The sequence below is a fragment of the Myotis yumanensis genome, unplaced genomic scaffold, assembly GCF_028538775.1.
Source record: "Myotis yumanensis isolate MYYU_CA2020_CCGP unplaced genomic scaffold, mMyoYum1.0.hap1 SCAF_6, whole genome shotgun sequence".
NCBI classification, from domain to species: Eukaryota; Metazoa; Chordata; class Mammalia; order Chiroptera; family Vespertilionidae; genus Myotis; species Myotis yumanensis.
The window spans coordinates 66,109,015-67,262,447 of record NW_027223757.1 but is presented as its reverse complement, the minus strand read 5'-3'; the positions used below and the strand labels follow the sequence as shown (position 1 = coordinate 67,262,447).

Sequence of the window (1,153,433 nt, the reverse complement as noted above, 5' to 3'; positions counted from 1 at the left end):
TTTCCTCCGTTAGGATTCTAAGGCTGGATAAAATTAATATTTTGTACATATTTTAAAATAGTAAATAGTAATTTTGAACATTGTTCATCTGGGTCCCAGTCTTTTATTTCATTAATCAATATAATATGCTTTGATAAACAAAAATGCATTGGTTAAAAAAATTGAAAATTATGCCATTCAGTCTCATATTCAAATATAAAAGTTGTCAGGAAAAAATATTAGTGGGTTTATTTTTATTTTTAACTAACTAGGAAAAGCCTACAATTAAAGATAAACCAGCCTCCCTACCAGATACATGTGGTATAGTTGGCAATTATCTTGTTTGTTATCAACACCCCACAGACTTACTTTTCATTTACAAAAATGTGCTCAACGCCTCTGGGTATATCTACAAAACAGCAAACAAAGAGAAATAAATGTTTATTTTTAGTCAAAGAAATATGTGACAAATTTTAGCTTTTTTTTACTTATGATTAAAAATAAGCCATCTTAATGTAAGCTGTGGAGGAAGAAATCTCCTTTCATACCACAGGATAGAGTAGAAAAGTTTAACTCAATGCCTAGAAATTAGTTGGCATTTGATATAAATAGCTTGAAAGAATGAATGAGTAAAACATATAAATGAATGATAATGAACACCTAGTATAAGAAATTGTTTGTAGGTCAATGGGAAGAAAGGAGACATATGTAATACTTTAAACAATAAAGAATTTTTTTTAAAAAAAGAAGTTGTTTGTTATAAACAAAGTAAAACCTCACATTCTAATAGCAAATAATCTCACAATTTTTTATATGACCTGATAAACAATTTATCTTTCAAATCCTGGGGTCAGAAAAGAGAATTGACAACATCTAGACTTAATTATCATCAACAGAAAGAAACCATTTAAGGAGTTAAAGTAGTATAGGGCTCAAGTGCCTATAGCCTCTTGGAATAAATAATAAGGAAAGAGTGTTAGCATGTAAGAGAAAAATGATTTTGGAGAGAGAAAGAGAGAAGCACATTTGTAACTAGACAACCAAGAGGCCCAGGCTGCCTGTCGCTACTTGAGCCAATTAAGCAGAGACAGGGTGGAATCATACACTAGTATGAGCGTTTATTCCAATAATACCGACAGTATGGGAGAGCAGCAGGTCATCCACAAAAATCCACTCTGCCTCTCCTCATAAACCAGCTGTTATATTGGGTAAAAGGACAAAGATTACATGGGAAAGTAAGAATTACAGACATGAGAAAGTAGGCAAAGTGTAATCATTACAGGTTACAGGCAATGGGGGCTAGAGGGAAGGGTTTGCAGAGGGTGGATGCTTCCAGGTGCCCCTGGGACCAGGTTATAGGTAATAGGGGCTGGGAGTTGCAAAGAACGTTCACCTCAGAGACTACATTATTTCAGCGACCAGGTTGTAAATCTTTCCATAATGATAGGCAGTTCTCAGAAAAGGAGGACAGATTGCATTCAGATGGTAACTCCCAAGTCCCATGGCGTACAACTCTCAGCCAGGCTAGAATGTGCTTTCTCTAATCAGAGAAGAACAATCATGGTTAACAGAGCAGGATTAATATTTCTTATCATTATAGCTAGTACCCAATATTCTTTTTCTGCCCCTAACACACTGACAGAATGTATGAACAAATTCTGCTCAAGAGGGCTGATGATCTCAAAAAGTATTATTCCTGGAAAACAATAGTGAAGAAGTGGAGAGGCATGCGCAGAATATAGTGTGGATGATAAGGAAAATCTCTGGGGAGTGGAGAGCAGCAGCAGAGTTAACTGATTCTCATGCCTCTTTGAATGTCCAGAGCCTAGTACGGCCTGAACGATGTAGGTGCCCAATAGATATATTTGCAGGAAGTAGTAGGGGGACAATGAGTCTTACCACGAAACATGGTTCACCTGTCTCTCAGGTGTGGTGGCTGATTTTCTACTTGGACTTTGCCATTCTATGATTGTTTTGCAATTCAGCAGTCACTCTACTAGAGGGAAAAATAGGAAAAGTGAATCAGGTGAATCTTAAATCAGTCATTATGGCCAACAGTAAGCACTTATCCTAACATGCAACCGGAGAGAGGATTTTAGGAGCAACTAAATATCAGAATGTACAATGTCACACTGACTCTAATTTATCTGATTCATGCAATTCCTGTTGCTCATTACTGTATGACAAGGTTTATGTTCATTATAATCGCAAAAACAAGAATCACAATACCAGTAACCAAAGAAACACAATAAAGATATATTTTAAGAGCTCCTCAACTTATTCCTAATAACCAATTACCAATCCATTTTTCAGTTTTAAATTCTATTTTTATATATAGTAATTTCGTTTACCTACTACTATCAGGTGTAACATGTAAGCTAATAAAAGAAGAGCAAAACTGTGTCCTTTTTACTGTATGTTGGGAGATCCAAAACAGTATCAATGTCGCCTGTCTCTGCCTATGAAGCTAAGTCCTATCTATATGATAGAAAAAGAATTGTGAGACTGTAAATAAAACAATAAAGCCAACTAAGTACTGAAAGTACTAGAGAGGTAAAAAACAAACAGAGTATCTGTTTGGGTGTAAAAGGGGAATATTTAATGCATTATAAAAGTATTTTATAAATTGATAGGCAATATTCATATGAGCAGTAAGACATCAAAGTATCTAAAAATGGACTGATATTTTTGTACAGAATTTCACGTGTCAAAATAAAAATGATCACACATCTGCTTTGTTGATAAAATTCCACTACTAAAAGTAGAAACTTTTAGTCATGGACGAATGTTTTTGAAAATGGAAGTAAGCAACTTTCACTGAGTAACCTCATACAGGTTAATTTATAGCTGAATATTAATTTGCCAATTTTCCTCTAGGAACAGAATTGTATGTATTGTCCATCCAGGTTACCCTTTCTGAGAAAAGTTATATGGGACATTAAATTAGCCATTAAAAGGATGTGTGTGTGTGTGTGTGTGTGTCTGTGAACAGATAATGGAATAGAAAGATAGATGGAAGGAAGAATGGGCAGAAGGCAAGGAAAAGAGAAGACAATGGAAATGAAGGGGAGAGAAGAGAAGAGAAGAGAAGAGAAGAGAGGAGAGGAGAGGAGAGGAGAGGAGAGGAGAGGAGAGGAGAGGAGAGGAGAGGAGAGGAGAGGAGAGGAGAGGAGGGGAGGGGAGGGGAGGAGAGGGGAGGGAAGGAGAGGAAAGAGAAGTGAAAGGAAAAGTGGAAAAAATACTCTTAAATGGTACTTTCTATAGTCTTGACAAATTCTTGGACTATCCCTTGAAAGAAAAAGCATCTCTTTAGTGCCTGGATTGCACATGCTTTCAGATTAAACTTCACTCTCTTCCTCAGAATATGTGCTATACATTGGCAACTTTTCTTTCCCTGGTCCCTACTTTAGTAGTATGCCTATTTACTGTGTTAGTTTTCTGTTGCTGCTGTTAGAAATTATCACAAACTTTGTAGTATAAAATAATACAAACTTATTATTTCACACTTCTCTAAACTAGAAGTTTGAAATGTGTCTTACTGAGCTCAAATCAAGGTATCTGCAAGGACACATTCCTGTCTAGAGGTTCTAGGGGAGAATATACTTTTTGCCTTTCCAGAGGCTGCTGCATTTTTTGGCTCATAGCTCCACTCCTCCATCTTAAAAATCAGCAAGTCAAATCCTTCTCCTCTTGCATCACTCTGACCTCCTCTTCTGCCTCCATCTTCCATTTTTAAGGACCCTTGTGCTTACACTAGGTGCTCTCAAATGATCCAGGATAATCTTTGTATTATAAAGTCAGGTGATCATCAGCCTTAATCTACCTGCAATTTTAACACCCTTTCATCATGTAAAGCCACATATTCAGAGGTTCAATGTATAGTGCTTTGACATTTTGAGGGATAGGGGGCTATTCTGTTTACCTTACTTCCATTCTGTGGTATGCTCTGTTTTGTTAATATTACTCATCAAGTTTCCGTCTAGAAGCTCTTCCTATTGATTTAAAAGACATTTTTCTTTTCAAAGTATGTTACTTAATTAGTCAAATTCAGGTAGATGTTTGTGTTCTCTGCTGTGAGGATCCACGGAAAGGTATGCCCAAATACTGTAGCAATAAACATAAAATCAATCTTTCATGAGAATAGTCATTCTTTACCTTATATTTTTATTACATAAAAATAAACCACATTGCATAATATTAATTCCTACTATCAAAGCATTTAATTGGTTTTCAAAGCTAGCAGCATATTAAAATTACTGAGGTAGATGTTCTGGCTCCATCCAAAAATAAGTGAGTCAGGATATTTGCAGGTGGAACCTGGGTAATAAAGTGCTCAAAATGTAATCCTAATATGCAGCAAGCGCTATAACCCTGTATTATTTGTGCAGATATATCTTCAAATTAGATTTTCTCTCTTCCATACATTTGATTTTACTAAAGGTTAGTGATTTTAGATATTTTCCTTCCTCATAATATGTGGTTTCTACATATTTCCAAATACGTGGTTTCACATTAAGACTCAACAGTAAATGAACCTTATTTTTATAATAGCACTCTTAAGTCAACATTCAAAAAATGTAAAGAATAATGAATAAAAAAATCCAATAGACAAAGAAGTCTTAAAAGTCCACAAACAACTATACAATTTGGTATAAGATAAGGCGGGTATATATTGACAATAAAACATGGATCAGGCATGCTTTCATTATATGTGTGCCAAATAGATTTTCTATACAATATGGCAGGTTCTGGATGTAGCAGTTAGGATAACATCAAAAATGGTCATTGTAAAAAAATGACCTAATCCTAATGAAGCTTTTCATTGGACAAAATTGAAGAATACTTTTTCTTTAGGCTGTGTTTCTAAAACATGTGTGTCCAGATTACATCTAATCTACATTTTACAGGGGTGCTGAGCGTCAAAGCTGGACTACTTAAATGTACTTTTATTTGCAATTATAAAATACATGATTCGTGGAGTACAGCTTATTTTTAAAAGGTCAGTCACACAATATTTTAATTCAGATACAATTGTAAGTTCCTAAGGATTGTCTTTCTTAACTAATTTCATAACCGTAATTGTTAATATGATATGATAAAAAAGCAGCAACAGAAATTGTATTCCCCACACATGTAACATATAATAAAGTGCCTACATTTTCTTCTTGAATTTGTCAACTAAACGCATTGCAGATTTTTACCATGCTAACAGAAAAAAATACCATTGATGAGTGAGCAGACCTTTCTGAGGGCGTAGTTACATCTGAAAATGTCTAAGTAGAATGAAGAAATAAACACAAAATACACTGATTTTTTTATGAAAGGGCAAACACGGTCTTCTTCATATGAAATGTATGATGTTCCAGTGACTGTCACAAAGAAAATTAGAATTGAGAAAGCTCAAGGGATAGAATAGCAAATAAAAGGGGAGATATACAAATAGTCTGGATGTTGGTTATGAAATGCCACCAGCTCTGAAGAGATTATTCAGTAATGTGGAGCACTTTGAGGATTTTCTTTTAAAAGCAAGTAATAACCATTTGAATTCACCTGTTAACATTTTCTGGAAAAATAGAGAGAGCACTTTTGGTTTCAGAGCTTGTTTTTCACAATAGCTTCACACTGCTTTCAGAAACGTGAAAGATAAAATTTACGTTTATAGATAAATAGATTAAGTGGAAATACGTTTTGTTATAGTAGACTATTGCAAGTTTTTATAAGTAGATACTCCACTAGTCTCGTTAAGTGTTTATGTATAAATCAATATCTACTTGAATGAGAGTCTGAGCCTGAGGGGCAGAAGAGCTTAAGCTGGCAATGTTTTAAATCCCCACTTACTGAAAATGATTTGAAAGTAAAGAAAGTTTAAAATATTAGAATTCAGTGGGAAATATTTAAATGTATACCTCCTGGCAAAAATCTAATACTTCTATACATGGACTCGGATTATTTTATGAATATTCCTGATGTTGATAATGTGCAATAAGAAAAATAAACAAGAGGGGAAAAATGAAACATTGTTGTTAATAAGACTTAATAATTTCCTCTTGTCATATATATATATATATATATATATATATATATATATATATATAATTTGACTTACCTAACCGTGCAAGTACTCAAGTGTGCTATTATAATTTGGAGAGTAATAATAATTGAGAATTATATTTGGCTTTAAAATGTAGGTGGAAATCCTTTGTATTAGTAAAAGATTAACTTAGATTGATCACCATATTTAATCCAGAATCATCTCCTTAGTATTAAAAATTAGTGTTTAAAATAAGAAATATGTTTTTCTTTAAAAAAAAATTGTTCCAAATAATTAATTTGGGGAGACTAAATAATGCAGGAAAAATATCCTCATCTGAGAGTTAAAATATCAAAAATTATATATTATACCTAATAATAGATAGAAGTAAAAATCAACATATTGTGATTGCTCAGATGAAAACTTGATTATAATCTGATCAATAGTCTAAATATTCCAAAAAGACCTGTTTATTAGATGTGTGTTTGCTAGAAATAGAGGTTTGAAATGGAGAACCATATAGCCAAATGTTTGCAAAGGGCTCTAGCATTGTAGAGGGCAGAAGCTGCTTTGAACTATTGACATAACTGGGAGAATGGGCTCTGATATCAGAATACTTGGATTCAAATCCCGACTCTTGCAATTAATTGCAGTATGGTAGGCTGGCTTGTAAAATACTAGTAGTTTCTAAAGATCTCCATAGCCTTGGTTAATACCGTTCTCTGGGCTAGACCTAGTAACTTGGATCTAACCAATGCAATACAGCAAAGGTGATGAGATACTATTTTCATTATTTGGTTGCAAAAGTTAATATTTTCCATCTTACTATCAAACCCAGTTTAACTTACATTCTTTTATGAAGCAAGCTGCCATGTGGGAGAGGCCCAGGTGGCAAGTAAGTGAGGTTGACTTCCAGCCTTCAAGGATCTGAATATTGCCAGTAACGACTGAGTTTAGAAGCAGATACTTCTTCAGTGGAGCCTTCAAATTGATTGTTGTCCTTGAGCCAACACCTTCACTGAGACACCCTAAAGCTAAGGCTTTCTTCCTGACCCACAGAAACTGTGCAATACTAAATTGGTGTTATATAGGCCACTAAATCTTGGAACAATTTGTCATACACATGTGTAGATAATGCAGTGTGACCATTAACGAATTTCTTATTTTCTCAAGACCTCAGTATTCACATCTGTAAAATAGTGATAATAAGAGTAGTTTTCCCACCAATGGGAAGCACTTTAGTGTTTAGTAAATAACCTAACAATGGTTGCAAGTATTAGGAAATATAGCAGGGATTAATAAATAATAGGTATATTTTCTGAATGAATCTGAAACAATTTAGAAATAAGGTAGAGTAAAGCAGATATAGGGGAAAAAATCCTTGGTACGGGTAAAGATGAATCAAAAGCATTATGGCTTCTATCTACATGCAAGTAGAATTAAAAATAGTGAATCTCAGATTTAGGCAGAATTTTGTAGCCAATAATACCAAGCCCTCCCCATATGAGAGGTCTACTTCTGCAAGATTTATAGCATCGAGAAACAAAGCAGTATTTGTGTCGTCTGTGCACAGAATTCCCAAGAAAAACAGAGAAAAGAGCATGGGGTTTCTCTAGGCATGTTAAATTTTTCCTTCTAAACCCACCAATCAGATGAGGTCACCCTAGCATAGCAATAGAGTGCATAAAAAGACTGAAGACAAAAAGGGGCCTGAGAGGTTATACTAATAAACGTACTTCATGGAAAGGTCAAGATTAGCTAGTAGAAGTGGTGGGGTTGAGATACTGTAGTAGTTGTGGTGATAGGAGTAGTAGCAGATGGCAATAGTAGTATCATCACTAAATATCTAGTTGATGCAGGTTGGTAAAATCTGTCAGTGAGAATGGGCATTTCAGTGTTTTTGTAGATAAAAATATACTAAACATGAATAGCATTTCACGGTTTACCTTGACAAACTCTACACATATTAAGAAACCTTATGATTGTAATTTGAATTAATATGTAGATCTATCTATAAAAAAGGTCAATCCAATAAACAGTTATTATAAAATATTTATTAAAATAAAATTAATATTCTGACTTTTATGCATGTCTTGTATACCACTGAGTTTGTTGCCCCTGGCTACACTAATGGAATCAACTTTTGAAGATTAACAGACACACTTTACCGAATTAGATTGTGCTATAAAATAATAATGCCAATTTACTGCCATCCTGTGGAGACCTATCTAAGTAGCCAGGTAGGTTTTCCCCTGAAATACATTCTTCAAATTGTTATAAATGTTATAAGTCACCTGCATTAGTTTGAGAGTACTTAACAGTAATATTGTCATCTTTACTTATATATTACATTCAACTTTACTGGTCTTAGATTTAAAGGGTAGCTCTGGTGACACAATATAATAGAAATTTCTAGGCAATGGATATATTAAATATATCAGAGCATAGAATATTAATGTAATTGAAATATTAGAAATTATTGAAGAATCATTCTCAGACAAAATTTATTAACTAGCACCAGTAAGATAGTAATATTGTTATGTTCCACAGAAGTCAGTCTCATGTTCACAGATGTTTAAATATTTTTTTCATTCATTATAGGTGTAATCATTGATTTAAATATTATTTAGTTTTTGAATAAAGTTATATAAATGCTACAATTTTATGGATTATAAAAAGGAAATTCATTACTAACAGTGATAGCAAAGATGCAAACAAATTCCTCAATCTGTTAGGTTTGAAAAAGGCAGAAATAACCGAATGTATAGATAAAAATACAGCAGTCTAAATAATATGTAATAATGCACAAGGAAGACTAGCATTTGGTTATGCCATTTATTGTATTTATTTCTTGTAATGACATTTTAAAAATATCTAAGCATCTTGAATGTAAGCATTGTGTTTTTCCTCTTCCTATCTCTCATCATCTTTAGAATTATGTGATTTAAGATTATAGGTGATAAAAGATATGTGTTTTCTTAATGTGAGTTTAGCATTGTGAAATTATTTTATTTTTCTTTTCAGTCATCTTTTTCTCAGTTATTTGTGGCCATATAAAAGCTCCAAAATACATAAGAAATATGCATTTGTTCATTTTTCAAAATTCCTTTTTAAATTGTTTTGAAGTAACTTACAAAACAGCAATAAGGTCAATACAGCTGAGGTAGAAATAGAGAATTCAGACATAGGACAAGAAGTTTGAAAAACTTGAAAGGTTTGGCAGGAAGCTGCAAAAATAAATAACTTTTAGAAAATAAAGCTGATGGAAAAAAGTTCAAAGAACTGAGACTTTTAATCAGCCTGAGACAAAAAGAAAAAAAAAGCACAGTTCCCAAGTCCAACTTATATCTTCAACTACCTCACTAGTTCCCATTCTTAAAGACTTAATTGAAAAAAAAAAAATACACCAAGAGAAAAACAAGAGGAACATGTTTACAATGCAGCATAAAGGACTTAAATTTATCTGAACAACAACAAAAAAAGTCAACTCATTGTTGAGGAAAGGGTAGTAAGGAAAAGATGAATGTAATCTATCAGGAGAGTAAGACTAGTCCCTTTAGAAAATTGGCATGACACTCAGGCATGAGGCTGAACACTGCCTTTTCGAAAGAGGTTTAAGGACAGAAAAGTCTCTATTAAAATAGCCTAGTAAGTTCCAATACTGAAGAAAGCTTTGAATGTCAACTCTGCCCATATTGATACAAGAACTCAGTTTGTACAATTAGTACAGATTGAAACTTAGGGGAGGGAAGAGAAGGGTGTTTTAGTTGCTTTCCAGGAGATTGAATGAAATACTAAAGTTGAAGGATGAAAATAGTCTTCAGAATGCTCAGATGCATTAAGCTGATTAAGATAAAGAAGAGAGAGATGGCTGCTATTCAGATGGGATGGAGGCTCATCATTACAGAATGTCACAGGTCCAGCTTATTAATAAAGGATTCCTAAATTTGCCTCCACTGGGTTTCCAGTGATTTGTGGACCTGGCAGGGCTGCACATAAAGAAAGTAGCTCTTAAGCATTAGTAAGGGGAGGCACAATCTGACAGATTCACATTAGGAAATTCATCTTAAATATCCTCATTAATTCTCTGAATACTGCATCCCAGTACTTAAAAGTCAGACTAATTCCTCATATCCTCCTTCTACAGTTTAATATGATTGGCACCAGTGCTGAGAATCATGGTAGCATAACAAGAGAAATAATTATATCTTTTTTATTTCCTTTTTTAATATGTCCTTTTTTAAGGCAAACTAGGGGATTTCTAAAGGATATATCCAAAAACAGTTAATCATAGTTTACTACAGGGATCCTCAAATTACGGGCCGTGGGCCACATGCAAATAAAAATATTGTATTTGTTCCCGTTTTGTTTTTTTTTACTTCAAAATAAGATATGTGCAGTGTGCATAGAAATTTGTTCATAGCTTTTTTTAAAACTATAGTCCAGCCCTCCAACGGTCTGAGGGACAGTGAACTGGCCCCCTGTTTAAAAAGTTTGAAGACCCCTGGTTTACTGGAAACTATATTAACTATTTCATTACATTTAAGTTGGTGGAGAGTTGACAATGAAAGTTGTTAGTGTTGTTCAGTATTTAAAAAAGAATTGTGGAATCTTTCTGACAGACATTATAGTAGATACTTCATTTAAAATGCAAAAATAAACTGAATATATTATGATTTTCAACCTTATTTTTGTGATTTAATATAGAATATAATTCATTATAGTTTAAATAATGTAATCTATGTTATGGAGAACATAAACCGTTATTTTTTTCTTTATCAGTGAAAAGGATTTTCTCATATAGCCTACAGAAATTTTATTTATGTATAGAGTTGATAAATATATGACTATATTTTCCCAATGAAATAAAATGAAATTCTTTTTTCAAATGTAAATTATAAAATGCAAAATTTCTTCATTTTAATGGATGTATATACCTGAGATGAAAAATATATGGAATAAAACATTCATTAAAATTCAATGGACTAACCTGATTTAAGAACTAAAGTACAGGCTGCACTTCATTCTGTTATAATGTTTACAAAGTGTTTCTTTAAAACTCAGTAGCATCTGTTGAGTGATTATGAGGCTTTTCAGATTTTTCCTAAGACTTATTGCAAAAAAATCCACAAATTTATATATATATATATATATATATATATATATATATATATATAATATGCTTTTATTGACTTTAGAGAGAGAAAGAGAGAGGCAGAGAGAGGAAAAAAAAAAACACAAAAGAGCATTGATCAGCTGCTTCCTGCACACCCCTTACTGGGGATGGAGCCTGCAAACCAGGGCATGTGTCCTGACCAGGAATCAAACCAGTAACATTTTGGTGCTCGGAATGAAGCTCAATCAACTGAACCACACTGGCCAAGGCTCCAAACAACATATTTTAATATTGTAGATATTTTCTGGCAGGATTCACCAAGATTTCTAAGGCATGAATGTGGCTACTATTGTAATAAATTTTAATCTATGCCTTAAGTTATTGTGTCATTAAACTAGAGTTAAGGTTCCAGGTGGTAGCACTGATTGGGCTCAGTTTGGCCAACTAGCCAGCATGCTCAGTGCCAGGCAGTAGAGAAATTCAGCCTGTAGTAGAAGAGAGAGTCTTGCATATTACCAAACCGACAGAATGGCTTACTGCTCCAGATGTGACGCTGCCCCCAAAAGAAATATGGCAACTGAAGTACATAATGTTGGAACTGTTAAGGAATGTGAATGACAAATATGTATACTAAATAGTTAGAAAGAAAAATTAATGTTACTCTTCAATGGTATCTACTAATAAGGCTGTTTTTGCAAATCATTTTTTGCAGCTTATGCATAGTTTTATAATAAAGTGTATAAAACATATTTGGCCCTGTATCTTTCTATATTTTATATTTTATTGGCTGTAGGTCAAGTAGATACTTTTGTTCCTGGGTCACTTATTGGATACATTGAAACGTCTCTTTGGGGGCTCATTACCATTTGTTTTATTTTAATAGCTATATGATAATTAAGTTGGAAGAATGTACTATAAATTGTTTTTAAATACACTCTATACCATGATTTTAATTTTGACAGCGTTAAGTAGTTAAAGTATCTATCTATCTATCTATCTATGTATTGCTGCAAAAAATTTTTATTGTTTCCATTTGGTCCAATGCATGGGAGAGGGCTTCAGGGTGATTAAAGGGACAGCTAGTGGTTTCGGGGAGAGGGTCAGGCAAAAGCCAGACACCAGGGGAATGCAGAGTCTCCCCAAAGGCCTCTGGGCTCCAAAGGCTCCCAGTCATGCTTTAGGGTGAGCCTTTCAAAGAGATACTCGCCCAGCCCAGCCTGGGGGTGGGCCAGCCTGCGGGGGTGAGCCAGGTGTCGCCCATCTTCTTGATGAGTTTCACCTACTCACCCAGGAAGTGGTTCTCCTGGAAGTTGTCGAGAGGGGAGTCTGCATGAGTAGAACACAGGGCCTGCAGCTCTAAAGGGGCCTGGTTCAGGCTCCTCTCCAAGGCCAGGGCGGCTGCCATGGCTTCCTGAGTTTTGCCCACTCATCTTCGGGAGGCTCAGTGCCCTCAGCTTCTTCTCTGCCAACTTGAGAAGGAAGTGGCCCACGCCCTTGAGAGCCACATCGTCATGGTGGAAACCGAAGCCCAGAGAGAGGTAGGTGTGGGAGGCCTGCAGGTGCAGGTTGGCCAGGCGGTTGACAGCAGCCTCCACCTCGGTGGAATAATTCTGATGAATTTGGGAGCTCATGGTTGTTTGTCAACAAGAAGATAAGGTAAGAAAAACAAAACAGTGTTGGCTGGCCTCAGAGGCTGAGGATGGCTGAGGTGGTTCTGAAGGTGGTGACCGGGTAAGAAGCAGGAGAGTAGGGGGGAGGTTGGAAGAAGGGTTGTTCCTGGGTCTGTTCTGCCCAAACATTGTTGAAGCAAGAGACAGACCCGGGACTGCTGAGGGCACTGCCAAGTGGTTAAGGCATTTAAATTCTGAAAATACCAAGTATTTTCTAAAATGAACTAATTAAATAAATAACATTATCTTTGGAGCTTTTTTTATGATTTCAGAATACCATCAGAATGATGTTCTTTCTACAGAAGAACTGATTTCTGAGTGAGAAATTATATGCAGTGTTATGATAAAAGGACAATATTAGTCTTAAAATAGATGTGTAATAAAGGTTTTTCATCTTAAATTCGCATTGGTATTGTATTTACTAATATAGGCACTGTTATATTGCACTAAGAATTTAACCCCCAGAATTAATGTGGCTTATCAAAACAAATGTTTATTTTTGCTTACACTGCAATGCTAATGCAATGATTGTGTGGGATTGCAGGGGAGGTGTGTGTTTCCTACACATTCTCCAGGGTTCAGACAGACAGAAGTACCATCATCTATGGCTGGGTATCTTGGACTATGTTAACCTCTTTAGCTGCCACAAAAGAGGAAAATGGACAGGAGAATTGTGCATAGGCTTGCATTGTTTCAGCCTGGGAATGACATAGGTCATTCATCAATCTCATTGGTCAACAGTCATGTGGCTCTGCAAGGAGGGATGGGAAACACAGAGGAGTAAATAGATCCTTTGGTGAATATTTTTATCTCTGTCACACACAAGATTATATTGTCTTTATCATGTGATGTTATCATTTTTAAAGTCAATAAATTGGATTTTCCCTCAATTGGAGGTATTTAAGGCATATTGTTAGTTCCATTAAAAGGAAGCATTTTGTAGCATGGATTTTAGTTCTCAATTTATTATTTCATCCTGTATCTGGATAAGTTTTTTTCAACCTACCATTAGAGTGTAAAGAAATTGTGTATAACATCACATACAAAAAAGCTACATAGCACTAAAGAAAGAACTTTAAAATCTGTTTTCAGATAATAACAATTCCACAAATTAAATGTTTTTACAAGTGGTACTAAATATCAGATTATCTTAATAATTCATTTTAACTCCTTAGTATGTGCAATTATGTACATCTATTTATAGATGAATACACCAGGAAAAAAACAGACAATGAGAAAAGAAAGATACTTTCAGGATACTTACACACAATAAATCAAGAAACAATATTTTAAAACAGAAGACCTTTGCTTAATGGTTCTTGTTACATCCCCCTCATTTTCACACTGTCTGTTCTTTCTAATTATATGTAGTATTTATAAAAACTTGGATGTACAGAAAAAGCATGATTTTTCATGGAGAACATAAGCGCTTGCTGAAAAATGATCAAGATGCATAAAAAATGGGAAAAGGCATTAGAAAAATAAGTCAATTAGATGTAAATAAAGTGAACTTAGTTTTAAGAATACACCCAAATCCAAAGTCATGCTTAGCTAATTGTATTTTACATTACACATCTACATATGTATGTATGTGTGTTTATATATATATCTACATATGTGTATTTGCACCACATATTCTGCATATTTGTGTTTGTGTGTGTGGGTGGGTGTGTGTGTGTAAAGAGAGATTTTCTACTAACTAATATCCCAAACTTCCATTTATTTTTTAGAAAATATATAGTTCAAAAAATAACATTTTGAAAATAAAAGATGACTAGTGTTTTTAAAACAAATATGCACTGTGGAATAATACATAGATAGATGATGATAGATAGATGATAGATGATAGATAGATGGATAAAGATATAGATATAGATGATATAGGTATAGATATCTATGTGAGTATACACACACAACACCATAGTATATAATCAACAAGTAAGCTTTATAAAAAGATATATAGAAGAAAATTAACTTTGTCTGCTAAAAGCACAAAGGTATATAAATGAGTATTCTAGTACCTTTAATTCTCTTTGACTTGAATACAGATTACTTATGGGGTTTTGACTGTATTAAAGACATCGGTGCCCCATGAAGGAAGGAACTATTTGTATGACTTAAGAGTTAAGTAGAATCTTATGGAGCTTCATGAGCAAGGAAATGCTATGAATGAAGACACATGTTAAGAAGATTTATTTGACATTGTGTTCAAATCTCATAATGATCTTGTAATGAGCTATTGGTGAAGCCTAGGCAAAAACAATTACCTATTTTATATCATTATCAATGGAAAGGAGATGTTGGTTAGGAAAAATAATAATAAAATAGAATTAACAACAGGACAACTAAGGTGTGGGGGGGAATCAGAACGCATTATTTTCAGGACTAATTAGCTGACAGTGTTTAGCATAACTGGCGGTAAAACAGTGAAGCTCTTGGGGAGGAGATATGTGCACAGGAGGAGGGAAGGGTGTAGGAAGTATGCAATGGAGTTCAGATTTCAGTTAGTCTATCTGGTGAAGACAGTTGGCATAGAGGATGACGTTTTCAGAGAAAAGAACCTAATGAAGAGAGAGAAGTGACTGTCTTGAAATCACAGAAAATGCCATAATTAATGGACTATAAGAAAGTCAGTAAAGATGGCACTTTCAAAGGAAGGAATTATGGGATCGCATTCAGATGTTCCCTATTACAGTGTTACCTTGGGGAACTTACATAGGCTCTATGAGCCTCATTTTCTTGATCTGTAATAATGAATAATTTGTAGCCTGAAGGATCCACTTTAGGATTAATTGTAATAAAGATATAGAGACCCTAGCAGGTCACTAGCACACAATATATCATAGTTATTATTATCATTAAAACCCCCCACAAATTATGTTGTACTGGAAATCAAAAAATAAGAATGCTTCTAGGAAATACAAGGAAGCATTTACATATATAAATATGAGACAATTGATGACCTTGTGAAGAATATTTCATAAACAAAATGGAAGTGGAAGCCAGATAGCAAGGGATTAATAAGAAAGTTAGGTTCTGAGACAGGGAAGTCATAGTACAAATTATTCTTTCTAATAGATAAACAGTGAAGGAAGGACAGGTTTGGATTGTGGTACAAACATAGCAGGTTTGAAGGAAGATATTATTTGTTTGCTATGTTTTCCATTACACGAGGCAAGAACAAGTATACCTTTAAAATAGTTAAGGGTTTTAAATGTAGTTAGCGATTGTTGAAACTGGAGGAAGTAGACCCTACATAGGGCAGGCCTAGATCACACAAGCAGAAAGATGCTTAGCCACGGCAAAAAGGATGTGTGCTTCTTGCAAAGGAGCATGGACACTGGCATCAGACAGCCTGGGTTCGAATTCATACTCGTCATTAGCTAAACGTGTATGATATTCAGCAAGCCACTTGCTTTCTCTGGGCCAGATATTCTCACCCATAGGTGAGGAAATGATACTAACATCCGAGGCCGTTTTGAGCACCAGATTAGAGTAGGCTTTCAAAAAGTGTTCATTTCTTCCTTTCCTCCTCTATTCCTCCAGAGAAGTCAAGCATTCACAATTAAGGAAGTTGATAAATGTCCTTGATGGGTGAGTAAAAGTACCTGTGGGTGTATAAGGTAAATGGAGAGGCCTCTGGACAACTTTCATGGGGACTGTGGTAGGGAAGGCAAAAAAAAGATAAGAAAAATGAATACATTGGCCAGATTTTATGAGAGTTTAGGAAATATGTGAAGTCACTGAGACAATTGCTTGCTAAACACAGCCCTGGATACTGTCTCATGAATGCCATCTTTACTACTTCCAAAAGATACCTGCTTCCCAGAAGAGTTACTAACACATAAAACCCAAGAGTAGACTAGACCTGGAAACATGCCTGCTCAAGGAGTGCATAACCAGCAGTATGTGGCTTTCTATGAGCTGTTACAGATAACAGCTCTTCAGTAAACCTCCAGGAAGCCATTTTTATCTCAGATCATGAATTTTAAATCATTCATCATTTCTCAAAAGAGCATGTGGTACCTCCCTGACCGGTGAGTCACTTACACACTCACAGCTGGTAGACAGCACTTTGTGTCTGAGAGTGATAATGGAATGCTATTTGAAAACAAAAGATGACTTTTATTTTCCCTCCTTACTGCTTAAAAACCTTGGATGGCCAGGAGGGAAAAATGTTATTTAAGCATCTGTAATTGAATGTGAGAGGAAGACTCTCCATGTTTAATGAGGAGATGTAGCACAACCCATGAAGACCAAGTTTGTTCGCTGGGCTGCGTATGCCCCAGATTGTTTCATTAATATTAATATTATCCAAGGTTTTCAAACCTCCTCAGGCCAGCGTAACTCAAAGAAGAAAAGCACATAATAACTCACATAGTCCACAAACTTATCTTTAGAAGCGAGAGGAATAATGGGGGCAGAGAAGTAGTGTTTTGCAGGTAAGGGAAAGGCTTTCTGCCACTGGGGAAATGTTGCCTCTCTTCAGAGGAAAATGTGGATGTATTTACAATTGTGTAACATTGACACAGAATTAAATCTGTAGCTACATTTCTTGCCCTGGGGGCTTATTTTCTGCAGGTAAGCAATGCAACATATGGCATTAGAAATTAGGCAAAATGAAAATTTTTATTTTATATAATGTGTTCTCTTTTAATGTGCATGATTTTAAAATGAAAGCAATGTTTAGCTATATGCTGCTAATAGTAATATCTAGCATTTATTGCGCTAAGCATTTAATATGTTATATCATTTAGTCCTCATAACAACCTTATGGGGTAGAGAAAATTAGTTTCTGTATTTTAAAGATGAAGGAAGGGATTGAGGGTTAGTAAGGCACATTAACTTTGTCATAGTAAAAAATTAGTGGAGGCCAGGGCAGACTGCAAATTCATGCCCTCAAAATATATTGTAGAGCAGATATATATTTAATATTTATAGCAAATATATGCATTAAATACATTGAAACAAATGTATATCAATCTTTCATAATACTGTTCATTTGTTAATCCCAAAATTTCACCTTCTCTACCATGATCATATGTGTTAAAGTTGTGGGGATATAGCAAACATACTATCAAAGGAACATCTTGCATTTTTTGGCAAAGTAGGTGTGAAAGCTATTTTAAAGAACAGAATTGAAGGTATTTGGTTGTACAGTTTTAAAGCTTTGGGTATGTTTCATTCAATTTGAGGAAAGGTAAAAGGTAAGCTTGCATTGCTTAAAAATAGCTTATTTTTTTTAAATATTCAATTTAGCTCCATGCTTGTCTTTTCTCCAAACAAAAGTTGATCTCTCTTCACCATTGTGCTGCTGTAAATAAACTGGTAGATGTTTAAATTGCTTGATTATGAAATGTTTATATAATTACATGTTTATGTTGTACATGTTTATGTTTATAAACATGCCTTTTTCTTTCTATAGTTAAAAGAGTTTTAAAATGCCTCCAAAATGAATGAAGCAAGTTTATCAAGATTTGAGTGCATAACAAGGCCTGCTTTATGTATTGGTATATAGAATATAGTTTTGACCTCATGATCTTTGAGAAAATCTATTTACAATTTATGTCTCAGAAATGTGATCATCAGGAAATTTGTTATAGAGAAGAATAATTATGAAGTCTCTGCAGCTCTGCATTGGGTGATCTTTAATATTTAAACATTTTATTCTAAACTGTTACATGTTTTATGAATAGACAAGAGGCCCAGTGCACAACATTTGTGCACTTGGGGGTATCCCTGAGTCCGGCCTGTGCCTTCTCACAGTCTGGGAGCCCTGAGGGGATGTCCGCCTACTGCGGAGGCAGGAGAGGCTCACACCACTGCCACTGTGCTCTCAGCCATGAGCCCAGCTTCTGTGAAAGTGCACTGACCACCAGGGGGCAGCTCCGGCATTGAGAGTCTGCCTCCTGATAGTCAGTGCGCAGCATAGCAACCGGTTGTTGGGCTGTTAGGTCGATTTCATATTAGCCTTTTATTATATAGGATGTCCTGCTAATTAATGCCAATTTTATCTTGCCTTTATATACAGTAATTTGTTATATGGATAATTATGGATATTATAAACCAAACAATTACACTGGAAAAGGTTCCAACAAAGGTCAATTATGTCAGTGGGATGTACAAGCCAGTTGATTGAAATTGTGTAGATATAAACTACACTTTCAGAAGAATGACATTGAGTGTGGCACCTCCAAGCAAAGTTCCATGGATATAGTGGAACTCAGTACAAACAGAGAGATAACCATCTCTTGGGGGTGGGGTCACCTAATAAATAAGTTTTCAAATAACTTAATTTTAAATATATCAGGACAATGAATAAAAGACAGTATAATATGTATAGAGAATGACTTAGCTGATTTGGGATGATAGGACTTAGTGTAGTTGGATTAATGTGATGAGTACACAAGTTTAATGTTTTAGGATTGAAAGACAGAAAGTTCTCTGTTGGGGTCCAACCCCAGCAGGTCCAGGGGTCCCCAAAGGTGTGGATGGAGTCGGCGAAGAAGGAATGACATGGAGACAGCCTTCAGTTGATCAGCAGCCTAGCCAGGATCTCTAGCCAGGATCACCAGCGAAGTTCTGGTCAGGATCTTCAGCGAAGTTCTGGTGTTTATTGTCTTGTTACATCTGTATTTATACCAGTTGATTTTAATCCTGTCAATTTCTATTGCAAAGGTTAGGGCGTTTCTTATCTCCATTCCAGAGAGTAAAGATTATGTCGCTTAAGCGTGATTGTTTGTAGTTAAAGTGATTAACTACCCACCTGGCACTTAGTTAAGGGGTTTTATCACCTCCCTAACTTCAGGGAAAAATCCCTACCTGGGGAAACAACCTTTCTCAGAGAGGTGACCTTGGTTAAAACACATAGCGCTAAGGGGAGCAAACATGTTAAGAACAGTATGCCATATATGCCAGGTCCCTTGAAACATATGCTGTGCAGATGTTTCTTTCCTGCAGCAACTGTGTCAAGCAGCAAGGATGGACCAGCTTCCGGCAGTTCTCTATGTAACATAACACATTATCATAAATTTACTGTACTGAAAATATATACACTTATTAGCTCATAGGTTCCATGAATTGGGAGCTCTCAAAATGCTTATCTGGATCCTCTTTGAGACTGCAATAATGATTTGAACTAAGATGAAGTTCTTATCTGAAAACTCAATTGGAGAAGAGCCTACTAAACAGTTCACTCAGGTTTTTGGCAGAATTCATTTTCTTGCAGCTGTAGGATTTGTTGCAGCTTCACTTGGCATAACATATTCAAAGGAGTGATATACCATCACTCCTTTTAATCATATTCTATTGGTTAGCAATAAGTCACCAACACTGAAGGACAGGCAATTATATAAGATGGGGATGTGCAGATTAGGGGGCCACCCAATGTCTGTTTGCCACAGAGAGGATACAAAATGTGATGATTTTGAAGAAATTATTAGAGGATAGACATGGTAAGCTATGTTACTGATAGTAAAACATTTTGTCTCTTTTTAAATAAGATTTGAAAGGTTTTTGTCAGGTTACTGACATTATCTGATCTTTTAAAAAAACTTTTGTATATATAAAACTAATTATTAGACAGCTAACTATATCTCCTTTCCCCTATATGTTGAGAGGTAGCGATTTCTATTTCAATTATTAGAGTACTTATACAACGAGAAGTAGGAAGGAATCTCATGAGTTAATCCTTAATATGAGTCAGGTCCTAAGCACACTCTTTTTTTATTTAGTCCTCACAATAGCCTATATACTAAATACAATTATATCCTATTAAATGTAAGAAAATTGGAGAAGAAAAAATATTGTTTTGCCTGGTATCATAGAGATAGTAACTAGATATGCCTAGATCTGAATATAAATTTATATTCTCTCTTCAACCATGCTATTTGCAGGAAATCAAGTTTATTTTTTAGCAAATAGTGTATATATTGTTTAGGTGTACAACAATGATTATATATATATATATATATATATATATATATATATATTATTTACATATTATATATATATATATAATGCAAAATGATTGCAACAGTCAGCTAATCATCATATCAACCCACAGTTACCATTTTGTGGGATAAAAAACACCTGAAATCTACTTTCAGTATTCAACATAAATTTATTAACTATAGTAATCATGAAAATTTCCAGTATTCAATATAGATTTGTTAACTGTAGTCATCATGCTGTGTGTTATATCTCTGGACTTATTGATCCTAAATAAGTGCAACTTTGTACCCTTTGACCAACATCTCTTCTTCCACCTCCCTGCCTATGGTAATAACCATTTTACTCTCTGATTCTACGTATTTAACTTTTTTAGATTCTAAAAGTGAAACCATGTAGTGTGTGTTTTTTCTTTCTTTGTCAGCTTATTTCAATAAGTATAACTTCTTCCAGGTTCATCCATGTTGTTGCAAATGGAAGGATCTTTTCAATGCTGAATAATATCTGTGTGTGTGTGTGTGTGTGTGTGTGTGTGTGTGTGTGTGTGTGTAAAACATTTTGTTCATCTATTAAACCATCCACGGACACTTAGATTGTTTCCATACTTGGCTGTTGTAAATAACACTGCGATAAACGTGAGAATGTAGATAACTCTTTGAAATACTGATTTTATTTTCTTTGGGAGATTGCTATAGTTCCCATGTTAGTTTTTCTAGGGACCCCCACAGTTTTTCATAGTGGCTGCACCAATTTACACTCCCACCAACACCGTACAACAAAGAAGATATGTGTACTTTGAAAAGGCAAGCTGCAATAAAATCTACACCTATAATAGAATCAAATTTTATTGCTAATTAACCTTCTACACTTCCTTAATTCGATATTTCTACCTTCCCAAAAGCTGAGAAAGAGACATTTTTAAATAATACCAGGCAGTCTTAAATTCATAATTATATACTTATATCCAGGCTTTCTTCAAAATATATTAGAATAAAATAAAAACTTGACCATTTGTAAACATCTATGAGCTTGTGCCTATTTCAGTTACAACAACTTTCTAACTGAAGATATTCAATAAACATTTAATGATAGCTACTTATTGAAATTCTACTTTTAATAATTTTAGCAACATTCAGTTACTTGTTGGGTCACATATTATATTGCACTGTTTTTTTAACAAAAACATGTATGAAAATATTATTCTCATTTTGTAACAATTAGCTTAATATAAATCATGGAATCATGAAAAAGGAAGACAATTTAGGATCTTTTTTTTAGGACACTGTTTAGAAGTAATGCCATTATATATATATAACAGAATTATGAGAATACTTATCTTCCACACACAAAAAAATTATTGGTATATAATCAGAATAAAGGGAATTATAATTACTAATATTTATTGAGGCCTTATCATGTTAGATAATGTGCTAATCATGGTTCATGTATTATATTATTAAGTCTTCATAACCATCACAGGAGCAAGTTACTATCATTATTATATTGTTTAAGTAAATTAGCCTAGGACATTTATCTAGTAAGGGGTGGAGTTAAAATATCATTGCTGAGTTTCATGTGTACTATGTATACAGCATCTACGGAGTTCAAGATGCATCAAAAATAGTATTATCAAACGTTTCTCTAACCTTTGTTTTACTTAGGGCTCTGTCCTATCTAAGAAAAGTATAGTATCTCTGAGGAGTATAGTACATAGAAAAGACCAAGGATAGCCTGCTAGTATCCCTTTGCATAGCTGCCCAGGGTAGATACCACTGATTAATCAAAACTTATTCACACTAAGCCAGGATGGGGTCTTAAACTTATTTTGAATATAGTGATAAAGAGTTTCAATCACTACAATAGATCAGTGCTAGCAAATGCAAGATATTACATTGACTATCTTTGGACTAAATTGTAACTAAGCATGCTTTTTCCCCCATTAGAACAAAAGCTATTGAAATCAGAAGAATTGTTGAAATTTAAAGAAACACCCTAGAATCTCTGTATGGAAATGATAGATCTCAGGAAGAATTATCTTCTCAAGTCTCTCATTCTAATTTTCTCTCATAGATGTGGAAATTATTAGATATAGAAGATGCAACTGATGGAAGTCAATAGATTTGTTTTCAGTTGTAGGTCAGAAGCAAAGTCACTTAAACACTTTTGTAAAATAACTAAAGACAACCATTGCAATATAACCCACATTTTTACCCTTGGGGAAAGTGACATTTTAAATATCCAATTGATAATTAAACTATTTATAGATCCTTCCTAAGCCTATATTTTGTGAAGCAAAATGCAGGGATCTCTTTTGTATGTGTACATCTTTTCACTTTTTTCATGATTTAAATATTTTTGATGTAAAAGTTGCCAGCACTCATTCAATATGTTTATAAAAATTTACAGTTTATAACTTGGACATCACCCTTATTTTTATTTTTAGAACGTGAATGTCATAGCTCAACATTTTAAAAAATCAAGTGCCAAATAATTTTTAACTAATGTGATTTAATTGTTTTTGATTCAACAAATATTTATTGAACTTTTACTATATTCAAAATTTCTGACATTAGACAGCTTGAAATGGTAGAATTCAAGTGAATCATTAAAATGTGTTAATTAATTCTTCTACCATTTATGTGAACCCAATAACTGAATTTAGGTGGGGTTTTTTTTCCCAATTCAGCAACATGTCAGGAAGGCATAGGGTTTCTGTCTAATACTAAGCTATAACAATCTGAAAATACATAAATATATGTATAGATGAGACCTCTGAAAATGTGTTCCTTCTATCCAACAGAGTGATGATAAATACCAGTAAGTTTTAATCAACAAAACAGATTTTTTTCTTTGTACTGCAATTTTCTATCTGCAGAAATAATCTTATTTCCAATATTTAATTTCATGTTTAGTCTTTCAGCTCATGCAATCTCTCTTGTCAAAGAACTTGCCACAAAACATCACCATTGCTTAGTGCCATGTGCCCTCATGTGCCTGGCTTATGAAATGCAAGGCTTGGAGACCTCCAACCAAATACATGTCATGAGGTCACATTCTAACACAAAACACTAAAAGTCATAGTCCAATTATATTTGCTATAATACTTTCAATGGTTCAAATAACATAAAGCACATCCAAACATTAAAAAATAATATTTGAACAATTTTGAAAGTTTTTGTAATTGAGAACCACCAGCTAGATGGAGGTAGGTCACACCCCACTGGTTTGTTTCTATGGACATGTGTAATTAATACACTCAGTACAGTGCAGAAATGGCTTATGGGAACTTTAAGAACACTTTTGATTTTACTGATTCAATCTTTTCAAACATGATGTTTACCAATATGAAAAGCTTGATAATGAGTTATTAAAATCACTATACAGTCGCTCTAGTTTGATCAATAAGGCTATAAACCCAAAAGTACAACAATATTTATTTTCTTCCCTCAGGGAATAGGAAACTCTTTAGAATAGTTCATTATGTTTGTGATTTTCAATATCTATCTTATATTAAAATTGTACTTAAGAATCTAATAACTATATTACAGTTGTGTTTTCCATTTTGCTACTTATTTAGATCAAGAAAAATCTCTTAGTCACTCTCTGTAATCAAGCTAGCTTAGAATGAGAAACCTGTTAATAGTTAGCCTGCATTGGTGCATCAAACATATATAATAGTTATTTGCCTGAAAAGATGGTTTTACATAATTCTAAATGAAAAATACTATAGTGATAATGATGATGATGAAAAGAACAGTTGTATTCTAGTCACTTTATAAATCATTTCTTATGCATTATCTCACTGAATCTTTACAACAATGATATATAAATATATGTATATATATTTATATGTTTATATTTATATATAATATTTCCATTTTATAAACAAAAATAAGATTCAGGGAGGTTAACTGCACTGAGATAAAAATCCTACTGAGAGCAATATTCCAGTTATAATTCCAGAAGTTTAAAATTACTCTATATTTAAACTGGTTTTTCATCATTAGTTTTACTACATCTTATGGAACAGAAAACGATCATTATCAGAGAATGCTTCTTTATGACAAATATTGTTTCATAATGGGAATATCTACAAGCAATTTGCATATGTGGGGGCTGGAGTATGAGGATAATGTGTTTTTGTTTTTCAATCCGAATCTCATAAAGTGAAAAAGTTAGTATGTTGTTTCTAAGAGTGTATACTCAGTTGGAGGCAAATCTTGCTTTTGTAACTTTTTAACTGAAGTCTGAGATCAGTCACCTACTGTGATTCTCAGTATCCTGATCTATAAATTAAAGCATTGCATAAAACTTGGTTTATAACATGTCTTTATTAATTGAAAAGTGTTTAGCAGAGTACCTGACATATTATAAGTGTTCAAGTGTTAGTTATCGTTGTTGATCTTGCTGTTGCCTTTGTTAGTAATTTTCCCATCAGTAAACCTTGGGTGGACATTTATTCATAGTCAGCTTCCTTTTTTCCCCCTTCTACATCCAAATACTTTGCTGACACCAATCAATAGTAGAGGCTAGCATTAGAATAATGAAATAAAGAAACAAATCAATATTACTTGATATCAAACAGAAAAATAACCAATTGCTTGCCATGACTGGGACACATGAGAGGACAATGATATAAGAGGAAGGCTGATATCTGAATCAGTTGTGTTTTCTATTTAATAAATTATTAATAGTGACAGCTAATGGTTGAAGAAAAAGATTGGGAATACACCTACTATTTAGAAAATGCAGGCAATCGAACACTTCTATTCCTAAATGTAATGAAAAGAGGAAAACTCAATCAAAGACTAATCACACAAGTATCCTAAATTAAAACTAATTATACTACTTCCCCAGAGTCATCTATTCTTTCAGCAGCTAAACTGCTAAAGTTTTCAATAAAAATGGGAGGCTTAATTTATTTTAATGAACAAAACTAATATTAAAAATCCTCTCCCCCATATTTAAGTGACATTCTCAAATAGACTTATTACTTACATCTTAGTGACAAAAAATTATATTTCCCTATAACAGTGATGTGTTATGTTCTACTATAACTAACTTACATTTCTCTATAGTTCACTCTTAACTTCTCCAGATATTCTGCATTTCTTCAGCTCTTTTATTTACTTCCTTTGACAAGCATACATAAATCTAAAGTGTACAACATGATAACACGATATATGTATACATTGTGAAATGATTCCCACAATCAAGTTCATGGATATATTCATTACCTTCCATAGTTACCTTTGTGGGTGTAAGAATGCTTATGATATACTAGAGGCCCAGTGCACGAAATCGTGCACCAGTGGGGTCCCTCAGCCTGGCCTGCAGGATCGGGCCAAAACCGGCTCTCCAACATCCCCCGAGGGGTCCTGGATTGCAAGAGGGCACAGGCCAGGCCGAGGGACCTCACGGGTGCACAATCAGGGCCAGGGAGGGATGCAGGAGGTTGGCCAGCTGGGGAGGGACCTTGGGAGGCCTCCAAGGTGTGTCCGGCCTGTCTTGCTCAGTCCGGATTGGCCAGACCCCAGCAGCAAGCTAACCTAAAGGTCGGACTGTCTGCTCCCTGGTGGTCAGTGCATGTGATAGTGGGCAGTTGAGCGGCCTTAGCATATCATTAGCATATTATGCTTTGATTAGTTGAATGGACAACTGGACACTTAACATATTAGGCTTTATATGTAGGATAACTGATAGCTTGTACACTGTAACCAACCTTCCCCATTCCCCTGCCCACTGGGCCCCAGCAACCATAATTCTACTCTCTGTTTTAAAGAGTTCCACTTTATTTTTTAAGATTCCACATATAGGTGATACTATATATTTTGTCTTTGTCTGGCTATTTTAGTAACATAATACCATGAAGCTTCAGCCACATTGTTGCAAATGACAGGGTTTTCATTTTTAAGGCTGAATAATATTTTATTCTATATATCTACAACTTTTTCTTTATCCATTTATCTATCCATGGACACATAGATTGTTTCAATGACTTGGCTATTGTGAATAATGCTGCTGTGAACATGGAAGTACAGATACCTCTTTGAGATAGTGATTTTGTTTCCTTTGGATATATACCTAGAAGTGGGATTTCTGGGTCACATACAGTTCTATTTTTGACATTTTTTATTTTATGTGTTTGAAATATTGTTTTTAATTTTTCAATTTCTGTTGACATACCACATTATAGTAATTTCAGGTGTACAAGCCTGTGGTTAAACATTTACTTAATTTACAAAGTGATCACCCCAATAAATCTAGCACCTATGTGATACCATAAATACTTATTACAATATTATTGACTATATTCCTTATCCTGTACATTACATCCCCATGAATGTTCTGTAACTACCAATTTGTACTTCTTAATCCCTTCAGCTTTCACCCATTCTCCACCCCCCTCCCATCTGGCAACTATCAAAATTTTCTCTGAATCTATGAGTCTGTTTCCGTTCCCCTTGTTTGTTTATTTTGCTTTTTGTTTTTCATTCAACATATAAGTGAAATCACCAGGCATTTGTCTTTCTTTCAGTGTCTTATTCCACTCAGCACAATATCCTCTAGGACAGCAGTTCTCAACCTATGGGTCGCGACCCCTTTGGGGGTCGAACGACCTTTTCACAGGGGTCGCCTAAGACCATCGGAAAACACATATATAATTACATATTGTTTTTGTGATTAATCACTATGCTTTAATTATGTTCAATTTGTAACAGTGAAATTGGGGGTCACCACAACATGAGGAACTGTATTAAAGGGTCGCGGCATTAGGAAGGTTGAGAACCACTGCTCTAGGACCATCCATGTTGCTGATGGCAAGATTTCGTTCTCCTTTAAGGCTGGTTCATATTCCATTGTATATATACACCATTTCTTTATCAATTCATCTATTGATGGACAATTAGGTCCCTTCCATATCTTGGAAATTGTAAATAATGCTACAATAAACATATGGATGTATATGCCTTTCTGATTTACAGTTTTGGGGTTCTTTAAATAATTAGCCAGAGTGGAATTGCTGGGTCCATGTTTGTCTCTTGTTATGGAGCCTTTATTTCAAAGTCTATTTAATCTGGTAAAAGTATTGCTACCACAGCTTTTTTTTTCCATTTCCATCTTGATGAAATATCATTTTCTCTCCTTTTACATTCAGTGTGAGTGTGTCTTTCTAATGAAGTGAGTCTCTTGTGAACAGCATATGGAAGGGTCTTGTTTTATTATCAATTCAACTACTGTATCTCTTTTGACTGAAGCATTTAATCCATTTCCATTTTAACTAATTTTTGGTACATATTATTTTATTGCCATTTTATTATCCACATTTTTAATCTTTTTTTCCTTTTTTTTATATATTTTATTGATTTTTTACAGAGAGGAAGGGAGAGGGATAGAGAGTTAGAAACATCGATGAGAGAGAAACATCAATCAGCTGCCTCCTGCACACTCCCTACTGGGGATGCGCCCCCAACCAAGGTACATGCCCTTGACCGTAATCGAACCAGGGACCCTTCAGTCCACAGGCTGATGCTCTATCCACTGAGCCAAACCGGCCAGGGCAATCTTTTTTTTTTCTTATTCTTCTTAAAGAAGACCCTTTAACAATTCTTATAATACTGGTATGGTGATGATGAACTTATTTAGCTTTTACTTGTCTGGGAAGCTTTTTATCTGTCCTTCAATTTTATATTTATTTATTTATTAAATATTTTTATTGCTTTTTAGAGACAGAGGAAGGGAGAGGGAGAGAGAGAGAAACATCCATGTGAGAGTGAAATATTGATTGGTTGCTTCCTGAATGCCCCCAGTGGGGATTGAGCCTATAACCCAAATATGTGTCCTGACCAGGAATCAAACCAGCAACCTTTTGGTGCCTGGGACAATGCCCAATCAACTGAGCTATAGTAGCCAGGGATACCAAACCTTCAATTCTAAAAAAAAAAAAAAAAAAAAAAAAAAATGGCTTTGCTTGCTTTTTATCACTTTGAATATTTCATGATAATCCCTCTGACCTACAAATTTTCTATTGAGAAATCAGCTGATAGTCTACAGGGAGCTCCATGTAGGTATCTAAATATCTTTAAGATTCTTAATTTGTCTCAACTTTGGGTATTTTAATTATAATATGTGTTGATGTGGGCCTTTTTGGGTACATCTTGTTTGGGACTATGTGCTTCCTGAACTTGCATGTCTACTTTATTTATTAAGTTAGGGAAGTTTTCCATCATTATTTTTTCCAAATAGGTTTTCAACTGCTTCATCTACTCTACTATTGATACCCTGTAAGTATTCTTTATTTTAGTTAGTGTATTCTTCATTTATAACTGTTTCTTTTTTATGTTTTTTTTAATCTCCAGTTTTATGTTTCCTATCTCTTTGATGAAATTCTCCCTGAAATCATATAACCAGTGTTTTGAAGTATCAGGGTGGGGCCAACAGTGTTAGTCAAGTTGATGGAGACAGATACGGCACCCATCTGTCTGCTCAGTGTGGGAGGACTCAGAAAGGGAACAGTGGCCTCTGCCAGCAGTTCTGTCTTGGAAAAAGCTGCCTTTCCAGCCCTCCCTGGACAATTCTGCTCCTCTCAGTATGTTCCTGGTGTCTTTTGAGTTGCTGTCCCAGGGCTGGAACTCAGAGCAAGTGACTCTGAGTAAATCCAAGCAGACCCTTTACGAGGAAAACCTGGAACTCTACAAGTCCTCTGTCTCACTCAGCCACGAACCTTGCTGGTTTCCACAGACAGAAGCTATGGGGATTTCTCTTCCAGGCACTGCAACCCTAGACTGATTAGCCTGTCCTCCTCATCAATACATCCCTCCTGATGTTTGACCGCTATATGGGGATGAGGGACCAACCCATTCCACAACTCTGACCCTCCTACTAGTCTCGTTGTGGCCTAGTCTCGTCGTGGCTACTTCTTTATATCCTTAACTGTAGGATTTCTGTTCAGCTAGATTTCATGTAGGTCTTAATAATGGCTGTTCTGTACTTTAGTTGTAATTTCGATGTAGTTGATGGATAGGGTGAGTAGAGGATTTACCTACTCCCCCATCTTGACTGGAAGACCGTTTTTTATTATTTTGGGAAATGCTATATTGTTTCCCAAAATGGCTGTACCAATTTACTTTCCCACTGATAGTGTACATGAGTTCCTTTTTCTCCACATCCTCACCAACACTAGTTATCTGTTATCATTTTGATCATTGATATTTTTAGCAGGTGGGAGATGATATTTTGTAGTTTTGATTTTTTGTTTTCTTGATGATTAGTGATGTTGAGCATCATTTTGTATACCTATTGACCATTTGTATGTCTTCTTTGGGAGAAAAAAAAAAGTCTATTCTATTCAGGTTATTACCCAATTTTTAAATTGGGTTATTAATTTATTTTTGCTATTGAGGTGAACACATAATTTATATGTTTTGGATATTAACCCTTTATCAGATATATGGTTTGCAAAGCTTTTCACCCATTCCACAGGTTGCCTTTTCATTTTGTTGCTGGTTTTCTTTGCTGTGCAAAAGCTTTTTGGTTTTTTGGAGAACCACTTATTTAGTTTTCTTTGTATGTTTTGCTTTTGTTTCCTTTGCTTTTGGTGTGAAATGAAACAATTCATTACCAAGACCAATGTTAAAAAGTTACCCCTTAAGTGTTATTTTAGAGTTTTATGGTTTGGGATTATGTTTAAGTCTTTAGACCTTTTTCAGTTGAATTTTTGTGTATTGTGTAAGATAGAAATACCTTTTTTTCTTTTGCATGGTGCTGTCCAGTTTTACCAATAGCATTAAAGAAACTATCCTTCCCCCACTGTCTACTCTTGGTGCCTTTGTCAAAAATTAGTTGTCTATATAAACATTTGTTTATTTCCGGCCTCTCTAATTCTGTTCTATTAATCAATGTGTCTGTTTTTATGCCAATGCCATACCTTTTAAATTTCTATAGCTTTGAAATATAGTTTGAAATCAGAAAGTGTTATGCCTCCAGCCTTTTTTTTCTTTCTCAAAATGCTTTAATTATTCAGGATCTTTTATGGTTCCCACAAATTTTAGGTTTGTTCAGTTTTGTGGAAAATGCCACTGGAATTTCGACTGGTATTTCATTAAATCTGTAGATTCCTTTGTGTAGTATGAACACATTAATAATACTAATTCTTCCAATCTATGATTATGGGCTATCTTTCAATTAATTTGTCTTCAATTTTTTATCAATGTCTTATAGTTTTATGTATATACACCTTTTACCTCCTTGGTTAAAGTATTTCTAGTTATTTTACTTTTTTGATATTGTAAATGGGATAGTTTTCTTAATTTATTTTTCAGATAGGTCATTGTTAGTATACAGAAACACAATTGATTTATTATATTAATTTTTGTAACCTGTAACTTTATTGAATCTGTTTCTCAGTTCTAACCTTTAAGCTCATGAAATCCTTAGTAAAGAACTTAATACATACGAAGGCCAAGAGACATATGAAAACATGCTCAAAGTCACTAATCATCCAAGATATGCAAATCAAATGACAATGAGGTACCATTTCACACTTGTCAGTATGACTATCATCAACAAATGACAAGTGCTGGCGAGGATGTGGAGAAAAAGGAACTCTTGTGCAATGCTGGTGGGAATGCAGACTGGTGCAGCCACTGTGGAGAACAGTATGGAGTTTCCTAAAAAAAAAAATTAAAAATGGAACTCCCATTTGACCCAGTGATCCCACTTCTAGGAATATATTCCAAGAAACTAGAAACACCAATCAGAAAGGATATATGCACCCCTATGTTCATAGCAGCACAATTTACCGTAGCTAAGATTGGGAATCAGCCTAAGTGCCCATCAGCAGATGAGTAGATTAAAAAACTGTGGTACATCTACACAATGGAATACTACGCTGCGGTAAAAAAAGAAGGAATTCTTACCCTTTGCAACAGCATGGATGGAACTGGAGAGCATTATGCTAAGCGAAATAAGCCAGTCAGAGAAAGAGAAATATCACAAAATCTCACTCATTTGTGGACTATAATGAACAACATAAACTGATGAACAAAAACAGATCCAAAGACAGAGAAGCATCGATCAGACCGTCAAACCTCAGAGGGAAGGTAAGGGAGGGTGGGATAAGAGGGAGAGATCAGCCAAAGGACTTGTATGCATGCATATAAGCCTAAGCAATGGACACAGACACCAGGGGGGTGAGGGCATGAGTGTGGGGGGGGGGTGGCAATGGGGGGATAAGGACACATATGTAATACTTTAATCAATAAAGAAAAAAGAAAAAAAAGAACTTAATACAAAAGATTGACATTGCTTGATGACCTTCTTCAGCCATTGTCTCACCTAGGCTACTACCTAAATTTAATCAAATAACAAACTAAAGGGCAAGAGAAAAATATTTTTAGGTTGACTACTTCATAAGCGATTTTATTACTATACACTTTATAATTTTTCTGTTTGTTAATCCTCACCCATGGATATTTTTTCATTGATTTTTAGAGAGAATGGAAGGGAGAGGGAGTGACACAAAGAGAGAAACAACATTGGTTGCCTCCTGCACATGCACTTGGCTGGAATTGAACTTGGGTCTCTTAGACCCTTCAGTCCGTGGGCCAACACTTTATTCACTGAGCCAAACTGGCTAGGGCTACAGTATAATTAATTTTCCAAATGAAACTCTTCCTAAATCAAGTTTTTATTTAATTTATTTTTATTTTAATATATTTAATGTATTACTATTTAACTTGGGTGTACAATATGATACCTCATCTCCTGAGTAATCATATTTGCCAATTTAAATGAGCTACATTTCTGTTATATAAATGTGTGCTATGTGTTGTGTTTATTATACAAGTTGTATGTAGATGTTCATTCTTCCCTCTTGCTATTTTTTTTTTTTAATCCTCACACAAGGATACTTTTCCAATGATTTCTGGAGAGAGAATGGGAGGGAGTGAGAATGAGGGGGAGAGAGAGAGAGAAACATTAATTGATTGCTTCCCGCACATGTCCCTACTAGGGCTGGTGAACCTGCAACCGAAGTACGTGCCCTTAACCAGGAATTGAATCCGATACCCTTTGGTCTGCAGGCCATAGTCCTAACCACTGAGCTAAACCAGTCAAGATTTTCTTAGCTTTTGATCTTGCTTTCTAAAATTACACTGAGTAAATTTAGCCTATGCAATGTTAATACCCTTAACTTCTTATCCTTAAATCAAGAAATTATCTTTGTGTACTCATAACTTCCTCAATTTTCTTATAAATTTATTTTTTTTGTTTTGTTTTATCATTCTTTCACCTGTACTTCCTTTAATGTCCTGAGAATTTCCTGCATCTTTTACCTCTGGCTTGTACTTATTTTAATCTCTGCTTTTTGCTGCACCTTTAAGGCTCTCTTATCTTTCTTCATTAATCCCCTTTTCATCCTTCTCTTGATAGGAATTTATTCAGAATACTATCTGTTACCTGATGATTAATGCTTCACCTAATTTTCATAAATACTATGAAAATACTCTTTCCAAATATAAAATTAGGCACTCACCTTGTTATTCCTGTTAGTCAGGAATCAGTGATTTTTGTCTGATTTCTAATGTTTTAAAATCCATTGTTTCATATATGTGCTCTATTTTCATTAATTTCTTCAATTCTGACCAAAGCCCAAGCACTGCTTGATATCTTATATACCCTTTTTCTTTTTAATATATGTAGACTAATATAATTTTATTCTCTGTAACCGGAGTCCCTGATTACATTTTCATGCTGCCAATCAATTCTTCCCCTCAGACCAAAAATTTTCTTGTGAAACAAATCTTGGTAATGTTTCTCTCCTAAAAAGTCATATGCTTTTTATAAACATAGAGTCTATGCTCAGTCTTTTGGCAATCAAATCCTTCCATGACCTCCTCCCTTTCTATCTTTCAGGCTTCCTTTCTTACCATTTTTTTTTTTAATGCCATGATCCTGCTATGCTAAATCTCACTTCCCTTCTTGAAGATAAATACTTCTGAGGATTTGTACACGTTGTTTCTTATGCCTGAAACAATTATCCATCCAATTTTATTTTTCCTGATGAACTCTTATGTTTTAAGACACATATCAATTATATCCCTCTTTCTAAAATCTTTCCACACTCATCAAAGAAGAATTTATCATGCTTTTCTTTGTGTAACCACTGCACTATTATTACAGACATTTCAGTGGTGGAGTGTAATTTTTGTTTACCACTATAAAGACACAGGATATGTAATTTTTATGTTTGTGTTATCAAGAAACCCGAATGTATCTACAGCATAGTACAAATTATCATTACTTTTTCTAGTCAGATATTCCAGCTCTTTACCTTAAAGCCATATTGTAAGTGTGCATGTCATGGCTCTCTTTTGCTTGGGAGGGGTCATGTTACTAGTTATAGTCAATGGTTTATGAACAAAAAGGCTTCTGTATGTCTTAGATGGATCATCTGAAGAGAATGGGAATTGAATCCAATACCTTTTGATCTGCAGGCCATAGTCCTAACCACTGAGAAAAACCAGCCAGGATTCTCTTAGCTTTTGATCTTGCTTTCTAGCATTACACTGAGTAAATTTAGCCTATGTGATGTGAATTCCCTTAATTTCTTAGTTATAGACTGATCCTTCAGCTTGTATTCAGAATGAGAAAAACATGGGTCAGAGACAGGAACTCACTTGAGATGGATATACAGCATGAGGAAAAAGTAACTTAGATGTTTTAAACTAGTAAAAGGGTAGAGATGTTATTTCTTTTATGAAACATCATTCAGCCTATGCTGACTAATATTAATTAGATTCCCAATAAGTGTTCATTGAATGTACAAATAATTAACACATATCTTATGGATTCATAAATGTTATATATTAAAATATTTGAAAAATATAACTCTGTAAAATGACAATACTTCATGTTGGAATTTTTCATAGTACACATGGCGACAGTCCATGTGTGAATTGATGTGCTCTGGGACACATGGTTTAAAGTGGTGGTTCCCAAATGAGAACCATAAGACTACTGTGAAATTTAAAACATGAAATTGATCTGATGAATAAAGGGATTTCTTTCAAATTATTAATATTAGAATATCTATGGACTGATAAAGTATCCTGATTTATTAATTTGTTTATTACTTCTGTGAGATGAACATTGTCATGGCATAAGTTTGGGCCCATTAAAGCTATTGTGCCTATGACAGGAAAATCACATAGTTCTCTTTATTATTATCTTTTACTTGTGTTGTGCTTTGCAGCTTGCAAAGAAATTTTACCATCATCTATCTTGTTTCATTTTGAAATCCAGTCCAGAAAAAATATATTATTATTTTCTTTGTCTCTATTCTATAATGAGGAAATAGAAGCAAGGAGATATTAACTATCTCACCTATGGTAATGCCATACATAAGAATCCAGGGAACAAAATAGGTCTTGGACTCCAAATGCTTATTACTTTATGAAGATAGCTTTTGGAATATTTAATTGTAAGGGAAGGCATATAGAAATTGCTGTTTACACCAATCATAATGCTAAAAATGTAATGCATTGGTCTATTTTCAAATTAAATAAATAATGTTTATAAACATAAACCATTAAGAGATTTTTTTTAAAAAAAGGAAATCCAAAGGGTGGAAAAACAACATTTGCAATACATACATCTAAAAAAATGATAAAGAGTTTCTACAAATCTATATGAAAAAGAAATTAAAGCTAATAAAAAAAATGGACATAAGACCTGAATAGACATGTCTTAGAAAAAAATACTTAAATGGCCAGCAAACATATAAAAGGAACCTCTATTAACTTTATTAGTCATTAGAGAAATGCAAATTAGAACAATAAAGTACCCCTATTATACAACACTCTGAAGTATGGCTGAAGTTTAAATGATAATAATAACAATGATAATAGTAATAATAATGTAATAACAAGTTTGGAGAAACCAGAACTCTCTTACACTGCTTTTAGTGGAACATTTGGTAAGACCTCTTTGGAAATTGTTTGACTGTACAACTAAGATTAAATATATTGTATCCAGAAATTTCACTGGGGTTATACATCTAGCAGAAATACATGTATGTCTGTAATAGAATTTCTTATAATTGCAAATACTTAGAAACTTTCCAAATGTCTAACAACAGTAGAATGTAAAAATAAAGTATACTATATGCAAATAATGGAATTCTGCACAGCAATTGCAATAATCTACAAGCACATCCAACAATATGGATGTCTCATTAATATAACATTGAGTGTAATAAAACATGGAGACAAAAGAGTATATACCATATGATTGCATTTATGTAAAGTTCAAAAACAAGCAAAATTAACCTATTGTGTTTAAAGTCAAGGGAGTGATTAATGTTGGGGGAGGGGCTTAGTGACTAGGACAAGCCATGGGGAGATGTGTCTTATGGTATGATGGTAATGTTCTGTTTTGTGATCTCGATGCCTTTTAAGCAGTGATGTGACGTCTGTGAAATTCAATTGTGAATGTTAGTTAAACCCAATTTATATGTATATGTATATGTGTATTATACTTAAACTGAAATCAATCATCAAGAGATGTCTTCTTTCCTGGTATTATGTGTTCAATTTATATTTCCCTTTTTCAGAAGATTGGTAAAGGCAATGATTGTCATCATTCTACTTCATAATTATTTTCCCATATATAACATAAAGAAAAGCAAATAACTTAGCATCTGAAATTTCAGGAAGCTACATTTAAGAATAAGGAAAATCCAATGCAGTGGTACATGATGTCAAAATATGGCAAAAATATATACTTAATATGTGAAAATACTGACATTGTTTTCACAATTCTAAAATGTAAAGTCTATTTGGGCAATAGCATTTATTTAATAGACACTTGATACTGTAATTGTCTGCTAGAGTAAAGCATGACACCACTTATAAAATTACATTATACTTTGTACAGTCCATTTGTTCTCGTAGTAAAAATATGGATCTCAGAATAACAGACACCTAGAGCTTCCAAGTATAACATCACTGAACAAAAAAACCTGTATTCTTAAAAATTATTTAAGAATATTGTTTGTAGAGGTGCACTAATTCTTATGTTCCTAATAATGAGTTCATGGAGAAAATGTGCCAACACTAAAGACAGATTTGTCCAAATAACACATCATATGTTTTCAACATATAATAGTGAGTCCAGCAGTTTTATGTTCTGAAGCACACTGACAAGTTAATATATGAAAATCACAGTCTCAACCAATCTTATGGTAGCAGGAGAATGAAAGATATATTTTACTTAACCTTCAGCATATTTACAATTGCATAGAAATATAGAACATGGGAAGTTTAATTTTACTTCAACAAATGTTATTGAGCCAGCCCGTTTTTTGTTTGTTTCTATGAGGTTCAGGTTCTATGTTGTTTTTGACAATGCTAAATAAGAAATACATGGTCTCTCTCTCTCTCTCTCTCTCTCTCTCTCTCTCTCCCCCCCCCGCCCCCCGTGTGTATGTGTGTGTGTGTGTGGAGTGAGTGAGTGAGAGGGAAGAGAAAAGGCAAAATCTAAGGTGGAAGTTCCTGTGTAATCACCCCAAATACAAAAGGGAAGAGAGGACAACTTCTTTCTGAAGTCTAATTGTTCTCTTCCATGGTTGCATATCCTTTATGACCACCTTCAATTTCTCCTTCATCTTTCTGTTCTGGATTTATTATTTTTTCAGCCTTTATTTTCATTTTCCTGCAGACTTAACACAGAGTGTAATCTATAATAACCTGCTTTTCTCCTGCGATTTGTTTATTTCTTCTTTAATTCATTATGTTACTCTGCTTACTTCCAGAGAATCCTTGAAATGAAACAGATAAATCCTTTTATTTGCTGCCACCATCTGTTCAGTCTGCTTCCTACTGAGCCCCTGATGCTTGATACCTGAGCACCTCCGTCAGTCCTCTCACCCTCCCCTGCCCAGGCTTGGGAAATGCTTACCCTCTCTGGGATGTACCAGGGTCTGCAGACCCCACACTCTTTTCAGATCTATCTGTTCAGTCTGTTCCCAGGTGCTGCATGACTCCTGGATATAGAGGGATGTATTAATCCTCTATCTTTCAGAAAGTCCCAGCATTTGGGAAAGGAAAAGAATGAAAGAACTGTCACCTAGAGTATAGTTCCTCCTAGATATCAACTGCAAGTCTCGTCTCTTGTAACTACTACATGGGAGGACATCACTGCAGAGGCTGCCCACCACTAGTCTCCTACATGGATTCTGCATGCTTATTACAGTGCACCTTTGAAATCTCAATTTTTTCTATGGTTTGTGTTCTTACATAGCTTTCAGTTTGGTAAAGACAAATAAGCATTGGCATTATGGTATATGCCAGTTAATCCCCACACATGGGAATAGGGGAGCCATCAGAATCCAGAGAAGAGGCACTTGATGAAGACTTAAGAAAGGGAACATGGATGGCTTCCTAAACGATGTGAACCCCGAGTGGAAACCTGGAAGATGAGTAGGAACAAGCCCAGGTGAGGCAGGAATAGGGTGGAGAGAAGTGAAAATATGTCTTTCAAATAGAGGACAGAGTCTCACAGGCTGGAGGGAGCCTGTCACAGTTGAAGAGAGTAAATGTTTGGTGTGTCAGGGAGTTAAAAGTCTGAAGTGGGAAATACCGAAGTAAGAGAGGACTTTGGACTCCTTCCAAGGTGCAAGAAAGCCATTGAAGTCTTGGGAGCATAGAATATTATCATTGGATATGTATTCTAGAAAGATCATATTAGCATCAATGTAAAGGACTGGATACTAGTAGATAAAGTAGGGGAATATGAGCATTCAGAAGCTGTGCTAAGGCCAGAGAGGCCAGCAACCTAAATCAGGGTACAGGGGCAATAGCGTGCCGATGTGAATAAATTAGAAAAATAAAAGAAATGGAATATATAGGACACAATGATTAAATAGATAATTGTGCTCTAAAAGAAGAGGCAAGGATTAAGATAAAGTTTCTCTCTCCAGAACTGGGCAGATGTTAATGATTTCCACCAGGAGTGGGATCATAGAAGGATGTATACTTTGGCAGTGATGTTGGAAATGGGATGAACTTGGTTTTTGTGATGGGTGAATTCAGTGATACCTAAAAAATTCTAGCATTCCACATGGTCAAGATTTCCTACTGAATTGCTTTCATAGATGCACAGGTGTGAAACCATGAGTAATTAGAAAGGAGTTTCTATCTTTTTTCAATACCTCTTGGATAATTATAGAGAAGATTATTTAACTGATTACTAGAAGTAACATTTCTCAAATCACCTTCCCATGTCTCTCCAATTTCATTTATCTGATGGTGGTTCTGGAGGTTTCCATTGAACACTTCCCTACATCCAATCTGCAAAGTAGTTCTCACTTTTTCTCTCACTGGGCCTGCCCTTAAATTCACTATTATCTAGATAAATTCCTCTCTTCGTTTTCTTTTGCAGTTTTCTTACCTCTTTATATTTTATTTTTTACATGATTCTTCACTGAAAGGAGAATGTGGGATTGGCATTACTCTCTAAAAATCTTTTCACCTGTTTTCATCTCTTGCCAACAATCATCTGATAGTAGGGTTGAGTTAAGAGCAGAAGCCCTAACAAGAGACACCAAGATAAAACTGTTTAGTCAGACTATCTTATTGCCTTTATGTAAATTTCCATTCATGTGAAGCTTATAAGAAAAAAATGAATCTAAGTGAGTCTCACAGGCTGGAATTCTGGTGACTTCTATGTAATATCAAATTATGCTTGCAATGTAGTTCATAGCATTCTGCCAATAGCAACTTCCTGGTTTTGAAAATTTACTAGTTTTATGTTATCATTAGGGAAATCAGGATGATGGACACAGAGAACCTCTCTGTAGTATTTTTTTAAACTGTTTGTTGATAATACTTTCAAAATAGTAAGAGTGAAAAAAGGATGAAGTTAGATCAGGTCAGTGTTTATTATGTGATTATCTTGATTGCATTGATGGTTTTAAAGGTCTATACAGAAGCCAAAATGTATCAAATTTTGTAATGTCAGTATGTGCAGTTTATTGTATATCAATTTTACATCAGTAAAACTATTTTTAAATTGCATTTATAATATACATATATAAAAAGCGAGCGACCTGAACACTGAAATGACTGGAATTACCAGAATGACTGGTCACTATGACACCCACTGTGGCCAGCCAACAGGCCCAATCAGGGGTGGAGCCAGCCAGCCAGCCTCCCACAGCCCCTCCCCTAAGCCAGCCCTGCCCCTGATTAGGCCCCTCCCACCCTGATTGGGGGTGGGGCTGGCTGGCCTACCTCCCATGGCCCCTCTCCCCCGATCAACACCCCTAACCCTAATCAGCTCACGGCCCCTCCCCCAGCCAGCCCCTCCCCCGATTGTCTCCCTCCCCAAGCCCGACCAGGGGTAGGCTAGCTGGCCAACCTCCTGTGGCCCCTCCCCATGGCCGGGCTGGCCCCAGGGCAGGCCAACTGGACCCCACCCATGCGTAATTCATGCACTAGGCCTCTAGACAATGATAGGAAGCATGTGTACAGGATGATTTGGAGCATAAAGCAAGAGAAGAACTGAAGGTAGTTTTGGAATAGAGAGAGGGAGAGAGAGACAGGCAGACAGAGAGAGAGAGAGAGAGAGAGAGAGAGTGATGATACCTGCAAACTTCAGGGATAACTCAGGCGAAGACAGGAAGGAGGGAAGAATGTCAAAAGAGCATACACAGCAAACAGGCAAAGAAAGAGACTGAGGGATATAGGAGTTTGTTTCTCTTGTTGAAACATTAAAGAAATTGAAAGACTATCTGTATCTATAGTACCATGAATTCAGAGATAAAGCAAAAATCCTGAGACTGAAAAAAGTAGTCAGTAGCAAGAGTTGAGACCATTTGGATTTTGTCCCAAAAAGAAATTAAAATCTAAAAAGTTAAGTTCTTACAATCTCTGAAGTTTCTAAGAATCTTTATTTTTCAGTGGAATGAAAGACACCATCAAGATAGCATGTCAAATTCTTAAAATGTCTGTCATATTTGTTATATATCAAATTAGGTGAAAATATCTAAAGGAAAGGGTTTTAATTCTCTTCTAATTCTCTCCTTTCCCTCTCTCTTTCTGATGACTTTTCAGCTATCTCACTGTGACTTCCTTTTTGAAATTAATGTAATCAACAAAGCCACAGCTATTCTGGGCCATTTCCTTTTGAATGGGTGGACCCTGAAGAACATTTGCCAAGAGCCACTCCAGCAGAAGCTGAGGAGAGCCAGAAGGGAGAACCTAGAGATACTGTTTCTGCAAATATGCAAATGTTTCAGAAAATAAGGCAGGTTTCCAGTTCCCAGACTCATGTCAGCAGTCCAAGCTGTTCTTTTGGAGCAGGCCAAGTAGAGGTTATCTTCAACTTTGTCACTTTAGCTGACACTTCTTTACTGTCCATGACCCATTCCCTATCCTTCATGACAATAACACCCTGAATCTCTTTTGAGGAACCACTCCCCTCCACTCATAACCATGTAGATTGGATAGGATTGGGGCTCCCTTATGACCAGGAACAACTTTGTATAGTTTAAGACTGTCTACAACAAACTTTCCCTGGGCCACTGCAATTGGTTCAGAAGTAGGCATGTCACATGATCTGTGCCAAGGATCCTTAATATAGATACACGTACAGAAAGTTCAGGGAATGGTCAGTGATGATCCAAATGAGTGTTCCTCTGTCTCCATTGTCAGGCAGGTGTGGAGGATATTGGAAAGTAGGTTAAGATCAGGCTGGCAGGGCAGGGGTAGCAGAAAGTTAGGCTGCACATACAACATGCTGGTAGGAAACTAAGTTTCTAATTTAATGGATACTCAAGTAAACTGAGTTTTGTTTAAAAAAAAAAAAGAATATACAACAACCCAAACTTTCTTGAAATTTTCCATTTCTAACACTGGCTGAGAAAGAATCATTGATGTTTAGTAAAGATCAATGATAGAGAAATTAAAAAACTGCAGCATTTCATATTTCAGTCACTTTGTGTTTCCAGTCTATGCCTTTATATGAAACAGACTGTCTGGCTTTACTGAGAATCTGCGTGCTTTATATATCTGCTCTATGAGCTAATTAAAAACTCCTAGACCAGAACTAGGGAGCCAAATCATTTAACATCAGGGTTACAATCTCATAAGAGGAAGAAAGTGTAGGGCAAATATAAGATAATCAGCAGGTAGAAGAAAGGAAAAGCATGGAAGATACTTTATGGCTAGCAATAGCACCCAAGATCACAATACATTTATATTAAAAGCTTAGGAAATTATATATGTGCTAGAGGTCTGGTGCATGAAATTTGTGCATTGGGGTGGGGGTCCCTCAGCCCTGCCTGCACCCTCTCCAATATGAAATCCCTCTCACAATCCAGAACCACTGGCTCCTAACCACTGGCTCCTAACTGCCTGCCTCATCCCCCTAACTGCTCTCCCCTGCCAGCCTGATCCCCCTAACTGCCTAACAGCTCTCCCATCCTGGCCTGATTGCCTAACTGCCTAACTACTCGCCTCTGCCAGCCTGATCCCCCTAACTGCCTAACTGCTCTCCCCTGTTGGCCCAATCCCCCTAACTGCATAACTGCCACCTTCTCCCTTCTCCCGCTGCTCCGGCCTTTTCTCTTCTCCTATGCTGGCTTCTCCCTTCTCCCTTCTCCCACGGTGCCTTCCCCCTTCTGCCTTCTCCTGCAGCGCCTTCTCCAGCGGCCTCTGCAAAACGAACCGCAGCGTTGGACCAACCCTCCATAGCTACCACAGCTGCAGGCCCTCGGCCCTTGAAGCTGCTGTGGCTTTGTCTGGAAGGACATCCAGAAGACGTCTGTCTGGTCTAATTAGCATATTACCCTTTTATTAGTACACACACACACACACACACACACACACACGTATGCATGCATATATATACTTTTTTTCACAAAGTTAGGATACTCCATACATTTGGGTCAGAAAGGAAACCCGCTGAGAGTGCTAAAGCTAAGACTAGCTTGAGATCCTGGGATTTAAGTGACAGGTGTCATGCTAGCCTCATGAATATTTAGGGTTTACCAGCACTATTTCCCCTAAGTCTAGAGACTGGAATATGATGGAAGTGGCAGTACAAATTAATAAGGAATATATATTATAATAAGGGGTATATATTATTAATAAAGGTGGTCTATTTTGAGATATTTTTCAAATATGTTAATTAAATAGAGCATTCATTATTTTATATAAATTGAAGCCAGTTTAAGTGCTATGGAGATAATAACACAGCATAAGTGATGGTCTGCCTCTATGGTATGTAGATGATTCCATCAGAAATTGTGTTTGAGAAGTTGATATTTGAACTGAGACTTGAGTGATTTAAAAAAAAAAAAAGTGTCCAGCCAAGTGAAAAGGTGGGTAGAGCATTTTAGGCAGAGAAGATAGTAAATATAGTTTTTAAGTGAGGAATTAGCCTGGCTGGTTGAATTGCACAAAAAGGCTGGTGTACATGTGATATTCTTTACTTGAGTAAAAGTAATATAAGTTTGAGGACATAGGCAATATCAGATCATGGATGGCTTTTTAAACCATTGTGTATGCACACTCATGTTTATAAGTCTACATACACGCTTGTTATAGCTTTATTTTTTCTCCTAAAATTATCTCCAGCTGCTATGTGGGAAAGTCTTGGATGGAGGAGTAAATTAGTTCCTAAGAAGCTATTGAAGTTAACTGGAACTGCTAGTAAAATACTAGACTTGAAGATAATTTAATCTAAGCACATTTTATATATATATAGTGAAAGTATGACCAACAGGCTGTGTCAATGGATTTGATATATGAGAAATAAGGAATAACTTCCAGGATTTGGACTGGCAACTTGGTAGATAGTTTTCCCATCAGCTAAAACTGGAGAAACTGGTAAGAATTATGCTCTAACTATGCTCAGTTTGGGATCCTCAAGGAAAGGTTGCATGGCAACTATATAAGTGAATCTGAAGCTTAGAAGACATGCTATCGCTAAATATAGGACTTCATTTAAGGAGAAAATGTTGATGGTTTAAAGAAGTGGACCAAAAAATAACCTTGCATTCTTCCAATACTTAGAGGTCAATCAATGGAGGAGGGGCCAGCAAAGTAAACTAAGAATTAACCACCACTGAGGATAGATGAAACAATAATGAGAAAGTTCTTTAAGAAAATAAAAAAAGATAATAAAAGTAAAAATTGTTTCTAAGAAATATTGAGTAATATGAGAGCAGACAATTTCTTAGAGCCAGGAAAGAGATGCCGATGATACCTGAACACTTACATTTATTTAAAAATCAGAGGCCCGGTGCACAGATTCGTGCACATTGAAAGGAAATTAATTAGAAGGTGGCCAGCAGGGTAGGAATGGGTGAGATGGGCTGGACACGCCCTAGAGCCAACCTCTCATGGTCCCTCCCCGGCTGGGGCTCAAAGCACATCTATGGAGTGAACGGGGGTCCCTCGGCAGGTGGGGAACCTCAGCCTGGCCTGCAGGGTTCAGGCCGAAACCAGCAGTCTGATATCCCCTGAGGGGTCCCGGAGTGCAAGAGTGCACTCTGCAAAATTGCTGTTGCTCAGCAGCTCCTGCGTTGAGTGTCTGCCCCATGATGGTCAGTGCGTGTCATACATACCTGCCGGCCAGTTGGCTGGTCGCTTAGCCTTTTATATATATAGATATTTGCACAGGATTTGGTGAAACTTCCATTTCTAGAAACTACATTTGGGAAGTTTCCAAGGTTGAACAATGTAGTTGAAAAATTGCTTGGCAGTTTTGTGGAGAGCTTTAAGTGAGTAAATACTGTTTAACCCTATCTTTTGGCCCCTTAGAAGTAAACCTAAGAATATAATCTGAAATGTAACAAGCTTTCTATAAAAGTGTGATCATTATTTGTAAGAGTGAAAAGCTAGCCCAGTCAAAGCGGCTCAGTAGGTGAGCATCAACCTTTGATGCAGGAAGTCACAGGTCAATTTCTGGTCTGGACACATGCCCCAGTTACAGGCTCGATTCCCAGTGTGAGGTGTGCAGGAGGCAGCTGATCAATGATTGCCTCTCATCATTGATGTTTCTATCTCTCTCTCCCTCTCCCTTCTTCTTTAAATCATATTTTTCAAAAGAGTGAAAAGCTATAAATAATTCTAGTGTCAATCATTATGAGACTGGATCAGCAAACTGATCTACTTAATAGAACATTAAATATGTTATTGAAAAACTTATAATGACATAAAAATACATATATTTATAGTCAAATAAAAACATACTTATATAACTACTGCATAGGATTGATCTACAAGTATTGCACGTTTTTCCCCCCCCAGGGAGAAAATATACCAAAATGTAAAGAGTGTTTTTTTTTTAGGTACTTTAGGTAGTAAAATTATAGCCAATTTTACTTTTTAACATATTTTATATTTTTAAAAAATTCTTAAAAGAACAAGTATTACTTTGTAATTGTAAAAAATATGAAATATATAATATTTAAATATTTAAATACATTATATCATGTTCATTTTTAAAATTAATTCTATATTATTTTCTAGAATTTTTTTGAAAGTTCCCCCTGTTTACCATACCAAATGTGACACAGATTTCTATAGGTCTGGCTTTAGTAGAATTAAAATTTATATGATTTCTGGATACAGAGAACAAACTGATGTTTGTCAAATAGGAGGATGGTTAAAGGACTGGGTGAAAAAGTTGAAGTGATTGAGAAGTACAGATTGTTAGTTGCAAAATAGTAATGGGAATGTATGATACAGCATAGGGAATATAGGCAATAATATTGCAATAACTATGTATGGTGCCTGGTGGGTACTGGAAATATCAGGAGAAACACTTTGTAACGTTCATGAATGTTCAACCACTATGCTGTACACCTGAAACTAATACAAAATAATATTGAATGTAAATTGTAATTGAAAAAAATTATAAAAAGATGAAGGGATTAATATGTACAAATTGGCAATTAAAAACAGTCTCAGGGATATAAAATACAGTATAGGGAATATAGTCAAAAGTATTATAATAAATATTTATGGTGCCAGATGGGTACTGGAATTATGGAGAGAATCACTTAGTAATTTATATCAGTGTCTAACCACTATACTGTATACCTGAAACTAAATATTATTGAATGTCAAATGTAATTAAAAATATAAAAATTTTAACTTTTATGATTTCAATCGGAAAATGACTTTCAGATGTCTGAATTATAAATCAACTCAGGAAATTAAAATGAACCTATTCTTTTAACAAACTACACCTCGATTTCAAAAGATAATTCTGAAAGAAATAATTATATGAGCATGTAAAGCCATCTATATAAAAATAGTCTTTCAGCATTTTTATAGTAGAATATTTGGAAATAAACTCAATGTTCATCAAAACAGATTAGCTGAATATAATGGAATGGGATCTAATTATTAAACAAAAGGAGAATCTATACATGCCAGCAGAGCAAGCAGTCAGCAATATATTGTTGAACTGAATAATAATAGATCATAAGTACATTTTTTTCATTGAATCTTATGTGCTAAGCATTTCCCAGGTAATTAGTGACCTTTGAAAATATTTTAATAAGTCTATAAATATTTTCTATTCTATCAATGCACAGCAATTTATTTAACTCTTCTCCAATTGTAGGATAGTTAGAAGAAAATAAGCATACTGAAAAGTCTCTATAAATGTAGTCTCCATTAACTCTAGTGTAGAGTTGAGTGGATTAAAAATGTATTATGTAATTTTTTATTACCAAAAGAAACCCTATACTTTTTGGTACAGAAAAAAAGCACCAACTTGTCACTGGGAATATAAAAGGTCTGCAACATTATACTTTAACGTAAGACAGCTTCTTAATTATGGAGATGGCCCTAAGAGCTAAAATTGTTTCTTCATGAAATTGACTGTCTTGAATACCACTTTTTATCATTATCAGAGTATTATGACATTGCTCAAATGAAGAAAAGTAGAATTAAGATTTTTACAAAGCCACTTTAAATATTAAAAGAAGCCATAGGTATGAGTCTACAGAAGCTGAGCAGAGCTTTTAAGGACAGAAATTGTGGACACTGCTCATCCATAGGGTCGCCAGGAATTGGAACCGACTTAACGGCACATAACACACACACACACACACACACACACACACACACACACTTTAAGACAAGTGTTGGGGATATAATGATTTGCATGTTGACTATAAAAAAGCAAATATATTTTATGAATGCATAAATTATATATATATATATAACTTATTCATTATTCACTAAATATACCATTCAAAAAAGTGATTTTTGAAGTGTGTGAAATTTTTGGTGAATAGTCATACACCAAGTATGAAATAAGTATAAGTAAATAACTTAAATTCTATTTAATTATGTATTTTGACATTAAAGCAGATATATGGTTTTTATTCATAGTTACATATCAGAGACTTTAGAGTTTTTTATTTATTAGTAAAAATTGTTATTTAAAAGTATATTTTGTCCCCACAAAGGTAGAAATCTGAATCTGAAAATTGATATTTTTTTAACCCAAGAATACTAAAAATACAACTTTTTTCTTTTTAAATTAATTTATAAATAATACAATGTTTTAGTTGTCAAATGAAAATGTGTTACATCTGAAAAACATAGTTCATCTTATTTGTAAATATTAGTTAGGAATGGGACCTTAAGATAGAGATAAAATAAGGATGTAATTAATATTTCAAGAATACAGGTTAGACATTTTTTATCACTTTTCCTGCCAATTTTTAAATCCACTATGGGATTTAAGTATTAGTAAGATTCAAGATGTAAATGAATAAATTTTAATATTGAAGAGACATCTAACAGTCTCAAATTCATGAAAAAGTTTATAAATATGAGATTAATTACTGATGCACTTTATATGAAACAGACTGTCTGGCTTTACTAAATCCTTTTAGTTTTAAAGATGCATCTTCTAAACAAATGTTATCTGATGCTGTCTCATAGCTTATACTTTATTACCCGATAAATGTTTAATTTATTTTTTAGTAGGACTTAGAAATAAAGTGGAGGGAAAGGCAGTAAATAAAGAATGAAAACTCGATTTGCATAATTTCTGCCTAAAATCAACTGGAATATATTTATTGGATTACCTATCTGTATCTCAGGAATTTCCATTTCCTAACTGTGGTCCATGAAGAATGTTGTAAGCATATCAGTTTCTATAAATTATCTTAACATAGGGCACCATTGGCCTCAAAGTAAGCTCCATATTTTGAGACCTGACGTAGCCTAGCAATGCCTCGATATCAATATACATACATGTTCTCTTGCTTTAAGCTGCTCAATGCTCTTTCAGAAGCTAAAGTACTGATGAGGTAGACTCCAAAGTTATCACAGAGATTGAATATTCATGTTGGCATGTCACTTGGCAATCTAGAACTTTCTACTAGAACAGAAGTACTTACTAGCTACCCTTCTAAAAAATCTTCATGGTGACTCATAGACCAGGAGTTTGTAGGCCCCAGGACACTCCCTGGAATAGCCACAAAACAGAAAGCCATGTCTTAAGCCCATCATAGTCTTAACTCAAAATATAACTAAAAGTGTACAGAAACACAGGGAGATAGCTCAGAGCTCAGAAAATAGAATATAGACAATTCCAAGCCACAAGGAGCTCCTATTTTATTTATCAATCAAATAAATTAAACCAAGTAACCTATACTCATTCTTTTTTTTCCTCTGCAAATAAGAATGTTTGATTTCAGTATAAGATGCTATAGAAATACATAGATTTTGATCATGTGTTTTGCATATCACATAAAAGAATATGTAATATGCAATACCAAAAAATCTATGAAAATTAAAATAGATTAAAATTCAGAATCAATAAAATGCAGTTTTAGGTAAGAAAAAAATTGTCAATATTATATAAAGATATTTTCAGAGTTGGGGGAAATCATACAATGCTTATATATGTACTAGTGGCCCGGTGCACAAAATTTGTGCACATTAAAAGGGAATTAATTAGAGGAAATATGCAGACAGCGTCATGTCCCTGGCCAGGGACGCAGGCAGGCAGCTTCACCTCAGCACTGGGCGGAAACACACACAGGCAGCATGACATTAGCACGGGGCAGGCCTGCACGTGCCTCTGCTGGGAGTGGAAGTCCCCACCCCTGTCCCCACCCACCAGTTCCTGCCTGTGTGTGCCTCTGTGGAGAGCAGCCTCCACCTCCCTCTGTTGGGGGCAGGCCTGCGCGCTCCTGCACTGGGGGCAAAAGTCCCCGCCCTCGTACCCCCCAGCTCCTGTGCACAGTCTGTTGACTGGTCATGACTGGGACATTGTTAGGACCAATTAGCATATTACCTCTTTATTATATAGATATCCCCAGACTTGGGTGTAGTGGAAATGTCACAGGTGTGAAGTGAGATAAGGAGTACACTAGATTCCACCAGTGAGAATTTGAAGCTTTTTAAAGTGTGTGGTTTACCTTAAAAAAAAATCTGAGGGCATTGCATTAATTGTTACTGACACTTTCGATTTTTCTTATCAGAGTCCCTATTAAAGTGGGAGGCAGCTGAAAGTCTTTGGAATTCAAAATTGAATATGTTCAAGCCATATCACTTTGTGGAATTTAACCTCTCTGAACCTTGGTTTCCTAAACTGTACAAATAAAATAGCAATACCTACTCTGTTCGATTATGAAAAATAACATAATGTGGTTTTACTATGGTTATATCCAGGTGTTTACTTCTTTGAATACAAAAATGAAGATATTCTTAATTAAGCCTTTCAATTAAATATATTGATTTACATTTTATTGTATACTCCCCTCTCAAAAACAGTTCTAGGGCAATGTGCTCTTCCTCGATTAGGTGGCTATCTTTCAATATTCTCCTGTGTCCCTAGAGATTCAAATTGCTTTACAAAATTGAGGATTGCTGTTTAAAATATGTATTTTTCATATAATAACATTCACTATATTATAGAAATTGTGCTATATCTTGTCATTGGTAGAATAATGTGGGGCATTTTAACTTCCACGTTTGCCATTCTGAAATAAATTTCTCATAATTTGAGGTGTATAAAGGAGCCAAGAACCAACTAATGCCCTAAGGTTTACAATGGTATTTGTATTTAGCTGCAGTTTGGTCCTAAAGGCCAAAATCTAATTTTCTAAGCATAAATTAAGGGCATGAACAGGTACCAGAGAATATAATTTGCTTTGGCTTTACTCCATTTTTGTATCCTGGACCTTAAGAAACTCAGTCCTAGTTGATGTTCCCAAGCCCACGAGGGTTTAAGAATGAAGCCAAGAAAATGAATGTGTATCTAAAATATTGGAGTGCAGGGAGAGAGGGATTGTGTGTGTGTGTGATAGGATCTTCAGTCCACCTGTGTGTCTAGATACCAGAAGGCACGAAGGCCAGAAGAAATAGTTTCTGTCCTCACCAGGTTCAGCAAATGATTGCTCAGCAGGGCTTTTCAGGTTGTAGAAAAGTCTAGTGCATCCTCCATAAAACAGCCACATCATTTCAGTGTTCTGGGAAAACCTAGAGGCATGATCTTTCTTTTCTAAAATACCCTTTTCTAGCAGCAGCCCTTCATATCCAAGGGAAAGAAAGCTGCATTTTTCAGTCCCAGGAGAAATGATAGCACATGCTAGAAGCATCAAATAGACTCTACCTCTCAAATTGATAACATATACTTCACCCTCCAAGCTTTGTATATTTAATACTATATAGAGGGGGAAATCATATAAAAAGCATTTACAATCTCATTTATCCTCATAAAGTTTACAATAGGTATGCAGCCTCTTGGGAGGAGTTAAGCCTAAATATCAGGGAAAGATAAAACAACATATTTCAAAAATGTTGCTTTGATAGAGTGACTACAATCTGTCATTGCTATGAGCTACTGGGATTTATTCAACTATCCATAGTGAGACAAAAATTTACTGACAATTAATATGTGAGAATATTTTTTCACTTCTTATATACAAATAAAAACCTTTTTGATCTTTATGAATTACTAGTTACATTCAAGATATCATAACAACTGTTTCTATTACCTTAACCATATTTTATTAATTTTCTTTGACTATTATGTGGATATTTCTCCACCAGTAGGCCAGGTTATGTTGAAAGAAGACCAGGGAAACCATTATCAATGCTCCTGGGACTTGTCTGCATTGAACAATTACTTATAATGTGTCACATGCCTTTAGGTTCAGGAGTAAAAAGACTGGACATGAGGATTAGATCTTATATTTAGGAGTAAGAATTCAAACTCACAAAACTAAAATTGTGTTGTTAATATATTTATTTTCACAAAACCCTCAAATGCCAACATGCTTAATTCTTATAAAACCCAAAATTGTGTCATTCTTCTACTGATAAAATGTAGGAAAGCAGAAATTGGAGAAATGTTTCTCATTATCAGGTGAAAGTCACCATTTGTGGCCAACTTAAGAAATATCCCTGGCCAGAACACCTTCAGAGGGATGAAAGTTGCTTAGGAAGGTAGTTATCCTGCTCTCAGAATATATAAGAAGCTCTAGTGTCCAGTGCAATATTACACACACACACACACACACACACACACACACACACAAGCATAAGAGTGCCACATGTACTGTAACTCATTTCACAAATGTGAAGCTTCAGAGGAGGAACAGAGGCATCAGCGGTGAGTAAACCTCAATATGAGCCCTACAGTGTGCTTGTGAGGCTTCCCACACAGTTCTCTGTAACGATCTGCTTGGAGCTTGCTGGGAAGGACGGGGTACCAAGTACATGCCATTCTGATGATTGACATTGAACCTTCACAAACCCATGTATGTCGTAGCATTCACTCCATTAGACAAGAGCAGGTAAGGAGGAGAGATCTCCACAGATCTTTCCTAGATAATCCCATCTCCAGTTTTGGCGTATTCTGGGATGGCTGAGGGGATCTGAGTTACCCACGTCATGTTTTCAGAGACTTCTGTGTGAAAGCACACTTAAAACTTTTGGTTGCCCAGCCACATGCTTGGTTTCTGTCCTACTGTCCACTTTCCCAATAATGAATCTCTTAATTTTAGCATCATTTACAATCTGGATATGCTGATGTTTCCCCAAATCATCCAATATGGTTCCTTTTTGTTTAACAGTTCTTCCCCAATTTATATTTTTTATTTTGTATTTTGTAGTAAACATCAAAAGAAACTAAGATACACCTTCAATACTTTACTTGGAAATCTCAGTTAATGACCAGTTTCATCATTTATAAATTCTACTTTTCCCATGACTGCAGGGCACAGTTGTGCTAAGATTTGGCCACTGTATAACAAGGATCGCCTTTCTTCCAGTTTCAATAACATGTTCTTTATTTCCTTTTTTTTTTAAAAAAAATATTTTTTCTTTATTGATTAAAGTATTACATATGTATCCTTATTTCCCCTTCCCCCCCCCACTCATGCCCTTACCCCCCTGGTGTCTGTGTCCATTGGTTAGGCTTATAAGCATGCATATACTAGTAAGTCCTTTGGTTGATCTCTCCTCCTTACCCCCACGCTCCCCTACCTTCCCTCTGAGGTGTGACCATTTGATCCTTTTGAGACTTCACCAGCAGCACCTTCAACAGTGTTTACCAACAGTCTATTAATGACAATTTAGCTAGTCTCTAAGGCAATACATATTTTATCTCCCATACTTTACACTTCCTCCTGGAGTCTTCCCTTGCAGAATTTATTAACCTCCATATTTCTACGATCAGTCTGTTCAAAATAACCGGGCATTTTTTATCCTGTCCTCCCAAATTGTTCTAGCCTCTGCCCATTACCCAATTATAAGACCACTTCCACATTTTTTGGTGTTTATAACAGCAGCACCCCAGGTTCAGGCACTAAAATATGTATAGTTTCAAATTGCTGCCATACAACTTATCATAAATGTACTACTTTACAGTTTTGAAGGTCAGAACTCTCCCATGGTCACTAGCCTAATAGGAAAAAGTATGCACATTACTGTGCTCTTTTCCATGGCTTCTGGGTGGGAACAGTTTCATTCCTTTTCAAGCTTCAAACTGCTACCAGTGTCCTTAGCTGGCTTCCATCTTCGAAGCCGGTAACATCAGGCCAAATCATCCTCATGTTAATATCTCTTTGGTTCTCTCTTCAAAATCTCCTTTCCACTTGTAAGGACTCTTGATTATATTGCACCTAGCTAGAAAATCCAGAATACTTTCCTAATGATAAGGTAAAATGATTAACAACTTTACTTTAAACTGCAACCTGAATTCAATTTTTCCATGTAATACTATATTTCCAGGTTCTTTGGATTAGAACGGAGACATCTGCATGGGAGGCCATTATTCCATGAGCCACATCTAGTGCCATCAGTTCAAAAACATTCAAAACACAAGGAATTTCAGAATCCACCAGTGCTCTCCAGGCATGGCACAGATTTCGTCCCACCTAAGGCTGTATGGAAATTGGTGGACACATGGCACTTTTTTATGATCCTTCAATGAACTTGAGCTTGGGCAGCTTTTTGAAGGAAAGCCAATCATTTCTCTGGATGCTTATCATGTCGAGAGTATTCAGCCCATTCTAGCCAACTTTTCACCATTGCAGAATACACCACAGGAAGATATCAATCAGATAATGCATACATGGTTTATAACTATTTTTATAAATTGCTCTAAATCTTAAAATATGCTTTGAAACATGAGCTATTATAATAAGAAATAGTTTTTATTGGTCTGTTTTCCTGGTATTTGTGACTAAAATTAACACAGACCCTTCTTAATTGAGAGAGTGCCAATTGCTTTATCTGCCAAGGGGCCAAATATGTAGACATTAGCACCATGAACACCTAGCAAAACCCTACCTGGTAATATATCAGTAAATTCGGTAAGTAATATCATAATCCACATAGTTCATGGTTAATTCCTTTGTTTGAATATATCCACTAATGCTAACTTCTGGGAATACCAGAATAATAAGACAAATAAATCACTACCTAGTTATAATAAGAAGTTTCATGACCAGGGAACACATGTCCTTCAAATAATATTAGAAACATGAAGCATGAAGACACTGAGAATCTCTGAAAGGTTTAGAATGCAAAGCCTTTCCACCTAACCGTATCAAAAATCTGCAGAAATATTGTGCCTACAGTTCAAGCTTTGTTTTCCCTCACTCATTCTCACACAACTCTATTGAACTCAAATGTATTTCCTCTTCACGAGTTTCTTCTGCACTGCATGTTTCCCATGCCATTCCCCAACATGAATCAACTCATGGAGCTGGGCAGAAAACTTTCCTGAGAGTTGTAGATGACAGGGGCCAGTGATTACAGGTGCTTACCTTGAAAGTATTACAGCCCTCACAGTTTGTGATGCTATAAATCATGGAAAGATTTTACCTGTAGCCCTCCATTCAGTTAATGGAGTAGTAAGAAGATGAGGTCTGCTGATTATTTCATTTCTGTTTTCCTTTGCTGAACTAAACAGAGTGATTAAAATATATTTTACAGGTAGCTTCTCCTATAGATTTTCTCCAACCTCAGATGAAAGGGATGCACTTAAATACTGTAATCTGTGAAGCTGACAAGCAGTATGTGACAGGGAAAAAAAATGCTTCTCCATTTTGTTTATGTCAATTATAACTGTCCATTTGAACATATTTAACTAAAGCTCTTAAACATAATTAGTAAATTAATAATAGAAAATGTAGTGGTTTTTTTCTTGACAACCTTATTCCTCAGAATAAAGTACATTAATGTAATTCCTTTTTATCAGTGCATATAATTTTATTCCTGAATAATCAGTAGATTAAGAAAAAATAAAAGAATATGAATATATAAATAGATGACTTTATAATTGGGGTTATATGGAATTTATTCATAGATGATAGCAATGCTTATTTGGAGGGAAAATGGAGTTCATGACATTACTAAGAAATCCAAAGAAAGAGATGAAATTTAGTGGTATATTGACCTCAGAATATATGAATTTTGTCCTTATCTGCTATATTCTATTGTATTTATGATGATGAAAAGCTTTAAGCTAATATAAATTTCTGTTGGAAGAAAAACAAATTAATGATGCAACATTAAATAGTTTATCAAAAATAAATAAGTTGAGATCAGGATGTTTAGAAGTCTTCTTTGGTGCCAAGTTTAAAAATTGAAGTTCTTTTAGCTCAGCTTTATAAATGGTCTGAAAATTAGTTTAAAACTTTCAAGCATAAAAAGAATCAAAATGAGAAGCAGATGGGCCTATACTTCTTTAGAGAAGAACTGTCTGTTTCTCCTTATGATCAACAGAAATGCAAGAAGGAAGAAATGGAATAGAACACTTGAGATTTCACACACATTGCTACACACTGCCTTGTATTCTTTAGGTAGCCAAATATATTCAAATGAGAACATTCATTCTTATTCAATATGTTCATAGCAACATTTTTGAGTGCTTACATTTTTTAAATGATTAAAGTTGGATATTTTACATTTAAATTATTTAGAGCAGATATTAATCTAAATTTTGTATTAGTCCAAGGCTTATGATATTCTTATCGTATTTGGAGAGATTGGAAATCTCCTTAAGTTTAATCTAAATCTTCTTAACATTTAATTTAATCTTCTTACATATTTCAGCTGTGACATAAAAACTCTTACAGTCTATATTGTAATAAATATAAGAATAGTTCAAAGGCATACTCACCATGTCTAAATGGTTAGTTTTTCTTTATTATGTTCCTTATTAAAAATGTGAAACTCTGTATGTTTAATAATAATTACTAATCCCCCAAATTCTTAACTCATCAGTGTGGTAGAAACATCTAGTTGTTAAGACTGATTAAAAACTTTTGGTAATGGAACCAGACAGAGAGAATTTGCTATTAAGAGATAGAGAAATAATAAAAAGAAATGGGAGAATAACCAAAAATGAAATTTTAAGATTTATAAATCCTATGTCCTTCAAATAAATACTTTAAGATTAGACTAAAGATAGTCTGTTAAGGTACTAAAAAGAGAGCCGACCAATAAAAACTTGCTTCTCCACTCTCTATCACACATGTTGCAGAAATACATCTCACTATCATGTCCCGGTCCCCAGTACATCTCAGCATGTTATTTCTCAGATCTCATTTCTGCTGTAACTTCTTTGTTCAGGCTGACAGTTTACATGATTTTCTCCATCTCATCATGGTGTATTACTCCAATGACAAAATACATCTGTTCCTGAGACATTTATAAAACACATTTATTTCCAAAATTGTACTTTTCTTACTGAATTCTATTACAATCAAATGTTCTTATAATAGAAATGATTTTATTTTATTTTATTATTTTTTTAAATATATTTTATTAATTTTTTACAGAGAGGAAGGGAGAGAGATAGAGAGCCAGAAACATCGATGAGATAGAAACATCTATCAGCTGCCTCCTGCACATCTCCCACTGGGGATGTGCCCGCAACCCGGGTACATGCCCCTGACCGGAATCGAACCCGGGACCCTTGAGTCCGCAGGCCAACGCTCTATCCACTGAGCCAAACCGTTTTCGGCATATATTTTATTGATTTTTTTTTTTTTTTTTTACAGAGAGAAAGGGAGAGGGATAGAGTGTTAGAAACATCAATGAGAGAGAAACATCCATCAGCTGCCTCCTGCACATCTCCTACTGGGGATGTGCCTGCAACCAAGGTATATGCCATTGGCCGAAATCGAACCTGGGACCTTTCAGTCCGCAGACTGACGCTCTATCCACTGAGCCAAACCGGTTAGGGCGAAATGATTTGATTTTAAGCTAAAATATTTGCTTTACATTTTCACTATTTCATGTCAGGAGATTTTGATCACTGCTAATAGACATTTATCTTCTCCATTTCAAAATCAAGCATCTTTCACAAGGCTGTAATGATCTCATTTGTATGTGTAAGTTTTCCCATGTAAATATCCCCCATTCCCTCCTGCAGTGATCTGGACTTTATTACCTGTACACGAATAACTCCTATTTCATTATCCATAAATCCTCTAATTCTGTCTTAAATACCTCTCAAATTCACTATTTTCTCTTTTCCTCCACTAATAGTGCTTCTTCAGGAACTCGTGACCCCCCTTTCAGACTAGTACAATAGCCTGATAATTGCTTTCAGGCCTCCAGTCCTGCCAAGTGTTCAACTTAATGTAACTACTAAAATGAACTTTTGAAATACACAGAGCACATTGCGTTGGTGCCATATCCAAAGCTTTCTACATAGCCCGGAACAGTGTCGTCCATATTATGTGCCATGAAATTTCAATTGAAATCCAAATGGGGATGGGGGAAAAAACACACACAAGTGTTTTTTGAAAAAGTAAGCTTAGTCCTGGATGGTATGGCTCAATTGGCTGGGCATCATCCTGCACCCCAAAAGGGTGCCTGCTTGATTCCTGTCAAGGGCACATGCCTGGGTTTCAGACTTGAGCCTGGTAGGGGGTGTGCAGAGGCAGCCGATCTGTTTCTCTCTCCCCCTCTCTTTTCCTCTTTGTCTAAAAGTCAACTTAAAAAATCTTTAAAACAAATAAGCTTAGGAAATCATGGATGTCACTGTTCTTATTACAGTAGAGTTCTCGGATTATTTTTATGCTATTGGCATTTTTAAATATCCAAGAAGATGGGATGGTCTTCAGCATTTCCAAAACCTATTTGTCCATAAAATCTGTGGCAGAGAGGGAAGGGGCATAAATGCTTAGGAACACAATTTATAAATGCTGCTTTATGGAATAATTTCAAACCCTCCTGTGAGGCAACATAAGAGTGCTTTTAATCCAGCCCACTCTCCAAACCTGTTCATATCAACTATTTTCTGGGATTCCTGTTACAACAAAACATTTATACTACCTCCACTGGTGCTCACATCTGCTATTATATTTGCCCAATTGACTCTCTTCGGGGAAAACCCCTGACCCACTTTCAAAACTCAGCACAAATATATTTTTTCGTTAATCCAATACTTTCCCCACCTATGTCTTCATTAGAATTCCTTTAGAAATCTCAAGGAGTCCTGACTTCTAAATTTTTTTATCTCTGAATTAGATTCTGAGGGAGTGTGAGTATTGAGTACCATCGCTTTGAGTTGTCCAAATAGAGATCATTCTGGCATTGCACAATCGATTCAGCTGATGCCCCTGTTACAACACTCATCATACTGCCTCGGGTTTATTTGCTTACATGTTTTGTCATTAAATCAGGATTATTAATACTGATGTTTGTATGTCGATGCAATATTACTACTCAGATGCCAGAGCAGGTATTCAGTAAGTATACATTAGTAACTGTTTTTTTTGTTTTGTTTTGTTTTTTAAATATATTTTATTGATTTTTTACAGAGAGAAAGGGAGAGAGATAGAGAGTCAGAAACATCGATGAGAGAGAAACATCGATCAGCCGCCTCCTGCACATCCCCTACTGGGGATGTGCCCGCAACCCAGGTACATGCCCTTGACCGGAATCGAACCTGGGACCCCTCAGTCCGCAGGCCGACGCTCTATCCACTGAGCCAAACCGGTTTCGGCATTAGTAACTGTTTTTTTAAAGTTGGTCTAAATTTTAAGTTTCTATAGTGATATTTTTATAGATGTTTATTATTTGGCCTTAACATAATAGAAAAGCAAAAAACAATATTCTCATAGAAGTGCTGTCACCATAAACATAAGACTATCTAAAACAAGAAAATTGAAAAGAAAAGATCATTTTGAGAAATGTATAAGTAGAAATTTATCTTCTCATGTTCGGAAAAACATCATAAAGCAAACAAACCTGGAAGGGCCAAATTAATAATCATAAGTGTTGACATATTATAAATCATTTGAGTTTTGGAAAGATAGATTACACAGAAACTCAAAAAATTTATTGTAGTAATAGTCTTTAGCATAATGAGATGAAAATCACTTTATGGAAGACTGCATGTGAAATAAATGATTTATTTTGCCAGAAGCACTGTATAAGTTTAGAGGAATAACTATTAACAGAATAGGCCTGGAAAAATAATTGTCAAAGCAATAATGAAGAGAATCAACTCTAAGTGCAAAGAGAGTGTCTGACGATTACCTTCCAATACTAGGAGCAACACTTAGGCATCCAAGTAAAGATAACAATAGCAGAAACCAGCCAGAAACATTTAAGTAAAAATAAACTCTCAGGCATAAAAACATTGAAGCAAAATGAAGGAATTTATACATATATTATCAGATTTTTTTTTTTTAAAGTTCATTTATAACCCAGTCCAACTGTGAAAAGAAAGTTTATGGTCCATCCCAAATTCATTGTTTTCTTTTTCTTTATTAACAAAACTCTGATTTTACTGGAGTGCCATGGTGTCCATCTATAAAACCCTGTTTACAGCTTTTTTAACAGAAACAAATTTTGGTCAGTGAGATGTGAGTGAGAGTTTGGGTGAGGCTTCTGGGAGGCTGGATTGGGCAGGCAGGATTCTAAGGTCCCTCTACCTTTCTAGGAGACATACCTGGTGCTGCATGAACTACCCTTCGCAATGAGATAGCCTTGAGGATAGAAGTCACTTGCAAAGATTAAATGATGGAGCAAGAAGGTAAATAGTCTGCGGTGTGTTGGCCTCATGGAGTCACATTGACCTCAGACTTTTGGACTTACTTTTTTACAAAGCCCTTTTTTTTTCCATGTCTGTGGCTGGTAACCGAATACAATGCTAGATTAACAGATGATGCTACTTCTTGGATGACTATCATTTAAAAGGTGCCATTCGGTGCTTTCCCAAGAGCATATGTCTAAAGATTTGCTGTACACATGTAACAGGAGAGGCTGGAGTGATGGAAATTATAAACCTCTGGCTTTTCTGAAGGTTCTGTCTGTTTCCTGAATGATTAACATCCAAAAAGGCCATACTTTTGAAGAATTCAGCCACTACCCATGAATAGTACCTGAGGTATACACAGTTTCTCCAGTACTGTAGTAAAAGTTACCCTGCGATAAATTAACTAAGAATCCTCAGGGTGAAGAATAAACATAATCATCACCACATTTGTCTAAATCTTTTATCATTTGATTTAAGACATTCTTTATGCACCTGCAATCTGATTAAAGTGACCTAAAAATGCACATAGGGAGGCATCACTGGATTTGACAGTAACTAAGGAAACGCATATTAAAATAATTACATTTAACTATGTTCAAAGAGCTTGATGAATATAGGAAGAGAAGGGAGATAAACTTTAAAAAATAAGAAACTAAAATGTGGTAATGTCTAGCATTAGTCAGAAGAGAATGTGCCTTATTTAAATAAATAAATGTGTATTCACTGTGAGCTTCTTTAGCATGAATTCAATTATGACAGTTAAGTAGTAATAAATTCACTAAAATAGTGCCACCCTGTTGGGATGTATTTGATTGGCCAGCTGGCATTCCTCAAGTGATTTCTCTGAGGGGGGTCACTAGCATGCAGTTTCCTCAAACTCACCATCCCTACAGGAGTGTGACTTTGTCCAACACCCTCCATTAAACAGTTATATTCAGACTATAACCTATTTATTCCAAAACCCCTACATGGAATAATAATATATAGAAAAAAAGAGTATTTGGCCAGTCTTATTCTTGACTTCTATAAAATCTCCCCCTGGTTATTCTTTTCCCTACTGTATGTCCTCTATCACAAAATGCAGCCATTCCCCGTTTTCCTGAGATTCAGTTTTGCTCCTCACTCTTCAGTTTCCACTTTAGTGGATGATGTTCTTCATCTCACAACCTTTTTTATGGCTTCTCATGGCTTACAAAAGAGTTTTACCTGCTTCAGGCCCTTGTTTCCTCTCTAATCTCATCTCCAATCACACTGGGCTTCTCCCCACATTATTCCAAACACAGTAGGCTTCTTGCTGTACCTTGAACACACCAAACAACTCTTCCTTCATAGAGAGATTTATACTTGTTGCCTGCCTTTTACCCCAAATATCTACATATCTTTCTTAAAGTTTTTACTCAACTATCAGCTTTTCAAGCAAATCTACTCTAAGGACTCCATATAAATTGCAACTACAGTTCCTCCTCAAATCCTTCCAAATCCCAATGGCCCATTTTTTTCCTATTCAACAGAGAACTTATCACTTTGTAATAATATATAAATTATACCTATGTGTTACCTTTTTTTAGTCTGTGAGTGTCTTTTTCCACTATGATATAAACTCCATCAATAGAAATAATCTTTGTCACTTTGTTCACTCCAGTAGCCAATGCCTACAGCTGATTATGGTGTAAAAGAGCTGCCAAGTAGCCTTGGCCAGTGTGGCTCAGTTGGTTGGAGTGTCATCCCATACACCAAAGGGTGGCGGGTTCGATTCTTGGACAGGGAGGTACCCAGTTTTTAGGTTTGATGCCCCCTCCATCTGGGTGGTGCAGGAGGCAACCAATTGATGCTTCTCTCTAACATCTATGTCTCTGTCTCTGTCTCTGTCTCTCTCTCTCTCTCTCTCTCTCTCTTTGTCTCTCCTTCTCTCTCTCCTTCTCTTTAAAAATCAATTTAAAATTGTTTTAAAGAAAGAGATGTTGAATAAGTATTTGCTGAATAAATGGTATTGTTCATGCCTCTAATTTAGTTGTCATATCTGTGATAATGATTGCTAAATAATACCTGTGATAATGATTTTTAAATATTTGTAACTACTAAGTCTAGTTTATCCAAGTGAATCATAATCTCTTAAAAAAATAATGTCCATGGTACATACTTATTTTGAGCCTCATTGCAAGCTTATATTCCTGGACAAAGGATGCCTTTAGTATTTATTTTTCACACACATTTTACATTCTCCAAAAATGATTTTTTGTTCTTGTTGTTCTAAGCCAAGGCATAAGTATATTTCAGCAATATATATTAAGAGCCAAAGAATGTTTCAAAAAGGATGTGAGCAGAGATGATTGTGGAAATTAAATGTTAATGTATATAAAGTAATTTAGCTTGGCACATAGGAGGCACTCTATCCATACTAGTATGTTAGCTCTTCAGGTGTGGCCTAAAGTTTCACAGCCATTTATCTGAGATTTCGTTCTTGCTTCTTCCCTGAATAATCTCTGTGAACTTGAGTGACTTACTCAATTAAGTGATCTGGGGTGAGTTTCCTTACCAGTAAAATGAAAGATTGATCTAGATAACTCCCAGATCCCTAACATCCTAAAGATTTCTATTTCTCTGAATGGTCAGGATTGAGGCAAACTTTTCCACACCAAATTCAGCCCTTGCCCATTGGTTATAACAACTCTAGGATAATATGTCTTTTCACATTGATGTTAATGGTTATGTTCAGAGAAAGGATGAGATGTGTAGTTCTACATTGATTAGATGGAAATGTAGTGATGTCTACTCTTACCCCCCGGCCTTGCCTTTATGTTCCATCCAGAACTTTCTGGATGGTGAGAATTCTTGAAAATAGGAGGACCACCAGTGAGTAAGACATGGAAAATGGTAGTGACATAAGCAGGGATGATAATCAATATAATTAACAACAGAAATGGCACGGTCACTGGCGGTGAGAATAGCTGTCAGGTATGCAGGTGCATTCCTACTGTTTGGCAGTCCTGAGTGGAAGAAATGTTGAGAAGATCAAGAAAGGTCAAAAGAGATGAGATACAGGAAGAACTAAGGAGAAATTAATATTAAATCACTCTGAAAATATTAAAAAATAAAAGCTAAATAAAGTCTGGAAAGGAGAAATACCAAGTTCTCTGGCTGATTAGTCCTTTAAAAAATACTTTGTGATTCACAAAACAGCCCATCTTACTCTGTTCAGGTTGCTAAATGTAAATGCTACAGACCGAGTAGCTTGTAAACAACAAAACTTTTCTCAAAGTTCTGGCGGTTGCAGGTCTAAGATGAGGGTGCCAGCCTGCCTGGGCAGGGGCCCTCTTCCAGTCATAAATTTCTCAGTGTCCTCGCTTCGGGGCAAGGGGTCTCTCTGGAGCCTCTTTTATGAGCCACTAATCCTGTTTATGTTGATGATGGTTCCACCTCCCAGGGCCCCACCTACCAAAGCAACCACATCAGGCATTAGAATTTTAACATAAGAATTTTGAGGGGACACAAACATTCAGACTGTGGCACAATACATCACATAGTCTAGCAGTTTGAGCCACCGAATTAATGAACTAACTTTTAAAAAGATGACTGTAACTTGAAAATATCCTCTAACAGGAAACAGTGAAGATAAGAAGAAGGTTTTGTTAAATTAAAAAAAAAAAACAAAAAACACTTTTTGATTTCAGGAGAAATAAGTTTACTCCGGCAGCTTCATTAATTCCGGTGCATTTATTTTTTGGTATTATAACTCCAGTGAAGCAGAGGCCTCTTAGCTCTGCTCCTGGCTCTCATTCTGACTCCCTTCCACTAGACAGTAGTGGCAGCTTGAGTGCTCTGAGCCCCTCAACAGCTGATGCTCCCACACTCTCTCTGCCACTTGGCTCCTGGCTTCTGGCATGTCACCCTGGCGAGCATGGTCCCCACTGTTTCTAGGCTCAGAGAAGCAAATGCACATAGCACAGTGGTTAAGAATGCAGGTTCTATGCCAGATTGCTGGCATTTAAATCCTTTCTATGACACTTACCAGGTTTATGACGTTGGGCAAGATACTTACATCTCTGTGCCTCAGTTTGCTTCTCTGTATAATCAGGATAATAATAGTACCTCACTTTTACAATTGCTGTGAGGATCAAATGAAATAACACATGTAAAGTGTGAGATCAGTCCATGACACTTAGCAGGTAGGTGCTCAGTGAGTACACTGTGATTTATTAAGGTTCAATTAATTTCTTAATGCTAAGAACTGTTTCATAGAAATGAGTTTGCTTTTGAAGACTTATTTTTTATTCTAGAAACAAAACTCTTTTTAAAGTCAGCAATATACCATGAATAAAGATGAGAGCAGCAATTGAAAAATACATATAGTATAATTTCATAATAAGCAATGTACCCCTCTTTTAACTAGCAGCCTCCGCATTTTCATGATTCTTATGATTTTGCAATATGTTGGTTGCAAACACACACATGCACAATTGAAATTTTATTCCCAATATTTCACCTTTAAAATTGTAAAACTGCTCAGAATATAATACCATCTTTTTCTATATACATTTTAAAAATAAACCTGCTCTCAATGATTGGCGTTAATAATATTCAAATGCAACTGTTGTACTAATGCTTAGGAAGTAGTTAAAAATGGATTTCAGGCATGCATCAATTACTGTGGAAGTATACCAAAGTGGATCAAACAAATTTTTGGTTACACAGAGGCAATTTTTGACCCTGGGCCTGTGATGAACTGAAAAAGAAGGCCCACTGACTTTGACACTATTTGGGATATTCATCATCATTTCAATAAGGGAGGAAGGACAAGGTGGTCACCCTAAAAGCTCAATATCTTCTGCTAGCCATTATGTCTATAATTCCAGTGGCTGCCAATCCAAAGCCAGTGTAAAAACATATATACCTGAAACCTATATAATTTCACTGACCAATGTCACCCCAATAAATTCAATTAAAAATTAAAAAAAATTAAAAACATAAACAATATTTCTTAAAGTCCTGTGTTTTATAAGCCCCTCTTAGGAGTTTAAATAATAAAGAAGTGAGACAATTTTATGGTCAGAATATCAGTACGGCTTTTTTTCTCTTTGAAAATTGAAGTGAAGTTTAGAATGAGACTGTGAATATGTCTAGCCCAAAATGTATTATGAAATTAAGCTTATTTTATTCTGGTCAGCAAAACCAAGAGGCCAGAGAAATATTTTAATCTAATATATTAGGTGCAGTTCTCTAAATAAGGTAAAGTAGGTACATTTAAAGTAGTGAATCAGGATTAAATAACCCTCTCCACCACTCATACAGATCTTTGGCTGAGGCTAAGGAGGAAAGAGACCAATGAGATGTAAGCTCTGCTTTGATACCGCTGCCTTGGGAAATAAAAGAAATAGTGAAAGTTGATCTACTATGATTGGTAGGGGATGGGGAGATATTTTTAAAAGTCTGAGCCCTGGTCACACCAAGGATGACTGAAGTTAAATCATCCCTGTAATAGGCCAAACAGAAGATCCAATCTTTTTTTTTCCTAGTTAAAATAAGCAATATTATAATCATCAATTTTATTATGACAAATATTAATTTAATGCTCAAGATTAGCCAATTATTACACTAAGGACATCCCCATCTATTATACTATTTAATCCTCAAAATAACATTACAATGCAGATAAATCTTAAGCCTATAGGTCCCCCTGGGCTTTAGAGAGGTAGGGACCTGGGTCGGTGAGACATCTCCCAGACAGAGCCATTAACCCATCTCTCACCAGAGGGCACAATCCTCCTAAAACTAAGGAAGGCAGAACACACTCCCCCTCTAGAACCAGTGACAAGAATGAAGGAGAAGGAGCTATACAATTCATGCCACAGATATCTTTTCCTTTACGTTCATGAACCCAACAAATGGCTTCTACCCCTTGATTACATGTTAAAATATGCTTAATTTACGTGAACATGAACAGGTCCGGATGATTTTAAATTCAATATTATAAACTGAGATAGTCCAAAAGTCAATCCAGAAAATGATTACTTGTTTCCAGGACATAGACCTTCTCCAGGTAGGACAACTGATGTAATATGGACAAAAAGTAGGTATCTATTTTTTTTTGTCAATTACATTATGTTTATTAAAATAACTTCAAGATTTCCACTTCCAGTGTCTTAGTAAAGGTCTTATTTCTTCTGATTGCAATACGGTTGCAATTGGCTTGTTTATTTTTTGTGAGGTTTTTTTGTTTGTTTTTTTGCTGGGTCTCCAGTCTTTACATCAGAGTGCATCAGAGTGACATCCATGACAGTCCTCTCTGTTACCTCTGGAATCTGACACAGTGACTGGAACAGAAGAGACCCTCAGAAATCAGGTACTAAAGTAATGAATGACCCCCAAATCAGAGCTTTGAAAATGTTGATTCTCTGCACAAATATTTTAGTGGATTCTCATTAAATATAACATATAATTTATACTTCTTAGCATAATATTGATATCCTCTACAACCCAATCCTCCATTTTTATTCAAAAATATCTAATTCAATACCTGAAAATATATACATTTTCATTAGACTACACTCTCAACCCAGTTAAAATGAATAGTCCTCACAGGACACCTAGCCCTTGGATGTCATTACATTATACTGCCACCCAGACTAGAATCCATTTTCTTCCTTTTTATCCTTTCAAATTATATTTGTACCTCTAATACCAGTTCAAGTTTCATCTAATCCATGAGTGATTCTCCAGGTGAAAGAAATCACTCTGAGTTTACAAAAATCTTTGGCTATAAGGTTCTCAGAAAGTATGTATTCTTCGAATTATGAAGTAGATTTTGCAAATTTGTATGCACAGCGGATTGAACAGTGTTGAAGAGTTAAGAGTCAGTGAAACGTGGTAACTGCCCATGAAGCATCGAAGCTAGTAGGGAATCCAGACATGCAAGCAGATCACTATGCTAGAGATTCTTTAGGGGTGATAAGTACAGGGTTCCAGGCAACTACAAGTGATGCATTCAACCCAGCCCCTTAGGGTGTCTGGAAGAAGTAAAGCCTATTGTACCTGGGAGGGAGTAAGTAATTGTTTGAAATAACAAATGAGCTAGAAATTTAAAATGTGATTATACCAATTCCCTCCTCAAAAACTTGTGAAGTCTCATTATTGACTACAAAATAGAGCTCATGCTGCTAGGTTATAGCGGAGGAGTTGGCTACGTGAATGGAGCCCCAGAGCGGGGAAGAAAAGCATCTGCAGCATGTAAGAAGGCCTGACAGGGAGAGAACATGGCACCTACTTTCCCACCTTTCTGATCTCCATACCTTTCCTCAGTCAAGGAATGACAAAACAGGCTTATTTCCTTTTGTGTGAAAATATGGGAACAACTTTTTATTTAATTTTCTCTATCCAATTGTAGGTCCTTTATTTGAGAGCACTTGTTATATTATCCGCAATGTTATACACACAATCTAGGACACTAATCAACTAATTGTGTTGAATGCAATTAAATATGATAGTAATATTCAAAGGAGAAAGGATCAGTGTAGAGGGAAATTAGGTGTTTTTTCTTTATCTACTCTCCATTGCTATCAATTATTAATTAACATTGAACTTGGCTTCTCTCTTCTCCAGAAATTATTTTAACTTACTCTCCACTCTGATGCCTCCAATTTATTAACAGCCAACGGCAAATGTATCTCCTTCTGTCAGAGGTCTCCACTTAGGATGTTAGAATGTGATGTATGTTTTGTGCTTCAAGCATCAAAAATCTTTCATCTTTGACTATATATACGGAGCTAGAGCTTCATCTCTTCTTTTTTCCTTTGGGTTCTATTTTGTTTATCTGCCTGGATACCTTTCGCAGTTAGTGCAGAAATGTGATTCCATCTGTATTCACTTTTCCTACAGTTTGCAACATGAATTAAAACTAAAAAATCATGTGATAGTCACAGTAAGTATTGCCACTACCTTACCCCTTTTCCTCAGAATGACATGGATGCCTCTTCCATAATGCCACTCAAAATATAATCTTTCTTATTAGTTCTACTTAGGTACAGAATAGCACAAAAACTTGTTTTTTTCCTGAACAAGTGAGAGGAAGCTAAGAACTTGATGTCTTCTCACTGCCAAATTCCTTAGTGTGCAATTCCTAAAAACAAGAATATTCTCAAAATTAACAACAATATAACCATAAAACTTAGGAAATGAACACTGATTTGTTACTACCATTTGTTATGGGCTGAATTTTGTCTCCCTGACTGCCGGGAGCCGGTCCATCCTTGCTGCTTGGCACAGTCGCTGCAGAGAAGAAACATCTGCACAGCGTATGTTTCGGGGGACCTGGCGTATGTGGCATACTGTTCTTGATATGTTTGCTCCCCTTAGCACTATGTGTTTTAACCAAGGTCACCTCTCCAAGAAAGATTGTTTCCCCAGGTAGGGATTTTTCCCTGAGGTTAGGGAGGGGATACAACCCCTTAATTAAGTGCCAGGTGGGTAGTTAATCATGCTTAAGCTACATAATCTTTACTCCCTGGGAGGGAGATAAGAAACACCCTAACCTTTGGAATAGAAGTTGATAGGATTAAAGTCAACTGGTATAAATACAGATGTAACAAGACAACAAAACACAGAACCTAGAGAGAGAACCTAGGGAGAGAACATGGCAAAAGATCCTGGACAGAACCTGGCTACAGAACTTGGCTGGAGAACCTAGACAGAACATGGCGACAGAACCTGGATAGAACATGGCAAGAGAACCTGACTAGAACCTGGCGACAGAACCTGACTGGAGAACCTAGCGAGAGAACATGGACACAGAACCTGGCACCAGAACTTGGTTGGAGATCCTGACCAGAACTTCACTGGAGGTCCTGACTAGAACTTCGCTGGAGATCCTAACCAGAACTTCGCTAGAGATCCTGACCAGAACTTGGCTGGAGTTCCTGGCTAGAGATCCTGGCTAGGCTGCTGATCAACTGAACGCTGTCTCCGTGTCATTCCTTCTTCGCTGACTCCGTCCACACCTTTGGGGACCCCTGGACCTGCTGGGGCTGGACCCCAGCACCTGACATTCATAAATTGAAGTCCTTCACCCTAGTACCTTGGAATATGACTGGGTTTGGAGATAGATAGGGCCTTTAAAGAGATGATTAAGTTAAAATCAGGCCTTTGGGGAGAGATTTCAATCCAATGTGGATGGCATCCTTATAAGAGATACTGTGGACACACAAAGAGACACCAGGGCATGTGTACACTGAGGGACAACCATGTGAAGAGGCAGCAAGAGGGCAAGCTTCTTCCCGCCAAGAGAGAGGCCTTAGAAAAAACCCAAACCTGCCATCACCTTTATCTTAGATTTCTAACCTCCAGAACTGTGAGAAAATAAATCTCTGTTGTTTAAGCCACCTGGTCTGTGAATTTTGTTATGGCAGCCCTAGCAAACTAATTCACTATCTCACCCACAAACCCCATTCAAATGTTTACAATTTCCTAACAATAAAATGTGCAGTGAAATATCCAAGCAAAGACTGTCCATTTTATTTAGTTGCCATGTCTCTATTCTTCTTAATCTGGAATAGTTTCTTATTTTTTCATTGACTTTCATGATCTTGATGCTTGATCATACACTTCTGCAAGCTATCTGTATATATAAAAGGCTGATATGCAAAGTGTTCCCATTCCTAGAATTAGTCGCTTCTTCAAGAACCCACAGCTCCTCTTAGTGTTAGTGGCATTTAGAAGCTTACATGTAGGCACTAAATGAGCTATTGCTATTGGGATATCACTGTTCCCAGGCTCTTTCAGTAGACAGAGTTAGACACACACACACACACACACACACACACACACACGTGAGTTCACATGGAGAATCATTCCAATCATCATGGTAAGATGACTTTTCTTTTTCTTTTTTTCTTTTCTTTTTCCTTTTTTTCTTTAATTCTCACCTGATGTTATTTTCCCACTGACTTTTAGAAAGAGTGGAAGAGAGGGAAAGACAGAGAGAACATCGATGTGAGAGAAACACAGGCAGCCCTAACCAGGGCTTGGGCCAGGGAGAAGTCTGCAACCAAAGTACATGCCCTTGACCGGAATTGAAACTGGGGCTCTTCCACTGAGCCAAATTGGCTAGAGCAAATAATTTTTCTTTGTGAACTTCTACATCCATTCTCTGACTGTGAGAAATCTTGGTCCTCAACATATTGATCAGTGTAAATAGGCTCAGTCCTCACTTATGTCACAATCTCCTGCTGATACCAGCCCAATACAGACGCCTTCCTCAGCTTTCTCACCCTTAGGCTCCATGCTTGGCCACTGCTATCAGCTGCATTCAATCATGCTCTTCCCCAGCCCAGGGCAACAACCCCACGCCCACCAGGCATGCCTAAATTGCTCTCTGCACCAGCTGAATTTTTCAAAAAGGAATGAGGCAAGTGAACTATTTTTTTTCCAAGTTAAAAGTTGTATCCAACTAAAGAATTAAAACCTGGATATCCCAGGTCTCACAAAAATGTGAATAAAAAGGATTCCCAAATTACAATAGCCCCCTCTCCTGCAGGTGTTCAATTAAACAATGTTATCTCTTTCAGTCTTCAAATGAGATTACAAAGAGGTACGCTGTTGAATAAACACTTTAGTTCTTTCATCGATTTCTGAAAGCACTTGAGTCCACCTAATGGAACAAAGAATCACCTCGGAGCATTTAAAAACACTGGTCCTACTCCAAAACAATGAAATCCTCAACTCGGTGAGGCCCAGACACAAGCATATGCTAAAATTCTCCAGGTGTTTCTCCCTTCCATTTAACCGCTGATTTCTCCCCCTTACAGATTTACTTGTCATTAAAATAACATGTGACCTAAACTTATTGTGAGAGGCCAGTACTGGGATGGAATCTCTCTGATCTCTAGCCTAGAGTCTCCTCCCCCTGAGTGTGGGTGGGACATGTTTAGAGGCAAGGTAAAGCAGCAGAGGTGAAAGGTTTCTGAAGATGTAAAATAGGTTCCAAAACAGTTGCTTTTTGAATTAATAGAAAAGGGAATCATCTGGGTTAGGCCTGACTTAATGAGTTAAAAATTCTTTTAAAAAGAACTGGGGCCTAGCTAATGAGAAGGACTCTTTTTTTTTTTTTTTCTGGCTCAGAAAAGGTAAGCTGCCGCCTTGTGAGAAAACCATGGGGAGGGTAATGGAGCAAGGAACTGAGCAGCTTCTAGGAGGTAAGGGTGGCTCTGACTAACAGCCAAGAAGAAAACTATGACCTCAGCCTCTCAGCCACAGGAAAATGAATTCTTCCAACAACCGCGGGGATCTTGGAAGATGATCTATCCCCAACTCGCCATCTACTTGAGAGTGCGATCTGACCAACACCTACGCTGCAGCCTGTGAGGTCCCAGCAGAGAGAGGGTGCAGGTAAGTTGTGTCCAGATTCCTGACCCCCAGAAATGTGAAGTAGTCCGTGTGCTGTTTTAAACTGCTATATGTGTGACAATTTGTTATGAAGAAATACAAGACCAATACAGTTATGAACCTTTTTGGCTGCCAGATAACATTTCCATTCATTAGAAATTACGGACCTTATTTGGATCCGAGGATGGAAAAGGAAGAGCCTTGGACACAAAGTAAGTGACTGATAAATATTTTTGAATGATTACAATATCGGGGGAAAAAAACCCATGCATGATGACCATGTCTGTTCTATTTTATGCACCCAAAGAATATTTTCACTTCCAAGGATCACTTTTAATGTCACTTGCCTTCTTTATGCTGGAAGAAAAGTCTGTCATTTGGCATCATTTCCCTAAAGGATCGAATTTCCCTACATTGAGACATTGGTGGGTAAATGCTAAAAACAAGTCAGTGGGGTTAGAATATAACACTAAGGTAATTTTGAATTGATTGTGATTATCTTTAAAGAAAATACATGTATTAAATTCAGCTGGACATTACCCCACCTGTTCATACTTATTCGAACCCTCAATACATGCTAGTACTTAACCTTCAATCTGAAAATCTATAAAAACTCTTTTTTTTTCTTTCAACTGACTTAATTATGTCTCTCTTACAATGTCTATTAAAAACCTCCGTATAACTACATTCCTAGGATAAAAACAATTTTTTCCTTGAAAGAAATTTGACCTGGTATTGGTGAAATCACCTATAGGAGGCCAGAGCTAGAAATTTTAACAACTTTTGAACAACCTTGGAAGCTTTCTGAAAGGACTAGAGAGCACTTTGAAATGGACCCACAATGACTAAGTTCAAGAGGCTGATTTGGTCTGATATTTGTCACTTCATCCATCCTAGATAACCCCATGCTTAGGGCAAACATTTCCTTATGTTTTATGCTCTCTGAACCTGTTTTTCTCATTTGAAGTGACCCAGTTGCCTTCACACTCATTTCTTACTACTATTCTTTTAAAAAAAAATTCTACCTTGTCTGTGAGGAAGACTAGGACCCCTTGGACTTTATATAATACAGCAAAATATCTTCTTGGTAAAAAGGAGGAAGAGGAAAAAAATGTGAGCATTGCAGTTCCTCAAGACAGCATGCTATGAGGTTTTCAAAGTCAAGTTCTAAGAGAGGAATTTTCTAAACTCTATTTTAGGAAATATCCAAGTAGATGTTAAGTATCCATCACATAAACAGTTTGGATCAAATAATATAGAGAAATACTGAGTAAAAGAAAATTAAACAAAAAAAATTTCTTACTTTTGGGACTTCTTAGAACCTCTTATGTAAATAGGATCATATAGTCTGCAGGATTTCATAGTTTTTTAAGTTACTGAACACTTTTTAACCTAGGAAGAAAATTGGATACACTTTACTCAATAACAGTGGTTCTTACAGTATGCTTCCCAACCCAGCAACTTCAGCAGCAATATCTCTTGGATATTTGTTAGAAAGGCAAATTTTTGGACCTCTCCCCAGACCTACTGAATCAGAAACTCTGGGGTTGGGGCCCAGGAGTCCACATGCCCACATGCCAGTTGATTCTAACACACACTGAAGTTTGAGGTCTGTTATTCTATTCCACATATAACTCAAATAATCCCAACCCACTCATCTTTCAGAACAGATATTTATTGTAAGAGATGCTTTTGAAGAGTAAGAGAATTAACACTGGGAACTGTGCAACCACTGACATTAGGAGCACAATTTCTCCCTGTAGAGTTTTTAAATGCTCAGTGAGAGTAATTGAAGAGACATGAGCAATGTTTAACAGCTCTGAAAGGCCTCACTGAAGACATTGACTCCAAAATCAAAGGTGTTTAATTGATAGGAAAAATATAGGTATTTTTCCTCACTCCAGTCTGTCAGTCTGATAATTTACAGCCTAAGAGATTTCTTTTCAAATGAACATCCAAGAAGCAAATGTGTTAAACGCTAACATCTGTTCTGAAGTAATTTGTCTGCATTGCCATACACAGATGAGGTGAAACTTTCTTAAAGGCCCATTTAAGCTACTCAAGGTTGCATGTTACTAAAGAATGTTAGGTATTTAATTGCTAAAATCCCAGGAAATATGGTATATGTCACAGCTTTATCATTATTGATAAAAATAATTATGTAATAACAAGAAGCAATAAATTTGGAGGGGGCAGGGATTAGTTTCTTTTTTTAATTAGTTTATTTTATTGTTTAAAGTATTACAAATAGTAGTACATATGTCTCCTTTTTTTTCCCCAATTGACCCCTCCACCTTCCCTACTCCCCAGCACTTGTCCCCCCCACACCCACCCCCCTCCAGTGTCTTGCGTCCATTGGTTATGCTTATTCTGTCTGTACTGCACGGAAAGAAACATTGAAAAGTTTGGGCTGACTGACTGTTGCCTGAAGAACAGAGTGGCTATTTGCTGTCACTCAAGTTCTATGTCAAGAAAATAGGCCCGATTGAATTAATCAACTGATCTACTGGACCTATCAATAAGAGATTTAGCCAGGGCTAAATAAACCAAGACCAGCTCTCCAGTTAACTATATTACCAAGTTATAAAGCTGATTCTGTGTGCTTATTGTTTCATCTATATTGAAATATGAACTCATTCTCGTCTCAAAGAAGATCTGCTACCAGGCATACCAGTCTTATATCTCTAGTAGTCTTTTACCAAAATTGTCCCCCACATAATTCAGTCAGATTACAGCAGATAAAACAATGGGCCTGTGGATTCAAGTAGCATGTAAGTTCAGGAACCTCTCTTGTATCTTAAAAAATAATGCTGTCCATGTCAAAAAAAAAACTAGCAATTCTCTTTTAATTACTCTTATTTTAATATGGAAGTATACAGAAAGTGAGCTAAATTCTTACTAACCATTCACGTATGGTCTGTTAATCGCTATTATACTTTCTTGAACATTATTTACTAGTTTCTACTTTTCAACTTCAGGCTAGCCATGTCCAGAAACACTGTTAGTTATTTTACTAATTGTTTGCCTAACTCCATAATAAAAGGGCTCACACACATTTTCAGGTGACAGATACAATAGAGCATTTATAAACTCTCAGAAATGTCCAGCATGACTATTTTCAGTGGAGGGACTGATGGTTAGCTACCACACACTGCTCACTGGAAACATGAGAATCTGAGGATATTAATTAGCGTCAGCAAAACTGGGGGAAAATTCACTCATAACTTCATGTGCATGATTAAAGAATTTTCTTTAGCCATTGATCTTTTGATGGCAAGATTGAAAGAGAATTGAAAACGATGACTTCAATTGTAATTCACCTCTGATAACTAAATACAATCACTATTTGATGAATGTTTAATAATTGTAAATTATTAATAAATCCACATTTTCCTCCAATAGATAACATAGCAAATAGACTGTTATAGAAGTTTTAAAAAAAAATGACTTAAATTCTAGATTGACTTTCTCCCTTCACTCTTAAACTTAAAAAAATTATTGAATTTATTGGGGTGACATTGATTAATAAAATTACATAGGTTTCAAATGTACAATTCTATTATACATCATCAATATATTGTATTGTGTGTTCACCACCCAAAGTCAAGTCTCCTTTGGTCATTATTTATCTCCCCTTTACCCTCTTCTATCTCCCTTCTTTCCCCTCTCCCTCTGGTAATCACCATACTGTTATCTGTGTCTATGTCCATTTGATTTTGTTTGTTTATTTGTTCATTTTGCTTGATTTTTTCGCCTATTTTACCCAGCCACCACCACCCCTGCCTGACAGCTGTCAGTCCTCTGTATATATGAATCTGTTTATATTTTTTATTTTGTTCATTAGACACCACATATAAGTGAAATTATAAGGTATTTGTCTTTCTCTAACTGGCTTAATTCACTTAGCATAATACCCTCTAGGTCTATCCATGCTGTTGCAAAAGATAAGATTTCCTTCTGTACCACAGATTTTTTTTTATCCACTCACCTACTGATGGACAGACCCTTGGGCTGCTTCCAAATCTTGTCTATTATAGAGTTGCAATGAACATAGGAGTGCATATATTCTTTCTAATCAGTGTGTCAGGTTTCTTCGGATATATTCTCAGAAGTGGAAACCCTGTGCCATAAGGAAATCCCATTTTTAATTTTTTTGTGAAAACTTTATACTGTTTTCCATAGTGGCTGCTCCAATCTGTATTCCTACCAACAGTGCATGAGGGTTCCCTTTTCTCTGCATCCTCAACAACATTTGTTGTCTGGTGATTTACTGATGATAGCAATTCTGACAGATGTAAGGTGATATCATATTGTGGTTTTAATTTGCATTTCTCTGATGATTAGTGACATTGAGCTTCTTTTCATATGTATGGCCATCTGCACGTCCTCTTTGGACAAGTACCTATTCTATATTTCAGTTGTAATCCAGTGAGGTCTTGGGAGGAGTTGAATGTAACTTCTACTTCTTCTGCCATCATCTTAGATCTCCACTCTAAACCTCTTTTAGCCTAAATTTCACTTCACAATAAAATGAATACCTGAAGGTCTTCCTGAATTGAAACCAACTGTATGTGAAGCACTTAAACCAGTCCTTGACACATAATTAAAACCTAATAAATTATTATTTTATGATAGTAATTCTTATTCAGCTGATGGCTTAAGCAGTGGCATAATTTATTTGTTATTGTACCATATTGATTCCAGAGTTGTCTTTTTCATTGGTTTATTTATTTTGAAAGCATGTATAAAAAACATACACCAGAGATCAATTATCAAAGGGAGTAGGAATAAACACTCATGGGGCAGAGGAAAGATGGTTTAATTCAGTGGTCCCTGGGACAACTGACTTTATATTCCCAAGGCAAAGGCAACTTGAGCTGCTGGCTCTTCCCTGCCTTCTCACTCTCCCTGAGAGATTCCATCTCCTCCATGGTCTCACTAACCACCTAAAGGACTCAAGTCTTTATTTCTAATCTAACTATTCCTAAGATTAGGTTCATATATCTTGATACTTAGTAGATATCATTTGTGTTGTTTATTTCACAGGTGTTTCAAATTGAAGACAACCAAGCCAAATCCCCTGCCTCAATTAAACAGAAATAATACCTACTGTACTTCTCTTTCAGTGTTAAATACTTAAATGAATGATACCATCAATGACCCAAGGGACCAAACTGAAACTTGAGAATCATCCTTCATTCCTCTATTCACTAAAACCTTTGTATCTAACACATGAACAGACTCTGCCCAGGGCTTCCTCCCTGTCTCCCACAGCTCCGGGCTCCACTGCTATCACTGCATAAAAGCCTACCTCTTTTTGCCTTTGTCTCAGAGGCTCTTTCCAAGTGCTGCCTCTGATTTGGCCGGATCATCTCTACTATTGCCAAAACTTAGATGATTCATTAGGAACTATGGTTTGCTCACTGGCTTCTGCTTCGGAGGTGGCATTTTTAAAATTTCCCTTATGTAATAATATAATTTGTATATAATATTTTCTCACAGCTGAAGGCATTTTAACCTCTACTGTCTCCTGGGAGTCATTTTAGTTCTCATTTCAGCTCTTCCCTTAGGGCAGTGGCTCTCAACCTTGGCTGCACATTAGAATCACCTGGGAATCTTTTTAAAATCCCGATTTCTGGGCCTCATCCTCTGGAAATTGTTTCTTTGTAATGGGGTGGGGCCACAACATTAGTAACAAAAAAACAGAATTTCCGGAGGATGAGGCCCCGAAATCAGGATTTTAAAAAGATTCCCAGGTGATTCTAATGTGCAGCCAAGGTTGAGAACCACTGCTCTAAGGCCCGCAGTGGTCGGCAAACTCATTAGTCAACAGAGCCAAATATCAACAGTACAACGATTGAAATTTCTTTTGAGAACCAAATTTTTTAAACTTAAACTATATAGGTAGGTACATTGTTATTAACTTAATTAGGGTACTCCTAAGGCTTAGGAAGAGCCACACTCAAGGGGCCAAAGAGCCACATGTGGCTCACGAGCCACAGTTTGCCAACCACGGCTTTAGGGTATTGGGTCAGGTGGAGAGTGTGGGTGATAGTTAAGGGCTTGAGCTTTTTTAAAGTCAGGGCTTGTAAGCAGAAATTACAGACTAGAAGTTATCTTCTTCAGGACCTTGGCTGGGCAAAGAGAGCTTAAGAGGGAGAAGCAGAAGTGGACCATTCAAGGAAGGTTGAGGTTCCTCAGGGTGGTAGTTTCAGGGAAATTCTCCCTGCATAATGGAGACAAAACCCCATTAGCCAGCGATGTCTTAGAGATTGCTGTTAAAAAAATCAGTGGATACTGTACACTACACTTTCCAGATTAGACAACTGATTGGATAAGGTCACTCTGGGCAACTTTGTGGGCAGTGGAGTGTGACAGGCATTTGTGATAGGCATTATTTGCCAAATATATTTGTTTCTCTTTTAGGGTATATGGTGGGATTTTATTTTGCTGCCCTTTAGGCTTTGGATGTGCCCTTATGATGTGCTTTGGCAAGTGTTAAATATGAAAGGAAGTAGCATGCCCCTTTCTGGTGGAAACTTGAAGAGTCAGTGATGCTTCTTCTTTCCCTCTGCCATGATGCCTGGAAACACCCCATTATCCTGGGTCCCAGTGTCCACAAAGCAGAGCGGAGCCCTCCAGCTGTCCTGAAAGGAACATGTAGCATGAGCAAGAAAAGAAAGTGATAAAGTTTCTGGGGTTTGTTACTACCACAGCATAATCTGACCAATAAAATAGTCTTGAGTTTACTGTGAGCAATGTACTGAAGATGAACGGATTTGAAGACCAGCTCTTACCATTGTCCTGGGTAGTAGAAGAATCCAGGGAAATAATGGCATCACCATGGATTAAGGAACTGGCCCTTCCGTGAGATTTTTAGTAACCTATGTGACCTTTTGAGAGAGAGGGAACCCCAATGATAACTTGAAGTTGAAACTCTTGTATCAGAAGAGGCCTTGATGCTGTGTTAATATGAAATATATCTCAGGTTTGTGCACTGCCATCTGTTACATATGCTTCGTGTCTAGAAATCTTTGCAGCCCAGTGTACTGGGCCTGATCCATCAAGTGCACCATTTAATCCTGACTTCTAAGACCAAAGCTTGAGCTAATACTTCATGTCTTGCTTCTCGAGAAGGCTGTTAGCATCGATTTTGCAAGTAAATATAACATTAGTGATAATAACATCACTAATTTGTTGAATACTTAAATGTGCCAAGTAATATGTTAAGCAATTTACATGGATTATCACATTTAGTCTTCTCAATAAATCTTTGAAGGTGTTGTTACCCTCATTTACCACGTTAGGAACTTGGAAATTATAAAGGTTAAAAACTATCCGTGAGTCACACAGCTGGTAGGTGGCAGAGCCAGAATGACAGCACAGGCCTGCTTGATGCCAATGTCATTGCTCTGCAGAGCCCTCATTAATCACTTCTCACCTGGATTATTGGAACCATTGTCTAACTTCTGTCTCTGCTTCTTGTCTTGTTTTCTTCTTTAATCCTCCCCAATTCTAGGTAGAGTGAAGAATAAGTGCATAATGCAAATATAACCTTTGAAGTTATTTTATTAAAATTTTACTGGCTCCCAGTTGTTTCTTACATAAAATCTAAACACCTCCTGTGTCATAAGAGGCTCTCCAGGACAAGATCCTAGCCTACTTCCCAGAATAGTCTCCCACCACCCCTACCTTCCAACTTTATGCTCTTCTAATTCTAGACTGCTTTTGTCCTATCGATACTACTCATAGCAAAATGGCTATGTGTAGTCTCTCCTATAAGCAATGTTCAGGGGAAGACGCATGTACTCTTTCATCTAAATCCAACCATCACCCAGTAAGACAATTTGATCCATGGAGAGTTTTGTGCTATTTCAAGCTGGGGTAGGTATTTTTATTCTCCTATAGTATTTTATGCAGCTCATTTTCATTATATAAATGTGATACTTTAAGTGCATGAGCCTTGGAATCACAAAGTCAAAAGTTTGAATATAAAGTCTGCCACTCTCTAGTTGAATATGCTCTAGGTTATTTAGCCTCTAAAAACTCATTTTCATAGTTGGTAAAAATAATATAAGCATAGAACCTCCATGGACAGATTTTTTATCATATTTTGTTTCAGAATTATATTAAATATTGAGTTTAACACAATGTTTGACTAAAGGTAAAGTTCAATACAATATTTATTACTATTCTTATTTTATTGAACACATTTTAGAATAATTATCTAAATATGAACTTGTAAACTCCTTAATGTCAACACTCTTTTCTTCTTTCTACATAATGCCAGATATAGTAAGCCCTGAGTAAATATTTGCTAGTTGAATGAATAGATGATAAAAAATTAGGAAGATGTCATTAAAATTACTTAAAATCAAAGGGATTAACATGCATTTAGGGTTCTCAGAATGCCAAAATATTGGTATCAAAAATACAGTTCTGCATTTTGAACAGTTCCACCCCATTCTACTGTATAGGAGAATGAAGAAAAAAATGAGAAATGCTGAGTTAACAAAAATACTCCTTTCGAATTGTGTGTAAATGTCCAGTGAAGTAAAAGATCTGCTCTGAGATTAAGGAGGAAAAATTGGAAGCTTATAGGCTAAAGAGATTTGGAACATTTCTGAGAATAATGAGCCAAGGAGTCAATGAGGGAGAAATATCAGCCTGCTGAGAAGTGGTCAGGGCCAGGCTGCAGCTGGTTGGTATAAACATTGAGAAGCCCAGTCTACTTGGCTATCGCTCTTTCTCCAGCATGGATGCAAGCATAAAAAAGTGTGCCTCCCTCATGGCGGATCCCATGAAGGAGATCACCAAGGGCAATGCAAAGATTAAGTAGGCAGAGTATAGAATTTTCCTATAAACCTTTGCAGCGAACTAATTAGGTCCAAAAAAGTTAGCACATATAGTCAGAACAAGATTAATAGAAATAAGTGAATGACTCTACCCTTGCTTGATAATATTTACAGAGGATTGAATTTAGAGGGTTGAGAATGGTTTATGATAAAATGAATCATCACTTGAATTTTTCTTTAGAATCACAATAACCACAATAGAGATAACGAATTCAAGTCAATTTAGAGAATTAACCTATCTAAACATAATCTACTTTGATATGATTAAAACTGACAGGCCCTATAATAAATTAATATAGATGTAATTTTTCCTGACTTCACTTTTGTATATGCTTTTAATGACATAATGGGGAAGAAATATGAAAAGAAGGTAATAAAGAAGAGGGATCAAGGGAGGGAGGCAGTTTTAGCGAAACCTAGAATTTGAGGCATTATTTTTAGGTATAAAAGAAAAAAGCTTTTCCTTATGCATCAAAAAATATTACACAGCTCATTGTTTTCAATAACAGAACTGTAAACATAAATCACACAATATGTGTTTTGGGTATTTTGTGGGATTTTGTGGTGCCCATGAAATATATCTCTTTTCATATTCATGCAAATTATACATAAGTGAGGTCTTATTTTCTCTTATAATAAGAAAAGTTCTCAGGGGCAGAGGGTGTCCCCACCCTCCTAGACAGCCTCTCTAGTGGACCAAGAAGCAAGTACAACCACTCTTCTAAGTACTGTTACACCCACCTTCTTATCCCAGAAAAGAAAATCGTGAGGAACACACTGGAGGATTCAGCACTTTTTTTAAGCAAAAAGTCATCTAGCTTCCCAGAGGAATAAAAAATAAGAAATCAAACAATCCCATCTAAGTCATTTATTTGTGTTAAATAAGGGACTGGTGGATTAAGTTTCTTCTATTAAGTCTGGAAGGGTATCTCATACAGATCTTTCCTGCCTCCACATCTCCATTCCTCTCGGTTCTTCTTTCCATAGTCCTCTCACCCTGCCCACTTGGTATACTTTCAGTACCCACGTGATAAACCACCCTCCTCCTCCAATGTAGAATACATGTGATTCTTGGTGGTTTGCACTTTGGTACCTGTGGACTCAGGCAGATGTTAATAAGCATTTTTTCTTTTCCCAGGAAAAAGATTGGGTTGGGCTCTGGCATAAAAACTATTTTTAAATTTTTCTAAAGGCAAAGGAGTTGCATTTACAGCACACATGAGAAAGACTATTCTATTCTGAGGTGCCAGAGATACTTTAGTGAAGACATTTTTTTTTTTTTTAGCTGAGATGTGAGAATAATGCTTACAACTACAGTAGAAAATGGGGACAAAGAGGGGAGAGAGGGGATATATTGAAATAGAGCTTTGCCTTCTTGATAGTGTTTAAATATCATATCTCTGTAATTAAAATATACAGGAAGCATTACTAATTGTATTTGCTGAAATTAATGTGTATTGGCAGAGAAAATGGATATCCTGAAAATTTTCATATCATTATTACCTTTCAACAAATATTGCATGTCTTCATAATCTATACTAAAATTTGGCTTTGCCTTTCTTCAAAACTAATCTGGTAACAATTTATAAAGGATAAATAGGTATCAAAGAAATATGAAATGTTCTAAAGTAAAATAGCAAAAAATTCCTTATATATATTGAGGATTAATTGAATCATAATAATAATGTAGTAATAAAAAATTGGCATTGAATCACAACATATTTCCCAAATGGCATGATTATATAGTAGATGTAATCACATTGGCATTTGATAATACAATACATGTTATATTTGTATTTGGCTGAGAGATGATAGGATATGTTCTAAAATTTATGTAACCTGTCCACAATGAGAGAGGGGAGTGCTGATGTCAATCCTTTCCTATAACTATTTGGCCAGCTGGAATGTGGCACACCATCACATTTCTCTCTTTTCATATTATATCTGAACTGTGTCCATATGCTAGAGTAGTAGGAAGTGCCCAAAGGGGAGGACTCACAGTTCCTTCACCTTAAATATCAGACGTACACAGAATCCTATATAATAAAAGCCTAATATGCAAATTGACTAAACAGCAGAACGACTGGTCACTATGATGCGCACTGACCACCAGGGGGCAGATGCTCAATGCAGGAGCTTCCCCCAGTCTACAGGCCCCAGGCTGGACAAGGCAGGTGCCAGGGGGGGTTCCTCGCTTACCCTGCTGGTTGCCCTGCAGAGGGAGGCGACTGGCAGCGGCAGCGGGGGCCAGGGCTGGCAAGCAGGCAGTGCCAGGCTGGCCAAGATGAGTGCCAGCAGGGGCCCCACGATCTCCCCACAGATTGGCCCTGATCTCTGGTTAGGCCTAGGGACCCTACCCATGCATGAATTTCATGCACTGGGCCTCTAGTTATTTAATAATCCTATGGCCTTTCTCATTGAAAAGGAACAATTTATACATTAATTGCATGATAAAAAGAAAACTAGAAAATCTAGTCAGATAACATGCCTCTGCTTTGGACTGCCATTGTTTTTGGTTTGGTGAGAAAAGATTGTTTTTGATACTAGTCCCTTGTGTTTTGCTGCAAACTGTATTCATTTCTGTGAACATGTACTTGATCATCTAGATGCTGAGCCAGGCTGCAGTGTTTGTTCATGAGAAGTCAGCCCTGTTTTTCTTTCTCCGACTCCAATCACTGAGCTCTGCATAACATGGTCTATTGAAAAGGCAAGCCACCAAGACATATGTATATATTACAGGGTGTGTTTATTATATTATCTACTTCAAGTAATCAGTAAATTATACACTAATGGGAACTACACAACTTGGGTAAAACTCACATGGACTTACAGTTAAGCAAATAAGTTAGATGGACACATAAAGAATTTTGTATGCCATATGTATGCTCATGTTATCTGGAACATTTTTTTTGTTGTTGTTTAGCTAATTCACATGTCAAATTTTTCAAACTGTTGGGTCCTGTTTTCCCCATCTTTTCCTACCCCTATCAATTGAAAATATGTATCAACATTAAAATCTGCTTTAAACTATTTCTCAGTAATTTATAAAAATATACAATCAGCATCACATTGCTAATAATCTCAGTAATTATGTCTTTTTAAAATGAAGGTGATGCTAGAGATAAAAATAAATCAAATGGAGGTGCTCATGTTCTTTTTCTGGTAGTGTTTCATTAATTCTTAAAACTTCTAATAATACTCATGTGATTACTGTATCAATCAATTTTCTAGATTCTGGAGGAACAATAACAACAAAAAAGCCATTAATATGATGCAAACTTGAAAAGACTTCATCTGGTAGGGCAGACAAGTATATTAACCACGTAAACTTTTTAGGTGCCTTATAAAAACAATAGTAAATTATCAAAGGAGCACAGAGACCAAAGCAACTAACTCATAAAGTCTACCTGGTAGTCTTCCACCAAAAGATACCATTTCAAGTGTACAAAAAATCATAACAGTAACGAAGTCGGGAGAAAATATTCTGAGGATTTGGCCTGTGCTATAACAAGACCTTCATCCAGAAAATAGGAAACTTATGGAAGTTATTTTAATAGTAGAAGTAAATAGAAATTAATCAAGTACATTGGAGGAGTTAGGAGGACAAATAAGTCTGAGTATTCTCAGGAATTCTACATTGTAAATATTGATATGTAAAGAGTCAGTTTTTAAAACACCCATGTAATGTTCTTCTTTTCCTTCTTCTAGTTAATGACTCTTGATGTAGTCCATCATAGATATCTGTACGTGGATTTGTTGCTGAAGGAGTGCAATAAGAATTACTGTTCAGATTATGCATGCTGAGCTATTTTAGTAGGAAATTTTTCCAAATTTGTTTCCAGATATATCCAATCTGATAATTTGAATTATTCATTTGGGTAACATTCTGTGTCATTTTGATAAAAATGTGTTGTTTACTACTGGTTTTCTATGATCTGGTTAGTGCATGGCACAGGGTGGGCATTTAATAATTTTTTTTTAATTAATAAAGAAAGAATGTGCCATGAAAAGAAAATATTAAGTCAAAGTCTCTCATGGCAGGACCAACGTTGGTAAGAAAGACCTTTGGACTAAAGTGGAATGAGTTCCCAGGAAGTGTAAGAAGATGAGGAGAAAGAGGTTATCAGTGGTCAGATCTTGAGGGCTCTTGCAGAACAAGATTAAAAAATTGAATTATATTTTAAAAGGGATATAATGCTTTTGTAGGATTTTGCACTGAGTGTGGGTGTATGGGTGTGCCACGGGCTCTCATGCTTTTTAAAAGATCATTCTGTCTTGGGCGGAGATCATACTATAAGTGTAAAAAAGTAGAAATAAGGAGAAGAATCAGAAGCCTTTAATTGTCCTGGTTTATTTGAAGGTGGTTATGGTAGAAGTAATGAGCAGTGGTTATGTTTTAAAGGTAAACCCAATAGGAATTGTGGGTGAATCGGTTGTGGCATGTCAAGGACAAATCAAGATTGGCTCCTAGGAAATAAATTACTGTAAACCTAGTGGCTGAAAACAACACACATTTATCATCCCCTAGTTCCTGTGGATCAGGTGTCAGGACACAGCTTTCTGGGGCCCTCGCATAGGATCTCCCACAATTATGATCAAGGCGTCAGATGGGTCCTCATCTGGAGACTCTGCTGGAGAAGAATTCGCTGCCAATGTCACTCAAGTTGCAGGCAGAAATCATCTCCTGGTGGTGGTGGAACTGAAGACACCAAATTCTTTCTGCCCTTTGGCTGGAGTTGTCCATCAGCTCCTAGAGACCACCCTCAGCTTCTTGCCATGGGGGCCTTCAAACATGGCTACTTGCTTCTTCAAAGCTGGCAAGATGGGTTTCTAAAATAAGTCCATTAGCAAGATTGTTTACCATAATCAATGAATTGACATCTTGTCACCTGTGCCATATTCTATCAGTAGAACTAAGTCAATGTCTTATCTAGACAGGAAAGGGGGTTATACTAGAAGTTAGGAATCATGAGGGTTCGTGTTTAAATTTGCCCATCACAGATGGAAAATGGCCAAGTCTCTAGTGACATAATGATGCAGCTGAACTAACCATGGAATCACTTCAGAGCTACTGTTTTTAAGTGAGACAATAAAAGTCCTTATTCTCTATAGCCACTTTTGGTGAGAAGTTGTGCTACTTCCAGCAAGAAAAATTTTAAAAAAATTGCTTTTCTGACATAGGGACAAGAAATATTAAGACCTTTTATTTGAGGGCCTCTATTTTCTCTTTGAATTAGAGGCAGATGATTTATTTGTGCTTTATCATGAATGAAGGGTGAACATAGCAGCTGTAGTGAGTAGGAAAGGGAGCTGATTTAGGATCACATACAAGAAATTTCAGGTAGTGTTTATGGCCCAAATGAGATTAGAAATAGCTAAGACGAGATTAGTTGCAACAATGTGGAAACTGAATTTTTCCTCACTGCTCAACAGCCTAGGTCTGGATGGAGAAAGTAGACAGTTAATTGGCTAAATGAGAGCTGGTAAACAAAGAAGGCTTGGGAGAACAAACTATGGGCAAGAGAATCGATAAATTGATGAGTTACATGATCTATCTTGATGGAATAAGAAACCAAAAAAAGAATTGTCCTGGTGAGCTGGAAAAAATAGTCAAAGATATGCTCTCTAAATGTAGTTAGAAATCAGATGAAAAAAGAATAAAGGAGTGAGCAACTTGAAGAAATAGGCAGGGAGTGCAATATAAGACTCAAGAAGTAAAAAAAAAAAAAATATATATATATATATATATATATATATATATATATATATAGTTACAGAAAACCTACTCCAGACTGTGAAAAATGTGGGAGTAACCAATATGGAATGGGAAAAAGAGTCTTAGAAATTGAAGGCAAAGAAATGGGAAGTCAGAATGCTCAGCCTTTTCTGTCTCATAGCACACACAAACTAACTACTAAAATTCTGTGGCACACCAAAAATATATTTTTTGCCAATCTGACAATAATAGGTATAATTTTCATTGATTTACCAAAAAGTAATAATGGTAATTACCTACCATTTTTTGCTCCAAAAATGACCTTTTAAAAAATTAAGTGCCTATCTTTATATGTAAGGATTTCTGTTACTAAGAATTAACCAATCACACGCAACCTTAATATGTGATGTGACCAATAAGATACCACTCTATTATATGAAGTGTGTGTATGTGTTTCAAGACAGGACCTTTACACCAGACAGCTATTGTTATGTTGGCTGTTGTCACTTTTTATTTGAAAGTCTAAGGGAAAAGATGTCAGTGCCCCTGACTAAATTGTCAGGTATTGCCTGTTTTAGAAAGTCTTGTGGCACTCCGGTGTGCTTCTCTAAGGATTGCTGGTATTGACCCCAGGATAATGGCAAGACTTAAGGCATATGGTAAAACTGTTCATCAAGGCCAGACACTTTAAGGAGGGTGGTTATGGGAGTGGGATGTTGGCAAGTAGTGAATAGATAGCAGAGATGAGAAAAGGATCCAGGTAATAAAATCAGACAGCATGAGCATCAAAGCAGATTATGTCTATTTACATGAACTTTGTGTCCTAATGGTTTAGAAACACAAGGATGAAGCAAGAGACTGTAACTTCCACACCCTGCATTACATGAGCTTTAGGAAACCCCCGTTAAGAAAATAAAGTATGCCTATCTGGTATTCTCAGCGATTGAGCATTGACCCACAAACCAAGAGGTCACTGGCTCAATTCCAGCCCTGGTTTGAGTCCCAGTAGGGGGTGTGCAGGAGGCAGCGGATTGATGATGTTTCTATTTCTCTAACCCTCTCCCTTCCTCTCTCTCTAAAAATAAATAAAAATACATATTTTAAAAAAGAAAATAAAGTAAGCCATTCTCTTAAGAAAGAACCAGGTATTGCCCTAACCCAGTGGTTGGCAAACTGCAGCTCGAGAGCTCTTTGGCCCCTTGAGTGTGGCTCTTCCACAAAATACTGACTTATGCGCATGGACCACGAATTTTCAATAGCACTGTACATGTGCGCCCGCATGTGGTATTTTGTGAAAGAGCCACACTCAAGGGGCCAAAGAGCCGCATGTGGCTTGCGAGCCGCAGTTTGCCGACCACTGCAACCGGTTTGGCTCAGTGAATAGAGTGTTGGCCTGTGGACTGAAAGGTCCCAGGTTCGATTCTGGTCAAGGGCATGTACCTGGGTTGCGGGCACATCCCCAGTAGGAGGTGTGCAGGAGGCAGCTGATCGACGTTTCTCTCTCATCGATGTTTCTAACTCTCTATCCCTCTCCCTTCCTCTCTGTAAAATATCAATGAAATATATTTTTTAAAAAAGAAAGAACCAGTTATTAGTAAAAGCAAACAGAAGAGAGAGAACATTCTGTTGCATGGAAAGGGTTTTAAGTACATGGCACTGGGATTCCTGGATGGAGTGCAAAGGTCTGAGTGTGGTTGGAGAATGGGTCCGTATGGGAGAATGCTGAGACATATGGGGATGACATTATTAAAGAGAGCACGTCATCCAGCACTATGGAAATGATCAGATTTGTTGCTTTTAGCAAAACAAGACTTCCAGCAGATGTCCAGACATTTGAAGTCCCACATTACGACTATATCTTGCTTCTGTGGCAGTTTCATGGTCTGTATTAGGGAAGCATCTGCTGGGCTGAGTAAACTGGCATCTACTTCCACAGCAATATCAGTTATGATTTCCTTTCCTTTTATCCTCACCCGAATGTTCTCTGCTGTGATCCACCCTCAGATCCCTGGATTCCCTCGCAGTTGCACACCTCCCTGACATCCAGGACACTTTTCCACCACTTCTGTTCTATATATTTTTATTAAGAAAACAATTTAGATAATCCAGTCCTGGCTCCTTCCTTGAAAAGTTTCTATAATACTTGTGAAGTGATAGCTGGCATGAGTTTTTCTTTTGTATTATATATTATCTCTTCTCAATATTTTTAAAAATATATTTTTATTGATTTCAGAGAGGAAGGGAGAGAGAGAAAGATAGAAACATCAATGATGAGAGAGAATTATTGATCTGCCTCCTGCACGCCCCCTACTGGGGATCGAGGCTGCAACCTGGGCATGTGCTCATAGGTCAGTGTTCAACCATTGAACCACACCAGCTGGGCATCTGTTCTCAGTATTTTTATATTTCTAAGGCCATTTGTATGTTTATTAAATATATTTTTCAACTATTTTCTATGACATACTAGAATTTCACTCTTAATACCATTCTTTACTTTGTTTTGAACATCTCACCTTTTATTTTCTACTAGAGGCTTGGTGCACAACTTTGTGCACAGGTGGGGCCCCCAGGGGGATGATGGGGGGTCAAGACATGATCGGGCGGGTGGTGGGATGCCCTTGCCAGCCTGGGATCTGCATCTGTCCCACTGACATTAGTGCTGGTTGTCAGGAGCCACCTGGCAGCTGCTTTTATATTGTTTCTACCTTGTGAAGCGTCTAGTAAGGGGAAGTGGCCACAGTGCCTGAGGCCAACTTCCAGGAGGCCAACAGCACTGTCAGGATCATGTCAGCGACACTGGTCCATTGGTGGTTGGCCAGTTCTCTGGAGATTGGACCTGTAGGACTACTGAGGGAGTGAGTGGCTGCAGCTGAGCTGGTGGGCTGCAGGGACAGCTTGGTCAGCTGAGTGGTGCTCCCACTGTGGGAGCACACTGACCACCAGGGGGCAGCTCCTGCATTGAGTTTCTGCCCCCTGGTGGTCAGTGCATGTTATAGCAACCAGTCCTTAGGTTGTTCAGTCACTTAGGCTTTTATATATATAGATTTTATATATATATATATATATGACTGGAGGTCTGGTGCACAAATTTGTGCATAGGTGGGGTTCCTCAGTGTGGCGTGCAGGGAAGGGATCGGGCCAAAATCTGCAGTCCAACACCACCTGCAGCTCCAACCTGCTGCTCCCGCTCATCCTGGCCCCACTGTGCCTGCCGTGTGCTTTCACCCAATCCATCCCGATCGGGAGAGGCTCACGCCGCTGCAGCAGCACTCGCCATCCATGAGCCCTGCTCCTGGCGCCCTCCCAAGGGGAGTGGCCTGCGGGATTGGGCCAAAACTGGCTCTCTAACATCCCCTGAGGGGTCCCAGATTGTAAGAGGGTGCAGGCCAGGCTGAGGGGCCCCACCGGTGCATGATTGGGCCCGGGAGTGACAGCAGGAGGGCTCCAGAGCATGTCTGATTCATCTTGCTCAATCCCAATTGGCTAGACCCCAGCAGCAAGCTAACCTACTGGTTGGAGCATCTGCCCCCTGGTGGTAAGTGCACATCATAGCAAGCGGTTGAGCAGCCTTAGCATATCATTAGCATATTACACTTTGGTTGAACAGTAGACTGGACACTTAGCATATTAGACTTTTATTATATAGGATATATAGGAATATATTCCACTTTTTAAATCCTTTTTAAGAGCAACTATTCACTTTTTTAAAAAATCCTCACCTGAGGATATGTTATTATTAATTTTAGAGAGAGAGGAAGTGGGAGAGAGAGAGAGAGAGAGAATTGGTTGTTTCCCATACACTCCCCTACCAGAGATCAAACAGGCAACTTAGGTTAGTACCTTGACCGGGAATTGAACCTGCAACCATTTTTTTTTTTTTTGTGTGTGTGTGCGTGTATGGGATGATGCTCCAACAAACTGAGGCACCTGGCCTGGGCCCATTCAAATTTTTAAGTGACTTTGAAAAATGGGTTTAACTCCTAACAAATTATTTGTCCTAATTCTCAGGCGATGCCCTTTATTATGCTTCTAACAACACTTACTGTTAATAAAAATGTTTTTATTCAAATTGCCTTTAGCATATCCTAGAGAAGAGTTTATATAGAAGATTCAAAAATGTCTTTAATCATGAGAACTCTAATAGTCAACAAGCGTGGTGGGTCTTAGGTAGCCAACACATTTTCCTGCTCTGGATACAGTCACGGCATACCTGAACTTACTCTTTTTGCACATGACTAAGCCAAAACATTATGGGGTATATTCAAGGCGGGCTGATCAGATCCACCCTTTGCCTAATCATAAACAGAGAGATACAGACTGGAATCTCAGCAGAGAGGGGGCAATACTTTGGTTATAACATCTAGGAATTCCTCATCCCTCGAGCTGTTCTGGTACCTGCCCTTGCAGGGGCTCTGCTACTCTGCCCTTTCATTGCTTTTTGAGTACCATGCAGCCTTATAATAAATTTCCTTTGCACTTGAGTAGGCCAAGGTCCATTGCTTTCCATAGCATGTGTCCAAAATAACCTTATCAGATACAATAAACTCGTTAGTGTTACATGGAGGACTGTACTATGTCCAAGGATACCTCCTTTAAACTTAGCCAGACATTTTTTAAAAAATCTGTGTCATAAAGAAAGGTAGAATCTGAACCAAACATGTAAGTGAATCAATGAGAGTTCATTATTTATTCTTTTTTTAAAAATATATTTTATTGATTTTCCACAGAGAGGAAGGGAGAGAGATAGAGAGTCAGAAACATCGATGAGAGAGAAACATCGATCAGCTGCCCCCTGCACATCTCCCACTGGGGATGTGCCCGCAACCCAGGTACATGCCCTTGACTGGAATTGAACCCAGGACCCTTCAGTCCGCAGGCCGACGCTCTATCCACTGAGCCAAACCGGTTTCGGCCATTATTTATTCTTAAAAATAGCAAAGGAACATGCATGGAGCATTCTAAAGGTAGATTATACACAAAAGCATACTTCAGGTATGTTATATATTTTAATTATAAAGATTTATGCCTCCATTCTTAAATATATCATAGAAGTGATTTCAATGCTAGTTATATCATGTGTCTATTATTTATGAACAAAAATTTTCTATGTTACATTTCTGTAATAATTCCTTTTTTGTGTGTGTGCAATTTACCAAGAAAAAAAATTGAAGGTAGATAAGATTAATCCATCTCTTATGTGTACTCTTGTTCACTCTATAAAATAAAAGAAAGGTGGTTGAATATGGCAATTATAAGATTTAGTTTTCTCTCTGAGAAGCTCCAAGTACTTATCTGTCATTATCCAATTGATTTTGTAGGATCCCCTTGAGAGTTGTGGGAAACAGCTATTTTATAACCAGAGAAATTAATGCAGAGAGGCCACATGCTGTATTAACTGTAAGAGTAGGATTAAGACTCACGACCTCTGAGTTTATGAAATGTTAGTCCATTAATTTATGCTGGGTCTGTCCCAGTGCTTTATTCAGTCTCCCCTCCTAACTGTGAACTAAATGGCTAACCATTTTATGAACCTTCTGGTTTAAGGTGAAAGAAATCATTTAGTAGTGTCAATTAACTGCATTCATGGAACAACCCCTGTCCTTATCATTCTTGATGAAAGCATGTGGATCACTGTTAAAATGTCACATGCACAGTGATTAGACAAACCACTTTAGAAGTTAGTCACTGTTTAAAAATCTTCTTAAATGTTTTAGCCTGGTACTCTATGTACATCTATATTGTCTTTCAACATTGTCTGCCTTTGATTTCCTACATTTACCATTCACTTCAGCCAAACTGTTTTATTTTCCATTGTTTTTCCTCACTTCCTTTCTTTACTTTTTGTACTATATATATTTTTAAGTCATGCTGTTTGTCCTGATGTAATGCCATCTCCTTCCAATGACTTTACCTAAATCCTGCTTATCCTACCTTCTCCATACACTCTTCCCCGGAATTTTAAATTAAGCTATCCTTCTCACTTTTAAATCCGGGTCATATTTCTGTCTCTGTTGTTAGGGATGTTAGTACTGTTTACTTCACTGCTTCCTCTTCCCTTGAACATTTATTTAACCCTTATTTTGTTACTTTCTGTACTTATATTTCTTCCCAGAGATTAAAATCTTCTAAGGACAGCAACAATGACTTATCTTATTCTAGCTAAGATAACATCTAGTGCAGTATTTTGCACTTACAATGTGTTTAATAAACAGACAGTGCAGCGTTGATTGATTAAGCATGCATAAGTGAGTTGGAGGGTACTCTGATAGCCTAAAAAATAGAGGAAATAGTCTGAAAAACAGAGGAAATTTTTAAATGCTTGATTTGTACCTATTCATGATATAAGGTGGGAGAATTAAATACTTCTATCTTTATGAGTTGAAGAATGTTTCACAAAAACATTTTAGTTTTTAATTTCCTTACACTAAATAATATGCCATTACACAGCAGTTTAGTTTACACATAGTTGGTAAATAACACAACCAGGAGAAACCCCTTTAGGTTAATCTTCATAGTTTTATAATCTAAAGTAAGATACCATTTTTGTTTATTGTGCATTTTATTCTGTTGTCTATTTAGGCAGTCATTAGCTTTTGTATAAATGCCCAAGGCTATCAACAAACCTACTTTAAAACCTTATTTTCTACTTGCTGTTTGACCATTCATCCACAATTGTACAATCTATTGCCCTCTACCCACACATACTTATTGTGTAATCAATCTCTGATCAAGTTCATGGTTTTTAATATTTATATACAAATGATTACTCCAGAGTGCCCTAAATACTTCATTTCTCTGAGCTCCTTCTACATTTCATCCTATTCCTTTGCTCAAAAACCTACACATTTAAGTAAACAAATATCTCTTGGGTTCTTATTAACAGCATGGTACTGAAGTAGCAATTGCCACTGAATCTACTGCTGTGTCAAAATATTTAAGAAGTCATATTATGTTAACCATTTGAACAAGATACTTAATTCTAGGGCTTTATCTTAAGGATACCATCAAAATTAAGCAATAACATTCATGTACAGAGATGTTTATTATGTACAGAGATGATTATTTGAAATGTCAAAATATTTTAAAATAAAGATAGAAAAATGTTGAATTTTCCTAAACAGAAAATAACTAGCAATGTTAAAGAATATTACAAAATATATTTTAGGACAAGCATAAATGGGAAACACACAGTGTGATATGACATAACATTAAACCAGTTATTCCAGCATATTTATGATCACGTGCAATATGTCACATGTAATTCAAGGCACCGGCTACATGGCTATAAACAACTAAACAAGCCCTACTCATGCGAAGCTTATGTTCTTATGGTGAAATATATACTAAAAAGATAAGCAAATAAGCATCATAAAGTATCTGGTAATGACAAACAGAATATGGGGAGCTGATTCAGATACTATTTTTTAGGATGGTCAAGGAAGATAAAATCAGTCAAGTGAATATCTGGGAAAGGGCATCTCAGAGATAGCTATTCTTGGATTTGTTGCTGAATGGGTGCAATATGAATTAGTGTTCAGTTTATTTTGTTGGTTGTGCTTTAGGCACCATATCCAAAATATAATTACCAAGATCCATGTCAAGGAGTTTTTTCCCCTATGTTTTCTTCTAAGAGTTTCATGGTTTCAGTCCTTATATTTAAATCTTTAATCCATGTTGAGTTAATTTTCATGAGTTGTATAAGATAAGGGTGTAATGCATTCTTATACATGTGAGTATCCGATTTTCACAGCATCATTAATTGAGGAGACTCTCTTTTTCTCCATTGAGTATTCTTGGCTCCATTGTCAAATGTTAGTTGACCATATATGCTTGGGTTTATTTCTGTGCTCTAGATTCTGATCCATTGATCTATTTGTCTGTGTTTTTGTTGTTGTTGTTTTATGCCAGTACCACAGTTTTGATAACTATAGCCTGGTAGTATAGCTTGAATTCTCCTTTCCCAAGATTACTTTGGCTATTCGGGGTCTTTTGTGGTTCCATATAAATTTAAAGATTTTTTTTCTACTTCTGAAAAAATGCCATTGTAATCTTCTATTGAATCTGTAGATTGCTTTGGGTAGTATAGACATTTTAACAATATTAATACTTCTAATCCATGAGTATGGGGAATTTTTATTTATTCATTTTCTTCAATTTATGTCATCACTGTCTTGTGCTTTTCAGAATAGAGCACTTTTACCTCCTTGATTAAATTTATTCCCAAGTATTTTATTGTTTTTGATGCTATTGTAAATGGGATTGTTTTTTGATTTCTTTCTCAGGAAATTTGTTGTTATTGTATAGGAACACTACTGAGTTTTGTATGTTAATTTTGTATCATGCTATTTTACTAAATTTTTTCATTAAATCTATTATTTGTTTTGTTAAGTCTTTAGAATTTTCTCTATATAAAATCATGTCATCTGCAAATACAGTTTTACTTCTCCATTTCTAATTCTGCTGCCATTATTATTATTTTTTATTTGCCTGATTGCTCTGGAAAAGATTTTCAATAGTATGTTGAATAGTAGGTGATCACCCTTGTCTTTTTCCTCATCTTAGGGGAAAAGCTTTCAGCCTTTCAACACTGAATGTGATGTTAGCTGTGGTCTGAACATCTGTGTTCTTTATTATGTTCAGGTATGTTTGTTGCATACCCAGTTTGTTAGGAACTATTATCATGAATGGATGATGAATTTTGTCCAAGACTTTCTCTGCATCTATCAATACAGGGTGAGGCAAAAGTAGGTTTATAGTTGTGAATATGCAAAACACAAAGTTCATTCTTATTATTTATTAATTATTATTATTTTCCATATGAACAATTGCACACCTACTTTTACCCCAACCTGTATAATCATATACATTTTTTTCTTTTATTCTATTTATGTGATGTATCACATTGATTGTTGTATGTTGAACTACTCTTGCACTCCAGGTATAAATCCCACTTGATCATGGTGAATATTTTTAGTGTTCTGCTAAATTTGGTGTGTTGTATTTAAATTTAGATTTTTTGCATCTATATTCATAAAGGATATTGGCCTGTAGTTTTCTTTCTAGTAATACCCTTTTCTGGTTTGGGGACAAAGGCAATGCTGGCATCACATATGAGTTTGGGAGTGGTGCCTACTCTTCTGTTTTTTGGCAGATTTTTTGAAAGATTAATGTTAGTTCATCTTTAAGTGTGTGTAAAATTCACCAGCATAGCCATCTGGTCCTGGGCTTTTCTTTTAAAAAATATACTTTTATTGATTTCAGAGAGGAAGGGAGAGGGAGAGAGAAATAGAAACACCTATAATGAGAGAGAATCATCAATTGGCTACCTCCTGCATACCCCACACTGGGGATTGAGGCCACACCCTAGGCATATGCCCTGACTGGGAATCCAACCAGTGACCTCTTGGTTCCTGGGTTGATGCTCAACTGCTGAGCCACACGCTGCTGGGCAATTTTGGGCTTTTCTTCATTAGAGATTTTTGTTTTCTAATCAATCTCTTAGAAGTAATTTATCTATTCAAACTTTCTATTTATTTCTAATTTAGTCTTGGTAGTTTGTACATTTATAAGAATATTTCCATTTATTATAAGTTGTCCAGTGTCTTGGCATATACATAATCATAATCATAGTATATCCTTTCTTGGTTAATCTTTTCTATTGTCTTCGTGTTCTCTATTTCATTTATATCTGCCCCAATATTTATTATTTTCTTCCTTCTGCTCACTTTGGGCTTATTTTATTCTTTTTATTGTTGTCCATGAAGGTGTAGAGTTAGGCTGTTCAGTTATAATCTTTCGTGCTTCTTAATGCAGACATTTATTACTATGAACTTCCCTCTTGGAACTGTTTTTGCTGCATCCTACAAGTTTGATAATACCCAGAGGCTCAGAGAGATTTAATTCAAAGTTAAAAAAAAAACTTTATATGGATTCTATGAAAACTGAAATGATTTAAAGGAAGCTAAATGGGTGGAGGAAAAAGCATTGTGACTTTCTCTTTACTGATTATCTTCTGTGACCACGAACTGTGCAATATTCTCAGCTGATTAAGGTATTCTTTAATATGTCTTGTACCTATAATAGAGAAAAGAGAATTATCAAAACATGACATAAACATGTTTTAGTTATGTTTAGCTCATCAATTTTCTCCACTATAATTTTATGTTAGAGTTGTTTATTCATTAATTCAACAAATATTTACTCAATGCCTGCTGTATACCCGCAGTTTACTGGGTATGGGGGCACTGTAGGGAATAAAACAGGAAGTTTTCAATTTGTTGGAGCACAGACTAGAAAAGAATATTGATGACTGTTATGGATTGAATGTTTATGTTTTTCCAAAATTCATATGTTGAAGTTCTAATCCTCAATGTGACTGTTTTTAGTCATAGTTCCTTAATGGAGGTAATTAAGGTTAATTGAGCTTATAATGGTGGGGCCTTAGTCCAGTAGGATTAATGCCCTTCCTTACAAGAAAAGACAGGAGAATGAGCTTTCTCTCCGTGTCATTTAAGAAAACAATGAGAAGGCAGCTTTCTGAAAGTGCAGGAATCTTCTCACTAAAAACCTACCCTGTTGGACATTGATCCTGGACCTCTAGCTTCCAGAACTGTGAGAAAATGCATGCCTGTTGTTTAAGCCACCTGACCTATGCTCTTTAGTTATGGTTTCTCAAGCACACCAACACAATGAGATAAAGGATATGAAAGGGGACCTATGAAATCATTTTAGACAAGAGTGCCAATATAATTCAATGAAAAAAAAAAAAGTCTTCAAAAGATAATGCTGGATATCCACATGCAAAAGAATGAAGGTGAACCCTTGTCTCACAATATATACAAATAATAACTCAAAACGGACCACATCCTAGTAATGTATAAAAGGCCAGGGTTGTAACTACAGAAGGCTAGCCAACCTGGAAGTCCTTCAGTCAGTGCTGGGTTGCTGTGGTGACCCAGCGCTGACTGCCCAGGGGGCTGAGACCCAGAGACAGAGGCAGGGTCTGATCCGCAACTTCAGTGGCAGCTGTTGATCAGTACTTGCCTCTCTCTTTCTCTCCCTCTTTCTTTCTGAGCTTGTCAGAGCCAGGCTTTTCTTTCTCTCCCAGCCTCCAGGGGGCTGCTGTACAGCCCCGCCTCTCTGATCAGGCCCAGAGATAGGCCTGGAGATGCTGACTGGCATAGGAGCTGACCAATCAGAACCAAATGAGGGTGCTGTGAAGAACCAATGGTTGCCTAGGAGTGGAGCTTCTGACACTTACTGGCATAGAAACCGACCAATCAGATCCAAATCTGGGTGCTGTGAGGAGCCAACAGCTGCCTAGGAGGTGCAGCTTTGGATTCTGGCATAGAAACCGACCAATCAGAACCAAATTGGCCAGCAGGGGAGGGCAGTTGGGGGCAACCAGGCCAAGAGGGGAGTGCAGTTAGGGGTGATCAGGCTGGCAGGCAGAGTCAGGGGTAATCAGGCAGGCAGGCAGATGAGCATTTAGGAGCAAGGCAGTCCCAGATTGTGAGAGAGATGTCCCCAATTGGAAAGGGTGCAGGCTGGGCTGAGGGTATCCCTCCTCTGTGCACAAATTTCATGCACTGGGCCTCTAGTATAAGTATAAGAGATAACTATAAAACTCTTAGAATAAAAAATAGATTTTTAAAACTACATTTTATAAGTATTATCTTGGATAAGGCAATGGTTTCTTAGATATAGCATCAAATGCAAAAGCAAAAAAGAAAAATAAATAAATCAGACTTAATGAAAATTTTAAATATTTAAGCTTCAAAGGACATTATAGAGAAAGTGAATAGACCATTACAGAATGGGAGAAAGTGTTTGCAAATTATATATATAATATGGGTCTAGTATCCATAATATATTAAGAACTCTTACCACTCATCAATTATAAAGACAAATAATCTGATTAAAAGGTGAATAAAGGATTTCAATACACATTTTTTCAAAGATATACGGTTAACAAATCAGCTAATGTAAAGATTTTTCAATATCATTAATCATGAAGGAATGCAAATGAAAACTAGAATGAGATATCACTTCACACTCACTCGAATATAAACAAAAGCAGCAACAATCACACATGTTGGCAAAAATGTGGAGAAATTGAAAAGCTTATACCTTGCTGATCAAATAATAAAGTAATTAAGCAGTTTTGGAAAATAGTTTGATAGTTCATCAAAAAGTTAAACATAGAGTTACTACACAGTCCAGAAAATCTACTCCTAGGTATATAAACAAGAGAACTGAAAATGTATGCCCACACAAAAACCTACGTACAAATAAATGTTCATAGCGGTGTTATTCATAGCTAGAGGTCCAGTGCACGAATTTGTGCACCTTAAAAAGAACTGTGGACCACAAGGTTGTGGTGGGCACAGGGGTGGGTCTCGGCCCATCCTCCGCGCCCCTGCCTGGCCCCTCCCACCACAGCCCCTGATCCCCTGTCTGCCAGCAGCCTCTCTCCCACCACCACCGCTCCCACGCACTGACAGTGCTGGCCCCGCTTGCACCCGCTGCTGGTGCCGGCCCCAATCACTCTGTGCTGTCAGCAGGTGCGAGTGGTGGCTACTGCCCCGATCGCCTCTCAGGAGCAGGAGGAGGTGGAGAAGCCCTGAGGGGCGATTGGGGCCAGCAGCCGCCGCTCACACCTGCTGATGTTGCTGAGCAATTGTGGCCGGCGCCGGCCACCAGCAGCATGTTTGAGCAATGGCTGTATTGCTGGCAGTGGGTGCGAGCGCCGGGCAGGACTGTGGCATGTGGGAGCAAAGAATTTTCAGTAACCACAAGAGACTCTCCCTGTTGACAGTGACCAGTGCCTCGCCTTGGTCTGGCACCCCCATCACCTGCTCCACCATCCCACTGTGGCCGACGCCTGCCATGTTCCACACGAACCCCCTGGTGGTCAGCACACATCATAGTGACTGGTTCGGTTGTTCTGCCGTTTGGTCTATTTGCATAGTAGCCTTTTATTATATAGGACTAGAGGCCCGGTGCACAAAAATTTGTGCACTCAGGGCGGGGAGAGGGGGTCCCTCAGCCCGGCCTGTGCCCTCTCACAGTCTGGGACCCCTCGGGAGATAACGACCTGCTGGCTTAGGCCTGCTCCTGAGTGGCAGAGGGCAAGCCCAATCCCTAGGTGCAGCCCCTGGTTGGGCTCAGAGCAGGGCTGATTGGGGAGTTGGGGCGCCGCCCCCTGTCATGCACAGAGCAGGGTGGATTGGGAGGTTGCGATGTCACCCTCAGTCAGGCTCAGGGTAGGGCTGATTGGGGGGTTGGGGCACCGCCCCCTGTCACACTCAAGGCAGGTTCAATGGGGAGGTTGCAGCTCCACCCCCTGTGATGCACAGAGCAGGGCCAATCAGGGGGTTGAGGCGCTGCCCCCTGTCATTCACAGAGCAGGGCCCATCAGGGGGTTGGGGCACTGCCCCCTGTCACTCACAGAGCAGGGCCAATCAGGGGGTTGGGGCACTGCCCCCCCCCCATCACGCACAGAGCAGGGCCCATCAGGGGGTTGGGGAGCTCCCCCTCTCATGCACAGAGCAGGGCCCACCAGGGGGTTGGGGAGCTCCCCCCTGTCACGCACAGAGCAGGGCCCATCAGGGGGTTGGGGAGCTCCCCCCTGTCATGCACAGAGTAGGGCGAGTAGGGCCGATAGGGGAGTTAGGGCACCGCCCCCTGTCACCCACAGAGCAGGGCCAATCAGGGGGTTGGGGCGCCACCACTGTCACACTCAGGGCAGGGCCGATGGGGAGGTTATGGCTCTACCCCATCACACACAGAGCAGGGCCCGTGGGGGGCGGGGGGAGGTTGGGGCGCCACCCCCTGTCACACACAGAGCTGCAGGGAGATCAGGGGGTTTGGGCGCTGCCCCCTGTCATGCTGATCTGGTGCCAGGAGGCCTCGCGGCTCCGCTGATCCCGGTGCTGGGAGGCATATTACCCTTTTACTATATAGGATAGAGGCCTGGGGGCCGGCTGGTTTGCCCTGAAGGGTGTCCTGGATCAGGGTGGGGGTCCCCACTGGGGTGCCTGGCCAGCCTGGATGAGGGGATGATGGCTGTTTGCAGCTGGTCACACACCCTTCAGGGTGGGGGTCCCCACTGGGGTGCCTGGCCAGTCTGGGTGAGGGGCTGAGGACTGCTTTCAGGCTAGGGGTTTTGACTGAAGCTCCCAACCACTCCTTTTTTTCTTTTTTTTTTTCTTCTGGGCCAGCTTTAGCTCTGGCTCTAGCTCTGAGGCTTCCGCTGCTGGTTTGTTTGCCGTTCTATAATCGAAACAATGTATAACTTCAGCTCTGAGATCCCAGCCGGCTATATTTGTTAGAATGTTTCAAACTGCCAGTTCAGAGTCCGGCAAGGCAGGCGGGGAACGTTGGAGTCTGTAGTCACTGGAGCAAGCAAGCCTCATGTTCGCTTCCAGCTGCCTGGCTGCCGGCCGCCATCTTGGCTGACAGTTAATTTGCATAAGGATACGCTGATTAGCCAATCGGAAGGGTAGCGGTCGTACGCCAATTACCATTTTTCTCTTTTATTAGTGTAGATAGCCAAAAAAGTAAACATGCCCTTCAACAGATGAACAGGTAACAAATATGTAAACTGATAGACAAAATATGATGTTTCCATACATTAGAATGTTATTGGCAATAAAAGGAATGATGTACTAATACAGTCTACAACATGAATTATTCTTTTTTTCCCATTACCATGTATTATTTTTTAAAATATTATTCTAAGTTAAAGAATCCAGGCACAAAAAAACACATGTTGAATGATTTCATTTATATGAAATGTCCTGAATAAGGCTATAGAGACAGAAAGTGAGATTAATATTTGACAAGAGCTAAAGGAGGTGGAGAATGAAGAGTAATAGCTAATGGATATTGGGGTTCGGGGGGGGAGCATGACGAAAATTTACTAGAATTAGATAATGGTGATGGTAGCACAACCTTATACAATATACTATAATGAATATACTAAAAACCACTGAAGTGTATACTTTAAAGTAGTGAATTTTATGGTGTGTTTATAATAGCTCAATATTTTTTATTGCAAAAAATAATAAAAGATGCTATGTGATCACAAATGAGAGTCACTGACCAGATTTCAGTGGCCCAGGAACATTTCCAGATTTATACACTACAATTAGGAAGTATATTAGATGTAGCAGTATGGCGTGTGCATGCATGTGAGTGTGTGTGTGTGTGTGTGTGTGAGAGAGAGAGAGAGAGAGAGAGAGAGAGAGAGAGAGAGAGAGAGGAGAGAATTGTGTAAGAATTTTTTAAACAAAATTAGTCTACATATTTACAGGGGCCATTAAATGGTATTAAGCCAATAGTGACCTCATTAGATCTGAAAAGAGTAACTCTAGTGATAAGAATACTGAATCATTTAGAATGACAGTGCCAAAATTTAGGTGGGAGAGCACAGAAGCTTGTGCTAGGAAAACAGCACTGGTACTAGAAAAAAATACTTCAGAGAGTATTAAGAAGGCAGAATGTAAAGAATACTAGTTCTGCCCTAACTGGTTTGGCTCAGTTGATAGAGCATTGGCCTGCGGACTCAAGGGTCCCAGGTTCAATTCCGGTCAAGGGCATTATCTTGGTTGCAGGAACATAGCCAGTGGGGAGTGTGCAGGAGGCAGCTGATCAATGTTTCTCTTTCATCGATGTTTCTAGCTCTCTATCCCTCTCCCTTCCTCTCTGTAAAAAATCAATAAAAAATATTTTTTTTAAAAAAAGAAAGAATACTAGTTACTAGAGAAAATTTCAAAGTTTACACTAGGAAGGAAAACTGTGCATTCTACTTCTAGACTTCAGATTTAAACATTATTCCCCAAAGATTCTTATAATTGTCTTTAAATTTAATTATGAAAAATAATTTTATATACATTCCTTCCTTGCTACCTCCTATAATCCTATAAGTCTTTAAAACTCCTGAAGTTCAGTCTTAAATGCTTTCAATTTTTACTAATGAAAGGAAGAATATGTTATTTTTTAAAGAAAAAGAAAGGAATCTACATACACACGTATATAAAAGCATACTCATAAATGTCACAGCAATTTTATTTAAAAACAATGCAAATAAAACTAATATACTATAAATTAATAATTTAGCCTGGCTGGCGTGGCTCAGTGGTTGAGCATCGACCTATGAACCTGGAGGTCACGGGTTCAATTCCCCATCAGGGCATATGCCTGGGTTGCAGGCTCGATTCTCAGTGTGGGACATGCAGGAGGCAGCCAATCAGTGATTCTCTCTCATCGTTGATATTTTTATCTCTCTCTCCCTCTCCCTTCCTGTCTGAAACAAACTCAATAAAAATATTAAAAAATGAATGAATTAATTAATAATTTAATTCTATTGATGATAAGACATGAATGTCTTTTATAGTGATTTTTTAAAAAAATGTAAGAAATTGATTCAAAAAGGTAAATTTTAATATCAAATGACTCTTAAATATTATTAATTAACTTTGAAGGCTTATAATGTACATTAACGGCTGATTTTTCTTTCCCAAAATTTATATGTTGAAGTTTTAATCCCTACTACCTCAGAATGTGACTATATTTAAAGAAAGGGTTAGTAAAGTGGTTATTAAATTTAAAATGAGGTCATTAAGGCTGGCCCTATTCCAATATGGCAGGTGTCCTTATAAGGAGAGGAGGTTAGGACATAGACACACACATACTGAAGATTATGTAGAGACACATGGAGAAGTTGGCTATCTACAAGCCAAGGAGAAAGACCATAGGAAAACCTACAGCGCCAACTCCTTAATCTTAGACTTCTAGCCTCAATAATTGTGAGAAAATAATTTTTTGTTGTTTAAACTATCCAGTTCATGGTATTTTGTTATAGCAGCCGTAGAAAATGAATAAAATCTGTTTTATGTTTGTGCATTTTTTTGTTTGCAAATTATTTCACACTCATATAAAAATTCAAACAATACAAATAATCCCCATTTACCATTGATTCAGATTTCCCAATTGTAAATATTTTAATACGTTTGTTTTATCACGAATACCTCTGCATATTTGTACATATTTTTATTATTTTCTGAAACCATTTGAAAGTAAGTTGCAGACATGATGCTTTAATTCTAAATACTTCACTGTTTATTTTCTAAAACAAGATAAAATTTTTACTTAAATACAGGGTAATCAACAAAATCAATAATTAAAGTTAAAGAAAACTAGTAGCTATTCTACAGACTTAGTCATATTTGCCTAAATATCACAGTTTAGAGCAAAAAATATTTTAAAATTATATAAAACATAAATGTATATAAATGTGTTATGGATTTGTTCCACTGTTGGTGATGCTAGCTTTGCTCACTTGGTTAAGCTGATGTCAGATTTTTTTCATTGTAAAATTAGTAGTTTTATTTTTAATAGGTACTTTTGAGGGGACATACTTTAATAAATGAAAGGGCGAGGGCTAGGTTGCCCCAGGGTAGGGGCTACGTCCTACTCTGCTAGCCACACCCAGGCGGCAGAGCACAGTCCTTTCTCCTCCCCTTACTCCAACCCCCCCTATATAACCGGTCTCCAGGCGGGGTTCGCTCGCTCAGCCACTTGGTTTGCCTTGGTGTCGGTGAGCCTGGTGGATGGGGAGCCCAAGCTAGCTTGAAATACAGATTCTTATGCTTTTGCATCGAATTGGCTCCCTGATGTGGTTTCTTGGGAATCTTGAAATCTGGGCACAACATTTGGGGGCTCATCCGGGATTCCCAAGACCATGTAGGGACTCCCCAATTCGTAGAATCTGCGTGGCCGCAGTAAGTGTCTGTGTGTTGTGTTTGTCTGTTCTGTGTGCTTTATCTGTTCTGTGTGAGCTCACTTCTGAAATCTGTATTCGCCCACATTGACCGTGGACGCACATGGGGGTCAAAGGGCAGGAGGAGTCGGAGGATGCCTCTATCCTCCATCTGTATCTGTAGGGGTGTAATTTTGCTTCCGCCGAGTCGGAAGGTCTGTAGAAACCCCAATCTGAGACGAGGTGGGCAGCTCCCACCGGGTTGGCATAACGCCATCTGCTTCCATAGAGTTGGAAGGCTGTATTTTCGGGCCGATTTAGTTTTCTGTGTTTGTATGTTTCTTTCTGTGAACTTACTGGACGGACATTATGGAATGGACTCAGACTGCTCTTTTGGGTATTGTGATTGATCAGTTCAAGGAGATTGCGGGAGGCTTTAGAGCTCCCTCAGGAATTGGGAAGTTGTTAGGAATTGAATGGATTGTTTAAACTCTGAATGAATGTCTGGTAAAAGTATGTGAATGTAAAGGCAGGGGAGGGGTCCCCGCCCGCCCGCACGCATACCAGGCAGGGAAGGTGAGCGGGGAATCACTGTGCCTCGGGCCACAGGAGAGGAAAGATGCGCCTGGATGCAGAGGCTGAAGCCGGCGCGCAGAGGCTGAGGCCAGCGCACCAAGGCTGCTTGCCGCGCAGTAGGGGCGGGCGCCCGGGGGCAGGTGTGCAGGAGCGCGGCGAGCGCAGCCCTCGCCCCGGAGTCCGGCCGCGCCGCGGGCCCAGGCGGCTTGGCGGCAGTGGCGGGCGGGCAGCGGCCCCCGGGCGTGTGGCAAGCGAGTGGAGCCCGGTGGAGCGCGGGAGGGGGGGGCGGTCCCGGCGCGTCGCTCACGGGAGGCGGGAGCGGCGAGGCCCCCGGCGGCGTCGGGTCTGGGGGGGAGGTCGCCCCAGCTAGATCATAAAAGTTAAATATAAAAGTTTTAAAATGCATCCCGGATTTCTGTGCACGTGTAAAGGGGAAAGGCCAGTTTAAAAACGAGTGCGAATAGTTTTGAGCTGAACCTGATCTTTTGCTGTGTACAGAATAAAAACCCAAGACTGTTTTGGCCTTAAAAAGTGGCGGAGATGAACCTAACAAAGAAATGCAGGCTGGTTTAAAATAGCTCTTTTGAAATTTCCCGCCCTGAGGCAAATACCACCAGGAAGTTGAACAGTTTTTCCAAGGGAAAAAAAGATGGTCCTAAAGAATGTGGTCAATTTACATCTGAAAAGACCAGGAAGGCCAGAATCTGTTTGTAGGGCTCAAATGTGGTTTTCCAGAGCCCATTGGAAGTAAAAAAAAAAAAAAGCAAGCAGTTTACTCTAATTTGCCTCATGAGAAATCTAAAGAACAGGTTTAAAGTAAAAAAAACTGCTAATATTTGACTTGTGGGCTCTGAAGGTCAAAATATGTTACCCATTGGTCTGATTAATAAAAAGAAGGGAATTAATTTTAAGATCTCAACTGAATTTTTAATACAAAAACCAGTTTAAATTTACAATTATAAAAGGTATAAACAGTTAATAAGATTTCTGTTTGTCTACAATATAATGTTGGCCATCTATCTTTTAGGGATTTTGGTTTGCTCTTCCCTTGTTTATTGTGAGAATAAAGAAATCATCTTTTCTATCAGAGAACAGTTTAGACAGCCACAATGCTGAGCTGCGTGACTTGGCAGCCGCCACGTTGGCCGCATGGTTTGCCACTCCCCTGGGGGCCGCCATCTTGAAACAGCAAAGGCCCTCCCTCTGATTTAGTCAGGGGTGGAGTTTTAAGGCGGAGTTTTATGGGGCTGCAAGCGTGCTTGCTTCACGGATTTATTTTTAAACTAATCTCTTAAATCTAGAAAACCCTGCTTTCCTTAAACTAAAGACAATTAAAGGTTATAGCCAAGTCTTTAAAAGGAACTGATAGCAGTAATCCAATTTCTAAAGTACGATTATTTCAGGTAGAAACTGGTTTCTGTAAATTGATCTGTCCTTATTGCTTAAATATATATAACTAGTGAAATTTCCGTGTCTCTTAAAAATTTTGAATGTATTACTAATCTGAGAAATGTTCATTATTTACATGACACCTAAAAATTAAGGCCAAGATTTCTAACTGGAAGGCATGGCTTTGGTATGATGGAAAAAATAAAATAAAATGTTGAATAAATGATAGGCCAGTGAGCTGGGACTGGTCACTGGTGGATTGTGAGAAGGACTGGACGTGGCCTAACTTCTCCTCCCTTGGTACCCCTGAAACGTCAGAGGGTACTTCTGGCCTTGGTTTTCTTGGGTTTTGGTTTTGGATTTGTTTGTTTATTTATTTGTGATGAATGCCGTTTCTATCTGGATAAAACATAGGTCAAGAACTTGTTCACTGAAAGAATGTAAATATAAATATTTATTTAATATTTGTATATCTACTTGGATATAATTGTTTGTTCATATACATATGAAAGTCTGAAAAAAAAAAAAGAAAGGCACACGCTTGACTTCTTAAGGCTGAGTGCTCTGACCGATAGCAAAGCACCCTGAGCGGCCGCTGGGATCTTTCCCCAAGGGCGCTTGCTCTCTGCCAGAGGTGGAATCGGCCCGCCTAACTAGTAAACATCTCTATCTGTTTGTTTGCTGGGAACTTTGATTTGCTATGTGATATTCTGTGCTGGGTTGGGATTTTAGAATTCTAGGATAAATTTAAAAGGTATTTCTGATTGGGACATTTAAGGATGGGGCTCACAGTTCCTCAAGGCAAAGATTTAATGGGCCCTTCCCCCTGCCTGTGCTGAATTAGAAAATACAGGCCAGTACTAAGACAATGGGCCTTGGAATCTGTAAAGATAGGCGGGAATGAAGCTGGTCTAATGTACTGAAAGGATTTGGTACTGTCTGCTACTAGCAAAGGAGGGGCTGATACCCCCTCCTAGCGCACTCCCTTGAAACAAACCATGGAACCTGGTGGGGGCCATGGAGTGAGACCCTCTCGAGGTCTGAGAGTCACTGGAGCAGTCGGCCACCATGGAGCCCTGGGGAGAACCAGAGCTCCTGGTGTGGCACCCAGAGGCAGTAGCCTCGGCTCCCCGACTGCCTGTGGGCCTGGAGGTGAAGTTGGGGACCCTGGTGCTCCTGCTGGTGCTCACGCTCATCTGCAGTCTGGTGCCCATCTGTGTGCTACGCCGACCGGGAGCCAGCCCCGAAGCCTCAGCCTTCTGCCAGAAAGTCCTGAGCCTGACGAGGCCCTGGCAGCCCTGCACGTACGACCTGGGTCCATCACACCCACGTCCGGTCAGCGGACCCATCCATGGTCCAAAAAGACTTCATCACCAAATGGAGCGTCGATCGAGATCAACGCAACCCGCTCAAGCTCAAGCTACGGCGTGCTCCACCTGCCTGATGCTGGTAACATGACTCGTGATCACCCCTGTCGCCAGGAGCCCCCATAGTAGACTCAGATGATGCCTGCATCTTCATGGACATGGCTCCAAAGAGACAGGGACAATTTATAGGAAGATCAGGAATAGACTTTAGTATCACATGTTTAGTAGCAGAAGATTTGGCTGCCTGAAGCGGCCATAATGCCAATATTATGTTTCATTATATTGATATGTTATATTGACCTTTAATTCTCTTGCAGGTTTGAATGTATATTGGTTATCCTGAAAGAGAACTGTGTGGGGTGACCCCCAAAAGTAAAGGGTGCCTAGCTGCCAAGAGGGCAGGTGCTCAACTGAGCAGGGAACGGTGCCCATCAGGTTTTGGTCTCTGTTGAGAGACAGCTAACAGTTGGCAGCCTGTAATACTGTCTTGCAGGCCTTTGTGATGATGCCCATGTCAGGGGTAGTAAGCTGGGAAAGGCCTGTTTAGAATAGAAGGTCTGAGGCATGGTTATGCATAAAAGAAAAGTCAGAAAATCTTAGAGTAAATCAGTATATTTTTCTTCTTGTGTAATTCCTCCAAAATTTGGCAATGCTAACATGGCAATACGTTTCTTTGCATAGATTCAATAAGACCGGTTCCTAATGGTGGTTTTATTAACGGAAAACTTTGACTGGAGTATCATGTTTTAAAGAGCCCTGTCTGAGCTCTAAAGACTTGAAGCCAGTAAAAATGCCACGAAGAAAGCCTGGTATCCTGCTTGGAAGCCCTGAAGATGGCTGGCGCTGGAGCGTCAGGCCGATGCCCTACCATCACTGGCGGTTGGTAAGAGTAAAAGGGGAGCAGTAGGGATGCCTCTGCGTTCCTGCGGAGCCCCCACACGCTCTGGGCCACAACAAGTAGGAGGGCTACTGAGATGGGCTTAAAGCCTGGAGCGTGGGCTCAGGTGGAATTGCTACAGGTGAAGGATTCACCTAACTCAGCAGATACTGCAGGCGGGCCTGATGGCAGCTGGGTGGCGTGGCTTCCTGGCCCTACAGGGCACATTAAGATTCAACCATGAGATTCAAGCAAAGGTAGTCAGTTACCATTCTTGTTGTGTTTATGCAAACATCAGGACAGTAGATAAATTAATCTTGATTTGGCTTTTTGATAGCCATGGAGGAATTTTAAGAAGAAAAATCCTATTTCAATAGAAATTGTTAAAGCTAAAATGGTTTCTTTCCCCTCCACCAGACCATTTGTTAAAATATGCCCAGTACGGGCCTCTAGCAACGGTGGAATCAGTCCGTCTCATGATTGAGCCGGAAGTTCCAAGACAAATGGGGGAATGAAAGGGCGAGGGCTAGGTTGCCCCAGGGTAGGGGCTACGTCCTACTCTGCTAGCCACACCCAGGTGGCAGAGCACAGTCCTTTCTCCTCCCCTTACTCCAACCCCCCCTATATAACCGGTCTCCAGGCGGGGTTCGCTCGCTCAGCCACTTGGTTTGCCTTGGTGTCGGTGAGCCTGGTGGATGGGGAGCCCAAGCTAGCTTGAAATACAGATTCTTATGCTTTTGCATCGAATTGGCTCCCTGATGTGGTTTCTTGGGAATCTTGAAATCTGGGCACAACAATAATATGTAGATAGCCTATACTTAATTAAATTATGACCACTACTTTTATTTGTCCATTGGTGATTCTTGCCTAATCAAGTATTAATATAATGTTATTCAAATGGTAATTATCTTAATTTCATCATTCTTTTTTTTTCCTTTGTGACTGTCTTTTTATTTAGCATATGTTTTCAAGGTACAAAATAGCATGTATTTTGTTGTATGTATCATCAGTACTTTTGTATTATGAAATTTATTGGGGTTACATTGGATAAAAAGATGATATAGGTTTCAGATGTACAGTTCTATGGCATATCATCTGCATACGACATTGTATGCCCAAAGTAAAATCTTCTTCCCTCGCATTATATTTCACCCCTTTTAGTAACCCCCACCCTCTTCCCCTCTGGTAACCACCATGCTCTTGCCTGAGTCTATGCATTTTTTGTTTGTTCATTTGTTGCTTTCAGTTTTCCATCTCACATGAGTGAACTCATTCTTTATTCAACATTTGTCAATTTATTTTTAGAGCTTGCAGTTCTTTATTTATTTGTATCATTACTAACTGTAGATTGTTATTTTTATTTAGTAGCTTATAATCTGTTGTTATTATTATATTGTCCTAGACTAAACTAGTAGGGGCCACTTTAAGCTGCTTATGTGTTGTTTTGTTTTATGTACCCATCATTCTTTGAGTTTCAGACCCAATACAATTTTGAGCTCACTTTTTACATTCTATTCCTAGATGTGGAGACACTCATTTTTACAGAAACAGTTTCTTATCATGGAGAAAAGGCAGGGCCTGTACCTGAATGATCTTTCTCTTCAGGATGTGGAGCAGGGGTCCTCAAACTTTTTAAACAGGGGGCCAGTTCACTGTCCCTCAGACCGTTGGAGGGCCAGACTATAGTTTAAAAAAAAACTATGAACAAATTCCTATGCACACTGCACATATCTTATTTTGAAGTAAAAAAACAAAACGGGAACAAATACAATATTTGTATTTGCATGTGGCCCGTGGGCTGTAGTTTGAGGACCCCTGGTGTGGAGACAAAAGGCACAGCTGGAAGAGGATTGCCCTGACTCTAAAGCTACAGCTGTGTGACTCAAATTCCAGGTTTAAGAAGCACCCAAGGTTCTTGTCATATACACCAGCGATGCTAGTGTAAAACCTGGTTAATATGTGGAAGGTAGGTAAGGGGTGTTATAATTTTTCAGTCATAGGTAAAATGTTAAAGTGGAAGAGGCCTGCTATGGGGAGTTATACATTTTTAAAAGTATAAGAAATTCTCCATGCTGAGGAAACCCCTAAACTTGGATGTGAGTTTGACACTAAAACCTTTAGGAGGTAAAATAAGGGGTTTTCGCATTAAATATCATTTTTAATGTTACTATCATTCACTACTCAAGAATATTTCACAAGAACCACTTTTTTTTTACAAGAACCATAAAAGGGAAAATTTTGTATAATTTTAACAAATGATGTCTCAATTGTCTTTAAGTTTGGGAAGTTTAGGTGTAGCTGGAATGTAAAAGGTATTGTGAGCCATGACAAAATGTTGACCAAGGATGGTTTTGACTTGAAGAACTTTAAAATTTGAGAAATATAAAGAAGAATTTATAAATAGCTTGATAGATAGGCAATATTAGTAATATTGAAAGCATCAAGGCAATGTACTTAGAAAATTATCCCATTGTGATATCATTTAAATACAAATTAGATTTACACAGAGCCAATGTTCCCACCTCCTTCTTATCTACATGCACATTTGAAATCACATGGTCTAAATCATAGAAGACTAGGAGAGATTGAACAGCACTGCTTTGAACTCAGGGAGACCCCCGTAAGAGAAATGATGATTCTATAAGTCAGGACTTCCTGTCTGAGATTGTGAATGAAAAATGGCAATGCTCTACCAGTCATCTGCTGTATTATAGATGCTGTTTGATGGCAGCCAAGGCTGATTGAGAACAAAAAGAAAAAAACTACCATGGTTAAAACTTCAAATAATAAAATGTCCCAGTGAGATATGATGTCACAGTGGCTCAAGTAAGCCAGATGCAGCCAATATGACATGGGCAGTGGGTTAGGGATTGAGGCCCTAGCACCAATGAAAGGCAAAGATAATACATCATTTATATTAGTCAGGATTCCAAAAAGAAACAGATTACTCATTTACATTAGGATAAATTGAGGATACTTTGATAGAGAAATGTGTGAAAGTGTGGAATCCATAAATAATGTGCTGGGAATAGAAAACACACACACACACACATTAGCCTAATGAGAAAAAGTGTTTTTCATAGAATATTTACTAAAGCAGAAAATTTAACATATACCATAGCCCCCTGGTTTCTGTCACATGGTTTATTACCCTTGGTCAACTGTAGTCTGAAATTAAATGGAAAATTCCAGAAATAAACAATTCATAAGATTTACATTTTGCACCACTCTGAATAACATGATGAAATCTTGCACCTTCCTTGTCCATCCAGCCTCAATATGAATCATTCCTCTGTCTAATGTATCCATTCTATGAACTCAGGCACTGCTCCCACCCATTAGTCACTTGGTGGTCCTCTCAGTTATCAGATTGACTGTCACAGTATCAGCGTGCTTGTGTTCAAATAACTCTTATCCTATCTAATAAAAGGGTGATATGCAAATTACCTGTCACTCTATCACAGAGATGGCAGCACCCATAGCCACAAGATGGTGGTGCCCAGTCCTCTCAGCCCCACCGGAGTCTCCCAGTCCCAGGGGAGGGGGAGGCAGCCGCTGAGAGCGGGCAGCGTGAGCGGCCTGGCAGAATGCTTGCTTTGTCACCATGGTGATGAGACAAGCATTCCACCCCGGCCGTGGAGGGCCTCTGGGCATCGGGCACAAAGCAGTTGGGGGGCGGGGTGGGGAAACACTTGCGTCGTCGCCCTGGTGATGAATCAAGCATTCCACGCCTGGCCGCAGAGGGCCTCTGGCCAGGCCGGGTCTACAACGATGCTTGCGTCGTTGCAGGCTGGGCTGAGGGACCCCCACCCCTGTGCACGAATTTCATGCACAGGGCCTCTAGTTTTACTAATAATAATCCAAAAGTGCAAGAGAACTTTATCATAGGTATGTATGTATAGGAAAACAGTAGGTACAGTTTCAGGCATCCACTTGGGGTCTTGGAACATAATCCCCACAGATAAAAAGGGAATACTGTATGTCTTATTTGTGTTGTAATGGTGAATACCACAGACAATATTTTCAGGATTATTTTCTCAAATATGAAAAAATGTTATTCAAATAGGTAGTTTTACAAAGAGATTTTGTGAGGATTAATTTAATGCATGCAAAGATCTTTGATCTATACTAGGTACACAGTGAATATCCTTTAATGATAAGTATGAAAACTAAGGAGATAACTTTAATAATTTAATTGAAACACTGCTTTAATTACTTGAGAAAATATATCTAATTACTTGATTTCTGGTTATCTATCTTAGTACTGGGATGGGACCTACAGACATAACAGGAACAGATAGTTAATACATATGTTGAATTTCCTTTCTGTTTGAAATTTTATACAACTTGAGCAAACCCATGGAAGCTTTTAAATTTTAGCCAATTAGTACTGAGATTTTAAAAGAGGAATACTAATGTAAAACTTCTCTGTTGTTGGTTAAACCAAGACCCATATGCTTTAAATACTAAATTTGAGACAGGAAAGTTATATGTTTGGAAATTGAGTTGTACTTGAGTCTTATTCACATGGCATGCTAATATATTTCAGTACGGAATGACAATGGGGCTACCTAAAGATATAGTTCATATTCTCCTCAAAAATGTTTCAGTTTAATTTGATTTGATTATCTTTTTTTATACCATCATATATGGGCTAACTGGCTCCCAACCGAGTAGAATATCAAAGTTTCCAAATTAAGAAATACTTGATAAAGCATATCATTGAATAAAATTACTTGTGAATTAATCATGGGAATTTGAACATTTATAATTTTCATATAGAGTATGAAAGTTCAACTCTCCTGAGAAGCCTGGCCCCTTGAGAGTGCCTGTCAGGAGATTCCTTTGTCCTTTGACTTTCAGTTGTATTTAGCCAATAGAAACACAAGGAAACTCCAGAGGAAGGAAGTGAATGTAGGATGTTGATTTCTCTGCTCCCTCCTTCACATGGTTTGGATTAGCTGGCTGCCTCTCTCAATGAAAATCAACTTTATTGTCTAGTCTAGCTGCCTTCTGCACACAGCTGTTTCTCACTGTAGGTTCGAATCCTGCTCTCTTCCCTGATGTAGTCTCATTACACTTGCTCTAATAACCATCAGATGTAGTATGGATTGGAGTACAAATAGAGGAAAATATTGGAATATCTGGTAGATTTTGCACTTAGTCATCATGATGAGAAATATGATTATACAGTAATGGGAATGGCTCACTTGTTCCATGATCCTTGACAGCTTAAATAAGGAAAAGAAGAAACTAAACTCTGTATATGGCCAAATTTGAGTGTGAATGAACAATCAGACAGCCTTGAGAGCAGCTAAAAAAGTCTCCATCACCTGTACTTTCAGTGCAGAGATCCAGGCCTAGGGGACAAAATTTTACATAGCAGTGCCAAATAAATATTCAATCTAGTTGCTATCTAGCTGAATCAATGGCACTGGAGCAAAGTATTAAGATTCAGAAATGTGGACTGACATTTAGGAGAAAGACGACAAATCTGACAAAGTAGAATAACATATCTAATTTCCCTTTCCACAAAAGGTAAAGCTCTCTTTTTTCTTCACTTCTCCAACCACTAAGAGCTTTCCTAAAATAATAATAAAACATTTCACTTGAGGAAGCTGCTTCACGAGCAATTTATTGAACATACCCTACACCTTTTTCTGCCCCAAGGTTCTTAATGAGAATTAGATATCAACTTAACTTTTTTGGAAAGTATTTTTTCCATGTATAAATGGACTATATAATTTGAAATCACCTGTGTATATCAGTAGAAATCTGGGGATCATAAATGGAAATAGATTATTTTTTAACAGTGAAGAGATATTTGAATAAGAATGGTATGACATTTCTGAGTTATGATTCAGCAAACATATCATTAAGTGAAAATAAAGTTTAACAATGGCTTATTCTAAGTATGTTAGATGTAGATGCAAATAGGTAATTAGTCTCTAATGCCTCCAACTTCTAAATTTCCTTGAGCTACTCTCTGTACTCTCCCATACAAATGTACCTGGATTGAATGCAATACTAGTGGAAATTATTTTTTTCCTGTCTTAGATCCTAGGTACTACAGTTAAATCCCTTGACATAAGTATTATTACATTGTTAAAATATTAACCATAAAACATATTCTATAGTAAGTAAAATATGATTAATTAACTGTACTGAAGGAATTTTTGTTCTTCAGCATATTAACCTTTTAGTCCTGAAATTATAGATCATAGGTTAAAATATTATGTAAATATCATGTATATGTAAATATATAAACAACATTTCATTATATAGATAGATGATAGGTAGGTAGATAGATAGATTTCACATTTTCTTTATCTTTCATGATCAGTTGACACATATGTTGTTCCCATAAATCTTGGCTATTGCAAATAATGCTGCATTGATATCGTGGTTCATATAACATTTGAGTCTTTATATTTGTTGGCTTTTTTGGATATACACTCAGAAATGAGATTTCTGGATTTATAATAGTTATATTTTTAATTTTTTGAAAAATATTCATACTATTTTCCACAATGGTTATACCAAAGTACATGTCCACCAACTGTACACAAGGGATCTGTTTTCTCTACATTCTCATTAACACATTTATCTTTTTTTAATAACAGCAATTATAACAGGTATGAGGTGATACCTCATTATAATTTTATTTCCCTAATGATTAGTGATGATGAGCATCTTTCTTGTACCTGTTGGAAATCTGTATGATGTCTTAGGAAAAATGTCTCCAGTTATTTTTATCATTTTTTTCATCAATTTATTTTGTTCTTTTGCTTTTGAGTTGTATGAGTTCTTTATATATTTTGGGTATTAAGCCCTCATCAGATATATGGATTCAAATCTTTTCTCCCTATCAGTAGGTCACCTTTTCATTTTGTTGATGGTATCCTTTTCTGTGCAGATCTTTCCAGTTTGATGTAGCCATAATGGTTTATTTTTGTTTTTGTTGCTTTGGTCAGAACCAAAAAATTATTGCCAAGAGCAATGTCAAGAAGCTTTACACCCATATTTTCAACTAGGTATTTTATGGTTTCAGGTTATACCAGCTTTATAACTGATTGACCCTCTGCTATTAACAAGTGTTTATCTTTTTCAGTGAGAATATTTTCTTTCTATACTTTTGTATTTATATTTTTGACCTTTTATTTTCTCATTAAAGTTCCTTTAACATTTCTTATCATATTGTTTTAGTGGTGATAACTCCTTTAGCTTTTTCTTGTCTGGGAAACTCTCTATCTTTCCTTTGATTCTAAATTATAGCCTTGCTGGATAGAGCAATCTTGATTGTAGGTCCTTGATTTTCATCACTCTGAGTATTCGTGCCAATGTTTTCTGGCCTGCAAGATTTCTGTTGAGAAATGAGTTGACAGCCTTTTGGGAACTCTCTTGTAAGTAATTAAGAATAACTGTTTTACTCTTGCTACTTTTAAGATTCTATCTGTGCCATTAACCTTTTACATTTAAAATATGTTGTAGCTTGGTGTAGACCTTTTTGAGTTCATCTTCTTTGGGACTCTTTGTGATTACTGAACTTGTATGTCTTTTTAGCTTCACCAGGTTATGGAAATTTTCTGTCATTATTTTTTCAAATAGGATTCCATTCTTTTTTCTCTTTCTTCTTCTTCTATTACCCCTATGATGAGAATGTTGATATTCTTGAAGTTGTACAAGAGGTCTCCAAAACAATTATCATTTTTTAATTTTTCAAAAATATTGTTTATTCAATTCAGAGAGGAAGGGAGAGATAGAAACATCAATGATGAAAGAGTGTCATTGAATGGCTGCCTCCTGCATGTCCCTCCTGAGGATCAAGGCCACAACTCAGGCATGTATCCTGACCAGGAATTGAACCATGAATCTCCTGGTTCATAGGTTGGATGTTCAACCATTGGGCAACACAGGTCAGGCTATCCTCATTTTCTAATTCTTTTTTTGTTTCCTGTTCTGATTGGGTGTTTTCTGTTACTGTGATTTAATCCCCTTCTTCATCTAATATGTTATTGATTCCCTCTAATGTTTTTTTTATTTCTGCTATTCTTCTTTTCTGAGTCATTCTTTTTTATGATTTCAATCTCTTTTATGTTTTCTACCTCTTCATTGAAATTCTGACTGAGTTCATCTATTCTTTCCTTAATTTCATTAAGCATCCTTATAATCAGTGTTTTGAACTCTTTATCTTGTCTCCATTTCATTTACCTTGTGTTCTGAGGTTTATGCTGTTTTTTCATTTGGGGAAAGTGCTTCAATACCAGCCAAGGTCAGCTGCGACTGTGCCAGGTTTTGGGCCATGAGGAAGGAGCTACGAAGTGATCTGAGGTTGGTTGTCACTTGTGCTGGGCTTGCAGATGCCTCAGAGAAGTTACACTACAAACTGAGGCCAGCTGCCACTTGTACCAGGTCTCAGCCTCTCTGGCAGGCACCACAAGGTGAGCTGAGGCCAGCCATTACTTGTGCCAGGATGGTGGCAGCTTAACTAAAACTACTTTCCAGGCCCAGACTAGCTGCTGTTTATGCCAGGCTTGGAGTCACCTGATGGGAGTTAATGCAAGTTGAGACAGTTTGCCAATTGTGCTGGCTTAGGGCTGCTTCACAAGAGCTACAAGCCATGCCAAAGTTGGCTGATGCTTACTGGGTAATGGTGGGTTTTTGAGAGATTTGGGGAAATTCAACAGCAGGAGCCAAGGCAGGCCGCTGTGTGGAGGAGCTCTTGGAAGAGGCATGGGCAGGTGGGCATGTTGGGTGAGTTGGGGCCTCAGGGAATCACAAGGGTGGGCCAAATGGTGTTAACCAGGTTAATGGAGGCACAGACTTGGCTTCTGCCTGAATAGTGCCAGCTGGGTGGGAGGAGAGCTACACAAAGGAGCAGTGGCACGTGCCAGCACTTCTGTCCCTGCAGAGAGATGCTCCAACCCTGCCCCTCAAGCCCTTGCACTGAAGTTAGTCAATTTAGTTCCACCCTGTGGGCCCTGGAACTTTTTGAGCTGCTGCCCCTGAGATGGAGCTTAGAGCATATGAGGTGGTGAGTGAGTGAGTCAGTGTGTAGACCCCTTAAGAGGCTATTGTCATTCTCCAGCAGGACACAGTTCTCATAGGTTTTCCCAACCAGGTGTGTGTTATGCAGACTCCTCTTTTTGGTTCTGGTACTCCAGATTGGAGAGCCTGGTGTGGGTCTGGAGTGTTTTGCTCCTCCAAGGAGACCTCCACAGCTGAGATATCCCTCTGGATTTTTAATTGCTATGGGTGTGGGATCTGCCTAGTCAGCATTTCCACCTCTCAGTCTCTACATGGCTTTTTGTTTATATCCTTAGTTATAGGAATTCTGTTCAGCTTTCTTCAGGTGGTTCTCAATGATGATTGTTCTATAATCCATAATAATAAAAGTGTAATATGCTAATTAGACTGGACAGCCAAATGACCTTCCAGACGTCTTTTCAGACAAAGCCACATGGCGGGGCCAAGGCAGAGGCGGTTAGGGGTGATCAGGCAAGCAGTCAGAGTGGTTAGGGATGATCAGGCAGGTGAGTGGTTAGGGGTGATCAGGCAGGCAGGCAGGCAGAGTGGTTAAAGGTGATCAGGCAGGCAGACAAGAGGCTGGGGCAATCAGGCAGGCAGGCAAGCAGTTAGTGGCAATCAGGCAGGCATGCAGAGTGTTTAGGAGAAATCAGGAAGGCAGGCAGAAGTGGTCAGGGGTGATCAGTCAGGCAGGCGAGAAGTTAAGGATGATCAGGCAAGCAGGTGAGCAATTAGGGGCATCAGGCAGGCAGGCAAGTGTTTAGGGGCGATGAGGCAGGTGGGTGATCAGTTAGGAGCATCAGGCAGGGAGGCAAGTGGTTAGGAGCCAGTGGTCCTGGATTGTGAGAGGGATGTCCCGGATTATGAGAGGGTGCAGGCTGGGCTGAGGGACCCCACCCCCTCACCCATGCACAATTTTTGCACACTGGGCCTCTAGTCTATATATATAAAAGGCTAAGTGACCGACCGCACGTCCGTCTGACCATCCAACCAACCGGCCAGTACATATGATGCACACTGGCAATTTAAAAATAAACGTTGATTCATGCATATATGATACATATAAAGTTCTAGCTCAGGGGTGGGCAAACTTTTTGACTCGAGGGCCACAATGGGTTCTTAAACTGGACCGGAGGGCCGGAACAAAAGCATGGATGGAGTCTTTGTGTGAACTAATATAAATTCAAAGTAAACATTATTACATAAAAGGGTACGGTCTTTTTTTTTTTTTTTTTTTAGTTTTATTCATTTCAAATGGGCTGGATCCGGCGTAGTTTGCCCATGGCTGTTCTAGCTGGTACCAATTGCATGCATGTGTTTCAATCTGTCATTGTCTATTGTGAATTTGGTTGTTTTTGTTGACATTTCTATTATAGAGAAAGGGTGAATAACGATATTAAAATGTTTCTTCTAATAAATTTCCTTTCAGTGTGCATGAGTCCATGCACCGGGCCACAAGTTTAGTTATAATTTTGATGTGTTCATGGGAAGAGGCCAGCACAGAGTTTAATTACTGTACTATTTGACCAAAAGATCTCCACACCCATTTGTTTTTTTTTGACAGTCTGAAAAGGTGCTAATCCTTTCCTAGGTAAAGAAGAGGAGCTATATGTTTTAGAATGACTTGAACTTCTCAAATCTCCTATGATTTTAATCTATGACCTATAATTTCAGGACTAAAATATTAATATGTTGAAGAACAAAAATTCCTTCAGTATATTAAGTAGGTCACTTTTTACCTACTATAGAATATGTTTTATGGTCAATATTTTAACAACATCATAATACCTTTGTCAAGGGATTTAACTGTAGTACCTAGATTCCAAGACAGGAAGAAAATTAATTTCCCCCAGTATTACATTCAATCCAGATAAATTTGTATGGGAGAGAAGAGAAAATAGTTCAAGGAACTTTAGAAGTTAGAGGCATTAGAGACTCATTTAGCTTTTTGACATACTTTATTTTATTTTTTAATTTTTTAATTTTATTATTTTCTTTATTGATTAAGGTATTACATATGTATCCTTATCCCCCAATTGTCCCTCCCAACACCCCCACTCATGTCCTCGCCCCGCTGGTGTCTGTGTCCATTGGTTAGGCTTATATGTATGCATACAAGTCCTTTGGTTGATCTCTCCCCCTTACCCCCACCCTCCCCTACCTTCCCTCTGAGGTTTGACGAACTGATTGATGCTTTTCTATCTTTGGATCTGTTTTTGTTCATCAGTTTATGTTGTTCATTATATTCCACAAATGAGTGACATCATGTGATATTTCTCTTTCTCTGACTTGCTTATTTCGCTTAGCATAATGCTCTCCAATTCCATCCATGCTGTTGCAAAGGGTAAGAATTCCTTCTTTTTTTTTTTTAACACAGCATAGTATTCTATTGTGTAGATGTACCACCATTTTTTAATCTACTCAGCTGCTGATGGGCACTTAGGCTGTCTCCAAATCTTAGCTATTGTAAATTGTGCCGTTATGAACATAGGGGTGCATATATCCTTTCTGATTGGTGTTTCTAATTTCTTGGGATATATTCCTAGAAGGGGGATCACTAGGTCAAATGGGAGTTCCATTTTTAGTTTTTTGAGGAAACTCCATACTGTTCTCCAAAGCGGCTGCAACAGTCTGCATTCCCACCAGCAGTGCACGAAGGTTCCTTTTTCTCCACATCCTCACCAGTACTTTTCCTTTGTTGATTTGTTGATGATAGCCATTCTGACAGGTGTGAGATGGTACCGCATTGTCGTCTTGATTTGAATCTCTTGAATGATTAGTGACTTTGAACCAGTTTTCATGTATCTTGGCCTTCCTTATGTCCTCTTTGGAAAAGTATCTCTGTAGGTCCATTGCCCATTTTTTGATTGGGTTTTTTTTATCTTCCTTTTCTTAGTTGTATGAATTCCCTGTAAACGTTGGAGATTAAAACCTTATCGGTGATAACATTGGCAAATATGTTCTCCCATGCAGTGGGCTTTCTTGTTGTTTTGTTGATGGTTTCTTTTGCTGTACAGAAGCTTTTTATTTTGATGTAGCCCCATTTGTTTATTTTCTCTTTAGTTTCCAATGCCCTAGGAGCTGTATCAGTGAAGATATTGCTTTGGCATATGTCTGAGATTTTGCTGCATGTGGATTCCTCTAAGATTTTTATGGTTTCCCATCTTATGTTTAAGTCCTTTATCCATTTTGGGTTTATTTTGTGTATGGTGTAAGTTGGTGGGTCTAGTTTCATTTTTTTGCATGTATCAGTCCAATTTTCCTAACACCATTTATTGAAGAGACTGTCTTGACTCCATTATATGTTCTTGACTCCTTTGTCAAATATTAATTGAGCATAGTGGTTTCGGTCAATTTCTGGGTTCTCTATCCTATTCCATTGATCTATGTTGACATACTTTTTAAAAACACTTTATCTTCTCTTCAATATGAGATTATCAATATCTTACAAATAAAGGAAAAGAATGAAATAGAAAGACTAACATATTTGTTTTTAAAAGAGAATCAAAGAAACATTAAAAATACTTGTAGCAAATTAAATATAAACAATAATTATTATATCATAAATGTTTTCTAATTATTATATTTTAAATTTGTGATTTGTGTGAGAGCTTCATTTTTTAATATATAAATTTTACATGCAATCATATTAGTTTCCTTTCTTTCATTTAGGTGACAATATTTTAACAGAAAATGGCATCACCTTTAAAGAAGTAATTATATTAATGGATGTACTATTTTAATTATTTATCATTCATTGTAATTACCCCCCTACATGGTTTAGTGCCCAAGTTTACGTAGTTTTATTATCTCATTATACAAGCATATATTAAGGACCAACAACATGCCATGCACTGTATTAGACAATACAGCTACAGCCACAAATATGGTCATCTGTGTCATTAAGAGTTTTTCAAAGTAATGAAAAAAAAATCTTTCTGATTGGTCATATTTACCCCGTAATATTATCTGATTATATATGCACCCTCCAATGATGGTCCCTTAGGAATAACTATGTGATAAATATTCAGAGAACCTGTAAAAAAATTACTGCTTTTCTTAACTGCCATATCATAAATTAGGTGCTGTTTAATTAAGTATAATAAACTTATGCAGGGAAGCTTTAATATATAGTATAAATATGAATGAGACCCAGAATATGACTCCCCAAACTGAATAACACATAATAAATTAGAGTTCTTGTGACTGGATGCTCCCCAGTGGCAGCTGTGCTATTAGGGATCTGACTTGAATGTGATAGTGGGTAAGAACTGAGGGCAATAAAAGATGTTACTACATTGGCACGGAGCTATGGAGTCACGTGCCTGGTTTTCTAAAACAGTATTGAAATATTTTTTATTTGTTTTTTACTTTTGTTGGAGAATTTCAAATACTATCCAAAAGTTTGATAAAATTTTTATTGAGAGATCAATTTAGATAGTGAACTATTTGGTAAAATAATTTTTTTTTTTTTACAAATACCAGTATGTATAAATGTACTTTTCTTTTGCAATCTTGGAGGCTCTATTTTTGGATAGCTTGAGAATCGATTTTAAAAATGAAATATTAAACTGCAAATTTAAGTGTATATTTGTGAATGGAAAAGTGAAATAAAGAAGTATAATATCAAGAAGAATTATGATTAACTTGTTGATATTCAAAATGGCTCTTAAAATTTCTAATGGTGCATGTAGTATATTTATAAACTATATGTAATATATTAGAGAAAGCTATATCATCTTAAATTTCCCCTATAAAAATTTCTCCCATTATAAAAGTCAGTATTTAAAGGTGTAGTTGTAATATCTTTTTTTATTTTAAAGGAATAAAGCCTTAGAATAAGCATGTACATATGTATATGTGCAAAACAAAAAATATAAAACTATGAACAGAAAGAATAAAAAGTACCTGTATGTTTATCATGAATAAAATAGGCACTTTCTACATTAAAATTAAAACAGAGGAAACTATGATAGTTTACCTCTTAGAAGATATCTTAAGTGTTTCACTTCATGGGTGAGAATCACACTGAATTCTCATCATTTAGCAAAAAGGTTGTAGGTTGATTCTTGGTTGCTTAGAAAATTGTTAATTACACAAGGTTATGGAACTAATTGTATGAAACAATTAGCTTTGCATAAAAAAATCAACACCAACAACAGCAAAGCCGTTCTACCAACACAATTTGCACCATTAAATTCAGTCAGCCATCCCAGGAAAGGATGCCAATGGTCCCAATGGGATGGGTGCAACATGTTTTCTCTCCTGGATAAACAATTAAATACACATTTCCAGCTGTTGGCAGTTCAGCAGTGGCATCTTAATTTAGGAAGACATTTTTGAAAGAGAGGTAGCTAGGGGGGAATTATCTGTGATGAACCAGCAGGCACAGAAGCCAAATTGAACATAACTCAAAGGTACGGCGGTATAACTGAACACCTCAGAACTGTCCAAAATCTCATGCCCGGTGAAAGTTTGTTGAATCTCAGTAGCCTTTTGGAATTCAGAAAGCAGTGGATCCGTTCAGTCCTGTAGCTTATAGCAAGCAAGCAAAGTAAACATACCAAGCAATGTAACTGTATTTATTTGTAATAGTTATACCAGTAGCCTTAGCAACAGGGTATTTCACAGATTTTCTAATTGCCTCCTGTGATATTTTTATTTGCCCACCCAGATCTATTCTCTGCCTTTGCTTTTTACCTGAAAGGCAGACCCCTTAAGCACTGCATCATTCAAGCTCCTTTTGCAACTCTCTTCTTATTGTGTATGGCAAATGGGTGACACAGGAGATGAGAGGGCAGAAAGAGAGACAGGTTTTAGTATTTCTGTTCTTCCCTTTGTGGCACATTATGCCACAAAATATGCGTAAGTAACATTGCTCTCTTTCTGGATATCTATTGCAAAAATGTTTCGTATGGTGCTTAGTGTTAAAACTTAACAGTAGAGTGCAGCTCTGGCTTCCTTATTGAACATCCACTCTTGGACTACACTACCCAGAGGCTCTGGTGCTATTTCAGTGTTGGTCTTCTCCTCACCTCTCCCCACCATTGCTGCTCATGTGAGGTTCAGGCCCGTTTCTCTTCACCAGTTTAAATACCACAGTGGTGCTTTCCACGTTTAAATAGTGATTTATATTGCTACAGGCAGACGTCAGACTGCAACCAAAATTATCCACCTGGAAGTCTGCACTCCTCATGCAATCCCTTAGTTTTGCTTTTGGAGCCTGGGGAAGTATAAAGATATAGTCCCTTATAAGAAATCAAGAGTTGTCATTGGGAGATAGGAAATACATACAGAGTGTTATGATAATACAAAATATTAATCATAAAGTCAATTATGAAGCCACTCAAAGTCCACCTCAAACTAGTATTTAGATTCTCCCTTATTTTTCCAGTATCTTCTCCTCTTTTCTCTTATCCTCACATAACCCCTCTATCTGGTATCTGTTCTTACCCTCAGTATTTCTCCCATAGTCCTAGATCTAACTTGGTTCTATAATCAGTTCCTTCACTTTCTATTTTCTTTCCAAGGTCCATCCATAAAATGAATTATCAACTTCCTAATTTGAATGATGAATACATTCCCTTATGATCTTCAGAGAAAAAGACACAAAACAAAACAAAATCTCTTGCTAATTTCAGCTGTCTCTCATGTTATAACATTTGTTGATTTATTATTCTAACAAAGTTTCTGTTTATTTACTAAGTTTAACAACAACAAACAAAAAGAAGTAAAGTAGACATAAAGTGACATCCTGCCATATCTGCAAGCATGAAATCAGATGAAATGCTTTAAAAATGTGGTGTTAATAATTACAATGCTTTATAAACCAAATTTTCATCATGGACATTTTCAGATCATTTTTCCCTGATGTTTTCTATGTGTCAATTTAGAGGGCTAGTTATGAAATAACAGATGGTAAAATTAGATGAGTCACTTAAGAGTTGATATGAGGAGAATAAGTACACTTACATGAACTATTATAAATAATCAACAAGCAAAAGGACTTACAAACAATACACTCTTAGTGGTATTGCCAATCACATATTTACTCTGCCTTCCATACAAAGTAGGTAACATAATTAAGAATGACATCATCTAGGATAAATTAAAACATTACAAATAAGCCTATGAAATGTTTATATTATGTAATTCATGAAAGAATTGTTGTCAAATAGTGAGGTGTCTTGAGGAGCAGTTTATAGTCCAGTACTGGGAGTCATAAGAAGGACTGGCACATAGAGTGAGTGGAAAGAAGGTATAGAAACAGTAGCAAAAAAAAAAAAAAACAGTCAAATGCATGGTTGTGTTTGAAAAGGTGTTTGTTTATTTTAATGCCTCATCTCTAAAGAAATGTAAATATATATGAACAATAATTTCCTAAAAAAACAACATGAAAATAGATCTGATATATTTTATGACATTTGCTTACAACAAACACATTTATTTTGAAGGATTTTTTAAAGATAAGATAACCCTGTCTCATGAAGACACTATTCTGTGGTTTGAAAATCCACCTAATAACTGCTAGAAAATGCATTCCATTTTCTCTCAAGTAGCAGAGTTTTATTCTTTCTTAAAATCTATTTTACAAAGTATATTGTTTAGAGCTTAAAAGGTTATGCAAATCCAGTTTGAAAATTACACGTGATGACTCAAGGAAAAGCATGTGACTTTCTATTTAATTTGAGATTTCTAAAGAAATGTGGCAAAATAAATCCCAAAACCATTTCTTTTTTTTACTTTAATAAGGTAGTTGGAAGACATTCAGGCAGCAAGATACAGGAGCATATACAGTACAGGTTTCCTATTCACACTAAAAAAATATGCTATGGCAACAGAAAATATATGGAATTATAAATTGTATTAAATGCTGTTAGCCCATGTAATATTTTAGTTGGCGAAATTCCTTCATTTGAATCCCATTGTTACCTTCAAGGTTATGCTCATATGCAACAGTAGTCTACAAATATACATTTTCCAAAATACTATTGAGAAGAAAAAAAAAACAAAAAAGTGAATTCCTTTTAAGATAAAAGGTACTGGACATTTGAAAGCAGCTTTTTTCAAAATCCAGTAAAACAGAGATAAAAATCAGGGAGTGTTAGGGCATAGACAAGACCACAAAATGAGGCTGTATATGTGACCAAAATATAAGGCAGTCTCTTAGGCAGGCATAGAAGGGGTCAACTGTATTATTGTCATTTACAAAATGGGAGTAAGAAAAGCCATTTTATAGGACACCAAAAAACAAACTCTAAGGCTGTGGCCAAAATAAAATGCATATTGAGGTATGAGTCAGTAGCAGATTTTGCTTCACACCGATAACTGATGAATTTAGGTGCACATTTATGACTGGCCCTATCTGGGAGCATCTGGGGCATTGCTTGGCTTCGGCCAGTGACCAACAGGGGTAGTGACCACAAGTACAGCATCATTTTCAGGCTAGGACCAAAATCTTTCCCTATGTACAGAGGAAAAATAGCCACTCTCTTCCAAAACCTAAAAATTTAAAAACCTTATGGTTTCACTGAAAACAATAAATTAAATTAATCCTATGTATGTCAGTGAATTATTACGTTGGACAATGGAGCTTCTTGATCTGGATCCCTCAATTTCCTACGATGTATTTCGCATTCCTTGGGGTACATGTGTTGGCAATGAGCTTCCAGAGCTTGACTCAGAGTTCGATGGTTGTATCCATTTTCAAGGTCTAGAAAAAATATTCAGGATTTATGTAAAAATACTTAACATATACAAAGCCTATTAACATTATCGAAAAGTTATGTTTGGAGAAAAGTGAAAACATGTGGACGCGATGCACTATCTTTTTCATTGTGTACAGTATGTACATAACAAACTACGTAGAATTGAAACAGTTCTATCTTTCCCTACTCTCTAGACCGGATTCATTTTCCCTACTCTCTAGACTGGATTCAGTTATGTACATATGTACTAGTATATTAACATTTAACTTACCTTGGTATCATACCATTTATGGGAAAACTTAATTTTTTGTAAGAACTTTGTGATTTGAAGTTATGGTGGCTCACCAATTGAAAGAAAACTGTTTACATACAATAGTATAAGATCAAATTAATATATATATTTATATATGTATCAATTGATCACCTATGGAATGCTAGTCAATACAACTGGCCTGAAAGCATGCTTTAAATATGAATACAATCACGAAAAAATGGCTTTATTGTGTTACTTCACTCTATTTTCACCCCAAAGTAAATATGATTTAAAAAAGGGTGAATTTGAAGTGGAAAACCTCTGTAGTTGTGTATGTGTGATGTATATATACATATATATATATACATATATATATATGAAAAAATAAACAAGCATATATATTACCAGATTTATATTTTACTGAAAGACTTTACTCTGATATATCAAGTGAATATAATTCAGAATTTGGGAAATATTGGCTTAATGCAACCAAAATGTACTTGAAGTAGAGCTCACTCATTCTTCTCATGAGCAAGTTGCTACCTGCAAGCAAATTATTGACTTTCAATGTTGTATCAAACAATAATTTAAGGCCATGGGAGTAATGCTTCTCATACTAAATATATTCTCACATTCTGCAAGAATTGATTCAGCTTTCAAAAGTATCTGACACCTTGAAAATGGTTTGCTTAGTGTAAAAATCAGGTTCTGAAGTATATCTCAATGCTTATGGCATTCTATTTAAGATTCCTACATTGTTGATATTCGTACTATCACTGTTCAAAAAGCAGAGCTTTGAGGGGAAACTTTCCCTTTTTCTATTGACACTCAGATATAGAAATTACTTCACTTGGACATTTTCTTTTAAGGAAACATATTTACATAACTGCAAGGCTCAAACAGAAGATTTTAATTCAATTGTAATTGTTTTTAGAATCATTTAACAGAAATCATTTTGTCATATTAGTTGGTAGTGTGTCCAGTAATCTGGATTCAGTGACTTGTGTCTAAGGAATAAAGTGTAGATAGGGAAAAGTAGGAATTTTGCAGTGAAAAAAACTGGCAAACACTAAGCTAAGCCCTACTAGTAGTAAGTTATGTTAATTTTTAATATATTTTAAGTATATTTTATATATCCTAACAAAGTTTGTTTTGAAGACACTTAATAGTGACATTCTTTCTCAAAAATTTATAATACAATTCTAATCAGGAGAAAACATCAAAACCGAATTGAAGTACATTGTACAAACTATTTGACCAGTACTTTTCAGAAGTGCAAAGGTTTGAAAAACAAGAAAAACTGGGGGAGCGGGGGGAATCACAGACAGGAAAACATTAAGGAGAATCATTCCTAAATGTAACAGGCCATTCTGGATTGGATCCTGCAGCATAAAAAGAATACTAGTGGAGACATTTTTAAAATATGGATAAAAAGTGTGGTTAATTAATAGTATTGTGCCAATGTTATTTCCTTAGTTTTGATAAATGTAAAATGGTTATGTAATATGATAGCTTTGGGGAAAGCTAGGTAAAAGACATACAGGAATTCTCTGGATTATCTTTGTATTCTTCTGTTAAGTTTAAATTATTTAAAAACTAGAGGCCCGATGCACGAAATATGTGCAAGGGGCTCGGCCCTTGCAGCCGCAGTGGCTTGCCTTGGCCCTCACAGTCATGGCGGCTTGCCTCAGCCCTCCCAGCCCTAGATTCCTCTGGAAGGTCATCTGGCTGTCCAATCTAATTAGCATATTATGCTTTTATTATTATAGATAAGTTTTCTTTTCAAATATCAAAATAATTTTAAATTTTTATATTTTAATTATGTCAGATGGATGAATACATATTTATGTTTGTGTGCATAGACTCTTTCAACTTAATTTCAAAAATCCAGTATAAATAATGACTTTCTTTGAGGCAGAAGTTCATATAATTAATCCACATTGACTTTCTGATTTGTAGCTCCAAACATGCTATTGTTCTATAAGCATTATCTTTAGTCATTAAATAAGCAATATGTCAATGTAAATCAATTATTCCTTATTTTACTGGGGTAGTATTAGTTTGCCTCAGGGAAAAATGCATAAAGAGACTGAGTATTTAAACCTAGTTACTCAGTATTGCAATATGCTTAATACGTGTGTGTGTATGTATAACTATACATCACATTCATCTGCTAATGGACATGTAGGTAGTTTCTATTTCTTGGCTATTGTAAATAATGTTGCAATAATCCTGGGGGTAAATCTATCTTTGCAAGTTAGTCTTTTCATATTCTTCAAATAAATACCCAGAAATGGAATAGTTGGATGGTAAAGCAGTTGTATTTTTAATATTTTAAGGTATCTCTGTGCTGGTTTTTTATAGTGGCTTTACTGATTCACGTTCCCACCAGCAGTGCATGCTGGTTTCCTCTTCTCTGCATCCTCTCCAGCACTTGTGGTTTCTTGTCTTATTGGTGATAGCCATTCTAACAAATGTGGGGTGATTTGCGTTTTTCTAATGATTAGTGATGTTAAACATCTTTTCATGTGCCTGTTACATACCTGTATGTCTTCTTTGGAAAAATGCATTTTTAAATCCTCTGCCCATTTTTTTAACTGGGTTGTTTGCTTTTAGTTGTTATTGAGATGTATGCATTCTTTATATATTTTGGATATTAAACCCTTATCAGAAGAATGATGTACAAATATCTTTTCTCATTTGATAGCTTGCCTTTACATTGTCTAGATAGTTTCCTTTCTGGTGCAGTAGCTTTTTACTTCAGTGCAGTCCCATTTGTTTATATTTGATCTGTTTTTCCTTGTCCCTAGAGTGGAATCCACAAAAACATCATTAGGACAGATGTCAAGGACCTGACCAATTATGCTTTCCGCTGTATATTGTTTGGTTTCAGGTCTTACATTCAAGTCTTTAATTCATTTCAAGTTAATTTTTGTGTATGGATTAAGATAGTGGTCTACTTTCATTCTTTTGCATGTAGCTGTCCAGTTTGCTCAGCACCGTTTTTTAAAGAGACTTTCCTTTCTCCATGGTATGTTCTTGCCTCCTTTGATATAAATTAGTTGTTCATATATGTGTGTGTTTATTTCCGGGCTCTTGGTTCTGTTCCATTGATCAGTGTGTCTGTTTTTCTCCCAGTACCATACTGATACTACAGTTTTGTAGTACAGTTTGAAATCAGGAAGTGTGATACCTGTGGATTTTTTCCCCTTCAGGATTGCTTTGACTATTAGGTTTTTTTGTGGTTCCATATAAATTTCAGTATGTTTTGTACTATTTCTTTAAAACATTCCATTGGGATTTTGATACATGTTGCATTTAATCTGTAGTTGCTTTAGGTTATATGAATGTTTCTATAATGTTAATTCTTCGAATGCATGAGCACAAAATATATTTTCACTTATTTGTATCTTATTCAATTTCTTTCAACGGTCTTATAGTTTTCAGTGTACATGGCTTTCATCTTCTTGGTTAAATTTATTCCTAGGTATTTTTGTTGTTGTGATTGTAAGTGGGATTGTTTTAAATTCTCTTTATGATTGTTCACTGTTGGTATGTAAAAATGCAATTGATTTTTGTATAATGATTTTGTGTTTTGCAACTTTATTGTATTTGTTTGTTATTTTATTAGCTTTTGGTGGCGTCTTGAGGGTTTTATGTCATCTGCAAATAGTGACAGTTTTACTTCTTTCTTTCCAATTTGGATGACTTTTTGTTGTTGTTGTTTTGCCCAATTGCTCTAGCTATGATTTCCAATGCTATCTATAATAATAGAAGTGTAATATGCTAATTAGACCAGACATCCTTCCAGACAACCTTCCGGACGAAGCCGAGGCTGCGAGGAAAGCCTGGGTCCTGGGTGCCAGAGGGAAGCCGGTGCCACAGCTGGGGTAAGGAAGGTCTACTCTTGTACAAATTTCATGCATCGGGCCTCTAATTTTGAATAATTGTAGTGAGCGTGGGCATCCTTGTCTAGTTGCTGATCTTTGAAAAGATTTCAGTGTTTTACCATTGAGTGTGATACTAGTTTTGGATTTATCACATATGGCCTTTATTATGTTGAGGTACTTTTCTTCTATACCCATTTTATTGGGAGTTTTTTAAAAAAATTATAAATGGGTGTTGAATCTGGTCCAATGCTTTTTTTTCTGTATATATTGGAATAACCATATAATTTTTATCTTTCAATTTGTCAATGTGGTATATCATGTTGATTAATTCTGAATGTTAATCCTCCTTTCATCTCTGGAATAGATCCTGCTTGCTAATGGTTTATAATCTTTTAAATATATTATTGTATTTGGTTTTCTAGTATTCTGTTAAGAATATTTACATCTATGTTTATCCGATATATTGACCTATAATTTTTTTTATTGTGTTGTTTTTGTCTGGATTTGGCATCAGGGTAATGTTGGCCTTGTAAAATACATTGGGAACCATTCCTCCTCTTCAATATTTTGGAAGAGTTTGAGAAAAATAGGTAATCAATCTTCATTGAATAATTGATAGGATTCACCAGAGAAGATATTTGGTCCTGGAGTTTTGTTTTTTGTGTGGTTTTGATTACTGTTTAAATGTCCCTACTAGTGAATGGTCTATGCAGATTTTTCTAATACTTTATAATTCAGTCTTGGAAGGTTGTGTGATTCTAAGAATTTATCCATTTCCTCTAGATTTTCATATTTGTTGGCATATAGCTGCTTATAGTAGCCTCATGATGATTTGTATTTTTTTGTAGAATCTTGTAACTTCTCTTTCATTTTTATGTTTAATTATTTGAGCTTCCTCTCTCCTTTTTTTAGTAAGACCACCTATAGTTTTGTCAATTTTTTCTTTAAAAAAACTGATTCTTAGTTTTATTGATCTTTTGTTCTTTTTGTCGCTATTTCATTGATATCTGCTCAGATTTTTTATTATTACCTTTCTTCTACTGACTTTAGGCTTCATTCATTCTTCATTTTTCAGTTCCTTTAGATGTAAAGTTAGGTTGTTTATTTGGAAATTTTCTTGTTTCTTGAGGTAGATCTGTATTGCTCTAAACCTCTCTCTTAATAGTTGCATTGCAAAAATTTTTGTATGTCATAATGTCATTTTCATTTGTCTCTATGTATTTTATCTCTATTTTTTACCCAATAGGTGTGCAATATCATGTTGTTTAATATCTGGATGTTTGTGATTTTCCCAGTTTTCTTATTATAGTTCATTTCTAATTTCATACCATTGTTGTTGGAAAATATGCTTGGTATAGTTTCAATCTTCTTAAAACTTACACTTGTCCCAACATATGGTCAATCCTGGAAATGTTTTATGTACATTTAAGAAGAATGTGTATTCTGCCGCTTTTGAATGGAAAATTATGACCATATCTATTAAGTTTATCTAATCTAAAATGTCATTTCAGGTCATTACTTCCTTGTTGACTTTCTGTCTGGATTATCTATACACTGATTAAGTGGGGTGTTAAAGTTTTCTATTGTGTTGCTGTGAATTTTCCCCTTTAGGACTGTTAATTGTCCCTTTATATATTTTTGTGCTCCTATGTTGGGTATATTTATATTGATAAATGTTATGTCTTTTTTTTTTTAATTGACCCCTTTTAGCCTGCCCCTGTCCTCTGTCCCAGGCCTCACCACACTATTGTCAGTGTCCATGGGTTATGCATATAAGTTCTTTGGTTGATCTCTTCCAACCCACCCCCTTATCCCCACTTCTCTCTGAGATTCAACAGTCTGTTCCATGCTTCTATGACTCTGGATCTATTTTGTTCATCAGTTTATTTTGTTCATTAGATTCCACATATGAGTGAGATCATGTGATACTTGTCTTTCTCTGGCTTATGTCACTTGTGTTTTCTTAATTGATTATCCCCTTTATCATTATATAATGTCCATACTTGTTTCTTGTTACCGTTTTTGGATTAAAGTCTGTTTGGTCTGTATTAACTATGGCCACACCCACTTTCTTTTGGTTACCATTTGCATGGAGTATCATCTTCCATCTTTTTACCTCCACTCTAGTATGAAATGGCTTTGCAATTTTCTATTTCTTTCTATTTATCTATGTATTAAATGCTTTTGCTTTTTTTGTTTCTTGTAGAAACAGATTATTTTCTGAATGGAAAAAAATGGTATATATTTCTGTATTTTTATACTTCACCTGTTAACATTATGTATTGACTGTGCATTTTATACTAGAGTGTTTATTTTTATACTGCAGATTTCTTCTTTTTCCCCCCCAATCTTCCTTTGACTTCATTGTTAATGTGTATCCATATAGAAGATACCTGCAAAATTGAATACATTCAGCAAGCTTTTACATGGACATTTCTCTTCCAATTAAATTTCAAAGGGGAAATCTAAAAAGAATGAAAATGTTCATGTAGAATATAGGTTGGCTTATCTTCTTCATCTTTAAATAATTGTCTTGTTATACATGAATCACGAAGGTTGCAAATGAAGCTTCATTTAATGCATATAACGTCTGTATAAGGATACAGACTTTCTCATTGCCCTTTGTTAATAGATAATATGCATATGTTTTGAATTTTTTAATTCTGCACTTTTTCTGTAGGTAAGAAAATTTATGTGCAGGATGTTAGCCTGTAGTTGACATTTATTTTTTAATCTCTTTGTGTATGATATAGGGTGCTAATTTATAAACTCCTACTAAATATCAGAACTAAATTATTTGAATCTTTGAAATAGAGTGAAAATATCTCCAGAGGTCATTTAGGTTCTCCAAAGCAAAAACTTCAATTTCTTTCATAATATGTTTTATATTGCTTTTATGGATTCCATTGTAACCCTATGAACTATAATTATTAAAGGTTTTCTATTTTTAATATCATAATATTGTAACTCAGTAAAGAAATATATTATAAATAGAAAAAGTTATATAATAGACATGTCTCATTTTCTATTCAAGATAGAAGGAAAAACACAATAATAATCATAACAAAAAATATATAGTACAGACTTCCAGGCAATTCTATTTGAAATTCTAATTGAGTGTGCTTCTGCATTGTACAGATATATTGCAGAAATATTTGTCTTTAAAAATACATAACTCCAAACAGTAAAAGCATATAATAGTAGAGCTAAAGAGGCTCATTTCAGACCCATCCCAGTGGGATTCTAGTTTAACAAGGGTAACCTGCATTGTAAAACAGTCTGTCAACACACATAATAGACAAAAAATTTGTGATAGAGACAAGGTTATACTTGCGAAAGAATCTTTTTGCATAACCCTGCTCAACAAATTAAATATGCTTTACTATATTTATATAAATTAGCAAACTATCAATATAAATATACTTTTATTTTATCATGTAAGTATATTTATGCTTTAGTTATATACTTTCAGTAAATAGAGAAAATATTAATTTCCAAGAAATAATCAGACAGAAAATGATATAGGACTTTGATATAAAATGGGTAAACAAGCACCATCACTTACTGATTATTCTTCCTATAATACCAGTAAAGAGAAAAAATACTAGAAAAATAACTTCATCGCTATTATAGAAAGTTTCACCTCTCCAAAAAGAAGCATGATTAGTCTTAAAATCGTGAAAAATTTCAAAATCTATAAACTGTATGGGATCATAGTGAGGGTGAAATGAAATAGAGCTAAAGAATTCATAACCCTATTTATCAAAGAAGAAAAGCTTCAAAATATATTTCTTTAAAAAATTTATAAGCCTAAGGTTATAGGTATTAGTGGATAGAAGAAAGTCTAAGGCAGGTGGCCAGGTAATTAGAATATAATTTAAAGGTTTAGAGAAACTGGTATTTGCCTCCAGGATAAAACAACAAATAAAGCTGTTAAGCCATAGTTAAATGAATGTTACACTACATAGAGCTTGATGCAGTGTAAACTGATAAACCCAGGTATTTGCACACCTACTTCTCTTTTTATCTCCCCATCAAATTATTTGAATCGGGGTCCCTGAAATTAGAAGTGTCACCATCAGAAGACACTTCAGCAGTGGCTTCAGGAAGTAAAATTAACACCCTCAGTCCAGGCACAATGGAAAACAAATCAGCATCCACCATTACCATACAGATAAATTTACATTGGGAGGAGAAACCCTGAAATATCACTTGGAGTGCGGGTGAATTTCCCGCCAAAATATAAGATGGCTCTGTCTTTTGGTTTTGTTCCATCCACCAAAAGGGTGGATTACAAACAAATATTTGGTAATACGCAGTTACAATCGGCCCGAGTTTACACGTTTCCCGCACTCCACCGCAGATCTATATGAACCGAGTTAAAGACGGCTCCCTCGGAGTACGCGCAATTCACGCGAGCCGACTTAACTCGTTTCCCGCACTCCAAGTGATATAAGCCATTAATTCAAAGAAACTAAATTTACACTGGGATTTAAAAATAAACCATGCCACCAATAACAACACATTTTTTTTTTTGAAACCAGAGAGAGTTACATTCCCCTCCATACATCTGCTTAGGACGACATTGAGAGGTGCTGTATGGGGAGATGCTGTCTGCCACTGAAAAGAAATAGCCTTTTAAAATATATTCGCATTTGTGGTGGACATTGCTGGTATTGGCTGCTAATAGCTCACAGCTTATCCTAGCCCTTACCTGCTTCCATCACACCCCTTTCTCCGCAGAACATTTTTTTTCAATAAGTAACATGAACACATCTCTCTCACTTGAATTCTGCTTTTAGGAAACCCAACCTAAGAGAATATCTAAGTCTATGTGTATTTTTTATCCCCCTACAATTATATTCAGTCATGTTTTTAGAGATGACAGTTAGAGCAAATTAGGTTTACTTGGTATAAAATTATATATTTGAAGGCAACAAGACATGGGTTTATGACCAAGAATTCCAGTAGTCAATCATAAATCCTAGGTGTTAGGATTTTAGACACAGAAAAGTAAAACCAGGAATTACTTATGGAAATAAATTAATTGCCTAATTTTATCCAGATACCCAAGTCTTTCTTGTTAGTCTTGAAGTTCAAACATAAACAATGCCCATATTTTTTGAAATGAGAATGATAACTAAAACCTGTATGACTCTGCATGGAGTTCAAAATAGATAAGTCAGTGCCTGTTGTGACAATAGTACTTCCGTTTGTTTTTATCCCAGCCCTGATAACATGCCCCATAGGAAACCAAATTTTCTATTAAAAATTTAGAATTATGCAAGCTTATGCAGAAATGAAATCTCTATTATGGGAAAGTAAAAGGAGATGAGATATTTCTCATTTGCATTACTAAAAAAACAATACTGCGCTCCTTGCCTATGACCTGCTAGTTTTAGACCTCTTAGCTAAAATAGGACATGATTTTTGCTAGAATGTTCCTCTACATACATGGTATAAATATTCAGCTCCCTGTTCTAAGTCTTTGAAAATTTTGTTTAAAAAGGTTTAAGTCCATTAAAAAATGGAAAGTGCTTAAATTATTCAAATATATATTAAAACAGTTAAAAAGAGGTTGAGTGAGAAGGTCTGATGTTCTTTGAATATTTGAATATATATATGTATATATATGTATATATATATGTATATATATATATGTATATATATATATTTAAGATATTTTTATTGATTTTAGAGAAAAAGAGAGAGGGAGAGAGAGATGGAAACATCAACGATGCAAGAAATCATTGGCAGCTGCCTTCTGCATGCCCCACACTGGGCATCCAGTCTGCAACCTGGGCATGTGCCCTGACTGGGAATTGAACCCTGACCTCCTGGTTCATAGATCAACACTCAATCACTGAGCCATGCCAGCTGGGCTCGTTGGATATATTTTAAGTTAAATCTTATAATGGGTGAGCAAAGGAGAACAATTCATAGGATTTTTTAATTTAGAAAACTATTTACTGAGTAAAAATAGAAGGAAAAATATGCATTCTGTGTATAAAGGGGATGTTGTGGAAAGGCATACATAAAAGGCTGAATGAAGGACAATGGCACAGCAAATAGCCATGAATTAAAGATAAATGAGCAACAAAGATGCCGAAGCATCAAGAAGTAGAAAATAATCAGCTATAGAATATTGGCGAGAGCCAACGAAGAAAAGAAAATGTCTTTAGATCATTGTAATAACATTTTAAGTAATAGTAGACTGGGAAAAGAGCTAAAGTTCTTATTTTTTTAAATAAGTCTTTATTGTTCAGATTATTACAGTTGTTCTTTTTTTCTCCCTATAGCTCCTATTTTTAATTATTCCCAAGGTTTGTTACAATTTCCTATTTTAAAATGTAATCTGCAGTATTCTAGAACACTTTTTATTCTGCCTTATGAAACACAAATTTGGAGTAATTATGTAAAGTCAATCATTTTTTTAAAATATATTTTATTGGTTTTTTACAGGGAGGAAGGGAGAGGGATAGAGAGTTAGAAACATCAATCAGCTGCCTCCTGCAACCCCCCACTGGGGATGTGCTGGCAACCAAGGCACATGCCCTTGACCGGAATCGAACCCGGGACCCTTGAGTCCGCAGGCCAATGCTCCATCCACTGAGCCAAACCAGTCAGGGCAAGTCAATCATTTTTAAACAGGAATAAGTTAAGCCTGGTATTCTAATGCTGTATAATCGTAAAATTACATATACATATTTATATGTTAATATTGGCCCTTATTGCCCTGGCCAGTTTGGCTCAGTGGATAGAATGTCAGCCTGTGGACTGAAGGGTCTCAGGTTTGATTCTGGTCAGAGGCACTAAATCCACAGTGGGGTCATGCAGGAGGCAGCTGATCAATGATTCCCTCTCATCATTGATATTCCTATCTCTCTCCCTCTCCCTTCCTCTCTGAAACCAATAAAAATACATTATAAAAATAATAATAATAAAAAATATTAAAATATATTGACCCTTATTAATAATGTTAATACTTGAAAATGTGCTTCATTAATTTTATTAAATAACAGAAGTGCTGTAAATGCACTCATTAGTTTAATAACCTTAGAAAACAGGTTTAAATTTTATTGTTAGTTACACTCTCTTTAAATTCAATGGTTATTTTTAAAAAGCAGAATTTTGCTAGAGAAATTACTGAGGATTTTAAAAGTCCAAGAAATAAACAACCCTGAAAAAAGGGAAAAATTATGAAAAAATGGGCATTTAAAATGAGAATTAAAAAAAAATCAGATAAAACAGGTAAGTTGTTTATTTGTTATTAACATTAGCAAATTGAAAGTTTGAACTAGAAAGTTAGGAGAAATAACACTCAAAGTACAAAATACTATAAATACTATGCTCTTCCAACTGAAAAAAAAATAAGAAAACTACTATTGAAATCAATTGCTTGTAGTGTGTAATCAGAGGAGGATGGAGCAAGTGTCAATATATATGTTCATTATACCATGGGTTTGCAGTGATGAGCTCAGTAAAATGAAAATACAGCCAAAGTACCATTGTGACTTAAATAAGCAAAAAACAAAATCAAAACAAAATACATTTCAGACCATAATTTTAAGAGAAAATCAATGAATATTGTTTTTGTGGTAAACCTAGTGGAATATAAGGTCATAATATTAGAGTGTATTTTAAGAGCAGTATAGGATAAAAATGATGGAAAATATCTATACATTATCCTCACAATTAAGGTTAACTAGAGTATTTCTGCTAATAATCTTTCTAATATTGGAGCATTGGAGAGAAGAAACAGCATATTTCAGTTAAAATTATTGATCACAATTTTTTCTGAGTGTATAATGTAAGAGGAATATTATTTGTTCTGACTTTTCCAAAGCATTTGCATTATTATATAAATATTAGAGGCCCAGTGCACAAATTCGTGCATGGGTGGGGTCCCTTGGCCTGGTTGGCAATCAGGGCCAATCGAGGCTATCTCCCCACCCTGATTGGGGCCCAGGGCCAACCAGACTGGCTAGGGGGAGGGACTGAGGAGGTTGGCCAGCTGCAGGAGGTTGGCTATGGGAGCGCAGTGACCACCAGGGGGCAGCTCCTGCATTGAGTGTCTGCCCCCTGGGGGTCAGTGCATGTCATAGCGACCAGTGATTCCCAGTCGTTCTGCTATTAGGGTCAATTTTCATATTACCCTTTTATTATATAGGATAGAGGCCTGGTGCACGGGTGGGGGCCGGCTGGTTTTCTCTGAAGGGTGTCCCGGTTCAGGGTGGGGGGTCCTGCTGGCATGCCTGGCCAGCCTAGGTGAGGGGCTGATGGGTGTTTGCAGGCTGGTCACACCCTCTTCAGGGTGGGGGTCCCCACTGGGGTTCTTGGCCAGCCTGGGTGAGGGGCTGATGGCTGTTTGCAGCTGGTCACACCCCCTTCATGGTGGGGGTCCCCACTGGGGTGCCTGACCAGCCTGGGTGAAGGGCTGATGGCTGTTTGCAGGATGGTCAAGCCCCTGCAGTGGGGACCCTCACCCCATGGAGGTTTGGCCAGGCTGGGTGAGGGGCTGATGGCTGTTTTCAGGCTGGCCCCATCCCCTTTAGAGTGGGGGGTCCCCACTGGGGTGCCTGGCCAGTCTGGGTGAGGGGTGAGGGCCATTTTCAGGCTGGCCAACCCCCCCGGCGATGGAAGCTCCCAGCCTCTCCTTTTTTTTTTTTCTTTTTTTTATTCTGGGATTTATTTACCTTCTATAATTGAAACTTTGTTGCCTTCAGTGGAGCTCAGAGCCAGCCAAGGCAGGCAGGAAGCTTGGCTTCCTCCATCACTGGAGCAACCAAGCCTCCTGCTCACTCCAGCTCCGTGGCCACGGCCGGCTGAAAGCAGGTATCTGGGGTTTATTTATCTTCTATAATTGAAACTTTGTTGCCTTCAGTGGAGCTCAGAGCCAGCCGCAGCAGGCAGAAAGCTTGGCTTCCTCCATCATTGGGGCAACCAATCCTCCTGCTCGCTCCAGCTCCGTGGCTGCCGGCCGCCATCTTGGTTGGGTTAATTTGCATATAGTCGCTCTGATTGGCTGGTGGGCGTGGCTTAAGGCATAGCAAAGGCATGGTCAATTTGCATGTTTGTCTTTTATTATATTAGATAGATAGTTACTGGATTTGGTATTTTTCATATATATATATATATATATATATATATATATACACACACACACACACACACACACACACACACAGTATATATATACTTCTAGGATAATTTTAGTCTAACATTTTCAATTGAAGGAAGTTAACAATTCTAAAATGTAATGAAATCATATGATAGAAATGTGTAAGAACTTCTCTTATAACTTTTCACAAGGGATCTTCATTAAGTATTAAAACCCATTGTTCTAGCAGTTATTCTTTGCTTAATTTGAGGGTTCCAAAAAATGTAAAGACAGACAATCACTGCACAGACCCTGGACAAGGAACTGTAGCCACAGCAATCATGTATGACATAAATTATCAGTAATTGATTGTTAAAATTTGGATAACACAGTTGATCTAGAGTATACAAGTTAGTATAATAATGTATTTTTTTTTTTTACTTTTGCTCCCACTGTTATATTCTCCCCACTGTATGCTTCTCTCTACTCTCTTGTCAGGTTCCCAAGGAAGATGAAAAAGTGGTAAATGGAGAGTAATACTGACTCTTTATAAGACCTTGGAAATTGACTCAGAGTTTAAAATTTGGCAGCCTACAAGTTCCAAAAGCACCTGACTGTTCACTACATAGTCGAAGTAGTTTATTGGTCAGATGAATTGTGGCATGAGAGAGTCCTTGGTCTTTCCCCTTGAAGTTTCAACAATTTGAATAGCTATAACTCAACAAAGGATTCCCTGCTCAGTGCACACGCATGAGAGATCCATGCATTGAGATATTGAAAGGTGGGCAGGTGGGAGAAAACAGGGGAGGTGAGAAGGGAGGAGTGATATGATGAGCCATGGATGTAGCCCTGCATCCAGAATCTCACAGTAGGGCTCAACCCAGACGGGGCGGGCTCAGCTGGGAGTGGAGAAGAATCAGTTATAGCAGGTGCTCCCATCTGCTGGGAGGAGCAAAGAGATTTAGTGGCAAATCCTATAGGAGTGAGTAGTACAAGCTGTAACTGATCCCATTGACCTGGACTAGGACTCAGCACAAGGGTACAGCTGTGGTTACCCAGCTGTTGGCATTTCAGACAGAGAAATAAAGCAGTGAAGTCCTGCTATGTAGCCTTCCAGAGCTTACCTCCTTTGCCCTTGTTGTTGGGTTGCTGAGTATATTATCTGCAAACCCACAAAATGGTACTACAAAATCACTTTTTTCCCCTGAGCAAATGGTGCACCCTATGACTGGCCCTAAGGTTGAGGCCCACAGGGGACCCCATAGAGGTCTGGGGTCACCATTACAAGGAGGGCAAAACAACACAAATGGCTGCCACAATTCCCAAGCCCACCCCACCTCCACACATGGTGGCTGCACTGAAGGCAGGGTCTGGCTGTGGAGGACAGCACTGGGATTTCACAAAGCTAAAAAAACTTGTGATTCAGGATCACTTATGGAAAAATAGGAGAAAGACATCTCTGTATTAATTGGTCACAGAAATGCAACTCATACATAGATGCCTAGACAGAGAAGGAATAAATCAAATACCATGAATAAGAAAGATAGCAAGGAAGCTCAGAAAAAAAATAGAAAAGAAAAATCTCCAGAAAACAAACTTAAAGACATGGAAGTATGTACAAAAAAGACACAGAATTCAAGACTGTGCTTCTGAAAATACTCAACAAGATTTGAGAAAATACAGATAGGCAATTTAATAAGCTCAGGAAACAATTCAATGAACAAAATAAGTACCTTACCAAAGAAAATGAAACTTTAAAAAAGAACCAAACAAATTCTGGAGATGAAGAATTCAACAAAAGATATCAAGAATGAACTAGCGAGCATAGGAAATAGAGTGGACTAGATGAGGTCTGCTCTAGTGATGTTGAAGGTACACATCTAGGAATGATACAGAGGGAAGAATAGGGAGTCTTGAGCATAAAAATTAAAATAACTCTATGAGAACTATCTGACTCCATCAGAAAGAGCAATCTATATATATAAAAGCCTAAGCGACCGGCCAACCAGCCAACCGTTTGATCATCTGACCAGTAGCTATGACGTGCACTGACCACCAGTAGGCAGACATTCAACACAGGAGCTGCCAGGCTGCAGTGACTTGGCAGCTGCTGTTCTCAGGTGATGCACCCGGAACCAGAGAGGAGGGAGCCTGATTCTGGGGTACATTGCCCGAGAACCACCCTCTCACAATCTGGGACTCCTCGGGGGATGTTGGAGAACCGGTTTTGATCAGATCCCCGCAGGCCAGGATGAGGGACCCCACCGGTGCATAAATCCATGCACACGGCCTCTAGCCATTGGCTCCACACTTCAGGTCTGGCTTCCCTCTGGACCTCTAGACCTTTGCAGAGGTCATGGGTCTGGCTCTTACAGAAACTTTTTGACTCGATTAGCTAAATGATGAGACGTGCAGGACCTACTGGCTGCGGCCCTGATATCTGGCACACACGCTGGCCCATCCGATTAATATCGATTTCCAGTGGAGGCAGTGAATTTTCCCACTACCACTCTCGGCTGGGAAACCGGCCATGGCTTCCCTCCTTCAGGGTGAACAGTAGTGCCAATAGGTAACCTTCGGGGAGGAAAGGAGGCAAAGGAGCAGCTCAGGTAGGAAGAAAGAGGTTCCTGCCACCACAAGACTCTACCAGAGCAGAAGGGCCTGGGTGGGAGCCTGACATTGAGCAGGGTCCTGCCCTAAGCCAACTAGATTCCAGGCTAAATAAATCCTGTTTGTTAAATAATTGCATTTTGCAACTAAATGCCCACAAGTTATCAGTTACCACCAAACTTAGGGTAAAGTGAGAAGAAAGAAGTGAGACAGATACAGAAAGTGACATAATATTGGGAGAAGAGAGGAGGGAGCCCAATTCCGGGGTGCATTACCTGAAAACCACCCTTTCACAGTCCAGGACCCCTTGGGGGATGTTGGAGAGCTGGTTCCAGCCCGATCCTGCAGGCCAGGCCGAGGGACCCCACTGGTGCACAAATTCGTGCACCGGGCTTCTAGTGTGGAATATAAAACAAAACTTATGTAAACAAACAGTGTGGTGGTAGCCAGAGGGAGGGGGGGTGGGGGAAGAAAGGGGTCTTAATATGAGGTGACAGGAGAAGATTTGACTTTGGGTGGTGGGCTCATGGTCCTATATACAGATTTTGTGAATTGGTAATCCACACATGTAACCTATATGTTCATGTAGACTACTGTCACCCCAATAAAATTTAAAATAATGGGGAAAAAATGAAGTGTGTTTTTGTAACAGGTAGAAGAAGGCCAATACATTTGCAGTTGGGTGATCTAATGGCATATTGGTACCAAATAAAAAGAGAAAGCCAGACTAGAACATGTTTTCCTGCTTCAAAATCATCTTTAAATGCCTAGTTGATTGTCAGAAGTTTAAACTTTGAGCCTACTAACTCATTTTTAAAGAAAATTTTCTTCCATTCTCTTTTCCATAAAACAATAATGTCATATTCCACCAAGAAACATTCCACTCATAGAAGGTTCCATGTGGACTAAGGACATAACACATAAGGCAAGGTACTAAAGAGAAGCAGCATTGCTAAAAGAGCACAGAACACAAATACAGAAATTATTAAGTTAAATAATGTTTATAATCCTTATCACTTTTGAAAACAGTTTTCAAGGTTGTATGAGTCTGCTCATTTAGAATAAGTACAGTATTTTTTTCAATGTAAACATGGTCTATATACATTCAGTAGGTAACAATAGACATTGAGTTACAATGAATATGCACATATAATCTCCATTTGTGTTGTAACATGAATAACATTTTCAATACACCGAGTAGATATATTAAAATCCATAAACTTCAGTCCAAACATATTTACCAATTTATAAATTACATAAACTTCTGCGTGCCTCTAAATTCTTTAAATATCTCAAAGTAATTTAAATGATTGTTAATCCTGTATTTAATTTAATTGTATGATGATAGAAATACAATATGTTAAATGAGCAAATACTATAGAGAATTGATGTGCAGTAAAGGCTATGTTTTTAAACACAGGCAGTCCTTGTTACTGTGTCATTTCTCATAGGTTCTTACTAAACTGTTAAGCTAAGAAAAAATTAACAAAAAGAGCAAGTGAAACTGCAGTTTCTATAAGATATTGAGGCAAATCCCTTGTGACTTGCAAGGGGAACCTTAGTGTTTTATATTTTTCTGGGGAAAAAAGAACAAGTAGTTAAAACCATTGGAAGTCCTGCTTAGTGACCTAAGAGTACACTGCAATTATTTTACTGAGCTAGATAAACCTAAAAAAGAATTCAAAATGGCAGGTCTAGGTTTCAGAGTTCACCCGAAGCAACTAAATATGTGTATTAGAACACAAAGCTTATAGAATCAAATCAGATTAGGTATGCTACCCTGGCAAGAAAGCATATTCTGTGGACAGCTTTAATTCTGAAAATGATTTTTTTCACTTCTTATGTACAGTGGGGCCTTGACTTACGAGTTTAATTCGTTTGGTGACGGAGTTCGTAACTCAAATTACTCGTATGTCAAATCTTAAAGTGAGCGAGTGAGACACATGATGCTGAGCTGATGTTGTGGTGTTCACTGTGACGTTCGCTGCGCCAACTAGCGGTGGGGTATCTGAAGCTGGCTCATAACCCGAATTTTAGCTCACAACTTAGCAAAAAATCGGCCGAGAGACGGCTCATATCTTGAAAAACTCGTTAGTCGGGACACTCGTAAGTCAAGGCCCCACTGTATATAGTTGATGAAGTTTAGAAATTTATATATTTAATATGAATGGACATATTAACCAGGACTCAGCATTTTATAAGCAGGGTAGATTAAAGGCTGGTCATTAGATTATTTCTAATTTATAATACACAGACTCCTTCACTCTAATTCTGGAGGGACTATTAAGAATGCCAATTGGGGAGAATTAGTGTGAGATGCAAAATGGATCAGGAAAACAAAAAAAAATCCCAAAATATATTTTAGAGCATGCATTCATGTTACACCTAATTTAATTTAGAATAAAAAATAGAGGGACTTTGTGCACAAACATGTGGAGGCAAAGACTATGTATATGAATATAGGTGAGTTTTTTTTTTTTAATGAGGTGACATATTTTCCAGAAAATATTGACCTTAATGACTTTCAAAGCAGTCCTGTCATATTTACATTTTTTTGCAAAATAGTACATACCACTGTTCTTTAAAATGAACATAAGTGCAAATTCTTTTTTTATGCTGTATATAAATTGTTGAGATTGAGCTCTACTTTAGAAAAAAAATGGCTTGCTTGCATTTTTCTTTCTAGATATATAATTTCATAAGGCCATTCTAACTTTGAATGTAACTTATAAACTAACCTAACATGTACATCAAATTGCCTAGGGTATTTTGATCACAGCATCATTAAACTATGATAAATGGATGTTATAATCGAAGAAGCAATCTAATATTTTATTATAGTTCTGGTGGTATAATACTATAATGTTAAAATGAAAATTCTATACATCTTAGACCTTTATACATAAGATCCAAGAATAAGGTAAGGTAATAAAACACAGTCTTTCAGCAAACTCTTTGCCATTAAGTTCAAAGTCCTGGGTGCTAAAAGCTTTAAAGTTATCTTATGTTTATTATAATAAAAGCTCACCCATAAGTAGCATTCTTATAATAAGGTTTTAAAAACAACAAAGTTTTAGTCAGACTTGAAAATTATCTATTTCTATTTTTTGAATAGAGATAAAGAATTATTAGTGCTTAATGCCTGCACATATAATTTCTTTTGCAACATATGTATTGTTTTGTGGATAACTAGTATGAAAAAAGAAGGTTCTTTTACCTTTAAAACAATTCCAGAGAATGGGTCAGGGATGGCTTTAGGGTGACTCTTTTTATTTCTAGAAACCCTAGTGGAATATTTTTCCTTCCCATTTATTACTGTAATTAATAACACTTGAAGTGTTTATAAAGTATTTCTTCAGGGAAATTCTAAACCATGTTACAATTTTTCAAAACTACTTCATAAAGCAGAAATATTTTCTTAATAGCTTAAAAATTAATTATATACAACTTAGCCTTTATTCAAGGTCACTAGGATAAATGACTGGTAAAAACAAGGATTATAATCAAGATTTACCATGAAGGGTCTATGCACAACGTGCCCAACTGCACCATGTTTTCCTCTCATTGAACCCTGCGAGGAAAGTAGGAATCCTTTGAATGGAAGAACTGGCATTAAAATTTTGTGTCCTTCATAGTATTATTTTATCCTGTTAGAAAATGAAAGTGAAATCAAACTCTTGTCATACATAGTACTGTTATTATAAAGTACAGACATAAAAGTAATTTAAAACCCCAAACGTGTTTATTGAAAACTCCAGTAGGGCTTTGAATTAGAAGTCATCTAGCAAAAGGGACTGAAAGCAGACACAACGAACTACTTTCCATAATTCCAGTTAAATCTGGCAAACCTGATAAAATCAACGGAACAAGAACAATAAATACAGAGATTTCTCTCTGTTACCCCTGTTACCTTTATTACTGAAGTGAACACTGAAGATGAATTTGTGGGAAGGTAAAGAACATGTTGGTTCTTAAACATCATCCCCAGGTTAAAAAAAAAAAAAAAAAAAAAAAAGCTAGAGGCCAGCTCCTAAGCTTTTAGGTTGATCAATCCAGGCTGAGAAGCATGAACAATGGTTTGTGGATTACTAATCATGATCATCAGCATAATTCACAAATGATATATTTGAGTAATTTTATATCTGGCTTTTGCCTTTAGCAATTTGGAATGCCCCATGTAACATTTTTTATTGAAACTTCTCAAGTTACTGGATCACACAACCTAGATTATTGTTAAAAATTGATTTTTTAAGGTAAGTGTGATTAATTTATTATAATGGTAGCACCATCAAAGAATCTAGTGCTAGAGAAAGAAATTGGAAACAGTTTTAATTAGGATTACTTTATATTAATCTTCTATGTAAAAATACATAATATTTAAGTAACAATTCAGTAAGTTAAAAATACTGAGTTCTATTGAATCAAAGCAGTTCTTGCTATCACAAGTCTGGTAAAGGTATAGTTCTCAGAGTAAATTGTACAATGAAAACTCAAGGGGATAATTACATTTTTATATCAGCCCAATCTGCAAGAGTTTAGACAAATAAGTGTAGCAAGAGAATGGCTTCTGAGAAATGAAGGGCAGTGGAGCAGTGAAATAAATATATCACCCAAACAATTTAGACCACAGTGAAAGAAAAGTAAATTTGAGTGTTCCTCTGGTGATCACAAAGTTTTCAAAGCACCATATTTTCAAAGGGCTTTTGTCAGCTGAATAACATACTTCCTTCTCATTGTTGAATTAAACCATCCATGCTACCCCCTTGTGTCTTAACCCATGTTTATGTTTTCAGAGATCAGAATCATGTGGATTTCAGATGGTAATATCAGAATGGAATAGGCTTTAGCATTTCTAAACTTCTGCTCCCAGAGTTCACACATTTGATTACCATTTAACAAAGCATGCGCATTGTTTTTTAAGTTTTAAAATACTGATATATTCTTTCAGATTGAAACTAGAAATTTACAGACTGGATTTTGCTATTGACTCCTTTACCAATTACTGTTCCTTTTTGAGGTTATTTTTACTTTTTTCAATTATAGTATAAATTCAATATTATTTTTTATTACTTTCTGGTGCATAGCATAATGGTGAGACAATCGTATACATTATAATGTGTTCTCCACACCCATATTTCCAGTACCCACCTGACACCATACATAGTTATTACAATATTATTGGCTGTATTTCCTTTGCTGTACTTCACATCCCCATGACTATATGACACTATCAATCTCTACTTCTCAATCTCTTTACCTTTTTCACCCACTCCTCCAACTCCCCACATGCACCATTTTTTTTCCATCACAAGTCTAATGCCGGACAAACTGAGGCTACCTTGTCACTTAACCAAACATCCTTTTTTCCTTTTTTTTTCCCCACAGAAAAGGTTACATGCATTGTTATAGCAGAGGACCCACACACAGAATTTGATTGATTTTTAGGACTTGCCCAAACTGTGGCATTTGCAGCATTGGCTATATACTTTTATAGCCAATATAAGGAATATTTAATAGAATGTTGCCTAATATACTGCATGAATAAGCAAAAATATGTGGTATGTAAAATTATCTGCTGGTGGGAATGCAGACTGGTGCAGCCACTATGGAAGACAGTATGGAGTTTCCTCAAAAAACTAAAAATGGAACTCCCATTTGACCCTGTGATCCCACTTCTAGGAATATATCCCAAGAAACCAGAAACACCAATCAGAAAGGATATATGCACCCATATGTTCATAGCAGCACAATTCACCATAGCTAAGATCTGGAAACAGCCTAAGTGCCCATCAGTAGATGAATGGATTAGAAAACTGTGGTACATCTACACGATGGAATACTATGCTGCTGTAAAAAAGAAGGAACTCCTACCATTTGCAACAGCATGGAGGGAACTGGAGAGCATTATGCTAAGTGAAATAAGCCAGTCAATGAAGGAAAAATATCACATGATCTCACTCATTCATGGATAATAGAGACCATTATAAACTTATGAACAATAATAGATACAGAGGCAGAGCTGCCTCAAACAGATTGTCAAACAGCAGCGGGAAGGCCGGGGAGGGTTGGGGGACAGGAGGGAGGAGGGTAAGAGATCAATCGAAGGACTTGTATGCATGCATATAAGCATAACCAATGGACATAAGACACTGGGGGGTAAGGGAGGCCAGGGGATTGTCAAGGGCGGAAAAAAAAAGGAGACACATGTAATACTCTTTGTAATACTTTAAGCAATAAAACAATAAAAGAAAAAAAAGAAAAGAAAAGGAAAAAAAGAAAAATAGCAATAACACTAAAAAACCCCTCAAATTAATTGTCTGAAACAATAATAAAATAAATATATATAAATAAAGAATAATGGCATTAAAATTCTTATAATACTTCAAAGCTTTCTTCAAATGAACCTACCTATAAGTGTCAACTTCAATACAGTTTTAATGGAAGGTATACACCTTACCTTCAATGTGTATATATCAAAAGTGACAAAATTGCCTGGCTGGTATGGCTCAGTGGTTGAATGTTGACCTATGAATCAGGAGGTCACAGTTCAATTCCATGCCACATGCCTGGGTTGAGGCTCAAATCAATAGTTATTCCTGTTTTGTGTTTTAGTCTCTGTTTTCTACCTCCCAAGTCCACTTTCCAGCAAGAGACCTGTAGGAACCCTGTTTAGAGTACACCAGATGGTCAAGACCACTCTAAGCCCAGGACTCATAATCAGAATGTTCAAGGCTAAGACACCATACACAGCTGCAAGGCCACAGCTTTCTCAAGGCATGCTGTGCGCTTCTATAACCCAAATGATTGGTGTCACTGTTGGCAACTAGCCTTCTTTGGGTCTGGAGTAATATACAGGTTCCTGACCAGCTAGTCTGACAGCAGCCAGGAAGGGAAAAGGCTGGAAAGCTCAGATGGAGCTGATAGCTGGTACTACCACAATGTAAGGCGAAGAGCTCATAGAGAGCTCAGATATAGCTACCATGTTAACCAGATAGAGTGTGCTGGGCAGGAGAGACAGGAGAAGCTGCTGAGCCAGAGAGCTCAGGTACTGCTATGATGTGAGGTTGCTCAGATAATAGTTGCGGATACAGAGACTAATGCTGCTTTGTGGGAAAGATATGCATGTTAACTAGCTGGTGTCCGGCTGCCTGTCTGTATATGGGACTTTGCTATGAAGGACTATTCTGTCTGATGGCTATATGGCCACTGCTTTTGCAATAAAGACTTATTCTTATATACCTACACCTTCTCATGGCTTCTCCATCTAAGACCCAGCTAAGAAAGCCCAGCCCCAGGCAGGGGGGCTCAGACCCAACCCCTGTAACTAGTAAGCAGAGAATAAAGGAGGAACTTGAACTAAGTTTTCAACATTTAGTACAGTAGGCAGGGTTTGAGAAGGAACCAACCCTGGCACAGTCGGAAATAATTTAGAAGAATATATAGACTCAGAGCAACTCAGAGCAGCAGTGCTGAGCAGTACTCCTGCTGGCTCTGACAACACCTCAGGTTGATCATTTACTTATTTATATTTAATGTAAGTAGTGAATATTTATAAATTAAAACACACATGCCTTCTTGGTTATAAGAACGATGGTCAAATTGCGTGGCTAAAATAAAGAAGGAAACGTATGTTATATTGAAAACAAATACCAAGTTATTTTCAAACATTAATACTCTATATACTGAGATATCTCTGTATCTCAGATTAAAGGCAATAAGGTTGCATTATGGTACACAATATAGAAAAATTAGACAGCCTTGTCACTGTAATGTGGTTAGTCAAAAATAACAGTTTTTGTGGATTCCTAATAAAATTGGAATGACAATTTTTTCTAGTGTTAATTCCACTGTTTTATTATAATGATGTAAAAAGCTAAGTATAATAAGTGCTTTATAATTTAACTCTAACAGTATAAATTGTAATAGAACAAATGTTAATAGGCTTGTAGAATTACAATTGCCATATAAAATAAATAACCCCAGATTAAATCCTTATCATCATCTTATGATGCTCTAAGAATAACTGGCGCAAAATTTATTTGTATGTCCATTGCAAATTAAGTACTGTATCCTATATAATAAAAGCCTAATATGCTAAGTGTCCAGTCATCTGGTCATCCCTTCAACCAATCAAAGTATAATATGCTAATGATATGCTAAGGCTGCTCAAACACTCACTATGACGTGCACTGATCACCAGGGGGCAGACAGTTGACCAGTCAACCAGTCACTATGATGTGCACTGACCACCAGGGGGTAGATGCTCCAACTGGTAAGTTAGCTTGCTGCTGGGGTCCGGCCAATCAGGACTGAGCGAGACGGGCTGGACATGCTCTGGTGCCCTCCTACAGCCCCTCCCTGGCTGGCCAACCTCCCACATCCCTCCTGGCCCTGATCATGTACTGGTGGGGTCCCTTGGCTTGGCTGCACCCTCTTGCAATCCAGGACCCCTCAGGGGCTGTCAGAGAGCCAGTTTCAGCCTGATCCCGCAGGCCAGGCCCAGGGACTCCACTGATGCACAAATTTGTGCACTGGGCCTCTAATTATATAGATAGATATAGATATAGATATAGATATAGATATAGATATAGATATATAGATATATTCAAACAAGTTAGGAGAATTATAGAATTATATGTTATTTGATGATGATTTCTTTCTCCTGTGTTTTTTTACAAAAACTTTGTCTTTATATGGCTCTTCCTCAAATTGGGAATAAACTTGGGTGACTTTGACTTTCAAGTGTCCTCTATAACAAGCCAAATGGAGGAGTCATAATAGCTTTGTGCTAATGGTTCTCTGTGACACATTTTTCAAGTTTCATTTCAGAAGAAATTCTGCACTCACTGTCCTCCTTGAAATCCAATGTTAATTAGTTAGGATTTGCTATTTTACAAGTTGGTGATTTACATCCCTTATATTTTTAATATGTTTGATTTAGACACTCAATCTTGGTTGCTCTCGTAGAGTCTTTAGTCTTGTATCTTCTATGTTACTTCATTTTTAATCTACCACATTTATCGTTGTCTCTTTGCTCGGTTTACTTTATTTTTAACTACTCAGGCAGAATGTATGAAAAACACAATGTACTCATACTTTTAAGTGTGCATGCTGGGCAATCTTTCTTCCTTTTTAGTACCCCATAAGCTATCCAAATAAGGCTGAAAGCCCCACACCTAAACTCAGAGCTCTTGGTGTTCTGCCTGATTTTAAGTTAAAATTATTTACTTTAACTACAATACCCCCACCTCTAGAGATTACTCAGGAGTGCTAAAGGAAAATAACTATTTTTGCATATTCAGAACTACCATTTTAACATTGAAAAATAGGGAATGACAGTATCAATTTTCACAATAATTTTATTCCACTAAATCTATCTACCCAGTCACTTACAGCCCCCAGGACTTAAGCGCATAACCATATCTAGAGAAATTTAGGTAAATGGGTATATTTCCTCTAACATAGTGTTCTTAAACTTGTTTTCCAATCACTAAAAAAACAATGGATCTGTATCGATATGCAAAAGCAAATTTAAAGCTATGAATCTTGTAATTATGCTCTTTATATAGAATATCTATAATAATAAAAGTGTAATATGCAAATCAACTGAACGGCCGAACAGAGGAACGACTGTCTGGAGGACCTTCTGGACGAAGCCGGGGCTGCGAAGGCCTACTCTTGCACAGATTTCATGCTTCGGGTCTCTAGTTTACTATATAAAAAGTACATGACTTGATAATTTGATTCTTATAAAACTATAGGTTTCCAGTCTTTTAAGGAGAAAAATTCCTAAATGGTAGAATTTTCTCTTATTGATTGAGAAACTTAATGTATGGCAAGTTTTATATAAATAAAATGTGAAGGCTGATGAAATACTCTACATAATTTAATGTGGGCAAAATATTTTATTTTTAGGAGAGGAGTTAGATATATCTTATTGTTTGCTTTGTTCTGTTTGTGATGATTTGGGCTGAAGTCAGGAATATCGACAACACATTTTTTAAATTTCCACATGAGAATTCCTGGCTGTGACATTTAACAAATTTAACTTTTTTAAACATCCTATTTTTTATTGCAAAAATGGATTATTCCCTCAAGTTCAAAAAATGTTTTCATTTAGATGTTCTATTTTTTCTTGGCCACATGAAACTTTTTTATGTTGACATCTACCGTGTTAATTTCACCTGATTTTTTCTTAATTAAAAAAAATCTTAGTGTTTGCATTTTATGTAAAATGCACCAATCATAAGGTCCGAATTGTATGTCTAAAAAATACATAAAGCAGTGTGATCACTACCTCCCTCAATCAAGATATTAACCAATAACAATACTCCTGAAAGGCTTCTTTTGTAGTTAACCCAACCCCCAAATGGCAACCAACCACTGTTCTAAAATTCTCTTCTCTGGATTAATTTTGCTAACTTTAGAGCTTCATATAAATAGAATAATACTCTTTTGTTACTGACTTCTTTCTCCCGATATAGTGTATTTAAAGTCGTTCCATATTTGAGGAATGTATCAGTAGTTCATCCTTTTATAATTTGTGTAGAATTCTATTGTATGAATATACCATAGTTTGTTTATCCATTCTCCTGTTCATAGATTTTTTTTAGTTGTTTTCAATTTTGGCCATTTATATGTCTTTTTTAGACAAGTGTCTGTTCAGGTCTTCTGCCCATTTTTTAATTGGATTGCTTGTTCTGTTGTTGAGTTATATGAGTCTTTATATATTTTAGATATTAACCCCTTGTCAGAGCTGTTCTTTGCAAATATCTTCTCTCATTTGGTTGGTTTTGTTTGTTTATTTGTTTTGTTGATGGTTTGTTTTGCTGTGCAGAAGCTTTTTAGTTTGATATAGTCACATTCACTTATTTTTGTTTATATTTCCCTTGCCTTTGAGATCAAATTCATAACATCCTTTCTAGGTCCATAAGTTTAGTATCTATGTTTTCTTCTATGTAACTTATTATTTTAGGTCTTTTATTTAGACATTTGATCCATTTTGAGTTACTTTTTATATACAGTGACAAACAGCAGTCTAGTTTCATTTTTTTGCATATGGCTTCCCAACTTCCCCAGCACCATTTATTAAGAGGCTTTTTTGTCTCCATTGTGTATTTTACTCTTTCGCTGAAAATTATCTGCCCATACACATGTCAGTTTACTTCTGGGCTCTCAATTTTGTTCCATTGGTCTGTGTGTCTGTTTCTCTGACAATATCATGCTATTTTGATTTTTGTCACTTTATAGTATAATCTCAAGTAAGGGAATATGATACTTCCAGCCTTTTATTTTTTTTAAGATTGTTTTGGATATTTGGGATCTTTTGTGGTTCCATACAAATCTGATGATTTGGGGTGGTTATATTTTTTTTAAAAAATGCCATTGGGATTTTGAAGGGGATTGCATTACATCTGTACATTGCTTTGGGTTATATGACCATTTTAACTATGATGATTTTTCCCATTCATGAATACAGAATATGTTTCCAATTCATTCTGTCTTCTTCGATTTTATAATAATGTTTTGTAGTTTTCAGTAAATAGGCCCTTCACATCCTTTGTTAAGTTTATTCCTAGGTATTTTGTTTTTCTTTTTGATGCAATTGCAGAAGGGATTGTGTTGTTGTTTTCATTTGTTTTTCCTGAGATTTCATTGTTAGTATATAAGAATGCAGTGGATTTTTGTACACTGATTTTGTATTCTGCAACTTTACTGTATTTATGTATTTTTTTCTGTTAGTTTTTTGGTGGAGTTTCTAGGGTTTTCTATATAAAGAATCATGATATCTGCAAAAAGTAACCATTTTACTTCCTATTACCAATTGGGATGACTTTTATTTTTTTCTATTGCCTGATTGCTCAGAACAGGACTTTCAGTACTATGTTGCATAACAGTGGTGAGATTGGACATCCTTGTGATATTCCTGATTTTAGAGGAAAAACATTGTTTTTCACCATTGAGTATGATATTCACTGAGGGTTTGTCATTTATGGCCTTTATTATGTTGAGGTATCTGTCTGTCTATCATATCTCCTACTGGTTCTTTTTCTCTGGTTCAAGTCTAATTGTTATAAATATAGACTTTATATATTGCTAATTGGAAGTGCTAACATCTTGTACTGGATTTTTGCATCTATATTCATGAGGGATTGATCTTTAATTTGTTTTTTTTTATTAACTTGGTCAAGATTTGGTATAACAGTTATGCTGCCCTCATAATTTGTAACGAGATATTATATAATTGGTCCTGTTCATCACTTAAACATTTCACAGTATTCACCAGTAAAACCATTTGGTTCTGGAGTTTTCTTTATATAAAATAGTTCTGACCAATTTAAGGGCTTTATTAGATACAGACAAGGCTTTTCTGATATTTTTGCATGTACCTTCGTATAATTTTGATAAATTTTATGTTACAATGAATTTTTCAAATTTACTAAAATCATTGCAAATATTGGCATAAAATTGTTCATATAAGCTTATTACTACTGTAATGTTTGTAGGCTCTATAGTAATGTGTTACTTTTCTTGCTTTAACTCAGTAAGCAATTTGTCAAATTTTATAATTTTCAGAGTCTAGTTTTGGCTTTTATAATTTTCTTTGTTTTTTAATTGATTCCTTATTTATATTGTGCCATTCCTTTAATATATTCTTCTTTTTAAAATTTTTTTGGTATAATCTTGCATCACTTAATATAGAACTTTTTCTGATATATTTAAAGCTGCAGTGTTTTCTTAAGCACAGCTTTAGCTACCTTCACAAATTGTGATATGTTCTCAGTGTAATTCAGTTAAAAATAATTTCCTTTGTGATTTCTTCTTTAACCCACAAATTATGTAAAAGTTTATTTAAAAATAAATATTATCCATAATTGTTAGATGGAATGGTCTGTAAATATTGATTAGGTATAAAGTTTGAGGACATTGTCCAAATCTGTTTTATTATTACTGACTTTTTTCTCTTGTTTTCTGAATTGCTCAGGGAGAAGTTTGAAACTTTTCTACTTTATTTGTGGATGTCTGAATGTTTCTCTTTATTTCTGTCAATATTTTTTCATTAGGAAACTATGTTACTACCTTTGTACAACCTTATAATTTTATATATTTGTGATAAACTACCTTTTTATTATCTTTATAAATGTCACTCTTTATATCTGATAGTACTCTTTGTCTCAAAGGTTATTTTATTTGATATTAACATAGCTATCCAGCTAGCTATCTATCCTTAATGTTTGCATAGTACATCTTGTTTACATTTTGTTTTTTGATTTTGACCTATATTTTCCTTTATATTTAACACGGGTTTCTTGTAGATAACATATAGTTTGGTCTTGCTTTTCTATCCTATCTGACAAAACGCTTTGTAATTAAAGTTTTTAGTCCATTTACTTTAACCAATTTATTAACATGCTTGGTACAAATATATTTTATAATAATATAGTTAATTTCCTCAATTCACTATTTAACTATATTTCTTTATATTCCCTTTTTTAGTTTGGTTGTCCAAACACAAGTCTCTCTTCATTTTAATGCTGGGCATTGAAGAAGCTAATATTTTTGTTAGACGTTAATTCTTATATTATTCAGAAAAGTCAAATATTTTACAGAGAAACCTTTTCTTCAACTAATTTATAGTCAAAGATATAGGATACAGGGGAAAAAATACAAAATATAAAGACAAAGCAACAAGGAGTTTTATATGTGGTTCTATATGAATAGTATCTAGGAGAACACAAGAAATACTGCTTCTAACTTATAAATGATTAAGTAGTAGTTAAATGAATTAAAACTTCATGTTGGGCTTATTTAAGACAAAAATAATTGTTTCACCATCTTTGCTCCAGTTGGTTATTTTTGTGTTGTCTCTGCTACTAAATATGGATTCTTATGAAATGAGTGAATATCTTCCTCTCCTTTGGCTCCCCACAGTAGGACACACAAAGCACCTTGTTAGTGTTCAACACGTTATTTGTTGAATTAATAAAGTAAAAAATTCAGCTCTTTTATGAGCATCACCTTCAATCTTGGACAGGAAAATTAAAACAATTTAATTTGCAGCTTTTCTCCCTGAAATAGTAAAGGATTTGTGGTTCTTATCTTTTGTGCATAGTGTCCCTGTTGACATTAATTCATTGCCATCTTGCTATTGGGGCACCAATATCTCCAATTTGAATCTCAGAAAAAAATGTACTGATAGTTTAACTCTAACTTGATTTGTTTATGTCAAGCTTGCCTTTGGAATATTGTGTAATTGTAGTAATAACCTACAAAACATTTTACATTTTATGAGGCTTTATGGTATGAAGTAGTTGTATATATTATTATATTAAATATTCATAACATAGACTCATTTATGTTAAGAAGAAATATTAAAAAGTTGAAAATAAGATAGAAAGATTACTAGATGTGCTTTCAATGTCACACAAGAGCATTGTTTAATAGTCTCACCTAAGAATTATTGAAATCTCTAGTGTAATGAACCTTTTATGATATGCTCTTAATTACTGATCAGATGCCAAACTTTCTAATGTTACATGTTACCTTGGAGATTTTGTCTGATGGAGATTCAAGTAATTTATGTCTGATTGAAATTATAACCAAAGATTATGGTTTTATTGCCCTTTAGGATATTATCCAGGATTGTATATAATCTAGAAATTCGGCATTTTTTTTTGTTCAGTGAATATCAATGTTCCATTTCTCATATGCAATTCTACTTTCCTAATTGATGAGTTTAATAAATATCTGACATATACTTCTTATTTATTTGTATAATACTTCTGTTTATACTGTTCTTGAAAAGTTATTATTGGATATCACCATGATCATTCTCTATTAGCTTCCTTGAGTTGATCACAAAGAATGTAGTACAGAAAAGCTATGTAACACTTTTTTTTTATATAAAAAAATGAAATAGGGTCACATAGTAATCAGTTGAATCAGTGTCCTAATTATTCATTCTTGGAGGGCAACTCCTCACAGGTCACAGTGTTCTCTAAAAATGAAAAAAAAAAAAAAGTAACCATCTAGCACTTGCCTATGGGAAAATGCATAAATAGTACCAGAATCTAATAATAGTAAGGGAGGTGGGGGGTATATACAATGTCAACCATACAGAGCCATCTTTACTCTACAATTTTAAAATGAAACATATATGATGCCTGGACTCACCAAGGTAAAGGTGAAGCAATGATTGCCCATTTATGAAATATAGACATGAATCATTTAATAGTCACCAAATCCAAAACAAAATCCAACTATGGTGAGAACTAGGTCATTTCAAGTAGATTTATTTTTCTGTTTTCAGCTATTGTCCTTTTATATTAAGGCATAATTGACAAATAACATTATATTAGATTTGAATGTACAGCATAGTGACTATATATTTGTATATATTGTGAAATGACCATCACAATAAGTCAGGTTAACACCCACAACCACACATAGTTAGAAAATATTTTTCTTGATGAGAACTTTTAAGATCTGATTCCTTAGCAACTTTCAAATATGCCATGTACCATACAGTGCACCACATCCCCATGACATTTATTTTGTAGCTAGAAGTTTGTATGATTTGAGCCCTTTCATCCATTTCACCCATTCCCAAACTCCTGTGTCTGGGCAACCACCAATCTGTTCTTTGTATCTATTTTATTTTAGACTATAGGTATAGGTCAAATCATAGTGTATTTGTCTTTCTTGAATTGTTTCTTAGCATATGCCCTCAAGGTCCATCCATGTTGTCACAAATGTCAAAATCACTTTAATTTTAATATCTGAACAATATTCATATATATTTACTTCATTCATTCATCGGTGGACATTTAGGGTGTTATCACAGTTTAGCTACTGCAGGAAGTGCTTCAGTGGACATTGGGGTGTATATATCTTTTTGAGTCAGTGTTTTTATTTTCTTTGGATAAACACCTAGAAGTGAAATTACTGAATCATATGCTAGTCATACCTTTAATCCTATAGGGAACTTATTATTTTCTTTAGTGGCTGTACCAATTTACATTCCCATGAAAAGTGTACAAGGTTCCTTTTCCTCCACATCCTTGACAACACTTATTTTTTAATTTTTCATAACAGTCCTTCTAAGAAATATAAGGTGATATCTTATTGTGGTTCTGATTTCCATTTCACTGATGATTAGTGATATTGAGCATCTTTCATGTACTTGTTAGATATCTCTGTAATTTTTTAAGCAATATCCATTAAGATCCTCTGCCAATTTTTTAAATCAGATTGTTTTTTATTATTGACTTATGAATTCTATATATTTATATAACCTCTTATCAGATATGTGATTTGCTAATATTTCTCCCATTTGATATGTTGCTGTATCAAATTGTTGATGGTTTCTTTGCTGTGAAGAAGCTTTTTAGTTTGATGTAGTATCACTTGTCTATTTTTGCATTTGTTGCCTTTGCTTTTGGTGTCAAATTAAAAAAGTTGACGTCTGATGCCAAAGAACTTACTAGGCGTTATTATTACTTACTAGAGACCCCATGCACGAAATTCGTGCACTGGGAGGGTGCGGGCTCGGGGAGGGTCCCTCAGCCTGGCCTGTGCCCTCTTGGAGTCTGGGATCCCTCTTGCAGTCCAGGACCCCTCGCTCCTTACCACCCACCTGCTCGCTGCTCCTTATCTCTTGGCTCACTGCTCCTTAGTGCTGCCACAGAGGCGGGGGAGGCTCCTGCCACCGCTGCTGTGCTAGCCAGCTGTGAGCCCAGCTCCTGGCTGAGCAGCTCTCAGTTTCTTCCTGCTTTTGTTTGTTCATCACTGCCTTTGAACATTTAGAGGTTGTTGGGTTGTGTTTTTTTTAACTTTATCCAGTGTTTATAGATGTTGTATATAGTATATACTTGTAAGCAGTACAACCTTTCTGCTTGGTTTGGTTAATTTTAAATTAAATTCATGCAGTAATGGAGGAAAGTAAGTAATGGAATGGGTAGAGTAGCAGAAAGGATCTTGCAAAACAATAATAATTAATTCTTGGTTGTGGCATATAGGATGTAAGCCTTTACTTTCAATCTCAATTGATTGGTATAGTCTATTATACTTTTAGGAATTCACATAAATAATGGTTTTGTTTATTTTGAAAGCATGGAACTTTGTGTTTGGATCAATGAAGTGCAGAGGCAAGCAAGTCCAGGGGGATGTTAGATACCACCAGCCCCCTAGTTGCAGCTGAAATCATTGGAAAGGATTTGGACTTGCATAAATGTTGGAAGTGGAGGTTAAATGCAATTTTATATAATATCACAGGGCAGAAAGTGCAGGATGAAATGTTTATTATATATATTGAACAATATTAGGTAGACAAAAAGTCAGGTTACCCAGGTTAACAAGTTTTGACTATTATCAGGACAACACGGTAGGTGTAGACTATTAATCTCTCAAACAAAAGCAAGACAAGCCTCAATATTATAGGAACTAACAAACTAGAGCTTATGTAATTGGGCGGTATATGCCAATATTTATATTAATGATCACAAACCACCTGTCCAAAAGATTAATTTATTAGCTGCATGACAGTGTTCTTTGCTACTAAATTATTCTAAGGAGACCTGTGAATGTAACTCAGGTTTTCATAAATAAGACAAAGCAAGCAACTGTGCAATGGTATTGTAGACAGAACAATAAATTAACACTTGCTCTAAAAATTAGAGTCATAGAAGTCAACCTTTTCTTACTATTTGCTAAAGAATTACAGAAACTTACCCAAGTACTTTTATATTGCTTGATAAGATTCAAAGCTCATATATGATGGGGATGATTAACTCCACTTAAGAGTGCTTCTAGTGAAGTGAATTGGCTTTCTTCCTGAATAAAAAAATAAGTCAGGCTTCTAAAAATTAAGAAGAAAAACCCTTGAGACTTTGTCTAATAGTCTACGCATATGTCCTTTTCTTAGAGCACTACAATATGCAGAACAGGGTAGTGATGGGCTTGAACTACTTCTTAGTAACCCGAGTTTGGGAAAATAAATTATCTTCTGTGCCCTAGTTTCCTATCAGTAAAATGGTAAATACGTTAGTATTCATATCATACGGTTGAAGTGAGGATTAAATGATTTAATAAATATAAAGTATTTAGCATGGTCACCAGCACATAAACAGTAATATACAAGGACAGTTGACCCTTGAACCTCAGAGCTTTGAACTGTTGGGTCCACTTACCCAGGCAGTTCAAAGACCTGTTGTTCAGGAGTCAAATATTTTTTTTTTTCGATACACAGTTAGGAATCCACAGAGAAGAAGGACCAACTGGAATTACATGCAGGTTTTTGAATGTGAGGGGGCAGTACCCCTGTCCCATGTTCTTCAAGGGTCAACTGTGTTACAACTATCATAATTTTGTGAAGATTCTCAAATAGTAACTGAATTTACTTTACAATTTTCTAATAATTTAGTAACTGATTTTACTTTACAATCTTCTAACGATTTAGAATGACATGAGACAACTGGAAGTGTCATGTCATTTTAAGGGCTCATTCATCTACCTTTTGAGCTCTATTTAATAGTAAGTTAATAGTAAATATTTTCATGGTTTCTCAAAAAAGTCATCTTTGCTAAAGAAAAAGAGGGTTCATACATTTATTTTTTCAGTCAATATTTGTTGATTACCTACTATTAGCAGTGAAAAATATGGACCCCAAAGTTCTACCTCATAGAGTTTATAATCTAATAGGAATCCAGAAAATAAATATAAATAAATTATATAGTAATGTGTGCTAAGAAATGAAAAGAGAGAAAGAGGGAGAGAAAGAATATAGGAAGTCTTAGAAGTAAGAGTAATTGTATTTTATAGCCAGATTGATGAAGAAATATCTACTTTAAGAAAGATTTTATGTCATTTGTCATCCATTCTGCTTTGTTATATATAAATTCATAAAGTTACTTATTTCGTGGATAACAGCACAGTCTGTAAATTAAATCTGGGCTGTAAATAGTTGCCAATTCTGCAAATTATTAAGTATATAATTTGTGTAATTAATTTCTCTAGGTTTAGTTTCTCCATCCTCCAAAGCATGGAAAACCTACCATATACAGTTGTGACAATCAAATTAAATAGAGATGGAAAACAGTTTGGCAAATTCTAACTACTGCTTCTTGGAGAACTCTGTTTTCTCTTGAGAACTGCCTAGATACTCATTTAATTTATTGAACAAGCCCTACATTTCACTAACTCTTTGACAGAGCCTATTCTAAGCACTTTAAAAAGAATAAATTATTCAGTCCTCATAACCACACAATTAAGTATTTGTTATTCTCATTTTAGAAATGAGGAAACGGAGGCACAGGAAGGCTATTTAGTTTGAGGTAATGAGGTTTGTAAATGATAAGGAAATTACTGTTAGTAAGTTTTCTTAACCTGTATATTATTCTGCACAGTTAGGAATAAAAGGCTAACCATCTTCCCCTTCAATCTTGGCAGGCCAATTAGGAAAAGGCTGACCTAATCCTGTGCCAGGACACAGGACCTGATGAATGAAGCTTGAACGGGACTTCAGTACCCAGTCAAGTTCCTCTTGTTTGTGTATCCCACTGATCTGTCTGCATAAGGAAGCAGCGAAACTTGTAGAGAATTTTTTAGTTTCTTTGAGTCAATCTGATGACCTATGCAAGGGAGCAAGATCTCACTACTTGGAGAATTGCAGTTTTTGCAGCTTATGTTATACATTAGAATAAAAAGATAAGACATAAGGAATTTGTATAAAATACATTAGTGTTAGATTAAGGAGGGTGGATAAAGCAAAGTGGGCAAATATCTAGAATTGAATAAAAGACAAAATGGAGAGGCACTTTTTTTTTTTTACATTGCTGGATACAGGATAGTTCATGATTAACATTTTCAGTACGTAGTGATGGTGCCGGGGAACAAAATCATAATGAGGGGTTCTGTGGTCTCCTGCTCTGGTGGGCTTGTGCTCTCGTGCCTGCCATCATGCCTTCGAGGGGTCTGAAAAAGGAAGCTACTCTGACGTTTTAAAGGTACGTTGTCCTAAATGCACAATAAAGAATAAAGGAAAGAACTCACTGGAGGTATAGATTGGCCTTTGCTACAGAAGCTGTATGCCTGGGACATGACTACCTGCCATGGCCTGCCCAGTTATGTGATCAGACTATCCCACGTGGTTACTTTTGTACACTGAGCCTGTCAAGACTGCCACGTGGTCCACCTGAGCCTGTCAGGTTTATTGCACAGCCCCTTTTTGTTCACAGATCCTTAGGAAAATTTTATATGGTCCTAAGTGACAATCACCTGCCATGTAGTGAACTTTTTTTTTTCTTGTGAGCTACATGAATAGCAATACACTTGATCCTAAACAAAATATGCCAAATGTCAATGCATACTGTGATTTTTATCATTCCTTATTTAAAGCAAGAGCTATATTTACACTTGAGGGAGAATGAATAACAAATGCAAATTCTCTGCTTAAAGTGTCTTGTGCATAAGCATTCTGCTGGTTTATCCTTTTGAATCTATATCTCCCCTCTTTAGGAAGAGGCTTGTTCTTGCATTTAAGGTCAGAGAACATCAACAGGGTGAGAAATAATACAGTATGTCTTTGCTTAAACAAAATCTATTGGGAATAAGCCCGGGGCAGCTTGAGGAAAGACTTGAACACCAGCTACTATCCCTGCCTTGTCTGTCAAGGAGAAAGTTTAAAAAAAACATCTCACTGCTCCCCATAAGCTAGTAGTTCTGAGCTCTGCCTGCACATTACTGTATTATGGGAGACTCCTCTGTGTGCCATGGCAAACACCATAAAGTTTAAGTAGACATTCTGGGGAGGGGCCTGAGCATGAGTCTTGTTAAAACATTGTCCAGGTGGCCCTGACCAGGTAGCTCAGTTGTTTGGAGCGTTGTTGTCCTGTACACAAAAGGTTGTGGGTTTGATTGTATGTCAGGACACATACCTCGGTTGCAAGTTCGACCCCAGGTGGGGTGTGTACAGGAAGTAACAAATGAAGTTTTTCTCTCTCAGATCAATAAAAACATATCCTCAGGAGAGGATTACATGAAAAACAAAAATGCTGCTGAGGTGGTTCTTCATTTCAATCAGAGCTGAGAATCACTGATTGAGAATAAAAGTGCTAGAAACCTGTCACCAGTCCTGGACTGGGGCCCTTGTTAAGTAAAGCCTCTCACCTGCAGACACTGGACCATAAGAAGTCCAGGGAATATCCCCGTATTAGTTGAGAATTGCTTGTTAGGGAGTAAAATATTTGCTGAAACTCTTTGACCAGTCTCTCCCTGGTGATCTAAAGTTCTAGTCTGTAGTCATTACAAAAGATCAGCCATCTGGTGCAATTAAAGGAGCCATCTCTGACTTCCTCTAACGAAGTGTTTTTTGTTTTTTTAAAAAATAATTTTATTGATTTCAGAGAAGAAGGGAAATGGAGAGAGTGAGAGAAACATCAATGATGAGAGAGAATCATTGATCGGCTGCCTCCTGCAGGCTCCACACTGGGGACTGAGCCTACAACCGAGGCATGTGCCCTGACTGGGAATAAAACTGTGACCTTCTGGTTCATAGGTCGATGCTCAACCACTGAGCCACGCCGGTTGGCCTGTAACAAAGTTCTTAGCGTAATGCTTGGCCTATAATATGCCTCTAGTAGTTATTAGCAGTTTCACAGAAATTTATATCAAATTTATACACTTTAAAAAAATATATTTTATTGATTTTTTTGCAGAGAGGAAGGGAGAGGGACAGAGAGTTAGAAACATCGATGAGAGAGAAACATTGATCAGCTGCCTCCTGCACACCGCCTACTGGGGATGTGCCCGCAACCAAGGTATGCCTTTGACCAGAATCGAACCTGGGACCCCTGAGTCCGCAGGCTGACACTCTATCCACTGAGCCAAACCGGTTAGGGCTCAAATTTATATACTTTTTGTTATTATATAATGATGACTATGTACAGCATTTATATCTCCTTAATGTCATATTTGCCAACTAAGTCAGAGGAAAACGTATGGGAGCCAGTTACATGTATGCTCTTAGTTCATTGTAGGGTGTTCTGTTTTGATAATTTGTTTGCTTGTTCATATCATGATTTATTCTGAAATAAAATTATATAGCCTGGTATATGAATACATAAGTCACACATTAAGTCATGTCATCAAATATTTATTAAAGTTAACACCATTTAGGGCTAAAGGTTAGATAAGGATGAAATTTACAAAGTAGTTTCCTATGAGTGTATTTTTTGTACTCCTTTCTATGCTATAAGAATAATTTTTCTACTTTTTAAATATCTGGATAAACAAAGTGTTTATTATTTAAGTTAAAACAGTTAACCATTATAACTGGTGGTTTGGAAGATAGCATTAATACAGATCACAATGGCCAAAATATATTGAATTTGACTTCACATTTCATAATACAGCCTAACAGAAAAAAGTTTTATGTATCATGATATCTTACTGAAATTAGTTTTCTGGTTTTTTTTATTGTTGATATTGTTACAGATATCCCCATTCGCCCTTCTCCTCCACCCAACCCCCACCAATCCTTCCCTTTGGCCATACCCATACTATTGACTGTGTCCATAGGTTATGCAGATATGTTCTTTGACTAATCCTTTCATCTTCTTTCATCCAGTTCCTTCTGCACCTCCACTCTAACAGCTGTCACTTTGTTCCATGTATCCATGCCTCTGTTTATTTTATTCATTAGATTTCACATATAAGTGAGAGCATATGGTATTTGTCTTTCTCTGACTGGCTAATTTCACTTAGAATAATATCCAGGTTTGTCCATGCTGTTGTAAAGGGAAAGATTTCCTTCTTTTTTACTGCTGCTTAGTATTCCATGATGTAAATATACCACAGCTTTTTTTATCCATTCATCTGCTGATGGGCACGTGGGCTGTTTCCAGATCTGTTATGAACATAGGGGTGCACATATTATTTTGAATTGGTGTTTGGGAATTCCTAGGATATATTCCCAGAAGTGGGATCAATGGGTCAAAAGGCAGTTCCATTTTTAATTTTTTGAGGAAACTCCATACTGTTTTCCACAGTGATTGCATCAGTTGCCTTCCAACAACAGTGCACTAGGGTTCCTTTTTCTCCACATCCTCACCAGCATTAGTCGTGATTTATTGATGGTAGCCATTCTGGAAGTTGTGAGGCGACACCTCATTGTGGTTTTAATTTGCATCTCTCTGATGATTAGTTACTTTGAGCATTTTTTCATATGTCTATTGGCCATCTGTATGTCCTCTTCGGAGTAGTGTCTTCAGGTCCTTTGCTCATCTTTTAAAACTGGATTGTTTGTCCAGTTTTAAAAAATGGACACATACACACACACACACACACACACACACACACACACACACACACACTAGAGGCCTGGTGCATGAAATTTATGCATTGGGGGGTTTCCCTCAGCCCAGCCTGCACCCTCTCCAATCTGGGACCCCTTGGGGGATGTCTGACTGCCCCCACAGGGATTGGGCCTAAACCGGCAGCCGGACATCCCTCTCACAATTCGAGACTGCTGGCTCCGAACCACTCGCCTGCCTGCCTGCCTGATTGCGCCTAACTGCTTCTGCCTGCCAGCCTGATCACCCCCTAACCCAGCCGTGGGCAAACTACGGCCCGCGGGCCGGATCCGGCCCGTTTGAAATGAATAAAACTAAAAAAAAAAAAAAAAAAGACCGTACCCTTTTATGTAATGATGTTTACTTTGAATTTATATTAGTTCACACAAACACTCCATCCATGCTTTTGTTCCAGCCCTCCGGTCCAGTTTAAGAACCCATGGTGGCCCTCGAGTCAAAAAGTTTACCCACCCCTGCCCTAATCACTCCCTTGCCAGCCTGATCAATGCCTAACGGCTCCCTTGCCAACCTGGTCACCCCCAACTGTCCTCCCCTGCCAGCCCGGTCACCACTAACTGCCCTCCCCTGCTGGCCTGATCGCCCACAACTGCCTCCCCTGCCAGCCATCTTGTGACTGTGGGTGCCGCCATCTTTGAGGGTGCGGCAGTCAATTAGCATATTCGCTCCTTATTGGCTGTGGGTGCCACCATCTTTGCGACGGTGTGAGGGTCAATTGGCATATTCCCACTTTATTAGGAAATATATATATATATATATATATATATATATATATATGATTAACCCCTTATTAGATGTATCATTGGCAATGTTCTCTAATACAATAGGTTCCCTTTTCATTTTCTTAATGGTTTCTTTTCCTGTGTAGAAACTTTTTAGTTTGATGTAATCCCATTTGTTTTTGTTTTTATTTCCTTTCTTTCTCTTGCCCTAGGAGATACAACAGCAAAAAAATATTGCTTTAAGAGATATCTGAAAATTTACTGCCTATTTTTTTCTAGGATTTTTGTGGCTTCACAGCTCACATTTAAGTATTTTATTCACATTTAAGTTGAGTTTATTATTGTGTATGGTGTAAGCTGGTGGTCTAGTTACATTTTTTTGCATGTACCTATCCAATTTTCCCAACACCATTTATTGAAGAGACTGTTTTTACTTCATTGTATTCTCTTGCCTCCTTTGTCAAATATTAATTGACCTTAAAGGTATGGATTGATTTCTCGGCTCTCTGTTCTGTTCCATTGATCTATATGCCTGTCCTTATGCCAGGCTGTTTTACAAAGGCCTTGTGGTATAGTTTGAGTCACAGCATTATGATACCTTCAACTTTGTTCTTTTTTTTTCAAGTTTGCTGAAGCTTTCAGGATATTTTCTGGTTTCTTATAAATTTTTGGAATATTTGTTCTAGATCTATGAAATATGCCATAGGTATTTTAACAGGAATTATATTGAATCTATAGATTGCTTTAGGTAGTCTGGCATTTCTAATGATGTGAATTCTCCCAGTCCATGAACATGGTATATGCTTCCAGTTATTTGTATCTTCCTTAATTCTTTCTTTAATGTCCTATAGTTTTCTGATTACAGGTCATTTACCTCCTTGGTTAAATTTATTCCTAGGTACCTTATTTTTGGTTGCAATCTGTAACAATAAAAGAGTTATATGCTAATTAGGCCAGATGTCATTCCGGATGTTCTTCTTGATGAAGCCGGGGCCAGAGGGAAGCTTGGGTCCTGGGTGCCTGCCAGCAGCTGGAGGGATACCCGGATCCTGAGTGCCAGAGGGAAGCCGGTGCCGGCAGCCAGGGGAAGGATAGCCTACTCTTGCACAAATTTCATGCACTGGGTCTCTAGTAATAATAGAATTGTTTCCTTAGTTTCTCTTTCTGATAGTTCAGTATTGGTATATAAAAATACCACTGATTTCTGAAAATTAATTTTATATTCTGCTACTTTGCTGGATTCACTTATTAGATCTAGTAGTTTTTTAGTGGAGTCCTACGTTTTTTCTATGTACCATATCATGTAATCTGTAAATAATGACAGTTTTATTTCCTCCTTTCCATTTTGGATGCCTTCTTTTATTTATTTAATTTTTTATTGCTGACAATATTGCAGGTGCCCTCCCACCCCCCCACTTTGCTAACCTATTTCTTCTTCTGTTTGATTGCTGTGGCTAGGACTTGCAGTACTATGTTGAATAAAGTGATGAAAGTGGACATCCCTGTCTCATTCCTAATATTATGGGAAATGCTTTAGTTTTTGCCCATTGAGTATGATGCTGGCTATAGGTTTGTCATATATGGCCTTTATTATGTTGAGCTACGATCCCTCTATTCTTAGTTTAGTGAGAGTTTTCATCATAAATGGGTGCTGGATTTTGTCAAACGCTTTTTCTGTATCTATTGATATCATAATGTAATTTTATCTTTATTTTATTTTTTATGTGATATATCACATTTATTGATTTATGAATATTTTACCAACCTTACATCCCTGGAATAAATCCAACTTGATCATGGTCTATGATCTTTTTAAGGTATTGCTGGACCTGGTTTGCTAATATTTTGTTAAGGGTTTTGTCATATATGTTTATCAGGCGTTCTGCCTTTAATTTTCTTTCTTTGTTACCTGACTCTGGAATTAAGATAATGTTGGCTTCGTAAAAAGAGTTTGAAAGTCTTCCTTCCTTTTGAATTTTTTTGGAATAGTTTAATAAGGATAGGTGTTATTTCTTCTTTGAATTTTTGGTAAAATTTGCCTGTGAAGCCAACTGGTCTAGGACTTTTGTTTGCTAGGGATTTTTGTTTGTTGTTTTTTTAAATTACTGTTTCTTTTTTTTAATATATTTTATTGATTTTTTACAGAGAGGAAGGGAAAGGGATAGAGAGGTAGAAACATTGATGAGAGAGAAACATCGATCAGCTGCCTCCTGCACGCCCCCCACTGGGGATGTGTCCGCAACCAAGGTACATGCCCTTGACCAGAATCGAACCTGGGACCCTTCAGTCCACAGGCCGAAGCTCCATCCACTGAGCCAATCCGGTTCAGGCTAAATTACTGTTTCAATTTCATTAGTTGTAATCAGTCTATTCAGATTTTCTGATACTCCCTGATTTAGTTTTTGAAGATTGTATGTTTCTAGGAAGTTATCCATTTTTCCCAGGTTGTCCAATTTGTGGGCATATAATTGTTTATAATATTATCTTACAATCCTTTGTATTTCAGTGATGTCAGTTATTACTTGTCCTTTTTATTTCCGATTTTATTATTTGGGTCCACATTCTTTTTTTCTTAGTGAGTCTTGTTAATGGTTCATCAATCTTGTTTATCTTTTCAAAGAACCAGCTCTTGTTAATTTAAAAATATAGACTATTCTCCGAAATCAGAATAGTAATTAAAATAAAACTTTGAATAATAAAAATACAAAATAAATTAAAAATTATAGTTGCATTAGTCAGGGTTCTTCATTGAAACAGAACCAAGAGGCTATATATGCATATATAGATATAGTTATAGGCATAGAGGTATACATACACACACACAAGTCCCAGGATTGCCAAATGAAGGTGGCAGGCTTGATACACAGAAGAGCCGATGGTGTAAATTACAGTCCAAAAGCTGGCAGGTTGGAGACCCAGGAAGAGCCGATGCTTAGGTCCCAAGTGAGGAAAAGGCCAATGTCTCAGCTGGAAAGCAGTTGGATATAAGAAATCCTCTCTTGAATGTGGGATGATCAGACTTTTCTCTATTCAAGCTTTCAACTGATTGGCTGAGGCACACAAATACTAGGGAGGGCAATCTTCTTTACGCAGTCTACCAATTTAAAGGTCAGTCTTGTCCAGAAACACCCTCAACAATGTTTCAAGTCTCTTGGCTTCTTGAAAAAACAGATTTTAAATCTGTCACTAGCTTCAAAAGCAAGTAGTCAGCCTTTGGCCCCATTCCAGTATATAATGGAATAAATTCCAGACCTCTCCCAGAGTAATTCTTATTTGTAGTCCAGAGACATAAGGCTGCTATAGTTAGATGTCAATAAAATATCTTCATGCAGTGTAGCAAAGGACAGGAGGAGCAAGTCTTGGTGTGTAAGCCAAATGGGCCAGCTATCTGTTGTCTGGCAACTGTCACAAAGAAACAGCAGAGAATAGAATTATAAAGCATGGTTACACTTGCAGGCTAGAGGAAGTATTGTCATACTTTTCAGAAGATTTTAAGAAAACCACAGAGTTGTGGTGACGTAGATAAAGTATAAATGATGTAAAAATTAGAAATTTGAATTAAAAATTTAGTGAAAACTTTTCTCAATCCAATTAATCCAAAATGTCCTTCTGTAATAAAATTGTAACTTCATTTATCATTTCCATTGAATAAGGAGTCTGGTCTGATTAGCTCAACACATAATTTAGAATGTAAGTCTCTAAATTGAATTCTTCTATTATGTGGTTACTCAAGCCAGGTGTATGTTGAAGCAAGCAATAGCATGTAGAAAATAACAAGCATCATTACTTGAACTAATTTCTCCAGGGTATTTTATTCATGAGTACATGGTTGAGGTAATGTTTATGATTGGCTGTGGTCAATTAAATTAACTAAATTTAATTCTTTTCTAATTTGAACAATTTCATTCAGAATTAAAGTTTAAAACACTTTTACTATATTAATCTGTTGTATCAGGAAAATATGGATAAACCATCAACTTTCATTATCATAGAAAAGAAATGCTAACCAGAAATCCCCAAATGTATGTGCATTGCCTTATGGGATATTTATTCATTCTATTCCCATAATCAGTTATGTACAAATGCATCATCATTCAAACTTATACTTTCCAGAGAAGATTTATGTTAGCATTTTAAAAGTGAATATTATCAGAGAATTATCTTGGTGTAATACTAATGGTCACAAGGTCGTGTCAGTACCCCACTCTACAGGGCCTGACTGTTTGTCGGTGACTAGAATTGGTACTCACCCATTTCAAACAATGTATATCATTGTGGAAGTGAGTCACAACTAGGGGTTTTATACCAAAATATTAAACCTAAGTAACAATAAAAATAAATAAAACAAGTAATTGATTATAGAAAGCATAACAAATATGAAGGAATCCCTGGTGTCAAAAAGGCAAGTGATATTTCATTAATGGAAAACACAGACATTTGTGCAAAAAGAAATAGGATCAGAATTAAATTTCTATTTAAAATCTAGAGTTTAATATATGCTGGTAAACATTAAACATAAAAATAAAGATATGTATACGATAAGAATATTTCCTATGGGACTGACAAAGAATACAAACTTTGCAAAAAAAAAAAAAAACTAAAAGAAACTATGGACAAAGTACTAAAGGAAATTAGGAAAATAATTTATGAATAAAATAATACCAATAAATAGGTATAAATTATGAGAAAGAACAAAATAGAAATTCAGTAGCTGAAAAGTACAATAATGGAAATAAAAAATTTACTAGAAAGTTTCAACAGACTTAAGCAGGCATAAAAAATAAATCGGTAAACGTGAAGATCAGACCATTGAATATAAGAAGAAAAGTAGACAACCACAGGACCTGTGGGAAACCATTAAGTAAGCCAGCCTATGTATAATGGCAGTCCCAAAGGAGCAAGGGGCAGACAGATATTGTTTATTTTAAAATATGTAATTTTATGTTATATGAATTTTACCTCAATAAGAATATTTTTAAAGCTGCTGTTTTCAAGGATACCTGGCCAATAGAACTAATTTTGAGGAAAATAAAGACAACCCAAAACTTAGAAACTTTCTCTAAAATAATTGGCATGTAATCTTCAAAAAGGCCAAGAATATGAAAGTCAAGGGAAAATGAAGCAAGTCATCCTATTGAAGGAGACTAAAGAGACATGACAAACATATATAGTGTACCATCTTGGACTGGAATCTGTGCAATAAATGACATTATTAGAACAATAGGTTTTTTTTCTGAATGTAATCTGTGGATTATAATTTTAGTGTGTCAATGTTAATATCTTGATTTTGATTGTGATATTGTAGTCATGCATCTTTTCTTTTAAAAGCATGCTAAAGTTTCTAAAGGCGATGGACCATAATGTCAGAGAGAGAGAGAGAGAGAGAGAGAGAAAGAAAGAGAGAGAGAAAGAGAGAGAATGTTTTAAAATGCTAACAACAGAAGGTCTAGATGAAGGAAATAAAGGGTGTTATTTGTGTTTTTCTTTCCCTACCCCATTAAGTCATGTATTCCTGAGTTCCAGCAATCTAAATCTACTGATTTCTATAAACATGCCTGCCTTTGCAACTGTGTTCACTTTCTTGGTTTTAATTACTACCTTGATTTTAATGACATCAATCCATACATTCACTTTTGGAAATATTCTTTAGAATCCCACTTATCTAATTCTTTGAATTCAGAATCACTTCACATTTAACACTATTTATTCATTGATTGAACAAATATTTACTGAATTTCTAATGGCATGTGGGATGTCAGATACAAATGATAGATTACTGAACTAGTCAGTTGGTGAGCCAAACATTCACAAAGCTAACAGTTTTGTTATATTCTCTTCATGGCTTTCTTTGCTAAAATATGCACCTTATAATGTCTTTCAAGGAATGTTGGAGTTACCCTTACTTGCTTTCTCATCCTCTACATACATTTTATAACAAATTTGCATCAATTTTATTTCTTTATTATTTATGTATTTGCCTTGCCTTTCTTGCCACTGTTCTTTTCCCATCCCTGTGATTTCTGCCATTAACTCTCTATCTGAACTTTCTCCACAACCTATGAATGGCTCCTGTTACCTAGAATCTTGCCTAGATTAAATCTCTTTTACATGCTGCAGCCAAACTAATCTGTTTTAACTAAGGTTCAGTCATATTTATCTTCTAAAATAATGCATTAGGTCCATTTAATATAGAATAGTGTTTATAATGTTAGTTTAAGCAGAGAATGTTTGATGTTAACCTCTTTTATATTTTTCCATAAATATCGCTTTCTTAATTATGCCTTCCTGACCACCCTTTCTAAATTTGAATACCCCGCACACATTTACTAACTTTTCTATCACTTAATTGCTTATCTTAGTTCTAATCACCTTGTTTAATTCTTGATAGTTTACTTATTTCTCTCTATTAACAACAGTCTTCCTCTCCTCAGAGTATAAGCTCCATGAAGACAGAGATTTTTCTCTGTTTTGATCATTGTTGAATTCCCCAGAGTTTAGAACAGTGGCTGGTAAATGATAAACAATAAATATTTGTTAATTAAATGAATGAGTGAATTTTAAGAAAACTTTAAATATAAAGCTCTTAAAGAAAAAACATTTTGAAAAAAGAGTGGGGGAGAAGCAAGGGTGGTGAATAGTCTACCTGCAACCCTTAAAATTATCGACATTTTGTTTTCTCAAAGGGACCTTAAAGCTACTTTCAGAGTTTAATATAAGACCTAAGTCCCTGGTCTACATCTCAAAAGCTACCCCTTTTTTTCTCCATACTCTTAATGTCTATGGATGTAGAGCTGCTTATATTTTCCTGCACAGCCAGGATGCTCTATGTTCCATATATTGCCCCATTCCAAGCCTTAACTCCCTTTCCAAATATATTAATTTTTAATTTATTTTTATTGACTTCATAGAGAAAGGGAGAAGGAGAGATAGAAACATCAATGATAATAGAGAACCATGGATAGGCTGCCTCCTGCATGCCCCCTACTGGGGATCAAGCCTGAAACGCGGCCATATGCCCTGACCAGGAATCAAACAGTGACCTCCTGCTTCATAGGTCAATGCTCAACCTCTGAGCCATGCCAGCTGGGCCAAATATATTACTTTTATTCTTTTTTTTTTTTAAGTTCCATGCCTAGGTCATCCCAAAATTGTCGGTACTCCATAATATGCTGTGCTATCTATTTCTATGATAATGCCGCTGATAATGTTAATCTTGATATCATAGCACTTAAAATATTATATTGAATTTTTGTTTTAATTGCATAATATTATAGTCAAAGTGAGGCCTAATCAATGACTTGACATTTCATAGGTTGTAGATAAATATTTTTTCAACAAATCTGAGTCAATTGGCTTTTACAGTACATAAAATAGTATGTTGAGTGTAAGTGAAGTATCAATATTATATTTTAGTTTCTCAGAAGTTTAAAGGTTTGGACTAGAAATATTATTAGGCATCTGTTGATGGAAAGATCTATTGTTTCTTTGTTTTTCATCTTCTCCAGGTTGAGAATGGGTGATAAGTAAACACTGAAATCATTGGAAATGTACTTTGTGGCAAGCACTGCTAGGCACTAGATATATGTTATCTTAGACAATACTCTTTAAAAGCCAATATTTTTACATATTTCCAAAAAATGTGATATTCTGAGATATTAAATATTTTTCCCAAGGTCATGCAATTAGTACAGATCAGAGCTGGAATTTTGATCCAAATTTATCACATTTCAAAGCTAGTAACATTTCCATTCTTCTAAAAAAATGCCCCTCTAAGAATAACAATAACAGTGCTAAGCTTAAGCTAAATGAATATCTGCTTAACATGCATTGTTTCATTTACTCTTCATAAAAATCTTGTGAAATAGAATAATCTTACATCAGCATCATCTCCATTCTAAGGATGAGAAACTGAGGCAAAGACATTAAATACTTTGCACTGAAGAACTGGAATATAATCTCATTTTCTTTGATGCCCCAACCATGTATTCTTATAAATATGTACATAAACAATGAACTTTAGTCCTTTTGAGAAAGCAATTTGTAAGTCCAGAAATAAGTGCCAAATTGTTTGATTCAGATAAAACCAAATTTCAGTAAATGGGAGATCAAAGTATTTGTTTTAATCCTCACCCCATGATATGTTTTTGTTGATTTTTTTTGTTTGTATTTTAGAGAGAGAGGAAAGTAGAGAGAGCTAGAACTCTCAACCTGAGAGAGAAACATTGATTGGTTGCCTCCCTTATATGCCTCCACCAGGGATGGAACCTGCAACCTCAGTATACTCCCTGTCAGGGAATCTAGCCCACAACCATTTGGTCTGCTGGACAATGCTCCAACCGACTGAGCCACCTGGACAGAACAAGGTATCTACACTAATAAAAGAGAAACATGGTAATTGGCGTACGACCGCTACCCTTCCATTGGCTAATCAGCATATCCTTATGCAAATTAACTGTCAGCCAAAATGGCAGCCGGCAGCCATGCACTGAAGCGAGCAGGAAGACTTGCTAGCTCCAGTGACGGCGAACTCCAACGTTCCCTGCCTGCCGCTGCCGGCCTCTCAGCTGCAACTCTAAGCAACTATGTACTATGTTGCAAATAAGAAGCTAAACAAAACCCCAGAAACCGGCTTTCATTCAGCCAGGTTCACCCAGCCGGCCCACAACATTGTATTGATGTTTTCAGCAGTGAGGCCTCAGAGCTAAAGCTCGCCCAGAATAAATTTTAAAAAAAAGAAAACAAGGAGCAGTTGGGAGCTTCAGTCACTCGCTTCTGGAAAACAGCCCTCAGCCCCTCACCCAGACTGGCCAGGCACCCCGGTAGGGACCCCCACCATGATCCAGGACACCCTTCAGGGCAAACCAGCCAGCCCCTACCCATGCATCAGGCCTCTATCCTATATAGTAAAAGGGTAATATGCCTCCCAGCACCGGGATCAGCGGAGCAGTGAGGCTCCCAGCACCGGGATCAGCGTGACAGGGGGCAGCGCCCAAACCCCCTGATCAGGCCTGCTCTGTGTCTGATGGGGGGAGCTCCCCAATCCCCTGATCGCCCTGCGGCTCTGTGTGTGACAGGGGGCGGGGCAACAACCTCTCTATCCGCCCTGCTCTGTTCGTGACAGGGGAAGGCGCCCGAACCCCCTGATCAGCCCTGCTCTGTGCCTGATAGGGGGGAGCTCCCCAATCCCCTGATTGCCCTGCGGCTCTGTTTTTGACAGGGTGGGGCGCACCAACCCCCTGATCGGCCCTGCTCTGTGTGTGACAGGGTAGAGCCATAACCTCTCCATCGGCCCTGCCCTGAGTGTGACAGTGGCGGTGCCCCAACCCCCTGATCGGCCCTGCTCTGTGGGTGATAGAGGGTGGCGCCCCAACCCCCCTCCACGGGCCTTGCTCTGTGTGTGACAGGGTAGAGCCATAACCTCCCCATTGGCCCTGCCCTGAGTGTGACAGGGTGCAGCGCCCCAACCCCCTGATCCACCCTGCTCTGTGTGTGACAGGGGGCGGTGCCCCAATTCCCCTATCGGCCCTACTCTGTGAGTGACAGGGGGGAGCTCCTCAACCCCCTGATGGGCCCTGCTCTGTGCGTGACAGGGGGGAGCTCCCCAACCCCCTGATCAACCCTGCTGTGTGTGTGACAGGGTACGGAGCCCCAACCCCCCTGATGGGCCCTGCTCTGTGCGTGACAGGGGGTGGCGCCGCAACCCCCCAATCGGTCCTACCCTGAGCGTGACTGAGGGTGGCATCGCAACCTCCAGATCCGCCCTGCTCTGTGCATGACTGGGCGGCGCCCCAACTCCCCAATCGGCCCTGCTCTGAGCCTGACTAGGGGCTGCACCTAGGGATTGGGCCTGCCCTCTGCCACCCAGGAGCAGGCCTAAGCCAGCAGGTCGTTATCTCCCGAGGGTTCCCAGACTGCGAGAGGGCACAGGCCTGGCTGGGGACCCCCCCTCCGAGTGCACAAATTTTTGTGCACCGGGCCTCTAGTTTTATAATAATAATAAACAATAGGCTCTAACAAGAGTAGCAAAGATTTTGCAATAATTCAAATAAGAAATCAAATAAGAAAATAGTTTAATAGCACCTATTTTCTAACATAATTTATAATTATGTAATTTAATGTTATTTTTATTGAATATTGACACAAGGAAGGCAGAGACTGTTTTTTTCCCCGATATTTTCCAGTAGTAAAGAATGACGATGCCTGAACCATAGTAGACACTCTCGATATTTTCTGATTGTATAATAATGGTAGTAGGTATTACAATGTAACTGGAAATGAGTTAAAGTTTTATCCTTCTACCTATAATGGTATTTGCATAAGAGCTAGATTGAAAGGTAAAACTATACCCAGAAAGGAATATTCCATACAAAAAAAGTTAGACCAAGGAAGAAATTTCAGGAAGGGTAGGAGGGCATCTGATGATCACAAAAGCAAGAGCATTATTAGTTTTAAACTTGTAGCCTAGGCTTGCGAAATTGAAAATATTACTTTGAGTAAAATAAACAAGTTGAAAAATCAAACTTACCCTGTAATTTCTATATTTATATGCATCTGAGCATAAAATATTACATAAATATATATAATGTTTATATACATATGTAGCACATATACTAGTATGTATAATGTAAAGCATATATAAATATACTATTGTTTATCAGATATTATATTAAATTATTAATAAAATGAAAGGATGTAAACCTAGAAAACTTCTCATTAAACATCTCTGAATATAGGTGACAAAGTAACAACTATTGTGAACAATTGTATGGCAACAAATAGGACAACCTATAAGAAATGAGTAAATTACTAGAAACATACAACTTACCAGGACTAAATCATGAAGAAATAGAAATCTGAACAGAATGATTACTGGAAAGGAGAGTGAATCATTAATACAAAAAAAACCTTAACAAAAACATATCTTAGCTCTTTAAACCCACGGTTATAGTATGTGGTCAAGTGAAAATCCAAACTCAGATTTTGAATGATGCACTGGTACTCAGGAGAGCTACCTAAAACTAAAATCAATTCATTTAATTCCACAAAAAGCCTCTCTCTCAATTTGCTAAACTACAAGAAAACAAAGAAAGACAACCAGCTTTAAAAGTTCTTAACATTTTTTATCACGGAGCACACAAAGGCTTATACAACCTGGCCAATAATGATTCCCACAAAATGCATGCATGAATTTTCAATTTAACCATTACATTATATGAATACAGTACAACGCCTTGCACTATGTTTCTTCTAAAAGATCTAAACAAAATACAATTTTTTTCAACCAAGAGAGGTTGACATAATTTACTATATATTTTAATAAAATAACACAGATAAAATACTTTAAGGGTAACCATTTTATGGATTTTGTTATGAGTTCTCAATTATCAGAGATGCATTTTCCAGTAGAATTTAGAATATAGTCTACTACAAAATGAACACTCAAAAATATGAAAAAATAGTAAATATTAATGAATATTTGTTGAATTAATTGCTTCTCAGAAGACAGCATTCACAGTTCCTTTTTTCTTAATTATCTACCTACTCTCCAAGAGAGAATATATACAAGCTATTTTTATACAATTATAAAATGACCCTACCAAAATCTGGTTCTTTATAAAGAACAATAAAATGGGTAAGTCTCTGTCCATATTAGAACAAAAATAAGGAAAATACAAATTATCATTCCAGGAGTAGGAAAGGTGATTTATTGCGTATTCTACATAGTAAAAGGATGATAAGTAAAACTATGCCTATAAATTAACTTACATAGGTTAAATGAACAAATGTTTTACAATACAAACATCAAAACTTACTCTAAAAAGCATATATGATAAAACTGTTAAATATTGTTGAAAAATGTAAAGATGATCTATGTGAATAAAGATATATACCTTGATCTTGGATATGGAGACTCAGTATTATTAAGATGTCATTTCTTCCCCAATTGATCTGTTGATTCAATGCATTACCAATCAAAATAACAATCTACTTATTTATAAAATTTGACAAGCTGATACCAAAGCCTATATGAAAATAAAATTGACCTAGATTAGTCAAAAACAACGTTGATAAGGAACAGCAAAGTTGGAGAGCTAAGAGTTATCAAGGCGGTGTTCACAGACTTATTATAATGGCCAATAGTAACATAACAGACCAGGCCAGGCTTTGGCAAGAAGGTGGAGGAGCTAGACCTCTCATACCCTGGTGGGAATATAAAATATTACGCGCAGTTTGGAATCCAGTTTCTGAAAATGTTAAACATACACCTATTTCATAATCTCACCATCCTCCTAGGTATTTACTTGAGAGAAATAAATATATATATTCATACAAAGAGCCAAGCATGAGTGTTCATAGCAGCTTTAAATAATATCCAAAAACAAAATCTAACTGCAAAAATAGGTAGCTCTTCTACTATCCTTCTCTTATCTGTCTTATAAATACAATTCCTTTTCACTTTTGAAAGTAATTCCAGAAGCCAGAGAATTTAGGATATGCCATTTTTTCCTTTTACAACTATGGTTTTATATGCTTACTATTCTACATCAATATAGCTTGACTTTTATGTCCCTTCTTTTAATTTTTTTTATGGCTGGAAAAATACACTAATTTAGGAAATTGCCTTCAGTTTTTCAAAATGCAGTACAAATATATTTATATATAACTCTGTTTCCATTTTGCCATCCTACTTAGTGCCCTGTGCTTTCCTCCTTCAGTGCTTCCTGTATCCCAGAAGATACTGTTCATTTGTGGGAAGTGAGTGAATTAGTACTCTAGTGCTTTTAGGTATTCTTAACAAAAATTGCCTTTTAAGCTTCTCTTCATATCTCTTAGCAGTTGTTGAGTTTTTCCACCACTTTTTAGTACAGTATAATTGCACACTGTAATGTTAAAGGGCATTACTTAATTGAAGGGTAAATGCTGAAATGGAATGTGTGACTGATAATGTAACTTTAGAATAACAGCATGAATTTTACCATACAAGCAATGCCTGCAATCAACTTTCAAATAAATTGCAAGAAAAGAGAAATGGCAAGGGTCTATTTTGATTGCTGTAGCTTCTCCCAATAATGTTGGTGTTTATTATACAAAATCATGCATTTAGCAAGTAGGATGTCCATATTTGTAGGTCCAAACAGTAATTTTAGGATTCATAACATGACTTGTTCTGATTTCTGCTGATTAGGAGCCTTAGAGGTGTTCTTATAGAAAAGATAAAGGAAGCTGAGAAGCAGGGGTTGGGAAAAGAATTAAGTGTAATATTATATACCTCTATACTTAATACTTAAAATTTATATGCATGTGTAAATTTATTTTTAAGCACAATTAAAAATCATAAAATTACAGCTAGTGGAAAATTATTAAAATAAATTTACAGTTGATGCCAGACACTATTGATAAGTCCAGAAAAAATAATTATCCAAAATTTCCTTTTCTCTTTGCTATGCTTATTTCTCTCTCTCTCTCTCTCTCTCTCTCTCTCTCTCTCTCTCTCTCTCTCTTTCACACACACACACACACACACACACAAATGCCTGAACATATATAGTAAACTTGTCTTTGATCACAAATTCTGATAACAAACTCTGAAAATCTATATGTTTTCTCTCTGAATTAAAACTAAATTTTGACTGATCCAAGTGAACTGAACAAAAGTTACCAAAGTAACCTGTTATTCTGAATTCAACCACTGGATGTTATAAAATCACAACTCAGACATAATTCCAGAGTAATGGAACTGCTATAATAGTGCTGATTTAATGTGAATTTCAAAGCAGACTGTCAGAGGGTCTCCTCATTCCAGCGTTTAATATTTTTATGGAAGCAATCAAATAGAAAAACAGGCTTATTAACCACTATATTTTGTATCCTGTTTTATGTGTTCTAGGCAGCATATGAAATGAGGTCCAGTATAATAAAATGTACTGATTTAACTTATACGTCATTTCTTTCAAAACTATAATACTTTTCAGTAGCCATGTTTTTTTGACATTTCTCACAGGATGCATAAAATATAAACATTTTTATAGAAAACAATATATCTCCTTAATTTATTAATAGTGTGATATTGTCATTTACTGGTCACTGACTATGGCAGCATGCAGGTTAAATCATTTTCAGTTAAGATAAGCAAAAATAAAAATCTAAATGTAAAGCAAACATTTCACACATAGGACATATTAATTTTAAATGATTTGAAGAAAATTACCTAGTACTATTATCTGTTTCTTTCCAGATGGAATATGTATTTTCCCCCAATGCTCTTCCCCATGTATTTAAAAGACATATACTGAGCTCTTAGTATTCACAATATGCCGTACTACATATTTGGGAAACTTGAATATGTATTTTCAACAATTTTTCTTTCAGTTGTGTTTTTACTTCATCAAACTTCACTTGGCATGCATGTGTCATAATTGCTTCACATGCATTATCAATGAAAGATTTCTAAAGATTTTGATATTTCCTAAAGTATACTGGTAATATTAACTAGGATTCTGGTGGCTAATATCAGAAATTCAAGCAGAATAAAATAATTCACAAAAGGGGAGAAGTTGTATAACTCATCCAGTTTAAAAAATGGTCAAGTAGAAATAGCTGAAGTTGAGGAAAGCTGAGATGCAATATATAAATTTTCCTTAAACTATCTTTTTTCTTCTCTGTATATATTGTTCTCTAAGTTTTGCACTCTCTAAATGCAAAGAGGCTATATTCACCTAATATGTAATAGGCCTGCCAATAAATCCACCATTTTAATCTTAAACCTTCACCTACCATTTAAAGATTGATATAAATTTGTTTGCCCATAAGATAATTTCTGCAGAGAAATACATCTCTCAAGTCCTTCACTGTTGAAATTTTTATTGTAGGTAAGGATTTTCAGAATTAGTTAATTTGATACCCAAAATAAAGAGGTGAACTATTTTCAGCTTTTTATCTTATCCACTTTTATTCTGTTGGCTTGTCTACACAGTTTGACATGGGCTTTTATCTGAAGATGTCCAACACAACCCCAAGTATCTTTTCTCAGTCAACAATACCCAACTGAGCCAAAACCGGTTTGGCTCAGTGGATAGAGCGTCAGCCTGCGGACTGAAAGGTCCCAGGTTCGATTCTGGTCAAGGGCATGTATCTGGGTTGCGGGCACATCCCCAGTAGGGGGTGTGCAGGAGGCAGCTGATCGATGTTTCTCTCTCATCGATGTTTCTAACTCTCTATCTCTCTCCCTTCCTCTCTGTAAAAAATCAATAAAATATATTAAAAAAAAAAAAAAAACAATACCCAACTGAAAGACCATTTCGTACCATGCATGTCTTTCAATCAGGAAGGAAATTATTTCCAGAAGCTTCTGTAGGGCTCCACATCAGGTCTAGTTTGATAGAATTTAGTGGCATTCCCATATCCTACCTATAAAAGCAATCAATTGAAATGTTTGTCATTCCTAGTTCTCTATGATTAGAAGCAGGTTCTGCTAGTGAGCAATGAGGAGGTGGAATATCCTTGAATAGGGACCAATATCTGCTAACTCTTTCGGTTCCAGATTTTAAGAAGAGAGAGCATTCCTTTTGCACACTTTGACTGTTGGCCAGAGATGTACAGTTTTAGAACATTGTAGCTCTCTGGGGATGCATTGGATGCAGTGTCCAGAACTGCCTGTCCTGCTAGACTGGTAACACCATAAATCTCTCCTGCAGTCACCCCCTTGGCTTTTCCTTGCACCCTTCTTTTTAGATATACAATTTAAAAACTACACCCCCTCCAAAGAATAGGTCTGAGTTATATTATTTAGAATATATAACATTAAAATTAGAATACTTTTAACTCCTGCTCTAAGAGAAAACAACTCAAAGTCACAAATCACAACTACATCCCCTTCCAGATTCAGTAAATCTGGTTGTTCTTCATTACTCTCAGTCTCTGAATGGGGCTTTAAAAAAAGTGTTTTATTTTTTAGAGCAGTTTTGGGTTCACAGTAAAATTGTACTTTATTAAGAAGACTTCCCATATTAGTCCCTAATCTCCCCAACTTTATACCCATTTCTTTTCTAAACTGCATGTCCTGAGGATTTCAAGCTCTCATAGCATATGCAAAGGCAAAAATTATATATATATATATATATATATATATATATATATATATATCCTATTCTGCTTTTCTGATTGAAACTTGTGGTATATAAATAAGTAGATGAATAGAAATATACACAATTATAATTTTACTTGTAATATTTAACACTCTTCTCAGCAATTTGTAGAATAAATAGAAAATCAGTAAGGCTATAGAATATTTGAGCAGCATTATCAACCAACTTGACCAAATAACAGTAGAACATATGTGGTTTTCAAGGGCACATGACACATTCATCAAGAAATAGATTGGGCCATAAAACAAGTCTCAATGAAATTTTAAAAAATAAAATGAGGCCAAAACCGGTTTGGCTCAGTGGATAGAGCGTCAGCCTGCGGACTGAAAGGTCCCAGGTTCGATTCCGGTCAAGGGCATGTACCTGGGTTGCGGGTACATCCCCAGTAGGAGATGTGCAAGAGGCAGCTGATTGATGTTTCTCTCTCATCGATGTTTCTGACTCTCTATCTCTCTCCCTTCCTCTCTGTAAAAAATCAATAAAATATTTTTAAAAAATAAAAAAATAAAACGAGTGTCAAAAATCTCTAAATATTTGGACACTGATAACCACGCACAAGAGAAATTATATATTTTTGTAGATTATGAAAAGCTGATTCTAATATTAACATGGAAATGCAAAAAGCTTAAAATGAACAAAGAAAAATGTTTATAAAGTACAACTTTGAAATACTCAAACGACAAAAAGGGATGGGCAACATCAAATGTTGATAAGGAAGTAAAGCAAGGAGGCTCAACGTTGTTGTCAGTCAAAAGATACAATCACTGTAAAAGATCTGGAAGTTTGTTATAGAGCTATTTGTGAGCCTACCCTTTGGATCAGAAATTTCAATCTATATATATAAAAGCCTAAGTGACTGGTCGAGCAGTTGCTATGATGCTCACTGACCACCAGGGGACAGACGCTCAATGCAGGAGCTGCCCCCTGGTGGTCAGTGCGCTCCCACAGCAGGTGGTCAGCTGCTCAGATGTCCTTCTGGACATCCTTCCAGACAAAGCCACAGTGGCTGTAAGGGCCAAGGAAGGCTGGCAGCTGCAGTGGCTGCAAGGGCCGAGGAGGGCCAGAGGCCAGCACTGGCAGTAGCAGTGGGGTGATGGGGGCAGTGCTTTCCCCATATTGGCCTGGTCACCTCCCGAAGAGGGAGGCCAGACTGCAGCTTAGGCCCGCTCCCCATGGGGAGCGGGATTAAGCCGTCAGTAGGACATCCCCTGAAGGCTCCTGGACTTTGAGAGGGGGCAGGACAGGCTGAGGGACACCCCCAGTGCACGAATTTTGTGCACTGTGCCTCTAGTATTTTATAATAGTCCAAACTGGAAACAGGCCACATGCCTTTAGGAGAAATATGGCTGTGGTATATCCATAAAATGTACTATGACTATTCAGTAATGAAAAGGAATGAACTACTGATACATACAACATGGATAAATATCAAAACACTAGTGGCCCGGTGTATAAAATTTGTAAATGGGTAGGGTCCCTAAACCTGGCTGGCGATCAGGGCTGGCCAGGGCCTCACTTGCCTGGCTGCTGGCTGCCTGCCAGGGCCTTCCTTCATTCCTCACCACCCCCTGGTTGTCAGCACATGTCATAGTGAGCGATCGGTCTCCTGGTTGAACTTCTGCAGGGACAATTTGCATATTAGGCTTTTATATATATATATAGATTATGCTGAGCAAATAAGCCTCATATATCTGTAATGTATGATTCCTCTCATTTAAATTGCTTAAACTGGTAGAATAATTCTGTGATGGGAGAGAAAAGTGTTTGCCTTTTGGTGGGACAGATAGAGATTGACTGGGAAAGGAAATTAAAAGAACTTTTTGTGTTAAGGTAATATTCTAGATCTTGATAGAGATTTGGGTTACCATAAGGGTAACTGAATACTACACATAATATTTGTACATTTTACTTTATATAAATATTATCTCAAAAGAAAAAGGTAAACTATAAATATTTAACTCAGCTTGACGTGCATACTAAAATATTTATGTTACCACTTACTGATATTTGCAACTTACTTTGAAATTCATAAAAACAATAAAATAGATTGATAAATGAAAAAGGAGAGCAAATGGACAAATCAGTGATAAATCAATTGCAGTGAAAAGTTAATAATAGAATCTAGTTAATGGTTGTATGGGAATTCACTGTAAAATGTTTTAAACTTTTCTGTGTGTTTGAAAATTTCCATAACAGAATGTTGGGAAAATCGTGTTTATAGACTCTGTTTTCTAACAATACTTGTAAAAGAATATTTATAGCAATTTTATTCTAAAAGCCCCAAATCAGAAATGACACCACAGTCTATTAACATGTGAATGGATAAAGAATCTGTGATATTTTTCAAAAAGAACAACTAATGCTAAAAGCAACAACATGGATGCATTAAAAAAACAGGAATCTGAACAAAAGAAGCTGGACTCAGGCAGCCCGTCTTGTGCTCGCCATGAGGCCGCAGCAGGCGCCAGTGTTCAGAAAGGTGTTCATTCAGCGAGACTACAGCAGTGACACACGCTGTCAGTTCCAGACCAAGTTCCCCGCGGAGCTGGAAAACGGGCTTGATAGGCAGCAGTTTGAAGAAACAGTTCGAACTCTAAATAACCTTTATGCAGAAGCAGAGAAGCTTGGCGGTCAGTCTTATCTTGAAGGTTGTTTGGCTTGTTTAACAGCATACACCATCTTCTTATGCATGGAAACTCATTATGAGAAGGTTCTGAGGAAAGTCTCCAAATACATTCAAGAGCAGAATGAGAAGATAGATGCTCCCCAAGGCCTCCTCCTAACAGATCCCATTGAGAGAGGACTTGGAGTTATCGAAATTACCATTTATGAAGACAGAGGGATGGGCAGTGGAAGATAAACCATGGAATTAAAGATCCCAGCTCCAGCTGGGAACCTCATCTCTCCACTGGCTGATCACAGAGGGTCCCCTACCTCCTCTGCAGAGCGTCATTCCTTTGTATCTGCTGCCAGAGCCACGGTGCCATTTACTCCAAGGACTAACTTTCTAAAATTCCACACCTGGAGTGACTGCTAGTCGCTCAGCATCCACTTTTTGTCTCCAAATTCTGTAGGACTCTGTAGTCTTTTCATTAGTTTCTGAGGAAACACAATGAAGCATTTCACTTTTTTTATTCAGAGCTATTAATGAAATATGCAGGTGGTCAGCCCAACGCAATTATTTCTTATCTGCCACCAGTACCAATGGTTCTCTTCATTCCTTCGGCCAGCTTCCCAGGTGGCTATAGACCTCAAAGTTATGTCTTAGCCAGCGTTTAGTCTCATTCCCCCAAATTAATAAAATGCTTTTCTTCAGGTTTTTAGTATAGGGTAGGCTATGTCTGTGGTGTTGCTAATGCATCTCCCAGATTTCAAAGAACTACCAGTTTTGCCATGACTCAAATCTTAAAGGTCTATTTCTGTTGTTAAGTTTCTCAAACTGAAGTTCATTGGAAAAATAATGTGTTCTTTGTTTTATTATAGCAATTATTACTAATAAAGCAGTATTTAATACAGTTTCCAGTATTTTTCTTTGGAGAATTTTGTTATCATTGCATTACCTTGAATGTTGGGAAGCTGTGGTATGTGTTGCTTGTTCCTTATATAAATAAGTGAGCACAATACAGTGGATGCTAAACCATCAAACACATAAATGCTCCTGAAAGTGTAATAAGCAAGTGTAATAAATATTTTAATTATAGTTTTGTTATAAATATAACTTATGAGAAAAAAAATTGATAGGAATAATACTGTATATTGCTGATTTTTAACTATCCCTACTGGCAAATCTAATGATTCACAGAATTTCCTTATATACAGTATTCATTGCACAGAAATCTTATGATAGGTTTAAGTACAGTAAGTTAAGTGATTTCCAACTAAAACTCTCAAGCCTGAGTCAATATTTCTAGTTCTTTGGGCTGTATGTTTTTAGTACTGGGCTTCTTATGACTTTCATTCACCTTTGAGGTTTGAGAGCACCATATTTGGGAGAGAGTTAAATATATTAGAGAGAATGAAATAGTAACAAGTTTTAGTTTCAGAGATATTGTAGGTGCTAATACTGGATTTACTCTTTCAGATTTAATTTCTTTTATGGGTCTGTTAGTTTCTCAATAAATTCCATAGGTCTGTGTAATATTTTAATTATATAAAACTCCTTTGTTACTTTATAAGCTATATTAATGTTTGTCTGCCTTTCACACGCATTGCAATGCAATAACTTTGCTGAAATATTAACACATTAGTAAAACTTTTCTTAAAAAAAAAAAGAAGCTAGACTCATCCAGCCGGTGTGGCTCAGTGGTTGAGCATTTACCCATTAATAAGAAGGTCATAGTTCCATTCCTGGTCAGGGTACATGAGGGCTTGATCCCCAGTAGGGGGAATGCAGGAGACAGCTGATCAAAGTGATCAATGTTCAATTTTTGTCTCTCATCAGTGTTTCTATCTCTCTATCCACCTCCCTTCCTTTCTTTAAAATCAATAAATATATTTAAAATAAAATAAAAGAAGGTGGACTGGAAATGTACACCACATGATTCTGGAAATTTTTAGGACAGGAAAAAACTAATTTGTAATGACATAAAGCAGATCAGGTTTTTTGCTAGGGGCTGGAGGTGTGAGAATTTAACTATGAAAAAATGGAGAGAATTTGGGGGGATAATGGAAATATTTTTTTATTTTGATTGTAATAGTGATGTATATATCTGTCCAAACTCACTGAAATACACATTTAAAATGGGAAGATTTATAACATGTAAATTTTATCTCAATAAAGTTTATTTGAAAAAGAAATATGTATAGTTTAGCTAATGTTCTGTATAACTTTGCAGATAATTTTGTAAGTTGTTTCAATCTTGTTTTCTTTTGTTAATCTTTGCCAGGGGATTTTTTTTCCCATTGATTTTTAGGGAGAGTGGAAGAGAGAGGGAAAGACAGAGAGAAGCAGTGATATAAGAGAAACACATGAATTGGTTGCCTCCTGCATTCCACTCTGCCCACCCCTCCCCCCCACAACCAGGGCCCAGGCTGGGAAGGAGTATGCAACCAAGGTATGTGCTCTTGACCAAAACAGAACCTGGGACCCTTTGGTCACAGGCCAACAGTCTATCCACTGAGCTGAACCTGCCAGGGCATGTTTCGATCTTATAACCCTTTGCTGAGGGCTATAATAACTCCTATGTGTTGATATTCTTCTCATTCAGTCTCCTAAATCTAGGTGTTTCTTGAAGTTCAAACCATGTGCTCAGTATTCAATTTAATTAAGTATTTTTCTCCTTTATAATAAGGACTGCTAATGTTTCAGTCCAGCTAATGGGGTACTCATTGCCTCCCTAAAACAAGCATCACCAGACAGTTTCTCCAGATTCAAGTTACATAGAATAAACTCAAGCAAAAAGATAAAATATTTTGACTTATGAGACACTAAGAAGTTTAAATAATGAAGCCCTATGGGAGACAAGATGCAAATGACACTAGGGAATGCCTAGAACTAGGTAACATTTCCAGAACTCTTTCACCATCTTTGCTCCCCTCCCTCCCCTCCTCCTGCCCCGATTTTGGACTTCATTCTCACACTACAGGTTGACTAACTTCATTTTTAAGGCTCATAGTTACTGAATTTGTCACATTCTAAATCCTGTGGCTTCACAAACCACAAAGAGTTAGTATTTATATTCTCTTCAATCCTAATTGCACACGGCCCAATGAAGGACCCCTTTGGCATAGTAGAGTTCAGATAACCACCTACAGCCCCATTTTTTACTATGGCCAGGGAACCAGGGGATATGGGGCCATGACATATATGACATCGCCAGTGATAGCTTTGAGAATATCAGGGTTTAAAATTTGGCAAGGGCATGCTACAAAAATAGTGAAAATCCAGGGAATAGTCTCATATAGGCTCACGGTAATAGGCTTATTACCATGTATTAAATATTTATTCAAATGTTAAAACCCAAAGGTGGATTCTTCATTCATTTTTCCCCAAAATAATTTGTAACTTACTTCTAACTCAGTTCTAGAAAACTAACAGGCATAAAAATGAAATAATACTTAATTACATTTTATATATTCTACATAAAATTAATATTTTTAAATAAAATTTTAAAATAAAATTCAGATTTTAATATTAGCGATGAAAAATAAGCAGTATACAATACTATGAAACTAAATGTGGAGAAGGGAAAAGTCTTACAGTCAGTAGAAGTAGTTAAAGACAATGTAGTATGAACATGAGGAAATCATGTATTTAGAATCTAATTTAGTTTAACAATTGATTACTGATTCTTCCAAGCAATTAATCTCTGGCAATCATTTTCATAGTCCACAAAGAAGTTGGAGTGAATGACCTCCTTTCTAGAATGTAAGAAGATGCAGTAAATATATATTAACTATATACAAGTCATATATTTTGACATTTAGGGAGAAATTATTTATTTTCTAATATATGTGTAAGTCCAGAACATTTGATATTAATTTAAATTGAAAAACATAAATCCTATAGTTTTAAATAAATGTGATATGAGTCAGTATGTCCATTATTCTTTTCAATCTTGATCTTTCACCAGCTAAATTAAAGCTTTCAAATATACAAACATAATGTACAAACATATTAACATGTAACGTTTCTAGGATTTTAAAATCTTGCATCAAATTCATAATTAACATTCTGATTTTACTTAATTCTACATTAACCTGGAGTCAAGCAACGGGCAGTTTATCAACTTTAATTTTCATTAACTTATTCTCTGTCACCCTTAATTGTTTTTATTTTAAATCTTTATTGTTGAAAGAATTACATATGACACCCTTTTTCTCCATTGACCCCTTATAGCCCACCCCCACACCCCACCCCAGGCCTTCACTACCTTATTTTCTATGTCCATGGGTTATGCATATATGCATACAAATTCTTTAGTTGTTCTCATTCCAGCCACCCACCTCAGCCTTCCCTCTGAGATTTGACAGTCTGTTCCATGCTTCTATGTCTTTGGATCTATTTTGTTCATCAGTTTATTTTGTTCATTAGAGTCCACATTTGAGTGAGATCATGTGATACTTGTCTTTCTCTAACTGGCTAATTTCATACATTTATAGCATGAAATACTGTGAAGCTGTAAAAAATATACTTTATCCTCTGAGATAGCATGGAGAGACCTGGGGACCATAACTGTCCTTTGTTTTTCTTATCAATCTTTCCCAACCATTTCAAACAGAATTCCCTGAGTTAAGCATTTTCACAAATTTAGTAATAGGGAATTTTAAAATAATCATTATTGAAAATACTAGTCATTGACTCTTAACAAATCACTAAAATAGATATCAATTTTTATCAATATGTTTCCTAAAAATTGCCCTAGCATAGCATTGTACTTTGAAAATACTTCAGTTAAGAAAATCTATAGCTAAGCAATTTTTTCTATGAATAAGTCCCCAGCAAGAATATATAATCAGGAAAACACAAAAGCCTTTAAATAAATGACTGAAAGCAGTTTCTAACCTGTTTCAATGATATTTGGAAGATGGATTTCTCCTACCGCTCTAAGTCAAAAAGTTTGCTCTCAACTAATATGACTCATTTCCTCACAGCTAGAAGGAAACCTTTAAAATTGCAGGGAAAATTTCCTTGGCAACATCTTCCAGCATTTATAGATGCTACTTTTAACATTTAATTTTAAATGTTCTGATTACTCAGAAGTAACTACTACCTATAAAAGATAAAGTACATCAAAATTCAGGTACAGAATTAGACACTGGGGCCTTGGCTAAGTTGGTTAGAGTGTTATCTCATGCACCAAAAGGTCGTGGGTTCTATTCCTGATCAGTTCAGGTGTATATGGGAAATAACTGATAGGTGTTTCTCTCTCACATTGATGTTTCTCTCTTTCTCTCCCTTCCTCGCTCTCTCTAAAAGAAATAAAACATATCCTTGGGGATCAGTGTTTTACAAGGCAAGGGTTTAGTGTATATCTCCTTAGTAATTAAACATTAATGTGTGTAATCAGTGAAAATCAGGACTCTTTGATTTCCAACAAGCATTAATTTGTATAAAAATTTTCATAACTAAATCATAAAAATCTTTCTTTGAGTATAATAAGTATAATAAATAAGAAAAAAAAATTTTGTTTTTCCTTATTTTTTACTAGAGGCTGGTGCATGAATTCATGTATGGGTGGAATCTAGTTGCCTGCCCTGATGGGGGCCAATCGGGGCCAGGCTGGTGGGGAGGGTGGGGGAAGGGGACTTGGGCAGTTGGCCAACTAGCCCCACTCCCAATGGAGGGCGGGGCCAGTCAGGGGAGGGACCTGGGGGTCGGGGGGTTCAATTGGGGCCCTGATGGGCTGGTTGGCCACCACAGTGTGCATCATAGCAACTGGTCGTTCCTGTCGTTCTGGTCGCTAGGCTTTTATATATATAGAAGATACTCAGTTTTCCCAGTTAGAAATGATTACATACAGTAAAAAAAATACAAAATTACAGTGAGTTAAATACAATTTACTTCTCTTAGAAGGAGGCAGTGTAAGGAGGACTCTAATAAGTCATCAGTGACTAAGGTAATTACCTTGATGCTCTATTGCCAAGGGCATGGCTTCCATTCTAAAGATTACCACATAATCCAGGATGGATATTGAAGCTCCAGCCCCCAAATGAAAAGTTTGCGGCCAAAGGAAAAGAGAAGGCACAAATAGAGATCCTTCCAGTTGAGATGACTCCCTTAAGCACCTTTTCTGGAAATTTCCCATAATACTTTGTTAATTGTGCTTTAAAATTGGCTGCTCTAGACTACATTTTTCTCTTGTAAAACTAGGTTGAAAAGAGCAAAACATTGGCTATATGTCATCATATAATGACCTACAACATCCCCTTGTACCACAAAATTGATGACCACCTGTCTGAAGATGTTTTTCTTTGGAATGTTATAAAAATGCAATTTTTTAAGGTGTCAAGTAATTGAAATACAGTTTGACTCAGTACTTACTAATGTTCTATATTTAAACTAAAATCCAAAGGCTTTCTTGTCTTCAAGGGTAGCTTGTAGGTTTGTTTATTGTGGGTTTTTTTTTCTGCCTGGTGGTTTGTAAAATGTTGTCTTTCCCATTATAAAACAAATTGGCATAATATGAATAATTCTTGGCTGGTATGTCATGAGTCATTTGATCTGTAATTTTAAGACTTCTTTCAGTTCACAAAACTTGTCATATCTTCATAAATTTTAAGATGTAGTTCGTATTCTGTTTTGTGTGTTTATACTTGATCTTGGTAAACCAAAATTGTTGATTTTAAACTTTTCCTGGTCCAGTGAATTGTTTTTTCAATTTCTGCAGCAGTGAATTCAGTTTAGTATACATTTCATATAAAACAAGAATGGGTTTCTCTTAATTTGTTATCCTTATATGTGTATTAAGATAAACTCAAAATATATAAAAAACTTTATTATTTTCTTATGATATATGTGGGTCTATTTCTGAACTCAATACTGATCAATTAATCTATTTTTCTATCCTATACCAAAACAATACCTAAATTGACTACGATAGCTTTATAATAAATCTTGACAAGTAGTATAAATAATTCATTTAAAAAAAAATTTTCAACATTGTTTTTGGCTAATCTAAGTCCTTTGCTTTTTCATATAAATATTGGAGTTATCTTGTCAATTTTTATAAAAAAATTTCATTAGTATTTTGAGTGTGATAATTTTATTAAATCTATAGATCCTTTTAGAAATAATAATGTAAAATACTGAACATCCCAATCTATGAACATGGTGTTTCTCTCCATTCATTTATGTATTTAATTTCTCTTTGCAATATTTTATATATTTCAATGTAAGCATCTTGCATATCTGTAGTTGAATTTATCCCCATTTATATTGTATACAATTGTAAATGTATGATATTATAATGATATTTTCATTTGGTTTATTAGTACTACTAGTATAAGAATATAAATTTGATATTTATATTGAATATGTATGTTTAAATGTGTTAATTTCTTTATTAGTCATATTAGTTAAATTTTTATAGAATCTTTATATATACAAATCTTGTTTTCTACCAATAACAATAATTTTAAGATTTCTACTTTTTAAAAGATTATATTTAATTTTAAAAATTTGCTTTTTTGTTCTAGCTATAATCTGTAGTAACATGTTGAATAGAAAATGTGGAAGTAGACTTCTTTATCTTAGTCCTCATCATATGAAAAAGCAATAAATAGATTAGCATTAAGTATATTGTTATCTGTGTTATTTTAGTTCCCTTTATCAGATTGCAAAAGTTATCTTTTAGATCCTTCTTTTTAGAATTGTTTTCTATTAATAATGGGTATTAATTTTCTCAAATGTTTCCTTTTGTGTTTCTTATGGTAGCCAGATGATTTTATCCTTTATTATTTTAGTTTGGTAAATTATATTATTTCAATTTAGAATGTTAGGACAACCTCATACCTAGAATAAAGCATACTTAGTCATGGCACTTTATTTTTTATATATATTATTGAAATTGATTTGTCTATCATATATATATGTATATATATGTATATATATACACTTGAGGGATAGTTGTTTGTAATTTTCATTCTTCTGGAACCACTTTGTAACTTTGGGGTAGCAAGGGCATACTGGCATCATAAAATAACCACAAATTTTCATTTTTCCCTCAACTTTTTAAAGTAAGATTATTATACTGTTCTTATTTCTTCTCTAAATGTTGGGCAGGATTTACCAAAGAAGAAATCTAGTTCTGGAGTTTTCTTCATGGAGAGAGCTTTTTAAAATATTTTTGAAGTAATTATAGATTTGCAGAAAATAGAGAGGTCCCATGTCTCCTTTATCTAATTTTACCTGATGGATAGAGCTATGTAACTATAGTAGAATAAAAAATTTTTTAAAAAAACCCACAGGAAATTGACATTAGTACAATGTGGTGTATAGTTTTATGCCATTTTATCACATTTGTATATTTATAAAATGACCTTCACAGTCAAGATACAAAACTATTTCATTACCACCAAGATCTTCCTCGTACTACTACTTTATTTTTACAGTAATCCATTTGTCCCACCATCACCATTCGTAACCCCCAGAAACCACTAATCTGTCATCTACCTCTATAATTTTGTCATTTCAAAAGTTATATAAATAGAATCATAGAGTATGTGACCTTTCGAGATTGACTTTTGACTCAGCATAATGCCCTTGAGATCCATTCAAGTTATTGCATTGTTTCCCTAGTTTGTTCTTTTGTTGTTGAGTAGTATGTTATCAAAGAGAATCAAACAAGGTGAGCCCTGTGATTTCCCCACATACTTCCCAGAGTCAATTTTCAGGCTGCACTTAGAGAGTAGAAAACCAAACAGAGCCTGGTGTCTCATTGAATAGAGAACATAAATATTGGATTTTGGAGAGGCTGATGAGGTTAAAATTTGCAGCAGAGTATAAATCGGTAGAGGAATCATGTCTATTCTTTGAAAAAGTGATAAATTGTGCATGCATGGCTTAATGTTTCCCATGTGTGAAGAAATAAATAGACTTAAACATTTCAGAATCTCACATCCCTTTAAGAGTACTTTGTTACCATTAAACAGAGAGCCACACATTAATAATGAGGCTTCTTCAGAGCCTGAAGCATCACTAATCTGGATTCAGATTAGCAGAAAGATCTAAATTCAAGCTTAAAAAAATTAAAATTGATTTCAAATAATTTACATGCCTGCCCAAACAAAATGCAAAACTCTTTAAAGAAATAAACAAATAATCCAGTTCTCACCCATAAAAGTATTAAGAAGAGAGAGGACCCAAATAAATAAAATCAGAAATGAAAGAGATGTTAGAACTGATACCACTACAATATAAAAGATATAAGAGACAGCTGTGAATACTGATAAATTTGAAAACTTGAAGAAATGAATGTATTCCTGGAAACACAACCTACCAAGACTGAATCGAGAATAAAGAGAAAATCGGTGACAGCTAATTACTAATATGGTGATTACATCAATAATCAAAAACCTCCCAACAAACCAAACATTTAAAGAAGAATGAATAGTAATTCTTCCCAAACTATTTCAAACTCATGTTACAATGTGATCATTATCCTGATACAAAAAAAAAGACACAGATGCCATAAGAAAATAAATGCTATCCAATATTTGCATTGGTAAAGAAGAAGCTCCCATACTGATAAGAAAATATAATAATTGTAAATGTGAATGTATATAGTTAGAGACTTAAAACATAAAGTATCAGAGAACTAAAAAGAGAAATCTAGAAATGAAGAATCATAGTTGGAGATTTTAACAATCATCAATCAGTGATTGAGAGAACTGAAGTAAGTTTACCAAAAATAAATAAATAAATAAATAAACAAACAAACAAATAAATAAAATTTTTGAAATCTTATTTTAAAACCTTATCAACCAACTTGACCTAACTGACCTTAATAGAATACACTAGAGGCCCAGTGCATGAAATTTGTGCACTGGTAGGGTCCCTAGCAGCTGTCAGCTGCTGGCCTGGTACTCCCTCCCTTCCCCTGGCCAGCCCTGCCCCCTGTTCGAACTCCCAGACAACTCCCAGTCAAGGAGCCAATTTGCATACTATGCTTATACAGTCTTCTGAGTCATAAAGGGTCACAATAATTTATAAAGAACTCAAATCATATGGAGTATTATATTCTCTGATTGCAGTGGGATTAAACTAAAAATCAATACCAGAAATATATATATAGAGAGAAAATCATAAATATTTGCAGTTTAAACAACACACCTAAGTAACTTGTGTCTAAAATAAATCAAAGGAAATTAGAAAATATTTTGAACTGAATTAACAAAGATTAAACATAGCAAAATGTGTGTGAACAAATAAAGTTGTGCTTACAGGGAAATTTATAGCAGTCAATACTTATATTAAAAAATAAGAAAGAGCTAGAAATTAATGATCTCAGCATCTACCTTGAGAAATTTGAAAGAAAGAAAAAGAGCAAATTATACAGAAAGTAAACAGGTAGAAGGAAACAAAACCAGGGGCAGATATTAGTAGAATAGAGAAAATAAATAAAAACAAAAGCTATTTGCTTGAAAAGATTAGTAAAATTGATAAGCTACTAGATAGCCTTATCAAAAATACAGAGTTTAAAAATGAGAAAATAAGAGACATATTGCAAATATTAGAAGTGTTATTCTATACAGTTATAAGTATAGGATCAATGAATGTATACTATAGTAAAGGATATTTAAATGTAAAATGGAGTCAATATTAGCAGTAATTAAAGTACTTTGGAAATTTTATATGGAGCAATAAATGGCTTAATTAGCATGCTTAAAAAAAAGGTAGGTGATGTTTTTCCAGGATATTTTAGGGGGAAAAAAGTCCTATGCTGAGAAGTTGAAGACTTCTGAAGTCTCTAAAAATTCTAAGAGTCCCTGATTGTATTAAATATCTTCAAAGCTATGATAATTTTTAGTAGTATTTAAATACCTTTTCATGACTTAAGAATAAATGAGAGATCTAGGTAGATTGATTCCTACAATTCTATCAAGTAAAAATGACTCAGGTGTACTTTTTAGTCACCTCACATTAAAAGCAACATTTTCTTCCTAGACTTAAAGAGAAAAATAAAAATAAAAAATTGTAACTATTGCCAGTTCATAAGTAGCTATTTATTTAAGTAATCATTCTTCTATTGGCCACCTGATTTGATGAAAGAGATTCTCCATAGTTTTCAGGGTACTGATTGAGTATGGTTTATACATTACTGCTTCATTGTTAAAGAAAAGGTATCCATTTTTTTCCCTGGGACTGAAATTACCAAAACGAGCATATATTTTTCCACGTCTACAAAAGAAATATAGTTTTGTCTGTGAATGTGAATACATATTTTTTTTTCTTTTTCAAGAATGCAATTTTCAGAAAATAAGTTGCATTCTACATAATTATGCCATTCGGCCGCAATTTGTATTAATGTGATATGTTTAGAAATTGTGTCATACTAGTTACGTGTTTAGAATTTGAACTCAAAAATACTTAATAAAATTCTAGTTACATGAGCTATTTTGTGTAGCCTGGCCAAAAAAGTCACTCCAATTGTATTTAAGTCCTCATATGAAAAATAGTCATTATAATGGTATATTTCTTAATGTGTGATGTTTGTATTGAAGGAGACTGTTCAGATGGAATTATTTTTAAGGATGTGAAATGTATAGCTCTTAACTTTGCAGAAATATGAAAATCAATTTTTTCAGAAATAGTTTTAAAATTTTCTTCATATAAGACCACCAGTGGAGGTAATACCTATGTAATGTATTTTGCTTATAAGTAATGTTTTTTTTAATTATAAGTAATATTTAATACCTACCTTAAGGCTATGATATCAGAGCCTTAAATCCACACCATTACTTCAATGTTTTATTTAAAAATAGTATATGTTTGGGCAAAAAATAGGTTTATAGTTGTGAGTAGGCAAAACACAGTTTATTCTTACAATATTATTGTTAATTATATATTATTTTCCATACAAACAACTGTAAACCTACTTTTGTACCATCCTGTCTACTGACTTTTGAATAGGACTGTCAACATTTAAGTTGTATTTTATTAGTCATTATACACACTGTAAACATGTTCTTAAATAAATATATTTTATAATTTAGCACAACTGCTCTGAATCCATTTAACAAATAATTAAGTTAAAATTTTCTGAGTGCTTTCATAATAACACTATTCCAGATTCTGGTTTTAAAAATACATAAATTTTAACTTCATGGAGAACCTCTTAACATGAATTTAAGTAAATGAAAGGCATTTTTTCATATATTTTGGAGGCAAAATATCTTCAAAATTAAAGCATAACAGTTTCTCATAGAAACCTAATCAGAAAAGCAAAAACATGCAAGTTAAATATTGAATCAAAGAAATTAGTTTCACTTTATGGCCACATATCCTACAAGCCTAATTATCCAGAGGAAGCAAAACAGAAGTCTTAAATGAGAGTATACAGTATTTGTTATTTTGTCTGGCTTATTTCTCTTGGCATAATGTCCTCCGGTTTCAATGGAAGAGGCAGGATTTTCTTATTTTTTTAACCCAATAATATTCCATTTAACACATTGTCTTTATCCATTCAGCTATCAGTGGACACCCAGGTTGTTTCCCTATTTTTGCTATTGTGAATAATGCTGCAATAAACATGCAGTGCAGATATCTTTATGATATAGTGATTTTATTTCCTATGCATTTATATCCAGAAGTTGATTGCTGGTTCATATGGGAGTTTTATGTTTAATTTTTGCCTAATTTCCACATTGTTTTCCATAATAGCTCTACCAATTTACATTTCCATCAGCAGTGCACAAGAATTCCCTTTCTTTCACATCTTCACTAGCATTTACCTGTTGGTTTTGTTTGTTTTTATAATAGCCATCCTAAAATGTGTGAGGTGATATCTTATTGTGGTTCTGATATGCCTTTCCCTGGTGATTAGTGACTTTGAACACCTACTCAGATACCTGTTGGCAATGTATGTCTTCTTCAAGAAAATATCTATTCAGGTCCTTTGCCCATTTTTAGTTGATTTATTTGGCTTTTGTTTTGTTTTGTTTTGTTATTGAATTGTATGTATTCTTTATATATTTTAGCTATTACGCTCTTATTAGATATATGGTTTGCAAATATAACTCCCATTTCATAGGTTGCCTTTCATTTTGTTGATTGTTTCCTAAGCTGTACAAAAGTTTTTTAATATGATGTAGTCCCACTTACTAATTTTGTTGTTGTTTGTTGTTGCTGGTGCTTTTCATGTCAATTCCAATGATTGCCAAGACTCTTTATGTCAAGGAGCTCTTTCCCTGTGTTTGCTTGTTTGTTTTTTGTTTTGTTTTTTTGTCTAGGAGTTTTATGGTTTCAGGTCTTACATTTAAATCCTTAATTCTTTTTGGGTTAATTTATATGTATTGTGTAATATAAGGTATATAGTTCTATTCTTTTGCATAAGGATATCCAATTTTCCCAACACCACTTATTGAAGAGACTATCATTTCCCTATTGTGTATCCTTCCCTATTGTGACAAGGTGCCCTTGTCAAAGATTAGTTGACATATGCATGGGTTTATCTTTGGGTTATTTCGGTTTCATTGGTCTATGTATCTATTTTGCGTGTGTTTTGTTGTTGTTGTTGTTGTTTATGCCAGCACACTACTGTTTTGATTACCACAGCTCTGTAATATAGTTTGAAATCAAGAAGTATGATACCTGCCTTGCTGTTTTTGCTCAACATTACTTTGGATCTATGGGTTCTTTGTTTTTGTTTTATACAAATTTTAGAATTTTTTTCTACTTATGTGAAAAATGACAATTGAGATTTAAGAGGGATTGCATTGAATGTGCAGATAACTTCGGGTAGTATGAATATTTTACCAGTATTAATTCTCTCAAACCATGAACACAGGACAACTTTACATTTATTTGTGTCTTTTCAGTTTCTTCAAGGTTTAATAGTATTCAGTATACATATTTTCACTTTATAAATGGATATTTTTTCTTATTTTTTCTTTCTGATAGGACATTCTGAATGTATAAAAATGCAATAGATTTTTGCATGTTGATTTTGTATCCTGCTACTTTGCTGAATTGATTTATTTGTTTTAACAGTTCTTTGGTGGCCCATTTAGTATTTTCTATATGTAAAATCATGTCATCTGCAAGCAAAGACAGATTAACTTCTTTGTTCCTAATTTACATACCTTTTATTTCTTTTTTTGCCTAATTGTTCTGACTAATACTTCCAATACTATGTTAAATACTAGTAAAATTGGTGGAAGGGAACATCCTTTTCTTGTTCATGAAAACTTTCAGCTTTTCTCCATTGAGTCTTATGTTAGCTGTGGACTCACAATATGTGCACTTTTTATGTTGAGGTACATTTCCTCTGTACTTAAATTATCAGTTTTTATCATGAATTGGTATTAAATTTGTCAAATGTTTCTGTATCAGTTTATATGATTATATAGTTTTACCCTTTATTTTATTAATATTGTGTATTATTTATTGATTTTTATGTGTAAAACCATCATTGCATCCCAGGAATCAATCCCACCCAACATTGTGTAAGATTTTTTTTTTAGCATTTTGTTGATTATTTCTGCATCTGTGTTAGTCAGGAATATTAGCCTATAGTTTTCTTTTCTTGCAGTATCCTTATCAGCTTCTGTATGACAATGATGCTAGCTCATAAAATGAATTGGGAAGAATTTCTTCCTTTTCCAAATTTTAGAAGATTTTTAGAAGGATATGCATGACATCTTTCATAGGTAGCATTTACCTTAGCAGGCATCTCATCCTGGGCTTTTCTTTGTTGAGAAGTTTTTTATTACTACTTCAGTCTTCTTACCCATTATTGGTTTGTTAGGATTTTTTATTTCTTCATATATCAGACTTGTTATATTCCTAGGAATTTATTTATATTTTTTCTAGGATATCTAACTTGTTGGGGTATAATTATTCATAGTAATCTCTTATGACCCTTTGTATTTCTGAGGTAAAAGTTCTAATATATCTTCTTTCATTCCATATTTTTGTTTCCTCTTTTTTTCTTGGTTGGTCTTGCTAAAGATTTGTCAATATTTTAATCTTTATAATAAACTAATTCAGTTTCATTAATCTGTTATTTTGTCTTTCTAGGGTCTATTTCATTTATTTCTGTCCTGATCTTATTTTCTTTCTCCTGCTAACTTTGGGCTTAGTATTTTTATTTTTCTAGTTACTTCAGGTGTAAAGTCAAGTAGTTCATTTGAGATGTTTCTCTCTCTCTTTCTTTTTTAATGTAAGGCATTTATCACTATGAAATTTCCTTTGAACTGTTTTTGCTGCATCCCATAAGATTTGGTATGTCATGTTTCTATATTTGTTTGTGTGAAGATACTTTTTAACTTCCCTTTTGATTTCTTCTTTAACCCATTACTCATTCAGGAAAGTGATGTTTAATTTGCATATATTTGTAAATTTTCCAGTTTTCCTGTATTATGGACAAAAAAAGATACCTGAGAATATTGCAATCTTCTTAAATTTGTTAAGACTTGTTTTGTGGCCCAAAATATGTTCTATCCTGCTGAATGTACTCTGTGAACTTGAGAAGAATGTGTGTTCTGCTACTGTTGGGTAGACTGCTCTGTGTATGTTAGGTTCATTTGAACTACAGTGTTATTCAAATCTTCTGTTTCTTTTTTTAATATATTCTTATTGATTCAGAGAGAAAGGGAAAGGGAGAGAGAGAGAAATATCAATGATGAGAGAGAATCATTGATAAACTGCCTTTTGCATGCTCCCCACTGGGGATTGAACCCGAAATCCGGGCATGTGCCCTTAACCGGAATCAAACCTGGGACCTTTCAGTTTGCAGGCCGATGCTCTATCCAGTGAGCCAAATCGGCTAGGGCAAATCCTCTGTTTCTTTATTGATTTTCTGTCTGAAAGACTATCCACTGATGAACGTAGGGTATTAAACTCATCTACTAGTATTGTATTGCTGGCTATTTTTCCCTTTAGTTCTGTTATTATTTATTTAATATACTACTTAGTTTCTCCAATGTTGGGTGCTTCTATATTTACAATTGTTATATCTTCTTGATGCATTTACTCATTTGTCATTATATAGTGACTTTTTTTTGTCTTTTAGGGTGTATTTTGATTCAAAATCTATCTTTACTGGCATAAATGTAGCCTTCCCTGCTTTCTTTTCCTTATCCTTTGCATGGAATATCTTTTTCTATCGCTTCCTTTTAGTCTATGTGGGTCCTTAAAGTAAAGTGAGTATCTTGTAGGCAGTATGTTGTTGTATCCTGTGTTTTTATCCATCCAGCCACTATGTATCTGTCAATAGCAGGTGCACAGATGGGGGTGACTCCCTCCAGGTCCCTGAAAGAGCTCCTAACAGGCCATCTGTGTGTACCCCAGACAGGTAAGATTGGTCCCAGACCAGAGTTTAGAGGGACTGGAATCAAGTCACAGGGTTGCTTCAGCATCATCATTCAGAATGAGGTTGGCAGGCCTGCCTCCAAAAGCTCAGAGGAGCATGTCCCCTGGTGAGCCCCTGGGCAGGCTGGACCACTCCCAGACTGCACCCAGGAGGTGCTGGAGCAGCGTTACAGAGCTATTTCAGGATCTGCTATAGGACAAGAGCAAGGTCAAAGGGCCTGGCTCAGAGCCTGGGCAGACATGTCCATTCCTGCCTGGTCTTGGGCTGGCAGGACAAGAGGTTAAGAGAGGCTGCATCTGGGTCATAAGCCACCTCAGGGTCCATCATCAGAAACCAAGTCTGTGGGCCTATTACTCAGGGCTTGGGTGTGACTCCTGCCAGGTCCCTTGGTGAATGGTGCCAGTGTCAGGACCAAGGCCACCTGGGCTGTAGCCTGGTCCACAGGGTGACAGAACTGTTTCTGGATGGGCAGCTGGGTCCACAGTCAGTGAGTCTGCACCTGGATGTGGGACTTTCTTCTCATAATGGACCTCCTGAGTCTTGGGTTCTGCCAGGGTTTTAAATCTCCTAAAATGGCACACAGGCAGTTTTGTCCACGTGGCTGGCAAATTATTGTTGCGGAGTTGGAAATACAAGTGAGAACCTTCTAGTTCACCCTTTTTCTGATGTCAGTCTCAAATTTATAAGTATCTCCTCAAGCTTCTAAATAGAAACTGCAAAAAGGGTTACAGCATATCCCAAACTAATACATTTTAAGTTTCAACATGTCTGCAGTTATAATGAATGAGGTTTTGAGTAAGGTCTTCATGGAGAAAATGGGCTTTTCTAGCTGAATGAAATATTTAGTTTGTATAATGAAATTCCTTTTCTCTTTCATTTCTTCTCTTGTCTTACTCATGTGGTCTCTTTTGATAACTGAAACTATCTGTCAGCAACAGATATAAATTTTAGCCATAAAATTAGATATTTTGCAAAAAGAAAAATAGACATCTCAACTGTGTGGCTTTTAGCAGCCACAAGTATCATCAAAAAAATCTGTGTTCCCTGAACATGAGTGAATAGATTCCAGTAAGCACATGCTTTCCTGGATAGTCCTGCCAGGGAAGTCTGGGTCTGCTCCTAAGATAGGATTGCCATTTAGAGCAGGTGTTCCTGCTATTGTTTTTACCCTCCTTCTTCCTTCCCCAACATCTTTCAGGAATAAGGAATATACTTACCTTATTCAGCTCGCTCTCTCTCTCTCTCTCTCTCTCTCTTCGTCAATCCTCACCAGAGGATATTTTTTTCATTACTTTTTAGTGAGAGTAAAAGGGAGGGAGGGAAGGGGAAAAGAGAGTGTGGGAAGAGACAGAGAGAGAGAAAAAGAGAGAGAGAGAGAGACAGAGAGAGAGAAAGAAGAGAAGAGGAGAGGAGAGGAGAGGAGAGGAGAGGAGAGGAGAGGAGAGGAGAGGAGAGGAGAGGAGAGGAGAGGAGAGGAGAGGAGATACTTCGATTGGTTGCTTCCTGCACCCGACCCAGAGTTCAAACCTGCAACCAGGTACTTGCCTTAGACTGGGAATTGAGCCCATTATGCTCTAATCATTTAGCAACACCAGCCAGGCTTCTTTGAAGACTTGACCAAGTATGACAGTCATCTCAAGATATAATAATATCTTAGACAAACGCTTCCTTCATTTGTGCATGCTTAAGGAACTAAAAATATTTCTGAAAATAATCATCCTTCACTAAAATAGAAACTAGAATAGAATGCTTCATAGACAAAGCACATCTTTAAAAATCTATGTTGACTTTGAGAACAAACACTCATTCTTTCTTAAGAGAGACTCAGGGTGAGGATAACTGAGTAGATAAGTTATGGGGCTTTTTTGTACAGTATTTATCCATGGCCCCTTTAATTGCCACTTTGGATTCATTCAGCCACTTGACTACAAACCACCACATCAATTTTAGGTATTTTATGCAATACTGAGGGTCAACTTCAGACAAAATTGCAAAATGGGTAGTTAATCTTAATCTCCGTATAGGTCCCCTCTCCTCCCCTGAATCATTCCTGAAGATCTCTCTTTTCACTTACTAAAGAGTGTTTTTCTGAGGCTCCGCCGAGGTGGGCAGGGGCGCCACTACATGCCGACTCAGCCCTGCCCCATGGATGACAGGAGTCCCCGTCTGTCTGGGCGGACCCGTGGGGCTCCGAGGGGAAAAACCAAGATGGCGGCATAGGTTAACGCCAGAGTTTGCTGCCTCGAACAACCACTTAAAAAATACAACTAAAAGACAGAACAGACATCACCCAGAACCACAGGAAGACTGGCTGAGTGGAAATCCTACAACTAGAAGGAAAGAGAAATCCATACCGAGACTCAGAGGAGGCGCAGTGCGGAAGTGAAATACTAAGGTGCGGAGTGCATGTGGAGCGGGCTGGTGGCGGAGGGCGCGGTTGTTGTTTTCAATCGGGAGGGAGTTTTAGACTCTGAGCTCCAGATCCGGGCAAGTCTCTAGGGACCCAGACTCAAACGGGAGAAGCGGGACTGTCTGGCTTTGGTCGGATCTCGAATGCAGCTTTCTCTCCCGGGACTCTAAGAGGCAGAGCCCCTGGGGACGGATCTGAGAGCAGCCATAACTGCTCGCTCCACCCGCCCTGTAGATCCCCGGGGACCCGCCCCGCCCAAGCCCTGCACAGAGGCATTTACCAGATAGCCTTAGGCAAACGCTAGACTAGCACCACCCTAGAGATCCAGCACAGAAGCTCTCCCACTGCAGACACAGCTGACTCTCATAGCCAGTTAGCCTGGAGGTCAATTCACACCCAGTATTGCCGACAACAATCAAGGCTTAACTACAACAAGACTGCGCACAAAGACCACAAGGGGGTGCACCAAGAAAGCATAAAAAATGCGGAGACAAAGAAACATGACAGAAATGGAGGATATAGAGCTAAAAAACACACTTTTAAGGTCTTTCAATAATTTTCTAGAAACTGCCTATAAACTTGATGAGATCCTCAAGAAATCTGATGAGATCCTCAAGAATTCTAATGAGACCCTCGATGTTGTGATAAAGAACCAACTAGAAATTAAGCATACACTGACTGAAATAAAGAATATTATACAGACACCCAACAACAGACCAGAGGAGCGCAAGAATCAAGTCAAAGATTTGAAATGCGAAGAAGCAAAAAACACCCAACCGGAAAAGCAAAATGAAAAAAAATCCGAAAATACGAAGATAGTGTAAGGAGCCTTTGGGACAGTTTCAAGCGTACCAACATCCGAATTATAGGGGTGCCAGAAGATGAGAGAGAGCAAGATATTGAAAACCTATTTGAAGAAATAATGACAGAAAACTTCCCCCACCTGGTGAAAGAAATGGACTTACAGGTCCAAGAAGCACAGAGAACCCCAAACAAAAGGAATCCAAAGAGGACCACACCAAGACACATCATAATTAAAATGCCAAGAGCAAAAGACAAAGAGAGAATCTTAAAAGCAGCAAGAGAAAGAAACTCAATTACCTACAAGGGAATACCCATACGACTGTCAGCTGATTTCTCAACAGAAACTTTGCAGCCCAGAAGGGAATGGCAAGAAATATTCAAAGTGATGAATACCAAGAACCTACAACCAAGATTACTTTATCCAGCAGAGCTAGGATTCAGAATTGAAGGTCAGATAAAGAGCTTCACAGATAAGGAAAAGCTAAAGGAGTTCATCACCACTAAACCAGTATTATACGAAATGCTGAAAGGTATCCTTTAAGAAGAGGAAGAAGAAGAAAAAGGTAAAGATACAAATTATGAACAACATGCATCTATCAACAAGTGAATCTAAGAATCAAGTGAATAAATAATCTGATGTACAGAATGAACTGGTTATTATAATAGAATCAGGGACATAGAAAGGGAATGGACTGACTATTCTTGGGGGGGAAAGGGGAATGGGAGATGCGGGAAGAGACTGGACAAAAATCTAAAAATCGTGCACCTATGGATGAGGACAGTGGGTGGGGAGTGAGGGCGGAGGGTGGGGCGGGAACTGGGAGGAGGGGAGTTATGGGGGAGGAAAAAGAGGAACAAATGTAATAATCTGAACAATAAAGATTTAATTAAAAAAAAAAAAGAGTGTTTTTCTGATAATTTTTGGTAAGTACCAAAATGTAAACCAAGAATCTAATTCAGTCGTGGGCAAACTACGGCCCGCGGGCGGATCCGGCCTGTTTGAAATGAATAAAACTAAAAAAAAAAAAAAAAGACCGTACCCTTTTATGTAATGATGTTTACTTTGAATTTATATTAGTTCACACAAACACTCCATCCATGCTTTTGTTCCGGCCCTCCGGTCCAGTTTAAGAACCCATTGTGGCCCTCGAGTCAAAAAGTTTGCCCACCCCTGCCAAAGTGATAGTTGGTAAAGCTTATGTTTCTATCCCTTTTAGAGTGTTAGTTACCTTATAACATGTAAGTAAAATACTTTTTAGGACTAAAGTCTTTCTTTCAAATTAAGGTATAAAAGCAACATTTTCCATATCAAGTTCTTATGTTGGAGGAAAAAAATTTGCTCACAAGAACATTCTCAGTGTACAGAAAATAAAGCATCTATTCTCATCAAGTCCTGCCTATAGATTGTTGTCTACATCTCCAAATGAGATATAGTTTATAAAAACAAAACTCTGAAACTCAGAGGATATAATATTCCCTAAATGATAAGCATCATAGAAAATAGGTATATTGTTGGACAAATTATTTTCCTGGCAAGGACCAGTGATTTATAATTGGTGAGAGTGATTTCACACAACTTAGGCTAAGAGAAGGAAATTAGGGGGACTAAAAGACTGAGATAATTAGGTACATGAACTAATGCTAGAAAGACCGTGATGCCATAAAAAATGACATATATGAGTGAAGTCTAAGAAGGCATATTGTTTTGAGAGCATTCTGAAGTGGTTAGCAGAGACTTAGAGAACTGAAAATATGTAACACAGGACCATTAGTAAATTCAAGAGCAGTACAGCTACCTCTGAAATAGCTGGAGTACCAATTAGAAACTTCGGCCTGAGGGAACATAAGTAGAAACTAGCTGAAAGACAAGGCAAGAAAAAAGATAAAAGCCAAAGGGCAAGAACTTTGGTCAGAATCGATAGGTTCTGAATTTACACTTCTGGCCGTAATGTAATAATGAGGGATCACATGTACATTTCCGTCTTAAACAATAATAAATGGGAAAATATATAAAACAATTGCTTCCACATATTGGACAAGTAGCACAGGAAAATGATGCTTGAGGGAAGGGAAACCAAAAGGCCTATGGTTGCCCGAGCCTACTGACTGGAGAGAATATCCAAGCTGCAGTGCTCTATGCTTCCTGTTCCCTCTTTCGTTTGTTTCTGTCTTCTTTATATTTTTGTTCTTCATAATTGTCTTTTGCTGTTTTTAAGTTTAGTAATCTTCTCTTTGTGGTATAGAGACTGCTGTTAATTCCATTCTGTTAATATTTTTATCAAATACAATGTATTGTCTATCTCTAGAAGTTTATATTTTTCATATCGATTTGTCATGCTTAGGATTTCCTGTACTTTCATGATATAAAGATATTAATACATATTTGACATTCTTGTGTATGAATTCTGCCATGTGTATTATTTCTAGGTCTTTAAAAATTTTTTCTCTGTATTATATGTCATAGTTTCCTTCTTTCTTGAATGCCTATAAGTTCTTATTGCATATCAAATTTATTATAAATTTTATACTTTTGAGTGATGGAATATTTAATGTTTTTTAAAACTAAGTTGGAGGATTTACAATAACTAATTTTAAGATGACATAAAAGTACAATACTCTATTAAGTATAGTGTTTGTATAAAAATAGACATAATGGGACAAAATCCTGAAATAGACCCATACACGGCTAGTACAATGAGTTTTAACAATGGTGGCAGAGACTAATTTTTATAAATGATGTTCAACAAAGATAATATTATAAGAAAGAAGAGGAAAATTGGATGTTTAATGTAAAAATAGAACTCTTAACTTACATATTATGTAATAATCTGTTATCTATCACAGACTTAAAATTAGTCCTAAAGCTATTAAACTTCTCCAAGAAAAAACATTTAAAAAGTCTTAATCATGCTCTAGCCAGCTTGGCTCAGTGGATAGAGCGTCGGCCTGCAGACTGAAGGGTCGCGGGTTTGATTCCAGTCAAGGGCACATGCCTGGGTTGTGGGCTCCATCCCCAGTAGGGGCGTGCAGGAGGCAGCTGATAAGTGATTCTCTCTCATCATTGATGTTTCTGTCTTTCTCTCCCTCTCCCTTCCTCTCTGAAATCAATAAAAATATATTTTTAAAAATAAAATAAAAAGTGTAATTATCTTAGGAAAAGATTTCTATAATACAGTAACACATACATAAAGCACAAAAGAAAAATTGTATAAATCGGCCTTGATCAAAATTAAGAGTTCTGCTCTTCAAATGACAGCTTTAAGAAAAATAAAAGTTAAGACACCGAATTGGAGAAATGGCAGAACCTGACAAACACTACCTCAGCCATGTGATGGAGCTTAACAGCATCAGTGAAGTTATATGGATAGCATGCATACCCTTGATATGATGTGATGAGAATGGCACTCTAGTGCAATGATCTTACACCCAAGAAAACATAGGTCCTGTCTAATCCTGAGTAAAAGACCAGACAAACCCAAATTGAAAGACAGTCTACAAAATACCTAAAAAGTATGCCTCAAAACTGTCGAGATCATTTTTTTTAAAAAAAGGAAAAAATGAGAAACTGTCAGAGAAGCCCAATGTATTCTGGATGGGATTCTGGAACAGAATGAGGACATTAGGTAAAAACAAAGTAAGGAACTTAGAATAAGGTAGTTACTTTAGTGAATAGCAACATATCAATATTATTTATTCTTTGCGGCAAGTATGCTATCATTATGTATTATATGAACACAAGGGAACCAGGGTGCAGGGTATATGGGACCCTCTCTACTATCATTTTAACATTTCCATGGGGAGAGGAGAGGATGAGGCAATGTGACCAGCGAAGCAGAGACTGAGGTAATGAGGCCTCTAGCCAAAGCACAGAAACTGAAAGTAACAAGGAAGGAAGCATCCACTAGCCTCCAGAGGGAGACCATCCCTGACCTTGATTTAGGTTCAGGGAAACTGGTTTTGGACTTTGGTCTCCAGAACTATGAGAGAATATATTTTTTTCTTTCTTATTTTAGGCCATCCAGTTTGTAATCATTTGTTAACGTGGTCACAGGAAACTCATACAGCTATCTTATTCACTTTTAAGGATTCAAATACACTGTCTGTTCAGAAATCTTTTTGGTGGTTTCTTATATTATTGTTGTGGATTTTAAAAATATAACCTTCCTACTTCTCACTAATGAATTTAAACTGAAATTCAGCTGCCAACTTGACATCTTTTCTTGGAAAATCTCAATATTTTCAAAGTTGAGCATCATTTACCCCAAACCTTTTCCTCCCTCAGCTTTTCCTTCTCAGATGATAGCAAATCCATCCTTCCAATTGCTTAATCCAGAGTTATTATTGGCATCCTAAACTCTTCTCACCACCAACACCCACTGTGTGGGGGAATCATGTTAGCTCTGCCTTCAAAGTATATCCAAATTCTGGCCACTTTTTACCAAATCCCCCACTACTACTAATTTGGTTCAAGACAGCATTATCTGTCACTAGGGTTAGTGAAATATCCTACAGCTCTCCTTTCTTCCATCCTTGCTCTTGTCACCCAGAAACAATCAGTTACATTTTTTTTGTAAGCTCCAATTTATTTATATTTAAAAATGCTCAAGAGACTTTAAAAAGTCCCAAAGGCCCAAAGGCATCCAAGTTTAATTTAGGATCATCCTGAGGTGGTGTCCCTTGGTTTCTCCTTTTGTGAGGCATCAAGTTGATCCTTGTTAATGAAACATCTGGATTATTCTAGTTGGATCATGGTGATTTCATGTGACCCCGGTATCTGTCATAAATGGCCATCAAGTTATAAACGATGAGAAACGTAATACCAGAAATAATCACAAGACATCTGCAGATTCTGCTTGAATATCCTTCCTGCATTATTCTTCACAACCAATGATCAATTGGCATGATGAGTGTCACCTGCAAAGACTGATATTAAATGCAGCTCTTTCAGAACAGAACCCAGCAAACACCCTTCAAAATGAAACACTCGTTACACTTTTAATACCTGAATAAGGTGAAGTCACTCATCTGCTTAAAATGTTTCACTCAGAGTAAAAGCAATGTCTTCACAATGGTCTTCCCAGCAGGACCTACTTGATCTGGTTCTCCAACCTGTTTACAATGTCCTCTTTACTGTTCTGTCCGTCACTCACTGTGTCTGTCATATGCTGGCCTCCAGGTGACCTCAAATCCGCCACCTTAAAGCCTCTGCTCTAACTATTCTTTTTACCTGGAATGTTCTTTTTCTAGATAGATTTCCAAGTGATTACTCAAGTTGAAAATTCTCAACGCAGCCTATTTCAGACCACTAATTCTCAGGTTACTCGATTTAATAAAATAAAGCAAACACACCTATGGTTGTTATAGCCAATTCTCCTTGCCCTACTCTGATTTTTCTTTTTCTGTAATAAATTATTTTTATAAATTTATAATTTTACTTATTGCATTTGTTACTCATTGTCTCACTGATGTGGAAGGTGATTTCCTTAAAAACAACATTTTTTTTTGGTCTCATTTTCACTGATTAATCCTAAGTGAACCTAACAGTGCCTGCTTCAGAATAGACACTCAAATACTGAGCAAATGATCAACAATAAATGAATTAATAAAGTTAAACCCAGATTTCTGAAATTAATCTTACTTGAATTAGAGTAACAAGACAAATACAGGATCTGACAATATTTTCTTGACCAAGAGGTTGTAAGAAATTAATTTTGCTATTGTTCTGGTTAATATATATATATATATATATATATATATATATATGCTATCTTATTATTTAACATGATGTCATTTGTATGGACATCACCTCATTTGTGTAGAAAGAAGAAAAAATTCACTACTATTTTATTCAATCATTTGAAATCCAATTCTCTTCAAAGTTTTCTAAAATATATCAAATTAGCAAAATGCTTAATTCTTTCAGGTCAAAGGACTGAAGCAGAAGCATGCTAAACAGTAGCCTGAACACCTTAAATAACCAATAAACTTCCAAAAAGTTTTCATTAACTGAAAGAAAAAGCCTAAAATATTAGAAAATCTGCTGACCTTTTAAAAAATTATATGACCACTTAGTCGATACAAATGCACTACTGAAATCTAAATTCCCTCGGTGAGAACTATTAGAATTAAATAGTAAGTGTGTTATTATGACAGTGAGAAATTGATCTCAATGTTCTGACAAGTATATTAGGCACAAAGAAAGAAAGACAGCAGAACACAGTATAATTCACTTTAAAATTTTATACTAATTCAATATGAAACTGTTAGATGTCTATACATATTGTTCTGCTTTTGAACTAAAATATATAATTAAAAGTTGTGAGATTAAATGGCATGCTGTTTTCCACTGACTTTTCCTATTTTTGTTTTTATATGCAATTCTTAAAAATCCCTATTTAAGTCAAAGGACTCTGGAGGCATTATAATCTTTTCATAATTCAGGTTACTCTCACTGGAGATTCTTGGATACAAGTTTCCTCAATGTTTTGAACTAGAAATACAAAACATATTTATGATTCTCTCTGTACTGCACAGTATCGACATGGAACTACACATGTAGTTGATACTTAATAAACATGTATTAAATAATGAATGAGTAATCGCAGTTACATTGACATACGCCTGAATTTTTTAATAATACTTTGCATAAATTCTTAAAAATGAGGTATTTTCAAATAGCTGGTTTTAAGTGCTTATGCTTTAAGGCAGCTCTATTTCAGTTACTATTCACATCAGTGCACTGATTAATCCCATTGATACTTCATCCATCCTTTTGCCCAAATTATATTTCTCTTTTATCAAACACATAAAGGCAATTATAGTAAATGGTTCTATCCATTTATATCAGTGATTTTACATGCTTTGCAGCCTATACTGAATAAGGTACCATCTCAATATTAAATATATTTTTTTATTGATTTCAGAATAGAAGGGAGAAGGAGAGAGATTGAAACATCAATGATGAGAGAGAATCATTGATAGGCTGCCTCCTGCATGCCCCCTACTGGGGATCAAGCCCACAACCCCAGCATGTGCCCTTGACCAGAATTTAACCTGCGACCCTTCAGTCTGCAGGTCAATGCTCTATCCACTGAGCCAAACCAACCAGGGCTCAATATTAAATATTTCAATAAATTTTAGGAGAATATACTTACTGTAACTTAAATATCAGTCTCTTTATATTTAATCATGTATTCCTCAATTCAAGATCTTTTTCATAAGAAAGAGAGTAAGAAAGTGATAAACATAGCTTAGTATACTGCGTTATAGTGAATACTATCCATCAAAATGTCACATTCTTTTTGGAACCTCAGAAAAACTCCTTATGTGGAAATCATGCCATTGCATATGTAATAAATTCCATTTACATAAATTCTGCTATCCATATAGAAGGGGAAAAGAAGCAGAGACAGACAGACACACAAAGAAGATGCCCCTGTGAAGATGGAGGCAGAGTTTGGAGTGATGGAGCTATAAGCCAAGGAAGAGCAAGAATTGCCTAAAACCATGAGAAGCTAGGACAAGGCAAAGCTCTTCCTTCAAAGACTCAGAAAGAGCATTGCCCTGCCAGCACTTTAATTTGGACTTCCAGCCTCAGGAGCCAAGACAGCATACATTTCTGTTCTTCTAAGCCACACAGTTCATGGTACTTTGTTACAGCAACCACAGGAAATGATTGAACTTAGTTTTTGCAGAATCAATTTATGTGCAATATGAAAATATGTAACTTATAGGTCCTCTCACCCCTCTCTCAACCCCCGCATTACTAAACTATTGAGTTAGGAACTAGATGTTTTTGAAGATTTCTAGAAATTGATTTTTAGAGAGAGAGGAATGGATAGGGAGAGAGAGAGAAACATCAGTGTGAGAGCAACACATTAATTGGCTGTGATCAAGCCCACAAGGCAGGCATGTGCCCTGAATGGAATGGAACTGGCAACACTGCAATGCACGGGGCAATACCCAACCAACTGAGCCATAAAAGCCTGACAGAAATTGGATATTTTAATGCCTTCTATTTCAAGGAAGATAGCATACCTTTTGGATATGAATGTGACTATATTTCAGTGATAATGTCTATTCACTTCAAATCTGAGACACTAAGGAAATGGGTTTTATTTCAAAGGTATATCTATAAATATTTGAGTCTAAATGCTTCATGTATATTCATACATATGTGGAAATAATTCAAATTCAAATAGAAAACCAAAGTATTTGAAAACTAATCCCGTACTTTTGAGGATTTGCTACTCATAGGAATAGAGCCTCTCTGAAATTAATTCACTGACAATAAAGTGGCTAAAAAATGGAAAAACCCCGATTATAGATTTAGGGTTTGAATGCAATATTTTGCACAACAGATTGGTTCTCATATTAAAAAATAAACACATCTGTACACTGTTTTTTATATTTTTCAAATATTAATTAATTCACCTCCCCCCCATATTATGCAGCCTCCCCACATGTGTCTCCTTCCAGACCCTCAAAAACTACATTTTCAGCCTGGAAAACTAGCTTTAAAAAGGATGAGTAAAATATGTTGCCAGACATTATCTTGGCCATGAAAGTGTCTTCTCTATACAGTCACCCTATGAGAAATAGTAGAAGGAAAATTAATTCTACTCTAATCTAATAAAAAAGTGGATTTATGTTTGTTGTTTTTGAGAAGCATTGGACAGAAGAGTTTGTTCTCTGCTCTAAGCAGATCAGAATTATTGATTTCTCATCACTCAAACCAAAAGAGCACCCAGCTGAAGAATGTATATGCCATAGAGGAGAAACTGTTTGATTACATCTGTAACTACTATTTGCATTATTTTATTAACTGATGATTACTAATTTTCTACAAAGTTACCTCTAATTATACAGGAAATAGTAGTGTGTTTTGTTGTTCCTCATCCAACAACTAGATATTTGAATTGCTCTATGATTTGTACACTAAACGGCACTTGTGTGTTCATGTGTGTATTTTAATCCTATCAGATTGCTTCTTTGTAAGCTGGACAAAAGAAGTGAACCTGAGAAAGTGAATTGGTTGAGAGCCACGGGCACTAACACCTGGTGTGCTTAAAGAAGAAAGGCATCCAGGTTGTCTTCCTATAGTCATTTTCTTTGTTATTTTTCACCAGTGAATAGCATTCATTTAATATTCCAAAATGGTTTTTAAAACGTTCAACACTCTAACCTTTCTGCTAAGGGCCATTTGGATATTTATAACATCATCTCTGTGGCCATACAAAATTATGGCTATAGTTGGTCAAATTTTATTAACTCACCCCTAATGCCTTGCAGGGCCAGACCAAATGATTTTGTGGGCCTTATATGGCCCGCAGACTGGCTGTTCCCCACCACTCCATCAGCTGTGAAGCAATTTTACAGCAGGTTGGATATCAAGGTGTACTAGTATTTGTCCATATCTTTGGTTGTCCACATTTGGCAGAATGACTTGTAGGCAAGTAATGAAGAATTAATTGTAACATAGTCCATGTTTGCCTAGTTTCCCTGTAATTGTTTATGACTTTCTCTCTTCTGGTAGCTCTTTAAAAAGTAATCGTGAAATTAGACTAATGCTGAGTACAAGTTCTTCCTTCGGGATACCTTCTAAAGCCAGAACTAGAACGATTGCACTAAAATAAGATTATATTTTAGTTACAAATTTGAAATTATATATAAGTTAAATAAAATAATATATGCGAAAGTGCTGTGTGTATTATAAAGTGCTATTTAAAAAGCCGGTTGTAATAAGGATTGCAAATACTTACAACATATATTAAGCCTGGACATTAAGAAAGACAGAGCCTGAGACAGGTTGCTTTATCAATAATTTTCAGTATTCTGATGTTTACAACCATTAATTAATGAGTGAAATGATATACTTTATGATTGTCAAGATAATAAAAGACTGGTCAACTGAAATATGTATGGGCTTTTCTGAGCTTGATTTTAGTTGATGAAAAGCATTTGATTGCATATACTCATTATAAAGCAATCTAGAAGCAATTTTTTTCTACAGAAATGTTTTTGTTTGGGTTTTGAATTTTGAACAACTGTCTTTCTTGGGCAATAGAACTTTAGTTTTTAAAGATTAAGAAAGCTTAGAGAGGAAATTTTGAAAGTGTTGCATGTAGTATTCTGTATTTTCAAACTCTTTTGCTATTTGTCACATATTTTCCTTAAGTGAGCTTTTTTTTATGCTGGAAGTGTAGAATAAATACCATAGATTGAAGTTTTTATCTAGTGAAAAATCACATTTCTCCTAATATAGTTGTCTCTATATGGTATATGTGTACATCAGCCTAGGAGTTTTCAAAACCATTGACTTACTGTCAATAAATATAAGTATAATAGAGGCCCGGTGCACAAATTTGTGCACAGATGGGGTCCGGCCTGCTCTCCCCACAATGGGGGCCAATTGGGCCTGGCTTGGGGGGGAGGGGCTGTGGGTGGTTGGCCAGCGGGCCCCGCCCCTGATCAGGGTGGGGGAACCAATTGGGGGTGGGGCTGGCCAGAGGGAGGGGCCATGGGCAGTTGGCCAGCCGGCCCCACCCCCAATCCGGCCAGGGCCAGCCAGGGGGGAGGGGCTGCACCCCTATTGAGCTGGTTGGTCGGCCGCAGTGTGTGTCATAGCAACTAGTTGTTCCAGTCGTTCCAGCGGTCCAGTCACTTGGCTTTTTTATATATAGATAGCTAACCATTTCTAGCTGCCCATAACTTTAAAATATAAAAGGATAGTATATTATTTTTAAATATATTTTTATTGATTTCCAAAAGGAAAGGAGGAGAGAGAGAGATAATAACATGAATGATGAGAGAGAATCATTGATTGGCTGCCTCCTGCACACCCCACACTGGGGATCGAGCCTGCAACCTGGTCATGCACCCTAACTGGGAATCAAATTGTGACCTCCTTTTCATAGGTCAATGCTCAACCACTGAGCCATGCCAGCTGGGCAGATAGTATATTATTGAAATATCTATCCATGTTATATTTGGAGGCCCAAAACACATTATTTACATGTGATTTTTTAAAATTTAAATATACTCTAACCAGCTGTAGTCAGCACTTGATTATCCATGAGAAGTTGGAATATTCCATTGTAAGTAAGGAATCACCAATGGATGTTATAGAAGATAAAGTCCATATGTTAACATTTTAGTCATTGAGGAAGATTTGATTCCTGTCCCTGGAAAAGATAACACATATAGCTCTGTTAAATGTACAGTAACATTTCTTTCCATTAAACAGTTCCCCTTCTGCCTCAGACAGCCTCTGAGTTAACTCTTCTTGAATACTTGTCATGTTTATTTAGACATGATCAAACTCAATAGTCTATTGTTTGGCAATGATAAGCACATAGCAAGCAATTATTATAAAGTGAGAACTTCCAGGAGATAGCTTTACAATTTTAAGAGAAAAATACTTATGTAAATTTTATTTCTAAAAAAGGTGCTGTAAGTGCATATTATATGTTTACTTCAATAACATAGAATTTAGGACTCAATGAGTACATGATTAGATTCAACTTGCATTGAAGGCTTATTTGATGAAAAGCTTTGTGTTATAAACTTTTATATTTTACACACTAAAAGAGATTTTATTATTTGCCAATAAGTTGGGATTCTTCCAGGGAAAAGTATTGTCTAGAACAAGACTACTTTTATATATTAGGCCCCAGCCATTAATCTCCCATGAAGACAACTTTAGCAGTTCTCATTAGATTTCTTCCTTATCCAGTGGCCATGGTGATTTGTAAAGGTTAAATTGAGTCACAAGCCCTAGCCTACAGAGTTTCATCAAATTCTACTTCTTTACTGCCATAACAGTGCTTTCCCCAACTAATTAGGTCTCTGTTGTGCTTCCTATTTTAATTTGTAGATAATATCCAGCCTTGCCTTGGCAAGTTTTACCTATTTCCCATGATCAGTGCCTTCTCCTCTCTCTATGGCTAGAGTTATGTTACCTGTACTAGCTGCCCCAGGCTCCTCCCTGGTTCTCTGACCTCCTGATGTCAATTCTATATCTAGTCATGGAATTACTATATATTTTTATACCTGCTCTTACTATATTTTTTAAACATAAGTGCTTACCTGTCTATTTGAACTTGCTGGCCACTGGGCCAATAACATCTCCACCCAATGTCTATTTACCAGGGAATATCCAACATAGGGCTGCCATATGATCTGCAAGATCATAAATGAGAGGCTATTCCTAGGACTGACATAGATAACTACAGCTTTAAATGCATTTGCTATTAAAGTGTTGATAATATATCAACTCTACATACCATATAAAAGTTTTGTCAGGGGAACAACTTTTTAATAATATCATGTTCCCAGAAGGGAAAAAGAGAAACATCAATGTGTGAGAGAAACTGTTGCCTCCTATACATGCCCTGGCCGGGGATTAAACTGCAACCTAGGTAACTGAACAACCCATCTGCAACTACATTGTTAAGTATCTTAATCACACATTGACAATAAATTATATAAATTTTTAGGGAATTATATAAATTTTTAAATATGAATAATATGGCAAAATTTATAATTTAGGAAGTTTTCATGAAGAAGGGAATGGAAATGGACGAGTAGAGTGGGAAAAACTTGGAAAGGGACCTGGAAAAACATAGGGAGACAGACAAAGATAGATGTCCAATTCTATGGACAAGATCAACACAGAGGGTTTAACAGAAAATCTCAGGCTAAGGGATGACTATACCACTGGATCCCAGATTTGAGAGAGTAACTTGTTTTGAACTTCCTAAATATGTTTCTGGGACTATTGATATTCCCTTTCCTTAATTAAAGTTAGTTTACAAAGAGGCCTATGGCAGAACCTGCAGGAGGGAGGAAACAGGGGCCCAGTTCTAACAGGAGAGGACTGGTAAGGGAAAAGAAACTAGGCAGATCCTGATAAATTTTGCCATTACATACAGGAGGATATCAAAGAAGGAGCAGGTGCAAGAGTGAGGGATGACAGCAGGTTATCATAAAGATGGTTGGGGATTGTGTAGACTTTTAAATATTGTGTGGCTTTCAAGTAAAGGTCTAGGTGAAAATGGATACCTTAAATATGAAACCCTGGGGAAAATTGTCGATTAGCAGCAAATAAGAGGAGAATTTAAAGAAGAGAAAGGGAGCATTATCTCATGAGTTGGAAAGGTTAAATAAGATGAATGCTTAAAATATGCCACTGATAATGGCAATTAGGAGGTCATTGGTTATCTTAACAAATGTTGTTTCAATGATGTGATGGGGTAGATAGTAGATTGCATTGAGTAATGGGGAGTGAACTAAATGTAGTTGACTCACTCCGTAGTTTGGCAGTGAATGCATAGAGAATAGTTTTATATCTAGTTGCTGAAAGAGGGAAAATTTACAGATTTTTAAAAAATTTTCTTTTAGGCTTGGGAAGCTCAACAAATGCAATATGCTAATTTTGTTTAAAAATTAAAAGGCAGCCCAGTTCCACATATCAGGAGGTTGAAAGTTGCCACTCTATCCTAACAACAAATAAAAATCTGAATAGACTAAAATATCAACAATTCTTCTGGCATCCGTAAGACGGCCGAGGACACTGGGCAAACTGCTGTGACTGGAGAGACAGAGACAAACACAGGGAGGAAAATAGCAGTGGAGACCAGTGCTGGAGTAAGAAAATCTGAACTGTAATTTACAAATTGCTGGAGGTTCAGGGTTGACAACTCTGGGAGTTAAACACTCCAGGTGTCCCAGTCATAGTGGGCCCCACAGTATGAGGAGATTTACCTCCAGCATCTCAACCATCTTCTCATGGTATATATCAGAGAAAAATCTTCTTGTGCTTCTGGCAGGAGAACCGAAAAAGAAACCATCTTTAAATATCCCATAGTACCATTCTTCTTAACCAAGGCCTATTCTCAGGACAAGCTAGTGAAGCGGAGCCTAATATGCTGGGGCATTACCAAAACTAAATGAACAGAGGGAAGGGAAATTCAGTTTCAACCAGCTCTATCTTGTCCCTCAGAAAAATCTAAGAAGCAGCTGTGAAATTTACAAGTCACTGACCTAGGCCAGCTAAAAGACTGAGACTATATCATAGCACTAAAGAATACTTTACTTCCCCTCACATCTTACTACCATATTAGTAAAAGCCTACCTAAAGCATGTCTGACTATCAAGAAATACTAAAAGGCAAAAAACACAATTTGAAAACAAAGAGTGAGCATCAGAACCAGACAAGGCAGGGGTTTGGGAATTATCATCCCAGAAATTTTAAACTATTATAATTAGTATGCTAAGGGCTCTCATAGGTAAAATAGACATCATGTAAGCACAGATGGACAATGTTATAAGACTATTAAAACCCTTGCCTTTAGAAAATATGTACTAACATGGAATAAGTTACCAGTGCATAATGATAAGTAAAAGTAGTATACAAATATCTTTAGAGGGTTATTTGCATAATTTTGTGTAATTAAAATAATCAAAACCATGCAGATAATTTACAAGTACAAAAGTTTCTGATTAAGTAACATATCAAAATTATTTCACTGGACCAACCTGGGAGTGGTGAGTGAATAAGACATGTATTTTTATTTGAAAGGATTATTTTGAATGCAGCATGGATAGAGCCTAAAGGAATATAAACGTACGCACAAGGAAAACAATTAAGAGGCCACTGCCTGGCCAGTGTGGTTCACTGGTTGAGCATTGACCTAAGCACCAAGAGATCATTGGTTCAATTTTCAGTCTTAGTACATGCCCAGATTGTTGGCTTGATCCTCAGCAGCGGACATGCAAGAGGCAGCCAATCTATCAACATCGATGTTTCTATATCTCTCTCCCTCTCCCTTCCCCTCTCTCTAAAATCAATAAAAACATATATAAAGATGCTATTACACCAATATTGGAAGTTGCTGGAAATAGGATACTTGGTAGTACAATGGGGAAAAGTGGAAAAAAAATTCTCAAAATATTTGGAAGTTAAATCAATGGGATTTGATGAAGTGGAAGTAAGACAAGTCTATCAATTATGACTCATAGGTTTCTGTCTCCACTGAATAAAAAGGACATTGGAGACAGTACTGACTGCTTACTGTTATAACAAACATTTTGGGGGTGTTTCTTACTCCAGCACTCAGCAATAGGTCACAGTGTTGGTCACATTCTCCATGATTATGTATTTTCTACCTCCACCTATTTCTTCTCTAACTCTATCACTGGCTCCTCTCCTACTACAACAATTTTAGTTTTTCTAATCAGGGATCAAAATCTTCCTCTTATTATTCTAGGTCAGTGGCTTAAAAAGTTTTTGACTGTGGCCCATAGTAAAAAGTAAATTTTACATTGCAACCAAGCATACATATATGTGTTTACATATATTTGAAACCAAAGATTTTTGAAATATTCCTCTAAATTTAGTCATTATCAACAAGTTTAGTCTTTGACATGATTTGAAATCACTATTTGAGGTGTTCTTATCTACTACAATGATTTTCATTTTATCTATAAGCTGATTCAACCCAATTTTGAATTCCTTGTAAAAATCTCTCAAGTCCAAAATCATAAATTCTTCTGTGTTTTTTTTAACTTCATGTAAAAAAAATTACTGATATTTCAAATTCAAAGTCACTGAAATTGAGCCTTTCAAAAAAATAAAAAATCCTTGTCTCTGCACATTGTGCAGGCCAAGATCCAGGGTTCTTTCTAACAATATCTTTCTCACTCTTTTGTATGTTCAAACAATTTCCAGGTCTTGTCTATATTACCTATTTTTTATTTAAAAATTTTAGTAGTCACATTAAAAAGTAAAAAGAAACAGTTGAAATATCTTTTAATATATCCAACTAACATATTCTAAATATTTCAATATGTGATCCATATTAACTATTATTGAGATATTTTCTATTTTCTCATACCAAGTCTTTGAAATCAGTGCATAAATTACACTTACAGTACATCTTAATTTCGACTAGCCACACTTAAAATGTTCAAATAACCACATATGAATGGTAGCCAACATTTTGGATAGGACAGGTCTAGATCTTGTATTACTTGAAGACATGTTTTTCTCTTGATTCCCATTAATGGTATCTCTGAAACCTATAAAAGTTTCTCTGGATTACTGCATAAGTATTTTAGCTTCTAGACTAGACCAAAATAATATTTTTACCATATTGTAGCCAGATTGGATGTTTTAAAAAACAAAGTATTTATAGTATTTTCTCATCTTTAAAAGTCTTGAATGGTTCTATGTCTCTAGCAGCAGAAGTATTTAAAATGAAGATAATACCTTTCATGATCATATCCAGATTCGCCTCTCTCACCCAAAATATTGGCACTTTCCCAATGCCTTTAAATTATTGTTCCATAGATGCAGTATTTTTTATGGATTTTAATAACTTCCACTTGAAATGCTATTCCTCCTCCGTCATCACATACCGATCCTTCATGTATAGGGTAAATGCAACTCCTTCAAGAAAACTATTGCATTCCTTATAGATTGGAGAGTTCCCATCTTGCACTTCTTTCTTTTTTTAAATGTACTAGTAAATGTTTCATGGCATCGATGTAAAATGAACAATTAAAAGAAACAAACATTATTTTAATTAACATTTACCCAAAAAGCTACCAGGAAACAAATCTAGGGATGTAATTCAAATCTAGAATGAAGCTGTATAAATGCATTTACTAGGGCTCAAGATGTCCAGATAGACCCGGAATATGACATGTACGCAATATGTGTTACTTAGCCAATATGTGAAAAATATCTTTAAAAAATCCTACCCAAATTATTTTAATCTTTTTTTAGGTGAGATAATAGCCTTCCATCTTTAATTTATTTCTAACCTAAAACTATTACGGTATACTGAGTTTTAATAGTGTATTTACTTAATCACTTTCTCCTTAATATGTATGCTCCAGGAGGGGAGGGATATTTTCTTGTTCATCACTGAAACGTTCATATGTGGCAATGAATTACTGTAAGAAAGAAGAGAAAACAGTCTTTAAAATTTGAATGCTAAAATGAGTTATCAAAAATATGTCAAGTGATGACACTAAAATTTAAGATGCAGATTGAATCAGTTACTACTTTACCTTCAGATATTACTAAAATGCTTATGAAGGATTAGTGCAGTTTTAAAACTCCTAATTAAAACCCCTTTTTGATGCTCAATGACAAAATCAAATGATGAGAAAAACTGGTAAATATTAGGTAAAGAAAAATATATACAATAGGTATGTAAATACATATATTTATATGTATATATACACGTACATGATGTTGCTCAATCTATATAAGGTATATTGCAAATGAGACCATTGCATTATATTTTTAAAATAATAAGAGAAAAATAACTGGGTTCCACTCACAAAACATTACAAGCATAAAAAGAAAAACAGAATATACCATAACCTCAAAACATTTTCCAATTTGAGAAGGCACATGTTGGAGGCAGGATCAAGGGTTCACATTAAACATATAATGTTCTTCCTTTTCTTAATTTTGATTATTGTATTTCTCAGTTATAGAATTTTTGTTTGGTTCTTATACTTTCCAATTATCTGTTGAAAATCTCAATGTTACTCATATTTTATTGTGTGTATTAAACATGATTACTTTAATGTCTTTTTCTGACAACTCCATTATCTGGATCCCCTGTGGTTCTGTTTCAATTATCTATTGTTGTTATGGTTTAGAATCACATTGTCTTGTTTCCTGATATGTCTGGTTAGTTTTGATTGAGTGGTGGATATTGTGTATAAAAGTTGTAGAAATAATTTCGGGCCCAGACAATGTTATTTTCATCCACAGAGAATTTGCTTTGCATTTTCCAAGTGCCTGGGGAGAATCATTCTGAGAGAATTACAATCCAATTCAGAACTGAGATGAAGTAATGCTGAGCTTGAGTCTCTGTTAGATCATTTCTACTTCTGCTTCCCCCTTATTCCTAGAGAATAATTCTGTCTCAGTTCACAGAAAGCATGTTCATTAGCCAAACCACTTGGCCGCTCCTTGACTTTAACATCTAACCCCTCAAATATGAGGTTATCAAAATTGTTCCCCAACTTTTCAGATAATCAGTCCCCTTCAAAGTAGACAAGTATCTCCAGAGTAAAAGCAGACCCAAGTGCTGCTCATGTCCCTGAGTCACTAGCCTCTCCAAAATCTTGATCAAGTATTTCTTCACTTTCTTGGTATTTTTTTATGCCTTCATGTAGATGTCTATAACAATATCACTCTAGGTCTAGATCTATATTTATCCCACTTCTTAAAAATTTGCCTTTATTGTTGAAAGTATTACAGATGTCCCCTTTGTTTGTTTTTCCCATTGACCCTTTCCACCCCATACCCGCCCCTCCCAGGCTTTCACCACACTATTGTGTGCGTCCACGGGCTATGCATACTAATATATGCATATAAGTTCCTCCATTAGTCACTCCCCACCCAAACACCCACTCCTGCCTTCCCTCTATGCATGCTGTTACTTTCCAAATAAAACAGCAATTAACTATTAATATGAACAGCCATGAAGGCTCACAAAAAGCCACAGAAACCATAATTGCACTGAAATTTGTCAGTGTGTTCCATGCCTCAATGTCTCTGGATCTGTTTTGTTCATCCGAGTCCACATATGAGTGAGATCATGTGACATTTATCTTTCTCTGACTAGCTTATTTCACTTAACATAATAATTTCCAGGTTCATCCATGCGTTGCAAATGGTAAGAGTTCTTTCTTTTTTACAGTTGCATAGTATTCCATTGTGTATATGTACCACAGCTTTTTTGTTTTGTTAATCCTCACCTGAGGATATTTTTCCATTGATTTTTAGAGAGAGTGGAAAGGAGATGGAGAGACAGGGAGAAACATTGATGTGAGGATTGACTGGTTGCCTCCTGCATGTGCCTTGACCAGGACTGGGGTTCAAGCTACAACCTGTACATGCCCTTGACCAGAAACAAAGTCAGGACCCTTCAAACCAAGGGCTGATGCTCTATTATCCACTGAGCCAAACCAGCTAGAGCTACAACAGCTTCTTTATCCACTCATCTGCTGATGGGCATTTGGGCTGTTTCCAAAGCTTAGCTATCCCACTTTTCATTGGTCCTTAGCCAGACGATTAGTCTGGTTAGCACAGTTCACCATTCCTGGAAGCAGAAATCCCTGACCTAATCTTAAACAAAAAGTTATCCTTGGGAATCCTATAGGAATGGAGTTGACTCTGATTTCTTTGAGCATCTTTTTTGTTTTTTTGTTTTTTTTTTATTTATTTTTTTTTATTTTTATTTTTGTTTTCACTTAAAGTATTACAAAGGGTATTACATAAGTGTCCTTTCCCCCCCCCCCACCCTTGACAAACCCCTACCCTCCCTTACCCCCCAGTGTCTTATGTCCATTAGTTATGCTTATATGCATGCATACAAGTCCTTCGGTTGATCTCTTACTCCCCTCCCTCCTGCCCCCCAACTCTCTCTGGCCTTCCCACTGCAGTTTGACAATCAGTTTGAGGCAGCTCTGCCTCTGTATCTATTATTGTTCAAAAGTTTGTAATGGTCTTTATTATCCATGAATGAGTGAGATCATGTGGTATTTTTCCTTCATTGACTGGCTTGTTTCACTTAGCATAATGCTCTCCAGTTCCATCCATGATGTTGCAAATGGTAGGAGTTCCTTCTTTTTAACAGCAGCATAGTATTCCATCGTGTAGATGTACCACAGTTTTCTAATCCATTCATCTACTGATGGGCACTTAGGCTGTTTCCAGATCTTAGCTATGGTGAATTGTGCTGCTATGAACATCTGGTTACATATATCCTTTCTGATTGGTGTTTCTGGTTTCTTGGGATATATTCCTAGTAGTGGGATCACAGGGTCAAATGGGAGTTCCATTTCCAATTTTTTGAGGAACTCTTTGAGCATCTTTACATTTGCTTTTATCAGTTGCTTCTTGGCTTGGGACATATTTTCATCTTAATTTCTTAGCTTGTTGCTTTCTGGCCAACACAGTATAATTTCAAAATCAAAACATATTAGAGCCCTGACCGGTTTTGCTTAGTGGATAGAGCGTCGGCCTGCGGACTGAAGGGTCCCCGGTTTGATTCCGTTTAAGGGCATGTACCTTGGTTGCGGGCACATCCCCAGTAGGGGGTGTGCAGGAGGCAGCTGATCGATGTTTCTCTCTCATTGATGTTTCTGACTCTCTGTCCTTCTCCCTTCCTCTCTGCAAAAAATCAATAAAATATATTAAAAAAAAACATATTTGAATTTTAGGCCCTTAGTTACAATTTAATAGGTAATATATTTCCTCTGACCAGGAGTTTAGAGAGATGTAGAGAAAACCTTTGCTCTGCTGGAAGCTATAGATTAATTTCTAGTGTTTCAGTGTTTTGGTTCCTTCTTATTACCTTCTATACATTCAAACAAGGTCTTGTCCTGTCTCTATAGGATGGTTAAAAACAAAGCCCCTTGGTTATCAAACTGCAAATACTCTAGATTGGCCTACGAGGAATTTCAGACTTGCAACCTCTGTGATTTTAATTCTACCTTTCCTTTTTATTTATTTATTCTTTCAATACAAGGCTTTTATTGTACATCTTTATAGTTTCACAAACAAGTATGACAAATCATTCAGCATCTTGGTGTTCCTATAGCTGGGCAATTTAGATCTTATCCATCAGCCTGCTGAACTGTTCCTTTTTCAGAAACCTAGATACCATCCACAATTTTTCTGATATCCTTGTTTTTAACTGTTGTGGCTTGCTGAATCAACACAGCTGAATTTGATACAAGTTCAATGTCATTTCCTTCAAGAATCAACTCATCTTTCTGGGCTTGAGATACTGAACAAGCAACGCCTGACCTCATCCGAACTCTGCGGATGTATTTTTCGCCCAAGAAATTTCTAATTTCAACAAGAGAACCATTCTCCTGAATAACGATGTTGATGGGGAAGTGACCATACACAGACCTCATCTTGTAACGGAAGCCCAGTGTAACACCTTTGATCCTGTTCTGCACATGACTGCAGATAGTGTGAACTGTGGCCAGTTCCTGCATATCCCCCCGTTACCCCCCCCACACACACACACACCACCACCACCACCACTCCCTTTGTCAACCCGGAGCCTCTTCTTTTTCTTTCCAATGAGAATGAACTCTACCTTATTGTGGTTGAAGCCCCTCCGCAGGGTGCCTCTGGGGCCCTTCACAATAACTGTGTGTCCCTTCAGCATTATGCCCACATTCTCTGGGCTGTCCACAGTCTGATTGCTGAGAATGGTCTTCACCCTTGCAGTAGATACGGCAACGAGGAAGCCTCCACCTTTCCTTTTGACTCTCAGAGTTTTCCCGAGTTTCCTGAATACCCAAGTAATCCTTTAAGATGCTGTTTTGGTAAATGTTTTTCAGAATTCATACATATTTTGTAATGGCAGCTTCCCACCCCCCACCCCCCCCCCCAGATTAATCTGTCTGATATATTGCTACTAGAATTACAAGTCTAATAAAAATTTGTATGCATGCTATTACTTTCTGAATAAAACAGCAATTAACTATTCATATGAACAGCCATGAAGACTCACAAAAAGTCACAAAAACCATAACAGCACTAAAATGTAAGAATGTGCTATACTTTCACAGAAGAATCATATTGAGAACTTATCAGTGATCAATGAATGCTTTGGTCAAAAACTAGATTAGCAGGGTCCAACATGAAAACTTAGAATTAGATGAAACCCAACTCTTTTAAGACTCACTACTACTGAAACTTAGAGTTTATCAATAAGAAACAATGTTCGCTCCTTTCTCTGCGGGAGAGCCTCTCTAAGCCCCTCAGTCCACACTGATGCTGCCACTTCTCACCCCCTCCCAAGTCATCATGGGCACCTTCATCCCTTCACCCACTTAGAGCTACAGCTCCCAGGGTTAGACTAAATCGGTAATTAAGTAAGCCTCTGAGACAAGGGAAGCGCTCTTTTTCTTCTTTTTCTCAGAATAAAAGCTAGTCTTAAAGATGAAGTCTGAGAGTGTCCTGGATAAAGTTTATTTTGTCAATTGTATTTTTATGTATTCCTTTTGGTCAAAGTAGTAATATAAATTGCATTTTATTATACAGAAATACATTTTTCTCCCAGAGGTAACCAGTCAATGCAAGCAGGAAAAACTTCCTCCTTAGCCACTAAAGCTGTTTTTTATAAGGCTGCAAGGCCATGGGAATTTGTTAAGGGTATGTACACATCTAGGTTCTATAGCTTGAAGCTGAGAAGGATTTTATCCATGCCATGCTGAACATTAATGTTTTTAAAAGAGTTCACATTCTCCCTGTTGGCAAACATCCTTACTATATAAAACCATCTCATTTAAGATGAATAAATCATTAGCAACAGTAGAGAAAAGGAGAGAAAATTTTTCAATCTAAGAAAAAGAATTTCCTTTAAGAATGACAGACAAATTGTATACTTTAAAAAGCTTCCCGCCTCCCCCTCCCTCCCCCCCCCCCCCCCCCCCGGAAACAAAATGGAATAGTTGGAAAACATCTACTTTGTACAGCTAGCTATAGGGCACATACCAGCAGTGGATACTGTGAAACATGGAATTAAAGATGAGATTAAAAGACAATGGACTGAGTGAGTGCTCAGGGTACAGAAATGCAATGCAGTTCCAACAAATATATGGAAAGAATGACAAATACCTAAAATGGAACATCAGAATTAAGTTCTCCAATAGGAAAGTCCACAAAAAGGAGACTCAACGGTGGAGAGAAGTGAATGAGTGACAAGATGAAAAAGCTTCCAAGGAAAATGAAAATAAAATGGAATATACATAAGGAGGGCAAAGAGTGGAGACCTATCTGATGAACTTACAGGTGCTACTGAGGAAGAAGTAAGAACAAATGGAACAGCTGTAATGATCATAAGTATAATTATCATTTTTTTAAAAATGATTCCCGTGGAAGAAAATCTGCCTGCAGATATTTCTGTTCATACCATGCTATGAGACAGATAAAATTATTCCATGCCTAGGTTTAAATTAGAAATAGATATGCTATTAAAAACACACACTTAAATATAAACCAGTAGTAAATTTTAAATAGATAATAGAGAGAGAGGAATGAATATAGTGATAGATAGATGAAAGGAAGAAACAGTCTCCCTCTTACAGAAAATATAAAGAAAACAGTCTCTTAAGGAAAATTAAAAGGGAATAAAAATATTAGCTAATATGTATATTTGCTCTGTATCTCACTATATTCTAAGCACTTTGTATATAATCTCAATTCTTATTAAAATTACATAGACTGTTAATTCTCACAAGAACTCTGTGATATAGGTATTATCATTCCCTTTACTGTACAGAAGTCGATGTACAGGTTGCCCATCTTCACACAGCCAGAAAGTGGTGAAGCCAGAATTTAAAACCAAGCGAAATGTTTCAGAAAGTGTGCACTTAAGCACTGTGGCATATCATCTAAATTTATTTTAAGTGTCTTGATAGATATTTAAAACAAATAATTTATGATTTAAATGATGTTAAAAACAAATACATTTTGGTTAAAAAGTAAACATAATAATGGTTTTAACTTCCTAATAACTAACTGATTCTCAGATTGAGGTAAAAATATATATAACTGTATATTTCTTTTTTAGTCAGGACTCTTGTCTTCTAGTAACAGAAATCTAAATCAACATATGCAATCTTTATCGGCATATATCTTTGTAAAGTACAAGTGCTGTGATTGGTTTAAGATGTGATAGGATCCAGTGGTTCAAAAGAAGCCTTGAGACTCTATGGCTAGTCTTCTTTCACCTAAGTTTTTAGCACTGACATCATTCACTGGAAAGCTCTCTTCTTATGGTGATGGAAGATATAAACAAGCCACAATTAAATTTTAAAACTCTTACTACTGAGTGATGCACAGAGAAAGAAATAACTCTGATTGGCTCAACTACAGCTACAAATCCTTTTCTGAATCATCACTGTAGCCAGGTGTGTGGGAATCACAGAGCCATATCTGTGGCAGCCAAGGTGGAGTATGTAATAGCCCCATGAGCAAAGGAGGAAGCTTTTGCAAAAGGAAGAAACGAAAAGCAAACAAAAACCATAATAAATGTCCACCACAAGAGTACCAAAATGACATAAACATTTTAAAAGAAAAATAATGAGCAAAATGTATAACAAAAACGGGAATATTTAGATCAGAAAATAATTTCAATAAAAAGCACAAATATAACAAACATACTAATTAAAGTTAACTGCACAGTAAAAACATAACTGGTATAAGCCTCTATTAATTGAATAATATAACAAGTAAATATAGGTAGAAAATCTGTTAAGGAAAAAAATGATAAATTGAGAGAAACACTTTTAAAATATAAAATTTAAAATACAGTAATCATTCATTCTGTGTCAGATGAAGTAGAAGTATGAAGATCTGAAGAACATACAACACGATCAGTAAGGAAAAATGTTGATGTGTATTTTGACTTCTTAACCTCACATAGGAAATGTGACTTTAAATTTCCATGAAACATTTTCAGAAATTGGTCTAAACTGAAACACACAAATCAAAACAATCTCAAAATTTCCAAAAAATAATTTATATTGGCTAGAAATATAAATATTTATATTTATAAATATATATATTTATATTTTAATAGTTCCAAACACTTGGAAATTTAAAAAATCCTCTTGAATTAATTATTGAGCCCAATAAGATAAAAAGATTACTTTAATTATAATTTTTTTAGGATTCAATGAGTTGGAAATAGTTATATGAATATATTGTCAATGAATCCCATTATTTTAAAATTAATTACAATAATTGTTTATTCATATTTAAAATTAATGACTAATTCAATATAAAATACTTTTAAATGATTGTTTTGAACTTAAAATCTACTTTAGTCAACTTAGTTGTGTATTTAAAGCCCCAACTCATTTTATTCCATACCATGTCTTCCAATTTGACAAAAAATATATATCTCTTTCTTCATATTTACATTTTTTCAGAAATTGGATTTTGATTAGAAGGTATCATACATGATTTAAAGGTCAATAAAACTTGATTAAAATGATGTATGCAATATGACTATCTTTTTTTTTTTTTAAATATATTTTATTGATTTTTTACAGAGAGGAAGGGAGAGAGATAGAGAGTCAGAAACATCGATGAGAGAGAAACATCGATCAGCTGCCTCCTGCACACCCCCACTGGGGATGTGCCCGCAACCCAGGTACATGCCCTTGACCGGAATCGAACCTGGGACCTTTCAGTCCGCAGGCCGACGCTCTAGCCACTGAGCCAAACCGGTTTCGGCAATATGACTATCTTTTAATTGAATTTTTTAGTAATGATTAACTAACATAAAGACGATGGGGGGAATGATTGAGAGTTGTCTCCAACTTTAGCACATTTAAGATAATCTTTATTCTTAGATACTGATGCTATTACTCTCTTAAGTATCTCTAAATTCCTAAATAGAATGAATTTCCCAAATGAATTTGGCAGGCCCTGTAACTACTAGAGGGCAGTAAAGTCTTGTCCTATGCCCAGATCGCCAGTACAATTAGCTCCTTGCAAAACCACATGGAGTAACTGTATGATGCAACTCTAGCTTCATTTTCTGCCAAATAGTATTCTGGGAAACCTATTTGGTTCTAATATTTGCATTTTAAAACAAAATCCAATCACTTAACCATCCCAATCAATAAACACTAATTAGCAAGCTAATCATTGTAATTAGGTTACACATGGGGTTTGAATGGTATATTCCTTTTTAAATATCAGATATTATCACTCTTGCTATAACACACTCTACTGAAATTGTTTTAGGACTTTCTTGAAAAGAGTCATTCAAATGTTAAATAACTGCTTTGTTTAAGATATCACATGACACATATTTACTATAAAATCATGTATCTAGCAAACTTCAATGTTATTCATGGTAAAGAAATACCCAAAATAGAAGTGTGGTGCTCTCAGGAATATGTAAAAATGATTTAGTTGCCTAGCAACACCCCACCCCCAATAGAAAATGAGGAACTTTGTATACTCTGTAGCCATTTTTTTTTTTTTTTAATGTTATTTCTGTGGTGCAGCATATTAGATCAGCGTGCCTTGTGAACAGGATTTTCACAGTCAGGAGATGTGACTGTGTTTAAGATTCCTTTTTCCAGTCACTAGTTCATTGTCAGTGGCAGCTACAGAGCAGCTTTATGTGCATTCAGAGACCGCCAGGAAATTAGTTCTGCATGACTGAGTCAGCACTGTAGCTCAGAGCAAGAGGATCACCCATTTCCTTAAGCAATTGTTTGTTCCTTGTTGTGATAACAATATTAAATATCATAATTCCAGGGTACAAAAATATAGCCACACCATTATAATTCATGTAAAAATCAAGTCACCCCTAAAAGAGTGACCAATAATATAAACTTCTCAATGTTTAATTGTAATTTGTGAGGCTGGGCTTTTTTCGTTGATAGCTGTTTATAGCTTAGTTAGTGTCTTCAATCTTCTAAACTACATGAGACAGTGAAGTACAATGTCAGTGAAATGAATTCAGGGAAAATGAACATTTAAAACTAGCAACAGCTGAAATGCAACTGATCTTTAAAATTAAGTCAAATGTTTTTGTTTCTATGGTTTTCAAGGGGAAAAAATAGCATGGCATTAATTAGTTACTAGGCTACATTCCAAAGCAAATTTATATTGTTCCAATGTGCTTCAATACTACCCATGCCTGTCCACGTGTGGCCCTCGCACATCCATTCCCAAAATCACTCTTCACTTTTGTTCTTTCGGTAATAAGGCAATATAAAATACTAGAGGCCTGGTGCACGAAATCCGTGCATGGGTAGGGTCCCTAGGCCTGGCTGGCAACCAGGGCTGATCTGTGGGGCAAATGGCAGGGCGATTGGGGGGCCCTGCTCACACCTACCTTGGCTGGCCTGGGGCTTGCAGGCTGGAGGCAGTTCCTGCATTGAGCATCTGCCCCCTGATGGTCAGTGTGTGTCATAGAGACCGGTCTTTCCACTGGTCATTCTGCATTTGGTCGATGTACATATTATGCTTTTATTATATAGGATTCCTTTATCCTGTCCTATAGGTTAGACCAGGGGTGGGCAAACTTTTTGACTCGAGGGCCACAATGGGTTCTTAAACTGGACCGGAGGGCCGGAACAAAAGCATGGATGGAGTGTTTGTGTGAACTAATATAAATTCAAAGTAAACATCATTACATAAAAGGGTACGGTCTTTTTTTTTTTAGTTTTATTCATTTCAAACGGGCCGGATCTGGCCCATGGGCCGTAGTTTGCCCACGGCTGGGTTAGACACTATTTTCTAATTAAACTCTAGGTTGTTTAGTGCCTTTGCATATTCTTTAAGATTGAAATGGATTCTTTTCCCCATTGCTACACACCATATAAGCAAATGCAAGAATACAAGTGATCTCTTGGTTTTGTTGATGCATTTCCTAATCATATATCAAAATATATATGTAATCCCAAATTATTATACACCCCTACACACACACACACACACACACACACACACACACACACACCTTTCAGTGTGAGCAAGTTGTCCTTGCATGAATCCAAAGGTATAGCTCATTTAGAATTTAAGGCCTAAGGGTTTTCTGAGGGAAGTTCTCTGTATTTCAAGGCAGGATTCCTATTTTCTGTCCCTCAGTGTACACTATGCAGTAATCCCCCTGTATCCACAGGGATAAGTCCCAAGACCCTCAGTGTATGCCTAAAACCATAGGTAGTATGGAACCCTAGATATACTATGTTTTCTCCTGTATAAACATACACTTCACAGCTTCTGTTGGGCATATCCAAATTGCAGCACCACTGCTCTTGCACTTTGGGCCAATATTAAGTAAAGTAAGGGTTACTTGAGCACAAGCACTGCAATACCCAGACAGTCTATCTGCTAACCAAGATGGCTACTGAGTGACTAATGGGCAGGTAGTGTCCTTACAAAGCGGACATGGATAAAGAGATGAATTACGGCCCATGTGGACAAGAGTGGGATAGCAAGAGATTTCATCACAATACTCAGAATGGTGCGCAATTTAAAACGTGTGAATTGTTTCTCTCTGAAATTTCCCATTTAATATTTTCAGATCACACTTGTAACTGAAACTGTAGAAGGCAAAACAGCAGATAAGGGGGGAGGCTACTGTACATATTTATACATTTATATTGACATATGCCTCTTTTCAGAATTTCAACAAAATTATTAGTTGCCACTTTTTAGACCTGGGAAACTAGTATGAAACTATAATCTGGAAATTGGCTACGAAATTTAATTCAAGAGAAATTTATGAAGCACTGACTCTATGGCTCGAACTTTGCCATGGTGAATAGAGAAGTATCTGACACAGTTCTTAGCTTGAACCTTGTCTTTTAAAAACGTGAAAGATACCATTTTCCCATCTGTCATAATTTTTGGTTGAAAAAATATATGAACATGTCAAACAAAATCAATTTGAAAAATTTTCTAATAGCATGGAGAATAGTACAGAACTTCTGCATACCATATTTTTCAAACTGATCAAATTCTATTTTATGATGAAATGACAGACTTTCTAACTCAGGAGAATCAAGAGATGTAAGAGATTGATTCTACTGAGACACACACGAATACCAGCAACAATGGGGAATCTGGTTTACTATCCATTGTTTTCACTGATGTTAGAAATGGAGTAGTCTCATAAATAAATGTTAATATATTAGCTCAAGGAAGACAGAAAATTATCCCTCTTAAGTTCAGTTATTTATTTTGAGATTGATAAATGGCCAAGTAGCATAAAGCTGTATTGTAGCAATCACAAGACAAGATGCAGCAAACACCAAACTAAGCAACTGGGAGAGATTAGTATGAGACAACTAAAGTCCGACAAGAAGATCAAGGTAAAAGAGCAAAATAAAAGTCAACAGGGTTTTACAACTTGTGCTACTTTCTAAAAAAAAGTTGAGTCCTAATCTTTGGTTCATGTTTTCAAGATATCTTAAAGCAACACCCCTGAATCTACCAGAAACAAGAAAAGTTAAGAACTAAACGGCATCACAATTTCACTTAGTGAAAAATATAAAACTTGGTCAAAAATACTGGGACCACTAGCCCACAAAAAACAAACAATAACAAAAAAACAATTTATTACAGTACCTGATGAGTGTTACCCTTGTGGTGATAGTGTTAGGCTGTGTAAAAAGAAATAGTTACCCTCAAGATCATTCCATATTTTAATCTGCTTGTGAATATAAAGCTGGAATGTGAAGGTAGAACGGGAATATCATCATAGTATGTAGGTCATGTTTTGCACAAAGGACGCTTGTCTGAGTGGGTGATTGAGAGTTAAAATCTACCCTCACGCTGCTCTTAGAGGTATCAGTCCTGGCCTACTGTGTTGACCTAGAAGGAAGAGGCATCTTTTAAAACATATTTTGTTAAACTCTGATCAGCCTTTGCTCACCCATGAAAAATTTTCCCTTTTCATTTGTGTTTTCTTGGCCATTCCTGCCATTATGTAACAAGGAGAGAGCAGCACTTTGTAATATACGTTTATACATGTTTTTTTTTTCTTCTGGCATTTATTGTAAGAAGAAAAAGCATGGATGCATAATTTTTATCTTTGCATAATTTGTTCATAATTTATCTTTTCATATTTTTCTTTTCACATTGAAGTTATTTCAGGGAAGAAGGGCAAGGGAGAGAGAGATAGAAACATCAATGATGAGAGAGAATCATTGATTGGCTGCCTCGTGCACGCCCTCCACTCCGGGGTTGAGCCCACAAACCCACCAAGTGCCCTGACTGGGAATGCACTGTAACGTCCTGGTTCATAGGTCGATGCTCAACCAGTGAGCAACACCAGCTGGTTATTTATTTATTTATTTAAATCAAACCCTGTTCAGTTTACCCAGCCCTAACACGATAATTATACTTAAAAAAAGAATTATATTTTCTAACAATGAAGAACTGATTCTATTTTGTATCTGTTAATAGATATTAAAATAAATACTTTGATTTCTGCCTTATTTTAAAGTTACTATTTTTTTCTAGTTAAGAAAAAGAACTAGTCATATTTTTAAAATGGAGATGTCCCTATTAGCTGCAAAATTTTATTTTCTGGGTAAGACTACAGAATTCTTGGGAAAAGGAAACAAAAATAGCTATTAGTACATGCAATCTAATGGTGTATTATTTCATATCATGAGTCAGTTGATGCTCTGAATTTGAGGCATTATACTAAGAACTGTTCAAAATTTAAACTTAAAAATGTCTCTAAGCTCATTAGAAGCTGAAAAATGACGTCATAAGTATCTCTACCAAAGCAATTATGTGACATTTGCAGACATGATTTACTTTCCAAAAAACATAATCCCAATTATAATTTTGAAGCCCTGCCTGAGAATGAAAAGATTGTAGGGATAAGATGGGAATTTGTTGAGAAAAAGGAAAAATAAAAGGTGCAGGGTAGTCTGCAGCAGATGGGGGTAGATGATTAAGGGTTGATTTCTTACAAAGAGAAAAATAAAAGCAAAAATAAAGAAGAGACAAGGCATCTTCGAGTACACACAGATACGCATTTGATAGTCATTTTACCTTAATTGTGTTTCATCTGTAGTCATAGCTCACAGTCAACATCCGTTTGAAGGCTCAGCACATAACGATTTGCAATTCTACCCTGATCCTTTCCTATGCTTTGGTTGAGTATCTCATACAAATACTACCCATGCTTATGAATTCCCTTCTGTCTCTTTAGGAGCAAGAACTGCTAATAAGACAATCTTTTTGTTTGGTGTTACTTCCTGCTTCCTACCATGGTCAACCCAGCCTCCCAATGACTTCTGTCGGAGACTGGGATCCAGAAGTCCACAAAGGATTGTTCACGAAAGCAATGAAAGTTCAGAGATCAAACTAGCCTGTGCTGAGACCGCCAGGAGATTTACTGTCTGTTGCAGCCTTGTGCTTTGGCCCAGAACCATTCCTATTGCCATTTGAGCTTATTGCAATATTATACCCACAACATAGTAACACAATGTATATTTTTCAGCTTCATTAACAAGAAAAATACATAATACCTTGGAGGAACATACACAGTATAATATAAGAAATGAGCACAATGTTGAAGTTATAAAGAAAAAAAGAGTCCCTTTGATCCCTGCTAACTCAAAAAAAAAAAAAAAAAGGAAATAGAGAGTATATTGATTTTAATATTTTTGTGCATAAAAGGAATACCTAAATGGACAACAGTCATTTGAGTTATGTTGATCATGTATGAAAGTGTATTTTGAATTTGGTCAAATAGAAATTAATGGGTTCAATTATCGTATTTACATATCTATGGGAATATGCATTAGGTAGATCAGCTCTGTAATGGGGTGTTTCCGAAATAGATATTTACTTGCTTAATTTATATTTGTGAAGATCAACTGTTATTTCAAATTGGAGATTTGGTTTTGTAGATCTATAACAGAAATGGGGGCCAAAAAAATAACATTAAAAATGAAGCGAGACTTGCAATGGGTCTTCAAGTTCATAAGATTCCGAAAGGTTTTAGTGGCCATCTCCATCTTGACGAACTGTAATTTATAGAGTTTATTTGCATTTTCTAGAGCAATATCATAAGTTACCCAGTTGTATTTTTCCTCCTTCAGGTTTCTAAATGCTCAAAACCAACCTTTTCTTTCCTCTGCAGAATCTTGATACTCCATCTGGAAAGTCCTCTGAGTTTTCATCCATTATCTGAATGAACCGTGGAAATAATTCCTTGTTTTATCTTTGGTAAGTGCACTAATGGACATGTGATAGACTCATAACCCTTGAAGGTAATGGTGTGAAACTGCTCCAAAACTGGCTAGAAAAACAGAGATCCCATTTCTGATCCCCTGATGGTTGCAAATCATACACGTTTTCTGTTAGAGAGCAAAACAGTCCCTCAAAGAATAGCCCTTATGTTTTACTCTGAAAAAGATAAGAATTCTGAAATATTATATTTAAAAATAACTTTCTAACCAAATACTTGCAAAACTATTTGAATCTAAATATTGGGCGATTATTTAGACAAATCAGAGCTTTTACTCTAGTCATAAAACTTTCAGATAATGATTATAATAGAAATACCTTATGTAACACACAAAGAAAAAATCTCACTAATGTGTTTTATGCATATTTCAATGTGCCCAAAACATGCCAGCAAGGTTGGTGTCTCTATTATATCTCTATTTCAGATACATATAAAATTAGTCTCTTGCTTGGTATCTTGCTTCATATTGAATCAGGTATATGCTCCATCTTGATAAAATATTTTTTGAATTGAATAATGACTTCATATCACATTTTTGCCTTCACTGTAGTTTTATTCCACTTGAAGTAAGCCTTCTCATTAGCATGGACTGACTCCTCATAAAATAATAAATTGCCATTTTAACTGACAATATTCTTTGATTTATGAGTGTTCAAATCCTTTTTTTTTTTTTTTTGAGAAGGTAGCTGAAGAGAATGTATGTGGCAAACTCCACAGTGTATGTTTTCTGCATATCCAGAGGAAATCTAATTTCTTCCTCACCCTAGCAATTATAATTTAATGTTTTATCCTCAAATTATTGTATTCAATAACTGCTATATTTCTGCTCATTTTCAAGCAGCCACATTTTGTTTTTAATTATTTGTTTTCTAAGGGCTATGCAGGGAGTTGTAATATTTGTAATCTAAATACTATTTCACTCTCATGAGGTAGATCGAAGGAACATGTTGTATCTTCAAAAAACTGCCAAATAACAGAACACAATAGATAGTAATTTTTTATGAGCCAAAAAGATTCCAAATGTGCGAAGATATTGTAGTACATCTCTATTTTCACAGAGCCACTCTCATTTATCCTCATAACACTAACCTTTGCAGAGTTAAAATATGAAGGTATTGAAGAATGATTGGAATAAATAAAAGGGTGGCTTTTTTAAAAAGCCCCTTGAAGAAAGAAAACCTTGTGCTGTGACATAAGAAACAGAAAGAAGAAAGAATGAATTAAAAATGGGAGGGGTAGTGAATATGTCTACAAAAGAATGAGTGAAAGAGAAAAGATAAAGACTCTAGAGAGTGGAAAAATAATTAGGGGGAGATTTCATGACACTTTGCCAATCCTATAACAAGATAAAAAAAAGGAAAAAAATTATAAGTTAGTGTTGATACCTAAGAAGCCTTTGTATGAAGCCTACCTATTTCAGTTGTTATTTCCAGCTATGTCAAAAGAATAAGCAACTCGAATATTTGTACCAGACATACTTGAGAAATCAATTATATAACTACTAGGGGCAAAGTGCATGAATTCATGCACCTTGAAAGGAACTGTGGGCCACAAGGCTGGGGTGGGCACAGGGGTGGGTCTTGGCCCATCCACCGTGCCCCTGCCCAGCCCCTCCTACCATGGCCCCCAGTCCCATCTTTGCTGGCAGCCCTCATCCCACCACCCCTACTCCCACACGCTGATAGCGCCAGCCCCACTCGCACCGCTGACAGCGTGGAGCGATTGGGGCCTGTGCCAGTAGTGGGCGTGAGCAGGGCTGGCACCATCAGGAGGTGCGAGCTGCGACTGCTGCCCCAATCGCCTCTCAGGAGCAGGGGGAGGTGGAGAAGCCCTCAGGGGCAATCAGGGCTGGCAGCCACCACTCGCACCTGCTGATGGCGCCGAGGGATTAGGACTGGCACCGGGTGCTGACTGCGGGTGCAAGCGGGGCTGGTGTAGGCAGTGAGTGCAAGCACCGGGTGGAAATACAGTGTGCAGGAGCAAAGAATTTTCAGTAAACACCAGAGGCTCACCCTGATGACAGAGACCTGGTGCCCCGCCTTGGTCTGGCACCCCCGCTCACCTGCTCCCCCATCCCGCCATGGCCAATGCCTGCCATGTTCCATGCGCGCCCCCTGGTGATCAGCACATGTCATTGTAACCAGTTGTTTGGTTGTTCGGTTCCGCCGTTTGGCCTATTTGCATATTGGGATATATATATATATATATATACACATACATACATACATATATATATATGGTATTACTGTGCATAATGGGTAAAACAGCATGTTTTTGAGTGAGGCATTCTCTTAAATTACTTAAGACTCTGAACCCCATTTTCTTGTCTTGAAATGGAGGCAATAATATTTCCCTTGTGAATGGTGTTGTAAATTCAATAAATGAAAAATGCAGAAATTATAGTACAGGAATAATGAAGAGCAAAGCTAGAATCCCTCATCATCTTGTTCCCTGTGGCACAATCTATCCACCCTTTTTAAATATTTTTATCCTTTGTTAACATCCCTACAAAGTATCAACTCTGATTTGCTTTGCCCTCTTATGGTGACTTCATGGGCAGCTGCTATCTATGGACAGAGAATAATTAAAAGTAGGGTGAGAAGAAGTGTTAACATGAGTGAGCAAGTCTATCTGATAGGCTTGAGCTATTTATGGCTATTAAAAATCCAGGGAGACCTAACCGGTTTGACTCAGTGGATAGAGCATCGCTCTGCAAATTGAAAGGTCCCGGGTTCGATTCCGGTCAAGGGCATGTACCTTGGTTGTGGGCACATCCCCAGAAGGGGTTGTGCAGGAGGCAGCCGATCAATGTTTCTCTCTCATTGATGTTTCTAACTCTCTATCCCTTTCCCTTCCTCTCTGTAAAAAATCAATAAAATATATTTTTTAAAAATCCAGGGAGATTTACTAGCATGACTAAGTATAATATGTGATGATGATACAGGTGGGTGACCAGGTGGTGCGCAGACAATGATGCCAAGCAAAAGGTTTGAGAAGGTGCTCAATGGACAGCCTAGTGAAAAGCTGAGGAGTGCACTAGACATGAAGGCACAAAAGGAGGAATGGTCACACATAGTCTGGGACTTTGGAAACCAAGTAAGGGATGTGTGTTTTAGTTTTATTGTTAAAATATGTCACAGCACTGATATTACAAAATAATGTATAATACTACTCCCTCCAAAAGCAGATAATGTTTCCTGTGGAGACTTATTAGAAAAGAGTATTGTGGTGGCAAACATCCATCATTGCTCCCAGGCCAAAAACTGAAGTATGTGCATGAGTGACCTATTTCCACACTGAAACAAGGTCATCCACATCTATAGTTAGCAGACACAAGAGAATAAAAATTGACAGGAAAAAGCAGATATGAAAAATGGATACAGGAGAATTCCTTTTAAATGATCATTTTAGAAGGGAAAAGAGAAGTCAAAACATAGGAATACTTTAAATTCTTTAAATCACTTTATTTTTTAATTTTTTTATTGATTGATTGTTTTGAGAGAGAGAGAGAGAGAGAGAGAGAGAGAGAGACATCAATTTGTTGTTTTATTTATGTATACATTCATTAGCTGTTTCTTGTACCCTGACAGGGGATAGAACCTGCAACCTTGGTATATCTGGACAACGGACAACTGAGCTACCCAGCCTGGGCTAAATTTGTGATCATTTGTGAGGCTGACTGACCCCTCATTTCTATAATATTTAATGTGAAGATAAATTTTCATCTCAGCAACTCAACCTATGGAAATGTTTATTAGGCTTTATTTAGCCTGTGCAAAATTGTAAAATAGACAAAGACTTCCCTCTCAACATTTTTAATCTTCATCTTCATCTGAGTAATCAGTCCTCCTTTTGCTTCCTATCACAGCTTGGTCTTGTGATCACTAAATAAGTTACTAAAAACCACTTCAAATGTCACTCCCTAAGTAGCTTTGAATTACATAACAGGGATCAGAGCCTGTTTTAGGTCCAGTTTCTAGAAGAGCCTGCGGTTGAGATTCTTACACCTGTGATTTCTCAAGGGTGTGCCCTCAGAAGCCTGTGAGATTATGAGTGGAGCTGCATTGGGAAAGAGAAGAAATCAAGTAGAGGTGGGGATCAGGGGAGGTCTCGCTCTCAGCCTGAACCCAGGTGGATCTCTAGAGCAGAAATTGATTATGCAATCTGTCTCCCATGAGGCAAGGGCCTTTGTAGCCTAGCACCAGTCAGTCATTTTCTGGCCTCCTAGTGAGTGAGACAGCTCCAAATGCCAAAGGGAGTGCTACTGGGAAGGGTACAGAGAGTGGAGCCCTTAGCAAAACATGCCACTGCTGTTAAAAGGGATTCCCCAGGAATCTGGGTGAGACACCCATAGCATCAGCTATAGCTGTTGTCAAAATGATCTAAACATGTATCAAAAGATATTCTCATAAAAATCTCTAAGAAATTAAAGTGAAATAATTTCTGAGAAGCTTGGAAAGGGGGGAGGTCATGGGGGGAAGGAGAAGGGGCATTTTTCCAGTCCCTAAAGTCATGTTTCCGGTTCCAACACTGATTTCCCAATAACATGATTTAACCATGTTTGCTAAACATTTAGTGGTCCAAAAAATAAGATAAAGGGTCTAGTTAGTCTACAGGCTTTCTGTTCTGTGTGGCCCATTTCTATGTAGAGTATTTTTTCAGGTTACTGCATGTGGATATAGATATTATATCTTATAATAATGCAGATATTGTTCTTGAACCTTCTAATGATCCGGAGAAATAAGAGGGACAAGTATTTATGATCATTTTCTAAACAGGCAAAATGAGACCTAGAAAGCCATATACTTGTGCAATTCACACAACTCTTAAATGGTACTTCCAAAACCTGAACCCTGATTCTTGACTTGTAATTCAGTGTTCTTCCCACATTGCTACAACCTCTATTTTAAAGAATGTTTCAACTTCCCAAACCATGTTATTTAAAAAAAATTCTGTACTCTAAAGGTGTCAAAACTTTACCCTTCCAAATAACACTTGGAGGTCATTCTAGTGCCATAAATAGGCAAAGCCCATAGAATCAAATGAACAATGTTTAAAATCTACATTTATTGCATATTATCTACTGACCACAGACAATCTATGTTGAGCTTTAGTTTGTCCCACAGAAAAATTACGGGTAAAAGTCATATGTTTGCCTCAAAGTTGGTTGGGCTATATCTGTAAGGGATCACATATTTGCATGTTGTAAAATACTTTAATATATTATTATCAACATCATATGGAAAAGACTGAATAATCTATTGTCAGGTACAGTTATTTTCAGATGACCATCACACTAAACTTTTAGACTATTTACCATTCAAGAGATTTTAAGATTCAAAGATGATAGGACTCCAGACCTAGGTTTATGATCAGACACTGTCTTTCCCATGCTACTGAGAATAAAAGTTTACTCTTCTTTCATTGCCTGGGGCTAAATGCCACTTTGATGCCAGATACCCCACTGAGGCCAAAGCATGTGTTGAATTTTTCTGATAAATTTATCTCTCTCTCTCTCCCTCTCTCCCTCTCTCTCTCTCTTTCTGACATAAGTGCATCATTTGCTGCCTAAGTAGCATGGTTTGGTGGTGCCATTTAACTCTATTTTACTAAAGAAAATCTTCACATTCTACTTTTTAATTTTCCATGTGACCACAATTAAAATTGCAATGTAAATTCATAATCACAGTTTTTGGTTATAAAACATGGATACCTATAAGAATTTTTTCAAAGGTAAAAATAGTAAATTCTAAAGTCTTAAAATGAATAAAACTACCATCTTTATAATACAGTCTAGTATAAATTATCTTTTCCCTATGACAGTGAGTTAGAGAGTTTTAAAATGAGATGAGATAGAGCAACATTATCCTTTTTAATCTCTCCATCAGAAGTTCTGGAGATTGGTGAAAAATTTCCAGCATCCGGAGCTGGGCTATTCATTATCACAAGCTATCATTGAGTCTAAATTTTCTTACTTATGCTAATGCACTTAAAATATGAAAATGCATTTTGACAAATTGTCACATATAAGATATTTTAACTCAAACACAGTATTCTATTAAAAAGCAATCTAAAGCAACCATATCTCAAAACATTTGGTCAAAATAAAATGTATGTTCTGGCTTAAGTAAAGTAAACAACAGTCAAATATCTGAACATAATATATATATAAAGAAATATAGTAGTAGAAGAAAGTATTTCCTTTCACACATATAGTGACTGGCACTTGAGCTATGCATAAGTTCCCTATTGTTTCCATATCTGTCTGAATTGGACCCAGCAGTGAATGGCTGTGCTGATAATGCAAATGATTCAAGACATTCTTACTGCCTGTCATCTTAAATGTTATGGTTGGTGATTCAAACTGCAGTACAACACATAATTAGGCCAGAAAGAAAGAAAGAAACAAAGGAAAGAAAGAAAGAAAAAGAAAGAAAGAAAGAAAGAAAGAAAGAAAGAAAGAAAGAAAGAAAGAAAGAAAGAAAGAAAGAACCATTTTGTCACAACATTTTAGTTGCTTGAATTCCCATAGGAATAATGCCAAATATTACAGCAAGGAGATTAATTCTGTGGAAGATGATAATTCTACAATTACTTTAAAATATTTAAAGGTTGATATGATTTATTTTTTTCAAAGAAATGCTTCTTCTAAATCAAGCATTTTGTTTTGACATGAAAATATTCTTCAAAATAAATAAACATATCTCAGTTGGGAAATCCTGGTTTTACTAAGTCTAACTCTCAGAAGTTAGCCCTTTTCTGCTTTTTTCATCCATACCTGAGAGGGAGGAATTAAGAGAGAAGGTATATTCCTTTGTTACATCATAAGGACAACACAAAGCTATCTCGGTGATCTAGAATCTCCTTTCCTGATACTAGACTTTCAGGGACCCATGCCCATCCTGGCTTGAGGTGGGGACAGTACTGCCCATACAACCTAAATCAAGTCATTTGGTTTAGTTTGAAATTAGTAAGCATGATAGGAATTTATATGAAATTGAGCTTATATTGGTGTAGTAGTTTATTCTTGCAAGTTTTATGTCGTATCATAGATAGAAAAAAGAGTACATTAGGTCAAGCAGGGGATATTCATCTCTATCCAATTATTTTCAACACAGGCTCTTTCCTACCTCTGGTCACAGAATTGGATAATTATTCTTTTTGTAACATGCTATGCTCACACAATTAAGTGTATTTTGGCCTTGATAAAGTCCAAATTGACTCTTAATAAGGAGAGTATACTGGAACAACTATTTAATGATGCAGTTGTTTCTGTCACAAGGACACGTTTTTATATCTAGACATTTCCTAACAGACATTGCTAATAGGTTTGCAGTACTGAAATGAACATCATTGCATATTTTTATTATTTCCATAAATCAGTAGGAAAAAAGTTTCAAATGGGGTGCCAACTATTAACTCCTCCAGTTGCCTGGAATGAAATGAAACAGTAATTCCTACAAACTAAAAGCTAAGTGAATAGAAGTATGGTAGCATCTAATGTGGAATCCCTAGACAGAGAGAGACAAGCTGCCTGGTACCCTCTGATGAAAGTTCAGTTCCTTTTTTATGTGTCCAAGAATGTTACTAACAACATTTCCTCAGCATATTCTCTTTTAATCAGTTTTCATCTAATGAAGAAAGGAAAATTGTCATTCCTATTAGTGGGTAGTGTATATTCATGGAGATAGTCCCCCGCTCCCCGCTTTCTGAAATAATGATGATACCACTCATTCAAATGGCAAATGAGCGTTTTAAAATATTTCCCTACACATTGATCAGCCTTCTTTCTGGGGAAATGCACTTTTATACCAGTCACCAACCCATGCTTTATTTTCCTATGAGAAACTAATTCAAAACCCACACTCAGTAACTATATCTCAATGGGCTTATGAGTAGCATACACCTTTTAGAGGTTTATGTTCTATATGTGGGATTTTAGTTAATTTAAAAAAACAGATCATAAATATTTTGACAGATAGTGACTTGGTTTACAGTTCTACCCAGTAGAATCACTCTTCATCCCTCATACATTTTAATCCCCCGTATTTAAGGCTTCATTCTGTTTTTTAACAGATATCATATAATTGCCTAGTCACAGTCATTTAATTTAAGGATTATGTTAATGCCACATTTTATTATTGAAACATCTAAGGAGCCATTTATTATTTGGTCATTCTGGATCTATCATGAAGGTTCAATATCAGCCAGCCGGTTAGTCTGGAGGGGGTTGTTATTTTCCCATTTTTCTTATTTTATTTATATTCTTTCATCCTATATTCTAATTCAACCTCTCTGCAGGAGCAACCATTTACTCTTGCATCTGCATGTAGTTTTTCAAAATGTATATTATTGTTTTTATGTGCCTATATTTTTAATTTTTATAAAGGCTCGTGTGTTATGTGGCTAATTCTCTTTCTCTGCTTTTTTTGCTAAGCACTATGTTTTTAATATCTGCCTGTGTTGCCATGTGAACTTCAAATAAGTTGCTTCCAGCAGCAGTACAACATAGTATGCATCAAGCATGTTTTGCCTATTCACTCCCTCATTAGTGGAAATCCAATATGCTTCCAACTGCTCACTTCTACAGATACCTTGCTTCAAGGAACAGAGACATACATAATCCCCTCAGGATTTGTAAAAAATTACTCTGGGACTGATATTAAGGAAGGTAATTGATGACTAAGAACTAGCACACTTTTCTCCAGGATAGCTGCACCAGTCTATAATCCCAAAAGAGGGACCTGAGCATTCCAAATCCCATACAGCTCCCAATGCTTTCCACTTTGTCAGGCCAAATAATATAGTAAAATCACGTTTTTTTAATTTGCATTTATATGATTACAATAACTTTGAAATATCTTCGTGTGCTACTAAGATTTGGGGATTACTTTTCTGGTAATTGCTTTTTCATAATCATTTGCTCATTTTTCTATTTTGGCTGACTTCTTCATTTTAGTCAAGAAATCACTTGTATATTCAAGATATAAAACACAATGTTAGTTATGACAATGTCTTCTTCCATTCTATCATCTGCATTGTTTTATGCTACAGAAAAATCCTCGATATTTACATAATTCCGGTGGTTGAATTTTTTTTATGATATGTGCTTTTGAAGATTGTTTAATATTTTCTCATACATTTTCTGTAAAAATATGGCACATACAAGTCTTTAAGCCATCTAGAGCCTCCTTTCTATGAACATTTTGGTTTTTACCACACAATTGTTTCAAAAGAGTAGATAGGTATAAAAGTGAGAATGAAACATTAAGGAAGTATAAGATCAAGTTAACATAACTGACAAGAAAAATATATTCATGCTGGGAAAAACAAATTGGTGAGAGAATTGTTTTTAAAAATTCACTTTAAGCTTATTTTCAGATTTTTACAGATATATTATAAAACAACACAAGGATAAAGACACTTTGCAAAGAACTATACCAAATTCAAACAGATTTCAGTCAGTTTTGTGGTGACAGTATTATATAGAAAGCTGATTCATCATTACAGTAATGTGTATATTTCTTGGTATGAACAAGTAACCCACTCAACTATGCTATACCTCCACTCCTTTTAACTAACATATACATTAGTACGAATGAAAATTAAAAATGCTATACATAATTCTTCTGTGACAATTTGCTTTTTAATCATTTCTCCTAATAATAAAATAAAATAGATTTTTAAATAAAGTTTTGTCATATCTAAGTGAGTAAGCTTTAAAATAATAGGTGAATATCATTTAATTTCTGAAAAATAATAGGTTACATATTTCATCAGATCAAACTTTCAACATTGATACTTAATTGATAATGACACAAAATCACATAGAAGCAATAAGACAAGGGTAAAACCTAGCCTTGAATTGGCTCAATATACAAAACAGTTAAAGAAATACTGTTAATTATAGGATATATCATCCAGATTATTACATATATCAAAATAGCTTCATTAAAATATTTGATTTAAAGCTAAATTTCTCTCCCTGGCCAGGTGGCTCAGTTGGTTGGAGCATCTTGCCATACACCAAAAGGTTGCAGGTTGGATTCTGGGTCAGAGCACATGCCTAGGTTGCAGATTCGATGCCTGGTCAAGATGCATATGGGGGGGGGGGGGCAACTTTCTCTCTTACATCAATGTTCTCTCTCTCTCTCTCCCCCCCCCTTCATTTCTCTCTAAAATCAATAAAAATATATTCTCAGGTAAGGATTAAAAATAAATAAATAAAAGCTAAAATCATATACCCAAATCCTCAGAATTTAATTTATTTTTCACATTTTTCAGGCTTCAGCTTTACTTTTTAAAGTTTATTTTTAGAGTGTTCCCGGTGGTCAGAGTGGGACCATCCAGATTGCAACTCCTCTGATTCACTCAGGGGGCAGACTCAGTGAGCACCAAAGCCCATTGAAGCAAGTCTTGCCCCGGAGGGGTGTCTCCAGCACAGAAGTGCTCCCACTGCAGACACAGCTGATTCTCACAGCCAATAGGCCTGGAGGTCAATCCCTCCCAGTGTTACCTACAACAATCAAGGCTTAACTACAACAAGACTGTGCACAAAGCCCACAAGGCACCAAGAGTGTCTACCTCAGGTAATTGGGGAGGCTGAGCCACTGGGCCCTATAGGACACCTACCACACAAAGCCACTCTATTAACACAGGGAAGCATAAAAAATGCGGAGACAAAGAAACAGGTCACAAATGACAGAAATGGAGAAAAGCAAACTACTGGATATAGAGTTCAAAACCACACTTTTAAGGTTTTTCAAGAATTTTCTAGAAACCGCCGATAAACTTAATGAGACCCTCAAGAAATCTAATGAGACCCTCGAGGTTGTGATAAAGGACCAACTAGAAATTAAGCATACACTGACTGAAATAAAGAATATTATACAGACTTCCAACAGCAGACTAGAGGATCGCAAGAATCAAGTCAAAGATTTGAAATACAAAGAAGCAAAAAACACCCAAATGGAAAAGCAAAATGAAAAAATAATCCAAAAATATGAAGATAGTGTAAGGAGCCTCTGGGACAGCTTCAAGCGTACCAACATCAGAATTATAGGGGTGCCAGAAGAAGAGAGAGAGCAAGATATTGAAAACCTATTTGAAGAAATAATGACAGAAAACTTCCCCCACCTGGTCAAAGAAATAGACTTACAGGTCCAGGAAGCGAAGAGAACCCCAAACAAAAGGAATCCAAAGAGGACCACACCAAGACACATCATAATTAAAATGCCAAGAGCAAAAGACAAAGAGAGAATCTTTTTTATTTTTTTTTTAATTTAAATATATATATTTTATTGATTTTCTTACAGAGAGGAAGGGAGAGGGATAGAGAGTTAGAAACATCGATGAGAGAGAAACATCGATCAGCTGCCTCCTGCACACTCCCCACTGGGGCTGTGCCCGCAACCAAGGTACATGCCCTTGACCAGGAATCGAAGCTGGGACCCTTGAGTCCACAGGCCGACGCTCTACCCACTGAGCCAAACCGGTTAGGGCAAAGAGAGAATCTTAATAGCAGCAAGAGAAAGAAACTCAGTTACCTACAAGGGAATACCCATACGACTGTCAGCTGATTTCTCAACAGAAACTTTGCAGGCCAGAAGGGAGTGGCAAGAAATATTCAAAGTGATGAATACCAAGAACCTACAACCAAGATTACTTTATCCAGCAAAGCTAGCATTCAGAATTGAAGGTCAGATAAAGAGCTTCACAGATAAGAAAAAGCTAAAGGAGTTCATCACCACTAAACCAGTATTATATGAAATGCTGAAAGGTATCCTTTAAGAAGAGGAAGAAGAAGAAAATGGTAAAGATACAAACTATGAACAACAAATACACATCTATCAACAAGTAAATCTAAAAATCAGTGAATAAATAATCTGATGAACAGAATAAACTGGTGATTATAATAGAATCAGGGGCATAGAAAGGGAGTGGACTGACTATTCTTGGGGAGGAAAGGGGTGTGGGGGTGCTGGAAGAGACTGAACAAAAATCGTGCACCTATGGATGAGGACAGTGGGGGTCGGTGAGGGCAGAGGGTGGGGTGGGAAACGGGTGGAGGGGAGCTATGGGGGGAAAAAGAGGAACAACTGTAATAATCTGAACAATAAAGATTTAATTAAAAAAAATAAAGTTTACTTTTATTGTTGACACTATTACAGATGTCTCCATCTCCCTACCCTCCCCCCTCCACTTTGCCCACCTCTACCCAGCCTGACCCCCCCTTCCCTCTGGCCATCACCACACTGTTGTCTGTGTCTACAGGTTATGCATATATATTCTTTGGTTAATCCCTTCACCTTCTTTCTCTCTCTTCCCCCTCTATGTATCCATAGGTTTATTTTATTTTTACCTGTGCATGTAGGAAAGAAATAGCAACAATAATCATGACTCTTCTAAATTACAAAACAGCACAAGTAATCTTAGAAGAAACTATTTCAAAGATAAATTTAGCTTAAAAATTAAACTAATTTTGTGATTGTTAAAAAGTGTAAGGGCAAGTTATAGCTAAGCATATAGTTTTCCATTATTATATTTACTTTTTATTTAATTTACGGGGGAAATTAAGACGGCTTAATAAAGACAGGAAATATAAAGAATCTACTTTAGGAATAAAATACTTCTTTAGAATAGTTGTGTCTGCATTTAATTTTTTTAGATTTCTAACTTCAAACTAAACATGTTAATTTAATAACCATTAATCTCCAATCACCAACTTATTCTTATATACCAGATATTTTGAAATGTTCATGTTCATATGCTGCTTTCTCTATGTTGGGAATTATATTTTTACTAGGGGCCTGTTGCACAAAGATTTGCGCAATTGGCCTTCCTTTCCCTGGCTGCCGGTACTGGTTTTCCTCCAGCACCCGGGTCCCAGGTCTTTGGTCCCGCCGCAGCAGCGAGGCTTGGCTTCTCCGCTCTGGCTGCTCCCAGCCCCTCCTTTTTTTTTTCCAGCTCCTCAAGCAGAGGCCAGGGCTGGCTGGAAGCCTGGGTCACCCCCAGCCACCCAGGCCCCCAGCCACTCCTTGAGTGGAGTTCAGGGCTGGCAGGAAGCTTGGCTTCCTCCGTCGCCAGGAGCAACCCAAGCCTCCTGCTCACTCCAGCTCCATGGCCGCCGCCATCTTCAGTCATCTTCAGTCTTCGATCTGCGCCTGTGTATGCAAATTAACCGCCATCTTTGTTGGGTTAATTTGCATAGTCACTCTGATTGGCTGGTGAGTGTAACTGAGTGGTGGAATGATGGTTAATTTGCATGTTTCTTTTTTATTAGTGTAGGTTAATCAGGAAAAAGTGCCAATTAAGTAAAAACGATAATTTCTAGTTTTTGTATTTGTGCTTTTCAGTTTTCTGTAAACACACGTATTCCATAGTTTGTGTGTGTATGTGTGATGTTTGTTGTTGGTTTGTATGTCTGTTTTTGTAACCTTTGAATGAAATTCCTAGCCAAAACCAGTTTGGCTCAGTGGATAGAGCATCGGCCTGCGGACTGAAAGGTCCCAGGTTCGATTCCGGTCAAGGGCATGTATCTGGGTTGTGGGCACATCCCCAGTAGGAGATGTGCAGGAGGCAGCTGATCGGTGTTTCTCTCTCATCGATGTTTCTAACTCTCTATCTCTCTCCCTTCCTCTCTGTAAAAAATCAATAAAATATATTAAAAAAAAAAAAAAAGAAACTCCTAGTTATCTATGAAATGAACAACGAGGTATACTTTAAAGCAATCAGCTCTGCTTTTTTATAAGCCCAAGACTCAGCGATCGGTGTAGAAAGAAAAGCTCTCACAGGAAGCTCAGGGTGACTAAGACAGGACTCCTACTAATTACCAGACTTAGTAATGATAACATGTGAGGGGATATCTCCTTCTGCCATCACAACTACACATGTTTTTCTTTTTTTCCTAAAACAAAGTATTCCATAAAAGATAGTGGCCTTCAATTTAAAGGCAGATTTGCTTGTAGGTCAAGGGACTAACAGCAGCTGCAATTCCTTGACAGACTTTGCAAGCAAACTTAGCCTGTTCCAGCAATCAGATAAAATCAACTGGACAGAATAGTTTGCTGTTTTAGTTCCCCCTTTGCTGCTTTAACAAATTATCATAAACTTGGTATAATATACAACACATTTTTTATTATCTTCCAGTTCTGGAAGTCCAAAGTCTAACACAAGTTTCACAGAGCTAAAATCAAGGCACAATCATGGCTGCATCAGGGCTGCATGTCTATATACAGGCTCTGGATAGATGTTTCCTTCTTCCACCCTGTGGTTCCCCTTTTTCCACCCTGAAGGCTAACAAAGGTGAATCTAGTCCCAGTCACATCACATCCCTGTGTGTTTTCTGCCTCCTTCTTCCACTCTTAAGCAACCTTCGATTCACCTTCAATTTCTGACATGTAACCTAATATATTCATGGGGTCTGGAGAATAGGACATGGACAACTTAGGGGCAGCATTATTCTGCCTCTCATTAAGTATCTGATGCTGATATTTCACCAGATTTATAGCATCATTGAAATATTATTGATCCTTATCAATATTAAATTCTTTTATTTACTTATTCATTAATTCAGCAAATTTTATTTCATACTATTAAGTGGCGAGTACTTGATATGAAATACTAAGCAAAATAAATCCACTCTTTCCCACCCTCTTGAGTCTATTGCCTGCAACAATTCTCTGCCAAAACAAAATGAAACAAAACAAAAAGAAACTCTATAAATGATTGATTTTTGGCTTATTATTCTCTCTGGTATGTATCTTTGTATTTACTTTTAGAGAATTCCAGACATGAAGTTTATAATTGATAAATACTATTTAAATAGCACAACCTGCATTTCTCCATTGAACTGAAGATACAAAATAAAAATACTAAACGATGTTCTCTATATTTCAACCAAAAAGATCAAAACACCCTTATAGATTATAAATGGATACTATATTTTGCTAGAAAAGCTAAATCCTCCTGAGCTTTCTAAAATAGGCTTTGGATTCTTGAGATTTAGCACTTCTCTTAATAAACTGAAAACAAACTATAAAATTTAGTGCTTGTAGACAACATGTAATCTTGTTCTGAAGTTTAAAGGTAGATAGTGTCCATCTTTATTCAACACTGATTTTCCCCATTACAATACAAATACAGGACAAATTCTTTCAATGAAGCTTCTAAACTAAGAATTCCTTTTAATATGTATAGGCCATTGGACTAGGTAGGGAGGGGAAGAAGATACATGTAATAATAATTTAAATTGCTTCAAAATGAAAGCATATATTATCGGGCAGCTTTGCTCTTTATACAAATACAAAATCTCAATGGCATTCAAAGACAAGTATATTTGTCATACATCTCAGGATCTATTTTAAAAATATGTTTTTTATTGATTTTTAGAGAGAGAGGAAAGGAGAAGAATAGAGTGATAGAAACCTCGATGAGAGAGGAACAGATGAGAAAGGAACATCATTGATCAGCTGCCTCCTGCACAGCCCCTACTGGGGATTGAGCCAGCAACCCAGGCATGTGTCCTGACCAAGAATAGAACTGGTGACCTCTTGGTTCCCTGGGTCAATGCTTAACAGTTGAGCCACACAGATGAGTTGGCTCCTTGCTGCCTGTTCACCCTTGTTTTTATGTTTGCATTCAGAGGCCTGGGATGAAGGGACAGCAACTACCCAGGGAATGCTCTTAACATGACCATGGTGAACAAAACAAGATGCAAGCCCTAGTGGGCAAGCACAAACCAAATTTTGCTTGCATCACCATTGCTATAATCCATTGGTCACAGCAAGTCACATGGCTAAGCCCAGAGTCAAAAGGTAGATTCAGCCTACCATGAGGCCCAAAGAACACATAGCCAAATCCAACATATATTGAGACAAGAGGTACATTCCATCCAAAGAGGGACCAGGAGGGGAGTTAATATTTTTCGAACAATAACTCAAACTATTACAAACATCTTCTGAAACAAGTACTCAAGACATAATTTTCACGTACATATTTAGGCACAGGAAAATGAAAGGACTCACTTATCTTTGGAAACTTGTAAGGTTTATGACTTGATTCTCTAACATAGATAAGGAGCTTTTTCATTATAAAGAAGGTCCTTGTTTTATTTATTTAGTTTTTGTTGTTTTGTTTTTGTTTTTTTGTTGTTTTTTGTTGTTGTTTTTTTAGAAGGTCCTTGTTTTATTTATTTAGTTTTTGTTGTTGTTTTGTTTGTTTTGTTGTTGTTTGTTGTTGTTGTTTTATTGTTGTTTTTTTAGAAGGTCCTTGTTTTAATTGGCTCAAGCTGCCATAACAAAGTATTATGGACTGGGTGGCTTAAACAACAGAAACTTGTTTTCTCACCATTCTGGATGTTGGAAGTCTGAAATCAGAACCCAGCGTGGCCGGGTTCCAGTGAGGGCTCTCTCCTGAGCCTGCAGAAGGCCACTTTCTTGTTGTGTCCTCAGGTGAACAAGAGAAAGCAACCTCCAGTCTCTTTCTCTTCTTATAAGGATATTAATCTCATCATGAGGGTCCTGTGGTCATGGCCTCACCTAAACCTAATTACCCCTCATATGCCCCCATCTCCAAATATCCTCTTAATAAGGGTTAGGGCACATACCAACTGAGCCACCCAGCCAGGGCTGGATAGTTTCTGAAAACCTAAAGGGAACATTATATACTAGAAAAATAGAAATTTTTCAATATCAATTATGTGTTAGATTACTGTATCAATATTAAATGTTTTTTATGTGTGTTTTTTTTTTCTGGCTAATGTGGTAGAATTATATGACCACATTTTCCATCATTACTAAGTATTGCATATAAAATACAATGTTTATGAATTATTTTTTAAAATATTTTTTATTGATTTCAGAGAGGAAGGGAGAGGGAGATAGAAACCTCAATGATGAGAGAGAATCATTGAACATCTGCCTCCTGCATGCCCTCAACTGGGGATCAAACCCACAGCACGAGCATATGTGGTTGACCGGAATTGAACAGGGACCCTTCAGTCTGCAGCCCTATGCGTCATGCACTGAGCAAAACCAGCAGGGCGTGTTTATGAATTATTAAAGTCTTGGCAATGTCTGAATGTAATCAGCAGACAAGCATTTATTTAAGGCCTATTTTATACCAAGTCAATCACCACAAGGGGATTCAGAGGCATGTGCCTACCTCTGAGCTTGGCAATTAAGAGATGAACTAGTTTTTCAGGTAAATGAGTAATAATATAGATGATTTTTAAGAAAGAATGCCAAATTTTGTGGTATAAACCTGTGACCTTTTAAAAAAATTATGTACCTATGAATTATCCAGAATCTAAATAAAAGGCAGGCTCTGATTAGGTAGGTCTAGAGTGGGACCTAAGATTCTGCATTTCTAATAAATTCTGGCCCTTGGATGAAAAAAGTATTTATAATAGCACCATTCATTTATTCTTTCCTTACCTATATGTTCTCAGCATTAGCATGTCAAATAGACTTTGCAGCAGGAAGGGCAGTATTTGGATTCATTTTAGCATCTTTTATGGTGTCTTATATAAAAGAGGAGCTAGGGAATATGTTTATTAAACACAACTTAATGTATAGCAAGAAAATAACTTTAAAACAGAATTGGAGAGTGAAATTATCATGATGCCACTGTGAGCTGATGAAATAAATAATTCTGACTCAAGAAAAAAAAACACATAAATGTGCCTGGGAAGATAGGATGAAGTAAGATTACCAAACATCTTAACAGACTAGCAGAGAAGTGTACTTTTGATGTACAAAATTTTATGAACTGGGGAATGACATTCTAAAAATAATGTTTTAGAGAAATTAGTTTGAAACAAAAAGCAATCTTGATTGGAGTGTGGCAAAGTGGAAACTACTGCATAATCCAGAACAATCATCTTTCCTTCTAATTTATCAATCTCCTGCGTCAATCATTTCCTTTGCCATTGTCTCTCTTATCTGTATCAGAAGTCGGGGAGACTAAATTGTTCTAATTCCAGGACACTAGGTCATTGGTATAGGTGAAACTTGTGTCATTTTTCCTTTAGCCTGGTCAACGTTCTTAGATTAGCAACTGATTTTTTTAACCTTTTCAAAGATTTCTTTTTAAGTTGACTTTAAAGGAACTTAATGTCAAAGCTAAAGCACCATGTTAATCATTTTAATCAGGTTCTTTCTTGAATCATTGATAAAGTTCAATTAGCTAGACAATTATTGATGTCAGCTTGTTAAGTACAAACATTTGTAGATCTCTATGTTATCTTTAAGCCTGATGGTAAATATTAACATATATATTGTAAATGACTTATCACTGTACATGTTTGCATTTTTTAACACTATCTCTTGATAAAATTTATTACCATTTTTAATTGAATTTATTGGGGTGACATTGTTTAATAAAATATAGGTTTCAGGTATACAATGCTACAATGCATTATCTGTATATGGTATCATCTGTTTACCAGCCCAAGTCGAGTCTACTTCCATCACCATTTATCCACCCCCACTTACCCTCTTCTACCTCCTCCCATCCCCTTCCCTCTGGCAATCACCATACTATGTGTCCATGAGGGTTTTTTTTTTCTTTGTTTAAGCCCTTCACCCATCTCACCCAGCTCCCATCCCTCCTCCCTGACAGCTGTCAGTCTGTTCTATGTATCCATGAGTTTGTCTCCACTTTGTTAGTCTAAATAGTTTCTTAGATTCCACATATAAGTGAAATCATATGGTACTTGTCTTTCTCTGACTGGTTTATTTCACTTAGCATAATCATGTCTAGTTCCACCCATGCTGTCACAGAAGATAAGATTTCCTTCTTTCTTACTGCTGAGTAGTATTTCATGGTATAAATGTACTACAGATTTTTTTTTTTGTACACTCATCTACAGATGGGCACTTGTTCTGCTTCCATATCTAGGCTATTGTAAATAATGCTGCAATGAACATAGGGCTTCGTATATTCTTTCAAATTAGTTTTTTGGGTTTCTTCAGATAAATTCCCAGAAGTAGAATCTATGGGTCAGAAGGCAGTTCTATTTTTAACTTTTTGTGGAAACTTCATACTGCTTTCCACAATGGCTGCTCCTACCATCCGTGCACAATGGTTCCCCTTCCTCCACATGCTCACCAACACTTGTTTGTTGCCTTTTTGATGTTAGCCATTCTGACAGGGGTGAGGTGATATTTCAGTGGTTTTAATTTGCATTTTTCTGGTGATTAGTCAAATTGAGCATCTTTTCATATGTCTCTTGGCCAGATTGTATGTCCTCTTTGGAGAAGTGTCTATCCAAGTTCTTTGCCCATTTTTTAATTGGATTGTTTGTTTTTTGGTGTTGAGTATTGTAAGTTCTTTATAAATTCTGGATGTTAATCCCTTATCAGATGTATCATTGATAAATATGTTCTTCCATTCAGTGGATTATCTTCATTTTGTTGATGGTTTCTTTGTTGTGCCAAAACTTTTTAGTTTGATGTAGTTCCATTTGTTTAGTTTTCTTTTGTTTCCCTTGCATGAGAAGATATATATATATATATATATAGAAAATATTGCCATGACAAATGTAAGAACATTATTTTGTTATTCAAGGAAGAATACATTTTTGCATAAATTAAGTGTAGCCTAAATCTTCAGTGTTCATAAAGTCTAAGGTAATGTCCTAGGCCTTCAGACTCACTCACTCACTCACTACCCAACCAGAGCAACTTCCAGTCCTGCAAGCTCTGTTCATGGAAAGTGCCCTACACCATATTTTTGCTGTACATTTTCTGTGTTTAGAAATATATAGGTACACAAATACTTACCATTGTGTCAAAATTGCCTACAGTATTCAGTACAGCAACATGCCATACAGGTTTGTAGCCTATGAGCAATAGGCTATAGTACTATGTAACCTAGGTGTGTAGTAGAATATACCATCTATGATGTTTGCACAGTGATGAAATCCCCTAAGGACACATTTCTGAGATTTTATTCTCATTGTGAGACATGACTGTAATCAGATTTAACAAATGTTAAATTTCTGCAATGTGTCCCATGAATTATTTTATAAAGAAATAAAAAAAAACCTAGCTGGTTTGGCTCAGTGGATAGAGTGTTGGCCTGCAGATTGAAGGGTCCCAGATTCAGTTCCAGCAAGGGCACATGCCCCAGTTGCGGGCTGGATCCTCAGTAGGGGGTGTGCAGGAGGCAGCCAATTAATGATTCTCTCTCATCATTGATGTTTCTGTCTTTCTCTCCCTCTCCTTTCCTCTCTGAAATCAATAAAATACATACATATATATATATATAAACATTCTTCCCACTATTCTTTTATCTATCCTCCTTATCCACAGTTAACTCCTATCCTGACACTGTTGTGTTTATTTCCTGACTGTATTGTTTACTCTTATTATTCTGGGTGCCATATATGATTTTGAAAATTTTAATTTAAATAAATGGTTTCACATTATAGTACCAGTTTTTCTACTTTATTGCTTTGAAATTGGAAAAAAACAATATATATTTTTACATGATTTACTTCATTTTTATTTTTTTCAATTTGACTTTATTGTTGAAAATATTACAGATTTCCCCCCATTGACCCCTTTTAGCTTGTACCCGCCCCCTTCCCCAGACTTCATTACACCATTGTCTGTGTTCATGGGCTATGCATATATGCATATAAATTCTTTGGTTAATCTCTTCACACCCACCCACCCACCCACCCACACCCACCTTCCCTCTGAGATTAGACAGTCTGTTCCATGCTTCTTTGTCTCTGGATCTCTTTTTTTTTCATTAGTTTATTTTTTTCTTTAGATTCCAAATATGAGTGAGATCATGTGATACTTATCTTTCTCTGACAGTCTTATTTTACTTAGCATAACACTTTCCAGGTCCCTCCATGCTGTCTCAAAGGGTAAGAATTCTTCTTTTTTTACTGCTGTGTAGTATTCCATGGTGTAAATGTACCACAGCTTTTTTATCCACTCATCTACTGATGGGCACTTGGGCTGATTTCAGATCTTAGCTATTATAAATTTCACTGCTATGAACATAGGGGTGCATATATTCTTTGTGATTCGTGTTGCAAGTTTCTTAGGATATATTCCTAGAAGAGGGATCCTAGAGTAAAATGGAAGTTGCATATTTAGTTTTTTGAGGAAACGCCATATTGTTTTCCTGGCTGGTATGGCTCAGTGGTTGAGCATTGACCTATGAACCAGGAAATGACAATTTGATTCCCAATCAGGGCACATGCTGAGGCTGCAGGCTCGATCTCCAGTAGGGGGTGGGCAGGAGGCAGCGGATCAATGATTCTAATCATTGATGTGTCTGTCTCTCCCTCTCCCTTCCTCTTTGAAATCAATAAAAATATATTTTAAAATAAAATAAAAATAATTTACATCTTTAAAAAATACATAATTTACTTTATTAGTGCATTTCAAAAAATTTATATATTTTTTCCTTTTTAGTGAATTTATTGGAGTAACTGGTTAATAAAATTATACAGTTTCAAATACACAATTCTACAACCCATCATCCCTAAAATGTATTGTGTGTTTCATTTTTAAAAAATTATGCTATCTACTATTATATATATGATGACACAATTGTGTACATGTACTTAAATGTACTTATGCATAGGCAATAAAGAGGATGATTACAAATACAACTATTATCCTGTTTAGTTCTGAATATTTCCTTCCTCACACTGTTTGCATTTTAATGGACATGTTTCTTATGAAAAAAATCTATAATATGTATATGCAACTTTTAAGAATCACATCCATAAATCAAGGAATATATGCAAATTGTGGTACTTACTCATCTATTAGTGTTCTGTAGGTGGGCGTGGGGTATATAATTTTTAGTCTCTTACAAAGGTGTGATTTATAAGCCAAAGTGATTTAAGCATGTATGAACTCTATATCAACATATCTTAAGTCATAATTTATTTGGAGGAAAAAATAAAAATAGAGCATATTAGTCCACTAAGGAAATAGAGCTATGAATTGGAAGAAAATATTTGAATAAATATAAGCAAGCAATGTGCTAACCTAAAATGTAATTTATATTCAAGAAAAATGACATTAAGAAATCTGACCTTTATAAATAAGGTAGTAAAATTCTTTGAAATTATCAAGTCATGCACAGAGATTGGAATAAGAAAGTCAAATGTGTTTAATCATCATGGTATTTGTTGAAATGATATAGTGAGTTCTATGATAAAAAGCCAGGCATCTATTATTGATACAGCAAAACCTATCACAATGACCAGAGGAGCATTAAGAGCTCAAGTTGTCTAGAAGCAGCTGTTAGAGCAGAGGGCACAGCAGTGCCCTGGAAGTCCAGGATATTTTTATTTGTTTGTTTGGAACTTCAAGTTTGGTGCTTTCTGACTTTATCTTCCATCAACAACCCTTCCCATCCATCCTCCTTGCAGTTCCACATAAACGCTAAGCACATACCTATCTCATGCCTTTGCATTTGGTACTCCCACCATTTGAAACACCTCTGGCTGTCGATATATGACTGATCCACTTCCTCACTAATTTTTGGTCTCTTCTCAAAGAGTAGAGAGATCCTACCTACCCACCTGTAAAAATGGCTGACCCCATCCTCCTGCTTCTTCACTCTCTACTCCTCTCTGAGAGTTTGTTGCTAATCATAGCACTTATCACCCCATGACCTAAACACCTAGGAAGCAGGGAATTTTTCTATTCTGCTCACTGATGTATCTCCAGGACCTAGAATAATACCGGGTGCTCAACCAATATTTTTCAATGAGGTAATGAATATATAAAGCATATTAAAGGAACATGGAATCCTAGATTTCAAACCTATTTGGATCCTATCCTTAGGTCCCACATTAAAATGGCTGTTCTACAAAAATACTTATACTTTCCTATTAATACATCTTCTTTGGCATTTTTAATTATATAATGTAATTTATAGTGCAGTAAAACTATTTAAAATGTTTCCTTAATTTTGTGTCTACTTTCCAGCTACTCTAAAACTATAAAAATTGCATTTTATATTTTCAAGAGGATTTGTAAATATTAAAAACTAGAGGTCCGGTGCATGAAATTTGTGCACTGGAGAGGGGTGTCCCTCGGCCCAGCCTGTACCCTCTCCAATCTGGGACCCCCTCAGGGGGCTCCCAACCACTCGCCTGCCTGCCTGATTGCCCCTAACCTCTCCCCTGCTCACCTGCTGGGCCAATTGCCCCCAACTGCCCTCCCCTTCTGGCCCGGTCGCCCCCATCTGCCCTCCCCTGCAGGTCTGGTCCCCCCCAACTGCCCTCCCCTGCTAACCTGGTCACCCCTAACTGCCCTCCCCTGCTGGCCTGATTGCCTACAACTGCCCTTCTCTGCTGGCCATCTTGTGACCACATGGGGGCAGCCATCTTGTGCAAGGGTGTGATGGTCAATTTGCATATTACCTCTTTATTATATAGGATCTCTTACTCTTATGCTAAGCAAAATAAGCTTATTTTGATCTCACTTATATGCGGGAATCTAATGAACAAAATAAATTGACAAACAAAATAGCTCCCGAGGCATGAAGGTATGGAGCAGACTGACAGATCTCAGAGGGAGGAGGTGGGGGGACAAGAAGAGATTAACTGGCAACTTATATGCATAGCCCATGGACACAGACAATAGTGTGGTGAATGCCTAGGGTGGGTAGGGGCTGGGTGGAGGGGGGCAAAGCAGGGGAAAATAGGGGACATCTGTAATACTATCAACAATAAAAAATAAATTTAAACAAAGACATTATTATCCTGTGTATTTTGGAAAATGTGAAATCAGGTAAAAGAACTTGTTTGGCTGGTACAGCAATAATGAGTTTTCCTCAAATTAGTAGTATTATGAAAGTATATCTCACAAACTTAGTACTTGAGGGGTTGAGTAAACATAATTTTACAGCAAAGAAGGAAAAGAAAATCCAAAATCCCTGAGATATCACCAGTACTATGCATCTCAGTTACTTGCCTAAAATCATTGCAACCAAGGCATGCGTGGCACCCTTGCTGGCTGATGAAGGGGTACTACAGGTTCCCAACAGTGTTGGATTCAGGGCACTGGTTCCCAGGTTGTTTTTACTTCCATTCTAATCTGTGCTTCCTTATCTTTGAGTACCTTGTGGTTTTAATTATGGCTTCCAAATACTTGCATACCCCTGTGGCAAATGTTTCTTAACCTGGTACTGCTGGCACCACAGGACCAGTAAACTGTTTATGGAACATGATACCTGAAGCCTTGGTTTTACCTCTCACATCCTTTTTATTCCTTATAGATTTCAGGTCATTAAGTAGCTGTACACTCAAGTAGCATCTACTCAATCATATACAATAAAAATAGCTTCTAAAGACTTTCCACTGTTAAGACGGGTGTTTCTTGCTAATATTCACATGATGTTAAAAAGAAAATAACTCTAGACTTGGATTCAAAAGAGTTGGATTTTTACTTGAGCAAATCACATGTGCATTGGATTAGATTCATAAATAGGAAACATTAGTCAAACTTTTCCCATTTTAGTTTAGAAATTTATAAATAGGGTTTGACAAACTTTTCTATAAAGGATAGGATAGTAAATATCTTAGATTTTGTGGGCCATACTTCTCTGTCATGACTACTTAACTCTACCCTTAAAGCTGCAAAGCATCCATACACAATATGTAAATGAATGGATATGGCTGTAATCCAATATCATTTTATTTACACAAACAAGTGTCTGGTCAGATTTAGCCCACAGGCCATTGTTTATCAAATCCTGATCTATAAAATAGGAATAATGATGCACAGGGTTAATGTAAGTGATCAAATACATGGGAATGGACTACTTCATGCACTATAAGTTGCTATACTCTCGTGTGATGTTATTATAAATGATTTTATAACCTTACAATATATTCCATGAGATACTTTTATGTTGAAACACTATAATCTGATTTTTCAATACCACAGCTAATAACTTTACGCACTTCCATAAACAGCCTGATTTTCAATTCTGTTTAGTAGTACTGAAGTAAAAAATCCTGGATGCTTAAATCTATCCTTAAGTATAAACTTTTGATGCTTCATCTATGAAGAGTACAGGGCATAAATACATAACTATTTTATTTGGTTAATGAGCATCAACAAAAATGTAAGAGTAAATTATAAGCAAAATAAACGTAAGGATATGTAATATGACACACTTTTTTTTTTCTGTTCTGCCTTGAAGAGAATGTTCTGAAATGGATTTCCATCAAGAGCACTAAGAGATGAAGCTATCCATTTAAATAGATTTTAATTCATTCTAAATTATAATTGAAATACAAAGCACATGAGATGACCACATTAAAGAGTCATTGTTGAGCAAGATGGAGCTTGATGGCAGTTTGCTGTCTGCTTGGGAATGCTGAGCAGAGACAATGGCACTTCTGCTAGGAAATCTGGGAGAGCACATTTTATAGACATCTCTGAGGAGCAATTAAAGTAACTGAATTCAATTAAAAGTTGGCTTGAAATCAAGAGGATATGAACTTAGCCAGGAGAATAGAGCTATGTATTAAATTTTTTTTTGAATCCCTAGACTTGGAGGCAGGGGGTAGAGCATTGTACCAATTCTTTCAGATGCTATCTAAAATGAGATTATGTTATTGCTATAATAACAAATCATTGTAATAAGCAAGGACCTTCAGGAATTATTTCCAGGTCACTACTACAAAAGCTGAATTAAGGAACTTAGTATGAACCTAACCAAAGTATTTAGTTAGAAATCTCTTTTACACCACTTAAATTATTCTCTGGTTTCTGATTATAATTTGTTTGATGGATGCTATATATGCCTTAATCTTCCTATGTAATTCATTGAAAAACCCCTATACTTTTTAAAGTTAACCTTTGGATTTAATTTAATATCGTGATTTATCTATTGTATCTTCTAAATAGAAAAACATACATGCACATACACATATATATGCATATGTGTGTGTGTATGTATGTATGTGTGTGTATATATATATATATATAGAGAGAGAGAGAGAGAGAGAGAGAGTAAACCTATGGAAACTATCCCAAGAAGATTGTCATTCTGTTATAAACATTTAGATGAGTAGATAACAAGGATAACAGATTATCTTCTTTTTCTTAATGTGAAACTTACTACTATGTAATGGTTTACACATCTAGGACCATGTAGACATCTTTATATTTATCTATGAAACACATGCTGATGATTGAGTTTGAATTTGTGGACCCAGTATAAAGGTCTGATTATAGGGTAGACAATAATAAACTATCTAATTTAATAATATATAGAAAATATTAAAATATAAATTATTATAATTAATTGCTGGATATGTTACATTGATAGTGTATATTAAAAATGATGTTGATTACTACTAATAGTAGTAGCAATAAAATATATTGCTCAATACTGTGTGGCATTGAGTACTACTTTCTGTGCTAAGCAATTTTTGCATTTTTTTCACTTTATTAAGCAAGTACTATTATTATGGTTTTTTTAAAACATGTTTTTATTGATTTGAGAGAGAGAGGGAGAGAGAGATAGAAACATCCATGTTGGTCAATTGGCTGCCTCCTGCTGGCCCCCTGCCTGGGATTGAGCCTGCAACTCGGGCATGTGCCCTGACCAGGAATCATACCTGTGACCTCTTGGTGCATGGGTTGGTGCTTAACCACTGGGCAACACTGTCCAGGCACTATCTCCATTTATTTATTTGAGGAAATTGAGTACCTTTGATAATCTTAGAATAGTAATCAGTACTGAGCAGTCCTTATTATTAATCCTATAATAACTCTATAAGGTGAAAATTATTCTCCCCATTTTACTGATGAACAAATGCAGGCTCAGGAGAAGTTAAGTGGTAATACTACACATTAAACCCAATACTCTGGTTTCAAAATTCACTCTCTTGCAAATACAACATTTAAAATAAAATCATCAATATTAATATCAATGTTGATACTGATTTAGCTATAGAATAAAAGATTAAAATTAATTATCTTTATAGCTTGTACCAGAACATTGCTCAGGGAGGAAATGCCTTTGTTTGGAAAAATGCATTGGTGAGTTGTTTGGAGATTAGGCTTGAATACAAGGGTATAGGAACATATAAGATATACTTTTGGTCATTGTTTCTAGAGAGAAAGAGAAGGAATATGGAAGGAAAGAATGTTTATGTAATTAAAATAAAGGGATTTTAGGAATATGAATGTCTAATGTGTAATGTCAATTGTGTGTTGGGTAATTTATGATATAACAGATGTGAAATTGGATTTTTAAAACATTATAATTAAGATTTCAGAAGACATACATAGAAATCTCCTAATGACATGAGATCTATATATCTAGGTAGTTAGCTACCTATCTGATAGAAGATATAACAAAACTCCAGCTAGTTTACTAGCCAGCTGGTGACCTAAACCAGCTGGCTCATTTTCATTACTAAGTGATTCATTCAAGTATTTCCTCTTTATGCACAGGTTTCAAATGTTCTTTTAATCTTATCTGTTAGCTACATCTCATATAAATGTATAACTGATAAAAGCTGAAAATGAAATACCTATGTTTTAAAAGGAGTGCATTAAAATATCAAAATGTCAAAAAGATGATTTTGATCAAATTTTAGGGTTATTGAACCTCAATTCTGGCTTGATTCCATATTCTAACAGACATGAGGAGAATATATAAAGAGGAATGAAACTTATTTTGATACATTATGCTAAATCTGATATGCTATTCAGGTCTCAATATCAACTTTCTTTACCTAAAGGGGATGATTAACTTATTCTAAAACTCCTATTGAATTTAAATGTAAATCCAAATTTCTGTCAACCCCATAGGCATTGATATGAGAATTTGATGTCTTGGTTACATAGTGATTATTTATGGAGACCTAGAAGAGTAAGAATAATTTGTCTCACAATTTGCATAATGTTCTCTTCAAAAGTTTCTATGAGTATTTTTCTCTTTTTGCATTAAAGTAATTTATAACATTTAACATTTTTTAAAAATGAAAATATTTGTTGATGTAACAAATTAACTCTTACACCTAGTAATTGCGTGGAAAGAGTGTTTTAGTAACATGTTTAGTAACCTGTAATAATGACCAAAAGCACCATTTAACACCTTTTAAAAACTACAATAGCTAATAACAGCTAGAGTTTAATCTTTTTTTTTCTGTTGTTTTTTTAAAAATATGTTTTTATTGACTCCCGAGAGAGAAAGGGAGAGGGAGGGAGAGATAGAAACATCAATGATGAAAGAGAATCAAAGATCAGCTGCCTCTTGCATGCCCCCTACTGGGGATCAGCCTGCAACCCGGGCATGTACCTTGATTGGGAATTGAACCTCTTACCTTCTGGTTCATGGGTTGATACTCAACCACTGAACCACACCAGCCAGGCTAGAGTTTAATCTTAAACATTAATTCACATAAACTAAGTTTTCAATGATTATTATAATCTTCTTTTTACTGTAAGCACACAACAGAAATTTAATTTTCCAATTACTTGGGTTTTATTATGGAAGCACTCAATTATACTAACAAAGTCATATTCTCTGAGTGTTTTTCAGAAGGTTATAAGTAGTTTGACATTAACTAAAAATGTTCATCTCATAATAATACTTTACATTTAAAGCCTCTTCCAGAAAACTTTTTCATCACATGTGTTGAAAAAATATGAAACTGTTAAGAGTTAATATGTCTTGATTCCATTCTTATGCAACCCTTGAAAATTAAGATGATCACTATCAAACAATCAAATATTAAAAGTAGATTAAAGATTCCAGTACCTTTTTCTTATATGTAGGATAACTTTAATAGGTAGTTTGATAGTTTATTTCAATTTTCACAGAAATAAAACTAAATTTATATTTTAAATGGTAATATTGTTCCTAAACCATGGACTTATTATTCATTACCCAAATCTGATTATATAAACTTATTCAAAATAATTAAAAATATTTCTGAATGCTGGTTTTATATTTCACTAATAACTTAATGCTATATTCACAAATGAGGACAGATTTATATTTAGATATTTACTGCCTGAATAAAACATAATTCATATCCTATCATACAAGTAATGTTTTTTTAATCCTCACCTGAGGATATAAGAGATTTAGGAGAAAAAGAAATGAGGTTGGTGGGGGTGGGGGTGGGGAGAAAGAGACATTTAAGCGAGAGAAACATTAATCAGTTGCCTCTCATATGCACTCCAACTGCGGATCTTACCCGCAGCCTTTCTGCCTTTCTGTGTATGGAAATGCTCCAACCAACTCAGCCATACCAGGCACAAGTCATGTCTGTTTGTTTGGTTTCTTTTTAAGAATTTAAATGTGTTCAGAATTAATTGATAACCAGTCAGACTCCAAAGTTTATTGAACTCTAGAAAAGAGTTTAATTCAAGTATTTTTCTTTTTGAATTTTATTTTGCTTTTCATAGAAAAATACATATTGCCAAATAAGCTTTAATAATTTTACCTTATTAGCTAAACCATAACACAGAATGGGTATGTATATTGCCTCTTTTTTAACTTTTCTTTCCTAAGTGCTTGGGATATTTGATACAGCAAGTAGCCTCCAGTTTAAAGAAAATGTAAGTGGGTGAGCGATCGTTGCAATATTAGATGTGGAGCTCCTTTTACTTCTCTGTGCTCAGTGCTTATCTCCAGTTTCTTTACCTTGAGATAGAAAACTTTTGTCTCCATCCATATATTCCCAGCGCTTGACTCAGAGCCATATACTATGCTTGTAAACAGGGCTAATAGTTTATTGAGGGCCTTCTCATTTTCTTCACCTATGTTGTCCCTAATCTTCATGACAATCATGTGAAGTAGTATTAACTGAATAATTGATTTCTTTAAAATATTAAGACTCAGATATGAAGTGACTTGCCCATGTCTATCTACACAGTCACTAGGAGGACACGTCAAAACCCAGACTTTCATTTGCCTTAAAGTCTAAACAACAGCACTAACATATTTTGGTTATATTTGTAATGTGGGCCACAATAATCGCCTTTGGATTTGTTTTCAAATATAGGTTATGTGTTGCTGGAACAACAGCGCAATAAACATTCTTCTTAAATGGATGCATTAATAAAATTATATTCATTCTGTGAATGGCCCTCTTTTACTTCTTTGAATTTCATCTATAATTTTCATTATTTAATTTCCAAGTGTACCCATAAATCTCTCAGAGCTTATAAAGTGTTTAATCAGCTCTCTATCCAGGCCCAGATTAGACAGGTCACTAGGGCTTCATGTCATGTATGGATTACCCACACCCAGCAGGTATGATGCTGGTCACAAAGCAGAAAGGTAAACAATACCTCTATCATACCAAGTAAGAGAAGATATGCAGTATAGTATTCTTTTCTTTAAATAATCTAATGTAATGATAAAAACATCTACTCTGGAGAATTGGATGAATAATTATCTCTTTCAGGAATCAAGATTTTTTAAAAATCAAAATAGAAATGATTTTATAAACAGGAAAGAGTAACAGACCATAAAAACCTCGTATCTCAACTCAGCTCTGCCCTCACCTGGCTGGGTAACATTGGACTGGTTACTGTTGATGTCTGTGTCTCAGTGTCCCTATCTGTAAAGAGAGCTTGAACTACCTTGAACTATATATACCATTATGCCCCAAACTTGTCTGATCATAAGAGTCACTAGGGGTCATAGTAAAAATATCAGTCTGGAAAGCCTAGAGAATCTAAATGTTTGAGGGTGAGTCTTAGAAGTTTGTATTTTAATGAACACTCCTATTGACACTGATGATGGTGCAAGTTTCAAAACACAAGCATGCAACAGACTGACCAATCTCAGAGGGAAGGAGTAAGGAGGGGTGGTGGGAAGAGATTAACCAAAGAATTTATATGCATATATGCATAACCCTTGGTCATGGACAATAGTGCAGTGAAGGCCTGGGGAGGGAGCTGGATGGGGAGAAGGGGGTCAATGGAGGGAGAAAGGAGGACATCTGTAATAGTTTCAACAATAAAGATAACTTTTTTAAAAAGCCATAAATGTTTCTAGTGTTGCTTATAGTTATGAAATTACAATTTTATTTTATAGTTCAATGATCAAGTTTTATGCAGAAAAATGCTGAGTGGATAAACCAAATGATTTATCTTTGCCAATATTTATGCTTAATCTAGGTGTGGTTCTCCAGTTTATAAGTTGCTTTCTTGAAGAAAATAAATTTAGCCTCAAATTTTGATGTGTTGTAAGAATATTAAATAGAGAAATGGCCACATAAGGAAAGATAAAACAACAAAAAAGTTCAAATGTGTAATAATAACAGGAAGTCTGAAGAAGATCATGCTGCATTCATGGCACAGAATCTACACTAATAAAAGAGAAACATGCAAATTGGTGTCACTCTGCTATGCCCACCAGCCAATTAGGATGAGTATGCAAATTAACCAAACAAAGATGGCGGTGAATTTGCATATGCAGGCGCGGAGCGAAGACTGAAGATGACTGAAGACTGAAGACTGAGGATGACTGAAGACCGAAGAGGCTTGGCTTCTCCGCTGCTGCTGGAGTGAAGGACTGGGTCCCGGGTGCCGGAGGAAAACCGATGCCGGCAGCCAGGGGATGGAAGGCCTATTGCATGAATCTCTTTATGAAATGGGCCTCTAGTGTTAATAATAATAGGAGACAGAGAGGAAGCAGCATTATTTGATTCCTATTTTGATTTCAGCTTTTACCAAAAAGAGAATGATATTTCACCTTGAAAGTATGGTCCAAAAATATTGGAGTAAAATGATACCCAAGAAATCAAGAAAATATTAAAAGGACCCTTAGCTACTTTATTAAAATGTCCTCTTCTAGAAAAATTGCATTACAGTATAGGTAAAGAAAATATAAATGTTCTCATGAAACCATTTTCAATGATTTTTGAAACAATCTAGAAAGGAAGTAGGCACAGGAAATAAAAACAGTGTTAAATGGTACATATTGACTCAATTGTAAAAGGGAGAAATAATTAATTTCTTGAATCATAATTACATGAATTCAATATTGATCCCTGGAAATTATGGAATAAATTAATGAATAGGTAGGTGGTTCATTAATGTATAGAAACCAAAATGGTGATAAATAGAAACTAGCTTGGGTATACTAAGAATTAACATTGTTAACCTAATGGCTACTGCTATGGATGTTACAAGAGAAAAATTCTGTAGGCATAATGCAAATGCTTCTTATTGTAAGACAATCAAGAAAATGAGTTCGTGTGTCACCTCTGACACGCGTGTCATAGGTTCACCATCACTGTTCTAGTGGTATGTTACTGAACATTTTTAAATCTGATCTATTTAACAGTGTCCACTGGCTTGGATAAGTGCATTAGATATGTAGATACCATTGATTATGGGAAATAATGTTTTAAATTATATAATCCACCAAGAAGATGTTAATAAAGTATGCACCACTTATCACACATTATTTAAAACTAGAGGCCCGATGCATGAAGACTTGTGCAAGAATGGGCCTTCCTTCCCCTGGCTGCTGGCACCGCCTTCACTCTGGCTGGAGCCTCCTTTCCGCCTTTGCTCCAGTCTGGAGCTACCTTTCTGCCTTCCCACGCTGCCCAGAGACCTGGAGCATTGTTGCCATGGTGACGATGCAAGCATCCCGCCCGCCCTGGCAGCTCAGCACCTGTGTATGCAAATTAACCCACCATCTTTGTTGGGTTAATTTACATACTCACTCCTGATTGGCTGGTGTGGTCAATTTGCATCTTTCTCTTTTATTAGTGTAGATACCTTCCATTGAGAGATAGGATCACCTCAAAGAACTAGAAACATTCTTCCTGATCACCTCCTCCTCTTCCACAGACATCTTGAATCTGGGCAAGCTTAGGGACAATTTGACAAACAGAATAATGTTATATGTGATGCTGTGCCATTTCCAGACAGAGGCCTTAAGAAACTGACAGATTTCTTTTCCTGTACATTGGAATTCTGACTCATGGAAGACAGCTGCAATGTCATGTGGAAGACCAAGCCGCCTTATGGAGAGGCCCATGTGAAGAGGTACTTAGACCTTCTGCCAGCAGCTTCTGCCCAGCCTCCCCAGCCAACAGTGAGCACCAAATGTCAGTCATATGAGTAAACCATCTTGGAAGTGAATTCTCTAGATGCAGTTGAACTATAGATCCCAGCTGGCATTCCAAGACTCAGAGGCAGCCTTCCAATCAGCAGTCCCCTCTTAGATTACTTATTCATGAGAAAACAAATGCTCTTTATTATTTTAAGTTATTATATTCATCTTCCCTTCCTTCCCCCACACACACTTAAGATAAAAAATTCAAGTGAATCAATCAGTCAAAATATTGTAACTATCACTTTAATATGAACTAGCAGTATGCAGATTCACTAACAGATACCATTATCCAAATTTAGTCATTCTTGCTATATGTAACCATTGACAAATTCTATTGATTATACCCCCAAATATCTTTTAGATACTTTTCTCCATCTCCACTAATGCCACCATTGTCACTTTTGTAATAGCCTCCTAACTTGTTTCCTCACATCGATTCTTACCTCTCTGAAATTGCTCCTTACACTTAAGTGAGACTGAACTGTTAAAAATGTAAATCTGAGTTAGTTACTTCCCTATTTACAATCTTTCAGTCAATATTGCTATCAGGATAAAGACACACAGATTTGTATCCTAATCTTCATCAATTGCCACTGACACCTTTGTTCTTTCCCCTCACCTTTACTTTGTTTCTCTAGACTGCATTCCTTCCCTCCTGCCTCAGTATCTGCACACTCTGTCCCCCTTGCCTGGAATGATTAGTCATCTCTCAATGTCCTTCAGATCTCTGACCAAATGGTGAATGTTCTCTGATCTCTCACACCAATCATATGCCCCTCACCCACCACCCACAATCCACACTTCCTAGCTTTTGCCTCTGAGAAATTTATGTATATACAATTTATAATTAAGCAGTGGCTAGCTGTGTATTAAATTTCTCTACCAATAGAGACAATCATCACAAGTGAAGGGACTATACTTTCCACTTCTGTTTCCCAAACATCTTACAGCATGTCTTTTATTGAGTATGTGTTTTTAATGATGTGTTAAATACATCAATTCTACATTAATTTCAGGGAGTTGAAAGAAAGCCTTTTTCTCCTCATATGGAAGATTCTGAGGTATTCATCTTTGTAACTACAGGGTTTGGCTAAGAAGATGCCCAGTAAACATTTATTAACTTGAACCAGACAAATAGATTTATTGTATCTACACTGAAAATTTTAAATCTAAAGTATTTTTAAAATTATAACATCAATGAACTGTGAAAAGCTGAGATAATTTCAATGGAAAGTAGCCCTAAAGATGGAGAATCTAGAGACCATGTCACATGAGAAACAAATGAGGAAAACAAAGTGCTTGGTCCAGGAAAAAGAGAAGTCTAGCTGAATTGTGATACAAATAATATGATATATATATATTTAAAATAGATATTATTTCAATGGGCATAACCAATTACAACCTGTGGAATTTAATATGTTGCCAATTGTAATGGACTCACTCACTAAATATCTATTAAGCACTTACCATGTGCCATTCGCTATGTTAGACAAGAGTATACAGGGTGGGGTAAACATAGGTTTACAATTGGTCATATGGAAAAAATATAATAATAAATAATGCAAGAATAAATTCTGTGTTTTGCATATTCATAACTGTAAATCTACTTTTGCCCCACCCTATATAATTATGGAGCTTATGGAGTAAGGAGGAAAATAGATAAAGAACATTAAGTAATTAAAAATGACAAAATATTACAAAACAGGTAAATGAATGCCTTGAGAGAAGGTATAAGGAGAGACACCATAGATTGGGTGGTTGAGAAATAAAAAGTCTTCTCTGAAGAGAGGATTTTGAAGATGAAGCCTGAGGGATGCGAGCAGGACAGGTCAATAAGTTATCCCAACAGCAAGAGAAGGAAAGTTCACTACTTATACAGGAAGGCTGGAAGGGGAGACATTTCTTTGAGACACAGAGAGAAGATTAATGTAGTTTAGGCATCATAAGTAAGCAGAAGTGTGGCTCAGGCTGAAAGAGAAATAAGAGTCAAATGATGTAGGGCACCTTGGGCCATGATTAAGGGTTTGGATTTATTGGATATGCCATGAGAAGTAACTAGGGTTTTAAAAAGTTTTCAGCATGTTTTCTTTTAAAGAACACATTTTATTTTTCTTTATTTTTTTGCCTTGAGCATAATTGATTGGGGATAATTAACAAAAATATTTGACACCAAAACTACAAGCTTTGGAACTTTGGAAAACAAAGATGGCAGTGAAAAGGGAAATAATTGGTTAGATTTGAAATATATGTGTTTGAGGTGTGTTATGGGCTGAATTCTGCCCCCGCCCCTAAATTCAGATGTCAAATCTCTGCCAGTATTTCAAAATGTGACTGTCTTTGGGGATAATTAACAAAAATATTTGACACCAAAACTACAAGCTTTGGAACTTTGGAAAACAAAGATGGCAGTGAAAAGGGAAATAATTGGTTAGATTTGAAATATATGTGTTTGAGATGTGTTATGGGTTGAATTCTGCCCCCGCCCCTAAATTCAGATGTCAAATCTCTGCCAGTATTTCAAAATGTGACTGTCTTTGCAGGTAAGGGTCTTTAAAGGGGTATTTAAGTGAAAAAGAGGTCACCAATCCAATCTGACTGATGTTTATAAGAAAAATTGGGACATATAGAAAGACATCAGGGGTACATACGCTTGGAAGGACCACCAATCAGAGACAAGAAGAACACTGGTTTCTCAATAGTCCTTTTGAAAGGTGGCCAGGAAATGTAAATGAAAATTAGTTTATACAATTAATCTGGCAATTTTGGAGTGAGAATACTTTATTGAAGATATGAAACAATGCACTGAAACCATTTTCCCAAATAATTATATGTTGTATAACAACTGAAATACATGAGTATGTATTAAATATGTGTTTGTGTATATATACACATATATATGTTTGTATATACACACACACTAGAGGGGCCTGGTGCACAAATTCATGCACAGGTGGGGAGGTGGGGTCTGGCTGGCCCCGCCCCTATTGGGGTGGGGGGGCTGGTTGGGGGCAGGGTTGGCTGGGGAGGGGTGGTGGGTGGTTGGCTGGCTGGCCCCGTACCCTGGTCGAACTCCCAGTGGAACTCCCAGTCAAGGGGACAATTTGCATATTAGCCTTTTATTATATAGGCTATACATTTTGTGTATATGTAAAATATGTGTGCATGTATTTACATATAGACATATAAACAGACACACACACACACACACACACACACACGGACTTGTGAAGAGGCCAATGAAGGTTGATGATTTTAATTTGAAATGGTAATTTTAAAATGTATTAGAGTATAAAAACCAAATCAAGCTCGATAAGTGGAAAGGACACAGAAAGCCTACAGTGTGTACATTGTTGCTCTTTTTTGCTGTTGGGTCAATATTGCCAGTGGCTGCTTTCAGGTGGAACCTAGTGCAGACGTGAGTCAGGGTGGCTCTTCCTTGTTTCGACTTTGGATTGTGCTGTGGTCAGGGTCCAGAGACCAGATTTTCCCTCTATGGTTCTTACTGTGATTCTTGATTATGAGCCCCTGAGGAAGTCAGACCAGGCTGGGGTTACTGGGGACCATGTTCTGCTTGGCATATTTATCATCCACAAATCAGCTGCTATAAATATACCTCAGCAGGATCATCATCAGGCCGGCTCAGTAGCCTGCAATTTATGAAGGTTATGGGAAACAGTGTGAAGGGTGAAGTGCTTTATTAAGGGTGGCTTTCTCTCCGACCCAGCCCTGTATTCTACATGAATATAAATGACCCTGGGAGTGAGTGATCCTTTCCATTTAGGATTAAGGCATTTTAAACTGTCCCTTTCGGCTGTAATTCTTATGTCACTGTGTCATGACTTTAAGATTTTTCTAGGAAACATCAAAATCACAGTGTTCAAAGATAACGTGAGAAACCACTAGATGTGAAATAAAAGTATATCTAAACCTCACATAGTGTCCTCTTCTTTGTATGTACAAATCATGAAAAATATCCTCCTTTCGTCCAGTTTTTTTTACATGTCATTAAATGTCTTTATTTTTTGCTCTTGGCAAAATTACAGAACTGACCAAAATGTCTTGCAAATATCATAATTACAATCTCCGTGGGAATTGATATAAATGAAATGTTTCCCTTTTGTGGTGCTTAACAATGTTTGTTTTTAAAGGAAAATATGTTTGCTTAAGACACAATGTTTTGAATTATGCCTGGACATAAATCTTACTTTCCTTTCACACTCCTTTAAGTGCATAAAAAAATATTGTAATGAACTAAAAACGACACAAAACCAAAACGCCACCCAGGCTGCTCTCTCAGCAGTGAATTTTCCTGGAACATGGTTAAAGCCTGCTGGATGGGGAAATGATTAACTGTTTCCTTTATGGGGTGTTATTCTGAACACTTGTCCTAGAAAAGAAAGCCTTGAAGAGGGTCACCCTATTCATATTTATTAAAAAGTAAAGGGCCAATTTTAATATTTCTGACCACTTGTGTGAATAAAAGGTCATTGACACTTTCCTGTTTTCACTATAATCCTGTTTTAAAAATGATGTTCTTGGCTATCTAATCGCCCCAGCAGAGTAACAACAAGAGGAAGAAAAATGCAGAAAAAGTAAGGAGAGGAAGAGATGGAAAATTGTTTTATTCAACTTCACCTGCCGCTCAAGCCACTCACCCTTAGGAAGACTCCAGCACTTTACTATGTGAATTACCCATTATGGTCCACCCACCATATCACGGGAGCCATTGAGTACTTGTTTTGCAAGCCACCAACTGCGTTTATGAGCGGAGACATACGTAACCAGTAGGTGAATGACCTTTGGCAGCATGTATCTGAAGCTACATCATCAAATACTTGTCAGCCGGCTAACTGTCCAGGGGGCTAAAGAAATAAATAAATGAAGGCGGGGACATTCATCTCTTTTCTCCTGCTAAATCAAGAATCTGGTAGCTTCTCCCCCACCCCTTCCCTTGTTTCTTCCCACCCCTGTCCCCAAACCTGTTACTAGGGAAACTTGAAAAAGAATTAGCTAGGTTAAGAAAACAAAAGTTTAAACCCCACAACCACGATCCCATTGCCATGCAGAAAGCAATGCGAGATGCCCAACCTCTGTCGCTGCACCGCGGTCCGGACAAAGCCTGTATCTAGCCAGAACAAATAAGATGTTAATTGCAGCCTCGCTGAGCAAAACTAGTATTGTTCCACCCGGAGACACACACACAGCAGGTCCGGCGCTGAGCTGTGCCCCCTCCGCTGTGGACGACCAAGTCCTCTGAACCCCTCGGAACCCTGGTGCTGAAATGACAGCTCTTCGCCAGCGACAGGTTCGCGCTGAAACGGAAAGATCAAGTCCAGTATTTACTTCCCAGCACGCAAGAGTTGCCTCCCCGTCGTCGGCACCCCTTTGCCTGGCCTCCCACTGAGTTTCTCTTACAGTGGGTCGTCGCCAGCCCCAACGGTGGGAACTGAGGTTGCCAAAACCTCCCAGACGCAGAAAACACCGCTTTCGGGATGTGCTTGGTTTTGAGTAGCCGTGACGTGCAAGCGCACCGCAGCCCCGGCTGAAGCTCCGCGGAGACCCCCCTCCCTGCCGCCGCTCCCCCTCTTCTCCTTCCCCCCTGTCTCCCCCCCCTCCCCTTCACCGCTGCTCCGCTCGCTTTCTCTCGCTCAGACACCCGCCCGCGCATTCAGGAGGCGCAACTCCGGAAGGCGCAGCGGCCGCGCAGCGAGCTTGGAGACTGGCCCGCCGCCGCCGGGCGAACAGCTCGGTGCGGGCGCGGGGCGCTCGGGGACGCGCGCGCCTACGAGCACGCGGGAGGCCGGCGGGCGCGCGCGCGCCCCGGGGACGCGCGCACCCCCTCCCTGAGCGCGCGCCCCGGGGAGAGCGAGCGCCGCGCGCCGGCGCGCACACGCGAGACAGCTTTACTATTGCGCCTCCGTCCTCGCTGGGCATTCAAACAGCTTTCCGACATCACCAGCCAAGGATTTTTTTTCCACCCCCTCTCCCGAGTCGCCGTCGGTCCAGCAGTACCTGCGGGGCGGGGGGAGGAGGAGGAGGGAGGACTAAGCGGAAAGAGGAAAAGGCAAAAGCTTCAGCCTTCCGATCCGACCACGAATACTCCTGTCATAAACCCACCGCCCCAACAAATCCGCCTGAGCAGCCGCCGCCGCCGCCGCCGCCGGCCACTTCTCGTCTCAGCGCTCTCTTTGCTTCTTGGCTTATCGATTTGTTGAGTGTGTAGATTTGGTAAAACAAATCCTCGCTCTTCAGCCACTTGCATTTTTTTTTTTAATTGTTTGTTTTCTTAAGAGTCTCTCTTCGGGGGGCCACCCTCCGCCCCCGGCCCTCGGTTGGATACGGCGTCAAGCTCGAGGGTCCTGGAGGCGTTTTTCTCCCCCACCCGGGCCCCTTATTGATTTTCTCCCCCATGTTTTGGTTCTCATATGTGTGCATTTAAAATATATATATATATATGTGTGTATATATATATATATATATATGTAAATCCTGATTTTTGAAGCTGAGCCGGGGAAAATGGGCAACGGTGATTGGGACCGAAGGGGAGTCTCTCGGTCAGTGTTGCTGGGACGCGTGCCTGTGCTGGTGTCTTAGAGCAAGAGCCTCCCTGAGCTTTCGGAGTGGAAGGTAAGGAAGGGGGTCCCGGGGTCACCTTCCGTCTGCCGGGGGTCGCCACCGAGGAGCTTTGGGCTAGGTGTTTGCGGAGGGAGGACGAGGAAAGGAAAGGCTGTTGCTGGCGGATAGAGGGGCTGGGAGCAAACCCGACTGTCTGCATTCACTTAAACGCCGCAGTTGAAAAGTTAGGGAAGTCTGGTTTTCCAGAGATGAGCTGGGTGGGAAGGAAGAGGCAGGGGGACCTGGAAAAATCTGACAATTAGTTGTGTGCGATGAGGGTAATTTTACGAGGAGAAATTTTAGGTTAAAAAGCAAGTTAAGGGGAAGCAGCGGGTCTTGGACTGGGGAAAATTTCAGTGGAGTGATGGCGCCGTCTATGTTCGACTAAACTAAAGTGTCACCCAGAAAATCAGTTTTGAGAATAGCTAAACTAAACGCCGGTTCGCTTCTCAGTAGGGAATAAATAAATAAATAAACAGCATCCTTGAGACCTCGGTGGCCAGCCCTTAGACACCTTCCACGCCAGTCTTTCATTTTTAGAAGAGGGGAATACAATTGTTTGAACTGGCTCTGCAGTCGGGGGTTGGGGGGGGGGGGGGCGGTGGCAGCAGAATACAGTTATTCATTTTTTATTATCTAGAATCAAACAAGACTTCGCAACCAAGGCTTAATGGTTTTAAAAAAGAGCAGTATGCGGGGACTCTCTTGAGCAGGCTTGAAAGTGAAATCAGAGCTATTTCCTCACTCTAATCCTTGATGAGCACAGCACTGCAGACATTCATTGCCAAATAAATGGAAGCAAAAGTACTGGCTTTCATTAGGGAAAAAAGTACGACCTCTTTTCGAGTTACCGATTATAAAATGAAGCCCCCTTTCATGGATGAAATTCCTAATTTAGACACTTATTGTCACATTGGCTCTCAACGCCTACACTCTATCCTGAAGAACACTGCGCAGACCTGCATTGCCTGCAAAGTGCTACAGCAAAAAAAGGAGGAAATTATTTCCAGAATGTCCTACAACTTTCCCTATTTTTTTAAACCTTTAAATGCACATTGGCTTTATTTTCTCAAGAAGAAAATGCATTATTCATTGAGCTGTATGCTTGAAACAGAGAACACTGTTTTGATAGTCCCAGCAGTTCTGGTGTTATTTTAAAACTGCTGCTATATAGAGATTTAAAGTTGGGGCTGTTTATGCCCATATCAAGACATAGAATTTGAATTATGATCTGGACAATGCAGATCTTTCTTCAGGGACTTCGGTCACTGGATTTTGTGTGCATGTGTTAGTGTGTGTTATGCAATGGGAAGGAAGAGGGTTGTATCCTTTGGTTCAGAGAGGATAACCCAGGCAAAGACATGAAAACTCTTTAACTATCTATATCTCTGTATGTCTGTCTCTGTTTACAGAAGTGGAAGAGATTGCAGCCTAAAGACTTTTAAAATTAACTTGGCATCACTTTTCTCAGCTCAAAGGCTAAACAAAAAAAAAAAAGCAGTGTCATTTATTCTAAGAAATAACTTCTTAAAGGTTAAAGCTGAAAAAAAATCCAAGTTATTTTTGGATAACAACTTACAGAGGTAAATATAACCAAGGATTACTCTATTATGCAAGATCAATTTTTTTTAAAGGAAGAGGAGCTCTGGAGCTGTTATTGGAAAGGGAGCAATTCTGTAATTGAAATCTGTAAGAAAGAAAATTCTGTCTCTTATCTTCCATGTGTAAATCTTAAATTACAGTAGATAACCATAGATAAAATAGCCTGAATTTAAAAAAACAAATTAAAAGACTGAAGCCAGCTCAATTAGGGTGTTTCTGGGATTTTTCTCACTGACATCACCTTTCAATACAGATACTAATACAGTGATCCACTTTATATATCCCAAGAGGGCATGTCACATTGAAATGACTGCTTTAAATTCTGGTTCTCAGTGGTGTGATGTCAAACAAGTCTTCCCTGTGTAGGTAGCCACCTATGCCCTTTCTCAGATGATGTTTTTAAAATTCTGTTAATCCACATGAATGCCGATGTTTTTGCACAGGAATTTCTCATCATTTCCCACCGTGGCCCCTGCAAAGATATGTAGGGACATTTAGGAGAATATGCAACAAATTATCATTTGTGCTTTTAAAATTGTGGCTCTCATTTACCATAATTACTTTAACATTTAAGAGAAAAGAAATGTGATGACAGCTGTTCCCAGATTATCAGATTAGATTTTGTATGATGATGTTTACTGCAGGCAGAAGGCTGAGGGAGAGAAAAGGTTGTATAGGTTGCTTAAAAATATTTTTAAAAATTGACATTTAGGGTAAACTATTTAAAAAGTCAATTTGTGATGTTTTTCCTCTTTTTTCAATAGAATTATAATGCACTTGGAGTAAATCCTGGTAGATAAATTAGGGCATTCCTATTAATCTATTAAGTATTTTTAAATTGAACGTAGAGAATTTGGCTATTGTGAATGACCACTTGAGGGCGCTGTTCACACAGCAACAGATAATTTCCTGGCTTTATAAAATAAAAATTACCTGTCCTTCTTTTAAAAAGGGTTTTTCTTTTCTTTTTATTTTCTAACTGAAATCTTGAAAGCAGCTGGCTGTAATATTGGAGGAGTTTCTTTTTTCAATGCATGTAGACTCCTACTTGCATTTTACTTTCATTGCCATTTTTACAGGCCAAATGACATAGGATGAAGGCTGTTCGTAACCTGCTGATTTATATATTTTCCACCTATCTCCTGGTTATGTTTGGATTTAATGCTGCCCAAGACTTCTGGTGTTCAACTTTGGTGAAGGGTGTCATTTATGGATCGTATTCTGTAAGTGAAATGTTTCCCAAAAACTTTACAAACTGCACTTGGACACTGGAAAATCCAGATCCAACCAAATATAGCATTTACCTGAAATTTTCCAAAAAGGACCTTAGCTGCTCTAACTTTTCCCTCCTGGCTTATCAGTTTGATCATTTTTCTCATGAAAAAATAAAGGATCTTTTAAGAAAGAATCAATCTATAATGCAACTCTGCGATTCCAGGAATGCTTTCGTTTTTCTACAATATGATAAAAATTTTATTCAAATTCGTCGGGTATTTCCAACTGACTTCCCAGGATTACAGAAAAAAGGGGAAGAAGAACAGAAATCTTTTTTTGAGTTTTTGGTATTGAACAAGGTGAGCCCAAGCCAGTTTGGTTGCCATGTATTATGCACTTGGTTGGAGAGCTGCTTAAAATCAGAAAATGGGAGAACAGAAGCATGTGGGATCATGTATACAAAATGCACCTGCCCTCAGCATCTGGGAGAGTGGGGGATCGACGACCAGTCGCTGGTTTTATTAAATAACGTGGTGTTACCCTTGAATGAGCAGACCGAGGGCTGCCTGACCCAAGAGCTGCAAACCACCCAGGTCTGCAATCTTACCAGAGAGGCCAAGCGACCGCCCAAAGAAGGTAAGTGCCCAGAAGAGAGGGGGAGATGGGGGGAGGGGGAGGGGCGTCCGGGGATGGAGTGAAAACCTGCTGTTCCAACACGTGGGCCTAAGTGTTGCTCCTTTAACACTGTCATCTTTGGATTCATTTGATGCGTGATCTTTACTGATAAAGGTCTCTTAGCCTAGTCTTAGGTTTCAAAATTTTAAGAGACGGGCGGCGAGGATGGGATAGATCTCAGCCACATGCCCCAGGAAGTGCGGGTGGAATATTCCTGAGAAAGGATGGGAAAACGCGCAGACAACTTGCGCTGGAGATTGGTGAGCAGGGTTAGGCTGCAGCCCCTTGGGGAAACCTACACACACAGACTCACACATGACACCTGTAAAAGGGATTTGTAGCCAGTGTTCTCCCTGGTCCCTTTCATCCCTGAAAAAGTCCCTTCACTTCCTCTCTCCTCTCCTCTCTCTAGCCCTCTTCTTACCCATGACCCTTTTCCAGCCATGGGGCTCAGGACTAAAAGGTGACACAAAGTCAATAGCAAGTTGGTACATGTGACAAGGGTGCTCCTCAACCCTACAGGTCCGCGACGTTCGGATGCTTCGCACAATAAATCCTGCTTGCGCTGGGTCTTTTAGGGGTCAGGAGAGCCCCGCTGGAAGAGACAACTCTGGGGTCCCCAGGCTGTGAAGCCGCGTGCGGGCGGGGGAGAAGGGCGGAATGGAAACACAGGCCGACCCTCCCTCTAAGACCTGCTATCCCTGCTGCGTGATTTTTGCTTTTCTTGGTCCCCTGTTGATACAAAAGAGGAGAGAGGGAGCTCCTCCGAGATGAGCTAGTAGATGGAGAAAACAGTGCAACGGAAATGCGGAGGAGGAAGAAGAAAGTACAGGAGTGATTTATAGCTTTCACCCAGTCCCCGGTGGGGGAGCTACCAGAGGATGTGAGATTGTGGATTATGTTTAATACTGCAAGAAAGGGACATATTTTGAGAAAACCAGTTTCCTGTTTGGATGGTTAATGGATGCGTTCCATTTGTTCCGGGACACGGCTGATACAGACTCGTTCTCGCTCCCCAACCCTGCAAAAAGGGAGTGTGTTGATTGCTTATGCAGGGAATGTTTTCTGATCGCCACAAAGATCCCTGTCTGTGGCAAGGGACAGCCAAGCTCCAGTGCCTCTTTCCTTACCCTCCCCCAACAGAAGTTGTCTTTGTGGCCAATATAAAATTGACACGTTGTTGGAGAATTTTATTGACGGGTAGCCAAGGCGTTGTAAGGGGAGAGGGAAAGAGAGAAGGGTTTAACTAGCTAACTGCGTTTTCTCTGCGGAAAGCAGTTTGGGGGATGGGAATTCCGGGAGAGCCGCGGTACAAGGGGGAAAAGATGTTAGAAGATAAATGCAGACTAATGGCAATGGGAGAGGGGTGAAAAGCCTTTACGATTTCTACAGGTCAGTGTTTCACTAACAGCTGTGACTGAGGAAAACAAAGTGGTTTTAAATTACAGGAGTTCTTTTCTCCAGTAAAAATCCCCAAGAAGCACTTGCAACTGCAGGGATGGTATTTAACACCATTTAAAACTAATTAGTGTCCCCTAGAATAAGAAGCTACAGTACACACAGAAAATGCAATGTTACAGGCTGGCTAATAAGACAATTAGCCCCAGAAACTAGTTTTTATTTATTTGTTCTATTATTGCTTGAATACAATTTAGCAAACTTGTTTCTCCAATGAGTGAAATTCTACCATCAGACTTACAGCCGCTGGCAGTAGAAAGTGAATCCAGTTTCCCAGCCGTTTTTTTTGCGGATGGTAGCAAGTGACTTGAGCAAAGTTGTGCGCGCATGAAGCATGATTCTCAATGTTTTTGTTGGACATGATCATGAGATCTGGGTTAAGAGAGTGCTGGGATTTTTAGAAGTTGAACAGGGCAGACATTTGTTTTGTAAATGACTAAGACAGGGTGATTTTAGACCTTAGATGTATAAATCATGTGGGAGAATGTATATAACTTTTGGCTAATTAGCTGGCAAAATGAGAGAGGAGTAGACACACAAGTGATTCTATTAAAATTGTTAACATGTTGATAGGATAGAAGTAGGAAAAGTTCATTTAATAGGGGAAGAATATATGCTAGATCAGTGAAATTGCACAGCCTATATTCTAAATTTGTGCTCTTTAATTGTTTAGGTATTTTGAGTCAGAAAGGTAAGGATATGTAATTCCTGATGACATAATTGTAGCTGGTGCATTTGTAAGTAATTCTTATAAAATGTATACAGCACTCCTTACCTCATTCAAAGAAGATCTTTTTGGCTATGCTGCATTGTAGGAAAGACATGTGAAAATCTGCAAATTCTTAATTTAGTCAAATTTTGGCAAAGTATTTTACATCTTAAAAAATTAAAATTTAGTATTTGATGTAAATGATATATATAATTATGAAATAATTATTGAATATTTCAAATAAACTATCACAATGATATTCACATGGTTTGATGTTAATAATTACATTTAGTTGTGCTACTCATATCTAATATTATTGCAAAATGTCTTTACATGATAACATGTAAACCTGTTTTAAAATGGGGTTTAAAATCTTTTTATTACTTTATGTTTTCTATTTTCTATGGAAAAGTAAACAAAGTGTCCTGTATGATATCACGGGAATAAGTACAAGATTATTTTCCACAGTTTACAACTCCCATTTTATTCACTGGAATATGTACCGACTCAGAAAGCCTTGAATAGAGATATTTTCCACATTTATTACATCATAGAAGTGGCACAAATTTGAAGGAAGAGTCTTATATCCAGTAGATCCAATTCCACATGGTTTTGTGTGATGTTGATGGTGACAGCAAAGGTATACCAAATATTTTGAATGTATCTATTGGATTTACAAAATCATATTTAGTATTTGAGAAAACTGTGGCCTCCCAGAAATGAAATGTCAATTTAATAATAATTAAATGAAATGTTAATTATGTTAATAGTATTTTTGCTAAAATGCTAGTTAATAATACATTCATGTACTGAAGAATTTCATAGCCAGAAAACAAGAAGAAAACTATCACTGTTTATAGTGACAACACCAACAATCACAAATGTTGTCTGTAATATGTTATAAGAGGACATTATTGGACTGATACTTCATTAAATGTTACATTTTAGTGCATTTAAATAGCTTCTTTTTTTAAGATCACATTTGAGAAAGTCGAGGGTGGCATATGATTAGAGAAACTTAGTTGTCATTCCCCAATTTTTAAGTGAAATTTTGAAAACCAAGTACATCAGCTAAATGAAGCTTTTTAAAATCAATGATATCTTATTTCAGGAAGTTATTTAAAGAAACTGTGTATATGTAGTGTCTATAATTTTCTTTTTAAAGAAGGAAACTCAATGCTGTTTATCTGGTTTTTAGATGTAACCTTGGGGATAGATTGGTATTTATTCACAAGGTCTTTATTATGTTGCCTAGGACTCTTTTACCAAGAAGATTCTGGACTACATAGCTAAAATATAAAAGGTGATATAAGATCTTATTTCTTACTACTTTCCTTAAAATTAATAATTAAAACAGTTTTGGCAGAAAAATTTTGCGCCAGGGTATTTAAATCACATAATAAGCCTTAATGGAACCTTTGTTTTCTACTTACATCAATGGTGCTACTTATGTGAATGGAAATTGGTATCCCTGTATAGATTCCAGGAAATCTGAACACACACACTCATTTGTTTTTCCACTCTGCTTCTGCGAATCCTTGACATTCTACCACTCAAGGGAAGTCTCACTATGTGCCTGCATAAAATCTAGCCCATGTTTGTATATATATTCGCAGTATTAGGCACATCTTTGTCATCTAGAGCAATTTGTAGGTCTGTCTGTTTCAGGGTTCCTATTTTTTTCTACTTTTGCTCTTTTTGCCCTCATTACTGTTTCAGCCACTTTTGCCTCTCCCTCATGGTCCCACACTCCTCATCAGAATGTGGAACATTATACTGAGTCTGTTGCTCCTGACAGTTTGCCCTGCCCTCTAGCTGGATCCCTTACGCCCTTTGCACATTCTGTACTTTTGTTGTAGCACTTATCATATTGCAGTATATTTTTCATTTATATTTTCATCTCATTCTACTAACTCAGGAATTCTTCAAGTATAAAGCCTGGGTCTTCGAATTGTCTAGGACAGTCTTAACAGAGCCTCAGTAAATATTGGCTGAAATTAATATTAAGTTGAACAAAGCAAAGATCTCATTAGGAAAAATAACAATAAATTGATTACAATTAAAAGAATAAAAATACATCACATTGGGAAACCATCCATCTTTTACTTTCTATTTTTAGGGGAAGATGGCTGCCATTTGTCTCATTTCCAATTCCATTAATGTATTATTTATACCAGCTCTTGATCACAAAGTATTACTTAATAACATTTAAAATGGATGAAAAGAATGGAGCCAGTGAGAAATAGTCTTCATTTCATATATATTTATTTTAAGAGATTAATGACAAATATAATTTTGTATACATCTGTCTACAAAAAATGTGGTAAGAAAATTAGCCAATTTCTGTCTTCATTTCTCTCTACATTTCTTTCTTCTGGCTCTGGTATTACTTCTATATAGTAATATGACATTTCTCAAATCCTCTCTTTCACAGTTTGAAGTCAAACATATATAAACTCTTTCCAAGAAGGAGGAAAAAAGTATTTGTATGTCATCTCAGTGCTTTTGCTATTCACTCATGGTTATGATCTATAGATATATAAAAATCGTAGGCCTGGTCAAGTAATGCCATAATTTTTACTTCAGCCATTTCAGAGTTTTGTCAGTTTAGGAAGCAGCTCATATATGTATTATTTAATGAAACAAAACTCCATTACATGGCAACATATTTTTTGTAGACACTAAATTAAAATATTAACATGAGGATGTGAGGGCGATCTGGCTGCGACATCTGTCACCCCATTGATTGCCAGGGTTGATTCGGCTGATCTAGCTGGCTAGGCGGGTGTCCCCCTTCTCCCTCACCGATCCATGTGTGAGCCTCCAGAAGCTGCGCGTTGGTCGAAGAGAACGACCTTACCCCCCGCCCCCCCAGGAGAGGACCAGTCAAGGGTATAGGAGTAGCTGCGCTCCCCTGCTAGAACCTCCAAACAAGCTCTCAAGGTCCATTTGTAGGAGAACGTAGGGTAGTCAAGCTTCCAAGACTTCAGACACATCCAAATGAGGTGCTGCACATGGCAGTCTGCCTTCAAATAAATAAAATAAAATAAAATATTAACATGAAAATTGGTGTATGTATGTATGTATGTGGACCATGCATGCATACGTGTGCCAGTATGTATGTTTCAATGGCTTTTATGATAGCTTAGATAAATGTACTGCAGGTTAGTTTCTTCCAAAATTGAGATGGGGATTTTACTTTACTTCATATCAGGCTTCATGCATTGCTTTATTTAGTTCATTTCTTAATAGGACCAATTCTATTATTAATTGAATACTTTTATGAAATATAGTATTCTTTAAATAAGTCTGGTATGTATTACCTCTAATAATCATCTGGGCCTTGGATCTGAAATCAATCTTTATTCAAAAATAAACTTTTCTTACTTTTTTTCAAAATGTCATGTGCTGAGTTTTAAGATCCTAACCAGAGAGAGCTGAGTTTGAGTCTGCTCTTCCACATCATAACTGTGTCGTTCTGTAGTAATACTTTTCCCCACTCAGACTAGGTTAGTAATGCTTAATTTCTCAGGGTTCAGGAGAGAACAGGAAATGACATCACGTATTCATAAAAACAATAAAATTAATGACTTGGAATATCTTACTTCCTGTCAGCCCTGAGGAAATGTTTCCCAATTCAAATAACTACTAAAAATCAGAGAGGTATTAAGGTTTTATAAATGTGTCACTTCATTGAAATGAAAGGTCTGTTTGGGTGTGTGATATACTTGGTCCCCACAGTGACTCAGCCACCTTGTAGTATCTTTGACAAGTTGACTGAGCGTGACTGAGCTTGACTCATCATCAATCCACTGTAATAGGGTATTGCATTAAATGAGATTGCACATGTAAAACACTTAGTCCAAGTTATATTAGGCTTTCAATTTAGTTTTTGAAACCTTTTTTTTGTGTCTTTTGACTATAAATGATAGAGAATTGATAATAAGTAATGAAGTAGATTGTCAGTGAATTGTTTAGGAAAATTTAGGGGCATTTAACAAGGGATCATTAAGCATTTGAATGTATGTCTATTTTGTATTAGATGAAGAAAACAACATCTCAGTATGTTTGTGTTGACAGAGGCATGACTAATACATCAAATAGATCAAGCTAGTGGTGTGTGAGTCATTCTAGGCCTGGGACACTGTCCTTTGGATATCATTGCTGAGAGCCTGCAAAGCCATTTAGATCAAAGTTTCCAAGTATTTCACTCTTTGCTGCATTATGCAAAATTAAACCATGTTTTGATATCTGTTTTGAAAAGGAATTATTCTTTAAATGCTCATCTGTATTAAAGCATTTGAAGAAACATACAGACTTTTGATCAGTTATTACTGACTAAGCGAGCCAGCCCCCAGAGTCTCCTAAAGCCTTACATATTCAGATATTTAAAAGTAAACAATTTTTTTTGTTAGCACTCATTTGAAGATTCTTATATTTTTAAAAACAAAATTACATTACAAAGTGACATCTATAAGACTTCATAAAATGCCAAATGCTGTATGTTCAATGATCTTTCAACGGTCATTTAGAATTTTGTTTACTTGCAGAGAATGACCTAACTACATATCTGCTAACGTAATGTATTTCTAGTTTGCACAGAAGGTGCGATAAGTAACAAATGCATAGTAAAATACATTAGCATGGATCTGTTTCTCTCAAAATTAATTGAGTGAACGGGCATTCCTTTTGGAAATCTGACATGTTTGCTGATGTGCATTTTTCTCATAACCAATCCCCTATCACATATTCATTATGCTTTGAACATGCTATTAAAGGTCAAATGGTTATTCTTTGGTTTCTACTATGTTAAATGAAATAATTTACCTGCTAACCCAATTCTGGACATTATATTCTCAAATTATATCTTGTAAATAACAAGTTTATTTGGGTATTGGGAGTTATTTTGGAATACAGCAAATATGTGCATGGAAAACTGATATATCAAATTATGATATTTAGAATACTAATTAAGAGCAATTAGACATAACAAAAAAAAAGCATTAAAACAGTTATGAAGTCAACCAGAGAACACTAATTTGGTGAAATTATTTTCTAGAAATAAATATGATAAGGTGGTAAATGTCACAGAAATATTTATTCTCAGAAATAAAATACCTAGTATGAACACTCACAGTATGAATATAAATATAATTATTCATTCTGGGTGAGTATATTACAGTATTATTTCATGACATTTCTACTGGTATTCCTCCTTTTTAAGAAAATATGTAAAATTTGATAATAAAAACCCCACAATTTCTAGCCCTAATCGGTTTGGCTCAGTGGATAGAGCATTGGTCTGTGGACCAAAGGGTCCTGGATTCAATTCTGGTCAAGGGCACGTACTCCGGTTGCAGGCTCCTCCACAGCCTGGGTCATGGTTGGGGCTCCTGCAGGAGGCAACCAATGGATGTGCTTCTCTCACATCGATATTTCTCTCTGTCTTTCCCTCTTTCTTCTACTCTCCCTAAAAATCAATGGAAAAATATCCTCAGGTGAGGATTGAATAAAACAAAACAAAACAAAACAAAACAAAACAAAAAAACACAATTTCTACACTTGCATATCTAAACAGTGATAATTTATTCTCCAATAAGCACATTTTTAAGAGAAGCTCCATCTGTATATCACTCCTAAAAAGTAAATCATTTTAATAAATATTTTATAAATTAAAAGAATACATAAAACCCAACATTGAGGAACTGCTTTCCAGTTTGCAAAGCTCTGCTGCATATATTGTTTTATTTAGGCAATGACTGTGAGACTTGTAGTAGCTGCTCTATTGAAAAGTGCCAATTATATAGAATCCCCTAAGACCATGGTTTTCCTTTCTCTAACAATTTTAATACAAATTGGTTCAAATGAAAAACTGAAGAATTTCAGAGTTGTGGGTTTATGGTGTGTGTGTGTTTTTGTTGTTGTTTGTTTCTGGAGCACTAAAATCTGAAACACAAATTCCCAGATTTATAAGGGACTATATCAATATCAGTCCAATTCTTACCTCATTGATGGAATCCCAATCAGCAAACATATGATGGGAACATTATTTCAGCTGAACATAAGTCATATTGGAATTTATATTTAATACCATCTCTGTAATGTAAAAGAGACTCAGTCATTTAGGTCTAATATTTGATAGATCCAATCATTTAAAAAAGTTAGGTGGTATCCAGCCAGGACAATAATCAGAGTATACTTTGCTATATTACTTAATACAGACTAATCTCTACAAATAAAATCTTAGATTAGATTTTTGTTCTGTTTGGTGTATATTATTTGAACAAATGTGATGTACATCTCAACAAAAAACTATTGCTTTTCAGTCTAAGCTCATTAAATTTAAAGAGTAGTGGGTTTCAAGCTCAGAGTCTGTCTAGATTTACTAAGATGATTTAGCAAGATCTAGCTTGGATTTTCATTTCATTGTGAATTTCTAGTGAAATCTATGTTTTGCAGAGATAACTTGTATTACATTTTTTAGTTATGGTGCATTGAGAAATACTTTTGAGGATGAGAGAAGAGTAAGGTCAAGGTTCCTTCTATTTAGTCACAGCTTCTGTCCTTAGCTACTCATAATTATTATAATGTGGAAAGAGGGCAACTTAGGAAGAAAAAAATCTGTTTATGTAATCCTAGAGGCCCACTGCATGAGATTCGTGCACTGGTAGGGTCTCTAGTGGCTGCCGGCTGCTGGCTGGGTACTCCCTCCCTTCCCCCGGCCAGCCCCGCCCCCTGGTCGAACTCCCTGATGAACTCCCAGTAGAGGGGACAATTTGCATACTATGTTTTTATTATATAGGATCCCCACATGAATCTGCAGACTGAGCTCTGGCAGCCATCCTCTCCCACCCCTTTGGGCCTATGGGTGGTAATGGATCCCCAGTGTTTCTAACCCCAGGAACTGTATTTTCTGTCGTTGGTTTCTCTGAGCATATCCATGCCTTACTTTCTTCTCAAATTACCTTAATTCAGTGGTTCTCAACGTTGGCTGCACATTAGAATCACCTGGAAATCTTTTTAAAATCTTGATTTCTGGGCCTCATCCTCCGGAAATTCTGTTTCTTTATTACTAATGTTGTGGCCCCACCCCATAACAAAGAAACAGAATTTCCGGAGGATGAGGCCCAGAAACCAGGATTTTAAAAAGATTCCCAGGTGATTCTAATGTGCAGCCAAGGTTGAGAACCACTGCCTTAATTGAAGACATTGTCAGTTTCTTACTAGGACCCTGACTAACACAAGGGTATATAATTTTGGTGGTGGGGGGATTTCTGATTACTTACCAGAAGGTTCAAAACCAACATTTTAAAGTTTTCATCCTTCCTTTAAAGTACTAAAAGGTCTTATATAATAGTTAGCCCCCTTGCTGATTAGTATATAGAGCATGCCAAGTAAACAGATAAATAAATAATAATAATTTAAAGAATTGAAATATGGAAAATGAAAATCAGTTGGCCATTTATTTAAGCTCAGCTGAAATGGTATTTTTTAACACTTAATCTGAACTCAGTATGTGTTCATCTTCATAACTCTATTAAATTTAGAGTTTTTAAGTGTTTTTCTATATTTACCTGTTGGTTTATTGATTTCTTAGCTTGTTTTTAAATGATGTAATATGTATACAATTCATATATGTGTGTGTGTGTGTGTGTGTGTGTGTGTGTGTGTGTGTATATATATATCAATGTTGATGTGACTCCAGAACATTTGAACTGGCCTGGAGAGTCAAAGAAAGTTTTGTGAGTTGATAATTAAACACAGATAACATTAAGACTTCCATATAAAACATAAAAGAATTCTGATATATTAAGACTTAGCTCTAATTTTATATCAAGATAATAGAAATATGAAATTAAAACCAAATTTCAGTTGCTAATCTGATTTCATTTTGCATTTTGATTTCACTGTCTCTTTCAAAGCAAAGAAAAACAAAACACACACAAAGCTTTTTATTTTTTCCTTCTTTATTTCATTCTCAAAAAAGAAATTGAGGCAGCTAAGTTTGACCTTATATTTTCATACAGAAAATTGCAGTTTTTTTTTCTCTGTGTTAGTCTATTTCTCTTTTATATCAAAGAAGGATCCTAAGAGGAAAAAGAAGTAATTTCTTAATAATAAAAAAAAAAGATTAAACTGCCTTTTTTCTAAACTTCTCTTGAAACAGAGTTCACAGTTGTTCTGAATAGGCAATAACAACAAATATGTAATGTGTACTGGATGCCTTTGGAAACAGCTCTTGTATCAGCTACTCATAATAATTGTAATGTGGAAAAGAGGGCACCTTAGGAAGAAGAAATGTGTTTATGTAATTTTTCCACATGAATCTGGCAGACTGTCAAAGATCTGCTTCTGCACTGTAGACTGAGAAATTTTCGTTTGTTTTGGCTTCCCAGAGAGGTCAGCTTCCTTTACAGATATGTCAGCTTGTGGTCAGCTCTCTTTGGCTGGCCTTGGTGTTAGAATGTAGAGGGCAACAGTGTCTATTTTTTAAGTGGTACCTGAGAAATTACCCATGTACAATGGCCTTTTTATTCTTCAATGGGTTTTACTTTCAAATATGATGAAGTAAATGCTGTCGAGCACCACTGTTCCATCCGCACAGCACAGAACATATGTGACAAATCTGTTTTCTTCACAATGTATGGCGTCCTCCTGTGTAGTGGTTTCCCTGGAATTTTCTGATAACCATGTTTTTTTGTGTTCGATTGATTACGAAGGGCATAACTGAGTTTTACCCCTAATAAATATTACATCTGCTTGCTTCTGGCCTCTGCATCCTGAGACCACAGAAACCACAGAAATAGAACAAGGAGAGTTTGGAAGCAGAATAGGACTTAATCCACTAAGTAGTAAGACCTGATTAAGGGGAAAGAAATCAGTACATGTAGGATGTGAATTCATACAACTATTATATCCCCTTAGTTAGTTAGCAGTGGAAGCTTTTTTTTTCTAATAAAAGCTAATATGTAAAAAACTGTCCAATCTCAGAGGGAAGGTGGGATGGATAGGTGGGTGGGAAGTGATCAACCAAAGAACTTGTATGCATATATGCACGGCCCGTGGATACAGACACTAGGATGGTGATGGTCTGGGACACGGTGCAAGGAAGGGCTAATAAGGGGTCAGTGGAGGAAAAAAGGGGACATATGTAATACTTGCAACAATAAAGATTTTAAAAAATTAAAATATATATACAAAAGAAATTTTAGAAAATAGAGCTGCTTTGGTTGTAGTGGGTGGGAGCCCCAGGGCTCCGCTTAATCAGTTCTCCTTTCTTCTATGTTCATCCCAGAGGCAACTCTGCTTGAAAAAGCACTGCAGAACTATAAATCCTAGAACCTCCAGTGAAGCCCCATATGATAAATTAATGTTAGCAACTTTCTTCAACTGAGAAAGAATATTTTCAACGTTATGGTCACCGAGAATGTATAAGAACTCTCGTATTGTTTTTACTGCATTTTACTTAGAACACAATTCATAATTCGTCTAGTATCCTATGGTCCACATATGTCTATGCTCAATTTTTCTCCATAAACTCCTCCTCCCAGTCCAACACAGTAAGTGCCAGGGCCTAACACCCACCCTTTATGCAAGCCCTCAGGTATACCATCATGCCGCTCAGGCATCTTTGATGCTTCCGGGCAGTGTCCTAGACGCATGCTCTGTCACTTTTCTGTCATGCCTCATCCAGTCTGGTAGACATTTGCTATCTCCTGCTAGGCATTGGTGCCTCTGCCTTTGCTTTGCAGAGACCTTAGTGTAATGAAGCCATGCTGTGTTTAGACCAGAGATGGGACTGTTAGGGTTGCTGAAGGAGGAATGCAGGAAGCATAGAGACCCATACTTACAGAGAAGAGGGACTCTCTGTCAGCCTGAGTCCCTGAATGATTACGGGGGATCTCTGCCCTACATTCCTGCCAATCTGTGATGGTCCCAAAGCATGAGCAAGGAAGATCTTTTTCTGTTTTGAGACACTGGGCATGTTGGGTTTGTTTCTGTCACTAGCCTAGCTCATTCTAGGTGATGTAATGTCTAATTGGGGAGGACTGGGGAGTAGGTGGGTTGATTGATGGTGCTAAAAGGTGCTCAAAAGGCACGTAGGTGATGTGTTCTGCCATTTGACTCTAATGATGTGATGGCCATTTCAGTTTGTGATCCTTTGTGGAGAGGAACTCACTCGCATATTCCACCTTGTACCCTGGGGTATCTGCATTTGAACTTATTACAAGCAACTCTGTAACTCATTTTAGGTATTATGTATTAATATGTTATTGGTTTAGCCTAATTAAAAGTAGTTGATAGGAAAATGACTACCACAACTGTATATTTATATTACAAGAAACCATTCTTTCAACATTTATTCAAAGAGTTTCCTAGACTTTTCAGTATTTTCAAAACCTACAGGGTTTTAAGGTCTTTTGTTGAGCCATGGTTGTCACGGAGCTAAGTGGAAAATTTTCATTTTGGCATGGTAGTTCCTGCTGAAAGGTATAAACGTGTCCTCCTCTGCCCTTTCCTCCTCCTTTCTTTCTTCCTTCCCTTGCTCTTTTGTTCCTTTCTTTTCCAGGCATACAGACTCTGACTTACATGTGTTGATCTACAGATTCAATGTTGCGATAATTTACACAGAATCTGTTATCAGAGATGTGTAGGTGTTTTTCTTTTGGTAAACAAATATTTCTGTGGTAGCTCATGGGGAGCTTGTAATCACTTAGTAAGCACTGCTTCATTAATCTTAACAATTTCCTTGTGAGGTTAATTATGTAGCAATAATTAACCTCCCCTTTGAGTAGGTGGGCTTTTGTCACATTGAGAAGTATCCTTACCTCCCGCGAGAGAGAGGAGGGGAAACCTAGGCTGCTGTGAACCTTAAACAAGTCTCTGTGAGTTAGTGGGAGTGGAGTTCTTCCCAGTGTTAGTAGTACCATGACAAGTTTGGCTCTGCTGGACTGTGCTTCCTTTATTTCCCTGTTCTCAAGAAGTTTGGATTATGATAAGCTCATTAATTATGAGATGCTCTCCAGAATTCAAAGAGGGGTACAGAGGCCATTGAGCAACTGAGAAGTGAAAACAAATGTGCAAACCCTGAGTTTTGTGTTCTGACACACGAACACAAGAATCACTTATACATGAACTTCGGCAGTCAATGCTTAGTTATTATATGCATATTTAATTTGAAAAGGTAAACATTTAAAATAGTTTGGAAATATATTCCGTGCTAAACTGCACTTACTGACTAAATACTTGCTAAATATAAATTTACTGGAGTTGCTGAAGATAAGATCATAAGAATGACAAAGGGTAAAAATACTTTTTGTAATGGAAGCTCTAAACTTTACGTTTCTTTGTTTGAAAATTTACTTGGAGCCTTTTCAATAAATATATTCAGAACAGTATACTGTGGATCATCTTAGAGATCAGAAATTAAAGTTTTACTTAGGATTTAAAAGGAAATCATTGCCAAACTGGTTTTAAAAAGTCAAAAACAAATGTAATTTTCAAAAGTGAACAATTTATTTAATTTGTGAAAAAGACATAAATCGTTTTATAGCAAATGAATGGTCTGTTCTGCTCTCCTTAATCATTGATTGTTTTCCTTGGAACTTTGTCGATTATTGGATCCCACACTTCCCACAGCTGTAAATTCAGGTTCACATTTTAGTCCTTAAGAGTCAGGTTTCCTGGGTTTAAATCCAGTTTTCTCCATTTCTAATTTTGTGGCCCTGAGGACATCACCTATCTCTCTAAACCTCAGTTTCTTTGTCCATGAAGAGGTGATTATTTTGTGAGGCAACACAGAGATTGAATGAGGTATTTAAAGTCAAATAATTTTCCTGACCCTGGACTGTGTAGTAAGTAGAGGCTCAATAAATACTAACTTTAATTAATTGGATGGATGATTCTGGAACCCTTTACTATGTTAGATTTCTTAAATATAACAAATAAAATTTTGATTCATAATAAAAAGTAACCCATTTATTTAGTTGACCTCAGAGAAATTAAAATGCCTGCTGGATGGGTTAGTCTACAGAGATGCATTCTCTCTTTAATCCTTTATTCCCTCTGAATACTCACGTTTCTCAGGAAAACAGAGTTAAGCTGCTGTATCTGTTCTCTGTTACTCCTCATTTAAATAATGAACCACTCTGTTCACAACATCACCATTTTTTCTTTTAAAATGCACTAGTGAGTGATATTCACAGATCGTTTGACAAAGGGTAATTGCCATAAATGGTTTTCTCCAAAAAAATTGGAGCCACTGTCATCAGAAAGTGCCCATTGTATTTTGTCCACTAGCGCGACCTCATTTTGGATACTTTCCTGAAAATATTTATGTCCCTTTAGTCTCCTCTTTTCTCCATAATATTTTGGTTTAAATGCATCCACATTTCATTGGTTAAGTCCAGTTAAAATCTGTAATCCGATTTCATTGGAAGGATTGGTGGGCACGTAAAGATAGAGCAAACTAATTTACGTCTTGGTCGGTCCCTGAATCCCTTTTTCCTTCTGAGCAGAAACAGATCTCTTAGAAAAATATCCTGCTTGCTGTCTGCCTTCTCACATTTTTTCTAAGGCTTAATGTAAGAAAATACCTATAAAATATAAATCCATATTATATTTTTTAAAAGATTATACTTTTTAAAACATTTTCGGTGTTATACATTTGCTTTTGCCATTACAGAAAAGGAGAATTAGCAAAGTGACATTCAGTCTCTAACTCTATAGTCCTTATTTGGAAGAGCCCTTGGATTAGAAGCCTGACCAACTACCTTCTGGATGAGCTTAGCTATTGTGGTCGGAGTAACTTCAGAGAGAGCTTCAGTTCACTCAGTTATAAAAATAAAAATGGCCCTCTGAAACTCATAGGATTGTATGGAAAGTAAGTCTGTACTATATATGAAAGCCATTTATTTATACTTATTTTTTAATATATTTTTATTGATTTCAGAGAGGAAGAGAGAGGGCGAGAGAGATAGAAGCATCAATGATGAGAGAGAATCACTGATCGGCTGCCTCCTGCAGGCCCCCCACTAGGGATCGACCCCACAGCTCTGGCATATGCCCTGATCAGGAATCAAACTGTGACCTCCTGGTTCATAGATCAGTGCTCAACCACTGAACACGGAGGCCAGGCTATATGAAAGCCATTTAGAAAACGCAAAGTGGCATCCCAAAATGCTGCCTTTGTTATTGCCAATAGTATCATGTATATTCAGTGAAGTGTATTAAGTGTGATAGATCATTGGGTTGTGTGTGTGTGAAAAAAATGGTCCTGTCCTATGATGATAACGTCACAAATTGCTAGATGCATTTTAGACTTGACATATCTAGGGAAGACTCTATCTTCTGTCCTTAGGAAAACGCTGTTCCCTTGGTTTCCCTTTTTATTTTCTATATCTATGGAAGCAGTAACAGTTTGGGCTTCAAACATTTCAGTTCGAATCCCAGTCCTGCCTTCCACTAGCTTCGTGACCTTAGGCAGTTTGCTTGATATTTGTAAACCACATTTTCTGTGTCTGTAAAGTATAGTTAATCTCTATGTCATTCCATTTTTTTCAAAATGTAATCTGCACAACAAACAATTTTAAGATCAATCCACAAATAATGCAAAAGTGGTCAGTTCTCTTAATTTTTTAAGAAATGGAAAAACCTTACGTTTTAGGCTGCCCACAGTAAAATTCCAGTGTGACTTCAATTGTACCCAGTTCTAGCTTTCTACATGTAGAGATGAATTTGAGAAATATGATTAGTTACTACACCATCAGCTTCCATGCTTTATATCAGCCAGATAAACAGCTTGAAAATAAACATATCCTTTCTTCCCTTTGTTTCTTGGGAAAGTCAAGAGTTAGAATTAGAGAAGAAGTAGAGATGAAGAGGAAAGCTTGCTGAAAACCTGTTCCAACTGCCAAAAACAGAACAAAACAATAAAAACTATCTGTAATAATTTTACAGAACTATTTATTTTCTCTGGGGAACAAAGCTACATATAAATAAACAAGGGTCTCTGTGCATTTCAGGAAATTAATCTTTAAGGAATCAAATTAGGTAAATTTTACATCAGGATACATTTTGCAATAGACTAACATAGGGATATGTGGAAGAGATTCATAATTTCACAAAGTGCTTTTGTTTTGGTCCTGAAAAGATTACAGATTGGCCTCTGTCCTCTATAGGCCTTACATGGGAATATTGCAGAGGCCAGATGTGACCTAGCAGCCCGCCATGCACTCTTCTGATGGGATTACTCATCAGATTTAGTAGATAAAGAAAATGCCTGCTGGTTACATTCTATTTAAAATGATTAATCATGTAAGTTCTTTAGTGCAGTGAAGGCCTGGGGGAGGGGAGAAGGGGGTGTGTGGAATGGAGGGGTATCAATGGAGGAAAAAGGGGACATCTGTAATATTGTCAACAATAAAGATAAAACTTAATAATAATAATAATTAATCAACTTGTGAAGAGTTTCGGCAAACTTAATACTTGGTAAATGTTTCTTAAAAACCCTCAGTTTTGGGCTTTTGAACAGTGTAGCAAAATTAATAGGTGGAACTGTATTCAGATTTTAAAAACAAACCTTGCTTAGTTCAGGTTTTGTCAGCTTAAATATTTATTTTAACTTGTAGCTTGCTACAACAGGCATTGCACACGGTAACCCCTCAGGCCAACAGCTTTTCTGTTTATGCTGGCATCAGTGAGGGATGGCCACTTTAGAAATCCATCAGTAGAAATTTACCACGAATAGTGGATATTTTGAAGAGAATCCAAATGGAACCAAATAGACCACCAAGCCTATACTTTTTTATTATTTTTTTTGTGGACTTATTTATTGTGCATTTATTTTATATTCAAAGTACTTAGGAATACCTTACCTTGTGTCAGATACAATTTTAGATATTAACTTTTAAAAAAATTTGTTATTTCAGAGAGAGGGGAAGGGAGGGAGAGGAGAGATAAAGAGAGAAACATTGATGTGGGAGAGAAACATCCATCAGTTGCCTCCCATACGAGCCCCAAATGAGGATGGAACCTCAACTTAGGTATGTGCCCTGACCAGGAATTGAACCCCCAACCTTTGGGTATAGGGGTCGATGCACCAACCAACTGAGTCACACCATCCAGGGCTAGATATTAACTCTCTTAATTTTCGTAAGAGTCCTATGAGATATCTGTTACTGTTACCCCCAATTTCTGGATGAGGAATCTGAGACACAGAATCTGGTGACCTGCCCACTAACACATTAAGAAAGGGAGGAGCTGAATTTGACTCCTCAAAGGACACACATTTTAAGAGTTTTATGTATTTGTTTAATCCTCACAGTATACCACCACTGTGTAAAGATAAATACAATCTAATATGTTTCAGTAATTCAGAAGGTACTTAACTCATGCAATCCTTTGTAACTATGAGATGTTTAAATATATAAAGTATTACAATTTATTTTAAACCCTCCAAAGTACATTTCCTTGAATATAATTAGTAGTCTCTGATCTATTAGTTCTCCTTCCAACTCTTAGCCCTTCCCAAGCCGCAGCATGAGTGTAGATCCTCACTAATAAAGGAACTTACCTCTTTAACCAAGTTCATCATTCAAAGACTCTTCAAGCTTATCTCTCCTAGGGAACTTCCATGTGATTAAAATGGCAGTATTGATTTTGACATGGTATGAGACATGCAATTCTTATGAAATACTTCTTACTCATAAATATACATTTTAAGTTTTTACATATCTGCAGTTCATTAAAATATTTATATATGTGTATTGTTTTATTATTTTCTATAAAAATATGAATTTCTTAGGTTACAAGAGTATAGATGTTTCACAGTTTAATCACCTTGAACTTCATTTAGCACCACATTAGCACGATGAAGTGCTTAATCTTTTCTCTAATTATGATCATAGAAGATCAAAATAAAATTAGAATTACAATGATCTTTTCTTGTATAACTTAGTGATTTTAAGTTGGTAAGGTGTCATTTATATTAGATAAAAATAGTTTATAGTTAGATTAAGCATCTCGGATACTGGAAAATACAAGATACATATAAAAAGAAAATAAGGTGAAAAGTTCATTCTCTAACTCAGGGAATATTTATTCTTTGCCTTTAAATTAATTTTAATAAGCTCTTTTAAAATTCTCAACTTTTATTTGCCTGGGCACTGAGTATGAATTCTATCCTATTGGGAAAAAAAAAACATAAATTCTGACTAAAATCCTTCATTGTGGAATTTTCTTAATTGTGATAACACTCAAATACTGAAAATCAAGCTTATGAATAGTAGTGATTTGAATAGTAGTGATTCAGTGTTTTAGGAATAGGAGTTTCTTGAGAGGATGTAATCAAAACAAAATTATTTTTCTTCATTAAAAGAGCAGCTATTCTATTTATTCTAAAAAGGGGAATTCAGAGAATTTATGTAGGTCAATGTGAGTCTTAAAACAAAAGGAAAAGATAGCTATAGAATAGTCTGAATAGTTCACATATACCAGAACATTTAAGATTATTTTCATTTTCTCTTCATTTATTGTATATTTTCTTGAACTTTTTTTACATTTATATGTGTTGTTAAAACATATTCCCAAATAAATAGATCTTTAGTCTGTTTCTTGATTTTTATACACATTACAGTTTTATTACAACACAAATATATCCCATTAACCTCCAATACTAATTATTTTTATACTGTATCATTGAAAAGGTATTGCATTTGAATTACATACTCCAGGATCCTTATATCCTGTAGTACGTAATTCAAATTTTGTACCAGGACTTTAGGTAGATGATTAAGAATATTCTAGCATTTGCATAATTTAACAGATTAAGAAGAAGAATTTAGAAAAACATTCTGGGGCAATTTACTTGCTTTGAACATCTGGTTAACATCTGGAGTAATAAAAGTTAACACAGCAGTAACCATTTTTTATACTAATCTCTCATGCACACACAAACACTAGGAAGGATTAACTACTATTAATTCTTGCTTTTGCTATAGGAATTTGTTTAAAAAGAGAAAAGAAGATTTGAGAATCCTTAACTGTAGACTATCAGCTGAAATTTATATGCACAATGTGAATAATACTGACTAAAATCAGATTTCAACTTCATTAATATAATTTGGGAAAATAAAGCTAACTCTTGACAATTGATAAACATAGTTATAAAAGAATTTCCTTAAGATGTGTATAAACTTAAATTATATGGGAGGATGTGTGTAGGTTATATGCAGTTACTGCATCCCTTTATATAAGGGACTTGAGCATCTGCAGGTTCTGATATGTATGGGGGTCCTGGAACCATTCCTTCATGGCTACTGAGGGACAACTGTAAGTATCTAAATTTCTTGGCATATGCAAGGCATACTTAATAGAGTGAAAACAATTAAATATAAAGTTGAAATTTTTATAAAGTAAACCATAATGGGATTTTAAAATGTCTCATCTCTAACTAAATGCTTCAGTAGCATAACACTTTTATATTTACTCATAATAAGTCTTTTGTTTTTATGCTCTTGTCAAGGAATAGGATTGAGTTTTGCCATGTCCTTCTTCTCTTTAGCAAAATATTTAGTTCATGTCATGTTGCAATGGTTGCACATGGCATATAGAGAATTTATATAAGTTGAATAATTTGCAGAAAGAAAATAATCTTTCTTGCTGTTTTCCTTCTTCTTAGTCTAATATCATATTACAAAAATAAAATTATATAAAGTTTATATGTAATAATTCACAAATATGTACTTAAAAGCATATACACAGCATCTCAGTGAGATAATAGTTTACCAAGTTCACTGAGTTTACATACAAAATATTTGTTTTGGAACTTTTTTTTAATAGGAAGTGTTTTTAGGTGTGGTATTACATGGGCTAGTTAATGGCAAACAGGTATTTATGGCATATATTATGTTCTTGTCCTTGAAATAAGAGCCATTTTATAGAAATAAGGAGTGTATTTATTACATACCAAAAAGAGAAGTTTATTTAAGATTTTTGTCATTGTTGGGGAGAAGCACTGTAAGTGATCAAAAAGAGAAGAACAATGTGGCCCATGGCCATTAGGATTTAGATTGGACTTTCAAAGATTGGAAAGAATATAATTTAGGTGAAGAAAACAGCTTTACCAGAGATTACATAGGGTTGTGGACTATTGAGTTGTGTAGAGATTGGTGTAGAGGTATGGGTGCACTCTGAGGTAGGAGAGGTGAGAGTTTGCTATTTGGCCAGGCACTTTGGATTTTAATCTGAAGGAAGCACTTTAGCTGGAATTTGATGATGAGCATGGTGGAAGGCATGCATGCGGTTATCATGAAGGTAGAGATTCAATGAAGTTTAAGTTAGCAGAATTTGACTACCCTGGTAGGGATGTAGGGTACCAGACACCCTAAGGGGACCAGTAATGGGGCTTCTGCACTAATCCAAAGATAATGTGACTAAAACAGTCGCAATTGAAAAGCAGTGATGAAAAGGACTGTGATCAGTTTGAGATATTTAAAATGGCACAAGGGGATAAATATTTTAAATGAAGTACCAGAGGGAAGGGAAAGGCCTGCATTTTGATGATTATGCCATTGGCACAAGTGAGGAATTTGCATAGGGGGCTGGTTCAAGTTGAGTCAAGTATGGTTCAGAAATGACGAGTTTGGGTTTTGGCAGATAATTAAACTAGCAATGTCCTCTGAAAAAGCAAACAGACTTTCATGTTAAGGGTCTCTCACTTAATAGCTATGGGAGTTGCCACATAAAGAAGTAAATAAATCTATGGAGCTTAGAATAATATTTTTCATGTAAGGGTACTTAATAATTTTGGAGAAACATAGTAAATAATTGGCTGTTTCCAAATCTTAGCTATGGTAAATTGTGCTGCTATGAACATAGGGGTGCATATATCCTTTCTGGTTGGTGTTTCTAGTTTCTTAGGATATATTCCTAGAAGTGGGATCACTGGGTCAAATGGGAGTTCCATTTTTAGCTTTAAAGAGAAATACTTTTAAAATAGAAATTCCACAGCTCTTGATGAGCAAATTGCCTTGATTTCCATGTGAATTAAATATGAAGAGCTGAACAGAGTATTTGGACTTCCTCTTTTTTGTCTTCATCCACACACTTTGTGATTAAATATATGTGAAAGCCAAGGATGATGTGAGTCTTTTAGTACATATACTACAGATTGTGATCTTTAGAGTTTACATTATCTATAAATTACAAGTAGCCTAACCAAAACATCTGCAGAGTGGCAGTTTCTGTGCAATTTAATTTTCACTAAAAGCATGAGAGTCAAGAGGAAAATCACCCTGTCAGCAAAATTTGAACTTAGAAGTTCCATTCATGGGATAAAAGGATTATTTTTAAATGGAGCAAAACATAGTGAGTGATACTTGTCATTTTGTTAATGATTGGTATTCTCATTTGTCCTAATTTATGTTATTTTCCCTTGTATGTTTTACATTTGTAAAACAGAATAATTGTAATCACATTTTTTTATATTGTAAAACTAGTAGCCTGGTGCACGAAATTTGTGCACTGGGGTAGGGGGAAGAAGGGGCCCCTCAGTCTGGCCTTCACCCTCTCCAATCTGAGACCCCTCAGGGAATGTCCAACTACCTGTTTGTGCCCACACTTTTAACAGATAATAGCTCCATTGTTGTTCCTTTCTTATGCTTAAAACCATTGGAATTTGTAGGTATTCAAAGTGTGTATACATTTTGGGGAGACACCCTGTATATCTCTAGTCAGTGGCGAAAGAAACCAACAGCAGATTTGGAACCCCCAGACAGGGAACCTTGCTCATTCCCCACATGTCTCCCCACTTCACTTTCCACCTTCATGGGCAGCAGGAGAATCAATGTTTTCTCTCATTAATTTGGAAAAGCACGTCCTGTCACCCACTGCCCGGCAGGAGTGCGCTAGGCCCCAAGCAAGCAAGGCTCAGTCAGGGCAGCCTTCACTCATGGGTGCTGGCAGGGTCACAGATCCGGGTCCCGGACTGCAGATAGCCTCCCGCGGTGCCCCCCACCCGGCAGGGTCACAGATCTGGGTCCTGGGACCGCAGACAGCCTCAAGCACTGCCGCCCCACTCGCAAGGACATGGATCCAGGTCCCAGACCGCGGACAGCCTCAAGCACTGCCCCCTGCCTGGCAGGGTCACAGATCCGAGTCCTGGACTGCGGACAGCCTCAAGCACTGCCCCCCGCCTGGCAGGGTCACAGATCCGGGTCCCAGACCGCAGACAGCCTTGCCTGCTGCCACCTGCCTTCAGTATGCAAATTAGCCGCCATCTTGTTGCTTCAGGGTGGGGGTCCCCACTGGGGTGCCTGGCCAGTCTGGGTGAGGGGCTGATGGCTGTTTTCAGGCTGGCAGGCGACTGAAGCTCCAAACCTCTCCTTTTTTTCTTTTTTTTTTTTATTCTGGCATTTATTTACCTTCTATGGCTGTCACTGGAGCTGAGAGCCGGCTTTCTCTCTGAGGCTAGCTGCTGAAAGCAGGTTTCTGGCCTTTGTTTACCTTCTGTATTTGAAATAACGTTGCAGTCTTGCTGGCTGAAGCCTGGCTGACTGAAAGCAGGTTTCTGGGATTTTGTTTACCTTCTATATTTGTTACAATGTTTCAAACTGCAAGCTCAGAGGCTGGCAAGGCAGGCGGGGAAGCTTGGCTTTCTCCGTCACTGAAGCAAACAAGCCTCCCTGTTTGCTTCAAGCTACCTGGCAGCCGGCCGCTATCTTGGCTGGAAGTTAATTTGCATATCTCCCTGATTAGCCAATGGGAAGGGTAGTGGAGGTACAGCTACTTACCATGTTTCTCTTTTATTAGATAGGATACCATCAATACATAAAGTGGATGGATTGTCAACCTCAAAAACTTTATTTTTTGAGTAATATGAACATGTTTGAAATGTGTTTGATATTTAGGATAAAATATCTGTCATATAAAGTTTTCATGCAGGTCTGGCCCAAATGAGGAGTTGAGGGTAAAAGGTTAAGTATTGTTCAAGGATGCACAGTGGCAGACCTGTGATGTGCATCAAGGCAGTCTGTGTCCAGAGCCTGTGTCCTTCAGCACAGCACTTTCCTGCTTCCGAATATTTGCAGAAAAATTACGTAGGAGGAGGGCAAGTGAAGGAGTTTGGTAGGGTGGGCGATGGACAAAGTATGGCTTTAATTGAGTATACTGGAGTGGCTATCATCAAATTTTAGAGTCTTACTAAATCTTTTTCTTTTCTCCCTTTTTGATGGTTGGTTAGGGACATGTTTCTCAGTGTTAATGTTCACCTGCCTTGTGTGTAGATCAGATGAGATCTTTTTAGTCCTAAGATTTCTTCTCTTTCCTCTCCACTGGGCATCATTGTCAGCCCTCTCTACTGACCAGGATATTTTAGGACTGTGAGTCCTGCTGAGGAGAGAAGAGTGAAGTACCCTCTTCATCAACACTCCTCTTTTCATGGTATTTGGTATTGAGGGGTTCTCTGCAGTTGGAGTTTGGGCGGTTTTATTTCTTTGCTGAAAATGGAGAGTTAGTCTTTCCCTTTATACTTGTTTTATTGTGCCCTTGGGTTTCAAGGACTGAAAAAAGGTTTGGAAAGATGAAATAATATGAATATTCAAATTTATGGTTTTAAATATTTAATGGCATAGAAAAATAACTATAATAGAAATGTTAAGTGGTAAAAAGGTAGAAAGAATATTAATATATAAGCCAAAGTTTGGTTTTTAAATTATGTATGTATGTATAGACTACATAGAAACACATCTAAATATTACTAGTCTTACCTCTGGTAGCTTTATGGATTGGTTTTGTTTACCTCCTTGTGTGTATTTAGTGTTTTCTCCAATGAGTATAAAGACCATGTGAGTGTACTATATATTAATGTTAAAACTTTCCACTTCCAGAAGATTTTATTTGTTGCTGAAATGCATATATAATATGATAAAAATTACAATTATAATTAGTTCAATTTCAAATAACATAATTCACTTTAGCGATTTCAGCAAAACGGGCTTGATAGGATTATATGTTTACACAATGAAAGGGCATAGCAGCACATGTTCTCCTTTGCTGTCCTGGCAGGGACTGGAGTTTCTAAGGTGGCTTTACGCACAATAGCTGGGCACCTTGGCTCTCCTCCAGGTGTCTTCAGTCTCTACCAGGTTAGACTGGATGTCTTCACAGCAGGGTGTCTCAGGGTTCCCAAGGAGCAGTAGCAGCAACTGCAAGGCTTCTTCTGCCTAGGATTCCAAGCTGCATGTTGTTATTTCTGCCATGTTTTGCCCGTCAAAATAAATAACAAGACCAGCCCAGATTCAAGATGAAGGGAAATAGATGCTAGAAGGGAGGAGGTACAAAATATTATTGTCATATTTTCAGTCAGCTGTACTGTGTGATTTGCTCTGGCTAATAGGACTTTGAAAAATGTTTGCAATTAGAGTTAGCCTCCTAGAGATGAGAGACCACAGGAGAGAATATAACCAGTGGAAGTGGAGTTCTTAGGGTGCCTTGAGGAAACGAATTTCCTAAGGCCCCCATGGGAGGATGGGGTTTCATTGAAAGCTTTATGGATGATGTAAAATTAAGGGGGTTCCCACCATGGGGAAAGTCTAACCTTGTCTTCAGTAGGGCCAGAATCAAGGCCACTGCATATAGTTTCTGTTGCATAGTAAAGTACAGTTCAGTCCAGCATCTTGTGTGTGGAGTCAGCATGGCCCTGAAGAGAGAACGTGTGAATGCATGGGCGAATGTGGGCTACTGACCACTAGAGAACAAGGAAGAAGTAAGAAAGAGGGAGCTCTTTATCTGAGGATTTTAACCAGGAGCTTCTTCAAACTAATCGATTAAGTTTCCAAGATTTTGTGTACTTGCAGTGGCTCCACTCCCCTAGCCAATTATCTTTTTCTCAAGTTAGAATCACAGGTAAGCCCTGAAACGTTTTCACTTGACTGTGTTTGCCTCCCAATTTGATCTATCCCTTTCCCCACATGCACGATCCAGTATTGGGGCGGGGAAGGGAAGGATATAACAATGTTTGACTGCCCTTTTCTCTCTTCCCTTTATTAATATTAATAACTAGCTAATTGCACCAGTAACAAGAGGACCCAGAAATTGGAGCCATCCCAGATGTACCCAGCAATCTTCACCATCCCAGCCTAGATAGGTGGCCATCTGGCCATAGTCAAATTTCCTGAGGATCAGAGAAACCACCCAGACAATCCACAAATTTCTTGAGAAATTGTAAATGTCCGTGATTTTAAGTCACTGTGTAGCATAATCTGACTATAATCCTCTTTGCTACAAGTCAGAACAGGAAGTTACCGGGTCAGTGTTAGCGCAAAACTGTGTTGGAACTGCTGGAGCCAAACACTGAAGCCCGATGCTAAGTCTTAACTATCACTAATGGACCAGTGCCCTGAAAGACGAAATGCTTTCATGGCATCCTTATGGTGGACAGCATCTCTTTCCCACACTTGTATAATGGTGTCCAATAAGCTGAAATTAAATTACATGGAGAACCGTCCTCACAGGAAAGTCTGAGAAATGTTGATTTTAGTTCTCCAAAATCTACGGTTCAGAAACTCAGATTAGGAAGGTGTGATATTGTGATTTATAATGAGAATAATATATTTGGTCTTCAACCCTGTTTCTGGTACAGAGCTCCTAAAACTCTTGGAATTTCCCCTGACAAGAAACAAAAGATGTCTTTTGTTACGTTAATGCGTTGTCATTTAGAAAGCTTTTAGGTAACCTAAAGATGGTGAGCCAACCTAGTGTTTAGAGCAGCGGTTCTCAACCCGTGGGTCGTGACCCCTTTGGGGGTCGAAGGACCCTTTCACAGGGGTCGCCTAAGACCATCGGAAAACACATATATAATTACATATTGTTTTTGTGATTAATCACTGTGCTTTAATTATATTCAATTTGTAACAATGAAAATACATCCTGCATATCAGATATTTACATTACGATTGATAACAGTAGCAAAATTACAGTTGTGAAGTAGCAACGAAAATAATTTTATGGTTGGGGGTCACCACAACATGAGGAACTGTATGAAAGGGTCGCGGCATTAGGAAGGTTGAGAACCGCTGGTTTAGAGGGCTGGAACTTCACTACAGACCTGAACTCCTGGTAGGAAAGCTGGCTTGCTGAACACCTGGAGTGCTGGGTGAGTCCTGCACTTGGAGAGGGCTTGAGCTTCCTGCGCTTTCCCCAGACCTTCCCTAAACATACCTTTAGTCTGACTGTTCCTGAGTTAAATCCTTTTATAATAAATCTGTTATCTAGTAAGTAAAATGTTGCTCTGAGTTCTGTGATCCACTCTAGCAAATTAATGGAACCCGAAGAGGGGTCTTGGGAGTCTCTAATTTATAGCCAGTTAGCACAAGTAACACCTGGGCTTGCAATTGACCTCGGAAGTCAGGAGGAGGCAGTCTTGTAAAACTGAATCCTTAACCTATGGAATCTGATACTATCATTTGGTAGGTAGTGTCAGAACGTAGTTGAATTGTAGGACACCCATTTGGTGTCCCAAGAACTGCTTGTTAGTGTGGGGAACCCCCTCCCAACCACCACCACATTGGAATTGGTACCAGAACTTATTTAGAAGGTATGAGGGTTGCTGCATTACAATTCACTGCATCTACTACAATCAGCATCAGTTCTTTTCTTTTGGTAATTGTTTTCACTTTTATGAATTTTGAGCTGGCTTACAATTTGATAAAGGAGTCTATGAACACTCATATTAGTAATACTCTTAGTATTAGGAGTAAAAAGTATTATTAGTATTACTAGTAAAAAGATATAATTAGTCTTCAAATTGATAACTGATTAACTCATACTAGTATATCAAGAAATACAGTGCTTATGCTCTCCTCAGAGGAATTGGCTCTGGACCCTGATTACCCAGACAGGGCAGTTTTCCTCAAATACGGGAGGCTCAGGATAGTCAAAGAATAGGTGGAGGGGAAAGAGTGCATAGAGGGAATAAATGGTGACGGAAAAAATAAAATAATATAATATATTAAAAAAGAATAAACTTTAACTTTTAAGTGTTACTGGGAACCTAACAGGATTGTCACTTGGGTTATCCTACCAGTCTTTCTCCTGCCGTTGCCCTGGATTTCAGAGATGACCAAGCAACCCCCCCAGTTTCTTTTAAAAAGCAGTATTTTCCCAGACCCTCTTTTTTCACCCTTTAGTGAACTTGGGAAGGTGTTTTGTGTGTGTGTGTGTTTTATTTTTCCTCCTTGCTTTCAAATTTGTGGCCAAATTCCCCTGAAACAGGCTCCACATTCTATTTCACTGATGCTGGCATAGAACAAATCTTTACACTCCAAACTTAGAGCATGCAGGAACTTTCTATTTCCTGTTCGGCTTTTAGTAGAAACAATTGCTCCAAGAATTGCCAAAAACTATAGTAGCCTGAGGAAAGACTGTGTAAAATCATCGGATGCTTCATACTTTAAAATAACAGGCACCCTTCAAAGTCCAAAGCCAAAGTTATTTATAAATATCTCCATTACTTAGGATTTCCCTGGAAAGCATGTCATATCTATTTTTAGAACCATTGAGTATGATGACCTTAAGACACCACCCAAGAGGCAGTTTCTCCTAGGATGTCATGTCTGAGGAGTTGGCATTTTATTTATACAGAGAGAGGAAGGATTTTCTGACGTTAATCATGTGCTTCATTTAATAAATTTTTATTTGGAATCCTGTCCAAACATTTTAGGTGTAAACATGCATTGTGTGCAGCATAACATGATTATAAACGTGAAAGAATTTTAGTAGATGTGACATATTATAAGACCTGGAAGAAAGCAATGTTATTTTCACCACAAATAGCTATATATAACAAGTAGATGTAAGTAAAAACAAATAGCTACAAATAAAACTATGTTTATACAAATATGTATAAACAAATTAACGTGGTGTCACAGGGGAGAGTCAAATAAAGATCTTATTTTTCTAGTTATGGGACATTTACCATCTATTGGGGCTGACAAAGCAAATATAGAAGAAATGCTAAAAGAACTAGAATTTAGGTGCACCTTGAGAGAGCAGTGATAATGGTTCAGCTCTTGGTTTATTATGCAGGGGGAAGGATGGTTTCAACTTTAGGTGATGTATGAGCTGGACCTTGAGGACACCTATGATTTCACCATAGTTATAGGAGAGGCAATTCCGGGCAGAGGCACAGTTTGTGCAAGAGAAAAGAGGTACAGAGAACAGAAGGGAAAATAGAACAACATTCACTGAGCCTGACAAGGAAATAATAGCTCAGGTGAATAATTTTTTTGTCAGAGTACCAGAACCAGTTAAGTAAAAGAGGCAACGTTAAAAGCCAAGTGAGTGGTTTTAGCTTCAAATCATGTGTTTTTCAAAAACTGTATTGGAAGAGCAGAGGAATATGCTTAGGGTTCGTAAATGAGTTAGGTTTTGCCTGGGACATGGTATGTAGATAAGAGTAAGAGATAACATAGAAAAGTTAGTTTAAAATTAAGGTTTGGGATTTTGTGTTTGAGGATGTCCTCACCTGCCTAATTTCACAAATTTTGAAATTCAATATAAACCAAATCTAACTTTAATACGGTTTAGTTACAAACAATTGGTATTGCCAGGGTAAGTTACTATTTTCCTCTGAACGCATAGTTAGAAATTGCAGGAATTGTTGGGAGAAAAATAACTTCTGTTAGGGTGAGGGAGAATTCCCCTCTTCTACCCTTCCTTAGTTCTTATGTCTGGACCAATAAGGAAATAACGAAATTGACACAAGACTAGATTAAGAAGATAAAAAAACCCCACAATTAATGTATTCACACAGAAGAACCAAATATGATGCTCAGATCATAAAATGAGACCCAAAGAAATGTTCACACTGGGCACCTTTTCATACTTTTCAGACAAAAAAGCAAAACATTTGTGAGAAATTGACATAACAAATAAATTAGTGTTCATTAGGAATCTAAACAAGGTTTGGATATTCATTAAAGAGGAATACAAATGAAGTTTGGGCTTGAGTAAGGCACTACAAAGTCTTGGGCTTGAATAAGGCTTTGCAGGCCTTTTTGGTGCTGGATTTTAGAACTCTTGTGATGAGGTTGTCTTTCATAGGGAGACAGAGGAGAATCAGAGAGCTCTTCCTGCTCCTGCTGTTTTTCAGGTGGTTGTAATTTGACATAATACACCATAGTGGAATATCTAAAAACAGCCTGCCCTGGGCCCTGACACCTCCATCCTCCTTAATCTGACACGTTGACATTCCCTCTTCCCAGCTTTCATCTTGCTGTTAGTCAGTACAAAGAAGAGAACATAAAGAATATATGTAATAAATTGATGATTTAATCCTACAGATTTAAAGTTCAGGTTTAAAGTCATGCTGCCCTTTGATGATTTCCTTTATTTGTTTCTAATTAGATTTCTAATGTAATTTTAAAAGTTTATAGAATTATGAAAAGGTCCATTCTCTTTGCCAACTCACCATTTTGTTTTCCACTCACCAAACATTGCTTTATTGTCTTTGTCCTATTTTAGCATTTGTATAAAAAAATACATTATACATGTTTACTCAAAATGTTTTGACCTAAATAATACCCTCTTTTAAAATTGCCCTTCACATTTTTTTGTTTCTTTTCTAAAGTGTGCCATTTTATGAATGGTATTATCTTTCTAAAAACTAATGCAATAATGAAATTGAAATAAAGCTAACTCATAGCCAAAGCACTGCTGTTTAAGCACCTACCTATGTTATGAATCTGTTTCAAGCTATGTTATTATGCACTTGCTTTTGTTTATTATATTTCTATGGGTTTCCACTCCTAACTAAACTGTAAAAACCCCTAGGATGGTGACAGTATCTTACTACTTTTATATCTTCCATAGATCTTGGTACAATGTGCTTTTTAATGTATGTGTGTTGAATTGATGATGCAGCTATGTGGGTATTACTTGAGTCAGGCAACATTTCTAAGTTACCAAGGGTTTTGAGTCTAGTAAACCTACACTTAAATGAAAGTAACTTCCTTAAAAGGATAAGCTTATTCTAAATCCTGATAGGCCCTAATTTAATTTAAAAAATAATGCAGTTACTCAGGAGCCAACTGTTTCAGAATATTGTTTATTTTAATCACATCTTGCTGTTTTTTACCAGTAATTTTAAATTAATGCTTTTCTTTTTGGCAAAGAGTACACATAAAGAATAAGTACTTCATACATTAAATTTTGGCAAGAATACTTACCTTATATTGGCAAGTTTTTGTTGTGTCTTTTATTCAGATATTTGTACTTCTTAAAAGTCCAGAACAATATGTGTGTTATGTAAAACTGAGAATGTATTTTTTATGCTGCATATAAATATTTAAGTAACAGATTTGTCCTTAGTACGTTTCTACTAGTCCTGGTTGGGTACAAATCTTTGATAACTCTCACCTTTCTTAAGAATTATTTACATATTTCCTTCTTATTACTTCAGACTGGAATTCACGATCTTATTCATGGGATGTTACTATTTTGCCTTTTTACCTTTTTCTTCCCCACCTGAATGTTTCAAGGGAATATTTAGAATTTATTGGTGTAAATGGAACCATAGGAATTTTAAAAGTAATTTCGAGTAATAATAAAGAGGGCTACAAGAAAAATGCATCCAGATTTCTTTACTTTTTCTTTAGTCACTTACATGAAAATAAATAAATAAATGTGATGGCAGGAGATATCATCCTGAAAAAACCACCACCAATATTGAGAATCTATTCATTAATAGAAGATGCCATCTTGTCTCTTTAAGTCATGCTGAATCAAAAGAGGCCAAAGTATCTTTGCTCCTGAATGGCCTTTGCTTTTTACTTTCTTCACTAATTTTAAAAAACATTCTCAGTTGTTTACATAGAGGTAGAGCTTTAGAAGACAGATCTGGGCTGCATCCATCACATATTTTGGTTGCCTCCCAGTGTTTCACAATTAATTTAATTTTGTATGCAGCATTGAATTTCTAGTTTTTCTGGAAAACTAGAAGATCAGACGATTCAAAAACACTAGACCAGCATAACTACAGGACAATTTCCTGGAGCCTGGGGCAGCTGCTCCCTTTACAGGGGCACAGCCTCCTCCACTTTATCACAAGCCCACCATCCCCAGGAAGTATAACCCACAGACATGGGCCATTCTCTTGCCCCTGTGAGCTTTTGAGTTTGTTATCTCTGCTGAAAAACTGGTTTTAAAAAAGGTTGCATTTACTTGGAATGTGAATGTGTTTGATCAGCGGAAGGTTGAATGGAGTAAAAGATCTGAACATACCCAGGTTCGAATCATTATTTTCAGGATTCTTGCCTCTTGGATCTAACAGCCAGTTTCGCATCTATCCTTTATATGAATTGCTTATACTCCTTAAGTTTATTATGATTTTTGATACTTAAGATTGTTAGTATTATAAAAATTTTAACACTCCATTAATTTCAGGATTTAGTTAAAATCTAGAATTTGCCAATTAAAATAATAATGCTAATAACAAAATCAAAGAAACAGCAACAACAATAATAATAATAACCATTTAAAAAAGGATATTATTTCAAGTTGTCCAGTGACTTACTTGACAAATGTTTTTGGTGTATGCACATGACTGCAGATGGCTTTTCTTAACTCCATTTCTTTCAGATTCCTATCTGTTTAATTAATTCTTTAGGTTTTTATATTTTCTATGATAACTCTTTAAAATAGGTCTTTATTTCAGAATTATGTAACTTTCAAATTGTATAGGAGGCACTTGAATAAAGTTAAATATTTGTTAGTTTACTATGAAAATATTCAAGTCTAGTAAAAGAAAATCATAGGGATCAATAGCATATTACTTTGGGTAATGTTTGCCTTTGTAGCAAATTCCCAAGGTTTAGTGGCTGAACACAGTAGAATTGTATTCCTTGCTTATGTAACATTTCAATGAAAATAATTCTGGTTTGTGGGTGGCTTTCCTTTAGGGGGTGACACAAAGATTCAGATTCCTTTCTTGTGGCTCTATGTCCCTTAGGGATATGGAGCCTCTTACATCTAAGTAGGGGGAAAAAAGCTTGTAGAGAAGGCACACCTTCTTCTTATGAACCAGAAGTGCCACGTCCACTCACATTTTTATTGGCAAATATTAGTCAACCCTATCTTCCAGATTCATGAATCTTTCCATTTGTAACCTCAGTCTGTACTGACCACAGTGACTCTGATAAGCAGGGGGGTCAACATTATTTTCAATAGAGAAATAAGCAAACAAGAAACTTGGGAATATGTGCAAAAGAAATATATCATCAAAAGAAAAAAACCCCCACACAATTCAGTTATTTTTCCATGGAGAAAAACATTGAAAACAGTAAATGTAAATACTTAAATAGTTTAACAACTAATGAAGAAAATATTCTTCATAGTTATATATTGTTGTCAGATGAGTATAGGAGGAGGAAAAAAGGTTACCTCAGAAAGGAAAAATCTTTTCATATACCTACAAAGATTTGTATGTCTTTTTAAAAGAAATGTCTATTCAAGTCCTTAGCCCATTTAAAAATCCGATTGTTTTTTTCCTTCTATTAAGTAGTTGGTTTTTAACATATTTTGGATATTGACTCCTTATCAGATAAATAACTTGTAAATATTTTCTTCCATTCTGTAGATTGCCTTTTCACTCTATTGATTGTTTCCTTTGCTGTGCAGAAGCTTTTTTAGTTTGATGCAGTCTCACTTGTCTATGTTTGCTTTTGTTGCCTGAGTTTTGTGTCATATGTAAAACTTCATTTCCCAGGCCAATTACATGAGTCATTTCCTGTATGTTTTCTCCAGTTAGTTTTATAATTTGGGAGTTACATTTAAGTCTTTAATCCATTTTGAGATGATTTCTGTATATGGTGTGAGATAAGTGTCCAGTTTCATTGTTCTCCATGTGGCTATCCGCTCAACAACATTATTTATTGAAGAGACTCTCCTTACTCTGTGTTCTTGGCACCTAGTCTATTATCAGTTGACAATAGATGTATGTTATTATTTCTGGGCTCTCTGTCTGTTCCATTGGTCTATGTGTCTGTCTTTATACCAACATGATACTGTTTTTATTACTGCAGCTTCATGATATATGTTGAAATCAGGAAGTATGATGCATCCATCTCTGTTCTTGCTCAATTGCTTTGGCTTTTCTGGCTCTTTCGTAGTACCATATAAACTTAAAGGTTGTTTTTTCTGATACTGTGAAGTATGCCATTGACATTTTGATAGGGATTGCATTTCATCTGTAGACCCCTATATGTAGTATGGACATTTATACAATATTAATCATTTCAATCAATTAACATGGGATATCTTTACATTTATGTGTCTTTAATTTTCTTCATTAATGTTTTATAATTTTCATTGTACAAGTCTTTCAAATCTTTAAGTTTATTCCTAAGTATTTTATACTTTTTACTTGCTATTTTGAATGGAATTATTTTCGTGATTTTCTTTTTGGATAGTTTTTTGGTGAAGATATAGAAAAAAGAGAGCCCTTGTACACTGTTAGTGGAATGTAAATTGGTACAGCCATAGGGAAAACAGTTTGGAAGTTCCTCAAAAAATTTAAAACACAACTACTGTATGCCCCAGCAATCCCTCTTCAGGTAGATACCCAAAGGAAATAAAATAGAATCTCAAAGAGATATCAGCACTTTCATGTTCATTGCAATATTATTCACAATATCCAAGCTATGAAAACAATCTAAGCATCTGAAGATGGGTGAATGGATAAAAATTGTTAGGTATACATACACTAGGATATTATTCAGCCTTGTAAAAGAAGTAAATCTTGCCATTTGAAAAAAACATGGATGAACTGGAATACATTATGCTAAATGAAATAAACTAGTCACAGAAAGACAAATATTACATGATCTCCCTTTAAATGTGGAATTGATAAAAGCAGAGACTAAAATTGTGGTAGCCAGGTGCTGGGGAGTGATGGAAATGAGGGAGGTGTTGGTTAAAGGGAACAAAGTTTCAGTTATATAGGGCAAATACTGTCTGGAGATCTAATGTACAGCATGGTAATGCTAGTTAATAATACTATATTATATACTTGAAATTTGCTAAGAGAATCATCAGAAACAAATCACAACTATGTAAGGTGATGGGTATATTAATTAGCTTGATTGTGGTAATTATTCCATACTAGAGGCCCAGAGCACAAAATTGTGCATGGTAGGGTCCCTAGGCCTAGCCTGTGATCAGGGCCATCTTCAGTCCCCAGTCCTGCCCCACCGCTGACACCCACCCTGGTTCCCCATGGTTCACCAATCGCCATCCAGTGATGGGAGCCTCTGGGCCGGGGGGAGGGACCAAGAGGTCTGCCTTCCACGCACTCACCAGTCCCTAGTACTTGCTAGTCCCCAGTCCCACCCCACTGCCACCCACACGGTTCCCCATGGTTCCCTGTGGGCCATCCAGCGATTGTAGTCTTCAGGCTGGGGGGAGGGACTGAGAGATGGTCAATGCACCTCATAGTGACTGGTCAATCAGTCGTTCTGGTCCTTACGCCATTATGGTCGCTGGCCTTTTATCATATAGGATTTGATGTATACATATATCAAAACATCACATTGTATGCCTTAAACACATACAAGTTTTACTTGCCAAATATACCTTAATAAAGCTGGAAAAAAGGAAAATTCAATAATCTGGAGACCAGAAAAAATAAGAAAGAGGGAAAAATTGATGCAGTTAAAAATAGAGCTATATAAACAAAGCACAGGGAAGAATGAAAGAGACTAACAGTAGACGGAGTGGAGAGAGGAGCATTTTGAAATGAGTGCTGAAGGGCAGGCCCAGCTATACACTTTGCTAATGGGCTGTATAGCACTCTGGACTCTTAGCATATTTGAAATGTGGTAGGGCTGTTTAACCTTGGTAAGAGTGCTTCAGTTCCTTTAATCCTAAAGCCTTTGAGGTTCCACTCTGAGTGGAATAACTAGAGCAACCCAGCAGGGTAGAAATTAATTTCTAAGCCTAGGGATCAGGAGCCAGAGGACCTAAATGAAATCAGTTGCATTTGGTCACATAGTTTACCTCTCCTTTGGGGCATACATTCAAATACTATTAATAGGGCAATAAGAACAACCATATATATATATGCTATATATATAATTTGGAAATTCAAATATTGCTAAATTTATTTTTTATTTCAAAACTGTGGCATTGTAAAGTTACCATCAGATACTCAAATCTCATATCCTGTACCTTAAATAGAATGTAAGAGATCCATTTATTGGTAATATGGGGAAATAGCATACAGGCTAAGGTTGATTTCAATTGGATGTTTTAATGGCATCCAAAAAAGAAAAAGATTCAAGACTGTGGGATAAGTGCACCTGTTTTCTTATTCATGACATTTGCAGCTCTTGCTAATCTGTAGTAGTTAAAAATAATAGCCTTTGAAATCTCTAAATTATTACATGGAACAGTGCTTTTCCAGTTCTTTATGACTTTCTTACTCTATTATCTAACTAAACTGAAGTTCTACTCTAATTCTATAACATTATTTTACCAGAAATTAAATGTTAGTTATCTCAGTGATGAAGTTGAAAATATATTAGGACATTTTTGAAGCTATAGGTTTTTTGTTTGTTTTTTGGTATTGTTTTGTTCATTTGGGTTTTTTTTTCCTCTAAGACAAAAATCTCTTCAGTGAATTGTGTCATTATTCTAAAACATCAAACTTTTCCAAAATTTGTTGAAATGCAATGCATTTAAGTTAATATGTTTCTTTTAATGAGGTCAAATTCATAGCCATTCAACCATTTAACACCTGGATATTTGGATAAAGGAAAAAAGTTTGTGATTAGGATGGGGTGGTCGTCATAGTGGTTGGTCCTACAGATCCTCAGTTTATCAGAGGATGGTTTTAAGCTGTTTTGAGCATTGATTGACAATTTGCAAATATTCTAATAATCATGGTGATCTGATTTTTCAGATTAGAGGTAGTAAAAAACTATCATGGTAATAATCCCACATAATGTGGCAGACAGTGCCTATATAAAATCTTCCAAACACTCTATAGTTTAGGGAAAAGCTATTTTTCTAATTCCCAAGGGAAAATTGCATTGTTCCAGAAGTAAGTGACTTCTCAAATTACACAGGGGCATCTGGATTTAAAACCAAGTATTGTCTGCACCCAGAACCTAACCCCTTCCAATGACATCATTGTAATTCCTAGTCTCAGAACAATGCTTACATTACAGTTCAGTTCATTATTGGGTGGGCAAAGTGGCAACATAAGTAAGAAACATCGATGATATATTGAGTATGCATAGTTTTAAAAAATGAAAAAATTTGTTTCCAAAATTTTTTGGAGACATATTTTAAATTAAATGCAACCTGTTGGCACTTAAATGAGAAAATTGCAATTTCCTGGTACATTCATATAAATGAAAGCACATTTCAGGACTACTGTATCAGCAGAATCAAGGACTCAGAAAACAAGTATGCTGTTTCTCTCAGTTATTATTTAAAAAAGTTCATGTTCAATTCTTTTTCATTCTTATTAGTCTGAGTTCTCTAGAAGCACCAGAAAAAGTACTTCAAGTGTGCAATTCATACAGTCTGTTTTACTTGAAATAGTTTTATCTTATTTTATTTTACCCCCAAATTAGAATTTCCTTGAAGACAAAAGTATATATAAATGAAGAAAATCAGAGTAGCCTGAAGATTGAAGTTAAACCTAAGAAAATACCAATATTTATTTAGAATAATTAATTACTTTAATATTTTATTTATATTGAAAACTTTTTCAGTCATGCAATACTTTGCACAAATTAATTGTAAGAAAATGAAGTTAGTTTTTGAAACTCACTCCATTATATACCAAATGAAGTTTCATAAGTATTAATGCATTTATAAAAACCCCACAATTATTCTTAAAGAAATGTTTGTGATTATCTTGTCTTAGTGGCAATGGGATTTTTACCATAAAAAGCAAAGGGAGAAACCATAACAAAATATTTAAGTATGTATTACTCCACAGAATTAAAATGAAAGTTTCTTAAATAAAAATAGCCAATGTTGGTTAGATTAAGTCTTAAGATACTGCAGGCAGGAATCATGTAAGTTGGATTGCCTATACATTTTTAAGTCATTTTGTTTGTAATTCTTATTCCCATAATCTACTTTACTTAGATAATCTGAGAAGTTAATAAACATTTTTATGAAATCTGATGCCTAAATATTTGGGCAATAAATATGATTAATCATAACTCAATATGATATAGCCATAAAATAAAGATGATTTCAAAAATTTTTTGAATATAATGAACAACATAAGCTGATGAACAAAAATAGATCCAGAGACAGAGAAGCATCGATCAGACTGTCAAACCTCAGAGGGAAGGCAGAGGAGGGTGTGGGGGAGGGGGAGAGATCAATCAAAGGACTTATATGCATGCATATAAGCATAACCAATGGACACAGACACTAGGGGGGTGAGGGCACAAGTAGGTGGGTAGGGGCGAATGGGAGGATAAGGACGCATATGTATTACCTTAATCAATAAAGAAATAAAATAAATAAATAAATATTTTGGCACGGTAAATTTATTTGCATCACTCTTATAATTAAACTAGAGGCCCGATGCACAAAAATTTGTGCACTCGGGGGGCAGGAGGAGGGGGGTCCCATAGCCCGGCCTGTGCCCTCACGAAGTCTGGGACCCCTCGGGAGATAATGACCTGCTGGCTTAGGCCTGCTCCCAGGCGGCAGAGGGCATGCCCAATCCCTAGGTGCAGCCCCTGGTCAGGCTCAGAGCAGGGCCGATTGGGGAGTTGGGGCGCCGCCCCCTGTCATACACAGAGCAGGGTGGATTGGGAGGTTGCGATGCCACCCTCAGTCACGCTCAGGGTGGGGCTGATTGGGGGGTTGGGGCACCGCCCCCTGTCACACTCAAGGCAGGGTCGATGGGGAGGTTGCGGCGCTCCCCCGTCATGCACAGAGCAGGGCCGATCAGGGGGTTGGGGCGCTGCCCCCTGTCACGCACAGAGCAGGGCCCATCAGGGGCTTGGGAAGCTCCCCCCTGTCACGCACAGAGTAGGGCCAGTAGGGGAGTTAGGGCACCACCACCTGTCACACACAGAGCAGGGCGGATCAGGGGGTTGGGGCGCTGCCCTCTATCACCCACAGAGCAGGGCCGATCAGGGGGTAGGTGCGCCGCCACTGTCACACTCAGGGCAGGGCCGATGGGGAGGTTATGGCTCTACCCTGTCACACACAGAGCAGGGCCCTTGGGGGGAGTGGTTGGGGCGCCGCACCCTGTCACACAGAGCAGGGCCCATCAGGGGGTTGGGGCGCCTTCCCCTGTCATGAACAGAGCAGGGGGCGGATAGGGAGGTTGTGGCCCCGCCCCCTGTCACACACAGAGCTTCAGGGCGATCAGGGAGTTTGGGCGCTGCCCCCTGTCATGCTGATCCTGGTGCTGGGAGGCTTATTACCCTTTTACTATATAGGAAAGAGGCCTGGGGGGCAGCTGGTTTGCCCTGAAGGGTGTCCTGGATCAGGGTGGGGGTCCCCACTGGGGTGCCTGGCCAGCCTGGATGAGGGGATGATGGCTGTTTGCAGCTGGTCACACACCCTTCTGGGTGGGGGTCCCCACTGGGGTGCCTGACCAGTATGTGTGAGGGGCTGAAGGCTGCTTTCAGGCTGACTGAAGCTCCCAACTGCTCCTTTTTTTTCTCTTTTTTTTTATTTTATTCTGGGCCAGCTTTAGCTCTGGCTCTAGCTCTGAGGCTTCGTATCTGGTTTGTTTGCCGTTCTATAATCGAAACAATGTATAACTCCAGCTCTGAGATCCCGGCTGGCTGAAAGCTGGTTTCAGCTTCTTATTTGCAACATAGTACATAGTTGCTTAGAGTTGCAACTCAGAGGCCAGCAAGTCAGGCAGGGAACGTTGGAGTCTGCAGTCACTGGAGCAAGCAAGCCTCATGTTCGCTTCCAGCTGCCTGGCTGCCAGCCGCCATCTTGGCTGACAGTTAATTTGCATAAGGATATGCTGATTAGCCAATGGGAAGGGTAGCGGTCATACGCTAATTACCATGTTTCTCTTTTATTAGTGTAGATTTTAAGAATCAGATTAACAAGTGGATACATGTATTAAAACAACCAGCATAGATGGAGACTTTGCTCAAAAAAGGCTTGGAGAGCCCTGGCCCCAGGTAGCTAGGTTGGAGCATCATCCTGTACACCAAAAGGTTGTGGATTCCATTCTCTGTTGGGGCTCATATGGCAGCAACCAAGGGATGTTGTTCTCTTACATCAAAGTTTCTCTCTCTCCCTTCATATCTTTTTAAAATCAGTAAACATGTCATTGGATGAGGATTAAAAAATAAGTTTAGAGAGGAGGAGGAGGATATGCTGACAGATTTGTCTATTCCTTAGCTAAAGTGCTCTTTGTAGATCCTTTTCTATTTATAGCATGGGAGATTTAGTCTGGCTCAGTTTTGGAACTGTATTTTGAAAATGACTTTGTTTTACAGTTTAAAGACTAGGCAAGTGGATGGAGAGTCACATCAAAGCACAAGCTTGTGTGTCATGTTTCTGTTGCCCTTTCTAATCATCCTCATTTTGAGGTGGCCATCCTGGCTGGCCTCCTTTGCCATTTTCATTTTTGGTTCTGTCCCCAAAAGCTGTGCGCAGGTAATTCCATGTCCCGTTGTTGAGAAAATAATCTACTTTTTTAAATTGGTGCTGGTGTAAGTAGCCTCTTTTTTTCCTCTTGGTTGTGTATTTTAAACTTTTATGTTGTTTTTTTTTTTAATTCATGCCAAAAAGAAAAAGCATTATAATTTGTAAACATAATTATATGTCTTGTATCTTATTAGCTTAGTGCTTGGAACCACTTAGCCTTTAGGTGCAAGACTGTTGTTATAGAATCAAGAAAAAAAAATCTATATTAGTTATGAGATTGTTCATTTTTTAAAAATAGCAACATGCAATAAAGAGATGAATTCATTGGGTAATTTTTAAAAATAAAAAATAAGTAACAACCAGCATAGTGATTATTATAGACTATGGAATTATGAGGATTTTTTCCATTTACATGATTTATATTTTAAATTTTTTCTACAGTGAATATGCATTTCTTCATATTAATTAAATGTTTATTAAGAATATTGAGTAGGTCACTGGAATCAAGGAATAATTTCAGGGTCTGGCAGCTGGTCTTGTGTTGATCTTATAAGGCTTTTAGTTTCCATTCCAACTGAGATGTGGGACCAAAGGAGGGTTTGAGCAGAGGAGTGATATCGTCTCTGACTTACATTTATAAAAACCTCCTAATACTTTCCTACATTTAACCTTTAAGATAATGTTCTTCTGTCTGTGCAGATGCCTCCCAGAAGGCATAGCACATTGCAATGATGGAGTACATGGACCACGCAGGGACAAAACTGGGTAACGAGTGCCAGGTGTAAGTGGATGGGGATGCCTACCTTGTGTGAGTGGTGAGAACACCAATAAACTGTCTGGAGGGGACATCTGCTTTTAGCTCCAAATGATTGCTGTCATTTGGAAATGGGAGCAAGTGTTGCCTTATCAATGCAAGCTGAAAATCTAGATTTTATATGAAATTTAAATTGTGCAACATGTGGCAGTGCAGATGTGGGATACATCTAGCTCTGGAATGTTAGTTTGCAGTCATTGTTTTGTTATCGTTCATAGTGTCTTAGAATAATTTGTAATGTTCCAGTATAGTTTCTTGATAGCTCTCCTGTCTGCCCTCTAGTTTTTTTCTGTCACTCTGGATTTAATTTACTTCATTTATCTACTTGTCTGTTTTATTTACTGATCTTTTTGTTCCTGAGCCTACACAATGCATTTCCTGGCTGGTTGCTTCTTAGTTTTAATTCCACTGTGTATTTTGTTACAGTTCTCACTTAGTAAAATAAAAAAAAGAAAAAGCTCAATCAGCTTTTTTATAATAATCATGTTAGAGGCAAAAAGGGTATAAGGTACAAAAGGTGTATTTTTTAGACCATCAACACTTAAATTCAGAATATAACCATTTCTTAAGATTTAATCTTATGCTTTATAATGGGGTCATTGAAATCTGAATTGACATGTCTGGCCTACTTTTAATTAGGCCCTCTCTTTTAATCTAGCCTTTATTACTTTACTTTTAATACAGCCCTTATTAAGAGGAACTTGATTTCCATTGGGAGAAAAATGAGAGCAATATGATATAAATTGCAATTATGAGAGCTTCTAATAGGGGATGTTTTTCAGAAAAAAAATTTAAGTATGTGTTTACATTAGATTGGCTACACATAAATAGATTATTTTTTGGAGTAGAACTGATGCCATCTACCATATAACTATATAATTTAGTTTTCAGTTAATACTACTTATTAAAATCACCATAAAATTCCCTGGTTTTAATACCCAATCTTTAAAAGTTAAGAGCTTATACTTTTGTGTACTTTGAAAATACAGAAGCATAGAATCAAGGCGTTTGGACTTGGCTCCCACAGTCATAGTAAGGTAGAGTAACATGCTGGACAAAACAGAGGATGGAAATATGTGAAGAGTGAGACCATCCTTCACTCTCTTACTCCATTTGACCCCAAATATTGGTACCATGTATACTTTTCAGGGAAAGACCAAACAGAAACTGAACCAGCCTAAGACAAAAGACCTTCACATACTTGAATGTTGAATGTCTCCAGTGGAAAAGTTGGATTTGCATTTCTGTGAATCCCACTGATTGGACACATCCTACACAGTTTCCAATCAACGTATTCAGTGATTTACTCTTAAGTGCATTAAAAAAAATCTCTAATGTTAAGAATCTATATATATAAAAGCCTAATATGTAAATTGTCCCCCTGGGGGGTTTGACCAGGAGACTAATCGCTTGCTATGACATGTGCTGACCACCAGGGGGCAGCGTGTAATGAAGGAAGGCCTCGGTTGGCAACTGAAAGGCCCCCCATAGGCTCTGATCACCAGCCAGGCCTAGGGACCCTACCCGTGCATGAATTTCTTGCATCGGGCCCCTAGTCCAATATAAAAGGGTGAAAAAGTAACTCAGGTAACTCAGAAAATGAAGATTTTCAGATAGTAAAAGATAACTTCCAAATATCTATAAATTATTAGCCTGAGAGAAATAAAAGAATATACTGCATCTCTGAAACAAAATAGAAATAATTTTAAAACTCAACAAACAAGAAAGAACTCTTAGAAATTAAAGGTGAGAAGCCTAATAAAAGTTTAACATTTCAGGTTGAAATATAAAATTAGGGATAATAACGTGTAGAAAAAGCACAAAGTTAGGGGAAAGGAAAAGGTTTTAAATGTTTAGAATCCATCTAATATTTGGAATAAAAGAAAGATCTTAAAAGTTTCTAGAAAAACAAAAAGACACAAGCAAAACATAAATATAGCTAGTACATAAATAGTAAGGGTAATAGAGAGTTAGAATGTCATTTCATGGCATCTTTATAAGCTAAAATGTAAAATAAATCCTTCAAAATTTTCAGGTAAAATTATTTTCTACTGAGAAAATTATTATCCAACTGAATAATGGTTCCAACATGAAAGATCACTATAGACATCTTAAGACCAAAAATGAAAAAAATGTGCTTTCTAGTATTCTTTCTAAGGAAGCTTCTAGGTGGTCTGCAGCAAAATGAGTTGTAAATCAAGAAAGAGGAAGATATGGAATCCAGGAAATGGAATTCAGGGAGAGGTGAAGGGATTTTCTAGACTAATGATAGAGAAGTCCTCTATGGTTATCTGTACCACAAACCTAGTAATCAACCAGTCTGGAAATAAAACCATAGCAGGTATGGCTCCAAGAGAAAAAAAAAATGCCTCAGATATTTGAACATATCTAAAATGCAGAAAAACAACTCTAAATTTTAAGATCCAACTCAAATATGATTTCTCTCTGATTTTCTCTAATCCAGAAGCAAATTTATAATCCCCCATTTCTTTTTCCATGTATTTACCAATTTATTATAGTTGCCCTTATAACATTGAGTAGGTTTAAGGTGCCTCTTTGTATGCATATATAACTTACTAGATTGTGTTAGTCACTAAAGAATGTAGGCTTTATTTTATTCAACCATAAATCTACATTGCCTATAAGAGAGATCATAGCATGGTAGAGCTTTAAAATTTAACTATGTGGTATAGAGCAGGCATCTGGAAAGTCTTTGGCTGTTACTTCAAATTCAGAAAATATTTTGCTCTAGATTATTAAAACATAACTCATTTTATATTTATTAAACTAATTACAACAGCAAACTCTTTAATACGTGTGTATAAAACTTTCAAAAGAAAAATGATAAGGGATGTGAAATTTAAATGTCTTTCTCCATAACACTAATAATAGACTCTTGTTTTTCTGTGACTCGCAGCTGACATTTAGGAATCTTTTCATACATTTAAACCACTAGAAGTTTTGCCACATGTATATGGATATTTTCCTGGCACACTGTAAATGTTACTTTGGATATCCCAAACTTCTAAAAGTCACTGGGTGCACCTAATGTTTCAGAAAGCATATATATATTTTATATCACATTTTGGTTTATAGAGATAGCTTTTTAGATTACCAAGTTATATTTTCTGAGCACTACAGTTTTTTTAAATGAGAGAAGATATTATCTATAGTTCTTCTGCAAGCTACAAATAATTAATGAAAATTAGAACTGAATAAGTAAATAAAATTCCTGTGGCTTCTCAGAGAGTAGAATCCATATGTAACTAAAGATTGCATTAGGGACAGTTGAAGATAAGCTTAAAGTTGTTATTCAGATATGTGAGAATCATTTTCTACAAGGTGGAAATCTAACATTTCTATGGCCTAAATTACAAACAAACAATTTTTTAATGTTCTTGGTGACATGGATTATTGTGGAAGATTATGGAATTTCTCTTTCTGCAGGTCTTTAAATATAACATACATTTTAAACCATGTATTTTTGCTATAAATTGTGTCTTTACTGTGGAAGTAAGCTAGATGACTCCTCCTCAAAGGAACAATTGTGCAGCCATGCTTGTTTCTATATTATTACTGGAATTTGGCACGGTATTAGCCAGCATCCATTCATTGATTCATGAATAATCAGTAAACACATGTGTGTTTATTATATACCACTCACCATGAAGCTTACCTTGCAGAGGAGAAAACTGTAACTTATAGAAATAAATATACAACTAGGAATTTTGATAAGTTCTGTGAGAAATAAAGAGAGTGCTATGAGGATGCTAATCCTATGTAATAAAACCCTAATATGCAAATTGACCAAATGGCGGAATGACCGGTCGCTATGACACGCACTGACCACTAGGGGGCAAATGCTCAATGCAGGAACTGTCCCCTTGTGGTCAGTGCACTCCCATAGGGGGGAACGCCATTCAGCCAGAATCTGGGCTCATGGCTGGTGAGTGCAATGGTGGTGGTGGGAGCCTCTCCTGCCTCTGTTGCAGGCAGGTGGTAAGGAGTGAGGGGTCCCAGACTGTGAGAGGGATGTCTGACTGCCAGCTTAGGCCCAATCCCTTAGGGGTCATGGACTGCGAGAGGCGCAGGCCAGGCTGAGCCCCCCCCCTCCCCCGTCCCCGCCCCCAGTGCACGAATTTTGTGCTCTGGGCCTCTAGTGTACTATAATATGCTAAGTTTTTATGTGTAAAATATCTGAAGGCTCCCAAGCCTATTTATCCTCTAAATACTAGCATTTGTGAAGTGACTTTTCTGAGCTATATTATTCATTAAAATACACTAAATTTTAGTTTAAGAACGATGTAATTTTCCAATGCAATTGTTATATTTTTCCATTCCTGTCAGATACATTCAGAAAGAGTAATATATTGTTATCTCTATTTGGCTCTTAGGGAAATCCAGTTAAGGGGAGATTGAGTAATTTGTTAAAGAAAATTAAGTCATGAGAGCTGATGCTTTCATATGACCAAGTTGTCAGGCTTGGCTCATAGATAGAGAAAGAACCTAAGAAATCCAGCATGAACCCTATCATTTTGCATATGATAAAATTTAGGTCAAGGATCTTGCCCACTGTCACAAAAGTACAAGCTTAACTAGTATGCAGGTGACTTGATTCTAAGCCTTCTGTTCTCTTTACTCCCTGATCTTTTTCTCATGGTCACTAAGGTTAACTTTAAATTGACTTAATTTTTTAAGATTTTACTTATTCTTTAAATTTAAATATTATATACTATAAGAGATTATGATTTTCCCTCCATGTACCTATGCTTAATTGGGTTGAATATGTATTATTTACCCAAACATCAAAGATCTATAAAAGGTAAAATTTCTAAAATATCTAGTATGAGTGATGATTTTATCATTTTCCTTATGGTGCAATTTCTGGAGGGAGGGAAGGAAGAAGGCAATGAGAGAGAGGAAGAGAGAGACAGGGAGAGAGAGCATCAGCCTCTCTCACTCTGGTTTGCTCTTCCCCAAATGCCAAGATATTTCATACTCACTTAACTTTATAGTTTATATTATCTATTATACCAGTTTTTATATATTTGCATGCTCTGCTGTATGATTATGAAGGGCCTTTTCTGTCCTAAATTGATGTCCCTAATAACTCACAATTAAAAAGTAAACTGTATAGTAGGTGTTATATAGAGGGCATATACTGAATATAAGCATTCTGTGTTTAATTTTTAAACTGTTTTTTCTCTCCCAGGTATATGTATTCATTCTTTAAATTTCTAAAAACAATCATTATTACTGATTAGTTTAATATTTCTTTATTAACATTCCATTATTAGCTGTGGGTTTACAGCTGACACTAGTGCAAGGAAACACATATTTAACAAAATTATATATATATATATGTATATATATATATATTTAGAGATAATGTTAATTTAGTTGATGATTTCTACTTGGTTCTTAGCAGAAAAAAAAAGAAAAAGCACAAGTTTTGTGGGAACAAAGCCTTATTCAATTTTGAAGGCCATTTTAAAGAAAAAGAATACAAAATTGTAGATATGAAAATGAATATTTTAAGACAAGGAAACAAATTCATAACAAGATGCAAATTTTAAAAACTGATAAATGAAACAAAAGTCATGAAATCCAGAAAAATACTTTTAGCAGTTATCTAAGATAGCTCTTTAAAACATTTTTTCTAAAATTTTAATTTTCTCTTTATAAGGCATTAATTTTATATATTTTTCCTAAGAAAAATAGAAAGTTAATTCCACCTTTTCTGTAGCATGTATTTTATTATTGATAGCTGAGATGAATAAAACATGCAACTTTTCACAAAGGTGGACTTGCTGTTTGTCATACTGCTATAAGTGTGTGTTCTAAAAACCCAAGTGTTCTAATAAATTCTGTTCATACAGTTCTTATCCATAAAAGAGAGGAAAAAAATTATGGTGTGTTTATCATGTACTAGTATATCGCTGATAGCAGAGAACTTCTGTTTTGACTAGGCATTGATGAGAACCAAATTCTCCACTTAGAGTTTTATAGTCATCATGGTTGCAATAATTTCACATAGAACTCAACCCTTGTATTATTCATTTCAAAATTATTCTTTCTCCTCCACTACCTACTGCTGGGATGGTAGGAGATGTTCTTATTGTGATAAAACCTTCATGTCAAGATGCCTAGAAAGTGAGAGTAGGAGGATTCCAGGAATCCATTCCTATGCTGGAAAGAATAGCATAATAGACTGTGTCTATCTAGGGATGATTATAACTACATTAGATCCCATAAAATTTCAACTAAATGGATCCATAACTCATCTTCACCATTGCTGGGTCTCAAATTGCCTGTGGCCAGCCATTTCATTGGTACCCAACAGGAGGGAGAAAATTTGATAGAGAAAAAGTTGTCTTGGAAGGAGATGGTGGTCTTAATTGACAGCAATTGAAATATTTTCTTATGGAAATTTACAAAAATATTATGAAAACACATGTTAGGGACCCTTCAGGGCCTTAGAAGGTCTCTGTGAGTGAGGGGCCCTGAACTAAAGTGTCATTGACTTCACAGCAAATGAGCCTGTGGTCTCTGAAAGCTTACAATCAAATCTGCAACCCACCTTTATCAATAGACGATACTACGTAATTGGAATATATTTCTGAAACCTAATCTTTTGGCTGTCATTGTTTAGCTCTTCTGTTAATGATTTCTCATTGTCTTAATTGTTACTTATTTTATAATATCACATTGTGTATATTTTTGCCCCAAGTGGTGTTATTTTGGAGTCCCATGGAGATACTAATGCCAGATCCTGAGGCTGGCAGAGGGCTGAGCAAGGCCCTCAACCCCGGCCCCTCGAGTCCCCTGGTGGTACCTCCCAACTGGCTACTAAAAATGGTAAGCCAGAGGCAAAGGGACTCTGGATGTTGCAGATCACAGGGTATAAAGTTTAGCAGAGAGTGACAGACAATGAGTATAGTGGGGCGAAAAGCCAAGATTAACTGGCATAGGCCACACATACCCTTACAATAAGAACTGAAATAATGTTGATTACCTGAATACATGTCTATGTCAATTTCTAACATTATGAGAAATTTTTTTTAGCACTAATTAAAACTCCATGAAGAAGAAAGCAAAACTGCTATAGCTTTTTGTTTGGTTGATTTTGTTGTTTGCTCTGTTTTTTTTTTTTTTTTTTTTTCATGACAGCGGCTAGAAAGAAACAAAACAACAAAAATCCATAAGGCACTGTGATTCATACAGTCCTATAATAATACTTAGGGATTTATTGCTAAAAATGTTTACGAAGAGTACATATTATTGAAGGTGGATGAATTGTCGTTTAAACACAAAATAAATTGTTCTGCCAACGAAAGTTCAGAACAGTTTGCTTGCCCCCAACCTCTGCAAGCCTGCTGACAGCATTTCACCTCCTCTTCTCTGTGTGTTTTGCCATTGCTGATTGTTATTCTTACATCAGTGACTTCCTAGAAATCACTCTCTCCTTAGGCTTCTTGGTACAGTCCTTGCCCAGTGTGTGGTGACAGGCTCAAGAGGGAGTGACAGTGAAGCCCTTCTCAGCAAGTGTTAGGAGGTCTTGCCTTTCCTCCCCCGTCCAAATCCATGGATCCTGTAATCCAATATGAAGGGAGTGATTAATTGGGGTGCAAATCTTAGCCTTGATGTGCTACTGAGCTGTAAGGCGCAATTTGTGGGACCAACTGCAACTTTGGTGTGTCTGTGGGGGGTTTGTCCCCAAAAAGGTTTGGAAATATAATGAATGCTCCTTTGTTAGTTTGCGTTTTTGAGGCATGGAAGCATAGCTTAAAGCAGCTGTGGGTCGTGATCCCTTTGGTGGTCGAAATCCTTTCACAGGGGTTGCCGACCATCCTGCATATCAGATATTTACATTACGATTCATAACAGTAGCAACAATTACAGTTGTGAAGTAGCAACGAAAATAATTTTATGGTTTGGTCACAACATGAGGAACTGTATTTAAAGGGCCAGAAGGTTGAGAACCACTGGCTTAAAGTATACTTAGCGGGGACAGGTTTCCTCCTCTCAAAATTTAAATCTTGCATAACTCCTTTTCTGTGACACAATTATAGGTTCGCTGCTGTCACAATGCATGTTTCTGCCCACTGGCATGCTCTCCACGAGCGGGATCAAATTCCTTTATATGTTAAACATACTGAAAAATCACAAGGGAAGTTTGCATTTGGAACCCTTGAGTAATTCTAATTTATCAGTTCTCCTGGGGTTGTGGGCAGAATATATAGACTTTTGATATAGAAAAGCATGGGATTGACTCACTCTCTAGTTTTGTGAAATTGAGCTTAACCCGAAAGCCTAACTTTTCTCAATTCATAATATCAGATCAGATAACAGCTATCTAACGTAAGGAATAAATACAATCACACGGATTAAACGAATTCTAATGTGGAATCTAGCATATGGTTGGCTGGCTCCCCAGATATAACAGTTCTCTCCTTTCATCTTTTCTCCATGATTTTATGTTTATTTTCCCATTTATTTCATAGATTACCTGCTCTGAGTTACACTTTTCTTATGGAAAGAAAGAAATTACTCAAATAATTGTAAAAATACCAATATTCATTTCATAAAATACTAGAATATATTTGTTTCCAGATAACTAGGTATGTTATCCAACAATGCCCCATTATTTTATACATTTTAAGAACGTGAAAATGTTTGCTAAAAATACTTCTCACTGATTTTTATTTCATTTGCTATTGCTATAGATCTTAGTACAAAGTAGTGTAAAATATATATGGGTTTAGTGTAATTGTGTGTCTGTTTTAGTTCTGGGGGCATCAGACAACTATTTGATTGTACCTGCACAAAACTGAATGGGTTTTATAGAGCACATGACTTTTTCTCTGATTAACTGCCTGAATTATGGTAGACATAGTGGTAGGTTTCTCATCATGTTTTCTTCTCTCTGGAAATGTAAGAGTGCTGAGTCACAGGTGCATGAACATTTCAGAGCCTTGAAACAAGGACCTGGCATTTGGTTGATTGATAGATGAATGTGCAGGGACTGAGCTTTATCCCTCTCAAGGAAATTTTAAAATTGATGTGCCTGTGGCTAGCAGCAACTTACACATCTTGTTTGAAGTTTCTTTACTATCAAGTATCTCAGTTAGTGGACTCCCAGATTACAGACAGTGTATTCAAATTTATAATTTATTATACCACTACCTATGTGTAACTGATTTTAAATAAAATCTTGATTCTTTAGTTGTCACTCTCTAATCCAACAATTTCAGGAATTAGAAAGATATAGTCTTATGCAATTTTCACATCATTGAAATACATTTGTAAGTATATATATATCAGATCACAGATTATTTCAGCACATAAAGCTACAATAGATACTAATGTTGCCACTAAGTAATTAATAGTAAACACATATTAAACTGCCAATTTCTACTTCTGCTCTGTCTGAGAGAACTAACTATCCCAAGTCTTAATTAAAAGAACCATGACATAAATAGCTAAGTAAATTTAGCCTTCATTTAAAAAAATGATTGCTTATACATTACAAACACATCAGATTTTCCTAGCAGATACTAAGTGAATTTAATGAAAGAAGTTAGATCTTAACTCAAAAACTTATTGTTAGTATGTAAAAGATTAACAAAAGAATGGCCATATATACACAAATTATACCACTGTGTACATACATACCTAAATATACAACACCTCTGATGGATTAATTGTAGTATCTAGACTACATTATAAGTATGAAAGAAGTATTTTCATACTGATTCCTAAAAATAATTTTAACAATACTCCCTAGGAAACTTAAAATAGGATAAACATTTTCTAACGTTTGAAGTAACTATGTAAAATCTCTTGAAATCTGGTTTTAGAATTCATTAACTTGGATGTCATTTGAAATGCTGTTTACATATGTAATCACTACTTTGATTATCCCCTAGGAAGTTAATTTGGTGTTTAGAACAATGAAATGTGCTTTCTTTCACATTTAAAATTGAAGAATAGCAGTACAGCAAGCTTGGACACTGAACAAATATAAGCCCTACTGCTTACTGCATATTTCACTCTAGTCTTTAAACTCCTGGTTTTCATTTTTTTTGGTCATTTTAAGACGTGAAATAATGCATTTAAATATTCCGTATGTTACACCATTTCTGCATTTTGGTTAAGAAAAAAAAATAGTAAAATATACCAGGGGTTACCTAAACCTGTACTCTAGCTACGTAAAAGCCCAAGAAATGCACATTCACCAGCAATGATCCTTAACTAATGCTAAAATCCAGCCTGCAAGGAAAGCCCTAGAGATATTTTGAAGTGGTTTGAGCTAATATTGTCTGCTGGAGGTTCCTGAACATTTCATGGCTTTGTTGTGTTACTAAAATTTTGAAATTGTTAGAATTTTGAAACTCAGTGTCACTGCTTTAAGTGTGCTTTTGACTCTCACTCCTACTTTGAAATGCGGGTAAATGATTTTTCCTACTGCAAAGGGGGCTGTAAAATGAAATGATAGTGGTAACTACTAGTGTAGAGAGAGTTGCCTTCTTCAAAATGTCAGCAATAAAATAATGTTTCAAAAGGACCCTTAACATCACACACTTAAAAACAAATACACTGAAAAAAATAAGTTGTCTTTGGGGATTCTAGGACTACTTGGCTCTCTAGAATCAATTTAAGGAAACATAGAAGCTGAAAACAGACAGCAGTTCAGTTTTGAAGGGAACTGTGAGTTTAAGGAAGTAAACGATAGTGGGAAAATGCTTGAAGTCAAATTTTTCCTAATACAAATCTCCATTCTTTGGTGAGTTCAATGGATGATATAGTTAATTGAACACATTTTTCCTCATATGTCCCTATAATTTCAACTATGGATTTTAGGCTTATGAAAATTAATTGCACAACAAGGAGAGAGAATGAAATGAATTGTCAGGCTTAGAGTATGGCAATCTATTGAAACATACCCAAATGTATCATGAATTTAGTGAAGAGGACATTCATTGCATTGCTGTATATTTTAGAGATAATTGTCCACATTTAAAAAAATTTTAAATTACTGAAAATATATGCTAGAACCGTTCTTACTGTATAATATAAATCAATTAACCCAAATATGGCATATCACTTTCTCTGATTTCTTAGGAGGAATTTTGGACTTGCATAAAACTAAGTAATGCCTGATATCTTATACTTTAGTGTTTCTTTTCTCATGATGTATATGGGTCTTTCATTTTCATGCATATTTATGCGTATGAATTACAAATAATTTTCCATTATGAACTTAATAGCAGGACTTGATGTTCTGTACTAATTGACAAATTAGATGCATATTGATCGCTGGGAACACATGGCATTTACCCCCCAAATTTGGAAAGCACTCAAAAGTATCATTTGCAAATTTGGGACTGTTGACAAAATGGGCAGGTTTTCTTTGCACAAAGTAGTATTCCAGGGGTCTGGTGAATTGACATTGAATTCTATTTATAAGAAAGCATAAAGGGTATAAATATCATTTCCCAACTTGGGTGATAATACATATAGATCCATTTAGAATCACCATTTATTAGGATGGCAGAAACCTAATTTCTGATATGAACCTTCTCCCTCAGTTTCTGAGATTCGTCCAAGTTCAACAGTAACTAGTTTAGAAGACACTGTCATGGGAGGGGGGCAGGGGAAGATGTGTATGAGAGGCCTAATCCATCTTATTTCAGGTTCTCTGTCTACACACAGATGTCTCCTGAGTTGTCCATTATCCCATGTGATCTTCCATTAGTTTTCTCTAAATTACCTCGGAAGCATGCTCTGCTCCTGTCAGACTCACCTCTTAAGGTCTGATGCCCTCTTTCTTTTCATGGTTCGCAATAATTTTGTTGTTGCCAGGCTCCACAGGGGCAAGGAAATGGTACTTTGTACCAGAATGCCCAACGCAACCCACAACCCCATGTCTGGATTCTATCTCTTACCGGTAACCACAGTCTCCTTACTCCCAGACCGAAGTTCCTGTCTTTGGAGAAAGATTCAGTCGCCTTAAACTTCATTCTCTTAAACATTGTGGTTTTGTCTTTGAGTCCTCTCTTTATCCCTGTGGCTTTAGGCTTGTAGGAACCACATTCAGTTACACTTCTTTTCTGGGTTGGGCTATTTTATGTCTCCTGTTATGAGGCAATAGGCATAGTATAGTCCAGTGGTCGGCAAACCGCGGCTCGCGAGCCACATGCGGCTCTTTGGCCCCTTGAGTGTGGCTCTTCCACAAAATACCACGTGCGGGCACACACATACAGTGCGAAGTTGACTTAAAACTTTAAGTAAAGTTTATTAAGTTAATTTTAGGGAACGTTGTGGAGTGAAAGAAGATGTAGTGTCGAGGATTGAGAAAGGTATGTTGAGATGGTTTGGACATATAGAAAGGATGAACGAAAGGAGATAGACGAAACAAGTATACAAGACCAGTGTGGATGGGAGAGTTGGAAGGGGTCGACTTCAGCGAACGTACCTCAATCAGATTGAGGATGTTTTTAGCAAAGGCCAGCTTAGGAGCACCCTAATTAAGTTAATAACAGTGTACCTACCTATATAGTTTAAGTTTAAACTATACTTAAACTTAAGTACTGGCTCTCAAAAGAAATTTCAATCGTTGTACTGTTGATATTTGGCTCTGTTGACTAATGAGTTTGCTGACCACTTGTATAGTCTATTGTCGGTGCCGTCCAATAACACTTGCTGTGATGATAGAGAAATACTCTGTCTCTTCTGATCGATATGGTAGCCACTAGCCACATGTGACCATGAGCACTTGAAATGTAGTTAGTGTGACTCAAAAACTAAAGGTTTAATTTTATTTAGTTTTAATTAAAATGCCACATGTGACTAGTGGCTCCTGTATGAAATAGCATAGGTAGCTGCTTGAATGTAGAGAAATGACACAGGGGAGAAATATGAGGCTTTTAAAAAATGGATATAATTGCAAAATATCATGCAGTCTTAAAATCATATCTGAGAAGTACTGAATGGTGCACCAAATTCGAGATTTATTCCCTACAGCTCAGATTGCCTACAAGAAAAAATTGTCCCTCTTGCTGAATGGAATTTCTTCTTGGGCTTGTCTATCACTTATGAGTGGTGGTAGGTAGTAGGATGAGCAGAGGGGAACGAATCTACACTTTCAGCGAAAGGTCTCTTCTGAGTAAATTCTTAGTCTGTCACGAGAACTCTCCCTTTTTCTTTCCAAGATGGCAGCAGATGTAAAGGAAGACTCCAGGTATGTCTTCTAATGTTGGGGGAAGACCCCCTCAGGTTGCATGGCATTCTCTGGGTCTCTCTTTTGGTTTCTTAAAGACTGGGGCTGAAATTCTGTTATATTAAATTTCACATGTTGCATATAAAATGTTGTGTTGTTATTTCAATATTGAGTAAATTGGTTGGTATGTCAAAATTTTTGTTTTCAGGTTTTACTAAAATGTGAATTCCCCACATTTACAAAAACGGAGGTAGTTTAAGGAACCTAATGAGGCTTAAATAATATTGAGCACTGTCTCATTACAGTTAATTGTATTCAGATTATAGGAAAAATAAATGATTCTGAAAGTTGGCGGGGCGGGGGTGGGAGGGAAGACTGGGTTGGACAGGTATGATGTCTAGGCAATGGCTGAACCTCTGTTATAGGCCACGGCAGCTAGGTAGGACTCTTGCTCTGTTCTTAATGGCTCTTGCTGTTGATGTCCTGCCCCAGTCTGACCAGAGTATTGATAGGATCCAATTGCTGGTTCTATCAGGTAGCACATTGGCAGGTCTCTGAGAGTCCAGATAGTCTCAGCTTAATTTCCCAGTGCTTTGCATCCCACAGAGGGGAAGTAGCTGTCTTTGCCACTTTCATGTGGAGAGGAAGAGGAGCTGCATGCTCAGATGCTCTTGGATTCTCCAGCTGCACACCTGGAATTTCTGATGTGGATTTTACTGTAGTTGGCTGAGGCCCAAAGTGGTATTATCTTTTCAGGTTCTCTTTATCTGAATCTCCCCTTCCTCCCCGCTGGAGTCTTTCCATTTCTCTTCTGCATGGGCAGGACTTCTCTTAAGTCCTGTTATCAGTGGATTACAGTAAGTTTTTATGATCCAAATTATCCAAGCTTGAATGTTAATATTTAAAGAGAACTTTAGAATTTTTCATTTTCTCTTCAAGCAAAGGCTGACTTTGTGTCACTTACTGTTATTGTGTCACTGGGGAGTCAGTTACCTATTTTTTAAATTAAAAAGTGAATATTGATTATTTTTCTGCATTACAAAGGGCATACAACAATGTTAACAATGCCATCTATGAATTTGGGGGTTTTAAATTTTTTACACATGGCTGTGTTTTTTTGAAAATTGACATTTGCCACATTTATATCTTTAAAAAAAAATCTTCATGAGCTTCTTTTCAACATGTTTCATTTCAATTGGATATATACCCAGAAGTGTGATTGCTAGATGATCTGGCAGTTCTATTTTTAATTTTTTGAGTAACCTTCATACTGTTTTTCACATGTCTGTCTGCATTTAATTAAAAGGTATTCCAAGTTTTGGATTGTTTGTTTGTTTGTTAAAAAATATAGGAAGGAGACCCCCTGCAATATTGAGGTAAGCATGGAATTATGGAAACATCAAGGTTATTAACTTCACATTTTAAATATCTTTGTTGTTATAAAAGGGTTGCTCTGTTTTTAGATTTGGGGCATTTAGAGAATAATGCCAACCTGATTATCATTCTCAAGTGAGCTTTCGAGAGATCATTAAAAGTTAAGACGAGAACAGCATGCTCCAGGAAGCAGCTATTTTTAACAGCACCAAATTTGAATTCACCTACTTTAAAGCTTTCACGGTTTCTAGAAAGTATTTATATCAATAATTTTTTTAGACTGCAAGTCTATTGAGGTTGCAGTTCATAGTCTCATTACATAATGATCTGACATTTTGCCTCCTAACAGAATTCATGAGAACCAAATTATTTTATTCCAAGATCTGTCTAAATAGAGAAGCTGAGTGTACAGGCTTGCTCTAAACAAACAAACCAACAACCAAAATATTCACTTTAATTGGGAGTCCACACCTATGTATAATTATGCTTTGATTTGATAAATGGCTGCTAAGTATTTGCCATATGAAAACCTTACTTTATGGCAAAGGACTGTTGTTAAAAGTGCAAGTTTAAAAGTCCAATAAAAAATAAAATCCTATAACATAAGGTATAATTTTGTGTCAAATTTAAGTGAAAAAATAAAAAAAAAACAGTCTTTAAAAGATATGACAACTGCTTAATAATTTAGCAATATCATAAACTAGATTTTAATGTACTTACATCTATAAATATATTAGTATAAATTTACTGAATTTATACTACTGTGTTAGTATAAAAATTCTAATAATTATATAAATAATTATATTAGTATAAAAATACTTATTTTTATGATCATAAATACATTTACTGGTAATAATAGTTACCAGATCAAAGAATGCTACTTTTTTGCCATATCTTGCCTGGAACAGTTCATAGGTCTTTTGGTTATTGTTCACTTTATCTGCAATGTTCTTATTTCTCTTTTACTAGTCTAGCTCTTGTCACTTTTTGGTACCAGCTTAGTTGTCACCACTGGCCCAGATATGTAACTTCCCCCCTAAAATATAGCACCCTTATAGCACTTACTACAGTGTTTACTTTTATATTTTCTCCACTACAATCTAAGCTCTAATTGGGATTATGGAATTGTTTTATGTAATGCTTTTTCATTGCTGTTTGTGGCCCCTCCTACAGAATCAGTGCTTTAAGCATTGGCATGTAGACTTACTCCCTAAAGCTTCCTCTCTAAGGGTCATTCTAATGAAAATCAGCATTTCAGTGGTCTTGAAAGGGAGCAGAGTAATTTCAGGGTCCCCAGTCTTTATATATATATATATATATATATATATATATATATATATATATATATAATATGCATGTTTATTAAGAATCATGTGGAGCCCTAGCTGGTTTGGCTCAATGGATAGAGCATGAGCCTGTGGACTGGAGGGTCCTGGGTTTGATTCCAGTCAAGGGCACATGCCCAGGGTTGTGGGTTCAATCCCCAGTAGGGGGAGTGCAGGAGGCAGCCAATTGATGATTCTCTCTCATCATTGATGTTTCTATCTCTCTCTACCTCTTCCTTCCTCTCTGAAATCAATGAAAATATTTTTTAAAAAAAGAATCATGGTGGAGTCAGTCTAGGATACTTATCTTAGGCCTCTCTGTCAGTCAGCTGTCCCCCAGGAAACTGAAGACAGATGAGGGTTCCAATGAAGAGACGTTTAATGAAGGGGCTGTTTAGAGATGTGGGCAGGGTTAAGTTGAATAACCTGAGGTGGGAAGAACTCAAGGACCAGGGTTAAAGAAAAACAGAGCTGGACAGTAGTTGAAGCAGCAAAAGCCGATTTGTTCAGGAACTGTTGTAATAGAGGAAGAAGAGCCTCAGTATAGAACAGGGCCAATTCTGACTATCACGTGAAATTTATAGCCAAGGAGCTGGGTGGGCATCACTGGATAGAAAATTAAGGTAGGGCAGGGGGTACTTAAAATGACTCAACCATACTCTTGCTGAAGGTAGGCTGGGGTGATTAGATATCACCTCTAGGATGGTGTGGAATGAGGAATTTGATCAGATATCAAGGAAATCAAATAGAGGGTAGGGGATTTTTCTGTAAACTAACTTAACAGAAAAATTGGGTAATGCGAAGACGGACACAGCAGTGTGGAGGTTGAAGGCAAGTTGAGAAAAGAGTGTAGAGAAACCCGACCAGCATTGGATCCAGGAGAGGATCTTTGTCCCTGCAACAGGGAGAAGCTATTACCACTAGTGGATCTAAAGGGGCAAGAGGATGGAGTCCTGTAGGAGCTGTGGCTTACAGAACGCAGCCACTGCTACAATTGTGACCCAACAAGGAGGGAGCTGGACATGGGGAGGTTTGGGGAATGGGGAATAAATACCCTAATTAGCCAACCCAAAAGGAGTCTAGTAAGCAAGGGAGCCCAAGTGTGGAGGTCAATCTGAAGTTGCTCTGGGTGGGTCAGTGAGTGATGAGTGAATGTGGGCAAGCAGCAAAACGCAGGAGGGCTAATGGAGACTGGAGGGGTCCATGGAGAATAATCAGCACACCTCTAGCTGGCAGGTAACTTTAGATGAATTATTCGTTCCTTCTAAACTTCTTTTCTCATCAATAAAAGGCAGACAATAAAATCTACGTTAATACAGAATTAAAAGAAAGAAAAGATGCAAATCACTTAGCACACATTAGTCCTTATAATTTCCTTGTTCTTTGGTTTTCAGCATAGACATAGAATTGAAATTTCTCTGGTTCCTAAACTTTAAACTTTCTTTGGATTGGAGAGTTAATGTGTAAGTCAGATGTATCAAGAATGGGCCAGAGAAGTAAAAGGCATGGCAATGTAAGTAAAGCAGAGGAAACTTACTTTGGTGAATGTAAAATATTGCTCTGCCTAGCCTAGGAGGGAGAGAAGCTGGTTGTAAACAGTGGAGGTAACTGTGTGTGTGCAACAGGTGCCCATCTGTGTGTTTGTGGGGTAGCATGTGCTTTGAGCTAGGCTGGCTGTGTTCATATCCTGGCTCTGACACTTCCTATCATGTGACCTTGCCCTTTACTTAATATTTCTGTGCATTAATTTTCACATCTATGTAATGGGGATAAAAATATTGTTTGTTGTAGAACAATATGAGATATATAAGTTCAGTCTAAGAACCAGTTCTGGGACAAAATAAATCTTTATTAAATGTTAGTATTATTGTAGGGATATATAATAATTTTAATGCATATATAATGTTATAGATATATTCATAGTTATTCAATTATAATTAAGATTGTTTTTGACAAAGGGATTTGCTGACAATGACTATACCAGTAACAAAAAATCATCTTTTTATTTTTGTATAGCCTACTTGAACTAGTCATCCAATGAATTATATTGAAATTGGTCTTGAAACAATGCTGAATCAGAGTTTAAATTGTATCTTCTTGTATTGGTTGTGCTCTGTAAATATTTTCTTCCCAAACACTGTGTCTGCATTATATATCTAAACACCTTAAGAAACTCAGTCAGTAAAATATTTTATGTTAGAGTGAGGTACAGTCATGCACTGCTTAACAACGGGGATGCATTCCGAGAAATGCATCATTAGACAATCGTCTTTGTGTGAACATGATTGTGCATTATACACACGTACCTGAGATAGCCTACTACATATCTAGTCTATATGCCATAGCTCATAGCTCCTAGGCCACAAGCCCGTACAACATGTTAGTGTACGTAATTGTAACACAATGGCATTTGTATATCTAAACTTAGAAAAGGTATGTAAGAATCTATAATAATAAAAGCATAATATGCTAATTATACTGGACAGCTGAATGACCTTCCAGATAACCTTCTGGACAAAGCTGGGGCTGTGAGGGCTGAGGCAGTCACCATGGCTGTGAAGGCTGAGCCCCTTGCACAAATTTCATGCATCGGGACTCTAGCACGATATAAAAGGTAAAAAGTGATATACCTCTATAGGGCATTTACCACGAATGGAGCTTGCAGGACTGGAGTTGCTCTGGGTGTGTCAGTGGGTGAAGAGTGAATGTGAAGGCCTACACATTACTGTACACTCCTGTAGATGTTACAGACACTATACACTTTGACTACAATTATTTATAAAGCAACACGAGATTAAATCAAGCATAAGAGAAAATTATGCAATCAAGCAATTCAGTAAACACAAGGTGTGTGAGGCTGCTGCTGGCTTAGCATATCATACTGTTTTACAGCAAACTTTTTTTTATAAGAATAAAATAATGAAAAGTATAGTATAGTAAATACATCAGCCAGTAACATAGTTTTTTATTATCATTTTCAAGTATTGGGTACAGTACATAGTTATATGTGCTACACTTTAGTGCCACTGGCAGCATAGCAGGTTGGTTTACACCAGCATCACCACAGACACATAAATAGTGCGTTGTGAGGCGATGTTTCTATGGCTGCAACACTAGGCTGTGCAAATTTTTCAGTTCCATTATCTGATGGGACCAAAAAAGTGGTTTTGTGGAACATGACTGCAAAATCACTTGTGTATATCTATATGTGTGTTTATGTATGTTTGTGTGTGTTTGGAATGAAATAATACTCAAAATATATACAATTTATTATTATAAAAATTATGCTGCATGAAAAAAAGAATTTACTTTTGCCATGTATAATTTCCAGTTTACATGCTCAATCAATATAATCCCATCAAATTGTTTAAAGATGAAAGTATAATTTTGTGTATGAGATAAAGTGAATAATTGCATTTGTAAATTATTGAGAAATAATCTTTGTTCTTATTCAAAGTCAATTCATCAAGTCATTATAATTACATTAACTACAAAATGGAAGATTAAAATTGGGTGAATTATTCTTAGGAAGAACCCCAGCAGTGTAAGGACTGTAAGATTTTATTTTTCTGACCCCACATTCCCACTCCCACTGTGATTAGAGACTAGGCTTGCTCAGAGCCTCCGGAAAGATGGTCAAGGGTATAGAGCTGACACAAGGTGGGACAGTCAGATAACTTTGGAGGTCTAACAGGTAAGTTAGAAAGTATCAGAGGCATAGATCCTGTGCAAGAGGAAGGCTGTGCAGAGATACAAGAAAGTGAAGTCACAAAGAGAAGAATGGATAAGAGCCCAGGCAGCCTTGGAGGTTAAGCAAGGGCCAAAGAGACAAAGAATGTTTGGAAATTTTCTAGTTAGTTGGAGGCTTAATGATAATTTTATACTTGAGATCTATGAGATTTTTTACATAACAAACTTTTTGTTCTTGAACCAGGGTTGTATTTATTACTTTCTTAGCCTAAGGCACTCTTGACTTCCAGATTTCCTTCCTTCATTAAAAAAAAAAAAAGAGGGAAAGAGAAGTGTAACTTAGGCTAGATTATATTCTATTTTCTCCTTCTGGGTTTACAAGAAATTAAAATATTTTATAGGCCCCTGGGCCTTGGGTCCAGTGGGGAAGTCAGTCATGACCTGAAGTTTTTTTGGGTGTGCTGTCCCCTGTCTTCATGTAATCCCTCCCTACCAGAGAAAATGGCATCCCCCACTGAGATTTCTAAAGGGGTCAGTTAATAGATACATACATTCTGTAAAATTAGTAAAATTTGGGGTTATCTTATATCATGAGATTTTTGAAACAAAATCTAAAGATGCTTCTAATTGAAGAGATCTAGCACTTAGAAGACCCTAACCACTGACATCTGTCCTGAACATTTAAAAAAATATTTTGATTTCAAGAACAGGTAATTAAGAACAAGATAATGGCTCACTCTTGATACATGTCAGATTTGAAGCTTCATTTCATTTCATCTTTTTTAAATAGCTTAATATTACAGAAAATTAAGTGACTATTTTATAGTTGCAAATGATATCTTATGAACTTCTGAAAGTGAGCTTTTTTTTAAGAGCTTGATTCATGGAAATGCCTATTATCAGTCTGTACATAATGTCATTTTCCTACTTAATAACATTGAAATCAGAAAAAAAATCATTGTACTTCCCGTGTTGGCACATACACTGGGGCTTTGATGAAAGGAAATGCATTTCGCATGCACTCCTTTAGTAAGGATTTGTTTAAAATGTAGGTTGTTCTACTTTAAAACTCAATGCTCTGGACATTTTGAACCTTTTGCTTCATTAACTGCATTCATTCTAAAATACCTTTTAATTTAAAACAGGAGATAATCGTAATACCTTGAAGCAAATGAGATGTTATTGCAATAATTAAATCCAAAATGAGATGCAGCATGTACTTTAAACCTGCTGCTGTTTCAGCGAGTTAATAGTGAATCACATTTCCATTGGTCACACTGATTTCTTTCTTTTCCAGTTGAGATGGAGTACTGCATACTAATCGGATTCTAATGCTTTTTACAAGAGGCAGAATGTGTATTAAGCTCTATCACACTATTTTAAATTAATTTAACTTTGCAAAAATTGCAATAATTATATGACATGATGCTTTCATCCCATATAAATATGTATCAGATTTAAGAAAATAATTTTACATATCAATAAAGTCACTTGAATACTTAGTGCATGTTTTTCCACTAATGAATCTGCTGGTAGGATCAGGAGGCTTTTTATTACCTCTCTCAAGCTTCAGAAACTTTCAGTGTTTAAAATGTGCCTCAACATTTCAGCTGGAGGTGCAGAGCCTGTGGGCATGGTAGGATGTGTGGATGGCTGTGCTAAGAGAAGAAAGCAACTATTTTCTTCAAATAGTTTGATCTTTCTTTTGGGGTTAGGGTGGGGTGGATGTCTTTTCCATCAAGGACACGGTTCCTGTATTAAAGTATTAAACTGGGATACATTATTTGTGTCAAATTACATACACCAAAGAAAGTTTCTGTTTATAGAAATGACCTAAATATACTGTTTCTCTTGGCAAACTACTTCAGGTCAATGAACTTCTCTTTTGATGAAGACTATTCTGCTCTTGAGTTTCTGAGAAGCTGAAAACCACTATGTCCTTCCTGCCCCTCATTTCAGTCCTTGACCATTTGGTCCTTATTGCTTTTCACTTCCTTTTATGTTAAATTCTTCTTTTAAATAATACTACTACTAACAATAACAATAGTTGCCCTAACTGGTTTGGCTCAGTGGATAGAGCTGAAGGGTCCCAGGTTCGATTCCAGTCAAGGGCATGTACCTTGGTTGCAGGCACCTACCCAGTAGGGAGTGTGCAGGAGGCAACTGATCGATGTTTCCCTCTCATTGATGTTTCTATCACTCTATCCCTCTCCCTTCCTCTCTGTAAAAAATAAATAAAATATATTAAAAAAAAAATAACAATAGCTAACACATTGACATTTATTGAACACCTACTGGGTGCTGGATACTGTCTTAATGCTTTGAAAAATTATTGTACTTAATCCTTACAATAAACATCTAAAATGGATGTTCTTATTACCTATATTTTATAAGCAAAACAAAACAAAACAAAAACACAACAACACACACACACACACACACACACACACCAAAAAACAGAAACACTGGTGGTGGAGGAACTTGCTGTGTCCTCTAGCTGCTAGTCGACAGGAAGTGTGATCCTCGGTGGTCTAGCTCCAAAGCTCGTGTTCTCAACTCCTGCCTCATCAGGTGGGAGCTGGGAGGAGACTATCATCAAAGATGGAGGTAGTGTTTTTTGAAAGTGTTCTGAATATAACCTTCGACCTACACTCTTATCAGAAGAATCAGAGAAACCTTTTCTTCCCCTGATTCTCTTTGAATGTTTTTAAATATGCCTGCTCCAAAGCTGGTGCTGTGGGTGTCCATTTTCTTGCCCCCTGGCTCACCATGCTTCATCTGTTGGGCAGCAGCTTTCATTCTGGGGGTTCTCAGTCTTCCACTCCTGCCCATGTTACTAATCTTTGTATTAAGTATAATTTTCAATGACTGGTGCCACCTCTATTTGAGTTTATCTGACCCCTTTCCTGCTTGCTGATTTGCCTGCTTTTGCTGACTGTTTAAAGAACCAACTTCCATTTCCTACATCTATACTATTTTTATAATATTTCCAGTTTAAGGCAGAACCTTCTCTCTTCCTGCCACGTGACTTGAGGCAATGGACTGGAAACAATACAGTGCACCTCCCTGCCCCTGCAGGGTTACTCTCTACTGACCTTCCTCAAGGCATAACTTACCAGAAACCGCTTACAGCTAAGGGGCAACCATGTCTCTCTCCCCTACCCTAGTTTCAGAGCCTTAAACTTGGGGATAACTATTAGCCCACAGTTTCCCATCATTTCCTCATTGTAGGTTCGGCCATCTGGTCTGCATGGATATTGAACTTCTAGAAGTGTACATGGATAGTTCTAACTCTTCCTAAGGGCTTGCCTCCCACAACAGTTTCCTTTCAGTGACCCATTTCCTTCCCCCTTCCATTTCATTTCTTAAAATAAACAAAAGACAGGTAGGGGGGATTTCACTATTCTGCTTCCCATTGACCCCATTTCACCGCTCAAATTGCTATGCATTTAACCCAGTAAGTCTCCATATGTGTCTGTACATTATTTATTATTGTTTTTTAACCCAGACCAGTTCTCTACATCTTCATGGAATGAGGGCAATTGGTGCTATCTTTATCTTTCCAGATCCCAGATCCACTACTCAAGACCTTATTTCTTTCCTTCTTTCCTCCTGCCAAAGGTGTGACCTGCTTATATTTCTCTCTTCCTCTCTCTCTCTCTCTCTCTCTCTCTCTCTCTCTCTCTCTCTCACCTATTATGACATTTTATTTGTCTTGGACTCATTTTTCCCTTCGGAACACTGGTAAAATGTTTGTAATTTCTAGCCCCTTGTTTACAAGGCAGTTCTCAAAAACAGCATGTAAAATAATTTCTCCCTTGTTTGACTTTTATGGTTTGTTCATTGGAAAGCAAACAGAATTCACAAAATTAGCAAATAAGGAGACTTATAGAAAATACCAATCCTCTGAAGGTTTAATTTAAAATGAAATGGGAACTAAGTCTGCTTTCTAATGTTCTCTGATACTGACCCTTGACTTTCTGTATGGGTGTCCCCTGCCAGCCTCTGGTTTGTATTTGGGGACTCAGCCAGCCCAGCAAGGAGGAGGAGGAGATTTTAGCCTCAGGAAATGTGGTGTTGACTTGGCTGCTGGGTTAGCTGTTAGAGGTCTAGAGCAGGGGTCCTCAAACTACGGTCCGCGGGCCACATGCAAATACAAATATTGTATTTGTTCCCGTTTTGTTTTTTTACTTCAAAATAAGATATGTGCAGTGTGCATAGGAATTTGTTCATAGTTGGTTTTTTTTAAACTATAGTCCGGCCCTCCAACGGTCTGAGGGACAGTGAACTGGCCCCCTGTTTAAAAAGTTTGAGGACCCCTGGTCTAGAGACTGCTTGCTCACCCACTTTTCTTTTCATTCTCTATAGCCACTCCGGTAGAATAATTCCCACTCATGGCTTCAATCACCACCAACATATCTGCACAGTTACTCATCACAGGATCCAAAGAAACATGTTTCTCACCCCTTAGTAGGTTAAACCTAATCAGCATGAACTTTTTTGTGAACTAAGCACTGTGAAAATACCTTACATGTTATGAGGTAGATTTAAAAGGAGTGGGTTTAGTATAACATAATTTGTTGAGAAGGCATCGTTTTAAATGTCACGATATCTTAAAGAGTCTGTCTATTCATGACTTGAAATATTATGCTATGGAAACAGAAGACAACTCCTGGGTAAATATTCTTAAAAAGTAAGAATTAAAACTTCAAAAAATAATGACTGAGGTGAAACTATTATTAATAAATTTATTGACTTCTAAAGTGCACTAAAATTTTTATGAAACTGAAGTTGAGCAGAGGCTTAATTTATGTGTGGAGCATCATTATTTTGCAACTTATCTGACTTCAGCAGAGATAAAAATCCTTTAATAAATAAAGAGGCAGCCAGTTTTGGTGACTATGAATGAGAAGGCAAAGGGTATAGCTATATTAACAATTTTGGTCTTGATCTACACAGACATTTCAATAGATACTATTTCAGATTCATTATTTTTCATTTTGATAGCTTTGCTTCTAACACTAGAATGCAAATGTGAATTTTTGCCACTGGCATATTTTATTCCTACCTTGTCAAAATCACTAGGAATCCACATTTTTATAATAGTACCCTGCACTTTTCAAAAATCAGGAGGAGGAGAAAGAATATAGGCGTAAAAGCGAGAGGGTATGGAAAAGAGTCTGTGAAAATGATGACAGAGATATAGACATATATAAAAATAGAAGAGGAAGGATTGAGAGAAAAGGAGGCACTGGAGAGAGAGAGGAATGACAGGGAGAAAAGAGTGAGAGAGAAGTTCATTAAAATAAGACTTTGGATGTTTAGACCATTGAGTGGATTGTGCTTTTTCCTGTTTACTCGTATAATAAACATTCTCAGCTTTGGTCACTGTTATTTGGAAGCCCCCATTTGTAACAGTTGAGGGCACTCCTTCCTTGAAAGTAGCTTGTCAGCTTTAATTTTCAGAATTCAAAGTTTTGATGTTTTTAAAATAAAGCTTATTGAATACTAAAGGTTTTGCTAAGAAATGAAATACATTTTTTTTATAAATTCATATTGGAACTTCACAGAGTTTGGCCAGTTTAGTACATGTGCTTAAATACCTCTGACATTCAAACTCAGGCAGAAAAATCCTTTTGGTTTGTTTTTGTTTTTGGATTATTAAATCTACTTTGTACCAAAATAGCTGAAGGTTATACATTGAATCAGCAGATATTTTCTACTTCTCAGCCTTTTCTTTCAGGTCTATCTCGGGTTTATGGTCTAATTAGGGGTAACATATGGCGTGAACAACAATAACAAAATGACACCTTGATGGAAACAAAAGGCTCAGACGTAAGTGGATCAGGCACTTTTCCACGTGTTTAATTTTTGTGAGCAAATCATTCAGAGATTGTTGTTCTGAATCAAATAATCAGAGCCCCCACCATTTGTCTGCCTGTTCCCACTGCAGACACTCTGCCTACCTCATGTCTGGAAGATACCGATTTCCTTTCTCATTGGTATCCTGAAATTTATGTTTACTTTTAGGTGTATTTTAGTTTTAAAAATATATATTTTTATTGATTTCAGAGAGGAAGGGAGAGGGAGAGAGAGAGAGAAACATCAATGATGAGAGTCACCAATCAGCTGCGTCCTGCACGCCCCCTACTGGGGATCAAGCCCGAAACTCAGGCCTGTGCCCTGACCAGGAATGGAACCTTGACCTCCAGGTTCATAGGTCAGCGCTCAACCACTGAGCCACGCCAGCTGGGCTTTAAGTGTACTTTATATAATAATGTATATAAAATCATTCCCAAATTGACTACTGGAGGCATTTTGTCCAGTAGGTCTTACCACTGTGATACCCCGAATGGCAAGCTGGAGACCTGATTCCGGGTTCTTATTCTAAGAGGTTTGAAGAATAAAATTTGCAGACAAAAGGATTTTAAGCAAAAGCGTGGAATTTTGTTGCAAGCATATACAAACTCCCCCATGGGGAGGGGTCCCCAAATGGAGAACCCAGTGAGTCTCTTTGTCTAAGGGTTATAAATGCTGGCAGCTTCTTTGTCTGTTCATGCCACTTCTAATTGGACCCTTCCTCATTTTATGTCCCTTGTGTTTTTCCTAATTGGCCAACCTCAATCTCCCCCTTCCCTGTTTGGCACCAGTTTCAAAGTTTCAAAGCTCCCCCCGTGCTCCCCTCTGCTCTTGGAAGATAAACATTCTAGTGGTTTGGAGCTGGCTCTGTCTGTCATGTATGCATTCCTTTCCCATGGGCCCTACCCCAACTGCCTCTCCTATCTCTAAGTCCTCTCAACTGCTCTGCTTCTGCCTTTCTCTGTATGTGTGTATGGGGTGTGTGTGTGTGTCTCACTCTCCGTCTCTCTTTGTGTCTCTGTCTCTCTATGTGTCTGTTTCTTTCTCCATTTCTGTTCTTGTCTCCCTCTCTCTCTCTCTATCTATGGTTTCCTGAATCAAATGGAAATTTTTAAACTCTACTTTAACATTTTTATTTGCTTTGCCAACTTTACTTTGACTTTCATTTCCCACTGTGATTCTTCCATCCCCACCCTTCTTGTTAACAGATTGCCTCCTTTCTATCCCAGAGTTATAACCTCCCATCTAGTATCTTTTCTTTGTTTGGACATTCCATGGGTAACACAGGTTGACTCCTTTCCTTTCAGTTATTCATATATGTCTCTATTCTTAAATCCAAGGTAAATTGTATTTTTATATCTAGAAAGTTAAAATTAATTTCTCTTATCTAAGGATAGTTTATCTGTCTTTTATTTACATAGTTATCAATGTTAGTAATCATTACATAGGTATTAAAATATATTTATCATCACATTTATATTGATTAAAGCTATATTTACATTATTAATTATTGACATATTACATATGTTGTACATTTAAAATATAATTAACATTTTATATGGACGGAAACTTATGAAGTAATTTCTGTTAATTGCAAGAGCAATAAATAGTTGCTAACTGATGCTCTAAGACTTTTTGGTTACATACAGTCTAAACAATTTGAAACTATATTCTTATCTACAAAATGTGAGTAGTTGCTTGGGATGTTTATAAAATATTTGAATGCATTGGTGGTATTGAAACTACTAATTTCTATAAACTAATTTTTGAAAAAGTCTTGATTTTTAGAAAATAAAATTTTAATCACATATTAATTTCAAATTTTATTGAGCATTTATTAGTGTAGTCTGCTGTAACCTAGGCAATAGTTTTAATTCCAAAAGACAACATACTAGTATAAGAGAAAAGATATCCAAAACAATAAGTAGATTGTTAATTATGCTGAGATTTTTGTCAAAAGTTTATTGTGCAAATGATATTTTTCATTCAGCTCAAGTCATACGGCACTGTTGTCAGTGTTTACAAACGTTTTGTCACCATGTGGTGATGGAGGGATGGCTGGTGCACAGGTGTAGTTTAACCATATCTAGGTTCATGTTTATTTTACCTAATAGACAATCTGGAAAAACAATAATGAAAAATACTGATCCAGTAGGAAAGTACAACTTGATTGAATGTCCTATGTACTACAATACAATTGGCATGTTGAAAATTATTTTGAAGTTACTTCAATTGAAGACATCCATATAATGAGGATAAAAGGGAAAACACTGAAGAGTTTATAAAAATGTGAGACTTGTTAGAATATATATTATAGTTTGACATATGGCATGCCTTAAGAACAACAATAGGTTATTACAAAAGATGATAAAATATTAAAACATTGGAGTTTTTTGGTCTTAAAATGTCTTTTATTAAAATGTAAATATTTAAAAATATTTAATCTTTGGAATTAAATCTGATTTTTTTTCTTGACACTTCCAGCTAAGTAATCCTTGGAAATTAAGTTCTCAAAAATTGAGTATTCTTATCTACAAAATAATGTTAATATGACCCATGTCATATTTGAAGTTATAAAGAGAATCAAATGAGTTAATGCATACAAAATATATTAGCATATTGCATAACGTGGTAGTTATCTTTATTATCATTACAATTTTGCATTAAATAACTGGTTTTTATTTATGACAAAATATAAAAGACCTTGAGGATATTTATTTCATGGCAGAGGGATCCTAAAATTGTGGGCCCATGTTTTATGGGCCCTGTAAGATGGACTGTATTTTCTATACTTATTTGTACATGCTAAATTTTGTATCACAGCTTAGTTTTGATTTTCTAGAGGTTTTATGGAGCCAACTCATACCAGCTCACAATCAGTGACATCACATTGGTAGCTGAAAATCACCCATGCTTAGCGTATTTATCCCATAGAAATTGGAAAACACTACAAATTGGAGTTTCCCCCTGCCTCCCTTGACTACCTTCACCTTCTGCTGTCCCAGGAGAACCAATTGTTAAACTTTTTCAAGCTCATCACTGCTTTAACTTTTAGTTACTAGGAAGTCTGCTGAAGTATTTGGGAGGTTTGTGAAGAGTGTGCATCTAAGCAAAATAAATTACCTTCCTGTTCCCTAGAGATAAGCTCTGACTTTTGGAAATGATTTACTTTTTCTGAGCCTGTAAACTTCAGGTTCAAATATGTTTCTTTATTGTAGGATTAATTTTCTCATGTTTTTTATTTCCATGAAAAAAACATTGTGATAGAGCTGACTTACTTCACTTCTCACTTAGGTGCTATTTTTCTACATGGGGTATTCAGCAGTTTTCAAATTCTACCCAAGAATGTTTTCTTTGAAAGGGCTCTCTTTTTCAAAAAGTACCACTATATTTTATAACATATTTATAAATAAATTGCTTCAATTTGCCTTGAACGGCCTTTCAATAAAGGACAATCTTTAGGGGAAATTTTTATTTCTGCCATATCAACAATTTTAAACGTTAAGTATGCACAGCTCTCAAAATATTTCTTACAGCAATAGAGTTATATGGAATTCACAACACTTTATAATAATTTCAAATTTAGAGTGCCAGTTATAGATGCTAATATATCCAATTCAAATTACACTCAATGAGAATCTTGGCATTAAAAATGATATAATTTTTGAGGAAACTCCATACTGCCTTCCATAGTGGCTGCACCAGTCTGCATTTCCACCAGCAGTGCATGAGGGTTTCTTTTTCTCAACCTCCTCCCCAGCACTTGTCGTTTGTTAATCTGTTGATGATGGCCATTCTGACAGGTGTGAGATGGTACCTCATTTTTGTTTTGATTTGAATCTCTCAGATGATTAGTGACTTTGAGCATTTTTTCATGTGCCTCTTGGCCTTCTATATGTCCATTTTTGAAAAGTATCTATATAGGTCCTTTGCCCATTTTTTAAATTGGGTTATCTTCCTTTTGTTAAATTGTATGAGTTCCCTATAAATTTTGGAGATTAAACCTTATGGGATGTAACATTGGCAAATATGTGCTCCCATGCAGTGGGCTTTCTTGTTTTGTTGAGGGTTTCTTTTGCTGTGCAGAAGCTTTTTATTTTGATTTTTTATTTTCTCCTTGGTTTCCTTTGCCCTAGATGTATCCGTAAACATATTGCTACGAGAGTTGTCTGAGATTTTGCTGCCTATTGTTCCTTCTAGGATTTTTATGGTTTCATGACTTACATTTAAGTCCTTTATCCATTTTGAGTTTATTTTTGTGTATGGTGTAAGTTGGTGGTCTAGTTTCATTTTTTTGCATGCATCTATCCAATTTTCCCAACACCATTTATTGAAGAGACTGTCTTGACTCCATTGTATGCTCTTGCCTTCTTTGCCAAATATTAATTGAGCATTAATTGCTTGGGTCGATTTCTGGGTTCTCTGTTCTGTTCCATTGGTCTATATGTCTGTTCTTGTGCCAACTAAAAATGGAACTCCCATTTGACCCAGTAATCCCACTCCTTGGAATATATCCCAAGAAATCAGAAACACCAATCAGAAAGAATATATGCACTCCTATGTTCATAGCAGCACAATTTACAATAGCTAAGATTTGGAAACAGCCTAACTACCCATCAGCAGATGAGTGGATTAAAAGACAGTGGTGCATCTACACAATGGAATATGCTACTGAAAAAAAAAAAAGAACTCTTATCATTTACAAAAGTGTGGATGGACCTGGAGAGCATTATGCTAAGTGAAATAAGCCATTTGGAGAAAAATAAATATCATATGATCTCACTTATTTGTGGAATATAATGAACAACATAAACTGACGAACAAAAATAGGTCCAGAGAAATAGAAGCATCGAACAGACCAACAAACCGCTGAGGGAAGGTGGGGCGGGGGGTGGGGGATGGAGGGTGGTGTGAGAGATCAACCAAAGGACTTGTATCCATGCATATGAGCATGACCAATGCACACAGACAATATGGGAGTGAGGGCCTGTGCTGGGAGGCAAGAGTCTGCTGGGAGAGGTCAATGGGGGGAAAAGGAGAACATATGTAATCCTTTCAACAATAAAGAATTTTAAAAAATGATATATTTTAGAATGCTATAGCATAACAAATTCTCTTCTACAAATAGATACTCAAAATGATGAAAATAAAAGTTATTTCATAGAAAGTCTTCCTGAATGGATAAAATAAAAAATGAATTTTAGTCTGGATAAGAACAAGGTAATGCTTTCAGGGAAAAGTGATTCTACTTGTAAGTCACTTTGGTCTGAGAGAGCTCTGAAACAGGGAAAGGGCTGTGAGCATCCTTTTTTATTTTTATTTTTAGAATTTGATGGATTGCTATTGAGTAGTGACTTCTGCAGATATGTAGCCATATTTAATGGGGACATAAAAATTAGCCTAAATTTCTTATTTTATGAATTAATAACTTCATCTGTCTATCTGCTATCTTAAATAAACTTGAGTGATATGTCTCAAGAAAGAAGTAGAAATTCCACTGGACAGATGATCTGATTAAGAAAATGTGAGACAAGGGATGTGAGTGAGAATAATTATGAAGAATTATATATTTTATTCCAGAGAACTGAGGTCTGGAAAAGGGAATAACTAAAGTATAAAGAGTCATCAATATGGTGAACACAGGCTCATAAAGTGAATTGAAATGAGTTAGAACGAGGAGAAAATTCTTGAAACCACTTTAAACAGTGAAGAGTCAACTTCTGGAAACTTGAAGTGAAGATAAAGGCTATAAACGGGCTTGAGGAGACGTATTTAGAAATGTTTTAGCCAACCATGTATGCCAAGTATAAATGGGCCTCAGAATAACAGCAATGCTTGTTCAAAATGGAGATTTCTAAGCACTACCCCAAATCTACTAAATTGGAAATTGTGGTGATTGGGGCCCATGACTCTACATTTTAACACACACGGTATGATTCAGCTGAGCCAGGGACCACTTAGTGGAATCCTGCTTCCTGTTCATGTTAGGAAAAAACATCCTAGTATATTTTTAGAAAGCATGCTTGTCTCCTACTAATATATGTTTTGGTGCCTGTGTCAGCTCCAGTTCCAGTGAACTACCATGGACTCATTGAACAAGTCCTATGCTGTTAAGCCTTTTGTCTTTTCTCAAGTTGTTGCCTTTTGCTAAAATTCCTTTCTCTTCGGGTTTACTTGTTGAGGTCATATTCATCTTTCCAGACCCCTTTGGTATATCCCTTACTGTGGGAAATCTCCCTCAGTTCACTCCATCAGTATCTCTCTCTCAACCCTGGGTTTCCATAAGACATTGAACATATGATCACATTTATCCAGGGCAGATGGCATCTGTATAGAGTTCTTTACCTATTATATAAGTGCTTATCTATCAGCTAGAGCAGAGGTTGGTCTGTGGGCAAAACCTAGCTCATTGACTGTTTTGTAAATAATGTCTTATGGGAACACAACCATGTCCATTTGATTACACATTGTTTAAGACTGCTGTCCACTGTGATAGCAGAGTTGAGTAGTGGCGACAGGGATGGATGGTCCTCAAAGACTAAGATATTTATCATCTGCTTCTTTAAAGTTTGCCAACCCCTGAACCAGAATGTGTGCTATATTATAAATTAATCATTTATGAGCATTTAATAGGATATTTTATAGAGATTTGGTAATCTGTAAGTTATATAAAATAATTGGTGAAAATATATGTTTATCATGCCGATAAAGGAAATATAAACTCTTTTCCCATTTCTCTCTGAGTTTGGTTTGGAGTCCTTGTCCTTGACGTTATTCAGTGCTCCGGTAGAACTTTTTCTGGTGATGGAAATCGTGTTATCTGTCTATGATAGTCACTACAGTAGCCACTATGCCCATGTGGCTATTGAGCACTTGATAGGTGACTAGTGAGACTGAATAACTGAATTTTAACTTAATTTTAATTAATGCAAATATTTAACACTAATTAAAATATAGCGAGTGGATACTAGAGGAACAAATAGATTTATAAATAATTCTACCTAAAGACAAACAACATATAATGAGAGGGAGATAAAAATTAATTTAATAAAATATATAAGATAGCTCTGATACCTTTGTTTTGTTAATAGTTATACAATGGAAAGCTATAGGTATGCGCCCTAGCTGTATTTTGGCTATGTACTTTAAAATTTAGATGTAAAAATTAGAAACCTATTCCAAGAGATAGACTAAAATTCTTACAGATATAAGCTCTTTCTTAGGTTTCCATTTTTATTTTTCTGATGGTTTTTTAGGATTTTCATTGATGGATTAGCATCTTTTCAAAGACTAAATGGTTACAAGATAAAAGTGAAAGAAGGAATTAGAAATGTCTAAAGATTTACACATCAATTCTACATGTTAGTTTTGGTGTGCTGAGGTTGGTGTGGTGTATCCATAAGGGACAGAGAATAGAAGGGAGAGACTGGCTTTGGATGCATTATCATTGGTAGTGAAGAAGTTTAAAGGCTTTCATGTTTTCCCAACTCATTTGTGTAGTTGTCATCACTTCACTTGTTTTCTTTATATGTTTTTTATTGTTGTAGTTAATCCTCACCCAAGGATATTTTTTTCTATTGAGAGAGAGTGGAGGGGAGGGAGGGAGGGAAAGAAGAGTGAGAGAAGCATCCATGCGAGAGAGACACACTGATTGGTTGCCTCCCACAACCAGGGGCCAGGGAATGAACCTGAGACCTAGATACATGCCCTTGACTGGACCCTTTGGTGCACAGACCAGTGCTCTCACCACTGAACCCACTGGCCAGAGCATCACTTCACTTGTTTTTTAGTGAACTTTAATTAAACTTCCTTGTGCACATGAGCATGCTTGATCAGAATCCGGTGGCTGTGGAAGAGTACAAATTCAAGGAGTTGATTTTAAAACTTGATATATTTAAACCTACACACCTGCTTTAGGGCAGAGAATGGAGACTGATCTAGCATGTGTCCAGATGTTATTTCTGTTACCTCACAGAGTATGGAGAGCAATAAAAGCCTCATTGAATATTTTGTTTCACCCAATTCTTAGAATTGTCCTGTCAACCAGTGTAGACAATGCACAGATCAGCAAGATGATAATGATTTTTTCCTTTGTAGTAGTCATTTTTGCATCTTAAGTAGTCATTTTAATATGGTGTTCACGTTTTCTGAGAATTTCCCACTATTTCAAATGGGTGAAGCATCCACTTAAATTGTAACCTCTTTAGTATGATATCTATAGATGTAGGTATATTTATATGTAAATATAGATATTATATGTAGATATCTACATATCTCTATCTCTATACCATTTGACATATGTTTAAAATATATGTATATACCTAATATAAAATATGTTTATGCATGTATTTAAAATGAAGTGCTTTTGGGTCTCCTCTAAATTGCCTAAATGAGCAGAGGAAGGGAAGGCCATATTTTAAATTGATCTATGTGCCCCAAAATATAGCAGCCCTTAATATTACATGAATTCTCCTTTATCAATGAATGTGAAGATATTTAAATGGTAGAGGGGAGAATAGAACAACTTGAAAAATTTTTAGAAATATAGATTAATAATCTCTTTAACTTATGATATTTAATGTGTTAATATAACTATACAATAAGATTTTATTATTTTTAAAAATATTTTTATTAATTTCAGAGAGAAAGGGAGAGGGTGAGAGAGAGAGAAACATCAATGATGAGAGGAAACCATTGATCAGCTGCCTTCTGCACACCCCACACTGGGGACCCAGCCCACTACCCGGGCATATGTGTGCCTTGAAATCAAACCGTGACCTCCTGGTTCATGGGTCGGTGTTCAACCAGGTAGTCATGCCAGCCTGGCTACAATAAGATTTTATTAATTTTTTCCACTCATGTTTTATGAAATGATTTTCTTCATTCTTTTCATATGCATTTTGTGCAGAGAAGGCTGTGTCAACATCATAACCAGGGTTATTTTTTTCTAGTTACATAATACAGGTTTACAATATCACCTCCTACCAAATTATTTGAAATACAGCTCTTTTAGAATCTACATATGATTTTATTCTAAGCCACAAATATTTATTTGCATATCATGAGGATTTAAAACATTAATTCTAATGGCCCAGCCAGCATGGCTCAGTGGTTGAGTGTTGACCTAGGAACCAGGAGGTCACAGTTCAATTCCTAGTCAGGGCATTTTCCCGGGTTGTGGGCTGGATTCCCAGTGTGGGGCTTCCAGGAGGCAGCCGATCAATGATTTCCCCTTATCATTGATGTTTCTATCTCTCTTCCTCTCCTTTCTTCTCTGAAATCAATAAAAAATATTAAAAAATAATAATAAAACAATAAAAAATAAAGCATTAATCCTGAGTAAATGCTTATAGGTGCTGTAAGAGGTCATGTCATTTTATTTAAAAGGTGAGGGTATACACCAGTGAATTTGCATTAAATTTGTTACTGTCTTTTTTAACTGAATCTACCAGGTTACTTCTGTATCTCAAGCAATCACTGCTTGAGGTCATTTTAGGTTAATGTACATTCCAAAAGCACTTTATTTTGAAAAATAAAGTGATTAGAAATTGCCCCAGGATATGAGACACTGTGTAAAGACACCAATATAAATCAACTCTTTCTTTTCTAAGGGATAATTTTAGGGAGTGACCCTATCTTGTCTCTATTTAATTATTACATATAGTAACATTCATCTGGAAATGAGACCAAGAAAACAAGCTAACAAATTGATAAGGAAGATAAATCTTAGAAATTCCAAGGAGAAAATTGTGTGCAGTAAAAGGCCAAGGGGTGGTACTCTCTGTAGGGCTACTCTGGGGTCTTTCAAAGGCTTCATATAGTTGCATTTTTATGTTAAATTTTTACCTGTGGACACAGAGCAGGGCTGTACTAAAAAAACACACAAGTGTTTGCAGGTATTAAATATTCTGTCATATACCCAATTTATGTTCTGACTTTATGCTCCTCTAGCAAATTTCTGATAATCTGGCCTCATGTAGTTTGCTTACGAAAAAATAATATGAAGATTGACTTAGAAAAAGATAATATATTACATGGAAGCAGTTTTTAAATTTCATAGGCTCCATGTTTGCCTTCATGACTTTCTCTTTTGTCTATTTTACCTAGCTTGAGCAGCCCTCTTATAACTGGAGTCTTCCATCTCCATATGCTAATATTTTCAGTGAAGTTATGGCCAAAGTTTGCCAATCTGGGAGGCATTCGACCCCTTTAAGATGATGTTTTATGACTTCTATTGTATCTGGTAGGTCAGCGATTTTCAACCTTTTTCATCTCAAGGCACACATAAATTAATTGCTAAAATTCTGCAGCACATCAAAAAATATATTTTTTGTCTACCTGACAAAAAAATAGGTATAATTTTGATTCATTCACACCAGACAATTGTTGTGTTGACTGTTGTCATTTTCTTATTTGACAATCTAAGGGAAAAGAGGTCAGTGCCCCTGACTAAATAGTCAGGTATTATTACTATTACATGTTCGCTGAGCTAGATGATAATTTGACACTTTAACACTCAGAGGACAGTGTTATTTCCCACCGGCACTAGGAGTCTATTATCTCTGAAGAGGAATGATTGTGAATTATGTCTCCTTCACATAAAAAAAGGACTATTTATCACATAAGAAAGTCAAATGGTGTTGATTTTGTTAGTTTTTCCAGGAGTGAGATGAGTTGGTCATTTTCCATCAGTACTTATGGACTGGATATACTTTGGGGCTAAGGCATGTAATGGAAGATTATTGAGAAAGAATACAACATTTAGTTGTATATAATTAACATTTACTATTTTTTAAGGAAATATTTATTGACTACCAGTATGTGCCAGAGGAGGTACCATGTAATGACTATACTAAGTAGAATAAACTAAATTACTCACCACCTAAGCAGTGGTTCTGAATTGGAGATTATTTTGCCCTCCCTGGGGCATGTTTGTCAGTGTTTGGGGACATGTTTGAGTGTCATACCTGGGGAAAGGTACTGTCATATAGTGCCATTCAGAGATGTTGTTAAGCATTCCACACTGCACAAGGCAGCCCTCCACATTAAAGAAATATCCAATGCGATAGTGCCACGATTGAGAAACCTTGACCTAGATGTTTAAGCAAATGTGAATAAATTTTTGCATGACATTGTAGGGTATCTCTCTCTATGAAGTACTAAGGGAACAGACTCAGTGGAAATGTTTCTTTTATCTAGCTGGTATTTATTTTATATGTTGCTTCTTATATACTGGCCCAGGAAATGTTGAAATCTGGGCAAGTATTCTCATATAGATGCATAAGGAAGTTCAAGTTCCATACATTAATTCCTTTTAGCCTTTATTACACAGATTCAAAATTCCTGCCTAGAAACAGATTTTAACTGCAACATGGGGATTATGAAATTAAATTAGAGGTTCAGTGGACTTTCGGGAATAGTCAAAATAGAGGTTAACTGCAGGTCAGTACTCTAAATCTCAATACTCTGTTGTCCTAGGAAGGAAGTATCTAATCTAATTAAGTCTTGCATATGGTGAAACAAGCTTCTCTACTTCCTGAATACTCACATCTTTTATTTATATATTTATTTTTTTATTTATTGCCTAAAGTTTTACATATTTCTCCTTTTTCCCTAGTTGACACCCCCCCACCCAGCCATTCCCACCCTGGGCAAGCCCCCACCACCCCGGTGTCTGTGTCCATTGCTTATGCTAATATGCATGCATACAAGTTCTTTAGTTGCTCTCTAACCCCCCTCCCCTACCATTTGTCTCTAGATCGATCTATTCTTGTTCATCAAATTATGTTGATTATTATATACTCACATCTTTTAAATACACACACACACACACACACACACACACACTCCCACAAAACTTTGTATGAGAAATAAGCAAAAATAAATACATAAATAAGTATAAATTTTAATCTGAACTCTTGTCCACATAAGGAAATTGATTACTAACTTTGTGTGTCCCTTTGTTTTCTAGATTTATGATCTTGGCGATCCAAGCAAGTGCTTATAACAAACAAGCCAAATAAATAAAAGTGAATTATCTGTAAAAACTCACATTTTTTGATGAATTCTCTTTTTTTCTTTTTAAAAAATATACTTTTATTGATTACATTGATTTCAGAGGAGAAGGGAGAGGAAGAGATAGATAGAAATATCAGTGATGAGAGAGAATCATTGATTGGCTGCCCCATGCACACCCCCTACTGGGGATGGAGTCTGCAACCAGGCATGTGCTCTGACCTGGAATGAAACCTCCTGGTTCCTAGGTTGGCACTCAACCACTGAGCCACGCCAACTGGCCTTGATGAATTCTTATGAAGAGCCTTTCCCATTCTCTACTATTTCTTTAACTTTTATCATTGTGAAAAAAATATAAGAACTATTTAGTAATTTCATCAAGAAAATGCTTAAGCAGTTAGGCACTAGGAATATAAATGAGAGCGAGATGTGGTCTGTGCTTGCGACAGAAATATACTTGCAAACATTATAACAAAGGAATGCACACAGCCACCATTAATAATACTGTTTTAATGTTTAATAACCTGACCTATAGTTTCTATGAATATATTTATATTTGTCAGACCTTAGGTCTGTGCTACTGGGAGCCAGAGAATTGTGCTGTCTGTCATCTCGGGGAGCATAGGCAGGCTGCACAGATTAGAAAGGAGTTGGTATATTCCAAGCAGAATGGGTGTGATATTGAAGGGCATTATACTATAAACATGCATCATAAATTTCATGAGAATAAACCTGTGCCCCTCTACCCAGTTTGTTGGAGGAACTGTGGGTGACAAAAATGGGAGTTCAATCTATAGTATAAAGGACGCTATAGAATATTTTGAGGACACTTTAAGATTTATCCAATACACAATTTAGATTCCTAAACTTCTAAGGCAGTGGGAACGACATTTTCAGATTTTTGTTTTAGAAAGGTAATTCAGCAGTGCAGTTGATTGCAGTAGTCCACATGCCAACTATGAACCAAGCCGATGATGGTGTTACCCAGAAAGAGGTATTTTTCAACAATATTTCACCACAAATTGAAAGAAATTCATAACCAATTAGATGTCTGAAGTAAGAAAAACAAGAACTTGAGAGTTATGTCCTGTTTTAACTCGAGTGGCACAGAGAATGCAGACCAAAGAACTGTTTTGAGATTAAAGATGGTTTTTATCAGCCTGTGCAGTGTTTAGGGAGCAGTTGAGAAGACTGATCTGATCTCAGGAGAGAGGATAAAGTGGGAGATTAGGATTTAAGAATCATTAGCAACTACAGATGGGAGCCAGATTCTGAGCAGGGGAGAGTCTTCATTGGCACAGAGCATAGAGTGAAAAGCGTGCATGCTTGATAGAAGTTTAAGGGGAGGGTTGAGGAAAAGGAGCCAAGAGTCTTAAAGAAAATTAAATTATTCAAGGAAATATAGATTTCAGGAAAGCGTTGTCATAGTAATCAAGATGGAAATAAAGGAAGGCTGGAGGATGAACAACAGTGTCAAATTCCGCAGAAAGTCTAAAAAAGATAAATACTCTGAAAGAGTCCTATGGATTTAGCAATTAGGAAGCTATAAGTATTATTGAGTATAATTTTTTAAATAACATTTGTAGATAAAAACCAGATTGTTGGGTTAGGGTAAGTGTTGAAGGGTTGCTGTTTATTTAGATTTAGGTTAGTTCTGGTGAAGATTATTTCTCAAACATTGCATGCTGGAATGTTTTCTTCCATAATTTTTTGTTGTTGTTGTTGTTATCATCTGAGTGACTTTTTTTTGTTTTGTTTTGTTTTCATTCGAAGATATATATATACCTGCATAAAAACAGAAGGATACAAGAAAGGACTTTATAGATGATCTCTTCTACCTACTCAATTTAGAGAGAAGGAAATTGGAATCAAAGAGGTTAAGTGTCTTGCTCAATACGTATGCACAATCAGTAGCAACACCAAGTCTGGGATTGATCTCCTGATTCCTGGTTTGGTACATTATTCATTACTCCGTGAACAGAAAGATAGAGGTCATCTCTATGCAGAGAAAAACAAATGAGCTGTGTCATTGCAGAAATGTTCTGCATGGTTTGCTGCCATCTGTCTTAAAGCTCAATCTGGACTCCCAGGAATTGAGACTGTTGAGCTGCATTTAGATGGGCCATGTGGACAGGGCAAGGATAATCTTTTATTTGTAGGGTTTGATTATTTCCATACATGGGTTATGGGAGATACAAAATATTTATGACAAAACCAAGAGGCTAGAGTTGTGAAATTTTTTCTTTATTTTTAGTGTTGACACTTACAGATGTCCCCACTGTCCCCCCCTTTGCCCGTTTCCATCCACCCCTACCCCTCACTTCCCTCTGGCCATCACCACAGTGTAGTCTGTTATGGATTATGCATATATGTTCTTTGGCTGATCTCTTCACCTTCTTTCATCCAGTCTCTCCTCTTCCCCCATGAGTTATGGAATTGTTGAGGACTATCCTTGATTCCCTGTTTTGTAGGATTATGGAGTTCTGTGTTTCTTGGTAGACCTGCTATATTTCATACATATTAAAACACAATTGGAGTAAAATAATAAACATTGTATTTAGAGGGAGAAAATGATAAAGCAGAAAGAACACTGGGATGGGAGTCAGGTAACCTCATCGCTCTCTGGGCCCCAGTTTCCTTCCTGGACTAGGTCAGGGTTAGAAAGTGGAGGTTTTTTGAAGTCCTTTGAAGACTTGTTTGATCAAGCCTACACAGCTTTTGGAATTTTAATGTCTTCAACTAGAAATCTTTTCCCCAGGATACCCTCAGTCCTCTTGTCATGCATATATCCACATTGTGGCCTCTGGAAGCATTTGGGTTTATGTGCCCTGATGTCCAGTTCCCTTTCAGTTTTGATATTTAGTGATTCTATGTAAGAAGGATTCAGAGTTAGTAGCTCCATGTGGCCAACTTTTCGAAGTGTTTATTTACTGTGTTGAAACTAACAAAGCAAATGCACTGAAACTATATCTATGCTACAAAACCCAAATATAAACCCAGAACCGTTTGCAGGCTTCTTATTTGTTGCCTATAATGATATAGTTGCAAAACTCATAAAAAAGTAATTTAAGACTAGATATTAAGAATTCTTAGGTTAAATAAAAATATATCATTGAATGTAATTAAGGTAATTTAAAGATTATCAGAAGACTTGCACCAAGCTGTGGTCAATAGTTTGATCTTCCTTGGTTGATTGTTGTTGTTTTTAAAATAGTTTCTTTTTAAATTTTTTACTTATTAATTTTTTAAATCTTTATTGTTGAGATTATTACAGATGTCCCTCTTTTTTCTCCCCATTGCTGCCCTCCACCCAGTTCCCATCCTGCTCCAGGCCTTCACCATCCTATTGTTTGTGTTCATAGGTAATGCATATAAGATCTTTGTGTAATCTCTTCTCAACTTCCACCTCCTTCTCTCTGAGAAATACCAGTCCGCTCCATTTCCATGCCTCTGATTCTATTTTACCCAGTGGTATATTCTGTTCATTAGATTTCTTATTCATTTATTTTGGTTTTTAGATTCAATTGTTGATAGGTATGTATTTGTTGCCATTTTGTTGTTCATATTTTTATCTTTTTCTTCTTCTTCCTCTTCTTAAAGAATAAACTTCAACATTTCATATAATACTGGTTTGGTGGTGATGAACTCCTTTAGGTTTTTCTTGTCTGTGGAGCTCTTTATCTGACCTTCAATTCTGAATGATAGCTTTGCTGGGTAGATTAATCTTGGTTGTAGGTGCTTAGTTTCATCACTTTGAATATTTCTTGCCACTCCCTTCTGGCCTGCATAGTTTCTGTTGAGAAATCAGCTGACAGTCATATGGGCATTTCCTTTTAGGTAACTAGTGCTTTTCTCTTGCTGTTTTTAAGATTCTCTCTTTGTCTTTTGCCCTTGGCATTTTAATTATGATGTGTCTTGGTGTAGGTCTCTTTGGGTTCCTCTTGTTTGGGATTCTCTGTGCGTTCTGGACTTTAAGTCTATTTCTTTCACCAGGTAGGGGAAGTTTTCTGTCATTATTTCTTCAAATAGGTTTTCAATATCTTGCCCTCTCTCTTCTTCAGGCACCCTCATAATGCGAATGTTGATATGCTTGAAGTTGTCCCAGAGGCTCCTTAGTTATCTTCAGATTTTTGGATTCTTTTTTCTTTTTGCTCTTCTTGTTGGGTGTATTTTGTTTCCTCATATATCAAATCGTTACTTTGATTCTCAGAATCCTCTGGTCTACTGTTGAATCTATATATATTATTCTTTATTTCAGTCAGTGTAAGCTTCATTTCTGACTGGTCCTTTTCCATTTTTCTGGAGGTTTCTAGAAGATTCTTGAGTAACCTTATAACTGGCTTTGAACTCTATATCCAGTAGTTTTCTTTCTTTCATTTGTGACAAGTTTCTTTGTCTCTACATTTTGGCTGCTTCCTTGTGTTTGTTTCTATGTACAGTGGGGCCTTGACTTACGAGTTTAATTCGTTCCGTGATGGAGCTTGTAACTCAAATTACTCATATGTCAAATCAATTGTGAATGAGTGAGACACGTGATGCTGGGCTGATGTTGTGGCATTCACTGTGACCTTCGCTGCGCCAACTAGCAGTGGGGTATCTGAAGCTGGCTCGTAACCCGAATTTTAGCTCGCAACTCAAAGCAAAAAATCGGCCAAGAGATGCTCGTATCTCGAAAAACTCATTAGTCGGAACACTCATAAGTCAAGGCCCCACTGTATTGGGTATAGCTTCTATGTCTCCTTGAGTAGGTAGAGTGGCCTTGTATAGTAGGTGTTCTATAGGGCCCAGAGGCTCAGCCTTCCCAGTCACGTGAGCTGGTAGCTCTAGGTACACCCCTTTGTGGGTTGTGAGCACAGTATTGTTGTAGTTGAGCCTTGATTGCTGTTGGTGTCACTGGGAGGAATTGACCTCCAGGCCAATTGGCTATGGGGACCAGCTTCAACTACAGTGAGAGAGCTGCTGTGCAGGAGACATCCCTATGGAGTAGGACTTGCTTCAGTGGGGCTTTGGTGTTCACTGAGTTTGCCCATTGGGTGTGTCACTTATGGATGTGAAGAGTTGTGATCTGGTATGGTCTGACACTGACCACTGTGTACACTGGCTCTTGGGTCTCCAGTAGGTACAAAGTCAGGCAGTGCCTGGGGTCACCCAGCAGGAGCTACAGAGATCTTCAGATTTCTCCTCTTTGTATAGAGCAGTGGTTCTCAACCTTCTGGCCCTTTAAATACAGTTCCTCATGTTGTAACCCAATCATAAAATTATTTTCTTTGCTACTTCATAACTTTAATGTTGCTATTGTTATGAATCATAATTTAAATATCTGATATGCAGGATGGTCTTAGGTGACCCCTGTGAAAGGGTTGTTTGACCCCCAAAGGGGTTGCAACCCACAGGTTGAGAACCGCTGGTATAGGGATTGAAGTGCCCAGCTGAGGCCCAACTATGAAGCAAGGCAGGCTGGCGCTGGTGCTAGGTCTTGAGCCTTTTATTGACAGGCTCCCTGATCCAGCTGCAGCTTGTTTGATTCCAGCCTAAACAAGGACAGGCTATTCATATGCAAAAGCTGCTGCACACAGCTTGGGTGGGATTGTAAATTGGATGAGGTAGGGTCTTAGGGAATCACTAGGGCGGAGCAAATAGGAATGGCTACCAGTCAGCCAGTATAGGAACAATAATCCCTGCGAAGAGCACCTCAGTCTGGAAGAAAGCCTCCCCGGAGTTCCTGCCCTGATGCCAGACAATCCAGTTCCTCTTCGTATGTGTCTGTGTTCCCCAGAACCTCGCCCTGATGCTGGAGCTCAGAGGAAACAGAACCTTGTAAGTTCAATTCATGGTGCTGGCCTTTTAAGAGGAACAGCTGGGTTTCCAGCAGCCTCTGTGTCACTGAGCCCCAATCTGAACCGGTTTTTACAGCCCGTAGTTCTTACTGTCTGTAGGGACTTCTTTTTCCAGCTCTGGGACACTGGCTTCCACAGAGACAAGCTCCCTCCCAATTAAAAAAAAGTGGCACAGGTGGGTGCCAGACCAGCCCGTTCTGTGCCTCCGTGTCTCCTGCCAGTCTCAGTGTGCTTTCTTCTTTACTTCTCTAGTTGTAGAACTTCCATTCGGCCAGCTTTTAGTGGTTCTGGATGATGGTTGTTCTGTATTTTAGTTGTAATTTTGATGTGGTTGTGGGAGGTGGTGATTACAGGCGTTTCCCTATGCCATCATCTTTCTCAATCTCCGGCTGATTGTTTTTAAACAGCCTTTCCAGATTACATTCAATACTATCCCATTAACTTAGGAGAAAAAGCAAAAGATATATATACAGAAAACTGTGGTGGTAAGTAATTTAACTCTTTATCCCAAAAGTCACTTTTTACACTAAACACGTTTATCATTATAAAGTTTTATTGCAATTCTATATTTTCTTTCATTGGGACTGTCTCAATTTAATTTTAAAGGGCTCGTAAGATTTGTTTTATATATGGAACATTATTTTCATTCCTTGAAAATCCAAATGTCACATGAAAAAGTAGAAAATTGATGCTAGAAATTTATTGGTATGAGTTCACTTAAGTTGACAGCGAGTTTTCACGGTGATAAAATGGTTGTCATTTCCATCAGACAACAAAAAAAATTTCCCCCTAGTCCAGCTGAACTACTTCACCAAAGAAGACTGTTGAACTTTTAATAGCTTCCAAAAATGAAATAATCAGCCAGTTATTTGTCAGAAGCTTAATATAAATTTCTTTTGTTTGATTTTATCTGGGCATTTTTATTGAATTTTACTTGATTTCCTTTTTCTGACTCTTCTATTGGGGATGGCTTTTTGCTTGTAAGTTTTACTCAAATTGACATTTTGATGGTTTAATACATTAATGAAATTCCTAGAAGATAGGCTATGTTCTTTGAACTCTGAAGTATTGACAGAGTACACTAAAGGGACATTTTAAAGTACATTTTGATTTCCTTTGCAGCTTGATAACATATTTGCTGCTATTTGGTAGTTCCCAGGAACATCCTTTCCACTACATGTCCAGATGATATTTGACAATATTGCAGTACATCGTTCTGTATCCAGATGTAGGTATGCAAATTGAGTTCTTGGCAGTCTATCACTACCACAAAAGCCTCATCTCCCAGGCTGGCAATATGGGACCAAAAAAAAAACAAAAAACAAAAAAACATTCTGAAGCCATAAAGAAACCTTTTTCATAGCCATTGAATTTTCCAGACCATGCAGAGTCTAGTCTGCTTTTCATGTTACTTTATTTTGTAAAACAGAAGTGTATACATAAAAACATTTTCATAGCACTATGCGCTAGACACTCTGCCAAATTATATACATAATTTATTTTATTTTAAATAGCATCCCTGTGACATAGGGATTATTATTAGCCCTGTTTTATAGGTGAGGAAATTGAGGCACAAGGTTACACAGGCAGCACGAAGAGGCAGGGCTAGGGCTCAACAGGACAGTTTGACCCCAGGGTCTTGAAACTTATCCAATAGACAGTGCTGTGCAGCTCTGACTTAAGTGGGAAAATTACAGTGTAGGAATATAGTTCCCAGTCAGACAGTATATTTATCAGAAGTTCTTATTCAAGCCAAGATTATGCAATGCACTATTTTTTTCTCTATTTTTTTTCCCTAAGAGACATATATAAACCTTTTTCTTTTCCATTAGTGATTACCAATCTAAGCTAAGCCACTCTGGTGTAGGCAAGGAATTTAGAAGATATAAGGATAGAATAATCCAAACATAAAACTAGTAAGTAAATTGAGGACATTTTTGCATTCTAATGGGGGGAGGGTGTCAGACTTTGTTTATCTTAATACCTTTACTCACCTTGTTATAACTAAGGAAATGATATGCCATCTGATATCACATCCAAATAAACAGAAATTCAGAGTGTTCTGTCCAGTGCTAGAGAGCATGATGGATACTGTGGATAAAAAGCCAGAGCAGGATTCCAAATGACCAGCGTGGAGCAGGATCTGGAGGGACATGTCTGGCTCGTGTAGACCCACAGCCTTCATTTTGTATGGGGTTCTTGTGCTCCAGGGCAGGCAGTGATGGGCGCTGAGCCAGGTTGGGGTCATATAAGAATTCCTGAGAATCTCTTTCCTATGCTTACTACTAAAAGAATCAGAGCCAAAGTTTCAATTATTGTTGTGTGGTTGTTGCAATTACTGTTGCTATTATGGTGGCACTTTTCAGAACAGTTAACATCAGTGCTGTGCTAAGGGAAGTGCAGTCAGATAATGGCTTTTCTTCTTGCTTTATTGATTCTCCATTTACAAATACACATTTTTTCTCTATATTCTTATACTATAGATCCTGCTTCTAGAAGCCAAAAGTCTATTGTGCCAAGTTAAAAACAGGTAAAGCAGTCTTCTCAGCTCTGGGAATACAAAGAGGAATAAGAAATCGCCTTTGCCTTACAGACGTTTACAACCTAGTGGCAAAATAAGACAACTGGTACTTGCTTGAAAAATAAGGCAATTGGTATTTGGAAATAAGGCTGCATTCTATTCTTACTTGTTTGTTTCTATGATTAAATAGTGAAATATTGGAAAATAGGGCCAGTGTCTTGTTCATCTTTATGTGTCCAGTGCCTGGCACAATGCCTGGCACGTAAAAGTCTTTCCAAAACTGAATTAGGTAAATATCGATGCTTAAATTAAATTTGCAGTAAAATCATATTTAAAATGTTAGTAGATTCTTAGCCATAAATAACCATGTGACCTGGTATAAGTCATTTCCTTTTTTTAAACCTTTGGAACCATCCATCACAAGAGGTGAATGAAGCATCACAAGAGAAAATGAAATTAACCCCATGACAGGGGTAGCCTTTTATTCATGTGTAAATTTCTGCAATGCTCTACAGAATTTAAACACTCTGATGTGTCTTTCCTTTAAAATTTTGCATTTTAAGATGGATTTATGACATACATCCAGTAAACATTCAACATAGAATGATGACTTGGGCAGGAGAGAGAATTAGAAAATATGGACACATAAATATTGAAATGATCCACTTGGAGGAAACACACGCCTCTTTGACTCTTGGGTATTTAAGGACTGTGAATTATACAGTCATCTTTCATTCTCCCCAGTTTACTTTTTGCTTTAGGTTATTGTTGGTGAGCAGGAGAGAAGGAGGTAAAACTTGAGAGTCAATTCTAGAATCCTTAACAACTCAGTTATACAGAGAAGTAGTTGTGGAAGATGCTAAAACTCATGATTTAAATGAGGCTTTTTAATTATATATAACTTTCATTTATACGTGGGTGTCCTTGTTTTTAATTAGTCATAAGTCTGCAGGTAGCTTTGATTTCAAATGTTAATCTACAGCTTTAGACAGTGCTTGCTCTCCAGAACTGCTGCTTGCTTTGATAATGCTTAGGAAGGAAGAAAAAAATCTTAATTATTCAGAAAGGGGAGGAAAATCTTCATTAGGGAGAAAAGAAGGACTTAATGATTTCTCGGAACTATAGTCAAGGATAAGTGAGTCAGATGTATTGTTTGGACAAATTTAAAAAATTATAGGTAAGAAATACAAAGGTTATTTGTTCTTTTTTCCAACTCTGCTGAAGATGAAAGAGACTTGAAATTAGTAGTGACGAGAGACAGATATATAAATGAATATTTGATCAATAATCTCATAAGAAATCTTTCTCTTCTCCCAAAAGTGTTTTCCAATAGATATCTATCTTTTTAATTGCTTGATTTTGATTGAAAGAGAGAAGGAAACATCAATCTATTGTTCCAGTTATTTATGCATTCATTGGTTAATTCTTTTTTCTTTTCAATCCACTGGGAATCGAACCTGCAACCTTTTGGTGTCCAGGGTGATGATGTAAGTCACCTGGCCAGAGCATTGGTTGATTCTTGCATGTGCCCTGAAGTAGATCCAACTGGCAACCTTGGTACATGGAGCATGGCTCAGCTTTAACCAACTGAGCCACCTGGACAGGGCCGCCAGGAGTTATCTTAATCTTTATGTTACATGTTTTCTGTAGGTCAATTATATATTGTAATTTCTTAAAACAAACAAACAAACAAACAAAAAAACAACAACCCCACAACAAACCTTGCTTCCACTTGGGCGTATTTAAATTATTCCTATTTGATTCTTCTAGAAGGAATATGCATTAAATTTTGATGCATAATATAACCTAAGATATAGTCATATTTCTTTCCCTAATTTAAGCTGCATTTCAAGATTTCAAGACAAGTAGAGACCAATCACACAAAGAAAGCTACAAGAAAAGTTTAAAATTTCAAATTATAACTTATGGCCTACAATGCTGATATTTTTACAAAAATGCTTCAAGTTTGTTTAGAACACAAATGTTCTAAAAGATTGTGTCTTTCTAATGTTTCACACTTTCTAATAATTATAATGTATCCTTAATATTCAATCTCATAATTTTTATACACTTTCTGATTACTCAGGTTTTAGTCACAAGCATAGTTTATAACATATTCATTTATGCCTAAACCAAATTATTTTTCTTTAGATTAAAAACAATGAGTAATATTATTAGTCATTTTTACAGTGTAAAATTATATTAATTTTAAGGATGAGAAGGAAATGAGATATATTTGGATATTACTAATTTATAGACATATTGATCACATTATCACTATGTACAAAAATTGATCATGGTTTATAGAAGTAATGAACTTGTATAAATTTAATGACATATTTAAACAACTTAAATGTATATATGTACACACATACACATGCATAGTTATTCAATTATTTTGGGTTGTTTTTCTAAGACTTCATTGTTAATGGAGTGAAAATCATGCAGTAGTATCTTTGTGGGTATATTTGTGTTTACTCATGAACATGATGTCTTTTTATAAGTCAATTTAATTTTATTACTCCTTATAATAGTGAAAGAATTGCTCATTGAATAATTAGTCATTTAGAAACAAAATTTACCAGTCTTAAAATTTTTTTCAGTGTTATTGTAAAAATTTTAATATTGAACTGTTTTTAAAGGAAGCTTGTTTCTAGTTATAAAAGCTGTAAGTAACAATTTGAAACTCAGAAATGAAGAAGATAAAAACCCATGCTCTCATATCATATGACCATAGGGAAAATTGTGGTGTGGTCTGGAGAGGTGGTGAATAATGTGAGAGACTGAAAAGAGATCTGAGAAACTGGAAAACAGGAAGGTCAGGAAGTCTTTGCAAAGCATTGCCCTGAGGGAGGACAGGAGTCAGGTTGAAGTGTCAGAGATGTGTGGGAGGTGAAGGAGACCAAGATACCACCCTCCCTGTGTATCCGAACCTTTGTGAAACCCGGGGCTCCACCATATTTGGAATCACATGGTCTAGGTGAGTCCTAGGCAAGGGTATTCTTTTAAAGCTTCCAAATATTTTTACTGTGGAGTCGGGATTAAGAAAAATTATTCATAGTTTTCCAACTTTGGAGAGCATCAAAATCACCTGGAGGGCTTCTTAAAGCACAGGCTTTAAAAATGTATATATTGATTTCAGAGAGGAAGGGAAAGATATATAGATAGATATATAGATAGATAGATGTTGAGAGAGAATTATTGATCAGCTGCCTCCTGCACATCCCACACTGGGTCTTAAGCCCACAACCCAGGCATGTGCCCTGACCAGGAATCTAACTGTGACCTCTTGGTTCATAGGTCAACACTCAACCACTGAGCCATACCGGCTGGGTAAGCATAAGCTTTTGGATCTTGATTCAGTTAGGCTGGGCTGGACTAATTTTTTTTATGTTTTATATGATCCCTGGTGATGCTGATGCTGTTGGTCTGGGACCATACTCTGAGAACCACTACTCACCATCCTTATGAGAATTTTCATTTCAGGGTGCAAGAGAGTGCTGTTCAGTAATGATAGCGGGTGCTCTCTCAAATCCTTCATGGAAGCAGGTGGTCTCCTAAATAAATATATAATCACACAAACTTGAAAATGAAACAAAGTTCATAGAAATATTTTGTACGAAAAAACAAAGCTGTAGGATATGCAAAAGTTTCTCAGGGGACTTGAGATGGAAGGAACTATTATTGATGCCATACATGAGAGGCATATGTAATACAGGGGGAGAGGAACAAAGACATATTTCACACTTCCTCCAAGCAGGGTGATTTTGAACATTTCTTTACCATTTTTTCCTTTCTGAGCACTGCACACCTACAGATTGTCTTCTGTCAAGCCCATAGTACTTATTTATAGCTATACATTCACATTGAAAAATCAGCATCCTTTCTCTTTTCTTGACTGGGAATTTATCAGTGGAAGGTATATCATTTGGCAAAAGTCATACTTAATGGTATTTTAACTTATCAAGAAGAACAAAGAAATTAAAAATAGGGAGTTCTTGAAGGCTTTGAAAACTCAGAGGGTCACAATGTTGTGGTGAGTGATAGGAAATCCCACCTTTTATCATAATGATGTGGTTTAAGATTTGTGCATGTGTGAACTGGGAAAATACAAGAGAACATTGTATTTGGTGTCATGAAACTCTGAAAGGGCCATCCCTGTGGATGTTTAAAATATATATAGGGTGATACTAATGTAGAAGAAAAACATTGATTCTGTAAGAACATGGAATAGTGTTGAAAAACTAGAGGATAGTAATGTAAATGGGTAGAGTTGGCTATATACAGTTGACAAGGACATTCAAAAAGAAGGAAGCTACTAATCAATTTAGGGCACATCTATCAACTACAGATGATCTGTTTAAGGAAATTAATAGGTCAGTTTATCAGGCCACCTGAGTAGCTTTCTACTTCCTACCCTATTGATAGAGTCTAACCTAGGCTTTTGCTAGAAAGTTCATTACTTGAATGAATAAAGTGAAGTGATTAAAATAGAGAAATCGCACAGCTCTATACTACTTATGAAGATGACTGACACTGACACAAAATTCAAGGAAAAATTCAAACATTATGACAGATTATATCACTGGCCATGTCATCCTAACTGAATATCCTTACTTTCCTACTGCAACTAAGAAGCAAAGATAAAAAAGTAAATATTTATATCTCTACCCTTATCTTGTTCATTTCCCCACCTCATTTGCTATTCTATACTAAGCCATAGAGGACTCATTTCATTTATTAAAAATTCACCTTGATCTTTCCATCCTCATGGACTTGGATATTCTACCTGCCTTGAATACTATCCACTTCACTTTTCTTCCAAGTCCTCTTTATCCAACAAGGGTTACTGATTATTAGTTCCATTACCATCTCCTTTATAACATTCACCATACCTGTGATTATTCTTCAATGCTTTTTCCCCTTTTTGCCTGCTACTTCCAAGAAATAATTTAGTTTATCTTATTCACTCCGATTCATGGCATGTTTAGTATATACATAGCCTGTGATTAAAAAACAGCAATATGTTAGTTGAATGAATTAATAATCAAGCTCTAGAATAAAGTTCTAGAATCAAATTATAGAATCGTTATTAATTAATTAAAATATAAGCTGTAGGCAGTTCAATCTAAGATATGTCTGAAAAGAAAAATAGTTTTACTCCATTTTCTGAAAGCCTATTCAGTGCTCAGAACATCTAACATATTTTTACTTTTCTATGAGGGAGAATAAAGTGATGATTTACTAAAATATGAGAAGAATTAAATTGAACACTTATAGACTATGTAAACATATTCAATGGAGAAGAAAACAGTGTTAAAAATTAGAGATAGCAATACATTCATTAATTTACTGAGAGTACTAAGGAGGTTATAATGATTTAACAATATGATTGTGCCAGATTAAAATACTCGATTGGAAACTAAAGATTTGTCTAATTAAATTGATTACAAATTTTGGGACTTTTTAGCATGCTCAGTTTTGAGGTTATAACTAAATTAGGAGGTATGGATTCCATGTTTAAATTTATTCTCCAGAAATACTCTAACCAGGATACTAGGAATAATGCTGTCACCATGCCTTGCATGAAATGGGTAGTTAATGGATGCTTATAGCATTAGACTGAATTTATTTTATGGATTAAAAGTACTAGAGATTGCATAAACTCATATTACAGGCAGACTCTGGAAACCTATTATTTCCTTCTGTCTTAAAAAAAAAAAGGGTGAATGCTTCAATTTTGACAACATGTTTTTTGACTGGAAATAGTTTACAGTCGCCATAATACAATCACCACTCATGTCTCCTTTTCCCCTAAAAAATATTGTATTACAATTACTAGCTTTGAATTTTGCATTATGGGTGGAGAATGATGTGACTTTAAGTAGCTTATCAGCCTGGCCTGAGTGACTCAGTGGTTGAGTGTGGACCATGAACAGGAGGTTGCTGTTGGATTCTGGTCAGAGCACATACCTGTGTTTTGGGCTCAATCTCCAGTAGGGGGCATGCAGGAGGCAGCCCATCAATGATGAGAATCTTTGATGTTTCTATCTCTCTCTTCCTCTCCCTTCCTCTCTGAAATCAATAAAACAGCAACAGCAACAAAAATATAAATAGCTTATCAATGTTCTATGATGAAATGGATCTATTTAAATTTGAAATCATAATAATAATGATTACTAGAATCATTGTCCTTATTGAAGTAGCAAGAAGTTGAAGAATTTTTTTTATCATTGTGATTGTTGCTGGTTATGATTATAAAAATGTTGAATGTAATATTTCATAGAAATATTTTAAATTCATTCCACAACCATTAACTTTTGGCTTTTTTAAGTTATTAAATGTGTTGGAGTGTGACATTGGTTAATATTATGTAGGTTTCAAGTGTACATTTCTATGATACATGATCTGTATGTTGTTGCATTGTGTGCCCACCACCCAAAGTCAGATCACCTTCTGTTACCATACAATATATTTGGCCCCCTTTACTCTTTACCACCATTCTACACCCCTTCCCTCTGATAACCACCAAACTGTTGTCTGTGTCTATAATTTTTTAAAAATTATAATACAAATAACATGGAATATCTCCATGACAATAGAAATATAGTATTAAACTCTATTATTTTGAACTGCATTTATATGCATTTGCTAATGTCAATTGACAACAAGGCTTGTATTTCCACAATTTGGGTGACCAATTAGACTTAACTAAGTGCAGATATATTACTATTCTGTATAAATACAGTGGAACCTCAGTTCTTGAACTTAATTCATCCCAGAAGTCTGTTCAAGAAGCGATTTATTAAAAAATTGAATCATTTTTTCCCTTTAGAAACAATCAAATTGAATTAATTCATTCCAGACCCCCCAAACGATTCCCTGTTTAAACCTTTCTTATATATACAGTACATGTCTAATGTACTGTTTAATCTATAAATAAATACATCTTTTCTTAAAGTTATTGAGCCACTCCCTAATAGCCTTAAAACAAGTCACTTTCAGCACTTGTTTCTGGGATGTGTTTCAGGATGTCAGTATGCAGCATCTTTGCTTTTTCACATATCACTGCCTCCAAAATGCAGTCACTGGCTAACAGCTTTTTGTTTATCCAAACCAACCACAGTTTTTCTACCTATTCATTTGCCTGTGATCATTGTTTCACACTCTTAGCAACATTAGCACTCATGATGGCCTCTTCATGTTTTAAAATTGTGCTAATTGTCCATTTTGCCAGCAACGAAAGCAAAAAAACAAACAAAAACAAAACAAAACAAGAAAACAACATAAAAATATTCACAGCACAATTTCCAGAGATAGTAACAATGTGAAGTTTGACTGTAAACTGACTTTCATGCTCTCCTTTGTGTCCTGAGACATTCTTTTTGTCACGTTGCTGATACATCAGCATGAAAGGGTTGTCAGGTCAAATTTTGTTCAACAACTGAGACATTTTTCTGTGAACAACTTGGTTTAGAGCCGAATTATCCAAGATGGGAGACATTTGAGAACCAGGGTTTGACTGTATTGGTAATATTTAACTGAGGGCTCTAGGCTCTGTATGGGTAAGTAACAGATATGGAGGGGGTTGGATGAAGAAAACTGGAGAAGTCCTGAAAACAAGAATGGGATGCTTTTTAGAGGATGTGTGAACTTATGACTAAAGGATAATAAAAGTTGAATTGTGTGAATATAAAAGGCTAGATATTAAGTAAATAATTTTAGTTGCCTAATTAATATAGCATCTTAAAATTTATTCTACATTTATTTTATATTCCTAAGGGAAGTAGACAATTTATTTATTTACATATATATATATATAATTTATTTCAGAGAGAAAGGGAGAGGGAAAGAGAGATAGAAACATCAATGATTAGAGAGAACCATTGATTGGCTGCCTCCTGCACGCCCACTACTGTGGAGCGAGCCTGCAACCCCAGCATGTGCCCTTGACCAGAATCAAACCCTGGACCCTTCAGTCTATAGGCTGACACTCTATCCACTGAGCCAAACCAGCTAGGGCAGAAGTAGGCAATTTAAAAAATTATTGATTTTTAGAGAGGAAAGAAGGGAGAGGGACAGAGAGAAACATCGATGTGAGAGCAAAACATGGATGGGCTGCCTCCTGCATGACCCCTACCAGCAATCAGGCCCACAACCTGGGCAAGTGCCCTGACCAGGAATCAAACCACCAACCTTTCAGTATATGGGATGACTCCCAACCAACTGATCCACACTAGCTGGCACAGGGAATTTGGCAATTATTAAAAAACTATTCTCTCTCTCTCTCTCTCTCTCACTCTCCCCGTTTGCTTTTATTTTTACTATAGAATAGTCATCTCAACAACCAGAGGTACACACTCCTATTAATTGTCATATTTTCTGTCAGTCTTATCTCTATTTTTAACATGCTTGAGTTATTTATCTTTAGTATTTTAATTTCCCACACCTTTTAATAAGAATATTTTTCTTAATAATATAATAAGCACTCTTCTAGGTAATAAAAAATATTAAATATAGTTATGATATACTCTAGTCTGTGAAAAAAAAACACTGTAAGTTGTTTAACTTTTTAAAAAGTTTTTGGTCATTTTTTTCACATTTTATTATAATCTGAAAATAAGTATTTTCATGCTTAAATCTTTATGTGAGCCTGAGATTTATTACTGCTTATAAGTGGAATTACTGTTATTAGGAGCTACGAGTCAATTATAAGTCTTGTATCAACTAATCTTCCTTCAACCAGGTGCCAGTTCCCCACATCCTTCATGGGACTGAGTATTTTGTAATTGGTTATTATTATTGAATAGTGAAAAAAAAGGTATTATTTTCAATGAGATTTTTGTATGAGGATATTGTTTCTTAATAAGTTGTTTAGCTCCTTAGGACTGGCATCAGAATTTCAGTTCACATATTCAGGCCTCAAAAATGCAAATTCTTGCCACTTTGGCTCATATGCAATATGGATGTTATTGTAAGGAACTAGATGGAAGGGAGAGGGTGGGAAGATTATAGAGCTTCAAGCCAGGAAACTGGAGCCAGGGAAAATGAGGGCCCTGAAGTAGACTGTTCAAACATAGATCATCTCTTCCCTTGATGTTCTAGTTATCATCTAGTTCTCAGTGGTCAGAAATCAGTTTAGCTTCCTATAGAAGTTCAAACTAAAATTTAAAAAAAATGTAAAACTGAAAGTCTCCAAGAATAAGTATTTCTTCTATATTTCCTATAGGCCAGGCACTACTCTAGGGGCTAAGGATATAATCGTAAACAAAGTAGACAAGAAATATCTGCCTTATGGGGAGTTCATATTTTAGTGAGTGAGGGCCTACAATAAATCCATTCAATAACTAAATATATAATCTACCAAGTGGTGACAAATGCTGTGGAGAAAAATAAAAGAGAAAAGGCACAACATTGCTGGGGAGAAAGGAATACAAGTTTTAATAGGGTGGTCAGGAAGTGCTCACTAAAATAGTGATATGTGAGCAAGGATCTGAAAGGAAAAAAGGAGTGAGCCATGCTTATATTTTGGGGTAAACAGTTCCCATCTGAAGTTGGTAGCCTGTTAAGAGAGATGTTCATTTAATGTTTTCAAGTGAACAATACTCATCAACATTGGTACAACCGTAGGAGACGTATTTCAATTATCCAGAAGTAGCAGATCTACACAGAGCTTTTGGGGCACTGTTTTTTAGCTACTGTAAACTTACTGGACCCAGGTAATGTTTTCTGCTTCTACTGCTTTGTGCTAATCAATAAATTATTCCTTTCAGAACAAATCTCGCTATATTATAGTGAATAGAATTCTGTGCTACTAATAACCACACACTGTTTTTGTTAAATATTTCACCATGCTTTACAAAGGGCTCTAGTTATATGAATCCATGAAATGACAAATTGAAAACAAATATCAACAAGAAACAAAAAAACATTATAATAGATAATTAAAACACCTTAAAAATCAACTTGTATCCTTAATCTCCAGTGGGAATATGATAGGAGGTTAGGTTTAGAATTAAATAAGATGTTTTAATATCATTCAAGTTGGTTAGTGAGAATGAATCAGAATTTCATAGGAACCATGCGATTATATGGGCCACAATGTCTGTTAATTTTTACATGTGCTTTTATTTTAAAAATATGCACGCAATCATTGCAAAATGATCCTTTCACGATATTATATGTTAGTAGACATAATATTTACTTGTATGATATGCTTTGGAAAACTAGCTTTAGTGTATTTTATAGAAGGCATCAGTAATTTCTGTAGAATTTAAATTGAGACACTGTTTCTTCTATTGTCACATTCTTCTTTTGATGGACATGTTTATTGCAAAAAACACTGCAGTAAAAAACTGTAGAAATTTTCTTACAAAATGCATTCCTGTAAGTGGAATTCACGATCACGTATATGCATATTTATAATTTTTCCTATTTTTAAAAATTAGTATTGCAAATTAACCTATAAAACTTGAGAATGTTCTTTCTGGTATAGCCTTGCTGACATTGGATAATATCAATTTAAATAATTTATCTAACAACAGCTCTTTCTAATGTATTTTTAATGTATCATGTTATTGTTTTAATTTACCTTTCTTTTATTACTAGTGTGCTGAGAATCTTTTCCTGTGTTTATTAGTGATTTGTATTTTTTCTAAATATCTCTTGTTCATATCATTATCCAACATCTCCCTTTTTATTATTATTGCTTTCTTCTTTTTGACTTATCAGAACCCTTTCTATAATTGCTTAGAATAGATCTCACTACAGAATTGCTTATAATGTTAATATAATAAAAATGAGTTTGTTTAATAGTACATAGGAAACTACATTGTAATTATATTCCTATTTCTCCTGTCTTCTTTATTGAGCTCGTCCCATTGGGCCTTGTGGCATGAATGCTCTCTCGCTGGCCCTTTCTTACTGTTCTTTGTTTTGGTTGTAAAACTGTTCACTTTTTCACTCTTACTTTTCAGTAGAGCATTTTATTATTTATCCTTGGGCTTTCTCTATTTTATTTTTTTTCTTATGTAGTTTTTATCCAGACTCTCCAAAATCATTTATTTGAGTTTTTAAAGTTTTTTTTTACTCTTTAATTCTTTTAAACTAACATTTTAATTTTATTTCATATTCTTTGAAGATAATTTGATTTTTCAAATCCTTTAATATTTCACTCTACGTGCTTGGTCCCATAGTCCATTTGTTCTGTCTTGTAAATTGTTTAATTTGATCTGTTATTCTGTTGATGTGTCTTTTGGACAAAATATATTGGTCATAAAAGCAGCAGGCTTAGGGGAATCTTATAGTTTCCATAAGTCTCTACCTTGTTAAGGCAGTGTGTACTAACTGTGGCTTACATAGGGTTCAGGTGGCAGGACAAGAGGCAGTGAGCCCCTTGTGAAATGGGAAACAAAATTGTGTTCAGTGAGTTAACTCATACAATGACATGTAATCTGTGAATTTATTTATACATAAGTATATATATATTGTATACATGAAAAAAATTCTATAAATATAAAAATAGCCAAACTGAATGAAGACTGGCTATATGAACAGAAAAATGGGCCTATGTGTATGTGACCTCTGTTATTTCTCAGAGAATAATGAATCATCAGTACATGTATGGGGAGCAGCAAAAGCTGTGAAATCACTGAAAGGCAAACATTTATATAATACTAGGGGCCCAGTGTGTGAATTCATGAACCTTGAAAAGAGCTGTGGGCCTCGAGGCTGCGGTAGGCACAGGGGCAGGTCTAGGCCCATCCTCTGCGCATGCCCCCCCACCCCCCGCCCACTCAGCCCCTCCCACCGCAGCCCCTGGTCCCGTCTATGGGCAGCCCTGCTCCCACCACTGCTGCTCCCACATGCTGCGGAGCGATTGGAGCCGGCACCAGCAGTGGGTGCGAGCAGCAGCTGCTGCCCCAATCTCCCTTCAGGAGCAGGGGGAGGTTGAGAAGCCCTGGGGCAGCCGCCGCTCACACCCGCTGATGGCACCAAGTGATCAGGACTAGTGCTGGGTGCCAGCAATGAGTGTGAGTGGCAGCTCCAGTGCCAGCAGCGGGTGTGAGTGGGGCCGGTGCCGGCAGCAGGTGCAAGCGCCAGGTGGGACTGCGGCGTGTGGGAGCAAAGAATTTTCAGTAACCACCAAAGGCTCACCCCAATGGCAGTGACTGGCGCCCCGCCTTGGTCTGGCGCCCCCACTCACCTGCTCCACCATCTCGCTGCAGCCGTAGCCCACCATGTTCTGTGCACTCCCCCTGGTGGTCAGCACACATCATAGTGACCAGTTGTTTAGTTGTTCTGGTTGTTCCGCCGCTTGGTCTATTTGCATATTAGCCTTTTATTATATAGGATATTCAAGGCAGACTTTGTGCTAATGGACCAATTAAGAGCTCTTTTTTGTAATCTGCAGTCAAAGACATGCTTTTTAGTTAATTTTTAAAATCTATTTGAACCTATAGAATTCATTCTCAAGCAACAGAAGGAATTTCCAAAAATTGACTCAGAAACTAAATATACATTTCCATATACCTTAGCATAATTCATCTAAGTACTGTAAATGGAATCATTTCAGCCAATTGCATGTGTGAATTTGGCACTAATCATGCAGTGGGGAATAAGATTGATATGAAAGTATGAAGTAGAAGGATCTTTGAATAATTTATGGGAGATTATGAAACCTAGAAATAGTCAGAATTATCTAGTTGAGAGTTTTCTTGGCAACAAAATGCCCACAGCCTTCATATTACCAGTTGGCCAAAATTGTCATTAGTAGTATCAGTATTTTATTAGCAATATTGCATGTAAATTTGTTTCATATTGTAATGTTGAATAAAAGTGGTGTAAAATAAGCATATCATGATTAAGTTTTATGTCATTGTGAATCTACTCAATAACACTAGTTGTTATTAAATTTTATGTTACCTTATTTAATCCCTATGATTACCTGTTTTAACTTTTTTTTGTAGCAATACTCATATCATACCAGTAGATGGACTATACATAAAAAAGGACTGGCCTTCTAATCTATAATAATAAAAGCATAATATGCTAATTAGACCGGATAGCTGAATGACCTTCTGGGCTTCCTTCTGGATGACCTTCCAGAAGAAGCTGGGGCTGTGAGGGCCGAGCCCCTTGCACGAATTTCTAGTGCAAGAATAAGTCAGAATAGCCAAACCTAGAGGAAAGCTTTCTGTGTCTGGTGTATTGGGCAGCATTTGTACACACTGCAAAGATATTGTAAGACATATATGACCCTACAATAACACAAGCTCCTAAAGCACAATCCGAATCAATGAAAAATTAAATTGCTTGTAATAGTTGAGGAATTAACTATTTTAGTGTACTCTAATTCTTGGATAATTGGTAACCCACATACAACTCTGTGTTAACTAGAATATTTCATTAATGAGCATCCATTTTGTTACCATACTAGGTCAATGAAAAAACACATTAAAATTTCAGCAGCTATATTATGATCTTGGACTTTTTGAAATGTAGCAATTAACAGTGCTGCTATTAATATCAATATACACATATTCTGTGGTAAGAATAAAAAATATTGCTCTAAAAAAGAAGTAGCAAATTTTAGAATATTTTATATTATTTTAATTCCCATTAAATATTGATTCTTTTTTTGATCTCTGAATTGTTATAAAAACTTTTATGTTTCTGAACTATACAATATTGAGCACACAGTTTCAATCTATGTGACTTGGGTATAGGATGAATTTGTGGAAGAAGGTCAACCAAAGACCTTGTATGCATATATGCATAACCCATGGACATAGACCAGGGGTCCTCAAACTACGGCCCGCGGGCCACATGCAAATACAAATATTGTATTTGTTCCCGTTTTGTTTTTTTACTTCAAAATAAGATATGTGCAGTGTGCATAGGAATTTGTTCATAGTTTTTTTTTTAAACTATAGTCCGGCCCTCCAATGGTCTGAGGGACAGTGAACTGGCCCCCTGTTTAAAAAGTTTGAGGACCCCTGACATAGACAATAGAGTGCTGAAGGCCTGGGGCAGAGGGAGGTGCTTTGGAGGGGATCAACAGGGGAAAAAAGGGATATATGTAATACTTGCAACAATAAAGAATTATTAAAAAAATAGGGTATATGCATTATCTACTTCCACAAAAACAGTGTTTTTGTATTCCTATTGTTTAGGGCCCAAGAATAAATGAATTTATAAATTAGGAATAGATTAGCCCTTAATTTTTCCACTAAAGCAAATTTGCTCTAAATAAAAATATTAATAAGAAACCCTGGTCGGTTTCTCAGTGGTTAGAGCATCTGCCCTTGGACTAAAGGGTCTTGGGTTCAATTCCCAATCAGGGCACATAGCTGGGTTTGTGTTCTATCCCTGCCACAGTTGTGGCAGGTGCGGAAGGCAACCAATCCATGTTGTTTCTCTTTCTCCTTCCCTCCCACACTCCCTTCCACTCAATTAAAAAAATCAATGGAAAAATCTTCAGGTGAGGATTAACAAAACAAAATGAAAAAAAATTAACATGAAGCTAATCAGTTGCTTACAACTTTGTTCATAATATTTTTCTTTCTTTCTGGCATTTAACAATAGTGTGTGTGTGTGTGTGTGTGTGTGTGTGTGTGTGATTGTTTTCCTACAAGACTTCTGTTCACCTCTGCCTTCTTTTTAACAATCATCTTTGCTGTGTTTTCCAAAACCTACATTGACCAGTAGAGGGGATGTGGGTAGAGGTGCTGGCTGAAGAGGGAGGTATGAATTGGTAGATGTGTATATTTGGCCAGAAAACTGTAGTTTTAATGCATGTAACTGAAATGTTGGAAACAATAGACTTCAGCCTTTAATGCATACACAACTATTGTCTAAATCCCATCATGGCTGGCTGCAGGGAGTGTGCTGTTTTCTAGGTTCCGTTTCCCCCTATTTCTGGAAGTCCCAATGAGCTCTTACCATTCCCACCATTCTGCCCTGGGTTGCTGAGGCTCTTGTCTTCCTCAAGCACAGCGTCTCTCTTCCAGGATGGCTGTTTCTCTACCTGGACAACTGGTTCTCCAAGCCTGTCACTCAGAGCATAGCTAAGTCCAGGCTCTACAAACTCACAGTACTTTTTTTTTTCAGTTGAACTTTTTATTTAAAAAAAAAGTTGAAGTATTACATTGGCATGATTAGAAAGTTATAATAGAGCTCTACATGTATTGGTAATATTTTTTTAAAAAATGATCTTTATTGTTGAAAGTATTATGGATACTCCCCCCCCAATTGATCTTCCTTTAACCCACTCCCACCCCCTCCCCAGACCTTCATGGCACTATTGTCTGTATATAAGTGAAATCATATAATACTTGTCTTTCTCTGTGTGGCTTATCTCACTTAGCATAATACTCTCCAGGTCCCTCCATGCTGTCTCAAAGGGTAAGAAATCTTTCTTTTTTTATAACTGCATAGTATTCCATTGTGTATATGTACCAAGGCTTTTTTATCCATTAATCTACTGATGGACACTTGGACTGTTTCCAGATCTTAGCTACTGAAAATAATGCTGCTATTAGAGGTTTATATATTCGTTCTGATTGGTGTTTCAGGCTTCTTAGGATATATTCCTAGAAGTGGGATCACTGAGTCAAAAGGCAGTTCCATTTTTAATTTTTTTGAGTAGACTCCACACTGTTTTCTGTAGTGGTTGTACAAATCTGCATGCCCACCAGCAGTGTACTAGGGTTTCTTTTTCTCCAGCACTTGTCATTTGTTGATTTGTTGTCATTTTAATTTGCATTTCTCTGATGATTAGTGACATTGAGCAATTTTTTAATGTCTCTTGGTCATTTGTATGTCCACTTTGGAGAATTGTCTATTCAGGACAAGCTAGAATGACTGCAAGTCAATTCTAGATATAACTTTCAGGCTCCATCAGGAAACTTGGCCCCTCACTGAGCATTAATTGCTTTGTCTTCTATCATATTTCATAGATGAGTTTATTTCCTCTCAGTAAGATTATCTTTAACCAGGTCACTCCCAAACAGTGGATGCCTACCCTGCTTCCTCCTCTGCCCCACTGACCTAATATTCTAAGGCTAAGCAGAGAAAAACAAGTTTTTCTCTTGACCAGACACAGCTCAGCCTTCAAGTTAAATAAAACTGGGCTTCATGGAGAAAGGAAGAAACCTATTTAAAATGTGCTATTATGCAAAATGGTTGTCTCTTAGGTATTATACCACATTTATATAATCAAAAAGCTTATTAAAATTTCCCCCATATTAAGGAAGAATTTTGTACTCAAATAATTCAAAATTCAACCTGTTGAGAAATCAGAAAGGCTGATGGTTTAAAAAGAAAAACACAGATAAGTACTATCCTTATCCCATTGTCCAAATTATTGTCTATTCATTGCTAGAAAATCCTGTTTCATATGTAGAGAGATCATAAATGTAAGAAGACATAGTGTAATTATTTAAATTATTAAATATGTATGATTATTTATTGAGTAAAAACTTTGTTAAACACTGTAAATCCTCAGTCTATATAACATAAACTGCCCACAGGATGTGATATAGTAATATCAATAACTGAATAACTGGGTATTAATTTTATATTTCCTGTAATTCTGTGTTCATTCAGCTTAATTATCATTATTTTTCTGTTAATACCACATCAGCCTATGCCAGACACCATAGAAAATACAAAGAAATGTATAGCAGAGGTTCTAGCATTTTAGGGACCTATAATTTAATTGGTTAAAAAATTGTACATGAAAATTTGAGGTGATTTGTAAGTAATTTATAAACAAATATCAAGATAATGTATTAAAAATATTATAAGAAATTAAATGGAATTAATTAGCTTACTAAGAGACTATAGGAATTGGCTTAGTCCAAAAAAGGTAATGGTTTTTCAGTAATGGTAGAATATTCCTGAATATGAAGCATACATTAAAAAGTCTCAGAAATATATGGATTAAATAAAGAGAAATATGTGAAATTAGAAGATGGACCCAGTTGATGAACACTCTTGAATGTCAAACTGAGCTCTTGAGATTAAGTTCAAGTGGCAAAATTTAAGTTCTTTCTCCAGAGTGCAGGCACATGCATTATATGTTTATTTGCTTTTAATTAGTAAAAGTCATCTTTTATTGAGTAAATATTGTATAAACTTGCAAAATATTTTAGTTATGGGAGAAATTGGAGTTAATTTAATTTCAAAGATTCAAACAAATAATAGATTGGAGTTAACTTTTATCAACAATGGTCATTAGTGCCAATTCAAAGCCAACAGGAATCCCTAATTTGGTGTGCAGTGAAGAAGTAAAATTCATTCAGTGAAAAACAGCTCAATTGTGAGACAGCACAGCTGTGAAAACAGCAGGGCTGTGAGGTAGTCTTGGGGCCAGGTGGCCCTGAGGCCAAGCCCCTCTCAGGCTAGGCAGCTTGGCTCTGTTCCTCTCTGGTCTGCTCTGCTCCCTGCAGGTCTGTGTTGGCTTGCTACTCTCTGCCTCTGTGATACTTCTCCTGTGTCAGCTCAACTGGGGAAACAGTCTTTAGCAGAAAGTGAAAGTACGCTCCCTCAGTCAGAGAGCAGCTAATTTATATAGACAAAAGTCCCCTGCCCTGGTCCTTGATTGGTCCACCCTCGTGCAAATGAGGGCTCCAAATCCTCCTAGTTTTATTGGTCCAAAGGCACTGTCCTGATTGGTCAGAAATGCACTGCTCTGGTTTGTTGGTGAAGATGTTGATGGAGCTATAGCCTTGTAGCTCTGATTGGATGGGGTTAGCCTCAGTCCTATTGGTTGAATTAGGATTTCAGGAACTCCTCTCTTTATGAGGGCTGGCTCAAATGGTAGAAACAGTGCAGGCAGGCAGTTCAATGCAGGCTTCTCTGTGAAGTCTGAAGTGCAACTTACATGAGAGGCCCCTGTGTAGAAATGGCTGCTAGGCTCCATTTTATTTATTTGTTTGTTTGTTTGAATTTGAGTCCATTTACCCACCAGGCATCCTAAGAAGTATCTTCTTTAACTGGGTCCACACTCTGAAACTGATTAAAAAATTTCTCATGGAAAGTGAAAGGGTTGTGTTCAGTTGTAGAAGAATGGGTGTTTGAGGTGGGACACATGAAACAGAGGTACCTGTGGAAGGTATTAACGGCCTGAGTCTGACTAGATGACAGCACATCATGAGCACTTTCATCAAAAGCTGGGAGAGTTACTATGGAAAAGGCACAACCCTAGGTGATAAGGATAGAGCAATTTACAGGAAGAAGAGAATACATACAGAAAAATATCAGTGACAATGTGAGACAGCACTTGCCAAATAATTTTCAAAACTGGGCACATGCTCAACATAGGAGATTGATTAGAAAACTTTTTTTGGACTAAATTGGACTTGATATGGGTCTTTTAGGAAGAGTAGAAGAGGAAATGGAAAAAGGCAAGAGAGGATATTACCTTAATCTTCTTGATGTCTGCAGGTGGATACCACAAAAAGGGTTCTCAGGGGAATGGTAGACATCAGATAGGCAAGGTAGGCAGGGTAATTTAGAACCCATCTTTTCAGCAAGGGATGCCTAGGGGAGATTTTTTAAAATATAAGGGTCATGTCAAAAACAGTTGCGGAGAGTTATAATAAAGGTTGCATCATTTGATCTGAAGGCAGAAACTAAAGGCTAGCAGAGCAGACAGTGCAGAATTATGACAGTCTCAATGAATTCCTCAGTAGAGAGGGGAGAAGAATGGGAATAAAAAGAATAGATGAAAAGACATGATAAAACTAATCTCAGTAATTTACTGGGAGAGGAAAGTGAAAGTAAAAAAGAACCCAACCCAACATTTTTCCTAATCTGATGCGTTTTTAAGATGATGTGTTATTGACAGAAATAAGGCAGCTTCCTTCTGGTTGGAGTGGCTGGCATATCCCTAAGAAAACATGGAAAAGTGTGGTTTGAGGTCTTGGAAGGGTACCTGTGCCGAGCCAGCTCAGCCAAGGGTTTGAAAGCCTGAGTGAGGGCGGTGAAGGATGAAGAAACGACAGACAAAGAGAATAAGCTGGGTGTAGGTGGATCTTCCTGTGCCTGGCTGAGGCCACAGAGAGAGACCCAGGCAAGCTGAGCCTTTATTTTATAGCCAGAGGTAAACAAGGTAGTGGTCACCATAGTTACACTGTTCTTGTGCGTTTCACTTGTTTTGGCAGCACTTGCTGCATCTCCCTCACCCATTAGCTACCCAGGTAAGATCTAGGGAGTGTCATAAGGTCAAGCCTAATTATGCTAAGAGGACTGTGCCCTCTAAGCTGGGACTTGTTGTGGCTTTGCCAACAGGTCAGTCCGAGGCTTAACCCTATAACCACACCCTACAGATACCACGTTGGAAATATCTGCTAGACTATTGTAGGTGCAAGCTTTAAAAAGCACAGTCATTTTAAAATGGAATTTAAAAAGTAAATCGCTATCTAGAAGGATTTTTGGATCCAGAGAGGTTATATGACTTATCTGAGGTAACAGCCCATAATATGAAGTGAATATCAATCCAGAGAAAGTGTGAGCTCTGTGAAAGCCCAGGTCTCTGGGGGAAGAGCATGGTGTCACATTGTGGTTTGGGTCACACATTTAGTTAGGAAGCGTGATTAACTTTTCTGTGTAAGTCAGAGGCTAACACTAAGGATAAAAACTTACAGACTGCTTTCCAGTGCAGTGTACTATATTTGATCCTCATGTTAATCATGAGGTAAGCAGGATAGACAGTGTCATCCCATGTTGGATTAGGACAATTAGACTTTTCGTAGTCTCTGAACACATGCCTTTCCTGCCAGCCCTTTGGTTGAAGGAGAGAGTCTCAAAGACCAAGCATTCAGAGGGACAGAGATTTCGGATGAGGCTGATCATCAAATGTAACTGAGAACGGGGAGGGCAGAAGGAGGCCTTCGCTCTCCTGTTCACTCTCATAGCGTGCTCTGCTCACATCGTTCTGCTGTTTACAGCTTTGCATCGATGCTGGGGGACTCTGAAAGCTTGCACTGTATTTTATTTGTACTCTCTTCTCAGGATTTAACATAACACCTGATAGGTAGACAGCCCATTTTTTATTGAATGCTCACTCTCTGCAAAGTATTGTCCTAGGGCAGTGATGGCGAACCTATGACACGTGTGTCAGAGGTGACACGCGAACTCATTTTTTTGGTTGATTTTTCTTTGTTAAATGGCATTTAAATATATAAAATAAATATCAAAAATATAAATCTTTGTTTTACTATGGTTGCAAATATCAAAAAATCTCTATATGTGACACGGCACCAGAGTTAAGTTAGGGTTTTCAAAATGCTGACAAGCTGAGCTCAAAAGGTTCGCCATCACTGTTAGGGCAAGCATGTCAAACACGCAGCTGGCAGGCCCCATGCCTTGTTTAAATGAGGCATATGGCCCGCCAGCTGCGAGTTTGACATGCTTGTGGGGATTTGAGGAATAAGAGGTGTGTAAAATAGAAAATATGGTTCCTGCACTCAAATAACTCATAAACTAAATATAGATGAGACTCTATTCATTTCATCAGTCCTTATGTTAAATGTTACATGTGATGTAGGAAAAAGAAACAGAGGGAGATTTGAAAAACCACCATTGGAAAAGTTGACGATATGAACATGGATGCTTCACTGAGGACACAGAGCAGGGGACTGAAGACTGAGCAATATTCTTGAATGCAAGGGACAGGGCGTCAGGAAAGGAGACATGGTGTGGCATCATGAGCAAGAACAGCCAGTCAAAGAATTGAAGGTGTTGGAGGAAAACTAGACAAGTCAAATATGACAGTGTCAGACGGAAAGGGAATCCTGAGAATATGGGGTATGTGCATGTCGATGTGTATGAGTTTGTGTGCCTGTGTGTGATGTGTGCTTGTGGTTTGGGTGATTTATAATCATGTTTACTTCGGACACAAAGTAATGGAGCAGAAGCCAGTTCAAAGGCACTAATGAGAGTAGAACTGAGACTCCTGGAATGGCTACATGAGTGAGCAGTAGGGTCTAGTACATTTTGGGGTTAGGGGGTTGATCTTTCCTCCAGGCTTTTTGTTGATATGGTTATATTTAAAGATAGAAAGCAGGGAGCCAGACAAATAAGATAGCAAATATGGTGATATGGTGCTATTGATGAGGATAAGTGAAAGGCCACCTCAGGAGGAGAAGGTGTGGGGTCCAGTGTCTGAGCAGAGTGGGGTGTCTCTATTTTTTGACATTGGAGAGGAGGATAAGAGATAGCTGGGTTACTGATTGAAGTGGAGGGCATCTCTAGGAGTGACCTCATGATAGATTAGATGATCTGTTTGGATTTTTCTTGGAGAATTAGGAGGTAAGGCCACTTGCTAAGAATGAGGTTGATATAGACCCGAAAGAAAGGTCAGTTAAGAACATCCACTCTGTGGGAGGTGATCAATAAAAGATGAATAAAGATGATGGGGGCTTGAAGGGAGCAGATATCAACCCAGGGGAAATTGAACATCCAGTATTTGAAGGAAGGAGGTGAAAAACCACAAGGGGAGAAAAAGATTCAAACTATTTATGATGGAAGAGAGAAGAGCAGGAGCTGCATACCATGGCTGTCAGGAGGTGGAAAGGTCACAGACACAGGGGAAATATTTTTCTGAAGAATTTACTTAGAGCATTTGCTTCGTAACCTTGCGTCTAAGACTCCCTGTTTTCTGATACATGGCGTTTTGTTAATTTGTGTCAGCCTTCTGATGTACACATGGTCCATTTGTTTAACTTTGCAACTAAAAAACAATCCTTTTCAAAAATAAACACTTTACAGGAAGATAATTCTCAGGTAGAGTGAAAACCCATCTGCCTTCTCCCAAGACCTATTAGAAAGAGCTTTCAGTAAACACTGACATGTGTGCTCTCCAAGTCCACAGTTCTGACTAATGGGCGCGTGGGCCTGTTTCCGCCTCCCTCGCCTGCTGGCTAACACAGCTCTGGGAAATCTCTCCAGGTCAAATTAAAGGTAGAGGACAGAGTACTAATGCCCCAGGAGACGGCTGTATATAACTTCCATTTAAATGCCGCCAATGAAAATATTGCCTTGGTATAATTTAAAGCATTTGGTTAAGGAGGGAGTTACTTTATAATTAAATAACACTGCTTCCTTCCTACCTACCCCATGGGTATGAGAGTTAAGAACTCAAACACTTTAATAAGGTAATACTTCAAGTGCATACGGTACTTCCCTTTTACATACGCAGTGCACTTTAAATCCAAAGGGAACGGAGTGTGTAGAGGCAATATGGAAAGCCGGGCTTGTGGAAGAAAGCCATTTGCCTAAATACATACAAACACAGAGAAGCAAAGGTTCCTTGCTTCCAAAATGCGTTTGCTAGATGGCGATGGATCATTTTCCTGCAGTGCAGGTGCACTCTTAACTGCAGGCCGTGTTTAAGACCCCAAACCTCACTCAGGCTGTGCGCGGGCTCCCCGTGCTACCCGGAGACCAGATGGGAATTCCAGTTGTCTTGTGTATCAGATGGCCTCTAGTAGTGGAGAAAGTTGCCACAAGGCACAGAGACTGTTTAATTCCAAAACCCATGATATACTAATAGTTGCAGATGTGCTGTTTCTGCACAGAACAATTTTACATTCATGGAGTAATTAAAATTGTTTGGGTATTGTGTTTCTCGGAGTGTGATAATGGACATTTAATCACATAACCTGTGTCTTCCACTTGTGAAATATCATGTAGCCTTCAGCTGAATCCACGTGTTGTCACCAGCTCCATTTCTCATGTCTATGCTTTTCTTTCCCCAGAATGGCTATTCTAGATCTTCCGGCTCTTCTCACACCTCCACACCCTCTTCTCAACACCCCTGGATTCCGACTTCTCTGTGCCGTTAGAAACCCTTGACTGAGCATTACTTCAGCTTCCCCCCAATTTGGTCATATATTTTTATGTTTTAAGTTTTATTGTTGAGAGTATTACAGATGTCCCCCTTTTGCCCCCCTCCATCCCACTACCACCCCAGAACCCCTTTCAGAGCATAATCTCTCTTGACGTTGCCTCTGTCCTGAACTGAAGGTCCTATTTCTCCACCTGCCCTAGTGTGTGACCATCCTCTCTCCCGATTTTAGAATTGCTTATGTATAATTCACCTCCCTCCACCTTATATGGACTTCCCGTATGCCTGTACTTATAAAAAGCACACACACTGATTTCATTCTTTGAATAAATGTGATCTTGGATGCTGTTTTTGCTAAGCAGAACCTTTGAAGTTAGTGCCTGAATTTTGGCACTTTTAAAAAAATCTCCATCCTATTGGTCTAATTCTCAGTCAAAGATTCATTCTCTACCTGACCATTGATTTGAAAATAAAATACCTTTAGCCTCTAAATCTATGGCTTTTAATCACACATAGTTTCATTTGTCCAGTGCTATGCCCCTTCATTTCTCCATATGCTTCTGAAATTTCCTTCTCTCCTCTTACAGTTTTTTTTTTTCCTGCAAGCCCTAAAGATGCATGGGACTTTTCCATTGTGATAAACAAAATAGAAAAAAAACCCACAAAAAACCTTTGAATCTTGTTTTCCTTCTTCAAAATAAAACCTTATCTGTCTTCATCTCCCTAAAATCTCCGGGAGGCTTACCATCATTTCAGTACCTTACAGTCTTGCTCCCATGGTTATTACTAGAAACTGTTTCTCTAATGTCATTATTGACCTCTAAAATTACTGAGTTTAGTCTTTGTTTATAGTATTTATACAACTTGTTGCTTACTTCTACTTGAAGCTTTCATCATATACTCCTCCCTGCATCCTCTTGGTTTTTACAATGTGGATCCCTTCCCTGTCACTAATGGGAGCACCATAGTGAAGGCCTATGGTGCCTGACTTTCCACGTGACCTTTAGGAGAGTTATTTAATTCTTCCAAGGATCACTTATTTACCTGTGGAAGATAAGCTGTCCTTGAAGAGTTGCTATTAAGATTAGAAGCAATGCCCTTTTGCCTCGTTGCTACAGAGTGAGCAAGATGGGTCACCAGCAACTCTACTGGAGCCATCCGAGGAAATTCGGCCAAGGTTCTCGTTCTTGCCGCGTCTGCTCAAACCGCCACGGTCTGATCCGGAAGTACGGCCTCAACATGTGCCGCCAGTGTTTCCGTCAGTACGCGAAGGACATAGGCTTCATTAAGTTGGACTAAGAACTTCCATGAATGGGTCGTTCAAGACATCTACCTTATGACAGAATGCTATCTCTTTGTACATAAAATAAAATAAAAACCTTCAAAAAAAAAAAAAAAAGATTAGAAGCAATGAACATTAACTTTTATCAAGTTGTTGATACACATTAGAACTCAATAAGTAGTTATTGCTATAATGGTTCCTAACATCACTAACTCCATCATCACCATCACCACCATCATTACAGTCATAACCATCAAAGTCATTGCCATAACCTTTATCATCACTGTCATTATTATCACCACCTTGATTATTGGAAAGTCAAGGTACTCTCTACTCATGTTTTCACTCTATTATTATTCCTTGCTTGACTTCGTCTGCTTCCATCAACAGTAACACAGTAAGAACAAACACAGTATTGAAAAATAGAGCTCATTGTGTCACTGTCTTTGTAAAAAACACACACAAGCTTCCAATTGTAACTCATTTCCTCCTAATATGTCATTTATGTCGTGTGTGATTTTGTCTTATTTTCTAATATATTTTTTCCATTCATCTTGTGTTTAAGCCACAGGGTCTCACATACTTTCAATGTTCTGTACCTTAGTTTTTATTACCTAAAAACCAAAAATGTTATTTATCTATCCTTATGTACACATATAGTCAAGCAGAATTCTTATCTCCTCAAAGCAATTTTTACAGCCCCCAGTTGGAAATGAATGATGAAATGTCCCTCCCATTATGTTTATTCAGAACTTTTTAGTTTTGTGGCATATATGTTATTCTGCGTTGTAATATAATAAGTTAATTATTTGTCTGTTTGACCACCCTCATTCCAACCCTGAAAGTTGCTTAGGATAACTGCATTATTTCATTCATTTTTTTATTACAGCCAGCTTTATGCCTCAAATGGATGATTTTGGACATTGAACACAAGTAATTTCAAGTGTATTTAAGTATAGCAGGTGCCCAGATAAGAAATTCTGGCAGTGAACACTTGTAGGCTTAAAAAAAGAGCCTGAAAGATCATCCAATTGAAAGGTGCTACCACTAATAAAGTATCAGAAAGCAAGCATCCTGTCTTGCCTGTCCTTACCTGCTGAGGAAATAACAGATACTGAATTACAAAAGATCTGGGTAACTTAAAGGTGCTTTTTAATGGTTCGTGGCCTGTTTATTGTATAGATTGCATAACTATTCACAGCCAATAAAAAGCATTTTCCATGTATTTGATACAAAATTAAAAAATAATTAATATATTCTAAAATATTCAAATTAATTTGCTATTCATTTAGGAGTAGAAAGACTTATAGATTAGGTTTCTCTTGTAGTTCGTAGTTTTTTTCATTTGGTTATTGAAAAATAATTCACATATCCTTTCCTAACAAAGATATGCTTCTCATTAACTGTATATCTTGGCAAACTCCCCCCTTTTTTCCAGCTGACTGTATTAATTCCAGTCTTGGCCTCCTTGTGTGTGTGTGTGTGTGTGTGTGTGTGTGTGTGTGTATGTACGTGTGTTTGGGGTGGGGTGCTGTTTAATATAGGCACTATGTGTGAAGTATTGCTTTCCTTATTCTAGAACTATGCTTACATTCTGACATGGCCTAATTTTTTAAAAATATATTTTATTAATTTTTACAGAGAGGAAGGGAGAAGGATAGAGAGTTAGAAACATCAATGAGAGAGAAACATCGATCAGCTGCCTCCTGTACACCCCCTACTGGGGATGTGCCCGCAACCAAGGTGTATGCCCTTGACCGGAATCGAACCTGGGACCCTTCAGTCCACAAGCTGATGCTTTATCCACTGAGCCAAACCGGTTAGGGCTGACATGGCCTAATTTTATATAAACAGTGCTCATGAATTCTTAATCAAATTGATTCATTTGTGTCTTAAAATATTTTCAAAAAGTATTTCCTTAATGTGTATATTCCTTAAAATCAAATACAACTTAAATATAGGCTGTTTCTTGGGTTAATGAAAATGCTCATCATATGTAAAAAATAACTTTTCTTGCTAGAAAGGCCAAAGAAACTAGGTCAATTGAGAAGTGAAAAATGAAGGCTATAGTCTTAGAAAATGGGTGTTAATAGCATGAATTATTTCATTATATTATCATCATATATCATAAAAGTTAACCTAAGAAAATCTCATGAATTTTTGTTCATTACATAAAGAATATCTTAATTGTTTGAAATTATTTCTTTTACTTTAGTTTGGATGCTATAGCATACATTTTGTTTGATTCTAGTCAATGTATTCTTAACTTGAAAAATTATATTTAATTACATAATTTGCTTGTTAGGTCTTTTATTTGCTATTAAATCTTGACAAAAAGCATAAGATATAAGCAGATGCAAGAAATTCAGTATATTTGAGCAATGTATAATATATGTTATGCTCAGCATTTAATAATACAAGTCATTATTAGTTGCAAATGATGCAAGCTCCTTATGACTTCAAAGTTGAAGGGAAAACTATGGTATTTTTGTTATTTCTGATTATGGCAGTTACACACACACACACACACACACATATCCCTACCCCTCAAGGACATTTCTCCCCTAGAGGACCTTGTCATATGCTTCAGTAATGGAGATTAAATTCCTAGTAGTTTGTTGGATAGATCTTTTCCTCACAGAGAAGCTAAAATTAATTAAAAACTAATTAGGAATGTATAGGAGGTTAATTTTTCATGTTAAGCCTTATTAAAATGAGATAAGTAATTCATAAAGTATCAAAGGATTGCTTTGGACAGAATTAAATGAAAGGACACTGCCAAGTATTATTCCCTAAAAAGTAATAGAAGCAATGAAAGCAAATCAAGGCACAAACTCGAGTCCAACTCATCTTGCTTTTTGTCAGAAGGAAAACAACAAACATAATGTCCACACAACTCTATTAAATAGTGGCTGCTGGCAAAGAATCTGTGAAGTAGCAGCTGTCCATGCAGGTGGATCAAGTCCCTCTTAGTATTCTAGCTAGGAAAATATCATGCCATTTGCCAGGATTAATTTCCCCTCAGAAAAACGTAACTGGGTCTGAATTCTAGTTAGAGACAGTGCCCAATTACTGAGCCTACCACAGGACACCATAATAGCAGCATGTCCAGTTCTCTGAATAAATTTGTCAGCTGCATTCAACGTGCAAATTAGATATATGGCATATAGTGGAAAGCCAGAGAAAAAATATTCAAATGCTGTAATTTTCCCCCCAAAACTTATAATTCCTAATATATATTTAGCATTCTTTTTCATCTTGCCTTCCAGTTGAATAGCCTGGGATTTTCGTGTTGGAAAAATAAAGCTGATTTCCTTGACACCCTTTCCTGCTACCTCCTACAGCAGGTGTTCTTACTCCTTTCTGGTGGTGCTAAGGGACAGGGCAGCTGCTCACAGCAGAAAACAGTAGTATGATTTCTGCAGTCCCAATTTAGCTCACGCACTCTGTTGAGGCAGAGAACTCCCCACCTCCCAGTCTCCAGGTGAGAGGCAGCAGGGAGAAATGAGAAATAAGAAGCAGATAGTGCCCTAACTATTCTGAAACAAGCATGTTTGGACCTACATATTCATGCCCTAAACCAGGGGTCCTCAAACTACGGCCCGTGGGCCACATGCAAATACAAATATTGTATTTGTTCCTGTTTTGTTTTTTTACTTCAAAATAAGATATGTGCAGTGTGCATAGGAATTTGTTCATAGTTTTTTTTTAAACTATAGTCCGGCCCTCCAACGGTCTGAGGGACAGTGAACTGGCCCCCTGTTTAAAAACTTTGAGGACCCCTGCAACCTCCTAATTTGGTTTCCTCTTTTGACTCCACCCAGGTTTCCAGTTAGTAACTCCTTGTGGGCAGTCTGTGCCAAGCCCAGTCAGCGGCTTTTTTTGGCCTACATCCGCCTTGTACCGCGCTCGTATTCCTGATTATATCTGCCAGTGTAGCATGGGTTGTACTCTAGTATCCTTGGCAGCTTCCTTCAGTGTGGTCCTTGTTTGTTTGTTTTCAATGAGTACACAATGTATTACGTACTATGATCTGCATTTTATAGGAGCCAGCCATTCATTTTTGTTTTATCATATAGACTGTAGTTGGTGTTAACTTGGCCTATTTTGTCAGTATCCTTTTTTTAGGTTCTAGTTTTTGGGGGCATAAAAATATTTTTTCTTCAGACTATATTTTTTAAATATGAAAATACCTATCTATTTTACTGTCTGCTTTTCTCCTCATTTTTATACATGCCTGTCTTCCAAAATGATAGTTAAAAATGAAAACTGTTATCATGAAACCAACTAGATAATAATAATGCTATGTTAAGTTCACATTTACCTGAGAGGTAGTGTATATGAAAATTATATTGCCTAATTTTTGTATCTGAGAATGAGAGATTATTCTTATTGTTCATATAATAATTTAAACCTTAACATCACATTCAAAGTCTACTCTAATATAAAATGTCCACCTAGTAAATATGTAAAATAACATTTAAATATTATATAGATTTACCATGTTTCTGGATGGTCAAACTGGGGAATGTACAAATATCACTATTTTCCAGACTAGTTTATAGGTTTAGGGCAGGTTTTTCAAGGTTGTCCTCCTCCCCATTCTCCTCCTCCTTGTCATCTCCTGTCATCTCCAATCCCTTCTCTTCTCCCTATCCTTTTATCCTTATCTCCTCTTTCTCATACTCTTTCTTTTCCTCTCCACTTTTTAATAGCGTATTAAACTAACCCACGAGTTTATATGCAAGAGCAAACAGGTGAGAAATAGCATATGTTTTGGAAAAGTAAAAGTGAATAGTAATGAGCAATTTGACCTACTAAGTGCTGTACCTTACTATGAACTAACAATAATTGGCTTTGTACAGATAAAGTATAAAAATAAGGCAAAGTAAATCTATGCCCCCAAGGTATGAATAAAAACATAGTGAGTGACAGAAGTGGCCAAAGAATTTGATGAATGAAAGAACTGTTCAATAAATAGGACTGGTAAAATAATTACTTGAAAAGTAAAAAGAAAGTGAAAAGGAAAGATTGCATTCTTATTTTTTGCCTAAACACGAAAGCAATGAAATAAATCATAAACATATTTATATAAATTTAAATGCTATATTATTCTTAAAATTAAATATTATTATATGATAACTGATATAACTCAAATAAAATTGTCAAAGAATTAGAATCATAGTTATAAATGAAATAAAAATAATACTAATAGTGATAATAGCACCTGGCATTTACTGAAAATTTATGCTGTATCAGGCACTCTTCTAAGTGGTTTATTTATAACTAGTGGCCTGGTGCACGAAATTTGTGCACGGGGGTGGGGGTTGTCCCTCAGCCCGGCCTGCACCCTCTTCAATCTGGGACCCTACAGGGAATGTCTTCCAGAGGTTTCCTGGTCTAATTAGCATATTACCCTTTTATCAGTATAGATATCACATTTAATCCTCTATGAATCACACATTTTAATCTCTATAATCTTCAACAGAGGGACATAAGGTTTAGATTTCAAGTAACTAACTAAATCTAAGTCACAATTTAAACTGTAGCCTGAATGCTTTATTTAAAACATTCTTATATATGTAATCATGTAGGTTGTTTTACTTTATTAATATTATGTCATTGAGATGAGCTTTATGATACATACACAAGTTTAAGAGAGAAATCTACTTTTAACTGTTGTGTTTTAACCATTCAAAAGAATAGACTACTCTCATTTTAGTCAATATCATATTGGTAGATATTTATATTGCTTATTGATTTTTCCTATTAGAAATAAATTAGCTTGAACATTTTCATATACCTACCTTTTTGCATATATCAAAATATTTCTTTCTTCTAGTAAAATTAGTGTATAATGGAGCTTGTACACATTTTCAATGATAATGAGATGTTATTAAAAGTATCAACAGGTATTAGTATTTAGTCTCTGACTATAATGTACATGCATGTGAAGATTGGCCATTAAGGATAACCTCATTTTAGATTTGTTTGTTTGGGGAAGAGGAGTTATTTTTCCTCAGTTGAGGAAGTTCTTTCCTTTTCTTTTTTAAAAATAATATTTTTAGACATGAACAGTTATTGGTTTTTATAATTTTTTGTGCCCAATTATTCTCTCATAAATCTACAGTCACCATTTAATGTTCTTGCAAAAGCTTTCTTGAAAAAGACCTTTATTCTCTATTGAGTAAAGTCTAGAGCAGGTAAAATAATGAACATGTCAGAGTTAGGGAGAAAATCAAGAGTTAGTTAGAAAAAAGAAATAAAGAATATGATGATTTATCTGTAACATCACAGGATGTGAAATAGATTTTGACTGCTATTCAAAATGAGGATGAAAAGAATAAAGAAGTGTATATGGTAGTTCTATTTTTAATTTTTTGAGGAACTTCCATACTGTTTTCTATAGTGGCTGTACCAATTTATAGTCCCACCAACAGTATGTGAGAGTTCCCTGTTCTCACATCCTCAGTAACATTTGTTGCTTGTTGACTTCTTGATAATGGCCATTCTGACAGGTATGAGGTGATATTTCATTGTGATTTTGATTTGCATTTCTCTGATGTGTAGTGATGTTGAACATTTTTTCATATACCTGTTGACCATCTGTATGTCTTATTTGGAGAAATATCTATTCATGTCATTTGCCCATTTTTTAAACAGTTTGTTTTTCAATGTGGATTTGTATGAGTTTCTTATATATAGAGTGGGGCAAAAGTAGGTTTAAGGTTGTCTGCATGGAAAATAATACCATAATTAATAATAATAATGCAAGAATAAACTTTGTGTTTCATTCACTCACAACTGCAAACTGTAAAGATTTGTCCCACCATGCAATTTGGATATTCACCCCTTATTGGATCCAGCAATTACACTTCTGGGTATTTATCATAAAAAAACCCCAAAATACTAATTTGAAAAGATATATGTATCCGTATGTTCACTGTAGCATTATTTACAATAGTCAAGATATGGAAGCAAACTATGTGTTCATCAATAAATGATAGGTGGTGGGATGTTACTCAGCCACAAAAAATAATGAAATCTTGCTATTTGCAACAACATGGATGAACCTAGAGGCAATTATGCTAAGTAAAATTAGTCAGTAAAAGACAAATACTATATTAATTTACTTATATGCAAAATCTCAAAATTAAAAAAACAAAACATGAACAAAGAAAACAAAATGGAAACATAGCCATAGATCTAGAGAAAAAATTGATGGTGGCCAAAAGGGAAAAAGGTGGAAAGGTGGAATAAAAAAGGTAAAGGAAGATAAGAGTATAAACTTCTAGTTATAAATAAGCAGCAGAGATGTTAAGTACAGCACAGGGAATGTAGTCAATAATATCGTAACAACTTTGGCTATTAGACTTATTGTGGTGACCATATTGTAAGATATATAAAATTTGAGCATTGTATTATACACTTGAAACTAATATGTATTGTATGCTAACTGTACTTTAGTAATAAAAAATGAAATATATATAACTTTTGTCAGGAATATAAAAGCAACTTGAGTATCAAATTTCACCTAGCAAATGACTGATACAAGACAAAAGAGTGTGATAGCTTCAGCTCAGGTCAACAGAACATCAGACTGTTGAGGCTGAATCTGAAAGTGATTACAAAATTTTAGAAACAGAATCAGAAATAAAGCTGAGGTTACCAAGAGGAGCCTGAACAGCAGTACTAGAAAAAGTAAATGTAATCTTGCACACTGTTTCAATGAAGATATAAGAGATAATATAATGGAGATATTACATTCTTTGCTTTAATAACATAATATTTGTATCATAAAAATATTCTCCAAATACTTCCTGATGGGATTTTGATTAGAATTGAATCCACTGATTAATTTAAGTCAATTAACATCTTAAAATATATCAACATGTTGTATTGCCTCATTTATTCATGTCTAATTTTATGTCCTTCAATAAAAATGTGCAATTTCATTTGCAAAATGTTTCACATTTTGGTAAACTTTATTCCATTATGTTTTATAAAATTTTATTAGTAGCATTTCTCTACTAAACTTTCTATTTGATTACTGCTGGTTTAATGTAATATTATTAAATTTGGAATGCTGACTTTATATCCAGCAACTTTTTGAACTCTCTTATTAATTCTAAGAATTTGTCTATAGCAGGGGTCCTCAAACTATGGCCCGCGGGCCACATGCAAATACAAATATTGTATTTGTTCCTGCTTTGTTTTTTTACTTCAAAATAAGATATGTGCAGTGTGCATAGGAATTTGTTCATAGTTTTTTTTTAAACTATAGTCCGGCCGTCCAACGGTCTGAGGGACAGTGAACTGGCCCCCTGTTTACCAGGGTCTATAGGTTCTCTGTGTTCACAGAAAGATTATAAATGTCTGTTTTCTATAAAATGTTTTTATTAGGCTCTGCTTTATGATTTTTACACCCTTTCTTTACTTTTATTATTTTTTTGCCCTGGCTGTGCCTCTAGTATACTGTTGAATGGCAGAAGTAATAGCAGGTATTCGTGCATTGACTCTTGGGATCCTGGTAAAGTTGTACTAATTTAAAATAATATTTAATTGAACTTTTTGTTTTAAAAAGAGGGAAAACTTTTTAGTATATTCAGGAAGTTATTTTCTACACCTTGATTTTCATAATGCTTTTAGTCATAAATAGGCATTAAAGTTTATCAAATATGTTTTCTGCATCTGTTAACATTGATCATATTTTCTGTCCTTTGTGTGGTGAAATTACTTGGGTAGATTTTCTAAGTGTGGACCATCATATAACACAAAAAAGCCTTGTATGTGATATGTAAGTATTTTAAACACAACTAGAGCAGAAGGTTGTGTTAATTATGCCGCATCGTCCACAGTGTCATATTATTGAGTCCTGCAAGGTTCAGGTCTTGTTTAATTCATCCTTATTTATTTGTTTGACAATCTGGTAATTTTCTTTACATAATTTCTTATATAATTCTAAAATCAAGGTTATACGAGTTTTATAAAATTGGATACTTTCTGTTTTTTTCTCTATACTATGGAACAATGTGTATAAGGATTATCTCTTTGTTAAAATTATGGGGAAAAGCCCTGCAAATGCTCCTTGACTGACCACCAAATTTTATTCTTTGGTAAATTTTTATAATTTGTACATTACTATATATTTACAGATTTCTAGAGTAATACTGTTTCAGTTAGGTTTTCAAATTTTGTGACATTTTAATGATAACATACTTTAAGTCAAGTTTAATGTGTAGTTATATACATTTTTTATATTATATGAGCTTTTATTTTAATTTTATTTAGTTTTGCCAGATATTTTGTTTCCAAAAAACAGTGAATTATTTTTTTTGCTCATATCAATTGTGGTTTTATTAATTTCTATTTCATTTATTTTTTTACTCTTAATGTTTTATTTTCCCTACATTTATTGCATTCATTTTCTTTTTTAACTTATGTCACTAAATGCTCAGATTATTTATTTTCAATTTTTTTCATATTTTCTGTTGGATTAATTTTTGGCTAAACATTTTCCTGGAGGTCCGGTAGTAGCTGCTTCCTATCCTATATAATAAAAGCCTAATATGCTAAGTGTCTGGTCATCCAGTCGTCCGTTCAACCAATCAAAGAGTAATATGCTAATGATAGGCTATGGCCACTCAACCACTCACTGTGACGTGCACTGACCACCAGGGGGCAGACGCTCTGACCGGTAGATTAGCTTGCTGCTGGGGTCGGGCCAATTGGGACTAAGTGAGATAGGCCAGGAATGTCCTGGACCCCTCCACAGCCCCTCCCCGGTTGCCAACCACCCGCATCCCTCCCCAGCCTCAATTGTGCACCAGTGGGGTCCCTTGGCCTGGCCTGTGCCCTCTTGCAATTTGGGACCCCTCGGGGGATGTCGGAGAGCCGGTTTAGGCCTGACAGCAGAATGACTGGTCGCTATGATGTGCACTGACCACCAGGGGGCAAGACGCTCAATGAAGGAGCTACCCCCTGGTGGTCAGTACACTCCCACAGGTGGAGCACCGCTCAGCCAGAAGCTGGGCTCATGGCTGGTGAGTGCAGCAGTGGTGGCGGGAGCCTCTCCCACCTCCATGGCAGTTGGACATCCCCCAAGAGCTCCTGGACTGCAAGAGGGCAAAGGCCGGGCTGAAGGACCCCCCCAAGTGCATGAATTTCATGCACTAAGCCTCCAGTCTATATATATAAAAGCCAAAGTGACCGGCTGATGGGCTGACAGGCCGGTAGATATGACGCACACTGATTGCCAGGGAGCAGATGCTCAACACAGGAGCTGCCTAGCTTCAGCAACTTTGCAGAGTGCCCTCTCACACTCCAGGACCCCTCGGGGGATGTCGGACTGCTGGTTTCAGCCAATTCCCGCAGGCCAGGCTGAGAGACCCCACTGGTGCATGAATCTGTGCACCAGGCCTCTAGTATATTATAAACATTTTAAGGATCATACACATATTGACCATTGTTTTACAGAAGCTATGACCATTTATACACACCACTTCTCTACATATGAAAGTTCATGGTAACACATCATTTCTATATCTGGAATTATAGATCTTATAAGCAATTTTCAATTTAGTAATAAAAATATGATATTATATTTGCTTTAATGCAGTTGTCAAGACCTTTTAAAATAAGGCTGTTTTGAATAATTTTATAATATAAAATATAATTTTATATATGCTTGATTTAGAGAGGGGAGGGAGAGATCTATGTGAGAAACATCGATTATATCAGTTGCCTCCATCAGTACATACCCTGACTGAGAATTGAACCTGCAACCCAGGTATGTGCCCTGACTGAGAATCTGACCCATGACCATTTGGTGCATGGGAGGACACTCTAACCAACTGAGCCACATCTCCAGGGCTGTGTAAATATTCTAAGGATAAAGAAGAAAGATGTAAATCTTTGTCAAAACATAAAAAGCATTTATCTAATGTAACTAAAAAGAAATATACATTCTAATTCTAATTGCAAGTCTTTGATGTTAAAAAATGTAATTTCACTTAATATATGACAAATATATTTATGGGAGATATTTCCGTCTATATTAAGTATTATAGAATAAGTGTTCATAATTCATTTTAATTATATTGATATGAATTTTTGTTTCAGGATAATCACAACATTGTTGTTCTTGAAAATTTTTAATATTCATAATGAAATTTCTCTAAATTTCATGAAAGCAAATGGGACATATAATACTATCTTCCATTACTGTATTTAGGAAAGGAAGATTGATAAAGTTTAAATTATTTTTCCTTAAAAAATCTTAAAAGATGTGTAACTATCATGCAATAACTTATTTATAAATTCTTTCTCCTCTTACTCAAGATGGGGAAGCTGAAATTTCACCATTGAGAGAATGCCCTAAATTTTTGATGTCTTCCCATTGAAATGAACTGAAGCTCAGTCATTAAAAACATGGCGTATCTTTATGCATTTAATATCTTGAATTACTCTGGCTGTCTTCATTTTCAACTGACAACCACTGTCTTTATCATCCTAATAGAATGAGAAAAAGAAATCTCCATATTTTGTTTTCTGCTGTTTTATACACAAACCTCAGTAATTGAATTCTGAGACTACATTCTCGTTTTTATCCCAGGGCTCTTATTGATTATTTGGCCAGTGAGACAGGCATTCTGGAAGGAACACATTAAAGGAACAACACAGATAAGTGGTTGCCAAAACCACTGATGTCGTAATTTTGGTAATGTACACCTTTGTCTTGAATTATAATGTAGGGAATATGTAGACCCTCTTTGCATCAGTTTATACATTATCTGTTGTCTTTTTTCTCTCTCATTATCACCTGCAATCAATGTGCAAGGGGCAAAAGAACTAAAACTTTTGATTGAGCATTTGAGGGACTGTGTTTTTATTTTTTATTTTTTGTCTGTTTGTTTTTGTTTGTTTATTTGTTTTTTTACTGGATCCACAACTTCTAACACCACACCCAACAGCAGTCTAAATAAAATAATTTTATCTCCATAAGAGAACTTATTACTCAAATGGGCTGATGGAGGACTTATGTTCTATTCTTCCTATCATTCTGACATACCCTTGTTGTGTTTCTAAAAGAATGAGTAAAGGTTTATGCTCACAGTTTGAGGATATAACACAGCATTACTCTTTATATCTCCTTTTATTATGATTAGAAGAGGACTTACCGACTATCGCCAACCTGTTCATTATAAAGAAACTGATGTTCTGAGGAGCTGAGATTAGACGTGGGCCCAGCGCTGGCACTCATATGTTGTGATTCCTGAGAATGGGCGTGGGATAGTGGCTTCCTGGGGAGAGCTCAGTCTGTCCTGCAGTCAGACACACCTGGCTTCAGTTCCTTGATTCATTGCTTTGTGACACTGGGGAATTTATTCAGCAAACATTGATGTAAGAATTCTGTATTAGGCACTTAAAAGTGAACCACTCCTTTTGAGGTCCCTCTTGGTATTGCTATAAATTTAGAGAGGTAATATGTGCAGTGTGATTGGCGTATCATGGGCATTCAGTAAATGTGTTTTTTTTCTCTTAGACCATGAATGCTAAGTAAAGGTATTTTTACATTGAACAAATAAAGAGTGTGGCTATTAGTGGACCATAGTGAATTATATGAATATTTAATTTACATTTTTATGTGACTTTTCACTATGGAAATATTTCAATTTTCACATGTCAGATTTTGGTGACTTCAAAAAATATATTTGAATGTAGAAAGTTTTTTTTTTCCTCAAGGGGTTCAACAGTGAGCAGTAATAAAAATCAAATACCCAGTATGTGCACATAATTCAGTTTGATTCCCCATTTATTGAACATCTATACTCTGCTAGAGACCATGCTGGGTACTGAAGGGATTATAAACTACACATGTGCCTATGCTCACATGTCGATTACATTCTGAAGTGATTTAAAAGAATGTAAGCTGATTGTATTTTAAAGCCTAATGTGACAGTACTCATATTTATTCATTCAATCAATAGATATTATTTGAATACTTACTGTGAATCTAGGTTCTGAGAATAAAACAGTGAACAAAGCAAAGTCCCTATGCCCAGTGAACTTGCATTCTAATAAGGCAGATAATAAGTAAACAAGCAAGTTGTTTATATCATGTAATTCCAAGTGCCATGAAGAAAAGTGTAGCAGCATAATGAGGTAGAGGATGGCATGCCCTGGCTGGGTGAGGCTGGATAGATTGGGTAGGAAAGGAGTTCTCTGATTACCTTGGCATCTGATTGGCAAGGAGAGGGAGATGTTGCAGCACCAAAAAGTAAGTAGAACTTGAGTAAGATGAGGTTGTTTTTTAGGCACAGTTGATCAGACTGCATGGGGTTTTGAGCACCTGATAAAGGAGGGTGGCCTTCTGAGGGAGTGGGAAGCCATTAACTGCTCTGTTTATTGCTTGCTTCTATTTATAAGCAGAGGACTCCTGTGAAGAGAGTTGTACTTAGGAATGGAAATTGTTCCACTGGCACTTTGTGGGAGGAATTGGAGTAGCAAAGAACCTGACTCAGGTAAATCCTGTAGGTAGTTTTAGCGACTCCGTAGGCAAGTGAGGAGTGAGATTGCAATGGAGAAAACTGATGTGAAGCATTGCAGAATCAAAATTGAAAAGGCTTGCAGCCTAATGTGTGTACAAGGGGAGGTGGGTTGTGGGCATAAAGGATGGGAGGACTGGAGATGTTTCTGAAGTTTTGAACATGAGTAAATGAAGGGATGGTGAAGCCATCAATGAGGGTATGGAAAATGGATAGAGATGAGTATGTTTCCTGAGTTGGGACAGGTATTTACAGATTTGGACTTTGAGGTAATGATAGGGCTCTTTATTTTAGGCTAGAGGCCCGGTGCATGAAAATTCATGCACTGGAGGGGGGGGTCCCTCAGCCTGGCCTGCCCCCTCTCACAGTCCGGGAACCCTCAGGGGTAGGAGGTGACCCAACAATCAGGGGAAGGCGATGTCCCATCACACCTCTGCTGCTTCAACTGCCGGCAGCACAAGCCTCGGCCGGCCCTGGTTTACCTGAGCATCGGGCAGTGGCTGGGCAGCCACCATCTAAGGCTTGCCTGTGCCTCCTGCCGGCCCTGGGTGTCTGGGCAGCTGCCATCCGAGGTGCAGGTAAGCCTCGGGCCAGTCCTGGGCAGCTGGGGGGCTGAGGGGACTGGAGGACTCCGGAGGCAGGCACGCAGAGCGGCTGGGCCTGCCTGGGGCGGGCCCTGCCTTGCCACACACCTGCTGCCCTAGTGGGGCTGAGAGGACTGGGCACTGCCATCTTGTGGCTGTGGGTGCCACCATCTTTGAGGGCGTGGCAGTCAATTAGCATATTCCCTCCTTATTGGCTGTGGGCGCCACCATCTTTGAGAGGGTGTGAGGGTCAATTAGCATATTCCCTCTTTATTAGATAGGATATCCAGCAGTCTCATGCACCTGTGGGCTGGATTTTGAAAGAGAGTGTGAGACTCAAGATGTAGACTCAACAAGTGTTCAGCATGATGCAGTATGCAGATAAAATATCAAATGTGTACTTGAAACCTATATAATCTTATTAACCAATGGCACCTCTATTAATTTAATAAAAAATAAAAAGTAAATAAAGTATATAAACATAAAGGAGTTAAAAATATAATAAAGTAATGCCAGTATTTTTCAATGTTAAAATATTTTTTTAAGTATAAAGGGAAAAAAAAGGCATATCCACAAGATGTCAGTTAAAAAAAGAAAAGTACAGAACTGCCAGTAATAAATTATCATGCCAGAGATCAACTCTGAGAGTTCTGTTATCCTGTAAATTAATCTAATGGGAAAGTCATTTGAAACAGAATAAAAGGAAGGAAGCCCAGTAGTGTAGGCAGAAATAGCCCTGTACAAGTTAGTAATAATGATTACAAACAGTATATAAGTAGCTCATTATAGTTTGTTTTAAAAAAATGTTCTGCATAGATTGTCTCTCTTTTTTTTCTCAACAACAACCTGTAGGCTCAATATGACTGTTATTCTCATTTAACAGAGAAGGAAAGTTGAGGTTTAAAGAAACAAAGTAATTTTCCTAAAGTTGTCCAATTTGTATGAGGCAGAGTTAGAACTTAGGTCCAGATCCTATTACAACTGTTTAACAGAAAGGATACAGATTTATTCTTCTATCCCGTGCTATGCTCACAGAATCAGTATCACCCCAGACTTTCTGAATGGAGAGACATCAGTGAAACTCATACCAACTTGTAGTGCTATTGAGTTTAGAAACCTTGAGCAAACCCAGTATTAGTGCACAGTGAGGTTATTTATGTTCCTTAATTCATTCATTCCTTCAATGAATGTTTATTGAACATCTGTGGGGCGGGTGCTGAACTAACTTGAGATTCCAAAATGAGTGAGATAGAAATTAACCTTTTCCTCATTTGCTTGGTGTTCAATTGAAGGTATGGACAATTAATAAGGTGATTATAAATGCTGTGTGAAAAGTTATGTTATGGGAAATCTGCGGTGCTGTGAGAACTCAGGAATAGCACATTGTCCAGATTTGGAGGGTCAGGGAAGACAACCCATGGGAAGTGATGTCTAAGCTAAAACCAGAAGTATGACTGGGATGAGCTGGGTTCATTAAAGAGGCAGCAAGGCATGAAGACCTAGATGTGAGATAGAGAGGGGAAGGAAGACTAACAGAGGGGCCTCAAGAAGGGCACAGTGTTGCTGGAGCATTGTTGGGGTGGGGGTGTCCACACATAAACTCAAAGAGATAAGAAGGGGGAGATGATGCTTGGTATCTAATTCACACATAAAATTGTTAAACTAATGGATTATCTCTAAAGAAGGTACAGTGGTGTCTAATACATTTCAGGTTTCTATAAAAATATTTTATGTTTATAAAGTTTATTGTATAAATTTTTATTTTTCTGGAAAATACCCTGTGTAAGCTAAAGGATTCCTGAATAAGTGAGGTATCCCTGTCATGTTATCGTCTGTTAAGTCACTGGTCCTAAGAGATTAGCAGAGGCAGCATTGCTAAGAATGGAATTCAGTAATTCTATTGATGTGTTTCTGTGCAGTCAGTGTCTCTTTAGGCAGAATAGTGCTGGATCTTCCTCTTTGCCTCCTTTTCTTTTGGGGGCAACAAAAACACTGAAGTTTTGATTGAACTTTCTTAGTATTGGTCTCCTCGGGATCACTTCCAGAAATATATGAATTTAGCTCCAACAAGCGCAAAATGAAGCTAGATAAATTTTCCTCCCCAATTTACTCTTGTAGTTATACACATTTTTAGATACTTGTAATTACAGGAGAAATGCAGTGGTATGAGGCCCTGTTATGTTTCCTGCTGTTTTATTTTTTTGGTGATACTTCTGTTCAGAGAAAGGTAATGCCTCTGTGATCCATTTGTTTCTATGAAATATTTCTGAAGATGTGAAATACCATGGGAGGCCTAGGAATCTGTCCCAATTGGCCTCCAAAATATGTTATTTTAAACATTAATTTTTCACCCAAATGGAAGTTAAAACAGTAACATTTTATCAACAAGTCTATTTGTCACAACAGTAAACACATTTCTAGCAAAAACATTCTGTTCGGGATTGAACAAATATACTCAAGCCATTAAGCATAATTTTGCTTTATGAATATGCCCACATCCTGTGAGGTTTGGGGAGCAGGGGTTCTGAAAAAGAGCATTTTTTAAGACAAGAGTTATTGCAGTATTTTAAGGGAGAAATTGGTCAGGAGACATGGAGGCCTAGGGAATGGGGAAAGGCTCATGACTACGAATTCACCTATAAAGTGGGAGCAAGACCTTTCTTTTCTTATGAGGACTCAATCAGATACATTTCAAAACCATTCCATATCTCTCACAAGCATATTGCTTAGGAAAAAAAAGTGTTAGTTTTCTTTTTCCTACATACTTCCACTCTAGTCTGCATTTCCTGGTGGCTCCTGACATGGGGTAGGGTGGACGGTGCGGTGATCAGCAGGAGTCAGAATGAATGAGGACCCAGGCAGGGGAAGGAAGTCAGTGCTTTCTTGCATTTCTTTGGCTTGGGAGAACACTACCTGCTGGCCCCGCAGCAGAGAACGGGGTTGCCTCTGTGCATCTGGTACCCTGTTTGGGGCCCAGGCCTCTGCCATTCACTGGAGATGACTGTGAGGTTTCAAAGTCAGACAGTGCTTCTTTTAAAGTGAAGATGAGACGATTAAGGCACGAGCTTGGACTCCTTTGCACCAATGCCCTCCAGACAGCAGCTGGCCAGGAAAAAATTGATGCCGTACTTCCCACAGTGTCCCCCAGTCTCATACTTATCCTTGATGTCCAAGATTAAATGAGCTCATATTTATGAAGCACCCAGCACCCAGATCAGTGGCTGGCAGAGAGTAGGAACTATAGCTGTTTCAAATAAAATAAGAAAAACAGCCGTACTCCATTTTGTGCCTTACCTCTCCTTCTACTTGCCCTCACCACAGACGTCTCTACTTCAGCCACCACCTGTTAGGACCTAACTGTGAGATGCTGTCTCTCTTCTGTTCCTCAATTCAGTTTGAATTCAGGCAGCCGGGCTGCCAAAATAATTGTTTTCTGTTCCTTTTTGGTCTTTCCTTTCAATGACATACCTGGATGATGTACTGTAAAAAGCATTGTATTCATGTAGTTATTAAATAGCATCGTGCTTGTGTTGTGTCTAGAGGTAGCATAAATAAGGATGTAGAGGTCAGTGTGGAATTGTGCTGTGTCACTGCACATGCATTGATGTGGCGAAGCATTTCCCTATGTGCTTAGTCACAGAGGGTGCATATTTGCTTATGATCCAGAGGTCGAACCGAACACAGACTCTGTTACTGTGATAGCTGCTGCTTATTCTACTTCCCCCATTTATTGGCATTTCACTGCTTAATAGTGCCTCAGTTTTAATTGGATATGAAAAATAAAAAGGTAAAGGACCAAGTCTTTCCACTCTATTCCTGGTTAGAAACCCTAATAAGAATCCTAGCGTGAAAAGTAATGAAATTTAAGAAATTGCTTGCAAAATTAGGTCAGCGGTGCTCTTTTTAACACCCTACTATAGACAACTGAGGGCTTGCATGTAATGATCTTTAAAAGTAGTGTATCCTTTCACCTACACAGAGTGGCTGACAAATGGACTAGTTTCTTGCAGAATGGGAATGGATGGGAGTTGACCTCTCTGGCTTCCTTTCAAATCCCTTGATCCATAATTTGAATGCATAATTTTACATGCATTTATTCAGAAATGTGTGCACCCAGACTACTTTCTGCTAAGTGCAGACTCCCACTCTTAAACACTGGAGTGAGAAGCCTGTTAACTGATATTTGCAATTTAAGGATGGCACCGTGTGGGAGAGAGAACTGCCAATCATTTCTGCCAACATTACTCTCAAGGGGAGTCTAAACGAAGCTAGCTTGGTCCAATTAAAACAAGCAATTATGAGTAATGGAAAGTAAACAAATCTAAGAAAAAATGATATTACTGATTGCATTGGGTACTCACAATGAAAGGCTGTAGTCTATTAAGTATCACCTTTGTTTCTAAAGCTATTAATCTACTTTCATTTGATTGAATATATTTATATGAAATAATCTCAAAGAAATTGTTAACTTTCATTTAATAACAGTAAAATTAAGATTAGTGGGAAAATGATCATTACAGAGCTTTAATTAGGTCAAATATCTACATGGCCTTTGGGTTAGGAAAAATATATAACATTTATACTGTGACCCATTTAGCTACTTGATATAGAAGACATTGCCAAATAACCTAGCAGACCTACATTCTTTTTTGCTAAGGTTGAATATATAATATGTGAAATTTGCTTTAGTGCTATAATACAATCCAACAGTCACAAAATGCAAACTCTGATAAGCTCCATCCTTATGCCTTCTCCTACGTGCAGGAAAAATTAAACCATGCACTGTAATGGCACATAAGTGTGTGTTATTATCTCTGAAAGCATAGTGGCAGAGTATTTTTACCATTGCCAACACACGTTACCTTAAATTAATTGACCTTAGTTCACTTGCACAATGATGCAATTAACAAATATCTGGATATCAACATTTCAGTTGCATTTCCGAAATTGAAAAATATGCCTGACTCAGAGTTCTAGGAGTGATGTAGAAACATTATTTTTTTCAAATCATTTTTCTTCTCTGAATATCTCTATGCTTGGGTCATGCAAGATAAATGTATATTAAAGAGCCACAGTATAAACTCACATTAGCTACCAGTGATAACCAGAATGATCAAGGATAAAAGGCAGAGGAGCAAGGGGAAAATGTTTTTAAACACATGGAAAATGGTGGCAAATGGCTAAAAAGGAAACGCAAGTATATATAATACACACACACACACACACACACACACACACACACACACATTTGATTCCAGAGAGGAAGGAAGAGGGAGAGAGAGATAGAAACATCAACCATGAGAGAGAATCATTGATTGGCTGCTTCCTACATGCTCCCTACGGGAGATCCAGCCCACAGCCAGGGCATGTGCCCCAACCTGGACTCTAACTGTAACCTCCTGGTTCATAGGTTGATGCTCAGTCACTGAGCAACACTGGCTGGACCACAAGCTTCTGTAATACTGAAAAATTGATAATGGGACTAAGGGGAATAGGGAGCAATTAATTGATCTCTCAGGGAACTAAGAAAACTACAAAAGATAAGCATGATATGCTGACACATCTCTATGGAAAGATTTTGAACCATCTCTTAAAGGTATTACAGTTACTGCTGGTTTCTAACTAAGAGGAGTTGAAGTTTCAGGGTACTCATACACAGAAATGTACACAGTTTCCTCAAAAAAATGCTAAATTGAAAGCTGAAGCTATATTTTGATTTCACTGATGTCTGAACCATGATGAAAAATGCTATCCTGGTAAGCAAGATCAAGTAAAACCATCCTAATCTAGTAAGCTAGCACATCCTTAAAGCAGTGAACCATCGCAGTCTGTTGATGCCAATGGCACATTGTTTCAGTAAGGAAAAGGCTACAAATGTGAATCTACTTCTTCTTGTTTATGGAACTGGCCCTTTAGTCTGCCACAGACATCACTTCAGGCTTCCTAAAGTAGATGCTATTTCATTAGCATCACTTTCTGCTGGCGCATGACAGGTCTTGGAGCAGAGCCAAGCTACTGGCATGAGAGATGTGTTTGAGATTCTAGACTGGATTTTCCCAGGGAATGGGTGAGAGCTCATTCGAGTCTAGGTCTAGGTGAGGGCTGCAATGAGAGACAGGTGGAAAACTATACACAACATGATGTTGGGCAAAACTAGATTTAAACACACACACACCATTATCACCACAGAAAGACAGTTTCTTGCAGCTTGTTTGTGCACCTGCACACATTCTAACTTTATTCTACCAGCAGTGCGTTGTGGTGCCCACTTCCCAAATGAAGAAGCTGAGGCACTTTCTCGCTGTGATGCAGAGGTAACTTTAGCACACGAACCAAAGGCAGACAGTGGCACTCGCCACATACTTGAACACATCCTATGTTTGTGGGCTTGTGTCCACCTCTTGCAGCGTTATGTAGCAGCAGCTTAAGTTAGTCATCAAAATATTTTTAATTCAGGCAGCTCCAGTTGTTTGCTTTTTAAACATTTTTTGCAGAAAGCTTGTGATGCGTTTGTAGAAAACACCTACACTGCATTTATTATCAAAGCAACCTGCATATTTGTCAGTTCTTCTCCATTGCAGGAAATACCCAAATTACATACTTCCATATCCAAAATACTACCACCACCACCACCACCACTACCACCACCTTTTTTTTTTTTTCCCGTCCTGATGCAGGACTGCCATCTGGTGGAACAGAGAAGGCACTTCTGGTTTGTTTGATCAGGTTTCTCAGGTTTCCAAAGGATCAGTATAACAAATGGGAACCTGTTTCTGGTGTCCAATGGAGAAGAGCCTACAGTGTAGAAAGAAGACAATATTAATGATTCTAGCAGCTGGCAGTCAGTGGGAGCTGCTGTGATTATGATGGGCTATAAGTTGGCAAGAGGAGATCACTCATTCATTATTGTTAGTCGAGATTAAATATTTATTCACAGACAATGTGTATATTGTGCATAAATTATGTATACATTATGTGGATGTGTGTGTGTCCTAGGCAAATTAAATAAAAATGACAATGGAAACAAAGTAGAATTTAAGACCAGAGCAGATACAGCAGATGTAGTTTTTCCCTTTCCCTCCCCAAGCGTGCCCCTCATACCCACTCCTTAGAGTCCCTAATAGGGTTGAACACTGCCTGGGCAAGGTGGGGTCCACAAAGACATGGAAGATTCCATTTTTGCCACACCACAACCCTGTTACCCTCAGGGATAATATCACCATTATAGAAGACTTATACTGACATACCAGGAAGGAAGGGAATATTTATCAATACTTGGTGTGCCTGACCTTGAACTAAAATCAGCACCAATCTTCAGTGGGAAGAAGGCCAAGTCAGCACCCAAGAATTTTTCTGAAAACTGTCTGCCTGGCTTCCTAGTTTTTAGGATGAAAAGGGCTTCTTGTATGCCAAATTCATCTGAGCTAATTACAGACATTAAACTTAAGCTACTTTATTTTTTATATGTGGCACAGAGAGGCTAAGAACTTTCTCAGTCAAACAGCATTCGTTTCTGCTACAGAGGTGTGCTCCTGGCAATGTTTTCATACTAGGGAGGAAATGAGGGAGGTTCTACTGATAGAAGCAACATTTTGGAAGGAGTTAAAACCCCAGGACAGATACTTTTTATTCCCTACAGAGCAGTTTCCCTAAGAGCATGTTTGTCTCTTTGAAAGTAATGTCTTTGAGGTTGAGGAATCCCATTGTACCAAAGAACGCTATGCATGTGTGTTTCTCACCTGGAGGAAGGTCACAGTGGCTGTGTGAAATGATATAACTTTATTCACTATTATAGTGTAGGCTGAGGTGTCATTCTGAGCAACTGCAGGGGCCCCTGTCCTCCGGTTGGAATACACCCCCAATACATCTACACATCCATCCCCAAACATCTGCCTAATTAAGAATGGAACTGTGCTATTTGTCCAAACGTCTTCTAGTCCTCAGATAAAGTGTGACATATAACCCAAAAGGCAAATACTATGGGGAGCTGATCAGAGCCTCGTGTTTGACTGACAGGTACATGATCTGTTTGTCATTTTGCAAAGTGATCTGTGGAGGATTTGATGACTACTAGTAGTTGTCCTTGGACTTCATGGTGGATGACTGAACCTCTAGCACAGGAGTTTCAATTACTCGAAACCCATGGTGAAATGAGGGATGGATCAGAAAAGAAGATAGAACATCTTCCAAAGGGGAGAAGACGTTCTATCTAATGAGCTTAGGAGGGAAAAGTGGCAGCACATCCTGTGCACAGTAGCTTGACAGTCCCAGTTTGTGGAGTGATTTATGAAAATACCTAAATCATCTTAGTTCTGGAGCAGATGAAGAACTGCATTTCTAATTGCACGCAGGCAGTCCTTTTAGGCTGCACATTTTACATTTCACCTTTTTCTTTTTTAAAATTTTATTTTTATTGATTTCAGAGAGGAAGGGAGAAGGAGAGGGAGAGAAATATCAATGATAAGAGAGAATCTTTGATCGGCTGCCTCCTACATGTCCCACACTGGGCATATGCTCTGACTGGGAATCAAACTGTGGCCTCCTGGTTCATAGGTCGATGCTCAACCACTGAGCCATACCAACTGGGCCATTTCACCTTTTTGTTTTTTTTCTGGTTATTATAAATCCACTTGGCCTATTAAACACAGTTGTTATTAATTTTTTGTTTTGAAATAAAATATTTTACAATTTCAAATTGTAAAAGTACAAAGTTCCTAGCTTCCCCCAATTATAACACCATGCGTAACCAGAATATATCAAAACAAGGAAAATGATATTAGTACACTACTATTAACTACAGACCTTAGTTGGATTTTACAAATATGCAGTTTTTTTAAAAAAGACATTATTTAACCTGTCTTAATTATTCTCTTGATTAATTATTTGATTGTGTTTCAGATAGTTGTTCTGCAATATGTCTTAATTTAGAACTCAAAAATTTACTTGAAACTTGGATTCCTTAAGCAAAGCCTACTCTCTGTGTTTATGTTTGCTTTTGTTTTGATTTGTGTTGTTCTCTAATAAGAGGGGAATCTAACCTGCCCTTGCATGAATTCTTGCAGAGTTTAATGTGATTGCTCATTTGCAAAATCAAGACTTGGAGCAAAATCTAAGGTGGCTGTCTTCCAAGTGGTTACTTGTCTTTAGTAAGATCATAATTTTCACTGTTTCTACCAGTGTCTTCTAACCTATGAGCTCATAAAAATTCTGCTATGCCAAACTCAGTTACCTCTTGAACTTTGTTCTCATCTTTATTTAACCATGTAGGTTACACGCATGTTGTCATTGAAAGACAGTATCATTTTTTTTAAATTTAATTAAATTTTTTAGACCAACAGCTTTATGAAAAAATTAAGACAAAGACAAAATAAATTAAGTAGGTAAATTAAAAAGAGGACAGTGAAGTCTCCCTACTCCCACGATCCTGGCGGCGTTGGCCTCAAGCTTGAGGCATCTGGAAGTCCTGCAGCCCCTCTTTTATTTTTTAAAATTAATCTTTATTGTTGAGATTATTACAGAGGTCTCTCTTTTTTTCCCCTCATAGATCCCCTCCACCCAGTTCCCACCCTGCCCCAGGCCCTCGCCACCCTATTGTCTGTGTCCATAGGTAATGCATACATGCATATAAGATCTTCGTCTAATCTCTTCCTGCACCCCTCCCCCCCGCCCCCCTACAGCCCATTCTCTCTGAGAATCCTCAGTCTGTTCCATTTTCATGCCCCTCATTCTATTCCATTCACCAGTTTATTCTGTTCATCAGATTTTTTTATTCATTTGATTTTTAGATTCAATTGTTGTTAGATATGTATTTGTTGCCATTTTGTTATTTATATTTTTTATCTTTACCTTTTCTTTTTTCTTCCTCTTCTTAAAAGAATACCCTTCAGCATTTCATATAATACTGGATGGGTGGTGATGAACTCCTTTAGGTTTTTCTTGTCTGTGAAACTATTTACCTAACCTGCATTTCTAAATGATAGCTTTGCTAGGTAGAGTAATCTTGGTTGTAATTTCTTGCTGTTCATCACTTTGAATATTTCTTGCCACTCCCTTCTGGCCTGCATAGTTTCTGTTGAGAAATCAGCTGACAGTCACATGGGCACTCCCTTGCAGCTAACTAACTGGTTTTCTCTTGCTGCTTTTAAGATTTTCTCTTTGTCTTTTGCCCTTGGCATTTTAATTATGACGTGTCTTGGTGTGGGCCTCTTTGGGTTCCTCTTGTTTGGGGTTCTCTGCGCTTCCTGGACTTGTAAGTCTATTTTTTTCACCAGGTAGGGGACGCTTCTGTCATTATTTCTTCAAATAGGTTTTCAGTATCTTGCTCTCTCTCTTCTGGAACCACCATAATTTGGATGTTGGTACCCTTGAAGTTGTCCCAGAGGCTCCTTACACTATCTTCATATTTTTGGATTCTTTTTTCTTTTTGCTCTTCTTGTTGGGTGTTTTTTGCTTCCTCATATTTCAAATCATCGATTTGATTCTTGAGATCCTCCACTGTTGAATCCCTGTATATTATTCTTTATTTCAGCCAGTGTATGGTAATTTCTGACTGGCACTTTTCCATATTTTTTTGGCATTCTCACTAAGATCCTTGAAAGTCTCACTAAGTTCCTCAGAGGTTTCTAGAAGATTCTTGAGTAAACTTATAACTGTGCTTTTGAACTCTATATCCAGTAGTTTGCTTTCTTCCATTTATTTTATTTGTGACATATTTCTTTGTCTCTGCATTTTGGCTGCTTCCCTATGTTTGTTTCTATGTATTGGGTAGAGCTGCTAAGTCTCCTTGAGTTGATAGAGTGACCTTGTGTAGTAGGTATCCTATAGGGCCCAGTGGCTCAGCCTCCCCATTCACCTGAGGTGGACACTCTAGGTGCACCCCTTCGTGGACTGTATGCATAGTCTTGTAGTTGAGCCTTGATTAATGTTGGTGTCACTGGGAGAAATTGACTTCCAGGCCAATTGGCTGTGGGGACCAGCTGCGACTACAGTGGAAAAGCCATGTGCAGGAGACACACTTATGGGGCAGGACTTGCTTCAGTGTGGCTTTGGTGTTCACTGAGTCTGCCCCTTGAGTGTGTCGTTTAAGGATGTAAAGAGTTGTAATCTGGTATGGTCTCACACTGGCCACTGGTTACACTGGCTCTTGGGTCTCCAGGGAGGTGCAAAGTCAGCCACTGCCTGGGGCCTACCAGCAGGAGCTACAGAGAGATCTGCAGATTCATCCTCTTTGTATTGGGTTTGGAAGTGTCCAGAAGAGGCCCAGCTGTGAAGCAAGGCTGGCTAGTGCTGGTGCTGGGTCTTGGGGCCTTTTATTGATAGGTTTGGGGCTCCCTGACCCAGCTGCAGCTTATTTGACAGGTTTTTAACATGAAAAAGGACAGGCCATTCATATGCAAAAGCCACTCCCCACAACTTGTGTGGGGTTGTAAAATAGGTGAGGTTGCAGGGAAGCACCAGGGCAGAGCAAACAGAAATAGCTGCCAGTCAGCCTTGCAATCTGAGAGGTCCCAGCATGGGAACAATGACCACTGCCAGCACCTCAGTCTGAAAGAAAGCTGCCCCTGAGTTTCTGCACCAATGCCAGACAGTCCAGTTTCTCCTTGTATGTGTCTGGGTCCCTCAGAGCCTCGCCCAGCACTGGAGCTCAGAGGAATCAGGAGCTTATATGTTTAGTTCGTGATGCTGGCCTTTTAAGAGAAGCAGCTGGGTCTCCAATCTGCAATGATTTTTATAGCCTGTAGTTCTTACTGCCTGTATGGACTTCTTTTCCCAGCACTGGGACCCTGGGGTGGGCGTCTGGTGTGGGGCTGGGACCCCTTGATCCTCTGGTGGCCTTCAAAGAGGCAATCTCCCTCCAGATTAAAAGAGCGGCACATGTGGGTGCTGGCCCAGCCAGTTCTGCACCTCCGCACCTCCTCCCAGTCTCAGTGTGCTTTCTTCTTTACTTCTCTAGTTGTAGTCCTTCCATTCAGCCAGCTTTCCAGTGGTTCTTAATGATGGTTGATCTGTATTTTAGTTGTAATTTTGATGTGGTTGTGGGAGGCGGCGAGTAAAGGCATTTGCCTACACCGCCATCTTGGTTCTCTGGACAGTATCATTTTTAGAACATTGCTGCTATAGGTCATGGGAGCTAAGTTCTTCCTGTGCAATTGAAAATATTAAGAGCAAAAAGTTATATTTGTGGAAAAATTTATAGTTTAAAAATACTTTCATGTGCAGAATTTTTTTTTGATCCCACACAACCCTGTGAAATAGGCCCTCCAAATGTTGTTTTTTTGTCCACTTAAGCTTTTTGGGTCCCTAAGACTAAAAGTCTTTTGAAAAAAATTTGGTTCAGTCAGGAAGACATAGTTGTGCCAGATAAATCAGTAGAAAAAAATTAATATGGAAAATTTAATATGATGATTAGAATTATATAGAAGAGCTAAGAGAACAACCAGGGGATGGTGAGGCAACCCTCAGGTTAATAACCACCAGAAGCTGTCTCCATGCCTAGGGCTGGGGGGACAGAAAAAGAGCTGGTTTACTGGATTTCAGGAAGCAGCAGTATCTTCTTAGATCATTGCCACCTATTGGTCAAACATACCTGGAAGGCTAATGGCAAGGAGGCCGGGGAAACATAGATTCATAACCACAGGTATTCTCAGCAGAAGAAAGGACATATGTGGACACTTGATCTCAATGTACCAACTACTGTGGCAGGAATATCATTTTAATATAATACCACCCACATGAAGGCATTCTGCTGAGCATGAAAGATATGGTGAAATGGACATTATTTCTGCTGTGAAAAATTTTTCAGTTTTATATGCAAACAACAACAATCATTGTTACTGCTGCCTACTTTCATTTACTACCCACTAACATGTATTGAGTACTACTTATATCTTATAAATACAAATAAGTTATTTAAATATATTTCCTCATTTAACCTTTTGAATTCAGTTTATTATTATTCCCATTTTACAGATAATAATATTGAGGCTTTAAGAAGTCAGATATATTGCCAAGGGTCACAAAGCTGGATGGCCATGATTCTGATAATAGACCTTCTGGCTTTAAAACCCTTGTTCTTAACCCTACCCTATATTGTCTTTCTTAATAAAGTGTTCAGAGATGATATGGGATTGCTTCTGTGTCCAGGATATAGTGTAGGTACTAAAGAAGTGACTAATTGTTCCCAGCAGGTAGGAGAGACTTGAGAGGAGACAGTATACTCAGGTTGATCTTGGAAGCTTTCTCCAGGTGAACCAAAAGGCGAGGGCAGTCAGAGCAGAGAAGTATCAGCATTGCATAACATGTTCTAAGGGCCTGATAAACTGGGCTACCAGCAGGTAACACAGAACTGTTGGAGCACAGTGTAGGAGAAGGAATTTTGATGAGAAAAACGAGGGAGACAGGAGCCATGTCATACTCAGGAGACACTGAATACACAAGAATATGGGCAGCTGTTGATGACTGCGTGCTGTGGAGAGTTCTAGCCAGTTTTGCTTTGGAAATGCCAAGCTGCCTGAAGAGTTAGGATGCTATAATGACATGTTTCTATAGTACATGGTCATGGCTGTGGTCTCTAGGTAAAGTCAGACAATGCTTGAAAAATAAAAGACTGGAGTTTAAATGTTATGCAAGTAAATTAATAGTGATGCAAGCTCCATCTGACCCTTTACCATTCTCTTTCAACTTCTCAATAATTGGAAATCCATGTTCTTGATAAGGGGTTGGTGGTATTTCAGCTATAAATTCTTAATTGGGCCCTTTGTTAATTTGGTTCAAAACTAAAACAATGGCACATAAATAAATGTAGCTATATAATTTTATACTTTATCATAAAATTTTCACACATCTTTTCACATATAATCCTCCAATAATCCTATGGACTTAGTAGCATAACTGCATTTGCTACATTTTGAAGATAAGAAAAGTTAACAGCAGAAAAGTGAGAAACTTTAGCCTTAGGCCTATGAAATAGCAGAGTCAAGAGCATCAACTGACCTCTTTGTTCAATCCAGTATTGTCACAATCATCTTGATCTGAGGCAAATGATTTTTCATTACTTATCATAATAACGTGATGTATTTCTCTCCAGATATTAAATTTCTAAATAATTCCCAAAGCATTTCTATATATTGTGTTTTCCTTTTCTATCTACATATACATTTATAACTTCTTGGTAATAGACTTTGTGATGCATTCAATATGTTCCACTGGCAATAGTCTACATCTCAGAAATGTCACCTGTCAGGTATATCAATTTCTTCAGTAAATAGAAAGCTATTTAATACTTTTGTATGAGCTTTAAACTTAACTTCACCTGGTTTCCATTATGTTGGAAGGTGCTTTAGAGGTAGAAATGCATTTTTGGTCTGCTCACTAGCAGGTGAAATATTATATTTCTCCTTTCTTTTCTTTCTTGTAGGCACTCATTTTAGTTATATATCATCTGTGTTAAAATGGAGATTGCTTTGTATCAGCAAAGCAGAAAGGCTTCTTAACATTAAAATAGTCTATTGTCCTTTACTAGCTTTATATTTCTTCACAGGGATAAATTGTGTTCACTTTATTTATCTGAATGTCAAAAGTCTCTAGATTGCTGCACATTTTGTGATTAAAACAGTTTGTACTAATGGAGAAGGGTACAGAAGGGGGTGAATTTAATTATGATTAACCACATGAGGAAGGGATGAAAGACACTCTGATTCTCATAGAGCTTCATTGCCACTACTTATTTAGCAAAATGATTTAGTGTTTTTTAAAGAATTTTTGTTGATTTTTTTTTGGTTGTTGTTAAGAGAGAGAGAAGAAAGGCGAGGGAGAGAGAGAAACATTGATCAGCTGCAGCTGCTTCCTACATGCCTCCTACTGGGGATTGAGCCTGAAACCTGGGCATGTGCTCTGACTGGGAATCGAAAAAGCAACATCTCAGTGCACAGAACGTTGCTCAACCAACTGAGCACACTGGCAAGGGCAAAATAATTTAGTATTAATGAGCTTATAGCAGAATTGATTTATCTATGCCTGATAAAAGAAAAAGAAATCTCAGATCCTTGAATGACAACATATATTTCTACCTTCTGAGTTTCCTTGGTGATATCTTCCTCTAACTTATCATTTGGCTTTTCTCAAAGGAAAATTAAAATTGTCAGTATCATGATTCTAAAATAAATATTCATTTCTGTCTTTCCATATATTGCTCACATGCACATATTATATTCAGAGTGCACATATATTCATGACTGTGCATGTGATGATTAGAAAATGTTGCTTTTGTTTTTTAAAATTTTTTATTGATTAAGGTATTACAAATGTGTCTTTATCCCCCCATTGTTTCCTCATCCCCCCAGTCTTGCCCTCACCCTCACCCCCTGTTGTCTGTGTCCATCGCTTATGCTTATATGCATGCATGCAAGTCCTTTGCTTGATCTCTTCCCCTTACTCCCACCCTCCCCTACCTTCCCTCTGAGGTTTGAGCATCTGATCGATGCTTCTCTGTCTCTACATCTGTTTTTGTTCATCGGTTTATGTTGTTCATTATAATCCACAAATGAGTGAGGTCATGTGATATTTATCTTTCTCTGACTGACTTATTTCACTTAAAAAGTTAAAGAATTGTGTGTGTATGTGTGTGCATGAAATATAAGTACAGGGTAGGGGAAAAGGAGGTTTACAGTTGTGAGTGCACCAAAGAGTTTCTTGTATTGTTTATTAATTATTGCATTATTTTCCATACAGACAACTGTAAACCTACTTTTGTCCCACCTTGCGTATACAATATAAATATGATGAGTATTTACAATAAAAATATGAAGGAAATTGGTGATTTTTATTTCTTTTTATTTTACTCCTTTGGTGGTGGTTGTTTCCATAGAAAATGATGTTTTAGAAAAATTCAATTTCATCCTGGGAAATTTCAGTGCTGGGTAGTGTACAGACAATACAGAATATCTGAGTTAGAAGACTCCTGCTTCGCTTCTAGCTCTGTGATTAGCTAGCTGTGCTGACTTTGAATGAGGATACTGTGCCTCATTTTCTACATAGGTAAGAGGGTGATCATGTCTTTCTAATGTGAAGTAGTTTTCTTGAAGATAAATTAAAATATAAACCTCAAGAGACTTCGCTGAACAAGGTAAAGGTACTATTCAAATTACTTTAGAAATGATTTTTTAAAAAATGTTTAAATCAGGTTAATTAGAAGTCAGTTAGATGTGATGATATAGATCCTCTTAGCCAAGTCAAGGACATTATAATTTTTGTGTGCAAATCTAAGTTATGGTTTGGAAAGCTGGAAAGACAAGTTCTAGGAGTGAAATCTGTGTCCAAAATCTGAAAGCTCAGTTCAAGGTTGGACAAGTGGTCAACCAGAGCAATGTTAGTTTAACCTATAGCTTAGCCGGAGAAATAATCATTGCTAAGAAAGAATTTGGTAGAAAGATGAATATTGCTTTCCTCCTCTTACCACCTCTAGGCCCTATAATCCTGACTAGAAGAGTTATACAGGGTGTTCCTGAATCATGTTTCTCTAAAGATTATGTACTCAAAAATAATTTAGAGGTAAGTGTATTTGTGAGCACCACTGACTCAATTTCACACTCAGTAATGACGGCTGAGTCAGGTACTTGGTCATGAATCTGTCTGTGTGTCCTCTTCACTGAGGAGCTAAAATAGACACCAACCTAAGAAGAGAGTTGAGTTCTGGTTTATTCAAGGTCCTTATGAGGCCAGCATGGCTCCTGTCCTGTGAGATAAGATGCCAAGTCTTGTTTCAGGGCCCTTATGGCTAGGTTATAGTAGGTGCTTGATGTCTTGTTTAGTGGCTTTAAATTCTGAGTAAGGCCTTGCTTTTCTTTCTCTGTGATCTACAAAGCCACAGTTGCCCTGTGGTTCTGAACCTTCCATCCCTCCCACCTGAATTCTTTCACATCTCTACCTGTGCTGTCCTGGAAGCTTCTGTACAATCAATATTCCCTCTTGCTGTCCAGAGCCCTGGCATTTTAAGCCCCTCTTAGCAGAAACGGTTCACTGTTTTGAGTCTGAACTGTAATATATCTCCTGTTGAGCAGAAACAAGGATACTCTCATGATGCTTATTTCCCATCAACCATAAACAACACCCCCATGCTCCCAACTCTCACCCTTGTGATAGTGCAGATACATCACAGTTGAAGCACTTCATGTTCCCTTCTCTACTTTTATGCCTCTTGCCATTTAGGAGGACAGGTTGGATTACCAAATGGTCTACACAAAGCTCCAAGAATACTAGCGAGGGAGGAGTGAAGCAAAAATAAAATATCTCACCATATAGTCTGTTAGAGGGGCCCCCATATGCTCTCACCTTGGGCTACGTCTGCCATCCTGTTCCTGCCGAACTCTTTCTCTTATACTTTTCCTGCTTTAGACCCAGGGCTTCCAAAAGGCCCCATTACTGCTTTTAAAATGCTAATGTATAAGTAGTGCATGGAATACTCTTTTGTATTAATACATAGAATATTGAACACCCCACACAGAAGTGCATTTAGATACCTGAATAAATGCCTGGGCTTGCCCCATGGTCAGTGTGTGTCACCTGCATGACCACAAACACCCAGCAAAGTGTCCCTTGGTCAAGTGCAATTATTTTCCTCCAACCACATTTCTGGCCATTTTAGATCATTGCTTCTTCCGGTTTGTTTGTTGTCCCTCCTCTTCCCCCTCCCTACTCCCCCCCCCCCCCCCATTTCTTGTTATCAAGCATTTGTAATAATTTCTGGTTATTTTTTTTCCCATTTTCTTAAATATATTTGGCATTAGGATTCAATTGAGGATCATTAATAAACTGAAAACAAGACCTCATGGGCACATAACTGTAACTAAATAGAAGGAAACAGCACAATTGCTTGCACATAGGTCTTCCAGGCTGTTAGCATATCTAGGACTTATATGACTATAGCCATTCCACCCTTGTGAGTTGATAACTAAATTTTGATCTTTAAAACTTGCTGCTGATTATTATAATTCCAACAATCCAGAGGGGCATGCATATTGTCTGTATAGTTCATGTTTTGCCAAGTAGAACATGTCTATATTTTTGTATTCTTTGTGTGTATCTATATTATATAGTATACTACATATATCTATATATTATCCCTTTGTCTATATAGTCCAGTTGAATTACTTTCTTAGCTCTCTGCATGAATTTGTTCTCCAATGTTATACTCTGTCTTTTAACATTTTAATTGGATAAAATTACCAGCCTATTTACAAATTTGTTGATGTTAGTTACAATCTCATTCACTATTGAAAAAATCCCTCCTATTTTAAGTCTGGAATCTATATAGTTCAGATAGTGTGTTATTTCCTGCCCTTATATCCAAGACAGAGTGAATTTTTCCACCATAGATTTCTCAAGATGCATGTAAAGCTGTCTCATTAGAACTCCTAAGTGTTAAAAATCACCTGTGCAGCTCAGGACTTGCATGTGAGAAGCAGTGCTTGAGCTCAAGTATCCTGTGTCTTACTTTCTACAGTATAACCAAACCAGCATTGAGGCTTCTAGGTGGTAAAATTGCTTATGTCTATTTGAAAATTTATGTATTCTTTAAATTTGGAAATGATTCAAAGCTGTACCTAGAGCAAATATGTGAGTCAAAATATAATCCCTTAAGGGAGATCCATGTGATGTTAACTCACCTTAATGTTTTGATAGTGTGTGTGTGTGTGTGTGTATGCACTCATATATACATATGTATATTTTTCATACTAATGTACAAATATAGATCAATAAAATATAAGAGTTATTAGAACTGTGGAATCAGTTTGAAATGCAAGCCAATTTATTTCACTCTTCTGCAAAATGAGATGCAACCTGGGAAGAAATTTATGCAATGGTAATAGCAGCAGCATATTGAGCTCATATCATGTACCATGTTATATGCTCATCTCTTTAATATTCATAACAACCCTATAAAGCAAGTACTATTACTATTCCCACTTTACATATAAGGTCAGGCCTAAAGAAATTAAGTAGTTTACCAAACTGTGGCAATTAGCACATCTACAATCCGGCAGTCTATTTTAGTGGTTTTATTTCCTTTGTAGTTGCAAAGGAAATGAGTGCTACAGTGATGAACCATATGTCTATTAGGAATATAGCTCTGCACGAGGCTGGATCGGGATTGGAATCTCTTATCCGACAGTTAATTCTCCTTGAGAGGTCTGTGTGCAGAAAGGATCACAGAGGTATTGGAGTTCCATTGCCTAAATCCAGCCTGATCTTATCTTGAATATGACAATTAGCTCTGCTCAGATAATGTAAAAGTTTTAATACCAGGCACTGTTGGAATCCTAAGATGGCATAATATCATATTTCCTCTTTAATTCACATAAATCAACCAAAATTGTCTTGATTGATTTCCATTGACCATTTCTGAAAAATTTCATAAACTTATTTATTCTTACCCATAATTATTTTTGCCAGTTTTGAGATCATGTGAGATATTGACTAAAGCCGTAGGTACGTAAGTGGAACCAAGTGAGGGGCTTTTAAATAACATTTCCATGGACATGAAGCTGTTTTTCATACATATGCCATTAGAGACTCATCACTTTAACAATCACATACTTTAAGTCTTGTAATTAGTCAATGGCATTTTAAAATAAGGCAGATAAAAATAGGAAGTTAAAGTTATTTTTTTTATAAACTACAGGTAAATGAGATCATCCTGGAGGGGAAAAAAATATATCTTAAAATATATAGTATAGAAAGGCACAGAAGACCAAGTCAAATTAGATACTTTAAAAAAAAAAAAGATTGGCAAGACATTTAAGAAACCACAAGTAGCTATGAGCAGCAAAAGCAATTATATATTTCTTCTTAAAATAATCAGATGCAGGGATGCAGTGATAAAAACGCAAATCTTAGCTAGAAATGAAGTCAATGTCTTTCATCAAATCAAAACATTAGAATTTTTTCGCAGTCAAGTTTTAGTTTTTAAAGGTTGAATATTTATGGGGAATCTAAAAGCTGAAATTGTCAGAAGTCCTTGAAAAAGGTTAAACTAGCCGAAACCGGTTTGGCTCAGTGGATAGAGCGTCGGCCTGCGGACTGAAAGGTCCCGGGTTCGATTCCGGTCAAGGGCATGTACCTGGGTTGCGGGCACATCCCGGGTGGGGGATGTGCAGGAGGCAGCTGATCGATGTCTCTCTCATCGATGTTTCTAACTCTCTATCTCTCTCCCTTCCTCTCTGTAAAAAATCAATAAAGTATATTTAAAAAAAAAAAAAGAAAAAGGTTAAACTAAAATTAATAAGTAAACACAAAATGTTCGCGAGAGAGCTTAGAGGTATCCATGAACACCTTGAATTAAAAAGCAAAGTATTCTCTTGGAAAGAGTTTATACCTTTCATCAGATTTCCAACAGAGTCCAAAAACTCTCAAAAATTAGTTCCCTAGAACAGTATTTTTCTTTCTTATTTCTTTTCTAACCTGTCCATGAACTAGGTTGGCTTGCAAACATCACATTTAATGTGTGTTAGTGGCTTTGTATAAAGTCGTAGCATCATAGACTCATAGAAGTTCAGCTTTTATCCTCGTGAATCACTTCTGCTTTCTCTGCCAAGCATATAATAAGCCTGTGCTTAAGAATCGCTGGCGTGAAAGGAGAAGAGAGAAACTCTGAAGCCAGCTGGATTTGAGTTCAAAGTTTCCCCTGCTATTTGGTTAGTTTTCATAAGCTTTTTGAATCTCATTATTTCTTACTTTTAATAATGCTGATTCTACATCATAGGGTCATAGTGGATTGGGTTGAATCACAGAGGTATTGGAATTCCATTGCCTACATATATTCTCATTTAATCCAGACATACTGTATATACCAATACCACTTGGGTCTAGGTAGAACTTTATATTAGTCCAAGGTATTTTATTCTGTGTTTTACCACTTTATAAGAATGTTCTTTTATAGTGACCAGAATCTGCCCAGATGTTATTTTCCTCCAACTTTTTTTGAATCCTTATTATAGATATAGTAGAGGCCCGGTGCACGAATTTGTGCACCAGTGGGGCCCCTCAGCCTGGCCTGTGGGATTGGGGTGAAACTGGCTCTCTGACTTCCCCCAAGGGGTCCTGGATTGTGAGAGGGCACAGGCCAGGCTGAGGGACCACACCAGTGCACGATAGGGGCTGGGGAGGGACATGGGAGGTTGGCCAACTGGGGTGGGACTGCGAGATGGCTCCAGGGCATATCCGGCCTGTCTTGCTAAGTCCCGATTGGCCAGACTCCAGCAGCAAGCTAACCTACTGGTCAGAGTGTCTTCCCCCTGGTGGTCAGTGCATGTCATAGCAACTGTTCGACTGGTTGATTGTCTCCCCCATGGTGGTCAGTGCACATCATAGCAAGCAGTTGAATGGCCTTAGCATATCATTAACATATTATGCTTTGATTGGTTGAATGGCTAACTGGAAGACCAGACACTTAGCATATTAGGCTTTTATTATATAGGACTAGAGGCCCGGTGCACAAAAATTTGTGCACTCGGGGCGGGTCCCTCAGCCCGGCCTATGCCCTCTTGCAGTGTGGGACCCCTCAGAGGATGTCCACCTGCTGGCTTAGGTCCGCTCCCTGGGGGATCGGGCCCAAGCTGGAAGTCAGACATCTCTCTGGCAGCCTGGCAGCCCTCGGGGGATGTCCACTTACCAGCAGGTAGCAGACCTAAGCTGCAGTCGGACATCCTTAGTGCTGCTGAGGAGGCGGGAGAGGCTCCCGCCACCACTGCTGTGCTGGCAGCCAACAGCCTGGCTTGTGGCTGAGCAGAGCTCCCCCGTGGGAGCGCACTGACCACTAGGGACAGCTCCTGCATTTAGCATCTGCCCCCTGGTGGTCAGTGTGTGTCATAGTGACCAGTCATTCCCAGTTGTTCTGCTGTTAGGGTCAATTTTCATATTGCCCTTTTATTATATAGTATAGAGGCCTGGTGCATGGGTGGGGGCCGGCTGGTTTGCCCTGAAGGGTGTCCTGGATCAGGGTGGGGGTCCTGCTGGGGTGCCTGGCCAGCCTGGGTGAGGGGCTGATGGCTGTTTGCAGGCTGGTCACCCCCCCCCCCAGTGGGGACCCTCACACCATGGAGGTTTGGCCAGTCTGGGTGAGGGGCTGAGGGCCATTTTCAGGCTGGCCAAGCCCCCCGGTAACATAAGCTCCCAGCCTCTCCTTTTTTTTTTTATTCTGGGATTTATTTACCTTCTATAAATGAAACTCCATAGCCTTGAGTGGAGCTCAGAGCCGGCCAGGGAGGGCGGAAAGCTTGGCTTCCTCCATTGCCAGGGGCAACCCAAGCCTCCTGCTCTCTCCAGCTCCATGGCCTCCGCAGGATGAAAGCAGGTATCTGGGTTTTATTTATCTTCTATAATTGAAACTTTGTTGCCTTGAGTGGAGCTCAGAGCCTGCCGCGGCAGGCAGGAAGCTTGGCTTCCTCCATCATTGTGGCAACCAAGCCTCCTGCTTGCTCCAGCTCCTTGTCTGCCGGCCGCCATCTTGGTTGGGTTAATTTGCATATAGCCGCTCTGATTGGCTGGTGGGCATGGCTTAAGGTGCAGCGAAGGCACAGTCATTTTGCATGTTTGTCTTTTATTAATGTAGATTACAAGTCTAAATCCACTTCAGCCTTACTACTCCTCCATTCCTTTCTAATATTCCAGGGATACAAGTATTCTCATTGTCCTTGCCATTCTTTGAGGTATTCATATATTTTATGCCAGACTGTATATAGTCATTCTGCCACAAGTCTTTTCAAATGATTTCTGAGAATTTCTTTGAAAGCTTATTTAAGTGTTCTCTGAATGTGGATCTTCTCAGAATATGTTTGCCCTGTGTTTGAGGTTCATTGCATAGGTCTCTGTTGGCTTGGTGATGATCCTACTATTATGACCCAAATTCAGAAACCTGTGGAATGAAATGTTTGCTTCTATAGCTTTTGATATAATCAATGCAGGGAATACTTTTACCTATTCATACCAACTTAAGAACAATTCTTTCTGGAAATATAGTAAATAGAATGGGTTTGCCAGACTGTAGGTGAAATTTCTTAGGTGCCTATCTATAGCTAGACTTTGTGGAGGAAAAATAGTGTAGGAGAAAAAGAACATAAGACTGTATATTTGTATCTGTGCTATACAAACTCCTCTGTGAAATCAAGAGAAAAGAATCTCACAGGTGATGATAAAAGCTATTTAAAGAAGGATATTTATTTCCCTATTCCTAGGATTACGTGTGTGTGTGTTTGTATGTGTGTGTGTGTGTGTGGATTCTATGAATAGAATGTCTACTTCTCCTTATCTCAAAGCCTATTTTGCAGCTGAAGTGAGCAGTTGCGCTGAAATGAACAAATCATGGTGACAATTTCCCATATTTGTATTTTCTGTGTTTATTTATTCCACATACAAGCACAGAGTGTCCAGCCTCAATGAAACACTGTGATAGAAGCTTGTGGTACGCAGAGGAAAACAGGAAGATGCCTACCCTCCAGCAGCTCACTATCTAATGAGAGCAGACAGACGTCTGACAAATAAGTTAAGGAAAACAAACTATATGCAGAAATGTTCATCACTCCTTCCTGAGGATACAGGGAAAGGTTTCTGGGAATAAGTTTTATTCTAGATGGAGCAGGCAAAGAACAGGATAGGGCTTTTCAGCAGAAGGGGCGAAGTTGAAGAGATCAGAAGATGCTTGTGCACACTGAAAGCTGTGAGCCATCTGGCCCCATTGGACAGCAGGCACTTGGTCCTCACTACAGCATCCTGAGGAGTCATTTCCCCATGTTACAGAAGTGAGAGTGGACAGTCTGAGTATTTAGGGGTTTGGCCTGGAAGCTCATTTGATAAGTTAAATTGCTGACCTTGAACTGAAGGCTTCTAGCTCCTGGTCTAGTGATCTAGCCACCTTGCCAAATATTTCTGCTCACTAAGGTTGTCTAGAGACAAGACACCCTTTCTTTCATCAAATCCTGCTCCTCAGATTTGGTTTGGATTTTTCTTCAGTCATGTATGCTTTCATTTCTGTTAGATAGTAGACATGGATCAAGGACGCTGAAACTATATACTAATATTTGCTTTGTTAATAAACCACTTCAAAGCATTTCCGTTTCACTGGTTCTAACAAGTCACCAATGAATGTGCCGATGTGCCTTTTCTCTCCTTGTCATGCCTCCCTCCCTCCCACTTATAATTTCTTGCTGTGACATTTGCATTGTTCCAATTTTTAGTTTGAAGCAGTTCTTTACAAGTTGCATTTTGAAGTTAGAGAACATCTTCCTGCTCCCTCCTCCTCAGTGATAGACTTCCTGTGAGAGTCAAGAGATAAACGGTTTAAATAAAATTTAAAATAAACTCATTAGAGTAGATGATGTATTGAAAAATAACCTATGTATGACATAAACTTACAGAAGCATGTTTTTTACTTTGGCAAATATTTATGTATCCCCAAACCTCCTGTGCTTCCAGTCTGTTAGAAGTCTTCATCTGTAGCACTGAAAGATGAATAAAACATTGGCCCCATCCTTACAGGTTTCTCAGGTTGGTAGGAGAGTCAAACACTTATGGCAATGAATTGGAACACTAAATTCAGAGTGCATCAGTGGAAGATCGTTTGAAATACAGAGATGATATTGAGGAAAAAGTGACTCAGTCTAGAGCAGGGGTGGGCAAACTTTTTGACTCGAGGGCCACAATGGGTTCTTAAACTGGACCGGAGGGCCGGAACAAAAGCATGGATGGAGTGTTTGTGTGAACTAATATAAATTCAAAGTAAACATCATTACATAAAAGGGTACGGTCTTTTTTTTTTTTTTTTAGTTTTATTCATTTCAAACGGGCCGGATCCGGCCTGCAGGCCGTAGTTTGCCCACGGCTGGTCTAGAGAGTAAGGAAGAGTCTCCTGAAGAAAGGAACCTTGAAATTGTATTTTAAAAACTGCAAATGAGTTTTCTAGGAGGAGCAAGTTAGTGGGATTGGATAGCCACGGTAGAAAGTATGTTCTGTGTAAAAATGTTTATGGGTGGAATGCTAGGTGCTGCCCAGGATTATTAAGTGAGAAGAGGTAAGGCCCTGGCAAAGCTGTGGGTGAAAGTCTTTAGAGACTGACCTGATTGCTTAGACTTCCAAGCTGGACTGTGGGAAGCCAGTGAAGGATTTGAAACAAGAAAGACAATTGAACAAACTTACATAATAGAAAAAAATTAAATAATGTTTTGTTTAAAGAATATGTCTGTGGAGCATCATCCTATGCAAAAGGGGTAGAGAGGCATTGAACCTGGAGGCATACTACAAACATCAGGATAAGGCTGGCACTCGCCAAAGGGAGTGAGCCCAAACAGAGAGAGATTAGGGCAAATCTTACCTATGAATTTCAGTGATAAAAGTATTACTAGAAAGAAGGTATGAATCATCTACGTTAATTGCTACTAGACAAGTCAGATAATTAGACATGGAATTATTGCAGAGTTTTAAAAACTAAAGGAATTATATCTTTGAATGAACTAGTTTAAAAATTGGGAATTGAGACTGCTACATATAAAATTTTTGTACAAAAAAGAGCATTCTTTAAGAGGCACAAACCACTTTCCTGGGAGCAGAGGGAGGAGGAGTGTCTGCATGGGAGAAGAAGGGTTGTAAGGAAGAGCAAGCAGCCAACTTCAGAGCCCGAACTGTCCTAAAAGTAGGCCTCCTTTTACTTCACAATTGTTTACTATAAAATCTTTAGTCTGAAACAAAGGCAAAATGGATTCTGTACTGCTGATGAGATCATGACCAAATTTAATTTCAGTTTTCAACAGTTCCATTGGCCTTTGTGTACAGGCTGAATTAATACATAACATTAATTATTTTACTAGCTTTTTGACATGTGTGTGATGGAAAAATAGAGTCTTCTTCTTGGCCCTGTATTATTTCTAGGAGTTTCTAGAACATGGGTTCATCAAATATTCTCTTCTTAACGGAAATATTTCTCTTCCTTGTCATTCTTTATTCTTAGAGGCTGTAAGCATCACCCTCCTTAAGTTTGGGAGTTCAAACCCAGCAGAAAGACTGTCTCTATCTTGTCCGTTCCACTCTTAATTTCCCCAGCATTTATCAACCAAAAGCACAAAGCTCACCCTTTCCATGTTAAGCCAAAAAAACGCAGAAAGGACTCTTCTCCAGCCTGACCCGTAGCTTGATAAATATGTCTGGAAATGTCTGAGACACAGCAGTGAACACTGCCGGAATCCTTTGCCACATAGATTATGGGATTTACAAGGGACTGGAAGCACACCTAATAAAACAAACAAACAAACAAAAGACAACAAACAAACCAAAACAAAAAACAGCACAAAACATGAATAGTATTTTAGAGCCTTAGGCAGGCAGCAATCCTATTTTTTTTTTCACGTGAAGAAATTGAAATAAAAGAAATTTAACAGATATATCTAAGGACTCAAAGCTCAATTTTGTAGATCTCAGACATGTACCCAAGTCTCCAAATCTCAGTGTATTTCCTTTCCCAATAAAGTAACACACACACACACACACACACACACACACCAGTAACTGAATGTTGAATACAGTCTAATTCCTTCCATTGAGTAGGTGGACTAATTTTTCCTGTGCTCTTGGAAACAAGAGAACTATTTGAGATGGGGAGCAAACATAGTAATATGTGGATATATCCTATTATAGGTGAAGAAAAAAAGTACAATGCTTAGCTAATTTCTCTTTGTATTTTAAGTTTCAAATTCTATTCACTTGTAGAAGTAATAGTTTTGTCTACATCTGCTTAGAACAGCGATTTTCAACCTTTTTCATCTGATGGCACACAGAAGCTAATTCTGCGGGACACCAAAATATATATTTTTGCCGATCTGACAAAAAATAGGTATAATTTTGATTCATTCATAACAAAAGGCTATTGTGTTGGCTGTTGTCATTTTTTATTTGATAATCTAAGGGAAAATAGGTCAGTGCCCTTGACTTCAGCTATTGTGTGTTTTAAAAATGTTTGCACCATACTGGTTGAAAATCACTGGCTTAGAGGATAGGGAATTTAATAAATGTTGATAAGAAATGTAAAATCTCAGTATTTAATTTCTGAGTGTTCATGATACTTGTGGAGGATAGCACAGTGCAACAAGATATTCATAGTATTGTGTGTTTACTGAAACAACTGGTCAGTTGAAATACAATTCTAATTGAACTCAGTATGTGATTAATGAATCAACTTAATTAGTTAAACTGATGGTCTAGTATAGTAAAGTGTGAGTTAGTAGAATTTATTTGTGTAAATGGCTGTGAATTAGATTTTCCAGGTAGGTAGTTAGATAAATAAAGTCTTCATCAATCCAATTCAGGTGCCATTTTTTAAAATCAATTACCTTTCTTAAATCCTCTGTTTAATTAAATCCCTTTATCAAAAATATTTTTCTCTATTTCCCACAAAATGAATTTGAAACATCTTTATCTGGCAATCAAAGTTCTCTCCATTTACCTTAAATCTTTCCAATTGTGTCACTGGCCCCTGTTCCTCATTTTCTTTTCTGTTCCTCATATTATTTTTTAAAAAATATATTTTATTGATTTTTTACAGAGAGGAAGGGAGAGGGATAGAGAGTTAGAAACATCGATGAGAGAGAAACATTGATCAGCTGCCTCTTGCACACTCCCCACTGGGGATGTGCCCACAACCAAGGTACATGCCCTTGACCGGAATTGAACCCAGGACCCTTAAGTTCACAGGCCAATGCTCTATCCACTGAGCCAAACTGGTTAGGGCCCTCATATTCTTTTTTTAACGCTTCTTTTAAATATTCTATATTAGAGGCCAGATGCACGAAATTCGTGCAAGGGGCTCAGCCCTCCCAACGCCGGCTTCGTCCAGAAGGTCGTCCGGAATGGTGTCCGGCAGGTCATTCAGCTGTCTGGTCAATTAGCATATTATGCTTTTATTATTATAGATACCTTTTATTGAACAACTGCCCCCAAATTATTTTGCCTGTATATATCACACACTTATTTACCTTAAGCTTTTCTTTATATTTATCACTCTTATTTGAATACCCTTTTCTCCCTCTCTCTCTCTCTCTCTCTCTCTCTCTCTCTCTCTCTTTCTCTCTTTTTTTAAGTGATTGAAAGGCGAGGAATTCTTCAAAGACTCATATCAAATATTAACCTATCTGAGAACCCAGTCACTGCTTATTGACTCTATTACAATTAAAATCTCTGTATGCACAGGCACACCGAGCTACTCAGATATCCCTTTTCCTCTCTGGAGTTATGTGCTTTTTCATTTTCCAAAGTAGCCAATTTAAATCTTACCACTTTTTTTAACTCTCCAATCCTACTACTATTACTGCTCATTCAATTGATTCACTGAGACACCAGCTTTAGGTGTGAACGCTACCAAATTATATCCCTCCACCTTCAACTATACCCATGTCCTCCCTCCAGCTTTCCCCTCTCCCAAAGCAGAGTGTCACCTTCCAAATTTTTCACCTGTGTTCTCCGTTGCATACCTTTTGCCTTTTGATATTTTGCCCTATCTCTTATACCTTCGATATCTTCTTTTCCATTATCTCCTTTATATCCCCGTCCAATATATTTGTTTTTAATAACAGTGTTTTCTAATATCCCTGCTTCTTTCTCAAACAACTTCCATGTTGCCTATTGCTCATCCTTTGTCTGAAGAGCAAATGTGTGGAATTATTAGTTGGTACACATGACTTTGTTTCACTTGTTTATCCTTCCATCCCATGCACTCAGGTGTTAACTTCCATGGAAGTACTGAAATGGTTCTGAGGTCCAAATCAGTGGTCTTTTCATCTTCATTCTCATTCTCGTCAGTTTTCTCCACATGCAATACCATTGAACACCTTTCATGAAATACTGCTCGCTTTTATTTTTCAGAATATGGATCTTCCAGTGCCCTCCCCTACTTTTATGACTTTTTTCCTGTCTGTTAGGAGCTCAAGGTCTAGTTGGACAGATCTGATAATTCATGTTCTTCATGAAATATTATCAGTGGCTTCCTATTACCTACATAGTAAACTTCATGGCCTTTTACATTACACAAACTTTTTCATGGCCACACCAGAAGGCCTCCAAAATATCACACACATTCTTACCTCCGGGCCTTGGATTACACTATTGCTCTGTCTAGAATGCTGTCTCACACTTTTCAACCTGAGAAAGTTGTGCTAAACTTATAAACTAGCTCCCAAATGCCACTCCCACTGTGCCTCTTGCTTTCCCTGATTATTACATGGAGAATCAGTAGTTTCTGTGTTGCCTCAGCACTGTTTATGTGCATCACTGTTTTTACGTAATAGCACATGTCATATATTGAAAGTCTTTTAAAAACTTCTCTTTTACCTCTTACATTATTCCCTCAATTAGGTTTGGCCATATATTAATATTTACATGTATAGTGCTTAGCACAGTGTAAGTGATCACTAAATACTTATTTATTGATGATTGTGTCTCCTACATTAAAGCTCTTTGGTGAGGGAAGTTATAAAATATCTCTGCATATCACATATCTCTAGAAAAGAAATTATTAAAAGAAATTGAATTAAAATACTTATTTTGCAATGTAAATGGTGAATTTGCAGTAATTAGGGGGGAAGTGTATATTCTCATAATTATTATAATAAAATGTTTTAATCAATATTTTAAAATATAATTTATCAATATTTATTTTACTTGTCACATCATTCAAATTCAATTAATACTAATTGTAGCTCTTACTTTTCTTTTCCATCTTTCATAATTTCTTACCTCTTACTTTTCTCTTATTTCTCATGTTCTATTAAAATATAGAACCATGGTTCTTAAAAATGCCACCTTAAAATTAGTCTGCACTCTGAACGCACACTCTTCAAAATAGAATAAGAACATTTTACCAATTTTTAATCTCCTCAACATATTAATCACTCATCTGAGAGTCTATTTCTTTTCTCAATCTAATTTTACTTCATTTACTTATTAAATTCCATCCTGCTCATGAATGTAACTTCATGGCTAAGAGAGCCTGATATGGGGCAAATTCCATCCTATTTTACTTTAACCCCATGAAAGAAACTCCCATTCCTCAAGGGACATACTGGAATTCTTCTCACCCACTTAAGGCCTTGAGACCAGAAATAAAAATTCAGATTATCTATCTATAGCCATTGAACTGTGAGCGAAGGTGTTTGGAGTCTGCCCTCACCAACCAGGTGTTCAGTGGGCAAGGGACCATGTGTTATGTTTCTGCATAAGGCACTTGTGTGCTAAAGCCTAGCTCAGTGGCCGTATTTATAGATACTTGTAAAGTGAATGAATCATGGCCATGGTAATTATTTTACGCACTTAAGCTCATTACATTATATTTTCCATATAGCTTTAGGATTAAAAGAGTATTTGCAAAATTAGTGTTTATGACTTGATAAAATTCAGGTATTAAAGTTAATAGGAATTACTTTTTAACTTCTGGGGATTTGCATTTTTCCTTTTAATAAAATACAGACATCATAACATTGCCTGTAAGCATAATATAAATAAAATATCCAGATGATTACAGTTAACTTTTAATCTGAACACTTTGGCTTATATAATCATAATCAACATTCTTTTTGTACAGTCAATAAGGACATTACCCATTTATCAGATGTTAAGAAATAAATAAGTACCCAGAGTGTGAACTCCAGGATAGGCTTTTCATATTTGAGATTATGACATGGGATGCACAGACTAAGTAAAGATTTTTTTCAACTTTTTAACAGTATTAACTTTTTATTTTTTTAAAGGAAAAGCTCTCATAATTCCAGACCCTAGTGAATCGCTGGCATTCATTTTCTGTGTTTCACTCCAGATAACTTTCATAACACTGCCTAGAATTTTAACAATCATACAGTACTAGTAGCCCGGTGCACGAAATTCATGCACTGGGGTGGGGGCAGGGGGAAAAGGGGCCCCTCAGTCTGGCCTTCACCCTCTCCAATCTGAGACCCCTCAGGGAATGTCCAACTACCTGTTTGTGCCCACACTTTTAACTGATAACAGCTCCATTGTTGTTCCTTTCTTATGTTTAAAACCATTGGAATTAGTAGGTATTCAAAGTGTGTATACATTTTGGGGGGACACCCTGTATATCTCTAGTCAGCGGTGAAAGAAACCAACAGCAGATTTGGAACCCCCACACAGGGAACCTTGCTCATTCCCCACATGTCTCCCCACTTCACTTTCCACCTTCATGGGCAGCAGGAGAATCAATGTTTTCTCTCATTAATTCGGAAAAGCACGTCCTGTCACCCATTGCCCGACAGGAGTGTGCTAGGCCCCAAGCAAGCAAGGCTCAGTCAGGGCAGCCTTCACTCATGGATGCTGGCACCCAAAGTGCACATTCCTCCTCTACAGTAGCCCCGAGTATCCCACGGTTTCACTGAGAGGACGGAATTCCTCTCTGCCTCTGGGCTCTTGATCTTGAATGCTGACCGAAGGCACCTCAGAGAGGGCCACCCGCACCCACCAGGTGTGTCTGTCTGCACCTGCTCCTGCCTTAGCACCTACATTAACTCCCCAGAGGTGATCTTGTAGCTGCACTGGCCTCCGTGGGAACAGGGCATCACCACTCCGCCCTCTCACTGTCATCTCACAGGCACCCACTCTCAGCACCCAGAACACCCAGACACTCTCCAAAGGACATGAGCGTATCAGAGGGGATGTGTGCACATCCTGTGGGGGTGTTAGGCATGCTGGGTTGATGGAAGTGAGGTGGAGAGGCGGGGGGAACTTGTGCACACCTTGGTTTGCAACTGTTGCAGGCGTGGGAGGGTGACAGTGTGCTGGGGGATGTTTGCACACCAGGGGGGTATGTGCACACCAGAGGCCTCTGGCTTTGCAGATCCGCAAACCCCTGTGGTGCAGCCAGGAGTACGTCAGTTTGGCCCGCCACGGTGGCTCTCCCTGCGATCCTGCACCTTCTGGGCCAGGAGGCGGATCTTGAGCAGTCACCCCTGGGCGCTGATGGCTGCCTCCCCACCGTGAAGGGTCATGGATCCGAGTCCCAGGACCGTGCACAGCCTCAAGTGCTGCCCCTCGCCCGGCAGGGTCACAGATCCGAGTCCTGGACTGTGGACAGCCTCCCGCGGTGCCCCCCATCTGGCAGGGTCACAGATCTGGGTCCTGGGACCACGGACAGCCTCAAGCACTGCCGCCTCGCCCGCAAGGACATGGATCCAGGTCCCAGACCGCGGACAGCCTCAAGCACTGCACCCCGCCTGGCAGGGTCACAGATCCGGGTCCCAGACCGCAGACAGCCTTGCCTTCAGTATGCAAATTAGCTGCCACCTGCCTTCAGTATGCAAATTAGCCTCCATCTTGTTGCTTCAGGGTGGGGGTCCCCACTGGGGTGCCTGGCCAGTCTGGGTGAAGGGCTGAGGGCTGTTTTCAGGCTGGCGGGCGACTGAAGCTCCAAACCTCTCCTTTTTTTCTTTTTTTTTTTAATTCTGGCATTTATTTACCTTCTATGGCTGTCACTGGAGCTGAGAGCCGGCTTTCTCTCTGAGGCTAGCTGCTGAAAGCAGGTTTCTGGCCTTTGTTTACCTTCTGTACTTGAAACTTTGTTGCGACTCCAGCTCTGAGATCCCGGCTGACTGAAAACAGGTTACTGGGATTTTGTTTAGCTTCTATATTTGTTACAATGTCTCAAACTGCAAGCTCAGAGGCTGGCAGCGGCAGGCGGGGAACGTTGGAGTCCTCTGTCACTGAAGCAAGCAAGCCTCCCTGTTCGCTTTAAGCTGACTGGCTGCCGGCCGCCATCTTGGCTGGCAGTTAATTTGCATATCACCCTGATTAGCCAATGGGAAGGGTAGCGGCCGTACGGCTAATTACTATGTTTCTCTTTTATTAGATAGGATTGTGTTCTGTATGTTCACATATTGCACAACATAACTATCCATGTTGTAAAAATATTTTAAATTATTACTTTAATGGTTGCATAATAGTCTAGAGATTTGGTATTCTAAAACTCGCTTAATACTTTCATTATTTACTTTCAGAATACTCCAGATTATTGTAGAGATATAAATCAGTATACAGCCTGAATTAAAACGAAAAAGTACTTAAAACTTCATTTCCAGGAGATAATAACTGTTAATATATTAGAATATATCTTGAATATTTTAAGTAACTGGCCATATTCCTTTCTAAATTATATAAACATGCATAAATATGTTATATCTATATTTTTAAATATATGACCATGTAATATATAATAAGACTATACAAATTATAATAAAATGTTTACTAGTAGTATAACAAATTCTCTTATCTATAAGTAAGAGTTATCTGCATACTGTTTTCTCTTTGGAATACCACAGTTTAAAAGAAGTCCCCTATTATTACACATTTAGAATATATATAATTTGTGATAATGTGATGGTGAACATCCATATCATTATACAGTTGTCTTAGTTACTTAAAATAAATTTTTAAAATTGTGTTAAAAGTATACATATTTTAAGACTTTGAAACTTATGGACTGGACAGTGTCAAGAAAAGGTTACATAAACTGGTATTCCTAACAGCTATTATGTAGCATTTCTGAGCATTTAAAAAGAATTCTTTAACATGAATTACTGAAGCACATTATAAAACATTTCAAATGAAAAAATAGTAGTTCTAGAGAATACGAGATAATGGTTGCATTGTATTCTTTTTCATATATTGAAATATATATTAATTTATCTTCGTGTTTTGTTTCGCCAATATTCACTTTACAATATTTTTCCATTGATTTTTACAGAGAGTGGAAGGGAGAGGAAAAGACAGAGAGATAGAGAAACATCGATTGGTTGCCTCCCACACACTCCCCAATGGGAGCTGGGATGGAACTTAAAACCAAGACAGTTGCCCTTGGCTAGAATCAAATCCAGAACCCTTCAGTCTGTGGGCTGATGCTCTATCCACTAAGCCAAACTGGCTAGGGCTAATTTCTCCTAACATGACATTGATTGGTGATCTATTAATACTGTCAAGTTGATAATTTTTTAAATTAATACTTTTCAAATTAATACTTTCAAATTAATACTTTTTAAAATGTTTATGTGTATTTCATTTAAGTGAAATCGGCAAAACATTTTAAAAAACTGAGTAGTTTGTTTCCCTAAGATACTGTACCACTTTATAAGTGGCATCCCTGAGAACAGCCCTGTTGGTTAAATTTATCATTGGTTAATAGATGAAAGCATTTTAGGGACTGAGAGTTATGAGAACATTTAAGTATGAAAATTCTCATTTGTTTCTTCTTTAATACCTAGGCACAATAACTTAGTTTTACTTTTAAGAAAGCTCTAAAATATTTGTAAACTTCTATAATAATAAAAGTATAATATGTTAATTAGACCGGACGGCCTGAGCCCCTTACACAAATTTCATGCATTGGGCCTCTAGTAATTCAATAAGAAGATTTGAGGTCAGATGGAGCTAATTTCATTTTTATCCCTTGAAAAAATAAAGCCAAATAAAATTAAAATAGGCCCCCTGGTTACCAGTGTGATAGTTTCCGACCTGGCATTTAGTGGTGTCAAAAGTACAATCAACAGGAGAAGTGCTCCTTTCGGTGATACCATTCATCACCTTGTCAGCTGGATACAAAGTAGGTTTGGCTTCTATTTCAGATAATGTCATTGGAAAGTTCTCAGTCCCTCAGGCTTATTACCTGTATAGTTTGGTAAAAGAAAAAATACTTTCCAAGAGCTTTCTTTTGCTATACCTAACTATACATTTACTACAATTAAGATTTTTTTCAAGTCAAATACATTTTCAATTCTCTGCAGATTTTGTTTACCCCCCCCCCCCAGACAGTATTATATGAATGAATGAATGGAAGTATCAAGTTATACATAAATTATAATAGTCATATATTCCATAAAACTGTAATAGTCATATATTCCATAATATTCCATAATAATATGCATTAACAACCATATAATACTATACAAGATAACTCATATACATTTTGTATATATCCAATGGTGGATAGGATGAGAAGAAAAGGACAAAAGAAGAAGAGGAGACAAAAGGGAGAAAAAATATAATGAATGTGTAATGAATAAAAGAAGAATGTGTAATGAATAAGAGAATTTGCTACAACAATATTTTTCCAATTGTGGTCAGAGGACTGCCTGGGGAAAGAATAACATAGTGCTTGTCAAAAGCAGAGCTTCCTGCCTGCTCCTGCTTGTACTGGGGTGGAAAAAAGTAGGTTTACAGTTCATATGGAAAAATAATACAATAATTAAAAATTATTAATTTGGGACTCAAGGATCTGTATTTTTCATGAGTACCAAAGTGATCTGTGCCCACTGAAGTTTGAAATCTATTGAGCTAAAGTATAAAGTTAATTGACAATTCTGACCCATGGCCTGATTTTTCAAAATTGTATTAGCTTATAAAATCTATTCATATATTAGGACTTGTCCTCAGCATTAAGAGGAGTATAAATGCACAGAATTCTAAGAAAATAAACTTTTTATGGGGAACGCATTGCAAAGTGTAACTAATGAGTACTCATTCACCCTATTCATTCACCCTAGCCTGTTCACTATTGTTAGAAGGCTCATCCTTGAAACTCAGGCAGGGGAAATTTAGGATAGCATGACTTTTTGCTTACAGAGTGATTTTATTTCAAGAGAGCCTAAAAATGGTGAGTGCAATTCAGGTTCAAGTAACACAATAATTAAGCCATGTAGGTATAGCATCTCTCAGCATTACTAAAGCATACACATTATTTTAAGAAATTGAATACCAAATACTGTTTGCATGCAACATATTTGCTACAAATCTATTATTGGAACATACTTTGCCAAGAAAAATATTGTAAATAAAATCTAAATGACAGATAATGATGCTTGATCATTGTTAATAGTGATTTTCCATAAATTAATTTTAAAAAGACATTTGGGGGCATATTTTAAGTATGATTTTTGATAATGTAAGCTATTTCTCTACTTATATAATTTATATAAACTTTCTCATCTAAGAAAAAATTAGCATAAAAAGCATAAAATTAGCAAGAGTTGAATTCACAGTTCCAAAAATTAACTGCTAATTTTGGTTTCCTTTTGTTAAAAAAATTTACCAATACTCATGTCAAAACTGTTTTTTATTAGTGAAAAATATATTTACAATGGAGCTCTTTTTGACATGTACACTTTAATTTGTGTTAAAAACATATTAATCTCTGCCTCTTTTCTTTTCAATGTTTGAAGTTGAATTGCACACAAAGATAATATGCAAATCAAGACAATTCTTTCCAAAGCTCTGAAAACCTAATGTCAAAAAGTACATATTTTAGCATACATTATTTAGTGAAAAGTTCATTTTTATTTTTTCTGCAAAAGGTCTCTAAGCTTTGGAGTAAAGAAATTTTGTGGGTCCATAATTATACCATCTATTTTAGGTATTCAAAGATGTGATTTGACTATTTCCTGGCATTGCACCAATTTCATTTTCATTCTGTTGTTATTATTATCTAATGTAAGAGCATAGATGGAAAATTACTCAAAGAATCAGTGATCAACAACTCTCTTGTTCCTGGTTAATAAACTTAGGCTGAGGTGTGAGACTGTGATTCCTGCAATGAGTGGGGCATGTCAGAATCCTTAGGTTGGAATGGAATAGTGTTGTCTGTAATTTAAAATGTCTCATAAATATTTCTGAAAACAATCACCATCATCATTACGATCACAAAAGCCAGCCTAGTGGGAATCATTGCCCTGGACACTAACAGCAAAGATAAAACCTTATGTTACTTACTGTTCACATGGACTGGCATGAAGGAGGTGCTTATCAAAAAACTAGAGGCCCGGTGCATGAAATTGTGCACGGGTGGGGTTCCTCGGCCTGGCTGGCAATTGGCTGATCAGGGCCGGCCAGCTAGGGGGAGGGACCGTAGGTGGTTGGCCAGCCATGGGAGGTTGGCTGCGTTGTGCACTGACCACCAGGGGGAAGCTCCTGTGTCGGGTATCTGCCCCATGGTGGTCAGTGCATGTTATAGCGACTGGTCAACCGGTTGTTCGGTCGACTGGTCATTCTGTTGACCTGTCGTTTGGTTGACCTGTCGTAATGGTTGCTTAGGCTTTTGTACATATAGATGACTGAGCTGGCCCAGCCGGAATGGCTTGGGGTTGAGCATCGACCTATGAACCAGGAGGTTACTATTTGATTCCTGGTCAGAGCACATGTCCAAGTTGAGGCCTCGATTCCCAGTAGGGGTCCTGCAAGAGGCAGCTGATCAGTGATTCTCTCTCGTCATTGATGGTTCTATCTCCCTCTCCCTCTCCTTTATATATGTTTTTAATAACTGAGCTGTTGATTTTTGAGGCTGAGTGGGCACAGAATGCAGTAGAAAGACCGTTGCAGTAAAAATCAGGAGTCTGATTTCCAGTTAGCACTGTTACTGACTTTTCCATTCTGAGATGATACACACATGTGATAAGAAAAACACAAAATGTGTGGTGCTCAAATGGACAATGATTAGATCACAATAAGATTGAAACTGAATAAAAGTTTACAAAAGATAATTAGAAAATATGAAAAATCCAAAGAGAAAACATGTTTGGGACAGAAGGAAAATAGGTAGAGTAAGAATAATAGGAAAAGGAATTATGAAATTATCTTTCAAAGTATGAGGTAGTAGACACTTTGGTAGATGGATCAGGTAAAAAAAGAAAGACTAGAAATAACTTCTCTCCAAACTTGTTTGTGAGTAGTTGGAAAGCAAATAAATAAAATGATATTTTAAAATGTGCTTTTCAACACATCTACTTTAAGAATTTTAGCCATGCTTTTAAATTATTTAACAAAAAGAACAATGTAGATTCATTTTGCAGTATTGCATTCTTTGTTTTTTTATGAAAGCTATTTTAAATATAATCTTCTAAAATTGATTAAAATAAACAACTCCATTTAAACTCACATAATCAATAGATTTTTAATAACTGAATATACTACTAAAACCTATCTTAATATTAACTTAACACCCTTTTCAACTTCAGGTCATTAGATCAACACTTTTTAATTATGTGGTAATAATTTGGAATAAGAACATTTTAATTACTAGGTATTTTGTATTTTCTATATATTGAAAACCTGTTGAGTTTTCTATATCTACATATAAATAGACAGAAGATCCTAAGTTTATATATAAAATAAACCATATGAATCTGACTAGGACTTGTATTTCCTTTTTTTTTTTATTACTTAATGTTGGATCATTTTATCATGCCAATCAATTAATTTTTTTAACAATTGCTTATGGAACATAAGAATGGACCAGGCTCTTTTCTAAATGCTATGGGAGAAATGTGATATGATGTAGATATAGAGATAGATGATAGATAAACAGACACATACACAAAACTGATATATTATTATTTAAATATTTTTGAGTGATTGAGTCAGTGAATACTTTAAGAATTTAGTAAGAAAGAGCTCATTTGTCATAGTAGATAAAGAAAACATTATAATGATGAAATTCTAATTATTTCACCAGTGCTTGTATGCCTCATAGTGAATATGTGCTTAGGACCCAATTATAAAGAACCTTAAATGCCAGGCTAGTAGATTTTTAAAATTGACCCCATGAGCAGGAGAAAACTTAGGGATAATAGAAATACTTACTTTAAAAATACATTCATAATAGCTTAATTTATCTTATTAATGATTTAACTTTTTGAAAAGAATTTGTAAATATGTTTATTTCATAGAGCTTTAATACTTTTGTATATTAGATGATTCTATCAATTGCCAATAATAGAAGAATTTTAAGTAATTTAATAATACTTTATAGATAATAGTAATACTCTCGATGTTATTCATCCTTTGCACCTTGCCTAATGTGACTAATTCCTTTGGGAATGAGTGTACAAGTCAGTGGCCTATGTAACAATTAAGGCTTATTCTCATCACAAAGACTCACTTATTGGGTAGTTAGTTAGTTGTGGATGTTGCTACCACCAGGCAATGGAGGAAGATTGCTACTTAGGGGTTCTTTAAGAATTGTGTCCAGGTAATCTACATGCTCTTAGCATCCCCAATATGGCACACTACTTTTGTACCCATTGGGCTAAATTGTGCTTGGTAGTGTCAGCTAAATATTTCACTAGTCACTGTTACAAACAGGTTCAAAAAATAATGGATACTGGACCTAATATTACCTTGGAGCAGTTATGTAGGTTCACCTTCACTTAGAGCATGTAGGAACCAGACAGAAAAGAATTAGATTTGCCACCAATAATAGGATGCTTTGTTTCACAACCCTTAGCCAATCCTTCATAACCCTTTGCTCAAATGCTTTGAGTATTCAATACAGAATCTAAATTAGAACTTGGTTCTTAGTCTCTGCCTTTACTTATGGTACTCACAAACTAAATACTGAATCTTGAAAAAATTGGGCCTTATTTAGATTTGAATCTTCTAAAGTAATTATAGCACTGGTATAATTAGCCAACAGGCTAAATTTGTCTGAATTTATGGAAGAGGTAAAACAGCAGTGTTGTGTATAATTTTATTGAGTTAGGAGATCTTTCTTATCAACTTCCCAAAGGGAATATTTATTTATTTTCTTAGTATTATTTTTGTTAATGCAGAAATACTTTTAGTACTGAACATTCAACTTTCAAGATACTCACTATAACTGATTTCATTATCAAGAATACTTATATATGGGTATGTGTGAATATATAATAGTTCTATGAAAACTCTTCCTAAATTATGAATCTCAGCCAAAGGAAAAGAAGCACTGGTCTTAAACATATTTTGCATAATTGCATAACATATACATATGTTAAAGATACACAGCCAAAAATCTTCCACAAAATTTTAATATTTGCATTGATTTACATATTTTCTTAGAGTGTAATAATTCAGTTGATATATGTTATGCAATATTTTGACACTTTTTAAAAATGTAACAATAATGCATGTATTTATAATACTCAAATTGATAGGTTTATTCACCAGATTCTTAAAATAATTTTATATATTGTCTCTTAGAAATATTACTAGGTATACCAGTTAATAATGCAGATTTTGTAATCAAAGAAAACACAATAATTTCAAGAGAAAAATCAAAAGTGCTTTATTCAAAGTAATGTTCATCACTAGCTACACATTTCCCCCATCTTTCAGGTAATTTGTTGATACCGTCCCAATAGAACTTTTCTTGTTTTGAGGCAAACCATTCAGAGACCCAATTTTCCATTTCTTCGTATGTTTTGAAGTGCTGCTCAGAAAGTGTGTGTGCCGTCGATCAGAACAAGCAGTAATCTGAAGGAGCCAGGTCTGGTGAATACAGTGGTGGGTTAATACTTCCCAGGCAAAAGCTTTTAACATGTCTTTAGCTTGTTTTGAAGTGTGTGAGGGCGCGTTATCATGAGGGTGTCTTCTGGCCCATTCTGGTCGTTTTACGATCAAAGGGTGGTTCAAATTAACCTGGATGTTCTTTGTCTTTCACATTGAAATCATAATTTTTAAAGCGTTTAAACCAGCATTCACAAGTATCTTCAGATGGAGCATGTTCACCATAAGCTTCCCGAAGTATATGATAACTTCAGCAGCACTTTTCTTCAAAACAAAGTAATGAATTAAAACTTCCCACAAATGCTCTTTTTTTGGCACGAAATTTGACATTTTTAAGCATAAAAATATCTATGATGTTAACACCTTCAGAAAATTTGACATTATGAAGTTTTGAAGTTTGCTATCAATACAACAAAATAGCATATATATCAAGTCGCATCTATAGTAACATATGTGTAAATCCATCTATTGAAAAACATCCGCATTATTAACCGGTACACCTAGTAAGGTTTTCAACTGCAAATATTAAGCAATCAGTTACTAAGTATTATCCTCCTCAGAATACAGAATTTCCAAAATCTATTGCAGTTTTTCAGAAATAATAATGGCCCAGTATGCCATAATTTTGGACTATAAAAATACTTTGGAACAAAGCATTTTTTAAAAAAAGAATATGGAAACAGGAGACAATTGCATTTTGACATTATGGTTTATTTAATAAAAGTTGAGAAGCTTTTGAAATAGGATCTGTTCATGCTATTTCAGTGTCCTTTCCTATTTATCGGAATATTGGCACTTTTGCTTTTTAACTGGTGATGACAAAACTCTATCTCTTGAAACAAAATTCTCAGTTGTATAGGCAGGTATGAGGAAGATGTATTCCAACATATTTTCTTCTGTTTTCAGCTTTGAGAAGTCCCAAAGAAGTCAAATAAGAATACATCCCTAGAAGTAGAATGGATTCAAGTCAAAGAACAAATGAAATTAAATACCATGCACAAAAACTTCTATTTGTAAAGTATACAAATGAAGTCATATTGTATGAGAAGAAAGTAATGCTATTTTATGGATGTAAATTAGCAAACTAAGTTAAATTGACTTTGACTAATTAACTTAAGAACTCTATAGTATACCAAGACGTATTAAATCTGAAATAAACATAAAAATAGTTAGCTTGGAATAAGTAGCCATGGCTGACTAGAATAAAAGTTATGATTATTTATTATCATGAAAATGATTAAGAATCTACAGTGAGTTATGACACTGTTAAATGGAGAGTTGTTAGAAAACATAACAGAGAGTATTACTATCTAATTATATAAAGTTGATTTCTAATTAGCTCTACAGAAGTGAAAAAATAATTACTGCAATATTAATGGCAACCAGATTAAGGAGGGAAGCTTTTTTTCTCCTTGCTCTAATTAGTTTGGTTTACAAATTCTTATTTATGAAACAAATATATTATTTATTTTCCTGTAAATGCTTATGGCTCCCAAGCTACCTCTTCTACTACATTAAATGTGCAGTTAATCTTCTCCTTACTTTTCCTTAAAGTTGTTAATGTAATCACGCAAATGTTACAACTGATAGGAAAAAGATTGGCCTAACCCTAAGCAAGTATGTGAATTATTTCTAAATGTGTGCTCCCTATATTCCCTCTAATTATGTACTCCAACCCCCTTCTGATGTCAGGAGCCTTCAGAGGCGCTGACTACATCAGCACCATCTGTCCCACCCCCACTGCCCTCCTCAGCCCAGGCCTGGGCTTTGACTTTTCTGGACTCCTCTTGCCCCATAAAAACTCACCTCTGTTGGATACCATACCATTGTGTCTTTCTAAATTTCCTGTTGTCAACTCACTAAGCCAATATGAATCTGCTAACTGCTATTCTCCAAAATATTATTTGGGAAATATGTAGAGACAATGTCCTAATCCAAACAGACTTGTTAAGATAACCCTGGCTTTCACCTTCACAACATCTAGTATATTTTGCAATACATGTATTCCATACCTTCCTTTCCTGTTAGACTAAAATTTCTGAGTGCAGAACATGTCTCACTCACCTCTGTTTTCCTTGGAGGCTAACCCAGCAGCAGCAACACATGTTTGGCCACTGTGGGCATTTCATAAATACTTATTGAATACATGGGTTAAAGAAAAACTCAGTAGCTAGCTTGATATGAATTCCAATAAGGAAGGGTTTATTAATCAATTATGAGGTATTAATGGTAAGAGGTAGTTATTCTTTCTATTTTTCCTTAAACATATAAAATTTGTGACTCTGTATTTCACTTTTTGTCCCTGTAAGGAATCATTTTTATTCCTCTAGCTAGTTTTCCCTCCTCATCTGAATATTGTTTTCCAGCCAGTACCCCTGTACACTATAGAAAGTCACATTAATGTGGTATGCAACTAAAATGCTTAAAAGAGTACTTTTAAGTTAAAGTATTACAGACACTATATATGGAAAATATCTGATGAGACACCCAGCAACACCACAATGGCTCTGTAAAATGGGTCTTCTAATAATTCTCAAGATGATTGTAAGTTTTAGTAAAATGTAAACTATCTGGGATAGTACCTAGCATTCATGTTAAGCCCTCAATAAATTGTAGTTATATTTATATTTCATGCTAGTTTTCAAGCACAATGCATTTGTGAGTAGCAGACAGGCAATTAAAAAGACTGGTTATGAAACATAGGAAAGTTGTATGTTAGAACTTTGAGAAAGTTTTCACGACTTGTTGTCATCTACCTGCTTATTACTGTAAATAACTGTCATGCTTTTTAGTTTAAATGTTTAGGGTCAGGATTTGTATCTTTGGCTGGAGGTGAAGGGAGGTAGAAAAGGAAGTGTTGAACTAAGTAACTGATTATTTTTTTGCTTGCTTGTTTGTTTTTTTAAATATATTTCACTGATTTTTTACAGAGAGGAAGGGAGAGGGATAGAGAGTTAGAAACATCGATGAGAGAGAAACATCAATCAGCTGCCTCCTGCACACTCCCCACTGGGGATGTGCCCACAACCAAGGTACATGCCCTTGACTGGAATCGAACCTGGGACCCTTGAGTCCGCAGGCCGATGCTCTATCCGCTGAGCCAAACCGGTTAGGGCACTTGTTTGTTTTTTAAGCAGCCAAAGCTAGGGAATAAAATAGTTTTTTGTTCTAGTAACTGGGACCAGTTCCTTCTCCTTTGCTACATTAGATGAAAAGCTCACACCAAAGGCTTTAGAGGGCAAACAATGCAAATCTCCTGCATGGTTCTGTGGCCCTCAGCCTTCTCCATCTCCATCTCCATCTGCAGCATGAATGGAAATAAGCACATAGTTAGATACAGTTTATTTGTTCACACTTTAAAAAAAATAGATTTTTATTGATTTCAGAGAAGAAGAGAGAGGGATAGAGAGATAAAAACATCAATGTTGAGAGAGAATCATTGATTGGCTACCTCCTGCACACCCCACCCTGGGGATCCAGCCAGCCACTGAGAATCAAATGGTGACTGCCTGGTTTATAGGTTGGCACTCAGCCACTGAGCCATGCTGGGTGGGTATTTATTCACACTTTTAATGTCACCACACCTTCATGTAAAATTGGAAGCTTGGTTCTCACCTCTGTTAAGGAGGATTGAAGCATCCACAGCATCATGGCACACAACCCTCCATCCCAGCTGTTGTGATGTGTGAAGACACTATTAGAGAAAGGAAACAGCTTGGTTTGATGGGGAATACTATCAGGGAGAAATTTTCATTTAGTGTCAGTGGTGTAACTAAGCATGAAACCTTTATTGGAAAGAAGAAAGAAGTTCAAGTCCTGTCTAGTTGTCCCACTGGCTATATAATCTTGGGCGCTTGAAATGTTTATGGACCTCATTTCTCTCCCATAAAATGTAGGTTTAATTATTTATCACTTGCAGATCTAATGATCTACTGATCCATAATGAGTGATCAAATCTTCTCATCCTCAGGAAAATAAACCCAAAGACATGTTATGATATTTTAAAATTCAAGGACAAGAAAGCCACTCCATTCTTTACTAAATCTTATAGACATTCTCTCTTTCAAATTCTTAAAGAAAACCAACTCTCTGAGAAAAAAGACATTTTAAAAATATCTACAGTGTTACCATAAAAGATTGATAAGTACATGTTTCAGTGTATAAAACATTTGACTTAAAAGGAACAATGCACGTGGCAGATGCTTCTTTATCTTGCATTTTCACAGCTGTCATCTGTTGCAACAATAATGGTTGAGTGAGCAGAATGTTGTTTATTGCACTAAGGAAATTATCCAGCCTTCATCATATAAAGACTTCTTGTTTTTCTCACCTTAATTTCGAAGGCAATGGAACAAGCCTGTCTTCATTTGTAACTAGCTGCTTTTTGCCAGTTAGATGTACTTTCCATGACACTCATGCAGCCCTTTAAAATCTCTTTCATCTGTTTCACTCCATTAAAACTGCTTATTCCCATTGCAATGACCACTTCACTGCCTAACCATATTTCAGCTTTCTCCTTCTTAATTCCTCTGCACTGTTTAGTGCTTCCTATGGCCTTCTGTGCCAGGTTTTCTTCAGGAATCCCTTTCCAGTCACTTGGCCAGGATGTAAATTTTGTGCCCCAATAAGAATATAAACTTAATGAAAAAAAAGGAATTCTTGCCAATTTTTAATTTAACTGTTATGTTCCAAGCACTTCAAGAACTGGTCATAGTGAGTGCTCTACAAATATTAATCAAATGAATGAATTATTAAAGCCCCTGATTCTTTGAGTTTGCCTCATCTTATGACACATTACTGTGCTTCATGCTATGCTTATTTGTATATTATTTTATCCTGCCTTCAGTTTGTAAGCACCAAAAAGCCAAGGACTACACTTGACTTACTTTTTTTTAACCTTGCAATGGTTAACCCAGTGTACAATACTTTCAAATATGTATTAAATTGAATAAACAATATTCATTCAAAGCTATCTTAATTAATATACTTAGATACAAATATTACCCACATACTGTTGTCAGGTATTGTCAGTAGTCTCATTTTGCCACTTGACATATTTTTCAATGGCATGACTTAATCACCTCATCTGTTTATTATTTATTTTTATTCAAATTGTGAGTCTTAAGTGAAATGGGCCATTTCTTCCTTTTAGTTGTTTAATCTTTACAAAATCCAACATAATGTAGTATCATAAAAATGGAAAGAACTTAGAAAAAGAATTTCTAATTTTAATAATCTCAATTGATAGCAAAGCTGCATTGTTTTATTTAAACATTTGTTGCATCAATGAAGTTATTTATACATGTATGGCATGTATTTTATTAAGAAACACAATAATTTAGTTCCATAATGTAACTGGATACTTGAAAAACTACAGATAATACTGGTTGGAATGTGAATTGCATGTGGTATCTATCTGACACTGTTCTTAAGAGAGACATTAACCTATTTAGTATTTTACAATAACCACAGGAGGTTGACACCATTATTATTCACATTTACAGATGAAGAACCTGAAGCACTTACAGTTTTTGTATATTGTCCAGCATCAGGGAGCTAGAATTCATTAAGTTTGACTCCAGATTCTGTGCCCTTGAGAATGTCGCTCTTCTGGCTCTCCTAGATATGTATGTGCCTGTGAGACAAGAAAAAAGAATGCAAAAAGGAATGCTGATGGCATTTAGGAAATAAAGAGAAGGGAGACTAGTCTCAAGTATGTTCCTAAATATATTAAGCACAATTTAATAGTCAGCTTTTTATGTAACTGTTCCTGTCTTCCCAAAAATGATGAATAAGAAAATTAAAGAGAGGCATAAAAAGAGGAAATTAGAAGGGACATGAAATAATTATCTATAATTTGATACATAGAATTCTAGAATTCATCAGAACACAGTGATCTAAAGCAGCCTGGTGTGATCTTTTTGATATTAGAAAATCTGGTGTTTTTTTTTTTTTTACTACTTTCTCCTTTGCTCATATTTTATTCTATTTGAAATACCTCTTATTTAATATATTGGAGATGCATTGCCATAATAAGAGTATTTAAAAAGCTTTATTTCAAATAGAATTTTTGTGTCTTCTGAAAGCCATTATTCCCATTGTTTAGCAGTTTTTCTTATTAAAATTCCAAAGATGCCACTCAAGGTCCATCTGATGTCGATTTGAATGACCTGATCTCATTCTAAAAATAGCTCATCATGCGGATACAAGAAATTATTTTAAGTTTTCTGTATAAAGCTTCAGTTTTAGATCCTTGGACTGATTATACCTTAAGAAACTCTATAGTGATCTTGAGAAATAGAAATGGCCATTCAAGCACTTTGTGAGGCATTTCATTTTAGACTCTGGATTAAATGACTCTCTGGTCATTCAAGTTAGTAACAGTTTGAAGAGGTTGTGCTGACACTAAGTTAAGAGTCTTTGGAAGCATCACTTCCTTTTGCATCCTACAAGAAAGCTGTATGGGTTTCCAAGCTAAAGAGTATGTCATTCTGTCATTCCATTTCTAGGAATCTAACTGGAAGAAATAGACATAAAAGCATTAAATGTGTGTGCCCATGGGCTATGCCTATGTGCATGTATGTTCTTTGGCTAATCTCTTCCAGTCTCCCTCCCTTGCTTCCCCCTGTGATCTGTTAGTCTTTTCCATGCATTGATGCCTCTTGTCCTATTTTGTTAGTCAACCACCTCTCTTAAAATGTATGAAAAGCACACTAAATTCTGAGTAGTGAACAATGGCATTTGCTACTTATTTATGGATTGACTAGCATACTTTGAATTAAATACATTTTTAAGTATTTATGCTACTAAGTAAATAATGCAGGTGTTTCTTGTTATTCAGTTCTGCTGCCTAGGTGGTGTATAGATTAAGTAAATTATTGTCATAATTATACTTAATTCTCTACTGCCTGAATAACATATTTTAGTGAATAAAATGTAATCTCAATAAGACAGCAAGTAGTCTTATACTGGAAGATGTTCTAGCAGTTTGTTCAAAAGAACAAATTGTGTTCATACAAAAATGTTATTTAGACACTCAAAAGTAAGCTTCAATATAAGAACCTTTAGTTGTATTTTTACAACTTACAAATAGCACCACCTCAGATATGTATATTACTTACTCAGTAAAATAAAACCTTCACTAGTTTCTAAAAACTTGTCTTTAGTGGAGCATGTTGATGTTGAAGCTGAGGTTTTGGCAGGATTATAGGAGCAGAGGGCTGGAAACAAAAAATTAAACAAAATAAATTTGAACCAGTGACTCCAGGTAGATTTAAATGCATATACAAACAACAAAATGGAGATTAAAGCAGTATGGCTGACTAATATTTGATGCCCAAATATCAAGAGACACTCAACACTAATTAAAACCTAATATGTAAGTTAGTGCATCAAACTCGAAATCACACTAAATGAGTGTTTGTTTCTGAATCTTGCTGCTAGTGTGATTTTCAGTAAGGTTTTAGATAACACAGACCTGACATCCATAACTGAGGGAAGGAGGTCTCAGTGGTCTCCAGATGCCCACTGTATGACTGGAGTTTATGAAAGAGAAATGCAAATTAGAAATCAAGATTTCCATAGAAAGAGATTGCCCACTATTACCCTATATACTTAAAATCACGTATATACCTGAGAGTAAATGTTCAACTTCAAGGTCAATGTTAACCTTTTAGTTGATGTCCCAAGTATCCCACACCTCACATAGAACAAAGTTTTATAAACGTGTCTTTCAAATCACTGTTATTGGGTCATTGATGCAGTGCCAAAACAAAACTCAGTCCTATTACTTTCTGGCATAAAATAAGTGGAGGATTTTATGACACAAAATCAAACAAATGAAGGAATTTTGGTTGTGTGGGGGTGTTACATAATATTACTTGGGCTTTTAATGAAATACTCTACATTATTTTAGCATTAATGGAGGGATGGAAGAGAAAGTTGGTATTGTACTTGGAGGAACATAAAATTAATCTAATGTTTTAGAAGAATTCATCTTTTCTCAAAGTTGTGTTAATTTGGGAAAGTGGAATGCTATAGTGGGCCAGGTGCCAGGTTGCATTCTCTGACCTATGTCAACTCAGTGAAGAACATCAAAATTACAAAATTATGCTTAGTAGTGTCTTCTTGTAGGAAAAGAAGTTAATACGTTATGAGGAAGAGAAAATATTAATTATTCAGCATGCTTTTAATAGAACTGCATTAGTACCCAATGTGCTATTTTGATTAATGTAAAACCAAAAAATAAATTTATTGATAAATGTATTTAGTAACTTCAGGTACTTCTCTTAGTTGGAATCTTGCTTTTCAAGTGAAGCATAATCAAAAGACCCCACTTAAAAGTCAGATTATCCAGGTCAGTTGTTACTAATTGTCCTACATTCATGATTTTCCTGCACTAAATCATCATCACATAACAAAAGTCCTATTTTGCACATTGATTAATATAGAAAATAATGTTCTGAATGGAACTTACTATCATTAGAGATGAAATAAAATAATTTGATATGAGGTAGAACATAATGGTGTTTGAAATAGAGAACTACCTCTGCTGTTCAGACATACTGAGTTTACAAAAGTATCAGTGAGTAGCATTATACCTCATTTAAAAGAGTAATAAACAGCTCTTACTATCTCATCAGATGGAGTAAGAGCTAGCTAAACTTTCACCTTCAAATAGAATAGAGGTGGATGAGGCTCATTTTTAGTGTTGATTTCTTATGAGTCATAAGTATTTCCATAATCAGAGCCAATTAACAGTCTCCATTAAGCAAGGGTTATTTTTGACATTTTCAGATATATGATGGTATCAGAACTGGAAATACCTTGTCCTTTATCACGTGAGCAATAAAATGCTAGTTGAAAGCGGATGTGGAGAAAGTAAGGAAAGGTTCATATTCAGAATTAGAATTTATAACATGAACTAACTTTTTCTATAACCTAGATATTTCAATTTCAACTACAAATTTGATGTCAATATATAGAACTTGGATCTTCTGTCCCAGTTCTCTCATCTACATGCTATTTCTTTTAAAAGGCTTTTCCATCATGTCTTTCCATTTAAATTAGAAACAACTAATATATTAAAATTTAGAAAAGTTAAGTGAGTTCCTTTTCTGAATTGTTCTTAATTTTGTTTACAATATTTGTGCCTTGGTGGCCAGAACTTATACATTTAAAAATACCATAGAACAGAAGATGTCAGGAATTGACTGCCTAACAGAAAAGGAATATAGAGAAGGGGCACAATTGAAAATGTTGTAGACACAATAGGAACAATGGTGATGAACTAGAAATGAATATAAAAGGGAGCAAAGATGTCAAAAGTGACCCTAATGCTTCTTTCTCATTTAGGAAATGGGCAGATAGTGAATATTAAGGTAGAGAAGACAGAAACAGAGACTCATTTTAATGACTTTGTACATGTTGCATTTACAAAAGCACTCCTTGGGGAGGGTTATTCAGCAGTTGAGAAGATGAGTATAGAACTCAAGAGAGAAGACTGGGTTGTATTTATCAGATTACTCAAAACTGTGATTTTTTTTCTGTTGATGGATATACAGCTCTATCTTGTTAAGGTTTCAAGGTCCTTGAATTTAGATAGTACTGAATAGGGCTGTGAATGAGATCTCCTGAGAGAGCCTATTGGCTGAAGAAAGAAGACTGTCAAGTGTGGAACCATGGGAAAACCATTAGCTAAAGTCATCATTGGTGAAAGAGAACCAGGGAAGAAAGGAGACTTGGAAGTCAATTAGGAAATAAGAAGAGGAAAATAAAAGGGAGCATATTGTTCAGGAAGTAAGATGAAATAAGAAATACGTTGTAGCCAAAGTTTGGAGAAAGTAGTTATCCTCATTAAATCCTAAATCACAGCTTCTGCCGCAAGTATTATATCCATCCATCCATCCATCCATCCATCCATCCACCATTAGATTATCAAATTCTCTTTCAGATTGCTCAAAAATTTTCACTTCTACTATATGTAACTCTTTTGACTCTCCCTACAATAATCTGAGCCCAAATGGACTGATAGAGTCAGTGAAGACATTGCTAACAGGATCATGGACAATGATTTAGTATCAATTTAGCAGCTACCTGTTTTTAAAGTTCCAATATTAAGGAGTTTAAATCAGAGAATTTCATTTTATTTACCTATACATAATTTAAAGCATTTATTCTGAATTGAACTTTGTATCCAAAGTATACTGAACCTAGCAGGATTGAACAAAATTAACATAAAAATTCTTAAGGTTATTTGACATAATGTGTTTGGGGTGGGGGCATTCAGAAGGAATATCACATATCTATTTTGATGAGATTAATTTTGCTGTCTCAATGACTATAGTTCACATTGTGCTATTTTATAGTTCTTGAAATTATCTTGTTTAATTTTCTCATTGCTTGCTGAGTTAATGACTAGATTGGTTAGAGCAGTGGTCAGCAAACTCATTAGTCAACAGAGCCAAATATCAACAGTACAACGATTGAAATTTCTTTTGAGAGCCAAATTTTTTAAACTTAACTATATAGGTAGGTACATTGTTATTAACTTAATTAGGGTACTCCTAAGGCTTAGGAAGAGCCACACTCAAGGGGCCAAAGAGCCGCATGTGGCTCACGAGCCGCAGTTTGCCGACCACGGGGTTAGAGTATTCAGTATCAAGGGTTTGAATTCTGTGTGGGACTTTTAGCTTAAAGTCACTAATTCACTCTTAACCTTGGCTACATTTGCAACTGGGCAATATTTGTTAAAAACAAAGAGGCTGTAGGTGTACAAGAGTGGAAAAATCACTACAAATCCATTGATATCCCATGAAAATGAGTACAAAGAACATTATTCTGTTTGGATCAGTAGCATGTTTGTTCTTACAAAACAGCACAACATTTTCTTTGCCCTGGGACTGCCTTGCAATCTGAATCTCTTGTATTGATGATCCTGCAATATTGACCAGTTAGCATCTTCCCATGTGTCCCTTCCTGTGTGCTGTTATGGGCAGAGTACTCAGAAATAGTCCCCCATACTTAAGGTGTATAAACTGGCCCCCAGAGGACTTTTAAAAACACATGTTTATTTAGAAGGTTTGTGCTTTTGTACAAAACTAGAGCCTGGTGCATGAGATTTGTGCACTTGGCAGGGGACTGGTGGGGTGGGAGATCCCCTCAGCCTGGCCTGCACTCTCTCACAGTCCAGGAACCCTCGTGGGATGTCCGGCTGATAGCTTAGGCCTGCTCTCCCGACTTCCTTAGCGCTGCTGAGGAGGTGGGAGAGGCTCCTGCCACCACCGCTGCACTTGCCAGCTGTGAGCCTGGCTCCTACATTGAGTGTCTGCCCCCTTGTGGTCAGTGAGCATCATAGTGATTGGTCGTTCTGCCATTTGGTCAATTTGCATATTAGCCTTTTATTATTTAAGATAGCCATTTCCATTCTGTAAAGAAAGAGCATATATAGGCAGTTTAAAACTTTGACACCCTAAAGTTTCTTGATTCAGTTTCATACAGTTAAATTTTTATGCTGAATTATATTAAAATTTATTTTAACAATAAAATAAATAACTAGGTAAAATGCAAATTTTTTTCATTAAAAGTAATTTTAATGTAGTGTATATAGACTAAAGTAAATAAAAAATTCAATGAGTATGGTAGAGCTTAGCTTAAAAACATTATAGTTATTTATTTTTATAATGTTATTGGTAGTATAAACACCTTTAAGTGTCAAAGGAACATCCTATCTAATAATAGACAAAGATTGAAATTGACCGTACTTTTGCCATGCCTCCCATTGGCTAATCAGCAAGATATGCAAATTAACCACCAACAAAGATGGTGGTTAATTTGCATACATAGGCGGGAAGCGGCAGAGTGAAGACTGAAGGCAGCTCCGGCCTGAGCAGTGAGGGCTGTGAAGGCGGCTCTGGCCAGAGCGGCACCGGTTTTCCTCCAGGACCCGGGACCCAGGCCTATTGCACAAATCTTTTCGTGCCACAGGCCTCTAGTAATATATAAAGTCATTCAGTATGGGTCTTTGATCAAATCTCAAAGTTAAAAATCTAATCTTTCAACTAAACTCATTACACTGTTCATATTTTCAGATTGTTAAAAGAAAAATGTTTCCCTTATTTTAACTAGGTTAGTATTCCTATCTTAAAGTATAAAAAAAGTATTTGAACTGATAATCTTCATTATCTTCCTATTTTTTCTGAAATCAGCATATTAGCTAAATAATATTTAAGTTATTAAACAATAAAAATTCATTTAGCCCTAACCAGTTTGGCTCAGTGGATAGAGCGTCGGCCTGCGGACTCAAGGGTCCCAGGTTCAATTCTGGTCAAGGGAATGTACCTTGGTTGTGGGCACCTACCCAGTAGGGAGTGTGCAGGAAGCAGCTGATCGATGTTTCTAACTCTCTATTCCTCTCACATCGTCTCTGTAAAAAATCAATAAAATATATTTTATAAAAAGATTTCATTTAACATTGCAAGTTTATTTAAAACAAAAAAAAATAACTTTTCTCAACAACCACTATGCTAGAAGCAATCCACAACTTAAAAATGATTTAACTCTAGTATCACTGTAAAAAATTCATAGTTATTACTTCAAAAAATTTTTAAAAATATTTTTTCTGGAATTAGAAAAGATTAAAAAAGGAAAATGTCAATATGTTTGATATAATAACCAAGTCAGGATGAAAACCTTTTCCTTTGTACAAGAGTATAAGCTTCATGTTAGCAGGGATTTTTGTCTGCTTTGATCACTGCAATATTTTCAGTACCAATAACAATGCTTATTTAAGAAGTAATTAATTGTTAAATACATGAAAATGTGTCTGATAGTCTGGAAATGAACTTCTATTTATAAATCAACATAATTGAGCTATACAAGGAAAAATAACATGTAAATTGAGACCAAAGGGTAAATTCTGGAAATATTCTGTGCAACTTTGGTCAATTTTTTAGTTAATATCTTACCTAAAGCCAGGTGTGATCACAATGTTTTGAGGTCCCCAATGCTTTTCTCCCTTTAAATCTCACTATATAGAAGTCAAAATTTGGACCAAGCCCTAACTGGTTTGGCTCAGTGGATAGAGCGTCAGACTGTGGACTGAAAGGTCCCAGGTTTGATTCCGGTCAAGGGCATGTACCTGGGTTGTGGGCACATCCCCAGTAGGAGGTGTCCAGGAGGCAGCTGATCGATGTTTCTCTCTCATCGATGTTTCTAACTCTCTATCCTTTTCCCTTTCTCTCTGTAAAAATCAATAAAATATATTAAAAAAATTTTGGACCAAGTAAAGGTGTGTATGTTTCAACCCAAATTTAATAACCAACCTTATAAGAACAATTACACAAACTCTATGGTCTCCTGAGTATGGGCCAATATTATTTTAATCTAGGAAAATTAGGACATTATTAAAATAATAATGACATTATGCTTAGGATTCTATGAATATATATACATATAATTTATGTTTTTTAAATCTAAAACGTTAGGTGGTTTAAGGTAGTTTGATGGTTTCCGGCTCTGACTAATTGAGCTGAATTCAAACTCATAAAATAAAACAACTTAAAAACAACAACCACTTCACGTGAAGGACCAGAAATCTAGAAGATTGCAGCCAAGTTGCAATCTTTTAGGAGAAGACTTCAACCCAATATTCCAGTCTCTTAAATCCTGAGTGAGTTTTGCTGAATTTATTTATGGAAACTCCATCTGTTCAGAGCAGAGAGAGCCTGGAGGAAAAAAAATATATATACGTAAGGATCTCCAACTCCACTAAAGCAAGAAAGTCCTAAGTCTATGTCCAAATTCAACAGAGCAGGTGAAATATTTTTTATAAAATAAAGTTCAAATGTTTTTTTAAAAATATTTTTATTGATTTTAGAGAGGAAAGGAGAGGGAGAAAGAGAGATAGAAACATTAATGATGAGAGAGAATCATTGATTGGCTGCCTCTTGCATGCCCTACACTGGGGATTGAGCCTGCAACCCAGGCATGTGCCCTGACCAGGAATTGAACCATGACCTCTTGGTTCATAGGTTGACACTCAACCACTGAACCACACCATCCAGGCCAAATATTGTTTTGAAGAATCTAGGCCAGAACCCAATCCCTTAAGTTTTAGACAAATAAGGCATAAATATATTTTTTCCTCAAACTAAAAATGACTACTTACCCACATTGGATATATATGTATTGAGAAAACCAGTGTCTGGATCACTGTAAAACTGTTTGTTACTTACTTATACTATTTCAACCCTTAACATATTTGACACCATCCTAATAGGGGAGAATTTTAGAAGAAAGTCCAAAATTTTTTGTCATCATAACACTTTAGACTCTAACCCTATACAGTGGGATTTCAAGATAAGGTGTTTGATATTAGGCCTGCTAATATGAGGAGGCATTGTATTAAACTTTCCATGTACCTCCTGCTGCTTTCAGGTGGGAACGCCTTGCCAAGCTGCACAGAGAAGATAGGCGATTTAAGTGGTCATCATGGACCGGCACAATTTTCCTGATTCAGCTTGAATTTATATCACTGCAACATTTGAAGTGCTTGACCTTCTGTGATTGGAAGTGCCTGATCTTTCTGTGCAGTTTATATTTAGACAAAATGCATGCAAATGATGTGTGGCACTTCCCTGCTCCCCTGTTTTTATAAGAAGGGAGTATGTGTGATGTTTCTTTTTCAATTATCTTTGAAAAAATAACTATCCAAAATGTAAATGAAAATAATCTAGATGAGTTATTAAGGAATCAAATTATATCTCAAAGTCACATCTCACTTAAGCATGAAATATGATCCTATTACCTTACCCCCACCCCCCCACACACACACACTTTTTAATGTTTACCCTGCCTCTTCCAGTTCAAATTTCATCTCCTGTTTTTTTTCTTTCTGAGCACATGGATGTGTTTTTAGATTTCTTATATCATCAAGAGGTCTCAAATTCTGCAATTTCTTAGATTTCAAGCTGTCTGTCTATAGTTTTTACCTGCTTTACAGAATAATTTTTCTGCTGTAAAGTTCTCATTTGCCTCTAGTTTTTATGTCCTTTATTCTCTCTCTCTCTCTCTCTTTTTATTTCTCGTGGCAATTTTGTTTTGATTTTGGTTAAAATTAGTTTTCTTTCTGAATGCTACTCATCTTTTAGAGGAGAGTTTTGTATTTTCCCTAGCCCAGCCATTTTGCAACTACAATGTGGAAGATGAGCCAAAGGGGAAGCTAAATATAAAGTGAATTTATTTTATAAAAATTAATTTTAATGCAAAAATATAATGGTATTTCTGACTTTCACATTTTTGTGTTCCTCGCCATAGTTAGAATTATTAGCATATTTATTTATTCTTCTAATCTCACTCATCTCATGGCGTAGGAAGTATCACAAGGACCAGGCTTATGAATCAAGACTGGTAAGGAGTAAATATTTTAAATTATATAGTAAGAATTAACGGGAACAAAGCCTGGGGGACCTCAAGACACCGTGTGATGGCACATGGCTTTGGGCATTAATTGGAAAATTGACTGGAGTTGCACAGAGTAATATCAATGACTTTACTCTTTAGCCTCAATTTCCATATTATTTTCTTCCTATAGCCCTCCTGCAAGGAGACAGCCTTTGCTCTTGGCTAGCTGCTCTGCCAGGCTGACAGTGAAGCGTTCTCGTCACTAGTCCTGGGCATTGCACTTGCCTTTTTTTCTAATGTATCAGAAACACAGCTGCAGGGGTGACTCTTCTCCTCCTTGTTACAAACTAAGAGCCCGGATTTGTATTTGAGATGCAGTAAATGTAAGTTTTCCCACCTGGCTCGCCCTCCTGCTGCCCTTTGATGTGATGGGTAGCTCAGGGATCTCATACACACCCGTCCTCACACCTTGATCTTGTCTTGTCGGACAAGGCACCAAAGATTGTAGGCTGAGCTGCAGCGGAATGGGCTTGCTCTTCGCTTCTTCCCTGGCCCAGGTCCAGTTTTCACTGGTTTGGGCAGCACATCTTTCTATTTCATGCTTCAGGGTTGTGGCCTTTTCCTAGATTCACCCAAAATGTGTTTTTCCTTCCTGTGTTTGTATTCTTGGTGGTTAGTTTCAGGAAGAAGAATCAGGCAGAGGCAGCCTTCCTTCCATATCTTTAACTGGAAATTCCAGATTCCATTTAAATATTGTCAGTGTCCATTGAAATGCTGATGAGTTTCTTGCTGCAGGTACTGAGAGATGTTTAATCTGCTATGGCAAAAAAATGATTTTTCTCAATTTGTTGTAATGAACAATAATGCATAACCTCTTCATCTTCCAGTGCCTTATTTTAAGAGTAAAATGTCTGTGAAAGAGGATCGTAGAGTGAGGGTGAAAAGAAGGTTATACCTGAAAATATGGTGCATTAACTTCAAAATTCATTTTCATTTGATTGTGAATTCAGGTTATTCAAAGTCCATATGCCTTCAAAAAAGTAACCTCCCTTTTGAGGATCCTAATTTAGCAAAATTGAAAAGCTGTTTGGTTTTGTGCTTCTACAGCTCTCCACTCACCAGTCCAACTGCTGTCCCTCCCCAACAGTTCTTTCCTGCTCAAACCCTTTGATAGAAAGAAATGTATTACTTCATACACACCAAAAACAGGAACTGGATGAAAATCTAAACCACTAAAGAGCTTTTCTTTCTAACTAGCTTACTGGCTATTAGGCTTTCCTGGGTTATAAAAATTAACTAACAGTCTTGATTCATAAAGCTGGTCCTTTTGATTCTTGCTACACCATGAGATTAATGAGAATATAAGAATAAATAAAGATACTAATAATTCAAACTATGAAGATAAGCATAAAAATGTATAAATGTCAGTAATTTATTTTTGCATTAAGATTAATTGTATGCATAACTTTATATGTAGCATAACTATGAAATGTGTATTATTCATCCAACTATTCAAATGGTCTTATAAATAATGTAGTAAAAGTATAATGTGTATGGTGAAAGGTAGATAAGTGCAAGAGCTTGCATAAAGTGCAGGTCCTTTAAAGAAAAAAAGGTTATCAATAAAAAGTCTTATTTGCTCCCTTTGAAGACTTGAAATTGAGTCATATCATCCTGGGATAGTTTATGGCCCTCGCCTGAAAAATAGGTATATACATAAAGATAGTCTTTCCAACATGGGATTATAGTCTCATTTGAAAAATTGGTTTGGTGCCCAGGAGTCTATTGCATGGCTTCTGAAGGCCAAACTTCCCTCTGAGTGGGTTTATCATAGAGCCAACTGCACGCTTGGACTCCCACTCCCTCTCTTCAAGGAGAATACTGTTGTCTGAGGAGTTTACCATGTTTATTTGTGATAGCAGCTACCAAACAGTATCTCTAGCTGAACTGTAGGAAGGCCCAGTAAATTTAACTTCCAAGGCTTTTCTGATAGCCTTTACTGTGATTCTAGATGTTGAATTTTCAACATTTAAGTTTCATTTTCCTGTGGGAGAAAAAAAATAAGAGGGAAATAGCAGTATTCAGAAAGAAAAATATGTGCAAGGAAATATGCACTTAGGAAATGATTAGTAAAGGCATGCCAGGAGTTCCTGGAGACTGTTACCAGGATGCCAGATTCTGGCTTCAGAAATCAGTTGGTAGATGCTTGCAGCAAAAAGGGATTTACAGAACCTTCCTGCATTGCCAGGGTTCATCTCCCAAAGTCTCCTCAAAACAGAGGAATTAACCATTGTTCTGACTGTGACCATCTTTTGTCAGAACAGATGACAAAGACATCCTAAACTGACTACTACATGAGTCTGCTCTGACCCTGGTCCCCCTGTAGCTCATCTGTTTACTACACATCTACCTAATACATAGAAACAAACCCAAACAGGCAGCCAACATGGGAAGACAAAGAAACAAGCCCTAAATGAAAGAATAAAAGAAGAGTTGAATGAAATGTAGATAAGAAATTTATCAGATATAGAATTCAGAGTAATAAATAAATGCCTATCAATAAAAACCTTAAATGTAAATGGATTAAATGTTCTAATCAAAATATATAGGGTAGCTGAATGGATGAGAAAACATGACCCATATATTTGCTGTCTACAAGAGACCCACCTTATAACAAAGGACTCGCACAGGTTGAAAGTGAAGGGATGGGGGAAAAAAGCAGGGTAGCAATACTTATATCTGACAAAATAGACTCCAAAGCAAAGCCCATAGCAAGAAGCAAAGAAGGCCACTACGTAATTCTAAAGGGATCAATGAAACAAGAGGATATAACCCTGGTAAACATATATGCACCCAATATAGGAGCACCTAAATATATTTTAAAAAACACAACAACTCCTGGAGGACTTTAAGGGAGAGATTGATAGCAGTGCAGTCATACATAGTAGGAGAATTCAACACCTCGCTGACTTCACTGGATAGATCTTCCAGACAAAAATCAACAGGGAAACAGTGATCCTAAATGACACACTATATCAGATGGATTTAATTGACATTTATAGACCATTTCACCCCAAAGCTGCAGAATATTAATTCTTCTCAAGTGCGCATGGGACATTCTCAAAGTTCGACCACATGTTAGGACCCAAACTAAATCTCTACAAGTTCAAGAAGATTGAAATCATATCAAGCGTCTTCTAAAGGAAACAGACAATGACAACAAATGTCAGTTCCTGAACTGAACTGATTTACTTCATTTTCCTCCTTTTTCAAAGACTACCAATTCAGATTACATGTAACAGTAAGTAAGAATATAGTCCTTTTATTTCATAAACTGGTTTCTTCTTAAAACTATTGTAGGATAATGAGATAATAGGAAAACATTGACTTAAATGGGATTTGGGATCCTAAGTTTAGAGTTCTGTATCCGTTACTGATACACTGATTTGGTTTAGATAAGTGGCTTCACTTCTCCATGCCTTGATATGCTGATATATAAAGTGGATATACTATTTCAAGTAATTTAAATGGCTGTTGGTTGTTTTGGGTTTTTTTTATGAATCTGTATGTGTTTACTTTTTTTCACCCTGATTTATTCCACAATCTGTTTGAAATGATTTACAAGACATATAAATATAAATAGATAAAACAAAACTAAGTCAAAGCAAGACTAGACTAACAGTGGGCCTAAACTGGCTCTTTGTTCCTAGAAGTTAATCTGAAAAGAAAACTAAAATGGATACATGATCTGAAATTCTCTCTCTCTGCCTCTTGCTATGACTAATCATGAAGGGAGTGGTCCACATTAGAAAGATGGTCTTCATTTGCATGCTGCTATAGGAATGCAAGTGCCTCTTCTATTACTTTCATTTAGGAATTTCAACACCATTTAGGTTCTCATGAAAGTTAGGCTAAGTTATCCTACTGTCCTTCTGCTCCAATGGTGTGACAATTTAAGGTGAAAGCTTATCTAAAACTGTGAACTTCAAAATGTACAGCTTCCTATATGACTTGATTATATAGAATGTCAAAAGGCAACACCACCATTCTAAAAGGTCAAGTTTACCATTTCCATGTGAACAGCACTTATTGTCCTGGCAAATTTTGTCCATAGTTTTTCCAAGTGTCCTGGAATAAGACTTTTTGATGAACTAACTTTAGATAGATGCCACATTCTATGGAGAAAGTTTCCATGTCTGTTGGTGGTAAGGACTTTCTCTATTCATAGCCTTATAATCCTGCACTCCACTAGCCACTGTTTAAAGCATATGAAATCAAAAGGTGTAACTAAAGTCTAAAAGCCATGGTCAAAAGGCACTAGTACAGGATTGTATTTGTGAAAGGCAAGAAGAAAGACAAAAGTAGTTAATGAAGTAAAAATTTAAGGACTGAACCAGAACTGAGAAATTAAGTACCCCAAAAAGATATTAATCTAAAATTGTTTTTTAAAATTCTAAGAGACTTAAATGAGGAAGATCTAAAATTCATTAATCATATAAAATCAAATAACGTCATTAAATAAAAATGATGTTTATAAATTAGAAAGAATTTGAATATTTAAAACATAAAAAAATAACTACAGAATGGTAATTATTTAAAAGAACATTTCTGAAAAGCAATAAAAAGATAAGAATAAGGTATAAATCTTCCATATTGGATATTCAGTCCAAGGCTGTCCTTTCCTTATCTTGCACTTTGGTAAATACTATGTAAATAAAATATATTTTATTATCCGCATTAACAAGAGTAACATAAAAACTTTCAATAAAAAAGCAGAGTGAAATATGCTAAAATCTTCACTCTTAAGAAATACTAACTAGGAAGACAGACACAAGTTTCAAATGTTTTCATACAACATTGGCTTTGCCTATAAACATGAGGTAGGGCAAAAGTAGATTTACACTTGTTCCTATAGAAAATAATACAATTATTAATAAATAATAATACAAGAATTAATTCTGTGTTTCTTGTACCCACAACTGTAAACCTACTTTTGCGTATATTGACTCATGGGAGTAAAAAGTCATATAAACAAAATAGTGGCTATTGTTTTGCATTGGTCTGAGAAACTAGCTACCAGATATTTCTTTTATATTTTTAAAGGGTCTTTTTTTCCTCAGACTTAAACAATTTTTCATCATGTTTTATATAATTCTACCAAAATGTATTTAGGTTTTTCTATGTGGTTTACTAAATCTCAATTTTAGAATCAACAGGAAAAGGAAAAATTCCAACTGAAAAACAAAATAATGTAAGCATGCTTTGTTTGTTTTGACAAAATTGGTTTCACCTACAAAGTTATTCTCTCAATGATCAATCCTTTCAAAATTTAATAAAACATAATACTATTTCAAATAACTAACACTAAAAACATTTTCTGAGACGGTATTAGCATTCTGTGAGTTGTCCATTGGCTTTTGAACGCTGACAGTTCAGAGACTAACCCAATTTTGATGTGTCTTCCCATTAAAGAAAAAAGGCCATACCTGACATTTGTTAGAGGAAAGCAGAAGATTGCTCTCCAAGGTAGTTTAAATTTTTTAAAAGGTTAATGCTCACTCAGATTTGTCGTGAGTGAAATGTTTGAGTTGTTTATCAGGAAGGTTTTGAAACGGAATAATATTTGATTTGATCTTTAAGTGAGAAATGGTTCTTGAATCATGAAAAAGGGGCCATTGGAAAACATCAGTGTCCTTAAATTAAATCTTTCCCAGTGGAAACGCTTCATAGTACATTTTCTAATATCATTTTAAAATCTGTCTCAGGGGATTTTGCAGGAGAGCATAAGGAATGAACACAATGCCAGGACTGGCATCTCAATTACACATTTAAGTTAAACTCAAACTTACAATTTATGAAAATTAAAATGATTTTTTAAATGTCCTCTCCTCTTAGGAGAGGAAATATCAAGGGATGAATAACTAAGCTGTATACACATATGTGTTAAACACCCAAGTTATCCAAATAAAACTTGTGAATAATATTCAATTTGGATTCAGCTACTGAAAATTAGAATATTAAGTAAGCCTTCTTGCACATTAGCTTCCAGTTTTTAAAGAAAAAATGTTTTATTGTTTTTGGCAAAAATTATATATACTTAAAGAATGTAAGCAATACTGAAATTTAAAGAAGAAAAGTTAAATTCTACCACTCTAAAAATGATCATTTTTAACATTAGCTGAACACCATCTCATACATCTCTTAATGCACCAATTCCTTTCTCTCTGTGCAAAAATACAACTAGAAATTAGATGCATAGGTGGATGGGTGGATGAACACATGGAAGTAAGTTATATATCGGAGTCATTGTATAGATGTGTTTTAAAATAAAAAACAACTTTAGTTTCATTTTGAATTTCATAAAAGAAAAATTAACTAAAATGAAAATGAAGATATTTTTAGTGTCAAATAAATGATTCTTTGTGACAATATAGTAACTCTTAAAATGATACCTTTAAGGTTAAAGATAGAGGGAGAGAAGGAATAGAGAAGAGATGAAGAAAGGAAAGGAAGCGCAAAGGAGATGAGGACAGGATAGTGTGGAGAAGAGTTTACACATTTTTTTAGAGGAATCATTTTTTCAAAATGACCTATTTCATTTTTAAGTCTGATTAAGTATTTCAAAGATGAATATACTACCACTTTCACATCTCCTCATTTTAATAAGATATATTATTACTTTACATTGCTCATATATAACATTGATATTTTGTTCTGTAACCTCAGATCCCATGGTTTTTATCAATAGTTCTCTGTGTGCTGGACTCACTGTGCATCACCAGTCCTTTTACCATGGATTTCCAGTGCCTCCGTGTTTGTTTTTGTTTATATCTTAATTGGACACATTAAAGGTCTACGTTTTTTGTTTGTTTGTCTCAAGTTGGGATCCTGAGCATTGTATCATCTTAATTTATTCCTGTTTAAGAATATCTGCCAATTGCCTTCATACATAAACAATGCCTTGACTGGTTGTGGAATTTTTGGTGTACACTTTTGTTACCCTAGAATGTTGTAGACATTGCTTTTTACTTCTTCCATTGAATGTTGTTGCAAATATCTGCTGCTGTTTTTCTTCTTATTAAATGATTTTTGGGAGCAAGATAGGGAAGTTTGGAGAGTCCCTAGGTTTACTAGGCCATGTCTTGACATTGACTATTTGGTATTAAATTTATTTAAAATACAGAATATACTGTATTAGAGTCAGTATCTGAGGAGATTATTTTATATTACAGATTTAAAATGTATCTTCTCTTGCATTTGCTGGATTCTCAACTTCCTGGATACCAATTGTCTTTATGCTGGAATCCTTGGTCTTGCTTCTATATGTGGATTCCTTTCTTCATTTTAATTAATTGCATTTAGAAAAAAAAAATCTAAATTATATATTGTTATATAATGGTGGAATTTTTGAGCCTCAATTTGTATTCTTAAGTTTGCAATGCCCATTTTAATCTCATGTAGTTGTTTCATCACATCTCTGAGTTCATTTTTGCAGAATTCACATTCTCAGTGTTATTTTATATAGTGAGTTAATTTTTAGGAATTTGATTTTGTTCGATATTTTTTTCTTCCAAATTATACACTTGGTCTTTCTCTCTTTCTTTGCTCATATTGAGAATTCTATAGGGATGTTATATATGCTCTGATAAAATACGGTTCACATGTTTACTCTCTTCCCACTATATCTGAAACCAGCTAGTTTTTCTTTCAAAGCTGCAGATTGAGGGCAGTGCAATTGGTTTCCTATCCCTTTTTCCCCTCATTAATTTTTAATTATATTTTTTATTATTGAGTTTATTAGGGTTACATTTATTAAAAAAATTTTATAGGTTTCAAGTGTACAATTCTATAACATATCATCTGTATATTGTATTATGTGTTCACTACCCAAAGTCAAGTATCCTTTTGTAACCATTTTATCCCCTCTTTACCAGCCCCAACCCACTTTTCCCCATGGTAATAACCATACCTTTGTCTGTGTCTATGAGTTTTTCTGTTTTATTTTTTTTCTTAATCCCTTCACCATTTCACCCAGCCCTCCCCTCTGACAGCTGTCAGTCTGTTCTCTGTATCTATGAGTCTGTTTCTATTTTGTTTGTTTACTTTTTTTCTAATAGCTTGAGGTAATGGCAGATGGATTTCCATGATTTGTGACTCAGCAGTATAATTTGCAGAGGCAGAATTAGGTGCTAGCAACTATACACCCTCCCTCTCTGGCTCTCCTTTCCACCTTCTTTCCATTCCTCCCTCCCTCTTTTTTCCTCTTAAGAAGTCTCAAATGTTCAATCTAAGTCTTAAATCTAAGTCTTAAATACACGTCTTGCTTGCTACTCTTGAAGTTTATTGTATTTTATTAGCCTATTTCCTTGTCTGGGTACTGTTGGTATTTATTCCTTCTTTGCACTACCATTATATTAGGTATCAGTGGAAAAAAATTTACTATTATGAAGGTATTTTAACCATCTTAACCCAGAAGTCCCTGCTTAATGTTTTAAGTTATGCCCATACATGGTCAAGTGATTTCCCAAACACTACATGTAATTTTTAATGATCATTATATTGCTGAAGCAAGTATGCTACATGCAGTGTGGCATCTTAAACATATCTTTCATTTAAAAAAGATTCATTCAATAATGACAAAAAGTTTATCATAATATATTAGGATTGCCCTTAAGCATATATATCCCTGATTTTTTTTCCTCTAGTTATTTTAAGTAGATAAAATAACTTTTGGAGAGTTTTAGCATAGTAAATAGAAGTTGTACTGAATGTGATTTTCATTGAGACAGTTTATCTTCTTTCTCATGTTGTTGACTGATTCATAAAACATAAGCTATTTATTTGCACTGTATAATGAGGCAAGTTTTCTTTTCTTATATGAGCAAGACACAAGCACATGTTTAAAAATCTCTTTATGAATTATTCACTTCAACTTTCATTATTATAGTCTATTGTAGTAGGTTTTTATATCCTTACACTTTAATCCAGTGGTTACTCTGCCAATAAATAAATTGGCAATTTATATATCTTCTTTGTTTTATAAAAACAATAGATTTAAAAATTATATATAAAATACCAAGTACTTACAAATATGTTCTAATCACAAGTGTCCAGATTTATCTACTTATTTTGTTGTGGCCTTGAATTCCATCTAAAAAAATCATATTTGTCCTTCATGTTCTTTGTTTTTAATTAGTAAGTGCTTCACATATAACAGCACTTTGTAAAGGTGGTTAGGAGTGTTCCAGTAACTAAATTAGTAGACACTGAATCTATTAAATTAACCTAACATAGAAAAATAAAGAAGTGTAGTATTGAATCTGAGATCAAAATGATCAAAATGACTAAACTATTTTATATAATTAGTAGAAAACTGTATTAGTATATACCCAATAATCTATGTATCTCTAAAGATTATAAATAAATACCTTAGTTATTGTCAGAAAGTTCATAAAGGCCATCTGAAATTCTTTTCTTTCAGAGGTAAATTAATGCATTTGACTTCATTAAATGTTTTGATATAAAGATAAGTGTTTTTTTTTTTTTTATTTATACCAATGCCATTAGTGGTATAATTTTAATAGAGTCCTTTGCAAAAATATGTTGCCTAAGGAAAATCTGTGTTTTTTAAGTTCTAAACATTTATTTATCTTAAAACCCGTAGCTTTCGATGCTGTACTCTGTGACAATGCCAGCTGTCAAAGACTGGAGAACTAATTTAGCTGGAAATGAATTAATGCTTTCCTTGGCTCACATTAATTTTGTTAGAATTGTGTTTCAAGTATAAAATGTTGGCTCTGAGTATGAAATAATGAGTTACTTCTTTGGGCTCAGTGGAGTAAAATGCCAGGAATGGAAACCATGTCACCTTTGTGACTGGACTATAAATGATGTGCTCTGTGCCTTGCTCAGTAGCAAAACTGTCCTCGGTACAGATCTGATCGGTGTGGCCAAGTTCAGTTTGTAAATTCATCCCTGAAATTATGTAGAGTTTGTATTGTGTAAATTCTAGAGCCCCGGTTTTTTTCTGTTCAAACACTTAGTCGTTAGTGTATATAATTTATTTTTACTCATGGGTAAACTTTTAATCTTTTATGAATTCATGACAAGTCAAAGCAGAACAAATTATGATATATCTTTGTACAATAATATCTGACAGAAATTGCCCAGAGTCAATGTAAAAAATGCATTTGGGGAGAAAAGCAATTAACTTATGTTATAATTGAGTGGAGATTTCATAACCTGTATCATTTTCAAAAGATTTTAAAGCCTGATATCTCATAACCATGAGTTTGAAATAAACAATATGGTTTCACTCATTTTATTGGGAAAACATTTAATAAGGTTTTTCGTTCTGTAGCAAAAAATCCCAACAGAGTTCATTGGAGAAAAGAGTAAACCTAAAGTGTTATCACACAGAGAAAAGACCTGTGAGCAGTAGAAAAAAACAACTAAAATCTTAAATAGCCCTTATAATTTTGAGTAAAAAAAAAAAGTAAATGTAAAGGACATGTTTTGTTAAGCATAGTTCTTCTCAGCCTGAGGAAAGTCTCAGTATTTGTCAGCTTGGGATCTGTCTGTTTCAAATATCTTCATTTAACACTAACTGAAGAGATTCTAACATGGATTTGCAAAATGTCTGAATGATGTGAGAATGACTGAAATCGCACGTGGAATATAACGTTGAAATGTAATAGAGTTCACTAAAACACAAAGGGAATAACTGGTTACTAATACTGTGCTTCTGATGTTTCCCTCCAATCTCTCAGAAGCACAGAAGTGCTGAGGTCCTTTCCCACATGTGTGTAGGGAATTTTCTTCACCCCGTCTTCTGCAGGCCTTTTATCCTCATCCGTAATTCTACACCACCTGCTCATTTCTTACTGTATTGCTTTGCAGTGATCTATATGGCTACTTCCTCCTCCCAAGACCTATTCTCAAGGCTTTCTGTTTTTGCTTGACCAGAGGTCCTGTGCACAGACCCTGTCAACTGTTCCTCCACAGCACTTTTTGTTTCCTTCTTTTGGGCAGTCTCTGCAGATCTTCGCCAATAGCTACTAGTTTTCTGGAAAGAGCGTTTCTGTATTTAGTTTGCATCCTTGCACGTTCAAAAGCTCAGCTTTTGGAGTGTGCTGGGTGGTGCAGAGAGGTGAGCAGACTGTACAGACCTGTACTCATCCTGGCAAAAGGTTTGGCTATGGAGAAAAGAAATGCCCTGCCTATGCCAGCATTTTACAGATTTAGAGTCTAAACTGCCTGTTCTTATCCATTGCATATTAAACGTCATTCTCTCCGACTCCGAAGCTAGAACACACTCCTCTCTGTGCTTTTGTTGCTTTGCCTTTCTGCTTTGAACCTGACCCAGTTTCTGCCCTCCCTTGCGCCCCCTCCCCCGACCCTAGCTGCAAACCTCAGGGTGCCTCCCAGCTTTGTCTTCATCTCTCCTTCAGGGCAGTGGTACTCCAGGTCTTGCTGGACCTGCTCAGGACCCCACTTCCTGTACCCTGCTCTCACATGTAGCATCTAATCTCTCCTCATCTTTGCCTCAGGAGCTGGGACAGAGGCAGGACAATTTTGGTCAAGAAAGAAATTGCTTCCAGATTTATTCTGACATAAAAGAGCATCCCCTGTGCCCTAAGCCTTTTGCTGTGTGTTGCATTATTAAATATTCCCTTTATAAAAGTTCAAGCTTTCTGTTTAACTCTTTTGTGCCTGCCTCTTAGTAGCTATAAACTCTATCTTCTAATATCTACAACCAAGGTGATTGTGAACTAGGCTTTTTAAAAACAAGAACTCTAATTTTAAATGCTTGTAAATGGCAAATAAAGCTTTAATTTATACTGTCTTCCAATAGTTTCATGCCTGCTGTCTGCCTGAGAGTCTACTAGAAAATGAGTTTTGTGACCCATAAAATTAAATAATCTAGGTTAAAAAAAGCCTCTGTAATATCTAGTTAAAAATATTTGTATTAGTGTTTTCTTAAAATAAATATATCATGCTAAAAATGTATCCTTGTTTCCTCAGACATTATAGATTGCTATTCTATGTAAGATGATTAGATATTTTTATTCTCTAATATCCACCTTTATTTATTTTTAATATATTTTATTGATTTCAGAGACGAGGAGAGAGGGAAAGATAGAAACATCAATGCTAGGAGAGAACAATTGATCAGTTGCCTCCTGCACACCACACACTAGGGGTCAAGCCCACAACCCAGGCAAATGCCCTGACTGGGAATCGAACCATGACTTTCTGGTTCATAGGTTTGAACTCAACTACTGAGCCAAACCAGCCAGACAATATGCACCATTATTAAACAAAATAATTTTGTAACAGCATGTTAGAGGATGACGAGATTTACTCTGCAAATAACAATAGAAAAATAACTTGTAGGCTTCATTGTATTACCAAATATTAAGTTGTGTACTGGATTGGTAACAATTCCACAATATTTATGCAATTAAAAAAACAGCCATTAAGAACTATTGCCTTACATAGTAGAATGACCAATTTTTTGTGTGTTACATGTGAAATAAAATTTTAAAGCATTAACAAAAGTTACATTAATTAAGAAAATTAAGGGAAAGGTATTGATAGTTATTGAGTAGCTACTAGGGGCCTATTATTATGAAACATTTTGGACTCAGAGCTACTGAACACTCTTAACAATTATTGAGATCCCAAATAGATTTTTGTTTATCTATTAATTGAAATAAAACAAACAAATTTTAAATATGTATGATTCATTTAAAAATAAAGATAATAAGTAAATGATAATAAATCTTTGATATTGATACCAATACAGTCTCTTATAAAAATGACTATATTTTTAAAACAAAACAAAAAATGTGAAGCATGGCGTTGTTTTATGTTTTTGCAAATATTTTTAATGTCTGGGTATATGGAAGGTAGTTGGTTTTCCATATCTGCTTTTGCATTCAGTCTGTAGGTTTTGTTGTTTTGACTATTTATATGTTGATAATGCTGTTTTGACTATAAGAAGAAATACAGGCTTCACACCAATAGGTAATTTTAAAAGTGACGAGTCTTTTAATATCCTTTGCAAACAACTATGGGTATTATTTGGTATTACTATAAAACTCAGTAAGTGGTAGTTTCTAAAAAGTTACATAAAATATGGAATCAGAAACCCTAACAATTTTGCACACCCATTAGATCAAAATCCATTGGTCTGTTTTGAACTTCAAATACATCTCTGACCTGTGCATGATTTTGACTTCATGTGTCCCTGAAAATGTCTTGGGTGTCCCATGGGATTCCTGGACAACACTTTGAAAACCACTGTGCTAGTCATTGCATTTGCAAAACAGAAACATGATATACAATCAATCCTATTATCCTCTGATTGCAGATTAGGAATCTGACTCTAATAGAGTGGACAGTGCCTGGACTTTGTAACTTCACCCCACCACTTACCTGCTGTCTAACTAAAATATTCTGTGCACTCCTTGGTATACCACAGTCATGCAAATACACGAATATGTTGTATTTCATTTTCAAAGAGACGGTATCAAAATTAACTTCTCCCAGTTTCCTTTTTGCAAGTTGCTCAATTTTGATGGAACCCATTATAAGTGAAAGTTAGCCCAGCGTAAATTGTGGGTGCATGGACTCCTGGAGCCAAATTTCTCAGTTGAAACCCAGATTGTGCCATTTTTTCCCCTAATCTTCAGAGTCCTCATGCATTTTATGAAGTTGGGATAACTAAATAAGGTAATATGTGTTAAGGGTTTAGAAATGGCCATAAATATTCATTTTAAATATGTAAATGAAATTTTCATTCTAAGTTAATATTAAAAGTTAGTTGTTATCAAAGTTACCTTATGTTTATAAAATAATATAGTCTACTGTTTCTCATTTTATGACTTTAACAAGTTTAAGGTACTTTAGAAGATATCCATTAAATGACAAATTATAATGTCATTTCTGGGTAAAATGATTATGAATCATAGTTACAGATATCCAATAAAATTAACAGTCCTCTTTAAGTGGAATGCAATCAATTTGCAATATCATACATTTTAAAAATCTATATGTCCAAGTACATAAAAATTGTTTATTGATGAACAAACTTGAAAATATACACAAGGACACATTAAAATTAAACTCTCAGCTATCTGGCTTAATTACATGATAGATTCTTCTGGATAGCTGAGTTTTCTAAATGCCTGATGATTATTACTTATAGGTACAGAAATTAGCTTAGTTTAGCCTCTCCAAAACTGCATTACATTCAACCCAGTCTTCCTTAAAAGAGCACAGTGTTTTCAAAAGCTCATAATGAACTTTAATAATTATTCAAACTCATATTTATAGCATAAGATGATGAGTGAGTGGCATATGCCTTATATTACATATTGTTTATATCTCTGCTATGTGAGTTGTCTTTTTCTTAATTAGATTTTCTTTCAAAGCTCATTATAATTTAGTTTGTCTTCGTTTATGATGTCATCTCATAATTGATTGCTTCTCTTTAACTGGGTTTTATACCATATAACTGAAATTATTTGATCAGAGTAAAAACTAATAGTGTAGATACGAAGGACTCTTGGGTGAATAAAGTTTGCCAAGCTTAGCGGATGGATTTGTAATGTTTATTTGGACTGCCCAGAATCTATTAATTCCTAGTTATGGCTATATCTATGTATAGTTAAGTTTGCCATGTAACTGCTAGCTGCTAGTTGTCCCTTACATATATATCCTCTCCTCTATAGGAATGGGCCTTTTACTTTTACCTGGGGCCATGGAAGCCAGGAAGGAGCAGCCATGTGACTAAGTTATGAGCGGTGAGATGGAGGGAAAGTGGGCCATCTGCAGGACATGGCCTTAGGAAGCCACATGTGGCTTTCTGCCACTCTCATCATCATCCTTCTTGGAACTCAGAACTCCCTTGTGGACCAGGAGAGGATAAAAGAGCACATCCTGGGGATGGAAGAGCAGAAAGATGACATTGGACCCATGGACTAAGAACAAAATGAACTATGGCTCTTTGTTCAGCCACTGTTATTTGGGGTCTATCTTACGTTTCTGCTCATTGATTTTAATTAGTACAAGTGAACAGTCAAACGTGTGAAGATGGCATCATCTCAGTTCAAGGTTCAGTTAAAACCCTGGTAGACTTTATTAAATCCCACCTATTCAGGTCCTGAGATTTGAAGCATTGGTTTCTATAGATGGTTGTGTTTAGGTCATTAACTTGTAATCTGATAAATAAGCAAGTAGTATCTGAATGAGGTGTTGATTAGGGCAGGACTATTTTTCTCAGACTTCAATTGAAAATCTAAACAATATACCCTAAATTCACATTATTTTGGTCAATTGAAAGATTTGAAGGAATGATGAACTTGTCTGTGTTCAAAATTGGAGGCTCAATCTTGTTCTGGAAAAGTTTTTGTACCTCTGTTTTAACTACTTCTCCAAATATACATTCAAAAAATAAAATAGAATAAAAATTCCAACAGTAGCCTGATATAACCCCTGTTTTTTGAGGAGCTCCAACTCAGTGAGAGCTTTATATATAAAATAGGTTGTTTTTCTTTAATCTTTGAACTGTCCTCAAACCCTTTCCTAACTGTTAACAATCTTTGGGTATGTTACTCAAATTTCCTGAGAATTTGGTTATTAAAAGCCCATTTCAGGTAAAAAAATTTTCTCAAACTTGGTCAAGTTTATATTTTCTTTCCTCTCTCCAGAACAGATTTGACCATGGCTGAGGGACCTGAGTGGTAAGGAAAGGGAAGATCTGCCTTTTCATGCCTCATCCCCTCAGGGTTCACCTTCTCTATGACTAGAGGACCAAATGCTGATTCTCTTGTGGGATACATAGTGCAGGCTTCTAAGGGTCCTGCAGGGCCTTCCTGGTGTAAGAGTAGGTCGCTTGGGAACATGACCCTGCAGCCCTCATAGCTCTTGCTGTGACTGCAGGGGTTCCTTCATCTAATGGGCAGCTCTCTTGGGTGGGCTACCAGCACATGGAAGTCCTCTGCCCTCCTCAGTGTCCCCATGGCTCATGGAAACGCACACGTCCTCCCTAACCAAAGGCTGGGCATGTAGGTGGTCCAGTCCTGCCTGTTCTCTACCCTCCTGCTGTCTCTGTAATTCTTTTTGCTCAAAGAGGTCTGAGTCAGATGAGTAAGTCTATTACCCAAGGGGCTATTCAGCCAGGAAACCACAGTGTGATCGTCTTCCCCATTCCTGTCCCCCTGGTGTGGAGAGGGGGTTGCCTCTTACCAGTAATGTAAAAATGTTTACAAGACATGACTCTCACTCTGCCTCTGTTTTGTTTTGTTGTTTTTTGTTTGTTTTGTTTTGTTTGTGTTTTTCCCCTTGCTTTTATTTAGGAGGGTTTTCAATAATCTCTTATTTCTTAGAGATTTGTGGGGGACAGATCTGGACCCAATTACCAGCACCTCTTTTTAGAAGGTGGGTAACTTACAAATTCCTTGTGTCCAAGTTTGGCATTAGTCCCATACAACATGCTGTTACCTTTGGTAAGGTGATTGTAGTGGCAACCTCATATCATTTTATACAGAAAAATGTAATTTTTAAACCAAAACACAAATGGGCTTAAGCAATTATATGCTATTTTCACAACAGGCATTTAAAAAACATAATATTTATTTTCCCTTGTTCCCAAAATACCTATTTTTAAGAGAGTAAAAAGTGCTGCTATTTTAATGTTTTATTTTGGAAAATATAGTTAAGGGAATTTTCATAACCTTGATAACTGTTATCTTTCTCTGAGTTGTTTTGAATAAATATTATGATACACATTTGTGCAATGTTTCTGTGTAGGAATTTGCCAGATGTGTGATGGCATGCAGCCTTATAATGCAATAACACAAACTCCTCGAAGGGTAGTAACCTAGAAGTATTTTATATACCAAATATAACCCTGGAGACAAGACTTCAGATTGTGTGTGTGTGTGTGTGTGTGTGTGTGTGTGTGTGTGTGTGTGTTTTAACTTCATCTAGCAAACCACCCAGCTCTAATATTCTGTGCTTTGGTTTTGCTGATGCCCTCTCAAAGCAAAATACATCCTTTCCAGCAGATCCCAATGAAACTAATGAGTTTAACCTCAAAGATTTTATCCTTCTCAGCAGTCAACTGGAAGCTAAAGTACATCAGAGAGAAACTAATTACAAGATGCTTGCATTTCAGTTATTCTGCATTTAGCATCGCAATTACTAATTCTGTCTATGTTTCACTTGCTAAGTATAGAAAAATGGAAAAAAAAGACTCCCTGCCCCCAATTGCATAAGCCCTTTAGAGATGAAAAAAGTGTATAGTTAATTTACACATTTCTTTATATATTTATAAATTTAACAATGACAAAAATCATAGTTAGTGTTGTTTAGAGAGATTTTTCTGCAATAGAAAATTTAAGGAATATCTTCAGTTGTTTTGAGTAGGTCAAATGCATGGTTCAAATTTACAGTGTTAATTACATTTATAGGAACTTATATTTTCAAGGGAGGAAAAGCTAGGAGAGAAATCATGCAAGAAATCAAAGATCAATTTGAGCATTTATGATGCAAAGAATAAAAACTGACAATAAAACCTAGTAAACAATATTTGTATATGAAACAAGTTTGATCATTCAACTCATAACTATAACACAAAAGCAAAAATAATATCCCCAAGATAAAGACAATAAGAACAACAATCTATGTTTGCAATTTAATTAGAACTCCGAAATCATTCTTACTATGGAAAAAGCACTTAAGAAATCCAATTTTATTTGAGGCACACATACACATAGCTTTAAATAAAAGGCAGCATTCTTGTGCTGTGGAAGGCAAACTAGTCTTATTTAAACAAAGTTTAAGTCCTGTCTGAAATCATTGGCATCCTTTCCTAATCTTCCCATCATTAATGGGAAAATTAAATATACTGTCCTTTGGGTATTGTAGATGAGTTTTAAGTCATTGGCTCTGGAAAAAACCTTAGAACTCATGTAATCAATGAGTCATCAACTGGGAACTCACAGGCAGCATTCAAACACAGCTGACCTTGGCCTATTTAGTATTTTAAACATTTGGAAATTTCACATAGAAATCTTGACTCTTGGCTTCTTTTGCAATATCAAGATCAGCTTGAAAATACACTGGGCTTGTCTAGTCATCAGTTGAAGCTGAGTTAATAACTGATCCATTTAAGATTTCAGTTGAAACCCTTCCAGATTTCCATAGCCCCCAACATCCCATTGTCTTGCAAACAGTATGCTCCATATTTGGTACTGCTTAATCTCCAATGGCACTTGACTGATGTAGCATATTTTTACAGGTTAGAACACTGAGGTATTACTGGTTCCTGAACTTTCTAAATGATAAAATATAATGTTTAAGAGCCTGGTATCTGGAGTTAGTGTGCATGGGTTCCAATCCAACTCAGCAAATGTTCAGCTTTGCCACCTTGAGCCATCATTGAACATATCTGGTGGGCCTTAGTTTCCTTATCTCAAAAGTAAGAAGTAAATGATATCTGCCACATCGGGGTTTGAGAATCTGGATCAATAAATATGTGCCTGGGCTTAGATTAGGACCTGGAAAATTTTACATTTTGTCTAAGTGTTTGTTATAGAAATGAAGGCATAGACTGGAGTAGCCTGCTCAAAGGATTGGAATCCATGTCTGGCCAGATGCCAACTTCAGATATTTCTTATGTCCCTATCCATTGAAGTTTCCCTCTTTGTAAAAGCTATTCCAGCTCCGAGTATTTGAAGGAAGGCTCACGCAGCTTTGGTGGTTGGGATCTTTCACTGCTCTTGGACAATGTGGTCTTTAAGAGAGTCAGTCCCAACATATTAAAGATCAGAGACAAAGTGATCAAGAAAAAATAAGTGGTATTCTTATGAGCGGCATTACTTCTTTAAGTAAGAAATTGTGGAGATAGAAAAGTCATTTATGATTTCCAGCTTCAGGAGGAGGAAGAATTTAATTTTTTCCCATTTTTTGCATAGTTGATATTAATATTTTTAAGATCTAGAAACAGATGATTCATTTAGGCAGGAGAGAAGATGGGGCAGGAAGACTTGCATTCTTTCCCTTTCAAAATATTACTTCATTTGGTTTGGTGATTGTAAGTGGTGATCTCTTTTAATATTGTATTGATTGCATTGGGGAAAATGTTTTTTCCCTATTCATATAGATTTCATACTCAAGAAAGAATAACTCCATGTGATTTTGAATAAGCATTATATAATTGTTTGTTAAATTAGATGTAAATGGAAATAAGTTTCAAATATAAAATTTGTATCTAAAATAACTTTCACTAAGTTTCCACTAAGCTTATGCTTTTGCACTGAATAGAACACATTATCAAATTAATTTCAATATTCAGCGAATTGATAGTAACAGCACTTGTAATTTTATTGGGTAAATTGGCACACATTAATATTCTTGCTTCTCATTTTTACCATTTGAATTTTCAAAATTAAAACTGCTTGTCTAATAAAAGATTCTCAGAAAAAATTTCACATCCTAACACCAAAATTATTTACTTGAAATGAGGTGATTTGTTTTTATTTTTAATGTGATTAAAATAGTACTAACATTAATTATTAACACAGTTTAAAACTTTGGAACCCAGAAAACATGGACTCAAATGCCACTTTCCTATAGAATTTAGTAAGATGCTTAGTTTCCTTAATCCTTAAAATGGCAATAACAATAGCATATCATAAGTGTTCTTCTTGTTGAAAAGCTTGCTTGTGACAGAATTTTATAATACATTTTCCTGAATGTCCTTTTCCATTTTATGTGATTGGGGTTGACTTGACTCACTGAACATAAAACTGGAGGCTCTGTTCCTCTAAAAACAATTTTTCTTCTTTTAAGTAAAAGATAAAGGATTATGAAACTTGTTCACTTGTATTAGTCTATTCTCTGACAAAAAGGGCTTAAAAGTATTTCATGTAAAAAGAAAAATCTTGAATTCAGCAGATATATATTGAACACATATCAAACTCATTAACATGTGGGACGCCCATTACCCTCCAGTCAAACTAATTTTGTGTTATTGCCTTAAAATATATTTAGCAGCAAGACAGTAGATTTTCATGGAGTGAAAAATATTTTATTGGAGTTGTCTATTAATTCTTTTGACTATATCTCTCTCTTCGTAAGACTATCTCTGATGTTTAAACTTGTGCTAAGGTTTTACATAATTATTTTACACTGATTAGAAATGATTTTTAATTAAATTTTATAAATTGAGTTTCTCTTACTATATCTTTCATATACATAAATTGCATATATATCTCTAAGTGTATGGCTCTGACACTTGACTAGAGTTGCAAAGCTTAAAGTAAAATTATGATAATTTAGTTATACTAGAAACTTGTATTAAATATTCAAAATGCTTATATTACATTCTATAATTAAGTTAAGGCACTATTTACAGAATTTATAGCAGCCAATGACTAGTCAGGGACAGGAAATGCCTCCTCCTTGAAGATGTCTGTGCCAGTTTGTAACATGTGTTTACTTGTGAAAAACTGTGATTGTCTTGACCAACTATTATTTATTTTACATAATGCAATGGCTGAGTTGTTACTGGTAGGGGGAAAAAAGAAACTATAGGGAAAGTGAAGATAACAAATGTCAGGAAATATGATTTAAACAGAAGAAACAATGAAGAAAATAATATTATAAAAAGGAAATATATGAGAAGATAAAACAGGAAGTAGAAGAGCAAGCAATCTGTTGGATTGAAAGTCTGATAATCATATTTTAAGCCTCATCTTTTTTTTAATTCCCCTACTTTCTCTAAAATTATTTAGTCTGGATTCCGGCAATATTTTATTTTATTTTTTAAAATATATTTTTATTGATTTCAAAGAGGAAGGGAGAGGGAAAAAGAGATAGAAACATCAATAATGAGAGAGAACCATTGACTGGCGGCCTTCTGCATGCCCCACACTGGAGCGGTGAATTGAACCATGTCTTCCTGGTTCATAGGTCAAATCTCAACCACTGAGCCACACTGGCCAGGCACAGCAATATTTTATGTGTTTCTTTCTTTTTTTTTTTTTTCTCTGAAACCTAATGGGAATCCTCTGGATATAATGCCATTAATGCCTGGAGAAGAAATACATGGGGCAGCATTTAGTTTAACGGATGTGACATTAGCAAAGAGGATTAAATAAAGAAAGTTGAGAAACAGTGGGTAAGGTTCTGCTTGCTCTGAGGGAAGTTACATGACAAACATGCCTTCAATTGTTATTTTCAATAACGTTGAAGTAGTCATTCTTCAAATTCAACCTTAAATTATCGACTATGAATTCCAACAGTGAAAAGTATAAGATGCAATTATAAGAGCTAAGGTTCTTCACCAAAGAAGCAATATTAATAAAATATTCACTCTTAGGGGGAAATGAGAAGGAAAGTAAAATTATGATAATTTAGTTATACTAGAAACTTGTATTAAATATTCAAAATGCTTATATTACATTCTCTAAAGGTAATTCAGTATGTTTTGAAGGACATTGTTATTTCATAAAAACTCAGCATATATTCTCTCTTTATTCCAAATTAGTAACATAACTCAGAAATATGAGATGAAAACTCTAAAATAATATTGGTTGTTGAATAGTATAATTATAAAGAATCAATACTGAAGATGTCTGGATGCTCATATTCCCTGCTTTACCATATGTACTGACTCTGGGATTTGACTTTCAGGATTGCTGGCAGTGTGTATTTCTTATGCCATGTGACACTGTTGATAATATTATGATTTTCTAATATGATAGGAAACTATTCTTTGTAATAAATGCTACCACTTTATAAATGCAATTTTGGTAACCATAAAAAGTATGATTTCATATAAATATTACTATTACTGTAGCTGTTTTCTTAAAACATGATCAACTGGAAATAACATGTTACTTCCTCATGATTAATTATTGCATTGCCAGGTACCACCTCAAGTTTTTAGGCTTAACTTATGATTATAAATTCTTTAAAACTATAAACTATGAAATATGGATTTTGAATTGTGAACTGTAGAATCTTAAATATATCTTTTAAAATTCTTACCTCAGGAGCATTTGGCCAGAATAACATCCTTTTGGCCTTATATAATGTTAATAATTAATAAAATCTTCTCTGTCTCCTAAATTAGCTATAGTAAGTCAAAACATTAAGCTTCATATTTAGGCAAACTTGAAAATGCTATTTATATACATTAAACAAAAATCATATGATTTTAGAAAGATTCAGAAGGCCATTACTAATAATTTAGTAAATCAAATGTATAGGACCAGATTCTAGTAGACTTCCATATGTGAAATTCAAATAAAGATATTGTTAATTAATTATTAACATTGATGACTGTTTATTAAATAACTACTAGTGACTTTTGTGGAATTTTCAACTGAATTCTTCAAGTAATCAGTTCATCTATGAATGTGTCTTCATAATTTAATGATCTTGTTGCTCTTCTGAAATCTGAATTTAAAGAGTCGTGAGCAATTATGATGATGACATTATACTACATAAATCAAAAGTATCAGCCAAAAGGAAGCTTGGTCCTGCAATGCCTAATATTGCAAGTGAAAACCTGTGTGTGAAAATAAATGCTCCTGGGCAGATAGCAGGTCTTGATGACAAACCAGCCCACATATCAGTGTGGGTAGAAATGTTTTCCATACTTTCTCTTTTCTCCAAAGCAAAATGGTAAAAAGAATATTGAGTTTTAGCTCTCATTCTTACCAATATTTGCCTAAGTCAGCTGATACATCTGCTAGGCTTAACTGGGATGCTTCAAAGTGAGCCACTGCACATAAAACAAGTGGATTCTCCAAGCTAATCACATGATCCTAAGATCACACCTAACAACAAATGAGCATGTCCACTTGGCCCTGTAGGAAACAGCTCCCTTCAATGACCAGCCACTCCTTCTTTTCTTGGCCTATGCCTACCATTTATTATTATTTTATTTTGTTTCAATCCTCATGCTGACACAATATTCCTATGAGAATCTGTGTTATTATTGCTATTTTAAGGATTAGGGGAACCAAGTGTCTTACTGAAGTCTATAGGGACATGGGATCCCAGTCCATTCTTTCTGGGTTCCAAAGAGATAGAATATTTTAAATATTAACTATGTTGATAATTTTTTAATCACGTTAAAAATAAAAACAAACCACCTCTTTTCAAGTAAATGCTTTTGTTGTTAAGATGTGAAAATGTTTCTGAGAATGTTTTATTAGACAAGCAGTTTTAGGATTTTTTTTAATATTCAAATGGGAAGAATGAGAAAGTGCAAGTTTATTGATGTATATCGATTTACCCAACAAAATTACAAGTGCTGTTACCATGCATACACTGTATGGTGTAATTAATTTGATAATGTTTCCTATTCAATGCTAAAGAATAAGCTAGATTGAATCTTAATGGAAGTAATTTTGGATAAAAATTGTTGAAATTTTATGTCTTAAACATGTCTATTTATATTATATTAATAACACTTGTATAATGTTAGCTTTTCAATAGAAACAATTCCTTTATTCATTTTTTCAAGAAATAAATATGCATTGAGTCTACCAGGCACTGACCTTAGATGCTGTCTCTGCCTTTAAAGGGCTTCCTATCTAGTGATTATTATGTATAAACACGATGAATTTCAAATGAAAAGGTAATGAAGAGAAAGATGAACTCTTTTGGGAAGGATTCCCTGCATGGCTGGGTCTTGGTGTCTCTGCAGGCCTCCCTTGTGAGTTCTGAAAATGGATGGTTTCAATCTACCAAGAGATGATCAAACTTTGATAAATAGACTCATCTTAACTCATAAGAGAAAGATATAAAATCCAAGCAATATTTTATTCATTTTTGAAAGGTGACATTAGGTAATGCCTTCATAGGAAGTGCCTGGAACTTTAAATCATTACTGAGAGGTTTTGGTGAATAGATGTCCATAGCATAGGGATTTAGATGGTGTGCATAAATGGGTAATTAATTCTTCTACTAGGGAATTAGCTCCAATCTCTTTTTAGAATACCTTTTTGTTGGCCAAATGTTTCTGTTTTCCAGATATTCTTAGTCTTTATGGACATTGATAAATAGAAACTGAATAAATGCTTATGCATTTTTCCACTTTGATGTTTAATACTAGTGTCCCAGTGCACGGATTCGTGCATATTGAAAGGAAATTATTAGAAGAAATATTTTAATATCGATATTCAAGTCTTGCTAATGAAAAGAAAATAGAATTCTACTGAGTCTCTTATCTACCTACTCCAGAACTTCTGTGAGGATAAAATGGGATGAGGCACAGGAAAACACTTAACAAACATTTGGTTAAATTGTAAAATGTTTGCACCTGGCTATAAAGCAAGTTGGGTTCCTGGGTTGAAGAAACTCCAAGGAGGCTGGTCGCTAGGGAAAGGAAGCCTGGCGTTGCTACGTGATGTCATTACCTAGCACCCACAGCGACCATTTCTGGGCTGGGCTGGGCTGTGGGCCACATTTTGTGCCATGGTGTCTTGGCAGCATTGGCTGCGATTTGTTGGGGTGTCACTCCTGGGTGGTGGTGGGGCCTGTGTCCCACTTGGGGGAAGCCAAGTGTTGGTTTGTTGGTGCCAGGTTCGTGGTACCATTTATTCTTAAACTAGAGGCCCAGTACTAGAGGCCCAATGCATGAAATTCGTGCACAAGTGTGGTCCCTAGGCCTGGCCAGTGATCAAAGCACAAGTGTCTGGCATGGAAGGGCAGGTCCCAGCTGACCTCTGTGCCCTGGGCAGCACCTGGGCCCTGGTCTCCTGCGTGCCCCCCTTCACCTGAGTCATCAGGCCCCCGCCTGGCTCCCTTAGTGCCTGGGAGCTGGGCAGCGGCCCTGTTCCCTGCTGCCACTGGTCCATGGGGTGATCTGTCACTGCCCGCTCACTTGCTCCATCATCCTGCTGTGGTCCCACTCTCGTCAGAGCCCATTGGACCTGACAGTGCCTCCACTGCTGCCCGCTGCAAGCAATGTTTTGCTGACACCTGCCATGTTCCACTCCACCCCTGGTGGTCAGTGCATGTCATAGCTAGCGGTCGAACTCTGGGTCAAACTCCACGTTGAGGGCACAATTTGCATATTAGGCTTTTACTATATAGGATGGCCAGTGCACATCATGGCAGCTCCTGTGTTGAGCATCTGCCTCATGGTGGTTAGTGCGTGTCATAGTTACTGGTCGGACAAACGGAAACTTAGCCTTTTATATATATAGAAGATAATTTACTTAATATGTTTATATAATTTAATAATTGCAACCTTTATTAAAATATAGTTGACATAAAACATTGTGTAAGGTTAAGAATACTGTATTGTATTATGCATATTTCTTATGGGTTACTAAAACACCATTACAAAACATGTAGGTTAGCAGCTACATTTAAGTATTGTCTTTCTCTGGCTATACTCTAATCCTCTGAATTAGACTTGGACATTTGCTTCTGCAAAATATTTGCAGATTGTGTTGAGTGTCCTTGCATATGTCCAAGTTTTCTTTCTATTCATAGTTTTAACTAGTTTGCATGAATGACTTTTATAAATCTTTTCTCAAAATTAGAGGTAATCAATCAACCCATGATAAGATCATATAGCCCATGGGTCTCATATGGCTACTTCTTAATATTAAATGTTCAATCAGCAAATGAATACTTCAAACCTTTTAATTTCTAAGATAACCTATAAAACATCTTCTAAATGTTCATTATTAGTATTAACATTAATAATTAGTATTAGTGATATTAGTATTATTTTTGTGCACATTTAACTCACTACTGATTTTTTTTTTTGCTTTCTTTTGCTACGGTCATTGATATATATTCATTAGTAATTTAATAGTTTACCACTATGTTTCTCTTCAAAAACATCCAGATAGATAAATGTGCATGGAAATTCATATTTGGGTATAATGAGATGATGGGATGTTTGTAAATCTTCAGTTGCTGTACTTTTTTTTCTTTCTAGACATTATTATTAGGTTCTACCCAACTTTATCCTTTAGGTGGCAGCATTTGAGAACAGTTATATATTGAAAGTTGCCACCATTTAAAAAAAAATGAAGAATAATACATTTGTTCAAAAGAACGAATTTAAGATTTATCATGCTTTTAACTGAGATTCAAGACAAGCTCTTATCAAGCATAGCACAGTCTCATCTTTGGAACTTTCCTACTCACATAAGCCTAATCTATTCCCGTAAAAAGTCTGTTTTACTTCATTGTTCTTCACTGATGGTAGTTCACTGTTTATGCCTTCATTGAAGGAAGGGGATCTTCCAAATGGGTATTCCTTAAGGGCCTTTGTCCCCAGAATATCCTCAGTTTTAATGAGTCTTGGTTAATTATATGTAACTGAAAATTCCTTCTGAAGTATTGAAGATAAAAAGGCATCCTCCTTCTTGCAATTCATTGGTTCAAGAGTATTTTACATTGATGAATAGTAAGAAATTAAAGGGGTAAATACAGTTTAAAACTAATTTACGTTAAGGACTCTGGTTAATAGTCCATCGTAGTTGCTGACGACAGCGTCATCACAAAAGATAAATATTGTTGAGTAATTGACACTTCCATTGATCTGCTCTCTCACTCCTACCTTATTTTTTAAAAAATTGGGATCAGGTAATTTATTTTACTATTCAAGTACCTAATGGAGCCCAGGTCATACTTAAATAGCTTCATTAAGAGATAAAGTAACCAGTAGGATCTATGATATTTAGTTGAATCTCAGCATTTAATTTTTACAGAGGGTCATGTCAGCTTTTCCATGGTGACTCTAATTCTTGTTGCTACATAAATTCCCATTCTATAAAAACCCCAAATTTCTTTTATTTTCCTCTGTTTAGATTTTAATATATTCAGGAAAATCTTTTACAGTAACTATTTTTGATAGTTCATTTTCTTTTATCTCTGTGCTTTATTGGAATATGTTCCAATATTTGTTATTCTCATTTAAGTTCAAAATATTTTATTAAGTGCTTATTTCATTATTGCAAGAAGGACATAACATTTTAAGTAATTAATTAAATCTAAGCTTATATATAGCTAATCCAGGAAATTAAATAATGGGTATCTGTTTATTTTGTCTCTCTAAAAAAATAAATAAATTAGCTGAGGGTGCCGCATGCTAACAGGAATGTGGGAAACCTGACTCTCCATCTCTCTTCTCTGTTTTCCTTTCAGTGGGCATCATTCCCAGTGAATCTTTTCCAAGGGGTGTCAAAGAAGGTTTCTACCACCCCCAGTCTGCACCCCTGGCAGGAAAAGCATAACATGCCCTTTTAAACACATCTAAATGGAATCCCTTCGTTTTCTTCTTATAATTGACTTCTTTAGAATAAAGTTATAATTAAAGGGTAGAATGGGGATGGGGTGAAGGTGTGGGGAGGGAAGAAGAAAGAAGACAAGGAAAAGAGACAGAAGGGAGGAGGGAGGGAAACAGGGAAGGACTGAGGGAGAAAAGCATGTGAACACAGTCGGGTGGATGTCCTCTTTCTCACTGACCTAGTTATTCAGTTACTTGCTTCCCTGTCTTCAAAATATTTGTATTTCTGTGAACCTGCCATTTTCAGATTTTAAAAGAGCCTGGCATTAAAAACCTTTGGTTTTCTGAAGTTCTTTATGTATATTGGTACTGAAAAATATTAGTAGAATGAGAGAATTAAACATTTTGATGTACATCTTTCCTGAGTTCAAAATTTGATCAGGCCTTAACAAATTTTAGCTCATGCACTGTCCAGGTCATTTAAGGTTATCGGTTGACCTTTATGTTCACTAAAATTCAGAATAGGTGAACCAAAGCAGATATTGAGGATTTCACTCTTTCTACTGACACCTTGACCCAGGTGATTGCGTTTAAAGCATGTCTACATGACAGCCTAACGAATTGTGAGATGCAAACAAATTTCAATAAAATGGCATTGTGTGTGTCATAACTCCTTTGTAATAGTAGCAAGGTATGATCAGACTGCTTGAAAATGTATAAAACAGAGTGATTTCTAAATCAAGAGGCATTGTTATATTTTCAGAAGGTAAATGTTCTGACTTTTGATTCCAGATTAGCCCCGCCAGTGCCTTGAAATGAGGGCGAGTGTTAGGGTGTACTGGATGGTAGCTCAACATCCTGTGATGTTGAATCAGGAGGGCAGGCTGCCCCATCCGATAACAGCTCCTGCAGCTAAAATAGGCTTGACAGTAGTTGTAATGTCAAGGATGGCCAGTGCCATCTGTTATACATGAACTGCATTCTATTTCCTATAGAACCACATAATGTCATCAGTTTAACAGAGGGCACATAAGTCAGAATTTTTCCTTCAGTGTAAAAACTCTTACACAGTGAAAGCTTTTATTGCCTTCTATTCATTATAACTACTCCACTCTCCCAAAAGTATTCCTTCCCATTTTATCTCATAACATTCTTATTTCAAGCGTACTAAGTATCTGGTGAAAACCATGATACTTAGTAATGCAGTCATGAAGCTCTCCTAATTCATACTACAGTGTGAATGAATACCAAGTCATTGCTCCTCAAAGGGTTTGCACTCTCTAAGAAAGACATTTAAAGAGGGTTCTATCCCAGTCAGGACACGTACAAAAATCAACCAATGAATGCATAAATAAGTGGAACAATAAGTTGATCTAATTCTCTCTCTCTCTCTCTCTCTCTCGCTCTCTCTCTCTAAATAAAAATAAACAAGGGGCCACAGAGAACTTTGCCATTCATATGTAAAATTGCGGGCACTGTTTCACAGAACACATACAGGAAAAATAAAATTTAAAAAGCCATCATCTTCCCAGCAAACAAATTACTGTAGTTCATCCGTATTTGTGGTACGATATTGGCTGCCTATAATATTCTAGGCAATGTTATTGATGTTTTATTTTTATCATAAAAATACAGGTCTTAATTTGAAAAAAAGGCCAAGGAATATAAAGCTAATTGAAAGTTCAACACTATCTGTATCAATTTTGTGAGACATTAAAAAGTGAGTGAAGAAAAAGAAAAATACCTTTTGTATTTTTAATTGGATTTGTATTTTTGGAAAATATGAGCAGAAACACTTTTTCCCTCTTCACCAGGCAAGTGCCAGGCACGAGGAGGGCTAATAGGATGGCACTCCACTGTGTGGCAAATGGATCTGGGGCAAGTAGACTAACACAGCTACAGCAGCAGTTTTTAAACTACCATTCTTCCTAAAATCATTTAATAGCAATTCAAAAATATGTATTGATTTTTTTTACATGTTTTGTGTGAAATTCATAATTTTGTGGTTGATAAAACACAAATCTTTCCTCCTTCTCATCTTTTCTCTGTTACTGGGTGATTTCTCTTAACAGCCAACCTATTTATTATGCCCCTCTTCTACTTTTCAGTCTTCAATCTCTGCCCTTTGTTCTAAGGACAGGTTTATCAGTTTGCTACAAGGCTCTTTATGATTTCATCCAGGCCCATGCTTCCAGCCTCATCTGATATCTTCCCACTCCCTGCTCATAATTCTGTTCATTCATGTTTCTTTTAGTTCCACCATCACAGCATAGTATTTTCTTCTTAAGCACTCCACCTTTCCCTACTTAATTCCTTCTCATTCATCAGGGCTCCTTTAAAAAATAATGTCTTCCTTTATTTTTTATATGTTTTTATTTACTTCAGAGAGGAAAAGAAAGGGAGAGAGAGAGAAACATCATGAGAGGGAATCATTGATCGGCTGCCTCCTACACGGCCCACACTGGGAATTGAGCCCACAACCCAGGCATGTACCCTGACTAGGAATCGAACCGTGACCTCCTGGTTCATAAGTTGATGTTCAACCACTGAGTCACACAGGCCAGGCAATAATGTCTTCCTTTCAGAAGGCTTCTATGACGGCCTAATTATGCACCCCCCAATATTGCATTGTAGCCTCTTTTCATGGATCAGAGCACCTAGCACATATTATTGCAGTTGCTTTATCACTTGCTGTTAAGCATTTAGCTCTATGAGGGCAAGGATGAAGTTTGCTTTGTTTAGCTTACCATAATGCTGGCACATAGTAGGTGTTTGGTATATGTTCAGTTCAGTATATATTTCCAGAGTGAACACAGGTGTGTGGGGCACGATTCTGTGTAATGCAAATATGACTAAGACACATTCCTTCTCTTCATGTAGCTCTCCATGTAGTATGTGTAGGCATGTGGGGATGTCATAACACAAATGTTATTATTGTAAGGCAGCCAAAAAGAATCAGTCATGAAGAAATGGTTATGGGGATTTAGTCTCGGATATCAGAATTCAGATACCTTGGAGATTAGAGTTCATTGTGGAACATTTTGATTAGTGTTTTGGAAGGTAGCTGCTGTCTTTTAATAACTACATTGAATAAGCTATTTTGATAAATGAATAAAATATGGTTGTGTTTCAGTTTAAAAGAGTAGAAATTACCCTATGCATCTGTTCTATTCTGGATTAAGTAAAATATTTGATGTATATTTTAGTGTTATCATGATTATAGTTTTTATTGTTAGGCAAGTTACACCCAGATTTTGTGTACACAGTCTGTGATTTTAATAATCCATTTTAATTGCTTGTGTGAAGTCCATGATCCTTTTTTGTTCATTATCGTATCCTCCTAGGTGTGGATAAACTGAATCCATTAGCAATCTTTCGTGTTCGCTTAAAGGTTATTTGACTTTGTCTTATAAATGTTACATTCTCATTCATTTCATAAATAATTCTCTAATGCTTTTTCTAAACCTGGGACATAATATGGATCTTATTTCCACAGAAAATTATGGATATTATCAGTAATTGCTCTATTACCACCAGGAAAAAATATATTTAGATTGTAGAGTCCGCCGTATTTCAAAAAAATCGTTTGAACTAATGATTCAATATTGGTAATGAATGTAGTTTGCATACAAACAATAGTTATTATATTTTTATGTTTCACATTTAAAAAAGGGAGAACTGAAGTCCTCATTTCCTGTTGCGAATTTTCCATGTAAATGTAGTATTATTCTTCTATCCAAAGAGCTACAGATTTTCATTATATTGTGTTAACCATACAGTGGAATGATAACGCGTTGGCATGATTTTTAAAAAGTTATTATTTCAAAGGAAGACCTTGAAAGAATTATATGCTTCCTTTTCATTGCATCATCTCATTCTATTCTGTGATAATACCCAGTATAATTCTCTAAATTAAAGTTTACTCTGTGGATGGGCTCACCCTCTTTCTTTTCAGTGGCCCATAGACTCCCCTTATACTGTGACATAGGAAAACTCAACTGTGGTAGTTTATACAAATTATTTCAGGCATTATCTGTACTAATGTAGATTTCCTCCTCTTCCCTTATTTACTATGAAACAAGTTTATACAACCTAAACACCGAAATAAAAGAAGGGTTTTTTAAATACTGTGATACTAAAGAAGCCCCGAATGTTTATTTTCCTTGAAGACCAATTCAGTACGCACCCAGGCCCATGAATGGACATTTCTATTACAGATTTGTAAATCAGATGTGAGGGACCAGCCTGCAGAGCAAGGAAATGTTCATGGAGACAAACAGTCTTTCTTAGGCATGTTCTGGCACTGCTCAGATAGAAAGGCACAGAGGAGGAATTAATTTTCTTAAGTATTTCTTTATCCCTCATTCTTAATTGACCATGTTATATATTTTATAATTCTTTTAGGTAAGTGATTAAAAGAAAGATCAAGCCTCTCCTTCTCAACGTACTAAAGTTAAGAATAAATAAGAGATTTTTATAATCTGTTCTTTTGATACACTTAATAAGCTGCTTTTCTGACAAGCTATCATATTATATAGATGGAAAACCTGAGACAAGATAGCTTTAAAACTATAGACATCTCAATTATCTACAATAATAAAAGAGAAAGATGCAAATTGACCATACCTCCGTGATGCCCACCAGCCAATCAGGAGTGAGTATGCAAATTAACACAACAAAGATGGGTTAATTTGCATACACAGGCACCGAGTTGGGGGGGGGCGGCATTCCACACATCCCCAGCTGCTCTGGGCCTCTGGGCAGTGTGGGAAGGCAGAAAGGCATCTCCAGGCATGAGTGAAGGCAGTGCCAGCAGCCAGGGGAAGGAAGGCCCATTCTTGCATGAATCTTCATGCATCAGGCCTCTAGTTTAATTGTAATTAGAATGAATGAGGCTTGAATTCAAAAAAGAAGTTAAGCATACTCCCTAGATTGCTGTTCTGTCAATAGATATTTAATTATATATTATGAGTAGGAGTGGCAGAATTAAGAGAGAATTTGACAGGGGACTCATAGTGATTGGTTTCAGTCCCTGCTTTGTTCCTCACTCAGTGTGGGTCCCAAGACCCATTCTGTCTCTAAAAAGAATTTACTGCTTTGGTTTTCAAAAATCTCTAAGGTCCATCTGAGTCTAAAATAGATTTAATTTTTGGAGGCAATATAGATTTTCTATACTCTTTCACTTAGTCAGCAGGTACTTTCTGAGCACTTCTGTCATGCCAGGCCCCTTGCCAGGCCAATGGATAGAGCAGTGGGTGAAACAGACACAGTTCCTATGGTGTGGGGCTCAGGTCTAGGAGGAGACCAACATTATAGGAATTGTAGTAAGTGCTGCAAAGGTGTCATGGAGGTGCCAGGGGAGACACGAAGAGGATAATTAAAGCTAAATTAGATTGAGAATCGGGGCTTGTCTCCCTGAGGGAGTAAGAGGTAAGAACTTAAACTGAAACATGAAGCATGAGAAAGCAGTAGCCAAATGAGGAGGGACACAGAACCAGTGTTCCAGGCAAAGGAAAGAGTTCATAGAAAAGCCCTGAGGTGTGAAATTGCCCAAGGACCCAGCTGTGGTCTGAGATGAGGTTGGAGAAACAAGGGAGAGAAAGAGAGAGAGAGAGAGAGAGAGAGAGAGAGAGAAGAGAGAAGAGAGGCAAAAGAGTGAGATGTGGAAGGAATGTTTGTAACAAAATATAAAATTCTGAATGGATGAGAAGTTTGGCTTTTTCCCATTTGTATGGTAAATATTTGCCTATTTAAAAAGGCTGGGTTATCAAGGAGACAATTTTAGTCAAGAGTACACATGGAATTTGAGCATCAGAAAATGGTTCTTAGAAGGTTTCCTTAGGAGTACTCATCCCTCAATTTGAAAATCACAGATATCAAGTACAGTGCTTAGTCTCAGAGGGTTTGTAATCCAGTTGGATAGAAAAGGCATGAACATTTCAAAATTTAATAAATATTTCAATTATAGTTCAGAACAATAACAGAGCTGTGATAAGCAAGCCATGTATTATTGCTTAATCAATTGAGCAGGCAGTGATTTATCAGAAGCCTGTAGTGGTCAGGTAATTGTTTTTGGAATCTTGAAAAACTGGGAGAATTTGAATGGTCTGAAAAAAAGGATTTATGGCATCTCAGGACTAACATAGTAGTGGAAACTATAGAATAGAAACTTGGAAGATGTTTTGGGGTGACTTCAGTTTGATGAAATTATCAGAAGATGGGTAATTTGATTGCCAAGAATGTGGAATGCCTGCCTTCAGAATTTGTACTTCATTTGTTAGGTCGTCAAGACCCACTATAGGCTGTGTAAAGGGAAAATGCTAGAGTCAAATTGACATGTCAAAAGTATCTGGTGAGAGAGCCCTATCAAAGGGATTGGAAAGAAGTAATGATCCTCATACCTGAGACCGACAGTAACAATCCTGGCCTGAGTCAGCCAAGGGCTATAGTATGACTATGAAAATGGAAAAGGAGTGCTTTTGAGGTTAAATGTAGGGGGGGAGTGGGGGGAGACACGATGGAGGGGAGAGGAAAAGAAAAGACCAGGTAATTGTTTGAATATAGAACTCAAGGAAGAGTGAGGAACCTGAGAAAACAGAAATGTGTACCTCATAAATTTGGGGGATGGTTTATGTGATTATTTAACAAACTGGAATGTTTGATGAACTATAATTCAGTAAATTAATAACAACCATATTTTCCAATAGGACATATAGCATACACATCAACTAGAAATGCTCTCTATTTTTAGCCTACATTTTCACTCCCTTGTTCTGACAGTAAGTGAGTGCACCGATACCCTCACTGTCCTCAAATACGGGTCTTTTAGACTTGCTAGTACAGCATCCTGGCAACAACCTGTTTTGACATTATTTACTTATCTCTCACTAATGTTTTTCAGAACCTGAAGTGCAATATTCATTACTGACTGTGTACATCTTTAATGTAACTCCCCATGAGGCGCTCTTCTAAAGGACGTATCTGGGGCATCGATCACTATTTATAATGCTATAACTTTTCTATAACCAGAAAGTAAAACTGGAACACTTGTCACAAATATGAACTGTCTCACATGTATACTCTATTACTCTTTATCCAATAATAGCTTTATAAAATCATAGTTAGACCTCACCACAGTTTGTTTCCAAACAATCGGTTATCATTTAATAAACTGTCTACAACCAAAATATCTTGTTTATTTTTAGGCGGTATTTCAAAGTGCTTTTTAAAATAAATATTTTAACAAAATTAACACAGACTAAAAATAAAACTGGAAAAAATTAGAATTAAAATCAGTCATAATCATATCATCCAAAGGTAACTAATAATAGGTTAGCATCATTCCCTCAGCTTATTGCCTCTGCATATGCATAAAATATAAATTTTGTCCTAGAAATGTGATTATAGTTTATGTACTGAAAACGTGGTCATTCTCAATATACTGTTGTATGACCTGTTTTTCTCAACTCGTAATTAGTTGTGAATTTCTTTTCAATGAATAATTGTACAGTTTCATCCCTAAAACCTCTATGAAATTTTACTTCAGAAAACTTCTAGTTCTTTATGTTTAGATAGTTCTCAGTATTTTATACTATAAATACTGTTGTTATAAAAATATATTCATACTCACACATACAAATGCATAGAAGTATTTTATTGCAACACTGTTTTAATAATACACACAAATACATGCAATATATGCATGTGAATATATATGTTCACACACTTGTCATTATTTTTTTAGAGTAAATTTCTAAAAACAACATTGTTTGGTCAAAGCTGTACAATTTTAAATCTTGTCAAACCTATTTTCAAATTGCCTTATAGAAGTCAGTTTTTATCCCCAAGAGAATATATAAGTAGCCATTTCCTCACTCTTTCAACAATAAAAGAATGAGCAGTCTGTTATCTAGAACATATATCATAGGGTTTTCATTTTTATTTTGCCGGTTACTTATAAGTGAACATTATATGTTACTGTTTATTGGTTATTTGTATTTTTCCATTTTGAACCTCCTTTGCATAGTCTTTGCCCATTTCCTTCAAGTGTTCAAACCAATTCCATTTTGTTTAATTTCTTAACGAGAGAGAGAGAGAGAGAGAGAGAGAGAGGGGAACATTGTTTGGGTTCCACTTATTTATGCCCTCATTGGTTGACTCTTGTGTATGCCCTGACCAGGAATTGAACCCACAACCTTGGAGTATCGGGATGATGCTCTAACCAACTCAGCAACCCAGCCAAGGCCTCAAACCAATTCCTTAAATATATTTCATGATCATCAACCAACCCAAGTAGTTTTAAATGATTATTAAAATAAATAGTTTTATCTATTCTTATGTTAAGCAAAACAATTTCTGTGTCATAGCAAAAAAATACAGAGACTAAATACCTGGTGTTTAACATTAACAGTGCAAATTTCACTAAATTGTATATTTCCTGTTTTAATTAAATTAGTAAGTGATGAGATTTCCCAACATTATCTTGTATAATTTATTTGCTATTCTTTTATGGGGATAATCTTCATAAAAAATACCTAAGATATATCAAAAGAGATATTTATTGTAAAAACCAAAAAGGTTAAGTGGTAGCCTTACACTTCTCCTAAAGGGAACTTTATTTGTACTAATGTCTGAGCAGGCAGCATAATTTGGAAAAATTCAAAGTTAACATGAATAATACAAAAATAAAAATACCCATTCACACACTTGATAGGTGAAAGGAACTGAGTTTTTATTCTTCTCATATTGACACTCCTTTCCGAGTGCCATGCTTACTGCATGCCAAAATGACACCTTTTAGTTCCTGACAAAATCTTAGTTACTTAACACGTGTCCAGAATGAAAACCATCCCCACACGGCGTGGTAATTTGAATTTAATTTAAAAAATCAGTTTGCAATGAATATTATAAAAATAAATACATTACTAACAATTCGGATATTCTTGAGTATTTTCGGCTGAAAATTCTCACAAAAAAATGATTTTAACAGGTCAGGGCTGCCACGTAGGGAAAACATTTTTTTTAATAGACGTGCGTGGCATGTGGAGAAGATCCGCTGCTTGCAACTACAGATGCTAATGGCGTACAAGGGGTTAAAGAGTAAGAAAAAGTATCCTTCTCATAATCAGACAGGTAGATGGAAATGTGGGTATAGGGGAACAATTTGAGATTGATGGGGAGATAAGATTACGTTGGTGTTCACTGATCAATTAGCAACAGAGGAGACACGAGAGGGTAAAAAGAAAATACTTCTGCAACATATACAACCCACTTTTCAAGTTTTTACAAGATATCAATGACAAAGTGGTTTATTAACAGTTTAATAACTTTTTCGTGTATTAATAAGAAGAAATGATAATGGTCTTATATGATTTATTCCATAATTAACAGTTGAATGCATTCGTGATCATAAGTTTTCTAAATGATTATGGAGAGGTAGATATCAGGAGTGTCTATGCAGATGACCATGGACACTTGAGTTGTCCAATAGGATGAATTGTTTTGGTCTCATTATTTATTCAATTTATGTTTATTTGTCAGGTGTTGGACACACATTTTGCGTGTTGAATACATGACAAGAATAAAGCTCTTGCCCTCCATTTACATTGTAAATGGGAGGCTGGTGTCAAAAAAACAATAAGTACTTATCCTATATAATAAAAGGCTAATATGCAAATTGACTGAATGGCTGAATGACTGGTCACTGTGATGTGCATTGACCACCAGGGGGCAGACACTCAATGCTGGAGCTGCCCCCTGGTGGTCAGTGCACTCCCATAGGGGGAGTGCCACTCAGCCAGAAGCTGGGCTCATGACTGGCAAGCACAGCAGCGATGGCAGGACTGTGAGAGGGATGTCCTACTGCCAGCTTAGGCCTGTTCCCCACAAGAGGGCGCAGGCCGGGCTGAGGGACCCTCTACCCCAGTGCAAGAATTTCATGCACTGGGCATCTAGTAAAATATAAGGAAGGATGATGATAAATGCTGTGAAGAAAAATAAAGCACAATAAGTACATAAAGAGAAATATTGTTGCATAGATGGTTGATAATTATCACTTTTCGAAATGACACTGAAGCATGGTCCTAGGAGAACTCTGCAAATATTTGGTGTGTGGAGCTTTTAAGGCTGAGACAAGAGCAAATGGGGAGGCCAGCCCTAAGTTAGAGATGTGCTTGGTTCGTAACATGTTCAAGGATTATTTGGAATATATATTACTTCCTCATTTTCTTATTGATTTAATGTTTCACAGGTAATATCAAATTGATTAATTGGCCAAAATAGATAGAAAGTAGCAAACATAGAAATTATGTTCATTAAGGTATTTGCATTGAGACACACTGATTTTTTTTTTTATGTTAGAAATGACCCCATGTTAAAGGCTAATGGAGGTAGATGTCAGGAAGAAAGGAAAGTGGGGTCAATTAGAAAAGTTAAGATCGTGGATAAAAGTATTATTTTTAGTGTATAGATTTCAAAAATATTTTAGTGGTGTGACTAATGTATGACCTGTGTAGTCTTAATAAATTAACATTGTTCTGCTTATCCAAACATTAAATTGAGACTTAATTTCAGCTCAGCATCTTGATTTCCATATTTAAGTTGTAACAACAACAACAACAACAAACAACAAAATAGCATCTTAGAACAATAACTCATCCAAAAGTTGTATTCACATTTGGCTCCCAAATTTTTATTAATGGCTAATCAACCCAAGACCATGAGCATATTCGGTGGCACCTAATGTAACCAGTTGTATGTGATGTCTATATTTTAGAATATGTGCTGTTTGTTGTTCCATACTGATATCAAATAACTGTCACTGACATCTAAATGAGTAGCAATGACCATGTCATGGAGCATGGAACTTGTCATTAGCGTTTGCAGATTAACCCAAAATTATGAAGTACAATTTACATATAATTTTGTATCTACGTATATATTATAGATATATAATTATATATAAATAGTATTAAATTTATATATAGATATAAATAGCAAGTACTATTGTAAAGATCTATACATGGCCATCAACCAGTTATGAATTTAAAATAGTTCAAGTGATTTCTCCAAATGAAACTTCAATGGTATGTTCTGTACATTTTATGATGTAAATAATGAAAGTATTTTCTTCTGGAAATCTCTTCTTCCAATAAAGTCCTAAGAAAACAATAAGGCACTTAAAAGTGTCAGCCTATCTGTTTTTTGTTCTGTATGCCACCCATCAAGAAAACCATGCTGTGTATCCAAGAGCAAATCGTGACTTTTGCATTCTCAGGCATTCATCTTGGGCTAAAGAATTTGAAAATTGAAATCTTGGCAGAGGTTGACTTATCGGTAAGTACAGTCACTTGAGAATTTCACATATGATGTTCAATTTATCCTTAGCAAATGCTTTGCCCTGACAAAACAGAAAATTTTATGCTTCTTTTCACAGGTAAGGACACGCCATCTGAGTAACCCCAAGTGACTAAAGATGTCAGTTCTCACCTGCAAACTTTTTATAAGGAAATTGTTATACCATACTTGCTAAATTTTAAAAAGACATTAGACTTATTCGGATACCTACATAAATCAAAGCAGAATATATCTTTACAGCTGCAATAAAATCTGTAATAAATTTGAGGATATTTGCATTACTTAATTTAATTTGATAAATATGATTGATACTGCCTTTGATATTAATATGTATACACTATTCTTGTTTGTAGAGATTACAAGGTACAAAACAATAAACTATAATACAAGATGAAAAATTGTAAACTCAAGAAATAAAAGACATTAAAAAATTGTACTGGGAATTAAAGAAAATACTAAGTTTTGAATTTAAAGAATGGCTTAAAAGAGCAAATAGCATTTATGATGGGTCTTAAATAAAAGTCCATAAAAATCCATAAAGTGGAGAGGAGATGTCATGCAGATGGAAAGGGAATGGCATAAGCAAAGTTTGAGGGTGTAATTCATGGGGCAGGTTTTGGAATAACAAACAAGCTATGAAAAAGAGTAGGTTATAGAAAAAGTGGAAATCTGACATTATTTTTATAGCCTGGGAAGACAGTATGTATCTTTAAGCAATATGTACCTTTGAACCCCTTGCTTGAACCTTTACTCTAGGGAGATTAATCTACCAATGCTGATTTGGAATGGATTTATCAGGGGAATTATAACAATAGTCTAGGCCAACCTGTGGGTCGCAACCCCTTTCACAGGGGTCGCCTAAGACCATCCTGCGTATCAGATATTTACATTACGATTCATAACAGTAGCAACATTACAGTTATGAAGTAGCAACTAAAATAATTATGGTTGGGTCACAACATGAGGAAGTGTATTTAAAGGACCAGAAGATTGAGAACCACTGATCTAGGCAAAAATTAATTTGGCAATATTTGAAATAAAAGTAGGTAAGAGACAGTATGAAGGTAGATTACCTATGATTAAGCAACTATTGCATGTCTGCCTGAGTGGGAAAGGAGTGCACATCACTTATAGCTGGTGACTAAGACATTACCAGTGTCAATAAAAAAATAGAGGGGTCAGGATAAGTAAATGGTCATGAAGAAAAACAATGCATTTATGGGCACCTTGAATTTAAGTTGCCATCAAGACAGGTTTGTGAAGTTGACTGGAAAGCTGTGTCTGGAACAGAGGGAGAGAAAAGGGAAGGGGAAGTGCTGATGGTGAAGGAAGGCATAGAAGTGGAAGAGCCAAGAACAGGAGGAATGAGAATGAGGAAGCCAAGAGCCAACACACAGCTGGCGAAGCCTACGGGAAGGTGCAGGAGCTGAAGAATGGAGAGGAGAAAGGCATGGACAAGCCACTGTTCCAGAGCAGCACTGCTCGGGAGAGCGTCCCTGCACCCATGGAAACGTTCTGTCTTTGTGCTGGCCAGTATTGTGGTCAGCAGTCACATGGGATTTGAGGAACTGAATTTTAAATCTTGCTTAATTTTAATCAGCAGTTTATGTTTGAATAGTCACATGTGGCTGGTGGCTACTGACTTGATATAAAGCATTACAGAAACTTTTAAAACACTCTGATCTCACTACCAAGTGACATCCCTAAAATATAAATTGCAACCTGTCCTTCCCCTGCTTAAAATTCTCCAGTGGCTCTTCTGTGCCTGGGAATAGGATTCAAACTACTGAATCATGGCTAAAAGAATTCACTCTCAACCAAAGCTTCAGCCACATCAGCCAAGTTCCTTCAACAGGCTGATCCTGTTCCCAGGTCAAGTCCTTGGTCTTTGTTTCTCTAATGCATCCTTCTATTTCTTCCTGTTCTTTACATGCTTACTTTTTAAAAGTCTTTCAGGCCTCTACGTGTCATTCCTCAGAGAGGTCTTCCTTGAGCTCCTTTTTCCAAATCAGCCAGATTGCCCTATTATTATTATCCTACACAACACAATTAACTTTCTTTATACCACTGATTATAATCTGTACTCATTTATTTCCTTCAGCCTCCCTTACTGGACTAGAATACATTGAAGGCAGGGATCACGTGTGTCTTTTATTTTTCACTAGAGGCCCAGTGCACGAAATTTGTGCACAGGAGGGGGGGTCCCCTAAGCCCAGCTTGCACCCTCTCTAGTCCGGGACCCCTCGGGGGATGTCTGACTGCTGGTTTAGACCCAATACTGGGGATCAGGCCTAAACTGACAGTCAGACATCCCTCTCACAATCTGGGACTACTGACTCCTAACTGTTCATCTGCCTGCCTGCCTGATCACCCCCCCCGGCAGCCTGATCACCCCTAACCACCTCTGCCTACCTGCCTGATTGCCCCTAACTGCCCCCCTTGCCAGCCTAATCACCCCCAACTGCCCTCCCAGATGGCCTGGTGGTCCCCAACTTCCCCCCCTGCTAGCCTGGTCGCCCCTAACTGCCCCCCTAACAGCCTAGCCGCCCCTATTGCCCCCCCTGCTGGCCTGGTCACCCCCAAATGCCCCCCTGCCAGCCTGGTTGTCCCCATTGACCCCCTGGAGGACTGGTCACCCCTAACCACCCCCCCCCACCAGCTTGGTTGCCTCCAACTGCCCCCCCCCCACCATCCTGCTCACCCCTTACTGCCCCCCTGCCAGCCTGGTAGCCCCCAACTACCTCCTTGCTGGCCTGGTCGCCCCCAACTGCCCCCCCCTGCTGGCCTGGTTGCCCCACGCAGCCTGCTGTTCAGTCATTTGGTCGTCCCTCACTAACTCTCCTACTGGCCTGGTCGCCCACGCAGCCTGCTGTTCAGTTGTTTCACCGTCCCTCACTAACCCCCCTGACAGCTTGGTTGCCCCACACAGCCTGCTGTTTGGTTGTAACTGTTACTGTGACAGAGTCACAGACAATTTGCATATTTCTCTATTATTAGTATAGATACCTATTAGAGTGTCTAGCATATGGTATGTGTGCAATAGTTGAGTGTTGATCAAATAACAAAAACACTGCCTGCTGAAAGAATATATAACTACTAAATGGAAGTTTTCATAAATAATTTTTTAAATTCTTTTTTATTGATTTCAGAGAGGAAGGGAGAGGGAGAGAGAGATAGAAACATCAATGATGAGAGTGTATCACTTGAGCAGCTGCCTCCTGCACACCCACCACTGAGGATGGAGTGCACAGCCCAGGTATGTGCCCTGACCAGGATTCAAACCATGACCTCTGGGTTCATAGGTTGATGTTCAACAACTGCACCACGCTGGCCGGGCTCATAGATAATTTTTTGTTGTTGTCAAATGACTACATTTCAGCAAATAAAAACTCAAAGAAATGTATACAGATTGGTATAATATATACCTTGAATATATTATATACCTTGAATAGTAAATTTAACCAGAAGAAACTAAAATAATATCAATTGAAAGACAATTTGGAGAGTGGAGAAAGAAGTTGCATAACTCAGTGGGGAAAGAAGTTGCACAACTAATCTATACTAATAAAAACCCTGGGTGTAACATCATGGCCAGAAGCGTGACCAAGCAGAAGGAAGTCATTCCTGCAGGGGTTGTCTTGGAAATGGCTGCACCCCCCCCCCCCCCAGCTGTTTCCTGTAAGGGCGGGGTTTGAGGCAGGAACCCACCCTCAGAGCATGGAAGCATATCTTTTTTTTTTTAATATATTTTATTGATTTTTTACAGAGAGAAAGGGAGAGGGATAGAGAGAAACATCGATGAGAGAGATACATTGATCAGCTGCCTCCTGCACGCCCCCTACCGGGGATGTGCCCACAACCAAGGTACATGCCCTTGTCTGGAATCGAACCTGGGACCCTTCAGTCCAAAGGCCGACCCTCTATCCACCGAGCCAAACCAGTTAGGGCGAGGAATATCTTTTTAAAGTGTGCTGCTCCAGCACTGCCAAGGGTAAACCTGAGTGGGGCTGGCTGAAAGGCTTAGAAAAGACAGACAAGAGAATGAAATCTGGGTCTCAGTGGGACGCTGCTTCTCTGAGAGACAGTGACCATGCCCACAGCCGTGCCTTTATTTTATAGCAGATACCACGAGGCAAAGTAAGGGCATGACCAAGATGTTTACAACATTCTCCTGGGTTTCAATCCTACTCAACTACATGCACCTGAACTCTATCAAGCCTACATCACTCAGGCACGTGGGGCCATGTATTTGGACCACAGGATCAAGATTACAACTATAGCTGTTGGTTATAATTGTGCTGGGAGGGCCCTGCCCTCCAAGCTGGGACTTGCACATGGCAATGAGAGGACTCTGCCCTCTCATCAGTCCAAGGCTTGAACCTGTCCAAAACACTTTAGCAGCTCCCCACAATAAAGTTTTAATACATTATATTAGGGGTTGTAGTGGTACTGTTTTACCCACAGCATCTCCAGGAATTGCTGCAAATTTACTTCTCAGTGGAAGAACCTTTCATTTCCAATATAAATGACCAATTCCATTAAATGAAACTTCTATTTCTAGACTTGATATAAACAGTGAAGTTGCTAAAACTATTAAAAAGGCCCAGCTTCTCATTATTAATGAATGCATCATGGCATCCAGTCATGCTATAAATGCCATAGACAGATTACTAAGAGAAATTACGAATTTGAATGTTGTATTTGGTGGCAAAGTCCTCCTTCTTGGAGGGGATTTTTGGCAATGTCTCAGTATTGTACCACATGCTATGGGATCGGCCATAGTACAAACAAGTTTAAAGTACTGTAATGTTTTGGGATGTTTCAATAAATTGTCTCTTAAAACAAATATGAGATCAGAGGATTCTGCTTATAGTGAATAGTTAGTAAAACTTGGAGATGGCATACTTGATAGCAGTTTTCATTTAGGAATGGATATTACTGAAATCCCCTGTGAAATGATTTGTAATGGATCTATTATTAAAGCTACATTTGGAAATAGTATATCTATAGATAATATTAAAAATATATCTAAACATGCAATTCTTTGTCCAAAAAAATGAGCACGTTCAAAAATTAAATGAAGAAATTTTGGATATACTCGATGGAGATTTTCACACATATCTGAGTGATGATTCCATTGATTCAACAGATGATGCTGAAAATACTTAATAGTATTACTCCTTTGGGAATGCTGTGTCATATATTAAAATTGAAAGTGGTGCAATCATCGTGCTATTGAGAAATCTTAATAGTAAATGGGGTCCTTGTAATGGTACCAGATTTATTATCAAAAGATTACGACCTAACATTATTGAAGCTGAAGTATTAACAGGATCTGCAGAGGGAGAGGTTGTTCTGATTCCAAGAATTGATTTGTCCCCGTCTGACATTGGCCTCCCATTTAAATTAATTCAATGACAGTTTCCCGTGATGCCAGCATTTGTGATGATTATTAATAAATCACAAGGACAAACTCTAGACAGAGTAGGAATATTCCTACCTGAACCCGTTTTCACACATGGTCAGTTATATGTTGCTTTCTCTAGTGTTTTAAGAGCATGTGATGTTACAGTTAAAGTTCTAAGTACTTCATCACAAGGGAAATTAGTCAAGCACTCTGACAGTGTTTTCACTCTTAATATGGTATACAGGGAGATATTAGAATAAGTTTAATCACTTTATCAGTCATTGTTTGCATCCCTGTTGTTTTTATATCATGTTTTTGTTGTTTTCATATCATGTTTTTGTCATTTTTATATCATTTTTTGTTGTTTTCATATAATGTTTTTGTCATTTTTATATCATGTTTTTGTTGTTTTCATATCATGTTTTTGTTGTTTTTATATCATGCCTCTGTTGTTATATCCTTTTGTTACTGTTTATTTATTAATACATTTATATATTATTTTCTTATACATTTTACTAATTTCCTTTCATCTCTCACACTTCTATTATTGAGAAAGGGCAAATAGCAATATTAAAATATCTCCACTAATTAATTCCCTTTTAATGTGCACGAATTTCGTGCACTGGGCTACTAGTATACTTCATAAAATAGCCTCAAGTCTAGAATTTTCAATTTGTCTTAGTTCTAAGCAGCTTCTTCCTACACCAGAGGAATATTTTGTTTCTTAGCTATTCTTCTGATGCCTGCGTCTGATATTTTTCTTTGAAGTTCTAAGACCCTTGAAAGCACTGGAAACTTTTCACTTAGGATTTTTTTTTCTTGGAAATGTTAATAGTAATGGAAGGTAGACACTACTATTATTACCATGTAGAAAACAAAAAATAAAATCTGTGGTTTCCAGATTGTCAACTTAATAGAGAAAGGATTTGTTACAGCTTGGGGATATATAGAAAGAAGGACAATTTAACACCCAGATAAATAGTTGTTTACTTTCATTGTATGAGTGAAATAAGCAGTGGCTTGTTGAACTGCTTCCATCACTTAAATAATAAGAAAATGACATTTTTCATATAATTTTATTTTACTAGGAATGAAACTGATGGTGCAACTTTTTTAAGTTTTTAAAATGAAATACCTTTGTCTAAGATAAATCTTTAAAAATTAAACAGAAATATAATTACATATATGAAAAGCAGTATTTTTCTTTAGTATTTAAAATAGGGGTTTATATCTACTCATAAAGAAAAAGAGGAAACCTTCTCCAAGATAACCAGCTGTTGGGTTTTTATTTTGTTTGTTTGTTTTTTTTCTGTGTTATGCTTCCTATTCCACTGCTGTCATGTTTTAAACAGTATAAAAATAGTTCTTGTCTATTTGGCTCAGTGTTTGGAGCATCAGCCCATGCACTGAAGGGTCTCAGGTTCGATTTCTGGTCAAGGACACTCAGTTGCATGCTCAATCCTTGGCCCATTCGGAGTGTGTTTGGGAGGCAGCCAATCGATGTGTCTCTCTCACATTGATGTTTCTCTGTCTCTCTCCCCTTTCTTTCTCCCCACCACTCTCTCTCTTTAAGAAATAAAAAAAAGGAATGGGAAGGAATGTGGAAAGAAAAGAAAAAGGAAACCATATAACTTAATACACTAGTATAAAGTGATTTTATGTCCAAAATATGAGTTAAATGAATGTTGTTTATTTTTAAAAATAAGTTAAGAATTAAATCTCATGTATTTAACTTTTTATACCAATTCATAGTCTTTATAAATTCCAGGGGAAATAAAGTTGGAATTTAGAAACAGATTCTAATTCTAAAATTAACTTTATTCTCATACTTATCTATCTTCCTTCATTTGAAACAGTCCCATATCCTAATGGGTGATTACAAAAGTCAGTTTGAAAAGCTTAAAATTTCTTAGATAATATAAGTATAGATAATATATGTGATTTATTTTTAAATAATATTTTAATAATATACAAATTAAGCTTCTAATGTAAAATATAGTACAGCTAAAATTCTCCCCATATTATAATCTTATGAATAATACTATAAAATAAATTTTTAATGAAGTTTTTTCCTAATTCTTGCATAGTTCCATTGAATTAACCATAGTCACTCCATGACCTATTATTTAGCAGGCAATTCCTATTAAATTAGATAATCATAAAACCTACCCATGTAGGAATACTGTACTTTCTAGCTAATGTCCCCCATTAGCTAAAGAAAGCAAAGTGGGTCTTTGTTTTAGCATTCTGCACGAAAACTTGGGGCATAAAAAGGAGACACACTGTTTGAGCTATGTAAGATTTTTCTAATATAACTGTTGAATTTTCAGTGTCTATTCTGGGGAGTAATTCCTGTTCTATGTGAGTTACACAGTTTATAACATGAATTTCTTGCTAGACTAAGCCTACTTAGGAAGAGAATTTCAAAATTTAAAAGGAAGATGACTCAAGTGGTGAAAATTATAGCATGAGTCCTCAAAAGCTTGTGTGTTTCCTTTATCTGTCTCCCTTGCCTAAAGGAGAATGTTAGAAAGTAGATAATTACCTTGTGAACTCATGTTGTATACACAGATGGGTTGGTTAGTATGGGGGAAAAATGCACTAATGGCCTGTGAAATGCAGATGAAGTAATTACTTAGATAGCTCCATCAAAACACTAACTCATCCTGATCTCAAAAATTTAAATGAGTCTAAGGAACATGTGGTGAGCCCCTGTAATTTTGGCATAAACTTTTCACTTCAGATATAAGAGTTAAGATACAAGTTTAATTTGTTACTTCAAATAACTATTAATCCATTTGCTATGTGAATTAAGTTTTTTTTTATTTCAGGGTACAGTGAATATAATCAGACAAAATTCCATTTGTCATTTGGTAATCTGCATGTTTTAAGTTATTGAAAGCATTACTTTGGAAAAACTCACACACAACATGGTGCCAAAATTAAATGGTGATGGAAGGAGACTGGGTTTGGGATGGTGAACACACAATGCAATATAACGATGACATCCTATATAATAAAGAGGTAATATGCAAATTCACCCTCACTCCATCATGCCATCACAAGATGGCTGCACCCAGGTGGAGGCAGGGTTTCCGTAACACAAGATAGCTACACCCACAGCAGAGGCGGGGTTCCCGTAATGAGCAATCAGCAGGGACCTGAGGCTGCATGGCGCCAGGCCAGGGCAGGGGACCTGAGGCTGTGCCCCCCACCCGGTGGGGCTTGATGGGAAACCTGAGGCTGGGTCCCCTGCCCGGCAGAGCTTGATGGGGGTGGGGCCAGCAAGGTCTGGATCTCGCCCAATAGGGGTGGGGCTGGCCGAGTCTGGGTCTTGTGCGATTTCAAGGTGCATGCAGGTGGGCAGGGACTTGACTCCGGGTCCCACTGCATGCCCCAGACTCTGACAGGAGGAAGATTTTCATATACATTTTACTAATTTTCTTTCATCTCTGACAGTTCTATTATAGAGAAAGGGCAAATAGCATATTAAAATATTTCCTCTAATTAATTCCCTTTTAATGTGCAGGAATTTCATGCACTGGGCCACTAGTATTATATAATTGTACAAATATCTGGAGCATATATAATTTTATTAACCAATGTCACCCCCATAAGTTCAATAAAATTTAAGATCTCATAGGTAAAGAGTGTTAAAGAAAAAATAATTGCTGTTGTATTAAACACAGGAAAAAAATTTAGAAGGCATTTTCTTCTGAAACAAATATTCATTAGCATAATAATCCTAATCCCGACTCTACTTGTTCTCTAGTTCAGAAAATATTCCCTTGGCTACACCCACAGCAGAGGCGGGGTTCCCGTAATGAGCAATATAATGCTGAATCTGCTGAGATGAATTTTTTCTAAATTCAATTTTGTGCAGACACTTCCTACTGAAGGATTTGAAGCAAGTCATACTGAGTTAAAATATGTCTTATGCACTTGCCTTTTCCGTTGTTTTATTTTTACAAGTAATGGGGAAAGTGTATTTAGTGTCCAGGATTTTGCAAATGTTTGTAATGCTTCAGAGGAAGGACTTCTTTCTGGGTCTGGGGGTAGAATTGACTTCACCAAGAGGGTAGAATTGAGCAGATCTGTCTGTGCCCCACCCCATAGATCTGCGTGGGTCCTGCAAGATGGGAAAAGTACAGCACTTGTCATGTGCTTCTATTAAGGGAATACACTAAACTTCTCATGCTTTAAAATACTTCATATCTTTAAATATGAGTATATAAAGTCTTGCTCTCTTAAAACTCCCTATTGGTAAGGATTAATGTATTCCACATTATGCTTCCTAGTGTTTTCTGATGACTAGTCACCAAACAGCTCTTTAAAAATACAAAATATCAAGACCCAAAGCAGACAAATGAAATCTAGTGCCTAGAGTTGGGAACATGGGAATTTCAATGATGTCATTCTTCTGCTGAATGTATATATTCTTAGAGAAACAATTTATGTTATTAGCAAACTGGTCTGCACTAGCAGATGAAAATTTAAAAGTACTAGTTTTTATAAAGAAAACATACAATTATTTGTTATGAAAAGAAATTATGGAACTGGAGGTGAAAGACAAAACAACTAGGAGTGGTATATCTTTGTATGGGCAACAATTTCCTATGAGGAACATAAAGTTCTGATATAAGGACAAGAGCCAAAAACAATGTTAGCATGGCCTTTCAATGGACTGAAAGGTTACTGGAACTAGAAGCTTCTCTTAAAAGGAACATAAACAATAATAAACAGAAGAGGAAAGGGATTCAGGTACAAGTAATGCTTGAAAGCTATACTTCTCTTACAGCTTGTTGACCTTACAGCCAATAATCACATGAGTTTAGAAAAAAATATGTAAAAGAAATTGAAAATCTATAATACCTTCTGAATGTCTTCTATGCTCCAATAAATACTATATAGAGTGAAGACCAGCTGGAAAATCCAAATTATCTTGGTGTCATGGTCAGAAATTGTCATGAAGGGAAGCAAACATTTCTTTTTTCCTTTCAGTCTGATTTTTCTCAGCTATTAGAGAAAGGGGGAAATAACTAATTGAAAAAAATATTGATGATATTAAAGTTATGGTGCAAACAAAAAATGTTGAGTATAGTTTTGCTTTAGTCAAGAAAGTGTTTTGTTTTTTTTAACTGAACTTTTACCTGCCTGTTTTAATTAATCATACTTGCAAAGGTAAAATTCACAGGTGTGTAACATTAACAGACACAGACCTGTTTCTTGCTGGGAAAGCACAAAGTGTGTAGGCAAAGGGCAGAATCAGGGGGAATGAGCATGGAGATGGGGATCGAGCATCTGAAATTTCACTAAGAATTTTTAATAGAAGGAATATTCAGTATCATCACCTGATACAATCTTTTTTTTTTTTTTTTTGGTTAAGTGCCCTGACAAGGGCTGGGGATCAAACCAGCAACCCATGTATGTGCCCTTGACCTGGGAATCGAACCTGCAGTGCACAGGCCAGCACTCTAACCGCTATGTGACACCAGCCAGGGCCAAGGCACCTGATCCAATCTCATCATCAAATATAAATATGCCTCTCTGCTAGTCTAGGCACCTTGGTTCAGCTGTCACCTCTAACTCTCTTGCCAAGGAAAATGATTTCTAATACATGATTTGTGGGATCAGAGCCTATAATTTTAAAAAACAAACATAAGAAGCAAAAAACTAATTTTTGTATCTGAAAATCAGTAAATCTCTTGACTCTCTAGACACACCCAACAGCCATTCCAGCTACACAGGGTGTGAATGCCAGAAGTGGAAGTCAGTGGGGGCAATCTTAGACACTTTTTGCCATACTAAGTAAATAAAAACATATTGAAAGGACAGATATCATTTGAAATATTCCTATTACAATAAAATTAAAACAAATGGTTCCTTTTAGCATGAGTTGTGATATTGTCATGAAATTCTAACAACATAAATAAACAATAGAGAAATAAATTCATACATTAAAATACAAGTTTAAAAACAAAATATGTACACTACATAGTATAATGAAAAATTCTTATCAAATAATCTTAGACAAAATCAGAAAAAAGTTATTCAACTATGTGAGGACAAAGCTTGGAAAGGAAGTCACAAAATACAATACAATGGGTTCAGTTAGATTGATAGTACTATGGTTAATATTTTCAAAGTTATTTAAGATTGTTAAAATATTTTTAAAGATTTTAAAATCAGAGAAATGGCACCTTGTTGATAATATTTAATGCTAATTTCATTTTTAGCTAAAATAAAAATTCTTAATATATGAATTCATATGTGATTATATAATTCATATATTGTTATAATATATTATTATACTAGAGAATGACAAAGAGTATGGATGACTCTCTATAAACCTTTTCACTCATGGTATTGGGTTTTTAGTAACATCAATCCTGGTGTATATAGAATCCACAATCTTGTACCATGTGATTTCTTATCTATATTCTGAAACCAGTCTACAAGTAATTAGGCATTATTCATCTTGCTACCTCTGATTCAAAATGGCAGGTGTATCTATACATATTCAATTATTTTACTCAAGGAAAACTGTGACTATTATCACATTAAAAAATGTAGTGACAGAAAGAGGGTTTGTTCCCTGCAACTTTTTTAGGAAATGAAATCAAACCATCTATAGTAATGTGCGCGTGTGTGTGTGTGCGTGCGTGTGTGTATGTGTATGTGTTTCTGCTTAGAAAATGATTGTTAACATGTGGTAGTGTCAAATGATTTTAATATATCTTTCATTAAGCAAGAAACAGCATGTCATGACTTAAACAGCCTGGAGATTGTTTGCTTTTTTTCATTATGAATCACTAAAGAATGGTGTCTACTGCTCTTCCTGATACCAGGAAAATTCATAAATGCCCCTAAATTGATACACAGAATAAGATAATTTAAATAAAAACTTAAATATGGTACTAGTAGTACAGAATTCAAAACCAAAACTGTGAATAATGTTCATGGTTGCATGGTAATCTTGAAAGACGCCGTGACAAAGCCTACCATCTTGTTCAGATAAGGCTTTGGAAAAATAATTAGATTATTTTCTATAAAGTGGAAAAATTGCATTTTACCAAATATAATCATATGAGACTTCTTGTATTTGGATGATAAACGAAAATAGCTCTATCTAATGATCTTGGCATAAGCATTGCCAATTTAAACTCTGTGATAGAATAGATTAAAGGGGTTAGATAATGTAATTTTAAGTTTCTCTGACCTCACATTATATGCTTTTGACATATTTTTTAATCCTATCTAATAATAGACAAACATGGTAATTGTATCTTCGCTATGCCTCCCATTGGCTAATCAGCGTGATATGCAAATTAACCGCCAACAAAGATGGCAGCTAATTTGCATACTGCAGGCAGGGAGGGACAGCGCCATTGCGACCCGGGGTGGTGGGGCGGGACAGCGCCATCCCACCTTCCCTGCCATCATCCGGGCCTGCTATCTGCCCCCCAGGGCAGCAGGCGTCCGTGTGTGACCTGACCCGGGGTGGCCGGGCAGGGCAGCAGTGATCGGCCGCCCTGCCCAGGCGTCCCATGTGTGACCCGACCCGGGGCAGTGCCCCAACCCCCAGATCGGCCCTGCCATGTGCTTGACCCTGGGTGGCGGCCCAACCCCTGGATCTGGCCTGCCATCTGCCACCTGGCGAGCGGGCCTAAGCCAGCAGGTGGTTATCTCCTGAGGGGTCCCAGACTGTGAGAGGGCACAAGTGGGGCTGAGGGATGCCCCCCATCCCCTCCCCCGCCAGTGCACAAATTTTTGTGCACCGGGCCTCTAGTTGTTTAATAGTAGGGAATACCGAGTTGTAAGATTTCTGGTTTCTGAGGTCTCTGAATAGGAATATAAAAACAATATTAACCCACATGTGCTAATAAATATGGGTGAGTTTATGGGTACAGAATATTTAAATTGGGACTTCTTTAGAAATCTAGGGCATATGATTTATACTGGGACACAGATTAAAAGATGAATTTGCCCATAATTTCCACTTCTGACTTGAGCTAACTAAGAGCAGCCACAGTGATCTACCCAGAAAAGAAATCTTTTGTGAAAAAAATGTAAATTATCTTAGAAGGCAAGGAGAGACTGTTAAAGTAACAGTCTAGGATAAAGGATCATAGTACCTAACAGATATGACAGCCCACAGTTAAATAGTTTAAGGTTTAAAAATAATAATAATAATATTTCACATTAACATATGTCTAAGCCACATTACTTAACATCAAGAAATAGCTTAAGTTATTCAATTTTTTAATGAAAATTCACCATGAAAAGTTCTGAGCACATGCTTCTTAATGAATGGAACAAGATTATAAATTTTAATTTCAAAAAATTATAGCCTGTCCAATGCATTTATTTATGTTAGTGTATATTTAATATTCTATAGATAATATTTAACCTAAAAGAGCTACTAACCCAATATCTTAATAGAATTTTTTAAATAGACAGTTTTACTTAATTAGGACACCTGCAATTGAATTACTGCTATTTGAAACTTGAAAAAATGATGATACAGCCTCTAAGACTGATGGCCCTTGTAACAACCTCTAACACCCTAAGTGCAGTAGCTAAAGCACTCTCACTTATTCAACCTGGAGAAATTATAGTAAACTTTCAATGACCTTTTGCTGAATCAAATTAAAGAATTTACTTAGAGAATTTAGCACATAGTGACTATAAAGTAAGACATTAGCTTTAAGTTATGAGATGGAATAACCAGATTTTATATAGGTGTGGGAAATTCCAAAGTCTAAAGTTCGAACAGGTAAAATAAATTAGTGAAACTGATAAGAAAGGCATCCAGGAAATAGTAGAGACCATATAAATTGGAGAGTATAACTAGTTTAAATAATTGTTGTTATTTTTTTTTTCCATAGAAGACTGGCTTTAATTGATCTTCAGATATTTAAATAGAAGTCAGAAACATATTTTATGTGAAATGTTTCTAAGACCTGTTGTAAGCCAGACCAAACACTTTCATGGACAGTTTGTGAAGGATAAATTGTATTTGAGGAGCGGTGATTATTAGACAGTAGAGATCTTCTATGGAATTACCTGGTGCTTGTGATAAAATGCATGTTCCTGGGGCTCTCTACCCTAGAATCTGATCCATTAGGTCTGAATTAGAACCTGATATACATTTCTTAAAAGTACATCTGATATTTCTTAGGCACACTAATGTTTTTCAAACATGGCATCAGCTCTTTCTTCTAAACATTTGAAAATGAAAAGAGAGCAAAAGTGAAGGGGCAGACCTTATAGCCAGGCATTATTGGAGTATCACATTCTTCTCCATAAGCATCAGGTTTCTAGGTCAGTGATTGCAACATCACACACCATCTCTAAGAATGCACACCCCAGCGGTGACCCCTGGTCTGTTCATGTGCCTAATGCTCTCATTTTAGGCACAAACATGTTTGACCCTTTCAGTCATTAACATTAAGAAAAAAATGGTATTTAGGCATGAAAATATTTATTTGAGAATAGTAATTCAAAAAAGTTTCTGTGAGAATGTTCCTATAAGTACAAATATTATATTAGAAACAAAATAATGCAAATGACGGTGCTTATGGCAGTGACACAGGGCACCACGGGACCAGTGTTTCATTGTATTTTGACTGTTTCATTGTGTTTTGACTTAGTTAAGACTTCAAGGCAATATCCAAGACATTCCCAAAGCCAGAGATGAATAGTGGATTTGCACTGTAGCTTCCTATTATAAGAACCTCTTTCTGTAGTCACAGTTCCCTAATGCTTATCTTTTAAATCACCAGTTCCTTGTATGTACCAGCAAGTCCAAAGCCACCTCCAGTTTACAGTTGCCTATAAGGTATATAATCTATTACATTTATTCAGACTGGATGATGTCATAATGAAGAAAATGTATGTTTAGATTGCTGGAGCTTTCTTCTGTAGTTTATATTATCTAGCCAATGTATAGCATCATCATGTAAGAGTTATATCTTTATTAGTAGTTCCAAATAGGAGGTCCAAAACCATGCCGTGGTTTATTACAGCTTTATTCCTCAAGATGAAAAACCATTTAGGGTACCTATACGAAGGTCTTCTAACTAGTCCTTGTGTTTACATTATTGTTTTTCTTATCCTTTCTCCAGCTGACATGACGTGCACTAACCTCTTCCTGAACCTCTAGCATAATTAACAAGTTAATTCTGTCTTACTATATTTCTCTTAACTTCCTGTCCATAAAGATTGAACAAAATACTTCCTTTAACGGTGGGCTAAAACTATAAGGCTACTTGGAAGTAGATGCATTTTTCAGCAAAATATGCTGTGATCCTTTTTAATCACAATAGCAGTTACAACTCTAGCAGGCTTCCCTTTCCGCTTGGTTGGCCAAGCAATTACAGGTGCCCCACTTCGAAGACTACCTGCTGCAGGCTGGTCCATGACCTCCATCGTCAGCCTCATTCCACAGCACTAAGCAGAAGCGGTGAGCATCCCTGTGTCTCCTTGCTTCACAGCAGTTCTTTGTCTTCAAACTGTAAATGAGTTTTGCAAATTAGGTTAAAAAGTGTCCCAAATAGTTAAACTCTAGTCTTCCTTTTAGTTGTTGTCCCAATTTTCTCCTTTTTGTCCCCACAGTTATAGAATATATTAACTTGACGACTGTTCCTGTGTTTGTTTTTGCCACCTACTCTCCCTAAATACATGAATTTACTTAGAGACATCAATTTCTTAAGTTTTCTCTTTTTTAGAAATCATATATAATCATTGTGGATAATCTTCAAAAGGAGATGAATTATAAAGACAAATTTTTTTTCATGAACCTCACAGAGATCAATATACTATGGGCTCTTTAAAAATGTGCTTATAAATGTAGCAAAGCATTTTCCTTTGCCATTAAAATTTAAAAAAAAAATGGTTTTCAAATGTTGCATTAGTTTTATTATTTACTAGTTGTTCCTTAGTTTGTAATTGTTTTCTGTTTCAACTATTTCTGCAATAAACATTTGTTCATAAATGTTTGACCATGTCTCTACCATGTTTAATCAAATACGTTCAAGAGAGTAAACATTGCTAAGTTTCTAAAGACAGAGAATTCCTTGAGTACATTTTTTATGATGGTCTTGAAAGTATTGTCTAACTTTTAACTTTTGTCAATATAATAGATTAAAATAGTTATTGTAATTTATCTTATTTGGGTTGATAGTGGAGTGAGCATGTTTATTAGTTGTTATTATTTTGTCAGAATTGTATATTCAAGTAAGGTTGTAGCAGATATCTCCCCTGGTTTGTTGTTAAACCTTAGATTATATTTATGATCATTCTGATAAAGAACATATTTTATTATGTACAGAAAATCTTCCACAGTCAAATCTATGACATCTATAATAATAAAAGCTTAATATGCTAATTAGCCCAAACAACCAAATGACCTTCCGGACATCCTTCTGGATGAAGTCGTGGCAGGGACTGAGGCAGAGGCAGTTAGGGGCGATCAGGCAGGCAGGCAAAGCAGTTAGGGGCATCAGGCAGGCATGCAGAGTGTTAGGGGCGATCAGACAAGCAGGTGAGTGGTTAGGGGCGATCAGGCAGGCAGGCAGAGGCAGTTAGGGGCGATCAGGCAGGCAGGTGTGTGGTTAGGGGCGATCAGGCAGGCAGGCAGGTGAGAAGTTAGGAGTCAATGGTCCCAGTTTGCGAGAGGGTGCAGACTGGGCTGAGGGACCCCCCCTTCCCCATCCTGTAGGAATTTCATGTAGCAGGCCTCTAGTCTATGAATATTTGCCTGTGTAATCACCACTTTCTCTTACCTTTTTCTTTTCTCTTTTTCTTCACCCTTTTCCTCTTCCTCTGCCACTTAACTGTGGATTTTTATCTTTATAATCTTCAAAAGAATATAATACATATGTAATAGGATAATTGTGAGAAGTAAATAAGATTTTATTGTGAAGCACAGTGTCTGACACACTATAATTCTGACTAACATTTTTTGTTTGCTTCATATAGCTTTTGCATGTTTATTGTTCAATTTGTTGCTTGTTTTACACTTTGCTTTAGTAATTTTAAGAAATTATTTATAAGTTACTATTGTTAATATAGTAAAGTTATTCACTTGAGTATTTTCATGAAATTCAGATATAATGCTCTCATTAATTCTACCAGTTTTAAAATTGTTTTTTGTAGGTAAATGATTCTGTTGTCTGCAAACAGAGACAACTTTTTTCTTTTTCCATTGTTGTTTGTTTTATAAATGCTTTGATTCTAATTGTGTTGGATTTACTTCTAAGCCAGTGTTAAATAATTATTGAGCGTCCTTTTGTACTTTTTACTTATGATGATATCTCTAGAATTTCTTTACTATGTAGTATATGGCTATTGACTTGAGACTGTTTTTATTTTTTTCTAACCATATTAAGGATTCCTAGTTTTAAAAGAATTATAATTCAGAATACTTGATGAATTTCAAAGTTTTCCAAATCCATTTAAATTATATTTTTATCAGAGGTTTCCCAATATTTAGACTTATTTATTCTTGTGACTGGACCCTACTTAGTTGTGAGAAATTTTTCCACTCATGCACTACTAAGTTCAACCTAGTATTTTATTTAGGATTTTTTTCATACATTATTTTGTTTATGATTTTCATTTTAATTATTTTTGTTATATTTTGCTATGCTTGTTACTCTCATTTTATAGAACAAATTTAGTACCTTTTTATCTTTTTCAAGTTCTATAACATTTTGTCTGTATCAGGAAATAACTTCGTTGTAAAAGTTTAAAAGTCAACCCTTCCCCAGTGTATATAAATCTGATCCTTATTAGCAACATCTGGTCCTTTTTAACAACATTTCCTGTCTTCTTTGTTTATTGGACAATTAAATATTTCTTGTGCTTCATGAATTACTATTGCTATTTTTTCTGAATATTAATGATTTAAAGGAATATTAATATTTATAAATATGGTATTCCCTTTAACATTAAAATCAATAAATTATGTAATTATTTGTTGGCCTTTTAATTTTTTAAATATATTTTTATTAATTTCAGAGAGGAAGGGAGAGGGAGAGAGAGATAGAAGCATCAATGATGAGAGAGAATCATTGATCAGTTGCCTTCTGCACATCCCACACTGGGGATCAAGCCCGAAACCCGGGCATGTGCCCTGACCGGGAATGGAACCATGACCTCCTGGCTTATAGATCAATGCTCAACTACAGAGCACACTGGCTGGGTGGCCCTTTAATTTGTACATATATTTTTATGTCTTCATTGGTTTCATTAGAGTCTCCACATAAATTGGCCTTATCAATGACTGATTCTAAGCTTTTTCTGTTTCTCATCAATTTATTTCTTCTTTCATATTTTTGGAATTTTTTTTTCCTTGAGTTTCACCATTATTACTAATTTCCAAATCTAGGAACCTTCTAAAATCCCAAGAGATGTCTTTTTGTTAATTGAATGTGCCTGTCTTGACTTTACTGGTAAAACACTCTCTTGAAATTCTCTTAGTTTTTTTGTCTACTTTCACTATTTCTCTTCATCTTACTTCCAAGTTCTGCTTTCCTTCTACAGCCCCAAATGCGGGCCTTCCCCAAAGCAGTACATAATCTTTATTCGCTTTGCAGCCCTTACCCTACCTTGCTTACACTAAAAAGTCAATAAGCCTGTGTCCTCTTTTTGACATTCTTAGTCCCTCTGCTAGCATTTCTATTAAGAAGTTACACTCTATCCCTAGCCAGTTTTGTTCAGTGGATAGAGCGCTGGCCTGCAGAATGAAGGGTCCCAGGTTCGATTCTGGGGAAGGGCACATGCTTCCATTGCAGGCTGGATCCCTGGCAGGGCTGCATACAGGAGGCAACCAATTGATGTGTCTCTCTCATACCAATGTTTCTCTGTCTCTCCCCCTTTCTTCCACTATCTCTAAAAATCAGTGGAAACAAAAAAAACAGCAACAACAAAAAAATTAAACTCTCACCTTCAACTCAAAGTCATAAACTTCTCCTAAGTAAGTCCATATTGTGATTTCCTAGTCACTGATAGAATCAGTCATTTCTATCCTATTTTTTTTAAATTTTTGAACCCCGAAGGTATCCAAATTCTCATCTCTTTCCCTCACCTGCAGAAATATAATCCACTCCTGTATTTGTAGCTGACACGGTCTGATGGAAGGATCTCCCACAGGTTAGGTTCTCTTTCCTCTTTATCTGAAATTACCCAAGCTGGGAAGCAAACCTAGTAAATTAAGTAAATGTACAATTATTAAATGTTTTAGTCTCCTCTAAATTCACCAGTGATCCCCTGGAGGCCTCCTCTTCACTAATTTCAGTGGTGTGTTTGTGAGTGTGCTCGCGCGCGCGCGTGTGTGTGTGTGTGTGTGTGTGTGTGTTAAAAGGTTTATGCCTAGTAATTACTTTTTTAGCGGGCGATATCTTTTCACTTGCAAATGTGTTTCTGGGAAAGTTTGAATGTTGGCTTTTTGGAAAATGACTTTATTTACTCCACAAAGGTCATTCTTAAATGTCAAACATCATTTGGTGGTTTTTCGTGTTTCTTTTTTTTTTTTTAATGTGTGGAAGGCTGTTTCTTCCAGACTCGTTTTTGAGGTCAATCTAGTGTTTTGAGGTAGTGGGAAATTCTGGTTCTCAGAAACCATAGGGTTTGAGAAGAACATAGAGCACTGTTACATAGAAAAATTAAGTTCTTGTGCGATTCAGTTATGACCTTTATGAGTAATTAACAGATTGCTTGTCTGGAAAAGGAGTTCAGTTCTTTCTCAGCCATTTACTAAGAAGAATTGAGTACTGTTGTGAAAATTTTATTATTTTCTTAAGATTGGAGCCATAAATCTGTACAGTCTATAGAGGACACCAAAATTAATGCCTTTTCAGTCTCAGTAACTTAAGGATTGAATGTATAAATTTCTATGATATTTTTAATGGGACTCTTTGAGAATCAATCGAATGTCAACAGGGACTTACATTTTTCAATGCTTCATTGAAAATAGAAATGCATTTCCTATTTATGCTCAGTAAAGGAGATTTTGGTAGAAGGAAAAATTAAAAAGACATCCGTTGCCAAGGGTGAAAGCATTAGGGAAGAAGCAGTGTGATACATTACTCACCATTAAAATATTTTCATTATCTCCAACCTCATGTAAATAACTCTTTTGGAGGGCAACTTAATAGCAATTCACATTGTGAGACTCTTAATTTAGCATTTTTTTCCTTCCCATGAAGTATCAAGGAAAAACCTACAAAACAGTTGGAAGGTACCTGCAGCTGAGATGATAAAAATTGAGCAAACATTAGCTTGATTCTATATCCTATCCCACCATGATTAACATCTTAAGACCATGTATTTCAATTTAGGGAAGTATATCATGCAAAGTGCAGGAATATAAAATTAATTTTAAAGTTGAAAGGGACTCTAGTGGTCCAGTTAACTATATGGCCTTATAGTTGAGAGCATGGCTTGAACATTAATTAGATGTGATCTTTGAGTCCCAGACCCAACATATCTTAGCTGTATAATGATGTGCAAGCAACATAATCACTTGAAACCTTACCACTCCATATCTAAAATGGGACTAGTAATAGAACCAAACTCATGAGGAGAATAGCATTTAAATAGAGGGCCTAACTCATTGAAAAGAATTCTAACACAGCAAAATGAGCTGAGGTGGATGGAAAACTCATGGAAATGTTGGGTAAAATGTAAAGACAGCAAAAATGAGCTAAATTGAAAAGAAAGGGAAATGTATAAGTGTCCATGAAATACAATAGTAAGAATAAAAAGGCAAAAGGCAAAATATTAAGGGTAAGCTGGTGGATTTTAAATGCTTTTCACAATTAAAATCTCTAAATTGCTTAGAATTAGGAATTCCTTGCTGCTTTGTGGAGAGAAGTGTGTCCTTAGCCTATGTGGGTTGGGGAACTAAAATTAATCCAACTATATAAACCCAGGTATTAAAGTACTGCCCTTTTTGCCAAAGACAGTCTGGAGAGATTTTATTCAATGGCCATGATGGCCCTGGGAAACAGTGAGAAGGAAGCTTGCCTTCTTTCAGGAGCTTAGGTTGAGGGGAAAAGGCACCCCCCCCCCAAAATATATATATGCTATCACATACCATGTGGGTGCATGGTGTGAATTTATACTTTGTGAGGTAGCAACTTAAAGTCAAGAAATTTACTACTGTGGAATTTACTACTTTTATACTGAGGAATGTAGGAGTTTCATGGGAGGAAAATACTATGCAAGATGAACCTTTAATAGAAATAAGCTAAGACAAAATAAAATAAATTATGTGAGAAAACAAATACCATGCAGGAGAATCAGCAAAAACAACTATATATATATATATATATATATATATATATATATATATATATTCTTAAATAAGCCATAAAAATATATGTTTAAAGTGGCTTTTAAAAAAGGGATAGGAATAAATATAGAGCAAACATGGAAGAAAAATAGATTTGGAAAAAGAACTACCAAAAATAAAACATATAGTCACTAAAATTAAAAGTTCAGTAGATATGTTAAGCACTGATTTGGACACTGTCAAGATATATATTTGTGAATTGGAAGCTAGACCTGAGGAAATTACCATGATGCAGTGAATAAGATTAAGATCATGATGTCATTCACTAATAATAATTATTTTTCCACTTCCTCTCTCTCTTTTTTTCTCTTTCTGTTCCAAAATACTTTTTAGTCATTTACAAGGCACAAGATACAGTGATGGACAAGATAGACAAGCCTCCTATTCTTATGAAACTCACAATTTAGTAGGTTGATATAGTTCTCAAACAAATAAAAAAGACAGATATTGATAAGTTCTGCACAGAGAATTAAAATCAAGTCTAGAGAATGACCGTATAGGTACTTTGTGTTTGGCGTTTAGGAAGACGCTCTTAAAGGAGGTGAAAATTTAGCTTAAATGAAAATTATAAGAATGAATCAGCTATGCAAAGATCAGAAGAGTTTCCGGTTAAAGAAATAAATTAGTGCAAAGGAGAAATGAACTATGTATGTCTGAAGAACTAAAAGGTCAGTATGTTTGGAACACAGTGGGTTATAGGGAGGATATGAGATGATCTTGGAGATGCAGGCTGGGGCAGATTATATAAGGCTGTTAATAAGAGTCAGGGTAAGGAGCTTGAATCTTATTCTAAGAGTTGGGGAGGTATAAAATGACATTAAAAAGGTACTTACATAACCTATTTTACCATTTAAACTATTTATCTGCTATGTGAAGAATAGATTATAAGCAGGAGAAATGGTGGCAGGGTTGGGGGGCAGTAGCATGGACAGTCAGGAAGCTATTGCAGTAGATCAAATGTTACAGGCTAATGGGGTTTAGACTAGAATGTTAGTGGTAGAGATGAGGGATGTTGACAGATTTGGAACATGCTTTGGATAGAGATGTTAAGATTTGGAAATTGATAGAAGATAGGTTCGGGAGAAAGAGAAGAACCACAGATTCTAGGAATCAAAGTAAATCCCTGTAGGAATTATATCTATAGAATTCATTATTCATACAGCACTTCCAATGATATGAAGCTTGGTACTTCATATTGGCACCCATTCCTTTGTATGTGCCCCAAATTGTTAGAAAGTTCTTCTTATGGAGTTGACCTCTTTTCCCCTAATTCTTTCTTTCTTAGTTAATAACAGTTAATTTTCTCATAATCCTGCTACATGACAAGGTTTCAGACAGTCAAAGAAAGTTACCATTTCTTCCTGGTGTTGTTGTTGGTTTTTTTTTAAGCTAAATATTCTCAATTTTTTATTCTAATAACGATAATTCTATATTGAAATTTGATTATTTAAATTTGCTTAAACTTTTCTCCTAGAATTTATTATCTAAAGTGCCTTATCCATTGAGCATTCAGAATTTTATCTCCAAAATAAGCCTGACATTAAACTATAATTTTTGACACAGTTCTCACTCCAGTTGTTGCTGTTTTACTATGCAGAGCACTCTTCTTTCCATATATTTTACTTTATGAATATTTTTCTTTAAAAAATGATGACCACAAGTAAATGCTAAATAGCCTAAAAGTTCTGAATTTTATGCTTTAAAAAAATGCAAAGTTAACAATGAGATTTAGTACAGCTTTGCCCAATGTGGACTTATAAAACTAGTCATCAGAAAAACAACAGTATATCCATTTTAAAATAACTTGTAAAATGAGGCATACCTCAGATAGGAAGATACACTCTGTGACAAACTTCTGGCAAAATTATAATATATGGAATCACTGATTTGAAGAGAGATTATAATTAATTGGAAACTATCAGGTAAAATATAAAAAATAAATAAAAACTACAACACAAAAGAAGACATTCTTCCTTCAAAGAAGCAAAATCTTAATTGCGTCTCCCACTTAAATCTTGGTGAAAAAATTCACTATAATTGGGTAGTCAGAGCTAGTGTCCCCTGTAAAGTTTGTGATGAGGGAGGAAGAAAAATTCTAAACTGAAACAGGGAAGGACTTAGCATGTAAGAGCTGCCATCCTTAACCCCCTGGCCTATCCTTGGCCACCACCAGCTCTGTAGAAACCCATGATGATGACTAATGAGCTTTGGACTCTTTGCAAGATGATGTTAGGGTTCACACATGGTTAAGAAAGTAGAAAATCAGATTACAAACCATGTGTAATGGACATTACCAATGTGAGCTACCACATACCTGTACGAAAATGTCTGCTTGTCACCCTAGAGTGGTCATCAGTATGCTCCTAAGTTCTCCAGCTTTCAGAGGACTGTAGTTCCTTCAGGATAACTTTTAAACAAACACTTGTCTTGAACAGCCACATAACGCAGAACTAGAAATTTAATATCTCCCTGATATTCCTAAGGATTCTTTGAGAGAGGGGTTACATATATTCTTTACTATTTTCCTGTCTATTCTTTTTAAAAAAAATATTTTTTATTGATTTCAGAGAGGAAAGGAGAGGGAGAGACAGACACATCAAAATGAGAGAGAATCATCGACTGGCTGCCTCCTGAACATCCCACACTAGGGATTGAGCCCACAGCCCAGTATATGCCCTGATTGGGAATCTAACCCTGACTTCCTGGGGATCATAGGTCGATGCTCAATCACTGAACAACACCGGCTGGGCTTCCTGTCCACTCTTACATGTATTTGAGCTATAATATCAACTATTGCTTTGTATTTTGCTTCTGGGGCTATTCTTTTTGTTCTGTCACTTGAAATCAGTATTCCTTTTCTTTAGTCACCTTCTATCAGTATCTCTAAAACAAGGTAAGTGTGGCTCTGGTGAAGAGGTATTATATTTCACATACATTTATACTTGAATATCACTGTTATTAAAATTGCTTCTGGTATTCATTTCACCCAAATCTCTTAGTTTTCTCCTCTGTTCTTGTCCTCCCAACACTTTATTTATTTATTTATTTATTTATAAATATATTTTATTGATTTTTTTACAGAGAGGAAGGGAGGGGGATAGAGAGCCAGAAACATCGATCAGCTGCCTCCGGCTCAACCCCTATTGGGGATGTGCCCGCAACCAAGGTACATGCCCTTGACTAGAATAGAACCTAGGACCTTTCAGGTCACAGGCTGACACTCTATCCACTAATCCAAACTCAGGGATATCCTTCCACCATTTAAATGGACACCTCTTTCTTTATTTCTTCCCCAAGATCTTTTAACCTCACCTTCTTTCTCTGTTTGTCCGCAGTAAGCCTCAACTTCCCTTCAGGGCAACCTCAGTAAATTTCAAATTATGAACCAGTGAATACGTTATTCATTTTTCCAGATCAAGCCATACGTTCTATCTTTACATAACCAAACTGGACCAGCAAGATAATTTGGTAAACCTAAGACAGTTTTCTGCATTATATCTAGTCAGCTTTTATTTTGCTATTTATTCATTCACAAACTATCTTGAGCATCATATGTGTATTAAAAATAAATTTGAAATGCATAGCTGGGAGAACCTCTTATAAGGGAAATGATTCACTTGTTTTCATAACTGCTGAGTTTACCATCAAATTATGCAGGTGACACTGCAGGGTCAGTGTTTGGAAGATGCACATCAGACTGTGGAAGCGAGACACTGTTTGCTATAGGAAAGGATGGGATTTCTGAGGAAGAAAATGTTGAGTCAGAACCTGAGGCAAAACTCACATTTAGAGAATGAAAAATCCAAGGCAGTGAAGGGAACAGAGAAGCAGTGAGGAGGAGGGAGAAAAGCAAATCAGCAGTGTTGGAAGCCAAGGGAGTGAGCAGTTTAGAAAATCTGTGGCATGGGGTTCAAATGCTGAAGGACTCAAGATGAATGTGACAGTTTCTAAGGGGCAAATGACTTTCAAGAGAGCAGTTTCATTCAAGGAGGCTTGAAGTCAGATTGCCTTTTATTATTGGGTGCCTGGGAAGAGAGGAATTTCAAAATAGTGTTTTGAAAGGTTCCTGTAAATAGGAAAGAGAATTGTTCAGAGAGCGGAATGGAAAGTAATAGATTTAGCACATGCCCTTTAATAATCAGAAATCAGGAGTTCCGTTTTCTTAGAGATAGTATTTAGTGATTACATAGGGGCTGAGATGAAAGTGAATTGCGGCTTGCAGTAACTCAGAGCACCCATGATGGGTAAGCAAGGGAAAGTTGGCTCAGGGGGAAACTCATTCCCTGTGCTTAGGTGACATGCTGGTTTTTGTACTAAAAGGGAAAAAGAGTACCAAACAAGTGGGATGGAAAAGACCAATGTCCAGGCACATGCTGGTAAAAATTCAGAACTCCAAGGATAAAAAGAAAAGTCCTTAAAAAAAGAAAAGAAAAGAAAACACTTTATAGGCAATACTGAATTCTGGGATTCAGTATGTTTTCTTCAAAGTTCAGTGAGAAAAAAAATAATTCTTAATGTTAAATTCTAGGTCTAGCCAAGCTAACATTCAAGTGTCAGGGCAAAAACATCAATTTTAGACCCCTTCTCCACTGAAGCATATACTTGAACAAAATTAAAAACAATTCCAAGAAAAATATCAACAAAGTAATTAATATAATGATTAGTTAAGCCTAAATTATTGAAGCACAGTGTTCTTATATAGCAGTTTGGAAGTAAATGACATTTGTGTGTCAAGGCAGAGGACAAGTGATAGCACACCCAAACCCTTATCTTGGTTTGGGAAACGGTACTGATATTGATTAACTAAAAATAATGATAGGTTACAGAATGCATATAAGTAAGTGTAACAAAATTAGTGTACAACATGAATATTTGAAGGAATATATCTAGAGAACAAAAATAATAACTGAAAATTCCTGTTAATCCAAGAAATTTAGGAAAGGAGGGGGGGGGGGGAGAAATAACAAGAAAATATTGAAGAGAGACCTTAATATGAGATAGAAGAAATAGTTTAACATTTTAATATATACAATAAATGTCAATGGATTTAATTTCTGATTGAAAGAAAGAGGATCAGATGGGATTTTTAAAATCCAGCTCTATATGTTGCATATGTGACATATGCTTAAAATAAAATGACTCTAAGGGGCTGGAAAAAACACTATGAAAACGCTATGGCCAACAAATGTGATAATAAAGCAGGAATAACAGCATTGATACCAGATAAAAGTCAAATATGGAAATATTGAATATTAAAATATGAAAAAGCACTAATCAGAATAAAGTGGGATATTGTATATTGATAAAAATCAAATAGACCAAAAAGAGTTAGCATTTTTCTCTCCTTATACTATCTGTTGTGAAGTATATTAGAAGAAACATTTCAGAAGCAATGTGACAATATCTATCAAAATATAAATTATGCTTCCTCACAGCAAAACCATTTATAGGAATCTCTTCTTTGGTAGTAAACCTTTGAAAGCAACATAAATGTCTAGCAATAAGAATATAGGAAGGAATCGTGTAATGAAAAAAATATACATATAGTATATGTATACTTTTTTGACAACTTCTTGAGGAGTTTTTGAAAATAAAAACATTTTAAAAGATATAAGAGAATAGAATGAGAAATAAATAGTCTCTTCTAAGTTATATAGAGAATAGACCCAGTGTATAACAAAAGCAATTAAAAGTTATGAGAAAGAAAACTTTAAAGATAATACAAGAAAAACCAATGAGACCACAATATTTTGGGGCCCTTAGTGGTATGTCTTTTGTGTCAACAGATATAATGATTCTCTTAACTAATTCTGTGGAATGATATGTATGAGATATAAACTTGAATTAGTTTTATATGAACAAGTTTATGAGTAAAAGAATAAAATAAAAAATAATCTGACTAATGTATATATGAGTGCTTATATTTAATTTTTATAAAGAGCTAGCTAGTAAATTTAATATTCATATAAGATCATAAAAGCCTTATATATCAGATTAGGGCTAACTGTAAAATTTTCTCTTACAAAAATGAACTTTTGTCTGCTTTGTTCACCACTCTATCTCCAGTGCCTAGAATCTCTTCAGGAATGTAATAAAGTGCTCATATAATATTTGTTGGATGAATAAAATTTATTCAATACCAAATGCTTTCGAAAGCATATTGTCTTGTAAAAATATTACTTTCCAATGTGGATGCTAGCTATAGCATAGATACATAGATTTAAATAAGTATCAGGCAGTCTGAGACCTCACCTTCAAAGTAAACCATGATTTAGTGCTAGATATGAGTCAAGATAACTGTTCAAAATTGATTGAGTTAAGATGTTTAGAAGCAGCCAATACAACTCCTTGTCTTACTTAGACTCTAATGCATATGTATCTGTGTACAGACCCATTAATCAAGCTTGGTACGTCTTCAGGGAGGCCTTTTAGCCTGTTGAGAGATAACCCATATGTTCATGGGCCAACTTCTGACCTGAGAAAACAGCTATAGAGCATAAAAAAGACCTTAGATCATATTCCCAGAATCTCCTTTACAAAAAGAACAAAGATGTTAAGAGATCTTAAGGTGTGATGCTCTGAGATAAGAGCTGCATTTGTGGCTGCACATTTATGTGTCCGCCCTCCACATTTGGCTTTAGCTTACATAGTTAGAGTCGTCTTCAGTGTCTTTAGGTACATGAAGCACTGCTTTGAAAAAGCTCATAATTTTTAGTTCTTGCTGAGGAATGTCACTTGGCTTTAATTCTAATAATGATAACAAGGAAACAAGTTTGAATATATGCTATTTGATTATAAGGATAATTTACATCCTAGAAAAAAATGAAAATGTTTTCCATGTATAGTCATTTTTTCCTAAGATATAAGCTAAAATTGTAAGGGAATGGTTAAGAAGGTATTATTTTTATTTTTACAAATTAGTATAAATGCTATATGTATGTCTTAGTAAAATCATTTTCATTAAGGAAGTCAGTTTGCTATTTCCCTCAGTAAATACGTATACAACATTATCTCTTTGGGCTAAAAATTCTATAATAAACTATAGAAATATAGCAGTAGAGAAATGTAAAACATGACTAGAACTATTTACTTTGATATTACTAAATTCTCTAAAATTTATCTGTATGAACATAATAGATAAGTTACAATGTTTAAAGACAGAATAAATGCTCTCTTACCTCCAGGTACAAAGAGTAACCTTGAGGATGTGCTACTAAATTGAATATAATTTAAGTGCAATAAAGATGTGTCAGAAATATCCAGATACCAGTGTCTTATGAAAAAAACAGGCCCACTTCTTATATATTGAAATGTTTTGATCTAGCAAACATTTATCTAATTTTTAAACCTTAAATTGGGTTGTAGAATGTACTTATTATTTTTATATATTGTCTTATTAAATTGATTTTAGTAAGTATGCATACAGTAATATTGCTTTAAGTTAAATTATGCTTTACTGTTATAATAAGTGAAAATGAGCTCTGACAAGTAGAAAAGTGCCATATTGGATATGAGCCTTAATTTAAAAATCATAGAGGAATCATTTTTCTTAAAAAAATACATTATACACAATATAATACAATAGATATAATATAATGAATATATAAAGGTAACATATATTAAAATATCAAACCAAAAATATCACTTTTTTAAAGCATTGACTTTCTTATAAAGCTCTTCTGTAAACTTTTGGGGCACTAAATTATTTGAGTTGCCAATAGTTTGGATCCAGTGGTCCTAAGAGTCCTCAGCCTATAAGCAACCATGCTCTGTTCTTGTTAGGAAAATATAGAAATACTTCATCCAGGGACAACCGGTTACTTTCTTATATTTAAGATTTCCTACGATCGTTTTTGGTCACTTTAGCAATATTATGCAAATCTTGTAGTGTAAGAGTGTTAGTCTTCTGCACAAGTTGTTAGATCTCACAGCAAAGCATCTTATTTGGCCACTTATGTGCTCATGTGCTAAAGTCTGATACAGGTAAACAAGAAAAGATATTCATTTATTAGTTTAATATTAGAAGTGGAATTATATTTTTCATGTATGTGTTTCTACATTTATTTTCTTCATCACCAACAAATAAAATATTTGTTCAAGCTACTGATAGTTTATAAAAATGCAATAATTATCTAAAAAAAAGATGAGATAACAAAATGCAAGTGGATAATATAAAAGGAATATTAACAAATAATTCTTACATAATTACACGCATTAATGATTTTTCACATAAAGCAGTGCGTCCAATTTACTAACATTTCCCAGAAGGAAAACAGAAAATAAGTATAAACATAATGATTTAAGGGTTTATACCCCAAATTTCCTATAATCATTCTATATAAAATGTTTTATAAAATTTTCCAACACATGTGGGGATATCTTTAAAAAAATCTATTATATGTAATTATTTCAAAGTTACTATTTGGAATAAAGAAATGTAAATTACAGCATATATACACAGTACATATGTTTAAGAATATATACACTAAATATATTTGATAATAATTTCTATAAAATATTTTGTATTTTATAATTTAACAACTCAATTGAAAATTCCTGAATATTTTTAATTGTTCTGTAAACATACCAGCAGTATATCCTTGACATTTCTATGTTTTTTCCATTTCTGGAAGTGACACAAAATAACCCATTTACTTAACAGAATAATGGCCAACTATTTAATAAAATAATTTTTGTGGAAGTATCTTTTTCTTATATATTTTATTGATTTTTTACAGAGAGGAAGGGAGAGAGATAGAGAGCCAGAAACATCGATGAGAGAGAAACATTGATCAGCCACCTCCTGCACATCTCCCACTGGGGACGCGCCCGCAATCCAGATACATGCCCTTGACCGGAATCGAACCTGGGACCCTTCAGTCCGCAGGCCGACGCTCTATCCACTGAGCCAAACCGGTTTCGGCTGTGGAAGTATCGTGAAAAGAAAAATCCTGTTTTGTTATTGTAAGAAATAGCAATATCTTGGTCCTTATAACCAAGTATCTAACTATGGCAGCGCCAAAAAAATATAATTCAGAGGAAGGAATATCGGTTAACCTCTTAAATTTCAGTGGTGGATTTCTCAGATTCTTAATAAATCTTAATATGTCTTTATTTTTAATATTTCTTAATATTAATTTATTCAACTTTATTTAAACATTTAATGATTATTTTTTATAAAATTTTATTCTTGAATTTTTTGGAAGTTGTCTTCTATCTGCTTATTCTACTTCTGTTTGGTTATTTGAGAAAGTAAAATTTGTATTTTTATAATCAACAGCACAACGTATTTTTTAACCAGTGTCCTTCAGAATTTCAACTAATGATGCCTCTTTTAAAATTCCATGTTTCTAATAATAGTTCATGCCAGTTCTAGAAACATCTTTGGTAATACAGACATCAGGCATTTCCCCTATAAGCTCTATCTTTTGATAAAGTATCTGGCTATAGTAGGCACTCAACAAATAGTTGTTGAGTGAGAGAATACAATTTTTAAGTATTAGCACATTTCAAAAAATATTTTCTAAAAATATCAGAAAACAGAAGGATGTCAATGATTGGTGATATGGGCTGCTCTTCACTGTCTAAATTTCATCTATTCGCATGCAGTTAGCCAACTGTATTTCCAATAAGTGTAAAAATAAATGAATAAATTAAATAATTAGTACTCCTGACTAACTATGAATCTAGAATGCATTAAATATAATAATCTTATTTCAGAAAATTTCTAGTTTTTCTTAACAAAATTTGTCTACACCACTATAATCCAGCCATGTGATAAGATATTTACTCTGTCAACGAGTTATGCCTTTAATGTTATTACACACTATGATATGACAAATCAAATGTCACTTCAAATGTCTATTTGAATGCTTAAAAGATGAATGTTCTCTTTGGAAATGTATTAGTAAGTTATTGTTAAGAATAATATGTTATCTAGAAAATTAATAAAAAATGATTCTCAAGTATAGCTTAATATTTTTATTAAAAAAATAATTTTACATATTTCAGAGGATCAGGCCATGATTAGTGGATTTCCTTGAGCTATGAGCTGTAGAATATCAGAGACTCTTTCTCATTTATCTTTATAACTTGAGTATCTCATACATTAAGTAATTAATAAATGTTTACTGACAAAAATCAAGCTTTGTTTTAGAATATTAAGCTTTGTTTAAAGGCAGTGAGATTTAAGTTCTAAGTAAAGTGATATTGAAAATATTTTAATAATAACCAGAATCCATTTATGGATAATAAACATGTTGACAGAGTAAATGTTGTCCATCATCATCACACATAACTAACTTTCAAGTAATTTGGTAAGACTTTAATTTTTTACCCATTGAACTATTCTCCAAGAAAGTTAAAGAAATAGTTCTAGATATCCAGAAATTTACATTTTGGAAAAACAATTGTTAACATGAAATTTATTTATATAATAAATAAATGTTGAACCCCAGTTATGTGCAAAGCAGGACGTGATTTCAAAATCCATCAACCATGTTTCCTTCCCATAGAAGTAAGTGTATAATATACTGGGAGGAATAAGACACTTAATCTAATAGTTAAAATGGAAGCCCATTATTGACATAAAGAAAAACATAAGAAAGACAGAGGCTGATTATGATTGGTTAAGAGGGAAATAGTTCATGGAAGTGATGCCTTTTAGGTTGGACTTGGAAAGGAGCTTTGTTGCAGGCCTGTCTAGAAGAGCTAGTATTTCAAGTGAAGAACATCGAGAGAAAGGATGCAGTGGTTTGACTATTTCCATGACAAAATGTAGTGCCATTTGGCCATAGAATGTAAGTAGGGCATAACTTTGAAAGTTTGTTGAGAAGCAATAATAGCCTAGGCTGGGAAGATTTCTGTGGAAATGCAAAGGAAAGTTAGTGTTTACATTGCAAGAAAGATTGCAATCATAACCATTATCAACTAATCTTATGTTCTGCTTATCTATACATTAAAAAATACACACATGGTTAAATAACAAGTGGATATGTGTTTTAACTTTTTGATTACTTCAATTTCACATTTTAATAACCCTTGATTTCCAGACAAAAACTTCGTAACTGGCAATTGACCATCAAGTGTCAGTTTTCAAGTCTATTAGTTTCTTAATGATATACATTCTTGGATGGGCAAAGAAAAGACATAAAACTATACTTAATAGATTTTCAAAACCTATCTTTCACATAACTTTATTTGTGTCCTACTTCTAGAGACTAGTGCTTTTTATCAAGAAACATAGTGAATGAGTCTATGAGAAAATGTACCTAAATATGGATTTCATCTTCAATCATTTGAGTTTCACACTTAAATGCAGTTATTTACCTGCCACTTAATTGATACCATCAACATCAAGACATAGGAAATAACCCTGTACTTTCATAAGCCATGTATCATATGTACATACACAATATTATGCTGTACATTACTTCATTTGATTTCATAACTTTTTTCTTTGCTTTCACCAAAGCAAATCATGTTTTTATTTGGCTATGCTATTTTTCTTGTGTAACTAATGTAGTATATTCTCCTTGCCAACTCAGAATTATTTGAATATGAATCAATAACCCATGAAGAACTTATGCTAAAGATTTACCTCAACCATATTCTCTACAAAAGAGAATAGCAAAAACAATACCGTGTTGTTTTCTAAGTTTGGATAATACAATTAGCCTTTCTTTTCATTAGAAGTGAAGAAGATATCATTTGAAAGAGAACACAAATGTTTTGAAAATATCCCATGGAGACATATAGATGGAACCATAACATTTGTTGTTAAATTTTACCTTTGATAACTACCCTAAGACAAAGAAGTTATTTTTTTTCAAACACTTGTCACATAAACATTAGCAAAAGAAACTCACTTGATTAGATAATAGCTTACATGTTTTACTTAAAAATTCAGATTGTTTTGGGTCTGAAACTATAGGTTGGTACATCCAGAAAATACTGCCATAGTGTTGCTTTTCTCTCTGATAAAAGGAATAAATTGTTTAGTATGTTCTATATCTTATGGGAACTTCAGTTCTTCAGTTTTATCAAGGCCTCATATTAGTTCTCCTTTTTTTAACCGTCACCCAAGGATATGGATTTATTGATTTTAGAGAGAGATGGAGAGAGAGAGAGAGAGAGAGAGAGAGAGAGAGAGAGAGAGACCTATGTGAGAGTGAAACATGCCTTACCCCCCAACCAGGGATCTAATCCGCAACCTTTTGGTGTATGAGACTATACTTCAACCAATTGACCCACCCGGTCAGGGCAGTTCTTCATTTTTAAAAGTAATTTTTCAGATAAATGATATTGAGAGCAATAATCAAATATATTATTTCAACTTTTGGTTATGTAAATAATATGTAATTGAGTTCACAGATGATTGAAGAATGTCTTAAGTACTGTGACCTCCATATAAGCTATCAGCACTAATGTTTATATAACATTATTGATTAGTAGAAGTGACTACAGTGAAGAATAGTATTGAAATTAAATTGTATTATATATATGTTTGAGAGATATAAATCACATCCCAGCTAATAATATGAAATAGTTCACTTAATTAATAATGCCTGTTTTAGAAAAATCAAGTACTTTACTTGTGTTTAAACTTTAGAAAGAATTAAAAATTGAACATGATACTTTTAAAATCATATCAGCAGTATCCACCAACATACTCAGACCACTAAATTTTAGGATCATAGTCCCTGTACAAATAAACTATTTTTCCTTAGGAAACAGATTGTGAGCTATTATCATGTTACCACTGAGTTGAAGAATTTTCTATTAGTACAGGTAATAGTGTTACTTGGTTAAGACGTTGTGGGCATGGAATAATTTCTTTTGATATTCTTTGCCCTTCCAGTGCCATAGCTATCTTAGTGTGAGCATCTGAGACCCCAATGTATTTATGTAAACATGCACTCTGATCTAAATGCCCTAACACACACACACACCCCACATACCCCACATACACACAAGTTAAATGACAAATTCTAGAGGACAGAAGGCCAAACATACTGTTAATAAAGAACACTACTTAAACTTCTTTTGCTATTTCAGATCCAGAAAAATTCAATCATCTATACTCTTTTAAAATATTGGATAGTGCATAAGAGCCTAGATATAAACATTTTAAGTAGTCAGTTTTCAAAAGAATTAAATGATATGTGATTAGATACCTATTAGCATAATGAAACATGGTTTAGGTAGCACAAACTGTACAAATAAAAGAATGGAATGAAAGGATGTTGGCAGTAATGGAAAATAGTGATGGATTTTACAAGATTAAACCAACTGACATTTTAGGTAAAATTCTATTTTCTGCTTTGGATTTTATCTAAACTGACAAACAACAAATACACATTTAGATTTCTCAAATTTCTCATGTCATGTTCTCTTGGATGGAATATCTGGAAAGAATATCTGACAAATTAACCTGTCAGGCGCCATACTTTAATATTTATGTGGGGATTTGCCAGGACGGACAAAAACATGTGCTAATCTTTCTCCTTACATAAAAGACAGTTGGTAGAATCAACGCTTACAAAATACACTGCTTATTTACACAAGTACGTTTTGTGCAATATTTTAGCAGAAGGTTATTTAAGGATTGATGGTGAAAGGCAAAATAATGAGCTGGTGAAATTATCCATTCCCAAATTTTGACACTATTAGTTCTGGCAATATATCTCCACTATCATTAAAATCTGTTTTACCCAATCGTTTTTTTAATCTTCACCCAAGGAAATGTTTATTGATGAGAGAGAGAGAGAGAGAGAGAGAGAGAGAGAGAGATCCCCTCCTATACACACCCCGACCGGGTATTGAACCACAACCTATGTACCCCGTGCCCTGACCAGAATTGAACCTGCACCCTTTTGGTGTACCAGACAACACTTCAGCCAATTGAACCATCCAGCCAGGCTACCCACTCATTAATTATTTTTGGCATCTATAAAATACTGGTCTTAAGGGCTTAAGAATTTTCTGGATGTAACAGAAAGCACCATGATTTCCACCTCCTTGGAAATTCCCTTCCCCTACCTACACTCCTCTGAGCCAATACAGACAACGGTTCCATAAGTTAGGTTTTTATTTTATTAAAATTATTTTACAGTAACAGTGCAATAATCATGGAACTCTTGCAGATTTGTAAGCATATGAATTTTTAAAAATATATTACATGGGATCTATTATTTTTTCAGCTGATTTTTTTCTCTCCTCCATTTGTCTCTGAGATAGGCCCAGATTTTCACTTTTCTGAGGAGGATATACCACTAAAGGATTAAATAGCAGAAACCTGGAGTCACTCCCTTCTTTAAACATTACTCTTACATGTGGTTCGATAAGAGCCGAGGACTTCTTTGGAGGCAGGGGAAGAGAGAATGAAAATTACTTCAGCCACCATTTTCTATGAGCTTTTGAGGACCAAGGGCAACCTCATCTTTGGAAAAGTAATCCATCCAATGAATGTTTACCTTAGGATTACTCATTCCTCAATAAAATGTGCTGAAAACTCATGGGGGGCATTGCTAAACAGCAAAGCAGCAGCTGTCACGCAGTCAGGCTTCTATCTCTGAAAAACAACAGTTGACACTGGGGTTGTATTTTTTCTGATGTATTGCTTCAAACGTTACCCGAGAAGAGTACACTATTTCTGTTAATTAAGCCGAGTTAAAACCTGGTGTGTCATTTTATTGACTGTTATTGTTTTTTGAAACCTTGTTCTTGTTTATAGATTTTTTGACTTGAGTTTAGAAATATTCCAAGCAGTTCAGTCTAGCAAATTTAATATTGTTAATTTAATCAAGTAACTTCTAGGTATATGCAGGAACATATTGCATGAGACAGTAATGTAATTTGTGAGAAATGTCTACACACAAGCTTTCATATACCTTTATTCTGTCTTTAGAATTTGGAATGATGGGAGATCATACAATTAAAAGTCAGCGACCTCGATCTGTTCATGAGAAAAGGGTCCCTCAGGAACAAGCTGATGCTGCTAAATTTATGGCACAAACTGGTAATACGTTAGTTACATTTTTCTATTTACTGTTGTTAATTTAATGGAACCACTGCATGTTTCATAATCTTTTGCTGCACATTTGTCAGTTTTTGGAGCTGATATTTTTTTTGATCCCATTTTTCTTTTTCTTTTTTGTCACCAGTTAAAGTCCATAAATGAAGTAGCTGTGAATTGAAAAGTGCAAAACTAAAATGTGTTAAGGTTTATTTTGCTTTCATTATGGGACAGTTAGGATTTACATATTATTATTTACTATGTGAATTAACTACTTTAAATTAATCATTAAACTTTTAAAGGAAGTCAACAACGTTATTTTATCAATGATTGATAATGATAGGACTTCAGAGTCAAAATATAAATAGGACTTTAGATGATAAAATTTAAATTAACAATATTTAATTATTGAATATTTTTCAAATGTCATACATCACATAAATATTAACTGATTGTTAAAATGTATAGAAGTGTTAGAAACAGTTCTTTATATAATTTGGTACTTTTAATTTGAAAAGTGTTTTCTTATATAATCCAAATAATAAAAAGTTGACAGTATTTTTAAGCTGTAATACAAATAAATATTAAAAATTACTCTTTAGCTTATAAAATTTAATTATAGATTAATTAGATTACTTTAAAATACCTCCCTCCATATATATATATATATATATATATATATTAACAAATAAATACATTCATATTTTGGCTCATCATAATAAATGGGCTATAATTTCATTTGGATACATTGCATGTGTACATTCTTGGATGAAACATGTTTAAGTTGTGTTACAAACACTTTCAGGTGTCAATTTTATTTTGGGAAATTACAAACTAACAGTTTTAACTATGTCTTTATGAAGTTTTATGCATTTTGATCTAATAATCTGTATGTCATTAATAAAGAAGTTTCTAGTACGTGACCAGCCTTTTGACATGACATTCAGAATGATTTTTATGGAATTCCCTTGAAGAATGTATATTTTCTTTAGTTCATATGTTCTTAGAATAACATTAATTTGGAACAATAGATTTGAATCTTCAACTTAAAACTGTAAATTCTTAATAAAATGTGCTCTTGGTAATGGGTGAGTGATAGATTTTAATACATTAGTTGCAAGTAGATCAAATAATTCTCAGAACAGGAGGATGTTTAGAATAAATTGTACAATAAAGACATATTTTAGCATATATATATATGTTGCAGCCAAATCCAGAAATGAAGAAAACTTGCTTATCTGAATTGCTTTTGGTGCACCTTCTTATTTTTAAATAAAAGTGATTTATATTTTTTTACTATTTGCTTGAACAAGTCAAATGTATATTACCAGATTCAGGCAAATTTTTAAATTTCTAAATCTATTTTTTCTGCTTTACAGAAAGAAAAATGTCTCAGCCACTAAACAGAAATTAGGGCACTTTTGACTCTAAGTAGAGGCATTAGGGCGTGGGCTGACTAGACAGCAGCCCCCTTCAGGTGCCATCTATGGGGACAAGAGTAAGGGTGTCCTTACTTTTCGCAAAATAGGTGGCAGGCATTGTTTTACTGAAAAAGACTTAAAATTTGGGTCAATTAAGAGTGAAATGATAAGCTGTAATTTTAAATTTCCAATAATGTGGAAAATTCGTTTATGCTTAACATTATGTAATTTTGCCAGGAGATTTACCTAAATTCAGTTTTGAGATTTGCCTGCAATATATACCAAGAAGAATCAGTTTTCATCCAAAATCTTCATTGCTAATTCAAATCATATGGAACATTATGTTTTCTTACTAAGAAATTACTAATTCATTTTCCAGGAATTGTTCTGTATCTAATATGGGGTATTACATCTCTTGGTGAAATAGTTGAAACACTCATTATATAGATCTATGAGGAGCTTTAAAACCATATCCCCATCATGTTAACAATAATTCAGAAAAAGCAATGAACTTCAAAATTATGGTTTGAAAATATTTTTTGGGAGTTCAAATAGATGAATAATAAATATTTATTATTTCATTTTTATCCAAAGATAATATAGGCAAATATAAATACATGCATGCTACTTGTTTTAAATGTAAAGTACCCTGATATTGATAATAGACTGGAAAACTATATTATATAAATAGTTTTTAAAAAAAAAAAAAACTCTGACGCTAGAAAATTATAAAGATAAAAAGAGAGGAGATTTTTCTTAAATGCTTTCTGACATTATACTTTATTTAGTTGTTAAGTTAGTTAGTCTGAATAAATACAGCTAAGTGTCCACGAAAATTGTTTTATTTATAAAATTTTTCTGTTTGTCTTTCAAACCAAGAAATTGGTATTATATATAAACAATGATAGTGCTAACATTAATTTGAGAACAAGGAATAATGCAATACAGGTAAAGTCTAATAACAAAAACTAATTTTTATATTGGTCATAAGAAAAAAACCCCAAAAGCTATCAAGCTTTATAATTTAAGAATTACTTCTCAAAATTAGTAACCTGGCCTCTTCAATCAGTATGATCAGTAACCTACATTTAAAAAACAAACTTTGCATAAAGTAATCAAGTGAGTGGAATATTTTTTTAAAGAGTAACATTTGATAAAGTAGGATTATTTCATCAAAATAACTCCAGTAATTGTTATAGCTAGCTTGAATGAAAATGGATAGTGCTCCAATAGCGTTGTACACAATTTGTATTTATAGTCAAGGAAAATTAAATGAAGTAATCAGATATACACATTAAATAAAGATATAAGTTAAATGCCAATAAGATGGCTTAGGAAAACTTGTTTAGAAAAATAGTCTTTTAGCCTATATAAGTAATACATAGCATGTTATCTAAAACAGAAAAATAAAAGTATGTTTTTTCTAATTTCATGACTTTAACATACTAGCACAACTTTATATTAATATTTTGTTGATAATTTAAATGCCCTGTCATACATAATCTCACCAATTCCTCACAAATACGTTTTGAGGTAGATGTATTACTTATTTTATTGAGAGATTCTGAGGAATAGAGTGACTTTCTTAGGCACGGAGCTAATAATTCAGTGGCTTCCCATCAAACATAGGTCTTTTGACTTTAATTGTAGTGCTTTTCCAGTTTCCTTTTATGTTTTGTGCCAGGATAAAGAGCCTCCATAGTGCCTCAGATACAGAAGCCTTCTTCATGATATTTAATGTGCCTTCTCAGTTGCAAGTTAAATAACTAGAATAGTTTGTGCTATCTCCAAAGACACATATATTAAAAATTGAATATATTATTATTTACTTTCTTAATATCAGTGAGTTTTTAAAAAGCACAAACATCTTTTTTATAAAACATATTAGCTATTCCTCACAATAACCCAAAGTGTTTGACTAGAATAGTCTTCACACCTTTTGGATTGAGGAAGGGGCAGCTTAAAAATTATAACTATTCAGTGGAAAGGTCATTTGAAACTGGAGCATTTGAGGGATGGCCCTCATTTGGGTAGGTAAGCCAGTGCTTGAGTGGCAAAATTTGATTCATAATTTGAAAACCAATATATATTGCACTTATTTATTTTGTTTTTGGTCAACAAAATAAACCATTAGTTTGGAGAGAGTGAAGAAGGCCAATTCTGAGCACTAATGATTTATCTCTCACGATCCAGGCATCACTGGTTAGCCTGTTCAGCATCATTATGGTATCATATATTAGGAAGCAACCCAGATTTGTACATAAATACATTTAAAAGTATATTTTGATCCTGATTCATTGCTCAGTTTAATGAATTAATTTTTCCTCTGCCATCATAGCAATGCAAGGGCAAGAGAAGGACTGCTTTTATGGAAAAAAAAACATAACCTATTTTATTTATAACTTTTATTATTTACTTACTATAGAACTCACAGTGTTCAAGGTTTTCTGGCTTTTAAATAACAAACAAATCATAATATTTCTACTTAATCTTGTTACAAATACAGGTTGAAATATCAAATGAAAAAAATTCCATTACATTTTCCCTAACTTTAACCTTAAATTTTCATTGCTAAATAAATATGTGCATAGATACAATATGTGTGGATATTTTTAACCATTGTCACATTATTTGGTTTATAGAATAATGATTTTAATCTTGATAGAGTATTCTTTAACATAAAAGAACAAATTATGAGGCAGGGCTTTAAATATTATTCAAATGGTCTCCCAATAACATTTCATGAATTAGTTATGTATAAATTGGTGAAGACAAAAGCACTGAAATAATCAAGGGTGATCCTTATAGAACTTCTAGGACAAACATGATCCCAACACTAAAAAGAGGCCCGCTTTGATGTAATTCATCATCTCAGTTGCTCTCCCTTTATGATATATTTTCAGTGATAAATGCATTGTAATCTATACCTCTGGGTAAATAATGCAGACCGATATAAAAGCAAATGCTTCTTAACCGTGTTCTCCAAAGTGTAGTCTGCGGACTCATGCTTGTTTGTGAACTAGTTGTTACGGGCCCTCCAGGAAAAAAAGAAGCTTATTCCAGAATGCAGCTTCAACTGCTTTAGCAAGCACATGTTTTATTTCCGCTGGTATTTATTTATTTGAAAGAAGAAATTCTTAGTGAAGAAATCAGAAAATTGAGTTATATTCTGGTTCAAGCCCTTTCTCTCCTGGAGTAGCTGCCTGGGGACCGGCTGCCTTGAGAAGCACTGAAAGTAATTTCTAAGTCATTTACCAACCTTTCAAAACACATGGACAAATGGATTATCGTATTCTATTCCAAAGACAAATTTTAAACAGAATGGGTAAAATATAAATTGCTTCTTGATTTATATAGTCAATACTACAAAGTTTTCAGAAACACTTCTGGAAATGTTTTCAACAACAAATGGTTAATTTAAATGGTTCCTGCCAGTAAATGACCCAATTTTGTAATTTGGGCAAAGCAACTACAAGTTTTCAAATAAGTTAAAAGTCTATCCTGAACATAATGCCAGAATAGAAACAGAAGCACATTGCTATGGTCTTCGAAATTATTGACTTTAAGTCATTTTGGGACATGACTTTTGATAATAGAATTTAGATATCATTTCAGTGTGATGCTTACACCAAGAAAATTAATGAAGTCAGACAGTAATTGGCTTTTTAGGGCGCTATTTTGGAGTGAAATTTAGTTCCATATTGAATGACTAGAAGTCATAGAAGCATTTTCTTTTATTTCAAATAAAAATCATTACTTTAGATCATGGGGAGAATTGTGACAGAAGGTATTCAATAAATTCTCTCACACACAAAAAAATAGCTGTCATAGGTTGAAAAAGTAGGAATAGCACTAGGAAAAAATTATAAAGTGTCAGTGCTCAACAATAAAAATTAGATAAGCCCAAATCCAAGGGCTCCATCTCATCCAGCATTAGAAAGTAAGAAATGCAGTAAAGAATTAGGGAAGAATACATCAGTATATTCCCGTTCAGAAAGCCAGAGTGAATTACCAATACATTTTCCTTCCTCTCCCATCAGAGTGCAAAGCTCGAAGAGAATCACTTCCATATTAATTCTTGTTGTAAAATTCCGACTGCCCCCTTCACAGTGTCCATGGCACAGAGGAATTTGTGAAGAGTAGTTTCGCTAACAGGGGTATAGCAAACTTGGACCTCGCAATAGCATAATATGTATCTCCCTTTAAATTTCTTTTTCTCCTAAGTGTTTTCTTGTACCGTTTGATGTACTGTCATATTATCACACTTAAATTATTCTTGCATGTCATAATGTCTTTGGTAAAATGCTTAGTATATGAATATTCAAGACAGTATTTCATGTCTGTTTGTTGTCTTGCACGCAGGTGAATCTGGTGTGGAAGAGTGGTCCCAGTGGAGCTCATGCTCAGTTACTTGTGGTCAAGGGTCGCAGGTGCGAACCAGAACTTGTGTATCACCTTACGGGACACACTGCAGCGGCCCATTAAGAGAATCAAGGGTTTGCAATAACACTGCCCTCTGTCCAGGTAGTGTTAGCAGCAACTACAACTGTGGATGTTATTGAATTGTGTCATGCTACGCATTTGGAACGATTGATTTGTTATTTTCATATGAACTGGGTATAGGCGTTTTGATTAGAGTGGATAAGTGTAATTCTTACTCAGCTGTGAAATCTTATTATGTATGTGATTATTTCTGCTTTCAGAGCAGTCAAGAAATGAGATAAATGACTCCCCTGCCCACTGAACTATACACTTAAAATTTCTATATCTGCTTCTTATCGTATTTAAAGTTCAATATATTTTCTTATTTTAGATGGTGAAAATATCCAATTGCATGTTTGAAGAATAACATAACTTGCCAGCATGCTGGAAGTATGATCTCTACCCATTGTCTAAGGCAGTGGTTGATATGGTCATTAAGGACGCCAGCTATTTTCCTACCATTTATTTGACCCTATCAGGGAAAATAGTATCCCTGAGTAAAGGATTTCCTGTTAATTCATTTCATTCAAGTGGCTGCCCTCATCAGAGCTGTCCGCTGCTTTTAAATGTAAAGTCATTGTAAAATATATATACCTGTGTGTTAAATGGAGCACAGCACAATAGCTATTCCATGAAATATCAAAATTTTGTTCTCAGTTAATGCATTGCATAATATAGGAGCTTCTCCCTCTCAAACCACTGACTTTCATGTAAACATAAGTACTAAAAGGAATCTGGATCTTCTGTCAAGAAGTCCAAAGCACATGATATAGTGAATCCTCAGATTTATTTTTTTTCAACCATTTGGTGGATGGCTGATGCAAACATACTGACTGCTGCACTTGCATTTACAGCTTTTCCAGAGGCTTCCAAAAGGGGGTGGGCATAAAGAAAGGGGCTGGCACTGCCTCAGCATTTCATCTGCTGAATTGTGCTTTAAAGTTTTCTGCTGAGTTTGATTTCCAGAGATGGCTGGTTCTGCAGTTGCTAAAAGCAAGAAGAGAGTGTGGGTGGTGTGGGGGAAGCACAGGGATAGTCCCAATTTGCCAGCAGAATGGGCAAGGGCAACCCATTAAAAGACAGTTTAGAGGAGTCCTTGTTTAATGGGTGTAGAGTTTCTGATTTGCAAGATGAAAAAGTTGTGGAGATTTGTTATACAACAATGTAATTATACTTAACACGAATAAATTGTACACTTAAAATAGTCTTGATGCTAAATTATACATTATTTTTTATCACAAATAAAATAAAAGATGATCTGAAAGAACTAAAAGTTAAAGGAGGTGGAGGAGGAATGATCCCATGAGGAGGGAGATGCCGTTATAACAAAAATGGGAGACACAATGCAGTAGTTGAAGAGAAAATTAAAAGCTAACCAGTGCCGAAAGCTAGAAGGAAAGGGAGACAGAATAAAGAAATTCTGTTGAAAACAAGAAAAATAAATATCAGGAGGCATTAGACTACATGAGAAAAACATCAAGTGAGAAATAGATTCAGAGGGGGGAAAAAAATTCTTAAGTTGGTCATGGAAAGGAGAAGACAATGAAAAAGATAAAAACAGGCCATATCACAAGCAGAATCTAGGTATGTTTGTCAAGAGGAGGGAAACAAGAAGCAGGAAGGAGCTGAGGATTTTAAGAATTATAAAATGCCTAAATCGTAGGTAAAACAACCTCATGGATAAAAACTTAAATGGATTTTCAGTCGAGTGTGGGTAGAGTACATTGTCTAATACTTAAACTGGCCCCTATGTACAATATTTGTATTAAGGGTTCCAGGACCGAGTCCCCTGCCCTTGACAATGAGAAAAGTGTCAATAGAAAATGGAGTTGTACTTGATATATAAATGTATCTTGTCAGCATCCTTTTGAATACTCAAGATCCTTTCAACATGCAAGGGTAGAGTCTAATGGCAATTGGATGCCCAAATGGAAGTCTGCTGGTGCTAAAGTGTTTATAATTCTCTATTCAGAGCTTACTTTCCAGCCACTAGTTATGCACATTCATACAGACATTTGGAAATCTCCATCCATCTGCCAGGCTGTTGAGTCCCTTCACTGGGCAAGGCGCATCAGCAGTGGGCCCAGAGTGCTCTCCCTTTCACTCTGCGTCTGATGTCCAGAAAACTGAGTAATATTCTCTGGTGTAAAGCTTTTCCTCAAATATTTAAACCTCCCACTATTGTATCTACTGAAGAAGTGTATACTAATTACTAGTTTCTCTTCACTGTCACATATATATAGGTTGTCTTTCTGAATTTGGTTAAATAGTACTGACAATAAGAAATGTATACCTTTTAATCATGGTTATAGTTCAGATGTTGAATTAAAGAGAATGAAAAGAGAAATTTCTTTTTCATTTTCTAACAAGAAGAATAATTTTTCAACTTCATTATTTTAAAAATGTAGAATAATTATTCCACTATGGGACATTGTGATACCATTTAGATGGTTATTGCATTTGTTTTGAAATGTTTTGTGTTCAATGTTTTGTTCAGTTATTTGCCATTCTGGTAAATACGTGTTTCTTTTCAATACAATATATCTTGAAAACAGTGACAAAAAAAGTGAATTTAAAAGCTTAAATAGAACTTTAAACAGTGTAAATATATTTCTAAAATAACACTTTAAATTTCTAAAATTGTCATGAAGAAAATAAGCTCATAAATTAATAACCAATGGGTCATACTGTGGATACTCAAGTGTATTTGGCATTTAATTAATAAAAATGATACAAGGACAAACTGAATATGAAAGTCACCTTCCACTAAATATTTGGAATGATAGAATTAGAGCTTCCATTTATTTGCACTATTAAAAGCTAATCAATTGTGTTATAAATTAGTTATGTTTTACCCATATTATTAGAATTTCAAAAGAAGGGTTTTCTTAGTTAAATGACAGAATAATGTCTTACTTTTAATATGGATCCTAAGATAAACATCCTGTTGCAAAACTGTTGCTTTGAAATTATAGTTTCTTCAAAAACTCTTATTACTCAGAAAAGAAAATGATAAAGCTTAACAGAAAGCAGACTGAGAAAAGTAGGGAGCTACATTGAATTGTTTATTTACTGTCCTGATTTCTGAGTTACAGTTTTATGGTCTGTCCCAGGGTTCCTCAACGTCGATACTATTGACATTTTGACATAAATAAATCTTTGTTCTGGGGAGCTGGCCTGGACATTTAGCAGATCCCTGGCCTCTACCGTTTTGATGCCAGTAGCTCTCCTCCTTCCACTGAGCTGTGACAACTAAAATCTCTCTGGATATTGCCAAATGCCCTCTGTGGGGCAAAACTGCCCCTCGTTGAAAACCACTAGTCTACTTCATACGTATTCTAATTCCTTAAAATTTATTTAGGTGAAGGAATTGTTTTGAAAAAAATATTTTTTTGTAAATGTCAGTTTTCTAATCCATATATTCTTAAGAAAAAGAACGCTTTTACTTAAAGGAGTTTTTTTTTTAAGTTTTCCAATCTAAATCATAAGATAATTTGTATGTTTATTTAAAAATCTGGTAGTAATATAATTTGTGTATTTGTTTTATAAAGCATATACTTTTATTTTCAAAAATATGCTTTTATTGATTTTTTTAGAGAGAAGGGAAGGGAGAAAGAGAAACATAGATCGATCAGATACCTCTTGCATGCCCCCTACTGGGGATCGAGCCTGCTACCCAGGCATGTGCCCTGACTGGGAGTTGAACTGGTGACCTCTTGGTTCATTGGTCGAAATTCAACCACTGAGCAACCCAGGCTGGGCATGTATTGTGTATTTCTCACTTCATCTCCAGGTAGCACAGATATATTGTAATATAATTACTGTCTAAGTAAAGAAAAAAACTAAAAACTGATTAATTTAACTTACTTTTCTTTGTTTTACTAGATAGGTTTTTCAAATCAGCTAGATAATTTATGGATTTTTATACTTTACTGAAGTTTATTTTAAAAGTATGTAATATTTGCCATTAAAATAAAATATCTAATTTTACCATATCTTATGAATATCTACAAAATTTAAGATATGTGCTATAATTTCCTACTAATTCAACAATATCTAAAATAACAAATTATTAATAATTTGTGTTGTTTTCAAATTTAAAAAAGTGTTTTTGCTTTTTTCAAATGATATAGAAGGGTCATAAAATTTCACCTGGAACAGTAAAGACTTAAAAAGTAGTAAGTATCATTACTATTCAGAGGATTGCAGGTTTATAACTTAACTAAGCCATCAATATTAACCAATACTTCTTTGAGATTAATAGAGAAATATCTGCCAGTTTAGCAGCTTTTTTCTGGAATTACTCAGTGTATATAGAGTAGTGTGATTTGATCAAGAAAAATGAACAGAACCAGAAATATGAATACCATGCAAACTATTAACACTTTATGTAGAAAATAGGAAGAAAAAAAGTTGTTTTAAAATGGAGAGATCTTGGTAATTAGAAATAATGCAAAAATTGATTAAAAGTATATAGTTAACATAAAAATATTCATATAAATTACTTTTAAAATTTCTTCCTATAATTAATCCTATAAGCCTATATGTACATATATGTATATGTGTATTTTTTTAAGTATAATTTTATTGATTTCAGAGAAGAAGGGAGAGGAAGAGAGAGAGATATCAATGATGAGAAAGAATCATTGATAAGCTGCCTCCTGCACGCCCCCTACTAGGGATCAAGCCCACAACCCAGGCATGTGCCCTTGACTTGAATCGAACCCGGGATCCTTCAGTCTGCAGGCCAACGCTCTATCCACTGAGCCAAACCAGCTAGGGCTGTATATGTATATGTTTTAGATTAAATACAGACTTACTATTTATTCTTATTCCAATGAATACAAATTGGCTTCAGTTGTCTCAAATTTATATGGGAAAAATATAAACATTGTAATTCATCTCAATCTTTTACTCTTTTTCTATATATTTAAAAATATTTTTTCTAGCAAGTTTTATAGAACCTTAAAATAATTTATCATTGAATAGTACTCAAATTTGGCTAATTTTTCCAATATTTGAACATATTTGTATCACAAGTTGGAGCAGCTCAGTAGCATAAATAGAAGAGAATGAGTACCTCATAATTAAGGTATTATTATGTGTTTTTATAATAGCAACTTGGTCAGCATATATATGCAAAAAAAATGTTTGTATTATCCATGGAGTGCTATTACTTACTGTCCCAAATATTAAGAATTGGGATGAGATTGGTGATTTGGCAGTGCAAGGAAAGGATCTAACTTTTGAGCCCTAAAGGACTTTTTTGTGAAAAATCTCAATATTTATGGACAGTGGTTATTATTTCTGTTGTGTTAGTATTTCTGATCAAGTTTGAATTTATTGCAATGGCATACTTGAACTATTGCTGTATCAATTAATTATGTTAGGCATAATCTTAATTAGATCATTTGTTTTCTGTAGAAATTTTTATTAATTAGGAGGATTCCCAGTGCCATCTTCTGGTTTCATGGCTATTAGAAAAAGATCTTCATATTTGCCACTCCTTTTAAAACAGGGTAAAGAGGAGGCTCTTATGTAAGTAGATACAGTTGTTGAAATTTCACCCTTATTCAAAAAATGGTTTAAAGAATTACATTTTTAAGTGACAAAACTACATTTAGTTTTTTAAATGTGAGGTTAAAATCTGTTTAAAATTGTATCATAAATTTTCAGATTTTTTTCTCCCTGACACCACCATAAAAGTCATTAATCCTGAAACTTTGTTAGAAGAATTATGTAGGCCCGTGTTCTATTTGAATGCAAAGTTAACTCCAGAGGATCTTCTCCTGTTACCAGAAATTTACTTTTCTAATACTACCCTAGTTGATACTACTTTTAGTTAAAAAATAATTCATGTCTATTTTACCAGTGAGGAAAGAGTTACATTTCCATTAAACAAAGAAAACACTTAAACTTTATAACATGAATAACTTTAAATACAAAAAAGGTACATGCAGTTTTCTTAATTACTAACTTTCTAATTTTTATATTTTGTGGCAAATAAGAACATTAACTGAATTTTTAAAGTATCTTCATACTTGTCTATTTGATTACTGTGTTGTTGTTTTTTCTTAATTATAAGGAGAAAAAAACTCTTTGATTTTACCTCTCTGCTTTTGTTGTTGAAGCTTCTTTGCTTTATTACAGTACATGGAGTTTGGGAGGAGTGGTCACCATGGAGTTTATGTTCATTTACATGTGGTCGAGGCCAAAGAACAAGAACAAGGTCGTGCACACCTCCTCAGTATGGAGGAAGGCCATGTGAAGGACCTGAAACACATCATAAGCCTTGTAATATTGCTCTCTGCCCAGGTGAGTGTATTCTGCATCTGTAACCATTGCAATTTGTATACTGCATATGTGGTCTCTGATATGTATTAAGAAATATTAGGGGCACAACCTTCATTCTGTCACATTGAAAAATGTGGTTTTGGTGTTTTTTCCTTGGTTTAAACTGGGTTCCCTTCTTGATTTTGTCATATGCAATGGTGTATAATATTTCCTTGACTGAATACTAATCATTGCTCACTTTATTGGATTTCTATCATTATGTATATTAATGCTTTCTACTAAGATTTAGGAGTCCCAAAGACTTGGGAATGACTATAGCCGTCATCATATAACTAGAGAGACTGGTTTAGAGCAGTCCTTTAGATGTTATTCTCTCACACTCAATCAATTAAGAAGTGGAAATGTGCAAATGACCATGCATGAAAATGATAGATATTTGCTAGGAAATATAATCTCCTAGATTCACTGCTGGATGCATCAAATAGTTAGGTCATAACTGACATAATTATTGCAATTATAAAGACTATATAATCTGTTTTTAGAGTGTATTTATATTATTTTAAATTTTTCTTTCCTTTAAAGTGTGTAAATTCTATTTTACCTATCTTTAATAATTTCATCCATTATTACAGAGATAAGTCTTCAAAATGATGTTATTTAGGTTATTAAAACATTCAAACATAAAACCTGCAAAATGAGAAAGCCTAATCTCCAGTTTTAAGGGCTTCCATTTATGGGAGAAAATACACACACACACTAATGATAGAATCTCCCCGGACTAGCAAAGGCACAATTTAGAGGAAGAGGCAGACACGAGTGGCAAAGACAAAGGCTAATAAGAGTAGCAGATTCCAAAATACATAATCATTCATCTACTCCTAGGGAGATTTTCTCATAGGCCTATTTAGTCACATATTTTGCATGCAACCAACATAGCTGGGGTGCCAGAAATGTGCTCCAAACACATTATCTAACTCACAGTTTCATTCGCACTTTAAATTCTTCAAGTTTATATCCTATATTTTGAGACAATAATTCAAAGTTCTTCTGGAAATTGTAAGCATCTAAAACATCTTCAGACTATGAAAAACCATCCAAAATATAGATAGACAATAGTCATCTAACAAGCTTATTTGTTTTTTATAGTTTAGAGAAAGACTAATAGGTTCCTATACTTAGGAATATACATTTAAAGATGTAATATTTATATTGAGTAACATTGTTCTCCTAGAATTTTATGAATTATGAATATAACTCATACAATTCGGTGTTCATGTAATTATAACTATTGGGGAGTCAAAAAATCATCATTTATTTTCAAATTACCCCCGGAGAGTTTATTTATGAAATCAGTTATGTTCTGTCTTATATCTACCTTTCTCTATAAACATACAGATACACACAGACACACAAACGCCCTGCCTTTATTCCAAAGATTTGGGCAAGCTTATAGAAATTTTAGAATCTTTTTTTAAGTGCTTAGCTTTGACATTTATAGAATCAAGTACAGTTCACTCTTATTTGTCCGTGAAGTATGAAAAAGTAGAAAACATGGAGAAATTTAAAAAAATAGCTAACTGTAGAATATTTTAACATATTTGGTTTTATTACTTCTTTTGCCTCATTTGATCCCCAGTTCAAAGACAAAATGGCACTGATCAGTTAAAATGTTAGCAATCAGTTTTCTCATAGTCTACCTCCAAGGAACTTTTTTAGAATAAAATGCTTGGCTATCAATAGGGACAGGGATACTAAGTTGTTAGAGTTCAGATAAGAAACTGCATTTCCTAAGTTGATATAGTTGTTGCTTTATCATGCAAGTAGGTGCTGCATGTGTTTTCAAGTACTTGTTTTAACAGTATTACACCACCATTAGAATCTCTCTAAGACCATAAAAATTAGATTGCTCTTTTTTGTATTGGTCCTTAATTTTTTAAAGGTATGATTATATTATCTGTAAATCTTGCCTAGCTCATGCTCTCTCATAAATGATCATTATGGAGCCATCTTCATTACTTAATTAATTTATCATGTGTCATTTATGACTCCTATTATTTCCATTATTGAATTTAGTTGCATTACAGAAGATCTAATATTCTTACCATGTCTGCAAAAAATGTTGGCATTATGCTTTTGAAATATGTAAGATTTATTTGGTCTAAACATTTGGAATTCTCCTTAGAAATAATTGTCTTATTACTAAACTCAGGCATCTTTACTAAATATAAAAAGCATCATCAAGTATCAACAAGATGTAAGACACTAGTGAGAAGAACATATAGTTCCTGATCTCAATAAATTTACAATTTCTTCATAGGATTCAGACATAAGCATGTGAAAATTTGAGTGCAGTTCTAGAAAACACATAAATATAGTCTACCTCAAGCCCGGCTGGTGTGGCTTAATGGTTGAATGTTGACCTATGAACCAGAAGGTCACAGTTCGATTTCAGGTCAGGGCTCATGTGTGATTGTGGGCTTGATCCCCAGTAGGGGGTGTGCAGGAGACAGCTGATCAATGAATCTCTCTCTCATCATTGATGTTTTTATCTCTCTCTCCCTCTCCTTTACCCTCTGAAATCAATCAAAATATATTTTAAAAAATAGTCTATCTCAATGAAAGGTAATGATTTGAGAACTCAGTGGGTTCAACCTACATTTCTTTTAGCCAACCTACCTGAGATTCCTAAGACATCATCTTAAGAGGTAAGTCTACCATAGGAAGTTAATCAGTAATGAAAACAGTAGGCCAAGGCTTACAATTGGTTCTCCTTGGTTAGGCCAGTTGCGAAGTGAAGACCAGATGAAGTCAGAAGAAACATTTGAAACAACAAATGTGGATTTGACCATGTGGGATGTGGTAATATACAGTGACATTTTTGTGTGGGATCATGTCAAATAGCATTCCAGCATCCTGTTTTAAGAAACACATATAACCACTATATTAAAGTGGATGTTATGTAGAGGTGATGTATACTGTTTGCATCAAATAATGAAATACATTTTATTTATGCAAATTTTGATACCAGCTTATAAATAGATGACATCCTATTTTGATCAGGTACTTTTCTTAGTCAGTGTTCAGCTTATTCCCACTTCTTTTGAGGTTAGGCTAAACCATTTACCTTGGATCCATTTATGGAGAGAAAATAGAAAAGTGAAGTGTAGGTATGGTATTAACCTAGTTTGAGTTAATAGTTACTAATTTGTGTACCCTGTCCAAGAATAGAGACTAGTGTTGATTGGGGGAAGGTGGGCGAGAGGTATAGAGCAACAAAAGGGAGTCACTATGATTCATTCACTGACTCATAAAAATAATGTGAACTCATTTTCCACCTTTTCTCCTGTACACTGGTAATTATGTGTGATATTGTGGAAGGGTGTGTATATGTGTGTGTATGCTCAATCGTCTTTGTGATCCATTTCTTTTATCTCACCAAACTTAGAACTTCTAGCAATCCAATCCATTTTTTCTGTTTTCTCTGAATATTCAATGCAGTCACTAACTGCATCAAGTTTATAGTAGTATTAATTGATGCATTTGAGATCAATGGTATTCTGTTCCATCTCCTCTTTATCTCCCCATGCAACTTTGTACATGATAGTATCCAATAAATTAATATTGAATGGATTTTCTTGACATGTACATAGCCAAATTTCTAGTACTCATCCCAAAATGTTTTCAGGATATTTTTCTGAATATCTACACTAATAAAAGAGAAACATAGTAATTAGCATACGACCGCTACCCTTCCCATTGGCTAATCAGCATATCCTTATGCAAATTAACTGTCAGCCAAGATGGCGGCCGGCAGCCATGCACTGAAGCGAACAGGGAGGCTTGCTTGCTCCAGTGACAGCGGACTCCAACGTTCCCTGCCAAACTTGCCAGCCTCTCAGCTGCAACTCTAAGCAACTATGTTGCAAATATAGAAGCTAAACAAAACCCCAGAAACCTGCGTTAGTCAGCCAGGCTTCAGCCAGCCGGACCACAACATTGTATCAAATACAGAAGAAAAAACAAGGCCAGAAACCGGCTTTCAGCAGCCGAGGCCTCAGAGCTAAAGCTGGCCCAGAATAAAAAAAAAAAAAAGAAAAAAAGGAGCGGTTGGGAGCTTCAGTCAACCCACCAGCTTGAAAACAGCCCTCAGCCCCTCAGCCAGACTGGCCAGGCACCCCAGTGGGGACCCCCACCCTGATCCAGGACACCCTTCAGGGCAAACCAGCCGGCCCCCAGGCCTCTATCCTATATAGTAAAAGGGTAATATGCCTCCCAGCACCGGGATCAGCAGAGCAGCGAGGCCTCCTGGCAACGTGATCAGCTTGACAGGGGGCAGCACCCAAAACCCCTGATTGCCCTGTGGCTCTGTGTGTGACAGGGGGCGGGGCCAGAACCTCCCTATCTGCCCTGCTCTGTTCGTGACAGGGGAAGGCGCCCCAACCCCCTGATCAGCCCTGCTCTGTGCCTGATAGGGGGGAGCTCCCCAATCCCCTGATTGAACTGCGGCTCTGTGTTTGACAGGGTGCAGCGCACCAAACCCCTGAACGGCCTTGCTCTGTGTGTGACAGGGTGTGGCGCCCCAACAACCCCCCCCACCGCCCCCACGGGCCTTGCTCTGTGTGTGACAGAGTAGAGCCATAACCTCTCCATCAGCCCTGCCCTGAGTGTGACAAGGTGCAGCTCCCCAACCCCCTGATCCGCCCTGCTCTGTGTGTGACAGGGGGTGGTGCCCCAACTCCCCTATCGGCCCTACTCTGTGCATGACAGGGGGGAGCTCCTCAACCCACTGATGGGCTCTACTCTGTGTGTGACAGGGTACGGAGCCCCAACCCCCCTGATGGGCCCTGCTCTATGAGTGACAGGGGGCAGCGCCCCAACCCCCTTATCAGCCCTGATCTGTGAGTGACAGGGGGCAGTGCCCCAACCCCCTGATCGGCCCTGCTCTGTGTGTGACAGGGGGTGGGGCTGCAACCTCCCCATCGACCCTGCCTTGAGTGTCACAGGGGGCGGTGCCCCAACCCCCCAATCGGCCCCACCCTGAGCGTGACTGAGGGTGGCATCGCAACCTCCCGATCCGCCCTGCTCTGTGCATGACGGGGGCAGCACCCCAACTCCCCAATCGGCCCAGCTCTGAGCCTGACCAGGGGCTGCACCTAGGGATTGGGCATGCCCTCTGCCACCCGGGAGCAGGCCTAAGCCAGCAGGTCATTATCTCCCCAGGGGTCCCAGGCTGTGAGAGGGCACAGGCCCTGCTGAAGGACCCCCCTTTCCCCCCCCCCCCCCCGAGTGCACAAATTTTTGTGCACCGGGCCTCTAGTATTTAATAATACATTGATGTGGTATCATGAAAAGAACTTGGACTTTTAAATGTAGACCTTACCTTTCAATATCCGTGTTGCTTCTCTGATGCCTAGTTTCTTCACCTGTAAAATGGGGACAATAGTAATACCAGGATGTTGAGAGGACAATGTGAGATGATGAGGGAGTGAATGTGGTAAATAGCAAACGGTGTATAAGTAATATAGCTATGCTTTCCAGTCAGAGGCCATCAGGATAACACCTGGACTTGAACAAGTTGGGTTTTTTATTCTTGGCAGTGAGGGAATATCAACATAGGAACACAGTGGGACCCAAATACCTATTATGTACAGCAAGAGGCTTCAGTCTCCTGTGGACCTAAAATGTTGATTTCTCAGCAGCTATGAGAGGGTGTCCTGGCCAAGGTCCCTCTGCAGGGAACCCTTTTGGTGAGGACACTGAGTGGAAAGATGCTAATAAACACTTGCCTGAACTTGGTTCAAAAGTCCCTGGTTGTCTCTGCATGAGGATGTTACAATTTGAAACACAAATGCTACCTCATTAACCTGTTCTTTAATTGATTTGCATTTTATCTTTTTTAACTTCTAGTCTTTTGTATGGTAATTGTAGTCATTCTGTGTCACTTCACTGATTCCAGTGATCTTTCAGTTTAGCTTATAGGAGTTTAAGAAACTGTGCCTTAATTAGTCCTGGCTTGTTTTCTTTTATTATTTAACTAGAGGCCTGGTGCACAAAAATTTGTGCACCCGGGGGGGAAGGGGGGGGGGTCCCTCAGCTCGGCCTGTGCCCTCTTGCAGTCTGGGACCCCTCGGGAGATAACGACCTGCTGGCTTAGGCCTGCTCCCGGGTGGCAGAGGGCACGCCCAATCCCTAGGTGCAGCCCCCGGTTGGGCTCAGAGCAGGGCTGATTGGGGAGTTGGGGTGCTGCCCCCTGTCATGCATAGAGCAGGGCGGATTGGGAGGTTGCGATGTCACCCTCAGTCACGCTCAGGGTAGGGCCGATTGGGGGGTTGGGGCACCACCCCCTGTCACACTCAAGGCAGGGTTGATGGGGAGGTTGCAGCGCCACCCCATGTCACGCACAGAGCAGGGCCGATTAGGGGGTTGGGGCGCTGCCCCCTGTCACGCACAGAGCAGGGCTGATCAGGGGGTTGAGGAGCTCCCCCCTGTCACTCACAGAGTAGGGCGGATCAGGGTGTTGGGGCGCCACCCTCTATCACCCACAGAGGAGGGCCGATCAGGGGGTTGGGGCACTGCCACTGTCACACGCAGGGCAGGGCCAATGGGGAGGTTGTGGCTCTACCCCGTCACACACAGACCAGGGCCGATCAGGGGGTTGGGGCGCAGCCACTGTCACACTCAGGGCAAGGCCGATGGGGAGGTTATGGCTCTACCCCATCACACACACAGCAGGGCCTGTGGGTGGGTGGGTGGGGTTGGGGCGCCACACCCTGTCACACACAGAGCAGGGCCGATCAGGGGGTTGGGACGCCGCCCCCTGTCACACACAGAGCCGCAGGACGATCAGGGGGTTTGGGCGCTGCCCCCTGTCACGCTGATCTGGTATCAGGAGGCCTCGCGGCTCTGCTGATCCCGGTGCTGGGAGGCATATTACCCTTTTGCTATATAGGATAGAGGCCTGGGGGCCTGCTGGTTTGCCCTGAAGTGTGTCCTGGATCAGGGTGGGGATCCCCACTGGGGTGCCTGGCCAGCCTGGATGAGGAGATGATGGCTGTTTGCAGCTGGTCACACACCCTTCAGGGTGGGGGTCCCCACTGGGGTGCCTGGCCAGTCTGGGTGAGGGGCTGAGGGCTGCTTTCAGGCTGGCGATTGACTGAAGCTCCCAACTGCTCCTTTTTTTCTTTTTATTTTTTTTTATTCTTGGCCAGCTTTAGCTCTGGCTCTAGCTCTGAGGCCTCGGCTGCTGAAAGCTGGTATCTGGTTTGTTTGCGTTCTATAATCGAAACAATGTATAACTCCAGCTCTGAGATCCTGGTGGCTGAAAGCTGGTTTCTAGGGTTTTGTTTAGCTTCTCTATTTGTTACAATGTTTCAAACTGCCAGGTCAGAGGCCGGCAGCGGCAGGCGAGAATGTTGGAGTCCGCCAGTCACTGGAGCAAGCAAGCCTCCCTGTTCGCTTCAGTGCATGGCTGCAGGCTGCCATCTTGGTTGTCAGTTAATTTGCATATACTCACTGATTAGCCAATGGAAAGGGTAGCGGTCATACGCTAATTACCATGTTTCTCTTTTATTAGTGTAAATATTTTTTCTCATTTAAACTTTATCTTAACTTACCAACTTTTTAAAAATTCTTCTTAGCCCTTATCATAACTTGCTTCCACTTTTTTTTCTTTATTGATTAAGGTATTACATATGTGTCCTTATCTCCCAATGTCCCCCAAACCACCCCCTCTTCATGCCCTCACCCCCCTACTGTCTGTGACCATTGGTTATGCTTATATGCATAAACCTTGTCATCATTGCTCTTGCTTCAACTTTTAATTCTAATTTTTAAATGGTATTTCATTCTGAATTTTCTCTTTTGTAGTTTATTTTAAATTGGCAAGTGGGGAACATAGGTTTATGTTCTTCAGCATATGTCCACAGCAAGAGGATGGCAGTTTTACCTTTCAGTCTTTTTTTAAAAAAATATATTTTATTGATTTTTTACAGAGAGAAAGGGAGAGGGGTAGAGAGTTAGAAACATTGATGAGAGAGAAACATCAACCAGCCGCCTCCTGCACACCTCCTACTGGAAATGTGCCCGCAACCAAGGTACATGCCCTTGACTGGAATCAAACCTGGGACCTTTCAGTCCGCAGGCCGAGGCTCTATTCACTGAGCCAAACCGGTTTGGCTTACCTTTCAGTCTTGTATCCCCAGAGGGCCTTCTTAGTTTCCTGGGTAACCTCCCACTCAATAAAAATCCGGACTCAGAATTTTGCCATCACTAAATTAGATAGCTTCAAAGCCAGTGGCCAGAATTCTTCTCCTCGCAACTGCTTCCTCCAGATAGTCTAATGAGTCAGCAACAATCAACTCAGAGCAGTCCCTGAAATGACGTTTTAGTATCCAAATATTCATGACTTTGTGGATGAGTACATAATCTAACTTGTGGTGTTTGTTTTTCTTTCGATGCTATATTGTCACCAATTATTGATCAAGGTGCGAAAATAGACTGAAAATGATATTTTCATACAATGTATCACAGGATTTCATTTGGCCCCATATATGGGAGACAGGATTTTCTTCCAGGGGAACACAGTTGCAACTCTGTGTATATCGCAAGAAGAAATTCATAGAACATAGTAAACCCCAGGAATCTAGCAATTTAGCCTTTGCCATTTGAATTCTTCCAGGTCCAGAAGATCTGGTCAGGTGTCACAGTGCTGAAGCAAATCGTTAACTGTCCCCAGTGTGACAGTGTTGTTTAAGGAAGCACATTACGTGACGGTGAGACAAGCTGGTCTCTCAGCACTCTCCCAGCTTCAAAGCATAGCCTGATTGTTCTCTCTTCTTACTCACCTTTGTAAGACGACCCATAAAGTAATAAGCATTTTGAAGTTTTTAAATTGAAACGTGGGTCTAAAAATATCCAACTGCAAACGCTTATGATGGACGTGAAGGGAAAATGAAAAAGCCTAAGAAAGTGTTTATTCTTCACCTTATGTACCTGGTGTTTATTATCACATGATGTTTCATGAAAGGATAAAAAAGGAAAAGAAAAGAAGGATGATTACATTTCAAATAAATGTGTAAGGCACATTTATGTAATTCAGGACTCCCTGCATCGTGTCTATAATGGCATTACTAATTCAGCGTGTTCAAAATTGACATTTTTATTTCAGGGCTATTTGAATGCTAGTCTAACCCAGTTCAGTCAAAGGTTCTACCATTTATTTGTTTCAGTAAGCCAAAACCCTAAAAGTCAACTCTGATTCTCTATTTTTTATACCACCCCCCCCCCAAACAACCTATCAGCTCTACATCCAGAAAAATATCTCAAATTTATTTTCTTTTTTCTCTTTCCACTAATGTCATCGTAATCCAAGTCACTATCACCTGTGTCTGGCTACAATATAGTCTCCTAACATCTCCCAATACCTGTTCTTGCCCTCGTACAATCCATTTTACACACAACTGCGATGTGTTAAAATGTAAGTCATGTTACATCACTTCCCTACTTTAAAATCATCTCATTTCTTCTCATCCTAGTTGCTCACATGACCTACAGAGCCCTAAGGGATCTGACTTCTGCACACCATCTGAAATCATCTCCTCCCTCCTCTCCCTCTTCATGATCCCCACAAGCCCTTTCTCTGTTCTGAAATGCACAAAGCCTTCTTGAACTCAAGAATTTGCACTTGCAAAGAGATTTTTAAGGATCTTCCCATTTCTGGCTTCTTCTAGTGACTCAGGACTCAGTTCATATTTGGTTTCTTCCTAAAGGCATGGCTGGGTAGTTCCTGTCACAGTGCTCTCTATCATGCTGTCTTTATAGCACTTCTAGCTGCAACTTTCCTGCTTATTTCTTTGCTTACTTGTCTATCATCTGTCTCCACCAGAGCTCCTCAGACTGTGTTCTTTGAGAGCAGAGGTTGGTTGGCCTTTAACATCCGAGTTTTCCCAGAATCTAGTAGGAAAATGCTAGTCATAGTCTAGATTCTCTGTGAATCTTTTTTAAAAATATTTTTTATTGATTTTTTACAGACAGGAAGGGAGAGGGATAGAAAGTGAGAAACATTGATCAGCTGCCTCCTGCACACCTCCTACTGGGGGTGTGCTCGCAACCAAAGTACATGCCTTTGACTGGAATGGAACCTGCGACCCTTCAGTCCTCAGGCCAATGCTCTACCCACCGAGCCAAACCAGTTAGGGCTCTCTGTGACTCTACTTATCAGTGCATTAGGAGACTCCACTGGGAGTATTGGAGTGTTTACATTTCCCCAATTATCAGGGAACACTTTTCTGAAAGAATGACAAGATGTTAATCAGCTTCCAATAGGAACAGGGTTTTAGAAAGAAAGTGTTGAGGTATTTTCAAATTTGTGGGTTTGTCATGATTCTGGGAGTTATCTCTCACAAATGTCAGAAATGAGCTATACACAGGGGGCATGGGCTGTGGGGAGAGGCCTGGATTGTCACTGTTGCCTTGACACTCAATGGAGGTGTAAAGCAGCCTGAGTGCCCAGCTGAAGGGGAAACAGCTTCATTTCTACCCTGGATCCCAGATCAGCATCAGATAAAGAGGAAAAAGCAGCCCCTTCACTTTTTGTAGTACCTAGCTGAGTGGTTATAAAAAAGAAATATTAGATAGATCAAGTGATAAATATTTCATTATTATAATACCTTAATAGTTATCCCTGAAATGAAATGCATATATCCTACTGGGAAGTACTTAAATGTCCAAAGCAGAACTCTTCATTTTCACCTCTCAATACCCTCGTAGTCCTGCATTCAGAACAAAATGACACTACCATTTCCTGAAAGGTCTTGGGGCTGATGTCCCTAAAAAGAGCATAATTAATGGTTTTATTAATTCTAGGATATCAAACTGAAAAATAAGACCTGAAATAAAACAATATCCCATATTTGGCACTAAAAGAATTTTTTTCATGAATGTTATATAATGTACTAGAGGCCCGGTGCACGAAATTTGTGCACTGGGGATGGGTGGGGGCGTCCCTTAGCCCAGCATGTGCCCTCTTCCAGTCCGGGACCCCTCCCTTGTTACTGCCCACCTGCTTGCTGCTTCCTACCACTTGGCTTGCTGCTCCTTAGTGCTGCCACAAAGGCCTTGGGTCTGCTGGGTGCCGGGCCTGCGGGTTTGTGTCTCTGATACCCCCAGCAGCCCCAGCACCAAGGTGGCGGGCCTTGGGGCTGCTGGGTACAGGCCCCCCGTTGCGTGTTTGTGTCTTCTATCAGGCCCCCAGCAGCCCCAGCAGCCCCAGCACCACCTAAATAACTTAAGGGAAACTTTATTTAGTCTTCTTTTAAAAGCAATCTAGTTTAAAAATGAGTTGCAGTTAAGACAGAACAAAGAACATGGTACCTAAGAGTGAGATAGACTGACAGAGGAGAGGCTGGGCACTGGTCAGGGGCTTACATGCCAACTGTTCTCCACCTGGGAAATGATGTAAAATCGGTTTCTTTAGTTTTCTGCTTAATCGTCTTCTCCAGCACTGTCAGAGGAGCTGCCTTCCAGCCTGTAGGCTGCTTCTCAGAGTCGAAAATTTCACCATAGGCCTCTGCCTAGGACAGGACCTCTGCACCCCCAGGGTGCATAAACACACAGGGCTTCCATCAGGCTCTGCTGATCCCGGGGCCCTGAGGCCTCTCGGCTCCGCTGATCCAGGTGGCCGGGAGGCCTCGCGGCTCAGCTGATCCCCGGGCAGTGAGGCCTCTCTGCTCTGCGGCTTCAGGGCTGTTTGGCTTCGCTCTACCGCTTGGAGCCTGAGTTTGCAGATTAACCGCCATCTTTTAGCTTCTATAATTGAAACATTGTATCTTTTGGAGCTGTTGCTTCAGGAGCTCAGAGCCCTGCAGCTGCAGGCAGGAACCTTGGTTTCCTCTATTGCTGGGGCAACCAAGCATCCTGTTCTCAGCTGCCTGGCTGCCTGCCGCCATCTTGGCTGACAGTTAATTTGCATATACTCACTGATTAGCCAATGAAAAGGGTAGCGGTCGTACGCTAATTACCATGTTTCTCTTTTATTAGTGTAGACTAGAGGCCCGGTGCATGAAATTCATGCATGGGGGGGTGTCCTTCAGCCCAGCCTGCACCCTCTCCAATCTGGGACCCCTCGGGGGATGTCCGACTGCCAGTTTAGGCCCACAGGGATTGGGCTTAAACTGGCAGTCGGACATCCCTCTCACAATCTGGGACTTCTGGCTCCCAACTGCTCGCCTGCATGCCTGCCTGATCACCCCTTAACCCAGGGGTGGGCAAACTTTTTGACTCAAGGGCCACAATGGGTTCTTAAACTGGACTGGAGGGCCGGAACTAAAGCATGGATGGAGTGTTTGTGTGAACTAATATAAATTCAAAGTAAACATCATTACATAAAAGGGTACGGTCTTTTTTATTTTTTAGTTTTATTCATTTCAAATGGGCCGGATCCAGCCCTCGGGCCGTAGTTTGCCCACGGCTGCTCTAACCACTCCCCTGCCAGCCTGATTGACGCCTAACTGCTCCCCTGCTGGCCGGTCACCTCCAACTGCCCTCCCCTGCTGGCCGGTCGCCCCTAACTGCCCTCCCCTGCCAGCCTCCTCCCCCGCCCCCGGTGCCCTCCCCTGCTGGCCTGGTTGCTCCCAACTGCCCTCCCCTGCCAGCCCGGTCGCCCCTAACTGCCCTCCCCTGCTGGCCTGATTGCCCACAACTTCCCCCCCCCTGCCGGCCATCTTGTGGTGGCCATCTTTGACCACATGGGGGCAACCATCCATTTGCATATTACCACTTTATTATATAGGATTTTGTCTAATCTTTTAAATTACATTCACATGTCCCTCTCTTCCTAACTTCTCAGTTTTCCATTTTCCCAGAAACTTGGACTTATCATATTAAAGGAATATTGGATTTTTCCTCTTTAAAAAAATATCCAATCAGTTACTTTGTCAGGTCAATTCTTTTATAATATTGAAGTTAATGTTCAATAAAAGTAACTTAATAGTTCTCAGTGTAAAATAAAATGTCCACTTGTTACATCTTCAATTCCATCTAAAACATGCTTTGTTGATTATTATGGTAGTGTTGAACCACAAAGATTTCTTCAAGTGTCTAATATTAACTCCTTCCTGAACTTTAGTCAAAACATAAAATGTGTACATTAACTAAAAGGACTGAATAACTAGTATTACAAATGTATGAATTTAAAATATTTTTAAAGTTTTGCTAGTTGTGATGTAAAACCTTCTTACAAGAAGAGCCTAATGAAAAAAACTATTTCACAAATATTATTATTCTTTCCAGTCTCTTTTCAGTAAGGTCTTTTCTCATTCCTCATCAATATTACAAACCTTGCCAAATTATCTTCTCCTTCCACATTTGACTTGCTCATTCCTGACTCCACATCTCCTTAACTGGAAGGAGATCTTTTCTCAGCCAATGAGTGTGTAATTATTACATTCATTAAAAAAATACTGAAAATTTACCTGTAATCAGAATGATTAAGGATATCACATACTCTTTTATTCTAGTTACTCGACACAGAATAAAGTTGACATCACCTAATTTATCTTTGTTATGTGTTACTTTCTGAATGTTCTCAGTAATTTGACTGCCCATACATTCTTTAGCTAAATAGATGTCAAGGTGCAGGAATGACTCTTATTTTTTTTTTTTTTAATTCTTCTCAGAATGGGTAGGAGAGTGAGGGTTCATCATGCAAACTCAATAAATGTTATCTTTGAAAAGCAAGATTCTGAAATGAAAAGCGTGCTTATCTTTAAAGCCATAATAGAAAGGAAATGGGTAATTTATGAACTCCTATTGACTCACCAGATTTTTCTTTTTTTTGTCTGGCAAATGGACTACATAGCCAATAAGATTGTATCAGGTATTTTAAAACAACGAGATGCTAAAATTACATGAATAGGATGATTAACTTGGCATTTTATGATTGTTAATCTCACAAAGGATTTATTAAGTACATCTAGGGATCTATTAAACTACTGTCTTTTTAATAGCAACCTACAAGGCCTGAAATTAGCTTGAAAGCACTTACTCAAAATCCACCAGGCTTTCACGTTTGTTTAGATGGGTCTTCATAGCAGCACTAACTTACGTTGGAACTTTGTATTTATGGTGAATTCTCTTTCACTGTAAGGAAATTGACTAACAACCACAGAATGATATTGGAGAAAAGTAGGCAGTCATATACTAGTGCATTTATAACTCTTACAGGGTAATTAATGCATTCTAAATTAGGTAAATATTTTTGCCTGAATTCTTTGCTCACTTGCATTTTGTGATTATGCCTTAGTGAATGCCGTTGCCTTTTTCTAAGTTATCCAAATTTCACCATACCCATCTAACATAGTCATCCCCCAAATTGATGTGATCTATCCTCTGAAAGCCTCCATGTGCCATGTTAAGACAGTATTGCTTTTACTTATTACTTATTTGCATGCATAATGTTATTCTTCTACTAAGTTATAAAATTTTTTTGAGATTGGGGTTTATATTTTATTTCTCTATCTCTTATAACACCTATCATAGTGTCTGATAACTAATAGAATCTCAAAAATCATTTTAATAAACGAATAAATAAATCAGTCTCAATTTGAATCTTCCAAAGACAAGTGCAACAGCCTATATTAAATTTTAGTCACCAGACACTTGGGAGTCATCTGGACCCTCTCTCCACTTCAGTTCCCATGACAAGTTCTTCAGGAGTCACTCTTGCTATGTGCCCCCCCCCACCCCACCCCATAGCTTTCTAATCTTTCCAGGACACTCCATGGAACTTGCCAACATCAACCTCGCTCAGATCCTCCCTACCCTCTCCCATAATTCTTTCTCCAACTGGCATTAGATTTAATCATAGAGTCCTATTTAAATACTTCACTAGCTTCTTAATGGTCTGAGAATAGTAGTCCAAATCCTTAACACGTTGACAAAAAGCCTACAAAATCTAGCATCTGCCTTTTTACCCTCCCCTCTGGTAGAACTCTTCACCTGGCTTTCTTGATTCCATTCACAACAGCCTTTATTCAAGTCCTGGAAGTGCCCATGTTTCTTCTGCTAAGGACCTTGGTATATCTTCCTGGAACTGACTCTTGCCCTAGGTATTTCCCCATTATCATCCAGGGCTAGCCTGAAACCTCATGTCAAGGAAGATTCCCCAGACCCTCTGAACTCTTATCTCACAGTATCTTGAAAGTGCCCTTTGCAGTAATGCTATATAATTAATCTGTTTAGCATATAACACATTGTGTAACTCATTCTAGGGACTTCTACTCTCAAATATGAGCTCTATGAGTTATTGGTCAGTATTTATTTTGTTCGGTCTTCTCTATACCCATCAAGGTCTTGCAGTTTTGAGTAATTAATAAATATTTTTTGAGAAATAAATGAATCAAAATAGATACTGGATACATAAAAGGAAATAGAAGTGAAAAAATAAGATAATAGTAGCTCTAAGGGAAGTAATACAATCTAATGCCATTGTGACTTTCCATTGTATGTATCTCATTAGAGTCCCTTGATTGGGATTCATCTTCAAGGCTGGTTTTACCTTGTACTTTTTGTAGAGCCTTCTCTACTGGAAGGTCTCCTTACATGGTCTCTCTTTTTGTTTTGGCAGTTGATGGACAGTGGCAGGAGTGGAGTTCATGGAGCCAGTGCTCGGTGACCTGCTCGAATGGGACCCAGCAGAGAAGCCGGCAGTGTACTGCTGCGGCTCATGGGGGTTCTGAGTGCAGAGGGCCATGGGCGGAAAGTAGAGAGTGCTATAATCCAGAGTGTACAGGTAAGACCTGACTATATATTTAAGAGATGCTTGCCATTTAAAAAATGTGACAGAGTCATGCCAGACAGTCATGGTATAATCACATGATTATATGTTTTTATTAAATGAAGCCAATTATACCCAGACTCATTCTACTGCATGTCACATGAATAAAGCAGCAGAATTCAGGAGAGTCTTAATTTAAATATTGATTAAATTGATGAAGTTTATTATTGAATTTGTACTTTTTACAAATAAAGTTCAATCTCTTCAAAATATTGAAGATTCTGACAAACTTATAAATTTCTCTTCATCACAATGCTCTTGATTTTACCAGCAAGTCAAATATTTAAATAAAGTTTATCCATGGTAGTAGATTAATAGAAGTTGAACAGACTAAGTAATGGTCCTTAGATTTTAAAATTACTAAATTAGTGACACTGATCATGACATATTTCTTTCAGCCAATGGTCAGTGGAATCAGTGGGGTCATTGGAGCGGATGTTCCAAGTCCTGTGATGGTGGCTGGGAAAGGCGAATAAGGACCTGTCAGGGTGTAGCGATAACAGGGCAGCAATGTGAAGGAACAGGCGAAGAAGTGAGAAGATGCAGTGAGCAGCGATGTCCTGGTGAGAATTAATTGAGGTTTTCCCAGTGAAAAAATTTTGTTACCTTAAAAAAAAAAAAGATTAAAAATATTGTCATTGGTTAAGGGCAGTACTTTCTCAATTGGAGTATTGCTAATGATAAGTGACAATTTACTTGTGTCCATAATGTGTAGAGTTTCCTCTCTCTGTGTGTCATGGACTATTCTATAGGTTTTTAAATCATTTGCTGCAAAATGACATTGAAAATGTGATCATACAAAGGTAGCCATATTGAACAATAACATAGCTAGATATGATTTAAAATAGTTTGGGGTATTATTATTCACAGCTTTTTAAAAATCGATTTTTAGAGAGAGAGAGAGAGAAAGTGAGAGAGGGAGAGAGAGAAACAGAGCGAAACATTAATGTGAGAGAGAAGTAGCGATCCGTTGTCTTTTATACACATCCTGACTAGGGACTGAACCTGCAGTCTTTTGGTGTATGGGATGACGCTCCAACCAACTGAGCTACCTAGCTTGGGTTTTCACTATTTTTGTAAAAGATTTGTTTACTGAGAACACAAAACAAATTGCATTAGATTATTCATAGTAGAATATAAAGACGTAAGTGTTAGATAGCTAAGTGGGAAAATTAAAATATGAAGTTGAAATCCAGACACTTGTAAATTCTGCCTTTAATTCGTCTTGATGCATGACCTTGGACATCCCCATTTACTTGCCCTTGGCCCATTTTCCACTGAAAAAAGGAAATTCCATTGAGGAGCACATTTTAAAATGCAAGTGTAAGGTTTTAATTAGTAGTGAATGAATGGAAGTGCTGCTACATTAAAGGATTTGACATATAAGCATAGAAAAAAAAATGAGAGGTAGAAACTACTGACATCATACATCATATACATGTTTGGGCAAAAGAGGTTTACAGTTGTGAGTGCATGAAATACAGTATAGCTTATTTTCGTATTATTCCTTATTAATTATTGTGTTATTTTCTACACGAACAACTGTTAGCCTACTTAGCCCCACTCTGGATTTTAAAACATTATTTGGAACAAAGACTCCTTTCTAATTGTACATACATTTCATAAAATATTATTGACATACATACTGAGTGAGGACTTAATAAGTATGTGAAAATTAGGATTTTAGAATGATATCCTAGGCAACATTGTTATAAACATGCCAGAAAAGATGATAGGATGGAGTTTTAGAATAGCACAGCTATGTATGAAGGGGAAAGTGCTGGCCTTGGAGAATTTGAAGACCCAGTTAAAGTCCCATTGCTGCTCGTGTGGCTGTAGGGAAGCTAGCTGATCTCACTGGCTCTCTGGTTCCTGGTGAGGTTGCTGAGTGCAGCTGTTCCAGGTTCCTTTTTCAGTTCAGAAAATGATGGCGTTCTGTCTCTAATATAACTACTGCAGTTTAGAAAAATCAAAGAATTCTAAAAGGTATCTAGTGGTCAAAACTTTGGATTTCACTTTCCTTCAAATTTTAATGACTTATAGTTCAACTCTAATACCAACAGAAACTGGGCTTGAAGAGTGCAATATCAGTAGGTGTCTTTAGAGCTTACCAAAGATCTGAAGTTAGTTTTGTTCATTCTTTTTCTTAAAGATATTTTTATTGATTTCAAAGAGGAAGGGAGAGGGAGAGAGAGATAAAAAATGAAAACATCAATGATGAGAGAGAATCATTGATTGGCTGCCACCTGCACGCCCCCTGCTGGGGGTCAAGCCCACAACCTGGGTATGTGCCCTTGACTAGAATCAAACCTGGGACCCTTCAGTCCACAGACCGATGCTTTATCCACTGCACCAAACCAGCTAGGGCAGTTTTGTTCATTCTTAAGGCCATAGAAATGTAGAATGATAAGAACTCGCCAGCATGCAGGCTTTGGTTGAGAAGGACACCTATGCAGGTTAGCACTGTCAAATTGTTCCTGTGCTGCATAAGAATTAAGAAGCAGTATACAAAAACATTTACCTTGCCCAGGGAGAAATGCCTTTAGAACAGTGGGCATGACTAAATAAGATCCTTTTAATATTTAAAGTTACCTAACGTAGTCTGAGCATGTCAAGGTTCTTAACTGTCTTGGGCTTTTAAAACTGTCTTTCACCTGCTTACATAGAGGTAAGATGGTGCTCCTGCAATCAAATTTAAAACATTGCCACCTGCTGTTTAGAGAACATTTTACATATCTATTTACAAAAAGAAGATATTATACCATATTTGCTAGATTTGTTCCTTGGCTTTCATGACTTAAAGCAGGTTGAAAAATTATCATATAAAATGGTAAAAAAAATTTTATATTCTGTGTACTATGTTATATTACATACAGGGGTTGGCAAAGGTAGTTGCTTGTATGGAAAAAGACATGCAGTTTGATTGTTACAATAGCTTTATTCACTCTTGTGTTTCATGTACTCACAACTGCAAACCTACTTTTGCTTGCCCCTGTATATTTGATATTAACTTTAACATTTTTATTTTACTCTTTTCAATGATATGATTTTAAATCATATTGTATGTGGAGCAATATAATGACTCCAAATTTACACACTGACAATATAACTCAAAACACTTTTAAATGATCTTAACAGTTACTAAGCTATTTTTCTCCTTTTGTCAATGACAAAGCCACAACAAATATTTCTTTTATAATAATATGTTTTTTAAGTATTACTTTTAGTGCTGTGCATTCCTAATTTTTCTTCAGGTTGACAAAAACAGCTAGCATTTATTTTATGCTTTGCTTAATTGAGATGCAAAGCAAATTAATCAAGTTTTCCAAGGAACCCTCAGTTGTCAGGAAAGAGAAATATACCTAAATCTTTGTCTGGATAATTAATGAAAATAATGATTAATCATCTGGATTGAATAAAAATCTGTTATGGTGTCTACTAAAAATGGAAAGTAAATTCCTCATCAAGATTATGATATTCCTGATAAATAGATAACATAAAAGTAACTGAAAGAGCAGTACAGCATAGGAAATATAGTCAATAATATCATAATAACTGTGTATAGTGCCAGTTGGGTACTGGAAATATCAGGGGAACACCCTGTAAAGTATATGCTTGTCTAACCACTATGTTGTACACTTGAAACTAATATAAAATAAGATTGAATGGAAAGTGTAATTGAAAAAAATAAAAATGAAATAAAGTAGAATTAAAAACAAATAGCATCACTGACCAAAAATAAGTTATTTCTCTTATTTTCATAAGAAAAGAGAATTAGAGGGATGGAAAGTACATACGTGTATATATATATATATATATATATATATATATATACACACAATATACACACTGTTAGTTGAGTAATAGAATAGCTACAGGGGAAATAATTAAGTTACTCAATTTTTTTTATTGGTCAAACTTACTAAATGATAATTTCATTGATCTCAATCTCATTTACACCCCAAATAAGGTTGAAATAGTAGAAAAATAATGAATAGCTCCTATGATTTTGGTACATTGCCACTCTGTGAAAACATACTAATTTTAGTCCTCTGTCTGTTTTCCAGTATTTCCCTGGTTAGTATCATTCAGAAAGCAGATGCTACTGGTGGATTGGATTTTGATAACTGTCAGGCTTCTGAGACCTCCTTGCTCTGTTCCCAGGGAAGGGCCTTGCTAGTCCTATAGCTCCAGTTCTGAGACCTATTACTCCTTAGTCATTATTTGCTAAGTTGGAATCTACCATCCACAGGTGGATGTTAAACTTAATTTATACATGAAATGTCCTTCTTGAAGTCACAATTGCTTTATTTGCAAATGGTGAGTGAGCCTGCAGATTGAATGTGGTGAGAAAAACTTGCAAAGTAAGATAGGCATGTCATACACAGGGTGTCAGGGAGGAAGATAAAGTCTTAGCTCATATTGACTTATTTTCTCCTCAGTTCCCAGTTGGAGAAGTGGCGAATTAATCACTATTGATAGAGTATTTTGTCATTGTTAGAGACAAGTTAAACAAGTTAATAGGTCAAACTTCTAAACTGTGTGGACCACTGCAGTTTCAAGGCTATACATAATCATTATTAGAAACCCAAATATGTGTTGTAAAACTTAATTTCTTTTACATTAATGTTTTTTTTCAATTAGAGTTTACAGTCAATACTATTTTGTATTAGTTTCAGATGTACAAAATAATGGTTAGACAATCATATACTTTAAAAAGTGTCCCTACATTTCTATAGTGAAATATTTGCATACAAGTTGACACCTGCTTTACTTATTTTTTTTATTCCAAACGACAAGGTTATCACTAATAGTACTTTTTAAAAGCTTCTAATGCATTAGAATTTATATTATGTTCTTCTATCAGATGTTATGTGTATAGGAATTATATTATTATGTATTCAGTTTTATTAAAGATTCAGGCAAGTGTTTGCACTGAATATTTTGGGCAGAGCAAATAGTGTCAACCCTGAATGTACATCCGAATTGTTCACCTAAAGACAACCACTGAGTTGTGTTGTCAGTAGGTGGCACTAGGTATTGACTTCTTTCATTTTAAATGTGTTATTTGTTCTTCCCACATAACCTCAGATACATTCTAAAAAGTAGGGAAATAAATTAGAACTTGAAGGACCCCAAAGGAGAGAAACATCACCTGTTGCATAATAAATGTCTGAGAAAGCAGCCCACCGTCGTGAAAAGCACGGGTTTTATTACCTGCTCCAGTCTATGGTTCTGCAACAAGTCAGCTAAATTTCACAGGCAGAATTAAGGAAGAATCACTGGGATCTAAGATAATGAATGAGTATCCAAGATACTACTATAGGTGCATCATTCAAACCTGTTGCTATGGAGATAATTATTATCATAATTGGTCTTATCAGATTGCTCATCAAATGAGACAGAAAACTCTCACAGCTTCTGCCACTGCAGAAACTTAAAAAGCAATTGGTTGTAATCTTATATTACCCTACCTTGTCCAATTTAGAAATATTTTACAATATGTGGGTCATTCTCAAATTGAAATAGAAAATTTAAGCACTGTTCACATTGTTGCCTTTTATATTCCACATTGTTTTTTAGTAAAAGTAAACATTTTATAAACTATTTTTAAGTAATAAGGTTAAAATTAATGCAATTATTGGAACTTCTTTTTTGATTCAATGTTTATTAATACCATAAACCTGAATATTAGTCCTTGGCATTTCTCTTCCCACTTATTTCCCTCTTCATGCATAACCTGACATGTGAATGACCCTAAGATCCTGCCCCTAGCATTCTTTGGTCTCTCTCTTTCTCTCTCTTTCTTTCTCTCTCTTTCTCTCTCTCTCTCTCTCTCTCTCTCTCTCTCTCTCTCTCTCTCTCTCATCAGCTATCACCTGTATGAGAAGCACCCACAGATCTGCATCTTTATGACAAATGTCTTCCAAATGATTGCTAGACCTTTCCAACAGGGGTATCAAACCAGACTCTGAATCCCCATTAGAGCTTTTCTCTCTGACCACCAAGTCATTCCTGTCATCTGAAGTAATTTCTCCTCACCAATTTATGGGCTGGTGCTGGATTCCTCCTTCATCAAGTCTTCCCTTAGTGGCCACCTACCACCCGGCCACCACCTACTAGTGGGGGAGGGACGTGCAGCAAAGAGCCTGAGACATGGATTCAAAAAGAGCTTGGCTTTGGGCCTCGGTGTCCTCACATTTAAAGCAGGGGCGATAATATGCACCGTGAGGGATTGTTTCAAGGATGAAATGATAAAATACCATCACTAATTAGAACTATTAAGTGGCAGTGCAGGTCCTCTTTGTCCATTTACCCATAGGATCAAAACAACCACCTTTTCTAATCTCTTCCACACGAGTTCAGCTGGTCATTCTTCCCATTTCATGGCCTTAGTTATTTGACTCACTTGCTCAAAAAACCTCCATTGCTTTGCATTAATTGCCCAAGTTAGGACATACTGGAATCCCTTGGGTTCTAGTATCCCCTCCTATCAGCTCATTAGCTTTCCTTTCACCATATATCCATATGTATGATTTTTTGACTTCTCTCCTTACACTGTTGCTTGCACTGTTATTCACCTGGACTCCGGAGGTATGCTTGTCCTGTCATCTTCACCTGCTGAAATGAGAGCATCTTGGAAGCTCAGTCTATTAAAAGATGCCCCTCCTTTAATCTTTCTTCCCTTCCACAGTCACATGAGTTCTCTTTCTTCTTTGAACCCCTATAGACTTGGCTTTGTGCTTCTCTTATTATACATTGCTACTGTATTTTATTGTATATATTTATAGAGAGAGAGTTATATTGTTATATCTCTTAGCTAGAATTCCAGCTCATTTCATTGCAAATGAGTTGTCTATTTTCTTCCTCCCAAATCTGCTACCCTGCATTGAACCTAGTTGAATGTTGTAGGCCATTAGAAGCTTGCTCTTTTGAATGTTTTTATTCTATATCATTAATGCTATAACTGGACTAATGAAGTCATTTGTATTAAAGCATATGATTAAGTGTTTCAAAATAACTATGATAATAATGGCTGACTTTTTATAATCTTTTCTTCTTTCAAAAGGCTGTTTAATTAGCATTTCAATGACATTTTAAACACATATATTATTTTTATTTTGTAGTTACAATTTATGGTATGATCCTCCCTTCTTTAGAAATAAATCATTGAGATGTTGAAAGTAAGAAAAATATGTAACTTTTTATAGAATGTTTCTCAATTTCCCCAAATCTCAGCCCAGTTTACTCTTTTGAGCCAGAGCTCCTCAACGCAGGCTTGTAGCCACTTGTCAGGTTAGAATTGGTCCCAGGTGTGTCTAAATAGAGGTCCCTAAGATCTCAGGGAAGTTGGCAATATAGGGGGCTGTGCCCAGTGGCCTTGCCAGTTACTGTAGTGTACCTTTGAGTGTTATTTTCTACCTGTGTCATGACCTTTCCTCACTAGTTCCTAAGATAACATAAAAAGGCAAGTGAACGCAATTCTCTAGCAAAGACCTCTAGTATCCCTAACATAAAACTTCGTCTCACTAAAAGTGATGGCTATTCCTGGAATATTCTTCACAATTAAAGCTAGATGCCTATTTTTATTGTGAACAGGTTGGAACTAGAGTGACCTTGTGTGCTGAATTGAAATATAGAATTAAAAAAAGAATAATTCAGAACTTTGTGGTGGGTATATATGTAAAACATTGCCTAGAGACCGAGTACTCAAACAGGTAATGCACATTGTTTGCTAATGAATTGAAAGTTTATGCTGACTTCCACGCTAGAAACAAATTTTTGAAAAGCATGTAAATACCTTGTCTACCACACAGCAAATGCTTGGAGAGGGGTAACATCTCTGAGATTGGACTGGGAGAGATGTTTGATTGACATAGGCCAAACACATCCTGGCTGAGTGATTTCTCTCTGCCTTGGTTTCCTCATATTTAAAAAATGAGGATAATTACATCCTCATTTAATTCATTATATGAATTAAAATATGTAATGCACCTAGAAGAGCGCCTAAGTTATAGTAATGTGTAAATATTGTGGTTAGGTTATCATTGTTCTTTCAACTTGATACTGGTACAAACTGTTTTCTATATGAGGAAGGCTGTTAAGAAACACGTTTGATAAATACCCATCTTTTCCCCTCAGACCTTAGCAGTTCCGTGAATTCTTCACAGGAGTAGGTTACCCTGCTGAAATTAGAGCTGTTAGCTGTGTGAGCACAGAGACTGGATCTATCTCACTTACCTCTGCATCCCCAGCTCAGGGAATTCCCCAAACATAAGAATGAATGAATGGCCAGCTAGTGAAATTTGAAATGTGGGGTCATGCCTTAGTGCTTTTTTTCTCCCCTGCATGTCAGCTTATTACTTTAGAATCAATTTCTCTTTAATGCTGAAATTCTAGCATCCAGGTGAAAACTAATTTTCCACATCAAATTGATGTAAGCCCCATATAATTTTTGCTATTTTTAAGAGACAGAAAATCAGTTTGAGTAGACAGATGAACAGCTAATCGCTAGGTAATTGCTACCTTGTTTTAAGGGAAGCATGCTAACTACATACTTGTGGCTTCAAGTACAGTTGTGTCTTACAAATGGGTTTTTATATATTTGCACTCGTGGTAGCAAACAGTGGGTTCTTTCAGCTGCTGAACAGAATTGCTGTTCCATTTTACGAAGGCATAAAGTGAGAGGCCTTCGTATTGCTGCACAATATGTTTTTATTTTGAGCCCAGAGAGTGGCCTGAGCTAATTATGTACTTTCTCATTTACCAAATACACATAGGTAGCATTAAACAGTAAAAGTTTAACCCAAATCGCTATGTCTAGCTTAAGTTTCTCTCCTGAGCTTTATTTTCATACACCAACCAACTTCTTGATATTACCAGACGTGCTCAAAAGTATTTTCAGTGTCTTCTTCCCCAAGTCCCCCTCATGTGCTATAACTGAGTGTAGCATACCAGGCATACTTCCTGGGCACCTGAGTTTCATCTTCATTTCTCTCTCTTCCTCACCTCCTACATGCGGTCATGGAGCCGAGCCCATACCACCTACTAACTAGATTTTGAATCCACCTACCTTACATGTCCACTTCCTGTAATTCCATGCCCTTCCCCCAAGTAAGGTTAAATTGTCACCAGCCTCCCTGCCTTCTGTCTCACTTTGCTTCAATCCATTCTTCAAATTGCAGATCTAGTATTCAAAATCCCATATAATAAAAGGGTAATATGCAAATTGACCCTAATGGCAGAATGACCTGGAATGACCGGTCGCTATGACACACACTGACCACCAGGGGGCAGATGCTCAATGCAGGAGCTGCCCCCTAGTAGTCAGTACGCTCCCACATGGGGAATTCAGCTCAGCCACAAGCCAGGCTGATGGCTGTGAGCGCAGCGGCGGTGGTGGGGGCCTCTCCCGCCTCCTCGGAAGTGCTAAGGATGTCCAACTGCGGCTTAGGCCCATGAGGAGTGTGCCTAATCTGAAAGTTGGACATCACCCAAGGGCTTCTGGGCTTCCAGAGGGATGTCTGACTGCCAGCTTAGGCCCAAAACCCTGGTGAGCAGGCCTAAGTTGATAGGTGGACATCCTCTGAGGGGTCCCAGACTTCAGGAGGATGCAAGCCAGGCTGAGGGACCCCCGAGTGCATGAATTATAATAAATAGTATTATAATAAATTCCCCTTGTCCTTAAATTCAAACTCCAAGCTTTTCTCATCATTTATCATCCTTCTCCCTCCCAACTCTACTCATCACCAACTTGGTACTTCAGCCATTCTGAAATGTTTCCAGTTTTCTTGGATACCTCATGTTCTCCTTGCCCCCTGGGTCTTCCACATGTGGTTCCCAAGGCATACTTTCCCCTTTCTTGCTGGCTGACTCCTGCTTCCCTTACACTACAACGTGTCATCCCTTCTGGAAACCTCTACTGATATTCTCTCCCCTGAACTTGGAGCAGCCAGGACTTCTGAGATCATGGTGGGTGTTCTGCATTGTATTTTCTCCACTTATTATTTATCTTCCCTTACTATCTTGGGAATTGAGACAATTTGACTATTCTCGTTCATTCTTTTTATGTGTAGTATTTAACAAGGTGATGAGGACATTATGGGAACTCAGTAAATATCCTGTGGAATGAATGAATTCCACAATTGGCACTGAGGAGAGCCACCACCAGGGTCTTCAGAAACATAGGATGGAAGAAAATAATTTTTTGTTTTGATTTCTAGGCTGTTTTGCTTTTGGTATGAGCATAAATAGACCTATTTTCTGAAATAATTTTTAAAGATATAATCTTCAAAGTCTTCCAGATCACACTTTGATGAAATATTTAAAGCAACTGCAGGACTTGATATGACTACTAAAAAGCTGAAAATCTTGGACCAATTTGCAACTGTGAATCTATGATCCCCCTGTCATCTTTCTTTCTTATAATTCATGTACTTTGTTTCTGTCAATGAGTCATAATAAATCCAAGGCTTCCTGGATTTACAGTGAAGGAAACAATGTTTATTGACCACTCTATGTTTGAAAAATTACTCTGAATTGTTTTTTGGGGAGGGGATTTGTTTGAAGTAGACCATATTGAGTGTCACAAGGTAAATGGGAATTGATAACTGAGTGCTGTGGTTGGAAAAAGAACTAGTATTGGCTTTGTGAGTTCTGTGAGTTCCATGAACTGTATTTAGTGCTGTGGATGGAAAAAAAAATAACTATTCAATCAAGTTCTACCTTCACCAATTAGGTTGTATGTGGATCACATGAGGTGATTCTGAACAGGGTCCCATGGACTTTTACCATGTCAGACACACCCTACAAGGTCAACTTTTCCCAACACCCCGTACCCTGAATGCCTAGTTTGACTAATTTTTAGGAAAACTATAGTTGCTAACCTCTGTTTCTTCCAGCTTCTATCAGTGGTTCTCAACCTGTGGGTCATGACCCCTTTGGCAGTCGAACAACCCTTTCACAGGGGTCGCCTAAGACCATCCTGCATATCAGATATTTACATTACGATTCATAACAATAGCAACATTACAGTTACGAAGTAGCAACGAAAATAATTTCATGGTTGGGTCACAACATGAGGAACTGTATTTAAAGGGCCAGAAGGTTGAGAACCACTTAGAATCTAAGTGAACACCAGCCTATTAAATGCACACACACCACCAATTAAATACACACATACACACACACATACACACCACATACACTGTCCTCATTACCAAATCATCCTCATTTTCTGTCATCTTCAGTATCAGGGTTATTAAAAAACAGATCTTTTGAAAGTATGTGGTAATTTTTGGTTAAATGTCTATGCATATCATAAATGCTATCCTTGTAAGTGCTACATGTTTCAGAAGTGAAACAAAACAGAAAAATCACTATCTTTATAGTGCTCACATTCCAACAGGAGGAAGCAAAATATTAATAATCCTAAAGAGGCTAAAACATATGTAGAAATTGTAAGGAAACAAGTGTTGTGAAGAATAATAAAGCAGAGGAATATGTGGGTGTGTTTGAGAGTGGGCAGAAAATCCCTGAGTTGATAAAGTGAATAAAATTGAAGGCAATAAAGAAATGAGCCAGGCACAGGTTCAGGGAGAAGAAAGAGAGATCCTGAGCAAGCAGAACAATGCACAAGGTCTTGGGGGGGAGGGGGAGGTGGGAGCCTGCTTGGAGTATTGGAGACACATCAGGGGGCCAGTGTAGATGAGGGGGACAGTGAGGGTGGAGACGCTGGGAGCTGAGAAAGGGCCATATTGGAGAGACCTGTAACAGGCTAGTTGGATCACTAAACATTTTATTTTTTCCTGAGTAGAGTACCTTTAAACAAATTTCAAGCACTGACTGATAATTGCAAGTACACAGTTAAGCTACTACTTCAGCCCACCTTGATTTTGAACCTTACTAGTTTCAGCTGCAGGCCTAGTAAACATTTCCCCCTATTGGCCCACCTATGCCATCTAGTGGTTAGCGCTTGCAATTACCAAATTTTCTGACTACACCGGCAACTCCGTGGGGGAGGGGCATTGCCAAGAGGAGTCCTTTCAGAATAACAATAGGTGTGAAAAGCTTTTTGAAACCACTACTGGGAAATAAATCTGGGGTGCAAATTGCTTTTTCATTGGTTTAGGTCAAGACTGAATCAGAAGAAAAAAAAAAAGCACCTGAAAGCTATAGTAAGAAGTTTTATGAAATTTATTTCATCAACAGAACTAAAGAAAAATTGAGTTTGAACATTGAAAACTGAAAGAAAAGTACAAGTGAAGTGAGCGTGGAAGATGACAAATTAATAGATAATGAGGAAGATATTGAACAGAAGTTTTGATGTACATATGAAACAAAAATAATTTAGGTATAATGGTAATTTTAGATGAATGACAGTATATCTTTTAAAACAACTATATCTTTTATAGTTGTTTTATATAGAACTTAATTATGTAGTAAACTATGCATGATGTATTTTGTGAGTTGTAATACGTATTTTAATTTTCCTTTTTTAATATTTTATAGTAGTTTTGGTTGACTTCTACAGAAAACACAATTTATATTACAGTGTTTTCCAACGCTGTAGCTTTTAAGATTTAAATTTACATTAGTTAAAGTTAAATGGAATTTAAAATTCAGTTCTCAGTCTTAGCAGCCCCATTTCAAGTACTCAATAGCCACATTTGGCTAGTGGTTGCCATATTGGACAGTGGAAATAGAACACTTTCATCATTGCAAGAAGTTCAAGAAGTTCCATTAGACAGTGCCGGTCTTTTATGTGTTTTCCTTAGAAAAAGTGATTTCCTTAACATAAGTGTTTTGAACATCTACTGTACGCTAGACACTATGGAAGTTCATTACAGCAGATTAAAAAGAAATAAGATAAAACATTATTAGTCTTCTAAGGTTAAAATTGGGGATTTGGAGTTTCACACACATATCCAAAGCATTTAACCACATATTTTCAACCCATTGTGGAAAGACCTATAATATTTGTATGTTCAATGACTAAGGTATTAAAAGAGGCTTCCCAGAGGATATTATCATTTAAGATGTGTTTTAAAGATAAGTAGGAATTTTACAAATAAATAAAAAAGGAGAGAATATTTTAAGCAGAGAGTATAGCTTTTGTAAAGTCAGAGAAGTGTGAATTGGTGTGGAATATTTGGAAGATGACAGTTAATTCTGTGTGGCTGATGCATAGGAGAATAAATATGAACCATAATTGGAAAGCTAGGATAGGGCTGTGAAGAGGAAGGAGCCTTTTGCATCACACTGAGCCTCGCTGTCTTTATCCTGTCAGTTCTAGAGAACCATGGAAAGGATTTAAGTAGCAAGTTATGAGGTTAATCTTCATTTTAGAGAGTACTCTGTTGATGTGGCATGCAAATTGGATTAAAGGGGGAAGATGCTGGAGAATAGTATCTCTTTATATCCATCTCTTCAGCTCAGAAAGCAGGCATCGTCCTTGTCCCCTTTGGGCCTCATTCCCTGCATCACTTAGTCTACTTACTAAATTTACCTAGGGTCCACTGACATATTTTCATCTTTAGTCCAATCAGTCTACCTATGGCCACCATCATTTCAGGGTTAAGGCACTGCCTTGATCTCCTCAGGGGTCTTACCCTACCTACTGCTCTCCCATCTCTTTTACCCACAAAAGAAAATCTGATCTTAAAATTAAAAATCAACCCATTCCAACTACTGGTTAGAACCCTTCTTTCGGTGGCTGCCTCTGAGGCACTCCTGGGTGCTAATCTAAGCCTGTTTCTCCAGCCCATTCATTATTCCACACTCCCTATTTTTTTCCCCTCCAGTGACCTGGCTGCCCCAACCTCTTCTGTGCTTCCAGGCCTTGGCACATACTGTTCCCTCCTTCTGGAGGGCTTACTGCACCTCACACAGCCAGTCTCAATTAATCATCACTTCCTCCAGGAAGCCTTCTTTGGCTCTTCAGCTTTGATATTGGAACAGCACCCTGTTCTGTTTTCAGTGCTTATCATGACTGTACTCAAGTAATGATATGTTTCTTTGACCTCTGCCTCCTCCCAATAAATGAAAGTTCCATGAGGCACCATTGGTTCTCCCTGGAACAGAGTATATGGTAGGTAAGTGCTGAATTAAATGAGGTTGTTCCTCTAATTCAAATGAGACCAGGTGAATGCCTGGGGAAGCTGTGGAGGTAGAATCATCACAGGATAAGAGGAAGAGAAGAGTGAGAAGAGGAATCTAATGACTTTAGCTATGGATTCAAGATGGGAGGTGTCACTAACAGCATTGGGAAATACAAGCAGAGGAAACAAGCAGCATATGGAGAAAAATGGTGGGCGTTAGAGTGTATGTAGATTGACTGAAACACTTCCCTGTGCCTCCTGGGCCACCTGTAGGAGACTGGATGGGGCAGCAAGGCCAGGAGCATTCTGCTCTTCACGGCGTGGGTGACAATCACAACAGAGGAAGTGGCACCCAGCGTGCTAACCTCAGTGCGCAATGTGGGAGTGGGTGGTTGCTGACACTTGGCTGGTGATGGCTGCTGGTTAGAAATCCCTTGGCTTAAGTGATTTCTTTGTTCTTCTGTTCTTGTGATATTGGGGGAATGAAGATCTGTACAGAGGCCATCTCTACCCTCACTTGAGTTTTGCCTTTTTTGTGATGGGTTTTATTTTATGATTTTATAGTTTTGATTTATGATGACTCCACTTCTATTCAGCACCACCACTCCCAGGCCAGACTCAGTGGTAAATCCAGCTCTTGGCTCTCAGGTAGGGGCCTTGCCAACCTCAGTCCTCCTGCCCCCTGTAACAGCCCAGCGGGCAAAGGGGCAAAGAGGGCATGCCTTGGCTCCTGACAAGAGAGGGATGGGGCTCCTTGGCAAGGTGACACCTCCCTCCCAATTGCTCTCAGATACCCTTAGTTTTTTCTCTGAATCCAACATGTACTAAAAGGAGTGTTTGGAACCCAAAGATTAAAATTAATTCACCTCTCTGTGACTATATTCCCTTCCGGTAAATGATCACTGTGTGAGAATTTAACCTGCTGTACAATCAAATCAGGGCAAATAATCTCTACCTTATAGAGTTGTTGGGAAAGATTAAATGAATCCAGGCATGTAAGACTCTTAGTAAGGGCTAAAGATTATTACTATTATTTTTAACTTGTTGAACAAATATATATATATATATATATATATGACTTATTTTATTGAGGTAAAATCGACTCACTGTTACTAATATGTTTAAAATTATATCAGGAAAGCAATTTAAAAAAGAAAAAAATAGGGGGTGGATGATTCTGTGAAAGATACATGAGATGGAGGAAGAATGGTCCAAGTGCTTGGTAGAGGCCTCAGAGAAAATATTCTCAGACCCTAAAGAAAGTATTTTCAAGGAAGAGGGAGAAGTCCAAGTATAAGTGCTTCAAAGAAGATCTAGTGAGTAATGACTAAGATGAGCACATGAGGTTGACTGTTAGGAGATCATTGGTGAAGTGACAGAAGACATTTTATGAAAATGGGAGTGGCGATGGTTGAATCAATTGCTAAACCATCCACCAAGCAAAGATTCCATACATTGGAAACAATTGCCTATGTGTTTCAATGAGAATCTAGTTTGAAAAAATACTTATGTTAACTCAGCGGCAGGGAGATTATATCGAACAAATCAGGTAGCACAAAGGATCTGTGGGAGGTCAAAACAAAGGCTGCTGAGGGGTCCGGATTCTGAAACCTAATCCTGCCAATACCTCTGCCAGCTCTGTCACTTTAGACAAGCCTCCTCCCTTCGGGCCTTGTGTGCTCAGCTGTAAAGAGGAAGGAGATGGACTATGTGACTTTGGATGTCACTTTCAGTCCTAAAAAGACCCCATGTTTAAGCTACTTATCTTAGTAATCATCAAGGACATGTTATTTCAATATTGTGATGTTTCAAATTGCATTCTTCTCCTAATAACTATAATGTATCCTATTAAGTTCATAAATGTTGAAATATAATTAGTATCAGTAGAGTTATGATTAGTATGGATTAATTAGTGTATTATCTGCAAAAAAAGAAATTACTCCCAGGAAGTCACACTCATGTATATATTAGGTACTTACTATTTTTGGTCCTTATTTACTTATTAAATATATTTCTATAAACATATATTAATGTATTCATTTATTCAATTTTGAGCAGCTTCTGTGTGCCAGACACACCCCTAGGTGCAAGATACAGAGAAAAGCAGACAGTAAGATCCCAGGCTAGTAGTGAAGACAGACATATGAACATATAAATGGCAGCACTGTGTGGAAAACACAACAGTAAGTGTATCTAGAGAAGGGATTAATGTATTCTCTCATCTGGGAGAAAGGTGTCAGGATCAACACAATAGAGATAGAGCTTGTTCTTTTACAAATTCTTTGGCTTTCCATTACAGTATTTCTGGCACACATCTGTTATTCTTGATATTCCCTTTAACTTTCTTGCCTCAGCAATTAAGTTGAGCTTTTGAAAATAATAAGGCCCAAAAAATTAAATCAGTTTATTTTTATATGATGTAGTGTGAATGTCATTATTGCACTGTACTAGTATGAAAAATTAAAATGTAATGTATTTTTGCCTTTTGGTTTTACTCTTAATACTTATAGTTAATAATTGTAATAAGGTTTTCAGTTTATTAGAAATTATTTTATTGCATAACATTCCAAAACATAATGCATATCAGAAAAAGTTTATTATTTTTATGCTGAAAGTAATCTTCACTTTATAGACAAATCCAAATGATTTTTTTTAAAAGCCTATACAGTAAGCACTTTCAAAAGAAAGTACATTTCTGTGAAGATTTTAAAGATAATAAAATGAAACCCGGTGGGTTTTTTGGTTTGTTTATGAAGACATTTCTAACATTTCAATCAATAATACTAGTATACTTTAAAGGAAATGAAGGAGCTCTACAGTTAGAGTGATGCATTTGAGAGATACCAATATTTTTAAAAAGAAACACTGCTAAAGTCGAGTCTCTCTGTTTTAAATTGCAGCACCTTATGAAATATGCCCAGAGGATTATCTGATGTCCATGGTGTGGAAAAGGACTCCAGCAGGCGACTTGGCCTTCAATCAGTGCCCACTGAATGCCACAGGTAAAGGAGGATGACCCACCCAAACCTAAATGATGATCGCCATCCAGGAGCAGCATGCTGTGCTTGCTTATGAAGTCATGCTTTTGTCCTATGTCCAATAAGCAGTTAATGAGACAATTTTGGTGAATTGCTTCATACATGGAGCCAATGAGGAGACCTAGAAAATGTTGTTGATGCCGTGGTTTCTCAGTGTGACTGATAAGCATTACAAAAATAATCAAAATGCTCTCATCTGCATGCGTTCTTAAAGCAAGAAAAATGTACAAACCCCGTTTTTGAGTCTGCCTCACAATTACGCCATGCCTTCTAGCATCCCTGTTATAAAGCTTCTCTCTGTTCTTTGTGACACGCAGGCACCACTAGCAGACGCTGCTCTCTCAGTCTTCATGGAGTGGCCTTCTGGGAACAGCCGAGCTTTGCAAGATGCATATCAAATGAGTACAGACACTTGCAGCATTCAGTAGGTGCAAAGCCAGCTTTAGTACTTGCTCTGTTTATTTTTGCTAATGATCACTGTGTGAGAATTTAACCTTCTGCTATACAATCAAATAGGTAAAAAAATTTAAAAAAAAAATCTGAAAAAACGCCTAAAGGGAAAAAGGATGTGATAGAAAGCTAATATTTATAAGTCTGTGCTAAACTGTTTGGTTCCTAGGGTTTGAGTTTTTATGGATCCCGCTATTTAAATAAAAGAATTCCTTGACAGGCACGAGAAAAAAATCTGTTATTCAGTTTTATCTATAGGAGTAAGATTGTTTATCATGATTGACACATATCTGTGGTAAATAGTATATAAACCTTATTTTAAAATACCATACATTTTTAACTAAATTATTTAACTTTCAGTAGTTAGAAATTGATAAGGCTGTGTCACTTAGGTATCAAATTTCTCACTGTATTTTGACATTAAGGTATGAACAAAATCACAGTGTTACTGCACCAGGGAATTAATTGTTCGCACAAGATTACATAGGCCAGATTTTCTAAAAATAGCCCCTCTTTTCCCACAGAGTATAATGGATGAATATTTTTGAGGACAGTTAAACTGCTTGGTATTTTACAAGTGTAAATAATTATCTTTTTCAGCTACTATCATCATTTCATCCTGACAGTCAAGATGAACTCTACACATGAATAAACATTATGAGGTTCAGAACAAAATTTGAACACAAGACAATAGGAAAGTTGAACATTGGCAGGAACAATACTTAGTTAAGAGTCTTTAAGTTTTGTGGTACTTTTGTTTTGCTTTATCTTCTCACTCTTGCTCATAAATACATAAAATTATTAAAAAAAACACCTAAGTAACATTCTTTCTTGTGGATGGAGAAGTATCTTAATCAATAATAACCCTTATCAATAAAGTAAATGTATTAAAAAAAAAGCAAATTTTAAAAAATCTGAAAAACAAATGCTGGCTAATATGTTTACTTACCAAGTCAGCAATTGATTTGATGATTATTGCCTACATTGAACATTATTTTTTTAAATATATCTTTATTGATTTCAGGAAGGGAGAGGGAGAGAGGGATAGAAACACCAGTGATGAAAAAGAATCATTGACTGACTGCCTCCCACATGCCCCCTACTGGGGATGTAGCCCACAATCTCAGGGAATAGAACCATAATCTCCTGGTTTATAGGTCAACACTCAACCCCTAAGCCACACCAGCTCGGCGAGCCCCATTTTTGTTAATATATATATTAATTTATATTTGGAGATACATGCACATAAATAGCCATCAGCCCCTCACCCAGGCTGGCCAGGCACCCCAACAGGACCCCCACCCTGATCCGGGACACCCTTCAGGGCAAACCAGCCAGCCCCCACCCGTACACTAGGCCTCTATCCTATATAATAAAAGGGTAATATATAAATTGACCCTAACAGCAGAACAACTGGGAATGACTGGTCACTATGACACACACTGACCACCAGGGGACAGACGCTCAATGCAGGTGATGCCCCCTGGTGGTCAGTGTGCTCCCACAGGGGGATCTCTGCTCAGCCACAAGCCAGGCTGATGGCTGCCAGCACAGCGGTGGTGGTGGGAGCTTCTCCTGCCTCCTCAGCAGCGCTAAGGATGTCCGACTGCAGCTTAGGCCTGCTCCCTGCTGGCAAGTGGACATCCCCCAAGGGCTCCCGGGCTGCCAGAGGGATGTCTGACTGCCCACTTAGGCCAGCAGGTGGACATCCCCCGAGGGGTCCCAGACTGCGAGAGGGCACAGGCTGGGCTGAGGGACCACCCCCCCCCCTGCACAAATTTTTGTGCACCGGGCCTCTAATATAATATATAGATTTATGTGCATATCAGTAATTAATGATATTTGGCATATTCACTGAGTCTTATTTCTGTCAAAACCAAAATAATAAATATAGGCTTATAAGTAGTCAAATAATCATCAATTCAATTACTGATTTGGTATATAAACATATCTGACAGCATTTGGTTGTTAGGTTTTTTAAAATGCACTTTTCTGGGAGAATACACACATATAATCACAGAATGTAATATATAACTTCATTTCAAAATATAAAATGTAAGATTATGAAATTTAAAGTTTCTTTTATTAATTGCTGTAAATATTCAGACCTGTGTATTTCAGAATTAAATATAACCAAAAATTTTCTTATGAATTTATATTTTAATGAACTTTATTTTTCTTATAATTTTAGACATTAGACTTTGTTTATTGAATCTTAATATTCAGATCTTGTTTATTCATGGTAATGAATAAATGGGAATATTGTATGGATTAAGTAAATCATAAATCCTTACAAATTTTGTTAAAAATGAATTATATCACTCTTTTGTAGAACATTTTTACTTTCTAAATTAAGTGTATTGTACATTAATAGTTAAATGAGTTTGCATTCTCTAAGTGCAGGTGATCCTATAATGGAGAGAAACAGAAACATTCTGTGAAATAGAAGAAATGATCTTGAATTTAAAACCCATAGAAATCAGTCAATAATTTGACAGCCAATGTATATATGCTCTTGTGCATAAATCAAGTGCATGATATTCTGGAATAAAAAGCAGCCTCAGTCTATTCATCTCCTACAAAATACTAGGCACTTAACTGGGCACTTGCATAAATTAACTCCAGTCTTCACAAGAACCTGCAAGGTGATAGCCCTGCCTCAGTTTCCATAGAAGGAAACTGATGATCTGCAGGGGAGCAATACACTTAACATGAGGCAGAGAGTGAACATTCCGTCCCAGGTACAGTTATTGCAAAGACTAACCTCTTTTCTGGAGACCATGCTACTTCCTAAGCTTTTGATTCTATCTGTCCTAAACTTTCTGCTTGTGTGTCCTTTGAAAAAGTCATATGATCTCACTCAAGTCTTGACTTGATATTTGCAAAATGAAATTGCATCTCTGGAGGTTTTGAGGACTAGTAGATGAGATACAATATGTGAAATGTTTGCAAGTTATAAAAGAGCAGTATAACTAGGAGGTGTTCATATCTATGTGTACAAAAAATGCATTGAGTTAAAAAATGGTCTCTTTTTTTTACTTTTATTTTTATACTTCTTTATGTAAGTGTAGTTGGTATACAATATTATATTAGTTATATTAGTTTCCAGTGAACAATATAATGATTTGACATTGTTATACCTTACAATGTGCTCACCCACTAATTCTTGTAATCATCTGTCCTTGTGCAAACGTATCACATTATTGACTATATTTCTCTTAACCTTTTAACCCATCCTCCGAACCCTCTCCCCTCTGGCAACCTTTGGTCTCTGTTTCTATGAATTTGTTTTTGTTTTGTTTTTTGTTCAGTAGTTTTGATTATTTTTAGATTTCATATGTAAATGAAACCATATGGTATAAAATTTATATTAATAACAGTACACTTTTAGAACTCAACATATTATTAACTTGAACTGGATATCTAAAAAATACATTCAATGTGGATGGATGAGTAAGTAGGTAGTTTAGGTAGGTAGATAGCTAGGCAGGTAGATGGATGGATGAATGGATGGATGCATAGATTTTTTCTATTTTCCTTAAACTTCTTGCACCTCTATATTTATAAAGCTCATTAAATGTCACCCACTTCAGAGAATTATTTAAAACTAAAGGCCCAATGCACGAACTTCATGCAAGGGGCTCAGCCCTCACAGCCCCAGGTTAATCCAGAAGGTCGTCCAGAAGGTCATCCAGACAGTTGTTCTGTTGTTTGGTCTAATTAGCGTATTAGCTCTTTATTATATAGGATAGGTAGATCAATGTTTTCCAATTCTTTCACATGTGAATTACAATATATGTACACATATATATATAGATTAAAATATTTACATACATATTTTATTAATATATAGCAATAGAATAAGTTTTAAATGACATTTTATCACCAGCAAATATTAGTTGAGTATGTTCTATAAACTTTTATAATGATAAATCAATTGAGATAGCCAAAATGGGGTCATTAATCTGTTTAATATATAAAATCACTAATCTGTTATATTGATATTTTGTTTGAATTCTTTGAGGACAGAAACCATGTTTTTTTAATCTTAATTCTCTAGTGCCCAACAATGCTAATCATATACTAGAGATTATGTGCATGCTGTATAAAGAATGAGTCTGCCACTTTTCTTAACAGTAGGAAGATACCAGCAGCTGGAGTTTCTGAGAAGGTGAAACACCAGAGATAATGTTTATGAATTTTAACCACATGAATTTAATAAGTGTTACCCATCATGTGAAATTTTCCTAGCCTGAAAATGTTTAGAAATGGTGATATTTCTTTATGAAATTATTTGGTAATTTCAGAGAGATTTCAATAATCTAATAATCATAAAGTTTGTTTGGAAACCTTTTACAATATAAAATTAGCCTGGCTAGCATGGCTCAGTTGGTTGAGCAACATCCCATACACCAGGAGGTTGCTGGTTTGATTCCTGGTCAGGGCACAAGCCCAGGTTGTGGGCTTGATCCCCAGTAGGGGATGTCCAAGAAGCAGCCCATTAATGTTTTTCTCTCATGGATCTCTCTCTCTCTCTCTCCCCCCCTCACTCTGAAATCAATAAGAACATATTTTGTAAAAAGATACAAAAGTAGACACTGTGATCCAGCTTTTCTTTATAAAAAAGACAAACCACAAACAAATGCACACAATTTTAAAAATTGAGGCTAGAGACATAAAGTATTAAATATAGTGGGGTTATTGAAAATTTTATATTTTTCTACATGTTAGTGTTTCATTTTATACTCGAGGCCATTTTCTAAATTTTATAGCAAACAAGGTAGAAATAATATCAGAACCTGTTGGGAGCTAGGCACAGTAGTCCAGCAAATTAAGAACACTTGTTACTTATAAAGCTGTTTTGAGAAAATGGCTGAATTCTGTGGCCAAGTGGGCCAGCCTTCTCTGAGATTAAATAAACGGATCCACCTTGTTTTTGGCACACCTGGGCAATCACAGGCAGCTGCTTCTCTTCCTCCTCTTCCCCATCCCATCCTCTTTTTCCTTCTCTATTCCTCCCCCTCCTCCTTCTTCCTTCCTCTCCTTCTCCTACTCCTTCTCCTCATCTCCTCCTCCTCCTCTTTCTCCTATTTCTCCTTCTTCTCTCTCTCTCTTATTCTCTCATACTGCCTCTTTTACACACACACACACACACACACACAGGTGCGAGAGATGACAGACTACATAGAACTGGCAGAATGTATGCCCTTGACAGGTAGCCAGCTGTCTAAAGCAAAAGGATCTGAACCAGGTATGCTAATGCTTTCTCCTAGATTAATCAGACAGGTAAATCCTTCCCTGAGTGGAGTGAGTGATGGGGACTGAGAAAAAGCAAAGATAATATTCTAATAGAGGTTTCTTCACATGGAAATGTCAATAGTTGGTTATAAATGTTCTCTTTTCAGTTGTTCCTTAAAACCTGTTTCTGTTTTCATACTTTCGTTTAACAAACATTTTAAAGACAGGAGTTGGAGCAATACTCTAACTAGTCATTGAAGGTTTGACATTATGGGAAGAGATGCCAATGAGCTTGAATCCTGGTTTAAGGTTTTTGTTTCTCCTGTTTTCTTCTACTTTTATGGTGGTTCATTAGGAGAGAGAGACAAAGATGGTAAATGATAGCCGGGGGTGAGGGTGGAGAAGGGAGAAGAGGAAGAGAGAATCAGAGAGAGAAACAAAGATAATAGGTTTGCTTTATGTTCTCTTCATCTTTTCTACCTTTCAGGGGAATTTTGCTCCACTGCAACAAAACACTTCATGTATCACATGCATTTTTTGGCCACTACCTCATTGTACAAATCCCAGCACCTTGCCTAAAAGAGGACAATGCATTTTATTACTGCAGCTTATTTAGAAGAAAGAAAACAATAGTCACCATAGTTTTGTTTATGACAAACACTTAGAGCCAAAAAATATGTGTAATTTTTTAAATAAGTTTTTATTGACTTTAAAGAGAGAGGAATGAAGAGGGAGAGAGAAACATCCAAGGGCTGTCTCCTGCAAGCTCCCTACTGGGGATGGAGCCTGAAACCTGGGCATATACCCTGATCTCGAATTGAAGGCTCAACCAAGTCACACTGGCCAGGGCCATTGTTTTGTTTTGTTAGTTTGTTTTAGATGAGCAATTAAGAAACAAATAACCCAGTACTATGCTCCAACAGTAGATGATTTAATTTTGAAATATCCATCAATTAAGCTGAAGTAAGTGAGCCTGAGAGTCAGTAGTTACTTGTTCTGCAAGCTTTCTGTAGTGCAGTATGACTGGAATACACCAAGTGATCGGTAAAGCTAGGAGAAGAAAGCTAGATCAGTAATTTGTTAACCTTGGCTGAACATTATAATTGCATTAGAGTTCTTAAAAAATACCAATGGGGAGGTCACAGAAGGCCAATTAAATGGAGTTGTGCCCAGCCGATGTGTCTCAGTGGTTGAGTGTTAATCAATGAACCAGAATGTCATGGTTTGATTCCCAGCCAGGACTCATGCTGGGGTTTCAGGCTCTATCTCTTGTATGAGTGTGCAGGAGGCAGCTGATCAATGATTCTCTCTAATCACTGATGTTTCTCTCTCTCTCCCTCTCCCTTCCTCTCTGAAATCAATAAAAACAAAGTTAACATATACCAATTTTTACCGTAGTGCACATTCAAAAAAATCTGAGCTATTTTCACTAATCACAATATTAGTTTGGCATCCATATACATGTATTTGTAATTACATGGCCCTCCATGACAAAAAGTGGCTACTCTTGTTTTGAATATCATACACAAAGCATAGCACTTGAGTGCCTGTGTGTTCTTGTTGACAAATTTCAAAAGTTTGTAAGAGTCCTCACTTTCAAATAATCATTGCAAAACCCATGAATGCCAAAGAAAAGTTGAAAAACATTATTTCCTTTAAAATACATAAAATGCTTGCAATTTTATTCAGGATCACAAGTTAGAGGTTTGAGGATCTGAGTTCAACATCACAATTTCAAAGTTTTTTTTAACATATGATCCTGAATAAAACTATGAGTTCACTAATTGTTCAACAAATGATAATACCTCCCGGTTATTGAATGCTATCTGCCCTGAAGGAGCTAATGGAAAAATATAGATATTTGGAAGGAAGGTGTTATTTAAATCTTGATAGTCTCAAATAATTCATATGTCAAAGTTCACCATATATGTCAAGGACAGGATAAATATTTTAGAGTTTACACACCATATAGTGTCTGCCCTAACTACTTAACTCTGCTGTTTTATCAAAAGATCACTCATAGACTATAAGTGACCAAGGCTGTATTTCAGTAAAACATGCAAAACCAGGCAATGGGTTGGGTTTGGCGCATAGGTTGTAGGTCACTAACTCTTGATCTAGAATATACATTCTTTTTTTTAAGCTTCCAACTCTTTTAAAATTCTCCAAAAAAAAAAAAAAAAGACAAATTCTATTTTGTCTTTTTCTTCATCTGTTTTCCTTAACATTTGAACCATAGTCATTTTAATACCCTAACAGCTATATCTAATATCTGGATAGTCTGTAAACCAGCTTTTGTTTTGTTTTGTCAGTTACATCATCTGGCACAACTAGTAATTTTTTATTTTTATTTATTTTATTTTATTTTTTATATATTTTATTAATTTTTTTACAGAGAGGAAGGGAGAAGAATAGAGTTAGAAACATCAATGAGAGAGAAACATCGATCAGCTGCCTCCTGCACACCTCCTACTGGGGATGTGCCCGCAACCAAGGTACATGCCCTTGACCAGAATCGAACCTGGGACCCTTCAGTCCGCAGGCCGACGCTCTATCCACTGAGCCAAACTGGTTAGGGCTAGTAATTTTTTATTGAATGTCACTCGTATCAAATAATTGTTGGGACTTCAGACAATGTTCATGTCCACCAAGAAGCATTCCTCCTTTCCTTGGTTATCTAAATACAGTGAGGAGCTGGTACTTTAATACAGGCAAGAATTGGTCTGAGTCAAAGCTGTTTTGCAGTTTTAGTAAAAATACATTTACTTAATCCCCTTTTACCATCGTGTCTTTTGGATGGAGAGTCCATGTGTACCCATCCCATCAACCCTGAAAAACTGTAGAAGGTTCAGCTTTGCCCTACAAAAGTTCCCAGCTCAGTGCCCCAGCTTTCTGCCTTGGTAACTTCAAATGTTGCAAATAGCTTAAGGAGAAGTCCAGCTGGTTGCTTAAAGCTGGACTCTTCTCACTAGGCATTTATTGTCAAATGCTTATTCACAAGGATGGAGAAAATTACATTCTGTGGCTGAAAAGTTTTCATCATATTTCCTCAGCTTCCTACATATTTCAAAAACTCAACAAATGTCTTTTGGAGAAAAATCCCAGCAAGATTTTCTCGTATATTTCTCCAGCCTTTGCCAACCGAAAAAGTTTCTCTTTCTGCTCTAATGGGCCTCTGCCTGGGTTACACCTTCTCCTCACTTCTGTCCAGATTTAGCAAACATTCCCAAAGGAAAAAAAAGAAACTAGCTGAAATTGTTGGCTTACCTCTGAAAGGATCTCCTATTTCTGGAAATTATTCTATTTCATTCGTAGCTCTCTGATGCTCTAGAACAGCGGTTCTCAACACATATATAATTACATATTGTTTTTGTGATTAATCACTATGATTTAATTATGTTCAAGTTGTAACAATGAAATTGGGGGTCACCACATAATAAGGAACTATATTAAAGGGTCGCAGCATTAGGAAGGTTGAGAACCACTGCTCTAGAAGATTATGATTTTTTAGTAATTTACATATATACTTTTAATTGACCTTATATGAATTATTCCATTCTATTAAACCAATAAATTTTGGCTTTATAATAAAAAAAGATAAAATCTTTTTCCTAGGGAATTTTAAGGTGGTCTATGGTATAGATATATAATGAAATACTTCTAACAGTTATGCTTATTTTTCCTCGTTTTAAAAAAGAAATTCATATAACATATTACTGATTATAACACAAACCCAGGATATTTTTAAAGCTTCTCTCAGTTGTGTATTTATTGTGACTAAATAGAAGAAGTGTTAGAATTAGTTTTTGCCATTAAAATTCACTGATTTGGAACTTATTCATTGGATGATTTAATAGAATATTCTTGTACAGAGAATTATATTTTGCAAAATGCCAAAGTAAAAAAAAAATATTATAAGGGAAAGTGTATAATATTGTTCAATCATTCATCCATCCTTTTATCTACCCACTAATTTATTATACAAATATTCACTGAGCTTTAACTCTGTGCAGTACAGTGCAATTACACAAGGGTGCAACTTGAAGGTGACACTTAAAACAAATGCAAAATAAAGTAGACAAGAAAAGAGTTAAAATAATTTCAAACTCTCTCTCTCTCTCTCTATATATATATATAGCCAGCTCTATACCATCACAAGATGTATTATTATCATTAGATGGTATCTCATTTTCCTCTCCTGGGCATATGGGAGGATTGTGGTTTTTTACCCTTGAAGGCATGTGACTATCTGTCCACATGTGCTCATTGGTTGTGTATGGAAGTGAGCTTTGTAGTGTCATGCCTTTGTAGTGTCATGTCTATATATAGACATCTATATATATATATAGAGAGAGAGAGAGAGAGACTAACAAAGTGCCGACATAAGAAATAATGTTTGGGGACTGCTTTAGATTAAAAAAAAAATAGTGAGGTGTCTATGAGGAAATGCCCTTTAAAAGTCTGACCCAAAAGATGGGGTAGATTTAGATATGCAAAGAATGGAGAGAATGAGTTTGTCAGGGAATGAGAGTAGTACATTCCATTTGGAGAAAATAGCATATGGAAAAGTCTTGGGGTCTTTAAGGCAGGGCAAGATGATCCAGTGGCCAGAGTAGTGAGCTAAAAATAGGTTGTCATGAGATGAGTCTGGAAAACTAGGTAAGGAAAAAATTATTCTGTGCCTTAGGAGCCTTTGCTAGGAGTTTGGATTTTATTCTTAGTGCAAAGGGAAACAATTTACAGTAGAGGACTGATGTGATTCAATCTAATTAAATGAGGGTCTATGGTTATTCTATGGAGAATGGACTGTAGGCTGGTAGAACAGGAACCCATGAAGCCTGCTACAGTAATCCAGGTGAGAGGTGATGGTATCCTTGATTAAGATTGAATGAGCATATTTCACTGATGATGATGTCATTTTCTGAAATGAGGAAGGTAAGCTTGAGGGAGGTGGGTCTGGGGGGGTTGCCAAATTTATATTGTACTGAGGTTTGAAATAAAGAACTTAGAGTACAGCTAGTCAGTTTAGTTGTGATTTTTTTCTCTAGCAAAAGTAGAGCTACTTGGATGCAGGTGCAAAAAAAAATGGCATTTGGTAGAGCCAGAGTGTTTTCTGAGACCAGAAGTGTCAGCAGCACCAGGGAGCTTGTTAGACATGTAGAAACTCAGACCGGGTCTCAGACCTACCGAGTCAGAATCTTCATTTTGGAAGTTCCCTTTGCTATTCAAATGCACATTGAAGTTTAAGAAGCATGTGGCAGATGTCATTTAGGGTTCTAGTTTGGTAAATAAATGCAAAGAAGTAATATGTAAAAAAATAATTTTAAAAAGTAAACTTTTGGTGGACGCAAAGAAGTTAAGTGAATGTTAGCCAGCTCTATACCATCACAAGATGTATTATTATCATTAGATGGTATCTCATTTTCCTCTCCTGGGCATATGGGAGGATTGTGGTTTTTTACCCTTGAAGGCATGTGACTATCTGTCCACATGTGCTCATTGGTTGTGTATGGAAGTGAGCTTTGTAGTGTCATGCCTGAGAATGTCATTGCCAGTGCAAAATCTTTTATCCTCCATCATCCCAAACCCCTGAATCACTATGATATGCAGAGCCTCCCTGATGACCTGGGTTGAGTATGTGCTCTGAGTGAGAAATAAATTTTTATTATTTTTAGGCCCTGAGATTTTGGGATTGTTTGTCCTCACAGCATAACTTAGCCCATTCTGACTGATGCAATATCCCTGGAACTAGAAAACTCAAGTAATGGAAATAGAAGTGAAAAACTCTTAGGGAAATACTGGGTTACTGAATGCTCTGCCGCCCACTGAGAAGGTTCCTGAAAGTCTGGGTGCTGGCCTGGGAACACTCTACTGCTTTGAGCTCATGGAGATGCTCCAATTCTATCCCCTGGCTCAGAATATGAATACGAACTTCTAGATCTATTTGATATTAGGAAAATAAATCTCACCTAATTATGTCCTTTGCTCAGGAATTGCACTTTTGACTAATCCTAGCCAAAAACTCTGAAATTCAAGCTATTTCTAGATTTTACTGGGTAGGTAAATTTACTATGTCCTCATTCTTAATTTGGAAATTTCTAGGCTTCCCAGGGACATAAGCACACTATATCTGGCTTAGTTTTTTTTTTTTTTTTTTCATCATTTTTCTTCATGAATCAGTTTATTTTCATAGCAATACCTTGCAATCCTCACTTCAGGAAGCCCTGGGGCAAAACACTGGGATAGCCAATGCCCTATGGCCAAATGCTATTTATCCTGAGCTTTTTGCAAAACGCATATAATGTATCCCGGGGAATTATGGACTAAATCTATAGCATTGTCTCTTGACAAGAATTGTCCCTCAGATTTAAACTCTTAACCCTAGGACAGCTCCAGGATGCATGCAAGCTCTGTATATCAAATGTGGGGGAAGTTAAGAACTATTTATCTATTAGAACAAAGGGTACACTTTCTTTTCCATACAGAGTAATTTCTTTCTTTCCTGGTGACACCAGATAGATCTGCAAATAATTTAATATCATCATCTAGTGAGTGATGTTGGCCTTAGAAAATGACAGAGGTTTGAACTGAAGCAAAAGATGTATATTTAGATCATTGCTTTATGAAAAGAAGTTTCTTGTATAATTATCTTTTAATTGAAGCCACTAAGAGCTGTGAGAGCCTTTTATATACCTTACAGATGGACTGTAGGAGTTGATGCTGTAAATAATATATAAGTATATGAAGTTTAAACTGTGTCATTTGCACAGTGACTACAATTTACTTTTTTTTTTTTTTTTTTTTTAGGATTCACACAAGAGAGGTAACTGTAACTGGCAGTAGGAGGCATAAAGTGAAAAGAATAAGATTTTTTCAGAAACACACCTACTCTTTAAACCATGACCCTCACTGAATCTCTCCACATAAAGAGCAAAGACTATAAAAAGCACTATTTTTAGATGTCAGTTTTCTTCTTTCACTGGAGATCTTGTCAACAGCATTAAATGTGAATGACACAGAAACTTTAAGGCTTGTCCTTTGGAGCAAAAATACTCACTGAATACTGCAAGCTGAGCAGACATAATCACTGGCAATTATAATTCTAAAGGAAATATTTAAATTATTAAACCTTTCTGAGCTATTTCAGTAACTAAATTAAGGGAATTATAAGATATGACCCAATTGAAATAGAATCCTTGATTTATCCTGGGGGACTTTTCTGTCTACTTGTGGAAAACTACCTACACAATTTTTACATAGATATTGATTGGTAATTGGCTTTAGTAGCCTTTATACATTATATTCCAAAATAATAACCACTACTCAAATAATTGGCAATATCTCGACTGCCTGGCAAGTTGCTTCAATTCTCTTGCTTCTCATATTCTTTCTATATATGAAAAAGATTTAATGGCTCCTTGAAATAAATGTGGTTGAAAATTATTTTTAAATATTTAAGCATCTTGACAGTTTCTAACAAACGCAGTATATAAAACCTGAGCTAAGCAGGTGGTAGTTAAGAGCATGGATTCTACAATCAAACCACTGAAGCTCAAATCATGGAGCAATTTAGGGCTAGATAATTCTGGAGAATGCAGTTCACTATGCTAAGCCTCTACTTTTTCATCTGCAAAATATGGGTAATTGTAACACCTCCAATGGTTGTTTTAAAACTTAAATGTATTTAGAGGAATTAGAAATTAAAAATGGGAAGAGAAGGGAAAGTCTCTGAGTGTCCACTTTTAACCTCTATCTTGCAGGAACCCATTATAACAACCATGTGATGATGTTTGCTTCTTTTTATAGACAGATCAAATGATGCTAGGAAAAAGGCAATAGTTTAGCCAGTGGTCCTATGTCATAAATAGTAGAACCACAATCTAAATCCAGATTTTAGATTCCATTTGCTCTATAAATATAATGTACTAGTAAGATTTTCAGAGAGAATATTTAGGAGATAAATAGTTGGGTTCAAATCAGATTTCATACTTCTGATTTTTATTTTGAAGAGAATCAGAAAGAGCACAATAGTTGAAAGGGAATAGCAACATGAAAAGTTGGTATTTAAATAAGATATACAATATGGGCCATTCTTTTGAGAAAGGGAAGGATTGTAGAGAAAGGTTGGATGGGGTCCAAATTGTATAACCCTAGAGTTATAGCATAGAGATAGGAACAAAGGGAGAGAGGTAAAACGTGAATAAAGGGCAATTTGAAACAGAGAAAAAAGTAAGTTGAACAAACTCAGTCTGAATTCTACTTACTTCTTCATGATCCAGAAAAGAGAAAAATAGACCTGCAGATGAAAGCTGTATTTTTCATTCTAGGAAAAAGTAGGCATGTTTTAAGGAAAGAACCTTTTACAGTGCACTTGTATTGTGTACGGAAAATCAAGAAACTGGGATTTTTAATCAACTAAGTATGTTCTGGATGGATATCTATCTTAGCTGAACACTCTTGGTACACGTTATAATTGCTACCAATAGTCTACACTAGCGTGTACAGCTATTTCAAGGTATTTGTTCTGGGTGCTTTCCACCAACAATGCCAGGAAAGATGCAAATTAATGCCATTTGTGAGGGTTGGTGTTGTGATTTGGCACCTGTTTGTAAAGAGCGAGACTGAGAACAACTCATTCTAAATAAGCCTGCTAAGCAGCTGTCAGATGGCAATGACGTTGATTTACTACTGATGGGGGCCACATTTGATGCTGACCCAGAAGTGAAAGACTGCTTTCCTATCTCTGGTTAGCTGAGCCACCCAGTGCCTTCTGTACTATTTTTATTGCAAACAAAAAATGTTTCTAAATGTTTTATTCCTTAAGATTCTAGTACTGTGGTGCTTTTGTTTGAAAGAAAGGATGTATTAGAAATCTGAGCAAATTAGATCCCTCACAGGCATGCATACTTGTTGCCAAAGTAGATACAGAGCTGATGTGAAGTAGTCAGAGGCTGTTTATTTCAACAGCCATGCTATCTCTTCCTAATGGAGAACCATTTAAGTCCTCTGTGCCTTGAGCATCACAGCTGGGATCTGCATTGTCAGCACAAAACTAAAAGCTGAATATGATGACATTTTTTAGGTTAGACCCAATTAACTTCATTTCAAAACTTTCTGCACTCTACCTCCTGAACCAGATAGTTTCAAACCTAGAAGGTGCACTGTCTCTTTAAGCCAGGCATTTCTCATACTATTTGATACCAGTGTTTGCCATGGGCTGTGCTGATGAGCAAGTTAAGGCAACTTTCAAGTGTGCCTCACTTAATCTAACATGATCATGGAAGGATTTTGAATGATTGCTTGATTTATTCAATTAATTTGTTCAATATATTGTGTATATCCTCTAGGTGCTGGGACTGTAGGAGTAAACAATACAGATAAAGTCTCTTTCTTCACAAGGCTTATATTCTAACTAGAGGCCTGGTGCACAAAATCGTGCACGGGGGGGGGGGGGGGTGGCGCTCAGCCCAGCCTGCACCTTCTCCAATCTGGGACCCCTCGAGGGATGTCCAACCACTGTTTGGGATTGGGCCTAAACAAGCAGTCGGACATCCCTCTCACAATCCGGGACTGCTGGCTCCTAACCACTCACCTGCCTGCCTGCCTGATTGCCCCTAACCACTCTGCCTGCCAGCCTGATCACGCCCTAACCACTCCCCTGCCAGCATGGTCAATGCCTAACTGCTCCCCTGCTGGCCCAGTTGCCCCCAACTGCCCTCCCCTGCTGGCCTGGTCCCCCCCAACTGCCCTCCCCTGCTGGCCTTGTCACCCTTAACTGCCCTCCCATGCAGGCTTAGTCCCCTGAACTCCCTCCCCCCCCCCGCTGGCCTGGTTGCCCCTAACTGTCCTCCTTTGCTGGCCTGATCACCCACAACTGCCCTCCCCTGCCAGCCATCTTGTGGAGGCCATCTTATCCCCACATGGGGGCGGCCATCTTGTGTGATGGTGTGGTGGTCAATTTGCATATTACTGCTTTATTATATAGGATGGCGTGGGGGGGAGGGTATGTAAAAAAATAAGTGAAGAAATAGATGGCACAATGGCAGGAAAACTTCAGCACAATGAGGGAGGGTGAAATGAATGGCTATGGTATCATATTTGATAGGGAGTCAGGTAAGGACTCTCGGAGGAAGAGATAAAAAAACATAGATCTCTATGGGAAAACTGGTCCAGGCAAAAGGAAAAGCCAGTGCAAAGGCTCTGAAACAGGCATGTGCTTAAGGAAGATCAAAAAGACCAGAGTGCCTTAGCGGGTTTGGCTCAGTGGATAGAGTGTTAGCCTGTGGACTGAAGGGTCTCGGGTTTGATTCCTGTCAAGGGCACATTCCCTGGGTTTTGGGAAGGAGGCAGCCAACAATGATTCTCTCTCATTATTGACTTTTCTATCTCTCTCTCCCTCTCCCTTCCTCTCTGAAATAAATAAAAAATATATATATTTTAAAAAAATGACCAGAGTGACGAGAGCACAGTGAATGAGGGGAAAGGTGTCCCCAGGAACTGGATCATGTAGGGCACACAGAGCATGGTGAGCCAAGAAGCTTTCCTGCTATGCAGTAGCTTGTGCTAATTATCTTAGGCTTGTGTGATTTCATTTAAATTAAGAAAATGATATTTAAATATTTTAACGAGATAGGCATAGTTTTCAAATCTCAGAGGAGACATGCTATCTGAGTCTCCTATGGATTCAATTGTAAGAATGATAAGTTGCAAAGTTTAAATACAAACCTGGGCACTGCTGGCTTCAAAGACCATCCATTGTATTATATCACAAAGGTATAGTTAAGACATAAAACTTTAACTCTAACAGATTTTATGGTGCCATATTCTAAGTCATGGAACCTACTCAAAGGTTCAGAAGGACTACTGGGGCAGAAAGACATATGAAAAAATGATTACAATTCAGTGTGATACCGTGATATATAAGAGGATAGTGCTGAGAAGGGAGCTAACTCTGTTTAAATATTTAGAAGAGCCAATACTACATCTGAGTGGTGTATAAACATGACTTGATGTAAGAGAGGGGGCAGGATTGCCAGTGCAAACACATGAACTTATGAAACACATGACCTGAACAGCACGTTGCAAATATTTATAAATAAATTAGAGAAGAGATAGTCAAGGGCTGATCGTTGATCATACCAATCCTTTGGGCTTTAATCTATGGTTGGCTGCCACTGAGGAGAGACAGGAGATAAATAAGAGAAAAAAATGGAAAGAAATAAACTACATAAATAGGTTGTCTTTTAGCACAATAATGGAAATAGAGTATGTCTAAAGATTTTTATTTTACCAAAATATTTTTAGACAGAGTTTTAGAGACTAAAGAAAAGTAAAATATCTGAAGTGGCAAGATGTTTTTTTTTGAAATACATGTTTTTGAAAACTTCTAACTTGGGATTAGTTCAGATTGATTGTCATGATTTACAGGACTTGTTGGCTTGAATCTTAATGGGGAATTGATCATTACAATTATTACAGGTTACCCTTTCTAGTTCAGCATTTCTCTGGTGTGTTAGTTCTTGATTATTTCATGAACTTTTGATACATTAATTTTATCACAAATTTAGCAATGAGATTATAAGCACTAACCTTTTAGTAAACAAAGAAAAGTATGGTGGATCCTTGCTACCACTTTACCCTCTCTAACATTACCATTCTTTCACGCTATAAGATGTTTTTCTTCCCTTGAACTATGAGATAAGCAAATATGAAAATTGACAGCATATTTCTCTGGCCATCAGACTAATTTAAGCCTTACATCTTTTTTTAAAATATATTTTTTATTGATTTCCAAGAGGTAGGGAGAGGGAGAGAGAGAGAGAAACATCAATGATGAGAGATAATCATTGATTGGCTGCCTCCTGCTTGCCCTCCACTGGGGATAGAGCCTGGAACTCAGGCATGTGCCCTGACTAGAAATTGAAACCTTAACCTCCTGGTTCATAAATCCATGCTCAAGGATGGAGCCACACCAGCTGGGCTAAGCCTTGCATCTTAGTAGTTTGTTTTGCTACTGAAGACCTAGCTGAGAGTTTTGGGGTATTTTTTTGTTGTTTGTTTGTTTTTGTTGTTATTGTCTTATTTTTGTTGTTAGAGTTTATTTCTTTTTAAAATAAAGCTAAACCCTGACCGGTTTGGCTCAGTGGATGGAGCATCGGCCTGCGGACTGAGGGGTCCCAGGTTCGATTCCAGTCAAGGGCATGTACCTTGGTTGCAGACACATCCCCAGTGGGGAGTGTGCAGGAGGCAGCTGATCAATGTTTCTCTCTCATCGATGATTCTAATTCTCTATCCCTCTCCCTCTCCCTTTCTCTCTGTAAAAAAATCAATAAAATATATTCAAAAAAAATAAAAAAATAAAATAAAGCTAAAATAATCTAGCTTTCAGTCATGTCATAGTAGATCTCTAAAGTTATAGATATGTTCTAAAGCTAAAATGTCCTTGTGACAACTTAATTTTGCTACTATAGAAAGATATGTTTATTTTAAGAGGTAAGGCAAAAATTAAGCTTGGCATGTTAATAAAACTGGAAATCTTGAAGTATTTATAATTTACTTTCTCTAAATATCTCGACCACACCTTACTAAACTGTCTCCCTGTTTACCACATGCAAAAGTAGTTTTTTATTTCTACTTCAGTGAAAAACCTAAGCTAATACACACTTTCTCCAATGTGTTGAATTATGTGCTCTGAGAACAAGATAAAAGCAAGTCTGTCAAGCCTGCCCAAGTGTAAAGTATATACTCTCATTAGTTTCTGCATGCTGAATATTCATCGAATGTGGGACACCCACAATGTGCAGTTTTGAAATCCCCCCAAGTGTTGCAAAGCTATGTTAAAGTTGCGTCTCCAATAGAAGTTTATTTGTTGGATGAAGATCTGCAGAGAAATAGTAATGAAGATTCTGATATTTATTCTTTTTTTTTTTTTGACCATCCAGATTAAAGAACACCTGGCTAAGGGGCAGCGAATGCTGGCAGGTGACGGGATGTCCCAAGTGACCAAGACACTGTTGGATCTAACTCAGAGGAAAAATTTCTATGCAGGGGATCTTCTGATGTCTGTGGAAATCCTCAGAAATGTGACAGACACATTTAAAAGGGCAAGTTACATCCCTGCCTCTGATGGTGTCCAGGTAAGCGAGAGATCCCATGAAGGAAAAGACTAGTGAAGATGCAATCAATTTTTGGCCCAAAGGAGTCAGTGCAGCCAGGAGGGAGAGAGCACTCCCTCGTGCTTGGGGAAGCTTCTAGGTTGTATTGAGTGCGAGCTCTGAAAATGACCTCGATTCCCTTAGTCTACACCCCAGTGTCCTCAACTATAAAATGCTCATAATACACCTCAAGGAGATCCTGAATGAGAATGTGTGGGAAGTGCATTGAGCCCTCAGATAAAAGGCACTGTAGCAAATTCAAGGTTGTATCATGGATATTTTACTCCCACATTTAATATCACCATCTCGCCATAGGAGACTATTAAAAGTACATTAAGCATAATGAAAGCACATTAACTATAACATGCAAAGAAGACATACTTTAAGTTTGTTTGGGGTGTTGCTACTAGAAGGGGGAAGGCCGTATTTAATCTTGTGGAACCATTACCTGAAAATATCAGGCAGGTAAAGAATTGTTCTGGATAAGAAAGTCAGAAATTCATTAAGTCCTCACAGCATATTTTTCCTGTAATGGAAGATTTCTAGAGCAGCCTCGTTTACTTCCATAATAAAGTTTAAGTACTCACCCAATTTCAGTATTGCCTTGGCCATTAAAACAAAGCTTGTTGAATGGCAAACAAAGCATATTTAATATAACTCTAGTTTGCAATTCAGATTAACTCTTTTTGTGCTGTAGGCTACCATGTATTCCTGCCAAGAATGCTGAGTCTATTTCTACATTTCCAGCATAATGTCCTTCCTGTATCTCTGCATAAAGTTCATTAAAGTAAAGGTTTGGCAAAATTCCCAGATCAGGTAGTTTTCCTTCAGCCTACTCTTATTTGGGAGTTTTATTTGCATTTCACTTGGAGAAAGCAGAGGGTTTTGTTTGTTTTAATCAGCTATTGAGAGAAAGAAAAAAAAAATAAAAGCTTTTTGGAATTATGAAATCATTCATAAATTATATCGATATCCTGGTTGGTAAAAAAAAGGCACATATATTAATTAAATATAGGCATATTCTGCTGAAAGTAATGGCTATGAGAATTATTAGAGCTGCATTCTATATCATATCACCAGAATCCTTTTTTCCCCCACATATATATGTCCCCCTACTGGGTATCAAGCCTGCAACCCGGGCATGTGCCATGACAGAGAATAGAGCAGACAGCCTTTTGGTGCAAGGGACGATGCCCAACAAACTGAGCCACACCAGCCAGGGCCTGGAATACATTTTTAATTGTAAAAATACATTGGGGGGTAGGGTAGGGAGGTTACCTTCATTTGAGCATTTCAAAGGTATTTTCTTCCTCACAAAGAATGAAACAGTTCCATAATTTTCAAATTAAATAAAGTAAGTCAAGTACAGCTTTTCCCTGTAGTTCTGAAATACTTCTATTCATTAGCATTTACATTAAAAAATGACATTAGAAGCCCTTGACACAATGCAAATGTTGTAATTTCAAAACTCCTCAGACGTGTTCATGGGTGAAACATCAGGCAGAATGGTGCTCTAAATAATCTCTAGGGCCTCTTCTGACTCTCAAGAGTGTAAGACTGTAAGATTTTAGGTGCAAAAATTCAAGCAACTGAGATTAGCAGGTTTTGGGGGAACATGTTTTGATTGAACTACTCCCTACAGTACATTGACTCAATGTACAATTAGTTTAACCAAAGGCTTAGTCATGGACATTAGCTGGTTTGACTAAACAGAGCCATTTTGCTGTTTGGTTGCCATTTTTGGCATAATCAGAAATAGGTCCCTCCATTTCCATCCTACTCTCTCATTAGCCCTCCATTTATACCCATATTCTGCACAAATGGTGTCCTAGGCATTCCTTCACAGCAGGAGCTGTGTTTTTCTTTTTCATTGTCTCTGCTGGTCTTTTCAGGCACCTGGTATGCCCTCCTCTTCTAGAATTCTTTTTTCATCCATTTCCACAGGTCAAAATCCTAGCCCAACTCTAGCAACTCTTTCTGAATGCCAGACAAGCAAACCCCTAACTCCATTCGAAAATGATCTTTCTCTTTTCTGAAATCCCAGAGAACTTTTTAAAATTTTCACAAAAATGTTATACAAATATTATGTATATATATGTGTTATGTATATATATGATATTACATATATACATATAGTCTTTGCTTGAACTCCAGTTTATAGCCTTCTTTAATATCTCATGTACCTAACTTACTCTTCGGTTTCCTATTTCCAAAGGTTCTGGACATTTCTGGTTGACTGGGATCTCAGGCCTAATATGGCACAAACTGAACTCATCTTGAATTGCAAATTTTCTACTTCCCTTTATAGAACCAGCAGTCTTTTTTTAAAAAAATATATATTTTATTGATTTTTCACAGAGAGGAAGGGAGAGAGATAGAGAGTTAGAAACATCGATGAGAGAGAAACATCGACCAGCTGCCTCCTGCACATCTCCTACTGGGGATGTGCCCGCAACCCAGTTAAATGCCCTTGACCGGAATCGAACCCGGGACCTTTCAATCTGCAGGCCGACGCTCTATCCACTGAGCCAAACCGGTTTTGGCAGAACCAGCAGTCTTTAGGCTGGAACTGTATTGCCATCTTGACGTAGTTGGGGAAGTAGGGAAGGCAGTGGAGGGTATAGAGTAAGCGTGCTTGCCCTCTAGGCAGAATACTGAGCTTCAGGTCATGACTTCAATACTTGTTAGGTCAGTGATGCTAGATAAGTTACTGGACTTCTCTGTGACTCAATTTTCTCTTCCATTATATGGGATAAAGGTACTTTATAGTGCCAATGTGAAGACTAAATAATCTATGTAAAACTTACAAGCATGTTTCAAATAGTAAGAGCTCAAACAATGTAGCTCTTATTATCCCAGAAGGTGTGCAGTACCCTAATGGAGCAAAAGCCTAAAGCATCCCTGGACCACAGGTGTCTGCTGCCCATGCAGGGGTGGGTTTTGTTGTCTCTCCTAGCAAGAAAGGAAGGTTAGATGCTCCTCATGTCATTGACTCAGAAAGAATGGTGCCGATTTTTTCCCTTTTCCACTCACTACAGAGCAGAAGGGCAGGGAAAATGTCAAGGAAAATGGGAGTCAGAAAGAATCATCAATCCTTGAGGTTGACACTGCAGGGCCATTTGAAAACTGGAGAGTATGTGGATGAAGAGAATAGCTTAAATCAATACCTCGGATTCCTGGCACAGTGGGAACCAGGTCTTGAACAGGACCATAACACCCAGCTGACAATTGCTCCAAGTCGTAAATGACTGCTGTTTTCAGTGCTTAACAGCCTGAGAGGATTCCCTGTTGTTTCTCTGTGGTAGAGAGAACCTTGTACAAATAACAGCTCTTTCTTGTCAGTATTTAAACCTTGCCCTTACTCTAAAGGTGAAAATGAGAAATTCGATGCCAAATAACGTCCTTAAATGGGTGAGATATTAAGTAACAAATCTTGCTTCACAAATCAACGTGAGTATACCCTACCACAAAAAGACTTTAGCAGATGGCTGCTGGCCGCTAGGAGCTCACAGACTCCATAGGAGAGTACAAAGTATGTGCGGCAATCAGGTGGGCAAAGCAAGGGAGACAAAGATGTTTTAAGAGAATATATATATATATATTTATACACACACACACACACACACACACACACACACACACACTAGAGGCCCGGTGAACAAAATTCGTGCACTTGGGTGGGGGGGGTATCCCTCAGCCCAGCCTGCATCCTCTTGCAGTCCGGGAGCCCTCAGGAGATGTCTGACTGACGGCTTAGGGGAACGGGCCTAAGCCAGCAATCAAACATCCTAAGCCGGAAATCGGACATCCTTAGCGCTGCTAGCAGGGGCAGGAGAGGCCTCCTGCCACCACCGCTGCACTCGCCAGCCATGAGCCTGGCTTCTGGCTGAGCAGAGCTCCCCCTGTGGGAGTACACTGACCACCAGGGGGCAGCTCCTGCAGTGGGCGCCTACCCCCAGGTGGTCAGTGCACGTCATAGTGACTGGTTGTTCCACTGTTTGGTCAATTTTCATATTAGCCTTTTATTATATAGAACTAGAGGCCCCGGTGCACAAAAATGAGTGCACTTGGTGGGGGGGGGGTGGTTAATCCCACAGTCCGGCCTGTGCCATCTCACAGTCTGGGACCCCTCAGGGGATGACAATCTGCTGGCTGAGGCCTGCTCCCCAGGGGATTGGGCCTAAGCTGGCAATCAGACATTCCTCTGGCAGCCCGGCAGCCCTCAGGGGATGTCCACTTGCCAGCAGGGAGCAAAGGTAAGCTGCAGTCGGACATCCTTAGTGCTGCTGAGGAGGCAGGAGAGGATCCCACCACCACCGCTGTACTGGCAGCCATCAGCCTGGCTTGTGGCTGAGCAGAGCTCCCCCTGTGGGAGTGCACTGACCACCAGAGGGCAGCTCCTGCATTGAGCGTCTGCCCCCTGGTGGTCAGTGTGTGTCATAGTGACCAGTCATTCCCAGTCTCTCTGCTGTTAAGGTCAGTTTGCATATTACCCTTTTACTATATAGGATAGAGGCCTGGTGCACGGGTGGGGGCCGGCTGGTTTGCCCTGAATGATGTCCCGGATCAGGGTGGAGGTCCCACTTGGGTGCCTGGCCAGCCTGGATGAGGGGCTGATGGCTGTTTTCAGGCTGCCCACACCCCCTTCAGGGTGGGGGTCCCCACTGGGGTGCCTGGCCAGCCTGGATGAGGGGCTGATGGCTGTTTTCAGGCTGCCAGCACCCCCTTCAGGGTGGGGGTCCCCACTGGGGTGCCTGGCCAGCCTGGATGAGGGGCTAATGGCTGTTTTCAGGCTTCCTGCACCCCCTTCAGGGTGGGGGTCCCCACTGGTGTGCCTGGCCAGCCTGGATGAGGGGCTGAGGGCTGTTTTCAGCCTGGCCACACCCCCTTCAGGATGGGTGTCCCCACTGGGGTTCCTGGCCAGTCTGGATGAGGGGCTGCCTGTTTTCAGGCAGGCCAAGCCTGCAACTGAAGCTCCCAGTCTCTCCTTTTTTTTTTCTTTTTCTTTTTATTCTGGGATTTATTTACCTTCTATAATTGAAACTTAGTTGCAGATCCAGCTCCGAGGCCGGCTGGCTGAAAGCAGGTACCTGGGGTTTGTTTAGCTTCTATAATTGCAACATTGTTGCATCCGGAGTTCAGAGCTGGGCCGTGGCAAGCAGGGAACCTTGGCTTCCCCCATCGCCGGGGCAACCAAGCCTCATGTTCGCTTCAGCTGCGTGGCTGCCGGCAGCCTTCTTGGTTGGCAGTTAATTTGCATATCACCCTGATTAGCCCATGGGAAGTGTAGCGGAGGTATGGTTAATTACCATGTTTGTCTATTATTAGATAGGATAGTGCAGCCTGTCAACTAAAAATGCCATGAGATGTGAATAAATGGTTATGGTTTTATTTTTTTAAAAAATACAGTAAAACGTTGGATAGGTGGTTTTGTCCTTTCAGAACCCCCCCATTGTTTACTTCGGAGTCAATAAAATACTGAAATTTGGGTTAACACAATGTCTCTACAGGTAGTTTAGTTTTCTATTGTGATTCCATTAATTATCAAATATTGGGAGAGCCCTGGCCCAGTGGCTCAGTTGGTTGGAGCATTGTCTAGTACCATGGTCGGCAAACTGTGGCTCGCGCGCCACATGTGGCTCTTTGGCCCCTTGAGTGTGGCTCTTCCTAAGCCTTAGGAGTACCCTAATTAAATTAATAACAATGTGCCTACCTATATAGTTTAAGTTTAAAAAATTTGGCTCTCAAAAGAAATTTCAATCGTTGTACTGTTGATATTTGGCTCTGTTGACTAATGAGTTTGCCGACCAAGGGTCGAGTACACAAAAAGGTTGTGGTTTGATCGATTCCCAGTAGGGTGTATATGGAAGGCAATAAGGCAATATCTCTCTCTCTCTCTCTCTCTCTCTCTCTCTCTCTTTCTCTTCTCTCTCTTTCTCTCTCTCCTCTCTCTCTCTCTATCTCTCTCTCTCTTTCGTTCCCTTCTTTTCTTCTCTCTAAAATGAATAAAAACCTATCCTTGGGTGAGAATCCAAAAAAATTCCTGGGACATGTATTAGTTTGCTAGAGTTGCCATAACAAATAAGAGAGACTACGTGGCCTAAACAACAGAAATTTACTTTCTTATAATTCTAGGGGCTGGAAGTCCAAGATGGTTTCTCCTGGGGCTCTCTCCTTAGCTTTGCACATGGCTGCCTTCCCCTGTGTCCCCCATCTGGCTGTGTTCTCTGTGAGCAACCAACCCTAGTATCTGCATGTCCTGATGTCATCCTATAAGTACATCTATTGGATTGGATCAGGGCCCACCCTAAAGGCCTCATTTTAACTGAATTACCCCTTCAAAGGCCTTGTCTCCACATACTCTCACATTCTGAGGTCCTGGGGGTTAGAGCTTCAAGTTAATGAATTTGGGGGCAGCCACTATTTGGCTCAGAATAGGGAATCTTGAGAATTTCCCTTTAGCAAAGAGTCATGTGCCAGGCCTCTTCCCAAGGGAAAGGACCTGCTATGGCTTCTTCCTGTAGTGTTGCCAGGGGTAAACTTGTAATTCACACATGATTCTCACACATGCTGACTCTTTGTTGTGTCAGCCAGGCCTGCCCAAACTTGGGTGATGGGTCACTGCTTCATTCCTTACTTAAAATGCACCCCTGGTTTGTATTTGAGGATGATTTTGCCACCCTGAGTTACAATGTTTGTATAACTTTGCCAGGCTACTTCTGGGAAAAAAACCATTTAGCGTATTTAATTGTATTAGTTTCACTAACTTTCTGTCCTCTTATTTTTAATTGAGAGCCCTAGAATAAGACCAAGTTCATACCCCATAGCACAGAACATTGGCTATTGCTTCTTTCCATGCAACCTCCATGCCTTCTGCACCTCAAAGCAAACTACTCTGCTACCCTTTGCTAAAGCCCTTGATCCTCAGTTTAGCCTGGAGAGACTGGCAGTATTGTGTAAAAATTGTCCATCCAAGCTATTTGGAAATCCCACAGATCAATGAGATTAGTGTGAAAGATTCCTGGATCAATCAATGTCCTCATGTGTCAGAGTTTCTGGTTTCTGTCAGACTTGTGACTAAGAGAAGAAGAAAAAGAGATGTCCTTAAAGACTGTTGTTTTGTCCCTAAACTAAGAAATGTGTGGAATATTTACTTCCATTATTTGCTCTCACATTCCTCTAGACCCTGCAGATTGCAGTGGTCAAACTGGAACAGTCAGTGCTGCTGGCAGAGCTCTCTGACAGTTTAGGTCATCTGGCCTGCTGTGGATCCCACTCCTGACCTCTCCAACCTTCGTACCCCAATCCCTTGTTCCCCAGTTATCCCCTGCTTTTCCAGTAGCTCAGTTTCTTGTCTCTGAATCATATTCTTGATATATATTGTTCCCTGAAACCTGCTAGGAGCGCCCAGGACTATAATCTGTCTTTCTGAATCCTTGATACTAGTAGTTTCTAATTACCCATGGTTAAATGATATGCTTCTTGGATAGGTATTCTGGATAAAAGATCTAAACCCTAGTATAGGGACCAACAGGTCACTGGTTCGATTCCTGGTCAGGGCATGTGCCCAGGTTGCAGGCTTGATCCCCAGTAGGGGGCATGCAGGAGGCAGCCGGTCAATAATTCTCTCTCATCATTGATGTTTCTCTCTCTCCCTCTCCCTTCCTCTCTCTCTAAAAAAATCAATAAAAAAGCATATTTTAAAAATAAGTTTGATAGTTCCTTTCCTAGGCTTCATGAGAACCCTTGTGGCACTGAAGATGGGGCAGGAGAATGTGTCGAGAGGAGGTAGCAAATTAGATGAAGACTAGTTACTGATGATTTTTTATTCCTTTGATGCCTAGCCAATGATCATATATACAGTAGGGATGCAATCAAACTGAAATATTTGAGTGTGTATATCGTCCTATGCTTTATGCTGTACACTAGGGCACAAGAGTAAACAAAATACAAATAAGCCCAACTAGATTATAGCCTGATAGAGGAAAAATGCCCTAAATGGATCATCCTACAAGTGCATCATAATTAAAAATTGTGATATTCTTTAAAAGAACACTCCGAGTCCACATGTCTGTCCCCTGTCATCCTGTAAGTGGGTGCTACATGGCTGGCTGGCTGCCTGCATTACTCTCCTCTCTCTTACCTCAGAGTGAAGGAGCAATTCTTCATCCATGGTGCATGCATGGTAGTTTTGCTGAGGCGCTTGTGCATGATGGTGAGTGGAGTGGAGTCAGAGACTGTCATGCCAGTTCACCTTGTGTTTGGGAAAGCCTACTATCAGAACAGAGAACAGGGCCCCTGTGGTAGATAGAACCTCTTTCTTCACATCATAAGTTCATGGTTGATTACTTCTAGATACTGGCTGTTGCCTTTTCCGGTGGATTGGGTTTTAAGCCTGAATGACAAAGATATTGGGAAATGAAAAATAAAAATCTTCATTGAACAAGATCAGGAAGAAAAAAAGAATTTGCAGACCCAGTATACTTGGGGAGGGGGTGATACGATAAGGTCTTTTTTTAAGGAAATTGCATATAAATCTAGACATGAAAAACAGGAAAGGGTTATCTGAGTAAAGAATTGGAAGTAGAGCAGTGGAAGGGAGGAAACAACGTTGTAGGGGCCCAGAAGCTGGGCACAGAGGAGCTCAGGGGGCATGGAGAAGTCTGATGAATCTGGACTAGAGACAGCAGCGGGCAGGATAGGGGGTAGGATAGTGAATTAGACTTGGAGAGATAGGAAGGGCTAGATCATACACGGCCTTGCATCTGTCACCTGCTCTGCAGAGGAATCACTGACCTACCTGTGCTGTGCGCCCTTAGCCTAATGGCTTGTCCATGCTTCCTTGCTCAGCCTGTAAGCCTTTCTCATGCTTCCCCTATATTTCTAGTCAGAACTACCACTACTCCTTAAGACTCGGTTCCATATTATTAAATCTATTGCTTAGGGCTTGTCTTTGACTCTCAGTGCCCAAGTATTTTGCTGCTGGGTTAAGGGGAGGAGAGCACACCTGGGGGACTCAGATATCCTAAATCATTAGCCTAATCTACAACTCTCTTTCTACATGGAATTCAGGAAAAGCTCAACACTATGACATGCTTCAGTGTATCTATATAAAGTTATATATAGCTCATGAAATATTTGTCAAGTAGAAGGAATCAGACATTGGATGAAGAATTATTTACCACTTTCCATGAAAGAGAGTGTCCTTTCAGTCTCATGTCGTCCAACATAGGAATTGCACTTTGTTGTTTTGTTTGTTTTTATTTAAATTCTTTATTGTTTAAAGTATTACATAAGTCTTCTTTTCCCCCCCATTGATCTCTCTCTGGCTGCCCCCACTGCCCAGCAAGTGCTCCCCCACCCCCCGGTCTATGTCTATTGGTTTTGCTCATATGCATGCACACAAGTCCGTTGGTTGATTTCTTACCCTCTCACTCCCCCCACCCCCACACCCCGCCTTCCCTTATAGGTTGGACAGTCTATTCCATGCTTCTGCTAAGGGAAATAAGCCAGTCAGAGAAAGATAAATATCACATGATCTCACTCATTTGTGGAGGAACCAAAATAGAACCAGAGTTGTAGGAATTGCACTTTAAATATGGCAGAAACTTGTGTGCTTCTCTTTATAACAACCATTTACTGCACTGATTTTCATAATACTTCCTGCAAAGAAAAAGCAGAGTCATGCCTTTTGTGTCTGATAATTGTTGGGTACAGTGCCTCTCACGTAGTAGGTGTTTTATGACAGCAACACTGAAAACTCCTCTCAGCAGAATACATCCTTAGGAAGGACAGCTTTTTGCTGAACAAATTATAGACGCTGAAGTTAGTGGTGGATCAGCTCTGTGCTCTACGTATTGCCCAGAGAGGATTAGGCTATAAAAGAGGATGAGAGAGAGTGCCGCCAGTTGTGGAAGTCTATAGCAGTGTTATAGATGCATATTTGCCATAATGTGGCTATAAAGACAAATCATGCAGCCAGTCATAAAAAAGATAACACAGGGGGCATAAAATCATAACGCTGCCATATATCCAGCACTTAGTATGTGTCAGATACTGTGCTAAGACTTAGCTCCAAGCTTCACAACAGCTATTATCATCTCTTACAGGTTAGAGAAGAAAGACACAGGTGGGCAACATTAGCCCACAACTACCCAGTTTATAAATGTTGGGGAAACTTCAAACCAGGTCTGTCTACTTAAAGCTCTAAACTTAGACTCTGCCAAGGACACTCCATTTTCCAAATAAGTTTAGGCCATAGAAGTCAGGCCTGATCAAAACACAGCAAAACAAAGATCTGTCACACGCCACTCAAAGGCTGACATAAGTGACCTGCTCCATGAGTTATCCAAAGAGAGATATTACCACAAGTAGCAGAGCTCTTAAACAGTCTAGCGAGTAGAGGATCTGTTGCCATGGAAGGCACTTAATTCTTTCCTCAAAACTTCAGTCAAGTGGCCTGAAACGCTACGAGTGTCCTGTTCACAATACGGTGCTTGGTTCTGCTCTGTTTATCTATCAGCCTGACCTTTGAGTAAATGTTAAAGTGAATTTACTTATTTTTTTCCAATGTGCATGAGACATATTTGAGGAACAGGGTCAGCTCAAAGGAATGATGCTTGAGTCTTGTTAAAACCTGAGGTGTACTGACTTTGTGACTTCATTACAGTCATGTGTCACTTAAAGATGGGATGTGTTCTGAAAAATGCCTTATTAGGCGATTTCACTGTTGCACGAATGCTGAGGGGCCATGATGAACAAAACAACACGAGATTAAATTAAGCAAAAAAGAGACAATGATGCAATCAAGAGACGTGAGATGTACGAGGCTGCTGCTGGCTTAACATGGCACACTCTGTTACAGCAAACATTTTTTTTTATAAGTAGAAAGAGTATACTCTAAAATAACAATGAAAAGTATAGTAAATACATAAACTACTACCATAGTCATTTATTATCATCATCAAGAGTTATGTGCTGTACATAATTGTATGTGCTATAGTTTTATACCACTGGCAGCACAGTAGGTTTGTTTACACCAGCATCAGCACACACATGTGAGTAATGTGTTGTGCTATGACTTTAAGGTGGCTACGATGTTACTAGGTAATAGGAGTTTTCCAGCGCCATTATAACTTATGGAACCTCTGCCATATAGAGTCCATTGTTGTCCAAGATGTTATGTGGTGCACGACTGCATTTCTTTTAAGTCAGGATCTCATGAGACACTTGCTATGGACAAGGCTGAGGATACACTGATGAACAAGAAATACTGGCTCCCATAAATGCCCCTCAACCCCCTCTTAAGATATTTGGGCTTAGCTCACTGTGCCTCTGCATAGCCCCACAACTAATGGTTCCCAAATTAGTAGACAGGGAGGTAAAAGGAGTTTATTCTGTACTACTTTCTCACACTGATTTAGTAAAGTCTGATTTATTGGCCTTAGAAAGTGATAAAAACACATTTCTTATACTCTCTGGTTAGTTGAATGTGATTTAATAATTTGCATTTTTGATGTGTGCTTTGCTGATTTAAAAATAACAAAACTCTGAATTTATCATTTTGATTCAAGAATTGACTGGCCTTCATATACAGTGTAGTTACTGACCCACTGTGAGCAAACCTTTCTTTGTGAAGTGTTTTCCCAGAAATGGAGATGCGTTTATACAAATCGCTCCCCCTTCTGGTGCTGGCTCTTGTTAGCAGCAGCATGCATTTTGTGTAAAAGCTGGCAGGGGTTAGGATGCAGATCAGGGTCCTGGACCTCAGCACAGCTGACTGGCACGGACAGGGATGAAATCTGCAACTTCTGCCTCATTAGCAACCGCTCTCCTACTGAGTTAACCAGCCTTAGGCAATTGGCGAACACTGAAGGTTAATTCTTTCTGCCCATAGGTAAAGTTACAGCTCAATGAACTAAGCCCTTAAAATGTTATAGCTCCATCCACGACATTTTAAGTGGGGGAAAAAATGGCTGGTAGTACAAAGAAGGTGAAATGAATTGCAAACAAGTCTAAAACAGACTTGCAATTTTTTCCAAGAGTTGTACAGAATATTCTGTGACTTTTATAGAGGGTATGACTCAAAACATGTTTCAGCCATCTGATTGCCAGAAACTATTAAAATAAATAGTACAAATAGGGCAATTAAATATAGACACCAACAGTGTCAAACCACACGAGAAAAGAAATGAAGCAGCTTTGTTTTTCTTGTAAAAACACCCAGGTGAATTTATTTGGAATTAGAATAAAGGCCTGCTTTGAAAAGCTAGATAGGGAGGAAGACTGAAGAGAATAAAAAAAATGATGATTATTCCCCCCTCGAGGGAGTCCTTTTCTGAACTAATATATTCGTATGAGGCCTTGCTCCTGCTGAATTATACACAGACCAGTTAGTAAAGCCTCCAGGGACAGAACCAAGGGCTACTGCCTCTGTAGTTTAAGCCTAATGTCATGGATTCATTTTACACTTCTTAGGCGTCCTGTGATCCCAGGTCACTGCTCATCCTCCACAGGCACCTGGTTTTCTTCTCCTGGCTCCTGTGTCTTGCAGACACTGCGTGTGAAAGCTCAGGGAGGTCTCCCCAGTAAGCATCCCCATGAGTGAAATAGTGTGACACCATGGAACCGAACTGAGCCCCTTTCTCTGGCAATGTGGACCCTGGGAATGAAAAATGAATGTCAAAGTGTGCCTGTCTGCACATAAAGAGAAAATCGAAAACTCGTTTTGGGAACTGCTAGCCTAAGGCCAAGCCAGGAGGCCCTTCAACAGTTACTTAGGAATGAGGGTGATGGCAAGAATTTGGAACTTCAGTATGAACATGTTACTGTGTCTATTCATTCCTCCACGTAGCTTCCTGACGGGAGGCAGAGGACCAATGAAAGCAATTCGAAAATAGCTCAGGTGTATTGAGAGTGTACCATGTGCTAGATGTCAGATACTTGGAAAACTACATGTAATTTTTGAAATAGGTAGTTGTAAACGTTAAGGAAGATGAACCAGGAAGGACAGAGTCAGGATCCAACTGAGGAAGCCGGTCACTTGCCTCAGCTTTTTTTTTTTTTTTTTTTAAATATATTTTATTGATTTTTTACAGAGAGGAAGGGAGAGAGATAGAGAGTTAGAAACATCGATGAGAGAGAAACATCGACCAGCTGCCTCCTGCACATCTCCCACTGGGGATGTGCCCGCAACCCAGGCACATGCCCTTGACCGGAATCGAACCTGGGACCTTTCAGTCCGCAGGCCGACGCTCTATCCACTGAGCCAAACCGGTTTCGGCACTTGCCTCAGCTTTGCTCATGGGGTTGCCCTCACTATAATGCTCATTGAAAATGCAATTCAAGTAGCAAGTGCGGCTCACAACCGGTTAACTTGTAGTAACAAAAACATGGGACTTTCATTGCAAAAGGAAGAAAACTCATTTCTAGCAATAGTATGACAGAATAGGATAGAGCCCATAATAGATCAAATTATTGTGACACTGTTTTGCCTTTTCTGGTGTCTTCTGAGGTGTACATGTAAAGTTATGTAGAAATTCTACAATTATGGTGCTGAGAAAGGGTCCGCAGAGATCTTCTAGAATAATATGTTAGGGCCATGCAACAATATTGCAAAGGGTTTATACCCTCATCATAAAATCAGACCCAATGGATATTGTTGAAAAGTACATTCTCTCCTGTAACATTAAACCTTTATCTAATTTAATTTTCAGAACTTCTTTCAAATAGTTAGCAACCTTCTAGATGAAGAAAACAAAGAAAAATGGGAAGATGCACAACAGGTAAGGTTGGAGTTATTTCACGATGTAAAGTGAAGTTGGTTAAATAAAGTTTAAAATATGTGAAGAAATTAATGGCTTGCCATTTCAAGAACATAAAAGGGGACTTTTAGAAGTCATTGTGGATTATATTATGCTAATTTTACAGTAAACAAGTTATCTCTCTTATCATATCTATCAATGGAATGAATAATCTTTCTTAACATGAGAAAACTGAGCAGGTTTAACTAATTTATAACTTAATACATATTAACTATATGCCTTGTCAGTCAGTTTCTTTCCTGTCTTCAGACGGGAAAAACAGCAAATGTAAAAGCACATATTGCAAATGCAACAGTGGGGTATGAAGGAATAAACCATTTGCATTTACCATCACACTATATATAATCTGGATCATACATGCAGACTTGCACTTTGATCCAAAGCCAAAAATTGTAAATATGAGTTCTCATTTTAAATGTTTAAATGGAAAATTCTGCTTTTTCCTCCCCTCTTTCTGCTGTGCATGATCAGTGTAGCAAGTGGCCTTATTGGTTTAGTTATTGTTTTAAAATGCTTTGCACTGCCACTGTTGCAATACTATCTGACATATGGTCAATAACGTTTTTTCTATATTGCAGAAAAAGTAGGTTAGAGGTTAGAAGAGGAGAATATTTTTTACAATCCTGTAAAAATGTAATTTAACTGAATGTTAAACTTTGTTTGCTACTTGACCCTTATTAAAAACTCCAAGGGAACAATGCATTCTTGAAAATAAGAATATTTTCTGAGGTTCAGATGAGCCATCTACCCCTTCTTCCTTGTAAATCACATCTGGGTCCCAAGGAGTAGGGCATGGCCTTTATTCCTATTATGATAGGAGCTCTAAAAAATAATCCAGTGTGGGTCTACCTCATTATCAGGTACCAATTCGGTGCTTCTGGCCATAGCAAGGGAAAAAGAAAGTACTCCTTGGTTTAAGACCCTGAATCCTTTTCTACTGGTTTGAATTATATATTTGTCCTTGGCATTTTTTTTAAGAGGAAGGCCTCATCCACTCACTGCAAGTAAAAGGTCTTTCCTTAGTAAACTGCCACAGAAGCTAAGCACATCTTTCTAGAATCCTGGCGACTATTAATTATGAGTATATTTAGAACAAATGTGTAGCATCCTATTTAAAACAAGGCTGCAATTTATCCGACGCTGGTATTTATTGTGAGGGCCCCACGTGAGTGAATAATGAATGGTGGCAGACCTTCTCAGCAATGGAAAATTCTGAATCCATAATCCAACTATTTACCTGTGATTTTAAGTTAACGATAGTCATATCTTTTACTTATTTTTCAGGAGTGATGATCCGTATTGATTTTTAAAAATAACCATTTTAAATTAAAAACAACTGTTTTCTGTAGCTTTTACAAAGAGGTATTTTCATAAATGCAGCCATATGGTAGATGAATCTCCAAGTTTGTGGCACAAAGGGTGAACTCTTCAGAAATAAGCCCGGTTTAAAATCCACCAAAGATAGTCCCTAGTCCCGAGTGGGCCCCCTTATCTTATTTTAGCGTAATTGCCTCAGCAAAATAAAATATAACACGTGGCTGTATAGGCATTTGGAAAACTAGCTGTATAGACATTTGGAAAATATGACACTTTTGAGCAACAACAACAAAAAACAGAATCATTTCAGAACGTGTTAGCTGCACATCAGCCATAGTTAGGAAGGATGAAACTGTATTTAGTTTCAGCATTCTACTCAAAATGTAGTATACTAAAGTAGAAAAAAAAAGAATACACTTTGTATTACACTTTTTATACGCCATCACTGTGATTTGAACAGACAAGTCCATTTCAGTCCAGACAAGCCATTTTAATTTCAGGCGTGATATTACGTTCTGTGTTTTCATTATACTGAAAATTCCCTTATCTACAGCAGGAGTGGGCAAACTTCAACCAGGGATCCAAATCCAGCCTCACATGTTTTGTAAATAAACTGGGAATATAAGCACATTCACTCATTTACGTAATATCTATGGCTACTTCTGTGAGACAAGGACAGAGTTAAGTTGTTCCAACAGAGAACCCCGACCCACAAAACCGAAAATGTTCCCTGTCTGGCCCTTTACATAAAAAGGTTACCAACCTCTGCTCTATTTTGACTACTGCTGGGGAAATAGAATTAAAAACAAAATCTTCTGTCCTAGCTGGTTTGGCCCAGTGGATAGAGCATCAGCCTGCAGACTGAAGGGTCCCAGGTTCGATTCCAGTCAAGGGCACATGCCTGGGTTGCGGGCTTGGTACCATTAGGGGACATGCAAGAGGCAGCCAATCAGTGATTCTCTCTCATCATTGATGTTTCTATCTCTCTTTCCTTCTCCCTTCTCTCTGAAATCAATAAAGATATATTTAAACAAACATCTTCTGTCAAGCTAGCAAACCTCTCTGCAAAGGTAGAAGAGAAAGAAAAGAGTTTTATCTTTTTATTGAATAAGCACTAAACTGCACCAGAATGTGATGGGTCACAGGCAATCCGCTAAGAAAATGCAAGGACAAAAAAGACATCTCACCCCTTTGAATAGCCCAGCGAATACAACAGACCATACACGTGTCCTCAAGATAAACAGTAACTAGTCCTCACTTAAGAGAACTTGATAGCGCAATTTGTCACACATAGTTCTTCTGAAATTCACTTGGTGATTGAGGTGACCATGTGTTAGTTAGTTAGCTTTATCCAAAGTAAAAACATGAAAAGTCTTATGTTTTAATGACTGAAGGTAGTTTTGCACCTTAGAGCTGGTGCTTGCTGAAGTTCGGTCCGACCCTCCCACAGAAACTGAGAAGTGGGGCACAGTCTCCCTTTTTACTTTTCAAAGAAAGACACACCTGGGTCTGTAAGTTGATAAGAGGCTATTTCACTTTTTAAAAGTTTAACCAATATTTCAAGGAGACAGAGCAAGAACTCAACAAGGACTCATTTTCTAAAGGAAATGCTCTAAGAAAAGAAAAGTGGGGAACGGGTTTGGGGAAGGGTATCTCTTATTTTCAACAGAGAAAAGTAAGCCTCTTAGTTATGTTTTTAAAAAATATTTTTTATTGATTTCAGAGAGGGAGAGGGAGAGAGAGATGGAAACATCAATGATTAGAGAGAGTCATTTGATTGGCTGCCTCCTGCATGCCCCACACGGGTTCAAGTCAGCAACCTGGGTATGTGCCCTGACTGGGAATCGAACCATGACCTCCTGGTTCATAGGTTGATGCTCAACCATTGAGCCACACCAGCAGGGCAAAGCCTCTTAGTTTAAATTTGTATTTGCCCTTACACTACACATACTCATATACACATACACCTACACAAAAACAGAAGGAAAAATGCAGTAGTAGCTGGAAGCTTGGGGTGGATGGACATTTTGTGCACATTTTTAGGATGGGGATGATGACATTTCAGAATTCATATTTCATGATTGGAAATGTAGGTAAGAAATAGAATTTCTCCCTAAATATTCCTGAATTTAAAAACAAAACAACTACCTATGCCAAACATTTGTAAATGTAATATCCATTTTTGACATCTTCAAGATATGTAAGTAAATACATATCCTCAATGGCTGATTTTTAGACCAGCGCAGCCACAGGTTCCCGTAACATACATGCACTGTGCCTGCTACCCTCAGGGACCAAGTCTTCTCGCTCCTCTAGCCCTCTTCCGGCTCTTCCTGTATGCTTTCCTGCTGATCAGCGTGGCTTCCCTCTCTGCGCTAGCCTTTGCAAATACAAAGCCACTGAAACTCTTTAATCCACTTCATTTTTCTCATGGCTAGAAGCTGCAGTGATGCTAAATGGCTAAAAGAAATGCATTTAACTTCCAAGGACTCTTTTGTTCTAATATGGTTATATAATAAAGGCTGACCCAAGAAGCATTATGGGTTACACTTGCTAAATTCATGTCGCCTTTTAAATGGCTTTCATGTTCCACACACTGTGAGCTATTGGCAGAATCAGGTCGTCTTTAAGAAAGCACTCATCTGTTTGTAGTGTGTGAGGTGGCCTCATTTGAGGTTTGTTCTGTATAAGTACCTGTGAAGCACCTACTCTAGAGCTGTTATTATGGTTGTAAAATTATCCCTAAAGTTACTAATACAGCAGGTATTATAATTATTTGAAATAAATATCGCTTCCAAGATATTAGTTATTATGTGGTAGACTTCATAGTTTGTAAATACCTTTATGGGGGCAATAATAATTGTTTTTCTTCTAGTGTCCATCATATAGATGCTAATCGATAAAATGTAAAAAGCCCCCAAATTTCAGTGTTTGTTCTATGTTGTCTTTAAGTGAAGGAAAGAGCTCATCAAAAGTAAAGACACTCTATTTCTAAGTAGACCATCTGTTAGATATTTTGAGTTTCTATACATTTATAAAGGATTAATCACTGCATCATATCACTTCCAAAGTTCTTGCTGTGTGACACCTGCTGTCGTTCTCAGCTATTAGCTAAAAAATACAATTGTTGCCAGTTGCAGAAATGTCTTTAAATAAATCAGAACTTGTTTGTGACCTCATTATGTAGTTGGTATTGTTTTTTTAATTCCAGTTATCTATTCCATTGCATAGACTTTTTATTTCATCCTAATCTTTTCTTATTTTTGTAGATTTACCCAGGCTCAATAGAGTTGATGCAGGTGATTGAAGACTTTATACACATTGTTGGAATGGGGATGATGGACTTTCAGAATTCATACTTAATGACTGGAAATGTAGGTAAGAAATAGGATTTTTTTCCAAAATCTTACTGAAATTAAAAAAAAAAATTGCAAGTATCTGCGCCATCCATTTCTAAGTGTAATTGTCCATTGTTCCTAACTTTAAGTATCTCAGAGTAATGTATTATGGACTCCTGGTGTCTGATTTTTAAACGAACTCACCCCCCCCCCCCACACACACACACATTTGCATGCATCTGCATTCATTTGTAGGAATGCATAAAGACCTACTGGTGTTTATCTGCACATGTATATTTAAAGGAGAATATGTGCTTCTTTTTCCATTGCCAAATGCTCATTGCTCTTCAATCTAATGTTGAAAGCATATAATATACACTTGAGTGTGTTTCTTAAGAAAATGAGTCTTTATAATTCTCCATATGAGGATGCTGAGTTCCTCTCCTGCTAGTGGTCCCGAGGAAGTGCTGGATCTGCATGGGTTGTTGAAGGCTTCAGAATACCTTAAAGGGTCATGATCATGGTGCTATTGCTGCAGTTACTTTTTTCCTGAGTGGCTCCCGAGACACACTGGATCTCTCAGATTCCTCTGTAGTGGGTTCTGTAATGCTTGAGCACATACATTGAAAACACATTTCTTCCTTATTTGCCTTAACATTGTCCCTTATAGAGAAAAGTTACATAGCAAAACCTACACACACTTTGAGGCTGCCGCAGTTTCATTGAGCCAACAATAATTAACCAAATGGCACATTTCTCTTTGTAGTTAAAAAAAATGGTAAGAGCAAAAAAAAATTGTCAGGTCTTAAATGCATTGAATTGATACCGGTTTATAGTTTTCTCATTTCTTAAAGCTTCCTCTCGTGATGTTACTGTATCTACATGCTATGGTACAGAGAGTAATGTGTTTAAATAAACATCTTCACATTCTTATTCACTGGATGTTTAAGCATTCGTTTCTGGTTCAAGAAGAGACCTAACTTAGTGGGGGGTTCAACTGGTATAGGGCATACTTTTTCTATGATTAAGACTTTTGATGGTTCCCTTTATATTTATTTGATTTCTTCTGAAGGTCCTTTAGTCCCTCGGAGACTCATTTGATCCTAAGATATCTTTTACAAGGGTGACTTGACCTCAACTCGCAATGGGTAATAGCTAACTACCAGTATTATTCTCCCGTTGAGGAAAGCAAATACAATGGAGTCTGAAGACATTAGCATCTTCATGCAGCATAAGGTTTTACCAGTCAAATTTATATCGTAATTCACCTTCGGAGTCAGTTTGAAGGCCCAGATTTTACCCAGAAAGGGTGTTTAGCAGCTTGTGCTGGTTCAGGACTGGAATCAGCTATCCCTTGCTAGGGCCAATAACAAGAAAAAGGACCAAAGAATAGTATCTTTGTTGATGAGTTCAGAAACCCAAGCAAATCCAATTTATATGTCCATTCCAAAAGTAGGTAAGCAAGAGAAGAAAGGTACTCTATAGGTAAGGGATAGCATGTTGAACTATGATTTGGGGGGCACCTGGGAAGAACCTGGGAGTTTCTAGGGATGCTGGTCATTCAAGTTGGGACCACTCTCCTAAGGGCCTTATTTCTGACTTCTTTTCTGGAGAAAGAACATGAAGACAGCTCTGCCAGATTGGATAATTCTCAAAGTAATGTACCAGAAAAACTGAAAAGAAACAAATAGCTATTGTGGTGTGTTTTTTTCTTTTTGTAAGAGTTAATATCAATTCTGAAAGACATTGTTAATTAAAAGTATTATCAGAGTAATGAATAGCATTTGTTCAAAATGTATTTAGAGAAAACTCTAAAAGACAAAGCCAATTCTAGAGTCTAGAAAACTTAATTTGAATCTTGAAGCAGGCTGCTTGAATAACATCATATCAAATTCTCCACAGTACCAGTATGATTTATATAAAATTCCATAAATTTCAAACACCATTTCCTCTTTACCTTTCTCTGGACTTCCCAAGATTATATTTTTGAAAAATGTGTGTATTATTATTTTTTGCATTTTGATTAGGTTCTCTAGGTTTGCCTACTTTCTTTATCATCACTAAACTTTTTAAAAAGAAATTATTGATTTTTTTAGAGAGAAAGGAAGGGAGAGGGAGAGAGAGAGTGAGAAACATTGATATGAGAGGGAACATTGATGAGCTACCTCCTGAATGCCCCTTATGGGGGATGGAACATGGAACCTGCAACTTAGGCATGTGCCCTGACTGGTAATGGAATCAGCTACCTTTGGTGAACCAATTGAATCACCCAACCAATTGAATCACACTGGCCAGGGCTATCATCACTAAACTTTAAGAAATATGCTAAGCAGCCCGGCCAGTGTTGCTCGGTGGTTAACAGTTCTCTGGATACCTGTTAGACCAGTAAAGTTACACATAAAATTAAACATCATAATTCACTAGTATCGAATTGGATAATATGAATAATTGCTATTAATATTCTTTTTTAAAAATGTATTTTATTGACTTTTTACAGAGAGGAAGGGAGAGAGATAGGGAGTTAGAAACATCAATGAAAGAGAAGCATCGATCAGCTGCCTCCTGCACACCCTCCACTGGGGATGTGCTCACAACCAAAGTACATGCCCTTGACCGAAATCAAACCGGAGACCCTTCAGTCGGCAGGCCGACGCTCTATCCACTGAGCCAAACCGGTTAGGGCACTATTAATATTCTTTATGTTATCCAATTTGGTACTAATATATGATTTATCTTATATCCAAAGTCCAAATATTAATTATCTGGCATCAAGCTCATTATACTGAAAACACACACGCTTGTATGCACATATACACACAGCATGTGTGATAAACAGAGACGAGGTAATTGAGAATGGTTCATTATTCCTGATGTCCTTTTTCTTCACAGCGTGTTGGATTAAGACTACTTAAAGAGCTTCAAGAGATCATCATGTATTTTCAAGAGATTACAATTTTTTTCATAAAGCCTATATGCATAGCCACCTCACTTCTCTGGAAGATAGATAATAGGTACCTGAAAAAGAGACAAAGTTGAACAGCCAAAAATAAATGTCATAAAGACCATAAATTCAATAAGAGAGTCAGAACCTTGCTGATTCCCCAACTTTAAATATTTTCAGCGTTTTTGTTTTCTGGTTTAGAAAGGAGGAGTCAGAAGCAAACACAGCGCTGTTAGGAGCACATATGTAGCAAATAAAATAGATAATATGCTGAAACGATAAGGACCATGAGGTACTGAAAGAATGTACCAGAGTATGGAGTCCACACTGTGGGAACAAACTACTCCTCATTCCTCAGACTTGAGGACAGTGTATCTAAGACAAAGGGCAATCATTTATTTATTTGTTTTTAAATCCTCACCGAGGATATGTTTTTATTGATTTTAGAGAAAGGGGGATGGAGAGGGTGAACATTGATGTGAGAGAGAAACATCAATTGGTTTTTCCAGTATAGGCCATGACTGGGCTGGAACCCACAACCAAGGTATGTGCCCTGACCAGGAATCAAACCAGCAACATTTTGGTGTATGGGACAACCCTCCAACCAAATTAGCCAACCAGCCAGGGCCAAAGGACAATAATTTAGATCTAAAGACATGGCCTTTATTCATCAAGATGATAGTTTCTATGATCTAAATAATATGGCAGGAAAATAAGTGACATATTTTGGAAAGACATCTTCAAAAATAGTTCAAATGAAAAGTTTTGAAGCTTTTTAAATTAAAAAGTGTCCCTACCTGTCCCAGCTTTTGATAGATAAAATGCTCTAATATGCTAACAATCTGAACAGTTTGGTATATACACATGCATGTTTATTTTTGGAGGGAGCAGGCCCATAGCTTTGATCACTTTTTCAAAAGACTTATAATCTCAAAATGTTTGACACAAGGTTTGGAAGAAATGCTTTTATGAACAAATATATTAAACAAGCTAATGCATTTGTAAAATAATTTATCTTCAGTGAAATACTTATTTTTCATATTCACATATGAATATGAAATTCAAAATAGACACATAATGATTATAATAAATGAAAGTTAATGAGCATTTACTAAAGACTAATCACTCTACTAATAGCTAATATAATTACTGATTAAATGAATTAATGAATGAATATGAAAACTGATATGCTACAGAGAGATTTCAACTTTCAGTATGCCTCAGGTTATTATAAAATTGTATTCTAAATGTTCTAAATATTCTGTATAAGTGATTTTTATTTCAGTAAAAAATGTGAATTTTTAAAAAACATTTTTATTATCAAGTAAGTCAGGAAGACCAAATCTTAATACTATTTAAAATTAGTTGTCTTCACTGAAAATATTCTTTAAAGATTTATTTAAACTTGCTTTCTATACTTTCTCTCCAAACATTTTCTCTTCAGTCTCTTGCAGTTCAGCATTTCCCTCATCACTTTCCTGAAACTCTTCTCTGAAAAGCCTTCTGGAAACTCCCCATTCACAAATTAAACCTCCCGTATTTCAGCCTTCTGTCCTCTCTACCTTGCTGACCACACTCTTTTGAAATTGTACCTTTCATTATCATTTCTATATCCATGATAGTATAAAATGTAATTAAAGGATAAAAGTTAGATTTTTTTAGATACAGAGAGGATGAAGGACTGAATGGAAAAAAGTAAATAATTTGAGGCCCAGCTGTTTTCACTTCCAAAGCTAGACTAGAATGTGTGAGATCTCCCATGACCAATCGTAGGGCCCACACATGCATTTCCATTGTTCTGAAGATTTGTCTAAGGCTGCAGCAGAGTGTTTTATAGTTTTTTTTTCATTACACTTTTAGTCCATCTATTTTGCATAAAAACTCCATGTAGCAATTTATATTTGATTTATTTATAAGGAAGAATCTTCTATTCTTTAGAAATTGTTTTAATTTTGAACTTCGAACTACTAGTAGAATTGTACTCATCAAACTGAATGCAAGGAACATCAGTGATGTGTTGCATGTTACTAGCCTACTCTCTATGTTTCATTTTAAAAAATGATTTATATCTTACTATCTCCCTAAGTAATTCAGGTCATTAAAAAGAAATGAATAATCTTAGCATGAGATTGCAGTCTATTTATGGACATAAACAAAAAAGAAAATAAAATAGCAAGTTCACTTGGTATGTGTCATAAAAATCAACTGTTAAGAGACTCATTCTAAGAGATAGTGTTCTGTGTAAAGATCTAGAAAAACTTAGGAAGGAACCACTTAGTGTTGACTTTGAAAGGTAGACTGGATGATTGATAATTCCACATAAAGGAGCATGCGTGGCAAAGAGTTGGTTATGTTCCAGAACATTGTTTAGCAAAAAGCAGTATAGAGATGAGAAAGTTAAGGTTGTGTGTAGGGTATAAATGGCCTATTTTGATAAAAGCATATATGCATGGAAGTAAAGGTGAAATAAAATCTAAGAGGTGTAGGATGGTTCTAAAGACAATAGGAGCTACTAAAGCTTAACTTGATGAGGGTGGTGTTTTGGTAAGTAATGTGTTTATAGCAGAAAGAGAATTTGTTGAAATTGAGAAATGCTATAAATGTGAACACTAGAAGGCTTTTTACCATAATCCATGTAGGAGAAAATGAAGACTTGAATTACTGGTAGTAGAAATAGTAACCAAAATGTGGTTATGAATTTGAGATTATCTGATGGTAGAAATGGCAGCATTCCATAACTGACTGAGGTATAGACAGGAGGGAGGAATTGAGATTATATTTATTTGATGAACATTTGAGCATGTCTTTTACATATTAACATTTATATTCAAGTATAACCCTCAAGTGAAAAAAAATAAATGAGGCCTTGAACTTTTGTAGAGAAGTGGAATTTATGATACATACTTGGTAATTGACTGTGTAAAAGTGATCATTGAAGCCACAATTTTTTTTTCTACTATTAGGACAATAACAACAGAGGAAAGATGTAAGGTGTTGCCTAAAGAGTCAGAGTTAGAATAAACAGAGAGAGTAAGTATTAAGAGTTTCAGAACAAGACAGCATAAAACCATTGTCATGTAATTAATAGGAGAGAAAGAGCATTTCAGAATGATTATGCTACTTATATTAATTGTTCAGCGTATTAGCATTAAGCAAAATTGTATGTGATTGTTATGATATAACAATGCTTCTCCAGGAAAAGTGTAGACATGGTTCTTTGTGTGGTTTCAATGGATCACAACCTTAACACTTTGATAAAATTATCTCCAAGGATTTACTTTGCACAGATGAATGCTGTAGACACACGTATTGCTATTTTACAACTTTCCTTTGGAACTATTCAAAGTTAATAATATCGGATTAAAAGGGAACACTTTTAGGCTAACAATATCTCAAATACAGAATGTTATAATTGTTAGCTGTAGAGAATTTCAAATGTGGCTTCTATATGTAAGCCCTAAGAGATAAAAGATTTCAAAAAGTATTGTTTCAGTTACTCTCCAGTAATCCAATAAGGCCAGTGCCTTACAAACATTGAAGTTGAGACATTTTTCTTTGCCAAGTTAAATATCACTGTCTATTCTCGATCTAGAAATATGAAATCCTGGGCTTTTCAAAATGAACATTCATACTTGATTTTTTTTCTGAAATTGAATCAAAATTTAATCTGAAGAATGGCATAATACAATATAACATCTTTCTCTCTACAACACTGTCTCATAAATACCAAGTCTTTGTTATTTCTTATACTCACTGGTAAATTTAATCATTTCTTTGGTAGAATATCTTGTTCTTCAATTGAGAAGCAGAACTTCAATCTGATGATGTAATTATAAAAATAAAGTGGTTTCTCTTTCTTGGCTTATTTAACTTTCTGTTGCTGCTGACTTTTATCGCTCATACATCTTCACTTCTTTAACTTCCTTTCTCTAGAGATAAGACACTTATAGTCAGTTGACACTGAGCCTGAGAAATACGCAATTCAACATCTATTTTTGTTTATTTTTTTTAATCTGTGGCACCTGACAGTTAAGTTAGCTAGACTTGAGTCTGAAAATGTCTAATTCTACCCTCACCTTCTGGCTTTCTACCACTCTTTCTTGCTAGATACATGAAGTAAGTGGTGTGTTTTTTGTAGATCAGAAAGAAAAAAACTAAAAATGCCTGTGTGGCATTTTTTTATGCTACTAACACACTGGTCCCCTTGAGAAAATAAATAGTTCAAACATAGTTTTAAATTATTAGTTGGAATGATATGCCACATTATGAGTTCGTATTGCTGGTTTAATAGAGATTTCTCTATGTATTTTCTATGACCCACTCTTTCCAAATGGTTTGGGGTGGAGGCACTGAGGAGGTTGGTTGTGAAGGGCCTTTTAGACCCTTCTAATGGCTAGCAAGACATGCACCTCAGAGGGTGTGGATGCTGTCCCTTCCACCCAGCTGAGGACTCCCATTTTTGTGGCTCCCTAGGTCAGTATAACAGATTTAATCAGCTTTAGCGGATCTTATGAATGTCAGGTTCTGTTCTAGGTACTGAGAATTTTCAGTAAAAAAATTAGACAGCACTGTTTGTTCATATGAAATTTGTTCTATAGCAGAGACAGGTGTCAAACAAGTGCCAGTTAGCATGCCCAGTGGTTATAAGTGATATGAAAGGAAACAAAGCCATCCTCCCAGGTGAGGGGTTGGAGTGAAGAGAGTAGAGTGTTTTCTTAGGTTGATGGTCATGAAAGGCTCTCATCAGAGAAGTGGTATTTGAATATGTACCTGAATGCCCAGAGAGTGTGAGACACCGTGATATGTGGGGACAGAACATTTCCAGCAGAAGGAACAATAAATACAAGAGCCATGATGTCTCCACATGCTTGATATATTGCAGGCACTAAAGGTCAGTGGTGCTGGAGTGGCTGAGGGAGGGACTATGAGAGGAGATGAGGTCTGAAAGGGAAGGAGTGCCAGACAGTGGATGGCACTAGGCTTTTGACTAGGTCTGAATGAGATGCAAAAACCACTGAAGGTTTGAGCAGAAGAATGACCTGGTCTGATTTATGTCCTACAAGGACTATTATAACTATGGAGTGGAAGCTAGTAAACCATTGGGGGTAAGGCTGGATATAGAGAGACTGGTGGTGTATTGATTGCAATTGGCAAAATGAGGGACCTCAGTGGTTTGGACCAGATGCCAGTGGAAATATTAAGAGGTCAGATGCTGGAGGTATATAAATGGTTGATCTGACAGACTTTACTAATGGTTAGAAGTGGGGTGTGAAAGAGAGAGAAGGTTCAAGGATGTTTCTACTACATCACCAAGAACCCAACTACAAAAATAAGACAGATTTCTTTCCAAATCTGTATACTATAAACTAATGTCATAAACCTACTTTGGTGATCATTTAAACGTGTCTAAAGTTTAGGATCTAAAATAAGTTGTTTGTTGTATCTCTTCTTTTTTTAAAAATTGCATTGCTATATAATTGACATATTACATTGTATTAGTTTAGGTGTGCACCATAATGACTTGATATATGTATATGCTGTTAAATGATCACCACCATTACATTAGTTAACATTCATCACCACATATAGTTACATTTTAAGATCTACTCTCTTGAAAACTTTCAAATATACAATTCAGTATTATTGACTAGAATCGCCATACTGTGTTTTTTTTTTTTTTTTTTTACATATTCCTTTTCTGGAATCCAACACAAATCCTTGCACTTGCAGTTAAGGAATGTTATCCTTTGAAGCCAACAGCATTCTGTCATCAGTCCACTATCTGAGTTATTGCACAAAGGCTAGAATGAAAGTGTTCATTAAAATGACTATTTAAAGCTGTAATTAAGATTGAGCTGCCAGTTAACAGGTGAGACAAAGCCTACTTCCCTACCATTTTTGTGTTTCTTCTTCTATAAAGCCATGGAACCTCAAGAATGGAAGAATTCTTAGGAGTCAACAATTTAGCCATAAAATGATCGCTCCAGCTTTTAAAAAAATGTTGATTGTAGTAGTACTACTAGCATAGTTACAACTCTGGACCTCCAAGCAGGAAACACTCATGATGTTATAGTATTTCAAATTGTCAGTAGGCCTGTATACTTTTAGATGGTACCTGGGTGAAAATAGTTACATAATATTTCCAGGTTTATCTAAATTGTTTTAAACAGGCATATTCAAGGACATAGCCATTCATGGAGTCATTATTAAATAATACTTCTTGTCCCTAAGAAACTTGCACTAGTAAACATTGTTAATAACCGTTCTTTCTCATTTTGAGTAACCCAGACGCCCTAATCTTTCCCTCTGTTATCCCTGCATTATGCCAATTGCTAGCCCAATCCTAACTACTGCTCTGCTGTGAATCTCCCAGATCTTTAATAGCTTTTGCTTCTTTATAATAGTTTAATTTACCATTAAGAAAGAATAAAATCTATATGTCACTGCCTCATAACACCTCTTTTCTTACAGTACCTTGGGTATAGATTATTTAAGTCTACATTTTAATGAAAATTCCCTAGTATCAAATAGTGGTTATTATTCTAAGGAACTCTTCTCAGAAGTGAATACAATGATAGGAAAATGTTTGGTAAAGTATTCCATATATTATGTAGCACTTGCCAAATTAACACTTTTAACAAATATTCATGATACTGTTTACCCCTAACAACCTTGCTGTCAGTGTTTAGGCCATCCACACAGTTTGCCCTACACCAGTGCTTCCCATTCAGAAAGGATGCATTCTTATTCTGTTGCATCTTAATAAATGCAAGTTACAAATTTGTTTTGTTATCTTGCTCAGCCAACCACATTCTAACCTACTTCTGTTATGTAAAAAAAAACTTCACTGTAATTTTTGAAAAGATTCCATAGAAATCTTACTAACATATTTTGTATTTCTACATCAAGGGAGAATGACTTCTGACCTTTATTTTTATTTGTAGTCATATGTTTCATATATATCTACTTTATTTAAAAAATTAAAATTGTTTTTCTGGATATTCACACATGTTTAAAGGGTGCCTGAATTATTTTTGTAGTGAATCTTTATAACATATCTAGTCACTGAAAATTTTTGAACGTATGTTACTCATTTAGTCTTCATCTCTTTAGCAACTGTCTCTGGGAGAATACCCAGGTAAAGACCAAATCACTGAGGCCTATTATTTCCTATGAATATTTATATTTACTGGGAAAATGCTTGTGGTCTAAAAAACCAAATGAGGTCACACAAAACTCAGTTGGAAATGTGCAACATCTAGAATACACAGTGATGCTCAGCAGCATTTGGAGCATGAACAGGAAAGGCAGAGGAAAAGTTGACTTCTACCATTGCTATGCATATCTATGGGGAAAGAGTCCAAGGCCTAAAGAATAAAATGTATGTAATGGAGGAGGTGAACATGCACATTTTAGTGGTATATTGTGTATCTTGGTATATTGTATAATTTGGACATGAATTGTGAAAGCTTTCCTGAAATAGAAAAAACACAATTTCACCCGGCCAGAGTGGCTTGGTTGGTTGAGCATCATCCTGTGCACCTAAAGGTTGCTGGTTCAATTCCCGGTCAGGGAATATACCTGGATTGTGTGTTAGGTCCCAGATCAGGACACCTACAGAAGGCAGTTGATCAATGTTTCTCTCTCTTTCTCCTTTCTACTCTCTGAAATCAAGAGAACATATGTATTTTAAAAATCACCCCACAATTTCAAGATTTCTAGTGAGAATACAGACAAAGAATTCTTGGGTTTCTCTCATATTGACACACAGACCTAACCACCAACATCTGGGGTTGGAATTTTCTTCAATTATTCTCTAGAAAGAGCATCCGTTTCTGCAAAGAAGTTACTCCTGACTGTGCCCTAGGGAGGGTGTGAAGAGGAGTTTGTATAAAGGGACCAGTGTTTTGCCTCAGCTCAAAGTGTCTGGAGGAGGACTTCAGCTAGGAAAGGCTTTCAGGGGTGGGATTAGCACAGAAGCCAGATGGGAATTTAAATGGCTTCCCAGTTCCCTGGAGATGCTGCAGCTGAAAGATGTGGGAATCGGTCTTCACAGTATGATTTCATTCTTCTGTTGGAGACTCATTCCTTCAGAATCTGGTAGACTTGCACTTATAGCACAGAAGAGAGATATGAAATCTAAAGCCTGCAAAAAACAAAATTTGAATGTTATAAAAGAATGTCGCTGGTCTCTATTGGTTTATGCAATAAGGATTTGAAATTACTAAAACCTGCCTGGTGCATGCCTTCTTTCTGATTTTGCTGTTCAACTCAATTGGAAGGATATTGCTGTGACTTTGTGTGAATATGAAAAACAATTTCATTTTAACTGTCTCTATGGCAATGCTTGCTTATCTCTATGGCAATAGTGGCCTGCCTCTGTAACAATAACCAGTGAAGAGAAAAAAAGGCACTGATTCCCTTTCAATATTTTTTCTATTTTTTTAAAATTTGGTAATAGCAAGAATTCTGTGCTAAATTATTCCTCTTCTCCATTGCTTCCTTCACTGAATTCCAAATACATAGATTCTTATCTGAATGTGACAACTGAAAAAATATGACTCAGATGAAAGATCAGAGCCCTTTGTGTCGATGCAAGCAGGGATGCTGTTTTGTATCTAGGAAAACATGCTGGCTTTAGAGCTAGATTCGGCTACAAACCTGGGCTATTCTACAACTGACTGACCTTCTGCAGGTTATTTTATCTCTAAAGCCCTCAGTTTTCTCCTTTCTGAAGTAGAGATTATAATATCTTCCCTGAGGAGTTATTGTAAAGATGAAAGATAATATATATTTAGCACATGGCATGTAATAGGCCCTCGGTTAGCGGCAGTGGACAAGTGTAGGGCCAAATATGGGCTGTGCTACTGACTGGGTGTGTGATACTGGTCAGGTCACTCAGTGCCCCATAGCCACAGTCTGCCCCTCTAGGGAGCTTCTAAAGTTCCTACCTAAATCGAATAGCCTTAGTTGTTTTTACTTTACTCACATCTCAATAGTAAACTTATTGTTTATGACAGAAAGTAGACCAGGATCCCAGATTTCTAGGCAGATAATACAACTGAATCTAGAAATATATTTAGAAAACAAAGGAACATAGAGACACAAATACCACTTGTGATGTGTGTGTATGTTTCTTTGTTTTCTAAATATATTGTTATTTATTTTAGAGAGGAAGGGAGGGGGAGAGATAGAGACATCAATGATGAGAGAGAATCATTAATCAGGTGCCTCCTGAACACCCCCTATAGGGGATCAAGCCCTACACCTGGGCATGTGCCCTGACCGGGAATGGAACTGTGACCTCCTGGTTCATGGGTGGACACTCAGCCACTGGGCCAAGCCAGTCGGGTATGTCTGTATGTTTTAAAGTGAGTTTGTTACACAATTTCCTTCTGTGGTACAATCACCCTAAGACCCTAGAAACATTTCAACTTAATTTACACTTTGCTATCTTAAGAAGCTACTCCTCTCCTCCATGTATTTAATTGTCACTAATCATATCCTCGATCCCTTTAATGCCTCATACAAAGGAATCTTTTCTACTTTAATTTTATAATTTCTGCTCCTTAACATGTAATCTATCACCTGTAGTCTTCAAAATTATAGCAGTTATCTCTGTAGAGGCATCAAATAATTCTGTACTATTACTATATCCCCCTGAATTCATAAATGAATCTATTCTCTTTTGTTCTTAAATAACATCTTTTGAACTAAAATATTTTTCTGCTTTTATTACCTACTAAAAATTTTTACATGAAGAGTTTCAACTCAAGAAATGTAAGTAATTACTCCTGTGGCTAACTTAATGTGTTTTTTTTTCATTTGATCTTCTATTTCAGTCTGTGCCTTATGAATATGAGGGAGCAGATGCGTGTGTGCCTGTGTGTGTGTGTGTGTGTTCTGAAATATTTATCAGTGTTCAAACCTGCAATGCAATTATTATAGATGGATGCAGTTGTTTTAAAATTCATGCTATGGGCTTAGGGGGAAATTAGTGGGGTTTATTTTATGTTACATCAAGGAATAAATATACATTTTAATAAAAGTTAAACTAAATTGAAAATCCAATAATAAGATTTAAAGGACATATGACTTACATGCTGAACAGTATTTTATTCAAGGTTTAGCTGGTAACTACAACATAGAATGTTATATATATAGGGACTGAATAGTTCATAAGGGGATGATTTATACTGGATAATAGGCTACATATCCAATATATATATTTTGAAATCAAATAAAGGCTGGTATATTGAAATTATTAGTAGGTTTCTAAATACAGTAGGAACACAGAGGGATATAATTGAGACTAAGATAGTGAAATATTTTCTTTGCCACTGCAAAATTTCTTAATAATCAACTTCAGTGTCCATTTGAGCTGCTTTATTACTTTTTGAAATATGAACCTTCCTTCTTTGGAAGAATCTGTCTTTTATTGGAGAGCATTAATTTATCTCTTCTTTTTTTCTAGGTAATCTCCATTTTCTTTCCCCAAACTTATTGCCTGATTAACTCTATTTTAATTTTTCCTAACTCCTTCAGTTTTTATAATAATCATCTTACTAAAGAGGATAACCTCTATCATCTTTAAAATTCTAAAAAATTCAGGCTATTTCAAAAATGACATAGTATGTTAGAAATATGGAATATTATTTTTTACATACCAATTTCTTACCAGAAAAGTAAATATGTTATTGTGTAATATAACTTAGACTACATAGGTGACAAAATTGTTACTGATTGGTATGCCCTTTTTAACTACATATAAATTATTATAATGAAATAGGACACTCAATTTAATCTTAGAGTGTGTGTTTTTATATGTTTGTGCTTGCATGTGTGGGGGGAGGAAGAGTAAGTTATTGTTTGCACATATTTTTTGTTTATTTGGTTTGATGATCCAAAGACCAAGCTTTTCTGAATGTGATGATAAAGAAATGAAATTCACAAATATCTCTATATCAAGTAATAATTGATGTGAACAGTCATCTTTTACTGTGTTTATATTCTAGCCATAAAGTCATTAGTCTCTACTATAATGGCATTAGGATCTAAAGATTATTTTTGCAGCATGATCCAAAACTGCCCTATGATGGGATTAATTGTGCTTGTTTTCTGGAATCAGGTGGGAGAGTGCACCATTGCTGGCACTTAGGTGCTCAGTAAATAGTATCTCTATCACTGTTGTCTGTACCTTCTCTCTTTGTTCAAAAAATTGCATTTGGTGAAGCACATATGTCTAACTTTAATCCTCTCCCTTTTGGAAAGGGCATAGGGGTCCTGCTTCCTGTTTTGGGAAGACAAAGTGGCTAAAATTCTACAACTTAAAATCACCTCCTTGTTCTTAGTTCCATTATTTTAGAATCATGTATTTAACCTTGTGCCCAGTTCCCCCTCTCAAGTTAAAATTAATCTCCTATTCTTCAGTTCTTCCTCCCTTACTTATAGTAAATCAATATTTATTAAGTGCTTTCCAGGTACCAACTATCCTTTGGTCACAAAAAGATAAGCCAAACATGCCTGAATCTGTCCCTTATGGAGGTTAGACTCTGGTGAGAAAGATATTAAGTTTCTAAAAATGAAACTTAAGTAAATGAATGAACATGTACTTCGTATTATATGCAATATAAGAAAAAATAACTTTAGAAACAAAAATACATATAGAGAGATAAATATATAGAGAGATATATAGATATATATATCTATTTCTTCTCTCTCTCTCTCTCTCTCTCTCTCTCTCTCTTCTTCTCTCTCTTTCTCTTTCAAATCATGGTAAATGATATCAAAAGAGAGACTAAACTGGATTCCTAACTTAGATATGAGGGTGATGGTTGCTCAGTGCTGGAAAGTTCTCCTGGGCATTTAAGCCATAATCTGATGGTTGAGTAAGAATTTGCCAAGGGATGAGTTGGAATGAAACAAGTGTGTGACTGGAGAACAGTTGTTAGTGGGAAAAGTCAGGAGCTAACACTGAAGAAGTCAAGGACTAGGTGGAGGAGACCCTGCAAAGGGTTGCTAATCTCATACACAGGTAACAGGAAATCACTGGGTGGGTGACATGTCTCTACTCTGCTTCACTCACTGTCATGTAGAGAGCGACTAGCAAAGGGACAAGAAAGGAAGTAGTGAATATAGTGAGTTGTTTTAATTTAGGCAAGATTTGATGGGCAATTGTGTGGCAGTCAAGGCATTTTGGAAGGGAAAGAACAAGCAGAGTGAGGAACTAGATTCCAGGGTTGAGCATATGGAAATGTCAAGGATAACTTACTGTTTTCTGTCTTGAGAAAAGGATGGATGGAGGTACCCTCCACAGAGATGGGAAAGACTGAATAAGGAGAGGATATGATGACGAATGGGTGGAAATCAAGAGTTAAGTTTTGTCTATGCTACCTTTGAGATGCCTGAAGATATTTAATTGACAGTTAAGGTAGACAGTTTTGGAGTTCAGAAGAAAGGTTCTTACACCTATTCTACCTCTACTTAAAATATTTGTGTAAAATGGCTATCTCATCACTCGGTTGTAATCTTTTCTATGTAAGAACTTCTTTAAAGTATGTTTTATTGATTTTTAGAGATAGATAAAAACATTGATGAGAGAGAAATATTGATCGGCTGCCTCTTGCACACCCCCTACTAGGGATTGAGCCTGCAACCTGAACATGTGCCTTGACCTGGAATGGAACCAGTGACCTCTTGGTTCATGGGTGGACCCCCAACCACTGAGCCACACTGCTTGGGCAGAACTTTTTCTTTTTTGGATCTTCTACACTATTTCACACAAGGCAGAGAATGGTTAAGGTGAAAAATAAAAGGGAATTGGCATCTTTTGTGTCTTACTGTGTATAGGGAATGAGCTACCTGCCTTTGGCTTAATCATCATGAAAGGCTATTGATTTTTACAGATGGTCAAACTGAAGAGCAATTAAATGACTTGCCAAAGATCACAAAGTAATTGGAAACCTATGTCTGTCTCCAGGGCCCATAGTTATCACATTAAACCCCAATGCCTCCTACTAAGCCTTTGGTAAAACCCATTCATTAAAAAAAATATGGGGTGTTTTGTCAAACATTACTACATGTTAGGATTCTATCACACAACAGTAAATAGGGAACATTCCTTCCTTTTGGCACTTATAGGCTAGTGTGGGAGTCAGTCCACATAAACTGGACAAACTTTAACTGTAAATAGGGCCATAAAGAAAATAAACAGGATTATATAATAGACAGGAATGGGAGAAAGTTGAATTTCTTTAGATGGGGCAGTGGAGAACAGACCAAGCTAAGGAAAAAATAATGTAGCAGAAATTCAAGGATAATAATAAAAAAGAATGGCCTAGTTAGGAAAAGCTCTGAAAACAACAATAACACGCGCATCTTGATCAAGGTCAGCAAACAAGACAGTCATGTATAATGTGACCAGGAACAATACTGCTTATATAAGACAACTGTATTTATTTTATAAATACCATATTCTCCTGTGATATCTTCATTTATGGCTGCTTTCACATCCTACAAGCAGACTTGGACAGTTGCAACAGGCCTGATGGCCTACAAAGATGAAAATATTTACTTTTGATCCTTTATAGAAAAAGTTTCCCAACATCTACTAGTACAATACAGCATGCCTGCAACTAATGTTAAAGTATGGTTTTCACATTTTTATTTATTTTTTAAATATATTTTTATTGATTTCAGAGAAGAAGGGAGAGGAGGAGAGAGAAACATCAATGATGAGAGAGAATCATTGATCGGCTGCCTCCTGCACACCCCCCACTGGGGATTGAGCCTGCACTTTCAGTCCGCAGTCTGACCCTCTATATCCAATGAGCCAAACCAGCCAGGGCGGTTTTCACATTTTTAGACCAACATCCCTTCTCCATAGCTTATAAAGCCTTTGACTCCTTATAAAGCCACTCTTCCATTATTCAAATACCTCTCTGTTCCTGAGTTAGTTTACTATTGTCCTCTCTCTCTCTCTCTCTCTCTCTCTCACTCTCTCCATCTCTCCCCCATCTTCTCCATTTATTTTTATGTTTTCCCTGTTTATTTCTCTTAATCCTCTAAAAGTGAGCCTTTCCTACAGTACATTCTGCAGCTTTTTTCTGTCATCTTCACGTTACCTGCAGAACTCTCCATCTCACTTGTTCAGGTGTCCGCACAAATGCCAGCCTACCAAAGAAGCTGTCCCTAAGTTTCTGAACTCCAATCATCCTTCTCTATCATATCATTTCGCATTACTGGCATCTGGTTGTGTTTATTTATTCCTTGTCTGTCTCTCACCAGATTCCATTCCAAACCCTTGAGGGTAGGGACCTCTCGCTGTTTTGTTCACTGATGTATTTATAGTGCCCAGAACTGTGCCTGGTGTGTAATAGGTGCTCAATTAATATTTGTTGAATGAATGAATCTGTCCATTGTATTCTCTCTTTAGGAGAACATATCCATGTCTACACGATCAACTATTACTTCTAATTAGAAAGCATCCAGTTTACATCTCCAAGTTCTAAATCTCATCATGCTCCAGATCACCAGCTATCAGCCTACAGTATAATGTTCAGCCTCCTCTCCTACTCTAACTAAGCAATTTCCCCTGTTAAGAATGTTCTGACACTTCTGGAACTGCACCGACCTTTCCCAGGCCAGGCAGTTTCCTCTTCCCATAGCTCATATGCAACCATCAGCCCTCAGCCCAGTTACACCTCGTAAGAAAGGCCTTCCTCACAACCAACCATGCTCTATCTCATACGTTTTTTTTCTTTCATGCCATCTACATTGTTTGTTCCTTAAAAGCTGTGTGTTCCCCTGAGGGTATGAGCTCTTTAAGGATGAAGAATCTGTGTCTCTTTCTCACTTGCTAAGTCCTCAGTGATAGAACAGTGCTTGGAACTCTCTTATGGCTCAACCAAGGTTTGCTGGAAGAATGAATTTCCACAGTGATCTCTTTTCTCCTTGCTATTTTCACTTGCCATTGCATTACTCCTCCGGAAATGGATGATTTGCTATCTTGGGAAGCCCTTGAATTGTTGACTTGAGTTGTTGTTTCTTGCCTGGTTGGTGCCTAACTCCTCATAATTTCTGGACTTATTTCTCTAGGAAAGTTTCAACACCCTTAAATAGCAAAACAGTAACACACACATGAAAAGAGAGTCAATCGTGCTGCATATGCAAAAGCTCTCCTATTTTTTAACTCTTTTTACATTTATTGGGGTGACACTGATTAATGAAATTATATAAGTTTCAGGTGTATACTTGGTTAATTTTCCATCCTTTAGTGCTCCTTCCTCTGCAGGAACTCTGTTCTTAATTTCACTGGTTGGGGGAAAAAGAAGAATTTGTTTCCTAAAGCATTTCGTATATTGATTTTTTTTTACTGTTCAGGTAGACATGCAAAAGTGAGTCCAATTTCACATTTATTTTATATTTATGTTAGGAGTTATTTTGTATTTATGTTAAATCATAAAGTACATTTTGTAGAGAAGATGAGTGATCATCAACACCTGTTTTTAAAATCCACTAAACATACTCTTTTTAAAAACTGAAAAAAATGGCATGATCTGTTTAAACTTTCCTCACTATATTCTGTGTAGCATCGAAAAAAAGTTAGAAAGAACATGCAATAGATAACAGAAAAAGTGCACAAACTAAGATGCTTTTAGAATGTATTTCTTTTTAAAGGAAAAGTGTAACATGTAATACTCTTTGTAATACTTTAAGCAATAAAACAACATTTTTAAAAAATGACTTATCTAACATATATCTAGAACAGCGGTGGGCAAACCTTTTCTGTGAAGGGCCAGACAGTAACTACTTTAGGATTTGTGTACCATGCAGTCTGTGTTGTCACTATCCAACTCTGCCACTGTTGCATGAAAGCAGCCCTAGACGACATGGACTAATAAATGAAGGGGGGTGTCTGTGTCCCAATGTATTTGTAGACACTGGGAACTGGATTTCATTTACTTTTCACACACCAAGAAATAATGTTCTTAAACATTTATTTTCAACCTTTTAGTAATGTGAAAATCATTTTTAGCTTGCAGACCAAACGCAAATAGCTGGTAGGATAGATTTGGCCTTTGAGTTATAGTTGGCCAGTCCCTAGATGAGACAGTTCAGCGGAACAGAGCCATGTGTATGGAGTGCATGTACCACCTGTGTCCGCATGACTGCATGTGGGGAAGTGGGGGAGACCCAAGAGGAAGCGGACAGGGTCCCCCGTAGAGAGCACTGAAGTCTGGCAAAAAAACCCTGAGCAGGAAAGAGAAACACGCCCACCCGTGCAAAGGCTCCCAGGCTTGATTGAAAAGGCTAAGTAGAATCTAAAGCTGATGACTCACAAACAATTTGCAAGTTCCTTTTTAAATTTTTGTTCTGAAAAGGAATATGCAAAATGGTTAATTAAAGTTTCAATACATTTACTGTCATTAAAAGGCAATAGGTTGAAAAAAGTTTCTTTGATATGCTGTATCATTACTTTATTGACTGTCTATCTAATTTGTCTTAGTTTTGAAACTAAGAGAATCCTGCTTTTTTCTCTTAAAAATAAAAAACACTCTGTAAACTCCTCATGGGAAGAACATTTCTAAGTCTGAGACCATCTAAGTCGCTGTGTGCCGCTCCTGGGATGAGAGGATCCTACACTGTGTAATGGGGATGGTGGAGATGGAACTGAGGGTGCACTGTGCTCTCAGCACCGGGGTCCTTGCAGCCGCCCCTGCCTAGTGGCTGTGTTTCCTGGAAAGTGATGGCTACATACTGCTCTCTAGTGAGCTGGATCTTTCTCTATCGCCTTCATATTGCTCATTCCAGACTTTTGGGAAAGTAAACAGAGTAAATGAGGGAGGCAGAGCAAAGAGGAGAACAACTAAAAATCTGTCTGAATGTCTGAGTGTTTCCTATAAGCCACTGTTTTAGAATTCTAAAATGTGATTTTTCATAGAAACGTGAAAACATAAAGATTATGCTGCACGTATTGATATATATAATCTCAATATCCCCTTTTGATAACCACTGTTCTTCAGTCGTATCTAGTTTTGATCTCCTGTTAGACAAGTGAAAGAGTTTTATTTCCTCTACTTGAATCATTATACTTGTCTTTTATAGTCAGTCCAAAAAATATTACAGTAAGGCAAAGTAAATTTGGTATACATTTGTTAGGTAAAATCAAACTGTGCCACAGAGTGCAAAATTATATACTACTGAGGATACTGATAATAATAGTATCTCACAGGGTTGTCTTAAATATAATTAAGATTATCATGTGTAAAGCACTTGGCTAAATGCCATGGTGTGAACAGTGCCTAGCACAAAGGAGGCATTGGATAGATACTTACGGAATTATTGTACAGTCAGCGTCAGCTGTTATTTCCTTCTCTTCCAGATGCCCTTAGTATTGTTGTATAAATACAAAAAAAACATGGCTTTTTTTGCTCTAGCTGGTTTGCTCAGTGGATAGAGCATAGGCCTGTGGACTGAAGAGTTCTGGGTTCTATTTCAGTTAAGGGCACATACCTAGGTTGCAGGTTCCTCCCTAGCCCAGGCCAGGCCCATGCAGGGGCAACCAATTGATGTGTTTCTCTCACGTTTATATTTCTCTCTTACTTTCCCTCTCTCTTCCACTCTCTCTAAAAGTCAATGGAAAAATATCCTCAGGTGAGGATTAAAAACCAGGGCTTTTTAAGCTGTTAAGTACCATGGGGTTACACTGCATGCAGATTATACTCAGTCCTTGTGTGCTTGCTGTATGTGCATGAACAAAACTCTCAGTTGCCTATCTTATTTCATCCTCCAAAATCCTGATGTAGTAGCTAGTATCATTCCCATGTTACAGAAGAGGAAATCGAGGCACAGAGGGGTTAAGCCATTTGCCCAGTGTCACACTACATGTAAGATGGACATGGAATTTATTTTCTCAAATGAGACTTCTGAAAGTGATAGGGGATGCTATTCATAATTACATGAAACAGGGATAAACTGAGACTGCCCCCACAAAAAATTAGAACATTATAGTTACCCTAAAATACCAGGGTTTTGAATCCAGGGCCCAGGTACAGAGCCCACCTTAAGCCATTCTGGTAAGTGCCCACTTTCCTTTACTGACCCTCCTTTGCCCATTTGGCTTCTTCCTGCCGCATTCACCCTCGCACGTTTGCTCCATAGCGTTTTCCTTCTACATGCCTTCCATTATCCATGATGCAACTGGTGTACAAATTAATTAACTCTAACTTGTTTGTGCATCATTCACATAAGAATGAAGAACACATAGTCCCCATCCTCCAGGACCTCGGTAAAAGCAAAAGGGTAGAACATTCTGAAACAAGGCTAGAAGTACCACCCTGCCTAGGAGGGCTCAGTGGTGACACACACACACACACACACACACACACACAGAGAGAAAAAAAAAAACACCTCTTATGCTTTTAGATCCATCTGCAAAAATTCCCTATTCTTTCTGATGAGCAAAAATCTATACTGAACATGAATCCTTTAAGAGCTGGGCCTATAACAGACATGATGCTTTCAAAGGACTGCATATCCAAGGTCAAAATAAAAGTATTAAAATTGCAAAAAGAAAATGCAGCTGGTTTTACACCAAAGTTTATCAGTGATGAGTCACCTATTTTTATTACATAAGAGATCAAATCTAGTGTTGTAATGAAAACACAATACAATGAATTTAGGGTAATTCTTGGAGCATTCCAAAGATGTACCTATTTGTTCAGGGGCACTGTGTTTTTTGAGTTTTCTTCTAAATACTTTAACTTCTGTAAGAAAAACCTTTTCTCTGCTCAAAGTCACTAATCATCATAGAGATGAAAATTAAAACCTCTATGTGATATCACCGCACAGGTATCAGAATGGCTACCATCACTAAATCAACAAATAACAAGTGCTGGCAAGGATGTGGAGAAAAGGGAACCCTAGTGCACTGCTGATGGGAATGCAGACTGGTGCAGCCACTGTGAAAAACAGTAGGGAGGTTCCTCAAAGAATTAAAAATGCAACTGCCTTTTGCCCCAGCAATCCCACTTCTGGGAATATATCCAAAGAAACCTAAATAACTAATTCAAAAGAATATATGCACCCCTTTGTTCATTGCAGTATTATTTACAATAGCCAAGATCTATGCCCATCAGTAGATGAATGTACAGTATAAAAAAGCTATGATACATTTATACATGGCTGTAAAAAGAAAAGAGAAGAAATCTTACCTTTTGTGACAGCATGGAATGATCTGAGGATCTGGAGAGTATTATGCTAAGTGAAATAATCCAGTTAGAGAAAGACAAATACCATATGATCTCATTTATATTGTGGGGTAGGTGGAGGTAGGCAAAGGGGGAAAAGGAGGAAGGGAAGAATCTTTGATTGGGGCAATGGACACACAATGCAGTGTGCAGATGATGTTTTCTTGAGTTGTATACTTGAAACCTATATGGTTTTGCGAGCCATTGTTACACCAATAAATTCAATAATAATAAAAAAGGCATTTTCTCAGTGATGAGGAAAGCTGCTCTATCGTCTAAACTCCCATAATAACTGGTTTTAATGCAGAAATTATTACAAAACCAAAGTATATAGCTTTGCACTTGTGCTTTTCATTCAGGTATACACCTTTGCCAGTCCTGGGAGCATATTTACTCTTGACATAGTTTAAGACATTCATTTTAAATCATACCTCTTTAGTGCTCATTCAACGTATGAGCTTCCCAGTTCACTAAAGACTATAAATGCATCTAAAGTCTACCTAGGGGTTTTAAATGGTTAAACTCGGTCAAGAAGGGAAATAATTGAGGATTGGATTGAGCCAGGTGTCTGGTACAGGGACTGAAAGAAGCAGGACATAAAAGCCCTCTTTAAAGCATTTTTGCTGTGTGGAAATAGGTTTTCTGGTTAATCAGTGCAGGGTCATAAAAAACCGCAATGTCTTCTTAAGGACCTTCCTCGTGTGTTTAAGATAAAGATGTATAATTTTAAATACTTCATATTTTAAGGAACATGTATGTTGATAATTTGAAGGCTAACATTTGAATCTATGAAGTACCCCTTTTTATAATGATTTATTAAAAATACCATCTTTAAAACTGCATTCTTACTAAAATTAATGAATAAATGTTTGTTTTTATGTATCTTTATGCTCAATTCAAAGGACTTTTGTAGAGATTTAATAGTGATCCTAATTTATTTTTATATTCCTTTAATCTAAACTGTGTTCGAAAGTACAATATAGCCTTGACCGGTTTGGCTCAGTGGATAGAGTGCCAGCCTGCGGACTAAAGGGTCCCGTGTTCGATTCCTGTCAAGGGCATGTACCTTGGTTGTGGGCACATCTCCAGTAGGGGGTGTGCAGGAAGCAGCTGAATCGATGTTTCTCTCTCATCAATGTTTCTAACTCTCTATCCCTCTCCATCTCCCTTCCTCTCTGTAAAGAATCAATAAAATATATATTTTTAAAAGTGCAATATAATCTATATAGTCATAATTAAAAACCCAATGCACTTCTAATTGAAGAATGAATTTATTTTATAAAGAGAGATAGATGAACATTTAAATATAACATTTTTATATTTTTAAGAACATGGTATTATACTAAAATTTATTCAGGATGAAATGATATAGAGTTGATAGAAACTATGTCTTCTCCATTTTTTATTTCTTCTTTCTGTTAAGTTTTTCTTTTCATATATATGGAAACAGAGGAATTATTAGACTTCAAGGCCCAGCAATTTATCTTTCATTATTTTTATAGGAGGAACCAGTTGTGTGACAGTAAAAACAAACAAAAAAAAAACAACCTTCATTTCTCTTCACTAGATTTAGAGCAGAGGTGAAATAAATTTCCTTTAACACCAATAAAACGAAAGTTAGAATGAAGGAGTTTGGACGTAGATGAGCTTAGTTTTGCATATTGGATAGAGTTTATGGTAGGACTCCAAAGAAAGAGTGTACTGCAATATAGTGTCCATCTATGTGCAATGGAGGATTTGGACCTTAAGGACACTTGAATTGAGTTATTTTTGGACAACAAAGACTATAGGGTTTGAAAAATGAAGGAAATTAAAATACTAGTAATTAGAGATGTTATCTGAAAACAGGACTTAACATTCATAACTAATTTATGTACTCCCTTTCCTTCACCATTTAGTTACAAAATCCCTTTTCAGGCTTATTATATCAAACTAGAGGCCTGATGCACAAAATTCATGCAAGAGTAGGCCTTCACAGCCGCAGCGGCTGCCTCGATCCCGCAGCTGCAGCCCCGACTTCATCTGGAAGGTCGTCCGGAAGGACATCTGGATGGTTTTGGTCAATTTGCATATTAAACTTTTATTATTATAGATTACAGGCCAAATGAAATTCCATCTGATGCTGATAATGGATGTGTAGAATAGCTTAAAAGTGCTTTAATAAAGTATAATAATACATACCCAATTTAATTTGGAACTCAGCCAGTAGTGCAGTAATATATTTATACAACTAATATCATTAAGATTTTCATTTTCATCCTCCCTTGCTTTAAATTACAAGTTTATTTAGAATGAAATCCACTTATGAGGAGCCTAATGGTTTCTTACTTTTGCCTTCCTATTGTGATAGCTTTTAGAGATTCCCTATCATCTTTCCACTTAAATCCTGCATGGGGCACCTAAAACCAATGTAGAACAATTATGGTCCTATGTAAAGGTTATAAAAATTACATTACTTAATTGAAATGTATATAATCAATAAGTGCTTAAGTATTTATCATCATAGTTTTATTATATGTAGTTTTATATGTATTTGTTTATATATTTATTGTATAAATATATAATATTGAGTACTTATAATAAAACATATATCCAGGCATTAGCAAACATATAATTAATAATTTTTTCAATATGTTAAAATACTTATTACAAATAAAGACATAATTTTTTATTCATATATATAATATTTATTTTTTACTTTCAATTGTGGGGTCACAGTTTAAGAATTGTTTGTTGTATTTGTTTACTATTTCTGCATGTTATATTGGTTATATGGTTATAGAATTCATGGTGCCTCATTATGTGCATTCTGACAGTCTGATCCCCAGAGCAATATGGCTTTGTTTTCCATGTCTTCATGACATTCGACCTAATCCATGAACAATTTTTCCCAAAGACAATGTTCAGATGTAAATACAAAAAAAAAAAATGTTCTGAATATAAAGTTTAGATTTAAATGCAAAATTTAGTATGTGAGTCAAGTGTGTTAATCAAAATATTTAACAAAAAAAAATACAGCATGAGCTTCGAACAATTGAAATGGAGGCCTCCCACAAATAACCTGTATGGTGGTAACTGCTGGTACTTTTCGAATATCCACCCCACCATTGACCTTCATTGAATGATTCCTGCCGAAAGCAACAAAAACCCAGGTTGATAAGTAAAAGAATTAGCAACCTTAATGCATATTGTTTCATAGAAGAAGTGTCTGTTTTGTAACTCTGATAAATGTAATTTTGGCTTGAAATTTTATTTTGAATATACTATATGGTTTAATATGATCACGTTTGAATGCTCTGGAAGGTTTGAGTTGACATTATTACTTTTTTAATAGTGGCTAGCATTCAGAAGCTTCCTGCAGCCTCTGTTCTGACGGACATCAACTTCCCAATGAAAGGACGGAAGGGAATGGTTGACTGGGCAAGAAACTCAGAAGACAGAGTAGTCATTCCAAAAAGCATTTTTACTCCTGTGTCATCAAAAGGTATGTATGTGAGATAACTTGGGTTTTGACAACATATTTCTGTTAAGATCATTTAATAAAAGTCTATATTGTTGTATACTTGAAACCCATCTGGTTTTATTAACCAATGTCACCCTAATAAATTCAATAAAAATATTTTAAAAGAAGAAAATATTCTTAAACAGGATGCCAAGTTTAGTATTCCATGGAGCCTAAGCGAAAAAAATAAGGAAAAGATAAATATTTAGAAAAATTAAAAGTATAAAAATAAAAAAAAGTCTGGTCATAAATCTCCATATATTAAACAATTTAGAAACAGTCACTAAACTAATTTTGTACAAGAGAAAACTTACATTTGGTCTTTAAATCTCTCAATTTACTGGAGCAAAGGATCTATTTAAATGGAAAAAAATATAAGTGCAAAGTATAGACCTAAGCTTGACACAGTCAGGTTTCCGTATTGTCAGGCGTATCCCATCGGAAAGCCTGAGGCTTAATGTTTTAGCTTCAGGTAATGAAAATGTCTTGCATTTTCCAGGCAAAATCATTTTTATTTCTTCCACCTCACATTGGTTATGGTTTGAAAATATTCTTTTGGTCTATAAAAACAGATTTAAGAAAAAGTTAAGTTTTAAGAACATCTTCGTTTGTCTCCAAAATTAATGTCATTTTGGACAGTGACATTGTGGTCTTAATTCTTACCTTGGAAATTTTGACCTCATGACTTAGAGCTGCAAAAGGAGAATTGGCTGTCTTTCCTCATATCTTTGGGACTTTAAACGTTTTAGCTATAATGATAGTTTCTTCTCTTAACCTGATGAAGGAAGGTTACTTCAAAGGATGGTTATTTTCTGACACAAAACCACTAACAATACATCTTTTAGAGCTTCAGTCAATGTGTGGAGCGTGGGGAATAACCTTCCTATTCATGGTTAAGAAGGCATTTCTTTTACCCACCTTTCATCAGCAAGTCCTGGGATCCCCTTGTAATTAGTAGATTAAAGTTTTATAAGACATAGCATGTTTCTTGCTGTTTTACTAATATTTTAAAATTTTATTCTTTCTAGAATTAGATGAGTCATCCGTATTTGTTCTTGGAGCAGTCCTGTACAAAAACTTAGATCTAATTTTGCCCACTCTGAGGTAAGCTGCAAAGTAATAAGCTGTTGTAACCTTTGTACATTATTCCAAAAAATGTAATTATAGCTCATTCTATGAAAGTAGTCTGACAAGCTTTGTTAATACAAAAGGCTTTTCCTAAGTGAAATAGAAAATACCAATTTAAGGAACAGCTTATTAGCATACTATGCATTTCAAAACAATTACAAAGGATGATTCTGGTCTGTGAGTATAGCCCTGCAATTCTTTTGTGACTAATCTTGACTTGTCTTAAGACTGACGAGGAGAAAAAAAAAACACCTCAAGTCTTTATAAAGGAAAGGTTTGTTTTAAAATCAACGTCTTCTCTATTTATTTGTACATAATGGTACTGTTCATAAACATTGCATGAAATTAAAAGAGTGTCATGATGACTGGGAATACATGGTTTTTTTCCTTCATTTGCACAAGATCTCAATTTGTTTCTAAATATATACTCAATTATAGTCACATTAAGAAAAAATGCTATTGTTCAATTAGAGTACTATTTTTGGAAGAAATCTTTTCATTTCTTTTCTCTCAGTCATTAAAGAAACAATTACAAATAGTAATTCTACCAACATCCGTTTGTTTTATCTATTGCCTTAACTAATTTACCTAGTCTCACAGAAGGCATCACTTGTCTCTATTTGGATGGTTATGTTACCACTCATGATGACCTGTCTCCTCCATCACGCCTCATTTTGGAGGACTGAGATAAAGTTTTATTTCAGTTAAACACAGCCACAGTTGCAGTGAGCTCTTACTCATACCCTCATGAATACAACTTCACATTTTTAGGGGGGAGAGACTGTGAATGATGTGTCCCGTTATACCAGGGGTATAAAAAATGGTCTAATAAATAAAACCAATTAGAGTTCAGTCCAGCAGAAAAAGGCCTCCTAAAGAAGCAACTAGGTTTTTGCAGCTGCAGTGAGTAGTCACAATTCTTTGGAGAAAGTCTATGTACAGCAAATTGCAATATAGTTGGTGAGTCATCAAGAGTCCCACTGGAGACAATGCAGGTTCTCCTTCATCTGCAGAGACATTTATGGGAAATTTAGTCTTCTTTAACTCTCTTCTCTGGGTGGAATTTGGGCTCTCTGAATTTGAATAGGTTTGTATTTGGTTTTGTTCTACTCATAACAAGTTTTCAAAACTAATAAGTTTACTCTCAACTTTTCCACTGGCTTTACTAAAACACATTGGTATGTACAACTACCCACAGATAAAACTGATTTATAGTGGCACTGCCTCTACCCTTGTGTATGATGTTCATTTGAGGGGAAATGAGCTGAAGTTACAAGTTACCAGATACTCTATGTTACATACTTATTTCCACAGGGCGTTCACTTGTGTAAAGTTCATCTTTCAAGAATTGGAGACACTTCTTTGAATCAGACGACTTGGGTTTTCATTCCAATTTAAAATAACCAAAAAAAAAATGATAAACTTGTCCAGTCACTGAGTAATCATCTGCCTTCAGTTCAACTTTAAAAATAGAAGCACTTCATGTGCAATTTCACTCTATTTACTGCTGAGGGGTATGGTGAATGCAAATAAAATATTCACCATAAGTGATTTAGATTGTGAATGAATTTCCCCACATGACTAACAAAGTTGTGTTGTGATTCATCTTGTTTTGTGTTATACCAGAGCTCAATCACCCACACAAATAATAGCAGGTCATTCCAAGTTTCATAAACCGATACAGTCAAGGGAATTGGAAATGTATCTAGGGATATCAGCTTTTTGTAAAAAGAAAACACATTTACTTAGCATTTCAACATTGTTGTAAAAGCATGGCGAAGGCAGTGGTCACTACGGCTGGTGGGTAGATTAAAGGCTGTATTGTGGGTGATTGCATGGATAAGTGGGGAGCCATTTGGAGCTTTGAATATCCCTTAATACATTGTTTTCGGGTAGTTTTTATCGCGCGCTAACAGGTGGCTCTACTACTTACAGTCAACGTAAAACATATAAATACGTTTCCCACATACAATGTGTTTAATATCCCCGTGAGACAAAGAGATTCAGATTAGCCTTTGAGCAAGTCACTGACTTTTTTTTTATAAAGTGGGGTTGACCTCAAAGGTTCTTTCCAACTTCAAAAATCCCCTGTCTTTATCACAGTAAAATTATGAACTTTTTAGAGTTCTGACATATTCCTTAGCTTTAAATCCTTGATAACCTTTGAATAAGAATTACAACTATGTATACCAACTTATACTTTCTGTGTACAAAGTAATTAGGTAAATGACTATGGGAAATCAATATTCACATTTAGATTCATTGACCAGAAATAATGACATAGCAAGCTCAAGATGAAATATTTAAGTACTATTTGAAAAATGAAATATTTGCATTTACTTCTCATTTTCTTTTCTTTTGTACAGTAGAATAATCAAAGTGAGCATTTTTAGGCTTGTTATTTTTTGCTTTTCAAAAAGTTGTCCTACACAGTTTAGTGAGTAATTGTACCAAATATAGATCTTCTACATAGAGTAAGCCTTTTAATGGGCAAGGGTCATATTTTGTTTTATAGTCATTCGATAAACATTTACTAAGCAGCAACCCTGCTAACCTTACTATCTTAATTCTTTTAAATTTCCTGAAAGGTCAAAATTCCCAGAACAATGCTTAATAAATTATAAAGGTCCAAGAAATGTTTACTGGAATAATTGTCTTATATGATAGGACATCCCATATAAGCCATTTATAAAAATAGAGTACATAGAAATTTGGTGTTTAAAATATGAAAATATATTACATACATCTTGTTGTTTATTGTCTAAATTTAACTGAATTAAACCCAATAGGAAATGTAATATCTTCTCATTCAAATTTTAAAAAATATGTATAAATTTACTCTATATGTTTACTTATTATTTACCAAATTTCCATAACACACTTTCCTCAGTGATCATTTTACTAATTATCTGTTGACATTTTCGCAGCCAAGTTTCCCATACACAGAATAATGTTAGGATTCTGTTAAGTTTCACGGGATTTTATATTTTGATATACTCATCTTCAAAACAATACTTTGCATAATTTTCCTCATGGGGACTGGAAAGAAGAACTTCATGTAATGTTTTGAATAGATATAATTTAAAATTTTTCCTTCATACAAAGACATAAATAACTGCATATTGACTCTTTTACTTAAAATTTTCTTTTCTTCTCTTGCCCTAATATACATGTAGCTATTCTCTCTGCTGTAATTTTTATGTTACTGCTTGATCGTCTTTCCTTTTACATAAAGCATATTAAAATTATCTCTTCCAATATAGGAAATATGCTCTACTCAAGTCCAAATTAAATATGTGCTGCTATTGTCAGCCTCCACTTTTATTCTTCTTCAGAATAATTTCTTACTGTATCGGTTTATGAAACTTGGAATGATCTGATTTTATTTGTGTGGGTGATTGAGCTCTGATATAACACAAAACAAGATGAATCACAACTTTGTTGTGATTAAAAAGCATAGAACCAGTGGATATTAATGCGGTAAGGCCCTTTAAAGGTTAGTACCCACCAGAACTCTAATTTTTAGATGAAAGAACTGAACTCCTTATTGCTTCCGTGACCTGCCCAAATTTATATGTCCAGTAAGTGACTGAGTGCTAATCCAACTCCAGTATTCTGCCTGCCAAAACTAATGCTCTCCTCTATGAGGCTAGCATCCATTCCTTTAATCAGTACATCCATGGGCCTCTATATTAATGTGTACACATATATATCTTCTGCAGAAAACCTTGTAAGGCCCAGGAGGAGGTGGCCATGTAATGGGTTGACTCAGCGAGATAGACCACTGACTCAGAATTTAAATTTAGGAACCTTTATTAAGCTGGCCAGCTGTCTGCAGTTCAGCCTTTGCTTCGAACTGCAGCACCTGACTCCAAGAGTTATGGCAATTTATTTGCAAAAACTACAAAGTTACAAAGTCATGCTTATGCAATTTGTTCTCGACACAGCACAGCATTATCACCTTCCTATCTATGTTTTCCGGGAACAGAGAGCACAGTATACATTGAGGAGGGACCATGAGACCATATCTCAAGGCCTGACCTGATGTCAGTACCTTCCTATCTGTCTGTTCCAGAAACAGACAGCACAGCGTGCCCCGATATGCAGCCCAGTACAGCCATGTGTGGGCAAGCTCAAGGTACTTTGAGTTCACCTTGGTGGCCCCAATTCAAGCTACTGATTGTAAGGCTAGAGGCTGTCACTCTTCCCACCCCCTCGAGACCACTTTTGGGCCTGACAGGTGAAGGCTGGCCAGCCTGGGTCAGAGGGATAGTTAGGGGGAGGTGAGGGCACCTACACACAGGCCCCACTCAGGTCAAAGAAATAACAACCATTCACAACCTGGCAAGCACTTCAACTGCTGGTGAGGTTTTTAAACTGTAATAACCTTTTAGTTTGGCAATATCAAGATGCTTTAAAAATGCATTGCCATTGATACAGAAATGCCACTTTTAAGAACTGACCTTCTGGAAATTATCTCTAAGGAAAAAAAGGTGCGTCCACGCATACACTTAAGCCAAAGAGGTCAAGAAACAGTTGTAAACAGTCCACTTTCTGATTCATTTAATAAAGTCAGGTTTTGGTTTTGTAGGAAAATCACAATACTTTTGAGTGTGGGAGTAATGTGTAGTTTTCCTGGTAAGACATGGAGAAGATGTAATCCTGTTAAAAAATAATAAGCACTTTAATATAGCTATTAACATTCAAGATATTGTGAAGGATCTAATTAAAATTATATGCAAATTCCACTATTATTAAAATGCCAGGAAAAATACAGCTGATCAAAAAACAACCAGTGGCTGTTTGAAAATTATCTTTTAAAAATGAACAAATTCCAATAATGCAAAATCACATGAATTTGCTGTCAAGTGCACCAACCTAATGGAGATAAATTATCCTGAATTTTTTCATATTTAGGAAATGGAATTCATTAGAGTTTCCAATATTATGGGAATTAAAAGCAATCAGGAAAGCAATTGTACTAAGTAATATTGAAAATAATAAAGAAGTGAAAACAATCACTTTTATACCAATACTTCCTGAAGGTACTCAACCTGAAGTAGTCAATTCTCTCAACTGCCCCTGTTCTTCAGTTTTAAGATCTAATCTTTGAAACTTGCTTCTACATTCTGAGTTTGAAATGAAATATTGTAGTTTTGTGATGGTCTGTAACTTTTAATAATGTCCTACCATGAGGAAATTAATATCATCTATGAGGATAACAGTTTGCTTGGCTAATGCTTTTAAGTATTTTAGTATTATATATATTCAGTATATTATTTACAAGAATCTGAATTTAATTTAGCCATATCTATTAAAAGTGAGTTTAAATCCCTGATTACTTAGCTACTTTGTAGTCCTAAGTGTTAACGCCCTTTAGCAAACATAATTTCAAATTCCATTTAGTTTTCAAAGCTCTGTTAGCCTAACCCTAACCCTACATTTTAGCAGCCATGAGCTGATTTTAGTTTTATAAACAAATGTATGGATAATAATTTTGATGAAATCCCAAGTACCTAGGACATATGTGAAACCATCTATTTTATTTTGTTTTTATTAAAATTAGGGGGGGGGGGGGCTTGTTTAAAACAATTAGGAAAACTCTATTTAGAAGTTACATGAGCCCTAGCTGGTTTGGCTCAGTGAATAGAGCATCAGCCTGCAAACTGAAAGGTTCCAGGTTTGATTCCGATCAGGGGCACATGCCCAGGTTGTGGGCTCGATCCCCAGTGGGGGGCTTGCAGGAGGCAGCCAATCAATGATTCTCTCTCAACATTGATGTTTCTATGTCTCCCTCTCCCTTCTTCTCTGAAATCAATAAAAAATATATTCCAAAAAAAGAAGGTACATGAACTATATTCTGAACATGGAAAGAGGCTACTCTAATTTTAAAATTTTTCATTAAATGATAAACATCTTTTTACTGTACTTTATCTGGTTATACTTTATTTGAACATTTAGTTCCATAACCCTCTCCACTGATATATCTCCTGTAATTGCATTTTTCTTAATGTGGTAAGACACACCTTACATGAAATTTACCCTCTTAACTATTTTTAAGTGTACAGAATAGCAGTGTTCACTATATGCACCTTATCGTGCAACAGATCTCTAGAAATTTTTCATTTCATAAAGTTGAAACTCTGTACTCCCTGAACAATAAGTCACCTTTTACCATCTCCCCTAGCCCCTGGAAATCACCATTCTACCTTCTGTTTCTAAAAAATGGTACATTTTAGATACCTCATATAAGAGGAATCATGCAGTGTTTGCCTTTTTGCAACAGGCTTATTTCACTTTAGCATAATGTCCTCAAATTTTATGCATGTTGTAGCATATGACAGAGTTTCTTTCTATAATAAGCCTATATAATAAAAAGCCTAATATGAAAATCAACCAAATGGCAGAACGACTGGTGGAACGACCAGTTGCTATGACACACACTGACCACCAGGGGGCAGATGCTCAATGCAGGAGCTGCCCCAGCCCATAGGCCCCAGGCCACCCAAGGCAGGTGCCAGTGCCCCCCCATCCCCTGATCGCCCCACCAGTAACCCTGCAGAGGGTGGTGACAGGTGGCGGTGGTGGGGGCAGGGCTGGCAAGAGGGCAGCGCCAGGTCGGCCAAGGCAGGTGCCAGTGCCCCCCTCCCCCCCATCATCCCTCCAGTAGCCCCACAGATCATTCCATCTGCAAACAGAGATAATTTTTTTCTTCCTTTCCAATTTGTTTGCTCTTTATTTCTTTTTCTTGCTTTGGTTAGGAATTTCAGTACTATATTAAATAGAAGGAGCAATTGATGGCATTCTTGCCTTTTTCCTGATCTTGCAGTGAACACTTTCAGTTTTCCACCATTGAGTATGATATAGTTGTAGATTTTTCATATATGGCCTTTAGTATGTTGAGGTACATTCCTTCTATACCTAATTTTTTGAGAGTTTTTTAACATAAAAATGTTGATTTGTTTAAGTGCTTTTTTCTGTACCAATTAAGATGAACGTACATTTTTTTTTACCTTCATTATGTTAACGTAGTATATTACATTGACAGATTTTCATATGTTGAACCATCCTTGCATCTCAGCAATACATCACTTGATCATGGTGTATGATCTTTTTAATGTGATGTTGAATTTGGTATTATGTTTAGAATTTTTGCACCAATATCTACTAGGGATATGGGCCTGAAGTTTTCATTCCTTGTGATATCTTTGTCTGATTTTGTTATCAGGGTAATGCTGGCCTCATAAAATGAATTTTGAATTATTCCCTTCCCATCAGTGCTTTGGCAGAGTTTGAGAAGAGATTATATTTTATATGTTTGGGGGAATTCTTCAGTGAATTAATTTGATCATGGTCTTTTTGTTGTCATTGGGTGGTTTTTGATTACTAAGTCAATCTTACTATTTATATAGTTATGTTTATTTCTTCAAGAGTCAGTCTTGGTAGGAATTTGATTTCTTTTAAGTTACTCAGTTTATTGACATATAGTAGTCTCTCATGACCCTCTTTATTTCTGTGACATCAGTTGTAATGTCTCCTCTTCATTTCTGATTTTTCTTATTTGAGTTTTCACTCTTTTTTTAAGTTATTCTAGCTAAGAGATTATCAAATTTGTTGGTTTTTTTTTTTTTTAAAAAAAAACAAGTCTTAAGTTTGGTTGAAATTTTCTATTGATTTTCTCTTCTCTATTTTATTTATTTATGCTCTAATCTTTATTAATTTCTTTCCTTCTGTTAACTTTGTGTTTAGTTGTTCTTTTTCTAGCTGCTTGCAGTGTAAAGTTAGATTGATGAATTGAGCTTTTTTTTCTTTGTAAGTGGAGGCATTTAGTCTTATACCTTTCGATCTTCATACTGCTATTGTTGCATTACATATGTATTTGTATGTTGTGTTTTTATTTTCATTTGATTAAATATATTTTTTAAACTTTTTTTGTGACCTCTTCTTTGAGCCATTGATTGTTCAAGAGAGTATTGTTTAATTTCCACATATCTGTGAATTTTATAGTTTTACATTGATTTCTAGTTTCATTCCACTGTGGTCAGAAAGAAAAACTTTTTTCTTTTTTTTTAAATATATTTTTAATTATTTCAGAGAGGAAGGCAGAGGGAGAGATAGAAACATCAATGATGAGAATCATTGATCAGCTTGCCTTCTGCATGCCCCCTACTGGGGATTGAGCCTGCAACCCAGGCATGTGCCCTTGACTGGAATCGAACCTGGGACCCTTCAGTCCACAGGCCGATTCTCTATCCACTGTGCCAAACTGGCTAGGGCAGAAAGAAAACTTGATATGATTTGAATCATCTTAAATTTAAGGCCTTTTATTTTTTATATTTTTTATTGATTTCAGAGAGGAAGGGAGAGGGAGATAGAGAGATGGAAACACCAATGATGATAGATCAACAGCCTCCTGCACACCCCCAATGGGGACTGAGCCTGCAACCCAGGCATGTGTTCTTGACTGGAATTGAACATAGGACTCTTCAGTCCGCAGGGTGATGCTCTATCTACTGAGCCCAACCGGCTAGGACTGTTAAGGCCTTTTAATGACTCACCTGTGATCTATCCTGGAGAATGCTCTATATGCATTTGAGAAGAATGTATATTCTGCTGCTGTTGGATGGAATGTTATATATGTCTGTTAGTCCAAGTGTTCTATAGTGTTGTTGAAATTCTCTGTTCTTTTTTTTATTCTATCTGGTTAATCTAACCATTATTCTATTATTGTGTTACTGTCTTTCTCTTTTAAGTCTGTCAGTGTTTACTTCATATATTTGGGTACTCAGTTGTTAGGTACAGGTATGTTTATAATTGTTATATCTAGCTGGATAATTGACCCTTTCATTATTTTATATATTTTTTTATTTGTCTCTTATTACAATGTTTTGACTTAATGACTATTTTGTGTGCTACAAGTATGACCGTCCTTGCTCTCTTTTGGTCATCATTTGCATAGAATATTCTTTTCCATCTTTCCGTTTCAGCCATGTATGTCCTTATACCTAAAGTGAATCTCTTGTAAACAGTTGCATTGCATTTTATAATGACTTTTTTGCTTTCTTTGAGATAGGCTTCATAGATATCCTTAGTAACTTAAGCCTTTATTTAAAATGTGAAGAATAACTTAGGTCTCCTTTGAATGAATAACTCTACCCATTTTTAAACGTTATTGATGCCAAGTACACAAACTTCAAGGACAGGAAAGATTGTTATTACTCTAGTCATGAAATGCATTTGGCTGTAGATCAGCTTTCCTAGCAATGAATACAAATGTACTAGTAGACCCAGCCAAGAAGCATTAGTAGATCACAAAGCCTGACATAAGGAGCCAGCTTTTCACTTATGCAAATTAGACTCAGTTGATTGAATAAATTAAAACTGATTTTGTACAGTGTACACTTTTTTAATAGGAACCTATTGCATAATATAAATTTGCTGATTTTTCCTTCATTGAACATTTTGATACCATAATATAATTACATTTTAAATCGACTTGATCCAAAGTTTGATTTTTTAGTATGTGTTTACTTAATAAGGCATTCAAATATGTTTTAGCACTAAAATGTGCCAAGCATAATGCAAATGAGGATATATAAATGCTAGATACAAATATTGCCCTCATGGAACTTCTAATCTTGTGGAAGGGGACATATCATAGCATTAATGGATGCAGTGGTAGAAATAAGTGCATGTTAGTAGCACAGGGTGGGGGGTAATCACATAAATATGATAAGAACATTCACCTGCATAAATATATTGACATACATCCTTTCCCAAATATATTCTAAATAAGCTAACAAACACACACACACACACACACACACACACACACACACTCACTCACTCATACTCAATGAAAGCCATAAGGCATATTCCTTCCTCTAGGGACCATCTCCATCAGGCCAGGTGAGTAGCTGATGAACCTGGCTCAGAGTAACATACCCTACAGAAGGCTGCTTATCTTAGCTACTTATCTTTATCTTGCTTCCCCCAGCCCAGTTTCCCAGAGTCAAAATCCCTACATATCTATACATACAAAGAGATCTTTATAACTCCCTTGACAAATTTATAAATTTCTGGGGTTATTTTTGTAAACTATGTAACTTTTAAAATAATATAAAATATCTGTATGCTATATATATCCTTCTCAATGAACCTTACAATTGATTGACTCATTTAGTATTAAATGAAATACTGGAAACATAAGAGTGGGAGGGGATCAAGTGCAAAGAGGCTGGAGGAAACTGTTGAGGGTGAAGGAGCAGTTGTCTGTCTTAATTTGGTGGTGGCTACATGACAATTACAATTACCAAAAGCATTATACTCCCCACTTAAAATTGATGAATTGTATTATCTGCAACTAAAGCCTTAAACAACAAAAACGAGGAAAAAAGTAAACAATTTTGTCTTTGAAAACTGTTGAGTTCCCAGAATTGTACATGTTCTATAGAAAAGCAGGTGGTTTATAGTAAATCAAAAAGGGGGGCTGAAAAATATATTCTATATATGTATATATATTCTAGGTATTTATATATTATAAATATTCATATAGATTTATTCAATATATATATACTTCTTCAGAAAGAAATATACTCCTTCAAAAAGCTAAAAGTACAATGACATCTTTAAGTCTCTAAATAATAGTACATGTATAGAATTTTTAAAACGTTGGATGAAACTCTATATGTGCAAGAAGGAGTTGGTTCAGCTTTATGTGTTTATATTTATGTATAATTTTTGCAGTTTGTAAATATAATTATCTTTAAAGCTTCTCTGTGAGTGAACTGTACATGTTACGATAGTTTGAAAGGCAAATATGTTCCGTACACTGAGCATAATGAGATAAAGAGGTGTCCTGTAGATCTCCGTCACTGACATGAATGATGGTCAATAATTATCAACAGCATTTATTTATATTTTAACTCTACTTGCTTTCATGCTACACCACAAATTCATCTTAATGAATTTGGAGATAGTCTTAAATGCCAGGACAGCACTTTGCAAGAAGAATATTTGGTCTCCTCGAGAAAACAAACAAATAAACAAATAAACAAAAAACCTGTTTGATCCATCTTGAGCTCAATGGATTATATTCATTTAAAGATTACCTGAAAGTTTAAATTCACAATCCATCTCTCTTATAGGTGAATCAGATTTAAGTAATTGAAAGCTTGCCAGTGCTATTGCTTTTTCATCTTTCCTGCATCTAAAATGGTAGCAGTCAGCAATAGCTTCCCACTTTCCAAAATGTTCTAATCCACACAGGGTTTGTTAATAACAAAAAATGAACTGTTCTTTCCATGAATAGTAGTTTAGTATCATGTTTTAAATCTACTTGCCCTATTTTTTTTTTTTTTTGCTTAGGATTTATTTATTTAACATGCTATTCCAACATGTATTAAGCAATAGGAATTTATATTTGTCATCAGTCCCTTTTCCTTGTAATCATTATTTACTGTGTTTCAGAAATTATACTGTCGTTAATTCCAAAATCATCGTGGTCACAATAAGGCCTGAACCCAAAACAACGGATTCGTTCCTGGAGATAGAACTAGCTCATTTGTCTAATGTAAGTATTATTCACTTGCTTGTAGAATTTGTCTTTTAAAGAATATTACCAGTCGTGTTTTAACCGATAAGACCATAACACATTTTCTAGGCTTTTTAGAGTTGCAATTTGTTATGAGGATATGTATTTATAGAAGTGAAATGCCATATTATTTTACACTTTTGTTCATTATAAAATTTTCTTCAGTTTACCTGAGATAATGGAAAATTGTTTATCAGTGTTCACATCATTATTGGGCTCTGAGCTAGGCAATGGGGGAGATCATGATGAATAAGTACACGTCTCACCACAAAGTAGAGAAGACTGCCATGTAAATACATAGATTTAATACAGGGTGGGGCAAAAGTAGGTTTACAGTTTTTCATATAGAAAATAATACAATAATTAATAAATAATAATGCAATGATAAACTTTGTGTTTCATGTACTCACAACTGTAAACCTACTTTTGCCCCACCTTGTATTTTAGTGCTTGACAATATGACTCTCAAATTATTTTAAGGAATGACTAATAAAAAGAGAAGGAATGCTGAAAAAGAATAAAATTAAGGGAAGCTGTCCAACCAGATGTTAATATATATTTCTGATTCAAGAATGAATAGGTCAATGGGCAAAAGGGAGAGTCCAGTAACCAAGTTAATATATGATACAGAAATCATATCATATCAATGGTGAAAGTAATTAATTATTATTATTTGGACAACTGTTTAATCACTTGAAAAAAATTAAGTAACCTAGATACTATATATTAATGTAACTTCTAGAGACAGTAATATTTGAAAGCAATAAATATGGTATGATATAAGAATGCTGCCCTACAAACTTTTCTAATTGGCACCCTGGGAATAAGAATTACAAGAATGGTAGGAAAATACCTGGGCAAATAATCATATATTCTTCAGGATTCTACACCAAAAGCAAAGATTATAAGGAAAAGGAATGCCTTTACTACATAAAATTTAACACTAATCCTATCTAATAAAAGACAAAAGGGTAATTAACCCTACCTCCACTATGCTTCCCATTGGCTAATCAGTGAGATATGCAAATTAACTGCCAACAAAGATGGCGGCCAGCAGCCACGCAGCTGAAGCCAGCAGGAGGTTTGCTTGCTCCAGTGATGGAGGAAGCCAAGGTTCCTTGCCTGCCGTGGCCGGCTCTGAGCTCCGAAAGCAACAGCTCCAAAAGCAACAAAGTTTCAATTATAGAAGGTAAATAAATCCCAGAATAATAAAAATAAAGAAAAAAAGGAGAGGCTGGGAGCTTCAATCGCAGGACAGCCTGAAAACGGCCCTCAGCCCCTCACTCAGACTGGCCAGGCACCCCAGTGGGGACCCCCACCCTGAAGGGGGTGTGACCAGCTGCAAACAGCTATTAGCCCCTCACCCAGGCTGGCCAGGCACCCAAGCGGGACTCCCACCCTGATCCAGGACACCCTTCAAGGCAAACCAGCCGGCCCCCACCTGTGAACCAGGCCTCTATCCTATATAGTAAAAGGGTAATAGGCAAACTGACCCTAACAGCAGAAAGACTGGGAATGACTGGTCACTATGACACACACTGACCACCAGAAGGCAGACGCTCAATGCAGGAGCTTCCCTCTGGTGGTCAGTGTGCTCCCACATGGGGGAGCTCTGCTCAGCCACAAGCCAGGCTGATGGCTGCCAGTACAGCGGTGGTGGTGGGAGCCTCTCTTGCCTCCTCAGCAGCACTAAGGATGTCTGACTGCAGCTTAGGTCTGTTCCCCGCCTGCAAGTGGACATCTCCCGAGGACTGACGGGCTGCCAGAGGGATGTCTGATTGCCAGCCTAGGCCCAATCCCCTGGGGAGCAGGCCTAAGCCTGCAGGTGGTCATCCCCCGAGGGGTCCTAGACTGCGAGAGGGCACAGGCTGGGCTGGGGGACCCCCCCCCGCCCCCCAACCAAGTGCACAAACTTTTGTATACCGGGCCTCTAGTCTATACTAATAAAAGGGTAATATGCTAATTAGACTGGGAAACTGGTCATCTTCCTACCATACAACTTCCTTCCGGACAAAGCCACGGTAGTGTAGGCCAAGGCAGAGGCAGTTAGGGGTGATCAAGCCAGCAGGGGAGGGCAATTGGGGGCTATGAGGCTGGCAGGGAGGGCAGTTGGAGCCATGAGGCCAGCTGGGGAGGGCAGTTTGGGGCCATCAGGCCAGCAGGGGAGTGGTTAGGTGGTGATCAAGCTGGTAGGCAGGCAAGTGGTTAGGAACCAGAGGTCCCAGATTGCGAGAGGGATGTCCGACCAACCTGACATCTTCTGGTCCTCTGGTCCTCCTTCCGGACAAAGCCATGGTGGCAGGGGCTGAGGCAGAGGCAGTTAGGGACAATCAGGCCAGCAGGGTAGCAGTTAAGGGCTATCAGGACAATAGAGCAGGGCAGTTAGGGGTGATCAGGCCAGCAGGGGAGGGTGGTTAGGGGTGATCAGGCTGGCAGGCAGAGGGGTTAGGGGCAATCAGGTAGGCAGTCAGATGAGTGGTTAGGAGCCAGCAGTCCCAGATTGTGAGAGGGATGTCTGACTGCCAGTTTAGGCCTGATCCCTGCAGTTGGACATCCCCTGAGGGGTCCCGGATTTGGAGAGGGTTCTGGCCTGGCTGAGGGACACCCCCCCCCCCCCCCCATGCACAATTCAGTGCACCGGACCTCTATTTTAAAGATAAATGGCAGAAAAAATACATTTTCAACATATTTTTCAAACAAAATATTTGTATATCATGTTAAAAGCTTTTGTAAAACCTCAAATAAAAATTATATATAAACTTACCAATAGTAAAGGAAGCAAAAGACAAGAATAAACTTGCAAAGACATTATATAAGCAATAAATAATATTATGCCAATATTACTAGCCTCATTAGTAATGAAGAATTGCTTCTTGGCTACTATTTTTGTTATGGAATTGTCAAATATAAAATATTTATTTTCAATACTAAAGTTGGTGATGTTTTAGAGAAATTAGGCAATTTTATAAATTCTTGTTGAATAAACTATGCTAATTTTTCTGAAAACCTTTTAAATATTTTACCTTTTAACCATCAATTTTAAATATAGGAATTTGTTCAAAGGAAATAAAGAAAAATTTGTTAGCATTCTTATTTAACTATTTATGATAGCAAATTATTTTAAAACCACCTAAATACCCAGTAGAAATATATTTATTGTCAAGTTAAAAATACATTAAGTTGCAGGCAGTATTTATAGTTTATATAGGCTGGGACAAATGTAGTTTTACAGTTATCTATATGTAAAATAATACAATAATTAAAAAAACAAAACACTGTAGATCACACACAACAGTATGGTGATTACCAGCGGAAAAGAGTCAGGGAAAGTAGAGGAGGATGTAAAAGGGATAAGTAGTGATGGAACGAGACTTGACTTGGGGTGGTGAGCACATAATACAATATGCAGATGATGTATTTTAGAATTATACATAGTTTTATTAGCCAGTGTCACCCCAATAAATTCAATAAAAATGAATAAAGAAATAAAATAAGAATAAACTCTGTGTTTCACATACAACGGTAGGCCTACTTTTGCCCCTCTCTATATGTGGGCAACAATAGAAGTTTTAAACATAAGACAAAGGGGAGCTAACTCTAGGGTACTCCAGAGTAGGAATGGATGGCAGCATTTCAAAGTGCTAACTTAAGGGTCAGAAAAGGCTTCTTATAACTACCTAGGTGCTCCAGTGTTCTAAATCTAAATACTCCATTCCAGAATGACAAGAACCCTTTCTTAAATCCATACAACTGCAACTGAAATTCTTTGCATTTTGTTCAGTCCTTTTTTAGAAATTTAAAATATCTACTTATCCCGTATATAATCTCTTGGAATACTTAAATCATTAATGAGGAGGGGCAAGGAAGGTGATTCCTGTTATGGTTTTCGTAATATGTTTACTAGAGGCCAGGTGCACGGATTCGTGCACTGGTGGAGTCTCTCCGCCTGGCCTGCGGGGATCAGGCTGAAACTGCTCTCTGACATCCCCCAAGGGGTCCTGGATTGCAAGAGGGTGCCGGCCAGACCGAGGGACCTCACTGGTGCATGATCGGAGCTGGGGAGGAACCGCGGGAGGGCTCCAGGGTATGTCTGGCCCATCTCGCCCAGTCTTGATCACCTGGACCCCAGCAGCAAGCTAACCTACTTGTCAGAGCGTCTGCCCCCTGGTGGTCAGTGTGCATTATAGCAACTGGTCCAACAGTCGAACAGTTGGACACTTAGAATATTAGGCTTTTATTATATAGGATACTTCCAATATTAATGTAAGCCAGTCTCCTGTGTTGTATACACATATGTTTTTTTTTTATTCCTTAAAAAAATTTTATGAAGTTGACTTTTACATGCAAGTAACAGAAGCACAAAGTGATTGGCATTTTCCCAAATTGATATACTTAGTGAATGACATAATAGGATTTATAATCATATTCTGTTTTACAAAACCTATTCTGTAATTTCTGATTTTTCCTAAAAAATCAAACGAAACAGCCTTGGTTTATAAACAATGACAATTATCTTTTTTGTAAACCACTTTTTACTAAAATGTTTCAGGCTTCCTAAATTGTTTAATGAAAATATCAAATCATTCAGCAATAACTTTTAAACATCATAATTAATAATTAACCTATTAGGTCTTTTCCTACTTTTGTCATACTGATTCTAACTTTGAGAGTGTGTTTGATCACTATATTTTCTACTTCCTAAAACCTTAGAATAGCCATGATTTCCTCACTGCATTGAAACCTGGGAAATAATTTTAACATTGCTTTTGAATAAGGAATTTATTTCTTTGTGTGCTCCAAATTTGGTAGCACTGGCAAGTGTGGCTCAATATGTATACACAGACATATACACATGCACATGTACACATACCCATCATTAGTCTGCTTTGGGTCTGACGGGTCTGAACCTGCTGTGACTTTTTAAGGTGGATAATATCCCTTTAAAATGAGTTAGAAAAATCAGTTATCTTAGTGATCTGGTGCTTTATTAACATTGCAAGCTGTAATACACATTATTTTTCCAAATAAAAAGTCTTTCTATAGTTCCATATCTCATGAAGAGATGGATTGGACTGTCTGGCCTGCAGTTTTTGCAGTCTAATCTTGTTGTCATTCTTTTTATTTCTTCCTCTGAGCAACAACTCCAATGGCCTCGTTAGGGTGATACTGTTATCTTTCAGGACTGAAAAATGCACCAGGTTTATTTGTAATTTTCAAACTGCTCATATTCATAAGAGATCTCATGGGAATTTGGACTTGTGGGAGTGTGTATTTTTTTTCCGTATTTGCTTGCATATGAATAGGATCAATCTAACAAATTAAGGAGTTTGTTTTATGTGCATAAACTAAAATTAATCATCAACCATGGCCTTTGTAAATAATAGTGGGAAACACAATGGAAGACTGTAATGAATGTGCTTGTTAACATTAGATAAGCGTGAGAAACAATGAAAAGAGATTCCAACCTTCATCAGTGGGTATTTTTATGGATATCAAAGGCTGATAATAATCTAAGAAATTAAAAATCACTTGGCAAAGCTTAAAGTCCAGGCTTTGCATCTATAATTTCTACAAAGTATGTTTGTATACCTTTACTTTTATTTATTTTTATTTTTAATTTAAATTATTTATTGTTTAAAGTATTATATATGTCTCCTTTTCCCCCCATTTCCCTCTCCCCAGCCGCCCCCACCCCCCAGCACATGCCCTCACCCCCGCTACTATCTGTGTCCAATGGTTATGCTTATATGAATGCATATGTTTACTTTTAAAATTACTTTTCTACCCTTGTTTTTTGTCCATGTGGAAGAAAGAGACTTCTGATACTTTGCTTGTGTAAAGCTCTTGGTAATTTTAAAGGAGTGTCATGAAATGCTAACTAGACAAGAAGATTGATGGCTCTGCCAACAGCTGAAATTGAGATAGAATCATTCTCTACTTACAGCTATTTGGGGGTGTATCCTAAATTTCAGTAAGCATTCTTCTCCATTACATTTCAAATTCTGTTTATTTTTATTCATAATACATAGCTAACATTTTTCAAAAAGATTTAGAATAATTGTTCTGTTGTTGGAGAAGGGCTCAGCAAACTTTTTCAGTTAAGAATCACATAGTAAGTGTTTTAGGTGTCTGAGCCATAGTTGTTCCTGTCCCATCTATTCACCTATGGCTGTTGTAGAGTGAATGCAGCCTTAGACAGCATATAAACAAGTGGGTGTGACTCTGCACTAAATTTTATTTTCAAAAATAGGTAGCAGACCAGATTGGTCTCCTGGTCCATGTAGATTGTCAATCCCTGTGTGGTAAACAGAATGATGGCCCCCAAAGATGTTCACACCCTAATCCCCAGAATCTGTTAATATGTTATGTTACATATCAAAAGGGACTTTTCAGATGTGATTAAAAGTAAGGACATTGATGCCCAGCCAGTGTGGTTCAGTTGGTTGAGTGTCATCCCATGAACCAGGGGTCACAGCTCAATTCCCAGCACATGCCCAGGATGCAATCCCTAGTAGGGGGCTTGCAGGAGGCAGCCTATCAATATTTTTTTTCACATTGATGTCTCTCTCTCTCTCTCTCTATCTCTCTCTCTCCCTCCCTTCCTCTCTCTTAAATCAATAAAAACATACTTAAAAAAATAAAAAGTGATGACATTGAGTCTTTAGATATTTCTATATATAGTATCATGCCATTTGCTAATAGTTACAGTTTTATTTCTTCCTTTCCAATTTGAATACCTTTTATTAAAATTGGCTAGAACTTCCAGTACTATGTTCAATGAGGGTGGTGAAAGCAGACATCCCTGTTTTGCTCCCAATTTTAAGAAAAACTATTTTAGTTTTTGCCTGTTAAGTATTATGTTGACCTTGGGTTTGTCATATGTGGCTCATATTATGTTAAGGTATGTTCCCTATATTCCCATTTTGCTAAAAGTTTTTATTGTAAATGAGTGCTGGATTTTGTCAAATGCTTTTTCTATATCTGTTGATATGATCATGTAATTTTTATTCTTCATTTTGTTTATGTGGTGCATCATATTTGGTGATTTGTGAATATTGTACCAACCTTGCTTTCCCAGAATGAATCCCACTTGATCATGGTGTATGATATCTTTAATGTATTGTTGGATGTGGTTTGCTAATATGTTGTTGAGGATATTTTTCATCTATGTTCATCAGGGATATTAGTCTATAATTGTCTTTCTTTGTCATGTCTTTATCTAGTTTTGGAATGAGGATAATGGTGGCCTCATAAAATAAGTTTAGGAGTCTTCCCTCCTCTTGAATTTCTTGGGATAGTTTGAGAAGGATAGGTATTAGATCTTTCTTTGGTAAAATTTGCCTCTAAAGCCATCTGGTCCAGGACTTTTGTTTGCTGGTTGTTGTTGTGTGTGTGTTTACTGCTTTTATTTCATTAGTTGTAATTGGTCTATTCAGATTTTCAGAATCTTCCTGATTCAGTTTTGGAAGATTATATGCTTCTAGGAATTTTTCCATTTTGTCCAGGTTGTCAATTTGTTGACATACAATTGATTGTAATATTTTCTTAAAATCCTTTGTATTTCTGTGGTGTCCATTGTTATTTCTCCTCTTTCATTTCTGATTTTATTTATTTGAGACCTCTATCCTTTTTTCATAATGAATCTAGTTAAAGGCTTGTCAATCTTGTTTATGTTTTCAAATAACCAGCTCTTGGTTTCATTGATCTTTTCTATTGTTTCTTTTAGTGTCTATATTAGTTATTTCCACTCTAATCTTTATTATTTCCTTCCTTCTACTTACTCTGGTGTTTGTTTGTTGTTATTTTTTCTAGTTCTTTTGGGTGTAAGTTTAGATTATTTGAGAGTTTTCTTACTTCATGAGGTAGGCCTGTATTGCTAAGAATTAACCTCTTGGAACAGTCTACTCAGTATATGGTGTTGGGAAAATTGAACAAGTACATACAAAAAAAAGGGAGCTAGACTACCTCCTTATACCATTCACAAGAATAAACTCAAAATGAGTTAAAGACTTAAATGTAAGACTCAAAACCATAAAATTCTAGTAAAAAACATCAGCAGTAAAATCTCAGATATTTCTCATAGCAATGTTTTTTCTGATGTATCTCCCTGAGCAAGGGGGAAAAAATAAAAAAATAAAAAATAAACACATTTTAATACATCAAACTAAAAAGTTTTTTCACAGCAAAGGAAACCATCAATACAATGAAAAGACAACCCACTGGATGGGAGAACATATTTGCCAATTATACATCTACTAAGGGGTTAATATTCAAAATTTATAAAGAACTCAAATAACTCATCACCATAAAACAAAAAATGCAATTGAATTAATGGACAAAGGACCTAAATAGACACTTCTCTGAAGAGGACATACAAATGACCAATAGACATGAAAAGATGCTCAATGTCGCTAATCATCAGAGAAATACAAATTATGAGATATCACTTCATGCCTGTCAGAAAGGCTGTCACCAATAAATCAACAAACAACAAGTGGTAGCGAGGATGTATAGAAAAGGGAACCTTCATGCGCTATTGGTGGGAATGCAGATTGGTGCAGCCACTACGGAAAACAGTATAGAGTATCCTCAAAAAATTAAAACACAACTGCCTTTTGATCCAGCAATTCCACTTCTGGGAATATATCTGAAGAAGCCCAAAACACTGATTAGAAAGAATATATGCACCCTAATGGTTATTGCAGCACTACTTACAATAGCCAAGATTTGGAAGCAGCTAAGTGCCCATAATTAGATGAGTGGATAAAAAAGCTGTCTATTTACAAAATGGATTATATTCAGCTATAAAAAAAGAAAGAAATCTTACCTTTGTGACAGCATGCATGGACCTAGAGGGTATTATGCTAAGTGAAATAAGCTAGTCAGAGAAAGACAGATACCAATTGTTTTCACTTATATGTGTAAACTAATGGACAAAATAAACAAACAAAATAGAAACAGACTCATAGATACAGAAAACAAACTTGACAGTTTGGGTGGGAGAGAGGTTGAGGGATGGATGAAATAGGTGAAGGGATTAAACAAACAAAAACCTCATAGGCATAGGCAACAATATGGAGATTAACAGAGAGAAGGTGGGTGGGGGTAGGTAGAAAAGGGTAAAGGGGCATAAATGGTGATGGGAAGGGACTAGACTAGGAGTGGTGAACACAATATACAGTTGATGTATTATAAAATTTTACACTTGGAACATTTAATTAACCAATGTAACCCCAATAAATTAAATAGAAATATTTTTTAAAAGGACATTGAGATGGGAAAATTATCCTAGATTATCTGAATAGGTCCAATTTAATCACATGAGCCATTAAACATGGATAACCTTTCTCTATGGCTATGGTCAGAGAGAAACAGAAAGGAATCAACTGCCATTGCTTACAGTAAAGATGAAGGAAGGGGGCACAAGCAAGGGGATATGTTCTAAAAGCTGCCTCTAAAAGCTGAAGACACCCCTGGTTGCCCACCAGGGAGGAAATGTGGAGGCAGTCCTACAACTGCAAAGCACTGAATTCTGCTGAGACCTGCATGAGCCTGAACATGGATTTATCCCCAGACCCTGCAGAAAGGGGTGCAGTTCCGCCAAGGCTTTGATGTCAGCCTCGTTAATCTTTTGAGCAGAGACCCAGGCTTCTGACCTACAAAAACTGCAAGATAATAAATTTGTGTTGTTCTATGCATCTAAGTTTGTGGTAATTCATAACAGCGGCAATAGAAAAGTAATAACCCTGCACTGCAAAATTAATTTTTAGGTTATGAAGGTAATAATTGTATACATTAATAGTGCCATTTTGAATCAGATATACTATAATACTAATGATTCATTATTCAATAAAAATCAATTAGCAACTAGAGATTACATTTTGTCCTGCTGATTATTATATGAGCATTTTAGGAGCCTGATTAAAGGAATGACCAGACTGTGAGAATGGCCATGTAAAGTGGAAGTACTAGTAGATATTGGGAGAAATTATAGGAAGCCATAAGATGGTATCACCTGTGCAGCCACGAAAGCAACTTGTGGAACCAGGTGTTGGAGGCCAGGGACAACTCCGACATTTACAGATATGTTGTACTCTTGAAGCAATTTAGCGGAACTCTGCTGGCAGCTACTGGACTGGAGCAGTGAAAAACACTCCTCCAGCCCTTGTCTCCACAACAACCCCATGGAAGTATTATTAAGATACATTATTTTATCCTCTTGGCTATAAAAAGAAAATGCCTATGGTGTATATTGTATACATAAAGAATCTACGTTAGTTATTTAGGTATTTCTTAAAGTTATTTTGCACTTTCAACACACAAAGAAAATATGTAGAGAGTTTTGCCCATTCTTTTTCATGCTCTAAGACATACATGTGGAGGCAATGATTTTCTTTGCAGGATACACATATGAATAATTACTGATAGTGGTTCAATTTTTTACTGTTTCTCATATGTCAAAAGGAAAGTGTCCATCTAAAAATAATATATATATTCAGGTTAGTGATATATCTCAGAAATGAGAGAAGAAAGCTGTTATCCATCCCCCAAAATAGTGTCATGTGGTTAATGGGAGCTACTGAGTAACCAGATAGCAGAAGCTGACGTAAATATGTGCGCTCTCCTCGTGTTCTAATTAAACAGCTGCCAACTCCTCGAGAAGAGCTATGTAACAGGAATGTGACTCGTCCTGATAAACAATGTTCTGCACTTCTCACTTCAATGGCTTTTGTATCATCTTGCTTTAGTTAAAGCAGGTTCTTTCTTTTCCATCTCCTTGGTGTGATACGTTCCCATTGTGATCTATTCAAAAACTCCATATCTCCATCCACACTCCTGTAAAGTATTGCATTTTCAGTGAGGCTCTTATACTTTATATACCTATCAGTCATCCCCTCAAAAACAAAGACCCATGTTTGTTCTTTTTAAAATTATTTTAAATTACTAAAATATGAAACAGTACTTACCATAACCTTGAAACGAGGTTTAGAGAACATTCAATAGACTATTTCTTGTTCATTTTAATATTGTATCTTTTTCAAGTGCATCATCTTCTTGAGAGGTGTATCACACTTGTAGGGACTAAGAAGCTGTTTATAGGTTGAGCCATAGCCTGAAAAGGGTTCCCTCTCATTGATCAGTTTTTAATGATGTCATAGGTATGACCATGGAAAAATGTACATCTACTAAGATCTTACTTCCCTTAGCACTCATTCCTAAGATTTTTTAAATTGTTTTTTTCTCAAGTAATATGAGAATTATAAATAGAATATAAATTAGTCTATTGCAGATCATGTCAGTCATTTTGAACCTGTTCTTGAGGAATTCCTAAAATCTATCTGTGCAGTTATATAATAACTAGAGACTCAATGCACGAAATTCATGCAAGGGGCTCAGCCCTCGCAGCTGTGGCGGCTGCCTCAGCCCTCGCAGCCCCGGCTTTATCCAGAAGGTTGTCCAGAAGGATGCCCAGAAGGTCATTTGGCTGTCTGGTCATATTACACTTTTATTATTATAGATGACAATTACACCTTAGTGGAGAAATGAAGAAAGAATAAGCTTAGCAAAATCCAGGTTATTTTAATGTAATGCCTTTATGTTTAAAATTTATAAAATCGAAGAGAGATAGTATAGTGAACATTCTTTCTCCCATCCACACTCAAAATGTCAATGTACAATTAACTAGAAGTGACAGAAAGAATGATCTTGGAATATCTGAGTCAGAGCATTGGAAATGATGAAATAGTTATGATGAAGTCCCTGCCCTTCTTCATGTTTATAGATGCTTTGTTGATTTATTTGCTTGACCATTATAGACAAGGAGGTATTTTGTTTCAAGAGGACTATGAAAGCTGTAAGAAAGTTAAGAGGTTTCCAGATTCAGAATTTACTATGGCATATGAGCACTAAGCATTTGAAAGGTTGAAGAAAAACAAAGTAAAGTAACCACATTATTTTGGCTTTGAGCAGTACTTACTTCTCCAAATTTGATGTGAATAAAAAATATTGGGGGGTAGAAGGGGTAAATTGCATGTTCCTAGTTTAGCCCTAATCTCAGAATTCATGGAGCCAAGGAATCTATCTATCTATCTATCATCTATCTATCTATCTATCTCTATATGTCTATATGTCTATATATCTATATACCATCTCTATCTATCTATCTATCTATCTATCTATCTATCTAAAAGCCAAGCGACCAGAATGACCAGTTGCTATGACGCACACTATGGCCGGCCAACAAGCCCGATTGGGGGCAGGGCCGGCTGGCCAACCTCCCATGGCCACTCCCCCAAGCCGGCCCCACCCCTGATTGCCCCCCCACACCCTGATCTTGGGCAGGGCCAGCCGGCCAATCTCTGATGGACCCTCACCCCCAACCAGCCCAGCCCCAATCGGCACCCATCAGGGTGGGCCAACAGGACCCCACCCGTGCACAAATTTGTGCACTGGGCCTCTAGTATCCTATATAATAAAAGCCTAATATGCAAATAGACCGAACGGCAGAACAACCAAAAAACTGGTTGCTATGATGTGTGCTGACCACCAGGGGGCGTGTGCGGAACATGGTGGGAGTAGGCAGCAGGTGTCAGAGCGTGGAACATGGCAGGTGTCAGCCATGGCGCCATGATGGAGGAAGTGAATGGGGGCGCTAGACCAAGGCAGGGTGCCAGTCGCTGTCATCAGGCCAAGCTTCTGGTAGTTACTGAAAATTCTTTGCTCCCACATGCCGCAGTCCCGCCCAATGCTCACACCTGCTGCCAGTGCCTGCCCCACTTGCACCCACTGCTGGCACCCAGCGCCAGCACCAATTGCTCAGCACAGTCAACAGGTGCTAGTGGCAGCTGCTGGCCCTGATCATCCCTGAGGGCTTCTCCACCCTCCCGCTGCTCCTGAGGGGTTATTGAGGCAGCAGCCACCACTCACACATGCTGACAGCACCCAACCCACCTGCACCTGTTACTGGCACCAGCCCCAATTCCTCCGCGACTTCAGTGGGTGTGAGCAGGGCCAGCACCATCAGCACATGGGAGTGACAGTGTCAGGAGTGGGGCTGCCAGCAGACAGGGACCAGAGGGACATGGTAGGAAGGGTCAGCGGGGGCATGGAGGATGGGCCCAGACCCACCCCTATGCCCACCACAGCCTTGCAGCCCACAGTTTCTTTGAAGGTGCATGAATTTGTACATTAGGCCCCTAGTTTTTAATAAGCATTCCCATTGATTCTAGAGAAGGTCCAGAGAAAACACTTTTAAACATTAAGATATCAAGAGTGTAATTAAGAAAGCATGTAAATTAAATATATTCAGGACTTAAAAATGCCAAGGATAATTAGAGAAACTTGGTCTTCATTCATTTTTATTGTGACTTTACCCTTAGCTTCTCTGTAACTACCTTCCTTCAGACCTCTGCTTAAATATTATCTTCTCAGTGAATCCTTCCTAATATACATAATTTCAATCATTCACTTACCAGCCTCTCCTACTCAGCGTGACTTACTTTAGATCATAGCACAGATTACCATCCAGCATCCTATATAATAAAAGCCTGTTATACAAATTGTCCCCTTGGGCGGTGGTTTGACCAAGAGTTTGACTGGGAGACCGGATGTTCGACCACTCGCTATGATGTGCGCTGACCACCAGGAGGCAGCACAGAAAATGGCAGGCATTGGTGAAGTGGTGTTGGCAGTGGGTGGCAGTGGAGGTACTGTCAGCCCCAATGGGCCCCAATGAGAGTGGGATCACGGTGGGACGGTGGAGCAGGTGAGCAGGTGGTGCCAGGCCAAGACGGGTGTGAGTGGGGGCCCGATCGCCCCGCTGATCACATTGCAGACGGCGACCAGTGGCAGCACCACCGCCCAGTTCCCAGGCACTGAAGGAGAAAGGGCAAATAGCAATATTAAAATTTTTCTTCTGATTGGAAGCAAGATGGCGGCGATATAGGCAGACGCGTCCCAGGTCTTGTCCCGGAGCAAACGGAGTAAGCAGCTGAAACTAATAACACCCACCCCGAATTGGCAAATTTACTCAGCTGGTGAGACGGCTTGCAGCCTGGAAGGGCAGACCTCCCCTGGAAAGGTTAAAAACCAGGGATCTGGGCAGGAAAGTTTGCCAGACCTGAGCCCAGAGGGTCGGAGGGAGACCGCATGGCAGACAGCCGCGTCTCTTGGGACAGACACAGACCCTGACCAGGGTAAGGAGTTCCGCGGGTTTGCTGGCGCCAGGAGATTTGAGATTTGGATTTTGTGATTGCGGAGAACTGAGACTAAAGGGGGCATCCTGAGGAACTGATCAGACCGTGCAGTGCCCATAAGAGAGGAGCGTTTCCCAGACCATGCAGTGCTGGTAAGAGGAGCGTTTCCCAGACCGCAGATCCAAGCAACAGCAGCCCCCTGATCACCGCAGCCTCCTGATCACCGCAGCCTCCTGATCACCACACCCTCTGTCTGTGGAACAGCAACTGTACGTGAAGCCTCCCCCCACCAGCCAGAAGAGCCAACACAGCTGTGAACAACACCCACCAGAGGAGCTGCTGCCAACTGGAAAGCAGCTGCTACCGCAACCGTCTGAGCAGCAACCACAACCCAAGGAGCCCCTGCCACCCAGGGAGCAGCCACTGAACATCTCAACATCTACATATGTCAGTGAGATCAAACATGGGTAGGCAAAGAAACCCCCAAAGGAAAGAAAAGGAGGACTCGCCAGAAAAGCAGCTAAGTGAGACAGAGATATGCAACATGACGGAAAAAGAATTCAGAATAAGGTTCCTAGAGTACATGCACCACATGTTCAAGAAGCAAGAAGAAACAGATGAAAAACTCAACTACTTATGCAAGAAGCTAGAAGAAACAGATGAAAAAATCAACAACTTAAGTAAGTCCCAAGAAGAAATGAAGAGTGACATAGCTTCAATAAAAAACTCCATTGAAAGTATCAACAGTAGACTGGGAGAAGCGGAGGACCGAATTAGTGAATTAGAAGACAAGGAAGCAAAACACACTCAAACTGTACGGCAAATGGAGAAAAAAATTAAAAGACAGGAGGAGAGCCTAAGGGAGCTTTGGGACAACATGAAACGAAACAACATACGAATAATAGGGGTGCCAGAACAACAGAAAGATGAACATGGATTAGAAAACCTATTCGAAGAAATAATATCAGAAAACTTCCCTGAGGTGGGGAAGAAAAAAGTCACACAAGCCCAGAGAGTCCCAAACAAGGTGAACCCGAAAAGACCCACACCAAGACACATCATAATTACCATGGCAAATGTTCAGGATAAAGAGAGAATCTTACAGGCTGCAAGAGAGAGACGGAAAGTAACATACAAGGGATCTCCCATTAGATTATCAAATGATTTCTCAACAGAAACACATCAGGCCAGAAAAGAATGGACGGAAATCTACAAAGTGATGCAAAGCAAAGGACTGAATCCAAGAATACTCTATCCAGCAAGGCTATCATTCAAAATTGAAGGGGAAATAAGAAGCTTCACAGACAAAAAAGGGCTAAGGGAGTTTATCACCACCAAGCCAGCCATGCAAGAAATGCTAAAGGGACTGGTGTAAAAAGAAGAAATATCAAGCTCAGAAAGAAAACAGCCACACACACACACACAAAAAGAAATGGCTACAAACAAATACCTTTCAATAATAACTTTAAATGTAAATGGACTAAATGCTCCAACCAAAAGACATCGAGTGGCTGAATGGATAAAAAAACATGACCCATACATCTGCTGTCTACAAGAGACCCACCTCATTAGAAGGGACTCACACAGACTGAAAGTGAAGGGATGGAAAAATATCTTTCACGCAAATGGAAAGGAAAAGAAAGCTGGGGTAGCAATACTTATATCTGACAAAGTACATCTCAAAGTGAAGGCCATAACCAGAGATAAGGAAGGCCACTTCATAATACTAAAGGGATCAATACAACAAGAAGATATAACCCTGGTAAACATATATGCACCCAATGCAGGAGCACCCACATACATAAGAAAACTTCTGGAAGATATCAGGGGAGAGATCGACAACAATACAATCATAGTAGGGGACTTTAATACACCACTGACATCACTGGATAAATCCGCTAGACAAAAACTCAGCAAAGAAACAGCAATCCTAAATGACTCACTAGATCAGATGGACTTAATTGACATCTTCAGAACACTTCACCCCACAGCTGCGGAATATACATTCCTCTCAGGTGCTCATGGGACATATTCAAAAATAGACCACATATTGGGTCACAAGCAAAGTCTCCACAAATTCAAGAAGATTGAAATCATAAAAAGCTTCTTCACAGACCACGATGGCATAATGTTAGAAATAAACTACAATAAAAACAACCCAAAATACTCAAACACTTGGAAGCTGAATAGCATGTTATTAAATATTGATTGGGTTACCGATGACATCAAAGAAGAAATTAAAAACATCCTGGACACTAATGACAATGAAAACACAACAATCCAAAACCTCTGGGACACAATGAAAGCAGTCCTGAGAGGGAAGTTTATAGCTCTACAGGCCTATCTCAAAAAACAAGAAAAAATGGTAGTCAATCATCTAACTCTACAACTCAAAGAATTAGAAAGAGAGCAACAAGAAAACCCCAGAGTGAGCAGAAGGAAGGAGATAATAAAGATTAGAGCAGAAATCAATGAAATAGAGACCAAAAAAACAATACAGAAAATCAATGAAACCAAGAGCTGGTTCTTTGAAAGGATAAACAAGATTGACAAACCCCTAGCCAGGCTCACCAAGAAGCAAAGAGAGAGGTCCCAAATAAACCAAATCAGAAATGATAGAGGCGAAATAACAACAGACCCCACAGAAATACAAATGATTGTTAAACAATACTACGGACAACTCTACTCCAACAAACTGGACAACCTGGAGGAAATGGACAAATTCCTAGAAAAATACAACATTCCAAAACTCAATCAGGAAGAATCTAAAAACCTCAATAGGCCAATAACTATGGAAGAAATTGAAGCAGGCATCAGAAAGCTTCCAGCAAACAAAAGCCCAGGGCCAGACGGCTTCACAGGGGAGTTCTACCAAACATTCAAGGAAGAACTAAAACCTACCCTCCTCAGACTACTACAAAAAATTCAAGAGGAAGGAACGCTTCCAAGCTCATTCTATGAAGCCAGCATCACCCTAATACCAAAACCAGGTAAAGACATCACAATGAAAGAGAATTACAGGCCAATATCCCTCATGAACATAGATGCCAAAATCCTCAACAAAATCTTAGCAAATCGGATCCAGCAGTACATCAGAAGGATCATACACCATGACCAAGTAGGATTCATCCCAGAGATGCAAGGATGGTACAACATCCGTAAATCAATAAATGTGATACATCACATAAACAAATTGAAAGAAAAAAACCACATGGTCATATCAATTGATGCAGAAAAAGCATTCGACAAAATCCAACACCCATTTTTGATAAAAACTCTCAGAAAGGTGGGAATAGAAGGATCATACCTCAACATAATAAAAGCCATATATGACAGGCCCACAGCCAACATCATACTCAATGGACAAAAACTAACACCATTTCCCCTAAGAACAGGAACAAGACAGGGATGCCCACTCTCACCACTCCTGTTCAACATAGTACTGGAAGTATTAGCCATTGCAATTAGGCAAGAAGAAGGAATAAAAGGCATCCAAATTGGAAAAGAGGAAGTAAAACTGTCCTTATTTGCAGATGACATGATATTATACATACAAAACCCTAGAGACTCCATCAAAAAGCTACTAGACTTAATACATGAATTTGGCAATGTAGCAGGATACAAAATTAACCCCAAGAAATCTGAGGCATTTCTATACACCAACAGTGAACTTTCAGAAAGGGAGATCAGAAAAACAATCCCATTTACCATCGCACCAAAAAAATTAAGATACCTAGGAATAAACTTAACTAAAGAGGTTAAAGACCTCTACTCAGAAAACTACAGGACGTTGAAAAAAGAGATAGAGGAAGACATAAACAGATGGAAGAACATACCATGTTCTTGGATTGGTAGAATCAACATCATTAAAATGTCCATACTACCCAAAGCAATCTATACATTCAACGCACTTCCCATTAAAATACCAATGGCCTTCTTCAAAGATCTAGAACGAACTCTCCAAAAATTCATCTGGAATAAAAAAAGACCCCGAATAGCTGCAACGATCCTGAGAAAGAACAAAGTAGGTGGGATCTCAATGCCAGATATCAAGCTGTATTACAAAGCCACTGTTCTCAAAACTGCCTGGTACTGGCACAAGAACAGACATATAGATCAGTGGAATAGAATAGAGAGTCCAGAAATTAGCCCGAACCAATATGCTCAATTAATTTTTGACAAAGGAGGCATGAACATACAATGGAGCCAAGATAGTCTCTTCAATAAATGGTGTTGGGAAAATTGGACAGACATATGCAAGAAAATGAAACTAGACCACCAACTTACACCATACACAAGAATAAACTCAAAATGGATAAAGGACTTAAATGTACGACAGGAAACCATAAAAATTCTAGAAGAATACAAAGGCAACAAAATCTCAGACATATGCCAAAACAATTTCTTCACTGATACAGCTCCTAGGGCAGTTGAAACTAAAGAGAAACTGAACAAATGGGACTACATCAAAATAAAAAGCTTCTGCACAGCAAAAGAAACCATCAACAAAACAACAAGAAAACCCACCTCGTGGGAAAACATATTTGCCAACGTCATATCTGATAAGGGCTTAATCTCCAAAATTTATAGGGAACTCATACAACTTAACAAAAAGAAGATAAACAATCCAATCAAAAAATGGGCAAAGGATCTAAATAGACACCTTTCAAAAGAGGACATTCAGAAAGCCAAGAGACATATGAAAACATGCTCAAAGTCACTAATCATCCGAGAGATGCAAATCAAAACAACAATGAGGTACCATCTCACACCTGTCAGAATGGCCATCATCAACAAATCAACAAACGACAAGTGCTGGAGAGGATGTGGAGAAAAAGGAACACTTGTGCACTGCTGGTGGGAATGCAGACTGGTGCAGCCACTATGGAAGGCAGTATGGAGGTTCCTCAAAAAATTGGAAATGGAACTCCCATTTGACCCTGTGATCCCACTACTAGGAATATATCCCAAGAAACCAGAAACACCTATCAGAAAGGATATATGCACCCAGATGTTCATAGCAGCACAATTCACCATAGCTAAGATCTGGAAACAGCCTAAGTGCCCATCAGTAGATGAATGGATTAGAAAACTGTGGTACATCTACACGATGGAATACTATGCTGCTGTTAAAAAGAAGGAACTCCTACCATTTGCAACATCATGGATGGAACTGGAGAGCATTATGCTAAGTGAAACAAGCCAGTCAATGAAGGAAAAATACCACATGATCTCACTCATTCATGGATAATAAAGACCATTACAAACTTTTGAACAATAATAGATACAGAGGCAGAGCTGCCTCAAACTGATTGTCAAACTGCAGTGGGAAGGCCAGAGAGAGTTGGGGGGCAGGAGGGAGGGGAGTAAGAGATCAACCGAAGGACTTGTATGCATGCATATAAGCATAACTAATGGACATAAGACACTGGGGGGTAAGGGAGGGTAGTGGTTTGTCAAGGGCGGGGGGGGGGGGGGGGGAAAGGATACTTATGTAATACCCTTTGTAATACTTTAAGAGGAAAATAAAAAAAAAAAAAAAAAAAAAAAAAAATAAAATAAAATAAAATTTTTCTTCTAATCATTTCCCTTTCAATATGCATGAATCCATGCACCGGGCCACTAGTATTAGATATTTACATACTTGTTTATGTTTTTTTGTCTCCCTCTCTGCTCTCTTCATTAAGGTGCAGTCTATAAGACAGGATTTTGTTTTGTTCAATGTTGTATTACCAGTGCCTCCAAGAGCACCTGGAATATAATAGGTGTTTACTAAGTGATTTTTACATGAATCAGTAAATGAATGAAAGAACTTGTTTTGATCATCTTCCTGGCTCTCCTTTCTGACTTCATTGATTTATGAGAATAATTTATCATCATGAGATATATTTAAAGTATTCCATAGGGAAAAGAAAAAAAGAATCGGTAGATAGTTTTGAAGAAAGAAAAGAAATTTGCTTATGAATGTCTTTCTGGAATCACTGAGATTGAACTAGAAAGGATGCCAAATCCTCCATTATAAAAAGGAAAAAAGAAAAGTTATGCAGACCAAAGGAAAAGAGAGAACCACCCATAGAAATATATTGACAAACTTAGTGATGTATTTTACAGTTAAATGGATATATTGGTTTGATTGATGTCAAAACAGAGAAGTAAAAGAAAATAGCAAAAACTGTTAAAGACACTTGAAAATAAAATAGTGTGTCAAACATTTATAGTAATTGGGAAATTTGGGTCATGGTATACTTTGTAAATGCTTAAAAACTGGTGAGTAAAAATGTTTGACAGGAGTTAAACTGTGCTATTTTGGATAGTCAAGAGAACCCTCCCCCCCCCCCCCCCCCCACACACACACAACTCCCCCTGCCCCCACCAATGAGTTTTCCAAGAATAGCATATCCTTTACAGAGTTTTCAAATACATGCAGTTTTAATATTTTGTGTCCATTGACAGTTTTGTAAATTAATCTTTAGCCCACTTTTCTCATTTACCTGAAGATTTTTTTTACTTGCATTCCTAAATCCACTTCTATAGCTTGACTATTTGACTATTGCTTGTGTCATTGCATTTGGTTACTGCTCTCTTTTGAGCTTGCCATTTCCTTTATTGATTTCCTGTAAATTCCTCATACAGATCTTGTAGTAGAGTACCATTGAGAAATATTTTACAAATGTTTTATAAATGGTTTCCCAGCCAGAGCCATTTAGCTAGATTTTTTTTATGTTTAGAATTAATTCATCTTTTTTTATGTTCCATTTTACATTCTTCTATTCCTTAAGTGAGTGATCTATCTACATACTAAGATTTCTCTACTTATTTTTCTAAACTGGAATGTTTAAATAATTGACTTAGCTCACAGGCCTACGTATTAGTGACTGTACTAGAATGAATATTCACAAAGCACAGGAGGTGTCTGCCAGTTGTGTAGGTCCCAGATGTATAGAGAAACACAAGATTGAGTGGTGCATCGTGGAGCCTATAATTTTCTCACGTGGATGTTTTTCGAATTTTCACAGACAGAAAGAGAGAGAAACATCTAAGAGGTGAGGGGTGAGGAAGGTACAGGATAAAGCTAAGGTCTGAAAAAGGCATGGGATAAGAGTAAAAGTATTTTCCATCTTTATACTTTCATCTGAAAGTGGAAATCAGTTTCCTTAGAGGAGTAAAAAGTAAAGGGATCTCCAAACAATTAAGTTCATGTAATTTTTTTTTCTAAATTAGTTTCTTTTGTTGTAATGTGTTATGAACTCTAATTTTGAAATGTTAACCCTATAATCAGAATCCGGTACAGTGGGGCCTTGACTTACGAGTTTAATTTGTTCCGTGACGGAGCTCGTAACTCAAATTACTCGTACGTCAAATCAATTTTCACCATTACAATGAATTGAATGCTGGGCTGATGTTGTGGCGTTCACTGTGACGTTCGTTGCGCCAACTAGCGGTGGGGTATCTGAAGCTGGCTTGTAACCCGAATTTTAGCTCGCAACTCAAAGCAAAAAATCAGCCAAGAAATGGCTCGTATCTCGAAAAACTCGTTAGTTGGGACACTCATAAGTCAAGGCCCAACTGTATTGGTTTATGTAGAGACTTAAGTTACTCTAAATCAGGCATTACTAAAAGAAGTGAACTAGATTTAGAGGACCTGTTATCTCAGGTTCTTCATCTACACTTAGTTTCTACATCCATGAAACGTATTCTCCCATATCCTTCATTGTGATACCCCAAGTATAACTTATTTTCCATACTGTACTCTGAGCTCTTTTGAACAAATCTCTAGATAAATATAGCATAACTTTGAGACAACATTGTAGCTATGCTAAGTTTTCTTAGGAAGCCACAAGCTATATTATTTCGGGTAAAACTAGATAGAGTCTCATAGAACCAAGGAAGAAACCAATATGAAATACCATTCCTCTCCCCTTCTCTAGAACATTTATATCTGTGCCTCCTGTAAGATCCACATAGGGACTCGTATCTTCCAACAGTCCATGATGCTCTGTCCCTTACACAATAAATTATGACTAGTGACATTTATATGAGCATGTTTCTTGTATTGTGATATCAACATTCCATATGCATGTTCCTTATCAACATCTATAAGACTATAACCTTTTTCAGGGCATGTTTTTATGCTCTAAGAGTATAGTTAACAGGTATGAGCACTTGGTAAAAAGTAGAATATCTACTTTTTTTGAAGGATTTTGGAAAATGGTAATGGTGCTAAAACATTGGAGTTAGTCAAATGCCCCAATTCCAATGAATAATAAATAAAATGGGGGTAGATTTAACAAATTTTAAAATAGTGAGCTTAATTTTTATTTCCAATGGAACCCTAGAATGGACCCAGAAAGCAGTCCTTATGAAGTGCAACATTTCACAAAAAGCCTGCCTAGACTTTTAAAGATGTTGCTTTGCCACATATACCCCCGTGACCATCTACACGTGGACAAGACGGAGGAATGAGGGCAGGCTCACAGCTGGCTAACACTGAGGAGCATATCCACCTGTGGGAAGGACCCCGCAGCCTGTTTCAGGACTGAGACTTTTGCTTGCCTTGGCTTAGTCATCATTTTATCAATGACTTGGTTGGCTGAGGACATATATATCATGTTTATTTCTTAATCCTATAATGAAACAAAGTTTGGAAGCAATAGTGAATGTGTAGGATGCCCAAATCAGGATTCAAAAAGCTCCTAAGAGATTTTAAATATGGGTGATATCTGTCAAACTCAGGAAGAGGCTACCAAAATATCTGACACTGTCTTATATCTTGCATTATTCAGAACATGGCATTTAAATTGGAGAGACAATAGTGCTGCTTTGTTCTGTACAAGTAGGACACAATGGATGGTTCCTCTAAATACGTTTATAATGTGTGCTCCAGGAAGTGAGTGAAGTGAACTTGAAACCAACAGAATATGTTTAATAGAGAAGAGAAGACTCTTCAGGGGTATGATTGGATCTGCCGATATCTAAAGATATCACATAGAGGAAGAATTATTAAGCTCAAAGGGCAATATAAGACCCAATGAATGTGGTCCGGCAGACAGGAAATAATACTTTCCAAGAATTAGTTCTTTTCAAAAAAAAGTACAGGCCTGGCCAGTATGGCTTAGTTGGTTGGCCATTATCCAGTGCACCAGAAAGTTCCTGGTTCTATTCCCTGTTAGGGCACACACCCAGGTTGCAGACTTGGTCCCTAGTAAGGTTTGTGCAGGAGGCAACCAGCAATAGATATTTTGCTTTCACATTGATGTTTCTCTTTCTCTCTCCCTCTCTCTTCCATTCTCTCTAAAAATCAATAAAAATAAAAGGGAAGATGTGGGGGAGGAGGGAAGCCCATGGGGGGGAGGGGGGGAGATCAACCAAAGAACTTATGCATATAGCATAAACCATGGACACAGACAATAGAGTGGTGAAGGTCTGTGAGGCCTGGGGTGGGGTGGAATAGAAGGGATCAATGGGGGATAAAGGGGACATATGTAATACTTTCAACAATGAAGTTTTGTTTTGTTTTGTTTTTTTTTTTTAATCTTTATTGTTCAGATTATTACATTTGTTCCTCTTTTTTCCCCCCATAACTCCCCTCCTTCCAGCTCCCACCCCACCCTCCACCCTCACTCCCCAGCCACTGAGTTCATCCATAGGTGCATGATTTTTGTCCAGTCACTTCCCGCATCTCCCACACCCCTTTTCCCCCAAGAATAGTCAGTCCATTCCCTTTCTATGTCCCTGATTCATTATAGTCACCAGTTCATTCTGTACATCAGGTTATTTATTCACTTGATTCTTAGATTCATTTGTTGATAGATGCATATTTGTTGTTCATAATTTGTATCTTTACCTTTTTCTTCTTCTTCTTCTTCTTAAAGGATACCTTTCAGCATTTCATATAATACTGGTTTGGCGGTGATGAACTCCTTTAGCTTTTCCTTATCTGTGAAGCTCTTTATCTGACCTTCAGTTCTGAATGATAGCTTTGCTGGATAAAGTAATCTTGGTTGTAGGTTCTTGGTATTCATCACTTTGAATATTTCTTGCCATTCCCTTCTGGCCTGCAAAGTTTCTGTTGAGAAATCAGCTGACAGTCGTATGGGTATTCCCTTGTAGGTAATTGAGCCTCTTTCTCTTGCTGCTTTTAAGATTTTCTCTTTGTCTTTTGCTCTTGGCATTTTAATGATGATGTGTCTTGGTGTGGTCCTCTTTGGATTCCTTTTGTTTGGGGTTCTCTGCGCTTCTTGGACCTGTAAGTCCATTTCTTTCTCCAGGTGGGGGAAGTTTTCTGCCATTATTTCTTCAAATAGGTTTTCAATATCTTGCTGTCTCTCATCTTCTGGCACTCCAATGACTCTGATATTAGTCCGCTTAAAGCTGTCCCAGAGGCTCCTTACACTATCTTCACACTTTCGGATTCTTTTTTCAGTTTGCTTTTCCAATTGGGTGTTTTTTGTCGAATCTTTGGTTTGATTCTTGTGCTCCTCTGGTCTGCTATTGGGTATAATATTCTTTATTTCAGTCCGTGTATGCTTACTTTCTAATTTCTTTATCGTAGCATCGAGGGTCTCATTAGTTTTCGTGAGGCTCTGCACAAATTTATGGCAAGCCCTCAAAATTGCGATTCTTAGCTCCATATCCTCCATTTCTGTCATGTTTTTTTGTCTCCGCATCTTTTATGCTTTCTTGGTGCACCCCCTTGTGGTCTCTGTGCGCAGTCTTGTTCTAGCCAAGCCTTAATTGTTGTAGTTAACACTAGAGGGATTTGACCACCAGGCCGACTGGCGGTGGAAATCAGCTGTGGGAAAACTTCAGTCCTCAGGGGAGGCGCTAGTCCAGCCCTTGCCTGAGGTGATCGGCAAATGGCTGTGCGCAGGGTTTGGGCGGGGCGGGCTCAACAGGGCGGGGGGGAGGGAGCAGCTATGGCCGCTCTCAGTCCGTCCCCAGGGGCTCTGCCTCTCTGTCCCAGCAATCGCTGCAAACCTTGGAGGGGCCGTAGCCAGACAGTCCCGCTTCTCCCGTTTGAGTCTGGGTCCCTAGAGACTCGCCCGGATCTGTAGCCCAGAGTCTGAGACTCACTCCTGATTGAAAACGACAATCGCGCCCTCAGCCGCCAGCCCGCTTTGCGCGCGCACCCTCACCACTGCACCGCCGTACCTTTAAATTTTCCACACTGCGCCTCCGCTGAGCGTCGGAATGCTGTTGTTTTTGCTTCTAGTTGAAGAGACTCTCCTCAGCCAGCCTTCCCGTGGTTCTGGTTGATGTCCGCTCCGACTTTTAGTTGTATTTTTGAAGTGGTTGTCCACGGCGGCAGTCTCCGGTGTTTACCTATGCCGCCATCTTCGATTCTCCTCTCAACAATGAAGTTTTTTAAAAATATATTTTTATTGATATCAGAGAGGAAGGGAAAGGGAGAGAGAGTGATAGAAACATCAATGATGAGAGAGAATCATTGATGGGCTGCCTCCTGCATGTCCCCCACTGGGGATTGAGCCCACAACCCAGGCATGTGCCCTCACCAGTAATCGAACTGTGACCTCCTGGTTCATAGGTGGACACTCAACCACTGAGCCACCGTGGTCAGGCAACAATGAAGATTTTTGTTAAAAGAGAGAGAGAGAAAATACAAAACAAAACAGCAACAACAACAAAAAAAACTAAAATACTTCTCTGGAATTCAGTGTGGAAAACTCATTTTGTCATCCTGAAAATCATGGTAGCTATTAAATACATAATTATTAAACCGAATAAAAATTTAGCACTTTTTCTCAGAGTTTCATTAGATCTGATCCCATACAATTATGATCTGTTGATTAAGAAGGTGTTGCGAGTCAACAAACTCTCTGGGCATGGACAACAAATGTAACCATCTCTTGCCTCTAGGAAGCTGACCAACTAGAGGCTGCAGAGGAAGTGGCGGTGGTGGTGATTGTATAATATTGAATGTTTCACTGTGATTGACACATTGTAAATACTTTGGTCTGCTTAAAGGAAACAATTCAGCAATTAATATTTTAGAGAAAAAAATGAAGTAGAAATCATCAAAATATGAACCTTGTGGTAGATGAGAGTATCACGTTCAAATTTCAAAACAACTAAATATAAATCATGATATTTTGAATAAATGAATTATTTTTATGAAAAGAATTTCACAAACTGGGTCACCGAATCTATAAGAAAGGACATGCAGATTTTAATACAAAAAAAAAATAGAGGTGGAATCTTTGAAGTATCTTACTGCAAGATAAGAAATCTGCCATTCTGTTTGCATTGCACACAATCCTATAATATTTGATGTATGTACTCAAGATACATTTATTCCTCTGTTTGCTTTTAGGGTACCTTGAATCCCTATTGTGTCTTATGGGATGACTCAAAAACGTAAGTGACAGCTGTTTTCTTACATTTCTTTGTTCTAAATAGTCAAAGCACTCTGAGCTCTTTCGGCTGCCTGCTAGCCAACAGGAATATGATAATGTGGTGGGATATGTGTTAACTCAGAGGGGAAACATTCTCCTTTTTGAATCTGTAGGACAGCATGATGAATGTGTTTGTGTGTGACGATGCCATCGGGTTACGTCCCAAGATAGAATTGCATTACCTAATGTGTAAGGCATGTTGTGATGCGAATTCCATGAGGATCTTTTAAAAGCTCTAATATTTTAAAATTATAGGAGCTCAAATGCTACTTCAACATTTTGCCTAGTAATTCAGTTTAGCACTGTAGAATAAAAGAGCAATCGCTGTGGTCATTTAGGCAATACATTGCTTGCATGACCTTGAATCTATTATCACAGTAATGCAATATTTATATATCCCTTCCAACTTGTTTTCTTGTAAAAACTTTGAGTGACATTTTAATTTTCTTATTCATATATTTTACGAACTCATGAATACAAAAGAAAATAATTACAATAAATAAGGATGAGTAATTCTTCCATGTATTTCTTCATTTGTACAAGTAATTGCAATATATCTGGACAAAATAATTTAATCTCATTGGCAACTCTATACATTTTAATGTCTCAAAGAAAAGAAAAATCCATAATTAAGTCTTCATTAGACTCCTATACTTTGAATACTCATGTAACTTTATTGCAGTGTAGTAGCCAGGTTTTATTTTGTTTTGTATGGAGGGGAGATAAATATCAATAAATCCCAAAAGTGAATACTACCATGCCGTATGTTGTCAGATAGGGTACCATATGGTTGGCTTCTATGCATTCTAAAATTTTTCCAGTGTTCTTTACCCTAAATCTGATCCAGATCTGAAGTTGTATGATATTACTTGCCTCTCACCATTAATTATTAGAGAGTCTAGAAGAGGAGCATTCTTAGAATTTCTAGGTGAAAAGCAAACCTACTGGCCATGTGCTCATTCCTCAGATACTGATACAATTTAAACTACACTATTTCTGTGTCTGAAAAATCGATTATATTAAGTGTATTTTTTGCTATAGATTCTGATATTCTAGGGATGCTCTTCTATCAACCTTAGTGCCATAAGGGGAATTCCAATTGCCCTGGTGATAATATGAGCTGGATGTCTTCATCATGTCAGTATTTGTTCTTTTTGAAATCCCATAGAGAAACTCATGGTAGTAAACTTTTTGCAAGCTTTCTTCTTTACCAGTAGCCAGGGAAGACTTGGCAGTATATTACAAGGCACTGCTTAGTATGCTGTTTAGTCAAAGAAGAATAAAGTGCTACACAAATCTAATTTAATGTTTTCTACTAAAGAAAAATATGCCATCTTAAATTCCTGATTATAGCTACTTGCACATCTCCATGGATAACAACCAACTTTGATTTAGTTTTAAAAAGTGCATAGAGTGTGCTTCCTAAACAGGAGAAAGCGTTAGTTATTCCAAAAGACCTTTAGGGATGTTAAAGAGATGCTTCGAGAAGAAACAGCATTCCCCTGTTTGGGACCTCTCTTGATTCCTTTCACAGATTGTCTAAGGTGTTAAGTTTCATTTATTAAACAATTGGTGTTTGAGGTCAGCCTTAATGTCGGAATCAATCACACACTACTCTCTCTAACTTCTGCTGATAACATGACTCTTATCCATTGCACAGAACATGTCTTAGTTTTACAAAATTTAACTTTAAGTTGTCCTTGAAGAAAACTCTTCAGTGAGAGGAGGAATGTTCAGCTGCCTTTCAAAGCAGCTTATCTCAAGAGATGAGTGTAGTTCATGTTTCCTTGATGTATCTGAAAAGTGATCAAAAGCTTTCCACTGAGACAGAACTTCTGTCCTATCACACTTTTTACCAGACTGTTCCATCAATAAGTCGTTTTTCTGGGTGAGTTTTAAACAATGAAGGTTAAGACCACTTTATTTCTTTTCTTCACATTTGCTCTTTTACTTTGATTATGTCCGTATACACAATAGTTTTATCAATGCAATGATTCTAACTTTGAATGCAAGTTCTCCAAGTATAGTTAATAATGAAGAAATGCGGCTACTTTTTTTTTGTACAGAAAAGGGCTGACTTAAATGATGTTTTCGAGATTGTAGTAATAAAGTTGAAATTAGAAGTTGTCTTTTAATTTTGATTGAATGTATCAAATCGCCTTATCTTTTTAAAATATATTTTTATTGTTGATAGTATTACAGAAATTTCCCATTTTTCCCTCTTTCCCCGCTCCTGCCAGGCCCTACTCACCCTCCCAGATCTTCATCACCCTATTGCCCATGTCCGTGGGCTATGCATATAAGTATATAAGTTCTTTGGTTTATCTCTTCTTGTCCCCCCAACCCCACATTGTGGTATGTTCTTTAAATTAGTAATTAGTTACAAAAGTAATACCTGAGTATCTTCTACTTGTTAAACTTTAAAACATAGCTGCTAAGGCAAAAGGCACCATTAATCATCACCACCTTGGATTTCCACAGCCACCCATCTTCCCCAAATCACTCCTATTTATATTTTACTTTGTATAATTTCAGGCTTCCACTTATGTATTGGCATATGTATGAAGCCATGAAATTAACACTATAGTATTCCTTGTACTGCATTGTATAGGCATATTGTAATTGATCTCCTATTCCCAATGTTGATGGTGTTGAGGTGGTTTTCAATTTATATTATTACTATTTTAACATACATATTATCATACTCCATGTAACAGTTGACATCCTCAATTTTTTAATGTTACTATTTAAATCTATTTTTTTAAAGTTTTTTAAATTTAAATTTTCTTTTTTCAATTATAGTGTACATTCAATATTAATATTAGTTTCAGGTGTATAGCATAGTGGTTAGACAATCATATTCTTTATAAAGTGTTCCCCTGATATTTCCAGTTCCCCCTTTGTAATATAGTTATTACAATATTATTGACTATATTCCCTATGCTTTACTTTAAATCCCTGTGACTGTTTGTAACTACCAATTTGTACTTCTTAACTTCTTCACCTTTTCCACTCAGCCCCATAGCACTCCTTCCCCTGACAACGATGAGTTTTTTCTCTGTATCTATGAGTCTGTTTCAGTTTAGTTTATTTTCTTTGTTTTTTAAAATTCCACATATAAGTGAAATCAAATGGTATTTTTCTTTCTCTGACTGACTTATTTCACTTAGCAAAATACCCTCTAGGTCAGTGGTTCTCAACCTTCTGGCCCTTTAAATACAGTTCCTCATGTTGTGACCCCCAATCATAAAATTATTTTCATTGCTACTTCATAACTTTAATTTTGCTACTGTTATGAATCGTAATGTAAATATCTGATATGCAGGATGGTCTTAGGCGACCCCTGTGAAAGAGTCATTCGACCCCCAAAGGGGTCGCAACCCACAGGTTGAGAACCGCAGCTCTAGGTACATCCATGATGTCACAAGTGATAAGATTTTACTCTTTTCATGGCTGAGTAATATTCCATTGTGTATATGTACCACCACTTTTTTTAATCTACTTGTCTATTGATGGACACTTGGGTTGTTTCCATAGCTTAGCTACTGTAAACAATGCTGCAATGAACATAGGGGTACATATATTCTTCCAATTAGTGTTTTTGTTTTCTTTGTATATATGCACATACATGGAGTCACTGGGTGATAAGGCAGCTCTAATTTTAATTTTTTTAGGATACCCCCCCCCCCCCCACGCACACACTGTTTTCCATAGTGGCTGCACCAACCTGCATAAGTGCACATGGGCTCCCTTTTCCCCATATCCTGGTTTGTTGATTTACTGATGATAGTCACTTTGACAGGTGTGAGGTGATATTTCACCATGGTTTTAATTTGCATTTCTCTGATTAGTGATGTTTAACATCTTTTCATATGTTTGTTGGCCTCCTATTTGTTCTTTGGAGAAATGTCTATTCAGGTCCTCATGTCCATTTTTGTATTAGATTGTATTTGTGTGAGTTTTTTGGTGGGTTTTTTTTTTTTTTTTTTTTTTTTTTTTTTTTTTTTTTTTTTTTTTTTGGTGTTGAGATGTATAGTGTATATCGTCTCCCATTCAGTAGGTTGTCTTTTCATTTGGTTGATGGTTTCCTTTGATGTACAAAAACTTTTTCTTTGATGTAATCCCATTTGTTTATTTTTTTTTTCTTTTGTTACCCTTGCCCAAGTATTCTCAATTTTTAATTTAGCCATATATCATGAAATATTTTTTAAATTTTACTAAATATATTGTATTCCTTGTATTGAATTGTATAGGCATATTGTAATTGATCTACTATTCCCAATGTTGTTGGTGTTGAGTTGGTTTTCAGTTTATATTACTCTATAAACTGTGCCTCTGAGAACCTCATTTCCTATTCAGACCCAATGATCAATTATTTAATAACATAAAACTATGTTATGCTTTTTCCCCTTCACTATAATCACACTAACAGAAATGACAATATTGGACCTTTACATTATCAAAACCCTAGTCCCTATGAATTAAAATTTACCCAATCTCCAAAAAAACTAAATATTGTATCATGGTTAACAATAATCATGTCCAAATTCATAACAATTATTGATGATTAGATTTTTCATTGATAAAATTTTTGCTTCTGTAGGCAAAACAACTGTAACCTTTTAAAAGTACTGTAAAAAGCAATAGAAAAACCTTAATTTTCTGTGGAAATAGCAAATAACTAAAGATTTATTGGTAGGAAACTAAAGGGAGCTTTCTTTTTTTTATTTTTGTTGTTGATACTTGGAATTTTCCCTACAGTTGTGTAGGAAATTCTTTTATTTATTTACTTATTTATTTATTGCTGACAGTATTACGATGTCCCCCATTTTCTCCCCTTTACCTCCTCCACCCAGCCCCTGCCCCACCCGAGGCCTTCCCTACACTATTGTGTGTGTCCATGGGTTATGCATATATGCACATATGTCCTTTGGTTAATCTCTTCTCATCCACTCCACACCCCTCTCCACTGAGATCTGTCATTCTGTTCCATGCATCCATGCCTCTGGAAGTATTTTGTTTATTATATTCCACATATAAGTGAGATCGTACGAGCTTTCTTTACCTTTGTATTTCTGCCTTAGATTGTACATTACTTTTTTAAGTTCTCTGATATACACAAATGCATGTGTCCTCATAGAGCCATTATAATTTACTAGAGGCCTGGTGCACAAAAATTTGTGCACTGGGAGGGTGGGTGGTCCCTCAGCCCGGCCTGTGCCCTCTCGCAGTCTGGGACCCCTCAGGAGATAACGACCTGCTGGCTTAGGCCTGCTCCTGGGTGGCAGAGGGCAGGCCCAATCCCTAGGTACAGCCCCTGGTGGGGCTCAGAGCAGGGCTGATTGGGGAGTTGGGGCGCCGCCCCCTGTCATGCACAGAGCAGGGCAGATCGGGAGGTTGTGATGCCACCCTCAGTCACGCTCAGGGTAGGGCCGATTCGGGGGTTGGGGCACCGCCCCCTGTCACACTCAAGGCAGGGTCGATGGGGAGGTTGCGGCGCCACCCCCTGTCACGCACAGAGCAGGGCCCATCAGGGGGTTGGGGCGCTGCCCCCCCGTCACGCACAGAGTAGGACCCATCAGGGGGTTGGGCGCTGCCCCCTGTCATGCACAGAGCAGGGCCCATCAGGGGGTTGGGGAGCTCCCCGCTGTCACACACAGAGTAGGGCCAATAGGGGAGTTAGGGCACCGCCCCCTGTCACACACAGAGCAGGGCGGATCAGGGGGTTGGGGTGCCGCTTCTATCACCCACAGAGCAGGGCTGATCAGGGGGTTGGGGCGCCGCCACTGTCACACTCAGGGCAGGGCCGATGGGGAGGTTATGGCTCTACCCCATCACACACAGAGCAGGGCCTGTGGGGGGGGGGGTTGGGGTGCCGCCCTCTGTCACACACAGAGCAGGGCCCATCAGGGGGTTGGGGTGCCGCACCCTGTCACACACAGAGCAGGGTGGATAGGGAGGTTGTGGCCCCACCCCCTGTCACGCACAGAGCTGCAGGCCAATCAGGGGGTTGGGACGCCGCACCCTGTCACACACAGAGCTTCAGGGTGATCAGGGGGTTTGGGCGCTGCCCCCTGTCACGCTGATCCGGTGCCAGGAGGCCTCGCTGCTCCGCTGATCCCGGTGCTGGGAGGCATATTACCCTTTTACTATATAGGATAGAGGCCTGGGGGCCAGCTGGTTTGCCCTGAAGGGTGTCCTGGATCAGGGTGGAGGTCCCCACTGGGGTGCCTGGCCAGTCTGGGTGAGGGGCTGGGGGCTGCTTTCAGGCTGGCGGTTGTTGACTGAAGCTCCCAACCGCTCCTTTTTTTCTTTTTTTTTTTTTTTTATTCTGGGCCAGCTTTAGCTCTGGCTCTAGCTCTGAGGCTTCCGCTGCTGGTTTGTTTCAGTTCTATAATTGAAACAATGTATAACTCCAGCTCTGAGATCCAGGCGGCTATATTTGTTACAAAATTTCAAACTGCCAGCTCAGAGGCCGGCAAGTGAGGCGGGGAACGTTGCAGTCTGCAGTCACTGGAGCAAGCAAGCCTCATGTTCGCTTCCAGCTGCCAGGCTGCCGGCCGCCATCTTGGCTGACAGTTAATTTGCATAAGGATATGCTGATTAGCCAATGGGAAGGGTAGCGGTCGTACACTAATTACCATGTTTCTCTTTTATTAGTGTAGATAATGACTTTGTTTTAGTTTTTTTAGGGAAATATTCTTTGTTATCTTTTAAAATGTTTTATATTTTCTTTAGATTGTTTTAAATTACATCATAGATTTAAAATTGAATCTGATTTTCTGAAGTTACAGTATTGCATTTGTTGGTATATAAACAATCTCTTTCTAACTGATAAAGTTTATATAAGTGCCACTAATATTATTAAAAACCCATTGTGTCCATTGGCATGGGCTATCAAGTTAAAAAAAAACATTGTATTATGACTTCTACATGCACTCTGAGGGCTAATGCTGGGAGTAAAATGGTACCACATATCTTTTATTGGAACGCTCACCTTGATCCTCCAAAGTAGGGGCTGGCAAGCTATAGCTTACAATCTGTGGGACAAATTCAGACTTACACCTGTTTTAATAAATAAAATTTTATTAGAACACAGTATGACTATTTATTTACATAATGTTTATAGCTGCTTTTGTCCTACAACTGCAATGCTGAATCATTGCTAAAGAAGCCATATGGCCCTCAAATCCTAAAATATTTACTATTTGGTCTTTTACAGGAAAAAAAATTGGCAACTTCTGCCTAAAACAGTGTTTTAAGCAGCATTTTTTATGTTTTTATACACTTGGAAAATAATTGTACAGCACATAGAGGTAAATGAATGAAAATGTTTGCAAGGGTAGTGTACCACTGGGTAAAGAAGACTAATATCTCTGTTCATTCTGGATATTGGTAATTCTGTCTCAATTTCTCAATCATTATTTTTGCATATATAGTTTCACCTATATTCTGTTTCATCTTCACCTGAAATTCTAAAGAAGGTTGTTTCCTCTTCTGCTTGTATCATCTCCTCTCTTCCATATTTTCGGCTATTTTTTCTTAGTGATACATTTTGGAAAAAATTTTAATCTAACATTCAGTTTAATATTTCTCTCTTTATTTTTGCCTAACTCATTTAATAATCTATAGAGTTTTGAATTTAAGTTATTGTCATTTCTGTTGTTATATAGCATTTTCATCTTATAAATTTAATCTACTAGATTAGAGTCTTCTATTTTATGCAGTTATTTATTCAATTTAATTTTATTTATTAAGGTATTACATATATGTCCTTAGCCTCCCTTGCCCCCCCTCACCCCCACAACCCCACTCCCTGCTCATGCTCTCACCACCCTGGTGTCTGTGTCCATTGGTTAGGCCTATATGCATGCATATAAGTCCTTTGGTTGATCTCTCCTCTTTACCCCACTCTCCCCTACCTTCCCTCTGAGGTTTGACGGTCTGATCTATGCTTCTCTGTCTCTGGATCTGTTTTTGTTCATCAGTTTATGTTGTTCATTATATTCCACAAATGAGTGAGATCATGTGATATTTATCTTTCTCTGACAGACTTATTTCGCTTAGCATAATGCTCTCCAGGTCCATCCATGCTGTTGCAAATGGTAGGAGTTCCTTCCTTTTTACAGTAGTGTAGTATTCCATTGTGTAGACGTACCACAGTTTTTTAAACCACTCATTCTGATGGGTACTTAGGCTGTTTCCAAATATTAGCTGTGGTAAATTGTGCTGCTATGAACATAGGGGTGCATATATCCTTTCTGGTTGGTGTTTCTAATTTTTTGGGATATATTCCCAGAAGTGTGATTACTGGGTCAAATGGGAGTTCCATTTTTAGTTTTTTGAGGAGCAGTTATTTTTAAGCTTATGTTTTGTTTAACTAGTAAGCACAGTTGTTTTATAATCCCTCATTGATAATTTCTATATTTGAAATTTTTGTGGGTCTCTTTCTGCTCTTTTGTTTCTCTTAATTCTCACTCATGCAACCTTATTTCTCAGTATTCTAGGTTACATTATGCTGTCTCTAAGGTATTATTTGTGGAGATCCTTTCAAGTATAGGACAATGGTATATCACTCGAATGATGATTTTTATTTGCCTCTGCTAAGAGCTTGGTGATACTATTACCCAGTATCCCCTCAACTAAATTCAGTCTAGAAGTTACCTGGACTACCCAGGTGATGTCAACCTAAGCTGAAAATTGACAGCAGGAGTGGGTCATTCCATACTTTTTTTATATGTACTCCAACATCTTTAGCAGTATTCAAATGGGAGGACAATATGAATTAAATAGCATACAGCTGGAAAATGGAAAATCTACATCAATATAGTCTTTTACCTATAATTCTTAATTCTTGAACAGCTCACTATATCCCATAGTATAGCTCTTGTGAAGTGCTGGTCTGAAGTACGTTATGTCTAGATCTTTAATAACCCTTATATTTTCTGCCTTATATTATAGCAATTTGACATTCCTTTCTAGGCTTAAGTACTTTGGGGATTGGAAGTGTATCACATTCATCTTTGTAAATCTACTAAATAGTACTCAGTAAATTTATTATTAATTCATGTGACATATATTTTTGAGAAGCTATTATCTGTTTTATTATTCAAGGTGATTGGCATAATGATTAGTGAACAGATAAAACACCTGCTTTATGGAGCTGATATGGGCAAAGAGTGAAGGAAGAGTGATAAGAACATAAATATATTATAAATAAATGTATTGTGTTAAAAGGTGATTTTTTTCCTGGGGGATAATCAAGATGAAAGATTAAAGAATGCCATTTAATTCAATTGATTTATTACTGTTTCTTTTATTGACATTCCAAGATTTATTATACAATCGATGTTTTTGCCCAAAACGTTCTAGGATTTATTTCTGGTTCCTCTGGTTTGACCAAGTGCTTTCCTAAGCCACCTAACTAGCTATTACATATGTTATTAGAGTTCTCTGTTCTTTCCAGTTAGTTTTCTGCCGGGGCTGACTGGCAGACTCTGAGTAATGGATGAACAGATTGCTCTGACATGCATTTCTGTGAAAGAGAGGGCTAAGGAACTACTTGGCCATCACCACCAAGTAGCCCTCTTCACCTGCCTCCTTTGGCTTTTACTGTCCTAACAGCTTGAACTAAAATTAACCTCTAGATACAATCAGCAAGGTAAGCATCCTTGGGAAAGCACATGCTCCTACAAGGTCGGGTCTAAAAGACTAAACATAGAGATTCTAGCAAAACACCCTGGGGGATTGGACTTGTTTGGAAAAGTCAAGGTAGGGGCTGCCACCTTCAGCAAGGTCCCTTCAGAGGCCACGACCTGTTAGAGCAGCGGTTCTCAACCTGTGGGTCGCAACCCCTTTGGGGGTCCAACGACCCTTTCACAGGGGTCACCTAAGACCATCGGAAAACACATATATAATTACATATTGTTTTTTGTGATTAATCACTATGCTTTAATTATGTTCCATTTGTAACAATGAAAATACATCCTGCATATCAGATATTTACATTACAATTCATAACAGTAGCAAAATTATAGTTATGAAGTAGCAATGAAAATAATTTTATGGTTGGGGGTCACCACAACATGAGGAAGTGTATTAAAGGGTCACGGCATTAGGAAGGTTGAGACCACTTTGTTAGAGAATCCTCCTTACAGACATTCCAGCCACGTCCTGTGCTTCCCATGCTTCTAAAGTGTTTGGGCCCCCATGTTCATCTATAGTCTTTCTGCAATTTACGAGTCTTTCCCTCTGGCCCTAGAGTAGTTGTTATACCAACTACCTAATTAAGGTGTGCAATGCCTGAATAGCAGACCTTAACCAAGGAAGTTAAATATTTTTTGAAATTGAAACATCTAAATATTCTTGGCAAAATATATCCATTCTATACTGATAAAAGGGTAATATGCTAATTAGACCAGACGTCTTTCGGACGTCTTTCCAGACAAAGCCACGGTGGTGGGGGCTGAGGCAGAAGTGGTTAAAGGCAATCAGGCAGGCAGGCAAGTGAGCGGTTAGAAGCCAGTGGTCCTGGATTGTGAGAGGGATGTCCAACTGCCCTGCGGGATTGGGCCTAAACCAGCAGTTGGACATCCCCCAAGGGGTCCCAGATTGGAGAGAGTGCAGGCCGGGCTGAGGGACCCCTTCTCCCCCTTCCGTGCATGAATTTATTGCACCGGGGCTCTAGTATTACATAAAAGGAAAAGCTTTTTAAATGAAGAAGTCATGTCTGTTTATAAAAAATGAATTAAACAACTAAAAGGGCAGAGTCTATTCTTTTACATTCATTTTTTTACATGCTATTAAAATTCTATGGCCTTATTCATAGATATTTCTAAATCCAAGATATCACAGTGATATCTAGATTTTGAATTTTCTGTAGATAATTATTAACCATATGAATAGTAATCTAGAAAGGCCACAATTTTAAAGAAGAATAACATTCTACAATATTTTTCTTCATAATTCAATGAAAATACTATAGGAAGTAGGGTTCCCAATTTATCAGTAAGATTGTTGTGTTTTTGAGTATATGAAATTGAAAATTAGTTTCAACTTTTTAATCAGTAATATAGAAAAAGTATAATGAGAATAACTGCAACATATCTAATCACTTTAAACTTCAGATTCCTTAAAATTCACAATGGGCATAATATTGCCTATTGCATGAGTTGGTCATGAGGATCAGCAGAAAACGTGCTTTACCAGTGTTTGTCCAAGGGGCTAAAACATGGCAGGTGCTCAGTAAAGCTTTGGGGGATGGGTGAGTCCATCCACTGGCTGATTGGTTCATTGATTAATTAGTAGGAGATTCTAGCAGGGAAGGGTAGCCATTTATATTAGCTTGCCTAAACAATGGACCCCATATATCTGGAAAAGTAATCTTATAAGGTGTCAGATACCTTGTGAAAGATTATTAGAGTGGAGCAGGAAAAGATAAATAACCTGGACAAGGTAAGACCTAGAGATGCTGGCAGTAGAAAGCTCTCATCGGGGTTCACATAATGCTCTGCATCTTCCCCTGTCTCCCTTACTTCTTTCTCTCATCCTCACAAAGTCATTGAATTCAGTGCTCAAAGTATTTACTTAAACTAAATGTATAATAGGCAAACTGGGATTTCATCCAACATTTCCACCAATTTATCTGTTCTTAGAGGCCCTGGGGTGATCCCAAGAGACCTTTCTGACAGGAGTTTTCTTAAATTCTGATAAAATATTAATGGGCATAGTTTTAATAGGAGCAACCTAGAGCTGGCTGGTGAGGATAGGCCCCTGATGAACCTCTCTTAATTTGTTAATGTCTGTGTTTCTATTTCTGAAAATATCCAGGTTTAAATTGCTGAATATTCATTTTAGATAATTTTAGAATTGTATTTTTCAGTTGTCTTAATGACTCAGGCTAAAAATTTTTCCTACTAATGTATCCTATAAGCAACAGACTGGACATTTTTCTTAATATTTAATTTGCTATTTCCTTTTCTTATGTTAAGCCTCAGAACTGTCCACTTGTATTGTAGTTAATCACTATTTTACAGTTTTAGTATTAAAGACATTCAATAATTAAAGGTAGCTAATGTCATCTCTCCTTAGACACCATTAACCAGGCAATTCACTATATATTTGTAAGCATATCTTAATATTCTTAATATTCTTTTCCAAATTATTTAAATTATTTATTATTAGGACATTAGTAAATGTAAAATAATGTAAGGGAAATTATTTTAAGGTTTGGTAGTGAATACATAGTTTATAGATTTAACTTTGGGGGCCACTGAGAAAAAGAAATGGGATAAGAATGTATGTAGTTGTAATAATTTTGATTTTAAAAATTGAACTTATTTTTTAATCATTTTCATTTATTTGATTTAATGGAGCAAAGTAATTATACGTTAGGGATATAAATCAGGTAACAACTATAACCACAATAGCTTACAAGTTATATGTGGAGTCAAATTGAGGGTTGTTTAAAATATTTTTATTGATTTCAGAGAGGAAGGGAGAGGGAGAGAGAGAAACATCAGTGAGAGAGAATCATTGATTGGCTTGCCTCCTGCACGCCCCCTACTAGGGATTGAGTCAAATTGTGTTCTTATTGCAGATGACATTTTGCAAAGATTGAAAACAGAAGACACTATAAAATATGCATAACAATGATCTATAAAAAGGAAAGTACAGGCATACCTCAGAGATATTGCCAGTTTAGTTCTAGATCACTGCAATAAAGTGAATATTGCAATAAAGCTAGTCACACAAATTTTTTTGTTTCCCAGTGCATATAAAAATTATGTTTATACTATACTATAGCCTATTACAAATGTAATACCATTATGTCTAAGAAAACAATGTACACAATTTAATTTAAAAGTATTTTTGCTAACTATGTTAGCAATCTCTGAGCCTTTAGCAAGTCATAATCTCTTTACTGGTAAGGATCTTGTCTCCATGTTGATGGCTGCTGACTGATCACGATGGTGGTTGCTGAAGGTTGGGGTGGCTGTGGCAATTTCTTAATATAAGACCACAATGAAGTTTGCTTCACTACTTGACTTTTCCTTTCACAATTTCTCAGTCTTCTCAAACTGTGCTGCTGCTTTATCACCTAAGTTTGTGTAATATTCTAAATCCTTTGTTGTCATTTCAACAATCTTCCCAGCATCTTCATCAAGAATAGTTTGTACCTCCAGAAACCGCTTGCTCTGCTCATCTATAAAGCAGCTCCTCATCCATCAGAATGTAATCATGAGATTGCAGCAATTCAGTCATATCTTTAGGCCCCTCCTTTAATTCTAGTTATTGTGACATTTCCATCACACCTGCAGTTACTTCTTCCAGTGAAGTCTTGAACCCCTCAAAGTCATCTGTGAGGGTTGAAATCAGCTTCTTCCAAATTCCTGTTAATGTTGATATTTTGACCTCTTGCAGTGAATCATGAATGTTCTTGATGACATCTAGAATGATGAATCCTTTCCAGGTTTTCAATTTACTTTGCCCAGATCCATCAGAGGAATCACTATCTATAGCAGCTATAGCTTATGAAATGTATTTCTTAAATAATAAGACTTGAAAATTGAAATTACTTCTTGATCCATGGGCTGCAGGATGGATATTGTGTTAGCAAGCATGAAAATAACATTAATCTCATTGTACTTCTCCATCAGGGATCTTGGGTGACCAGGTGCATTCTCAATGAACAGTGATATTTTGAAAAAAAATCTCTTTTTTCTGATCAGGTCTCAACAGTGAGCTTAAAATATTTAGTAAATCATGTTGTAAACAGATGCGCTGTCAACCAGGCTTTGTTGTTCCATTTGTACAGCACAGGCAGAGTAGATTTAACATTGTTATAAAGAGCCCTAAATTTTTTGAAATGGTAAATGGGCATTGGCTTCCACTGAAAGCCATCAGCTACATTAGCCCCTAACAAGACAGTCAGCCTGTTCTTTAAAGCCAAGCACTCACTTCTCCTCTCTAGCTATGGAAGTTCTGGAAGGCATCTTCTTTCAATATAATGCTGTTTTAGATGAGCAGCTATCCCTTAAATAACCACTGTAATTAAAAGATATTGATGCCTATGATCTCACTCATATGTGGAATCTAATGAACAAAATAAACTGTTGAACAAAATAGATCCAGAGACATAGAAGCATGGACCAGACTGTAGAATCTCAGAGGGAAGGCAGGGGTGGTTGGGAAGAGATCAACCAAAGAACTTGTATGCATATATGCATAACCCATGGACACAGACAATAAGGTGGTGAAGGCCTGGGGTCAGGGGGGTGAAGGGTGAGGGCTGGGGACCCGTCTAAAAAGTCAATGGGAGAAAAAAAGGGATATATATATATATATATATATATATATATATATATCAATGTAGGTCCTTTGTTTTCAGGCAGATTTAAGTACAGATCACAAGTTACTGAAATGTAAAATCCACTGCAGAAACTAAGGACAAGAAAATACACTTTCTACAGTTTCAGGCACTCATTGACTTTCTCAGGGAGATCTCCCCTGAATTTCTTTGAATGCCCTGACTATAAAACTCGATTTCTGTTTTGCCAGCACTTAGCACAGTTCCTGGAGTAGAGTAGGTATTTCATAAATATTTACTAAATTGAAATGGAATGAAGAGTTCAATTTAATAATAATTTATATAGTTGAAAACAAAGGACCTACACTGACTGGGGCGTGTGTGTGTGTGTGTGTGTGTGTGTGTGTGTGTGTTTGTGTGTGTGTGTGTGTGTGACACCAAAAATGATAAGTTTTATGGATATATATGAAAAATAAAATATTATTTCGGAGCCCATAGGTCACCTAGCTCAATATGTGTTGTATAGCAATCTTATGTGTTCCTGAAAGTTGAAATGTTCTTTTTCTTTCAAGAGAAATAAGTTATTTTTTGCTGCAGAAAATACAAAGTGATTCAATGTTTATGGGAGGAATTCATAATTCAGGCTCTTATTTTCACACTGCCTTTCAACAACACCTACGCCACCCAGAATAATAATGTGCTAAGCTGCAGAGGCTGCAAAGATTTCAATAAGAGAAGGAAATTATTTTCATAATTACTGATAAATTCTTAATTTGTTCTGCTAAATGGTGAATCAACCACAGTTGTTGCAAGAAGAGATTCTTATGTGTTGATAATATAAGTTCAGAAAAGGAGGCTTGCAATTGTCTTGAAATGCTAACAAGTGATAATTTCATTTTAAGGAGTCAAGGGGTTAATTAGTGGAAATTGTTTGATGTTCTTAAGTTCAAATATCACATTGTTTTCTCATATTTAAACTGCTCAGTAAAGTCATTTGCAGATTTCTACTATTATTGAAAGTAAACAATAATATTTTTAATGAATACTGTTGTAAGATGTCAGCAGGACAGAAATTAGTTCAAATTGTAATTAAACTTGTCCAAAAATATTAACATGAGCTATTTATTGAAATCTACCCTGAACATAGCATAAGCATAATCATTAACTTTTTAAAGGAAGTGTACTATTTCATATTTTTTTGGTATACATCACTTAGGCACTCAATAACTTTTTATTAAAAGGAATATTTGTTAAACAAATAAATGAATGACTAAATAAACATGTACATCATTTTTTCTAAGCCATTATCTTCCTTGCAGAGTATACTTGGGAATATCAGGAACTCTTCTGAGCCTCTATTTTTAGGGTTAAGCAAATTAGTGATTTAGCAACACCTCATTTATCCAGCATCATTGAGGTATGAAGTAGTCCTGGTAAAGGAATTTACAGTTAAGTAATGAACCATTTTACAATCCCACTCATTTACTCCAAATGTTTCTAGGATGTACTCCATCTGCTCATAGTTGTGTAGTGGCAGGGTGCAAGCTGAGATCGTGTTGCTGTCCTAGAGTACTCTCTGTCTCCACTGAGTTGCAGTGTCTCTCAACCTTGCCATTATGGAATGTTTAAAAGCATCCTTGGCCTTTACCCACTAGACACCGCTAGCAGTACACAACCCATTAGTTGTGACAACAAAAAATGTCTCCAGATATTGCCAAGTATCTGAGGATGAGGAGGGACAAAATCACTTCTGTTTGAGAATTAGTGGCATAGTGGTACTTGTTAAAAAAGTCAGATCTGAATAAATCACAAGCTCTGGGGTTAAGTTCTGTGTGATTTTGTAATGATTAAAATTCTCAAATAAGTCCAATAAGCACTAGATTTTAGAATTGCTATTTTATTAGCCCTTGCCACCTTCATTTTCTAAACTTCTGTTACAGGTGCAAAATTGAGTAGCCAAACAGAGTGTGTAAACTTAATTTTACATATATTTTAAAATACTTATTGGTCCTCTGCTCCAAGTAACTTCATGGACTATCCTATATAATAAAAGCCTAATATGCTAAGTGTCTGGTTGGCTGGTCAGCCATTCAACCAATCAAAGCGTAATATGCTAATGATATGCTCAGGCCTTTCAGGCTGCTCAACTGCTCTCTATGACGTGCAATGACCACCAGGGGGAAGATGCTCTGACTGGTAGGTTAGCTGGTTGCTGGGGTCTGGCCAATTGGGATTGAGTGAGATGAACTGGACATGCCCTGGAGCCCTCCCACGGTCTCTCCCTGGCTGTCCAACTTTCTCAGTTCCTCCCTGGCCCCAGATGGGGAACCAATGTGGTTCCTTGGCCTGGCCTGTGCCCTCTCGCAATCAGGGACCCCTCAGGGGATGTTGGAGAGCCAGTTTTGGCTCAATACCACAGGCCAGGCTCAGGGATCCCACGGGTGTACAAATTCGTGCACTGGGCCTCTAGTGAAATTATAAACTTTCTCAGTATCTCTGGACCCTGAGCCTGTTAGGAAGCCTCAGCTCAGTGAAATTTGACTATAATGTGATATACTATACCTACCACAATGATGGGTGATGTCCCTGGACAGACCATCTTTAGGCTGGAAATGCACAGTGGCCTTGTCTTCCAGTATTTGTGACAAATTTTCTCAAACTAATCAAATAAAAAGTAAGTATGGTAGATAGAGCATAACATCCAGCCATTCGTTCATTCACTCATTCAGTTTTTCAGTTATTAATTTAATATATTTATGCATCCCTTTGTTCAAGAGCTAATCACTGAGTACCTTATGATATGCCAAGCACTTGTTAACTACTAGGGACTCAAATAGTGAGCAAGATATGTAACTTGCAATCCATAGGGTAAATGTTAAAGATGTAGTCAAATAAAGCCTATTTAATCACTTGTCTATTAAGACCATGCTCTTTATTAACAAGGGGCTATAACTAAGCTAAGTAGCTATGGAAGGATAATTAGCAACTTATCTATTCAGCAAAGGAAATAATACCCTAATTGTCTGGAAAAGATTACTTAATACCTAATGTTTTCCTGAGTCACAATTAATATCTTAGGGGAAAATAGCTGAAAAGTGTTATGAATATATTTCCTGTATTCTTACTATTAGGGAGAGGGCATTTTTCCTAAAATTTAATTAAATTAATTAATAGTTTAATTTTAAGCATAAAAGGTTGTTTAAAAATAGCCTTCTGAATCTTCTATTAATTTTAAGTAAAAAAAAATCATTAAGTTAAAAGTCTAGAGTATTTTTGGACATGATTAGAAAAAATGTAAAAATTAACTTTTAATTATGAACTTGGACAATACCATTGAAGGAACCATTTGTTTAAGTTCTAGTCTGAAGTCTGTTTCCCTTTAAGCAGCTTGAGGGTATGGCCCTGTTCTGCCTTCTTTCATGACTTTGCTCCAACAATTACAGCCTCTCCCTCTTTTCCTCAGCATGGCCCTCCTCATAGGCTTTTCCCCTTGCAAGTCCCATTAATATTAAAAATACATAAACTATATCTGGAAACAGCCCATCTGCCCATCAGTAGGTGAATGGATAAAAAATAGGTGGTACATTTACACAATGGAATACTATGCAGCTGTAAAAACAAATGAATCTCTTGCCCATGGAAATAACATGGAGGGACCTGGAGATGATTACGCTAAGTGAGATAAGCCAGTCGGAGAAAGACAAATATCACACTTATACATGGAATCTAATTAACAAAATAGAACCATAGACATGGAAACATCGAACAGACTGATGAATCTCAGAGGGAAGGGGGGCAGGAAGAGATTGACCAAGGAACTTATATGCATATATGCATTGCCCATGAACACAGACAATAGGGTAGTGAAGGCATGGGGTGGAGCTGTAACTGGGTGGTAGGGGCTAGGGGGAACAAAGAGGGGGGACATCTGTAATACTCTCAACAATAAAGATAAAAATAATAATAAAACAAAATATATGAACTCCTTTTACCCTATTTAATTTTGTAGCCATCTCAAAAGTTTGAATCATCTTTCTGATTCTCTAAACCATCTTCAAGGTCAACAAATTGCTTTATTGAGCACAGAATCATCCAACACCTTTATATCAGTTCTAATGTTTATTCTGGAGACAGATAGAAACAATAGAGCTGGCACCGTATCTTATATATTTATTGAATGGTTTATTTGAAGTAACATTTCTAATAAACTTTTCACAAGTTTACTTATTTCACCAACTAGATTGTAAATTCCTTAGGGACAGAGCCTCAATTTTATTTACGTCTCATCCACCTCTCCCCCCACCCCAAACTCATATCTATCTTTGCACACAGTGAGTGATCAAAAGAGACTTTGGAGATTTGATTTTACTGATGCTGTGACCAACATGTATGAAATAATGTTTAGTAGACAAGTCACTGAGGACACAAATTAATCAACACAGACCCTTCCCTCAAGAAGTTTTAATTAGTGGGGAAAAGAGAAAAGTGAACATATGGGAATAGTTTATAAGCAAAAGAGTGCATAGAGAGCAGAACCTGTCAGACTGTGGGATACAGGGAAGATTTCTCAGAAGAGGGGATGCCTGAATTGATTCCTGTTGGACAGTCAGGGCATATTGAGGGTATGGGTGGGATGGGAACAGAGAAAGTAAGTTTTCAGAACAGAATAGCAGCATGTGTAAAGGAATGGGGGATTGTGTTAGAGTACCTAGCTTGTTGAGAATGCTTGGAGCCTAAGTTTAGGGGTGGTCAGCCCTAAGAATTAAAGGCCGTCAGGGTCAAAGAGGGAATAGTTGTGTTTGCCTTACTGCAGAGTTTGGATTTTTTCTAAAAGGCTATGGAAAGCCATGAAAATGTTTTAAACCAGAGAAATGTAGAAGGAAACATTTTTAAAAAATCAGACAGTGATGAAGAAAGAAACTGAAACAGAGATCAAGGCTACAGGCAGGAGACCTTCAGATGCTCCTGTGGGAATGCAGGCCATACAGGAAAGATTTTGAACAGTGAAAGGGGGTGAAGAGGTGTGAACAAATCAGAGTTATCCACGACTTAGTAACTGGAACTTGGTGACCAGATTGAAATAGGGCAGAAGGAGGCAGGGAGTCAAGGATGACTCTCAGGTAGACCTAAGCAAAGGGTCTATGTGGACTCTTATTCTCTTTTGGAAGGAAGTGTAATTGATGTCTTTTAATTAGATGTCAAAATAGATGACTCCCTCATGCTCTGGCCTAATAATTGCTGAAATGATTAAAGGTGAAAATTCTTTTCAAAACTATTCACTTATTTGTTCTACTGTGTCTCCTGGTAATGATGTTTATGAGGCCAAACTACTTTCTGATTGAGCACAAATAGCAGACTAACCCACTAATGCTAATTAATACTTAGCATTTGGATATGTATATCCAAATTAAATTGGCACCCACAATAAGAAAGATTTGACTTATTCAGCTGATATCGAAAGTTATATACCAATCTGTGTTTATAATTGTGGTTAGCAGATGTTTGCTTTCATTGATCCATTGAATATATTCTTCTCATATATCATTGAAATATTCATGTTTGCCCATTGGTATAGAATACAAGATTGTTTTTTTAATTGAACGGCTTACATAAAATGAAAAATATCTAAATCTTTAGTTAGATAAGGTGGCCTTAGAGCCATACTTGGATGCCTTTCCATTTGCAGAGAAACCACCAAATGCCTAGATTGACCCCATCTCAGACAGGAAACTTCTTTAGAGCAGTTTAAGATGAAAGTGTCAGTACACTTTCAAATAATGCACATCATCAGCTAACCCTCACTTAAGCTACATAAAGAGAATCAAAGCCCTGGACCTACTAGAAGGCATCGGTGTGGCCTTTATGGTTTAGAACTTGGTTAAGTGCAGAAATACTTCATAATTGACTCCCTCTTGGGTGTATATTCCTTTGTTCTAAGTAGCCCAAGTCAGACTTAATAAATCTAGTGTCTTTGAATGGACTTAATAACTTTTGCAGGCTACTTTTCACATGTGACACTATATCTACAGGCCATGCTAACATTCAAAAAGAATCTGGATTAAATAGCAAGAATAAGTAGAAGAGCAATAGATGTACTGAATTGGTGTTGCAATTTTTAATTGTTTTAAACAAGAAGTATAGTAAGAATGGGAAAACTTGATCATGAGGGCTTTCAGCAAAGAAGAGATCTGAGCTGGATCTTGTGAAAGTAGAGTGCTCTACACTGGCACAGATGGAGAGGACCCTGGGAGGCTCGTATAACAGCAGCTTATACATAGAAGAAGGGATAGTAAATTTGTTCAAAGGTCCAACCAATATATTTAGTTAGTGCAAGTAATGATAATTATGCTGGTAAGGCAGAGAAGACTAGTTAGTTGATCATTTTAAAGCCCAGGATAAGACATAGCTTATCTGTACAATTATATTGTATATTGTTTTCTTTTTCCTTTCTATATGCCCTATATAGCATACTAATTTGTACACTTTCTTTGTTAATATTTCATAGGCACAGAAAAGATATAAATAATGAATACTATATCCAATATAAAGAATATGGTTCCTTGAACAACTTTTTTATATACAATTAAAAATCAAAACTTGTATTCATTGTTCTGTCTCAGATTTTTCTGTAACTCACATTGCATTTCTAGTGGAGTTTTCCATTCTTTCTTGAATTTTTCAAATACTCCAGTTCCAATGTCATTCTAGGTCATAAATGAAGTTTATAGATTTCCTATATTTTCACTACAAACAGTTAAAGTCAAAACTTTTTATTTTAATTTACCACTTTTATAAGATGATGCCTGGCCTCAGGATATAAAACCAACCCAAGTCCCAAAACTATGTGAGATGCTTTAACTGGAAACAACTGTATTCTGTCCAAGAAAGAGATTTCTTCCCTTTCCTTGCTCATCACTATTAAGTGCATCATCTATTGTATGCATCTCTTATGCACATCTAGATTTGCCCTGAGAGTAAAACAAGCATTAGCAATTATGTTAAGTATTTGATGCTTCTAAAACTCACAAGTAAAAAGAAAATCTCTTTTTTTCTCTCTATTGACTAAGGTATTACATGTGTCCTTATCTTCCCATTGCTCCCCACCCCCCACTCATTCCCTCACCCCGCTGGTGTCTGTGTCCATTGGTTATGCTTATATGCATGCATACAAGTCCTTTGGTTGATCTCTCTCCCTTACCCCCACCCTCCTCTACCTTCCCTCTGAGGTTTGACGGTCGGATCTATGCTTCTCTGTCTCTGGATCTGTTTTTGTTCATCAGTTTATGTTGTTCATTATAATCCACAAATGAGTGAGCTCATGTGATATTTATCTTTCTCTGACTGGCTTATTTTGCTTAGCATAATGCTCACAAGTTCCATCCATGCTGCTGCAAATGGTAAGAATTCCTTCTTTTTTACCACAGTGTAGTATTCCATTGTGTAGATGTACCACTGGTTTTTAATCCACTCATCTGCTGATGGGTACTTAGGCTGTTTGCAAATCTTAGCTATGATAAATTGTGCTGCTATGAACATAGGGGTGCATATATCTTTTCTGATTGGTGTTTCTAGTTTCTTGGGATGTAGTCCTAGAAGTGGGATCACTGCGTCAAGTGGGAGTTCCATTTGCAAAGGAGGACATAAGGAAGGCCAAGAGACATATGAAAACATGCTCAAAGTCACTAATCATCCAAGAGATGCAAATCAAAACAACAATGCAGTACCATCTCACACGTGTCAGAATGGCTATCGTCAACAAATCAACAAATGACAAGTGCTGGCGAGGATGCGGAGAAAAAGGAACACTCATGCACTGCTGATGGGAATGCATACTGGTGCAGCCACTGTGGAGAACAGTATGGAGTTTCCTCAAGAAAACCTCTTTTTAAAGTAGTAGCTCCCCTACTACCTTATATGAAAAAGTACCTAAGAGCCTAGCTTCTTAACTTAAAATCTGATATTTTCCTAAGCCAAGTTTTCTAATTTTACTTATAATTTGTGCTTAAATTTTTCTTTATAAAATCTTAGCTCTGTCCATTACTATTCAGTTAGCCCTCATAGCTGATACCCAATTTTAAAAGTCGCTGGGACACCCTGTCCAAATACAATAAGTCTCAACCATGGAAAATGGCAATACCTTTCTGAACTCTATAAGCGCCTCGTTTAATCTCAGGGAACACTTCTGGCACCAAGAGGTTTTGTGCTCCTGTGTTTTAACCACACTATACACTGCATTTCAAGTGAAATGTGGAGTGAATTGTGAGGTCTCTCAGGAATCCAAATGGAATTTCCATTGAGTCTTTGAAAGAAAGTTAAATCACATTCTCCCTGTGAGTTAGCTATTTGAGTTCTTGCCCAATGTAACTACTAGAAGCTGACCCTGATGTCCTCTAGCAGAGTAAAAGAGAACACTAAGAAAGCAGTTTCACTTTAAAAACTATAATTGGTAATGAGAGTTAAATACTATATGCCATTTCATTTTATCTTTTGGAATGTTTGGTAATATTAAAAGATAGGTCATGTTGATGCCAGTCACCACATTAGGAGATTAGAAATTGGTGATTCAGATTAAGCTATACACAATGAGCAGCTTAATAAGAATAATAGAAATGCACCTATGGATTTAAACATTTTAAATGAATGACAGTATTACTAAATGAACAGTTTTAAGCCAAATGATTTCACTAACAGTATTTAAAAAAATAATTGCTAGATCATGATGAATTAATTAATATTTTGTAGAAAGCACAGGCATGTTTAGTGAGCTCTATAATTGGTGAATAAAAAGCATTTCCTTCACAGCCAAATGCAAAACACCTAACTAATCCTGTTTACGTGTTTGAAACCATTTGTCTCTATAGATTCTTCTTTTATCTGCAGTAGCAAGAATAACTCTAAGTTCTAAAGCCATCTTGAATACTAACATTACCACATGCTTTTCTTAAGGTTACATACTGGAACTATTGCATTACAAAATGATTACACACACACACACACACACACAATGCTGCTGCAGATGTTGGAAAAATCTGGATATATATACCATGTTGGAAGTGTTTCCTAGAATTCTTTTATACACAAATATATTCGCTGTAACTAGAAAATTATAGTCTTCCCTCAAAAGACCCCAGGAAATAGATAAAAAATCTTTAACTTAAACAATTATGCCTTATTTTTAAATAAAACCATTGTAGTAATCTACATGAACAGAAAAAGAAAAAATATAATTAAATTGGCATTAAAACCAGATATTTTGTGGTTGCATTTACACAGTTGGATTTAGATCATTTAAGTGAAATAGATTATATTATCTTGAATTACCCTGTGAATGATTTCTGACTTGAATAAACTGCCTCAATTTTATCAGTAATTTTCCAGTCTTTTATTTTACTTTGGGCACATCACACACATACACACACTGTAATTAAAGTAGGAGTGCAGCGTACCTGAGCTTTACTACTTTGAGTACCAGAATTATGACTGGAACAAACTACCCAGTTCAAGTGTTATTGACTTGGGATGGTCTAATAATGAATGAAGCCACACTATGCAATGTAGACTCATATTTACCATGTATTTATTGGGGATGTTATGGGCTCCCAACAAATAGCTATCAACTTTTCTTTTACCAGAAAAAATCCAAATAAAACTGTTGATTATCACCATAGGACATTAAAGAAAGGACACTTTTCAAATAATATGCTTGCTTTCAAAAATTCAGTTGTCACCATATTATCATTACTTTTCTCATTTTATCTCATTTCAATGAAAACTTTATCAGTGCCCAGGCCCTCTATGAGAATGGCTTTGGGGGGTCTTTAGTTAATCTTTCACATCTATATCTATCAAAGTGTGTGTACAGTTTTGATACCAACATCAAGTTCCTGCCAGTGGTTCACAATTGAAGGTGACTTTGTCCCTCAGGGGATACTCAGCAATATCTGGAAACATTAGTGGTTGTCACAACAGGGCGTGGGGGTGCCACTGGAATGCTAATAAACAACGTACAATTTACAGGACAGTCCCCACAACAAAAAATTACCTAGTCCAAAATGGCAATAGTGACGAGTTTGTGAATCCTTTTTAAATTTAACCTAAGGGACCGGTGAGGCCATATAGTAAAATTAACTAAGAGTAACAGCTTTTGTTCTGATTGAGCCTAAATTTCTCTACTTTCATATTCTACTAAAATCTATGTCTAGTGCTGATTTCGTTAATATGTCTATTGCGTGTTTCAAGGACTTCAGTCATGTTATTAATTAGCAGAAAGTGCTCTCTTGCTTATGCATCAATGCAGAGTTTTTCCTAAGTAAAAATTTTATCTATAGTATCCTTTGCTTCTTTCTAATATGTTCCACAAAAGGGTGACCTTCCTCACTTTTCAGTATGTTATATCTGCTACTACTAGGCGTTTATCCATTAATTCTCTCCAAAATATATACACTAAATACATCTGTGCTTATCAAATAGATGTCTGAGGTGAAAATAGATTCCCTTCTCTCCCACAAAGCAGAAATGTGGTCTTCATCACCAGTTCAATGCAATGTCATACACAGGGGGTGAGACCGTCCAAGGACTGATTCTGCTTAACCATTTCTTGTCCAATCTCCTGTAAGTTGAGATAAGTATAGTAAATCCGGCTTAATGACATCAGAGATTTGCATAAGTAATATGTAATATTTTTCAGTCCTTTGCTTATGTGAATAGTGTGGCTCCTGCATAAATATCCTTAAAAACAAGGTAGGAAAAAGTGGACTTGTTCTAAAGGTAGAAAATACTTTTAAAGTCAATTTTGTAAACCTTATTACTGGATTCAGGTACATCAGTCATTTACACATGAACAAATAGATTAATAGTATTTCATCTATATAAACTCGTACTAGTCACCCTCTAGATGTCTATTTTTTTTTTTTTTTTACTTTTATTAGAAATACCCTTTTGCAGAGGAATATGTGTGAATGTGTTTCCCTCCACTGGGGTGCAGAATTTCCTGTAAACCATTCTGTATGCAACTATACTTTTTAAGTATATCTCATTATTAACTTTTTTCATGATCTTGCTTACTTTCTGGTTTTGTTTGCTTTTGTCCTTCATATTCTGTGAAATGCATATAACTCATTATTCGCCTAGAGGGTTATAACTGAATGCAGTATAAGTCAAAAATAAAAGCCAAAAAACATTTGTTCCAATCTATAAAATGTTTACTGAGAAAACAGTATCTTCCAAATGAATCCCAAAAAGTTATTTATATGCGAAGGCACGAATAACCTCCAACAAATACCATGTGTTTTATGATTCTGTTTATTCTGTTGTACAATTGAGAGGTACATCCAATTTAGTGCTGTGTGTATTAGGTTCTTTAAACTCAGTGTGATAACCAGAGAGACAATGGTATTCACAGCTATGGATTTCAGCATCTAGCATAAAAAATGAAAAATGCATGCTTCTCTAGACTACTATTTCTTTCTTTAACTTAGATCACTAAGAAAAGTTGGTTTTGAAGAAGAGGAGGCAAAATCTAAATTCTTCTTTGTAAAATTTGTAACTGGGAAGATATTCTTCAAGTAAAACGGTTGACGCTCATACTAAATGCTTTGGGGCTGTGTGGGCCAATGAAAATATAAGCAGACCCATCCTCTACCACACATTGGCTTCTAAGTTGATAAGACCCTGATACTATTTCAACTGCTAGAACTTTTTGAAAAGATACCTCCAAAATGTTTGGCATTTAACATTTAAATTCCATTTCTTTCTTATTAAAAGCATAGATTTAATCAAAGGAAGGTAGAAGGGAAGGAAGGAGGGAGGGAGGGAGGACAATACAGGCTTATTGAGCCCTAGTTGCAGGCCTGGACAGGCATTCCCAGACACATGGAGATCACTGATGTGCTGTTAAGATTCTGGAAATGGGAGATGGAGGATCTTCTGAATTACAGAATGAAATTGCATTTCCTACATTCTTTCCCAAGTTAAGGGCAGCTTGGATCTGACTACTTTTTAGTGGGTTCTATGAAGTCTAACAACTCCCCTGAAGTAATGTAAAATGCTTGCACAGTGAAACACTGCTCAAATGAATAATTTTGTTCACTAGCGGTTAATTCATATAGCATGTATGAATTGTTGCTCTTTAAAGCTCTATAGTACAGTAAAATGAAATTTTGCCTGAAAGTTTTCTTAAAACAATTTTATCTCTTTGTTTTGACTTAGAAGGTTTTTGTTCAAACTGAAGATTATGAGGGCTATGAGTGAAAATATCAGATAGAGTCAGTACCATGTATGGACATGAAACTATTGTGGTTTTTATTAGCCATTCACATTTTTCTCATAAAGTAGACAATGAAAGAATTAAATTGTAAACTTCTGTTTACCATACTGTACAAGATACTTCCTATGTGCATAGTACTGTTGTAAATGATTTTTATATATAAACATATTTAATCTCATAAAGCCTTATAATATAATATCATCCCCATTTTACACAACAAAAATGAAGCACAGAGAATTTAAAAACTTGTTTGATATCACTAAGCTAGTTGGAGTAGAATGGGATTTGAACCCAGATAGTCTACTCCAGCGTGAATACTGTACTGCCTCCTTAAATAGGAATTGTATATAAAAAACACACATTTGAATATTTTTAATATTTAAAACCTTTACATTAGATTTATTATAATTTGCTATAGCAAACGAGGTGACGTGATCCCAAACAGCAGAGACACACTGTTCCTTATAAACAGGGTTAAGTCAGTATGATGAATACCTTAGAGTAAGTCTGCAAAGATATTTCACTTATGTGTATTTTTATGCATGTTTAATGTTTTTAATGTACATCTGAAACTTATTTTAAGAAGCACCTACTTGTGCTTATAATGCATGGCATTAGCGATCAGAAGTGTCTGGCATTGTGACTGAGACCCTGTTCCCTGGGATAACTAGGAGCCCAGGCATTTCACATCTTCATGAGTACAAGGTGATGCTAAGGCATGGATCACTGAACAGCGAGGCTACCAAGGTAGGCTGGTGGAGCCCAAATTGAAAATAGAGCTTCAGTAATTCTGTACTGATTACTTGGTAGAAAAGCATCTATCTGGTGCCACATCTGATTTATGGAGCAGCTGTGACTTATAGTGAGAGTCCAGATATCACTGACCTCTTTCAAAGGAAGTCGTAACCTTTTTTGATACACTTCGTGTGTAGGCTTATGCATAAGTTATCACTGCTGGGCAGTTTTTTTGGATAGTGAGCTCATTCTTATGTTCTTATTTATTCAAATCTCTCCATAAAAATAGACAACAAAACAATCCAAAGTACAATTCCTTTCATTCTTTGTGTGTTTTTTTCCTACTCTATTTTTTTGTTTTTAGAAAAAAAAAGCATTATGTTGTATTGTATATTCGTTCTCATGACAACCGTTCCAACAGGAAACATATGCTGTGAATGAACTCATTTCCATGGTAGTCTCAAAATGAAAAGTTCAATGTTTTCCTAAAAAAAAATTAAAAAGCTGCTGACCTCTGTAAGGAAGATAATATAACCCATATTAGGGCACATATGAAAATCTGCTATATTGAACTTTAGAAAGTCCCAAAGTTTCTGAAATTCTGTTTTATTCAGTTGAAAGAAATAGGTCATATGTATGAAATTGTTATGCTATTTGCTGAAATGAAATGTAGATCATACCAATATATCAAGAGAAGCTACTTTTCACAGAGCAAAGTATTGGAAAACTATTTTATATAGCTCTCCTTAGATGACTACATTAAACAAGTTATTTTTATAGATTTAATTATAACTAGAGTGTGTTAGTTGTCAATCAAGTAAAATATCCTTACCTTCTGTCTCCATAGTCATATTTTCTCAATATATTGGTTAAGGAATAAAAAAAGAAGTCTTTTTTGGCAGTGAACCTTAGGATATTTATTAATTATGACAAATGTATGGCTTTCACACAATTTAAAAAAAATATTTTAGCATCTCTTAAAATGGCTTAAAGATTTTGAAGTCTTTTCTACAGCTGCCATCCCTTAGTTCCATTCTGTAGCAAATTGTGAAAGTGATACGACAGATAATTGGATCTCTCCTTTTTCATCTGCACTCAGAAAAGCTCCCTTTGCCATCTCTATATCCAAGTGAGTTTTTGCAAAATATATTTATAATTATAAAGTGGCATATTATAAAGCATTTGTGTTTAACAATATTAGGTGATGACAAGTGGGAGAACTTATAGGCAAACTAATTAACAATTAGAACCTATCTCTCAAGGCTTTCGTAGGTGCTGTCATTAATACTTAAATTATGCATAAATATGCCAGGCACTGAATAATAATACGTTATGAAGTTGAAATTTTTGTTTGTATTCTAGAGTTCTTGAAACTTCATATTTTAATTTGTTAAAATATGCTCTAGGACAGAGCATAAATTCTACGTGTTGTTAAATTTTAGGTTGGGATTTTTGTTTTTATTTGATTTCTTGCAGCCTTTTGATAAAAATAATACAATTATTGTGTAAATAATATTCTGCCCTTTTCTGTAATATAATAAAGAAAGCATGTGGGAGCTCTTAACTAACTACATTTGTGTTAAAAAAAAAAACACAAGACAAACACATACACACAAAGAATAGCAATGAAACAAAATATTTCTTTCAGTAAAAACTTCCACAGTTACCAAAACCGGTTTGGCTCAGTGGATAGAGCATCGGCCTGCGGACTGAAGGGTCCCAGGTTCGATTCCGGTCAGGGACATGTACCTTGGTTGCGGGCATATCCCCAGTAGGAGGTGTGCAGGAGGCAGCTGATCGATGTTTCTCTCTCATTGATGTTTCTAACTATCTCTCTCCCTTCCTCTCTGTAAAAAATCAATAAAATATATTTATAAAAACAAAACAAACAAACAAAAAAAAAACTTCCACAGTTGCTTAATAATTCAATATTTCAGTTTTTTGTCCTACTATTTTCTGGTAACTCACTTTTCTGGAAATTTCTAGGAAAAATTTTTATATTTAAACAGTTATTTTGTAGCTGCCTCAAAAAAGTTGAAGCAAATATGTGTATTCTGCTTTACTGTTTCATTATCTGTCCATTTCCATCTAAAAGATATCTTTATTTTAAAATACCTTCTTAATGGGAGATGCCAAATATCACAATCAATATACAAAGTATTTGTGGTTCTGATAACATTTGGAAAGTGAACTTGCTTTAGTGTTGTGGTTTATATCAAATGACTTAAGAATTGATCCTCAAATAAGTGAAGTATAAAGTTAGTCAATACTAATAGCAGTAGTAAGTGATAAAGGCGTGGATAGAGAGTGGATGTGATGTGTGCATCACCAACTCTGAATTGCTAGCAATTTCTCATCATTCATTTTTCTCAAAATCAAATGTAATTTGATTCCAGACCCCTCTTCTACGGAGTTACCTGGACATTCAATCTACCATCATTATATGACTCTTCTCTTCTCCCACCCTGCTCTTCTGCTCATTCCAGTCCCTATAGGTCCCAGGGACCTACTAAGGACATTTGGAAACTTCCACAGATGTTGTCTTCACTTTAGCTACCACGGATAGGCAGCAGTGCCTCTGCTACTTCCTTTGTTCACCTGGGCTTGGTGACCCTTCCCAGCACTTGATCCGGGCACTGTGCCAACCTCCGGGCCTATCCTAGCAATGTCGTGAGAGAGCACTCCTCAGGCCCATGCAGCCTCTGCCTCCTTCTTACTTTTGAGAAACCTCTCTCGTTCTGTAGTTCAAGTTCATAGTTCCTCTCTTTCTCTTACTTGTTTTCTCACACCCAGGCTCATTCCTGTCAAACCTACAATGAATTTAGACTTTCATAAAAGAAAAGTCATTTAATGGAATGTTTTTTCCTTATATGGAAATCTCGTGTGGAGGAGAAAATAAAGGACAGAATATATTGAGTAGCTTGCCCAAGGCCACATGGTTAGTAAGTGGCAGAACCCAGATTTGGACAGTCTAGCACTACGGAGATCTAGTGACCTTGTTAAATGGGGGAAGAAAAAATATTAGAAGAACAAGAAACAAATCAATATCTCAGCAAATTATTCTGCCATATCAGGGTTTCTCAACCTTTACACTACTGACATTTTAGGTTAGATAATTCCTATGGGAGGTTTTCCTGTGGTATCATAGGACGTATATCAGTATCCCTGGGCTATATCCACTAGATGCCACTAGCTCCCTCTCAATTATGACAAACAAAAATATTTTTGTCATTGCCAAATATCTCCTGGCAGGCAAAAATTACCCCCATTAAGAACCACTGCTCTAGGTATATGGACTTACAGTCATTTGTATAATCAGTGTACACTTTTATTTGTTGAATAAGGGTCACTTCAGTATATAGCAAGTTCTCAAATAACGTGGTTTGTTGCAACATCATTTTGTTATAACATTGATCACGGGGGTGGGGGGGAACCGACCCCCGCTGAGGCCACTGCCTTTGTGGAATTTGCATGTTCTCTCTATGTCTGCATGGGTTTTCTCTGGGACTCTGGTTTCCTCCCACATCCCAAAGATGTGCACGTAGGATGAACTGGCGTGTCTGCATTGTCCCAGTCTGAGTGCATGTGGAGGTGGGCATGACTGCACCCTGCGATGGAGGGGTGCCCCATCCAGGGTGGATCTCGCCTGGTGCCCTGAGCTGCTGGGATAGGTCTGGCCACCCACCGCCCTGAACTGGAAAAAGCAGGCTGGGATATCATTATCTTACTTGCTTTTATTAATCTTTCTTAAATATGGATAACTCACATTTATTTCTATATTTAATATTAAAAGTATTTGAGGGTCTTTACTTAGTAATTTGCTGATGTTTTTGTGACCAGAAATATGCTGTAGGAACTTAACTCTTGTTTAAATCAGCTAACCCAGGCAAAACTGGTTTCAGTGTGCATCATTTCACTTAAACTTGCAGCTTCCAAGAACTCATCGATGACATTAAGTGAGGACTTAACTGTGTCTAATTTTAGTCTTTGAAAGCCGATTGTGATAAGGTGTTGTTAGTTGAACACAGCCCTGTCACCCTGGAATGCTGGTTTGTTGGATGACTGTGACTTGTCTATTCTCTCAGATCTGTTGTATGTTTCACATCACAGCTGGTAAATAATCTACAGTCAGCTTTAGCACCCATCAGCCTCCTCACAGGCCTTAGTTCTCCTTGCAACACTGCAGATTAGTTTTCAGAAAATCATGTACTTTGTATACTTCTTTTCTTTTGACTAAAAAGTTGATTTTTTTCAAGTTTCTAAGTAAACTATGAAATTAAATAATGAGTACAGAATGAAATAATCTTCATCTAGAGAACATGAAGATACTCATATTAAAAAAAACCAACAACACTCACACACACACAAAAAAAACCAGGTGACCATGATTAAGAAATAGACTTCAAGAAAAGCTTTTTTCTTCAGCTTCTTCACCAGGTTATCTGAACAAACCACATTTGCAAAAGTTAAATATTGTGTCCAAAATAATAATCTAAGGACACTATTTTAAAATAATAATCAAACTTGAGAATAATTTGGTTACTTTTTACACTTGTTAACATTTTTTTTTTTTTACATTTCGGACTTTTACATTTTCTGCAATATTTTGCCACTGTTATCATTACTTGATTGAAATGTACCTGTCTGACATGGCACTGTCGGGCACATGGTTGTAAAAAGGTATAAATCGCATTTAACTGAATGGTGATTTGTGCATAGCTTGACAGTTCCAGGTGTAAGTCGTGCCTCTGCTACCTACTACTTTTATTGGGCCTTATTTCTCCTGTTCTAGCTAGCATTAAAAATGTGAGAAAATGCAGAGAAGGTAGGTTGCTTTTTGAAGGGCGTCTAAGTAAGTGGAAGCTTTTCTTTCTCTACCAACTTATTTCAAGTGTCTTCACTGACCAGAGCCATTTGTTTGCCCAAAGAAGTGAAGGGAGTGAGCCAGTTTTGCAGGGGCTCTAACAGTACCCTGTATTGGAAAGTTGGAAAAGATACTTTCTTCAAGGCACTGCTCTTGTAAGGGCTGTGCTTCTGGGCAAACGTTCCTCATGAATGATTTGCTCGCATCTGCGCTAGTTGGCGGTGTAGAAATGGCCGGTGCACTAGTGGTCATGTAAAGACAAACAGAATGTCTAAATAGCTGAAGGCAAAGCACATCAGGATTTCAGTGTGTTTAGAGTCTTCCACTAGGGAGCATCACAGTGTAACTGTGGACCCTGCACATGTCCAGCAGGAAAACCTGCCTCTTAGGAAAAAAACTAAAAATAGAAGGAATCTTGATCCAATCATGTTATCTCACTTGAACATAAATTTGGCCCAATTCTGCAGTCTCTCAAAACTTGTGTTTCTTCATGGAAGATCTCCATGTCACTGTTATACATAAGCTGTTCAATAATTATATTCATCAAAGAATGTCTAAATAAATCTGTGATGTTCTTTCTAAATAGTTAAATCATAGACTCTGTGACTAATCTTTTGTAACCTGCTGTAAGAAAATTACATGGTGTCTGTAAGTGCGCTTTCTTATTAATTAGACATTTTTTAAATAGCACGAACCTTAAATATATTTCTGCTTAGGTATATAAGCAAGAGATTTTAAAATCAAGGTTTCCTAAAATTGATGTTTTTTAATACACTGAATAAATACATAAATATTACCTTCAAACATACATTATTTTAATATATCACATTAAATATATACTGAGTGGCCAGATTATTATGACCACCCCATCAGTACAATGAAGTGAATTAGTTATGCAAATAATAATAGTAATAAAACCTTGAGAGTATTTGCTTAGGAAGTTTTCAAATATTCAGTATTTTTGGAAGTGTCAATGAAGTACTGATGGGGTGGTCATAATAATCTGGGCAGTCATAATAATCTGGCCACTCAGTGTATATTACCATCATGAAAATCATTTATTTAACAAAGATTATTGTGTCTAATGTGTTCCAAGTATTATGCAATATTCTTATATTGTTCTTACATTGTAGCTTTCTTATTGTGAGAAATAAAACAGGAATGTGTGTATTAGCAGCAGTCACAAAATATTATATTTATTTTTAAATTAAATATCACTGGACTAAAAATTGGCAACCAAGGAAGAAGGAATGGTCTCAAGTATGTGGATTGTGGAATAAATTACCGGAAAGGATGGGGAATCTTAGCTCCAGGACACAGAGGCTATGAAGTCTCCTCCACCTCAGAGACTTCTTAACATTACAAATCCTTGACCCCTAGAGACTGCATACAGTAAAATGGCTGAGTGTTTAATCTATCAGATCAATATCCTACAGGTAAATGTGTGGGGAATGAAGTCAAATGAGCTTGAGTTCTAATATCATCTTCATCTGTAACTGTCCATCTTCTTGCTTATCTTGGACTCTCATCTTTGAAATGATGATAAGAATGCCTATACAATGGATTTTGAGAGATAGATATCAAATGTCATGTGCAAAACAGCTAACCTCTTCAAGCCTACACTGTAGTAATGAGAAAGACATATCCTAAATGCCTGATTGTGTGTGTGTGTGTGTGTGTGTGTGTGTGTGTGTGTTTGTGTAATGGCAAATGGTGATAAGGCTAGGAAGGTAAAGAACAAGATGCCATGAAAGAGAAGAATGGACTAGAGCTCAAAATTTAGTTTGGGGAAATCCAGGAAGGCCTTTTAGAGGAAGTAAAGTCAAACTGAGGTCTGGACAGGAAAGAATCATCTTTGGAATGATTTGGAGGAATGCTGGAAGGCCTTCAGGCAGAAAAGAGTCTGGTGCCCTCAAGGATCTCAAATGCTAGTGGTGTGGTGGGGATGGGGTGGGATGGGAAATAAATTGGGACTGATTTGTAGGGTGACTACATAACATTCTGAGCTGGCAAACACAGTAAAGAGTAGAGGTGATAGGGAGATGGCACTATTGATCTTTAAGGAGAAACCGTAAGCTAAACAGGGGCAGTCTTGAACACATAAGGCTGTAAGCACAGGCACCCTGCTATTTGTCAAAGACTTGTATTTTGTTTTGAATGCAAAAGGAAGCCACTAGGGGTCATTCATTTAGTGACATTATCTGACCTATGTTTATATAAAAACTACTCACTGTAGTGGCCTATAAGATTCTGGGATTATAATATCTCCCAGTATAAATAAAATTAAGAGAACCAGTTTGATGACATGTTTTAGTCGAAGTTGGATTTTTTAAAAAAATATATCTCATTAATGAAATAAATGGGGAAGGAGAAGTGTCTTTTGCACTTTAAAGAAGGATGCGGAAGTCTTTTTACTGTTGTCTACTATGGCTCAGGGGCTGTGAGAAGTTTAAAATCCATATTGTCTGCCAGCCCTACCCATCCCAGGCCCTCATTTTCCTTGTTCATTTGTACTTCAATATGTGATTCTACTAGTCTCTGTGTAACTCAATAGAAGTAAGTAATAAACATAGTAATAATAACAGGTAATATTTAGTACCAGAGAGCAAGCTCTGGGTTTCATAGTCATTGTCTTATTTAATTCTCAAATTCTGAGGTAGAAGTTATTAGCCCTAGTTTACAGATGAGAAAATGGAGCTTTACGGGGTTTAAGTGACTTGTTCAACTTTACGTAACTGGCAGGTGAAGAGTTGAAATCCACTCCTGGTACTATCAACAGCCTGAGAATTATGTACTAAATGTTTATACTTTACCATTTTGATGGGTTTTGTATTATTATATAAAATAAATGGGTTCTAAAAATTATTATTAATTTAAAAATAACATATTTTATTACTTTAATCAGAAAAAGGGAAAGAGGAATGTTAAGGACTTGATTGCATACTATTATCATAATAAATTCTACGTCAATGAGATTTCATCTACACTAGAGACTTTTAAGCTTCATCATAAATTCTGTTTGTCTACAGCAATTTCCTCTCTTTCTAAATCGCCATAACTTTTATTCCCCCCTTTTTTTGACACAGAGTAACTAGGCAATCATAAATTGCCCACTACTGCAAAGATTATTTTATCCAAACTATGGCCTTAATCCATCTTTAACTCAACACATATAATGTTTTAATCTCATTATTAAGCATGACCATGTAATTGGTTTGGGGTAGGTACAAGGCCTCAGGCTGTGCAATAAAACACACCTCATAGCTTTTTCTGGAACAACATACCTCCCTTTTCTTGTGGCCTGAATAATAAAGTATGCAGCACTGGTTGCTGCCTGCAACAATCTTGGAACCGAGAGGAGCCAGCATGAGGATAAAATTATCACTTTCACAAAGGGAAGCAGCATGAGAAATGGGAAAAATAAAAGCACCTCCTCGGTGAGCCTGCGGAGCTTAGGACTCAAGCCACACCTGCATTAGCACTAACATCGATTCTTCAGCTAGGTAACTCAGCATATTTATCTAATCGTTCAGTCAGTTTGAGTTGAGTGTCCTATGACACGAAACAAAGGAGCCTGCAAGGTATGCAATGAGATCGTTTTAGTGAAAATGCCATTTCACTTCAGATGCTTGAAAAGCAGAAGAAGCAAAACAATTGCGCTTGTATGAGCCATCAGGTTTAAATACCTTTCTATGATGCCTTTGATAGAAAGCAGGAAAGAATTTTTTAATTGGGTGGCATGTATTGGGGTATGAGTCATTTTCATTTAACATAAGATAATTGGTTAGATTCCAGTAGTTTGTAATTCTTCCATGGGCAGAAATTTTCTAATCGCTTGAGGACAGGAATCTCTTTATTGCAAATGGGCTCTGTGATATCTAGAGAATAGAGTGAGCTTCTGTAACAAACAGACCTTAAAATCCTGGGGTCCAATCCTGGAAGAAAATTCCTTTCCTCTTCTTAGCAGTCCATGAGTAAGCTGGCAGACCAGAGCGGGGAGAAGACTGGTCTGCAAGGTCACCTGAGGCCCTCCCTCCCCTTGGCTGGTAGCACAACTTATTCTTCCTCTATTGGCTTCCACTTCTGGGTCAAAGGCAGATGCTCCTCTGGTAATACTCTCCCTACCATCACAAAGGGAAAAAGTGGAAGGTAAACAGTTTTCTTTATAAAATGTGGTTTAGTAGTTATTCATATTGCTTCCACTCACATCCCATTGACCAAAACATATTCAATACCATGTGTACCACTAGGTTGCAATAAAGGCTGGGAAAATGCAGTCTCTAAACTCTCTAATACCATAGAGATGAAAGCATTGGGGACAATTTAACTATGCATCATGAGCATGTTTTTTCATGTTTCCATACATTTTTTACCAGAAAACATTCTACAGATATGTATATATAGGTATTTATATATACATACCCATATTTATGTATATTCTATTGTATATAGCATATATAGAATATGCCTATCTGTGTGCATATGTTCACACAGACACACACACACACACACACAATCTTCTCCAGTTATTGCCCAGAGAAATATTTTTTCTAATTATTATGTGGTTTTATAAATTAATAGAAATTCAAGTTCTAAAATAAAATAGTTATAATTACTAACCACAATAAAATGCATAATTCCCTTTTCTTTATAATTCTAAGTAAATTAAGTGAGAAAGCAAATTTTCATTTTAATAGATTGTAAATGTTTATATAGAATGACTATATTAACATATTACCTAAGTTCAGAAATGTATATTATTTGTTACATCATTTCCTGGCATGAAAATGCCAGAAGGATAAACTTACATGATTGAAACTTTTAGTCTAGTGGTTCTCAACCTTCTGGCCCTTTAAATACAGTTCCTCATGTTGTGACCCAACCATAAAATTATTTTCGTTACTACTTCACAACTGTAATGTTGCTACTGTTATGAATTGTAATGTAAATATCTGATATGAAGGATAGTCTTAGGCAACCCCTGTGAAAGGGTCGTTCGACCGCCAAAGGGGTCGCGACCCACAGGTTGAGAACCGCTGTCTTAGTCCATTATTTGCTTCTGGGAAGTGATTTATTCAAAGCCTTTTTGTGAGCAGCAGTGGACATAATTTTTATCTTTATGACTTTTCCTAACAATGCTTTGTAGTACCAAATAATTGAATGACTATTACTTTAGGTCTGATTTAGACAGACATTAATAACATCACCTGAGTCGGTCTGGATGGTGGAGTTTATATAGTATGAGCACTCTTCGTGGCGCATATAAAAACAGAGGTTTGCATGACTTGATCTCGTTTTCCCAGTGTAACACCAGCATACAATCCCTGCAAAATTTGTGGTGCCTATGACAGAGAAGGGCCCAACAATGACATTTTGGGAGGAAATAAATAGAGTACTCCAGTAGCATCTCAACATGGCTTTAGGTTTTTTTTGGTGTGTGTGTGTGTGTGTTTTGTTTTCATTTTGTTTTTTAGGCCACAACTTCTTGGGTACTCACCCTGTCCCAGCCACTATCCTAAATGCTTCACTTTTCATCTTTACAACAGCCCTTAGGTATGTGCTATTATCACCATTTTATAAACAGGAAACTTGAGGCTTGGAGGACTGATGGACTGGTTCAATACAAGACCAAGATTTTCTCTTCTTTCTAGGTAAAAGTGAGTGTATCAGTCAGGGTTCTTCAGAGAAAGAACAAACAGGATAGAAGGAGAGAGGGGGGGAATGAGGCTTTTGTTTCCTTCTATGTGGCTTCAGGTGTGTGAGGGAATAAGAGCAGAGGGGCAGGGAAAGGATGGGTTGGAAAGAAACTGAGCTTCAGGGACAGAGAATCAGGGGAAGGCACTGCTGTCAGAGCAAAACCTCTCTTCCCAGAGGAAGCCCAATCTCCCAATCAGGGATCTTGGGATCTCCACGTGGCTGAGGCTTGAAATCCTGCCTGGGATGAGAAACACCTGGGTGTCCCAGGTGCCAGACATCTAGCCTCCCACCCTCAAGTGCATTTAAAGAGTCTGCCTCAGGCCGCTTACCAAGCAAGTCTTAGTTCTCCACCTCACACAGCCTGGGAATACAGGTAAGAGCTGATGCTGCAGTCTTTGTTTATCCCCCTAGCAACGTTCAAATATACAGTACAGTATTATTAACTGTAATCACCACTCTGTACATTACATCCCCATGACTTATTTATCTTATAACTGGAAGTTTGAACCCTTCAACCAATTTACCCAACCCCCTTCATGGCCTGCCTCTGGCAACCACCAATTTGTTCTCTATACCTATGAGCTAGTTTGTGAGGTTTGTTTGTTGTTTTAGATTCTCACATATATGTGAGATCTTACAGTCTTTGTCTGACTTATTTCACTTAGCATAATGCCCACATGGTCCATTCATGTTGTCACAAAAGACAAGATTTCATTCTTTTTATGACTGAGTAATATTCTATGTATATATCACATTTTCTTTATCATTTCACCTGTGGAGAGACACCGGGCTTATTTCCATATTTTGGCTTGTATAAATAATGCCACAATGAACATGGGGGTGCAGATATCTTTTCAAGTTAGTGTTTTGTTCTCTTTGGATAAAATATTTAGAAGCAGAAATGCTGAATCATGTGGTAGTTATTTTTAATTTTTTTATGAGCCTACTGCGTTCTACAGCAGCTGCACCAATTTACATTCCCAAGAACAGTTCATGAGGATTCTTTTTGTCTCTGCTTTCTCACTAGCATTTGTTACAGTATTTTTTATCTTTCTGATAACAGCAATTCTAACAGCTATGAGGTGATGCTCCATTGTGGTTTTGATTTTCATTTCCCTGATGACTAGTGATGTTAAATATCTTCATGTCTGTTGGTCATCTGTATGTCTTCTTTTGGAAAATGCCTTATTAAGATCCTCTGTCCATTTTTTAAATGGGATTGGGCTTTCTGTTTGTTTGTTTTGCTAGTAAGTTGTATGATTTCTTTTTATATTTTGAATATGAACTTCTTATGAGATATATGGTGTGCAGATATTTTTCTCTCATTCCACAGGTCACCTTTTTATTTTGTTGGTAATTACCTTTGCTGTGCAGAAGTTTTTTTTAGTTTGATTTAATCCCACGTGTTTATTTTTGCTTCAGTTGCCTTTGCTTTTGGTATCAGATCCAAAATATCACCAGGACTTATATGTGAAGGTGCTTACCACCTTGCTTTCTTCTAGAACCTTTATGGTTTTGGCTCTTAAATTCAAATATTTAATCAATTTTGAGTTAATTTTTGTGTATGGTGTAAGACAGTGGTCCAATATCATTCTTTTGCATGTGGGTCTCCGGTTTTCTCAACACCATTTATTGAAGAGAATGTCCTTTCTCCACTGTATATTCCTGGCTCCTTTTCTCATAAATTAATTGATCATATATCCTTGGGCTTAATTCTGTGAGTCTTTTCATGCCAATACCATGCTCTTTTGAATTTGGATAAGAGGGGAATTCTGGGAATTCAGGTAAACGTTGATGTTGCAGTCTAGTGTCTGAAATCCATATGGCGGCCAGCAGCCTTGAATTGAATCTCGGGCAGGATTTCTGTGTCATGGTTTTGAAACAGAATTTCTTCTTTACCAGGATACCTGTTTTCTTTCTTAAGCCTGTAACCTATTAAATGAGGCCCACTCACAGTATAGAGGGCAAGCTACTTAAAACCAACTGATTGTAATAGTAATCAGATCTTCAAAACAGCTTCCCAGAAACATCTAGACGTGTTTAGCAAAACAACTGGGCATCATAGCCAAGCCAAATCGGCCGATAAAATTAACCATCACAGTGGGTTTTCAGATAACTTACACACTGTGCTTTTACCCCTAAATCTCCTTTTATGCATGAAGGACAGAATACTAGAACTAAATTAGAGAAACCATACTTAAGTGTCCTGAAACTTGGATAGGGCTGTGGGGAAATTGAGCATGAAAGTTATTTTTCAAGGCACACCTGAGGTGCTGTTATGAGAAATAAAATTTTGTTTGATGATACCCATGTAGGCTGTAGGAGGGATCAGGAAAAATAAGAGATTGTGGTTGCTTGTTTCCACTGATTACAGTGAAAATTGAAGGCAGTTTCTTGCCCTGGGTGGTATAAAGAAGATGGAGTTTCTGAGGGCCATGGTGTTAAATAACAGCTGTTCTTTCTTTAAGGTTAACACTGCTAGAGTGAGATGAAGGTATATGGCTTTTTTTCTGTTCTTTTTTTTCTTTTTTATCTTTATTAAAATATAATTGACAAATGAAATTATAATATATGTAAAGTGTATAATGTGGCGACTTGATATACATGTACATTGTGAAAGGATTTCTACATTTGGTATACGGCTTTTAAAAGAAGAGTTTTCATTAACAAATGACTGTCCTTGGGCAGGTTCGCTCATTGCCTGGGGCAGTTTGCAAGAGCACATGAGGACAGTGAGCATGCTGGGCTTATTAATGTGTGTCACTATATGCCTTTATGCCTGCTTCCTTAATGCCTGCCAAGAGGGACTCAGCATTGCAAGTTGGCCCTTGGCTGGTGGCCCTTCTCCAGCCTGCTTCTTAGCTACCTACCCCTTCTCTTTATCTGAGCCATGCTGACTTCAGAAGTCAAAACCCTGGGGAACTTCCTCTACCTCCAACTATTTTTTTCTTATCACCAAATATATTTTCTGCACACAATTTGGAAAAATATTATAGACAAGAATTATCTGTATTCTCACCATTTATGTCCGTGAATATTCTTAAACTATTAAATTTAGCCTGGATGTTGTGGGCATAGGCAGAATATAGTTACAAAGGTGGGTTTATGCTCTATATACTGTTTTATGCCATGCTTTTTTATTTATTGTATCATTAATATAGTTCTATATCAATAGATAACATTTCTACAAGTGTTGGTAGAGCTGCATAGAATTCCATTATATTTATATTCTCTACTCCTGAATACAAGTAGTATATAATCCACTGATGAAATAGAAAATATTATACTCCACCAGAACACACATTCCTGAGATTTTTGGCTCTCAGTACCAGCATGCTAGTACATTAATTTTTTTTCTGTCTTTAAGCAGGAGCAATAGAAAAAGATATACTATTCATTCTAAGTCATCACCCTCTGATAAGTAATCATAGCCATTGCATAGTAAGCCAAAATTTTGTAGGCAATAGGTAATAATTCAGGAGTAAATATTAGTTTAAATTATTTAGAAACTTAACTATCTCAACAAGTTCAAAAATAGGAGTGATGAATCAAGGACAGCTTGTTTTTGAATTTTTCATTATCTTGAGCTTTAAGGCAGCAGGCTCTAAACCTAAGACAAATGTTTAGTGCCTTCTAACTATTGCCTTATCTTCTTATATCTGAGTATGATATGTTTTATTTAGATTAAAATTAAGTCTGGGAGCTTATTATGCAATGGTATCCAAAGAGCATACTTTTTCTTCATTACTACCTATTTAGGAATTGTTGATAGCCACACTGCAAAGCTATATCATTCATATCTACAATGACTATCTAATAACATGAAGGAAATAGCATGATCTGATTGCATCATCCAAGTTTTCCTTCCCTGTTTTTCTGACTCTTTTACAAATATATGTATTTTACAAAGTCACAAAAGTAACCATATAAGTATCACTTTTAGACCCAAGTCTATAATACAGCAAAATTTACTTTGAACAGGTAATCAGGATCACCTAGAGTCCAGGTATGGCTGGATCATCAATCAAGTGGAGTAGATAGTAGACTACCTTCTCTATCACCTATAAAATAGAGTGGTTGAACTAAATGAGCACTGAAATTCTTCCAAATGTGGTATAATAATAAGGTATAGACCCTTTTGCTTCTTCTAGCTCATGCATTGATCACTGTATAGGTACTAGGGTTATGTACTCATTAGAGACCAATTGCTAAGGAACAGTTCACTTTTCTAAGGTTAATTTATTATATTAAGTGGCTTGCTGCATGGACTGGGATGAGTTTTTTTTTAAGAGACCCCCAAAGCCTCAACACAGAAGTTGATCAGCCACCTGGTTGATTTCTGGTTATAATCAATAATCTGCCTACAAGAGATAAAACCTCAGACTACCCATCTGCACCAATGAAATGGATGCCTGGCACCCTGGTACTCTTCATATTCAAGCCTCAGTGAATGCATGTTATTGGTGAAACCTTAGTCACATTCAGTGACTTAGCTGCAAGGGCTTCTGGACATGTCATGTTTCAGATTTCCAGCCTCTACAGTAGAGGTGTCACACCAGACTGAAGGTTGGATTAGATGTTGAGGGAGTCAGATCACAGCCCTAGATGTTCTTATTATCTAACTGGTGCCAGAAATCCATAAATAGGGCATTATTTTATAAAAATGAATTAAGCTATAATTTTGATAACATTTTATTCTATTTAAAAAGAATTAGAGCTGCCTTTGTAATGAACATATACTGATACTTTACATATTTCTCAAAGCTAACATTTATATGAGTAATTTGAGTCTACATGCCACCATATAAATACCATTTTTTCCAGTTAATTGCTGTCATAGAAAACTTCTGATTTACATGAAGTCATAACTTATTGATAATTATATTATCTTTGCTAGTTGAACTTAAAGTTATTTCAGAGAGAGTATTGTTGAGTGGCTGGTTCTAAAAGCTGATCATTCGGGTTTTGGAATATATCAGTGAGCAAAACAAAGATTCCTGTCATCTTGAAGCATATATTCTAAAGTGGGTATAGAGAGAAGAAACAAAACCATAATACATAAGCAAATCATTTTATAGAAGGTAATAAATGGTATAAAAACATAAAAAGTAGAAGGTGATATAGGAGGAACTATGGTGGGATGTGGTCAGCATATCCCTGAGACTAGATATTTGAGCAAAAACTAAAGCAATGAGAAAGTTAATTCTTGTGACCATCTGGAGAAAGAACATTTTAGCCAGAAAAGACAACTGAAGTGAAAGGCACTGGGTAGGAGAGTGACAGGCTTTTCCAAGGAAGAGCAATGAGGCTGGTGTTGCTGCAGGCCAGTGAGGTAGGAGCAGGTTAACAGGAGGGAGCTTGGGGAGCAGCAAAGGCCATGTCATATAGGGCCTTATTGGCCTTTCCAAGGACTAGGATGTGTCTCTGAGGAAATGAGTCATGTTAGGGTTTTGAGCATAAGAGTAATGTAAATTTGTATTTTGAAAAGCTTTTGTGGTAGCAGCTGTGTTGACGACAGGCTATAGGTGGGGAAGGGTATAAGAAAGGTATGAGTATTGGCCTAGCCAGTTTTGCTCAGTGGATAGAGCATCAGCCTGCAGATTAAAGGGTCCCAGGTTCAATTCTTGTCAAGGGCACATGCGTGGGTTGTGGGTTCGATCAACAGTGGGGGGCATGCAGGAGGCAGCCAATTGATGATTCTCTCTAATCATTGATGTTTCTATCTCTCTCTCCCTCTCCCTTCCTCTCTGAAATCAATAAAAATACTTTAAGAAAAAAAAAAAAGTATGAGTCTTACAGTGATCTGGGAAAGAGGCCAGGGGGTCTCTATCAGGATGGTGCCAGCAGAGGTAGTAAGAACCGGTCACATTCAGGATATAGATGGAGAAGTGCAATAGAATTTGCATCTTTTTTTTTCCTCCAAATATCCTCTTGCTTTCAAGAATAAATAATGATTACATGGAAAATCAGAGTTTTCTTTGAAATTATGCTAGACTTTTAAAAACACAAGTAATGGCAATGGCTGCTTAGCAACTAGCAGATTGATGATGCTACTAGTGTGATTCAGTAGGAAGAATGGCTGTTTGAATTTAATATTTTTTTCTTCATGTGGATATTGAAAGAAAAGAGAAGCATGGATTTTTACTATAAGATAATAACAACTGTTTCAATGTGAATTTGCTTCTTGAAGTGTACATAGTTATCTGTTTATGTTTGTTTAAATTTGGTTTACAATCTTTAGGTTTGTTCTGCTTTTCTACAAAGTAGAGTATAACATCTGCAGATAAGTTAAAAATTAAGTCTTGGAATATTTTTCCAGGAAAACTCATTTTTTCTTTTCTTTTTTTTTTTTTTTTTTTTACAGGAAGTGTTACTCAACCTATTTAGCTATTTATAAGACCAAGTCTGTGTGGTGGTAAAACACTGTTTTAAGGTTTAAAGGACTTGTTATATGACATGAGGGGTCTTTTTTACATTTGAAGTCACTAACTTCTTTTCCTAAACACAAAGTTTGAAACCAGCTTGGTTCTGCCATACTAATTTGCAGACAAAAGTGTCACCTAATAGTCATGATAATATTCATTATTCTAGGTTTCTGATCGAGGGGTTATTACGGTCTAGTTAAAAATCAATACGTATTCAGAACATGGCCTAAAATCACTGAGCTAGAAAATTACAAATTAACTACCATTTTGTATTTTTATAAATTCAGTAGAGAATGAAAGTACTGTATATAGGATTAAATAATAGAGTTTAAAAGGCTTGTTTTATATAAAGACAACTTAAGTCAATCCTCATTCTGACTGTTTTGGAAATTTTTACTTCCTGCCTCATAAATTCTCTAATAATATTCTTGCAGATTGTTCAACATTCATTCAACAAATATTTGTTGAGCATCTATGTGATGTGCCTGGAACTGTTCTGGATGCTTGGGATAATATAACAGTGAACTAATTAGACAAACTTCTGCACCCTCCTGTAAATTATATTCCAATTGATGGAGGCAGATAATAACCAAGATCAGCTAATTCAATAATATGCTATGTAATAAGTTCTATAAAGAAAGATAAAATAGGGAAGAAGGATCTGAGTAATGGAGTGGTGAGGGAAGACAATTTTACATAGAGGGCCTAGAGCAGTGATGGCTAACCTATGACACGCGTGTCAACTCATTTTTTTGGTTGATTTTTCTTTGTTAAATGGCATTTAAATATATAAAATAAATATCAAAAATATAAGTCTTTGTTTTACTACGGTTGCAAATATCAAAAAATTTCTATCTGTGACACGGCACCAGAGTTAAGTTAGGGTTTTTCAAAATGCTGACACGCAGAGCTCAAAAGGTTCGCCATCACTGGCCTAGAGAGAATGACTGATAAGGTGACATTTGAGAATAGACCTCACGAGTGTGAGATAGTGAGCCATGTAGATATTTGAGGAAGAAAGTTGTTGAAAGAGGGACAGCAAAGACCTGTCTGTAATTGGAGTAATATGAGAGCAGCAAGGAGTCTGATATGAACAAAGAGGAGTGGTGGAGAGAGATTTAAGTAATGAGGACAACATGATGCAACATGAAGAGGGGCTTGTGGGTCTTTTTAAGGACTGAATTACTTGGAGCAAAATAGAAACCATTGGAGAGTGTTGGCAGAGGGCTTACGTGATCTAGCTCCCACCCAGTGACCTCATTCTTTAAATATTTTTAAAGTTATTTAAATCTTTATTGTTGAAAGTATTATGTATGTCCCCTTATTTCCTCCATGGACTTCTTCTAGCCCTCCCCTTCTGCCCCAGACCTTCACCACCTTATTGTCTGTGTCCATGGGTTATGCATATATGCATACAAGTTCTTTGGTTGCTCTCTTCCCAAGACTTCCTCCTTTTATATTTTTATATGATTAAGAACATAGATAGAAATGAACTTCTAGAATTAAATAATCTTCCCTATAAACTTGGAGTAACCATTAACCCAGGCATGCAGCATTACATGTGACTCTGATTTTCGTTGTGTTGTGGATGATTTTCTCAACTCTCTAAAAAGGTTTAGCATTTCTCATTATCTTTATCATTATCTCATTATCTTTATATTTTAGACTGTGTCCAAGTAGGTGTTTATTTCTTTTTTCCAAAGTTGTCCTCATGTAGCTAAAGATTCTTTTTTAAAAAATTTATTGAATTTATCGGGGTGATATTGGTTAATAAAATATATAGTTTTCAGGTGTACAATTCACTAATATATCATCTGTATATTGTATGTTCATCACCCAAGTCAAGTCTCCTTCCATCACCACTTATTCCCTCTATGCCTTCTACCTTCCCCCACCTCTCTTTTTCCTTTGGCAATCACCATGTCTGTGTCTGAGTTTTATTGTTTTCTGGGTTTGGGGGTGTAAGTTGTTTTTTGTGTGTTTTTTTCTTAATCCCTTCATCATTTTCATCCAGCCCCCAGCACTCCTTCTCCTCTAACAGTTGTCATTCTGCTTTCTGTATCTGAGTCTGTTTCTATCTTCAACCCATTTCTATCTTTCTTCAACCCAATGAAAATTTCATCAGTTATTTCCTCTTCTTTGTTATCTCATTCTCTCTAACATCCCTATAAGACAAATGATGGACTTGCTGCATCTTCCCATGTTTCTTAACTTTTCTTTCTGTAATTTCAACTTATTTATTTTTTTCTATATTACAGACTACTGGAGTTAGTATTCTTTATTTGCCACTTACTCTTTGACCTTGGGCTACTTAATCTCTGTGTTGTCTGTGATCCTTCAGCTATAAGATGAGGATAATATCTACATTATAGGAATGTTCTGTGGTATAAATGAATTTTTAGGGAATGATAAATTAATATTATTTATTAATTTTCCAGATTACTAATTTAGTGTTTGGCATCTTTATTCTATCATTGAAGAGTTCTTTTGATTTTTTTTTTAATGTAAGGAAATTATAGTTTCAGTTTTCAAGGATGTTTTCTCAGTTTTTGACACATTCTCAATTCATAGTAGCCTATTCTTGTTTCCATGTCTGTAGTATGCTATCAAATTTCCCTGAGGAAAACAATTAGAAAAATGTGAAGTTATTTTGTTCCCCATATTAAATTTGTTTCCTCTATAGTGTGCCTTTCTATTTCTATTTCCTGGTAATTTTCTCTTTCTCATTGGTTTTCTTCAAATGCCTTGAGATGCTCTGTTGTCGGTCTGTGTTAATGGATGAGAGATGGGGGACTTCTATGTATAGTGTCAGTCTGTTTCTCCAGATTCCCCTTTGGGGGCTGCATCACCAAGCAAAGGCGCAGACATGCAGCCTTCCTTTCATGGTACAGGGGCAAGGGAACAAGCAGGAGGGCCAGTTGCCAATTTAATGTCCCTCTTGGGCAGTGCTAATTTTCCCTTCTTCCATACCAGTTGTGGAAGTGCAGATTTCCCTGAACATCCACTCTGATTCTTTCCTCAGCTCGAAAATGCATGCTAGAGTCCTCCCCAGACAGGTTAGGCACTTTCTTTGATGACTTCTCAGGCCTTAACTCAATTTCTCTGTATGTAGCTACAGAGAAACAGGGGACCTCACTCGCTCAACAATGCTTACCTCTTGCTTTGAAGTCAGTTTGCTCTGCTCCAGTTCCTCTTTCTGTCTAAGCCATCTACATCCATATTCTCAAAATTTCTACTGGCCCTTGGGACTTGTCTCAGAATATACTTTGTTGTTTGAGTGAATTGGAATGCAGCAGTGGGTTGAAGAAACTTCTGTTCTCATATTTGGGGCTGAAGTCAAGTTCAAGTTTTTTTTTAACTTGTACTCCCTATGCTTTTTGTCCTAGCTATTGTTCCTGAGTATGACTAGGAGTGGTAGGGGAATTGTTTGTACACAATTACCAAGAAATCCCCTTCCTCTTCCTTTAGAGTTTAACCCTTTCAACTCCAAGATGTCTCTACTGGATTACTATAGAGCAGCCGTGGGCAAACTACGGCCCACGGGCCGGATCCGGCCCATTTGAAATGAATAAAACTAAAAAAAAAAAAGACCGAACCCTTTTATGTAATGATGTTTACTTTGAATTTATATTAGTTCACACAAACACTCCATCCATGCTTTTGTTCCGGTCCTCCGGTCCAGTTTAAGAACCCATTGTGGCCCTCGAGTCAAAAAGTTTGCCCACCCCTGGGTTAAACTCTTCAGCTCCTAAATTAAAGAACCTTACTTCCCTCAGTGCAGACTGTCTTCTTCCCTGGTAGAACATGAGACAGAATAGATTTGCTGGAGTCTGCCACCATGAAGATATAATAAGATTATAGGGAAGTGGGATTGGGTTGAAAGCTGGAGAGAAAAGGGAAAACTTTTGAGGACAGTGTTTTTAGAGAGTAAAAGTGAGATAAGTCAGTCTTCTCTGTTTCCACCCATTGACTCCCTACCATATTTCAGGATTTCAATTTCCAAGGGTTATTAACACCCAATTCCCTGGATAATATTTCCCTGGCTAAAATTTCCCTAGGTGTAGGGCCTCTGAATCCACTCCCATAAGAGCATAAAAGGGTTGTAGAGAGATTGGAAAGTGGTAAAATAAATTAGGATAGGTCATAAACCCTCCTCTCCTCAGTTTCCTGCAAAGTCTAAATGAATGTGATGAGAATTCTGTAATTTTTAAAATTTGCCTAGGGATGACCAAGGAAGGTAGTGTAAACTACTCCCAGGTGATACCCAGAAGGCCCCATAAATTCAAGGGAATAGACTGTCCATTAAAAGTGGCCATTTTTCAAGAAGAAGCATGAAGTCAGGAGACTAGAAATGGGTACTTAACTGAATGCCCCAAAACCATCAATCCAGCTACCTAATAGAGTCAGCAACTAGATGTGCTCATTGGACAGATAAAGGTGAGGATCAAGCAATAGATAATTGGCCAAAACCAAACTCTCAGCCTATCACCAATTTGTTCACATAGCCAAGATCCTTTTATACAAATACTAGAGGCCCAGTGCACAAATTTGTGCAAGGGTGAGATCCGGCCTGCACACCCCAATCAGGGTAGAGGGGGCAGGCAGGGCTGGCTGGAGGGAGGGGCCATGGCAGGGGGGAGGCGTCATGGGCTGTTGGCCAGCTGGCCCTGCCCCCTAGTTGAACTCCCAGTCGAGGGGACAATTTGCATATTAGCCTTTTATTACATAGGATGCCTTGGCCTGTTCTGAGACAGATTTTAATCAGGTTCAGGAGTAGGAGAAGAGGAAATTTGGAATGAATATTGAATGGAAAAGAGATCATGAAAATGTTTGAATATGGCTATACTCACCCAAAGGACACAAAGTTTCAACCTGGAAGTGACTGAGAAAAATGTAGGTCTGTAGAATATTTGTAATGAATGCCATTATCCCTCTGAAAATCACTGATTGAGATTGAGACCATGTCAAAGAAAACTATCAATTCTTAAATACATAAAGGAGTTTCATATTCATTTGTAGCTTAGTATTTGACTGTATAATTTTGAGTTTTAATATCCAGTAATGTATGGGTGCTTTAAAATAATGTCTAATAAAAATACCTAACTTATCACTGATTAAATACCGATTGTGTTTCAGTGCTAAGAGATACACTATTCAGATTTGTCTCCCTCTTAGACTGGGTTTAGGCACTGTCATCGCAGTTTATTAATGTTCTCAGGCCCAAAGATAGCTATCACACAGACTGTTCAAAAGTCACTCCTGGTATGTCCAAAAACCATGTACTTCATACCTTTAAAACTAAAAAGGAGGTTAGAAACTAAAGCTCTTTTCCCATTCCCAATCCTAAAAATTGGAGCCCAGAATTGGTATTAAAACATTCACTATAAGACCACTAAGACACATTTATATCTGTTAGAGTGGTCACCCTTTCTCTGTAGGGATACATTTCAAGACCCTCAGCGGGTGCCTGAAGCCATAGAGAGTACTGAGATATACTGTGCTTTCCACTGTACATGCAGCCCTATGATAAAGTTTAATTTATAAATGAGACACAGTAAGAGATTAACAACAATCATAACTAATACTAAAATAGAACAATTATAATCATCTGCCTCTTAATGATTATATGTTCTGGGAACTGTGTCTTTAGGTGATTTCATGGTTCAAACCTTGGTTGATCTCGGGTAACTGAAACCACCATGAAAGAAAAACTATGGTTAAGGGAGGACTAACTACTGTGTTACTTTTATTTAGACTTCCGCACCAGGCTCTACTTTCATGTATTTTAGACAATCAGTAAATTCTAATTGCCTCAGCACTAGAGGGAAAAGAATATCACAATGTTTATGGGATTCTTTCCTGCTTGACATCCTCTTAATTACTATCTATCTATCTATCTATCTATCTATATATGATTGTACATGGGTTGAGTGACTTGAATATGAAACAAATCAAACTTTATATTTCTTGCCTTTGTACTTGAGTATTTGTCGTTGAAGATGGAATCCCTAAGTTTTAATTTCCAAACTAGATTTTTCACCATCTGTTGTATGAAAAAAAAAGATGTGCATAACACTTAATTGATGAGGAAAGTGAGACAGAAAAGCTAAATGATATGTCCCAAGTTATTCAAAACTTGTTGGTTCAACACTACATGTCTTTCTCTGTCATGAAAGTTTCTGAGCTGTGTTCTGTCTCTTTATTTATATTTCTGATCTCTGACTCCTGTTAAAATTGATCTTGTATGGGTTAGTCTAACCCATAAACTGCACAAAATTGTTCTTTGATGCTTGAAGTTGGAAGCTTTGATATCAGATACGATCCAAAACTGCTAAAAAAAAAAATGTTGCCTTGTGCTTTGTGTTCTGCAGACAGTAATTATCAACGTTATAATCATATTCAAGTCTCTGTAGACAATTTTGCTTTAAAAATACTAAGATAAAAAACTATATACTTTTAATCACATAGTATTTTCTATTCGAAATTAAATACTGATAATCCTAATGTGGACTTCCATAATTTTTACTTTCTTCTTTATCGTAAAAAAGATAGGCTGCTGTTGTAAATTCATATCACTTATGTGTGGTTCCCTTGTTTATGATTCTTAAACATGAGTAAAGTCTGCCATATTAGAAAAATTTCCCCAGGATGTTGCAACATAAGCAGACAGTCAGTGTGACCCTTTGTAGAATGGTCACCACCAAGTGAGGGTGTGATGGTCTGGTTATTTATAGTTTGAAACAACAAACTTAGTTGCTAACCCAGTTTCTATTCAATCACTGAATAACTTGGGACATATCATTTAGCTTTTCTGTCTCACTTTCCTTATCTTATAATGAGGAGACATATTAACTATTCAAAGTGTATTAAACTCAATGTACACACACACACACAAAGAAAAATAAACAGCTGGCTCATGGTTGGTATTCAAAAAATGTAACCTTCCTCTATGCACTATAGAAGTCCAGTTTTATTCCAGAGTATATCAACCTCTTATTTATGTGTGATTTCTTCTTCCCAAAATTATCGATACAGAAATCACCTTGGTACCAGTTTTTCCCAACATCTAAATGTTAATATTTTGCTCATGAGTGCTCCAGTGCCTGGGAATATGTGTGAGGCAAAGCCCACAGAGCAAAGCTACAGCCAGGATAATAGTATTCCTACTCACATGGCATTTAGACACCGAGGCCTCTGACTGTCTCTTTATACCTAAACAGATACTAGAGCTCTCTCCCTATAGAAAAGGAAACCCAATGCTAAGAGTCAGCATAATATGTTCACATATGGACAGAGTCTCCATTTTTAAAAATTCACTTACTCTACTTGTACTGAGATACTCTGCACCCAGTCTATGAAAGGTGCAAGCTGACTGTGAACTGTCTATGCCTATTATCAGTGTTTAGGACTAGTCTACTTATACTCACTGTCACCTGTCTGTTCATAAAAAAATGTATCTAAGACCTATCCCTTTATTTGAAAGTCAGATGTATTCTGTACTCTGTACCTTAGCCACATTAATTTTACTTAGACTTAATTCCCCAAAGCCAAAGAGACAAAACACACAGCTTAGAATCATTTATTAAAATTAAATGAAGATAGCTGTTGGAGGATCCCATTGTCCATGAGTTAAAGACAATTATTCATTCTGCAGAAATAATACAGATAATTTAAAATGTTCCTTCTTTGCCTTCAATATGTAGTAACTGTAGTCATAGAATTTCTTCTGAAGTCTTTTTCTACTTGATGATTTACATAGTAGACAAAAACACACCCTAAGCCCAAAGAAAAAAGCTTCAGGAATCATTGATTCAGGCTTGGAGCCAAGCAATCTATTTTTAGTACTTTCTCTACAAGCCACACAATAAAAATGTAAATGGTGGTGCTACTTTCTCCTCACACCTTTTTTTTCTTTCCAATGTGGAAGTTTGATGCTGTTAAAATTGTTTATTTCAGACTATCTTCAAGGAATTTAGTTACTCCAGTTTCGGGGCCTTTCTATCCCGATCTCACATTAATTATAATTTCACATTTCCTGTACCTTTATAACACCTGACTCATAAAAAACAACAACTAAGGATTACCCAGCTGTCGTAGCTCAGTGGTTGAGCGTTGACCTATGAACCAGAAGGTCATGGTTTCAGGCTCAATCTCTAGTGTAGGACATGCAGGAGGCAGCCAATCAATGATTCTCTCTCATCATTGATGTTTCTATCTCTCTCTCCCTCTCTCCCTTCCTCTCTGAAATCATATATATATATATATATATATATATATATATATATATCTCCTAAGGATCAATTTGAGAAAGCTTCTTACTCCAGGTTACTGAGTTTGCAATAAGTTAGCTCTTGTGGGATTAAATATATTTCTATGAAACCCTATCTAAGCCCCCCCCCCCAATTTTATTGAGGTATCATTGACATATAACATTGTGTAAGTTTAAGGTGCACAGCTTGTTGATTTAGTACACTTATATATTGCAATACAGTTGCCACAGTAGCATGAGCTAGCACCTTCTTCATGTCACATGATTATCATGTCTTTTTGTGACTCACATAGTAAAAAAACCCACTTAAGATCTAGTCTTAGCAACTTTCAAGTATACAGTGCAGTATTGTTATCTATAATTACAGTACTGTGCATAGATCTCTCAAACTTATTCATCTTCTGAGTTGAAGTTTTCACTCTTTAACCAACATCACCCCATTCCTTCTATCTGTTAGCCCCTGGTAAACACCATTCTATGAATTGCGATATTATATAGTATTTTCCTTTTTCTGTCTGACTTATTTCACTTAACATTATGCACTCAAGGACCCTGTTGTTACACATGGCAGGATTTTATTCTTTCTCATGGCTGAATAGTACTCCATATATTCTAATATATACCAAATCTTTTTTTATCCATTCTTCTGTTGATGGGAAACTTAGGTTGTTTTCCATACCTAAGTTGTGAATAATGGCCATTGTGAATAATGCTGCATTAAACATGGGAAACCAGTTCTTTTCAGGTTATGGATCCTTTTCCCATGTGGTACTTGTTTCAGTTAGTCTCTTCATAGGGTAGATTGTTTACCTTTCTGGAATACCACTAGATTATACATTTCCTTTGAACATGGACCCATGTGTAAACCTTCTATGTACTCGGAGACTAACCCAGTGCTTTGAGCATAGATAGTACTTATAAAACGCTGAATGTATGTCAGGCACTATTCTGTACTCTTTACATATGTTAATTTATTTAATATTCACAATTTAATAAAATAGTTATTATCTTCCCTTTACAGTTGAGTTCATCTGAAATGCAGAAGGTGCTTTGGATAAACCCACATGACTAGTATGTGAGGTAGCAAAACTTTGAGCCCAGGCAACTCATAAGTTCTACCTTATACAGGTGACTATTGAACAACATGGGTTTGAACTGCACAGGTCCATTTATACGTGGATTTTTCCAATAAATACTGTACATATATTTCTATTACTTATGATTTTTTAATAATATTTTCTCTTCTCTAGATTACTTTATTGTAAGAACAAAGTATATAATATGCAACATATGTTAATCAACTGTTTATATTATCAGTAAGGCTTTTGATAAACAGTAGGCTATTAATAGTTAACTTTTGGGTGTGTAAAAAGATATACATGGATTTTCCACCACTTGGTTGGGGGGAAGGAATCAGTGTTCCTAATCCCCGGATTGCTCAAGAGTTAATTGTAGTGTCTACTAATGGAAGATATGAATTCAGTGTGTATGTGTGTGTGTAATTAAATAAGTTTTTGTGGAATTTAATTAAACTTTAAAAAATTACAAGCCCAGTTGATGTGGCTCAGTGCTTGAATGTCGACCTATGAGCCAGGAGGTTACAGTTCGATTCCTGTCAGGGTACATACCTGGGTTGTGGGCTTGATCCCCAGTAAGGGTTGTTCAGGAGGCAGCTGATCAATGATTCTCATCATTGATGTTCTATCTCTCTCTCTCCTTCTCCCTCTCTGAAATCAATAAAAATATAATTTAAAAAAATAAATAGATGATGCACATGGAGACAGAAAAGTGAAAGAGAAAGACTAGAATAAGGAAGTTGGAGAGCAACACCAAAGAAAGCATAGGCAATAAGAAATGTTGGTAAAGAAAATTAGCTGAAATGAAGGAGTTCATAGTGAAAACATCAAGAGAAGAATCGAAAGAGCCTGTTTGAAAAAAATAGGAACATTGGAAGAAGAGGATATTAAGTTGAAAAAGTCTGAGAAAACATTTTTGGTGTTCTGGGAAGAGTATCACAAATTGAACATGTAAAATAAGAAGTGTGATTCTTAAATAACCACATACTTGTTGCTAGATCATGCTTTCAAGGTTATATTCACTTTAATCTCTTAGCCTCCCAGTCTTTGTCCCATGTGAAATCAGTATCAGACACCAGTTCAGGTCAGATTCTAGGAAAATCATTTCACTGAATTATAGCTGTTGATGGCATTTTACTATTCACTGAGTCTTTACATTGTACAAAATCAAAGGAAAAAAAAGAGATATATTCTGAGAACTCTTTTTGGTGCAGAAATACACTATTAATCCTTGCCTTGAATACCTTTCTCAGACTCTGCCTCACTACCAGTTTTCCTTTCCCAGTAAATAATATACTCTAATTATTTGTAACCAATTTCGGCAGACTGGGTGGTCAGAAAGATGATTGAAAGCCCTGGTTATTATTCTTGTCATGCATTATCTGGGCTGCCTTATTATATACATGCCCAATTCACAACTCATTTTCACATGTTTGTCCTCGTGCATGCCCCACATCACTCACTGCCACTAATATCCTTCCAAGGAGGGAGAGTGCTCTGCTGAATTAGATAAAGTAGTTTGGGAATGTTTTCTTCCCCAGGCTTCTATCTCTCCCCCGGTCTCTTCCTTTCAGGTTCTGTGAGCATCGACTCCCCTTTCCCCACCCCCCTTCTCTGGTCTCAGAGGTTATATTCTGTTTCATTCTGTAATGGTTACCCATTATTTTTTTAAATTGCCAACTTGATTTAAGAAAGTCGAATGTGGATCAGCATCTCAGCTCTTTTCCTGAACAATACAAAGATTTAGACTTGTTTTACTCCTGTCATTCTGCCCTCCCGACTTACTCATCATTGTTTTCCAGACTGTTATATGTACCTAGTGTTATACTTCCCAGATTTCATCATTATCTTTTAAAAGTCTGTGCTTGTGAAATATCACCTGCATATGATTAGTAAATCCTTCGCCCATCACTTCTTTCTGTAGTTCACTCCTTCCTGGTGTAGCAATTTCCTTCTGCTTAAGATACATTCTTTAGTAGTTCTTTGACCTAGCAAAGTCTACTAGAGAACTTGCTCAGTGTGTTTCTGACCATGTTTTTACTCTTTGTTCAATATTAAATGATGATAGGACATAGTCTTTTTCTTGATAATTTTCCCCAATTTTAATTATATTTTTTATAAAAAAAATAAAATCTACAGATGAGAAGTAAGAACTATTAAAATAGAATGATGATCTGAAAAGAAGCCATGAATTTCAAGTGCTGGAAGATAGCCATTAATTCTGTCAAGATTAAAACCTAATATAAAGTAGCTCATAATTAGAAAAAGAGTGTTTAACTCAATAGCCTTTCAGTATAAGACATTTAATTAGGAACCATGAAATTATCAAGGAGGTCAAACAGTAGAGCAGTGAAAGCTAATATTGGAAATTATCTTTAACTAAAACAGAGTAGAGACAGGATACTGACTAGTCTCATTTTTCTAGCACCAAACAGTATTGACGAAAGTAGTTGTAAGTTTGAGGACAAGTTCATATTGTGAAATCACAAGTACAGTTTCCATGTATGTCTTCACAGGTGAAGCACAAGGACTAAAATGGGAATATTTGAAAATTTTCACTTATGCCTATACTGTCTCCCAGCAAACCATCCACTCCAGGCCCCCTTCCTTCTCTGTCACCATTTGTGCCAACTACTCTTCTCTACCAGCTCAAGTCTTCCCCTTCACTGAGGGCCCATATCAAGTCTCATTTTCCTCTGAAAGCTTTCCCTCATCACCATAATGTCCTGCAGTTTTTAGAGCACTGACATTGTTGTCTTATTTTGCCAATTGAACCACGAGAACATATTTGAGAGTGGGGACCATGCATGCCTTTTGCTGTCCTATAGCTACCATGGCACTTTGTGTGCTGGATTGTGCATATGATTATTGTTGCTTTTGTAATACAGTAGTGAAATCTAGCCTATTTGGAAAGAGGAGGACAGGAGGATACCAGTAAATCAAAAGGACAGTTTCTGCCCTCAGGAACCAAGTAAGGGGACATTAAAAAAAGGTCCATAATAACCAGGAAGAGCCTAGGGGACATTCACAAAGGTGGGTAAAAGTAGGTTTACACATACAAATAAACAATACAATAATTAATAACACAAAAAGAAATTGATCCATGTACTCACAATTATAAATCTACTTTTGCCCACCCTTGCATATATACATACCTAAAATAATTGGAGGACAATTTTAAGATTATGCCTGAGCTTGAGGATGATAATGAAGTACAAGCTAGGTTTCAAAAGAATTTGAAGAGTAACATCTCCATAGAATACATTTAGTCAGAGAAGGTAGACTTCATAGGTTTTAATGTGTATGTTTTGTAAATGTAAATTTCACCTTTGGCATACAAGTAATCCCTATCGATAGTGCTATATATTTTTTTTGTTTGTTTTCTGGAAAGATCATCTCTTTTCACAGTATTTTCTGAGGGGTACAAATTTCAAAACATTGAGAGTTTCATCTGAGAGGAACCCTAAGATACTAAGGATCAAATTCCAAATAAGTAACCTAAGTAGTAACCTTTTTTCTTTACTATTGACTTCTGCTTTCTTTTAGAAGTAACCTAACAGATGCAAGTACTATTTATTTATTTTTTAAAAAATTCTTTATTGTTTAAAGTATTACATAAGTCTCATTTTTCCCTTATTGACTTTTCCCTGGATGCCCCCAACTCCTAGCACATGCCCTCGCACATGCCCTCACACCCCTACTGTCTGTGTCCATTGGTTATGCTCATATGCATGCATTCAGGTACTTTGGTTGATCTCTTACCCCTTCACCCCCCCGCCTTCCTTCATAGGTTGGACAGTCTGTCCGATGCTCCTATGACTCTGATTCTATTTTTGTTCATCAGTTTATGTTGTTCATTATATTCCACAAATGAGTGAGATCATGTGATATTTATCTTTCTCTGACTGGCTTATTTCACTTAGTATAATGCTCTCCAGTTCCATCTATGCTATTGCAAATGATGAGTTCCTTCTTCTTTATAGCAGCATAATATTCCATTGTGTAGATATACAGTACCACAGTTTCTAATCCACTCATCTGCTGATGGGCACTTAGGCTATTTCCAAATCTTAGCTATTGTAAATTGTGCTGCTATGAACATAGGGGTGCATATATCCTTTCTGATTGGTGTTCCTGTTTTGCAAATACCATTTATTAACAATTACATTTAATATTCTACTAGAGGCCTGGTGCACAACATTTGTGCACTTGGGGGAAGGGGGGCGGGGAGTGTCCTTCAGTCTGGCCTGCTCCCTTTAGCAGTTCGAGAGCCTTTGGGGGATATCTGACTGATGGCTTAGGCCTGCCGCTGCAGAGGCAGGAGAGGCTCCCGCTGCTGCACTCTCCAGCCTTGAGCCCAAGCCTGGCTTGTGGCTGAGTGGCACTCCCCCTGTGGGAGCACACTGACCACCAGGGGCGAGTTCCTGCATTGAGCGTCTGCCCCTTGGTGGTCAGTGCACGTCATAGCGACCATTTGTTTCACCATTCGGTTGATTTGCATATTACCCTTTTATTATATAGGATATTAGTTTCAGGTGTACAGCATAGTGGTTAGACAATCATATACTTTAGAAAGTGTTCCTCTTGATATTTCAAGTATCCACCTGGCTCCAAACATAGGTATTACAATATTATTGACTATATTCCCTATGCAGTAATTTACATCCCTGTGACTATTCTATCACTACCCATTTTTTCTTCTTTGTTCGCTTCACCTTTTTCACCCAGCCCCCTAATCCTCCTCCTCTCTGTCAACTGTCAGTCTGTTCTTTGTATCTACAACTACATTTTTATTTGGTAAGGATTTTGATGCATTATGTCAGGCCTCGTTAAAGTGTTTTCAGATTTTCACCTGGTGACATTGATTTCAGTAGGATTCAGAAAAATGTCCTCTATAAGCTAATTAAATGTCAACAAAAAAAGTACTTATCTTTTTATTTAAAAAAATGTTCTCTTGATTCAACTGAATAAGTGAACTGTCCTATTAAGCACGGTGATGCTAAACATGAATTAATTTCTACATGCAAACTTTGTACATACAGACAAAATGGCATTCATACTTTGTGTGTCATTATTTTAAAAATTCTTGTCTTGGCTCAAAAACAAATCAGCAAGTTAAAGCATATTGATCACTAGGAATTTGCAGTCTTTTGTTTCTAAATGATACCAAAGGACCAATTTTGACTCTGACTTAGAAAATTCAGCAACTCATATTTTTTACTTAAGATTATAAAAAATCTACCTGAGGATAAAAAAGGTCCATAATAACCAGGAAAAGAGACTAGAGGCACAATTAAGAGAAAAAGAAAAAATGCCAAGTGTTGAATTTAGAAAAGTCATAACAGGTTCATCTGAGGCAATAAACAAAACATAAAACAGAAATTGTTCCCTCTATGAGAGATTCCCTGTGTAATTGAAATGAAATACAAGGAAATGTACCAAGACATAACTTTGATTTAGTCTTCAGTGAGGAAGGAGGAAAATCACAGTGGCCAAAATTAAATAACTTGTGATCTCTTTCTTAGCATATTCTTTAGTGAAAAGAAATAGTTTCAGAAATATGCTCTCAGCACTAATATACATATATATACAAATATATATTATTCTATATAATAAAAGCCTAATATGCTAAGTGTCAGGTCATCTGGTCAGCCGTTCAACCAATCAAAGCATAATATGCTAATGATATGCTAAGACTGCTCACGCTTGCTATGATGTGTATTGACCACCAGGGGGCAGACAGCCAACCAGTCACTATGATGTGCAATGACGACCACAGGGCAGACGCTCCAACCAGTAGGTTAGCTTACTGCTGGTGTCCCGCCAATCAGGACTGAGCAAGATGGCCAGACACACCCTGGAGCCCTCCCCACAGTCCCTCCTTGGCTGTCCAACCTCCTGCGTCCCTCCCCAACCCTGATCATGCACTGGTGGGGTCCTCGGCCTGGCCTGTGCCCTCTCACAATCCGGGACCCCTTGGGGGATGTCAGAGAGCCAGTTTCAGCCCAATCCTGCAGGCCAGGTCGAGGGACCCCACTGGTGCATGATTCATGCACTGGGCCTCTAGTATAGTTATAAAAATGGTACAAACTACTGGGACTATAAAAATATTAGAACATAAGATTTGTCATCCTGAGTAAAAAATTGACTTTTCCCCTCCCATATTTTATCAGTAACACTGATAACATAAAAATTTTTCTGGGAAAAAAGTTATAATTTATGATGATAACTTTAAATAATTTAAGAATATATGCCTAACATCTATTTTTCTCTATGTGTATATTACTTGCAAATAACTCCTCCTCTATATGTTTGTCAACCAGACTAAATGCTACCAAGGCTCTCTGCTGTAGAAACATACATCCTACTATATTAAAAAGTAATTATTTTATTTATATTAAAATTTCTGTTCACATGTATAGGACTATACATTTGGAATTCCACAGATAAATACACTATTTTCTAAAAGTCCCTTTCATGATTATATTCCTTTTGGTTATTCACTACCTACTATATTTTTGTTGTTGTTTCTCATTTTCAAATTAAGAGTTCTTCTTTTGTTCAATCTTTAACCGTTTTCTTTGATTATTTTGGTGTGTGTATTTTTTTTAAATCCTCACCAGAGTATTGAAACAGAGAGGAAGGTAGAGAGAGAAACATGGATGTGAAAGAGAAACATCAGTGGGTTGCCTTCTGTATGCACCCCTGGGGATCAAACCCACAATCTTGGTATGTGCCCTGACTGGAAATCAAACATGCAAACTTTTGGTGTATGTATAGGATGACGTTCCAACCAACACTCCATCCAGGGCAATCATTTTAGTTCTTCATTGAACTATCTTCAAACCTTTAGTAACCAAATCATATTTAGAACTTTAAATAATAGCCTATTTTGTTGATATGTGTATCTAGAGGAGAATACTTCTCTTTCTACTTTGAATATTGCCTAGCTCTTTGTGGCACTTTAAACACATTATCTAATATACATATGTGTGTATGTATCCCACGTTCAAAGGCTATTAAATCACGTTGTTTACCCATATCTTCAGAAAAAAATCACTTCTACTATCGTGGTAAACAACCTGCTTCCCTATTTATAATGGTATGGCCCTCTAGCAACTTCAGCGTGAAATTATAGCTAATTTGCCTACAAACGTCAGGTGGTCATAATAATCAGGCCACTCAGTGTATATATATCTAAGTGACCATCTGTCCGACTGTCTGACTGAACGACCGACCAACCGGTACATAAGACGCACACTGGCAATTTAAAAATAAACATTGACTCTCGCATGTGCAATACATATAAAGCTCTCACTGGCAACAATCGCACGCATGTTTTAATTTTATAATACTATATTATATATACTATTTTGACATGTAATTTTTGCAGTAACGTAATTACCACATGAATCTTTCTTTTAATTTTATTTCAGTGTGCACGAATCCATGCAATGGGCCACTAGTAAATACATATCTTCTTTAGGGCCAATGATTTCATTGATTAAAAAAAAAACACATTTCAATCCCTCACTGTTAATTTTTTTCTTTTTAAAAATAATATATTTTCCAATAAGTAATCTTTATTTCCCCACCTCACTAACGTATAGCCTTCCTTTCCTTTCCTTTCCTTTTCCTTTTTCTTTTTTTCCTTTTCCTTTTTTTTTCTTTTCTTTTTTTTCCTTTTCCTTTTCCCCTTCCTTTTCCCCTTCCTTTCCCCCTTCCATCCTTCCTACTTTCCTTCCTTCCTTTCTTCCTTCCATCCATCTTTTTGAGCCTCAAATGTGAAATTAAAAATGGATGGTCCACATGGTTCCTTATAACACCTGCATTCTGTGAGTGTCAGGAGTGGAATCTTAATGCAAGAATGTATAAATATCTAAAGTGCTTTCCCCTGTCTCTAGCACACTTGTTTTCCATTTGAACAACTATGTCACTCTTTTCCCAGTAGTTTATATTCATTGATTTTTATCCTTTACTAAACATCTCACTAATTCATAAAATGATAAAATACACTCCCTGTGGTTTGTGGGTTGGTCTGAACTTATGTTATGGTAAATTAAAAACAGACACGTACACAAACAAATCTCAGTGGCTTAAAATAGCAGTTTCTCAAATAGTAATATTCACTTTATTAGTTAACAAATATTCTGGTGGCTGTAAGAAATAGTTCCTAAATGTCCAATGGCTCACACGCAATAGATATCTTTCTCTTCCTCGTGTTAACAGAATAAATAGGCGAAGCAGTTGTCAGGGAGCTTTCCTTCAAGCGATCATTCACCAAGCCAGCTGACGCACATGGGTCCATCTTCATCACCTCTTCAGAGGTTGCTTTGAGGTCAGGTCCATTTCAGGCACCGGGAAGTAGAGAATAATGTGGAAGAGCAGGTATGGAGGTTTTAATGACCAGGCCTAGAAACAGCACCTAACACTTACTCTGCGTTCAGTTGGCTACAACTGTATCACATGACCATGCCTAACTACAGGGAAAAAAAAATCTGGAATATGTAGATCAGGTGTCCTCAAACTACGGCCCGTGGGCCACATGCAAATACAAATATTGTATTTGTTCCTATTTTGTTTTTTTTTACTTCAAAATAAGATACATGCAGTGTGCATAGGAATTTGTTCATAGTTTTCTTTTAAACTATAGTCCGGCCCTCCAACGGTCTGAGGAACAGTGAACTGGCCCCCTGTTTAAAAAGTTTGAGGTCCCGTGATGTAGATGGTGTACTGTGTTCCCAGGAAGAAGAAAACTTTTGGGGGGATGCCTGGCAGTCTCTGTCACATCTACTTTACTCAACAATATTGTTCCAGCATCAGGAAAGGTGTGGTAGTAAGGCACTAGCGACAGGCAGTTTATGGTCAACTATGACTTCAAGGTCTTCAGTGTGCCTGAAGTAGATATATTCAGCTGCCAAGGTTTCAGGGGCCCAAGCATAGCTATGTAATGGTTTTGACGTCAGATCACCCTGTTATCATCACAGGTTACTGATAAACTTACTCATTGGCAGCCAGTGTTCAAGAGTTCACAATATAAATGGGCCAAAGTGACAGTAAAATTTAAAACCAACTTTAATGACCCCAACCTCCACACAGCCATTTGATTTTTTTCATCAGTTCTTTTGTTAGAGAAGGAGGCTGGCTCAGTGTCAGGGTCTTCAGTGGTTGAAATGACTTAGCAGATACAATGAATTCTTTTTTATTGTAGGTTGCCACTTTTTTCCCTTTCTTGAATTTCAGATTAATGAGATTAACAGCATTAAGTTTATGAAATGCTAAGTTAATGAATTATAATGAGGAATAAGAATATCCTATTGTAAAACTGACATTTAGACTAAAAGGAAGAGCTATATGATGAAATTTAAATCAGAACTCAACTGACTAAAGAAAGCAAAGGTTATAAGAGAAAATGTGAGAAAAAGTTCTTTACACCCATCAGAAGACTCTAGAGGAAAATATTATTTTACTTTAAAATTAACTGGTGCATGGCTCTATTCTGAATAAGCAGATCTGGATCTGTGGGCTTACTTTAAGCCCAAGGATTTCTATGTGAACCTAAGAGAAATGGCTCAACATGAGATAACCGCTACTCAAAGTAGTTATGAAAACAGGTGCCTTACCAAGTCCTGTCACTCAACATAAAGGGACCCTGGTATTTTAGGGGCTGTTCAGTGCCTCTCTTCACCTCACCCACTCACCACACCAGTTACAGGGTTACACCTGACAGTCCAGGGTTTCCCAAGGTAGTGCTTTTTGAGTCTTACCCTTCTAGCCTGGGCCCATACTGCTCACTTGTATCCAGGCATTCATCTTCCCTGCTGTCAACACCTCTGACCTGTTAGCAGTCCCACCACAAGGACTTGCTTCTGCAGGCAGTCAAGTGCCAATGAACAACCTGTGTGACTCACTGCATTAAGATGGGTTCCTCAGTGCCCCGTTGTTGTAAAAAGTAACTGCTGACACAGGAATTTCAGGCATTCTGCGCTCAGTGAGAGATTTTATTGTGGGTGTCACTTCATTATCCCTCAAATTATGACATAGATCTATTGGAAAAGGTTGCACTTTACGTGAAGAACTGTTTTATTTATACATCACTAATGTAATGAAATTATTTACATATATAAACCATATGTAGAAATGTGTACAGAAAAAGATAACAATAGCTACCATTTTTTACTATTTAAGTATGTTATCTAAATTAATCCTTTAAAAAATTGTTTCTGGGTTTTTATCCTTGTCTTGCAAGTGATATAGTTGTAAAGCTATGGAAATTGCACAAGCTTACCCAACTAATAAGTGGGAGACAAGCTTAGAACACAGGTCTGTTCATAGCCAACACCCAGTGTGTTAATAACAACTACTTTATCTTGACTTCAAATACATGTTTTCACTTTGACTCTCAATAGGAAGTGAAAAAACTAGAAACATTGTGTTTTAAAGGAAATTTAGAGATCATGTTAGCTAAAGCAGTTATGCTGAGGCCCATAGAAATGAACTCCCTCTATTCCAAGGTCACCTAATAGGTTAGCAGCATAGCACAGAATAAAGCTGGCCTCACTATTCTTGCCTCTGCGACATGTTGCCTCCTGCACTGTAGCCCAAATGACTTATTGAATATGCCATTTTAGAAGCTGATATCTTTCAAAGCATGTTCTTTCAGCATCTTAGCATCTAATGCCTGATGTATTATAAAATTAGAGTAAATGGGACAATTCATGAGAATTGTAGCTGGCTTTCAAGAGGAACACAGAAGAAAAACAAAGTGTGATCTTATTTGATCACATCCTAGATTAGACCATGTCCATTCTCCCACGCAGAGTAGTCCCACTGAGAATGAAATTCTCAGCAGAGACCCCCGCAGACATGAGACATTCTCACCCAGAAACAAAATTGCTGCTCATCTGCCTTTGTTGTCATGAGCCAGGGAGGTAACCAGCTTTACCCAGTTTGACTAATCAGTGGGTTTCCTGTGAGTATTATGAGGATGTTTCTGACCCCTATTAGTTTGGCATGTGCTCTGAGAAATCGTGTTTTCATCCATGGTGATTGACTTGTGTGGTTCTGCCCTTCTTCTGAACAAGGGCATGTGTTTTCAAGACAGCTGGTCAGGGTTTGGGATGCAGTCCACAGATGTGATGCAGCCAAGGTACAAGCCCAGCTACGGAAGAACTCCTGCTCTCAACTTAATTACCTTCAAGCCTTAAAAACTTAGCTGAATGGCCCTAGAGCACTTTCCCATGAAGCACTGCCCATCTATGCACATGAAGTCATATACAACTACACACACTTTACTTATGCAGATCACAGAGGACTCCTGAATGTCCCCTAAACCAGCTTTTGAGACCGTTCTAAGTTCACCCCTGAAGAGAAAATGTAGGGACAGATCAATTTAACCACTTGAAATCTTTCTCATGGAACATGCTCTGATTAAAGACATTCAATAAATGAAATTCTTGCCAAAAGCAAGATCAAAGCATAATGTTAGAGAATTCCATTTCCCCACCACTTTGTCAATGTGATTGTTCAGCCTAGGGTCACTGATTCAGAACTCATCAATACCAATCTCCGGTCTCCTTGAAGCCAAGACACATTCCTTCCTGAACCTGTCTGTGAAACTTTGAGATGGCATATGTGATCATGTTAGGATTTAGCTTCGAGTTCCAGCCCTGCTTCTTACCTTGTACACAAGGGCAAACCCCAGCTGTTTTTGTGTTCATTTCCTTGTCTTAAAATGGAATACTTCAGCTTCGTCTTAACTCAGGTATCCCAATTTATCATTTTATAAAATTGTATAACCTATGTTTTTTCTTTTATCATCCTATCAGATAACAAAGTTCCTCCCAGACTATTCACCCAAAGTAAAAACCTCTGTCTTTACTCTTACCTTCAGAGCTCTACATGGACCCTCCCCTCCTTGATTAGCGCTCCTGCTTGGCTTCTTACTGTTCTCCATGTAACTCTGCCCAACTTTCTTTTCTACCTACAAACAAAACACTTTACAGAGCAGCATCTGTACTGACTGGGATGCTTTCTCTCTAGAATCCTGTAGGATGTGAGTTCTCATTTCTGTTAGCTGTTTACTCAAGTATCATCTTGAGAGAGAGGCATTTCTTCCCACCCTTCTAAAATAATCAGCCCCCATCCTCACAATGTATGTACCCTCCTTATAATTTACTGTTCAAATACTATTTTACTTATTCTGCTTATCACTTGCTTCTACCCTTCCCCGCCGCCACCAAAAAGCTTCCTTTAGGGGTGATATTTGTGTCTGTTTTGTTCACTGCTACATCAAAAACAGTACTTGGCATAGAGTAGGTGCTCTTTCAATGTTTGGATGAATGAATCAGTGAAATGAATCTCTTTCTTAAAATCCTAAGTAGGGATTCCTTTCCATGTACTTATGATACCATGAATGATTTGACTAGTTAGTTATATTATTTGAAAGAGCCGAACCAAAGCTCACTAATGCATTTCACTTTTGTTTTTTAAAGCCTGTGTTTTGCAGTTGAGAAAATAATAATCATATTTCTTTTCAAGTTCTAAATCTGATTTTTATGTGTTGAAAATGCATGCATTATTTCATACTTATTTCCTCAAAATGGATTTATCTCGTGGCGGCATCGATTCTTGTAGCTTCCACGGTATCCAGAGAGAAATCTTGAAAAGATAGTGTTTAAATTCACGTCCCAAATGTGACTCTTCAATGCAAATTGAGTGTGAATTTATTAGAAACCATTAGTGCGATAAATGTTCTCCTATTATGTAAATCTGTGCCTTTAATCTGAAATGAGGAGCATGAATTGCTTTCTGAAATATCTAATCTGTGATTCTGTAATTGGATGAGCAGGTGGTTAATTACAGGTGCTGCAAGTGACTTGCCCCTCACCACAAGAACACAAATAGCTAATTCTGGGTGTCCCAAGTCACTCACAGGGGCAGTTGTGTTGGCTACACAGTTTTTAAATCCACAAGTGTGTTAAGTGCCTGAGTCCATAAGCAGAACTGGATATGTGTTTTTGTTTTATAAATATTAAAGTTGACCTTTCACAACTAATAAACATTTAAGAAAATTTTAGAGATATATTTATATTGACTTTTATATAGTAGTTTACAACAGTATTTGATTTTATGTCCAAAATGTTGGTGGAGCAGGTATAGAAACTGTACTTACCCACATTTTTTTATACTGCATTATAATAGCACATGGCAAGTCTAGATAAATTGTAAAAAAAAAAAAAGGGTCATTTATAGCTCCCTTGCTCCACTGAGGCACTCAATTTATGACCCCACTTGTTTTGTAATAAATATTTAAGTTGTAGTACTAAGGAGGTGATTATAAAGCATGTTTAGGTGCTGAGTTTGAGTCATAACCAATAATGTGTAGCCATATAAGTGAATTCTGCATGAAGTGTCCTCCCAGATATTCAAAGGACTATCTCTGAAGTAGGAAACCCAAGATACCCACATGAAGTTTGATTTTTAATACTATATTCTGTTTAAAGGCAGAAATGTTTACAAAACAGAGAGAAAGAGAATGTGCTCACGTAGCATGGAGTCAGAGGTTGGCCCATGGCAGGAGGCAGAGAGAACATTATGAACTTGTCATGAAAGATTCCCACTCCTGCTTGTGAACACATAGCTTTGAGGCCCAAGGAGTTTTATTGCAGTCTGTTTCCAAACTTAATAATCCTAAAGACTTACAGACATACAAACAGATGGAATAAAATGGGAAAAAATAAGTTGGGGCGAGCGGGGAAATATGCCTGAGAAGCATTGTAGAAGAGAGAAGGTATAATACCATAGCCTTGTCCTGAAGAAGAGTTAGTTAAATTTAATGCCATGCCTATATTTAAAAATTGAGGACATTTCAAATGGAATCCATCAGATAAGTATCATTTGACATCTCTTGGATGTCAACCCCCCCAAAAGTTCAATATTAGAATTTGATAAGAATAACTTAAATTACCTTAGAGACATAATAGTATAAGTGGCACTTGGCATAATTTTAATAAAACAGAGTGAGGTATAATGATGTAATAATGAACCTGACTTCTGAAGCCACTCATCAAAACTGGTCTCTGGTGACTTTATAGTCACCTTTTATACATGCATTTCCTTTGCCCGCAGTTCTTTGCTTATTCATTGTCTCCATAATAGATCAATGTCAGGGACAGCTCCTACTTTTTATGTGATGATGAGAGACCTGCATTTATAATCAGTAACTCCAGTAAGAGACATGATTTGATCCCTGTCTTTGGCTCTTGAATCTGTTTTCCATTTTTTTCTACCAAAGTATTTTCTCTTTTGATGGTTCCTCACCACCTCATTAGATAAAGTGCAAACTCCTCAGAATGATATATGAAGCCTTCCAAGATCCAGCCCCATTTCCAATCATTCTGTTTTCTCCTGCACCTCTGACTTGTAATTCCAAGCAGTCAGCCATTTGTAGTAACTTCAACACACCTTACTGACTCACACCTTTCTTCATGCTGTTCCATCTGCCTACAGCTCTTGCCATACACTTCATCTCTGCCTGGCAAATTAAGATCACAACTTTGGTTCTTACCTTCTGTTTTCTCAAGGCACCCTTTACCCACCTCTAAATGATCACATAGCACAAGGCAATGAGCCTCTATATTAGTGGCAGCCCTTGTCCTAGAGTACAGTTGGTAGATGTTGAAGACTTGCCTCTTTAATTGGATTTCCAAGCACAGTGCCCGGCTCACATTAGCTGCTCATTGTCTGTTGAGCTGAACTGAACACTATATGTGAGTCTGCCACAATATAGTCATCTATCCATTCATTCATTCAAAACAACAGCTATTAGATTTCATTTTGTTTATCAAGGCCCTTACTACTTGCTGACATAGCATATATTCTTATAAGTAGAAAAAAAATCAGCTTAAAAGTTTTAAAATTGCAATAGCTTAGACATTTTAAATGTAATAAACTGAACAGGAAATGTTGAAAATGCATTTTGCCTGCATTTGGGTATTTAAGTAGCACTGAAACTCTCAATAATCTTTACAAGTATTTTAAACTCTAAGACCTGATTTATGAAGTTGGATTTGAGAGCTCATTCTCATATAGCTAATAACCTAATGTGACAAATTGCCTCGTGTGAAAGGATATGTCCAATATATCTAAGAAGAAGAGACAAAGAAATAAATTGAATGTTCCTCGCCTTGGCAGTGTTGCTCTTCCCAGCCAAATCTCCCAAAATATTACCTCCATTAACGTTAAAACAAGTTCAGCACCTACATTTTGGTAGAGGCCACCAAGCAGGTTTTGTATGCTTGTTTCCATCTTCCAAAATAGAAGTAACAATTTATGATGTTTTGTTTGCTTCCAAGAAAACCAAAGAAAGGATATTCCAAGAAAATACAAAATTTGATAGTATGCCATCATGTCCCACAGTGAATACCTTTTGTTCATTATCAAGGTGCATTATAAATTTTAGATGACTGCAACATTTAAGCCAGTTGTATTTGTTAAAGGATTATTCGAATTGGGAATAAATTGAATCATCACTGGGGAGGGAATTAAGAGCAGCCGCTCCCACAGTCCGTCCCAATCAGTCAATCTACTGCTGGGCTGTTTCTAAAGCAGATGCCAAGTACAAATAACCTGTACCATTTGAAAGTTTTCATAGGCCGACCTCTTTCTAAAAAAAAAATACATAAATGCCAATTGCTTCTAAGAAGAGGAAGTCATAGTTAAGTAAAATGGAGAAAGATTTGTTTCTTCATTCAAAAGCTGCAAATGCGAGAAACCACATAACAGCGGATACTTCAGTACTGCTGAAGTATAATTAGAAGACTTATTAATTTAGTTTTGCATATGCTCATTCATCTGTTTTAGAGATATTTGAGATATTCAATTGTCAAGCCCAAAATATTTTAATTGTCTTTCACAGAAATGGGAAGCTCCTTTTCAACAAGGTGAATTACTCTTAGTGTTGGTTAAAAAATGGGCATAGTCTCTGCCCTCAAATTAATGAACAAGATGACTTCAGAAATTTTTTTAAATGCTGTGAATTAAACAAAGACGGACACTGTGGCAAAGAATGACTGGATTAGCAGAGAGGCTGAGAGGGCTTTAGCTTTGACAGAAGTCAGGCCAAGCCACTGCGAGGAGGTGATATTTTAGTCCAGCTCTCAGTGATGAGGAGCTGTGTGAGGATCTAGGGTGAGTGTGTCCCTGCAAGAACACAGCAAGACACTGGCCCTGAGGCAGGAAATAGCTCGATGTGGTGAAGAAAAGAAGGAAGCTCCAAGAGACTGGGGCATATTAGGTGAGAAAACAGAGTTAATATCATATCAGATCATGTGGGGTCTTTAGGACATTGTAGGGAATTTGAGTATCTTTACAAAATAATGAAAAGTCATATGGGGCCCTGCAACTAAGGGAACAATATAATTAGTTTTTAAAAGATCCTCGAGGTTGCTGTGTGGACAGCAGGTTGTAAAGAGACAGAAATGGAAATAGGAAGATCAGTGTTGCTAAGAAAATAAGAGGCTGACTTTCAACTTTGTAGAGCTACTCCAGTTAATTGGCAATTCTGTCATTGAATGTTTAAGATGAAAACGACCTTTGAGGGCCAGGATCAAGCTGTGTTTTAGAGGTATCTATTCATATTTCCAAGATAAAGAGCCGTCTTTCCAGGAAGCCTGAGTTTGCAGGTCAGAGCAGACGCCAGGTTTCCTCAAGCCACTGAGAAAGTAGCACAGCAAAGGGGTAAAGACACCCACTCTGGATCCAAATGTCCTGTTTTTCACATCCTGCCCATTAACTTAACAAGCTGTGTTACTGTGGGCAAGTTATTTAACTTCATTGGGCCTCTTTTTCTCACCTAGCAGAGACGATAATCTTCTTACCTAATAATAGACAAACATGTAAATTGACCATACCTTCGCTGTGCAAACCAGCCAATCAGAAGAGTATGCAAATTAACATAACAAAGATGGCGGTTAATTTGCATACATAGGCTCTAAGCAGTGGAGCCAAGGCTGATGGCCCAGGGGCCGGCGGAGCAGCGAAAGCCTCACGGCCCCGGGGCCGGCTCCGGCCGGAGCCCAGCCAGAGCGAAGGCCTGGGTGCCGGGTGCCGGAGTAAAACCGGTGCCCGCAGTCAGGGGAAAGGAAGGCCTATTGTACGAATCTCTTCGTGCAACAAGCCTCTAGTAATAATAATAATTAGCCTGTTTCATAGGATTGGCCTGAGATTATCATGAGTTAATATTCATTAAATGCTAAGAAAAATACCCAATAAGCACTGTAAAAAGGTTATGAGACATACAAAAGAAGCACAGAGGTGTCAAATATTGCCAGCACCAGATACTGAGGACCCAAGGACCACAGATGTGTGGGGAGCTTTTGTTCTCCAGTGCAGTGCTTAGGAGGGCATGTGCAGTAGGGCGAATGATGGATATCACACATTGCTTAAAGAAATTACTCAAGGATGATACTCCTGAGAACATTGACTGTTGGATTCCTACTCAATAGAAGTTTTCTTTCCTTTTTTTTTTTTTTTTTTTTAATAGAGTTCATATCTCACAACAGAAGCTCAAATATCACACATTCTTTTTCGGTCTGGGCTTGGCCATCTGATTATGGCAAAGGACCATAAGGTAGCATGGGTAATATGTATATGGCCTTTGGGTAGAGGTGGGGGAAGGAGTGCTTCTGACAACAAATTAGCTCTCCAATAAAGCAAATTCTACTGAGAACATTCCCTTTTCTCTTCCATGATTATGAGTATTTCTAAATGAATTAATGTTTGGAATGGTAACAACGTGTGACCAGAAGGAAGAGTCCACATGTATTATTGTGCTGCTGGATTCTCCAAACATGGAACTACCTGTATCTCGAGTTCTTCATTTATTTATTAATAAATTCCTTTTCTTTAGGCCTCTTTGGACTGTTGTTTTGTTACTTGGAGTAGAATTATCCAGTCTATAACCTCTGCCAAATCATTCATTTTTTTTTAACAAATAGTAATTTGATCCCTTTAATGTCAATCTTAGTATAGAAGTAAAATAGATATGAGCCCTAATAGCATTTATAATGATTGTGTTATTCACCATTTACTTCTGTGATTTTGACCTGCATGATTCAAAGTCATGGATTTTTTTTCTTTGTCCCCTTGCCCCTCCACAACATAATGAAGTTCCTTGGATACCAAATGAACTTGATTAATGTTTATTGAATTGTATTGAATAGCTTTGGATAATTGAATATTTCTTCCCCCACTTCTTATAGCTGTAATTCTATATAACCTAAGATGATTAGTTCTAATTCTATATAACCTAAGATGATTAAACTTAGAATAAAAATCGAATTTTACATTAAGCATTAATTTTCTCACCTTCAGGTAAAGTTCAGTCAAAGAAAGCAATGCAAAACAAAGCTTGATCAGTTTTAGAATCAATGTGAATAGAGGAGTATTGCTCTAATTCAGTGGTTCTCAACCTTCCTAATGCCGAGACCCTTTAATACAGTTCCTCATGTTGTGGTGACCCCCAACCATAAAATTATTTTTGTTGCTACTTCATAACTGTAATTTTGCTACTGCTATGAATCATAATGTAAATATCTGATATGCAGGACATATTTTCATTGTTACAAATTGAACATAATTAAAGCATAGTGATTAATCACAAAAGCAATATGTAATTATATATGTGTTTTCCGATGGTCTTAGGCAACCCGTGTGAAAGGGTCGTTCGACCCCCAAAGGGGTCGCAACCCACAGGTTGAGAAACGCTGCTCTAATTGAGAGATATTTTGACTAAGAATTATGCTTCACTCAAATTAAATATAGACTCATAAAAGTAGGAAAAGAAAAATAACTCTGTGAATGTATATTATTAATAAACTTTCTTTCTTGATACTACTCATTGGAGAACATTATGGGGGAAGACATGTCCCTATTGATAAGTCTTTCAGCGTTGCTAAACTATTATGACAGCTTTTTCTAAAAATTGCTAGAAGACATTTTCTTCATATGCTTCCACTCAGGTTTTTCTCAAAGAGATACTTCAAAGAGAACAGTAGAGCACTTTCCAGAGTGAGCTGGTCTTCTCTCAACTCCAAAGTAAAGAATACAGTAATACAGACTATAATAGCATTTGATTATCACCATTTCTCAATCTTTTTGAAGATATGAATTAAGACAGAATAGAACTCCTAATTCTAGTTTTCTTACAGCATTATTCATCTTCCCTTATTTCTCTCAGGTTCCAAAACCCCTCCTCTCTGCTACGCCTTGTGAAATTCTCAGGTTTCCTCGGGTGCAGAACACTGAGAAAGTAGGGCGTTAAGTCTAATGTCTGAGGTTTCAGCATGTCCTTTGCGGTTCTACATAGAATCTGACATGTAGACACTCATTACTAGATCTCAATTCCCTCTAATACATCTCTTTTCATTGTTCCTGAAATTCTCTCCATATACTGCCCTAAATTCCTTACTTGCTTTTAAGTTCTAATAAAAGTATTTTATGGTTAAGTAGAATTTAGAGGTTTCAAACTAAAATGAGCATTCCTTATACTTTATATCCCTTATATTCTAGGAACATTTTAACCATGGTCCTCATATTATGGATAGACTATGATCTTTTTAATTTTTGTTTTATTTTCTTACTCAAGCCTCAGTAGAATTGATTATAGCTAATAGATGGCTCAAAACCATAGATTAAAAATATCTTATATACCGGGCACCTGGAATGGAAAGATAAATATAAATGGGTCTTGGCTCAGTGGACTCTTGCTCCAGTTGGGGAGAGAAGTAAAAAGGCAAACAAACCAAGTCTAGGTCGAACTGGTTCCCAAGCATATAGTAGATGTTTACTAAATGTTTAAGAATGAAAGGAAGGAGCACGGAAGGGCTATATTTGAGTATACATATTTGTTCACCAAGTCCCAAGGATTTTATCTATATTCATTGCCTTAATAATCTCATTCTCATGGTTTATAGTATTGTGTATTAATCGATGACTCTAGACTTACATCTCTAGCACCAACTGTGCCTCTGAATGTATATCTGATTTTCATGTGGACATCTCCACTTGGACAGCCAATACGCTTCACACACTCAACATTCCAAACGCCAATTCTTGAACCTTTCCCCCACACCTACAATTTACATATTCTTTCCTATCTCAGTGAAAGACAACTCCATCCTTTTAGATACTCAGACCAAAAAAGTTAACTCCTTTCACATCCTATATCAAATTGCTAAGTGAATATTATCAGCTCTGACTTCAAAATGTATCCAGAATTTTAATCACTTCCATCGCTGTAATAATGGCTCAGGTCATGGTCAATGGTCTAGACCCAAGATTATTGACATAGTTTTCTAATTACTTTAACTGGTCTTCCTGCTTCCACCTTTGCCCATATAGTCTATATTCTCAGCACATCAGCCAAGGTGATCTGCTGAACTATAAATTAAACCATGCCATTCCATCATTTCAGCACATTTCCATCAACTCCCATCCCATGCAGAGAAAACCCCAAATTCCTTACAATGGGTTGTCAAGGCCCTTCTGGATAGCTCTCTTCCTTTCTCTCTCTGGTCTCAACAAATGGTATCTATCACTACTCTCATAATTATTCATAAATTTTAAAAGCAATGGAAAGGGCCTCGTAGGCTTGGCTAAGGATTTTAGACTCTCTTCTGTAAAGTAGTGGTCCTCAAGTTTGAACACACATCACAATCACGTGGATGACTTCTCAAAACTGGTTGCTGGGCCCTACTTAAAAGTTTCTGGTTCCATAGGTTAGGAGTAGATCCTCAGAATGTACATTTCTAACAAGTTCCCAGGTACTAGTATATTCATTACTAATGGCTGTGTAGCAAATCATCCCAAACTGACTGGCTTAAAACAATGCACATTTATTTTCTCACAGTTTTTGTGGGTCAGGAGTCTAGGTGAATGTGGCGGCCAGGTGTCAGTGAGGGCAGTGGTCTCATTTGAAAGCTTGAGTGAAGGAGGATCTGCTTCTAAGATCACATGTGAGGTTTTGGTGGGATTCAGTGATTCTCAGGCTGTTGGACTAAGGGCCTCAGTTCCCTGCAGGTTGTTAGCTAAAGACCTCCCTCCGTTCTTGGCCATGTACTAGACTCTCCACAGGGCACTCACAACATGGCAGCTGGCTTCCTCAAAGATAGCGCTCAAAAGAGCGCCCCAAGATAAAAACCACAGTTTTTTAGTAACCTAATCTTGGAAGCTACATCCCATTACTTCTACCACAGTCTGTTTGGTAGAAGTGGATTGCTAAACCCAGCCCACATTCAATGGGAGGGAATTACATAAGGGTGTGACTACCAGGAGGCAGAAATCATTGGTGGCCAAGGTGAAAATGATGCTGGTTTGAGTGCCATAATCTGAAAATCATTGCTGTAAAGAATTTTAAGCAAGTGAGTGACATGGATGGATTCAGCATGGAGAGGTCCTGAAAAGGGAGGTGAGACTAGTTACAGGAATCTATGTCAGTAATCCACATGATGACCTCTATGTTCAAATAATTAATATGCTTTTATGTTCTGAAAATTAGTATTTTTATCCTCAACATACCTCAAATATTTGGTCTAAACTTCCTCTATAAGTGAGATATTTGAAAATAACTTTCAAGGTTATATAAAAAGATCTGTATGGAGTTAAATTCAGTAAGGGTTTCAGTACCATCTTGTCCCTTAATTTACATTAGTGTGCATTTAAATCAAGAGATTTCAACCTGGACTATCATAAAAGGTACTTTGTATTTGGCCATTAACAACATTCCAAGATGAAAGTAATTGATGGTTCTAAATATATACGTGCAGACATTCAAATACCTCTCTCTCTCTCTCTCTCGCTCTCTCTCTCTCTCTATATATATATATACATATATACACACACATATATAAATACACATATATACATATATATGAAAACTTAGACTAGACCACAAATTAATAATATACTCAAGAACACAGTAACTATTAAATATGCTAGGAGAATGGACAGAAGAAATGGAACAACACTTCATAAAATGAAGGGAAAATTATTTTAATTTAAAGATAGAAGTAAATGTCTTTGAAAGTGTGGGAAATTGTGTAGCATCAGTAGACTTGAATGTTATTTTAACAGAATTATCTTTGCATGGAAATACTTGATGCTCTAATTATTTTTTCTAAAGCCTGACAGTTCCTTTTCACTGTGCTTTTAGCCCGGGCAGGCAGCCTGCTCGTCCCCATCAGCGATTCCCACTCAGAGTCTGGGGTCTGTGATACACTGTTTTAGTGGCAGGTTTCATATTCTTTTGCTGCAGCAGCATGGGGCAGCTAAGCCGCTCTGGCTGCAGGTTCTGTTCCATTGGCTGCTTATTTGTCTGAAGTCAATTCACTTGCCTGCTCTCACCTCCTGGTTATTGATTTTGGCTGACATTTAGTTCAACATGTTATCAATTCTCTTAATCATCTCAAAAGAGAGAAAGGAGCAGAGATGCCCTGTTACCCATCACATTAGCCCAAGACAGCTTCAGGTCATCCATTTCATAGACAGTGGCCCAAGGGTAGACAAGTGTTTACCTTAGCACTATTTCAGACACAGCGACAGTAATGGAAAAGTTAACTCGCGCCTCCAGAAGTGTATCAAATTCCTGATTCTTTATTTTAATCAAGCAATCTTTTTTCGACCTCTATCACATTCTAGGTGCCTCCCTCCCCAGTATTACTATGAGATAAATAATTAATGCTGCGCAAAGTACAAATGGACAAGACTTTGAAAAGGTTCCATGTTACTCAGAAAATCAAGTAAAACCTTGCAAACCCACATGAAAAAAAAATCAAGAAATAGAGACAAGCTCTGTTATTAATTTTGTCTTACAAATGTTAATCAGTTCAGTTAGGAATCAGAGACATAACACAGGGCTTTGCCATGAACTAAAGCCCAGATAAAATAGGATGGCAGCTAGATGCCCATCTTCAAGGCCATCTGAAGATAGATGAAAGAGCTGGTTGAACTGTAAATAGTGCATGACCCTTTCAGTAAGTACATAAAAGTAAGAAAGTATTGCATTCTTTGAGTAAGTAAATAAGCTGAAGAGGAAGTAGTGCATAATTTGAACTATTTCTAGTTTTAACCATGGTTGAAACATGACTCTTCTAACTTCTCCTAAATTCTAGATCATACTTCTAATTGCTTAATGAGACATCATTCAGGTATGAGTCTATTTCTGTAGTCCCTGCCTCTCTTAAAAACAAATTGTTGTTGTGAGATCCTTGAAGGTGTAAGTAATGTCTAATTCAGCTTTGTATCCCTCATGTGTTTTTTTTTTCCCCCAAACTAGAAAGGAGGCAGGCAGCTTATAATCGTATATCTAGATATTGAAATGATTCTGTAAAAAGCCTGAAGAAATGAATTTATTATTTTGTAACTTGCAAGCTTTAAGTTAACATAAGATTCATTTCTCAGAGCAGGGCCTTGTCATTAAAGGATAAGAAGACAAGCATTAGCACCAGCCCAGAAGCCTGTAGAGATGTGTTTTTTGTCAGATCGGGTAATTTCTCAGAACAGGTCACCAGGCAAGGAATAGCTAAGATATTAATTGCATTACATAAGCATTAATCAAACACTTCTTGTGAGCGAGTCGCTGTTAGAAGATAGAGTGATGAATAAGAAACAGACCCTGAAGTCTGGGAATTTCTATTTAAAGAGAAGACATAGCGCTTATCACAAGTACAATTAGATAATATTCCATTGTCTGTTTTCTCTATTAGTTCCAAAGCTCTGTACGGGCTAGGATTTCCTATTCCTGGGCATTGGCACATATGAGGCATTCCCCAGATGCTTCCAGAATGAATGACTCATTTTTATACCAAGTGGAGGTTGGTCATTCTCTACTCTCCATGCCCATGTCCCTCCTCTGCCAGGCCCTTGTCTCTGCCTGGACCATTGAAAGGCTCCTCACCCAGCACTGCAACTCTCCTCCAGCCAGCCTTTCTTCACACGGCCAAGAGAGGGACCTTTCTAAAACAAAACCTGATCCCGCTTACAATCCTTCATGTCATCTCCAGTAACAATGGCCCTTCATTTTGAGGATAGAGAGTCTTCTGAAAAATCTGATAAAACCATGGAACATTTTCCCAGTTACAAGGCATCTACAGCACAAGATTGTGTACTCAGTTTCTCTGTTTATGGTCTTCCTAAAGCCCTTAAGCTTGATAGATGTCTAGAAGCTCTAAGTTAAGTATCTCAAGATAAAGTATAAACTGTTTCCGAGAGCACAAATTGCCTGCCACTTCTATGCCACCTTCTGGCACTGTCCTCTCCCCCAGCAGCCATACCCCAATCTCATTTTACACACTAGCCATACCGATTGTCTAGTATTACTTCCCAAAATGCACTATGCTCCGTGCATCTTCCTGGGATTGATGTTCTTATCTGACAACCCCGCCTCTTGTCTGCTTGGTGAATCTTAATCACCCTGTAAAAACAAGCTCATATCCCTCCACCTCCAGGAAGTCTCCTCCCACAGGCCCTAGTCTCCTCCCACCGGCCATCTCATGTCTGTGGGTTACCTCTGTTTCTTTCACAGACCTCTGGGGCTGCTTATCTAACTATATTACCATGATCTTTACTTCCATGCCTTTCCTCTAAATGCTAGTAATACTACTAATACTAATGGATAGTATTCATTCTGAGGTTGCAAATGCATGCAGCACTGTCCTAACCATTTTATATGTATCAAATAATTTTAGCTCTCACAAAACAGAGCTAGGTATTATTTCTGTCTGTTTTATAGATTGCTTTAAACCTCTTGTGGGTTTTGTTTTTTTCAAAGTCAACCCAAGGGGTTTAATTTTTAATTTCCTGAGTCAAGAAGCTTATCTGAAAACATGGTTATTAAAATGAATTGAACTGAAATACAGTATAAGAAATATCAGCAAATTGCCGAGACAGTACTTATAATAGCTGCCATTTGCAATTTGCTTATAAGAGCACCAACTATCTCCCTATACCTTGGAATTTCACCATATATTATCACTAATATTCACTGCACTTCAGTAAGGCAGGCATTAGCTCCCACCCTTAACAGTAGGGAAGAAGACCCTCTATTTAATTCCTTGACAAATTGCTGAATATGCAATCTGAATATAGAAGAGGGGAGCTTTGGGAAGACTTCTCAGGAGGGGTTGGTCTGTGGGTGTATCAGGGGTGGGCAAACTTTTTGACTCGAGGGCCACAATGGGTTCTTAAACTGGACCGGAGGGCCGGAACAAAAGCATGGATGGAGTGTTTGTGTGAACTAATATAAATTCAAAGTAAACATCATTACATAAAAGGGTACGGTCTTTTTTTTTTTTTTTAGTCTTATTTATTTCAAACGGGCCGGATCCAGCCTGCGGGCCGTAGTTTGCCCACGGCATGTGTAGATGATAAAACAAAGAGTTTCCGCAGGGCCCTTGCTGGTCTTGCTCAGTGGTTAGAGTGTCAGCCCATGCACAAAGAGTCTTGGGTTCAATTGCCAGTCAAGGGCACGTACCTTGGCTGCAGATTAGATCCCCCTGCCCAGGTCTGGGTGTTTGCAGGAAGCAACCAAGTAATATGTTCTTTCTTTCTCTCTTCCACTTCCAATCTCTAAAAATCAATGGAAAAAATATCCTTGGGTGAGGATTGACAACAAAAGAAGAAAAAGAGTTTCCGCAGGTTCTGTAGCTTGGAGAAAGTATGTAAGATGATAGAGGTGTCAAATGGGAAAGACCATTTGACCCCTCGGGAAGATCCCAACAATGAGGAGAACCATGGTGTGGTCACATAGTCTTACTCTGAGCTTTGTAGATTTGCAAAAAAACTATTAGTGCTCCCAGGGGTCATCAGCTTAGAAGGTTGATTCAATTTAGACAGATTAACCAGAAACTAATATATAAAAATAAAAATGGCACTTTATTAATTCATAATTCATTCACTGATAAGTACATTCATTTCTTCTTGTTATATCTGTATGAGAAGTTACATCATAATTAAAGAGATTGCCAGGAGCACACGGAGCAGAGTTAGGGGAGTTGGTGAGACTGAATTTTCCAACAAATATTGAGCATATCTATATGCCACTCACTGCACTGAGGAATGCAACAGTGATCAAAAAAGGACAAGAGGTCCTAGGCTCCGATATATTAAATACTAGGGTTGTGCATCATTAGGTTCTGGCCTCCCATCTGCATTATAAGGACAACCCTACTATGTGCTCATAGTGATTGCAAGGAACTCCCTTTTGAGAAGTACCCTCAATGCTCAGTTTGCTCCTCAACTTTCCCTTCTGTCAGTGCTCTCATATTGCTAGTAAATCCACTTTAGATTTAAGAAAACCTTTCTTCAGTGATGTTTATTCTAACAATTAGATTGTATTCAAGTCTTGGTCTGATATTATTCTGTTCCTTGGTCTGATATTATTCTGTTTTTTTAAGCAGATATCCTGCTTATCTTCCTTGTTCTGTTGCATGTTCAGAGCTTAACTCTGAGAGCAGGAGGCCTTACTTCTCTCCATTGCTGGCCTTACGTCTCTCCTGTACATCACCTACAGAGTGCAGCTTGAGAAGTGAGCTTCTGTACATTTTTGCAAATTGGCAATGTGGATCATTGTGTCTGTACCTAATAGAATAGAGAGAGAAGGGGTTGAAAATATAGCTTGGAGCCAAATCAGGAGGATTTTGAGGGCCAGCATGAGGAGTGGGAACTTTATTCTGTATTTGGTACGAAGTCATTGAAAAATTTAGAATAAGAATTGGCATAATCACATATGTATTTTTAAAAGGTACAAATTTCAGTAGGGGAAAAAGAACCTCTATTTAATTCCAAGGGGAAAAAAAATCAGATATCTAAAGAACACTTTCTAAAGCTGATTCTCATTTCTATTCCATGCCTCTGTCCTCCTCCTTTATTCAACTTAATCCCAATTGGTTTAGGATCTTACACTGCTCCTTCTTGAATTGCCCTGCCAAGCATCTAACTTCAGTGATTAGGGATTCTCTGGAGTTCTTTTCTCACACTAGTTCTGAATAATGTCGTCCTAGCTAGGAGGATAATCCATTGTCCCAGATATGTTTGTGGATATAAAAGTAAATGGGATATGTACCCCTGTTCTAAAGAGAACCCAGAGCAATAACCAGATTCCAGAATTCAGTTTTCCAGCAGCTTGCAGAAGCTGCACCACAGAGATGGCTGATCAGCCTGTATTAGACCCCGGCAGGGGCCTAAGTCAGTTCTCATAGCGGTCGCAGTTGTCAGTGCAACTGTCTAGCTTTGAGTTGGTTAATGTTCTTAGGCAACTTCGGTGAGTTTCCCACAGCAATGGAATCTTTCCTGGGCGCCCAGAAGAACTAGAAAAGTGCTGAGGGGAAGTTGGATTTAGAGTGAGCCACAGTCCAGAGTGAGGGACTGGTAATGCATGATCCACTCGTACTAAAGGATTGGTTAAGCCCCTGAAACTTTGATGCAGAATTGAGGCTCAGATTAAAAATTAAATTCTAGAAAATTAAAAACATTTGCACATTGTATATACTTAACAATGGGCTGAAATTTTGACCTGCATAGTTTAGAATCCAATAGATTGAGTCAGTGACTTTCAAGGAAAGTTGTTGAATCAACAGAAAGGTTTAGTACGCCACTAAGCAAGTGAGAACAGCAGAAATGCTGAGTTTAGTTTCATCAGTTAAAAAGCAGTTTCAGGCTCCTATGAATCTAGTTTTCAGGCTAATATGAATCTAGTTATCAGAATAATTAAATGTGGAAGTAAAAGCAGGATTATAGCATGGGAAAAGAAAATCTAAGGAGAAACAACAAATGAACTTAACTAACTATTCAATGTAAGGGCATACTAATCACCCAGATATTCACTATGTGAGTATCCAAATTATGTTGTTGATAGAGAAGCAAAGGTTGCTTAAAAGAAAAACAGTCTCCAAAACAGTAACGTTTTATGAAACGTTTTCCCATCAAAACACTCGACCCAACTCACAGTAGCATTAATTCCCACCAATTCCATCAAAGCCTTTAATTAGTCTCTCACTGACTATGACTCATTAAATGTCCAACTTAAAATTCAATTCTAATGCAAATCAATTGCAAACTGAAATTGCAAATGTTGCAAGATCAGATTTCATGAAGTTTCTGTAGGTGACATAGAATTACTCATATCACACCAGAATTATTGACAAAATGTCATTTTGTTCTATCTTCATTTTTTGTTAGAAAAATCAGCATTTGATTTAGTCTATAGTTGTTACAAGAATTGGTGCATAGTTGAATTATAAACCTAATTTATCAAAGGAAAATTAAACATACCACATATTTAATTTTCAACTGAAGATAACATCCAAATTTAACTTCTTATTGTTATTGTTGTTTTGTTATATTTACCATAAAAATGTGATATGTTTTAAAGGGATTCACTTTCAGTGACTTTTTTTTAACAATGTAATTGAGTGTCTACCATACTAAATAAAGCAGATGGAAGTTTATGCAAGCAAAATGACATTTCCCCTGTAGCCATTCTGTCTAGAGGGCAAATATACCTTAAAAGGGAGTAAAAGTGATGAGTGAGTAACAAGATCAGATTGATGGATAGATTAGAAATCAAATGTCCATTCATCACAAATCCTCATTATACAATTGTACAACTGACTACTGGAAATGCAGCTTGTTTAAAATATGTACCCCACATTTAGCAGGTATATAGGTTTTTATGACATGCATCCCGTGTTTAATGTAATGTTATACTAGAGTGTACTTATCTAGCCTTATTTTCTTTTCCTATTTCTTTACTTATTTTAAAAGTATGTTCAGTGCTGTCGTCCCTCGCAAAACACTTCCGTTATAGCGTAGTTACTAATTAAATAATTAGAACAGATATTAAGGATCTTGCAAAAAATCTACGAGTTGAATCTACTGAAGATGATAGTTTTGGGGGGTTTTGTTGTTGTTGTTTTTTCTTTTTTAAATTTATCTTTATTGTTAAGAGTATTATAGATGTTCCCCATTTTGACCCCATTGAAGATGATAGTTTTATTCTTAAATGTAAATAAGATTTTCACAGGGTGGGGGGGAGGGGGAAGAGACTAAAGAAAGATAATAATCTGTAACTATTGGTTTCAAATCCAAGTGTTTTGGAAGATTCAATATTGTTTAATATAGAAGCTCATAAACATTTTTCTGGCAACTGTGGTCTGTGGTTAGACAATAACTTACCCTTTGACCTTGAGTTAGATTAACGTGGACAGCCTCTGTTGTGTCTTGGCAGAGTTGGAGTCCGTGGCCCTCTTAAGTGCAGAAAAACGCAGCGTTGGCTAGAAAGTTCTCAGATGCATTCTTGAAACCTAATAATTCTACCAGGATGTAAGCTTGAGAAGACCATTCAGGCTGCAGAAAGCACTGCAGTTCCCAAGCATCATTAGTGGGGGAAGTTGACTCTAGTGGAAGCTTTTGGATGAATTTCTTTTCTCCTGATCTCAAAGGACCCCAGAATAGTGAAATGTCATAAACACTTTCCTAGTGTTTTAGACTGAATTGCTTTGAGACACTCAAAAGTAATTTTCCCAATTTTTATAATAAGGTCAAGTTTAAGACTTTTTCCTTTGAACCATTTTCAGTTCAAGTATATTTGGAAAATAAAGCATTTTGCTAAAAAGCCCCCAGATCTAGACTCTTTGAATGATGTAAATTCTCAACTGCATACTTTTAGCTTTCACAGGAAGTGTTCGTTTTCTTTATGTCACACAACTACCATTTCATCACTTTCAAAAGCCCCCTGGGCCCTTGCTGTTCTCCAGCATCAGCTCTCTAATTTCTCCGCCTTCCTTTCAGAATAGGCCTCCGTCCCATTTGTCTCTCACAGAAGCACTATTTATTCTCTCATCCACAGATATTTTGTTAAGTTTCTATCACAGCCAGGGGATTAAGGAAAGATACAAAAATTCAGAAGCAAAACCTCTGCCCAAAAGAGAGAACATGAATTCTATGGAGGTGCTAAAACATTTAAACAATTCACTGTAATATAAAGCAGAGGGTGTTTGTTCTCTGCCATAAAACTGCACAGGTAGTCCTAACAGGTTTGGCTCAGTGGATAGAGCATCAGCCCCCAGACTGGTGTGTCACAGGTTTGATTCTGGTCAAGGTACATACTCAGTTGCAGGCTCGATCCCCCACTCCAGTCAGGGTACATGAGGGCGGCAACCAGTCTATGTGTCTGTCTGTCTGTCTCTCTCTCTCTCTCTGCCTCTCACGCTCCTTTTCCCTCTCTAAAAATCAAAGGAAAAAATATCCTTGGGTGAGGATTAACAAAAATAAATAAATTTTTAAAAACATTATTGGGTGGTAGGCACACAGTGCAACATACAGATCTTGTAACATAGAAATCCACACCAGAAACCTATATAATCATGTTGACCAATGTCACTACAATAAATTTAATTAATGCCCTAACCGGTTTGGCTCAGTGGATAGAGCATCAGCCTGTGGACTGAAGGGTCCCAGGTTTGATTCCGGTCAAGGGCATGTACCTTGGTTGGGGGCACATCCCCAGTAGGGGATGTGCAGGAGGCAGCTAATCGATGTTTCTCTCTCATCGATGTTTCTAACTCTCTCTCCCTCTCCCTGCCTCTCTGTAAAAAAATCAATAAAATATATTTTAAAACAAAATTTAATTAATAATAATAAAAATTTAAAAAGAAAGAGGAAAAGTAAGGTAGGTCAATTACACAATGTCTAATGACTATATATTAAACTGAAATGAGTGCCCACAAAAAAAAACAAAAAACCTGCACAGGTAAAGTTGTATGGTAGCCAAAGAAGGGGAAAATGTGTCTTCCAATTGGGAAGGAATCATGGGAAGGCTTTATGGAGGAGATGATATTGCAGCAAAAGCTTGAAAAGTGAGTAGGGAGTGGAATTGGGGTTTGGAATTAGAGTGTGTCAACTGCAAGTAGTTCAGATTTGCTTTAAGACAGAATAAGTCAGGGTGGAGAGTTCATATAAGGCAGTGGTCGGCAAACCGCAGCTTGCGAGCCATATGCGGCTCTTTGGCCCCTTCAGTGTGGCTCTTCCACAAAATAACACGTGCGGGCACGCAAGTATAGTGCAATTGAAACTTCGTGGCCCATGCGCAGAAGTCAGTTTTTGGCCTGGGTGAGTCTATTTTGAAGAAGTGGCGTTAGAAGAAGTGGAGAGTATTGGTCGGTCGGGTGGCAACGGGAGACGCGGTGCAGGGGGGCTGTGGGATAGAAGCGCAAGGGAGATACATTGTTTTGAGGTATGTTCGCTGAGGTCGACCCCTTCCAACTCTCCCATCCACACTCATCTATCTGAAACAAGTATACAAGACGAGTGTGGATGGGAGAGGTGGAAGGGGTTGACCTCAGCGAACTGATCTCAATCAGATTGAGGTTTTAGCAAAGGCCAGCTTAGGAGTACCCTAATTAAGTTAATAACAATGTACCTACCTATATAGTTTAAGTTTAAAAAATTTGGCTCTCCAAAGAAATTTCAATCATTGTACTGTTGATATTTGGCTCTGTTGACTAATGAGTTTGCCGACCACTGATATAAGGTAACTAGAGGCCCGGTGCACAAAAAGTTTTGCACTCGGGGGAGGTCCCTCAGCCAGGCCTATACCCTCTTGCAGTCTGGGACCCCTCGGAGGATGTCCACCTGCTGGCTTAGGCCCGCTCCCTGGGGGATCCGGCCCAAGCTAGCAGTCAGACATCCCTTTGGCAGCCAAGGACCCCTCGGGTGATGTCCTCTTACCAGCAGGGAGCAGACCTAAGTGCCAGTTGGACATCCTTAGTGCTGCTGAGGAGGCAGGAGAGGCTCCCGCCACCACCGCTGTGCTGGCAGCCATCAGCCTGGCTTGTGGCCTAGCAGAGCTCCCCCTGTGTGAGTGTAGTGACCACCAGGGGACAGCTCCTGCATTGAGCATCTGTCCCCTGGTGGTCAGTGTGTGTCATAGTGACCAGTCATTCCCAGTCGTTCTGCTGTTAGAGTCAATTTGCATATTACCCTTTTATTATATAGGATAGAGGCTTGGTGCACGGGTGGGGGCCGGCTGGTTTGCACTGAAGGGTGTCCCAGATCAGGGTGGGGGTCCCGCTGGGGTGCCTGGCCAGCCTGGGTGAGGGTCTGATGGCTGTTTGCAGCTGGTCACACCCCCTTCAGGGTGGGGGTCCCCACTGGGGTGCCTGGCCAGTCTGGGTGAGGGGCTGAGGACCGTTTTCAGGCTGGCCAAACCCCCTGGTGATGGAAGCTCCCAGCCTCTCCTTTCTTTCTTTTTTCTTTTTTTAAATCTGGGATTTATTTACCTTCTATAATTGAAACTTTGTAGCCTCGAGTGGAGCTCAGAGCTGGCCAGGGCAGGGCAGGAAGCTTGGCTTCCTCCATCACCAGCGGCAACCCAAGCCTCCTGCTCTCTCCAGCTCCATGGCCACTGCCGGCTGAAAGCAGGTATCTGGGGTTTATTTATCTTCTATAATTGAAAAATTGTTACCTTGAGTGGAGCTCAGAGCCAGCCGCGGCAGGCAGGAAGCTTGGCTTTCTCCATCACTGAGGCAACCAAGCCTCCTGGTTGCTCCAGCTCCATGGCTGCCATCTTGGTTGGGTTAATTTGCATATAGTTGCTCTGATTGGCTGGTGGGCATGGCTTAAGGCATAGCGAAGGTACAGCCAATTTGTATGTTTGTCTTTTATTAGTGTAGATGTCTTAGAAGATGATCCAACACCTTTTTTATCAGTGCTGTCTAATTAAAATATAATGTGAACCACATTTGTCATTTGTAATTTTCTAGTAGCCACATTCAAAAGTAAAAAAGACAACACTAAAATTTTAATCTTTTCTTTAACCCAATCTATCTAAAATATTAACATTTAATAGGTCATCAAAATAAATTTATTAAGGAGATATTTACATTTTCTTATTCATAGTGTTTGAAATCCAGTGTGTATTTTACACTTACAGCACATGAATTTATACTAGCTCTCTTTCAAATTCTTCATAGTCACAGATGGCTTGTGACGGCCATATTGGACAATGTATTGATTATAGTAAATGAGGACAAGAAATGAAGTAAATACATTAAAGAATGCTAGGAAACAGCACTCATTTTGCTCAACATATATATGTTGTATGATTTGAGTGGAAGAACCTGTGCAGCTCCAAAAATCACCTGCCCAACTCTCACTTCTGCCCTTGGTAATTACAGTGGAACCTTGGTTCTTGAACTTAATGTTTTCAAGAAGACTGTTCAAGAAGCTGATTCAGTTTTCGAAAAAAATCTATTTTCCCATTAGAAATAATGGTCTAGAACAGAATTGAGATGGAAGACTTTTGAGAACCAAGGTTTGACTGTATTTGATTGTTAATCAGATACCCACAGCTCCCAATCACAGTCCATTTGCTTTGGAGTAAAGTCACTCCGCTGCTGGTTCTATAAAAATGCATGTGACACACCCCCAAGTTCATTAATTTAATATAGTTGTTGATTCAGTTATGGCCAATGAGGTTGGAGGATGCATTTTCAGAGGTGTATAGGACAGATGGTTTCTCTTTCTATTGAGAAAGCAACCTAAGGTGCCTGTCTCTCATTTTCTTACTCTCACTCTCTCTTTCCCTTCATTTGAACAAAGGAATTTTAGGTAGCCACCTTGCAACTACCAAGGAGTAAGCCTGAGAAAAGAGTAGAGAGACCAACAAAAAGAGCTTTTGATTATACCAATAAGCCTTAGAATTATTCCAACCCTGTATCCTATGGGAGAACTTGCTATCCAGTATCTACTGTCCCCTTCTTCCTTAGTAATAGGCTTTGCTGTCTGAGTCTGGCTCATTGCCACACAGAATAAACACTACCTTTCCCAGCCACCTTTGAAGTGAAGTATGGCCATACGATTAATTCTGGCCAGTAAGATGGAAGCAGAAGTATAATATATGACTTCCTAGAAGTCTTATACTTCATGATTTGAGATATAGCAGTTTTCTTCACCATGCTGTGATCTTGAAGTTGGAGGTTGCATTTTGAGGATAGTGGTGCAGACAGATAGGAGCCTGAATTAATAGTAAGATTATGGGGCCTTCATACCACATTTAACTGCCTTTACTCACATTTCTTTTACATGAGAGAGGGATAAATGACTATTTTTCTACAAACCCTGTTATTTTGATATTGTAGAGCAACTAAGCCTCTGTGTAATCACGCCCTACCCCTGCCAGTGCAGTAGTGATCTACACAGACACAATCTCTGCTATCAGGGGATCTATGGTATCTCTTGGTGGAGGGAGAGAAGAAAATAAACACGTGGACAATCAAAAGAGAGTCTTTTCCAGTAGAGAGGGGAGCCATGAGAGAGGTTGTTTTGTGCAGTCAGGGAGGCCTCCATGAGGAGCAGACACTGGAGCCTTCCACAGGTGATCTGGTCCAAGCACTCCAGGTGAGAAAGCAGACAGCATAAAGGCCTGTGTGGAAACAAAGAATGGGTGTGCTGAAAATGCACTGAGTGAGGGCGGGGTAGTAAATAAAGAGACAAAAGTTATGGTCAGGACCCAGGTCAGGTGGGGGCCTATAGGCCATCTGAGTTATTTGAATTCTATTCTAAGGAAACTGGGAAGACACTGAATAATTATTATCTACACTAATAAAAGAGAAACATGGTAATTAGCGTATGACCGCTACCCTTCCCATTGGCTAATCAGAATATCCTTATGCAAATTAACTGTCAGCCAAGATGGCGGCTGGCAGCCATGCACTGAAGCGAACAGGGAGGCCTGCTTGCTCCAGTGAGGGCGAACTACAACGTTCCATGCCTGACTTGCCGGCCTCTCAGCTGCAACTCTAAGCAACTATGTTGCAAATATAGAAGCTAAACAAAACCCTAGAAACCTGCTTTATTCAGCCGGTCTTCAGCCAGCCGGACCGCAACATTGTATCAAATACAGAAGGTAAAGGCCAGAAACCTGCTTTCAGCAGCAAGGCCTCAGAGCTAAAGCTGGCCCAGAATAGAAAAAAAGAAAAGAAAAAAAGGAGCGGTTGGGAGCTTCAGTCACCCGCCAGTCTGAAAACGGCCCTCAGCCCCTCAGCCAGACTGGCCAGACACCCCAGTGGGGACCCCCACCCTGATCCAGGACACCCTTCAGAGCAAACCAGCCAGCCCCCACTCATGCACCAGGCCTCTATTCTATATAGTAAAAGGGTAATATGCCTCCCAGCACCGGGATCAGTGGAGCAGCGAGGCTCCTGGCACCAGGATCAGCGTGACAGGGGGCAGCGCCCAAACCCCCTGATTGCCCTGTGGCTCTGTGTGTGACAGGGGGCGGGGCCACAACCTCCCTATCTGCCCTGCTCTGTTTGTGACAGGGGAAGGCGCCCCAACCCCCTGATCAGCCCTGCTCTGTACCTGATAGGGGGGCGCTCCCCAATCCCCTGATCACCCTGTGGCTCTGTGTGTGACAGGGGAGAGCTCCCCAACCCCCTGATGGCCCTGCGGCTCTGTGTGTGACAGGGTAGAGCCATAACCTCTCCATTGGCCCTGCCCTGAGTGTGACAGTGGCGGCGTTCCAACCCCCTGATCGGCCCTGCTCTCTGGGTGATAGAGGGTGGCGCCCCAACCCCCCTCCACGGGCCTTGCTCTGTGTGTGACAGGGTAGAGCCATAACCTCCCCATTGGCCCTGCCCTGAGTGTGACAGGGTGCAGTGCCCCAACCCCCTGATCCACCCTGCTCTGTGTGTGACAGGGGGCGGTGCCCCAACTCCCCTATCGGCCCTACTCTGTAAGTGACAGTCGGGAGCTCCTCAACCCCCTGATGGGCCCTGGTCTGTGCGTGACAAGGGGGAGCTCCCCAACCCCTTGATCGGCCCTGCTCTGTGCGTGATGGGGGAGCTCCTCAACCCCCTGATCGGCCCTGATCTGTGTGTGACAGGGTATGGAGCCCCAACCCCCCTGATGGGCCCTGCTCTGTGCATGACAGGGGGTGGTGCCCCGACTCCCCAATTGGCCCTGCTCTGAGCCTGACCAGGGGCTGCACCTAGGGATTGGGCCTGCCCTCTGCCACCCGGGAGCAGGCCTAAGCCAGCAGGTCGTTATCTCCCGAGGGGTCCCAGACTGCGAGAGGGCACAGGCCAGGCTGGAGGACACCCCTTCCTCCCCCCCCCCCCCGAGTGCACAAATTTTTGTGCACCGGGCCTCTAGTCCTATATAATAAAAGGCTAATATGCAAATTATCCACTGGACATGGAGTTCGATAGGAAGTTTGACCAGGGGGTGGGGCCGGTTGGCCAGGGGAAGGGGCTGTAGGTGGTTAGCACCTCCCCCGGCCAGCCCCACCCCCAAACCCCCCCTCTGATTGGGGATGGGGCTGGCCTGCCAATCACCCATGGCCCCTCCCCCCATTCAGCCGGACCCCACCCATGCATGAATTCATGCACTGGACATCTAGTTTTTTAAATAAGAGAATAAATGGTCTGGTTTTCAAAATTTTATTTACTTACTAATGTATATTTCTATGGATCACTTAGACAGGCATAAGAGAACTATTTGCAGTAGAAAGTGAGGGATAGAAATTTGGATTAAGATGGTAGCAATGAAGATGAAGATGGACATATATTTCCATGCAATGAAAGCATTGAGTAGATGGAAGGGATATTCCAATAGTTAATTAACTTTTTAGCGTTGATTTTTTTCCTGTCCGAATGTAAGTCATGACTACTGTTTGCCCTTACCTAGCAGAGAGCAGGACCTAGACCAGTGATGGCAAACCTTTTGAGCTCGGCATGTCAGCACTTTAAAAAACCCTAACTTAACTCTGGTGCTGTGTCACATATAGAAATTTTTTGATATTTGCAACCATAGTAAAACAAATACTTATATTTTTGATATTTATTTTATATATTTAAATGCCACTTAACAAAGAAAAATCAACCAAAAACATGAGTTTGCGTGTCACCTCTGACACACGTGTCATAGGTTCGCCATGACTGACCTAGACAGTTTAGTAGAAATGCTGGATAAATAATGGCAAGTGTATTTAAAACGTCTAGGAATGGAATAGAGTGTGAGTCTGTGTAGCTAGAAGAAGGCCTGAAGAGGGTACCCCCATAGGGTTTTATGACCTGGTGGGGAAAAAGTTGACAAAGCAGAAACTAAGGGAGGACATGGGAGAAAGGAATTTGATCACTTCACAGCTTTATCTAAACTCCTTTTACAGAAAATACTTTAGCTCAGCGGTTCTCAACCTGTGGGTCGAGACCCCTTAGGCAGTCGAACGACCCTTTCACAGGGGTCGCCTAAGACCATCCTGCATATCAGATATTTACATTACGATTCATAACAGTAGCAACATTACAGTTATGAAGTAACAAGGAAAATAATTTTATGGTTGGGTCACAACAGGAGGAACTGTATTTAAAGGACCAGAAGGTTGAGAACCACTGCTTTAGCTGATAGGATAAAGGATTCAGAGAACTGGACGAAGGGATTTTCTGTCACCTACTGGTAAATAATAAAACCCTCATTATTTTAAATTAAATGGCTCATTTAGTTTTATGATGTTTTATTTATGATATGTTATTCATATTTACTCTTTATAGTATTTCTTATAATATCATAAAATTATAATCATTTCAGTATTTTTGAAAGATAATACTACATTTTGCCAGTCACACAGGCTAAGTCCATAAACTCATTTTTGTTTAAGTAAATTTTATTTTTGAAACTTATGAGTACTATGTATGCATTTTAAAGATATCTAAGCTATAAATATATGAACAGTTGAAAATATATGCGATTCCATTTACCCTGTGGTGATATTTTCCTTGGATTTTTAAAATATCCTATATAATAAAAGCATAACATGCAAATCGACCAAACGGCTGAACGACCATTCGGCAGGGGGTGGGGCAGCAAGCAGGCAGCTCCAGGCCAGCCAAGGCGCATGCCAGCGGGCAGAGGGAGGAGGCAGAGAGAGGAGACAGCAATGAGGTGGAGGGCCGGCACCATCCCCTGATCGCCTGCCTGATCACCTCCTGCAGAGAGAGGCCATGGGCAGCAGCGGCGGCAGGGCGATTTGGTGGCGGGGCCACCCAGTGCTGTCCCGAGATAGGCCCGCTGGGGTCACCTCCCATAGAAGGAGGCCACCAGCAGCAGTGGGACAATGGGGGGCAGGGCAGGGAGCGGGCCTAAGCTATCAGCTGGACATCCTCTGAGGGCTCCCAGACTGCAAGAGGGTGCAGCCCAGGCTGAGGGATCCCCAGAGTGCATGAATTTTTGTGCACCGGACTTCTAGTTTTTATATAAAAGTTCTTTATTTCATAAACATCAAATAAAGATAGTTCTATGTTTTAAAAATAATTTTATAAAATATTTTTAAGAAAATGTGTTTCATTAAATAATATATAAATATATATTTAATCCTCATCTGAGGATATTTTTCTCATTGATTTTTAGAGAGTGGAAGGGAGAGATGGAGAGAGAGAGTGAGGGAGGGAGAGAAAGAGAGAGAGAGAGAGAGAGAGAGAGAGAGAGAGAGAGAACTTGCAACCCTTCCATGTGTAGGTCACTACACTAACCAATGAGCAACATTGGCCAGGCTAATTAATATTTTTAATTTGAATATTTAATAAGCATTTTAATTGCCCAGCTATGACATACTTGTCTTATCACTTGATACATACTGAATATTTAAATTATTTTCAATGTAATAATAAGTTGCTGAATGTTGTAGCTAGAAATATACTAGTAGTTTTCCTTCTTAGAATGTCCATATCACTGTATTTGTACCTCTTCTATTATATTTACCTTATTCCATTTTTTACAATCGTCCTTTAGTCAACTTGATTTTTTATAATCAAATAGAGGGATAATTTCTTAAGTTTAAGGATATTCTTACTTAGCATTGTGTTTCCATTAATATCTAGAGAGGGTATTTAATAAGCAATTACATCCTATAAAATTTGTTGATTGCATTAAGAGAACTATCATGGTGATATTCATCACAGAAATTAGCTCACTATGTCCCAACCTTGATTATTTTGAATAGGAAATATGCAAAGAATAAACTGTTGATGGCAAGCAAGGACTGAAAATGAAAAGATGCATGCGCACAGATGCACACATGAGGCAGGAAGGATCCTAATTAGACATGTATAAACTAGAGTTCAAAATTATAAGTAAGCATAAGCTATGATATAGAGAAAACTTGCAGAGAATGAGGAAAACAGCTAGTAGTGAGAAGATAAGCATAGTGTAGCCTACAGATGCAGAACTCTAGCGGAGGAATCCTAAGCTAGGATTCCATTACGGGGGAACCTAGAGTTGCCCTGAATTCTGAACTACTGACATTTCAGTTATCATTTCAGTGACTCTTGGTTCTTCACTATTTTATTCTGTTCCTTCCACTTGGCCTGGGACTCTTCTCTTGGCCTACAGTCATTTCCCCCTTATTCTTCCCATAAACACCAATATTTTCCTCATTATTTGAGGCAAACTGTGAGTCACTGCTCCCTTACAATTGAAAGAGCCTAGCATAGAAAAAAATTGGATATGATATACCCGTGATATGCTGGTAAATATTTAACAACTGACTCTCATAATTTGAAGCACTAGTCAATTCCCATGGTGTAAATACTCCCACCATGACTGATTTCAAGCTGCCAACATTCTGTTACAGAACAATATTGGAAGGAGATAACGCACAGTCAACTCTTGTGAGACTATACAAACTGACTGCAACACACATTGGATACAACGTTAAATCGTAGCATACAGATCTTGTTTTGTTTTTAATCCAACCTTATAAAAGTCACTACTTTCAAAGTTATTACTTTAAAAAATTGATATTACTGTCATATGGATCTTACCTCCCCCCCCCCCACACTAATCCCACTATTTTATGCCAATTAATTTATAAGATAGTTTAACTTCCTTTTATATTTTGGTGGATACAGCATTATGTTTATATACTACTCTAACCATAGGCACTCTATTTTTGCTATAGTTTTGGTAAAATTTGAAACCACTTAGATCATTTTGAGTTGTTACATTAGTAGCTGCTTGACTTCAAATGAAACAGGAAAACCTGTATTTCAGAGCCTTAAATGTGTCCTACACTATGCACAGTGATTTGAAATTATCGTGGTACTTTCCTTTTTGTTGTAAGTGCCTCTTTGTGAGTAGTGGGGACTCTGAACTTACAAAGTAGAAACAATTGAAAATTATTGGAGTGCTTCAGGTTTTTAGGGGACCTTCATTCTTTTAAATTGGAATTCCAATTTGTGAAGTGCTCCAGTAACTTTCAATTGCTGAGAGTCATAGCCTCAGGATTCTGGTACAGAGCTTCTCACCAAAGGACTTATATGTTAAAAATCCTTCAGCTAATTCTCAGAGGACATGGTCAGATTATTATTTTTTCTTTATCCATATTTTAATCTTAAATATTAACTCATATCTTTACGTTTTGATTCCCCTAAGATATAGAAGTTTATATTAAGCTTCTGAAATACTGCACACTTCAAAAAATATTAATGAAAATAAATTTCATAGGTATGGACAAACTCATTTTTATAAAAGAAAGCATCCTAATATTATTCCTTGTGCCAAAGGAAATGGACAGTGCAAACGAACTGTGTTCTCTCAATTTTTCGTGTATTATGGTAACAGCTATTATGAAAAATTAATTAAAACAGCATTTTATCCCAGTTGAAGTAAAATTACATTCACAAAAGATAGTGTAATATCTCTAGAAAGTGTTAGGGTATATAGGCAAAAGACAGTATTTTAATCTTCAGAAATTAAATAACAACTGCGGCTAGTGGCCATGATGGTCTGTTTGTCTATAAAGAAATGGATTGAACAATGTCAAGGCACTTGTACCTCCTTGTAGCCTTAGTAAGTCATGATTGAAATCAGTGACACTCTGTGGTCTGTCTATAACAAAGAAATGGGTCCCCATCCTCTGGCTTCTGATGCCATTTCCATCACTTGGTGTTTTCTAAGTGAGGTTAAAACAAAACAAAACAAAACAAAAACAAAAACAAAGCGGAAAAATAAATGCAACAGTTTGCCTTTTCTCATGTAACTTGGGAAAAAACGTAAATGTAACTTGCTTTCCTCCAACCCAAATAAAAAACAACTATTACCATCATAGCTGCCACCACCAACAAAAATTGTAGGAAGGTATACATAATTTAAAAGAAAAAATTTAGAACACTAAGCTTTGCATGTACATTAGTTATACATGGGGTTCTGTAATTTTCTAGAGCATTTGAAATTTGCCATCCTAAAGCATGTATAAAATCCAAAAGTAGCATTATTATTATTTTAATTATAAACTGGTTTGGCATTATTGCCTTACTGGAGGAAGTTGACCTTTTTAAATATATATATCTATATCTATCTATCTATCTATCTATATAGATAGATAGATAGATAGATATCTATATATATATATATAGATAGATAGATAGATAGATAGATATATAGATATATATTCAAGTGCATATGGATCTCTGGAAAATAAATAAATAATATAAATTCATATGAACCCAGAAGGGAAACTCCTAATGGAAGGGAAAACAATGTAAATTAAAATATCCTTGAAAAATATTCTTGTTATACTAAATTCATAATTTTCATGTGTCATATTTGTTGGGATCAAAAATATGCCTTAAAACTTACTTGAAGATTGTTTGAGAATTCATTTTTAGGGTCTAATTTTAAAGTTTTAAAACCTTAAATTTTTAAAAACTTCAAATGTAGTTTTTAAAAAGTAAGCACTAAGAAGCCATCTATGTACCATATACACATAGAATTAGACTTGTCAAAGAGTTCACAACCTTAATTCATTTTTAATTCTTTTATATTGCATTAATTATTTTATGATTTTTCTAAACTGGGGTTAGCCCACAAATGCTTCCTTTCAGGAAAATAACATATATGGGAAAATAGGGGCAATTGTATACCTTCATTGTATAGCCATTTGTAATTAGGTTTAATGAAAATTCAAAAACCTATATTGGTATTGTACAGGTAGCTTGCCTTATGTAACTCTAATACTGATGGCATGCAGGAGACACAGCCAGAACAGGGACAAATATAGCATGAAAACTCTTCTTAGAGATTTACAGGTTTCTATTCAGTTATACTCTTTAAAAGTTTGACTCCCCTTGGCCACAGAACAGCTAGGAGAGGGTGTAAGCCCTCCCACATCTTTCATGAAAGGAAAACTACTGTATAACTGAAGCACCAGATTAGACCAGATCCGGGAACATTTTCAGCACAGAACAGAACATGGCATATTGGTCCAAGTACGAGGGCACTTTTCCTTAGAATTTCTGCTTTCAATGTATCAACCACTATTCACTCTGGCACCCTCTGAATAGTGAAATGCTTTCTGAACTCTTGAAGGACCTCACTCATTCTTATCACTTCTTTTACAAGGAGCATACATTGATCTTATTTCAGGAGGCTCTATTTAGGGCTCTATTCATGGAATTGAAGGAAATGAAATTTGTGTATGTGCCTTATCTTTCAAAGGCCGAACCTACTTATCATTGACTTTTACATTACAAAGAATACACAGTGACTGCTGTATGCTCTGAGAAACAATTAGCATATTGTGAATTCCCAAATGTGGAATGACAGCTGTATACAAGAATATGGCATCTGATGCACTTTGAATTTATATTTCCAATAAAACATCTGTATTAAGTAGCAAACACATCAAACTGGAATAAGCTGAAAGGACCAAAGTGATCAAACTGAGAAAAAGATAGGAAGTTAGAATTCTAGATGTAAAAATACACTGGGTGGGAGTGTGTGTGTGTGTGTGTGTGTGTGTGTGTGTGTGTGTGTGTGTTTGTGTCTGGTCTGTCTCAAGAGCAGGGAATGGGTAATCAATTAGCCTTGCTTGATATTTGCTCTGACAGACAGTTGGGCAAAGCCTGCTCAGAGAGGAGAAAGAAGCTGGCTATCTTCCTTGGGCTTTCAAGTAATTCTTCAAATGTGCCACCAAATAAGACAGCAACAAAACAATAGTCAACTGGGCCTCAATCCTTTACTAATCAAATTTTTATGGTATCTTTGTCCTTGGCCACAACTAGACAAATAGGACCTGTGCTTCTTATTTTAAGATTAATAGTTCTAAACACATTTTATTCATCTTTTTCACAGACACAACATTACAGTTTTGGTTTTGTTGCCAATTCAGAAATTTGGAATTCATTGTGAGGATGGGACACAAGCTTACTTCAATAGGAGCTCCCTTTTCCCCACCATCACCAATCTCACCGAGTCCCTTCCTCATGTAGAACAAGAATACAAAGACCACAGAAGCAGCATATCTGCCCATCTTCTGATCATCATGTCCCCAGCACTTAAAAAAAATTGCCCAGCACATAGTCAAATGCCAGTCACTATTTTTAATACATATTTGAGTAAAGATTAAACAGAATAAACTAGAATATCCAAGTTATTATATTAACATTCAACCAAAATTCTGTTTCCTGAGATCTGACCATTAGGCCCACACCAGAATCAAACCTTATTTCAGTCTGTAAAAGTATGAAAAACCAGAGCCAGTGCTCAGTATATGTCTGAGTTTATGTACATTTGTGTAATGTGTGTGTTTATGTGAGGGCAGAGGGTGAGGGAGAGAGATTGGGAGAGAATGAAATCGTTTTTGCTCTTAAAAATCTTGGAAATCACTCATTTAAATAACAATTTTAAAACTATAAAAGGATATTTACTCATAATGTTAGATCTGAAGCCTTAGAGATAATATTTTTATCTAACATGAGGCTTAGGGCAATCACAGCTGCTCCCATTTGTATGAGGCTGCCTGGTGACCTACTAAAATTACAAGAGGACATCTGTATCCTGATGGCTTCTTACACGACTAATGGACGATAACCTGCATTAGAGCAGGTCATTATTGAAGGATGCTTTTATCTTTCAAGGGAAATTTGGTGACTCATGTAATGTTCAGATTCAGGCAGCAATGAACCATCAATAATAATTTCATGTAGCGCTATTCATATTGCGACTTGTCATCCCTTTTGAAGTTGCTACCTGGTGGGTTTTGTTTCCTGGAGCTTCGCCAATTTAAAAGCAGAATGGAAATCAGTTACTTCAGTTTCAACACAAATCAAAGGATGTTGTCTAGGTAGATGTTCTACATATAGGCACGTTCCAGAGCCCACCTTTCTATGAAGCTTCCACAGACAGCTTATGACAGAGCTGGCTCTTGGAAGGAGATTAGAGGCACGGTGGCTGCGATGAGGAAAAGCTGCTAGATGGACAGAAGGAGCCAACATTGGCCGGTCACCAAGCTCTGCTTGCCCAGAGAGTCCTGGAATCAGCAAAAGTGAGAAGGACGTGGAGGCTGTCAAGGCCCTTGAATTTGGGGTCATTTGGAAAATAAATTGTTCTATGGCTTGTACAAGTGATGGCTAAACTGCTGGTAAACAGAGGCTACTGGCTCTTTGCAGAAATCATGTTGAGATGTGATCTCTTCTGTAAGAGGACTCTTTCTCAAATATCTCTTTTCAGATAGGTTATATAATCAATAATGCCTTGTTCTGGATTATGGTTGGAGAATGGAATGAGGTCCAGATTCAGTTAATTATTATTTTAATAAAGCTATAAGGTTGTCCTCTTGTTTTTTGCCTTTTTACTCTAACATAATAGAAAAAGAAATATTCTCCATGAAATGCCTTTTCTTTAGGAATTATCCAGTAAATATTTTAAGGCCATTTTCACTCATGTCTTCATTCTGCAGTCTCTTTTTACTAGGTTTATGATTCATGACTTTTCACAACAGATACACTTTTTTGTGGATTTGTGTGTCCAAGGCCATAGTAATAAAAACAAAAAACATAAAACTTATTTTAAAATATGTGTCTTGGATTATTTTTTTTAAATTATAACAGACAGATTTGTTTGGGATATGTAAATATGGATAAATCATTTGTCTTCATTTATCTAAATTGGATTGCACAATTAATTAACACTTTATTATAAACTAGTGGCCTGGTGCACAGATTTGTGCACATTAACAGTAAATTAATTCGAAGAAATATTTTAATATCGCTATTCGCCCTTTCTCTATAATAGAAATGTCAACAAAAACAACCAAATTCACTATCAACAATGACAGATCGAAACACACGCATGTGATTGACGCCAGCGAGAGCTTCATATGTATTGTGCATGTGCAGTTAACGTTTATTTTTAAATTGCCAGTGTGCGTCATAGGTACCGGTTGGTCGGATGGTCAGATAGACATATGATCCGTCACTTAGCCTTTTATATAAATAGATACCTTTTCATATGGAGTATAATTATATATATATATATATATATATATATATATATATATGATAAAATAAATGTGTCACAAATACTCTCTATTTTACAGTAATAGATAAAGTTTTAAATTTAATGTAACAGGAAGTATTTCTAGATTATTCCTCCACATAGTCACTCTAAAATAATATCCATTGAATTTAACATCATTTCTTTTCAAACACTGTATGTTATTTAGAAACACTTAGAAATAGAAGCAAAACTACAGCTCCATAGTTTGGGGATAGCACATAATGTCAAACTGTCAAATTAAGTTTATCAGTAGCATCTTTTCTTTAGTGGAGTCAGCATTGAGGCTGCAGTAGTTCAGCAGTATTTGATCCAGTACTTCTGGGTTAGTTCTTTTGGGAACTATTCATCTAAAAAAATATTATCAGTTCAACTATATTTTGATGTTTGCATTTCCACCAGCACTTTCCATGCTTAGAATTCTTACTACTGTTCGTCCACAATGCTGCTGTTTCATATTAAAAGATTTTGCATCAGCAGTAAATGAGTTCAGGATTTACTATTGACTCAGCACATGAAAAGGCATAAGCATCTTTTATTATTGCTTTGTTAAGAATGTTATGGTATTATTAATGTGACTATAACTAGAGTTAACACATATTAATATTCACATTCATTTTTGTGGAAGAGAATTATGTCTGGTAAAAATACCATTTAGTTCAATATGATTCTCCTTTGGGAATCTCTGAGAATTATAAATAAGCCCATCTATTATAATTTAGACCAATTTCAGCAACAGTGACTCATCAGTTGACCTTAGATTGATCATCAATAAAATTCTTGTCTTTTTATTTTGTAAGATACATACAGTATATTGAATCCTATTTACTAATAGCATCCTATCTTGTTTCACAATAGAGAGTTACTTTGCAGAATATAACCATAATAATGTCCTGTATATGTATGGTGCCACTGAGTTTACAGAATGCTTTCATGTACTTAATGCCATGTGATTATTTCAGTAAGTATCACTACCCCCTTGGAAGTGAAGTAGTCTCCAAATACCATACTAAGCATCTTACCTGAATTAGTAGTAGTGAATCTAAAACTAGATTCTTACTGCTATTTCACTGTTTTTTCCACACTTCCTTTGTGCTTGGAAAGCAGGCTACAAGCACTTCTGGGACAATAGTGAGGGAAAGTTTTCTAAGTCTAGAGTAGGGAATTAAAAATTAGGTTGGGGGAGAGCAAGGGAAGGACACCTTGGCAGGCAAAGTCCTGGTGGTCTAATAATCCTTAGCTTTAATCTTAGCCTTGTGAATGTTGGCCTATAAATTCTCTCATCAGTATAAAGTGGTAAAATGATTCTAAAACCTGGAGTCTTTCAATGGTTTGTTTTTCTTACTTCAAAGTAGACCAAGCTGGGTTATTGATTTCTTTGTGTGTAAGATGCTGATCTCTTCTTTTGAGATCTTTCTTATATTTGAAAATCATTAAATGTATCTATATTTCACTTCATAGTCTTTTATTCATTAAACAGGAGTTTTTTAGGGCCTGCTATTGTCTACACTGCAGTAAGTAAAGGGGGTACAACAGGACACAAGGCAAACCCATCCCCAGCCCACCTGGAGCTTTTATCTACACATATTTATCAAAATTGTTCACTGCTGACTGCAACATTTTGTTACAAATTCATTTAGTTTGTGGAAGAAACAAATGCTTGGCTAAGTTATTATCTTCAAGGAACTTATATGGCTGAAACTAATGTTGATTAGTCATTCCTTTTCTTACTTTTCAAACCATCGCTAAGTTACTTTATACTAGACTGGACACCTGTTGCATGAAAATCGTGCACTGAAGGGGGGTTCCCTCAGCCCAGACTGTGCCCTCTCACAGTCTGGGACCCCTTGCTCCTTACCACCCTCCTGCTTGCTGCTCCTTACCACTTAGCTCGCTGCTCTTAGCGCTGCCGCGGAGGTGGGAGAGGCTCCCGCCACTGCTGCTGCGCTCACCAGCAGTGAGCCCGGCTTCTGGCTGAGCGGCACTCCCCCTGTGGGAGTGCACTGTCCACCAGGGGGCAGCTCCTGCGTTGAACATCTGCCCCCTGGTGGTCAGTGTACATCATAGCAACTGGTCGTTCTGGTCGTTCTGCCATAATGGTTGCTTAGGCTTTTACTATATAGATTACTAGAGGCCCAGTGCACAAATTCATGCACAGTGAGGTCACTCAGCCTGGCCGGTGATCGGAGCTAATTGGGGGGCGGGGGGTGGGGAGGACAGCAGGCTGGGGGGAGGGACTGCAGGAGGTTGGCCAGCTGTGAGAGGTTGGTTGTGGGAGTGCTCTGACCACCAATGGGCAGCTCCTGTGTTGAGCGTCTGCCCCCTGGTGGCCAGTGTGCATCATAGCAACCAGTTAACTGATCATTCGGTTCCTTAGGCTTTTATATATAGAGATTTCTTTTTGCACTTAGGAAAACTTGAATTTACTCTCTGCGATTCCTGGGTTAAGTCCTCTGCCATTTTTTTTTTTTATCAGAACTGCCTGCTCCTCCCTTCCACCTGCATCCCACCCCATCCCAGAGCCACTCTCACCCTCCAGATCTTGTCAGATCTTCTTCCTCTGACTCAGCATTCCATCTCTGCTGCTGCCCTCTTCTCAGCTGAGGCAGGAGTGCTAGGAGGGAGCCTGATGGCCAGATGGCAGGAAAATATACCTGAAACAAAAACTATGTTCTGTGATGTTTTTTGAGCCTTGTTTGCACTTGTTGTCTCTGATGAGAAAGAATTTCATGAAGGAAAACATCTGTTCATGGATGAAGATGTGCTTCAGTGTCTACTTTTTTTCAGGCCTCTCTTCTCACCTCAATCTCATAGACAATAGGAGGAGGGGAAAGGGGGGGGGAGAAACAGAAGGAGAGTTTGGAGACATCAAGATGCTGAGGACTAGGAGAAGCAGACTTATGTCACCTTTCCTGGCTCTGACACCGTATTAGAAGGGCACAGTGCAGGATGAGACAGCATCGTGCAGGAGAAAGGATACAGTTTGGTTAGAACATGGCTCTGCCACTGATTAGCTGTGTGGCCTTTGGAAAAGTAACCCTCTGAATTTCAATTTGCTTACCTAAAAAGTAAAATAATAATCTACTTTGAATATATCATAGGATTGCTCTATGAATTAAGAACAAGGAGTGATATAAGAACTATGATGTATAATATAAATTAAGATGGCAATATTTTAGGACTTGAACTATGGGAAACCTAGGACAAGTTTGACAGAAGAAAAATAGAGCCAGGAAAGAGATAAAGCTTTTGTGTGTTCTGTCCCCTGATATGTGCTGCTCATTTTTCATTGTCCAACTACCATTTTATCACTTATCTGTCTTTATTCTATTTTATTTATTTTTTTATGTTTTTATCTTTATTGTTGAGAGTATTATAAGTTTCCTCCATTTTTTCCCCTGCATTGCCCCCCTCCACCTGGTTCCCACCCCACCCAAGCCTTCACCACCATATTGTCTGTGTCCATCAGTAATGCATGTATGCATATAAGATCGTTGTTACCTACTGCCTTTCTTATATTCGTCAGTCTGTTCCATGTTTCCATGCCTCTAGTTCTATTTTATTCACCAGTTTATTTTGTTCATTAGATTTCCTGCTCATTTATTTTGATTTTTTAGATTCAATTGTTGATAGGTATGTATTTGTTGCCATTTTGTGCATATTTTTAATCTTTTTTTTCTTCTTCCTCTTTTTAAAGAATACCCTTCAACATTTCATATAATACTGGCTTGGTAGTGATGAACTTCTTTAGCTTTTTCTTACCTGTGAAGCTCTTTATCTGACCTTCAATTCTAAATAATAGCTTTGCTGGGTAGAGTAATCTTGGTTGTAGATACTTGCTATTCATCACTTTGAATATTTCTTGCCACTCCCTTCTGGCTGCCAAGTTTCTGTTGAGAAATCAGTTGACAGTCACGAGGGCATTCCCTTGTAGGTAACTAACTGCTTTTCTCTTGATGCTTTTAAAATTCTCTTTGTCTTTAGCCTTTGGCATTTTAATTATGACGGCTTGGTGTGGGACTCTTTAGGTTCTTCTTATTTGGGACTTCCAGTGCTTCCTGATCTTGTAAGTCTATTTTTTCACCAGCTAAGGGAAGTTTTCTGTCATTATTTCTTCAAATAGGTTTTCAATACCTTTCTCTCTTCTCCTTCTGGCACCCCCATAATGCAAATGTTGGTACACTTGAAGTTGTCCCAAAGGCTTCTTATACTATCTTCATATTTTTTTTATTCTTTTTCCTTTTTGCTGTTTTGATTGGGTGTTTTTTGCTTCCACATATTCCAAATTGTTGATTTGATTCTTGGAATCCTCTACTCTACTGTTGAATCCCTGTAAATTATTCTTTATTTCAGTTAGTATATGCTTAATTTCTGACTGGTGCTTTTACATGTCTTTGACATTCTTATTAAGATCCTTGAGCAATCTTATAACCATTGTTTTGAACTCTGTAGCTAGTAGTTTTCTTGCTTCCATTTCATTTAGTTCTTTTCCTGGAGATTTATTCTGTTCTTTCATTTCTGACCTGTTTCTTAGTATCTGCATTTAGGTGCTTCCCTGTGTTTGTTTCTATGTATTAGATAGAGCTGCTATGTCTCCTGGAATTGGTAGAGTGGCTTTGTGAAGTAGGTGTCCTGTAGGGCACAGTACTCAGCCTCCCCAGTCACCTGAGTTGGACACTCTAGGTGTGCCCGTTTGGTCTGTGTGCATAGCCTTGCTGTAGTTGAGTCTTGATTGCTGTTGGCCTCACTGTGAGGAGTTGATCTCCAGACTAATTGTCTGTGAGGACCAGTTGCAACTACAGTGGAAGAGCTTCTGTGCAGGAGACATGGCTATGGAGAAGGACTTGCTTCAGAGGGGTTTTGGTGTTCACTGAATCTGCTCCTTGAATGTGTTGCTTATGGGTATGTAGAGTTGTAATCTGGTATGGTATCAAGCTGTGCACTGGATGCACTGGCTCTGAGACCTCCCCAGGGTGCAAAGTCAGACATTGCCTGGGGCCACCCAGCAGGAGCCACAGAAAAATCTGAAGATGGCTGCTACTTGTGTTGGGCTTAGAAGTACCCAGGAGTGGCCCAGTTGTGAAGCAAGGCAGGCTGATGCTAGTGCCGGGTTTTGGGCCTCCTATTGATAGGTATGGGGCATGCTGACTCCAGCTACTCCTTGTTTAAGAGATTTTAGGTAAGTCTAGATAGGCCATTCATATGGAAAAACCACTGCAAATAGCTTGAGTAGGGCTGCAAAATGGATTGGGCAGGAATCTCTACAGTGTGAGCTAAACTGATGGAAACCCAGATGTGGCTACCAGTCAGCTCTGATGTGGGGAAGGTTCCAGCAGCGGAACAATGACTCCTTCAAGCACACCTGTCTTGGAGAAAGCCACCCCTGAGTCCAGACTATCCTGATTCCAGACTATCCAGTTCCTTCCCATATCTCCCTAGAACCCCAAAAGTCACTGCCCCAGCACAAGGAGTCCATATAAGTCCATGTGCTGCCCCTTTAAGAGGAACTGCCTGGGTCTCCAGCAGCCTCTGTTTCAGCACAATCCCTGCTGGCTTTCACAGCCTGAAGTTTCGAGGACTTCTCTTTGAAGCTCTGAATCCCTGGGGGTCTGGTGTGGGGCTGGGACCCCTTGCTTTTCACAGGAGGATTCTGCAGTGGAGCTATCCCTCCTGATTAAAAAAAAAAAAATACACCACACCCTCCTTCCAGAATCAATGTACTTTCCTCTTTACTTCTCTAGTTGTAGGACTTGCATTCAGCCAGATTTCAGGTGGTTCTGAATAATGTTTGTTCCATATTTCAGTTGTAATTTTGATATAGTTGTGGAATGCAGTGAGTACCGGTGTTTACCTAGGCCACCATCTTGGTTCTCTCCCTCTTCCTTCATTTTCATTTTCATAATATTCTTCCTGTCTCTCATCTCTCTCACCTCTCTTTGTCAATTGTCAAACTAGTGAGTTCCATTTTGAAATTTATTTCTCCATTTACCTCTGGATTTGCATAAACTTCTAAAACAAAATAAGCTTGGATTCATTTTAATTTTATTTTAAATGTAAGTCATATGACAGATGGTGAAGGAAATGGGGAGGAAGCTCACTCAAAATCAAAGAGTAGTGGAATATTGCATCTCTAAAAGACTGCCTCTAAGAGTGTGTGTGCAGTTTTACTTACCTGTGCCTGACACAGCAGTTAGTACAGTGCTGTGTCCCCACAGAGGACTCATACATATTGGGAATGGTGATGCTGGCCAGGCTATACTGTGGCTGAGGAGGGCTTTATCTGTGGGGCTGGATGCTATAAATAGATCCTCTTCAGGTTTTCCAGAAGATTGGCAGACGTTCTTAATACCTCTTTGCTTTCTTCTTGATAAGAGTCGGGTTTGGCAGCATAAGTCAAAGAAGTGAATTACTGCTGAGTTCCATTCTCTGTTGCCAAAAACAGTGTTTGATTGTGTGAGAATGACCCTGGAAGTGAGATGTATTGGTTTCTAGACCTGGTTCCACTATTTATGAGTCATGTGATGGTGATCAAATCACTTCACCCCTTGTTAGGTTAATCTATTAACCTCACTAGAAGGATTTTTGGACTAAAAAATAGTTTTGCCTTAGCCGGTTTGTTCAGTGGATAGAGCATCAGCCTGTGGCCTGAAGGGTCCTGGGTTTGATTCCGGTCAAGGACACATGCCCAGGTTGCAGGCTCGATCCCCAATAGGGGGCATGCCAGAGGCAGCTAATCAATGATTCTCTCTCATCATTGATGTTTCTATCTCCCTCTCCCTCTCCCTTACTCTCTGAAATCAATAAAAATATATTTTAAAAAATAGATCTTTATTATAATTAGAACCCATAAAGCTTAATGTTTAAAAGTAAAGCCTCTGGGGCTGTACTGCCTGGGTTTGAGACCAACTCTATGCTTATTGGGCTGTGTGACATTGGGCACTGTAACTCTCACCTCAGTGCAGCAAAATAGAACAATAGTACAAGATAATGCGACTTTAATGTACTATTATATGTAAAGTGCTGAGAGCAGTGCCTAGCACATAGCATGTACTCAATAAATTTTAGCTGCTATTGTTTTTCATTTATTATGTGAACAAATGGCTGGATTTTTTTGACATAGATGGGTGGGTGTTTATAGAGAAGTTGAAATTGACTGATACATTTGTCCCACTGTTTGAGCGGTGGTGGAACTGGAGAGAAAAACATCCCAAATGTTCTAAAAATTTAAGGGACAGACAAGCCTCCCCACTTATACCTACTTTTCATTGGATATTTGTTATATTTTTTGTTTATTTGCTTTAATATATGTTTATAGCTTTCAGAGAGGAAGGGAGAGGGAGATAGAAACATCAATGATGAGAATCATTGATTGGCTGTCTCATGCATACCCCCCTACTGGGGACTGAACCTGAAACACACGCATGTGCCCTTGACTGGAATCAACCTGGGACCCTTCAGTCTGCAGGCTGACACTGTCCACTGAGCCAAACCAGCTAGGTCTTGATCCTTGTAGTAAACATCATACTTGAGCCCTTTCAGTGCTCAGAGTTTCATTAGTGGAAATATTTCAAAGCTGTACAAATTGCAGATACTACTGTCCAAAGTTTAAGAGTCTGGCTGGGTCTCATAGAGCATGAAGCAAATTGATTCCCCCATCATTCTCCTGCTCCTCTTCCCACACCTTCTTACTTCCTGTCGGGGAGGTCAGGTTTTCATTTATCAGTTTTACATAAGGAGAAACCAATAAACAGAAAGATTTTACATACACAAGACCAGACAAAACAGAGCCCTAGCAGTCTCTGTCTCTCTTTCTAGCCTATACCACCTTCCTAAACATCAATTAAAATAAACTCCTTTTTGCTTTATGCCTCACCAGAGCACAAATATGTCACCGCAGGGCCTTATTTATTGTTTGAAATTTGGAGTTTAGGAAACAACTATTGATTTCAAAGGAAAAATGAATATTCTACTGCTAAAAGTTGTATGCTGCCCAGAGAATCTCAAATTATTTCTAAACAGAAGTTTCTATTCATCTTATGGTGTGTATAATGTAATGTACAGGTGCATAAACTCATAAACTTTTAGATGACAAAAATCTTCTCCCTTGCCAATTTCATGTGAATTAAACTCCTAATAAGATTTCCATATAATAATAGATCTGCCATGTCAATCTTCATAAAATATCAAATAGGTCAACCTTACTGTGTTTGTTTGCTAGGGTTGCCATAAGGGAACACCAGAGGCTGGATGGCTTAAACAACAGACATTTATTTTCTCACAATTTTGAAAGCAGCAGTCTAAGGTCAAGGTGTAAGCAGGTTTTGTTTCTCCTGAGGCCACTCTTCTTGGCTGTTAGATGGCCGCCTTCTCACTATGTACTCACATGATCTTTTCCTCTGTGTAGGCACACCCCAGCAGCTCCCTCTCTCCTGATAAGGACACCAGTTGTATTGATTAGACCCCCACCTTAATGGCCTCGTTATAACTTAATCATCCCTTTAAAGGCTTTATCTCCAAATAGAGTTACAGTCTGAGGTACTGGGAGCTTGGAACTTCAACATGTGAATTTGAGGAGGACAAGATTCAACCCATAACATTTACATAATGAAAGAGAGAAACTCAGGTCTCTGTTGTTAATTTAGTTAAAGAGGGAGTTTCGTTTACAGGGAGAATTTTTATTTCAACAATTTCTTGGTTTATCACAAAGGATTATTTTTTATCTAAGGAAAGGCAGTGAGGAATAGTGAAAGAACCATAGGCTTTAGGGTGAGACAGATCTGAATTTGAAAGCATCACTGCAGGCAAGCTACTTTACCTCACAGAATGCTAATATTCCATCTGAAACACGGGATTATACTACTACCTTTTAGGTTGTTGTGAGAACTGGAAATAACTGCACTTTGCACTCTGCCAACCATACTATATGTGTGTGTGTGTGTGTGTGTGTGTGTGTGTGTATTAGCTTTTATTATATTGTTAATACTATACATATAGACTGGTGTCCCTTGAGTGAAAGTCAGAAGCTAAGAGATAGGAATTCTACTAGTAAATTTTAATCTAAATTGAACTTTTACTGATCAACTTAATATTCTGTCTTCATATTTAGTATTATTCAGCTAATTCATTTGCCACTTTCTCAAATCAAAATATTTTAGCATTTTTAAGTTTTTTAAATGTATGCATTTTACATATTATAATTGTTTATAATATTGTGTATATATATATATATATAATGTTAAGGAACTAGATTTATATTTGGTCTAAATTTTGAAAGCAAAGTGCTTATTTTCTCAACCATTTTATTGAGGTATAGTTGACATATGAAAAACTGTATATGTTAAATATATCCAACTTGATAAGTTTGGAGATAAATATAAACCTATAACTCCTTTACCACAACCTATGCCATGAACATATCCATCATCTCCAAAAGTTAACTCCTGCCCTTTTTATTATTTGTGTGATAAGAACTCTAAAATAAGATTTGCCGTCTTATCATTATTTTAAAGACTATTTTTTACAGTTTGATTTTTCAGTTACCCACTTAACATAATGTAAGTAAAAAAAAACCCTCATAAAATATTGACTCATTTCAGGCCTTCAAAATAGGAAAATATACACAAACACATATATCCCTGCATATGCTATTTCATGAAAAAGGAATGAATGTGATGTCAGGTACTCAATTTAAATCTCCATGGATTTTCCCTGGCTGGGTGGCTCAGTTGGTTGGAGCATCATCCAGTACACCAAAAGGTGGTGGGTAGGATCCCAGGTCAGGGTACATACCTACTTGTGGGTTTGATCCTGGTTTAGGTGTATACTAGAGTCTCTCTGTCTCTCTCTCTCTCTCTTTCTCTCTCTCTCTCTAAATCAGTAAACATATCTTCATGTGAGGATAATAAATAATCATGGATTTTTACAAGTTTACATTTCTGCTGACCTGTTCCAAGTGTGGGCCTCCTGATCCCCTTAATGTCATCCAATCTATGTTTCACAACTGAAGCACAGAAAAAAATTGGAATCAGGTGTAAATTAAATCTTCATATAGGTGTTTTTTTGAGGTGGGTATAATGTCAGTGAAAGGTAAGAGGCTAAGCAATTTAAAGGCGGGAAGGATAGAAGACAACCTGAAATCAGGGTTCACAAAGTACTTTGAAAAAGATTTATTCTCACCTTTTTCCCTCCCTTTGTATTCATCCCTTAATTCAAAACTTACCTCCTTTGATTTCCTAACACCCTTACTGATGCTTAATTATTACTTTGTCTTTTCATGCCTCTTGATTCTTTTGTATTTCTGTGAATAATTGTAAGTTTGTCAGGAAGGGTAATATTTTCTGCTTCTGTGTTTCTGAACCTCTGAACAGTGGTATGTACTATAGGTATCCAGCTTATTAACTCATTACTGTTTGACATAATAAATAATTACTTTAATAAAAATAAGTCTCCATACTGAAATATAAGCTCTGTGAGAGCAGGACTTTGTCAGTCTTATTCATAATTATATCCCAGAATCTAGAGAAATGCCTGGAAAAAAACTAGGCATGTAAGCACCTGCAACAAGCCAAGCGTATATTCTAGAGAAAATGGGAATGACATTACACACACACACACACACACACACACACACACACACTATGTCATCAGTTAGGATAAGTAGCATAAAGGAAAAGCAGTGAAGGGATGAAAAGTGGGATGTGGGATGCTGTTGTAGAATAAGGTGATGAGGGAGGACTCTGGGAACAAATGACTTTTGATGATATACCTGAATGAGGTGAATATTAGAGGATATCGTAGGGGGGGCCAAGTCATTCTGACAAAAGTAGCAGCAACTACAAAGATTCTGAAGCAGGAATACATTTTAAAAGAAGTCTGGAGTGATTAACAGAGGCCATATCACATAGGGCCTTATGTCATCTAGAGGAGTTTGGATTTTATTTTGAGTGTGCTATGAATGAATGAATGAATGAATGAGAGTTGATGATGTGCAAATATGGTGGATTTAAGTACATTTACTTAGGAGCAGTTAACTTATTAATTGATGTAGTATCATGTTACATATATTAATCATATCATTTATCAAAATCCAAATTAAACCTCACAATTTAATATGAATCTAGCTCAAGGGCTTGGCTCATTGGAGCAAGTGATGAGAATTATAGAGCAACTGAGTATGTGACTTAATGCAGATCCATTCCCTGGTCCTGTAAAAGCAAACAAAGGTTCTAGAGGAGGTGGAGTAGAAATGTGCCCCCATATGATGCACTTCCGAGGAATTGTGGGTATGGTAGTGAATATGTCTACAGTGGATAGCCCTTGAACTTTATTTCCCCATGCTTTTTTTTATCATTTCTGAGCCAACACTTCCTTAGGTGCTACGTCACTATTCTGGAGAAAAGGCTTTCTCAATAAACCAATTGCATTCCAAGTATGTTAGCTGAAAGGAAATGTGTACAGAGGTTAACCACACAGGCTCTAGTGTCAGATGTCTCTTTAAGCCAGCTGGATGACCTTGAGCAATTTAACTTGTCATTGCCATGATTTCCACATTGGTAAAATGGGGATAATAATAATCTTCATAATTGTGTTGTGATGAGCCCTAGGTGGTTTGGCTTAGTGGATAGAACGTTGGCCTGCGGGCTGAAGTGGCCCAGGTTGGATTCCAGTCAAGGGCACACGCCTGGGTTTCAGGCTAGATCCCCAGTGTGGGGGGGGGGTGTGCAGGAGACAGCCAATCAATGATTCTCTCTCATCATTGATGTTTCTATGTCTCCCTCCCTCTCTCTTTCTCTCTGAAATCAATAAAAAATATTTTTTTAAAAGTATTGTGATGATTAATGAGATAATCCACTTAATAGAATTTCTGGTTTGTGATAATTATTCAAGAAACATTAGCATTTTTTATTATAATCATGAAAAGATAGAATTTTTCCTGATATTTAGCCTTATCAAGATTGGTCATTCAAGTTTCTAAAACTAAGTTTGGATTAGCCTCTCTCTGGGAGAAGAAAGGTACATCCCATTCTCACTTTCAGTAGTTCCGGACGAAGCCTTGCTGTGATAGAAGCCATGAGCATTCTTGGAACAGTGCATATGACTTGGAGGTGGTGTGGAATTATAGGAAGATCTTGAGGTCTGAACCCAAAAGACCTGGACTTGGTCCTTAGCTCAGCTACCTGCCATATAGATACTCTCGTGGAGGTTTCTTGAGCTCTCTAAAGTCCTTGGCTGAAAATGAAGGTGGTGATAATCCTCTTGCAAGGTTTTTATATAAATTAAATGTGATCATGTACATAAATGTTCTTTGAAACCTTTATAGCCCTATTCAAATGCTAGTTTTTTGTTATTGAAGTTTTCAAACCTTTCAACGTTGATCAGAAGAATTTCTTAGGATAAAAAGGCACATAGTTTGGCATTTGCTTTCTAAAGTAGAAGTGTTGTTTCTCTATTTAGATTGCTAAAAGTTGGTGTCATTGGTTTTCTGGTTTATGTACACTTCTCTCTCTCTTTTTTTAAACCAGAAATTAATTTTTAATTAGAAAAATAGAGAATATTCTATTGGGCCTAGTATTATCATGTTCCATGTGTTGGTTTACAATCTGAAGATCAAAGTAACGGAGAGGGATAAACCATAGAGTAAAAGTGGTGCCTGAATTTTATAAAAGCATCTATTTTGGTAGTGATAACTTGAAGGAAATCTCTAGATACCCTATCCTTGACATTAGTTTGGCAAGCTTATAGCACAGATGTGGCAGAGAGAACATTAAGGCTAATTTTATAACATCAATCTGTTGTCATCAGTATACAAATGAAATTAAACCCACATTGACAGACCTAATTACTGAAGGGAGGCATGTGTGGATTAGAAAGGAGCAGAGGCCTGAGAATATAAACCTGAGACAAAATGTTGAATGTCAGTGGCTGAGCCTCCAACAAGGCGTTGTCCACATGCAATTTTTACTCATCTGAAGATTCTGAGCAAAGATAGAATGTGTGTAGTTCTGATGGGTATCTAAGCGTCTGTGGGAAAGCAAATGGCAGCTATGACCCTAGGAAAGCAGCTGTGAGATCTGTGAGGCTCTCTGCAAGGCTCCTGCCCTGCCTTTCCCTGGGGACTCACATAGCTTTAACAGGGGACACCCCACCACCATGCAACAGAAATCTGCAAGCAGGTGGCTTTTGGAAAGCCAGACGCAGCCAATTCCTAGATTCCCAAAGTAGAATTTTCAAAGCAGTCAGAAATAAAAGAAATGGAAAAGAAGTTTTTCTAAGCCAAAGCTAGAACCCACTATCTGTGCCATTTCAAAGGGACTTAGAGCAGGTTTTTCTATGGTTGTTGATTTGTTAAAAAGGATTGATGTTTCTCTCTCTCTCTCTCTCTCTCTCTCTCTCTCTCTCATCAATTAATATATATAAATTTTAATAAATGCAAAAAAATGAATTTAATTGACATAAGATGACAAAAATGCTTCACAGAGCATATGACTTAATAGCTTTACCATAGCAATCACTGCTCATTCCATTCTCATTCCTCATAGGACGTTGCCCCATAAATCATGCTCTACTTTAGTTCCTTCAGATACTTTCATCCAGATTCTTTTCCTCTGAAGGAACAAAAACAACTAATAACATTATTTCTCTTTTTCCTTTAACTATTTCCCTAGTTCCTCTTGAGCTAACACCCCATCTCTAGAAGTATTTTACTGAAACATCTTCACAGAACAGTCTACATTCGCTGCCTCCTCACTCTCCCCACCGTGGACCTGACTTCCTCCTCTGATTTCCAGTTCCCAGGACCTTTTCTCAGCCGTTTCTTTCTGGACCTCCCTCTGTGACATTTGGCACTGTTGATTATCTACATGAGCTTGAAATTCTCTACTAGATCTTTTCAGTCTCCTTTTTTGTGTGTATCTTGTCTCATTTTCACTCTGATCCCCTATCGTTCTCATTTACTTTGTTTTTTCAATTTGTTGTTTCCTAACATCTGAAAGCAAACATTTTCTAAAGTTCCATTTTGGGCTCTGTTTCTTTCTATACATTTATACTTTATTGATTTAAAATATCAGAAGTAAACATTTTTTATCTTCCTTATGTGCCTGTATCCTTCATCATTGTCAGTATCACCACTCTCTGCCTATGTCAGAATTATAGCGACATAGGTGTCATTGACATTAGATCCATCCTACACTGTCTCTCTTCTTCCATGAGACTACTCATATACAGACTAGACTACTTCAATCATTTTCAGAATATTCCTACTGCTTTTCAACCTTACCTATCATTTCATCAAATGCCAATATGTCTCCTGTTGTCTACCCCTGTGGTTTAAAATTACATAAATAAGGTATCCAGAAATATGGCAGCACCATCACTACTCAAAAATCTCATGCAGGTAAAAAGCAGAGCTCTGCTCTATAGCTCTTTGTATGTGGAATTCTGTTCAATGTGTGCTGGTGGGACATGATTCTTGCATGTCAACTTGGTCAGCCAGGGTGATTTGCAGTTCTTCATGACTGTTCTACATACCAGAAGTTTAACTTACGGATAGATTGCTTCTGTTAATTCACAAATCTTTAATCTAGTGAGGCTGTGTTTAGACATAAATATGTTAATGTTGACAGGCAAGTTACCTCATTAAATTGATGTTTGAAGTTTTCATTCTGCTTTTCAATAGTAAGAAAAATATTAAGGTTGAACTAATATCTAAATGATAAGTTTTCTATGAAATCTATGACAGATTCCAAAAACCTTTATCCTTTTTTATATGCTAACGTGGATGCTGATTATCTTTTTTCTTGCATCTAGGACATGGACACTTAAGGAGTTGCATTATTTCACTGATCTTAAATTTTACAACATTCCAATCTGTATTTTCCATTTCATTTATTTACCTAAATATATAGATAGACTCTTCCTCTGCTTGTCTTGAAATTATTCTTTATGCCACAGTGTACACCTGCAATATAATAGTCCTTTCCATACATAGAATTGAGAGTGTTCTTCTGTATACCTGAAATTATACAGTGACGTTTTCCAGTTGAGATTTCAAGTAATATTTAGAAGTTAGTCTCTAACAGATACTTGAAGGTCGAGTGTATAGAAACCTAAATGTTTATAAATACCATGTCTTACAACTACTGAATTAAGAAAGCTGAGTATGAGAACAGAGGGCGTTTGAGAAATCAGATACTTTATTGGCAGCCACTAGAAATAAGTAGCTACTTGCTTCAACTTCCCTGGTTGAAAAGGTGATAAATCCCACAGAAGGCTGAGGAGTTGCCAGGAGAAAGCCTCTCTCTGCAGAGTGTGCAGAATGTGATCAAATGCTTTAACAGGACGTTGGAGTTATATGACCTTCAACGATAATAGCCAAGTAATAAATTAGTCTTCCCAGCTGCTAGTGCATAATCATAACAGCAAATATTACGTGAAAATTAACATCATGACAGATAGTAATCATGGTAACGGAACATATTGATCACAACCACTTAAGGTTAGAGTACTGAGGGCTGAGAGGAGCTCAGTTAAGAATACAGATATTCAATAAAAACCCTCTTTTGAAATTAGCACAGCATTATGCAAAGAGGTTGTGAAAGCAGTTTTAAATCACACCTGAATCCTGGGAAGTACATGGTCATTGCCTGGTACATCAGGTTGCCATTGCCATAGTTTTATCATCATTACCACTGAAAAGGTTTTGAGCAACGACACTTTGTTATATATCATTCATCAGCAAAAGGGAATTTGTCAGGATTGAGGTAAAACCTCAACTTTAGGGTCAAAAATTGACAGAGCCCATTCTCTCATCCCTTCTTTATTCCTTCTACTTTTCTCTGTTTATTCTTCCCTTTCTTTTACCCATAGTTAATTTTATTAAGATTCTACACATTAGGAATTATTGAAGTTGGTAGAAGTCATGTCATCATCCTTTAAAATCTCTGTGTTGCCCCATTGCCTGCAAGATAAAGGCTAGTTTTGGAAATGCTCTTAAATTTCTCCAGCCACAGTGCATTCTTCTTCCTGCCTCACACACTATTCTCTGCAGCACCTACCTACCCTCATCTCACTACATCTGTCTTTAGATCTACCATATCAGTATGGTCAAGCCTAACTCACACAAACTGAGTATCACATGCCATTCAGAAGACCTGGACATCCCTTTTAAAGGAATGCATCATTTGCAATCTCAGGTTGATTTTCTTCTATTCATACCAGACTTTTGTCTGAGTAATTCCAGTGATTCCTCTGTCCTCATGTACACAGGCCAAGAGGGTTGCCACTAGTTTTGTATAAATCTCACCTCCAATTTTTCATGTGAGAATTTTCTCAGTTGTCCTTAAGGTAATTAACTGTTCTGATAAGAGAAACAGAGCTACCATTTATTTTTTTAACGTTCCCAATTCTATGCCCTGAACACACTCAGTTTTCAATAAATGTTATTGACCAACTGGCTGGCTTATTCTTAGTGATGCACTGAGAATAAGCATTAACCTTTATTCTAGGCACATTAATTTTAACTTTTAAAGCATCCTGAGATTTGGCATGGTTTTAAGCCTAAATATTCTGTGAGAAATAAAAAACTCCAGAGCCCTCAAAATAATTTTCTTTTTTTCATAAAGCAAAAATATTTTAAATCATATTCTTTTTGTCTTTATCAATAAATAAAATTATTAAATTCTCATTAAAAAAATTTCAAAGTATTTAAAGATCCAAACAAACTGCTCATACTAAATTGAGGTGCGCGAGGGGGCACACACACATCCCAATAAGGTAATTGGATATCTTCTGTGTTCTTTGCTCTTGTACTCAGTTTTCCAAGGATGGTGATAAGAGCTGGGTTCATAAAACTCACTTCCTTGGCTGCTTTTTTTTTTCTTGTTCATTTTTTTGGTGGTGGTGTTTTTTGTTTTCTTTTACCCAGCAACTCATAGAGGAATTAGAAGTCTCATCTTCCAGGTGTCACCTACAGTTGTTTTTTTCTTGAGCAAGTTCTTTATCCTGCCTGAGCCCTGGTTTCCAAGACTGTAAAATTTAAGGAATTGTTGTAAATTATCAGCAATTCTTTTATAGTTCCAGTACTAACTGACAAAGTTGAGGACACCTAAAAATAGGTAGTAGATTTTGTGTACTGTATAAAATTTTTAATTTCTAAAAATCATGGTGTGCTTTGTAAACATGTTTCTAATGTAATATTAAGAAAAACCTAGTAAAAATAAAGCTGAATTCATTTTATAGCAAGTTAAAAATATTTTACACCCATGTTTTCTTCATTTAAAACATCACCCAAGTAAATGCTAATTTGTACAATTTTTAACATTAGTAGCAAACCCAGACAGAAATAAGCCTCATTAAAACGTATTGTGTAGGTGGGATGGAATATTGCCTTGCCCTCTTACTATCACAATATTGATTCAAATAGTCAGCTAATGTCCGCTCAATACAAGAAAATCCTATTTAATGCAGGTCATCTGGGATCCTCATTATTGCAGCATTTCTCTACCTTCTATGGTGCTGGGAGTTTCAAAGCTACAGCAAAGACTCTTCTTGCTTGGCTTTTATGTAAAGTAAATCTTAATAATACTGACTGGTCCTCTGTATCTGAGACCATCTTCATATTCCCCCTTTTTTTATAATAAAAGAACTACTTTTAATTTTAGCTGGAAAGTAGCCTCCTGGTTTAAAAACAAACAAACCTAACATGCCCCAGCCTCCCTTTCACCTCAATCTGGACAAGTTCTAGTCAATGAAACATGAGCAGAAGTGATACATATGTGACTTTCAGGAAGTATCCTTTTAAAGAGAGGAAGTTCTCTCCATTTAATTTTCTCATGCTGGTTGGATTCGAGATGATCTGATTGGAGCTGGTGCAGTCATGGTGGTGCTTGAACTGAGGCCATGCATGGTAGAGCAGCGTAAGAGAAGGAACCTGGTCCTGATACAATAGAGCATCATACCAGCCCTGGATTTTATGTGAGAGAATTTTATCTGGGCTTTTCTGCCATGAATAATTCTGTAAAACCTTTAATATTTTTAGTGCATCTAAGTGCCAGGCATTTTGCCTGCATTATGTTATTGAATCTGTCACAAAAAATCTATGAGGAAGGCAATATCAAAAAAGATATAAAAACTGAGCTTTATGAGGCCAGCTTGCCCAAGTCGAAGCCCTGGACCCTCCCTGTCCCTGATTATGTTCTTAGCTTGCTCAGATTTATATTAATTATTTATTGATTTATATTATCATCTGCTTCCCACTTGAATGTATGGACAGGAACTTGCTCTTTTCACAGTCATATCTCCAGGACTTACAACTGAGCCTGAAACAGAACTTGTTAAATGAGTATATGACTCAAGACCCCTTAGTCGTACCCACCAAATTATATTGTTATCCACTGCTAATCTATGAAAAATTCTGTATGGGTTTCAACTAGGCTACATTTCTTTTGCATATTTCATCATTTTTATTATAGTATAAACATTTAGAAATTGCATAATTTAGAGAAATGTATCAAGAGGAGAGATAAATTTAAGAATATATTATTCTACTTAGTGGAATTGTTTTTATTCTTAAATATAAAAAGTTTAATGTTTTCTGGCCTCTATAAGTTTGGATATCCTATATAATAAAAGGCTAATATGCAAATTTTCCCCTCCACCAGGAGTTCAACTGGGAGTTGTCCAGGGGGCGGGGCCAGCCGGCCTCGATTGGGGCAGGCTGGCTGAACCCCACCTGTGCATGAATTCGTGTACTGGGCCTCTAGTAGATGTATAATAATGAATTTGCAGGAAATCAAATAAGGTTGCAGTAACCACCTTAGAAAAACAATGCATCTGAGGAAATATCAAAACTTACCCTGCTTGTTTTTTATTTGCCTGTGAAATGTGCTTGATGATGGCCTTTTCCAATATTGCCCTCCAATTAGCTAAAATCACGTGCAGATACGTTTAAAAAAATTAAAGTGGGCACATGAGTTTAGGTAGCCCTGAAATAGGAGAAGCAAAAGACTTTTTATTTCAGAGTAATTCAGACCACACTATTTTGAGTCCCCATTTCATGTGGAGCACTGAATTTTTCACATAATGACTTAACAAGGGAGCTAATTTACAACATTTTCACAATGAACTTAAGGATAAAGGTGATTATCTGTTGTATTTTTTTTTCTATAACAGTTTTATTTGAAATGGAAGAAAAGGAGACTCCCTAGTAGAAACTGGCATATGCCCTTTTCTTTTATTCCCCCAGAGTAATGAACTGTGCTGTTCCTTCCTTGATTTGGTAGGCAGAATACTTGAAAATTTTAATTGGCTAGTTATTCCTATTTCAAATCCCATTGAAGACAATGAAACTACTGGTTTGATAAGAAAACTTAATGTGTTGGAAAAGAAGAATGGGTAGTGCCTGATCAAGGGTTTTTACATGTAACCTTTATCAGTAAGTCTGAACTGGTTTTTCATCTTTCTCATTCATCTGTGGGCCTGTGATGCCCCTTTGCAGCAATAAATGGGTGATGGGAGGTAGCAGACTTTATTTTAGTTTTAAATTTATAAAGAAGGGTGAGAAAGAATATGATCTTATATAATAAAGCTGATGCATAGCTTGACAAAAGTGTTCCTGTAATATGATCAAATAATGTTTCAGTTTAACCCACTAATCTAATGAGATATCTGAGTAGGTACAAGCTATAGATAAGGTATTCATTTGACAGGGAAGTCATTTTATTTTTTGATGAATGCAAATACTTAGCACAGTATTAAGGTGCATGCACATGAAAAAATTCAGCTATTTGCTCATAACTCACTCTCCTGTTCCCCCTCAAAAAAAGTTTTTGTGTGAACTAATTTTCTTTTGTATATATTAGATCTAGGAATGAGAGAAATCCAACAAACAGGAGAATCAATTTGCTATTAACTCTAACATTGCATTTACCTTATGGGTAACATACCTATGCCCTGGTTCCCAGGGAGATTTATTCCAAAATCATAAATGTGAATGGGAGGTAGGTATGTGCATTGCCTCAACAAGCTTTGACTGGCTATGATTTAAGATTATTGTTGAGTTTTATTTTTAGAAATTACTATTACCACCCTAGCCAGTTTTGCTCAGTGGGTAGACTATCCACCTGTGGACTAAAGGATCCCGGTTTCAATTCCGGACAAGAGCACTTACGCAGTTGCAGGCTCCTGCTTGGCCCGGGCCCTGGTTGGGGCATGTGCAAGAGGCAACCAATTGATGTGTTTCTCTCACATCGATATTTTTCTCTTTCTCTCTCTAAAAATCAATGGGAAAATATCCTCAGGTGAGGATTAAAAAAAGAAGAAGAAATTATGATTACCATATATTGGCTTTTGAGTAAAAAATAAAAAATCATCACATAGGATATTTTCTGGCTATACAGCATGGTCCCTTAGGTTTCGTGACATTTTTGGAACAAAGTTTTAAAAATATTTATCATAAGGTTTAATTTAGATCCCTATTTCTAGCAAAATTTCAGAACATTATAACATGTACTTTGCTTGATTCACTCCTGGCTTCTTCCTCCCACCCCTACTTTTTCATATCTATTCTTTTTTAATATTATTTTAAAATTTCATTGTACATATTTAAATGTCATCTTAAATCTTCCTATAATCAAAAGAGTAAAGCTAGATTAGATAGATATGGAGCAACAAATAGATCAATAGAGAGAATATGAGATGGCATTTACTGTTTTAATGTTTTTGAAGTTTATAGTTCATTTGCTCCATATATAGTTTGTTCAAAACTATATATTGTGGCTCCAAGTACAATAGTATGATCTCAAAGTTGAGGGCCTGAAAATTGAGTAGGGCTGAAAAAGACTTCCATAACCAACCATTGTACAGTATGCTATTTGCTATAACAAAGCATAAAAATATACTTTCAGAACATTTCTTTATGTTCTGACAAAGAAGAGCCCCAGCAGCCCTGAGATTTGACTTGAGCTCAAGGAAGGAAGGGCATCCCATGCAAGGGTGAGAAGAGGGTAAGAAAGAATAATATAAGCAAAGGCACAGAGACAAGAATGTGAATAATGCATCTGAATATCTGTAATTCCATTTCCATTCCAATTTTCATTGGGGGTTGTATTGCACTGGGGTGTCAGGTACCACCTGCAGAACCTGATATGTGCTCTCAGCAGCCCTTGAATGCTACAATGTTGACTTGGCACTGAGTTAAGCATCCTCTGTGCCTGCTGATTCAGACCCATTTCATTTTTATTCTATCAGAAGAGACTACCTTTATATCACTGGGCAAAGCAGTATATGCAAGAGCTACACTAGATCTGTGGAAGGAAATTTTGGCAAAATCAACCTAAAAAGTGACTAAAACAACAGCCAATATGGTGACTTTAGCTGTCCAGACTTGACCCCCAAAATCTACTAAGTTTTAAAATTAAGATGAGCACTCTCCCGTGGAGCTGTGGAGAGATGCCTTGACATATGCTGAGTGTTAAGAAGGAAAAAAGAAGCTCCCTAGCCCTATAAGAGGTCCTCATGATAACAGACAAAATGGGGAGTCCTCCTCCCCACTGGGTGCTGCTGGGAGTGGAGTCCTTGTGAAATCCTGAGAAAAGGAATTTTCTGAGACTCACAGGAGAATGAGTGATTTTTATTTCCATGGAATTAAATCCCTGCATTCCCAAAGTCCCATTTCCCTTAGTCTTAGAAGAAGTGTAGCTGGGTTTCAGTAGAGTTACAGTCAGAGCCAGTGTCCAGTTCCGTGTTGCAGCAGGGCCCAGTACAGCATCAGGCTAGTTGCAGTCCATTGGCCCATTGCATATGGGGGTCTGCATGGCTGTGGGCCACATGGAAGAATGCCAGGAAGCCACGGGCGAGCCAAGAGCCAACCCTGCCAAAAGGAACCAAGAGCATAAGAGAGACAGCTTCTTTGTTTAGGGGATCATATATCCCAGATTTCCATGCACTTGCAGTGGCCACATTCATTCTGCCCAACCAGCTCTGTCCCCAGATGTGATTGACAGGCACATATCTTCCCTATGTGGTTCTGTTACAGAATTTACCAGGCGACCGAAAAATACACAGGGAGTATTAGGAAATCCAGGGAAAAAAAAACATTTATTTTCAAATGTACTAGTACAGTGACTCAGGGAGTTCTCCAAATCCTGAGTGAGTGAATATGGAGGAAGCTTTCCCTTTACCCTTTGGTTTCTTTATTTTCTATCCGTTTCCTAACTACCAGCCTTTTGTGGTGGGCTTCCACAGCCCTCCTGAGTCAGTTAGAAGGGGGAAGTTAAGTTAGATTGTATCTAAATGCCTGGTCTGGGTGGTGCCAGTGACCTCCCCTCTAGCTAAGAATCTATGTTACATTCTTTGTTTATGGCCCCTTTGTAACTTGGGAGTAATTAGGAAAACAGGTCTTGCAAGACCAGATTGTGGAGAAAAGGGCAATGACTTAATTATAGGCTATCAAGAATGTACATTAGGTTACTGGCACAGATTCAAATTGCTAGCCCCCCCCCAAAAATGTATTATATTCCCCATCAGTTCCCTCCCCCAGTGTTTTGCAGAGGACATGTCTGTGATGTCTGGACTTCCCTTTGCTCCTTTCCTATTATTAATAACTAGCCTACTTACAACAGTATCACTCAGAATCATCCAAGTCTTAATTTCTAAAAGAGCACATATGCTCGAAAAAATACATCTCTACAAAAGATACTTCTTAAATACAAATGGAAAAAGTGGGGGAAACTAGTACATGCAGCCTTAACCAAGGGATCTGAGTTAACATCACCGTGAAGCAGAATTTTTTTGGACTGGAACCCAGATTCTTTGTCTGCTGGAGTCGAAGAATGAATCCACGAACAGAGGGCAGTATAGCAAAGGTGGAAATTTATTGAAGAATAAGTACAGACTCCCATGTGGGAAAAGGGAAAGATTCTCATAGCACAGACTCCCACCAACTTCCTGTTTCCCTGGTTTATAAAGGCTGCAATCCCTGTGTCCTGATATCCCCTCTGATTGGCCACTTTCCCCCTTTTTGATTTGGTCACTATAGCAACTCCTGAACTCAAAGGTCAGAAATCACATGGGACATGTGATGCCCTCCTCCCTCATTGTTCTTCTTTCCTTTCTGGGCTTTCTTCCTTCTTCTGTAAATATAGACTTTTTTGTGTGTGTGCTACTTCCAGTTCCCTTGTCTTATGGAAATATACCTGTTGCTGCTCCCTTATCTTATAGAAATGTAACTGCACCTGGCTTCCTTGTGTTATGGAGATGTACCTTCTCCCAATCTGTAGATCTAATTTTTTTTTCCCTTGGACCCCAATTCTAAAAATTCCCTAAACCTGTCTCTGTTCCCCTAAAATTCCTGTTTCAACCAGAAGTGAGGCCTATGCATATCATGTACTTCCAAGACAAGCAAAACATCACATTCCTGTTAAAAATGCATAACCTCCATCCAGTCTTGAGAAAATGCACACACATCTAAATTGAGGGGCATTCTGCAAAATAAGTGGTCAGTACTCTTCACAGTTGTCAAGATCCTAAAAGATACTGAATAACAAATGTCCCAGATTGGAGACTGAGGAGACAAGATAACTCATGCAATGCAGGATCCTAGATTGGATGTTGGATCACAGAGGGGATAGGAGAGGTACAGTTGGTGGAGTTTGAGTAAGGTTAGTAGATTAGTTAATCATATGTGCTGTTAAATAATAAAAGGTCAACCAACTAAACTTTAAAGACCTAATGGGCTTTATTGAAGGATTCATGAATCCAGCAGCATCCTATCTAGTAAAGAGAGAGGTGCTCCAAGAAGTACTGAGCAACTGGGAAGAACAAGGAAGTTATTAGCAAAAGAAAATAAAGGAATGTTTCAGGCAAAGCCACTTTTCTCTGGAGCTCACAGGCCCCTGATTCTATGGAAGTGTGCCTTCTGCTGTTTGCAGCTTCCTTATCCTATGGAAATGTACCTTTTGAAGCTCTGTAGCTTTGTGCTTTTTCCAGGGATCCCTTTATTTTTTAAAATTTCATAAACACCTATTTCACCCCCAAAACTCCTATTTTACAACCAAAACTCCTTTCAGTACTATGGTTATACCAAATTAACATATTAGGGAAATTTGGGTGAAGGATGTACAGGAATTCCGTGTATTTTGCAACTTTTTATATCTAAAATTCAAAGTAAAATGTTAAAAAGTAGCATAAGTGCTAACTTTAAAAAAAGTGACAAAATAAACATATATATTTCATTCAACCTTTTCACCTTATGTGATGTCTATTGCTTACAAAAGTTGGGTGTGTGTTTTTTTTTTCAGGAAACTACTAACTAAGCTCAAAAAGGTTGTTTGTTTGTTTTTTGCTTGAATAAAGATATAAGACCTAGAAGAGACCTAATGTAGTCTATCTCGGCTCAGTTCTCGTTAGAGACATTTTAAAGACTTAAGGAGGGGAAATTCCAGAGCATGTTAGTGGTGGCCTTGTCCATTCTCTCATATTATTTTTATGGCTAATCTAAAGGCCTCCTCTCACAGTTAAAATGAAATTTCTCTTATTTCTTGTTAGAGGAGGGGAAGTGTGGGTGGCTGTCTTTCACAAAATGAAATAAATTTCTTAGGTCCTAATAATGATCAAGCAGAACTTTGCTAACCCTTTCATTCCTTTTCACAGTTGACCTAGATTGCCAAAGTCAACTTGTACTTCCTGCACTGATTTATCTACCTTGACTACTTTCTAGAACGCAAAGATTATTTTCAAAATTCTCTACTGGCATAGATTATAACCTAAATAAACGTGTATTCTGCCCAACATATTTTAGGTTGCTTCTAAATACTGACCTTATTTTAAGTATTATAATAGTGTCCTTAACAATATCTGTTTCACCTCCTCAAAAGTCTAGTAAATCCTGATAATAGTTTACACTGTATTTTTAAAGTGGATGAAAGGATGGATGGATGGAAGGCCCCAGACTACAGAATTTGCTTGATTGAGAGGCCCTAATTGGGTCTAAATAGAACAACTTTCGCCTCCAAAGGCTGCTTCCTGCGATCATTTGCAGTTGAATACCCAGAAATAGTGAGAAAATTTGCTTAAGACAGAGTTAAGATCAAGGTTCCCATGGAGAAGCTGAGTAATTTGAAGGGCTTTTAACACCTTGTTAAGGGAAGTGCCTTGCTGGGATGATGAGTGGGGGCTCCAGATGCCACCCCCTGGACAAAGGAGAGCACAGCTGTAAGGCTGAGCCAGCTCCTTGCAGTGCCTGTGGGGGAGACTAGTACTCCAGGAAAGTGCACAACCTCAGAGTCAACTGTGAGAAGAGGGGGACACACACACACACACACACACACATTGGGGTACAGAAGCCCCTGTGCAAAGCCATTCCAAGAACACACAAAACTAAGCCCTCGTGGGTGTCAGTTCTGCAGAAACAGAAAAATCGCCTAGAAAGCCCTAGAAGCATGGAGTCCCAAGGCAGAAAGAATCTGTTTGAACAGAACTACAAAGAGCCCACCTATTGGTGGTAGAAAGATAGTGATCAGATTTCAGAGACAGGCAATCCCAGTGGCTTTGATATTTAAGCAGCGGTCTTCAGTGGGATAATGTTACCAGCTTTCAATCAACAGAGGAACTCCAGGCCTTTGGGTTTGGAGGTGAGGAGGGCACAGACCTGCCCGCCCCCCAAACCCCTTCACTTCTACCTGCAGCCTGTCTTACCCTGATACCATGAAGGGGCTCAGTGAGCATAAGAGAAAAGGACACTCAAGGAGCATGAGTCCTATTCCTGAAACAATAGGCGTGCTTAAAACACCACAGCTCTGGATTCAGTCCAGCTTCAGCTGTTCTGCATCTTCAGTGGGGGCTGCAGATGTCTCATCCAGGAGGGGTCTCACTAAGGACCCCTCTGGAGACAGCAGCAGTGTGGTCCCCCTCTGAGGCCCATGGGGAGTTCTGGCAGCAGTCACTAAGGGGGGGACTTATCAGTACTGTACTGAAGGCAAGGTCTGAGATCATGACTGGCCTCTTTACCTCAAGTCTCTAAGACACATCTGCAAAAACAACTGCAATAAAACGTGTGTGTGGGGGGGGGGGGGGGGAGGGCGGGGGGAGGAAGACATGTGTGAAGCAATAGGCAGTGCACAAAATAAAACTGGCAAACCTGGCCTGGAGCGTCTGCTGTTCCTGTCCCTTACTCTGAGTGTTGCAGTCATAAATTATCTATAGTCCCGTAACATGGCTGGTGAGCAAGGCGTCCTGATACAGCAGGAATGCAGCGCTTTGTTCAAGGTGGCCTGGCTGCAGGAGAAAGGAGGCAGTGTGTCACCGGGTCCCCTGGGCTGCAGCACACCTCAACTCTGGTGCTGCAGGGCCTTGGATTTGGCGGAAAGGTTGTAGTGGGAGGTGGATGATTTGGTGTTTTCTCCTTTGTGCTCAAAAACCCTGATTTGAGTCTCTTCACAGCCCCCTTGGCTGTCAGTGGAAGAGTTCTCTGTTCTTGAGTCTTTCCTGAGGTGTATCTCAGAGGAAGATTTGAATTTGGCAGAATTAAGCGTAATGTGGCGGTAGCCCTTTCCCCTCCTTATCCGTTTGATGCTAAGTAGGTTTTTAGGTGTGTTTAAAAAAAAATAATAAAAAGAAAGAAAAGAAAAATGTTTGAATTAGCTGATGGGGAATTTGGCTCCAAGTATCAGACACTCACATAGGGATGCAAAGCCCTCTGAGACCCAGGAGATGGTCTCAACATACTTCTTTTTTGCACTTCACATAAATAAATATATCTGGGTGGACACATGAAAACCTCCACCTGGAAAAAAGGAAGATCAAGGTCTTTCAAGACTCACATTGCCAAACTAAGCAGTCATAGTTATATTAATATGGAGGCTTCTGTCCAAAGTGGTCCATAGCACTTATCATTGAATATTTGAACCTATTTAATGTCAGGGCTGAGTCTGGTACCAAAAGGAGCTACTCCTATTTTAAATAACAGCCCAATCTTAAAGTCCATTAGTAGTGTTTTTCCATCTTGGAGCCCCATCCATGTCTGGATGCGGCATGCACTGCAGCCCTGGGCAGTAGGAGTCCCGATGTTGCTGTAGAAGCAGGAACCACTTCAGCCTGCACTTTGGCAGCCTGGGAAGAGGGAGGAGGAGAGGCTGGGTAACAATGAGCACCAGTCTTTTCTATCTTGTCATGTAAGATTTGAAAGAAAACCTAATACAGAAGGATATGAATTAATAAAGTACTATAAGGACATCTGAATTCAGAACCTAAAAGAAATCATACAAACTGCTGGAATCTAGACAGGGGACCCCAAAAGCAATTTCTTCCTCTTTTTTTTTTCCCTATTCTTTCATGCTTGACTTTCCATAGAGAATCTGTTGCCTTTATAGGAGGCTTTGTTCAGCAGGCCTGGTAGCAAAAGGAGCCTCATTAGATGAAGATAGCTCAGGAAGGGGAGGAAAGTGGTGTTCATAAACAAAGTTGGAGCCAGTGAGAATATGTGGGGTCACCCACAATGGATTTTCTGTGCCTCTACTGAGTTCTTGAATTTTTTCCTCCAGATACACTTAGTTTAAGGAATACTATCACTCTCACTGGGAAGTGGCATGGATTTCTATCAGTGTTTGTCTCACGTGATAAAGGTCCAGAAGCCACCTTAGTAAGATAAAACTACTGCTCAAGGATGTGATTGTTACACTAGATTTGAACCTGTGTCTGTACCTGAGAATGGCCAGAGTTAAACCCTAGGACATGGAAGATACAGTTAATGGCCTGAATTAGAGAAGTTTGAACATGCCATTTGTATCTTTGTCATAAAACTACGAAGTTGGAAATTGTGCAAAATAAATTTAATGTGCCGCTACGAGATTAAACAATCTTCATACCAGTCTTCCCAACTGTATTCTCAATAGGAAATTTTCTTATTTCCTGGGGGTTTCTGTGTATCCTAGGGTAGTTGGCTACAAAAATCAATTGTTTATATTGTGGAACATTATGTTGATGTCTGATTCTCTTTGGAGAACTTGAGTCCTCTTCTCCAAGTGAAATGTACTTCAGTGGCAAATACAATGTGACAAGTAGTCATTATAAAATCAATTAACTAAATATGGCAGACATTTTTACACTTTTCTAAAATATCTCTGACTATAATTAAGAAGGAAAAAAAACAAAATAGGAAAACTGTAGGACACAATGAACACAATGCAACTTTGCTAAGAGATTATGTAACTCATGGGTAAATGTGTGTGGTGTCCTTGATTTTGTGACCGAATCAGTAAGCAAAATTTACAGTAGTGGTTGAACTCCTTCAATATCTATGTGGATTATTAATGTTCACATCTTTAGAGGTAACTTGAGATATGCTTTCTTGTCACCAAGAAATAAATGTCAAAATTCCCTGGGATTCTGCAGCCTCTACCTAATAAGAATAATAGTATAGCATATGCTGTACTCTATGTGTAATGTACATTATAGTAATGGTTCCGCAGCAGTCAGGAATGAGATATGAAGATGGGAGAAGAAGCCCAGGTTTTATATTAGTGATGCTATATTAATTATGACAGAGAAGGTTTTTCTGTTATAAGCCTCATTCTTAAGATGCTTGAAACTTTCCCACAGGAATCTTTCTCCTGACAGTTTTTTTTTCTTTTTTGCCTTGTAATGAAAATAAAGGAGATTGGTTTTTAATGTTTTTGAAAGATTTTATCTGGGAATCAAAGTGTTTTCCCATCCATTAGAGCATTTTTTACATACTTTTACTTTCTGCAGCCTCAAAACAAATAGCTTTTTAATGACCTTCAATCTTGTCTTCAGTGAAGAAGTGTAGTGCCTTTAGTGTATCAGGGAAAGTTTGATTCGCAAATAATTAAATTACAAGCATTATCCAGTGCTTCCTCTGCAAATTATCATGTCCCCTAATAGCAGTTAGCCCCCTGCACCTTGCAAATGAGGGGAACTTGCAATTAGCGGGTCAGTTACTGAAAATTATCCTGAAAATTAGCCGCTGTTGGAATGTGAACGTTGTGGATACAGTTTTTGTGCATGCCGAAAGGAAGTGAGAGCTGAAAACTGTCGGACTCTGACATGGCGCATTCGAGTGTAAGTGAGCTCTGCTAACAAAGGAGAGAGCAGTATGACGCTAAAACAGTGGCCTACGGGATCTACTTTGGTTAAAAGTCTAACTCAGACAGCATCACCTCATTCTCTGAGGGCAACAGATTGAGATCCACTCAGGAGACACGGGGTTGAAATCCAAACCAGGAAAGGCCTTGGCTGCTCATTAACATGTTAATTACGCCATGGAGAGTTCAGAGCTGTCCTTCAACTGTGAATTTGCACCACTTGCCTTATTCATGTTTTAAGAAGCCATTGTTCCAGAGGAGCAGCAGCATGATAGGGAGTTAGAATGCATGCACGTATTTCTTTAAATGCCAAGCTTTTGAAAATTGGGCTCACACACCTCCCCTTTGTCACCAGAGCACTAGGCACACCCCTACAGATCCTAATTGTATTATATATGTGTTGGAATTTTCTTAATTGGGGCTGAGGATGAACAAACTGTATGTTTGTCTCCACACTATACTTGAGAACAGGAACTACTGTTATTTTTAATCTCTGAAATCCCTATGCCTAATACCGTACCAAGCACCAAAAAGACACTAAAACATTTTATATAAATGTACAATGTACGAGTTAAAGCAAAATTTTATATTCTCCAAATTATGATAGTTGGTATTTTAGGGTGTCTAAATCAGAACCTAAAAAGCCTTCATTTTTACCTATTTAAGCATTAAGCACTGGACTTAAAAAAAACCATGTTATGTGATTCATTCAAAGACACTCCTGCCTCTTTATTATCCTTTCTGCATTTGCTGTCATTGAGGAATTAAGCACAGGCTTCCATTGTTACTTCTGGTCAAGTTGCCATGTAAGTCAAGAGTGTAGTTTCGCAAAATGACTTGCAAAGTGGGTGGTACAAGGGAGTCTTGGAACAGTGCTTTCTCTCTGGACACGGGTCAGAAGTAGCAGCTACTTCACCCTCACTTACCTGACCTCTGTTTGTTTGGTGGCATGTGGGTAAATTTATCCCACAGAGATTATCTTCTACTTCCCTCGAAGCTAAATGTTTGTAGAAATCACTACGTTTTTGTGTTGTTACTGTTGACCATACTTTATTTTATTTTAAATACTCATAATTTCCAAAGAATATACTTTGAATGGAAGGTTTTTATTGGTAATTTCTTGCTAACAACAGTGTTCAGGATTCAGAAAGATTACATCCTTTGCATTTCATGTCAGGATATGACATGGATTCTCCTCTTGGTAGTATATACTTTTACTCTTGATATTTCTCTGCCCACCCATGGCTTAAAAACAGTAAGTGATCTACCTGTTGGCTGTGTGGCTATGCAACCCCAAGAAATTTGTTAATCCTGGGTTCCGTTTCCAGTTTTCAAAATCTCTATGGTAACAACAACCACTATAATTAGTGATGAAAATCAATACGTATCATTTTTTTTTTCTTCAAGTAGGATCTTAATTTATTTGTTTGAAATTTGGGTCTTCCGAACCTAAACTCTGGTATTTCCTTTTAAACCTGGAAATTTTATGGTGCCACCATAAGAGAAATAATCTTTAATGGATAGTCTTATTCATGTCACTTAATTCCTCTGATAGAGTTTTCTTATCCATAAAATGGTATGTGTGATCATCATAATATGTTGCATGTATTTAAAACTTTTAGAAAAATTATTTTCATTCCCATTAATAATGCCTGGCCCACATAATTACTACATAAATAATTGGTGAGGATATCCGTTTTCTTGAGTTTTAGCAGCACAATAATCCCTATCAGATAGATAGAACATGCAACTAATTTTGTCAGTGAGGATACTTAGATACAGTTATGCTGAGGTTTCCTCCAGATAGCAGCGGTGGGGTGGAGATGCAGCTGAAACCAGGAGCCAGGAGTCCATGTCTGTGACTTAAATAACAACAGCAACAACTATATGCAGGATAAAGATATTTGTTTTCTCATAGATTCTATAGATGATGTCATGGGAGGAATTTTGGCAAGCTCTTTTGAAACTAGTCACAAGCAAAATTAAAGTGTAATTTTAATTAGACCACAGCAAAGAGATGAAAGGGATTTGTTTAGTATTTACTGAAGCAATTATAATGTTTGATTTGGTGCATGTATGTATCTCTATCAAGTAGCTACAAAACGTTTGCAGCATGGCTTTTATTTAGTGAACCTTTTCTCTTTAAACACTGCAATGCTGGCATATTGATTAGTTTTTAAAGAATTCAATAATTGCAAGTGAATTATATTGGGGCTGCTACAAAATAGTGTTAGTTGAATAAATATATGACTATGAACCACTTGGTTGATGTGAACAGATTTTCTTAGTTTATATTTTAATTGAATCCAGTTTTTCACATATAGACCACGTTTTCTCATTTCTATATGTTTATAGATAGTAGTATTTTGTTCTAACATTCCAATAATGTTTATCTATCTTCTAATGTCCAGTTTCCCAAATGACACATAATACAGCGGAGGAAGTGAGCAGAGATATATTCCCCAATACACAGGCTCCCATTTTCAGAGTTCTAAGCATATCATCCAGATATTTATTTAAGCTATATAAGTGTCCAATGATCTCTCACTTTTGCATTTTCTGTTTAAGAATGCTGAATCATCTTTTGAAATATGATTAACTCAAGATTTAAAATTTCTATTTCTTGAAACTAACTCAGATATCAAAATTATTTCTGGGATAATTATACTTTTATCCCAGAAATAAAGCATCAGAATTTTGGCTGAATTAAATCTTTAACCTCTCACGGATGTCTCGGTTTCACATCTCAGAAGTAAATTTTGGAGAACAGTTTTCCAATTTGGGTTAAGACTACAGTCATGTGCTCACATTTTTAACTTCAAAAATAGCTCACCTGTGACCCAGTGCCAAAAGTTTGACTGGCTCAGTTTACAGCCCAGCCACATCATAATTATAATTGAGAATGAAATAGGGGAAAATGAGGTTGAATAATACAAATAGCTCCCTGAGATGCTGAGTCAGTGATTCTGCTGTTGAAAGTTTTTGTTGCCAGGGTTTTAGGCTATAGAAAACTGTTGTAAACCATAGGTGTATCTTTTGATAATGTTTTACAACATATTTTTGGTAGATAATGTTTAGCACTGTAGTGATTTGACTTAGTGGTGTTAGGAACAATGGAACAAATTACAATTGTCATAATCTTCTCTAAGATATGTTTTTACATTTTTAGGAGAAACAGTTAATCTTCAAATTTCATGCCTATGACTATATGCTTTCTTAAAGTATTTTTACTGGATCTTCTACAAAATAATGGTTAAAGCTTAAAGATGACCATTGTAAGTAAGTGGTTAAATATCAATTTGAAAAGTATGCTTTATCACTACAAAGCTGGGTTGATTATTTATATAACTTTAGCAAAAGATTATGTGATATTACCTCCTTACTAAATAATGGAAAATAATAAAAATGAATGTCAGTCTATGAATCTAAGGATTATTCATCCAATTCAATACACCATAATGCTACTGTAGTGTAGGAGAAAATATTCATATGCTACAAAATGACTTTTGATATCCATGAATGAAAAAGACTTGGAGAATCCATTTGAAATTAGAACTGTCTTGTATTCCTAAATCAGATGTAAATACATATACATTGTAAAAGCTATAGACAGATTTCCTAAATGTTATCTCCTTTAGTTTTCTGATAAGGGGACTATTTTGGTTAAAGTTATAAAAGCACTTAAGAAGAAATATTCATTTCCAACAAAAAGACTATAAAAGAATTAACTTACTGATAATCATATATTAGCTTGATATTATTTCTTTTTTTTTCTGAATCTCAAAATTTTTTCTGATTATAGAGGTAATGCAGTCATATGGGGAAAAACACAAAGGTACAAAAACTGTAAAGGAGCAAAAAATAATGCCCGTCAACCAATACCCTGAGACAAGTACTACTAATTATTTTGTCACATATATTTTCAGTCTTTTTTCTATGTGTATTTTACACATTTGGGATCCTCCCAAAAGGATTATGAAACATAAGCATTAGGATCAGGATATGAGTGAGTTAATTTTAAACTGGTGAAATCTTGGATGCATGTTGTTCTATACATTTTATAATGGTCTGGCCATGTCATAGGACTGGCTTTGAGTCCAGATTATCTGAGAACTAGTGTGGAAAGTCACATACAAAAGTAGGTTTACAGTTGTGATTACATGAAACATAGAGTTTATTCTTGTATTATTATTTATTAATTATTGTTATTTTCCACACAAAGCACTGTAAACCTACTTTTGCCCCATACTGTATGTTTAAATTTATTCAATTTTATATCAGTAATTGCTTTTTCCCCAGGGTTATGCATTTTAGCTGTTGCATATTATATCAAACTAAAGATTGGTTACCAGCCCAGATAAACAGCTTTTTTAAAAGAGAAATATATCCAAGTAGAATGAATTATTTGTGATTTTGAGATTAGCACTCAATGTTGATGGTATTTTAAAGTCTTTTAAAAAGAAATGAGAGGGGAAAAAAACTTTAAGGAGACTTGCCTTTACCTACACTCAAGAATGACTATGGAAATCTTTCCATAATCTAGTTATATATATCACCAAAGTGTATTTTGGTATTTTGCAATTTTTGTTAGAAATACCATACAAATTTTTGGAAAAGTTATGAGGAAAAAAGCCTAGCATGATATAAATGAAACTTTATTCTTGAATTTTCTTCTATTTTATTGAAATGAATAATGCTTTTGCCCTTGGGAGTTTCAGTACAAGATTTTTTGTCTCTTCATCTTTCTAATATTATCCTATCAATTTCTGAATCAAATTGTGGAACTTTTGTCTCACCCTGTATCATCTCTCTCTCTTTGAGGACTGTTTAGGTCTGCATTGGAAGGCATTGGGAGCTTCATCCCTATCTCAACGCAAAAACACAACTGACAAAAATTTTATTTTTCTGTGCTATCTGACTTGCATGCAATCGTATTCCTTTTGTTGCTAAATTCTTTGATATGACAAGGTCCCCTTTTTAACTTCTAGAAGTCTAGTCTCCATCTGAGCCCTTTTCTGAAATTGTTCTCTCAAAAGTTTCTCAATGTCCTCCTCCATGCCCACAAAGTCCACTCTCAAGCTACATTTTTATGCTTATTATTCTCATCATTATTATTTGTCTCATCACTTCTTTATGAGATCCTCCCCACTTGTTTTCTGTGAGATGTTAATTCCCCACATACTGTCACCCTCACTGAGAGAACAGAGGAAGGGGAATCCGCATTGAAGTCATGCAGACTTGGGCTCAGCTCCTGGCACAGCCTTCTGTCAGCTGGATGGCCTTAGGAAAATTACAATCTCTTGCTTCCATTTATTTCTTTTAAGCATGCAACAATAAAGCCAGAGCTAGGCAGTCCGGGGCTTGTATGGGTGTTGCACAGATTGAGATATCCAGGCAAGTTCCAGCCCCAGGCTCTTTTGTCTCTAAGGTCCTCATGATTTTGCATAGAGGCAGGTATTTGCTTTAATTTTCCTATCTGGGAAAATAACTATAATATTCACCTTTATATTTTATTTTAGGATTTAAAAAAAATGTATTTAAAGTATCAACCACAGTACCTAATGTCGAGTAGACACTCAATAAATGTTAGCTGTTATTTTCATTAGTGTGATTATTATTATTTGCCTATTGACTAATTAATGATGGCTGCTTGCATATTTTAACCTTTAATTGTTAATGAATCATGGTGAAGATATTTATACATATTTATAACTCAGTAAATTGGCTTCCTTAATGTTATTCCTTCCCATATTCCTTCCTATTCTGTTTCCAATTAAAAAACAGCAAAAAAATACTTTGCTTTCTTACTTTTTAATTTGTTTTTAAATTTGTTTTGTTTATTTGCCATTGAATTATGGGAGTTTCTTATATAGTTTGACATTAACTTTCTATCAGATATGTGGTTTGCAAGTATTTTCTCTCACTTTATTGGTTGCCTTTTCATTCTGATAATTGTTCCTTTACTGTGCAGAGACTTTTCATTGTGATATAGTCCACTTATCTATTTTTTGCTTTTGTTGCCTGTACTTTTGAAATGTTGTTGTCAGGAGCTAGAGGGAGAGGAAAATGGGGAGTTTCTGTTTAACAGGTATTAAATTTCAGCTATGCAAAGTGAATGAGTCTAGAGATATGCTGTGAAAATCTGTTCTCTCTTATAGTCTATACTTTACTGTACATATAAAAATGGTTAAGAGGCCCTAACCGGTCTGGCTCAGTAGATAGAGCGTCGGCCTGCAGACTGAAGGTTCCCAGGTTCAATTCCAGTCAAGGGCATGTACCTCGGTGCATTCCCAGTGGGGGGTGTGCAGGAGGCAGCTCATTGATGTTTCTAACTCTATTCCTCTCCCTTCCTCTCTGTGAAAAATCAATAAAATATATTTTTTAAAAAATGGTTAAGAGGATAGCTCTCATTTTAAGTGTTCTTACCACAATTTTAAAATTAAATAAATAAAAATATCATTGGCAATAAATCAGGTGCTACCTTTCTTGTAAATTATTTTTAATTACCCTCAAGAGTAATATATTCTTCATTTTCATGTCTTTTAGGACAAAGAGGCAGTAAGATAATTTCCATTGAAGCTCTCAAGCTCCTAAAGGCAAAGTGGACACTTAATATGTCCACAAAATAACCTAGCATAGTGCCTGCATCATAGTAGATGTTGAGTAAATATTTGTTACATAAATAAATTAATGATGCAGGGAAGTCTAACTATATTAGATCAAAACCTATACTAGACACTTATTCAACGAACATTTATTAAGCACTTACCATGTGTCAAGCACTATTTTACAATCTTGGAATTTTGAAGTGAACATAAATAACAGCCCTATCCTCATGAAGTTTACATTGTAGTAAGCAAAGATAAGCAGAAAGTTAGTTTAAAAATACATATACAATCTATCAGATGTGATAAGTGCTATGCATAACAACAAATCAGGGTATAGGCAAAGGGCATGTGGGAAATTCTTGAAAAGTGTAATAGCTATTATATAACTAGGGTCCTCAAAGCTTAGTGGTTTGAAAGAACAACCATTTTATTTGCTCACAAGTCTGTGGCTCAGCTATTTGGTTGAGTTCTACTGGTTAGTCCTTCTGTTGATCTCATCTGGTGTTGTTTATGTGGCTGTAGTCATCTGGCAGTTCAACCGGGACCGGCTGATCTAATAGGGCCTCATCTGCAAGGCTGGTCATTAGTGCCAGTCTCTCACCCTCAATGAAGCTAGTCTGAGCTACCTCGCATGATAGCAGAATTTCATGATGATAGTGGAAACTGTAAAACTTCTTGAGGCCTAGTCTCAGAAGTCACCCATAACTTCCACTGCATTCTGCTGACCAGATCAAATCACTAGGCTTACCAAAGTTCAAAGGAAGATGAAATAAACTCCACCTCTTGGTGAAAAGTTATAGAGAATTTGTAACTACTACAGACGAGGAGTTACTCTCTGATATTGGATAGTCAGTAATATCTCTGGTAAGATTACATAAGGGCAGAGACTTCCATGATGTGAGGGTATCTTCTATGTGAATGTCTTTGAGGAGTGCATTCTGGGCCAAGGGAATTGCCAGCACAAAAACGCCAAGGTGGAAAAACATGGAGCTTAGTGTGGTTGGAAGTGATGGACAAAGGCAAGTGTATTAAGAGATGAAGGTAGAAAGGCAGGAAAGGCCAAGTTGTATAGGTTCTTGTACGCCATTATAAGGGCTTTGTCTTTTGCTCCAAGTGAGATTGGAAGAACCATTGGTAGAGTTTTAAGTAGAGTGACATGATTTGACGTATGTATTAACAGGAGCTCTCTGGCTGCTGTGTTGAAACTGAACTTCAGAGTAAGATGGCAAGAATGGAAACAAGGAGCCTAACAATGAGATTTGTCCAGATAAAAAATGATGGTGACTTAGAATATAAGGGTAAAACTGACAGCATTTTTCTGGAATAATTTTTAGGCAGAAAACATTTTTGGATTATGTAAAGTTTTCTCAACCAGATTGTGTGCTTCTCTAAGAAAGAAATTATGTTAATTTTTTAAAAATGTGTCTTCTACTTTGGCATTTAAAAAGCACTTACTAAATATTTATTGACTGGTTAGTGAAGACTCAGGCCTTGCTTCCAGATTGAACACAATCACTATAGGATGTGGAGTCTTCAAATTATTTTTGAAGACCAAAAGCAAGTAATGAGCCTAATAAGGTCCATTGATCCCTGGCCAGTGGTTCTTAGTAGTTAGAGCATTGCTTCCCCCCACTGCCCACCCCACACCCACACACACTGAAAAGTCTACGGTTTGATTCTCAGTCAATGGCATGTACCTGCACTGCAGGTTCGATCCCCAGCCACAGATCCAGGCACATGTAGGAGGCAACCAATCGATGTTGTATTTCTCACGTTGATGCTTTTCTTCTCTCTCTGCCTCTCTCCCCCTCCTTCCTTTCTTTTCACTCTCTCTAAAAAAATCAATGAAAAAATTATCCTCAGGTGATGATTAACAACAACAAAAAGATCCATTAATACTCTTCAGGTTGGATTTCTACTCTATTCTTAAGGACAGAAAATGAATTAGGGCTGAGACAATTTGGATCCAGCAATATTAAAGTCATTCTTGAAAGATAAATAATTATTAAATTAATTGAACAAGCATATATTATCAAGTTCCTACTAAGTGAAAAGCAGTGTCAGAGATTCAAAGTCAAACAAGATACAGTTCTCAAAAGTAGTAATAATCTAGCTTGGCATGGAGTGCGCTCATTTTGTAAAAATGAAGAAAGTGAGGTGAATTTATCAACTAATATTTTGAGATGGGTGAGTTTTAGGCATATAGGAGTTTGGGGAAGATCCAAGTGTAGAGTATTCCTGAATCTAAGTCATTTCTAGATAACAAATTGGAGATCTGGTGTTAATAGGATGGAGGGGCCACTATTAATTGCAAGCCCAACATAATGGATAATAAGGCAGGGTTCTTCCTAGTGGTAACAAGGTACCTGTTTCTAAATTTCATCCCAATGAATGAAGCATATGTACTTTTGCTGGTATTAATCCTTTATAGTTACATACAGAGGTTGGCAAAATTAAATTTACAGTTATGAATACACAAAACAGCTAATTCTTATTATTTATTTATTAACTTGTATTTTTCCATACAAACAACTGTAGAACTACTTTTTCCCACATCTGTATATATAACTATATATATATATATATATATATATATATATATATATATAATATACTAGTACATAATTTCTACAGGCTACGATAATTGATATAAAATTAACTTTGAATCTCCCAATCATCCATTGAATCAAACTACAGAGAATATCATTTTCAGAAGGAAAAAAGAACTTAAACTTTTACCTATTTTGTTGTTTTCATAATTTGGAATTTAAACTTTTGTATCACCTCAAACAGTAAATGATCTCATGAAAGAGGTGGAAGATGCTTGATGTCTTAAAACACTGGCATAAAATCAATGCATGGTTTGTTTGTTTTTAATGTGCCATAGGGTTTATCACTTAAAAAATAAAATATCAACCTGAACTCTATGTCTTTAGCTAACTTTATCTGTGGTTAACTCATACTTTGTTAAAACTATGACTACAGTGCCACAATGTTTGCAAGTGTGAATAGCATAACATTCAGATCTTATAACTTCATACAGCATATTCATTGCATTTTGTTTTAAAACAGGTGACAATTAAAATTTAGCATAAAAAAAATCTCTAATTTGGAAATCAGAAACCCAACTTTGCTTCTCACTCTGTGACTTAAAACAAGTTTTCTAAATCCAAGGTACTTCACTTTCCTCATCTATAAAACTAAGTGGTCGGGATAGACCAGTGGTTCTCAACCCTGGCTGCACACAAAAATCACCCGGGGAGCATTAGAAAGTCATAATGCCCAGACCCCACTCATGGTTTAATTTTTAAAGGTCTCCAGGTAACTTTAATATATGGCAACTATTGAAAACCAGTGGGCTAGATGATCACTAAGGTTACTCCTAGCAAAACTTTCTAATTTTATGATTCACTGTGTTTAGACATAGTAGCATTTGCTAGAGATAACATTGTTTTCAGTATTTGCAGTGTCCTTTTAGTATTTAAAATTAACCTCATAATCTGTTTCTACTCAAAACTGAAAACATCTTATCTGTACTCCAATTTTTTTATATTTTGAGAATAATTTGAAACAAGTGCATATATATGTCATTTTTGGGGAGTGTAACATATGCATTAAAATAGCATAGATTTACCTAATTTTTAGAAATTAGCACTGCTATGAATGGGAAACAATTACTTTCTTTCAGTATGCATATGTTGTAAGGATAGTGCACTAAGAATTGTGTATAAAATTTTTAAAGTTGCTATTATAGATATTTTGATTTTGAATAAATGGATCATTAATACCCTAAGAGATAATAACCCCCACTAGAGCATATCAGTTATTTATAATCAATACTTTACACATTGATTTATTTTGAAACAGAATAGACAGTTTTATAAAAGACTGATTAGAGTTGAGTATCTAGCTGTGTTTGTATTTCAAAAGATAAGCTTGAGCCCAGCTGGCATGGCTCAGTGGTTGAGCATCAAACTATGAACTAGGATGTCACGGTTCGGTTCCCGGTCAGGGCACATGCCCTAGTTGCAGTTGTGGGGTATGCAGGAGGCAGCTGATCAATGACTCTCTCTCATCATTGATGTTTCTCTCTCTCCCTTTCCATGCCTCTCTGAAATCAATAATATTAATATATATATATATATATATATATATATATATATATATATATAAAGATAAGCTTGAGTTTTTGAAACACTTTTGAAATGTGTCAGAATAAGATTTTACTGTTTTTTACTAAACAACTTTTCATTGGAGTTAACATATAGTTTTTTTCTTTAAGCTTAAATACTAGATAATATAACCAAATGCTACATTGCTTAAAGTTCCCATAAAAATCAAGAACCCAATGATATACTCAGATCCACAAAGAAACTGTAGATCCTTAGGAAATTAGGAAAAGGCCACAAATAAATATTAAGCTGAAAAGTAATGGATTTTGTGTCTTGTATTTTCACACCGTTCTGTGCTTGTGGGTATGTACGTTTGAATACTTGGGACAGGCAGACTCTTCTTCTTCTAGCCAGTCTAATAATAGGTAGAAGGAGAAGTCAAATGACAGCTAACATGGGTGAATGTAGGTGTAACCAACAAAGAATGTGCTGGTTGTATGGAATTTCTGCAGGTCTAGTTATTTTTGAAAACTATTTGAAAAAAAATTTAATGCCCAGAAAAGACACTAAAGAAATGTGTGATTTTTAGTATAATTTGTATGTATCATTTATTTTGTGTTTGACATAGTCTGTTATTATTTTTATTATCTTTAATGTTCATACATATTTCATTATATTTTTAATGACAACCTAAACTTAATAACTAAGAATAATTTACAGATATACCATTAACCACAGCATGCAAAACTATGACATTGGAAGAATAATGTGACTGTTGGAATAGTCCACATGTTTAAGAACCTTGTTGTGTGCAGACTGGGAAAGCTGTTTTGCTTCACATTAGTTCTACAACCTATCCGTTTGCTTTACAAGGTCTCCCTGAAATCTATCAGACATGTGTACCGTGCTTTCAAAGGATCTTATATAGTAGGAATAAGCTATGAAACGTTTGAAAATACAGGTGGTGGGAACTATAGGCTTTGTAATAATAGTGACATGTATGCCAGTGGTTTAAAAACTACATAAGAGTTTTATATCGTTTTAAAATATCAAGAGGTTTTTTGAAACAGTATTAAATTTAGCATCAGAATGACATCACACTTCTTATTCCTCAGCTTTGGGGAGTGACCAAATGTAGACATAGGTAGTTACCTCCTCACCTTTAAGATCTCCTCTCCTACTCATCTGCTACAAATTCTGGCAGTCTCCTATCAGATGCATTTATCTGAAGCATTATCTTGTGTTTTATTTTTTGGAAAGAGTACATCAATGGTATTCAATCATTTATATTATCCATTCATTTAATCAGGTATAGTCAAGAAAGGGCTACTAATTCTAAAGGAAGGTATAGCTGGGAGTTACATAGCCTCAGGAAGGTACACACGCATAGAGGTGAGCGGCATTAGAAGAACATCATGCTGCAGGGAGTGAAAGACTAAATAAAACATGGAGACCAGTGTCACTTATTTCCCAACTTCGCCTGGGTCTGGGCCAGGTCAGCAATGCAATCGTCATACAAAGTAGAGTAAATTGACCTACTTTCCTAAAGATGTCATATGTAATTTATATGATCTTTAGAGTTTAGCAATATTTTATTGAACATAGACTTTATATCTGACAGCCAAAGTTTATTGATGCTAACAATTTTTGAGTAAACAAACATCCATTGCCTGAATATAAATTGATAGCTTTTCCTCATAAGAGGTCTTATTTACAGTGAAGTTTTTTTCCTTATTAAGACTGAGTTAGTTTAGTGGTTACAACCACATAATTTGAAAAGTATAAATACCGGACTCCATCTGGAAACACAGATACTGCATTATGCAGAAGTTATGTTTTAAAATGTGCTAGATTCTCTTAAAGGTATTTTTCTTCTTTTACTCTAATCAGCTAAGATAAATGTTTTTCCTTTGGCCTCAACTGTTTGTCACAAGACGGGAAGAGGCAGACAGCTAATGAAATAAATTGTATGCTGCTATGGTTAGGTAGAATTGGAATTTAATACTGTTGCATTTGGTTGAAGATATAACTGATTTTTTTTAAATTTGGCATAGTTGAATGACATCATGAGAAAGAAAAGAGACTTACCAAAATTTTAATTGGCTAATGCTTAGAAGTATTTGGATGAACTTAGGTATAATTTTTATATCACTCTCCCCAAATACAGTGTATTCATAAAAGAAGTTGCAATTAAGAGTATTTTGAGTCATAAATATTAATGCATTAAATCATTAATATTAAAGAGATATTACTTCTAGATAACAACAGCAGATTATCTGAATTATATTTGGTAGCTCAACTTGGACATCCAACTGTCAGAGAAGCCTCTCTCATTGAAATCTCTCAGAAATAGACTGTGTGCATATTTAACCCAATAGCTTTAGCTATTCAGAGATGAAGTAGGTGGAATCAAAAGTACCATATCAAAATTAACGCCAAGCCATGTGTTATCCTCTTTGAGTTTTAAAGTAATTTTAATACAGATATTAACTTGGTTTGAAATTTAAACACACACATACACATGTTTGCTAGTTGGAAAGTTTCCAAGCCTGGGGGAGGGGAGCTGACAATTGGTGCAGTCAGTATATTACACGTGTAATGATGATAAAGTTGATTGGTTAAGCTCAATAACTTTTTTAAAATTTTATGCCTCTTCCTATAGAGTAGTTTAGCTGGGGGTGGACGGGTTCTCCCCCCACTTCCCTCCCTACTAAGGTATATATCCATACCATTTTTATTGTTCTGCTGGGGTGGGGAAAAAAACCATATGCTTTAGAATTCTGAATGGCTATATCAAAGAGAAAATTGAAACGGGCCCTCTTTCCCCATCCTACCAGACTTTGGGGGTGGGCATTCATCTAAATGTTCTAGCCGACTTGGGGTCAGCTTAATGCTTCTACCCCAGGGCAAAGAGGGCGGGACAGGGGAAGAAATGTTAAGAGCTTCAGAGATGCTTTGGGCTGAGTGAAGTATGGAGTGGAAAGCTTATGTCTGAAACTCACCCCTCCCCTGGATACCAGGCATAGGCTATGAGAATCAGAACCAGCTGATGCCGCTGCTGCTGTTTCCCGTTTCCAGGGTGAATTTTTCACAGCAGCTAATTCTAAAGGAAGGAAAAATCCCTAACCAGCAGCGGAGAAGATCCTATACCCGACCCAAGCTATATAACCTTTTAGGCAGGCTTTTCAGAGAAATCCGCATTTTAAAAGCAAGCATTCACAATCCAAAAATACAGGATGGGAATCCGAAATGCTATGGAAAGCCTCCTTACACTCTGAGTGTTTGAAATGATCCGATGAGCATAGGAAGTGGCTGCCAAAGCTCTGGCGGCTCCTCGTGCTGCTGCCGCTGCCGTTCCTCGCAGAGGGCTGGACAGAGCTAGTCCCGGTTTCAGCACCCACGGCGCTGGACAGCTCTCTGAACACACGCTGCACCTCTGCCTGCTTGCTTTTTTCAAACACTCTCGCTTTGCATAACTGGAGATGCATCTAAATTACGTCCTGTTCAACAACAAGTAGATTTTTTTTTTCCTGTACGGGAATTACAGTAGACGATTCTCTTAATTAAACTGCATTTTCTTCTTTACGGATTTGGCCGTCAGGCGTATTTATCCCGATCTTCCCCCCGCCTTTGCAGGAACGAGTCTTTGGGAACGTGGTCCACCCAGGGATGTAAAACTGTGCTTACCGATGCATCCCATACGAAATGCTTATGTGATCGTCTCTCTACCTTCGCCATTTTGGCTCAGCAACCTAGAGAAATAGTAAGTAACAAAGGGAAAACACGGCTTTAATGCAAAGGCAGGGACATTGTGGCAAGTGTTTCTCCAGGGAACTGCATTTTAATGGGGAAATAGAAAATGTTGCAGGGTGGCAAAATCGGGCTCGTCTCCTCAGCTACAGTAGCTTGGTGAAATGAATTGTAGTTGGTGTGCTGTAACTAAATTCTAGTCAATTTTATGTCTTCTAACTTGAAATTTTTGCAGTATAGTTATGAGAATGTACTCCAATCATATTACTGATATGCTGCAAACTTTCAAATAAAAATAATTGCCAACTTAACCTTTATTTTAGAACTGGAAAGCTGTTCTGGGGAATTTGTGAGGACACTGTTGGTAGTAGGATGAAGACCCCCCAACACTACAGCCAACACATAGCATATCTGCATTGAATATTTTCAGTATGGGTTTTCTGGGGGTGTCCTTGGATATTTATTTTTTAAAAATCAAATGAAGTTTTCCTGAAAGCATGGAATGTCAAAAACTATAAGACCATTTCTTAAAAGTATTTAGATTTATAAAACTTATTTCTGAAATTGACAGCTGTATAAACTGTCTAAAAGAAAAATAATATCCTCATCAAATGTATTTTGAAAATTATTTTAAAAATTGAAATACCGAAAAATAAGATAATTGTGACTTTCTTGTTTAAATGTGGCCTGAATATACATTACTCTTATTATTTTGATAACAACAATAAAAAAACCCACACTCTATTATAATTTAATGTGCATGTCTAAGATTTGGAAAACAGTTTATCTTAAAGTGCATTTCTTCAAACTTTCAATATTAAAAATATGAAAAGCAATATATTTCATTAGTTAGTATCTTGCTAGTATCTGTGAAAGAAACATCTCATTTTGTTACTGCTTGTGTTCTTGATACATTTTTTAAAGATATAAGGCTTATTTTTCAAGGTCATGTATTTAGGGACTGATACTGGCACTATGAAATTATCCCTGCATATTTTGTTCATAGAAAAAGATCACAGAATATATTGTAAAGTCTTGCATTAGAAATTTGATTTCCTTATATCCTTAGAGACCAAGGAAGTGAAATTAAACGAGAGAATAGTTGACTTAGAATGAAGTTGTGAAAAGTCAGAAAGTTTGAAAATCTTTCAATATTTAGATACCAGATTCAGGTCACATAATGAGTTGTAAATAGGAGGATCAAAGTACATTTTACTAAGAAACATATTGTGAAATAACTGAACTATAATTAGCCCAAGAGAAATGAATGCTGATTCAAATTTTAGCTGGAGAAAGCTTCACATGTGAATGTTGGCCAAGTTGTAGTTTTAGTTCTTTATTTTAGAAAGCCATGAGTAGGTAATATGTCATTATCAAGCATTTTAAACTCTAAGGCATTTATTTCTTCACATTAGGGTGGGTGAGCTAGAATTAGTCATTTTAGAGATTAAGAATATGTGAACAGAGTGGTTACTGGGTAATTATCTGGTAACTATAAAAACTATCTTCTTGGCTATTTTTGAGTGTCAGGATAGTTTTGCTGAGTTTGAAGTTATTTTAAAATTCTTTTTTTTGTTTGTTTGTTTCTTTTGTTTAATTTGCAGATCATGGAATCCTCTGGTACACCTTCAGTTACCCTAATAGTAGGCAGTGGCCTTTCTTGCTTGGCCTTGATCACCCTAGCAATTGTCTATGCAGCATTATGGAGGTATGTAATCAATAAATCCAATTGAAATGAAATGCTCTGTCTTTCCAAGTTAAATCAGTGAATATGATAACCATTATTATGTCTTCCTTTATTTATTTACTGGAAAAAGTATTTTTGTACAGTTATAATTGCTGTCATTCAGCTATAATCAATGAGCACAATAATAATAAATGTTTACCTATTTGCCCGTGGTAAGAAAATAAACAAAACACACATACACTTTTCTTTCCAATTCAAATGATGGTAGCCTTCAACAAGTTGCTTATCCCCAAGCATGGTATTCTTATACCCCAACTGCAGTCTTTGTGTGGTTTCTATCCCAACTGCTGTTGAGCTTGAAGATTTGATAGTCAAATTAATTTCTCTGTTATAAAAATATGGTTTCTAAATTCTTATGTTTAAACACATGCTTTCAGTATGTCACAGACAATAAGTAAAGTCTTCTGTAATATTAATGCACAAACATTATACCTCAATGCTCTGAAAAGGTCTTTGGTTGAATGGTTTGAATAAGGCAGATTTTGACAGATGTAAACAAGAGTATGTGATACAAAAAAAATATTTGTATAATTTTTGAAATTACATGTGCTTGATATGAAAATTTAGTATTTCTCAAAGATTTGTTTTTCTATTAAAATTAGACCTTTGAAGTTTATATCCACTCTCATAATAAACCAGTACATAACCAAAAGGCCAAACTTCCTAATGGATTTTAAATTTCCTAATGTTAAACATTTTATATGCTTTTTTATTGTTTAAAATATTCTAAAAATAGTTATATTAATAGATAATTCTATATTATTTTCTGAAAAAAAATGCAATATTAAAATGCAAAATTAGCCAGTCTGGGATTTTACTTATCTTTTACTTAAGGTAAAAAACAATTTAGTTGAAAAATTATTTACAATTTAATAAGGAAAGGTTATTTAAGGAATGTTTTATTTAACATTCTTTTAGGAATCTTTTATTTAACATTCTTTTAAAAAAATCATTGTTCTCCATTATATTTTTTATTCCTTTGTGGGCAAGATTGATTGTTCAGGATATTAAATTGTCAAATATATTAAAAATTTCAGTCCAGCTGGCATGGCTCAGTGATTGACCTATGAACCAGGAGGTCATGGTTTGATTCTCAGTCAGTGCACATGCCCAGGTTGCTGGCTCAATACCAGGAGGTGGCCAATCAGTGGTTCTCTGTCATCATTGATGTTTCTATCTCTCTCTCACTCTCCCTTCCTCTCTGAAATTAATGAAAACATATATTTTTTTAAAAAATATATCCTTTATATAAAAATAAAATACATACACACTCTTGGTCCATTGGCACAGATACATAATAGAGGTTTAGTTTTCCTGTGAAGGAGTTATCTGGTAATAAAACACTGACAGAGTATGACAGTCTGATAAAGTATGGCCAATCCCACAAAACTGAGGACATGCTTGGTCTAGGTACGGCATTGTAGACAATAGAATGCAGGGTTTAGGGCTCAGTCAGGTAGCCGTTGTTATGGTAATAAAAGACCAAGATGGAAAAAGGCTGGGAAGAAGTCAACTTTCTCTCCCACAGTTCTCTGAATGCCACTTTAGGAAAATGAAGGGCCAGGATACCAAAGTATTGAGAACTAAGTTTCTACTTAACAGCACTTAGAGTTCAGGCATCCATTCCACCTTCTTTTCACCCTCAATGCATATAGCTAACACTAACACAACACTGCCAAGATAAATGATATGTAAAATGTGTCAAAGAGGTACAGGATTAATTAATTCATAGTAAAGTTTTATTTAATCCACAAAAATCCAGGCAGCTGTTCAATGATTCTCATCATTGATGTTTCTATCGCTCTCTCCCTTTCCCTTCCTCTATGAAATCAATAAAAAAATATTTTTTAAAAAAGTTAATACACCGTGTTATGCTCTTCCCATCTACAGATATGTCCTTTAAATCTATATATTGAAATGATGCATTCATAAATTTTGCTTAAAATATCAAACATGTTTATAAAAAGTATTAAAAGCTGAGACATTTTATACTAATTTTTAAGGCAATAATGTGACTCAGTGTAAATGAAAATGGAAACATCTGAAGACTCTTCAAGGTGGACAGTCTTGGTCTTTTATTACCTTGATTTTACTACTTATAGAGCAAACAATGTCAGTGAAACCCTTTTAATAATTTCAACTGTGTGCTTCTACTGTCATGGAAGCCATTAACACCATATAAAGGGTCAGTTTTCTTTATTTCTGAAAGTTTATATCTTCTCCAACCAAAAAATAATTTAAAAAAAAACTCTCTTAATATTTGATTATGTTTTCAGCATCCCAGTATGTAGTTTATTCAATTTTTTAGATACTAATGATGCAGGGACAAGGTTAAGCCACTCTTGAGGCCATTACGAAATTGACCTGGGTTAGCCCTATTTGGGTTTGTTTTGTGAGGAAAGTTAAAATACAAGTAGAAGTGTGTGTGTGTGTGTGTGTGTGTGTGTGTGTGTTACTCCTGTGTTTGTTTTTGTTTTGCCTCTGAAATGTGTGATGGAATGTGGGGGCTTCTTTCTAAATGTTCCTCCAAGACAGAGAGAAGGAACTTTGATAGGTTTTATCCAAAAAGTGCCTCCAGATCTCCAGCACCCCATCTAACACTGCACAGGGAAGTCCACGCCTACTATGAAAAGTGATTTCATGTGCTAATACAAATTAAACACACAGCAACTACAAATGTGTCTGTTACTGTCATTCAGTGTTTTACGATGGGGTACAATAAAGCAAAGTAGCTGTTACTGTTCGTGATAAACAGCTGGGAGAACATTTGATTCTAAGCAGTTTTCTCCATGGCTTACAATCTTGATGCACTTACAAATTATATGACAGACTGTCTACAAGCACTTCTTCATAAGGGTAAAAGATGGCAGATGTCAAGTAATTTTCCAGCCTAATGTGAATTATTATTTGTAGATTAGATTAGTTTTTAGAGCTAAAACATTCGTGTGGGTTTCTTTTTGAACAGTTATTCAGGAAAAATAAAATTTAAGAAGTAGCAGCCTGACTACATAAAAATACTTGAGTGGATGAAATGGTGGATGAAAGTGTTCATGGTTTTATGAGAGTAATGGAATCTGTCTGGTAAGCAAAGGAGACTTTAGAATCTGTGGTTTTTCCTTTGATTCTCAGAGTTTCTATTGGTTGATTTATATGATAATACTTTACATATAATGTACACACATATTTGTAAAGGTAATTATACTAATTAACATATTTGCAAGAAATTTTATTTATAGTAAAAAAAACTGTATTGATAACAGTTGTGCAACTTGGACCCTATCAGAAATGTCATGTTGTCTTCACTGATTTCAAAAGAAGAAGAAAAACAAGTTCTAAAGGACCCTAGGACATGCCATGCCAGTATAAAATTGGGTCTCTAATAATAATCTTTATTCTTTTAAACTGTTTTTAATGGTTTTTTTCTCTTGTAAAGGCACTATTTTAGTGTTTCTTTTTCTGGATGAATTCCACCAATTTGCATAATACAGAATTTTTTATATTTCTGTTGAATTTTAAAATTGGACACTCTTTCTTTCTTTGGCTAGGTACATACGCTCTGAAAGATCCATCATTCTAATTAACTTCTGCCTGTCTATCATCTCATCCAACATCCTCATACTGGTTGGACAGACTCAGACTCATAATAAGGTATGACTGGTAATTATTCTGATTATCTTTGTGTGTTTATGGTTTGACATAAAGTTGGTTACTGATCATCCAAACACTTATTCTAGATGGAGAACATTTGACAAAATTATTTTTTAAATTATTTCCTGAATAAAAGTATTAACTCTTCCAGACCAGATATGCATTCACTTGGATTAATTTCCTGGGTATCGAGAGGCTGTTTATAATAGTAAAAAATATATGTTTGTTAAGCATTATATCAAAGCTCTATGAGTTCAAAGCCTTAGAACATCAAAAGCACAAATTTAGATTCTTTATCCTAATTGTAATAGGATTGCCTGTGTTTTGGTCTAATTTATTCACATACTGATTCCTAAAAGTCAACTATAAATTGCTTAAAAGGGTAACATAGATCTTGAAAATCTACCCAAAAATTCTCTATAGATAATAATCTAAAACAGTATTAGGTGAAAGCGACACTAGGTTTTATGCCTTTTAAAAAGTTTTAATTTTCCAAAAGTATCTTGATATGTAACCAACATTGCAATTCTTCGGCTGTATTGTCAGTTTCAACAGAAAGTAGGTCCTGTTTATGAGAATTGACTTGAGTTGAATGACCAGGTTTGTTCCAGAATTGACTGTCAGCTCTCTTTACTAAACTACTCTGAAATGCATTCCAAGAAACCCATAATAGCAATCTTAAATTAACTTATCCCTACCTCAAAGGAATTCTGGTAAACACTGCTTTAATAACATGTCGATTAATTTGGGCCTGTTTTTTTCCCTCAACTTTTTTTTCCGAATGCTAAAGCAAATAATTGAAGTTTTCCCTATAAGCCATCATTTAAGAAAATAAAATGTACTTTGCAATAGGTTGTTTTGATATAATAGATATTTGTAAGACATGTATAGTTTAAGTTTTTTTCCACCAAAGCCTCCCTTCCCATCATTGTTTACCATCCAAACACTCTTGAGTGATGCCCCTCATTAGAATATGGAAAGCTGCGTGTTCTTCAGCAGGAAACATGCATATAAAACTGTTTTATGTTCTGTGGCAAAGTTTTTACAAGTTTTGAGCCAAATAATAAAATAGAATTTTCCACAAGGTTTGCTACATATTACAGTGTTTATTGTCTGAATCATTGTTGTCCAGTAGAAATATAATGTAAGCCACAAACGTAAGCCATATATGTAATTACTAGAGGCCTGGTGCACAAATTCATGCACCAGTGGGGTCCCTCAGCCTGGCCTGCAGGGTCAGGCTGAAACTGGCTCTCCAACATCCCCTGAAGGGTCCCATGTTGTGAGAGGGTGCAGACCAGGCCAAGGGACCCCACCAGTGCACTATCGGGGCCAGGGAGGGAGGTAGGCCAGCTGGGGAGGGACCGCGGGAGGGCTCCAGGGAGTGTCTGGCCCATCTCGCTCAGTCCCAATCAGCCAGACCCCAGCAGCAAGCTAACATACCAGCCAGAGCATTTTCCCCCTGGTGGTCAGTGCATGTCATAGCGACTGCTCAACTGGTCAACTGTCTGCCCTCTGGTAGTCAGTGCACATCATAGTGAGTAGTTGAGAGCCTTAGCATATCATTAGCATATTACTCTTCAATTGGTTGAACGGCTGATCAGATGACCGGACACTTAGCACATTAGGCTTTTATTATATAGAATAATATCTTAGTAGCCATATTAATTAAATGAGAAACAAGTGAAATTAATTTTAATAATACAGCAGGTCCTTGAATAACGTTCTGTTCAATGTCATTTCTATATAACATTGAGATACTGTAGGAACTTAATTGTTCATATAAATTAGCCTATGGCAAAGTTGATTTTCTTATACAACATTATCCTCAAAGTTGAAGAACCAACTGATGACAAATGAGTACTGACTTATATTTAACTCAATATATCCAAAAGTTGACCTTTTAACACGTAATTCTATTTTAATGTTAATACAAAATTTTTACAATATTTTTATTGAATCTTAAGAATCTAGGTGTACTTTATACTTACAATACATTTCAATTCAGACTAGCTTCATTTCAAGTACTCAATGAATATCGTATTATATAGGCATAAATGCTAATAATATTTGGAAGCTAAAATAGTCACAAGAAATTATATTCCTCTTGGCCATTTTGGCTTTCCCAGGTTTCTAATGTCCCTGTTTTATATGAAAATATCTGCAAATATGAGGAACATAAAAGGCAAGATAAGACAGATCTAGTTTCAATTTTCATTTCTGGTTATAAAAAGTGGTTGGAATGGGCTTAGTTAAAAATAAAAAAGTTTGGTGTCATTTGTGTTCTCCCCAGGTAATCAACTGGAGAATAGATTGCACCTGGTTTGGGAACCATCCTGGTTCTCTTCCAGATAGGCTATTTATGCTAACTTTTGCTGCTGCAGTTATTGATGCTTGTGGCAAGGAGCAGGTTGTAGGTGGTAGTGGTGATGAACAATATGGGAGATTATTGGATTTCTCGTATGCTATGTTAATTTTACTTTACTAGCTCCGAGTAGATGATCTTGCAAGCCTAAGATGATTCACTATAGAGTGGCTAGGAGAAAAAAATATAAAACACTGGGGTTTTACTCTTAATTATTCTTAAGGGGGAATAATAATATAGGTGGCTATGAAATATGTACTAGATTGAATTAAATTGACCCTACTCCATTTTAAATGTAAAATAGCAGTATGTGAAATGCTATACCTGCTTTACTGTATTTGGGATTAATGATTTCTAACAAAACAAAACAAAAAAGAAGAGAAAATTTTAAAAATGTATCATTTGTATTTTTTTTCTGTGGAAACTTCACGAAAGTGTTTTAAAAATGTAAAATATTGATTGGTGGCTACAGTATTTTATCAAGGTTGTGAGTTAGGACCGTATTGCTGCTGTGGGCATTTTGTAATTGATCAGACTCCTATATTTGACTTCCCTGGTAAGTTTTGATTGATGCTTTAGTATTCCCCACCTGGAAAAATAGAAACATCTGTGAGAGCTTTCTGATGAACAAGAGATTTGGTACTGCCTCTGAGAGTTGTCATGGCTAGTTGTGTGAAAACTGGTATTTGATGCTGATGTCCAGAATAGTTTTGAAGTGCCATACTGGGATCTTTCTCCGAATTGCTTGTTGAAATGTAATTGACTCAATTATCTCACTGTGGAGCATCTCTGTTTCTTTTGAGTTGGGATAGAAAGAAGCTGAAATAATCCATTGTTAAAAAATATGATGTATTCAAAATTTTAAGCTATATATTCAATTGCTGGCAGCTGAGTAAAGAATCTAATGCAATACCTTAAATCTCCTTAAAATTCAGCTATAAATTTAATTATAACTCACTTCATTATTTTCAAGCTTTCTCATAAAGTCTCATTGCCCTTTAATCTTTGTGCATTTATAATTTCAACCAGGATGTTCATATACCACTTGGATATTGTTTATTTGTCAAGACTTTCCTTTGTACCTTAAATATGAAAGTTGAGCCTTCTGGTACTATTTTGCAGAAAGCAAAGATTATTTTGGAAACAAATATAATCAGAGAATAGTTTTCTTAATCACAAAAATATATATCTGCTTCTTTCTAAAAGACTGTGAGATGATTTAGTATATTAAAGATTTCATAGTATTCTTTTTAACTGATGGAAGCCAAATTTGGCAATACTCTCTTGGGGTTTTTTGTTGTTGCTCTTGTTGGCTTTTTGGGGAGTTGGGTAATGGTGACCACCCAACAACTTTGAAATGCTCAATAGACAGCCTCACTAATAGGTTAAAATGAAAGCAAGTCAAGTCTAGATTCTGTCACACAGCCAGGTATTTTTTAGGTAAAGACTTATAACAAATCAGGAGCAAAACCTGTTCTGTAAGCACAATGAAATTCTAGGTCTTTCTCATTTTAGGTACTTTAGCCATACCTTGTATGCAACATTCACTTGAGGTGGACATAGGATCACTCTAGAAGCAGAATTCTGTGACCTTCGGTCACCATGATTCAATCAGAAATCCTCCTAGTCTAATAAAGCTGTGGGCCCATCTCTAAGAGGTGTAGGATATAGGCCTCAATAGAATCTTTCATACAGTCCATTCAGGAGTAAGAAGTGTTTAACTGTATTAAGCTAATTGACATATTCTCAGTGCCTTTACTTTTACCAAAGGGAACCCATTAATACATTCACCATAATGATTAATCAGACACTAGTTCATCATCTTTTTTTAAAAAATATATTTTATTGATTTTTTACCGAGAGGAAAGGAAGAAGGATAGAGAGTTAGAAACATCAATGAGAGAGAAACATTGATCAGCTGCCTCCTGCACAACCCCTACTAAGGATGTGCCCGCAACCAAGGTACATGCCCTTGACTGGAATCGAACCTGGGACCCTTCAGTCCGCAGGCTGACGCTCTATCCACTGAGCTAAACTGGTTAGGGCCATCTTTTACATTCAGTTTGATATGAGTATAGTGTTGATTGTGCATAGCTTTACCTAGATAAAAAGGACTTGCAGTTGCCACCTGGAGGATGGCCCTTTCAATTATAATACCAGCTGGAAGTAAAGGTTAAACTAACCAGTACATATATAGCATCATAATGAGAATACCCAAATATTACAGAATAAATTACAGCTTGAAAATGTTAAAAATTTTGAAAAATAATATTCAAATTTGAGAGGACAAAGTTAAACACTAAACTTAGTCATAAGAGACCTAGCAAAGTCCTCATTGACAGATCAAGGGAAGCTTCTCAAATTATTTTGGATGGGCATTTTCTTAGCACTATTTAGGAGGAATTTAGCTCATGGTTCTATATGTATGGGTCATTGAATTACATAACGGGATGTGTTTTTCAGTCTTACAAAAAATACAAAAATTTTCTGTGTTGGAGCACTTCTTAAAAGTCCCATACTCTACAAAGTTTTCTTACTTAATCTGTGCTTACTTGCCCTTTCTGAAGTGTTGTTATGATTTTGTTCTGTAGTTTGTATAGGGATAGTTAAGATGGGCCAAACTAGAAGACTGTGGTCATTGTAATGGGAGATGTTTTTGTGTTGTCAGAATTGTGTTGTTGTTGTTTTTTAAATAAAATATTGAACTTAAATACCTGGAATTGGGTGAAGCACTCTCTAATTCACCTATTTCCACCATGACTTTCTTTTCCCAAAGACCCAAATTTTTCACACATTACTTACATACCTGCTTCTGAATGTATATGTGTTCAAGTTCTGAGAAGGAATATCGAATATGTTTTCAGCTATCCATACTGTTTCTCCTTACACCCTATGACACAGTCTGCCCCTCCTCTTGGAATTCAGTGGTCTTCATGCTTCCCTGGAGACATCTATCTCTCAGGTGGTGATGGTTAAGAACAGGCACTTTAAGTCAGACAGACCTAAACACCCTACATCTACCACTTGCTTCCTAGTGGTATGATCTTGAGCATGATATTCAGACTCTATAGACCTTAGCTTCTTCTTGGTATCTCCCTTGCAGTGTTGTCAGGATTACCTGAGCTAGTACATGTGAAGCACTTGGTAAGCACTTCTTAAAACAGTAGCTGTGATTATGGTGATGATGACCCCTAGATGTATTTCTCTTCTGAACGTCAGATTTCCTAGTACTCAATTTTCTGCTCATCACTAAATTTACAATTCAGGTCCTTGCCCCACACTCCAACATATTCTATATAAATTGAATGTTTTCTGTAGTCTCCAACCTAGTTATAGGAGGTGGAATGCTGAAAGTTATCCTTGATTTATCCACTGTCACATAGCAAATCTAATAAACCACCCACCTGTGCCAGTTGTACGCTCATGTATTTCTCGAAGTTGGCTTTCAGCCTCTGCCAGGCACTAATAATCATTAGTCTGCCATTTCCAGCATCATTAAAGCCACTCTCTACCTTGTAGCTCAAGTGGTGAAGCTAAAATTCAACTCTGATCACTGTACTTCCCTGTGCAAACATGGATTGTTGTCTCACTTCCCATAGAAGTGATTTTCAGTCTGTGCTCAGACATAAACAGTGGAAAATGTTTTATTTCTCTATCAAAGTTTCTGTTCACTGATTTGCATTAACATATTGGGGCTCAAGAACAAATTTTATAGAGAGAGACTTCTGTAGCTTATAACACTTGAAAAGCCTTGAGCATGACTTGTGCTGACCTCTCCATTCTCATTGTTTTACTAACTTTGTTTACGACACCAGCAACACCAAACTGCTTACAGTTCATCAAAATCATCCAGTGGCTTCCTGTTTTGTTTTTTGTTTGTTTGTGTGTTTGTTTGTTTTTGCTACCCTTCAGCCCAGAGGGAGCACTGCTACTATCCTCCTCCCTCCCTGACTTCCCAAACGCCTTCATCTGTCTTGTGTTCATTCTCTGACACTCTGTCCAGTCCTTTCTTTCACTTTTAGAAGCCCTCCTCTTTCCTCCACTTTTAGCTACACTAGCTCTGGGGATCCATGATTCCCAGTGTGTATCTACAATTTAGTATTATATTACTTGCTTTCAACCAGACTATACATTTCTAGGGCAGGTGCAGATTATATTCATTCTTAAATTTATTGGCAACATACAGCCTAAGTACAGTAAGTATACAATAAATGTTTTTGATTGAATGAGTAAATGCATTTACTTAAATTCATCATTTGGGCTTATACCTACGGAGCTAATAGCTGTAGTTAGTTTTACAAAGATTAGGGTCCCCAACTCTGATAGAATCTAAGCCAATATGGTGATAAAGATAATGGCATGCTTTAAGGGTGATCTAGTTTCTGGGTTTTAGTTAAGAGACTTTGAAGACAAACAAATGCGAATCTTTTCACTTGATACACCATGTAAAGCAATGTTCATAACCCTCAAAAGAAATGTGTTTATTCGTTATTTCTCTCACAGAAGTCATTTCTTGCTAATAATGACCCAAGTGCGTGTTTATTATATCTCAGATGTGTGTATGATCCTAATGGCTGAAGCTATAGCCTCCTATTTAGATTTATTAAAATCTAATTTATTGACTTGTGATGATGGTTGTAAAAGGATTTGATGTAATAAGCTTATGTTTGACTCATTTGAGTCCATTTTGAGTTATCTTACTAACTCTGGATTCCTGAAAACCTTCATCATACCAAGGAACAGAATGGTTACTTAGTTTTTTTATTTACCCAGGCTCTCAGCAATGCAAAATTATTTTGTCCTGTTATGGGTTCACCACAAGAGACAGTGGGGTTAGAGAGACTTTTGGCCCACTTTAACCTTCTTGTCCCCTGATTCTACATTTTCCAGTTTTGCATGGTAGGAGCCAAAGATAACATCATCAAAGGGAACTTCAAAATAGGACAAAAGATCAATATTAAGGATGGGTTTGAAACAAGCCAAGAAGATAAAAGTGGAATTATTTAACAACTAGAGGCCTGATGCATGAAATTTGTGCAAGAGTAGGCCTTCCTACCCCCTGCTGCCGGCACCAGCTTCCCTTTGGCACCCGGGACCCGGGCTTCCCTCGCAGCCCCTGGCTTCGTCCGGAAGGAAGGTTGTCCGGTCTAATTAGCATATTATGATTTTATTATTATAGATAAGAAGTTACTGAAAGGTTTTTGATATCAGGAGCTAAATCATCTTGAGGGACAGGGAAGCCAGTTTGGGCATTAAGTGTGTGTCCTTAGGTCCCATTCCGAGGCTAGGCAAAACACCCAAAGAGTGAGCACTCCTTCACCTGGGAAGAAGTAGAACACGAAAGTCAGGCTTTTATGCCACAGGTGCTTGGAGAGTGTCAGTCTATTTGATGACTTTCTGTACATTTGTCCTCAGGCAGCTGTATAAATGTGTCCTCCAGGCAATGGAGAGGGACTCCTTGATTTGGCCAATTCCTAGTCTCCACGCCCACTCCCTTTAAACCTAGCCTTCAGGATTTCTCAGTTAGACTACCATAGCATCCTTCTAACTTTGGTCTGCTTTAAAATTTGTTTGTGTTAGCTCCTCCTTCATGTGGGAAGTGTCCACCTGAGGTTTAGTCCATGTATCCTGCAGAACTAGAGCAGCCATCCTTTGACAGTTTCTGGAAAGGCTTCTGCAGAGAGCAAAGGGAGCCGAAGCACTTTGAATCCTTTCTTTGGTGAATCCTTTCTTTGGAGCAACCAAACACAGTTTCTTCCCACAGGTGACTATTGGATACCAGTATATAAAAAATTAAAGCATGAATCAAATCACTCTCAAGCTAACAGGACGCTTTATGAATAGAAGAAGCTAAAAGCAGCTAACAAATGCCCAGGGGATGATACAAAGCTGGCTGTCGTTGCAGAAGAAAACTTAAAGTACAGCAAAAAATGTGAAAGCCCCTCTATTAGAGAAAGTCTGTGTAGCCTCATCTGAAGGTATTGGGCAAAAAAGTTACATCTACCATAGAAACTAGGGATGGCAGAGTCCAGCTAATCCCCTGCTGAATTCACCCATAGAGTCCTTTTTTTAAAACCTCTAAGCCTCTGGTCCTATCTCCATCCTAAAAGTTGGATTATTGTTATGCATATTAGATCATAAGCATTGCTATAGCAAAACTTAGAACTAAAGCACAAATGCTAATACCTATTACCAGAAAGAAAAAAAAACTGTTAGGAGATTAAACTGTGTTTTTCACTTCTTTTGTGATGCCAGTCAGTTAATTTTAAATCTTAAACTTTAAAGAAAGAAGTGGGCATAGGACTGAGTTGAGTCTAGGTCTTAACTATAAAATTTCATAGTATGAAATTCAAAGTAAGGAAATTAAAATATTAATAGCCATCCTAGGCTTCTAGTGTACTGAATCAAAGATTTAGGTTACAGTTGTAATGAAAGGAGAAATGATTAGTTTTAACTATAGAAATATAATGATAACTTTTATTTAAAAATTTTAATTCATTAATTTTTATAATAAGGGCCTGTATACATGGTCTGTGTGTTAAACTATAATACACATGGTTTTTATATATTTCTGTAGATATGTCTTTGGTAAATGATAAATCAGTATGTGCACATAATTAGGTTGACAAAGGGATTTTGAATGAACCTTATCTCTGCTTTGCATTCTTATTGTTAATTAAATTCATTGGTATTTCAAAGTTATTTTTCCTAATGGATAGAAATGTATATTGGTTTTACAAAATATAAATTAGTTCTATTTGTTTTTTTTAATATACATACTTTTGTTTCTTTTTATTAGAAATAAGAGGATCTAATTTCTCTGTTTAGAAACATTTGTTATATGCCTTTTTAACTTCCAAAATAAAGTTACAAAGTGAATCCTGTAGGCCTAAGGAGGAAATACCCATTAGAGAAATAAAAATGGTAATCTGTATTCATTATCTATTGCTGCGCAACAAATTACCTTAAACTTCATGACTTAAGAACAATAATATTTATAAACTTCTCCATTTCTGTGAGTCAGGAATTTGGGAGTGATTTAGCTGGGCAGCTCTGGCTCAGCATCTCTCATGAGGTTGCAGTCAGCCCTGTGAGAGGCACAGTCATCTGAAGGCTTGACTGGGGCTGGAGGGTCCTCTGAAAGGTGGCTCATTATTCCAGGTGTGATGAGAGCTGCAGATTCTAAATGAAGGGTTTTTTAAGCTTTGCCATTTGTCAAGTTTGCATAACCATTCAAACTTGTGTGCCAGATACTGTCCACAAAGCCTAGTGATCTATATAAATTGTAAATCAGAGCATGATACTTATCTGCTTAACACCCTTCAGTTAGAATAAGTGAAGCTTCCATTATACCTGGGATGGTATCCAAACCCCATAACATGGCCCACAGGCTCCTGCATGACCTGGTCTCTTGTTACTTCTCCCACCTAATCACCTCAGATTCATTATTTTTCCTTTCCTTCACTATATTCCTGCCATGCTGGTCTTACACTAGGATTAGCCAAAAGCTAGGTGACCATGAAATGTGAAAATTGAACTGGAATGCCCTGAATTCCCTGGTTCTTGTCTCGATGGTTTCGAAGAAGCCACGGACAAAAGGTGATAGGTGAAAAGTATAGAAACTTTATTGCAAGCAGACACTACCTCTAAAACCGAATTCTAAAATCTAAACCTAAGGCTCTGTCCCTCCTGGATGGACAGGAGCCCCTGAAAAAGGTGACTGCTGCTTTCTTTGTCTTGAGGCATTAAATAGGCTGCAGTTCCTTGTCTGAACCTGACCCCTTCTAATTGGTCATTCTGCTACATAGAATTAGTTTTCAAAGCTCAAAGCCCATATGGTGTCCCCCATATCCTCTCCCCTTATCTTGTTGGTTGGAGTCACTGTTGATTTATCTTATAGCTCTCCCAGTTGTGTTGGCAGAGAAGGCCTTATCTTCAGGCCCTCCCAGCTACTCAGGTCAGGGCTACTTTTGGTCGGCAAACTCATTAGTCAACAGAGCCAAATATCAACAGTACAACGATTGAAATTTCTTTTGAGAGCCAAATTTTTTAAACTTAAACTATATAGGTAGGTACATTGTTGTTAACTTAATTAGGGTACTCCTAAACTGGCCTTTGCGAAAAACATCCGCAATCTGAGAGGTCAATCTCAGCAAACTTACCCCCACTTCTTCTAACGCCACTTCTTCTAAATAGACTCGCCCAGGCTGAAAACTGACTTCTGCGCATGGGCCACGAAGTTTCAATCGCACTGTATGTACGCGCCTGCACGTGGTATTTTGTGGAAGAGCCACACTCAAGGGACCAAAGAGCCGCATGTGGCTCGTGAGCCACGGTTTGCCGACCACTGGCCTAACTTATAGTCACTTTAATTGCTCAGGCCCGAGTTACCTCTGTTTATGGCTGTCTTAATTGCCCAGGCCAGATCTATTTCTATTTGCCTGTGGCATTTCTTTATTCTCTGTACAAGTAAGATAAACACTCTGGCACCTTCAAGTCTCCATTATGCATTCCTTCCCATGGACCATTTTCATTCCTAAAACCTCCTAAGCTTGCCTCATTAAGCTAGCTAGCTACCTCTTCCAACCAGATGCCTCGTTTGTGCCTATTGCCCTTGTGCAATTATTACAATTAATTATTAATTGCAAGTGTCCTTGTGCACTTACAAAATTGTCTTATCAGTTGTATGCTTTGCCTAGCATGTAGATCTTTCCCATGCTTCAGGGCTTTCTCACATATTTCTCCCTCTGCCACAGTCATTCTTCTTTCATCTTAGGCTAGCATTGTTAATTTAGACATGTCCTGCAGCTCAAATAGAATCTTCTCAGGGAGAAGTGCCTGAGAAGTCTACCCATTTGACACCATGCGTAGTTATTACAATATAGTTGACTACATTCCCCATGTTGTACTTTATATCCTCCTGACATTTTTATATCTGGCAATTTGTACTTCTTAATCCCTTCCCCTTTTTCACCTATCCTCCTAATCCCCTTCCATCTGGCAACCATCCTTTTGTTCTCTATATCTATGAGCTGTTTCTGTTTTATTTATTTTACTTTTTTAGATTCTACATATAAGTGAAATCATATGGTGTTTGTCGTTCTCTGCCTGACTTATTTCACTAAGCATAATACCCTGTAGGTCCATCCACATTGTTGCAAGTGGTAAGATTTCATTATTTTTTTTTTTGGCTTAAGTAATATTCCATTGTATATATATACAACATCTTCTCTGTCCAATCATCTATCAATGGATACTTAGGTTGCTTCCATATCTTGGCTATTGTAATTAATGCTGCAGTGAACATAGGGACCATCTAATCTTGATTTAAGTTCAGAAGGGAAGGGAAACTGTGTGCTTGATTTACACTGTATACTCTGTACCCGGCACAGTGCCTGGCACATAGCACCAGGCACTCATCAAATATTTTTAAATGCATGAAGGAAATGTCTAACCCTCAGTTGTTGTTTCCTAGTCTAACAGTGTGGAGGGGATATTATGAGGATCAAGAAAGATTACACCTAGGACAGTATCTGGCACACAATAAACTTTTGATTGAGGTAAAATTTACATAAGGCGATAAGCACAGTGAACAATGTGCTGAGTTTTGACCAGCATATACCTATGGAACCAACATCATAATCAAGATCTGGAACACTACCATCGCCCTAGAAAGTTGTTTCTTCCAGCCAACCCCCATCCCTCTTGGCAACTGTTATTCTGATTTCTGTCATCATGTGTTTTGTCTGTTTGGAAATTTTAAGTAAATAGAATCATATAATGAGTAATTTTTTCATTCTGGCTACTTTCTCTCGACGTGTTGGTTTTAAAATGCAACCACATTGTTGTATGTATTTGTAGTGAGTTCTTTTATATTGCTGAGTATTATTCTACTCTAGCAATATACCACATTTTGTTTATCCATTCTTCAATTACTAGACATTTAAATTATTGGGTTTGTTTTTTGATATTAAGAATAAAGCTGTTTTGCCGAAACCGGTTTGGCTCGGTGGATAGAGCGTCGGCCTGCGGACTGAAGGGTCCCAGGTTCGATTCCGGTCAGGGGCATGTACGTTGGTTGCGGGCACACCCCCAGTGGGGGATGTGCAGGAGGCAGCTGGTCAATGTTTCTCTCTCAACGATGTTTCTAACTCTCTCTTCCTCTCTGTAAAAAATCAATAAAATATATTTAAAAAAAAAAAAAAAGAATAAAGCTGTTTTAAATTTCTTGTAAAATTTTTGTATGGGCAAGTATTTTCATTTCTCTCAGGTAAATACCTAGGAATAGAAATGCTATGTTAAAGACAAGTTAGAGTATTTTAACTAAAAATAAAAGGAAACAAAACTGCTGAACGGTTTTGCAAAATTGTTGTACCATTTTATACTCTTACCAGTAATCTATAGCAGTTCTGGTGTTTCATATCCTTGACAACATTTCAATTATATTTTCCTAATAACTAATAAGGTTTAGGAGCTTTTCAGCTGCTTATAGCCCGTGTTATATCCACTACTGTGGAGTCTCTCTCTGTTCAAATCTTTTCTACCTTTTTAAATTGAGTTATCTTTTTATTATTGCTTTGTAAGTGGTTTTGAAACTAAAGTATTCTGGACAAAAGTCTTTTGTTTTATATAATATATATTTAACATTTATACACACATATTCTTTTATCTCAGTCTGTGGCTTGCCTTTGCATTTTATTAATGGCATCTTTTGCTGAGTAGATGTTTTCAATTTTGTTAAATCTAGTTTGTCATATCTTTTTCCATAGTGTGTATTTCGTGAGTCCTCTATAAGAGATCTTTGCTTATTCTTCAAGGTCATGAAGATGTTATTCTATATTATCTTCTATAAGCCTTATAGTTTTAGCTTTTATGTAAATCTATGGTATATCAAATTAATTTTTGTGTACAATATTACATTGGCATTGGGTCTCACTATATTTCAAATGGATATCCAATTGTTCTGATAGCATTTGTTAACAAGACTTTCCTTTGCCCATTAAATTGCTTTGGAACCTTTGTAAAAAATCAAATTAGAGTAAATCTGTAAATCAGAGAATTTGAGTTCTCTAACTTTAATCCTTTTTGTATTATTTTGTGTACACTAGATCCTTTTGTCTAGATTTGCTAATCTAGATCCTCTCGATAGCCAAATAAATTTTAGAATCAACTTTTCAATTTCTAAATAAAAGAAAAATACTGTTGCAATTTTGTTGGCATTGTATTAAATCTCCAGGTTAATATAGGGAAGAACTGATATCTGTACTTAATAGCTGTTACTATTAAGTTAGTGTTAATGGGCATAGATTGGCTTCATGAAAGAGAACCATAAAGGTTTTGTGACCAATTGAATAAGAATACTGATAAAGAAGGGATCATACCAATGACAGTGTTCCTTTGGGCTGTGACACAATGTTCATATTTAAACTGAAGACATAGTTTCAGAGAATCAGCAGTCCATTGGGAGATCTTTGACCTGCTCCAGGGAAAATATTCTGCTCCAAGCAATTTTTTCCTTGCTCTCATCCTTCAGTCCTTTACTGGTTTCGGACTTTTCACTTATTGTGTCCTAATATACTTTCTTTAAAAAGTAAAGCATTTTCCTTCCAAAATGATATATATTTTCTTCAATCCATAAGTAATTACAGACTAAATTTATTTTTCTTTACATTTCTTGAGTTGTTAATTACCAGATGAGGGCAAAATTGTGTCTAAGATCAAAAATTGGACCACTTTCTCTTTAGGCGTGTAGGCACGATTCCTTATGCCCTTTATGCTTAGGTACAAAATGGTATTTGTACAAAGTTGGAAAGTGAGCAGCTATGCTCCCCTCTAGGAACTCAGGCTTGTGGCACACTTTTTACATGGGAGCAAAGTATTTCTCAAATTAAGGGGAAAGGAGAGCACAAAGAACAGAATTTATACCAAGCAAAACCACCTCTGACTTCATGTCCAATGAATGAGAACAAGTTTTAAAACCCATTTGTGAATATTCTGCCTAGAAACCTTTATTTTTAATTTCACTAAGTAGGTTTTTTTAAGTATAGATTCAGCATCCGACTATGCAATAATAGCCGCTCTTTTGCCTATTAATGAAAATACTCCGAATGTTGTTATTCAAAAGGTAACAGAAGACATTTACCCATGTGTCACTAATTGAGCCTAGTCCTTTTTACTGATAGAGTAATAGCATGAAAATGCCCATTTTTTTTCAAGTATTAGACAGGATCCTGCTGTGTATAAATCACGGTTTACTACTAAAGAGCCTTTCCATTTTTCCCTGTGAAGCTATTTCAGTAATACAGAAATCTGAGTATGTAGCATAACTACTATCTTTTTTACTTTTACATTTTCTTTGATTGTTAAATCCTGAAGTTATAAATATTATAATTATTTCCAAGATTTAACTTGTGTGTTTTTTCTTGTTCTATAAGAACTCATCCTACCCCCCCCCCCCCCCCCCCCCCCCCCCCCCCCGCCGCCGAATTATGTATACATCCTGCATCCATTTGCTTCCCTGGAAAGTCTGCATTCTGCAGCCCCCTCATTTGGCTTCATTAGCTGTTGGTTGCAAAAAAAAAAAAGGAAATGCCATCTGAAGTGAATAAAATGCTATTTACCTGTTCCCACTGTTACCAAGTGGTGATAAACTCCATTAAAAACAAATGGCAAAAATGTATTACACAGATGGGGAAGTTCATTATTTTTCATTTTGCCTGATGATCATGTTCAAGATTTAGTGTACTGGTCTGCATTAGTGTCTCAAAGGGAGCGAGCGTGAATTGCGTGAGAGCAGTGCATTTTCAGTGTACATTCTGCCCTGGATACCCACTCGTAGTTTCTTGTGGTGAAAATGGAGTTTAGCTATGCACAACAAGGGAAAACTGCATTCTTCAGGGTATCATGCAGAGTAGCTCATCACAGCATTCTTAATGCTTGTTGACAGACCTATCTATGTGTAGCGATGTGGTTGTTATTCCTTCGTGGAGATAGCTAGAGTGTATTTATGCAGGCTCCCCAGTCTCATGTCCAGCTATGAAGAGAATCCTTGTTAAGAGCTTCCAGAGCCCATTTGTTGAAAAAGAGGGGGATTTGAATGAAATCTCTGCCGCTAGCAATATAAAGAAAATGCTTAAGCTTTATTTTCAGAAATGGGATTGTATTCACAGAGAAGGATTTTTTTTAAAAGACAATTATTTCTGCTGATAGGGAGAATTCTAAGACCAGTAAAGGAATTCTTGGGGATTAGGGGGAAACAAGCAAGTTTCAGAGTTGAAAATAATGTTGATGGAGAGGAGCTGACTTCTTATACTTTTAAACATCTCACCCTGACTTGAATCTTTTTTGGGAGGGGGAGGACTTGAAGGGTTCATGAATAATGTATAGTATTGGTGTTCTTTTCATAGAATAGTGGTAACAAGGATAACTTGTCAAAATAAGAAATGTTTGTATATTGAATCCACATGCATATAAAAGTGAAGAACACTTGGGGATTGTGCTGAGTACTAAAATATTAAAGTTAATGTATTCAACAAAGTGAAAACTACAAAGTCATAGAGGAAATAAATTACTTTTGTCTCAAAAATGTTAGATTTCACAACCATTATTCTAAAGACTACATAGTGTAATATTCCAGGACCCCAACGTAGGAATTATTAAATTATTATAATGGGATAAGCATTTAAAAGAGAATGACTGATCAAGAGAAATATATTTAAGAACCAAGTGCATATGTTGGAATCTATACTAATAGTGGTTCTCAACTAGGGTAAAGGCGACAGTGCATTTAGAACCACATGGAGAGTTTTCAATCCACCTTCCCTACACCCTCTCCAAATTTGACACCTTTGGGAATTATATAAAAGATTGAAAATGTTCCCCAGGTGATTCCTGGTTCAGAACCACTGATATTGGAGCTTAAAACAGCAAATGGAAAGATAGGTTAAAAAATTGAAGGCTGAAGTTGCCTGTCAGTACTTCTTCTGTGTTGGTCTGTTCCATGCAATCTACTTACCTCAGCCTTACTGCGTGTCCAATAAGGATTAGAATGTACCACAGCAGTGTTCTGAAGATCAATACAAAACTTTTTGACCTTCCCGGAGAAAAGCACAATATATTAAAAGAAAGGAATCGACAGAGCCCAAAATACCGTATCATTTCCAATTTGCTTAGTAAGAAAATGAGTCGGTATAATGTAAATTAATGCAAGTATTCAGCTCCACGCAGATGAGATCCAACAAAAGCTGGGCCTACACAGGGAAAAATTGTAAGTAATAAATATCTCATGAGGTATCTTAAAAGTCTTTAGTGACTAACTGTTGCAGCCAATTTGTCAGCTCTTCTACTACATTTCTTTAATGTTTTCTCCCGCACCTGTGTTCAAGCCTTATGGTTGTTTTAACCTTGAAAAGCTTAAACAAGAACATCTTTACTGCCTCCCTCCACCCGCCCCTGGACTTCTCTATGTGTAATAACATCACAGGGTATATCCAGCAAATGTAATATATGCATGTAATATTAATGGAATTAGATATAAAGGAGGTATTGTAAATACCAGAATAAAAATAAATAATGAAATTCTTTCAGCTTGGTTTTTCCTTTTAGGTTATAACAAGCCATATTTTCCTAAGTATAAAATTACCATTATTAGCTGGGAAAAAAACTTAACTAGACGTTTAAAAATACAAATTCCCATGATCAAAAACCATCTCTTGAATAGAGTTGCCTTGTATAAAGTTTTTTTTTTTAAATACACAAAATCATGTGTCTAAGTGAGTACATTTGTGTGTGTGTGTGTGTGATATGTGGTTTATACTCTGTGACAGACTTTTTGTTTTCATAATTCTTGTGGTGGGAGAGAGGGTGTGAGTACAGGACACATTGAAAGTTGAACTTAAACATTTTTTATGTGCCCCATCCTTTTAATGCACAGTAAAGCAGAACAATGAGTACAGCTTTTGGGAAGATATTTGAGCCTGTTTTTATGTACATCCATATGTCTTGCCAGGCTTTATTGTCCTACCTTCCAGAGTCAATAATTCAGATACACATAATTAATATGACCGAGGCTGCAAATGCATTTACTTTTCTTCAAGGGGAGAAAAGGCTTTGCTCAGTGGGAGCATTAATAAATATTAATTTTGCCTTAGTATTTGGGACTTCCTTCTAGACACTGTTTGAGGCAACTCAACATAGCAAAAAGGGCCCTTGTCTCAAATCCTAACCTTGTCACTGACCCGATGATCTTAAGCTAGTCTTCTAATGTGTCTCAACACCAATTTTTTTAACAGCAAAATGGCAATTTTTGTGTATATGTTTGGTGAAGGTTGGATGGACGAACTAGAGTAAGGGGAGGCTTAGACTCTGCTTGGGGACAGGGTGGTGGGAGTGGGGGAGGAGGGTTTAATTTCTTTATGGCTCTAAGTGTCTAGATTATTACCTAAGGGGAAAAAAGGATTTTCTTTTCTTTTTCAGTATTTTTGTTGTGACTTCCATAAACTCTATCTGTTTCATTTGTGTTTTCTAATTTCTCTATGTCCTGGTATTAAAATGTGGGCAATAGTACTTGCTGTTGTATTTTATTTTACATCTGAAGCAATCTAAAATGTACTCAGGAACATTATCTCCCTGCAAATGGACCAAATCTGCCCTCAGTCTTTTACACAAAAACCTTTCCTAATGCTAATTATGAATGAATCCAGTGAAGAACAAAATTGTGTCTAAAGTCATAGCAGTTCATTTGCTTTGTGGTGTTTTTGCCATCATCTCCACATTATTTTTTAACAGCCTTTTGTATTTGAATAATTATATGCAGTTATACAACTGAATAGAAAATTGTCACCAAAAAAATACTTTACAAGGAAAACAGTAGCAGCAAGGCTAATCTATAGCTGTGGCCTTTCTTAATGAGTGTTGCTGGGAATCTTTTCAAAACCCTACAGGGAAATGCATGTTGTGTAAGAAAAAGCTCTCAAGCTATTAGAACTGGTAGAATTTCAGAAATGCCATAAGTTCAGCCTGCAATAGATTTGTCGGTTTTATGAGCAGAGTGGGAAAAAAACCCCTCTAGATTCCAATTCCTTAGAATAAAAATTCTTCAAGAATGAAGAACTGTATCAGTCATAGGGATCTGAAAGTAGTTTTGACCCCAATACAGATTTAGTGGTTACTGAATGTAATAGGAATTGTTATATAAATAGACTAATTTCTGTGTTTATTTCATCTATTAGAAAATTGTAGAGCCTCCGTGAAATCACTTATATGTTTTATTCGAGAGCCCTTTTTATACTCTTATTCAAATGCCTCATGAAATGAGAAAGCCCTAAATGAAAAAAAGGCATACATGTAAATCCGTGTTTTATGAGATAAAATTATCTTCTAAGTCATTATGTACAATCATATCTAATATTTGGTCATTCGTGGTAAATCCTTGATTTAGGTTATATAGCATTTACTTCAATCAACTAATCTGAAAATTACCAAGGAAGGCCAAAGCATTTTTATACTTTTGAGTAAAGGAAAATTCTATGGTACATATTCAATATGACCATATGACCAGAATTGGAAGAACCTAAGGTTGGTTAGGATTTTCATATAAATGTTGGTATTTATTTGTTAATTCTATAATAAACAGAATATTATAGAATGTTCTAAGAAACAAATTAGGTCAAATTGTAGGGTCTATCTTTATTAACTAATTACAAGTATTTATAATTAGTGTTAGCATGACTTGCCTTTAATTTAATCTGTATCTCCTTTGAATACATAGGGGAAAGTAACTTTTTTAGGGAAAATAAATAATATAAAATAGTATACCACAAAGGTTCAAAAATAGCTAAGTCAGCACACTTTGGATGGGATCCAAGATACAATGGCCTTAAATCGAATTCTGGATTATGTTGTAGAAAACAGTCCTTAGAGTATCACTGTGGTTCATAGAGAACCTGCCTTGAAGAAACAAGGATAATTTTATTTGACTGATTATTCTTGACTCTTCATTTTATTTCATTTTTTTTCTAGACAGAAATTTTGACACCTTAGAAACTGGAAGTCCTCCAGTAGAAAAGATAAGCAGACTTGAAAGTCTATGAAGGACAAGTACTTATGAGGTGTTTCTTGTTGTTTGTTTGTTTTTATTCTTGTTCCCCTTGGTCTTATTAATATCAGTTCTTTATTCACACAAATGATTTTCTCAGGACCATGGGCATGGCATGTTATTTTTTAATTGTTTCTGTGTTTCAAAAAATAGTATCACTTATTGGCAAGTCCTCCATTTATCTCATCAACCTCATTTGAAAATTCCAACAATTGAGTTTTAAATATAATAGTATATCTGAGACTTCGCACACACATTTTATAAATACACATGTCAAATTTCCCCAAAAAGGAAGCCATTATGAATTTGGTTGACTGGAAAAGTTTCAGGAAGTATTATGAATCTGTTTGTTGAAAAATAAAGGCAAAAAATAAGAGTAATTGTGGTACCATTTATCTTTAGTAAAAAAAAAAAAGCTCTTGGGAAGTATTAAAGGAAGCTACAGACATCACTTTGATCTGTCTTTCTTCGTTCACGGTAAGACAAGGGATGAAGCCACTTTGTCTTTAAATACTAAAGCTTGCAGAACAGTCACTGGCATCAGTGAATGGTTTTTATACTAGAACTGATGCCCATAACGAATACAAGTTCTCATTCTCATTCTCATTCATCTGCTATGTGTAAGTGAGATAATTGGTTATGCTTCAGAAAAATTTCTCTCAAGTTTTTCTTCCCAAGATCATGATGGTGAGAAGGGAGATTCCTGCATAATATCTTCTAAATGGCTTTTGCATTTTGACACAAGGAAGTTGGGTGACTCATGAACCGAATCACTATTTCTCCTGAGCAGTGTTTACATTTTCGAACAGCGCATGTTGGACAGTGCCCTCTGCAAGCCACAGAGGTCTAGCAGAGACACGTGTCATAGTTGCTTCATGTGTAGGTCTTGTTTATGTTAACTTTTATGTTTAGAAATCAAAGCTAAATAAAAAAACTGCAGCCCTTGAATTTCCAAATATACCTTAAACTGCAGGCAGGTCATTATCTCTTTTTTTTTAAAATTAATTTCACTTCATGGAGTTTTAAATACAATAGTGTATCTGAGAAGTGTATCGTGGAGAAGTGAAATTTCAGGCAGATTAAAGGCTAAGGGAGATGAATATGATGTCTCCTAGGAATTCATATAATGTCTTAAATGATTAACTTCATTGAAACCCCTCACTTTACAAATTAGAAATTGAGACATAGACAGTAGATCAAAGCAGATAATTAGCAGCAGAATGAGAACAGAGACTCATCCTTAGGTGAACCTCATTTCTATATCTTCTCTGTAAATAATATATTATTTCCACTCCATACCTTTTGTGTCAGGCAGTTTAATTCTAGAGTCAAAACTGTGAAAGGCTGCAAGAGCAATCTCCTTGGACACAAATACACTCATTTGTGGATGGGGATGTATATTGCTATCCTTATTCACTGCTCTTCCCCATTTTCTTTTCTTTCTTTCTTTCTTTTTTTTTTTTTTTTTTTTACAAAATCAAAGATAAACACTATACAAAAACTATATCCAATTAAAATTTCTTGGAAAAGCCAATTTATGAAGTGAGGAGGAATCTCTCTAGGGAAATTTATTTTTCTTGAAGAACAAAAGTTAAGTAAAAGTAAGGTATCTGTGAGCCATTGTCTAAGGAGATTTATGCCTAGAAACCACCATGGCTGTTCCAAGCCCAGCAGGGCTTTGCTTTCATGCGCTAAAAGCTCTCAGTGTGATTAGTCTTAAATTGAACCCTGGGTTTTAAAAGTCTGTTCTTTCTCACCCCTCTTCTTGTTTTATTACTGTATCTTCCTAACTATATCTTTCATCCTTTTAGTTTTCTATTCCTCTTTGTTCTAAGACCGTCTTTCTCCCTACACAAGCAAGTCTTCTCCTCTCCCTTTACTTTTAGATATTAAAAGTGCAGTAACTTGAGTATTTTACTACAAAAGCCATTTTAGTGCTGTGCATGCTATCTCATTACCCTGCTTGAACTCTTACTTGTCTTCCTATACTAGGTCTCCTCACAAATGTGCCTGTTAATGGCTCTCAGAACTCACTCCACACACTCCCCAAGCTATCTTATAGGCTACAAAACGACAGTAATGAATTGCAATGAGAGTTCTTTTCAACATTAAAAATAAATATATTTTTATAGTTGCCAAGAAAACATTTACTTGTTTCTAAGCCAATCGTTGTACCGTATTCTCAGGGTCTTAATTATTTTTTGTATTTTATTGATGCATTAAATTACTGGAAAGTCACTGTTCAAGAAACATGGTTCCACTGGTTTCTCTCAGTAAGATCATCATTGAAAATATAATTACCTTCCTCTCTCTCCCTCCCCTACTCCCCTTTCACTCTCTCTCCCCCTTCCCTCTCTCTCCCCCTCTCACTCCCTCTCCCCGCTCCCCCACTCTCTCCCCTTGCTCACTCTCCCTTCCCCTACTCTCCCTCTCTCCCCCTTCCCCCACTTTCAGCTCCCTCCTTCTCTCTTTTTCTCTATCTTACTGAAATTCAGACAGTACCCTTGCAGCAGGAATAAATAAACTGGAACATTGCCTTATACTGTGGTTCTCAGGCGTGGTTGCTGATCAGAATCCTCCAGAAAGCTTTTTAAAGCTGGGAGTCCTGGATTTAACTGTGAAATTGACTGAATTAAAACCTCAGGATTGAACGCAGGGAGCTAGAGTTGTAAGAAAGTATCCCAAGTGACACTAATGTACAGCAGGATTGAGTCCCATTGTTTATAATATACCATCTTAGGTGACTAGGGTAATTGACACAGGGGTATCGCCAGCTGTCCTTAGAGCAAAATGTAAATGTGTTTACACAGCATCACCTATCACCCAGCCCCACTTCCACAATAAAACTCTTTATTAGCATGACTGAGATTCCTATCACTTTGATTCTTACAACAACCTTGTCGACCCGTTATTCATTTTCCACATGGAGAAACTGCCTAACATTATATGTTTTTCATAAAAAGCAAATCTCTAAATCTGATTAAAATTTAACTTAATTATAAGGACATCTCTAAAATTAATCTGATTTAGATGCATGTTACCAAATCACATGTGCTAAAAATTAAAAAATAGTTTTCACTCAGCTTTTTAAAAAATTCAGAGTATGACTTCTCTAATTGAATACCTAAAAAACCTGAGGTTACTGGTTCCTTTTAAAAACAGAAATTGCTCCTGGTCCCTTTATTTCTTTCGGTTTTCCCTGAATGCTGTCTCCGCGTGCATGTATCCTGAAGCCCATTTTCAATGAGCTAAACCCAAATCTAGGATGGACTTAGGTAAGCAAATGACCCTCCCTTTTGGAAATAACCTGCACATCTCCCAGAGACAAATCACTCTTTCAAGGCAAATGCAGTTTGTTCTCCTCGGTCCCTACTTCATTTCATGGCCCATTATTTACATGCTCGGTAATTTTAAAAAAATCACAGAAGTACTTCAAATTATTTGCAACCTTTCAGAAAAATATATTAAGACAAAGGAGAGCTTACAGAAGCGTTCTTATTGTCATTTTGTTTTTGTTTTGTTGAAAGGGCAGTGCTTTTACGTCAGTAAGTTTCAGTTTTTTCTATTTTGCTGCTCAATGATTTAAAAAAAGAAAAAATATGGTTCGGAGCTACTGACATGAAATGTTTACTGAATAGTTAAAAGTAATAATTAGATATTTGTGTACATATTATCAAAGGACTGTGTAGGTGTTGTTTCTTGTTGACAGTAATGGGTAAAAAAATAGGATCTGAAGTGTTTGTATGTTTATTTGTTTTTTTAGTTCAAGGGCTCCCGTTTTAGTGTTTTAGCGTTGATGTGCACTTTGGGGGGAATGGCCCACTATCTCTAGAAGCTTTAGTTAAATGCAGATAGAAAATTCCCCCTTGAGGCCCAATGCACATTATTTTCTTTTCTCTAGTGATCTTGGCCCAAAAGGCTAATCTCAGTCTACAAAAGATTGGTCATGACAGACAAAACATAAGTGTCATTTGTACTTGTCAGGTATTCATCTCTTCACCAGTTTCAATGTTACCTTTTAGCAGTGCACCAATCATTTTTATCTACTAGACTATTTTAAAAAGCAATGTTTGTGTGAGTGTATTATATATATGTAATATACACATATACATATATATTATTTGTTATAGCAAATGAAATATCTATGTAGAAGCCACTCGAGGCTTGAAATATTGCTATAATAAAATAATTGCTATTTAAAACGATTAAAATTGATTTTAGTTCCATTAATTTGTCAACAAAATTTAAATTAAGCAGTGTTTAACTAGGTTTGGGACTCGTCATCCTGCCATAAATATCTGCTGTTTACTGTCTGGCTGCTGGGCAGTAAATGTGTTGATAGTGTTGCCATCAGTCACTTTGACAACTGTAAAATCTTAAGTGTAATTCTGAAAACCGTGGCATGAGCAAAATAATGTTACTCGACTTTTATTAAAGAATAGTTGGCATAATGTTATATGAGTCCTAGGTGTACAACATAGGTATTTAACATGTATACACCTTACAAAGTGATCACAATAAACCTAGTAATCACCCATCCCTGTACACAGTTATTACGATACTATTGACTACGTATATGCCCTATCTGTACATTACATCCCAGTAACTTAGGTATTTTAATACTAGAAGTTATGCTTCATATTTCCATTCATATTTTTCACATAACCCCCCCCCCCCGCCTCCTCTATAACAGTCATCAATTTGTTCTCTGTATCTATGAGTCTATTTCTGTTATGTTTTGTTTGTTCACTTGGTGTATTTTCTTCTTCAGATTCCACATGTAGTGAAATCATATGGTATTTGTCCTTCTCTGTCTCATTTGTTTTCACTTTGCATAACACTCTCTAGGTTCACCCATGTTGTCAAAAAGGACAAGATTTCATTCTTTTTATGGCTGAGAATATTCCATTACATATATGTAACATATATAAGATTTATATATTTTTTTCTTGCATCTTCTTGAGCCATTCATCTATCAGTGGACACCTAGGTTATTTCCAGGCTATTGTGAATAATGTTGCAATGAACATAGGGGTGCATATATCTTTTCAAATTATTGATTTTGTTTTCTTTGGATAGATAACCCAGAATTACTGGGTAATATGGTGCTTATAGTTTTAGCTTTTTGAGGAGCCTCCAAACTATTTTCCATAGTGACTACCCCAGTTTGCATCCTCACCAACAATGCAGGAGGGTCCCCTTTTCTACACAGCCTCACCAACACTTATTTTTTATAATAATCTGATATATGTGAAATGATATCTTATTGCGGTTTTAATTTTCATTTCCCTAATGAGTGACGTTGAACATCTTTTCATGTCTGTTGTTTATCTGTATGTGTTCTTTGGAAAAATGTCTACTCTGATACTCTCTCATCTTTTAATCAGATTTTTTTTTGTTGAATCTTATGACTTTTTAAATAAATTTGGGATATTTACTACTTATTGGATACATCACTTGTGAATATCTTATCCCATCCAGTGGGTTTCCTTTATATTTCATTGCTGGTTTTCTTCACTCTGTAAAAGCTTTGCAGACAATAGTGTGGTGAAGGCCTGGGAGCAAGGGACAGGTGCAGGGTGGAAATGGTCAGTGGGGAAAAGAGGGGGACATCTGTACTATCAGCAATAAAGATAAATTAAAAAATAAAAATAAAGCTTTGTGTTTTGATGCAATCTCATTTGTTTACTTTGCTTTTGTTGTCTTTCCCTAGAGAAATATATCCTTAAAAATTTTTCTTACCTAAATCTAAAAGATTACTGCCTATGTTTTCTTGTAGGATTTTAATGGTTTTTCGGTCTTACATTTAAGTCTTAAACCATTTTAATGGTGGTGTGTGTTTTTTTTTTGTGTATGGTGTAAGAATGTGGTCCAGTTTCACTTTTTTTGCATGTATCTGTCCAGTTTCCCCCCACACTATTTATTAAAGAGACTATCTTTTCCCATTGAATATTTTTGCCTCTGTTGTTGTAGATTAATTGATTACACAAGCATGTCTGGGCTCTCTAGTCTGTTCCATTAATCTATGTGTCGGTTTTTGTTCCAGTATCACACTGTTTAATTACTGTTGCTTTGTAGTATAATTTGATATCAGGGAGCATAATAATTCCAACTTTGTTCTTTTTCAAGAGTGTTTTGGTAATTGTGGTCTTTTGTGGTCCCATAAAAATTTTAGGATTGATTGTTCTATTTCTGTGAAAAATGCCATTGTAATTTTGATAGGGATTGTGTGGGAATGAAGATTGCCTTGGGTAGTATGAACATTTTATTTTATTTTTAATATATTTCTATTGATTTCAGAGAGGAAGGGAGAGGGAGAGAAAGAAACATCAGTGATGAGAGAGAATCATTGATCGGCTGCCTCCTGCACTGTTTGTTTATTTATTTATTTTCAAAACTACTTTTTATTACTGTCCATCCACAGGGGTCGCCTAAGACCATCCTGCATATCAGATATTTACATTACGATTCATAACAGTAGCAACATTACAGTTATGAAGTAGCAACAAAAATAATTTTATGGTTAAAAAGATTTTATGCCATTATGATTGGGAGATTTCGCCTACACTGTCTTTTAATTTGCTAATCTATGCTTCTGCATTATTTAATCTGCAGTGGATTATCTTTAGTGTATTTTTTCATTTCAGTACTTTATTCTTTAGTTCTGATTGGTTCTTTTTATCTCCCATCTCTTTGTTGAAGTTCTCTCTGTATAAATCCATACTTCTCTTGAGTTTGGTGAACCTCCTTATGACCATTACTTTGAACTGTTTATCTGGTATTTCCATTTATTTTAGTCCTGTATCTGGGGTTTTGTCTTGTACTTCCATTAAAACATATTTCTTTTTCTCCTCATTTTGTCTAAGTCTCTGTGTTTGTTTCTATATTTTAGGTAAATCACCTGCATCCTGTAGTATTGAAAGTATGGCCTCATGTGAAAGTTGTCCTGTGGGGCCCAGTGGTGCAATACTCCCTGGTCACTAGAGCTAGGTGCTCTAGGAGGGTCCTCTGTATGAGGTGCATGAACTCTCCTGTTGTTGTTATGCCACACTAGTTTGGCTGTGTTGATGAATGGGCTTCTCTCTCTGCAGGCAATCTGGGAGGCCTGGCTTCCAATGCTGTGGCACATTGAAGTGCATGATTTGCACATGACAGCGTGACATGGCTGTCTTTAAGGCTCAGGCACAATGTCTGTGGGCACACTGATGAGATAGGTTGGCCTTCAGCCTTGCTGGCAGAAAGGCTTGGCATGGCTGCTGTGGGCATGCTGGTGTGTGGTCTAGGCCTCTAGTGTAGGTGGCAGTGATGCCAGCCTCTACTATTCTGAGCATGCTGGTATGGGGGGCTCACCCTCCTGGAGTGGGAAGCCCCTTTGGAGGGCTTCATGGATTCCTAGCACCTCCTGCTGTGTCTTCAGGGGCAGGGCACTACCTGGTGTGGCCCTCAGGCCACTGGTCAGGGGACAGGGCATTAACTTGGGTAGGCTCTTGTGTGTGCTGTCCAGGATGGGCAGATTGGATTGGGCAAATCCTCAGCAACTGGTTCTCATTAGTGTGGGGCCAGCTAATTAGAAAGAGAACAAATCAAACCAAATCAAGAGAAAATAATGCCCACCAATCCCTCCATCCCTAGAGGAAGCTCTTCCAGCAGTCTGCACCTCTGCTACATACTCCAAAATCAGTCAGTATATCTGCTTTGCATATGCCCCATCCTTTTCAAACTGCTGCCTCTGCACTAAGACTCTGAGTTTGTGTGTGAGCTCTTTAAGAGTGGAGATTTGGTTTCCCACTGACACCAGCTGCCCTGGATGTAGGCAAACTGGTCCTCAAAACCAGATGTAGTATAGGCTCTTCTTCCTGGTTTTGGTACCAGCCCCCTAGGCTGGGAAGCCTGATGTGGTTTTTGGATCCTTCATTCATCAGGGGGGATCTGCTACTGTAATATTCCTCTTGCCTGTGAAACCAAGGGTGTGGGTCCTGACAAGACTGTGTCTCTGCCCCTCCTACCTGTCTCGATATGGCTTCTCTTTGTATCCTCAGTTTCAGAGAATATGTTCCCTAGTCCCCAGATTGTTCTCAGAAATAGTTGCTCTATATGTATAGTTGACCTTTACACAACACAGTTTAGATCTGCATAGGTCGACTTACACATACTGGTTTCTTTTTTTCTTTTTCAACAGAATCACACATTTTCAACCTGAGTTGTTCAAGGGTTTAAAGGAAGTTGGGAATCTGCATATGTGAAATGCTGACTTAGTTATATGCAGATTTTTTACTGTGGGGGACATTCCATACCCATAACCTCTCTGTTGTTCATGGGTCAACTGTGTTTGTAGTTTGGGTGTGTCATGGGAACTGGTGAGTCCAGGATCTCCCTACTCCACCATCTTGACTGAAAGTTCATAATGTTACTTTTGTATAATGTTGATTAATCAATAAATTCTCACTTACTATAGATGTGTTTCTGATTTATAGTAAAATACTTATGAATATAGAATATATTTATTTGCAAACCAGAAAGCATACTCAACTCAAAAATATTTTTATTCACAATTTGTAAAACATGAAGGTTCAAAGATTATTTTTTTAACTGACCTTGGAAAGTATTTAGAATATTCTTTAGAAATACGTGTGGCTGTATTGTTTTTTCACCCTTACAAATATTATTAAAAGTCATAATCAGACATTAAGTATTTGAATGGTATAATAATTTTTGGATATGTAACTGGAGATTTGCCATATATATTTTCAGTGTTTTTTATAATGTACAATTACACTTTTTAATAAGTTTTTGTAATGTGCGATTATAACTTTAAAATCTAAGTTTATAATATAATTACTTGAAAGCCAAGAATGACCAAATCATTTTTTTCTCAACCCTCATTATTGAACTGAGAACTGTCAAAGAGCATGCTTCTTTTTGGATATGTAAGAAGTCAAAGTCAGGTCTAATGTATTACATTAAACAGTTATGACATTATATCCAGTCAAATGTATTGCTTTTCCTATTAGACTTCTCTCTAAGCAATCACCGTTTTGACAAGATGACCCCGCTAACATTTTAAGGTAGCCGGACGGCTGATTTGCTTTCATCCTTCCAGGATATTGTGAGCAGCGATACAAATGTATTGACACATCCTGTCCTGGGGCCTGTGCCCTTTATTCCTCAGGCTTCAAGACCCCTTGTTCTCAGCCTGAAAGTGTTTTTTTGGATGGAAACTCCATATTGATTTTTAAGCAAATCAATACAGTGATTTAAGTTTGCTCTTCTGTCATGCATGATTTCTCTCGGTTCATTAGAGAGAAGTCTCTTTTCGCCTTAACTTTAACACTGCTTTTCCTGTGTTACACACTTCTAAGAGAGGATGGCGGGGACGAGGGCAGGCTAGTTAATAGAGTACTTCGCAAAGATTTAATGGGGGTATCATTGAAGTTCTCTCTGGGTCTGATGTTTTCCTCCCTAATATGAGATTAACAGATAATTATGAAGGTTCTTTTTGGTTCAGATCTTTCATATGTACAGTTTTCTACTCCTATTATTTATCATCACCATCATCATAAATAGTATACCCAAAATTTATTGAGCATTTACTTCCTGCAAGACATTATACCAGTGGTTCTCAACCTGTGGGTCACGACCCCTTTGGCGGTCGAAGGACCCTTTCACAGGAGTCGCCTAAGACCATCCTGTATATCAGATATTTACATTACGATTCATAGAGTAGCAACATTACAGTTATGAAGTAGCAATGAAAATAATTTTATGGTTGGGTCACAACATGAGGAACTGTATGTAAAGGGCCAGAAGGTTGAGAACCACTGCATTATACTAAGCATTTTATATGACTTCTCACATTTACTCCTCAAACAATCCATTAAAATATATTCTTTTATTTTCTCCACTTTAGAAATGAGGCAGCTGAAACCTACAGATGTTAACTACTTGCCCAAAGTCACGCACTAGTACAAGGTAGAACCAAGTACTGAACTTAGGTTTGTCTAATTCCAGAAGCAACATTCTTAGTTACAACAGAATACAGAAGTATTTGTTAGACTATAAAGAAAAATGAGGTATGAATAACTGAGTTCTTAGAATAGAGGTATTTCTTAAGATTGCATTTAAGAAGAAAAAAATATTTAAAATCTTGACCATTTAAAAGTGTTTTACATGTAAAATAATTATATTAAAGTGACTTCTTGACCTTGAACTAAAAGGATATGTACATTTTGACAAAGTAGTTTATACTTAAAATTGTGCATTCAAAATTAGTTATATTCCAAGCGGTTCTTCATAATCAGCATTTGAATTGCATAAATTTGTATCTATCGGGTATTTATTTTTTATTTTTTTAGTTAGTATTAGTCTTGATAATTCTAAAAGAGTTAATACTAGCACTAAGTCATTTGCATTTCAAACCAAATTCAGGAATATCATGACTTGACTGATGTGCCCAGAGAAATAATAATTCTATAGTATCATATGATTTTACAGGTAAAGGACTAAGAAGTGGTACAATAAGTACAATTTATATTACTATACTGTTTTATTTAGTTAATAAGTCATAGGCTCAGTACTTGAGGTTCATTAAATAGGATTGCATGTCTAACCACTTCCTTTTGAAATCTGAAAATAAATGAAGTGTTGTAGAAGCTACACTGCACTTCACTGTCCAGCAGAATCCTCCCTACACCAAGTATGAGAAACAGCTTGTGTAGCATCACCGCACTAGTCAAGACTGTAAAATTAAGGATCTAAGAAAAATGTTGTTAATGAAGGGGCAGTTTTCTGTAACACAGAGGTGTAAAGTGCAATGTGTCTCAGCTTTATACCTTGGTTCATCAGAGTTGCATGCATGGCTATGGCAGTTTGGGGAGTGTGCGATGGGTTTGCTACACTTAATGAGCCTGGTTCCTCCACCATGCTGACATTTTCATATTAGACTTCCAGCAGTGAATTCTTGTCAAAGATGCATTTTCGATCACCAGGCTTTCCATGACTAGAGCTTTTGGTACATAATGTCAAGTACATTCGTCAGTTAAATGAATTAGTTGTAAATGAGCCTGGTGTTGCTAACAGGGCAAGGAGAAGAGAGGCTGTCACAGAGAGAAGCCTTGGGATTTGGAATTCTTCCTCTGCTCTTTGTAAACACCAGCTCTTACTTGGTCGGTGTCTGTCATGTGAACTTTGGAAAGCTTAGTTTCAAGAGTAGGCATATGGACAAGATTAAAAGTATAAATGTTTTTAACAATAACATGTACCAATCTATAAGATTTTTAATGTTGACAAAAGTAAATAAGGCTGCATACAATATGAAAGAATCTTTTAAGTCCAATCAAATTATTCTTTTAAGGGAAGTAGAGCTGATATATACATGTCACTGAGGAGGAAAAGCTTGTAGAGACTGAGGAAAACCCAAATCCATTAGTTCAATTAATTGACTCAATTAAATTTTAGTAACAGTTTAAACCATAAGCCCAATTATATTGAAAATTACATGGAGAAAAAGGGCCAAGGTCTCAAATTCAACTCACTGCCCCACTGTTTAGTTAAAAATGACATTTTCTCCATGTTCATTCAGACTAGTATACAGATTAAGTCAGCAAGGCGTATAAATTTAAGTTGGTTTTCTAAATAGTTTTTATTTTTGTGTTTATATTGTCTTTATAGTATATGCAACTCATAGTATTTTAAAGTGAAAAAAATGTAAATGAAGGCAACCCGGTAAACTGATGGAATGAAAACATTTTCTTCATTGGCTTTAGATCAGTGGACAATATTCTCCTTGAAGAGATCTGTTACTATGAAGGTGTATCTAATTTGCATTAAATTAGGGAAGCTACAAATTGTGTCATCAATAAAAGAATTCCCTGTATTATTCTAGTAAAAATTGGAAAAGCAACCTTTACCCATAGGAGGGATTAATTGTAAGGATATGTAAATATGAAATAAAACTGATTAATAAGGAAAACAGAATCATGGTTACCATAGTGCTTACCACAGGTTAAAGGAGTCAAGGGAAGGGTTGGCAGAGGACCAGATGGCTATATATATATAAAGTATTTTCAAGGTTCTGTCTTTGGTGTTGGGTACTAGGTCATGGGTATAGGTCACATCATTAATACATCAGTGGAATAGAGCAATGAATGAAAAATGAGATTTCTAGATCAGTGATGAGACTGTTTCATAAATCAGAGATTGAGATTAATCCAATATTGTACCCTTGAGGTCCAAAAATATAAAACTTAAATTTAAGAATACATTCATCTAGATTATTTTTGCTTACAAATAATATTTTGGATAGTGAGTAAATCAATAAGAAAGCATTAAACTTCCCTTGATTTTTATGTAGCTTTTTCTCTGAATTTAGTTTTCTATTTAAAGCCAAATCATCATGTAAAACATATTATCTAACTTGTTCAAGTCAAAAAGATAACCTCTCCTTCCTCCTCTCCCCCTCTCCTTTCCCCCTCTTCTTGGCCAGTGTCTTGCTCTCTACATCACTTGTACTTGAAAGCTCATGCAAAGGCACCTACACAAACACAGACACACATCCTTTCCATAATAGGATGAAATACTGTAATTAAGATTTCAGATTAATCAGAAAGACTTTTTATTTCAGCCTTGGTTTTTGTTTTCTTAAATATAAGAGTTTATTCCTGACTTAGTAAATATAGCGTATTAAGAAAATCCTAACCTTTTCTTGCTTATTAGCAGAATTGCAGTACACAAGGCATCATTTATTGTTGCGTATACTACTCATCTCTACTTATATGAAAGGTAAAAAGTTAGCTCACACACAGAAAAAAAATCTGAACAAATTAAGAACAGATATAAGAATAGGAAGGAAAGAAAATATGATATTAAAGAAAGCAAACATGCACAAATGAACACACACACACACACACACACACACACACACACACACACACTGGCCAATAGATAGGTATAGGAACAAGTGGGGCGCAGTTACGGTGTTTTGGCCAGGTTCAAGCCTTGGACTAATGAAAGGACAGGGTCCTCTCGTTGCCACATGCAAGTCCCAGCTGGAGGTCAGGGCCCTCCCAGCACAATCATAGCCAACGGCTGTGGTTGTAAGCTTGAACCTATGGTCCAAACATGTAACCCCACGTGCCTTGTGCTAGAGTTCAGGTGCATGTAGTTGAGTAGGGTTGGAGCTCACGAGAATGCTGTAAACGTGATCATGCCCCTACTTTGCCTCGTGGCATCTGCTATAAAATAAAGACACGGCTTGTGGGCGCTGGCGCTGTCTCCTCATCAGGGAGCAGCGTCCCACCGAGACGCAGCTTTCATTCTCTTATTTGTCTTTCATTAATCCTTTCACCCCCGTCCTCCCCCCACCCCACTCAGTTCACCTTTGGCCGCAACAGGAACATTTGGTACAAATAGTTGTAGGAATTCCCAGCTGAATTTGGAGTATGTCCTGAGATTTATTGTTGTAGCTCTCCTTTCTTTCGGCTGTTAGGGGTAGAGAGACAAATGGGTTTCAGTCCCTGCCCTGGAGGAGAGGCAGGTGAGCAGTCAATTGGGACACAGAATGGTTATTGGCTATCAAGAGAAAAGACAGGAAATAATTCTGCACAGAAAAAGTGAGAACGAGAAGGAGAAGTTAGAGAAAGCTCCACAGTGGACATGGGACTGGAAAGGAGTTGATGTATAAATAAGAATTTACTCAACAAGAAAGACAGAATAGGGTAAACAATAACTAGCATTGCAGTGCAATTAAAACACAGAATATATTGAAAGGAGGAAGCTAGAAGCTGATTGAGATGATCCTCAATTGCAAGGGAAAGATGTTGAAAGAAACTGTACTTTAGAAAAATAAAAGTTGACTACAGTGTCTGGGATGAATTAGAGTAAGGAGAGACTAGAAATGGGGAAGAGAAATGGAAATCTGTTCAGTAGACAAGATGAGCCCACAGGCAGGACACCTATAAAAGGATTGATGACTAGGGAGCAGAGGAAGAAAGAAAATTTCTTATCAGGCCAGTTCTCTCTCCTGTTCCCCTGAGTCTAGCATGATCTGAGGGCACAATAGATACTTTTTTGAGTCATTCCCTGAGTCTATGCTTTTTCCTCTAGTTTATATTCCTGATAACTATTTGCTTTATTGACATTTTAAAAATAATTTTCCATAAAAGTCCGCTTCTACGAGTGTTAGGTCCAGTTGGGTTTGCTAATGGATGTTTACGTTTGCATATGACATGTATGTAAGTTCAGTTCTCCCTTCAAAAGAAAAGAGGCCACTTAGCATAGCAATTTTATTGACTACATACAGCATGGTAAAAAAAAATGTAAATGCATACAAAGTGGAAAAATGGAAAATTTAGCTACAAGTGGGTTGTATTATAAACCTGGAAATCCTTTGTCATGCCTGTCTGTAGCTCAAGAATTGGAAAACTCGTGTCAGCAATCAGTGTGTAGAAAAAGAATCAAGCTGTGAACTGGGGTCAGGAACTGTAAGAATTAAAAGCACTTTCTTCCCTTGGTTTTGGTCATTTTCTTTGTAGGTTTCTATTGGGAATGTTCACATGCTAAACACTTAAAAATAATGTGACAGCTTTCAAGTTTCTTCAGGTGACTTTATAAAGCCACTAATGCTGAGGGAGAAAACGAGACAACCTGAGTGGCCGAGGAAGGTTTACAAAGGTGTCATATACAATGTGTTTCTACTGCTGGTGGAAGAGAGGGTCTGTGGTCTATTGGACCTTATCTGCATATGGACTGTGATTGTGGGAAACAGTGTGACACAAAGGGCGGGGGGGGGCGGGGGGGGGGGGTGTCATTCTCATTAGTCACCAGCCACCTAAAATATAGATGATGCATGCATTGAATTGGAATAGAAGGGACGGCTCTGTAAACTGAATTGTATATATGGGAGGTGGTGCGGGCATGGTGGTGGAGGATGTCTTCAGGAGACTGGGGTGTAAAAATATGAACAGAGACATCCCAAATCAACACATTCATTCTAAAACCTAACAGGAACTGAAATGGGCACTTTGAGCAAAACAAGGTCAAGGCGATGAAAAGATTATCCATACATCAAAGTATTCATTGTGCCAGGTTGCACTTTAAAATATCTGAGAAGGAAAAAACAAAAATCAATGTTTGCTTTGCTGGTACACAAAACTTTCACCTCTGGGAAATCTCTTCGGGTTCTTAGCCAGACCAATTTTGTGAGTTTTACCCTTCAATCCCCAGGTCACACATTTTTACCTGACTTGCATGTTCATGCCAAAAAGCAAAGGACTTGAGAGTTCATTCTAGAAGTGTCATGCAGAGGTATGGGAGGTGACGTGTGCCAAGGAAGAGGTTGTCCTTCATGGCGGTAGTTTCATTTCTTTTTTTTATTCTAGCCAAAATGAAAAGCTGAGTTCAGTTCTTTACTCTGAAAGAAGTCAGCCAGGCAACAGAAAGGTCCTTAAAATCCTTTTTGCATTTTCTTTTTGCATCTGTTTCTTATTGAAGGAGGGTGTGAGCAGAACAATAGACCATCGAGACTTTGGGCTAAGGAATGAAATCAAGTCCTAGAAATGAACCAATGCATCATCTACAACTATTTAAGTATCAATGAACTATTTATTTCCCCTACCCCACCTCATCCCTACTTAACATTCTTCATTTGGTGGACTCTATTGTTAACTATTGTCCAGTCCTAATTGGTGTGGAGGAGAATCATTTTTCTTAATGGGGAAGGAAAGATGGAAGAGAAAACACTTTGGGATGTCACAGACTTGCTGAGAGTGAACATGCTGTGTTTCTAGTGTGCTCCCCAGTTCTGCAATGTAGGCGTGGGATGCCAAGAGCATTGAGATCTGACCAACATCGCCTCTTTCCAGAATCTCATGGACAGCTGCTGCATTGAGCAGTTTGAATTTCTTGTGGAAAAATCTCAACAGTTTCTGACTTGAGTTGTTACTACTTTATAGTTTCCTCTTCCATCTTTAACTGAAATTCTTTGGGTGAAGAAATGCTTGCAAGTCTCTAAGATTTGCATTTTTTTGTCTTTTTTTTTTTTTTAAGTGAAAAGAAAGATAGGACGGGAGGGAGAAAGAGAGGAAGAAATATTACTGTATTAGCAGTTATAATTTTGAATTGGCCTATAAATCCCAACTCTAGCCTCTATCTAAGCCATTCCTTTCAACTTCACTTTTTTGGGGGGAAAGGATAGTAACTGAGATTATGATAGTAACTGAGTAACTGATACCCCTATGAAATATAATCAGAAAATATTTTCCTATAAAATTCATGAAATGATCCAGTTCTGCATTACTTTTCAATATATTTTGGTTAAACAAGACCCTTAACATAAAAATTATAATTATTTGTCGAATAATGCCCTGGACCTGGTGTAGTTTTTCTCAGTGCATGCAATTATAGGAAAATATTTGTGGTGACCTCTATGTATTTTGAGGCTAATGGAATGATTTCTCCTTTTCTGAAGGAAAGGAGAATCCATCAAAAAGTAAGATCACTAATCACATTCAAACATATATACTACAAGGTTTCTTTTAGTGTCATTTCACTAAATCCAAGTAAGTCCTAGACATTCTCCCTCTAACATTAATTACAACATCCTGTCATGGTAATGAAGCATTGTGTGTGGCTCTTTGTATTCTGTTAAATAGTATTAAATAATAACATTTTCACTTTATTAGAATTTGGCATAAACACCGGGCTTTCCTGTGAGGTAAAATAAAATGCAGACAGGACTCTGAAAAAAAAAAAAGCAAGAATGAATGATGAATTACAGAAAAAATTCTCCTGGATATGTATAGCATCTGGTATTTACCCTATTTCTGTGAAATGTCTTCATTAATGCTTAGGAAGAGGAAGTAGACACTGTTCGGAAGAGGAACATTGAAATCATTTTAATTACATTCACAAATGACACTAAATATCTAGATATTAACAAAGGGCCATCTGGAGAAGAAGAGATTAAGATGAGCAGTTTATGAATTCAGGTTGTGGTCAGGGGACATTAACATGAGTTTTGAAATCAAGCGTGCTCTCAAGCATCAGTCATTTTAAATCCAATTGGTGTAAAGTAAAAAACACCTCAGGGTAGGTGGGGAGGAAGGACGTCCCTGTAAGAGAAAGATGCTCAAATAAATTCAAAGTTGTGTTTTTTTAATAAACGCATACAGTATTATGTGAAGGGCTTTTGGTTATAACCCATCTCCTTCGGGGGCTCAGGAGAGGGCTTTTCAAGGTCTTTATCAGTCACTCGAGGAGAACCTAGGGGCTTTTCCGAGAATGGATAAATTGACAAGATAGATAGTTTCATTTAGCTTGTCTCACTGCTTTTCCCCTTGTAGCTTGTCAGCCAAAGGACCTTCTGGCTTTATGGAGACTACTTATTTTATAGGGTGCTTTATGAACACAAAATTATTACTATTGTCTTAAACCTCTGTTTACCTAAAAATGGATTTTGGAGCACTGTCCTACACCAGTCACCCCCATCCCTTGCGAGGGCAGAGTGGCCCATCATCCCACATTTCATATGCATCCTGCAGAAACACATTAGACACACGGAGAAGGACAGGGCACCAGATTGTGCAGGGTAGTCCTGGAGTTGGCACAGCTCACGGAGGGGCTGTGGATCTGTGGAGTAAGCATTTCCAACGGACTTCAAAGGGCTTTGCAGCTGTCATCGCATGAGTTGCCACAGTCAGCTTTCAGGTGCCATCGTTAGCTATCTGTTAGATTTGTGATTTGCTAGTCATGATCTCTATACAGTGGGTGCTCCTCTCACCCCCAGTTATTATCACCATCATGGCCATGATTTGGAAACAGAAGAAACGTCAGTGAAGAACCCAGGCCAGGATTCTGGCTTCCTAACTGTACCACTTGCTTAGGAACGTTTAGTCCCTTCTGCTTTAGTTTAAGGATCTGTGAAATGGAGGCAATAATAGCAGCTATCTCGTAATGTTGCTGTATTACATGAGATAATACAAGGAAAGTGCTTAGTACAGTATCGAGCACATGGCATGAACTTGATGGATGGTTACTATTACTGCTGTTAGTTCATTGTTGCGTTATGTATATACCAAAAACAGTTTTTTATCCTTGAAAACTTTGTGCTGCTTTTTAAACTAGTACTAGAGGCCCAGTGCATGAAAGTTCATGCACTAGAAGGGGTGTCCCTCAGCCCAGCCTGCCCCCTCTCACAGTCTGGGAGCTCTCAGGGGCGGGAGGTGACCCAGTGATCAGGGGAAGGCGATGTCCCCATGACACCTCTGCTGCTGCCACTGCCAGCAGTGCAAGCCTTGGCCAGCCTTGGTTACCTGCACCTCGGGCAGCCCTGGGCGGCTGGGCAGCCGCCATCCGAGGCTTGCCTGAACCTCAGGCCAGCCCTGGGCAGCTGACAATGAGGCTTGTCTGTGCCTTGGGTGGCCCTGGGTGGCTGGGGTGCTAAAGGGACTGGGAGACTCCAGGTGCGGCAAGGCTGGGCCCATCCCCAGGCAGGGCTGAGGGGACTGGACACCTCCATCTTGTGGCTGTGGGTGCCACCATCTTTGAGGGCAGGGAAGTCAATTAGCATATTCCCTCCTTATTGGCTGTGGGCGCCTCCATCTTTGCAATGGTGTGAGGGTCAATTAGCATATTCCCTCTTTATTAGGTAGGAGACTCCTTTTTTCATGAGGTGTTTTTCCTTATTGATGCTTTATAAATAGGTTTTCGAGGGAAAATAAGATGTTTTTTTCAAAGAATGGAAGTCTTCAGATTCATAACCACTTTTCTAGAATTCCAATGTCAGTGTACCATTGTGACACAGTGAAAAAAAATTTGACTGGTCTTTAGCATTTTCTATGCAATGTTGCATCCTGGAAAAAGTTTTAATCTATTATTCAGATATTATAATCAGTTGCTTTTATGAGAAAGAAACATTTTGCTGTAACTTTTTCCTCATTTCATCAAGGCATTTAAAAAGGTTAATCTCCATAGTTTAGTGAAATTGATAAATCCTTTGTAATTCACAGCAGTGGTTTATTAGTGGTGAATTAATTTGTTATAACAATGAGATATTAGAATCCTTCTATTATCTCTTAAATTACTTTTCGCTCATTGTTTATGATGCCTTGTACTTCTCTCTGGGTGCCAATTGAATTACATAATGGATTGCCCAATTGGTTTTTTTGTGAACATTGATAGCAAATTATAAGCATAAGTTCAAGAATTCTATATTAACTCTCCTACATCTATAACTCTTTTGGATTTAAGACATGACAATCAGGTCTACTAAAAAATTAGTAAACATTTATTTGTTGTCCGCTGTAAGAATCCAGTCAGTGTCCTGGTGAGGAGCATTGGTTCCAGGTTTAGTTTCCTGTGCCTTTGATTTCCTCCTGGATCTGATTTATCCTCAGTTTCCTCTTCTATAAACTGGGAACAATAATACTGTGTCTTCAAGGATTATTTGAGGATTAAAAATAATAAAAAAGATAAATAAAATACTTAGGAGTCCCTGGGTTAAAAGAAGTGCTTATGATATTTAAACTACCATGAATATCACACTTAGATAATGATCCACAAATGAGGAACTTCATGGAATTCTTGGAAAAGAAAATGAAAGCAATGTTCTGATCTCCGCTTTCCTATAATAGAATTCCATTCCAAGAACTCCTCACTTCCTTTCCTTTTTTTCCTCAATACCTCCCATGGCACTTAATATGTATTTATCTAGCAGTTTCTTAAATAACGCTTTCTTCCCCACATTTAAAAACAGACTCTAGCTGATTCTGATTTATCAGATATTAATTTTACATATTTTTGTGCTCCTCGGAAGTACTACTAATTTTGCAATTTTTGAGAAGTATGCTTTATTTTGACATTACCAATTTCAAGGTTAATACCTGCTGGCTTAACCACTCAGTTAAAATGTGAACCTCTTTTGGCCTAGTAGTAAAAACTCAATGTCGATAGAATGCAGCCTTCTTAAGGAGAGAAGATGCTAAGTTCTCCTTCACCTAGAAACTGAGGGAGCCAATGAGAGGGTGGGAAAAATCTGCTCACTTAAATTAGACTGAAACTACCTTCGCATTTCATCTTTCCACAGTAGGCAGCTGGTCCTCCCTCTTTGAATCTTATATATCCAACAAAACCTCTAAGGAGGGAAAAAAATATATTAGAGAAAAGCCTCCCACTGAGTTAAGCTGCTGTAGTCATCTGCTTCCCATGGTTGTGGGGTGTCTGTGCTTCTGGTTCCTGGCCGGGCTCCCCATGGATAGATGAGACTCATTCCTGGGAGGGGAGCTGACAGCCAGAGCAGGGAGGAAGGGCAAGGCAGTGGGACTTTTAAAAATATAGGTTTCTGGTTTGCGGTTTTGCTCTTTATTCTCATGTATGCAGAAAAACATTCTTCATTATCACAGAAGGCTGAGGGCAGATGGCCTGTGGATCTTAATGAGCAAAGTGACAAGCATTTCACATGTGTGGCTCACAAATCTTAACGCTTTCCCTATTCTCACCAGGTAGAATGGACTCGTCTCTTATGTGTATCCCCACCCGTCCTGTGGAACCAATGGTGGTGCTGTGCATATGTCTGTGTCTAATATGTGAATTCCTGAAAGGCTGTATTATATGATAGTTGTCATCAAAGCCTCTAGCCTCAGACTGCCTGGTTTTGAAACCCAGCTCCATCACTTCATAGTTATGTGACCTTGGGCAATTGTTTTAACCTCTCTGTGTTGCAGTTACCTTATCTATATAATGAGAATAATAATATCCACCTCCTGTTAATGTTGTGAAGATTAAACGAGTTCATGGGTGGAAAACACTTGGAAGAATGCCTAGCTCACAATAAATGCCAACCAAGGGTTTGCTTTTCTTTCTTGGGGGTTGAAAACAGGTTTTAACCAATCTAATTCCAAGAACCCAGCATAATGACTGGCACATAATACAAGTATCTAACCTAGTTTTTTTTTTTTTTTTTTTTTTTTTTTTTTTTAATATATTTTATTGATTTTTTACAGAAAGGAAGGGAGAGAGATAGAGAGTTAGAAACATCGATGAGAGAGAAACATCGATCAGCTGCCTCCTGCACATCTCCTACTGAGGATGTGCCCGCAACCCAGGTACATGCCCTTGACCGGAATCGAACCTGGGACCTTTCAGTCCGCAGGCCGACGCTCTATCCACTGAGCCAAACCGGTTTCGGCTACAAGTATCTAACCTAGTTTTTAAAGGCAGTGCTATCCATTGGCTCCAAACCGCAGATACCCCATAGTGGCAAAAGAAAAATGTATGTTTCTGTAACTACAAAACATAAACAAAAAAACCAACCAAAATGTAAGAAACATTATGGGGGGGAAAAGGAAAAGAAACCAAGTTCTCTGTAACAGGAAACAGAATCTCAGTGGGATCTCCTTTCTATCAAACTGAAATGTCCTAGTAACCAGTCTTTCAGAATCCCCTCCTGAAATACAGCAGCAGGCCAATTAGTGAGCATGAAGGCTTAGTCAAAAGAACAATGCTACCTGGAGAAGTAAGCAATTCAGTCAGCCTTGCAGCACTTAATTAAGCCACAGGCCCAGGAACAAGTTTGTTTGGTAATCTAGAGCCTACACTTCCAGGGGAGCGTGTTTTCGGGTTCAGGTGTTCTACGTGGCAGCTTTTCTGCTGGTCACAAGTGCTCTGAAATACAGGGGGGAATAGCGTGCTCTGCCCACACGGTGGGTCCAACGGGGTATGCTCCCTGGCCCTTGCACATATTTATTAGGGAGTCTGAGCCAACTTTCCAACCCAAATGCTGATTCATGGAACATTAGCATGTTTATGCACTTCCCAGGAAACATTCAATGGGAGAAGTGGGAAACTAGAGGAAGGAACCCTCAGTGGAGCGAGAGAGCCATACACAATTTGTCCACCCCAGGCGAATGCTTTGCTGGGGGTAGAAACCTAGCAGAGAAGAGCTGCACCCAATGAAAGCTGTGGCCCCTCTCTTTACAAACCCTGGAGGCCTGGCTCAGGTGGCTGGGAGGCTCTGAGCCCCTGAAGAGTGCATTCAGCCTACCTGCTGCTGCTGCACCTCAGACTTCACTGCTCAAGGGTCCCCCAAACACAAGTGCCCCGTGGTACTGCCGGGATGAGAGCGCATCCTGTCCTTCGGGGTCCAGGAAGGATGAGATAAGCAAGGTCATTGAGAAGTACTCATTTTGGAAGAATTCAGTCTTTTAGGAAAATACAAAAGCCTTCTTCTGTGCTGGGTGCCAATTGAACTACATAATGGATAGCTATGACAAAGAATGGAGTTTATTAAATTGAGCTTGGCACTTCAGATCCCTGGAGAGAAGAGTAAATTGCCCAGTGACCAGGCTAAGCTGGCTTCCTGAAGACTGTATTGGCATCCTGTTTCAGATGTGTTCGTGGGAAGGGTAAGGAGCAAAATATCAGCAGTGGGGATCTCTCACGGTCACCGACTAGCGTGCGAGTCTCACAAAGAGAAAAATGCGGCTTGCGTTGTGCTCCCACGGAAAGACTCCCTATGTAGTCGTAGCTTAGCATGGAAATCTGTCCTCTCCCAGTCCTCCGAGGGGTCTTGCTTCTGCCTCCCACTGAGGTTTCTCAAGAGAAAGGGCGCCAGAAAGGCCATGCATGACAGGATGGGAACATCTGATTTGAAACGTGGCTTGTATAGAAACCCACCCACTGTCTTGAGAAGTCATAACATGCTTGGTATTTATTCCCAGAACCAAGTGATGAGATGGGCTTTGTGAGACTAAAAGGATAATAGACAGCAAAATAAAAGAGCAATAAAAGCGCCTCAGCCAACCAATAGCCACAAGTTAGTTCATAAAACTAAATTTAAAGAACACACCACACACAGAAATGTAATGAAGGCTGTGAAGAGTCTGAATTACTTTGTAAAAAGTGAATTGAAATACACTTACAGTCACTTCATAGAAATAATGTGATTCTTCAGAATTGGAGTTTTTTAATCTCAATTTCTAAAAGGGCTTCAGTCAGAGTTATGATAGTTTGTTTGTTTTCTCATGAAGTATAGGATTAATAATGGGATCATTGAGGTTTAAGGGACCAGTACTTATTGGATGATCATAGCTGCATAGAACTAAATCTGACTCCATAGGGTAAGGAGAGTTTAGCAAGTATGATTATTCTATTTCTCAACACTAGTTAGGTTCTATGTAAGAGATACAAATGAGCAGAGCACAATTCCTGCCCCTAAGTAGCTTAAAATATAGAAGCAAAGTGATCTTACCAAGCAAAGCATTGTAAAATGCACAGAAGCTCTGACGTTCAGGTTAATTCTATGGGAGTACAGGGAGAGAGATAAGTGTAGGTACAGAGTGTTTGCACCAGGAAAGAAAGGAGGTTAGAAAATAAGTAGAGGTGGGTTAATGAGGAGGCACACATGCAAAGGAGAACACTCAAGGCAAGAATAGAGCCATTATTAGCAGTCCAGTCCGGTGGCTGCCCCAAACACAGGATGTCAGAAGTGGAATAAGGGAGATGAGCCTGGGAAAAACATTGAAACCTTATTCTCCAGCAAATTGCCAGGGGCACTGAGAGATATATTAAAAGATATTTGTTTTTGCTTTTGTTTTGTAACAAGGTGGTAACACAATTAGAAAATGCATTGAGCAGGAGATTAGATTATAATGAAAATCAAGTAAGACTGATATACCAACGATACCCCAGGGAGCAGCCAACCCCGGGGGCCTGCAGACAATTTCATGCTTCACCCTTTTTGTCAGGGGTTGGAGAGGGGGCACCCTGCCACCCAGCTGATTGGGTAACAGTTGCCATGGTGTTTGGAGAGTTCTTCCCATTTTGGATCAAATGGGAGGGTTGGCTTCATCCCACCAGGGAAGACCACCCAGAGAACTTGGATATTTTGGTTTCTTGTGGTGGGACTTATATTCAAATTACCTGATCTCTTCATGTCTCTGTTTTATTATGAAGAAAGTTTTAACACATCAGTTGACATATGATAAAAAAGGCAATAGCTAGTAGCTATGGTTACAAATAGGAATTGTAAAGAATCAAATTACTTTGGGCCCATGAATATTCTTTCCAGTAAACTGATGTGTACTCCACTTCATTTGATGCACAAAGAGATATGCAGATACTCTAGCTATGTCTCAGCACAAGTGGGTAAGGCATTCACATTTTTTAAAAAATTTTAAGACCTTTATTAACAGGTGCTTGCAGTTTGTTGACTTTTTTGAAAAAAAAATCAAGTTGTAAACTTTTATTACAAATTAAAAATGAGGTTCTTAAAAATCTCAACTTGACCAGATATGAACCAATTTAAAAAACTTTGAAGGTGTATTGAGAAAAAAACAGGCTTTTTTTTTTTCTTAAAAAAACAAATTTGTCATGACCAGAAAGAGAGGTCTTTAGATAAAAATAAAACCCCGTGCTGCATAGATAATGCAGATAGTTCTAGTTATCTGGTCAACGGGCAAAAAGCAAGCACTTAAGGTCTTCAGCTCCAATCTTTTGTTCATTTCTTATTGCTGGAATTTCATATTTCTTCTTCTTGAATGACTAAACCGGATGATGGTAAAGATGGTAAGCCGGCATTTTTTTACTCAGCCCCACCCTGCTCAGCCTCGGGAACGGAGGAATTCTCAGCTGGTGGATTGGCTGCTTTTGTCTCTTTAAGGCATTCACATTTTGACCTGTGACACTATTAGATCAACTAAGCATGTTCATGCAGCGTGGTATCAACTAAAACACGGAGCACTGCACATATTCCCTCACTAAAATGCAGCAGCATGAGGTGCTCACTATAGTTAATAAGCCCTTCCCTGAAAAGAAAAGAGGAAAAAAAAAAAAAGGTGACTCATGGGCTGCTGGCTCTGTGCCTCTTTCTTTTACTGAAATTACTTTTGCTACTCTTATATGTAGGTGATGAAGAAGCTCCAGTCCCCATTGTTCTTATGATTTCTATTGGAGGCTTGTCAAAGACAGAATAGAACCCAACATCTATCACCATTCATCTGACCTGGCAGTGCTGGCCTGAAGCAGAATCCTGAGATTTTCTTTGTTGCCCCTCCCCCCATCCTCCTGCCCACCTTTCATCTCTTCTCTCTGGCATGCCGCCTGTACACATATATTTTGCACACACTCATCATGTGCTTCCACTGCGTGTGTAGCTCTGGACTCCAGCAGGCAATGAAAACAGTGGACCCTGTTGTGTTCTCAGTAAAGGTCAGAGAAGGAATCCTATCAGCTGACTTGATCTACTTGATTCCCACACGGGCACCTTGAGAAGGCTGCAAACTGGCACCATTAAGACTGTAAGCATGGCCAGGCACTCCACAAAGGACCAAGAAGCAGCACATAAAATTGGGCAAGGAGCCCTGGCTATCGCTTTTCAATATCTGGCCCATTCTCTAAATCTTTCTAAAAGGAATAGACATGCAAATTGAAGCAGGACTTTCTTTCCGTTGACATTGTATAATTTGCTGGGTTCATTTATAGTTATGGGAACATTGCAGTTGGCTTACCCTGGCAGTTGACTAATCTAGTCACTGGTATGTAACCAATTTTTGGTGTGCTCCAATTTAACCCTCTTCATTAAAAACATGGAGAGAAGGAGGGAAAAAATCATTATACTGGCTTTATGGTGCAGAAAACCAGCAGGGAAGATTGAGAACTGAAAGAAAAACACTGAGGTAATAAAATAACAGTTGGATTTAACAAATTAAATTAGAAATTGCAAAGAAAAAATATTAAGAATGTAATTATTCATTGAAAATTAAAAAATCATTAAATTTGATAATAAAAATATATTTTAAAACATTTCGGGAGTAAGAAGATGCTCAAAGAAAGCTTTAGAATTTATGGGTTCTTACCATAGTTTTTGCTTACCCAAGCGACATAAATGTTTAAATAATCCATGGGGACTGAGAAAGTTAGTGGTACTAGTACAAAGTACTAAGAAGTCCAAAGAAAGAAATTCTGCCAAAGGAAGCAGAAATGGCTTTGCTCATATGCACTGCATGGTTAGGAAAGAGGACGTAAATTAGCCTTTGAGCCTCCTCTTGATAAGCTCCTTGACAGCCTAGTCCCCCTTGATCTCTGCCTCTTCAAGCCTGACTTTCTGCAATGGATTCACAGTTGCCTCTGCTTCCCAACCATCCTCCATTGCGTTCACATACTAATCTTCTTAAAATAGTACTTTCAATGTGATAGTCTCCTCCTCAAGAAGTACTTGCAGCAGCACGTTCAAGCCTCTATCTCAGGGGTGGGCAAACGTTTTGACTCGAGGGCCACAATGGGTTCTTAAACTGGACCGGAGGGCCGGAACAAAAGCATGGGTGGAGTGTTTGTGTGAACTAATATAAATTCAAAGTAAACATCATTACATAAAAGGGTACGGTCTTTTTTTTTTTTTAGTTTTATTCATTTCAAACGAGCCGGATCCAGCCCGCGGGCCGTAGTTTGCCCACGGCTGCTCTACCTGTATGAGCACACCCCCCTTTATTGCACTTCTCTTTATCGCACTTCGCAGATGTTGCATTTTAGACCCTCCGCTAGCAAAAACATTGCCACTTGCTTTATTGCAATACTTGATTTATTGCAGTGGTCTGGAACCCAACCCACAGTACCTTCAAGGTATGCCTGTACTTTGAGATTCTTCATCATATCTCCACACCCTACCCCTTTCCAGCCTTAGCTCAGACTCTTCCCTACACTGACCTTCTATTGTGTCTTGGCCTTTCTTCTTACCTATTACCCCGAGGCAGATGCCAGCCTAGTTTTACCACTGCCATAGGTCTCCCAGATTAGGTAAAATACGAGCTTTACTTTCATCAAACACTTGCTGATTAAGAGAGGCAAGGGAATCATGCCTCTTCTTCATATGGCTTCTGCCCAAACTTGGTTCCTCACTTCTGAAGCTTGGGCCTCCCTGTTATCTTGCCCTGTGCTCGTTCCACTCCTGCTTCTATAAAACAAGCTGCGAAAAAACCGAGGGTAGATAAACAAGAAGTGTTCTTGCCTAAGGAAAGGTTGCCATTGGCTAACTTTTCCTGACAGTCTTCATTCTTAAGTATTTTTTGGCTTTTCTGGTTCTAGACATCTTGCAGAAATCTAGCCTTCATTTCTAAATTTTGTGTTTTCCCATCATTCTTTAACATTTGCTTAATCTCTCCCTCCCTCATCTGATGGACCCCTTTCTTCCCTTCTCTTAACCCTTTGCTTTATTTGTCTCCTCTCCTCCTTATCCATCTGACTTCCTCCCCCTTTAATTCTGGAGTCTCTTCCTACTTTCAAATTCTCATTCCTGGCAGCCTTGTGGGAGCCCCAGTTACAAGCTATTTACCTGTCCCTTTTTAATTGTCATATCGCCAAAGGCTGTGCGTGCCAGACATCCCAGGTGCAGGGAGACCAGCCTGTCAGGTGAGGCTGGCAGGAGCAGCGCATCCACGGATCCAGGGGAAGGCCTGCCAACAAACAGCCCCGGATCCAAGTAGAGATGCAGCTGCTGCCATCACAAACATTAGACCAGGGAGAAACTGTGTTGGAGTCTTTTCAAAACTAGAAACTTGCATAGATACTATGTTTAAAAAGCCCCAGGTTTAAATCTGCCATGGAACCCATCTAACCCTTGGTTTGGGAGCGGCCTCTTGTAAGAATCAAAATTGTAACTCTTAAAAAATAAAGTAAAAAAAGAGGTAGAATCAAGTTCTTGTAAAATCTTCACATTCATTTTTGGGAATTAAGTTACTACATAATACCTGTGTTATCAAGTATATAGTATATTAGTGACCAACTATGTTAACCCCCCTGATGAGATTAAGGTTAGCATGACTAACCCACTGCAGATTTCCTTTAACCTAATATTCATCAAGCCCCTATGATGCACAAAGTTCTGTCGTGTCTGTTCAACCATTTCATGGGAACAGTCACTTCAAACTTTGCAGCTCTAGACAGCCTAGACTAGTGGTCAGCAAACTCATTAGTCAACAGAGCCAAATATCAACAGTACAACAATTGAAATTTCTTTTGAGAGCTAAATTTTTTAAACTTAAACTATATAGGTAGGTACATTGTTATTAACTTAATTAGGGTACCCCTAAGCTGGCCTTTGCTAAAATAATAATAAAGCCACCAACACAAAATAATTACAATTCTTAAATTGATGACAAAAATACCTGTAGGATTTGCAGCTGGTTGGAAAAATACAGGTAACTTTATGCTTCGAGTAGATACTTTTGTCACCCGCGTGCAATTTGCGGACGCGACGAGCACTAACCACTGCACAATGAGACTGCTGACTGGCTCACTCAACTAGAGCATGAATCGCGAGTACCTCCCCCCCCACGCTGCGTATCCTGCAGCCCACCTGTGCTGCGTCTCCCGTCACCTGACCGACAGACCGACACCCCCACTTCTTCTAAGGCCACTTCTTCAAAATAGACTCGCCCAGGCCGAAAACCGACTTCTGCGCATGGGCCGCGAAGTTTTAATCGCACTTTACATGCGCGCCCGCACGTGGTATTTTGTGGAAGAGCCACACTCAAGGGGCCAAAGAGCCGCATGTGGCTTGCGAGCCGTGGTTTGCCAACCACTGGCCTAGACTCACATCATATATTTTGTTCATTATATAAGGTGCTCTAAAAGAAAAATGAAAACAGTTTAAAGGCGGTAGTTTTTGTAGTATATGTGTGTGCATGTTTGACCTCTCCCCTTCAAGGTTATGCTGCTTGTTTTCATTTTCTTTGGGCACGTTGAGCCTGTTTTAGAACACTTACCTGCGGAGTGGAGAATGACTGCTGAGCGAGACGAGGTGGCAAAACCCCTTCAGTACCCAGATAAAGGTTTCTTCTGGGCTGAGAAATAATGGGACAACTTTTAACATGTGGAAGTTCTGTTTAAAAAACGAAATAAATCGTGCCAGTGTTCAACACCATTTCTCATGGAAGAAACTATTGCAGTAAGGAAAGACTAACAGCCTATTTTATAGCACGCCTCAAGCCAGGTGCCTTCACAGATGTTGATTTATTGAAACTTCGTAACAACCCAGTGACTGTGATTGTCCCATTTTTTCACTCCTGAGGAGACTGAGGTTCATGAAGGTCAAGATCACAGAGAAAATACATGATAGGGTCAAGGCTTACACCCAGCTGCCCTGGACCTCAAACCCCGTATTCTTTTTCATTTTACATGCCTCTTTGAATTGAAACTTGTCTCAATTTCTCCTCTAAAAAGTCAAACAGGTTTTTGTGGATGAAAGTGATTTGTCTGAAGGCCTGAATTTCGATTTGAGAAATCCCAGTTAATATATGTTACCTCCAGGAGTTGATCAAAGCAGTAATTCTTGCTTTCTATTGTTCAGGAAGGTTACTTTAAAATATATAGAACTTTCAGAAACTTGTCATTTAAAAAAGATGGAGGTTTGAATTCTCAGTGTGTTCTGCTCTTTGAGTGGTTGAAACTTGTAGTAGCAATAAAACTTGGTTTCTGGCAGTACCTTGTTTCGTATATTGCGATTGAAACAGGTTTTTCTTTTTCCTTCATGTTTATTGCTTACTGTTCTCTAGCAACTGGCATGAAATTTCGCTCGGATCTTTTTACATTGTTACATCTTGATAGATTGGTTTAAGGTTCAACAGTCCAATGGCGATGATTGCAGCTCTGTCTTCCCAAGGGAGCCATTAGCTTAAACATGGGTGCATTTTCTAGGCAAGTGTTTGGTTTTAGTTTCCCCAGTGTAGTTTGTTTATTTGTTTTTAATTAAAGACCTGAACTTCAGGTCTGCTGCACAAATTCTGTTTCTAATAATGGCACATCTATACGTGGAATGATAGGAAAAACATTTATCAAGTTAGTTTTCTTTATATGTCAGGGTGCCATTGGTACAAGCAGAGCCAACTCTCACTCCTAAGAACAGGAGTCCTTCTTCACACTCCATACCTCCTTCTCCGTGACATTCCACTTGTATGTGCACCCCCTACCCTCCAAAGGGAAATGTCTCTATCTTGTGTTTATTCCCTTTGTGTTCTGTTTGCATTGCCCCATCCCCCACCACCCAAACCCCCCCCCCCCCAAAAAAAAAAACGCTAAAGAAAAAATAAGAAAAAAAAATAGCTAATGAAATACTAAAATAATTGGGGAAGAGAGTCCCTATCCTGAGGCTTACTGAAAAACACAAGGACATTTCAGACTTGACCTCTTGAGAAAGAATCCAGTTTTCTACCCAAGAGGGTAGCACTAATGGTGTGAATTGTAAACCAATAGCTAAGGAGGTAGGTGGCAGCACAGCAAGGAATAAAGAGGTGATTTTGGCATGTTAGAGAGCCTTGAGCTGCCTCACACTTCACAACTCCAAAAAAGCCACCTAAATAATACTTCCACATACCACAACTTCCACTCATTGGAAAAGAAGTGGACCTCAGTAAAGGCCCAGATGGCCAAAACAACCAAAACCCCATTTTAGCACTTTAATAGAACTTTGACCCCTCCCCCCAAAAAAATAGAGAGGGAGGCATTTTTCATTGCTTCTCCCCTTCTTAATTCAATAAGGATGTATTTCATTTCAGACTTTTATTTGCACTCACATCTCCTTCCCTTGCAGCTCACTTAGTTATAGGGCCCTGGCCCTGTCTTATGCCTCATTGACACTTGCATGGATGTGGCACCAAAGAGAGCTTTAGCTGGGTGTGCATGGAGATGACAAGCCAGGCCCAGGGCATGTGATCCGTGGCCATTGAAGGTGTGCTCTTCTGTCCCCATAAACATCGGTGGACATGCAGTTCCACCTCCACTACACGTAGGGGCCTAACCAGGTTGAGTCCGGAGCGCATCTCTCTGGCTCCCAGGTGTGCTTTGCGACTGTGCCCATCACTGACTAACGGCACTGCGTCCTGCCACATCTCGTTTGCTGATGTGTCACACGGCCTGCCGCTGCGGTGATGTGCGCTTATGTGTAGCACAGCCAATTGAGAATCACCTTGTCTTCCTGGGAGTGCACACAGCCTGTAGGTCAGTGATGGCAAACCTTTTGAGCTCGGCGTGTCAGCATTTTGAAAAACCCTAACTTAACTCTGGTGCCGTGTCACATATAGAAATTTTTTGATATTTGCGACCATAATAAAACAAAGACTTATATTTTTGATATTTATACATTTAAATTATTTAAATGCCATTTAACAAAGAAAAATCAACCAAAAAAATGAGTTCTCGTGTCACCTCTGATACGCGTGTCATAGGTTCGCCATCACTGCTGTAGGTTGTGAGGAAAGAAGCCTGCTAAACCCCCACGTTAACATTGGAGTCCCTTAGTGGATGCTTTAATTTTCACCGGTTGCTGATGCACATGCTCCTCGGGGCCAGCACCGTGGCTGGTCTGGCTGAGAGGAAACTATTTCAGTTCCAACTGCTAAACTCAGAAGATTGATGGCGCGGAATCTTGTAAGAGTGAAAGGGGAGTGGTGGGGGAGGATTGAGTCATCCTCATCATTAATATAACTGAGCGATTACAGGCTCTTTCCCCGGAGAAAACCAGACAGTCGCTGGCCATGGAAATATAAAAGAGAATCCCGAAGAAGCCTGGCACAAGATGTGTGCTTTGTAGCTAAGAATAGCAAGGTTAATTACAGAAGGGAGTGACAGAAACAAGAAAGCAGCAATCGCGCCCAGCAGAAGTAGCTGCAGCATAGTTCTGAAATAATGAGTAACAAGGGCTAATCCTGGAGTTGTCAAAACATTAGCCCTGGAGGGCTGGAGATGGGTGTGGAGGAGAGATGGAAGGGAGAGGAGCACAAATAATGCCCCAAGCAAAGGTCACTTGCGGGTTCAATTTAAGATCTCCTTGTCCTGCTGCAATGAAGGATAACTGCTTGTTAGCCTGAGTCAGATTCCAAGTCTTTAGTTATATTTGTCAATATATGATAAAAGCTCCTAAAATTCAAGGTGTGTGATAGTCAAACATCCTCATGCAATTCTATCTCAGCGTTATTCTCTAACAAGCGTTAAATACTGTAATAAAAGCAGAGTCTTTATTTCAAACAAATAGTAAATAAACTTCATAGTAAAAGTCTAAACAAGCCCCAATTAATTAATTTTCTAGCCGTATGAATCTACCATATGTAACAGTGTCCCAGGCAAAATCTTGTGAAACTACTTAAGGAAATAATCCTATATAATAAAAGGCTAATATGCAAATAGACCGAACAGGGGAACAACCAGAACAACCAAACAACCAGTTCCTATGACGTGCGCTCACCACCAGGGAGCATGTGTGGAACATGGAGGGTGTTGGCCATGGCGGGATGGTGGAGCAGATGAGCGGGGACACCAAACCACGGCGGGGCACTGGTCGCTGTCATCAGGGCAAACCTCTGGTGGTTACTGAAAATTCTTTGCTCCTGTGCACGCAGTCTCACGTGGCGCTCGCAACTGCTGCTGGTGCCTGGCGCCAGTCCTGATCACTCAGCACCATCAGCGGGTGGGAGCGGCAGTTGCCGGTCCTGATTGCCCCTGAGGGCTTCTCCACCTCCCCCTGCTCCTGAGGGGCGATCGGGGCAGCAGCTGCTGCTGGCACCCGCTGCTGGCGCCGGCACCAATGGCTCTGCGTTGTCAGTGGGTGCAAGCAGGGCTGGGTGGGGATGCAGGGGATGGGCCAAGACCTGCCCCTGTGCCCTACTGCACCTTCATAGCCCACAGTTCCATTCAAGGTGCATGAATTCATGCACTGGGTCCCCAGTATATTAATAATTTTTAAAGATATATTTATAGTTTAACACGAAATATCTAAAACAAATACATAATGAGGTTGAGTTTTACTCAAAATAAGTTTTATAAACATCCAGTATTTTGTCCTTTAATTCAAAGCTGAAGCTTATTATCTTTACCAGAATAATACCTGATATGTTTATGTTCAGCTTTCAGTTTTCGTCAGATCTGATTGTATAGACAGAACAATTTGGGCTCAAGCATTAAGATTAGCAGCAAGGAATAAAATATTTAACACTGAAAATGGGTTTCTAAAGGAAGCTTTGTCATCCTTTTCTTAATGTTTCTTGCATTAATTTTTTGTGAAAATTTCTTCATTTGCTTTCTTGGAAAATAGAAATGAGGGCTATTTTAACCCTGTGCATATGTACCCTCCTTCAGAAAAGCCTCAGAATTCCATCAATGTCCCTTTATTATAACCATGGTTATTACCATCATAGTTGGTGTAAAGCATAGCTTGAGCACCTGCTGGATGACTGACATGTGCTAGAGGATTTACGTACATTACTTACAACTTGTAACTACATTGGTTGATATTATTATTCCAGTTTGAAAGAGAAGAAAACCAGGGCTAAAAGGAGCTTTAGTAGTTCACTGAGAGATACACAGTAACCATTAATAAGCAGCAGAACTAGGAGTCAAATATAGAAAAACATAGTTAAGTAATGCTGCTTATTTAAATGTTTCTTAGTTATTATTATGAATCCCAACTTCCTTACACCATTAGCATTAAGTAACTGCAGTTATTTTTAATATATAGAATGGGGTTTTTTGTAACAATAATTTCTGTATTCCTTAAGTGGAAGCCAAGTTTACAGAAGCTGCCCAACTTTGTATAGATTGCGGTGTGAGGCTGTAGCAACCCCTGGCTTCATGGCAAACATTTTCTAGAGATAGTGGGATAAATAATTATTATTGAGAAGTATAGTGACGTTTGAAAATTGTCCCCCATGTCACCCCAATTCTCCTTTCCTTATTTAGAAAGAAAAAAATCAATACATAAGACAAAGAAAAAAGCATAGTGTATATTGCTTGCTCTCAGAGTTTCTGAACCAGATCAAGTAGCCTACAACACAGTGCATTCATTTATTTAGTTTTTGTGACATCCTTTGTCTCTGCTCTTATGTCCATTCTCAGCCCCTTTGCTGCTCTGCTCTAGGCCCTAGGGAACTATATTTGTCAGACACCACTGTCATCTGGCTTCTGAGCTGCCTCCATCAGTGGGATGCGCTGGGGGAGGATGGGAGAGAGGAGGTGGTGAGGAGTCAGGCTATTTCTCTGCTTACAGTGGCTGCACCGCCTCTGTGATTCTGGTTTCTGTGGGATTGTCCCATATTCCACCCAGCAGCCCCCACCAGGAATCCAGCCCCCACTGGATGGCTCCAGCCTTTGGACTTGGGCCAGCCTACCCCAGCAGGACTCAGGGTGAGGGTACAGGAGATGCATACATCTATGTCCAATATTTAAAAGTTATAAATCAAATACAGACTCGTAAAGTAATTTCCATTTTTCTATTTTGACAAATATGCTTTCATAATGACATTAAAAAAATAAACTGGCTTGGGAATCCACAGGATAAATACCTTCTTTCTCTTACTCATGAGGGTGGGTGCTCTTACTTCCCACACCCAAGGCTTGGCTTCTCGTTTATTTATCAGTCCTTCCTCTTCCCCACGGCAGGAACTGTGAGAATCCTATGAGTGTGATACCAAAACATCTCCCCTTATTCCAGCAAGTCCAAGCTAAAAACGGGTGCCCTAACATCCCAACCTAGATGGTGTTGAGCCTTTCACTTCCTCAAAGGAACCTGAAGCTGGAAGGCAAGGTGCAGATTTAGAACTCTCAGACTCCCCTTCTGTCTCAGCTCTTTGCCACACTGTAAGGGGCTTTGAGTGTACTCAGCCACTCTAGCCCACACCAAAGCTCTATCCGCTATTACCGCCCACCTCCCTCTTGCAAACAACGTCCTCTTCTTGGCCCTCATGGCTCTATGGATCTGTGTTATCCAAGGGTGGACACACCCATGAAAAAGGTCCATTCAGGCCCTGGAGACAGGCTTCATCCATTTAGGTAGGGGAGGCCAAGGACCTATATACCTGTCCCATGGATAGAAGAGAGCAGAGCATGGGGTCTGGCTATAAGTGTCAGACCTTTGACTCAAAGGTTTCTTGTCTCTGGAAGGAAAATTCATCCCAGCCAGGAAGAAACATGGCTGAGAGGAACACAGTGTGGCTTCTTGCGTGGAGAGCCCAGAGCAGGGTTTCCATCTGGTCTCCATCTAAGGGTACCACACCACCAAGTTTGAGGATCCCCCCCCTCAGGGATGGTGGTGGTGGCTTCTTCTTACTGTTGCTAATCTCTGGGTTACATCGCTATGCCATTTGTCTACTCAGCTCTTCTCTCCCTGTTTAACCAATTCTCTGTGTTAAATTTCCTCTGCTTGCAACACTTAGAAAGGCTTTTATTTCCCTGACAGCACCCTGATTGATACAGCTCATTTAAAAACATTTTTTAATTGTTAGATGGCAGTGATATCATCTGTGTACAGTTGATCATTCAGTGCATTTATCCGAACTAAAGAGATAGGCCCCATTATAAAGATAGGTTCAGAAGGTATATAAAATATTTTCTGACAATCTAAGACTTTTCCTAACACATGCACATTTCATAAGTCATATTTCAAAAGGCACTGTATATTTAACTGCACCTAAATTTGCATGTGGAGTTACAAGGTAAATAGGACAGAAGGAGAAAAATAGAAGTGGAATATTTCAGCATGCCAGGCAGAGGGGCAGGGAAGTGATAGTGATTCAACTGAATGCTGTCTCTTCCCTAATATAGAGTCTTTGATGCAGGCTGCAGCCTTTGGGCTCTCGACAATCCGCTCCGACACTTCCCACATTGGATCTTTTACACATGCCGTTCTACTAGGCCAGTGCACTGCTAGATCTTAAAATAAGACTTACACATATGGTGCTTATATAATGAAGATGAAACCCGTGCAGCAGGGCTGGTCTCCTGATAACGCCTCAGGAGAGATAGTGCCTGGGTTATATAATGATTCGATTCCTAGGTTAGTTGCTCTGTGTGTGTGTGTGTGTGTGTGTGTGTGTGTGTGTGTATTTCCTAGAAGGTATAAGACTTTGACATACATCTGACTTCTGATCTTTGTCCCTGTGTACTAACAAGATATTTTGTTTTTCAAACATCCCTATTTTGGTCTGAAATTCATATTCTGTATTCTATGTCACCTTTCCAATTCATCACTGAAAACATAATTACTGAGAAAAATCAAGGATCTCATTGATGTTCCATTACTCCTGCTTCTGTGCCTTTGCTTAAAACTCCCTCTCACCTCAGCAAGCCTGCTCTGCCCGACCTGCAGACACAGCCGGGATGTGGCAATAGAGGAAAAGGGAAAGTAATCAACTTTACTGCCTGATGTTACTAAAAACTGCAGCCAATTTTCAGTTATCCGTGTCAGGAGATGCAAGGATCTTTGAAATCAAGATCTAACCTAAAAATAACAAAGCAGCAGCAGCAGAAACAAAACAGCAGGCTTCCTTTCATCAACAGTTGCAGTCTTTTCCAGCTTTGTTAGGCAGGATTTCTGAGGTAGTTGTCATGCTGCCTCCCCATTGAGAAGCAGGTGAGGTCTTAGGGCAGGATTGTGGCTGGGAGAGCTGGATTGAGGAACGTGGCCTTCACGTTCAGGTAAATGGGCATCCTCCCCCCTTTCCCCCCCACCCCACCGCCTCCAAACTGAAGGTTCTTTCTTCGACAAAGCAGGAAGAGCAGCTGGAGAACCTGAGGCTGCGTTCCAGAGAGCCAAGCAATCTTGAGAATTGAGGGGAAGGTGGGCAGGTTGCTCCATAGGCTGAGGAATAGATCATACTCCCTGGGGAAAATAATGTTCAATACCTTAAACCTACCCGATAAAGAGAGGAGAGAGTGGAGGGTGACTGCAGGTGACACTGTGATATACCCCTCCATCCACCAGGGCAGGGAACCCAGCACCCTCTGACACTGTGCCCAAACTATTCAAGCTGTGTAATAGTCTACCTTTACTTTTGGCAGTAGTGCGACCATTCCTTTAAAAAAAAAAATATATATATATATATATATATATATTATTGAGTTTTTACAGAGAGGAAGGGAGAGGGATAGAGAGTTAGAAACATCAATGAGAAACATTGATCAGCTGCCTCCTGCACGCCCCCTACTGGGGATGTGCCCACAACCAAGGTACATGCCCTTGACGGGAATTGAACCTGGGACCCTTCAGTCTGCAGACCGATGCTCTACCCACTGAGCTAAACCGGTCAGAGCAGCGACCATTCTTAATGGAGTCAAAGAAGGAAAGTCAATAACCTGCAAACTATGTAAACAACCACCACGCCATGAAGGGTTGCTTGTTTATATTTATTGTCTCCAATTGTTTGTTTTGTTGCTAATGTTGGCATAGTCCCCCACATGTGAATGTGGGGCCCAGACTAGAATCCGGGAATCTTGGGGGAAAAATCTGAGGATATATTTTCTACTTAACAGAGTACAAGAATCGTGCTTGCGTGTGTAGACTGGTTTATATCTTCCGGCTACTCTGATGAGCTGTGTTACCCTCACTGCTTCTGTTGACATTTAAGCCAAACAAGAAACTGTGCTTTATTGGTGACTCCCACCAAAATGGGATCTTTTGTCATAATATCCATATTAACTAAGCTGATGCATGTCCAACGCGAGTTAGTGTTATTATTGTTAATAGCTGTAATAAGTACAATCACCAGAATTGTGCTGCGATATTAATCATGGTAAACAATCAGTATGGATGGTTATTTTCTGTAATAACAAGTTTACAGACAAGAGACTCTGCAGGGTTTCCAATCTCATCATTATTTATTTACTTATTTTATCTTCGCTTACTTATGTCATTTCTCCCATTTTCAGAATGCACGTTTTGGGACATGGCAATATTTTTCAAGCATTTATATGAATTGATGTCTTTCTTAGAAATAATTAGAGACAGTGTTGGTTCTCAGTCTCCTCCAGTGTAATCTGAAACCCACCCACACACACACACACATGAGGAGGGCAGGGAGAAAGAGGCAGACCCCTCCAGATTGGCAGGTGCCAGACTTAATAAGCAAGGGAACATATGAGGCTTGTTTTGGGCGGTTGTAAGACGAGTATATCCCCTCATCTGCCTGCGAGAAACTTACAAGTTTATATAGAGGTTTTAACAGGGTTCAGTTGCATATACTGTCCAGATGGTCTCAACATCACAAGGCTGTGTTCTTGGGGCAGCTTCTGGGAATAGGGTAGGGAAGACAAGCAGAACACACATTCCAAGGGGAGGGTAGGAGCCTCTAATTGCCCTAGTCCAGCTCCTGGTTCAACCAGCGGTCATGTCTTCTTGATGACCTCCCCCAACACAGAGTATCTTTCAGCACAAGCACTGTTCCAGCGCAGGAGGCAATGAGGACATATTATCTGGAAGCTGCTCCATATAAAGTGAATAGTCCTGTTCTCACTCAAGCTCTTCAGAAACAGATGGCCACTCTCGTAGGAATAAAAATTATCCTTACTTACCAAGCTTTTACTTCAAAATTGAATTGAGTCCTGTTATTCTTATACCATTTCTGTGAGAGTGATGGAGACCAAGATGTGACACTTTATGGAGCCCTCAGCACAGTGGTTCTCTACCTTCTGGCCCTTTAAATATAGTTCCTCATATTGTGACCCAACCATAAAATTATTTTCGTTGCTACTTCATAACTGTAATGTTGCTACTGTTATGAATCATAATGTAAATACCTGATATGCAGGATGGTCTTAGGCGACCCCTGTGAAAGGGTCGTTCGACCGTCAAAGGGGTCACGACCCACAGGTTGAGAACCGCTGCCTCAGCAGAAGTCTGAACACAGACTCTGAACTGGTCATCACCTTCAGGGGATCTCATGGCTCATTAGACTCCACCCAGGATGACAATGGGTCCATTTACAGACATCGTTCTTTGGTGTGAGACTTTGCTACTGCCCTTTAAAAAGATGGTCCGAGGATAGCAAATGCATGTCAACAGGGTAAAACCAGAGTTTAGTTATGTCACAGGCTTATATTTTAGTCTTGCCACATTAAAGCAGCATTTGGCCCAAGTCCCAGGTGAGAGCTAAAGAAAAAAAAAAAACTTTTCTTCCCACCTTCTACATTTTTTTAGTTGGGTTAATCAAATTAACAGAGAAAGATTGACAGGAGAAAAATAAAATTTTAATACATGTGCACGAAAATTCCCAAAGACTGCAAGGCAAAATTGGGTATATATGACATTTTGGACAAAAGAGAAAAGGAAGAAATGAGGTCTTAGATTTTAAAAATGAAAATGGATGATTTCCAGGTAATTAAGGAAGAGCAGAAAACAGGTGGTAGGTAAATTTTTGCCAGACAACGTTGAAAACAATGGAACGTGGTGTGGAGGGGAGGTAGGGGTGGCCAACAGGCTCCTGCTTGGAATCTTGCTGTCTGATGTTGAGGTGACTGTGCTAAGGTTCCCTTCCTGGTGCAGGGTTTTCCATCTGAATTTCTTAGGCAGGAAAGAGGGGAGGGTCAAAAGTTCTTTCTGAATCTTTTGTTCCTTAATATTCAGCTTAAAACCAGTATTCCAAAAGACAGCTTAAGGGTGGCAAAACTTTTGTGCCCTGCACCCACTTTCTCAGACTTTCACTCAGGAATTAAATGCAGCCTAGCCCTGGCCAGTTTTGCTCAGTGGGGAGAGTGTCTGCCTGTGGACTGAAGGGTCACAGGATCAATTTTGGTCAAGGGCAAGTACTCAGGCTGCAGGCTCGATCCCCAGCCCCAGTTGGGAGGCAACCAATCGATGGATCTGTCTCACACCCATGTTTTTCTCTCTCTCCCCTCCCTTCCATTCTCTCTAAAAATTAATGGAAAAATATCCTCAGGTGAGGATTTTAATAAATGCAGCCTAATTGATACACAACAGCATCAACAATGAAAACTGCAGGAGCTTGGTCAGCAATCCTTGGCGCTCTGAGTATTTTGGTGGTGGTGGTAGTGGAAGTCATGGTTGTTTCCAATAGAGATAGTTGGTCAGTGTGTGAAATTCCACTCTGCAAATTACTTCCTGCTTTCTGTTAATTCCCTACCAGAGACCACTTAGGAAAGTGTAAGGAAACTTCTACCTCAAGAAAACATGCTTTTTGAGGTTAAGCCAACTAAATGCTCTTGTTTCCTATCAATAAGATATGAGGGAGGCAAAGGAGACAGACAGCTCTGAACTTTTCTCCCTTAGCAGACAGGTTGCTTAAGCTGGTGTGAAGGGAGATGGAATGTTGGTTTTCAGAGGTCTTAAATGAGAGAACAAAATGTCTCCAAAAGATGGTGTCGACACATGAAACATCCAAACCTGTGGAGAATTTTTATGAGTTTGAGTCAAACTGACAACATTTGCCAGGGAGCAAAATCTCAATGGATTGAGAACATGCTCCACAGAATGGCAATTTTGCAACTTAATTTATACGTTAGAATCAAAAGAGGTGGTATAGGGAGGATCGCATAAAATCTATTGGTGGTAGAATAAACTCAAAATGGATTAAAGACTTACATGTTAGACTTGAAACCATAAAAATCACAGAAGAAAACATAGGCAATAAATTCTCAACATTTCTCATAGCAATATTTTTCTGGCATTATCTCTTTGGGCAGGGGAAACAAAAGAAAAACTAAACAAATGGGTCTGTATCAAATTAAAAAGTTTTTTTGCAAAGCAAAGGAAACCATCAACAAAATGAAAAGACAGCCCACTGAATGGAAGAACATATTCGCTGATACAGCTGATATGGGGTTAATATCCAAAATTTATAAAGAACTTATAAAATTCAACACCATAAACAACAACAAACAACCCAATTTAAAAATGGGCAAAGGTCCTGAATAGACACTTCTCCAAAGAGGACATACACATGGCCAATAGATATATGAAAAGATTCACCATCAATAATCATCAGAAAAATGCAAATTAAAACAAAAATGAGTTATCACCTCATACCTGTCACAATAGCTATTATCAGCAAATCAACCAACAAGTGTTGCTGACGATGTGGAGAAAAGGGAACCCTTGTGTACTGGAGGTGGGAATGCAGATTGGTATAGCCACTGAAGAAAGCAGTATGGAGTTGCCTTAAAAAATTAAAAATGGAATTGCCTTATGACCCAGCAATTTTACTTCTGGGAATATACCTGAAGAAACCCAAAACATTAATTTGAAAGGACATATGCACCCCTTTGTTCATTGCAGCTTTCATTATAATAGCTAAGATTAGAAGCAGCCCAAGTGTCCATCAGTAGGTGAGTGGATAAAACATCTATAGTACGTTTATGCAATGAAATACTAGTCAGCCATTAAAAAGAAGAAAATTTTACTCTTTGCAACAGCATGGGTGGACCTGGAGAACATTATACTAAGTGAAATAAGCCAGTCAGATAAATACAATACCATATGATTTCACTCATATGTGGAAATTAACTAACAAACTGAACTAACCAGTAAAATAGAGACAGATAGACTCATAGAGAGGTGGACAGCATGTGGAGGGGGTGTGTGTGGAAATGCTGGGGAGGGTAATGAGATTGAGCAAAAAGAAAAGAGAAAGAACTCCTGGACAGGGACAACAGTGTAGTGATTGTGAGGGGTGAGGGGGGGTTGGTGGAGGAGGTGGAAGAGGGTATAGGGGGGATAAATGGTGATGGAAAAAAGTCAGTTGGCAGTAAATTAAGGGTGTGGAAGAAAGCAAAGAGAGAATTCTCTGGGATTGGATAAAAAACAAAACAGAGAGAGACATACTCCTTTTACACTGGTGGGTATAGGGTAGTTAACATTTATGGCATAGAGAGATGGTGTATGCAGGCAATATTATAACAGTGAGAGGTTCTGTGATCTCATGCTCTGGTGCCAGCCATTGTGCCTTTGAGGGAATAACTCTGACCTTTCAAAGGTGTGTTATCTTAGAGGCAAAAAGACAATCGACAGGCTCACTTAAAGTAAAGATGGGCCTTTGTCAAGGAAGCTACAGGCTTAGCACATGACTACCCACCATGACCGCCTTTTAGTTGGGAAGTTTTATATGCAGATTATCCTATGTGGTTACTTTCAGTCTCTGAGTTTGTAAGGCCCACCATGCAGGCCTCCCCAGAGCTTGTCAGGTTTAGTATGTGGCCCCTTTTTCATTCACATTGGCTCACACATCATGCAAGATGAACTCAGAATAGACCTCAGTTGGGAGTGCTGGTTTAATAATCAAGTTAACATAAGACATTCATAGGAAAAAAACTAATTACATACATATGCGGGCCCCAGAAGAATATGAGACCCAAGGACAAGTCGGGCAGTTGAGGTTGATATGCCATCCTGAGCTAAGGATGGGATAGGGGGCCTGGGGCTGCAGAGGGAAGGAGGGTAATTCACAGGGAGATAAGAACAGATGTTTAGTAATTAGATGTTTGCCCTGCCACACAGATAGGTCATCCAGAGAAAAAAGTTATCTCTGGTAATAGCTTTTTTTTTTTTTTTTCCTGAGCCCTCTATCTAAATTCTTTTTGGTAGTTAAGGGAGTGGTAAAAGTTTTTCTTTAATCTTCTGAGTCTTGATTGCTTTTGACTGAAAATAGTTCACATGCCAAAGTGGCACATCTGGGGGAGGCTCACTCTTAGTCCTTTCAACACATCAGTTCCTTCACAGTTACTCGGGTCCAATTAAGAGTAGGATGTCAAAATTTGGGGGCGAGAGGGCAGAGAAACCAAGTCACTCACATAAGGCCCAGATCTACAGCCAGGGTCACAGTTGTGGAAGTCTAGCTGAAGAGGCCTCAGGCTTATGTAAATAATCAACATTTTGCTATTGTCTTGATCACAGAGTTTTCACTTATTTTTCAAGCCCTCCCATTGCTTGTAACTATTGATTCTAGATATATGTTGATGTTGGGATGGGGATTAGAAAAATATGAATTTTCTTTTACATCACAGAAATTCAGAGTATATTAATAAATTACCCAGCACATCATGGTATTATCTGCATAGGCCCAATGCCATCTTGCTGTATTGCCATCCAACACAATTTTTTTTTTTTAAGACAAGACCACTAACATCTTTTTTTTTTTATGTTATCCAAAGTCTTCAGTCTCTATCATATATAGAGCAACATGTTGCCTCTTCTTAATCATGGGAAAAACAAGAACATCTTATTCATGGATTCATTAAGTTGAGAACCTGTGTGCCAGGCACAGTAATATGGGGAGAAATGAACTGGAAATAGAGCTCCTTCAGGAAGCTTACATTAAGGGAGATAAACCAGGCACATCAATAACTATAAATACAGCAACCCAAAGACAGAGTGTTTATTCCCCCAGCAGTTTACTCATTCACTCATTCATTGAGCAGTGAGTGTTTTTATTTCCTTACACAGATCAGGATGAGTGCTGAATTCTGGGGCGGCAATGATGAACAGCAACAAAATAATAGCAAATGGAAGCTCCCTCTCTGTTACTTGCACCTTAATGTATGTGGTGAAGGAGCGGGGGTGGTATAAACAGACGGTTAAACAAGCTGTGAAAATACAGACTTTGGAGATCAAGCAAGATTTGCCAGAGTATTCTAACATATTTGTTCTATTCACCTTGAGGTCAAAGTTTCTTATTTTAGCCTCTGTCACATTGCACTGCAGTTCCTGGTTTACAAGCCTGCTACTCGCTCCTTTTATTCTCTTTTTGGTTCTCAAAACATTGTAGTAGTTATAGTTGTAAAAATAAACTTTTTTTTTAACCACCACTGATTTCATTTCCCAATTATCTTCATACTCTAGTTTCAAAATTGAGTAGTAAGTACAGCTGCAATGCATTCCCAGTAATTACTTCTTTTCGTTAACTTGTATTTGATCCTAAAATCTGTCTTAATTTCATTGTCTTCTATAAAGTTGTGATATTAAAGAACTAATTATATTGCAAATGATTAAAAATGTAGTGGAGTTAAATTTCTTATGGATTTTGCCAAGCACTACATTTTAAACAAATCTAAGAAATCTGTCCATGCTTGAGCGGTCCACATAAAAAAATAAGTTGAGTTAAAAAAAATGTGAAGGATCATAATTTGTGGTTTTTGAGTACATTGAATACTAGTACATTTTGAGTTTCTACAACATCCCATTTGAAATAACAGTAAATTGGGGTTACTTATAACAACATTGCTCTCCTTCCTCTTTCTCCCACATTTTTGAAAGTTCTGTTTGACCTCGGTCTGCCTTGAATTACCTGTTTTTCCATATTCCGCTCCAATGTTTCCTCTTCTTTGTGTTCATGTCTGTTTTTATTATTACAAAACTAAGATTTTTTTTTTTTCCTCATGAGCCCTCCCAAGGTCTGGGTCCAAGATCTTGTGGTAAAGATACCAGAGGGGTCACACTCGTAGTTGTTCTGATTCATTACAATAGCCCAGGCACACGGGGCATCTCAGTGGAAGAAGCAGGAGAAGAGACCCTGCTGGTGGAAGGTAGGCAGAGTAGGTGTCTGGCACAAATGTTACTCTTTCTTTGTCACAGAGCTCCCAATTGCAAATAAGTGGTCTGGTGGTTCAGGGAGGAGCAAAGTGAGAATTTTGTGTGGCAAGAAGTTTTAGATGTCTAGAAGCTGCTCCCATATAATAATTTTAGATGATATATGTCATTTCCAATTCAAACAGATCTACTAAGACCATTTAGTGTGAAGGAAACCTGGAATAAATCACAGGGCATGATTGTGGGTCCTTGCTCTGCCTGTCCCATGTGACTTTGCTCAAGACATTCAGTTTCAATGGGCATGACTTAATTCATCCATAAAATCTATTGAGCCTAAGAATCAATTTGAGATAGTGGGTATTAAAGTACTGTGTAAAATCTACCACTCTTTACAAATACCATTTTTTGCTCAGTGAAAGTGGATTTAGTGGAATTGAGGAAAGTATGGTTCAGATACTATTAAATGAAGTGTAAATATTTGGATGATTTCAGGGCTTGGAAAATATTCTTGTTGGTTTATAGATTGCATTTACTCAAGCACGGTATTTTATTAATTTTAATTTAATTTTTAAGTTAATATTTTATCAATTAAGAGCATAATAATTCAAGTCTGTCTTGCCCTGGCCAGGTAGCTCAGTTGGTTGGAGTGTTGTCCCAATATGCCAAGGTTACGGGTTCAATCCTCAGTCAGGGCACACACAAGATTCAAGTCTTTTATATATTACCAAATGAAACATTTAGTCTTAACTTTGGCTTTGAGTTACAGGAAAACCCAAAACTACAGTGATGTAAAAAATATAAAAATTTATTTTATTCTCATGTAAATGTAGGCAGCTCCATGGTCATTAGGTACCAATTTCCTTCTAACAAAATTTTCTGCCTTACTAAATTTGCAATAATGCTGCTCTAGTTCCAGCCGTCATGTAAACATTTCATCTGACAATGAAGAGAAAAGGGAGAGAGAAGACTTTCCCAAGTTTCTGTACTATTCTCTTATATTCCATTGGCAAGGATCTAATTATATGACCTTAAAAGGAAGGATGGGAAATTTATTCTGAAGTCCTATGTATCCAGGTGATATTTTTAAAGATTCTGTTATGAGGGCAAAGAGTGAACAGATATTGGGAGAAGCTAATCATCTTTACAGTAATGATCATGGAAAACTCCTGGGATTTAATCAGCACTAAGCAATAGCATGCATAATCAGACCAAAATCTCATTTGAAATGACTGATAGCAGAGGTAATTTCTTACTTTTTTCAAAGAACAAATATTTCTTGGATAAAATCCATGTGCAGGTATTCCACTGGAATTAAAAAAGAAAACAAACTCCCAACCCTTAGAAGCTATAATCTATAAAATAGTCATAAAAATAAAAGTTTCCATTACATAATGTGATAATTACAGGAGAAAGTGACTTTGAATTCGTGGAAAGAAAAAAAATGGTTGCAATATTTGGAGATGCAACCATCATTTGCTATAGTCACGCATTAAATAGCATCCTAGAAACCCGAAAGAATGTGTATTCTTCTGAAAGTGCTTCATTTACTACAAGGGAATATTTCATGCATTGAGAAACTGTCATTGAGTGTGCTCAATTGAATCATAGCTTGATGTCTCTTAGAAATATATACTTGGGATAGTCTTGTTGATTGAAGAAGATAAGTAGATACTCAAGTAAGATATACATTATTTATAAAGCTTAATTTGAAACAATCCTTAGAGCATTGGGTTCATTGGAATCTAGTCAATTCTGCAGCAGCTCTCTTCCTTGTGGAATCCTGGCATGAAGACATTGTGGTCAAAGTAGGAGGACAGGCTGCTGGATGTAATTGGATTCTTGTTCTTCTCTCTTTCCTGCTCCAATACTAACTTTGACCACAGCCACGCCTCTCCTCAGAAGGCAAAAAATGTTTGGTGAAGAATAAAAGGAGGCAAGGTTGGAGGTGGGTTGAGAGGAACAGTTTTCACCCTCTTAAAAAGAGGAGAATGAAATTATAGCTCTCTGGAGAAGACCAGGACACATTTCAACCCCTACTCCACCCTCTTCACCCTTTCCCTCTCAACCTCGGGCCCAGATCTCTCTCTCTCTCTCCATTATGCTTGGGTTAAAAATGGAGGGAGTTTCCCAGCTCATCCACATTATTTTCAACTGTATAATTTAGAGCCATGATATAAGAATAAAAGACTATTCTTAAAATATTTTGTAAGATCTATTTTTGACTTAATGGTCTTTTGAATTTTGCTTCTCTTTTCTTGTTGCTGTTTTGGTTTTAAATAAAAATGTTAACTATAATAAGATGAAATGGTATAAAGCATGACATGTCATATTGAAACCAAACCAAAGAGACTAATGATAAAGCTTTGGCTCAGCCCAGAAACATTGTGACCCAGCTGTCACCATTTCTAGATGAAATTAGAGGCCATTGTGTTATATACTGCTAACTTTTTAAAGCTCTGAAAATAAAATAATGTTTTATAGTTGACACTTGAAAAACACAGGTTTGAACTGCACAGGTCCACTTATAGTCAGATTTTTTCCCCCCACTAAATATAGTAAGTTTATTTTCTTTTTCTTAGGATTTTCTTAATATTTTCTTTTCTCTAGATAACTTTATTATATGAATACAATATATAATACATATAACATACAAAATATGTGTTAATTGACTGCTCATGTTATTAATAGGCTATTAATAATCAAGTTTTTGGGGAGTCAAAAGTTATATGCATATTTTCAGCTGCATGAGGCAGGGCGGGTTTGGGGGGTCAGTGCCCCAACCCCATTGTTCAGAGGTCAACTGTGCTTCCTTCCTCTTTTCAGCTGATTTTTTGTTAGTCTCATTTAGGCTCCAGATTTTAAAGTGAATTATAATAGTAAATGCAGCTATATTCTGTATTGATAAAAAAAATTCAGTAATTTGAAGACAGACTTTTTTACACAGAAGAAACAATGTAAATTCGGAATTTGAAGTGTCCTTATCTTTTTTATCTTGCTCATTCCAATAATACAGTCTAAATACATGCATATTTCATAATTACTTAGATGTGTTTTTATACTTACATATTTTAAGCTGTTTGAAACATTTCTAGCTTACCTAATGCAGGATTTTTTGTACACTGAATACCCAATGAATGTTTTGTCCTTGAGGAGTCAAGGACAAAACCCATGAAGACATGGTAAAGAAAAAAAGATCACCTAGGGTGTATCTGGGCTGAGCTATTCTTTCCCAATAAATAAATGTCTTCCAAATAGGTATTTATAGTCATTACTTATAAAAGTAATGGTACTAGAAATAGTTTATTTTGCTACATGTTATTTATGTCCAATCTGGGCTACAGTATTCTGACCATAGTTGTCTGTTCCACATGCTGAGAAACTGAGAACCTAGCTTGGTAGGGTTCCAAACTTTCAAAGGTAATTGTTTATTAAAAGATAAGAAGCAGTTTGAGACACTTCAGTCTTGCTTCAGAATAAGGGAATTGCTGCAATGTGATTTCAGCATTTCCCAGCTCATGGACTGAAATTTTGATTTGTTCTTGGCAATAGTTTGAATTGTTTTCTAGAGCTGGTTTATGTCTTCTTATGGCACACAGTGGCAAGGAGTGTGTCATAAGAAGTTCAAGGTTAAAGAACATGGCACGGTGTACTGGGGAACCAATAAAAAAGAAACCCAGAGAAAACCCAAACAGGAAAACAGAAAAGCCAGTAGTTTTCTACTTTTGTTCGGCACTGGAATCCATGCTTTAGAGTTGGATGGGATATGTGCAGTGGGCCTTTGGTTTCCCAGTGGTAATGAACTCATAAATGCACGATCACACAGCTCAACAGAAGCTTCAGTGCTTCCTGGCAATTTCATGTTATCTGGCTTTCTAGTTCTCAACAAAGAGAATTTCCAATCTGTTCGTGTGTACTCAAACCTCTGATTTCCCTCCTACATCTTTAGCATTAGCAATTAACTCAGCTCCTACTCGCAAAAGAATTTGGTTACTTTTCGTCAGACAGAAAAATTTTACCTTCCCACCAGGAAGTATGCTAACTTTTCTATATTTACACCAATTTTTCTTCTTTCCTACCTGTTGTGGGTTTTTTTTAAATTCTTTATTGTTTAAAGTCTTACACATGTCTCCTTTTTCCCCCATTTTCGTCTCCCCGGCCACTCCCACCCCCCAGCACATGCCCTCACCCCCCCTAATGTCTGTGTCCATTGGTTATGCTTATATGCATGCATTCAAATCCTTTGGTTGATCTTTTACCTGCACCCTGCCCCCCGCCCACACCTTCCCTCTAGGGTTTGATGCTTCTCTATTCTAGATTTATTTTTGTTCATCACTTTATGTTGTTGATTATATTCCACAGATGAGTGAGATCATGTGGTATTTATCTTTCTCCAACTGGCTTATTTTGCTAGCATAATGCTCTCCTTGTCCATCCATGCTGTTGCAAATAGTAAGCGTTCTTTCTTTTTTACCGCAGCATAGTATTCTATTGTGTAGATATACCGCCGTTTTTTAATCCCACTCATCTGCTGATGGGCACTTAGGCTATTTCCAAATCTTAACTATTGCAAATTGTGCTGCTATGATCATAGGGGTGCATATGTCCTTTCTGATTGGTGTTTCTGATTTCTTGGAATATATTCCTATAAGTGGGATAATTGACCGGTGATCCCATTTTCCTACCTGTTTTAAATCAAGAGAAGACTCTCTTCTTATCCAAGGCCAGTTCTTCTCATATACGTTAGAATTCATTTCTATCACGTTTTTCCAGTAGTTGTAGTCCTCTCACTCCTGACTCACAATTTCTCTCTATTTGTTCCTTTCCTTAACATGTAAACATACTTTAATACCTCTCATTGTAAAAATATATCACATACCCACTTTTCCTTCTAATAATTGCAGAAGTAATGATAACTACAATTCATATGTATATTTATCACTTAGTGTATGCCAGATGTATTTTAAGATCTTTCTGTTATTAACTTGTTCAGGGGAGGGGGCAGGGGAATCTTGCCATACCCAGCTCTGGAGCTGTTACTTTATTCCTGCCAAGAGCCAACAGAAGGGTGATCTCTCCCAGGAAATGTCACTCTCTCACCACTAGTTCAGGGTCATCTAGGGTCATGCAAACAGAGGTAAGAGATATTATTATTAATTATAGTCAAACAGGAATTGGTAATGGGTGAATGACAAGGACAATGTTTAGGTTCTTGGTTGTGGATGATGGTGTTCTTTCACAAAAGGAGGAACTGTCTTAAGAGGAAGTGTGACGAGTTCACTTGTAGACATGTTGGGCTTGAAATATCTGGGGTTGGATGGCTCCGATAGAAGCAGACAGGGGTTTGACAGGTAGGCACAATTGGGAGTCTCTTATCTCAAGGTTAAAGTTGGTACTTTGGAGTACAAGTTCTTTGAGATCTCCACAAGTCATCATCCCCAGAGTTTCATAACTGGCCCAGTGATGGCATTTAGCCCAAGTCACCTGTGGTGTGGTTCAACAGTAGGCATTTTCCTCAGGGTTCTGGACAAGTTCAGCGGACCCAGTCAAATGATAGTTTGCTTCCCTCCTACACACCAGCAATTACAGCATTACTCTATTTTTTGCCTTTTCTTTTTTTTTTTTACACCTTTCATTGTTAGCTATTTGATTTTGTTTTCAAAGCGGGCTTTATGAAGATGTCCATCAGTTCGGATGGCATCCTAAATTAAAATATGAACGTATAGCAGAGACCTCCATTTTGTGACTCTTTTTAGAATTTTAGGAACTGGCTAAATCTAGATAAGTTACTATAATAGGTTGAGAATTTGTGTACATAGTCATTATTGTTAATACTTTTTAAAACCTAGTGAAAGCTAAGCACTTACACTTATTATTTGTAATTTTAAGATGACCCTATTTGGTAATAGTTTCACTCCCATCTGACAGATGAAAGATTAAGGCTGTGAGAAGTTGAATAATTGGTTCAAGGTCACTCGTTTGGTAAGCTTCAGTTGCCAAGAGTCAGTCATGACTGTCTAAGTTGCTGATTGTGAACCCTGATGAACATTAGAATCATCTGAGGAGCCATAACAGTTCTAACACTCAGGCTGCACCTGGACAATTACATCAGAATCTTAGGGGGTAACGCTGCTACTCATTTTTTTAGAGCTCCCCAGGTTACACCGCTGTGCAACCAAAGTTGAGAAATACTAGCCTACCTCTCAGACCGAAGACCATTTCATCCAAAATTGGTCTCATTCCACATTTAAAAAGTCTTGTGACACAAAATAGACTGTTGATTAAACTTGATAAGCAGAATAAATAAAGGTCTTGATAGGAAAGCATTATCTTCCTCTGCCTTCCAAGTCATCAAAGAAATATTTTCAAAGCTTAGACACCCCAGCAACAGGGTGACAGAGTTTTGTTTGCTCGCTTGTTACAAATTGAAGGCAGCTTTATGTATGCGTTACTATTATCCCTCTTTTTGAGTGACCCTTTATGGTGCTTGCTTACATCAGAGCTATAAACCCACTGATAAACTATTCTTCTACAGATATAGAACACAGTGTTAATTAATTCATAGAGGTATCTTTGAGCTTATAACACATTTTGAATTATTGTAAAGCTTTAACTGAACTCTTGGCCTAATTTAGCAAATGACTAAGTATATTTCATTTTGAATAAAGTTGTTATCTCCTAAGCCTGGAGATAACAGTATATAATGAAACATCTGCCATGCATGGTGCACACATGTTTGGATTCCCAAAGGACACATTTCCAAGAACCAGATTTTCCTGTTATGTGTGACAAACTTTCGAAGGTTTTCAAATTATGAACATGTTTTCTGCAAGACAAATTTTTTTGACATCTGTGGAACCAATTTTTATCTCTATTGACATCTTTCTAGTATTTTTCTTTTTATTAGTGCCACTTTATTTTATTATTAAATTATAAAATCTAACCAATATGTTATTATTGTCTGAGGTACTCATATTTACAAACTGCTTGAATTGATCATTCATTAACTATTTAATATCATAAATGACTTCATATTAGCAATTTCTTTTACTTATAAGGGCCAGTGTTATGACAGAAATTTTGATAATGCAGAAAATAACTTCCAACTTTTTCACAAAAAGTGGATCATAGAATGTTTCTCATCATAGTTTTGTGCCATAGCTTTAAAATCAAGTATTGCAACTTCTGTTAAATAGTAAGCCAAGAGTTTTCAAGAAAGAACTAAAAGCCCATCATATATCTTCAATTGATAGTTTCCAGTACACACAAGAAAGAAAATGCTAAATATTTGGGTCTGTGAGACACATTTGTCAGTTGTCTACAAATGATCTAGCTGTTGATGTAGCATTTCACAGCAGCTGTGGAATAAGGGAAGTTGAATAAAGTGGTATAACAAAAAGCTTCCGATTGAATCCTTAATACATAGAACATTTCATTTCATTTAATGAAATGGTGACCATAGGTCACAGTGCCCACTTTCCAGGGCTGACCAGAAGACCCTGAGCGATGAATGAATGATTACTCTGACACAACTGTTTGCTGTGAAAGAGAGGACTAAGGGACTGCCTGGCTAAAGGAACCAAACAGCCTCGATTGCCTGCCATGTAAGGCTTTTATTGTAGCAACAGTTTGAGATAAAGTTTATCATTTAGATACAATCAGTAGGGTAAGTAATATTGGGAGGACACGTGTGTTTGTAGTGTCCTTTAAGCAAGGAAACCCAAAGATTAAGCATAATGATTCCAGTAAACACCTGGGGATCTGCACATGCACAGACTTGTTTGGAAAGGTCAAGGAATAATTAGGGGCACCCCCTTCGGCACTCCCCTAAGTCCGAATTCCATTAAACAGGGTGGGCAGATTTCTGCACACTTCCCTTTTCTCGGAATGTCCTTCTTACAAACTTTCCAACCAAGTCTCATGCCTCCCCACACCCACTAGTTTTAATAATTCCTTTCATTTGGACCGTAGTGATGTATCCTGATAACCTCAAAGTACATCTGCACATATGTTGATAGAGTCTACGTACCAAAACTCTACTTTTAAATGTTGCATTTTGTTGTTGTTGTTGTTTTCAGTTGGTGGTGATTTGGACAATGAGGCTCCATCATGTAATATCATTTGTTTGTTTATCATAACACCTATTTACTAGCTACACACTATTTTATTTCAAAAAGTATTTGAGGTACATAGTATTCCATGGTGTAAATGTACCACAGCCTTTTTATCCACTCATCTACTGATGGGTTCTTGGGCTGTTTCCAGATCTTAGCTATTGTAAGTAATGGTCCTATGAACATAGGGGTGCATGTATCCTTTCTGATTGGTGTTTCTGGTTTCCTAGTATATATTCCTAGAAGTGGGATCACTGGGCCAAATGGAAGTTCCATTTTTAGTTTTTTGAGGAAACTCCACACTATTTACCATTGTGGTTGTACCAGCCTTCATTCTTGCCAGTAGTGTACTAGGGTTCCCTTTTTTCAACATCCTCGCCAGCTTGTCATTTGTTGATGGTAGGCATTCTGGCAGATGTGAGATAGCACCTCATTGTTGTTTTAATTTGCATCTATGATGATTTGCAACTTTGAGCATTTTTTTCATATGTTTATTGTCCATCTGTATGTCCTCTTTGGAGCAGTGTCTGTTCAGATCCTCTGCCCATTTTGTAATTGGATTTTTTGTCTTCCTTTTGTTGAGTTGTATGAGTACTTTATGTATTTTGGAAATTAAGAAGAGAAAGACAAATATCACATGATCTCACTTTCACATGGAATCCAATGAACAAAATAAATTGATGAACAAAATAGATCCAGAGACATGGAAACATGCAACAGACTGACCAGTCTCAGAGGGAAGGGGGTGGGGTGGGAAGAGATTAACCAAACAACTTACATGTATATGCATAACCCATGGACACAGCTAATATTGGTGTGAAGGCCTGGGGAGGGAGTGGGGAAGAGAGGGGGTCAGTAGTTGGAAGGAGGGAAAAGGCAATATCTGTAATACTTTCAACAATAACAATAAATTAAAAATAAAAATAACTTTTTAAAAAGTATTTGAGGTGCCTTAAAGAATGTAGTTAAACTATATTAAAATTAATATTACCACAATCAAGATACTTCACAGCACAAGGCAATATACCGTGGTGAAAAGCATAAGCTTTTTCATCTGCTACCTGTGTAACTTCACACAGGTTATTTAACCTGTCTAAGCTTTATTTTCTTGTTCATAAAATAATTACTTTTCATCATTGTTGCAAAATTGATGTTTAAGGCAGAATAAGTGCTTGATAAGTTAGTTTTTCATCACCTCTTAGAATGCAGTCAAACATCTTCAAATATGTTTGTTTTGCCAAATAAAAATCATTCACATATTTGATTAAGCTTTTAATTTTGGTATTATTAACAGCTGTCATTTTTGAGCACCTGTTATTTGTGATTATTATCTTTGTGCAGAGCCCTTTTATCCATTATCATTTTCACTCTCAGAATAATTCATTTTTAGTCTGTAATAACTAGTGTTTTCTGAAGAATGTAAATAAATAATTATAGCATAGCTTTTAAAGGACCATCTTTGAAATAACTATGATGATGAACCAGAATTTTCCCCCAAAGTATCATTCATATGAAAACAGTTACAAATGTATCTCAGAATTATATGTGTCTTGTACCTGTTTTTTCCATGTGAATAGCAAGATATACATATTTCTAATGTATTTATTACAGACATATCAGTGTGAGTGGAGGAAATTATCTAAATCGATCAAATAAGAATTGCTTCATATGGAGGAATTATTTCAGTTTGTCTAAAATTGTTGAAATGTTGCAATAACTGCAAATAATTTCTGATTTATTCATAAATACATCAGTTAAAGTATACAGATATTGATACTATTAGAGTTTCAAAATATCCTCCTAACATGATTTACCTCAATTTCTAGTTATTATATTTCTAGCAAAAGCAAGCTTCTCTACATTGTGTATTCCATGGAGGATTTTTTTAATATCATGTGTCTCTCATCAAAAGCATTTTCTCTTTTGCTTTTTTGAAATATTTATAAAGCAAGTGTCTAAAATTGCTTATTTTCAAAGGCTAACACCATTTTTCTGATTTATTTGAATGTTGGGAATAAGGTAAACATAGTATTTTGGTATTAAAATTTTTGGAAATCTGCCAGACAAAAAAAGTAAATAATTATAATTCACACTTTAAGAAGTTTATCACTATAATAGTGTAATAATAGTTTTCAAGTTGAAATTAAAGTATCATTAATATTTGATATAAGTAAAACAGATATCTTTTATCAGTCTAATAAGAAATAGGAACATGGATAAGCATCCTTAGAAATGCGAAAAATAGTATTTCTTAAAACTCATGAGATTATTATATACAATCGTTTACTTTGGAAAATATAAATGAAATGGATAATTTCTTGGGAAAACATAAGTTGCTAAAATAAATTCAAGAAGAAGTGAATACCCTGATGAAATTTTTAATTAGAGAATATTCATGATATAGTAGAATTTTAGAGGTAGAAAAGCCTTTAAAGATCATAAAGTAGAAATCTTATCATTTATAAGTGAGAATGTTGAGGTCCGAAGTTTTTATGTCAAATTAAAAAATAAACCATTCATTAGCTTTGGAAATTAGGAAGTCATGGGTAATTCCCCAGGAAGGGCAATTCAGAGTAGATGCTAGATTTCAAGGAGAAACTATGTGAGCATATTAAAGGTGTTGATGTATATAGTTGAACCTTTCAAGAAATTTGACCACAATTGGAAAGTGAGAGAACCATCTATTGAGAACCAGTGTGACTAGACAAATATAAAGGAAGTTGGTTGGTTGGTTGGTTGGTTGGTTGGTTGGTTGAAATCGAGATTCAACAGATTTGTAGGCTAAAAGATTATGTATATAAGAATATAGGCACTAACTAAATGAGGAGAGTATATAGTTGTCCAAATATGGGATCAAGAGTCATCACTATGGATCAAGCTCTTTGTATCCATCATGACATTTAATCTTTACAACAATCCTTTGAGGTAGGTGGTGTTATTCTCATTTTTTGCAATGAGGAAAGGGAAGCATGGAGATTTTAAGTAACCAACAGTAAATAAAGCACTCATTTACTGTGAACTCTCAGTGTGACTCCAGGGACCTGCCTCTTAGCTCTCTTACACCATCGCCTGGAAGGGGAAGGGCCTTCTTTGGAAAGGAGGAACAGGAAATATGAAGGGCACAGGAAATATGATATGTCAAGAATATGAGCGGTCTGTACCTCATCAGTAATGTAGAAGTTAAGGTCACATGGTATAAGAGAGTAAAATAGAAAGCTGGGGCTTGAGAAGAATAAAAATGATTGTAAAATTTAGACTATAAATGAAAAAAATCATATTGTGAAAAGGCACTGTGAGGAGATTAAGAAATTGCACAAGCTCTGGATCAGGGGCAATGCTTCTCACACATTAACCATGAATGTTGGCCAGTTTACTTCATCTCTTCAAATTGCCATGTACAAACCAGGCCTGATGATCATCTGACACATATTATTCTGTTTTATATCATTAGTATAACCCTTTATCCTGCTTTTTTTTTTTTTTTTTTTACTTTCTGGACTATTCTTTGTATTTGGTTTTCTCTATGACTTAGAATTGTCTTGTCAAACTAAAAGCAACAATTTATTAAACTTGGCCAGTGTCGCTCAGTGGTTGAGCATTGACCTATGAACCAGGAGGTCAAGATTCAATTCCTGGTCAAGGCACATGCCCAGGTTGCAGCTTGACCCCCAGTTGGTGATGTGCAGGAGGCAGCCCATCAATGATTCTCTCTCATCATTGATGTTTCTATCTCTCCCTCTCCTTTCCTCTCTGAAATCAATATTTTAAAATGTGATCAGGATTTGATGGGAATTGCATTGAATATATTTGTCAGTTTGGGTAAGATTAACATTTATATGCTGTAAATGTCAAGTTTTCCAAATCATGTACATAATATGTTTTCAACTGAATCATATCTTGTTTTGTGTCTTGCAATATAATTTTCTACATGAAGCAATTACACATTTTTGTTAAATGTATTTGAGGTGTTTCATAGTTGTCTTTTTTGTTGTTGTTTTCTTTTGAATGCTCACCAGAGGATATTTTTTCCATTGATTTTTTTTAATAGAGTGGAAAGGAGATGGGGGAAGAGAGGGAGGAACATCTACTTCAGAGAGAGACATATGGATTGGTTGCCTCCCACTTGGGCTCTCCAGGGCCAGGATGGAACCTGCAACCCAGGTATGCGCCTTGCCCAGGAATCAATCCCATGACTGTTCAGGTCACATGACGCTGTAACCACTGAGAAAAACTGGCTAGAGCTGTTTTATAGTTTTTGTTGTTGTTATTAATAGGGCCTTTTCTTTTGCCTTATAACCTTTCCCTATTAATTTTGTTTATCGGTATAATTTTTTTCTCAGTTTCTAAAGAACTTAGTCTTTCTTTGAAGTTTTTTATTTTCTGTTACCTCTATTGTCTCTCCCCACTCCCCACATTTTATTTTTTTTTTTGCTTTACTTCTTTTTTTCATGTTGGAAGGTTTTCTCAATTATCTGACTATCCTTGGCTGTGTATTCTTATATAAAAGCAAAGCTCTAAAAAATGACTTGAAGCTCTACATGGGTAGATAGACTTATTGAAAGGTAGATTTTTTTTAATTGATTTTTTTTCTAGAGAGAGAGAGAGGAAGAACATGAGAGAGAGAGAGAGAGAATTTGTTGCTCACTTATTTATGCATTCATTGGTTGCTTCTTGTATGTGCCCTGCCCAGAGATCGAACCTGTAAACTTGGTGTGTTGGGACGATGCTCTAACCAACTGAGCTACCTGGCCAGGGCTTGAAAGGTAGATTTGACAGTATTTTAATCAAGGATGAGCCAGAGTATGAAGATTTTTTTCCTCTCTAGGGAATAATTTTAATCTCTGATCTGCCGAAATTCTGAGAGTAGGAGTGAGGGGAGGGCCCTATGATTCAATACATACATGTGTATCTACTTGTACATCAACTCACTAATAAGACTGGTGCTTGAGTTTAGAGCCCAATTCATTCCATTTTCCAGAGATTAAACATCCCTGTTACAGTGCAGGGTTACATTTTGAGCTAAGTAAGAAGCACAGTTTCAACTATTATGTATATACTTTTTCAAACCTTTCTCTTTTTCAGTCCCATGTACTAGACTAGTAATTTTATGTTCTTCTCTTTTTGGCCTCTACTCTTTCCAAGTATTAGACTCTTCTAAAGGTCTGCAGAGTTATGGGTCTATTACAATCAGTATTTTCAACACCATCCCCACACCCTACAAGCATTTGGGCTATACTTTCTCTGCCACTGTAAGTCAGTTATACCCTCTTCCTTCAACATCTTCTGAATTTATCCACACTATGAGTTCACTGTTGTCTGCCACCTATTTTCTTTTTCCTGTGGCTGAATAACTTGTTCATTTTAACATGGTTTTGGAGGGAGAAGAGAGATAAATCTGTTATGATTAATTAGAAACTTTGTTTTACATTTTCAAGTAGGTATTTTGGTGTGCAGAAAAATTAGTTTTGTATATTGATCTATGTGCAGGAAATAGAATTTTTGCATGTTAATCTTATATCCAGCCACCTTATTGATTCTTTTTGTTATTTCTAATAGTTTACAAATTTATCCTCTTGGATTTTCTAATAAGGCTATATCTACAATGATGACAGTATTATCTCTGCTTTTCCAGTTGCTTTTTCTTGAATTGTTTGGTGAGGATCTCTTATATGATAGAAGTAGTGATGGACATACTTCTCTAATTCACGTTTGATGAAAATGCTTTGAATATTTCACTATTAAATATGATTTTCAACATAGGTTTTGAAATGATAAACTTTATTAAGTAAAAGTGTTCTCTATTCATAATTTGCAAAGAAGATTTTTAAAAAATAATTGGGTTTTTTAATTTTATCAAATGTTTTCACATTTATTTATTTCTATAATCCAGCGGTTCTCAACCTGTGGGTCTCGACCCCTTTGGGGGTCAAATGACCCTTTCACAGGGGTCGCCTAAATACATCCCACATATCAGATATTTACATTATGATTCATAACAGTAGCAACATTACAGTTATGAAGTAGCAACGAAAATAATTTTATGGTTGGAGGTCACCACAACATGAGGAACTGTATTAAAGGGTTATGGCATTAGGAAGGTTGAGAACCACTGCATCTGTTAATACAATAAGTTATATATTGAGGTAATTTTTAATGTTGAATCATCCTACATTATTGGACACACTTATTTGATAGCAATTTATTATCCTTTGATCTTTTTTAATACTTTAACTTTTATGTAGATAAGTGAAGTGGTATATAGGTTTTTTGCTTATTTTGGTGTCAGTGTTATGCTAGCATTGTAAAATAAGTCAGATGCCTCTAACCTTTTCCTGTGGCCTGGAAATATTTTATAAAATGGGAATTATATATCCCTTAAATTTGTTAGAATTTGCTTATAAATTTTTCTAAAATTTTTATCATTTTGACGGATTTTTCTTCTTATTACCTTTCAATTTTCTAAGATGACTTTTTATATCCACTTAACCCATTTTTTAAAATATATTTTATTGATTTTTTTTACAGAGAGGAAGGGAGAGGGATAGAGAGTTAGAAACATCAATGAGAGAGAAACATTGATCAGCTGCCTCCTGCATACTCCCTACTGGGGATGTGCCCGCAACCAAGGTACATGCCCTTGACCAGAATTGAACCTGGGACCTTGAGTCCACAGGCTGATACTCTATCCACTGAGCCAAACTGGTTAGGGCCATTTAAGCAATTTTGATTATTTATGTTTTTCTGGAAAAATGTCGTTATATGTAGGTTTTCAATTTTATGTGTGTATATAACATGCTCTTCTGTTATGATACCTTTAATAGCCTAACTTATTTATTTTTTAATTCTCACACAAGAATGTGTTTTCATTAATATTTTTGAGAGAGGGATGGAGGGAGGGGGAAAAAGAGAGAGAGAGAGAGAGAGAGAGAGAGAGAGAGAGAGAGACATCAAACAATTGCCTCCCATACACTGCAACTGAGGACCTAATCCATAACCTAGGTATGTGGTCTGACTGGGAATGGAATCCACAACCTTTTAGTGTACAGGATGACACCCCAACCAACTGAGCCACCCAGCCAGGGCCCTTTAATAACTTAATATTATTTATTTTGTCTTGTCTACCACCTTTAAAAAAAATCACACTTGCCAAAGTTTTAGGTGTTTATTGATCTTTTATTTTCCAGATTCTGCAAGTTTATGAACAAAAGATAAACTATTCATCAGCAAATAGCAAAATTAGGTAAACATAATACAAAATTAATGACATACATTTTAGAGTAAAGGAATTAATAAACTAATACTCACTACTGAGAATACACCCTCCACCACTACCAAACAAAAGAGACCACCTGTTTGATGATCATATCATGTAATTTTGCTATCATGTCTTTATAAGCAGCTGTTGTTGCTAAAACCAGATTTTCTTTAGCTCATGCTGCCTTCATTTTTTTGAGGCCTGGAACTTTTTGAGGCCCTTTGGCTCAAGATGGAGGCATAGTTCTTACTACAAATAAAAAAATGGCTTTTTTCATTATGGATAAATTTTTTTTCACCCTAGTCCTGTTTCTTTTTTTTCTGATTTGTCCTCAAACAATTTTTTTAAAATTACATTTCAATGAAAACTGATATAGTGTCTCTGGCACCAGGGATAGCTATAAAATTCAATTAATATAGTGATTTTCAACCTTTGTTTAGCTCATGGCACACATAAACTAATTACTAAAATTCCGTGGCACATTAAAAAATATATTTTTTTGCCAATCTGACAAACATTAGTTATAATTTTGATTGATTTACAAAATAATAACAATTATTATTATTACCTACCTTTTTTACTCCAAAGTGACATTTATTTTTTTGGCTTTATATGGTACTAGAGGCCCAGTGCACAAAAATTTGTGCACTCAGGGGGGTCCCTCAGCCCAGCCTATGCCCTCTTGCAGTCTGGGACCCCTCGGAAGATGTCCCTGGGGGATTGGGCCCAAGCTGGCAGTCAGACATCCCTCTGGCAGCCCGGCAGCCCTCGGGGGATGTCCACTTACCAGCAGGGAGCAGACCTAAGCTGCAGTCAGACATCCTTAGTGCTGCTGAGGAGGCGAAAGAGGCTTCCGCCACCACTGCTGTGCTGGCAGCCATCAGCCTGGCTTCTGGCTGAGCAGAGCTCCCCCTGTGGGAGCGCACTGACCACCAGGGGACAGCTCCTGTATTGAGCATCTGCCCCCTAGTGGTCAGTGTGTGTCTTAGTGACCAGTCATTCCCAGTAGTTCTGCTGTTAGGGTCAATTTTCATATTACCCTTTTATTATATAGGATGAATGTATTTCTTGCTCATGTCACAGTCTAATGTGTGGCAACCAGAGTTAATATGTGCATTCAGTGTCACAAATTTCTTTCATCTTGGGGCTTTAATGTCTTCTGAGGCCTCAGAGCTCTTAACTGAAGCTTTGTGTTTGGATACTAATGAGGAAAGAGTAAAAGCATGGAGGACTTCATAGGTCATTTTATGGGAATAACCTGGAAGTGGTGCACATCAATGATACCCATATACCATTGGCCAGAACTTGGTGACATGCTTCCCTACCTGCACAGGGCTAAGAAATGAAATCTAGTAGGGTACTTGGGAGAAAGAGAACATAAAATAAAAATAAATCTCTTTTTTCAATTACCGTTTACATTTATTATTATTTTGTATTAATTTTAGGTGACCAGCATAGTGGTAAGACAATCATACAATTCAAAAAGGGCTCCCCTTGGTATTACCAGTACCTACCTGGCATTTATTAGCCTTTGAAATCAGCTTGGATTTTATAGGTCAATTTTAAAGTTTTTTAAAATTTTCTATTTTGTTAATTTCCGCTTTTATCTTTATTAAATTTCTTCTGATTTCTTTAGTTAGCCTATTTTCATTTTCTATGTAAGGCTAATGTTAAGGTAGGCAAAGGTGGGCAAAGATTGTTAACATAAATGCGCAAACATTTCTTTCTAACATCTAGACTTAACCAGTATCTCTAATATTCCTGAGAACAAAAAAAAAGAGGCTCAGCATACTTTCATTTTCCCCTGCTCCCTGGTAACTTTCATCTATTCCACCTTTTAACCATCATTAATATTATTTTAGTATTTATGTCCAACTGGTTATATTTTAAAATGTAAATATTAATATTTGCATATTTTTAAAATAGTGAACATTTATTTGTACTTATTGTATTTTATTCCTTTCGTTGCTATCCATTACTTCTTTTACTTTTTTTTTATCTCATTCCTTCCTCCTGGGTTTCTTCTGATTAATATTGGTTTATATTGTCCAGCAGTTCTTTCAGACAGAATCTTGAGATAGTAAACTTCAAAGTTCCTTTTGATTCTAAAAATGTCTTTATTTCTGCCTCTCAAATAATAGTTTGGCTGGGTATAGAATTCTATCTTCAAAGTTATATTTTCTTTAGAATGTTGAAGATACTATTCTATTGTCTTGTATCCTGGGTTGCTCACATGGAGTCCGATGTCTTATTTCTTTTGACTCAGACAGCTTTTTAAGATTTTTCTCTTTATTCTTGATGTTCACAAATTTTGTCACAATATATCTAGAGGGGGTGTTTGTGTATGTGTGTGTTTCATCTTTAATTTAACCTCTAGCCAAGAGGATCTTTAAAGTCCTAAGAAAATTTCCCATAGTATTTCCTTAAATGCTGCCTTTCCCCCCAGTTTCCTATATTTCATACTTCTGGAAGTACTTTTAAACAAATTTTAGGACCTCTGTGTCGTCTATGTATCTCAAATCTCCCACTTTCCATGTCTTAATCTGTGCTCCCAATATCTAGCTTTGTGTTGTGGTATCCTCCAATGGGAGCTCATCTGCTTTCTGTTTTTTAGGCATTTCTGACAGTGTCTAGTCTACCACAGAGTGTACTTTTCTTTCCAGTTATCTTATGCAACTTTTCCTGTGGTCTCTAAGGATTTGGAGTGAAGGGTATACGCATGGGTGAGAGGTATAAACAGTGATCAGTTTTCCAATTTAAAAACCTTTTGAAGTTGTGCAATATTTGTTAATCACACTCATTAGCTATAAAGCAGGACCAGATTGGGATTTGACAAAGCAGGTGGAGCAGAAGAATAGGATGATGAGCTTGAGGTGTTCATGAATCTTGTATTTGGTATGGTGAGCTGTGAAGACCTGGCTGTGGTGGGATTGAAGAACAGACACACGGAGACTGAGAAGCTGTTAACTCGAGTCCATGACAGTAGGGCCAGTGGTAACAAGAACAGGACAGGTGACAATAGTTTAGCAAATATAACATGTCAGTAGACAAATCAGAGTGCATTTCTTTATGTGGAGTATCTGATTTTATACTGATTCTTCACATGATGATGAAGCAAAATATAGCTTGTTTTCTTTCTTTCTCAGAATCTTAGATTTTGGTACACTCTTCATGTAAGACTAGTTTTGTGATTTTAGACCTTTATAATCCACACATGCCTTAGGTTGAAATAATCTACCTACATAGTTGGAGCAATTTCAAGACATTTATGAATATTCATCTGACCATAGTAAAATGCTATTACCCATCAAAATGGGTTTTTCTTATCTAGTTACTATATATTTCCCCACACATGTAGCCATGTTGTTGTCCAGAAAGATATGAATTTATTGAAATAAATGTCAGTATCCCCCAATTACATGTTTTTCAATTTGTATTAGAATTAAAGTATCAGGAAACATCATATATAGAAAGCAAATTAGAAGACTCTGTATTGAGACTTGGAGCATTTTGTTATTATAAAATTACAGGGCTTCCAGCAATTATTACTTAACATTTCAACATTTTACACTGTTTTTTATAACCCTATATTGATAGTTTAAAAATAGAGAAGAAATAGGTTTGTTAGCCCACACAATTTAGATAAACTGGTGGAAGGAAATGGCACGTGAATTAGAAAGTATAACTAGTCTTCAGATATTGAATGGAAGAGGTCTTTGAAATTCAAATTGAGATCAGCTACTGTAGATCAGGAATGAGCAAAGTAGTCATCCCAGAGATATTTAAACTTAACCCTCAATGTCTCACATATAGCGGGAATCTCAGTTGGTTAAAGCTGCTACATTATGCCTGAAACAGGAGTAAAGGTGTGAGGAAGAGGGTGCTAGGAATCAATACTTCATCATACTGAGTTATCATCTTTGTAAGAATAAACATAAGTACCAAGTAGGTTTAAGTACTGTATGAAATAAGAAATTGCAAACTGAAAAAATGGTAACTCCTTTGTTAGTACTATTAAAAATGATGATAATTATAGTCATAGTCAGTTGAGTACTTGCTAAATGCCTACCACAGTGCTACTTAGCTTCTACACATTATCCTTCATTATTAAAACAATCTGGCGAAATAAATATGATACATTTCTTTATATAGGATTAAAAGAATTGGAAAGCTAAATTAACATCTGGTGAATTTCACCAGAATAAGCAAATAATGTGAATAATTTGGACCTAAATTTTAAAAAGATAATTCTGCTTTAGCAGTGTGGAGTGAAAGTGGGAGGATGAAGGTTGTATTTTTATTTCTTTACTATGAGTTTTTATTATTTTTTTTCTAGTTCTACTGGGTTTTACTCTCTTCAGTTTTTAGAAACAGTAAGACTGAAACTGACAAAGGGAAAATTAGTTTGGTTACTAGTTCTGGTTTATAAAGACTTGCTTTATAACAAGATTTACACAAAGAAATTATACCAATAGTGAAATAAGTAGCCACCTTTACCAAAATGAAGTTGCTCATCTTTGCAGACAAGTCACAATTAACTAATGGTTGGCACATTCAGAGGGATTAAGTTGCATAAAATATCTGTGAAATCATGACTGTGTACTGCCAGCGACTAGATTAGCTTTTCAAAATGATTTGATTAGGACACACATTGTAATGTAAATGTAATAACATAGAGAATGTGTTAAGTGCTTTAAAATACATGTTATTTTGCACTAGGCCATTAGCCAAACCATTTTATGCTTTTGTTCTTATACCTTGAATATCACACTTGTATAAAAGCAAAGTAATTTTTCCTTTTCAAAGGCTGTTGCTATGTAATCTTAACTTCGACGCAGATAAAACAACAAAGAATTATCAGCCAAAAAAGAAGGATAAAAAATGTAGCCCAAAGAATTATGCAAGATGTCTGTAACTTAAATTAAACCAAAGAAAGGACCATTCCCATAATTATATTTCAAGAAAACATTCAAGTAAAGCAGTAATTTTAATTTCCCCCGAGTTTAAATTTACATTTAGGCTTCTTCTCATAAAAAAATTGAACACACAAACAGAATTTTTTTTTTAATCATACATACTATATACATAAAGACCACAGGGTTTCTACTTTCTGTAAATAATGACTCTGTCACAGAGGGGAGGTAGATATTTGAAATAAAAGTAATGCATTGGAATGATTAACAGTCCTCTGAAGGACACATGATTCCCTCCGTAATCACCATGGGTCTTTTTTGTCTCCACAGAGCATCTGTACAACCACCACTGCATTTTTGCACTTTTTCTTCTTGGCTTCATTCTGTTGGGTTTTGACGGAGGCTTGGCAGTCATATATGGCTGTAACTGGAAAAATTAGAACACGGCTTATAAGGAAACGCTTTTTGTGCCTTGGATGGGGTAAGCATGATAATAAACCCTTTCGTGATCTTGTTACGATGACTTTGAATACTTATATAATAAAGCAATAGAGTATAATTATTCTAAGACTACTTTAATTTGTATGTAATTTGATATATGGAAGTGGAAATATATGAAGTTGGCCATTTTTTAACATTCTTTAGGCATTTGGAACTGTAACAAGGAATACATATTGGATGACTACATAAATAGCTGGTAATCATCAGTGAGTAGTGTAAAATGAGGCCTGAGGTACCTACAGGCTGGGAAAAGTAGTGTTCTATGCTGATATGTTCTGAAAGTGCAAAATCTTTTAAAATGTTCAGGGCTCAAGGTCATGTACACTAGTCAAGTACGTCCCACAAGAAAACTCTGAGGAATTCATTCCAAGAGCACTCAGAACTATTAAAGACTACAGCTATTCACCTCACAGGGAAAAACCCACTTAGAGATTGAATGAAACCTCATGTATAGTCAGTTGGGGCCTCAAAGGAAAAGCAAAATTGTTGACAAACTGAGAATTAATTAATTCTTTGCCATCTTTAATAGGAAATTTTTTTTCTTAAATTGTCTTATGAATTAGACATCTTGAAAGTCTATGCATTTCATAGGGTCAATTCTAATGTTTAATTAAAATTTATTAATTTGTTTAGTTTAAGAAACTAGTTTTAGAAAAATCCCAAGATGTTTGCTTTGAGTTTCAAAAGACTTACACTAAAAACACTGAGAACTTGGGATCAAATATTCAACAAATACTGAATATACCAGAGACTGGAGAATAGGATGCTTGAGGGAGCCTGGAAAACTACAAATAAGTGGATTTATTACAATACCAGAATAAATCATGCTGGGAAAAATAGGATCAAGAACACTTAAGGATTATCCATCAGGTTTCAGCAAGGGTCTGTCTTGTCTGATAAATGTATTCAGGCTCTTTGTCCTAATAGAATAAATGAGAATGCCTTTAAGAAATTAGAAAATGTATTCTACTTACACTTTCATAAAATTTTTGTCTGGATTTCATGTCAAAGGCCTTTCAAAGTTGGACTGGTATTGAATTTTTTCATCAACTAGTACCATAGATCCAAGACATATAGGTTGCAGTTAAGAAGACTTTCCTTGAAGTGGCGATTGTTAGGATTGGCAACTACCTTATTTAATAGCATTACCAAAGATCTTAAGGGTAGGTTTTAGCTGGTCTCCAAGTTTAGAGCTAGTATTAAATGACTCTGGGTAGCAAAAGTGCTAAACTGATGGTGCTAAATTATCCGGAAGCCTGTGAATGGGCAGAATGGTGGCATACGAGTTTTATTAAGTCAAAGTAAATTTAGAAAAAAAATTAAAAATCTAAATTGTATAGGAGGAAGAATATTAATTCTTTAGCTATGACCCAAGAGAATGTTTTTTCCTAATGAAATTTTTCTAGTTAATTAAAAAAAGTCAACTGATGACATGGCATATTATGATTTAATTATTTATATACTAGAGGCCCAATGCACGAAAATTCATGCAAGAGTAAGCCTTCCTTTCCCCAGCTGCCAGCATAGGCTTCCCTCCAGAACCTGGGACCCGGGCTGCTTCCCTCCTCCAGCTGCTGGCAGGCACCCAGGACCCGGGTTGGCTTCCCTCAGGCCACCTGCAGGCACCTGGGACCTGGATTGGCTTCCCTTGGGCCCGGCTTGGTCAGGAAAGATGTCTGGAAGATGTCTGGTCTAATTAGCATATTACCCATTACCCTTTTAATATATATATATATATATATATATATATATATAGAGAGAGAGAGAGAGAGAGAGAGAGAGAGAGACCAGTATTTGTTTAAAAATATGGTGTGTCCCTTGAGGTGCTCTTCATAGTTCTTGTCATTAAATCTCATGAAGGAATATGATGCCACTTGAAAAGACTCAGAAGACAATAGCAGGAAGGGGGGAAATGATAGGGAGAGAAAAAAGATAGATGAAGAGAATGCAAGAAGGTGGTTAGATGATAGATTTTACAATCATGGTCTTTCAGAAAAGAAGGCATGGCCAAAACTTAAAAAAAAAGAATATAAACAACATAGATTAGACTAAGCTCTCTTTACCAAAACATAGGGAGGTTCCATTGAACTTGAGTAAGGTAGATTCATATAGACATAACTAAAAGATGTTAGGTCAAAATTGGTGCAGGTATGCAGGCAAGTGAATTCCAAGAGGAACTGAGAATGCATGGAGTGATACCTATCCGGAGGTCTGTGAAACTGGCATATATTTTCTGATCTTCATTCATGATTATTAAAGGGGAATAATCAGAAAGCACAAAAATAATTAGTTAGGGCCCTTAATCTGGTTCCTACATTCTTGTTATTATAAGTAAAACATAAGGAATTAAGTGATAAGATTCACTTTGGTTGTGGATCAAAATGTGGCCAACTGAATGTTCTACTACTGTGATATTCCAACACACCAGGACATCCTTTTTTTTTTTTTTTGCCTTTCTCATTTTATAACTATAATTTTTCTTTATAACAGTGTGAACCCCTAGGGGAAAAAATAACTTAAAAGATATACTAAATCTCTGTTATTAGTTTCTTTTAAACTCATGTCAAATGTGGTGGTAACCTAGCAACATCAGAGAAAGTGCACTGAGTTAAAAACCCAGCTGTCACTCTCATAGTTTTGTAGTTGAAAGAAATTTTGTAATGGAAACATACCTTATGAAGTGATTCATCTATAGCTATTCCTCCGATTTAAGTATTCCAGTTTGTCCTAACTTTTCTCGAGCCAGTATGCACAGTGGTTGTGGCGTAGTGTGAAGTGTGACAATGTTTTTCTTACAGGTTTACCAGCATTAGTAGTGGCCACATCAGTAGGCTTCACCAGGACGAAAGGATATGGCACTGATCACTAGTAAGTCTATCCACAGTGATCAATCATGTTTATAGTTAAATAAATCATCAGTGACGCCTTTGGTATGAATCTGGTCTTTGAAAGGCATTGCATTGGGGGTGGGGAAAGAAGTAGGATTATGGATGATATGATTCCAAATTTCAAGGAGCTTTTGATTAAAACCAAATACAGTACAATGAGTAATGTTATCAGCTTGAAGATTAATTTACACAAAAACATAGTAGAAATTTAATGGCAATCTCAGAAACGGCAAACTGAAGTGTTCTATCAGATGAAGGACTTTTTTCTCCAGGTATTTCATTTTTAAAAATTAACATTAAATTGTCAGGTTCAAAGTGGGAAAGCAGAATTTTATCCATATGCTGTATGATAAAGAACAGTAACTAAATGTAGACTTTGAATGCTCACATGAACATACATTTGTGTTATGAATATATATATATATATATATAATATATATATATATATATATAATTCCTAGATTGAAAATGTTAATTGGGGTATAATTTACATAGAGTAACATTTACCCTATTAGGTTTAGAGTTCTGTGAGTTTTAACAAATGCCAAAGTCATGTAACCACCACCACAACCAATATAGAAGTTTATTGTGAGAACTAATATCGAACAAGTTATTATTAAATTGTTGTTAATTTTGAAGGCAGCATGTCAATTCTGTGGACTGAAATTAACATTGAAAAGGTGGGTGAAATGGTGGGCAGACCCTTTACATCAGCAGTGACTAGTAGGTCCCTCATGCTTTCCTCCTTTGACTCTCCTGGATTTTGCACGTGCAGATGAAGAGAGGTTAGGGTATCAATGCTGCAGCATTGTTCAGAATTCTTATTTCACTTTCCCATTTCTTCATGAAACCTTGCAAAGCCTCCATTATGAGCCCCATGTCCTCCTCAGGTACCTATGCTGTGAGAGAATGAAATGTTTTTATATAACTGGGTTACCACGTTCCTATCAATGCAAACCTATGTCTCTTGGTTAATTTAATAATCAAAGCTTATCTTTAGTAAATTTTCTCAGTAGTTTAGGGAAAAAGTAAAACTAGAAGAGAAAAAATCATGGAAACTGTAAATTACCTGTTTGCTGTAATGATGGCTTTTAAATCAGTTTCGCCCAGTATCTCAATGGCCTCAAGGAGGATTGGGTAAATGGCATGTCTGACACTAAAGACACACTCTTCTTGCTTAAAAGTATATTGGAAAGATTCTATAATGGATAGAAAGCAGCATTTTACAAAACTTAATAGTCACCTTTGTACTGGAAGTCAATATAAAAATCTCACAGCAAGAGTAATGTCTCTAAAATGCTTTAACTGCCTGAAAGGCCTTATGATAAAAGTTTTTTTTTCCATGAGAGGTATATATCATTTCTCACTCATGAATTGCTCTAATTTTAGCTTCTTCCACATCTTTGCTCTGTGTGTGTGTGTGTGTGTATTAGAAAGCTTTGAAACTTGCCAAAATTCCAAGGCTAAGTGTGTAATTCAAGTTATTTGCATCACACTCCATGGCTGACACTTATCACTAATGTTTGTTAGTTTCTATCTGATGTTATTTCCAGCTGCTGGCTCTCTCTTGAAGGTGGACTACTCTACGCGTTTGTAGGACCTGCAGCTGCCGTTGTCCTGGTAAACATCAAAATCACCTTATTTTGTTTTCTTAGCCAAGAAAGACTAAAGACTAAAATTCATTGAATTTTAAAGTTCAATGAATTGTTATTTAAATTTGAATATCAACTGCCATTCAGTCCTTTATTACTCTAAAATATTCTTATCTTGAAGACTGAAGAATATAAAATGTGGGAGTATGGGATTTCTCTCACAGTAATTTCTTATTTGTGAAATGTTTGAGTAAGTTTTAACAAAGTCTTCTTTAATGTATAGAATTTCATCTATGATCTTTTCACCTTTATACTATTCTGTTTGATCTACATAGTTATTAAGATCTCTTAATCTTCATAACTGCTGCTGCTATCAAATATCAATGAGAAAATACATATATTCCTGTACCAGAGTTTCCCAACCTTAGTCTGCAGACATTTCAGATCAGCTATTTCTTTGTTGTGGGACTGTCCTGTGTGTTTTAGGATGTTCAGCAGCCTCACTGGCCTCTACCTACTAGATGCCAATAGTACCTGACCCCCAGTTGAACAATCAGAAATATTCATTTCAACCAGACATTTCCCAATATTTCTGGGGGTAAAAACCACCCCTACTTGAGAATCCCTGCCATATATTGTGCATGAGGATTTAAAATTTTTCTCTTTGGAATTACAAAATAATTCCTATACGTGTTTAATTATAGGAACATGAAAAATTCCTACCAATTTGCCTTTCTCTCTCTCTGATTTTATTGATTACAAATCTTTCTTGTCCAATAAGTCTTTGGAAAATCTAAGAGAGTAAAGAAATGGTCTGAATTAAATACAAAGATTCATATGCTATGCAGTTGGATCCCTTTGGTTTATTGAACAACTCATTCAATAAATTGGAAGCTAGCAACATCTTTCTTAATAACTCTATGTGACTTTTTATTCCTTTAAAGTTTGCTCTCCACTAAACTATACAGAAGCTATTAGCAGAAACTATTGATATTTCACAAGAGAAACAAAATCTAGGCATGGGTGTTAAAGAAGAGCATAGGGAACTGAAACTGTTAGATACATTTTTGTCTGATGCATTGAATTTTTATTTAATCACTGGAATTATATTCCTAAATTACTAGGTTAATATATGCATGACCTTAAAATGAAGAAACAAAGGGTATGTGTATACTTGAAAGACCAAATTGTGGGTTTTGGGGTGGTGATGAATCTCCCCATGATTAAATTGGAAATTAATAGAATCCATGAAATACACTTTTTCTCTTAGTTCAGATAATGAGAAGATCAGACCCTTGATTAAATGGTATCTTGTCAGGAAGTTATGAGAGTGACACTTCCTAAGTCCTTCCTAACAGGTGCTTTGGATCTTTCCTATACCAGCAGTTGAACAGATTTCAACTTTATATTTCATTTGGACAAAGTGTATTAAAGGAAGTAGAATTTTTGTGTGTGTTTTTTTTCTTAACTAGTCATCCCGCTTGTGGAAAACTAGTTTCAATATAGTCTTCACCTATTTGCACCAAGATTCTGTTGATGGTGGAGGGTAAGGGGTAGGAAGGCAAAAAGAGGAAGTGTTTTTCCTTGATTATCTTGGTTTCAGTTTGGGCCTGGATTCCTTGATCAGGAAGTGAGTAGGTTAGAGAACCTTGGGTGTGCCTTATGACGAGCTGCTACAAATAGACCACAGCTGTCTCAGCAGCTTTTTACTATTTTGCTTAAGAGAGAAACGTGTGTGATTTCATTTCACCTGTATTTAAATCCCTTTAAGTGAGAGTCAGAGTCTTAGAAATGCTGAGAAGTGTTGAATAAGGCACATTATGGGAAGTGGTATTAGCATCCATCTTTTAAAGGATCCTGGTGAGTTGAACATGCTTTCTCCTTTGTCTTGAAAAGCACTGTGCACCAAAATGCTGCCCACCCCACAGGAGAAGTAGGAAATTAGTCATTCTGTTCTCCCTGCTGGGGGCAATGACAAGTCCTTAGCACCTTTGGCAGCCTCACACTGTGAGACTCTAAACCTTTTGACTCTCAGGCATAGGGTAAAACTCATTTAGCCAATTGACTTTATTCAGGGGTGACTCAGAAAGAAGAATGCCAGATTGTCCTAGTATGGCACCAATGAAAAGTTAGGCAATTGAATGTTCATCTACTTAGTGTTAACTACAAAACAGGGAAATAAAATGTACCTACTGTACTTTAAAACTTGAGAGTAACACACCACTGTTATATTGTTCCAGATTCCTTTATACACTTATGCATATTGGAGAAGGGCTTCCTAGTGTGAGTCATTAAAGGAGGGTTTTCAGGAGAAACAGGGACCCGATTCCCTTCATTATCATTGAAAGGTCAACCTTTGTTTCTGTTTGACAGGTCAACATGGTGATTGGCATTTTGGTATTTAATAAACTTGTTTCCAGAGATGGGATCCTAGATAAAAAGCTCAAACACAGAGCCGGGTAAGCTGCAATTGGTGGATTTTGAAGGTTCTTTACCAGTGAATCCCATACCCTTATTTCAGATCATCAACTGCATTTGACTGTGCCTTGAATTTTGTTCTTGATGAACAAATCTGTCTTGGTAGATCCTGCCATGCAAGTTTCCAATGTGCTATTCTTAAGTAATGTAGCCAAAATCTAAAAATTAAAAAGACCGTTAAGGAAATCTGGGTTTGTGGACATAGCCTGTGTGTAAGATAAGTAGATTATCTAGACTTAAAATACTTGTCCTTACGTGAGGACAAGTCACCTGGTTTTGGTCACAAGGGACAGGAGGGTAGACTGAACATAATGTCAGTATGAGACAATGCAATTGGGACAAGCAAACCTTAGCAGGGTGAAATAGTGCATTTTCTTTGATTAATTATATATATCAGAAAATTTTTTGAAATAACCATTTATGAAACATTCTCATTCTATATGACATTTTGATGATAACTTCCTGGAAAGAGACTTGTAATTTTCACTTGCACATTTTAACCATTTATAAAATTTAGAAAAGCATTTTATTGTTATTGGAATATCACCATATCTAATAACAATGACATTTTATAAACAGATTGATAGAAGATTTTAAGGTAATAGTATAAATGCATCATAAAAATTTGTAAAAGCCTAAAGAAGTATGAATGACTTTAAATTTCCTTTTGTATCTTTTATAGTTTATAGCTTTCTCCTTGCTGTTTATACCTTTATTCAAAATTTACCCCACAATTGTTCTGATTTCTTTAATAATTCATGATATTATTTAATAGTCATAGTATTTGATGAACAACTGGTGAGAATTTTAGGTCCTTTGTGTTTTTACAATCTATGTAATGATTTATAAGACAGTTCAGGCATTTTCCCTCTAGTAAAAGAATAGGTTTAATGGTTTTCAGTATAAAAATTTGATATCAGAACTGCAGTGGTGTAATAAAAACACCATTAGAGATTCCTCTCTGAGGGGGAATCACTTCCCTCTTAGAGACGTTTTGTTCACTTCAGACGAGTCTCCATGGAATCTTTAAATAGGCAGACTTGAACTCGTACAGACACTGAGCTTTCTATACTATTTGAACTTGGAGCTTTCACATTATTACTCTTGTTAGTCTGTCACATATGGTTGGAATTGGAGCAATTGCATCTCCAGTTATTTCTGTCTAGATTAATGATGTAAGAATAGATCAATCATACTGAGTACTGGGTATAGGAACTCAGTTCTGCCACTACTGGTACAAACTTGTATAATTTTTTTTTTAATTGTGGGGGTAGAGAAGTTAGTGATTAGGATAAAGCTTTGAAGTAGAAAAAACAACAACCATGTTTAGTACCTAGCTCTAGCTCTGCAATCTACTAGTTGTGTGTCTTTGGGCATGTTACTTACTACTCTTTCTGCCACAGTCTTCTCATCTATAAAGTGGCTCTTGCCTCATAATAGAGCATATGAATATAATGTGTATAAAGCATTCATTAGAGTATCTAGCAAATAGGAAGCTCTCTCTCAACAAATTGTAGGTATTGCTATGACAAATGACATGAGGACGCCAAGCTGGACAGGTTGTTTTCAAAAATCTGAGTTATATCAGTCACACTTCTATGATTCCACCATTCATGATATTGAGGCCAGAAAAAGAGATAAAGGTGGAAGAGGACATACAGGGATAAATAGTGATGGAAAAAATAAAACAATAAACCAAACAAACAAAAGAAAAAGATGAGATCATTAGGATGAGTATAATGGTAAGAGTATATTAAATTTCAGTCAGTATTTTCCTCATTTAATTACTTTATATGCAATATCTGGTTTGATTCACATAGCTCTTTGTAAGGGATAGCATAGGTTTAGGAGAAATGACAACATTGTCACATTACAAACTTAGAAATTAGCCATTTCGATCTATATATTAACCTTAAAATTTCCATCTCAAAACATATGATAAGAAGTTACATCTGTTTCCCTGATAAAACTGAGTCAAGCAGTGTTTTTCTGGTGCAAAGGCCACTACTGGAGAAATAGAAACGGTATTAAAAGCAGAATACTATTTACTGTCCACAGCAGAAAAAACAATTAACAAATTAATGACTTCAGGTTTAAAATTGTTTTCATCTGTAATATGAAATGCTGTTTTAGCTTAAGTATACATAGATTGACAGTTGTTCTCTATTCCAAAGTGTGATTTAAAGAACTGTTTAGAACATAGGAGTATTTGAAGCTAATTTTACTTCACAGAGAAAGCTCTGAGGGCAATAATAAAGACTTCAATTAAGAACAAATAATCAGAATTAACTGAAGAAACATTGAGCAGGAAGCTAATTGATTAACTTAACAATTGATCTCCCTAATTGTAAATATTGACCATTTTGGGTTGTTTGAAAATACATATATATTAAGCATTTATTTTGAATCAATTTCTCCTACCATTTTTTTCTATTTCTTTGTCCCTTTCTCTTTATGATCAGTTATTAGAAACTACCAAGAATATAGTTTATGTTCAGTGAGTATTTAAAACAGTCCTAGCTGGTTTTGCTCAGTGAATAGAGCATCAGCCTGCAGACTGAAGGGTCCTGGGTTTGATTCTGGTCAAGGGCACATGCCTGAATTGTGGGCTCAATCCCCAGTAGGGGGTGTGTAGGAGGCAGCCTATTGATGATTCTCATCATTGATGTTTCTATCTCTCCCTCTCCCTTCCTCTCTGAAATTAATAAAAATATATTTAAAAAAAGTAAAAATAAATAAAACATGAGTGAATGACTATGTAATAAATAATACAATAGCTTACAAGTTTTATAATATCCAAATTATATTAAATGTTTCTAATACATAAAATATATTTACCAGGGGTATTTATTTCAAATATCAACACATCTTGTATAAAATAATAAATAGAAATAATGAAAGCAAGATAAAATATAAAATGACAGGTATCTTTTCAGAACCCCTCAAACAGAATACTTCATTTTTTCTTTTTCTTTTCTTTTCTTTTTTTTTTTGCTGCAGTGTGACTTCCTTATCTACTATGTACTTTAAACTGCTTTACTTACCTACCTGAAATTAAGGGGACTGCTGTACCAGGGCCTCATACAAATCTCATAAGACTTTTCCAAAGAGCAGAAGCATATTTTCTTCCAGGGAATTTTTTATAGTCTTAATAAACCAATCAGATAAAAATTTTTTCTACGGTAAAAAAATTTGCATAAGGAACTAGAACTTGTAGACTTCAAGATGCCCCTGGACTAGACAGAACAACCCGAGAGAGCAGTGCAATGATTGTGTTCAGACTCTGGTGCTTGAGTAGATACTGGTTTTACCTGAACTTACGGGAAATTCAGTTGTTCTTTTAATTGTTTGCACTTTTGTTTGATAAATGCATAATTTCCCTTATAACAAAGAAATGAGATTTTATTTTTCATTGCAGCAACTCAATTTAGCATCTAGACTATGTGTTCATAACACATTAATCTCCATAGCAGCTATTTCCTAGATCTAACTAGGAAAAAACATTAGGTCTCTCTGGGAAATCTATCTGTCTTCATCTCCATTCATATCTAATAATAGTGTTCTAAAGGTGTCCGACCAGTTAATGTCAAGCATAGTTTCAACGGTTAGCTCTGACTAAGGAGAGTATGTGTAGCCCTTTTAGCCAGTCTCAAATAAAGAGAAATAAGTATTTCAAATACCTGTCTTAAAAGACATTTTTAGAAAAGACCATACTTATTTAAATTCCCTTTTTATCAGGGCTAAAATACTTATATTGTTTACTGAAATTATTTTTAGTAATCTTAAATTTTCAATCTTAGTTCAGAGTGTAGAGGCATGGCATCCTTAAAGTTGAGAACGATAGCCATGATCATGTTTGAAGCACAAACACCAAATAGCCTATCTTCTGTGATAAAGAAAACAATAAATGACTAAGGCATTCCTTTTAATATTAATCTAGTGGGATGTAACAAGATTGAAGACCCTCAAATAAATAGGGCAGTGGTTTTTATCCTTTTTTATATTTTGCTTTTTTATTTTTATTTTATTTTTAATTCTTTATTGTTTAAAGTATTACATATGTCCCCCCCCCCCATTGCCTTCTTCCAGCCTGCCCCCACCCCCTAGCCCATATCTTCACCCCTGCATTGTCTGTGTCCATTGGTTATACTTATATGCATACAAGTTCTTTGGTTGATCTCTTACCCCCAGCTATCCCCCACCCAACCTCCCCTGCTTTCCTTCTGAAGTGTGAGGTTTTTATTCTTATTTGTTCATCAGAATAATCTGTGCAACTTTTAAAAATGCTGATGCTGCCCTGGCCAGGTGACTCAGTTAGTTGGAGCATCATTTTGTACACCAAAAAGGTTGCAGGTTTGATTCCCGGTTAGGGTAAATACCTAGGTTGCAGGTTCACTGATCGATGTTTCTCTCCTTCCTTCCCTCCCTCCCTCCTTCTCCTTCTCCTTCAAATCAATAAACATATCCTGGGGTGAGTGAGGATTAAGAAAAAAAAAATATTTTTAATTTAAAAAAAGAATGATGCCTGGGTCCCATTAGAGTTTTGGAGTTGGATACATACATATAGTATTCAGCCACTATGGAGAATACTGATGTAGGTACTCATTTGGGAATAATTTCAAACATATTGGCATACCCATTGAGACATTCATGAACCACAGTGGAAAGACTATTGGTTACCTATTATTTTGAAAACTTTATATAGATGTGGCTAGTACAGATGTTCTGGGTTGATTCAGTAAAGGGAATGATTTAGTAGTATATTCCCCACCCCCACATCTAACTCTGAAAGCTTTGATTTTTCTCATGGGGTCTAAAGATCAATCTACTTACTTAATAGCTTTCAGATTTATTATCCCATGTAAGCACTATTCACAAATGAATGCACTTCTTTAAAAGATACCAGACATTCTGAATTATGAGCCTCTTAGGATTTTTCTCTATTCTGCCTTTATTATACACATAGTAATGAAAGTCCACTATAATAGTATTAAGAAGAAAAACCTACTGGGCAAACTTATATTTTAGACATAAACACCACATGGGAATGGATAAGAGAAATATACCACAGAAAATTATTTCAAGGTATTTTAAATTTTGATTCAAGAAATATCTTTTTTCCTGAGAGGAATATGTTCTAATAAACCAGTCATTTTTCAAGGACTCTTTTCTAAAGCAAAATACGTATAAAGTTTTTCTATGTAGTGTGACTTTCTTCTGTGACATAGTAGATTGAACTTGAATTATCTGAATCCAAATTTACCTGCAAAATTTTCTAGACTAGAAGAGACCACACAAATGCTATTAGATGGTGCCTATGACAAAATGCTCAGAAAGGGTATTTTGAACTTAATAAAAGAATATTTTTAATCTAATGATTATGTTCAATGTGTGTTATTAGAGCAGAAAGCTATCACCCTATTTATGATCAACTAATATATCATCAAATTTCATCAGCCCCTATATTCAGCCCCTATATCCTAAAGTGTAGACAATAAATTGATGCTATAAGACATTTCAAAATATAAATATTGTGAGACAAAGGCTATGCTTTCCACACATGACTAAAGACCTAAAATAAATATCTTCCTATTATGGTCTTCTGAGATACATATTTATATATCAAAAGCTTTTCATTGATATTATGTGCCTTTTGCAAATGACACTGAAAATATTTGAAGCTGGAAGTCCTTACTTGCTTACCAGGGGTCTGAATAAAGGGTTTCACTGTATGTCTATACGAACATATACTTATGTTTAACTCAATGTATTGGGCAACTTTGGTCTATAGACACAAGAGCCATTTATGGTGTAAATGATGGAAATGTGCTTCGCATGCAACAAAGGCCCAAAATATTAAAAGGTAAATGTTACAAAAATAATGTATAGTGTAAATGCACCTTTAAAACAACCGAGAACATTCATTCTTGATAAATATACTTTTCTGCATGAAATCGTATTTAAAAGCTAACTTACAGCAGCAACAATTTTTTGGTGACAATTCAATATTTTGTTCTTTTTGTGGGTGTTCTGTTTGTTTGCAGTCAGATGAGTGAGCCTCATAGCGGTTTGACGCTCAAATGTGCCAAGTGTGGAGTAGTTTCAACAACAGCTTTGTCAGCCACCACCGCCAGTAACGCCATGTTAGTCCCAATCATTTACATCTTCTTGTTACAAATCTTTTACAGTGCATGTGAGAAAATGCTATGATGGAAAAAAAATCTTTGCTAATATTAGTGCTAAGAGCATACTTAAATATTTATAATTGGCTACTGCCTTTATAACTATTGTGGGATTGTCTATAAAAAATAAATAAAACTATCAAATGTTTATCTGCTTTGTGGTTTCCAACTTAATGGTCTTGGTGCCACATAAAAGAATGCTTTGCAGAATGGGGGTTTGGTTATTGCCTGTGACGTGACCTGCAGCTGTGTGATGTGGCTTTCTCTGTCTCAACAGGGCGTCTCTCTGGAGCTCCTGTGTGGTGTTGCCCCTGCTGGCTCTGACGTGGATGTCTGCAGTTCTGGCCATGACGGACAAACGCTCCATATTGTTCCAAATACTTTTTGCCGTATTTGATTCATTGCAAGGCTTTGTGATCGTCATGGTCCACTGTATTCTTCGGAGAGAGGTGAGAAATGTAATTCTTGTGAGAGAGATAAATGATGCTTAAAAGAGTATTTTCCTTGTTGACAAACATCTTTTATTTTATTTATTTACTTATTTTAAGGTATATTTTTATTGATTTCAGAGAGGAAGGGAGAGGGAGAGAGAGAGATGGAAACATCAGTGATGAGAGAGAATCATTAATCAGCTGCCTCCTACATGCCCCACACTGGGGACTGAACCCACAACCCAGGCATGTGCCCTGACCAGGAATGGAACCATGACCTCGCAGTTCATAGGTCGACGCTCAACCACTGAGCCATGCTGGCTAGGCAACATCTTTTATTTTAGTATCTTGATCTTCAGATTAAAGCTCGTCTTCTCTAAAGACAATCATTTGGGAGTCAAAGCCAAAAGTGAAGTTTTGATGCAAAGTTCAAGAGGGCTCCTTGGACTCTGAGAATGATGGGTTGAAACAGATGTGACTATGCAAGGGAAACACAGCCAGAGCTGCCAAGAACCAGCGAGGGTAGATGCCAGAGAAGCTGTGATGGAGTCATAGGTATAGATAAGTCTATTAGAAAAACTGGTGGATATGAGAGTAAGGTGTCCTAAAAGGTATAGTTTGTAAACATAATGCATTAATATTTCTTCAACCCATTCCCTAACTTGTGCATCTATATACAGCATATCGCCAGTCCTCATACTTAACTAATTTATTTTTAGATGGAAATGTTAAATATTAATGAACAGTTCTTCGGTTTCTGTACTAAGTTGAGGATAAGGTTACTAAAGTTGAATGATTTTGATGTGGATGCTTATACTCAGAAAATATTTTTAAAAAAGTGCACAGTAGAGCCTAGTAAGCAGTTATTGTTCCCAAGAATTGTAGATCAATAATTATAGCATTTCTCCAGGATGTGGTTGAGGTTATTGTGAGGGAAAGAAGTGGTCCTTCAAAGTTGAGACACTAACTTGCACCAAAACCATCCAGAACAGTGGTAGATTTCAGGCTTGAGTTGTTGAGGGATAAAATATTATTTTCCAACCAGTGCAAAAAATATCCCAAGCGCTTGCAAGCATTGACACAGTATTTACAAGGTTTATGAGTCAGTGTAGCATCTACTCTGGGGATTGTGGCAGCTAACACACACAATGACACAGTGCCATGCTAATAATTTTGAGAAAATAGCCTATGCTGTCATTTTGCATTATCTATCTTGTTTGAAAATTTTATTATGATGTGCACATCGCCCAAAGGCACATGTGTATATGAGTGTATACCATGCAGTTTTTACAGTGATGTGTGAAGATAATCAGAGGCTTTTACCTCATTTATCAGATGGAGAGAACAATATCTGAACTACTTTTAGTATGATATAGATGTCAGCAATAAACCCAAATGTGTATTCTAAGAACATTATATGATGAAAAACAATGAAAACAGAAAAATGGTGACTTCACATGGCAAAAGGAAGGTATTTTATCATTTAAAAAAGTTGATTTAGTTCAAAGTTGCCAAGCTTTCCTATTCCCTCACCACAAATTTCTACCTAGAATATCAGCATTAAACATCTTCCAAGTATCAAATTCTTTATGGACCAAAGTTAAGTAAAATTTAAAAGGAAATTGAGCCTGGCCAGTGTGGTAAGTGGTTGAGCATTGACCCATGCAACAAGAGGTCACCATGTTTCTATCTTTCTTTCCCTCTCCCTTCCTCTCTCTCTAAAAAAAATCATTGAAAACATATTTTTTTAAAGTTTTTAAAAAATAAAAGGAAATTGAATAATTTAGGGCTCTGTTGTTCTCCAATTATAACTGACATACGGTTCCTTTGTATTAACATTATCTCTAATATGTTTATGTAACAAACTTGTTCTGAGTAGACACATGATATGCATGTTTGATGATTAAGGATGAACAATATGGGTTTTAAGTAAGATACATGATATTTCTACATGCAATTTTCAGAAGATATTAATACTTTAGGTGTTAAAGAGGAAAAATGTGTCCCATCTCTAAGTCAGTCTCTCTTTTTCTTCAGAAATAAGCTTTCTAGATAGCCTTAGGCTATTATCAAAATATTAGGTTTTAAAGTGACAGATATTTTGATGGCTTATTAACAAATTTTTGCTGCTTACATGAAGAAAAGTATTTGGCACAAAAATTCATTTTCATCAACTTTTTTATACTTGCTAATTGGACTAATAACTGTGAAAACATGATTTAAGGATAATTAAATTAAGTCATATAAAAATGCTTCTGCTAAAGTAGGTGTCTGTAAATACGTTTTCCATATTAATAGGGAATAAAAATATGGTTATTGGCCCCGTTGTCGCATTTACAATAATTAGTTCAAATTGAATAATTTTATAGCTGCTAAATTAATAGCAGAGTGTCATAACTTGCTTTCATTCCAACATGAAATAAATAATTGCATATCCAATAATCTCACATTGACCCTAAAAGTGTCCTGTAACATTCCTGTCAATACACAGGGTAGATGTCAGTGATAGGGCAAGTCTCTTTCAGAATTCCTCAGAGGAAGTAGTTACTGAAAAACCAAATGGATCTCACTCTTTAGATTCTGTCAGTTCCAAGAACGTCATCATGACAAGACCTCATTGGGTTCTCAGAAATCTTATGACCTTCTGAAGGTATTTGGCCTGACACTAGCAGTGGGTCTATCTCATATCACCCGTGATTACACTGCCCTAACACTAACTTCAGCCTAGGAGGTTCAAAGCATCTTCCCACCTCCTCAATGTTGCCTGTGAACAAAGCAGTTCACAAAATACACCAAAGCAAGTGGACCAAATACATACCTTCCTATAACATATTGAGTAATGACTCCTATCTATTAATGTACCTCATAATCCTATAGAAGACCCTGGGCATACAATACTGTCTCTACTACTTTTTTTACTTTAAAATTTTTTTCTTCATAGTAATTCAAGATAATTTGTATGGCCTTTTCTTTCTTAAAAGTATATAAGCAATATAAAAAATATTTTCTCAACTTGGAGAGTGAGTAACATATATGCACATTTCTATGTAGCTTTGACACACACTAACATAATTTGGTTGTTGTTAGTCTTTAATGGTTGTTCCAATAAGAATTCAAAAGGTTTTACCCATATTTACTTTTGCAATCTTCCTGTGAAGGAGGTGGGTGTACACAGGGGAGGAATATAGCCTTGCAGTTTAAGAAGGAGAAAAGAAATGAAATACTATTTCAAATGTGATGTGGATGGGGCTTAATTTATTTTAAAAGTGCCTTTGCTTTTAGTGGGCCCAATTTTATAACCAAAATTATTTCAAGTCAGGAGGGAAGGCAGGAATCACTCTGGGACTGTGAACTCAATGATATTCCACTTTTTTAAAAAAGCAAATTGAGTATTTGCATAAAAACTTGTGTGACCTCCAGAGCTGACATCTTAATAATTACATTTCATAAAATTTGTATACTTGAAAATACAGTTTCTTCTGGAACACCTTTCTCTTTTATTTTATGTATTTGTTTGTTTTTAATCCTCACCCAAGGGTATGCTGTACTGATTTCAGAGAGGGGAGAAGGGGGAGAGAGAGGAAAAAGAAACATTGATGTGAGAGAGAGATCTATCTGTTATACCCTGACCAGAAACCGAATGCTCCAACTAACTGAGCCACGCCAGCCAAGGCAGCACCTCTCCTTTTAAATTGCTTTGGTAGATGCCTCTGACAAAGAGAAAACAAAGAGGCAATAAGAATTTTTTTAAAAAATTAAACCATCTGATTTATCACAACACATTACTTTCAGTAACGAAGCCTAGACCTCAGGCTAATTCTTACGTTACCTAATGAGACAGAATCTAATAGAACAAATACAGATGCTTTCCTTTATTGATCAGTCATTTCTTGATTAGAGTTCATTTGCATTAAGCACATAAGGACACTTACTATTTACTATTCTCCACATTGCTATGGAAATGCAAACTACACAAGAGTTAGGAAATCTTTGAACTAGTTACTGTTGCTAGGAAACCACTTTCTAGGTGCCTGCACATTCTTCTCATCTGTCCTGTCTCTGGCTGCGCCTGGCTTTAAGACAATCTTACAGCTCAGTGTGTGTGTGTATGTGTATGTGTGTATGTGTGTGGGGGGGGGGGGGCGGGGGAGGGATATAACAGGACTGTGATACAAAGTAAACTACATTAAACCCTTTCCCTAAATGGAAGGGAAAAAGCAAAGTGCTTAAGTGAATAATTCTGTTGTATCGGTCTTTGGGGATCCTGTGGCTGTTGTGTAGCAGGGCCAAGCTCCTGTTGCTCCTCCCTCAGCACTGGCAAGAGGTCCAGGCTGCACAAGATGAGGCCCCCGTCTTCATCCAAACCCATGAAACAACTTGTAGCAAATGCTTAAAATAAACATGAACAGATCTTCCTTCTTTCTCTCTTTCTCCCACTTGCCTCTACCTTTTTCCCCCAAAAAATTCCCATTTAGCCTTTTATTTCCCTACAGATAAATAAAATAATTTACAAACACATGACAAGTGAATTATAAAACAGACGAGCATCCTTGCCTGTCTTATTTAAAATCAATATTTTCCCCAAATAAAACATTTTTTTTAAAAAAAGTAAATCAAGCCAATAGTGGTGAAATAACTAGATAGCAATTTTAAAAGAGGTCGTATTGCAAAAAACTGTAGTTCAGTTGGAGAAACTGTAGGAATGTCCAAGCCTGACTATTTATTTACATAGGGATGACTCTGCAATGGGAGGGATTACCCTTTAATGAGGGGTGGGCAGGGTTTTCAGTGGGTCTTTGAAGATGAGGGCATAGTTGATAGGAGACTTCAAAATATAATGGGTCCTGAGGGGATTTGGGGGAGGCGGTGGTTGGGGATGTTGTTGGAAGATTAAGGAAGTTGAAGTTTCAACTAGAGGAAGATGAAGAGTGGTTATTGGACATATGGTTTCCATAGAATGGAGTTTATGGTGAATAGTAGAGAGTTGATTCTTTTCTGGGACTGCCTGGACCACCTGAAGGCATAAACCAGGAGATTTATATGATTCTGGACACAGAGTGATTTTTTTTTTAAGTGGCTCTGCCTGCAGCACTAAGAGAAAGACAATACTGATGACATTTGAGTATTGATTAAGTGATATTTTAGAGCTTTCGTGTTTGGGGTGTTTAGTTGCCATGGTGAGAGGCCACTGTGAGTGATGTCATGAAGAAAGTTCAATCTATTCTAAAGAGTGAGAGGTGGGAGGGTTATGGCCTTCATCCTAACCTTTTTAGCTTGCTCAGAAGAAAGCTGTGTATGGACAAGGATTTAAAGGGAATGGGCTGAGATGCTAGGAGCTGTATCTTTTCCAGGCTGAATTGAAGGGTCAAAAAGAAATGCAAGTTTAAAGATTTTGTTTTGTTTTATTTTTAATAAAATAGGATGTGCATCTGGAAATGGGAGAATGACTAAAGTTACCACAATAAAGCTGCATTTTATCAGAACAGAGTGCAGGGAGCACAAAGACCGTCTTTAATTAGGAACACAAACCTGACATACACAAGACTGCTATGCTTATGCTCCTGTATACTTTCCCAAGAAATCACCAAGCTCCCTTCGGGCAATAGTCATTCCATGTCTTAGGCAGGGGAATATAAATTCTTATTCTCCTTCCAGATTGGGTTTTCCTGATTTGAGCATGTGGCAATTGTATCGTGAAAATTTGGATCCATCTTAATCTGCACATTTGGTTTCTCTAAATCTATACAGAGATTTAGGAGCTCAACAAGAGCATATAATCAGATGAGTAAAGGGGCATCTGTGAACAAACTGAGACACAGAGTTCATGGCAGAGATTGGCAGACTGGCATGTCTGCCAGGTAGCATCCAACCGTGGCTTGCTCTGAGTACCTGGCCATAGGGGCGGGCAAATCCCACCTCCCTTTCCTTTCGGACCCCTAGGTCCTGCCTTGCAACATTGTTAAACTAATGGTGGGAAGTTGTGTATGTCTGGAATAAAGGTTTGAAATAAATATAAGAAATGAGAGGTTATCAAATAAGTGTTTATTTTTTGCTCGAAGTGAATGGCATGAGGCTAAAATGAGACATCTTCTGTGAAGGCAAGGGCGGTAGTGTCTGGCGGGTAACATCTCTTTTCCTCTTTTCTCACTTGCATGCTACCCAAATGCTGTTATATCTTTCAGATCATGTATATGAAATGTCACCTTGACCCCCAAAAGTGATACAAATGTAAAGAGCTACAATTTTGAGATTAAGTGAAAGACCCTCTAGGTGTTAAAGGATTCTAATATTTCTATTAGACTGAAATTTGGGACTGAAGTCCATATTGTTCCCTCAATCTATAGCTAATGGATCTATAGCAACCTACATGAAATTTAATGTGATGACAAAGAACCAAGTCATTGGTTCAAATATGAATCCAGAGAAACAATAGTCAACGTTAGATTCGGGGGGGAAATTACACAACACATGAGAAACTCGGTTTCCCTCCATTAACAATCTCAAATTATTTCAAGAACGTAACTTTCTTTCTTTCCTTGGCTTAAAATGGTCCCCAAAATAACTGGAGGCAAAACTGTCTTGTTAAAAGGTGAAGATTTGGGGTCTGAGCTACTCCGTGCTAAATATGGAGCCATTTCAAACCGTGCAGCTCTTTCATGTGATGTTTCTCTAAACGGCAAGGCTGCCAAACAGCACTTCATGCTCTTCCCACCACCTCTAAATCTGGCACCGACTGTCACAGTGACACTCTGCCAGGCTGCCTCAGAGCGAGGACAGCCGAGAAGCCCTGGGCTTGCTGCTACGGAGCTGAACCGAATAGCTCACCCGGTGGGGAGAGAGAGGAGCGAGATACGCCCTGCAAACCTCTTTGGACTCCTGTCCAATCCAGGAGTCCATCTCCTCTACAGGGGTTGGTAGCTTTTTCAGGAATTTGTAGGACAGTCCCCAGCAGGTGGTAGTCCAGATAACTTTGGTGGTGCTCCAGTTAGATACTTGCACAAGACACCTTTGATAGCTTCCTCTTCTCACCTCACCTTATTTTTGAGGGTGTTTCAGGCCTTTGTTTTGTTTTCATTTCACAACATCACTTCCTTAAAGTCCCCTAAATATGTTAAGGCTATTTACATGTTTGTTCTTTACTACTCCCCTGAGACTTTAGAATCCTCTGCATGGCTGGCAATTAAGGTGAAAGACCTAGGGCGGAGTTTTATAAAGAGGGGAAATTTTGAACTCTGGATTTTAACTGTGCCATGATTTATGTTAAATAATTCTTCTAGACACGTCTATTTAAAAGTTGTATTTACTAGTCTAACGTAAGTTTTTTAAAAAATGCTATTGCAAGAACTCTGAGTTATAATGAGTTTAATATCTAAAAATAAATCTTAAAATAGTTACCTGAAATAAGTGACTTGCTCTCCACAGATACTTGCAGCTTAAATAATAAATATTTGAATCTTCTAATGATTATTTTTCTTTAATGTTAGTGACAAGGCAAGGAAGACATCAAGACTATTATTGTCTAGCATTGTAAATATGAGTCTTGGTCAAAATTTTAATTTTAATTTTAGGATGGAAAAGTCAGATCTAGACGCTGTCTTTGCTTATTTGTTTTCTGTTCTTTCTTTTTGTCTGGAAAAAAGGCTTTAATAGACTTGCTTTTTAAAAAATGTCAGTTGTTCTCCATTAGTACAACTCACATTGACTCACCGAAGATGTCTCTCTGTTTACCTGATAGGAAAGTCAATTAATTATCAAAATGCTCTCAAATAGCTGCAGATGCACTTCCCAGGTGTCTTGCCTGAAACGCCCTTTCTGTGGTAAGGAAATAGCAGTGGGAAACCTAGTCTAATCATTCTTCCCTGACTGTGTTGGACAAATATTTAAGGCCAATACATCTAGATTACCTGAATGTAGTTTTAAGATTAAAAAAATAAATAAAATGGAGTCTTTGGAATAAGTGGAATTTTTCCTGCAAATATTTCTGAATTAGAAGTAATAGAGGCACTAAAAATGCCAGAAAATCTAACACTTAAATGTTGGCATTTATATGACCACTAGAAGCCCGGTACATGAAATTTGTGCACTCGAGGGGGGTTGGGAGGAGTCCCTCAGCCTGGACTGTGCCCTCTCGCAGTCTGGGAGTCCTTGAGGGATGTCTGAATGACGGCTTAGGCCCGCTCCTAGCCTTCCTTAGTGTTACCGCAGAGGTGGGAGAGGCTCCCGCCACCACCGCTGCACTCACCCATGAGCCCAGCTCAGGGCTTCTGGCTGAGCAGTGCTCCCCCTGTGGGAGTGCCCTGACCACCAGGGGGCAGCTTCTGTGTTGAGCATCTACTGCCTGGTGGTCAGTGCGCATCATAGCAATGGTCAATTTGCATATTAGCCTTTTATTATATAGGATTAAGTGACCTTGAATTTACTAGAGGGTTTTTATGCATTTCTGTTTTAAATTTCTTCTGAATAACATTGACTGATTCATGGGGTTGACATCATTCTCCCGGGTAGAAATGCCCTTAATCCATTGTTATGTTTGGGAGTTTTAGGAACTGATTTAGTGTTTATTATGAAAAAATTTGATTTTTTAAAATTTTATATTTCCTTCAAGCTATCAGATAATTGATTTTAGAGAGAAACTTGTAGAAATTGCTTTTGCATATTTCATTGTGAGACAAAAATATTCTGACAGCTACACTTTGAAGGTCTGAAAATAGAGTGGTTAGTGCGCACCAGTTAAAGTAACGTTTGGTATTACCAAGTGCCACCTGATATTACCAAGTGCCATCTTTATATTTTATATATGCAAGTTATCAGAAATAGATCTGAAAAAAAAAGTCTTCATGTAGCAGCTCTTAAAAGGCAACATTTTCTTCCTTTATATATTTGCTTTAACAGTGTCTCAGGGCACAAACAAAAAATTAGCAGGGACCTATTTTTTGACATTGGTTCTTAGGATTTTTTTCTGAAAACATATATACTCTCTTAGTGGTTTCCTTAATGCAAATTTCTGCATAAGAGAAACAGTAATCATCAGATAAACACTAGACTCATTACCAATTTTTGATTTTAATATGTCTCATATCAGGCAACCGCCCTCAAGAAATCCCAGATTTAGAAATATTAGAATCAAAGATCAGAAAGAGGTCAGAGAGCACTGAGTCCATACCCTACTCCCTTAATACACCCTGTCGTGGTCTCATCGCCAGGACGAGAGCCTGAGGTGGAGAAATACTAGTGGACGAAGGTCTCATGATGACCTGGTTATCCAAGACTGTATGCTGGTGACTAAACTCCATGTCACTTTTCGAAATGTTGCAGTTTAGGAAAGAGACTGCCAGTGATTTATGATACAGGTGAGAGGAGCTGAAAACAACAGGCTCCAATTTTTCCTGCCCAACACATACACTATGCACATCTCGCAACACAACAGTGGCATGGTGTTTTATATCAGGGCTTTCCACAAGTAAAGATCATTGTGTGTTTTACCTTGGCAGTCTCTACAGCGGTGCTCTAGCAAAGTAGGGAACGTGCCACTGCATCCATGCTTTGTTTTTTAATACAATAAAACAGATTGTAATAATAAACTAGAGGAATGTCAATCATGTGAAGTCAGGAAAATAAAATATTAATAAAATGACTGCCATTGACTGGGATGAGAAGCTACTTGTGATAATGTCTATCAATAGCTTGTTAGGAGCCTAATGAGCCACAGGAAGTGGAAAGGTCATGCTGATGTAGAGGCATCATGTGATCAGAATAAATTTGGGTCCTGTGTTTCTTATTAATCTATTCATGTTTATTCATGTGTTTAATGAAAGGTATGTTCTTCAAATTTCCTTGTAATATGTTTGTTTTCTACTCAGAATCCAATTATGAATGGATATTATGAAAGTTTGGCTTCACCAAATATCCCCTCCCCGCCCCCCCCCCCCCCCCCCCCGCCCCCCGGCCCTCTAAAGATAACCAGAAACAGATCTGTTTTTGTTATCTCTTTGTCTTACTGTGTTTTATTTCAGGGCATATAGTACTTGAAGGGAGACAAGAAATAGTCTCACCAATAGGATCCCTTACGTGAGACATAAAAGGAAAATCCAAAATCAATTTGTCAGATCATTGAGTAATCTTATTTTTCACAATGTTTAGAGATATTATAGAGTATGCCATACCAAATAGTAAATCCCCCTTGAAAACCACACATATTGCTTGTAACAGTGGAAATAAATCTGCCCTCGGGTGAGAATTACTGGTGTTGAGCCAGACACAGCCATTTTGATAGCTGTGGAGTTCCCAACACTTCCCTCTATAGATTATGGCAAGTGGTAAATTTCCTTGGCAGAGAGCAAAGTCGAGGTACATCAGTATTTATATTAGGAATTAAACAAATTGGGTAACATAAAAACAGTGATAACTGCTTTCTCAGTTGATTGCCAATATAGACATTATCTGCTCATTTCTAAGAGAGAAGAAAATTAATGTCTGTCATTTCTGCCCCCCACAGGTTCAGGATGCATTTAGATGCCGATTGAGAAACTGTCAGGATCCAATCAATGCTGATTCTTCAAGTTCTTTTCCTAATGGGCATGCGCAAATCATGGTGAGATTTTATTTTCCCCTCTGATTGTTGATTGAGTTATGATTTCTAGGAAATAAACAAATACCAGTATTCTTATTAGTAAATTAGCATCAACGTCCCATTTTGAGTGACTTTGGCTTTAGTGCATTATCAGACGTAGAACTCTGATACTAGATAACTATTCTGTCTGGATAGCTTGGGAGTCCAGCATCCGTTACTGACCCAGTAGGGTGCCGAGTGTAGGGCTTCTGTGAAACAGTGAGTGTTTTCATCCTTGCATGGAAATAGGGATAACAATTTGTCCAAAGGGCCTTCTTTGTTTCAGGTCAGAACTATGGTTCTGCAAGACTAGTCTTAAAGTTGTGGCTTTCAGCCTTGGTTGCACATTAGAATCCGTTAGAATCCACACTCCAGACCAATGAGGTCAGAATCTCTGGGTTTGGACCCAGGCGCTGGTGGTTCCAATGTGCAAGCTCACGTAAGAACTACTGCCCTAAACTAAAGGGTAGCCATGCTTCTAGTAACAGGTAGTTACTGGACACGAGCTCTGACTGTTGTTGGGATTAAGGGTACTTTAGATATAACCACTTTGGTATACTTTAGAAATGAGATAACTTTTAAACTATGTCATTAAAATCAAAAGAGTTATTTTATAATATATAAATTACATTTACTGGGGCAACATTGGTTAATAGCATTATAGAAGTTTTAGGTGTACAGTGTTATAATACAACATGTATATTCCATTGTGTGTTCACCACCCAAAACTAGTCTTCTTCCATCACCATATACTTGTCCCCCTCTGTGTCCTCTCCTCACTCCCCATCCCCCTCTGGTATCCACCAGAATGTTGTATCTATGAGCTTGTTGTTTTTTGTTTTATATCACACATATGAATGAAATCATATAGTTCTTTGATTTATTAATCTTTTTTATTAGGCAACATAAAAATAGTCAAAAATATACTAGTAACATTTAAGTAAAGCTTGAGAAGGAATAATTAATTCCTTATTAAAAATGAAATACTAATATCTTGAATTTAAAATATTGGATAAGATGGTCTAATTTATTTTTACCATTACAAAAATGAACTACATTATCTATATATGTAAAAGCCTAAGTGACCGTTACTATCAGATGACTAGATGACCAGCCGGTAGCTATGACATGCACTGACCACAAGGGGGCAGATGCTAATTCAGGAGCTGCCCCCTGGTGGTCAGTGCGCTCCCACAGCCAGCCTCCCATGGCCGGCCAACCTCCTACAGTCCCTCCCCCTGGCCGGCCACCCCCATGTCCCCAATCGGGACTGGGCCAGAAGGCCCTGATTGGCCCCAATTGCCGAGCTGCGGGACCCCACCCATGCACAAATTCGTGCACTGGGACTCTAGTCTATATATATCAGTGGTTCTCAACCTTGGCTGCACATTAGAATCACCTGGGAATCTTTTTAAAATCCTGATTTCTGGGCCTCATCCTCCGGAAATTCTGTTTCTTTGTTATGGGGTGAGGCCACAACATTAGTAACAAAGAAACAGAATTTCCGGAGGATGAGGCCCAGAAATCAGGATTTTAAAAAGATTCCCAGGTGATTCTAATGTGCAGCCAAGGTTGAGAACCACTGATATATATAAAAGCCTAAGTGACCATAATGACCAAATGACCAGTCGACTAGTCGCTATGATGCACATTGAGCACCAGGGGGCAGATGCTCAACGCAGGATCTGCCTCCTGGTGGACAGTGTGCTCCCACAGCCAACCTCCCATGGTCCCTCCCCTCAAGGGACCCCACCCGTGCACGAATTCGTGCACCAGGACTCTAGTTTAAAATAAAAGTTTGGGGAAAATATGAAGATGGAAGTAACCTCTAGGACAGTGATGGCGAACCTATGACACGTGTGTCAGAGGTGACACGCGAACTCTTTTTTGATTTTTCTTTGTAAAATGGCATTTAAATATATAAAATATCAAAAATATAAATCTTTTTTATACTATGGTTGCAAATATCAAAAAATTTCTATATGTGACATGGCACCAGAGTTAAGTTAGGGCTTTTCAAAATGCTGACACGCCGAGCTCAAAAGGTTCGCCATCACTGCTCTAGGAGCTTGTAGGCCAGATTAGTATTGCTTCCTCTTCAATTTTAATTCCTAAGCCTAAAAGTCTTTTGCCACATTTGAGTGAAAATGGATCATTAGAAGAGACTGATTTGACTATTAAGGGTTTGACAGAGCTGTGCTATAAAATACAATACTTCAAACAATATATACAAAGTGAATGCTTAAAAATACAAATAACAAAGACATTTATCAAAGTGTATTCATAATAGTGCATATTTTAATCTTTTATTATAGTTTAAGGAATTGCCTTAAAATTCCGTCCTGGAAGACGACAATGGGTATTGTATTACCTTCTCAAAATTGTGTGGCATGTTTCCATTGATTTTATTCAACATTTGGTCTCTAGGAAATACTCTTGAAAACAATTTGATTATTCCTTGAGAAAATTCCTTTGTACAAAACAATAACCTGGTACTGCCTAATCAGATATCTGTATACTTCCAGTAATCTGGTTAGTAGAAGTTATTTGAGGTCTTTATTAAATGATGATTCTATGCCTCATTATTTTTTGTTACAGACAGACTTTGAAAAGGATGTAGACATTGCTTGTCGGTCAGGTAAGAATATTTGGATTTTGAACTATAATCATTAGAGATGTGAAATAATTTTCATGGATTTTTTATTTTAAAGAAAATGCTGTGATTTGTGCATCACATGTTTGTGTGGTGAATAGAACAGAATATTCAGAGTTCTATCCATAAATAAAATCCTTCAAATAGAAATATTGTACTGTAATAGCAGAATGGGGGTGGGAAGGAAATGAGAGAGGAGAGAGAAACTAGAAATGCTTAATTGGGAGCACCATGACAGCAGAAAAGCATCGACTTGAAGATGTAAGCCCTCCCATTCCATTACTGGTTGTCAGGCCAATCTAGTCTCTCTGTGTCTGTTTCATCACCTATGAAATGTGGGTGTTTAAGGATGAAATGACCCTGTGTGTATGTATATCATAGCCATTGTTCTACTTTTAGAGGGAACAAGAGAAACCATGCAGCACACTCTGCCCTATAGTACTGGTGTCTCATTGACACTGTCTGAGATGGCTGTCTCTGCCTGTGGCTAAACTCTCACCAAGAGTAGACAACTCAAGGGTTTTAAAGGAATCCACATTTTAATTTTTGGATGACTCCAGTTGTTGAAATGTTCCTTTATATTGGGACAAAAATATACCTGACTTTACCTTTTATTCGTTAGCTTTATTGTTGCCTCTAGAATAAGAGTGGATAGCTACTTCATCAAAATATCCCAATATTTGAGAGCAAGTATAATTTAGCCCAATCTAAGTCATTTTTCTCCAGGCTAAACAAACCATGGTTCCATATCCATTCCTCAGAGCATCTTTCCAGGCATGCATGGTGTGCCTGGTAACCTCCAATTTGTTAATAATTTTAATTTATGGTTCCCAAATGTATACATATGTATCCAGAATTTATCACAGTTGGCTTTTTACTTTTACTAATGCTATCTACATTTGCATCTGATTACATAGCTGTAATATTATATTAGTATCACCTACTTGTCATCTAAAATGTCCAAAACTGTTTGTAGTGGCTATCAGAGTGCTCCAAGTCTAAGGTTATGTAAAAAATCTTCCCTTTGCATTTACCTTTATTTGCTATTATCTTACCAGTTTCAGGTTAGCATTCTATTCATTTGAAATTGTTTGGCCATTGAAAGTTTAATTACAATACCTTCTAATTCTTCATCTAAACTGTCAATAAGGAAATGAGACCGAGTGTAGAACTCTGCTATGTTCAGTAAGGCACCTCTCACCCACCACATGCAGGCTCCATCTAAGTGTAGTTTTCAGATTTAACTTATAACTTTCAACCATCTATGCAGAGTCTGAGATCACAGAGTTGTCATAATCACAAGAATTTGAGAGATTAATCTCATAATCTCACTCCTGAGTATTGTCATAGCAAATCACAGAATAACTGTCATTATTAGGTAACCCATAGTGGACCTGTGTAGGCTATCAGGAATCACCCTATTCTGTTTAATATCTAACAAAATATTCCTAAGACACAGTAGTTGACTTCCCAAGTTTACCATTTCCCTCTGGAAAGTTGAGAAAACATTTTCCTTTGCTTCATCCATTTTCCATAATATCTCAAAGATCACTAGCCATGGTGCCAGGGTTCACATCTGTGTTCCAAGGCGGATTGTGATTTGTCTGGGTCTGGAAGCCTGAATTTATTTAATTCCTATTTACCTATCTTCAATTTAGTTTCCTTTGTACTACTTTTGGTGTATTCTTTACAGCCCTCCTTGTTAGAGAAGCCAAATAGGAGCAGTTTTGTCTTCCTTTAACAGCTATTAACATTAAACCAGTGGTTGTCAAAGTGTAGTTCCCAGACGAAAAGTGTTAATATTACCTGGGAACTTGTTAGAAATGGAAACTTTCAAGCCCTATCCTAGACCTACTGTGTAAAGTAATCAGTATTTTTACTTGTCAGCCAGGTAATTCTGATGCATTCAAACTGACACAGAGACCATATTTTAACCCATCCTAACCCAAGCTTTGGTCTCATTTCTTAAGTATTCATTTGTTCTCTTTTGTTAAATTACCTGTTTTTCCCCAGAATTCACTGCATTCTGAGGTTTAGTATTCCCAATACCATTATTTTAGTTGAAAATATTGTTTTGAATGTTTCCATTTTCTGCCTGTGTCCATTTTATATGAGCTCATCAGGAATTTGCCTTTGAGTTTTTCTGTCCATGTTGAGGTATATTTGGTTTTAAAGTCTCAATGCAGACTCTCAATAATCTTCCTCTAAGTTTAATTGAAATTCACTTTCCCAAATGTTGGATTATATATCTGATTGTGTAAGATATTCAGGTGTGTTTTGTTTTGTTTGCCTTTTACACCTTGAATAATTTAAAAAGTCCATCACTTCAAAATCATGTTTGTAGATAGTATGGATTTTTTATGTTGTACAATCAAATTTTGGATATCCATTTTAAGCAATTCTAAGAGGCTTCATTTATTTTATATAGAGTAGATACTACTTCATGAGAAGAGTTGTCTTTCCCCAAATATTTAAGATACATACATTTTCAATAAAGATGGCTATGCCATTTAATAAAAATGTGCTGACTACAACTTTAAATCATATTACATTTATACAAAACTAAATAAATAAATCATATAAATACACATTATAAAATCAATATTCAGTACTAAGATTTCCTTTATAATATATTCATAAAAGTATAACATTGTATGTCCTTAATGCAACATGATAGGTTCTTATAACTAGCCTTTAAATTTTACTGCTATAAATTTTGGATTAAGTCTTCCATGAATGTGAAGACTTTTAAAAGTATTTTATTTAAAATATCATTAGTCTATTAATTTAATGTACTTTGCCCTTTAGTATTTTCATGTAAGTTGTTTCTGGCAACCACAATTTATTACCAGTCTATTATTTTAAGAGGTTTGGAAATAATTCTTTTAAACTAAATTATTCTAATACAAAATTCACAACCAAATTGTGGGTTTAATAAAAAAAAAAATGGAGATATCACATGATTTTTGTGTCTAAAATAAAGAGATCTAATGCAATAATTAAATACAGTATCTTTAAAGATAAAAAACATTACATGAATGATGCATGTTTTGAAATAATTTTAAAGGCTTCTCTTCTTTGTAATAGAGAAACACATTAATAGTCTATTTTTCAACCTCTGCTTTAGTGCACAATAATTAGGATGCTATTTGATAACAATATACCTGAAACCTCTCAAGCAGAGACAATAAGCCAAATGCTTTACAGTTATCTCTGCCTAATGACATTTTCAGTGGCGATGCTCTGCTTTGTAGATAGGGCAGCATTAGGTGTACACATTGAGCCAACTTGCACACGGTGCTGTTCTGTGCTCTTTCAAGACCCAAATTACCAAGAATATTTCTTCAGAACTGAAAGTTTTTCACAACTAAGCATGCTTTGAGTCATTCTGCCTCTAGTGTGTGTAAAATATGGCTTTCTTTTTATAGAGGCAGGAAACATGAAAATATAGTTTAATAAAGAATTCTGAACTTTCATTGAGTGTTTGGTTTATGTATTCATTTTCTTCCCTCTCTTACTGTAAGTTATGCATTTTTAATTCTTTTCTAGGTCATTATTGTTCGGGTTTAAAATGAAATGGAGGTTTTGGAAGCTCAGACAGTTTGCTTGCTTAAATTCAGCAATTTTAGTACCCCCTGAAGGGCATTCTAGCATATGGATTGATCTTGTAAAACGAATTTCTTTTCCTACATGGAACTGAAGATGATAAATACTTTTGAACCCTGCATCTACCTTGACCACAATGCTCATTAACTTTCAACATGAATAATTGTTGGAGGGATTTCTGATGCTATAGGATGAATTCTTATTGATTACTACCTCTTTAAAGAAGTATTTTAATGATCACAGCTTTAAAAACCTTTACAAAAATAGCCATATTTATGTGAAATATATCCATAATATCATAAAATCCTATGCAGCAGAGTTGTTAAAGGACTGAGATTTTTGAAAGTCTATTAATCAACTTTGGGATATGCTTTAGCTATGGGCTACCTGAGATCTATGAGAGTGTATCAAAATCAATAAATTGAGTAATTGCGTGTTTGAGTAAAATGGACTATGTACAAACAGTAGATATGTTATTTTTAAATATTAGCTTTTCATTTTATTAAGGAAATAGTTTAGTAGAAAGAGGACAAAGTACAATAAAGAAAAGTAGACATGCATAACTTTCATATTTGAATTCACAGTTCTTCATAAGGATATTGGTCCTTGCCGAGCAGCAACAATAACAGGGACACTCTCTAGGATTTCTTTAAATGATGATGAAGAAGAAAAGGGAACAAACCCCGAAGAGCTCAGCTATTCAACATTGCCTGGAAATGTCATTTCTAAAGTCATTATCCAGCAGCCCACGGGTTTGCACATGCCCATGAGTATGAATGAGCTGGGCAATCAATGTTTGAAAAAGGAGAACAGTGAATTGCGGAGAACTGTGTACTTATGTACAGATGATAATTTGAGAGGGGCTGATATGGACATAGTCCATCCTCAAGAAAGAATGATGGAAAGTGACTACATTGTGATGCCCAGAAGTTCTGTAAACACCCAGCCATCAATGAAAGAGGAAAGCAAAATGAATATTGGCATGGAAACCCTGCCACATGAAAGGCTATTGCACTACAAAGTAAATCCTGAGTTCAACATGAATCCCCCTGTTATGGACCAGTTCAGTATGAACTTAGATCAGCATCTCGCACCCCAGGAACATATGCAGAATTTACCCTTTGAGCCCCGCACAGCTGTGAAGAATTTCATGGCCACTGAGTTGGATGATAATGCAGGACTATCGAGAAGTGAAACTGGATCGACCATATCAATGAGTTCTTTAGAGGTAAGCAATAGAATAAACTTTTTCTTGGCATCTGAAACATAAGAGATTGATGTGGTCCTGGACAGAGAGAGAAGAGTCACATTACCTTTTGCAGTTATGTATCCATAAGAATTTTTGGCATGTTGGGATTAAAATAGTCTGAATATATGTTTTTTTTCCAGTAGTGCATCAGAATCCTCTTTCTCAAGATCTTGTTCTTAAAAAGGAACCCTCTATATCAGCGGTTCTCAACCTGTAGGTCGTGACCCCTTTGGGGGTCGAATGACCCTTTCACAGGTGTTGCCTAAGACCATCAGAAAACATATATAGAATTACATATTGTTTTGTGATTAATCACTATGCTTTAATTATGTTCAATTTGTAACAATGAAATTGGGGGTCACCACAACATGAGGAAATGTATTAAAGGGTTGCGGCATTAAAAGGTTGAGAACCACTGCTCTATATTAAAAAAAGATACCTAGAAGTCATAATTCTTCATAAACCAAGTAGAGCACTTATAAGGAAAAAACCCAGAAGACCCTCCTGACATTTCCCAGGTACTAAAGGTCTTTTGATGGTTAAGGAAGTTTCTGGATAGCACTACAAACTTAAACCAATTCTGGATTTTCTGTGTGAGGGCAGCTGTTAAAAATTGGAATGTGATTACCATTACACTGATTATAAACTATTACTATGTTAGATCAGTGTCTCTCAAAGTAAATGTTTTGCTCTTCACTCTTACAGAATGATGACCACTAAAATTTTTGGTCTTTAATTGTGACCTCTCAGGAGGGATATAAATTGCACAGGCTAAGAGTCAGGACTCAGGGGTCCAACAACATGGCTTTTGTAAAAAAGCAAGCTCCTCTCAGTTTCTTTTCTACCCGTAAAGTAAGTAGACAATAGTCAACAACGATCAAAATCATTCATATTGTATTTTGGTCAATCAAGTAAGATCTAAGGGATATAATGTCTTCTGTTTTATGTGCGACTTTTTTTATCCTTTATCTTGAAGTTTTGTTGTAAAGTCACTGCTGATATATTTACATGTGTTTAGTATACAATGTGATATATGCACTCTTTTATATGTATTACTCACTTTTTTAATCTGAGGTTATTTCATAAGACACTATAATTCGTTACCTACCCTTTCCCTCAGAAGTGTGCTGATAATCATATGTTCTGGTATTCCAAAGTGCCCAGGGGCAACTGTCTCTTCCTTCACCCTACAAAGTCATGTCTTCTAGGTTGAAACAAAGAGAGATCCTGAAAGACCAGAGTAACTTGGTGAGTGGTATTATTTTGAGGTTTTTCCAAACTGAATCAAGGAAATTTTAGACCAAAATGAGAATATACACAGGATTTCAATTAAACTCCTAAATTTTAGATCAATCTTAAATGGAATGGGATTTCTGAGGAGAATCATCCTTCAGAACCAAAGGCATAGGGCAATGAGGCCAAGTTCATTGCAGAGTGGCTGGCTGGAGCAGCCTCTAACAAAAGCAATCCCTCATTCTGAGTTAGCAGAATAATGACTGTTTCTCTAGTGCTAACTTGATATAATAACCTAACATCATAAATAAGCATAATTCAGATGCACTACTGGAAAAATCATGACCATATGTAGTCTTCTATTTAGAACGGTTCTTTAGATGTACTAAAGGGGTAGGAAAGAAATTACATGAAATATTTTACTTGTTATAAAAACACTTTACATTTAAAAGCCTAAAAATCTTTCTGTGTTTGATATTGTACAGGTTGTGTGTACTTGAACAATAGACTGTTCAATTTGTAATTTTTCTAAGTCTCCATATCCTTATTATTATTAAGTACAGCTATGATTCAGCCAAAAGATCTGCGTTTAAATGACTTGGAGATCACAAGGTTTGTATCTTGAGAAGGAAGAAAATTCAGGTTTCAGAATGAAAAGTCAATTCCTCATTTTCATTCTTTAGAAGAGTTTCATAGTTAGTCTAATAGTTAGGAATTGCTTACAGTAACCATTTTAGGAGACAGCTAGCTGAAAGAAAATATATAGATGTGGGAATGGATAATAAAAATTAGCATTTATATAGCATCTTTCATTAGCAGAGCCTCAAATCACCTTAAAAACATGAATTTATCTTCACAACACTTCTGTGCAATGGATAAGTTGTTATAATCCTTAAAGTCATTTGTTCAAGGCTACAGAGCAAGTGTATAGCAAACCCTGGAATAGAATCTTTCTGTCCTGATCAATTTTACAACTTTCTAAAGAGACAGCAATGTGCCTGAACATTAGCCTGAGAGTAACTATAAAGTTCACTTAACACTGACTGACACTTGCTCTTAGAGTGGATAAAGACATGAAGTGGATCAAGTATAGGTGTATATAACTTCAGATTTTGGAGATAGGCAAGTCTCCAATGACAAACCATGATAATAAAGTCAGTGGTATGGCTTTCTTAATGAGCAGAGAGATGCATTGTAAGAGTTGTCAACTCTGCTAGGCTGTATCTATAGGACCAACCAATGGGGAAGATGATATTCTGACAACAGAGAAAAATCAGAAAGATAACTAGAATGCCTGCGTGGAGAGTGGGGGTTAATAATATCCATGAGGAGACAAGTCTTAGTGGGTATATATGTGGATGACATGAGGCATAGGCCATAGAACAATTTGAGTCTTGTCCCCCTCTGAGTGAGAAGGGAGACTGCAGCCACAGGGATGGTCAGATAGTTTCAATGCTAAAAAGATGTTGTTATTAATTCAGGACATTTCCTCTAGAGGAGTGGGTGTTCACAAATTACCCAGGTGGGAAGTGATGAGAGAAAGAAAGAGCAGGGTAAAAGCTACCAAATGTAGCATAGAATGCAGTATTAGAGAGGAAAAGAGAAGGGAGAAAAGAGGAAAACCAAAGAGTGGGTGAAAGTATTTATTCAAATAAGCAGGAGGCAACATAAAAGAGGGAGGCTCCCCAATCCCGAAGGCAGTGCCAGCAGAAAAGGCTCCAACCTCCCGGGGAGTTTGTTCAGCTAACCCTTAATTATTGAGCGTAGAAAGCATTATATTTTCATGAAGTTTCTTGGCATGAAAAATATTGTCTCCGTGCCTGATAGTACCTTGTTTTTTCTCATCTTCTTTCTTCCACACTGTATCCATTCCCAGAATGGACTTGTTAAACAATTCTGAAAAATTTAGATTTAGTTTCCACAATTATGGATTAATTAAAATATTACTATGGTAGAATTTCTCAGAATGGCTCTAATTTCTTTGCTTAAGAAAAATGAAATTATCCCCAGCATTTAAATTATTCACCTTAAATTAATTAACAAAATGTGTTGAGTGTATAGTATGTACATAAAGAAAGCAAAAAGATACTAGTTGCTATGGAAAAGTGGGGAGAAAAAGAGGTATCATAGTTCTCAAACCACTGAGGACTATGAAATATATTTTAAATCTTATATTGTGGATCTGTTTATTTTTTGAAAAAATATAGGTATATCATTGTTAAGAAGATAGGTCAGTAGTTGTTTTGAATCAATGGAACACTGGTATATTTTTTCAACAGCTTGTAGCTGTTAGATCTAGATAGTAAACATTTCTTCACCCAGCTGTCTTCCCAACTTGCCTGCATGTCCTGTGCCTGTTTGGCACATGATCTATTCATCCTTTTCTCCTGTATCACTCAGAGTAGATACAGGCTTCTGTGTCACTGGCTTCTGGCCAGTGAGAAGACTGCCAATAGGAAAGACAAGAGAGAGATTGGAGGTGGGGGAGAAGAGAGAATCCCAGGATATTTCTCCCTGCTCTCTCTGCTTTGGCAGCACCCTGTGTCTCTTTAGCTGCAGTTCCAGAGTGCTTGTACCTGGTCCCTGGGCTCAGGTCATTGTGCCAGCTCCCTTTGTCTATCCAGCCTGGCTGGGCACAGTGGCTTCTCTTGCTAATATCTAGGTTACCTCATGGTCCCTTATATGGCTCCTCATCACTCGAATTCTTATGAAACACATTAAGTGGCTTCTGCTATTCCTGTGACAAATCTTGCCTTAAGTTCTATTATTAATAAAGAAACCCTTAATAGTTAATCAGAGGTAGCTAGATTACAAAATGATTTTTATCAAAAACAAAGCTCCAGTTTTGTCCATCCTATCTAATAAAGAGGGAATATGGAAACTGACCGTCACACTGTCACAAAGATGGCAGCGCCCAATCCCCTTAGCCCCGCTGCTGAGAGCAAACAGCAGGGTGTGGGGGCTTTGTTGCTGTGATAGTGGCGAAGCTCCCAGGCCCTGCAGACAGCAGACAGCGGGACATGGCGGCTTCGTTGCTGTGGCGGAGATGAAGCAGCCAGGCCCTCAGAGAGCAGAGAACCACGGGGAGTGAGCCTAAGCAGGACATCCCCTGATGGCTCCTGGATTGGAGAGGGTGCAGGTCGGGCTGAGGGACACCCCCCCCCCCATGCACGGATTTCGTGCACTGGGCCTCTAGTTTATATATAAACTTAGCTATATATCTGAAAACATGTCAAATAATCTCTCTCAATTTAAGTAGGTGAAAAGGGCCACCATTCCTAAGCTAAATTTTTGTTTCCCCATTTTCCTCTAGACATGAATTGTAGGGCTCTCACAATAATGATTTTCAGAGATAAAACATTTTAGGTATAATGTCACATCACAGGTGCCTCCCTTATGGCTAGTGTGAGGATCAAATTAGATAATGTATGTGCAAACCCTTTGAAAATTGTAAGGAGTGCTTCAGATGGGAGGTTGTGTTATTATTTTACTACCATTATACCTTTAATGTCTGTGAAGAGGCTTGAATGCTGGTCTAAATCGATATTCAGGATATTAGACAAAATGTTATGGCCTCACTTGAGAAGTAGGAGACAGTCATGTAGGAGACTGTCATGAATAGAAACCATCAGAACTGACATTTGCCAAAGCCAGTTGTTTTTTTTTAATTCTTTTCTCATGGCTGTGAGGAAAAGAAGCCTTGGCCTTCTTTAGTGTTTTGGTTTTTCTCCTGAATTAGGGAATTTTATCTTTTGTGCCAGCACACAAACAAAATTAGCTTAAATAAAAGTCATTTTTTAAAATTAATTACTAAGGTTTCATATTCACAGATATTATAAACAGATTATTAAAGCTTTCTCTCTGAGTGGAAAACTTTGTAAGAGAATCTTTTAATGGCAATCACATTGCATTTATTAGAGGAATATATTCCTCACTGAATCTCCTAATGTCCTGTCTAGCTTAATGTGCAGTGACACAAATAATGAAGTATTCCCTTTGAGAGAGTATTCATTATTCTATAAGAACTACATATGTAGCGATGCCTCTATGCATATACTCACCAAAAATTACTCAGAGTAGCCTCGTACCATCCTGCATTTTTTTCTCTTCTATTAATGATAAGCCTGGTTTCCTAAAAATTGTCTTGATTCTCTTGGCTGTCAATTGATCTATTCATAATGGTTTTGTGTCATCCACCTACTTCTCCAAATTCTCCCAGAGTATTCCTGAAGGAAAAAAAACAAAACACCCAAACAAGTCTCATTCCTTTGGATTTGTTCACCTGCCACAGTGCGGTGCCTTCAATCATTCATCAATAATTTTGTGAATCTGTGCTTTTGTGCCAGGCCCTCTGCTAGATGTTGAGGATATAAAAGTGACCAAAACAGATGGGGATCCTGCCTGTGTGGTAGAGATAATTAACCTTTAACAAATGAATCATCTAAAACTATGTAGTGTTCTGAGAAATAACTGTGGAATATGAAGGAGAGACTTCTTTATCTAAGGTGGTCTGGGGAGCCTTCTGAAGTATAAAGGGATTCAGATAAAAAACAACAACAACAGTGCAGAGATACTGAGCTAAGAGAGAGCTTGGAATATTCTCATAGGATTAGAAGACCTTTGTAGCAGGGGGTGAGCTCTTTAAGTTGAAGTTGGAATAGGAAAAGAACAGATTGTGCAGGGCCTTCTAAAACAATGGAAGCAAGTGAGGATTGTCTTTATCATTTCTCTATCCATCGACCCCTTTGATGGATAGGAAGGGGAAGAATTAGGATCCCGTGGTTGGAGAAAAGGAACTAGAACAGAAAGCTGGAGGATAGTTAGGAGTCTACTGAAGTAATCCATAAAAGTGATGCAAGTGGAGATAGAGGGAGTGGGTGGATCAAGAAGTATTTTGGAGGTAGAACAGATGGCTCTTGCTGATGGATTTGACATGCAGGATGAGGAACAGAAGGAAGAAAAGGGTGATTCCTCAGTTTCTAACTTGACCAATTAGATATACAGCTTTTTCAGTGATTGGGGCGGGGGGAGGGGGGGGGGGAGACAAGAAGAAAGAGAGTGTTTGAAATTGAAAGGATGGTATTTAAAACCATGAAATAGATTCTATTTTCCGGGAGAGAACTCCACAATAAGAAGGCAGGGAGATGAGAAACAGCCAGCAAAGGAGACTTCAGATTGATCCACAGCAAATAAGAGGGAGGAAAAAAAGGAAAAGCTGACCGATGTTGAGTGTTTTAATGAGGAAACGATTAACTTTCCAAATCTTCTGAAAGTCCAGTAAGATGAGGACAGAAAACTGACCTGGAAAATAGACCAGACTGAACATTCCGATTTTCCCATCACACCACCACTCTTCCAGTGCCAGATATTTCTTTAAGGTAAAGTAGATTTTGCAATAGGAGATGGAGAAGTCAGCTACTCTTTGTCAGAGTATCCTATATTAGAATAGTTGTTATTTTACTCAACACTAATATGTATATTGTCATCATATTTCCTCTTTAAAGTATCATATTGCTATGTTTTCCCTTAAAAAATAATTGACAAGTTAATCTGGTTACCTTGCTTTATGCTTAGAGAGCATCTCTGTCCACTGTTGTCAGTCTTGGATTAACAGGGTCCTCTAATGTTATTCTTGATGAGTTCTAGTAACAATCTGCAAAATATAACAGGCATCTTTGCTACAAAAATATTATCACTTGTACCACTGAGCAGTTAGTGAGAAGGTGGAGAAAACGCAAGGTTTGGAGTTAGAAGACCTGAGTGTGAATCCCAACTCATTTGCTTACTATCCAGGTGAAGTAGACAAGTCACTTTAACTTCTCTAGTCGTCAGTTCTCTCATCCATAAAATGGGGATGGTAAATAATACTTTCCCAACCATCTCACAGGGCAGTCAGCATGTTCATATGTGAAAACACTTTATAAGCTATAAAAGGTTGGGACACTTGGTCAGTATTGTGGGGATATGAATATTACACCAATTTTTAACTCTCTTGGGCTCTGAAAATTTGCCACATTTTCCCCACTCTCTCACTTTTAAGTCTTCACTGCTTTATTTCCCATCTTTAGGCTCTTTTGATAGAAATCTGCTTCATTTGTTTATTTCTTAGTTAATCCCTCAAGGCTGCCTGTTCTGTTACATACCTTTATGTTAGAATTTAATTTTAGTAAATGTAAATGGAAGACAGGGTAATCTATTTGTAGGAGTATATCCATTTTCTTTTCCATATTTCACATTGACATAGGTGACATCTGGTCTAGGAAGCAGAATCTCTGGTGTTTTTCTAGGTTCCCACCTTTTGTTATTGCTCATAAGACATGGAGCCTTTAGCAACACAGCTTTGCATTCAGAAACAAAGAGGCACCAGAGAATTCCTCAACGTGTACAGCAGAAGGGCCTCTTACTCTCTCACTAGCTGAACCTTTTTCATGAGATTTCACTATTCAATTTTCAAATAGAACAGAAAGCTCGCGGCTAATGTTCCATAATAATTGCTTAAAGCTAAGTGTTTCCCTGCTTCGATCTGCTGTATTAGGAAATAATTTTGCTTAATGTATACTTACAAAAAGCATCCTGCTGAATCACAGGGCCAAGAAGGCAACGCATCCAAGAGCCGAATGGGAACACTGACATTTAATCTAGCATAGTGCAGTTAGATAACAGCAGTGGCAGGGAGATGACAATGGAGGTCTAGGTTAAATGCCTGCCCACTCCCCTCCTTCCAGGATGTCACCAGGGCTAGGCTGGGCTAATGCTGGGGACACGGGGCAAAGGGACATCAATGTGCTGAGTTTCCATTTAATTTGACGGTATATGAAGACGGGCTTCCCAATCCAGCTCCACCAAAATCAAATTATTTCAGAACTTTTCAACTTTCTTTTTAACAGCAAAATTATTGTTTTGGTATATTACCTTCTGTCTACTGTAACAAGCTTTGGGGAGTTGGTTACATAGGGAGGGTCTGGTTTTACAGTGACCATTTCAACGCTAGTAGCAGAAGTTTAGTCAGGTTTCTCAATAAACTACGAGTGCCTTTCTGTCTCTACTAATGTTAACAATTACAAGAGTCTCCCACCTAACTTGGATGTGATTCCTTGTTAAGTCTCTGTACTTAAGACTGTATATAGACTGTATATATTGGGGGAGAAGAAGAGGAAAAAATAAAACAGAAGTTTGTCCAAAGGTTTAAATATTTTTTACAATTGCCTGAAGATTACTTGTTTTGATTATTTAATTTTTCCTCTTTCATCCCCATTCCCTCCCCCACAAAAACACCCTATATTGGAAACTTGCTTTGTACTAGAAAATTTGGAGGACCTTTCCTATATTTATCAGCCATCTCCTTTTATACGCAGTCATCCTATGAATCCAGCGACTTCTTGGAGCAGATGCTAAGAATACCCTTCCCTATGCTAATAAAATGTCATCACATTAATTTCATTTTAATTATGTTTACCGATTTTTATCAGGCCTGCTGCCTAATTACTTTATTTTATTTATGCATATTTATCTCTATTATAGGAACTATTTAACAGAGCTGGAGCCATAGAGTAGCTCTGTGAGCTATTATATCTATGTTTTGCTGGGGTGTGGACTATTTTTGTTTTAGTAAATTATGATTAAAAACTTGACATCGTAAGGAAGGACCAGCAATTAGAAGGACTTCCTCCCTCCTGTGGAGGAGTATAAAAAAAAAATACATAAGACATCTGTTGGTGAGATTTTATAGAACTTTAGAGTATAGTTGGTATGAGGTCTTAAGATGGCTAGATGTTTTCTCCTGCACAGCTTTTAATCTCTTTTGTCTCCAAAGTAGTTTTACTATACTAGACCTCAAGTCTCCTTCAATATTGAAATTTGTGTGACCTTTCAAAGAAAAATTTCACCTTACTAAAAAATTAGAGTTAAGAGATAAAGATGAGAAATATTTTTATATTCTTTTATATGATACATAATGTTACATTTTATATAATGTGTAAAGAATAGTTTGAAATCATAAACCCTTTCACATTATTTTTATGAGAAGGCAATACTTATAAAGAAGCAGAATTATTTTACTGAAAATAATTTTCATTTCAATGACTAAATACAACTTTATTGGTTTTTCTTCTTTTAAAAAAATATCTAACAGAGAAGAAAATCACGATATTCAGACCTTGACTTTGAGGTAAGTTTCTAAGATTTTTTAAAAATAATTTTAATTGCTTGAATTTAAAATTGATATATAATTACTTAAACACATTACTCTGTGCAACTATGTCGTGAAAATGAGAAGTGAAAAAAATTTTAATTTTTAATTAAAACCTATATTAGTTATAGAAAAAAAATTTAAAGCTCTAATTACTTAAATATATGCTAAACAGAGATTTTCCAGACAAGTGAGGAGTGAGAAATCATTTTATAAATGGCAACATATGTGGGTAACTTATGGTAAGGCCTGAAATTGGTCAGTTCAGTTTGCTGGGAGGTGGGAATGTTCTATCTTTAATCTTTCATATTTAAAACAATTATAACTGTTTTACTTCATGATAGCTGTAAGAGAGACCATGGGGGTGCCTTGGCTGGTTAGCTATGCTTTCTCTGGGATTTACTTGCCTGTGTCTTGATTCCTATTATTTAGGTTCTCTCAGGTACATTCCAGATTCTTTTTTCCAATAGCAAGTGTAGGTTCAATCTGCTCCTGTGTTTAGTAAATGCCTTTTCACAGATATAAAGATGAAGATTTTCATTTTCCAATTTACATTGAATTTATATTGATGCTGCAATATCGGTGCTAGAAATTACTGAAATCATGTCATTTGAACAGTTTATGCTAAGCACAAAATTAATGATGTTTGAGCATCACATAAAATGCACTTATGCATCTTGATAATTGGAGATGATTCATAGCCTGCTGACATAATTGGATATACTACATCATAAATTGCTCCAACACATTTGTGCTGTTGTGATGCTTACATAAAACAATATTCTTAGCTGATATTCCTAAAATTATGGGAGCCTCCTAGAACATGGCAAGTCATAATTTAATCATTTCATTTACATAAATGAATGTTGTTGCTCAGTAACATACATGAGGCATCAAAAATGAGATTTAATTGTTTTTATTTACTGCAATGGTAAACAAGGTCTGGTTTTACCCTGAATAGAATAAGAAATATAAGTCTTTTTTAGAAATATTTCAGTAGTATTTGTATAGGATACTAAATGATGGTAAAGAATGTAGCAGTTAGTACTGACATGGCTCAATTGTAGCAATCTGACATGGGATGAATATTTTATTATATCCTAAGTTTTTATGGCAAAAAGATAAGGACTATAAATTCAAAGAGAATAAATTCAGCAATCTTCTACTTTTAAGTTCTTTAGTACTTTCTTGTTGTTGTTAATTCTCACCTGAGGATATTTTTTCCATTGAAACAGAATGAAAGGGAGGGGGAGAGACAGACACATTGATTGGTTGCCCCCCACATGTGCCCAAGCCAGGGATAGAGCCTGCAACCAAGGTATGTGCCCTTGACTGGAATTGAACCCAGAACCCTTCAGTCCTTTGGCTGACCCTTCAACCACTGAGCCCACCGGCTAGGGCTCTTAAGTACTTTTAAAGGGATAGATACCCCTCCCCATTCTTCAGTTAGTAAAAAACAGAAGATCATATTGTGTGTGTGTTGTATTGGCCTAAAAGCAGTAAGTTGTAAGGGTAGAACAAAGACAAGGAGGTGGGAATTAACCCACTAGCATCAGGGACAAAATATAATGAAAACCTAGATCAAAAATTAAGCCTCAGTGCAACCAGCCAAAATTATGTAATCTCAAGCACTGAAAAGAAATCTCATCATACTGTGTCACTTAGAGCATTAGAAAAACTTTATTTTTTAAAAATATATTCTCTATGGCAATTGGTAGCAGATTCCTTAAGCTGATACTTCTTTCTCTGCTTTAGTATTCTATTCTAACATATAACATGGTATTTTCAAAACTTATTGATCAAGAAATGTTGTAGCATGACAACCCTGGATATTTTTTAGCTCTTTAATTGCTATAGTTATTGCATGATTGCAAAAGGCATTAAAACTTGGGGGAAAATAACTTTGAGCTATTGGGTTTTCTTTACAAAGCATGTGGTAGTACTATTTCCCTTAGTCAATATACAACTTTAGTTCTGTGGCAGATATCTCAAATTATAATCAGAAAAAAGTTTAAATGCTGATGAGTTTGAATACAATCTATTTTTACTTTGTGGATGGCCCTCGAAGAAGTCTAAGTTATCTTCTTCCCCTTTTAATTTAGGGTGCATGAATCAAACTTGTTTATATCAAGCTTCCTGATAGCTCTCCAGCCCATAAGCTTTACCACACAATGGCTAAGTTAGGCATTTTGCCACTGACAAACTGCCTTCTGGACTCCTGAAAGCATTTCTCCTTTAGACTTTAGGCCTTACACATGCCAGAGAATCTACACAGGATAATACAACTCATACACCCATAAAACTCTGTGGCTAGTAAGCACTACAGCTGAGAAAAGGCCCTTCCATGTAACCATTCCTAAGACAACACTGTATTCTTGGAATAAACAGAACTAAGTGTTGACTAGTCATAAAATGGTAGAACACTGGTTCTTGGTTCTTGGAAAATATACAGAAAATACTACACTGATATTCTGTGACCAAACCTCTTATTGGATCTGTATTCCCAGCTCCAAGCAGAGATTTGTAATATAGTGAACATTCAGTAACTCTTTGCTTTAATAAAAAGTTAACCACCCTAGGCAGTTTGGCTCAATGGATAGAGCATTGGCCTGAGGACCAAAGGGTCCCAGGTTCGATTCCGGTCAAGGGCATGTACCTTGGTTGCAGGCTGGGCCCTGGTTGGGGTGCATGCAGGAGGTAACCAATGGATGTGTCTCTCTCACATTGATGTTTCTGTCTTTCCCTCTCTCTTCCACTCTCCCTAAAAATCCAATGGAAAAATATCCTCAGGTGATCATTACCAAAAACAAACAGTTAATCAACACTGTATCTAAACTGAGGCAGAGACCAGTATATGGATTGACAGCTATGGAGGCGACACCTCAAAGATATCCACATCATATATAACTCAAGGAGGTGAATGGCAGGTAGAAGTTGGCTAAGGTGTGATGACATGCTCAAGAAACAAGAAGCAAGTTGTATGTCACTGAAACATGGAACCTATGCAAAAAAAAGAATAGACAGAGGAGGTAATTTAGAAACCATACTGCAAAGAACTTACACCCTAAGAGAGGAAATTTTACCTGACTTGTTACTAAAAGCTGCTAGGGCTTCTCTGTTGTATTTTGTTTTGTTTTTTAGTGAGGAATGAATTGCTATGATCTGGGCTTGGAAAGATTAATATGGCAGTAATAGGAAGGATAGATTGGAATAGGGTGAATGTGAAAGTTGAAATACAAATTAGAAAGTAACTAGTCCAGGTAAGAAATAATAAGGTCCATTTCCTAGAAGTGATAGGGTAAGAAGGGGATGGGTAGATGGGTAGAGTCAAGATCTATGGAATTTGTCCTTGACTTTGCAGGCCTGAGCCTGGGTTTCTAGTACTATCAACAGATCCAGGGAAATTAAGAAGACACCTTGTTAGGATGAGTTGCATTTAATGCTATAGCAATTAAGATGGCTAACAGTGTTAAATCAGAAATGTTAGGCAAGTAGTTTAAATTTTCTGTATGGGTTGATGATGAAGCTCAAGTAATTCTTAGTAATGTAAGTATAAACGTCCATTCTGAAACTATAATGGACATTGGTTTCCATTCCATGCTAATTATTTATTTTCTCTTCCAAAAATATGGCAATAAACCTTGTCATATTCTTCTATGGGAACCATGCAGGCTCTTATAAACACCTTAGAATTTCCTTTGAAGTTCCTAGTGAGCCTCACACATCACGTACCCTTTTCGCTTTTCAAACTGGAGAGAGGTAAAGGTGAGCAGAGGGCACAAGGCAGCACAGATCTGTATTAACCATGGCCTAAAAGATCTTGGGAAACATAGTTAAGATAAAATATTACTTTGTTATTTTAGATCACTATGAAGGCAGGGAAACTATGGCATAGAATAGAGGTTTTTAATTTTTTTCCATCTCATGACACATAAACTAAATACTAAAATTATGCGGCATACCAAAAAATATATTTCTTACTGATTGGATTTGTTCATACTATTCGGCTATTGTGTTGGCTGTTGTCATTTTTTATTTGACAATCTAAGGGAAAAGAGGTTAGTGTTCCTGACTTAATAGTCAGGTATTGCATAATGTTTTAAAAGTTCTTTCGGCATACTGATTGAAAATTGCTGACACAGAAGATACATTTTATGTTAATTTGTAAATTAAAGCATATGAATCCTAAGAAACATCTAGGCCACTCCCTGCTTTGTCCTTGACCTGACCCCCAGCAGTAAATGCACTGTTAGGCAATCAGTGCACATCCCCAAGGAAAAGTTTGAGCAGTTCAGTACTAGTTACATCTCTCTCTTCTATATTACTAAATTTACACTGCTGCAAAATTATTTGTAGCCAAGTATACTGTTGACAGTGACCATATATATATATATATATATATATACATACATATATATATATATTCAGTTTCTCAGCCCCTTTTGTCTAGTTTATTTTAAGCCCTGGGTGCTATTTATTCAAATAGAAACATACTTGAAACCAATGATACTATGTCAGGCAGTTCAAGTGGCTACATTGGGACTCTGGCTAAGGAAAGGTGCATAAAACATTCTGTTCCCACCCAGCTTTAAAAATCAAGCTAAGACCCTGCTAATTTAGTGGTTGAGTGTTGACTCATGAACCCAGAGGTCATTGGTTAGATTCCAGGTGAGAGCACATGCCCAGGTTGCAGGCTCGATCCCTAGTAGGGGGTGTACAGGAGGCATTTGATCGATGTTTCTATCTATCCCTCTCCCTTCCTGTCTCGCTAAAATCAAGCTAAATTTCTGCAGTGTGTGTTGTTTCCATAACAAGAGTTTTGACATTCATTTTAGACTAGTATTAACAGCCACTCTGATGTAAGCCTTCTATGCAAAGCAGTAAATAATAAAAATAGCCATAGGTTTAGAACAGTAAATATGGACAGTAGCAATAGAAGTATATAAACTTCTAAGGCTGGTAAAGTTAATTCAGGCAAAATGGTTTCTAATTCCTATCAGCACATGATTTCCAGGCCCCATATTCTAAAGTTTATAGTCAGAAAATTCTCCAATTGTTTTAGCACCTTTTCTGTTGGTAAAAGTCTGAATATAGTAATGCCTATCTTATCCTGTGTAATTCAGACTTAAAGAAATCCCAACTCTATGATCCAATTTTTGAATTTAGAAGAGAGAACCTCTAAACTATTTTTATCAAACCTTCCTATAGGCCCTTTATGAGCCACTGGTAAGAAAAATATGGGAGAACAATAGGATGAGAAGGGGGAGAAGACAGGGTTCCTGCCTGGGGCCAAGGAAAAGAGCCTTCCTTCCAGTGGGGAAACCTCTTCAATAGGAGAGAAGGCCAGGTTTATGATGGCCCTGCCTGTTACAGGCATCTTTCCTGGTCAGTATGCCCATGCCATCTTATTCATTCTATTTATTCCATGCACACTTACCCAACACCTGCTGAATGCCAAACACTGTGCTAAGTGGCAGGGATACTAAGTCACTGTCCAGAAGATGTTCAGAGAGAAGATATGGAGACCAACCTTTCAAAAGATTAATGCAGACCTGTGGGATAGTTGCAGGTGATCAATATCCACAGAGTTTATGGGCTCACGACAAAAGGCAGCTAACCCACCCCAGATTGTTTCATCTCCTTTTCCACCTGAATAGGCATAATCACAGACCTGAACAGTCTAGAGGAGGACGCTCCCTACATCTCTGGGATATATCTGAGATAGCAGCATGCACAGAAAACCAACTGTGGAATAGAATGAATTTCAGCTCTCTCACCACCTGTGTGAGCCCGAGAGCTGGACTGATCCTCTTGAGCTTCAGTCTCCTAATGAGTGAAATGAGATGATGACTGCTACCTCCCAGGGTCATTGTGAGGATTAAGAAAGATAATAATGGCTACATTTCTTAAGCGCCATGTCAATCACTGGTGACTGACACTGTACTTTCCGTCCAGAAGACAAAACAGGCTGGGCACTTAACGTGTTAAGTGGCTCTTATCTGGATCTCCACTGATAAGTGACTTACATCCCTTCTTAAATCTTCAAAACAACCCTGCAAGGTTATTCAGACTACTAACACTGGGGCGAAAGGATGATTGGATTTTGTGCCTCAGACCACACAACTTGAAAGTGATAGAATGAGATCTAAATCCAAGTTTGTCCAGACCTAGAGTTCTTAGATTTGACATAACCCAAGTATTTCATCTAGGAAATCACCTGGGATATAGTAGATGCTCAAGATAGACAGATTGTTTACATCCTGATGTTTTTTAAATAACAAATTCCATGAAAGTGCTTTACAATTTATCATTTTTCTCTAATATTAACAATTAAAAGGCTGCAAAGAAACACAAACCTTTCATGAGACATTATTTTTTGTGTGAAGTTAGGGTATAGGTTCATACACAGCTTCAAAAAATGTTGAGTGATAATAATTTGAGTGAGAGGGAGCATTACCAAGCCTTTATCTTTATTACAAAAGATGCCTTTAATAGCTGACAGGTATTGTAACTGAAGGAGTGTGAATTTTTTTTTTAAATATATTTTATTGATTTTTTACAGAGAGGAGGGGAGAGGGATAGAGAGCTAGAAACATTGACGAGAGAGAAACATCGATCAGCTGCCTCCTGCACACCTCCCACTGGGGATGTGCCCGCAACCCAGGCACATGCCCCTGACCGGAATCGAACCTGGGACCCCTCAGTCTGCAGGCCGATGCTCCATCCACCGAGCCAAACCGGTTTTGGCGGAGTGTGAATTTGTTATATATTGCCAATTAAAATACATGTATCTAAGTAGAAAATCCAAATGAGTTACAATTTCATCATTACAAAGTTTTAGAAAACTGAGTTCTAAATTGAGTTTTTCACACAGAAGTCAATTTCTTTGGGACACAGGATGAGTCACAGAAGAAAGAAAAAGATAAATAAATAAACACTAAGGTTAGTAAAAACCCCAAAATAGCCATTAAAATGGACCAGTAAGATTTATAAACATGCAAAATTCTCATTGGGTGGTTAAAACTATCAAAAGCATGAGTGCTATAAAGAAATAATTATTCTGAGAGGTAAATAAGGGGAAACACTTATTACTTGTTACAACTAAACCAAAGCTAAGTTTTTATCCTCAAACATTGCTGAATTATAAACTCTCCAATATTTTCTGTGCTGCGAGCTTTCTTGTCATTGAAACTTCCCCATTAAAAAGCTGAAAGAGCCGGGGCCGGTTTGGCTCAGTGGATGGAGCGTCGGCCTGCGGACTGGAAGGTCCCGGGTTCGATTCCGGTCAAGGGCATGTGCCTTGGTTGCGGGCATATCCCCAGTGGGAGATGTGCAGGAGGCAGCTGATAGATGTTTCTCTCTCATCGATGTTTCTGACTCTCTCTCTCTCTCCCTTCCTCTCTGTGGAAGATCAATAAAATATATTTAACAAAAAAAAAAAAAAAGCTGAAAGAAACACTTGTTTGTGAAAGGAAGGAATCATGCCCATGACAGATACATGAGTTGTCGATTAGCAGTTCTAATGAGGTACTTCTGTCAGAACTACCAGGCCATCATTGCTATGGTGATTTCTGGCAGCACCAAAGTGGGAATTTCAAATTAAAATGATTATCTGGCATGAACATATATTTGCAATTAATGTGTGTGTGTGTGTGTGTGTTTGTTTTTTTTTGGTAGGAAAGGCCCCAGATTGCAGCATCCATATTTTTTTGTTTCCAAATTAATTTGAGTCCTTGAGCTTTAATATTCAGAGGAGCTCTCATGATCCTATGTAGAACATTGCAAAATGCTTTTTGGTTATATAACATTGGTGTCTACCACATACACCACATATATTTTGAGTATATTCTAAGAAATCCAGTTTCTCAAAATCTACTCAATTCAGAATCAGATGCTGCCCATTCAGTCAGAATATCATTATAAACACTCCAGTCAGCTAATGTATCCTCATTTCTATGAGATATATTTGAGCCTTTGAGTCATTCAACATGCTTTGTCTAATAGAGATATTTGGTTGCAAGAGACAGAGTGTCTTTAACAAACGAAAGAGAACTTTGTTGGAAGGATATGGAAAAAATTTACCTCTTGGCCAGGGGACTGTAGGGGTCTTGATTCACATTTTCAATAGCATGGAGAAGTACTGCTAGTTCCCCAATGCAAAGTGACAATCCTCTCATGAGTTGAAAGATAAAAGGAGACTGCACAAAATCATATGCCCACCTTAAAACGGAGGAGCTGTGCTAATAATATCAACTATCTCAGAAGACAATGAGTTCCTTGTCTTTGGGAAAGGACAATCTCATTGAGGGAAGGGAATTTTATCTTAGGTATAAGATAAAAATTATACCAGCAATTCTCTGAATTTCAGCAAACAAAAAAAGGAACAGACAATATACAGGCAGAACTGATTTAAGAATTTTCCACTTAAATATGAATACATTAAAATGTAGGAATCTACCTCACTTACATTTCTCTTAGCAAATTCTCCTATCACTTACTCTCATAACACTGCCATTTGTTTTCCTTATCACAGCTCTGATTTAACATGTATTTCAGTTATGTGATTAATGCCTATGTCCTTCATTGTATCTCAAGTTATAAGAAGGCAGGAACTCTGCCAGGTTTTGCACACTATTGTTACTGCAGCATCTAGAACAACATGTGGTGTATTATCTAACACAATGAAATACCTTTAGAGAAATGTCAGTTATGTGGCATCACTGCTACTACACCTTAGCAGAAAATAATAACTACATAGTAAGATTCATGATCATGAAAAATACTATTTGTAAATTAGAACCAGTCATCAGTATACTGACTACTATACTTTTCAAAAAAGGTATTCCTTATCCACAAATCCGTATTTTAATCAGTGTCTCAGGACCGGATAATGAGTGGGAATATCTGCCTCCCCTAGGATAGAATGTACTGCAGTGTGTTTGCCAGCTGCGTGGTCCTCAGAATCCCTCTATGGAATTGCTTATGCAAATCCTCCCTCTTATAAATCTCTATCAGCCATCACTAGTCAATTATGTTTGCCTAGTGTTTCCCTGTAAATCCTGCAAATCTGTTTCCTGTACTCTCCCCAAAACTGATGGGAAGTTAATCGCTCTATAATTGCTTGCTATGTTTCACGTCCCCATAATGAGTAATGTTGCCATGTTCTCATCCTCAACCACCCGATTTGTCAACAACAGTTCCTAGAGCTAAGAGGAGTAGAGATGAAAATAATGTAGTTGTAGCAAGACTTGAAATATCAGAATTATCTCAAAAGTAGGCTAATAAAAAGAGAAGAAATTAGCTAAACAAAGTATTGCCTAAATACAGATCCATTAAATATAGAACATTAAAGTTGACATAAAAGAGAACAAGGCTTTTTTTAAAATCCTCACCCAAGGATATGTTTTTATTGATTTTAGAGAGAGACTAAGGGAGAGGAAGAGAGAAATATTAATCAGTTGTCCCAACCAGGATTGGAACCTGCCACCTTTTTGGTCTATGGGATGACACTCCAACTAACTGGGCATTTTAGATCTTCCCCCAACAATATATTTCTTTTCCAAAACAAATCCTTACTTTTGAAAATATTTGGTAATTAAAACAACAGACCAAAAGTTCAAATTATAGGGTAGGCATAATATACCTATGCAATACACATGAGGAAATGGCAAGTTATGAAACACATGCTTAAAAATACTGTAAAATCTTGCACAAACATGAAGACGCAGCTTAGAGAATCACAAAAATACTATATTTTTAACTTGTAAAAATCAAAATTGAGAAAGGTATTTTCTCCTTTAAAATAACACTTTTAAATATAGGGAATTTATTATTTTACTCTTCTTTATGTGTGCTCTTTTAAATGCTCTGTGATAGAAGATTCAGTCCATGTTACTTAACCCAAGGTCATTTTTATGTATGACTCTATTTGTTCAGTTGATGTGAAGTTGGGAGAAAAGACTATAACCAGAGATGAAGAGTATCAATATATATTTGTGTCTGTGATTTTAGGAACTCTTCAACCACACAATTTATGCTCTGAATCCTAATTGTTAAGATTCAGTACCATCTCATGAATAAATATATGAAACCTATGGGTCAGATTTTCTTTGTGCGAAGCTCTATCAGTATTCACATGGAAAGTATAAGATTTTAGATCTTACCTATTATTTCAGACACTTCAGTGCTTTGAGTCAGTCTTAAATGGCAGGGCCTGGGATTCTGTTCCCCCTTTAGTGCAGTCAGCTAGGATTTTAGTGTTTATAGAAATAAAACATTAAAAAGTAATATTTCCCATAGCAAACATTGAGAGACTCAGGTGCTTTACAAGTCCAAGTTTTGGTGTGTTTTTTTTACAATGTAACAATTTTTGTAAAACAGTTTTAACTCTAAATGATGAAAATCCTACACAGGAATGACTGCTACATTTTTAATGCACCCACAAGAGAAACCTATTTTTTGGTAATCTTGTAAGTAGAAGAAAAAGCCAATTTTTCATGTTCAAGAAGTGCTGACTATAAGACAAGGATTTGGTGGAACTCATTTGCATCTATAGCACCTTTTGGGACCTCCTGGTTCCTCCCAAACTTAATTTCCCTTATTAATAAGGCAAATCTATTAAATTTCTTTTTCTAATGCATTAATCAAATTAGAAATGAGAACTATCCTGGTGTCTTTTGCAGAAGGTCATGCATACAAGGAAGAGGCATATGGAACTGTTTCAGGAATTAAATCAGAAATTTCAAACTTTGGACAGGTTTCGGGATATACCAAATACAAGCAGTATGGTGAGTATTTTTTTGCTTCATCAGTACTTGATGCCATGCTAATAATGTGTCCCATTAGCTATTATCCCTGCCCTCCAGGAACTCCTATTTTTCTTGGGAACAAGACTTGGATCTGTAGAAAAAAAATAACCCCCCCAAAATGTACTTTGGAATGTGCTAAGCGGCAAATTAGGAATGACAGAATCTTAAAGCATTTTTATTCATATTTCAGATGCTCTCATTTAATTGAAATTAATTATATATCAAAAATGTTAGCTTCACCTGGCATTTTTATCAGAGTTAAAAATTAACTCATTATACAGATAATTAATTTTTTCCATTTTTTTGAAGGCCTGCATTTTAAGGTTATAAAATGTTACCTGAAATCAGAGTGATCGGTTTTATTTCCAGGAGATTTGGGATACACATCAACACTGAGGGCTTTGACTGCTGATGTGACCATTCTCTTCTCATTCATTCCCACTACTACAATCCTAACATCTGACTTCATCAGATAAAAATGATATTTTGTGGTTACTACATGCATGGCACAGTCAGAGCTCTACGGAAGCTGCATAATTATTTGTGAGCCTAGAAATCAGTGTACTAGTAGGAAGCTCACCAAGAACTATGATCCTGAGCAAGTTGCATTGCTCATGTCCCTAAAGTTCTATTTTCTCTTAAATTGAGCATAGGAAATAGTAATATGTGATTCCTTCGTGTCTCACAGCACTTTCCAAAGCGGGTGGGGCACTTGAGAGGGTCAGAAGCTAAGACTCAGCTGTAAGAAAGAGAGCTGGGATTGCTACTTGACACTACTCTTCACTCCACTATGGTGTTCTTCCTTTTCCTGAACCTCTGCAGTCCATCATCTGGGGTTTTGAGTATCTATCTATCTATCTATCTATCTATCTATCTACCTACCTACCTACCTACCTACCTACCTACCATCTATCACTCTAAGGCAGTGGTCGGCAAACTCATTAGTCAACAGTACAACGATTGAAATTTCTTTTCAGAGCCAAATTTTTTAAACTTAAACTATATAGGTAGGTACATTGTTATTAACTTAATTAGGGTACTCCTAAGGCTTAGGAAGAGCCACACTCAAGGGTCCAAAGAGCCACATGTGGCTCGCGAGCCGCAGTTTGCCGACCACGGCTCTAAGGTACATGGTGTTTGGTCACCTCAAACTTTAGTGACTATTTTATGTGTCATGAGTCTTAGTCCCAGCTTAACTTTTGAAGCATAATAATTTATGTATCTTTATGTTTATGCTTTTCTTGTGTTCCTCTCAGTACTAGTATAGTTATCATGGTAAGTTATCAATAAAGTGCTTTTCTTGATTTACTGCATGTCTATAATAGTTCAATCTGTGTTTATTAAATGATGGATATAAGAAATACTATACACTTTGGCTCTGTTCGGTAAATAGGTTAGGTATATATCTACCTATTTTCCTCCTTATAGGAGGAATCGTGCATTAGTGAGATCACCATCACAAAGCTAGACATGTAGAAGACACTTCAATGTAATGAGTGGTTCTCTCTCATCTCCAAATATTAAGCTGTCAATTTTTAGTTAGCAGACAAATGAGAATTGCATCATTGAGATTAGACCCAAACACATTAGCTACTCATTTTGGAATACTGAAAGCTAACATTGAAATAAATTGAAGAAACATTATTTGTTTAAACTAAAAGGAGAGGGTTATGTTTATAAATCTGAAAGGGTTATGTAACAGATACAGCTGGCTAGCTGCTATAATATGATTGTAATTTCCCCTTGTGGAATGCTCTGGCTATTAAATCATTAATGGCACAAATATCTGTATCCTAGTTTCCTGAAAACCAAAACAGTCTACTAATTACACCACATTTCTATAGTAGCATGTCTTTTCTAAAAAAGATTTATAAATATTTATCATTTGGGAGGTAGGAGTACAGAGGATAGCATTGTCATTGCTGGTTAACTATTGTCCTAAATATCTGAGAGCAGAAAAAATGTTTCTCATTCAGTTTTGATTAATAATGAGCATGTATGTGAATGGGTCCATTATCATTAATTCAGTTATATAATTCATAATGGCATATTGCTAATGAAAAACTGCACAATTGAGTAGAGAAAGACATTTTCAAAATAATCTCGATCAAGTCTTTTTTTTTTTTTTTTTTTTTTTTGGCGACTACCTCAAAACACCTGCCTAACTCTGCAAATAATGGTAATTATGTAGAATTTTGGAAATCAAAGGCAAAGCAAAAGACCATTTAGTTCCTTTCCCTGCTTCCAGCCAGGATAAAATTTAAATCACACTACAAAGAAAAGGTATTGTTAAAAGAACTCTTTTACTTTGAATGTCTACCCCAAACTAGTCTCCATCAAGATCTCTTTTCTACCAAGGAGCTTCTCCAAATTTTTGCTTTTAGAATATAGAATAAACATATCCCTTTTCACTTTGTCTCCAATATTGGTAGAAGGAAGGGACTTAACTGCAAGTGACAGCTAGCCTGCCCCTGGACCCATGAGTTATGGGAAACAGACAGCTCTGCTGTGTTTGGGGTCACACTGGATTCTCATGTTCAACTAACATTCTATTTCTGTTTGTTTATACAACCCTAAGACCAAATTAGCATTTTTGGAAGCTTCCATGCATGTTGGCTTATATTGAATATATAATCGATTAGGCCTTTTTCACCCATGTTGCATTTTGACTGCATCTTCTGTTTTGTACTTTAGCTAAAAAAATAAAAAATAAAAAACTGCTGCATAAATTCAAGAAGTTATACTAACTCTGATTGAATCTTATAAGATTCAGGCTTCCACTGAAGCCTGCCCTGGCCCTGTGGCTCTGTCAAATTCAATGATCTCTTTGGGCTGTTCCACAATTTATCATTCATCACTTGAACCACTGAAAATGGTACACCTTTCCATATGAGTGTAGGCTCCACTCTTGTCACATTCAACCGTACAGGAAGATCAGTATCTTGTAGGCACCTTCCCTTGACTACCAGACCTCCTCCCTCCCTGCAGATCCTGTCCCTCTCTGATTGCTGGGTGCAGTAACTCTTCAGCACTAAAGAAGCACGGGGCCTCTCACCTAAAGGTTGTCTACACCTTTGTGATCAATGGTGAGGACCACACTGCAGCTGGGATGCCAGAGGAGATGAACATGAAAGCCAACCTTAATTTATTACCCACTAATACAGTGGTTCTCAACCTGTGGGTCGCGACCCCTTTGGCGGTGGAACAACCCTTTCACAGGGGTAGCCTAAGACCATCCTGCATATCAGATATTTACATTACGATTCATAACAGTAGCAACATTACAGTTATGAAGTAGCAACGAAAATAATTTTATGGTTGGGTCACAACATGAGGAACTGTATTTAAAGGGCCAGAAGGTTGAGAACCACTGCACTAATAGAACCTCTCAGAAAGTTAATCACTCATGTACTGGCAATAATACTCTTTAAAATTAGAATCTAGACATTCTGACAAAGTTTAAAATTGGCCATTTTAGTCCATGTATCCATGGTGCTTGATCTTCAAAATATAAAAGGAAAATCATACGTGTTCCAAACATAATAAAACTCCTTGTTTCAAAGCAAACAAACTCACACTTTACATACCAGGAATTCTTTTAAGATTGAACTTTCTGTCAAACTAGCTTCTCAGAAAGCTTGTTTAGACACAGCGCTTGCCTAAGAGAGATAAATCCACCCTGTGGCTTGATTTGGCATAATTCACACCAGTGAACATCTCAATTGATGACTGATGATTCAGGTCACTGTACTGCCCCCAAACATTTAACCATTCCCCATCGCCTACAACACAAATTACAAATTTACTAGCCTGGCATACAAAGCCTTTATTCACCTCTGCCTGTTTTGGGGTTTTTTGTTGTTGTTTTTTTCCTGCTATTCATTTTAATCCAATTAAAACAAATTACTCATTGTTCTCAGAGTGGTCCCATCTCCATGCTCTCTGGATTTTTACTTTATAGTATGCATAACTGTTCAACCATCCAACCTCCAGCTCCACATGTGTCTTCATGACCAACCTATCCTTCTTAGGCAGCCCTAATGTCACTCTCCTCAGAAAAGGTTATGTGCTTTCCACACAAAAAAGCCATCTCTCCACCCTCCTCTGAACTCCCACAGCACATTTCCTGGATTGTAGATATATATAAATATCTCCATTTAACTGTAAGTATCTTCATGATAAGTATGATTACTATAGTGTGAGCATTTCTAAAATACCAGATGTTATACTAGGCGGTTCCACTTTTCATTTTTGCAACCCCACAAAGTAGGTAATGAGCTGCACATTTTCCTAACTCCTTTCGCCCACAATACAAAGCTTATCTCTGTTTTACAAATGTTCAAGTTTTGAGGTTCAGAGAAATTGAGTAAATTGCTCAAGGTCACATTCATTTGAAATGGAGCAAGTGGAATTTGGACCTGCATGTATCATGCTGCTTTTCCATATTTGATTTATTACCTTATTCTCCCTAATGCCTAATATGATGCCCAGCACAGAGCAGCTGATAAATATTGGTTGGAAGGAGAGAGGGAAGAAAGGAGGGAGAAAAAAGGGGTGATTTACAAAACTTCAGACTATTAGACTAAATCAGAATTAATCCCTTGCACAGCTCCTACAGGTGAACTTTTTATTAAATCTTTGCTATTAGCCTTTTTTTTCTTATCTGTCATAATGATGAAGGCTAATAAGTGCTGAAAATATCTATTGTATTTAGGATTTTTAATAATTTATTTTCTAGTTATAATAAATATTTCTACAGATTGTCTTTTTTCTTTAGAATGATTTTTAATATACTGAATGCAGATAATAATTCAAGTACTTGTTTTATGCCCCCCCCCCCCCGCCCCCCGCTAATTTGATTATATTTAGTAAAAGGCCAGAACTTGGGGGTGGGGAGGGGGATAAAGGACACATTCAGCATCTATAGTTGTTTTAGTTTAATTTTCTCTAAGGAGCTTTCAGTCATGATTGCCTTCTTGTTCTTTGATGTTACTCAGCTTAGTCTATCCCATTCCAGTTAGCAAAATGTTAAGCTATAGAAACCTCAACTGATGTGTCTATTCATATTTATTGAGCATCTATAACATATAACATGGAAGGTTTAGGTGGAGTCATGATTAAGCAGGACTTAAATCGTAGGTAGCAAGAGGTTGAATACTATGAAACATAAGAAGGAATGGCACCTGGTAGAGAGGTTTAAAAAAGAAACAAAACCTTATATTGCTGGATATATTTTCTAAAAAGCTATGCTCTTTGAACAGAAAAATCATTTTTATAAAATTACTGTGCCACCCAAATATATAAAAAATTGTGGGAAATGCATACAGCATTTTAAATATTCTAAAAACGATAATTTCTTGAAGGAAAACTAAGCAACAATACTAATAAAAATTCAGTTTTATGAAATATGGCCAGTTTGGGTAACTGTTTTTGTTATTACACTAGTGGCCCGATGCACAAAATTCATATGCGGGGGGGGAGGGGGTGCCTCAGCCCAGCCTGCACCCTCTCCAATTGGGGACCCCTTGGGGGATGTCCGACTGCAATTGGGCCTAAACCGGCAGTCGGACATCCCTCTCACAATCTGGGACTGCTGGCTTCTAACCGCTCACCTGCCTGCTCACCCCTAACTGCCCTCCCCTGCTGGCCTGGTTGCCGCCAACTCCCCTCTCCTGCAGGCTTGATCACCCCTAACTGCCTCTGCCTGCCTCATCGCCCCAAACTGCCCTCCCCTGCCGGCCTGATCAACCCTAAGTGCCTCTGCCTCAGCCCCCACCACCATGGCTTTGTCCAGAAGGAAGTCGGATGTACAGAAGATGGCTGGTCAACCTGGTCTAATTATCATATTACCCTTTTAGTAGTATAGATAGATTATATAGGATAGAATTGCTTAAATGGGGGCGGGGGAGCCTTTTTCAGCAGGAGGAAATGCTCTTTGCAGACAAAAACATATAATCCCTATATCTGGACTGATAGCCAGCCATATGTACTATACTACCAAACTGGTCATGAAAAAATTGAACCGCTTTCTTACACCTTACACCACACAGCTGTTGCCCTTAAAACCCCTCCTCAGCCCCCACCTTAGGTTCTGCCTTCACAGGTCACCCAGGTTAGGTTCTGATTGGTCGGTTTCTATGCCAATCAGCGTCAAAAGATCTGCCTCCTAGGCAGCCATTGGCTCCTGGCACTTCAGCCACATTTGGTTCTGATTGATCAGTTTCTATGCCAGTCAGCATCCCTGGGCCTATCTCTGGGCCTGATCAAAGAGGTGGGGCTGATCAGCAGCCCCTGCAGTGGCCCAGAGAGAAACAGAGGAGCAATAGCTGATCAACAGCTGTCACGGAAGCAGGGGATCAGACCCTGCCTCTCTCTGCAGGCCTCTCTCCAGGTCTGATCTGCAGCCCCCTCAGCAGTCAGTACTGGTTCGCTATGCCAGCACCAGCTGCAGTCAGTGTTGGGTCACCACGGCAACCCAGCACTGACTTCTGGTGTTTGGTTGAGCCTTGGTCATTGTGGACATTATGGACCCTGGCTCTCTCTCTATATAGATAACATGCCCCATTACATATCCTCAAAGATCCTACCAAAGGTCCTGGTAAATACTTAAATTTTTTCATGTAATCTTAACAGTAATTGATAACTACTTCCTATCTGAATGTATAGCCATACTGACACAAGGTGCCCAGAATATTATCTGCTGTCCCTTCCATAATACTATTCACTTCCTTTCATTGCTGGAATATTTTAGGATAAGTTATATAAGGTGTTCATCAGCTTTCTCAATGAAAGAAAACTGAAATCAAAACCATTTCCTGCAGCTGGTCACAATTTTAAATCATCTCTGCAGCATATAAACTGGATTAAGGTTACAAACACGCTGTCTTCCTGGAAACTTCAACAAGCAGCAATCCTAGTCATCAGATGAATGACTCTCTTCTCTTCTCAACAGGAAAACCCAGCACCAAACAAGAATCCATGGGACACTTTCAAAAACCCCAGTGAATACCAACATTACACCACAATCAATGTCTTAGATACAGAGGCAAAGGACGCTTTGGAACTGAGGCCAGCAGAGTGGGAGAAGTGTCTGAATTTGCCTCTGGATGTGCAAGAGGGTGACTTTCAAACCGAAGTTTAACAAAATCAAAATGGACTGAGATAGAGACAAAACTTATTGCACTGACACTTAAGACTTGGGAAGCCTGACATTTCTATCTGGACAGCGTGACTATCCTATGTCAGGACCTTCACATGCCACATGTCAGTGGTGTTAGCGTATGGTAACTTCTCCCTGGCCAGGCTAGTGGAGAGAGGACCAGGTGTACAGTTCTGACCATCCTGTGTTGTAAGTACCCGTGGAATGGATTTGTAAGGTAATCTTTATAGATAAACCTCAAGCAACGATTCATGTTGTAACCGCTTCATATGGTTTAGTTTTCAAAAAACTTCACCATGAAGCACAATGTATATATTTATGCAGTTTTTAAAGTTTATAACAGTCTGTTTGGCCATTACTACACTTTTTACTTTATAATATAAAAGCAAAGTTTTTGTCATTAAATGAATGTTTGTTGAGCTACATTCTTCATTGCTTTAAATGCAATAAAGTAATAATCTCACTTTTATATGAATAATATATTTCACATCTTTATTATTGCAGTTTTCTCTAGAAAGCTCTGAGTAGCTTTCTCTGCTGCAGCTGTGTATAAAATATTTAAAATGTTGTATGGTGTAAATAAACTTTTGTCTACATATCAGTTTTTTAGTGCATTTTATTTTAGATTTGTTGAATGGAAATTTACATATTTATAAACTTTTTTTGAATACAAATACTGAACATGTATTCATGGTTTTAATAGCATACCATTATTACTCCTTTGGGGCTAATGACTTCTCAAATGTAATAGTAGGTTTGTACAATGCCTCTGTACTTTCTACTCAAACAGCCTTTGGAAAAATGTACTATGTCAATGGGGCTTGTCAGAAACCTGCTGCCATCATACCCTTACATATATATACATATATACATATATATACATATATATATATATATATATGTATAAATATGTATATATATACACACACACATATATACACATATATATGTATATATATATTTTTTTTCTTCTATCTTGTGGCAAAAAGTCTACTAGTAGAAAACAGTAAGTTAACATACAAAACATAATACAGGGAAAATGTTTATTATAAGTAACTGCCTGTTTCACAAAGGAAACTATTTATACTACAGTTCTTCATAGCATATAAAAATAAGAACTTATTCAGGGTTTTAAAGAATCTGTATCTTCTCAAGCAGAAGGAAAAGGGCAGTGGGGGTATTTGGTAGATGATTTCTCTCTGGTTTGAAGAGTGGAAGTCTGAAGTGAGATGACTGCAAGACAGTCACTAGTGCCTCTGTAGTGTCCTCTCTAGTGTCAAAGCCACCCCGGTGCATTGAAGGAAGCACCAGGGAAAGAATTCAACAATTCTCTCATTTTTGTTTTGTTTTGTTTTTGAGGAATGGATGATGAGATTGTTTTTTTTCAGTCTGAAAGAAGTAAAGGGAGTGGAGAGGAGACTGGGGTTTTCAAAATTCCTAGAGTGTTTCTTTAGATTAGCTCATTGTTAAACCTAAGGTGCATGGTTTTCTGTGGTCTGTCAGAAACAAGTGAGCTGCTCTGCCACCCAGGACCTTGGGGACCCCACCCTGCAGGCAATAATGCGGGAGACACATGTACTTCAACACTCACGTGTGCTGCTAAGCTAGAGCCTTACAAACAGCCCAGCTCGGGCTGACCTCCTCTCAGATACTAATGTTCTCAATGTAAAGTTGTTAAAAATATTTAATTAAATTTTTAAAAATTAAAGTGACATAATTGTACAAAAAAAAAGAGTATAGCATAACTAGACTGATTTTTCAATGAAATAAACTTCTTGCTAATTATAATGTAATTGTAATATTAAATGCCTATTACATTTATAAGATACTTTCTACTGATAAGAATAATCCTATCTAATAAAAGGGTAATATGCAAATTAACCATCACCCCATCACAAAGATGGCAGCGCCCATAGCCACAAGATGGTGGTACCCCGTCCTCTTAGCCCCGCCAGAGTACCCCAGTCTGGGGCGGGGCGGGGCGGGGAGGGAAGGGGCCCGCTGAGAGCAGGCAGCATGAGCAGCCTGGCAGAATGCCTGCTTCGTCGCTGCGGCGATGAGGCAAGCGTTCCACCCTGGCTGTGGAGGGCCTCTGGCCAGGCCAGGCTCGGAACGCTTGCATTGTTGCAGGCCGAGCTGAAGGGACATCCCCCCCGCCCCCGCACGAATTTCATGCACCGGGCCTCTAGTATTTAGTACATTTCTCTAAATCTAACCATCTATGTCAACTATCTGTAGGTCTCTATATTTATAGATGGATATACACATATGTATCTGTATATATACATACTATCCCATATAATAAAAGCCTAATATGCTAAGTGTCCTATCGTCCGGTCGGCCATTCAACCAATCAAAGCATAATATGCTAATGATATGCTAAGGCCACTCAACTGTTCACTATGACATGCACTGACCACCAGGGGGCAGACACTCTGACTGGTAGGTTAGCTTGCTGCTGGGGTCTGGCCAATTGGGACTAAGCAAGATGGGCCAGACACGTCCTGGAGCTCTCCTGCAGTCACTCCCTGGCTGACCAACCTCCATGGCCCCAATAGTACAACGGTGGGGACCCTCGGCCTGGCCTGTGCCCTCTCACAATCTGGAACCCCTTGGGGGATGTTGGAGAGCCAGTTTCAGCCTGATCCTACAGGCCAGGCCTAGGGACCCCACTGGTGCATGAATTTGTGCACCGGGCCTCTGGTACATATATATAGATTCATAATGCTCAGCTCCACCTCAGTAACCTTTAGAGTGAATGAAAACCATGTATGCAGCTCCCCATTTCAAATTTTGAAATCTTTATGAAAAGCCCACAATCAGCATATGTTTGGAAACAAAAATATATATTTATAAAACAAATTCAATATTTTAGATTAATAGTTCTTATAATGAAACTGTAATATTCATTGCCATAAAACAAAATCTTACACTTTTTCACTTCTATTTTTCTTTCTTCTAACAACTCAATATTAGATTAATATATTAAAACTAACCAGAACTTGCATACTCAAAAATGTCAGGGTGAATTTTTTGGTTACTCTAAGAAGGATGCCAAGTTGTAGTGGTACTTGTTTGTTATTTAATCTAAAAGAAAAAAATGCAGGTCACTAAGTATTAACAATCATAATTTTAAGGAAGCTCTCTTCTAGTTCACTTCTCTAAGTTTCCACTGCATTTACTTGCATACCCTACCAAAGCTGAGTTGCAGCTGAACCCTTAGACAGTCCTGGGCAGTTTTCTCTGAGCCCACTGCACTTATGACCTGCCAGGATCTTTGAGCCCTTGAACTAACTGGATGTTCTTCCCCTTCCTCCACATCCAAATTTTACTTATACTTTAAGGTACACCTCATTATTTCATCTTCACAAAGTTTTATATAATTTTCCAAGCTAGAAATAACTCCTGTGAACTCATATGACACTGCTCTGTAATTTCTTAGGACATTTAAAATCTTTATCTTGTTATTTATACACATTTCTGATATCCTCTGGAAAATTGTAAGAGTTTGGAGGGCAGGATTCATGTCTGATCCATTTTTGTATCTCTTAAGGGACCTAGCACAATAATGTTCACACAATAAATGTTTGCTGAATTATTGGTGGAAATTTTTTAGTACTGCTTGCAGTCATACATCATATCAAGTCACACATTTAAAAGTGTTAACTGAACAATTATTATGTGTTTACTTATATGTTAGGGGACTATAGGGCCTCTATTTTAAGTAACTCAATTTATTAAAAATATAAGATACATATGTGAAATGAGTATTATTCCTTAAATATCAATAAGCTTTTATTACCCTTTATTGTCTTTTTATCCCCATGAAGCAGGAAAGTAGAAATTAATTATCCTAAAGAAAGGAGGCTCAATATACACATGGCCAACAGGCATATGAAAAGATGCTCAACATTGCTAATCATCAGAGACAATCATACCCATAGAGAGATACCTGTTAGAATGGCTATCATCAAAAAGTCAACAAATGACAAGTGCTGACAAGGATGTGGAGAAAAGAGAACCCACTATAGAAAACATTAAAAATACATTAAAAATAGAGCTACCATATGATTCAGCAATTCCACTTACATTAAATATACTCAATTAAATAGCTCAATACATTAAAAATAGAGCTACCATATGATCCAGCAATTCCACTTCTGGGTATTTATCCAAAGAAAATAAACACATTAACTCAAAGATATATGTTCCCCAATGTTCATTGCAGCATTACTAGTAATATCCACCTATAGGGCCATCAATAGATGAATGCATAAAGAAGATGTGATATATATGGAATATTCAACAATAAAAAGAATGAAATCTTGCCTTTTGTGACAGACAACATGGATAGACCTAGAGGCTATTATACTAAAATAAATAAGTCAGAGAAGGCAGAGAAAGACAAATACTGTATGTTTCATGCATATGTGGAATTTAAAAACAAAAATGAATAAACAAAACAGAAACAGACCCATAGATAGAGACAAAAAGCTAATGGTTACCAAAAGGAAAAGGAGTGGGAATATAAATAAATAGATAGATGATAAATTTAAAAAATTAAAAATAGATCATTAAAGAAAGATATGGGGGCTCAGAAGAGGGTAAATGACCTACTCAATATTTAAGAGCACCATAAATAAACGATAGACCCAATATTAGAACCCACTCTTCTGACTTCTACTCCAGGGCCCTTACCATGTTAACAATAGTGTTTCTACCTACACCTTTAAGATAATTAAGTCCCCAAATAAAGACAAGTTTCATGGAGATGTTTCTCAGGCAAATAGTAGAAGCATAAAACTGAAAATATACATCAACTGTCATGGGGGTGGTGAGGCCAGGAGCAAGTTGTAGCAGAAAAGCATGCCTGACCCAAAATAACAGGTAAGTGCCACATTGGTTGTATAATAGTGAGTATAACTGCATTCCAAAATAACAGGTGATCATAAAGAGGTTTGGTTCTATCATTCATTGTATGCTTTATTTTCACCTACTTAACTTTTCAAATCCTCTTAAAATATAGTTACTGTTTCATTACTTTGGGGATTACCTGCACATCAGCAATAGGACATGAAAGAGAAGCCAACGTGAATTTCAGAATGGCTTCAGACACTCTATAAAAACACACAGCCACAATTTTTTTAAAAATTGCAGTCAATAAACTTGAAGTTGGGGCTTCAGAAAATTTAGTTTGTAAGTTCTGATTACTTCTCAGCTTCTTGGAAAAACTTTATTAATTTTAGCTTCCCAGCTATCTATGTCAAAATCAATTAATTCAATTCTACAAATGTTTAGTATTGCATCAAAGAATATGAATTAAATATATGTCTAGTATGTTGATCTACACAAAATTTTCCATGATAACAGAATCATCTTGCCACCTGAGATGCTTCTGTAGTTAAATTTGTAACTGGGGTAGTATATCAGAAAAGAGAGTTAAGAACCGAGAATCATAGACTATAGAGATAGAAGAAATTGTGGCAACCGATTAAAATGGCAACCATTTTCAACTGTCAGAAAGCAAATTCAGAGTTAGATAAAGAAAGACTTTACTTGAAAAGACTACTGCAATAGGGGCAGAGGAACTATTTAATAAAACACTTCAACTGCAAGATTTATAAGCATCCCTGACATCAGGCAAAAGGGGCTTTTCTTTTATAGGGAAGAGTCAACAAAACTAGAAAGACTGGATATAGGAAAGTTTTTGTGGCCAGCCAATTCTGAGAAGAATGGTATATAGGGGAGGTTGTTCCACCTTCCAATGCTTGGTTAACTGCTCGAAACTTGTTTAAAAAATCAAGAGTGGGCCAAAGTTCAGGCGCTTGGGGGAAGCAAGATGCCTAACTAAAATTTGGTCAAGTTAAGTTAGAATGTATTTTGTTCAGATTGGTTAATGGGGACAAACAGTTCAGTGAGTAATTTCTGAGATGAAGACTAGGAATCTGGAGAGTCTGTGTCTGACTTTGTCATAAGTAAACAAGAGGTTCATCTGAGAGACTTATCTAAGTAGTATTGGGAGGGGGGTTCTTTACAAGAAGTCATGTCCTGGAACACAAAAGGGTGGAGGGATTTCTTCACCGTTGATATTTTCCAAGAGCATAGGGTTTAGGTAAAATTCAACTGTCACAGAGGAAGAAACTAAGCCCTTTGGAATGAGAAGAATTTTTCAAAAATTGTTAAGGTTCAGCCAGTAGTGATTAAGAGAAAGGATTTTCTCATATTAGATCATAGCCATGACTCTTTAAGCAAAATTAATTCTAAAAAGAAAGTGGTAAATATTACAAGCTTGATGAGAGCACCTGATTTTCTTGAATTCTGAGTTTACCAATAATCTTTTAGCTTGGACTCCTGTTTGTACCTTTATGTCATACAACTTGTTGGTATTGAGATGCTGGTTCAGAAACATCTAGCTTTCTAAGATATAAAAAATGAAACTTTTAAAAATATATTTTTTTATTGATTTCAGAGAAGGGAGAAGGAAAAAGAGCTATAAAGATCAGTGATGAAAGAGAATCACTGATTGGCAGCCTCCTGCACACTCCCTACTGGGGATTGAGCCCACAACCAAGGCATGTGACCTGACTAGGAATCAAACCCTGACCTCCTGATTCATAGGTCTAGCCCAACCTCTGAGCCACACCAGTAGGCTAAAAAAAAATGGAACTTTTGACTTGTGTTTAAAACATCATTAATATTAGTCAGTGTCCAAAGACATGGCACCAAGATGCCAAAGCAACAATTACATTGGGCAAACTTACACAGGCAAGGAAGACTTTATTCAAGCTACTACTACAAGGGGAGAGAGGCCAGACTCAGTCTGAGCTCAAATAGCTGGGAGATGTTAAGAACTGGAATTGGGGAGGGGGGAACCATCTGTGTTTTTTATTTGACCTTACTCCAAAGAAATGTAGACTTTATCAGATCTTTATGACAGGAGGTAGCTCCTACTCTCCCATAGAAACTAAGAGATAGGTAAACTAACTTACGTGATGATTACATTGTAAAAACATGACTCGGGTCCTTGAAAAAGACATAAAACTGGCAGAATGGGTTTAAAAGGACTTATATCTCAAAGAGGCAAATTAAAAAAATGTACAATTACAAGCTTTCTAAAATAAATGTTCTAAGAGAGGTCAGGGGCCTAGAGTCAAGAAGCAGCCTGTTTCAAGTATAGTCAAGCTGAGGGGAATATAAAGGCTTTCTTGGTCACAAGTAAACTAAGATATTGGCACCTAAAAACCAGCTAAATTGGTAAGACTCATCTATGAGCTTAATCTACTTCAATACAGTCACCTCAAAACACCCAGCCAGAAACATCCAGCATTTCTTACCTTTATATAAAGATAAATAATTAATTGTGGAAATGATTCTTCTGGTAGCAACCACCCATGTAAAAAGCCTAAGAGCCTCTTGAGGAGTGTCTGAATATACCTTCCTCCTCACCAAAACCACTAAACTCACTTTTAATGACCAATGTTCAACAACAACAAAAAAGGGAACTCAGAAAGATTAGAAATGAAGGTCAGCATTTCGTTCCTATTCTTTTTCTCTCTCAACCTAGAATTGCATTCCTTTAATTCATAGAGTATTTTATGTATGGACTAGAAGATAATTTTTTGTAGTCACTAGGTTGTTCTTTATTCAGAAGTGAACTTGAAGTGATTTATAAAAATGTATACATTAATATATTTATTCAACAAATATTTAGAACCAGTTGCAGTCAAGATACTATTAGGAGATGGTGATTTAACAGTAAACAAAACATGGTCCCTATTTTCAAGAGACTTAGTGTCCCAGCAGACATACAAACCAACAAACAAATAATACAATCTGATGGATTTATGTAGAAATGAAAAAAGAGTATGCTATGGGAACACTTGTAAAGGCACTAATATATACACACATAGTTTGAGGAAGGATAATAAAGGTGACACAGAAGCTAACTTAGCACCTCAAATATATACCTGAAGATCCTAGACTCCTCTGGAGCTGCACCAAGTGATGGCTCTGAGCTTCCTAGCAACCAATGCAAATACAGAAACTGCAATTAATTATGCAGTTCAGAGTGTCCTGCAGATAAAAACCAGTATTTCCTCTGTAGAAGCAAAAGATTGAGAAGTGCTTCTAATAAATCATCATAATGCATTACGTAGTGACTTCTTTATCAACAGCGTCCTTATTAATTTCCTGAGCTTTACAGAGATAATCATTATGTCCTATCTTGGAGGGTAATGTGATGGTTAATTTCCTTCTCAACTAGACCACAGTATATAGATACTTGGTCAAATGCCAGTCTAGATGTCATTGTGAAGGCCTTTCAGGTGAGATTAACATCTAAATCAGTAAGACTGAGTACAGCAGATTACCTTCCATGGTGTATATGGGCCTCCTAAAATCAGTTGAAGGCATTAGGAGAAAAAGATTGAGGTTCCCAAAGAGAAAACTCTTCCTCCAGACTGCCTTCAGACTGGAGCTGCAGCATCAACTTCCACGGGTCTCCAGTGCCTGGCCCCACAATCCTGTGAATCAACTCCTCAATTCCTTAAAATCTCTCTCTCTCTCTCTCTCTCTCTCTCTCTCTCTCTCTCTCCACACACACACGCATGCACATGCCCATTGGTTCTGTTTATTTGTAGAATCCTGATTATTACACGTAAATACTTGACACCCAAGTACAATCACCAAAAACATTTTTTCACAGAGTCAAAACACTGTACTATAAGCACAAAGCTTTCCCATGATATGGCTGAGAGAGAGAGAGAGAGAGAGAGAGAGAGAGAGAGAGAGAGAGAGAGAGAGAAACATCCATTCTACTTCAAGAAATCATCCATGCATATGATTTTTCAAAACAGATGTTTTGGTAATAATTTTAAGGTGTTTCTGAGTGCTTATGAAACTTTATGTATACATATTCATTTAATCCTCAAAATAAATCTATAAGGCAAGTTCTATTATTATTTTCATTTTACAAATAAACTGACGTCCGTAACTTTGATATTACACAAGGCAGTAAATGGCACAGCCAGGATTCAGCCTCATAGCTTTGTCCCACAGTCTAAGTTCCAAATTATTCTGCTGAAAACTGAAGAGTTTGGGACAGCAAAAAGTTAAAGGTTAAACTCACTAGTGAGTATTTGGGATGATTAAGGGCAGATCTGCAGAATCCAGCAGAGAAACATGGGTATCCAGAAGACCACAAGCCCTCCAACAGAAGAGTGCTGAGAAAAGCCACCAAGAACTTCCTCAGGACATAAATTTGGGTTTGGGTCAACCTGGGGGAACGTGAGAGACTGTGATCCCAAAGTTCTACATCATAACAGTGATAGCGAACCTTTTGAGCTCGGCGTGTCAGCATTTTGGAAAACCCTAACTTAACTCTGGTGCCGTGTCACATATAGAAATTTTTTGATATTTTCAACCACAGTAAAACAAAGATTTATATTTTTGATATTTATTTTATATATTTAAATGCCATTTAACAAAGAAAAATCAACCAAAAAAATGAGTTCGCGTGTCACCTCTGACACGCATGTCATAGGTTCGCCATCACTGTCATAGAACATCAAAATGATAACTTTTGCTTAGAGAATATTACCATCAGGTTAATTCTGCTTTCATTCAAGTATTCTTTTACAATTCAACATTCACAGAACATCTAACTTTTAAGTGATTTAATTTGCCAGTGAACCTTCAGGATAAACTGGTGACATTAGTATTAATTAGTCAATTAGATATTTACTAAAAATTGTAATTAGGGCTCTGAAATTATGCATTTAAAGTCATGCTTGCAGATAATGATCATGTCAAAGAATGAGATATCTCTTATGGCCATATGACTTTATGATTATAAAGTCATTTTTGGGGGGTGATAGGGGAGATTGCTTTTATTTCTGTTCTATATGCTGGGGAGGAGGGAGGGAAACACATCCAATTCATTAAGAAATGGTGCCAAGTCAGTAAGGTAAAGAGGAGCTAGGACACAGCTTGGTGTGTCTCTTGGAGGGATCACTGCCACAAACTGTGACCCTCAAGGTAAAAGTAAGACATCCTATATAAAAAGAGAGGAATATGCTAATTAGCCATTACGCTGCATTGTCATGACCAATCTATAAGTGGTGGAGAGCAACAGGAGGGCAGGGCAGCGAGCTAATGAGCTGCAGAGAGCTACCAGTGGCAATGGGTGGGTGGCCAGTTGAGGCAAGTGGCAGTGAGCTCCTCGTGCAGGGACTCATGCGCAGGGCTCCTAGTAGACAATAAACAGCATCATTAGCCAGGAAATTGTAAAGGTAAATTAAAAAACTGTAGACAGTCTTACTTTTTTTTCCTCACAGAATTCCCACAGAAGTGAGAAAGAACACAACAATAATCAAAGAAAGATTAGTTGTGTCTTCAGCGCTCACTAGCATTCAGTTAAATATTGCCCTGAGAAGACCAGACTTGTAATTTTTTTATGTAGGAAACTACTGTGCACTTTGGACAAAATGTCTAGCAAGTAATTGTTCTAATTTTGGAAGAAGTAGCACGTTGATCTTAAAAAAAAAACTATGTCAATACATTTCTTCAGCATTGGCCTGGCCAAGATTAATAATAATTATATCAAGTTTGCCAAGTAAATTTACAGATAAAGTTTTATATTTTATACTGATTTTAATGCATAGTTGTCATTTGAGTTGGTAACCAAACTAAATGGTATGGCCTCACATATATTTCTATATGAACTCTGATCATCTGACGCCTTTGATAAGTACTGTGACGTACACACCCAGTGCTTCTCATGTCTGATCCTTAGGGTATGGTGAATGGGGATGGCTCAGGGCTTTCACGTGGCTGCTACTTGCTGATCTTCCCTTTCATGGAAGCAGAGGGAATCAAGCACTGGAAGCAACTGGCAGGCCCTTCTCTTGCTACCTAACCTTCCCAGTGACCCCAGGATCTGAAAGGCAGAATAAAGAATGGAGCAAATTCATGGCATGACCTCCCCCTTCCTCAGAGTCCAGCCATTTCACCACCACAGCAGGCAGACTAAGCTGCTGCACTTTCCTAAAAGGAGGCGTGTTTCCATAGATCATTCTGAGCAAATAAATCAGACCATTGTGCTGAGGACTCTTCCTTATTCTGATTTTAGGATCTTGGAGAATAGCCAGCTTTTAGGAAACTATTCCCGTTTTACTCCCAGAGTTCCTCAGACCCAATTTCCAGATAGATAAGCCATGTCAAATGGTACATTTAATAGGAGATTTTGAATAAAGCACTTTATTTGCCCAATTTCACATTTGGTCATTCATCAGACAGGTGATATTTTTTTCTTCATGGAGAGATGGGAATATAAAGCAATGCCACACATCATATGTTGAATTGAAGCTCTCTAATCATGGCCTTCCAATTTTGCCAACATGTGTTGTCTTTATTTGCATGGGAAGCTTGTTTGCTAAGCACTGTTTGAGGAAACATGGGGATGCATATGAAGCTGTACTGGGGCTAGTTGGCTTAGTTGGAACCATATTTGGGATGGAGCATGACCCTCATGTGGGCCAAGTGCTTTTCTCTTGCTACAGAAAAGCACAGAAGAAGCCAAAAATAACTGTATCCTTGCCAAGTTTGGCAGAGAATTAAAGCACTTCATAGAATACAATCTGGGACCTCCTGAACGAAGACCAGGCATTTGGCATCAGCATAGTTTCTTTGATTGAGCACCGCCAGACCATTTATATGACCAAAAAACTCCACTTTATTAGGCTCTTAAAAATACTTGAATGTAAGAAGGGTTGTGGTCTTTGATTTTTTTAAATCATTTTTATGAAGATAATAAAAGAGCATCATAACCTAGAATTCTTTTGTATATTTTTTAAAAGGCAATTCTATAAGTACTATTGGGGAGTAGCCAAGAAATTGCTAATAACCATATTGCATACAGATTTCTCAGGAACCCAAGCAGAGACCCTCTGCCTGAGTGTTTACCCGACATGTCTTCTGGGACATCTCAGAGCTGAGGTTGCACATCTTTCTGTTGACATCAACATTATGACAACCATGTGTTTATATAGCAGGATGCTAGCCCTTGTCCACAATTTCAAATGCTTCGCTTCACCGCAGCTGTGCAGAGACCTTCCTGACCCTATTTTAATTGGTATAATTAACTTCCAATATTATAGTTCTAACATGCTAGATTTTTTTTTCAGAATTCATCTGACACTCAAAGAGAAAAATCTCTGAAAATTTTCATTAAGAGAAATAATCTTGCTTCCCTTATGCATCCAAGAAAAGCTGAATAATATCCAAGTAGGCATTCATAGGTGTCTTTCTAGTTGTACATAATATTCCTGCAAATTTGTATATGGTCCTATACTCTCTGGATCAAGCAAGGGCTGCCCTAGAAATAGTTGCTATACCGAAGGTAAGGAGATGGAGCAAACCTTTCTACTTCTTGCTCATAGTCACATATGCAGAAATAATGGTTATGTAGAAATTACTCCCTTCCTCCTAAGTTTCCAGTTAGACATAGACAAGCCCAAGAATTTCAAATTTCTACATATCAAAGGTTTTTCTGCTATTAAAAATTTTATAAAAAGTCAAATGGAAAAGAAGGCTTCAAAAATATAAATTAGAGAATGAATATCAATTTACCACCCCGCAAGATCATCAGTGCTTTTCAGCAACATACAGATTAAAAACATGATCATTATTTTTAGGGGCTGGTGGATGAGAAGGGGGAGAGAAAACAAAGAGGGGGAGAGTATGAGAATGAGCACTGACAGCTAAATTGAGAGAAACATAAAAGGCATATGTAGAAAGCAATTTGGGCACACACACAAATTTGTGCTTCTTTGCTAGCCAAAAGCATGTAATGCTCATGGGGACTACAAAGCATCCAGTCGTTGGTGAAAACACAGTGCATAAAGAAAGACCAGGAAGCATTGTGTAGTGAATGGCAAGGCATGGAAGACATTGGAAGGGGAAGAAAAGTAGACAGATGCTGGAGCTGCAGATGAGATGCTGAGATACTGACAGGGATATTTAGCGATAGAATTCTTTGTAAAGACTAATTTCCAGTGGTTATCCAGCTGTGTGCCAGTTGTTGCTATAAACAATGAACACAGCTTCTTAATTTCTTTTCCAGTACAAATTTTCACCTACATGTCTAGGGAAATTTGGTTCTGTGGTAAATGGTATAAAATCAATGGGGAAACATATTTATGGTACCATAAAAATATTGTATCTAGAGAAACTAATGTGGTTTTAATCTGCTTGAAGTCCATTTTTATATTTTGCTAAAGTACTGATCAAGATTAAGAATAAGACTTTACCTTCAGTTTTTTATTTAGCCTCAACTATATACTAATTATGACACAAAGAAACCACTCATAGAGATATATGTACCCCTATGCTTATTACAACAAATTTACAATAGCCACAACAACGTAAGTGTTATTCGACAGATGACTGGATAAAGATGTGGTCCATATATACAACAGAATCTAATGAGCCATAAAAAAGATAAAATATTGCCATTTGTAACAACATGGATGGATCTTGAGATTATGTGACATGAAATAAGTCTGACGGAAAAGAACAAGAACTACATGACCTCACTCATATGAGAGATATAAAAGTAAGAAATGAACAAAAAAAATCAAACTATAGAAACAGACAACAGTATAGTGGTCAGCAGAGGGAAAGGGCAATAGGGGGAGGACGAAGAGAGAAAAGGGGGTCAAATACATGGTGATGAAAGGATACTAGACTTTGGGTGGTAAGCACATAACAGAGTATACGGATGTCATGTTATAAAGTAGTTCACCTAAAATTTATGTTATTACCATGTTATCCAAATAAATTTAATGATTTTAAAAACCCACTCTATTTCCAGTGACCCAAAGGAACAACAGTTCTTATTACCTATGCATAGGAGATGAAAACAACCTGTTGGGTAAGAAAACATGTGGCAGAGGAGAAATAGGAAAAATAGAAGAGGACATTTGTTCATGGTAATTCTTTTATAGATATACTAGAGGCCCAGCACAGGAAATCTTGCATGGGTAGTGTCCCTAGGCCTAGCCTGCGATCAGGGCCATCTTCAGCCCCCTGCCAGTTCCCAGTCCCGCCCCACCGCCACCACCCACCCTGGTTCCCCAGGTTCCCCATTCGCCATCTGGAAACCAGAGCCGGGAGGCCGGGGGTGGGGGGGGGTGGGGGGGGTGGGGACGAGAGGTGGTCTATGCACCTCATAGCGACTGGTCGAGCGGTCGTTCTGGTTAAGCTGTTATGGTTGCTGGGCTTTTATTATATAGGATAGAAAGTGGGAGAGCAAAGTGGCACTAATAGTAACTGTACTACCTGAGTGTGTTGAATCTTAAGATGTCTTGAGCTCTACCATACCTTCAAGAGTCTATGATTCTGATGAAGGACTTTGACCCAGAAAATTTATAAACACCGTATTAGTCATATTAGGAAAATATATAATGATCATAATGGGGAAATGTATTTCACTGAAAGGGCCCATGGCAGATGTTTCTCTAACAAATATTCTCCATCAAAAGCCATCTCATTACCAGCCTATGGTTTTTGAGTGACATAAAAGTGTTTCATGCTTCTGTTCTGAAGGAAAAAGTTCATGGTGCATATTTCATTTTACTATTTGACAAAGCCTTTGAAAGTTTGGGGCATATTTTTTTCTTATAGTAAATTTTTGTTTTTAATGAAAGTGAAACCATGAATGCTTCCATTATGACCATCATGGCATACCATCATATTACAGGAAACAGCTTGTAGTCCACTACTGCTCTGATAACATAACCTGGTATGTAATCTGATAGGTGATGTCATATCAAAATGCTTTCTTTCTCCAGGGAAAGTAAGAGGATATTAAAATACAGGTTAAGATTGACCTGGCCCAGTATAAATACCCACTGGCAGCAATGATTTCCTCCTTTTTCTAGAATACAGAAATATTTTTCTTTTCTGACTAGGACGTAGATTATCATCTAGCAGACTCATTTTCTGATGTAATCAATAATATGAAAAGGATACTTTGGGATGTCAATGAGAAGAATTTCAAATGAAATAAAGCTGTGGATTGCTAATATTGGTTGGTAACAGGGAGCACAAAACCTTGGGAGGTATATATATAAACCTTGGTTATGTATATTCTGCCTTACCTATAAAAGGCCTTTCCTTCCTTTGATTCCAAGCAGAATCTGGTTCTCAAATCAATTATCTAATATGAAATGATAAATATTCAGTTAAGTATTTTTTTAAAAAAAAAAACCCTAAAGTCATCTCCTGGCGAGTTGAGCCCTGCTTTCTTCTCCTCTGCAGATCTCAGGTTCAGCAGGGTCATAGCAGCAATCTTCGTGCCTTTCCTGACATTCACCTTGCCTTCCATACCAAGTTTGGGAACATTCTAGAAGAACTTCTCCAGTGCAGTGACTAACCCCACACAAGAGAATATTTGCAAACTATGTGGCAGTCATCCCTGTTTTGTTGACCCCAGTGTTGATCTATTATTTCTATAAGAAACTCAAGGATCTCTTGTTTCTTAGGAAAAAAAGAACATTGTACAAAAAGAAAAGATTGCCTATTTTTATTTGAAAGTACATTTGTAGGTAGGCTTATTGACCCTTGATCTGTTAAAGTAATGCAGAGATTCCCTTCAGTACTTACTGTCCCACAGTGAGAGCTAGTGATGACCTTTTTTTTTTTTAAATTAAATCTTTATTGTTCAGATTACATTTGTTCCTCTTTTTTCCCCCATAACTCCCCTTCTCCCAGTTCCCGCCCCACCCTCCGCCCTCACTCCCCACCCACTGTCCTCATCCATAGGTGCACGATTTTTGTCCAGTCTCTTCCCGCATCTCCCATTCCCCTTTCCCCCCCAAGAATAGTCAGTCCATTCCCTTTCTATGTCCCTGATTCATTGTAATCACCAGTTCATTCTGTACATCAGATTATTTATTCACTTGACTCTTAGATTCACTTGTTGATAGATGCATGTTTGCTGTTCACAATTTGTATCTTTACCTTTTTCTTCTTCCTCTTCTTAAAGGATACCTTTCAGCATTTCATATAATACTGGTTTAGTGGTGATGAACTCCTTTAGCTTTTCCTTATCTGTGAAGCTCTTTATCTGACCTTCAATTCTGAATGATAGCTTTCCTGGATAAAGTAATCTTGGTTGTAGGTTCTTGGTATTCAGTACTTTGAATATTTCTTGCCATTCCCTTCTGGCCTGCAAAGTTTCTGTTGAAAAATCAGCTGACAGTCGTATGGGTATTCCCTTGCAGGTAATTGAGTCTCTTTCTCTTGCTGCTTTTAAGATTCTCTCTTTGTCTTTTGCTCTTGGCATTTTAATTATGATGTGTCTTGGTGTGGTCCTCTTTGGATTCCTTTTGTTTGGGGTTCTCTGTGCTTCTTGGACCTGTAAGTCCATTTCTTTCACCAGGTGGGGGAAGTTTTCTGCCATTATTTTTTCAAATAGGTTTTCAATATCTTGCTGTCTCTCATCTTCTGGCACCCCAATAATTCTGACATTAGTGCGCTTGAAGCTGTCCCAGAGGCTCCTTACACTATCTTCGTATTTTCGGATTCTTTTTTCATTTTGCTTTTCTGGTTGGGTGTTTTTTGCTTCTTCGCATTTCAAATCTTTGACTTGATTCTTGTGCTCCTCTGGTCTGCTATTGGGTATAATATTCTTTATTTCAGTCTGTGTATGCTTAATTTCTAGTTTCTTTATCGTAGCATCGAGGGTCTCATTAGTTTTCATGAGACTCTTCTCAAGTTTATTGCAAGCCCTCAAAATTGCGTTTTTTAGCTCCATATCCTCCATTTCTGTCATGTTTTTTTGTCTCCGCATTTTTTATGCCTTCTTGGTGCACCCCCTTGTGGTCTTTGTGCGCAGTCTTTTTCTAGTTAAGCCTTGATTTTTTTAGTTAATACTGAGGGATTTGACCACCAGGCTGACTGGCTGTGAGAATCCGCTGTGTGAAAAACTTCTGTCCTCTGGGGAGGTGCTAATCTAGCCTTTGCCTGAGGCGATCTGGCAAATGGCGCTGTGCAGGGCTTCGGTGGGGCAGGATCAACGGGGCGGGCAGAGGGAGCAGTTATGGCTGCTCTCAGTCCTGTTCCCAGAGGCTCTGCTTCTCAGAACCCAGGCAACCGCTGCAAACCTCGGAGAGAAAGCTGCCCTCAGGTTCCAACTGATGCAGGATAATCCCGCTTCTCCCGTCTGAGTCTGAGTCCCTAGAGACTTGCCCGGATCTGGAGCTTAGAGTCTGAGACTCCCTCCTGATTGAAAACAACAACCGCGCCCTCAGCCACCAGCCCACTTTGTGGGCGCACCTTCGCACCTTTAAATTTTCCACACTGCGCCTCCTCTGAGCCTTGGTATGCGTTGTCTTTCCTTTTAGTTGAAGAGTCTCTCCTCAGCCAGCCTTCCTGTGGTTCTGGGTGATGTCCGTTCCGTCTTTTAGTTGTATTTTTGAAATGGTTGTTTGCGGCAGCAGTCTCCGGTGTTTACCTATGCTGCCATCTTGGTCTCTCTCGTGATGACCTTTAAAAATATTATCTCACCACATTAAAATTATTGAAATAGCCTCAATAGTTCTCCTTCAATTTAAAAATAATACCACTTTTCCTGTAATCTAGACCTTCCCAGAATATTTCAAAAGACTTTCAAATAATAGATATTTTTACCCTAAATTATGTTTTAAGTGTACAAAGAAGACAGGCATTTAAATTATTTAAGTTATTAAGACAGATGGGATTAAAAAGGGAAAATGAAGATAGAAGAGCCAGGTTGCAATTGTGGAGCAACCCAAGTGTTTAAGTGAGAAATTTGAATACTGTTCTCTAGGCAACGGAGACCCTAGATCTATTTGTGTGGAGTGAAGTAATGACTCACTTATGTGAACAAATGAAAGACTAATTACAATAATCAGGCAACTACGTGGGCATGTGGATAGTGTGCTGCCAGGAATCTTTAAATTCATCCCCCATTGGGAGACTTTGAGTCAAGATAGTAGAGTAGGGAAACGTTTTGCTTGTCCCACAACCACATCAAAATTACAAGTAAATTAAAGAATAACCACCCTTGAGAAATACCTGAAAACTAGCTGAACAGAACTTTTATAACTAAGGATATAAAGAAGACAGGTCAAAACTGGTAAGAGGGACAGTGATCCGAAATGGGCTAGTCCCACACCGTGTGTGGCAGTTAAGAATTGGGAAGGATAACTGGGTTATGGAGGTTCCCCTGAGGAGCAAGGGGTCCCAGTCTAACACTGGATTCCCCAGCCCAGAGCACCAGTGCCTGGGAGAAGAGTCCCCATAATGTGAAAAGCAGTGGGGATTCCATCTGGGTGAGACAGAGGGCTGCTATAAACCAAGCACAGACTCACTCACAACCACTTTCTCAAAGGTCCAGTGATGGGACAGCAACTCAAAAAGACCAGGGACGTATGAGGAGGACTAAATTGTCTAGCTTCATGGCGAGGGCTGGAAGAGCAGCTCTCTCCAAAGCAAAAGTGCTCTCAGGCACTACTGTTCCTTTGTTGAGCCCTCCCCCAACTCAGACAGTGGGCGCCCGATCAGAGTCTCTATTAACCTGGCTAGCAGCGCTTGCCCTACCTAGGTAATTCCCTGAAACCCCATCCCACCTGTAGACAGACAAAAGGGGTTCTCTGGAAAGCAACCTCATAGGGTGGTGGGTGGTCATGCCTCAGGCATTTAACTTTTTAAGGTGTATCTTTGTCCTGTCCATTGTGTCTGTGCATCTAGGTTAACTCACCTTTGAAATAAACTGTAACCACCCTCAAGGGAATTTATAACCTTGTTCATAACAATTCTGTAATTCAATCCAATCTGCTTTCTTCGATCTCCATGTATTTTTCCCTCTTTAATTTCAAATGCATAAAAGAAACTGCAAAACTGTTATTCTCTAGAGTACTTGCATCTTGCTCCCTGCAATATGCAGTTTGGATCAAATAAATTCTTATAAAAAAATTTTCTAGAGGGCTGAACATTTCTTATATCAACATCTACTGGCATGGCTGGCAAAATTCTGAAGCACACCCAGGACCACCCTGCAGATCCAGACCCAGCGCAAGACACAGCAAGAGCCCATTGTGTTTCACCAACTTCCCACTTCATATCGGGTGAACATGTGTGAGTTTCTATTGGAATCCTGAGACTCCTTGTTTTAAGTATTGGGTCATGACTTTATTTGCACTGTTCTTAGAAAATCCTCAAGGTAGATCAGGGTTGAGATAACCCAGGCAAAGGAAAAAAATGGGTTGCTACTTTATTTTGGTTTTATAATTAGATTGCTTACCGAGAGTCTAAACAAAATCTTTGCTGGTCAAATGAGAGACTCAACTCTCTTTAGCTTCAAAAGAGGAAGGACACTTGTTTCCCTAACTTGAATAGCCAGTGGGATGATGATAGTCGTTTCAAGTCCCTGAAACTACAGTGGCAGACATGGTGCCATTTGGTGTCCCGTGCAGTAACTCAGCCAGTCTGGGAATAACTGGTGGGAGCCCTGGGGAGGAAGTCAGGATTATCGTGGAATGGATTCATCCCAAGAAAGAGGACGAAGAGAGGGGCCTGGGCCTTTTTTTTTTTTCCCTTTGGCCTCAAAAAGAATCATGATTCTGGTGGCATCTGTAAGCTCTTGTATTAGGTGACGAAGAACCTTTGTGGGGTTGCCTGAGGAAAAATTTCCTCCAGGGTATAAAGCAGTCCCACACTGGCTCATCTAGAGATATGAATTTAAAGGCTGGTTTTCCCTAGAAGTTTGTTCAGACTCTACAGTTCTCAAAATTAATATGGGAAATTGTGCCTCCCAGGTCAAAAAGGCCTCCCAGAGTCAGCCTCCCATTAATAACTAAGATGGCCAAGACGAGGATCCTTTGATACTTCTAAATTAATTTTTGCATGCACAGTTAGAAAAGCTGGCTATAAAATCAGGCAGAATGTATGGAAACAAAATTATTAGAGACTGTCTCAGAATTTTAAAAAAATGAAACTATGTAAAAGGATTTTACAAAGAGAGATAAAGTACTTAGACAATGGATCAAGCTATGATGTCATTTAAGTGTCAACCCAGTTCTTTGAGGTATTAAATATTGTTATCCTTATTTTAAAAGGGGGGAAAGGTCATTTAGAACTCAACTTGTCAAGGCAGATATAAATTGTAAAATGCTTCCAAAACAAAATTTGGATCCAACTGTTCTGTTTGTGTCTGCTAGTGTATGTCTATATATGTATGATATAAATGTAAAATATTTTGAATGATATTATTAAAATTAAAGGAAAGTGCTTGTAAGGATTAGGTATTCTAAATTTCTTAGAAATATAGAAACTAACTCAAATGCTTTTCAAGTTCACGTGATCTAAGATTAATAGTTAGTAAAATAAAATCAATTTAAAGTTTTGGTGTAAATAAAACAGAAACGTCTTTATTTTACCTGGGTTTTACAAAAATAAGTCCATGTTAATAATTGACTTTTATGTCTAAGAAAAATGTTTCTAGAGGCTATAAAATGTCCAAACTAAATAATGCTAATCGATTACTTCTTAGTTTTCATTAGACATTGAGATTTTAAGGGTCACACGTAGGAATAGCTGTGGGGTATTTCAGAAAGGCTCCTGGAACACCACAAAAGACTGAAATTGCATAGAAAGCATCATAAAGTAAGTCATGAAAAGTTCTAGGATAAATTGTATGAGTAAACAATGGCTGTAAATTAAACGAATAGTTTGGGCTATGGGAAACCAAAGATAGCCACTTGGTTCCTCTTATTCCATGCCCCACCTCCCCCCATCCCTTTCAGTTTTTGCAATCCTTCATGCATCACAGTGCATTTTAGCTGGACTTAGATGAAGGAATTTATGAGCTGACAGTAAACAAGACATCTTACACTATTGCCAAGGTTTGATAGAGTCACTTCAAGAGAATGACAAGTTGGTAACTGCTTCTTTTCACAGCCAGTTCCAAGGAGACAAAAATTTTAAAGATCATTTGACTTCCACCTAGAGATTTTGTTTATTGGAAAAGACATTAAATAAAAGACACTGGCCAATCTCATTGAAAGGGGCCTTATCAGGCACCTAACTGCAAATAGATATCTACCCATCTGCAGACATCAAAAACTTTTCTAGGATGAGAAGCTGCTAAAATCAGAGGTGGACAGCTATCCCAAGACATTGACAAGGCCAACAAACCTATAGATTGATATTGAATTCAGAATCTATTTTGTCTTTACCTGTCTGCTAATTATATTAGACACTAGAGGCCTGGTGCACGAAATTTGTGCACAGGAAGGGGGCCCCTCAGCCTGGCCTGTACCCTCTTCAATCCGGGACCCCTCGGGAGATATCCAACTGCCTCTTGAAATCCTGGACCACTGGCTCCTAACCGCTCGCCTGCCTTCCTGATCGCCCCTAACCAACTCTGCCAGCCTGCCTGATCACCCCTAACTGCTCCCCTAACAGCCTGATCACCCCTAATCAACTCTGCCTGCCTGCCTGATCGCCCCTAACTGCTCCCCTACTGGCCTGATCGCCCCTAACCACCTCTGCCTCGCCCCGCACCCTGGACCCAGACTTCCCTCCTTCTGGCCGGGCACAGGCACCTAGGACGTGGGCCAGCTTCGCCTGAGCCACAGCCACAGGTGCCCAGGACTGTGGGGTAGGTGGCTTGTCCCTCTCCCAGGCCACAGGCACTGGCGCCCAGGACCACGGGGTGGGCAGCTTGTCCCTGTCCCAGGCCGCAGGTGCAGCCACTGGTGCCCGGGACTGCTGGGCGTGTGGCTTGTGTCTGTCCCAGGCTGCAGGCACAGGCACAGCCACTGGTGCCCAGGACCACAGGGTGGGTGGCTTCTCCCTCTCCCGGGCCACAGCCTGGCTGGTCCCCATTCCTCTCTCCTCAATGTTGAGTGTCTGAGCCATGACGGCATGAGGGCATGATGACTATTTGCATATTAGCTCTTTATTTTAAAAGATAATAGTTACACTTGTTCTTTAGGTTTCTCTATATAGCCCAACTGTTTATGATTAGTGAACATAACATAACTGTTAATATTGTTTTAATGGTTTATGTAAATATTTTACTAGATGCCAAATATAGAGAAATGAAATAAAAGGTAAAACGTGGATCCTGATAGTTCACAAGACAGAAAAGATTCAGAGTGTTTTCTCACAATAAAGGTCATAAGACCTGTCTTCCATTTATCTAACTGCCTACGCTGTTTGGGGAAGATTTGGCCTCCACTCAGATTTCATGGTTACAGTATTTCCCCATGCCCAATGGTCAACAAGATGATGTTGATTCTTTTTTCTTTTTGCTGTTCTGCTTGGGTGTTTTCTGCTACCTTGTTTCCCAAGTTGCTGATATAATCCTCTGCTTCATGTAATCTGATGTTGATTACATCTAATATATTCTTTATGTCACAGTGGTTCTTTTTGCTTTTTCTCTCTCTTTGTGTAAGTTTTCACTAAATTTATCTATTATTCCCCTAAATTCATTGAGCATTCTTATAACCATGGTTTTGAGCTCTGTATCTGGCAGAATGCTTGCCTCCATTTCATTTAGTTGTTTTTCTGGAGCTTTGATCTGTTCTTTAATTTGAGACATGTTTTTTCTCCTCATTTTGGCTGCCTCCCTGTGTTTGTTTCTATGTATTAGTTAGATCTGCTATATCTTTTAGTCTTGACAGAGTGGTCTTATGTAGTAGGTGTCCTGTGGGGCCCAGTGGCTCAGTTTCCCTGATCACCTGAGGATAGCTTAAGGGACCTCTGAGTCAACATGAAGCACATTATTCGCATCAGAGGAATACCAGACTGGATGGCTTTACAGGTGAATTTTACCAAACATTAAAAGAATTAACATCTATCGTTCTCAAACTATTCAAAAAAATTCAAGAGGAGGAAAGGCTCCCAAGCTCATTTTATGAGGCCAGTACTTCCCTGATTCCAAAATCAATGGCATTAGAAAAAAAATAAAACTAGAGGCCAATATTCCTAATGAGCATAGATGCAAACATTCTCAACAAAATATTAGCAAACTTAATTCAGCAATACATTAAAAATATCATATACTATGACCAAGTGGAATTTATTCCAGGTAAGCAAAGCTGGCTCGATATCTGCAAATCAATTACTATGATATACCACATAAATGAAGGATGAAAATCATATGAGCATATCAACAGATGCAGAAAAGGCATTTAACAAAATCCAGCATCCATTTATGACAAAAACACTCATCAAAATGGGAATAGAGGGAACATATCTCAAATAATAAAACTCATAGTTAACATCACACTCAATGTTGAATAGCTAAAGGGTTCTCCGTAAGAACAGGAACAAGACAAGGAAGTCCACTTCCACTACTTTTAGTCAACATAGTATTAGAATTAAACAAAAAATAAAAATAATAGGCATCCAAATTGGAAAGGAAGAAGTAAAACTGTCATTATTTGCAGATGACATGATTCTATACAGAGAGAAACCTAAACATTCCACCAAAAATTATTAAAACTGATAAATTAATTCAGTACAGTAGCAAGATACAAAATTATTATTTAAAAATTGACTGCATTTTTAGATACCAAAACAAACTATCAGAGATAGAAATTAAGAAAACAACCCCATTTATAATGCATCAAAAAATAAAATACATAGGAATAAATTTAGACAAGGAGGTAAAAGATCTATACTTAAGAAATTATAAAACATTGAAGAAAGAAATTAAAGAAGATATAAATAAATGGAAGCATATACAATGCTCATGGATAGGCAGAATTAATATTATTAAAATGTCTATATATCGAAAGCAATCTATAGATTCAATGCAATCTCTATCAAAATACAAATGGCATTTTCACAAAACTAGAACAAATAATCCTAATTTTTTTATGGAACCACTGAAGACCCTGAATAGCCACAGCAATCATGAGAAAGACCTACAAAGTTGGAGCTATCACTCTACCAGATATCAAACTATAATACACAGTTCTAGTAATCAAAACAGCAAGGTACTGACATAAAAATAGACACACAAATCAATGGAAAAGAATAGATAGCCCTCTATGGTCAATTACTATATTACAAAGGAAGCAAGAGTATACAATGGAGTAACTACAGTCTATTTAATAAATGGTGATGGAAAAATTGGATAAATACATACAAAAAAAGAAACTAGACCACCTTCTTACACTATATATAAGAATAAGCTCAAAATTAATCAAAGACTTAAAAGTAAGACCCCCAAACTAGCAGTCACCAACCTTTCGGACCTCATGGACCACCAGTTGGCAAATGCTGCCCTAAACCATGAAAATCCGAGAACAAAACATAAGCAGTAATGTCTTTGAAACTATTCTTATTAATCTTTTCTTTTGGGGGGGGGGGGGGCGGGGAGAGGAGGATATGTCTCCTCTGGCAAGGAAACAACAACAAAAAATTTAACAAATTAGGCTATATCAAATTAAAAAGTTTTTGTACAGCAAAGGAAACCATCAACAAAATGAAAAACAACCCACTAAATGGAAGAAGATATTGGTCAATGATACATCTAAAAATGGATTAATAGCTAACATATATATTGATTTCATACAATTTAACACCATAAGAAACATTCTGATTTAAATATGGACAGAGGACCTGAATAGACATTTCTCTAAAGAGAACATAAAGATACTCAATTTCACTAAACATGAGAAATGCTAATCAAAGCCACATTGATATATCACCTCACATCTGATAGTCAGAATGGTTATCCTATATAATCCTATCTAATAAAAGAGAAACATGGTAATTAGCCGTACAGCCGCTACCCTTCCCATTGGCTAATCAGTGAGATATGCAAATTAACTGCCAGCCAAGATGGCGGCCGGCAGCCAGGCAGCTTGAAGCGAACAGGGAGGCTTCCTTGCTTCAGTGAAGGAGGAAGCCAAGCTTCCCCACCTGCGCTGCCGGCCTCTGAGCTTGCAGTTTGAAACACTGTAACAAATATAGAAGCTAAACAAAACCCCAGAAACCCGCTTTAGTCAGCCAGGCTTCAGCCAGCAAGACTGCAACATTGTTTCGAATACAGAAGGTAAACAAAGGCCAGAAACCTGCTTTCAGCAGCCGAGAAAGCCGGCTCTCAGCTCCAGTGACAGGCATAAAAGGTAAATAAATGCCAGAATAAAAAGAAAAAAGAAAAAAAGGAGAGGTTTGGAGCTTCAGTCGCCCGCCAGCCTGAAAACAGCCCTCAGCCCCTCAACCAGACTGGCCAGGCACCCCAGTGGGGACCCCCACCCTGAAGCAACAAGATGGCGGCTAATTTGCATACTGAAGGCAGGCGGCAGCAGGCAAGGTTGTCTGCGGTCTGGGGCCCGGATCTGTGACCCTGCCGGGCGGGGGGCAGTGCTTGAGGCTGTCCACAGTCTGGGACCTGGATCCATGTCCTCGCGAGTGGGGCGGCAGTGCTTGAGGCTGTCTGTGGTCCCAGGACCTGGATCTGTGACCCTGCCAGGCGGGGGGCACCGCGGGAGGCTGTCTGCAGTCCGGGACCCAGATCTGTGACCCTGCCGGGTGGGGGTCAGTGCTTGAGGCTGTCCACGGGACCAAGACATGGATCTGTGACCCTGCCAGGCGGGGGGCAACGCTTGAGGCTGTGCACGGTCCTGGGACTCAGATCCATGACCCTTCATGGTGGGGAGGCAGCCATCAGCGCCCAGGGGTGACTGCTCAAGATTCGCCTCCTGGCCCAGAAGGTGCAGGATCGCAGGGACAGCCACCATGGCGGGCCAGACTGACGTCCTCCTGGCCGCACCACGGGGTTTGCGGATCTGCAAAGCCAGAGGCCTCCGGTGTGCACATACCCCCCTGGCATGCGAACATCCCCCAGCACACTGTCACCCTCCCGCGCCTGCAACAGTTGCAAACCAAGGCGTGCACAAGTTCCCCCCGCCTCTCCACCGCACTTCCATCAACCCAGCATGCCTAACACCCCCACAGGATGTGCACACATCCCCTCTGATGAGCTCACGTCCTTTGGAGAGTGTCTGGGTGTTCTGGGTGCTGAGAGTGGGCGCCTGTGAGATGACAGTGAGAGGGCGGAGTGGTGATGCCCTGTTCCCACGGAGGCCAGTGCAGCTACGAGATCACCTCTGGGGGGTTAATGCAGGTGCTGAGGTGGGAGCAGGTGCAGACAGACACACCTGGTGGGCTTGGGCGGCCCTCTCTGAGGTGCCTTCGGTCAGTGTTCAAGATCAAGAGCCCAGAGGCAGAGAGGAATTCTGTCCTCTCAGTGAAACAGTGGGATAGTGGGGGCGACTGTAGAGGAGGAATGTGCACTTTGGGTGCCAGCACCCATGAGTGAAGGCTGCCCTGACTGAGCCTTACTTGCTTGGGGCCTAGAGCACTCCTGCCGGGCAACGGGTGACAGGACGTGCTTTTCCGAATTAATGAGAGAAAATGTTGATTCTCCTGCTGCCCACGAAGGTGGAAAGTGAAGTGGGGAGACATGTGGGGAATGAGCAAGGTTCCCTGTCTGGGGGTTCCAAATCTGCTGTTGGTTTCTTTCACCGCTGACTAGAGATATACAGGGTGTCCCCCCAAAATGTATACACACTCTGAATACCTACTAATTCCAATGGTTTTAAGCATAAGAAAGGAACAACAATGGAGCTGTTATCTGTTAAAATTGTGGGCAAAAACAGATAGTTGGACATTCCCTGAGGGGTCTCAGATTGGAGAGGGTGAAGGCCAGACTGAGGGGCCCCCTCTCTCACCCACCCCAGTGCACGAATTTCGTCCTATATAATAAAAGAGAAACATGCAAATTAACCATCACTCTGTCACTGCCACTCAGCTACACCCACCAGCCAATCAGAGTGACTATGCAAATTAGCCCAACAAAGATGGCGGTTAATTTGCATACACAGGCGCAGAGCGAAAACTAAAGACGACTGAAGATGGTGGCGGTCACGGAGCTGGAGTGAGCAGGAGGCTTGGGTTGCTCCCAGCGATGGAGGAAGCCAAGCTTCCTGCCGGCCCTGGGCTCCACCCCAGGAGAGGCTGGGGGCCTGGGTCACCGGAGGCCACGTAGGCCTCCAGCCCCGCCCTGGGCTCCGCTCAAGGAGGGGCTGGGGGCCTGGGTCCCAGGTGCCTGTGGAAAACCGGTGCTGGCAGCCAGGGGAAGGAAGTCCTATTGCGTAAATCTTCGTGCAACTGACCACTAGTCATCAATAAATCAACAAGTTTTCTTTTTAATACATTTTTTATTGATTTCAGATGGAGGAAGGGAGAGGGAGAGAGAGAAACATCAATGATGAGAGAGAATCATTGGTCTGCTTCCTCCTGTCCCCCTAGTGGGGATAGAACCTGCAACCCAAGAATGTGCCCTAACTGGGAACCCAACTGTGAATTCCAATGCTCCACCACTGACCCACACTAGCCAGTCAACAATTAACAAGTATTTATGAGGATGTGGACAAAAGGGAACCCCTGTGCAATGCTGGTAAGACTGCAAATTTGTGTAGTCACTATGGAAAACAGTATAGAGGTTCCTCAAAAAAATTTTAAAAAGAACTATCATATGACTCAGCTATCCCACTTCTGGATATTTATCTGAAGAAATCCAAAACACTAATTTGAAACGGTATATGTACCCCTGTGTTCAATGCAGCATTATTTATTATAGCCAAGATGTGGCAGCGACTTAAGTGTCCATCAACAGATGATTAGATAAAGAAAAGGTGGTTCATACTAGTATATACAATGGAATATTACCTTGCCATAATAAAGAATGAAATCTTACCATTTGGGATCATATGGATGGGCCTAAAGGGTATTATGCTAAGTGAAATAAGTTAGACAGAGAAAGACAAATACCATATGATTTGACTAATATGTGGAATGTACAAAACAAAATGTATAAATAAACAAAACAGAGACAAAACTCATAGAGAACAAACTGATGGTTGCCAGATGGGAGAAGGGTCAGGGGGCTGAGTGAAAAGGTGAAGGGATTAAGAAGGGAAATTGCTAATTACAAAAGTCATGGGATATAAATACAGCAGAGGGAATATAGTCGATAACAGTGTAATAACAATGTATGGTGTTATGTGGGTATTAGAGTTAATGGGGGCTCACTTCATAATTTATATAAATGGATAATCACTATGCTCTACACTCGAAATTAATAGAAGTTAGAGCTTTCTAGAGATGGTTTCAGCACAATGTTATGATCGTGTGGCCGCACATATATTTCAAAAACAACATAAACATTTTACTTAAAGCTCAAAATGCTAGCTTCAAAACTTACTTTAGAGCAAAACTGTCCATAGCACATACCCCTCCTCCCCTTATCATCATTCACATTTTGAAAAAACACAACAAGGAAAACATGCTGATAAAATTGCTTCTGAATTATCATGTATTTCAGCAGGGAAGATATTTAAGAAAACATTAAAGGATGATTTAAAAAAAATGTTTCTTGCAAATTGGTTCAAACTCCTGCTTTGCTTTAACTGCATAGCCAACACATGCCTATGTTTGGGGTGTCTGATGTCTACGAAGCCATATAGAACACTTGTGGCTTTGGTTGCCAAGAGGGGCATGGACTTATGTCATTATTCACCAGTCCATAGCCACAAATCGTTTTCAGGTTTTTTTAATAATCAAAAAGTTCTGCCTATGCCTAAAGGATCTTAAAGGACACCTTCCTATGTACATCATCAAAAGAGAGCAGATGTGTTCTGCACAGTTCTCAGAGTGTGGAGGGAGAGTGCTACAGGACAGTGAAGAGGGGCCAGTCTTTCCCGGGTGTCCTACACAACAGTGGTTCTCCAATTTTTCTTGTGCTCAAAACATCTATACATTCTTAAAAATTACTGATTGCCCCCAAAATCTTTTCTTTATTAAAATACTTGAAATCTGGATACTAGAAATTTAGAAATTTAAAATGCTAATTTTAAATCATATTTCATTTAAAATAACAATAATAAATCTAACCTGTTAATGTAAATAACATATTTTAGCAAAAAAAATAATCCATTTTCAAAAACCAAATAAGATTTAGTGAGAAAAATAGCATTGTTCTACATATTTTGCAGATCTCTTGAATGCCTGGCTGATTGGAAGAGAGCTTGATTCTCATACTTGCGTCTGCATTCAATGTTTTGTGGTATGTTGTTTTGGCTGAAGTATATGAAGAAAATCAGATTCTACACATATGTTAATGGAAAAGGGAGAAGTCTTTCAATAATCTTTATAGGTAATTCTATATATCCCTTTTTGATACTATACTAAAACTCAGCGTTAAGAGTACCTTAAAAGTTAGTTGCAATGTCAAATCTGAAACCATATCAATAAACGTCATATTCTCTTACATTAAAGTCCATTGTTCTATCTTGTACTTTAATGAACCTATACTCTGTGCAATTTTGTAATATCTTACTTGGATTATTTGGAAAATATTGGTTGAGTTCTTCAAATCTTCCAAATGTTAAAACATTTCATTTATAAAATAGCAAAGAATCACATTCATTTATACACCACCAATCTCATCAGAAGTGTTGGGACACTATAAAGCTCATGGTGGCAGACTCAAGTCTTCCAAAATTTGAATTTTCATTAGAAACTCACATTTTATCACTGACAACAAATATTGTCAGTTGGTTTTCTTAAAGTGGCAGGTTCACTTTGTTCAGTTTCAAGAACATGTCTCCCAAATACTCAAGGAGTGCTTATTTCTATTGTGTTCTTCCAAGTTAAGATGTTGCTCCACAAAACAAGTAGCTCCTTCAGTTGGGAACTCAATTGCAAAGTGGGTTTTCTGGAGACAGCTACATACTTCAGTAGGCAGTACTTTATGTGTACTTATTCATCATACACAATACTAAAGGACACCTACTCACAAGCTGAGATTTAAAACATTTTGCAATTGTTTTATTAACTGATTCATTAATGCCATTTTATATGAACCTACCCTTGTGCTGTTTTGCTTCTGTTTTTTTGTTTGTTTGTTTTACTGAGAATGCCTTGCAGTGAGGAATAACACAATGACTTTTAATAAATTTTGGTGGCTCTGCTTTTTTTTTTTTCTTGTAATTAAAAAAACAACAACTTGTATACAGCAGGCATCGCTGCCTGCTTCCTTGTTCGGGGCTGTCTGACCTGCCTGGAGCACATTTTACCCAGATATCTGCACATACCAACAACTTTTTTAAATTTATTGATTTGAGAGAGACAGTGATTCGTTGTTCCACTTACTTAAGCATCCATTGGTTGATTCTTGCATGTGCCCACACCCGCAACCTTGGTGTATTGGGATGACATTCTAACCAACTGAGCTACCTACTTTGCACTAAAATTCACCAGAAGTTTTGTCACTGTTGCTTTAATGTGTAAATATCACCCCACTTTTTACTTTGTGGACCTCCTGAAAGGATCTTGGTTACCTTCAAGGTCTAGGCGCCACATAAAAATCAAATGATAAAGGGAAAGTATACTATACAAATCAACTGTGAATAGCATTTACATGATTATAATAATGGAATCATTGATGTAGATCTAAATAAAATTATAACTACATTGGGAAAAGAGGAGGGGGTGAAATTTATGCTGATGGTGGGCATAGGTGGGTAAAACAAGTTAAACCTTGTCATCTAAAATGGGAAGTAAGGAAATAATCACTTAAAACTTTAAAATTAAAATTAACAATACTATTTTTACATTATATGCTAAATAATAAAAAAACCTACTCTAAGAATTATAAGTTGTCCTTATTTGCAAGCTCTACACGATTTACTCCTTCCTTACCTACCTGTTCTCATCTCCTCCTCTACCTTTTGCTGGTTCTGTTCCAGGCACAGTGGCTGCTAAAGTTACCTTGTATACAGCAGGCATCGCTGCCTGCTTCCTTGTTCTGGGCTGTCTGGCCTGCCTAGAGCACACTTTACCCAGATATCTGCACAGATAAACTCTCACTCCCTCAGGTTTTTTTCAGTGAGGCTTGTCTTAGAATTCTACCTGAACCTCCTCCCCGTGCTCTGATTTCCCTCCCCTTGACCTGTTTTTCCACCACAGTTCCTACAACAGTTGCACATACCACCTAACTTACTTGTTTATTATATGTATTGTTTTTTGTCTGTGCCTCCCTACTCGAATAGAAGTCCCATGAAGGCAGGAATTTTTGTCTATTTTATGCACTAACGTATCCCTAGCACCTAGAGAAGTTTGTGGCACATAAAAGATGCTCAGTACATATGTGTTGCATATGTTTGAATGAGGAGCAGAAAATGGTCAAGTGTAACAAGGAAAGGCCTGCTATTTCTCCTAAGAAGCCTTGTAGAACCATTTGACTTTTCAACTTGTGTATGTATAACTTTAAAAAATTAAAGGCACGTTTATGTTAAGAAATATAAATAAATGTCAAAATTAGTAGACAATATAAAATATGAATTTGAGTTATGAGAGGAGGACAGAAGGGAAGCAGAGGGAAAGAATCAAGAGGAGTTTGAGAAAGGCAGAGAGGACAAGGCTAGATGAGAGGGCATTGCTGGAAGCCCCAAGGGAGAATAGGACAGCGTCTACAGCATTGCTTCTGTCTCTCAGGGTGATTTTGTACAAATTAGAAAAGGACATCCCTTCTTTGGGAGGATGCATGCCACCCTAAGTGGCTTGGCAAGCAGGCAACGCACTAGATTTCAGTCACCTCCACCTACTTGTCCAAGTGTTCTTGTGCAGAAAAAAAATCCTGCACAAACCTTTCCCAACAGCTTCGCTAGGCTGAATCCTAGTTGAAGTCAGTGAAAACAGGACCGGTTCTTCTCACCCTCCACATGCCCTGAGGATGTGTTTCCAGCAGCTCTAGACCAGCAAGATCCCCCGTTCCCTACTAGAGCAAAGCTTAGAAAAATGGAGCCAAAGAAATGTGAAATGACCACTCTCAGACCCATATCCGTTCTAACTGAAGAAGACAGATACTAAAAATGAGAAGACCTTAGGTGAGAAGGTCAAGGATCAGTTCCTAGGTGAGAAGACGGCACAGAAGGTGGAGACTCGTGATGAAAATAAGTGTAAATATCTGGTGTCAGGTGTTTTCCTGTTTTAAAAGAAGGAAAAGAGTTTGAGAGCAGGGAGCAAAAGGGGACAGAAACAGAGGCAGTTAAAGGACACAGAAAGGGCACAACAAGCTTTAAAATTTGGCTGATAGTTAGCACTATTTATCACCAACTGCCTGTGGACAAGTAGAAGCCACAAGTGCTGTTGCTCACAGGTACACACAAAGCCCCGACACACATTGGCAATGCTGCCTCCTCAGGTTTAGGAGATTTGCTTTAATTTCATGCATGCCATCCAAAAAAGAACAACAGTCCTAGAGGACTGATTATAGCTGTTCATTCAATCCACAAATAGTTGCTGAATGTCTCCTGTGTGCCAAGAGCTGTTCTGACAGCTGGGGACACAATGGTGAAAACAAATATGGTCCCAGACCTGTGGAGCCTGCAATCTTGTGGTGGAGACTGCCGTTAATCAGGAATTCCTAAAATAAATGTTATGAAGAAGAGAGGTGTTAGGGCACAGTGCCTTGAGAGTGTATAAAAGGAGGTGATTTGATTGCAAATTTCAGAAGCATGTCCATAAATAGTGAAGACTGAGCAGCAATCTGAAAATGAAGGATAGTGAAGGTGTTATGTGGGTGAAAAACAGAGGGTAAGAGATTAGCAGGTGCAAAGGCCTTGTGGTGAGAGGACAGGATGAGGCCTGTGCTGAAAAGGATGAGAGCTTGGGATGAGTTTGAATCTTAGCTGTGGCTACCCCAAATGGAGCCTGGTAGGTAATGTTATAAACTGTCTTTTTCCCAAGAGAAAGTGGGGAAGCTCTTAAGTATTTTACACAGGAGAGTGAAGCGTTCTCACCCTTTGAAAACATCACTCCGGGAGGTCCAAATACCTGCTCATGTAGGTAATGATTACCTCTGCAAAACAGCTGAGCGCTGAGTGAACCACTTCTGACAAACAAGAGAAGGAGACGGAACAGAGAAGAGAGGGAACCGAGGGGCCCTCTGGGAGCTGCGGGCATGCTCCAGGCCTAGGAGCCTTGTTACATTCCACACTTTGCTAGGCCTGCAGGGCTCTATTGGGGGGCAACATTGGCCTACCTGCAGGGGCCTTCACAGCTACACAGGACATTGCTTGGAGCCTTCGGCCTCCAGACAAGAGAGCAAGCGGAAGGGCAGGGCATTAGCACACCCACCGGCCTCCCTGCAGAGCGCGCTCCTCCCAGCAGGCAGTGTGCCAGGCACCTGGAGCGCATGCGCGGCTCCACTGCTGCCCAACCAGCTGGCACTTAGAGCAGCACAGGGCAGCTCTATATGGGACCACTTTCTATGCAACAAACGAGACTACATGGAGAAGACTGGAGAGACACGAGGACTCCCTGGGATCTGTGGGCATTCTCCAGGGTCAGAGGAGCTGGTGGGCGCCATGGTTTACACACACACACACACCCCATCCCCAGGCAGGAGGAGCTCCTTTTAGGTGCGCTAGCCTGCCTGCAAGGTCTCTGCGGTGAGTCCTCAGACACACCGCCCAAGCCCCTCTCAGCCCTGGACAAAGGGAGCAGGATCAACAGGGCATTAGGACAGACACCTGGCTCCCACTTGTAGTCACTACCGCTGGGTAGGCCCGTGCGCCAGTGCCCCAGATGCTTCAGGCACCTTCTCACCAGGTGCTTGGCTCCTACCTGCCCAAACCACCCAGCACACACCATCTACACAAAGCCCACTTCTACAGCAGGCCTCCTTTCCAAAACTGTTTTGTCGACTTCGTATAAACAAACAGAGTCAAACAAAAATGAGAAGACAAAGAATATCTCTCAAATGAAGGATCAAGAAAAATCCCCAGATAAAACCCCTAAAGAAATAGATATTTTGCCTGATAAAGAGTTTGCCATTTATCAGGATTCTGTCAAGTCTCTCTCTGCTGGCTCTCCATTCACCTCACCAGGATATCTCATAGACATTCATGGCTTTAACTACTACTCTCCAAGGGGAGCCAGCAGAAGTACCCCAGAAGTACAAAAGATAGTGAAACATTTTCTTAAGATTCTGCTGGAAGCTTTATAGTGTGCAAATATCAAGCCAGTGGGGGTATCTCTTTCCAATTTGGACACAATTGGGAAGTTAAACTGCCTGTGAAAAAAAGAGGAAATACTTGCAGTATTTCTCAACTTTTCTGTTTTTCTTCCTCCCCTTTGGAACTGAATACAAAGCAGCACCCAAGGGCAAAAGAAAGTAGCTAAACTGAAGGTAGGGGAGCAGACCAATCAAATGGGAAACAAAGTAATTCCAGGGTTCACAGCTGAGAGCATATACCTAGTATAAAGCATAAAATAAAGGACCTCTGAATACCATAATGATGGCTGTGTTCTAAAACTGAAATTTGAGCAATTACACACAGAATTATGGGCAGCACTTTCTGGAATGGGACAAAAACAGCACGGAATATAGACTAGGACCCGGAACTAGGAGGAAAATGAAAATCAACTTCACCACATCTGACTGAAGATTTTCATGAGTTTAATAATGAAAAAATCTAGACCTGGTTGTAGCTGAGTGTCACTGTTTATTATTTTTAGAGATTCCCCATGATTGGGTTGGACTTAACTATATTTAGTGCTAATTTCCTAGTGTTGACTGTGTTATTTTTCAACTCATTCTTCAATTATCTCCTTAAAATCCTGAAGAAAGACCACCTATGGGTATTTTTATAGGTGAAGACATCTGGATAAGGTAGACATCTCCTAATACCTGCAGTTAAGATTCTGCTGCCAAGAATGAGCGAGCCAGGTAAACAGTACAGAATGCTGCCTTTACAAGGCTCATTCGGTTCCATGCCCATAAGTACACCTTCCCCATTCTGAACTCCTGACTGCTTTTCTGTCACAAACTCACAAGGGAACAGGATGGAAACCTTGTCTTTCCCGGCACTGTTCTCTGCCTTCCCCAGTGGTTCCCTCATTTTCATCCGTCCCTTTTAATCAAGCTAGAGGCCTTGGAGTTAGCAGTTCTTCTCTGCCCACTTCCCCCTCCTCATTTCCATCAGCCCCCAAGTCCTATCGTCTCCCCCTCAGAAGTTCTCTTGTATCAGTTGATTCCATGATCTCTTTTCCCTCTGCCTCTAGCCTAGTTAAGTCCCCTATCCATCCTTGTCTGCAGTTAACTTTCTAAAACAAAAATCTATTTCTTAGCCACACTTTAGAAAACTTTCTATGGTTCATTTCTGCTCACTAGACAAAAGCCAGTTCTTTAACAAAATATTCCAAAGCCCTTAAGAATCGAGTTCTACTTTTCCAGCCTTATCCCCCAACCTCTCTTTCACATCCTCCTCTCCCTCCGACCCTCTTTTTGCAGAGAAAAATCACACGCACATACAGCCTCTAATCACCAAAGGCTAAGTTTTTAAAAAACAACAAACAGTTACTCCTTCAGAGCTACAGCACAGGGCTTTCCCTTGGACCTGGAATTACTGTATTATTATTGTCTTTATAAACACTGTCAACATTAATAATAGCGCAACTGATTCTCAGGCCCAGCTCAGATATTAGCACCTCTGAGAAATCTTTCCTGATTCCTGGAGACCAAACTAATAGTTTTCTCTTTTGTATTTTCATACCCATTTGATCGCAATGTTGGCTTCATTCTTTTTTGAGTGACTGCAATGTACTAGGACTATTTGGAGTGCAGGGTATTCAGTACCGGGAAAAAATAGTGCAGGTCTAAGGCTAGGCCATTTGGTGAGGATATTGATGGTTGGACAAAACATTCCAGAAGTATCATTAGGAGGGTGAGTAGCAGTGTAGGGGAAGGAGGAAAGGAAGAGAAAATGGATTTCCAGTGGCTTACTTCTTTGGCCTATGTTCCATCATATTCAATATTTTATCAGTGGCTTGATAAAGACAGAGAGGCACATCAAACAACTCAGCAGATGACACAAAACAGGGAAAATGCCCAAGATAGTAAAACTCAGAATAATAAAAAACATATATCAGTAGATTCGAATTTCAAGCTAACACAATGGAATATTTAAGGATAATTTGAAGGTGTGCATTTCATATTCAAAACACTATGTAAGTTCAGGTATTGTGGGAGAAGAGTAGGCTGAGCTAATAGCAATTTGTGTGAATTAAATTTAGTTGAATAAAATAGGTAATATTTACTGCCTATAGATTTTTCAAAATATGATGCTAAATATTTTATATGCAGTTTCATTATTTTTATGTTCAAAGCAATACTATTTGCATCCTCATTTTACAGATGAGGAAACTGAGGCACAGAGTGTTTAGTCTAAGGTAGAAATGATGGAACCAAGATTTTAAACAAATCCTATCTGACTCTGAGACCTCACAGTCAATCACTAGGCAAGACTGTCTAGCATGAGCAATGCTAAACCAGTTGTAAGATATGACTGATTTAAATAGCAAATGCAACATTCAGTTGTATTAATAGAAAAATATTATCTAGATCGAAGGAGTTAATTTTCAGCTGTAGTTGATTGTTCACTAACCAGCTGAAATATGGAATGTTAAGTTTAGTTTGGGAGTACATTTTCAAAAGAACAGTGACAAACCAGAGAGTACACAGAGAAAGTCAGTTGGGAACATAAAGGCCCTGAAATTCAGATGTTTGACTAGAACTTTGAAGCTCTGAAGATCATTAACCTATGGAAAACTCACAGGAAATATGTTAGCTTTCTTCAACCATTAAAAAAAAGTCATGTGGTAGGATATTTTATTTATTCTACATTGCAATAATGGGCAAAATTAGGACCAAAGCTTAAAAGAAATAAGTATCAATATAATGAAAGACAAATAAAGTGTTTGAGTTTTGAACAAATACAATAATTCTTCCCACAAACTAGTAAGTTCCCTGTGGTGGAAGTATTTGAGGGTAATCTAGTTGATCACAGTCAGTGTGGCCTAGACAGGATTCTGCATTTGGTTGAAGGTTAAACTAAATGGCCCCTACTTTCCAATATACTCTACCTTCCCTACTGTTCGTTTTTCTATGAGTCTAATTTGAAAATACTATAGTTAATATGTATAGTGCCAAGTGGGTACTTGAAATATTGGGGGGTCACTTTGTAAATTATATGATTGTCTAATGACTATGCTGTGTGCCTGAAACTAATATAAAATAATATTGTGTCAACTGTAGTAAAATAAAATTAAAAAAATAAAATACTCTAGTTAGAGATCATGCATGGCAGGTCTTTATATAGGACTGGGCAAAGAGCAGATGCTTGATAATTATGTCTTCAGTGGTCTGGTTATGAATGATATTTTTTATGTTCAGAGGCTTTCCAAGGCCAACATGGTGTATTAATGTGTTTCTGTAAATGAGAATGTGGTGATTTTAAAACAAAGACATAAAATTCTTTAGTATTCCTCAACTGAGAGGTGGAGTCCCTACCCCTGGAATCTGGAGGCTTGTGTCTGCCTCAATAGTGCCAATAGTTTGATACGTGGTCAGTAGGGTCGGTGGAGTTAACACTGTGTGACATCTGAGGCAGGTCGTAAAAGGTAATGTGAGCTGCTCATTTGCCAGAATGCTTATGCTTAGAGCCTGAGCCACTACCTGAATCAGACCACCCTGAAGCTACCATGCTGTGAGCCAAGCCACATGGAGAGGTCATGTTTTTGGCGCACTGGTTGCCAGTTTTGGTTTTCTTTGAGTCACCATGGAGACATTGAGTGAAGGGGCCTCCAGATGAGCTGGTGCTTGGCCATCAAGTCATCCCCAACCTTTGAGTCCTCCCACCTGAGGTTCCAGGCATTGTGGAGCAGAGACAGGCCACCCCCGCTGTGCCCCATTCAAATCCCTGGTCCACAGAACCTCTGACCATAATTAAATGATGGCTGTTTCAAACCACTAAGTTTGGTTTGTTTTTTACACACCAGTAATAACTGAAACAGAGTAACATTTCATGTTTATAAACAAAATTTCTAGACCTATGTGGAGGCAAAAAATCAGTGAGTACAGTAAAGCATGCATAAAAGGAAGGTCATAGCTACTGGTAGCCAGAAAGTACTGATAGCGTTGGAACAAGCAGACTACAGTGGCATTTGGCTTAATATAGATCTTTTATGCTCAAGATAATCCACTTTGGGTTCTAGTAGTAGGACCATAGTGAAATATTTAAACTACATTATGCACTCATTCATTTCACATTGATTGACATGGTGATTTTACACAGGGAAACCTGGACACTGCAAAGAAATGTGAGGTTGTTTATGAGGTAAGCCCCTGTCCACATTTAAAAAAAAAATGCCTAAAGGTATTCCTAAAACCCATAATAGATCTTAAGATATTTTTTTTATTCTCTCTCATAGATTTTCAATTAGGTAATAACTTTTGACTACTTTTGGAAAATCATACATTATGTGAAATCCTTAAAAAGACGTGGTAAGTAGTTAGCAATTTCTAAGTAGCCTTTACCCCTTTATATTCAGATATTATTTTATCTACTTGTTAAATAAAACATATTGAACCACAGACCAGGACTTCTTTCTTTACATCAACAAGTTAAAGCAAAAATGTTATTGCAGAGAAGCTAAAAAAGCCAGGCCCCTCCATGCTGCTAGCTCCTGGAGGCCAAGGCATATGAATAATGTAATCAAATACAAAAAGTCCCTTCTAGAGTCTTCTGTCCTGTGCACTCAAATGGAGACTAACAAGTAACCACTAATTAGCTTCTATGAACACCCAACACTAACTAATTGATAGCACACCAACAAGTGTTTATTGAACACCTACTATGTGCTAGATACTATAGTAGTTGTGGAAGTTTAGGATTTAAGGATCTTTCAGAGAGATGAGTTGAGTACACAACACAATTAGAGAATCCTGACAAACAAATCATTTACTCTACTCTTATGAGACATATTCGAAGTTCCAAGCCCCAGGGATAAAAAAAAAGAATGAGACACAGCCCCTACCCATGAGGGGCTTACATTATAATCTAAGAGACAGATGTATAGTCAGATAAAATGTCATGTTATCATGAGGCAAGTGCCATAGCAGCGATATGAACAGTGTCACAGGACAATGAGAACACAGGAGAAGAATTAGGCTGAGGAGAGTGAGAAAGGCATCCACAGAGAAGTTGTCATTAAAATTTTGAACAAGTTTTTTTAATAAACTAGATAAAAGTGACAAAGACCTGGAATTATAAGATGGGCCTAGTGATTTCTGGGCGGTTTCTGTGTGGCTAAAGTGAGGAGGCTATACCAAACAAACTCTAGTAGTACTGTGGCAAATGAACCCGAAAGAGAGGCAAGTTCAGCCCTGCTTTTTTCTGCTATAGAAGTATGGGAAATGGAGACTTTACTGTCAGCTGTAGTCATCAAAGAAGTATTTATGGAAGAGGTGGAACCTGACTTGGACCTTTAAAAGTGAATAAGTTGTGGGGTGAGGGGTGGGGATGGGCTATAAGGGGTCAATGGGGAAAAACGGGGGACATTGTGTAATGTTTTCAACAATAGATCATATATATATATATATATATATATATATATATATATATATTTCAGAGAGGAAGGGAGAGAGAGATAGAAACATCAACGATGAGAGAGAATCATTTATTGCTGCCTCCTACATGCCCCCTACTGTGGAATGAGCTCGCAACCTGGGCACGTACCCCAACCGGGATCGAACTGAAATCAACTTCCTGGTTCATAGCTTCAACCACTGAGCCACACCGGTCAAGCTGTTTATTGATTTAGAAAGAGGAAGGGAGAGAGAGAAACACCAATGTAATAGAGAAACATTGATTGGTTGCCTAAATAAATAAATAAATATGAGTAAGTTGGATCAGTTGATTAAAAAAAAGGAGATAGTCATTCTGGGCAGTAAAATTATATAAACAAAAGCACAGGAAAAGTTAAGTGGCACGTGCTCAGAGAGTGGGAGTCAGGAGGCTTGCCTGGCCTGGAGAAGGCAAGATATTCACAGAAGGAGGAGCCAACATTGGCTATGTAGGAGCTGGTTATACGGAGCCAATTATAAACATGGTAAAATAACCAACATCAGTATTTCAAAATGAGTCAAGATAATACAAAATACCTTTGCTTAGCTTGTGTTTCTTTCTTTGGAAAAAAATAATTCTCTCAAGGAAGGAGGAAAAAATACAGTTACCCAATGTCTATCCTAAGACACATTACCAAGGAATGATTATTGAATTCTCAAAGCAGTTCAACAATGTTGTAAATTGTATCCCCATACTAATGATGTGGAATTTGAGTAAACTCAGAGGTTAGCCAACCAGCAATAGGTCAAGGTTTTGGTCCAAATCTGCAGCGCTGGGAAGTGTAAGGTGAATGATGAGAACGGAGGAGACAGAACCCAGCTTCTGTGATTTAGTCAAACGTAGGCCAAAGTGCCTCACATCACTACTACTTTAAAGTTCAACTTCTTAATAGCAAGCACAGAAATGAAACAACCATGTACAAATATTTTATCTTCTTATTTCCTGCTGTTACTAAGATGAACTGCACCATTACTAAGATGAGCTGCACCATTCAGAGACATGGTGAGGAAAGAGGGGAAAGGAAGAGCCCAAGATGAGTAATGATTCATTTGAATTTAGCTCTGTGCTTAGTAAGCTGCCTGGCTAGAGACACCCAGGGCTATTTGGTATATGCAACGTGGCAAAAGGGTTTGCCTTAAGGTGTGTATATCTAGGAATATCAAGTCTGAGATGGCTGAGGCAAACAAAACAAAACAGATCATTTGACTAGGAAACAGAAGGCTGAATTGAATCCATTCCTCAAAGGCGGTATGCTTGTCCAGTATTGCTCAGGTGCAAGTTCTTCAGTAATTCATGTTTCTCCTTCAGGCCTTCCACATGTTGTCTACTATATTTTCTTTAGGAAGCCTCTGTGTTTTAACCTTCCTTTCAGAAACTTGGTAACCGGAAGCCAGACCCCTCTTGATGTCATTATAAACCCAAACTTGATTGCATTTGAACTGTCTCATTTCAAACCAGGATTAGATGCTCATCATAAAGTGGGTCTATTCCCTTAAACTTCCCTGTAACTTAGTCATCATTTTCCTCTAATAAGCACATGAGCTGTTTCCAGGGGAGTGGTCAGATGGAAGACGTCACCCAAAGCAGACACATATTTACCCCAAATAGAATGTTTGTTCTACAAATTCTTGCATAAATATTCTTTGCATAAGAAATGATACAAGGCCTATAGTTTCACTTGATTAATATTTGCTTCACTATTTTACTGGAGAATGAAATAGACTTAATAGAAGATAATTATATCATTGGCTTTGGGGCTCTGGAGAAAGAAAGATCAGTGTTACATTTGCTCCTTAATCCCCTGACTCTTCTAAATACTTTTCAAAGGATAATTGCCTGTAATCAGAAAGTTTATGAGTTAATTTACTTAAGACCCTACAAACACACATAAGACCCAAGGAAGACCTAGGGACACCATCGATAATCTTTTCCCTAATAGGATTATTGAAGACAGATTAGAGTCATACATAATATGAATTTTTTCAGTTTGCACATATCTGCATAAAGTAGACATGAAATAACATATTTCATAGCATTGGTATTAAGCAATATGCCTTTTAACATTTTTATTATATAAGTAATACATCTACCCAGCTGGTATTGCTCAGTGGTTGAGCATCGACCTATGAACCAGGAGGTCACGGTTAAATTCCCTGTCAGGGCACATGCCCAGGTTGTGGGCTCCATCTCCAGTGTGGGGTCTGCAGGAGGCAGATTATCAATGATTCTCTGTCATCATTGATGTTTCTATCTCTCTCTCCCTCTCCCTTTCTCTTTGAAATCAATAAAAAAATACATATTTTAATAAAGTAATATGTTTGTGATTTTTTTAAGCTAAAGAGCTGATGGTAAACAGCAAAATACCCTCCCTACCTCACCTCCCAGTATACTCTAAACATTTTCTCCAGAAGTAACCACTGTAAAAGCTTGTATCCATATGTAAATATGTATTCTGGATTTTTCTTTATATTCTTCAAATTTTATCTATTTAACAATATATGTTGGATATATTTCCTGCAGAAAAGAACATCCATATCCTTATTTATAATAGTCCCTAGTCTTATGTTTTATGTTTATACAATAATTTACATCACTAGCACCCTAATAATGACATTTAAGTTATGAGGTTTTGCTCCTATAATCAATTTTGTATTGAGAGTCCTCAAACCCATATGCTTCTATATATCAGGAGCTTATTTTATGGTAAATTTGTACTAGTGAATTCCTGTTGGCTTGGAAGGTATATCTATTTTCAGTAGCTGGGCCACATGTTTTATATTCATGAGGATAAAAGTATTAATTTCTAGATGAAATTTATAGGAAAATACAAATTTACTTTATTTGAGATGAGACAGAGGCTATAATTACTAATTTTCCTTCAAAATATGAGGGATCTTAAAATGGATCCTTTCTTTCCCCTAAAACAAGAGAGGTTTCAATTCCTTGCTTAAACATTTCACAAAAGGATTTCCATGCACAATAAGACCTTGAATGTATTTTAAAGAGATACATTTTGAATGGTGTTTCATGTTTACATATTTCACCAACTCCAGAACATAAATTGTTGTCTGTTAAACAGTGTAGCAAAGGAATACTTCATAGGAGTTAGTTATTTCGACCATAACAAAGAATAAAATCCTATTCCCAGGGGACAAAAACTGGCACTGCTAAATCAGACTGCCAGCACGGAGCAACAATTTGAGCACAACACGTGCTGTGTATGACTGCATGTAGAACAGTGCACAGAAACATATAGATTCGCCTGCTTAGGTATTCAAAAGCCATTTCATGGTTGTTACAATCTAAGATAAATTTCCTTGGACATGCCTATTCATGCATGTATTAGTCATGCTTCTCAGCCAAAATCAACTGCAGTTCAACATAGAATGGAAAGCCAAAGCCCGCAGTAGGTCCGTTTTCTTTCTTGTTTTCAGATCCTCCATTCTCTAAGCACATACTCTTTCTCTTTCTTTCTCTCACTCCTCCTTTCCCTCTCTGTCCCTCTTTCTCCTTCCCTCTCTATTAATGTAGGAATTTCTCTAAGAAAAGTTCCTCACTATATTACATATAGGATATTATAAACATATATAGATACATTTTCTCTTTCAATATTAATATTTAATCACCCTCTTGTGCCCTGGGGGCTTTGGTCTCACTGTCAGACTGCTAAATAGGAAGGTACAGGCAGCCTGTGATGGCTCCCTTGTCACTCTCAGTGGGCATGAGCAGTCGCTGGAGCTTGCAGTATCGGTTGCTAAGCAACCTGTTCATCTGCTGAGCCTGATATTCCAATTCAGCAGCAGTAAATGTTGGTTATGTTACAGCCTTCCAGAACTAGCTTCATTACATCACCTCTACCACTATAATAAAGGAGTTCCAAATGTTGAGGGGTGTTTGGGTAGCAAGAAAAATCTGTACAGCGGTGGCACTGAGTGAACATCCAATTAGACTTTCTGCATATAAAATGTATAAAATGATGACATATTTAACACTCGGTCCTTCCTGACAGAGAACTGACAAAGCATCTTGCCAGGGCTATTTACTCAAAGATATCAGATCAAGCCTTGTTGTCATTCCAGAAAAGTTTCTAATTGCCACAATAGTGAAGGTAACACAGCAATGGCCTGGGGAAATCAGAATAGCAATGTGCTGGATAAAATAAACGAGGCTAGACTATCTACCCAGGTATGTGTACAAACGACAATTCTTGAGAACAGACTTTTACGGAACTACATTCAAGTTGCCAATCTTGCTAAAACATTTTCCCAAACAAATGTCTGAGATTCAATGACATTCATTCAAAATGACTTCAAATAGTCCACTCTTGATTCTTGAGTTTATTTTAGAAGAAATAATGATTGTACTAAGATGGCTCAAAGCAAGAGTTTCGTTCACTTATCCACTGTGCCCAAGGCCTCCCTATTTATAAACTATTAGTGTCCTAATTAGAATAGACTAGTAGGTTTGGATACAACAACCCCAAACCCCCATGTAACAGTGTCTTGTAGAAGAAAGTTATTTTTCTCTCACACACCAGTTTGGTATGAAAGTCTGGGTCTGTTTGCTGCGTTGCCACCTTTAACTTTCTATCTCATAGTCTAAGATTCAGTGTAGCCAGTCAGAGGGCTGAAAGGAAATGTCCATACATTACTTTCCTTCAAGAGAACAGCTGGGGGTTGCACTCGTTACTTCTATTAGTATTAGACAGAACCAGGTCACTCCTTACTGCAAGGGAAACTGGGAATGTGGATGCTAACTGAGAGGATGTGTGTCTGAACAGCTAAAACTCAAGGTAGCTCTTGTCAAGGAAAAAAGAAGGGGTGGATATTGGGGGACAATTAGCCGGCCCTGCCATGAGAAGAAGCAAAAGCAATCCTCAGCAGTATTGTACAGGAAAGTAATAAAATCATCTTAAACTGTAAAAATAAAATTCCTTTTATACATTATAAGAATACCCCAGAAATAGAATGAGGCAGAGAGAATACCTAAGAAAAAATAAGTTCACTCCTCTACCTCACTTCTCTCAGACAGTCTAGGACCCTGAAGACAAAAGGGCCTAGAGACCCAACAACAATTTGGGGTGACAGATGTAAATTCTCTCAATCGTGGTGATGATCTTACCTGTGGATACATGCCAAAACTTAACCAACTGTACACCTGAAATATGTGCAGTTTGCTGAATGCCAATTATCCCACAATAAAGTTGTAAAAAAAAAAAAAGCATGAAATGTGAACAAAAAGGCATTAAAATAAATGTCATGGCTGTTGTTAGAGAAATAGCTGGCAACCGTATTAAACTCAAGGAATTCAAGGTGATCCTCTCAGCCATAAAATTCTCAAATGGAACAGAAAACCCAAAATGTGACCTGACGCTTTGCTAATACAACAGTACAAAGTCTATAGAAGAAAACCAAAAAACAGACGGAGGGTTTTAGCTGGAAATAGATCACTGAGAACGCTTGAACAAAACTGTTCAGTAATTATATATATACCAGAGACCCGGTGCACAAAAATTTGTGCACTCGGGGGTGTCCCTCATACCAACCTGTGCCCTCTCGCAGTCTGGGACCCCTCGGGGGATGTCCACCTGCTGGCTTAGGCCTGCTCCCTGGGGATTGGGCCTAAGCTGGCAATCAGACATCCCTCTGGCAGCCCAGGAGCCATCGGGGATGTCCACTTGCCAGTGTGGAGCAGGCCTAAGCTGCAGTCGGACATCCTTAACGCTACTGAGGAGGTGGGAGAGGTTCCCGCCACCACTGCTGTGCTTGCAGCCATCAGCCTGGCTTGTGGCTGAGCAGAGCTCCCCCTGTGGGAGCGCACTGACCACCAGGGGGCAGCTCCTGCATTGAGCGTCTGCCCCCTGGTGGTCAGTGTGTGTCATAATGACCAGTCATTCCCAGTCATTCTGCTGTTAGGGTCAATTTGCATATTACCCTTTTATTATATAGGATTTATGATCTTTCCTGAGTCATCACTATGAGAACCCACCAGATTCAGATCAGGGTCAAGGTAATTGTGATGAAATATAGGAAGAATGGTCCCCTTGGGGAAAAACAAAAACAAAGCAAAACAAAACAGGAGAATATGCTTTCTTTTGGAATAGGAGTCATTAACTCCAGGCAGCAGGAAATTGGCAAAAACAAGAATGAAGCAAATGTGCTTTATTTTTCTCTGAAGATGAATAGTAGGAGGAAGAGCAGGAGGACCCAAACCTCCCTGTTATAGCAATTCACATTGAGAAGGTGTGTAAAGGGTTGCAAAGTTATGGATCCCCTTGCCTATCATCTATACTTTCCTAGTCTCAGGCATTCTTACTAATTCTCATCTTTTCATATATTCATGCATTCAGATATTTGTAATACTGACTTTTTATGTGTCAAACACTTTGCTAAGTGCTGAGAATTTTTTAAAAATTAATTCAACCCTAACAAAGTTCATGATATGGAAAAAGATATAGAAATAAAATATCTCCCATTCAGTTTACCCATTTTTCCTAATTTTTGTTATGCCATTGTGAAATTATATATTGACCATATATTATAAGCAAGCACAGAAGAAATAAGTGGTAGAAAAGTAGCAGAAAACTTGTTTCTTGTTGTTTTTATTTTTTAGTTCTAGAACCAGATTTCCTTTCTTCTGAACATTATTGGGACTTTAAAAAAATCTGTATTTTAGAATCTCAAATTGGGTGAGTTTGGTCTCTGCATATATTTGGCATTCTAATTCTCCATGCTATGGTAACATAAAAGAAGACAGATTGAAGAATAGTGAGGCATGCATAAATTTCACAAGTAAACTAAAATAAAATCTAAAACCTTTATATTAGAGCCAGGAGAATAGTGAGATTTTATGTTAAGGGAGGATTCACAACAAATTTTTCTTAGTTTACACTTCACATTATTGTTTTCCTCTTTTTTGTTTTGTTTTAAATCTTTCATCTTCTATTAATAAAAAGATCTGAAATATGAATGATTATACTGAATGACTTGTCCATAACAGCACCACATCCTTTCAAATATAAACATATTTTTCTTTCAGAGGAACTAAGAAACTTGTCCTCAGAAGGATATGAGCTCAGAGTTGACATTCTTTGTTTCTTAGTTTGGTGATACATTTTGGATCCATTATACTTGGATGGAAGATGAATGTGTGGGCATATGGAATGTGGTAGAGGCAAGCTGAATAGAAGAATGTCTAAATGGGAATGGTGACAACAGTCTAGGTAGAAATAGTCTTACATCAACCTAAGATTTCCTAATGTAAATTAGCCAAATTAATTTCTATAGAAATGTTATTCATAATTGTATTTTGGGGTATCTCCTTACCCTTGGGATATTTTCCAAGTTGTCAAAATCTTTCTAACCTCCTTATAAACCATCATCCACTTAAAGCCTTCCAACACCTTTCTAATCTGTCGGTTGGACATTTCATTTTCACTTTAATACTTCCATGAGTCAACAGTACACATTTAAAACAGTTTGGCTTTGCAGAGCATTCCCCTAGACTGGGGAAGAGTCTCACACCCAACTGCATTTTCCAGATTAAGTGAGGCAAAGTACTGACTGTGCTCCCGTAAGTGAACAGGAACTCTGATGTTCACAGGGGCTATCTTCTGCTCTTCACACTTGAAACCATAACGGAGTGCTCCCAGGTTGCTCCAAATCCTCAATGTCGCCATGAGAAATTTAAGTGCCCAAAGAGAAAACACATTTTTCAAAGGCAAAAACAAGTCTTCACCCCATCTATCAAAACCTCATCTTCACTACTGAAATAAAATTTTCAAGGAAGTTAAATATAATGAAAAGCTAATAACTCAAAATGTCAATACAGTACTGAAATGGTTGCTTATAATTTTTCTAAAACCTGATGATTATCATTTTATTTTGAAATAAGAGCTAAGTACTCCCCTCCCCTTGATACATGGTTATCATCCTCCACAACAAATGAGTGAAATCAGACAAGAAAAAGTAATACCTACGGTTGCTCTTTTGCAAATTCTATCATCTTGAATATGTTATATATTTAATAATTAGAATCTTTTTCTAAAAAGCTTCAGGATTTCAAGTGTTTTTGGAACCTCTGTGAAAGCGTTACTGTGGGTCACTGTGGGGCAAACTGGAGGCAAACAGTTCAGGTGATGCCCTCAAGCCTGCATTCCAGGCTCCCTTGGGAGCTAATCTCAGCCATGGGACTATTAACAGTCAAGAGTTTATTTGCATTTTAATAGAGGACTTTTTAAATACATAATAGATGTTTCTTTTTCCATTATTTTATTTTTACCTTTTTATTGATTTTTTAGAGAAAGAGGAAGAGAGAGAGAGAGAGAAACAACAATGTGAGAATAAAACATGATCAACTGCCTCCTGCATGCCCCCTGCGGGGGATGGAGCCCACAACCACAGCATGTGCCCTAACCAGGAATTGAACCACCAACCAACTGCACCACACCAGCCAGGGCCAGAATGTGTCTTATTAATAGCAACACTATTGGAATGCAATCAAGGTTAAATAACAATCTACACTAATAAAAGAGAAATGCAAATTGACCATACCTCTGCAACAACCACCAGCCAATCAGGAGTGAGTATGCAAATTAACCAAAGATGGTGGGTTAATTTGCATACACAGGCACCGAGCGGCCAGGGCAGGGCAGATGCTTGCATTGTTGCCATGGCAATGACACAGGTCTTCCTCACCCCGCTGGTCGCTCCGGGCCTCTGGGCTGTGTGGGAAGGCAGAAAGGCGGCTCCGGGCCGGAGTAAAGGCTGAACTGGCAGCCAGGAGAAGGAAGGCCCATTCTTGCATGAATCTTTGTGCATCGGGCCTCTAGTAAATAATAATAGCCTATCTAGAGCCACTAACCTACTGCACCAACATTTACCAAACAAAAGGATTACATGTTTTATTACTGGGCTAATAAAAGCATCACTTATATGAAGCATTACTTATTATATCATAAAGATTAAAAATTGACAGGCCTTTATAAGTCATTGTCTTGTGCCACTCAACCTGGGGTGTCAACATAGTGAATTTTGCAATGTGTTTAGTTACCCAGCAGAGGTGCTATACACAGCTCTCACACATTTCACTCTTAGCTAACTTACAGGCCCCAAGAACCAAAAGTTCAAATGAATACTTTAGCCTTCTTTGAAGCTGATAAAGCCAGAAAGATTGGGTGTGGGGGTTTTTTGTTTGTTTGTTTGAGAGATTATCTCCTTCCTTGTGGAACTGAGGACAAGGCTGTCAAAATACCAAGGGTTCCCTGATGACAGTTTGTCTAGCTCTACAAACTGGGAAAGTCACTGGAGACTCCTCTCTATCACCATGGTCAACTAGCTTTTTCTGAAGCTCAAGGATCTTGCTCGGTGGCACAGAATGGCTCTTTAAAGTCTCAGACCATCCTAACAGAACAGTTGCTGATCAGCTGTGAGCTGACTGAGATGAGGGATCTGGGGACAGCTGGTGTGGTAGTCAGGCACAAGGGCTGATTTTATGCTTGTTGTCTTTCCTAGTATAATCATTACTAATGTCTCCTTTCACTTTTTAAGGTTTCCTAGTTTGGATCATAAATTATATAGTTCCCTTATAAATAGAGACAGGAAGGCTGCTACCCTCACCTCATTATGACTAGGCCTCAATATATTTGTAAAACAGATATTCAGGTGCAAGAGCATACCCAAAAGATCTTGCTCCCACTGCAAAATTTGCAGAGTGAAGCCTGCCTTTGCCTTTCTTTGTGGGCAATGCAACTTTCTTGTGCACATACAGAAATGGTGGTCACTTTCATAAGTACCATTTGCAAGCGTAAAGATTAGCCATATCTTGGATCCTCAATATATTATTGTCCCGTAGAGAATGGAAACTCCTTGAGGGCAGGGACTTCCTGGTTTTATTTATTCCCTGTGTCTCTACAACCAAAAATAGCCCAGGGCATTGGGAAGGTGCTCAATAAATACTTTTTGAATAAAAAATTCAGTAAGTCAATGCTGCCCTTCATGGCTCTTCAGGGGAAACGTTATATGTGACTATAACATCAAAGGAAACTACATCCCTCTTACATGGTTCTTACTCTTTTGTTGTAACAATCAATTGACCACTTGGCCATTTTAACTTCAATAAATGAAACATCCTTTCTTCTGATCCCTTTTTTCTGTCTCTCTGATAGGTCTTTGTCTAGAAACAATAAGATTTTCAAATAGCTAATTTACTGCAACAATACTTTTTTTTTTCATCACAGAAAGAAGTTGCCTAGGACGAAATATGAAGACCATAGATTGTCTTTCTCCTCACATTTAATCACTGGTTAGAATCAATATCAAGAATATTTTACCAGACCGGCTGGTGCGGCTCCGTGGTTGAGTGTCAATCTATGAACCAGGAGGTCATGGTTCGATTCCTGGTCAGGCCATATGCCAAGATTGCAGGCTCAATCCCCAGTGTGGGGCATGCAGGAGGCAGTCGATAAATGGTTCTCTCTCATCATTAATGTTTCTATCTCTTTCTCCCTCTCTCATCTTCTCTTAAATCAATAAAAATGTTTTTAAGAAAAGAATAATATTTTTCCATGTCGGGGAGAAATCTGGTAACAAAACATATTAGTGATGTTCATTTATGTTTATTTACTAAGACTCACGTTTATTATCTCTTCAAGTTACAAAGCTGTAAGCTTAAATACCAAATGTAAATGTTTCTTTTTTAAAAAAGGAAATTCAAATCAGAACACCATTTATTTAGCTAGATGTTGGTGTCTTCTTTTTCTTTTTAAAAGTTTATATGCCATTCACTTTTTCACTGTGTTTTTTCCATACAATTCTTCTAAGGATAGCGTTTCTCAACGAAGGCATTTTTTCATTTACAATATCTTTCCTAAGATCTCCTTTCACTTTTTAAGGTTTCTTAGTTTTGAACATAAATTTAAAAATAATATCTGGAGGATTACAAAAACATCCAGTATAGACTTAACTACACATAACAATGGCTAATTACCTAAACAGATCACGGTCAAGGTCAGCATGGTCTGTCTTTTAATTGCATCCCTTTCTACAATTCTCCATCCAGAAACATAGTTTATTTCTTTTTTTAGTGGTCTGGCCCCCAAAAGACTGGGACAGAGACCAGTAGAAGAAAGTAAGTATTTCAGTTTGGGATATTTAGTTTCCATGCAACAGGAACCTAGCTGGAGCTAAGAAAATAAGATAAACTAATAAATTCTCAGAATCTAAGGAAGAGCTGAACAGCCAAACTCTGGCAAGATTAGAGATACATGAGGCCTCAGGAATATCTGAGACCAGGGAATCCCAATGGAGACCTCGGGACACTGAGTCCATTTCTAATCCTGCTTTCCTGCTTATTGGTTTCATTTTTCTTTCTCACTAACAAGAGACTATCTCTACACAGGAAGAAACATGTCATCATTGCCTGGGAAATAGGTTACTCTGATTGGATCCAGGTCATCCACACAACTCCCCTATGATTTGTCATCTCAGTAAATCTTATCTCTAGAATGAAAATAAAGCTGTAGTGGGTAAAGAAGTGATAGTCACTCATTAGTTGATAGAGGAGGATGTTTTGTATTTTGTAGGTTGCACAGTGCCCTTGTTTTTGTCCCCACTCTAAAACCATTTATCATTTTAGAGTGACTTTGTCTGATGTTGATGTTCTCTGAGATGGTTCATGTCCAGGCTTTCAGAGTCAGATCAGCTTGTAATAAGCAAGACCTAGCTGTAAGCATTTTTGTATAAAATGGTATTGGGATTGGAGGAGAACAGAAAAGTACCAAGATACCATGGTGCATTGTGTCCAGTGATCAAAGGTAAAAAATGGTTACTGAATGCATTGTGGTCCAGCTAAGATCACCCCATATGAATGAGTGGTAGACTCTAAGCAATGATGATGTAGACATTATCATGATACTGTGCTGGACAATGGTGATTTATCCATAGGTTTAAAATTAAAAGAAAATATTGATATTGTAATATTTTGAATATCTATACAAGGGTTATTCCTTTTACAGTTTCTTCTGAAACTGTACCCAAAGCTTTATATTTTAAGAACAGATCTGCTATTCCTTTCTTGCCCTATTGTGCCAAAAATTCTATACTACCATTTCCATGCTTTTATCTATAAGATTATAATCTGATTTTACAGAATTAATGAGATTCATAGAATTGTAGAAATGTTCAAAAATAAGTACCTAAATTCCAAATAATTTTATATTAATCCATCATATGAGTTTACATGATTAAGTGTTGTTTGGTAACCTCCAGCATGAACTCTGAGCTAGGAAAGAAAAAATATATGAAGATTATAATAACATACTTGACATGGATCCACTTAATTGACTTTAAGTTAAACTTTCTATATCCTTTATCAAATTACCACTATGCTTATGCTAATATGCAATAGGAGATGTTATATCAAGCAAATGTTCTGCTTTGGTAGTGGCTAGAGCAGCGGTTCTCAACCTGTGGGTCGCAACCCCTTGGTCGAATGACCCTTTCACAGGGGTCACCTAAGACCATCCTGCATATCAGATATTTACATTACTATTCATAACAGTAGCAACATTACAGTTATGAAGTAGCAACGAAAATAATTTTATGGTTGGGTCACAACATGAGGAACTGTATTTAAAGGGCCAGAAGGTTGAGAACCACTGGGCTAGAGAAATACATCATGTCTTAAATCCCACATTCATTAAGTTGATTTGTTTCTTTCTTTTCCACCTCTGAACCAAAATATAGATGTTTTATGTTAATTGGCATTATTCAAATCTAAAATTCTAGTTTATTACTGAGAATTCAGCCCAGTAGATATTTTTAAAACACATTCAACTCTATAAAGTCTAATCTCTGAGTCCTGTTTTGCTTTTTAAATCTCTAAATATGGTAAGCAGACTCTTCTGGGTAGAAATGGAGCTTTGAAAATTTGAACAAAATGTTTAGACTTTGAAAGGTAAGATGTAAATTTTCTCAATAATCCAAAGAATTTTACTCATTTACTAGAGGCCTGATGCACGAAATTTGTGCAAGAGTAGGCCTTCTTTCCCCCAGCTGCTGGCACCGGCTTTCCTCTGGCACTCAAGACCTGGGCTTCCCTCCAGCCACCGACTTCATCTGGAAGGTCGTCCGGAAGGACGTCCAGTCTAATTAACATATTATGCTTTTTTATTATAGATGTTTTGAAAAACTGAAACTATCTAACATTAAAGAATAAGTAAGTGCTCTTATAATTTTAGTGTGGTATTTTCTATTTGTGTCTCATAGTAGAGTTGATCATTAAATATAGTAATAATGACAAATTACTGGGGGGGGTGGAGATAAAATGCTTTGGCTTATGAAGAAAAGGTATTAAAAAATCAGTTAGAATTCCAACTATCCTCATCAGAAATCCATGAAGTCTCAAATGAAAATGCAATATGCCTAATATTTCGTAGAGAAGGCTGTAAGACCTCACTGAAGACCATAGATTTGGTGAGTTTTGCTTTATTTCACATGGATCCCAGGGCACAACCAAATCAAAGGATTGAAATACCTCTTATCCTGGCTTACCCTCTAAATAAAAATAGTTTGGCCACACTGCCAACATCTACAGCAATCTTGTAAATTTAAGACTGTTTTGACCTTTCCTTTGCAGTTTTCTTCCTTACATTCATTTTAGTTCCGTGTTAACTTAAGCTAACCAGATTAAATTCATTGGAGTCCGAGAGGGGTAGTTTTAATTAACTGCTCCAAGGAAAGGGACGATGACCGTGTGGAGATTTCTGCATGACTCGCTTGGGTCATTGCCTCCTTGCAGAGCAGCCTGAGATGTAGAAATAATTGTCCTGCTTTCGGAGCAATGGTTTAAAAAATTACTCACATTAGTTGAAAAGAATATTGCCTTGAAGGGCACAGATGTATTAAAAAAAAGTGGGGCTTAGGAAAGGAGAGACTTTGAAAGGATTACTGCAATCAGGAGGACGCTTCACCTGTGAGATCTCCGAGCCTCTCAAAGTTAGGCAGAAAGGGCTCTTTCTTTTACAGGACGAAGAAACGAGGCTAGACAGCGCCTGAGGGAGGGAAGTGGAACCAAGGTGAAGAGGAGGAGGAGGTGACAGTGACAGGAAAGTAGATCAGAGAACATTTTACTCCACGTCCAGCCTATCCTCAGGTGGGCTGCTAAGGAGGGGGTGTCAGCAGACTCAGGCTGAGGGTAGGCAAACTTTAGGGGTCTCGGGGAAGGAGAGAAGCTTAACTAAAGTTTGGTCAAGTCATATTAGTGAACACTGTGATCCAATTGATTAATGGGGACAAACCAGGGTAGCTAATCATTTATAAGGCAGCAGTGGGAATTTGGACTAAGCTGGGTCGCATCCCTGAGTCTTACCTAAGACATATAGGAAAGGAAGGGCCTCTGCAATAGCCGTTTTGCTGAATATAAAAGATAGAGAGGATTTTTTAACCATCACTGTTTTTTAGGATCCCAGAATTTCGGTGAGGTTCAATATTGTCAGTACACACCGGGTTTTTGTTTTTTTTTCCTCTATTACATGTGAAGCAACAAAAATTTCACAGAAGCTTCTCCTGCTCTGTGAGAGGCAGAGTTCTAAGATGGCCCGAGAGATCCCTGCCTGTTGCTGTACACATTCTGTATAAACTCCTCCCTTCGAGAATGGGCGGGACTGTGACTACGATGGGATATCTGTTACTTTACAAGGCAAGAGAGATTTTGCAGATGTAGGTAAATCCCATAATCAGCCTCTTCCCTCCAACAGAAAGAATGCACGAGACCTTTCCATTCATTCTATTTTAACACAGATCTGCCCCAAAGCATTTGCCTCCTCTGCAGGACCGAGGCAACACACTACAAATACTCACCTAGTGCTATAGGAGATTAAATCGCAACTAGAAGGGTGAAAGGAAAACTCCTTGCTCTTACCAAGCAGTGCAGAGTCCTACTGGCAATCGCCATTAGGCCCCTCGTATCACTGAAGTTCATTTAACAAAGGAGTGACATGAGTTTAAGTTTTTGAGCACAGTCACCAAAATAAAGGGGAAATGAAAGGAGCCTGCTGAGTATGGCGCTGCTGCTTGAATGTGGCTTCAAAATCTTCTCAAGCTGTGTGTCTCCAGGTAAATTCTGAACTACTCTGTGCCTCCCTTTCCCTGTCAGAAAAGTAGGAACAACAATACTATCCCCTTTTGAGGTTATCCTAGATAATAAAAGTGTAATATGCTAAGCATCAGACCAGTCACTATGACGCGCACTGACCACCAGGGGGCAGATGCTCCAACCTGTAGGTTAGCATGCTGCTGAGGTCTGGCCGATGGGGACTGGGCGAGAGGGCCGGACATGCCCTGGGCCGGACATGCCCTGGAGCCCTCCTGCAACCCTCCCTGGCTGGCTGACCAACCTCCTGTGGTCCCTCCCCAGCTGGTCGGCTCCCATCAGCCCCAATCGGGACTGGGCGAGATGGCCCGATGGGTGGCTAGACCAAGGGACCCCACCCATGCATGAATTTGTGCACCGGGCCTCTAGTAAGAAATAAATGAGATATTCTATTTCCAGATATGATGTCTATAATGTTTAACTATAAAGAAGTGATAAAGGATTTCAGTTTTGTTTTTGTGGTTTGTATTAAATTTTTTCCTTCATTTGAATACATCCTTAGTTTACAATTCTGATGCTTTTGTTATTGTTTTTGCTGCTGGTGGTGTTGGCTGTTTTGATTGGTTACTTTTGGATTTTGTTTTAATTACTTACTTGCTATCATTTCTGTTTTTTAATTCCAGTAGAGGTGAGACAGGATCGTTAGGTGATACAGTTTTTTTTGACAAGTGGGAAAAGGGAAACTGAGGTAAATGGTTAGACAAATAGGACCAAACAAGTCAAGCAATTTACAGCGAGCTAGTAAATGGCAAGAGCTTACCTTCCCTAACCAAGGACACTTGAGAGTAAATACTTTACACCTCTCCTCTCCCTAGCCAGAGAGCAAATAGTTTAACTCACCCTGGTCAAGGAGATAGATACTAGAGGCCCAATTAGTGCCATTAGTACCAGGCAAGCCCAAGGACAGATGAAGTCAGGGGGGATAAATAACAAAAAGAAAAAAAATTAGAGTCTAACAAATCCAAGATAGAGGCAAAGCTGCCCGGAAAATGACCCTGGTCCTTCTAGCACTCATTTTGGTACATCAACATATTAAAAAAACACACCTAGAAAAATGATGAATAGTCTTCTGAAACCCTCCCCTGAGACCTCCCCTAGGGTTCCTGCCTGCAAGAGAGAGATAAAAGCCCTCAAGACAAAGGATGCCAGCGCAGAGCTCTCTCTAGAGCACCCCACAGCTTATCTCAGGCGTGAACTTTTTATTCTCCTTCTCATAATCTCTCACTGTCCACAGCTTTAATAAACACACTCTTAAAAACACCTAGACTTGTCTTGTGAAATCTTTCCTGCACACAGTCAAGAACCCACACACAATAGGCTGGCCCGAGGCTGACTCAGGCCGGTCCCCAGCAGAGGTGTAAAGAAAAAGATTTTAGAGAGATGGAGATTTACTTTTCAAACCCTTTCACTCAGAAAGGGCTAAGTTTTATTCAACAAAAAAGAGGGCACCCTTTGTTTAGAGGCAATGATGAGACAACAAAAGAATTTGTCAGGTTGCTGAAGGGACTTATATTCTGAGGTAAAAAATAGAGCAAGTCTTACATTGGAGAAGAATAGATTTGAGGGATTTGAATGTGTTGTCTGTTAGTGCAAAGTAAACATAACTGCTCAAAATTCTACTTTTGACTGACTTAAGAATATAAGATTAAAAAAAAGAAAATTGGATTTTTTCCCATAAAGACTGGATAAATATTCACTTTTAATTTCTATTCAGTTTGCTAATAAAGCTGTTTTCTTTTCCCCTTAGGGGACAGTAACCCAGGGAAGCTGTCTCAGGTGAATTGGTGGGTTCCAGTTTGGTTTTCATTGGCTATAGTAGCTTTGCTACTCAGAAAAGTGATCTGTTCACTCAGTTTTCCAAATGAACACAGGAGCAATTCATTGCATCCATGTTACATTGTAGAAAAATATTTGGATTTTGCCTTTGGTATTAAATAACCAGCTGGTTCTTGCTTGGCCACCCAAAACCTAGGAAACCCATCTTATCGAAGGAGAGATCTATGGTCTTAACACAGGTACTGAAGCCCAGCTGGTGTGGCTCAGTGGTTGAGCATCAACCTATGAACCAGGAGGTCATGGTTCAATTCCTGGTCAGGGAACATACCCAGGATGCGGGCACAATCCCCAGTGTGGGGTGTGCAGAAGGCAGCAGATCAATGATCTTTCTCATCACTAATATTTCTGTCTCTCTCCCCCTCTCCCTTCCTTTCTAAAATCAATAAAAATATATTTTTTTAAAATAGACACTGAAATTCATTTGTTAGTGTAAGGTTCTCCCTTAATTAATCAGAGAATTTAACAATTTAGTGCAAAAGGGAGTCTGGAGATTAAAAATGGCCAGCATCCTATACGTTCTCTGGATATTCAAATGTATGAAGAAAAACAAACAAGCAAATCAGATGGACAAAAAATGAGGATGGAAAGAAGAAACTATTTTCCTTGGGAATTTTTCTGTTTTAGCTATGCAGCACACTTCTTCCTCCTAATGAAGAAAACCCTTTCAGGGTTTCAGCAGAGAGGGTATTCATGACATCATACTCTCCATTTGCACTCACGATGAATCTAGTTAGGTACTGCAGCTGTGATTAGAAAAAGCGAGCCCAACATTACTTCATAACTGATGGAAAGATTTATGGTCTTTGTTGTCAAAGCCCATTTGTATGCGTGGGTGACAATGTGTAACATATTCTGGCCAGAGAGGCTCCAATTCAGGCATTTCATTCCAGCATATTCTTGCTCAGATGAGATATGGGTGTAGGCAGACAGAATAATTTATTGAGGACGACAAAACCCTGATCACAACTTATAATGCCCAAGTTTATTGTCTATGCCGGCATCCTCAGTCATTATTATATAATTTCAGAGCACTTTATAATTGAGTTTCAGATTAAAATCCTTGTGGAAATGATTCATCATTTTACTGAACCAGATTTCTATTTTGTTTTTCTTTCCTTTCCTCACTACAGTTCTTTAGTTTCAACCTACCTATATTTTATTACATTCCCCACTGCTATAAACCAAGGGTCCTAGTTCATTTTTCAACCGTTCCATTAATTTGATGTTTACTCCTTATTCAGATTCCCTAATAAAAATGCTAATTATGATCATATCTAATAGTGACTGCTGAGGCTCCCCACCAGCTCCCTCCTACCTCCAACTGGACCTACTCACATTTATCATCAGGGTTTGATTTGCCAGACAGATTGCAATATTCCCAACTGCTCTTCTTCAAGCCTGCTAACCCCAGTGTGAGAAACAAACCCAATTCACAAGATACCCTATCAATTATTCTATCAAACCTCCAATGCAGAGCCACATTCTGTTTATTTACTAATGTAACACCATTGGGGGAAAAAAATAAAAGCCGAAAATGAAATCGAATTTATTCTTACCTGTTCTCATAATCACTTTACTTATTGCTCCTCTACATATAAATTTTTCTATAATCATTTCTCCTAGTATTAAGTTCACGTTTGCCTGTCTTTTATAAAGCTGCAAATAGCAACTCTATGCTACATAGAATTCTTTTTTCAATTTCTAAATTTGATCGGTAAAACGTATTAAAACATGGATCTGCTCTTTTGACTCCACTTTAATATTCTTGAGCTTTCTTGTTATTTTCCTAAAAAATATTTTGATAAATTCTTTCATACTCTAAACTAATTTTAAAATGTTTTTTTGCTAATTGACTTACTTAATGAGCACAGCCCACACTATTTTACAAAGTCTTCATGTGCACTACACAATCAGTCGTATTTATCAGTAACTTTTCTTCTTTCAGATTTTACTTTGGTCATCCAGCTAATTATGTTAACCATTTAATTTCTTTAAAAAATAAGTTCTGGGAGAACCGAAATGGCAGTGCAGGTAAACACCAGTACTCGCCACCTCCCAAAACAACATCAAAATTACAACTAAAACACAGAACAGCCATCATTCAGAACCACCTAAAATCTGGTTGAATGGAAGTCCTACAACTAGAGAAGTAAAGAAGAAAGTACATTGAGACTGATAGGAGAGGAAGAGGCCATGGAACTGGCTGGTCTGACACCCACGTGTGGCATTTTTTTAATCAGGAGAGAATCTTGGCTCTGGAGGCCTCTGTAAGGAGCAAGGGTTCTGAGACCCACACCAGACACCTCAGCACAGAGTTCCAGAATTGGGAAAAGAAGTCCCCATACCTTTGGGCTGTAAGAAACAGTGGGGATTGTGGCTGAGTGACACCAAGGCAGCTAGAGACCCACGGAGTTCTTCTTAAAGGGCCAGTGCACAAACTTACTCAGACTGGATCCCTCTGGGCTCCAACACTGAGGTGGTGGCTTGAAAGGAATCTGCAACATTCAGGGAGGAACTGGATTATCTGGCATCAGGGCAGGAACTCCAGGGCTGCTTTCTCCCAGACAGGGGTTCTTGTGGGGGTCATTGTTCCTGTGTTGAGACCTTGCCTGGTGCAGAACTGACTGGCAGCCATATATGAGTGTCCATCAGCCTAGTTCACACTGTCCATCTAATTTACAGCCCCTCCAAAGCTGTTGCAGTGGCTTTTCCATATGAATGACCTGTCCTGATTCAGGCTTCAGACTTTTCAAAAATCACTTAATAAGCAGCAGCTGACTTCAGCATGCCCCATCATAATAATAAAAGCATAATATGCTAGTATTATGGACAACCTTCTGGACAAAGCCGGGGCTGTGAGGGAAGCCTGGGTCCCGGGTACCAGAGGGAAGCCAATGCCAGCACTAGGGGAAGGAAGGCCTACTCTTGCATGAATTTCATGCATCGGGCCTCTAGTATCTTCCTATATAATAAAAGGGTAATATGCAAATAGACCAAACGCAGAACAACTGAAAAACCAATCAAAGCATAATATGCTAATGATACACTAAGGCTGCTCAACCGCTTGCTATGATGTGCACTGACCACCAGGATGCAGATGCTCCGACCAATAGGTTAGCTTGCTGCTGGGGTCCGGCTGATTAGGACTGAGCAAGATGGGCTGGAAACGTCCTGGAGCCCTCCCGCAGTTCCTCCCTGGCCAGATTGTGCACTGGTGGGGTCCCACAGCCTAGCCTGTGCCCTCTCTCAATCCAGGACCCTTCTGGGGATGTTAGAGAGCCAGTTTCAGCCCGATACTGCAGGCCACTACTCTTTGGAGGACACCAGAAGCAGGGCTCATGGCTGGTGAGACTCTCCTGATTGGGACTGATTGGGCACAAGCCCACAGCAGGCACACTGGGGCCAGGATTAGCCGAAGCGGCAGGTAGGAGCTGCAGTTGGCGTTGGACTGCAGGTTTTGGCCCGATCTCTGCAGGCCACCCAGAGGGACCCTACCCCTGCACAAATTTGTGCACCGGGCCTCTAGTATATAATAAAAGGCTAATATGCAAATAGACTGGACCATAGAACGATCAGTTGTCATGATGTGCACTGACCGCCAGGGGGAAGACGCTCGATGCAGGAGCTGCCCCTTGGTGGTCAGTGCACCAGAAGCTGGGCTCATGGCTGGTGAGTGCAGTGGTGGTGGTGGGAGCTTCTCCCACCTCCATGGCAGTCGGACATCCCCCAAGGGCTCCCAAACTGCCAGAGGGCACAGACCAGGCTGAGGGATCCCTCCCCCCCCCCCCGCAAGTGCACTAATGTCGTGCACCAGGCCTCTAGTCTATCAATAAAAGGTCCAAGACCTGGAGCTAGCACAAGCCTGCCTTGCTTAGGAGCTGGGCTTTGCCTAGGCACTTCCAAGCCCAATAAAAGTAGCAGCTATCTGCAGATCTCTCTGTAACTTCTGACATGTGGCCCCAGGCAGTGGCTGACTCTTTACCTCCCAGGAGGCCCCAGAGCCAGTGCACCCAGTGAACAGCTTCAGACCATGCCAGATTACAACTCTATACATGCATGACTGACACACTCAAGAGACAGACTCAGTGAGCACCAAAGCCCCACTGAAGCAAGTCCTGCTCCAAAGGGGTGTCTCCTGCATAGCAGTTCTTTCACTGTACTCACAGCTGGTCCTCACAGCCAATTGGCCTAGAGTTCAATTCCTTCCATTGACACCAATACCAATGAAGGCTCAACTATAACAAGACTATGCACACCGCCCGCTTAGGGGTGCACCTAGAGTGCCAGATCAGGTGACTGGGGAGGCTGAGCCACTGGGCCCTACAGGACACCTACTACACAAGGCAACTCTACCTATTCCAGGAGACATAGCAGTTCTACCTACTCCATAGAAACAAACACATGGAAGCAGCCAAAATGCAGAGACAAAGAAACATGTCACAAATGAAAGAAATGGAAGCAAGCAAACTACTTGATACAGACTTCAAAACAATGGCTATATGGTTGCTTAAGGATCTTAATGAGAGCTTCAGGGGACTTAAAGGATGAGACTTTCAAGGATTTTAGTGAGAATTTCAAAGACATGAAAAAGCAGTCAGAAATTAAGCACATGCTAACTGAAATAAAGAATAATTACAGGGATTCAACAGTAGAGTAGATGTTGAGAACCAAATCAACAATTTGAAATATGAGAAAGTAAAAAAAACGCACAAAAAACACCCAATCAGAAGAGCAAAATTAAAAAAGAATCTAAAAATATGAAGACAGTGTAAGGAGCCTCTGGGAAAACTTCAAGTGTAACTACTTTTGCATTATGGAGGGTGCCAGAAGGAAAAGAGAAACAGCAAGATATTGAAAACTTACTTGAAGAAATAGTGACAAAAAACTTCCCCTACCTGGGAGAGAAATAGATTTACAAGTCCAGGAAGACCTCTTATTTCCCAAATAAGAGGAAATCAAAGAGGCCCACACCAAGACACATCATAATTAAAATGCCAAGGGTTAAAGACAAAGAGAGAATCTTAAAAGCAGCAAGAGTAAAGCAGTTAGTTATCTACAAGGGAGTGCCCATGGGATTGCCAGATGATTTCTCAACAGAAACTTTGCAGGCAAGAAGGGAATGGTAAGAAATATTCAAAGTGATGTATAGCAAAGACCTACAATCAAGATTACTCTCACCCTAACCAGTTTGGCTCAGTGGATAGAGCATCGGCCTGTGGACTGAAGGGTCCCAGGTTCAATTCCAGTCAAGGGCATGTACCTTGGCTGCAGGCACATCCCCAGTAGGGGGTGTGCAGGAGGCAGCTGATCGATGTTTCTCTCTCATTGATGTTTCTAACTCTCTATCCTTCTCCCTTCCTCTCTGTAAAAAAATCAATAAAACATATTTAAAAAAAAGAGATTACTCTACCCAGAAAATTTATCATTTACAATTGAAGGTCAGATAAAGAGCTTCATAGACAAAAAAAAAAAAAAAAAAAAAAAAAAAAAAAAGCTGAAGGAGTTAATCACTGCCAAACCAGTATTACATGAAATGTTGTAGGGTATTCTTTAAGAGGAAGAAGAAGAAGAAAAAAGATAAATATGAACAGTAAAATGGCAATAAATACATATATATATATATCAACAATTGAATCTAAAAATAAAAATGAGCAAGAAATCTGATGAACAAAATAAATTGTGAATAAAATAGAATCAGAGGCATAAAACATGGAGCAGACTGATAAACCTCAGAGGGAATGTGGGAGAGGGGGTGGGAAGAGATCAACCAAAGATCTTATATGCATACTAGAGGCCCAATGCATGGATTTGTGCACCGGTGGGGTCCCTCAGCCTGGCCTGTGCCTTCCTGTAATACAGGACCCCTCGAGGGATGTTGGACTGCTGGTTTCAGCCCAATCCTGTGGGGATCGGGCTGAAACCAGCAGTCCAACATCCCCCGAGGGATGTAGCAGTGTGGGAAGCGGCAGATGGCCTGGGAAGAGTCCGGGGCCGGGCGCCACTCCTGGTCATCCTGGCACCACTCTGCCTGCTGCTCAGTAGCGCTGCCGCCAGCACTGCCACAGAGGCATGAGAGGCTTGCACCACTGCAGCTGTGCTCGTCAGCTGTGAGCCCGGCTTCTGGCTGAGCAGAGCTCCCATTGTGGGAGCACACTGACCACCAGGGGGTAGCTCTTGCATTGAGCTTCTGCCCCCTGGTGGTCAGTGCACATCATAGCAACCGGTCGGCTGGTTTTTTGGTCATTCAGGCTTTTATATATATAGATATGCATTCCTTATGGACAATAAGATGGTGAAGGCCTGGGGTAGGGCAGGAACCAGGTAGAAGGAGGCAATGGAGGGAAAAAGGGAGATATCTGTAATACTCTCAACAATAAAAATTTTTTTAAATGTTTTATTTTTGCATATTTAAAACCTGATAAAGAATTCACTGTGCTACAAAGGAAAGATAAACTGTGGAATAACATTCTAATGTAATTAGCTTACTTAAATAATGAGGTGTCTCTATAGAAAACTTTTGTCTTGTTGAAATCAGAGTATCTCTACTTTTCTTATAATGTTCAGAAACACTCCACTAATTTTTTCCAACTTTCCTTATTTCCCTCATACCCATAGAAAACAACTCTTTTCTATCCCTGCAAATCTGCCAATAAATTCATTCACTCAGAGTATCAGTTTTGGACCACATTAGCTATACTTCACATGTGCATTAGCTCTATTAATACAATGGAGTCTTTTAGATTGAACTGCCATCCAAATTATTTGTTCAACCCATAACAATAAATAAAATAGTTCAAAAGAGTTACACAGCCAGAAATTCAGAAGCATCTCTGCTTTTCCTCATGGAATGTTGTCTCCTTTCACTTAAATTTGAGAAATTAATTCTGTACCAACCACTCTCAATTTGCAAGAATTCTCATTACCACAGCTTGGTTGAATAATAGCAGTCCCCTAACAATATAAACTTTAATTACCATGTTATAATCACTGAATAATTGCATAAAGTACAAATTTGCTGCTAGCAATTTGGTCCACATATCACCAGGAAAATAATGTTTCATGATTAGTGACCAATCCTACCACTTCTTTCAAAGCCTGTCAGTGATTGCTCACTGTATATATCCATTCAGTTACTCTTAGAAAAGCATATGTGTATGCGGCCTCCTTGTCATTCAGTTTTAAATCCATCTGACTTATTAGAAAAATGGATTGTTAAAGAGGGAAACGGCCAACAGAGATTAATGTAAAGAAAACAAACAAACAAAAAGACCAATGCCCAGCATGGCTCTGTAGTTGAGCACTGACCCATGAACCAATAGGTCACAGTTCCATTCCCAGTCAGGGCATACGCCCAGGTTGTGGCTCAATCCCCACTGTGGAGCATGCAGGAGGCAGCTGATCAATGATTCTCTCTCAACATTGATGTTTCTATTTCTCTCCTCCATTCCTCTCTGAAATAAAAAAAAATTTAATTAAAAAAAAGTGATAACACTGGGAAAGATGCTTGAATGGAACTCAAATGGTGTTATAGTTGACTGCAGGGATGTTGACACTGCTAACCATTGGGGAAGCTCTAGATATGCAGCCAGAAAACATAGTGAAGGTGAAGCTATGAAGATATATGAAGAAAACAGTCATAAAGAAATGGATGATGACCTCCCAAAGGCAGTGATGCTGGCAAAAACTTCTCACTAAAGAAATTCTTAGAAATATTTCACAACATTGAATGGGAAATAGATAAAATGCAAGCTGATCCAAACTTTAGGAGTATGACCACTGACCAAGGCATGGAAAGATGTTCAGTTCCTATCATAAGTTATATGACCACAACAAGCAATCACTGCTCAAATGACCCTTGATTGGTTTTTACAAATAGATAAAAACACTTCAATTATTAATGATTCTAATATTTTAAATAGCAGGGTGTTAAATAAATATTAGCTTTAGTATTTATAAACATCTCCCTATATACTTAAGACCAAAAGTGAGAGAGGATTAAATGTTTTGACAATAATTTCTAATGATCGTAAAACAACCATGCTTTCCCCATTATTATTAAGATCACTGCATGGCTTCAGCTTGCACAGCCATCTACTGTGCAAAACAAGGACTACTTGTAATAAAAAAAATTTAACTCAATGGCTAGAGACCTGTGGCTTTCCACTAGAGGTTTATTTACAAATTGGGGAGTAAAGAAAGGTTTACTCATTCATTTGGGCTTTGATTATACTGTCCCTATGAATATTCGATTTTAATATTTCAGTGTAATATTATTCCCAGTTTAATTCCCCATCTCCCCACCCCCACCTCCAGAAGCTTAATATAAATGCAGTGCAGGCTCTGATCGTCTTCCTTCCTGTACAGAACTCAAGTAGCTTACACTTCTGGTAACAAAGTTGTGTATTGTTCTCACATGAGTGCAGATGTCTACATCACCCAGGAAACCAAAGATGCGATTCTAAAAGGAGCTCTCGAGGGTTTACAATGAACTGAGCTCCTTTGGTTGCCAGTGCAGCATTGTGCCAAGCAAGCTCTGTGTACACAGGTTTGAGCCTAACCACGGCTGTGGAAAGACTAGAAGAGCTTTAACTGACTTGAGGGGGGAAAGAGCTCAGAGGGAGTTGATGGAATCTTTTTCTCAAATTTGCAGATTGTCTAAATTAAACTTCCCATTCAAAGTATGAACACAGATTGTCTCTTATTTATTCAGTCTCATAATGGCCCCAAAGAACAAGTGATTGCCAAAGGGACAGAGGGACTAGAACAGGACAAGAAGCTCCTATCCTACAATACCTTTTGTTCCAAAGAATGTTATTTGAAACCCCAAACACTTTTTCTCCTGCTGTCAACGTTATATGTGGTGGACATGCCAGCCCGCAGAAAGGTATTTAACCCAAAGTGTAGCTCAACTGTTGTGCTAATCACTACACAGAATTAACCCTTTAATTTTCTAAAGATTATTTAGTCAACAAGCTCACTACAGGGAATAAAGACAGAACACAGGAATAGAATTAAAAAATCTACAGAAACTGCCTTAAACTTGCATTAATTTGATCAGGAAACCCAGATACACAAGAAAAAATATCTCTTGTAATTGTACTGCCTATGGATAACTATATTCACTATTCTGATGCATATTCTCTGACACTTATTTCTATACAATATACACATGTGTACGAATGTATGTAATGTTAATTTTTAATAAAAGTATGATTATATTATGCATTTTGCTTTGAAACCCACTTTTGTCCCACAACATATTACAGATATCATAGCAAGAAATATATATCTATATATTATAATTATTAATGGGTTTACTCAAGCAGGTGAAGAACAACTTGGCAAACAAATTTTATTTTAGGTGTTTAGACTATTTCCTTCTTTTTGTATGATAAATATACATATGTGTATATCACTGATTGTCTGCCTTCACATATTTGTTTCCGGCGGATAAATTTCTAGAATTAAAATGTTAAGTCAAAGAGACTGCCATATTTAGTGGCTTTTATGTATAGATTCACAAAGTGCCTTCTAGAAAAACTGTATCATCTTGCATTCCAACTGCATGGAATGTTTGTCCAGTCCCCCGCACTCATGTCTTTATAAACTTGCTAATCTGACGGAAATAGTGGCAGCTCCTTTGTTTTCAGTTCTCTCTCTGTTGCGAAGACTGAACATTTTCCATGATTCCTGGCCTTCTGTGTTTCTTCATTTACAGGTTCTTTTTCCTGCCCTTTGCCCATTTTGCTATTAGAACTTTGACATATTGATATCTTTATATTAAACACAGTAATATCTTTATACTGCAAGTATTTTTCCAGTTGGTATTTTAATTTTCTGGGTTATTAATGGTTTAAATATTATTTTTATTTATTGAAATTAATTTTTATTTCATGAAACCTTTCACTCTTTTTAAAAAATAGTTTGCACATTTGGTGCCATGTTGAGAATTGCCTTCTCCATCTAAGGTAATAAAAATATTACTTACATATTTATGTAAGACTGTATAGACTTACTTTCATATTTTATAACAATATTTTGATTTTACATAAAATTAAATATCTATTCATTAAATCTCACTACCTATTATTGTATCTTTTTAGTTCTAAGATTTCCACTTATTTCCTTTAGACTATCTATAACTCTCTTGACATTTCCTAATTTCTTCCCTTTGCTTCCATCATTCTCCTGTAGATTAGGATATTAATCATAGTTATTTTATTGTCCGTGTCTGTTAATTTTGCCTGGGTGATTTATTATTATGCTTCTATTAACCATATTTTTCTCTTGACTGAATTATATTTTTTGTTTCTCCTTATGTCTAGAAAATTTATTATATATTAAACATTGTAGATAATACATTGCAAAGTTTTTAAGCTCATGCTATCTTGTTCGATTTTTGTAAATTTCCAGTTAAATGCAACTGAACTAGTTCAAAAGTCCTCAACATCATACCGAGGTTCTTGGAAACTGTGACTTTAAGTGAAACGAGGTATCATGAAACCAGTTTTACCATAGGCTAATTGATATAAATAAGAGTTTAAGTTCCTATGACATATTTCTAGTCACAAAAACATCACCAAAATTCTAAGTAAAGATCCAAAACACTTCTAATAGTAAACATTTAAATAAATGTGAGCTATAGATACATTTAAAAAAGATTAATACACATAAGTAAGATTATTTTACAACCCACGTAATTAAGTTCATGATCACAGGTAGCCAGATCCCATCTTGGTAGCTCAGGGCAGTAGGCTGAAAGGCAACCCTGAACAGAACAATCTTTCATCAAACTCACTCACACTCATACCCACACTTACTCAGACGGGACAATTTAGTCACTACCGCCAATTCACCTCACGTTCACATCTTTGGGATGTGGGAGAAACCCTCCCTGAAGACATGGGGAGAACGTGCAAACTCCACACAGACAGTGACCCAGAGAGGAATCAATTTTTGTTTTTGTTTTTTTCTCATCAGTCTTACAATGAAATACCATTATCCAGGACCTGCTGTACTATCCAATACCATATGTTTATTTTGGTTTGTTTCTGATCTATTCCATCCTGTTCTTCTATTTGCCTTTGAAACAAAACTCTGATTCTTCCTCTGAAGAGTATTGAGTTTTATTCCAGCAAACAAATTAGTGGAGGATGGCCTGGACAGGGTGGAGGAGTGGTTTCGGGCTTTGTCAAAGCCAGTCCATTTCAGTTTTGCCCTTTCTCCTGAGACATGGTTCTCACTAGCCATGGCCCTCTGGGTTCCATGGAAAGCTTGCAGTATTTTCCAATGGAAAGTCTGAAGTGTTTTCTGAATATCATTAAATTGGTGGGAATTAAATTCCAAACTACCTCCCCAGCATCCAGATAGCTGCTAAAATCTCTATGCTGCCTGTTTTTTGTTTGTTTGTTTGTTTTTGTCTTCTAGCTGCTGTTTTTTTCCTGGGGGCTGGGGGTGGGGGGTGACTCGGAGATTTGTTCCCCATTTCTGTAGTTCAGGGGTCAGGCAAGACTTTGAGAAGAATTTGTATATGGGTTTTGGGGCTTCCCTTGTGTTTCTGCTTTCTGGGATATCCTTCCCTTAGTATCTAACAACATGACCACACCTACCTGCAAGGAAGCATGGGAGATGTAGTCTTTTCCCAAAATTTAATTATAATTTTGGGGAGATGTCCTCTTAATTCCATGTGCCATAAACTCAGCTAACTGGTGATCATTTTTAAGTTTTAATTATATTTTATCATGTATTTCTCTATCAAGGGAAAAAATAAAGTATGTTTATTGATATTCTACAACTTAGTTTTGTAGAAGGGATGTCAACATATAAAGTGAAAGATTAGTATAATTTTATTTCTTCCCATCTCCAGGTTTTTGTTGAAATAATGTCTTTTCAAAAAATCCAGATTACCATTATTATTATTTCTTTTTGGATACTTTGTATCTTCTAACTCAATACATTATATTTTTGAGATTTAAATTAAGTTATGTGAACAATATTAGGCTATATTCCCCCACCTCTTTCTAGTTTTTAACTAACACTTGCTTTTATTTAATAATTTCAGGAGAGGTCGGCAGATAAAATACTTTTTTTGAGCTGTTGCTTGTCTGCAAATGTCTTTCCTGATCTTGCAATGAACAATGGCTTTTTAGGAAATATTTTTTTTCTGCCATAAGTCTGTTGGTATTTCTTCCTCATCTTCTAGCACTTAGTTTTTTTTTTGTTTTGTTTTGTTTTTATATTTTATTGATTTTTTACAGAGAAGAAGGAAGAGGGACAGAGAGTTAGAAACATCGATGAGAGAGAAACATCGATCAGCTGCCTCCTGCACACCCGCTACTGGGGATGTGCCCGCAACCAAGGTACATGCCCTTGACCGGAATCGAACCCGGGACCCTTCAGTCCGCAGGCCGACACTCTATCCACTGAGCCAAACCGGTCCGGCCTAGCACTTAGTTTTGTAGAAGGGATGTCAACTCATTGTTTTTTGTCTTTAAGGTTTTCTGACTGCATACTTGAAGGACACTCCCCTTAATTTTGATAGTCAAATTACTTGACATGTTATGAACCATTTATTATGAAGAAAGTATCTTTTTTTAAACCCCAGAAGTAATATTATCTGTATAATATTACTTAAATATATACACACGTGCACATTCATGTGCACACATTCACACACACACACAGACACACACACACACACACACATATTTACAATTTTCTTTTGACTTGATGGTTTGCTTGGAATATTTTCCCTTCATTTGTGATAGTGTTTTCCCAAATTTCCATACCATTAAAATTACTTCATGTTCTTATTTTGAAACATAGATAAACCCAAGTCCAATCCCCAACATGTGGAACTAGCATCCCTGGGGAGGGCACACGGAACAAGGAATCTTAATGTGTCCACGTGGCTATTACACTCATGAACATTTGGGAAGCATGTTAATGTATTTCTTATTATGCCTAGTTTTTGGTTTGGTTTTCTGGATCTACCCTTCATTTATACCCTACTACTTTTTCTTTCTCTGTCTTCTCTGATAGTTTCTTGATCTGCTCTTCTAATTACTGATCCAGTTTTCCATGCTAATTTACTATTCAATGACTAGACTGTTTTATTCAAATTCAGTCATCATGACCACATAAGTTACCTGAAATAAAGTTTTCCTAGTTCATAATCCTTCTGGTTATACAAATGCAATATTGCCTTGAATCTTGTTAAGTAGACACATTAGATTTTTTTAAGTCTTCATTTTACATGAAGAAGTCAGTTCAATATGGGCCATTTTTGTCTGACATCTTTCTATTGAATCATTTCATATATAAGTTATAATCTTATTTACATATAATCATTTTATTACAAATTCATAGAGAGGTGGACTGCTCCACTGTTGGAAATGGTACATCTATGTGTTTACATAGACAAAGCGGGGGGGGGGGGGGGGCGGGGGGGAAGAAACATTGATATATACTATAGTTTTTGCCTGCATAGTATGTATAGCAATTATTCAGTGAAACAGCTAGCAAGGACACTCTCACTTTACCTACCTTCACTTGAGATGAATCCTCTGAGATAGAAGGCTACACTCCAGATAGCTTAGAGATGCTCAACAAATATTACAACAAAAAAGATTTTCTTCACAACTAACCGTTGTTGGGAATGGAAGGAAACAGAGGTAGGAGCAAAACTTCTCATTGTAGGTCTTTTTATATTATTTTGATTTTTGAAACATATGAAAGTATTATTCATTTAAAAAATGAATAAAGTTTTTTAAAAAGTATTTAAAAATTTAAAGGAATAAGGTAGGAGCAGTGGCAGCCCCAGGGAACGTATTTGATATTTTTTTAAACAAGCAATGGAACTGAGTTGTACCTTAATTCTAGTTTTAAATTTTTGAACTGAAAATATGCTTTTAGCCCTTGCCCGTGTTGCTCAGTGGTTAGAGTGTTGGCCAGTGCACCAAAGGGTCACGGGTTTGATTCCCCATCAAGGGCATGTGCCTAGGTTACAGGTTCGATCCCTGGCCTGGTTAGGGCATCTGTGGGAGGCAACTAATAGATGTGACTCTCTCACATCAATGTTTCTCTCTCTCTCCCTCTCTCTATCTCTCTCCCCTAACCCCTTCACTCACTTTCACTCTCTCTAAGAAAAGACAATGGAAAAAATAAGGATTAACAAAAAATAAAAATAAAATCTGTTTTCAAATACAGGTTTCTAAAAATTCTTTTGGGATTTTCCCTAATATGTTAGCTCTTTATTAAAGTGACTATGCCCATTGGTACTTTCACTGCTCTATTAAGAAGCCATCCAGGTTTCATAAAAGCAATAAGGTTAGTCACAGGAAGTTCAGAGAATGTGATCAATACACTGAGAACATAGCAAGTGTACCAATTTCTGACCTCATATATCCTATACAAAGACCTTTAATATATTTTTTATTATCACCCATGCCAAGTTTCATGTATCATGATGGAATTTTCAAATAGTCATATATATTCTTGACAAAAAACCTTCCCCAGATGGTAGAGTGAAATACTGAGACATAAAGTCCTATCTTGGTTCCAAACCATATAAATTAAAGGAATATTGATCTTAAAATAATAGTACAGTAAATAATCAAAGCTTTAGCCTGCACTGCCACTGGCATTGTTTGACATTTTGTCTTCATAATGCTCTCCCAAGCAAGCACTTAAAATAGTCAAGCCCATTAGCTCTTTAGAGAGAAAAACATTGTCAACTTGTTGACAGACTTCTTTAAGCACAGATCTCCTTCCTGCTTCTGATTACTTGTTCTGGCATAGTGATGACAAAATGCACCCCATTATCTGAACACCCATTTAAAGTAGCTGTAAACACCTGCCTACAAGATGAATGCAGCTGCAAAAATGGCAGTTTTCTTACCAACTCTTATTTTTCTGCTATGCACACTAGTCTGAAGTCAAAAACAAGAGTATAAGAGTATTCATTGGTGAAATGGCAGGGCATGAATTCACTGATATTAACTGCCTCACTACCAACACCACCAACACTTTTCTTCATTGACAAGCAAATTGAAATTACTCCTCATTTTATAAAAGACGCGCAGAGGATGATATTTTAAACAAAAAGATTGGAGCATGGGCCTTAGAATTCTGCAGGAAAAGTAATTATATCTCCTGCTTGTGAAAATATTTGCAAAATTTAAGTTGAAATCACTTAGTGAAAATAATAGGAGTATATTTATGAGTGCAAAGTGTGAGCATTATTGCACATTATTTAGCATAAAATGAAAATAGTTATTTTGGTGATGGAAGTTTTCTTGAGATTAGCTTTTTTTTTCTAAAGAGCATAGGTCTGGGAATAAGGAGGCCAAAACAAACTGCCTGACAGGGTACCTGGCACACAACAACTGAATAAGTGTTCATTGAATCCGAAGCAGAATAATCGAGTTCTGAATCTGCACTCACCATTTGTGATCTTGGGTATTTCACTTCTCCATCATGTAGTCTTCTCAGCTTATATGATACTCCATGACTCACAGAATAACATGTTGCAGTGTGTATAAACATTTGAATTGTTTTAAAGGAACATATTATCACAGCATTTTACTATGTTTCACTTAGAAATTACTGTCTTATTTTAAGATGTCAGACCCTGTTGGAACAAGCCCAATATTCAGCTATTTGCTTAAATTTACACGCTTGTGTGGGCAAGACATTAACATAATTGATAGGATTCCACCATTTGGCACTGTATAGACTGAAAATGAGCTGAATTCTGCAATTTTTTGTTTATCCCAACAATATCAAGCTCCAGGCAACAAAGGGCTTTCACGCATCCGTTCAGCCTCCTCGAACTGAGGAGAATATTAGAAGTAGGGTGGGAGCTGGTGTTTCTGCTCAGTTTAGCTGTCCCTGGGATGGGTTATCTGCATCTCACACGCACAGCTCAGTCTCCCGTCTTTATTTAGTCTCCCTCGTGGTTTGCCTTTATTTTCTGAGTGTTTTTCAGGGTGTACACACTGCTGCAATCATATCTACCCTCATGCTCTGCCTAGTTATTGCTGGGATCCTCCTTGTAAAATTTAGACTCAATTTTCTCTACTCACCTCCTCCTACTCTCCAGTCAGTCTGGCTGGAGACCTGACTCAGCCAGACTAACCTTCTGAGAGCTGTATCGCCAGCACCTGCCAGGCTACTCATTAAGCGCTCCAATAATCATCCCAAACTCACTTTCAGCTGTTGGCCTTGAGTCCCAGTTCACTGATAAAATTGACGCCATTAGAACAGAATTTTCAGATCCCTACCTGCATCCATATGTACATGCTCTGCCTTCTTGCCCGTTACGAGAGATGAACTCTCTCTACCTACATTCATCTAAAACTATGCCACGCATGGACACTGGGTTCCATTCCTTCTTCCTTATTGAAGAACATCATCCTAGCAGTTCTGTTTCTCCTACATCAACACATTTTCTCTGCTGGTTTATTAGCATATAAATGCAGAGTTGTTTCTCCCACACCAAACACACACACACACATACACATACACATACACACACACACACACACACACACACACACAAAACAAAACATAAAAACAAACAAACAAAAAAAACTTTCCTTTATGTGCTGCCAAGTAGCATTAGATTACTTTGCTCTCCTATAGCAAAGTCCCTTGAAAGCATGGTCTACACCAGTGATGGCGAACCTATGACACGTGTGTCAGAGGTGACATGCGCACTCATTTTTTGGTTGATTTTTCTTTGTTAAATGGCATTTAAATATATAAAATAAATATCAAAAATATAAGTCTTTGTTTTACTATGGTTGCAAATATCAAAACATTTCTATATGTGACACGGCACCAGAGTTAAGTTAGGGTTTTCCAAAATGCTGACACGCCGAGCTCAGAAGGTTTGCCATCACTGGTCTACACTGTCTCTGATTGCCCTGTTTTCATTCTCTTTTAAATACTTTTCAATATGTCTTTATGCTCAGTTTCACCAAAACTGCTCTTATCTAGGTCACCTATAACATCCACATTGCCAATTATCATTTTTCAATCCTTACCCTCCTTGGCCTACGTGCCATATGCAACATGGGTGAGCATTCCTCCTCCTTGACAGTGGTCGGCAAACTCATTAGTCAACAGAGCCAAATATCAACAGTGCTTCTTCAAAATAGACTCGCCCAGACCGAAAACCGACTTCTGCCCATTGGCCACGAAGTTTCAATCACACTGTACGTGCACCTGCACATGGTATTTTGTGGAAGAGCCACACTCAAGGGGCCAAAGAGCCGCATGTGGCTTGCGAGCTGCAGTTTGCCGACCATGGCACTAGGCAAGTCTACTCTTCCAGTGGAAGAGCCATCAATCATCTGGGATAAGAAAATCCAGGAAATCGCTTGGCATTGCCTTCAAAATACATCCAGCATCTGACCATATCCACCGTGTCCGTTGCTGGTACCCATTTGGAGCCACCATCCCCCCCTTTGGATTATTGTGATTGTCTCCTAACTGGCCTTCCTGTTCCCACCCTCGCCACATTGCAATTTCAACATTTCTTCTCAACATATTAGTCAAAGCAATCTTTTAAAAGTGTAAATCAAAGGATGCCTCTCTGTTCAAAATCTTACAGTGGCTTCCAATCTCACTCAAAATAAAATCAAAGACTTTGAAATTACTTACAAGGACCTGAAGAGTGTGATCACCAATTCTCTCCCCTGAGTCACTCTCCTAGTTTGTTCTGCTCCAGTACATGGGCCTTGTTTTCCTCAAACATACTGCCAGCGGGGAGAAAGATAGTGAAAATTAATCATAATCTGCTCTGTAGCAATGCTGCTTTGGGGTAGAAATATCAACAAAATTGTACCCATATCAAAAAAACAATAACATTAATTATACATCTTAAGTTGAATTGTATTAAAGATATGTCTTATGTGAACTATATAAACACAATGCTAGACCCAATAGGTCCTTTACAAATACAGGGTGTCCCCAAAAATGTATCGACACTTTAACAGCTGATAGCTCAATTGATGTTTCTTTATTTTCAGACTTAATTCATTGGATTAATGATTATTCAGTGTGTATACAGTGTGTACACCCTATATATACACTGTTTTACTTCTCACCATTTACAGAAGTGATATATAAAATTTGCATTTCAAAATCTCACAGAATTTTTAAGAAATTTCTCTGGTGAAATTTTTCAATGTGCTTACTTCCAGGTGTGAAATGAAGTGACTTATAGTATAATGATTGGCTCAATGCCACATACACAACTAAAGATAAATTCCAAGAACTTGGTATCTCTATTCATAAGACTATTTAGACTCTGCTCTAAATGAAAAGATTGTGTTTGTTCTAAATAAAGTACAAGTAGAGCATTTTAAATGAAAACAGGCAACATATATTAGTTATTTCCTCATACATTTTATAGTTCAGTCATTCTAGGACCCAACGGTAACAGCAGAGTACTGACTCGATATTACTTTCTGCTATTGCTGCACTTCTTCCACACCATCACGCCAGCCCTTTCAGATCTCATCTGATCACTGAGGGAACTGACAACCAAGTCGAAACTGTTTTACTACTGGATTATTTCCAGGATTTGTGTAGCCCTTTCCTTGGAAACTGGTTTGCCAATCTGTTTCCTACACATTCCAGACAATCATCATTCACAATGCTTGACCTCAATGTATTTTAAACATCTCTTTTCCAGGGATCAGCAAAAATAATATAAGTAATTTCTTTATCATTTTCCGTAGTATAGAATGGCAGCCACTTTGGCTACTTTATTTTACATAGTTTCCTAATATAGTTAAGTTAATGAATACATACTGATGTTGATATGGGGAAATTAAAGACTGCTTTGATGGCTTTGTTAAAGAAGAGAGCGTCCAAATAAAAGTAATAAATTCTTAATATCAAGATTGACTGCAGCCTAACAACTTAACACTCCAAGGAGCTTTCCCTCCCTTGTCACCTGGTGACAACAGCTGCTGCTAATTGTTAAGGAAAGCAATGAACCATTTATTATGCATTTACTAAATGAGAAGAATATTTTGAATAAGAGATACACATTACAGTAATAGTTTTTGTTATAAATTATAAATATATAAAACATAGCCTGCACCTTAATGGTTTAGTGTTAATTATCCATACAGCATGTAGGGGACAGGCATCAGGCCTGCTGGTTTGGGATATAGGAAACGTTTCTGCCTTTAGAGGACCTGAAAGGTACAGATCTGGAAGAAGAGGGTTCTAAGTCAAGGAATTGTGGTGTCCAAAGACTCAGGTGCCTGAAAGTTAAGGTGCCAATCTCAGTAGTTCAGGGGTTGGTAACCAAGAGGCTATTTTTGACTGGACCTCTGCTTGAAATCGCAGTTTAAACAAGTTAGAACTGGAAATTCCAGTTACTTTCAGATCTAAGAGTGGCCTGAGTACAAAATTAGGGAATATAGACATGTTCTTTAGTTATGTTAGAACTTGGGGTCGCAAACCAGCGGGTCTATGGGCTTTACAAGCAGCAAATGTTCCCCCCTCCCACCTCACCTGAAGGCCTTTGGGTTGCAAATCCTGCTCCAGAACAGGAGAACTAGTTAAAGTGTTTCAGTAAAAGAATAGCATATACAATGTAGTAGTTTCAAAACAGGAGTCTGGCTGTGTTGTTTAATAAGAACCAGAAAGCAGATAAACTGGAATGAGGAAAATCTACTAGGTCACAGTGGTCGGCAAACTGATTAGTCAACAGAGCCAAATATCAACAGTGCAATGGTTGAAATTTCTTTTGAGAGCCAAATTCTTTAAACTTAAACTATATAGGTAGGTACATTGTTATTAACTTAAGTAGGGTACGCCTAAGGCTTAGGAAGAGCCACACTCAAGGGGCCAAAGAGCCGCATGTGGCTCTCGAGCCGCAGTTTGCCGACCACGGGACTAGGAGATGGCACTAGACATTGGAGCAGTGGTTCTCAACCTTCTGGCCCTTTAAATACAGTTCCTCATGCTGTGACCCAACCATAAAATTATTTTCGTTGCTACTTCATAACTGTAATGTTGCTACTGTTCTAAATCGTAATGTAAATATCTGATATGCAGGATGGTCTTAGGCGACCCCTGTGAAAGGGTCGTTTGACCGCCAAAGGGGTCGCGATCCATAGGTTGAGAACCGCTGCATTGGAGGCTGAAATGAAGTCCTAAACCAGCATGAGGATGTGACAAAGAGGAAAGGAATATTTCCGAAGGCATTCAATAATTTGTTTACTTACAAAGTATTCATGGGACCTCTAACATGGTGCCCAAGAAGTCTTTGCCCTCGTGTAGCTTATAATCTATTGTGGGAGACAGACTGCCATCAAATAACACAAATGAACGCAAAACTGTAAATGTTCTGTTTCAAACGGCTGCACATGCTTGTAATAGCCAGGGAAATTTCAAGTAATACTTGAAGTTGGTCTGAAAGATCAGTTGGAATTAATCAGACACAGGAGGAAGGTGCGAGGGTTCTAGGCAGAAGACAGAGCAAATGGAAAATCCCTGTGTTGGGAAGACCCCGTTTTATCGCACTTTGCTTCACTGAAGGTCACAGGTGTACTTTCTATAAATTAAAGCAAGACCCGCCACCAGCAAACAGATTACAACTGGCTTTATTCTGGTGGTCCGGAACAAACCATGATATAGCTGAGATGTGCCTGTAGTAGACATTGAGAGAAGGTCAGTGTGGCCAAGTGCAGAGAGCAGGGAGAGGGGGCTCACGGGAACACGCCAGACCAGCCAAGGTCTTATTAAGGAGATGTGTCTTTATGTTAAGAAAAACTGGAAGATTACCTGAAAATTGTATGCAGCTGGGTGATAGGGTGAGCTTTGTGTTTCAAAAGAACATTCTGGCTGTGGCAAGGAAGGCATGCGAGGCATGGAGAAGGGTTCAAACCTTAACACTGCTGGTAATACTAAATTTTAGACAGAACATGTGGGTGAAATAAAATACTTAGCACTTTCTAAAATATATTTTGTGAAATACCAATGCAAATGCCCTAAGGGCAAAGTGTTCCCTGATTCAGTAACATTGGGAAATGCTGCACATTTTATCCCCTCGTAGAAATTTGCAATGAGTGTAGAACATTAAAGACTCATGCTGGGAAAAAAAAAAAAGCTAGAAAAAAAAGCAAAGCATGTTTAACTTTGTGAAACCCAGAATATCATGACTGTATCTAACCTTGAAACTTATTGCACATATAATACCTCTTGGGAAATACAGAGATAGACTGTCTTCTTACAGTATAGAACTGGTTTTAGTAGATGGCTCTGCCTAACTTTTCATACTGCTAGTATGGAGAAATATTTTTCACTTACATTTTTAAAAATAATATTGGAGAGAAAAAAAAAGTAAGAATAGAATTGGACCCATGAGGCTATTGCAACTATACAAAAATGAAATAAATTTAGGAGTGAACAATAGAGATGGATTTACTTATAAGGAACTGTTGTGGGGGAAAAGTAATTTAAAAAATAAACATTTCAAAAATGACATGAATGATTACATACACATACCTCCAATAATAAGAAAAGTACATGCGAGCAGCACCCAGCCTCCACGAACTTCTTAATAAGCCTTGCCTCCTGCTATTTAAGCCCTTGCTCTGCACCCTCCCATACGGAATCACGCTGCAGTTGACCAATAGAAGCTAGTGGGAGTGACTATGAATTCCAGGTCGTAAAAGACTACAATTTCCACCTTGGGCGTTTGGGTTCTTGGATTGCTTACAGCCACTAGGCCATGAGGACATGAAAGCTACCCATTTGGGAATAGCTAGGTGGGAGGAGTTGAGGTTCCTGTGACCAACAGCCAGCATCCAATTGGCAGCTACCTGAGTGAGTCACCCATGGCAGATCTCATAGCCTCAGGCACGCTTTACAGCTCCTGCTGACCTCTGACTGCAACTGCCTGAGACCCCAGAAGAGAACTTCCTGGTTGAGTACTTCCCAAGCCCTTGAGCTGCAGAAACCACGCAAGATAATAAAAGATAATTGGGCTTTTAAGCTATTAAATATTGGGGTATTTTTAAAAGCAACCATCACTAACACAGAGTTCTTTTAGAAAAAAATTGTTCTGAATAAGTGGTTCTCAACCTTGGCTGCACATTAGAATCACCTGGGAATCTTTTTTAAAATCCTGATTTCTGGGCCTCATCCTCCAGAAATTCTGTTTCTTTGTTATGGGGTGGGGCCACAACATTAGTAACAAAGAAACAGAATTTCTGGAGGATGGGCCCAGAAATCAGGATTTTAAAAAGATTCCCAGCTGATTCTAATGTGCAGCCAAGGTTGAGAACCACTGTTCTGAATATGCTTTCTTGTTGATATAAGTCACAGATATATACTTTGCCAATTAAGCATTAATGTTTGTCAAGTGTTTTATTTGTCTGGCCAGTGTGGCTCAGTGGTTGAATGTCTACCTATGAACCAGGTCACATGTTCCTAGTCAGGTCACATGTCTGGGTTGTGGGCTCAGTCCCCTGTAGGGGGCATGCAGGAGGCAGCCAATCAATGATTCACTCTCATCATTGATGTTTCTATCTTTCCCTCTCCTTTCCTCTCTGAAGGCAATGCAACATTTTTTAAAGCATTTTATTTGACTTTCCAATTTGCGTATTCTATGATCCTCAGAAAGAAAGCTCCAAGGATATCATCTGAAAATCTGCAGAGAAAAAAAATTTCAAGATATAGTTCATAGGGACTGACAGACAACATCCCAGATGCTAATGTACAGCCAATCTTCTTTAGAGGAAGCACATTGTCACAGGCGTGGGTTTTTAGAAGACTGTCAAATCTTGAATAGGATAAGCCTTCTGTGATAATGAATATGACATAAGGCTTTGAAAACTCTGCTAGCCATTGTGAATGAAGTGGAAAATGTTCACAAGGTGAAGAGAATTAATCTCACACTTTGCAAGGTCTTTTCCTTTATAACATCCACCAAACCCTTTCCACTCCTATCTCCTGGATAGCCTACTCAATTAGAGGTAATAATGGAGGCCTGGGATAGAATGTAATTCATTTCCATGATCCCAACACTTCATTTTATCTATTAGCTTCAACCTTGTTCCTTATGTCTTACTCATATGCTTCTAACAGAGAAAAACGATCTTAAATTTTCTTCTTCCCATTTTTTTGCCCACTACGAATCACTTTATGAAGTCTAATTTGAGTAAGAGCATTGTTCCAAATCAGAGACTCTTGGGAGAAAATGTGAGCAGGCATAACTACAGACAACCTATAAGAAAAATGAGCCTTTGGATACCGAAGAGTTGATGGAATGTCGGCCTGCAGACTGAAGGGTCCCGGGTTTGATTCCAGTCAAGAGCACATGCCCAGGTTGTGGGCTCCATCCCCCGTGTGGGGCTTGCAGGAGGCAGCCAATCAATGATTCTCTCTTATCATTGATGTTTCTATCTCTCTCTCCCTCTCCCTTCCTTTCTAAAATCATTAAGAATATATTAAAACAAAGAGTTGATGGCTTTAATTCTAAGCATTTCAGTTTTATTTATTTCAGAATCACCTAGACTAAGAAACTGAAAATTTTATAATAGTCATAATGTTGAAGAAAATACAAATCTTCATATATTTTTACTTATGAAAAAGATATTCAACTTTCAGTTCTAGCTCAACATCAAAAGAGTTTCTCTGGTCCTTACAACAAGAACAAAGCTGAACAAACTGAAAATCAATGACTTTTCTTGGACTCACCAGAGAATCGAGGTCACAGAGCAAACTACCACCTCAAAATCTGGACAGGTAAGGTGCACACAGAACCACAGATGAGATCAATTTACTTGGAGCAGAGGCTGCTGGAGCCAGAAACTGTTAGAAACAGTAAATGGTGATTTTGATGAATTGCTGGAGGCTGAGTGTGGACTAACTTGAGAGGGAGGAACACCTGAGGCCCCAGTCCCACACATTTTCACCAGTTTGACAACAGTTGCTCACAGTGAAGACCCCCCAAAAAATGCCCTTATGTTGCTGGCAGTGGGAGGAGAACAGCAACCATTTTGAAATGTCCTGAGTTTTTCCTCCATAACAAAGGGCTACTCTCAAAGGGAAAATAATTTACTGCTATAAGGTCCTCCTTATCCCACTCAGGAAAAGAGCAATTATTCAAATTGTTGCCCCTACTCTTAAAATTCAACCATAAGAATACAGACAACCCAATCAGAAAATGGGCAAATATTTGGATATTTCACCAAAGGAGATATACAGATGGCAAATAAGCATATACAAATAAAGTTAAGAATTTCTGTCCATCATGTCTGTCTGTCTGTCTATCTATCTATCTATCATCTGGAGGTGATATGTAAATTAGACCGGGACACTATTAACAGGTCGACTGGACAGGAGGAGTTGCATGTGCAGTGTGGGGGGCAGGCTGGCAGGGGCCTCAGCACGTGCCTGCGCTGGGGGAGGGCCTGATCAGCAGCAGCTGCGGCTGCTGCAGGGCTGGGGGAGTGAGGCAGGGCCAGGCCTGCAGCGGCCGCAGCGGCTGCTGTGCTGTGGGCCCAGGTCAGGGCTCATGCAGGAGGCAACCGATCAATGTGTCCCTCTCACATTGATGTTTCTCTTTGTCTTTCCCTCTCTCTTCCATGCTCTCTAAAAATCAATGGGAAAATATCTTGAGGCGACTCTAGGGTGGGCGGGTGGGTGGCACCACGTGATTTTGAATCACCTACTGGGCTCCTAGTATACTAATAAGAGAGTAAAAAGGCAGCACATGGAAAAAATATATTCTGAATATATTGAGATCTCCTATGGATCAATAGTAAAAGGGCAGACAAACCCAGCAGAAAATGGGCAAAAGTTTCTGAACAACTACTTTAAAAAGAGGATATCCAAAAAAAAAGAAGAAAAATATGAAAAGGTGTTCATTCATCAGTCATCACAGAAATGAAAGTCAAAACCACAGAGATTTCACTATATGCCTGCCACCATGTGAAAAGGAAAATAAGCAAATAAATCATAATAATAAGTAAGTGTTGGGGAGGATGTAGAGCAATCTGAATGCTCATATGCTACTGTTGGGAGAGTAAGTTAGTAAACCGCTTTGCAAAACTCTGGCGACCTTTGTTACTGCTGCCGTTAAGAGGAAGGAGTTAAAGCAATTGGGTTTTGATCCGTTCACTGCCCTTACCGAGGGGTGACTCTTGGGAGAAAGGCTCATGGGCTCATCCAGTCTAATCTCCTTCAAAACCAGCTCTTAGATAAATAGACTAATGATATCTGCTAGGAAGAAGTGACCTTAATGTGAAATGCCCTTGGTAGGGTGTCCAGGCTAAGGATTACCTACAGGGAAAGAACCCAGGATATATGAGAAATGGCCCTCTGGAGAACTTTGTGTAAAGCTACACAGCTCTTTGGCTTCACAGTTTAAATACGCCTGCTGTGTGAAGTGACCCTGCAAATGTAACATGGAGATCTCATCTATTACTCTGGGCCTGCGGGACGCACCCGACCAGGAAAGACAGGATCTGGGAAACCACCCTTGGTGCCCTAAACTTCTCTCTGCTCCTTCTGAAATTTTCAATTGCCTTCAAATTGAAATGATTTCATCAAGTTTGCTAAGGGATAAAGTTTTCTCTGTGATTATTGTGAGTTTGATTTGATAATTCCATCCTGTGTGTTAGCTCATACAATCAGACCCAAGAATCCCACTCATAGATAAATGCCAAACAAATCACTCACATCTAAGACCCAGAACTGTTACAGTCTTTGCTGCACTATTCTTAATGGCTCCAAACTGGAAAATATACAAATGCCTTAAAGGAAAAAAATGGATAAACTGTGGTATGTTCACACAATGGGAGGCTTTTCAGCAGCTAATAACTTCAACTACATGAATCATTAGGAATACTAGTAGCCCTGCGCACGAATCCATGCGCAAGTAGCTCATTGCTGCTTGTCTCAGCTGGCCACTCGCCCACCACTGCTGGTAGCTCTCCGCTGCTTGTAGCTCGCTGCCCTGCCCTCCTGTAGCTCTCCACCACTTGTAGATTGGTTGTGATGTTATGGAGTAATGGGTAATTAGCATATTCCTCTCTTAGTATATAGGATACTTCACAAACAATGTTGGTTGAATTAAGCCAAACTCAAAGGATACTGTATGTTTCTAAAAGCACAAAACAGGCCAAATTAATCTAAGTTGTTACAAGTCTGGTAATGTGCACCTTGTTGAGAGCAGATAGTATCAAAGGAGAGCATGAGGAGACTTTGGGGTATTGTTTTGTTTCTTACTTTAAGTGCTGGTAAATTCAGTTTGTACAAATGTATCGAACTGTACACTTATGGTAAGTGAGCTAGAGGGAGAAAAGTGTCCCTGTTGGAAGCAGTGCCCATAAATGGGTCCTTGATCTCCCACCATGGTCTCTTCCAGAGGCTTCTGAAGAGATTCCTATAACTTTCAAGCCAAAGTATTTATGCATTCAATGTGGCAAAAGGTGGAGCTGAGTGATGAAATGAGAACAGTGGCATACTAGGATTGTAATTGAAAAGAACAACAAAACTTGTCAAGCAGATATAACTTTAAAAACTTTGAAGATAGCAGGTCATCTATTTTTTGATATTTCTACACCTTTATATTTTGGTTTTAAGAAAATATTTTTGTATAGAGTTTTAATTAAAAATTAATACTGTCATATTCTATCCCACAAGAATATTCAACTTCTTATTATTTTTAGTACCTCCTAAGAACCTTAAAACATTGCTAACTTGTAAATTCCAAATATATATTCCTACTTTCAGAAATTATGACAATGGTGATGATTATGATGATGATAATTATAGCAACAACAAATTCCCCTTAAACCTCTAATCTATAAAGATACTGTGATAAACACTCAAATATAGGTGTTCTTAATTCAGAGTCCAATAAAATGTAGAGATCCATAAATTTGAATGAGAAAAAAGACATGTTTATTTTCACTAACCTTTAACTAAAATTTAGCACTTCTGTCAATGGAAATTTAGCATTCTTTCAACAGACATCACTAAAATGTTCATCATACAGATATCTTGTAATACTTGTTTATGCTCATCACTACATTGAAATTATGAGTTATCTGACTCTCTATCAGGTCTTATACAATGTGTAAAGAATCAAGTATATTCCTATGTTGCATGATATTTAATATTTAATATATTAATCCTCACCCAAAGATATATTTTCCCATTTTTTTTTTTTTTTTTTTAGAAGGGAGGGATGGAGAGTGGGAGAGAGAGAGAGAAACATTGATGTGAGAGAGACATATCGATTGGTTGCCTCCTGCACAGGCCTTGACTAGGGCCGGGGATCGAACCAACAACCCAGGGACATGCCCTTGACAGGAATCAAACCCACAACCCTTCAGTGCACTGGCCAACACTCTAACCACTGAGCAGCACCAGGGCAATCTTTAATATTTTGATAAGTGTACTTCAAAATTATTTTTAAATAATTCTATATATTTTATTTTATGAATTGAAAAAAAAAATTTTATTTCAATTATACCAAAGGGTTTCATGGCACCAAAATGGTTAAGAGCCCCTTAAATATCTCATTTAATCCTTACAATCTCTGAGATTGATATTATCATCCTCATTTTATATTTCATCCTCACGTGAGGATATGTTTTATTGATTTTAGAGACAGGGGAAGGAAGAGAGAAAGAAAAAAATATCAGTGCTTGAACTAGCAACCCAAGTATGTGCCCTGACTGAGAATAAAACCTGCAACCCTTTGGTACACAGAATGACTTCAACCAACTGAGCCACACTAGCCAGGGCTTATCATCCTCATTTTAGAACCAAGTGAAATGGAGCATGGAAAGTTGAATGACTTCCCAAGGTTTACAAGACAAGTAAGTCCCAAGGCTAGGATTTGAACCTAAATTCATCTGACTTCAGAGCCTGTCCTCTTGGTCACTGGTCCATGTAGCCAATTACAAATTTAAATCCTAGCACAGCGGCTTTCAAACTGTTGTCTACAGGGCCCTGGAGTTCTTTGTATGTGCACTACACTGTGCCAGGGGAAGCAGTAGAGACCAAATTTCAGTCAGAGAAGCCCTTTGTTGATAACTTGGAATTCCATTTAAATTTTGCTTTTAAAACTTATTTCTGCTAGTGTTACAAAAATAAGTTTTCTCTTATTTCTGTACTGTTTCCCAAATAAAAATAAGTCCGTAAAAATATTTTAAGCAATTGTCCTAAAATGACATAAAAATATACAAACCTTAGTCAGTCATGAATCAATGCAAAATATCAGTTATCAGACAAATACTTTTGTTATCAGCCTATTCAGCCAGCTAAGGCTCCAAATACATCACTTCACTGAGTAATTTAATCCTTTAAAATTTTAATCTGATGGGACATCTCCAGTTGTGACTCCTCAAAGTCAATGATAGAACAGGGGAAGAGTCCCAGAATTTCCTAAGATTGAACCCACCTCCTCCTATTCCAACCTCCAAATACTAAATTTATTCCATAATTATTTTTATATATATCTTTATTAATTTCAGAGAGGAAGGGAGAGGGAGAGAGAGAGAGAAACATCAATGATGAGAGCAAATCATTGATCAGCTGCCTCCTGCACACCCCCTATTAGAAATAGAGCCAGCAACCTGAGCCTGTAACCTTGACCTGAATTGAATCTGGGACCCTTCAGTCCACAGCCCAACGCTCTATCCACTGAGCCAAACTGGCGAGGGCTATTCCATAATTTTTTATAAGACTTTCAGTGAGCTAGTAGACTTGGCCATGCTGAAACTATCTGGTGACTGACAGCATGCTAGATTTGGCTGTAGTAAATGTTTAGTATACACTTACTCAACCTCCCTAGTATCTTATTTTTGTTGTTGTTGTTGTTGTTGTTAAATTAAGCTTCTTGGCTTGATTACTCCCTGTGGAATTTCTGTGTGTTCCATGGAACAATTTCAAGATTATAGATAGAGTTTCAGATTTACAAAGATATGTTGCATGTTTGGAAATACTATCATTTAAACCCCCCATTCAATTAGGAGAGTTTAAATTGAGGCAAGAAAGATGCATACACACATGCACACAAAACCCCCACCCAACACATTGGATTTTTTCCTTTTGGGGATATTATTCAGATCAGAAGGGATAGAGATGGCTTAGCAAAGAAAGAGAAGTCATTTTAAGATCCATCCCTTTTGTGATGAGTCAGAAGGAAGTACAGGAGCTGACTATACCACATTTGGGAAAAGCAACGGATCCAGTATTCTTATTTCTGCCATTAAACACATCAGAGAGACCACTAGGGATGTCACTCAGCACTATTAACTTTCCCAGCAAGTATGAAACGGATCTTTGAAGATCAGATCCCAGTGCCCCAGAATATAAAGAAAAGAGTGAAGAATAACTTGGGGAACAGATGCTGCTAGATGAGGGAAAGACTATGATAAAAACAGAGGAAGATAGAATCATAGTTGTGGAACACGTTTGCCCCAAAATCTTGCTCAAAACAGCATCTCCATGAAGACTTTTTACTGATCTTGGATTTCTTATAACTGCGACAAGAAGAAAAGCCTTCTTTAATCTCTGACTCACCAGAAGTTTATATATCTGCTTTCAGATGAAGCTATCATTGCCTTGTAATCTATCCTCTCTACCCCATTCCCTACAAAACAACACCAAGAGAATATAAATGATTTACATGTAGTACTACTATGCACTTTTATTCGACACTTTAAGCACAGAGCTATTCAGGTGGTTATTACTGATATAAACAAAAACAACATATGCAGTGGTTTTGGTTATCCTAGCCTCACCTTTCTTTTCTAGATTACCTCTGATCAATAATTATCAATCTTGCCCTAGCTGGGTAGCTCAGTTGATTAGAGCATCATCCTGATATGCCAAGTGCCAACATTGCAGGGTTCATACAAGAATCAAGCAATAAATGCATAAATAAGTGGAACAACAAATTGATGTTTCTATCTCTCTCAAAAATAAAATCTATAATAATAAAAGAGTAATATGCTAATTAGACCAGACATCCTTTCAGACCTTCCGAATGAAGCCGAGGCTGCGAAGAAAGCCCGGGTCCTGGGTGCCGGAGGGAAGCCCGTGCCAGCAGCAGGGAAAAGGAAGGCCTACTCTTGCACGAATTTCATGCATCGGGCCTCTAGTCGATAAATAATTACCACTCTTAAGAATAGATAACTGTTCTCTCTCTCTCTCTCTCTCTCTCTGACACATGAAAATATCAGACATATTAAAGGAGAGACACAATTTAAGCAAACATCTGAGTCACAGTGAGAAGTCCAATAAGTGCCATAGGCATGAATGATGAACAAATTAGACAGACAGGGCCAGGGGCAGAATTGCAGCAAACTGAGCTCAGAAGCAAAAATGGAGCTGCAATGAGACTCAGAAGCAAAAACACGGTACAGCAATTCATGACTCGAAAGAACAATTCCTCAGGCCTTCTTGTAACATAATCAACATCTGGATCTCACATATGATCTACTTCATCCTCTCCCCACCAAAAAATTTTCAGCCACATCTTTCCACTTTCATGTTTCACCAGCATATTCTCAAACCCAAATTGCCACAGAATAAAATCCACAAAACCTCCATCTTTGAAATGAAATCTCTTTATTTGCTGTGATAGCACCAGAGCCTAGAACAGGGCCGGGCACACAGTGGGTTCTCAATGTTTGTGTTAAATAAATGAATGACTTAATACTCACTCAACAGAACTTCTTAATACTCACTCAACAGAACTTCTTAATACTCACTCAACAGAACTTGTTAATCTCCCTGGGCATTCATAAGCAAATATATATTTAATGGAGACATGTGTAGGGCAGTTTACATGAATGACAAGTTAACATCAACCCTTTCATGCCAGGGCTTACAACCTAGATGGGATGAAGGACATTTCTATAACAAGATAAATCATGCACTCAGCATATGCTTTTGCTAAAGTATACTCTTTATATATTTACGAGAGAAAACCATCACAGATAGGTAGATCTAGGAAGAAAAGTGGCATGATAAGAATAACAATAACAACATAATAATAGCAACAGTTATTCAATTTTCAGGAAAGTGCTTTATGTATATTATCCAATTCAAATAATTTTCTACTACCTTATAAGTGTGTACTCTTATAATCTCCATCATAGAGATGAGGAAGATAAGGCCCAGGCAATTAGCTAAGGGGCACACAGTTAGCAAATGTGGACCTATATTTGGAACCCATGCTTTAACTACTATGCCTTACATAAAACAGTATAAGAATATATTTATTATTATTAATAATAATAATAATAATAATAACAGCTTCTATTATATATTGAGCACTTCCAATATGGCACTAGACGCTTTACATATTTTATTTAATCTATATAACAATTTTATGAGGTAGGATCAATCGTTATTCCCACTTTACAGAGGAAGAAACCAATTTAGAGAGGTTCAATAATCTGCCCAAGTTTCATAGGCAGAGACAGCCAAGTGCTGGCTGAGCCAGCTGAGCTCAACAGCCTGCACACTTAACCAGAGAACAAAGTCCGGTTCTTCGTGGCAGGCAGCTTTAGAGATGAATCCAGGCAGTGGCTAAGAGTTCAGTCCTCTGAGAGCATTTAAGCCCAACTGTATTTCCCACCCACTTTAAAGCAATGTCAACTCTCTGAAACTTCTGTTTGAATGGAGACTGTCCCCTGCAATTGAAAGAAAGTGATTTTACACAGAGATCTATTTGATGCAGAATTCACTGTTGTAAAGAGATTGTCACTGTAGAGGCCTGAAATCTGTGCCAGGGCAGTGAGCAAAAGCCTCTTTACAGAGCAATATGGACGGCCCTTGAAGCAGGTATGTGTCAGGTAAAGCAATGAATGTTCCTCTCAGGACATGTACCAGTGCGGCCATGCTAAAAATAAGATATTAAAGCCCTGGCTGCTGGGTGGCTCAGTTGGTTGGAGTGTTGTCTTGTACACCAAAGGGTTGCATGTTTGATTCTGGTTGGGGCACATAACTAGGTTGCTGGTTCGATCCCTGGTCAATAAAGATTCGGGAGACAACCAATCAATGTTTCTCTCTCTCTTTCTCTCTCTCTATTTCTTTCTTTCTCTCTCTCTCTCTCTCTCTCTCTCTCTATATATATATATATATATATTATTGATTCTATTTCTTTAAAGAACTCTGACTAAGAAAGTAAAAGAAAAATTTATAATTAATTAAAAATAGAATATGTGTGTTTTTGATAAATATGTATGGCATTAGAATGATGGACTTTTGACAAGGGATGAATTGAATTGCACAAAGTAGAGTTAATACATGTTTAATAGAAAATTTGTTGGCTTCAATAAGAGAACTCCAAATGGATAAAAGAGAAGAGGAATATATATATATATATATATATATATATATATATTCTATTGTTTTTCTTTTTAAAAAAATATATTTTTATTGCTTCCAGAGAGGAAGGGAGAGGGAGAGAGAGACAGAAACATCAATGATGAGTCACTGACTAGATACCTTCTGCATGCCCCCTACTGGGAATCGAGCCTGCAACCTGGTCATGTGTTCTTGACCGGAATCAAACCCGGGACCCTTCAGTCCACAGGCCGGCGCTCTATCCACTGAGCCAAACCAGCTAGGGCAGAAAGGAGATCTTTTGAAGTTGGATAATAGATGAGTGAAGAACACAGGCAGTGCACTTAACTCATTGACAATAAGTTAAGTGGAATAGAAAGTAAATATTTTCTTCATTACAGATGACAAAAGTAGAATCAATGGATAAAAACTGTATTGGCAGATATGTTCAACAATTGAAATGGTCTGCCTTAAAAATAAAAAGGTTCATTTGGTATATGCAACAGCTTTAAAAGCTGTAGGTTATTATTGTTTCTAGTTTTTTGCTCCTCTTTGCCATGTAACTTGCAGGATCTCTCTATGGGTATGGACTTCCCTGACCCATGTTGGATTTGGCCACAGAAAATGCTTTAATCAATGATTATGAGGGGATGTGATATATTCCAGTGTTTCTCAAACTTCAATGTGCCTATGAATTACTTGAAGATCCTGTTAAAATGAAGATTCACATTCAGTAGATCTAGAGGAAACCTGATATGCTATTTCTAAAAAATTTCCAAGTGATGTTGAAGCTGCTGGTCAGTAGGCCAAACTCTGAATAGCAAGATTTTATGCAGCATCTAAGCTTTTAAGTGGCACCATGAATTTTCTGCTTCTCTCTTGGTTTTCCCTTTGCCACAAAGCCAGCATGTCCTAAATTTGGGCTACGTTTTCAGCCTTGGTCCTGGAATGAGAAAACATGTGCAGCAGAGCCACAGCTACCAATATCCTATATAATAAAGAGCTAATATGCTAATTAGACCGAACAGCTGAACCACCTTCTGGACATCCTTCCCGACGACATTCCAGACAAAGCCGGGGCTGCAAGGGGCTGCAAGGGCAGAGCCCCTTGCATGAATTTCATGCATCGGGCCTCTAGTTAATAAATATGACATATATGTTTTGGGATTATATATTACTGCAAAGGCTAACTAATACAAGATTCATCTATGAGGGTTTTCATAGAGGGCATTCCTGGAAAGACAATGAGTATAGGCTTAATTGGTTTCATGTGTCTTTGCAAATCTAGATTGGAGGTCATACTTGTGCCAACCATCCATAGACCATAGTTTCAACAGGTTCACGTGTTTCAATAATCAGCAAATCAGTAAAATACTGGGGTTGATTGATACTTCTCTCTTCAATTCCATATCCTGGTGATAGATCTGTACACCTGAGGGCCTCTTAGCAATTCAAACTTAGCAAAATGTGCGTGGATGGGTAGCAATCATAAAGCCCAATTTGCCAACAACACTTCGGGAAGGACCTTAGGGAATGACAACTGATGTTTGATTAGGGCAGCGGTTCTCAACCTGTGGGTAGCGACCCCTTTGGCGGTCAAACGACCCTTTCACAGGGGTCGCCTAAGACCATCCTGCATATCAGATATTTACATTATGATTCATAACAGTAGCAACATTACAGTTACGAAGTAGCAATGAAAATAATTTTATGGTTGGGTCACAACATGGGGAACTGTATTTAAAGGGCCAGAAGGTTGAGAACCACTGGGTTAGGAAGAAATGCACCCTCATGTGATTGAATAACACATTATGCCAGTAACTAAAAGTTTGGGATGAGAGATATTCAGGTGTAACCCAAAGAGAAGGAAGATAACCATGGAGACACCAGGTCAAAAGTGAGAAGTTACCTGTCCTGTGGCAAAACCATGAACTGTTTGTTGTTCCACGAGCCTGGATTTTAGATAAGCAATGTAGGTATGAAGTTGAGATGGTAACTATAGGACTTTACTGGTCCCAAGAGGTTTAGATGTAATTGCCTTGAGTAAACAGGAAAACTGTCTGAACTGAAGGAAAGCACACCTTCCCCAAGGAAGCTGGAAAAGAAAACTCCCCACATGCAGCTGTTCTAAGCCAGCTGACAGGCACTCAGGGGAGAACGACTTTGGCAGCACAGAGGAAGGGGTGTTGCCAACTTCATAGTCAAGCCACTGAATTAATGTTGTTTTATCTTAATTAAACTTATTATTATAGCCATGCATTAAGTGTAGCTATCTTGTATTTCGATATTCCCAGGAGGAAATGCTAGAAGAGGAACTATGCCAGCTCAGCAATATTCTGTGAGATTAATTTCATAGGGAAATTTGCTAAATTGTGCTCTAACATGGATGTTTTTCTTATACTTACTCTTTGGATTTTATGGTCACATTCTAAATTGGTTGGGATAATAGCAACACCTTTTTAAGACAAACTCCTGAATAAAGCTTCTAACAAAATCTACTGGTACAATATTTAATACAGTAATAATCAACTCATCTGGTACATGAACTTTAGTAGGTGATCACCATTTTTCAGAGCCTTGTGAAAGCTCCCATTGGCAACAAAAAAACATATTGTTAATATTTACCTTGCCAACTCTAGAATTTTGGAACAGATTTATTACGTATCTGCTAAGTAGCAATACTGCTGAGTGAGTATTGATCATATATCATAGAAACTGAAAAAAATTTCCCTTTCATCCTGAAATATAACTATCTGAATTTTTAATGCTCTAGGAGACCATATCTTGCAAGTGTTTAAGTAAACTGTTAAACATCCCTTTTAAGGGCGGTTTTCCTGTTGCTGTGAACATAACCATACACATGCTTTTAATGTGTGATTTATTTATGTTCATTTATCTGTTTCATCATCCAAAATATACTTCATATTTCTAGAGCAAGTTTCTCTCCCAAAGCTAAAGATGTTTTCTATGTGTCATGTCATGACATAAACTGAGAATGTCTGAGAAATATTTAGCAGTAATCATCATCATCAAACTTTACTTGGAAATCAGTAGAGTTATAGGAATATGGTAGTTAAACTAGATGAATACCTTATAATAAATAAAAGACCTCAATTCCAAAATTAATGTTCATTTTATTTGCCTTTTTGTTTCTTTGTTTCTTTCATTTAATGTTCCTAGAGAGCTTTTGACCTCTTTGAGTGTGTGCTAGCCTTTGTATAATGATCTCTATTTTTGGTTTGGTCATATTTTTAAAATTACCTTTAAAATGACCTCACTGGCAAATATTGCAATAAAATGTTGGGTAGGTTAAAATGAAAAGAAGCCTACTCATTTTTAATGTTAAACTCATTACATTACATATAAGCAAAGGATGCCCTTTGACCTTCAACAAAGACATAACAGAAACCTAAGAATGCCAACCATGTGAGAAGGGGCTATGACTATCTCCTGGGCATTTCTGTAAAGTACTGGTCTCTGTGACCTGAATTTTATCATTACCAAACCAGTAACAGCAATAACTGCATTCCAGGCATTTTTAAATGCAGACAGCAACTGTTAAATGAAAGGTCATGATTTTTACTCTGTAACTCGAATATTACTGCTTCTGGTAAGAATTTAAGAATGGGAACATTTTTCTTATCCCCAATCCATGTTATGGGCCTTGTTTATGAAGCTAATGCCTCAATATTTAAATCCATAATTTTTAAATGTTGGTTTCCCTGATATTATGCCTTCCTCATCCTTTTTTATTTAATCACAAGGACAGTGTCTGCCTCAAATTTCTTTTATCTCTAGACCTCACTCTTATCAACTTTATGTTTTGTTTTCTTAGTTTTTTTCCTTATCTCTTCCTAAACAGTATGGAAAACAACTATAAACTAATATTATAAATGAGACACAATAGCTTTCATTCTAAATATAGGTATTTACATAACTAATACAAAAATTAACAGAAAAACAATCCTTACCTATTCCAACTAGATCATACTCACAATTTACTAATCCAGTCTGCAAATTGTGTATACCCATAGTTTTCATTATACTTTTCAGAAGTTGTATTTAATTACAAAATATATTAAATATACAAAAATAAAGAAGACAGTAAGGGAAACATATATGTACTCTTTCCAAGGCAAGAAAATATTAGCATTCTATCAGAATCTCCCAATTTGATTTTATTGCTCCCTTCTGAGAAACAGCCACCATTGTGTGGTTGACATATAGTCTTGCCATCCATGTTTTCACTGACGAGTGTTTTCATAAAGAATAGAGAGCAGAGGTCAGCAAACGATAGCCTATGTGCCTAAAATGCCATGGCCTGTTCTGTATGGTCCATGAGTTAGAGCAGCGTTTTGTTTTGTTATTTTTTTTTGTTTTGTTATTTTTGTTCAAGTATCAATTGGAATTTCTTTTAAGAAATGAGGAGGGTGAGACAATTTTTTAAAATATTGTTTGGGTTCAGGAAAAAGGCACACTCAAGATTTCCCATGGGAGATATAAGTTGATGGGCAATATTTACAAAAAAATCTTTAAAATGTAAATGCCATTCGATCTAAGAATTCTCCTTTTATTTCTTTATTTTAAAGAGAGAATCAGATGTGTTAAAAATTAAGATAAAGAAGGTTGACTGTTAAATAATTTTTGATACATTCATATGACAACGTACCATGTAGCCATTTAAAACCACTTCAAAAACTAAAACCATGTTCTAACTGGTTTGGCTCAGTGGATAGAGCGTCGGCCTACAGGGCCCCAGGTTTGATTCCAGTCAAGGGCATGTACCTTGGTTGCAGGCACATCCCCAATAGATGTGTGGCAGCTGATAGATGTTTCTCTCTCATCAATGTTTCTAACTCTCTATCCCTCTCCCTTCCTCTCTGTAAAAAATCAATAAAATATATATTTTTTTAAAAACTAAAACCAATTTTTCTAAGATATTTCTAAATATATATATATATATATATTGTTTTTTTAAAAGTATGTTTTATTGATTTTAGAGAGAGGAAGGAAGAGGGATAGAGAGAAACATTGATGAGAAACATTGATTGGCTGCCTCCTATATGACCCCACTGAGGATGTGCCCTGACTAGGAATCAAACCAGTGACCTCCTGGTTAATGGTTTGATGCTCAACCACTGAGCCACACTGACAAGCTTTTAAATTTAATTATTCATTTATTTAATCTTCATCTGAGTATATATTTTTCATTGATTGTAGACAGAGAGGAAGGGAGAGGGAGAGAGATTGCTAAAGTTTTAAAAGTCACATGTATACTATAGTCCCAATTTGAATCAAACTCTATATACATAAGAATAATAACTTTTACTTGTCATGTGCCAGACATATATGTGTGTAAATTTATTTAATCTTCACAACAATCCTATGATAATATTATTATCATTTTACAGATGGAGATGCCAAAGCACAGGGAAATTCAATAATTTGCTTAAGATTAGATAGTAAGTGGCACAGATGGACACACACACACATTTATATCAGAAAATAGCACAGTAGTTGCTATTTTCCCACTAAGCTTGGGAGTATGGGTCATTTTTGTTTTCATATTTTGAACATTTTATATTCTCCAAATTCCCCAAATTACCAGTTATTAATAAACCCAATAAATTATCTATAATAATAAAAGCATAATATGCTAATTAGACCAGACAGTTGAATGACCTTCCAGACATCATTCTGGATGAAGTCGCAGCAGCAGGGGCCAAGGCAGAGTGATTAGGGGAGATCAGGCAGGCAGGAGAGAAGTTAGGGGCGATCAGGTAGGCAGGTGAGTGGTTAGGGGTCATCAGGCAGGCAGGCAGGTGAGCAGTTAGGAGCCAGCGGTCCCCGATTGCAAGAGGGTGCATGCCAGGCTGAGGGATCCCCACCCACCTGTGCACGAATTCCGTGCACTGGGCCTCTAGTATAATTATAAAGATGAATACTGTTTATTGTGAGAGCTGAGAGGAAAAAAAAAGTCTATTTAGTTATATGTAATACAAAGGTGTATTAATCCTCTCCATATATATTTTTTGTACCAAATTCTGGAAACTTAGCTTAGCCTTTGCATTGATTTATATTTTGCTGTGCATATTGTTTTCATGAAAACAAAAAACAAAAAATAGTAAGCCATTCCAATGCAGCCGCTTTATTCTCACTATCAGTTACATTTGATATTAGGGGGATACTTCCCACCCCTTTCACCCTGAAAATAACTGATGCCAGGCTACAGCTCTGTCTGTGTTCACTCGTTACCCTTAGCCAGAAAGCAATAGGTTCTGTAAGGAAAAATATTGCCCCATTAAACAAAGTGTCATCATTGAGAACAATCATTCTTTTTTATTTTTCCTGTGAGGTTATCTTAATAACTCACTCATAACAGTTATCTCCCAGGAAACATCTAGTTTCATAGAGCAGGACTGTTAAACAATATGAATTGGGTACAAATAGCACAGGATGAATGTTTCCAACTGTGAAGGGCCCGTATTTATTAAAAATCTATACGAGGCAAAGACCACTGCAAGCTGCTACCTACTGTTGGTGGAGAACTAATTTATTCTCACTTTTTCAGGGATCACGTGTAGCTTGTTATATCTGAAGCTATCTTTCATCACACCAAAGGCAGCAAGATAAAACCAAAATGGCAAACCCAAATCTGATTTGCGAGACCAAAGATTTGTGAGAAATAATGAGTAATTGGCATTTTAGATCATCATCACTTTAACATCACTGGACTTATAATGCTTTAATGAAGTGAGGGAATTCATTTTATTGCCTTTCCTCCAACATGGGATTGGCAGAAAATTTTCCCAAAAAAAGTTAAAGTTAAATATTTGCAAAATATAGATTTTTGTTGCTATGGGGACTCCACATTCATACTACATATGCATAGGTGCCAACAGGATGAATCTCTAGCTCAAATGACCTAGGTCCAAAACTATATTCTTGTTGTTGTATTTATTGCTTTCTGCTCAATTGGCATTTATTTATAATACAGACTTGACTGACAGAATTATCATTGAGGTCAAACATAAATTTAAATTGCTCAGTGCAAGGCAAGAAGAAAATGTTATTGGGAACATTTACCAAAACTTGGCACATGACAACCCCAAGCATAGAGCTCATTGCATAATGTTTGAAATAATGTATACTGGAAACCAGTACTTTTAAGCTCACTATATTTTATTTTTTTAACCCAATGCTAGTTTTTCATTGATGATTGCTTTTCAAGAAAGAAATGAAGATCATAGAAAGGAAAATAAATATCTAGTTGCATAGCAATCACCTGATTTGGGGTGGTTACTATATTTTCCAAAGTAGAATTACAGTTCATTTTCTTTTAGATGTTAGGATTAAAATTTCATTTACTTATCACAGTGTATTAGTTACGTATTCCTGTGTAACTAATTGCCCCAAAATTTAATGGCTTAAAGGAACAAAATATATTATTGTACAATTTATGTAGGTACTTTCACTACCTGTCCTGCTTTAGGGTCTCTCACAGGCTGTAATCAAGGTGTTACCAGGCTGCAGTCACTGCAGTGCCCACCTGGGGAAGAATCCATTTCCAAACTCAATTATGTGGTTGATAGCAGGAGTTAATTCCTTGCTGGCTGTTGGCCAGAGGCCACCCTCAGTTTCTAGACCAGGGGTGGGCAAACTTTTTGACTCGAGGGCCACAATGGGTTCTTAAACTGGACGGGAGGGCCGGAACAAAAGCATGGATGGAGTGTTTGTGTGAACTAATATAAATTCAAAGTAAACATCATTACATAAAAGGGTACGGTCTTTTTTTTTTAGTTTTATTCATTTCAAACGGGCCGGATCCTGCCCGCGGGCCGTAGTTTGCAAACGGCTGTTCTAGACACATGAGCCTTTTCTACATGGCAGCTTGCTTCATCAAAGTGAGAAAGTCAAGGATGAAAGAGAGAACCTTTTAACAAGATAAAGCATCCTACCAATATGGAAGTCAGAATCTTTGATACTTAATCATGGAAGTGATATCCCATTACTTTCAATGTACTCTGTTTTAGAAACATGTTAGTTGGTCCAACCCAGACTCAAGTGGAAGGGGTTGTGTTGTACAAAGGCATGAATTCCATCTTAGAAGTCTGCATGCCACACACAGTTAACATTGTGAATTAAAACATGCTTACATTGAGAAGTATTATAAATTAAATTCTTATTTCTTTTATTTACATTTTAAAGTAAGTTTCATCAAAAGTTTACAGTAATTCCAAGGTATTAAACATACTCACGCAGAGGGGACAGGAAGGGGAGTGGGGAGAGCAAGATCAACTTGGAATTTAGAGTTCCAAGATAAAGAGCAGAATGGCACTTCTTAAAAAAAATCTTTTTTGAGGGGGAAGATGGTGGTGTAGGTAAATGTCTGTACTTGCCACCCCCCACAACCACATCAAAATTACAACTAAAATACAGAACAACCATCATCCAGAACTACAGGAAAGATAGCTGAATGGAAGTCCTACAACTAGAGAAGTAAAGAAGAAAGCACACTGAGACTGGTAGGAGGTATGGAGATACCAGCACCCACATGTGTTGCCTATTTAATCAGGAGGGAGCTTGTCTCTGAGCAGGCCATCCAGAGGAGCAAGGGGCCCTAGACCCACACCAGCCCAGGTTCCCAGAGCTAGGAAAAGAATTTCTCAGAGTTACTGAGTGTAAAAACTAGTGCAAGTAGGGCTCAGTGACACAGAGGCTGCTAGAGTCCCAGCTGTTCCTCTTAAAAGGCCGGCACCATGAGCTGAACTTACAAGGCCCTGCTTCCTCTGAGTTCCAGCACAAGGTCTAGGCTCAGGGAAACACAGACACATATGAGGAGGAACTGGATTGTCTGGCATCGGGGCAGGAACACTGGGGCAGCTTTCTCCCACACAGAGGTGCTCACAGGGTTCATTGTGCCTGTGCTGGGACCTTCCTGGTCTCAGGGCTGACTGGCAGCCATTTAGGTGATTCCCTAAGACCCCACTTCATCCAATTTACAACCCCACCTAAATTGTGTGTAGTCATCTTTGAGAATCCCCAATTTTCAGCACTTATTTTGTGGTCAGTATAGTGGGAAGACACTTGGGTTCAGAGCAGTGCCACTATCTGAGTAACACTGGGCAAGTTATTGCTTTAAATCTTAATTTTACCATTTATTTATAAAATGAAAGCATTCTATGCAAATTATACATTTACTATTAATACATTTAAAGCTCTTATCTCAGTTCCCAGAATATTGCAAACACACAATAAAGGTGAGCAGTGACAATAATTATAATCATATATTAGAATATAATAGACATTAAATATTTGCCATTGGTGATTCTATTTAAGATTCATGTACCTGACAATCCCCTGAGATTATTTTTAGGATATATCCCTGGATTATTTTGAAGATACATGTTATAATATTTTTAAATTATGTAAGTGTACATAAATATCAGGGCACATTTTAATTTTATTCTTTCCATTCTTATTTCCATTTTTATTCTACTCCATTTGAGCAGTGCTCTGGGTAGTCGGGATAGAGCAGGCAACAAGGCACACAAGGATCAGGGGCCAGAGTTGATACTCTACTTGAGAGAGACAGACAATAAACAAAAAGCAATGACAATATGATGTCAGTTAGTGGTTATTGTTATGAAGAAACATGAAGCTGGACAGAGGGACAGACAACTGTAAAGTTGTGGGGGAGTGTTGCGTATCAGAAATAAGATGAGGATGAAAGGTCTCCCAGTGAGGGTAACAGTTGAGCAGAGATCTGAGAGAAATTAGGAGTGAAAGAAAATTTGGGGGGGGGGGGGGGAGGGCATGTTAAGCATTCCAGATAAGGGCATAGTGGGGGAAATAGCCCTGAAGAACACCATGAACCTGTTTGAAGAACAAGACAAACACATTGTAGGCCAGAGCCCCACTGAGAGCAGGCAGAGGGCGGTGGGTGGAGAAGTGGCCAGGAATCTTATGATATTTGTCTTTTTGGGTCTGGCTTCTTTCACTTAGCATAGTGTTTTCAAGGTTTATCCATTATGCAGTATGAATCAGAATTCTGATTTACATTTTTAAAGATCATGCTTGTTGCTATGGTATAAACTCACAGTAAGGGTACACGAGTGGAAACAGAGAGAACAGTAAGACAGAGAATGCTGGGCCCTGGTGAGAGATGATGGAGGTTCAGGATGACAGAAATGTAAGTGCAGAGGAGGGACCAGATTTATGATCAATCCATCTACTTATCTGGATATATCTATCATTTAATCTATCTATCTATCTATCCATCTATCTATCTAATCATCTTTCTATGTACAGACAGATATATGCGTGCGTGTATACATATGTGTGTGACTTGGATGGCCAACAGTGGTACATCTGGGTCAGGCTGTAGGCAAAGTTGTGATTGATTTTCAGTGAACTTTTTCCCTTTTTTGCTGCTGTCCCAGCCCCCAAGTCCCCAAACCTCAGACATTCTCAGGCATTGTCTAGAGCCCAAGAAGTGAGCTGTAATGAGGATTTAAAATGTTATCAGCAAGAGCATTCACTTTGGAAAAGTATGAACATCCCAAGATTACTGACAATACTCAATTGAATGTTTAATTTGGGTTTTGCTTGAAAGACCAATTTCCTTATTAGGACAGAATTTATGGCACAAACCTTTCTCTGTTCACCCCTCAATGAGTATTTCCAGAGTCTTCCAGGTGTCCAGCATTCTGCCAAGTATTGTGAGTAGTTAAAAACTATAAGACATGGCCCTTGCTCTTTAATATAGTTTGAGGTATAAGGCATGCACACACAAGACAATGAAAAATAACTTAAGACCAATGCAAATAATACTGTGGTGATGGCCAGAGGGAAGGGGGGCAAGGACTGGGTGGAGGTGGGCAGAGTAGGGAAAATGAGGATATCTGTAATAGTGTCAACAATAAAAATAAAATTTTAAAAAATGAAGTAAATCAGATAAGAAATGCACAAAGTTATTCATTAAATAAACAAATTTTTAAAGGTTAAACTAAAAATTAAATCTGGAACACTGAATTATAAATCAGCAGTTCTACTACAAAAAAATATGGTTAAAATACTAGTGTGCTGCAATCGGGGTTAGTTTCGTTCACAGTAAACTCTTGGGACAGATTATATCACAGTCATCCAACAATGGCTAAAACAACACCTTCTAGCCCAAATCCTCTTCTAGAATCTTGCCACACATTGACAAAAGGTAGCTTTTATGTTCCCTCCTCTTCATCCTGGGAAGACTTTGGGGACTGGCTCAGCCACTACAGTAGGGAAGATAGACATCATGTGACTTGGTCCTAAAAGGCCAGGTACTTTTGCCTTGTTTTCTTGGGATGTTTGTTCTTGGAAACCAGCTATCATCTGTGAAAAAATGCAAGCAGCCAGGGAGAGGCCCACGTGTAAAGAACAGAGGCCTCCATCTCCCCCTCTGGCTGAGTTTCCAGCTAGCAGCCAGCACCAATTGCCAACCATGTGAGTCAGCTGTCTTAGAAGTGGACCCCCAAGTGCCCACTGAACCAGCCCTTCTGACACTGAGTGGACCCATTCCACCAAGCCATGTCCAAAGTGCAGTGTGAGAACAAACGTAATATTGTTTTAAGGCACTAAATTTGCCTGGATTGTTTCAACAATAGATAAATGAACTACCCTGTAAAAACCAAGCTTAGCTTTCACTGTGTTCAGCTCAGTTTTCTTAAATAGGGGAAAAAGGGATAGAGTTACATTAAAACCTTGAAAAATGAATGTAACCCACAGTCTGTCTTAATTAGTGCTCAAAGTAACTGTTCCTAGTGTATCATCTATAGTTACTCAATACATATAAATTACTGTAAAGTACTATAATGCAACAAAATGAGTTTGCAGATCTAGAAAATACGTCTTTGCAGTTTTGTCAAGATCTGTGTATGCCCAATGGGAGCAGGATATTAATAATATCCATCTAGTGGAACAAAGGGAATAGATATTTCATGCTACAAGACTTTGGAGAAGGGGGATATGATTGAGAGTTGGGGTAGTCAGACAAGACATCTTAAAGATGGAACTTGGGCTGCATGTTAAGGAAAGGGTTGTATTTGGACAGGCATGTAGTATGCACCAAGAAAGGCAAATACTATGAACAGATGCCATATGATGAGAGGTCTTTTTTTTAACTTTATTATTGAAAGGATGACCCAGTGTCTTTTCTAGACCAACTTGTCTAGAAGAGAGGAGAAACCTTAAGGAGTGAATGAAAGGGGAGGCCAGATTGCTTATGAAGCTAAAATGTAAAATCCTTTGGTATCGGTTTGAAATCTGGATGAGTCTTCCAGTAATTGCTGTCAATTTCCTATTGTATTAATATACATTAATTTTGGATCCAAATAAATCTTTTTTATGGATTTTCTCTCTCTCTCTGCTTGAGATGTGCAACAGCACACTTTGTATTAAAAGGAAATTAACTATTATTTTCTCAAACAGCTCCTCAAAACTTAAAAACACATATTAGTTACATTTATATCTCTAAAGTAAACTCAATATTTATGTAATAGGAAGAGTCTAGTGGTTTAAATTCTCGGTTGTCTCAGTCTTCCTTATTAATCCTAGTAGTTTTAGTAAAAACCATTGACAACTGTATTCATCAGCTGATTGGCAGGTTCAAAATTGCTGGAATACAGCATCCATTTTGGCACAGTCAATCCACCTCTGTCCCCCCGCCATCCCCATCCCCATTTCAAAATCCTATCCTTAATATCAAGTTAGCCCTTCCCTCGCTGTAGCAGTTGCATATTCATTCATTTACCCATTATAATGTGTTCTAGGCACTCTTCCAGTCACTAATGTCTGTGACCAAGTCTGAAAAAATGATTTGTTGGTCTCTGGGAACAGATATCAATTTCCAAGGTCTTTGAGATAGACTGATAAATAGCTCTCCTCCTATGTTCCAGTTCTGAACCCAATAAGATAAATATGTTGCAGGTCATTATATCACTCAGATAAATCTGGATTGGAGGATGTAGTTTATATTTGTGGACAAGTGAATTTCTCAATACTGAATCTCAGAATTCAACAGAAAATAACCTGTGTTGGATCAGAGAAGGTGTTTTGTGGTTTCTTTGTTGTTGTTTTTTTAATACATATCGTAGTACATCCTCAATTTGACAGAGCTTCTCTCTGGAGGAGCAGGATGGAGTGGAGAGTGCTCCTAACTGCTAACAGCAAAGAGAACAGAAGGACTAGAGCTACATAAGCCTAGTTTCTCTCTCCAGACTCCCAAACAGAGTGAGAATGTCGAGGGAGGTCAGAAATCTTATCGCTAGAGAATTGCTTGCTCGTGAAATAGCAGCAGGCATTGGCTCATGGAACTAAATTTGGCCCATCACATGTGTTAGTACAGACTGCAAGCTAAAAGTAGTTTTTATATTCCTTAGTGGTGGTTGAAACAAATCAAAAGAAGAAGACTATTTTGTGACACATGAACATTATGTAAAGTTTAAATTTCAGTGTCCACAAATAAAGTCTCATTGGATCGCAGCCATGTCCATTTGTTTATGTATTGTCTATGACTGCTGGCAGGGTACAGTGGCAGAGTTGGGTAGTTGTGAGAGAGACTGTATGGCACAGAAAGTATAAAGTATTTGCTATTTAGTCTTTTGCAAACAAACAACAACAACAACAAACCCTTGCTGATCCCTGACAAAGAAGGACTCATGCTGGCTTAAGGAAGAATTGTCCCTGGGGTTTTGGGATTTTTCCTGGAGATAATCTCCTTCTATGTTCCTGTACTTGATATGCAACCAACAGTCTCTCATACACCCCTAACCCCACCCATCCACGGCTCAAAACCTGGGAGGCATTTTGTGACTTTCCTTAGCTCCCTTATCTAATTAATCAAGCTTTATTTTCTGTTTATTTTTCTTTTAAAATGTCTGAAATTTTCTTTTCCATTTTCCTGCTATTGCCCTAGTTTCACCATCTCACACCAGGATCCCTGGGGCAATTTTCCAATTAGGCATCTTACTTCCAGGATCTCCATAGTCTTTTAGAATTGAAAATAACTTAAAGAGAAAAAAAAAAAGAGTATCTGTTCAATACCCTTATTAGCAAAAGGAAGAAACTGTTACTCTGGGAAGCAAAAGTGACTTTCTCAAATTTGTAAATCTAATTTGTGAAAGACTAGACCAGGACCCCAGATCTCCCAAATCATAGCTTAGTGATCCTTCTACTGTGGCATGCTCTCTCTTCGCATTGTCTTTTGCACAAAATTTTCAAAAAAATCCTATTGATCAAGTCAAGCTTATAATCTAAACTAGGGGTCAGAAAACTATAGTCTATAACCAATTTTGCTTCCTACTTGCTTTTTTATTTTAATCCTCACACGATGATACTTTTTTCTCTTCGACCGAGCGCGCAGCTTCGGGAGGGACGCACATGGATCGGTGAGGGAGGAGGGGGACACCCGCCTAGCCAGCCAGATCAGCCGAATCAACCCTGGCGATCAATGGGGTGACAGATGTCGCAGCCAGATCGCCCTCACATCCAATGATGATACATTTTTTAAAATTGATTTTAGAGAGAGAGGAAGGGAAGGAGAGAGTGAGAAAAACAGCAATGTGAAACAGAAACATCAATCCATTGCCTCCCATATATGCCCCCACTGGGGATCAAGCCCAAAACCCAGGTATGTGCCCTGATTGGGAATGGAACTGGCAGCCTTTTGGTGCACAGGAGGATGCTCCAACCAACTGAGCTACATCGGCCAGGGCTTCCTACTTGCTTTTTGTAATTAGGTTTTATTGGAGCATAGTCACTATTGTTTGCTTAGTTATTGTCTGTGGCTGCTTTTGCACTACTGTCTTCAGCAGAGTTGAGTAGTTACACCAGAGACTGTATGCCTCACAAAACCTAAAACATTTACTCTCTAGTCCTTCATAGACGAAGTTCGCAGAGCTGCGATCTAGACTCAGTCACAGTCCTCTACCACCTTGCTCATCACTTCCTGTGGCACTGATACATTTATAGTAATAAAATATCTAAATGTTTTTTCAGCTAAGCACATGACAGCCTGAAAGGAAGACTGCATTTCTCAGCTTCCCTCAAATCTTGGTGTGGCCGGTGGAATTCCTAAAAATCCGGTGGACTGTGTATACAACTTTCAGGAAGTGTCCTTCAGGGAAGGAATAGTCTTTAAATGAAGGAAGCATGCCTTTCTCTTCCCTTTGCTCCTTCTTTCTGTTAGAATGATGCCAAAATAACTACAAAACCCAACATGCACAAGATGATTTTGGATTTGAAGTTCATATATGATGAAGCCAACACGGTGGAAAGCTCCTGAGATTTTGACATGAAAGTGTTTGTCCTTCGGCAGACCACATATCTTTAGGTTTTTAATGAGTAAGAAACACAACTTTATGTTTAGAAAGATCCTCTGTTAATTAGGATTTTTCTGGCCCTTGTAATTCATCCTAAGTGCTTACACTTTCTAATAGGGAATTTCTCTTGCAGACAAGCCAATAGCTCTACAACTGGCTGAATTAACTATGCTTATTCACTCATCCATTCTTTTGCTCATGCTGCTAGCTTATGCTAGACTGCCCACCCTCTCCTCCTCCATTTTCACCCATTTTACAAAGTACTCGAAGCAGTTGAAGTTCTATCCACATCCTAATGCATTTTATTCTCTTTTCCTATTTACAGTTAAGTGCAATGTATTTGGACTACTGAGATTGCATACTGCATTACATTCTTTGAGTCATGTGTTTGGTCCTTTATGCTCAGTGAGAATGTAGACTTTTATTTTTTTTATTTTTTTTATTGTTTTATTGCTTAAAGTATTACAAAGAGTATTACATATGTCTCCTTTTTTCCCCCGCCCTTGACAATCCCCTGGCCTCCCCTACCCCCCAGTGTCTTATGTCCATTGGTTATGCTTATATGCATGCATACAAGTCCTTCGGTTGATCTCTTACCCTCCTCCCTCCTGCCCCCTAACCCTCCCCAGCCTTCCCGCTGCAGTTTGACAATCTGTTTGAGGCAGCTCTGCCTCTGTATCTATTATCATTCATAAGTTTATAATGGTCTTTATTATCCATGCATGAGTGAGATCATGTGGTATTTTTCCTTCATTGACTGGCTTATTTCACTTAGCATAATGCTCTCCAGTTCCATCCATGCCGTTGCAAATGGTAAGAGTTCCTTCTTGAGAATGTAGACTTTTAAAGGACTGGGGTCATTTCTTTTGTTTTATCTTTACTTCCAGGGTTGCCATAATGTAGGTTACCACAAAATACTTGGCGAATTTATTTGAATGAATCTGTGCTAAAATGAGCCATACTTACACATGAGCTCACATGTTCTCATTCTTTATACTCAGAATATCTGTCAATGCCTGAGTAGTACTTCAAGAACCACCCAAAAGAAGATCTGTTTCATGATAGGTCATTTGAAACTGCATATGACAGACATTTAAGGCCAAGAGCTATGTGCTGTCTGGTAAAGCCATCATGAGACAATGCACATTGCCATCATGTATGATAAGTTGGACAGATGTGCCATGCTCTCAACAAAGCAGGTCCAATTCCATATTAAAGTTCTTTATTATTTATGAGATTTAAAACCATCTTTATTGTTGAAAGTATTACATATGTCCCACTTTTACCCCATTGACGAGATGCTTTGAGGTCCTGGAAGCTACATAGACATACCTTCTGCCTACGTGATAGCACATTAGACAGATATATTTCAACTAAGGAACACAAAGCTAATCAGATACTGTTTACATTTGTCCCAGCTCAGGAAGCAAACAGAAATGTACTGGCTTGTCAAGGACTCAAATGTCAGAGCTCAAAAGTTTCTTGAATCAACATCGAGGCCATTTGCTCCCTGAGGAACTGTGGAAGGTAGACGAATCTTGTTTGTTTACAAGGTGCAGGGCCATTTCTGTAAACACAGCCTGCGGTTCTGAAATGGTGATATGTGATCTGTCTATTCACATTCACTTCCAGCAGAGCTCTGAGGACCTTCCTACAAATGGATCAATTCCAGTGTCAGCCAAAAGCTACCTGCAGATCAGTGTCAGGAGAGGCTGAGGGGAAAATGGAGTGAGAGCTATTTGAGCCCTGGCTTTTGGAGCACAGGAAGTTGCTTGCTCCTGATTCTTTGGACTCGGAATATGAGGTAGCCCTATGGCCAGCTTCCCCTGGGGAGGCAGACAGTTCCTGATCAGAAGAGGGTTGTGAGATTATGGGAGAAGCAGAAACAGAGTGGCTCTCAAGTCTTCTGTTTTAGTTAAATTATTGCTGTCCATGTCCCCAAAGGCTTATTCTCCCAGTTTTACTGAACATTTAAGTCAATCTTCTTGATTCTGTCAGCTGTTACTTTTTTGGAGAAAAGAGACATAGAGGGAGGGGAAAATATGTGTTTGGACTCAGTTCAGAAACACTGATTGTCACTCAGGGATGAAAGGTCACTTCAGTAAGTTTAAGGTCCAGAGCATATAATTTAAAAAAAACAAGCAAAAAAAAAACTTTCCCAAATGATTTTAATGTGCAGCGGACTTAGGAATCGCTGACTTGGAGCGTAACCATGTGAATATCTCTCTCATTTTCCCGGGAGTCAGTGCTACAGAGTTAGCACTAAGATCTTGGCAAAAAGGAGACAGAAATAAATAAAATATTTAATATTGGTAGTTTATTGGCAAATAAATAAGCAATGGCCATTCCACTTGGAAAAAAAATTTAAATAATTTAAAAATCTTCTCCCACCATAAAATAGAGAGCTGCTTTTTTTAGATTCCATATATAAGTGATATCATGCAGAATTTGTAGAAAGAGAGTAGAATGGTGGTTACCAGGGACTGGGCGTGGGGGAATTGGAGAGATGTTGGTCAAAGGGCACAAGCTTGCAGTTTGAACATGAACAAGTTCTGGAGCTCTAATGCACAGCATTGTGATTAGAGTTAATAATACCGAATTATATGCTTCAACGTTGCTAAGAAACTATATGTTAAATGTTCTCACCACCCAAAAAAAGAAGATAATTATGGGACATGATGGAGGTATTAGCTAATGCTACAGTGGCAATCATATTGCAATATATAAGTGTTTAAAATCAACACACTGTGCACCTTAAGCTTATACAATGTTATATATCCATTAGCTTAACAACAACAATAATCTATACTAATAAAAGGATAATATGCTAATTAGAGTGGTAGTCTTCTGGACATCCCTCCGGACATCCATCTGGACAAAGCCCCAGCAGCTATGAGGCCAGGGGCTCAGGCCTCGCAGCTGCGGCAGCTGGCAGTGGTAGCAGCAGCGGGATGATGGGGCAGCGCCTTCCCCTGATTGGCCTGGTTGCCTCCCACAGAGGGAGGCCAGACTGCAGCTTAGGCCCACTCCCCATGGGCCTAAGTCATCAGTAGAACATTCCCTGAGGGCTCCCAGACTGTGAGAGGGGATAAGCCGGGCTGAGGGAACAACCCCCCACCCCCACCACCGTACCAGTGCATGAATTTTCATGCACCAGGCTTCTAGTAACAGTAATAACAAAAGAAAAGAGACCTGCTGCTGCAGACAGTTCCCCCCCCCCCATCTATGTCATGAGGTTTGAGAGCTGGGCATCAGGCAGGACTCCAGGGCTCAGGGGAAGCAGGCAGAGATGAAGACTACAGGATTCCATGAGTCACAAGGACACTTCTGGAGATGGGAAAGACTTGAGTAGGAAGGGGACATGCAGGGATCTCCAAGTGGAGATTCAGGTAAGCCTACCATTGTTCTTACCCTCATTATCTCGACTGTCTTCATCCGGACACTTAGGTTTATAGATGAAGAGCCAAAGGTGGGCACACAGCTTCCACTGACAGGTGACTGACAGCACTAATTAAGCACAGAACTTGGTTGAAGGGTGGATTTTTTGAATAGCATTTGGACCCTTGGGGTTGAAAAAATATAAATTTCTCAGCACCTGCAGATAAACCGGAAAGGCTACAAAAGATGTTTTCAAGATTTCCTGGTAGGGAGGCCGCACTGTTCTGCAGCGGTGTTCTGTGTAAAGAGCAGGTGGCCCAAAAGTAGTGTCTTGAGCACAATGCGGATGGGTGGAGAGCCAGGAGGGCAAGATAAAAGTGCATGGGGATATTTTTATAAAGTAATAGGATTGGATAAACAGCAAAGGGGGAAATCAAAGAGATGTGATGTCTAATAAAAGGAGTTAAGATGCAAGATGGACAGTGATCAGAGATAAAATTAAACATGAATACTTTTGTAGCATGCTGCAGGTAATATGAATCTTTTAATCCCTATCCATCAAGTAGAAAAATATCCATCCAAAACCTCAAACTTAGAGTAAATACCAGCTTGCATCATTGTACTAATGAAAATTAAAAAAAAAATTGTAGTGACACTTATTCTCAAATGAAATTCAGCCTCATAATTACAAGGCTATTGTTTCTCAAGGACATCACATTGAGTAAATGGGCTACAGAATACATATTTGTGAAGAATGCCATAAGAAAAACTCATTTGTTGAGCACCTACTGTGTGCCAGATAGAATGCTAAGTGTCCCACATAGATTATCTCAGAAATGCTCAGAGTAATTCTAAATATTACATATTATTTATATGTTATGTATATGGAGCCTAGGTTTCTGAGAAATAAGTTGCCCAATTTACTCAACAAGGGAATGGTGGAAACAGGATTGAAACTGGGGACTGTTAGACAAGGCACCCCTTGCATTTGCACTCTGGTTTTAAGTATAGATTCTATGGATTGCATTTCCCATTGACTTCTATCAATAATTTGATTCTAAATGGTCATGAGAGAGAGGAGCTCTCTGATTTCTCCTTTTCTCATTCACCATGCTATATAATTGATTGCAACCACCCAATTATCATCAAAAGGGCAACCTCTCTTTCTTGTATTTTGTGTATTCACAGTTGTAAACCTACTTTGCCCACCCCTGTATTTTTCTACAGTACAAAAGGTAGAAATTTCCTCACTTACTGTTAATATAAAACTTACATGCGGATAACTGGGAATATTTTTGTTGGACTCTATCAGATCTGAGCAAATGATCGTTGCTTTACCCATGCAATGTAGCTGACAAAGAGCTCCTAACAGTGATGGTGAACCTTTTGAGCTCAGTGTGTCAGCATTTTGAAAAACCCTAACTTAACTCTGGTGCTGTGTCACATATAGAAATATTTTGATATTTGCAACCATAGTAAAACAAAGACATATTTTTGATATTTATTTTATATATTTAAATGCCATTTAACAAAGAAAAATCAACCAAAAAAATGAGTTCGCGTGTCACCTCTGACTCACGTGTCATAGGTTTGCCATCACTGTCTAGGAGGACTGTCAGCTCTAACGTTTTCTTGTGCTTATATAACTGATATCATTTTAAAACTATAATCTTTATAATAATATTGTAAGCTTCTTTCCCATTTGCTGAGGTATATTTATTTAAAACTCAGTAACAAGTTTTGTAAATCCATTCATCCAATGTCACTGTGTGGCAGAACCCAGATCAGACACTAGTGGGTGCCACTGTCAGCCCATTCTCAGTGTAGAAATAAGCTCTTGGTGGGAAACCTCACTTACTATACATAATACATCCTAGTGCAAAACACACATGGCAGCTGGCGCCCATGGGGACACTTAGTAAAACTCCATTCATTTTTTTAATACTTGAAAAGTCAATACAATAGAAGTTCAAATATTTGCTTCATACACCATAATGAGTGTCCACACACCTCTTTGTAGACTGTTATAGTGGCCAACTCCAACTAGATGCCCTGCCAACACCAAAACAACTTATCCAAAACAGAATAGCTCTTTATTCTTTATTTTCTACCACAAGCCAAAAAGTATCCCTTTCCTATGTTCATATCACTAAATATTAAAAAATAATTTTATTATTATTATTATTATTTTGTTAATCCTCACCTGAGGATTTTTTCCTGTTAATTTTTGTAGAGAGAGTGGAAGGGAGGGAGGCGGGGAGAGAGAGAAAGAGAGAAAAACTGATCTATGTGAGAGAGACACATCAATCGGTTGCCTTGTGTACATGCCCAGACTGGGTTCAGGGATCAAACCTGCAACCCAGGTACATGCCCTTCACTGAGAATTGGACCCAAGACCCTTTGGTGTGTGGGCTGGTGCTCTCGCCAGAAACAAAACTCGCCAGGGTGAGGGAAACACATTTTTAACAATGTATGTCTCAAGGTGATGGTGTTATGAGTGATTATTACTTAATTTTTCATACCCTTTCATATTTTTAAAAATTCCTACCGTGAAAAGATGTACATATATGTATACACACACATATACACATGTATGTGTAATACATATATTTTTCACTAAAAACACTTCTAAAAATATAAAATGTATTTGAATTTTCAATGCTATGCAGCCAACGAAACCTTGTATATATGTGTCTCCAGGTTGATTTGGCTGCATAGCAGAGCAAATCCAAACACATGCCCTCTCCCTTAGAGGCCTAGAGAAAGGGAGCCTGGAAGTGGCAGGAGAGCTCCAGAGGAATCAATGCCTGAGACTCCCCGAGCCTCTCTGCTCCACCCATAGGACAGGGCTTCCTCCTGCAGGACACCTATGAGGCCATTCTCTCTGCATCCCCAGCAGGCAGAGGATGAGAGAGGGTAGGCAAAGGGCACAGCTCCTTCTGAGTGAAACCCCTTTGGGGAGCCTCCTGGAAGCCATACCCAACAACATCTCATTGCCACCACTGTCTGCAGCCGGGAACTGCAGCCTTTGCCTAGACAAACATTGCTGTTTAGAATATATTCCAGTTTCCTTGTAAGGAGGTAGGAAAGAATGGCATTTTAGTAGGCAATTAGCAGGTTCTGCTACACTTACAATAATAAGACTGCCTTTAAAACTTTTCTTTAAGGTCTGATAGTGGCAGGACAACAAAGAGAGGACCTACACAAAAGGAAAAGAATGGAGAAAAATAGATGTAAAAAAAAAGTTAAGACTCACAGGAACCCAAGCTTATTCTGTCACCCTTAAGAGAGGAAGAAAAGGCTCAGCAATGGATTCAACTATCGGCTATACAAAGTTTCAAATATACCCAATATCACTTTCCAAAAATAAATGCAAAGAAAAATGAATTAGAGGAGAAAAATATGAAGGACTATAAATCCTGATGTGTCATTTATTCTTCCTTATCTCTTTCCAGGAGTCCCAAGAGTTACAGTTAATGTTGAAATGAGAGTAGATATTGGCAATTAGAGTCTGGTTCTTCTGTGTCTCCCTGACTAAAACAGAGATGGCTGGAATTCCCATAATGTATAATTTGCATTTCAAATAAATCAGTCCTGTCTGGTCACCTATTGTATGGAGTTGCCATTTCAATATACTACTTGCCATTTAATAAATTTATTGCTTTTTATATGGATTACATAAATATAAATATTAATAATATGTTAATGTATATGAAATTTAAAAAGAAATTTTTATACATATACATATGGACATATATAGGGGTAGGCAAAAATATATTTACAGTTGTTTGTATGAAAAAAACAGGCAGGCTATGATTATTAACTCAAAAAGAATGTCACTCACAACTGTAAGCCCATTTTTGCCTACCCCTGTGTTTTCAAGCCATAAGAAGTCATTCTTCACAATAGTGTCAAGGGTATATTATAAAATTATCAAAGCAAAATGATTTTAAATTCATTTTGAAGTAAAAAGTTAAGCTTTACACCAGGCAAATGATTTTGGAAAAGTTGGAGCACAGGGGATAGCAGAAAGCCTTAAAATGCAGTAAACACAAAGGATTTATTCCCATCTTATCTAGCTATATAGCTAAAAAGGTCATAAGAAAATACAAGTTTCTATGTAAACTGTAGACTAGCTAACTGTAAGACTAGCATTTCTGAGTAAACAGGTGGTCAAAAACAAAAAAGAATTTGATGTGTGTGTGTAAAAGGAATCACGATATTTATTCTAAAGACAGCAATTAGGAAATGCTCACAATTATAGCATGACCATATTCTATCTCCTCTGAGCCAAAGTTTAATACAGGTACACGTTATTTGATTGGACTTTACTTCATTGCACTTCACAGAGGCTGCATTTTTTTTTTTTTTTTTTTTTTTTTTTTTTTTTACAAATTGAAGGTTTGTGGTAACTCTGTGTCAAATAAGTCTAGCAGAGCCACTTTTCCAGCACATTTGCTTACTATGTGTCTGTCACATTTTGGTACTTTTTACAGCATTTCAAACTTTTTCATTATTATGTTTGTTATAGTGATCTGTGGTTAATGATCTGTTTGGGGAACCAAGAAATACACCCGTATAAGATGGCAAAGTTAATTGATAAATATTTTGTGTGTTCTGACTGCTCCAATGAGTGGCCATTCCCCCATTACTCCCCCTCTCCTCAGGCTTCCCTATTCCCTGAGACACAAAAATAAAATATTGAAATTAGGGCAATTGACAGCTCTACAATGGCCTCTAAGTGTTCAAGTGAGAAGAGTCACACGTTTCTCACTTTAAATCAAAAACTAGAAAGGATTAAGTGTAGTGAGGAAGGCATATCAAAAACCAACAACACAGGCAAAAAGCTAGGCCTCTTGCAGTTAGCCAAGTTGTGAATGCAAAGGAAAAGTTCTTGAAGAAAATGAAAAGTGCTGCCACGGGGGAGAAAACAGGAAAGTAAAACAGCCTTATTGCTGATTTGAAGAGAGTTTCAGTTGTCTGGATAGAAGATCAAACCAGCCACAACGTTCCCTTAAGCAAAAGCCTAATACAGAGCAAGGCCCTAGCTCTTCAATTCTATGAAGGCTGAGAGAGGTGAGAAGTTGCACAAGAAAAGTTTGAAGCTAGCAGAGGTCAGTTCATGAGGTGTAAGGAAAGAAGTCATCTCTGTAACATAAACGTGCAAGGTGAAGCAGCAATGTAGAAGCTGCAGCAAGTTATCCAGAAGGTCTAGCTAAGATAACTAATGAAGGTGGCTACACTAAACATCAGATCTTCAATGTAGACAAAACAGCCTTAAATTGGAAGAGGATGCCATTGATGGAGGAGAATTCAGTGTTTGGCTTCAAGCTTTAACAAAAAGGGTGACTCTTGTTAAAGACTAATGCAGCTGGTGACTTTAAGTAGAAGTCAATGCTCATGTACCATTCTGAGAATCCTAGGGCCCTTTAGGAGGATGGTAACTCTATTCTGCCCGTGCTCTATAAATGGCACAGCAAAGCCTGGATGACAGCACATCTGTTTGCAACATGGTTTACTGAATATTTTAAGCCCTACTATGTTGAGACCTTCCGCTCAGAAAAAAAAAAAGATTCCTTTCAAAATATCACCGCTCAATGACAATGTACCTGGTCACCCAAGAGCTCCAGTGGTGATGTACAATGGGGTTAATGTTGTTTTCATTTCCGCTGACAGAACATTCATTCTGCAGCCCATGGGTCAAGAAGCACTTTCCAATTTCAAGTCTTATTATTGAAGAAATACTTTTTCTAAGGCTATAGCTGCTAGAGATAGTGATTCTTCTGATGGATCTGGGAAAAGTAAATTGAAAACCTTTGGAAAAGAACTTACCATTCTAGTTGGCATTGAAGACACTTGTTGACTCTTGGGAGGAGGTGAAAATTCACAGGAGTTTGGAAGAAGTTGATTTCAACCCTCATGGATGACTTTGAGGGGTTCAAGCTTTCAGAGGATGATGTAACTGCAGGTGTGAAATAGCAAGAGAGCTAGAATTAGAGGTGGAGCCTGAAGATATGTCTTGAATTGTTGCATTCTCATGATAAAACTTGAATGGATGAGGTTGCTGCTTATGGATGAAGGAAGACAGTTTCTTGAGATGAAATCTATTTCTAATGAAGATGCTGTGAAGATTGTTGAAATGACAACAAAGGACTTAGAATATGACATGAAATTAGTTGATGAAGCAGCAGCAGCTTTTGAGAGGATTGCTTCCAGTTTTTTAAGAAATTCTACTGTGGGTGAAATGCTATCAAACAGTATTACATAGCATAGCAGCGGTTCTCAATCTGTGGGTCGTGACCATCGGAAAACACATATAGCATATCAGATATTTACATTACAATTCATAACAGTAGCAAAATTACAGTTATGAAATAGCAACAAAAATAATTTTATGGTTGGGGGTCACCACAACATGAGGAACTATATTAAAGGGTCGCGGCATTAGGAAGGTTGAGAACCACTGCCATAGAGCAATCTTTTATAAAGGAAGAGTCCATTGAGGCAGTAAACATTACTATTGTCTTATTTTAAGAAATTGCCACAGCCACTCCCCGCTTCAGCAATATCAGCCTTGTCAGTCAGCACTCACTGAGGCAAGGTCCTGCGCTAAAAAAAAAGAATATGATTGCCTGAAGGCTGAGATGGTGGCTAGCAATTTTTTAACATTAAAGTGTTTATTTTATATATTTTCTCTTTATTGAAATTATCGGGATGTCATTGATTAACAAAATTATACAGGTTTCTGGTGCACACATTCCACAACACATCCTCTGTACTCTATATTGTGTGTTCACCACCCCAAGTCAAGTCTCCATCCAATACCACTTATTCCCCCATATCCTCCTCCAGCTTACCCCATCCTCCCTACCCCCCAACAATCACCACACTGTTGTCCATGCCCATGACTCTTTTCTCATTTCTTTTTCTTTTTTTTGCTCAATACCTCCACTCCCCCATCCAGCCTCCCAATACACACACACACACACACACACACACACACACACACAGCTATCAGACTGCTCTCTATGTCAGAGAAAGACAAGTACCATATGATTTCTCTCATATGTGGAAACTATTAAACAAAATGAACTAACAAGCAAAATAGAGACAGAATCATAGATAGAGAGCAATAAAGTATTTTTAACTGATATGTACATTATTTTTTGACATGATGCTATTATACACTTACTAGGCTACAGTATAGTGTAAACATAACGTTAACATGCACTAAACAACAACAAAATTTGTGCGATTCACTTTATTGTGATAGTTGCCTTATTGCCATGATCTGGAACCAAACCCTCAACATCTCTGAGCGATGTGGTGTACTATTGGACATTCCTTTCCATGTCATCCCCATGACTTGGATCTTTCTTATTTGAGAAATGCAAAATTGTGTCTATATTTATAAAGAGCCTATGCAAAGGAAACATAGGAATGAAAATATCTGTGAAAAGTGCTGATACACTCCATGATCAACAGAAGGTGTCTATGTTGTTCTCCTAAAGTGACAGTTCCTTCCAGTGCTAAGCTATCAGGTCTGTTATGAGAAACCCTCTCCTCCAACACACAGCGCTGTCCTTTTGATACTAAGCAATAGGATGTTGATAATACAGGAATTTAATTTCCCACTTAAATTTGGTTAAGGCAAGACAATACCATTATCAAAGCAGTTAACAGATCCTTGAAAGGCTACTAAATTATGCCAGGGAAGTTTTGAATTTATTAACACTTTATATTCTACTGACTCATTTTCTGTGGCACCAGAAAGCACCTAAATTCTGAATACTCACCTGATCATTTATAATCATGCAATTGAACAGCATTTCTCAGAAGCCTTCAGACACATTGTGCAATATCGGGAATTTTTCCAAGATATTTCTCTATAAATACAGTCCCTGACTTCTGGAAATTGTGAAAATAAAACATTGCTAACCTTTTACAAAGAAGACGAATTTTAACAGCTGCCTATTGCTGTGTATTATTCCTTGTCATGCATTTGCTAAATGTGTCACAATGACCCAATGAAGTAAGCATGATTATTATCGTTATTCTGTAAATGAAGACACTGAGGCTCAGAGATTACAAAACTAAAAATAAGTGACACCGGTTTCAAATATAGCTTAACAACACTGCCCTGGCCTGCACTGGAGCATAAAGACCAAATTTCCTAAATTGTGCATCAATGTAGCATAACTGCTGTACATTTTTCAAAGACATGATTTTATATGAATTTGCAACATACATATGAATATTTTATAGATATATGCAAAAACCAAGCAAAAGGTGGAGGGGGAGGGGACAACTGCAACAGAAACAAATCCACATTAGCTTCATTCATTTAATCAACTAGGTTAAGGCCAAGTTGTCCAATGCTCAGTAAATAACAGCTACTTTTGTAGTTATTACAAAGCAGCGTGCTTTCAGGGGTAATTGAATAATGTGGGCAGTGAGGATAGAAGGGGTTCCTGATTGGGTATCACTGTCTTGGTTTGAAAATCGTCTCAGATCCAAAATGCATGCCTTTTCTTGCCCAAAAGATGCAACTAGGCATCTAGAAGTTATCCAACCTTGATTATCCTCCCAAAGTGTGTAAAAATTAACATTAATCCTCTTTTTTTTTTACTATCAGACAGCCAGATATGACAATGTCAACTATTAATTCAGGAAGGACTTTGCTTCCTTTACTCCACCTAATACTGGACTAATTTCCCCAAATCTAGGAATGAAGTTCTTTAGGAATACATCCAGCTTAGAGAACTCTTTTTTTTTTTCTCTTTGCCTTTACATTCATTTATTTTTTTTTATTTTTTTATTTTTTATTTTTTATTTTTATTCTTTTTTAAAAAAATATTATAATAAGTATTACAAAGGGTATTACATATGTGTCCTTCCCCCACCCCCCGCCCTTGACAATTCCCTGCCCTCCCTTATCCCCCAGTGTCTTATGCCCATTAGTTATGCTTATATGCATGCATACAAGTCCTTCGGTTGATCTCTTACTCCCCTCCCTTCTGCCCCCCAACCCTCTCTGGCCTTCCCACTGCAGTTTGACAACAGCTTAGATAACTCTTATCTCCCTGGGTGAATCCTGGCTGTATCTACTGTAATGTACCACAGTCGGCCTTGCTGAGTAGTTGGCACAAATCATAGACAAAGTGTCAAGGAAGAAATATAATGGCATAGGTGTCAGCTCTGGTCAGATTGACTACCTTGTTCTGGCTCTGAGAGTAGCTTTACCCATCCCACACAACAATCTTCAGGATACAAAATAAAGCAACTAAACCATACTCTATATTTTCAAATCATAAGATGTGTCACTAATGTACAAAATTCATCTAGCTTAAATATTCTTCACAAATCTCCCTCAGTAACAATTTCCAAAACAAAAAGGCAAAATACAGTCTGTAGTCGGGAATTTATGGTGTGTCTGTGCCATAAGACAGAAATCCATCCTGACAAGTTCTTTGAATTGTCAGATATTATGCTGCTGAGCCTTTCAAGTGATTTATCTTGTGGGTATAAGGCCAATATTTGCATCTTGACTCATTTTTATAGCTACTTTACTGGACTGTTATGACCCAGAATCCAGCCTCCAGAATACTGGTATAAAATCAATAAACTCTTGGAATCTTGTAAACATTTTATTTCTGTTCTTTCAGAACCACTAAACAGTGCTAACTCTGCAACCTTTCTTTGTACAGCTCAGGTCACACCCACCAAAATAGATGACATATTTTGGAGTGTGCGTATCAGAAACAACAAAATGCTATATTGACCATGCTTATATATTTTATCCATTATATTATTATTTTATTTTTCTGGGCAAAGATTAATATTTATGTGTAAACCAACAGGATTATAAAATCAAGTTGCAATTGCCAGCCTGCACCAAAAGATTATGATTTAAGATAAAAATAAGCTAATTTTATAATTTTCATTTTCAAGTACTTCTATTTAAAAATATGTAATGGTTATTGTTTCATTAGTTGGCATCATGGCCAATATCAAGATAACTTTAGACATAATGCATACAAAAATATTTGTACTTTATAGCTTCATTTGATTTTATAAGCATATCTATATAATAAAGAGGTAATATGCAAATTGGTCCTAACAGTGTCACAGTAATGACCAATTTGCATATTGACAGACCAGCAGGAGGCTGCACGCACAGCAGGGGGACTTGCATGAGGCTCGCTTCCCTGCCCCCGGTGCTCAAGTCCTCTTTTTCTCCCGGGTACATATGCCCACCAAACACCCCTGAGACACTGTGCCCTGTCCAAGAGCACTGTGCCCAGGGACACCACCAACCCCCACCCCAAGGTGGGGGGGGGGGGGGCGAGGGGCAACACCTGCATGGTAGAAGGCCGGTTCTCGGGGTGTGGTCGGCAGACGCCAACCGGGGGGTGCACGCATCGGCAATGATCTCCGGGCGGGGTTGCACACACAATCGAGAGGATGTGGACCCAGCATGAAGGAAGGGCCCAGGTGCAACAACAGAGAACGAATGTCCAGGTAAGGTACCAGACCTGGACGGGACACCGGGTAAACAACGCAGGGATCCCACTGCCACAGACACATAGGGTGGCCCTGCGATGCCCAGGACACCAGTAGATCCTCCCAAGCGCACAACCTCAAAGCCTCCTCCCGCTGCATGGCCCTGGCCCCGCAGACCTGGCCCCGCCACCGTGGAGACCACAGGCGACCCTCACACCACAGGGAAGCCACCTCAGCTTTCGCCAGCCATCCATCCATTCATCCACCCAGTCCGACCCGGACGGGGGCTCGCATCCTGGGTGGAATGCCTCCCCAAGGACAAGCCAGGCCCTGACTGTGCCTGCGCAAGCATGCCGGTCGCCTGCAAATTCCAGAGGGGAGTGGGTGGAGAGCTGCTCAAGGTGTGGGAACAGGCACTCCAGGGGGGCGGGAAAAGCCTCTGTGTCTGCCCCCCCCCCCCCTTCAGCACTCAATGTGAGAAAAGTCTCGTGTGCACATGAGTGCAGGCGCATGTAACGCAGCTTTCCCCAGGATGGATGCTGACCTGGGCCAGCTTGACCCTCCCCCAACCTGGAGCGGGGAGGCACGGGCCACGGTAGGCAAGACACAGCTGCTTCATCACTCAGCCCCTCAAATCCGGTGAGAGAGGGGCCCGAGTACCCAAACAGAGGCAGCTACAGGTCCCAGAGGAGAAAGCAGTCAGTACTAAGGACGAAAAGCAGAGAATTGTTAAATAGCCTGTAAAAAGAGTAAAAGAGTGAGGGAGGAGGGGGGAAGCTGGGAAAAAGGGAAGGAGGGAGGAAAGAACTTTATAAAGGAGTCAATAGAGAACAGAGTTAAAGAAGGAAAGAGGATGTATGAGTGAACTAACTGCAGGAGCTATAATGAAAATCAAGTATAGTTGTGTACTGGGGGCAGATTTTAAAAGTAGGAGTCAGAAAAGAAAAAAGATAAATGATAGTAAATAATTAGGCAGGTAAATAGATAGATATTAAAACAATGGAAGTAAGTAGAAGAGAATGGTAGTTAGGGGTGATCAGGCTGGCAGGGGAAGGCAGTTAGGGGGATCAGGCTGGCAGGCAGAGTGGTTAGGGTGGGCAGGCAGGTGAGCGGTTAAGAGCCAGAGGTCCCAGATTGCGAGAGGGATGTCCAACTGCCAGTTTAGCCCCCACCCCCACCCCATGCACAAATTTCATGCACCGGGCCTCTAGTATTATATAATGATGTAATTAAAGAATTTTTTTTCTTTTCTTTATTGATTAAGGTATTACATATGTGTCCTTATTCCCCCATTGCCCCCCAACCCCCCCCCCCCATGCCCTCAACCCCCTGGTGACTGTATTCATTGGTTAGGCTTATATGCATGCATACAAGTCCTTTGCTTGATCTCTCCCCCTTACCCTCACCCTCCCTTACCTTCCCTCTGAGGTTTGATGGTCTGATCAATGCTTCTCTGTCTCTGGATCTGTTTTTGTTCAGCATATTTCACAGACCTAGAAAAAACTCTCCAAAAATTCATCTGGAAGAGTTTTTTAAAATATGTTTTTATTGGTTTCTGAGAAAGGAAGTGAGAGAGAGAGAGAGAGATAAACATCAATGATGAGAGAGAATCATTTATCGGCTGTCTCCAGCACATCTACTGATGGTGGAGCCTACAACGGAGGCATGTGCCCTGACCAGGAACTGAACCGTGGCCTCTTGGTTCATAGGTCAACACTCAACCACTGTGCTACGCTGGCCAGGCATAAGTCAAGAATTTAAAAAATGAATATAAAGTGGCCCATACAAGAATCAACCAATGAAGGCATAAACAGGTGGAACAAATTGATGTTTCTTTCTCTCTCTTGCAAATCAATAAAAACAAATAAAGTAAATACACTTTTTTAAGATTTAATAACAAATGCTTAACATTCTAATCTATATTTACTAATTCTTTCTCTAAAAAAATTAACTCTAAATACTTCAAAAGGTACAGAGATAAAAATATACATTTGACCCTTGAACAAAGTGAGGGTTAGAGGTATTAACCTTTGTGCAGGCAAAATACACATATAACTTTTAAAAAAAGATTTCTTATTGATTTTTAGGGAGAGAGAGAGAAACATTGATGTGAGAGTGAACATCGATCCCATCAATCAGCTGCCTCTTGCATATCCCCTACCAGGGACTGAGCCCACAACCTCAGTATGTGCACAGGACAATGCCCAACCAATAGAGCCACTGTCCAGGGCCCAGGTGTAAATTTTGACACCCCCAAAACTTAACTACTAATAGCCTACTATTGACTGGAAGCCTTACTGATAATATAAACTGTTAACACATATTTTGTATAAGTATTATATACTGTATTCTTACGATAAAATAAGCTAGAGAAAAGAAAATGCTATTAAGCAAATCATAAGGAAAATACATTTACAACACTGTATGTACTAGTATTTATTGAAAAAATTTGAGAACCCGCACACATTCAAACCTGTATTTGTTGCTCAAGGGTAAACTATATGTTTCCCACATCCTTGTGGCCCTTATCAGTCAATACTCCCCGAAAGGTAACTACTATATTGACATATCTTAAAGTAACTAGTTAGTTACCTTCAGTTAATTACCTTGATATAGATAACTAATATGCTAGTTTTAGCATGTTTCTAGTTTTGTTTCTTTGGGGAGGAAAATGTTAGTATGTTTTCCACTTTTGTTCTTTGGAAAGATTGCCTTTCCTTTTCTAGATCCTTTGAATTTCACTAAACTTGAGAATCAGTTTTTCAGTTTTTACCAAAATCTTGTTAGGATTGTGACTGTGATTGAATTGGATATACAGGTCAATTTTGAAGAACTGATATTTACCAATATTAACTTTCCAACCATGAACATATAAATCATTCCATTTATTTGGTCTTTCTTAATTACTCTCAGGAATATTCTGTAGTGTTTGATACACTTATACTAGATTTATTTTTATGTATGTAACTTTTAGTGTTATTGTAAATTATATTGCTTTTAATTTTTAATTATTTCTTATTAATACAAATATAATTGTTTTTGTATATTGACCTTTTATCCAGCAACTTTACTAATTTGATTTTTTCTAATAAGGTTTATAGGTGGTGTGGGGTTTTTTTAGATTTTCTATGAATGTAATGATGTCATTGTAAATAATGAGATTTTTTATTCTTTTCTAATCATTATACTTGTTTTCCTTTTTATTCATTTACTGCACTTCTAACACAAATGTTAAATTGAAGTGATGAGAGTGGACATCTTTGTCTTATTTCCAATGTCAGGGAAAGCATTCAATATTTTACCATTAAGTATGATTTTTTGCTGTAGGTTTTAGATAGATAGCCTTTAATCGCTTCTCGGCCTTTTGGCTAAGATCAAGTGTAGATAGATAGCCTTTATAATATTTAGAAAGTTGTCCTTTATGCCTAGTTTTCTGAGAATTTTAATCATGGACATGTATTGAAATTTAGGAAGTATTTATCTGCAGCTATTGAAATGAGCATATGATTTTATCCTTTAATCTATTAATGTGGTGAGATCTATTTATTGATTTTTAAAATAACTATTAAATAAGATTTACATTGCTGGAATAAGTCCATATGGCAAAATTTTAAATTAGCTTTTCAATGGCTCTATGGAATTCACTATTTCCAGACAGTTTTTTATATTGCTACTAGAGGTCTGGCACATGAAATTCATGCACTGGAACAGTCCCTAGGCCTGGCCTGTGATCAGAGCCATCTTCCCCGGCTGCCAGCAGCCGGCCCCGCCCCCCACTGCCACCCACCCCAGGTTCCCGGTTCAGTTCCCCATTCACCATCAGGCGATTGAAGCCTGACGGCTGGGGGAGGAAACCAAGAGGTTGGCCATTCCCACCTGCTCTCCGGCCCCGCCTCCCACCACTGGTTGCCCTCTGTGTGTGGGGCGACTGGAGGGGTGGGGGTCTTGGCCTGGAGTCACTCACATCCGCCACCACCCACCCCCGGTTCACTGTTCCCCATTGGGCAATCGGGGCCTGTGGGCTGGGGGCAGCTCCTGCATTGAGCGTCTGCCCCCTGGTGGTCAGTGCGCATCATAGCAACTGGTTGTTCTGCCCTTCAGTCGATTTGCATATTACCCTTTTATTATATAGGATTTCAGCTTGGAGTTGTAGAACCATGAGGATAGTCCAAATGAGAATCTATATAGAGGAATCTAGAATCATTCTGTAGGTGAGAAGTGAGTAATATGGTGGATTCATGTTCTTCTTCTTATAACTCACTTCTCTGAGCAGAGCTAAGGAGCTTAATAAAACCCAAATAAATTAAAATGTAGCCAAAACACATGTACATGTTCTTAAATCCACACATTTTTAGTCAATAAAGTTCCATAGGCATTGGCTTAGTCTGATGACACATGAGAAATAAGCAAATGAAGGAGAAATTAGAGTTATAGGCAGGGGCAGAGAGGAAGAAGTGTTGAAAGCAGATAAAGGCAAGAGTACAGCTGTCTGTCGCCCTCTTGTGGAGACATCAGAAGACAAACCTTCCATAGCTTCCAGGAGGTGGGTCTTGCATTAATGTAGTGTAATACAATAGTGAATGTTTATGATGATGACCCTAAATCACTTAGAAAATAATAAATATATTAACTTTGTTTTGATGAGAAAGATGAAAAGAATATTTCAAAATATTTATATAAAATGGTTGACATTCCAAGTCTGATAAAGAGGCAAATTCCTAGTTTTATATATAAAATTATACATATAAGCTTATGTGTAGTTATAGACATAATATAAAGTTATAAAGCTTTATAGTTATTATCTATGTATATGACTTTATATATAAGAGGTTTGTTTATATAGCTATATGCTTATATAGTGATATCGACTGTAGTTAAGCTATGTAGGATTTAGTCTCTCAGTCTTTAGGATAACTGAAGTTAAACTTTCCTGGGACCATAAACTCATACTTTGTTACTCTGTTTTTTAAAAAGCAAAGGCAATGTGCTCTCCAGCTAGGAAATTTCCCTAGCAAACAATTTCAGTGATTTGTTTGAATAAACAACAGCTGTCATAATGGCATCGATTTACCTGTTCTTCCATAAAATAATTTCCTTTTACACAAGAGTATACTTAGGAATAATTAGTTAGTGTTTTAAAAACAATTTGAATGAATAAAAGATTACTCCAAAATGCTAATTATGATTATTATTATTATAGCCAAAGGCAAGAAGAATAATGCTGCTATCCTAATTGGTGACTTAATACAGATATCCTCAACCATCTGTGAAAGGGGTAAAGAACAAACCCTTTGGGCCCAACTGCAGAAGCAAAGTAGCCAACACAAAACTGATGGGGGCTAAAGTTTTGCACTGGAGAATCCTAAATGGATTCTGTCACCTTTTGTCTGTCAGAACATCATCTTCAAAACCCATTAAGCCTGCTGTCTTCAAGTATATCCTGAAATCTACACAAAACTTTTAAGTGAAATGGAGCTAGGTACTAAAGCCCATTCTAGAGCAAAATCTAAAGTTTATAAGACCAGATGTCAAAGATGACAAATTTAATATTATGGTAAAATACATTTGCTTTTGTATCCTGGGTATGTCACATCCATAGAACAGGTGCACACTATATTATGAATGTCCATATAAATATCTATAATAATAAAAGCATAATATGCTAATTAGACCAGACAGCCAAACGACCTTCCAGATGTCCTTCCAGACAAAGTTGCTGCAGTGGGGAGCCGAGGCAGAGGTGGTTAGGGGCGTATAGGCAGGCAGGCAAACAGTTAGGGGTGATCAGGTAGGCAGGCAAACAGTTAGGGGTGATCAGGCAGGCAGGCAAGTAGTTAGGGGCTATCAGGGAGGCAGGCGAGCAGTTAGGGGCAATGAGGCAGGCAGGTGAGTGGTTGGGGTGATCAGGCAGGCAGGCAGAGTGGTTAGGGGCAATCAGGCAGCCAGGCAGATGAGCGGTTAGGAGCCAGTGGTCCCGGATTGCGAGAGGGATGTCTGACTGCCAGTTTAGGCCCTATCCTGCAGGGCCCTCCAGTTGGACATCCCCCAATGGATCCCGGATTATGAGAGGGTGCAGGCTGGGCCAAGGGACCTGCCCCCCACCCCCCGTGCACAAATTTAATGCACCAGGCCTCTAGTTTAATATACTATGTACATATTGATAGCTTCTAAGAGTATACCAGTAATTCAGACATCTCTGTATTCCTGACTCACACATTAAGCAATTATTTGAAATTTCCAACTGGATGTCTTCTAGGCATCTCAAATTTTGTATATCTAGAAAACGGTGCCTCTCAGTTTACAAAATAGTCATGAGAATATAAAGTAAAGCATAGGGAATATGGTCAATAATAGAATAACGATGTATGGTGTCAGATGGGTGCTAAACTAATCAGGCTGGTCACCTTGTAAGTTATAGAAATGTCTAACCATTATGCTCTACACCTGAAACTAAAATATTGTTTGTCAACATTGAAAAAATAAATAAAATAAAAAGAGTGCTGCTAATTCTCAACCTCCCAACTTTATTTCTGTGTGTCTTTCACCTCTCCATAGATGCTATCAGCATTTACCCAATTGCTAAAACCTAATATTTTTTTGGTTTTGTTTTTTAATGTTTATTTATTAAATTGATTGGGGTGACATTGGTCAACATGAACATGTAGGTTTCAGGTGTGGGTTTCTATGTTACAAGATCTGTATATTGCACCATGTGCCCACCACCCAAAGTCAAATCTTCTCCTGTCACCTTCTATTAGGATCTAAGGATTGTTTTTGATTCTGCCTCCTTTTTTCTCATCACTCATATCCAATCTACCTCTAAGTCCTATCAACTCAACTACAAAATTGTTTTGATTCCATTCACTTCTCATCATCTGAATTGCCACTGCTATAATGAAATTTACCCTCATCTCTTACTTAAATTACTGTATCTGTCTAATTAAAACCCTGCCCTTTTGGCTCCATACATTTTCAATACAATAGCCAAATAATCTTATAAAAATGTAAATCTGACCTTGCCAGGCTCTGTTAAAAACCCTCAGTGACTTCCCATTTCACATAGAATAAACTGAACTAAACTAATATGGCCTACAAAACCCAGTCTCGTCCCCCACTGCTCTTCTCCTTGTGACTCACGTTTCACCTACACTTGCAGGAAGCCAATTCTAGCATGTCATAATTTCAAGAGTTTCATCAAAAGGTTGATGGAACCTGGGGACTCAACAAGGGCTGAGTCACATATATTGTCACCTGTTGGGAATGGCTAAAGGCATTTCCCCAAACCTAAAAAGGGATGATTGTTTGCTGCCAGACAGCTCAAGGCATCTTAATCTACATGTTATTGCCTGCTACTGGCCAAACACCTGAACAGCTGTAGGCTAATTCTCTCCAATCTGACAATGGACTCTGTATAGGAAACCTTGACCCTTTGAAGTGTATATCTCTGCCTTGCCTCAGGACAATTTGTGTTAATAAAAAGCATGGGGTCCTGAGACGAGGAGAACTTAGTTTCCTTTTAGCTAAACTCCTCTGACCCCCAAATGCCTTTCAAAATTATATTTCGTCTCTGGACTATTTAATCTACACACAGCCTTCTCCAGATTCCAGAACCGTTCTAGATGTCGCCCAACGTCCAGCATTATACACTGACCTTCTTTAACTTCTCAAACACACTTAGCTCTTTTCTGCCTTAAAATCATCACAAACGTGGCTCTTTCCACCTGAAATGTTCTTTCCCTTGATTGCCAACTTCTCTGACTTCATGTCTAACCTCCAATATCACCTGTTTAAGGAAGCTTCTTTAACATGATGCTATCTGAAGTCGTTTCCTCTCTCCCCTTACATCTCCCAGTAGTCTCTCTTACTCTTCATAGCATCCAGTACAATTTGTAAGAGATTCCCTTGTTTGCTTACTTTTGTTGTGGTGGTCGTTCCTCCTCAAACTATAAGCTCCACAGGACTGAGACCATCACTATTTTGTTCAGCATTGTAAAGACAGTACCAGGGAGTTGTAGCATGTGTGTGTTGGAATGCTGATGGGTGTGTGTTTTTTAAGATTAGAGACTCTTCAGTTAAACTTGCTTCTCATTACCCTTAGTTCAGAGGCCTCTTATGTGGGGAAACTAACAATGAAAAGTTAGGCAGCGTGGCTGGAATGCTTTCTAATTGGGTTAAATGTTCACCATATGTTAAGTCTTCTTTTTTACTATCTGTATTCTATCTTTTCTCACTTAGCAAATAGCTAGTTCTTCTCCCTCTGCTGCTGCAAAAAATAGCTTCCTTTTCAAAGGCTTTCAGTGGTGCGCCATCCTGCACTGCCAAAAAGTCTGGGCGTCCATGCCACTCTCCCCAGCCCGCCTACCTCCATCACCTCCATCATTTTTCCCACCTGTTACCAACACCCTGATCAAGCAATACCACCCATTTCCCCTTCTGTCTCTCTCCTTCTATAGATGCTTTATAGGACCGTTTATGCTATTTCAAAAACCTAGAACAAGCTTCCATCTGCCATCTGTTAAACCATCATTTCTCCTTCATTAAAAATCTTTCTTAAACTCCAGCTCATTTCAGAAAAAGTATGAGACTGCAAAGTTTGTCTCAGATTTAGATTCATGTTCTGTCTACCTGGGTTTATTTAATAAGAAAAAAAGAATAGATGCCAAAATAGAAAAGCAGAATTATAGCATTTATATGTTTTAATATATGTGACGACATTTATACAGACATATACTCTACTTGTGATATGCTGCGATGTTGCAAAGTGATAGGAGACCTGAGCTATGCTTTCCTTCTACACACTGCCTAGCACACTGAGGATACACAATAAATACACATGTGTTATCATAAATGTGCTAATATACAAATTGTTGATAAATATATGAAGTTTGAGAAGAGTTTCAGATCAGTGATTTTTCTTAAATATAATGGCTGACTTACTTCTGTAGATTGAGAAGGTATCTCTATATAGTTTATGTCAAGTTGGCTGACAAATAGCTCCCTATTCCTAAAGTATTTAAACATTTCAAGGCTACCATCATCAAAATAGAATAATGAAATTGACAGTTCCCCAATGGGGTACAAAATACCATTAATATCAGGCCAAAAAAAAAAGATGATCTCAGTGTCTCCCCAATCCTTTGAGTTCTAAACTAAGCACAACCCAAATTGTGGAAATCACTGGCTAGACATCAGGACCAGAAGTTTTTTAAAAGTGAGAACTAATAAAAGAGCATGAGTTTATTATAAGTCAGCACTGGGTTCTTTAAAAACTCATCCTTAGAGGAGTTGTCCAGATGAGAACGGGCAATGATTCCCCTGTACTTGTGGAGGTTTGCTGTTGATCTCCATAATTTAAGAAGAATGTGGAAAATTTTAAAAAGACCTCAAAAAGGCAGGCCAAAATTATGGGTAGGATGATAATAAAGTATTAAGAACAGATAAGTCATTTGGGGTTATTTAATCTGCAGAAATGAAGGTAATGGGGTGACAACTACTTTAAAAAGTACACATTTTTTCTATAAAGAGTACTTTCCAGATTTTTCCCAGCTGTGAGGGCTTTATAAGGTAGGACATTTTATGAGTTTGAAATGATATTTTCACCAGAGATAATAGAGCTCTATTCATAGACATTATAACATTTAACAAGAGGCTTCTGCACAAATTAACACAACCTCTCTACTCAGAGAACCTTAGAATAGGCCCCATGGTGATCTATCTCAGGTTGCTACGCTATCAGAGAAAATTGTCTAAGCAGTTTGGTTCCCTTAACAATTAGGATTCTTTGATTCTATTTATAATGACTCTGGGAAAACTTTTTCCTTAATAATAACAACTTTGGATTTTAATAGTATATGAAATACTATTTTAGGACATACTGCTCACTATTAGAAATCTATGATATGAAGAGAGAATAACATGTAAAACTGAGGAGGTGAAAAGGAGAAATACCTTTTCTATGATGGTAGGTTAATTTGAAAAAGCACATCTCTTTCTCATTTTCATTCCTCCATAATTCTGAAGGTCAATTCAGACACATGACTGCATCCTGATGGTGAGAAGGTAGGAGCAACTACCACTAAATTTAAACTCTGGGCAAGTTAAGGATGAAGAACTTCATAAATTGAACATGTCACAAATATTGTATGCTGAGGAACTGGCATTAATTAATTAGACATAGAGGTGTCCTCATTGTCAATTTGCAGTAGCATTCAAGAGTGGTGGGGTCACCCCTACAACATGGACATAAATTCCACTGTTCTGTCTGGTTCGGACATTTTCCTTCTGCATAAAGTACATGACAGCTCAGTTCCAGTCTGACCTTTATCGTTCCCTGTAACGGCACACCCAAAATAATAGCGACAGAAAGTCCCTAAGCTTGACCTTTACCTATGACAGGAAGGAGATTGTGTTTTAACACATAGTATCCCCTGCAAAAAAAATGTCATGCTTGTGAATTGATAAACTTCTCATTCACAAAGTAAACGTTGTTTCAGGCAAAGCCATTAAGAATTATAAAGCGCTCATAAAACCTAAATAAAGACACTGTCAGCAGTAAACATGTGCAATTATGCAAGTTGCCAGAAATTTCACCCTATTTATGGCAGATATTTTACAATTATAATCAAGATGGGTAAAAGAATCACAAATGCATTTATCTAGTTAAGTTCTTAATTTTGCTGATCTTCAGATTTTCCATTTGAGAATTTCTGCTACGGCTGATTTTTGAGACCTTTCCATTTAAAAAAAAGTTTTAAGTCTCAGTTCAATGACTTCCTTTTGATTAACATGATGAGCCCAGAGACCACAAAATGCCTTCTATTTTGATGCTCCTTTAAGTATTATTTCTGCTTGATTTTGGCCATAAAAGTTCATTCAGGAAACTGATCTGTAATATTAACATTGTAACAATCCAGAAACACATGCCACCCGTGCCCAGCAGCATCGCCATCTCTCAGAACCAAGGTGCTCATCTGAAGAAAGAGGAGAGGGAGAAAACACTGTGAAGAAACAAAAAGATTTTTCTCCCGTTGGCTTAACATTTCTAGCAATGATAGAAGGGATGAAAGGATGACCAAGAAGAGAAATGTTTGAAAAGTATAGTTACACACATTATGTGTGACATAGATTTGATTTTTAAAAAGAAAAAAATCAGCCCTAACTGGTTTGGCTCAGTGGACAGAGCGTCAGCCTGTAGACTGAAGGGTCCCAGGTTCAATTGCGGTCAAGGGCACATGCCTGCGTTGCAGGCTTGATCTCCAGTGGGGGACGTGCAAGAGGCAGCCAATCAAAGATTCTCTCTCAACATTGATATTTCTATCTCTCTTTCCCTCTCCCTTACTCTCTGAAGTAAATAAAGATATATTTTTTAAAAATCAGCTTTAGACTATTTACAAATTTTTAAACATATGATTTTATTAAAACACACACACACACACACACCCACACAGATAATTGACTGAATTAAGCTGTGTTTTAAATGCAACCATGAGGCCAATGGCTTAAAGGTAGCCTCGGCTTTTGCTAACTTATTTCAAGTTGTTGTGCTTGGATTTTTGTTTTTTGTGGGGTTTTTTTTGCAAAATAAAATATAATTCTTTCTTTTTTAGAAACAATTTCAAAAAATTGCAATTTAAAAGATAAAGCTTGGCTAATTATCAGCTAGACTGCCAGATAGTTAAAATATCCAAAGGATAGCTATTATAAATAAATAAATAAATAAATAAATAAATAAATAAATAAATGCAAGTGCTGGTGAGGATGTGAAGAAAAGGGAACCCTTGTGCACTGTTGGTGGGAATGTGAAATGGTATAGCCATTATGGAAAACAATATGGAGGCTCCTTAAAAGTACTAAAAATATAATTCAGCAATCCTTCTTCTGGGTATATACCCAAAGGAAATGAAATCAATGTCTTGAAGAAATATGTGCACTTCCATGTTCTCCGCTGCATTATCTATATATATAAGAGCCTAAGTGACCCTTTGACCAGTAGCTATGATGTGCACTGACCACTGGGGGAAAGATTTTTAATGCACAGGCCTGGAAACATGGAACAGACTGATGAATATCAGAGGGAAGGGGGAGGTGGGAAGAGATTAACCAAAGATCTTATGTGCATACTAGAGATCTAGTGCATGGATTTGTGCACCAGTGGGGTCCCTCAGCCTGGACTATGGGGATCGGGCCGAAACCAGCTCTCTGACATCCCTTGTGGGGTCCTGTATTGTGAGAGGGCACAGGCCAGGACGAGGGACCCCACCAGTGCATGAATCCATGCACCGGGCCTCTAGTTAGTAATAACCAAGCTAAAGAAACAACCTAAGTGTCTATCAGTGGATGAATGGATAAAGAAATTGTGATATATGTCTATATCTATATATACCCCCCAAAAATGTATTCAAACTTTAAGAGATGATAGTTCTGTTTTGAAAATGAAATGCATTTTAATACATACTGCCTTTAAAATTATTCAAAGTATGTGTATACATTTTTGTGGTATAAATATAAATTATGGAATATTATTCAGCCATTATAAAGGAGATTCTGCCATTTACAACAACATGGATGAACCTGGATGACATTATGCTGAATGAAGTAAACCAGACATAGAAAGACAAATACTACATGATCTCACTGATATGTGGAATCTAAAAAACTCAAATACATAAAGCAGAAAGTAGAACAGTGGTTACAGGGATAGGGAGGTGGGGAAAATGGGGAGATGTTGGCAAAAGTGTACAAAGTTGCATTTATGTAGGATGAATAATGTACAGCATGATGGCTGTACTTAATAAGGCATTGAATACTGGAAATTTGCTAAGAGAGTAGATTCCATGTGCTCTCATCAAAGGCAAACACAAAAAAGTAACTAAGTGAAGAAAAGTATATTAATTAGCTTAATTATAGTAATCATTTCACTAAGTATATGCATATCAAATCATTGTATTATATACCTTAAAGATATACAATTTTTATTTTTAAAATATACATAATTTAATAAAATATTCTAAGGAAATAAAATTCTAAAGACTCTAATAGTCACTTCTATTTTATGTCTTATCAACATGCAAATACTCCCATGTAGCATAATACCTTAATTTATTTTCAAAACAAAGTTAATGCAATTTTTTAACCAAAGTTAATGTGGATTTTTCACAATGGGAGAACTGTGGATGCCTGAAGTCAGTGGTGTAAACAAGTCAGGGACAAAGAGAAAAAGGGCTGGCAAATAGAGATAAGGTTTTGTACTACTCAGAACACATGGTGGCGGATGACAAAAACCAACTCAAACGAGCCCGAGCACAAGACAAACATATCAGCACAGGTAATCAAGAAATCCTTGCCCCATTTCAGACATGATAGAATCCAGGTGCAATATCATCACATATCTTAAGTTGTGTCTATTTCTACCCTCTGATTTTCCCTGTGTTTGTTTTATTCTGAGAAAACACAATCATATGCTAGCAAGATGATTCTCAGCATCTCCAGGGTTAGAGCTAAGAAATCCAGAGAAAAGAAGGACATACTCTCTCCCCCAGTATTCATATCAATCTATATCAATGATGTGTCCATCCTTGAGACAATCACTTTTTCAAGAATCATGAGGTTATAATTCTTTGATTTCAATGAAAGTGAGACTGGGTGTTAAATTTTCACCATGATGACAAGGATTTGGGAATGAGTAGCTCCTAAGAGGAAAAGATATAGGATAGATCACCCCTTCCTCTTCAACCCCAATGCCCCCCAACACACACAGTAGCTCATGTACTCATCTTGATGTACTCATCACTTTATTGTTTACCTCTGGTGCCCTGACTCTCCGCTTCTCTCCCCCCTCCTGCCTTCCCTCTCTCCTTCTTTAATCATTTCTCCCTTCCTCTATCCTTGTTCAAAATAATGTATGCACACAATTTAAAAGTCAAATACTACTGTAAGGTTTACAACAAAAAAATTCAATGCCCTGCCCTATCCCTTCTCACCAATTATTTCTGCTTCCAAAAGGCAATTATTTTAAACTATATTATCTGTTACGCTATCGTTTCACTTCCCATTTCTAGATAGCAGGCTTATGATAGTATATATATTTTTAGATATTATCAATTGGCACCCTACATCTTTTAAATCTCTTGTGCCACCAAACATACACTTTACTTAACCCAGTCCCACAATGAGGTTATATCATAATATTTTTATTGTCAGTGTTCAGTTCTAACACAATTGTAATTTTATACACATGGTTTTAGCTAACCTGTACAGTGCACATGATTATATTCCCTTTATTTTGTAACATTTACTTTTTCCTCTAGTTTATATTTGATTCAGGTTTTTTTGTTTTGTTTTGTTTTTGTTTTTTTTTATTTCAGTTTTTGATTGCTTGCTTTGTTATCTGTGTTTCCATCACTAAATTAAAAAAAAATTTTTCTAGCAAACTCTCTAATTCATCCCATTGCAAACACATCAGATATTCTACCAGTTCATTCTGCTCTTTGTAGAGGCTTCCCACAGGTAGCCCGTGCCCTCCTGCTCTGATTAGACTCATCCAGCCCAGAGATCCAGCTGCAGACATGGTATCCCCTTCACCTCCATGCTTGGAATTTCCTTTGCCATTTCACTTGTGAGGATTCTCTGTCCTCTGGATCCCAATTCTTTCTCTTGCATTGTTTACTCTCATTTTGGTGAAGTGCTTCCTAAAGGAACTTCCTAAGAAAATATGTAGAAGGTAATTTTTTGAAACCCTGAATGTATAAAAAGATCTTTGTTCAGTTCTCACATTTGACTGACAGTTTGAGTGTGAATTAAGTGGACACTTTAGTCAGAAAGCTATCACACAGACCTGGAAAACTTGCAAGTACTATTTGTTGATCTCTTCCATTTACTTTGCTTCCCCTATCTAAAGCCCCAATCTGTCAAATATTAGACATCCTGGATTGATCCTCTGATTTTAAAAAATATAATCTATTTTCCACCTCTTTGTTCCTACTTTCTGAAAAATGTCTTCAATGTTCTCTCTTAATTTTATTTTATTTCTGCTACCATATTTTTAATTTCTGAAACTACTTTCTTATTCCACACGTCCCTTATTTTACAACAATTTTTTTTATTACAAAAGCCACATTTTCTAGGATCCTTCTTTGGATAGTGCAGAATGTGTTGATGTGTCTGCCCGTCCTTGAATTATCTCTGGAATTTGTTTCACAAGTTATGTTTTTCTGATTTTTTTTCTTTTGGTCTCTTGCTTTTCATATGAGAGGCTTTTCTCAGATGTCTGGTGGTCCTGTATTTCCCTTTAATGTGCAGAGTTGAGGCACCAAAGAGCTACTTGGAATTCCTTAGAATTATTTATGAACTTTACTATAATCAGATAGGAACTTAGCTATTTCATTGGGGCTAGAAATTATAACTGTAAGAAAAGTGTCAGAAACTATAGATATTTTCTTTGGGGATGAACCAATTCCAAAGAGAGCAATATAATCTCTTGTCTGGAATTATATGGATACAAAAAGCCTGGTTTCTGGGAGAAGAGGAAGGAAATGGAGTTGTCTCACCGCTCAATACGTATACTTTTACTTATTCATCAAATTTTCAGCATGGTGCCTCATCCCTGCCTCAGCTGTACTTTCTGTCCTTTAATTCAGACTTTCTCTAGGTCAATTGCTTTAGAGACTTGGACTTATGTTTTTAGCTGGGATACTGCATACCTGTGGGAGGTGGTAGAGGTGACTGGGGAGGAGGTAATGGTTCTTAATACAGATTTTCAACCATACTTTCCATTTTCTACTCCAACATTCACTTCCATTTTCATATGTATTGTCAAAAACTGTGAGAGTTTTACATAGTAGTTACTAATGTCTTTGTTAGGTTCTTACTATTTTTGAGAATTGCTATCCTTAGTGCATTAGTTTGCTAAGGGCTGCTATAACAATGCCACAAACAGTGTGGCTTCAACAACAGAAGTGCATTGTCTCACAGTTTGGAAGTTTGAAGTCTGAGATCAAGGAGTCAGCAGGGTTGGTTCCTTCTGAGGGCTCTGTTCCATGCTTCATTCCCAGTTTTTGGTAGTTTGCTTTTTTTGTTTTTTGTTTTGTTTTGTTTTGTTTTTGCTTAGACATGCATCACTCCATCTCTTCCTTCATCTTCACAACGTGTTTTCCCTGTGTCTCTATCTGTGCCCTAATTTACCCTATTTATAAGAATAATCATGGGAGAACATATTTGCCAATGTTATATCTGATAAGGGTTTAATTTCCAAAATTTATAAGGAACTCATACAACTTAACAAAAGGAAGATAAACAATCCAATCAAAAAATGGGCAAAGGACCTAAATAGACACTTTTCAAAAGAGGACATACAGAAGGCCAAGAGACACATGAAAACATGCTCAAAGTCACTAATCATCCAAGAGATGCAAATCAAAACGACAATGAGGTACCTACCATCTCACACCTGTCAGAATGGCTATCATCAGCAAATCAACAAATGACAAGTACTGGAGAGGATGTGGAGAAACAGGAACCCTCGTGCACTGCTGGTGGGAATGCAGACTGGTGCAGCCACTGTGGAAGACAATATGGAGTTTCCTCAAAAACTTAAAAATGGAACTCCCATTTGACACCCAGTAATCCCACTTCTAGGACTATATCCCAAGAAACTAGAAACACCAATCAGAAAGGATATATGCACCCCATGTTCATAGCAGCACAATTTACAATAGTTAAGATTTGGAAACAGCCTATGTGCCCATCAGCAGATGAGTGGATTCGAAAACTGTGGTACATCTACACAATGGAATACTATGCTGCAGTTAAAAAAGAAGGAATTCTTACCATTTGCAACAGCATGGATGGACCTGGAGAGCATTATGCTAAGCTAAGTAAGCTAGTAAAAGATAAATATCACATGATCTCACTCATTTGTGGAATAAAAATAGACCCAGAGACAGAGAAGCATCGAATAGACCATCAAACCTCAAAGGGAAGGCAGGGGAGGTGGGTGGGTACGAGATCAACTAAAGGACTTGTATGCATGCATATAAGCATAACCCATGGACACAGACAGTAGGAGGATGAGGGCATGTGCTGGGGGTGGGAACAGCTGAAGAGAGGTCAATGGGGGAGAAAGGAAACATATGTAATAATTTAAACAATAAAGAATTAAAAATAAAACAAAGTAAGAGATAGGAGCTTCTGAGGGTAAGGTAAAAAATTCCACATTAATGGTTCCTAAACAAGAAGGATTTTATTTGATGAGCAGATTGCCACAGAAGAAATTGATAACCTTATGCTAAAAAAAAAGAAAAGAAAAGAAAAGAAAAGAAAAGGAAAGAAAAGGAAAGAAAAGAAAGGTCACAATGGATTAGGGCCTGCCCTAGTGATCTTATCTTAACTTGATTATCTTCAAGGACCCCATTTCCAAATAAGGTCACATCTGAGGTACTGGAGTTAGGACTTCAACATATGAATTCAGGGGGAGGGGAGACACAATTCAGCCCTTAGCAGGCAGAATGGCATCATGATGAGAGAGAAAAAATCTGATGACCTTGATAAAGGAGAAAGTTGCCTGTCAAAGGCAGGTCTAAAGGAAAGCATCGTGGTGAAGGATTCCTGCTCTCTGGGTCACAGGAGAGGGAAGCTTCTCCAGGAATGAGGAGGGGAATAAGAAAGGCTGATGTCTAACTGTGAATATGAAGGGATTTTCTATAAATAAATCTTACTATTATATATAAATTTGCCTCTTTTTTCAGGCTTCACTGTTCATTTATTTATTTTTTTTAAAGTTGGCAACAACACTTTGTCCTGTCCCCAGACAGAAGCAGTTGAAGTCTACCTCAGTGAATGAAAAAAGAGAACTCAAATGTTATCTGGTCCTTTCAATGACTTTCTGACTTGAGGGCTAATAAGCAGTGTTCTCTAGCAAAGGAGCTGTCACTACCACTAAATGTCTAGTCCCAGGCCTGCATCAAAGTAGAAACATCAGTTTCACCTGGGAATTGTCATCCTATCTCTCCCAAAAGCAATCATTAGATTTAACAATTACCTTCCTTAGATGCACAGGTAATAGTTTACTATCATGCTGATCCCAGCACAGAATCAGTGTGAACAGAAATAACCTCCCTAGAACATTGAATCATTTGTCACATTCAACTCTTAATTTCTCCGTGTATTAAAGGGGCCCCATTATCTCCATCCTATATTTGAAATTTTCCTTCATCAGAATTCTGGTATTTATCCAGGTGGCTCACTACTGTTGCTACTGTTCTAAGTTAATAATAGTACATATGTACAGATAAAAATGCCACAAATAATAATAATAGCAATAGCTCAAGATTAAAGTTGAATTTGAATTTCGAGATCAAATGAGTAAATTTACAGGAGAGTAGCAGAAATGATTACTATTGGTAATGAAGAAAATGAGTTTTAAAAGTAGCTGCACATAATAGTAAGAGTGGAGAATACTTCTGAGACATATTATTAAAATTTATTTGATGTAGGTGATGCCTTTCATTGCTACTCCAGATAACTTGTTGCTTTTGTCTAGCTCACAAATCTTAACATGTGAGCCAACCTTCAACTTGTCCTTTTAGCCCCTAAAAGGAGAGAATGTGAGTTCTCTTTTCCCATTCCCTTTGACTACTAAGCTGGAGTGGCCTAGTGTGGTGATATGGCTGGAAGGGAGAACTAAGGATCAAGTCTTGAAACTGTATATGCAAACAAGCACATTAATTTTGTTATATCACATTGTTCTGGAACAATAACTGCCAAAAATATACACTTGCTGAAAAATGACAAAATATTAGAAAAAATAGGAAATTTAAATAAACAGAAACAAAAATAATTTCTTTTTAAAAGATCACAAAAAACTCACTACCCCAAAATAATCATTATTAACATTTTTTGTGGGTCCTTTTGTTTGAAGATATACACCATATATTCTTCTAGAAGCTCATGGTACTTTTGAGGATACAAAAATATAAAGTATAACACAATACACTAAGTACTATAAACAATTCCACAGCACAGAAAATATGAGTAATTAGTTCTGTCTTGCAGAGTTAGGGAACATAATAAAAGCTGAACTTAAAATATGAGTAGAACTTGCTAGATCGCTATGGGAAATTTTAAAGAAAATCCTAAACCACCCTGCTATATAATTATTATTAGAATAAATAATATCAACAAATATATGGCCGTTATTTTAAAAGATGGCATGTCAACTACTACTACACCCATTTTTAAAAAAATGTGAAATGTTTGCATGCTTGCACTAAGGAAGAAAGACTAATACAAGCAAATTTTCTAAGCCCTTGTTGGGTGACCTCCCTCTATTAGTTTAAGGATTCACTTAAAACATTGCCTGCTCATAGGAATTAATGGGATTAGCCCTCAAGAAAGATAATTTCATAATTAGCCACAATTCCTGTCCTTTTAGCCTCTAAAAAGAGAGAACCATGGCCTCATTTCCAATTGCTGAAGCTGAGAGTCTGTAATTCTCTGCTTCTTAGTATGCACTGCATTCCATGACCTGAACATAACCTAAACCAGATCTAGAGCTAGGATTGTTTAGGTTTATGATCCTAGACAGAAGACCAAGAACATGGGGGTAATAGCTAAGTATGGTTTGAGCAGTTATTTGATGAGGAATAAATAGACATTAAAACTCTTAACCAGTATCTGATCTTGAAGACATGAAATTTTCATATCATTGAAATTAAATGGATCAACATTATATACAATCTGGACCATAAAGTGATGTCACCTCAAATATTGAGTAGATTCAAAACAAAGATAATGGTGAGCATGGAGGTCCAGGTAGAGCAAATAAGTGAAGATTAGACAAGGTTTATTAAGGAAGAAGGAGATGTTTGCTATAGTAAAGGGTACATAAACAGAGGTAAGTGTAGGAAGTGAGACCAGTTGGGGCATGATTGCGAGAGGCATTATAGGCTAACATATTGAATATGGAATTTAAGTGCTATATCTCCATAAATGCTGTTTATAATTGCTAGACAGCAAGTTGGCAATTCAGGTAGCTTTTATCAGGTCATGGTGAGGCTCAATAACAGAGAGTATTGAGAATTGCTGGGGAGTATTTCCTAAAATCAATCTCAGTTTGCAATTTGCTGAAGTCTGTATGCAGCTTCAAGATTTTTTCTGCACAAATATAGACAGAAACATGGATGAGGGAATTGACTTAATAAAGTTAAGACAAGATTGAAAAAAGATTTTGCAGAGCAAATATATGTAGGTTAATAATTTAGAGGGAAAACTCCTAGTTGAACCAGAAGAGTGAGTTGGCAATCCATAAAACACATTGATTTTTGTAAATTCAGAATAAAATATAATAAAATATTATTACTGTAATTTAGAGGACAGAAAGCCGTTTTTTAAAAAGGGCCAGATAGTAAATATTTTAGACTTAGCCATATGGTAATTTTTGCAACTATTGAAGTTGGCCATTGTAACATGAAAGCAGCCATAGACTACATGTAAATCCAATAAAACTTTATGGATACTGCAATTTAAATTTTGTATAATTTTTACACAAAGTATTCTTCTTCTTTTGTTTTTTTTCAACTATTTAAAAATATAAAAATCATTCTTAGCTCATGGGCAATTCATCATTTGTCTGTTTGCAGGATCCTGTAGATGACAATAGGTAAGACTACTTCAACAACTTCCTTTTTTACTTTGCCCCCAACTCTTTCCCTTTGGCCTTAAGAGTCTTTTTTAAAAATATGAGACAAATATAAATTGAAAGTTTGGATTATACAGAAAATGCATTTTAAATTATATATCTGGTTGCTTAGCATTGTACACCAGTATAAGTCAAAAGGCATTTTACAAATATTGAGGGGGAAGTTTTTTAACTACAAAAAAGAGCAAATTCTCAATCATGATTTCTTTTAGAAAATTATAATGCAGCATCAGTTATATAGTTAAAGGAATTCCATAAATATAAATATATTTTAAACCCTGGTGACTGTTTAGATTTTACTCCCTGTCATTATGTGGCCCTCATCACGGGAGCACTCAAACACCAGACTACAAATGGGGTCAGCTGAATGCATTCTATTTTAGTGCAAAAGGACGAGGCAGACATGTCCCAGTTTAGTCAATCTCATTTTTTTATTTTGCAGGTCACACACCAGCCCTTCAGTTCATGAAGTTTTTCTCTATTTCTAGGATAAAAGCATCCCTTGCCTGTAGAGCACTTCAACTGTGTTAACTCGGAGAGGAGAGAACTGATGGGACTGATTTCTCTGCTGGATGTTGTGAGCAAGACAGTGGAAAATTGACAAGTTTAAGCACTCAAGTGAAATATCCCAATTAAAGTGCAGTTGAAATGTGAAGACTGGCACCATACGTGTGTGTGTGTGTGTGTGTGTGTGTGTGTGTGTGTGTATGCAAAAAATTGTTAAAAGAAAGAGCATAAATGTGACCAATGTCACACAAGAATGAGCATGGGGAAGAAATTTCAAATGAGGAGTTTTCAAATTCTAAAAGAAGGTTATGGACAGGACAACAAGATGGAGATGAGTGATAACATAGCCCTGCAACAGACATAATGCACTTCACTAGTGAGACAGAGCACTGCAGTATGTAGGTTCACAGAACCTGTAAAGAGGATAAGAGGCAAGGAACAGCTTCTTTATAAGATTGCCTGATTCGCCTAAGAACTATTTTGATTTTCCTGAACTCATCTTCAAAAGTCTATTTCAATGTACTTCAATGGCACATAGTGCTCGCTCTCTCTCTCTCTCTCTCTCTCGCTCTCTCTCCCCTCTCTCTCCCCCTTATTCCTTCAGATGTGCCGATTTATCCTTTTATACTACTTGCAAAAATGTGAGAAGAAATGACTGAATCAGCCCAAGTTAATAATGTAGATACCAGAGTATGATAAATGGTCCATAGAACAACCCAGCAGTGGTGAGCAAAGCCAAGAGTACTTGAGAGATGGAAATGAACAAGGAATACTACACATCTGAAGTCACAAAATGGTAGCCAAGGGCCTCATTCAATGTGCAGATATTTGGTCTTTGGCCTGCATTTTGTTGGCTCACACATTTAAAATGTATTTGAGTTAGTTGCCAATATTAAGCCTGGAGATTTCACATAAATATACAATATTTTTTATTCACTTGGTTACCCTTCCAGTGCCTGAATTCCCTAATTTATTAAATGGGAGTAATAATATAACTCACTTTGCAGAGTTTTTGTGAGCGTACCTGGAGCACTACCTGGCACAGTGTAAGTACTACTACACATTAGGTCTTAATAGTAATAGCACTTGCTGTTGTATTTGACAAATTGACCCTTGGAACCTTGAGGCAAACATCAAAAAGAACACAGGAAAGTTACTGAAAATTGATCAGCAAGGTATATTTTGTGAAATAAACAATTGAGCGATACAGACTTCCAACATGATGATTTGCTTTAAGAGAGTGTTGCATATCCTCACTGACATGAAGAATTCCTTTCAAAGCATCTTCCAGCTTCAATTTTATATAAATTGAAGTAATTGAGCATGAGGCAGCAGAAATTTCATCTTGAAAGTAACTGAGAAGCAGACTTCAAAATATGACAGTCATGTTTAAGTGAGTTCTTAATAAAAGAAGGCATGTGCAGCAACACTACAGAGGCAAAATGTCCTTAACCCGAAATTCAGGTTTAGAAGGATAGAATTTCTAGGCCTTCTAGAGAAATGCTAACAGAGACTTGCTATTTTTAAAAACAAATTTTAAGACAATAGCTGGAAATGATAGTAAATTAATGTTATTTTGAGTTATATTGTTATCTAAAATCTAAAAGGAAATAATGCATATTTATATTTATATAGGCATTGACATGTAAGAAAGCAAATGGTAAAATGATACAAAAAATTAAGTATAAGTATGTTATATGCATATATATTAACAAAATCCAGGAGAACTTTTGGATTGTTGAATATTTAGTGTACTAAATGACAATAAAGGGTTAATAACCTTAATTGTCACTATATAATGAATACTTACAAATCAATAATAATCAAATACCCATAAATAATATAAATGATTTAAGCCATGACCAGCTGAACAGTGGTTTGAGCATTGGCCTGCAGACTCAAGGGTTGTAGGTTTGAATCCCGCTCTAGGGCATGTACCTCGGTTGCTGCTTGATCCCCACCTTGGTCAGGGTGCCAGAGGCAATCAATGTCTCTCTCATAGATATTTCTCTCTGTGTCTCTCTCCTTCTTCCACTCTCTCTAAAAATCAATGAAAAGAAATATCTCTGGGTGAGAATTAACAACAACGAAGATTTAAGTACACATCATTCTCTAAAAGAATAAGTACAACAAACAAAAACATTTTAACCTCACTGGCAACCAAATAAATACAAATTATACCAGAAGTCAAATTATTTATTTCACTTACAAATTGAAAGAGATTTAAAAAATTTTAACAAGGGCTCTAGGAATGAGACTCTCATCCAATGTTGGGATCAATTTCTAAAAATTATAGAGGACAGTATATGAATAGATGTCAAGGCCTTAAAAATGTTCCTATTCTTGAATCCAAAATTCCACTTTATGTAATTTGCCCAAAGAAAAGAAGTCACCAAGAAGGACAAAGTGAGATATTAAATCTCATGATCTATGGCATGGGCAGTCCCAGCAAGCAGCCCTCTTCTAGAGAGGAGAACACTAACTTTATTTCCATGGTAGATGTATGTGATGATTCCCTTTCTCTGACTCCATTACTTTTATCTTCTGGTGGCATGCCTCAAAAAATTAAGGCATTAAATTGTGATGGATTGCCATCATAACTCAAACATCTTCCTAACCCTTGATTCTCTTCAGCTCATTTCTGAATAGCACAGAGAAGAACTGGAGAACAATAGATGTGACCTACTATCAAGTTCTTAATCCAAAAGAGAGGTGAGAAGCCAGTAACAAAACCCAGATAAACTATATGAGACAAGTGAAGAGATGGGAAAAATGTAATTGCCATACATATGTAAAAGATCATATAATTAAATATCCAAAAGCTATTATAGATCAGTATAAAGATATCAAAATTTCAATAAAAAATGAGCAAAAGACATTCATTGATTATTCAAATAAATATAAATTTTAAAGCATATCAAAATAAATTAATCTTAATCATAGTTAAACAAGTGTAAATTAAAACTGTGAGAAACCATTTTTTGCCTCTCAACTAGCAAAGACAAAGCTCGATAATATTTTGTGTTAGTAACAGTGTGTTGACACAGAATCCATCACACATCACTGATGGCTGTGCAAGTTGACACACTCTCTAGGAAGATCAAGTCAAAAAGATTTATTACTATTTAATATGAACATATGCTTTGATCCAGCAATTCCACCTCTAGGAATTGATCAACAAATACACCTGTACATCTACATAAAGATTAAAATTATTCATTGCAATGTTGTTTGTAGCAAAAGACTGGAAACAAAATATTTATTAGCAATAGACTGCTTAAATAAATAATATATCTATACAATGATATATTATAAAATAATTAAAAATAAAAGGTGAAGATACATACATACATATATACTGATATAGAATGATCCCAATTATATTAATTTTTAAAAAGAGAGAGGCAGAAGAATGTACACATTTTGTTTCCACTTGTTTGTGAGAAGCACATGTGTTTTTATCTGCATGGACTATCTCTAGAAGGGTTTACAATGCCAGATCCATTATAAGTGCTCTGTAAAATTTAGCTCTGGCTATCAGTAGCAAAAATACTTTGCTTACATTATTTAATCATCAAAACAATTTCATATGTTTAGGTACAGTTATTATCCCCATTTTTCAAATGAGGAAACTGAGGTACAGAGAGGTTAAATAAGGTTACACAGCTAACAATGCATGATGTGATTTGAACCCAGACTCCAGAAGCAGTGAATTGAACCTTGGGGTAATTTGCCTTTGAGTAAGATAACCTGGGAGATAGTGTTGGGAGGAATACTTACTTTCTACTTTATCTTTTTACAATGTGCATGTACTATTTTAAAAAAAAAAACATAAAAATAGAAATTGTTCAAAATGCTACACAAATTCTAAATCATATCAAAAAAAAAAAAACAGGAGGAAAAAAACAAAACAAAATTCTGATAATATTTAATGAAGGAGGACTGGTGACTGGCTCTACAAGATGGTAATGCCTGCTATAAACATAGAAAAATTTAAAGAGTGAAGAACTGACAGAAGAATTAACAGAAATCAGTGTAACAGAAAAATAGCTTAGGAGTCAATCCTAACAAAATAAGAACTTAATATATTATTTTTAAAATACGAAAATGTGGGAGGATTATTCAATAAATGCCATTAGATAAGTTGACTAATTATTTGGAAGAACATTCATTTAAGGTGTCATTTGACACTATATACTAAATATATTACAGATGAATTGAAGAAGTAAATGTAAAACTGAAATGTAACTGCGAAAACCTGCTCCCTAGATAAGGAAGAACTTTCCTAACATAAAGCATTATGGAGGAGATAATCTGGAAAGAATGAAGCAATTATGCCAACATCGCTTCTAAAACTGCACATTTAAACTATAAACAAAATTGGAGGAGAGAACCAAGATGGTAGCATAGGTAAAACAGTATTCACCACCTTCCACAACCACACCAAATTTACAACTAAAATACAGATCACCCATCATTCACAACCACCTGAAATCTGACTTAATGGATGTCCTACAACTAGAGAAATAAAGAAGAAACTACATTGAGACTGGTAGGAAGGGCGGAGGTTCAGAATGGATGGGTCTGATACCCACATATGGCATGTTTTTCAATTTGGAGGGATATTTCTGCTGCAGAGGTATCCCATGAGAAACAAGGGGCCCCAGCCCCATGACAGTCCCTCAGCCCAGGGTTCCAGTGCTGGGAAGAGAAGTCCTCCTAACTTTGGGCTTTAAAAACCAGTGGGGTTTGTTGCTGAGTGACACAGAGGCTGCTAGAGTCCCAGAAAGTTCCTCTTAAAGGGATGATACAGGAATGTATACAGTCTCGCTTACTCTAAGCTCCAGTGCCAGGGCAACCAGGAACATATAGGGAGGAACTGGATTGTCTGACATCAGGGCAATATGGGTGCTTCCAGGGGTCATTGTTCCTGTGCTGGGAACTCCCCCATCACAGGGATGACTGGCAGCCATATCTGAGTGTCCATCAGCCTGGCTTACACTGTTTGCTCCACCCTGGTGATTCTCTGAGACCCTGCCCCATCCAATTTGCAGTCCCACCCAAGCTGAATGCAGCAGCTTTTCCATATGAATTGCCTGTCCTAGCTCAGGCTTCAGACTTTCCTAAAATATCCTAAACAAGCAGCAGCTGGCATCAATGTGCCCCAAACCTATAAATAAAAGGCCCAAGACCCAGCACTAGCATCAGCCTGCCTTGTTTCAGAGCTGGGCCTCACCTGGGCACTTCCAAGCCCGATACAAATAGGAGCCATCTGCAGATATCTCTGTAGCTCCTGCCAGGTGGCCCCAGGCAGGTGCACCTTCCCAGAGGCCCCAGAGACAATGCACCAGGTGAACAGCTTCAGACCATATCAGATTACAACTCTACACATGCATAAGTAATACATTCAAGGGGCAGACTTAGAGAAGTACCAAAGCCCATAGAGGTGTCTCCTGCCTAGCAGCTTTTCCACTGTAGGCACAGCTGGTCCTCATAGCCAATTGGCCTGAGGTTCAACTCTTCCCAGTGATACCAACAGCTATCAAGGCTCAACTATAACAATACAATGCACACAGCCACACAGAATGCCCAGCTCAGGTGACTGGGGAGGCTGAGCCACTGGACCCTACAGGACATCTACTACACAAGGCCACTCTAGCAATTCCAGGAGACATAGCAGCTCTACCTAATACATAGAAACAAACACAGGGAAGCAGCCCAAATGTGGAGACAAAGAAGTCACAAATGAAAGAAATGGATGCAAGAAGACTACTGGATACAGAGTTCAAAACTGGTTATAAGGTTGCTCAGAGATCTTAATGATTTCAAGGTACTTAGTGAGAATGTCAAGATTCTTAGTGAGAATTTCAAAGATGTGAAAAGGGACCAGTCAGAAATTAAGCCTACACTAACTGAAATAAAGAATAATTTATAGGGATTCAACAGTAGAGTAGAGGATACTGAGAATCAAATCAACGATTTGGAATATGAGGAATTAAAAACACCAAATCAGCTGTAGCCGTTTTGGCTCAGTGGATAGAGCGTCAGCCTGTGGACTGAAAGGTCCCAGGTTCGATTCCAGTCAGGGGCATGTACCTTGGTTGCGGGCACATCACCAGTAGGGGGTGTGCAGGAGGTAGCTGATCTATGTTTCTCTCTCATTGATGTTTCTAACTCTCTATCCCTCTCCCTTCCTCTCTGTAAAAAATCAATAAAATATATTTTAAAAAAAAAACAAAACACCAAATCAGAAGAGAAAACATAAAAAAGAATCCAAAAAAGGAAGATAGTGTAAGGAGCCTCTGGGACAACTTCAAAAGTACCAACATTCGTATTATGGGGATGCCAGAGGAGAAGAGAAAGCACAAGATATTGAAAACCTATTAGAAGAAATAATGACAGAAAAATTCCTCTACTTGGTGAAAGAAATAGACTTACAAGTCCAGGAAGCACAGAGAATCCCAAACAAGAGGAACCCAAAGAGGCCCACACCAATACTCATCATGATTAAAATGCCAAGGGCTAAAGACAAAGAGAGAATCTTAAAAGCAGCAAGAGGAAAAGTGGTTAGTTACCAACAAGGGAGTGCCCATAGCACTGTCAGCTGATTTCTCAACAAAAACTTTGCAGTCCAGAATCAGAGGCATGGAAATATGGAATAGACTGATGAATCTCAGAGAAGGGGGGCACAGAGAAGGGGGGAAGATTAACCAAAGATCTTATATGCACATATGCATTACCTATGGACACAGACAGTAGGGTGGTGAAGGCCTGGAGTGGGATGGGAACCAGGTGGAGGGAGGCAAAGGGGAGAAAAAAGGGGTGCATCTGTAATACTCTCAATAATAAAGATTTTAAAAATAAATAACTAAAATAAAATATAGATAAATATAAGACCATGAATTGGAAATAATTATTCACAACAAATAAAATAAGGAGTTATTAGTATTATATACAAAACATGATTACAAATCAACGAGTAAAACATTAAGATGTTAGAATGAACAAGCAAAGTAAATTAGCTGATCACAGAAGAAAAATACAAGTCATACTTTCATGCAGATGTAATTATTTTTCCCATTTTACAGATGAAAACTTATACTCACAGAGATTAAGTAGCTTGCCCAAGCTCATATAGCCAATTACCAGTGAGTGGAGATCTGAACTAAAAACTTAATTTACTCCAAAGCCCATGCTTTTAATCCTAAGGTTCCACTCTCTAGGTGTTAACATGTATCTCTGTATCGATATACTATCAAAAGTGAAACTGAAGAAAATACTATTGCATGCGTGTAACTGAGGAATTGATGCAGTGTTTCTCTCAGTCTAGTCTCAAATTAAGGTCATTATACCTAATCAATTCAAGGACATACCCTTACTACTCTTTACAATAAAATAGTTTAATGCAGTGGTTCTCAACCTTCCTAATGCCAGGACCCTTTAATACAGTTCCTCATGTTGTGGTGACCCCCAACTTCATTGTTACAAATTGAACATAATTAAAGAATAGTGATTAATCACAAAAACAATATGTAATTATATATGTGTTTTTTGATCGTCTTAGGTGACCCCTGTGAAAGGGTCATTCGACCCCCAAAGGGGTCAAGACCCACAGATTGAGAACTGCTGGTTTAATGGTATCCATGTGAGAATTTATGTTTTAGGAGTACAAATGAAAAACAAATGTAGATGACTCAATGGGAAAGAACTAGATGTATTCCTGGCTAAATACTGCTCTGCCTTATATAGCACAGTTTTTCAGGAAGCCAGAGGCCAATTAGAATAACTACCTAAAAATTTTTGAACCAGCAAAAGCACCACTAGGCATGTATTATTAAGAAAAAATTGAAATTATAATAACATTTGCAATATCTTATTTACATTTTTCATTTATTTGCATTATTTAAAATAATTTTGTGGCCAGATAAAACCTAAGGGTGTTTCTGTTTAAAAGTTAATATCTATATTCTGATTTAAATCAGCTTTCTTGTCAAATTTCTGGCCCAAAGTGCTGATATTGCTAAAGTCAGCCAACTGCTAGACAATGAAATATAATGTCAACTTTGGTAGCAGTGGTTATCTCTGAAGCTTTTACAAATTCCTGCCAAATCCAAGATTTATTTCAGTGTTAAGGTACCTGTTAACCTACAAATGGCCTTTCTCTTCTTTCCTCCCTCATCTTCTCCAGAGAAACTAGTTTCCTTCAACCTGGAATTCTCATCATTCCTGATACCACTGCTTTATGCTGCCTATTGCTTTCTTCTGGAGCCTCACCTCAACGTGAGATGGGGAGGGAAGGTGGAGGAAGGGAGAGGGAGAAGGAGACATCATTTTCTTCTCTGAAATTCACAGGCAGCAATGGGAGGGGTAATCATTACTCCAACACCTATCATGATCTGTGAGGGAAAAGAGAGAGAGAGAGAGAGAGAGAGAGACTGACTCTGTGGGTGGTTGAACTATTTAGCCCAGTCCACTAGGGCTCAGGTACATTTACTGGTAGATGAATGTATAAGTGGTAGGGGTAGAGAAAAGGAGGGTATTAGGTGCCAAATTTCAGCTTCAACAATAACCATTGCTGCCAACTGGCATGACTTCCACTATCCCCTCACCAAACAGATGACATACAAGTTGTATCAGTGGAAAATATGACACCTTATAAAATGCATAAATGAATTAAATATTATGGAGTTTAACCGTAAAGTTTAAATTATTTTTAGCTTACAAATATATCTCTTCTAAGAAAACTGTGCAGAATATAGGATATTGTTAATGCAGCCACTTAGCTAATACAGTTTAAGAACTTTAGCTCAAGTTCTTGAAATATTCTTTGAATATGATGATATATAATTTTATAGATTACATATGATAATATCATTTAATATAAGTACATATGCTATATAATAAAAGGCTAATATGCAAATCGACCAAACGGGGGAACGACCAGTTGCTATTATGCACACTGACCACCAGGGGCAGACACTTAACACAGGAGCTGCCCCCTGGTGGTCAGTGCACTCCTACAGGGGGAGCACCACTCAGCCAGAAGCTGGGCTCACAGCTGGTGAGTGCAGTGGCCGTGGTGGGAGCCTCTCCCACCTCCGCAGCAGCGCTAAGGACCCCTCCCCTAGCACTAAGGGGGAGCAGACCTAAGCCACAGTCAGACATCCCCCAAGGGGTCCTGGACTGGGAGGGGGTGCAGGCCAGCTGAGGGACCCCCAGCCCCAGTGCATGAATGTCATGCACCAGGCCTCTAGTTTGTATAGATTAAGTATGCTAAAATCATCTAAATAAGACCTCAGAGAGAACTAGCTATGTTGGATTTATCTTATTCTGGGTACTTAAAAAATTCAAAGAAAATAGGGAAGTAGAAATCATGGGAAGCATGGTGTTTTAGTTATTAAGCTCATGAACGGATATACATCCTATTAAATATATCTACTTATTTAATTTTCTCTTGGTTTCTTTAAGATTATGGTCCAAGTGTGTTCTTGTTGCCTAGAGGTTACAGTGCCTTTAAAAAATTATTACATTGCACCAGACTTTTTCATCTGTTTCCTAAATATAAAATATAACTCTTTTTCATTATATATGTTCATAGTAATGTCTTGGTAAGAAGTAGACACTACCAAGGGCTTAATTTTACCAAATAATATCCTGAGTGTTACAAAACAGTCAATTTCAGAAGTACCAATAAGTTATGACAGCAACTGACTGCTCATCACTGAGGATTTCTTATTTGTGTACAATTGGTATTATGTTTGAAATACCTGCCATTTGTAGAAATGCTTACAAGCGATCATATTCTATCTACACTAATGAAAGACAAAGATGTTAATTGACCATAACTTCGCTACACCCAAGCCACGCCCACCAGCCAATCAGAGTGACTATATGCAAATTAACCCTACCAAGATGGCATCCGGCAGCCACAGAGCTGGAGCAAGCAGGAGGTGTGGTTGCCGCGGCGATGGATGAAGCCAAGCTTCCTGCCTGCTCTGGCCAGCTGTGGCCTATGTAAAAGGCAACAAAGTTTCAATTATAGAAGCTAAATAAATCCCAGATACCTGCTTCCAGCCAGCCTCCACTGGGAGCTTGGGTGGTTGGGGGCTGTGGCCAGCCTGCAAAGAGCCATCAGCCCCTCACCCAGGATAGCCACACCCTCTTGGGGTGAGGGTCCCTGCTGGGGGGCTTGGCCAGCCTGAAAACGGCCATCATCCCCTCATCCAGGCTGGCCAGGCATCCCAGTGGGGACCCCCACCCTGAAGCAACAAGATGGCGGCTAATTTGCTTACTGAAGGCGGGCAGCAGCAGGCAAGGCAGTCCACGGTCCAGGACCCAGATCTGTGACCCTGCAGGGTGGGGGGCAGTGCTTGAGGCTGTCTGTGGTCCGGGACCCGGATCTGTGACACTGCCGGGCGGGGGGGGCAGTGCTTGAGGCTGTCCGTGGTCTGGGACCAGATCTGTGACCCTGCTGGGAGGGGGGGGGGGGGCAGCACGGGAGGCTGTCTGCTGTCCTGGGACCAGATCTGTGACCCTGCTGGGCGGGGGGCAGTGCTTGAGGCTCTCCGCAGTCCTGGGACCCGGATCCATGACCCTTCCTGGCAGGGCGGCAGCTCGCACAGGGGCAGATCGGCCGGGGTTGGACAGGGCAGGATGCCTGGCTTCCACCCAGCCCCAGTCACTCTGGGCAGGTGAGTAGCGCAGAGAGCCTCTGGACAGGGGAGGTAGGCCGGCAGAGGGCGGCCTGTACTCCCCACATGGCGGTGGTGACAGCTGTGAGTACACCAAGCAGAGCCTGCAGGCTGAGCTGAAGTAGTACCTACAGGCCATACAGGAGTGGCTGTGCAAGATCCGCCTTCTGGCCCAGAAGGTGCAGGATCGCAGGGACAGCCACCATGGCAGGCCAGACTGACGTCCTCCTGGCCGCACCACGGGGGTTTGCGGATCTGCAAAGCCAGAGGCCTCCGGTATGCACATACCCCCCTGGCATGCGAACATCCCCCAGCACACTGTCACCCTCCCGCGCCTGCAACAGTTGCAAACCAAGGCGTGCACAAGTTCCCCCCGCCTCTCCACCGCACTTCCATCAACCTAGCATGCCTAACACCCCCACAGGATATGCACACATCCCCTCTGATGCGTTCATGTCCTTTGGACAGTGTCTGGGTGTTCTGGGTGCTGAGGGTGGGCGCCTGTGAGATGACAGTGAGAGGGAGGAGTAGTGATGCCCTGTTCCCACGGAGGCCAGTGCAGCTACGAGATCACCTCTGGGGGGTTAATGCAGGTGCTGAGGCAGGAGCAGGTGCAGATAGACACACCTGGTGGGCACAGGTGGCCCTCGCGGAGGTGCCTTCGGTCAGTGTTCAAGATCAAGAACCCAGAGGCAGAGAGGAATTCCGTCCTCTCAGTGAAACAGTGGGATAGTGGGGGCGACTGTAGAGGAGGAATGTGCACTTTGGGTGCCAGCACCCTTGAGCGAAGGCTGCCCTGACTGAGCCTCGCTTGCTTGGGGCCTAGTGCACTCCTGCCGGGCAGCAGGTGACAGGACGTGCTTTTCTGAATTAATGAGAGAAAACGTTGATTCTCCTGCTGCCCATGAAGGTGGAAAGTGAAGTGGGGAGACATGTGAGGAGTGAGCGAGGTTCCCTGTCTGGGGGTTCCAAATCTGCTGTTGGTTTCTTTCACCGCTGACTAGAGATATACAGGGTGTCCCCCCAAAATGTATACACACTTTGAATACCTACTAATTCCAATGGTTTTAAGCATAAGGAACAACAATGGAGCTGTTATCTGTTAAAAGTGTGGGCACAAACAGGTAGTTGGACATTCCCTGTGGAGTCTCAGATTGGAGAGGGTGAAGGCCAGACTGAGGGGCCCCTTTCCCCCCTACCCCAGTGCATAAATTTTGTGCACCGGGCTACTAGTCCTATATAATAAAAGGGTAATATGCAAATTGACCCTAACAGCAGAGCAACTGGGAATCACTGGTCACTATGACACACACTGACCACCAGGGGTCAGACGCTCAATGCAGGAGCTGCCCCCTGGTTGTCAGTGTGCTCTCACAGGGGGAGCTCTGCTAAGCCACAAGCCAGGCTGATGGCTGCCAGTACAGTGATGGTGGTGGGAGCCTCTTCCAACTCCTCAGTAGCGCTAAGGATGTCCGACTGCAGCTAGGCCTGCTTCCCGCTGGCAAGTGGACATCCCCTGAGGGTTCCCGGGCTGCCAGAGGGATGTCTGACTGCCAGCTTAGGCCCAATCCCCCAGGGAGCAGGCCTAAGCCAGCAGGTGGTCATTCCCCGAGGAGTCCCAGACTGTGAGAGGGCACAGGCCGGGCTGAGGGATGCCCCCTGCGAGTGCACAAATTTTTGTGCACCAGGCCTCTAGTATAAAATAATAAAACAGATGTTGTCACTTGCTCACAATATGACAAAACACATTTTGTCCAACAAGAGCAAATTTCACCCTGGAAAGTCACAATCTGCAGGGCCCAGAGTATTTCAGGGTTCATCAAGGCTAATTACCTCAATTCCACATTATCTCCAATGGGGAGCTGCAGCAATCCATAATTTTCATCATTGGGTAAAGCAATCGAAGGAGACAAAAATCCAGATAGCCAGGTTAAAGATCTGCATATAAAAAGATATTTTTCATTTTAAATTAACTGTATTTTTTTACATGCGAAATTCAAAATGTCCAAAAGGTTATAGAAAAAATATCCTTCCCTGTCCCCAGGTACCTTTGCCAAAGACACAAGCTTCGTGTGACTCTTTCCATAAACATTTCTATGCCTAAGCAAATAAATATGTAATTTCTCTCCTTTTTTAACCAAATGGGGCTTACTATATGCATCATTCTGTACCTTGCTTTTTTCACGTAATTTTTTAAGAGATTGTTTTATTTCAGAACATAAGGAAATTTTTTTTCATTGCATAATGGTAATATATATTATATATATATATAATAGATTGTTAAAATTCCCTGTTGATCAATATTTAGATTGCATCCCAATTGTATCATTATAAACAAATAAAGCAATTTATGTATACAAAATACTTCTAGCCCAGGACTCTGCTAGATACTAAACCCCAAAAGTATTAATATATTGATTGAAATATTAGCACAGAGAAGTATTGTCTTTCTTGGAACCATTCTATCTGGTAATTTTACCCTTTAAATCTTTTTCAACTCTAACTGCTAAGTATAACAGTAGGCTCTCTGTGAACATTAATTAAGAGTGATGTAACATATTACATTTCATTAAACTTCTAAATGACGTTAACAGTCATCCGATTATTGCTTCATTGGAGGTTCTGTTTGACCCTAATTAGTGAACTCAACTTGGTTTTCTTTGTACTTCCTGAGTGGGGTAAAAAGGGAGTCAACCACATTAATCTTGCATTTATGACACCAGTTACAGCAGATCTTCCCCATTTCAGAATTCTTGTAGCATCAGTATCAGGTAGATTAACATTTAACTCTTCTATATGACAGCATAATTCAGAGACCTTTGCAAGCTACAGTGGCTCAACCATGGTTCACTTAGGCAGCCAAATAATTTACTGAAGGATATTGGGAGTTTATAAACTGTCTAAAAGACAAGGCTTGGAAGACAGGAAGTAATGCAACTCCAAGAGATCCAGGAAGCAGAAGAACAACATCTGAACAGGATGCCTCCTCGGCTAATCCAGAGAGCGTGTTTGCAGGACACTATGACCCCTGCCCCTGAGCATCCCCACAGAAGCCACCAGTGAATTCATGCCATCCCTTGGCAGTGTTTTCCAACCTTCCTTATCTATGCCCCACATTAGGAACATATTTTATATAGTACGCTAATACACCCATACACCATACACATACAATTAAATGAATTTCATCAAAACAAGACTCTTCCGAAGTACAATGCATTCTAATGTAATGTATTCTCTTCTACTTCATTTTTTAAATGCTAGTTGCAACCCACTAAATTGATTTCAAGACCCAGTGATAGGTCAGGACCTGCAGTTTCAAAAACACTGCTCTAGAGAGATTGATTTAGACAACAGTGTAGCTGTTGATAAGTAAAGTGAACAAGCTTGCGGAGGAGGTGAAATGTAAAGAAAATAGAAGACCATTCCGCATTTGGAAGGAGACCGAGTAGAAAGAATGTAAAGTGAAGCTTTTACACACATCCTTTATCAGCAAATGAAACCAGCATAACCCTAATTTAATACTATGCCAAAGATCAACCCACACACATAATCACTTACCACTGCAACAGTACAACTCATGACTTTTCTGCCAACTGCCTCTCTTCTGGGAGGGAGGGAAGGAGAGAGGGAGGCAGAAAGTAAGGAATAGAGGGAGGATAATGAGGGCAATGTTTTAAGTGGTGTTTTTACTTGTAATCCAGCAGCTCAAATTCAATAGAACTGCTGTGAAAAATCCTCATTTATTTCAGAGACAACATTCGCGTTCCTCCTGCCCTTTTTAGCTTTGCTTCACAAACTCTTATCCCCCACCATTACTTATGCTCGAGTCTGGTTGTCTGACATGACCTGTCAACACACTGAGTCATAAAATTAAAAAAGAGTAATCTTGGAGGATCTGGCTGCTTGTATCCACCTTCAGCTGGATCTTGGACTAAATTCTGACCACATTGCATTACAAGAAATAAGTCTAAACTCAACGTTGAAATTACATTTCTTAGACATTATTTTTCTGTGCCCTGTTACAGCCGAGGCGCATGCCGCACCTAACCTTGGCGTCAGTTTCATGGTGTCTGTGGCTAAGAGACATTTTCCTCAGGCTCTCCCTCTTGTTCTCATCAAGTGCCAACTGCCTCTCTTCTGGGGCATTCAGCCTTCCTGCAGGGTTCCAGCCTTGGCATTTCTCCCCTCTACAGTTCTAAAGTTAGTAGAGAAAGTAGAAATATTTCATCTCCTTGATTATGCCTCCACTCTCAAATTACTCCCGGGAAATGTCAATGCCAGAAGAAATTTCTTGGAGACTGTGAGTGAATTAAAATTGTGCAGAAGAGTGGCCTGGCTTCAGTGAAACTATCCAGGACACCCATGTTGGCTGGTGGGTCCTCTCAGCTAAAAGGTAGCATTTCCTTATTAGCTTTTTTGCTCAGAGGATAATCTAACCACCCTGGCTGTCTGGGTCTGGGTGCCCTCAACAGTCTAGGACAGGCCAGCTGGAATCTCCAAGCTAATCATCATGCTCCGTGTAGCAGGTGTTGCTCACTAGTTTTTCAGCTTGAGAGCAAAAACCCTGCGTTCTACTATTCTTAGTCACATTTGTAATAATGGAATGGAAAATAAGTGACTTCTTGAACTCCTCTACATGTCAGTCAGGGAGAGCAAATATAGCTTGCTCTGACAGTTACTAAGTTAGAGCTAAAGCATTTCTCAGCAGTTCAGGGGTGTGAATTTGCACATTCTTTAAGTTGGCTGTTTCCTGGGTGCTCCATCTCTGCAGAGAAAATGTGAAACACAGTGTGGAAGCTTATTTGGCATTCACGGGTGACAATCAGATCCTTGTAAGTCTAATTATACCATAAAGGATGATCAGCAAAGGTCTGGATTCCTAAATGGAATGGCAGTGAGGCTGTGTCATCACCATGAGCGTTTCCTCTCACTTCATTCACCTAAGCCCCAACTCCATAAATCTCAACCCCACAGGGAAGGCTGATAGACAGTATGTTACAAAATGCAAGATACATTAGACTTTGGGATCACAAAGAAAATACATGACATAGAAAAGGTGTTTTCCTAAAAAAAAAAAAAGTAAGTGTAAATTATTTCTAAATGTTACTTCTGATTCTTCTTTAAATCCATAAATAAAATGTTAAGCCTGTTGTTCCCTGATTTGATGGTTTTTCCCTATTACTCTTTTGTTTTGTCAGCATTATCTGATTTCACTAAATATCAGTTCTCCCATTTTACTTTAGCAAATTACTTTGAATAAAATCATTCAGTAGGCAGCATTTTAAAAGAATAATTAATAGATCATAATAAAGGTTTCTGTTTTATGTTAGAGAATATTTATTTTGTAAAAATGATTTCAAGTTACTTTGATTGTACTGGCTTAATGCTCAATGTTCAAGAGTTTATGAGATATTTATATACTTTTATATGACTTTTGTCCATAAGTATATAATGTCAACATTTATCCCATATAATCAAAATTCAGGTTCATTTTTAATTTCTCACCTGTATTTATCACTATCTCACTTTATGCCCAGCAAGTTAAACACATGATTTTATAAGCTTGAAGAATTTGGATGCAAAGGTAAACTGTTTAGTCCCACCCCGTACCCCCCCCAAAAAAGAACCTCGGAACTAATCCTATGCTTTAAATCCTTGTTTACCTCAGTCCAAGCCTCCCAGGTTTTCTTTCATCACCTGTAATCATCATGCTCAGCTCTGTAAACCCTCCAATCTCATCCTACTCCTCCCAGACCTTCTAAACTCTGCCACTGGGACTTCTGCAACTTGTAGCTTATTATCAGCAAACTACTGAAACCTCATAACTAGTTATCATCCCCATCATAACTGAGCATTTGCTCCACTTTTTGCTGAAGTCTGGCACTACCCTGAGAACTTTACCTGTAACCTTCTTTCTTCAATGCTGCACATACTTCCGGATCTAGAAGTAGGGTAGGTGTCCTTACTCCTAGTTGACACCTTCAGACAAATGTCCTGCCTCTTTTCTCATTAACCTCAGCTTCTTTGAAGCACATGTCACCTGTTCATGTTGTCTCCTGAGCCTCTAGTCAACCCTCCTCCAGTTGTTAGCACCTTGTTTATGACTTTCCTCTTCACTTCTCCTATCATGATTCTTTATTATGTCAATATCCACATGATTACTCCATTCTATACCCTGGCCTCTCAATATCTCTACCTTTTCTCCTCCACACTGCCCACTCAACCATGCACTTCCATGGTCAAACTTTAACACTGCCAACATCAACAGTGGTTCCTAACTATCTGTCTCTGATCACCACATTAATCTTTTCAGCCAGCTTCTTTTTATCTTCTTGCACCAACCAATCCATTTCACCCTAACTCTTTTCACTTCCATCTCTCCACTCACCTGCCCTACTTATCTAGCTTAGATTCCATGATCATATTAATCCCTCTCCTGCATTCACTCTCAACTACCTTGACCTCTGTCTTTATGGGATGTCTGAGGAATAAGCAATTGAAATTCAAGTGAAAATCAAGTTCCAGTAAGTAAGTAGTTTTCAAATCTCTTTCACAGGAGAGCATCCCTCCCTCCCTCTCTCCTTCCCTCCTCCCTTTCCTCTCTCTCTCTCTCTCCCTCCCTTCTTTCCTTCCTTCCTCCCTCCCTTCCTTCCTTCCTCCCTCCCTCCCTCCCTTCCTTCCTTCCTCTCTCCTTCCCTTCCTTCCTTCCTTCCTCTCTCCCTCCCTTCCTTCCTTCCTTCCTTCCTTCCTTCCTTCCTTCCTTCCTACCTTCCTTCCTTCCTTCCATTCTTCTAGGACTATTCTTTGGAAGATTGAATGTCTGTCCTAATATGTTTCATGTAGATCAACAAAATTCCTGCTATGTACACCAATACTTCTGCATATCATGGCTGCCTCACTCCCTTACTCCTGCTACTCCAGCACACTGGCTTTCTTTCTGCTCTATAAACACTACAAGTTTCCTTCCAATCAGTTTCTTCCCAACATGGAATACAAAAATCTAAATTTATGGCAACAACACCAGCATGCAACAGATTCTGCCATCAACACACCTGCATGAGGCTTGGTTTCAGAAGGTAGTTAAAGGAGGTGACAGAAGAGGACAGGGCCTCCTTTTCGCTGGGGTAGTGGAAAGAGGGGCAGCCTGGTTTGGGGCAGTCACAGCAATTGTTCTATGGCTCTTCGGTCAGTAGCAATGGTGGCATCTTGACAGAGCTGCAGCAGCAGCTCCCTTCCCAGGCCAGTTCTGCAGTATGCTTCTGAAGGTGTTTCCAGAAACTTCAGCCTACAACCTGTTTAATCCGCCTTTCCAGTGATTGATTTTTCCAGCCCACCTAAGCCTTCCTACTTTACAATAACTTGGGTGCGCGTTATATGATTTGCAACAATGATTCTATGATTCTTGTTACAAGACTTTGTTTGCATTTCTTAGACATTATTCAAAAGAGATTTGGGGAAATACTGATAAGTTTTCAAGGCTAAGACAGGTACAGCAGAAAAGGCCATCAGAAAATTCCAGTGACCCATCATATAATGATGTGTCATGTAGGGTCATCAATTGTAACAATATACTACTTGAGTGGAGGATGTTGATAATGGGGAGGCCACGAATTTTTGGGGATGAGGACATATAGGAAATGTCTGTGCCTTCTACTCAATCTGCTGAACCTAAAACTGCTCTTTAAAACATTTTGCTGTGAACTTAAAATTGCTCTTAAAAACTGCTCTTACAAACGTGTTTTAAAAAATTACAGTGACCTGCCATTGATCCTGCCATTTATCCAACACCAAGTTACCCATGGCCAAATCAAGGTGCATTGGTCTAGATTCTGAAGATGTAAACATGAATAAAGATGACTGCTGTAATTATAAACACAAAAAGACAATACAAAAACCACTAGGATAATTATACATCAAATGAATTATCTCATTTTTGTCTTCAAGGTGAGTAGTGTTGTCTCCACATTACAGAGAAGGCTTATAGAGATTGAGGCACTTGCCTGGAGTCAGGAAGCTAATAAGTGGCCAAGACAGAATTTAAATATAAATCTGAGTGCAGAGCCTGAGCTCCTCCAGGGGTGGGCAAACTTTTTGACTCGAGGGCCACAATGGGTTCTTAAACTGGACCGGAGGGCCGGAACTAAAGCATGGATGGAGTGTTTGTGTGAACTAATATATATTCAAAGTAAACATCATTACATAAAAGGGTACGGTCTTTTTTTTTTTTAGTTTTATTCATTTCAAACGGGCGGATCCGGCCCGCGGGCTGTAGTTTTCCCACGGCTGTCTAGACACTACACAACAGCATTTTGTGTAGAAGTTCATTCACTGATTGACACTGACTCTGCCAGGGCTTGTGCTAGGGATTTGGTAATAGTTTAACTCCTAAAAATAGGCAGTTAGAATAACAAAGGCTCAAGTGATTAGAAGCAGAAGGTGGAACTTAACCTAAAGACACATACAAGTCAATGTCCACACAATGGATTCAGTGGAATAAAATATGTTTATCAACCACCTCAAAGTTCCAGACATTCTGCTTGGAATGAAGGAGAGATGAAGATCCAGCCCCTGCCAGTGTCTCACTCACTGCTTTGGCCTCAGCACCAAAATTATTTGTGTGAGGAAGGGAGAAAGCAATTTCTGAGCTAATGCCATGTGATGAGTTGATTGTAGTGGAATGAATAAATTCTGTGCAGGGAGCATCAGAAAAGGGAAGAAGGAGGTGGGTGGTCTGAAACACTGTAAAGAAAAAATAACTAGGCCCTAAAGAATGAGTAAGATTTTATAATAAGTTTTTTTTTTTAGATTAATCTGCCCCAGTTATCCCACTTGACTTTCTCATCACGACCCTGTATTGTAGGGGATTCTTAAGGCTCTGAATCTATGAATACAAAGTAATCAATGTAAGGGTAAATATTGCCAGATAAATCTTTCAAAACTGGATGTTCTTATGTATGTCTTTTCCATATTGTTTCAGTCTTTATATAAAGTATTTTTTATATATGGCCTCATTCTATAAAGCTTCAAAGTATTTATGCATATATATATATATATATATACACATATAATACATATTTGCATGTAAACTAGTACATATATATATGTGTGTGTATATGTATATACATACATACATACATATTTATGAACATACATACATAAAGTCACCCCAACATCAGTATTATTGCAAAATGTCATCTGGCATTGATAGTATCAAAATTAGTACTAAATATAGAATCTCATAATAGCCAAATTGCACTCTCCTTCTCCACACTTTCCTTCCAATCTTGGTGCCTTGATGATGGCCTGGCCCATTGCTATTTCCATCGTCTCCAGCCTCCATGCCCTGCTCACTTTCCTTTCTCTTCAACCAAATCGTGATAGAAAATGATTCCAATAATCTGGTGACTTGGAAACCACAGTGACAGATGAGTTTTCACACACACCACATATACAGAAATAGTTTTCATATTTCCTTGGGAAAATATATATTGAAGATATTTTTCAAAGAACTTAAAGAGCTTCCACATCTATTATATCTTAATATCCTAGGGAAGAATAGTATAATGGCAGCTCATCCACTCTCACTTTACAAATGAAAGGCCAGGCAGAGGAAGGTTCCCACAGTGGCTCAAAATCATGCATAATGTCCAGAAACTAGGTATGGAACCCCTGTTTCCCAAATCTTAAATTGTTCCTTTTCTCTCTCTTATTAACGCAAGAGGCCCAGTGCACGAAATTTGTGCACTGGAGGGGGGAGTCCCTTAGCCTGGACTGCGCCCTCTAGCAGTCCGGGACCCCTTGAGGGGCCCCTGGGGAGCGGGCCTAAGCTGGCAGTCGGACATCACTCTCACAATCCAGGATCCCTCACTCCTTACCACCTGCCTGCTTGCTCCTTACTGCTCAGCTTGCTGCTCCTTAGCGCTGCCCTGGAGGTGGGAGAAGCTCCTGCCACTGCCACTGCCCTTGCCAGCCATGAGCCCAGCTTCTGGCTGAGTGGCACTCCCCCTGTGGGAGCGCACTGACCACCAGCGGGAAGCTCCTACGTTGAGCATCTGCCCCTGGTGGTCAGTGCACATCATAGCGACAGGTTGTTCTGCTGTTCAGTCTATTTGCATATTAGCCTTTTATTATATAGGATTAACTCTTAAGGATGCAAAATACATATATAAGGAAAACAACATTTTATTGCTAAATTCATTCTCTATTTGACAGACAAGTGTTATTAAGTAAATTTGTCAATTTGGGGCTTTTGATACAAGAAGCTATTAGAATTAGGAAAAGCGTAGTCACGAAATTTTTCTTGTTCTAAACTTTTATGATGTTAAGGACCAGTGAGTTGATCTTGTTAACTTCAGAAAGTCTATTCCCTTGCTTATTCATGAGACTGTAATTCTTTGAAAATATTTTTTGTGGTCTTACTTAACATTTTTTATGGCAAGCAATAAAATGTTTCTCAGATAGTGGGCCCATCTCACATCAATGAGTCATATGCTATCCTAGGTTCTGTCACCTGATGTTCCTTCATGTGGAACCTCAGGGTATTTGATGAATGTATGATTGTATAGGCAGACTTAGTCTTAAAAAGGTGCAAAGATTACACCAGAATATTGAACACCCTGATTGTGTCAAAAAAATTTTGCAGCCATGGTCAAAATTACAATATGGACACAAGCATGTGGAACAGGTCACCCCTGACACTCTAGCCAGGAGTTCACTGGGAATGGTTCCTATACCACCTGGTATATTAGCTTGTTACAGCTGCCATAACAAAGTCCTAAAAAACCAGATGGCTAACACAACAGAACTGTAGTCTCATAGTTCTGGAGGTTAGACATCCAAGATCAAGGTATTGGCAGGGTTGATTGCTTCTAAGAACAGGATCTGTTCTAGGCCTCTCTCCTAGGTTTGGGTGGTTTTCTTACAATACTTGGCATCCCTTGGCTTTTACTGCATCAGCCCAATCTCTGCCTTCATTTCCACATGGCTTTCTGTGTCTAAATTTCCCCTCTTTATAAGAATAGCAGTGAAGTTGGACTAGGAGGGTCCACCCTATTCTAATATTATTTCATTTTAATTAATTACATCACCAATCACCCTAATAGAAATAAGGTCACATTCTGAAGTAATGGAGGTTACAGCTTTAACATAAAATTTTGAAGGACACAATTTAGCCTATAATACTAGGAATAGAAGTCATGGTCCAAACAAAATGCCCAATAAATGGGAATTACATGCCAGTTGTATCTTTTCCTACAAAAAAAGTGGGAATATTTGGTCCAGTGCCAGGTGGTCAATTGAAATTACACAAAATGAAGACAAACAAACAGATAAACATTGTTTTGAGACCACATAGTCCCTATGGTGAGAAATGTGTGGGTAGATGAAATAGCATGTAGTCAGTTTGGCAGAAAACATCATCACTATTGGAATTATTCAAATGTATCACTTGAAGTTCAGACTCCTTAGACTCCTTTTTTACAAGATAGAGCAATGTTATTGTTCCTTGAGGAGTAGTAAACGTTTCTTAAGAAGATGTGACCAAGCTATTTAGAATTCCTCGTGGTCATGTGCCTTTTGACAATGACAAATGGAGATTGTTGCCACACTCTCATCTCAGTGTTTAGGAAAAGGTTCACATAAGCGGGTCCAAAAATGTGCTAAATAAAAATATCATTTATTATTCTTTGGATTTCATAAACTTTAAATGTACAAATTTTTATTAGTTCCTACTGCTGTATAACAAATTATTGCATATTTAGCTGTTTAAAACAATACTTATTTATTATCTCACAGTTCTGTTGGCCAACAGTTTATCCCAGTGTGGCTGGATTCTCTGCCCAGGGTATCAGTAAGGACTGCAGTTCTCATCTTGGGCTCAGGCTCCTATTCCAATCTCACGGTTGTTGAAAAGAATTCCTCTCAGGCTTCCTGCATGGCCTCCTCCACTTTAAGCCAGCAACACTATATTGAGTTCTCACTGCTTTGATTTCTTCTGGCTTTCTCTTCTTTTTGGCTTTTAAAGGACTCATGTAATTACATTGGGCCCACTCAAAAAAGCCAAGATAACCTCCCTACTTTAAAGTCAATTGATTAGGGTTTCCAGTCAAGATGGCATGTAGGTAAATGTGGTTGGTACTCACATCCTCCTACAACCACATCAAAAATACAACTAAACTACAGAAAAACATCATTCAGAACCAACTTTACATCTAGCTGAGTGAAAGTCCTACAACTGAGGATATAGAGAAGAATCCACATGGAGACTGGTAGGAGGAACAGAGATGCAGACTGGGATGGTCCCACACCCACATGTAGCAGGTAAAAAGTGAGAGGGGTATCTTGGCTGCAGGAGGTCCTCCCTGAGGAGTGAGGAGTCCCAACCCCACACCAGGCCCCCCATACAGGTTTCCAGTGCTGGAAAGAGAAGTCCCCATAACTTCTGAAAATAAAAACCAGGGGAGCCCTAACCAGTTTGGCTCATGGATAGAGTGTCAGCCTGTGGACTGAAGGGTCCCAGGTTTGATTCCAGTCAAGGGCATGTACCTTGGTTGCAGGCACATCCCCAGTAGGGGGTGTGTAGGAGGCAGCTGATTGATGTTTCTCTCTCATCGATGTTTCTAACTCTCTATCCCTTTCCCTTCCTCTCTGTAAAAAAATCAATAAAATATATTAAAAAGAAACAAACAAAAAAAAAAAAAAACAGGGGAAAATGAGGCCTAGGGAGATGGGAGATGGAGCTGCTGGAGTCCTAGGCGTTTCCTCTTAAAGGGTCCCCACACAGACTCACTGAATTGAGCTCCAGCTCTGAGGCAGAAGCTCAAAAGGCACCAAAGACATGTGGGGAGGAACTGAAGTGTCTGGCATCAGGTCAAGAGAATTTGAAGGGCAGCTTTTTGCCAGACAAAAGTGCTGGCAGAGACCATTGTTCCTTTTCTAAGCCCTCTCCCTACAGAGCAGGCAGGTGGGCGCCATATTTCAGTCTCCATCAACTTGACTCACACTGATCGCTCTGTCCTGATGATTCCCTGAGACCTCGCCATGCCAATTTGCAGGCCCAGCCACACTGTTTTCAGTGGCTTTTCCATATGAATGGCCTGTCTTGGATCATGCTTCAGACTTTTCTAAAATCTCTCAAACAAGCAACATCTGCCCTCAGGGTGCCCCATACCTCTCATTAAGTGGCTCCAGGCCTGGCAATAGTGGCAGCCAGACTTGATTCACAGTTTGGCCTCTCCTGAGCACCTCAAAATCCAGAAAAAACAGCAGCCATCTGCAGATTGTTTTTGCCTCATGCCAGGTGGCCCCATACAGAACACAGGTGTTGACTGACCTTGGCCTGTACCTTCTAAGAGGCCCCAGAGCCAGTGCATGCAATGGAAAGCTTCAGACCACATCAAAGTACCACCTAACCACCTCCACAAGCAACATACTCAAGGGGATAACTCAGGGATTAAGAAGTACAAATTGGTAGTAATACAAGAGTCATGGGGATGTAAAGTACACAATAGAAAATATAGTCGATAATATTCTAATAACTATATATGGTTATGATATTTATCTGGGATGATTACTTAATCACTGGGTGTATACCTGAAACTAATATAATATTGTATGTCAACTATAATTGAAAAATTAAAAAAAAATGATTTTAAAAAATAATAAAGTCAACTGATTACTAATCATAATTACATTTGTAAAGTCCCTTCACAGCAGTACCTATGTTAGTGTTTGATTGAATACCTAAGGAATGGGAATCATAATGACACCTTTAGAATTCTTTATCCCTACCCACAAGATATAAAAATGCAGGCTTAAAAATATTAACATGTAGCTAAGTAATATTCAAACTTGTTTTAAGCAACTATGAGAGAGGGTAAAACATATTTATCAAACAAAAATAAAATAAAAGAATAAGAAAACTGCTCATCATCTTGAATTTTTTGCCTTGATCCTACTTTAAAAACAAAACAAAACAAAAACCTTCAGTAGTAAACTAAAGGTACCAGTAAGTTGGGGAAAAAAGTAGGTCTGGAACCTTTTTACTCAACATGTAATGGTGATTTGGTATAGATAATTTCATCATTCAGACTCAAATAAAAAGTGAATAATATTAAGCATTATAGTATTGTTATGAGAATCAAGTGAGGTAATTTCTAGAAAGTTTTTTTTAAATTGTAATGCTTAAAGCAAATTATGAGTTAAGATTATCAAAGAAAGTTTAAGCGTATTTCAGAAAGAACCAAGGTGTTCAACCATTCCTTCCCTTAATTGAATAATCACCCTGAAGAATAAATGAAATATGACAACCTAGAAATCCAAACTTTAGTAGAAACTTGCCTAGCATTCACATTAGGGGACATTCTTGTGATGTACGTGTGTGTGTGTGTGTGTGTGTGTGTGTGTGTGTGTGTTTTCAGGGAAAGACACCATGTTAAAATTGTACTGTATATCTCATTAGGCAACATAAAAGGGCTAGGGAACATTCTGATGAAAGAAATTTAACAAGACCTTAAAGAAAAATCTAAAATACATCTCTAAAATCAAACAACTAGAGGTGGAGACCTACTAACAGAGGAAAGAAGAGCAAAGCATTTTCAACATTGAAGAAAACCACCTGATGTCATGTTCCATCCAGACACCTTTGCTCACCTGTCGGGATGGTTTGGGTCAGCTTCCTTGCTTAAGAAACAAGCCTAAGTCAACACACAAATACGTGTTTAGGTGCTTGTTACTTTCCAATTACACCTCTGGTTACCTATCTTGTGGCACATTATTATCAACTTTTATTTCTACCCTAAATGACATCCTCCTAAGAATTCTTTTATTTACACACTTAACTAGCTCTTATATAACATGCATTATGTGCAAGGCACTGTTCTAAACACCTTCTTAATATTAACTCATCATGATAACTCACCTTGATATCAACCCTATAAAGCTAAAACTATTATTCTCTATTTATAGAAAAAATACAGTAAATTGTTTCAAAATATTTTTCTTCTTACAAAAAGGGCAATTTTGTTTTCCTTCCATCACTTCTACAATACATCAAAATATGATTTGAAATGTAATTGCTGCTAAAGGCATTATCCTACTAAAAATGACAAAACAGACTGATTTCGGTGAAATCTTTGAAGTGACCGAGTTAGCCTCACACAAATGCATCAAGATTAAAGGTGGCATTGTGATTTTCTAAATAATGTCCATTTTAATGAAGGAACAGTTTCCTTCCCACACAGCAGAAGGCACTAATTTGTTTTTCTTTTGGTTCACTACGTTTCTTGAGCAGTGCAGCTCTTTCCTAGATTTTAAAAGTACCTACCGTTCAAAATATTTTGAATATATTCTTTCTACCTTCTAAAACATATGCTGAAAATCTGCCATTTCCTATTCTAAGCAGGAAAGACTTGTTCTTGGTATATTTATTTACATTTTATTTCTCCAGCAAAATTTTCTAAAAACTTTTTCCCATTTATTGTGCTATTTCAAGATTAGGCTGAAAAAAATCAGAAAAAAAATATTTCAAAGTGGTAAATTGCTCTGCCTTACTCTCACCTTGTCAGGCACACAAGTCACCCAAAAGTGGCACTGTCTAGGACGCTATGCCTGGGTGTCTCAGTCAACTCAGACTTTATAAGAAAATATCATAAACAGAGTGGCTTATCAGCAACAGAAATGTAGTTCACCTCCTGGAGGCTGGAAATGTGAGGTCAGGGTGTCAGCACAGGCTGGTCCTGGTGAGGACCCTCATCCAGGTTGTAGTAATGACATCATTTATCCTCACCTGGCAGAGAGCAGAGCCAAGGATGTAAACCCTCTATTGTGACTCTAATCCAATTCATGAGGGCTCCATACTTATGACCTTATCTAATACTAATTACCTCCCAAAGGCCCCACCTTTTGGGGAGGGAGGTAGGTTTTCAACATATGAATTTTGCAGAGGAACACAAAATTTCAGTGCACACCCCTGGGTTTATTCTAAGAGCTCATGGATGCAAGAAATAGGGACAACCAATGACCAGCATAAGGACTGACATTTTTCATTTAAAGAGAAAGGGAGTTTTAAAAATAGTTTCTGGCCCAGCTGGTGTGTCTCAGTGGTTGAGCATCAACCTATGAACCAGGAGGTCACAGTTCAATTACTGGTCAGGACACATGCCCAGGTTTCCAGCTCAATCAGCATTGGGGGCACAGTAGACAGCTGATCAATAATTCTCTTTCATCATTGATGTTTCTATCTCTCTCTCTCCCTCTCCCTTCCTCTCTAAAATCAATAAAAATATTTTAAAAACTAGTTTCTGTAAATTTTATTTTGCATTGTTATATTTCAGGTTCCAGATTTGTAGCAGAGGCTTGAAATTCATATAAAACCATCATCAACATTAAGTAAAAGTTTATTGTAGGCAAGGGCATATGATATCTGAGATCAAATTTCTTTCTTTGAGGAGTTCATCTACCTGGTACTAAAATTGGGTAAGTTTTCTTTAAGTGTTTAGGGGAAAGAACATTCACTAAGAGCTAAGCTGTCAAAAACTATGAGCATTTTATAAATATGCCTCTCACACAGATGTATGTGAGCTGTTCTTATGAAAGTATTTAAGGCAACCACCACCAGGGCCCTAAAACATTCGGCCTGAAATGCTGCCCCCAAGACCAGTCCCCAAGCCGCCAGCAGCTCAGCCACAGCGCCCTTATTACCTGTTTTGAGAATTCGTTCATGACCACATTCTAACCCAGGTCTGTGCTGTCTGATAATGTATGCAGAGTGTTTTGTAAACTTAAATCAACATCTGAATGTAAGGTATTATAACTACAGAAATAATATTAACAACTAATGTTTATTTCATGTTTACTATGTTCCAAACTTTCTAATAAAAACTTGACAACTAATAATTATTATCTTTGTTTTTAAAATTAGGAAACTAAAGTCAAGAGGTTGAGTAAATTGCAGGGTCACAAATGTAGTGAGAGTCAGCAGCCCATATTCTTAACCACACATTCTCACAAGCCTATCTCACACTCAGATCTCATGCATACCATCTATAACAGTCCTTAATCAACCACTCACCACTGAATATTTGTACATTAGTTATATATTGTTGCTTAATGAATTATCTCGAAATTTGCCAGCTTAAAACAACAATCATGTATTATCACAGTTTCTGAGGATGAGGAATTTGAGAGCAGCTAAGCTGGGGGTGTGACTCATGGTCACTCAAGTTCCTCTCAAGCATCTTCTGAATGTTTGGGTACAAGGATCTGCTCCAAGATGGTGCACTCACATGGCCTAGACCTAGAGCAAGTACATATTCCAAATGAGAGTGGAAGACAGAAACCATGTGTTTTATATAACCTCAAATTAGAGGTCACACACCATTATTTCTGCCCATGTTTAGAAGTGAGTCACTAAATCCAACTCAAACTCAAAAGGAAAAGAATTAGACTCCACCCTTCAAAGGGAATGTCAAAGAGTTTGCATCTATCTCGTTGTAAGTATTTTAAATAATTTTGGCTCTGTGTCATCTTTTCTTCCTACTATCTTGACTCCATGGCAGTGTGCCTATAAATGCTGAGCCAATCAGGGCTGGACACTCTCTCAACCTGTCCCAAGTCACCATTCATACCTATTGGGAGGGCTTCCATAACAGAACAAAACAAAACAAAACACAAAATTAGTAATTTACCTAAGCCCCGCCCTGCAGACATGTGATCCCCTGGATATCCTGTTTGTATACTGCAACCAAATTGACAAATTATCGAATTTGTTTCCGACTCTGCCAACAGTTCTCCCTGGATCACGGGATCCTTCTTGTACCTGCTCTGCCCAGAGTCCCCCACTCAGGTATGCCTGGTGGTCAGCTTACCTTTCCAGCTTTTTGTCCTCTGAGCCATCTCCTCGGAGCTCAATATAAACACTGGCTTATGTCCAATCAGTTACCATTAGTGACAGCTGAGAGTGAGGTTCTCGGTATGAGCTGAAGTTTCTCAGTGTCAGCACTGTTAATATTTGGTGCAGGATAATTCTTTGTCGTGAAGCCATCGCATGCACTGTAGGATGTTCAGCAGACCCTGGCCTCTACCCATGAGATGCCAGTAGCACTCCCCATGTGATAAACAAAACTGTCTCTGGACATTGCCAAACATTCCCTGGGCGGCAAAATTGCCCTTGATTGAGAACAACTGATTCTAGCTAAAATTGGCTGAGCAAAATATGGGAGCCTTTTCAGATAAAACATATGCAGTGATCTCCCATTGCTTCATCTACAAGAAGTTATCAGTGGTTTTAGGAGTTAAATAAGAAATATGTCAATACAACTCAATTATCTAATGTAGGTGGTTGTCTCTTCAGAGCTGCCATTTCTGCCAGCTGATTTCTGGGAGAGAGGAGGCTAGAGTGTGTTTTCTCAAAGTTGTAAATACCTAAGAAATCTGGAACAAGATGGAGGGGAAAGAAAATGAGTGGAAGTAGAATAAAAGTAAGGGCAGTAGAAAAAGCAAAGCTTGTGCTCTCCATATTAAAATTATAGGATATCTATTAGATGTTAGTCTATTTTTTAAGAAAAACTTTACTGAATGGTAAGCATATACAAGTCACTTTGTTAAACATTTTGCTCAAAATTAACTCACCTAATTTTTTTTAACAACCTCATGCAATAGAAACTATTATCTTCCTTTTGACACATGAGCAAGTTGAGGTAGAGATATATTATCTTCCTTAATACTAGTTTTGTTTGTTTTATTATATTTTTTAATGTTTAAGCCTCACCCAATGAGATGTTTTTTATTGAATTTTAGAGAGAGAAGAAGGGAGAGAGAGAGAGAGAAAACAAAACAAAACATTGACTGTTTGCCTCTCATATGTGTCCCTACTGGAAATTGAACCCACAATCCTTTGGTATACAACACTCCCACAAACTAAGCCACTTAATCATGGCTGTTTGTTTATTTTGTTGTTATTGTTTTTTAAATTTATTTTTATTGATTTCAGAGAGGAAGGGAGAGGGATAGAGAGATAGAAACATCAATGATGAGGGGGAATTATTGATTGCCTGCCTCCTGCATGCCCCCTACTGGGGCATGTGCCCTGACCAGGAATTGAACCATGATCTCCTGGTTCATAGGTTGATGCTCAACCACTGAGCCAGACAGACTGGAATGTTTGTTTTTTTTAAATGCTTTCAAAGATTTCTCTCCTACTCCACATTCCCTCAAGGCTTTGTTTTTGTTCTCTACACTGATTCACACTAAGCATTAAAAACCTTTAAAAAAATCATGAAAGTTCAGATACACCTAGCTCTTCATTATCTGGAGAGAAACAATGGAACCTGGAATCAGTAAGAAAATAAAAGTTGTGAAAAGGAAAGAGGCCTTATTTTCAAGGGGGTTGGGAGGGACTGGGGCTGAGGAAAGCTGGCATGAGATCAAGATTGGAGGGTGCTGTAGGGGACATGGGGTAAGAAGTATTTCTGCAAGAAAGAGGACAGTTATACAGATGGTGCCTGACTTAGGATGGTTAGACTTAATGATTTTTCAACTTGATGATGGTTTGAAACCCATACATATTCAGCAGAAGCCATACTTCGAATTTGCATTTTTGATCTTTTCCAGGCTAGCAATATCCATATGATTCTCTTTCATTCTCTCTCTCTCTCCCCTTCCCTTCCTCCCTTCTTCCCTCACTCTGTCTCCCTCTCTCTGCCCCTCACTCCTTCTCTCTCCATGGGAGGTACAACTCTACCCAGCAACACAATATCCAGAGTAAACAAACAATACTCTACAGTGTGCTATGTTGCCAGCAGTTTTTGGATATTGTGTTTTGTGTTTTTACATTCCCATTATGGCTACAAAACACACATCTGTGTCTCCAGCTTCTAGTGAGAAGAGAAAGGCAGTTACTCTTGAGATTAAACTCAAGATAATTGCCCAACTATAGGCTAATGTAAGGGCTCTGAGCATGTTTAAGGTAGTTTAGGCTAAGCAATGGTGTCTGGTAGGTTACGTGCATTTTGACTTACCAAATTTTCAACTTATGAAGCATTTAAGGTCGAACTGTATGTGTATTTAAAACACAACTTGGATTTTAGTAGAAACTTAACATAAGGTCTTGAATGGAAATAGGAACTTATCTAAGGAAACCGTTGTCAGCATTAGAATGCATCTAAGAAAATGTAATCCACTGGATGACTCCCTGAACAATTGTTGACTCCCTGAAAAATTGCTGAACAATTTTCTGTCTAACCATGCCCTGTGTATCACCCTCCTCACCTCCCTTCTCAAAGTCTTCAAAAGCTCTTTACTCCTTTTTTAGCCTGGTAATAAAAGTCTTCTATAATCTGACTCCATCCTACCTTCTCAGCCCAATCTTTGCTCAAGATGGACAAAATTGAGCTACTTCCATTTTCCCTAAAATTCCTTTTTCACCTCCAAATTTACAGTTTCCTCTGCTTAAAACACCCCCTTTCCAATATCCCCTCTATTGAGATTTTACCGTCATTCAAGTCCTAAGTTAAATGTCCCCTCCTCCGTGACTCAGTCTCCAATTCCCATTGGAAGTACCCTCTCACTCTGACATCTACAGTACCCAGTTTGTACCTCTTTAAGGAATTTTGGAGTTCCTGTTATAATGAGAGGTGTATCTCTCTATCCAGCTGCTAAACAGTGAACCTCCTTAAGGGGAACAAGTTGCATTCATTTTTGTCTACAAATCTGTGCTTAATAAATATTTCCTGAGTTAAATGAAATTTTAGTGTGTGATCCCTGGCTGGGTGGTTCAGTGGTAGGAGTGTCATCCTGTACACAGAAAGGTTGCAGGTTCGATTCCTGGTCCGGGCACATACCGAGGTTATGGGTTCAATTCCCAGTCAGGGTGCATACGGGAGGCAAGTGATCGATGCTTCTCTTTCACGTTGATGTCTCTCTCTCTCTCTCTCTCTCTCTCTCTCTCTCTCTCTTTCTCCCTATCTCCCCCCCTTCCTCTCTCTCTAGAGTCAATAGACATATCCTTGGGTGAGGATTAAAAACATTTGAGTGTTTGACATTTTCATTTATAAAGATTAAGCAAAATTTAAATCAACATAAAAATTTTCACAGACAGATACATGCTGCCAAATGGCTTAGTAACCTTGGTATTTGTAGAACATTTTCCATTTCTGAAGTGCTTTATAAATCATCTCTAGTTAACCCTTCAGTGGCCTTGGCCTTGCTGTATCAGGGAATAGGGTAATGAGTCCGTTCTCCCTGGGATAACACTGGGGAGACTTTCCATGAAGAGGTGAAGTCAGATGCTTCCCAGAACACAGGGACAGGGAAGAAAGAAGCCAGCAGGTTCCGAATGAGATAGCCTGCCAGTCAGCACAGAGCAGCTGAGCTGATGAAACAAACATAGTGGAAAGCAGACTTCCTTTTTTGTTTCTCTTTTTTCTTTGTTGCTATAGTTGACACTATATTCCTACGGCTAAGTGGTCATTTTTGTAAATTCCAGAAAACAGCTCAAGTTCTTTCTCATCTATCAATTTGTTTTTATATGAATTACATGTTCCAAATCTACAAATATAAATGGGTGTATATTGGCTGAGTTAGAAAGAGAGGAAAAAATAAACTTTGTTAAATTCATTGAAGAGCACAATATAACTCACCTTTAGGCTAAACCATTAAGTAAACATCTAGATTTTTGAAACAAACATTTTAGAAAACCAGTTGCTCCTTTTAACACAAGGAATTACCATGCTTGTTCTGTCTATAATAACCATTAATTCACACATGCACAAAAATAGATTCCCCATGATTTATTCAGGAGTGCATCTACTAGTGTTTATAGTAGAATTTTAACATAAAATTAGGACCCATGCATACATAGATTTTTAGAAAGAGTTCACCTACCTGAACAGAATCCTTCATGGGCTCACAGTGTGTTGCAGGGGTCACGTGATGGCACAATCTACAGCCACAGCAAGTCCTTGTCCTCAAGATCCTCCACACCTGAGCCTCTGGTCACGCTGAGGCCCAGCGCGGCCTCCTATAACAGAGAGCTTCAAGGCCAAGCTCCTGCATGAGCCTTCTCCAGGCTTCTCCCGGGCAGAATTACTCACTCACTCCTCTGGGATATCATGAAACTATACCTAATATAATTTATTTCAACAGACTATTTGAACACCTAATATGTAAGCCCCATACTTCCATTAAATATTTATAATGCTCTACCATGTAATAGAGTTAAATGTCTACAATAGCGTGTCTAAGAGAATGTAGGCATCTTGACCACAGAGTTGATGTTATTATCAAAACATACCTTAAAGAGTTTCCAGCATTTATTACTTAAATTGGATAATACTTAAACACATTTTCCCTTGGAAGCAATATTATACCCAGTAGATATAGTCCCAGGTGAGAACATAAAAGTGTATTACATTGGCCAAGGGAGGGAATCAACTTCTGTCTTCAAAATTGCTTTTGATTTTTAAATTCATTTTTTAAAAAAATCTGAAGTGTAATTTGGTGATATGTACACCATTCTCATAAAATAAATTACAGATAAGTTTGTATGGTTATATCTACACTCATGTATAGTGGTAGTAAAAATTAGACACAACTTACATATCCAACAATAAAACTTATTTATTAAATGGAACCATAAATTTTGTTCACACACTAGAAAACTAGGTAGCCATTAAAATTGTGTCATAAAAATTACTATAATGTGAAAAAATATTTACAGAAGTGAAAAATGTGAAGACTTCATAAATTATGATTAATAACTCACTTGATTCTGATTTTGAGCCCCCAGATTGTTCTCTCCAATGCCATTTCCCACTAAAAGGAAACAGGCCTCCTTGGCTTTTCCAGGTCTGGGGCAGAAAATGTATTAGAATGATACCTGGAGCATCTTGATCCCAGAAAACAAAACAAAGTAAAGCAAAACCGAGTTATCAAAGACCACTAGAATCATGTCAAAAGATTTCAGGACTCAACATGAACAGGCTCCCACTGGAAAAATCTGAGCATCAAAAGAATACTAACTCTGAAATAAATTAAAATGTATAAAATATGTTTAAGTCTGTAAGTACATAATGATGATTATTTTTTAAATCACATAGATCATCTTTGGAGTATACTTAAGCCAAACATAATTTTGAAAACTGTTAAAGAGAAAGAACCTAGCATTTTTCTGCTTTCTCTGAATGTGTTGTACCTCAGCAAATAGTGAAGGAAAGTTCCTTTTTATACAACTATTCCAGCTATTATGTGAATGTTCATGTCACTATTTTACAGCAATCATGACACAAACATAAACAATCAGATTTTATGTTTCTCCTGGTAGAAGTACACGCCACCACCTATAAATTAACTTTGCCAAAATAAATAAACCTAACTCTGACAAAGGATCTAAATCTAACTACCAATTTATAGAAAATAAATAACAAAAGAACATAGAAAATGATAACAGGAATATAATCAGCAATTTTATAGGGCAAATATCCAATTTATTAACAACAAAAAATAAGCAAGAAAAAAGAAAAGGGCTGGAACACCTATGGATGAAATGAGACCTTGTTTTTATATCAATTCAAACAAACTATAAAAATAAAATTAATATTTATACAAGTAGGGGCCCAGTGCAGAAATTTGTGCACCTTGAAAGGAACTGTGGGCCGTGAGGCTGTGGTGGCCACAGGGTGGGTCTCGGCCCATCCTCTGTGCCCCCACCCAGCCCCTCCCGCCATGGCCCTGGTCCTCTGTCTGCCGGCAGCCCCACTCCCGCTGCTGCAGCTCCCACGCACTGACGGAGCCAGCCCCTGCTCGCACCCACTGATGGCACAGAGCAATTGGGGCCGGTGCCAGCAGCGGGTGCGAGTGGGGCCGGTGCTGTCAATGGGTGTGAGTAGTGGCTGCTGCCCTGATCACCCCTCAGGAGCAGGGGAGGTAAAGAAGCCCTGAGGGGCGATCGGGGTCAGCAGCTGCCACTCGCACCTGCTGACAGTGCCAACCGATCAGGGCTGGTGCTGGGCGCCGGCAGTAAGTGCAAGTGCTGGGCGTGACCACAGTACATGGGAGCAAAGAATTTTCAATAACCACCAGAGTCTCTCCTCGATCACAGTGACCAATGCCCCACCTTGGTCTGGCGCCCCTAATCATCTACTCCACCATCCCACCGCAGCCGATGCCCACCATGTTCCTCGCACACCGTCTAGTGGTCAGCATATGTCATAGCAACTGGTTGTTCCATCATTCCGCCATTCAGTCTATTTGCATATTAGCCTTTTATTATATAGGATGATAGGGGAAATATGACCACTAGATGATTGACATTAAATAATTATTGTTTATCTGGGGAAGAGTGTGATAATAATATGACTATATTTTCAACGGGAAGTCCTTGCCTTCCAGATACATTCTGAAATACATACAGGTGGAAGATGATGTCTGAGATTTACCTCAAAGTAATCCTACCTGCAGAGAGGAAATGAAGAGAGCAAACATTGTGATAATGGGCTAAAGTTACCTGGGAGTTTATTATAATATTCTCTACATATGTGATTGTTTGATATTTTTCATGCTAAAGAGTTTTTAAAAACAGGAGTAAATATTTTCAATGAAAATAATGATGGCAAAATAACCAACAGAAAAGAATGGGTATTTGACCTATTAGGATGATCTCTTCATAATTTATATAAATGTCTAATCACTATGTTCTACTCCTACCTGCATGTCAACTATAATTGAAAAAAAATAAATAAAAATAAAAATGAGCTTTTAAAAAAAAAGAGTTCTTGCCGAAACCGGTTTGGCTCAGTGGATAGAGCATCGGCCTGTGGACTGAAAGGTCCCAGGTTCGATTCCGGTCAAGGGCATGTACCTTGGTTGCGGGCACATCCCCAGTGGGAGATGTGCAGGAGGCAGCTGATCGATGTTTCTCTCTCATCAATATTTCTAACTCTCTATCTCTCTCATTTCTCTCTGTAAAAAATCAATAAAATATATTTTTTTTTAAAAAAAAAAGAGTTCTTAAGAATACTGAAATATGGATTTCTCAATTGACTGCCATTCTGCCATCTACACAGACAAAACTTCCCTATCTTTAGATGATACAAAATATGATCCATTCAAATGAATTAGTCTCTTTAACAGCTTGCTTGCAGCATTTAATTTTATTTTTTAAAAAAACTGCTGATGCAAAACACCGCTCTGACTTTCACTTTATAATTACCCAGGAGCACTTCATAGCCCAAGGAAGTCTGAATTCATAGGAATACGTTACCCCAGAAATTAATTACTATCCAATTTATTACTGCTTCATATCATCTAAGCTGCTGAAGAAACTGGTTACCTGGAAAATTATGTATTTTTGGAATACTTGTCAAATTTAATTTAGGTTGGGTTGTAAGGCAGAATTAACAAGCATTTCCCTGTTTCTTGTGCCTAAAGAGCCACAGGACAGTGGATTGTAATATGTTGGAGTAATCCTACTCACCACAGCTGTGCAGTCAAGGCTACCAAATTTAACTTCTCAAAGGACATAGCTGCAGAACTCTCTACTGATTTTAGCATCTGTCAACAGCTAATTGCCCTGTAGCCTACCTAGTTTTCTCACATCACAGCGATTGATTTGAGATTTGGACTGGTGCTTGATGTGTTACATCAAGGGTATGCACATTCTAAAAGCAAGACCCATATTAACGCAAAATCAAAGTCTCTTCCATTTGCTATCTTCACCAATTTTCTAGGAATAAATGTGGCTGTTCTGACACCAGGGAAGTGATTTCAGGAGGTTCAAAGGGTGCCTTTATATTTTATGTGAAAATATAAACATTGATCTTCAAATACTATTTTCTGATTTCCCATTCATTTGCTGCTTTTACATTTTGCCCTCCCTATCTATGGTTCCCAGGCTTAGCAAATAAAAATATGACACCAGTTAAATTTGAACTTTGATAAGCAATGAGTAATTTTTTAGTGTAAGCATGTCCCATGAATATTTAAGTATGTTTCATGAAATATTTGGGATACAATTATATATTCTGTATTTTATCTGGCAACCTTAGCCCTCCCCATCACCAGCATTAGCCAAAAAGTATCTGCAACTTGCAAAGGAGTTGGGCTTTTTAACATCATTTCAGTTCATTCTATTCCTTTGAATGGAAAACTGTGATATTCTGGTGCAATATCTCAAGGGGATCATTATTAAGAGATAGCCAACTACAAACATTCTTCCAAAATCAATCTCAAGAACAAATTTTTCACCTGATAAGTGAAACCATCAGACAGAGCAGCTTATTTATTTGGAAAAAGAGTTCAATTTGTTATTTGGAAACTTGGCATCCTATATAAGGTATAACTAACTTTCCTCTGTAACCTAGGACAACCACAGTCTTGCCCGAAGAATCAATCTTTACTAGAGAATTGCTTCTTGAACGTGGAGAGTATGCAAATCACATGGGGAATCTTGTTAAATTCAGATTCTGGTTCAATGGGGATAAACTCTGCTTTTCTAACAAAACCCCAATTTTAGTGTCGCCATCCAGACACCATTGTTTGAGAGGCGAGGGACTAGAGAATCTACATAAGCGATGCTGTGCAAGGTCTGATACCAAGAGAAGCTGCTGAATGTCAAGGACTCAAGTCTCAGAAGGACCTTGAGAATCAGGGTAAGCAAATTATGCTTAAAGCTGGGAATATTGCCAACATTTGATTAAGTAGTGATTGAGAATGCACTGAAGCCATCTCTAATTGTATATAACCCTTCCCTGAGATAAGTAATAGCAACCTGGGTCAGACTACTGATATTTATGGCAAATGCTTTGAAAGATAAGCAGTTTAGAAATATCTGGATCAGGGGCTCTTCACTTGAGGTCCATAGTATCTACGTGGTCCAGGAATAGATTTGAAGGAAGATCAGGAACCTCCTGACATTTTACACAAAATTGGGTGATAATAATGCAGGACTGACATTTAAAATATTTAACAACCAGTATGGCTCAGGCGCCATCCAATAGGAATGTATGAGTGATCAGTCCACACAGTTGCCAGCCAGTAGGCGATCCTGGTGTGTCCCAGATGAATATCAACTCCTTCACTGTGTTTTTCTCTAACATATAGGGTAGCCCCTAAAAATGTATACACACACTTGAATAATTATAAAGGCAGTGTTTGCTAAAATACATTTCATTTTCAAAATTGAGTTATCAGTTGTTAAAATGTGTATGTATTTTGGGGGGGACACTCTACTGTTAGGGAGGGTTTGAAGGTCAAAGAGAGGGGACACTCAAGTCCCGGGCGCTTATCCAGTGCGTTGGCATGCCTCAAGTGGGTGTGTATCACAGGGCCTTTTTCTCAATTTTCCTCTCACTCCTATCTTTTCTGTCCCTCTGTTCTCTTCCCCATTCTCACAACCTATCTCTGAGTCTTGATAGATATCTACCAGGACTTCACTGGTTCAAGACCCAGACCGAAAAAGCAATTGACAGAACCTTGATCCTAGTCACCCTGTCAATCACAGAGGAAGCCAGAGTCTTCAAGTTTGGGAGATGAGCATCTGTAAGACAAGCCAACTTTTTTCTTGCTAACACTGACATTCTTCTCAATGCATAATTGTTGGTTTACTTTATAAACAGTATTTTCATCTCAATTTCCATCATACAAAGGCTCCTCTAGAAATGGGATAAAAAGAAGGAAGGAAGGAAAACCCCATTCTGCCACACGTATCAAAAAGGGAATGGACTAGATATGTCCTGAAGTATTCCATGTAATATAAAAAAACAAAAAACAAAACAAAAAACAATCTGGCCCTTGGAAATATGGGAATTTGAGCATAAAGTGTTTGTGTGTGTGCGCGCGCACGCATGTTGGCTCTATATTTAATATGATTTAAAATGCAACCTTAATCTATTTCTTTTTTTTAATATATTTTATTGATTTTTTACAGAGAGGAAGGGAGAGGGATAGAGTTAGAAATATCAATGAGAGAGAAACATTGATCAGCTGCCTCCTGCACACCTTCTACTGGGGATGTGCCCACAACCAAGGTACATGCCCTTGACCAGAATCGAACCTGGGACCCTTGAGTCTGCAGGCCAACGCTCTATCCACTGAGCCAAACCGGTCAGGGCAATCTGACTACTTCTTGCCATCTTCTCCACAACCACCCTAATCTGAGCCACTTATCACCTCCAGACCAAAAGCCTGTGATAGCCTTTTCTTTTCTTTTTTTAAATTTTGTTTTATTGCTTAAAGTATTACAAAGAGTATTACATATGTCTCCTTTCCCCCCTCACGTTGACATTCCTCTGGCCTCCCCTACCCCGATAGCCTTTTCTTAGTGTCCCTGCTTCCATTGCTCTACCCACCCTCACCCCATGATCAATTCTTCCTAAGAGAAACCATCAATTCTTCGTGGTCCTTCATAATATAAATTTGATCATTTAAAAATACATGAAGATTGGACTTCTACTTCTGGGAAGATGGAGTAAACAAACTTTTCCCTATTCTGCCTCTAAGTGTAACTAAAATCCATGTATATTATGTATAACACAAACACAAGAAGACTAGAAAGGTAGAGAGAAGAAGGCAACCGGTTAGGAACCTTGACTTGAGAAATGACATGGTAGTAAGTTCCCGGAATTTTCTTTTACCATGTATGTTTCGGATTTGATGCTGAAGCTAGTAATCCAGAAATGCCAATAGGTACAAACAAACAAAAAAAGCTCCAACAAGAGCCTGCTCTCTTTAGTCGAAAGGTGCAGTCTAGGAAGGCAGAATACTTTTAGAAAATAACTGCTTTATTCCAAACAAACCACACAGAAAAATTATGGTCCTACCTCCATCTATCCAGCAAGAACTCAGTGGGAGCCTAGCCTTCTACTCTTATAAGGCTGTCACAAGGCATCTCAACACTCCTACTGGGGTTTTGTCAGTGAAGGCCAAATAGAGAGCCAGGATTCTGATGCCCACCATCTGGTAACACCCCACCCCTTACAGTGTCAGTGGCCATCACGTAGCAGCTTGGACTTCACTCCCACCCGCAGAAGTGCAGTGTCCCCTCCCTCCGTGCTGTAGTGCTATCAGAGCAGTCCTAGTGGAGAGTCAGGACTTTCCATGTCGCCCACTATAGTGCAGTCAACCTCAACATGATGCTATCAGGAGCCTCATGGGAAGCTGGAACTCTCACCTTTGCCCCACAGTAATATGGAGCTTTCACTAAGTTTCAGCAGAGGCTGGGTAGGATACCTTAATGTGTAATTCCATTTGGTGACCACCCCACACCCTGTTTCCCTGACTGACTAGTTTCAGAAAAAAAGTCAGCTAAAACAAGAGTGATTTATAACTTAAAATGAACATATCCAGGTCTTAATTAAAAAATCATTTATAACAACCAGGAAGATCTCAAACTGGATGAAAAAAAGACATTAGATGCCAATGTCTAGATCACAGACATATTAGAAGTATCTGAAAAAATGTAAACAGCTATGATAAAAACACTTGAGCAAGCAATTATGAACACACTTGAAACAAATAAAAAATAGAAAGTCTTAGAAAAAAACGACATAAAGAAAAACCAAATGGAAATATTTTAGAACTGAAAAATAATCAAAATTAAAAGATCAGACCATGAGTACAACAATAGAAAGGAAGAGACAGAGGAAAGAATTAATGAATTGGAACATAGAGCAATACAATTTACCCAGAACACAAGAGAGAAGACAGACTCCAGGGAGGAGACTCTCAGGGAGCTGTGAGATTATAATGAAAAAAACCTAACATTCTTGTCATTGGAGTCTTGGAGCAGAGAAAAAGGATGGGGCTGAAAAAGTATTTGAAGAAATAATAGCTGAAAACCTTTTAAAACTGGCAAAGGACATAAACCTACACATCTAAGAAACTGAGAAAACCCTAAATAGGATAACCTAAAGAAATCAACACCAAAATTAAACTTCTGAAACTAAAGACAGAAAAAATCTTCAAAGCAGAAAAATGACACCTTACATATGGGGGGGGAGAAACATTCAAATTGATAACAGAAGATTTCTCATCAGATACCATGAGAACTAGAAGGAACTAACACAGTACTTTTTAAGTTCTAAAAGAAAAGAAGTTTCAACCCAGATTTCTATACCCTGTGAAAACCAGTTAGAAGTAGACTCATAAGTTCTACCCTGGCCTAGACAA

The 1,153,433-nt window shown here is 37.3% G+C and overlaps 2 protein-coding genes, 1 long non-coding RNA gene and 3 pseudogenes across 7 annotated transcripts; 3 read left to right on the top strand and 3 right to left on the bottom strand.

Moving 5' to 3' along the window:
* Positions 1–12,226: 12,226 nt before the first annotated feature.
* On the bottom strand, positions 12,227–12,757 carry LOC139012879 (ferritin light chain pseudogene; annotated as a pseudogene).
* A 170,729-nt stretch (positions 12,758–183,486) lies between these two features.
* On the top strand, positions 183,487–184,138 carry LOC139013159 (golgin subfamily A member 7 pseudogene; annotated as a pseudogene).
* Positions 184,139–223,908: 39,770 nt separating this feature from the next.
* LOC139012878 (large ribosomal subunit protein uL6 pseudogene) lies at positions 223,909–234,966 on the bottom strand (annotated as a pseudogene).
* A 39,125-nt stretch (positions 234,967–274,091) lies between these two features.
* On the top strand, positions 274,092–973,798 carry ADGRB3 (adhesion G protein-coupled receptor B3). 5 transcript variants are annotated; one of them, XM_070418312.1, is made up of 32 exons: positions 274,092–274,759; positions 276,160–276,330; positions 277,429–278,200; positions 534,032–534,142; positions 539,923–540,084; positions 546,193–546,357; positions 561,959–562,123; positions 562,567–562,731; positions 579,168–579,269; positions 579,623–579,729; positions 597,935–598,129; positions 611,863–611,931; positions 616,557–616,665; positions 642,151–642,300; positions 643,347–643,422; positions 654,916–655,018; positions 681,566–681,609; positions 824,123–824,249; positions 825,841–825,944; positions 829,529–829,631; positions 913,982–914,132; positions 916,951–917,020; positions 918,594–918,660; positions 921,006–921,091; positions 927,155–927,253; positions 927,570–927,741; positions 938,219–938,314; positions 940,931–940,970; positions 945,176–945,819; positions 955,205–955,240; positions 965,944–966,048; positions 973,022–973,798. In XM_070418312.1, the coding sequence occupies exons 3-32, from the start codon at positions 277,444–277,446 to the stop codon at positions 973,208–973,210; spliced, it is 4,569 nt and encodes a 1,522-aa protein (XP_070274413.1). In that variant the 5' UTR covers positions 274,092–274,759; positions 276,160–276,330; positions 277,429–277,443; the 3' UTR covers positions 973,211–973,798. The 5 variants fall into 5 exon arrangements, with proteins under 5 accessions (XP_070274413.1, XP_070274414.1, XP_070274417.1 ...); XM_070418313.1 differs by lacking the exon at positions 276,160–276,330; XM_070418316.1 differs by lacking the exon at positions 534,032–534,142.
* Positions 388,657–388,970, top strand: LOC139012401 (small ribosomal subunit protein uS14). The gene has a single exon (XM_070418317.1). It carries the CDS (start codon positions 388,700–388,702, stop codon positions 388,868–388,870), a length of 171 nt encoding a protein of 56 aa, XP_070274418.1. The 5' UTR covers positions 388,657–388,699; the 3' UTR covers positions 388,871–388,970.
* On the bottom strand, positions 937,743–1,006,442 carry LOC139012402 (uncharacterized). Its single transcript, XR_011471858.1, has 4 exons — positions 1,006,383–1,006,442; positions 952,632–952,726; positions 951,135–951,299; positions 937,743–938,359 (listed from the first exon to the last, which is right to left on the bottom strand). It is a non-coding gene; the product is annotated as an uncharacterized lncRNA (long non-coding RNA).
* Between the last annotated feature and the right edge of the window lie 146,991 nt (positions 1,006,443–1,153,433).

What these genes read in the sequence shown, in the direction of transcription:
- ADGRB3 (XM_070418313.1), top strand. Translation starts at nt 277,444, where the DNA reads ATGAAGGCTGTTCGTAACCTGCTGATTTATATATTTTCCACCTATCTC. An exon ending in CTATAATCCAGAGTGTACAG is followed by an intron (nt 562,124 to 562,566) that starts GTAAGACCTGAC and finishes TATTTCTTTCAG; the next exon opens with CCAATGGTCAGTGGAATCAG. An exon ending in CTGCAGCTGCCGTTGTCCTG is followed by an intron (nt 918,661 to 921,005) that starts GTAAACATCAAA and finishes TCTGTTTGACAG; the next exon opens with GTCAACATGGTGATTGGCAT.
- LOC139012401 (XM_070418317.1), top strand. Translation starts at nt 388,700, where the DNA reads ATGGGTCACCAGCAACTCTACTGGAGCCATCCGAGGAAATTCGGCCAA.